This window comes from Idiotropiscis lumnitzeri, chromosome 7 (assembly GCF_059441095.1).
Source record: "Idiotropiscis lumnitzeri isolate Australia: NSW breed Sydney's pygmy pipehorse chromosome 7, RoL_Ilum_1.0, whole genome shotgun sequence".
NCBI lineage: Eukaryota > Metazoa > Chordata > Actinopteri > Syngnathiformes > Syngnathidae > Idiotropiscis > Idiotropiscis lumnitzeri.
In genome coordinates this window covers 745,912-1,867,910 of record NC_142397.1, presented here as the reverse complement: position 1 = coordinate 1,867,910, position 1,121,999 = coordinate 745,912, and the positions used below count along the sequence as shown (strand labels likewise).

Here is a 1,121,999-nt window from a genome sequence, read left to right as displayed (position 1 = left end):
GTCCGGTCTTGTCGTTGTGCGTCACCGCCGTGCTTCGTCGCCGCGCTCCCTTTGAAGTTCGCCGCGTAACTCAATGTGTTCCTTAATTGCACGTGTGAATATCTAAATGTTCCTCTCTGTGTGTTTGTTAAATAAAATAAGTTGTGCTCCACTACGGCGCGCCCCTTTGTATAGTTTTGTACATCTATGTACGTCAGGTCTGCCGCATTCCTGATTGCCGCCGCCATACATTTACAGACACTCTCCATCTACATCCTAACATCATTTCTACCCGTTGCCTATTCTGTTACATGCTGGTTGATAGTAGTAGTAGTTTCGTATGGCTACACCTCTATTTGTAGCTCCTCAATCCAATTTTGAGCCATTTCATAGAGGTGTGGGTCCGGGAGCGAAACAAAGTTTCGGTTCGGACGCCGGGTTTTGGATCATTCTTGGTTTCCCCGTATGGGTACTCTGCCACCGCACGACGACAACGTGATGATCCGGCGCGGCGGGCTGGTTGATGAGAGACCATTAAACTGCCAACCCACATCTTGAACTCGACCTTGTGTTCTAACCGACACCCGGGGGGCTGAAAAGAGCATATTACCTCAAATTTCCCCATTGTGGGACTAATAAATGACATCTTTATCTTTATCTTTATATCACCTTTGAGCTGAGTCATTAGTAAAAATATTCATATTTACGTGAAGAATTGAAGCCAGTGCCATTAATCGTTTTTTTTAACATGACCGGATCAAAACAATAAATACATCTGCCTTCATGCTTGTTGGCGCTGACTTCACTGCTTCCACCATTTTGTTTTGATACGCTATCCCGTCATGACAAGATCAAGAGACCAACCAACTAACTGGCCGACCGACCAACCTAAAAAAACAACCAAACAATCAACACTGGCACCATCGTATCGACCATTCAACCATAGTTGCGATCGACCCATCCCTTTGTCCAACAATACCCAAATCCATGCAACATTTGCTCCATATCTGCTAAAAAAAAAGTATGTATGAGAATTAGAAATTCATCAAGTCTCTCAAAACCCATTAGAAGACAAATCCAGAGGGGGGCTGGTAATCTGTGATGTGCCGGAATGCACCAACGGTAGGACGGTCCGAGCGGACTCTTGATTTGCTTTCTCAAGTGCCGCCATTGTTGCAAAGTGTGCGAAGTAAAAGGGATTAAAGGCCTCCGTCTCTTCGTCTTTGTGCGTTCTCTCTCAGGAAACATCTTGCCTCGAACAATTTAATTGTTGCGGCTGGACATTCCACGGCGTTGCTCTCAATGCGGCACATTCCTGCTCCTTTCTCGGGGCCGCACAATGCATTCCTGGAGCGCACGAGTGATCTCCATCAAAATCAGTTGGACATTCCTGACAATGTGTGAGGAATTCCGTCCCGCGGCGACAACAACGTGCCCGCACGGCGTGATTGATCGCGTATTAATTAGAGCGCATTCAGAGTGGACAGCCTGGGAGATTGGGAAGTGTCATTGTTGAGACTGAGAGCTGCTGTTCACTGGACTAGACCTCCAAGACATCCCGACCGGCTCCTGATGGGCCACTCGGCAACAATGAAAGCCCATGTGAATGTTTGGACGTCGTCTATTGCATTCTCTTGCCATCTTTGAATCTGTTTCTGGCTTTTTCCGAGAGGCAGTAGAGGTGGAAGCAGAGATGGCGACCGGAGTCATTGCAACTTGGACCCGACTCACTGTTATGATGACTTGACGCAGGGCTGCCAGAAACGAAAACACTGGAGACTTGACATAATCTTGGAAGTTAAAGACTTGAGATATGATGACTTGACAGACTTGATGTTTATTTTATATGTTTGGTTTAAAGATGAATTATAATAACAATTACTTATGGAATGCAATTGCAGACTGGGAATTTAGCCTGTCGCGTCGGAGAACCGCACCCTCGACTTCTCAACCAGTTTACCACCAATTTAAGCTTTTAAATACGACCAAATGACAAAATCGTGACAAAATAACCAACTTTCTTACCACCCTATGAACAGAACAACCAACACATTGGCTTGCTTGCCTTGTCGCGGGGGTGCCGGAGCCTAACCCGAATGTCTTCGGGCAGCAGGCGGGGGACACCCTGAACTGGTTGCCAGCCAATTGCAGGGCACAGAGAGACGAACAACCATCCGCACTCACACTCATACCTAGAGGCAATTTAGAGTGTTCAATCGGCCTGCCATGCATGTTTTTAGAATGTGGGAGGAAACCGGAGTACCCGGAGAAAAGCCACACAGGCACGGGGAGAACATGCAAACGCCACACAGGAAGGCCGGAGCTGGAATTGAACCCACGACCTCCGTACTTTGAGGCCATCGTGCTAAGCAGTCGTCCACGGTGCCGCTGTAATTTCACCTGAATACATTTAAAAAACTAAAATAAAATTCCAAAACTAATCGATCAGTAGATCAGGTAACAGTGCGAAGCACTTTGCGTACCGAAGGTGGAAAAGCGCTCCGACAGACGGCCCAACCAATTGACCGACTAGCTCTTCACCTCTCTACTTCACCACATCCCCGCCACCTTCCTACGTCCATCCTTCACAACCCCAATCGTGACCGACACTTCTGCATCGCAAAACCCCAAACTATGCGACATTTAGAACTGTCACTTCCGCTTTGAAACATCTTAATCACAGACAAACAACACGGAAATAAGCATCCATGCGGGACAGATATCAGTCGAGGCTATGAAATGACGAGATTAATCAAACAGTGATGGCAAGTTGAGTTATGACAAAAGAGGAAATGAATGACTCGCTCTCAGACTGAAAGCGACGCGACAACAATCTGCCCGGCATGAACTCGACCACAGCAACCATCTTGCGTCTCCCAGTCTCGAGACTCGTACTTCAAAAGAATCAGTAGACCTTGGCGGCGGGTACCCGGGTCTAAGGTAACACCAAAGACTTGGGTTTTCCTTCTCGGGGTGAAAGATTTATGGAGGCAATTTCTGGTGTCGGGAAGCAGGAGTGACACTAAACAGGAATGTATAAAAGCTCTTCTAAATCATGATTAACCTCCAGCTGACAAAGACGCAGAGTTTTACACCAAACAAGAACCACCTGTTCTTGCCGTCTTATCCGACGTGATCTGCGCGAGGGGGAACGTGGCCAGCACTAAAGTGCGTACCTGCGTCCAGCATTCGTGCAACGGCTCCCATTTCCTCTGGAAACGCTGCACGGGTGCCTCTGGTTTGTGTTTTGCCTCAGTTGGAGTCCACATTAGACCCCCGCTGAAAGAGAGAACCCCGCCACATCCCCCGCCACCCCCCCCCAGCACTAAAACTGTAGTGCGGGTTTTATGCCCATCCACCTGGAAAAGCGAGCTAACGAGGAGGATAAAATCATAACTTTTGAGTACGTTTCCACCCGAGCTCGAGTCGATCGGCACCCTGTCGAGAAAACATTGCAAATCATAGGAAATAAGTTCCAAGGGACGTTAAGTTTTAATGGTTCGTTGGGTAAAAATGTAATTGAAAGGACAAAAAAATGGAGTCCTCGATGATGGTCTTTTGATGACACGGAAATGCTCAATACATTTTTAAAAATTTGACGGCTTGCTCCGCCCACATTTGATGACGCAAGCCAAAAAATGATTGGCAATGAGTCTTCTGTCGGCCATCTTGGATGCCTGCTTTTGAGTCAAGCTTATTTAGGTGAATTCACTACGATAGTGATGGGTCGTTCTTTTAACGATTCCATCTTGAAAATGTCCTCGCAAGTGTATCTGCAATTAAATCGCCACTTTTCCCTCCTTCGACCATTGTGGTTTAAAAAAAAAAAAAAAACAAGAATATATTTCAGATCGCCTGTTACGACTTCCGGGTGTGTCGATTCCGCATAACGCTGCCCCCCCTCCCGAGTGAGTATCCACTCAATTTTTATGCTGTTATCTTGTCGTCTGTTGTTATTATATCATCGAAAGATTCCTCGTATGTAATTAGTTTATGCGATGCATTTTAGTGACAATGAAACTTAATACATCAATCCGTTCTTCTAATAACTTTGTTGTGGAGTGAGTCCAAAGGGGCTTTAAACTCAAAGTATCACTTTGGAGCAACTTTCTTAATACGAATACTAATTTACGACTTGTCAGCCCGGCGTCGCCGTTAAGCTTCGAGGGGGCGTTTTTAATTTTTTTTCTTCTTTTTAATGGCTTTAAAAGCGATTACAGACAGCAGAAAACCGTCAGGAATGATTAGTGTCTGCAAGATATTTGACCATCCATCGTCCCGTCTGGAGGCGACGCTAATGACTTCCACACCAAATCTGAATCCAAATGAAATGATAAGTTATCAAGGAAAGACGCACGATAAACAAAAACATCATCCGCCGACTTTGCAAATTTTAATAACGATTTGTCTTCTCATGCTCATCACAAACACGAGTATCGGTGTAATCTTTCATTAGGTGCAAACAAACAATGCAAAATGAATTTGTGGCGTCGCGCGCGCCATGTGGCCCGCCGGCTGCTCGCGTCGCACGTCCTTCTGGAGTTCATCAGCTCGTGTTTTGCTTTCGTCTCCTCCGAGGAGCATCGTGCACATGTGAGGTGGGCGGGATGGGACACATGTTTACCAGAGGTGGCAAAAATGCGCTCGCTCTCGCTCTGAGTTTAAGTAGAGGTACAAATACTCGCTTAAAAAAAAAGAAATCTGAGTACAAGTGGACAAAGTGGTCACTATGAAAATGACTGAAGTCGTTAACAAGCAAAGATGAATATTTACGGTTAATTAGTTAGTTAAATAGTAGCTTAGCGAGCTAGTTAGCCAGCAAGCTAGCTTGCACGTGAGTTCATTAGCTTATTATGCTATTTTAATGTTGGATCAACACTAGCATTTAGTTTTTATGCTTCATGAGTTAGTCAGTCAGTTAGTTAGTTAGTTAGTTTGTTTGTTAGCTCACGAGTTAGCAAGCTAGCTAGCTTGCACGTGAGTTAATTAGCTTTCATGCAATTTCTTTAATGTTGTATCGACACTGGTTTTTACTTTTAGTGCTTCTTGAGTTAGTTAGTTAGTTAATTAGTTGGTTAGCTCACTAGTTAGCAAGCTAGCTAGCTTGCATGTGAGTTAATTAGCTTTAATGCAATTTTTTAAATGTTGGATCATCACTGGCATTTACTTTTTGTGCTTCTTGAGTTCGTTAGTTCATGATTCCGATTTGTAGTGTCAGTTCAGTACTGACATTTAGTTTCTGTCTTGAGTTAGATCATTTTAGTAATGAATTAATTTGTTTTGTGAGTTAGGTAGTTAGTTCATAAAAAAGAAGCTATATTTAGATGAAATGTAATTTTTGTTACTGTCTGCTTGCACTGGGACCAAGTGTGGCTGTGAGCCACCAGAAGCAGCAGACTGACTTATAAAGGGAAAAACCTTGCTGTGAGTGGCAGTTTAGGGATTTTTGGGGCCTTGGTGGAGTTTGTAATAAATTATTATGGGAAAAGGTTGGTTGGTTACATGACGAGAACACGCTGTTACTGGAACAAGCGACATGATACAAGGAAGATGCTGCGGTGGATGACTAATTGTGCCATCACTGTGTGTGTGTGTGTGTGTGTGCGTGTGTGTGATCTGTCACAGTAATCAAGACTTACTCCAGTGCCAGCACTGGAATGTATCGGATTCCTCGAGTTCAGAGAGTCTTCAGAAATGCAAGTAGGTCACATTAAAAAAAAAAAAAAAAGTTTTATCTTATTGCAGCCCAAGTTTTTAAGCATGTTCAAAATGACCCAAGTAACATCATGACATTCTTTTCCGATGACCTCTTTTTTTTTTTTTGCTTCAGCATGTTTTATGCATTAAGAGACATGAAAAGGAAAGCGCACCGAGTGGCTACGCTGCAAAATGTCAGCTGTTTCTCGACATTCAAGGTGCTTAGCACAACTTGGCAATTGTTCTGCTGTTCGTAAACGCAAAGCGACGCGACCCCAATAAAACTTGGTGATTTTGACAGGAGAGCGCCCAAGTGTCGCTCCTGGGAGCTGACACGGGTGACTTTCGAAGGAACGCGGCGGTCTCTTTGTGGTGATAAGCCCAAGAGGAAATCACAATGTGAGTCATAGTTCCATCTTGCTTTGCATCAACTCTTGTTTGGCGCGCAAAACTCAAAGTTCGAGCCTTGATGGATAATGTCAAATTCAAAGTTTCAGATGAACACATCAACCCATATCACGTCATTCAATATTTTATTGCTGCCTAGCGGAAACATCTATTTTACAGAACGCTTCTCCTTGTTTGGATCCCACGCGTGCTGCGTCCTCTAGAGAAATATTTTCTAATAACTCGAAAGACTAATCCCAACCGTAACCCAAAAGACCAACCTAATCTCTAAATCTAATGCTGCATAGAAACGTTCTAAAACAATACGGCAACTGTAAACCAAACACCTCGAACCCTCTCAACATGTTCATATCACAATATGCAAGAACGTTTAGAAATATTGTTCCTAAACCTCATCCTAACGCCAAGTCCGAACCTTTAGGAAATAATTAACGGAGCCATAGCAGGAACCTATTGGGAATAACTAAATTTAACTTAAACCAAGCTCTAACCATTAACCCATAAAATTCCAAACCATAAACACAAGCCATAACTCACTTCATTAGTTATCTGCAGTTAAATACATGTCCTTTTTCTTTTTCTTTTTAAATGAAAAGAAAAAATTATGAGTACTATCAGGACAATAACTTACCTGATAAAGATACAAGGCAGTATGTGGAATATCAGGGTAAATTTCTAATTTACCAAATGTCATGTGGAAGAATTCTCACTTTAGGAACCACATTTTGGAAACGTAAATGCTACTTTTAAGGCAGTAGTGTCATTCCGCCAAGATAAATGACGAGAAAAAAAAAGGTACTCTGGTCACTACATTAGGTACACCTACAAGTCTTCACGTGGGACTTTTAACAGCAGATCATTTGATCATGTCTGTAATTGTTGTTTGTGGTCATTTAAAAAATGGAGTCAACATTTTAGGAACCTCTCTAATCTGCAAAATGAGTGTGATTGCTCACGTTGATCAAATTCCATTGACTGTGTTCGGCGTACAGTTCCATTACCCAAAGCAAGGTGGCAGCAGAGTGCAGCTTTCACCCCCAACCCCCCCCCCCCCCCCACCTCCTTGTGGCCGCCACAAGGTGAAGAAGGAGGCGGAGGAGGCGGAGGAGGCTGCCAGGCTGCACTCCAGTCATGTGTTGAATACATTACATTTGGGAGAGAGCGAGAGAGAGAGAGAGAGAGAGACAGAGAGAGACAGAGAGAGAGAGAGAGAGAGGCGCAAGTCCGCGGCTGCAGCCCGACTCTGATTTCTGATTCTCGCAAGCAGTTCTTCTTTACGGCCAAGCAGACACACGACAGAGGCTGCAGATCTCCTGGAGGAAAAAAAAACACCTAATGAGGAAGTTTTTTCAAGTTTTCTTGGAATTGAGCACCAGTCAGCGTGAGGAGATCTCGTGAAGAGAAGATGGATGCAACATTCACTTTCTTTTCGGTTTTCACCGGGAGGCTTTGAGCGGAGTTTTTTTTTTTTTTTGTGGATGACTTCAGTCTCGCCTTTTTGTTGTTGTTGTTGTTGTTGTTGTCAGCCACCTGGAAGGAAACACATGAATGTAAGTAGCCGACTCCTTTCTTGAAACTTGATGAATGGATGTACAACTTTTCGCTGCACCATTTCCAGTGCAATGAGAAGGGTTCCTAATATTTCGATTTCTGGCGCAAGGCAAGTTTGGTCTTTCGAAGATGCTCGCTCACTTCATAATATTAATGCAAGTAATGAGGGGGGAGTGTCGTTAGGCATGCAAAAGTTTAGTTTTTTTGCACACACACGCATTTTGCACAGTTTATTTGCACAGCAATGAAAAAAAGTTAAGAGTCCAAAAATAACATTTTGAGCATTTATTGAAAATCAATGTTTTAAATACAATATTTGGACAATAGCTAGAATTTGAGTGTTTTGTTATTCCTATTAAAGAGAAGTAGAAAAACATACTCACATATACAGTACTTATAAATAAATACATGAAAAATCTTTTCCAGGCCGTTATGTACAGTCATAGACACAAAAATGACACTATATAATTATTCTCATTTTTGGAGCATGACTTGTATGTCAAGCAAAGCATCACTTATGCTACACGCTATCAAAATCTAGCACATACTGTATAAATTATTTTTTTTTTTTTGTATTTGATCGTCTAATCAACCAATTCCCTGTGTGTCTCTCCATGTGTCGGTGCAAGTTTAAGTTTGTCAGTGAACACTCCCATGATGATGCTTCACGCTGAGCTGTAAAGAAACCATCACAACAGGGGTTTAGTCATGCACACTTTCACACTTTTGCTTTGTTTTGCCTTCTGATGTGGCTTCCATTGTTGTTTTACATACGAGAACAATTTGTTTGCAAATGTTCCATTTATCTGTCACTGTGGAAATGGTGATGTCAAGGAGCTGAAATGCCCGAATAATAATTGCAAACATCATGAATGATGACCCCCCCCCCCTCGAAATGAGGGTAAGATGCTAAACTCCGCCTCCATGAGAAGGCATAGGCCGCCCCTCCCCCCCCCAAGAAGTTTGGCAATTTTGCGTCGTTCGTCTAGCTTAGGATACGCGCTTCCCATTAGAGCTCATTTGAGCGAAATGAGATTTTAGTCCAAAATGGCAAAATGAACGTATATCCTGTTCAAATTTTTCATGCAAGGATGCTTCGACTTTTTTTGTGATGTACGGCCACCAAATTTTGGGTCGAAACTGGTGTTGGGGTCAATTTGGTTAGCACGTCCGCATCACAGTTCGGAGGTGTAGGGTTCGATTCCGGCCTTCTTGTGTGGAGTTTGCATGTTCTCTCTGCGTGACTTTTCTCCCACATTCCAAAAAATGCTTTGTTGGTTGATGGAACACTCTAAATTGGCCGTAGGTGTGATTGTGAGTGCGGCTGCTTGTTTGTCTTTTTGTGTCCTGTGATTGGCTGGCGACCAGTCCAGGGTGTACCTCGCCTACTGCCCAAAGACGGCTGGGATAGGCAAATTATGGATGGATGGATGTTTGTCCTCCAAATGATCACTCAACTTTGAAGCGTGTAGTGTCGGTAAAGAAGTTTGTCAATCCGTCACAAATACTCCCGAATGTGGATCACTGGAGCACATTTCCAAAATATGAGCCCGTAACAGCAACCAAAATGGTCAACCTCATCTTCAAATCCATGCATGATTCCTTGAAAAATTTTCACACGTTCTGTTATGATCGACATTCCCACCTAATTTTGTGTCGATACGAAAAACGTTCAGGATATTTTTTTTCTCCTTTAAACGTTCTAGGAGATTATTGCTTTGTAACTTATCACATCAATGACCAATCAAAAAAAAAATATTTATATATAAAAGCACATTTTCTGAATATTAAATAATGCTTAAAAATAAAATGGTGCAAATAAGATTCCTGAAAAAAAAATAGCAATTTTTTTTTCTCCTCCAGGATTTGTTTTGGGTATAACTAGAATGTCTCATGAGCCGGTTGTTATTTTGATGAATTAACACGTAAGAAAAAAAAAACTGCAAAAATAAACAAATAAATGGTATGAATTTTGAGGTTTTTTTTTTTTTTAACCATAATTTTTTTCCCCAAAATTGTTCACCGAGAACTTGGCTCATCGATCCCTCCCGGAACAAGTTGAACTTTTTGTTCTTTGTTTTATTTTCACGAAATAACATTTTATAACAAACAGGTTCGAATGAATTGGATATTTTCCAAAACGCCAACAAATATTTAACACAAACAGCCATGATATATTGCTAAAAAATAGTACGCCAAAAAGGAACATTCCTATGACTTGTTTATCGTTCTCTCGGTCTTCACGCACAAAAATCCATCCATCTATCTGGAGAATGTAGTCGTCAAAGAGACTAGTAAAAGTGAGTAAATTGAAACAAGATCATCCTTATTTCAGCGTCTATACTTTTTGTGCCATTTTTTGTTTGGTGGTGTGCCATGAGGTTTTCGAATGTGAAATACGTGCTTTGGCTCAATAAAAGCCGGGAAACACTATTCTAATTTAAGTCTCTGGTGACCAGACTTGCGCCACAAAAAAAAAGAAAAAAAGGCAACATTTGCGTTTTTTGACGCAAACAAACTCCCAAAAAATCGCCAAAATCAGCCCAAATCATCCTGTTGCCTCCGAGGTAACAGTTTGGAGTCGAGACTTCTGACTTTTTTCTCAGCGTTATTGATCCTATTATTCCCGGCAGCGTGTAAACCCCCCCCTCCAAAGATTATGTCATGAGCAAGGCGCCATCCTTTCACCCTCAACGCCTTGCAGCCTGACAAAGATGGCCATGCACAACCGTGCATGGGATTAAAAATAATGACACGTGGACCTTTTTTTTTTTGACGGCTGAGTCCGCGCCACCCAGGAGGAGACCTCTGGTGCTTAAAGTGGTTGCGTTTAAAAAAAAAAAAAAAAAAGGCGCTTTTAAATCATTCCGCTGCATTCTGATTCTCGGAAATTTGGGAATATTTTGAGGCTGTCTTGACCAGAATGTTGGTGTTTGGAGAATTTCTTTAATTTACTTTGTCACATCGCGCCTCTGTAAACAGCTCGTTTTCTTTCATCATTTTTCAGCCATTGTTTGCTTTCTTTTTTTTTTTAAAGAATTTCATCCCAATTAGATGTCACAACACACGGACGTCACGCTGAGCCAGACGGTGACTGCTACATTAGACACAATTAACCCCCACATTAGCCTTTTAAAATTTTTTTTTATTCCTTTTCAAACGGGAGCGCATGCTGTGACGGTTTGGTGAAAACAAAACACCGTCATGTATGAAAGACACACACGCCTGCTGCGATGTGTTAAGTACACGTCTGCGGCGTATTTATCCATTTATTTCGCCATTGTGAAGCCGCTATTTGCTCAGCTATCGGTGAACGAAACTGCGATGTTAACATAGCTTAACTGTCTTTGTGGTTTATGTTGTGATTTATGAAGTTGGCTCAATCTCTGCAGCTTAAAAACTAAACAAAAATGTTCTACCTATCTTCCAAGCTACCTATCATCTTTCTTAGCTTCTTAAAACAAAAATCAATGTGTCATTCCTTGTTGCTAGCTAGCTTGCTAGTTTGAGACATTTTCTCGGGTAATAAATTTGGCTGATTAGAGAGTTTTGTTTAAAAACTCCATCAACTAATTCATTAATACTCATTTAGCTATCTACCTTGCTCCTGAGCTAGCTACTTACAAGAGCTATCTTAAAAAGAAAAAAAATAGTTCCATCAAGCATCTGGCTATCTTGCTACATAGCTAGCCAGTGTAAATCAACGACAAACCAGTTTAGTTACTGTCTATCTATTTTTTTTTTGCTATCTGTCGCTAATGCTAATTAGCTAGCCATCTTGCACTTAAAGTCGTTGGTTCTTTTATCACAGACAGACTATTAGGTCGTTATTTACCGGACAAGTTTCGGCGACAATCTCGTGACACTCCGAAGAAGGCGAAAGACTGTCGCTGAAACACGTCAGGTAAATAACAAACTAACAGTCAGTCTGTAAAAAACGACTTCAAGTAAGAATAAGAGGCACAATAAACTTTATTCAATCAAAAACAACAAAAGTAGTTGAGTTCACTAAATTTTCCGTTCAAGACTTTTCCCATGAATACCTTTTTTTCCAGGACATTTTTAAGAGCGTTCTGACCTCTTCACCGTGTCACATGATTCCCATACGGTGACCGTTGATCCCGGCTGAGGCCGTATCCAAACACCCCCTCCCCCTCCCCCCCTGCACACACATGCTGACACCTGGCACTGTAACGCGAACCCCATGTGTTTTGGATGATGCCACCGAGGTGTGTGACTCTGTGGAAATGCGCAACATCACACACACACACACACACATCTGTTGGGTTGATTGAGCTCTCTAAATTGTCCCTAGTTGTGAGTGTGAGCGCGGATGGTTGTTTGTCTTTGTATACCCTGCGATTGGCTGACGACCAGTTCAGGGTGTGCCCCGCCTACTACCCGAAGACAGCTGGGGAGAGGCTCCAGCTAAACTCGCGTTGAGTTATTCCACCGTGATTCGAAGCCATTCTACTTTGTCGTTGTTTTGGTTCTACGCTCGTCATCTTCACGTCCGTCTGTCACTTGTTTTGGTGGTTTCCATTCTGGCTCCATTGAGCCTGGTCCAGACTGGCACGGCCTCTGACCACAAGCTAACTGGAATGGTTTCATGGAGTCGGAGGCTCCAGTTACATAGTGGACCGCAATAGTAGGAACCCCCCCAACAACCCCTAACCCCCCCTCAACACACACACACACACACACACAACCTAATGCAAGCCCCTCCAGGCTTTTTGGCAGTTTAGTTGCTTTAATTAAAGTTGTGCAACCATGCTTGAGTTTGGAAACTTGTTGATTTATTGGAGTAATATCAAGTTTTTTTTTTCATAGACAAATAGATGGAAAGGAGTAAGTCACATCCGTGCAAGTCAAATGTGTTGTTAAGTCGTATCCTCAAGTTTTAAGCTAGTCCCGAGTCAGTATGGCAAAAAAACAAAAACAAACAAGCAAGGCAAGTCGAGTCTGCACTAAATTTCAAGAAAGTTGACTCAAGTTACTTGGGTGAAGCAAGTCTTGCGTCGAGTCACTCTTATTCTGTCACAAAACACGCTATATTCACACATTAGCCACTTTGTACTCAGTAGTGGTTTCCGTATCACAGTTTTCTGAAGTACACGACAAGATCAGTTGAATTTGTTGAAAACAACGATGTTGTATTCTTTTTTTTTTTTTTTGTGAGTTTTGCCAAAAGTAAAGATGTGCTTGACATGTTCCTATGGCGCGGGAAGACAAATTGCGCTTCTGCAAGCGAGACGACTAAAAGAGAAAATGTATTTTTTTATGTATTTTGATGTATCAGGATGGAAGACGTGCGCGGTCGAGCAAAAAAAAAAAAAAACAGTCCACTCGAGTGGAGCAGATGTTTTGATTCTGCACGTAAGTCCTTGAAACCTTTGATGCGCTTGATCAGTATCGAGGATTCAAAGTAGTCAGACATAAAGAAAACATGAGATGTGAAAGCCACAAAAGACATACTCAATGCAGTCAATCCACTCTTAACTATCTAGCTAGCTAGCTAGATAGGCTAGCTAGCAAGATAAATAGGCTAGCTAGGCGAGCTAGCTAGCTAACTAGATAGGCTAGCTAGGCGAGCTAGCTAGCTAGCTACTTTAAGAACACAACAACTTTTTAGAACTTTTTACATCTTACTTTACTGAGTGTATGTTATTTTTTTTTTTAACTCAAGATTGCAGACTGACCTCTAGACATTCAGAAACAGAAATGGAGACCGGTGTAAACTCTGTTACACATTTAGCGTAGCAATTCCTCTCAGGCTTCATCCACAATCTTCTCCCCTCTCAACCTGAGATCGCTCTTAAACTTGGGTTTTTTTTTTTTTCATGCAATTACCCCAGAATGTCTGCTCGATCCATTAGGCCCGCCTGACTCTGCAGAGGTCCTCTACCCAACCAAAGGGCTGCTTTATTTCAATTGTGGCATTCTTACAAAGACTCCGGCCTTGGAAAGTTCTCCTTTGTTGCTTTGGAGAATGGCAAAAAAAAAATGCCCAGTGTGGCTGGAACATAAATCAATACTGGAGACTTGAAAGTTCAAGCACTTGTCAAAGGTTTCAAGCTCCGGCTGTGCTTCTGTTGCAGCCAAGAGCAGCACTCACAAAACGGCTCAGTGCGTGTGCTACACATGTGCTCACCCTTTCATTTGCCGCCATTATCCGCCGTCTCAAAGTGGCAGCAAAGTGCCGGAAGCTAACCCACAGCTCACTTTTAATTAAGAGATAAAAATATGGAACAAAGCAAACGTGCAAAACACTTTTGTTTATTGCAAGAAGTGGAAACTCTTGAAGGAGACAATGTAACAAACTCACAAATGTTCATTGTATATGACTTTTGGCGTGCGTTTGTTTTCTGTTGTCAAAATCCCATTCGTGATATACTTTATTTTGAAGTCGTCATTTGTATGCTATGTGCTTTTATTTTGGTGCTCTTCCGGTGCGTTCAGGAAGTGTCGATCCACAATCTTAGCATTACACAATTTAAGGAGGCCTTTCTAGAGGAAACAGGTGAAAGGAAAAGGAAAAGGTTAATGATCTTGATGTTGGTGATCTAGAAATTGGTTGCCGCAATCTAACGGAGTCTTTCTAAGGGGACAAGGTATTTAATTGTTGTTTCGTTTCATCGTTATTTCGGTTGCCATCCACAGGTGTTTCATGTCCTAATTAACTGCTGTCACTCTAACAATGGCGACTTTTGGTAGAATTTGCGGTACCGCGGCTTTTTTGTTGTAACTTTATTTTCTCACGTACGGCTAAAGTTGTTTCATGGATTTGATTGCTACAAGACATGATGCATTTTTTTAAACAAAATTCTCATCAAGGTACCTCAAGAATTGCAGTAAACCCCCAATATTCACAGCCGGTCTGAAAATATCTATAATTTCCCATATTAATAGTTTAAACCCATATCATATATCAGTACCATTCAAAATGGTGGTTTGTTGATGAATTGATTTCGAAAAACTCCACGGGAAGTGAGTGAGCATGGACACGCAGAGCGATTAACTAAAAAATAGTTTGATGCCTGCTGTACTGAGCTAGCGTGAGGTCTGCCAAGGTCTCGCCTGATACACTGCCATTTCCAATCATCACGTTCCCAGATTGCACGACCCGAGCCTGTGCATGTACTTTAAAACAAGTAAATCTCCGGAGTTGTTGACATTCAAATTTGCGTCTTTTGTTCTGAAGGCTCTGAAATTAGCTATGGAAGCATCTGTGTGCGCTGATGGCGAGCTGCCAACAGACGCTAATTGCGATGGTGGCGAACCAGAAAAAGTTAGCGTGGTAGACTCCGCGGAGCCCTTGGACTTGGGGCCAAGTGTCGTCTGAGGATGCGACGCACTGTATCTCGACTTTACACTGCTCTGACGGTTTGCACATATCAGTCAAATGTAAACCCTGGGGAACATGATTTTTTTTTCGTTGTACGACATTGAAGTGTAATTGCACCTCCACTCCAGTAGTTGGCAGTGGCGCTCTCCTTGCCAATTGTGCGCAGCGAGTATTAACTCAACGATGTAGGTTTGTTTTGCAACAAAAATGTTATTATTTGTAGTTGTGGCAGAGAGTGGGTGGTGGTGGTGGTGGGGGGGGCGCGAACTGTTTTCTTCTTGCTAAGGGGGCGTAACAGAAAATAATTGAGAATCACTGGCGTAAGTAAATGTTGATTAACCTTTCTAAGCTTAAAAATCAAAGAACATAATTAAAAAGCCTTCTGGACTTTTCCGCTTTGCTTCTTTGATTAAATAGATTTAGAAATATTTTTTTAAATAGGATTAATCTGCTCTTCAAAATAACAATGCAGAACAGTTTGCTCATTTGAGGGTACATGACAAGTGCGCACACGCAAATTCAATCCAGGTTCCGACCAGACGGACTATATCACCGTCTATTGCTATGGTGAGCAGCAAAAATGAGAGCTGCGCCTTTTTAATTAGCTGGAGTCGCAGCAGCAGCCAAGGAGATGGGAGGTGTTGCGCTGTGGCATGTGGTTTTGATGTTACGAAGGCGGCCTCAGCGGTGCTCAGGGGGAACAAGGTGTTGACTTATTAGGTGAAGTAAGAGGTGTGGGGAAAATGTTATGTGTGGTTCTGTGCGGTTGGGATTTGTGCCTGTTCCACATATGGGAAAGTCTTTTGTGAAGTTTATTATTTTTTCCTAAACGAGCTCACTCTGTATGTCAACACAGAAATAATGCGTATCTCCATTGTTTTTATCGTTGTCGGGTTTTGACATTGTTCCTCAAATGTGTACTGTATGTGTCTTCAGGTTTAGAAGAAAGGCGCCAAAATGAAGACAGCGGCCAAGAGTTTGGGGAAGTCCACAATGGATCCTTTGCAACGTGACGGCTGGTGGATGAGAAGGATTGCGCTGACGTTGTACGTGGTCCTGGGGCTCGTCTCGTTCCGTTCACCTGTGGTTCAAGGCACTCTGGATCTACAACTGGATGAGGAGCAAGCGGCAGGCACCATCGTCGGCGACATAAGTGCAGGGCTGCCTCCTGGCGTCACGGCGGCGCTCTATTTCATTTCCGACCACGAGGGCACCGGGGTGAACACCGATTTGGACATTGACGAGAGCACGGGAATCATTAAGACTGCCAAGGTTCTGGACCGAGAACTGAGGGACAGGTACAACTTCATCGCTGTGACCATGACCGGTGTGACGGTGGAGGTCACCATCAAGGTGAATGACATAAATGACCATGGACCATTGTTTCCCAAAAAACATGCTACCTTCCGAATCGCCGAGCAGACCGCTATTGGCACAAGGTTTCCCCTGGACCCTGCAGTCGATGCAGATGGAGGTCATTTCACCACACAAGGTTACCTCATTAAGGATGGCAACATCGGCCAGGCCTTCGCTTTGGAGACCAGGAGGGGAAGCAATGAAGTCCTGTATCTGGACTTGGTGGTCAATGCCGTCCTGGACAGGGAGAAAAGGTCTACCTATACTTTGTCCTTGGAGGGCTTTGACGGTGGTTCCCCTCAAAGAACCGATCAAATGACCTTAGATATCACCGTGCAGGATATTAACGACAACGCTCCTGTGTTTAATCAGAGCCGCTACCATGCCATCATTTCTGAAAACCTGCAACCGGGAAGCAACATCTTGCAGGTGTTTGCCACGGACGCCGACGAGGGAGACAACGGCATGGTGACGTACGAAATCAACAGGCGACAAAGCGACCCGGATCGTTACTTTGTTCTCGAACCCCACACGGGCGTCATCACCCTCAACAAGCCGCTGGACTTTGAGATGCGGCGAGTCCATGAACTGGTAGTGCAAGCCCAGGACAATGCCACACACCCCGAGGTGACCAACGCCTTTGTCACCATCCACGTCAGAGACTACAATGACAACCAGCCCACCATGACGATCATCTTTCTCAGTGAGGATGGCTCTCCTCAAATCTCAGAGGGCGCCCAGCCCGGACAGTATGTAGCCCGAATCTCAGTCACCGACCCCGACTACGGTGAATACGCCAACGTCAACGTGTCGCTGGAAGGCGGAGACGGCAAATTCGGTCTCACGACAAAAGACAACATCATCTATCTGGTTTGTGTGGATCAGATTCTCGATCGGGAGGAGAGAGATGTTTATGACTTGAGGGTCTTGGCGACTGACTCTGGCACGCCTCCTCTCCGGGCCGAATCTTCGTTCACAATCGAGGTGACGGACATCAACGACAACCCGCCGCTGTTCGACCAAACTGTGTATCGGCAGGTTATCCCGGAGGTGGTGTTTCCTGGAAGTTTTGTGTTGCAGGTGACCGCCAGAGACAAAGACCAGGGGCCCAATGGGGACATTAGCTACAGCATCCTTCGGGATAAAGGAGCCTTTGCTGACTGGTTCAGCATCGATGCCATTACGGGGATTATCACCACTCTGTCCCAGTTGGATTATGAAAAGAACCCCAATCCCAGCATAACTGTCGTGGCCACAGACGAAGGAAAGCCGCCGCTGTCGTCAACCGCTGTGGTCAATATCGTGCTTCAGGATATAAATGACAATGAGCCTGTCTTTGAGAGCAACTTTTACAATGTCTCCATCAATGAGGACACGGCACCCGGCACGTGCATTCTGGAGGTAAGAAATTTTAAGATTCATGTCCTAATGACCAATGTAAAGAGTATCTCACACTGACGGGATCTTTGCCAGAAATTCCGTCCTCAGAGTTTCAGACCCAAATAAGCTCCCCCCACTTCCAAGTCCAACAGTTTCCTGGTCATGTCTGTGTGTTTGTCATGTAGTGTCCTCAGTTAAGTCGATCAACTCTTTCCAAAGAAAGACGTGTCACTTCAATCACAAAAGCCCTTCGAATAAAGCTGGACGACCGTGAGAAAAAAAAGGCACAGCAAACCTGAAGTTCAGACTTGACACGGACAACAGATTCATTATTCACACACACCGTTTTTTTTTTCCCCATACAAACTCAATCTTGCATTGATCAAAGTCTTGGATAGTGAGTGTAGTACAGACAGACAGAGCGCTCAACAGACGAGCTCTTGGCCGAGGATTTGGCCTTGGGGAGAGGGAGGGTAGCAGTGAGACGCGGGGCCTCACCGCGACTCCTGGCTCGTGCGCAGAAATAGAAGCTACCCGGGCTTTCTTGTGTGAGGTCCCCCTAATTATAAATCACAGGAACCGCAAAGATGATGGGAGATGGGAACAGACTGACATTGATTATAGAATTTGGAGCATGAAGCAAGGAATAGTTAAAAATGTGTGTCTTGGAGGAATCCCAGGGCGGGTTGGAGCTCGCGTTGATGAAAATATCTGTAAAGCCGCACGTAGTTATCTCGCCAGGAAGGACATTTTCCTTCCTCTGCATTTCCTTCGGCATATCACAACTTTTCGGTTCACCCGTGCTGTCCAAGTATGAGGAGACCCTCCAAAGCCAGCCCTCTCCAGACCCTCTTGGGTTGTTGGCGGTCCGTGTGAGAACAGACTGCCTGGACTCAGGGGGGGTGAGGGCATCTGGAAAGTCATACTTCTGAGCCAGACATGAATTACTGTCTTTTGTCATCACACAACATTGTTCAAACACTTGGATATGCCTTTTGTGATTGACCATTTCAAGTGGTTTCTTTATTTAGCCTCCACAGGTCCCCAAAGCACAGCAGTTAACAATTATCTGGGCCTGTTATTTTTGCCAGTTTCCCCTTGTGGAGCCGCCAGTGTACAATTTTTATTTATTTATTTATTTTTTGGCGAGGGCGTTTATAAAAGGCTGCATGGTAGACTATTAGTTAGAAGCGATGCCTTTTGGTCGAAAAATCCTGGGTCAAATCGCAACCCTAGTTTCCCTATGTTCTCCCCGTGTTTGATTGGACTTTATTTGGGTACTGAATGTTTGGTTAATTGAAGATTCTAAACCAGGGGTGTCAAACTCAAATACGCAATTGGCCAAAAAGTCAAATTTGAACAAAGCCGTGGGCTAGCATTGCATTTTTTTAAAAACAATATAAACGCTGATTTTTTTTTTTTTTTAAATTTTTTATTAGTTTTATTAATGCAATACAATGTTTACTTTTTAAAATTACGATTATCATTTTGAATGTTACTATTGAATTAATGTAAAATTGTATAGTAGTGGCCAAATATAATTACACTGTGACCCGAATTTGGCCCGCGGGCCAGAGTTTGACACCTATGTTCTTCACTGTCCATATGTACGAGTATGACTGGCTGCTTTTTTATATGTGCCCTAAGATTGTCTGGCAACCAGCCCTCAATATTCCGCTGCTTTCCCCAAAAGTCAGCTGGGATGGTCTCCAGCTCACCCACAACCAAAGCTGCGGAAAAAAAATGATAGAAAAAGGATGGATCATAGAAAAAGACACCTAAAAATAAAAACCAAAGCCCATTAACAGTTACCAGTTCTTGTAATTCAATCAGCTAGATCTAGTCAAAGAAAATAGGTCATTCTGTTGAGAGGAAATCAGATTTGACGTGCAAAACACAATTTGCAAAACCATCCATGAGCTAATACCAATTCGAATCTTTGGTATAAGTTCCATTGCAGTGTCCTCTGGATGGTGCGCAAACTGAATATAACTCGCTGTCACTTTGATTTTATATATCAATTGTACTCAGATTGTAACCTCAGTTTCAATCCAAAGCAGTTTATAGTCATCACAAATGTGACAATCCGTCTTAGAACAATAAAAAGCGGACAAGATCAATTAAAAATAACAACCTATATGTGATAAAATGGTATAATTGCGTGTAGACTCTTAATTCTTGACATTGATGGTTGAGACAAGCCAACTTGCCAGACTTTTGTATTGGAATAGCAAGCTAGAAAAAAATTCCATCGGAAATTTGAAATGTGGCTGCTAACTGTTGCATGTCTGTAACCCACAAAGATTTATTATTTATCAAGTTGGAGAACTACTTTTAAAGTTTGGTCTCCCAAAAACAAAACAAAACTGGAAAGTCTTACAAACGTAAAAGCTAGCATGCTAACGTAAAGTAGCTAACAACTTAGAACGTGTAACAGTGCATCGTGCCCTTTTGTCAGGTACTGTTTTAAAAAAAGACTTGCTCAAATGCTGACATTCTAACAGTTTTGCTAACATTTAGCTAGCTAGCTAGCTAGCTAGCTTGAATTTACATTGTCCACTGTCCTCGGGTACTATTTTAAAAGAGAACGGTTGCACAAGGCCAGTCGATATGGATTTTATATTGTGCTCTGTGGCAGGCTAACATTTTGAAATGGCAATAAAAACAGTCTGTGCTGGCTTTCAGATCACTTTGCCATCCTTTCCTGCATGTGTGATTTAACTTCTAAAGTCTTGACGTATTGACTGGTGCATTGCTTATGTCAGGGTCTCGTTTTCACCTCACTTTATTGCCGTTTTCTCAGCTAAGAATTGTCCCTCTGTCTTCATGGGGCCCCCAGTTAAAAAGGCGAAAGTGGTGCTGGTTGGGGAGGGGGGGGGCACGGTTGGGAGGGGGGGTCTCAGGGTGGTTGAAGGGAAATGAGCCTTGACAACTGCTGGCATGAGTGACAGAGGCGACACAAGCAAGCGAGGGGGGGCACCCTCCTTGTCTGTACGTCCATCCGTCTCAGTCCAACCCTTTATCTGATCTCACCTCATTTCTCATTAGCCGGGTGTGAGTTTTGAAGTTTTGACCATATCAGCCGTCCCCCCCGCCCCCACTTCTGTGTTCATAGTAGAGTGGGGGTGTTTATCGTGACGGCTTCTCACCGCGCCACGTTGAGAACATGCAGCGAGTATTCCATTTGTTTGCATTCAAGTGTGACATCCCAAGCGCTGATAATCATGTGACGCTAAAATAAGCTTAGACTTCGGTGGAAATTTCCCGCATGCTGAATGACTATGATTTCACATAATGAAGCCCACTCGTGCAATCCAATGTTTTTAAAGAGGAGCGATGTGGGCTGCCACTCAAACACGTCAATTATTTCGGTTGAAATCTTGAAAGGCCGAGCTGAAAGTACGAGATGAAGTGGTACTCTCGCGTCTCGGCTCCTGCCAAATGACAGCAGCTCGTCTACGGGGGGAACAAAAGAATACTCTGAATTACTGTGCAGGGAATGAATAGAAGATGGTGATTCTTTGAGGTAAGTGGCGAGCAGAATCCTTGCTGAAATGACTAGGTTTTGGGCTTTTCACTATTCAGTCTTAGGTCTTGGTTTTATTGGGTCAATGGACTTTAGTTACCTTGCCGACGACGGCATCTGTCAGCATTCGCGCATCATTTTCAAGCCTTTTAGGAATCAGTTGGCCTTGGCTTCTGCAACAAGTAGCGAGCGGAGACGGCGTTCTGGTTCCTTCAGTACCGTTTAATCTTGCTCCGCTCGCTCGACTTTCCTCAGAGGGCTTTGGAATGCCAACATTGCTTCGTTACATCTTCATGCGTGTTGGCTCTGGAATGCATCCACCTTAGGAGAGGGGGGGGGGGCTAAAAGCTCGCCGCCTCGCCGAAGCACGTGGGATTTGCATATGAAATCGATCCGTTTCCTCCTTTTTTCTATTTGCATTCCGTTCCTCCGCTGAAGAGTTCTCATCAATGTTTCAGTTGCCGCATCGACGGCAAAAGCTGCTCATTCTGCCAAACGGCAGCGCGAAAGCCCATCGAATTCTTAACGTTCACTCTTTTCCTCCCGCCGACGGACTTGGCTGCCTTTACGGAATGGAAAGGTCTTCCGGAGAAGCCAAAGGATTTTTTCTGGTGTGTAAACACGGGAAGGCAGTCCCGGAGATAAGTCCACAATTGGTATTTGTGCACCGAAAGCCTGTCATCAATTCTGCGCAGATGTTTGGTGCGAAGAATTTGCGACAAACAAAACACTCACTGCTCTGTTTTCCTGCCAGCTTGGACGGCATCCCCTGGAGAGGCGAGCCGACGCCGCACTTGGCCTCCCTCCTGTGTTTTCTGCTCCTCGGTGGGAATGCGCTTCATGCGGCCGAGTGGTAAAACATCAGGAAACTGGACGTGCGTCAAATGTAATACTTCCTCGAGCGATCGCCCCTCGGGCCTTTGTCGGGGGCCTTGACCCGTACCTTGCCATCCCCCCCAAATGCACATCTGGACGGAGCGTGGCCGTTTAGGTCAAAGTTGTCTGGCCGGAGGCTGCCAAGTGCGTTTTATTGCGCTTGGATGTCCATCAGCGAATTTGTGGGGCTTCGAAGGCATGCGTGGGGTGGGCGTGGGAGGGCGGGGGGTCGGGGGGGAGCAGCATCGTGGCCCGCAAACGCTGCGGATGGTCTTGGATAAAAATACAAAGAGTCAACCGACTTCCAACTATGCATCACATTTGCAAGAGAATGACTTTTCTGTTCTGCCAAACCGTTTCTGGATAGGCGTGTCAAATGGATTTATGGATTTGGGGTTTCGGCACAACGGTGTGGCAGCTTAATGGTTAGCACGTTTTCTTTTACTCGCAGTGAGGACATTCGTGTTGAAATCTTCATCGGGACATCTCCGTGTGGACTGTGGAGTTTGCATGTGTTTGATTTTTCTCCGAGTACTTGGGGATCCGCTCGCGTTCCAAAAGCACGCTGCGTTAAATTGATTAAAGACTCTCAATCTTGATGTGAATGTGAGACTGAATAGTTGACGTGGATTTGTGCCCAATTTGGGACCTGTTTTAAATTGCGATAAAAGGCACAAAACGTCTTATTTATATGCCAATGAATTTGTTGAAAAGTCGACGGGGGGAGGTTCCCCTGTGGTCAATGTCAGCAAACTAGTCCCTTCTGTCCGGTGAGGGATGGCGTTCACACCGTGGCGGGCCGAGCATTTCCTACGTAGGCCTTCAGTGACTTCCTACATGGTCCGGCCGGCTTGAATAATAATCGCAACTGTCTATCAACTGTAAAAGCCCCTCGAGACACGCACGCTTGTGTCTGAAGGCCGTGAACGAATTGCGCGTGCTACTGTTATCATGAAATCTGCCCGGCAACACGAGCTCGCTGAATTCTCATTGGGTAAAAATTCAATGTGAAGAATATGATCATGATTTCTTGATTATGTTCGTCCAGCCGAGAAAGTCTTGACGGGCCGCCGCTGCGTTCACAAAACAAAGACTCAGAAGGCTGGGATTGACTTTATTTATTTATTTTTTTGACACTTGTCTTGTGCATTTGACTGTGACAAATGTTGGCCCAGAGCCTCGGGCACTGCTTCCTTTTCCATTTTCCACTCAAGCAAATTCATGTTGAATGAAGAGAATTGATGCAACATGGTTTAGCTGGAATGCACATTCGAATGACAAATCACTTTCTTTTGTTACAAAGAAGGAAATACAAGTGACAGCTTGCAGTTAATTGATTTTCCTCATCGTTGAACTGTGAAATTCTTTTGACTGTCCTTCCCGGAGAGTTAAAGTTAGCTTACGCGATTGTTGTCCGTCCAAACAAGGTGAAGGTTGACGATCTGCGCCGACTGCGGTGAAGCCAAACGTTTGTGAGATTTGAATTATCTGCGGGGCTTTCCTGCCCACATCTGGCAAGGAAGGAAGGAAGACGGCGCTCTCTTTCGGGACGAGAATATTTTTACAAATGCATTCTGCCTGCCAGAGCGTCTGCTGCAGGTGAGGCAGAACTCAGCGGAACTTCTTTGTGTCTATGAGAGAAAGCAAACACGGGAGATCGTCCGGAGGGAGGGTCGGCCTCTGGCAGCTGCGACCGAGCTCCCGACGCAACAGCTGGACTCAGCTGTTGCTCCCTCCTTGAACCTCTTCCTCTCGCAAGGATGGGATCGCCATCGGAGGTAAGGAAGCGAGCCCTTGTCTCCGTACGACTTCTTGTTATCTCCCCTCGCTTCCTTTCCCACGTTGTCGTGTCCTGTCACGCCGTCTCATTTCCTCCCTCTGGAGCGGCGACATGCAGACCAGACCAGGTGACTGCGTTCCGTCTGCAAAGCCTCCGCCCCCCCCCCAACAGCATACCCGCCTTGAGAGTCCCAGTCCGACTCGACCCCGGTTTATCCAATTTGATAAAGCCGGGTGAAGTCAGCCTGCAGGTGTTTGCGCCTTCATTGACTCCAGACTCCATCATCCACTTTCCGTCTCTCCTCTACTCGGGTCGACCGAATGAGGCCAAGAGGCTCTCCGGGATGAGGGCCCGCCAGGCCTTCTGTTCTCACAGGCCGCTTCACGCTTTGGCAGTTGCCGGACAAGCTGGGCATCAGGAAGCGTCATCTGCTCCTGGTAGCCGTTCGGTTCCTGAGCAAATCTGGGCTAAATCATCCATGCAGCCCCCAGCTGTCCATCAGCGGCCACCAGACTGGAGAGCAGACGTCGGGAGACAGCATGCCAGGTAGCAAGAGTCGGTAACCAGAGGAAACCTGACGCCTATCCTCCGAAAAAAAAATAAAAAATCCGGACGGGTTGGGGGGGTCCTGTGTCATCTGACATTTTGAGGTAACAAATGGTGCACAATTAACTGCAGTATTTTACGGACTATAAGCTGCTACTTTTTTCCGGATTTTGAACCATGCGCCTACTACACTGGTGCGGCTTTTTCTTTCACGGGTAGGGGGCGCTCTATAGTTCAGAAAATACGATAAATAAATATATATATATATATATTTTTATCTTGACTGATTGTATTGATGGCGCAGACGTGATTTAAATTTAAATATTTACTGTCATTTCAACTTTCGAACTGCTTTCGCTTTGGTTAGTGACAGACTGCAGCGCATTTCGACTTGCATACAAATTTTGGTTGTCACTGCTGCCTTAGCAACGTAAATCCGTCGTAAGCCACTTTGGACTGTATTAATTGCAAAACGGCTTCCAAGAAAAGCATTCGCTACGCACACACACACACACGCGACCCTAAAATATCCTAACCGCCCAGAAAATTTTCTCCGCATCCAAATCGCGACCGTTTACAAAGAATGCTTCGCTCACGTCTGCCAGCGACCTCACGGCCCTCTTTTTTTTTTTTTTTTTTTTAAATTCACCGCCAGCCTCGCTGCTGCGTTGCTGGCGGCCATTTCAAATGTGAAGCGAGCGCAGCGTTCAGTCACACACAGGGCGCGCGGTCACACCATTGTAATTCTACTCGACTAATTGGATCCATTTGGTGTGATTCGAACCGGGGAAGGTGGCCCCCGCGCCAAAAGGATGAGCGCTAATGTTTGGAAATGTTCACGTTTTATCTGATGAATGGAAAACAGCCGTTCGGTCATCGATTGTCACTTGTCATATATCATCTGCAGACCTCCACCAAAGCTGTTTAATTCGCCATTTTGGATATGCATATCTCGCATATGTCTTTGAGATGCGTCAATTATTCAAAGGGCAATTCAGCAGAATGTTGCAAAATTAGAATGTTGACACCAAATCAAAATCCTGTATTTCTATCTTGGCGAAAACTGATGGGTATTTAGCCTAGCGTAATCCTGCTAACGAACAAAGACGTTTAGAGTACATGGAGATCATCTCGCAGGAGGTCAAACGGAGACCCCGGCAGAGGTGGAGTCGTCTTGCGATGCGCAAACGAGGAAGACACGACAAACCGCTCGGAGACGGCCAAGGGATGCTCTCCTTTTACATTTTGGTTGGCCGGCGTTGTCAGTTTGCTTTCAGACAGCGAGGCACCCGGGCCCTCCTCCAGTCAGACTCGCTGTCTGAGGGCGAAGATCCTCCACGGTGGTCCGGCCTTTCCGAGCCATTACGAGAACCCTCCTTGCGTCATTCTGGGGAGAATCCAAGGTTGTCCGTCCTATCTTGAGACCAGACAACTGCTTGTTTTTAAAATTCGCCTGCGGTTGGCGCTTAGCGGGGGGGGCTAATTACCGCAGGGTTGCGGGCTATTTGGCCCGGTGCTTTCGTGTTTATGTTTAGAACGTCTTTTAACCCCGTGTGTTAGAAGACCAAATTTAGATTGTCGTGCAGAACGGAACCCGGAGGCAGTTGCGGGGAGCGGTGGGGCCCTGCTGTAATTAGGCGGCGCTTCGATGCACTCGCTCGAGATGTGTGATGTGGTATCAAAGCAGCCGAGCATGTGTGTGTGTGTGTGTGTGTGCTCGTCTGCATATTTTTTTTTAGGCTGGAATGAATTCTCCAATCAGTGCTCTGGATTCTTCCCAGACTGCTTTACTGGTGTTGCCAGTGTGCGACGGCAGCGGAAACATTTTCCAAAGCCAAACTAAAGCGATGCGCGTCATCGCTCGGCCACGCCGGCGGAGCGTGACAGCGGCTCGGCATGCGAGCCGTCGCATCCATCTTTGAATATGAAAGGAAAATGACCTTTTTATGAGCGTTTGAATGACGAGCGCTCCGGGCGAAGTGTTGACATCGCAGCGTGCTTCTTCTCAGCTGGGGGAAAACAACTTGTTGATGCTTTTGACGGTAATGCCAGCGCATCAAATCCATTCAAAGTGGTCATAGGATGCAGTTACGGTCGGCGTTGGACTCACATTCCACAAGCGTTCACGTCTAGACGCAGCGGTGACCAAAACGGGGTCCGTGGAACCACGGCGGTCCGAGAGCTGTCGCGAAAGCAATTTGTAATGAATCAAGATCTGATTTTAAAAAGCGAATGTCTACATATGGGAGCCAGTGTGCTCATAAAATAAACATACTCAAGCAATTACACTCCTCCCTACTGTTGCGTTGGGCCAATTAAAAACTCTTTGATTCACACCATATGACATAAATCTAACATCCTTCCATGTAGCATTTCGCTAGCTAGCTAGCAGTGCATCCATCCATTTTCCATTTCTTTGTCGTTTAGGGGTGAACATGTGGTCACGAGATCCGGATTCGAGTCTCGGGTTCGAACGGGGCACTATGGCTTCCTACGTGGCAAAACCATACGTCTTTGTTTGTTTAAATCTCACTCTAAATGCAAATATGAGTGATAATTGTTGCAACGGTCAGGCAAGTAGTGATGGGAAAATGAAGCTTCAAATGTGCTACATGAACCAGTTGTTGTATTTTGGAGTCCTGTAGATGGCACTGTTGCTTTAAATAAAGGGTTTTAAAAAATGGCAAGTCAGCCCAAGGTTGATCAGAGAGTGGGTTGATCTCCTGGCAAGTAGTCCCAATCAGATGCCACCTGCGATAGCCGCCAGCTCAGCCATGACCTTAAATGGGGACAAGCGAAAAAAAGAAAATGGACGGACGTCTGGATCGATATCTCCATCTTGCGTTTGCGTGATTACATACTACGGGGGATTTATTTCCTGCACACACCAGAATGTTCAGGCCGCTTGCCCATCAGTTGTAGTTGTTGGCCCAGAAACCGTCCACTGTTCTCTGACATCAGCTTGTTGCGTCTTCTTCCTAACTCCTTCACAGGTCATTGTTTTGGCACGGCCGTCGCCAGCGGAACGACTTGAGTGCTATCATGTGCCGGGCAGCGATACAGAACAATCTCACCCGGCACGACTTTGCAACAACACGAGCTGGCGGGGTTCTTTCCAGAGATTTTTTGGTTTGGTGCCCAAAGGCGAACGTTTAAGCGTCACCTGCTGCCTGTTTCCACTATCAACAACATGTTGCTTTGCTTCCGTGATTAGTTCAGACGGCAGGAACGGTGATTAATGTGGCAATTTGCCTCTGGACTTGAAGGAATAACACGAGCTAATTGGGAAATGTCCGTGCAAAGTACAGGAGACAAAAAAAGTATTCTATGAAGCTAATTATTGGACTCGGAGGCACAAGTCCTTTTTCCAGTGGCGCGATATAAACATCTCGGATGCTGAAGCAACCTTTGGTGGCCCTTTTTCCAACCGGGGCTATGTGTAAAATTTGGATTTGGTGAATTTCGAATTCCTGTGTCCTGGTCAATATGGGAAGTATATTAAATATATTAACCCTGCCGAGACACAAGCGTGTAAAAGGGGGGCCGGAATGTCTAATTTATGGCATAACATGTAGTGATAGACGGTTATGCTTTTTTCAGGGCCGATACCGATTATTAGTAGTGATGGAGGCCGATCACCGATATTTGAAACCGATATTTATTTATTGAAAATAAGGTGTCAAAATTTTGAAAAAAAAAAAACAAAACTCTACTTACTTTGAATTCCCTTAAGCGTGCAGACATTGATTAAAATTTCATTAAAAGTCTGTTACCTTACCTTCCTGTGCTCGCGGGACTTCTCCCGTCGTGCATGTGAGTCGAGGTGAAAAAGCAAACAGGCAGCTTACGGCTGATTGGCTGCTACCCACTGCACCAGGAACCAATCAGATGGTGCTGTGGGCGGGTCAATTTGCTTCTGCCAGCAGGGCCACCAGCACAGCAGACAGAGAGAGAGAAGTGTGCTGCAGCGAGCCGAAATAAACCAGCATTTAAATGATCGGCCTTGAAAGTTAAACAAAAGGCAGATGCCGATTAATCGTCAAAATGCCAGATATCGGCCTTGATAATCAAGTCAATTTCCAATTCACATAAAAAAGATTTTATTTTATTAAACGTTTGCAGTTTTACATCTCCCTCGTGAATTTCTGAGCGTGTTCGGTTGATTGTATCGTGAGAAGTGAGCATCTTACTGTTGCCGCATCATCTTTCCGAACACAAATCCTGATTGGATAAAGCTGCGCGAGTACAAGACAGACGCGCGGTTTCATCATTGGGAGTGTAACAAAGGCTTTGATTAAAAATAAATACAGTATTCAAGGCGAGGCGGGTGGAGGAGGTCGTTGAATTCAAAGCTGATTTTGATGACGTGAAAATCTCTCCTGGGCTGCATCATTTTCGGCGCGTGTGTGGTCTGCAAAGCAAACAGAAACGAGTGCTGCAGCCTGAATCACAGCTTCAAGTAGCCCTCATCTTATTTATTTATTTAGTGATTTTGTTTTCCAGGAATCGCAGTGATGAACAGGTCAATTTGACCCTTTGGTTAATTTGATTACCTGTTTGAATAAAAGTGCCACAAATACGTGAAAGGAACCATTTACTTTAAATGCGCTGATTTTACAAATTAAAAATCAACCAGAAATATGATTGCAAAAAAAAAAAAAGAAAAAAGTCTAATTTTCTTTAACATTTTTTGCAGAACGCGTTTTCATTGCCTTCAAATTTGCAATTGGGATCAGATCCGCTTCACTCATTGTTTGATTGGATCACTTGTTATCCTACAAACCGGTTCCAAATTGATGGGAGGTTTGGAAAATGTTTTTTTTCCTGTCTTTTGTTTAAAATCAAAATTGTAATTGCAATTCAGACTAAATTGACTCCACATCTCATCAAATTACATTCACTATCAATTCTGACTTGAAATGCTAATAGCGTATGAGAATGTACAGTATAATCTAATGTCAAAATAAATTGAATCCAGCTCTGATCTGGTTACATATAGGTGAGAATCCACATATTTGAGTCAAATGTATGCAGGTAAAAAGCTATCATGTTAAACCAAGTTGAATCCAAATTTGATCCCAATTGAGAAGCAATGTAAACACGGAGACTGAGATCAGGTTGTAATTTGTTGCTCTAGCGCTTTTTTGATATCACCGATGTGAAAAAACAGTTCAGTGCAAGTTGACTACGTGATGCAATGAACGCCCCCCCCCCCTCACCGCCAACCACCACTTACACTTTCCTAGGGCAAAACTCCTCCACCGTACGTCTGTTTGTGTGCGTGTTGACTGAAAGAGCCCAAGCTGCCGACAATGGGTGACTTCACACTTAAGCAGCCTGTTTCCAAGTCATTGTCAGAGCTGCAGGAGCCCCCCCGCCCCCCCCATTCGAAACTCAGCAGGCCTAGGTGACCATTTATCTAACGCCACTCTTCATAATGTGGTTTCATCAAGGACAAAACCAGGAGTGCATTAATATATCCGCATGAGCCGCAAAGGGGCAGAAGGGGGGCGGGAGGTGAGCGGTGAGCCCATGAATAAAAAATGGCGCTTTAGCAGCGATGACAGATTTGGTGACGGGCTGTAGCCTGCAAGGAGCCTGTAAATGTTCTAATCTCCGCTTTAACACTGTTGCGCTCCTCTGTTAAATGCTCGCTGTCAAAGCATTGTGACAAGACACGTGTCGCTTGATGTCTTCTGGGTTGTTTTCATTTGAAAGCGCTGATGAGAGGCATTCCTGCATTCTTTTCACTTCACGACCAAAAAAACCCTCATGTCGACGTTTGCCATGTCTGACATTAATTTATACAATGAATCGAAAAAAAATGGGTCTTTGACGTCTTTATCCGTCAATGGTAGTTAAGGAGTTAAACTCGTGTAACCGTAAAATATGATAAAACAAAAACAAAATATTATCTGGTTTGAATCCCATTTAAAGTGTGACATACAGGAGTTCGTAATTTGTTTTCAAACCAAATTCAATCCAGACCTGATTTGGGTGAGGTATTATATGTAGGAAAAACTAAATTCAAAGCATCTAATCTAATTTGAATTTATTTTTTTTTGTTTTCTAATTTTCACCTTCATTTAAGTAGATCAGAAGCAGATTCAATTTGGTTTGAAATTCTCACTTTTATTTGAAACTAGACATCAAACTCAAATTAAATCCAGATCTGATTTGATTTGATTCTGGTTAGTAGCTACAGTTAAAAAAAAAAAGTTATGAATTCCAACCAAATTGAAATTGATCAGATCCAGATTAAACCTGGTTTATATTCCGATTTTTGACTGAATTTGAAGTGGACTTTTGCTTGTGACTATGATCCGGATTCAATTTGGTCCGACGTTACAGAGTTTGATCCCACATATGCATTGTGAATTAGAATCAAACCAACTCAGGCTCACCCCCTAAATATAATAACATCCTTAAAAGAGCACCAACAATCTGCCAGTTGGGGCGAGATGCTGCACACAAAGTCTTCTTGGTGGAGGTAACAAAAAGAAAATCAGCGGCTAATCAAAACCAGCCGAGGATGATGACGGCGGGAAATGAGTGAGAACGCGAGCAGATGCCGCGAGTGAAAAGGAGGCGATGAGCCCTCATGCGGCCGATGTGCGTGCAAAAGAGGCAAGCTGGGCCGGCCGGGTTGGAGTGCTGATGTGTTGCCATGGCGATGGCGCCAAACACAGAAGGGCGGAGAGTTGCTTAAAGTAGAAACCGCTTTTTTCAGGCTAATCATCCGTTTTCTTTTTTTTGGAGGGGCGAGGGGGGTGAGTATTTACGCAGCTCGGGCAGTCAGCGAGCGCACCTTTCCGTATTTACTCAGCGTCATCAACAAATTTAGACGGATGACTGTTTGGACTTGGGAGCGCCATCTCTCAGCCCAACTAGGGTATATTTATCCTGGCGGGTAAACGGTTTATAATCATGTGAATCTATATTGTTTATCAGCTGGTTTCCAGGGCGACCGAACACACACTCGCGTATATGCTAATGCTTCGGGATCAGCCGTGTCTGCAAAAGCAATGTTTTTGTCCGTCTGCTTGGAGAGCCGCTTGGACGATAACGCAATCAAATCAAGCAGATTATTATCACTCTCCAGCTCGACCGTTCCATCCCGCACTGACATCCGATCCTTCTTTTCCACATATTCCCTTGGCATGCAATTTAATCATGACGCAATACAACCATGCGGTTTTTCTACGGATTTTTCTTTCACCACTAGGGGCGCTCTATAGTTCAGAAAATACGCTAAATAAATCTCGATTGATATACCGGTATGGAAAATACGGTAAATCTTGTCAAAATTCTTTGCGATAATCTGTAGAAGGAAATCGGTGGGGAACCCCCATTACAACTTTCAATATTTTCAACGAATTCCAGGTTCCGATGTAATACAACTAGGGAATCGGTCCGAATGAGCTCCAATCGGACGCAGCTATCCGTGACAGTAAATGACCAAGCTTTTTTTTTTTTTTTTTTGCCGACGCCATCTAATGGTCTCAAAGCGTGCCATCAAAGCTGGACGTTTATTTCCCGGGGTCACCATGAAAACCGGGGCACGGGCGTCCGTTTATTGCGGCGTGCAACTTTAATCTGTCATTGAAGGATTCCAAATTCACAAAAACGCTTTCTTGGCCCGTAACAGTGGAACAAAACAATTTAAGAGCATTGTAAAGACAACGAAAAAAAATCGCTTTTTTCCCAGAGAACGGGAAAGATCAAATGCTCATCGCGATCACTTTCCGAAGTGGAACGTTTGGAGGGAGACGCTGGGGTCCTGGCGGCTTCCCGCACGGAGCGGAGACGAGGCCAAAACTCGGCAAAAAAGCAGAACGTTTTGGATTGGATGTGCAAGCGCAAGAGGTGAGGCGTCAATAAAAGCGGATTGATCCGCCGAGACCCGGCATGACTCAATCATGCCATTTCAGTATTGCGGTGGAAGTCGAAAAATGTTGCCGCTGACTCACGCAAAGCAGGTTGCGGCACCTCGTTCGCCCAACTTGGAGAGTTCAAGGCTCACACCTTTAAATTTGTGTAGACGCCGCCAAATGTTGCAGACGAGTGCAGCGAGAGGCCACGAATCGCTTCGGCAAACAATTCCTTGCAGTTCCTTGTGTGGCTTTTAAACGGTTACGAGGAGGGCCCTTGGAGGGTTTTTTTTTGGTCTTACTTGTTGAAAACGTTTCCATTTTTTTCCCCTCGTATTCAACACATTGAAGATTTAAAGGAGGCATACTGAAAAAAAAATCGTCCTTTTATATAACAGAATGTTCAAAGGAGGGGCACAAGGAGCGCTTCACACTCAAATGGAAATGTTTAAAAAAAAATTCCATTAAAACTCATTCACTGCCATTGACGGGTATATACGTCAAAAAGTTGATTCATTTTACCTATGCTGGCAGTGAATGAGTTAAACTTGTGACATCATCAAATAATTGCACTGACAATTCACATTGAAATCAACATACAAAGTGTTGATATGCTAAGTTAGCCACTCGATCGGTTAGCGCCGATCGTGATTTCTCAACCGTCTGCTGAAAGAAGCCAAAGTGGTTGGTCTGATTTATGAAAAGAAAATAATTAGAGCTGAACGATTTCAGGAAAAAAAACATTGTATTGCGATTTTTCTGACGGATATTGCGATTTCGATTTGATTTGATGAGCAATTTTAACTCCGTTGACGGATATAGACGTCAAATATTACATTCATTTTACCTAGGCTGGCAGTGAATGAGTTAGTGGGTTGTTTTTTCTCGAGACACAGCCACAGAGTACAACAGGAAGCACCTCGTTATATTCATACGTCGACTTTCTAGGTGGCCACCGGACAGCTGCGCGTGACATGGCAAATAGAAACCTCCTTGGCGGAGGTAATAATGCCAACTCATGTTATCCAACACTTCATACTCGTGGATCGCCAGAATACAAATGAAAGTCTCAAGATCAGCAGAACACAAAGGCGGTCCGTCCGGCCTCATTCAGTCACCCTTGTTGTTTTAAGCCGTCCTGCGGGATTTTTCACCGTCCACATCCTGGTCTGGTTTTGGGCCGCGTCTGAAAGGGAAATGAAGAATAATCTCCACGGGGTCACGGGTCACGGTTATGGTAATAAGCAAAGGGGAACGACGCACTTCCAAAAATGGTCCCGGCGGACGTTTTTTGATTTATTTATTGAATTTTTTTGGGGAGTCACGGTGACAACTGTTGCAAAAACAGCGGCTCGTAAATGATACTGAAGTAGGTCAGCTTCAGCTGGTTTCCATCCGAGTTTGAACTGGCAATTGGGGGAGCTTCCGATTTTAATATTATTCCGTGGAAAAACGATTGTTTTATTATGGTTTAAAACTCTAAAAACAATGTTTGACTTGAAACGTCAATAACGTAAATTTCTTTTTTTTTTTTACGCACCAACACAAAGTCAACCAGTTTGAGCTCTCGTCCTGTGTTGTAGCTCTAAAGTTCTCTCTTCCTAATAAGCTCATTAAAGCGACCCTCAAAAGGCAGAGTGCTGGGGGTGGAAGGTGAACGCGCCCCCCCCCCCCCCCCCCAGGCTCCCGGGGGCCCGGGGATTAACTTTGCGACGTCACGGGGAACCAACTCTCGCATCGCAGGATGGCGCGAGGTTCGTTTCCGATCCTCTGCTTAAGCCCGCCACTCTTTAGATGTGGACGGGGAGGAGGAGGAGGAGGAGGAGGTCAGTGGAAAAGGAAGACTGAAGCCACGATAAGTGGATGCGGACTACAAGGAGGAAATTGCCAACTCTTACAGAAAAAGCATCAAAGTCACGAGCAACTTTGTAATCTTTTTCTTTTCCTCTTTGTCATTATTTGAACATTACAAACAAAGCATTTAAGCGTTTATCAGCCTCGAAGGATGCATGCAGAACAATCTAACGGACATAGTGGGTATATTGTTATTATTAATATTATTTTATAATTTTAAACATCTTATTTATTTATATTTACATTCATAATTCCTTAAAAATCGGAGTAGTTGATTTCCAATGTGAGTGATTTAAGTCACATGCGTGATCATGACTTCTTCTCGAAAACCAACGTTCCGCTGACTTTGTATCCAAGTTAGTAATGGTGTCCAAACTACGGCTTGGGGGCCATTTTCGGCACACTATCCATTTTCAGGATCTAGTCTTGGGAGATCCAGGGCCGAGGTCACCCAAAAAATTATGAACATTCAAAATGATCAACAGTCTTTCACAGAAAACTATGACCTATCAGTTTTTCCAAAGAATTAGAAAACATTCACACCAGATAATATTAATGTGTTTTGTAAATTAAATTCTGACAATTTGGAAACGCCCATTGCATCCTTACATTTTTTTGGTTTCAATTGTAAAAGTTTGCACACCACCTCCTTCAAGAGTTCCCGCTCGCAACTTTAACAATTGTGCCCTGAAGGATTTCTTTTCAAACTCTTGACTTCAATGGCTGATGGGACGTTTAACAAGCAATTTGCCGCCTTTCATGCTCTGGAAGTCCAGCGAGCACTCCTAATTGCAGCTCTTCACAAGGCTAGAGGACGTCACAGTACATCGCCGACCTTCGCCATAAATCCGAGGGCTAATCTGGTCGCTTTTCGAAGACCAGTCTAGACCTTTTACATCCGTCCGTATCGCTGTTGCCGGGCTGCGTCAAATAATCCAATTAAAAATGCAAAGGGTGGTACGTGCGCGGAATGGCTAATGGCGCAAAATGTGTCGTTCCTCAGGAAGTGTTGCTTTATGATGCTAAAGCGGACGGACCCCCCGCTAGCGCGCCAGCGTAGCCGCATTGTACGTGAATTGCCTCAACATGTCCGATTAGCTGCTTGAAATGAACGGGGCCAACGTTTTAGAAAAGCCACAAAAGGCCGTCCGATGGCTCGCATAGATTCCTTTTCTTGTTGCTTCTTGGCCCGGATGGAAGGAAGTTTGCAAGATGCATGATAATATGGCCGCCTGAGGGGATTGCAATGCTTTGTTTTTTTTTTTTGAAGAACTGCACTTGAGATGAAGTTGTAAACAACCAGTTCAAAACAAAGATTTTTTTTTTTGCTCCTCTTTGTCATAATTTCTTTTTTTACAAGAATTGGGACGGCGCCTTGGCGTGAATTTAAAAATAATTCAATAAATAAATAAAAAATATATGCCGATTTAGTCGTTCAAATTTACCGCAAACTGGGATCCCAAAACATAAAAGATTTTGATTTTGCAAATGAACCATGCATGTGCATCATCAAGCAGTGACCCTTTTAACTTTCCACTAACAACCCAGGCTAATGCGCCTCTCTGACATCCAGTGTCTCTCTCTGTCAACAACATCCTTTTTTTTTTTCACATTGTACTACTTTCCGATTGGGCCCAGTGCTTTGCTGAGTTCTTAGAGCAATTCAGTACATTGTGAACTTTTGAATTCATGTTGGGGAAAAAAAATTAAAAACATCCCAAGGATCCATAAACAGGAAGTCGGCCATTTTGATTTGAAGCGGCCATTTTGGAGTTTGGATGGAAAGGAATCTCGTTTTTTTTTTTTTATTCGTTTTGATTGCGTGGAAAACCATGATGTCATCCTCAAATCAAAGAACCGTGGCAGCTGTTTCGCTAACTAACTTTTGCCGCACGTATGCCGGCCAAACCCAACCACTCGGACGCGGGCTGTATTTTTTTTCTCGTCTTTACTTAGCATCAAAAATCATGGCACGAAAGGAAGTCGGCTTGCATTCAACTTTTTCTTTCATATTTCTCCGTCGTGGATGTGGCACATCCTATCATCATCACAGAAGAAAAAGATGAAGATGATGATGATGGTGAGGATGGCGGTAAAAGGAGGCAGAGGAAGCGAAAGCCGGGAGGCAGTTGGGGTGAATGGGGAAAAAAAAGCAAAATGGAATAAAAATAGGCTCCTGATGGAGCGGGTGTCTCCACGCAGGCAGGCCGCTAACCTCAGAGGCGCCACACTCCAGCCCAGTGAGAAGGAGGGGCCGCGCTTGGCTGCCAAGCCCACTCCGCTCGCCTTCTGGAGGGGAGGGGAACCTTCCCGCCCGAATGGGCCGCAAAGTGCCGCTCCGCTCTGAGATTGACAACTGAGTCGAGCGAACCCCCGTTCCTGACCCCGCCCCCCTCGGCCCGGCCGACAGTCCTGCAGCCAGGTGCCAAAACGGCCTGTCGGCTTTTCATCTGGGATGGTTTTGTTTGTGGCTCTCTTTGAGCGGGCGTGTGAGTCACGGTGTAAATGTGTGACAGTGTGTGTGAGTTTGGGAGCATGTTTGACGAACTGCGGGGGTGTGTATTTAAGTATGAACGTGTGAGTGGCTGTGAGTGAGTTTTTGAGTGAGCGAGTGAATGTGTTTGAGTAATGGGGTGTGTGTGAGTTTGTGATTGTGTTTGTCTAACTACATGAGTTTGAGTTTGTGCATGTGAGTGTGTTACATGTCAACATAACCCCCCCCCCAAAAAAAAAAAAGTCGCCTCATCTTGTTGCCGACAGAGGTTGCAGTTGTCGCTTGCACTTTTGCTTTGAAGCCACCCGACGCAACTTCTGAGCTTTGTTCTTCCCTCCGCTCACGTAACTCACAGCGAACATTCCGCGCGCTAATTTGCCAATCCGAGGCCCGATTTCTTTTCTCGGAGGCTGTTTACGCTCTGCGGTCCAATCTCCTGGAGTGTGCAACCGCGTCTGATTTATCAGGAAGCAGACTTGTGTTCGCAGCTTTTTCTTTCTAGGATATTCCCAGAGAAAATATTTTCATAACCAGTTGAAATTGTACATTTTAGACGGATTAAGGGAAGCGTACACAGATTTTTTTTTCCGACCCCCTCCCTCCTCCGCCGCCGAGCTAAAACAACATCTGGGCCGCGTTAGTCGCGTCCTGTGTAATTATTTTGATTTGTCACTTTACAGGCCGAGCGTGTCGCGCGCATAAAAACCTGTTTTCTTCGCAAGCGGCGGAAAATGTTGAGCTAAAAGGCCGCAAATCCCCCGATCCTAGTGTGTTGTATAAAAAAAAAAATAAAATGAGAACGCAGGTGAGACGGGACAGCACACATTTTGTGCGTAGACATCGTGAAAGCGCTCCTTGCGGCGACGTGATTTATGTCGCTCTGCAACGAAGCTTCTGCCAAAATAATAAAACCTTGTTGCAATTTGGAATGAGATATCTGGCACGAGTTAATTTCGACACCCGGCACGCAAGACAGAACGGAAAAACATTGTCTGGGACTGCGTTTGCAGAAATATCCCAAAGCCAATTCCTTTTTTTAAAATTGGATTCATTTCACTGGTGAACTGAGTTGGTTTCCCAACACTCACTTAAGCCATCAAAAGCTCCTTCTGCTGAGTCGTATAAAAAAAAAAATTCCGGACTATAAGCCGCTACTTTTTTCCTCGATTTTGAACCGTGCGTCTCATACAACGCTGCGGCTTTTCTGTGGATTTTTCTTTCACCACTAGGGGCGCTCTAGAGTTAAATGAATCTCGATTTTTATTTTTTATGTTTTATTTTTTTAGCGAATTATCATGTGCGACCGAAAGAATGTCGTGCTTCACTTTTTTTGTTTGGAATGAAATTTTATAAATAGAAACTAAAAGAGGTATCGCTACTCTGTATAAGTGATTCCTGTTATAAACTTGAACAAAAGTGGTATCAAACGTCCCTTCTTGGGTAAAACTGTTCCCATTCTAAAATTCAACCGGTCCTTTGTATTGTAAATGTAATTAATTGTAAAAAAAAAAATCAAATAAAAATTTGGTGCTCGTCAATCGACGCGATCAGCCACCGACTCTTTAACTTCTCAAAAAGTGCGCGAATCTCAAAATCCAAAGCGATGTAACGCCGCCATCTACAGGAGTTTGTCAGTCATTACAGTGGTTTACAAACATTTTGAAAAGTCTCAAAAAAGGTCAAAAAAAAATATTAAAAATCGCAATGATGGTCATCGTATAAAAGTCACAAATTCGTATTTTTCGAGGGTTGAGATTAGCGTTCAGGTTCGCGTGGAGCCAAAGATATAATAAATAAATAAAATATGACTCAATCATTTGAGACGGGCTCATTGTTCGTATTTTTTCATCCTCGTTATTACCGTGGCAACCTCGCTTTTTATTTCCCTCCGTGTGGCAACACTGCTGCTCTTTATTCCATCTGATCCGCGATGCAAGAGTCTTACTTCTATTCCGAGTTCTCACCCCGAGACCTTTTCATCTGGTAGCAATCTCCCGTGAGCCGTCTCAGCCGCCACAAGACCAATCCATCAGCCGCGGTCATGTGACGCGCCGCCGCCCCAATGGAACAGGGGAGGCTAATGTTCTCGTCGGATGGAAAACGGCTCCTTTGTGCGTCGATGAAGCAGAATATGCATTTACTTGCAACATTTCAAACAGTTCCCAGCTGACGGTCGACTTAACGCGCACATTTTTTTTTTTTAGTCTGGTGGAAATGAGCCTGTTTTGAGGGGGCGTCACTGTCTCATCCAAGTTTTGTTGTCCTTGTGCTTTTGGGCCAGCAAGTGCTCTGGTCGGCACTTGAAAATAACACAAGTCAAGGGCTGAGAAAATGTGTCATTTAGCAAAGCAGATCCACTCATGTGGCGCATGAAGCCAAAGAAATCCCCAGTTGGCAGTTGGCAGTATATCAGTCCGTTACTTACTTTTGAAGTCGTTAAAAGTCAACGACTTCCGAAACATTCGCCGGTGCGCAACTGTTTTGAAGGAAATGACAAGCAGTGATAGACGGATTATCAGCCGGGCCGATTATCGGGGCCGATATTTAGCATTTTGCCGATTATTGGCATCCGCCTTTTTTTTTCTAACTTTCAAGGCCGATCATTTAAAAGCTGGTTTATTTTGGCTCGCTGCAGCACACTTTTTCTCTCTCTCTGCTGTGCTGGTGGCCCTGCGTGCAGAAGCTTCTGATTGGTCTCTTAAGCAGTGGGTTGAAGCCAATCCCCTTAAGCTGCCTGGTTGCTTTTTCCACCTCGATTCAAGAGGCAACAGATTTTGCCGAAAATTTCACAATTGTCAGGAATAGGAATAGAAAACGATTTGCCGTCGTAAACTTTGAAGCCATGTTTCTTTTCATTGAACTATAAGACATGCAGCTGAGCCTGGCAGCTGCGTGCACATTTTGTTGAACTTTTAAAACTAAAAATATTTGTTTTCTTATAAACATGAGCTTAAAGGCATTAAAACTAAGTTAAGTTAAGTGTTTATTTTTCAAAATTTTTACCCTTTTTTTTCGGCTTCAAATATCGGTTATCGGTATCGGCCCTGAAAAAAGCGTACCGGTCTACCACTAATGACAAGGCCGTCCATTTGAGTTTGGCATTTGGCGTGAATATGATTAGATCATTTTACCGGAATCACTTTTGGATTCATTCTGCTGTCACGCCCAAATCAACTTCAATCTTGCGTGCTTGACTGCTAACACGAAAAAGCAGCACCAGATTTCCTGCGTTCCAACACAAACAATGACACGACGCGCATTGCAAGCCGACCACATGTGTCTTGACCACGCGGTGCGCCGTATTTCCTTCTTCTTATTTTCCTTTCAATGACTTTGTCTTGAAATCATCGCACGGCAGACGACTAACCGTTTCCGTGCCGCTGGAAGCCGATGATAACGGCGGTTGACGGCGGGACGCGACGGCCCTTGAGCCCTCACCCCCCGCTCGCCCCAAAGACCGATCATATCCGCTGCACTTTGAGGAGTAAAACCTGGGATCAAATGTAATATTAAGCGTCTCTTTTAAAGTTGGCCCGGGGACGGCGCAGGCCCGAGCGCGCGGTCCACGCCAAGGTCGAAGGGGGCGCCGCGCGGAGGGATTACGAGACGCAGGATGTCAGGAAATGAGAGGTGTCCACATAAAGCCACTTTAAATGAGGCCGAGCTGAAAAAAAAGCGAGAGAGCGAGCGAGTCAATGATGTATTGTTGCGAGTGGAAATGGATCATATGGAGAGAGAGAGAGACAGCTGCTGGAAAGGCGGCGATCGACGTTATTGAACGTCCCCCCGTGGACAGCTGCGGGGTCGACTAGCCGTTCCGCGACGGTGAGAGGAACGTCTGCCCGTGGAAAGTTTGACCGCAAGCGCCGATGACGAATATTTTGGAAGATGAAATATTTCGTTCTGCAATATCTATTTATTGACTCAACGAACACGTCGTCGCCGCCGCGACGTCAAAATAAAGCTCATCAAATAATACATTGAGTCGTTGATGCGATCGCCTTCGTCGACTTTTACTTTCAAGTCGTCCCTCGCGGAGGCGTAACGGCGACCTCGACTTCCGCTTTCGACCTTTGCGCTTGTTTTATCGGACTTTTAATTGACACGACGTCCCCAAATCAGATTCAGTCGCTCATTTAGGATGCTAACAAACCGCGGCGAGTTAATTACACCGTCATTGTATGACACGATACAAGTTTCCGACGTGAGTTGGCTAGCAGCTAGCGGTTAGCATTAGCAACAAGTGCCAGCTCACCCCATCTGCTCTAATCTATCCAAAATGGTTGGTTTTTTTTCTACCTTTGAAAATTTGTCTAGCTCAGGTGTGACTCCGCGGTTTGAACTGAATTCAACTAAGAAGTGTGTGAAGAAGAGGTGAAACGAGTAAGATGAGTATCTCAGTTAAAAAATGCTGAGGACATTTTTTTTTTCTTCTTCCTGTCTGCATTTAGTTCATGTCCACTGTCAAGAAGAAGAAGTCAAGCGAGCCGCGGCAACAATGGTTCATGCTAGCATGACACAACTTGTCAAATTAACGATACGTTTTTATTTTGAAGTTGCTAACGGCTAACTTGACTTTTCTTCGACATCCTCCTGAAGCCAAATTCAATCGCTAAATTAAGGACGTAAAAGAGAATTTTGCCGACATTTCATTACACGGCACCTGTTGGCTTAGCGGCTAGCACTGTTAGCGGCTAGCAGCTAAAACATCAAGAGGCCATTTCAAGAGTGTCAGATCCAGTTCTTGAGGAAGTCTTCTTAATTCTAAACCTAAAACAACATCAAAATCATCGTTAGGTAAATTTTTTTTCCTTTTGATTTTTCTTTTCTTTCAAAAACCTCCTTTTTTGTCGTCACTTTGCGTCCGTTTGGACTTGAAGGAAGTGAAGCCAGACGCCTTGCGAGCAGCTGCTTCTCATCCGGCCTGTGTTGTTATGGCTGCGCACACTCATTGGAGCCCCTTCTATCTCCTTGACCCCCCCCCCCCCACTCGGGAGATCAACGTTTCATTAACATGCGCAAGACATCCGAATGCGCCTCCACGCATCTTGATCATTTATTGTTTGCTTAACTAATCCTTCCTGAGAGAAGCGCTTCATCCCAATGATGTCATTTAACAAGAACGCCGTCTTGCACTTTTCCTAATGAAACGCGATGACATTGGGAGATTTTCGCCCAATCCCCCCGTGGAAAAAGCAGTCTGATCCATTCGGCGCTGTGAGCCCGTCCTGCACTTCCTGCATCCTGGTCCTTTTTTGTTTGTGGCGTCAAACTCCTCCGGGACAAAAGCGAGTACGGGAAGGACTGCAGCCGCCTTATCGCCTCCCGTTCTTGCGATGATTCACATCGTGTGTGTTTTTTTTTTGTTGTTGTTGTATTCGAAGTAGGTGTCACGTTGAGTTAGTCCAGAAGTGTGCCGGGTTCTGGCGAGACTGCAGAACAATATTTTTCCAAGATTGGGCTGTGCGAGTGCCTGCGGGTTGTCCCGAGTTCTTTTGTTTCGCTACGTGTTCCGATACTTAGCGATAATCCAGGTGAAGTAAAGTGTGTGTGTTTAGCTAGCAGAATCTTAAAGGGGAAGTCAACCCAAAAATGTTCTTTCTCTGCAGACCCACTCGTCAAAAGATGACATTCTGATGAATATTTGGTTCGCGGAATATGAGTTCGGCAGGAAAATCGACTCGTTTTTAGCCATCTCAGGAGGCGGCCATTTTGTTACCTTACCTCCGACTGACTGAAAATGACATCACAGTTGCTCAGGGCTCAGGTAACAACCAATCACGCCTCATCTATTTACTGACGCTGAGCCATGATTGGTCATTGGCTCAGCCCTGAGCAGCTGTGATGTCATTTTCAGGCGACAGAAGTGACAAAATGGCCGCCACCTGAGATTTTGCTGCAAACGCAATCGACGTTTTATTGCAAATAATTTCTTGAGAGTTAGAGAAGAGATCGTCCACTTTGTGTTATTTGACCTCATTGCTCCCAAAAGGATTTGTCCTGAAATTTGTCCCGGAATGATCTGACTCACATTACATTTATGAAGCCAGTCTGCTTCACATTTGCCCGTAAAAACAACAAGCGTGAGCTGCGGTGGAGGTTTATTATCTTTATCTGCAGGATGCAGCGAGTCTGCGCCACACAACGAGTGTGGTTGGGTTTACTCAGGCTCGCCGCGGATGTGCGGCACCACCTGTGCCATCATTTATTGATGTGTTCTGTCCTTTTGAATGTTTCACCCCCCCCCGCGGTTTGCAAAATCGCAGCAATCAATTCAAGTTATGTTGGAGGTCGTTAGAATGCTGATCCAATTAGTCGTCTGTTTGTGATGCTAAATTTGAGAATCTCAGTGGTTGTCAATCAGCAGGAGTCAATTAAGACGCCTGACATTCCATTGAGATGGACCCCATTCGATTATTTGTTACTGATTTATTTTTATTAAAAAAAATATCTAAATGATAAATTGGTCATCACAAATATTTGTCAATTAATTTAATAATTTATTATTTTTTAATGAACCAATTATTCATTGATCCTTTTTTATTGCAGTTAAATAAATAAATAAATAAATCATTTTTATGCTTGTGTGTATGAATCCTTCCAATAAAGAGAACATATAGAATATTATTTACATATATATATTATAATAAATAAATAAAATAAATTAATATAATATAAATATATTATTTCTAATCGTAATTTGTCGTTTAAAAAATTATATATTTTATCCAAAAAGTATTCTATATAAATCAAACACTCACAAAATATATATATTATAAATAAAGTTATTATTATAAATAAATATATATTTTTATATACATATGAAGTATATGTTCTGAAATTTCACCACCCTGGTATCCAAAATCATTTTTTTTTTTAATTGTATTTTTTTTCTTTTTTTGAACTGTGCTAAAATGACGAGCGCGACTATAATAATCAACTAGAGAATTTGTCTGGCTGCCAATGCATCACCAGCAGCGAATTAGCCTGCCTAATTTGGCCTCCACAATAGTCGGGGGCGTCCCACATTCCTAGCCCGACTCCACGGCATGTCAAGTTGAAGAATGCGCTCCTCGTAGCGACCGTGAATGAGAATTCGTCCGGCGGCGAGGCCAAGGTCCGCTCGTTCCCACGTTCGCCGGGGCTCGGCCGGGACCCGGAGGAGGCGGCCCTCGCGACGTTGCTGCCAACCGTCGCTGACTGCGCTCAGGGTTGGCCCCCGACGCCGTCGCCAAGCGCTTGTCGTCTGTCATCCTCGCTAATCCGCAGACGACAGTTGTGAAAATACGGCTGTCGGTGGGCTCCCTCCGAGGCCCCTCGGCCTAATCCCGCAGTTGTTCCCCCTGATTGAAAACAAACGCATCCGTCGTCACCGCCGTGATCTCAGGCGGACTCGAGCGGAGATGATTGATCTGTCGGCAGTTACTGACTTGGGATCAAATTGAGTTTTCTATGATTAGATTACCGGAAAGATTCATGTGGGAAATGCGCAGTAAATCACGATGATGGCGATACTTCAACATTGTTTAATGAATGATCGCCGCGTTCGATGAAAAGTCATCTTTGATACGTGACCAGATCAGAGTAAGTGAAGATTAAAAATATTCCTGCATATTCGGGATACTCGAATGGACTTTTCATTCTTCAAATTCCATTTGAACTTTATTGGTTAAAAAGAAAAAATAAAATATTTCCATTTGGGCAGCAACTCAAGGTGAGATTGAGTACACGACTGCGTCATCCACGTACACATTAATGAATCCGTTTTTGATACCAAAAATGAAATCATTTATACGGCAAGAAGCAAAACAACAGTGGTCTTAAAACAGACCCTTGGGGCACCCCTTTGCAGACATTCAATGTGGCTTAAGTCTGGCGACCAATCCGGGGTGGACAAGGCCTCTCACATGGTCAGCTGGGCTCGACTCATCGAATGTGTTCCTGTCGTGTTTTACATTTTTGTTAGCATATTTCATATTTCACTCGGTCACCAAAAATAAAAAAAAAAAATAAAAATCCGCTTGCTAAAATTTTGGGCATTCTGTGTAGCTTGTCAGCCATCTTGAAATAAAATTTGTTCCATTTGTTTTTTCTCTCCAAAAACGTTTGAAAATGACTTTAGCAATTATGCTATTAGGTTAGCAATTTTCTTTCCCTACTCTCCCTCCGTGAAGACAAAATTGACTGGACGTCGCGTTACGGCCCAAGTATGCAATTTGGCCCATCCTTGGCCCGTTAGCGTGCTTAAAAAAGGCCAAGGCTCAGGAATCGCAAGTCAAACAAAGTGACTTTCAACTCTGCTCCAGGAATCGTCATCAATGTTTCTCCATATGGACAAAAGAGCAAAAAAACAAAGCCGACACAGTGTCTTCCAAAAAAAAAAAAAAAAAAAGTCTCCCTGCTCTCTGCAGCTCCGCTTTCATCTGAGCTCCGCCGCGATCTGTTTCATCCATTAGCCCGAGGAGCCCCGTGGCCGCGGGGGTCTCGGGGGCCGCGTGAAGTTGCCGGAGCGCTTCTCCCCGTGTGCCGGCCCGCCAAAAGCCCTGAAACGGACGCGCTGGTTTCAAACTCTGAAAAAAAACCAAAAGAAAAACGTCCGCATGGAGTCTGGAAGACAAGAAGCATGTGCAGCTTCGACTTGCGCTAATTTGTAATCGAAAAAGAGTCGTCAGCCGTAACGCGATGTGACGGGTGGGCCGCTTCCACCCGCCTTCCTGCTCAAATATCAAAAATTGTTGCGCGTTCCTTTTTGAGCTTTCGACGAGGCAAATGAATGTCTTTCCAAATGGGACGTGATTGGGTGGAAGCCGACGAGCCTTCGGGGGAGCCCGTTGACGGATGGCGGTGGCGTTTAGCAAAGAGTTTTTTTTTTGTCAGCCGGGGACACAACGGCCAGCCGGTCGAGCTCACGGGATGTCGAGAAATTGAGATTGGCGAGAAGCTTTGGGGAAGGCGGCTTAACATGGAGGTCGCTGGGCAGGCCCATTCTTGTGGAAATTTTTTTCCGTCAACCAAAAACAAGGAAGGTTTTTGCAAACTTTTTTTTCCTTTTTCCATTAAATCTCAAAACGCTTCTGAAGCAGTTTAAGAAAATTAGTTTTTTTTAAGAAGTATTTTTTCTGTTTATATATTTTGTCCATGTAGGATGTCAATAAGAAACCGGCAAGTTTTGGCAGTTTTATTGAAAAGAAAAGATTTAAGAATTTTTAAAAAAAAATGTGAACTCAACAAAGAAAATATTTGAGAATGAGGAAAAAAAAGTAAATTTTTTTTTGTTTCCAATAATTTTAGGATTTTTTTTTTTAATTTGATTTTGAATTGTTATTTTTTATGTAGTTTTTACAGATTTTTTTACATACACTCAACATCTAAGAAAATAATTTATTATTTATATAAAATCAAATAAATAAAAAAAAAAACGCCAATCTCTCACTTGTTTTCCTTTTGATTTTTCTTTTTATCATCAAAACTGTTTCAGTCCATTGATGTCAATCAGGTTGATTTGATTATTTGATAAACACACAAAAAACAAACAAAGCAACATTTTCTCAAATTATGAACAATAACAAAGAAATGCTTGAAATAATTGTTCTCTCTCTTTTGACATTTATTTTTCAACTTTTCACTTTTTTTGCAATGATCAGTTTTCCTGTGCAGCGCCTGAAATGTCGGGCAGCGGGTTCACCAAAAGTCTCGGACCGTGAAGCGTGAGAAAGTCCGCCGTGTGATTGGATTAGCGCTTGAGCGCGAAGTTACCTAATGAATGAAAACAAGGTGGCAGCGGAGAGCGAAGCCATTGTCCGATCAGGCAAATCCTTAACGAGATTTCGCAACGTGCGCTTGCGGAACAAAAAAAGCGCCGACGTGAGTCTTTGACTTTTTGGCCTTTTACTTTGATATTGATGCAGAAATGTTGTCGAGTGTTTTGCCAGATTTTCATGGCACGGTTGTAGGGGTTCCAAAGAGTAGGGCATTGAACAGATTTGGGCTTTGGAATAAGGATTTCAATTCTCAGTCAGGGTTTCAAATTAGGGTGTGAAGACATTTGCTTTGTTTGAGGCTCGGGTTCAAACATGGTTTTCAAATGAAGTTTTCAAGCCAAGGTGTAAAAATTAATCGACAACTAATCGATTATTACATTAATCGACAACCATTTTGGTAATCGATTCTCAAATTTCGAGTTCTTAACAGTAATTATTCTTCGATTTTTGTTCTTGTCCATGAAAGCAGAAAGATTGTTTTTCAAAACGAGACATTTCCAAACATCGGATTTCACTTTTGAAAACAAAGATCACAATTTTATTTTCTATTTTATTTTCCGATTTCTTGACGGGCCAAACCAGTAACCGAATCTCTATCAATTTGTTAATGCACTTTCCGCTCTGTCAATATGAAATCAATTCCTGTTGGGCAATAAAGGGATGGAAATTGATTTTTTTTTTTTTTTCAAAGTCCCGTTCGTTGATTAATCGGAAAAAATAATCGTCTGATGAATCAATGATGTGGCAGCCCTAGTTTCACAACGTGGCTCGTCTTTCAAATGATGTTTTGATGCTTCAAAACAAAGGTTAGGCTTTCACACGAGATTTGAGAGACAAGGTTGGGCAGTTTGGGCAGCAATTGAAATAAAAAATTGAGAATTTTATATTGAGATACATTGCGAAAATTGAGAGTTTTAATATAATGTTGTGCTTTCAAACTGCAGCCGGGTGGACGTGAAACGCCGACGGTCGTCTTTCCATGTTTCCGCCTGCAAGTTTCCATTGAGGGGGCGCGTAGACGTGAGCAGCTCGCAGGCACTTGTGAGAGCGCGACGTCGCATTCTTCTTTTCTGGAAACAATTACATCGCGATCAAAGGCAACTCCAAAGTTCAGATAACATCAGCACAGATGGACACTATAGCTTCAGAACTTTGTAGCCGAAGTTGTACAGTACCAAAATGTGAGGCTTGAAGTCAAGGTTTGGGTTTTAATCCTGGTTGAAGGTTTCAAATGAGGTTTTCAAACAAGGATTAGACCAAGTTGAACTCAAAGTTATGAATTTGGGTTTCAAACAAAGGTTAGGGTTTCAAATGAGGGTTTGAAGACAAGATTAGGCTTTCAACACAGTCTTATGGTTTTGTGTTAAGGTTTCAAATTCAACGTTTCAAGACTGTGATCAGGTTTCAAACAAGAGTTGGGGGGGTTGATTAGGGTCTAAGGCATGGTTCGGGTTTCAAATGAGGGTTTGAAGACAAGATTAGGGTTTCAGGACAGGATGAGAGAGGATTCAAACATTCAATAATCTCTTTCTCTTCAGTGAAAACGAGGCTGATCTTGAAATACTTCCTGTTTTTGCTCTTCTGATGAACACAACAGTGACACCATCTAGTGGTCAACGGTGGAATGACACCCAAGATCAACAACAAAATTGAAAAAAATCGCAATAGCAAAACCGTCAATCCAGAACTCGCCATGCAGGGATTACCAGTAAACTGGATTTATGAAGCGGGATTGAAGGCACAGTCGTACAATTTGATTTCCGGGGGGGGCGTGGCTTAGTGAATGACTGACAGTGCATCAGTGAGTGCGAGTGCGGCTCTCCATTTTTCTTTTGACTTCAATCGAGAAACTGGATATGCGAAGCGCGCTCACAACGCAAAGCATAAATTACATTTTGGTGAAGCGCTTCATTTATTCAGGCCCAAAAAAAAAAAAAGTGCATTTTGGTGTTTTTCAGTTACAGTCCTTTAAGTCCTAAACCGCAGGCCACCCGTGTGTGCAGCACACAAAAAAAAAAAGAAAGAAAGAGACTTTGATCCGCAAAGCGAATATTTGGCAGAGAAATAACGGCTCCCCCGGATAATTGCCTAATGGTCCCGAAAGGAAAAGTAATCTCATTTTGTGGCACAAAAGGACTGCGTCGGCCGCGACTGCCACAAAATGCATCACCATATATCTCGCGACATAAAAACATCTTCCATTACGCCGCATGCGCCGGCGCGGATGTCAGCATAAAAGGAAATTGATTTCGCAAGACTTTGGCGACTTTATTTCTGAGTTGAAAGGCGAAGATTGTGGACTAAAAAAAAACACATTCGATAAATATATTAAAGAAAAAAAAATGTCAGTTTTCTCACTGAAATAATAGTCACGAAAAAGTATCAAACCTCAAATGTAGGTAAGAACTTCCTTAAAGTGCTAACATCAATTTTTACAAGTTAGCATTAGCGCTAGCATGCTAATAGGTAAAAACTTGGCTCGATTTCCATTTCACGTCAATCGTTTGAAACAATTCGACTTTCTTTCGAGATGACCTGAAACTAAGTCCTTAGCGTAATAGACAGAAAACACAATGAATGATAAAAAAAAAAAATAATATCATAAAAATAAATAAAGGCAATATAATAAAATCCTGTCTAAGATCAGGTAGTTAAAAAACAAAACAAAAATAAAAATATTTCTAGAAGAGTGTCCATGGAAATACTTGGTCGAACTTTTTTTAATAATTATATAAAACTAGCAATACTTTCACTGAGTAAACAATAACCTCCGGAATACGAATTTATTCATCAAACGTTTTAATGAAACCGTACGCGGCACGGATGAGATCGAGATTTTTTTTTTTTCCTTTTTTTGGGGGGATGTAAACGCTTCGCTCATTATTTATTGATCACAGATTGAATCTCTTTGCTGGAGTCTTCAGTGTCTGCAATACAAGCAAAAAAAAAAAAATAATGAGTGAGAACGTGCAGATTTGGACTCTAAATTGATGCAAGTCGAGATCAAGGCTGGAAACACTTGCGCTCATTTGTATATTGTCTGCATAGAAGACGTTTTATGTCAAATAAAATCACATTTTAGCCTTTGCTTTGTAAACTGAAAAAAAAATGGCGTGTTGCACAAAATAAAATCATTTGAATCCAGATTTTCTTTTTTTTTTTTTTACCTGGACGTAGATGAATTTATTTCATGCAACCACAAAACAAAATTCAACACCAACTCCTTTTTTTTTTGGAATGTTCCTGATGTTCTTTCCCGCCTGACTTTTCGAGCCTTTGCCCCCCGAAATGATGACTAATCCCATTGAAGAGCGCTTGATCTGCTTATTCCCCCCCCCCCTCCAAGAAAGCGTCATGTGACATCTGAATGGTGAACCCATCAAATGAGCTTAAGCCATCCCGCTGGTGCACTTTTGAGCGATCCCATGACTCACTCGCCAATAATCCAACGTGCACATTTTTCTTTTTTTTTTTTTTGGGGATTACAATATGTTTTCTTTGTACCATTTTTCGTTATTAACGCCGCAAAACAGCCTCGGGTTTCTTTAGGAAAAGCCACGGCTAATCCCTCATTAGCCCACATTTGCATTCTTGAGCGCAATGTTTGCCGGCTTTGTATGTGGTCTCGGCGGATTAGCCAAATCGGCAAAAAAAAAAAAATTGTTTTACCCCCCCAAACATCTTTACAAATGCCTCCTTTGGTATTTCTTTCTCCGATTTTTTTATTGATTAATTTTTTTATTGGAAGATGCGAATGTTTGACTTCTTTGCCGTGCTGATGTAATCTGTTAAAGGGAAGGAAAACATTGTCGGCTTGTTGCTGAAGGAGCTGCTGGAAGGCTCGCTCGGGCCTCACAGGAAACTGGCTCAAAGTTGGGGTTTTTTTCCTCAAATATTTGGCTTGACTTTGCCTTTGGTTCACTTCGGCGAAGCAAATTCACTCATCGCCTCGTTTTTATATTTTCAGACAAGTCGCGAAAAGGGCGTAACGGCATCGCTTAATAGCTGCGCTTGTTCTGGACCTTCCAGGAGAGACGGCACATCCGCACTTTTCAGACGGGATCGTCCAGTTGCGGAGTGTGTGTGAGATTATTTCTGTGAGGATTGAAGTCTTAAAAAAAAAAAAAAAATTAAAAAATTAAATTGAAATTTTTTTCATTTTATTACTTGGTTTTAAATCTAAATCAAAAAGTGCAACATCCAAATTTTAGAAATGAACGATGCAAATAATTGTAGTCATAAAGTGTTGAATTTGTAGGTTAGTTTTTATCCAATCAGAATTTAGCTGGCTCGTGTTGCTAGGCAGATTTCATAATACCGGTAGCACGCTATGCCGAATCGACAAACCAGAGAGTTGTAACTGGCGACCGTTTTGAAATGTAAAATATATTTTTGCTTTTTTTAAATCACAATGGCCGAAGGAGGGACAAGTGTGGATTTAATTGCAGATGCACTTGCGAGGACATTTTCAAGACGGACTTTTCGAGAGAAGCGAGGCCGTCCAACACGGCCCGCCACTGTGATTGAGAATGGATCAAAAAGTCATCTTTCTTTTCATCTCACTTTTGGCAACGTGATGAAATTTGACCAAATTGAAGCTCCTCTGGTCCATCTTCACTCCGCGAGTGCGTTTTGAATTCGCCCCCCCTCTGAAAATTGCCCTCGCTTGTTTAAGCCTCGTGAAAGGGTTAATGACCCTCATCTCGTCACGTCAAACCTGGAAAAACATCACTTCCATCTTCTTTGTCTCTCGCCGCTGTTTATTGCCACTGCCTTGTTTATTTAGTTCCTCTTTCAGCACTTTCTCGCCTGGCTTTAGAGGCCAGGCTTAGCGTTGCCCCGCCACAAAACGGTGACCCCCCCGCCCCCCCAGCCCCCCACACACACACACCAAAAAAAAACCAACAAAAAAACCGGGGAAGCTGCCGGCCGGATTCTGAGTCTTGGCTCTCCTCCCAGAAGTGACGCTAACAAAACGAACAAAAAGCCGAGCGGCGCGTTTGCGTCTTTAAGGACGGCTTAACCTCTCCCGGGTGCTCTGCTTGAATCCCTGAGTGACCACCGTCATCAAACAAGCCAGAAGCCTCTTTGATGGGGTCAAGGTCTGCCGTTGCCGCCAATGCGTGACATCCACCGACTGGTTTGGATCAGGATCCGAGTACAAAGCGGCTCCTGAAAGGCCCAGGCCTCATTTTTCACCAAACGGGTGCCCGGGAGAGCGTTCAGCGGCTGGAATAAAGACCATATGAGGATTTAAAACGAAGTGAGAAAACATGACCGAGACGGCGAAGGTGGAACACGGTTGATTATCGTCGGAATGTTTTCAAGCTGTACAAACACACAACTTATCAAAGCGGCCGAGACAGAAACGACGGATTCTCAGCGCTCGCAAGGGGAAGCTGGGAAGGTTTAAGGCAAATTTTTGGGGATGCACGCTCGTCAATGAGGCTCGTTTGGGTGGATTTGCCGAGTCGGGGTTCGGCGAAGTACGAGCACTGAAACCCAAAATGGTTTTTATCAAAATGAAGTTGTGACAAATAAGAATAAAAAAGACGTTGAACTCATTCATACATTTTGACTTGTATATCCGTCAATGGCAGTGAATGTAACGGCCAACTATTAAACCCTAAACCAGCACCTTCCTGTTCTGTTTCACGCGTGTGCCCGTGAGCATTTTTTGTGCATCTGGTTATGTCTCGCCAATTTTTTATTTTTTTTTCTCCCCGAACTTTTTTCCGCCGCGGACCGGTTCATACTTGTCCATAACTCTTGTTGGAGGAGCACTTGTTGTAACAGCTACAAGTACTGAAAGTCCCGGCCCGGTCCAAAGTGGCCCGCGGACCGATGGTTGGGGACCCCTCCTCCAAAACATCAATTATCAGCAGCATACACACATGTTGAGCCCCCCCCCCCCCCACCCCCCCCACGCTAAACAACAGAGTGAAGCACACCTCCCTGAGATGGAAATCGGAAGAGCAATGGTGCCCTTTGACTCTCGGAACAAGCGGACCTTTTATGTTCCCTGCGTCAGAGCCCGCCCCCCCGCAGATAAATCTGTCCTCAGGACCCCACAAATTGGATTTATTTTGGACCACCGCAATAATGGGACCAGTTGTTCGGGTGTCATGTCCTTTTTTGTTGAAGACGACAATCAGACTCGCCCTTCGGGTCTTGGCGCTGAAAGTGTATTTGCTTTGTTAAAACCAAACAGAACTTGGAAAAAAAAAAAAACTGGACCAGCAAAACTCAAGCTCCCCGAATCAATACTTGAAGTGGATCCGCGCTACATAAGTGGAAAGAATTGCCTCGGTATGCTCCTTGGGATGAACTCACATCCTTCCATCAGCAGTCAGCCATCTTGGATTCCAGCTGAAGGTGCAGCTTTTTGTGATGACGAGGGAAGCGCTCCAAACCGCTCGGGCTTTTAGACAACACTGGAGATGAAACACAACACCTTGACGCCGACTTTGCTTTGAACAAAATGAATGCTTGGCTTCTGGCTCAGCTCGAAGTGGAAATAAAAAAAAAAAAAAAAGAGGAGTGAGATTAAATGAGAGGTTCTGGTCGACGAAGCCTATAAATGGAAGTACACGCGGAAATAAGTGCGGCGTGACTCATAAAATCACTTGACAGTCTTCTGGTTTGATTTACGGCCTTGACAAGTGGCTTCCTGCTTCTCCTTGGCGCCTGATTGGACGATCGGAATGCAAAACAATGTCATATTATTAGGTGAGAGTTTTTATCCAATCAGAATTCAGCTCGCTCGTGTTGCCGGGCAGATTTCACGATACCAGTAACACGCACTTTTCGCCGCATCGTTCTTTCTTTGTTCTGCCACACTGATAATGAACGGGATGAAGGTCTCGGGCGGTGGGGGGGCAACTGTTCCTTCAATTGACCTCTGACCCTGGAGCTCACATGTTAGCTAGGTGGTACTTTCTCCCCCGATTTGAGCCGATTAGGGACGGGCTTTGCTTGTAAAGCTCATAAAAATATGCTTGAGACTTTTAGAAATGATCAAAAGGAGTGCGAGGGCATGAATGGAAGGAGGGACGATTCCAGCAACACAAATGGGATATTTTGCTCTCAAGTGTTACAATTAGGATGTGGTCCATGGCGGGAAAAAAAATTCCCCGATTGTAAATCTGCCGACGTGACTGCAGTGAAAAGGCGCAGAAATGCCACTTTGGTGCACGTTTATTCGCGATGGACTCAAGTGAGCTCGCGAGTGATACGACTCTCTGAGGTAGGAGGAGCACCTATCAGTCCGCTCCAAAAATTGGACAAAGTTACTTTACGTTACGTTAAAACTCGCCACCCGGTAACTGATCCGATCCGGTCATCGACTTCCGAAAGCATTCGCCGGTGCGCGACTGTTTTGAAGGAAATGATGAGTTGTGATCGACCGATTATCGGCCGGGCCGATTATATGGACCGATATTTTGCCGATTATCGGCATCGGCTTTTTTTTAACTTTCAAGTCCGATAAACCGATTCATAATAAATTCATTCTGAAAAGGATTTCCAAATGTTCGTCTTGCTTCTTGCTGAAATGTTAGCAGTACAGACGACAACCTTCATGCCGCCAGCGTGAGATCGATTCAGCCCCCCCCACCCCCCAAGCCTCCGCGCACGATAATAAAATGCAGTGGACGTCGTTTTAGGTTGAGGCTATGTCAGCGTCCTGCTTAAAATTCCAAGAGGAAATTCTTCAACTAGCAGGAATTTAGCGTAGCTTTACAGGAGGTCACATTTGGAGGTGCGCTTTGTCTGGGTCATGGAAAGTGCAGGTTGGGATGAGCTAATGTGCGTCCTGTGAAGTGAAAGCCAAAGCAAAAAAAAAAGAAGAAAAGAAAAGCGATTGCATGCAACGGCAGTGCTACTGGACTAATATTTACTGCCGTCTTTGGGCCAAGAACAACCACGGATCGCCGGGGCGTACCTGACCACCAACATCAACTCCGAAGCTCCCCCTCGCTCGGCCTTCGGTGGCCCCGCCTCCTCTGAGGTCATCCTCTTTTTCGTCCCGGTCCACTGCTGGGTCCAATTTGCCCTGGGAGACTCTTCCTAGGAGCTAAGAAAACAAGCGCTGATAAGGCGGTCATAGCGAACGGACAACACGCCGAAGTGCGCCGGTGTTGCGCGAGGCCCTCTCGTCGTTACCGACGCTCAAATAAGAAGAAAGGAATGCATTATCGAATTGCATCTTTTTTGGGACGATCGGGTTCCAGTTTAATGAAAAGCAGCCATCCTATCGAGTTGACAGATCTAAGACCGAGGGGGGGGGGTCGTTAGTTGAGCCCGGAGCAACTTTGATTTGGACAAGGTATCGATTCAAATTTCCACATTCGATTTTCGATTCACTTTGATTGATTGATCGTCAGTCAATTTTTTTGGGCTGACTTCCCCTTAACTCATTTACTGCCATTGACGGCTAAAGACGTCAAAGTTCCATTTGTGTTTTTTACTTTGCTGGTAGTGAATGAGTCAAAGGACGATCCAGTCTCATGGACATTAGCCGGCGCCGTGCATTTTGTGACCATAACGCCCGGGGCAAAATGAAGCGCTTGTGACGGGGAAAGTGGCTACTGCTAGCTTTTAGTCGGAAAATGTAATTCAATTCAATTAAAAAGTCACATTTTTCTTTAAACAAATATTTGCTTGAAATCCAAATCGCTCCACCTCAGTGAGACTCCGCTGTCGAGTAAAACCGCGCAAAAGGACGTGGAAATGATGTGAAACGTTTTCATTGAACGTCAGCGCCGTCGTCCAGCTGTGCGACGCATCGTAATCCAGACTCCTGACGATAACGTCCCACGCAAGCCTCATTTGACGCAATCACACTCAGATAATTGACTCTTTTTTTATTTTTTTTTTGTGGCGCTTGACTGCGAGCTGAGCTTGTGACTCCACGATCTTCATCAAGTTTGGGTCCCGCCATCTTCTTCCATCTTTTGGCCGACGTCTTGTTTACGGCCACGCGTCTGAGAAACAAGCCGAGCGACTACCTTACGTATAAGCAGAGAAGAGATTGTTTAAAATGAATCATGCAGAGTTGGAGCGAATCTCGACATGTATACAAGATAAAATATAATTACCCTATCCCCTAAATATTTGGCCCAAAGCTAAATAAATATGGCGTCAAGGAAAAAGCGTTTTTTTTTTTTTTTTGGGGAAGCTTTTGAGGGTTCAGAAGAAGATCATCTTTTAAATCACAGTGAGGATGCAGAAAACGCAAATATTGTATTTTTTATGGCGTTTCAAAAAACAGGAAGCGGATGAGTTACAGTTTTCGATGCCACTCGGAAAATGATTCTCTGACCTTTCTGTTCACGCCGAAGGTGTTTTCATGAATATGTTTTTGTGATGAATCGGATTATGAAACGATTACTTAAGCAACTTTGTGGAAGGGAGAGGTCAAGGGTCAAGGGTTGGCATAAAAGGAACTTGCTTTTTTCTTTCTTTCATTCTCAATATAAATCTCATCGACGTCTTCCTTCGTTTTATCACCACCTGAGAAGCACATCGCAAAGTTAAGCCGAAAAATGAACCCGTTTTTTTAGCTATCTCGGGGGCGGCCATTTTGTCACTTCTGTCGACGGAAAATGAAATGAAAAAAAATCACGGCTCACTTGTTTTCTGAAGCTGAGCCGTGATTGGTCGTTCGCTGAGCCCTGAGCAACTGTGATGTCATTTTTAGTGGACACAAGTGACAAAATGGCCGCCTCTTAGCTAGCTAAAAAAACGGGCGCATTTTGCGGCTTCACTCATATTCCGTGAATGCAATTCGAATCCGAATTCCGTGTTTCAGCGAGAAAATAATCTGTCGTCTTCCACATTAAAAATGGACAAATCTGCGAATAGCGAACTATGAATGCGAAACTGAACCGACTCGGCACTGAGTGACCACTTCCTGTTCTTAGACTGACTTTTCACGTTTTGAGATCCGTTTTCAAATATTTGCATTTTCAGGCTCCAAAACACTCCGCAGCCCAGAAAAAAAAAAAAAAACAGACACCCTTGCCGTCCATGTTGCTGTGTAAACGGATGGTTAGCGTCCGCTCAAACAGAACCGTACGCGAAGGAAGTCCACACCAACGCCATCCTTTGGCAGTCTTCATTTATTTGCCGGTGTTTATGTGTCCGCTTCCCGTACGATTGTGTGACCCCGTTGCCCGGACTTTGCACTCCCGCGCCTCGTTTCCTCGCAGAAGGACGAGCGTGCTAAAGCTAAAGGTTAATCCATGTCGGGTTCAATGGTAGACATTTTTTTTGCTCTGCGATGGATGAAGTTTAAAAAAAAAAAAAAAAAAGAAAAGTGGTCTTCCCATGAAGCTCAGGGCCGTTCATTAGAATTCTTCGTCGGTGCGAAGGTTAACCGGCGCTGTGCCGTCAGCGCTTGGATTTTCTGCAAGTTACATCATCACAGCAGCAACGTCTGTCAACGCCGCGGCTAAATGGAGCAGCCGTAGCCGCGAGCCGCGAGTCATGTTAGGGGATGTGAAAAAAAAAAAAAAAAGGGTGACTAACAGTGTGATGCGAGATTCTCAGCGAATACATTGCGAGAGTTATTGAGTTGAAGTCAATGGATTTCGTGTGGGCCGACGCAAAGGATGCGTTTGGAGCGAAGCGCAGATCGTTCGCCCGTTCGCACTTTAGGCAAGGTTAAAAAAAAAAAAGAAAAAAGTAACTTTCTTTGCGTACGACGTCTGTGTCATGCTCACTTTGCGGCAAAACAAGAATGGTGGAGAAAATGACGGTTGCCGTCTGTGGACGTCGAGAGCTACCACTGCTTCAGTGCTTTTCGATTATTTCCCGTGACGCCCCCCCCCCCCCAGCAAAAAGAAAACAATTCGGGCGTTAATACGGGCAAGGAGAGCGCCACTGCCAACTAGTGGACTGGAGGTGCAATTACACTTGATTGTAGTTTGGTGGGAAAAACGCCTGTTCCGCAGGTCACATGCGCCCCCCTCAGTAACGCCCCCCCCCCTCCGCCCCACAATTTGACAAGCATTGCACAGAACCTAACATGAACCCTTCCCTGCATGTGAGGTTGCTGCGGCACTCATGTGGTCTTGGCTCAGCTTCCTCCAGACTCGGGTGGGGTGGGGGGGGGGGGGGGTCTTCGATATTTGCCCGCTCAGCACGGCGTGCGCAAAAACAGCACCCATGCGGTCGCAGGTCCCGATAACATCCTGGCTCGCAAAGATCCGAGAGCATTTTTGACGAGGCGGATGCAGATTATTCATCCTGAGATCTGCAGGCCGGCCTCCTTCCCCGGAAACAATTTTCCTGGGATGAGATTTACGCAGCGTCCGTCGTTGCATTTTGATGTTTGCTGAAATTGTCGTCGCATTCTTGAAGCTTGGAAGACACACACACACCCAAAAAAAAAAAATGTGAACTAAAAATAGACCGCCTGGGAAGCAGAAGAAGCGAAATGCGTTCTGAATAACTGTCGACTAAACTTTGGTCTCATAGGACGTTTCCCCGCAAATAAACTCCAAACTATATTTGCAGCAAGCCAAGCATGAGAATGTTTTACAATCAAACAAACGGCTATAAATTACGCATGCATGAAATTGCATAAAAAAAAAAAAACATCACAGCCAGTTGAATGCCTCTGCAGCTCGAGCAAAAAATTGGGGGGAAAAAAATGTCATCGTGGTTAGTGCGCTTGCCTCACAGTAGAGAGATTCTGGATTCGAAGCTTTGAACTTTCAAAAATGTTGTCATTGCGGTTGAAAGGGTTTTCTCCAAGTACTGGATTTCCAATGCCACAAATCCGTTTGAGCGGTCCGTTTCGTTCACGACGAAGCCGCTCGGTCGCGCTCGTGGAGTGGGCGGGGCTTCGCATCGTGATGACGACAGCGAAGGGGAGGGGCTTCACTTGGTCAAGGACGACGGCAATTCCGGGAGCATTCGTAGAAAAAAAATGGCATTCAAGTGATGTTAAAAATAAATAAATGAAAAAAAAAATACAAAAAAAAAACATTTTTTTTTAACAGCTGTTGAACGAGTGCAGTGCTTCTCAACTCGTGGGCCGGGCCGTTTTGGAAGCGTATAATTGCCTTTCAATTATTTAATATGCGCGTGAAAATGACTCTTTTGTTCAAAGTAGGCACTTTGTCGTCATCATTGGAACTTTTTTTATTTATTTATTTATTTATTTATTTTTTTGATCAACCGAAAAGCCAAAATATCAGATTACACGCCTGAGCAGTCTTGGATGTAGTTTCCCTGACCATCCTTGCTGGCTTTTCCTTTTTTTTTTTGGGGGGGGGTTGCACAATCTCTCTTTCCCCTGCTCTTTTTTTCCCTGCCTTTTTTGAAACCGTACGCTCCTTAAACAGTTTGATGCCTAATAACTTCCAGACGGCAGCGCAGGATGAAAGACGGACACTTCAGTTTGACTCGAAAGTCGAATAAATGTTCCCCCCAAAAAAAAATACTCCGGCAAACATTTGTCAAAAAAAAACAACTAAACAGTAAAATGGAAGAATGATCGAATTGTGGCGGTTTTGCCCCCCCCCCAATCAAATTATATTGTTGTCCTCTGACGACTCCAAACTTTTTAATATATGCCGCAATGATTTACGACAATCAACTTGAACGTCCAAGACCTCCTCAGTGTTGTCGTTTCCCAACATTTCGAGTCAACCGTGGCGTACTTCCGAAGATCCTCGCCAGCTCTCCAAAATACGACTTGATTGCCGTTCAACGTCGGAGTCGGAACGAGAATCTCTCGCTAACATGACGTTCCAGGTCCGACGTTTTCCAAATCGGGACCACTTAACCAATCAAAACAAAAGCGCACCACCTGACCGACTCGCCAACAAAAATAATCGGCCCGCGGCGTCCGACTCCGACATGATACAGTGAACCATGGGAACTCCATTTGTTCGGCGGGCCAAGCGTTTGGAAATTGACGGAAAATTTCATGGGACGAAAGGTTCAAAGTCCAGAAAACTTGTTTCACATGGAACGCTTTCTTGGCGACCACTTTTACACAAACGCTGGTCGAGTCGAATGCTTAAATGAACACTTTTGGTCCGTGTTTCAAACTCATTAACTGCCAGCCGAGGTCAAATAAAACCCAAAAAATAAAAATGTACTTTTTGTCTTATATACACGTCAATGGCAGTGAACAAACCGATGAAAATTGTGTGATTTTGACAGTTTTCTAAATTTCCTGGAATTCCGATGAAAAATTTGGAACGACACAATTTGTTGTCTAAATGCGTAAATAATTAACGGCAAGTTTCACTCTCCGCCGCAACAATAAATAATATCATTTTTGTGGCAAAAAAAAAAAAATCAACACTGTCGAGTTAATATTCGCTGCGTACGATGAGCAAGAAGAGCGCCACTGCCACCTACTGGAGTGGAGGTGCAATTACACTTTATTGTAGTACGTCAGCAAAAAAAAACAACCTGTTCCTCAGGTTCACACGTGCCCCCCTCACTTTTTTCGTCATCGTTGACGAAAAACAACAGTGCAAGGCACACGACCAGACAGAAGGGGGTGCTATTGGGATTGGTGGGATTGGCTCTCGGTCTGCCAGTTCGTCGCACAATCTCCTTGCCTTTGCAAGATGCTTTCAAATGTTTTTCCGGACCTGAGTGAACACGGATCGTTTTGACATCTGTTGGTAAAAAAAACAAAAAACATTCCGGATTCTACTTGGTCCGATCCTTCCCTAGTAAACTCCGCCTTAATCCATCAATAAACCAACCGGTGCCAGTTCTGTTGCATTTCACTCACACCGCAGATGAAACACGGAAGCTAATGTTGACTTTGAAACCCGAAGCCGACCGTCTCCGCGTGTCAGGATGTTTCTTTTATCCCTCCAAGAAGAAAGTCAAACCAAGTACGGTTGATCCGGGAGGGCTCAAGTCTGCCGACCCGTCAAAAAAATTGCAGTAAAAGTGTTTTTGTTGCGCAACCGTCCTGTTCTGGATGCTTGCAACAAACTCGCCATGAGATGATTTATTTATTTTTTCTCCCCAAGACGTCATGTGACCGTAAAGTTTTGATGAAATGGATTTGATCGCGTTGCTGAGTGACCTTGACGTTTTTACGCCACTTCTCAGTCCCACGGTCGTAGTTTCACGGACATCTGGACAAAGACAACGCTCTGCAAATCTGGAGGTAATTGTTCGACTCGTGTCATGCGAGGACATCCGAGACCACGGGCCTGTTTTTTCTTCTGTAATTATGAAGAGCGTAAATAAGCGTGACTTTCTCTCGTGTCTGCGTAATCTTACCCGAGCGAAACGGCTCATTGGGAGCTGATGTCAGACTTTTCGGGTTCAAAGGTCACTTCCTTTCGATTACGATTCGTTCGCGAGCCACACGCTAAAGACGCGGGCCAAATTTGACGTTAGGTTTTGCACCGTCTTTTTTGGGGTCCTAGTTTTCATCCAAGCACTTTGGTCGGGTCTAGCAAAACCATAAAAAAGAGCTACGTGACGTGATATTCGCTACGGTTATTAACGATTCCCAGATGAAAGCCGTTCCGCGATAACACGTCTGAAAAATACAAAGTTTAGTTTAAAGCCTATAAAAAATGTTTTATTTGGATCTTCTTTGCCGCTGGCCACCTCTGGATTTTTTTTTTGGTCTTTTACAAATATGATGTGAATTATTATTCGTGGTGAGTCCTTCAAACTTTTGATTCAGTCGCTAATTTGGGACACCGTCACGACCCAAGTCTTCTGCCTTAGTTGTGGTCCACAAAAGTTGCAGATATCCACCGTCATCCTCCTGAAAAAAAAGAAAATCATCATATTTTCAAGTGTTTTTCCTGGTTCTCTCCTTTCCGTAAAAAAAAAAAAAAAAATCTTTCCACTCACTTTTCACTTGGCTTCCGACCTGCACTCATTTCTCATTTCATGGTGTGGATGTTGAGGCGTGCTGCTGGACACGTGTCCAAGCTGCTTCAACCTCCAGCAGGAGGTCTCTGGCCTCCACTCCTCACAAGTGACGCCAGAAGATCATCACCCGCCGCCACAATTCAGCAGCCGTGCGAATCCCAAATCTGTTTTCTGGCCGCATTCCTGCAACCCGCCCACTCGACGACCCGTTTCTTTTGTGGCCCGCACTTCCCTCTCTACCTTTTTAATGATCCGCATGTTCTCCATCAAGTCGATCATTCGCCGCTTGCAATTGTTCACGCGGGAGGCTCGGCTGGCCTTTGAAGCTGTCGCTGAAATGATATTTGATGACTTGGAGTTTGGATTTGAAACCGGAACATTATCCGCCGGTGGTGATTCGCCATGTGGCCTAAACATGGATGGAAAGCGCCGAACAGATCGCCGTTAACGGTGGCGTAACCGTCAGTGGCGGGCCGTGCGCTTCGCACGGAGGCCATGTTGCATCATTTACGACACACCACGGATAGCCAAATAATTTGGAGAAACACACTTTTGCACTACTGCTAGCTAGCTTCTCTCAAAAAGTCAGACTTGAAAATGGCGTCGCAAGTGAATCTGCAATTAAATCCACGTAGCGCCGACCGCTGGGTTCGGCTTACTTGGTGTTGTCGTTTGGTTCTGTCTGGTTGATGGTCAAGCGCGTGTCACAATGGTAAATAAGGAAAGGAATGGGAATTAAAAATACCAACCGAGTTGTTTATTCAGGGAATAAATTCATCGGCGAGCAAAACTGTTACGATTAATCGAAAATCCATTATAACGGCTTAAGATAGGCATCCATTTAAAAAAATAAAAGTGGTAAATTGGAGCCTAAATTTTTTTTTTAATAACAACGGTCAAATTATTATTTTTTTCTTGTTCCGATACTAATAAAACACCCATAAGACAAAAATTGTAGCGAAACAGTCAGGGTTTTTTTTTTTTCCGTAAAGTTACTCTTTGTAACAAGGCCAAAATGCAGATGTCAAAATAAAAACATATTTTAGTTCAACATTTAGTTAATCATTTTGAAAAAAAATTGAAACGAATCGGGAATTGAAAATCGAATCGGGGCGTGAGTGAGCGCGTAGAACGCTGACGTATTTCATATTTTTTTCCCCTGCCATTGTTGTTGATGACAACTTTGACATGATGTTCATTAAAACACCCGAGTGATCAATAATTCCGTCCGTCCGACGTCGACGACTGTGCGGCCGAGTTAATGGCTCAATACTTTTTGATCCCAAATTCTCGCAGGCTCATTTGAGCCCTCGTAAAAAAACAGTAAAAGCATTCGTAAAAATTTCATGCACGGACGCAGCACTTCATTACCAAGTCCTCGCTCGACACGAAGCTTCCAGTTCTGTCTGCGGCGCTTCGCCAAAGTCGCTTAAAAAATTTTTTTTTTTTTTTGCGAACGTTCGTTCGTTTTTCTTCCGAGGACGCTCGAACAGTTCCGCCTTTTTTTCGATTCAAACCGCATTGCGGCCGACCAACGCTATGTTTCAGGTAAACGCCGCCTTCAGGTAGCCAAGCAAGATGAAAGCAAACCGTCATAAATTTCGACCGCAGGCGCTTTCGCGGTGCTGTATTTTTGGATCGGCTCTCGGTTCTCATCTGCACGAGGTTGAGCCGTGACCGCGCCGAAGATTCCGTTTATTGCACATTTTAGTTTGCTGTCAATCTTTTGCACGAAACTGATGAGGCGTGACATGGCTTCCACAATGTTTGCAGGTTTCGGACTTTGATGGCGTGTTTAAGGCGCACCGAAGGGACCTTTTTTTTTTTGCATGCGGAAAGGTGATTGATGCATGCGATAATTTCCCGGTAGGCAAACATTTACATATGCGCTCCATCATTTTGCGGCCTATTTGGATTGGCAGGCGGCGGCGGCGCGCTCCTGATTGGCCGGCCTTCACGGTGGAACGACGCGAGACAGATTTGTTTGACTGGGCCGCTTGTGAAACGTGATTAAAAACCATCTTTCCGCCGCCTCCCACTTTGTTGCTCATTTAGTCCGCGGCGAGGTTTCGGTCAGAGGAACAGTAGCTTGGGAAAACACGGCCAAAGGTTTTATTGTCCTCAAGGACTTTAGAAAAAGCCTTGGAAGCTCAATCCCACACTCAGGTGTCGTCTAATTGAACGCAATACTCGAAATAAATCAAATATTCGACCGCCACAAAGGTCACAAAGGTCATTTTCATTCAGATGGGGTTTGTCCAATTATTATTTAAGGAAGGAATGGGTAATTTGCAATTTTTTTTCTTTTCCACAATTTGTAACCGATCACGGCTGGACAAATAATATACAGGAACACAGCTTTTCTCCAGAGGTCCGTCTTGAAAATGGCCTCGCAAGCGTATCTGCAATTAAATCCACACTTTTCCCTCCTTCGGCCATCGTGGTTTGAAAAAGCAAAAATATATTTTGCCAGTCACGATTTTCGGGTGTGATGATTCCGCATAGCGCCGCCCCCTCACAAGTGAGTATCCAATCAAAAAATGCGTTTATCACCATCAGCGTGAGGCCAGCGAGAAGGCTCACCGTCATCAACTCGTGATCTGATTGGCTATCGCAACTGTCTATCATTTGTAAAAGCCCCCTTGAGACCGAACAGACGCCCGCACGATCGTATCTGAAGGCCTCGGACAAATCGTGCGTCCTCCTGCTATTATGAAATCTGCCCGACAACACGAGCCAGCTGAATTCTGATTGGATAAAAAAACTCTCACCTAAAAATTCAACACTAGGATATCACAGGACATCAACATGAAGAATGTGATCACGATTTCTTGATTATGTTCGTCCGGCAGAGAAGGCCTTGATGGCCTTGACCGTCCGCCACTGAAATACACAAAGGAATCAGCGCAAGTGGGTGTTCAAACTACAAAAGTCAGTCAAATCCTTTGGCTTTTGAGCGCAATTATGATAATAATAACGTTCCTCTGCCTGACGTTCGCTCCGACCACAAAGCAAGGTCAGCCAAATGGGCCAGGAGCTTTATTTTTTTTTTTTTCGTCTCTTCAGAGCTTCAGGCTCCCTGATCAATTTCATCATCTTGAAGATAAATATCCATGTGAGGAGTTGCAAATCTGCTTCTCTTTAGCGGACGGTCTCCTGGAAAGTGACGGCAGAGAACCGCAGTGTGGCCCAGTTATCGTTGGTTTAAAAAAGCAAGAATATATTTTCGATTTTCGAACGGTCGCCAGTTACGACTTCCGGGTGTGTTGACTATGCATAGGGCCGCCCCCTCACGAGTGAGTATCCAATCACAAAACGCGTCCATCACCGTCAGCGTAAGGTGTCATCTGATTGGCTATCAAATCTGAAAGTCCATTGACGATGACAGAAGAGACGCCCGCTCGATCGTATCTGAAGGCCTCGGACGAATCGTGCGTGCTACCGGTATTATGAAATCTGCCCGGCAACACGAGCTAGCTGAATTCTGATTGGATAAAAACTATCACCTAAAAATTCAACACTAGGATAAAATATGACATCAGTGTGAAGAATATGATCATGATTTCTTGATTATGTTAGGCCAGCCTTGATGGCCTTGATGGCCTTGACCGCCCGCCACTGCTTGGAAGTACATTCCACTTGTGCGTTTGCTCTGTGAAATTCCAACTTTTATGCGACATACTTGGAGCGTCTCAGTATTTCGGCCGCAAAACACTCCGATGGAGCGGCTGGACCGAGAGGTTTGCGAGACTTGCAGACAATGAGGCACGGGATCGTGTCGTGACATCGTAGCTCAACTGGGATCGTTATTCATTTTTTCCTCCTCAGACTTGTTTTTAAGCCAACGGCTGTGTTTTATTGGGCTCTCCGTGTCCCTTCGGGTTTATGGTTTGCGGCTTGGCTAATTTCCCCTTTTCATTTGCATACGACCTCACGTCGTCTCGTGTGGGAAGCGCTGATCTCCTGGACTGCAGGGGAAGACGACGCCGAGCGAGTTACCGATGCAAATGATAGCTTCGGGGCGCTTGGCTACGAGTGCTTGCCGCTTATGCAAATGAGCGGTGGCTCATCTGCGAGTTCATTCCCAGCGACGTGCCTCGCGCTGAACACATGGAACATATTGTCCTCATGGATCCTCGCCACTTATCCAAACATCTTGGCCGCTTGGCGAAGAACTTTGAAACAATGTAAGGGAGAGACCTTGCGAAGGTTTGGGTCGTCGCAAACGCGCACGGAAGCCACGCTCGTGTGAACTGAGTTTTGAGGTGAAGCGGCAGAACCTTCCTTCCAACTTCTCTCGGGTTTCTCCTCCACATTTTCCGTTTCATCGTGAACGTTGTGCGGGTTTTTATGAGCAGCATGCCGGTGAACGATGGAGGGGGGTGGGTGGGGGAGGAATTAGATGGTGGCGTCCAAATTGGAAAACAAGTGCTGTCTCCTCGAATTGCGCTGCGAATACGATGAACTTGTCTGTTACGATTAGCGGCTGAGCACCGGCACAAAGGATGCATTTGAAGAAAACTCACTCAGGAGCGCCTTCTGGAAAGTTTGGAAAAATTTGCTGCCGACACCACTTTCATCAAAAAAAAATAAAAATTAGGAGCCATCTTGGAAACTGAACAGGATGTCCGTTGTTTGGGTTCAAAAATAGATATTTTAGGCTTATCATTTCACAAACTCCAGCTGTGAGCGCTAATCGGTGATCCTTGTCGGATTCTCAACTGGAGGGTTTTATTTATTTAATTTTATATTTTTATTTTTTCGTCTCTATCTATTTTTTAAAACCAATGTAATTTTTTTTATATAATTTTTTTTTATTATTAATTGATTTTATTAATGCAATACAAAGTTTTTAAAATGACTATTATTATATAGAATGTAAAACGGTACAGTCGTCATTTGGTATAGCCTCGCGGGCCCAATATAATTACACTGCGGGCCAAATATGGCCCGCGGGCCACAGTTTGACACCCATGATCGATGCCATCTCATCTCGGCGGATCATGAGCCTGAAAATTGTAAGCAGCTTCGTTCAGTAGAATGACATCGTCCCGAGCTGCTTTTAATCACCCCCCCCCCCCCAAAATTCTTGCTGCCGAAACTTTTCTTTCACTCCGTCCGTCGCCAAAAGTTGTCAAACAGCTGCAGCGAAAACAAGCACGTCACGCTGCAGGCTGACTTATTCAATCGAAACCGATAAAATATTAGCGGGCCAGCGAGCGAGCGTGTGCGTTAAAGATGGAGTAGCTGCCTCCTATGGCTCTCGGTTTCCCCTTTCCTGGTGCGGTTTATTATTCTTCTCTTTGGCTCGCGCGCTCACTCCTACACACCAGTCGTCCTCGTCCTCTGTTAGGAGTTACAACGCACGCCTCCCATCTGCTGCGCCGACATCAGAGTGGAGCCCAAATGACTGCAGGCCCCCCCCTTCCCCCCCCCCCGCCCCTTCTCATGCCTTCATCGCCTCAAATGAATGATTTTACTCTCACTCACTTTGTTTTTTTTTTTGTTTTTTTAAAGAAAGAAAGAGTCTGGCTTCGGATGATGAACCTTATTTTCTTTGGCCGCGCTCCTGATGACAATTCAGGTGTTTGGACATTGTAGCAACAGGTTCTTCTGTTTTCTGCCCGTTACTTTCTTGGGATGACCGCCAACAGGCATTTACGCTCATTTGTATTTGTCTTTCAAACTCAACACATTCCGGCGGAGGAGAGTTGGGAATTTTCAGCCCGAACAACTAGTAACTGAGCGACATTGAAATCAATCACTTTGTGCTCGAGATAATAAAAATCTGAATGTAGACCTCCCGATGCTGCAGAACGTAAAAACAAGGAATGTTCGTAAAGAGTTATCAGTTACAAGAGAGCGGAGGAGCACATGCCGAGGGGTGATTTTTATCATTTATCTTCCAATTCTGCAAACCGATTGTCCAATCAGATTGCGTTGACTTCAGCGTATACGTGACACAACTCAGTGGCGGGCCGTGCTTTTCGCACCGGGACCTTCAGTAAAGTCCTACTTCGTCCGACTCCAATCAATCCTCCTCATATTAGCATCATTTATGACACCACGGCTGGACAAATAATGAACAGAAAGACACTTACGCACTACTCAGCGAGTGTTGGGTTTGAAAATGTCATCGCAAGTGCATCTGCAATCAAATCCACACTTTTCCCGCCTCCTGCCATTGAGGTTTAAAAAATCCAGAATATATTTCAGATTTTCAAACTGTTGCCCGTTACGACTTTTGGGTGTGTTGATTACGCAGAGCGCCGCCCCCCTCACGAGTGAGTATCCAATCACAAGACGCGTTCATCACCGTCTGGGTGAAGCCAGCGAGAAGGCTCATTTTAACCTACTCGTGATCTGATTGGCTATCGCAACTGTCGATCAACGGTAAAAGTCTCCTTTGAGACACAGAAGAGACGCCCACACAATTGTATCTGAGGGCCTCAAACGAATAGTGCGTGCTCCTGGTATCGTGAAATCTACCTGGCAACACGAGCTATCTGAATTGTGATTGGGTAAAAACTCTCACCTAAAAATTCAACACTAGGATATAATATGACGTCAATGTGAAGAATATGATCATGATTTCTTCATGATGTTAGTCCAGCAGAGAAGGTCTTGAAGGCCTTGACCGCCCACCACTGACACAGCGTGTCATTTATTGTTACCCTGACCCGCGTTTTACTCGTGGGTCCAGTTTCATGTAGAATTTCGATTTATGGTCCCTTAAAAAATGAAGAGATTGTCAGTACGAGGCAGACATCCGGCAAAGTGGCCTTCAGATACCGATGGAAACATAACCACCTTCGTGGCGCTAATAATAAACATTTCACTGTAATAATTTAGTTGCAGCAGGCCGGCATCCGCGGCCAACACTTGCAAATGATTATATACTGCCGGTCCCCCGAGGCCCCATCTTGCATCTCTGGAGATTCTGCAGTAAATGACTCGGTGGCTGACGGCTCGCAAGCTACTTTTACGATCCCGGCGGCTTCCAGGCCTCTGTAGATAGCGCGCTCTTATTAAAACCACACCACAAGCGGGACATTACAGGGTAGAATGCGCCACACCGAAGCGAACTGTGTGGTATGCCGCCGTTCCGCAGCCGCCACCGCCGTCACTGTCCTTTGTAGACAGACGCCATTCCTGGAACGAGCACTTTTCCGCATGCTGGCATCCTTCCCGGTTCCTGGAGAAGTCATCCTCCTTGGTTTCCCTGAGAGCCCACATCCTGCCAGAGGGCCTGCTTGGCTCCGACAAACAAAACAGAAAGAGTCCAAAGATGCTTTCAAACAGCACCTGCTATGATATTCTCCTTTTACGATCGTATATCCTTCGATCTGGACGGCTTTGCTTCCGACATTGGAATGATCGTAATTCAATCAGCTGTGTTTTTGTCTTCTTCTCAGGTGATGGCAACAGATGCGGACGGCGGTTCCTTTGGCTCCATCGCCTACTCGCTGAGTTCAGGCCTGAACAGCGCCTCGAACTCCCAGTTCACCATCGACAAAGAGACCGGCGTCATCTGCACTCGCACCGCGCTTGACCGGGACCAAGGCCAGAGCAGCTACGACTTCACAGTCACTGCGGTGGATGGGGTGAGTCTGCCGAGGCCTTTATCAGAATCAGAAATCCCTTTATTGTCATTGTACTCAAGTGTGCAACGAGATTAGAGGCCATTATGTAAATGGCCTCGCAAGTGTATCTGCAATTAAATTCCCTCCTTCGGCCATTGAGGTTAAAAAAAGCAAGAATATATTTTAGATTTTCAAACGGTAGCCAGATGAATAGTGCGCGCTACTGGTATTGTGAAATCTGCCTGGCAACATGAGCTTGCTGAATTCTGATTGGATAAAAACTCACCTACAAATTCAACTCTAGGACATCAATGTGAAGAATATGATCATTTGTTCTTGACGATGTTAGGCCAGCAGAGCAGGCCTTGACGGCCCGCCACCATGTGTCATCACTGCGGGTCACAGGGTAAAGATTTGGGCGGCCAGTCAGAAGGCGTGAGCATCCAGGTGGATTTATGTCAAATATTCCTATGAAAATACAAGCAAAGAAATGAAAGAAAACGACGGCCATGTTAAAACGATTAAATGTGGGGGGCGAGGGGGATGAAATACCTCAGCTGTCAGGCAGTAATATTTTATTAGGTTGAACGGCTGCCTCCTTTGTTTTTGCCACCTGGTCCAAATGAAATGACTGCATTGTATTCGGTGCAAATGAAAAGCCTTCTGAAACAGACTGCGGTGAAGACCTCTTGCCCCGAGCCGGCCTCTCCCGCGGGAGGCTATCAATCTGATCTGTTGGGCCTCGTCTCCGGTCATTCTATACATAGAATATTTTCACCGGGGTTTATTTCGACACCATTAATACGGTCTACTTGCAACGCTCGTGAGTGTTTGGTGATTTATCCGACGGGTCGGTATAAAATAACAAGAGGGCTTTTTGATTCTTGGACAGGGGGGACTGAGCACACTGGCCTACGTGAAGGTCGATCTTCTGGACGTGAATGATAACAGACCCGCCTTTTATCCAGTGAGCTACGCTGTGAGTGTCAGCTCGCAGAGCGCTCCCGGGACGTCGGTGGTCCGAGTGATCGCCTACGACCCGGACTCAGGAGAGAATGGCCGGATTATGTACAAAACTGAATCTGGGGGGTCTTCGTCTTACTTCACCCTCAACAAAGACACAGGTTGGCGCGTTGAAATGTACATTTTGCCCCATTTTAACGTTCAATGAATCCATTCATTGTGTACTTTTGTTTGCGCAGGTGTGATCTCTCTTTCACGGTCTGTCCACGGCAAGGCCAACTCGGTCATACCGATGGTGATCTCAGCCCAGGACGGCGGAGGTCTGGCTACTCTGGTGAACGCCAAGGTCAACATCAGCGTGGTGGCGGGTGCAGTGGCGCCGCCTGTGTTTGAACAGGCTCAGTATTACTTTGCAGTTTCCGAGGATGTCTTGCAGGGGACTGTGGTGGGTGGCGTCCGAGCCAAGAGTAAGACAGGTATGGTCCAGATTCACGTTAGCCTGATGATACATCTCATCTTATGCAGTGCCAACATACACATTTACCTCCGAATCTCCATCCTTCAGAAATTCCATTTCCCAAACGTGTTTATACGTTCATATTCGCAGGCTTTTATGTGCACCCTGGAAACTGACAAATGGCGTCTTTGGAGCACGCTTAAGTGCTTTCACTGCAGCCTCTTGGGGAATGATAACTTCTGGTTTGTGTCTTGTTTTCCCCTCCTGCCAGCCCCCCCTAGAGATATGGCCTACACCATCAGCTCTGGGGACCCCACAGGATACTTCACGGTGGATGCGGACACCGGAGCCTTGCGAACCAGCCTATCGCTGGATCACGAAGCCCGGCCCACGCTTGACTTGGAAGTGCAAGTCCGCACCGGCAACCCCCCGGCTTTTGGCCATACCCGTGTCCACATCACCATCGACGACGTGAATGACAACCCACCTGTGTTCCTTCCCTCATCCTCGGAGTCCCTGCTGCTGCCGGAGCAAACGGAAATGGGGACTGTGGTGTATCGCGTACAAGCTGAGGACAGAGACTCTGGAGCAAATGGACAGCTGAACTTTGACCTGTCGTCTCCGAGTGGCATCCAGAGAACGTTTAGCATAGAACGCAGCAGCGGCGAGATACGACTGGTTGGGGTCCTCAACTTTGAGAGCGTCCCCCGCTATGATCTCCAAGTGGTTGCCAAAGACAGCGGAGTGCCTCAGCTTAGCGCAACGTTCATGCTCGTGGTCCATGTCCAAGCGGAAAATGACCAGGGACCCATGTTTGATACCCTCAGCTACAGAGTGGAGCTCAAAGAAGGAACACCGATTAATACGCGCTTCCTTCGAGTCCGGGCATTGAACCGAGAAACATTGGGCTCTGGTTACTTCAACCCTCTTTCGTATCACCTGCGACCCGATGGCGATGCCGCCGGTTTCGGAATTGCTTCGGACAGCGGCTGGCTCTTCGTGAAGAGTGCCCTGGACAGAGAAGTCAAGGATATGTATCTTCTGACCGTGCTGGCCAGTGCAGGTCACGGACAGCTGAAAAAGACGGGCAGCGCCACGGTGAGGATATCTGTGACGGACGAGAATGACAACCCACCTCGACTTGCGCAGACCAGAGTCTTCTTGGCTGTGAGGGAAAACCTGCCGGCGGGGACGGGCTTTGGTCACGTGTTGGCCACTGATCGGGACAGTGGTTCCAATGGACGCCTCAGTTATCGTCTGCTGCACCCTGACCGGAATTTCCTGATAAATTCGCACACAGGTCAGTCGCAAATAAGGATGAGCTGTGCATTAAGTTAAGTTAAATTCATAGCTACCATTTTTACCTTGCCTCTAGATAACTAGTTGCTCTTCCTTCCAAGGTCAACAAAATTATCGTCAGAATCCACACACTGATTCGTCCATCCACCCATTTTGTAGACTACTTGTCCTCACATTTAACGAGTCTTCAATTAACTCCACGGAGAAATTTTCCAATAGATTATTGAACGAAGATCTCTCGACTGCGGCAGGTGTACTAACCACTATGTCACCGTGATTCCATCAGATGCTTTTATTTCCGTCGAAAATTCCATCCGATCATTAATTCATCCCATCAGGTCACAACCGGGCCAATTGCTTTAGTCCTTGGCAGAAGGTTTCAAATCAAAGATGCAAATGTTTTAGGATGACACATTTATGACACCCCCCCCTTCCCAGAACATTTCAATTATTCAGAATTAAAATCAATTCACAATCAAAATCAATTAAAGCGAAAACTGCGCCTTCCCCCGCTGCGGTGAATAATTCAGACAGTGGCGACGGCGCCTCGTTGTGCTCTAATTGGCCCGCTGACTCTGTTAGTCTGTGGGAGGAGACGCAAACTCTGATTTGTGATCCCTTTCTGGCAATGTAGCAAGTCTCGACAGCATGCGTCAAGCTCCCAATGTGGATGTTCGACATGGTATCGTACTCACGTGTCATCAGATCAAAGTCTGTTAGCGCCGCTCTGATGAAGGCTCACATCGCTTTCAGGTGAAATGAGCACAAGGGCCTCGCTGGACAGGGAGCAGCAGTCCAGCTACCAGCTGGCGGTGGTCGTGCAGGACGGAGGCTCGCCGTCACGCAGCGCCACTGGGACCGTCTTCATAAGCGTGCTGGATGACAATGACAACGCCCCGATTTTTGTCCACAGCCACCCGGGGAAAAAACTCATCTTACAGGTGACGTAACTAAAACTGTCCAGACACAAAAGGATGAAATGACTTGATCTTAACTTTGGTGATATTTATTTGCGTGGGGAACAGGTTGTGGAGGGTCAGTCCTCTGGGATTCTGCTGGGTATGGTACAAGCCAAAGACCCGGACGAAGGAGAGAATGGCACCATACTCTACTCTTTGTCAGGTACGCACGTTTTCATTTTATGCAAATTCTTTACATGACAATGTTTGATTTTGGAATTTGAAAGTTATGTGCTACATACTGTATAGAATTAAACAAAAAAAATGCAGGGATCTGGTTTCAATTTCATCTGAAGCTGTCCAGTAAACCTTAGGACCTCACGTCTTCCAGGTCCGAGGGTCGAGCGTTTCTTCCTGAACCCCAACACGGGCGAGCTGCACTCGTCGTCGCCCCTCAGCCACTCGGAGCGGCCCGAGTACGCCTTGACGGTGACGGCAAGCGACCGAGGACTGCCGCCTCGCAGCTCCTCCTGCTCCGTCGTCATTCAGGTCAGACCCGAGCTGGAACCCGGCCAGCCCAAACAGCGTGTGTTTTGACGTGTGTGTGTGCGGCGGTGGGGGGGGGCCGCGAGGGTCCACGTCTGCGGGGCCTCTCAGACGAATCAGACAAGGCTCATTCCCTTTTTCTCCCCCCCATGACATTTCAAAAGGGATTTTTATTTTTTTTTTAAATGGAAAAGTGGGTGTGAATCAAACACTCCCAGCTGGCGTGTGTGACGAGTGCCGGCTGTGATGGACTTTTTTTTCATGGTGACTTCAACGCTCTTTCAAAACAGTAGCCGCCTTTTTACATTGAGTGGCAGAGCAAAATGGGCCATTTTCGGCCTATTATTTTGCGAGTCCTTCTTTTTAATTTGTAACCCAGAAAGCTGACACCGAGGAAGGAACATATCGGTTCCAGGAAAATGGAGTTGCCATATAAACAAATTTATAGCTAACTCTTTCCCGAAGTTTTAAAGACATAATTATTTAATAATTGGATTAAACAGGGCCATGTTGTTCTTGCCTGCTGATGCGTTTATTTTACGTCCTTTAATCATCTTCTGCCGATTATTTTCGAAGTCGGTCAACATTCAGAGCTGGAACGGCTCACTTTTTCCGTCTAATGTGGAAGCAATTTATAGCTTGTCATGTCACATATCGTCAAAAGGCCGACGTACTGCCGGGCGCTTCCTCAAATGTGGAAAAGAAAAACCTAATTAAATTTTTTTATATTTTTTTTACCTCCCTCTTGGAATCGTTGTTCAATAACAAATTAATCTCCATTTTGGGGCTCTCAACATACCTGGTGACTTTTCAATTTGCAGTTTGCAACTGCTGGTCTCTTGGTCCAAATGTATTTCGAGATCTTGAACTTGACTGTCCAAAACGCATTTTTACGACCCCACCAAAACGTTGGAATTTTATTTTTTCGTCCCTGACACCATTTTCAACAACATTTGTCGGAGATGTCGGCAAAAAAGTGTGAAGAACCAAACAGGAAGTGAAGCATTTTGGATTGAAGCAGCCATTTTGGGCACATTTCAGCGCTTGTTCTTTGACCGACTCCTACGAGGGAATTTGCCCAAATTAGCACTAATCAGAAGCAGGAATCCTAAAGTAATTAATTTGTCTTCGTCAGGGGTGTCAAAATAATTTTTGTGGACCGGCCACATCGTAGTTCTGGTTTCCCCCAGAGGGCCCTTATGACTGTGAACCCATATAACCTTACGTTTTATTTTAAAAGAGGAGGATTGATAACAGATAAATGGCAAAATCTTGTATTTCAATTTTATTAAAAGTGAAGAAAATGTGCTAGAAACTGGAAATGGACGCACGTGATTTGCCCTTTGCGGGCCACATGAAATGAGGTTGCGGGCCAGTTCTGGCCCCCGGGCCTTGAGTTTGACACTTGTGGTCTACGTGATTCTGTTTCAGCACAAAATGGCGTCAAAATCTTGATTTTTGAGGCTTTGCCATGAAAGTGAGAGTAGTAATAAAACAGAAGTTTCACTCGCGTCCGTTTGAAGAATGCTGTCTTTTTTTTCCCCGGCACTGACATGGGTATCGGATTAAATGGGCTTAATGTCAGCGGCTTGTGATTCTAGTCTATAAAAAACTCCTGTAACTGGTTTTATTTCCCCGAGAACACATGCCGGCTAGTGCATCAGATCTGTTTCTGCTTTTTCCAAAAATCCCAAAACCTATTTTTTGGTTTTGTACTTCATGTAATTATTATTTGCCACCAGCTCCTCATGTAAAACTCCTGTTTTTTTTTTGTTTTTTTTAATTGCAGGTTCTCAGCATGAGCAGACCCTCTTCCAAGCCCAACTCACATTCTATAGCTTTCAACTCCGTGGAAGAGGCCAAGCCGGGTTCCGTCGTCGGTTCCGTCCGCCTCCACGATGAAGAAAGCCCCGCAGAGGGCGCCGTTACCTACATGGTGGTGGGTGGCACCGACAGGGACGGGACTTTTGTGGTGGACCGCTTGACCGGAGATGTCTACCTGGCTCGGCCTCTTGACTACGAGGAGGATGCGCACTACACGTTGCAGATCGAGGTGGACGACTTCTCTCGGGCTCCGCCCGTCAGCACCCTGGTCCACCTGGACATTAACGTAAAGGACAGCAATGACCACGCCCCTCATTTCCCCGAGGACCCCGTCACGGTGGTCATTTCGGAGAGCGTCCAGCCGGGTACTTCGGTCTTCACCTTCCAGGCCACAGACAAGGATGGCAGTGGGCCCAATAGTGACCTGAGGTACTCCATCGTCCAACAGTTTCCGGATATACCCGATCTGCTCACCTTGGACCCTTCCACCGGGGTCCTTACCTTAAACCGAGAGCTGGACCAGGAGGTCAACCCCAGCCTGATCTTGGTGGTAAAAGCAACGGACTCCGCTGTGGACGAAAACGAGAGGCTGTGGAGCTCGGTCACGGCGAGGATTTACGTGACAGATGAGAACGACAATTCGCCGGTGTTCAGCTCGCCGACGGCGGTCAGCGTGATGGAGGACCAGCCCATCGGCTTTGTGGCGCTCTACGTCATGGCCAGGGATGCCGACCGAGGGGAGAACGGCAGGGTGACCTACAGAGTCCAGTCGGGAAACACGGGCGGAACCTTCAGCCTCAACCCCAACACCGGTAAGTTCCGCTCGAGAGAAAATCGGGATGGCGCATCAATTAGTCTCCAGGCCCGTTAGAAGACTTGAGATGAGTGTTGCCAAAATATTTTCCGAGCCCTCAAACAACTATTTCTCCCTCCAATAAAAGCGACGAGCAACAAATCTTCTCGCTTTTTGTGGAGTATTGGGGAATTGTGGAGAGTCTGAGACTCCTTCCAGACGAGATGTTCACCCCTCTGTCCTGCGTCCAAACTTGCTAGCGCATTTAACCCTCCCCATAAAACCAGAACCCTAAAAGACTAAATTCTATTTTCATTTATGGCGGCAACACTTCATACCAGAATGCAGAATTTCTGTGTATGTGGCGCATAAAGTGCGTTTTCAAAAGCCAACACTGGTGATGCTGTAAGGCTAACGCTAATTTGGCACCTGGGATATCGATGTGGACTCACTCAACTTGATCCACCACCGCTATCTTGTTGCGTTTATTAAAAAAAACATCAATACTATACAAACTCACTTTATAACAAAACATTTGGTTCAACACTCCCATTGCTCAGATAGTTTTAAGTCACATGGGCCTGCATCAGAATTATAATCATTTGGCATTTTTCGTTATATTTAGTTTTATTACGTTTTTTTTTGTTTTGTTTTTTAAATTCAGTTTGTGTTCATTAATCTTTGAACAATGTTTGTTTTTTTTTTAGTGGGATTTTTTTTGGGGGGGTGGGATGCCTCATTTTAATTTAGTTCTTATTAGTTTTAACATTAGTTTTAGTTTATTTATTTTTTGTGTGGAGTACATGTCACTATTTGAACGTAAACTACAATTCCTAAACAACTGTCAAATTTAGTTGTATTGAGTTTTCGTATTCGCTGATTCGTGAACTGTTAAATTTTCCTCCTCCCTCATGGCCGAACTGTAATACGGAAATATATATTTAAAGTAAACCGTGAAAGTTAATTAACAAAGACAAAAACGAAGGACATGGTTATGATTAAAGTTAATTTTAGTTGGTATGATAACCGTAAAATGTCATTAGAGTTTGGATTGATTTTTTTATTTTTTTGAAACCACAAACTTAACAAGGCGGTTTGAGTTTATTTTTATTATTTTTCGTTCACGTACTGAAAGCAGTGCAGCAGAAACTATGAAAAGGAGAAAATAAACTGCTGGGGAAACCTTTTTTTTTTTTAATACAATTTCAACAAGGACAACAAATATTACAATTGAGGTTCACAAAACATGAGTCATGATAGCTGAGATGAAACATACAAATTGCCTGCATTCATGTCCATTTTTTCCCCCCCAATAAAGTTACGTCATGATTGATATATGGGAACTACTCTGGTCGAACTTTTGAGTGCAGGATTCATTTCAAGCTTCTTTTTGCATTTTCAAATGCGCACTGCAACATCCATCCCCCTTGCTCCCTTTTTATATTTCCACCACCTGCTGCGAATTCCATTCCAGCGGCGCTGCAGACGGTCCACATGTGTTCACCTGTTCATGTCATTTCACGGCTCCCCTTTTGAACAATTTGCAGCACCTGTAAATTTCTCCGGGCGCTGGATATCTGTTCACCTTTGAACAGCGAAAAGACGCCATCTTCACCCTCCCCCCCCCCACTTCCTTTCATCAGCTGCTGTAAACAGGCAAACTCTTGTCGTTGTCTGCAAAACTTCAGACGGGATCGCAACTCGACTTTTACCCGTTCTGACTTATTTCTCTCAGTTGGAGGCCAGACAGATGAAGAGGGCCTGACAAATATGAAACACGCACACACACACACACACACACGCCATCATCCATGAGCGAGCAAAGAACCTCCTGCTCGGGCTTCTGGGAACCATTAGAGGAGTGGGATCGGTTACGCATGTTTATGCGTGCGCACGTGTTTGTGTGCGACTGTGCGCTCGCGTGAGACTGCGTCGCTTAGTCAAAACGCTGACCTCGGGCTGTTTAGTCCTCTGGGCTTTGTTGTGGCGTCGGAGACGCGTGGCGGGCTCCGCCCACCCCCTCGTCCTCAAGTTCCCGTGCGTGATGGCAACGTAGGTGCGGCCTGTCACGTTCAAGTTTTCTATGCACGATTGTTTTTTGTTGGTGACGAGTGGGGCTGGGTATTGATTGAAATTTCTAAAAATCGATTTGATACACAAGGGCCCGTTTCAATTTAGATTTTCGATTCACTTAGATTTTCGATTCACTTCGATTTTCGATTCAATCAAGGATTTCACGCAGTGCCAATTTGACTTTGGTATGGGAGGCATTCTCAGAAGAACCAATGAGATATGGGTGTTTTGTTTTATTGTCCAGAGGTGGATATCCCACCATAGATTCAGCGAAGTTGCTGAAGGACAAGATATAGTTAGTGGAAGTTCACCGGTAATGTCTGCGCTTGTGGGAAAGGAGAGCTGCAATTGCTGATGTGCTTTTCAGTTGTTTTTTGAAAGTCAGGAGTCCAAACATAAACACAACCAGACACACAAAAGCAAACTGGCCAACGTCACATGGCACCACCCCGGGCCCCGCCTCTTAAAGACACACTGCCTGGTTTGCAACACATTCAATATTTTTATCAGTTTAGTTTTTCAGCCAGCCAACCCTGTGTCGTCAAAAATTTGTGGCGCCACAAAGCATTACATGTTGGAAACACCCCGAATGAAATTCTTTTTTTTTTTTTTTAACTTTTTACCTTTCACATGTGCTATGAGTGATCGGGGCTAGAGCTGGATCACGGAGTGAGTCAAAAGGAAAAAAAAAAATTCAAAGCGGCAACTCGGACCAGATTAAAAGCTCAAGGGCAAAAGCATCTGAGAGCGAATCCAAAACAAACCGGCGTCGGCTTTCTTTTTCTTTTACGTTGCAATTTCAAGCATGGAATTGAAAAGGAATCAATTCAAGCTCATGATCTAAAGGATGAAAATAAAAGGCTTCACGTGGCTCCTCATTTCCAGCGAGCACGGCAGGCCTTGATGTTGCGTGTCTAGAGCGCGTGTTTACGGCTTCTTCCTTGACGGCCGCCGTGCGATGCTGTGGAAAATCTCGTAAATTACGGCCAGACCGCTTGCAAGCTGTCGGCGCAGTGGCGGACCAAATAGCGAGCGTCCAGGTCAGCAAAACTCTGCGTGCTTTCACGCTATTGGGCCGGTCTTGTCGGAGAGCAGCGTGGGTTTTTTTCACCTTTGATGATATCAGCATGTTTTCATGGTCGTCCTGTAAATAGATGGACCACAAGACTCACACAAAGTTCAGGAACTTTCGGGGGAAATTTCAAGAGGAACCTAAAATGCGCTGTAACCTCTGCATGTGAACTTGATTTGATCTCTAAAATTTTCTAGGCCAACTGTTCAAGTACTTTTTTCAAAAGTTGTTTGAGTGGACGAATACTAACAAGAAAAATTCGGAAAAATAATTTTCATTCACAAAATATAATGAAAAAAACTGAAAAAAATGTCCTTAGTTTATCTTTGTCTGTTCATTGCATATTCAAGCTTTCAGGGTCAATAAATTTATTTCAGGATTTTTTTTTATGTCCGTGCAGAAGAGGAAAGATTGAAAAAGTTATTTCCAATTTTAGTTGACTTTATTACACATTACTTAGTGTGACAATCTTGCACTTGCACAAATAACCATATATTTAAAAAACTAAAACTGATCCTAAAACTAATCAAATGACACATTTCCATATAAGAATTAAAAATAAAAACTTAAAAAACTGCTCTGAAAAAACCTTATAGGAATGGGGAAGAAAAAAGTCCAAACAAAATAAAAACTAACAATTGTGAAAAAAAAAGAAATCAATAAAAAAATGATCCCGCCAATTTGTCTCCCGTGCAGGTTCTTTGTCCATCTTCAAACCGCTGGACCGCGAGGAGCAGGACGTCTTCAACCTGACCATCGTGGCCGAGGACCACGGCGTCCCCCGCCGCTCGTCCAGCCAGCTGCTGCGCGTCTTTGTGGTCGACGTCAACGACCAAGTGCCCCAGTTCGAGGAGAGCCACTACGAGGCACAGATCTCCGAAAACCAACCGCGAGGGACCGCCGTGTTGACGGTGTCCGCCTTTGACCTGGACCAAGGTGAAAAAGCGTGGATGGCTCCGATAGAAAATACGGAGGCGTCCTCGTTTTTATTTTCTGTGTGCGGTATCACAGCTAATGGCTGACGCACCCTGTTTGCTTGAACTAATTAGCAGACGTCAAAGCGATCGATGTGCTTTTGGCTCATTAAAAATGCGCCACGAAATTGTGAATATGAGTGTGTCCCCGACAAAAAAAAAACTCAAGTTCAGCGCTAACGCAATGGCGCAAAATGACGCTGGTGTATTTATAGCATCATCATTCAAAACCTTTCAACATGTCTGCATGATTTGTTCTCTCTCGAAAAAAAATACGACCGTTTATGTTGCACTTTCCTCTAGAGAGGAATTTTTTTTTTATTGTATTTTTTTTTAAACAAGCTGATTTTAATATACAAAAGTCCAGTCGATAAAGTAGTTTTCCTGCCGGCTTTGGCATACTTAACACCAGAATAAATTCTATTTTTCCCAAATTTGTGAGTCACATCTCTCAAAGCACGGAATGATATAAATTATAGCACGATGACAACAAAGTTAGATGTTCGAACCATGTCGCTCTCACAATTGCAAACTCCGCGTCCAACAAACATTCTTCTATTGTGCTGTTTTTTTTTTTTTAATGGACGAAGGGGGGGGGGCGTTGCATTTCCATGCCGCGTGACTCAGAAGCAAATAAAACCCAACGCATTGTAAACTCTCTCTCCAAAAGTAATTAGCGAAGTAAACAAGGCGAGTTTTCCGCCAGACGCCATTGCGCTATCGCACGCAACGAGGCATGCCGACACCTGGAGAAGCCTCGTTGCTGAGTTGCTTCGGCACAAACAAATAACGGGGCGAGAAAAATAGGAAAAGCTGCTTTTTTAATCCAAGTCATTTTGATGTGTTTCTCTTGAAGGATCCAACGGGGAGGTGACATATGGCGGCGGCGCCGTGGAAGGTTTTACCATCAATCCGGTGACTGGCGTCGTCACCACGACGCAGCCGCTTGATAGGGAGTTGCGAGAGTACTACACCGTCACAGGTATGACCTTGCGAAATGTCATCAATGTCCGAAATGTTGTGGCGGAACAAAATGTTGGGCCGCGCGGTGCGCTAGTGGTGAGCCTCACAGGTTTTGTGGTGCACGATTCGAATCTCTCACAGGGAAAATAGGTATTTTATGCTAATACTGAATCATTATAATTCATATCCCTACGAAATTATTTTTTTTTTTTTTAAATCCTGAGGTGAACACAGCATGGAGCATTTGCAGAACAGTTTTAGAAATTTGCAAAATATTTGGTTTTCACTCTTCTCATTAATTCACAATTTTTTATTTCATTTTTTTTAACCTTCTGGGCCAGTGTGGCCGCTTGCCTCATTGCAACCCTCTACTTCCTCATCGTCATGGCAACCATAGCCACACTGGGCATGGTGCTGCAGTAGAGGAGCAGTGGCTCATTTGCATGAGACACGACCGTGGGGCAAAACAAAACTTTGTTTGAAAAGTACTTCATTTTAAAATTTTATTTTGACGACATTATGTCATCTTGGTGTAAGAACGGTTTTAAATTGTGTGAGGGGGGGGGCAAAATATATCTCCTTTAAAGTGGTGATCAAAGGCAGCGCAATCACAATGGAGTAGACCGAACAAAAACACTTTGGCGCCATTAGATTCTGGTGGCCTCGTAATTCTTCGAAATGTCTCCGGGTGACGCGTCGACTCGCAAGCGTGTTTACCTTTTCTCTCCTTACGACAGCCTCGACCGCTGCTGTCAAGCACATCACGCTTCCTTTCTTGTTGTGTTTTTTTTTTGCCGCAGTTTATGCAAAGGACGGAGGCCTTCCCCCGAACTATGCCAAAGCCACTTTGAGCGTACGCGTGCTGGATGAGAACGACAACGCCCCCGTCTTTGGACGGCAGTACTACGGCATCGAGGTGCCGGAGAACTTGGAGTCTCGGCTCCTTTTCACGCTGCGAGCCACCGACCAGGATGCGGGAGATGGCGGGAAGCTGAACTACAGAATTACGGGTGAGGATGTGACGCGTGACTGTACCGCTAAATGGTTGCCGTGCTCCATCGCGGTGGCAAAAGACGTGAATGTATCCACAACCACTTTTCAGGATAAATGGGACTGACATTATTCAAATTTCGGCAAAGTAGTGCATGCAGGAACCAATCAGATTGTGCTGTGGGCGGGTCAATCTGCTTCTGCAGGCAGGGCCACCAGCACAGCAGAGAGAGAGAGAGAAGTGTGCTGCCGCGAGTCAAAATAAAACAGCTTTTAATTTACTGGCCTTGAAAGTTAAAAATAAATAAATAAATAAATAAATAAAAGCTGATGTAGATAATCGTCAAAATGCCAAATATCGGCCCGGCTAATCGGCCCAGTTGATAATCGGTCTATCACTAATAAATATCTCCAGAATCCACAATTTCAATTCCTAGTGTTGACTTTGCTGTCTTTGCAGCTGGAGACCCTGCAGGAGATTTCCACTTGGACGGACAATCTGGTGCACTGTCCACATCCGGCCGTCTGGATCGGGAAAAGAGAGCCAGGTACACCTTGACGGTGGCCGCTCAGGATCAGGGGAACCCGCCGCGAAGCAGCAGCGCCACCGTGGAGGTGACCGTCACGGACATGAACGACCACAGCCCGCAGTTCACCAGCAACACTTACACGGCCGACGTGTCTGAAGATGTGCCGATTGGCTCGTTGGTTCTGGACGTGAAAGCCACCGATCTGGACGAGGGCCCCAACAGCCAGGTTGTGTACTTCCTCAGCCAGGGCTCCCAGAGCATGTTCATCATCGATCAGAACACGGGCCGTATCATCACAGCGGCGCTTCTCGATAGAGAGCGCACCGCCTCTTACACCTTCGAAGTGTGCGCCGCTGACTCGTCGCCTTCGAACCCTCGCAACGCCACCGCCCGGGTCACCGTCCACATCCAGGATGTCAACGACAACGCCCCCTTCTTCATTCAGGACCCACTTATTTTGAACGTTTCCGCCAGCAGTGTGTCGAGCCAAAGAATACTGGCCACCATGAGGGCCGAGGACAAAGACTTTGGGGCCAACGGCTCCGTCTTTTATCGCTTCGCCAACCCCGTGAGAGGCTTCACCATCAACTCGCTGACAGGAGCCATTCAAGCCACCGAGAAGCTGCAGGCGCTGACCCAAAGTCAGAGAACTTTGATCGTCCAGGCCATGGATCAAGGCAATCCGGCTCAGTCCTCCTTGGGGGTGGTCATTGTTTATATCAAGGAACAGACCTACCGTGGGATTCGCTTCTCTCGGGCGGCGCGAGACGTCAGTCTGCAGGAGAATGCTGCGAAAGGTACGAGAGATGAAAGATAATCGTCATTGTTCTTTTCCAAGTCTGCATTCCCATTGGATCCATTTTATGTTGTAGGCACTGTGGTCACCCAGACCCAAGCCCAGTACCCAGATGGCTCTCAAAACGGAGTCAGCTACAGCCTTTTCAGTGGAAACAGCTTGCAGTCTTTTGGAATAAACACCATTACCGGTAAGAGGTCAAAGTGGCAGCATATGTTCCAAAAGACTTGTACCCTTTCAATGTGCTGTTCTTTTCGTGAATCAGGTGAAATCTGGGTCCAGAAATCTGAAGGGCTAGACTACGAGGAGACCCCTAAACTCCGCCTTGTGGTGAAAGCCGAAACGGCATCCTCCAGCTCCTTCATGGCGGTTAACTTGATCCTGCAGGACGTCAATGACAATTTGCCTCGCTTCCAGCTCCAGAACTACGTGGCCTATATCCGAGAGGCGCAGGGTCACGATTTTCCCATTATCCAGGTGCGCTCCTCCACCCTTTGCCGGAGTTTATTGTGGTTGGCTGTTGTGAAGTGTGAAGTTATGGAGCAGAATCGAAACATTCTTCACCCTTTAGCCGCCTGGATAGTTTCAGCGAGGCGCAGTCATGAATGCTTGTATTCTCAGCACTCCTGCTGAATGTACTCAATCAGCTGTGCCTTGGAAGCGGCTCCATGGAGCCCATTTTTATTTCATTTGGACTCCTTTGGCAATATGATCAAGTTACGCTGAAACAGCTTTTTGTTTCTATCGTTTCATTCAATCTTCTTGTAGGTTGCGGCAAACGACGTGGACCAGGGTCAAAATGGCCAGGTGACATATTCCATCAGGTCGTCATCTATGAGCGGTCTGTTCAAGATCGACCCGCTGACTGGCAGCATCAGCACCACAGCCATCATGGACCGAGAGATCTGGACGCAAACAAAGTCAGTCTTTGTTTTCTTTTCTTTTTTTCCGCCCGTCTTGCTCTATGCGTTAAATGAGCTCTGCATTAAGAGTTTTGTTCAGTTTTTTTTTTTCTTTTGTGGAACTAGGCTTGTCGTCACGGCAACAGACCGTGGAACCCCGCGACTGGCTGGTTCTGCCACTCTCACCGTGATCATCATCGATCTCAACGACAACAGCCCCGTGATTCCTGTGCCTCGGGAAATTCGAGTGCCTGAGGGTAAGTGGCCGGCCAAGTTTGATCGTTTCAGTGAGAAAGTGAGAGAGTTTGTGTTCACGATTCGCCAAAGAATTTCATTTCTTATTTATTTAGCAAAGCAAGAACATTTTTGTACGTAGCGGCTATAATTACAGGACTATAATCCATTCTTTGAAGACTATTCTTAAGGAAGTTCTGGCTTCACTTGCATGTCAAGCTCAATAAAGTGTTTTGAGCGACTAGAATCAGTTTTGAGCACATCACCACACAGACCCCCGAAATTCTGTCTTTTAATAGCTCGTTTAACATTTAAATGAGTAAGATCATTAATGAGGCCGTTGGTAGTGTAGTGGTTCACACAGCTGCCGTAGGCAAGATTCCAGGTCAGTGCCCCATTCACCATCGCCCTGCATTTGACTGCCAACCAGTGCGGGGCGTGGTCCTTCATTTTCCCCCGACGCCACCCTCAATCTGGACCAGGATAAGCGCTACTGAAAATGAATGGATGGAACCGGTGCCCTGGAACCCAAAACTGTCCTCCCTGTCTGTGGTCCAGAGGCTAATAAGCAGGAATGACTCGCACTAGCAACATGGTGCCACTGCAAAAAACGTTCTCAAATGGGCACTTTAAAGGCTTTCTCAGATGTAATTATGAGCTGGCAGAGACGGTAGGGTGAGGATCACAAAAAATAGTCTGCCCACACAGACAAAATCGTTTTCAAAACTGGCCCTCATTAAATGTCCTCAATCTTCTCCTCCCTCTTGTTTCATTTCCAGACACCCTGATAGGCACAATTATCAGTCAAGTGACGGGAAACGACGTGGATTCCGGCCCGGCCCTTTCCTACACGCTCTACCTGGACGGCGAGAGCAAGGGCATGTTCGGAATCCACTGCTACGGCGGTGGCGTGTCTCTGACAAAATCACTGGACTATGAGGTGAGGACATGGTACACTCTGACCATCCGTTCATCGGACTCGGAACATCAAAGCGAAGCCAATCTGACCGTGCTGGTGGAAGACGTCAATGACAACGCACCGGTCTTCACCCAGGATTTATATCAGGTATTCCCGCGACTGCACCGTTTTCATCGCCAACGCGACTGTTTAATATTAATAAATACATGGCTTGGCATCCGAACAGGTGTCGGTATCAGAGCACCTCCCGGTAGGCAGTGCTCTCATCACCGTAACGGCCACTGACTCCGACTCCGGGGACAACGGAAAGATCACCTACCGAGTCTTGTCATCCACAAGAGGCGTCTTCTCCATTGACCCAAGCAATGGTAATATTCTTCTGCTCCATATTTGTCAAACTCTCATGAAAGTGCAAATGTAATTATTTTCCGTTTCTTTGCAGGCACTCTGTTTGTCAACCAAAAAACTAAATTCGACTTTGAGAATCCCTCCATCCTGGTGGTTGTAGAGGCTCGAGATCAGGGATCTCCTTCCCTCAAATCCGTCGCTACCATCCAAGTCCAAGTGTCTGATATCAACGACAACGCCCCCGCCTTCCATCAGTCCGAGTATAGAGCATCCGTGTCTGAAGACCAGCTTCCCGGCTCCACCGTTCTGACCTTAGAGGCAGCGGACGGGGACCTGTCACGTGACAACAGTGGTTTTGATTTTGCCATTGCCAGTGGCAACTCTGGTAACGCCTTCCAGATTGAGAGCAGCGTGCGCTTCTTGGAAGGCCGGGGCTTCCAGACGGTCGGAAGCCTGATCCTGGTGGAAGAGCTGGATTTTGAAGCCGTGTCAAGTTATAACCTGACCGTGGTGGTGTCTGATCGGGGGATCCCCCAGCGCAGCTCCTGCGTGCCGATCCTAATCAGTGTTACGGACGTCAACGACAACCCTCCGACTTTCAGCCGAGGAGAGTACAACGTGGTGCTGAGCGAGAGTGCCGCTGCAGGAACAGAAGTCTTGCATCTGTCTGCCACAGATCCGGACTCCTCTCCCAATGGGGAGGTGCGGTACTCCATAAGCTCAGGCGACAAGACGGGCCTTTTCCAGGTGGACCAGTGGACCGGGGCCTTGAAGCTACAGCGACCTCTTGGCAGTGAGAACCAGTTGTCCCACATGATTGTCGTCCAAGCCACGGATGGCTTGGGACACTACGCCTTTGCCCCGGTTAGCATTGACGTAAAGGACATCAACGACCACTGGCCCTTCTTTCCGCTCAATCAAGTAACCGCCAGCATCCGGGAGAATCAGCCCAAAAATGCCTTAGTGACCATGCTGCATGCCATCGACTATGACAAAGGGGTCTTTGGAAAGTTGCGATACTGCATGCTAGAGGATTCTCAAGATGGAAGAGAAGCGTTTGTCATCAACCAAACATCCGGAGAAGTGCGGACCCGCTCAACTTTTGACTTTGAGAAAGTCAACTCCTTCCATTTTATGGTTTCTGCCGTTGATGCCGGCAACTTTTCTGCTACTGTCACAGTGCAAGTTTATGTCTCCGGGGAGGATGAGTATGATCCTGTTTTTACCGCCCCGGAGTTCTCGTTTAACGTGCCCGAGGATGCCAAGAAAGGTCAGATCATTGGCAGAGTGCAAGCCAGAGATGAAGACGGCGGACTGGACGGAATTGTCTTGTACTCTCTGTCGGGCAGTTCGCCTTATTTTGAAGTCAACAAATCAACCGGCGCCATCGCTGTCAAGATGGACAGCTATGGCCGACACGCGAGCCGCTCCAAAAGAGAAGTGCGCCTCATGACGCTCGACCTGACCGCCCACAGCCCTCTGGAGACGTCACGCACGGCGGAAGTCAAAGTGACCATTGACGTAAGCCACACCTCCTTCGGCCTCGCCACAGACATGAACATGCTGCTCGTCAGCGTCATCGCCGTGTCGCTCGGAACGATCGTGATACTCTGCATAATCGCCGTGGCGCTCTTTTTTGTTAAATTGAGGCGCCAGAGGAAAGATCAAAAAAGACACAGACGAACCAAGGCGTCGGCCACCATGCTGCACAAGTTTGAGGAGACGAAAATTGCCGCAAATGAGATTATTTACCACCAGACCCTTCCCGGGTATGCCGCGGATCAGAGCAGCGGCAGCAGCAGCGGCGGTCCGTACATGCGTGGAGGATCCCTGGACCCCTCCCACTCCAGCGGCCGCGGCTCAGCTGAGGCAGAGGCGGCGGAAGACGACGAGATCAGGATGATAAACGAATATCCTCGCGTGTCCAGCATCTCCTCTTCCATGCAGGAGCGCATCTCCGCCCGGGGTCCCGACTCGGGGATCCAGCAAGACGCTGACCAGTTGTCCGACGTTTCTTGCGAGCCCTCAATTGATTGGTTCAAAGGAAAGAAAATGGGAAGCCTAAACGGTACGCTGCTGGCCGGGCAAGTGCCGATTTACAGAGATGAGGGGGGTGGGTATGTGGGCATGGGGCGGAGTCTCAGTGTCTCCCAGCATAAGGACTATTTGTTTCCCGAGGACGGTAAGCCGATGGTGGACGGCTCCTTGACTGCCATCGTGGCCAGCGACGAGGAACTGAGGGGCAGCTACAACTGGGACTACCTGCTCAACTGGTGCCCCCAGTTCCAACCTTTAGCCAGCGTTTTCACCGAGATAGCGCGTTTAAAAGATGAAACGGCTCCGCCTCATCCCCGCCGCTCGTTCCACCGCAAAAGCAAAGCGGAGTCCAGAATCGACCCGCCGCCGCTGATCACCTCCGTGGCGCATCCTAGCGCAAAAACTGTACCGCCCAAGCCCGCTGCGGGGAGGACGTTCCCCCACCTGTCCACTTTCCGGAGGTCCCCCCTGAGCAGCGAGGGATCCATCTGCTCGGTGGCCATGTCCCCGAGTTTCTCCCCGTCCCTGTCGCCGCTGGCGACGCGCTCTCCGGCCGTCACGCCCTTCAGCGTCTCCCAGGGCCCATCGGCATCCGTCATCAGCGCAACGGAACACAATCTGGAGCACATTGACGAAGCTGAACTGAGGATTTGAACTTTCGAGACAATCTCAAACCGCAACTTCTGTTTTTTTCCTGCGTTTTTGGCACATGTGGTGGGGCTGGTTGAAGACAAACTGAAAGGGCCCAAGTGGACTTTGGGCTACATCGGACTATGTTCTTATCCCCAACTTTATTCCCCTCTCGGTCCATGTTGATTCAAACAAGGGGGGCGGGATTCCAACATGATGTCAATATTTTGTAGAAAACGCATCGTCTATATTTTTATACTTGCATTTGGTTTTCTCACACAAACATGGCATTCGAGTCTCAATGGGTTATCGGAAAAAAAAAAAAACAACTCTTGTTTCTATATTTGTCAATTTTTAGCTTGTACTGTATCCTTGTCTGTACTGTAACTCTCAACGGTGTTTTGTTTTTTTTCCGGATGTTGTTGCAGATCATTGTAAATATATTTCGACCGTGACGTCTCTGCTTGTACAAAGTCCGCCGCAACGGAAGTTCATCAAGAATGTGAAGCGCTTGCAGAATGTGTCTTTCAGGCGCTTTAATTTATCAGAGCTGGCCTTACCGCTTCCCCGTTGTGCGCCGTCGGAAGGTGATTTCATGAATGGGACTTGAGAAAACAGATCGAGTTCAACGTAACACAATGGAAGCTCCCAAGCGTTGCTGCTAAGCTAAAAAAAAAGACATACGACACTTGTTTTGTTTTTCAAAGGACGGCAAATCAGGAACGTCACTGAATGTTCCAACAACAACAAGAATGTTTTATCTTTAGCCATATTTCACCAGACGGATGCCTTTAAGCAATTTAAATAGAACAATGTTGCCAAGGTCCAAACGAACGAAATTTCTTCATCCTTGTAATTAATTTACTCACTTTCCCGTTTAATTCTTGAAAACGTTAAAAAGTATGCATGGTATTCGGTGGTGTTTTATTATTTATTTTGTTGGTCGGCCTCCGAAACTTCAGAGGCTTTGTGTAAATTATTCTGCAGAACAGCGGCAAGCGAACATGGCCAGATATATCCGCTAATCGACTTAAGGTACCTTATGGCTTTTTTTTTTTTTTCGTGTATGGACCTGTGTCACTTCGGGAGGAATGTTTTGAACTCAAGTGCCTGATTAAAGAACTTTGATGGAAACTTGGTCCATTTTGTGTCTTCAAGTTTGCTATCGAAATAAAACGCTGGTGCTGCGTATCCACACCTTATCGTTTCACCGACAGACAACGATGCCCAATAGACGACATTTTAAACGAAGGTGAATGTTTTGCTAACTTGAATATGTATTTCGGTCACTGTGAAAGGTTTTCTGTGCTCTGTATTTAACTGGAAACCAGTTCAGGGTGGAGTCTCCCTTCAGCTGGGAAAGGCTCAAGCGATGACCCTGAACAGAATAAGAGCTATGATGGACCGAATTCTCCAAAATACGTGCCCTTGTATTTGGCCAAAATGACCGCTTCAAAACCATAATGATGAACTTCCTCGTCAGTCCTTGAAACTTTTTCTCGTGTCCTGTTAGAGATGTCCACCCAAAGTCTTTATTTTGGATCATCATCATGAACTTGCAATTTGCTGTGGATGGGTGAAAGTTTTTTCAGGGCTGATTTAAAAAAAACACAACAACAAAAACATATAGGTGAGCGCCGAGGAGTACCACTAAGATACACAAGAACTGATGAGTAAAGCCTTTTTGTTTTTTCGGTAAATCTACCAGGAAACGTTTCAAGCTGAGAGTCAAGAGTCGAGATGATCCCCAAAAACTTCGCAGGACTGGATGCCCTCGCGTTGCTAACGTCAGTTACCACAAGCAGTCGACGCGATTTGGGCCGCATCACCGAGCTAGCAACGAGCTAGACTTGAATTGTGGCGTTCGCGCAAAGTCATGACACTGAAAGACAGAGAAGTCATGCTAATTGTCGGAGCTGGGCACTTGACCCTTTTTTGACGGCCCCCTGGGAGGGGCGTTGCGATGCTGAGGGGGGCGAGCGTGACCCTGGGGTACTTTTTTTCCCCCACCGTACTACAATGACGTGTAATTGCAACCCCACTCCAGTAGTTGGCAGTGGCGCTCTCCTTGCCCATTGTGCGCAGCGAGTTTTATCTCTACGGTGTAGGTTTGTTATGCAATGAAAATGCAATTATTTATAGTTGCGGCGGAGAGTGGGTCTGAATAGTTATTTTCTTGTTAGGGGGGGCAAAACGGAAAATAATTGAGAAGCACTGGTCGATATGACCTGATCTGCGATATACAGTAAAGCGTGTATTATCCTGAGCTAGTACACACGCACACGCACGCACGCAGAGATGGTTTTTCCCCGACTGGAAATAAGGGTGGAGCTGCCTGAAAGGGGACAATCCGCTGATGATATGCTTGGTCTTCTGTGTCACGGTAATGAACCGCGCGCGGTTCCCCAGAACGATCGGGGCTCACTATTTACACAACAGCGCTAGGAAGATACGAGCAAAAGAGGGCGAGTCGGCCCATTACTCAAAGCTCAAATTAAAGACTCGCCATAAACCAAACGAGATCTGTCATTTGGCCGTCAACACGGAGCGCATACGAAGGAGGAGGCCGCTCCCTTTACAGGCGAGCGGCGTCGATGTTTTTTCCATCAAGAGTCTATTGAGATGTCACGGCTGTCACGATTCAAAAGAGCCTTCCTGCGATTACTGCGCATGCGCTTCGATTGCGTTTTGTCTGGACCGAAAGTGTCCAAATGAGTTATGATCACTGCTTACAAAATATTTGATTAAAACAAAAAAAGTGAGCATGTATGTCACAGTTTTAAATTGGCAGTCGATTTTTTTTTAGTTTACATGTAAAAATGACAGCAGTACTAAAAATTATAGCTATTGATCGAAGAATATGCCAACATTTGCGTATTTCATGCATTGTCCATGCCAGTGTCAGCTTCATTTGTGTGTTTCTGTCACGACTCGAAATGACACTTGCTACTCAAAAATAGTGCGTGAGATTCTTGACACACGCTGTCAGGAAATGCAACTTTTCGCACGGTCACCTGTCATAAAAAGAGGTCCCCTCCCTCGTCCACATTTCCCCACAAACGGTTGGCGCTCCTTAGAAGTCGTCGACAGCTCCGTTTTTTTTGCAGCCTTGAAGACATAATGACTTAAAGGACTGTGGGGGGACATAATGGTTTTAACATGGCCTCTGCACAAGAGCTTTGTGCCATCGCTCCCCTCTCTGAAGCGCCTATTTGGCCCCAGAAAAAAAAAAAAATCAAAACGTGTCTAAGTGATGTGTTTTTTTCTTTTCTTTTTCAATCATGGTGATGACTCAAGTCAATCAGATTGTATTATGCGGCAGCGTCTTGTTTTTTCGCACGGTAGGCACTTAGCACCTAGCCAGATGTATATCAAAAATTTCATTTGAAATACAGACAAAATACATGCAAAGTGTATGCCACCTAGTGGTGAGTGGTGATATTACAACATGAAACTCCGATTGAGCCCTGCATCGCATGGTTTGGCATCTACGGATTTGCATATTCAGATTTTGCATTATTTCTCTTATTTTTTGTTCATATAGAATTTTATTTTTATCTGATTATTTTCAAAGAATTGTTTGGGTTTGGTAAAAAAAAAAAAAATCAAGATTTTATGAATGTATTCATTAACTTGAAAATAAATCAAGTGAATAGCCGACCAAAGAAAGGTTCCCGACCAAACTGGTGTTGTCCACATTTCTGTTTTGCTTGGTTCTGTGCGAAAGACGCATTGGAACTCCTGCTCCGTCTCTCTTGCGGCAGTTTAACGGAATCCCTTCGTGGAACGAGCTCAGAATACATGTTGGAATGTGGATCTTGACACTGAAAATGTGAGCCGCTTTTGTGCGGGGGAGCTTTGGCAAGGACGGGAGTCTTCTGCCAAGAAGCCGAGACGAGCGTCCAGTCGAAATGAGGCCAGCGCGGCGGAGTCATCCTTTTTTTATGCCGGGATTACCCGTAAAGTCTTCATACCTACACTTTGCACGGAAGTTGCCTTTCGCGGCGGGTCAAGCTCCAGTGATGCTTCCCGCAATCCCTTCTCCAAACAGTCCAAAGAGAAGCCCCCCCCCCCCTCTTGAACGCCCGCCACTATCTTACAAGTTCTCCTTGCGTGACCAGAAGGAGAGGAGGGGTATCAAGGTTTCAAAACCCCGTTGGCACGTGAGCCCTACGTCTATTTTTGGAGAGAGAGAGAAAGAGCGAGAGTTTTTTTTTTTCTGCTTTGAAAACAAACAAAAAAAAAGCCACAGGGAGAAATGGGCAATAGCGGGGCGAAAGGGGGTCTGTTTCTCATTTGGACCGAGCCTCACCAGCGTCAGAAGAACCACAGCGGGACGGGGGGGGTGACAGACGAGGGGGGAGGGAGGGCGGAGAAGTGTTTTTCCTGCAAAAACCGCAGCCAAATCTTTTCGGGGCCCTCGCCTCTTCAAGAGTAGTCACTTTGCAACCCGGCCCGGCCGGTTCTGGCTCGCATTATCCCGACGACTGTTATTTGTTTGTCTTATTGTTGTTTTTGTCACTCCCACTTGCAACTTTTGCTCTTAAGTCTGCCACCGGCAACGTTTGCGCTTCTTCTTTTATTTGTTTTTTTTTGTGGGGGGGGGGGGTTGTAAATCCTTTGATGACACGGCATTGTTTGCCTCGGTGGCGTGGGCGTCGCAGCCGTTGCGTGCAGCGGTTTGTCCATTGGCTTTTCATGTCGGACGACTCGGCCGCTATACTTAGCCGTCGCCACGTATGCAATTATGCCAGTTGGGCTCAAACGGACGCCACCGTCGACGTTTAATGAGTCACACACCAGCGAGATGCGATGTTCCGAGGAGGATGAGAGTTTCCCAACGATGATCGAACATTTCTGGTCCAGAGAAATGAAAAAAAAAAAGCACCAATATGTGTCCAAAAAAAGTGCTTTTAATGTTCTTTGGCGTCAAAGCTGCGCGGCCGTTCAGTCATGAAACATCAGCGGAGGCAACCCGAGCGTGCCATCGTGCCTCATTGTTAGCCACTAAAATGTCTCCATTGCTAAATGCTAACAACTGGAGGATGGATGTGTGCGTCTTAAAGACATTTGTAGCAAACCCAAGATATCCATCACCAGCGGAAAGCCCGTTATTAACCATGAAGTATTATCTGGATCTGAAGTCTTTCATTTCCAACGGCAAAAAAAAAAACCTTCCAAGCCGCATCTGAAAACCCCACCGGTCCATCAAAAAGTACTTTTTGGATCCGTCTTCTCGCAATTGTGAACTAACGATGTATTAAATGAGCAATGGCCTGTGAAAAAGCTTTTTGTGGCATGCATCAAGGATCCGTCCGTGATCCTCTGCTTTTCTTACTTCATGTTTGACACGTTGGCCAAACTTGAAGCGCTTTGACGGCGTCGGGACGGCACAGATTGATGAGTTGCATTGCATGATGATGAAATCTGATTCGCTCAAAGTTGACAGTTTTGTAACTTGCATCCCTCGCAGACGCTAGACTGCTTGATATTCATCTCTGTGTTTGTGATAAGTCAGAAAGTGAGTTTGTACAAGATGAAGCCGTCCAAAAGAAGTTAGGAAATGGAATCGAGCACATAATGCTAATGAACCCCCTGACCCCTCAAATGTATATTTGAATTTTAAAGCAACGTCAATATTGATCTAAAAAGCAACCTGCGGCCTGACAAATTGATTTGGGCGGTCCTTGGTAGGACGTGTTGCCTTTCACGTTGGCATTTTCGCTAATTGGGTTGAGTAAAACCTTAATCCGGACGGATTATTCCAGCACAGTTGATCCAATAAACATCAGAAGTCACAGAATCCTTTCGAGTACCTGACGGTGCGCTGATCTTCGCATTCATGTGCAGTGGTGGAGCGGCAGATTTATACTGGGGGAGGTCCGTGGTGGGGGGGCAAGTCTATCTGGGGTGGTCTGCAAAACAAAAAAAAATGTTTCGTGGACCCCCCCCCCCTAAAAATGAGAGAAAAATTTGAGAATACCAAAACTCAATTTTGTGGCCTTGCACGTGGATCATCCAATCATCTTTAAGGGGGTAGTGCCCCCGTGCCCCCCTCCCTAGCTCCGCCAGTGTTCATATGATGCTGTTTCGAATGAATGTGCGATTCTGCCATGGTTGGGGGGGATAAGTCTATCTGGGGTGGTCCACAAACAAAAATATATGTTTTGTGGCCCCCGCAAAAAAAAAAAAAAACTTCTCTCCTGAGAATGGGGGAAATGTGGATACAGATTGATGTAAAAATTGGAAAATACCAAAACTCAGTTTTGTCGCATCCAATCCTATTTATGGGGGCAGTGCCCCTGTGTCCCCCCCGCCCGAGCTCCACCAGTGTTCATGTCCTTGTCGGAATGTCGAATGGCCAGAATACAAATACCTCCCCCCCCCGACGATAATGCTGCGCCTCACCTTGAAGGTGCGCTTTCATTAGTGAGCATTCTCGCACCAAACCTTTGATGGCTCGTATTCGGGACCAATCAAAAGCGAGCGTGCGTCGTCTCAGCTCAATGACAATCAATTGTCTCGATCATTTCTTGTTGAGAAGGAAACGAAAGCATCTTTAATCAGGAGGCCAACGCGGGACATCGTTGCTTGTACTGAATGGATTTTCTGGTCCGCGTGATTGAAGTTTATTGTCGACTCGCGATATGACATTCCATTCCCAATTGGACTAACCCTCTCAATCTCGTTTCGATTATTTTTCCAAGAGGTAAGGGAGACACGTTCCTGTCCTCTTTTAGGGTAAGGTTGACATTGGACAAGATTTATCATTCGTAAACCGGGATGCACTTAAAAAAAAACATTTTCATGGTTCTCTAATAAGCACCAGAGGTTGTTGTTTAGCGCTCATTTTTTTGTAATGAAAATGCTATCATTTAGAGTTGCGTCAGAGAGTGGGTGGTGGGGGGTTCGCGATTTATAAGATAAAATATTTGAGAAGCACTGATAACGGTTTCTATAATCACAACTTGATAGTGGTGCTACTATCAGGCAAGTCTCCACTGAAGGCCAACGTAACGGCAAATGCACGTCTCGCCACTCGACAATCTCCACCAAAGCGACTTCTGTTGCATTATCCTGAACGTTGGCGGCATCTCAATGTGTTGCATTGGCGTAATCAAATCAAGAATTCTTCTCCGCTGCCTCTGCATTACTTTTCAATTTCTGCTTTAAACATCTCGGTGTCAGACTGCACGTCGCTGGGTAACGTGGCTCGCTTTCGGGCTGACGACACTCCCTCCTCCCCACAACCACCGACCAACAATAGAACGCACGGCGTGAGTCCATTTGCTGCTTGTGCCCATCTCCAAGGGCACCAAATCATAATTCAGAACAGTGCTTTGCAAGGGAAGCTCATTATATGTTGCTGAAAAAAAAATGAAATGAACATGAACACAATACAACCGTTTAAGTAGGAATTTGACCAGCAAATCTTTTGTCAGTTCATTTAAGAACATATTATAGTGTTGTTTTGCTGAGTACTAACTACTTTTTACACTTAAAAAGTGAGTTTAAGAGTCGTGACATGAGATCAAAGTTTTTGAGTTTTGTTTCACAGGTTTTCTATTCTGGCTCAGACTGTTCAGCATTACAGTAAAGATATCACGATTTATAAGGCTGCGGTGGAAAAAGGTCGGAAACGTGTGTGTGTCTGTGTGTGTGTGTTTTATGTTACATAAATACAGTGCAGCATCATTATATTACATGACACAACATAAAAACTTCATAGACAATAGTCAATGTTTAATGCGCTGCACAAGATGAGATTACATAAGAAAAGTACTGCGGATGCTCTCGCATGTGAAATCTTGAATGTTCGCAGTTGAGTCCAGGAGGACTTCTGGCACATAAATCCACTTTCTACCCAACAAAAGTGCACTGAGAGTGAAGTTTGCCAACTTCACTTCTCCAGCAGGGCTCCTCGAGTTAAAAAAAAAAAAAGAAGAAGAAAAGAAACAGAAAAAGGGGAGGCCTACTTCCAATGGAAAATACTTTAGCCTTAAAGCTCCATATGCTTTCATTTGGACGATTGAATGTTTTACACGGCTTGAAAAAAAAGGAGACTTGCTCTCATTATGAGCCCGACTCGGGAGTGTGTGCATTATAAGCCACTCAGCGTCTCGTCAACATTTACGGCTCGCAATTGCTTCGGCCTTTTTATCGTTTATAGGAAACGATTAAGGTTGAAGCGCGGGCAAGAAAGTCATTGATGTTGTCGTTCTTCTGAGGGACCGTCATTAAAAAATCAGCTTTGCGTTGGTATTCGCCCACACAATGACTCAGAGTTAATGTAAGACATAAAAGAACACGCTTATTATGTACACTGGATTCCAAAAGTGGTTTGATTTGTGCTGCAATAAACCACCAAAGTGGTCCACATCAAGAACGCGGAAGTGTGAGTTATTATGGGACTGTGACATTATTAATCACTTCATTTCATTCAGGTGGAAATTAACTGTATTTTCAACATACAACAATAGGTGTCACTGTTTCTCATGACGCTACAGTCAATTAGATGGCCAAAGAAAGTAAAATGGCAAATAATTGACTTTCTTTTCAGTTTTGTGACTTTTTGGTGCGTCCGTTTACGAAAGATACGTTCGCCACATTTTGTGAGGATCAGTCAAACTGGTGCCAGCTGTATTTGGGTGCCCTAAAATTACATCCATTTTCAATATACGTAAATTCCCGATGTACCCGAAGGCATCATCGGCAAACAAGCGTAGGTGAGGAGAGAGTGGCTGGTGATTGGTGGAGAACCAGGAAGTGGGCGATGCGCGTGAGCGTAAATACCTTGCTTTTTGCAGCAAGTATTGTGTTGTTGTTAGCGACATATAAAGAATGTGTAAGAAGTTGATTGTGCCTTTGTCTTGTGAAGCAGCAAGTGGCTCATTATCCAAGGTAATTGTTTGAAACACTCAACACATGCCATCATGAGGTTAACACGATGTTCAGGATAAGTGGGGAAGCAGCTGATGTGTTAGAAGACTTTGATACTGCATTCCGCATATTTGTTCTGGACAAACTTTATTGAAGAAGATTAAAATTGCAGATCTAAAATTCTCAATTTATGAAATATTTTGATAAATGAAAACATTATTTTGTTCCATAGAACACAATTCAATTTTATTTTTCAACAAAATATAAAATATAATAATAATTAAAATAATAATAATAATAAAAAAATACATATTAACCTTCTTATTCTGTTTTAATTGTAGTGTGTTGTATGTGTCTTATCACTGGTGAGCTATTTTTACAACAGACCCGTGGGCTCCTCATGTTGTCCTTGGGTCTAACTATTACCCACAGGTGCCATTTTGTTTACGTTTTTTTTTTTTTTTGGGAGGGGGGGACAAGGCACATGGGCAAGGAATGAACTATAAAGACATGTAATTTGCGCCTGGATTGTATGATCGCCGCTAGACTTGATGTTTTGTTCAAGTCAGACCTTGTATACTGCATTCCGTAGATCTACTCTGTACAACTTCTCCTATTTCTTGTAATCCATAAAGACTCTACACTCTGTTAAAATCAAAGCACCAGCAGAGCACTACGTACATTCCCTCAACTCAGTAATAAAATGAAGATTTTACAGATTGTCACCAAGGCCTCAAAATGGCGGCGGCCTCTGTTGGTCGTGTTTTACTAGTGGTTTTACAAAGTTCCCTACATCTGGTCTTTCCATTCACCAGTTTTAATACACACTAGTCATGCGCTTGACCGTTACATCCAATCTTTGAGCTTTATTTCCTCAACGATGAAGAAGCCAGGCCACAGCAAATGGTAGCAAGCAAACATTGCGCAAACATAAAACGCTTCGCTGCGTCTCATTTCGAGTCTGCATGTTGAGTTGTCATATTTCCTCCCCTAAAAGTCCATTGTATGAAGTGCGACCACATTACAGATAGATGACGATATGCATCCTTGTCTAATGTATTCTATAAATCCATCATTCTTAAAAATGTCACAATGGGTAAAGTTTTCCATTTCCAAGCAAAAAAAAAAAAAAAAACTTAGATTTTAAAAAACAATAGACAGTGTCAGCCAGTGGACACAATTAAAATAAATCTCCCAAACTGCTGCTTGTTGTGAAGTGAGTTGAGTTTACTGCCTCCATGCAACGCTTGTATCTCAAATTTCCGCTTGCAAGTCAAAGCAAAAGAAAAAAAAAACGGTTGAATGATGGCCTGAATGTTGAAAAACTCATCAATTGGGGCACTGGTGTAGGAAAAATCAAAGAATAGTCCACTCAACATTTGAGGCTAAAAAAAAAAGCAGCCACCCGGTTGACCATCTGAGAATCTGCAGTACCGCGTCCTCCTTGACCTGCTGGATTTAATATTGCGCGATGGTCGTGGGAGGTCTGCTCGAAGCGCAGCGAAGTAAACTTCGGGGGCTTTACTGTCCTGACATCTATCTGGCAACACAAGAAAGCAAACCTCCGCTAGCTGGTAGCGCTTGAACCGTGACCCAAATGCCACGAGAAGGACTTCAAAGGCGAATCATTGCAAACAATAGCTTGAAGGTCTAAATCATGTATGCTGCAGCCTCGTTTTGGAAAGGATTGGATGGCACGTTTAGCTGTTGCTTTGAGCTGTTCGTTGTCGCCACGGCTAAGTATATTATTGCTTTGCTTATTGGTGTGCACATCTGGCCTGCGCTTCATCGCACTAACTTGTTCTGTCTCACTCAAAACAAAACATCAAGCTGCCTCGCGAGCACTAACATCCAATTGTTTACTGGGAAACACAAAGTTTGTAAGAGTGATTGTCAAGCGCGTAGGCACGGAACGCCGTATACGAGGTTGTCCGACTAACGCAGATGTTTCACGACAACAAAAAATAGAACTGCCTCTTGATCACAAACATACAATTGTTTGCTGGAGATACTTCAACTATTTTATTCCTGGCAAGTGGCGCAATTGTACCGATTAAATGCACAGAATGCAGTATGCAAGTTTTCAAACTAACACGAGCGCGACTGTTCCATTTATCCCGAACACACTGAATGCGGAGCTGCCTCGTGATCACAAACATACAATTGTTTTCTGGAAACACCCAAAATTGCCATTTTATTTTATTCCTTGCAAGAAAAAGGAGGTGTACAGATCAAACATTTCGAATCCAGTACACAAGATCTTCTGACAAAACACTGAGCTGATTTTCAAAACGTATATTTGTTTTTCAGAAACACAAGTTGTCTTTCTAGTTTATTTCTTTGAAAACAAAGGAGACATTTTATTGTCTCCAAGACAACACGGCAGCTTCTGTCCTACCAAGAGTATACCAAACAGAAAGTCACTTAATGGTGAAAAACATGCAATTGTGTACGGGGGTCTTTGTAGTTCTTTCATTGCAAGAAGGAAAAGATCAAATAGCAAGAATGCACTAAGGTCTTCTGCTTAGTTACACACACTTATTGTATGGGAATTATTCAGCAGATTCTGGGACCACAAACATACAATTGTTTCCTGGGAAACACCACAAGTTGTCTTTCTAGTTCGTTTTTTTGGGGATGGACAAAATTTAGTCGACAAGGTCAGCAGCGGCCTTTGCACTTATGTTTAAACATTGAGCCAACTTTACATCATAAACATATAATTGTTTAATGGGAACTATCAGTCGTTGCGTTTCCATTTTAGATTGCTCACAAATAGGAGGAGATATTGGAGAAAGCAAGTGCACCAAAAGCAGTAAACAAGCTCTTCCGACGTTTGTGCACCAAATTTGTGGCGCCTCGTGATCACAAACATACAATTGTTTACAGTTAATTTTCGCTCGTGTAAACTGAGCATGATTAAACGAAATCAAAGTTTCAATGACGACACAGAAGGAAGAGTACAGCATTTCTGAGTGGTCCTCAAAGCGAGATCAGAACCGTGTCAAGTAGTTTGAGGCTGAGAGTGGTGCGCTCATTTGCCAGTCTGCGTCGCGACTTCAAAGTGGAATCCTCAGAGTAGTAGCACAAAAGTCCCGAATGTTCCCAGAAAGACACCCACAGTTGATCATCCCAAGTGCTCGCGCTGCTGCGGCTCGCTGCAGTTTATACATCGTGTTTATGTGTACGTTTGATGTTATTCTTGACATTTTTTGTGTGGTTCACTTCTCAACGCGGGCGTGAAATCGTATCCCTGCTTGAGCACATTGTTTTGTTCTAAGATGATGTACTGAAGATGTACAGCTAATATGGTCCAATATTTGCAAAGTATGCAAATTCATTTTTGAAAGAAATCAAACTTAGTTACCTTAGTTGAAATAAATTTGAAAATTTAACGCTTTTATTTTTGACAGCCCTAAAATCAATAAAATACATTATTTGGTGAATAAAAAGCACCGCGTTCTCCACACACACCAACAGAGTTGGCGCAACCCCTCTACTAGTTACGCACACTTTTAAAAAAAAAAAAGCTTTTTAAAAATACTGTTTCAAGTGGAGTTTAAAAAAAAACATTTAAAGAGTAAACAATGATCACAGCAATTTGATTGAGTAGGCAAAACCATTTTCGCATGCGCGCGTCCTCAAACAAAAATCTACTAAGGGCATCCTCATGTCGAGTGGTGTGAATTTTTAAAACGTTTTCAAAAGGTCCCTTTTTGCTTTTTTTTTTTTTTTAAAAAAACGCAATTACATTGTTAATCTCTGTGACCCACCGGAGCGCACCACAGCTTCAAAGAATCGATGCTCTCATTTTGCTTCCATCCTCGCGTACGTGTGAGACAAAATCCACATTTGTGTCCTGTGGGAAACTTTGTGGTCGCCTCCAACCAGGCGTGCATTTTGAGAGGGCCAGAAACGAGCACATTAAGCAAAAAAAAAAAAAAAAAAAACCCGAAGCAGAGTTTAATACTCGTAGTCATGCGTGAGCTTTTTGGAAACAAGTGTTGTATTCACAGCGGCTAATCGAACGCTCGCTTAAGCTTCTGTATTGACCGTGGCTACTGTTGCTCCACTTTCAAGGCCCTCGCTAGCGTTAGCACGCCGCTGAACGTGTCAGCCGCGGGCTTGCCAATATTGAACAGATTTATGCGTGACTTTGAACACAGTCAGGATGTCATTAAAATAAAAAAAAGGGGAGGAAAGTGTGGAGGCTTGCTGAATGTTGGACTTGGTTTCATGTCGCCACATCTGCGGAGCAGCTTGACACTTAATGAGGGAGAGTTGTTAGCAAGGTGAGCGATGATCTTAATCAGCACCCGCCCGCTGACGAGTGCAGGTGTACGGGAAAGGCGGATAACGGAAGTCAGATTCTGTTACTTGTTCCGTGTCTTTCATTAGGCTCGTTCAGAAAAACAAAGACATGCGTAAGAGCTCTTTTTTTTTTTAGCTTGTAATGGAAATGCAGTAATCCCCCACTTGTTCACTATTTGTCAATATTTCCTGTGGAATTCTCAGCAGCTATTTGCATTTTTGTCACAAGATGCAGCCAGAGTGTTGCGTAATTAGCAAAGCAGTACAGTAATTGGTGTCAAGGAAGTACAGTGTTGCTACTTCACAGTTTATTTAAGCCTAACTCATTCTATCGCGGGTTTTTAATTGGTGACTATATGACACGAAAACGTTTGCAGAATAATTGCGATTTACTAAGAACATTTTTTTTTTCTTTTTAGTTTCGAACGGCTTTGCTTAACCAGAATCTTGCGTCGCATGGTCGCCAAAGGTACAATCCTGGTGGCTGAATGCGCCCTTAGGTGATGAAAATCCTTCTTGTGTGAAACTTAAGATAGTTGCTATGACGACCGTTCTTCGTCTTCTTTTAAAGGACGACAAAGAAGAAGAAAAAAAGTCAGGTTTAGTCGCTCCCCATTTTACTTTAGCTGACTTGGATTCTCATCCTTACCAAATTTTGCCAGGGCGCCCACGGCAATCACGGCCTGTCACGTTTGCCTGAAAATCCAATTTTTCCCACGGTGGCCTGAAAAAGAGGATCGTCCAAATGTTGCCTGAAAAGCAGAAATTGCATCAGCATCTGCGACTCTCCTTGCCTACTTGGCTCATAACTTGAAAGCTCGTCAATTTTGGTGGCTCCTTTATGAAAGTGAGCCTCATCCAGTAAGTTTGTGGACGACTTTTTACCGGCGCGTCCTCTAATCCGTCCCTGCGAACTCACCTGCGGCCTCTCTGATGTCAGGATTTCGCCGTGTCCCAACGCGCTGTTGGCCGACCGTGTTTAATATCGTTAAAAGTCTGAAGGGATGAATAACCCGGAGCATTGAGGAGCGTTGTAAATCTGTCGTCGGCGTTCGGCACCGCGCCGCATACGAATGAGAGAGGATATGATCGACGGCATTTGATCAAAGGAGAAAAAGCTCATGTGTGTTTTTGAAGTTCGTCCCAGGAATCACACGTTCCCCGGGAAAGTGAGACTCAAGTCGGTCATTTAAAACGGCTCGCTAGGATAATTTGCATTCCTTCGTGTACCATTTTTGAGCTTTGACTCCTCTCACAAAATGGAGGTTTCGTGAAGATGTGGCAATCTGGGAAAAGCATCAGCTTGAAATGTTCCATATGATGATCTACTCTTGTTCCTAATTGCCGTCATTATTGTACAGATACAAAGAAAATGTGGCTCCTTATGACTGCCAGTTGACTTCTGTGATTGTTTGTAACGAGCATGATGACATGAGCATGATTAGCAGAATAATCATATGATACAGACATTGTGTGTGTGTGTGTGTGTGTGTGTGTGTGTCAAAATGGTCCATTTCTCTGCACTGTTTATCCCAAACAAAAAGCAAGAAAGGAAAAGTTTACCGTAATTGCAAACTTGTTTGAGCAGAACTCTCCAAACTGGTTGACCAATATTACACATGACTAATGAAGGCCATCTGTGGTTACCATGGTAACACCATGGAAACCATTCTTGTTATTGCAAACCCGTGCAGCATCAGTATTAATTTTCTGGTCATTTGGAAGTGGTTCTGGTTCCCAATTTGTGAGAACGTCCGTGATGGTGAATAGACTTAAGGGCAACCTCAAATGCCGCAAAACTGAACGCTTGCAAGGCTTGCCACTGGCGCTTTTTCATCTACGTTGAATTAGCAATGGCCTCATGCTTTCAGCGGGACTTATTACATTTCCCCCGTCGGTCTCAAATTCCGACGACTGCTGTAACTTTGCTGAAAATGATTCATAATTGCCTTTTTCCTGACCGCAAATCCCGTCGCGGTTCCCACTCGTCTCAGGAGCGGGAAAACCTGCCCAGTGAGGCTGCCTCCCTCCAGGTAGAGAAATAAGGAAAAAAAAAAAATCTCATCAACACTTTTTCCGAAAATATTTGAACTCTCGATGTCGTCTTGTAGCCTCTTAATTTTTTTTTTTTAAACTTTTAGTGTGTCTACCTGACTCTTACTGAGATTCAGGATTTACATGTGTCCATTGTGTCCGAAAGCAGTGGACCCCAACTACTGGTCCAGGACCCGGTACCGGTCTGTGAGCCACTTTGGACCGGGCTGCACAGATGAAAGAAAGAAAAATACTTCATTTATTATTTGAGGCTAAAAAAAAAAACATTATTTGAAAAGTGACAGGCTTTAACAGCTAGCTGTTAGCGTTAGCAACAAGTGCTAGCTCCCCCCCGCAGCGAAGAAGAAGATAATTCAATGTGTGCAATCAATACGACTCGAGAATGGAGAGGATTAAAGGAGATGTCCACCCTTTTTTTTTTTTTTTATCTTTACGAGAAAATGTTCTATGCAGGCCCACTATTCGAAATATGGCATTCTGGTTCAAATTGCCTTGACGGAATATGAATTAAGCAGTAAGACGCATCCGTTTTTGTCTATTTCAGGTGCGGCCATTTTGTCACTTTTGTCGACTAAAAATGACATCACGGTTGCTCCGGGCTCAGATAACGAACAAACGCGCAGTATTACGCAATCAAATAAACCATTAAATCCCTCCCCGTTATACCTCACGTGATCACCTTGTCTTGATTTTTACGATAAAGATAAATAATTGTTGTGCTGTTGCCATTCATGCAGATGACGCACGTTCATTTCCTGGTCATTGGCCTGAAATCTCGGAACAAGTCCGGATCAGACTCCTAATTAACTGTTGGGCGAAATTGCCTTCTCGTTTTGCACAGGTCATATTTGTCAAGAGGTGTTTCGAGGCTCCGACGTGATATTTTGCTCTCCAAAATCGATTGCGCTCTTGAGCCCGGTGGGAGGTCGTCATGCCGCCGTTTGTGTATGTTTCGCGTCATCTTCATAAGGCTGAATTACGATTTGAGCAAACGCATCAAACTGCGTCCGAAAGTGAGTCAAGCGTATTTTTGCAACGCTTCTAAAATCATGTCGCCGACATATTTACTAAATAATTGTCAAGTCTTGTTTGCTTGCTTTTCATGTGGCAAGAAGACGCCGTAGATCTCTCTCAGTTGTTTGAGGACTCTTGTGTAAATAATAGAAATCCTCCTGGCAGCCGAGGAGGGCACTCAGACGGGTTTGATGCATTGTTTGTACAAAGTTGTATCTGCAGGCTGTTTTCTTTGTTGGCCGCTTATCCAAACATTTCATCTCATAAAATTTGCAGAGCCGCTCCTCAGGCAATATTCCGTAAAGTTGCGTGATAAATGTTTGTCGTTCTTTCACGTTGAATCCCATGCAAACATTTGGAGGTTGTCTGGATTGCTGCTATACATTTCTGCCAGTAGGGGGAGGCAAAGAATCTTTTCAGAGCCAGACTTTTAAAGCATTTGCTTTTCAGGGATTTTTTTTTTATTTATTTATTACATTTTTTTTATGCCCACTCGCAATGATGAAAACAAATGCTCGTAACTTATTGCCGAGCATATAATTCAAATTTGGAAGCAATTGGTCCAAATCTCTTGACATCATCCAATTATAGCCCAGGTCATTTTTGACTTCTGTATCCGTCAATGGCAGCAAATGAGTGAAGCATAAACAACGGTATCATCCTGAGGTGGCTTCATATTTAGAGTAAGGAAGCCAGAAAAAGACCTTGTGTGCTGTGTACTCCAAAAATTTGTACGACACTCTCCACTTTTCTTGGCGACCCAGCAAACGATTATATTTTGTGCAAGAAGTTCGACCTCAGCGGGGCAGCAGCTGCCGTGGTCGAAAGGTCGTCTTGTGTCCTCGCTCCTCTTCCTTGCAAAGAATAAACTGGAGAAAGAACTTTAGATGTTCCCCGCTCAACAATTGTACGTCTGTTTGTTGTCAGGAGTCAGCTCGATATTTAGCGCAAGTGTGACAGCAAGCTGCCATGCGAGTCAGAAAATATTTTATTGGTGCGTTCCATGTGATTTTCAGCACAATCGCTCCTCATTCGTGTAAGGCATGGGCAAACTACGGCCCGGGGGCCACATGCGGCCCATTAAACGCTTTAATCCGGCCTGCCAAACCTGAAAAAAATGAAATGAATAAAGCTTGTTCATGTTTTATTTTCTAAATATTTTGTCGTAATGCTTTTTTTCATATCAAATTAAATTTATTTGTTTTTCGCCCATGAGGTGAGGTTACCAAAACACGCCATCCATCTGCTCCTAGTCCGCCCCCTCTCTCAAATTTTAGAACCCATTGTGGCCCACCAATCAAAAAGTTTTCCCAGCCCTGGTGTAAGGGATAATCTAAAAAATGGTTACAGCCTCCTATCCCCGATCGTTGCCCCCACACTCCCTTGGAGTCATTTCCCAGCAAAGCCAAACAAGAGTCAAACCTGGACAGTTTGTGGGCCGTGAATAATGCACAGGTCAAAGGTATGCTGGCGGGGAAGGCTCAAAGATGTCGAGGCCGCCGCTGCGCCAAGACGCAAAGTCAAAACATAGCCTTTGGATGATTCAAAGTGAAGCAGCCATTGAGATGTTTGGCTTTGAGCGAGTCTCGTATTTACCTTCTTCCTTTATGGGATTTGACTTCCTGTCCGCTCACTGTAACGTACACGGCTTAGAAACGTGTACAACGGCTCTGTGTGCGCGTTGTGAGAAAACACAGTTTAGGCTCACAATCGCCGAGTTATTTTGAATTGACCTTTTTTTTTTTTTTTTCATTATTATTCATACAAACACCTCTACAGACACCCTTGAGGTTTGGAGGCGCTATCACAAGGGCAAGGCGTAGAAGTCATCACTCAGGTGGGGATAATCACGCTTTCATTTGAGCTGTTCCATTTTTTTCTCCCCCTCCGAGCGCTGCCGTCTCGTTTACATCTCGCCTCCGGGCGGTCACTCCCAGCATGAGTTGCGCTGAAGCAGAAGAACGTACATTGCCTATTGTAAATGATTTTATACTGTACATATATATGGGGGTGACAGCTAACAAGAAGCAGTTAAGTGGAAAAATAAAATAATCCAGACTGCAGTGATCTCTGACCCCACTTTTGGCACGAGGAAGTGTCATGCACATTTTTACGTTTGGTTTAAAACAAACAGCCAAGCATAAGTTCTTCTGACCCATAGGAATAGTGCAAATAGGGGAGGGGGCGCGGGGGGAACGGCAAAGCCAAGCGCGAGTACGTTTGGGGAAAAGAAATCTTCATTATAAGCACTTTTACTCCATTTGGAGGCCATGTTTGCGTCTCCTGATTGAAACAAATGAGACACATTAGTACAATTTGCCTCTATCGGCTCTATCTGCAAAGACGACTGCAATCAGCAAGAGAGGCGGGACGCAATAATGATAATGATAATAATAATAAGAAGAAATTGCAATTCCCTTAGAAGTTGATGGTTAGGCCGGCCATTTCATCATCCATCCATCCATTTTTCATACCGTTTATCCTCATTCGGGTTGTGGCTGAGCTGGAGCCTTTCCCAGCTGGCTTTGGCAGAGAAGGTGGCGTACACCCCAAACAGGTCACCAGAGGAGGGAAAGGTCTAAAACATGAAGGATAGTAGCCCTCGCGGTCCAGAGTTGCCCATTCCTGAAGTATTCCATGCATGTTTTTTGGAATGTGGGACAAACTTAGTTGTCAAAGTTCTGGACATAACCCACATAGGAAAAGATGAGGGCTGGCGCCCAGATTCGAACCTCATTTCATGTTATTATTAAGTAGCTGTAAACTGCATTGGGATGCGTTTGGATCAACCTGATTGGCAGCTTATTAAGTGCCACTGTGAGGGACACATGGCTGTCCTTATAAATACAACGTGGAGCGGCTATTAATATTTTGGAATTGTTAAAATGAAATAAGTTGATAATTTTGAGGGGGGGGTATTAAATCACCAATATATTGATTTCCAGAATGCTTTAACTATAGAAACAAGCCCACACTTTGAGGCGTCGGCGCTACCTATCATGAGGCAACACTGACCTCCTCAGCAAACAATGCGGTACTGCAGTTTGGGGAATACGTGACGTCAGCACCGCACGACGTGGACAACGGAGCTGAAGGGCGGAAAAGGCTTGGAGAGTGGTTTTCTTTCAAATTAAGAGCAAGGCTTCTCGCTATATGCCTCCAGACCTCTTGCAACACCCCGAAACGAATATTATTTAGTAATTTATATAACAGTTTGAGTTTGAATTGAATTAAAAGTGATAGAATACAGATTAACGTGCCTTTAAAAAAATATCGTCTTTTTATTGTGAAGTGACGGTAAAGCCGCTGCTTGGCTGGATGCAGGGATTTTCAGGATGAGTTGTATGGAAGGAGGCAGCTCATGTCAACAGCAGCCATGGTGATAACGTCGCACTGTTCTGATTAAGTTGACAAATAGGCGCTCCTTCTCTTTGCCTGTGTCATATTTTAATCATTTGCGCTGTTTGACTTTTTTTTTTTTTGCATGACCGAGCTAAGAGGCTAATTTAAGCTAGCTGCCACATAGCCAGAAGCCACATCAGCTGCAGTTAGCAATCGCCGGAGCATCCATGTAAGCGAACTTTGCTCTTCTATGCGGTAAAAGTAGAAGTCAAATTGCGTATTTTTATGTTGTGTACTGTCTTTTCAGATATTTCATCATGGCAGAGGGTATCATGAGCAAAGCAGCCACGATGGAAATTCCCATTAACAGCAATGGAGACACTGGGACACAACCAGAGGATGACAGTCTGGAGCAGGTCAGTTGTTCTCGTGTTTGGTGGCATGTTGTTTGTTCAACATCTCAAACATCAGTATTCATCCTACAGTGGCACCTTAATTTGCAAGCTTAAATTGTTCCACGACTGAGCTTGTATCAAATCAGTTTTCCCCCCTGAAATGAATTGAAACGACATTCATCTTTTCCCAAAACAAAACCATTTTTTTTATTTTGATTAAGAAAAGGTTGCACTCTATTTTATCTGAGAAAATAATACAAAACAGTGATAGCGATTGTAAAGAAAAAAACATTTTTTTTTATTTACCTAAAAAAACACTTTGTTCAAGTGCTCTGCTAATTTCGTGCACAGCTTCAATTTCTCTTCAAAATCTGCCGTCAACTTCAGCTTTACTGATGCCATGTCGACCATGGGGCATTATGTATTCATACGTATTAAATGTAGTGAGGGGAAATTATGTTTTACTTGTTCAAGTCAACAACTGGGCTTGGTTGAGTCCACAGTGTGTGATGCTAAGCATAATTCCGTTGTTTGTTGCTCAGGATTTGCAGCAGGTGATGGTGTCGGGGCCCAACCTGAATGAAACCAGTATCGTCTCAGGAGGTTACGGCGGTCCGGCGGGGGGCATCATTCCAACCAGCACCATCAAAGGTAGTGCTCGCAACCGCATGGGCTAGTCATTCCCATCATTTAACCCAGATGAGTTTTTAAATAGCCTTCAGTCACAACAAGCGGCGGCCATAAAAATGGAGGCTTCATTGTTACTGTGATTTACAATCAGTGTACACGTGCTGACCTCCAGGCTGCTGCTTTATATTACCGTATCTCATAGGGCCTGCCATTCGTTTCAACCCCGAATATTTGGACAGAAGACGTGCCCCCGCGCATGCACCAGGTGCCTGTGCATTCTGTAGATGTTTCTCAAAGTTTTTCAACCCTTTGCGTCTTCGTCTTTTGGGCCCTTTTTTTGTCAGAACGTTCCTACTAGGACAAAAGGATTTGTATGCAGCCTTGCTCGCATGCCGACATTGGCGGTTGAGTGGAAATGGTTTGGAGCCGTAACCCTCATGTTATGTTTTTTTTCCCTGACCCCTTGCGAAGAAGTGACTTTCAGCTTTTCCCTGTCAGGTGTCACCACAGGGAATTACTTGTAGTGTATGCAAGTATGTAAAATAAAAAAAAGGGACTAGCATGTGTGTAGCACATGAGAAAAAAAAAAGAAAATATTTAGCCTTACTTGGACCGTCTTGGAAAAAAATAAATAAAAAAAGGAGACAGTTCCACTAAAAGACAAAAACATAACATGAGGGTTAAAGGACGCACTAACCAAATATGAGCTTTTATTTGTAATGTTGCATTGCATTGTATTGCATTGTCTCGGTATGACTGGCTCTTGTTGTTGCCGTTTGCATTTCATCTCATTAACTCCATTCTCCCAAGTTTCTTGAGTGCATGACAAAATAACGCACGCTGGCCATATATGCGATCGCTGATCCCAAAAAAAGACACATTTCACTTTCTGTCATCCCAAGCTTTTCTCACCCATGTTCCGCATCCTCGCCCCCCCCCCCATTTCCATGGCAGACATCCGCATGAAATCCCGGGCCGCTAGCTTGCCCACCAGCCAGCCGGCTGCCAGTCGACTGGCGCAGCACGGCAGCGAGCAGCTCTCAGGTATCATCGCTGAAGCCCGTCACCATCTCCTTCATTCACTCATTGCCATGATGACTCATGTGTCCATCATGATTAATGCAAAGCAGCACTTTTGTCAGCGGCTTTTTTTTTTTTTTTTGAAGGTTCCTCGAACCATAACACCAGCAACGCGATGGAGGAAGTATCCCGTGGCGTGGCAGTGGAGAAGCTGGACAGTGTGAAGAAATGGGGCATAAACACATATAAGGTAAGGAGCTGTATATTTTATTTTATGGGCTATGTGGTTCCGCTTCTTCTTATGTCTTCTTCTGAGAGCCAGTACAAGTAATCATGCTCGTGTTCTCCAACAAGTAGACGCACACTATTTTTGAGTTTATTTCACAAGAATGAAGAAATGACCACAATGTAGTCTATTGTGCTTTATGAATGTATACACCCACCATCCTTTTTTTCCCCACGCAGCATTATGAAGCAATTAAATGAGGACTACTTTGATTTCACTGAGCTGTTGCTCTTTTTAAAATGTTCAACCAGAGTTTGCGGCTTTCAAACTCTGTTCAGTTTTATGCCCAAATTGGAGCCATAATTTGACATCTTGATCAATCACAGTACATTTGAGTTTTTATTTATTTTTTTAATGAATTAGAATTATTAAGACAAAAAAACTATATAAAACATGGACAAAATATTTTAATAATTATATTATTGCTGTTGATTTATGGTCACTGTAGTATTCGTTTTTTAATTTTTTTTTGTGAATTTGCCAATTGAATTATTAAAAAATGTCCATCTCTGTAAATCAAAACAGGACATTATTTTAAATCGACTGTGAAGAAAACGCGCCAACATAAATTTAGTTATGATTTACCGCTTTGTTCCGTAACGTCCGTCAGAAAATTTGCAAAAATGTTGACCCTTGTTTTTACGAAGTAAAAGCACATGTATGCCATTGTTGTTGTTTTTTTTTTCTTTTCTTCTCCCCCACACAAATATTATCAATCTTCTTTCATGCACGACTACTGAAATCTGAGAATATTTACTGTTGCTATCCTGAAATTTCAAGTACTCCCTTACCGCTGGTTGTTCTTCAACGATCCGTCCCCCCTCAGTGCACCAAGCAGATGTTCTCGGAGCGCTTCGGCCGAGGCTCGCGGACGGTCGACCTGGAACTGGAGGCTCAGATTGATGTGCTGAGGGACACCAAGAGCAAGTACGAGAACATCCTCAGGCTGGCCACGGCGCTCACCAGCCACTTCCAGAGCATGGTGCAGACGCAGCAGGCTCTCGGGGACACCTTCACCGACCTCAGCCAGAAGTCTCCCGAGCTGCAGGTAACCCACAGCGCGCCTCAAACGTCACGGTCCGGAGGTCACGCTCACACTCTGCTTGTTCAATCAGCTAAAAAATTTCATCGCTTAATGTTTTTTTTTTTTTTGCATGTTTCACTTGGGAAATGGTCTTTGTTTTCAAATTCAACAAATACTAAAGGTCAAAGTTTGATAGTCAAGTCTTGTCACTTTAAATCATGTTTGTTGTTGTCAACCTTAAGGGGTAAAACAAAAAAGTTATTTTACTCATTATAGTTTTTTAAAAAATAATTGTAATTATTCATCAGACAATTTTTTGTTATCGTTATCGGCTTTGGCCTAATTAGTAGTAAATTCAGTAAATAATACATTTCAGACTAGTTGAGTGAAATTTGCTCATTTCACAACGTCACATTTGAGGAACTGCGCAGTGGTTGGAAACCGGTTAAGGATGTGCGCTTTTGTTTCCCTCTTTGACCCCCCCCCCCCCCCCCCCCCCCATCCTAACCTTCTTCAGGATGAATTTGGGTATAATGCGGAAACTCAAAAGCTATTGTGCAAGAACGGCGAGTCCCTGCTGGGCGCCATCAACTTTTTTGTGTCCAGCATCGACACTTTGGTCAACAAAACCATGGAGGACACCCTGATGACCATCAAGCACTATGAAAATGCAAGGTAAGGCAAATCTAGCGAGGGGGAGGGCGCCTCCTTGCGTGGATGTGACCGCCTCCATTTTGTGTTGTTGCCGTTTGCGCGTGCAGGTTGGAGTTCGATGCCTACCGGTCCGACTTGGAAGAGCTGAGTTTGGGCCCGAGGGACAGCGCCGCCATGGTCCGCATCGACATGGCCCAGCAAGACTACCAAGTGCACCGAGACAAATACGAGCGGCTGCGCAGTGACGTCACCATCAAGCTCAAGTTCTTAGAGGAGAACAAGGTTTGCTGCGTTACACGCCGCTTATATGACAAACTGCAGCATTTTTACACTGCAACCTTGTGTTGACGCTTTTCGAAAAACAATATTTCGAATACTTTTAGGGGGCGTGGCAAGTGATTGTCATCAGAAACTTCTCCCCTCAGTTTAACGTAGGTGTGTGGCACCATTATGCCAGCAGATGGTGCCACTACAATATTTCACAAGACATGACTTTGGCCTGAGGTCAAATCTGCATTTTCCCAGTAAAGCAAAAAACATCTTTCTAAGTTGTTGACTGCTCAGAGCAAGAACAATATTGGTCTTTCATTTTCTTTCCTTTCGCTTTTCATCGAGACAGTGTTCAAGCAGAATCCATTTTCAAACTGAAAACCGGCAACTATTATTGTGCACTTGAGTGATTTTTCTGGCACAAGTTGGTTGAGGTCATTTCTCCGAGTGTTAGCTTTGCTGCCACCATCACGTAGCGGAATGCATGAAACTAACACAAGTAAAAAAAAATTCTCACATCACAAAACAAATAACCTAGCAAACTCTTCAAACAAGTGACCGCTGGACGTAATATTTTTGATGGCATCTGCTGTGTCGCAGGTGAAAGTGATGCACAAGCAGCTGCTGCTCTTCCACAACGCCATCTCGGCCTACTTTGCCGGCAACCAACAGCAGCTGGAACAAACTCTGGTGCAGTTCAACGTCAAGTTGAAGCCGCCCGGCGCCGACAAGCCGTCCTGGCTGGAGGAACAGTGACGGGCGTTCATTGCAGGATCAACAAAGAATACTGGGATGAGAAAATATGAAAGTTGTAGTTCACTTGTTATACATTATCGGTACAAGTTTATATATATATATATATATATATATATAATATGCCACACCCATTTTTTTGATGGTGCATTCATTTCAATGTAATTCAGTATGTATAGTATAGACATTTTTAGTGGACATGGCTGTTGGGCATTTTATTCTTTATTTTGTTTTTGTTTTTTATATATATATATATATATATATATATATATATATATATATATTAGAACAGTACTTGAGCGTTTGTAAGTATTATGTTCTCTATATCCGAGTAATGCAGTGCAATGTCCCTTTTGAAATTGCTTGGCCTATTTGTCATGACAACCTTTTTCTTTTGATTTCTTCAACCAAGGCGTTAAAAACACACCGGAAGTCCGCCATTTTGGGGTCATTTCCAGGATTTTTTTTTGTCCAATTGCTACCAAGTTTATTGAAGTATTTTGGACAGGATGGTGACAGTAAATTAAGGAAAATTTATGTTCGTGCCCTTTTTGTCTGGCCAGTAAAACTTTAAAAAATATTTCTTCATCGCCATCGTGTTTGAAAGCGGGCATAATATCGTCATTGCAGCCATTTCCGGGGTTCCCTGTCGGAGCGTTTGTTTGATTGCCATCCAATGAGAACCAGGTAGAGCAGACAGATGACAGTTAGCCGAAACTTTATTGTCCGACTTGTAAGTTTCCACCTTTGCGTGTGGGCAGAGCATGTTCGATGAGTGACCATCACCGAAGTGTTAATGCCTCAACTTTGCAAGATCGCAATTAGGCGTCTTTATGGTACGTACACCTTGAAGACATTTCGCAGGCAGAAATGTGTCCATGAGAAAACCGCTTTCATTTATTTTTGCGTTTGTGGTATAGCCGCCTCAATTGTCGTTTTAGAATGATGAGACGGAATATGTATGTATATATTTGTGTATAAATTGAGTCAATCTCTCCTGGCTAGTGTACAATCTTTCAACTCCTGCGTTGGGTCCCCGCTGAGCTAATTCAGCACCGTTAACTACCGGAGTGTTGCATTTTTTTAGGGTGGGGGGGGGAGACAAAGCATTTAATAGCCAATTCGTCCAGTGCTCCGACAGAAATGAACATTTAGTTGTCACTGGTCAGTATTTTCGAGCGAATGTGCTGAAGATAACAATTTTCTCCTTTTCTGTTGCTGTGTTCTTCCCCCATCAGCGTATTTTCACGTCTGTTGTCCTTGTTGTGGTGCACTCGCAATTAAAGTCTACTGGACGATTATGTTCCATTTCAATGAGCAGGTGATGCAAATGTGGAAAACAAAACTGCGGTAATAACAAAATTGGCAAATCTCAGCTTTAATATGAATAAGTCGATGTGCTTGCAGTGTTATGCAAGTTGGACTGATGTGGGTATTTTTTATATTCTACAGGGAAGATTTAAATGTTGCTGATGATTTCTTATAAATGGGGACAAATTACTTCATTACATTACAATGTAATTATTGCTTATATGCTGTATAGTTGACAACCGAATATTTCTTTTGTCGATGTCTGCTGCAGTTCATTTGATCCACTCGATAAAAGCATTTAATTTCTGTTTTAGGATGGCAGTCATATGTGTTTCGAGGTATAAATACTGCATGCAGGGGACCCAAATTTTTCATTGTCAAATTTGTTCACGATGATGATTTCATAACTGTCCAGAAAGTTACTGACTGTGGCTCTGATTTCGCTGCACAGTAACTACTTTTATGTGATTGTTACGCGTGTGTCACGAGATTATTCTCAAAATATGTGCTTTGACTCAGTAAAGGTTGGGAAAAACGTTTTTGGCAGTTGATTAAACCATTGAAAAGCGTCAACTGGATTGCTGTGACGTCATCCTTATGACGAGCACAGCCACGTCAGGATCGTATTTGTTCTGCGCATTATATGTTCAATGTACAAAAAACTGGTTGTACGAAACTTTTTTTACACTATTTACATGTTCTAACTATAGTTAGCATGACATTGTATCCGAATTCATTTTTTTAAATCTGTAATGAGGACAAATCTGCAGAGTTTAAAATAGCGGCTAATCTTGACATTGTCCCCGCGAAGTGATTGTAAACGAGCAGCTCATTTGCATTGAGGTGGATGATCCCATCTTCACTATCTCCCTGCTTGAATACTCATTCGCAGATGAAAGAAAGTGTTTTTTAATCACTAATCACTTGTGTGTGTGTGCATGCCTTTAAAACAAATCAATATTCATCTCCTCTATCTTTTCAAGTGCAGCTCATCACGTTGCTTGAGTCTATAAATCCAGCCGAGCTCACAGTCCAACCGTTCGCATAACAAGTCAGGGAGGTCCAACAGGGATCCCAGAGGTGCTCCTTCCCGAAGGTGAGCCCACACTCCCTCCACTGCCTTCTCTCCATGGGCGTGTCCTTCTCCTTTCCAGGGAAGAGGAATTGCGACACTCATTCAAGTTTCAGCACGAGAGGAGCTGGTCAGGAATGGGAAAACTCTAGGACGCAGGACATATTTCTAACAGGCAAAAGCAAAGGTGAGCTTCTGTTTTACGACTTGATTGATCAAATTGCTTGCTGAGTCACTGGCGTGGCCTGATATTGGATTTAGTCATCTGATTGCTGCTTGTTTCTTTGAGGTCACGTCCTAAAGATATGATGTGGAACATATGGTTTGCTAATATCCGTGGTAGCAAACTTTCTCACACCCTGTACTGAAGTAGAAGTACAGATACATGTGCAAAAAAAAAATAATATATATATATATATATATATATATATTTAAAAGACTGACCATTGTAGAAATTACAACAAAGTGCTGTTTGAAATATTCAAAAGTAAAAAAATGACATTTTACTGTCTATTATATGCAATAGACTTTTTAAATAACTGAAATATCAAACAAAAAATCCACTCCACGGTATATGTTAAGAACTAGCTGGCATCGGCCAGATGACAAAAATGATAGATCACTTTGACAGATGTATTTGTTGTTTTGATCAGGTCATATCAAATAAAACATACATGATTCATGTAACTGCATTGGCTTCAATTCATAAAGATGAAGGTCTCCCAAAAAGGAAATTTGCAGTGTTAGAGCAGCAAAGATGTAGGTCACACAGAGACGGCGGCGGCATGTAAATATTGATACTTTTACTACTGTTCATGCAAGCAGTTTGTCCTAAATGGAAGCCTAAAGCAGTAAAATTGCTCCTGCATGAAATCCTTGATTGAATCGAAAATCAAAGTGAATCGAAAATCGAATCGGCTCTGGCGTTTTGAATCAAAGTGATTTTGGAAATTTGAATCGACCCCCAGCTCTCGTTTGCACTTGGACCACGATGACGCGATTGTCTTCAATTTCAATAATGTTGATTTATTGCAAATTCCATTTTTTTAATAAGTTGCACAACAGCTGACCAATTTATTTTCCTTGACTGCTGATTTCAAATCTCGTCATTGTGCACATGTAATATGATAAGCCGACTATACGTTTATGGCTTCACAATCAGGACGGCTCTCTGAGAACAAACACAATTACAATTTGTCCGGTGATGCAATACTTTTTATTAATGCGTTACAAACTTTAATAAAAGTATCCTTACATTAAAGTGCGAGTGAAATGAGTTATTAACCGGATTCATGTGGTATCCATTCATGTCAAGTTGACAAACTAACTTTGATGTAATAACAATGTTGTAATATCCCCACACCCTTTTATTTCCCTAGAATGAATGCGTCACTCTTGCTGCCATTTGGGAAACTCCTGTTGCACCCGAGTCCAATGACGACAAAAAGCATCACGCTGCTACTGGCGGGTTTCTTTTCAGCCAGCATGCGCAGCTGAGAACACCACTGCACTGCGCCGCCACGTCGCTGAACCCCCTTCAAGATGGAACCAGGCCATCCCCCGCTGCGACCTCCTCCCCCGCCGCCTTTCCTGCCTCCCCCTCCGCCCCCGCCACCGCCGCCCCCCGGCCCGGGCGGCTTGAAGCTGGACCGTCGGCACTCCAGGATGCGCAACTTCAACTGGGAGACCATCCCCAAGCACACGGTGATGGGCAAGCACAACATCTGGACGGAGGATCAAGTGGACGGCGACTACGAGCTGGACACGGAACACATGGAAGAGCTGTTCAGTCATAAGCAGGCCCAGCAGCAAAACCAGCGGCAGATGGGCACCCTGGGCCGCCAAGGCGTGAAGGGCCCGCCGGCCGCTTCCTCCGGGGCAGAACCGGTGAGTGCAGAGTGCAGCACTAGAACAAAGGTAAACACGGCATTTCGAAAATCAGGTTCAGCAATGTTTTATCTCGAATCCACACAGTGTGTGTTTGCTGAAGGAAGGTTGCCCTACGCTGTCAGATGAGAGCGCTCGCTGATGTCGAGTCCAATTAGGAAAGACGCATTAGGACATTGTAATTTTTTTCACACAATTGCTAACATGTCTGACATTAAAAAAAAAGAGCACATTTTTATTCTGTTTTAAGACTCTCACTGAAATTAGCCTGTTTTGAGGAGGTGGGGGCGTGGCTACATTTTCCTCCATGGGGGGGGCAGCACTTGGTCACCAAGCTGCCGATTTAAAGCTTGTAAAAATAAACCTCAGCTACGTCTCCTTCCCTCAGGTGTCCATCCTCAGCGCCAAGAGGAGCATGAACATTGGTATTTTCCTCAAGCAATTCAGGCGGTGAGTCACTTGCGCTGCCAACTTTACGTAACGACGGCACACGGTGTAACACAACAACGCCGCTGCGTCAAACTCGCGTGTGCGGGCAGGCCCGTTCGGGTCGAGCTGAGATGAGAAGCGTGTTGCTCACGGCCATTGAGCGCACGCCGCACATTCTACCGCATATTATAAAACAAGTCACTCGCATCAAAAGTTTTGAAGTCTCAACAATGCTTAGTCAGGTTTTTCACATTCTTGATATTGTACGCTGATAACTTCACCGGAAGAGTAGCCTAACTATTTGACATTTCTGTGTGCAAAAATTTGTGTGCACTTCATTATATGACGGTAGCAAATTCAACAACTTCCGTCCGCAATCAGTTCATGTGGCTCCCTGATAGTGAAAGTAAATCTGTTGTGTTTTGCGCCCGTTTTTTGTGCGCGCATTTCGTCTCTAAGAAAATTAGCCAATGATGTCCATTGTGTGAACATTTTGTGCACGGGTCATTCTTTCCATTCCATTCAGTCCATTCATATCGTTGTGGAAAGTCGATTTGAGTTTTCAGCCAAGGTTCAAATGTATTTTGTGTGGTTTCCAACCACAGATTGTTGTCTCTCAAAGCTTGCTCGTTGAGGCTTGCAAGTGCTATTGAAACGGTCCAACCTCATAAAAATGACATTTTCTGCTTAATTGGTGTGACATCAATCCTGAATCCCTCCTATCAATTTGTGCTTCTCAATCCACAGGCCTGTCACGGACATGATCGAGGAAATCAAAGCGGGAAATGGCCTCGGTTTTGGTCCCGGGAAACTTCGGGAGCTGCGTAAACTGCTGCCAGATGACGGCGAGGTACCTGCAACACCTTTTCCTGTCAATACTTTTTTCTGTTGGCAGCATTATTGTATCACAAAAGAGCTTGTTAATCATTAATGATCGGACACACAATTTGAAATTCTTGCGATCAAAGTACATTACAAAATGTTATCCTTAATGAAGATTTTATCAACGGGTTTTTGCTGTGTTACGCTTAATGAAGCTTTCACAATCTTCTTTAAGAAAGAAATGCAAAACGGAGCAAATGCATCACCATTTGCCTTTTATAAACATCTTGTTTTATTAGCACTTGACACTTACTATATTAATAACGTTAGATAACTTTAGGTTGGACCTAATACTTCACAAGACTTGCTCAAAGTTTTTATTAACAATGTTGGCACTAAATTATAAGCAGAAAAACGGGCCTAATGTTAGGGCACCCTTATTCAGGGTTTATAGCTGTTTTATTAATGTGTTATTACTTTATTTTTTAAACACTTTAAAGACAGCTTTTACAAGTAAATTAATAATTGTAAAACTGACCAAATATGCTACAAAACCTTCTTAGACTCCTTTGTAATGGTTGCTTCATGGAGTGTTTTTAAATAGGTTATTACAGCATTTATTGACATTTTATAAAAATTTACTATAAGCTAAATTAAGTTGAAAACATCAAAACTGCCTCAATACATTATTATACATTTCTGTACCACTGTGAGAGAATACCCTTGAAAAAGCATAATGAATGTGTTATTACGCTTACACTTACGATTGCATGTTCGAAATCCTCCATTTTCGCAGATAAAAGAGCTTCGTAAATTTAACGGCGACCAAACGGCCCTCTCGGATGCAGACCTCTTCATGCTGCTGATGATCCGGATACCTGGGTGAGAATACTGCGGTAGCCATGCACACTTGTGTTCTTTCGGAACTTTTTAAAGGTTGACTATTGGAGTCTTTTGTGTGTGTGTGTGTGTGTGTGTGTTTGTCAGGTATGAGGAGCGTCTGAGTAGCTTGGTCCTTAAGGAGGAGTTTTTCCCCTTCATGGCTGAAATGAGAGACTTTATTGGCACTTTGAAAGCTGCTGGAAATGGTGCGCTACTTTTGCTTTTTTTTCCCCTCCCCAAACGATCACTTTGTGCAAACTTAGTCAAATTCCCGTGTGTTTGTTTTCTTAGAGCTTTTGGCTTCTGACAGTCTGCACTCAGTCATTCGTCTGGTTTTGAAGACGGGGAATTACATGAATGCTGTGAGTGAGTGTGTCTGCTGGTGACGACACGATTGGCGGTGCGCGTCGTTTGTCTGTGTGTGTGAGCTTGGCTTGTTTGGACAACAGGGCGGATACGCTGGCAGCGCCGTCGGCTTCCGGATGGCCTCCCTGCTCAAGTTGGTGGACACCAAAGCAAACAAACCTGGGATGAATCTCATGCACTATGTCGTGATGGCAAGTGGACGGCGTTGCTTTCATCAAGTCTTAAGCACTTTTAAAAAAAAAAAAAAAAAAAATTGTGCGTGGCTCTAAATCTTTCTAAATGTGATTGCATTGGTTTCCCGCAGCAAGCTCAGAACATTGACGTGGAGCTACTTCAGTTTCCCAAACAACTCACGCACATTAAAGCTGCTGCAAGGTAAACATGTTTTACTTCCCACAAAGCGACCATATTTGCACATGCAACCTTTCCACGTTGAAATTCGTCAAAAGCTGCTGTGAGTTCTCTACTGCTCATAAAGCCAGAAGGCACGTCGTTTTTTTTAAGAGGTAGTAAATATGTATTTTAGAGATGCCAAACTTGACCTCCACCCCACCACCACCAAAATATTAAGTACATCTCAAAACTTACAAATATTATCGATGAGATTCTAAATATTATACGTTTGACCTTGAACCTCTTTGTCATGACGACGGCAGTGGTTTTTGTGTTCCAGTCTGAGAGCGTCTAAATTGCTAATGTAGCCGTCATCTTATTTTGTGTCTCGATACGTAATGATTGAAATACATTTCTGTTCTGCTGGCCCTCCGCCCTAACGTGGATCTCGCCAGACTTCTGTTAAAAGTCTGTATCGTTTTCAGAATCAATCAAAGTGACCTTGAAGCCGAGTTTAATCGACAAGCCAAAAAAGTGAGCGGCGCCAAAGCGAACACTTTGAAGCAGGAAGACCTCCAGGCTCAAATGGAGGATTTCCTCAAGGTGAGAAATGCCTCCGTCGCTATGGTCGTTTGCTGTCGGCAGAGACGCGATTCGGCCGCGACTAAGCGCAGTTCTCGGATCAGGATGCCGAGGCCTGCTTGGACGAGGTGGAACGCGAATTCCGGGAGCTTCACTCAACGAGCGACTCTGTTGCGGCGTACTTCTGCGAAGACCCCAGCAAGTTCAGACTGGAGGCGTGTTGCTCAATCTTCGACTCGTTTTGCGAGAGGTTTCTACGAGCCGTGCAGGTTAAGCCCGTGTTCTGACGCGTTTGCAAAAGTCTTGATTCCTGAACATATATGTGTGCATTCGCAAATCTTTGTAATTTGCACAAATTGATGTGAAGCAACTGGATTGTTTGGTTGTTGAAGGGCTTCTTCTGTTCTAATTTTTACACAATGCTGCAAAAAAATTGGAACCGAAGAAACCTTTCTTGAGAACAGGTGTTCTGACAATTAATCAGAGTCCAGTTGCAACTTTCAAATAGATTTGTCAAGGTTTGCCTTTTCCCCCCCGCAGGAGAACACAGCCCGGGAGGTGGCCGAGGTGAAACGACGACACAGGACCCGTCTTGAAAGTGCGGCCAAACGCCGATCCACGGCCACCTGCTCAGTCCGAGACAAAGAAATGGAGGGCATCGCTTTGGAGTCCATCCTGCAAAACTTCCTGAGCAACCGTCTGCAGAGGAGACGATCAGGACGACCCTTGTCCACGCACGGCAGCCCGCTGAGCGGAAGCCCCCAAACGGGAAGCCTTTCGGAGATGACCTCTCAGCCCGAGCTCAAACGTGCCGGCTCCTTAAAGGCGACTGTTGCGAAGCAGAAAGAGTGGAATTCTGCTGTGGAACTCACCGCGGCTCCCCAACAACACGACAACAGCTCGGACAATGACGCCGATGTTGGATCCGAAGAGGATAAAGGAGAGGATATACTTGGCGCTGTTGACGAATTGAGCAGTAGGACTCCCAGTATTTCGCCCCCGGCTCAATCGTTCTCTGCCGCCACGGACGCCGTCGAGGAGGATCTCCAGGACAACAACGAGGAAGAGGCCAAGAAATTGCGCGAAGCCTCGAAGAAGGTTTTGCTTTTCCAGAGCAGCCGGGGCAGCGTCTCCTCCACTGAGTTTTATGGGGAAAACGCCAAAACGTCCAAGACGACCGACATCCTGACTCGTCAGCGGAATTTTGACATGGATACTGACCGGTACCCTGGAGACCCGACAAACGAGGATCTGGTCAGATTGTTGCTCAGCTCGCCGCCTTCCTCGAAACGTAACATTCCCCGCCGACACACGCTACCGGTGAAAGTCGAGAAAGAGGAAGACGACGACGACGATGTATGGGTTCCCCTCCCCGCACCCACAGACACGGACCAGGACACTGCACTCAAGTCCGAGCAAACATTTGACTTTACTGACCTACCTCAAAAACAAGACTCTGAGTCCACCGAAAGTTGGCTTGGCCTTGCACCGCCCCTCAGGCAGGACCAGGAGCAAAGCCACGAGGAAAATGGTGAAAGTGTTTCACCCAAGAGTTCGTGGAGCAAGTCGGAGTCTGCCGGACTGTTCTTTGGCTTTTTCAAGCGCCTTGGAGATATTGGGAGACAGCAGACGGGCAAAGAAACCGCTCGGGAAGGTCTCGGTACGGATGTGTAAGCCGCTGTTTCCAAACGTTCATTGAGCCAAGCGAGATAGTCCCTCCCACCAAATAATTTGCTCTTGTCTCAAATGACTTCCAAACTTACTTCTCAGTGTGAAATGGGGGCCTGTTGAACACAAAACTATTGACGACAGCAGTTGACTTTGAGGGTGTTGGGGACTTGCTCACCGCCCGGCGTGTTTTTTACTTGTTGATCTTCGTTCGCACCCTCACCCATGGTCCTGCGCTGTGGGGAATGTGCAAAATAGGCTCCCCTTCGTAGGATGTCAGGTTATCCCAAAGGCTGGATTTACATTGCAAGCTTCAAGTGACTACAAAAAAAGCAAAGACGATTAGAGATGGACAAAATACGCTATATTAAATAACCCACATCGTTGCTAACAACAACCAGTTTGTGCAATATTATCAATTATTGAGGTTGACAAGATGCCCGTCGAATGGAGGGAAAGTGCGCTGGCGCCCATATTTAACAAGGGAGAGTTGTGGGAACTAAAGAGGAACTTGGTTGATGTGTCATCAAATGAAGTTAAGGACAGAACAGTATTTGTGAGCCATGGTACGATGTCATGCCAAGGGAGAGCACCGCAGATGTTTTATTTGTTGGAGTCCAGAGAAGTTCTGGAGAAATCCTTTTATTGGGTAGCCAGAGAGGAACTGTGGTAACGCATGAGGAAGTCTGGAAGAGGCAGAGAAGTCTATTTGTGTCGTACAGGATACGTGTGAGAGCTGTAGGACCGACGTGAGGGGTGCAGTGGTTTAGTTCTGACAGGAATGCATCAGGGATCACCTCTGAGCCCCTTGGTGTTTTCAACTAACTCAACGTTAAGGTTGGACTGAAGTCCCCAATGTTTTCAAAAGACAATGTGACCTACAGTGGGTGCATGGAGCACGCGAAGAAGCGTTGAGAAAAATGGAGGCACACGGTGAAAAGAGGAAATTGAAGATTAGCCGAAGTTTGACGGAATGTGCGCGCATGAATGAGGAGTGTGGTTGGGGGAAAGTGAGGTGACAGGGAGAAGACAGAGAGGGGAAGCTTTAAAATATTTTAGGTTTGCCTGTTCAGAGTAGCGGTTAGCGGTGTAAGAACGTGAAGAAACAGATCCAAGCAGGTCAGGTGTGGTCTCGGGAAGTGTCATGTGATGGAAGTCTCGGCCGGGATGAAGGGGACAAGAGGTTCTCGTTACCAGTGAATGGGTTGGATAAAATTAGAAATAAAATCATCAGAGGGACAGCCAAGGTTAGTCGTTTTGGAGATGAGGTTAAAGAGAGCAGAGATGGATTGGACTCGTTAAGTGGAGCCCTAAGAGAAGTTAGGAAGATTTCTCAGACTGATTCGGGCTAGAGCGCTTTAGGGGATTGTTAAAAGAGGTTCTGGACGGAGTGGCCAAGTTTAGACTGCCTTTTGCCCCAAACCACCCTTGAATAAGAAAAAGATGTCCATGTGCTTAGTTTTCCTCAATTTGGGCTTGCACAACCGAGCGCTACCAGTAGATGGCAGCATGCTGCAACAATGTGGGAAGTTGCATTCATGATGATTTCCAAGCGCTTCGAAACCACGACATGCCATTTCATGCATGTGGCTGTGCTTGGTGCTAAGCCTCGGCTGACTTGACAAATGATTCTAATTCATGTTGGGCCCTCGGAAACTTTTATACAGCCCATGTTATGTTTTTATTCTACTCAAAGTGTCCACGTAACAATATTGTAATTCAAGAGTTTTCACTTTTTATCTCCATATAGTCCTCCAGTGATGTCATCAGATGAGTTTTGGCTTTCACACAATCCAGCCTTTGTTATTTTTGCGACGGGTGGGGGGATGTTTTGAAGGGGCTTAAATGGGTCAGTGTTACAAAGGCGGCCTTGTCAGATGAGGTGTGTTGCAAAGCGCTGCAGTGTTGTTGGCCCAACGAATAAACAAAACACCTGACGGTCAGTGAAAATTTCATTTTCTGAAGTCCAACGTTGGCCTATAAAACTACAAAATTGATGGCCTTGCATTTAAGTTTTGGCAAATTTGAAATCCGATTGGATGAACAAAAAAATTAACTATTGCGAGTGTCGTTTATGTTACATCAATCAGCACTTCCGGTTCTGAAGGTCCTGGGCGGATTATCCTAACATGGCAACGCAGGGAAGCTGAAATGTGATTGGACAACAAGAAAAAAAAAAAAAAACATTCACAGTGCAACCATAGAAACCAAATTATGAAGGGAATAGTCCAACGGGAATACGTTATAATATTTTAGATTAGTTTGTAAATGTAGGTCTCTGCTTCTGAATGGTGCTCACGTTGAAACTTGACATTGTAATAGTCAATAAATGTCATGGAAATTCTACATGTCATTTATTTCGCTAGCTGGATGATGCAGTACATTTCCACACTGGCAAACCAGCATAATAAACATTGTGATGTATTAATGTCTGCGATTTTGTGAAGGGATCATTTTTGTAGCTGTCCTGGATCTCAGTATCCCAAACAAAAAAAAAAGTCACCTTGACTTGATACGTCCGCTTACGAAGCTGTGCCAGAATGCGGCGGCCATGTTGTCGGCGCTCCGGTGTGGAGGCAGTCTCCATGGCAACGCCGCGTTGCAGAATGAGAAGTGATGACTCTGAGGGGGCCCCACCCCCAACAAACAAGCAGCTGCCTTGACTGCACAACACATCTTGAGAAAAATTGTGTGATTCTGTTCCTAATTTTTTCATGTTGAATTTCACTGAGCTGGACTGCCCACGTGCCATCTTCATTTCTGTATCCCGTGCCACCTTGAAATATGCTTTATTATTTGGTACAACATCTTGAAGCGAGGATCCCTGCCCCCCTTTCATGGGACAACCTTTTTTTTTTTTAATCTCCACTCCCCCTGGTAATCCACGGCCTAAAATGTAATAACCGCCGTCCTTTGTCCTTTTAAGGTGGACTGACTGGGTGGAATCTTAAGCAAGCCAACCCCCCTTTCCTTTTTTTTCCTTTTTTTGTGTGTGTTGCATCACATGCACTCCTCTTGCCGGCTGTTACTGAGATCCCCCCCCCCCCCCCTCAACAAACGTCATTGGCTCACTTAGCTCCGCCCACAAGATGTCTGACCAATGCTGCATAGACGCCACTCCCATCACCACCTCCTTCCTTCCTCTCCTTTCCCTTTAGCCTCTTCCTCGAACCCACCCCCCTCCTCTTCGTCGTCCTCCTCCACCACCTCCTGCTGCCAGACAGACCCTGCCCTTTCCTTTTGCTTTCTGTGGCTGCTCTGTGTTCGTTTGGGAGTACCGGACCGGACCGGACCGTGGAGCGGAACAATGGCCGGCTTTCTCGCAGCGGTCCTGCGATGCTGACGCCTCAGCTGCACTCGTCCGTTGCTTCTCCTCCCTCTGCTGGGATTTCATGTGAGTACCCCCCCAATACATGCAAACATACAAACACACACACATACCTTCCTTTTGACGTTCGCTTGCCCTCGCTCCGCACTTCCAACCTCATAACTGCGAATGAATAATTGATGTTTTGTGAAGGGATGTGATCTTTGTGTGTCAAACGACCAGATTTTGATGGGGTGTAAACATGATCGCAGGCCTCTTGTAGAGCAGGTGTGCCCCTTTGCGGCAGTCTGTCCAGTATGTGGGGGTACATGTGAGTCAGCTTGTTTGCTAATGTGGCTGCTGTGTGTGCGTGTGCGCGTGCGCGTGCGCGTGTGCGTGCGCGGTATTGCGCTGCAGCATCCTCCAGTCATGTTCCCTGCCAATGAGCGGGTGGCAGGCCAAATGATTTCTTATCGATGATCGAGTCTTTGTGTAAGAACAAGCCGTCAAGCATCATTGGCGGTTTCATGGGGGGGGGGGGGGTCGCTTGCAGACGTGAGGGGAGATGCGGGTTGGCAAAGGTCTCTGCTGTGTCGAGTCCATGTGGTGCTCAGGAAGGCCGCAGAGGCCAATGTGGCTCTGCTGCAGGATGTTGAGGAGCTTTTTTTTTTTTTTTGTTTGGGAAGCGGTATCATCAGAATCAAGCTGGTGAAAGCCCGGAGAATCCTGTCCTAGTGGTTTGCTCGTCAGCCTCGCTGTGCTTAAGTTCCGGGTTTGAAACTCGGCTCAGGCCTTCCTGTCTTGCATCCATATTTTCAAAACATACTTGTTAGTTTTTTTTTCATATTCAGTAAGTTCAGTCCAGAGTGTCCCCTGCCTCCCAAAATATTGCGTTGATTTGTCTCAAAGTGCCCGGTCAACTTGATCCAAGTCATGGATCAGTCCGCTTTTGACCCAAATTGGGTTATTTTTCACCAAACTGTTTTGGCAAAAATAACCCAATTTTTGACTTGAGTCAACTTTCTGGGTCATTTTGTATGAAACAACGTTGAAAAATATTTTTGGATACAAAACGGATGAGTCAAATTGACCCAAGTAGCGGATGTTTCCGTTTTTAACCCAAATTAGATTATTTCGCCTCAACTGTTTTTAGCATTATCGGTAAACTTAAGTCTAGAAGGCTCGAAATTGTCCTTAGCTATTGTGACGGATATTTTTTCTATTTATGTCCTTTTGTATGATGAGTGATTTTTTTTGCCGTTATTGTGATTTCATCACATCTTTTCAAATATTTAATTTTCTTATATTTCTTCTGTCGCTAAATAAGATCATCCACGTATCAGAAACATGTCTCCCAGATTTTACATTCCTCCTAAGGTCGCAAAACAAAACAGGAAATCAATTTCTCCGTCGGCACACGTTTGGACGCGCTTCCTAATTATAGCGCAGCCGGGCTAATTTGTGAGCGAGCGAGAAGAGGCGACGCCGCCTGCCGCCTCTGTTGTCTCAGCGAGGATGGTAAAAGTGCTGACTCGTCGTGCGTTCATCAGGCTTAGTCAATTGTGAACAAAGCGAGACGCTGGCGCTTTTGGTCAGCAATTTTGGGAGGTGAGGCATGTGACGTACTTTGTCCTCTGTCTGCATTGTCAAACCTTGATCCAATTCAATCGGACCAAAGAGCGATTCATCTTGTGTGACTCCTGTCACTATTTTGTTGTTTTAAGAAAAAGACTCATTTTAGCGAGCACCGATCGGGCCGATACTGGCCCAATTTCACCATAGCGGGTTGTTGTGGAAGCTGCTGATATCAGACACGATATCTAAGGCCCCAAAAAAATAATTGGACATCGAGTGAGTGTACCTCGGCAGTAGTTGGCGCTAAACGGTGGCAGTTTTATATTTGCTACTCATCATCTGCTTCAAAACGAAAGGTCGTGGTTCACAATTTAAAAAATAAAATTATATATCAAAAGTATTATTGCCACTCCCAGTTGAGGTTTACTGTAAAACTAAATCTAAATAAAAAATAATTGTATAATTCAACAACATTTTTTCCCTGACATTCCACTAGCTTTGGGCTTGTACACGTTGCATAGAATCCAGATATTTGAACACAAAAGGTGCAGCAGCTCATGTAAAACAGAAATATGAGCATACTGACTATCATATATTCTTTATCCTCTGCGAAAAACGTCACATTTTACTGTCGCTTCCTCACGACTGTCTTTGTCGTTAACCCATCAAATCTTTATTTCCATGTCTGTATATTACTGCCCCCTGGTGGCCAAGATGTGCACACCAGATGGAGGCCTTCCTGAAATAAAGCATGAAACCATGAAGTCAAAACTGTTAAATTTGAAATTCTGTATCTTTTTTTTTTTTTTAATCTTTGGGTTGCTGATTAATAACATTTCATTCATTTAAATGTCGAAAACTGACCTGAGACATGCGCGTACTGCACTCTGTCACCCGAAGCCAAAAGCTCAACAAGGCTCGCAAAATTGTGACGATGTCATGACATTGCCTCAAACGTCGTTCGTCAGCCAGGTGGCGCTGCTCACCGCCGCAATCGGGACGCATTAGCATCACGCAATCCCGAATGAAAAGCCGTCGTGGTTGAAGCGTGAAGGACGAGTCATTTTACACCACCAGCCGCCAAGTTCATCTTGCGACGTGAGTTTCCGTCTGCTCGTGGAAATTCTGTTGGGTGGAAGCGTCCGGTCACAAATGTGGATGTGATGTGAGCGTGTTTTGGGGAGGAGCAAAGCGTTCTGGGATGAGTCATCATTGGACGACCACATCAAGTCTGCGTGTTGACCCAAAAACACACACGCTGGGATTTTCTTTCCATGCTTCTGACTCGGCCTTCTTGCTGACTCCTGCTTTTGTCACTGCAAATATTACAGAGAGACGCTTTTGGTTTTAATTTATTAATTTTTTTCTAGTTACCTCGAACATAGAAACACAAGAGCCCGGGTGTGACAAACATGCTCGCAAAGAAATATATTCTAAAAATACATTTTACAGAGTGACGTCATCAGCAGGCCACGGAAGGACCCCGAATCGATCTTGCAGCCCGATCACATCGGGTAGCCGCAGCGGTGCAATTTCAGCCTCGAGCGTGACGGGATTTTCGACGGCGTCGCCGGATTTCACATGACGAGCCCGCAGTAGCCTCTCTTGTTCTATTTCTCTCTCCCGCTTCGTGATGCTCACACGACTCCTTCTGTAATTCGGGGACCTCCAATTAAATTAAGAAAAGATCAGGCCTGGCATTTGCATACAAACGGTGGAACAACACACGTAGACAGACAAAATCCAAATTGTAACAGGCATTATTTTTATCCTTTGCAAAAATGCGGAAAAAAAATTACAGCAGCTCCATAGTTGTATGTTTTTGTGTCTCCCACGTTACTAAAGCTCGTTTCACAAAATTGTCATTGAGCAAATGTGACGTGCAATTAAACTTAATTTTTTTTGGGGTAACATTTCCTACTAAAATGCGAGCGCGCTTTGCTATGCGTCAGTGTTGCTGGCACACGACACGTGTAAGCAGATGCTCAAACGGCATTGTCATGAAGCGGCACCGCAGATCTGTGACACTCATCCTTTCTTCATTCTACACGAATGTGTGACGACAGACAACATTTTTTGCATAAGTGCAAAGAGCTGACGGCAGATGAAAGAAACAAGCAGCCTAGTTTGCGTCGTATCCTGGCAGGGGAAGAGGAAAGGGACCAAATTCTTCGGCTGATCCTTTCAAGTATGTAAAAACATCCTGGAGCGTGTCATAATCTGCAAAATGATGACGTTAGCATTAGCATTAGCATTAGGAACATTTCCTACCCGTCGTGATTGTGATCAACTCGTTTACATTTTCTAAATAGACAAATCAAGTTCATTCATGGAGCAAAAGATCTACGCCACATTCAAAATGTACCCCTCTTGAAACCCTAATTTGAAACCCTATCCACTGTCTTAAAACCCCAATTTGAAACCCTAACCCTGATCAAAAGCCTGATCCAGGCTTTAAATCTAATTTTGAAAGCCTGACTTTGACGTCCATCCCTAACTTGTACCCTCAAACCAGAATTGCAACCCTAATTTAGTCTTTAAACCCTAATTTGCAACCCAACCCAGACTTGAAACCTGACCTCGACACAAAACCTCGTTGAGCTCGGAGGAGTTTCGTCGTCGTCGGAGTGAATGCCGTAAACGCACTACGGAGTGTTTGTGGCCTTTAAGAGCCTTAACACGTAGCAGCCGTTCTTTTAAGCACCTCAGCGACAAGATTAGCTCATCAAAGTCTTCCCGATGGAAGAGGATGAATAGGGAGGATGGAGCGAGGAGGTGGCCGAAGGCTCACCGATGCTCATCTGTCACTTGTAAATCGCCGGCGGGTCAAGTGGAGGTGCGCCACGTGCCGGCGTCGTCTCGGCGGCCCGCTTTTAATCTGGATGGCAGACGTGCCCCTCCCACGCGGGACATTAAGACACTTAAGTGCGCTGTGAGGTGAGAGTGGTGCGCGGATGAGCTCATTTCGTGCACATTTGATCATACTTAAGGCAAAACATGTCAAGTAAGTCCTCCTCGCCAGTAGGTGGCGCTACACTTGGGTCCGTTTTGTCTCAAAAACGGCTCCTTGGTCACATTTTTTTGTTTACATTCACTTTTGATATGTCAAAATTGCGAAAGGGATTCTGGGAATCTGTAGATGCTTTAGACTTTTGCAGATTCTGTCGATTGTGTCGTCGTTGGAGAGTCAGTAGATTTTTGTAGATTGTGGGAGCACAAATAAACCTTTCAATGTCTCTGCTTCTTGCATGCCCGCGTTCCATGCGCTATTTTTAACATTCCAACACACATGACCTTGCTGAGTTTCTCTCTGTCTCTTTTTTTTTTAATGAACACTCACATCACGTCGCATGCAGAACAAACGGTGTCAATTTCCAAAGCAGATAAATGGAAAATTGGGAGGGAGTCGGTTCAAGAATGTTTCGCTCGAGTGGGAGGAACTGAGACTGTGGAGATAGAGGAAGGATGGGGGGGGGCGCAAGGAGAAGGGAGGGGGTGGGGGGTGTTATGAGCTTCGTGACATCACTGCTGTAAATCAGAGTTCATGTGAAAGGAACGTGTCGGGGGGGGGAGTGGGGATAGGAAGCATGCACGCAGAAGAGGCGTGGCCATCAAAGACTGAAAAATGTGCAGGAAGTCCGAAGAGTGCATCGAGCTAAGAAAGAAAAGAGCGAAACGAAGCTGCAAAGTCGTCGTTTGCTCGTCACTGCAGAGCGGGACAGCTGCTTGATCGCTGTGCGCCAACTCAAATCCCCCCCCCCACCCCCGCCATGCACATTAATTTTTAATTTTTAAATGTTTTTATTTTTAGTTCAGGAGTGTCCTAAGTCTAGCCAAGAGGCCGTTTGCAGCCCACACACTCATTTTTATTGCCTTGATTTGGGCTTCAAGTGAAGCTTAGAAAAACCTGGTTTGACACAAAAGGGGGGAATTCAAACCTGATTTTGGATTACGTTCCTAAACCAGGTTTAGGATTTCAATGAAGGTTTAAAGTCAAACAAGATTTGGGGTTTTGAATCTGGCTTTGGAGACTGGATTGGGGTTTCAAAGTTCAAAGTAGGAGTCCAAATTTTAAGCCTGCTTTGTCAAGTTTCAGGCAAGAGTTAGGGTTTCCAATCAGGGTGGGAGAGTATTGATACCAGGTTGGTATCAGACCGATACCAGGTATTGGTATCAGGTCTATACTGGCCTTATTTGAAGGTATCGAGAACTCATGGTGGCTGCCGATAACACTGGACTTTCACGTTAGGGTTTCAAGTGTGGGTTGGGCGCTCAAACAAGTGTTTGATTTCAAATTAGGGGTTAAATTGTCGAATTAGCGTTCGTAGTTCGACTTGGTTGTAGTTGAACTTACGCCACAGTTTTGAGTCGAGAACGATGCGCTCACGACGCAATCGTGTGGCTGACTGCAAGATTTCTTTGCTTTTCCGGTTTGTGTTTTTGTTGAATTTGCGTTTGCGTGTGGTCTTCATGCAAGTCTTTGTTTCCATGCGCTATTGACGACGGAACAGATGTGCGCCATGTTCGCGGTGCGTAATCTCCACTTGACCCACCGACACACAACACGCCTCCCACAAACGCTTGATGAAATGTTTGCCTTGGCAAAACGAAGGTTGGGACCTTGTTTTTTTTTTTTTTTTTTGCTTTCGTTTTCCTACACCCGATGGATTGTCCTTTTGGACATTTTGCTTGTTGCCCTTGTTTACACACATTTGCACCTTGCCTGGCGGACCAATCATCGCAAAGTGAGATGTTATTAATTGGTTTGCCATATATGGCGCGCGCTTTTGTGAGAGGATTGTTGTGTTCGGTTTCTAAAAGGAAGACCACCGCTCCCTCCTGCAGTGTCATAACGAATCCCTTTTTTATTGTATGCTTGCAACAACCAACACCCTCGTTTAGTCTGCCCTCTAGCGGTTCAATACGTGTAATACTACTGATGACGCCGCAGATGCGTCGGCGATGGGTTGCCAGATCGGGGCCCTTTGGCGCAGTCGGCGCCGTACGCGGCTGCGTAATTGGCGTACTGGCATGGCTGGTGGAAGAAGAGAAGCGGTCATCTGAGACTTGAGCGAGTCTTACAAATCGCTCCGAGCGCGGTGACTCATTTCCTCGGCGTGCCGGCCGACGCCCCGCAAACGTTGCGGCCTGACTGACCTCTTCTCGCGGCAGGTTCCCCGTTGGCCTGAATGTCCGTGTCCATGGCCAAGCGCGAGAGCGGCGGCGCCAGCCCGGTGGTGCGGCAGATCGACAAGCAGTTCCTGGTGTGCAGCATCTGCCTGGATCGCTACCACAACCCCAAAGTGCTGCCCTGCCTGCACACCTTCTGTGAGAGGTACGCGCCGCTGTCAAGCGCGTGCACGTCGCCAAACATTTCCTCACTTTTGGTTTGTTTAGTCTTAAAAGTTTTAAGATGGAATTGAGATGACTATTCGTTCAAGTAGCCACGCGTTGTTCATCAAGAACTCAGGGTGAAATTTCAAAGTAAGGTTTTAAAACGGGGTTAGGGTTGAAGGCAGGTTTAGAGATTGGAATGACAGTTTTGAGCTTGGGTTAGGATTCAAGTCAGGGTTGGGCTTTCAAGACAAGTTTTGGAGTTTCAAATTAGCCTTTCAAACAAGTCTTTTGGCTTCAAATCAAATGTTCAGGTGCAAGCTTTCAAAGTTAAGGTTTCAAATAAGCGTAAAGGATTCAGTTTTTTAGGATTTTAAGGCAGGGTTACGGTTTCAAATACAGTTTCAAAATTCAATTCAAAAAGCTTTAAAATAAAATGTATGGCTTGAAATGAGGATTAGGGTTTCAAAGTAAGGCTAGAAACCAAAGTTAGGGTTTCAAACAATGGTTAGGGTTTCAAGACAGAAATGAGTTCTTAATTAGATTTGCAAACAAGGCTTCAAGTTGGGGTTTTCAGATGCGTTTTAGAGTTTCAAATGAAGGTTTCAAATTGGGGTCCGGCTTTCAAACAAGAATTCATTTTCTGGTGCCATACTTGTACTCTTACTCAAGTATCGCTTTCCGACGGATCTGAGGTTGGACAATAAATGTCACTTTGCGTCTCTTGCGTGTTCCCCCGCAGATGCCTGCAGAACTACATCCCTCCGCAGTCTCTGACGCTGTCGTGTCCGGTGTGCCGGCAGACGTCCATCCTGCCCGAGAAGGGAGTGGCCGCCCTCCAGAACAACTTCTTCATCACCAACCTGATGGAGGTGTTGCAGCGGGACCCCGAGTGCAGCCGGCCCGAGGCCTGCAACGTCCTCGAGTCGGCCAGCGCCGCCACCGCGAGCCAGCCCCTTTCGTGCCCCAACCATGAGGGCAAGGTGAGCCGCCCGACCTTCACATGTCCGATTTATCGATGAAATACGATAACATCGAGCACATATCAGCGGGGCGCCTGCAATTTGATCACATGCCGATATATTCCGCATTTGTCACGAGTGGTATATTTATTTCTTCCAGTGGTAGCGCCACTTGAAAAGCTGTCCTAAAAAAAAACAAAAAAAAAACCTCTCCTTGCTCCGTTGCGCCACCCGCAGGTGATGGAGTTCTACTGCGAGTCGTGCGAGACGGCCATGTGTCTGGAGTGCACGGAAGGCGAGCACAGGGAGCACGTGACGGTGCCTCTGAGAGACGTGCTCGAACAACACAAGTCGGCACTCAAGAACCAGCTGGACACCGTACGCAACAGGTCAGCAAGGACGCGTTCCATTTCAAAGTGGCCGCTTTGCACCGACTTTCGTTGGACGGTGTTCTTTTTTCTTTTTTTTTTTTTTTACCGGATACGGATTTGAGTTTGAATTATTACTTCATTTAAAATAAAATAATTTAAGATCAATGAGCGCCGATCCATCTTTTATCAATTTGTGCCTTTCCATCCATTCCCGTCATGACGAAGGGCGACGTTTGTTTACGTTGCAGACTTCCCCAGCTGACGGCGGCCATCGAGCTGGTGAACGAGATCTCCAAGCAGCTGACGGAGCGCAAGCACGGCGCCGTGACGGAAATCAACGCCACCTTCGACGAGCTGGAGAAAGCCTTGCGCCAGCGCAAGGGCGCCCTCATCGCCGAGGTGGACAACATCTGCAGCGCCAAGCAGAAGGTCGCGCCCGCTCGCCCCCGATCATGCCTTTCTCGTCGTGTCATTTTGATTATTATTATTATCTATATTATTATTGATGATATTTTACTAAATTTTATGGTCTACATCCGATATCGCGCTGTGGCGCCCCCTGATGGGACACGCCGATAGTGAAAAATTTACTGTTATTTTTCAAATATATTTGACCTCATTAAGTCAATTTATCGTATTTATTTATTTATTTTTAAATTCAAGTTGATTCTAAAATGGTGCATTGCTACCCTCTGCTGGTGGCTTGGCTCATTACCACTCCTCCAGAGTTTGCTTTTTAAAGGGCTTGCACATCAGAACCATATCAACCCCTCTTAATGTAAAATAAAAAAAAAGAAAACGACATAATACGTCTTTGGCGCTAAACATTTTGATTGTGATGGACGACTTTTGTCGTTCTTGCAATGAATGAGTTCAATAACCTGAAAAAAAGGTTGAGATCAGGGGAAGATGGTCGGTTTTCATTTCCTTGACGTCTCCTGCGTGGCTTCTGTTCAGGTGCTCCAAACCCAGCTGACGTCATTACTGCAAGGCAAAGAGAACATCCAGAGCAGCTGCGACTTCACCGAGCAGGCCCTGAGTCACGGAAGCGCCACCGAGGTCCTCCTGGTCCAGAAGCAGATGGGCGAGCGGGTCAGCGCCCTGGCGCGCCACACCTTCCCCGAGTGCCCGCACGAAAACGGCCACCTGGAGTGCCAGGTGGAGACGGACGGCCTGCGCCGCTCCATCCAGAACCTGGGCGTCCTGATCACCACGGGCGCCGTGGGCCACACCAGCGTGGCCACCGGCGAGGGCCTGCGCCACGCGCTGGTGGGCCAGCACACCACCGTCACCGTCACCACCAAGGACAAAGATGGCGAGCTGGTCAAGACGGGCAACGCCGTCCTGCGGGCGCGGATCGCGTCGGCCGAGGGCGTCGTCGCCGAGGCCGAGGTGACGGACAACAAGAACGGCACCTACGAGGTGGGCTACACGGCCCGCGCCGAGGGCGAGTTCACCTTCTCGCTGCTGCTTTACGAGCAGCCCGTCCGGGGGAGCCCCTTCCGCCTGCGCGCCGTCAAGCCCTCCGACGTGCTGCAGTCGCCCGACGACGTCAAGAGGCGGGTCAAGTCGCCGAGCGGCGGAGGGGGGCACGTGCGCCAGAAGGCCGTCAGGAGGCCTTCCAGTATGTACAGCACCACCAAGAAGAAGGAGAACCCCATCGAGGACGAGCTCATCTACAGAGTCGGTGAGCTCACGTCGACAAAAAATGACTTTGGATACTATTGAGCCCTCTTTATGTGAAAATCAAGCAAAAAAAAAAATGAATAGCAATAAACAAGTGGCGTCAAAGCACTACCTTTTTTCCCCCTGATTTTGTTCGTTTACCAGGAACAAGAGGACGTGACAAAGGAGAATTCACCAACCTTCAAGGCATCTCCACCTCCAGCAACGGTCGCATTGTGGTGGCCGACAGCAACAACCAGTGCATACAGGTCACGCGCGCGCACGCACACACGCACGTGCACGCACAAACGCCACACTGGAAAGCCGGATTCGAACCCGCAACCTCTGCACTGTGAGCGGTGAAAACACCGCAACAAAATCTGCCAATTGTGACGCGGCGGTTTCTCATTCAGGTGTTCTCCAACGACGGCCAGTTCAAGATGCGGTTCGGGGTGAGAGGTCGCTCCCCGGGACAGCTGCAGCGCCCCACGGGGGTGACGGTGGACATGAACGGCGACATCATCGTGGCCGACTACGACAACAGATGGATTAGCATCTTCTCCTCGGACGGCAAATTCAAGGTAGTCCAACAACAAACCAAAGTAATTGATGCCACGCCCCCAAAAAATTGTAATTGCTCATAGATGCCACAAGATGGCAGCGCAGCAGTTTTTTTTAAATTTCAATTAGACAAGGATAAATGAAGTCCTTCCCCTTACTTTCACATCATTGCTTGGCACCACATTGCCACCAGATGGCGCCAAAGAAAAGCATTCATGACTTTTTTTTTTTTTTTTTTTAATTCACTCAAATGTATTTTGAATTGTAACTTGACTGTGTGTCAGAACAAAATCGGCGCCGGTCGTCTGATGGGTCCAAAAGGCGTCGCCGTGGACAAGAACGGACATATCATCACCGTGGACAACAAGGCCTGCTGCGTCTTCATCTTCCAGGCCAACGGAAAGCTTGTCACCAAGTTTGGAGCCAAGGGAACGTCTGACAGACATTTTGCGGGTATTCATAGGAGGAGGATACTTGGCAGCTTTTGCGTTTTATTTCTCAGGAAAAAAAGTCTTAATGTTACAACCGTAAAGTTGTATTTAAAACAATTGGATTATTTTTTTCATCCAAATATTCTCTCGCTGGCTAACTAGATTTTTTTTATTATTTTTTTTTTTTTATTGTGCGTCATGTTTTCTCTCCTTGTAGACAAAAGTGGTGCAAATGTGTCACTGGAGCAAAAGCTGAGTAAATCAGGACCCGTGTTCAGTAAGTAAATTCACGTAGCAACCCGATTAGTGCTTTATTTATTTTTAAAATTAATTAATTCATTTATTTGATTTATTTTTGCTAGATAGACCAAGTTCAAAAATCCCCCACTATATGTTTCCTGCAGGTCCTCATTTTGTGGCAGTCAATAACAAGAATGAGATTGTTGTGACAGATTTTCACAACCATTCCGTCAAGGTACATTTTTTTTGTTTCCCATTTTGTTCAAGGTATGCGTGGTCTTTGTTCACACTCTTTGTCCCTCTTCAGGTGTACAACGCGGACGGCGAGTTCCTGTTCAAGTTCGGCTCTCACGGTGAAGGAAACGGTCAGTTCAACGCTCCCACGGGCGTGGCCGTCGACTCCAACGGGAACATCATTGTGGCCGACTGGGGCAACAGTCGCATCCAGGTTAAGAAAAATAAATAAATAAATATTACGAGTGTATATATAATTGAATTCGGTGCAGTTTATAACTTTCTTGTAATAAAACAAAACTCGCAGGCATATATTTTTTATCCTCAATGAAAATATATATTTTTTCTGTTTGCGTCTGCATGACTGCCTCCTAGTGGCCAAGGCGGGCACACCAAAAGGCGCAGCCCAAATGAACTGTACTTAAATGTAATATACTGGAAGCGAAAAAAAGTTTGGTGGTAATGTACCACCAGAGGGCACTCATGTACCACAAGCAGTATTTCTACCGCACTTTGACAACCCCTTGCTCTTTTAAAATTTGAATAAAATGCGACATGACGTGTTGTCTTCCCAACCAGGTTTTCGACAGCTCGGGCTCCTTCTTGTCCTACATCAACACGACGGCGGACCCCCTGTATGGCCCGCAAGGCCTGGCCCTCACCTCGGACGGCCACGTGGCGGTGGCCGACTCGGGCAACCACTGCTTCAAGGTCTACCGCTACCTGCAGTAACACGCCGACCGACGCCGCAACGGCAAGTCCACAGGGTGCAATAAAACCTTCGGTCTCTCACATCAGCCATGACGTGCTCGGAAATTTCATTACTTTTTTTTTTTTTAACCCAAGTTTGGTGATGAAGCTTCTTCCTTAAAGGAGCACACAGAGGCCCAAAGTGTGTGTGTGTGTGTGTGTGTGTGTGTGCGCTACACAGATTGCTCGATAGATTCAAGTATTAAATGAGCCATAACTAGTATTTCCAAATGCATGCAACATGATTTCATCTCTGTAATTAGCAAACGTCGCAGTGCATCATTGGTTCGGTTAAATACCGACAAGTATTGGGGCCACACTCGAAAGAAAATAAATAATGAGGAAAAAGTCATGAAAACAAAAAAGAAAAAAAATCAGAAATTCATTTTAAATCGTTGTACTGTTAGAAGAAATAAATTGGTTATTTTTTTCTTGCAGTTTTCCATCCTGATCTTAGTCAAAGTAAAAGTCACTTTCACTCAAATAAAGGCTGAAAATACGCATAATCATATTAATATATCCAATCTCATTCTTGCAAGAAAAAAGTAACTTTAAAAATTACTTATTTCTTGTAAAATTAGATTTCACGTGCAATGACGATAAAGATTGTAATTCTCATATTTGGTCTTGTAATTTTTTTTTTTGGGGGGGGATTATAAAAAATAATTCTTGTAAAATTACACATTTTCTCTTGTGTCCCCCAAAATGTTATTTTGAATTTTTTCTCATCGTCGTTAAATAATAACTTCAGCTTGCAATATTAGAACTTTAATCAGGCAAATTTCCAAATGTTTTCTCCTCGATTTTAAGGTCCAACTTGACTTGTTTCAATTTGTTTGACTTTTCAGTGTGCCTCCAATCGTCCCTTGTAACATTTTTCACCCATTTTTTTTTTCCCCATGGCTTAGCGTAAAACGAAGCAAGCGTCGAAACACGACCCGTGCATTGATTTGCTGTATGTACTTAGTGTATATAGCTGACTAAATGTATATTATTGTGTATATCGGACCATGACGACACTGAAGGCAGCTGTTTTCAAACGTGCGCTTTTCAAAACTTGCTCGACGAACATACACTCAAAGAATATTTATTGCCACGAAAGCAGCACAATAATCGTTTTTGTTAATAACTTTTGTTTTATAGCATTTTAAACAACAAGGAGGAGCGGCGGGGAGGGGAAGTTTATTTTTTTGATTTCATGCACTCGCTCTGCTTTTACACTTATTTTTTTTTCTATTGCTTTTTTTAAAATATTTTGAAGGGGACCATGTCACCTTAGCATCGCATCCATCATACACAGCAAATAAAACGTAGATTACCATGAATTAAAACGAGTTAAATTGATTTTCGCAAGATGATCCGTGAATGAAATATGATCTAAAAAAATAGTGGTGTGGTTGAATATCTAATGAAGAAATAAACAGATTATATTAAATTCATCAGTATTCATTCATTTATGAAATTTCTTTCAAATAAAAAAAAACATTTTGGAATCAAGAATGACATTTTTAAATGATTTCATTGACTTGATTAAAAAAAAAAAGTCCAAAAGCGTACACATACAAGGGATTAGGTAAGCATAAATGTTACTAACTGATATTTAATTTGGATGCGGTACAGATGATGGATGGATGGATGTGATTTTTTTTTCACACTGTCAATCAATCAAACAAATTAATTAGTAATTGAAAAAAATAAAAAAATTGTGAAAAAACATCTCAGGAAAAACAAGCTAGACACACTTATTATCATTGTGATGAAGGATTATTTTTTTAAAATATGATCCTCAATTGGGTGATGGCAGATTATGTATGCGATTTATTTTTTTCGCTTTAGTGTCATTTTTGTTGTTCCTCCTCCCCGCTTTAGCTCCCCCTGCTGGTGATTGTGTGCCAACACTCGTTTAATTTATTCAAATAAATAGTGAAGGCTTTTTTTTCTTTCAAATGCGCACCATTTGCAGTTGTGATCGAAACACAAATCATTTCATCCTTGTGATATATTTCTATATATGTGTCACACATGCACACGCAACTCCGACATGGTTTGCTTTCTAGAAATTTGCACTGGTAATAAAAGCACATGGTTACCCGAAGAGGTTTGTGTATGTTTATTGTCATTTGTCTCTGATTTACATTTTTCTTCTTTTTTTTTTTTACATTTCACTATTTGTTACATTGGTCATCTGGTCATCACTAATATCAATTAAAATATGATACAGGAAAGGCGCTACACCACGGCTAGGGGGCGCTGTTGCACCATCAGGAATAAGTATATATTTTTTATTTTTTTAAATTTTAATTCCATCCATTATCCGCCGCTTATCCGGGGGAAATTTTAATTTAATTATGAATAGATTATTCTATCATATATAAATTCGAAAATTATAAGACACAACAAAAAAAGTCTTGAAAAATTATTTATTTGCTGACCAGCGCTGTGCTTGTGGTCAATGTAACAAATACAGCACATACAGAATGCGTTTTTATTTTATTTTTTTTAAACAACCATTCCAAAAACATCCAAATGGTATATTCATAAGTACTATATTGATGTATATACATACATACTGTACATACATGTGCATAAAAGAGCTCACTCCAAGCATTAGAGGATAAAAACGAAGCACAACACGACGCGTGGATTGTGAGGATTAACAAGCAGGTTGTGCCGTGAAAAATAAAATCGAATCAAAATGTCAAATATCACAAAATTGCATAGATGTCATTTTCCCTCACAACAAACCATTTCACACGATAAGAACGAAACGTGACTTGCACACGACAGAATGAGGTAATGGAAAAATCTGAGATGATTTACGGGTACGATTCAATCAAGTCCGAAGGCAAGTCGGAAGATTAGTATGAAGCAGTTCGGCAATATATAATATTAACGTCAAACAAGAAATGCGTGAAAGATGGCCAATGCGAGAACAAACATTTGTCATGACCAAGAACTTCACTCAGTCCAATTGAGACTTGCTCAAACGTGACCTTGAAGCCAACGTTGAGCCCATTAGAATCCGGAACCAATTTGAACTTCACGTCCACCCCGACCTGATCTGTTCGCCTGAATCGCGAACCAGAGAGCTTTCGTTACATTTATTCACGTAACTTTTAGGAAGAATTGTCATTTTCCAACTTTTTACTTGATACCTAAAAAGTAAAAAAACAGCTGCCGTCATGTGCGTCTGCCTGAACTTGTCCACATTTCAGCCTAAAAGAACCTCACGTGGCGCATTTCTGTCATAATCTTGTCCTGCGGTGCCCATCGAGTGCAAAGAAACGAAATTTGCCTTCATTTCTCTCAAGATTTCATTATTGCTTTCTTTTGAGTAATCATTTTGGACAATGTCTGAATTGGCACTTTTCAATTTGACGGCCCAAAAAAAGGAGGATGTAAGATTGAGGTTAAAAAGTACAAAGAAGTGGAGTTCTTGCAAATAAGTGACAATGGAATAAGTTTCAAAAAAAAAAAAATGAAGTAGGAGAAAAAAAAAATATTTAGCGTATTTTCTGAACTATAGAGCGCCCCCTATCGGTGAAAGAAAAATCCACAGCAAAGCCGCGCCGTTGTATGAGCTGCATGGTTCAAAATCAAGGAAAAAAAATATCAGCTTATCGTCCGTAAAATACGGTAGAGAGAACCAGATATGGGAGCACGATGGATACCCCCCCCCTTGCTGGACCTCGCTAAAACACATTTAGAAAAACTGGATCTTGGATTCTTGGGGCCAGATTGGACGATATTTGGACCCGGGGGTGGAATTACGGTTCGGTGGAGTTTGCATTGATTTCCCTACGGGCAAACTCGACTGCTAAAGCTAAACCTAAATCTAATGATCTCACGAATCGTTTATTTAAAGGACCGAACGCTAACCTAGTCGATTAAAGACATTTTTAATGACCTCTTGAAAAAAAAAATCTAAAAAGACAGTCGATGCACTTCTGGATTCAGTAAATCAGCAGTTTGACATTTGAGTGTGATGAAAAGCACACACACACACACACACACACACACATCGAGACATTTGCGACGTGACGTAAAACATTAAAAAAATGCAGCAGGTCAAAGAAGACGAACGCAAGAGTTGCAAGTGGAAGGAAAAGCCTGCGAGGTGTCCGCGAGCAACTTTGGAAACGCCACCAACAATTTTGTGTGTTTTTTTTTTTTTGTGATGACGTCAGAAGCAAACGAACAAACAAACAAGGACGAGAGCGTTGAACGACATCGGACGCGACGTCTCGCCACGACAACGACAGTGAGCGCGTTTCAAGTAGATTTCGGAACACAAAACGCAGAATGCAAAAAAGCTCTCGACGCGCAAAATGTCTTTTCTTGTTATTGTTTTTTTTTTGTTCATCAAATGTGAGGCACTTGCAAAATGATGACGCAGGAGTACTAAAGACACATTGACAAGAAAAAAAAATATCTGGAGATAATGTTTATAATTACGCGAACATTCTCATATTTTTTCCGCGATAAATTTTCAACTTTATTCTTAGAAAATTAGGATTGATTTATTTTTAGTTTAGATTCGTGTACAAATACAAGAAATGTTTCAAATGCTACAAAGTTGATTCATTTCCTTTTTTTTTCTAAAAATACAATTTTTGTTCTATTAAAGAGACAATTCTCAGTCAGAATATTACAAGAAAAAAGGAAACCCAGAAGGCCAGGTTTTATAATACTAAGACTATAATTTGTCATTTTGAAATGTAAAATTCCAACTTTTTTTCTTGATAAATTCTGATTTATTTTCCATGGAAAATAAAAAAAAATCCCAATAATATCACTTTAGGTTAGAATTTTTTACCCCCATAAAATAATAAAGAAGAATAAACTTTTTTTTGCGTCATTGTGCATTTTTCTCACTCACTTGCCCAAATTTAAAAAAAAAAAAAAAGTTTTTTTTTTTCCTTTTCAATGTGATTTTACTACTCGTTGTGGCAACCGGACATTCAACGACGAGGCGCTCGTTCAGACCTCGGAGCTGTCACCGAGTGCTTGCGTCACCATTGGCTGGCCGCTTGCCGACGGGGTGGGCGTGTCCTTGGCGTCCCGCCGGTGCCGCACCAGCGCCACCAGCAGCACCACTACCAGGACGGCGAGCAGAATCCCGACCGCCACGCCCACCATCAGCACCGGCCCGTCGGCGGCGGCGCCGTCTTCCGCGTGGCCCAGCTCGCGCGGGACCGCCCCGTTGGGGACCAGGACCTCCCTGGCGAGGTCGGTGGCGGCGCCGCCGCGCGCTCGGCTGTCCAGCGCGATGTGGAGGATGTTGGTGCCGCGGTTGTTGTCGGCGCCAATCTCCTCGACATCGGTGGATCGGCGGTGCCGGCTTAGCGTGTGGTACTCAAGGCTGCGCTTGCCGATGCCGCGGTTGGCGTTGTCCCGGGAACGCACCGTGTAGATGGTGTGGATGAACCACTCTCGACCAGCGGAGACCTGCGACCGGAAAATGCAAATAAGCGTCACGATGAAACCCTAACCCACCTTTGAAATCCAAACCCTAGTTTGAAAGCCTAATTTAAAATTATAACCTAAGATTTAAACCCTACCTGGTTGGGGTAAGGGTAAGGGTAAGGGTAAGGGGTTAGGGGTTAGGGGTTATGGGTAGGGTTAGGGTTATGGGTAGGGTTAGGGTTAGGGTTAGGGGTTATGGGTAGGGTTAGGGTTATGGGTAGGGTTAGGGTTAGGGTTAGGGTTAGGGTTATGGGTAGGGTTAGGGTTAGGGTTAGGGTTAGGGTTAGGGTTATGGGTAGGGTTAGGGTTAGGGTTAGGGTTAGGGGTTAGGGGTTAGGGTTAGGGTTATGGGTAGGGTTATGGGTTAGGGTTAGGGTTAGGGTTATGGGTAGGGTTATGGGTTAGGGTTAGGGTTAGGGTTAGGGTTATGGGTAGGGTTAGGGTTAGGGTTAGGGTTAGGGGTTAGGGGTTAGGGTTAGGGTTAGGGTTAGGGTAGGGTTAGGGTTAGGGTTATGGGTAGGGTTATGGGTTAGGGTTAGGGTTAGGGTTAGGGTTATGGGTAGGGTTATGGGTTAGGGTTAGGGTTAGGGTTATGGGTAGGGTTAGGGTTAGGGTTAGGGTTAGGGGTTAGGGGTTAGGGTTAGGGTTATGGGTAGGGTTAGGGTTAGGGTTAGGGTTATGGGTAGGGTTATGGGTTAGGGTTAGGGTTAGGGTTATGGGTAGGGTTAGGGTTAGGGTTAGGGTTAGGGTTAGGGGTTAGGGGTTAGGGTTAGGGTTAGGGTTAGGGTTAGGGTTAGGGTTAGGGTTATGGGTTAGGGTTAGGGTTAGGGGTTAGGGGTTAGGGTTAGGGTTAGGGTTAGGGTTAGGGTTAGGGTTAGGGTAGGGTTAGGGTTAGGGTTAGGGTTAGGGTTATGGGTAGGGTTAGGGTTAGGGTTATGGGTAGGGTTATGGGTTAGGGTTAGGGTTAGGGTTAGGGTTAGGGTTATGGGTAGGGTTAGGGTTAGGGTTAGGGTTATGGGTAGGGTTATGGGTTAGGGTTAGGGTTAGGGTTAGGGTTATGGGTAGGGTTAGGGTTAGGGGTTAGGGTTAGGGTTAGGGTTAGGGTTAGGGTTAGGGTTAGGGTTATGGGTAGGGTTATGGGTTAGGGTTAGGGTTAGGGTTATGGGTAGGGTTAGGGTTAGGGTTAGGGTTATGGGTAGGGTTATGGGTTAGGGTTAGGGTTAGGGTTAGGGTTATGGGTAGGGTTAGGGTTAGGGGTTAGGGTTAGGGTTAGGGGTTAGGGTTAGGGTTATGGGTAGGGTTATGGGTTAGGGTTAGGGTTATGGGTAGGGTTAGGGTTAGGGTTAGGGGTTAGGGGTTAGGGTTAGGGTTAGGGTTAGGGTTATGGGTAGGGTTATGGGTTAGGGTTAGGGTTAGGGTTAGGGTTAGGGTTATGGGTAGGGTTAGGGTTAGGGTTAGGGTTAGGGGTTAGGGGTTAGGGTTAGGGTTAGGGTTAGGGTTAGGGTAGGGTTAGGGTTAGGGTTAGGGTTAGGGTTAGGGTTAGGGTTAGGGTTAGGGTTAGGGTTAGCGTTTACGGTTAGGGTTAGGGTTAGGGGTCGGGTTAGGGTTAGGCTTAGGGTTAGGGATGCAGAATGGGTGTTCTAAGTGACCTGGAAGAGGGCGGCGGAATCCATGCTGAATCCGTCTGATCCCGGCTGCCTGACCAGAGGGAGAGCGGCTGGGTCGTCCACGGCCAGGCGGGCGCTGAAGGCCACGTTTCCAAAAGACCTGGCTTGGGTCTCGGGCTGGGCTTTGTCCTTGTGACAACAAAAACATTTGACCTGCTTCCGATCTTTGTAAACAATAAGATCGCAAGTGACGACCAAGGCGTAAACGGAAAACGTTGACAAAAATGCCTTTGGGGTACGCTAAAGCCGAAAGGTTTCTTTTTGTTCTCAATTCACTCTGAAAAAAAATAAATATATAAATATATATACCAGTGGAATGCCAACCGTTTGCATGTTTGGATTTTTAAGGCAACATTGTTTGATTGTTTTTGACTTACGATAATTTTGAATCGGTAGAGAAGCGTCGGCGCGTCGGCCAGGCAGCCAAACTCGAAGCCATCCGGGTTATACTTGGGCACGTAGCCGTCGGCGCCGGTGCACAAGAACACTTTCTCGATGTTGCAGATGAACGCGTCGCCGAGGTTCTGCACGGGGTCCACCATGACACGTCCGTAGATGGTGTCACCTGCGCAGACGATGATCAACACGAGGCGCCAAACATGCGAAGCGAGCGAGCCATTTGCGACTTGGCGGGAGCGCACCTTGCGAGAAAGCCGTGTCGCTGGTCTGGCCGAAGCCCACGGAGCCGTCGGAGAGCCACAAGGTTTTTTTGGAGAGCAGCATCATCTCCGTGTTCAGACTGAACTCGGCAGCCACCGGATCGCTCACCTATGACCGCACGCAAAAAGAATTTCATATTGGTGCGCATTCTGAAGGGGACGCCAATTCCGCAGAGGAAATGTGTGACGATAACCATAGAACCGTACAAGCGCAACCAATCGCATCGCTTTCGAGGGTAAATAAACAAAAGTGAAAACGCAATTACAGCGCAAAACATTCAAGCCCGACTTTCTTACAAATTGTTTGTTGAATTTGTTCTCATCTTGCATTTTATGAGCAAAACTAAGTTTCCACGATCCCATTTCATTTAGAAGGCGTTGTTAAATGCTTTTTAAAAGGCGTATTAAATCCATTCACGCATTCAAACCTTTTCGTTTTTTCTTGAAATTAACCATAACATTTTTTTCCTCTTTATTTTTCCTTATTGGGTTTACCTCGGCCGCATCCTCGTGTTTGTTGCGTTTTGCAGCACTCGCGCTTGTAAATGTTGCTTTTCGCCATCCGGAAGTACGTTTGAGGTCCTCGTGAAAACGACGCATTTAACACAACACGCCTGCGTTGTACCTGCTGAAATCGGATGTCCAGGTCAAAGGTCACGGGCTCTCTGGGGTTGCACATGGGCGGGATGGTGAACTCCAGGTTGGGCGGCGACGTGCACGGCAGCAGCTTCACCGTGTACGTGCCCGAGTAGTCCCGGACCTGAATGAAGACGCGGTCGCGACTTGAGACGGCGAGACGGAAGCGCAAACAAATGCGCGGCGCGGACGTTCGCTCACGGCAAAGTCGGAGACGAAGGTCCACTGCTGGATGGGCTGGTTGTAGGTGGGCTCGCTGCGCACCAGGCTGAGGTTGAAGGTCAAACCGGGGTGGTCGGCGCACATGACCATGGAGGTGAGGCCGGAGGCTGAACAAAAGGCACAATACTCATTTTATGAGCATTTTTTTTCTTTTTTTGTTTAAGAAGACTCAAAAAAATGGCGAAATGAATGAAAAAATGTCATGCAAATGACTAAACGCGAGCGAGCAAAAAGTGAAGGCAAAATTTTCAAAAAGTTGCAGGGAGATGTTCGACTTACTGCAACTGAAATCAGTGCCTGACTGCATTAACAATGTTCTACCACTAGAGGGTGCTCAAAGCCTGTGAAACGGTCACGAGTCGGTTAAAGGGCAAACATTTGGAGTGGATTTTTGTCACCCTATTGAACGAAATTTTTTTCTACGCTATGGGGTAAGCAATAATCATCAGAATTACAAGAAAATTAATTAAAGATTAAATAATTAAGTCATAAATAAATATAAAATAAGATGAAGAAAAATTGTAAAAAAACAAAACAAAAAACAAAAAACTAAACTGTTAGGTAATAAAAGAAAAAGTCAAAGATTTACCAGGATTCCACTCAAAGAGATTCCAGCGTTATGATCACAGTTCTACGTTTAAAACTAAAGCGAGAGCGTTTTGTGGCAAACTGACCTTGACATGGCGCTAAAGAAGAAACTAAAAATCACAATTATAAGGCGCGACTTACGAATAACAGAGATGTTTTGTTGAAGTTGTCTTTTTCTTTCATTTCTGATACTTGCAAAAAAAAAAAAAAACACGACATCAATGCAACTTTACAATGAAACTAACGATAAGCCTCAGGCCACAAATGGTCCTCAGACTGTCGTTCGGAAAGCCCCGCATCCGACGCTGAAGCAACCTACCAGGATGCCTGGAGACGAACAGGCCTCGAAAACGAGCTTCCGTGCGGAAGTTGACCACCAGGCGTCCCTGCTCGTTAATGCGCATGCTGGTCGGGAAGAGAGCGCCTGCAAAAGACGGGACGCAACGCACAGATGTTGTTTCCTCTCCTTAGAATTGTGAACATTCAGCACAATCCCATCACCTACCTTGGAGCTCCGCCTCCGGCGGACTGCCGACGCCGTCCCTCCACAGGATGGCCGTGTCGTACACGAAAGTCAGCCTCAGCTCGGACTGGAGGTCAAAGTGCTGCCAGCCGCCGGCCCCCACGGGCGAGTGGAACACGTAGGACACGTGGAGCGGCACCCGCAGCGTCACGTACGACTGGACCAGGTTTAATACCTGACATGAGAAAAATAAATAAATCACACACGCCAACAAAGTCTGGATTTCAATGTTCAAGAAAAATATGAATCTCAATTTTCTTTAGGGAGACGTTCAAGACGCACTCTCCGCAATATGGAGAGATCATGTGTAATTGTTTTCATATATTTTTTTACCACTCCCACAAGCTTTGAAGGCAAAGCAAGGCAGCTTTATTTTCCCAACGTATTTCGTAGAAAATGCGCTTGCATCAGTAAAAGTGCAAAATACACAAACAAAAGAGTTGAAGACCTTTAAAAGGAAAATAAAGAAATACAAGTAGCTTATTTCAAATGATTTTCAAAATGCTTTTAAATGACTAAAATTAATTGTTTATTCATTCTTTATTATTTGTTTGTTTAAGACCGTGACAAAACCAAGGGTCGCATTCTCCAGTCTGAACAAAAAAGGGTTCAGGGATTGACCCTTGAGGGATCCCACGTCATGGCTCTTTCATTCTCATTCCAAACTTCAGAGCTGCATCTCCTGCCAGAATTTGGCTGACTTTAGACAACACAAATGGAAGGCAGCTCGGAGAAACAACAGCTAAATATTTACTCTAGCAACGCGACAATAATCAGGCCGGAAAAGACGAATAAAGTCAGTTCAATAAACACCAAGTGAAACAGATGTGGCGAGGGAGTTTTGAACACTGCCGGCATGAAAAAACAAACAAACAAACAAACTGCTGCCTCATTAAGTGTAGCCCTTGGCAACCCATTTGGAGCATCCGATGGCCTTAATTGAGCAACGGGCAGCTATGAGGTGCTTCGGAAAAAAGAAAAAAAAAGCTGGGATGAGAATGCTATTCCCTTTTCTGTGAATCAAACGGATTCATTTACATTTTTTAATCAAACTAAAAAAATTTACTGGTTTGGTTTTTTCCTTATTTTCCAATGAATAATGCATCACGTGATTGGTTTTTTGTCGGGTCACTGGTGGAGATCTTTTTGGTGTCTTCTAAATAAAAGTTACCGGCTACGTCATTACACTGCCCTAGTTTTGTCCAAATGATGTTTAACGATGCAGTACAGTGAAAAAGTCTTGTTCCAAAGAAAATCAACAAAACAGCAAGTCCCCCAAAAGGTCATCTTCAGCACTGCAGCGCTCGCTTCCTTGGCCAGGCCGCCCACCCCCGGCGGCTTTCACGGAGACAGACTTTGCACAAAGAAGACGAACTGGGCCCTGAGCAACCACCGTCATCGCTTGGGCGTCTTTTCAAACATGCTGATGATGACCGAGCTACGAATGAGTGCTTCAAACATTCACGGCAATTATTGGCAGATTTATTAATTAGTGATTAATTTGCCAGAAGATCAAAAACAGGAACAAAATCAATTTCTTGGCATTGTCTGAAAATCCATTTTTCTTTATTTCTTTATTAATTTTCCTCCTTTGTTTCTATTTCTCAGTTTATTCCGTCGATGAGCTTTTTTTCCCTTTTCTTTTGATGTGTTGCCTTATTTGAGAATTATTTTCTGTTGCATCTTGGCTCGTATTTTTCAACGCTCGCTTCATCATCACGCGTCACATCGCTAGTTTGCGTGCGCGCGCAAACATTCTCCGCAACGCGCGTGTTAAAAGTTCAAAATGCACACGTTTGGCCCGACGTGTTCCGACACGCGAGGCTCTAATAACAAAGTATCTGCACCTCTCTGACCTGCCGCACATGTGCCGGCGTGTCGGCATGTCGGCACGCCGGTCGGGTGAGCGCGCTCAGGCGAGCCTCCGGGCGCCCGCCGTGCACGGCGCATCATGCGTTTATATTCATCCTCCTGACACGACCTGCTGGGCCTTAATGGATTCCTGCGGCTCCTGCTAAGTACTGACATGACACCTGGAGCGGGCCAGGCCTCCATTAGCCCGTCTGGCCTCTCAGGGCTCCACTCGCAAATCAAAGGCCACTGCTTCTTTTTCCACATGATTTTGCCTTGAGGTGTCACGAGACGTTTTGGCAGAGGTGGTGGGGGGGGGCACGAGACGCATGATGCAAGACGGACTCAAAAAGAGCTTTTCATAATATTTTTAAACAACAGATAGATACTTCAGAACATGTGGCTTCGACTGACCCGAACGGGAAAATAATTACGGTATTTTGCGGACTATAAGACGCAGCAACTCTTTTTGAATTTTTTAAATATATTTTCTGAACTATAGAGCGCCCCTAGTGGCGAAAGAAAAAAAATCCACAAATATGCCGCACGGTTCAAAATCAAGGAAAAAATTTGCGGCGTATAGTCCGAAAAATACGGTAATTCGGAATTGTGGTGACAATTTCGATTTTTTTTTTCAATTTTCCTTTATAAGAAATCCAAATGAATTCAGGTTGAGGAGGATACAGTAAACCAAGCAGGTTGTGAGACTTCCTCTCAAGGGACAGACTGGGAATCAAACCTCCGTCACGTTTTTGTGAACGACGTCAAGGCTCGTCGAACACTTTCCATTTCAGCGTCGAAAGAGCAAATTTGAGCTTTTCATTCCAGCAACAAAAAAAAAAAGGCAATTCATTAGCGAGTCCTTCGACAAACGTTAATTAAGTCTTTTTTTTTTTTTTTAATCAGTTTACCTGTTCAAATATAAATTGCGATTCAGGTCGGCTTCCAAGTAATTGACTTAACGTGACATCTTGTTTTCGACGGACGCGTGACACATTCAAATGACGCGTCGAAGCGACGCTAAGTGTCAAAAAAAAAAAAATCATCATTCAAGTCTTTGATCTTGTTTTGTCATTCGCTCTGCCATTTGTTTGCCCGTCTTCTGCCATCCACGTACGTGTTGACGTCATGGCGGGAAAAAATAATAATATTGGGAGATTTACTCCCACCTCCGCTTTTCGGCACATCCGAGTCCACCAGTGAGATTTCTTTGACGAAGGCGGACAAAGACCAAGGGCAACTTCAGCGGCTCGACTCGAAAGATTAATAATTCAAGGAGCGCAGTGGCACATCTTATTTATGGTATTGATAACGGCTTCTAAATAAACAAGCGACGTGCTGCCGGCAATGTAAGCACAGAAAATGGATTATGTACATCATATGTGCTAAAGTCCTGCACAGACTTTATTGATCCGAGATCATATCGGATGCCGCAACATTCCGGGGAAATATTGCACGCTACGATAACGCGATCCAACACAAGAGCTGTTTCATAAATTCGGAATTTACAAAAGGGAACTGGTGGTCGAGAGCGACAATTAATCCCGGCGGACGACATACGACATCTTACGATATTTACCAAGCATGTTAATACTAGGGCTGCTTGATTATGAAAAAAAAATATTCATTACGATTATTTAGGTAAGAATTAAAATCACGACTATTCAAACGATCGTTTCCTTTTTTGGGGAAAAAAAAAACAGGTAAATGTCAAAACATGAAAAAATAAAAACAAATTCTTCCAAATCATTATAATTACGTAAGTTCCTTTTGGACCAAACATTTGAAAATTTGTCGTTATTTTGAAATAAAACCCCCAAAAAGCATAAATTCAAATATGGTTTCCTTGTATAAACAAATGTAGTGCATTGGCGTTTACACAAACAATTTCAATGGATTTTGTTCTAATTAAATTCTAATAAATTAAATAAACTCAAGTATGCTCTCTGTAATATTAGATTATAAAATTAATACTAATTAACAGTGGTTAGTAGAAATATGTATATATAATAATCTTTTTTTTTTTTTTTACAATTATGGCAATTTTGAAATTGTTGAGTGTGATATTCGTAATGGAATTTCGATTAATTGCACGGCCCGTGTTAAAACTATTAACTTAGTTTATCGAATGAGACTGAACAAAAGGCAGAAACTAGATCTTAGAACCCGATTCAGGTTTCGAGGACTAACCCAAAAACCCGCACAGCCTAACTCATAGCGTTGAAAGGCAGCATCGCCGGCTGTACCGAATGACGTTGATCATCAAAATGTATTTTCACCCGCATATGATTTTCACTTTTCGAGGGAGTCGCTCGCATCACAATCGACGTCTCAAATCGGACGGATAATCGTCACATGTGCTCACCATAAATTGTGCGTGAGTCATCAAAGCTAAGTGGACGTGGGCCGTTCGCGCAGCGTCCTGAAATCAGCTGGACTTGGAACGGGGTGGAAGCAGATTGCTAGCTGTTAAAGACGCACTAAAATTTACGGCGGAACTTTAAATCCCTCTTTCAATCTTCTCGGCTTTGTTGGGAGCGAGGCGGCGAGGTGACCAGGTGGCGGGGGAGTGACGGCGATGCGCAACTCAGCTGCCGCAGACTCGTGGAAAAGGAGCTTGCTTTTGAGAAATATATTTTTTCTCTCTCCCCCCCCTTTTTATTTTTTTTTATTTTTTTTACGAGCTTACAAACTTGCCAATACGGACAAGACAAATAAGCGCTCCTGGCGGGAGATGATGGACGCCGAGCGTGGGCTTTGTCATCACTGCAGACGTTAAACAAGATTATGAATGGCCGAGTCCTGTGCAGGCTGTTTAAGTTGAAGTCTTCAAAAACAACACTCCCACTTTTAATAAGCTTGTAAATGATTTCGGGTGTACTCATGCTCGGCCATTTCACTTTGCTTCACTTCTACTTGTCGTGTTTATTTGAGTAGCAGTGCAAGGTGGCTGTTATCGCGAATCTCTGGTGGGAGGTATTAAACTCATACACAAATTTATTCCACTTCTACAGGATTTTCCGAGTCTTGTTCTTTTCTACATTGCAAAGTGGCATTATAAAAGAAAATAAAAAATAAAAATAAAACACATTTATTTAGGTAAAATTTTCGTAAAATCCCATAAAATACCACGCTGCACAATTCCCATGAAGATCTTTCAAAGTTTGTTTTCGAAAATCTTGTTCTTGCACTGAATGCTCATTCATGATTTTTTTTCTTTAGTTTTTAAATTTCTTTAACTCTGTTTTTAACTGCTTTTCAATGTTGTTGTGGCACTTTAAATCAGAAATGTTATTAGTTTTTTCAATCCCTTGGTACTGCCGAGGTACAGGTAAATGTTTGAACAATGTTAAAAAAAAATAAAAATAAAAATGTTATTATTAAGGCCCCCTTCATAATACCCTGCCACATTTTCTTTTAATTAATAATTATTATTTTGGTGTTACTTGGAAAGCTCAGTACTTTTTTTTTTTTTATATAAAAATTGAGAGAACCAGTAGCCTCATGTGAATACGCCCAAACATGATTTCTCAAACTCAAGCCCCCGTCACTGTGGAGTCAACATTCCTGCTCTCTGATCCAATCAGTTCTTAAGTCTGGAGATGACAAACGGGGATCAAAGGTGACTCGGGTGTCAGCGGAGGGAGGGGCTGCTTACCTGTCCATCAGTGCCGATGGTTCCGCCGCAGTCGCTGAGCAGCTCGGACATGTCGTAATAACTGGTGAACTCCCACAAGCACGCCTCCAGGTTGAGGTTCCGGTAGAAGCGCAGCGTGCCGGCGCCCCTCAGCGCGGCGCTGTACTGGTACGGCGCCGTCTCGCCGATCACCTGCGGGTTCCTGGTGGCGTCGGTGAGGAAGCCGTGGCGCGTCTTGACTTCCGAGGAGTCCAGCAGGTTGGAGCAGCGATGGTTGCCCACGCGGGTGCCGTCCGGGCTGAGGGTGAGCTCAAAGTTGGACAAGGCGCGGGTGGACACCACAGGCAGCATACCTGGAAAAGGGACTTTTTAATTGCGTGCATACGGAAATCGGATCCCAGATCCAATTAGGCTATTCCCGTTGACATCAGCAAACGGGTTCCGAATTGATTTGCATCTTTTGCAGCTCTCACTACAGCGCACGTGAAGAATCCGATTGGATCGAAATGGTAAATGGAATCCACTGACTGTAAATTGCGCTGGACCGACACTGTCGTTTTTGTGATTAACAGAAATGACACAACTGAAAGTAAAATTGAAAAAACTTTTTGTTGATGAAACAAAATAAAAAGAAAAAATCTTAAAAAAAATACAAAAATAACAGAAACAAAATCTGACATTTCTAAAACTAATTTTGATTTTGTCTTTGTAAATTAATGTCATAGATGAGCTTTCTGTCTTGATTTTAAATTCAGTATTTATTTCAACAAAGGTAAAAAAGTTGTATGAATTAGAATTTAATTTTTCATTTTTATTTATATTATTATTATTACACAATACTTAGTGACCAATTTTTCTTATCTCGCGCTCAACAAATACTCAATGTATTAAAACAAAAAACTGTCAAATCATTTTTGAAAGTGAAAATGAATAAAATCTAACTAATCAAAAAAAAAAAAACAATTTAAAAGAAAAAGAGCAAAAGTCAACCCGAAATAAAAACTAACTGAAAATAAAAACTCCAAAACAAATAAAACATTGATCCACACCAAACGGAGGGTGCCCAAAGTGATTTACAAATATTCACAGTGAAAATGTACAGAAGCTAACAAACTATAAAGTGCGGCAGCCACGACTCTACTTTTAAATGCCATAAGTTTGACTTTTTAGTTCAAAGTAGGTTACTTTAACCAGGATCTCACACCGCCGCTTTATGGCCTAAAGTAGAATTCTGCTCAGCTTAATCCCTGTTGCTATGGATCATCTCCGGGGGGAAAACTTTCTCCGTTTTTTCTTTTTTTTTTGCTAGCTTCCTATCAAAAATGTGTTTTTGAGTGATTTGCTCAGAATTTTTGATGAACTGTGACATCATTAAAAAGTTCCGCTGCATGCGCCACATGGATGGATCTGCTCCAGTCATCGGGTGTGACGTAGGAAATGATCCAATTTCACTACCAGCCAAGTAAAAAAAATAAATATTTTTGACGTCTTTAGCCGTCAATGGCAGTAAATGAGTTAATTCGTCCAAAACTGGTTCTTAAATGCCTCGGAATAGTTAAATTGAGAAGAAAACAAAAGAGCAAACAAACCTAATCGTGTCTCGTTTGTGACCTTACCATCAATGTGAGGCATGGTGACAGTCAGTTTGATGAGATTGGGATGGTCGGGGTCCTCGGCTCCAGTGTAGCGCAGCTTGGCAGAGAAGGGCTCAGCCCCCACCGTGCCCACCACGCGAGGCTGGCACATGCCTGCCGCCCGGCCGTAAACAAACATCAAACGTTTAGTTAGCTCACCAAAAAAAGTCCTTTCCACTGCAAAGAAATGATTTTGGGCTGCCAGAGCGGCGACGGCAGCTGCTCGTCGCGCGGTGGCATTTGCATAACAAACAAGATGACTCGCTGAATCACGGCAAAAAGTAAACGCCAATGAAATACCTGAAAGAAGGGAAACCGAGACCACCCGGAGCCACATTTGATTTTGGTTTTTTTTCATGATAGCAAATGTAATTAGATCCTTCGTAAGCAGCAGAAGATTAAAAGAAGAATTTTGGCATGTAGAACGTGTTCAGTGGGATTTTAATTTGAAAATGCTGCCAAATACTGAGAATCACATCCAGGCTAGACTTTGAAATACTAGTATGGATTGATATTATATCTACCGGATACACAAAAGAAATATGATCTGATGCACATCCCAAAAAATAATAAGTTGCCATTTTTTTTTAATCATGTCGTAAATATGTAATTACATGCCAGAACACCAAGGCAATCAAAACCAACTCTAATTATTTTTTTCTTTTTTAATTCTTGAATTTTAATGTTTTAGGACATCATTAATGAATGGATTCCAAACAAAATTATTTTGGCAATTTCTGACCAAAGTGATTAATATGTTTTGTCTGTGATAAAAAACACGGATTTTGTTAAACAACGTAGATTTGATTTTCTTTTCTGTCTTTCTAAATCTAGCTGGTTGATAGAAAAGTAATGGCATCAACATAGCTGTATGATTTTTTGAAATTTCATTCTATAAAAATAAATCTTTTTTAGCTCATTTGCTGAAAAATAGAAAATGTTTAATTTACGCAATTTGATTTTGTCTACTGGTTACATAAAATGAAATGATCTAGATACAAATAATTTTTTTTAAGTAGAATTAAAATTTTCTTTTAAAAAAAATTCTGGATCCAACTGATTTTATTTTCTGCAACCACGACCATTTTTTTTCCAGTGTTATGTTTTTATTTTTATTGATTTGAACCAAACTCTATCACCTCACTTAAGGTATTCTACCAAGAATAAGAAAAATAATAAAAACATTATTTTAACAGATTTTTTAAAATTATGCCATCAATAATTGGATGTTATCTATCTTGAACTCAAAGCCAAAACTAATAAATAAAAAATCAAATTTGCCCACTTATAACACATTTGTGTGTTTTCTTTTTAGTGATAACATCAATGTGAGCATTAAAATAAAAATAGGCAGTTAACATTTTTTGTGTGTAAAATGAACAGAAAGAACACTGAGGCATTCCGATAAATGAAATCCAGATTTTACAAAGGTAACGAAAAGGAAGGATGGGCCGCACTCACCGTCGTCCATGCTGATGGTCACCACGGGGCTGCTGAGCTCCAGCCCCTCGTCGCCGTCCGAGTTGACGGCCCGGGCGGCGCACTGCACCCGGGAGCCCGCCCGGAAGTAGACCGAGTCCAGCGTGATGAGCTTGGATGAGGTGAAGAAGGTGTCGAAGTCCACCTCGCGCATCGGGCCCGTGACGCCGTCCGGGCCCTTGGGGGCGCTGACGAGCCAGCGGTAGCGTGTCAGAGTGTTGTTGATGTTCTCGCTCGCGCAGATGGAGCCCGTTTTGTCGTAGTCCGCGTATTTCAGGTTACACGCCTGTGGCAAGAAGAAAAAATATCAAAATTCAAACTCATCCGACAGACTTATTTAAGCACGTGCAAGAAAACAGAATGAAATGAAATTGGAATTGGCTTTTTTTGGGGCTAAGATGTCATAAAGTAGCTTTGAGTTGTCAGTTAAGTTTGACATTTGGATTTTGGGAAAGTGCCGGCTTATACACATGTGCACCTTATAGTCCGGAAAATACGGTATTTAAAAAAAAAATAGAAAGAAAAAAAACATTTGGAGTAATATTTTGTTATCGTTTCAGTTGAGTCGCTTTTCTGAATGATTTGATCAAGATGATGAAAGTGTTCCTGAGATGATAACGGACGCGAGACGTACGGTGACACAAACGACGGGGTAGCCGGCCACAGGGAGAGCGCTGCCGTGCTTGTCCACGTCGTCGTAACGAAGCAACGAAAGCACCCTCGGCACCGACGGGAAGGTGACATCCGCCATGCTGTTGCTCTCCTCGATGTAGATGATGGCTTTGGTCGACTGGTGAGGAAAAAAAACCAAACAAGCGAGGTTGAGCACGATACATTGAGTGCTAAAAGGCAATTGGACCGACGGCGGCGCCGACTGGAATCTTTCCTGCTGTTCACGTTCTCTTCTGCATACAAATGATCTCTTCATGTACACTTTACCATTCACTTGTGCACATGTATGTATTATTCATGTACACAAACACACCGCTGCTCTCATTCTGCTCAGTCTCATTGCCCGAAGTCTGGGAATTGGGATTCGCCGCGTTCCTTCCACGGTTTAATGATATAAGCTACGGTGAAGCCATTTCAAGACATTTTCTAATATATTCTTCTGTAAAATGCAGACTTTTAATGATATGTTTTCAAATTGTTACGCTGCGGGTAAAACGTGATTGTTTTAAAGTTTGAGAGACCCCCCCAAAAAAATTAATGATCGCATGATTGATCAAAGTAGGATTCAATTAATTGTGTTTGGATTATTTTCTTTTAAACAATGATTCAGTTATTCCGATTCAATTCATTATTCAACTAAAAGTGTCATTGATCCCGTCAATACTGAAAAAAAAAAAATACATTGTTAATTAGTAGGGTGAAATATATACTGCCGTTTTTTTGTTTTTTTTTCAAGAAAATCACCTTTAACATTTGCGTTGTGTTATTTTTGGGGGCTGATTCAGCCCACATTTTATTGAGCAAATTATTTTATTTTATTTATATTATTTAATTGTATTTATTTTATTTATTATATTATTTCTGAAAATAAAAATTAAACATTGGAATTTGCATTTCTTTATTTAGTGATTTATTTTTTAAATTAAGCAAATTTTTCAATTGATTTAAAAAACATCACGATTGTGTCATATATTCCAATATAATTGTATATGCACGTGAACGCAAGCGCAATGTGGTTCCAGATGCTCGACCTCATGAACAAATTGCCCAAACTACAATTTGCTCCACCTGCGTCTCCGCCACCATGTTCTCATCTGGCTTCAGGTGCACGGTGAAGGCCTCCCGCATCTCTCGGACGCCGTCGTATAAAACCTCCACCTCCACGTAGCGCACCGAGTCACCTTCTCTGAACACGAGCTCTGTGGAGAGAAAAGCACATCCATCGAAGAGCTCGTCCCCGCCCGATCCTCCCGTCACTCACCCTCGGATATGGGATGGTAGTCTTCCCCCGAGGTGGCCGATCCATCTTTGGTGTGGACTCGGACGACGGACACCTTGGACGGGTCTCCCACGCGCAGCACGGAGATTCGCGCCACGGACACTTGGCCGCGTTCTTTGGGTTCATTCACGCTGAATTTGGTCTCGCCGAATTTGATGACGGACTCTGAGGAAGGAAAGCACAGAGTACGACTAGAAATCAACGCATAGATGACGTCGAGTCGGTAACATTTTGAGCCGCTTCCGGACGTGTATAAGCACAAAGGGATTTGCTTCCCCCGTGGTCACGTGACCTCAAGCTGATGCCAACACGCGATCAGGAAAGAATCTGATCCAACTTACTGTCAGCGTGGTCTTTGATCCTGATGAGTGTTTCGTTCTGGCGTCCGATGGATGCGCCGAAGGGAGAATCGCTTTTCGGGCTTCCGAGCACGAGACGCAGCTCCTCGTCTTCCTCGTGCTCCGTGTCATCAACCAAGTCCAGGACGCAAGGCTTCTCCACCTCCCCTGAGGAAATACACAGACGCTTTCATATTATTTTCACATTATTAGAAAGCTTTTTTTTTTTTTTTGTCTTGCGCTAAGACATAAATTTTGCCTCCCAATTTCCACAGATCAAGTTGAAACGTACAACTGATGAAACACAAAATTTGAATTAAAACATTTTCATCCTCGTCATATAATAAGGTCCAGTTGCAATAAGCATATTATTACATAAATAAATGATTCTGACTCCATTCATCAAACTTGAGCAGAAGTATCTTCATTTTCTTAAGCGTCCCTAATGGAGTTTATTCGATTTTTTGGCGTTGTCGGCCAACCTGGCAGGAAGGTGACGATGGAGGCGTCCGTGTTGGGCCTCTCGTTGAAGTCCATCATGACCTGGGCCGTCCCTTGCCGGCTGTAGCATCGCACCGTGGACTTGTGGCCGATGTCGCCGCTCCGGTACACGGTCGCCCATATCTGCCCCGACTTCTCGTTGCCCACGTAGACGGCGTCACGGAACTGCACCATCGGCACTGCGCCCCCAAGGCAAAACAAACCCCCCAAAAAAATACAAGGCACATGAATAAATAATCATCAACGTAGGATCCATATTTAAAGCTCCTCTCTCACGGTCTGACACGGAGTCGTTGATGAGGATGACGGCCTTGCCGGGTTCCCCGAGGACGCCGTTCACGGGCATCTGCAGTACCAGCTCAAACCTCTCGGGGCCCTCCAGCACCGGCTGGCCCAGGTCGTCCAGGATGGTCACGCGCAACGTCTGCATGGTGACGCCCGGCGCAAAGTCCAGATTTTGGCTGATCCCCACGTAATCCGCTCCAGCTGTCCGCCAACAAAGAAATGTGTGGGGGGCGTGAGTGACATGAACAGTCGAGTAATTCATCGCCACAAATACGCGACAAAAAAATCTCCATCGTGAGACCATTTTTAACGTTTCAATTTTACCCTGCAAGCACTTTTGAACTTTTTATCTACACTGCAAGTTTATTTGACCACACGACCCGAAAATGCAAGCAAAAATTGTAAAAAAAAATATTGGGAATATTTTATGATCATGGCACTTTTGGAAGTCTGCGTGTGAGTTGTCTGGGCGTGAGCAGTGGTCAATAGCAGCTTTTGATTTCAATTCCTGTGGGTGGTGTAAAAAAAAAAAAAACAATCACACGAAAGCAGAGATTTCTGCGGTTTTCTGTATCTATTGTGTATTTTCATGCAACATTTGACCAAAGATTCCGGCCCGCAAATGATGAACCACGTTACAGCGTTGATGAAAGTGCGTTATACGCAACATTTATGGCAAACGAGGCCCTCCCGTAGTTCTAATTCATTCATGAATGTCAAGCAGAGGACACGATGAAAGGATGCGTACATGCAAACGACTTCATTATTTGTCATCTGCTTGGGAGTCAAAAAAATTAAAGATCATTGGGATATTTATAGCATATTAATTCACACGGTTCAGAGGGATTAAGCTTCTTTTTTTTTTAGTTAAGCTTTTATATGTCATTAAATGTTGATTTCTCATTTTATGGCATGCTATTTGAGAATTGATTGGAAAATTCCCTGTGAGGAGTTTTATTTCAAATGTCCTTAAATGTGTTCCTATTTACACAAAAGCAAAACGCGGTTGGGCATTTTGTGGGCTTAACTCACATGATGTGAACGTGACCTTGCAACTGCACTTCCAAACGTTGCTTTTAGAGTCAATTTGTGCCGCTTTTAAGATGGAGACAATTTCAAGTATTTGTTTGAAATACTTTCCAAATGGGAAAAAATTTGGTTTGTAAACAAACTCAGTTTTAGCGGTTCTTTTATGTCCGGGGTGAAAAAGTAGCTCACCGGTGATGTGACGTTGTGATTTCCTTGGACTTCTCGTAGTACTGATCATTTCAAATGTCGAGAAATAAAACAATGCAAATTGTGTTTCTGACGATGCTAAATCATCGTTGAAAATTATTTTGAAAAATCTTTAACATAATTAGTGGCTTCATATCCCATTCAAATTCGTTCTTGATCAATGAAAGCAATGAAAGTACCGCCGAGCGCCATTAGGGGCACTGTAGTAATAGATGTGCTACCAGGGGTTGCAGAAACGATACCATTAAATAATAATAACATATCATCGCTGTCCTGTGAAAAACACTTTTGTCATTTTTTTTTTTAAATAATCACGTTAATCCGATGTCTGTAACGGATGTAAAAAAAATTAAATAATTGAAAAAAAAGTCATTGTCATTTCAGAAGTGTGTAGGAAACTTGTAGTTCTTCACATTAAACAGATTTGAAAAGGGTTGGTGATCCCTGGAGTTTCTGCTTTTGTTTTTTGTTTTTTTTTATCTTAGCTTTCCCAACTCCAAATTATAGCGCCACCTGTTGCCCTGCAAATAGACTCATTGACCCGCTCACTTTGAAGAGCCGGTTCATCTGAGGCCGGCCTCCGCCCGCGGGCTTTCCTCATGTAATTCCGACCCAAAAGTGAGCAAGTGAGCCTTTGCATACGATTAGACGGTTAGTTACTCGCGAGGTTAAGATGTAGTCGAGGGAGTCTGAGCAAGAGAAGGCGACGGCGGGGGAGGAATAAGAGCCCGGAGGGATGAGATAAAAGACGCTGTGAGAATACGCTGGAGGAGACAGCAACTCAAACTTTAAGTGCAAAGCAACAATCGGAAAGGAAATCCAGAAGCGTCGTCTTCAATCAAACCGGCGTTATTGTCACAAAAGGATGCATATCCGAAAAAGGAAAAGGGCCTAAAACAGAGCCTTGAGTTTTGTTGACATTCCACAGGTCAGTCACCCCCGCATATCCAGCCTGAAGACCACCTCGGACACAAAAGGGGGGCGGGGGGGGGGGCAACTGGAGTCTATTGTTTACCTCTCGGCACTAAAGCAAAAACCTGCGAGGACACGTACCCTCCGCCGAGACCGGATCCGTCTTTCGGGAGCGCACCGTGACGGTCCCGGCTATGGACAGGTCGCTGCCCGTCCTCCACACCTGCACCTCCACGAAGCCGTCGCTCTCATCCACGTGGTAGTTGGTGTCGCCAAAGTAGAAGACGGGGGCTGCAAAAAAAGAAAAAAAAAAACACGGAAACACATCAGGATGGGTTCCATGCTGTAATCTTCTCTTGACTGCCAGACAACAACGTCTGAATCGGGCAAAAACAAGCAACACGCTGCGTAAGAATGTCGCTGATTACAGGAGAAATGAAGGGAATGCACACGGTAATTGCAGCATTTGAAATATGTTTGTCTTGCTTCCTGAAATCACGATTGCGTGGGGAGGTTGATATCTGCCGGCATCAAAAATGTCACGACATCACCGACACGTACTTTTTAGGTCCAATTATTTGAGCCATTTGGACAATTGAGTGTTGCCGTAGCAACCTGATGAGTAATTTGGTAGACACAAAAATAAATAAATGAAAAATAAAAAGTCGCTCATGGATAGTGGGCAGCGCATGCAACAGTGTTTTGAATTCAGTGTTGAGTTTCACGTGATGTCACGGCACACGCAAGCCAGATGCGTCTTTTCCCTTCCCAAGCGCACCGTGGCGAGCTTAACCGACTCGTCCGACGAGCTCCACTATTGGCGTCGGCGCGTGTCTTCCATCTGAAACGGTTCTACTGGCCCAAACTGCTGGGCGTCGTCTGCTCGCCAATATGCCGCCACAAAGAACAAAGCCCATGTGTTCCAGTCTGGTTATGAAATGCACGCTTGCATCGCCGCCATGACAAATTGGAGGAGGCCGCCACCAAAGACGTGGCAATGAACACAATGAAATGAACGGCGGCGGCGGCGGCCATGGGCAGAGTTGTTGTTTCCATGACAATGGCACTGAGCACCTTGGAGAGGCTACTTCACCGGTGGCAATGTGTGTGCGGCGAGTGGGGTTGAGCAGAGGGGGGCCAGGGGGGGGGGGGGCGGGGGGGGATGAGTGGGATAAGGGTGCTGTGGGAGGAGAGAGTGTTGAATAAAATACGACAGCGGCCGCGTGAAGATTAGGTTATCTGAGGGAAGCCAAGCACAAGTAGGAAATAAAGAGATAATAATTTTGCCAAACATGGGCGATAACTGTCAGGAGGAAGCAGTCACAGAGAGGATTGCGTTCTTTGTTGAAGCACGCCGACGCGCTACTTTCCAGGTTCTGAGCAGCGCGCAAGGAAATCGTTTGCACAGCGGCAGAAGGAAAGGTGGCGCGCGAAGGCAGTTAATGCCCGACTTGGGCTTTTTCATATTTATGGACTTTGAAGGGCTTTTCAAACAAATACGTTTCATCTCCACGTCCATCACCGCAATAAATCAAATAAGATAGAAAGAGTCCATTTCAATATTCCCAAAGTGGGTTTTGAAAGCATTTATGGCACTTTTTAAGGTCTTTAAACACACTTGGGAAAAAAAAGTAAAAACTCATTGAAACACGTAGAATTAAGAGAGAGCAACACTTCAAAAATGTGGAACAGTAATCAGATCTCTGTTTTTACAAACAAACAAACTTTTCACCTCACAATATACAAAATGAAGCGGCGGCCATCGTGACCTGTAGGTGTAAAAAACAGGATTCAAGAGGATGACTTTTCAACAGAAAACAGAAATACTTGCCGTTTTCATTCTGCTTTTTTTTTTTTCAAATTCACAGTTTAGAAAAAAAAATGGAGCGCCGCCATCTCACACAATTTACACTTTTTTAAAAATTTTTTGCTCGAGGGCTCTAGTTGATAACTTTTGCTCATGATTTTGGTTCACCTCGTAGAAACATTTGTTGTTAATTTGTCCTAACTGAATAAACATTTTTAAAGGGTATTTTTTGTACAGTTCTCACTCTGCAACAGACACACACACAAAAAACCCCACAAAAAATTAACTAAAAAAGAGCATTAAAAAAAAAAGAAAAAAAATCGGGCCAACCATAAAACAACAATAATTCAACACCAAATAAAGCTAAATCTCATAAAAAACTCAAACCAATCATAACCTCGGTGGACAACAAGCCATAGAGGTTACGAACAGGCATGAAATACTTCCGATTGTTTGTGGCCTGCAAGTATGTTTCATAGAAATATTTTCAATGCTGCAAGTACACTATTCAGTACTAAATTCCATTGCACTCTCTTATTTATTTATCTAATTTATATATTTGTCTGTATTATTGTTGTATTGCACTGGAGAGGGGAGCCCTCTAATCTCGTTGCACACTTGAGTACAATGACAATAAAGGGATTTCTAAATTCTAAATTCTAAATTCTATGGCTTTACTACCACCTTAGCGACTAGCGTAGTTTGCTAATAGACGACGCGCAAATTCATAATTGCTGCTCGTCATCGAAAGTAAGGTTGAGAACAGCCTTTATGTTTTACTCATCATGTTAAAAATCAATCGAAAGGGGACGTCTTATTGAAAATTGACATTTTAATTAGTGCCAAACAAAAAAAAAAGTTGCTTTGCGCCTTTGATATGGACGTCTGGACGGAGGCCACTTTCGCATCCATTTATGAAAACTTCTTTCCTCCTAAGACGTAATGGAGACATTCAAGGTAAATCCTTGGCATTTCCACTTTCAAGTTGCACCATCTGCGCGCCTGACGTGATCCCGAAAGGGCCCACAAAAGGACAAAAAAAAAAAAAAAGAGAGTTGCGCGAGCGTCTGTCCCTGTCCCTGCAAGCTTGGCAGGACAATGAGCTCCGCATCAAGAGTTGTGACAGGTGCCAGATTGCTTTCCCCCCACAAAGATGGTTTTGGCTGCCTGCATCCGCTCGCCAACATCGGGCGTAATCAGATCATGTAGCAGACTCAGGCAGGGAGCTCGGCGCGCTTTATCGGCGCGGCAGCGACGGCGGGTAGCTTCAAAGAGGCGCGACTCATTAAGTGAAAGGTAAACCTGCACAGCGGCTCCCGTTACCTGAATGTGAACGCGGATTATCCGCCTTTTAGATCTCCAGGCGAGGGTGCAAATGATGCCAGAAGTGTTCATTAATTCTAAAAACAACTTCAGGAAAGCATCCGCTTCTATTCTTATTGTTCTTTTATTTATCCTTCCAAGAGCCGACGTAGAATGATGAACAAGAAAGACGAAGTCACTCTCACACTAAACCAAGGGTGTCCAAATCTGGCTCGCGGGCCAAATTTGGCCCACCGTGTAATTATATTGGGTCCGCGAGGCTATACCAAATGACTCCTATAACATTTGACATTCTATATGATTATAGTAACATTCAACAGATAATGGTCATTTAAAAACGAAACATTGTATTGCATTATTATAAATTAATCTTCAATAATTATTATTTTTTTTAAAATCAGCATTTACCGTATTTTGCAGACGATAAGCCACTACTTTTTGCCTCGATTTTGAACCGTGCGGCTCATACAACGGTGCAGCTTTTTTGTGGATTTTTCCTTCACCACTAGGGGCGCTTTATAGCTCAGAAAATACGCTTAATAAATCTCCATTTTTTTTTGTTTTCTCTTGGGTCTTTTCTGTTTATTGAGCAAAGTTGTTGCCGTGTTAAAAGGCACTCTTTTAACAATCTGTTTATGGACCTTTCATGGGCATTCACAGTACAAAATGTTCTGTACATGCAGTAAACAACTCTTTTTTACATAGAAAACGTCGGCTTATATACGGGTGCGGAAAATACAGTATATTGATTTTAAAAAATCAAATGCTGGCCGGCGGCTTTGTTCAAGTTTTACTTTTCGACCCACTGCGTATTTGAGGTTGACACCCCCTGCACTAAACAATCAAGATCCAAACTTTGACTTGAGTAACGTTGGGCCATCAACCGCATGCTGCTTCACCAAATCTAAAGACAAAAATCTGCTCTGGTCAATTACAAACGACACGAGGACGGTTCACAATCAATTTTACGGTTATCGGTGACTTTCAACTGCAATTACGTTCACTAATGTGGATGAATAACATTTTGACAGGAAATAATTCTCCTGCCGCATCCGTGCGGACATGAATAAAGGGGAAAGCAGGCATGCATTCATCCCCAGAGGGCTTGTGGACTGGCTGCTTGAATCCACTTGAACTTTCCGTGACACCCTCGCGGCGCTAAGTGGCTTTTGCAATGGTGAGATTCAATTGAAGCCCGACGGAGGCTCCCCTGCCCACTGCGCGCTCCGCTAAGATTGCTCAGGTAACGTAAACTCTCGATGACAACGAGGCACTCGGGTTTTTAAAAGCAAGCTGCATCGTATCGATCAAACCGGTGCTCATTTATCACCGTCTCTGGTTTGAATCAGCTTTTAAACCCGCCAAGCACTGACCATAAATCGCCGCTTCTAACGTGTGGAGCAAGTCGGAACTTCGGTTAACTTGGGTTGTGTTGATAGTTTATGGTGAAAGCTGTAAAGTGAAAAAAATGTTACCCCAAAACCTGAAATGAAAAGGCCTTAAAAAAAAAATTGCAGAAAACTCAATTTGACTTTTGTCTTAACTGCGGTCGTCTTTGCTCGTCATCCGTCGCTTATCGATTTATTCAAACAAAGTACGGGCAAGAAACTTTTCAGTCGTGAGTCTTCACTCAATTCTTTATTTGAATAAGTCGGGAGCAATTTTGCCTTCGCCGAGTCTTTTGCTTGTGTCTCGATAAGAACGATTGAGTTTTTATTGAAAACGGGTCGGTACGTTTAAGTGCTTTGGACATCTGGTTGCAAAATGAAGGGGAGAGAATAATAACAGTGTGCAATTCGTACCCATCCAGAACCTCCTGCAAAGACACACACACACACACACACACTCCGTGTATAACAAGTCATAATGATACCTTCCCAACCCGGAGCAGAATTAACTAGCGAGCGGACGATAAATTCCGCAAGTGGTGTCTTGTTCTACGAGCGTTCTGACAGCAGCTAAGCACACATATCCGGATGCAGAGGCGATATCAAAAGAGTAATTCCCTGCGCAAGAAAGGGCAAGTCTGCAGAGGAACTGCTTTAAGGAGCTTGAAAGTGCAGATGGCCCGTCTGCGGCTGGGAGCGCAAACAAGCCTCATTCCAAGGATGGCGGTCCATCCGAGCGGCCCGCTTGTAAACTTTTGCTGCCAAGACAGCAGCTAATGCTTTAGAGGCTGTCGATAACGGCACTGGGCGGAATGTTAGTTTGGAAGACGCAGCAGAAGGTCGACTGAGGCAAACACAGTCAAGGTGAGGAAGGATTTGAGCCATACTGATCGAGACGATGAGCAAAAATCACAATCAGAATGCCCTTTATTGTCAAATTATATATCTAAATATTAGTGACAGACAGATTCCGATATTTGGCATTTTGCCAATTATCGGCATCGGCCACGCCCATTTTTTAACTTTCAAGATGTTTTTTTGGCTCGCTGCAGCACACTTCTGACTCTCTTTGTCTCTCTGCCGTGCTCGTGGCCTCGCTTGCAGAAGCGGATTGTCCCGCCGGTCAGCAGTGGGCTGCCTGTTTGCTTTTTCACCTCGAGTCACACGCACTACGGAAGAGGCTTTTAAAGTAAGTCAAGTTTAGGAGTTTTTATTTTGGAAAAGGTCTGCACCATTTCACCCCTTTGTTCTAGAAATGAATATTGGCTGGTCACAAACATTTGTCTTGCCATGTTTTTGATATTGTTCAGTTTTCTTAAAGAGACAGACAAACGATGGAGCTGTAAAAAAGCGCTTTTTTAAAATGATACACATTAAATAAACATTTATATATTACAAAGACATTTGTGCATACGCGCGATCGTCTCAAATGCGCACCGTATGTACTTTGCGTGACCCTCACGCACACACACAAATGTCACTTCTTGCTAATGACATGATCATCTTTTCTCTTCCCTTTGGCCTTTTTTGTGCCCTTGCGTGCTCTTTGGAGACGCATAGATGGCTCCCTCTTCATGTTTTTCCTTTGACTTGACTTTCTTTGCCTCTCCACTTCACAGTGTCCTTGTGCCTCCTCGGATCGAATATGTGGATTACCCTGAGAGAGCCGTAATGATCCGCGGGGCTCCTTTAATCCCCATCCCAGCCAAATCTGCGCAGTCTACATCGCGCCGAGAGTAAAGTCGGAGGCCTTAAGATATGCAAATGTAGGGAGGAGCGGTTTCAAGTTTTTGGGAAACACAAACGAGGTGCGATCGTGTCGCGTCACAATCAGAGTGCAAACATCCCACGTTTTGTTTTGCGGCGCAGGCGAAGTCGCAAATCAGCCGCCGCGCCGCCCCGATGACAATTATATTCCGAGTGACAGACTCGAGGCGGCGCCGGTTCCCTTTGTTCATTTGCCGCTTTGTTTTCCCGCAGACAACAAATGTGCCACCTTTCACGCCAGAGGAAACTTCCCTGGAAGCCACAAATCTCAGTTGCCGGGCCACGCCGCCAGTGCCAAACAAATCCGATTTTAATTTCAGACTCGCGCTGGGTGAAGGTGTGCTAGTTAGCGGGAAAAAAAACGAGGCGCGAGGAAAGCAAACGCCGCGCCGCTCGTTGGCGTGCGCAAACTTATCAACACGGTAGACTTGCACGCAAATGGTGGCGTTAAGCGAAAGGCAAATATTGGCACTGTTTTTTTTTTTTGCGCTGCCGGCACTTGCGGCATGTCGGCGAGACTGCGAGTTGTGCATAGCAAGTGAGCGCATGCATCCATAAATGCCCTGTGGCTTTTTTCGTTCTCTGAATGGAGCTGCTTCACGTTTCCAAATATTAACACGCTTAGCAATGGACTACAATGGCTTGTCACTGGAGGTGCTACGTGGAGCATTTTTCAAGCTGCGGCACTTTTACAAAAGACTTGCACATACACTGAATGATTGCGCAATCATCGGAGTGCCTCGCATGTCAATCATTAGAGCAGCAGTGACCTAAAGATGTCAAAGAGTAAAACAAAAGTCAGGACGATCTACATTTGCATGATCTGTCTTTGCTCATCGGTTTATTCAAATAAAGTAAGTGCGATTGAGAGATCACTGTCCTGCTGACGATTAATCCAGAGTCTAACATTTTGGATTTGGTGGCCCTGCCAGATATGGTACTGGTCCTGATTTACCGTATATAAAGGGCACCTGCATATAAGCTGTGGCAACTCTTTTTTGAGGAAAAAATACATAAATAAATAAAATAAAATTAGAAAAAAATATATATATATAGATATATTTTTTTTTAGTAATGAGCGCTCACAATGTAAAAGTGTTGACTAAATGCCAAGCGGAAACGACGATCAAGTTTTGTCTTCGCTGCCTTGTGAGTCATTGCTCATCACATAATTAAAACAAAGTAGTCCTTACTTCGCGGCGATCGCCCTTCCAACCTTACAAGCAAGACAAAAGAGAAGTCTATTGGCCTTACTTTGATTGAGCGCGAAGAAGACAAAAGTCAATTGCTCCTCACTTTGTTTTAATGAACCAACAGGGAGAGTTGCAAGACACGAGAGACAAAAGTTCTTTTGTTTTTCATCCAACCATGCAAAGTTGGATGCAGGAACACGCGGCTGCACGTACTCAGAGAGGAACAATCGAAAAAAATAAATGAAAAGTCAAAAAAATAGCATGTTGAAATGGTGATGCATGGGTTCAAAATGACAATTGGGGAACCTTTACAATTGACATCAATCGTGACAGACGTAGCAAAAAGTGAAATTTTGCTGCATGCTTTGAATGAAGTTGTGGGGCAAACGTAACAGCGAGCACACTGAAAAAAATGCTCTGTTTAATTGATTCAGTTTGATTTCGTCAAGTGGTTGCGTGCAATAAAATCATCCGGATCTAGATCATTGTTTTAAGAAGACTATCTACTTAAAAAAATGCTGTAGAATTCAGACGATTTGATTTTGTGCACCCACTTGATGAGACAAATTTAGCAGTACAAAAGGAATTCTTACAGTAAATATTTGTATCAAAAACACTTCCCCAAACTTCAAAAAGGACGTACCAAAATGCCAAAAGATGGTGCCAAATATATATATATATATATATATATTTTTTTTTTTTTATATTAGACGTGGCTTTGGCTTGAGCACAAAAACAGCAAATAGGTGAGCAGCAAATAATGGAGAATAGGTTCCCCCCCTCAAAAAAAATCATCTGTGACCAAATGTATATGCAAAAATAAATAAATAAAACTAACCACGTGTGCGTTCACTGAGCGTGACTGGACGCAACTTCTTGTGTCGCCTGACAAGAGCCATCAGGACCGTCGTAAAACCTTTCTAGTAAAATGTTAAACCTCTACCTCCGTGTCTGGCAAAATAAGCTTGTACCTCTTAAAAGCAGCATAAGGGAGCCTTACTGTACTAATTGTCCAAATTTCATTTAATTAGCAAACTACGGTTTATTTCCAACAAAGGGCCAATGCGAGCGGAACGAAATGTGTGCTCGAGTGTCTCTGGAGTGCCTCCTCACCCATCAAGTGTGAAATTACGCAACCCGGTCCATCTTTTGCGAGCGTGCCAGAAAATGTGTCTGTGAGCGAGGTTTTTGCCACATGCACACGATCCGTTACTCTTAATTGACGAGAGTCATTCGCCCGGTGATGAAGTGCCGCTCCCATGAGTGAAAATACACCAGATGATTTGACTCTTTACGGGCGCCTCTTTTCTCAACATTCCGGGCTGCCACCGCACGACGAACAGCCGCTTACCTCGTTGCAACCCCCTTGCCTCGGCTGGCTCCTGATTGTCACGGTAACGAAAGCCTTACTCATCCTCGGCCCTGCGGTAGAGAGCTGTGAAGTGACGAGTGGTGACGTTGCACAAAAAGGCACGTTCGGTTCCCACGACACTTATTGGATTTTCTTTGATTGTTTTGTTTAGGTAGCCAAGACGTTTTTCATACAAATATCTGAAGAGCCATTTAGACAAAAAGAGAGCTGTGCCGCCGAGCGGACTCCACACAAGAACAACCATCCATGCTCACACTCATACCTAGGGACAATTTAGAGTGTCCAATCAACCTGCCGTGCATGTTTTTGGAATGTGGGAGGAAACCGGATACCCGGAGAAAAGCCACGCAGGCACGGGGAGAACATGCAAACTCAACACAGGAAGGCTGGAGCCGGAATAAAAGCCACAACGTCTGCGCTGTGAGGCCATCGTGCGAACCAGTCGTCCACCATGCCGCACTGTGCCAGAAACCCTTGCGCAAATTTGAATGCAGTTAGCGTCGTTGCCACTAGTCGACCAAACGATGATGTCATCACAGATTTTTCACTTCAAAGTTGTCGGCGCCTGTTATTTCAACTAATTAGTTCCTTGTATAGCTTCGAGCGTGCTTGAAATAAGATCAATGGCAAAAATCAAAATAAAGAATACAATAAAAACTTTTAAAACTGAGGCAAAAATCGTCCAATTTTTCTCCAGTGAGGGAAAATGTTTGAATGTCGTTATCTTTGTCTCGTGTTGTAATGTGCGAGTCAATACGGGCCAATTAAATTAGCAGTGACGTGTCGGCCGCAAACAACCTTGGCGCCAAGGCTCCCGTCGTTCACTTCCAAGCGTCACAAATCAGCACGATCAAAGCTCCATTCAGAAGCGGAATCAACAAAAAAAAGGACATTTCCAAGCCACGATGCCAAAGAAATCAAATGAATTGCAGCTTCATTCATCACAGGTAGCAAAATGGCTAAAAGTATGCGGGCGATGCTTCTGTCGATACGATCTTACACTTTCATTTTCTTCCCTAAAAAAAAAAAGTCCCAAACTAATAGCGACCCCGGTGGAGTTTTTAATTCCATTAAGTGTTTGTGCTGTTTTTTAAGCGCCATAAAAGAAAAGAAGGGGACAAACAAAACAATAAATAACGACAAGAAAAAAAAAATGACTGATGTCTCCGATGTGTTACGTCGACACACTCGGCCAAGTTGAAATTGAGCCGTTAAAAAGCCGCCAGCGGCTGTCCTGAGAGGCCACAACGGCGCTCAGGTTGCACCCGACGTGGCATTCCCGTCACGTCGCCTCCCTCCTCCTCGCGACTTAAGTAGGTCAAACAAATCCACTCCGAGCTGGACTTCCATGAGAACCTGTTCCGCCGTCTGAAGCCTGTTGGCTAGCCAGACGGCGGCTTTGTGCCGCAGGTAGCGACTTGAATGCAAGCCAGCAAAGCCGCAGTGAGAAGACGGAGTTTGTGCCGATCACGACTTTCTGGCAACTCGCATTGACGGCGCAGCGCCAACTTTGCTTTTGCATCATCACGCCGATTATCTGGCTTTCGCGGGCTCGCTTTTGGATGATGGCGATAGCATCTGATTGCAATCAGGAGCTGCGGAATTGCAATCAAAGGGAAAAAATGATGGCCGTTACACTTTTTGCTACTTTTTATTGAAATGTGTGTACGGATATATTTTCCACTTTAGTCTGAAAATAAACATCAAATATTAATTGGATTTTTTGTTTTGGGGTGAGCGGCCATTACGGAACTCCACTATCTTTAATTGAAAAAAATTCTCCCCATAAAAAAAAAAAAAAAAATAGATTAGGATTGATTAGACCCGAGATGACTCAGAGATTGGCAGCCACATTATTTGACGTTATTTGTGACAAAAAAAAAAGTCAGCGTCCCGGAAATGACTGAAAATATGAAACAGTATGTGAAAATGTTAACCCTTTGTTGGTGAATTGGCTTTTTTTGCTGCATTCTTCGAATGGGAAAAAGTAGCGCCACCTGTTGGACAAATATGAAGTTGCACTGGTCCAATTTGAAACGTCAGCTTAAAGCACTATATTAGTTTATGTTCAACTTTATTTTGGGTTCATTTCAATCTAACGTTTATTTACTCGTTACGTCTAAAAGTGTCGTTTGCTGTGTAGCTTTGCTAATTTACGGAGCATACATCACAGATTTTTTGGAAAGTGAATATCTGCTGGCGTGCTTGACCTACTGTATATTCATTCCAGGCCGACAAAATGTCCGTGACGCCTGCTACATTCAGCTATCAAGGAAACGGAACTAAATTGACAACACCTCGCCATATTTCAAGCACAAATGCTAAAAAAAAATTTAAATAAATAAAAAAGCACCTCTGATGCAATGAGCGCCACCATCAAGACTATTCGTATTTGCAACATCAAAAACCAAAACCGTGAGGCGAGCTCTTCTCCTTGACTGTGAACACACACACACACACACCCCAGCATCAATGGCAGCACACTTCAGAAGCAAAGCACCCTCACAGAGGAAAAAAAAAGAAAAAAGAAAATCGGTGGATGTTTTGCTGCATAAAGGCAAAACTAATCGTGCAATCCGGTGGACAAATGGAAAAATGTAATGTGAATTTCTGCGAAGTGTAGAGGTCACCCAAAAAGTGATTTTGATTGTCGATATGAATAAACAAAACCAGAAATATGTCGCCTAATATACGATCCCAAGACACGTCGGCAGCAATTTGATTTCATACAGATTTACTCTTAATAGTATATTGCCATTTGAAGAAAAAATAATCCAATAAAATAAAATAAGATCTATGTTTTCAATTCCAGCTGGAAGAATAGAATTAAAAAAATTGAAAAAGCACAAACGGGCGAATTTGTGATTCCCGAACTGCGACGATGCGGACGTCCACTCGATTTGTCGCCTACACGAAACGCTTTGTAATTGCCTCTCAATGCCACCAAATGGCGGTAAAGCCGTTTTCTATATTAGACAAAGCTGCGGCCTGACGAAATTAAGCTCCTCCTTTCAGTTCAACTTAGTCTTGGCAACAAGATGCCACCAGAGGGCACCAAAGCAGCTTCGGCCTGCTTAAAAAAAAAACTAACAAAAAAACGGAGTTTCTTAGCAAATAACACAATTATATCACTTTCACTGTAGTCCAAATGAAAATCTTGGCAGAAAGGGGATGGCATTAAATGATGACAGTGCTAAACTTCAAAGAAAAATGCTAATATGGCTGAAGCAGGCAATGCTGATGCAATACAAAATTCAAAGAAGCTCAAGCAGCCAGCACGCTTTTCTCTTTCGGTGGAAGAACATTCTTTTTTTTTTTTGAGGTCTTACCGTCGTCCATGTCGGGTACGATGGTGATGCTGGCGCTGTGGAAGCGGGCGCCCAGGCGGCCCCCCATGGGCATGCTGAGGGTGACGTTGAAGCTCTCCTCGGCCTCGTAGAGCGAGTCGTCGATGATCATCACGCGGCACGACTTCTCCACCTCGCCCTTGTCGAAGCGCAGCACGCTGCGGTGGTCTTCCGGCCGCGAGATGTAGTCCGAGTAGGACAGCACGCTGGTGGGCACCGTGCCAGCGGCCGACACTAGGGCCAGCGAAAACACGGTAATTACCGGTAATGATCGGCTCGGTTCACACTTTGACCTTGGAGGAGTCAATAGATTCCACTTTGATTTTTGCCCAAACACGTCATTATCAAGTCAAGTTCATTTCACAAATTTGCAATGAAATGGTTCGGAATGCATTTAATAACGGTCTGATTTTCTTTTTTTGCCCGTTTCTAACACTTTTCGATAATACAATTTGCCCCAGGTCAAATTCCTCCAGGAACATTATTCATACATTCGCAGCTCGGTTTTAGATGGTCCAGTGAATTTGACTTCATCTCCAAAATATACATTTCATTTTTGGCTCATTATTACGTTTTCAAGTTTAAAGGGTACGTCAACCCAAAAATTTCCTTTTCAAAAATATGTTCTCTAAAGGCCCGATAGTCAAAACACGACATTGTGATCAATATTTTCTTTTGGGAGTTAAGCGGTAAAATCCAGGGGGCGGCCATTTTGACACTCGCTGTCGACTGAAAGTGACATCACAGTTGCTCAAGCCAATCATGTCTCAGCTTCACTAAGCAGGTGAGCCGTGATTGGTCGTTACCTGAGCAACTGCGATGTCATTTTCAGTCAACAGAGAGTGGCAAATAAAATTTGTTTTTGCTCAAGTTTAAACTTCCTGCCATGTTGCGGGTCATTTCATGGATACACGTACAAAAATCTTCTGCTTAATAATGAAAATGGTTCATTTCACATCTTGCTTAGTACTGGAGTTATAAATGAGATTTCTTTTCTCTTTTTTTTTCATTTCTTCTTTCTTTACTTTGAGGTAATTAAATAAGCGCCGGGTCAAATTGGACCAGCGTGTTCCCGCATAAGGAATGAACAGAACAGGAGCTTGTTCTGCTCTTTCTTATTTCCTTTTATGTTCTGGCGGGATGTCTGCCTCTATGGCTTTGCTTTTATTTAATGCTCCTCATGTGTCCCGCAACATTGTCACCAGGCCGACTTTGCTGGTTTTATGCCCGAAAACCTTTGGAAGACGTTATTACTCTCGGAAGTTAGCGTGCCAGAGTCTGTTTTAGACAATACAAAGTCCATTGTTACGCAACAATCAGGTCGCGTAACAATGGACGCTAGCTCCCTTTAAATCATTATTTGTATCTGTAAAATTGTCACGTTACAGAAAAAAAACAAGTCAATTACTACTTAAAATGCATTAAACAATAAAAATGTTTATGAAATTTGAATGCTTATTTCTCGAGTTAATAGTGGAGCCAGTTTTCACGAAGGCACTCTTGCAGAAAACGTGTGAAATATTTCTTATAACGAGAAAATAATTTCTCAGAAAAGGCAACTAATATAAAAACAAAAAAAATGAAAGCCAGAAGCACAAATTGTAGCTTGTACGCTATTAAAAAAAAAAAAAAAAGTCCTTTCTTTTACCTTGCTGGGTGAAGCAGACCACCATGAGCTCCTGGCCCACATCGCCGCTGCGCCTCACCGGCACCATCAGCTCGCCGACATCCTCCTCGATGCTGTACGAGCAAGCCGGAATGAACACGGACGACTCTGAAAGGGGGGGGGCGTAAAATGAAGCGTTAGGAAACTCAAGTCGTCCTCACATCCCTTGATATATTTCGTTTGAGCGTGATGAAGTGAAGGAGACGTGCAATGAACTATTAGGGGTGCCAAAAGTCATTTAAATGCAAAACGTGGAGTTCACACACCAACGGAACATTTACTCCCAGCATGAAAGGAAAAAGGCGTCTTCATGATTCAATTTCATTCCCGTTCTAAACTTGCACTTTTAATATGGAGCGGGTAGCGGCGGCACGCCCGCTCATACGGTCGACTGTCTGGACAGCAGTACAACGTTTCAACAGCATTCACGCGGTATTCTTGCCGTGCTAATGGACGCCACGTGCATAGCAGACTTTTTTTTTTTTTAAAGTCTATATCTTAATATTAGATATCAGTGGTCCTCAGTGAGCGGGTTGCGGTATATTAGTGCTGTCAAGTTAAATGTTACAGTTTTTAATTAATTAATCGCAATGAATGAGTTAATTAATCGCAAAGAAAAAAATCCATAATTAATAATAATTAGTCCTATTTTTCAACTACTATTTGATTTAAATACAAGCTTGTAATCTCTCTCTCTCTTTCTCCATAAACCTATAAATAAAAATCAAAAATCATCAAGAAGAGTCGACTTGCATTTCTGACCCATCAAAAAAAATACAAAATAAAAAAAAAAAAGATTTCTTATCCAGTGTCATTTTTGGCTCATTTTAACAGACACTGTTAAAACCAATTGAACCACCCCTTGCTGCTCCTTGGTCGTCAAGGTAACAAAAGCAGTTTTCATGAGACAGGACCGCCCCCTCAAAATAGCTGAGTTCCGCAAGGCTTCTATACAGTAATTGTGAGCAAAAGTGCACACTCAGGTGATGTCATTTCTTTTTCCAGGGGACAGTTTGACAAAAGCTTGTCACAGACATTTTAATTTGAAACCTGGTAAAAAAACAAGCAAAAAAAAAAAGGCTTTATTAAGCACGCCAATCACAACGGCTTTGCTTCCCTTTTGTGTGGGCTTCGGTCGTCATTGTGCACATGAACGGGACCTTGACAACACGCAACACCTCCAACAAACAGGAAAAAAAAGCTTTTCTTTTTCTCTTCCTTGAGCTGCCAAAACACATTGAAGAAAATAATAAGATGACACGCAACCCGTGTTGACATGTTGCATGGCGATTGTCCACCAGAGGCCCGGTGAACTGAACATGCTCATTTGCATAAATTGTTGACAGCCAATCCCGCCTTTTCCAGCCGGCGAAGTCCCCGGAGACTTGCTTATCCATATTTATACCTTGCACTTTTCCCCATCTCGGCACTCGTGTTTACCGAAGAACTGTTCACTTGTTGTTGTTGCGCATCGCTCCCAGATTTATTGCACATGCAAAAGCGGCGCCGGTTATCTGAACTTCCTCGTGGCTTTTTTTTTTTCTTTTTTTTTAAATCGAGCCATTCCCCCACATTTCCCGCCTCAAATGTGGCCTGATTATGATTTACATTCTTCTCCACAATGATTTGATTCTTGCGAGGGCATGAGCGGGGTACACATTAGCGCTCCAGACATTTTCTGACTCGACACAACCAGTCACCCGGCAACAACTTCAGCGAGTGTCCTGAGAAAATTTGGTCAATTTCGAGCAGGTCCAACATAAAAAATACGTTTGTTGGCTCTGACCATTTTCAGCGCGGGAAAATCACTCAGGATAATCTTTCGGAGACAAAATCCTTTTGATGCTCAATTTTGGACCGGGACGCGCATTCCCCGTTGAATATGCGCTACTTTCAACGAGCGTTCCCGTGCCCTCGGCCAGCCGGACCAAAGACTTTTCCAAGTTAATCCCCGTTTTTTTGAAAGCTTAACTTAAAGTCCTTGGCCAAAGTCAGGATTCTCCTTGAGATGTCACACACTTTGATGACTTTTCGACTAAGTCCCCGTCCCACACTTTCCATAAAATCCGATTGTTATTTCTTTGGCTTTAGTCATTTTGCGGCATGAAGCCCCCACGGAGAAGCCACACGCACTCTAGTGTGTAATTGCTGCTCACTCCCGAGTGTTTTTTTTTTGCATTCGACCGACGGCGTATATGCTATGATTGCGAGGGCCGAGGTCGTCCCACCTGCACACAATGCATTTGACCTGAAACACTTTGGCGGTAAGTGCTTGAAAATGGCTCTGCCGTTAAACTCCACTTCACCGTGAATATCCTGGGTTACACTCGGAAAGGCAGCCACTTCATTAGGAACAACGCCACAATCTGCGTAAGAACGTTAATGCGGTGGAAAAGACTAGAGACAGACCGATATGCTTTTTTCAGAGCCGATACACCGATATCGATTATTGGTAGTCATGGAGATAACCGATAACCGATATTTGAAGCCGATATTCATTTGTTGAATAAAGGGGTAAAATGGTGTCAAAATTTGGAAAAATAAAAATTCCAAAACTTGACTTCATTGAAATTCCTTTAAGCACTACTTTAGTGATTTACAACATGTTAAAGTTCTTTTTAGATGTTAGAAAACAGACAACTTAAATATGACAAAAAAAATAAAATTTTAAAAAATCCAGTGACTGACCGTCAGCAGGGTCCACGATCTCCACGCTGGCGGCTTCTGGGAATTCAAGGACGGCCATCACAGGCTCGGACAGGACAATCTGGAAGGTCTCGGACACCTCGTACTCGTTATCTGGCAGGATGCGGACCTTCCAGGTGGCGGCGGTCTGACCCGGGTTGAACTGCACCTGCTTCTGAGCTTTGCCGCGGAAATCTTTGTCCTTGAGTGCCGTCCCGTCCTTGGTGCCGATGCCTTTGAGGAAGACACAAACAAAAAGCTGTTATGGTACAGAGAAGCGTGACTTTGTTTGCAACCAAGGAGGGCGTTCCTTTTCGAAATATTCTGTTGTTAATTGTTTTATTACAAGTTTGAGTTCATTGAACCGAGCCGTCACTATGAAACCAGCGTATGTACCCAAATTGTCACTTTTTCGGCGTGTTGCTGGCTACGCTGCCGTTGGAACTGAAAGTAAAGTGGTTCCTCGCCCCACAATATTTGTCATATAAAATCGCCACTGGCTTCTCAACAGCTGAACTAGTCATAAAAAAAAAATAAAAAAAAAGACTGATCAATAAAAGCCGTCCAAGTCCCAGCGCCTCCATTGGTCCAAAGTTGCTCCGTTATCTCCTCATCTTCAGTCCCAAGTTGCGTGTCTCAGATGGTTATGGTCGAGCTGAAGCCAATTATCCATCTCCTCCGTCCGGAGCTCGTGTTTGACCTTCAGCGTGCGAGCCGTTTTCACTGTCGCTGTGACGCTGGCGGCGAGAGCGGCGGGGCCGGTAAAATGTCACACGCCGACTTCATTGTCTCTTGGAAGTGACCGCGCAACATGTAACGGGGCTTTGGCAGTAAACATGGCGATTATCACGGCTGCCAGAAACGCGCACAAATAAAGCAACCAAACCAAACTAAACTAAAGCTTGAACTTTACTGGTCGACTTCCTGCTGGTTTTTGGGCTGCGGTCGTGAGACATTTTTGTGCATGGCGTCATGATTGCCCGATTCAATAAAACTCATTTCTAAGTTGATAAGAGGCACGAGTGATCACCTTTTTGGTCCATGTTATTTTATTTCTTTGTTTATTTGATGCGGCGCGTTGGACGACTGGCTAGCAGGGGTGGGCAAACTTTTGGATTGGCGGGCCACAATGGGTTCTAAAATTTGACAGAGGGAGCTGATGGATTGGATTGTTTTGGTCACCTCACCTCATCGGAGAAAATAAATACATTTAATTTGAAATGAAAGTGAACAAAAGCATTTCAACAATATAAATATATATTTATATGATCAAATAAAACATTAACAAGGTTTATTCATTTCATTCATCAAGTTCGGCGGGCCGGTTTAAAACGTTTAACGGACCGCTTGTGGCCCCCGGGCCGTAGTTTGCCCACGCCTGGGTAAGCACGATGGCCTCACAGTGCAGAGGTCGTGGGTTCGATTCCGGCTCTGGCTTTCCTGTGTGGAGTTTTCATGTTCTCTCTGTGCCCGCGTGACTTTTCTGCGGGTGCTCCGCTTTCCTCCCACATTCCAAAAACATGCATGATAAATTTGCGACTGAATTTTAGTCGCCTAAGAGCAATCTTAACAATACCAAAAGTCATTTTTAAGAGGGCCATTGGGGCTCAGGCCTCCAAAAAAAATTGTCAGCAGGAGGAAAATGTTAAATAATTCCACTTGTAGAAGAAAGATGCTCAGGCTGCTCACAGGAAATGCATACGTTTGACTTTATTTTTTTTTTCGGGGACTAACTGATTTATTCACCTGCTCTTTGAAATGAAAGCAAGGACTTTGATGTGTAAGTAGAGACAGGAGAGAAAGAGGCTCCCGCTCAGCCAAACTGAGATAAGATGGTCCATCTTAGCATCCCCCTCAGGGTGGGGGGGGGATAACTTGGCAAGGAGAATCGACTCATCCGAAAACTTTAGCACGCTTCCTGCATGGCGGCGGTGACTCAGACGCTCGCTGCACTCTAATGGCGGGCTGGCTGGCTGGCGGCCCGCCTGACAAAACATCACGACGAGAGACGCCACTTCATTTCAGCGAGGCAGCCTAATTAGCGCGGCTGCTGATAGCCATTCACGTGAAATAATTCAAGTCATTATTGTCCGAGGCAGCGTGTTTGTTTGTACAAGCGGTAAAAGCAAGTTGAAACTAAAAAAAAAATGTTTGATCATTTCGTCGGGTCTGCGAATGTTTGACCTTTTGTTTGAAAAATGTCTTCTTTTCAATACGGTGAATCACCCTCTTGGGTAATGTAAGGCTGCGCTCAATCTCGTGAGCAATGTACAACATAAAAGCTTGTATGGTTGTTGAGGGGCTTGTAAGGACAAAATTGTTCGGACTTATCCGATTTCAACGTTTGCGATCTTTCCATCACCGGACGGCAGCTTTATTGTTCTCACTTGCGCCCGTTCGCTTTTCATTGATCTGACGAGAGCCGCAGACCACAAAGGGCTCGTATGCCATATGGAGAGCAAAAGTATGATGTGAAAATGGAAAAAACAAAAAAAATGGTTGGCTCGCTGCTGCTGTGACAGCGGAAGATCGTGCTTCCGGGACAACTTTCGACAAGGGGGATTGTCGTTCATTTGTGAAGTCTGCGGCAAGACCAAAGCCAATTTTGACTTGATGTTCTCGTTACAAGGAAAAGGAGAGTTTAAGTTTTATAGACCTAAAATGTTTCTCTGAGGGACTCCACTCAAAATTGTGCCTGACTGATTGTTTGATTTTGGATGGGCGCGGTACAAAGTCTGGTAATGAAATACACTATATCGTATACTCAAGCTAAAGTATTGAAATCTGCCCGGCAACACGAGCTTGCTGAATTCTGATTGGATAAAAACTCTCACCTAATGATAGGACATCAATGTGAAGAATATGATCATGATTTCTTGATGATGTAAAGCCAGCAAAGAAGACCTTGACCGCCCACCACTTCTTTATATGGACAATATATGGACAGGTATTTGGACAAATGTCCAGGTAGCAAAGGCGAGGAGAGTGACCCAAAAGCATTTCCCTGTGAAGGGCGCCACTCCAAATTGTGTCAAACTGATTGTTGCTTTCAAAGGATGTCGGGAAAATCTTGTTTGTGACATGAACTACACACAAATGTATTTATTTATTTTTTATTTCACCAAGTGGACAAGGAAAGTTAAAACTTGTGTCAAAAAGTAGTGGACTCACAGCATTTCCCTGAGGAACTCCACTCAAAATTGTGTCTGGATTATTGGAGGGATATTGTGCAAAATCCAGTTTGTGATAAACGCAAACATGGACAAAAGTATGGAGACACAAGGAAGTGGAAGTGAAACGGCAACGTTCCCCACTGACAAGCTGTGACAGATTGCACGCTAAAGCAAAAAGTTCCAAGAAAATGTTGGCGCGTGTCCAAGATAATTTCTCTCATCCTAAAAAGTGTTTGATGGGTTTGTTCTGCCACACCAACGTTAACAAACCGAGCATGTCTTTACGGACCAAATTGAAATTGTCCAAGCTGTCTATCGATAGATAAGAAAAATCAATTAAGATTCTCCAGCAAGTTGTTTCGTCTAACCTCCGACTGATTAAGGAAATGATGAGAAGAAACGTCTCAATATTTTAGTCAATTTAGTGCATTTTGATGCATTCGGGAGCCTCGCCGCATTTTCAATACAGAAAGCCCGCTGAGTTCAAAGTGGAATTTCTTTCATTTATAGCGCAAGCATTAATAAAACAGCGAGCCATGCTCCGGATAATCAAAACAATTTGAGTTTCCGCCCACGTTCTTTAAATACACATCCTTGTTTAGCTTTCATTTGTGAGCCGATCACACGGGAATCATCACGCCGTCTTTTCACTTGTAACGTTCCTTTTCATTTTTTTCCCCTCATAAGTAATTAGAAGTGAGCTTTTTCAATTTCACACCTCGTCCCCGTATTGGCACCTCACTGTCAGCTGTAATCTCCTGACACGTTTTTTTTTGATGATCCACGCAGACAGTTGCTTTTGTATTTCAAACGGCGACGGAATTGTGGGGTGAGGCGCCTGCCGAGCTGAACAAAGGTCAGAAATTTGCATAGTGCCGCCAGAGCCGTTGCATTCGTGTGAAGTCATGAAGAAGGTTGTTAATGATGCCACGGCAGCTCAACGTTAACATCAAATCATTTTAATGATGGCATCACTTTAGAGACACTTCATGGTGACGCCAAAAAGAAAAAGAAAACAGCGGTGCGTATGGTAAACGTCGAACAGTAAACGCGTCTCCAATCGTCTCCGGCATCTTATTATTTGTTTCGCTGAATTGCTCGGCGCGTCTTTCAGAGCGGGTGACCCCTCGCAGCGATGTTCACCGAGCGCGATTGCGCATCCAGAGAGTTAATGGCGCCCCGCCGAGAGAGGTTCGAGGTTGTGTATGTGTTGGAGTTGGACAATATTTGGGGGCTCATAAAAAGCACAAGCAAAAAAATGAAAGGTTATCATATGACGTGTTATTTTCATTTTTCTATACATTTGAATGAACTTGTCAGTACCGCTAATGCGCCATTTCCTTTTTGGGATAAATCTCTCTAATAAAAGGAGACTCGATTCGCATCTTACTATATTTCAAAGTGGAACGATTCCATTCGCTTCAATTTGAATCACTCGCATCTTTTAAATCAATAAAGAATTTACCTGTTTTTTTTATACCTCTAATATATACATATACCGTGTGTGTGTGTGTGTGCCTTGAGAGATTTTCAGGTATGCCAACGGGAAGATGTCTTATCGATTTACTACAATGTGTCTGTTTTGTTTTTTTTTTCAAATTTGCAACTTGAGCTTTTTTAACGAGTAAAATCTGTGCCGAGGCTCACTAGTACTTGTGAAACACGGTTCGATCCCTCGTCGTACGGGCAGACATGTGACTGTACTGGGGTGTGCCTAATGTTCTGGCTCTCGACTTACTAACGAAGGAGGTCTCCCCGAGGTACCCTCGGCGCTTCAGCACCACCTCCAAGAACTTGAGCTCCTCGTCCACCACGTAGTGTCGCCTCTCCAGCGAGATCCAGGCCCAGTTGAGCCGGAATTGCTGGTTCCTCAGTTTGTTGCCGCCTGCGAAACAAAAGAAGACTTGAAAAACACAATCGATTCATGTTTGACGCCACTCGCGCTCATTACGGTCGAGGGTGACTTGCTCGCCAATTATAAAGGCACATATAGACAAAAACATCCGCGCTCACGTTCACCCGGGAGGAGAATTGCGAGTCTTCATTGAACCTTACACGCAAGTTCTTGGGCGGTGGGAGGAAGCCTCCGGTGATAAAGCGCTTCTGAAGAACTACGTTGCGAGCCCTTTGAGTATCCGTGGGAGGTATGAAGGGCGGCCAAGCCTTACATTGGATTCGGAGGATCCAACTGCTTCACTTCTAATTAAGATAAAACAGTGTGGCTTTCCCGTCTGAACTGCTTCCATTCATCTGGGCCTTTTGAAGCCGCTTTCAAAGAGGCACCCTGACGTCCTGCAGTTCTCAGACCAGGTGAAATGTTACATCAACGGTGAGCGAGTTGATAGAAAATAATGGGGGAAGAGGGAAAAAAAATAATAAATCACATTTTTATGTTTTTATGTGTCAAGCTCCGGCAGGCAGCCTAAATAATTGCTTTCTAAAAGTCGACACACACACACACACACTCGGCGAAAAGACGCAGCGAGCTGCTGCCTGCTGGCGGAGGCAATGACGACGATCTCGGTACGAGCGTTCCGCGAGACGTCTGGCAGCTTGGAAAAAAGTTCGAAAGAAGAAGCATCGCAAGGTTCAGTAGATTCGCACTGTTTGTGTTCAGCATGACTGGGGTTGTCCAGCCTCATCCCAACTCCGACCTGGATGTTCCGGTCAGTAAATCCGCCACATCGCAACTGTTTCCATTTCCTCTCCCGGCGTGCTTGCTCAAGATGCTGACACGGAGTGCTCTATTAGCAGTGAAGCGTGTTTAGACGAGTGTGAACCTACTCCCATTTCTTTCCTTTTGACCTGTGTGCCTCCCCGGGCAGTGAAAAAAATAAATACTATCGGGGAAAAAAAGGGCAAATGCGGCGCGGACGTGTTTCTAAATCATTTCAACAGCTCCCTTGAGGCGGCTGCGCTCACCAAGCCAAGACAATCTAACGACACCCAAATACAAATAATGAACGCTCCCTCACGTATGGCGGTAGATTTATGACACAATTAAGTAAGCGTAATGTCAAATACCGGGAACGAAAACATGTTTTGTACATACCAAAATGAGTTTCGCGTGTACAAGACCCACCACGCGTTCGCACAAAATAGGTTTTACGCCTACGGTTTCTCTCTCCTCTACGCGTGCAAAATGCTGATTGACGCTAGACAACTGTGCCACAATTATTACACGATTATTAACCAATCAGAGGTCGGACACTAGGGCTAACGCTGATTGGCTGCTTACTGGCCAATCACATTTTACAACAGTACGACGTCCGGGAAGACTCCAACACAAACAGTCGATAGAAGGGTCTTCTGCATTCTAACACGCGATTTTTATTGTTTTAGTAATAATTAAAAAAAAAAAATCCACAAATCACATTCTCCCGAAAGAGAGAGATGAATGGTGATTGTGATTAGCAAATACTAACATCCAATACGGTGAATTGGACTAAAACTCGAGTCAGGCAGGGATCGAAGAATAAATCATTTTGCAAAGAGCTGCCTTTTCTTGAGTTTGGGTCTTGATAGCTATTTTCCATGTTCGCTGAGCCATCAAATGACAGCTATTATGAATCGTCCGGTTCATCGGGTGCAAATTCATCGGCGTCCAATTGCGAGCGTCTCAGCTGTCACACGGAGGGGTCGATTTGTCTTTCTGTCCGTCCACCTTCACCCTTTAAAAAAATGTTTTTTTTGGGGTTTTTTTAAACGCTTCACTCGGCTTTTAATGCTTTTCTACCCAGACCGACGCCGCCTTGGGCTTGATGTGTCGCTATTATCCATCGAGTCGCCATTGCGGAGGACGTCTAGTTTGACATTAACAAAGTAAAACCTTAAACTCAGTGGTGGATTCCGGGCTCCCTGTGTGTTCCGCAAGAGTCAACCCACGGAAAACAAGTGACCCGACTATGACGGGGACCCCCCCCCCCCATGCGGATTAATGTTAGCAGCAAAGGCCACTGGTAAAACGCGGCAGATTTGATATTTGATCGCTGAGTCGTGAAGAAAGTGAGCAGCGGTAATGGACAAATGGAAATTCACACACTTTGCAGGACTTCACACCAGGATAAGCGCAGGCGGCTTAAGGAAGTCAAGAAAGACTTTTTTAGGACCCTTTTTAAGCGCTCACATTAGCAAAATGTGAGCACATTGCAAATCGCTCGCTGAGCCAAGAAAATACACAAATTGCAACGTAGACGAAGTCATGGCTCAAAATAATCTGCTCACGCTTCGAACCTTGACTTACGAGATCCATTCAATTCCATGAGAACGTTCGCAACTCAAATCACTGATCAGAAATCATCATTAATCAAGTTTAAATATAGGAAAAAATATATTTAGTTATTTTTAATGGAAAAATTGGAATCGACTTATTATCCTGGAGGAAAAAATGGTTAAAACCAACAAAATAATGTAAAGAATAATTGATGTTAAAAGTTTACTCAGTAGATGAGCAAACATTAACTTTGAGTTTAGTTTGCAGTGGCCTTCGGCGAGCGAGTTAAGTGAGCGGGGATTCCACATTTCTGGTTTCTTCTTCACTCCTCCGGGTTTCTCTCTAATGAGGAGAAGCAGTCAAGTCCACTGGAAACGGCCACCTCGTCGAGCTCGCCGTTAATCTTTCACCGGCGCTTTGTGAGCCATATTTGCATTTGGAGCGTCGGCTGCAAAACTCACATGACCTCACCTGCCGTCAAAGCAAATCTTCCCATCTCATGCCGACGACATTCATTTGTAGTAGACGGTATTTGATCTCATTTACACGTAGGGCGAGGGTCCAGAAAAGGTGTGAGCACAACTTTGAGTTCTTCTAAACGGCACTCTCGTATTTTCTGAACTATAGAGAAAGAAAAATCCACAGAAAAGCCGCACCCGCGTATTAGCCGCATGGTTCAAAATCGAGGAAAAACGTTGCGGCTTATAGTCCATAAAATACCGTACTTGTTTGTCTTCATGGCCCTGCGATTGGCTGGCAACCAGTCGAGGGTGTACCCCACCTCTTCCCCAAAAGATAAACTCCAGCTATGAAAAATGGACCGATTCTAACTCCAGTCGGTTTCATACCCCGGAAATTCTTTTTAACTCTTGAAAAAAAAAAAATGTTGACCTGCAGCATAGGAGGAGAGCCCAAAGCACAAAGTAACACGGCCCTGCGTGTTCCTCATGCACCTTAACCTTAATCTGCCTTGTTGTTAAGCACCCCCCCCCCCAGCACAAAAGTGCAGAGCGTGAACTCCGTGCACTAACACGGTGGGCGGATGACGAGCGACAGAATCCTTTAGAGAGCGGGCCAAAGAATGCGGGGTCCCGGGCCGTGCCAGCTCGGAGCCCCCCCAGCCCCCCTCCCCTCAAAGCCAGGCTCCCTCCCTCGCCCCAACCACTTAGCAGACGCTCCTTATTTGGTCATGGTCGAGCATCCCCGACGGACCTTTCGTCTGGCCGTTGGTCGGGCGGGCTGATTGGGCCGGATAAATTGGGACGGCGGCTGAACAGAAACAATACGTCTAAAAATACTGAACGTTCAAATGGCGTTCGCATGCTTACAAGTTGCCGTGACAGGTGATAAATAGTCGAGTGCGACGCGTGAATGCCGATGCGCGCCACTGATGGAGGAAGTGTAAACACGCCTGGCGACGAAGGCCGACGTTTTAGTTGACGGAGAAATTGCCTGAGGATGATGAAGGATGCTCATGACGTGAGCCTTCCATGCCAATCGAGACGCGCTGCAATTTCTATGCCACTGGATTGAGTCACATGACTCGCGTGTGTATATATATATATATAGTGTGTGTATTCTGGTTAATTTTACATTTGTGGAATATGAAATGAGCATAAAAATTCATCCTTTTTGAGCCCTGATTGGAAGAACTTCTTTGATTAGATAATTTGAATGTCATTTCTTTAGCTGGATGTTTAAAAGTGCAATAATATCGATGGCGCTGTAGTCGATATCGATATCGCATATGGCATGTTTCCCCCCCAATATCGTGCAGCGCAAGAAAAAACATGAATTACAAGATTTCAATTCATTTAACTTTTTACTGCCATTGACGGTTGAAGACGTCAAAGATCCATTTAGATTTTATTTGGCGGGTAGTGAATGAGTTAAATGAGACAAAATTAGAAGCATGTTGGCCAAATTGCGCAGGATTGAATCCTTCTTGAATGTGGGCGGAGCCAAGAGTCTAACTTTAATAAACATTGCGCAGCTCAGCCACCATTCATCGCTGCTGAAGGCTTTCCTTCCAATTGCCTGGCTTTATGACTTAATGAATGTCGTAAAAATAGCCCAGCATGACAAGAAAGCGCACGGAGCTCACACAAGGTGCCGTACTTTTTGCTTCATTTCTAACCCATGAAATCATCACGTATGGCCGCCCGGAGAATTTATTCTTCACCTTTATCGTGGTATGTAGTAATAATAGTAAGTCTAAATTCCAATTGAAATCAAATCCATACTAACTGCCGCTAATCCCAGCCTAGGCTATATTTTGACGGAATGTTTTGATTCAATAAAGCACCAGACCGCGCGCGCATGCCTTTCAGCATTCTAATTAAGGTGGAGGGGGATAAGATAATCCTGTTGAATGAAAGCAAGAGAGAGACGGAGCTATATGGTCTAATCACCCCGAGCCTTGTATCGGCGAGAATGAGAGGGGAGTCGAAAAGATTTCCAATTGCAATCATTTCAGGCAGCCCAAACCCCCTTTTTCCAGCATCCAGCGCGGCGTGCCGTAAAGAGCGCACGGGGGCCCCCAAAGCGATCTGCTCACTCCCAGGCGGCCCTGGAGGTCCTTGAGGCGCCTCGGAACAAAAAAGGTAAGGTCAGGGAGGCATGCGAGGCTTAGAGGGAGCGGGGCGAGTTCTTTGAGATTAACATGTGAGGCGCCGCAGTGGAGGTGCTTTGGCCCCTCCGTACATGAGAAGGATGATAGAAGGATCATAAAAAGCACAAGCGCTATAAAGAGGCTCTATTCTTCGTGACCGCTGCAAGTCGGGCCGGGGCGAGGTCTAAATGTGCGCAGGGGCAGGCTAGACCATGGTTTGATATTTTTGTAGAGTGGTGCAAGTGGACGGGGGCGCGTTTAAAAAAAAGGCATGTTGTGCCGTTGTGGGTGTGGACACAGCCGACTTGATTGGCCGGCAATTGAAGCGGCGCATCGAGGCGCGCAGGGTACGATTTGTAAAGGAGTTGCAGTTGTGAAGTGGCATCTGGAGTGGACGCTGCCTTCCGCTCCGATTGTACATGCGTTTGGCAATCACGTTCATAAAAAAAGATTAGATTAGAGCAACAACCATTTACGCAGGTTTTCCGCATAAAAATATGTCAAACCACACCGACAATCAGCCACAGCTCACGCCCAGACACTCACGCGGACTCACCGACGTCACATGACCGCCCCACCGCTTGACATTACACACAGACCATAACACCACTTGCAGTATTTCCGATACATGAGGTCAAACCATTAAAAGAAAATAAAATAAAATATATCAATAATATATATAATTTTTTTAATTTATTTTTTTTTTTTCAATGGCTTTCCCATATTATGTATTTTCACCAATTGGACGTGCGGCTCTGGAACATCTCTAGCACGTACTTTCAAAACAGCTCCATTAATTAAGGTAAATCCTTATTTAATTTATACACCCCTGTTGCCATTAAACCTGGCAACCGTAACGATTCCCGCAGCAGATTCTACTAGTGCCCGTTCTTTAGAGTTTCCAGGATGAAAAAGTTGAAGCCCTTGACTGAGCACAGCAGTCGGAAGGAAATTCCCAAGGCTCTTATTTCAAACGGGCCTCCTTTATGTGTGTCCTAGGAGACTTCCGAGGCAAGGGAAACGGTGTACGAGGGCGATTGTAAGGAAAGGTCGACCCGTCCTGGCACTCCGTGGCTGCCTCGGAATGGCCTAATTTGTCTTCTCAAAGAATTCGCACCAAATAAAAGTCAGGAAAGTTCTGAGGCTGCTTGTCAGGTCATCGAGGAAACACGAGACGTCGATTTAGCCGAACGCTTCGACAGACATGAAAACAGCGCCGAGGCGTATTCTTGCGCTCGCGACTTCACGCCAACACACGGCGGGATTTCACGCTTGATCCCAATCGCGCTTGCCTGCGAGCGATTGTTGTGAGGAATAATTCACAGCACCTCGGGGGGATGATGCGAGTCGACGGGCGCAAATGCTGCCTTGCTGATTCGCAGCCAGGAGCGCAAGATGTTCCTCTCTAAGTAGGCGAGCTGACGAGTCGAGCCCTGTGATGAGTACATCGTTAGAGTACATTAGGTTCAGATATGAGCGGACGGATTCCAAAGTAATATCCTGCTTTTAGGTCCGCGCGTCGACGTGGAAGCGAACTAATCCCCGTTTAGGAGGCGCAAAGATCAAATCGTCAGCGTCAGCTTTCAGATGGCGCTTTTGAATCATTTGTATTCCCCCCGCACCTTGACTGCAGAAACTCGTGTTCGGCGGGATAATAAGCGAGAAATTAAAACGCGTCCTAATCTCCTGTGTCGCTGTGAACGCATTGATCACTTAGCTGAGTTTCTGCTCGGAAGTTTGGCGAAAGGTTCAGCTCTGTGACTGGTGAGCAGACATCATGAGCGTGACAGAGAGCAATAAAAATCTATTGGACCGCCAACAAGGCGGACAATCTCGTGGAAAAAAAACCAAAAAACATTGCAGATCATGTTGTTCCAGTTCAGTCCTGTAGGTGGCAGTAATATAATTCATTCATCACAGGTGTTTTGCACCGCCAACTATGCTGTACAGAGACCCCATAACATTGGATTGTTTCCCTCCCGCCATTTCTGGAAGGTCTAAGTCAATATGTCCTGAAAAAGTAGCAATCATTTTGTTCTCATTCGAAAAACACAAAAGACTTCTTTACTCAACTAATACAAAAATGCAGACTTCATTGCAAAGTGTATGAATGGACTTCCACTCGGCAGCTCGGGCGAGTGAAAAGAAAAGCAACGACAAGGAGGTACAAGAGGTGGTGTGAGAAAACAAAGCAGCACAAGGAGGCAGCTTGGCAGGACTTGAACAAGATGGCGGCAGGGGGGCCGCTTTTCCTTGACCCCCCCCCCCTCCTCGGGCGCACCATATTTGCTCTGTTGTCAGAGCAAATAATGGCGGACTGTTTGCAGAACGCGGCGACGTGACGCCGTTGAATATAAAAGCGCAACGCGGGCCCCGCAGCGTCCTGAGCGCCATACTAATACCATCCGTTCTCCCGTCCGGGCTTGGAACGCGGAACGTCGGCTTGCATTTCGCCATCGTGACTTGCAAAATGGCGACGAGGAGGGCCAAGGAGCGACAATTCCTGCCTGAAAAGGTAAAGCGCTGTTAAACGACCGGCGACGCTTCTTTGTTTGCGGCCGCTGAAAGGAGGCCTTCGATTGGAACACAAAGCTGGCTGGCGAAGATAAGCCGGCCGCCTCGCATTCATTCAAATGAGCGGGAAAGAACATCTCCAAAGGATTTAGGGGCGTTTTATTGTCTGCTTGTTGTATTATGTGATGCAAGATTAGCAGAGCAAACTCCAAGTCGCAAGACAGACGAGTTCCTAATCCAAACCTTCCGACCCGAACCTCAAGACGGAGCTGTCGTCCTTTGACCAAACCTGACCATGACATCCGGACGTGAGTTTTTCAAGGAGAAAATTTCGTGACGCTTCAGACTTTAGTGGTGGTTGGTGGTCGTGAAGCCTCCCAGACGCCACACGACCCGTCGTTGAGCACGTCACACCACACGGGCTCCGATGCATCAAGACAACTCAAAATCTGCTACGTTTGTCCGCGAAGCGTCTGCCGGCCGAAAATTGACCTACATTGGTGTTATCTGATGTCGGAACCTAAATCTAATCACAACGCTGCGAGCAAAGGGGTGCGAGGGTGCGCAGCAAAACAAACTCTAGGTTGGGAAATTTTCAACCCGAACCCGAATCTCAGTCCCATCGGCTCCTTCCAAATTCAATTCTTCTTTTTTTTTTTTTTTTCCTCGAGTAGCAACAGAATGGACAGCATGTGCACCTTGTTTGCTGATTTAAATTGGAAAATCGGCCCTTCGCTGTGGCCGGTTCAAAGGGTGGAGTGATTAACGTCAATAAATGCGTGTCAAATAACAAGCTGGAGCGACACAACGCACGTTTCAAATGTTTCCGAAAAGCTTTTGGGAGATCACGCCGCACCGTGTGCGTACATGGAATAAAATACACACAAGAAAAGTCTCACGCAGGGACAGCGGAAGCCCAGAGGAACGAAGAATGAGATCAGTTTCGCATTGAAAACGTGCCAGATAGGATTTTTGCTTTTTTTTTTTTTTTTGCGAGAACAAAAGCTCGGCGTAGAAGCGAGGCTGAACGTGAGAGGCGTGCAGACGTTTTGCAGAGTTATTGCCTTATCTGTGAAATTGTACCTCACGCGCCCTCCCCTCTTTGAAGGTATAAGTGCAAATTAAATGCCCCCCCCCTCTATTCCCTCACATGCCCTGAAGGGTAACTTGGCCGAGTGGAAGTGAGCAGCCCCGCTCTGACAGAACTTTTCCCGCCCACGGCTCATTGGCCACCGATAACCTCGTTAGTATGCCACAACAATTATGCTCTCATTAAAACGGCTTCAGGTGACGACTCGGAGAGTTAAGCAGGCAAACACAAGTGCCTTGTTGACACAGACCTGCTGCACGCCTTCTTTTTTTTTCGCTTCCCACACTGCAAATCCTTAAATCGAACTCACTCAACACCAGCAGGGTAAAAAAAAAAAAAATGGATCGTTGACGTCTTTAGCCGTCAATGGCAGTAAATGAGTTAAAGCAAAGTTATGCATATTGTCAAGCATTTTTCAGTGATTTAACACATTTTAAAGAACTGGAATATATTGTTTCACAAGGAAAAAAAAAAGTTTGGATCAAATGTTTTTTTTCCACTTTTTAGTCATCAGTAGTAGAAATGATAAATATGAGTTGGTTTCACCAAAAACACCACTTTCAGGCCAAAAAGTAGAGAAAAACATCTTTTTATGAAAAGAAAACTTGTCAAGCAGGACAGTGACTTGACTTTCATAATTTTATAAAATAAATAAATAAATAGAAGTGAAGAATGCTTGTAAAAAAAAAATTACTGACGGTGGTCAGCTCAATTTTGGAATCAGTTTTTGTCGTCACGTTGCCTTTTAGCAGGCTAATTTTTAACTCGTCACTCTTAGAAGTTGGATAAGCCCAGACATGGTTGAGTTGACATTCTTCTTGTGGGGGAAGGGGACCCAATGGACTCTGGACTCTTTTTCGTACCTCCGCCAAGGAGGACAGGTTTCCCACCTCTGCTTTTTTTTTTTTTTCTTTTTAATGCGCAACTTCCAATTTGACCATTTTGAAGGCTTGAATTGAATTCAGATTTCATTTTTCACATTTAAAACATGGAACACTGGCTTCAAATTTGTTATCACGTCATTCCGCTTCAGGCAATTGTGTTTTTGTTTGTTTAACTAAAAAATGTGACATTGACAAAGTATTAAATGTGATTGAACGAACAAATAAAAACGTCACGTTAAACAGTCTCGGTTTTGAAAATCTCTGAAATGAGCTTCTCTTGAGGGAGTCTGGATAAAAGTGCAGAAACAGACAACTTGCTCAAATATTTGGGGCCACCGAGACAATTGCTTGCTTTCCACGAAAACACACACTTGTTTATACCCACTTGGGAAAAGCAAAAAAAAAAAAGTCTTTTCACGTTCACAATGTCTAGACGAGAAGTAGTCAACAAATACTGTCGTTTATTTCAATAAGTCAAAGGTTGGTCAGGCCACATGCCATCGTATTATTATGTAATATTTAAAAAAAATGGCTTATATGCGGGTGCGCCTTATAGTCGTAGCATTTCTTTGTTTGTGATTTTTTAAATATATATTTTTTTATTACTTTTCTTTTATTATTTATTTTTTTATTTATTTTTTTTTTTTTTTTTTCCTAAAAACGTATTCCGTTTCTCTCCAAATGTGATTGTTGGCATTCGTCCCAAACATATTTCCTATTCGCTGTGACGGTACAACTGGCGGCGACCTCGTGCGAGCAAACCTCACAAACACAAAGAAGGGACCGGTTGACCGCGCACTGAGACGCGGCCATCCCACAACGAGAATATCAAATCTCGTCTGAGTTTGGAAAGGCCCGCTGACTGTTTGAGGGGCGCAGGACTCGCTCGACTCTATTTCGAATTCATCGACTTTTATTCTTTTCATGTTTTCGTGATTCCACACTCTTCGAGTTTGCCTTTTGTCGTAAAGCAGAAAGTCGGCTTGTGAAAACAAAGCGATGAGGGAAAAAAAAAAAACAAAACAGGTATGGTAAGACGTGATTTCTTGTTAACAGTTGAGCCTGGCACTGGACGGACTGACGGCTTGTTGTAATCCGTTTTAAAGCTCTTTGGGCTGTCAAGGCCGTCCAAGTGGATGCATTCATCGGGCTCGGGCTTGATCATCGGCAAACCGAGCACACCGTGCAGGTTAAAAGGAGTTTTTCTTTTTTTTTTTATTAAGACCTTTGCTGCCATCTGTTCTTTAAAAAGCAAGATATCATTTGCGGGCCACGCGCTGCATTTGAACACAAAACATGACTGCCTTTCACTTACGTTGCTCGTCATCAGATGAGAGCTCCTCGGCAAAGTGCGACTGAAAAACGGATTTTTTTTTTTTTTTTTATCAACAATTCCGTTCAGCGGCTCGAATATCCGAACGGTTTTTGAGGCTGTCGCATATTTTTAGACGTGCCGAGAAGTGGGACGCGCGAACAAGCCCGCAGCAGCGCTTTTTTTTTTTTTTTTTATATTTATTTTTTGCTCATGCACAGGTAATGAAAGCGTTGCAGGCGAGCCATCAAACGCATCCAGATGAGGATGAGGATCCCCCGCAGGCCGCCGCTACCCGTCTGATCCTCCATCAGCACGTTGGAGCCGTCCCGGCAGGTGACAGGAAGCGGCTCCACGCCTGGAAAAACCACAAGCGACGGAGCACGTCTATCTTTCATCTCCTCCGACTGCCTTCACCTCCCACGTCTCGGCGAGAGATAGGATTTCTCGTCCGTTGCGCTGACGGAGGAGGAGGTGGGGGGAGGTCTGCACGCAGGATCCCCTCAAAGGGTTTCATCAACACCTTTTATGTGACAAGAGCGGCCCTATCGCAAGGACGCGGCGGATCCGACCGCATCGGGGTCCGCGCCAACACTTTGCTTCCCGCTGCGCAACATTTCTCCCCCTTTGCTCAACTACATTTCCTCGGCTTAGTGAACTTCCCACACGTTTTCGATTGCGTGCGTTTTCCGCCTTACGTCATCGCGCCGCGAATCAAAGCAGAGCACGGCGTGAAATCAGAGACGTTTTTCAATTCAAGTTCAGGGAGACGGGAAGCGGCGAGAGCATCCGATCCGGTTCTGGATTAGGGCAGCCGGCCTCAGCGTGCGTGCACGCGGCCTGTTTTCAATGTTTTATTCATGTCACGTCATCTATTCATATTCCATACAGCTCGTCCGGGTCGGTCGGGGTCAGGGCGAAGATGGAGAAGACTGTCCCTCCAGCCTTAGACTGGATTTACGCCGCAAGTCCAAGCGCTCGATTTTTGATGTCATGCCGACATACGCTGTTTCATGTGAAGGAATGTGACAGAAAAAAATACTCGGCGCAATTGTCGACGATGTAATTGTGTCGATTTGAGAACGATTTGACTAAATCGAATATGCCTGCCAAAAACAACACTGATTGTTCGCAGTCTGATTTTGTGTCAGTCTTTTAAATATAACACTGCAGAATTGTGTGCAAATATTAAAATATATTTAAACGAGGCCTGGCGTTAATAGCAACCAGATGTGAGTAATTACCCCGCCAAAATTTCGTGCATGTGAGAAGAATGCAGAAGTCCTTTTTTATTATTTTTTTAAAATTTTATTTTATTTTATTAAATCACTTCTTATCACTCAGCTCGTGAGCTGGGCAAGTTGCCAGCCAATCACGGGGCACATGTATTCATCCAAACATTGAGATACACACATTGACCCCAATAGACAATTTAGATTCAGATTTAGATTTAGATTTAGATTAAGACGCACTTTTGGAATTTAGGAGGAAGCCGGAGTTCCTGTAAGGACATGCAAACTCCACACAGAAAGGCCGAACCCCAAATTAGAACCTTCTGTGAGGCGCACTCTGATTCCCTGCTATTTTCTCAAAGGCATATCACATCTCTCACGACACTAATTAATGTGTGAATTATTTGTCAAGAGCGGCAACAATTTCTATGGTGCAGAAAAGCGAAGCGACGGGCCGCCCGTTACGATTCCGAGTGTTTGGACACTTCCATCGGTGTCAGAGCGACCCTTTTCACTTGCAACATCCAAAGCGACCGACACAAATGATAATAAAATAAATAATGAGGCCGGATGATTGTGTTGAGAGATTACAAGGAGGGGAAGTGTCGAGTATAACGGGAAGGCTAACGTCGGCGAAAAACTGGCCACGCCCACTCAGCTCCAGGCAACGACCGTGTCACATATTGAGCCATCTAAATCCGAGAAGCCGCAACAGCTGAAGCTCACTTGCAATGCTACGCTTCTTCTTCTGCGATTTCGTCAAATGCAGATAAAGGTCAGCTTTTCGGTTCCGCCAATTTGGAGGGAGAGCCGTGTGAAAAGGGTGGAAAGAAATTCCGTTATCCGCACCTTTAATGGGCTCGTTCACAACCCGCACGCCACGTCTATCAAGCGTTGCTGTGAAGAAAAAAAATAAAAAATGTCACGATGACGACAAACCTGGTGTTGGCTGAAGCGTATTCCACTTGAGCCTTTCCATAACGTGCGATTGTTTTTAACATTTGAGTTTGCCTGAACATGTTTGAAGTGCTCGGATGGCATCCTGTTGCCATGGCAGAACGACAGACACAAAGAAAGAAGACTCCAGGCTGGCCTTGAAGCAAATAACACCCCCACCGCTCCGTTCCCGTTGCTCTTCCGCTTCCCTCCCCCTTCGTCGGAGCTTTTCTTCCAAAGGAGAGGAATTTTCTGCAAAGTCGGCGCTTGAGGAACCTCAGTTCTGCTCGAGCGATAACCTAAGGCGGCGATGACGACACGTATCATCATCATTCGGGGGACAAGCCCCAGCCTGGAGAACTTAAGCCGACGCGCACTGACTTTGGCAAGTTCAAGAAGGAGGACGGCAGGATTTTCCCTGCCGGTGAAACTGAGGGCATTTCAGTTCAAAAGGGGCTGAGAATCTTTTCGGAGTGCCGTGCCCTCGGAAGCAAGAATTTACATTGCTACCTGCATTGCATGAATACAAAAAAGCTACTATTCTAACATCGTGCCTGTCAAATTCTTACGTTTATATAATTGTGAATAATTGTGATGTCATTCGTTTGCAGTCGACAGACGTGACAAAATGGCCGCTCCGCGAGATGGCTAAAAATGGCAGAATTTTGCCGCTTTAACTCATAACCCAAAACATTGTGTTCATCAGAATGTCGTGTTTGGACCTGAATAGAACATACTTTTGGAAAAGGACATTTTGGGGTTGACTTCCTCTTTAATAACGGAGAATGCTGGAACATAAGGTCATCATCATCTTTCTGAATGTCAGTGATTCGAAATGCAGAAAAAAAAAAAGTCATAAAAAGTAAAAAAAAAAAAACGCTCTCGTGACATAATGCATGACGGCAGTTTGAACTTTTGAGGCATAATCGTCCTAGAAAACTCCCGGTGAATACCAAATTCCCACATCCGACTTTTACAGTTGCCGCTGTATAGAACAAATTTTTATTATTATTTTTTTTTCAGACCATCACTCACTTTTATGATTGTGTTTTCTGTTTGCAGTGTTGTTGAACTACACTTGGGAAAAACACGTGTCGGTATGACACAGCGCGCTTGTACACGGTGAAAAAACAAAAAAAAAAAAATACATTGTTAAATGAATACCTCACATTCAATTGCGCAATGTATATCGCGACTTAGCTGTGATGAATAAACATTTCACAGCCCGGTAAACGAATGAAAAGTAAATCTGCGAGAAGCGGAATCATAAAACTAACAGACATCTGCTCTAACGTGAAATTGAAACCTATCACGGAGCCGCCATGATCATCCTTAATTCATAATCGAGCAATAAACCTCTCGCTGAGATGTGCTTTTTTTTGTGTTGTCATAAACAAAAGGGGTTCGTTTCATCTGGAGCGGAGGGAAATGACGTTGTTTGGAGTCTGTTAGACGTTGATCCATTTTTCACGCTCGGGCCGCCGAGCAGCCTGCAAATCACACGCGCGTCAAAGGTGCAATAAAAAAGGAACGAGCTAACAAGGCGGGCCCTCGCGCTCTCGCCAATAAAAGCTGCTGAGACAACAAATGAGTTTTGCGGCTGGAAGATGCACCGGCGCAGCAGCTCGCCATTCCCATATAGAATTGCGTTGATCATCCGATGAGCGATCCGTCGCGAGGAATCTGATCCATTTCATGTTCACGCGAAGCGTCGACGACATATCAGAACAGCGCCCAGCAAGGAGTTCGCTGTCTTGAAAATTGAAAATAAAAGTTGTTTTCTGGAATTGGATGGACTCAACACGGTTAGTGGTTCTCGGAGTGTTACGAGCATTCTATTTTTGCACTTCTGCAGCTGCACCAGCGAAGTAGAAGAAGAAAAAAATGAAGAAGAAGCCACAGCAACAGCAGAAGACAAACGGCTTCAAGGCAACGGTTGGATTTTGTTGTGCTAAATAAACACAACAGGATATCATATCAAGGCTCATTTTCTGTTTTACAATGTCCAGGATTGAAACACGAAACGGGAGATGTCTCAATCCCATTGAATGGAGGCAGTAACACCGCCTCCTGGTGGACGGAGGAGGGATGACCTTTCAACGCGTGAACGTTTCAAACTGCCGAGTGTAAATATCCAAACTACGTGACGATTCTCTGGAAAAAACACGCCTATGTGACCGCACTTTCAACAATTCACAAGCAGAATTGAATATTTACAAATGACAAGTCATGAAAAAAAAAACAACACGTGAAAGTCCCACATATATTTGAGTGAATCATTTTGAGACAAATATCTCCCCATAAATTCAAACAACCAATTCTTTTTGGGAGCTGTTCCTCGGTTTACGACAGAATTCTCATCCTACTGCGGCGCCGTAACCCGCAATTCATCCGCAAGTCGAAACATGCGGTGGCCTTTAACCAACCTGCAATAAGTCATAATTACGGTAAATATTTCTTTGAAAATCACTTTGGTGCCACGAACGCCAAACAAATAAAACGATCCTCCTAACTCTACGTCTTATTCAGAACCTGCGGTGAACAAAGCCGCTGTCAATAAATGTCGCAGCGCTGTCAAAAAGTGAGCAACGTCTAAAACTCCAATTTAGCAACACATCGCCTGCAGTGTCGACCAAACTAACAAGCTTGTAATCCTTTCTTCCTTTAAAGTAAAGCAGCTGTCACGCGGGTACAGCTCTGTAATCATCGTCCCAGATGTTTTAGAAGCAAACACAGAAAAGTGGTGCAGCGGCTGTGTCATTTTCTCGCACGTTTTTTTTTTTTTTTCACGCGTATAATTCCTATCATTGCTGCCAAGGGCGGACGAATGTCACACACATCCCGATAAGAGCCAAGGAGGACAGTTTAATTAATAGTAGCGTCGAGAAGCACAAAAAGAAATGCAGAATCATCACGAACGGGTGCTGGGATGGCGATACAACATTTTTTTTTCTCTTTGGCTTCACACGTTTACAACATGTAAATTCCTGCCCACCCATCATGCTGCTGTGCTCCAGCATGCTAAAGTGAGCCAGATAATCCCCTTCTAACCTTAGGGGGGATTTGACAGGATGGGGGATTTTTAAGTGTGCCACAAGGTGTCACAAGTATTTACACGATTTACAAATTCTCACGGCAAAGCGATGGAAAGCGGAGTGGACACTTCATTAGGTACACTTACGTAAGCTAATCCTCGAGCAAAACGTGTCAATTACGTGGACGTTTGTCAAATATTTCATGTGTGTTAATCATGAAAACAAGGAAAAAAATCACACATGCATGTATGTTTTTTTTTTTAATTTTAAAAAAACTTTTATAACAAAAGAAATGCCAATAATAGGAAGCATCAAATCAGTATTTTCGATGACATTTGGAAATATTTTGACATAAAAGAAATCAAGAATACGAAAGATATTAGGATAGTACAAATAATGTCATTTAAAAAATATTTAAAAATGTTCAATTCATCCATTGCAGCTTTTCGCATTTAGAGCACTCAGATAATATTGAAATGAACAATCTTTATCCACGCAGGTGTCTACAATGAACCACAAAAGCATGTTTAGTGCCTGAGCGGAGATTCAAACCCAGAACTTTTCGACTGCGAGGCAAACATATTAACCACTCCATGCTGTGTATGAAATCAAACATTATCCTGCGATGCACATCGCTAATCGAATTTCACCAAACGTAACCGACGCGTCACCGGCCAAATAAAAAGCGCGTCTGTCATTAATCGCATCTTGGATGCTGACTGATGGGATCGCAGCAGATGAGGATGCAGGTCCAAAACACTTTAGCAGCCCTGTGTGTGTGTGTGTGTGTGTGTGTGTGTTCAAGTAAGCCCCCCTGAATGCAACCTCTTGACGAGTTCCACAGAAGCAACAAGAAACCACAAGTCCTTTTCCCTAAGCAGGATACTTTTATCGCCATTAAGTAGCCTTTCATCACTTCCACATCCTGCTGGGTTGTTGAAAACAGCACAGACCCCCCCTTGCCCCCCCCTCATCATGCCAACACACACACACACACACACGGCAAGAGTTGCCAAGCGGAGGAATTCACGAAAATCTCAGCAAAGTCGCAGGTGGAAAAATAAAGCGCCCCGGTGGGAGTCATTAAGGCGCGTGTAATTCTTGTCTGCCGTGACTCATTCACATATTTGACAGGAGCGACAAATAGCCGCCGCCGCCGTGAGCAGCTGTGCGGAAAATGGACATGGAGGCAAAGAAAAACCAAACCGAACAGAAATATATCCCAATTAAAAAAGAATCCCAATCCAGGCCGGGAGCATTTGTTGAATACGCCGTTGACTGAGATTTTCTCTCTGCTATTCTCATTTGCAACACGAATGAGATTAATAACGACACTTTTAATGGAATCTCGTTGGAATCTCCATGAAAATATGCAAACACACATTTTGGAACAAGAATTACAACCACTGGCTTGTCACTTCTTATGTGTTAATTAAATTGGACATCCTCCGAGCACAACGTTAGAGACGCTCGTATAAACTTTCAATGCAGAAATTCAGTTCCGGTTTGGTTGACAATCTTAGGGAGCGATTTAAAAACAAACAACAACAAATTTTAAAAATGACCTTTCGAGGACGGCACAAAACTGTCGAACAACAATTCAACATAAATTGCACAATTTCATTTTGTATATTTTTCCCGAAAAACAACCAATTGTTAATGTCATTGAGGCACAATATTTGGCGTGCATATCATTCCAAATCCATCCCAAAAATTTTAGGCCAACTCATGCAGTGTAAGCGCACCTAAGCCATGTCTGCCATCTAGTGGTGAATGGGAACATTACAACTTAAAACCACAGTTAATGCATATTCATAGTTTAGCACCACAAATTTGCATATTCATGGCTTTTGTGTTTATCCAAGATTTGTTTCCTCATTGAAAGTGGAGTCAAATCAATTAATCAATATTTATTTATTTTAGCGCGAGTGAGTGAAAGATGAATTGTTTTTGTTAGGCTAGCAGCGATTGGAACATCCAAAGCTAGCGGAGCCAACTTTCATGCTCACCCACCACCAGTTTCATTTTGTACTCTCAGACGAGATTTCACTGCGTCACAAAGAATTCGAAAGAATTCCGTAACGCCGCCAAAAAGCAGCTGTTAGCGATTGGTCAACTTCACGTTTTAAATGTCGATGCGATGTCGTCGACTACACTGGTCAAGTCCCCGACTCTTGAAATCATCCAAACAGAAGTCGCAATCGTAAACAGATGGTTGACATTCAATTGCCGAGCTTTTTTGCCGCCGCCGGCTAATGCGGGCGGATCATGGCGTCATTTTCTTTACAAATTAGCAACAACTGAGATGTCATTAGAAATGGACCGTGATTGTTGATGCCGTCAAAAAAAAACCCTTCCCAATTAAAGTCCATTGCCGCTTACATGCCAATTTCTGGTCGACAGCACGCATCCTCAACACGCCGCCACCCGCCACGCTTCATTACAGCCGTCATGCCGAACAGCCGTGACATAAAAGTCATTTCGCTCTGATGCATTGCCGAGCGCTTTCGCTAAGACGCTCGAGAAGGAGGAGGAGGGTGGAGGAGATGAAATTGACAGCCTCAACCACCCCACCTTGATACGAGAGGCTGCGTCGACGGATTTGCGGGGCAGCCACCCAGCACAAGTAAATCTTATTCGGAAAATAAATAAATAAATAAAAAATAAATGTCCTTCAGGGCCTCATAAGCTGCAGTGGAGTCAGCGTTTAAGTCCGAGTGGACAGGTCACGCCACAAATAGTTAGCTGCGGCCATTACGGCGCCACCATGAAGCAGATTCTGACCGCTTGACCGCGCTTATTTTGGAAGAGAAAAAAAATGTGGAGCTCTGCTTAACGTTTGGGTTGACACCACCGCACTTTAGTCCGATTGTCACTCGAAAATGGCAAATCTTCCCCTAGCTTAGCTCTCGAGTCGTGGAGAAGAAAACGGCAACTTTTTGGAGACAAAAAGTGTCCTCATTGAGATTGGGGCGAGAGATGGCGTACACCCGGGAGCAGTCAACAAACCTTTTACTTTTCCAATCACTTCCACCAAGTACCATTTAAAAACTCTAATTTACACAATATAAAAACGTACTCGTATATACTCGTATATATTATATCGAAGGCAGGGGCGGGCAAACTTTGGGATTGGCGGGCCACAATGGGTTCTAAAATTTGACAGCGGGGCCGGACCAGGAACAGTGAGATGGAGTTTTTTGCTAACCTCACCACACGGGAGAAATAAAAATACATTTAATTTGAAATGAAAGTGAATAAAAGCATTACAACAAAATATCTGTCTTTGAAAAAAGACGGTATTTAGAAAATAAAACAAGCTTTATTCATTTAATTTTTTTTCACGTTTGGCGGGCCGGATGAAAACGTTTAACGGGCCGCATGTGGCCCCCGGGCCGTAGTTTGCCCACGCCTGAACTAAGGTGTCAAAATGGAAACAAAAACACGCAAGAAAACCAGAAATCAATCGGGGCTGATCTGAACTCACTGCAAACTTTATTTTTTTTTTTTTTACAAGCGTTTCTATTCAGCGCCGCAAGCAACTATTGGCAAGTTTCTCAACGTGTCTGTCACGCGAGACGAGAAATCGCACAAGAGTGGGGGGCCCGCCAGGGGGTTGCATGTCCACATGGGAACGAGGGGGCCCCCTGTGAAAGCTCGTCCTTTGTGTGGACCGAAGGCCGCGGCGTCGGGCGCGCCGCTCGGGCTAATCGCCAACACCGACGCGCCGGCCCAAACTTCAACGCCGTCCTCCTTTTTTTGCTAATTGTTCCATTCATCACATCACACGGTCGGTCGTGGACGGTGGACGGCAAAGGCGGGTTATTAAAAATGTATGTTCCCGGATTCACGACGCACTTATTTCCCCACGCGGCCGTACTGAGCGGGAGGAACTCAATGTAAATCTTCCATCTGTGCAGCCAATGTTTACACTTAATTAAAAAACATGATGAAGAGCGGCTCAGCTCGACTTTTACACCTGCACGGTCGAAATTAAGGCCAGCTTCATTCGGCGTTTTAGACTTATTGCGGAAAAGTGTACGAGAAAGGGAGGGGGGTGGGGGGGGCAACGCCAACAACATTTTGAGGTTCCAAATGATGTCAAGAATAAATTGTCACGTCGCACAAAGAGATTTTTTTCATTTGGCGCCGTTCGTAGCTTTTGCCGAGCCGAGAAAGGTTTTTCATTGAAATATTGACAGCAATGAGCAATTCTTTGAATATTCAAATATTCTGTTGAAAAGAAGATCTTTCAAAGTGACCGCGCAGAATATGTGCGGAAATAAAATGATTAAGATTCCGCGGCGGCTTTGGTCCGAATCGTGTCAGAAAATGAAAAGGCGGGTCATTGCGGTTCCGGATGTTTGCAAATGTCGCATTTGGAATCAATATAACGATAACGATTTTAATTTTAATTTTGCTGCCAAGAAAGTTTCAACGGTTTAAAGGTATTTGGATGTCGCTCAATCGGAAAATCACTTTTTTTTGTTTTTTCAAAATTGGCGCTAGCATTTAAAATATATTTGCGTTTAATAAAACGGTGACTTACCGCTGTCTTCGATGGAGAAATGGAAGATGTCGTTGGTGGCGTCGTCGCCTTTCCTCAAGATGTAGCAGATGGTCATGTCATTGATGTTCGCTTAAAAAAACAAAAAAACAAAAAAGAAGACGTAAGAATGTCAGCCATTTTTGCTTTTGACCTTGACATGTCTCCAAAGTGTCACGGCAAAGTAACCGCGCAATTACCCGCTTGACGTTGCATGCGACAGACACGGATCATTCTCAAGCACTTATGCGATTCGCAAAGGTCTGAAATGCAGTATTTATCGACAACAAATCGTGCCTGTGATGTATCGGGTGACGTGTTTGCTCGTCCGCTAGGTGGCCGGAGGTACAATTATCCGTCGCGCGCCATGTTGCCATTCATGCAACACAACAACAGCAACGCACAGTTTTCAAACAAATTGCATTTGTGACTTCAATAAGAAGAGATCATCACTTACAATTTTTAGAGACATTTTTTGTTGGGTGGCGCGCCGTGAGATTTTTGTTTTGCAAAATAAATTGCATCTAGAACGTCTCGAAAACAAAAACAACATTAAAGTAAAATATTTCAAAACCACCATTAATGTGATCTACTGTATGCCACGTGAGAACTCCATGAAGGTAAGGCAACTCTAAAATAATGAGGTTGCAAAAGTGTGCACACCCTCTTACAGCAGACACAAGTCATGTTCAATCGGAGTCAGCCATCTTTTATGTGTGACTGATTAACCCCAAATAAAATTAAGAGGTTCCAAACGGCTTTTCGTTTGTCTTCGTCGCTTGAAGCTTGGAGGTTTTGTGCTTCCATTATCTTCTTTGCTGGACGAGCAGTGTTGTATTTGCACCAAAAATACATTTTGGAGGTGGCACGGTGGTCGACTGGTTAGCATGATGACCTCACAGGGCAGAGGTCGTGGGTTTGATTCCGGCTCCGGCCTTCCTGTGTGGAGTTTGCATGTTCTCCCCGAGTCAGCGTGGCTTTTCTCCGGGTATTCCGGTTTTCTCCCACATTCCAAAAACAGGCCTGGTAGGTTGATTAGAAACTCTAAATTGCCCTTCGGTGTGATTGTGAGCACGAGTGGTCGTTTGTCTTTGTATGCCCTGCGATTGGCTCGCGACCAGTCCAGGGTGTACCCCGCCTACTGCCCGATGACAGCTGGGATGTGCTCCAGCACATCCGCGACCCACGTGAGGAGAAGCGGCTCAGATAATGGATGATGGAATATCTTTTGGTATGATGATATCGCAAACACGTGTTAATTGTGGAAAAATCGTGACATGATTTAAATGATCAAAAAAAATCCAAGGCATTTGAACATGGGTGTGTAGACTTTTTATATCCACTGTATGTACACTGCGCTCAATAAAGGCTGAAAAAAAATATCGCTATCCTAATTGCATTTGCATCAAGTGTAGTGTATGAAGTGCTGCTTCCACGAGTGAAAATTATTATTTATTTTTTTGTGTTTCCGGGCACTTGTTGTTTTCCGCATTCGCCAGTAGGAGTCGTTCTCCTCGTCGCAACACCCCCGAGGTCTTCTTGGCCGTTAAACTGTGCTTTAGCACTCACATTGCAAAAAGTGGCAAGGAAACGCACTTGACTCTGTAATGACCCTTGACTCAAATATAAAATAGATTCCGCTCGATTCCTGGCCTTCCATTCTTGCTCGACAGTTTCCTTTCGCAGCTCTGACTTGCTTCGAATGGGAGGTTTACACCCATTGCCATCTTCAATATTTGATGGCCGAGCGTTTTCCCTTCAAAGAGATCGATGCCTAGAAGAGCATCTCGGCGTATTTCAAAAAGCCCAGGAGACGACGTCTTTATTTACTGTCTGTTTACTCGTGAAATATTGAACAGGCCTCTCGGGGAACGAACGCGGCGGCACGGTGAATAAAAGCCAGCCAGCCGTCGTGGCCGCGTTTGCATGGCGCCCGCTTGCAGCGTAACTTCCAAAATTCAGCGATGCGACATGACCTCCACTCTCCCTTTGACATATTTGCCAGTTATTTATTGCGACGCCTGCGATCCTCCCGTCTGCTCGCACAAAATGCGTCTCCACTATGGTACAAATCACCGTCAGTACTTTCCCTTAAGTGTAATCCATTAGGCTCTCTTTGAAATTCTCCTGCGAGATCCGCGGCTGCCCGAGGCGCTGGCATATTTCAACGCTCTTAATAGGAGGGACTCATGAGTGAAAATAAATAAATAAAAAAATCTTTCAGCATTTTTTTGGGCCACCTTATGAGAAAAAGAGCAAAGTACCTGTGGAAATTAAATTGGGATTCTGCAGGCTTTTTTATTTTATTTTATTTTTTTTTTAAAGGGGGGCGTGCTAAGGAAAATTTGGTATTATACAAATTTTGTCTTTGGATTTTTTTAAATTTAAATTAAAATTTTTTTTTTTTTAATTAAATTTTAAAAATCTGAATTTTGTCCAATTTTTTGATGCAATTCAGCGAATTAATAAAAAAAAACACAGGAAATGCTTTCACACTCCACTCCTGACTTGGCAGCTCGGCTGGGCAAGAATCTGCCCTTTTCAAGCCACTAATTTGCATGCACAAAAGACACTTGATTGCTCAGTGAAGTTTTTGATGCGGTGAGTATTTGTGTGCTGCATGCACCACATGCACTAATTGACAAATACATTCATGGACATCAAAGGGTTAAGTGTAGGATATGGAACGCTGACGTTGGTTATTGACTGACTACATAGGAACGGAACGCCATCGTAAACCAAGGTCGTCCCGCGTAACTGCGCCCCATTGTTGGAATATTTCAACAAAAGCACATATCGCGGACATTAAGAAACCAGTGAAGAGTTTTAAATTGTGTGAAAATGCAAAGCATGCCTCCTTTAAAGAACGTGACAAACGTGCAAAGCTTCTTACCTTGCGTGAAAGCGGTGATGGTGGCGTTTCCTTTGCTTGTGTCGATCAGGTAGCCATGCTGCGGCGCGCCGGTAATCCGAAAGAGCACAGAACCCTGCGAGCTGTCTCGGTCTTCTGCTTTCAGGGATTTGCTGGTGATCACAAAGCCCACGCGCCCGCCGTCGAGAACGCGCAACGTCGGGGCGCCCTTGTTCACCACAATCTGAGGCACGCCGTTGTCCAACGGGAGGATGCTAATCTTCATGACCTGCGGCTTTCGGGTCTCAAAGACAGTGTCGGGGAAGACGTAGAAGTGAGCGTGGGTGCCGTCCGTGACCGTGAAGGAGAAGCTGTCCTCGGCGCTCTCGGTTCCGTCGTGCTTGTAGCTGATCATGTTCTCGTTCAGGTCCTGCTTGGTGAAGGAGGTGACGGGCCGGCTGGTGTTGAAGAGAAGGCGTCCGTGAACGGGGATCTGGGTGATGGTGAACTTCAGGAATCGGTCCGCAGTGTCTCGGTCCTCCACCGTGAGCTCGAAGGGTGTGATGAGCTTGTTCTCGCCCTCCGCCACCACCAGACTGTGCACCGTCACCACCGGCTTTTTGTTGTCCACGTCGGTGATGGATATGCGGAACGTGCGGAAGACCGGGTTGTAGCCGTCGGTCACTTCAAACTCGAAGCTGTCCATTTTCACCTCGTCGTCGGCGGTGTGGATGTAGTAGATTTTGTTGCCGGCCAGTTGAAGCTGCGTGAAAGACGAGATGGGCATTCCGGGCGTGTCGGTGCACTCCAGGTGGCCTCGCACCGGAGCTCGGGTGATGGTGAAAATTAAGTGCTCATCGGGGCTGTTGTGGTCGCTGGTGCTGAGCAGGTCCGTTGTCAGCGTGACCCTGCCGCCTTCTTTCAGGGACACGCCTTTACTTATAACGTACGGGAATACCATGTCAATGCCGCCCACCGTGACGTAAAAGTATCGGTCAATTAACGGGTTGAAGCCGTCGGTCACGTCGAATTTGATGAGGTCCCGAACGCCCTCTTGGCCGTTGTGGACATACATGATCAAACCCTGGTCCAACTCATCCTGGGTGAAATTCATCCCGGCGGTGATGTTTTGCAGCACGCCGTTTGGCACGGTTTTCTGCAAATAACCTTGACCGGGCGCGTAGCGAATGACGTACGTCAACGTGCTGTCCTCTGAGTCCAGATCGGTGGCTCGTAAAATGTTGCCGTTGATGACTTTGACGTCGCCCACTTCAACGTCGAGGCCGTCGTTGATCGCCATCCTGGGTGTCTCGTCGTCCACGGGGATGACCATGACGATCACCGTTTTCTGCACGCTGAACTTGCCGTCGGTGAGGAGCACGTCAAAGCTGTCCCGCGTGGTCTCCGTGTCGTCGTGCTCGTACACGATGCTGGAGGCCTCGCTGATCTGATCCAAGGTGAAGTTGGACACCGGCACGGTGCCAGTGGTCAGCTGATTGAGAAGAAATCCGTGCGCGGGCGGTCTGGTGATGATGAACGTGAGTTGGTCGGCAGGGACGTCAGCATCCGCGGCGTTCAGAATGGGCGTATCGATCACAATGTTCATGCCTTCCATGACGACAAACTCCCTCATGTAAATCTCGGGCTTTTCGTCATTAGCGGGTATGATGGAAATCGGAAAAAAGTGCTTCTCAGAAAAATTAATTCCGTCGGAGCATCTGAATGTAAACCTGTCCTCGACCGGCTCCACCCCCCGGTGGATGCTTTGAACGTAATAAATGTGATGCTGCTGAATATCCTTGATGGTGAAAGCGCTGACGGCCACGCCAGACCTGGATTTTTCCGAGCCAGGGGCCGGAGAGATATTCTCCACGTAACCCGACGTGGGCTGCACGATGATGGTACACAGGAGGTCTTCGACGAGCGTGTCGATATCATCTGCGCTGATATGATGAGCCTGAATAGTATTCTTCTCGCCCTCGAGGACGGAAAATAGTTTGCCCACAAAGACTTGTGGGGCCTGGCTGTCCAGCGGGAGAATTGTCACGTGCACTCGGACACCGGTAATCTTATTACCTCCCACTGTCCATTCGTCAGACATGTCCGTCAGAGTCAAATTGAAAATATCCTCTTTTGTGGTGAAACCCAATTCGCCGCTGGTGTGGGCGTAGACCACATGGCCGTTGATGATATCGGCCTGGGTAAACATGTCCGAAGGGACCCCTCGGACTAAAAGTTCACCAAGGGACGGCGGATCCTCCACGATGAAGGTCAACCGCAGGTCGTCCGTGTCCTCGTCTCTCCCCTGAATGACATTACTGGTAATTTCCGTCACCCCGTTCTCCAGGACTTCAATCGAGGAGCCGATTGTACCCGCCGGAAGACTGATAGACGGGACCTCATCATCAATTGGCTTCACGTTAATTTTGACATTTATCGGGACCACGTGGACCCCATCGCTGACATCTATTTGTATCGAGTCTGATGTCGATTCGTCCCCATTGTGCCGGTAAGAAACTCGACCTTTGTCAATGTCCTGGAGGCTAAAAGCGTCACCTCTCGTCATGTCCGTGAAGGTGAACTGGATGTGGCCGTGCAGGGGCGGCTGAGAAACGGTAAAAGTGATCAGTTTGCTGTCCGTGTCTGAGTCGGAGGTATACAGCTCAGCACTCGTGATAGTATGCACACCCCGCTCGAGGAGTGTGAATCCAGAGTTGGTAATCTGCGGCGGTTTGTTGTCGACGGGCTTTAGGAATATGGTGAAAACTCCGTTGGCGCCATTGCCCGAAACATCCTCCACCGTGTATCTGAACTGCAAAACGTGAGTGGTGATTCCCAGCTCCAGATCGGGCGGTTTGTACGCTATTTTGTGATGGTTAATTTGGGCCTGAGTGAAAGTCGTTACTTCCACTTTGGGGTTTTCGGTCAGAACCAGAGCTCCCAGCACGACGGGGCTGTTCTCGTCCGTGTCTGTTGGCGGTTGGGCCACGGTGTATTTGAGATCCCGATCCTCCGAGTCAAGGTCCGTGTAGCGTAGAAACTTCTTCCGCAAGTGCGTCAGCTGATACTCGTGCACGGTCATTTGCAGCGAGGTCTCCGGGTGCAGCTCAGGCGGGAGATCATCCACGGGGAGGATTTTGATCGTGAACAAGTTCTCCTCGGACTGGTTGGGAGGGTCGTTGTCATCTTGCACACGGAACCTGAACTGATCCATGAGCGTGCTGGTGCTGTGCGGCCCGACGTGCTTGTAAAACACTTTGCCATCCGTCACGTCCTGCTGCAGCCATTCGGTCACGACCTTCTCGTACATTTCCTCCTCATTGTTGAACTTCCATGTGGACGGGTCTTCCGGGGCCTCGGCCTGGCGCAGAAGCACCTGCCCGATGCCGGAAAAGGGCGGCTGGATTGTGAATTGGATGGTGGAGTCCTCTGAGTCAATGTCCGCCGCGCTGAGCATGAGGGAGGAAACGGGCACCATTTGGTTCTTGAAGAGAACCAAACCGGTGTTGGCGTTGACTATCGGCGGCTCATCGTCGGTGGGTACCACGGTGATGGGGAACAGAAACTCCACCTCGTGCGAGCCGTCCGTCATACGAAAAACAATATTATCGCTGTAAGTGTCGCTGCCGTCGTGTTGATAAATGACTTGGCCGGCGTTGAGGTCGGCTGGTGTGAAAAATTTCCCACCGGACCCCAAGATGGTTAAGTGGCCGTGTTTCAGGCCATCTATCACAGCGATTTTCACCTTATCCAGGTTGTCTTCATCACTGATTTCCAGATTTTGCGAGCTGGACAGTGGCCTGGACTGTCCCTCGTACAGTAACTGACCGGTGTTCTTGGTCACCACTGGGGCCAAAGTGTTCATGGGCTTAACGACGATCATGAAAGCAAAAGGGTCCGACACGGCCCCCTCCGTGTCCACCACCTCAAACTCAAGCTGGAAAATCCTTTCGCTGTCTGAATCCACCGCAGGCGGCTTGTAGGCGATTTTGAAGTCTTTGAGGTCACCCTGATAAAAGGAGGTGATGGGTAAATTCCTGTCATCCGTGCTGACGATGTAGCCCTCCTCGTAAGACAACGGCGACGTGATATTGAAAATTAACTCATCAGGGTCCGACTCGGCGTCCTCGGCAGCCAGCATGTCACCGGTGAGGGCTGTCATAACAAACTGGTCCACTTCCATCATCATCATGGCCACGAAGCTGGGCTTGGGCGGCGTGTTTTCCTCACCCTCTTTAATCCTCACCAAAATTTGGAAGAACTCCTGCTTGAGCAGGTTGCCCTCCTTGTCGTGCAGCTCCACCACCATGGGGATGTAATCTCTGCTCGGCGACTTCAAAGCAAATGTGTGCCGGTAGCGAAGGTTCATCGTGACGAATTGGTCACAGTCAGTCATTCCCGTCGCCAGGATGCTCTCATCCACCAGTACTCCATACCTGGGCAACGCGCCTCCACCGGACAGCGGGGTGACCCTGCACCGCTGAGCCTGCCTGTCAAAAGTAAATTCCAAAACGCGCCTGTCGATGGGGTTGCTGGTGCCCTGCAGCTTCTCCACGGTGAGCGGCATGTTTTTGGTGAGCACCTCCAGCTGTGTGAAGACCACCTCCACCTCCATCATGAAAGGAATCACAATGGTGTCAGTCGGCGTGTCGTATTTGAGCTGCAGTCTCACCCGGTCCCTGGCTGGACTCCGGGCGCCAAAGTGGGAATACTTGACGTCGTTAGGGCCAAATTCACACGGGAACTTTTTGGGGGTTAAGGTCCCGGGCCTCTGGGACAGAGGGTCATTGTCCAGGACGGTGACGCTGCACCTGTCGCCAGGCTGAACTTGAATCACCAGGTCGTTGATAGGGTCCACAAAGGCTGACCTCCCAAAAGGCACCCGGATGCCGTTGTTGGCCACCAGCACTGTGTCCTCGGACAGCTCGGACCTCAGCGCGTAGGACAGTCCGTGCTGGCCCCCAATCTGCGCGTCACTCGTTGTAGTGAGGACCAGCGCCAGCGTGAGAAAAGCGGCGCCAGACGTGTGTGCGCGCGGAGGGTAGATTCCAGCCATTTGGAGGTGCCCAGAGGAGACGCGGTTTAACTTTGCACGCACGTACACACACACACACACACACAGGGACGCACGCACACACGAGCACACGCAGACGCACAACTAAGTTGAAGAGTCACTCGGCGTCGCGCAGCCCCCACCACCAAGGTGCACCATTCTCCCGCAGCGTCTGTGCACTGGCAGCCAAACTTCATGCTCATTGCTCTTGGATGGAGTAAAGCGCGGCCACGCCCCCCTCGCAGCCGATTGGCCGCCGTCATAGAGGCAATCTGATTGCACAGAGGGGAGATTTAAAACTCAACGCTTCAACTGATGCGTCAATTTGATAACACCCAGAATACTTACATGTGACTTTTTTTTTTTTTTTTTAGATTTATCTTCTTATGGCCGTATTTGCTTTCAAGGCAAGGCAATGACGAGCGCAGAGGAAAAGGGTCTGCAAGTAGAAAGCTTTGTCTCCCTCTTTTGGCGAGAGCGGCTCATGACAGCCTTTTCTAAATGTACATCTTTTATCGTTTTGCCCTGTCCTATGTGCGAAAAACATGAGAAAAAAAATAACTGGAGGAGATAAAATGAATAAAGCGTTTTGTCTGCTCTCATGAGCTACACTTTTTATACATCAACTCAATCTAATGCCGTTCACAAATGCATTTAGGTGGATCAACACTCAGAAAAGTAGCTATTCGAGTTGGAAGTTATTTATCACATGTTTAAGGTTTAATTGAGACAGTTTAAAATCCACACAAGTTTAGAATACAATACAAAGAAAAAGTGTAATGAATTGAGGACCATGTCTGCTAATGGAAGAGTAAAAATGGACCAGCATTCACATAAATTGACACTCGCGGAGTGATATTATTTAAAACAGTTTTGGGTTTTTTTTAAACCCTAAAATTGCTACCTGTCTTGTTCTGTTGCGGGTCAAAATGAGCCGGGTCGAATGATGAATATATTACTTATACATTCGTCCATTTATTTATTTATTTTTAATAGCACTTATCATGTTTAAGGCTGCCTTGACAAGATTTATTTAAAAAAAAAAGAAAAATGGTCAAAACCCCAAAGCCTCTTAAAACTGGCAGACAAACGACAAGCATAATGTGACTTGGTTTAATCTTGGTCAGGTCTGCGTTTTTCCAGCGGGGCTTTTCCTCTCATCAGACGAGGCCCCAAGATGCCAGCCACTTCCTTCGGCGCCCTCCCGTCAGCTCAACATTCTCCTGACACGCAACAAGCCCGGTCATGATCCGCCATCGGTCCGCAGCAGCGATGATGAAAAGCGAGAGGACACCCACGGCGAGCAGCGGAGCAGCAGGGCAGGTCAAAGTGAGCCGGACATATATCAAAAGTGGGTTTGAAGTATCATCCACATTATTGAGCTGGATGAGGAGAGGGCAGCGGCGCGGTTAAAAATAGAAAAAGGCCTCTTTTAGGTTAGTCAAAGAGGGCGGACGACAAAAGCCAGAGTCGCAGCTGTCCCGCTTATGTTTGCGTCACCGCGCAACTGTCGGCGTTAATGAACACACGGCGTCCATGTCATTGTGTTTCGTCCCCTCAGGCGTCTCGTAGAATCTGACCTCACCCATCAGGAGTCACCTCTGACCCCATTTGGATGCTTTTCATGTCACGCTGGGGTGTCAACACGGCCGGACAGCATTGATTCATTCAATCCCAACTGGGCTCAACAGTTAAACGGGAAGCTCACACACAAAAAAAAAATAACGTGATAGATGCTCATACGCATACATTTTCTCAACACCGTATTTAGTTACTAGACTAGAGTTATCAGCAAAAGCCGCAATGAATTAAATCCCAAATTGACTGCTGCCTTAACGGGCAGCGGTAAACACAGCCGTTAAAGAGGAGGACCGAATTTGCTGCGGAATCATTTTTAACTTCCACCAAATCCAGACGCAGCTTTTGTAGCGTTTACTGCACTTCTCACCGACAAGCAGAAAATAAAATCAATGAAATTGTTCGCCGCCTAAACGGGCTGCTGTGGAAGTTCGGTGGGAACATTCTGAACATGAAATGAAAGTCAGGATGGGAATGTCATGTCGCAGAGAGTCTCAAATGACTGAAATGAAATAATCACAAAAATACAATTCAGTTGTATTTCACTTTTAAGTTGAATATATTTGCATATTATTATGTATTTGTTTTTATTATTTAGCTGCAATTTGATTGCACTTTTATATGAATAGTTTCATACTTTTTTTGTAGTAAATGATGACGTATTTGTTTCAACAAGAAAGTAAAACAATGTGATCTTCTGAAAGATAACAGATTGCGATCAAGGAATTTCCCTGGAATGCCCCAAGAAACATCACGTCAAAGTTTGGCATGTGTAGAAATGGGCAGCGGACATTGTTGACAGAGTCCAATTATAAGCATAGCCGAGTAAACGGCGAAGAAAAGCCCTTCAGGCTTTGACAGCTTCCAGATAGAAGAGAAAATGGGGGCGAAAAAGCGCTGGAAGAAAATCGCCTGACAGCAACTCCCGCCGAGAGGGAATTGGATCATATCCCAAACCTTCAGGCTTCGGGTTTGAGGCCAAGCCGCCTTTTATGATATTCCGTCATCTCGGATTGAGATCAAATTTAGTGTAAATTGTCGATCCGGAGCATCGTGTCACCGCGTCAGCTCGTCAAAGGTTGCCGGAGAGACCGGCGTGATTTATTATTGGCTTGGGCAAAGATGGGCGAGGGCAGGGCTTCAAAATTGAACTCGCACGGCAGTCGCATTCCGCCAAAGTTTCCTCCGGCTTGAAATCCGACAACAAAACAACTGAAAAGCTTTTGCTGCCGGGCGCGAGGAACCTTTGCCGCCGGTTTGTTTTTGCCTCGGCAACGATTGCGCTGACAGCTGGATAAGATGCTACCTCGGGTGCACACTGAGGACAACAACGCAACACATGGATAATACAAAAAAAGGCAGACATCCTCGCTTTCACCCGAGTGAAAGGCACACTCAGCTCAATCCATCTTGGTTTGCAGCGGGAACAGGAGTTGAGTGAGAAGTTGAGCAAAAAAAAAATGCAGTTTGAAGTGAGTCATGATACATAACAGCGAACAACAGAACGCACAATGAATTTCAATGAAAAGATGGCTGCCAAAACGGGCAGCGGTAGCGACAGTAAGACAAGGATTTTTTTTATTTTTTTTTTTAAAGTGGTTGTCACTAAGCAGGTAACATGACAAAGCACAATTCAATTATTCCCAAGTAGATTGCCGCCTAAACGGGCTGCTGTCGTTATATCGGTTGATGATTACAATAGCAAGGGTTGCACTTCAAATTTCAAAAGTGCAAACATTTGAGCAAGTTTGTTGATTTTAGAAAAAAATAATATCAACAGCATAAGGTGAAATCAACCAAACAGATTTTCTGCCTAAACAGGCTGCAGCAGAAGCAAAAATTGAACGTTACGAGTGGGACATTTAAAATAAAAACAGACCGAACAGTTCTGGGCGGATACAGCGCATTTCATGAAACATTTGACCCACGGAAGGCTCAACTCATTCACCGCCAAGTAGGTGACTTCTTCAACGGGCAGCTGCCATTAAAGAGAACATTTCTTGAGAATTTTACTAACCCTAAAATTAAAAAGAACATGTTGAGAGGAAAAGCTTTTTTTGATATGATGAGGCAACTACCAGCAAAAAGGGAAAATGATTCCAAACCCTGCTAGTTTGCTGCCTAAACACGCTGCTGTAGGAACAGAAGTTGAGAATGAAGAGAGGGGATTTTATGAAAAATAAAAATAAATCAATAAAAAACAGTTGGGTGATTAAAGTGGGTTTCGCAATAATTACAGTTGTTATCAACAGAAGGTACAATTAATTCAACACCAAGTATACTGCTGCCTAAACGGGCAGCTGTAGTTTGAGATAATGAGGGGGAGGGGGGGCAGTTTGAAAAAGATGATAAATAGTTTCAACTCAGCAATTGCCAGCGGAAATCTCAATTAATACAGCCCTAAATCGACAGACGCCTAAACGGGCAGCTGTCGGCCGAGATAACAACAGAAAGGCTTTCACTTCGACTTGAAAAGATAGCAAAGTTGATTTTACAATACTTGGCAACTACAAACCAAATTAACGGCAGAACCAATCCAAACCTGTCTAGTTTGCCGCCTAAACATGCTGCTGTGACAGCAGATAAGCTGCGAAATGCAGCGCAAACTGGCCCACTTTGGACAAAGCACTTTTCTTTTAGCAGATGCAAAATTGAAAATCATCCAATTTTCTTGTTCGCACAGCAAGTCTGTCATTTTTTGCCATCTGCCTTTCGGGTGAATATCGAGCCTGGTCGGCGCTGGCCACTCACCAGCGTGCCATTCTCTTCAGTCAGTCAGTGGCGCCATAATTATTACAAGTGCGTTAACGGAGACGTATACGACGTAAGATTTTGCTTTTACCCGCATTTTCAATTTCATCCCTGTCGGTATCTTCTGCATCGTCTAAAATAAAATGAATAAAGAGTCTTTATATATAAACTCATTCACTCCCATTGACGGCTAAAGACGTCAATGATCCTTTTTTTTTTTTTTTACTCGGCTGGTAGTTTATCAGTAAAAAAAAAAAAAAAGTAACAACAGAGTGCACGGTTGGCTGCCGAAGAGAAAAATCCAAAGTAACAACAGAGAGGAGTGCAAGACGAAATCTTGACGTTCCGTCATCGTGTCACTGAGCCCACTCAAGCTTACATACTCTGCGACTTCAAGGCTTGCCCACTCCAATGTGACAACATGAAAGGCGACGGAATAAAAGGGCCGAAGCAACTGCATGGCAACTGACAACACACTCACAAGCAGTCACAACACGATTAGAAAGGAAAAAACTTTTGCGCATTTGCGGGCTCAATCCAAACATTTATGAAATCATTGTTGGAATCTAGCGATCCAATCAACGAACACACTGAAGCTGACTTCCTTTCTGAGTCTTCCATTTATTATTATTATTTTCTTTTTTTGTGGAGGACAAAGTCGGGTTACATGAGTGCGGCCATCTTGGAAATGGGAGTTGGCAGAAAAAGTGCAGAGCGCGATAGTGCTGTATTCATCTGACAGATACGTACTTTCGATATTCAAGTGCAAAGGCAAATTGTAGTGGGATTGGGATTGAGCGGTAAATAGTGAAATAGTGTTCATGCCACACCCAACCGCCCCAATTTTTTCTTAATTGCCAGGCTCATCGACATTTTTATCATTTTGGGTGTCTGTGCTGCTGACCTGAATTGAAAAAAGAAATGTAATCCAGGAGAACTCGTTTTTGAGAAAGATAAATTGAGGCGATATTAAAAATGACGTCCAGAGAAGATCAGGAAAAAAAAAATGATCTTGTTTTTTTTTTGTCCTAAAATCACATCAATGTTATTGACCGAACAAAGGAGCAGACCTCGGCCATTCCTTATTGGCTTTTTGCGAGCAAAAGCGAGGCGGGTCCTCGGTGGTCATTCCCTAGACGGCGCCGCCCGACGTCACCGCGAAGGCAATTTCACTTCATCAACTTTCTGTCAGATACAATTGTTTTCAAGCGCAAAACCGTGGCACCAGCGACTCGCCGCTCAGGCCCACCAAGGCAAATTGTGCAACCCGGCAGAAGCGCGAGGCCGAGCCGGCCGCCAGCAAAATCCATCTTCCCCAATTTTCATTCCTCTCGGGATGCCGCCCTACTAAACAGGCGGCGTACCCCAGTCAGATTGAATCATATTCTTTACCTCCAATCCTCTCGGGTGCGCACCAAGCGCTGAGGCTGGACTATTACGGCTGGCAGGAGCAATCATTCGGCTTTAGCAAACAAGTCAAATGAGGTTTGCTTCATAAATCGCGTCATCACAAGCCACTTGGAAAGCATCAACAGAAAAGAATACAGGTCACCTAAAGAGATGAATGTCCGTCCCAATTTAAAGTATGACCTTTGAACATTGTTTTGATGTCTTTTGTACTCTGCTCTCGATGTAAAATCTCCTCTGTACTTTTGAATTATTATTTTGTTGCTTATATTTTTCTTTTGTTGGGATTAACTGCATTAGATAAGGGTTGAACCAACTATTCTATTAGTCAACTAGTAGCATTAATGTCAACGATTGCTATTTGAAGTCAACCAATCATGTTGCCTTAGTGTGATCGTCCACAATTTTTTTTTTTTTTTTTTTTGACGAGCCGTTCCGCGGATGGTGCCCGTCCCGAAGCGTGGTGCTTGATCTGTACGGATCACGGGTCAAAGGTGACTCGTTGCACCACGAGTTACGAGTCCATCATATTCTTTCATCTGTGCGGCCCGGTCCAAAAGTGGCCCGCGGACCGGCATCGGGCCCCGGCCCAGGGTTTGGGGACCAGTGCAAAGGCCTATCACAGCCGAAAGAAAGCGATCATCCGAGCTTCCTGACGCGACACGTAACGTATGTTATTAAAATCTCAAACTTCCCCGCGGAGGTGTGCTCACCTGCAGTTCAAAGTTCACATTATTTAATCATTTTGCTGCCAACGAGCCTGCGGGGATTCCTGCCGCTGATGAGTTCTTAAGGTGCCGGCCACTTGACAGAATGACCCCGCCCCCCCCACTTCTTCTATGCCAAATTGATGACTAAGCCGCCTGCTGGTTGTCGACGTGAATTGTTGACATTGTGCGCAAGTAATGGGATGATTAAAATGGTGCACACTGTGGACGCTGCTAAAACGGATTTGGATTTTATTTTTAAATTGCCGTACTGTACTGTGCTGAACTCTTGGGTCGCCACTGGGTCATTTTTTATTTCAAAAAGTATAGAAATAGTCACACACACAAAGTGTTTAGCATGTCTTACTCAGTCTATAGATTCGGGTTTAGTTCCACGTTCCCAAAAAAAACCGGATGTGCTCCTATCAAGACTTTAAATTGTCCATCGTGTGAGTGTGGCTGGCAACCAGTCCAGGATGGCACCCAAAAGTCAGCTGGTGGTTTTGTTATTTCTTAAAACATGTTGGCAACATATTTTGTCAATCAAAATGATAAGAAGAAGAACGGACGCTGTAACTGACGGCTGAATTTTACACAAATGAGGTGAAGTGCATGGACAAAAAAAAAAAAATGTTTTTTGTTATGCATTCATTCTGCAATTAGTGGAGCCCTGTTTTCTAACCAAACACGATGAAGCAGCATTTAGCTGTTATGCTGCAAGCAAATAGAATAACTTGTCATCAGAAGTGACGTTTGCCCCAAGTATAAATGCGTTTAAATCAAAGTTAAGGTTAAATTCATTTCATTGTACAATCTTGTGGTCATTTCAGAAAGCTTCATTTTATTTCTTTCCTTTGCTCTTAAGTGTCGTTAAATAATTTTCTTTGAGTCATTTTAATAAACTACTTCTCTTGTTCTTTTTTTTAATGCTTTTAGAGGTGCTTTTGGTTGTGTGAAGCACATTGAGTTATCTTGTGTATGAATGGCCTATAAAAAAAAGAAATAAATAAATTGATGGAGGGGGGGGGGGTTCCCGTCATAAGAAACAAGACTCAAAAACTGAGTGCCTTTTGTGGCCCAAAACATTGAGGGGGAGGGGGTGGGGGGGGAATATTTCAAATATTTCCACATTCCCCCTGCCGAGCTGTAATGGACTTAATCTGCCCCTCAGAGTCATCTGTCATCTGTTAACTGTTGTAATTGATGCTTCCTGATAGATGTGGACTTCAGTTATGGGCCTTGAGTTTGATTAATAACCCCCCCACCCCCCACCCATGGTAGCCCCTCACACACACACACAAAAAAAAAAAAAAAAAAAAAAGCATAGAGCAAAGACACACACACTGACAGGCTTAATGGGAACCAGCGCAGCAACTGACAAACTCTTGCTCATTCTTGTCAGTTGAGGGGCGGTTACTGAGCCCACAAATACCTGCAAACAGTCCCAAACACAACCTCAAAACCGACATGCATCACCAGCCCTCCCTGGGGGGGGGAATGCCGGGAACGAACCCCGGTCGAGTCTATTTTTACACGACAACGCGATGAGTTGTTCTCTAAACATGACATACCCTCCCGGCTTTTGCAGATCGCTCACTATATTTTTTTAGTTTTATTTTGTATCAGCTGCCGGGAGGCGGCAACATCTCATTAGACGCCGACGCTTTGTTTATTAAGGTCTTTGGAGTTTGCGGTGGTTTGGAATATTATTCTTGCCACATTTAGTTTGCATGAAAGTGGCACAAGTAAAGGAAACCAACGCACGCACGATATCATTTTTTTTTTTTTAAAGGCTGGTCGTTAGGTGGCTAAGTGGAGGCAATATCCCTTTTCACGCTGCACTCAGTCAGTGTGAAACATTCGACAATGGTGACCCGGTTCGCAGTGTGTCCATATTTGGAAGGAGGGAAAAAAAAAAGAGATTTTGCCACTGGTTTCGACCATTACGAGATGTCGCTCTCATTGTTGCGAAAGATAGGCCGAGCTTTGCTCGTTTAAAAAAATTTTAAAAAAGGGGAACGCTTCATCCTTTACTAGGCGTGAAACAACATTATTATAGCTCAAAAAAACAATTGGAAAAACAATTTTTTGTTAATAAAATAGAATAAAAACAAAAAAAAATTTTCAGCCAAAAATGAAAACTACATCCTACATTTACAAAATATATGGCGAAAAAGTCCTTCGTTTGCATCTTTGATGATATAGTTAGACAGAGCGGGGAGCAATGTCTTCTTGAATGTCCCATTCTATGTCGCTGTGCCCTAAGTGCAGTGTGAAAAGGGCTTTTCCCAGCTGACTGTTAGCAAGAAGCAAAGTACTGGACGCAAGGGCGGAGCTAATCGCTGGCACCCCCACGTCTCTGATTTTCCGTTACGTTCTCGAACGGTCGCTTTACACTTCGACACTTGGATGCTGCGCCACCATATGTCCACGTTGCGTAGATTCTTTTGTGCTGCATGCATTATATCAATCAATCTTTCATAACAGGACAATCTTCATTGACGCTCGAGTACCACAAAAAAAAAAAAAAAAAACGAGTAACTGCCACCATCACGGATATCATATGTGAGGCACGGTTCTGTTCGGGTTGCGTCAACGCGTCAATCCGGCGCTGAGGAGGCCTGGCAGCACTAATTAGCTCATGTTCACCTAACGATGTTTGAATTTCTCGCCGTTGCATCATCAGGGAGGTCCAGGTCCAAACCTGGCGGGCGCGCACGCCATCGCATGGTCAAGCAAATTGGAGAACGCGCCCGCTTGGGCCGCATGCGTTTGTTTGAAATCCAAAATTCAGTTCATTCCGTGTACTTTATTTGCTGGATTGCGGGTGGATTTTTTGTGAAGAAAAACACTTCCTCGCTAAACGAGTGGATTAATATTAAATGATGTTGCTGCAAACGTCTTCAGTTGCTGCTCTAGGTGCCCTCAAGCCTGCGGCGCTAAACCTTATTTATTACACACATAAAATTCCTGAGTGAGAAAAGTTAAAAGCGGTAAACAACATGCCAAGAAGTGGAACCGGAGGACTTGAGAACATTTTTACCATTAACCATTTTGTTGGCCCAGATTTTTGTGCTCTTTTTCAGACAGCCCAAAAAAGAAAGGATGATCCCCTGGAGAATGTTTTTTGTTTTTTTTTTTGCATCCCCATAAGGCAAAAAAAAGTCCCCAACGCCCAAATGGAGCAGCTTTCATAAGTCACGTCGACACTTGAAGGGCTAACAAGAGGGGATGTTGTCTGCTCTCTAGTGGACAGAGAAGAGAAACATTATACTGCTGTGCTTGTGGCGGGTTTGACTTTTGGTGGAAGAGCTCGGGCGTTGCAACTAGCAGTAAAAAAAAAAGGAAAGTAAATTTTCACTCAAGGTGGAATCACTTCTGACAATACTTCTTACTTTTTGTCAGTTAGGAAGCAGATCTGTGCATCTGGCGCATGCAGCATCAAGTAGGTGATACTTTTCAGAAGCTAACATCTGTGGATCCAACCAAATTCAATGCAGCTCTGCTTACCCGTTGACTTTCATGGGGCTTATCTGCCATGCGAAACTATCGTCACACCCGGCCGGGAGTTGCAAACATTATAAAAAGGTCAATTCCGCTTTTATGTAGGAGCTCATCAAATTATGTAGAGATAAATATCATTCCCTCCCGCTCAAAAGCACCAAAGTGGCCCGTGAATGTCTTCTTGTGAGTGATAATAGCTTGAGCGAGCATAACGATGACTGATCTCGTCAGTGAGAATCAGAAACAGCCTCACTTCCCCCGAAGATCACAACACGGGATTGACTTTTAAACGGAAAAGTGCGAATCAGCCAGAGGGAAAAGAAAAAGAAATGGAAGCACTGAGATGAAGAGGGAGGTGGCGGCTTGACAGGATGTGTCCATGGAGGCGGGCGAGGGGAGGCGGGAGGCTGATTGCTTGACATGTCATTGAGTTAGTGCGTCCAGTATGCTGGAGGTCTTCTTACTCAGGAGAAGACGATACAAGCCATTCGTTTTTTTTCCACCTTCATTCTTTTTGACATTTTCCGGCTGTCCATTGAGTGGCCACTTTGCAGTGTGGAAAAGGTAAGGCCTATTTCTATTCAACTGGCGGTGAAAGGGGCATGCATTGTATAACAAAAACAAAAAAATACTATTATGTAATTCAGTTAGTTTATATGAATTTACAAAATACGTTGCAAGTAAAATTCCAGCTTATCAAAATGACTAATAACTTGGGAAAGGTCAATTATTCCACTTTCTATATGTCAGCAATATATCATGAACATTTGAAAATAGTAAAATATGAACATACATATTCATGTCATATTATATCCCAGTGTTGTTTTTTTTAGGTGAACATTTTTATCCAATGAGAATTCAGCCGGCTTGAGTTGCCAGGCAGATTTCATAGTACCAGTGGCATGTACGGACTGTCCTGTGATTCGATTTATTATTTTTATGATTTATTTTATTTTATTCACTCTTGCCAAACATATAGTTCAGTGGATATACAACAACCCCCTGTTCGGAAATACGCCAGCACATCCCCACATACAGCACGCATTGACACCAAACATCCCAAATATATAAACTAGGCTATGCTCTTCTGTCAAATTTACAGTTGAAAACTAAATAGTACGTTGCCATCTACTGGTCAGCCGTGGAATTGCACCAAGTGTAAATGAGCGATTAACCAACATAGAGTTGTTAAATGTACAAAATAAATCCACAAAAGAGCAGAGTGGTAAACCTGCAACGGACGTGGGTTAACGGTAAACTAAATAAGGTTGCTGCTAAAACCATCAACGATCGTGACATGCAAGCACAGTTTAACACAGAATGGATGAATTGAGAATTGAATTGTATGTGATCAGAAGAGGCAGGGGCAGCCGTGTGAACAATGTCCCAGCTGTACTACAAGAAGACAGACAACTCCTCATTCACCGACCGTATCCCCCTGCGCATCGTTCGGGCCGAGTGGGAGCTCTCGGCCCTGGAGCGGGCCTACCTCGGGGCGGTGGGGAAGGGCGACTACGCCACGGTCAAGGAGGCCCTGGAGGAGGCCGAGATCTACTTCAGCATCAACATCGACTGCGTGGACTCGCTGGGGCGCACGGCGCTGCTCATCGCCATCGAGAACGAGAACTTGGAAATCGTGGAGCTGTTGCTCAGCTACAACGTGCACGTGGGCGACGCCCTGCTGCACGCCATCCGCAAGGAGGTGGTGGGAGCTGTGGAGCTTCTGCTCAACCACAAGAAGCCCAGTGGTGAGAAACAGGTACAGTTACCCCAATGACGACACATTTTGTGTGGCGACTAGAAAGACACAAACAGACCAACCAAGAGACCGAGAGACTCAATAGCATCATTTAAAAGGCATTCAAATCATTTGAAATCTAAATAATGCAAGAAGAAGAAAAAAAAAATAACAATGAAAGGCTTAGTGGATACCTCTGCGCTGTTATTTTTTTATCCAGATAAACTCAAAGCGACTTCTGGTAATTGAACGACTTGTCTCTATCCGTAAAGCTCCCACCCATACTGCTGGACAAACAGTTTTCGGACTTCACCCCGGACATCACTCCCATCATCCTGGCTGCCCACACCAACAACTATGAGATCATCAAACTACTGGTGCAGCGAGGCGTCTCCATACCTCAGCCGCACGCCGTCCTGTGCGACTGCCTGGAGTGCGTATCCAGTTTGGACGTGGACGGCCTGCGCCACTCGCACTCCCGCCTCAACATCTACAAGGCGTTGGCCAGCCCGTCGCTCATCGCCCTCTCCAGCGAGGACCCGTTCCTCACGGCCTTTCAGCTCAGCTGGGAGCTGGAGGAGCTCAGCAGGGTGGAGAACGAGTTCAAGTCAGAGTACGAGGAGCTGTCGCACACGTGCAAACAGTTTGCCAAGGATCTCTTGGACCAGACTCGGAGCTCCAAGGAGCTGGAAATCATCCTCAACTATCGTGACGACATCAACCCCCTGCTGGATGAGAACGGTAACGAGCTGGCCCGGGTCAAGTTGGCGATCAAATACTGCCAAAAAGAGGTAAGTCGCATTTTCGGTTTAATCAGAAGTCAAGTTTACCGCTTTTCTGAATTTGGCAGACCACGCTCCGCTTTGTTGGACGTTTCGGCAGACCAAAGACGATTGTTTATTATACGCCCTGGCGCAGCTGACAATTTAGTGGCGGAAAGCAGACTCGACTGTAGAATAGGTGAAAGCAGGTGTAAACACTCTAAATTGCCCCTAGGTGTGTGTGATTGTGAGCGCCGATGGTTGTTTGTCTCTGTGTGTCCAGCGATTGTCTGGCAACCCGTTCAGGGTGTACCCCGCCTACTGCCCAAAAATAGCTGGGATAGGCTCCAGCACCCCCCATGACCCTTGTGAGGAGAAGTGGTTCAGAAAATGGATGGATGAATAAATAAAGGGAGCCGCTTGACTTGCTTAGGAATCAAATCAGCTGTGTTCACTCCCACAACGGCGCAAACGCTGATTTGTTATTGCACGTGTCTACAGAAAATACCACCCACGCGCACAGTTAGACTTCACTTTGGGCATGAAAAGACCAAATAACGAGAAGCCCTAACCCCGCCTCCTGCCCAAAGATAGCTGGGATAGGCTCCAGCACGCCCGCAACCCTCGTGAGGACAAGCGGCTCGGGTAATGGATGGATGGATGTTTTGATTGTTGACATGAAACGGAATTTCCCCCGAACCGAGCTGATAAATAAAACAGTGATTATAAGCCACGATGACGTTGATCCTACATATTGCGACTATATCTTCATTTGGACCGGCACAATCTGGGCAAGCCAGTTTAAACGCATTCAACATCTTGTGAAGAGATATACTTTGGGTCTTAAAAACGGATTATCGACTGGAATAATTGGCTGTAAAACGTTTTTCTGGGCTCTGAAAAAACAAAAAAAGGGAAATGATGGCTGTCATTAGATATACAAGGACTAAATGGTAAACAGTGTCCTCGTGACAAGAACCGCGTCAAGATGAGCCACAAATGGGTCGAAATGTTTGGAGGTGTCCTGAGGGAGTTTTGGCCAGCCCGTAATTGCAAGTCTGGTTCTTAATGTAATGCATTACCGACCGTTGCCTCCTCGGTCCCACGGCGATTGGATTAGACGGTGATAATGACGCCGTGAAGCCTCGCTTCAAGTTTCCCTGAAACTTGAAATATTTTCATCACGAGCAGAACATTTTGCTGCCAGACATTGTGTCAATTATTATCAGTGTTGGGCAAGTCGCGTCTCAAAATGTCATTTAGAAAATATTAAATGTTACTTGCATGTGAAAGTAATGTTTCTTTACAATATTTCTGTCTTTTTAGAGTAACTCAGTAACTCAAGTTTAAGCTACTTTATTTTTTTTTTTTTTTTTTTCCCCAAATCGGGGATTACTATTTATTTATATAATATTCCGATTTAATAATGATTTTGACACTGGAAAAAAATGCTAAATTTTCTACCACACTGTAGCTGGTAAACTCGTAACAAATATTTGTAACTATACGGTGTGGGCTATAATATTAAATGCTTCTACTATACTTTTGATCAATATTTTTAATTTGTATCAATAAAATTAATTTTGGAATACAACTATTGGAACTGATGGTTTGTCCAGTAATTAAATAATCCCAGACTGTAAACCATAAATTAAATTATCAACATATTCAAATTAATTTACAGACAAAAAATAGAAATGGATGACGTATAATTGATAATTCAAAACAAAAAAAGAGGAAAGACAGATAGACGAAAGGGTATGTAAAATAAATGAATCCTGTCTAGCCAGTAAGTGAGGAGGAAAGCTGCACTTTCTTCATCAGTGTTTGATCAAATTGGTTCCAAATTCGTGAAATTTGTAACTCGTTACCAGACTCAGTAACTGCCATAATATTTTTGAAAAAATTGAGAGGAACTCGTTAAATGACTTGGTCACTGGCGAAATGCAATATATTACCGTACCGCATTATTTTTGTAACGCGTCACCGCCAAACCTGATTTTTAACGGGTCTTAAACAATTTGGCACAGTTGTGTACTTCTCCGATAGGCGAGTGGATATATTTTTGCTAAATTAATTTATTGTCCATGTTAGGAACACAAGTAAGAGGATGCCAGGCCAATAACCTGAGAGATCTGCCATAATTGAGCACTTGCTTAAAGTGGCAACATCGCGAACGAGCGACTTATTATTTTCACGCTTTTGCCAAATAAATTTTGCCAGCATGTTTTTCACGACGCCGCTCCTTTTATTGCACGTTTGCAGACACGAACGACGTCACCACAAGCTTTTTACAGGTTGCTATTGCGGTTTTTCTGACTGAATGCTTCCAGGGAGGTTACAGAGAAGCGGCAGAACATTACAAGCACTTAGAAGTTGTCCGCAAAATCGCTCCGTGCTACCAGACTTTGTGTCAACAAATGTCAAATCCTGAAGGGGCGCATTTCAATCATACGTTCATGCAAAGTTGGCCATTCCCGAGGCAAGATGCGGAGATTTAAAGGGATTCGGCGTGGAAAGATGACCTCATCACCCAGCCCATTATGGAGGGAATCCATTTGGCGGTAACGAGGTTAAGCTGAAATGAACTCCCATCACCAGAAAAAGATGTCTTGCAGATGTTTTTAGCACATCTTACACAGCGGAGGATAAGAACCAGATTCGACATCTTGATCGGAAAAAAGGGATGATAAATCATTTTTTTGGAACATTTTTTTGAATGTGTAGAGATGGAAAAAAATGCACACTGGTGGGTGTTGAATAAAGAGTAAATAAGTCGAACCAAGCCAGGAAAATGACTTTCCACTTTCAGGTATTTATATTCCGTCAGCGGTTTGAGTTGAAGGCCGGTTATTTTCTCTTTCTTTGTCTCGTTCATAGTTTGTCGCCCAGCCCAACTGTCAGCAGCTGCTGGCCTCTCGTTGGTACGACGAGATCCCGGGCTGGAGGAGGCGTCACTGGGCAGTGAAACTCATCACGTGTATCCTCATCGGGCTCCTCTTCCCGTTGTTATCCATCTTCTACTTGGTCTCTCCGAAAAGTCGTTACGGCTTATTCATCCGCAAGCCCTTCATCAAGTTTATCTGTCACGCCGCTTCCTATTTGACATTCCTGTTCCTGCTCTTCTTGGCATCGCAGCACATTGAAGCCCCGCAGCGGGACTTTCAGGGCCCGGCACCGACTGTGGTGGAATGGATGATCCTACCTTGGGTAATCGGTAAAGAAAAAAAATGTTTCTATGATTGGCCTTCCTGGTGGTGGCAAACCCGCAATGCCGCCATTTTCTGGTGTCTTCAAGGTTTCATCTGGACCGAGATCAAGCAGATGTGGGATAGTGGTTTCCAAGACTACATGGATGACTGGTGGAACATCATGGACTTCATTATGAACGCGTTGTATCTTGCAACCATTTCCCTCAAGATTGTTGCCTACGCGAAGGTCAGTCCATATAAATACAGACCGGTGGTGCACGGTCCTGCGTGAGTGATGAGGCTGATTCTTTGAAACGTTAATTAGTTTGGCTTGAATATTGAGAGTGGCAGAACGCTTGGAGGGAGATATAATCATCTCTCTTGTTAGATAACATTTTCAATCGGAAGGTTCCCGGTCTGACTCAGCACAGTCCTTGAAAGTTGAAGCACTGGCTGAAAGTTGTCCAGCATTATTAAAAGTTCCTGAAAGGAGCAAGGGAGGAAACAAGACTTTGGACCAGGACAGCAGTAGAAGAGGCGGTGAGGGAGGAGCGGAATTTATTGGAAGTAAGCAGCTCGAGTTATTTTATGAATATGTGAATGTAGCGAGGGTGTGCAGTTGAGGATGACACCGAAACTCTTAACCTGAAGGAATGGTGAGACTAAGAAGTGACCGACTGGTTGTGGTTCGTGTAGACTCGGGACCATGCAATTATGAGAATTTCGAGTTTGGTGCAGTTTAATTTCAGAAAGAAGAAGAAAGAGAAAATGTTACATTTACGGAAAACAGAAAAAAGCAGGGGCCCCAGTGAAGAGCTCTGGGGCACACCTAAAAATTGAACAGAACAGGGGAACCGGCCTGTCCATTGACGACACCAAAAATATTTATTTTTGCAGTACAGCGGGCACAAACCCCGATGCAGCTGGGAAATGTTGCACCCGACTCTAATCGCCGAGGCCTTGTTTGCCATCGCCAACATCTTCAGCTCCCTGCGCCTCATCTGCCTTTTCACCGCCAATTCCCACCTGGGCCCGCTGCAGATCTCGCTGGGCCGCATGCTCCTGGACATCCTCAAGTTCCTCTTCATCTACTGCCTGGTGCTGCTGGCCTTCGCCAACGGCCTCAACCAGCTTTACTATTACTACGGAACCGACGTGGGCAGCAACTGCAAGGGTATCCGCTGCATGCAGCAAAACAACGCCTTCTCAACGTATGTCGTCAAGCAAAATCCATTCCGGATGATGAATAGTTTTGTTTACCAACGCGGCAAACATGATTCATGTTTCACTTGTTTTTTTTAGGTTATTCGAAACGCTGCAGTCATTATTCTGGTCTGTGTTTGGCCTCATTTCCCTCTACGTGACCCGAGTGAAACCAGATCATGAATTTACAGAGTTTGTTGGAACCACCATGTTCGGCACGTACAACATCATCTCCCTGGTCGTGCTGCTGAACATGCTAATTGCGATGATGAACAACTCGTACCAGCACATTGCCGTGAGTACGCTGGCCTATTCTATTCTTTAACCACTCCCATTTGTCTTGTGTTCGTTTACTCACGGCTCTGATGAACGACTCATATTTTCTTTTAAGGACCACGCGGATATAGAGTGGAAATTTGCCAGAACTAAATTATGGATGAGCTACTTTGAAGAGGGAGGAACTTTGCCGTCTCCGTTCAACATAATACCCAGTCCCAAGTCATTTTATTATCTGACAGGATGGATACAAGCGCGTGTGTTTCGGAGGCCGAGCTTAAAACGACTGGAAACCTTTGAAAGTTTGGGGGTAAGTTGTTTCGTCATATTTTCATGGATCTGTTCAGACTCTGACAGATTACCAGTGACCTCACAACTGAAATCATATATTCCATACACTGCACAAGTAAATTGAGATACAAGCTTGGTCACAAATCAAATGAAGTCAAGTTAACAATTACATCTGTAATTGTAGAGACGCGCCGCAGACAATGTCAGACTGAACCACGAATATCAGGTAAGGCACGTTTGCATTATATACAACTAGTCACACAAATCTGGATCAGTGGTCCCCAACCTTTTTTCCGCCGCTGACCGCTTCAAAAAAGTCAATAGCTTTTGCGGACCGTTGTGGTGGAGGAGAGGGCACAGCTGGCACTTGTTGCTCATGCTAACAGCTAGCTGCTAGCCAGCAGTAGCCACTAATGCCGGAAACTTGTGTCGTGTACATTGACGGCGATCCGGTGGTTGGTGACCTCTGATCTCGAATATTTTAACATCAACAATAGTGTTTACTTTTCAGGAGGTTTTGAGAAACCTATTAAAAAGATATGTTGCTGCGATGATCAGAGATGCCAAGACAGAAGAAGGCTTGACTGAAGAGAACTTCAAGGTAGCGTCAACCTGCGAAACTCAAGACCTTTCCACCACGTTCCTTCGCTCCTTGTAACAACGTTTGTCCTTAATGGTCGACAGGAACTCAAGCAGGACATCTCCAGCTTCCGCTACGAGGTGCTGGGAATGATGAAGGGAAAATCCCAAGGCCGAGGCTCTGGGAAAGTAGCGAGCTCCCCCTTCGCTTACCCGGGAAACTCGTTCAAGTATTCCCCCAAATGGTGCGCCGAGGAGTCACAGCAGAGGCTGGACTTGTTTGAGTTGAACACCCGAAGGCCAAGCGCCGCCGACGCCAGCGACAGTCCGAGTAATAGCAGCGTCACTGCTGCCAAAAGCCACTTTGCGGACGTCCCCAAGCAGAGACAGTCCCGGCAGCCCTCTCAGAACTGCGGAGGAATCAAACCCTCCTCGGAGAAGAGCTCAAACTGTTCGGAAAGCGCCGCAGGACGAAGCCGCGGGCTTAAAAGTCCGAGGGTGATCGTGCAAGTCATACAGGAGGTGGAGAAGGACGCTCAGGAGAAGGAGCATTCATGCAAACTGCAAACTGCTGGACATTAACCATGCACACGTTTATCCGAGTCCACAAATAATGCATTTGTTTCTTTTCTCTGCTTTGTGCTAATTTATGAAATGATCCTTTTCCGGCCGGCCGTGTCCTAGTTAGCTTCTATCGTGAATTACATGAAAATGGGTCATAATCAGGTCATAGTATTGATAGGCCAGAGCTGACTTGATGTGGAAAGAAGTGGAACAAAAAGGGTATTAAAAAATAATGTTACATAAGTGTCTTTTTAATTAATTTATTTCTTTGTTTGTTTTTGAAAGTAATAAAAAAATGCTAACACTGGGCTAGACTTCAAGGCTTGTGTTATGGGTACAGTAAATTATTCTTAATTTTCATGAATAAGTGGTTTCACCTCACCTTAAAACATTAATTTGGTATTAATTATATAGTAAAGTATGCCATGCAACTAAATTATTGTGACACATCTTTGTAACTTGTTGCTTTTTTTAACCCATTTTTTATGTGTGAGCAATTAAATAAAAGGAAAGGCAACGCCTGGAAAGTTTGCAGGTCATGCTGTCCCAAATAATATGCTGCGTTTTCTAAATTTCACTTGTGGGTGCTTAGAAAAAAAAATGCCATAGTTTAAAATGATGGATCAGGAAATTGCAACGTGCAATGCAAAAATGATCTTTGGGAAGACTTCAACATGGTGTCAACATTCTAAATGAGTTTAAAACTTCCATTTATGGGCAACAATCACAAGTTTGTCTGCTTTGCAGCACCACGAAAAAGTTCTCCTCATCCTGTTTACAGAGGAGGGAGGGGGGGTTCATTTCTTAAACAAAGAATGTACACAAAAGCAGATGCAGGAAATTGGCTTGAAACTTGTTCAGTAAAACAGGGCACACTTGTACCGACAATCGGACCATAATTTGAACATCCCGCCGCCCGTCAATATTTACAATAGTAAATCTTGATGTATGGTCAATGATAAGCTAACCGTTAGCATGTCTTGTTCCACTCCTACTATGGCTGGTATTTGGATTTTCCAGCAGTCTGGAGGCCATTGCTGCCTCCAACAGGTCAGTCTTGGTACTACGACAACCATCCGGTTTAGGGGGAGGAGACTACCAATCGATATACGATCACGTGTGCGAAGTCATTTGCTGTGTTGCGTGCCGATTTTTCTTCCGCTATGTGAGGTGTTTCTCACATTTATAAAATCGGTTAGAAATTTCCATTTTTTTGTGTGGAGGAGGACCCAAATGCAGGGAAGCCAGGCAGGAGTAACTCAAAAGAGTATTATGTCAACAAAAATGCAAACAAGGCACTGGGAAAAACTGAGGAATGGAGGACAGCCACGTGATGGGAGACCTTGACAAGGACCACGAACCGACAAAAAACAAACGCAAACAAGGAACTAAATACAAACAAAGTAACGAGACAACGAGGAACACCTGGACACGATGCAAAGCGTTGATGGGAGCTGATTGGTTCACACTAAGGAATGGGACGATACGCACAGATGGACACAATCAGGTTTAACAAGAGACACGCATCAAACGCAAGCACACAAAAACACGAAACTAAATACCAAACCAAAAACGACAAACACAGAACATGACAGAAATTGAGCGTGCACTCTGTTTCAAGGAAAGAGCTGAATTCCAATTTTACAGAAGTGTCTTATTCAATGATGTTTGGTGTGGATGTTTATGAAATCATTGAAATTAAATTCTCAATGTGGGTGGTACAATTATTTCAATCATGTCATCTAAATGCCCCCCCCAGAGGTCCTCAGCTCACAAAACGAAAAAAAAAATGAAGAAAAGATAATTACTGTTTCATACTCAGTACTCAATAATTCTTGGAAAATTGTGAAACTATCAGTTGACGACTTCTGGAAGCCATACGTAAGCCACACAGACAATCACAAATTCTTTCCAGGAAAACAATACTAGTGACATGATGTCAAGTGTTGGCGAGCGTATCGAAACACAGATACGTCCACATGTGTGCGTCACTTGCTCATTCTCAGAAGTTGCCTCGCGCACGCAAAGCGATTATTTTCAGCACACGGAATCATCAGTCTATTGATGGCACTTTTCAAAGATTCGAGCAAGAACTAAAAACTCCCAAACTTTGAAGAGGTGATCAAAAGATTTGTTCTTGACGTTTCAGACACTAAAAGCTTCTGCGCTCGTTATCGCTTTCATCGTGGTCGCGGCTTTGCAGGCGAAGAAATATCGGCGAGAAGCGATTATGTGACAGAGGCGTACATTGTGCTGTTTTTTTTTATTATCGATGTGGGAGCGGACGGCTTGTGGAAGTGTCGCCGGCGCGCTGCATCCAATTATCGCGCCATTGGGTTCATCTGCGCTGTTGTTGTTGCTGCGTGCACGCTGAAGTCTCTTTTGTGGAAACTTCAAACGCTGGGATTTGCAAGTTAATGTGCGCCAGTTGTTTCCGTTAAGATGTAATATTGGAATCAGGTAAGGAGTTAATAAAAGGCCTTGAAGGTTTAACTTTTTGTGAATACAATAATCGGGGGCTTGGGATTGAGCCCTGCAAGAAATGCAAAAAAAAAATCACCAGTAATTGACATCCTGCCAAAATATATATATTTTTTCCTTTTCTCAAATAAATAAATTAAATGTGAATATACCACTAAATAACTAAAAAATGTTTAATATCATGTCAAAAAAGAAAAAGATAAGTCTTATAAAAAAATGTTTTACAGATTTGATTTTGAAAACAAAAACTCTCCGTAACTTCCGGAGACAACCCAGGCTAAAGTTAGCTCCTCCCAGTCAAACAAAGCTCGTGCCTCATCCGAAAAACGTCACTTCAACTAACTTCACTTCACTTCAATTTGAAATTGCTCTGTCACCATCTTGTGGCATTTTACGGTAATTCAGAATGAGCGCAGTGAGCGGGTGGACATGTTTCACCAAAAGAAAAGCAAGAATGACAGATCATAAATTAATAGCATAAGATTTCATAAACTGTACTATTTTGCATTTGTGGTCGAGAGGCATTCTTCATGCAAACGCTCGCTGCCTGTAATTCCGACACCTGCGGACAATGAACTCGTTTTCATTGTGATCGTAAAATGACTTTGAAACTGCATTTATGTTGTCACAATTAAATAATGAATTCTCGGTTTATGACATTCCAGGAGTGCTTTGCAACAAACTACTTTGCTCAGTGGCCATGAAACACAAAAGGCACACAGAGTTACTGCTCTCTTTAAGGTTTTGTCAAATTCGTACTGTCAGTCTGACTGTATTGAAATTCCGCATCATCGTTCAATCGGTTCAAAGTTTAGACTTGTTTGGGGAGGTCTTGTGGCCACATGAAACGTGGGAAGCGAGGCCCATCAGGCTTCTGTCAGTACAGTCGGATGTGGAAATTGCGTGGAAACAGAGAGCGATGTTTGCCTGCAATATCCCAGATGTGGACCACATGGGTTCGGTGTGTTTCCTTTGTCACGGTGAAGTAAGAAATACAATTTTGAGGTTGCTCTAAAAATGTAATCACAACTTGACTTAACCTAGTCGAGTGAGTCCCGACCGCTCGTCAAGTTGCCAGTGGTATGCTGTGATGTCAGAGATGCGCCGTGACCCAATGAAGGTTGGGAATCTCTGACCTAATATGACCTTAACTGCGTTTGATAAACAAGCAGTCCTTCTCACCACTAGGTGGCGCACACACAACATTGTGCAAGTCAAGCAGCACCTCAGAAGCAAGCATACTTTGTGTTCTGTTGCATTGTCATAAATAAGTTAGAAATGATAGATAATAACATTGTGGGTCTCTTTGAAGTATGCGCTCTGAGGTTTTATTATTGCTCTTATATATATTTATATATATTAGTGCTGTAAAGCGCTTTTTTTTAAACTAATTAATCGCAAAAAAAAAAAAATCCATAGTTATTTACTCATTAATTAATTATTTACTTGAATAATATCTTGGAATTAATGTAAAGTCACCAAATAATATGTGTATTTTAATTTAAGGACTATTCTACTAGATTTCTTTGCTCCTTGAATATGATCTAATCTGAGGCATCTTTACAGGCCTTTTCCTTTGAATTAGTTGTGCCCACATGCAGCACACTTGAACAGTTTTGGTGACTTGATCACAGTTTTGTTCTGAGGATGTACTCCTAATTTGGTACAGTGTTTGAATTTAGCTTTGCAAGATATGCAAATTAGTTTTTGAAGTAAATCAAGCGGAATTAACTGTGTTTAACTGCGTTAAAAATCTTTTTGATTGAATTTGGAGTTAACGCTTTAATTTTGACATCCCTAATGTATCGGGAAAATAGTCTTTTACGAAGACTATAAAGCTGCTTTACAGTGTAACAATGTGATTAGAATCGCATCCAATTTCTAATATTTTGGGTTGCCTCATTTTAGCTTGTGCAGGTGTGCCTAATAAAGTGTCATGTGAAAAAAGTGGAAAAACATTTAAACAAATTGGAGAACGACTATGTCTGGTGAAGAACACTTGGGGGGGAAAAAAAAGTGAGAGAGTGGCCCTGTGCTGTGTGTATTGTCTTGAGTTTCCTGGTAGTACTTGTGCGTGATGTAGTCATCATCCTGGAGCAGGAGGCGAGTGCGCGCGGCGGCGGTGGCGGGCCGTATATAAACTCCCACTCTGAGTGGAGCGCTCATCACTTTGGCTGCGGAAGGGCTACAAGTCAGCAATCCAAGGATGAAGCTCCTCTTCGCCGCCACCTTTGCACTCTTTGTGCTCTCATCCTTGTTGGACGAGGCGCACTCGTCGGCCTACGACAAGATTGTGGCGCACAGTCGCATCCGGGCCAGGAACCAAGGGTAAGAAATGACTTGACAGTATTACAAGTTGGTTTTGGAGAGGATCAATATGCTTATTGGCACTTGGTGGGGTTTTTTTAACATAAATTGTAATAAAGTATATTAATTTCATTAAACAACTACTATTTGAAACATTCTTTGGAATGGTGGATTTTGGGTTTAGCTACGAGCTATAAAAATACAACTTAATGCAATGAAATCATGAAACGTTTCACTTGGTCAAACTAAGACAATTCCTTCTTGGCTTTTGCAAATCATGTTCATACACTTATAGATTGGGTATTGCAACCTTTGGACAAATATATTCAAATTATACACAACTTTGGCATAACGAACGAATATGTACAATTTGCTCACTTTGCTGGTCACGTTTGAAGTCTTTCTATTCAACTTTTTCTCGAGCGTTGGTTAGACTGACTCATGTTTGTTGCCCCCCCACCCCCACCCCGATCATCAACGCACCTCAGGCCCAATGTGTGCGCCTTGCAGCAAGTCATGGGGACCAGGAAGAAGTACTTCAGTACGTGTCGCAATTGGTACCAAGGCGCCATCTGTGGAAAGAAAGCGTGAGTAGTTTTATATCATTTCAAAGTCATCTTACAGGTCACCCTTAAAATGTCTGACAGAGGATTTGATTTAAAAAAAAAAAAAAAAAAAAGCACCTTAAATGAAGAGTGCGGCAAACAATCGCCGTCACTTCCACTAACAACCCAGGCTAAACTTTCAAATCTTGTCCTTGACGACAATGTACTACTTTTTGATTAGACAAGGCTTTGGCTCCCTCTTGTGGCATCTCATAAAAAAAAATCCTAAACAGCGCTTAAGTGCAGTGTTATCTTGGAATAGGTTGAACAGAAAAGAAAACCGCAAGAAATGACTTCACGAAGTGTGAATGAGAACTTTTCTTTTATGATCGGCGCTGTCATCCAGTTTATAGAGTCATTCGCGCGTTGTGGTGGCGTATTGGACATATGTTTCCAATGTTTGTGCATTAATCTTGAGTCTCATCTTGCAAATGTATTATTTTTTTCCACCCTGAGAGAAACTTGTGATGCCGCTTAAGGATGAAACGGTTTTCTGGGGGAAGTGAAACTCTTTGTAGTCTTTGCAGTAATGGATCGACTTGTTCATTAGCTTTTGGAGGGTGGCCAGTGGCCACTGTTTGAGTGTCAGTGCGGTGAACCGCCGACTTCAGGATGTGGCTCCGAATTGCTGACACGATTCATGAATGGAAAAGCCCGCCGTTTACTCCAAACTGCACAGCTTCGTTTTTCTCTCGCTCTCTTGCCATTTCTGACTTCTCGGCGCTTTTGTGTTAAAACATGTTCAAACAAAAAGCTCCCCTTCTGGAAGCTGCATGCAACACGACAATCCAGAATCGCTAAAAACGTGAACTGTACACAACCACAAAATTGTTTTCTTTCAAGTAAACAATTCCATGTGCATTTCCCTCAAAAGCGTCCTCCACGCTGCTGATCAGTAACTGTGCGGGAATACAGCCCCCGTAGAGGATATATTCTACTTGACCAACTGACCGTGAATTTTTTTTTTTTTTTAAGGAGACGCTGACGAGTCAAAATTTTCCGAATGCTTGGCCAGACACAATTCTTCTCTTTTTTTTTTTAATATGCTGACTGTGCCGCTGTGTGATCTCATCGCAGTACCTCCGAGTCTCATACGGACCACAAATAAGTACAATTAATAACATGGGTGACTTTTACAGCCACATCCCATTTTTTTACTTCAAGATTAGAGCCCTGTCTTTGATCGGAATGTCAAGTATACATTTTTCATACAGACAGACAGATAGATAGATCGTCCCTTTTCCCAAAAAGTGTTTTTCTTAAATGAGGGTTGGCCACATTTGGCGGTTTTGTCGTCTGACTGCAGACTGCATCCGAGCCAGCATCTTTTCTTCATCAGATGATTCAAGCACGCGACATTTTTTGCAACACGTTGTTTTGTCCCCAAAAAATGCCGGAATGTGCACAGGCTCTCAATTGTTGTCCATTTAGAAACGCAGGTGACTCACATATGGAGCCCCCCTAGATTTTTCTATATTAGTTTATTTGCTAATTTTTTTTGAAGTTTTATTTGTAAGTGTAAGCGACAGAGCAGAAACGGAGGTATAACCGTTTATATGTTTCTACCGTATATATCCGTACGTATATAACCGTGGCGTTCTTGTGGCTCTTTTTTTTATGTCACTGAACCTCAAAAGTTTTGTAATAGAGGAAACGAGGTCCAAACATGTTCAGACCTGCGGACCTGAGCTGTATAGCCAGGTTTTTTTTTTATGGTCCTCTTCCTGCCACCTTGGGTGATCGCCTGCAATTTAACTGCATCTCCAGCGGCCAACACACATGCTCAAGCAACACAGCATCACCTGAACCCCTGTTCATCGAGGGGACACGTGCTGCCACCACCACCTAACCGCAATCCGTACAAGTCTGCACTACAGAGAGATATATAAAAAAATATATTCAAAAATCATATCATATGTATATGTAGTTCTAACACATTTTGTAATCAAAAACATTTGAAAAAAAATGAAGGGACATATGATAGTATCTGTATATTAGCCATGCCATTAAGAGGCGGGGCCTGGCAAAGTTTTTTCATTCTGCAAAGTTTGAGAGCCTGCTGGAAGGTTTGAAATGTCCCATTCGAGGGTTAAAAAAAATAAAAAAATCTTCCAGTCAAACATAAAAAAAAATAAACATGGCTGACAACAAAAATACGTTTAGAGTAAGATACCGAAATTTTGGGCGCACAATTTGTCCAATGGTGTAAGAATGCATGGTCACGCATCAAAAGAAGGCGCTCCTAGTTAACACTATGCTTTTTTTTTTTTTTCATTCAGAACTATTTACAGTAAATATGACTTTGCTACTTTGTTAGCTTAGCTTAGTGATACAGTACAGCACATTCCGACTTGTGAGCAAATTCAGGTTATGGCTGACATGCTGAGTTTTATACAACAAGTAATGCTTCTACTCTGTCACTTTTGGTCTCATTCATGCTAAATGCTACTTGTTCACGTAAGCGCGCAATACTTTGAGTTCAATACTTTCCATAGAAGCGACCATAAAGGGTCTTTGTGCTGACCAAATTGTTCTGAAGTCTAACATTGAGTACTCTGCACTTCTGCGTGCCAAAATGAGGTTAACCAAATGGCAAGCAACAACCAAACTGATTGTGAGCCTGGATCTGTAATATAAAGCTGCAATTTTAACGTTAGCTTAATCCAGGTGGCAGCTTTCCCATTAGCTTTTGGCGCAAGATGCGAGACTACGTGGCATCTTTTGAAGACAAACGGTCACATCTGGAAACACTGTGACAATGCGGTCGCATGCCAGAAACTACATATAATCCAACGGTGCCTGTAGTCAGCCTTTTAAAAGGATTTCCGACCTATCTGAGGTTGTTTATAATACTTGTTTCACTTTTAGGATCGTCCTTTACGAGTGCTGCCCAGGATACATGAAGTTGGATGGAATGCGCGGTTGCCCTGCAGGTGTGTGGCGTTACCCGATTTACGTCCGAGTTCATTTATACAAGTTTTATCCAGCCATGTATTCCAAACTCGGCGAGCAGAAGTTTGTTATTTCTCCGCTAAGGGATGCTCTCACATGTTGCTGACACATGTTCTTTAAGGGTGCGCGTACAACACGTTATAGACAGACGAGTATAACACGCTCCAATTTTCCCGAGCGGAAGTCATGACAGAATGATGAAACTTGGTTAATTAGCATTCCCACTGATGACCATTCATGGTTAACTCACTTACTACCATTGACGGCTATAGACGTCAAAGATCCATTTTTTTTTTTTCACGTCTTGTTGTGAATGAGTTAATAATGTGTTGCAATATTTCTTTGTTCAAACAATAGAAAAGGTTTTCAACTTTAATGACGCCTGAGGAGTGCATAGTAAAAGTCCGTTTTGCCGACTCACGCCAGTGTTAAAAGTTAAAACTAACCACTACTGTAATATTGTGCAGCATATAACCAGTCAGTGGCTAATTAGCTTGCACCTAGCGTTAGCAATCAACAATGGCTGAGAATTTACAACAGGAGTCATGGAAATAAATATTTCCGTATCTACACACTGCCCATGTTATGCTAAGGGTAATGTTGGTCTTTTTCCAAAATGTCTGACCTTTGAGACGTGATAATTCTGAGGCAATCCCTGAAGTTGTGGATTTCCTTCCCGCCCCACAGTGGCCCCGATCGACCATGTGTACGGCACGCTGGGCATGGTGAAGGCCCATTCCACCCAACAATACGCTGACATTTCCAAGCTGAGGGCCGAGATCGAGGGATCCGGTTCGTACACCTTCTTTGCGCCCAGCAATGACGCCTGGAAGCTTTTGGATGAGGTGAGATCACACCGACAGATCCAAAATGGCGTCACTGATAACATTTCAACAAGTTCTCAATGTGATACTAACAATAAGAACCAGAAGTCTACATATTGTCAGTTTAAGTACTAAATGGATGACAGACAGATCAAAATGCAGCCGTGGAGCCTTTTTCTGCCTGATGCAGAAGAATGACTAATTTGAAGCCCACACAGGAAGTGCTTCTCAAATAGTGGGCCGAATATCTTGAATCTGTTCGGACCTTCGGATCTTGAACAATCAAAAACTCAACCTTAGTTGACTTTCCTTCTCTCTGCTAATGTCTTTTTTTTTTTTTACATTGTTATATGATGAGGAAATTTTCACAAAAGTATGGCGTACAAAGTACAAACATTTTTTTCAAATGCATATTGTAACAAGTACCGATTCCTGGAAAATCTATTTAAGTGTTTACAATCTTTATACTTTTACGTTTACTTCCCACTCCGACTGGGACAGCATTTCCATCTTATCCTTTCTCCTGTGACAGAACACGCGTGCTGCGCTTGTCAGCAACGTCAACATCGAGCTATACAACGCCCTGCATTACCACATGGTCAACAGGCGCCTCCTGACCAAAGACTTGCGCAACGGCATGACAATCACGTCCATGTACAACGACCTGGGTCTGCTCATCAATCACTACTCCAACGGGGTGAGTGCCGGCTTCGTTGACGCCATGAGGCCTGGCGACGGCCTCATGGCGTCACAAGTTAGAAACGGAGCGTGTCGCGCCCGCAGGTGGTGACCGTCAACTGCGCCAGGATCATCCATGGCAACCAGGTGGCCACCAACGGCGTCGTCCACGTGATCGACCGCGTCATCAGCGCCGTCGGGACCACCATTAAGGACGTCATTGAGATTAATGAGGACCTTGAGTCGCTCAATGTGAGTGTTGGCATCTGTAGCGCAAGTTTTGTTTTACGTATCCTTAAAAGGGGCAAAATGATTTGTGTGCCAATAAACTGTGACAACATTTCAAAACATTAGCCTGGCCGTATTGTTGGGTATTTACTGTTAATATTGTTTTTAGCGTCAAGGAGGTCGTGCTAGATGCTCCTTTATATTCTGTGATAGTAGCGTTATTGGCTACAGTGGTGACGTAATTCCAGGCGAAGTCTTCGGTCTAGCAGCTTACGCCGTTACCCACGCAAACGAGAAGAGAACTTGTCGGAGCCATGCTTTTAAAGTGCACTCGTTGCAGCATGCAGGACTATCCGGTTGTTTATCAGCATTCCCAGCAAACACCAGTTCTGTTTATTTGTGCTACTATGTTTGTGTATCGCAAACTTTCTTCCTGTTTGAATTCCTGTGACGAATGAGAGACAAGTTCCAAGAAAAATTTGGTCTAAATACTCTTGATATAAAAATTTCCTTCTGTTTCATCTCTGGTCCTGATCAAGTTGTCTTGCCTGCTTCAACGTGACCCTCTTGCTTCCTTCCATCCAGGATATCGCCCAAAACTCCGGCTTGTTGGACAAGCTGGGCCAGCCCGGACATTTCACTCTCTTCGCCCCCACCAACGAAGCTTTTGGCAAGCTTGGAGGAGACGTGCTGGAGAGGCTCCAGAGCGACAAGCAAGCCCTCCAAGGTACATCACATGTTTGCTCTCGGGGATGATGAATGGTCCCCCGGGCATCTCTCAGCGCTGCTTTGCAGTCTCCAACCTTCACACAAGGTGTCTTTGTAGCGAAAAGGTGAAGGTAGCCGCATAGATCTGCATAATTCAAAATTCTCAGACTTTGCGTTTGCTTGAGTTTTTTTTGTCACAGGTTCAATCGGCTCCAATTGGAAACAGCTGAAACCGCAAAATTCTGTGCAATGAGTCTGGAACATAGACACACTTTGGCAAGCCACGCATAACAAAGTTTAGTGGGGAATAATAACAGAAATTAGTCTCCACTTTCAAATCGGGCATGTAATCGTGAACAAAAAGTCAACAGATGAAAGAGAATGTAATAGGATCACACATTTGCACTGATAAAGTCCTTTTGCGAGGTAGCAAATTGGATTTTGTTGAGCTTTTGTTGGTAAAATTATGCTCAAATTTTAACAAGGTGATGTTCTTGTCTGCAGCAACATAAATCATCTTTCCTTGGAAGCAGTAGTTACACAAAGTAGCCTGGTCAACCTCAAATATTTTATTGGTTGATGATGTCACATCGCACAATCCCACACAAAGTTAAACAGAACCGTGGCAGAATCCCAAGTGGTTATCCTCAAGGACCCGAAGGATCCAAGGGTCTTCTGGTTCCCGCGTTGTAACATAAGCTGAAGCACCGAGCGGCCCGAGCGGCTAACAAGCCAATTCACCAATGTGACGACGTTCATTCTGGACTTGCCTTTGTTTTCCAGCTCTTCTGAACTTCCACCTCCTGGACTCCGTGCAATGCTCTGAGGCCATCATGGCCGGCACCTCTTATGAGACCCTGGAGGGCAACAACATTGTAATTGGTTGTGACGGCGAGAGCTTGACCGTCAATGGCATTAAGATGGTGCTCAAGAAGGACATTGTCACAACCAATGGCGTCATCCACCTCATTGACCAAGTGCTCATGCCAGACTCAGGTTAGACCGGCCTTCTCTCTTCTGTTCATCTTCACTGACCGTTGGCTTACCAACAGACAACCAGGCTTCATTAGTACAACATGTGAAAAGTCATTCATCCCAAACGTCGTCCAATGGCTTACTAAATACGACACATGATTCCTGCATATGCCACTGATTAAATATGGCTACCAATTTTTTATTAAGCCCAACTGAAACCTAATCTAGTCCTCTTGTTTTGCAAATCCCAATGTGACCCGTTTTTTAACTGAGTAGGGATTCTCTCTGCTTCTTAAGCCAAACAGGTGATGGAACTGATGGGAAGTTCCCAGTCCACTTTCAGCGACATGGTGTCCGAGCTGGGCCTCTCCGCCGCCATGAGGCCCAAGGCCGAGTACACACTCCTGGCCCCGCTCAACACGGCCTTCAACGGTAAGGACCAAACTGTGCAATCGGATGCGTCAAACAACTCCATGTTCTCCCACTCAGGATGAAAGTGAGTGGAAACCTTGTTGTTGAATTTGTCTAATGTGCAAAACAGTCAATGGGGACTGGAAATGTTATTGTTTTTGGCGAGCGAGCCAAAAGCTGGAAATAACAGGACCCTCATGCTCACTCTGCAAATTCTTCTTGTAGTGGAAACAAAATTTGTAGTTTCATGCGCACCATCCAGCAGCTGAGTTTGATCTTGTGGCATAAATCATTCCTAACCGCTGTGCCGGTGCTTATCCACGCTCCGTTTGGGGACTTACAACTTGTGAGGGATGAGCACATCGTGAGCTGTTTCCACGTTTGTCGCTGCAGATGAGGTGATGTCCATGGATCAGAGAATGTTTAAGATGATCCTGGAGAACCACATCCTGAAGAAAAAGATCGTCCTCGGACAACTGTACAACGGGCAGACGCTGGAGACCATTGGCGGAAAGCTTCTGAGGGTCTTCATCTATCGCACCGTGAGTCGTCCTCTTTGAAAAGCATCGAGCCTTGTGGGACTGAGCGGTGATCTCCAGTACTTTGTCGCGGTTCTTTTGCAGGCCGTGTGCATTGAGAACTCCTGCCTCATCAGGGGAAGCAAGGAGGGAAGCAACGGCGCGCTCCACCTCATGAGGAGCTTCCTCAAACCGGCCGAAAATACCATGTTTGACATTCTGAGAGAGAACGGCGGGTTCAAGTAAGTACAATCCAAGTCTTTATGAAAGCAGACCTTGGCATTAAATGCGGCGTTACCCGTTTAAACCGCAGCGTTTTAAATCTTTCCAACGGCCATATTTTCCAGACCATAAGGCGCACTCGCACATAAGCCGCAGCAATGCTTAAAAAAAAAAAACACGGAAAAATGATATACAAGCCGCAGTTTTCAATGTAGTAGTTGCATGTACAGTACAATTTTTTCCGGGCTATAAGCCGCTACTTTTTTCTTACATTTTGAACCATGCGGCTCATACAATGGTGCAGCTTTTCTGTGGATTTTTCTTTCACCGGTAGGGGGCGCTCTATAGTTCAGAAAATACGCAAAATAAATCTCAATACTTTTTTTCTCTTGGGTCTGTTCTGTTTTAATGAGCAAAGTTGTTGCCGTGTTAAAAGGCACTGTTTTAACAATCTGTTTATGTACCGTAGGACAAAAAAAAAAAAAAATCAAGATTTATTTAGAATGTTTTCTGAACTATAGAGCGCCCTACCGGTGAAAGAAAACTCCACAGAAAAGCCGCACCGTAGCGGCTTATTATCCAGAAAATACAGTATATGGGTATGAGGAAAAGATGTTGCCGTACTCCCGGTGTCAAGTTTCTCTCTGTGCTGCAGGATCTTTTTGTCACTGATGGAAGACGCCGGATTGACGGACCTGCTGAGGCAAACGGGAGACTTCACATTATTTGCCCCGACTGACAAGGCTTTTGCCGGCTTAAAGGAGAGAGACTTCACACTGCTGAAGAGTAGGCCTTATGCGCACCTCGTACGAGAACAAAAATGTGTTGCTAGCTGACTCTTGATCTCTGGAAATTTAGGTGACATACACGCTCTCAGAACAATCCTCCTGTACCACATCAATAACGGCATCTTCATTGGTGGCGGTTTGGAGACGGGAGTAACGAACCTTCTCAAGTCCCTGCAAGGCAGCAACCTCAAAGTGATGTTTGTGAGTCGACTTACACATATTGCCACGTTTCTGTTTTTCGTTTTTTAGCATATCAAGCAGTTATTTGTGGCGCAATTATCCAATGAGCTCAACTTACAGCAAGCTGCTAGCTATTATTACGAGGAGTCATGCGAGTTCTTGGGTTTGAGGTTTGTGGATGTTGTCTTTCGCAGGCAAACGACACCATGCGAGTCAACTTGGTACAAATCCCCGATTCTGACATCATGGCCACAAATGGAGTCATTCACTTTGTCAACCAACTCTTGTATCCTGCAGGTACAGTTTTCCACTTCATGTCAAATCTGTCAAGCTGCGTGATGCACCGCTCGCTACACTCAATGTTGGTTTTTATAAATGAGAGTGTGTGGATTTTCACGCAGATATCCCCGTTGGAAGCCAGGATCTCCTCTCGCTACTGAAGAGGCTCATTAGTTACGTACAGATTAAGGTTAGTCAGAAGGTTCAAAGGTTTAAATATTGTTCCATAAGACTGAATTCGTAAGAAGGCAACCTCCGAACTAGGTAGAGCACATTTAAACTGGGTTTTATCCGCTTACATAATTCAAGAGGAAAAACGCAAGAAACAAAATCTGTAGGACAAGTTCAAGAACGTTGGAAAGAACTAAAATGAGTCGGAAATTTCCGTTTCAAAACAAATGGGTTCTTGTGACTTTTTGTGGTTCGACTCAAGTTACACACGTCATGTGACCAACGGAAAGCATGTTCTGTACAGCGTTTTGTAGAATGTCCACTAACATGTTTCCATTTTTTGAATCTGTAGTACATCCCAGGATTCAGATACCAGGAAATCCCCCTCACGTTTTTGAGTGAGTAGAAAACTCATTTCAATTTGCGACGCGTTTCAAATCTCGCGAGAACGCTCATTAATGGCTTCCTTTCTCCTGTTGTCATTAGAAAAGATCATCACACGAGTTGTTGAAGGTACAGTAATGACGATTAAGCATCATCATGTGATTCCCCATCGAGAAATTCTTGACCCTTGCACAGGCTTCGGTTAGCGAAAGAGTTGCACGACACGTCGTTTCATTTAGTGGCTGGCCAACCCTCATACGATAGAATTCAGCAATTAATATGAAAAGGTACGGTAAATAAAAAGCCTCAAGCAGTTCATTATTGAGTTCAAATACTGTTCACACTCGGCAGAAGTCAGATTAAAGCAAGCAGTGACATGTTGATTAGCGGTCTCACAGATCACTGCACCTCGATCAGTTAAATCCTGCGTCACTGATGAGTGACGGGTACACCGCCATTTGAACCTCTGCACCTCTCTTGGCACTTTTTCACCAAGCCGTCAGATAACCGGAAAATCTTCGTTTAAATCCAGAGGAGGTTTTCCACGGCATGATTTGCTACCGACCACAAAGGGGAGTCCCTAGCCTTGATGAGCCGTGACGAGTGACCAAAAACTCAAAGCCATCCCTGTCGCATATAATGCACAAAACAGATGCCCCCTTTTTATGTGAAACAGATGTGGTCAATGACGTAATGGCTTCTTCCTTGGCACATGGTGCAGAACTCTGCGGAACTCCACAAAGAAAAATGGACTGACTGGAGTCATGACTTGTTTTAAGTCGGACTTGAGTTGTCCATGCTCTGTGTTGTAGTCATTTACAAACAAAGAGTCAAAACAAATTCAAGATAATGAACAGGCCGCGACATGCCGATTTTCACGACAAACCCTCAAAACGATCACATTTTGGCACCAGGCGCCGCATACAGATGGCGTAGGGGGAAAAAAAATATTGCAATTCAGCATCACCCGTCCAACTTGGATAAACAACAAGCTTGAGTGAGGAATCCTCTCATGGTGAGTCACATTCTTTCTGATCCAGGAAAAGGTCTATTGGTCAAAATGCATCCACGAAAATTCTTTGGATTCTGTCCTCTTTAGCTCCCGACGTGACTAAAGTGACGAGGGTCATCCAACAGGAACCGTCCATCACAAAGGTGACCAGGGTCATTGAAGCCCAACCGTCCATCACCAAGGTGACCAGAGTCATTGAAAGTGATCCCACCATCACCAAAGTCACCAGAGTTGTCTCAGGCAAGTGTTTTCATGGGAATAAAACCGCACACAGTGACACTTTGGTGAAACTGGTGAAGAATCACCGCATCTCCACTTCAAACAATATGAGCCACATGCTGCTTCACCACAATATTCTCATCAAGATGTCCATGACACACTCAAATGGTTGTAGGTGATTTATTGCGTCATTGGATGTGTTCTTTCCAGGTCCTCAGTATTCAGTCAGCACTGGCACCTCCCACGTTGCCGTGGACGGTCAGTCAAACTATCTTACGGAACGCTCTAAAAATGATGGTGACCTTTATAAGCGGCCTTTTCTTCTTCCTTTAGGTTCTAACATTGCAGAGATCTCCAACATTGAAACCAATAAGAATTTTGACGGCGACCACCTCGTGAAAATGATCAAAGGTGAGCTAGGAGCGACCTGCTTTGTGCATGCTAATAAGGGGCAAACACCGTTTGACCGGATGATGTTTGCTTGCCTCCATATAGAAGGCGTTTCAAGGAGAAACCCTCCTCACAGAGTTTTAGGTAAAGCAATGATTCACTCTGTGAATGCTGCTGCTCCGGCAAAAAAAAAAAAAAAAAGCATTGAACAGAGTTCAACTTGCAAGCCGGGTTGAGTCTGCTTTCAACTGTCATTCAAAGAAAGGCGACTTGTCTTTGAATGACCTGAAATGTGTGTACTGCTGCTGTGTGTGTTTAATTCAGAGAAACTGGGAAGGAGGACGTTTCGACTGCTTAGCTACGTTATTTAACGGAAAAATAGAAAAAAAAGTTGAGAATTTTGTGGGGGGAAAAAGTTGACCAGTTTGACCAACAAAAGTTTATTGCCGGTCCTCTGCTGTGTTTTTGTTTGGGATATGAGCTACTTTCGGACTGTTTCAATGGCGGAATGCTTTGACTTTCTTGCTGAGAGTAATCTGAAGTCCTTGCTACCCCCCCAGTGATAATTGACAATGATGTTCCGGTTAACTTTTCTATTTCGGCCTCTAAATATAGCAGGCAAGCATGAGGCTGCAAAAACAATCTTTCACCGCGACGTCCATTTAGACCAGCGTCTCTCACCCAATCACCGTCTCAACCTCGCCTCCTCTTACAGACCTTCCGTAGCTGATGAAACATAACGACAAATTCATATGTTTAACTATTCAAATTTACAACTTTCAATCGTGTTGGCCTTGTAAGGACAAACACGAAGCTCGCGCCAGACAGCCTGGCTTAGCAAAACGTCAGGAAACGAGTAAATAGCCAACTGCTAAGCAACAAAAAGCATCCAGCAGCGCACATTTCATTTAATCTCTTGTTTCCAGACACCGTAACACAGTAGAACACGATCAAGGTTCGTGTTCTCCCCACTCCTATCTCTGGATGGAGCATAATGGATTCAGGGATTAGGGTTAAGTGGTAACCTTAGGAACCTGAAGCAATGTTCCAAATTATATCTGTGCGATCTTTTATGATTGCGAGTCAATAAGGTCGACTATATTTTGATGATCTGAAAAGCTCAGAGTAGAGTTCACAGGATAATTTTCTTAGTACATCATCATGCGTTCAAAAAATGATTTGTCATATTTCCATCCACCACACATATCAGAGGAGAGCAGAATCTGTTACAAAAATCACATTACACCACCTGCACCACAACTTAGACCTGGTTTTGCCTAGTCTAGTCTTCTAATGCAACCGAAACGAAAAATCAAATCATGTTTTTTGTTTTTCTTCCTAAAATGTCAAACTCTTTGTCTCTAGTCCACGCATGCATTCATGTTGTGCTGTCATGCTTGCTGCTGCACTATTTGGACTAATGTTGTTCGTTTAGCATCCGCCGCCGTATCAATTGAACGCTCAGAGAGGAGATGGTTCCGTGCTCCTGGTGTTGCCAAAATTGATATTTCCATGACGAGAATGCGGATGCAGAGCCTCTAAACCTCATCTCGCTTGTGGAGAACATTCTAAATGTCCTTGTCCTTCTTGTCTTCCAAGCTGGCGGCAGGCGAAGAGGAAGGGACTGAGCCCGGACGAGGGGGGAGTGACCGGAATTCAGGCAGCGAGGCATCAAAGCACAGCAGGTTGAAAGAAAGTGGCTCGCTGACACAGGGACGCACTTTAAATGTCATTTCAAGTGTACACTCGGTTCAAAACGGTTCTGCTAAGCAATCTCCACGGCACTTTGAATGCAGATCCACTTTAAGGGTCTCAAATGCAAACAAATGAACATTCTGGCTCCACTTTCATACGAGCCATTAGGGGAGCAATAAAAGAAAAAAGACGGTTCAATCCTACACTTTTTTACTGTGCCTTTGCTGGAGTCGAAGCAATGAAACTCAAGGAGAAGATTTTCTAAATCCCAGCATGAGAAATCCTGTTTTCGGACCCTTAAATGTTCTTATCTCCTCTGGCTTTTAAGTTGTTAAAAAAAAAAAGTTTCATGCACATTTTTATGTGTGTCTGATTTCCAACAATGTATTCCATCTAAATGTTTCCCTGCTTTCTGTCTTTTTTCCCAAAACCATTTTCCAATAAAGTGCATTCTTTGATATAAACATGCCACTTTTTCCAAAAGGACACCTGACAGTGACAACCTTGCCTATTTCCCAAATTCCTTAAAAGGTCTCGTGTGTCCAACGTTGAATCCTAATTATGCCTCTTTTGTCAATTTACAAGTTTTTCAGAGTACTACACGTGTTTAATAATGTGAAATTCTTCCTCGGCGGCCAAGTTATAATAATTGATGGCGGATGGAGAGCATGGCCATCTGCTTTGGTAAGATCTCAAGAAGAGATTTGAAATAGTAAATCGGACTTTCATGTGAATCCAAATGGACCGGCTTGCAGGACTGTGAAGTCTGCGTGTTTGCTTTGGGTGTCGCAAGTGTATTTTGGATTGAGTTAATCAAGAGCATGACCATTTGATTGAGTGGGAAACTGTTTGAGGTGACTTTTTAAGATTGAAAAAAAAATCATGGGTAATTCTGAGTTACTCTACATGAATGTAACCATAAAACTCTTCAGAATATTGTCTAAGGCTAGTACAGTGAATTGAATGATAGTGGACCCAGAAATAAGACCTGAGGAACTGTGTTAACACTAGTATGGATTATTTATCAAAATCACCCAGTCAACAACTTTTTAGCTAATTATCTTCAATTAGTGCTAATTGGCTAATTATCTTCAATTAGCCAATTAGCAGATGATGCTAACTAGCATCTCGCTATCCTCCTGCGTACAGTTGCTGAGAACGCATCTGCAACCTGATCGTGCCGAAATATGGGAAATGACCTCAACCTTGACCTACTGTTGCATCCATCACTGCTTACGTGATGTTTTCAACACATGTCGGCAAAGGAAGTGCTATGGAAAGCCGTCGTGGCGTCAGGTGAAGGACAGCCCACATTCAAGACGCTGGAGCTGAATGTGACGAAATTTACAGCTGACGACACCTCTCACAATGTCGCTATTTTATGCGTCACTGCACTCATAAACCTTTGCGCTACTTGGTAGGCGCAACATTGCCATGCGTTCACAAAACTTTAAACGAACAGACTTCATAGGCCATGGATTCATTCAGCAACTGGCAACTCGTTGTACTTCTCCAACGCTGCGGACTAAGAAAACATCTGTTGGAAGACCTGATGGTTTTTCCATTTGGTTTGCGTGTGTGTTTTTTTTTGTTGTTTTTTTTTGCACAACTCAGCAGTGTTGTTCCAATCAATGATTGAGTCATGGATTCAAATTTCTGTGGATGTGGCGACCCCAAAGCGATCTGACGCTTGTCGTTAAGTGAAACCAGACTGGCGACATGTTCGCTGGTACTCAAAACCGCAACAAGGGACCAACATAATCCAAGTGAATTTATTAGCCCGCCTGCTATTTTTGTTCGTCCATGATGCCAAAAATGTTCACGGGTCAAATTTATTCACTGAAATAACATATATCAAGTATTTTATTACAAAGCATGAACGAGCACATCGCAACACTATTATTACCTATTTGGTCAATATTTAATGCACCTACTGGAATCTAACCCCCCCCCCCTAGTTTTTTTTTCTTTTTGTGACTACTCTGCTTACACAGTAGTGGAATAAAATCATTTGAGGTTTACATGTTATTTTATTCAACTTTTATTTGTTTTTTTCAATTGACATTACAAGCTCATATGGTGGTAAATAAAATGAAACCCATTTTATGTGTCCATGTTAACAGTGTTGTTTTACAGAGGGTCGAATTGATCCGCAGAAAAAAGTTTAAAAAAAGAAAAAAAACAGAACTGCTACTGCTGCCCTTGTTTCTTCTACTGTCTTATTATATTTAATATACATATACATATATATATATATATATATATATATATTATTTATTCACGTCTTTTCATGATCAGACTTGCCATTTGCCTATTTTTTTTTTTAGATATTTTTGACAAAGGTGTTTTTAGAGTGTACGAATTACAATATCTCAAAAGAACATCAATCAGTAAAATATGACAGTGAGGAGAAAAATGAAGAGGAAATATGCTGGAGGCCATCATCTGAGATGACTAATAAATGTGCTATTTATTTACGCCGTGTATCTATTTGAGCGTCAAACTTAAATAAAAAATGTCAGAAATGAAAATTTGCTGGGGCAGAAAAAAAAGGGCTACGCTGCCTTTACTTAGCAATTGTGAAGAATCAAGCACGCACTGACTTGTCAAACAGAGACAATGTCACACATTGGAGAATTTAATAACATTCCAACAGACTGTTGCTGTTTAAAAGTCACGTCAAATAAAATGAAAAAATTAGCTGTGAGCATCTCTCATATGCGCTTTCAATTTTAGAGCTGCTCACAACTATTATTTCTATAATTGATTAATCTGTGCCGAAAAAGTTGGTTTTCCATCCATTTCCATTTTTCTTTTGCCAAAACATTCACCGCTGCAGCTGCGATGACTTTACTAGTTGTATATCGCCGAACATAATAGACTGTCTCATTGTGTTGGGATTAAGTGTTCCCTGCCGCGCCAACGCACAAAGTCTTCGAATGAAGCGAGAACAAGCATCAAGAGGCACCTTGTCACATTCAAACATAAAACTCCTCACGGGTGTGAGATCTAAAATTGGCCTGATCTTAAGCGTCAGCTGGAAAGTCAAACCGCCGGCTCGTCGTGTTATCAACTCCAAATCTTTGCGGAGGAAGTTGTTTTGAGTAATTACAGCCGAGTAAATCTATAGCGATGATGTGATGACGTGTGAAGACACACAAGTCACATCCTTACTGATAAAAATAATTGCTCCTAAAAATTCTGCTTTTACAAACAATGAGCATTGGCATATTTCCGCAAACAGAAGAGAGCACTCTGACAATAATGAGGTAGCAGTAGAAATTAATTAATCAATTAATCGATGTTGCCTTCCATTCAAGCCTTGTCATCTATTTTCTTGATCAAACGTATGCACATAAGTCTTCATTTACATTCTGAGCAGCAAACCAAGTGTCTGATGTGTGCGTAGCCTGTTGCTGAGCGGCGTCCAAAATAAACGGCCACTCCGATGAAACGTAGCTTGGCAAGCGTCGCATGTTTTAACGGCGGCCGTACGCCTCCTCGTGAGTCAGCGCTCTACGAAAGACGTGCTGCCAAGTGGCGGGCGTCCAGCGCGATGCTCAAACTGTTTACGCTACGCTACGTCCAAGTGTTATAAGGTCGTGATATAACTTGTGTGAAGAACTCTCATTTGCTTTTAATGACGACACTGCAGCTGCGGGAAGACAAACAGCATTGAAGCTGCCAAAAAAGTACGTAGTTGCATTACAAGGAGTCCTGTTGGGACGTTGCGGGGGACACACAAAGACATACGGTATTTTTGGGGAAGTTTAAGCGTAAATTGAAAAGAAGAAGAAGAAGACGAAGAGAGAAGACTTTTTTTCACAATTGAACAAGGATTCCGTTATCTTAATAATAATATGCCCATGACTTAGTTTGTTGAAAATTAGTGAGGTTCGCCCCTGTGGTTAGTATTTGCAGAGCGGTGCCTTGACTTACAAGTTGAATTCATTCCTTGATGGCATTCATTACTCAAAAACACTCATGCATAAAAATGTCCCTCCAGTTGAAATTAATGGAAAATATCTTCAATTGAAAAATTTTAAGAAGTCAATTTTCTACTTTTTTCCCCCCTTTTTGGTCATTGCAATCATGTATGACAGTTCAGATTTTGTGAAGATTGCAACTAAATCAAGCAATTTGTGGCAAATTGCATCGCTACCTCGGAGGAATGGAACAGAAAAACAAGTCCGGAAGGCCGACACAATCGCTTCTGTCGACGTGAGGCTTTTGAGTTTTCCACTATTTATACTTGCCACTAAAGGTTTCCGAGGCAACGCTGATTTACGTCAAGTACAAACGGCATCGTGAGGAAGCCGTTAAAGAAACAAACGCGCAGTAACCGTTGGCGGCCATTCTGGATTTATGTCAACGTCAGAGAGTAGAATGTGATCCAAAGCGTATACGAGGAGGACCGCGTCCACGGCGCAAAAGACGGAATGCTCATCGTCATTACGTCAATGTGTGTGTAGAAACGGCAAACCTATATTTCCTAATGTGAGGCAACAAGGTAATAAGTGCCAAATGATGGATGCCGTACTTCATTTTCCACCTCTCAGTGTGCATAAAAGCCGCCGACTTGGAAACGGATATTTGGCCGGTTGCAAAGGCACCAGACGTTTATGCAGCCTTGGAAGTCACTTAAGGAACTCATCACTGACGACTCAGAAGCACTCGGATTAAATGGATCTAACGGTACATGATTCGATCTTACTTATGATACAAAACCCTCATTTGAAATCCAAAATAGAAAACCTAAATTGGGCTTTGAATGCATAACCGGGCACTTCACAGTGTTACAGGCTTAGCCTGGGACAGCAATGTGGCGTGTGGCGTGTGACGTGTGTTGGTGGCGGGAGGAGAGACCCGGAAGAGAAATGTGTGTTAAATGAAACAGGAAAAGGGACATATGACAATAAATAATAAACTCGTTTGCTAACCGAATTGGCGCCTCGTCGTCTGTGTCGTGTCCACCCCGCTGACTCCAGTCAGTTCGCCCTCACCACGATGTGGAGCTGAGAAAACTGACACAAGCCTGATCCAGGAAGGTAACAACGGACTGAATGAAGCGGGCATTATATTGTCGGGTCGTTCTTGAACGATTGGTTCAAAAAGAAAAAAATCTTTTCTGTGAAAGTGACTGAATGAATCGTTTCCTCATGTGATTTGTTATTTTCTCAGTCCATTTGAGCTCAACAACGTGCATTTCGGCAATCAGCAGCCAGCGTCAGACGGAGGAGGGATTTGACTGAAAATACGGACACGGTATCGGCGTTCACGGATTCGGTGAGGCCATTTTCCATTCACAAATGATTCGGTGAATGTATATGCAGCCGTTTCCTATTCACATACAATTCGGTGAAAAAAGTGAGGTCATTTCCCGTTTGCGAACGATTCAGTGAGTGAACGTGCTGCCATTTCCCGTGACGTACGATTTGATGAAAGAAAGTGATGTCATTTCCTATTCGCCAACGATTCAGTGAGTGAACGCTCTACTGCCATTCTTGTTCGTACATTACATCTGCAACGTTTTAATAGAAACAATAACACAAATGCACAAATTCCAATTACTGCAAAATCACGGTGAGCACAAATTTTTTTTATAAGTCACTCCATCCGTGCCCGGGGGCGATGGGGCGTGTTGAGAAGGAGGGCGAATGAATCTTTTCAACGATACCTTTTGATAGACTGATTCTAATTATTCAGTTCACTTTAAAAGAACCGTCATGCCCATCACTAGTGCATGACCCCAGCAAAACATTCCGGCAGGTTCTTCCTTTTCCGCGTGGACGAGTCCAATATTTACAGCATTCTTTCGCGACACGCGTGTGTTCTTGAGCGTGAAAATCAGAGCCTTGAGATAAAGACACGGGAAGAAGAATTCTTTCCATTCGCTCACTATGTGTCGAGACAAGCGGCACCTTTGCCGTGCCGGGATTTATGTCGGAAACAAATCGGGACAAATCACTTGACTTTAATATCCTCACAAGTTTTGAGGTTGTTTGGCCCAAGTCCAGACACACGTTTTCAAAACACCTGTTTGATAGCAGCCGGCCATGTTTAGGTAGATGGAATGACATGTTTCTGCATGATTTGAGCATGAAATAATACAGAATTTATTACGCTGAAGAAAAAAAATGGTGCGTTGAATTTACTCAAATTAATTTTGTCGCACAAAATAAAATCTTTTTAAGTCCATGTGTAGTGTACTTTAAAAATGTGTTTGGATCTAGATGATTTTATTTTGGACAACTCTTGAAATAAAAGTGAGTAAATTCAACAAAAACTTTTTTCATTGTCGTGGGGATGGAACAGTACAGTAAAATTACTGATTCGGTGTATACGTTGGTTTTAAGGCCACAATTCAGTTCCCGTTGCGTACAGTAATGGAACAAAAATGAAAACATACAAAAGTATTTTTCTTCTGTTTAAACAGGAACAAAATTATCGCATACTAAATTTTCGATTCCGTTCAAATGTCATTTCCTCCAGCGTAAGAACAACGTGATGCCAATGTTATTTATTAGCCCGTCTATGGCATTTATTTTTTGTTAGCAATGAGCTAAGCCTCGAAAATCAAACAAGCTAAAAGTAATTCTGTTTGGAGTTGAGCGACAAAGCTTGTGTGAAAACAAATAGTTTATGCGTCGGGGCACATCTGACTTTACGACAAACATACTTGAGTTTAGTGCGACTGGCGTGTGTTAGCTCGCAAGGTCGCGTTGGCGGCTAGCCCGAAGGAATCGAGCCATGTCTTGAGCAGCGCATGTACGACTGCTTCACATTAGTCGGTCTTTATTTCATGTATTTAGCATAGCTGCGCGCAGACGTCGCAGCGAGCGCGGGGACAAAATGTTTTTCCAGACAGAAGAGGCTCGTTTCATCAGGGGAAGTAGCCGGGAAGCACCGCGTGACTCCGCTCATAAATCGAACAAGGCAGAGACAGCTTTACTGGGTGGATGCGGATAAAAAAAAATTAAAAAACCTCCTTTCTCTTTGTCGATCTCGTTTTCAACCAAGTTTCGGTGTCATATTCAAAGCGAACATATACATGACCTCGGACATAAGTTCATTTTTGTTTTCTTTACTTTACATTATTCATGTAGGAGGATGTATCCAACTGAGAAATGTGGGATTTATAGTTGCGCTTCGGTCACACTTGGGTTTGGAACGTCTTTATATCATAACAATGAAGTGGAACTAAACTGGAACACAATGCGTCAAATTGCAATTTGTTTTCATTTATCAAGCATTTGCCCCCCAGAGGAAGCATAAATAATCTTCCAGGGTTAAACGTTGGTCATCGGAAAACCCTTAAAACACAAATGTGCCGTTTTCAAGAAGTCATGGAAAATGGCAAAGTGACTTTTGAATGGCTCGCACACGTATTTGGGTCGCCCGAGAGTTTTTTTTATGTATTTTTTTTGGAGTCATTTAGATTTTGACTGCACTGTTCATTTTAATATTTGAAATAATTGCAACTTTTTAAGCTTTCGAATGTCATCTTGAATTTTAAATGAATGGTTAAAGACTGGGTTAGGGTTTTGAAATCACGTTCAAGAAAAGTTTCAAAGTAGGGTATCAAGATAGGAGGTCGGGTTCAAATGAGGATTTTGAGTAATGAGTCATTTCTGAATTAGGCGTTCAACGTTAATTTCTTTAGACAGTCGGCGTTTCAATGAAGAGTTTATAGACTGAATTAGGTTTTAAAAAAGGATTGCAGTTTCAAAGTAGGGTATCAAAAATGGTTCAAATTTGAAATCGGGGTTTCAAATTTGATTTCATTCGTGCATTAGGGTTTTAAATATGAATTTTAAGATAGAATCTGGGTTTCAAAGAAGGGTTTAAAGACTGTGTTTGGGTTTCAAAAGAGTCGACAAATCTGGTTCGCGTTTCAAACTTAGAGTAGGGATGCAAGATATGGTGAGGAGTTGAAAGTGGGTTTAGGGTTCGGGTTTGAAACTAGGATTAGGGTTTCAAATATGGTGACGTTCTGAATTTAGTTCCACCGAACAAGGAAAAAAAATTCAAGCGGTCCTGCGTGTTACATTGTGGCCATCAACTCGTATACATTTCCAGTGGCGACTTTTTTTTTTCGGTGGCAATGAAAGCATTGCCCCTTCCACAAATTTGCTGGTGGAAGAAATTTGCAAATGTGGTGAGTAAAGTATGAGAACAAAGTTGGACGCGAGAAAAGGAAAATGCTGCTTGTGGGTCCAGGAGCGCCGTGAAATCACATGACTTTTGTTGCGCAACAGGCACGCGTGTGTGTGTGTGTGTGTGTGCGGGGGTGCGTGGGTGTGTGTGTGCGCGCGTGCGTGTGTGTGAAAGCATCTTCGATGTGTGAAAGAGGACACTTTGACCTTTTTTTTTCTTCTTCTTTCAGCTCTGGAGGCACGTTTAACACAGGACACGAGATTATGCATCAAATGTAACGATAGCTTATTCATGAGTAAAAAGTAAGAAGTGCGGGCAAGCTTTCTGGCTAAATAGAAAATCCTTAAATAGCATCATTATGAAAGTTTTAATTGAGAAATGATAGAATAGTAACAGAACAAATTAGCACTTGAAAAATAATTCAACTGTTTCTGGTCAATGTTTAGAAACTACAATGCAGAAATGACATCTGAAATTACTTCCTTCTTTGCACTTCTTTGATGTTTTAGTTTTTCCAAAACCAAAGTCTGTGTCAGTCGCGGGTTGGAACTGTTTTGAAAGTGTACAAAATTATCACACAACAACAAATGTTATTTATTAAAGGAGGAAGTCAAACCTAAAATATTTTTTGCAATACAATGTTCCAAGCGCCTTCACTAGTCTAAACATGAATATTCAGATTAATATTGTGAAAAAAAAGAATTTTTGGAATATGAGTTAAGAAGCAAAATCCAGCTGTTTTTCGCCATCTCATGGGCGGACATTTTTGTCACTTTCTGTCGCCTGAAAATGACATCACAGTTGTACATGGTCCATTAACGACCAATCATGACTCTGTTTCAGATAACAGGTGAGCCGTGATTGGTTGTTCCCTGAGCTCTGAGCAACTTTGATGCCTATGATTTTCAGATGACCGAAGTGACAAAATGGCCACTCCTGAGATGGCTAAAAACAGCGGCATTTGGCTGCTTAACTCATATTTCACAAACGCAATATTAATTGGAAAGCCGTCTTTTGACTATTGAAGGCTCATAGAAAATTTTTTTGTAAAGACATTTTTTGGTTTACTTCCCCTTTAAAAAAATAACTGGGAAAAGAAAATTCTGAATAAAAACAATCAGTAGATATGAAATAAAGTCAAGCTAGAAAAGGCCCAAGAAAACGTTTGAGTTCAAATGAATATTGTCTTCTATGTTGCAAACACAAAGGAGTAAAAGTGTCGATCAACATCAATGGCAACGTTGGCATCGATATTATGCTCAATCTGTCAAAAACTATTACATCATCGTAACAATATGATTTCCAACCATCTTCTATTTTATCTGCGTTCCAAACAACCGCTTATCTTATATCTATCCCGTGCATGCATGTTCGACATGTCCAACGTCTCACAACCAACTGGAAATTGGAGCAAAAGCTAAATTGAAAACACATTTCAGCATCAAGACAGTTTTATTTTCTTCTTCTTCTTCCCTGACATTTATCTTCGCCTTACTTTTCTCTCCCATAAATCCGTGAAATATTTACGAGGATGATGATGTCACTCTTAAAGTATCAGTTATGAAAGGCCAGACCGGTTTTACTGCGATATAATTTCTTCTAATTTGTTCTGTATGTTGATTAATTAAAAATGTGTTCCAAACACAACATTGAACATTTTCTTCGATTTTTCAGTGCATACTGTATGAACATTACTGACAAAATTCATCGGCATGCAGAGTTCAAAGTTGTCAATTGAAAATGACATGGGCTCAGGTAAGGACCAATCACAGCTCACCTGTTTTCTGGGTTAGGTCATGTGACGTTCGCAAGCTGAGCCCTTAGGGCACTATTATGTCAGAGAACACAAAATTCATGTTTTCGGCATGTGAGACACACAGGCACGGGAAGAACATGCAACCTCCACACAGGACGGCCTGAGTTGACATGCCAACCCAGAACCGGTCAGGGGTGAGGCGGACACACGAACCACTCGAAACAAAATGCGTCTGTTTCCTGATGAATGAAACCAAACAACTGTTTGTTGTATCATTTGCTTTCATTGTCTGAGCTTGTGTACACAATTAGAGATTTGTCATCACGATGATCGATCATTCATCATCGGGTCGACCCAGACAATATTGAAACGCTCGCGTTGCATAATTCGGACAGGCGGCTTCATTTAAGAGCAGCCGCATCGGCGCTCGCGTTCCACGAGAAACAATAAGGGAGCGAGAGCGTCATAAATCACCACTAGAGAGGCCCCAACTTCCTGTATTTGCATTCAAATATATTCAAAACTCTGTTGAGATGTAGCAAGTTTCCGCAATATTGGATAAGTGTCAGAAAATGTACTCACTTGTGGTCTGGTCACCACTAGCTACTCTGTAAACAAATACAGTGCAGCTCAGCCTTTGGATAGCACACGTTTAGCGCAAGCACTATGCTATGTAACGTTCTGTAAATATATTTTCAGAGGTTATTTTTAAACAAAAAAAAGCTTTAGACCCAATAGACAATAGATTTGACACAGCAAGTATGAATGTTTGCAAGTTCAAAAATAATTTAAAAACGGTATAATAAAACGACAAATAGAGCAAAACTGATGCTCGCAGAATAGAAATAGCTAAAGCAAGTCCATTTGACCTGCATCGTAATAAGAGTGTTGATAAAATGTTAAAACTCTAGCATGCAATGTGCATTGAATATAATATAAGGTAAACAAATGATCATAAAAGACATATGGAGAGCTCTTAATCACAAAGACTGTTTTTTACTACTGGGGTTCGCCGACCACAATGCTGATCATAAATAACATTGTGGTCATTATACGTATAGCAAATAGCTTCCATGCATAATTCTGGAAATATACAAGAGTAATAAATTGCTTTTGCTCAAGGCGAAAGAAAAACAAGCAGACAAAACATTTCCACTTACGATAGTTTACATTTGGGCTGCGATCTGACGCCCCCCGCAGGCTTTGAACGTTATTACTCATCATCTTGAATTTATATTGATTATTTTCACAACATGCAGTTTAGCAGTTGTATACTTTATTGTGTTTTGTCATTGTACTTCTTTGTTAGGTGAGATAAAAATAAAATCTATGCGTTTATTTATTCAAAAACTGACCTAAAACGTTGTCTGTCTACTGCAGGAAGTGGTCGCTTCAATTCCAGGTGGCAATGTAGCGCCGAACGTTCAATCAGTTTCTTCGCCTGTAAATCACAAGGAGAGTTTTTAAAAATGTGATATTCTCGTCCATTAGAACAGTATAAACCTCTTATTAAGACATTTGTGACATACTATTTGCTTTGTCGCCCTTGACATGACTAAAGGGAAATTTCGTTTGGGGTCAATGTCAGCGTTTCCGGTTATATTTTTTGTTCAAATTTTCACACATTTTTTTCTGTTAATGGTAGACAAAAAGAACTTCATTAACGCAGGGGTGCCCAAACTTGCCCTTAAGTGCAACTGCCCAGCAGGTTTTAGATTGCGCTCATTCGTTGCCATCTCGTGGTGGAAGACGTGAAACATTGATTTTAATAGTCAAAGTACACAAGCTGGTGTACACTTCTGGTTAGCAAATTACAAATTAAAAGATATGCTCGTTAATTTTCATTGGCTTTAATAGATCATCCGACATTGCTCATAATATTTATACGTCACCTCTTGATACTATGAAAATGAAACTACTTGGGAAAATTTAAGAGCAGAACCAAAAACATTAAAAGGATTTCTGAGCCACAGTGCTGCCATTTCCTGTGTGAATGAATCCTTCAAAATAAAATATCAACTCAAGACAGACGGCATCGCTCCTTGGTTAAATTGCGTCGCAACTGCTCTTGATTTAGTTGCTGTTACGTCAGTCAGGGTCCTAACTTATTCCCTTGAACGCCCCGGGGAGTGATATTCGAGGAGAGTATAATTTCACGTTGAAACGTTAGCCGCGGTGTTAGCTAACTGGCTGCTTCATTGGGAGGTAAGTTAAACCCGTTACGATTTAACGGGAAGCTAACGCTAACAAGCTGAGAACGGAACTGTCAGATAATCCTACGCAGTTAAAAGTCCTTAAATCGCGCAGACGAACTGTGTGTCGCTCAAATATTATTTTTTTAAGGTTAGACCTGCTGACGTGCATAGACGTGAATGCGAGACGAATAGTTTGAAGTTTGGGGTGGATACGTCACACATTCAAGAAAACATTAGTACTCTCAAATTGTTAAATGGTTCATGTTTGCTAGTTGTTTTTGCACGCACTAGGAAAAATAACCCCAATACGTTGCTAAATATTTCCCGTGTCACAAATGTACATGGAAAATGCAGTGACTGCTGTCTGTGTCCTAACCCAATTGTCTAATGAGTGTCTTGTTGCAGAGGACATGGAGAAAGGAAAAGAAGATGCATTTGACCACGCCAGACTTGAGGTGATCAAAGATGGCTACAAGAAGGCCTTTGAGTGTCTCAACAAGGCGCTGACGGCCGATGAAGCCGGAGACAAACATCAGGCCCTGGAGCTCTACAGGAAGGCACGGAAGCACCTCCTCAGGGCCATCAGCGTGCCAACGCAGGGGGATGAGTGCGCGGGCAGCTCCTGGGAGTCGGCCCGGGAGATGCAGCAGAAGATGCAGGAGACCCTGAACAACATCACCACGCGCCTCGCTGTGCTGGAGACCGCCACAAGCGCTGAGCACACGGTATACCCGCAACTCCCTGCCGAATATGAGCAAGTTCGAGGCCCCCCGGGAGGTATGCCCGCATACAGCGCTGTGGCCCTTGGGGACCAGCCGCCTGCATACTCCCCTCAAGCGGCCGATGGCCACCTCTCCATCTCGTACGGTACAGAGTCGGGCGAGCTGTCGCTGGTGGGTGACGACTTCTACAGTCGGACTTCCAGCACTGCGTCGTCACCACAGAGCATGGGTGAGGATGCAGAGGAGCTGCTGTGCATCCCGCAAGGGGTGCAGATATTCTTTGTGACCCCAGAAGGCCATGTGAGCGCACCTTCATACCCGGGATACCTGCGGCTGGTTAAGTTCACCAATGAATTCCCAGGAAGACCTCCGGCCTTTCTGCAGGTAGTTTTGATGTTGTGGTGTGCCAAATACGGTCCCTGACGAGAAACTACAGTATTTTCACAACGATAAATGATTATTTGGGCTTGTGTCATTGGTACGCGGGGGTACCTAATGTTATGTCCTGTGGTCACAAGTCATGTGAGCTGTCTCACAATGTGATGTAATTGAGTCACAAATGGACTTCAGACTTAACAGATAGAAATCAATTTGGACTGTAATGTTGTGCTTCCAATCAGTAAACTGTAGAGATAGTCGTTTCTTGTCATGAGGCGGATAATTGAATCTTAAAAGGGGAATTTCCAAGGTTCCCTTCAGCTGCAGTTGACATCACAGTGGCGAGTCACATGAGTGAAAGTTGTTGTGAGTAATAAGTATATGTTGCGTTGTGATGGTGACTAATCCTGTTTGACATGCGGCAGTCCAAAGGGAGGGACGGTCTCGCCAGTGTCCTGATCCGCACAGGTTAAAAAAAGTAACAAGACTGTTTTGACACCATAAGGACTAGAAAGTGCAGATAGAGTATGTTGTAACAGGAAAAAAAAGTGAAATCTACTTGGGTACAGTAATGAAGTATTTGTAATTTGTTACTTTCCACCACTGCAATTAATAGATTCTCTTGGCAGGTGTGCGACTGGCTGTACCCGCTCATGTCGGCGACCTCGCCGGCCCTGCTGTGCAACACCGGCGTGTTCATGTTCCCGGATATGATGGCACCGGCGCCGGGACATTTTGTGGGCGTGGTCCTCTCGTCAGAGCTGCCCGCCGCCGACCGAGAGCTTTTCCAGAATCTGCTGGCTCAGATGACGGACCTCAGAGTGCAGGTAGGCGATTGTGGTGGCTCTCAAACTGGAATACCCCGGGGGTATGTGAGACATAACTTTGGCTCCCGCAAAATGATTTGCAATAAATATTGATACAAGCAGCTTGTGAAAGATCAAAGGGTTCGCCACGTTAAATCTTTTTGTAAATGACTGGTGTTAAGAGTCAAGACTCCTGGGACCTGTTTTAAATTGTCTAATAAAAATGCATACTGTCGCCTTTTAAAAAAAAAAAATGAACCAAAGCATTGAAGCCAGCAAATCTCTTGAAATGGGGAGTGCAAGTCAGTGTCACTCAGCAGACCCTTTAAAAGTTCGTTGTGAGTTGTGAGTCAGCCTTGCTCGCTCTGCCTCAGCACTGTCGGGATTTGAGCATTAAAACGGCGCTAATGCTCTTATCATCAGCTGTTGGAACGAGCCGAGCGCCTCGACCGCCGCACGAGGTTATTTTTGACGTGAGGCTTCTTGCCGATGGAACTGATCCCGCGTCAGCGCGTAGGCAATTTTCTCTTCCGCTAAGTAGCAGATTTGAGGCTTTCAGCACAAAGGGAAGCAGTTTTATTTGTAAACAATTGCGGCTTTGTGACTAGTTGCGCCGCGTCACGAACGGGAGCTATTATCGTGCCGGCATTTCAAGCAGGCGAGCATCGAGCTGTCTTGAGGTTTCAACTACGTCATGTGTTTGTTCCATCAGGACGCAGATGAGGCCGTCGAGCATGTGAATCTCAGCAACAAAGTTTCCATCGCGACGCCTGCGGAGGAGCCGAGCGAGGAGGAGGAGGCGGCGGCGCAGGATGACAAGAATTTGCCCGAGTGGAGCGAGAAGGTGGCCAACGGCATCCTGACAGGTGCGGTAGATGCACAAATAGTCTAATTGAAACTCCCGACACTTTCAGTCGGAATTGGACTCACGTTTGAGACGACTTCTCGCTCAGGAGCGTCGTGGCTGAGTTGGGGTCTGGTCAAAGGAGCTGAGTTCACGGGCAAGGCCATTCACAAGGGGGCGTCCAAACTGCGAGAGCACATCACGCCGGAGGACAAGCCGGCGCACGTCAGCCCCACCGTCACCAAAGGCCTTCACGTTGCCAAGCAGGCCACGGGCGGCGCCGTCAAAGTCAGCCAGTTTCTAGGTGAGCACATCTGCAACATCGGCATCAGTTTCCTTGTCTTTTTTTTTGTTTTTTTTGGGGGGGGAGGACTGATTGACTGCTGTGTCATTGCAGTGGATGGCGTGTGCGCCGTGGCCGGCTGTGTGGGTCGAGAGCTGGCGCCGCATGTCAAGAAGCACGGAGGCAAGCTCATACCCGAGTCCATGCGCAAAGACAAGGACGGACGCTCCAACATCGACGGAGCCATGGTGGTGGCCGCCAGCGGGGTGCAAGGTAGCGCCGTGCTCACACATCATCATTTTAACGCTGCCGCACAAGCGATACGGCCAAACATGACTGATGTCACGCATTATGCCGGGTTTTGTGGCCAACCATCTGCAAATAGTTTTGATTCGATGCAGATGAAACGGCAAATCTAAAGTGCCATGTTGTGCCACAATAAATAATAATATAATTTTAAACCAACCTTTTTTCTGCCACGGACCGTTTCTTACAAGTCCCTAACTTATGCAGACCTCCAACGTTCTTGCCACGTAATGTGCAAAGCGGGCTTCGTACGTGGTCTTACCCATTTTGCTAGTTTATGGGTTTAATATTGGCGTAATGCGACCAAAGAAATTGGCATCATGACATGAGTCGCGAGTACGATGAGAAGCTAGTCACATTTCAAAATAAACTATTTTTTAACCTCGAAAACTAAATAAACCAGAAGTATTGTAAATTGTTTTTTTTTTTTTTTTCCATTTGTGTGGCCGGCCAGGGCCACTTGAATAGAAGATGCCCCTTTCCAAAAGAGTTATTCTCACTTCTGCCAGCAGAGGTAGCTGTTGCCATCATCAAATGATCAGACTCTTATCAGCAGGGATGCGTATAAACTTTTTGGCGTGGTCCTCACAGGAACACCAGTGGTCGTGGTTTTAGTCCTCGTTCTTTTCCCGACCTACTAACTTCATACATGAACTTAGACATCCGGCACATCTGGGCAAGGTTTACATTATTATGTGTAAATCTGTCATTTGCATTTTTTTTTATTTATTTCAAACTTGCATAGGATCAAGATTACAGTGTAACTCTAATGACTACATAATGACAGCTTTTTGAAACCAAAACAATTTACATTGAGGGAGTACCAATACAAACTTACAAAATGGCCAACTCACCTTACATGTTGTGGATAGGGAGCGATTCCAGTGACTCAAACTCAATTTTGGTTTTCTGGTTTTTGGTCTGCCGGCCAGGATTCGCCACCATGTGGACGGGTTTGGAAGTGGCGGCCAAGAACATCACGACGAGCGTGGCCTCCGAGACGGTCACCACAGTGAAACACAAGTAGGCCACTCCCTTTTCCATCTCGTCCCATCGTGCTCGCCGCCACATGACTGTGTGTGTGCGCGTGTGTTTTGTGTGGCGCTCACCTTTTTCCACCCTCTTCAATTTGCTTTGCAGATTTAGGGGTCTTCAAAAGCTCTTTGACCCACCTAAGAGCAACAAGTGATGATTTTCACCATCCAAAACGCCGTTATTGAATTAACGCTTTGCACTAACGACAAGCATGACACCAGCCTGTCCACTCGATTCCAAATCACTTTTTCCCTCTTTGTGGAAAATCAGTGCTAATTAAACATTCTTCTCAGACTTGGCAAGAACCCCTTTTCTCCTTTAAAATAAATTAATCATTTGATAGTACACAACACTGATCGAGATAAGTACATACATTTGTGGAAAGGGGAGAAACGGTCTTAAGTTGTCTTAATTTATTAAACAAGTTGTGGTGTTATTTTTCTTTGTTTTTTTTTTGTTTGTTTGTTTTTCAGGCACATAAGAGCTGCTGGCAAAATGTGAGCTTTTTCCTTAATTTATATGCCAAAAAAAGGCAATTTATCATCACTGAAATGTGCTGGTGGTGCAACAAATGGACCTAAAAGACATTTTCTTCCCCCTAATTTTGAATCGTTCCGAGTCTGTGACATGTTTTCACCAAAAAGCTGGTTTTGAGGTGACAGTTCAAGTGTCAGTCGGGCTTTCTTCATTGCCATAACGACTATGGGCAGAGCTCAGAGCCCACAGCGCTTGTGAACTGACAGATTTCAAAAGTCACCAGGTGCTAGTCAGTGGTAGCTCTGCTGGGTTGATGCCGTGTTTGTAGGTGTACTAGAAACTTCCTGCATGATGTCACAATAAGTTAGGCCAACCAACTACACCGCTCGAATACTTTCCATCAGTCTCTGTGACCACCGCGCGCCAATTTCCCCAATTACTCTCAGCATGGCGTCTTTGCATATTAATTCCTCTCTGTTTCCTGCCTTTCACTCCCACCTTGCCCCCCCATCAAAAGGTACGGCGCGGTGGCCGGGCAGGCCACGGATAACGCTGTCAACTCAGCCATCAACGTGGGCATGGCCGCCTTCAACATCGACAATCTTGGCGTCAAAGCCGTGGTGAAGCGGACGGGCAAGCAGACGGCGCAGGCCATCCTGGAGGACTACAAGCTTCAGGACAGAGCGGACGCGCAGAAACAAGTGGAGAAATCCAGCAAATAGCCCGATCCCCACACCACCTTCACCTACTCTCTTGCCTTAAATATAATTTGAGGTGCATTCATATTTGTGCTTATACTGTATGTTTATATTTACAAGACGGCAAATTGCTTTCATCACTAAAAGGACTTTGTAGAGATTTTATTCTATAAAATAAATTTACGTAATATATATTATATAATTTTATATGATCAAAAGCAAAGTCATAACATTTTCAAAGCATCACAGGAACAAGAGTTTATTTTTCCTAATGCGGTTTGTACCGTTAATGTGACTGTGGTTCTTTTCCGTTAGACTACTGATCACTGTGCCTATAACTACTGTGTTTGATTTGAAGCAATCAAAAATTCATATTTTCAAACCAAGGATGAAAGTTTATAGTCATCTGTCAATATTAATTCATGTTGAAAGTGCATAGCGGGTTATTTTAAATCTAAATACTGATGCTTTGTATGATTATTATAAAGTGTACACATGTTGATGTTTTTGAAAATTTCCACATTAATGGGATGTCTAACGCAAAAACCCCTTTCACGTAAACCAAAAAATGTTGGGTTTTTTTACATGGCAATGAACTGTCGCAAACGTGTAACCTGACTGTAATGCTGCAACTACTGTATTCGTCATGTTCTGCTCAAGAATTTTTCGTTTGTTAACTTTAAAGTGTCTGGTCAGCAAGAACAAGAGTTATAGTTGCAACAAGAGCGTGAGCATAAGTGGATTGTGCCTTCCCCAGCCAACAGGGCATGTACTACACTGGAATGAAGAAAAAGCATCACCAAGGGCCAATACACAAATGTTGACATGTTGCCGCTACCAGATCCAAGTAAAACATTTTAAGACTAAAATTGGAATTTTATAGTGTTTATTTAACATCCGTGTTTCTTTTAGTCGAGACGACACAAAATGGAGATATTCCAACAGGTTTTCTTGAACTGTTAGCTTTGCATGGCTAAGGTTAGCTTGCTAGCTGTGTCATTGTAATAGCTTTGTAGGTAGTTGTTGGGTGGTTAGCAGAGTGGTGGCGGCATCGTCATTTCAAATGGAAATATGTATTATTTTAGTTTTTAGTCAAAAAAGAAATCCCATTTCATGCTATTGTAAAAATGTGTGTTTCAACTTGCGCAAAGCTCGATGCGCCATCGTGTGTCCAGCTTTTGCCTAGCATGGCTGAGAGTTGGTGGTGTATTTGGTAGTTGGGCATTCAGTTGGGATTTAGCCAAATTAACTTCCCTCCAAATCGCTTCCACATTGCAATTTTATAAACCAGAAATACTTAACAAAAGTGCCGTGTAACAGCACACAATTATCGCTCCGACTTTGCGCTGTCGAAGTGTCCTTGAGCAACACATACAACCCTAATTCGCTAACAGTGGGCCGAGCAGCGCCTTACATGGCGGCAGTCTCCTGTTAGTGTAGAATGTGTGTATCAATGCGTGACTGTGAAGCTTTTTTTTTTTTTTTTTTTTTTTTTAGCACTACGGCCACTGTAACTTGTAGCTCCGGGATCAGTGATCCCGTCGCCCTCAATGGTGGTGATCACCAACACCGAGGGGCGACGAGTAGCCTGCCGGCTTATTCTAAATATTCATCACCAGTGATTGGACATAATGAATTTCTAGGAATGTTGTAGAAGTATTAATTTGAACACGGAAGTGTAATTTGAGCAAATTTGTTACAAGTGTGTATCAAATTGGTAGGCCTTCGCTTTAATCAGTAGTCAAGAAGTCGTTTTCAAATTTAAAAAAGGTTGGTGACTCGTGACTTATTGTAATCATATTGCGCATGCGCGCTTTGCCGTGGACGAGCACAGGTCCGGTGAACACCACCGCAGTGCAATGGCCGAGGAGGGAGGAAGAAAGATGACGATGAGGAGTTGGTAGCAGGTGGAGGAGGGGACGGAAGCTCAGCAGGGAGGAGGAGGAGGAGGACACCGGCTCCAGCCTGAGCGAGCGAGCGAGCCAGCGAGCACACGGCAGGCGGGCGTGCACAAAAGGACACTCGCTCTGTCAGTGACATCAAATGAATGCATCTGAAGGCAACTTTCAACCTTTTTTTTTGACAAGCTTCTGCTCACATCTCGAAGGTAGGCCGAATCCAAACCAATTCCTTCCATTGTTGGATGTTGTCATTTTTTCCTGTCTTGCAAGAAATTCAATTGCTCAGCTGCTTTTATGTGCATGCTTCTGCTGCTACATTCTTTGTGTCTTATTATTATTAATATTTTGAAATGAATGAGAAATGTGCTGATTGTGGAAGGTGTTAAAACAAGCAGCATGGGATGGGTGTGACTTGCTCCTCCTTATGTGTCCTAGCAGCAGCATGGTTGTGAAGGGGGGGCTTCAGGCGCTCAGCACAAGCAGATTTGTGCGGATTTCCTCAAATTCACAATTTCAAACAGTTCCCAGGTGCCTTCATAACACGTCCGACATGCTTTTGGCAACATACCCCAAGGACCACCAATTATGGTACACTTGTCACCCTCGCATACAGGCCTTGTTGAAAAGAGCCTGTTTTGAGGGGGTGGTCCTGTTTCAAGAAAATGGAAGGAAAAAGACGCGTAACAAAAGAGTTCCATGTTGGTCTAAATGAGCTACCCAACTATTGGACTGTTCAAAATTCATTGACAAGACTGTTAGCTTACCAACTTACCCATTTTTGTGTGTGGGACGGAAAAAATAGCGAGCCATAAGCTTTGATTCACTTTCAGTGATTTATTTATTGAACGGGTTGTTAGAACAATGAAAACATTCACAAGGAGCATGACAAACATGTGGTTAATGTGGGTGCTACAGCCAGGGCCCTTGACATCACTGTAATTGTGCGTGTGTGTGTGTGTGTGTGCCACTATGCACGTGTGTGTTAGTGCTTCATTACAGTACACGTCACAAAACCAGTTGATTATTTAAGAGATCTTGGTCAAGGAAATGATTAAAGTCACGAGTCAAGTGACCACCGTATGTCCCCTTTTTAATCGAAGAACTTTTTCTGCTTTGTCTTTATTAGGGCGTCAAAGCAGCATCAAACATGGAGCTGGAGCACTTTGACGAGCGGGACAAGGCGCAGCGCTATGCCCGCCGGGGCTCCCGGGGCAACGGACTCCCCAGCCCCACTCACAGCGCGCACTGCAGTTTGTACCGAACTCGGACGCTGCAGGCGCTGAGCTCGGAGAAGAAGGCCAAAAAGGTTCGCTTCTACCGCAACGGGGACCGTTACTTCCAAGGGATCGTGTACGCCATTTCCCAGGACAGGTTCCGCTCTCTGGAGGCGCTCCTGGCCGATCTCACGCGAGCGCTTTCGGACAACGTCAACCTGCCGCAGGGGGTTCGGACCATATACTCCATCGATGGCCTGGCGAGGATCGCGAGCATGGAGCAGCTGGTGGAAGGTGAGCGAAATCCAGTCCAAAATAGCTTCTATGTGCTCCCACTTGTCCAAACATGGTATTCTGATTATCAAGCCTACAAATTCTCACCAATTCAGAGTGTTTCCAAAATTCGTTACCTATCGTTGAAATTCTCCAGAATCTTTCCGTATTCCCCCATTTGCAACCCAAATGCCAAGGCACGTGCTTCTACTTTTCTAGGCGAAAGCTACGTGTGTGCCTCCTTCGAAGCGTACAAGAAGGTGGACTACACCAAGAACGTCAACCCCAACTGGTCTGCCGGCGCCAGGACGCCCGTCGCGTCCCCCCGTGACCCGCCCTCCCTCGGCAGCGGCAGGTCCGGCTCGCCCGAGACCCGGGAGAGCAAGGACTTCATCAAGCCCAAGCTGGTCACCATCGTCCGCAGCGGCGTCAAGCCTCGCAAGGCCGTGCGTGTCCTGCTCAACAAGAAGACGGCGCACTCCTTCGAGCAGGTCATGACCGACATCACGGACGCCATTAAACTGGACAGCGGCGCCGTCAAGCGGCTCTTCACGGTGGACGGGAAGGCCGTATGTAACCTGTTGCTCTTTTTCCACGTCAAAGTCAGTGAGTTTATGAGTATATATATATTTTTTTTTAGGCAGATTCCAATATTTGGCAGAATAATATTCAGATAAGCAATTTATCGGTCAATTAATATAAAAACTATAAATTAAATAAAATACATTTTGGTGCCGTAGACAGCAGGCATGAATTACAGTCGGCTCATTTGCCTGCTTTGCAATACTTTGTCCTGTACTATTTGTTGAACTCGCTAACTAATCAGCTGATTAGTTTTATCATTATGTTTGATTGTCATTATTTTATCCTGAATTTATTATGTGTTAATGTGTAAAGAAAAACAACCAAACAATTAACCAAACGAAATGTTAAAAGAACTAATATCATCCGATTAATCGATTAATTGGATTGTTGCCCTCATTTTTATATTTTCCAATAATAATGATCAATTCAAGTCAATTTAGTTAGATGCGTAGTTATGCAACAAATAAAACGTGTATGTCAAGATACATCTGTACAGCAACTTTTCCACCAATTTGGGATTTCTAAACACATTTCTTTTAAATGCTCACATTTTATTAGCATTTTCTGCGATTATTATAATTGACTTACTCACTAATCAAGGGTTTTTATTGTTGTAACTTTAGATTGCAAAGTTTATATTGGAAAACAGATATGTCCACTCTAGATCCGTTGGGAATGAGAAATGAGATTTCCCGGCCTCTATTTAATGTACTTCTCTGGAAGGGATGTAAGACGGATGTATCTGCTAACACAACGGACGGTGATCAATCCTGTTTAGTGACTTGGCTCTCGTGTTCTCAAAATCAATAGATAAAAAGACAGGAAGACTAGCCGGCTACCGAGATAGCTCACTAGCTAGCTAGCTAGCTAGCTAGCATTTGGTCGCCATCCATGCTCTGGCCCATATAAAAAAAACAATCGAATGACTTTCACCCCCCTCCGCTTCTCTCTGATGGTGTCTCTGGTTTCCATGGCGATGTGGTTTCCCGAGCCGGTTGCTAAGGAACTGCTGCAGAGCGGTGCTGCAGGCAGCGATGTCAGGGATGTGTGAGAGGACTCGGGACGGCGGCGGCACCAAGATGGAACACATGGCATCACCCCACGACTGTGTCCTGGTTAAAACGTGACGTCGCGTGAACTTCCGGGCGGCAATTGTTCGCAAATGGCACCGCGGGTTAACAAATTCTTCCCTGTCATTTGCACAGCGGCTGACTGGTTAGCACGTCTGCCTCCCTGAGTTGCGTTTTTCGGTTCCAACTCCGGCCTTCCTGTGTGGAGTTTGCATGCCCCTCCTTGTGCCTGCGTGGCTTTTCTCCGGGTGCTCCAATTTCTTCCCACATTCCCAAAACCTGCTCGTAGGTTGATTGGACACTCTGAATTGCCCCAATGTAGGATTGCGATGGCCGGCAACCCTTCCAAGACAAATGAGATAGGCTCCAGCGGCTCCAGCGGCTCCAGCTCCCCCGCGACCCTCGTGAGGAGACGCTTATCGGATAATGAATGGCTGCATTATCTTTGGGTACACTTTCCAACCATCAGTCTCCTTAACGACATCGCTGGTGTGGTTAGACTCTTACATGTCGCTAAAGAGAAGTAAACACGCATGACCGGCTTTGGTTGGTCTGTGGCGTTCCACTCGCCGCAGTAATGCATTTACAACTGTTGGGCCTGCGCGTCTACCGAGAAGATGGGATGAAAATTCAGTCTTAAGACACAACCCGGAATATTGTTTCGGAGACATCCGACAATTTGGGCCTTGCAGGCTTTGATCCGAAGAGTGGCAAATCGCTCCCGTTGTTGTCCATTTGCGATGGAGAAGTGTAACCAGGGCGCTGGTGAGTGTGCGGCTTTCATTGATTTTTTTTTTTTGTGCATGCTGGCTCAGTGACACAGCAGCTCCATCAGGCCCGCCTGCACCCCCACTTTGCCAAGCGACCCCTCCCCCATCCAACATTCTCATTGTTGTCAAGCATCAGCATATTGAGCGGCCGGCTGGCTTTTAATCAGCCGGTCGGGCCGAATGACGGACGATGGAGGGGGGCGCGGCGGGGGGGTCAGATCAATTGGAGGCAAAGACTGTGACGGAACAGTGGAATTTTCTGCAGCTTTTTTGAGAACGTTTTGTCTCTACTGACGGTTCATCTGCAAAATCAAGATGGCAGTTGACTGCTTGGCATCGTTCTGCATTTGTCCTCGACACTCCTAATAGCAGTCCTAATCCGGCACTTTCTATATTTAGCTCTTCAAACAAAAAGTGTGATTCTCCCCAGCAGTGGGAAGCTATTTTAGATCACTGCCTCGATTTCTGGCTGCGAGATGCTGATGATGATTATGAAAAGCAATTTCACGACTTAAGCGAGGATAAAAGACAACTTTTGTGCCGAGGTGGTGGAAATGCGGAATGCGGCGGCGCCTGTGGTGCATCGGCAAGTCTCAGCAGTGGATCGCCAAAAAAAAAAAAAAATTGAGTGTGCTTCTAATGAGAAAATGATATATAATTTTGAACTTTATTAAAAAAAATAATGACATAATTAAAAACAATGTAAAGAATGATGTGATGTTTTTGCCACATGTTTCATCAAAGTAGGGTTTCAAAGTTAGTAACCTTACTTTAGGCTTGCTGTTTCAAAGTATGGTTTCAAAATAGGTTTTGAAGTTAGGTTTGTTTTTCAAAATTGGGTCTCAAAGTAGGGTTTGGGTTTCACAATGAGTTTTTGGGTGTTTCTTACTTTTCTCACCCAGTTTTTTGCCTTGGTGGAGGCTGCCAGGATGGCCGAGTGGTCTAAGGCGCCGCGTTTCGGTCCCAGTCTCCCCAGGAGGCCTGGGTTCGAATCTCGAATTTCCCCATTGTGGGACTAATAAAGGGAATCTTAACATCGTTCCGCTCGTTTTCATTGGTCCTAACAAACCGTCCATGGTGGTTTTGGTTCTTCAGCGGTCTGAGTTGTGGCCTGAGATCAACCAGGCCCTCCTCATCACCTCTTCCTCACTCGCACCCGCCTCCCGTCTCCTTGGCAACAGCCATCCTTGCTGCTCGCCCCGCCCCCCGCTGGGACTCGTTTTTAGGAGGAGGGGCGGACTCGAGTGAGTGGGCCAGTTCGGCCCCCGTGCTCATTGTTTGCCCGTTTTGCCCGAACTGAGTGAAAATCATTTTTATGTTGCCGTCATGACGACGTCAGGATTTTTTTAAACACTAACTGCTTTTGTTAAGCTGCCAGCGATGCTCTCCTTCCCAGTGAGAGGAAACGCGCTTCGCTTAAGTGTATCAATATCGGCTCTTAAGAAGAAAGCCAGGACGCCATCAACGTCTTTTGATTTATTTATGACTGCTGAGTTGGCTTTTTTTTTAATGCGAGCATCCACTGAGACGTTTGTTTATCAATTTGCAAGCTTTCATCATTTGGGGGAGTGAGACTCAAAAGTGTGCAACCGTGATTGGTACGCAGGCTCCCTCTTGTGGCGCACAAAAGAATCACAGCCTAATACAGTTCAGTTGTGGCCATGGCCAGTTGATTTTTTTTTTTTCCAAACAGAACCACTGACATCTTTGTGTTCATGATTGACAGGTCACGTGCCTTCAGGACTTTTTTGGGGATGACGACATCTTCTTTGCTTGCGGGCCCGAAAAGTACCGCTACCAAGATGACTTCAGTTTGGATGAAAGTGGTAAGTGTGGCTTAGATTTGAAGCAGTTTGGGTTAATTTTACCCCAAGTTTTTTTTATTTTTATTTTGCCGGTCCGCCCCGCATCCTTCTGCAAATTGGGCACCCTTCCATCCTTACACTTTTGTCCTTATTCATAGAAATAATCCGTCCATCTTCTCTTGAATTTATACCAGGGACGAACTTGCCATCTCTGCTGCAGTCACTTTATTTTGGATCCAGCAGATTGGGTTGAAAACTGGATTTGAGGGTGGCTGAAAACCTGAAGGCGGCCGGTGTAAAAACTGTGCCAAGCTTCTTCTTCTTCCAAAATGTTGATTATAAAATGAGCGTGAACCACATCTAAACTGCTCGCTTATTTCTTGGTAGCTAACTCAGTTTTTATTTTTTGCGGGATCCAAATCAAATCCTCGACTCAATGCGCTTGATTTTAATATTGGCTCGCTCACTTTTGGTATTTCAGCCAATTTGGGTTTCCTTTAACCTCGCAGTTTTCAAACTTGTACCGCAAGTTCTGCGACGTTTGTTTGCCTGTCCCCGTGGCTGTTGGCAATGAAGTGACCCGTTGATACGCAAGTCATCATTTTTAACTCTCCGCCGATTGGGTTCGCCGCACCACATTTGCCTCGCGGCACACTTTCCTTGTTTGTTGTTTCTATTCTCTCCAGATTGCAGAGTGGCCAAGTCGGCCTCGTACGGTCGGCTTCCGTCCGTGCACGGTCGCTGCTCTCCAAGAAGCGGCGGAATGTCCCGCAGAAGCAAGTCGCCCTCATCGACTGGCTCAGGTGAGGCCTCACAAATTGTTTGACCCTTTTCAGATTGGAAGAGGGGAGCAAGAAAAAATGGCACCTCTCCATTTATTTATTTATTTTCTCGCCAGCCAACGGGACTGCCGGCAGTCAGCTGTCCACCCCTCGATCGGGGAAATCGCCCTGCCCGTCTCCCACCAGTCCGGGCAGCCTCAGAAGACAGCAGGTTGGGGCCGTTGACATTTTCAGTCCGGAATAACAAATGACGACTTTTCTTATAAGCACGTGGACATGCTCGCACGATCGTGGTTAGTAAGTAGGCCAGATGAAAATGTAATTTCATGATTTCAGTGAGGAAAATGACATCAGCATGTTGCTGGAAAAATGGGGCAAAATACTATTAAAAAAAAACCAAAAATATATCTAATAAAAAATGTGCATTATCTCCTTCAAAACAATCCCAAATAATATGAAAAATACCAAAAAAAATGTGATATAAAATCCCTGAATAATGTCAATGAAATTGACTTATTTTTTAAGAAAAATGGTACACAGTTGAATATCTCCTTGTTATTGAATTTATGACTATTGCGCAATCTTCCCATTTTCAGGGATGGCAGCACAGCGGCTCGTCGCTGTCGTTGGCCTCCGCCAAGGTGTGCAGCTTCATGGACGAAGGCGACGCACCCGGCGGCGAAGGTGAGAGCGACCGCACGACGCACGCAAAGTCTTTTCATAACTCCGCCCCCCTCCACAGCTGAGCCAACGGGCGAGGCCACTGTGCCCGCCTCCATCGCCGAGCGCTACAAAGTGGGCCGCACGTTAGGCAGCGGCAACTTTGCCGTGGTGCGAGAGTGTGTGGAGAGATCCACGGGAAGAGAATACGCCCTGAAAATCATCAGCAAGGAGAAATGCAGAGGAAAGGTGCTTTTTTTTTTAAATAACCGCTAGTCGGGGCGCCGTGAACATATTATGACATTTTTGACTTGACATCCCTTTTGAGTCGAGGGCATGTTTCCTTTTTGGCCGCTGTGTTTGAGTTTTCCGTGCCGTTCAGGAGCACATGATCCAGAGCGAGGTGTCCATCCTGCGGCGGGTCAAACATCCCAACATCGTGCTCCTCATCGAAGAGATGGACACGGGCAATGAGATTTATCTGGTCATGGAGTTAGTCAAGGTATGCCAAGTGTTGGTCATTTGAAGCCCCACCTTTGGAGTGGTCACGCCTGCTGCTGCACGTTTGCGTCTGTGCAAGGGCGGCGACCTGTTTGACGCCATCACCTCGTCCAACAAGTACACGGAGCGGGACGCCGGCTGCATGCTGTTCAACTTGGCCAGCGCCATCAAGTACCTGCACAGCCTCAACATCGTCCACAGAGACATCAAACCGGAGAATCTGCTGGTAAACAAGCGCACACCGCAAAGGCGACGTTCTTAAGCTGAGAAGCGAGGATGTCAGCAAAAAGAAAAACCAAACATCTCTATTGAACGAATATCGTAAAGCAAGCCAGTCGTTTCGAATCTAAAACATGTTGCTTTATTGCTTTGGCGCCATCTTGTGGCATTTTTGGGGCGAGGGCGATTGTTGAAGTTGAGGTGAAGTACAGAACAGAGCCTTGTCTCATGAGGAAAAAAAAAAGTTCTTTGTTGCCATCTTGTGGCATCTACATGCAATTACAGAGCTTTTTGTTGGATTTGTGGATTTTCACTATCGGTGGCAGTGTGAGCTTTGGGCCATAAAAACGAAAAAAAAATGATTAAGATGTAACGATTCACTGAAGCCCTGATTTGATTCGATTTTCAGTTCCCGATTTCGATTTTTTTTAATTTAGAACTAATTTTATAACCAAAATATGTATTTATTTTAACATCTGCATTTTTTCCTTGTTACAAATAGTCCAGTAACTTGAGAAAAAAAGAAAATGAACGCATTTTGACTGTTTAACTACTGAACTAAACGTGAAAATAAATAAAGGTACAAAAGATTTGCCTTATCATTGCAAATCCTTTTGTGATCAATTATTTTCTATTTTTACACCGATGCATATTGTAAGCAGTTTAAACTTTAAATTTTAAATCCATATTCAATTTTTTTAAATTTTCCACACGAAATACATCTTTGTACTTGTAAAGAATGATTTTATAACAATTGTTCCACTGAAAAACTTTTTTGGTTGAATTTATCAAATTTTTTTTAGACACTACCAAATTTGGTAGTGCCAAGTGGTCGCATAAAATACCTCCGGATCTTTTTTTTTTTTTAAGACAACAATGTGTGTCTCTGGATCCAGATGATTTTATTTTGTGCGAACATTTTTTTTTTTCAGTGTGGACGACGCTTTAATTTGTACGACCTTATGTTGAATTGCTTTTGCGTTTATGAGAGGCTCCTTGACAACAAACAACATGGCTAATTGCTTCTTCCTTTCCACGAATTGTCATGCGCCAAAGGTTTACCGGCACCACGACGGCAGTCAGTCTCTGAAGCTGGGCGACTTTGGCCTGGCCACCGTTGTCAACGGTTACCTGTACACGGTGTGCGGCACGCCCACCTACGTGGCGCCGGAGATTGTCGCTGAGAAGGGGTGAGTCCTGACGTCATCTTTCTGAAAGTTGACTGAATTTCGCACGTCTAGTACAACGTGACGACGTCGTGCCGGTCGGCTTCACCAAATTCCTGTTCAATTCCAGGTATGGCCTCAAGGTGGACATTTGGGCTGCGGGTGTTATCACTTACATCCTGCTGTGTGGCTTCCCGCCCTTCAATTGGTACGTGCGCCCGCCCCAAACACTTTGAAACTAATCCAAACACAATCTATAGTGAGTGGCAGCAATAGCAAATGAGCCCGCAAAAATACTGAACTGTTTTTGGAATGTGGGAGAAAACCAGAGTACCCGGAAAAAACCATCGCAGGCACGTGGAGAACACGCAAACTCCACACAGGAAGGCCGGCGCCGGAATCGAATCTTGCACCTCCGAACTGCTAACCAGTCATCCACCGAGTGAGTAATCGTTTGTGTGTTTGCCCAACAGCGGGGAGGACCACGATGGTCTGTTCCAAGAGATCCTCAAGGCCAAGTTGGAGTTCCCGTCGCCGCACTGGGACAGCGTGTCGGACTCTGCCAAGGTGAGTGCCGTGCGAGAAATCCTCCTCAATCGTGACATCGCCGCGAGACTAACGCGCCTTTGCTTGTCCGCTGCTCAGGCTCTCATCAGTGGCATGCTGCAGGCGGACGTGGACCAAAGACTGTCGGCCGGGCAGGTGCTGGAGCACCCGTGGGTCAATGTAAGAAGACGTCGATGATGTCACCGCTTCCCGTCCCGTGTGCTCAAAGCTTCAAGCGGCGCTGCGGGCCAATGTTTGCCTTCGCAGGAGGACGGCGTGCCAGAGAACCAGCAGCAGCTGCCCGTGGCCGTGAGGATCAAGAAAAACTTCAACACCGGACCCAAAGGCAGCAGCACAGCGGCAGGCGTCATGGTCATCACGGTAAGGTCGCACGCGCACAAATACTGTCGGACAAGTCGGACCTTCGGAAATATGGAAATCATTTCCAAAAAATAAATAAAAAATCTTAGTTGATGACTTGTATGAAAGTAATTCTTTTATTTTTTGACATGAAGTGATTTTTAGGGAAAATGTTTTCCAGCACAATGTCATATTTTTGAGTGGTAAAAAGTCAGAATTTCCCAAATTATTTGGAGAAAATTTTTTTTATCCTTTCAAGAAATAAATGTTTGATTTATTTTTCAAGCAAATGACAAATTCATAAGAAGTCATACCCCCCCAAAAAGTCCTATATCTTTAAAAAGGAAAAAGGCAATATATTGTTGACAAAAAAAGTAGTTTTTTTTCTCCCAGGAAATGAAATATTTTCAGTGAATTTTATTCATTTTTATTTTTACAAAATTTTATTTTTGGGGGAAAGTCTTATTTTTGACAAAAAGTTGAAATTGTTTTTTGGAGGAAAAAAAGTATACTTTTTTTCAAAGAAAGAAGTATTTCTCGTAAAAGTTGTTTTTGTTGAGGCAAAGAAGTACATTTTCAAGAAAGAGGTAAATTTTGAGAATGTTTCTAACACTTTCTTTTAACAAGTCATGTTTTTCTGAGAAAATGTCACATTTTCCAAAAGTATTTTAAGAAAAAAAAAATTTTTTCAAGGAAAAAGGATCATATTTTTCAGGAAAAAAAATGGAAACGGCAGTATATATTTTGAAAAAAATAGATTGTACGTAATTAAAAAAAATTATACAAGAAAATAGATTTTTCAAGTTTTACTTTTAAAAAGTATACCTTTTGTAATGAATATATTGAAAAACAAAAGTTGTATATTTTTAAGGAAAATAATTTAATAATTTTCAAGAAAATGGTGCATTTTGAAAATGTTTTTAATTTTATTTAAAAGTCCTGGTCAAAGGTTGTATTTTCGAAAGTAGTCGTAGATTTACATAATATTATTGGAGAAGAAAAAAAGAAAATGGAAAGATGGAAAATTTCACATTTTAACGGAAAATCATGCATTTTTCCCCCCCATTTTTAGAAAAACAATGATAAAGTTTCATATATCTTTTTTTCCAAATGTTCAAGAAACGAGTTGCACAAAAGTAGTTTTTAACATTTGTATTTTATCATGAAAAAAGTAAAGTTTATGTTGTGGAGGAAAAGGCTCTATTTTTAGGGAAAAAAAATATTTTGATGGAAATTATCCAGGCACTGCAACATTAGCGAACCAAAAAGTTACCAAACGTTCTTGACGAATTTTTGTTTTGTTTCCTCGCTCTGCCAGAACACGCCACTGGACAAGGAGAAGCAAGTTTTCCGTCCAAGACAATATCACCCCGACGCCAACTTCCCACACGGCGTTCGCTCTTCCGTCTGCTCGGCGTCCCCCCACGGCGCCAACCCGGTGGTCGTGTCCCCCGCCGACTTCACATCCGAATCGGACGACTACTCTCCGTCCGGTACGGCCGACACGGTGCAGTCGCCCGTGTCTCCGTTCTGAGGACGCCGTCTGCTCATGACTTCACTTCGCTTCACAAGCCATGATTGTATTTTTTTTATTTTTATTTTTTTATCGTGAATGCTGAACAGCATTCAACCGCAATCGCATAATTGGATAAGTCATATTTGAATGTTTTTGGAAAACAAGCTTAGGCAACTTCCAATTTTTCACCGAAAAATTCCATAATTATAAGGAATTTACCTAGTGGTCCTTTCACATTTTTCCACTGATTGAAACTATTCTTAAGTCACACATTCAAGATTTTTTTAGTCAGTATTTTAGTTCAGCTTCATATTTTCAGCAGCCACAGTCGCAGTTCCACATTTCTCCACCAATTCAAGCCATTTAGACTTCAAACTGTTTAGCTCATTGGGAACATTTAGGGAGATTTTTTTTCGCATCTCCAAATTCGCACCTTTTTTCATGATTCCACATTTTCTCCCATATTCCCTGTTTCACAGGGAAACTGTTTAGCTCATTCAAGACATCTTGGGAACTCCCAAAAAGTTGACAGATTTTAACAATACAATTCCCGAATCCAGAATCATTTAACAAATTTACAGGCCCTTCTCCTTACACATTTCTTGAAGCCATTCCAGCATACGTGTCACATTACAACAATTGAATTACTTCCAGAGCATTTAATTTCAGCGCCTGTTCTTCAGTTTTCACACGCAATTTATATAGAAACGAGTTCTCGGCTTGGTTTCACAATAAACAAGCCACTCGAATGTTGGAGCCTTAGAAGGGAGCGCTCTGTCGCCCTCTTGTGGTCAAGAGTATGTACTGCAGGAACGCCTGCCTGCTTCATGGACATTTTAATGTCTTTATGATTATACTGTTGCACCATTTTGTCACGTGGCTGTTGCTGCGCGATCGAAGGTTGTGGTGCATAAAGTTAATTAAACCTTCGAGTGGATGGAGCCAAGAATTTGTTACCACATGTGTTATGTGCGCTGTGAATGTATTTATTTTCATTTAATAATGGAAATAATTCCATGCTGATGGTGAAAGAAGTGACATTGTAAGAGCACATGACTGAAAATGCAATTAGAGGCGTCAAGCCCTCCCAAAGCACAGCGTTAAATCATGTGAGATAATGAAACGAAACATGCAAAGTTAAATGAAAGTTAAAATGATGTACCGTATGTAGCAAAGTGCTTCCAATCAAATATGACATTTTGTGCATTCAGAAGTCGTCATTTTTATGTACTTTTTCATTTGTTTCAAAGGCAGGTAGATGTGACTTTCCAAAGTGCATGCGCGCATCTTTGAAACGTGCTGCATCAAATGTTTTGTGTCGAATGTGCTGCGGCTCGCTTGATTGTACTCGTTCCACGCACGCGTCCTCGACGAAATGTAACGCCGCTTTGTTGTTTTTAAAGGGCTGCTAAAACGTTTGACTCACTGAGGAGCAATCAAATGGCACAAATAAACTTTGCCTACGGAGTGTCACTTGAAGAAACGAATGACGTCAGATTCACCGAACAACATAGGAGAAGCCGTCTGGTTGCGGGATAACGAAAACTTAATTTTTCATGAATTTTCGAAATCGGGTGTAACGGTCAAATTTTGATATTTCTCATTCCTTTTATTTTGAAATGCCACCTCAGATTTTGATGAAAGTACCTTGGTTGGATACCTGGGGTGGCCTAGTGTACCCCAGAACCAGTCTGGTTGCGGGATAACGAAAACTTAATTTTTAATGATTTTTCGAAATTGGGTGTAAAGGTCAAATTTTGATATATTTTTCTGCCTTTTATTTTGAAATGCCACATCAGATATTGATGAAAGTACCTTTGTTGGATACCTGGGGAGGGCTAGTGTGCCCCAAAACCCGTATGGTTGCGGGATAATGAAAAGTTAATTTTTAATGATTTTTCGAAATTGGTTGTAAAGGTAAAATTTTGATACATTTTTCTGCCTTTTATTTTGAAATGCCACATCAAATTTTGATGAAAGTACCTTGGTTGGATACCTGGGGTGGCCTAGTGTACCCCAGAACCAGTCTGGTTGCGGGATAACGAAAACTTAATTTTTCATGAATTTCTTAAATCGGGTGTAAAGGTTAAATTTTGATATTATTTTTCTGCCTTTTATTTTGAAATGCCACATCAGATATTGATGAAAGTACCTTGGTTGGATACCTGGGGTGGCTTAATGTTCCCCAGCACTAGTTTGGTTGTGGAGATGAGGCACCTTGCAAAAGAGAGAGAAAAAAAATCTTGATGAAACAATTTTTCAAAAATCTCTTTATTCTTTTTTTATATCTGTTAAAAATGATCAAACTGATGTGGGACCAACAATTGAAAGCAAAGCCAAGCTACCTGTAACAAATTTCAGACAGATGGCAGTAAAAGCACTTGGAGAAAAAAAAATACATTCAGCAATGGGCCACATTAATTTCTAAACACGTTTTGCATGAACAACATCTGAAGAAAAAATATTTTTTACATTAAAAATAAAAATGAGAAAAAACAAATACAAAAAGTCAATTAAGCACTGTGGCATAATTCTAAAACAAATCATAAGCACATTCACAACATAAACATTGTAGAATTTCAACAAAATTATTCTCAAAACAAAAACAAATGAAAACTCATTTTCCTTCTCTTGTAAGTTTGCCACAAAATATGAATCTATTTGCATACTGTAAACTTGTTATTAAATATGTTTCAGGTCATTACTGCACAGTTTCAGTTTCATATTGCTTCCCGGTGCACGCGGTACAGCATTCACTTCTTTACTTTTTTAAAAATTCTTTTAATACATTAAATGGACAAATCTACTAGGAGTAAAAAAAAAAAAAAAAAAGGGGCGCTTATACAAAAAAAAATCAGCAAATGTAGCTAAAGATAAATGATTGATTTGAAATGATTCGACATAATCAAATTCAGATTTGTGCATGTTTGAACGCAACAGTTTGGCGACGTAAAAAGTCCACTAGGTGGCGCTGTTAAAGCACAAATGTGGATTTTTGTGGGCTCAGCAACAAGGGAGTGTCGAAAAAAAAAAAAGTCAAATAAAAACTCAGGCCCGACTTTAAACCATGACTTCACACATTTGTTTGTGTTCCAATATTTGCGGTTACTTTTGGCTAAATCAGACATGTCGAGCTCGTCGTGTCAATATATATTTCAGATTTTATTTATTGGAGTGATTTTTGCCGGTAAAAAGTTTAGTATGGAAAAAAATGTAAGGCCGGCAGAAGTTTCCTTCCCTTTTTTTCATTAAAAAAAAATCCAATTTTCTAAACATTAAAAGATAAAAGGTGTTGTCTATCCAAATTTCCACTTTTGACAACATGTTGAACCATTTTCTTCCTTTCTTGGCGACTTAACGGACGCCATCATTTTGACCTCAACACGTACTTGGCCGAAAAAAAAAAAAAAGATTTTCTCCCCTTTAAATGTCTTCTTAATATGCTTGTGACTCCTCTGTCCAATTGTATTTGTTTCGGCTCTGATTTTACGAGCAGTCCGCTAGGATGGAAACTCTTCATGATTCTGTCTGTGTTTAAAACGCACAAAACGGACAGAAATGAAGCGATTCCTGCTTCACAAGAATTTTCTTACTAAGATCACCACGTCACTGTCCTGTCCCGACGAAGATGGAACAAAAGTGGCTTGGGTTCAGTTTTATGAGCAAGTCTCGGAACCATTTGTCGCATATTTACACGTTCCGCTTTGGTTCCCACACGTCAAGCCAGCAGAAAGCGCGCGGAGGCCGAACGCAAACCCGGTCTTGGCTTGACTTTTCAAGGCCACTGGGCTCGGTCCTGGACGCGACTTTGGGTCTTTGTCGGACCGAGTTCCGGTTCTTGGTCCGGGGTGTCCGCTGGCTTGTCGCTCAATACCTGTGTTGGTGCTCGTAATGCCAGCGGTTGAAGTCGATGTTGAACGCTACGATACTTCCTGAGGCCATCCCGGTGATCAGAGTCCTAAGGAGCACAAAAAAACAACAACAACAAAAAAAGGAAATTAAAGAATGCAGGACAAGGTGACTTGACTACATTTTCTGAACATTAATTTTATTTATTTATTTTTTTCAGAATTGAACTCTTCCCAACTGTTTGGGTAAAATCTGACAACAACTAAAATATTGTAAATATTTTTAGACTGAAACTTGATGACACTCCTTTAAGCGACCTCAAAATAGACAGAAGAGAACGTCAAAGAGGTTTCGTAATAAGGAGGCAAGATTGGACACAAATGTGAATTATTAGTTTGATTTTTTCTAAATTGCATTTTTAATCCAATGAAATGAAGGTTGAACCATCATTCTGAAACGGGAACACATTTATCCGTTTCTGAGAAATTGAATTTTCTGTTTGCTTATTGTGTCAATACAAAATGGCTGCCACATCCTGACAGTTTGGCGACAAATTTGGAAATTAAGAGCGGACAGTAAGTTGTAAAATGGCAGAAATAAATCAGTAATAAGAATAAAATTGCAAAGACAACTCATAAAGTTGTCAGTGGGAGGATTCCAAATTGGGCAAGAAAAAGAAAATATCACGTTACAACTGGAATACACAGAATGTGATCAAGTTATGGGAAGCAAGAAAATAAATTGTAATGATGGGCATAATGATTAGAGAGAAGTAAAAATAAACATAAATACGAGGCCCCGTGGCGCCAAATCAGCTCGTCGCTTTCGTTTTTCCTGACTTATCGTGACAACCGTGCAGCAAAAATCGTCTCATTTCATTGGCGGCACTTGGTCAGTCGAATTTGTGAAAACAGCAGCGGCAGGCAACATGCGTGTGTCCCCACGTGGCCTTCCTGGACCGGTCCAAATTCTTGACGTCACGCTCGCAGCCCCCATGCAGACACCGTCTCTCAGACGTGACGGACGCGGGCGGGTGCGTGCGTGCTCATTTAATGGACCAAAGTGAAAACGGAGAGTTTGGAATGGACAAAGAAGTTGCTGTAAAGCTGCCTTGCTACGGGGCACAAGTCTCCAATTTTAAGAGCGCTCACAGACTAAGTCAAAGCCAAACTGACAAGCATGACACAAACAGGCACCATGGAGCTTTTTCCTCAGGCTACACATTATTTACAAGTCAACAAGTTTACTTATTTATTGCGACACAATTTACATTTATTTATTTATATATATATATCACAAACATGAGGGCTGTCAAAGTTAGAGTTGATATAGATTAAATGATTTTAAAATATAAAAATATTTTATGCATGTATGTATATACGCCAAATAGAAAGTTGTCAATTTTTTAAATATTTATATCTATATATTTCCCCAGGATAAAAACTGCATAATAATAGCTACTTATTTTGTATGTATTCATTTTTTTTTTTTTTTATAAATTATGAAACACATACAACATCAAAACATATAATTACACCAAAATAATATTGACAAACAAGTAGGTCATCACTTGCCAATTTTTGTTTCTTTTTGACGACAATAACACATTTAATCTAATATATATTTAGACTTGCATGTATTTTATACAACAATTGGAAATACACAAATAAAATAACATTAAAACATGAAATTATACTTTCATGTATTTTTACATATTTCAACGTACTTGATAAACTATAATTAGCGTATTTTCGCAGTCATAGGGCGCAACACCTGTTGAGGGTGCTATTTCTGTCTTTGAAGCACACACTCAGCTCAGCTGCTTTTAGCATAGCAATAGCTCGGGTGCTCGCGCTGACTCAGCCCAATTCAAGCAATTCACTTTGCCTCTCGCCGCGTTTCAAAGACAGTTGCCATGATACCATTGACAATCGCTATCATTAACAATGACTCTAATCAATAACAGGTATCATGGCAATAGTCTACAAGACTATGTCAGGGGAGGGACTTCATTGGTCACCACACTCCTTAGAGTCACGGTTTCAAAAAAAATAAATAAATAAACAACTCAGCATACAAGCAAACAATAAGATTAACACAAAACATGTATCTCTCATGCCATCAATATACCAAAAAGAAATAAAAATAACACAAAATGATTATAGCAATGGCTTCTTGGGAGCCACTCAGACTCAGCCAATCACAGCAATGCCTTCTGGGAGCCACTCAGACTCAGCCAATCACATGGCTGTTTAGAGAGATTTGCTGTCATGCTTTGGGCTTTTTGTCTGTTGTCTAAACCTGGGACGTTTCTTGCTTGCAATAACATAAATGATAAGACAGACTACAACATTGTGGACAGCTGCCCTTTTGTCCAGCTTTCTTTCAAACACAAAAGTCACATAATGTATAGTCATGGTCACTTTGAAGCATTAGATGACTCACACTTTGTCCAGCAGGGTGTGCTAAAATGCACTCCGAACAGCCCAATGAGTAAAAGGGTTTGATGGTCGCGAGTGATACTTTGTCCATATAATGAGCGCAGTCGCCTTACAAGGCGCTGTGTTAGTTTAGGGGAAGATTTGGGACTTTTAAGTGCGCCTTATGACTGCGAAAATACGGTATATTTGCAAATTTACGTTTGACACTAACTTATATTTATATAAACTTACCATCAAAATATATTAAAATGTATATTATATATATAATATATATTTATAACGGAATAAATGTAATTAAAAAAAAAAACAACAACAAAATGATATAAACAAACCACTTGAGTCTGACCTTTGGTCATGTGACAGGTCCATGGCTCTGATGGCGGCGTCACAGGCCGGGTACACGTAGAGCGGCTTGAGGCTGCACGCCTGCCACACTTGGACCACGCCGTTGTCGCCGCCCGTCGCCAGATTATGCCCGTCGCTGCTCAGCACCATCGCCTGAGCGCAGAAAAAAAATAAAATAAATAATAAATTCAACAAGCTCATTTTCAATATGCAACAATATCTTGCCTCTTGCAATTGTGAGCAAACTGGTAATTGCAGCTTCTTAAACAATTTACGAGATGTTTTAAAAGAAAAGAAATATTAAAAGAGAAACTAGGAGGAACATAGTAAAATTATGTGAGTGAAAAAAAAAAAAAGTTTAAGACAAGTAAATGAAAAGTCAAAGGAAAAACTAGATCCTAAATGAGTAAAATCAAGTAAAGGAAAAAAAGAAAAAAAAAAAAAAGAAAAAGAAACTTTAAAAGTAACAGAAAGAACACAAAAAAGTAAATAGGGGGAAAAATATTTTGAAAAAAGTAAATGCAGAAAGTACATGGAAAATCAAAAATACATCAATAAAAATACTGAACAACAATATGGAAAATTAAATTGTAAAACTAAAAAACTAAATGAAAAAAAAGACTGCATAACAAAAAGGACAAAAGAAAAACTGGAAAGTAAACTGGAAAAAAAAACGTAAAATAAAAATTAAACAAATAAAAAAATGAAATGAACAAAAATGGAAAATGAAGAAAAACTAAGCAATGTTCACAAAAATTATCAGAAAAGAATGATGCAACACAAATTTTAAAATTTAGTCAATGAAAAAAGACAGCAAAATGACAAAATACTGAAGAGAAAAAAAATAGAACATAACAGTAAAAATAAACACCAAAAAACATGAAAAAATTAAGAATATAATTAGTAAATAAAGAAAATACAAAATAAAACTACAGAATAGAGAACAACAATGTGCTTTGCAAAATAATAATAAAAAAACATATACAACAGAAGAATAACATCAAAACACAGTGAACAATCATCATAAAATGTAGCCGAACTGAATAATAACGCTAAAACTAAAAAAAATAAACTCAATAAAAAAACAAAAAGCAGCCCGTTTACGAGTATCTGCCTGACCCTGGTGCTGTCGCGGAGCTCCATGCTGGCCAGCAGTTTGCCGTTGACGCTGAAGTTGCAGAAGCGCCCGCGCTCGTAGTAGACGATGCAGTGGCCCTCGCTGGACACCGTCATCAGCCGCGGCCGCCGCCAACTCTCGGGACCCTCCAGCGCCCGCAGCAGGTCGCCGGTGATGGTGTGCACCAGGCACGGCCCGTCTGCCAACACACACACAGCGCTCGTGTGCACACTGCCCGTGCCTTGAGACGAGGGCTGGGCAATAAACCGAAAAATTTACATTTACCGAAATTGATTTCAACGACCGACATCATTTTGTCCGTGTCGGTAAATTCTGGGTTTAAAAAAAAAAAAGGAAAAGAAAAGTCTTTTCCGTCTGCGGCAATGTTCATGCCCCTTTAAGACGGCTACAGCGCGTCGAGTCACGTGACTCCACCCATCTGAACCCTCGTTGGAAACCAATTAGTCAGTTTGTTTGCTACGTCGGCTGGCTGACCTTTGGCCCCGCTGATGACCAGCCCCAGTTCTGCGCAGACCGCCACGCACGCCACTTCCTGGTCATGGCCTGTGAGGACAGCTCGCGGCGCCGGGTAGTCGCCTACAACAGGGCACACAGACGAAGCTCAAATGAATATCATGTCAAAGAAAGAACCCCATGACGCCATCCGTCTGAGCCATCACAGCTGAGGAGGCTAAAGTGCGCCCCCAAGTGGCGTTCAGCAGAACAGTGCGGCGTTTCACCAACAGGCAGTAAACCCAGACCATTCAAAACCTTTCACAAAAAAACACGTACATGATCACCAAAAATCGGGCATAGCCAGGTGAAATCTCTTCTCTCGAAATCGGATGATGAGTTCTCTGATAAAGTGAATAAAGACGAGCTAATGCTACTATTTGGTGCTAATCCCATCAGTCACACGTCCGAGTGACAATCGCAGACCCCCAAAGCGCACCTGCCTCCCCCCGTTGGTCGTATGGCCTCCACAGTGGCGGCGGTCCAGTGATGGATGCGGCCCCACGGAGACCACGCGGGAGCCTGAGCGGCGCTGTCAGTGCCGGCAGCTGCTCTGAGGATGATGGTGGGGAGGGGGGGGGAGGGGGGGGGGCGAGGGGCTTGTCGGGTTGGGTGGGCTTTGACGAGGACAAGTGTCACACGAAGCCTCTGGGGAGGTAACGAGGGAGCTGCAGCCGCTCACCTGCCCGACAAAAGATTCAATCTGGCCGCTTCAGTCGCCTTCACCCTCGGGACGAGCGCAAGTCGCCCGCCCGCCCGCTCGGCGGTGGCCTCAGGTGGGGGGGCTGATTGAATCAGAGTCCCCATTTTAATGATCGGACACACCTTTCTTTATTAACATGACCTCCACACAGCAGGCGACAAATGTTTAACTACATTTGAGGGTTTGGCTTTTTCTTTGGCTTAACTTGACATATTGGACAGTAGGAGTGAAAAGTGAAAATTGACACCAGAAATTAACACCAGTGATGGGAAAATGAAGCTTCAAATCTGCGTCATAAACCAGTTGTCATATTTTAGGACTCCTGTAGATGGCGCTCTCGATTCAACATTGGGCTGACTTCCCATTTTTTAATCCCTTTATTTAATCCAACAGCGCCATCTAGAGGACTCAAAAATACAACAACTGGTTCATGAAGCAAATTTGAAGCTTCATTTTCCCATCACTAATTATAACGCCCCGTCAAAAAAAACAAAACAAAAAAAAACGCTTGTAATTCCCTATTTGAACCACTAGATGGCAGCAAAACAGATTTCTTGCTTGACCTCACTAAATGAAGCTCCTGGGTTGGTTATCCAGCTCTGCTGAAACAAGTTGCTTCAATAGTTTGGTTCACCTTCTGATTGGATCGTAATCGGTTATCTGGTTGTTAAAACTTCAAATCCGGACTGTAAAAAGCCTAGAAAAAAAAGCATAACCTTAAAAGCATTGACTTCACTTCTTTTACAAAATTCCCCCTGAAAATAAATGGATTCAAGATGTCTTGATTTTGAAGAACGAAAAAAAGAAAAAAAAAGGGCCCGTCGTGCACGTGTACGTTTCATCGTTGAAAAAGACATTCAGAGTGTTGAGGATGCTTGGCGAGCAGCAGGGGAATTCTCTTTTCCCCGATGCAAACCAACACAAGTTCTCCCCGGCTAATTGGACTCAGCCGAGCCGAAATTCTTAATTAGCCGTCGCCGCTTCTGTCAACTTCATCAAATCGGGACTTGCGCATGCAAAGTGTGAAAAACAAAAAAACACACAAAAGCACTTACTGTTGGCGGGGTTGTCGCCGATGATGTGGTGCCTGCCGCTCCAGTACCACAGAAGAAGAGTGGCGTCTCGCGAACCCGACACGATGTAGCAGTCGCCTCCGATGTACGACTCGGAGCGCGCCACACACGTCACCACGTCCCAGTGGCCGAACACGATCTGGGTCAGCTTTCCTGCTTGGGACACAAACGCGGTGGGCGTGTCGCGGACTGCAAACTATCATCACAATCACGTTACAAATTAAAAAAAAAAAATTAACATGCGACAAGGTGAGTGAAATGTTGTTCTACGCGAGATGCAGAGAAGTTGACTAAAACAAAAGACACACTGGACTCGTTCGTGGAGAAGAAAGAAGAAGAAAAATGAGACGAAGAAGAAGGAGACAAATAAGACCATAATTTGAAGAGAAAATTAAGCAGCTAACGAGCTTTAAATAAAATAAAAAATACATTTTTATGACTGACCGGCAAAAAAGGGTCACGTGCCCATCGGTTTTCACGGCTCTCTGCCCCCCCCCGCGCCTCATGAACGGACCGTTTTACAACAGAACGGCCCGTCCAAGTATTGACATTGTCACCCACGCACGAGCGCGCCCACCTTTTTGCGCTCCCGCTCTGGCGCTCACCTGTCTCCGAGGAGTACACGCGGAAGCTCTTGTCCCAGAAGCCGCACACCAGGATGTAGCGGTTGTCAGCTGTCACCACGAAGCACTGCGTGCTGATCTGGATGCTCTGGTCCACTAAATCTGTGATCTGACGCTTGTTGCTCGCAGCGCTGTTGGCTGCGGCGGCAAAGGAGGACACGCGTCAACACAAAAGCTTACAAGCGGCCGCACCAACGAGTGGAAGAATGAGAAGAACTCACCGATCAGAGGGTCCATTTCGATGGGGAGATGATGAGCCTGCTCCAGTGAGTAACCGGGTGCTCCTCGGAGGCCTGAAACAAAAAGAAGAAAAAAAAAAAAGCATTTGAATGGCGGGAAGTCAACAAGCAAACGTTCGCTTTGACTTGAGAGCAAACATTTGAGATGCAAGCGCTACGTGGCGGCAGTGAACTCAAGTGGCTCACAAAATAGTCAACAATTCTTCAAAATGGAGGCTTCGGGTCCAGTTTAGTTTCATACCTGAACAAAATGCTGATTGAATAAAAATGCTGGAGGTTTCGAAGATCAGCACATCTTTTTTTTTTAAATGAAATTAGTGGAGCTCAGATTTCAAAGCAAAAATGGTGATGCAGCATGTCGCTGTTATGCTGTAAGCCTGGAGTGGAAATGCTTTTAAATCCAGGTTAAAAACTCCTTTTTCTTCTCATACCTTTTAATTAAGGTCTTCCAAACATTTTGAAATGATTTTATTTCCTCCAGCAATTTTAGAAAGCAACTTTTAATTCTTTACTTTCAAATGTTTTGACACACTTTTTGTGTTTAAACGTTGTCCATTCTTTTTTAAATTTCCTGAATGCATCGTGAATAATTCCAGGCAGGAATAAAATAAATGCGTGTTGTCGTCAGAGCCCAAAACGGCGGTTTGTGGTCGGCAGCTTCCCTCATTAGGACGCTAGATTCCCTCTTGCCGTGTTTTCCACTCTGACAGCCGGGAAGTGTGAGGAGAATGTGCGGCGTGCCGCGGCCAGATTTCCAAGCAAGCATTTGTGTTGGCCCCCTGACCCGGAGGTGGGCGGGGGCAGGGGAGCACCGCGGTTCACACGCCGGCGAGAGGCAACATGTGGAAACACTCTTCACCTGGTCGGGAGGCGCCGGGCCAGGTGACGTTTTTATGGGCGCGCCCGCCACTCACCGACCGTGTTGTGCCATCGGTTGACGGCGAAGAGGCGGCTGCACGTGACGGTGACCACTGCCGGCACGGCGAGGTGCGGCAGCGTGTTGGCGGCCACGTGTGTCACCGGCGAGTTGGACGGGAACTTCAGCACCATGATGACGTCCTGCTGCAGCTGGTCCTTGAACATCAGAGGACTCTGTGAAAGGAGGAACGTGTAAGGGGACACATTAAAACAGAACTCGGGTGTCTTGGACTGGCATTGTCACCGTGACAACCAGAGCATAGCTCCTCCTCAGTGTGTCAAATTTGAATAAAATAAAATAGGCCCAAAAAGATTTGACTCCATTTTCCCTCGTGATAGCGGCACTTCATTCTCAAGTTGTAGAATTTAGCAAAGCAGATCTGTGCGTGTGGTGCATGCAGCAGACACAAATGTCGTCACCCCTCAAAGTGAAAATCGTGACTGAGCATTGTTGGACGTACCAGGAAATCAGCAGTTAAAATTGCAGCTCTGCTTACCTTTGGGTGTTGAACATAATATCGCATTTTGACAACTAATGGATGAATAAACTCGCAACGGGGGCGTGATTATGTTAATTAGCAGAGCTGTGACATCACAATACGGCAAAATCAGCTCACAGATGCATTTTCAGAAATAGGCAGCTCACAAAATATTTACTTGGGTGTTTCATTTCACACAGGCACGGATGTAGTACACAAGTGGAAAATTTGTGCTACTTAAACAAATGTTTACCAACATTTTTTTTTAATTTACAATTTGTCAATAGAAAATGGAAAATTTGGGGTAAAAAATGATGCAACAAATTTAAGCCCCCAGGCCATACTTTGACCACCCTTGATGCAAACTATGCAATCATTCTTCATTCTTGACGTGATCCAACAAAAGCATGTCACACGTTATTGAATGAATTAAATTGTGAGGTTGGAAAAAGCACAACATCTCCTTTAAATAGTTCAGCAATGTTTTTTTGTTTTTCTCCCAGCATGCTCTCTGCTCTCACCAGGTGCATGGCGGAGCTGCGTGGAGGATGTGGCTCGATGAGCAAGTGAGATGGCGTCTGTCCAACGCTCCGGATCTGCGCCTCCGTGGCCTACGGGTGGGAAAGCGAGAGATGAAATGGAGAGAGAGAGAGAGAAAGAAAGAAAGAGAGAGAGAGAGAGAGGGCTGCTGTCACAGTGGATATGCGTCAAAGTGATGGGTCAATGCGCTACTTGACAATGCAAGCAATTCCCAACTCAGCCTTGCCTCACGGTGCGGAGGGGGGGCGGGGTGAGGTGGGGGGGTGGGGGGGTGTGGAGTCAGGCGAGCGGGGTGCGCTCCCGAGTTCGCCCCGCCTCGCCCCCACCCCCCCCCCCCCTTTCGTCGTCCTCACCCGCCTCACCCTGCAGAGTCATCCAAGTGTTCGGCCTTTTCCTATTAACATGCTTGGCTTAACGATTCCCATTTGCAGGCGCAAGAGGCCCCCGCTTGCGCAAACGCTAACCTGGAGTGACATCCGAGCCGAGCTGGCCGGCCGGCCGGCCGCTGCGCTGTTTCATGCTATTGTGCGGAAGACAAAGGACAGGGCGCGTGCGTGCGTGCTTGCGTGCGCGCACACAAGCGCAACTTGTTTACACGCACTAATGTGGAGAGGCAGGCAAAAGGACATGAGCGCTGGATCTAAGGCGGATGCTTCACATGCGACGGAATATTTGTCTGTTTGGAAGAATGCACGCACGTTGAAGCACAAAACCTCCACCAGGCTGACCAATACTAACGTCGGACTGAAACAACGAAGCCAATGCAACACAACAGCAATCCTGAACCTGATTTTTAAAAAAAAAAATTTTTTTTGAGGGATGTGGGGGACCACATTGAAGAAAGAATGTCTTATGAAAATGAGTAAATTTTGCAAATGATGAATATCATAATCAATTATAAAACCAGAGGAAACAATATTGGAATGCTATATGACGCTAAGCTAACACCTTTTAAGACCCCGACAGTGGTCAGATTTGGAAGTTACAGAGCGTGTGCTTCCGTGTGACTTTGTTATTTTTAAGGGTAATGTTGTAAAACAGCTATGAATTATTTAAAAATATTTGGGGATCTTAATCTGTGGTATATGTACAGATTAAATTATTATGATTAAAGGCAATTATGAAAAGAAATTAGGGAGCGCCTGAATTACTTTTTCGCAATAGGAGTCGTCCCCGAGAGGTTTGCTATCGTAAAAAAATGTAACAAAGCCTTGAAAAACATTTTTTTCATCTTTCTATTTCAGTATTGTCACTTGTTTGAGAACTGTACTGCCAAACACAACACTTTGTTTTGAATGTTGCAGGGCATTACGTAAATGCAGTCAACAAATACTTCATATATATATATTAAAAAAACTAAAACTAATACTAAAACCAAGAGCAATGAAAACAAAGCATTTTCCCCAAAAATTAACCAAATTTTTCAGAAACCCCAAAATAACTGCTTTTAAACAATGAAAATCAAAAGTCACTAAAATCCCAAACTTTTATAACTCCGGTGTGGTTCGTGTCAACTTTCGAGGTTATATTTAGTGTCATCCTTCGCGAATGAAAACATCCGATCCTCGTTGGAGGCGACACGCAACAACATTTGCGTGGCTGTCACTGATGTTGATGGACCGACTGGCGCCTGCTTCTCCATCACGGAGACGTCGGTGGAGTGGGGGGGGTTAGGGGGGGCGGTTTCGAGCCAGCCCTCCTTTTGGAAGGGGGCTGTACACACGGCTTAAAATCACACGCAGCCAATGGGCAGCACATGCACGGGATGTTTCGAGGTGCTTCTGGATGAGGACAGGCCACCTGCGAGTAACGATCACCCCCCCCCCCACCCCCCCACAACTACTTCCGCTAGCCCTGCAGTCACTTCCAATCTGGCACAATGTTATCGTCCACACTGTCGCGCTGAACTGAAAAGTTTCACGCGAGTTGTTGCTGAGCACGTTTGGGCAAATAAAGAAAGATACAGTTAAACGATTCGCATGATTGCTTTGTATTTTTGGAAACCTTTTATTTTGTGCTATGTTCACTTTTCATGAACGGCGACAAAGTGTTGTAATGTGGCTCGTTATTTTCCACGCAAACATGAAACGAAACACATTTGCTTGATTGAGTTATGACAACACGACGCAACGTGTCAGACCGGCGTTTATCGGACAATATATAGACAAAAAAACAACATAATGAAGATCTCAACAGTGGCAGCTTGAGAGGACGGATCAAATGCACAACAAACAAAAAAAGGAACTCTGAAGACATCGAGAAGTATTTTTCATGGAAAAAGAAAATTAAGCAAAAAATATAAATAGCATCTTCAGAAAATGTAAAACTCAATTTGCGACACGACAGGAAATACATTTTAGCGTTAAAAAGTGTCCGTTTAAAATATTTTTTTTTTCTTAAAAACTATTATTAGCGTTTGGATTGAAACAACTCATATAACAAAAAAATAATTGACTTTAATGATAATGATGAAATTATACAACAAGGACCCATAAATACGGCATGTCATTTATTTTTTGCGGAGCATGGAGCTGAGTTTCACAAGCAGGACTGAAGTGCTCTCGCATGCGATGCCGTAACACAACACAAGACAACAACGTCAAGTCTGTCAGACAGAACGAGGACTCGCCCTCTGCTTGACCCGCTAAGCAGTGCGGGATCGCCATGCGTCACGACACCTGAAGCTGACAACACGCCGCAAAGAATGACGGCGAAGATGCGCACACGCCCACGAATACGACGTAAGCAAGGCCAAGGTTTTGGCGGCATAAAGATTGGGAAACCAAATACACCACACCCTCGACCGACCGATGGGTATTGCTAAATTGAAACGCCTTCAAAAATGGGCGGAGTTTGGCATTCAAGTTTGATGATGATGAGAAACGCCAGCGTGAGGGCCAAGAAATAAAAATAAAGTCTCGCTAATGATTAATTCGCCCGCCCCATCCGTGGCCGAGCTGTCATTTTTATTTTTTTTGGGGGGGGAAGCTGTCAGGCCGAGACGTGCCCCCTCCAGCAGGGGGCCCCCCCCCACCCGACACTCGGATTTCCTGACATGGCGACGCCGTGGTGACTAACGGCGTTGATGCAATTCGTCAGCTGTCAGCGGGCCACGGATGAATCAATATCACCTTTTCCGACATTGCAGCAGGTCCTCACGCGACATTTCGACGGCGCCTTTCAAAATCAGGCCTTCTCACAGGTTGCAAAGGCGGGAAAGTGAATCATCACACGGAAATACTTTTTTTTTATAATTTTGAAGACCTTTTTTCCAAAATGAAAAATGCATTGTAATTGGTAGAGAAATGATTCGTACAAATTTGGCTTGGGGAAAATATGAAAAAAAAAAAAAACATTCATTCAACAACCTATAAACCAATTATGGTGTGCGTGTTGGCTAACTTCGTTTTTTTTTTTTAGGAATTAAAATGTATCGCACCTGAAAAAAATATGTTAAATAATAGTGAAGGCGGTAGTGCTTAGCTCTTTAAAATCACAGCTAAAATATATTGTGTAATGACAAAATTAGTTTGAAACAAAAAACTCAATTTCTATGCAACATTTCCACCATAATAAAATCAAATAAGGAAAATGTAATACATGGAAAAAAAAGTGTTGCTTGAAACATTTTTTCTATTTAAATAGTTTTGAAACATTTCTAAAACAAATCTTGTAGAATTCCTACACCAAAAGCAAAAACCAAGTCAGCATGTTTTAGCGTATTCTCTATTTTGGTTATCCCACCTGCCAAAATTAGAGCGGCTACCTCAAATGAAATCTTGTCCACTTTTTCATTTTGGTTCAAGTCACGCTCTGTCTCTTGTCATGCCTCACTCACTGACGTTGGAATTTTGGCCTGTTTTACTGCCCCTTCTCCACTCTCCTTTTTTATTGTAGGATATTCACATTCTCTTGTTTGTGTTGTTAAAAACACCCATTTCACAAAATGTTGACATGTATCATTTATTTGCTCATAAATGTGCACCGAAATCATTTTTAATGACGTCCGCATGTGACCATGTTATTTCACATGGAAAGAAAATAATCCACGCGCCTAAAAATCATAGTCTTGTATATTCGATGAGCGAACACAAACTCATTTTCTTTTCGTCTGCAAGGGGCACGCTTCTAGAGTGGGAAACGCAATTCTTAATTGGTCTTAAAAAGAATTCAAATAGACCGGTCGCAATTAGGTGATCTCTCCACAATTAGACACGCAATTGGCAGCTACACAGGATAAGAATCCCCCCCCCCAAAAAAAATAAAATAAAATAAAAAGATGGTGCTTGGATCAAGCAAATCTTGGCGCGGGCCATTTGCATAACGGTCACTTGATAAATAAAAGCGCGGCTGGAAGTGACAGTATATAAATGACTTGTTTTGCAGACAGCAGATGGCGGATATCACAGGAAAAGAGAGTCGTCCCGGAAAAGTCCCACAATGCACGGCAGCTGCCGCCGTGGCCGCAATTAAGCTATTCACAAGTGGCACGCCGCAGCTCATAGATATTCAATTAATGTGTCGAGAACAAGGAGATGCACCCGCTCGGCTATTGACGGCCTGACCTCTGCCCATTGATCACAGGATCACTCGCGCTCTCATTGATCACGGCCGTCCAAAGTGGAGGCCTAAAAAAAAAAAATCAACTGAAGAAGCGTCGGATGACGACGGCTCGTTGTTTGGTGGTTCACAAAGGCAAATTATGCGACGAGACCAGCGCGTGCCAGAACAGGAAGTTATGTCGGTCACCGTGGAGACCAGTACGGCAATCCCTCGTGTATTTGCAGTTCATCGGTCACAAAGTCATCACCTCACGTTTTTAAAGATGCAATGCAAAAAAAGTGAAAGACAACTGAACCAGATAGAACAAATTGATTTTTTTTTAAAGCACAGTGACACACTGCCCAGTTTGAACGTTTAATTTGGTGATTCTTACGTGGACCTCCAGAGGGAGCCCTTGTACCGTTACGTAGAATAAGGGAATTTCACAAACGTGGTAAACTGGATTTTTCATTAGAGATAGTTTAGACTTTAGTTGTTTTTTTTTTTATTTAATTTTTTTCCTTTAGTATTTCATACTTTCAGTAAAAAATGTCCAAAAACGGTCAAATTATTAATTTTTTTCTGCACTAATCGATACGAATGGTCCATTCTCACTTTGTCTGTTATTTTTACGCAATATTAATTTATTAAAAGGTTTGAAAACAGCTCGACAACAAATATATTGCCACTCTTGAATGCAATTTATTTCTGAGAAGTGTTGCAAAACTCCGTCAGCGTTCTGTGGCAGCTGCAGGGTGAGGCTTCAAGAATGAGTTTGGAAAGACGACGTCGTTTGCTTTCGTGATGTAATAAACGGCTTTTTGTATGGTGGTGGCTCAGCATGACCAGACATTTTTGTAAGATTTTAATTAATGCCAGTGAGAATAAATTTGCCAGTTTTTTTTAGGAAATTAAATTAGTTATTTAATCCATTTTTGGGCTTGTGTTGCATTTCGTTAACTTTAATAACATTGCTGTGTGCGAGTGCGCGCGTGCGTGTGTGTGTACTGTCCGTGTTTACCTCTCTGGTCAACGGATCCGCAATGGCGTCCAGGCTGACGGCGCCCTCGTAGGTCAGGTGGTGAAAGACGTTGAGGGCGCGCACCGCCTCGGGGCCGCGCTGCTTGTAGCCGAAAACGAGGTCAATCCACTGATGCAGCTGACACGACACAAACTCGCTCTCCAGCGCCTGCCCGACGAGCACAGGGGCCAATTAGAGATGAGCGGCGCACGCACGCACACACAAAGAGATGACACACGATGTCCGTTCGTATTCGGAAGCACTCGGACGTGCAGATGACCTCACGGGACCTTGCAGCAACAGCAAAACCTGCGGGACAAAACATTAGGTACACCCATCGAATGAGAGTCGATAAAACGGATGCAGGAAATACAGAATTAACCTGACGGCATTTGGTGGTGTTCCAACCTCCGCCAAGGTTAACCCAAGTCAAATTTTGGATCAGCACCAGAGAAAAAAAATCTTTCTTCTATTGTCCTGATTTTTGTCATTCAGATTCATGTGCTGCTGCCCTAACAAAGAGGTGAAAAAAAGGGAAACATTTTAAATATATATGCACAATTTCAAGATTTTCATTTGCAAAGAAAAATAAAGAAAATTCGATTTTTGAAATACCCTCACAAAATGAAAGAGAAAAAAATTGGAAGTATGCACATGATATATAAGCAAAAAAAGATTTGCTGAGAAAATAAGGTCATATATTTGAAAAAAGGTTAAAAAGGACTGTATTCATTTAGAAATATTTCAAAATTAATTAAAAAAAAATCAATAGAAATTTTGGACTATATTAAGCACTTTAGGTTTTTACTCACTGAGAAGAAAAAATAAATCAGAATTGTGTGTTCTATCTCATCAGCGCATCACATTGGATTCAGCAGATTGCGTAGCTCATGTTCGAAACTGCGAGTGTCAGATTACGGATTATTAAAGTGAATAATCGAAGCAATATCCCCACCGTAATGTGTCGTGCAGTGCTCGGCCTCGTGTACCATCTCGCGTTTCTCTGCCCACTTAAAACCACCAACTCATCATTTTGGGGAGACAAATGCCTCCGATGCTAACCGGCATCCAATTTAGAGTAAAACGAGTCTGATAAACGACCTGCGAGGGCGTATTTCTCCGCCGTGTCTTTTATTGTGTGTGTGTGTGTAAGCAGAGAGCGCCGATAAGACGGCGGGCCGGCAGGCTGATGAATGCTACTGTACGTCGCACAATACGACTGTTGGCGGAAGCGCTACGGAGAGCAAGGAAAAACAGCCATTAGCAACAAAGGCTGCGCGCACACACACGCACGAACACACACACACACACACACACACACCCTCACGCAGGCACAGTTTGCCACAGGGCATGTCACCACAATTGGAAGTGGCACATGCAAAGATGGAAAGTGGGAGGAAGCGAGGGAGGGAAAGAGAGGAAGGTGGGGGCGCAGAGCCAAATGAAATCATAAAGAAGGCGAGAGAGCTGCAGACTAGAACAAAAGACGACCCCAAAAAAAAAATAAAAAATGGCGGCAGAGAGAAAATGGTGATTGCGTTCAGCGCATGTTGTGGAATTCAAGCGTCCGTTTCCATCGCCTGCGGATCGGCTGACTACAGAAAGGTCACCTCGGTGAGAGCCGCTCGGCTGTGTCACTCAGACAGAAAAGGTCAAGCGTGTTCTGGCCGTATTTTGCCAGCCAGCTTCTAAAAAAGAAAAACTCCAAAAAGGCTGGCAGAAAGGATGGAAAATCCATCCATCCGCTTTCATTTTCATGAAGTCAAGATTCTTCTTCCACGACAGCACTTTGAAACGGGCACATCTCGGCTGGATCACTTTATTTTGGAGTCAGCCAGTCCTCCATCAAGCGTTTCCAGTTGCTCCAAAATGCTGCTGCTCACCTCCAAACTGGATTTTGTACGAGGGAGCGCGGAACTCCAATTCAGGCCTCCCATAACTTGCTCCAGTTACATTTTGTAGTTCAGAGATTGGTTGTTTTTAAAGTGCTCAACGAATAAAGTTGAGGTGAGTTGCTCATTAGCATCTCAGTCGAGCTGGAGTCGATAGCAGTTGACTTTTAAGGCAGTAATTTTGAAGACGCCGCATACGGAAATGCGGATGTATTCTGGTTTTTGTGCGGCTGCTTGCCAATTTGTAAGACCACTCTGAGACACGCTAGCCGTTCGGGCGTAAAACGGGTGCGCCCTTGAAGTTCCGCCCGGCAGAATGAAAATTTGGTGGAAGGAAGCCAATCAAAATGGACGCATGCGCGGACCACCTCGAAATCCTGCCGCAGTTAATCAAAAGGCAATTTGGGCAAATTGGATTGGGGCACATGCAGAAAAATTCTGAGAATAAGTAAGAAGAAAGAAATATTGAAATGAATATCTCTGCAAAGAATCTGTCTGATCCTCACCATTCTGTTGATCCTCACAAAGTCTTCGGGGGTCTTGGCCCAGGCCGGCAAGTCCACGTCGCCCACCATGACGTGGTCCTCACGCATTCCCAGATGGTAGCCGTTAGCGTTGACCAACATCTCCGGCAGGTAGAAGAACTCCGGGATGAGCTCCTGTCGGTCGGACCAGGACACATTTTGTCTCTTCTGACATTTATTTATTTTATTTTTTTAGACTTATTACTAAGACACGAAATTATTGAAATAAAATTGGTTAATTTAATTTTTTACACTTATTTTTTTTTAGAAATCTACTCTATTACTCAGTTCCCACACTGTTATTTAGAAAAATACTAACTAACTCAAATAAAGTCGATTATAATAGCATGCACTCGTTTATGATAATAATAATAATAATAATAATAATAAATGCTATAAGTCAACGTGTCCCCATTCCTACATGAAAATATTAATCAAACAATTCAAAATGTTGATTTTCAACACAAATTTCTAATTGCGAGTTTTTCATTTTGGCCACTTTTGGATAATTATGCTGCGCGTCAAAGTGACACCCAAACATATTTGCTGTGCCCGACAAACCAATGTAGCCGAACAGAAAATAGAAGAAGAAGTAGAAGAAAAAAAAAAAGCTGAAGTGGGAGAAAAAGCAGAAGAAGCCCCAGCGAGAGGAAGGTGAAAGGTAACACAAACACGGCAAACAGCGGGGTGTGAAAAGTGAGAGGTGATGTTTTCTTTTTTCTTTTCTTCTTCACGCTTATTATGACACACTGAAGTGTTAGCGTGTTAAATTGAAGTGGAAGTGAGTCATTATTGTTGGATGTGACAGTGGAGGAAGCGGGCAACAGCTGCAGGAATTCTGCGCATGCAAAGACGACGACGTGATTGATTGACAAGCTCTCAAAATGAGCTACCGTCCCTTTAAGAAAAGGTGCGACCGGTATTTCCCGTCTGCGGTCGAGGGCAACCGTGAGACGGCGAGCCAAATGTCGACGCAATGAGGCGACTGCACACCGGGAATGTGTGTGCGTGACAAAAGAAAAGGCAAAGCTAACGGAGACAAGTTGCAAAATCTCTACAGGATCTCGCGTGCCTCTGCAAATTGTCCGCTCAGATAAAGGCTTGAAACCTTCATTTGAATTTGAAAACGTAATCCTTGTTTGAAACTCAAGCCTTGTCTTGGCCAGGTTTGAAACCACAGTTTAAAATTCAAATCCAGGCTTGAAACCCTAATTTGGAATATTAACTCCAATTTTAAAAAAAAATATTATTTAAAACCCTAACCTTGCTTTGAAAGACTAAATTAGAAACCCTGACGCCATTTGGAGAGCCAAATGCAGGCTTGAAACCTGAATTCAAACCTCCTAATTGAAATCCGTACTTAAAACGTTAACCGTGTCTGAAAACCCTCATTTCAAATCCCCATCATGTTTTGATTTAAATTTGAAACTTGAAACCCAACTCCAGGCTTAAAACCCTAATCTTATTTCAAAAGTCATTTCAAGGGAGTCTGTTCATCTTGGCTACGACGTGCCTCTTACCTCCCGACCTCTGCTTGTGTGGGCAGAGATTGCGCGTTAATGACTGTTGTTTCCGTCTGCCCTGAGAGGTCACAGAGGTCACCTGACGATGGCGGGGACGAGGCGGCTCGCTCTCGTGCTCGTCATTACTGCTGCAGGTTAATGAAGGTGAGACCTCGGGAAAAACAGGAGGCTTTTTTTTTTTTTTTTTCAATCAGGCAGCTACATGGCCACCTCTGTCTACTGGACCTCATATGACCTTTGACCCGCCGCCTGACTCTCGGCTCAAGTCTTGACGGCTGCCAGGCGGCACCACCTTCTGTTGGTGTGCGCGATTCATTAGGAACAGTGGCAATATGAGAAGGAAATCAAAACAAATCCAAAAAAGAATATTGACATTCGAAAAGATAACACACCGTGTAATTTTTTTTTTTTTCAACCCTTGAAGCCATTTCGCTTCGGCTTCTTTTAGCTGCACAGGCGCATCAAATGTCCTCAGATGGTGTTCGATTGAATTTCCAATGTACTGTTCACACTGCTGTCAAATCTGGATCTGATCCGGATTAGGCAAATGTTTAATATTGCAGTGGTGGTACATTGTAAAAAAAATTGGAAAAAAAAAATGACACCTACTTGAAAGAAGAATGTTCTCTAATTATCCCCAAAAAATGTGAAAAAAAAAATATTTACACAAGATAGAAATGAAGTTCAAAATGTTTGTTTAAACATTACAATGTTTGTCAAATGTGGTTCATCATGCTAAGAACCATTTCTAATTTCGGATGTTCAATACCACAATCTTTCAAATCGATACCGATCCGATACCAGACTCTTTTAGTGACCAAGTCCCAACGCGTCTACTCGTTTGATTTCTAAAAATGAATTGAGCACAATGACAACCAATTGTGATGCCGATTTTGATTCGCGTAAGATTTACTCGATGCTGCCGCTATGGGTGTATCGGCACTCGCCCATTGCTCATTTTCACTCATCTCAATATGCTGCATTGCATTCTAAATGGAAACAAAATGATTGATATCTTTGCAAAAGCAGAATTGTGTCGGACATGAGATGGCGACGGAAGCCGGAGTCGAGAGCGAGCCGACGTTGAACGGCAACAACGTGGCACGCATGGCAAATGGAGCGCTGTTGTGCAGTACGCTATTTGTTAACAGGGTGCCGCGTGACTGGCGGGCTGGCAGCGAGCGAGCGAGGACGACCGCTGTCCCGACATGGAGAAGGAGTGCATTTGAAGCGGCACTTGTCATTAATGCTTTATTAATTGCCGGCGGCCAGAGCGCCCGCTACCAGGCTGCGCTGGAAATGGATGACACTTTGAGGTCAGCGTCTACTCCCGCTGAGCGGCGCTGAGCTGCGAGCGTGCGTGCTCGACGCTCAGGCAAAATGGAGGCAAATCAGCAGGCTTCAGCGCTTTCTTTTTTCTTCCACACGGGCTTTGGCTCTTTGTTTAAGCGCCTGAGATAGTATCGTCTTTTTTTTGGGTCTTTCGAGCTGATGATATTGTGGATTTTTTTTTTCCAGCGTTGAGGGATTCATGTGTGAAGGTTTCTCTGTTTGAACACGGCATTTATAATTAATGGAATGTGTTGGCGCGCTGCTGGAGTGTGCAGCCAGATAGGCGCCCGCTGGCCAAAATATTAGGTACACCTGCACCTTCTAAGAAGCGCGGTAGCACCAAGCAAGATGGCCACTTGGAGATCTGCTAAACCTGCCTTGAAACCTGAATTAAAAAGCCACATGCCTTTTTAAAAAAAAAAAAATCTCTTTATGAAACCCTAATCCAGGCCTGAAACCCTAATTTGAAACACAAACATTGTTTCCACACCGTAATTTGAAACCTTACCCTCGTCGTCAAACCCAATTCAAAACAGTAACCCCTCTTTGAAAACGTGACGGCGCCGTGACACCAATTTGAAACCGTTTCTTTGAAACCTAAATTTAAAATCTAAATTACAAACCCTAAGCATGGCCTCGAGCATTCTTTTGAAACCCTAACCTTGTCTCGAAACCCTAAATGGACGCCCTATTTAAACACTATCTCGACACTCTCACCGTGGCGTGAAAGTCTTAATTTAAAAAACGTAATATTGTTTCCAAACCATAATTTAAAACCAAAATTCCTGCTTGAAACCCTAACCCTGCAACTGGCACTAATTTGAAACCCGAAACTTTGTTTGAAACCGACACCTTGTATTCAGTCCCAAATTTGAAAGCCTCACATAGGCTTGAAACCCAAACCACGGTTTTCAGTTAAAAAAGCTAAGCACAGTTGAAGCCCTAATCTTTGCTTGAAGCCCTAATTTGAAACCATGACTTTTTTTTTTTTTAATTCAGCAAGATTTTTTGTTTTTGTTTTCAAAGTTGGTTTGTTAGTTTTTATTAGTTTGTATAGTTTCAGAAATGCAGCTTTAGTTTAGTGCTTATTAGTTTTAGCATCAGTTTTAGTTTTTTTTATACATCTGAAGTCCTTGTTGAGTGCAAGAGTGCAAGATTTAAAAAATATGTCACTAAGTATTGTGTAATAAAAACTAAGACTGTAAACTCCAATTCTCAAACGCCTCATTGGCCTTTCTTCTTCTGCACTAATGTACAGCAAAACGCAAAACCCAAAATGAAGTTGATAAAAAGAAGAAAAAAGCCTGGAATGGGGAAGCAAGGTGACAATTGGTCCTCCCTGTCATGGCCACGCCCACTCCATTTTTTTTTTCTTTTTCTTTTTTTTCCCCAAGAGGACTCACGTTGACGTCGGAGGTGTCCCGCTGACAGTCCCTCCACGAGCGGGCGATGGAGGAAAAGGTGCGGTCCGGGTGGTCAAACGTGTCATTGTTGGCGCTGAGAAACAAGCTGGTGAACGGCTCCTGGCGAAAAACAAAAACAAAAACACACACAAGCGCATTGAGACACGCCCACACACAAAAAAATTGCAATAAACAGTTTGTTAACGCCTTTTAAATTTTTTTTTCTGGTATATTTGTGTATGACACTTACATTAAGCACTCCTCAAGATAGGTGGGGGGGGGGCAATTCATTAGAAACCCTACCCTGGCTTCAAACCCAAACCCATACTTGAAACCCGATTGTGAAAACGCTACCCTCTGCTCGAAACCTTAAAATTGGCTTTACGACAGTAAATTCAAAACCACTCTTGAAACCGTAATTTGAAGCCCTAACCCATTTTTGGAACCCAGCATTAATTTTTAAACCTCATTTGAATTGGATACACTCACACTGGTCAGGAATCCTAACCTTGTCTCCAAGACTCAATTTGAAAGCTTAAGATTTCTTTAAAACCCTAATTTGACGCCCTAAACTTTGCTTTAAATTCTTATTTGAAACTCCAACCCTTGTTTGCATGCAAACACTGACCTGAAACCTTAATTTGAAACCCTAACTCTTGCTTGCAAGCGTAAAATTTACTTTCAAAAATTTCATTTAAAACGCTGACCCAAATTTGATTTAATGTGAAACTCTGACTTTTTTGTTTGAAACACCTCACCTGGCTCCAAACTCATTTAAATCGCTAACCTTGGCTCCAAACCCTGATTTCAAACCTTATAACCTGCGTTTCAAAACTCAGCGTGCAGATCAGTTTTTCCCGCAGGGGGAAATTAACGAGCTTTCTGGCCGAGTACAACGAGCGTTGATGATAATTGGCTCAAATGAGGTTTTTTTTTTCTGGCACGGCGTCGGTGGGCATCGGGAAGCAAGGAATTGTGGGAGCAAACCCGCAGAGGCCAATCTAGGCACTGTCAGGGGAAGAGTCAGTTGATCAGCAGCCCCTTCCTACTAATGATGGGGGGGTTTCAGCACTCGGACTTGGACAAACAACTTGTGCCTCCTCCTCCTCGTCTTCCTCCAGTAAACGAGGACCAGAGTAAGCGTGATGGACACGTCGGCAAGCCTGAAACGCATAAACCTGTCACCCCCCCCCCCCCCCCCCCCCCCAACTTCCTCCCGCCCTCAGCAAATCATTACCCAGCCACTCTTTATTTAGCGCACATATGCCGCTTTACTGGCCTGTGAAATGTGTTTTTTTTTCGGGGGAGTGCCGCCCGCCAATGGAGACGTAACAGCGTCATCGGGCCTGACAGGTGACGATGCTAAGTGCAGAACGGGGAGAGAGGATGTTGAGAGGGGGAGGCACGTTTTTTTCTTTTTTTTTTTGTTTTGTTTTTTTTTGTTTTGTTTTTTTTTGCTATCGCTCACCATTCGAATTTTCAAACTTGAATTAACAGGAATTGATGGTAACTCACAAGAATAAACCAGGATATTACAAAATTAAATATGGAACTCAAATATAGTAGGGGAAATATGTTTTGGATGGATGGATTTATTTTTTAAAATGAAAAGTTATTGATTTTTCTTCAAGGTCACTTTAATGTTGGAAAATGTTTTGTAATGATTACAAATTACGAATGCTAATAATATTAAAGATGTGGACAATATTATAAACAATATCTCAGGTTTGCCAGAAACTGTCCAGACGTTTCCCCGGCCTTTGCTTCCGTACTCACCATCCTGATGAGCCAATGCAGCGCGGAGGCGGCCGTGGAGCAGTAGCGTCGGTAGTGGCACGCCGGCGTTTGGTCATCGGCCCACGACTCGAAGCGCTCGGCGAAGAAGGCGGCGCGCTTGGGGTTGAGGGCGCCGACGGGCTGTGGGCGCAACCCAACAAACACAACAACAAAGATATCAGCTGAGGCTAACACCAAAAAGCAAAATCAACTGTGCCAATGAAAAAACGGCAGGGGGCCCGAAATTGAACCTTGTGGAACACCGTACGACAATTGGGCAGAGGCCTAATTTCAAAACTTGGTTGAACCCGGGCCAATTTTTAATACTCAAATTAGGGACCTTTAACTTTGCTTAAGGCATTTAAAACCCTAACCTTCGTCTGAAACCTTCACTGGGATGATTTCAGTGCATAACCTTAACAAACAATATCTGTTTAAAACCTAAAACTCTCTCTGAAGACTTCATTTTGAAACATTTAGCCGGTCTTTAAACCTTAACACGAGACCTTAACTCCCATCTTAAAACCCATTTTGAAATCCTAACCATAGCTTGAAACCCAAATTTAAAACTCAAACCTTGGCTTTAAATTCTAACTTGACTTCCTAAACATTGGTTGGAATCTTAACATGGGCTTGAAACCAAATTATGAACAAAAGATTTCTTGCTGACGCAAAATGACTTATAAATGTGCCAATCTGACACAGTCTAGCGCCAACTACTGCCAAGGAGGACTTTCTACAAGTGTTTTTTTTTTAACCTTAAGTATCGGTAGCTGGTATCGGCAGCATCCACGAGTACCTGATAACTCAAATCAAGGCCAGTATCGGCCCGATACCGATGCCTGGTATCAGCCCATCCTTCATCTTGAATCTGATACACGAAAGGGCGTCTTTTGCCCTTTGCTTGTGCTCCTCCATCGGCGCCTTCTTAAGGCCACGGAATGGCTCCCATTAAGCATTCGCTTAGCCGCCGATAAATTGCTTTCTCTGCCTTTTCAATCAAGTCTGCCAATACCAAAGCCCGAGAGGCACGCCGGCGGTCAATATTAATACACTCGCCATGACCCAGTCAGTCACAGTGAAGGATGACGGGCGGTGAGGGGCGGGGCGGCTAATCAATGGCAGCTTTCTTGCCGGCGAGCTGCGACGCGAGCAAATGAAGCCGTTTGGGTCCCGAGTTACATCTGGCGGGGCAGCCAAGGAGAAGTTTATTGAGATCCGCGCGGATTTACGAGGTGATAATAGGCCCGCATGTGACTCGTCTCGGGCCCAGCTGGAGCGCGGAGCGGGCCGTAAGGCGTCTCACACACCGTTAAAAAAAACAACAACAACAAAAAAAAAAGTTGTGGTCACTAATTCGAAAGTTGGGCTAATTCGAACCCTTACCCTCATTTCAAATCCAAACACTCGGGTGTTTGGAACCATACTCAGGTTCAAAAATATCATTTGAGACCCTGACTTGAAACCCTAATCGGACTTGAAACTAGGGATGTTTGAGTATCGATAACAAGTATCGGTATCGTGCCTTATTGAAAGGTATAGGGTACTCATGGTGGCTGCTGATACCAGTCACCGAAACTTGAAGAAAAAAAGTCCTCCTCAGCAGTAGTTATCGCTATACTGTGTCAGTTTGGCATATCGGCGTGATCGTCAGAAAGAAAAGTCTTTGTTCACAATTTGTTGCCATGGTGTCAAATTAAATTAAAAGTACGAGCGGTATCGTTACTTTGTATCAAAGAGTACATACTCATACGGGTATTGGTCTGAAAAAAAAAAAGTAGTATTAAACATCCCTACTTGAAACCCTACCTTGCAGCCTTAACCCTTGTATGAAACCTTAATGAAGGCCTTAAACCCAAATTAGGAACCCGGACCCAGGTGTTAACCCGATTTTAGTGCTAACTCAGAACTTTAATCTCCGGTTTGAAAGATAAATTTGGCCGTAACTTAAAACCCTACCCTTTGTTTGAAACTTAGGTGCTGTCTTGAAAAGCAAACACAAATTTGCAATCCTCACCCTGTTTTGAAACCCAAACGAAATGTACTATACTCCTGACTCCAATTTCATGCCACTGCCCTCTTAGACGAAAACCACAAAAAATGAAACCGTTCAAATGATCCCATTTTTTTCTTCCTTTCCATAACGTCTCCCAAAACACAATAAAGAGACGTATTCAGTTTGATTTCAGGACCGGCGTGAGGGGAAACACTTTGATTTTGCTGTCCAGGAAAGTGAGCGGGGGCGGAGTTATTTTTGTCGGGGGCTTGCTGTCATATTTGGGGAACGTTCACCTGACAGATGCTTGACGACGGCTGCGGTCGGCAGTGCTACACGCACCCGGCTCGCCGCAAACGTTAAAACAAAACAGATTAAAGCTGACAATTGATGACATTCTGGAAGCATTTTCAAGCATTTCCTTGCGTTGAAGGAAGAATGATGCAAAAAAAAAAAAAGGGGAGGAGGGTGTACTCTCACCACGCCTGACTACCATTGGTCACGAGTCACATGAGTCCGACTTGAGTCGCCACTTTTAGGACTTGGGACTTGCTCGGCTAAAATCTACAAAAGGCTCGTCTTGACTTGGACATAAACGGCTGGAAGTCTTACATTGCAAGAGTGCGCCAACGATCTGTGACTTACAGCCACCTCGGAATGCTAAACGGACAGCATCTAATTGTTGGATTACGAGCATATAGCAGCCAACCAATCTGTGGCTAATGCTACAAGCTAGCAAAGCCGTCTACGTCTCCACTCTCTGCAACGACAAAGACCAAATCAAACTTTACAAAAAACATTGTCTAAAATCTCCCCCCATTGAAATCCTTCTGTCCCTCCAAAGTCAACAGCACTCAAGCGATGACTAAACTCTCCGCTGTGGCTTCCCGACCAGGAAAATGCCGCCTAAATGGAACCATGTGAAAAGCAACTCAAGTGAGCGTGGCCGGCTTTGAAATGAAGCCCGAAAGTACGCGACGTGTTTGCCGAGGAAACCTGGCTTGGCACGTCTCAATCGCGCAGTGTTGGTCCTGGTCCTGGTCCCGATGGCGTGTGAAGTGAACCGAGAGGCTCCTACACATTGTGTAGGAAAAAGAAAATAAACAGTCATCTTTAGACGCCGCCGAAAAGTCAAATTCAATTAAAGTTGAGCGAAGGGTCCCTCGCACGCCTTCAACTTGGATCGCACGATGCAGCGTTTAAAGGAAAACCGAGTGGCATTATTGCAGTTACACATTTTGGCCTTTAGAGGGCGCCTAATTTCTTAGAGTATGCGCATTCATGTCTTCAGTCCTGTCATACCCAAATGTGATCACCACTTCCTCTTAATGTCGCATAGCACGCTTGTCGCTTTTTTTTTCTCATAACTTCACAAAGCATCAAGATCAAAACAAGACCAATCTGAACTCAGAAACGCAACTTGCTGAACTACAAACAAATAAAATAAACCCAAACTTCAGCTGGGACATCCGCATGTTCCAGTTCGAGAAGACAATCCGTCCCGCGTGGGCGGGTGCACTTTATATTTCACAAGGAATTACGCTGCAGCGCGTTGCGACGTCGGGACACGTCAGAGTCTTTTGCGCTCGCCTTGTCGGAAGGCAACGCAGCCGCGGTCGCATGCAATCAGAGAGGCGGCCGCTCAAAACAAAGCAGATGTGCTCCACAAACCGCAGAGTAAGAACTTTAAAAAAAAAAAGAAATGCCTTTGGGAAAGGTTGGGGGAGTTGTTCACAAGATGACAAGCTCTCACTGTGTCACATGACACTCTCTGATTGGCTGGGAAAAATTCGGAATATTCACAGTTAGCAGCAAAGCACCTCAAATGACCCGAAAACCCCCCCAGAACAAATAAATTGACAGAAAAAAAAACCATACATGACCTATTCGGCCGACCACAATGCATTATTTTATTTAAATGTACGTTAATAATTTTATTCTCCAGACGGCCAATTACCATATTTTCCAGACTATAAGGTGCACCCTCATATAAGACGCACCAATTCTTTCTGGAAAAAGAAATAACAACATACAAGCCGCACCAGGCTAGAAGCCGCGTTTTTTTTGTGTTGAAAAAAAAGAGTTGTTTACTGCACCTACAGAACAATTTTGTACGGTGAAGGCACACAAAGGTTCACAAACAGTTTCTTTAAACAGTGCCTTTTAACACAGCAACAATTTTGCTCATTAAAACAGAACAGACCCAAGGAAAAAAAAAAAAAATTGCGATTTATTTAATGTGTTTACTGAACTATAGAGTGCCCCCTACTGGTGAAAGAAAAATCCACAAAAAAGCCGCACCCATGTATTAGCCGCATGGTTCAAAATCAAGGAAAAAAGAAGCGCCTTATAGTCCGCAAAATAAAATGGTGACCACATACATGACAAAAAAGTAAAGTACTGTAGTTTTTTTTTTTTTTTGTCAAGTGGATGCACAAAATAAACTCAACTGGATTCTGATTTTTTTTTTATTTGGATGTTTAATCGACTGAAAAAAAATGATCTGGATCCGTATGATTTTATTCCGTGCAACCACTTGATCAAGAAAAATTTAGAAAATTCAACAACTTTTTTTCAGTGTATGTAATAATAATAATAATAACTGACAAGAGGCGTAGGTAATCATTTTCAATCATGAGACATACAGTACATTGCACATGTGCATGTTCCGCTAAAGTGACATGAACCTTTTCAAACTATTTCCCGTAGTTACGTTAATTACGATTCATAATGAGGACGAACTGATGAGATGAGCACTCGCATGACGTATCACAAATGTCCGTTTTGCGTGTGACTTTAAACAACGAGGCACTCACACGAAGCACACGTGACAAACTTCAAGTATGAAGTGGGCACCCAAAGCTCAATTTCATGTTTTGGCTTCATGACGTGAAAAAAAAAAAGCTCCCATCAAATGATTGAACAGCAACGAGGAACATCTGCTTTCTCCTCATCTGTCAGCCGCTTGTCAAATCGTCAGGAAATAATCATTACAATCCAAGACCTGACATCCAAATATGCGGCGCTCGGGCCTGCGGGCGGCGCCTTTCACAGCCGACTGAGTAGCCAAGCGGCAGGTAATTGTCGGCGAGCAGGTGAGCAGCGGTTAAGCGCGGACGTTAAAACAATGGCGTCCGTCAAGCCGCACGTGACCAATGAGACGTTAATGCGCTTGTGCTGTGTGGGAAAGGAAGAGGCGCACGCGGGCGTTAGCGGCACTGAAGATGCAACTCACGAATATCCGGTTATGCTAATTTGCATTGAAGCCCCCCCAAAAACGGAAACAAAATGAGGACTTTTATTTGTTTCGATGCAAATATTCAAATATTGTGGAAATTCACATTTTGATGGCTTTTAAAAAAAAAGTCTGGTGAGTCCAACATCCATCCACTTCACTAAATTGATGAGCATAATTTGTATCCCTAAATTCACTCAATACCATAAAATCAACACAATCTAGCTTTTTTTTAAAACAATAAATATGACCTTTTTTAGTTGTATTCCCTTAAAATGATCAATCATGGTTGATCTTTTGATTGATTTATTTATTTTTATTTTTTGCACGTCGGGTTAAATCCGTCAACAAAATGTTAAATGTTCAGTTAGATTTTATACTGTAAAAAATAAAATATGCAAATAACAGTAATTATACAGAAATAATATTTCAGTAAAAGCTGACATCATGACAGGACACTAAATATGAAAAAAAAAAAACATTGAACCCTATCATATAATATCTACACAGGGCCAATGCCACCTCGCAAACAACCCTGCACTGCCCCTGTTGTCAGGGTAACCAAAGCCTAATTCGCCGCATTAGAGTGGGCGGGCTGAGCTGGTGCTCATTTGCATGAGATCGGATCGTTTCAGTCAACTTTTACTGAGCTTTGTCATTATTTTGATGCAAAAGAAAAAAAAAAAAATCGACACGTACTCGGATGGGTTTTCCGCATGTTGGGTTTCGACCCACGTTTCAAAAAGATGCACATTAGCTTCGCTGAATGCTCCAAATTGTGAGTGAGTGAAAGAGAGATTGTGAGTGTCAACTGGAAAAGAGCGGAAAAAATAAATGCAATGCATATGTGACATTGCAAAGCATTCATCTAATCTTCAAAATATTTTTTTTTTCATATCAAATAGTTAACCACGCCGGCAATGTCCCCATTTACACTCACGCCACCAGAAGATGAGGCAACTGAACCGATATCAAAAAGTCGCCTTTCCAGCCATTTCCAAAAACGCTCCCGGATGTGCTGAACGTAGCCGAGTCGTGTACGAGCTCTACAGTATGTCATCCATTATGGAGAGAGCGTCGGTGAACTTGCAGGTGGGGGGGGGGGGGGGGGGTGGCGAACGCGGGGCTCCAAGGACAACCGTCAAGTGCTGCGGGCCTGTGAACTCACGCTAATGAAGGCAGCTCAGGCCTGTAAACAGCATGGGAGGATGTCACCGGAATACATTACAATACATAACTGTCTGCCTGCGGCCAGGTACAGACGGACGGACGGACGGAGGTGCAGCCTTTTTGTTTTAGACTTCACGCAAGCGTATTGTAAACTTGTAAGTTGAGGCACGCAACATCATTTGTTCTCGTGCTTAAAAAGCACTTTTACATATCTCTACTTTATTTGACGATTTATTACTCACCACACGTTTCCCTTACAATTTTGATGCTAATACAATTTATTTGTAGTTTCCCTGAACTCCAAGTGCATTGCCTCGTGTTATTTATTATGCACATGAACCAGAATTTCATTCCAAAAAAAAAAAAAAAACTGCTGAAGATCAACGTGACAAAGTGAGTCAGTAAAGAGATGTGAGTCAGGAATGTGACTATTTCCAGGTCAGTGAGCTCGACATTGCGAGAGAGCGAGAGACGAAGGGAGGTGTGAAACGAGTGAAGCGGGCCAAAGTTTGCGCTAGAATGATCCGCTGTCTTTGGCGCTTTTCAGTCGCGCCGCAGAACAAAACAAACAGAAAAAAAATTTTTTTTGAAAGTGTTGAACTTTCACTCTCAGGGTGTCATGACTCAAAAATGGCAAAAAAAAAAAAAAAAACAACAATTACTACAACATCATATCCTTCACTTGAAGATGCGCTGCTGCAATCCTGCACATTTGCAGATCATTTCTGGTCATTGCGTTCCTTTCCTGTTAGCGTGCCATCTTAAATTAGTGAGCAAGACTGCTGAAATGTTGATTCTTTCACGAACATTTTGACCATATTTTAGTCGATATGTATTCAACACTATACGGTAGAGCAGTCCCGATTGATTTTCAGCTGAAGGGAATCAGCGAGGAAAAGATCGGATTTTTTAATTTTCTTGATTTCTAAAGTGAATAAAATAAGATTTATTTGATTTGAAGCACTGCTGAATTAGAACCATATTGAAAGTTAACATGTAGGAGTAGCTTTATTTGAATAAAAAAAAAAAGACTATTTAATTAATTAATTAAGACAATTTAGATTTTTTTTGCTAAGGTCTCGGAAGGTACCTAAAAAAAAATGAATTGGACTCAGAAGAAAAATTTAAAAAAATGTTTGGACTTTCTCGACTATACAGTATTCATATCGACGTAAATTGGTGTAAAAAATCAATTAAAAAATTAAATAAAAATGACTATAAGCAGCAAAGATCTATGATGAACAGGCTGTCCCAATATAAGTCACTGGAGACTTTTTTTTTTTAATTCCGTTTTAGCCGCCATTCATGCAATCAACATTTGACAGCTTTGGCTTTGCAATTATTTTTTATTTTCGGGGGTGTAAGTATTTCATTGGCATGCGCTGGGCTTGCCAATTGACAGACAAAATAGGTGCGTGGCGAGAAGTTTTTCTCACCGCGACTGCTCCCATTAAAGAAGCTTCACGTTGAGTAAACCATTTCGTCCACTTTGCATGGCAACTTTCTCGGCTGTTCTTGACGCACCACGCAGTGGAGGGAGTGCTACAAAAACCACTGAGGAAATCATCCAAATTATACTTCCATAAATCTTTGGATTTGTTGATGTCATCCGATTGTTTTTCCCCAGAACTTTAAATTCCACCCAAAAATCGTGACACAGCGGGCCGGGGAATTGAACCGCAATGGAGTTGCATGTGGTACCTTGGAGAGATCTCTGAAGTTGGCGGGCAGGGTGAGGTCCAGCTCCCGAGAGTCGTAGCTGGCCAGCACCCACGGAAAGATCGGGTACTGGTTCAGGTCGTTGTACGTCCTGCCTGCGCACAAAAAGAGCGGAGAGACCGAGTTGGGGGGGAAAGCGAGGACGCGGGCCGCACCGCGGGGATTGGCGCGCCGCATTCCGACAAGCCCGCCCATCTCGGCGCCCTTGACGAGAGCGAAGCGCAATATGAGAATGTCTGGCGCGCTTCCCTTTGCTTCTCTGCCCGCTGCGCCGAGAAGCCGCGCACAGGCCAGGCTCGACCTCGGCTCAGCACGTCTGCTGGTTTGATCCGCCGGCTCGCCAGATGTGAGTATTCGCGTCCTGTTCTGGCAGCGGCGATACGGCTTTCAGATGGCAAAACGTGTCGGGAGAAATGTGTGGGAAGATGCCGGGAACGTTTGGTGGAGACGCGGAACAGCTGCGAGGTCAAGAGTGAGCCGTAATCCGCGTGACTGTGAGGACACTTTGGCGAGGCCGATCATGACAACAACTCCAAACAATGCACATTTTGTGCTTTCCAGTTGAAATGACGCCGCGGGGGATTGTTTTATCCAGACACGTAGCCAGCAGAGAAGTCTTGATTCTCTTCATTTTCTTTGCGATGCCAATTTTAAAACGTCTTGAAGAAATTCACAAGAGACAAGACGGACATTTAAGTACATTAAGACGTCACGATGCACGGATCCTCCTGAACTTTTTCTTCTCAGCGCTCTCTTTCGTAGGAGCTGCGGTCGAAAAAAATGACATTTGACAAAAATTGCACAAAAAAAAAACAGCGGGCCAAAACTCACTCCTGGATCGCGCGACTTTTACGTGGCGCTAACAGATAGCGTCTAATCCACACGGCATGCACGGATGGTGAAATGTGGCATCGGACGGGTTCTACGTAGATGCTTGAAAATGACAATCATCACCCGGCGGACCTTCCGGGTCATTGCTGGGAAATCGGCGTGACAGGCTACGCCAACGCTAGCTCACCGACAAACGTCGGTTGAGGAAGTTAACACTTGAAGCAGCGAGTACATTATTTGGTGTACTTTCTCCGTGATCCAAATGAGTCGTGGAAAAAAAGGTTAGTAGTTTTTAAAAGGTGACATAAAAGTTCTGTGGACTTTGGAAGCATCATCAGCACTCAGGAAAAAAAAAAGCGTCGTCAAGGTGTCGACATGGGCAGAGTCGGGGTGTCAGGATGTTAATAATAGCCGAATAGCGGTTAATTAGACGAGCGCGTCCCCTTCGCACCTCTTCCCGGCACTTCTTCACCCCCACAGCCCAACTGTCTGCTTTCCTCCGCCGCCGCCGCCGCCGCCGCCTGACGTGCCTGTCAGCCCGGGTCATTACCGGGTTTCTTTTTCACGTAATGAATTTTCCTGCATGTTTTTGCCTCCGTCTTGCCTTTCCGTCTAATTAGCTGACAATAATGTATCGCGGGTGCCGAGCGCGGAGGCTAGATATAAATATGCATGAATGCGGCAGCGAGACGCCGGCGTGACACCTCTCCGAGCCGACGAGCCGACGAGCGGCGCGGCCTGGCTCGTCTACCCCTGTTCGCTTCACTTCAGATCAGAGAGGAGACTGCCGAGCCTCTCCAATCCACACTCGCGCGCGCTCTCGCCGAGCCTAATTATCCAGCCGAGTGCGTGCTTCAAACGGCTCTCAACTCGCGTCGACGAAGACCACTTAAGGACGAGGCAAAGCAACCGGGGCCGCCGCCTGCAACTCCTTCTGCGACGTCGCTTGTGTTTATTGATCGCGGCCGCCGAGAACCTGCAGTCAGCAGACTCCGACGTCTCCGATGAAGAGAATTGCTTTAAACGTAACGCTTTCCGTTCCGATCAAATCTTTCCGCGAAAACCAGTCCGATTCAATGTAGTTGACTGATGGCCGTACCGGGAACAACATACGCGCACAAAACTCCAGCTGCCACAAAATGTCCACGTCAGGCAGGTACAATGCAGAAGGAAGCTTTAAATTTGGTGTAAGTTTGTTTTTTTTTTTCTTGCGAACCCAATCGTCACCTTTTCACATTGACGTAAATCTTATGTAGCAAGGTTTGAAATCAGCGGGTTGGCATTGCAATTATCAAAGCACAATTTGTATTTGGTGCTTCATTTGAAAGCGTCGAATGGACCACCGAGAGAAAGTAAAAATAGAAGTAGACCCAAAACAAGAATAATAATAATAAGAAGAAGAAGCATCCAAAAAAAACGCTTAGTTGGGTCGTCAAAAGTTGCGGGAAGCCAGCATCGAGCTTCGGCTGGCTACTCGTGCGGCTAAACACGTAGCGGAGTCGCTCCTAAATCCGCAATTATGTCGTGCGTGACAGAGAAGAAGCTACTTTCATTCTCAGGAAGGGATGACGAGAAAAGACGGGGAAAGCATGCTAATTGCTAAACGCAGATTGACGCATTCCGAAAATGATACCGCAAATTAGAATAAGAATAAAAATAATGAAGGTGGAACTTTTTAACTCACTCCCTTCCCTGTTGGAACCAATTCCGACAATATGTATGCGTCAAGGACATTTTTACAATATAGGGTCCAGCAGAGCTCGTCTGTGAAATTCATTTTTGCAAACCACCGTAATGACGAACGGATCCCGATAGATGGCGCCGTGACGTCGCTCAGGATTTCAGTTCAGCAGAGTTTACGTACAATATGTAAACAAGAACGGATTAAATGTCGCCATCATGAGGAACGATGACGAACGCCACGGAAAAAAAAAAAAAATTGCCACCAAAAGCCCTTTTTCTTAAAAAAAAAATATTCTTTTCTAGATTGGCCTTTGATTTCTTTTCTTTTTTTTAGTGCCGCCTCATTTGTGAAGCTTGACTTTGAAATGGAGTTGAATGAGGTTTTGGGTGGCGGCCTCACCTGCGACGGTGTTGAGGAACATGAGGTACTCAAAGTTGGAGATCTCTCTCCTCTGCCAGCGCTGCGTCATGTTGGACGACTTGAAGAGCTGCCGAGGGCTGGCCAGCGAGATCCGCCTGGAAAAGAAGACATACGGCGGGGACGTTTGTCAAGCGGGCCGAGAGCGCGGGCGGGGGACGCTGGGCCGTGACCAAAACGCCGAGCTTTGCGTCACGTCTGGCGCGGCTTTCGCATGCGTTATGCGGACCAAAGTGCCATGACTCAGCGCTTCCTTCGTCAATTAATGAATCAATCGGGGTTTGGATTTGAGCCTTTAGGTCTTACTTTGTCATTTCGGCAAGACATTTTGGACAATGGCACGCTTTGAGGGAACTTTTTGGGCAAGGCCCGTTTTTGTTGCCAAGCGAGGTCCGCAAGGATACGCTTGGCGGAGAACGAGCACAATGCAACTGAATTTTCGGCTAGCTCCAATTCACTTGAGAATTTCCTTCTTTCATCATTTCAACATTCCTATTTTTTTTTTAATTCTGAGGGTGACGAAACGACAGAATGAAAGTTTGAAATGGAGACGTAGTCAACGGTGGGTGAGATCTTGGGGACATAAAAGAGAAAAAAAAATGGACAGCTTTAGTATGACAGAGAATTTACTTCTGCTTTTCATTCATTGACTGCCAGCCATTTTCCATGATTGCCAGAAGACTTTTGTGCTCCGTGACGATAAATGCACCGAACCTGCCAAAACAAAGTTTGGAGTGTCTTATTTCACACAAATCAAAAAGGTTTGTTGGAAACTTTTTATGTTTTTTATTAGCTGCAGTGGAACCACAAACGCCAGTTTCTGGCCAAAAAGCACAGAAAACAAGCTCGTCAGGGAAAAAAATTGTCAATATATTCAGATTTTATCACACCTCCAATTATAAAATAAAAAAAAAAAGACTGAGAAATGGCTTTTGAGGGCAGAATAATTATTTCTTTCCAACTATCAGTGTCTTTCTTCCATGCGTTGGTCATTCACTCCATAAATCTTTTTCCCCCATGATTTTTTTCCACTTTTCAACAAACTACCATGACACATGGGCCTGTTTATTACGACGGTGTTTTTTACTTTTTTATTTTATTTTTAGCCAAAGTCTTTTCATGTACAACAATCTGTACTTCCACCTAAGTAGAGCACGCCTACTTTTTTTTTGTCCACGTTGTTGCTCCGAGCAACAGTAAGCGTCGGCAGGAACTGCGTGGTCAGCGGGCTGTCTGTGTGCGGAATTGGGTCAGCGCACGGGAGTGAGAGTGCACAACGTAACAACGGCAAGAAGCCGAGCGTCAGGACTTGAAGTGAGTGGACTTTGCCAACCTGTCTTGAGGGAGTCCGTAGCTGGTGCCCACTCCGACTCCAGGGAGGCTGTGGAGCGCTTTCTTCACTGTGGCCTGGTCAGGGAAGTTAAAGAGGAAGGACGCTGTGAACGCACACAGAAAGAAAAACATTGGAACATTCGATACTTCATTTTTTTTTTAATGTTATGTTGTTGAATGAAGATCAGTCTATTTTGCCAGACATTTATTTATTTTTTTTATCAGTGAGTAAAGTTGTTCATTAAGTGTATGAGACATGATTTTCCCATTTTTAAATGTTCTTTTCAGAGCTGGGCACTTGACCCGTTTTTGCCGGTCGTCCCCCCCGCCTTCCGGCCGCGATCTCGATACGGTCCCGCCTCAACCCTCCGACCTTATTCATAACAATTGTCAGTGCCCAGACCCCTGCCCCCACCTTGCAATGAATGCTTTGTGGAATTGATACATATCATCGTGGATTTAATATCATGCTTAAAACAATCCTTCGGTCAGGGCCATCCCTGAAGAAGACGTCATCGAGGACATTGCTGACTTTCGAGATGGGAAGTGTGCTCGTCGTGGTTTTTCTTCCGATTCATTTCCTTTTGCCTTAAATTAAACAAAAAAACGCCGTCTTCAGAGTCGGAAGACGACCACGTTGGAACAGTGACGTCACGACACGCACGCACCAGGTCAAACGGCCAGTGGGCAGACCCAGCTCATGAAAAAAAAAAAATTTATTTCGGTTCTACCAAAGTAATAAATGGAATTTTTTTATTTGTACTTGTGCTCCTTCTTAAAACGTTTTTAGGCCAATTTTTTTCTTTTTGTGTCCCATACACTTGAATTTATCCGAAAATTTTAAGTCGAAAAACTATAGGTGATCCAACTAATAAAAAAAAAAAACACAAACGCAAACACAACAAGTAAGCTAAATAAATCCTGTTTTTTGTCAACTCAAACATTTCCCACCGGCTGTTGTGTGTTGTCAACCAATTGACTAATCAAGGACAAAAGTCCCCAAATACGGTGCAATACAAGAACACATGAACATGTCGTACTTCTATTGGCCATGAAGACTTCCATGGCGGTGTTCTGCAGCAGGTGACGCCGGGAGAAGACGGCACGGATTTCGCTGAACATCCACTTCCCATGCAGACCTTCCGTGTACGCCAAGACCTGCGCCGGAACACGTTGGACAGCGCTTAGCATTTCACGATTCATGATTTTGCGACCGTGAATGACACATACACGTAATAGATTATTTTAACGTGACATCGGATTTGTGCGTTGGCTGAATCTTGGTTCTGAATCATCCCTTAACTGGCCAAGTATTTAACGAGCACGGACCTCAATTTGATTTCCTCAAAAAGTGCGAACATTTTAATGGTGAGTTCCTGAAATTCAGAACACAAAAAAAAAATCAACTAAAAAAAGTGAAGTCTTATTTTCATACAGCGCACACATTCATTTGTGCAACCACAAAACAAAGAAAATTCAAGAAAACCTTTTTTCAGTGTATGTACTTTTCATGAGCGCTGGGTATCGTTTCAAATTTAGAAAAAAATCGAGTCATGTCAATTCCTGGGGAAAAAAGATATTATGAAAAGTGTCGATATATGGTTTTATTACTCGACATCGGGTTATGAAAAGGAAAATGGATCCATATCGATAAATCAATTTTTTTATTAAACCCATCATTTGTTGGGTTCCTGGATTAGAAAATGGAAAGTGTTCTTTTTAAATCACCATTCGATCGCCTGTTGACAGCCAAGACTGAACATGGACCACAACAATTTGGAATTGGACCAAAGTTTCTGGAAAATTGTAGAAATCCACTCAAATCCAACGGCTACAGTGCGACATGGGCAAATCCCACAAGATTTCACTTCAGCATTTTTCAAAGGATTACGATGACCAAGCGCTCGTCTCAACAATAAAATGAATGACTGCGTAGTCCTCACAAATCAAGCAGGAACACAACAACACATTTCAGACACAAAAAATTTGTTTTAATGTCTTCATATTAACTATGAATTGTTTAACTGTTTTACACATTAAATGTAAAACCCAAACCCCTAAGGAACACACAATCCTAATCGAAACCAACATTTAATGATCCTAATCCTAATATTAGATAATTAATTCTCACCTACTAACAACCTAACCCAAACCAATTTTACCCTAAACAAACCCTAATCTCCTCGCCAATTCTAATCCCAACCACGAACCCACAAAATGAATTCCATATTCATCCTTTAATCTCCCAAATGTATACATTCTTCAAATGTAATCCTAATAACCTTAATCCAACCGATTGGTATTGGGTTGAGAGGTGAATGTTACATTTTGTTAAGATTAGGATAAGGTAAGGGTTTAGGGTTACAATTTGAAAATGAGAGGATTAGCACTGGGATTTATTCGGATTGCTTTGGGTGTAGGATTAGGACATATGGTTCAGCGTAAGAGGTTTGCGGTTAGGATTAGAATTAGTTCGGGGCGGAGTGCTCGGATTTGTTTGGATTAGGAGTGGCAAGGGTGCAGGTAGGGTTAGTATTAGGTTTACGCATTAGGGTTTGGATATTTTAGGATTATGATTGCTTTTTTTCTAACCTCCCAACCCAAAACCTGGGAAAAAAAAAAAATCAACACCAACCTAACCCCTCCTCACACTTTAATCCCTTTCACCAAATCCAAACAATCCAAATCCCAACCACCAAACCCTCAAACTCATTTTAAACCCAACTCCCAAATTTAACCATCAACTTTTACGAACGTAATTCAAACTCAAGCCACGGTGGAAAATGTTCAAATGTTACTTAAAAGGGTGGTGCCCAACCTTTTTCTGCCATGGACCGCTTCAAACAAACTTTTGTGGACCACCAAACAGGGGCAGGGGATTTTGTACAAAGTAAAATACATTAATAAACTGCTAGCTAGCTACATAGATGGCTAGATAGATGTAAAATAAATCAATGAACTGTATATAGCGAGCAAGCTAGCTAGATAGATGGCTAAATAGATGTAAAATAAATTAATAAACTGTAGATAGCAAACTAGCTAGCTAGCTAGCTAGCTAGCTATCTTTAGTTGTACCCTACGATGGATTAATCATATGTCCCACTAACCATCGCCAGTCTTGTAAACCAAGACCATTACGAAGCGGACCCCATGTGGTGTGTGACATATAAGGGAAGAAAAAAAAAAATCAATAAACGTGTTAAAGGCGGCTGTGGCAGACGACAAAAGGACGGGCGCAGAGAGCCGCACGCGCACAAAAGTACGCCAATTGTTCTGACAGGTGAGAATGGCCCTCTTCCAGCGCCCCCGCTTTTTCCATCTCGCTTCCCTCCGAACAATTTTGTCCCGCGGCGACCTCATCAGCCCTCCGGGTCGTGGTGGCGTTGTCTCTCGGGAGGTAACGTGCGAGAATAAAGATGGAACGCCAACAGTGACGGTCAGGTGTGTGTTTCCAAACCTTTTATTGAACAGTAGAAAATAAGTAAATCACAGCACGCTACGAAACAAAAACAAAAACGACACAAACGAGTATTTACATTTTTGGAGGAATCCGTACTACGCTTGAGTATTTATTTTTTGACAACACCCCCCCCCCTCCATATTCACAATACAAATCGATCTGAGTCACACAAGGAAAGAACTTTTGCTATCTCAGATATATGCAATTGTGCCATCCGCCATCTTGTGGAAGACAATTCAATTGTTCTGCCTTTCACTATACAACAAAAGATACAAATTCATAATTGAGTAAAACTGGATCATTTCCCTTGATAGTATGTATACCGACTATAAGCACCTGTATAAAAGCCTCAGCAACTGTCTTTTGAAAAAAAAAAACAACGATTGACAAGCCGTAGCAGTTTTCTACGTTGAAAAAAATTTAGTTGCAGGTATACGGAAGCAAAGCACGAGAGTGAGCCGTTCGGCTCGGTCAGCTCTGACGCTAATGCTCGTTGAAAATCGAGAGCGCTGCAAGTGTGCAGCATGGCGCGCGTGCCCGCCGCCTTAATTTCTCCACGGAATAGCCGGCCGGCCGACCCCGCCGCTGCCGCTCGGCTCTCTGGAGCTCAATTAAAATTGGATTAGATGGAGATAGCGGATGTGCAGCGCGGCATCCCTCAACTGATGCTCTCCTCCAGGGTAAAGCCCCCCTCGGCAAAGCACCGCTACACTGCATCCCCCACCCTCTTTCCCAACTCAAACAGTTGTCATAGTGACAGCATGGCCCCAGAGGAGGAGCTGGAGGTTGATTGGTATGAGAGGACGGCAGGTGAGGGTCGCTTTTAAGACTCTCGCCCCCCCCCCCCATCCTTCTCTGCTGCATCCAGATGTTGTGGAAGTCAAATTCGCTGTGTCCAAAGGCATCATGTTGGGTTTTAACAGCTTGTCAGGTGAGATGTGGCGTTCGCATGACCTTATATGGGCGTTGACGTACACTCTTTTAGCGTCTGCCCTCGCGACAAGAGTTTTTGTCGTTGGGCGTGGGAGGAGCTTGGCGGGTAAATTTGATGACTCACCATCAAACATGAAAAGCAAATCTTGCGACAATCTTTTCCTCAAAACTTCTTTCAACCAGATTTCATTTGACCAACAATTCCTTATTCACACCAAAAGAGCATCTTTCATAGTTTTTACATGTTTTCTTTGGGGGCCACTTCCCTGTCCAAGTGAACATTTCTGTGGCGTGACAAAGCGCAGGCCAAAGGGCTAGCTGTCAACAAAAGGGAGGCTAAAGACCAAGAGAGGGAGGGGTGGAAAAAAAAAAGCTGATTTCAAACAGCCTCAATCAGAAGATTTGTCATAACAACAAAGCGTTCGGGGTCTAAAGCAAACGCACGAGGGCCCCCCCCCCCCTCGCCCGCATGTCGACTCGGAACGTTGACAAAGCCCAGCGTCAATGCGTGTGTGTTTTTTTTTTTTTTTGGGAGGCCCAGCTGTAAAAAATGCCATTTAATGAACCTGTCTGCTGAAGCTGTCCCCTGCCTGTCAGAGGTGTCAGCCGCTGACGAGCGCCGGGGACGGCCGCCTCCAGTCACAGACAGGCCTGCCAGCTGGAGGCTTCGGCCCCAATCTAATCACGCCACCAGGAAGGGACCGGCGCTCTGCTCTTGGTCTGTCACGCTCAGGGCTGCGGGAGGGAGGCGTGGGCAGGGGGTGGGCGCTCGATGATGGAACGGGGGGGGGGGGGTCTGCCGCCCGAGCCTTTTGTTTCCACACAGGTCTCGGCCGCGCACGCTCATTAGGAAGCCAAGGCGCATGCGCCGGCTGGGACTGCAATTTAACATCCTCCTCTTCTCCTTTATGACTCGACGGAGGCCAGAGTGGCCTGCATGTTGATCTAATTGCTTGTTTAAGAAAAACAATTTCAACGTGCACAGTGGAGGGACAGCTTTTGTTGCTTGTCCCTACATTGGAAATCCTGCAACAAAAATATATTTATATTTTATCCATATTTTACGGCCGCTCATCCTAACCAGCGTTATAATAGATTGGGATTTTTAATTATAGTTTTATTTTATTTTATTTTGACTTTTTATTTTTTTAATTCAGTAAGTTTTAATTGGTTTTCCGAGCAGGTTCGTTAGTTGTTTTTTTTCCTAAAATGCTGTAGTTTAGTTTTAGTATTTGTTTTAGTTTTTTATACACGGAGTCAGACGCAAAATGGGGGAAAATAACGTCACTGAGTGTTGTGCAATCAAGTAAAGTACACTTCTCAACAGTTTGACCAGATTTTTTTCACACGTTGCGTCATTTAGATCCTCTGCAGGCCACATAAAAGCCCGAAAAAAAGATTATTCCTTTATTTTTTTTTAAATCTGACCGTAGGTCCTCTGAGTAATGCTCTCTTTCATTTCTTACTACTGAACTACAATTTGTCCTTGAATCATTGCAACGTGCTTCGCCTCCAATGTGCATACAAAAAAACATCAATTATGTTCTTTCTATATTTGCGGTGGGGCTCGACGTTTCCTCCGGTGACATTAAAGTGCCGGCGGTCCATTTAACCTGGAAAAGGAGTGCGCCGCCCAGCCTGGCGTTTCTCCTCCGTGCGCGCTCATTAGGAAGCCAACGTGCATGCGCCGCATTTCTCTCGTAACGCAATTTGCCATCCTCCCGTTCGCCTTTGTGACTTGACAGAGGGCAACATCACAGCCACGCAAAGCGGAAGCGCGGCGACAGACGCGATGAGGAGGCGGCACACAGGTGACGCCGACGTTTAAACCCGTCGACGCCGCCGTAACAGACTTTCAAACATGGCCCGTCTACCGCACAGCGAAGGGATTCTAATCACATGTGACTGCCCGGCGGCTTCAACAACACATTGGCTGAGACGCCGTGATGGATGTTATTAATAAATCCAAAAGGAGGGGAGGGGGCGGGGGGGATCCGCGTGCAATTGTCTGAATATTTCCTCCTGGATGGGAGAATAATACAATTCGGCGTGACGGATATATTTCTATGAGGGAGTGGAGCATTGTGACATCACGGCTCTCTGTCACTCTGCAGCTTTGTCTAAATACGCTTCTGATATGAAGGCCCGGTTCCGAGGTGGAGGAATGAGGGCGGGAGTAACGGCACACTCAACAGCCCCTTTTCCATTGGACCGGTTCCGCCCAATGTGGTCACTTTTCCATGACACCTTTTTGGGTTCGCGCGGGGACAATGGACGTGTTCCTCAAAATCTCTTCCAACCCGGTTCGAGAACGCAAGCTGAAGGCTGAGGAGGGCCCTGACGTCGATGTCATCCGATTGGTTGACGTTCTTAAGCGCTGCAGCAAGGAACTTCACTGCACACGCCCATTTCTTGGTTTTATGCAAACGCCAAGTGATAAAAATAAAGTACACGCAGTACACATATTTGGGTTGACAACAATACTTAACCATATACGTGGGCGGATGAAATAAGTGAAGCTGGTGGTAAAAAAATGTCAAGCCATGCGCACATCGCCAGAGCCAATTCACTTGAATGAAGACGATGAGAGGGAGCGCCCCGTCATTTAATAAATACACTTTTTGTCTTTGACACACGGCACCGTGTCGGTCAAGGAACACGCAAGTTGCTGCAGAAATACAAAACGCAAAAATGGGGACATCGTTAAAGACCGGGGTCGCTTATTCACTCTACTCGAAGTGGACCCGGTGGCGTGCGCCACTTGCAATTTTTTTTTTTTTTTTACCAAGAAGATATTGTTGTAAAACACAATATATGTAAAAAAAAAAAAACAAAAAAAAAACAACTGTGGCTGATTAATGATTCAATTAAAATGAATTCCAAAAAAAGTTAAAGACACAATAAATAACTAAAATCAAATGTCCTGTACTTAAAAATTAAAAACAACAGAACAGCACTGAACAAATATACTGAACTGGATTTTAAAGAAACAAAGTTGAAGCCACTTTAACTTAATGCAGCGTTTAAGCATTCAATTCAGTGATTCTTTCATCTACCACTAGAGGGACCCCACGCATCAATAGTGGGACTTGCACAACACTACACCACTCATCAAAAAAAATTCCACAATTAAAAAAATGCAGTATAACGAGAATAAAGTTGGATTGTGCAAGGAAGGGAAGCCAACAAAAAAAATAAAGAAAATAGGTTAGCGACTTTCTGTGGTGATTCCTGATGGGAAAAGGCAAAAGTCGCAAGAAAACAAAAACGACTTGTCAAAATAAACATTGGTAATATTGCGACAAAAATACAAACTCACTCTGGAAAAAATACGAGTTGAAAAAAAATTAATTTTTAGCAAACAAACAAAACTGGATTAAAATAAAAATGAAAACATTGATGCTGTTAAAACAAAATGGTGAGAAAAAAAAAGTAAAGAAGAGCGCCAACATTTGCGCAATCTAACTTGGGAATACTTTTCCTCAGGTGACATTCAAGTAACGCTGGCGCGTTTAACTTTAAATAAAGCGGAGTCGACAGGAATCTCCACACTTTTGCATGAATCCATTTTTCCACGCCGCAAAGAATTAGCGCATCAAAGCCCGTTCCCATCTGATCCTTCCCTCGCTGACAACTGTTCTGAAGTCTATTCCAAAATATGATTCCCCGCATTCATATAGGCGCCGGATATAAATACACTGCCGTCCGCTCCACTCGGAAAGCAGGTATTGGTTGGCGGTGGCGGGTGGAGGGGGGGTGTAAGGTGCAAGACGGAGATTTGCATAATCACTGTCAGTCTCCATTTGGGAGAGTGCCGGAGTGTGGCGGGATGACACGGTGTGGCTGCTCTGGCAGAGACCAGCGGGATAAAGCAGATGAATATGCAATAAATACACGTCCCGCACGTCCAGCCAAGTTTGTCAATAGCGTTTATGTCAGCGACGCCATTTCATGCGCATTAGCGAGGCCCCGCAAGCGCTGTCTGCAAGGTGGGAGGAGACACTTTTAATTTGGGGGATTTATGTATTTATTTTTTTGCCACTATTTCCTGTTTCTTCTAAAGTCAGATTTCTAAGTCCCTCGTTGAATCGCTTGATATTCCGTCAAAGGAAAGCTTTTTAGGGGGGGATGTAAAAACTTATCTGGAAAGTTGGGAAAAAAATTAATAAAAACGTAAAAATCAGCCCATGAACATTTTCACCAAGTGACCTAAAATTAGATTTATAAAAAAAAAAGTGCTTGTGCTATGAAAAGTTGGTCCCCAATCTCGGTATTTTTTTTTTCGCACTTTCAACTAAAGTGGGCGGAGCAAGGTGTCAAAAGTTTGATGATCATTTTAAAAAAGGGAAAAAAAATACATGATCATCACCAAATTGGGATGACATGCCTCTCTCTCTCTCTTTTTCTCTCACATATTTTATCAGCACCCAGTCGAGCTCAGAGTCGCACCCAAAAGCCGCAATTCATGCGAGTTTGAATGAGTGAATCCAGAATCAACTCGAATGGGTCACGAATTGTACTTTTGCTGAAAAACACGTCAAAGGCCAACAAATGAAAGATCAAATTTGATCATAATGGCAAATGGAAACACAAAATAATGTCCGAGCCGCTTTACCACGCCTCATATTCACTAAAGTGTACACACACACGTTAATTCAACCGCGTCAATAAAATAGCTTAGTTGAACATGCGTCGCCCTTCACTGACCAATCGCAGAGCCGTTTTTTTGTTTTTTTTTTTTAAGTTTTAAATCCATACGTATTCTGTTCTGCTAGCTAGCGCTAAGCTAACCAGGAGATTTCGGCAAAGTGGGAGATTAAGTGCAAAGACCCATTAGAAGATTAAGTGTGCTTGTCCTCAACTCTGATTTATTTATTTTATTTTTTGTATTCATTTTCTTTCATTTTTGGCACAGAGCAGCTCATACATGATTTCTTTGTTATTTTACGACAGCACGTGTTAGATTTTATAATAATTAAATTTTTTTTCCAAATTCTGATTAAGAAGGACTTGAACGTGCATGTTTGCACCAATTGACTCCCTTCCTTGCAAATGTAAATCTATTTAAGCGTGCCGTAGTTTGTGAGCAGACTAAAGAAGGAAGCCATCGTCACGCAAGTCATGGCCAAGAAGACATTTTAGCGAGTCCATCAAGCAGATAAACGGCTTGCGACTTTTTCCAATAAGGAGCTTGAGGCCCATCTTTTCTTAATGGGACTTTTTCCAGAGGCTTGTCAGCCGTAAGATGACTGAAATCTTTCCTGGCCGGGATGCCACCAGGCTGCCACGGCGAGTGCCAAGCTGATCGCTTTTGATCCGGCTTATCTTTTTTTTTTTTAATGGTGGTGTGGGAGGGAAAGGAAAAGGGTTGGAGAAAGAACAAGACAGGGATGGAGGAAGGCGAGCAAGCCGTCGAACGGGCGGCACTGATGAGCCATGAGCGGCGCTCGATTCATCTGGTCTGCCTCCCCTTTTTTTTGCCTCACCCATTCTCCGCTTATCCTCACCTTACTCGCCTGCAATCGCTTGATAATATGTTCCAGATTTCATATAATTCTCCCTGTCACCTGCGGTACGTCATGCGAAACAAAAAGCCCCCAATTGGGGTGGACGCCCTTTGAGGATTATGCCGGCTGACACCTCCATCAGGAGGATCATTTTTGCAGGCATCCGACGGAATTAGCGCCATTTATCTGTCTGACGAAAAAGGAAAAAAAAGGTGGAACAGGTTTCTTATCGGCTCTTCTGCATATGAGGGGGGGCTTGTAAATGCAAACGAGCGCCTTTTGTAAGCCGGAGTCACGCCTCGGGCCGAGGGGACGGTAATCCGGCACGGGAGCGCGCCCAATAATTTGTGCGTTATCCTCATGTAATGATAGCGTTAAAGTCTTTCTACTCGCGCTAATCCCGCCGCCGAGCGAGAAAACGTCCCGGCTGAGGTTTTTTTAGCGGGCCGCTCGTTAGCGTGCTGCTGACGGGCCTTCATCAAAAGGAGACGGGAAGAAAAAAATAAAACAACACATCGGAGGAGTGAGCGACTGATGTCATTCTTGTGACTTCCTGCGTAGGTCCCGCCGTGCATCGCTTCGGTGGTTGCTGATCCACCTTCGCGGGCCGCGAGAGAGACAAGCTCCAGGCGATGGCGGCCATCTCAGAGCGCGAGCACACAAATGCGACTATGCGGCGGTGTTCACATGCAACACTTGCCTTTCTGTCAGCAAAAAATGAAAAATGTGGGGGTGAAGTTCACAGAATCCAACTTAATCGGCTAAATGTGATGTTTGGACAAAATACAGACTAAATCTTTCACAGAAGACATATTATTCTCTGGTGTCTTAATAACAAATCGCTGACTTTTTTTTTTCGGTTGGTTGAGTTGATTGGTAAAAATTTTGTCAATTATTTGCAGGGACTCGGGATTGAGCCCTGCTGGACACCCATAATGAGAGTAACTTTTCAGTCTATAATAAATTGGAATCCCGACACACATTAATAGAACTGCAGACTGATCTTGCATCGTTCGGCTTTAGATGTCTTACAGATGATGCACTTTTTTTTTTTAAGCCTTTAATGTTTTGGGGAACCTCAACATGGCGCATGTAACGTGATGAAAATGTAGGAATCATATATTTTAATTTTATGTATTTTAGCGGCCCAACTTCCAAAACTCACTCAGTAGAGCCCCCTACAAAATTAGAAGGGGAAAGAAAAAGCCCTGGAATTCCAGCGATCCAAGAACGCTGTACTTGAATGTGTTTTTCAAAATCCCTGATAAGCGTTCCACTACATAAACAAGGACAGCGGTTAAGAGGTTTTTGTTTTTTTTCCAAAGGAAGCAAGCAAAATATACTCAAAAGAGTGATGGCTTTGGCAAAGACTTTTTAGACCTTTCTGGTCGTGCGGCGGGGATCCCGGCCATTGCTCGCGCTTGCCAAAGTCGACAACTGCCTTCCCTTCTCTTCCCTTCCCTTCCCCCCTCGACAAGCTGCTTTGGCGTGCTGAGAATTGACTAATTACGTCGGATTAGAGCATATTCACGCAAGATGTTCTCTCGAGGGTCAGTGACACGCCGCCCGGTTCGTCTCTCCTGGCCCCGCCCAGCATGTCGTACACAAACGAGCCACTAGGATAGGACAAGGCGACTCACTGGTCTTTTCATTAGGAACGACTAATGAAATACATGAGCTGGTTGGAAAAAAAACATACGCCCATGTAAACAAAGCAACTTCAAGCCTTTTTAAGACCGCGACAAAATAATAACAAATCCCAAAGGAGCGCATGGAGCACCATTCAGTCGACTTGATTTTAATCGTTACTGTTGCTCAGTTCAAATAGATATTTGACTTCTCTAGCCGTCGATGGCAATGAATGAGTTGATATGAAAGATAACAATCGACTAATACAGAAATGAAATAATTAAATACACAGCTCGATATGGAGGTAAACATTTTTTGCTACAATTCAATGGCCATTTCGCGACTCCTTGGTACTGTTGGCCATTTTGGGGCAGAACATTACAATACAATACAGACATGCAAGCGCTGGCCACAATTGCAATACACGACTTGATTTATGCCAAGCTTGCCCTCTGCGGTCGAATGAATCTGCTTTAAATGAGAGCATACCTTCAAAAAGAAGGCAAACCTGCGATCATTTACATTTGGAACAAAAAAACAAAGTCCAAATGAGAGGCAGGGAAACGAGCCTTGGAATATGTCTGTGTGTGTGTGTGTGTGTGTGTGAATTCAATTGTGCTAAATCAATTTGCCACAATGGGGGAGGCGTCTTGACTATTTGTATGTGTAATAATGGTCTTAAAGCCGGCCTCTTAGAAGCAGAATACCAAAGAGGCTTACAGCCGCCGTTTCATGAAACATTTAGGCAAAAAAAAGTTCCAAGGGGCTGTGCGTGATGAAAGAAGGTAAAGCTGGTGGGATCGGCGAGCCTTATTGTACAGAAGTCACATCAAATTAATACTGAGGGCCACTCGCAGCCTTTCTTCTCCTCAGCTTTTCACAACGGATTAAGCTATGAAAACTCAAGAAATTACAAAAGCACCTATTAGGCTCTGTGCTCCCGCCTTTCTTCTGCTTGCCTTTGAAAGGCACTCGATGTGCGTCACCGAACTTCTTTTCACAACTTGTTTATGCACTTAAAAGCATCAAAAGGGTGTCATGTGAAAAATGTATACTGCCACTTTGACACGACACGCTAATAGCTAACTTCCTACCATCCTAAACTGGCGCAATGGCAATATTGGATGAGTTTTAATCATTCATGACCAAAGTTGATTGGCAGACTGGCTGATTTCAACAAGGACCGCTTCCCATTTTGAGTCACGTGAACAAATTACAATGAGTTGTGTTTTGGGCTGTGTTTATACATACAATGTAAATTTAGCTGTCTTTCTTTTAGTTTGGGGCTTTTGCCATTAAAGCCTGCCAAAAACATACATAAAATGAAGCTGCAAAATCTTTAAAAAAAATGAAGCCGAATGTGCTGAAGTCATGCGCTGCGATACCTTCAGCTGTCAATCAAATACGACATGCGCTCAAGCGGCTGAATAAAATGCGGCGCTGTGTGAAATAAACAGCTTTCGGACGTTGTCGAGCTTTCCGTTAAATGGCAACACAAAACCAAGCATGGCGCTGACGTATTGGACGAGCGATTTACCGATTCGCTCCTTCGCTAACGAGGGAGCAAGCTAGCGGCTATCGAACGTCATGAAGAGTTCACTTCCCTTGAAGTGTTTCTTTCCTTTACGTGGACTTACTCACCAACGCATCAAGCGAGTCGCTTACGTACTGGAAGAGCTCGTCACCGGTTCGCTCCTCAACTAGCAAGCTAACAGGCTAGCGAACTTGTGCTATTGGATGAGCCTGGCAACAATTGGGTCTTTAGCTAGCACGCTATCCCAACATCACGTTTTACACGACTGATGCCAAAAAATCCAAATGTGTTCTTGGGCTTGTTTTTAGCGTTACCCCAAAAATCCAGACAATTGGTAAAACTGTGAAAAAGTGTTTAACGCGACATCTCAATTCAGTCCTAATTTTTTTTTGCATCTTTGCACATTTTCAGCACATATTTTATGTATTCAGAAGAGTCTCCAGAACACCCTTGTGAGGATAAGCGGCTCAGATAGCAAATGGATAGAAACAAATCTCTGAAATGCCAGCCGAGGTAAACATGAATGTACTTTTTGGCTACTATATCCGTCATTGGCAGTGAATGAGTGGGTTGCAAACTTGCCAGGTTGAAGCTCATTACAAAAAAACAAATACTTTGAAAAATGAGAACAAATGGCACTCTATCTTCAAAATGTGTCATAGTTTTAGCCAATCAAGTCCCAAGCCCTAAAAACGAAGGACTTCAATCCAACGAATCCACGTAATAATCTCGTTATTGTGCGACCTTCCTATCATTTTTGATGGCCTAATAGTGAGCGGTTATAGCGCCACCTGTTGCTTACGAACGCCGCTTTACAGATAGCCAACATGGTGAGATGAGTAGCGAGGGGGAAAATAAATGTTGGACTGAAAATCTCTGAGCAGCCTTCAGGCATGCCGAGCGAGCGTTGCCCGGGCTTCGTGGGGATGGGGGCGGGGTTATCCGCGCACCCCGACTCGCCTTCAAAGACGCGCAGGCGGTGCATGAATTGTAATTATGGCTCCTAACAGGATTCGAGAGCGGGCACTTGAGAAGCGGGTCGTGTGGAGTTAAACGGTTGTCAAACACTCCAAAGCCGGGCTGCCATGTGAACGCACCAACAAAGGCCGGACTCCATCCAGCATCGGGCCCTTCTCGGGCCACTTTACCTCTCGTCGGGAGATCAGAGATAAGCCTTAAAAGCCCAAATGGCATCTTTGCATCTTTCGTCCAGGTTGCACTTTTTCTGGCTAATGCACATAAGACGCCCAAAACGCGCACGACTTTGACATATTTTATCGGGAATTGTCAAGCAAGGGATGGTAGAGTTTAAGGCAAATGAGAGCGGATTTTGTATAAAAGGGGGGGGGGGGGGGTGGAGATCCGATAATTGGTACCACCTGAGAAACTAATGGGGAAAAAAAAACACAGTGTCAGATTATCTCCCAACTTGGCCATTTTGGAGCAACGGAAAAGATCATCTGCGCTTGCACCAAATGCTTCAATGTGGGACCTTTCAGCTTCCCAAAGGGAGGAGAAAAAAAAAAAGCGTGACGTCCCCCACGCCTGACCCTCGTTCAACTCTTAATTGGATTGTGAGCGGCGCTGAAGAAACATTTGGGCATTGTTCACTGGGCTGTGCTTTTTCTTCAGCAGCATTCCTTCCAGTAGTTTGCTTCCCCAACAATAACATTCAAACAGACGCTGACGGGAAACTTTTCAGTTTTCATAAGCCGAAGCTTTCTCCCCTTTTACTTTTTTTTTCTCAGCGAGCTTGCTGCTGACAGGCTGAAACAAAGCCAAGTGAAAGCCATTGTGTTGCCTTTCACCGGCGTAATGGTCTCGCGGTGGATGCAAGCGGGGTGCTAGGGAGCCGCGGCACCCACGGCACCCACGGCACATAAACTATTATCGGCATGGCTGATATTTGGCAAAAAAAATAAATAAAAATCAGACGGGTGGTCAGTGTAAAACTGGGTAAACTTCAAAGAGGGAAGTTTTGATTTTTTTTTTTTTTACTGTCAGTTAACTTTAAATGAGGCTGCCGATCTCAGCAAGTCCCAGCACTTTTTTTTTCTTGTCAGAATTTACAGCAAAGATAGGTGGAAGATTAACATTTCAGTTACATTGAAATTTTTGGAAAACTTTTGGTCGTGTAGAAAACCTCGGGGAGATATTTAGTGACTAAGACATGCTGGTGAACCTGGGAAATTTTCCAAGAGGGACAGAAAAATTAAATAAAAATAAAAAAATACCACCTTTAAAAAAATTGATTCAACTTTTAACCTTAATTTGTATTGTTTTTTTTGGGTTGTTTTTTTAATATTTTTTGATGATGAAACAAATTGGACATAAAAAAAAAACACAACCGGAGAATTTTCAACATGCTGCAAATCTAAAAAAAAAATAAAAGCAAAATATGCTTCAAGATTTTTAGTGAAGTGTTTTTAGCGCGTGTGAACATGCTTTTTTCCCACCGTACTACGATAAAGTGTAATTGCACCTCCGCTCCACTAGTTGGCAGTGGCGCTCTCCTTGCCCATTGTGCGAAGTGAGTTTTAACTCTACAGAGCAGGTTTGTTTTGCAATGAAAATGCTTTGTGGATTGTGGTGGTGGGGAGGGGGTGCGAATTGTTTTCTTCTTGCTAAGGGGGGGGGGCGTAACAAAATAATTGAGAACCACTGGCCTAAAGCATGAATAGCCACTTTGCAGGCACATTATCATTTCGATGTCTTCATGTGAAACTATTTCTTTTCTTTTCTCTTTTTTTTTTTTTTTTTTTAAACTATCGCATTTGAGTAAAACATCTAAAAGAGAGTTAGCGGTGCCTTTAACAATAACATCAATCAAGCTCATTACCCCCTCGTGCGCTGCTTAAAAACAAGAAAACTATCATGAAAATAATTACAATAATATCTCATTAAGGGAGCGAATGAGCGACAAGGGGGAGAATTAATAGTAGACAGGTGTTCAACACAGCGCAATTATGGAAGCTGAAATTAGTTCACTGCCTGGAGGCAAACACAGGAGAGATGGGGTGTGTGTGTGTGTGTGTGTGTGCGCGCGTTGATGATGCTGGTTTCTAAGAGGACTGATGGAGCGAGCCTCACTGGCAATAGCAGCAGTGCAGACACGCAGAAAAACATCCCAAAAAAAGAAAAGTCTTGAATGTGTAAATTAGGGCGAGACGTTGGCGTGGAAAGCGGCTTTCCCCCTCGGCAAACGCAGGCAGGCCGAGATGAGACGAGCGCGGTGAAACGTGATCAAGGCGAGCGCGGCAGGCGTCAGCGCCGACGCTCAGCTCGGCGGCAAGTGGCAGTGTCTCCTTTCGCACTCAATCATTCATTACTCAGCCAAGTGCTGCCTCTCCAGTTGGACTTTTTTTTAAAAAAATTTTATTATTATGACCTATCATATTACTGTCGTGGTAAACGCCTAATCCACGCCCTTTGTTAGACGGTGTCAACAGCTGGCTTGCTCGTGCCCACCCCCAACACCAAGAAACGGACTCACATGCAATAGTTCTGTATCTCGATATTTTTCGCTGACCTGCCCAAACAATTTTTTTTTAAATCCACCAAATTGTGTTTTGTTTGTACTTTTTCCGTAGATGCCACAAGATGCGGCAGAAAGTGCGCCAGTAATCCCAGCAACAGAAAAGACAATTTGCCAGTCCCTTCATAATCACGATACCCAAGTCAGAATTTGCACCTTTTATATATATATATATTTTTTTTAAATATATATCTCCTTCTGCTGTGCGCAAGCAGCAAATTGCAAAGCACGACAGATGCATGCGTTGAGATTTTACTTGCCTCAATGACATTCAGCGAATCTTGATTGGTGACGTGCATGAGTGTGTGTCGTACGGTGTGGGCGTGCGTGTGTGTGTGTGTGTCAAGTTGCTGAGTCCTGCTGGGCTTTCATCTGCCGTGCTCATTAAGGCGGCGATCACACTGGGCTGCATTCGAGCGCCAAAGACAACGCCGCAACGTGGACGATATGACGCCGATTCATCGTTTTTCTTCGATTCATTTTTTTTTTACGATTGTGAGAAGCCAAAATGGAAATCCCGATTACATTTTGTTGAATTGCCCAACCCGTCCGTCTAATATCCATCGTTGTTTGTGCACAGATCCCAAAATAGAAGACCTGACCAGGGCCGAAATGTAAATGCGTCAAGTAAACTATGTCACGCTGGAGGCGCATCTAACGCGGTCTGAGTGTCGTTAATTAGCGTATAAAATAAGCAATTGGCATCCTGCCCCATATGTCGGCGCCAGCGTGGCGGATGGAAATGAGGTGGGCTCCATTTGACGCCGGTGACGGCGAGCGGGCTAATATTAAGCACAGCTCAGCGGCAGCCGGAACTAATCAAAGTAGACAAAATGTCTCTCGCTGCCATCTTTGTCTCGCATCCTCTCGAGGGGCAAACCTCCCCTTCTTTGGTTTCCTCTCCTTTTCACCTCGCCTCCTGAAGGGAGGCTGACACCGCCGTAGAAATGGCGGTGCAGAAGTGACGGGGGGGGTTAGGTCAGGCCCGAGCTCGCAAACTGGGTCACCATAAAGAACCGGAAGGGAAAGTGTAGGAAAAGTAATTTGGAAGAATTTGTTTTTCTTTGGATAGAGAGATGTAAAATGTTGAAGAGCATTTACAAATTCTTTTGTTATTTTGCCACCCCCACCCCAAAAATAAACAAACAAATAAATAAATAATTAATTACATAAATAAATAAATAAATAAATATCCCATCATTGTAATCATTATATGGTTGGGAAAAAAAGAAAAAAAGAGAAAAAAAAGATTAATTTTGGTGTTTCGGATTGAAAAAAAAAAAACTAAACAAATTGAAGATACAATTTTATTGGGCAGCTAGACATAAGAATATTGGAAAATAAAAATAAAAAACTCTATTTGTAGATGCGTTCTCTTCACTGGAACTTAAAAAGGTTTTATGTATGTATATGAATTAGAAAAAAAATTGTTTTTTAAAAATAAATAAAATCCTGATGCTTTATCTAAAACAATCTTCCAGCCAAGATCGGCGTATTGGTATAATCAGTCCAATGTCACCTCAAACTTTGAATGACGCGACTTACAAAAGTCAACACAAGCACATATTGTCCAACATTAACAATCACATACTTGTGAAACTCTTCTAAATGGATGGATGGATGTCTGCATTATACTGCCCTCTGGTGGTCGAGGCGCACACAAGAAAAGAAGCAGGAGAAAATAGTAAGGAAAGAAATGTTGTCCTGGGGCTGGAACGGATGAACGGAATTTCCATTTCTTTGAATGGGAAAGATGATTTGCGATACAAGCGCTTAGTGTGACAAAATAGTCATGGAACTAATTATCGTAAGTCAAGGTACGACGGTAATTTTTTCATTTTCTTCCTGAAAACCAAAAATAACTGTCTGTGTTTGAGATCTCGGGGAAAATAAATGAGGATTGATGCTTTATTGCTAAGTGAGTCATAAAACTACATTTCCTGTTGTAAAGATAAGTGAATCCGATAAAAAGTGTGATTTATGTACAAGAAAAAAAGGTTAAAACAACACTTTTTTATAATTTGAAAAAAAAAGTTTTCTGTGGTTTCAGTGCTACACGGCGAGGCGTCGCGGGCGAAGCCCTCACTCTTCGGATGATAACCCATCAGACATAAATCACGGCGCGAAACGAGGCGGCCTCGTCCGATTCATTAATGGAAATGATGTGTCAATATGCTGCCGTCCATTCACGCGCGTCAGCTGGCCCCGCCGCACAATGGGCGGGGGGCCGACTTATGAACTCCCGGCAGCACTCCGCAGAGTCCATAAAACAACTGGCGGCGCCGCTGGGGAGCGCCCCCGAGACGCCGCCCTCTTGCACGGACCAGCAGATGACACAGATGGGGCGAGAGCAAACAAAGACGAGGGGCCCTTTGTGCGCGCCGGGAAAGCCTTTCAAGAGCTATTCATGCAACAAATTGGGCAAATGTGGCCGGGCCACGGCCACTCCTGCTTTGCGCTTTTATTAGCATGAGGCCGACGTCACACGGCGGGCGGAAAGTCTGATTTACTGCGGCTCCCGAGAAACTACGCTTAGAAATACAACATAAACAGACCGAGAAAGCACTAAAAAGGGAGGCCAGTGAGCTCCAAGAATTTATTGTGAGGTAGCATTTTATAGGCCCAGGAAACATGTTCGGCAACTCCGGTCCAAATAGCTGCCGCACGGCTCATTGAAGAAACTCGTGATTCATAATTGAAAAGTGAGCAATGAAGTGAAATGAGATCATTTCCCACAGCACACTTGATTATGTCTGGCGGTACAGTAATGCACCGCGGCACACCGGTTCCGAATCACTGCTCTAGTGTTAGCATTAGCATCAGTGCTAACCAGTGGCGGGCCGTGCATTTCAAACGTCAAGTCGTACTTTGTCCCCCACATAACACCACGGCTGGACAAATAATAAACAGAAAGACACTTGCACACGACTGAGCGAGTGTTGGACGAGCTAGCTTCTCTTGAAAAGTGTCTTGAAAATGGCCTCGCAAGTGCATCTGCAATTAAATGCACACTTTTCCCTCCGTCAGTGGTTAAAAAAAGCAAGAATATATTTTCGATTTTCAAACGGTCACCAGTTACAATTTTCAGGTGTGTTGATTCCGCATTGCGCTGCCCCCTAACGAGTGAATATCCAATCACAAAACGCGTTCATTACCGTCAGCGTAAGGCCAGCGAGAAGGCCCTACTGTCATCAACTCGTGATCTGATTGGCTATTGCAACTGCCTATCAACTGTATGAGCCCCAACACTCACACAGAAGAGTCGCCCGCACGATTGTATCTGAAGGCCTCGGAAAAATTATGCGCGCTACCAGAATTATGAAATCTGCCTGGCAACACGAGTGAGCTGAATTCTGATTGGATAAAAACTCTCACCTAAAAACTCAACACGAGGATATAATAATAACGTCAATGTGAAGAATATGATCAGGATTTCTTGATTTTGTGAGGCCAGCAGCAACTTTGTGTGACTGTTTGGTGACCAAAGGTTGAAAAACTGCAGCCGGACCACAAAAGAAGGTGACCCTGAGGTTGCCATGGTAATTCCAAATGTCCGACTCTTCCTCCTACGCGCCGCTGCCCTCATCAAGATCATTTTTGGAGGATGTTATTTAAAACGAAAAAGGAGCGTTGGGCCTGAACAACATCAAGCTTGAGTGAGTGCCGTTTGTTTCCGTGCAGGTCATTAAATAAGCACCCGCGCTTCCTCTCATTAGGCCCCGGTGCATTTCTCTTCGCAGCAGCAGCACAAGCAATCTGCATCGAGAGACATTTGTCATCATTAGCCCGCCTCTGACAGTTGGCACCCGGCACCTCACATCTCCACGACTGGCAATTATGAACCCTTCATCCCTTATTTAGGCGAGCTCGCCTAATTTGATCGCGGGCCATTCGATTACCAGGGCGGCGGCCCGGCCTTGTGTCTCTATGCTCTTTTGTTTTCCGCGTTTAATTTTGAAGGAGAACGCGGGGAAGCGCAGACGAGCATCTCGGGGTCACTGGGCAGATGATTACGGCGCCCACGCCGAGATGGCCGACACCTCGCGGAATATGAAGATTAATACGCTGTTGGTTTTGACCGCAAAAAGCCGGAAGAAAATTAAACTCAGCTCAGCTCAGCGCTAACGATGCAAAATTTGGAGAAACATCCGTTGGTGGGCCGTTTAAAATAATGAGTATTATGGCTGACGAAAAGTGCGGGAAATGTTTTTTGCTTTCAGGCGTGACTCTTCCCCAAAAAAAATTGGGTGGGTCTTCTCAAGTTAGACACACCCACCAAATTTTATATCGTTCAATGAGAGGCTTCATTTTCAAACGTGACGAACAACTTTTTGACAATTTTGCTTCAGTCATCTTTCTTGGGGACATTTTTCAGATTTGGTAGCAATTGACAAAATGCGGAGTTTGTTTTCAAAGGGTTGGCCTAAAACAGATGTAATCATTATGTGCCAAATTGTCCTTAAAATAGACCTAGGGCTAACTTTTTTTTTTTTTTTTAAACCCAGTTCTTTTGACATTGCCCCTAAAATGCCAAAATAAAATGGCTGACTTTGTGTTTTGCAGTGGATTCTTCAGGTTTTTTTGGTTGGTCTACTCAAAATAGACACGCCTACCAAAACTGAAGTTGCAAAATGAAACTTTCGCAATTTTTAAACAATTTTGTGGGACGCGACCAATCACCATTTTCAGCACGAGGGTCGTGTCTGCAAGTTTGGCAAATTTGTACGGTAAAACCCGAAAAACATGATTCATTCGGCCAAATAATGAAGCAATTTCATTGGAAAAGATGTCGGTAAAGACATGAGTACCTTAAGAAATGTGCTCTGAATACAAAGGTCGCTAACAATCCTTCACCCGTCCCAATAAATCGATGCTAAATTGTGCGCTAACGATGAGAAAAGTGCACCCATATGACTACTTTTTTTTTTTAAGGCAAATTCTGCATTTTCCAAACTCTTAATTTGGCAAGCATACATGTGTGAGCCACACTTCTGCTAAATTCATGCAAATGCATGCATGTAATTTATCACAAAGGCTGACAAGCGAAGCATATTGCAGAGGGGGGGGGGGTTGAAGGGCCAAATGAAGCTGAGACAATCAATTACGTTTCTTAATTTACACTTTCGACACCTTTTTGTGTTTAGATAGAGAGACCCGCATCCCAAAAAAAAAAGTGCACGTATGTTGGTAAAAGTTTGCCGTGTGTCTCACGCGCGCGTGCTTGACGTGAGCCTCCGGGCGACATGCAGAAGAGACCCAGCGGTGGAGAAAATAAATGAATGGACACAAGCCAAAGGGGGTCCGGCAAAATTAGCCGGCCTCCTGCAGAGGCACCATATTGCCGGGGAATAATAATAATAAGTCTAATAACAATAATAAGCCGGCGTTATTAAAAAAAAAAAAAAAAAGGACCCCACTGACAATCTCATCATGTGACAATCAATATCGTAACCCACGAGATTATTTCTCACAGCGGGAACGTCACATCTCGGACACGTTTAATCTGATTTAGGCAGAAATATGTCAATTTATTAAATCCTCTTAATCTTATCAGCGCATTATTTGTTCTTTAAGGATTAAATTATTAAAATTAATAACATGTCAGTCAAAATTGACCGCCATTGCTGAAAAGACAAAGTCAAGAGATTTCAACTTGTTTTTGCATTTTCAATATTAATTTAAATATTTGTTCTTTCTCAAGTAGAAAGAGCGCTACGGGCAATACATAGTAGCTACTATTTTGAAAAATCGTACTTGGAGTTCTTATGAATTTTCTTTTATTGTTGGGGGGGGAAAAAACATGAAATTGGGTGGGCATGTTTATCCTAACAGTTGGGGAAAAAAATAAAAAATTGCAACATCTGAAATTGGACAGGAAATTGCCCGTTATGTTTTGGGTGTATTTCCGCGGTTGACACTTTGAACAACTGCTCCTAAAAAAAAAAAAATTCTCAAGTGAACACCAATGGGAAGCGCGTGTCCCAGAAAACAAAATGTCTTATTCCTGTTCAGACTTTGCTTTGTGGGTCTACTCAACATCGACGTGCACACCAAATTTAAAGTCTCCAAATGTTGCCAAATTGCCCCTTAACACGGCCTTTTCAAACCAAAATGTTTGACTTCCAGCTTTTTGAGACTTTTTTTGTGGGTCTACTCAGAATAAACTTGCCTACCAAATTTCATGATGCTAACTAAAAGAGGCTTCAGCGGATGCATTTTAAAGTTCTTTTGCCAAGTTATCAAACTGCCAAATTGCTAAAAAAAAAAAAATCTTTCACCAAAACGGCTGCCTTCCTCTCTGAAGACTTTTTTTTGCGGGTGCAGGAAAAGTTGGAGGCTCCTACGTCACATTTGGGGTCACTTTCAAACCACACATTTGAGTGAAATTTTTAAAAAGGACTGACCAATCTAAAGTGTTGAAAACGGCCAGCGCTCTTTGACGATACGACGTTAACGGTTGAGTAATCACGCCGTTTTGGGGGTCTCCTGAAAAGTGAGGATTTCGAGAACTCCGCCTGCAAAATTGTAGGACTGAAAAATGTTGTTGATTTCAACATATATGCAAGAGCGCTCGTTGCAACCACAGCACCTCAGGCCACTCTATAAGCACGAGTGTTGCGGTCAAAAGGGGGAATTTCCCGTCAGCGCGTCTGACCCCGGAGTTGTCTGCCATGTTAACAGGACAATCACTCTTCATAAAGAGGAAAATGCCAAAGAAAAATGGCGGACAAGAAGCAAAGACGCGTCCTGTCCAAGCCGTGGAAACAAAAGAGGCCTTGAAAACAGGGTCACATGGGCCGCTAAAAATTTGGGGGGGTAGCTAGACAGCAGGAGACGCCATATTGATTTATACAATAACGCATAGGTCAAAAACGGGGCCCGAGCTGGAATCACAGGCGCATATATCAGAACGGAGGGGCCTCCTCGTCCTCCTCCTTCGGCAGGCACGCAAGCAACAATGCTCACAATGTTGTCAAGACGATTGCGCTCAAGTGTGCGAGACGACCGCACGGAAGGGCCCCACGGCCGGCGACGCGTTTACAAATCAGCACATGCTTCAGATTAGGAGGCCATAATCTGGGCAAAATCCCCGCGCCGGTATCACGCACGCGGCCGGCGACGGGCCAAAGAGCTTGCGGAAGAGCCAAGGCGAGAAGCGAACGCTCGGGAGGTTACTGTATGCCGACGTCGCGGCGTCGCTCGACGGGAATGTCGGACGTGGTCTGCTTCTAATAAACGTGGCGGGCTGCGCCGCAGTGGGAAGGAGGATGGAAAAGATGCCAATAAGGGAGTCCACTTTACAGTCCTGTGTGAGAATGTTGTATGGGATTCGAAAGTGAACGGCGACAAACAATGTGGCTAATCTACATGGATGGAATTCTTTTTCCTTTTTTGGGGGGGTTGGGGGGGGCTAGTTGTGAATGACAGCGAATAGCATGGCCATTTCTCAGCGGATTTACATGCGGGAAAGAAGAAAAGTCTTAAACGGGATGACTTTTACTTGTCTCGCTCGGAATATTTATTGGTTCCAAACGATCAGACCTCAAAGACATCAAAGGAGAGATTGTGACATGCGAAGATGTTACCGCATGGCCCGATGATCGTAATTTACAAAGCGGGCAGTCAGATTTCGAAATCTGTGCGTGCCCTATTGTGTTCGCAGCCACTAGGGGGCACATGCAAGTTGGAGCCATCTAGCCATCCATCTCCAATACTTGTGTCTTTCGTCTCTCTTTATTCTGCTTTCAGTTGACGTGCTTTTCAATCAAAGTCAGAGATGGAGGCCGGCGCCGCATGCGAAAGACGTAAAAAGATTTAGTGCAAAAGCAAATCCGAATCAACAAACTCGCATTCAAAGAGATTATGAAATGCACATGCATGCGTGTGTGTGTGTGTGTGCGCGCATATATATATATATATATATATATATATATATATATATATAAAATTAATCGCTAATAATTTGGGATAATTCATTAATCATTTGGAGACCGTTTGAATTTGTTCAAATCCTCACAATTTCTGCCTCTCAACAGTAAATATTCCCAAGATTTCTGTGGTCGGCCTCTATCAAAGCAGATTTGTACATATATATATATTTTTTTTTAATCTGTGTTGAATCAAAATTTGCACATCTGCAAACATCTGATAAGCAACCATTTTTGCCAAATTTTTGATATCCAAGCAAGTGTATCTTTGGTGTTTGATTTCTGATTGTACATTTTTCCGCATTATCTGAAATAATGTCTTGTTTTCTTGTTACAGACAGGAAATGAATTTAAGACAGAGTAATCAATATATAAAATTATTTAATAATTTGTACCCCTAATATAAATATATATATATACCAGAAAAAAGCACGTTCAGATATTAAAATAAGTAATATGCACAATAACCACTGCATGTGGAAAATAAAATTTGAAAAATGTAAAAACGAAAAGGAAATTTGTTTTTTCCTAATTCTTTAGAGTGGAGACAAATGAAAATATAACTATTGGAAAATAGTTTTGAAATAATGATACATGACAAATCATTTTTTTAAACGTATATTAACATTAAACTGCTTGCTTCATATGAACGAAGTGACGTTTATGAACTAAACTTTGCATGCCACAAAGCCACGAATGCGCCAAAAATGAATTAAGAAAAATACTGAATTACTAGTACCAAAAATAATAATATTAAAAAATAGCAAATATCTAAATCTATTCTAAAGATTGCAGAAAAGTGAAGCAAAACGTTATTACAGGAATATAAATGATTTCCTAAGCTAAACACAGCAGCTGTCATTTCAATAATTCAATAAAGTTCATTGGAGGAAAAAACAAGACAATCCAGAAGGGGGCAAAAAAAAAAAAAATCATAAAACTGCACGCAAAAAAATAAATAATTATCGCCCCGCCCCTCGCCCCCTCGCGCGTGGGAGAATTTTCTCGCGCGTCTACATGTACTCTCTGTGGCCTTGATGAGCCTTTCTGCTCTATAAGCAGCCGCCGACCCAAACGAGCTGCCGTGACGCAACGAGCCGCCATTGGGCCAGCCCACCGCCAGCTCCTCCCTTACAATAAAGCCAGCGCGCGCGCCGCGTGCGTGTGCGTCGGACTTTGTGTGTGCGTGCGTGTTGTCAAACGACAGCAAACACCGCGGCGGTGCGCGCCGGCAGAGCACATTTGCACTCCGCGCAAATCACGCACGCACACTTTCCTTTTGGCGCATGACGGAGGGGGAACTTTTCACTCTTCTTCTTCGTCCTTTTCTCAGTCATGTTAAGTCGTGAGGAGTGAGCACCGCGCGGCCGTCCCGGAGCTCCGACCCGGACGCCATCCCCCCCCCCCCCCACCCGTTCCAAATCGGGTTGCTCCTCTATTTTTTTTTTTCTTCGTAGAGCGTGGCCTTTTCTCCTCTAAAATTGGCTCCCGTACAAACCGCCGCGTTGGATCCGTCGGCGTACTGCGAGACTCCGGTGTACAACCCGGATCTCTGCCCCAACATGATCGCCGCGCAGGCCAAGCTGGTGTACCACCTCAACAAGTACTACAACGAGAAGTGCCAGTCGCGCAAGGCGGCCGTGTCCAAGAGCATCCGCGAGGTGTGCAAGGTGGTGTCGGACGTGCTCAAGGAGGTGGAGGTGCAGGAGCCGCGCTTCATCAGCTCGCTGAGCGAGATGGACAACCGCTTCGAGGGCCTGGAGGTCATCTCGCCCAGCGAGTTCGAGGTGGTGCTCTACCTCAACCAGATGGGCGTCTTCAACTTCGTGGACGACGGCTCGCTGCCCGGCTGCGCCGTCCTCAAGCTGAGCGACGGCCGCAAGCGCAGCATGTCGCTGTGGGTGGAGTTCATCACCGCCTCGGGCTACCTGTCGGCGCGTAAGATCCGCTCGCGCTTCCAGACGCTGGTGGCGCAGGCGGTGGACAAGTGCAGCTACCGCGACGTGGTCAAGATGGTGGCGGACACCAGCGAGGTCAAGCTGCGCATCCGCGACCGCTACGTGGTGCAGATCACGCCCGCCTTCAAGTGCACGGGCATCTGGCCGCGCAGCGCCGCGCACTGGCCGCTGCCGCACATCCCGTGGCCGGGCCCCAACCGCGTGGCCGAGGTCAAGGCGGAGGGCTTCAACCTGCTCTCCAAGGAGTGCTACTCGCTCAACGGGAAGCAGAGCTCGGCCGAGAGCGACGCCTGGGTGCTGCAGTTCGCCGAGGCCGAGAACCGGCTGCTGCTGGGCGGCTGCCGCAAGAAGTGCCTGTCGGTGCTCAAGGCGCTGCGTGACCGCCACCTGGAGCTGCCCGGCACGCCGCTCAACAACTACCACATGAAGACGCTCGTGTCGTACGAGTGCGAGAAGCACCCGCGCGAAGCCGACTGGGACGAGAACTGCCTGGGCGACCGGCTCAACGGGATTCTATTGCAGCTCATCTCGTGCCTGCAGTGCCGCCGCTGCCCGCACTATTTTTTGCCCAACCTCGACCTGTTCCAGGGCAAGCCGCACTCGGCCCTGGAGAACGCCGCCAAGCAGACGTGGCGTCTGGCCAGGGAGATCCTCACCAACCCCAAAAGCCTGGAGAAGCTCTGAGGTAACCCGGCCGAGCGAGCGACTTTATGACCTTATTTTGGGGGGGGGGGGGGGGGGGTGCGCCTTTTGACCTGCGCCACTCGCTTTCCACACGCATAAAAAATGCTTTCATATTTCCAACAAACCTTTGACAAGACTTGAAACGCGTGGACATTTGATACTGTAAATGTGTTGTGCTTCCGGTGAGATTGTGAATGTTGGTGTTTTTTTTTCTTGATGTGCTAGAAAATCAACTTAATTTATACTTAGCCTCAATTCAATTTGTACTTTCTTTTTCCCCTTTTTCTGTTGCAAAGTTTACATTTGAGTGTAAAGCATCTGTTAAAGAAACATTCCATCGATTTACTTGAATTTTTTATTTAAATAACCGTTTTATTGGCTGTTCTTTTTAAAAAAAAATACTTGTTCTGCCACGATTGCTTTTTATTAAATGACAACCTATAAATATAGTAAATATATATGACGGTAAAATTGAGGAAAAGAAATGCACTTGAACTACACTGGATTATAACACATGTGATCTGTTTGTTTGTTTGTTTTTTTAATTGTCATCCACTTAATTTAAAAAGCTAATAAAACCAACTGTTATATATGTATTTGTTCGTCGTCGTGCTTTTGTTACTAATGTGAAAATCAGAACGATAATATGATTTTAAATCACCCATTCAAAAGCGCAATTTATATTAAAATAAAAAAACACACACATATTTGTATGAGTTACCTAAAATACATCCACGCCATAAGTGTTTATTTTGGCAATTTGACATTTGTTGCGTCAGGCGTGCAAACGTGTTGCAAAGGTTTGTTTTGAGGGAGGCGTTGCGTGTGCGTGTGCGTGTGCGCGTGCGCGTGCGGCTGACCTTGGGGCTGAGCCCCTTCAAGGCGGGGTCGTCCTCGTCCACCTCGAAGTAGATCTCGCTGCCGGTGATGGAGAGGGTCCCCCGGGCCACCAGGCCGGGGGCCACCAGCTGGGCCGGACTGCTCAGCACCACCGGGCCTGCGCCTTTGAGGCGATAAAACACAGCGCATCAACTCGATTCAGTGTTAAAGTAAAGAAATAAATTAAAAAAATAAAATAAAATAAATAAGTGTTATTTTTTCATTATACGTTATAACGATTCGTGTAACCACCACGTTAGAACAAATACAGAAACAAAACGAGTATTTTTTAAACCACTCAGAACACACTTTAATTTTCGGAGATTGACAATTCAAAAACAAAATGTCCATTTTTTTGCACAACGTTCAATCGCCACAGTAAGAAACAAATCATCAAAGATAAACGTGCAATGAAATTAAATCTGTCACCACGAACTAAAAAGTGTGTTTTAATTTAGCAAAAAACATCGTGTATTGCAAACCTTTCAACAATACAAGCAGACACCAAATAAAAAAAAAAGGGATACAATTATAATTTTAACATCAGTCAGGGCAAACTGTGGAGTTTATTTTTGTCAATGTCGATTCGTTATTCATAAAACAAAAGAAATGTAGTCTTGCAAAAGTTGTAATCTATACGTATTGACATCGTCACAAAAATACAGAAACCAAACGCAACAAAATACATTTATATTGAAACATCAGACCAACACAAAAGTAGTACGTTTACGGGTAATTTTTTAAAATTAGGGTGCATATATATATATATATATATATATATATATATATATATATAATTCTATAATTGTTTTTAATTCTGTGTGGAAAAAAATAATAGAAATGTCGTTTTGTTTTGCATCCAGTCACCAAACGAGAACGTAAAAAGGCACAGGGAAAAATGATTTGTATAAAATGTATTAACTTCTCAAATACGACAGACAATTTGGTTTGGATTAAACATTTCAAAACACATGGACATTTGTATTTCGCAATAGGTGCCACGAATTCACTTAACCGCGATTGACACTTTCATAGTTGTGATCTCATTGCATAATTTATCCCCCCCACTCCCTCCCGCCCCCAAAAATGCAGTGTGCTGCAAAATGTGCATCATCAAGACAAACGAGCACAAAAAGACGAATTCGCCAAATTATTAGGAACAGCCCCACTCGGCCTGTCACTGGAAAGAAAAACAAAAAACCAAAGCAAAAAAAAAAAAAAAAAGCATCTTGTCACATGTTTATTGTTCCCCGTGCGGGGCCCACGCGTGCTCGCAGCCACGCATGCGTGCAGAGGCAGGAACGCCAAAACTGAAACGAAATGCGGATCTTGATCGATCCTTTCAAGTCAAGAGGAGCCACTTGAACGCATCATCCGTCTTCATCGGCGTCCACAGGCCAATTAGGAAGACACACTCACACACACGTGCGCCGGTGCAACGTTGCTGCAGGATCACGCGTGGGCGTGGGTCACAATCACGCACACGCACACGCACACAAACAGGCGAGCGCACGCACACGCACACGCACCTTACACCCAACCCGCCTGCGCGGCGCCTCGACGTTATCAAACCTCCCCCCCTAGTTACCGTGTTTGGTGACGTCATCGCGAGTAATCCGATTGATGGCAACCAGATTATTGTTGTTGTTGTGCGTGTAATAAATGCGTCGTATGGCGACCTAAAGAGGCGCATCGCGCACGCATGCGCCGATCGGTCCGTTTCTTGGAGCGCATTGCAAGAAGAAAGAGGATTATATAAACATTTTAATCCGACCGCCCCCCCCCCCGGAGATCCTTTCATAATTAGGCGATGTGGCCTTACAATGTTTACATGGGAATAATGAAATTAGGGACACGTTAACGCGAGATTTAGGTTCAAACAGCCTGCAAAATTTTTTTTTTCATTGTGGGATGAAAATTGGGACATTTTTGTCCGGTTTTGGTGAAAATCATTTTCGGATTATTACCCACAAGGCGTCCACACGATAATAAAAGCGTTATCGTTAAAAGAAACTTCATTTGCATACGCACACACGTTGGACACTTCATTAGGTACAGGGTGTGAAGAATAACAATACATTTGTGTGCGGTTTTTCCTCGCATCAAACATTTCTAATATTCTAAAAAATATGAATTTAAAAACAGATTTGAGGCCATGCAGTGCAAAGCACAATAATACACCGCATTTCCATTTTTGCTGCAGGTTTCAATTGACTCGCTTTAAATTTCAAAACTCCTCAAAGATTTTTTTTTCCAAGAAAAATGAAATGTTCGTATTTTTTAGACAATGTTATTATTCTAACTAACAAGGTAATGTGGCTGATGATTAAACGTATAGAGCGGGTGAGTGACCCGCTGACAATTAGTGTGTATTCGTGTGTGCGAGTGTGTGTGTGTGTGTGTGTGTGTTTTCCCTCCTAACAAAAATAACAGGATGTTGAAATGAAAAGTAGAAGGAGCTTTTGTATTGATTTTGTTCAGATAAACCTAATAAAGAGTCCCAGTGTGTGCATATGATTTGCACCCAATGCTAATTCTTCCAAATAATTACAAAATAATAATCCTCAACTAAAAGAGAGAGTATTAGAGTGTATTCATCAAAAAAATAATCCAATACACGCAAAGATTTAGGTCTGCTGAAACTATTTCTTAAAAACCTTTTGATGTTGCAAGTAAACATATCTCTATTTTAAACATTTAAAAACCTTTAAACCGAATATTATGACATTATTTTTTTATTAGTTGAAAAAAAAAAAGATTTACAAAATTTGCAAACACCCCTCCCCCAATTAAAATGATTGACCTGGCAGTGAAAGAAGCTAAAATGTCTTCCCACACACTCAATTCTTTACATTTCAAAACTCACACACACCCTCATTGCTTTCCAATTCAATACAAACCAAACTGCAAAAGCATAAAGTGTGTTGCATGAGCGGGGGTCACCTCTCACTCTTTGTCTAACATGCCCACTAATGTGATACCTTTAGGCGTCCGTGCACATGCCTGCATAATATTCCGACCTTAACCCTCCACATTAAAAGCGTGTCGAGTTGTTGGGTTTTGTCAAAATCTCATGCCAGTGCTTTCTGTGTGGGGTGTGAGGTGGGGGAGGGGGGCGATGGTGGGTCCTATAATCACAGCTGTCTCAAGATCCTGGAGCCCTCAAGCCTGGCAAGGATGGCGTCCCAGATCTCTCATTAGGCCTCCTCATGCCCGGCCGGCCCCGCTACCAGAACACAAAGCTCATCAATAGATCCGAAATATTTGCATTTTGCACAAGTAGGAGGGAGACAAACTGACAGCGGACCTTGAGAACCGCTTCAGGAGTCTGAAACTGAATCGATGTTTCTGCTTGTGTGATGAGAAGCCAAAGAGGGGAATGCTCAAGTGCTCAAAGCGAAGCATCTTTTTTAAAAAATTGTTTTTGCTTCGAGGGCAAGATCATTAAAGGCAAAACTTGCCACATGTTATGCTGACTGGTAAAAAAAAAATAAAATAAAATAAAAATAATGTTTTGGTTTTACAGTTTTTAGGGCTGACCAAACTCGACATCATCTTGAATTTGTTTACAGTAATACATCCCACAAACAATTTCATGAGAGGAGGGGAGAATATGCTCAACATTTGTGTTTATGTTGCGTTTGCATCCATTCGAGTTATTAAGAGAGAAAATCAAACTCTTGTGCTGAGGCCAAACTTGAAGGATTTGACAGCATTTGGGGATGGCCAACACGCGTGCACCGAGCAGCGGCTGACTCGCGTCCACACCGAGAAGCAAAAAAACAAGAGCAAGTTTCATCAAGCAGAAAATGGAGCAAACAATTCACCGTTCACACGCTTCGCTACTGTGACTCAAGTGACATTCTTCTTTGGGGCACTCTTGACGAAAACAAAAAGGTGAATTTGTCTTAAGGGTGGAGGCAAAAAAAAGAAAAAAAAAAAAAAAGAATGTGCTTGCCACCCTGTGCAAGAAATACATTGCAGCCCAATGACAGGGGGGGGGGCAATTTAAGCATATTCCAAGGGCGGCTAAAAATTTGCCCCCGGGCTGTAGATTGGACATCCCTATATATATATATATATCTATATATATATAGATATATATTTTTTTTTTTTTTTTACTGTATAAATACACACACACACACACACAGTATAAGGACATTTGACATTCATAAACTAAATATTTTTCAATAGCATTTTAAACTTTAACGAGACCCGCAACATAGCAGGCGGGTTAGTACCTGCCTTGAAAGTTTTGCACCTGGAACAAATTAGTTGCAAGTCCATCGTCATGGGAAGCATTAATTTGAAGTTTTGAAGTCCACAAAAAAAAAAAAAAAATCGTAGAATTTGTGTACAGAGGCGAGTGGACACACATTAACATTGTACTAATGCTACTGTATAAAATTAAATAAAATAAAAAAAAATCAAAAGAACTGTTTGACTAATTTTGAGTAATGCTTAACCCTCTTCTTGTGTTTCCTTTTTTTCCACTTTAATCCAAATGTGGAATTGACAAATTGACCCAATTATATTTTGGGAGTTCAAAGCAAGAGGATTAAAAAGCAAAATAATTTCAAGTTTCGTTTTGCGGTGCCTTGAGACACAAGTTGAATTCCTTTCATGACCACGCTTGTCAACTCATCTCGAATCGTCCAAAACGACGCCTCGAGGTGCCACTATATCATTCTATTTGGACAAGTTAGGCCTTCTTAATTCTTAACAAAGCAAAAACTTCTGCGTTCAAACTCAATCAAGGATGAAAATACGCAATTTGCAACTTTTACCTTCCGGAGACGACCAAAGCGCCGCAAAATGCGAGGAAAGGCAGCTTCGTCACTGCTTGACTTCCAAGTCTCAATTTGATTGGCTGTCATCTCGTTGTAGCGCTCTTACAAGCCACCGGGGGGCACATGTCCTCGATAACTGCGAATTGATCATCCCGAAGAAGAAGCGGCAGCCGTGATGCATTTGTGGTCCCGTCGTTCTTTCGTCGACGGCATCTTTCAGCACGCGTGTGTCATTTTGGTTAAGCACTTCTCTTTTATAAGACATCGAGTAATCGGTTTGTTCATTCGAGGTTGGCGGGAACGAGTCTGGCCTTTCCGTCACCCCGTCCGTGAGATTGCGCTGGCACTTTCAAGCGACTGCTTTGCCAAGACGAATGTGTTTGTGTGCGCAGAGGCCTCATTCCCGCATCTTGTCTCACTTAACATAAAAAACGTGGACAAAAGTATTGGGACACACGCCTGTAACGCATCGCAAGAAGAAAATGTAGAATTTCAACAGTTTGCGCTCTTCCAAGAAGACTTCCTACAAGAGTTGCACGCTGCCTCAACATTTGGTACTGTTTTTCTTCAACTTTTATGTGCAATATATTTGAATGGAATCATTATTTTGGGTGCATTTTTTCCTCATGAGCATTCTAACTTTATTTTAATGTTGGTTACCACGGTGGATTTCTTTTGTTTTTTTAAGTGTGAGCTTGTTTTAAAGTTTGAGATGCACTGATAGAAGGTTGCAGGGCTTAAAATTAAAAAAAAAAAAAGTCCACCTCAACATATTTGTGAGTTAAACTGTACTCGACTACACAATATTGCCACCAAACGTTGCAAAATGGTTTTGAAACGTTTGCTCGGAGTCACCTGACCGGACCGTGCCCGCTGATTGGCAGAGTGAAGGTTTATCACTCCGTCGACGGAACCGTTCGTCTTTCCTTTTCGAGGCAGTCTAAATACTAGCTAATGGGTTTGTAATTGCCTAGAGATGCCACAAGATGGTGACAAAGGACTACTTTAATTTAAATGAAGCGCCTCAACTCACTTGAAATTCTTTCCCCGGCACCAAGATGCCACGAGGTGGCCCCAAAGCGAGACCATTGGTGAGTTTTTCAGCGAATAGTGGCAGATTGGTGCAGATAAAAAAATGTTTTTAAAAAGAATATATGCTGAACCGCTTGCATGTCGAGACTTTCTGCATTGTCGGTGATTGCGCGCTGCGCATAACATGGAAATGCCATTCGCCAGGATTATTGAAATGAAGTTCAGGGGCAGCGAAGGCCCGAGTGGCCATCAAAATGGATTAAGTGTGAGCTTCGATGCTTTTGTTGTGGTCTTGAAAGCATCGCAAAGTGTAAATACAAAAGACGCCGATGAAACGCAGTCTGCAAAATGGAGGCGACGCTCATCAGCTGAAATTAATTGTTGTTTTCTCGCCGCACCATCAAACGGACAAGAAGTTGACGGGACCAAGACGATGTCGCTCGCGCTCGTCACAGCAGGAAGCGGCGAACGTCTCGCGCAGCTCGGCTTGGCACCGCCACGCTTTGGACGCCCGCTGAAAGCTCAACTTTGGCGAACGCTTGTAAAGCCACGGCGGAGCCTCGTAAAGCCGCCCGCGACGGCACTTATTATGGGATGTTCCGGCGGCCTCCGCAGACTCCGTGACAGGAAGTGCTCGAGATTCAGTTTCAAAAGTTGACGGTTGCAACGATGAGCCCAAAATCACAATTGGGTGGCCTTTCTCGGCTTTCAAGTCATGAGTCAGATTGAACTGGGTAGAAAATGCTCAATATGTATCTTGAATAAATCTCAACACAAATATAATATTCAAACATGCTTCCCAAAAAAAATATTAAAAATAAGAACAACAAAAGGCATTTTCAGCAAAAGGGAAAATAATGACAGATTTCATTTTGTTTTTCCAAATTTTTGTTCTGATCTCCATTACTTAATGGAATGATAAAAGTGAAACCAATTTTTGGCCGCCGTGCGTATGGTGTTAGCATTAAGCTAGCAAAGACGACGTAGTCATTTTAAGGACGTGTCGTGAAATTATTTCATGTTTAGTTTGACGGTAAACTTTGAACACCTTAAAGCCTGTTTTTTTTTTTAAGAATTTTTCCGTGTCCGCCAACTACGGCTTGTTGGTAAGTGAATTTATTTGCTTCTACCGATATATTTATTGAGAGCGGCTTAAATATTGTCTTTTTCGCAAGACGCAACATCAACAATTTGCTCTCCATTCAGGAAACGAAGATTTGAATTATCTGAATGATGACTTGTTGCTTTCTTTGCTTTTGTTTTCGTTTTTGTTTCATCTGAGCCGCATTGTGTTGCTTACTTGCTCTTACATTTTTCTGCCCATGAATCCGACTCGGCGAAAACCGACTTACCGCCCAAGTTGTCGGCCTCTTTCTCGTGCAGCGGACCGGCAGAGTCGTCGTCTCCCTCCAGAACCAGCTCCGTTTCGGGGCTCGGGCTCGAAAGACTTTGGCCGGGGAAGACCAAAGTTTTCAACTTGACCGGCTCGTCCTCTTCTGTCGCTGCCGAAAAAACAAAACTCACAATGTGAACCACTTTGGCAAATATTGGCAACAACGGCACGATTAGTAGAAGTTGCCGAAAAAGTCGTTTTATATGCACAACATGAGTTAGATTTTTTTTCCCCGTATTTTAATTTCGGGGGTCCAGTTGTGAAGACTTCCCTAATAAATTGACCACATTAACAATGTTTCCACTCGACGCTTGATATCGTCAATTCTATTTCATAAAAGCATCACAAGCGTGAAACTCTCCATTGATCCGCCGTTCCGTTTTCTGTTCGGAATCTAGAAAACGAATGTTAAAGACTCAAGGCTGGCGAACAAACGACCGCGAGCAGCACGACGCCACATGCCATGGCGGCTGAACGCATTTGAAGATCACAAGTCCATTTTGCTTTTATGCGCAGACAAGGTCAAGCCTGAAACACACGTTTGCGTGTTGAAAGACCAACGGCTCGCCGTCGATTAGCGACGCGGCTCGCCGTCGATTAGCGACGCGGCTCGCCGCTTTCGGAGACGTGACAAGAGGAGAGGCGGAACACGCAACACAATTAGGCGGTACCGGAGACGTCAACGTCGTCATCTGCCTGCCGCTCAACGGAGAGCGCGGAAAACAAAACAACCGCCAAGACGGCGGGATGCTCGCTGTTTGAATTTGTTTCATGTAGGAAAGAAAGCCGACTGCAAACACACACGCAGACATTTTGAACATCTTAAATGCTTTTTATTCTTCATTTTTTAAAAAAATTTTATAATTTGAGTGACCCCACACATCAAGGCAGAGCGGCATCCGATAATCACATCAGGCCTTTGCTGACTTTGGCAAAACGTTGAAATGTGCGTGATTGTCAGCGTGCAGGCACCTTGCATTGCTGAGGTCACGTCGAACAAAACAAAACAAAACGCCCGCTTCCTGCTCTGTCTTGTATCTGCAGCACGCTTGGCAGACGGAGGGAAGCCGTTTTAGCATTTCGCAGGAACAAAAAAACAAAAAAAAAAATGCCGCCATCGGCAGGAGATGAAAGTGAAGCGTGTCATTTTGTAAAGTATCCCGCTGAAAGGCTGATGAGCAGACGTGCCGATGTTTGGATTGGCGCGTCGGAGCGGGAGGCCTGACTAGACTAAATAAACCCGGCTAATTCCGACAAGCGCGCAGAAATCACACACGTCCGCCGCTGCGCGCCCGCAACGCAATTTTGCAATTCTCACGGAAAATAGAGAGCGTGTGCTTTGGAATCATCAAAGAAGGCAAAGGAATTCCATGCGTCCAACGTTCGCTCATTTCAACAAATTAACCACGTGGGGAGGAGATGCAATCAAATGTTTTACCAGCTCTTTTTAATCAGGAATCGGGAGTCGGGGCTTGACGACCAATTTCTTTTATGACGTGACCTCAATTTGTACGCAAGTCAGAAAAATGTGTAGGAAGATACTTTTAAGCAAACCGAATTATGGAATTTCTTATAAAAAATTTTTTAAATAATAAATAAATAAAAAATGTAAAAATAAATAAATAAATAAAAAATGTAAATAAATAAATAAAAAATGTAAATAAATAAATAAATGTAGAAAAATAAAAATCCGGAATACTGCAGATTTTGCAGGCCCAAGCATACCACACATGACCTCACGCATACCTTCACTTGTGTTGACAGCTTATTCCATTTGCCTACAGCATAACAGCCAAATGCTGCTTCACCGTGTTTGAACGCTTTGAACTCTGAGTTTTCTTAATCAATCCACAAGACATACATATACGTTTTCAAAAATGTAGTCCCCGCCTCCCAAAGACGTATTTATACGTCTTAGCCTTTTTGTGTCATAGCGCCGTGTTTTTATAGCATTAGAACACGATATTCTGTCGGCCTCGCAAAATCAGTTCAAATCCAGAAAAACGCTGGAATTGAGGGGTTTCCTCGAGTGAAAATTTCAGGGATTAAAAGAGTTAAATGTATTTGAGACCCAATAAAACACCAGAACGTAACAAAGCCTCGTTTGCATTTTGCCCGCCTACACCGTCCGAAACGGGTCGAGGCCAACAAACTTAAATATTAAAAGTGTTCCAAGCAAATATCTTCATGCGTATGGGGAACGCAGACTACGCTCGAGTCATTTGACGCCGTGGACGGCGACGGCAATCTTCTCCCGTGGACGACTGTGATTTAAACAAAAAGTTGTTCAGGGGTTCGCTCGCTCCTCGGTATGGAACAGATCAGACTTAAAAGGCTTTCAAAATATTGTTCTCTCAAGTTTATATTCTTTCGTTTCCTGCACTGCCGAGCATGCAAGCGATATGTCGGCTAAAGTTACACACACACACACTGTGCACGGTGACCTCAAAGGGAACTCAAAAAGGCGCTTTAAGTTTTGGGAGCTTGCGCAGGAATTATTCTGTTTTATGTCTCCTGCTGTCAGATCTCTGTAAATAACGGGGCGGATTCGCGCAAAGCATTTTGACATCGTATGGAATGCGAGCGCCGTCGACGACGTAAATATCAAAAACGCTTGCTTAGGTTTGCATCGCTGGCCTTGCAAGCGGAGAGCCAACGAGCGGTCCGCAAAGGCCGCCGAGAGCGCCTCATGACTTCCCAAAATCGGTTTTGAGCCCTGCCAAGAGATTAAAAAAAAAAAAACGTCTCGTACTTCCTGTGATGCAAAAGCGTCGGTTTTGAGCGCTCGGCAGTAAACATCATAAGGCTGATTTAGGGAGGGGGGGGCGGTGTTTACACAGCGCTTCCTCTCAGGGAAATCTTCATTGATGCGCTGTGTCGTGACTGCCGGAGGTTGCAAAAATGTTCTCATCCAGTTAAACACGAGTGTCGGATTTCGCTCACGCGTGACCGTTTTGTCCAACACAGCCAATGGGAGGACAGAATGAGCTGCGAGGAATTGACGCCCACACACACACACCAAAAAATTTTGAACTGCCGATGGACGCTACAAGATGGCGCCAAAGCACCTTTTGACAAAAAGAAGCTCTTCATCTCAGTTCAACATAGTTGATGACACCAAAACTAGATTTTTATACTTTTTGAGAGGAAAAATCCAAACTGCCAAACGCTGAACCACAAATAAAGTTGAACGTAGGCAAGGCAATTTTTTTTTGCTTTAGCGCGTTTCATACGCAAACAAAGAAGTTCATTTGAAAACATTAACAAACAAAACAGTTAAAGATATTTAAAGTAAAGAAATTGATTTTAAAAAAAGCTTTAAAATATCTTAATCAAAGGGATTTTTAACTTGGATTTCAAATAATTTACACTTGGGCCTGACTTCACCTGCTTTTCACCGTTTGCTTGCAACATTACAGTAATCACATTTTTTTTTTGGATCATATAAAATGCACGGAATGAAATTCAAATCTTCACAATTGTGCACCGATGATCGGCCAAAACAAACCAAATGATGCAAAAGGAGCAAACCGTTTAAAAAATGGGCAAATATACTTTTCAGTTGTGATTTTCCACTTGATGGGTGGGCGGTCCTTCGACAGACCCAACCAAACGCATACAGACATTCCAAATTAAATTCCCCGTCCGACATCAGATCACCTCGAGTCTGAATGGAAGCCGAGAAAGGTTGGACGCACTGCGCGGCACCGAACAATCCGTCCGTCCGGAGCAATCAGCGGCGAGCGAGGCGACGAAGACGCTTCTCACCTGATTGCAGGCAGCAAGGACACCCGCAGGTAAAACACCCCGTTAAACACTTGGATCAATATTAACGTGACTTCCATTTCATGCTTGCCCGCTCCCAATCAGCCGACAATATACTCCCGACGGCGGGGCGGCGGGTGCAACGGGGCGAGCTTATTTCAGGCCGACGGCGGCGACACCAAATGTGCTGGCTAAGCTGCCAATGCGGCTGATGGACAATGAGATCGCACACGTGCACGTGCGCAGTGCACCAAAAAATGGATGACAAAGGTTACGCGACTGCGCTGATGCTGGATACAATTATTTGTGAAGATTTTGCTCAAACGCAGCAATGACCGACCCTCTTGGACTTAAATTGTATTATTATTTCAACCAATTAATCACTTTCTGGAGGCCTCAATATGACAAGAATGCATATAAGGGACGGGCTCTGAGTGGCCCCTTTGAATCATTTGAAAAATATAAAATTGCTAGCCTGAAATCCATAAATATAAAAATCCATTTAAAAAAAGAAATCGTTAAATTTGCAAATCTGCGGGTGGTGATCCACGACTGATTGATTTTGATTTTATAAGCAGGGTTTGACTGTCGTTTTAAGTTGCAATATCACCATTCACCATTAGATGGCAAGCATGACTCAGATTTACTTTTACTGCCCTATAAAACAACATGAGTGGACATATGATTTTGCGTATTCTTTTTACAGATTTGTAATGATATGCAGGAAAACTTTACCGTCCCAATTACAAATTTGAGTTGAGTTGATTCTTGTGGGGAAAAGAAATGCACAAAATGAGTTCATGCACTTAATGGTGGTTTTGTGCCATCCTTGAATGGTACATTTCATACAAATGAGCCATTTTGCGCTTGGAAAAAAATGTTTTAAAAATGACAACGTGGTCATTTGGTTGCTTGCTTTAAATCTCTTAACCTGACTGGCAGTGAATGAGTTCAGTGGCCCGAGGATGTCATGGAAGTATTATCACAACCCCGCCAAAAACGTACTCAGTGGCGCCCCCTGAGAAGTCTTTGTGCAATTTCCAACCAAATTGGCGTCGTGTCAGTCAAAACAAAGCTCCAAATGACGGCTCCTAAAAAAAGGCCCGACTCTGAAATGCTCGTCTAACAAAGTGCTCAGTGGCAGCTTGAAAGAAGGCACAAAGCAGTACACAATCTCAAAATAACTCCTTTGAGTGCGCACAACAAATAAATAAAGGGAGGCGGCGCGCTCTTAATGTTCAGGAGAAAACAAAAGGCGACGCTGAGTCTGCGTCAAAACAGACACGGGCCACTCACTCACTCAGCCGAGTGTTCTTTGTGCGAGGGAATAAAAAAGAAAAACAATGTGGTCCACATCACTTTCATTCCTTCAAGCGAGAGGGGGAAGAGTGACGCGTGCTGCGAGCGCCGCCGCCGCCCGTCTGCTCTTCTTCAAACGGCAAAAGAAAAAAAAAAATGGCGGCTGATACGCGTCTTGTCATATCCTGCTGTCAAAGCAGAAAAAGGCGGCATTCTTTTTGGACAACGCGCCGTTTCTCCATGAAAGTGTGGATGCGATGGCGTCGGCAGAGGCCACGCCCACCTCGGAACCTCCGCGACCTTCGGATAAAATACCTTGAGCGCGACAAAACGAGTGCTGCCGAGTGAATGTCATGCTAACCACGTGAACTGACGCGGCGAGCAGCCACGAACGCGTCCTCAGAAATACTTTTCAAGGTGAATCCTGGAAATGAGCATCAAACGGAGATGCAACAAAAAGAAATAAATAAAAAAAGCTAGATTATTTAGCGGAGGACGACAGCTTCCGATTGGATCTTACTTAGGAAAATTCCGCCAAAGTCCAATTCCTGGAATTCACCCAAAATGGCAGCCGTCCTATTCCATTTAATACAAGACTCTTTTTGTGCGTCCCGTTACCTGAGACACGTCGACCAAAGCTCTCAAGTGAGAATTGGAGATGACGGCTTGAAGAAGCCAACAGAACCGCAGCGCCGCCCGACACGTAATAAACTTTGCCCACAAATCCTCCCACGGTAGTTCAGCGTTAAAAGTTCTCGACACGGCTTTGCTTTTTAATGTTGTCGCATTCCAAATTCTGGCGGTAAAAGAGGAAGGCTAAAATCATCGTTGTAGCGATTTCATTTTATCGTCACAATCGCTCTATCTTGTCCAAATGACACGGAAGGCTTTCTTTACGAGCGCTTCCATCGGCGAAAGCGCCAATTTTCCGCACCACAAAGTACGCGTGACATCATAGTGAGTTGTCTTTCAAATCGGAATCTGACTGAAGCGTTTTAACAATTAAAATCCGAGATTAAACGCAGACGGAGTTGCAGGTGACAAATGTTAAAGCCTTGGGGGAGGTCAGCGCTGCGACTTTCGGAGTTGCTTACTCGGCAATCACGTCAATTTACTGGCAGGCCAAATATTCCTTGGCGGACGACGTTCGAGCTTTCTTTGCCTGACGGATGTCGACATCACAGAGAGCCCACGAAATTAGCCAAAGACTCCGATCAAGCAACCCTCCAAAAAAAAACATGCACACACAAAATGAAGAGCAGACGGCACAATGATTGCTCGGACGGACCACCTGCAGCGGAGGCGGCAGCTGCCATGTGTTCGAGTTGGAACCCAAAGTCACCAGATGACTTCGTCGACTTCGCCAACGGTCCTCGCAAGATCGGCTCCAGTCCACAACGTTAAAGTCAAGGAAGTTTGAGCTGCACCATTGTGGGACTAATAAAGGACATCTTTATCTTTATCTAATTGATTCAATTCATTGATCAATCTGTTGATGAATTGATGATTAAGAGTTTTAAAAATAAGTTGGATTGACAGAACAAAAAAAATAAATGAAAAAAATGCACAAACGTAAATTAAGAGCAGTTACTGCTATGGTCCGAAACAAAAAAAAAAGAAGGAAAATGGAGAATTTTCTCTCCCAAGTAGAAGTAAATTTTTGCAAATGTTTTATTTGGATTCAACACAAAAATAAGTCTGCTGGAGGTCGACAGAAATTGGAAAATTCTAAATTTTGACGATTTGGACATTTGAAATTTAAACTACACTGATTTGTTTTTTTAAGTCAAATTTATTTTGTCAAATGGTCGCACAAAATAAAATCATGCCGATCAAATAACATTTTTTAAAATCGACTTTAAAAAAATGTGTCTTCATCCACATGGTTGTGTCAATTCAACGATAACTTTTGTCGGTGTACCAACCAAAACGATTCACTGATTATCAAAAGTGACGATCGATTAATTTGATAACGGATTGTCCATTAATCAATTAATCGTTGCAGCTTGAATGTTTTCTTTTTGGGGAAAAAGCAACCTCAATCATTTGTCTGCTTTTGAAGAACACAACCAATTGCTTCAGTAATAAATATATAATAACATATACTTCTTCAATCTGCTTCATAATGAAAGTGTGATAGTTGAAACAACACTCTTGTAAAATTGTAATTTGGCCCTTTTATTGTTCTGCAACGTTAAATGTGAATATCCAGGCTGGCTATTTCCAGCTGAAAGAAGGTCGAAGGGTTAATGTTATTAACTTCGGAATCAATACGCTCATTCTGCCTTTGCGATTTAATCACACGGCCAGAAGGGCCGTTTAATAGCAGCGCTTTTGCGTAAAAGTCAGTGTTGCGTCAAGTACGAGAAAAGTTGACCCAGAGGCCAAAATAAGGCCGCGTCGCTTTTTTTTTTTTTTTTTGATGCCGATAAAAACACCAATGAAACTCACACGTCACGTTCAATTGTCAGGCCTCAAATAAATGCATTGCACGACATGTGGCAGACACGACCGCTCATGATCAACGTCACCTTTGGAGAAGACAAATTGTGTGCGTGAGCTCACCGTACTCCTGCAGCGTTTTGCACGACACGTCCGAGTGCGCCGAGCCCAGCGGGTTCCTGACGAACCGCCGCCTTCGCCGAAGGTCGTCCTCCCAGTAGTCCAGACGCCACAAGTCGTGAGGCGGCCTGCCAAGGAAGGACGCCAGCAGGTAGCGTTAAGCAACGGGCGCTCGTCCAAAAAACAAAAAGTCAGTCCGAACGAGATTCCTTCGCCTCCCTAATTTGGAAGCAAAGGTTCGCTCAACTGGAATTGTTCATTTTTCTGCTGGCCACAATAATTCGATCTATTGAAGGACACTCAGGGCGTTTGCGTCTGGCTGCAGATCACATTAATTATTAAATATTATCCAAGAGGAGACTGAGGGCATCTACTTCCCATTGGCTACAGTAAGGAGACAAATTATATCCCAAGGATTGAAAGACAGAACAAATGGGGGTAAACTGAATATTGGTTGATAAATACAAAAATTGTAGGGAAAAAGTAAAAAATGCCCCAAAAAAAGTCCCACAAATGTTAACAACACAATTGCACCAAAAATTAGTGGTATATATTAAAAAAAAAAAAAAACTAAATTACAAACATGAAAAAAAACAAATATACACAAAATAAACACCCAAAAAAATAAGAAAAATATTTGTATGGAAAAATATACTAATAAGGAAGAAACAATTGAAAAAAAGTAAAACTCAAAATAAGAATGAAAAAAAAATTGTTCGTCTCAACCTACAACTGACTTATCATGAACTATGTTGTAAAAAACAAATATTTTGGGGCTCAAACAATTGACGTTGGAACAACTTTCAAATCTAAATTATTGCCTTTTTCTACGACAATGTTTAGTTAGCGTCAGCAGGCAAAAAAAAAAAATTGATGAGTTGTTGTTCCTTCTATTTTGAAGTTTTTGGCAATTCCGGCAGCGCTAATTTCTTGACGGAAAATGTGAGAGAGCCAATTTTCACATTCGCAAAACTTCAAATATTTTGTTAAATTGCTCAACTACAAATTTTAACGAAAGATTATAGCCTTGAAATTTTCAGTCCACCATTTTGATTTGATTTTTTAAAAATTGTTTTCAAGCCGAGTTGCGACTTTGCGCTGAAAAATGGCTTTTGAGCATCCCGGCGATCGTCCACACAGTCGGCAAATCGTTGGCCGTAGTTGCAGTGAGAAGAGAAGGCAACGACGCGAGGACAGCAGGGAGCAGCATCAGTGGCAGCAACCGCCGCCGCCGCCGCCGCTGCGTCCATAAATCACACGGCGGCGCTCCATTAACAAATCCGGCATCAAATTACAAGTCAAAATGGCGCAGCTTGCCTCGATTTTTTTTTTTTTTTTTTGCAACAGTCTTTTCTTGTTTTTAACAAGTCTTGTAAATCAATGGTAGGCATCTCACACAGACAGCGTGGGCTCTAATGACCGGCGGGGGTCTCGCTTGTACTTGACGCATGAGCCTATAAAAAGTAGCCCTCCCCCCCCCCCCCCCACCCCCTCTTTGACTACACCAGCACTCCCCTGAAGATTAAAATAATGCTCTGAAATATTCATCGTAATGATTCCCAGAGCCCTGGAGCAAGCTCACTGAAAATTGCATTTTTATTCATTATTAATAACGGCGAATTAGGCTTGTTAAAAGCGAGAGGGGGATGGAGGGGGGTGGAAATAATTCCAGCATGTGGTAACCATCTTTTTGCAAATGATTATTGCGACATTAGCAAAGCCCCGGTCAGGATGGCTTTATTGCCGGCCTCTAATGCAGACCATTAAGCAGCGCCAATAGGTGACTAAGTGCCGCTTGTTCTCGCGCTCCAGCTGGACTTTTTTTATTTGGGGTTTTACGGCCTTGTTGGAGGAAATGCGAGGGAATGCGTTGCCTTCATTTGCCCTTGAGCGGGAAAGCGGTTTGTTATTCACATAATTGTGCATATGTGGCAAGTGGGTCATTGCCGACTGTCTGGGATTTGGATGACAACGCGGCGGTACCTCGACGTACGAGAGACGTCGCTCTGGCAAATTTTGACTTAAGAATGATCTGGCAAATTTCCGTCTTGAATTGGGAGCAAATATTTGAGTTAAGAGTAATAGATGGTGGCATTCTTCGAATTAAAATGATACCAAGACAATTACAAAGTAGGCGTTATGTAATAAATCAAACCGCTTCAATTCCATTTCTATAAGAAACATACGACGACCTACATCAGACAATATGAACAAAACGAGTTACTCCAGCGAGACCTTGGCAGGCGGCCGTCTACGTCAACGTACGGCTCGTGCCAGCGTCGTGAACAGATTAAAGTGTTACACGGATCACATGACAACGTCTCACACACACACACACACACACACTCATAAAGTCCTTTATGTGAGTAGCACAAGTGTCAGAAATCAAGCGGCTCAAGAGACTTAGCTGAGGTTTGACAGCAACAAGAGCTCACTTTCAGTTAAATATCAATCAAAAGCCAGGATGTGTGTGCGTGTGCGCTGTCGTCTATGCAAAGCGAATGCCTGCAGCTTGTCCTCTGTCAATCAGAGCCTTTCTAAAGAAGGAGGAAGAGAGAGCGAGATGTCAGTGGGCGGAAAAAAGAAGAAAGCCACGGAAATGATATTGTAAATGCCGGATTACGCCGTGTCCAAAATGGAAATCCACACACATTTTTTTTCCAGGCCGAAGATTATGTTTGCCTAATTCGGGGTGCAAAATAGGCAGTCGGGGGGGGAATCAAAAGCACGTTTATCAAGTTTGGTGCAGGTGGTTCTGTGGTTTATTAATCTCGAAAGGCACCTTATTGTGACAACCGAAAAAAATACAAGCGGCTTACTGATATCAAGCGCAAACGTTTTCAGTCGGTGCTTCTCAAATAGTGGGGCGGCCCCCCCTGGGGGGGGTGTGGTGTGATGCTGAGGGGGTAGGGCGTGCGAACCTGGGGAACATGCTTTTTTTTCTGTTGTACGACAATAACGTGTAATTGCACCTCCACTCCACTAGTTGGCAGTGGCGCTCTCCTTGTCTATTGTGAGCTGCGAGGATGAACTCGACGGTGTCCGTTTGTTTTGCAACGAAAATGCGATTATTTAGGGTTGCGGTGGAGAGTGGGTGGCGAATTGTTTTGTAACAGAAAATAATTAAGAAGCGCTGGGTTAGGGCAAAAACACAGCGAGGGGTCTCACCGCTCCAGTATCGGAAAGGACAAAATGCTTCTGCGCACGGAGCCTAAACATGTTTTGCTAACACAAAGCTTCGCCGCTGCAACACACTCCATCCACATAAGAGTGTTTATTAAGCCGCAGACCTTCCGACACGTCTGGCTTCATGACAACAATAAAAAATGGCCGTGACGAGGCCCGCCCGGATAGCGGCAGAATTTATTAGCGCGCTCGCCAATCAATCACCTAAATGGATTTCAAACTGCATTTTAAAAGCTAATTTTCTTGCACTGATAACCTTCGGGAAACGGGAGCGCTGTTATTTATGGAGGCTTTCAACTTGCGCCAAGTGTGGCGGGATAAATGCAGGACGGGGACTACATTGTCCGACGATTACTCTCGTCTTTTCCAAGAGACACTTTTCTTTTTTTTAACTGCGCTTGATCCAAGACCACAGCATTTGTGAATGATTTTGCTCATAAAAGAGCAGGGTGAGACACAAAATCAAATGAGAAAGGACGAAAAGTGAACGTTGTCGTGGAAACGAGGGCTCACATTGGACTGGAAGCTGCGTAAGATAACAAGAATTCCGAAACGCGTTGGCCACTCAAATAAGAAACCTTGAAATCCGACCAAAATGGCAGACTTCCTGTCCAGTTTCAGGCCTGCGTCCTGCTCACTTTTATGTGATATAAATGTCCGTCCAAATTTGTGCTGGTCAACTGGTGTCAGGTTATTAGAACAAAAACGAACAATGCAAAAATAACGACAACTAAAATTGAAAAACCCAAAAAAAACGCTTTAAAAAAAACCCCACCTCAAATCTTATCTTTATAAAACGACATGAGCGTTTGAGGTCCGTTGGAAATTTTGGGATTGTTGGACGCGCGAACGAACGACGAAGGAGGGTCAAATGGTTGTTGATTGGCAAATTGTAGTTTTTTGTACTTTAGTAAATAATGCTTATTGAGCTTTTCTTCATCTTGCACCCAACAGAGACTTGCAAAAAAACTCAAACTAAAACTAACAAAGAGAGCATTTTCTAAAAAATAAAAACCTAACAGACGAAATGAATAGAAAAAGCCGAAGTCAAGACAAAATAAAAAATAATAAAGCAAAAACTAACTAGTGGGGGCACATCCAACAACATCCGCTTGAAAATATTTTTTTTCAATTTAAAATATTTATCAGATGTTTTTTTTTTTTTCCACTCTTACGGGATGTAGTTTCCACACATGAAACTGAGAAACAGAATTTTTCCAAAGTACGAGTGCTGGAAGCTCGTCCAAAATGTCTGCCGGAAAACAAAATGTCTGATTTGCTGCACAATTTGAGACATTTTCTGTGACATGTTGGAGCAAATTCCCAGGGGACACTCCATGACGTGCACGTTTCCCTCAAATTTGGTTCAAGAGCCGAGCGGAACACAAACCTCGCCCTCACTTACGATATCGGAAGCGATAACATCACTTTTTGTTGTTGCGTTTTCAGCCTCTTTGCCAAAGGGAGACCCGCACGGGGGCCGACTGGCAGATCAAGGCCCCCCTTTGATTCTCTTTCCACCGGCGGACGCAGACACGCTGATTCAATAAAACGCCATTATGCTCCTTTTAAAGGCGTCAATTGGCGACATGACTGAGGGGCTAATTATTATAAATACCAGTCATCAGTGACAATTCTATTCAAGCGGGGCCATGGCTGCTTTTTCTCTCACACACACACACACACACACACACACTTGAGCGTGCCTTTAACAGACGCGTATGCAACAGCCAAGACAAAAAGTCTCTTCTTCCAGATGACCTCGCAATCTCTGACTCAATGAATTTAGCCGGCATTCAAATATGCAGAGAAATGTGACCATGGCTAAAAGATATATTGAAAAAAAATACAGTGGCCCCTTCAAGGTCCAGCGCGGCGTTAAAACTTTGAAACTTTTTCAAAGGGCTTTTTTCAAATATCGAGTTAACGTATGCTCCTTTTTAGCCACAATTCAAGTTCTGTACATTTTTGAAAGAAGAATCACCTAAATTTTGTACCAGAGAGTTGCTACAAAACATTAAAACATGTCTTTGCAAAAGTGTGCACACCCTCTTATAACTGGGAATGTGTTCAGTAATTTAAAAAGCTCTGAACAACGCCACATACTGTAAAACCGCAAATGTTATAGTCGGCTTTTTGTGACTTTTTTAAAAATTCTGTATTTTATTTTTTTTTTTTGGTGTTAAAAGTGACTGCTATTAGGAACTGGTCATAATACCGCCACCGTGACGGTTTGAGGATGAGGATAATGCGAGCACCTCCACACGTCAATGTGTGAAATATGGATGTTGTTCTTTTGGCGATGAGTAGTTTTGTGTTTGCATCGAACGTAGCTTTTAAAATATTTGCCAAAATGCATGTGGCAAAATGTTCACATGGCCTCGTGTGAGTCTGCTTTTTGTTTTGTGTCGGTTCGTGACCTGAAACAAGTGACACTACTGGCTTGTTTCCTTTTACCGTCACTTGTCAGGAAGTAAGAACAAAATAAAAAATGAAAAAAAAAATTCTGGCTTGTGCTGAGAGCAAAACATCTCAAGTAGACGCTAGTTCACATCAGCGCGTGATGAAAGTCATTCATCTGCGAGCAAACCTTAAAAAAACAACAAAACAAAAAAGTAACCTTGTCTGTCAAGCCAAACAAAGAGCTGCTGCGAGATGAAAAATAAAGCAAAACGGCAAAGTGGAGGCTGGCAGCCACATGCGTGCCGGGCCAGTAAAGTCCTCTTTAAAAAGCCATCCGGTTTGATCAGGCGTCACGTGTTGATCGCCAAGCCATATTACGGCGCCACATCGTGATCACATCAGCGCGCGGGGCACGCAAAACGCACTTTCATCTCCTCCACGTTTCTTATTGCGGCACTCAACGCGCGGATCGTTTGCTCAACATTTAAAAAAAATGAAGTCAATCAAAAACAAAAAGATTTTGTTGCCAGCAAAGACAACCTATGTTAGCTGAATGCTAACAAACAAAGCAAATCACCATCGACAGGCTAACGGTTAGCATCGGCGCCACGGTGGTGCCACCGACAAAGATATTTGAACGCAAACGTTGGCGCTATACGTGACACAAATGAAGGAATGTATGAATGACATTTTAATTTTTGAGTTACGACATGAATCGGGGATGCCAGACGCCAAATAATCGAAATGACTCGTCAACAAGACCAAAATGTACGACTATCTTGTTTCATTTTCAAGACATTTGATAATCTAACAATAATTACAGGCACATATTCTTTATCCCTCATTGGCCAAGGCGTGCAACACAACGGCCATTAAACTGAGGCAAAAATTTGTCCAAAAATTTAAATCAAATCTCTTTTTTTTTTTTTCCTTCTTACAAGATAAGGTTTCTTTTATTTTTTGGGAGTATATTTAGAAAAGTCATATTTTAAGAATCAAATTCAATTTTTTTTCAACATTACTTTCCTCCCATGTAAGATTTCGTATTTAATATAATCTTACAACTTTTATGTTCAAAAACTTTTGACTTTTGTACGGATGACAATATTTGGGGGCAAACTGAGCCTGTCCCCTGCGCCAAAAATCAACCGAACCGCAACCTTCAAACCAAATGACAAATGATTTCTTTTGTCCACGTTGAAGCTGTGGGCCCTTAACAGCCCCCCCCCCTCCCCAATCTTGTTACTGTGTATTGGAATTGATGTCCTTTTAAAGGGAGCCCAAACACTGGTTGGCTCCTGGCACGTAAAAATAATAATATAATACAAAAAAAAAAAGACGCACTGTTGCCATTCATCACGTGTGAGGGATGAAACTGGCGGAAGGAGAGGGAAGCCAATTTTGGGCTGCCTTAACGCAGATCAATAGACGACCTCCATTTTGCTCTCTGCTACAGGAAAAAAAAAAGTAATTATACAGAAGAAATGTTGACAATCAATAGAGCAGTCAGCTAAGGTTAAGGTCTGCTGCCGTCGCCAACGGAAGGAGGGAGTCTTTGTCAGCTGTCACCGACGCCCCGCCCCCTTTTGGGGAACATGGCAACCAAAGATGGTTGGTTCACCTCCTTCGGACCGTTTGGTGTCGTGCGCTGCAATGAGGCCAAAAAATGTCGAGTGTGTACATGATGTTGCAAAAGTCAACTGGATCGCATGATCACGTTCTGTCTTCATTTGTTTCACGTGACGTCGCCAATGATGACAACATTTTGTCAGAAAACTGAGGAGGATTTGATACAAAACTCATTTTGTCATTAATATTGAAGTGAAATTCAGGCAGAATTTGTCATGTTACGTTGGTGCATTAATGCCACACCCGAGCAAAAAAAAAAAAATTACATCACGTTGTAACATGAGAAATGTTATCATTTTCATGTTACAATGTGATTAATTCAATAAAAAAAATTGCGTGTTCGCAATCCGCTTCCGAGAAAGGCCGTCCCTCGTGCCGCATTTTCATCCACCTTGACATCTACTTTCACTTTGTACCAGCCTGAACTTTATAATCCAGCGGCGGCAGTTCAGAGGTCAACAGCCGAGGCAACCGGCGCGAGCAAGGAAATCATTCCCTCCTCCTCCCAGTCCCGAGGATAAAAAAAAAAAAAAAAAAAAACGCTTCTGACATCCAATTTTCACGTTGATTTATCAGTGCAAAGCCAAAATTGATAGCGTGTCATTACCGGGCGGGGAGCTGTCGTGCCGAGACGTATAAAAGGGCTCCTCGTTTTGATTTAGCGCGCCGGATCGATACAAGCCTATACTGTTTCAATTTGAGGACTATTGATTTTCCGATGCCCGCTCCATACAGCGAGGGGGACATTCATCAAAGAGGAGAGCCGGTTCTGCTTCGTCTTCACTCGCGTCACGTGGCGACGACGCGGAAAAACAGAGCGACTGCGCCTCCTTCGCATTGCTTGACTTGAAAGAAGAGCAAAAAATGCTAATCTTTGCCGACTATAAGTCAAATTTATCACGCTGTCCAAATTACACACTGGTCCTTTTGAAGTATTTTTGACAATTTTTCATTTTATGAAATAAATAAATAAATAAAAAAAATAATGAAATGCTCCAAATAACGATACACTCGTACCCCCAGACCCAAATGATGAGTTTTTCAAAATACAAGCCGCTTTTCAGATTTTTTTGTCTTCTTCACTTGACGACAAGCGGTAATTTGGTAGACAATGAACGCATCTTCAAAAAAGAAGTTTCAAGCTATTTCGTGCCACTCCCAGGTGACGGTTTACCGTCAACTAAAATAAATAACGACCACTTTGTTCTTAGAAAATTGAACAATACTCATCAATTCTTCGTCCTCTGGGAAGAGCTGAAGCTCACTGAGTCCGTCTCTACTATACTGCCCCCTGGTGGACAAGATGCACATCGTATTTGTAATCCATGTGCATTTTTACATGAGACTCACGTTTCTCTAGCCATGACTCGGACTGGAGGCTGTGTGAAGATTATCGAACAATTTCAAGCAGTTTCACGCGGCGGAAGCGCGAACATGTCAAAGCCGAACGTTAAGACGAGCTGCAGCCACATTGTTCGCATCTGAGAAGCAGCACACGCTTGATCGCTCGGGTGTCGACGTGGTTGGGCTATTCGTGTATGGCGATGAGTTCGCTGCATGCGCCACATGCGCAGATCTGCTTTGCTTGTCATCACGTTCCACGCTTTGAGTTCCGCGTGAGGAGACGGCGTGAATCGTCGCTAAATTTCAAATGAGTTCATTTCAGCGAGACAAGAAATAGAGATTCTATTCTTGATCCTTGAGATATTTGGATGAAAGAATAACACAGACATGGGATGAAGACACCTGGGAACGCTTTTAAATTTTCAAGAAAAGAAAAATCCACATCTCCTTCAAATACGATTGTTTATAATTCATGGCACAGCAATGGTAAATATCCCGGGGCAGAAGTGGACATTTCAGTGCATTAGGCTGAAAATAAACATTTGCAGCAAAGCTTTCTGCCCCCCCCCCCTCTCTCTGCATTCACTTCAACATGCCAGAGGGCTTTATATTTTACAAGAGCGGCATAAATGGGAAAGTTAATGTAGCATTGAATAAGACTGAGCTGCCGTGCATGCGACGTCGCCCCGAGCGCTCGCCGGCATATTGCGTCATTTTTCTTCAACAGCAGGTTACCATTAAATTTGAATTTGCTGCATTTTTTTTTTTTCCTGCGGTGTCATTTACAACGCGGCCGCCTTTTGTATCAATTCTTTGCGTCAAGACACAGAAAGCATGAGAGAGCGAGCGAGAGAGAAATCCATAAATATTTGATCGCAAGCCCGGAATCCAGTCATTTTTATTTGATTTTTTTTCCTGCCCTGACCGCTCCCACTGACGGTTCAATGCCTTTCATGGAAGCTTTTGGAGTCATAACACACAACTTGCTCAAATTCTGTTTCTTATCACACAAATAAGAAGTGTCAAATTTGCTTCGACAGAGGGCGCGCACAAACAACCCCCCCCCCCAAATGGTTCATTTTGTACTCGAAATTGGTCATAAAAAGATAAATTTAGTTTGAGATTCTTGATACTAAAAAAGGTCGCCAATAAGGACGGGAATCGATAAGAGTTTTGTGATTACGATTCTTTTTACCAATTCTCGTTGGGTGATGGAATGAAATAATACAAATTTGACATCATACAAATACATACAGAAAGCTAGCAAGCTATATCATTAGCCAGATAGCTAGCTACCAATATAGATAGCTTGCTGGGAATATAGCATAGCTAGCTGGCTAGCCAGCTACATATCTAGCTAGCTAGCTAGATAGATAGGTAGCATTTATTTTGCGTACAGTTTAGGCAAGTCCTTGGCTTAATCTTGGCAAATCAATGACGGCGAAACCTTGGCAGAGGTCTTGCGACACAAACCTCACGTGTGCTCGGTTTGTCGAAAACGAGTGCTTCATCTTGATCTTTCCCCTTCGCTGCCTGGAGGCAGAGAAGTGGAATGAGCACTTATTTTAACAGGACCCATGAGGTGCATGTTCGGGGGTGCGGGGGCAGCGGAGGTTACAGTCCGAAACGACCACCAGGTGATGGTGTGCGTCGCTGAACAGGTCAATGAAGGCCCGTCCGATCCCACCGATCAATTCCCACCATTCGCCTTCTTCTTACCAGAAGTACCCTGGCGCCGTTTAATGTTCACAAACATTTTGGGTGCTCACCTCTGGCCCAGCGTCCCCCAGGCGCCATGTTTGTTGGTGAGAATGTTGACGATCTTCTGCCGAAGCTGACTTGCCGTCACGTGGTCCCGATGCTTGGCGGCACCGATCAGGTGCTCGCACATCTTCTCTTCTTCTCGTCTCTCGGCAGCGTACAGGCTGCAGTTTGACTGATTTTATGAGACAAAAAAAAAAAGATGGCGTAAAGATCATGTTTCAAAAAGGTTTTTCCTTGTTGTCTCCGACTGCCGGTATATGTTCTCTCAGTTCCGTTTTATTCACTTCTCATGGGTTACAACGCTCGTGACGGACTGGCTAATAATTCTGAAATCCGTATTTTTTTTTCCTTCTTTGGTAAACTATCCCAATATCCATGCAGACGGCGGTAATAACGCTTGAGGAAGATTGTAAAATCCGCACACACACACATCCTCTAATGGAGCATTTGTCACCCTGACTAATGCTCCGGCTTGAGTCAACACACTTGAGCGCGCCGAGATATTAGCAGACAGTGGCGAGATATATCGGGGGTCCCTCGGAGGAGAGCCGTAAATCACCGGACCGTTGGAGGGGGGGGGGGCTCCCTGCTAGGCGGAAGGGGCTATTAAGAGCAGAAAGGAAAATACTTTAATAGAGCCGCGAGGACCGTCAGCTGTCAAGGACGGAGCAGAGCCACATATCACCGCGCCAAGTCTATTATTGGCTTCTTTTGAAGAGGAAATTTTGTGTCGGGCAAAACAACAAGGCGGACTTACAAATCGCTGGCGTCGGGCCCAAACCTACCATGTCACGATTGGGTCAATTTCATATTTTTTCAACAACACAGATTATTGGTCGTGAGCGTCAATCTCAAGTGTTGAAGATGGCGATTTGGCGATTGAAATTTTAATAGTTGAACAAACGTGACGTTTTTGGGGTCTGCTGAAAAGTGATGACCTCGGAGGTACGAGGATTCAAAATAATGGCAAAAATAAATGAAAAGCAACCCAAAAAATTAAATAGGGGAAAAATACAAAATAAACTATCTCTAAGAACAAATATAAAAATATTTCAAATGAAATACAATTAATGAAAAAACAGAACAAAAATACATTCAAGAAGAATAAAAAAAAAAAAAACAAATAAAAAAACAGTCCAATAATATTCTGAATGCAGTTGAAGTAAAAATTAAAATGCTGGCGCTATTATTTTGCATCTTAAAATACAATCCGTGTCTATTTAATTTCCTCGATTTGATGTCAAGCGCGTCCTGTCGCAGTGTGTAAAAGTAGCGTCGATTTCTTTGCTGCTTGAACGCGATTGTCTTCCAAAGGCCTCCCGGGAGGACGGCGGCGGCCATTCCGAATCGAATTTGCTAACAGAAGCCGGGAGCTAATTGAATTTCCTGCGTCAATTTTCAAATCTGTCACATATCATACTTGGGCGTATCCCTCATCAAGAAGGTAACTCGATCCGCGCGCTCACGTGACGCGTGGTGACAAATATCATTTTCAAGCGCCGCCGCCGCCGGAATTGTAAACGCGTCTCATGCGCCTCCCGCATCTTCACTCTTTCAAGAGCTACGGCGGGGATAATAAAGTGTTTGCTGTCAGACAGAACGGATGGGGCCAGGTACACTTGCCCCCCCCCCTCCGAAACCTTCTTCTGACATTGCACATCCAGACGTCTCCGCCAGTTTATCTGGCGGGTCAAGGATGCCGGGCGAGTGTAAATCAAGCAGCTGTTTGAGGACGGCTGCCGTTGGCAGATAAGGAAGTCATCACGCGCCGCTAACAGAGGTGACAAAGTGTCGGCTTTGCTCTCTTTGCTGACTGTAGATTTCACACACCCGCAAACTTATTAACCGCTTGTATGCATCCAACGAACAAACCTGCCAATCTTTTTCTCCGATACCGACCGTTCGATCGATCCTCCCGACCTATCGAACAACTTCAACATCACTAGCGACCTATCTATAATTCCTACGAAACCGATCGTACGAACACATTAAGTACGTAGCGGTCTATCCGACCTAACCACGCACGCACATCACCAACTACGTCATCCACCTGCCCACCTTTCTGTCGATTCTGCCGACCGACCGCGTTACCTACCGACCCACCTTTTCTATTCTATTTACCGTATTCAGCTCGCTCGTGTTGCCAGGCAGATTTGACGAAACCGGTAGCACGCGCTATTCGAGAGGCCTTCGCATACAATCGCACGGGCAAAGCCAATGAGAGTTCAGATTCGATAGCCAATCAGATCGCGAGTGGGTTACAGTGAGCCTCCTCGCTGGCCTTAATTTGAAGGAGACGAACGCGGCTTGTGATGAGATACTCACTCGTGACGGGGCAGCGCTATGCGGAATCAACACACCCGGAAGTTGGAACTGGCGAGCGTTCCAAAATCTCAAATATATTTTTGCTTTTCTAAACCACAATGGCAGAAGGAGGGAAAAGTTTGGATTACACATTTTCAAGTCGGACTTTTGGAGAGAAGCGACGTCGTCCGACACTCACTCAGTAGTGTGGAATGTCTTTCTGATTATGTACCTCAAACTCGGCGTGTTTGTGGACGTCCTCGGCGCGCTGTCTGTTCAGGATGAACTCGGCCTCGTTGGCCACCCGCACGATGTGGTCCTTCATGGCGTGACACAGCAACCTTCAGACGAAAGACAAACATTTAGGAAACATACTCATCGTGCGAACGTGTCATGTGACGTCCTCGCAGGAAGCATTTGCAGCTTCAATTTGAATCGCGGAAAGGCACCCGAGCCATGAGGCGGACTTTGTTTTAATTAAAAGCGTTTGACACCGTCGGTAATTTCCCCGCTGTCCTCGGGAAGACGTTGGGTTCATCACACAGAAATAAAAGACGTCAGCTGTCGTGCTCCGAACCGGACGGCCGCACTCATGAGCTCTCATGACGATTGAGTCGGGAAAAAGGTGAGGAGAGTCTTTGAGACAAAATATTTTATATATTATTTGCGCAAGACATTTTGGAGATTTACGGACTAATAGGTCTCCAAGTGATATATTTGAATCAATTGAACTTTGGTACCAGCCAATAATGACTCAGAACCGCAGACAGCGCAGCAACTCTTTGTCCCGGCACCATCGGGACGGGGGCACTTGGTGCCAGGCTGGGCACTCAAGAGGGGGGGGGGGGGGTGTTGGCCCGGGCCAGATGGGTCAGCAGATGGGCGAGCAGGCTGAGCCGCTCCTGATCTGCTGCCCCCCCCCCCATGCTCAAGTCTGGGCCACGCCCACAAAGCAGGGGGAAGGAGGACAGCACCACGAGGAGGCAACTAGGTGGACGTGACCCAAAAAAAAAAGCCATCTTGGTTTGAAGAAGCCATTTTGGACCAACTCCATGCCTCAAACGTACTAACTCGTTAGAGGGGATTTTTTTTTTTTTCTTCCCCCAAAAGGAGTTGCCGCGGCTTATATGCAGGTGTGCCTTATAGTCCGCAAAATACGGTAAATATTACAAACGGGGAGTTGACATGGCGCATTTTATTCCAATCATTGAATGTGAATAAATGCGTCTGTGTGAACGTAGGAAAAGGGTTTGCACTCGGCGTGACATCACAGATGAGGAGGAAAACATCTTAGATTACCTTCCTTCGTTGATGAGCTCAATAAAGGCCAAGCCGGCGTTCTTCTGGATGGAGTTCTGCCACTCCTGACAAGAAAACAACATTTCACATTTGGAAGCGTCAGAAAAGACAAGAGCGTGACGTTCACGACAAGACAATGGCGGCGGTGAGAAGCTGCAAACCACATGCGAGATCGCGCCGTCCCGCTTGCTGAAAAGATCTGTAAACACCGCGCAGACATAATTGCGGCGGTGAAACTGTATCCTCCCGCTTGAAATGCCGCCATTTCCTCCGGCCTGCGCAGTGACAGATTAGCAAGCGAGCGAGCATCCCCAGCTCCCCCCCCCCCCCCCCCGACTCGCCATTCGCCGTCTCTGGAAATGATTAAAAGGACGCTCCCCTCGCTGTGGGAAAGCCGGCTCTCTCCCGTAAAAAAATCCCGGAGAGGAAACAAAGCCATTACAGGAACAAATTCAGATCGGATAATTGAGCTTATGGAAGACGTTTTATTTCAAAGCGGCGCGTGATTGCGCAAGAATGCTCGTGAACTTTTTTTTCCTCGTCTCACCTGACGGCAACACGGCGGGACGCACGCGAGTGACCCGCGCACGTGTTAAGTTAAGGAGACGCTGCAAACAAACTGCGGAGCATCTGGTCTCCAAATGTTCACCGTAACCCACCAACCCTTACACCCCCCCCCCTTTCCTGTGATACAGTGTCAGCCTGCAGAATAAGCCGTTGTGGATTTGGACAGGGATCGTGCCCCGCTCAGGTGCTCACGTGACAAAAATAAACACAAACGGAGGCACGTGCGCCGCCTACTGTCGGCGGCGCAGTCTGTGAAAGTTTTGATGGACAGGCTTTGAATTGAATTCGTAAGTTGGTCGAATATTTTGTCACGTTTGTAAACAATAAGGTAGACAAAAGCGAGGGCCGCCAACGGATTTGAATTCTAAACAAAAAACTGGTGCGGTGCCACAACATAGACCTCAAAAGGTTTATTTGATTTTAATTCTTTTTTTTTTTTTATTAATCCAGCGGCAAAATAAATTGTGTGGCTGTTGTATGGCGTAAAGACCAGAAGAGGAGCCTCGAGGCGGAGGAGCCAGACTGGGAACGAAGATCTGCATTTTTTTTTTCCACAGGCGTGCGTAACATTTTTTAAACAGATTTGGTGGCATCAGTTCTGCAGAACGTTGTCAATTTTGGCATACAAAAAAAGGACGCGCAATTAGTCCAAATAAAGCCAAAGTCAATTAAAGCAGAAAACATTCAAATCAGACTTGTGAAAATAAAGACAGTCAGTTTTCCCCCCAGTTAGGAGGCCAGCCGCAGCATTTTGGACCAACTGGAGACGACTGGTGGAGGACTGGCTGACTCCAAAATTGAGTGCATGACAGAAATCTAGCCCAGAAGTGGATTACCGTTTCCAATTGTTGTTGTGAATGGAGAGGATGTAGTGTCAAAAAAAAATGAAAATAAAATAAAAAATGAGAAAGTTGGATTAAGCAACAGCACCAATTTGCCAGTCCAATTTAACATCCCAATTTGAGACTGTTGCCTCCAAAAGTCAAAAGAGTGAGCTGAGAAACGCCCACTGGCACCAAACTCTTGAGAGTAAACTTCCATTCTCTCAATTTTTAAATCACATGACCTGTCAAAAGCGTTTTCACCCCCTTCCAAATCACGATGACACCCAGAAGTAGACGTGACATCGGCGTGAACAGGTCTATTCATGCAAGTATCGAAAGTCAAACACCGGGTCCTCGAGGACCGCCGTTTTAGATGTTCTCTTCTCCAACACACTTGATTGGAATGTTCCGCTCATCGGGGCGCTTTGAAGAAGCTCCACAACGATCCTGATCATTTGAATCAAGTGCCTCGGTGGAGGGAGACATCTAAAACGGAGGCTGGATAGTTGCTCTTGAGGACCGCACTTGAGCACACCAGCTCGGGCATAAAAATGTAAAAAAATAAATAAATAAAAAATTTTAAATTAGATTTATGCATATATATATAAAGCTGTAAATGTTTGCGTTCTTTCTAAAATGAATCCCAAATCCTCACATGAAGAAGCGCCCGCATGCTGGCTTGTGGGAATGTCAGCCAGCCGGATCATTTTCAACATTTTCCTCATCAATGACAGAACACAGTTAAGGACCTCAAATCCCATAACTCCTTGGTTTTTTTTTTGATCCCCCGCTTTCATCTCGCTGAGATTCAGCAGGGCAGCGAGTATTTGTGAGCGCTTGAATCCGACCTGTCAGTGCGCATGGAGCCTTCGCTTTTATCTGCTCGCCGATATTCTCCACATCTGGAGGCCTTCCATCACTAAATCTCCACCGGCTCCACTCCTTTGCGTTGCCGCCGCCTCCACCGCCCCCCCCCCCTTCCCTTGCGTACACTCAAACTGTTACAAGAAACAGAGCTGCTTGACCTTTTCGCTCAGCTCAGGAAAGCGTCGGCGTTTGCGTACCGTGGCGCTGCGATTGCCGCCATTAGTATGCGAGAATAAGAGGAGGCGGGTCATTAGCGCTAATTTATGCAGAAACGTGACAGGCCACTAAACAGTGAGGGTTCAAGGGTCATTGAAGCGCCCCCCCCCCAATCCCTCGCCTGCCTAGCTGTCCGAACGCATTACGGCGAGGGGGTGGGGGGCTCAGGAGGGGCCATCGACCAAGTTGCCGTTGGTCTTTGCTTTACGAGGCCTTCGCAAATTTAGCTCGTCAGAAGACTTATTTGCTGAAAAGCTCACCGCTTCCACGTTTCCGTGCCGTTTCATTTGGACATGGGTCACGTTGTACTCACCATCTAGTGGCCTTATAGGCAATTACAAACCTTTTTCCTCAAGGACTTTTTTCACTCTTTGCAAGGGATAATTCCAAAACCAACAAAATCCATGAGTAATTGAGCACCCCACAAAAAATAATAAAATTAAAAAAGTGGCAATCTATGAGTTTTTCCAAGGAGCAATTTCTTTTGTTTTTTGATGCGAGCACAAATTTGACTTCGGAGTGCCGCGATCAGTTCACGCGATGTCAAACCATGGCTCAGTAGCGACGAACATGTACCAAAATCAGGTATCGGTATCATGAAGTAAGTCCTCACCAAGAGTTGGCGAATCAACACGTGTGTCACAATAAAAGACACGTCGATTTATTTAGTTTAAAGAGAAATATTTTCCCGTGCCGTCCCAACCGAGCGTTGTTGCGAGAACTTAAGGAACCTGCTCGGATGAGACGCTAAATGCTTGCCGGTTGCTAACAGCGACGGCGGTGTTAGCACACCCATCTAAGCGTGAGGAGCCGCGGAAGGACGCGCGGCTTTTCTCTTCGCTTGAAGGCCTTGTCGTTTGATCGATCGCTCCGCCTGAATTTCCTCCCCAGAGCCCCTAATGGCAGAAAAGCTCTCGAGCGGCCGTAACGCGATCTGAGGATACGGGGAAAATTGCCAGAAAGGGGGGTTGGGTCGGGTGAGCGCCGCCGGACCCGGCACGCTCATGCTCTCACGTGCAATAAATCCAAATGTCCCGCAGAAAAAGCCGCAGGATGGGGAGCCCGTCAGAAAACTTGAAATAACTCAACACCGGCTGTCCCATTTGCAAGTTTTGGGTTTTTTTGGTTGTTTTTTTCCGTCTAAATGACAGCTCCTGTAGAACGGAGGCCGCGTACCCTGCCGGAGAGATGACGCCGATCTACCTTCTCGTGTCTGGATCCACGAAAGCGGCACCAAGTAATGGCTTCCTTATGGCTCTCCCGACGCGAGACTGATGGGCTGACAGAAGGTATGTTAAATATCTCCCTTCTAACTGCTACATCGGGGCTCCGACCTCGCTCCAAACGACGGCTTAACAAGAGCCTCGCAGGGTCAGCTTCGAGGTAATCAGTCACCGACGGGTGCTGGGCTGGGGGGGGGGCGAAAGGGCGTTGTACGAGGGGAGGCGAGAAAGTCGACAGAAACAAAATCGCGATAAGCTGTCGACAGCAACAGAAATATCGGAGACCTTTTAATTGAATCTTTCCGTTGGGTTGAGGGCTCAAATCGAGCGGATTCGAGAGTTCAAACCAAAACTGTGAAAATTATGACGGCGTTGACAAAACCTTGGCGACTTGGAGGCACATACCTCGGGTCAAAAGACCCCCCCAGACAAGTTGAAAGGTGAACTTACTTGAGAACAAAGCAGCATAACGAGTTCCACCACCGACGTGCTCGACTTCATGCACACCAGACCTGCAGACGCAATTCAAAAATTAAACACGCAAAGAGTCGAAATGAAACGTGAAAGATAAAGATAAATCGCCAACCATTAATTCTGAAGTTTGACATTTTTTGTGACACAAAAGTAGAACGGTACCGTATTGTCAAAATGATGACGAGAAAAGTTTTGAAAGTTTTGAAACAATTTCCAACAATTGAATCGGTTTCAAAAATTTGGACCATTCTTCTCGTGTGATACGGCTTTTGTGCTGCCGATCATCCCGCTGAGATTTCAAACGCATTTTTTTTTGCATTTTAGAGACAATCTCAAGCAATTTTTTTAATAATCTGTTCTTGTGTCAATTATTTTTTTATGATCGATGTCCGATCAATCGGAGCATAACTCGATTAATCGGTGTTTTTTTTTTTAAATCAATAAAAACAATACCAAATAAACAACTATAATTGATTAATAAACTACAATCAGACTTTAATCTAAGAAACAAATTGCATCGAATTAATCAATGGAATAATCGATAGAAAAATCGATTTCAAAATGATTTGATAGTGACAACCCTAATTTTGTTTTTTCTCAAACTGAGCAGCTTTTCCACTTTTTTCATGGACGTGTCTGCATCTTGGAAAATTATTACATCCGTCATAGCATGACCGACTTCGTACTTCTTCGCCGAGTCACACCTCACGCATGATTTCAAGTTCTTTTTCAACGGACACCGCTCGCGTCTTCTTCTCAGCACTCTCTTTCCGTGGCTAAAAAAAAAAATGAAATTTGGCTTTCAGGGGCAACATGAACGGATGTTGGCCAGATGTGGCGAAGTTCGCCGCCACCGTCTCGCGGTTCGCCCGCTTGAGGCCAACTCCTCAGTTTCGGAGTTCCGAGGTGGCCCTAAAGGAGCATATCGGAAAGACTTGGAGAGGAAGTGACCCTTCTCGTGTCCACGGGGGCGCCGCCGCCGTCGACCTCTTGTTACGGCAGTGACACGTCGCGCCATAAGTCAGCGGCGTGCGGCCCGGGAGTCAGGTGGCCGGCTGACCTCGGAGACAAACTAAAAGCCTTCGCCTTTGCGACAGCGGCCTGCCAGTTTGCTTGCTGGGGTGAATGCGGCATTGTGGGGGGGGGGGACGTCCCGGAAGGCGGACGGGCGGGCGGCGGCCGTCACAACAGCGGCAGTGTTGGCGTGCCGGTCGCCGACTCCAACTCGGCCGCAGATCAGGGTGCACTCAGCGTAATTGCAGTAGAGACCGCATGTCTGCGCGGGGGAGGGGGCGAGTAAGTGAGAGGCCGGGGTGAGGCAAAAAAAAAAGGGCACGAAAGGGCAGAAGGGGGGCTCGACCCCGGATAATGTTAGGAGTGATGGATGGCTGGTAATTACTGGTAAACGGAGCGCCTTTGCACCGCCGCGCTCTATTTCAAATGTGTGCTCCAGACCGGCCGAGAACGACGGAAGGAAGTTGGGGAGGGATCTTGAGAAACACTTCAAAGATTAGCGCGAATGAGACAAACGCGGCAGCAATCGCCGTGTGTCGTGTCGCTGCTAACGGGCGGCGGCCTCAGATGTCAAAAATTGAAAATATACCGTACACAAAGCTCGGCTCATCCCTCGGCGTGTCAGTACGACAGCAATATTCGTCGTTCTTCGCCAATATCTGTTGCTTCAACGCTGATAACAGATGCTAATTGTTAGCACGTGAGCTAGCGCTTGTGAAAAGATTGGATTTATATTTTCTTTTTAAATTCCTTTAAATTTTGAAAGGTCACTTTGTGTGACATCAAAACAGCAAGCATATAATATAAAAGTCCCCCTACCCAAAACAAATCAAATAAAATAGATTAATGGCTCTTATCTCAAAAAACTTGTACGTCAGGTCACTCGTGTGTCAAGGCGCCAGCGTAGTTGGCTCTTGCCAGCTCGCACATGAAGTGTAACATCATCGTTTTACAATTTGGAAAAATGTCTCTGTAGCGAGGCTTTGCCTTAATCGTCCGCTGCATGCACCACATGCACAGATCTGCTCCTCAAAAATTCATCTTTTGCAAGTGGAATTTCGTCAGCGCAGAGTAAAAAAACAAAATCTGTCAGGTGGCCAAAATAACGTGCGGTCGTACCTTCGATGAGCAGCTCCTGTCCGTGACTGCCCAGCAGCGTGCGTGAGAGGAAGGGCGCAAAGTCCACAAAGATCTCCCTCAGCAGCGGCGCAACCTTCTCCAACGCTCGCTCCAGTTTGGAGGTGATGCTGAAAAGGCCAGCGCGGCAACTTTCAGCAGACGGCAAACCAAAGCAAACTTGAGGTTCACAAATCAACATTTTAAATCAGTCATATTAAATAAAATACAGTTTTTATTCTCGCCGTTAAAAAATTGCAAATAATTACAATTTGTTATGAATAATGCCAAACAAATAATGCATTACTTTGTTACTAAAACCGTCATTTCATTTATTAAATACTAGGTTAATTATTAACTCATTTACTGCCATTGACGGCTAAAGACGTCAATGGCAGTAAAAGAAAAGATCAGAAATTTTTTTTTACCAAGTCAAACAATTTCACATATTTTACGCTTCTCATTCACAAAATAAAATATAAATAATGAAATACGTCTGTATCATTCATTTTTTCAGCATTACAGAATACTACCAGGTATAAAAATATTTTGCTTTTATTTATTTATGAAATGTTCAATGAACTGGCCTGCATCTATTTTCCCTCTGAAATTATTATCGGAATTTTTTTTTTTTGCCTGCGAACCCGAGCGATCATTGAGTTTCGGGTTACGTCAGGCTCGGGGCACGGCTGCCATGGCAACTGATCTCCTATTTGTGGAAAGGAACACACGCGGCCGGGGCTCTAGGGCGGGATTGTCACAAACTATTAGAGCCAAGGGGAGATGAGGCAAGGGCATTTGTGCAAAAAAAAAAAAAGGAACGCTAAAAACACACGCACACACATTAGCGGGCCAGTGCAAATTCGGTGTGGAAAATGCTCCAATAAGGATCATTCCAGTTGGCGATCACGCCCGAAAATGTATTTTTTCTTTTGTTCATATCGTTTGATGCCCAATTTATGTTTCAAATAATAATTTTAAAATCATCTTTTTTTGGTATGATCATGTTGATGTCTTCTTCATTTCTGTTGAAACATTTTTTTTTATTACAAAGATTGTAATTATGCTCTAAAGTTGAAGCTTCAAGCCGTTTACAGAAAGAGAAACAAAAAGACAATCATGATTCAGCAAAAAGAAAAAAATAATATGTCATGATGTCATGATAAGGTTGAGATGGATGAATGGAAATGATGTTTTTTTTTTTTTTAAATGAATAAAAAACAATTGATGGATTTTTGACCAAATCGCCTTTCTGGTCCATGAACGTTGACTTGAGGAGTGTGTGTGCTTGTTACCTCATGTTCTCCAGCGTGTCTTCAGGCATGGGCGCCACCGTCTGCACAGCCGGGAGGTTCTTGCTGGTGGCGCCGTTGATGAGGCCCGAGGAAGACGACGTTGCGGCGGCGGCGGAGGCGGAGGCGGATGCATCCATGGCTCCTGAACGCAACAAAGACGACAGCGACCAAATTCAAATTGGAAAAAAAAAAAAGAAGAAGAAATTAATTGTTCATGATCAAGTCACACAAATATTGAATGTCATGCACACACAAAAAAAAATTTAAATTTAATTCAACATTTGCAGATGACCAGGAACTGGATTAGTAAAAATCGACCTGGATTACGTTTAAAATTTTTAGAAACTGACTCCCATGTTAACATCAACTCCAAACGTAGAGGAAAAAAATGCAAAACAGTCAAATTCCAGTGTGTGTGCGTGCGCACGTGCGTGTGCGCGCGCGTGTGCGTGTGCGTCTTCCCAGTGAAGAGCGCAGCAGTCGTCACGATTTGGAAGCCGGACCGCTTGAACGTGAAGGCCGGCCAAGCGACGCGGCGTTCCCCAGAACCTGAACCGCCATCAGATATTTGACACGGTGACAATCCCGCGTGTTGTCCATGTCGGAAGCGGGGAAAGCCCCCAAACAATGTGACATCACGAGGTCCGCGTGAACGCCTCTGGCGTTGGGCCGCGATGGCCTCATTCCTGACGAGAGGGGATTTCTATGGGATTTTTTTTTTTCCCTCAACCTCCTGTTAAGTTGCAGGTCGAATTAGCCGAGTCACATGGATGATCGGCCTGAAACGCAAATGCAACCCAAACACTTTGTCGCGGGTTCACATGACTCATATCGATGACGTAGAAAGAAGCACTTTCGCCGCATTACATTAATGGAGCCATGGGTCAAAATGAGACAATAACTGAGAAGCTTTTTTTTTTTTTTTTTTTTTTTAAACGACGTAGCAAAGGCGGTTTTAGGGCCTCAAACAAAAGGTTACGCCACTTCTCCTGATGAGTGGAAAGTCTACGCAGAAAAAACACTGGCATGAACGTCAAAAATGGAACGTAACTCCATTTACGTGTGTGCGTGCGTGCGTGTGTGGGCGTGCGTGTGCGTCAAGGCAAGGGTTGCATAAGGGGGAATTCTGCAGCTTCAACAAAGGTTTGTATTGTCAGGCGAGATGCAAGCAGGCCATAGGAAAGTCAACAGCGCCATCTGGTGGACATCAGGAACACAAGCTGGAGGAAAATATTTGGGGGAGGGGGTGGCAAGTTGGAGAGGAGCTAAATTGAAATATGAGTCATCTGGTTGTTTGCATTTGTTTCTTTTTTTTAAACAAGTCAATGTGGGCCCTTTTTAAACCAGAATACACGTCAACAATCGGACTGAAATCAAATTAAGCACATTAAGTGTGGCTTCCATTTAATTTGGCATGACAAGATCTCAACTTGCATCTTCTTTCATTATTCATTTATTTATTACGGTTTGGGTATTGGATGTGAATTCTCACCGGGAATACGACCGTCGCAAATCTGGAAGTCACTTGTTTGACTTTACTTCACTTCTGACCCTGCAAAAATGTTCGAAATCTGCAGAGCAATTTTAGCGATGACGATTACCATCGCAATCGTTCGCCAGCACAGATCTGATATTTGGATTATTTTTCTGGTATACGGATCCCGACCTAAATCCAACTGGATCAGATCCAGTTTCAGTTTGCTTTGACGTTATGGCTACTAACGCAGCATACTCGAGACAAACTTGACTGAAATAAAAAATGAAAAAAAATTTAATGAATTTGCGAATGGACTTTCACCAAAACTAATCTGAATCAGATCTGCATTCGATTTGGTTTTTGTCTTTCCACACTCAAAATTAGATTCAAAGTGGATTGGATGTTTTAAAATGAAATGCGTTATGGAGTGTGGACGCCAGAAGTCACTTGATCAAATCTGGATTGAATTTGCGTTGGCATTTTTGAGCTAGGAGCGTTCAGCGACGTACCCATGGTGTTGATCATGTTCTTGGCGGTGCTTGAGGCAGCCGCAAAGATGTTGGGGGTCACCGGGCCGGTCGAAGGGCTGCCCCCCGTCGTCGTGACGGCAAGGTTCTTCTTCACGGGCACCACCACGCTCCTGCGGGTCCAATCGCAACAATAAGACAAGCTGATACACATCAAGCCAACAGACTAAATGTCAATGGCTCCATTTTAGTCTCATATCAGTCAGATTTGACTTTTTTTTTTTTAGGAATAAAATCTTTCTTTTGATGATTACTTAAGCCTCAAGCAATCAGTCAATCGATCAATCAATCCCTCCAAGAATGTAAGAAAGCAAGGTAATATTGTGGCAGCTGACAAGATAGCGACCGGACAAGGATCAAAGACGGGAACTTTTGTCGTCAGCGCGTCTGCGTTTGCTCTTCGGATTGGTGCGGATGTTGGATGACAGCTGATAGCCAGCTGAGGCCCGTTTGGGTCTCGCTTCTGTCGCAGGCCCGTTTCTGGAAACGCTCAAAGCCAGACAACGCACAATCCTTCTGTTTCATGTTGCAGGAAACGCTTGTTGCGTTGCGTGACCCCGCCACGGACATCAAGGAGAGAATACGGCTGCGGGATATCCAGGCTACAATTTGGATTATCAAAAAAAATAAATAAATAAAAAAAATAATGGAAAATTAATTCACAAATTTTGCTTTTTCCAATATTTGTAAACTACACAGGGAACTTTATTCGGAGCAATTCTTTTCACCATTATTCTAACGATTATCGGAATAACCGATTAGTCTGTCCATTATTTTATCGATTAATATGATTTTTTTTTTAAAATTAAAAATAATCCATCCGGTAGAAAAAAGCAGAACATGATTTCAATTGACGAGCGGAAAATGCAGAATAAAAAAAAAATAATTAGGATTCAGTTCCTGGTTTGGTCCATAAAATGTCAGAAAATAGGCAAATTACATAAATACTTAAAAGCAAATGTTTTCTTTTGATTCTACATAAAAATAATCAGTCCCCTTTTGAGTAAACAAATTGGACCGTACAAAGTCAATCGCAGCAGGCCGCACAAAAAAATGGAATTTGAATTTGAAATTCAACAGGAAGTTAGCCATTTTGGTCGCAAGGAACCATTTGGGGCAAAGTTCAAGCCTTCGACTTGGAAAATTATGCAAATGAGCGCCACTCGCCAGCAAGCGTGCGACACCGAATTACAACGAGTTGCAAGAGTTCATTCTGCGAAGCGTTTTCATTATTCATACTTATTTCGTGTTGCTAAAACACATTCGGTGCTCCGCCTGACAACAAAGCAAAAATTGCACTAATTTTGGTTTTCTTCTCCTCACCGCCGCAGATCAAAACTGCGAGCGAGAGCGCGAGCATGAAAGCTCATCTCCAAAGATTTTTTTTTTTTGGGGGGGACGCTCTGAAGCTAACTGATGACAAGCATCATTTATGTGCCGGGACTTTGTTCTGCTTTTCTCATTGGCAGCTATCAGAACATCTCCCGGAGACGAGAGAACCGCGGGAGGAACGCGGCCTGCTAACATTTGACATGAATAATTCATGAGAGCGCCGCTCATGAATCATGCATGGCTTATCTGGAGCATATTTTATTAATAGGATTGTCTTAATTGACTTGCGCTGAATAAAGCCAGGATTAATACGGAGATGAATATTAATGAGGCGCGCTGTACGGCATATCCGTATGAGTGCTTCCGTATTCTAATCCCGGTGTGTTTTATTTAGTGATACAAAAGGAAGATGGAGAGGGAAGCTGAAATTGAAACCAATTAGCATTTAGCTTCATCGCTCTAAAGCCAAATATGTCGCGACAGGCAACCTCATTTGGAAAGGAGGACGGGAATATTTCCACTGTACGAGCAAAAGGGATGCAAAAGGGGTGCGCCGGTGCACCAGAGAAAAACAAACAGAACTGCAGAACTGTGAGGCAGACGCACAGACCCCCAACGATTAATGAACTCGCCATTAGTGGAGTGGGAGGGGCATTTTGGGGATGAGAACTTCTTTAAAAAAGGACCAACTAAGCAAGGACAAAAGTGGATTTTCATCCGTCCCTTTAAATCGGCCAAAACTTGGTCAAGAACACGCAAACGCGCATTTCTGACGCAAACACGGCCAGCCTGACTCGTGAGGATCATCCGCCGATACGACGACTTCAGACCGAAGGTGAAATATCACGACGCGCCACCGTGTTTGTAATCGGGAGGGAGTGACGCCACTTGGCTTCAAGCCGACAAGAGGCGGAGCACTCGTCCTCCGTGGAAAAAAACATTTGTTTGGCTGGATGCCGCGTATGTTATTCCGATATAAAACGAGTGCCTTGGCGCCCCAAAAGGCTGAGAAACACAACCAGTTCCGCTTTTTGAATTGCTTCTCGTGAAACAAGCAGGTGTTGTTGGCTTCAAGTCATTTTGACTCCGTCCAAGTTTCCTTTTTGATGCCGTCACGTTCAATCTGCGTCCATCCCGACAAGCCGGTGAAAGGTCCGCCCGTCCGTCCGTCCGTCGCCGGCAGCTCATTTGCCTGACAGGTGGCAAACAATTAAACACAGCCAACGGTTGCGGCGCATTTGTCGATTGGAGACGCGAGACAAAGTCATACGACGGGATGGTGTGTGTGTGAAAGCGTTTGAAAAACGATACTCTTGGTTGCAGAAACTCATTTGGGGCTGCCACGTCGCGTTAGCACGGTGAGGGCTGAGGTGGACGCCGCACGGACGCCGCGAGGGGCGCTTCTGTTTAATCTGTCATCAACACCCTGGAGACCTCCCGCCCCCTCGCCCTACGCACCCCCCCCCCCCATTCATCAGGCTCATCTCGGCAGCCGCATACATTACAAGCCTCGCACCATTCACCAGCTACTCGTTGCCTCGGTATTTTTTTCCCCACTAAATTCTTAAATATGTCATTATATGGAAGTCAATTTTTTTTTTTTTTACTTGAGTAATATTTTAAAATATCAATCCTCTAACTTAAACACCATTTGTGGCTTTTATACCGACAACTATTCGCTTCATACTCGAGTCATTTTACTCAAGCAGTTCAACTTTTTCACGTTTGAGTACTTTTAAGTCAAATTTTGAGCTACCCTGACCGACATTTTTGCCCTTACTCAAGTAATTATTTAGAGGATTGTTGTTGACTTTTAATGAATGGCATTCAATTTTGAACTTGCGCAGTACCTGTCAAAGGAGTGAAACTGCACGGGCAGCGCGATCTGGGCCTTGGCCGGCAGATCCGGGCAGGAAACCGGCTCCAGCCCCGCCTCCACGCCCTCCACGGGCGGGGCCACCAAACTCTTGAGGATCTCCTTGACATTGAGACCCGAGGAGGAAGGCGGCGGAGGCTCGGTGAAGAGCTCGTCGGCGGCGCGGACCGGCGGGGGGGCGCGGCCGTTGACCACGCCGACGACCCGCTCGGTTCTGATGCTCGGCTCGCTGTGTGGAAGCGATCGTTCCTCTGAGGGTGAAGGGACGCCCGGAGGGTCCAAAAATGCCTGTGTCGGTTCTGCAGGAGTCACTGAGAAAAACACAGAAACAATTAGTAATGGTAAATATTTGAGATAGATGATGTGTCATTTCACAGCCAGCCACTAGGGGGCCCTCGAGAGAAGCGTGAACGTGAGTTGAGGAGTCACCTGCGCCAGCGGGCGCGTTGGCATCCTGATGGTGTTGAGCGCCGTGGCCCGTCTTGGCGCTGGTCCTGCCCGTCTCGCGCTGAGGCTCCAGGATGTCGCGGTACTTGGACACCATGAGAACCGAAATGAAGTAGACCACGGCCAGAGCCAGGAACTGAGCTTGCTTGCTGTCGTCCTGCCGAGGAGAATCACAATCGCATTGGAAATTGATTTTGTAACAATAAAGCTAAATAGTTGCGTCTCTATGGTGTCTGCTTTATGAATACAGTTGAGTTGAGAATAATAAGAATAAGAATAAATAAACGTAAAAAATGTGTGAAATTGTTTTCAATGCTATTTAAAAAAAAAAATAATATGCAAAATAAATACAAACTCTAAAAATGTGTTAATATGTAGTTTTCAAAGTTTATATTTTTACTGATTGAGTAGGTGGACCAATATTAGTTTTCATGATAACAATATTTGCTTTTTTTTTTTTTTGTAATAGTATCACGTTTCGCTCTTTCAATCTCAATGTTTTATAATGTAAACAAAAAAAAATGTACAGATCCCTTCAAATGTCGTCCTCACCACATCACGGAAGACCACAGCACGCAAGCGGTTGATGTCCACATCCTGCAGGAGGCGATCGGGGTCCTTGATGGGAGACAGCTGAATAGGGACACTTTTGAATATTTTTTTGACGTGATCTCAAGATAAGAGATGAACACGCATCGTGTTGATTCGCATGCGACACGAGTACACTTTGGCTGCATTTAACATTTGCATTCAATATTTAGGAATCATGTTTTTTTAACTTACACTTTTTGTTGATTTTTTTTTAATGAAAAATTCATTTGAATTAAATCGTTAGTCAAGTGGGCGCAAAGTGTGAACGGCGACAAAACGAGGTTGCGCTTTCAGTCGATAAAGAGCGGGATAGCGTGAGCGGTCACGTGGTCCGCAAAAGACAAGTTTTTTGTTTTTTTTATCATTTATTTTGCCGTACCTTGGGAGTCCCAACATTTGGCAGCATGTCCTGGCACTTGTGGTTGTTGGGCGCGAACAGAAAGTTCCCGCAACCGCCGTGCCGCTGCCTGCACTCCAGACAGCTCCGCACTGCCATGCAGCACACTAAAGCACGTTAAAGACAAAAAAAGATCATCACATTTGTCTCCTTTATTGAAGTTTATTGCTATTATTTTAACACACTCAATTGAACTCCTTGCACGCATTAAAAAATATCATGAAGTGTGATCTTACCGAGCCGCAAGCACTGGCGCATGAGGCCGCCGGACGACATGTTCTTCTCCGCTTCGATCTCGCTGAAGTTGAGCGAGCTGGAGAAGACCAGCACGTCCACCATCACCATCAGGCGGGACAGAAACGTGATGGCCGTCTCCGACGACATGCCCTGCGTCGCCTCGATGTTCTCCACCTTGATGGGAACGAAGAAAACAAAGACAAAATGTTTCATTTCATATGGCCTTTGTAAGCAAGTGAAAAACGTTAATGTTGCTTACACGAGGAGTAATAAGGAGGAAAACTGTTTTAAGGAAAACATCTCGACCGAGAGACTACAATATTCATATATTGGGGAGGAGCGAAATTTAATCTGGGTTGTTAGTGGAAATTCCAGAGAGTAGATCCATTTTTTTTCAACCAGATCATCTGTAAGCTTTTTATTTTTAGGCGTTTATTTGTGAAATTTGTTTAAAATTGCATTAAATAAATGTTGTGGTCGCTGGGACATTTCAGAAAAAAAATTCCTTCTGTTGGAGAACCTGACCTTAAATTAGATTAATTCAATTAAATACGTTATTGTTATTTTATAATAACTATAGATCAAATAATGAGTGCTAGTCTTGAAGTTCTACAGAAAAAAAGAAGAGCTGATTCGGAATCAGCGCAATCAAATTCATCTCCAAAAGTTGCCTTGCATCTCTGACCAGTGACATTTTAAATCTTGAAAATCGAGAGAAAAAGAAAATATTTCTTTAAATGACATTGAATTGAAATTTGTCCATCAAAATTTGAGTTTTCACTCTCGGATTAAAATGATTTGGCTTTTCAAGATTACATTTTATCCATTCTCATATGTGGGTCAAACACATTTCAAAGTAAAACATCAACAAATGTTCAAAGTAGTTTGTCAACGTATTAAAATTAGCGTGGTATTTAATTCATTGAGACGTTTTTTATTATTATTTGTTTTTTGTTGTTACTTTGATTTACTGCGTACTCTTGTGTAGCAACACAGGGCTGCAGAAAACGTCATAGCCAAGTATTAACAGTGTGCTGCACCCACACGGCCACTAGATGTCGCTGTAGCCTCACACTTGCGCACTTACAGAAGGCGAGGTGGCGGCGGAGAGCAGAGGCAGGATGCCACCGCAGGCGATGATGATGTTGTCGACCATCTGCGAGATGAGGTGGATGGTGTTGTGGACGAAAATGATGTTCTCACTGCTGTTGACAAAGTCCATGACGGACTTGGTGGAGTGGCTGCGGCCCACAAACAGAAGGAGGCGTTATTTGAACGTGTTAAGCTCGTGTGTTGCGTGTGTTTGTGCAGACCTCCTCCAGACGTGCACGTCACTCTCCAGCGCAAAAAGGAGATCGGCCAGCAGCCTCTGGTGCAAGGCCGACCACTTGAACTCGGGGATGCGGAACATGGTGGTGCGGGGGCCCGGGCTGAACTGAAGTCGCTGCTGCTGGTCGTCGTCGTCGTCCTCCTCGGTCAAGGCGCTGCCGGCCCGAGCGTCAAGGCGGCTGTTTAAACTCTGATTGTAATACAGACAAAGAGATGTTTGCCAGAGGCGCTCACTTATTTCATTGCCAAAGATAGACGCTAGTTGCCAATTAATCAAACGTTGGTCGTGATGACGCGTTTGGCTGCCTCAATTAAATGAACATGATCGCTGGCGATATTTACATTTAAAATGCAGGCTCGGCGACATCGAATCAAGCACATCCTCAAAGAGGAGAACATTTTTCATTTTTCCAAAATGATACTCCATTCATTCTAAAGTTTAATTTTTCACTGAAAACTGTTTATGTGGTTTGTTGAAAAATAGCACGTTAAAAAAAAAAACACTTTTTTTCTAACATGATGGATGATGGTGATTAATACCGGTAATCGAGATTAGAATATTGAGCAAAATAATTTAGATGATTTTGGCCATAATTGTGACGTCCAACTAGTTATTTTAGTTAGTTGGATGGATGGATTATGGATGCTTGTTATTTTAGTGGACTAGCTGGTTGGATATTGCATGCTAGTTAGATTAGCATGCTAGGTGGTTGCTTGTTTAATAGGATTGCTGGGTAGATTGATGTATGGATACCTGTGTGTGTGTGTGTGTTTGAGGGAGATAGAGAGAGAGAAAGATCGAAATAGCGAAAGAAAGCTCAATAGATAACCCTGAACTCCGGTACTGTGCGGCAGACGGGGTAAGCATTCCCCCACTGTGCCGACCGTGTCAGTGGAAAAAAGTGCTCGCTTCATGAGAAATGACTCTGCATTGAGTTCATTCAGAAGGAATACAAAGTCCCCAGATGACCTCGCTCACCGACGGCTCGATAACAAATGACAACAATAACAACACCTCCGTGCCACCGATAAACATGAAATGCACGCGTCAGCAAGATGCCGCGAAAAGCCCATTAAGACGCATGAGCAGCAGTGACTTGAACACGAATTGTGAAAAAAAACATTTCCTCATCATCGCCTCGGCTTTTTCGTGAAGTGCTTAGCATGTTTACCTCACAGACGAGAGGCACAGAGTTGGAATCTCAGCGTTATGTAGTGATTAGGCTGAAGTGCAGCTTGCTACCAATAGAGGGTGCTAGTGTCTCATATATGCCAGCGTTCTAAAAGTCGAGAAGGCGCAGTAACAACGGACTGCCCTGTTGCAAGATATGAAGTCACCTGCATTTAAAAAGCCGACTCCATGCAAGCTGACGTGCGTGCATATTTTTATTAATATCTCAAAATGTTACACTGAGCTCAGGTCGGTCTCCCTAACGCTCCGAATGACCAAGCTGGTCGCCCCATTTTAAAAATGGAGCACAAACATTTGCCTTCCCTCGTCCGGAATGAGCGCTTGCACTTCTTCTGCAAGATGACGGCGAAGCACAAAAGTGACCTCAGCAATAAGAGCATCATGACTTTGATCCTCAGCATACGCTTCGTCTAACCTGCGTGGTCGTCGTGGTCTGGATTTTGATCTCCTTCCCGTCCTCCGCATCTGAAGGCTTGTCACTCCTGCTCCACAACGCAGAAATGTCACTTTTAGCTGGCGCCGCGACGCTTCCCTGGACGGCTTCTGGATTCGAGGTCCCCTCTGCGGAGTTCATGCCCCGAACTTCAAACTCTTCCTTTTCCAAGATGACAGGTAAGGAGGCAAAGTCGGAGGTGGCCAAAAGACACAGATCTTCGCCGGGGGAAGGTTCTGAAGGATGAACTGAGTTCATGTCAGGCAACAAGGTGTTCTCCACTTGGCCGAACAAGAAAGCGCTGCCTTGAGGGACGCCGTCTTTGTCGTCGTCCAGCGAGATCAGAGGAGCCGCGATCCGCTGGTCCGTGGCGCCGCTCTTTGGCAGCAAGACGGCGCAGTAAACGTCGTCTAGCAGAGAATCCACCTCCATCAGGGCGTCCATATCGTCCATCTTCACCTCCGTCGCCTCCACTTTCTCCGCCTTGATGTCCACCAGGAGGTGCCGGACTTCCGCTCTGACGCCGTCCACCGCCGCGCTCTCCTCCGGGTTCGGCCCGTCCGCCAGCGGGTTGCGCGAATCGGCGCCGTCGCTGCCCGGCGACGACGAGCTGCCATCCATTTCTCCGATCTCCACCGAGCCCGTCATGCCGGCGGCCGGAGCCGAAAGACCCGAGATGGTGCTGACCGAGCCTTTCTTCCCTTTCTTGATGTTTTCCTCTTCTTGACGTTGGTATTCCTCGTACATCTTGGCCAAGTACTCCTTATGAGCCTCATACGTCACCTGCAAGGCAATTCACACACAAGGTGAGTCAGCGGCAGCATTTTGGACCAACTGGAGACGCTCGGTGGAGGATTGGCTGACTCCAAAACAAAGTGCATTACAATAATCCAGCAGGTGTGCGACGAAGGCAGAAATAATCAAGTCCAAGTCAAAAACCTTGTGGTGCTGATTGGTTTGGATCTGACTTTCAACAGTCAAATCCAATCAATCATTTTTTATCAGCTGAAAAACTGATCCAAGCTGAAAAGGTTGCACACTCCATGCAGACCAGAAGAAACGTATCCGTGCTTTTATCTCCAGTAGACTCGCTTTTTGTTTCGGCACATTGAGTTCCAAATGCGCTGGAGAAATAAATCCGCCATGTCTTGCCTTGCCACAGAAGCAACAATTTGCACTTTTTTTTTTTTTGAGACTCACCTTGGAGTGCGCGATCGAGAGCGTGTCGACCCACACGCGCCAACCTCCCCACTCGTGCTTGATGGCGTGGTACAGCAGGATGCGGAAGATGTTGTACACCATCTCGGTGAGCTTCTGCTCGTCCGGACTTTTTGGGTTGATGTAGCCCAGAGAGAACATCCAGTCCTGCCACACGGAACACTGCAGCAGACATCTACAATGCAAACGTCAAAGTCATCAATTTTAAGTAACGTCCCAAAAAAAAAAAAACCTGACTATTTCCATGTAAGCCTAAAATGAAGTAAACAACAATCCAGAAGAAAAATATTAATAACCACATGTCACTCTTTGATCTGTGTAATTGCATGCGTTGTTATTTTATTTATTTATTTATTTTTATTTTATTTTACTGAGACGCGTTTCCCATTTGTGCCACTTGATCGTAAAACATTGGACCACCCACACGTTACCGCATGCTGCCTAAAACAATTCACTTTTCTTTATGCCGTTTTTCCGCCGCTGATTTTGCCAGCGAGGTTTCAAAAGAGTGGGGAGGAGTTGAAAAAAAAATTAATTAACGTGTCAAAGGTACAAAGAACAGTGGGCAGGGTGACGGTGGGGGGGGGGTGTAAAAGAGTTTGTTTTATTGTTAATTAAAAGCGTGAAGCTCATTCATCTCCCGTAACTGGAATAATATTCAACGACTCATTTTAGGGACAAACGAGCCTCCAAGCGACAGCATGATGTCAAATTTAAACCGTGCAACAGTGGCATTCTTTGAATATGTGAAGAATTGTTTTGGTGTCAAAATAACATAATTTTGTCAAAAATAGCACACCCATCAAGAATCACCAGAAACGTTTTTTTTTTTTAAGTCAGACTGTCTTGAAGAGGTTGTCGTGTCACGACAGGCTTATGTTGCCATGACGACAGGGGGCAGAGCTCTGGGTCAAGCTCTGGGCAGAAAGATGACATAATTATACGGACAGGACGATATTCTTTATCCTCTGTGAAGAACAATATTATAGCGGTTTCTTGGGGAGCTGCGCTCCATACAAAGACGTGTTCGCCCGAAGACGGCTGGGATACGCTCCAGTACCCCGTGAGGAGAAGCGCTTCAGAGAACGGATGGAAAGAAGTATTACACTGCCCCCAAGTGGCCAAAACACACACTACAAGGAGAAATACAATGTCTATTGAATAAGGCCAAACGTCTTTTTTTTCGTCCTATTTAATTATGGAAATCGTAATGACTGTAAGTTGCTATCAAGTACACAAGATCCACAAACAATTCGGCCACGGTTGGTGAATTGTGATCGACAGTAAGGCGAATCCACGAAACAAAACAAAAGAGCACTGAAGACCTGCTTAAGAAAAGAGGCAGTCGTGCTGGAGGATGATTCGGCATCAATCGGAGCCCATTGCAAGCTTCCCTCGCTCCTCGCTTGACGCGATGATCAGGAAGATAATTGAGGAAGTGCGAGAGTGCGAGCGGTCCAGCTTACCGTCTGTTCTCTCGGCTGCTGCTGAACAGTTTGATCATGTCGGAGAGGAAGAGGCGGCGAATTTCCATCAGCTCGGCGCTGGGGGCCGAGTTCTTTAATAGGGTCGCGATCACTTTGAGGATCACTGTTTTTGGAACAATAGCCCAGTCAGAGTCAGGAAACTAAAACACACAGCTTTTTTTTTCCCTGTTCTGAGAGGGTTGAAGTGAAAAGCCTATTTTTCGACTTCAACTAATTATTTAATAAGATAAAGAAATACAAAATAAAAATATGTTTTTATCAATGAACTCATTTACTACCATTGATGGCGAAAGACGTCAAAGATCCTTTTTTTTTTTTTTTTTTACTCAGCTGGTACTGAATGAGTGAATAAAATAAAAAAAAAACAACCTTGAAATAATAATATTAAGGCACCCAAGAAAATCCCAAAATCCAGTTGGTCCTTTGCCCACCTACGTGTTGAACAAGAGACTTACTTACTTGGGTTCTGAATCTTGACGGTGGAGTCGGGCTCGGCGTGCGGCTTGTGGACCACCTGCGTGCACACCTGCTCCGTCAGAATCTGAAGCGGGAGAAGAAGACGACAACGACAACGACAATGAGGAGGAGGAGGAGGAGGATTGTAACGCACGACGACACGGCTTACCTCATACAGCGTGTTGTAGGTGGTCATGGTCATGGCGCTGCCGTGCAGAAGGAGCTTCTCGCCCAGGAGGGTGAAGAGGCTTTGGGTGTGCATGATCTCCACCTTCCTCCTATGCGGGAAAAAAAAAAAGGTGATGAGACGTCACTCACATTTGAGGTCCATTCACACTGGGGGGGAAAAAAAACCAAAAAAAACCTCAAGATCGATTTTAGTGCTGATTAAAACTAAAGTGACGTTTCGAAATGTCATTTTTTTCCAAATGAGCAAAATTCTACGAGCGGCCTCATCGACAGCTAACCCGTTTGTGCGGTCACAATTGAGACGGGGCGGTGAGAGGTGTGTGCAGCTCCCAATAAGTTGGTTCTATCCGTGTCTAATCTCCGGTGAGGATGATGGGTTTTATTTTAATTTTAGAATCAGAATCAGAATGCTCTTTATTGTCATTATAAATTTGATCCGTATTAGTCACATTATCAATTAAAAAGAAAAAGTTTCCGAACCCATCCAAATCATTTATACTTTTTTATTTAATTTTGCAGTTGTGTGTTGTATATTGCTCTGCATTGGTTGCTTTTGTGACGTGGTCTTGGTGGTTCCGCAGAGCCCCGCCACTCGTCCAAACGGGCGAAAAGCACTCAGCGGGGCTTTTGCGGCAAAACGACTCGCAAAGAGCCCATTGGGTGCCGTGTCGGCAAGCGCCTGCTGTCATAAATCGAGCGGGAGGGAAAGCGAGGGGAGGGGCGCCGGTTCACGAAAGCCAGGCCGTCCCCCGCGGTGAAATCAAGATGTAACCGAGGCGCAGACGAGCTAAACGGCCTCGGCGGTGACAAACGATCTCGGCAAGAGAAGCGGAAGTTCCGAGATGGCGCGACTCGGATGGGGAGAGGCGCGTCGTCGCCTCTGCGCGGATTCGAGTGGGAGCTCCGTTGGGGGAATTCAGCGATGGGGAAATTCTTTCTTGACAAAAGGAGTTTGTTTTTCACCTTGCAGCAAGGCAAGAATAAAAAAAAAAAGAGAGAGCCGAAGCGGGTTCTTGTGCCGCAGGGCGCAGCCACACGTGAGAGTCAGGCTTGGAATTCGGAGGGGGCCTGATCTCGCAAAATTGGAAAAGACAACCAAGACAATTTTGAATGGAAGCCTTCTCAAAATCTCATTCATCTTTTATCCTCAGAAAAGGGGAGTGGCTTGTCGGGTTACATTCATCAATGAAAACAAGACGAAAAGATTATTTCATTATTTCATATTTTTCAAATCCAGACTAGACCAGAATAATGCGGGGGGAGGAGTTTCTGAGCGAATCGCTGGGGATCGGTTCAAATTTGTGATACAGAAAAATACCAGCACAATTTCTAAACGGACTAAAATCCGCCACAAAGGCTTAAAATGACCACAAGATGTTGGGAAAGCATGACATGAAGCGGCTCAAATGGCTTCACAATCATTCCAAAAGCGACACAGCCAGGACACAAACAGCAAATAGGTGAGTTTTCGGATAATATCTGAGAATTCCCAAAGCAAAATCCAAATAGGAACAGGAAAATATGGAAATGTGCTGTTTTTTTGTGAGGATCACTTACTTGTGTCCCAAATGTTTAAGGAAGTAGGCGAGCACTTTGAGAGACTGCACTTGAATGCTTTCACTCTTGGATGCCAGGAGTTTGTAGATGACGCTGCCACACACACAAAAAAAGTGTTCATTTCCAGCGTTGAAAAGACGCCAAATCTCCTAATAGGAGCAACGCACTCAAGAGTTGTGAGGCAAGCGTGTGCGTGTGTGTGCGTGCACATACTTTCACACCTGATTGCATCAGGTTAGCGAGCGCCTCCCCGTCATATTGTGAAATAATAAGGTGACACGTTTTTAGTTTTTTTTTGGCATTGTCGTCTATTCGCATATGAATTGTGCATGAGTCACGTCTGCGCTCGGCAGGAGGCGGAGACACTTCTGGCTTCTTTTGACGGCATTCTCACTTGACGGCGAACAGCCTGAAGAGCGAAAGCCTGACCGCTCCAAGACTTACCGTATTCCGTTTCTCTGGTCAAAAGCGGGGATCATGGAAGCCGGGTGCTCCGACATGAGCGCCACCACCAGTTGCAAAACGTCGTGGAGGTTCTCGTCCTGCAGGCACAAAAGTGCAGGGGTTTTTTTGTTTGTTTTTTTAGGGTGCATGGATCTTAGGGGCACGTGTGGCTTCAAATGTTGTGGATAAACATGCAAAAATTCCCACTCTTCAATGAACTTGTTTTAAGTCTTCCCAGATGAGCAGACGCTATTCCAGCTAAAAGAAAAATCGTATAAATATAAAATTCTTTCTATTTCTTTTTGTATTCTTCACATTCATGTCACATTATATCCATCCCAGTGTTGTATTTTTAGGTGAGAGTTTTTATCAGAATTTAGCAAGCTTGTGTTGCCGAGCAGATTTCACAGAATGCCCTCAGAGCCGTCCGTGTGACGATCACGTAGTTAGACTTGCGAGGCCATTTCCAAGATGTCAAGAGAAGCTCGTGAGCCGAGGTCGTCCGACACTCAGTCGTGCTTAAGTGCGTTCATCTGTCAATTATTTCTCCGGCCGTGATGTCATAAATGATGCCATTATGACGGGAATTTATTCAAGGCAGACTAAGTAGGACTTCACTGAAGGCCAAGGCGTGAAATGCACGACCCGCCATCGACCGCATCAAGGTGGCGTCGAGCAGTCGTCGGAAGTGTCACGACAAGTGAAGAGGGATGCCGCAATCTACCTCGTGGATTGTTAACAAGTAGTTGAGGATGCTCTGCAGCTCGTCCTCCTTCACGCCTCGGTCCTGAAATAGAAAAAAAAAAAAAAAAAACGGGAGATGGCAATGTTGACACTTTGCAATACAGAACGTAATACAATTTTATCCCTGCCCCCACGCCCAAAATATTTTTTTTTCAGTCTGCTGTTATTCCTGATGAGAAAGTCAAGTATGAGTAATTTGAGAGGTCGGGATTTCTTGTGTTCCGACTTGTACTGTGCACTTATCGGACTGTACCTCATTTAGGCACCAACAAGAATGGTTTGTGCCAAAACGGATCCGGGCTGTTCGAATGGTCTGTGAATAGCATTCCAAAGATCTTTTGGCAAATCATCGATTGCACATTCTGACAAAAAAAAAAAAAAAGAAACGCTAACATTTTGTTTTTGGCAATATTCCACCATGAACAAGTCCTGCTAGCTACGTTGCTACCTTGGCGCGTTAGCGAGCTGGACTTGCTCGCATCTTTAAGACGACACTCCGGCTTTAATGTCTTACTGATTAAAAAAAAAAAAATTTTAAAAACAAATAAATAAAACCGTCGCGGACAAACTGCGCTCTTCTATTTTGAAGCAAGCGCTTGGCAGTAAGATAAAGAAAGGAGACGAGCAGACGCCTTTTAAGGATGAGACGGAATGCGGAGGCACGAAGACGGCTGGGAGATACCTTCAAGATGACTTGCTTGAGAAAGAGAAGCATGAAGGCCCGCAGAGAGACGATTTCTTTCTGGGTCGGCCTTGGACCATCTGGAGCAAAAGCGAGAGGGAGAGACGTGAAGTGCGGCAACATGCGCATCATGTACAGCCGCCCGCTCGTTTACGTCGCCGTTCGTCTTTCTTATTTTATTCTTGGTTGCTTTTAACGATGTGGAGTTACCGTTTGAAGTCGCCATCATGAGCTACTGATGCCTGGCATTCGGAAGAAAAGGGATCCATATTTTACACACATTTTCCTCGCTTGGCTTCGCCTTGAACACGGAAATTCGCCTCCTCTTGTGATTAAAAAAAAAAATTGATGAAATAAAAAAAGAAATTCTCATGAATCAACCTTCCAACATTTACGACATCCCGACGACGGAATAAAAAAAAAAAAAAGTCACGTTGCAAAGGCAATTCTCAAGAAGGCAAATTAAAAGTGATCAACTTGTGATTGCGTATAAATCAAAGTTATAGACTAGGGATGAAATAACGAATAGCAAGAATTGAAAAAAGAAACAAAGTTGATCAAAATGCGAGTCAAAAAAGATGAGGCTGAGTGCACGGTTGTTCAAGAAAATGAATTCAAACAAACGAAATACAAACAAACGCATTTGCAGTGAGCTGGGCAAAACTCCTCAATAAGATGCACTCGAGCATTTTGTTGTTGTTGTTTTTTTTTTTGCAAAGGATAAAGAATATATGCCACCATTTGTGTTCCAGCATCTGGGTTATGAAACCGCGACACCGATGCTATTTATCAGCCAGGCTGCGGCATTTTGCGCTTTTGACATGACGCCAAAACAGTGCTTCTCCATTATTTTCTGTTTCGCCCTTCCGTAGAAAACAATTCGCACCCCCCCGCCTCCCCCCATCATCCACTCTCCGTCGCAATTCTAAATAACATTTTGGTTGCAAAACAAACCTACACTGTCGACTTAATACAACAAGCAAGGAGAGCGCCACCGCCCCCTACTGGAGTGGATGTGCAATTACACTTTATTGTTGTACGGCACGGAAAAAAAAGCATAACTTGAAAGGCAACTTGGTTTGGGCTCCAGGTCGCTATTGGGAAAAGCCACTCTGCAAAATGTACGGAGAGTGTTTGGAAATGTTGCGTCATCTGAAGCGAGGTGGTAAAAAGCCAAGGTCACACCTGTCCGTCACAGTGGGCCAACGTGTCACAAACTACTCGGGTGGCCGCGGCCAAATTGGCACGACGGTGCCATCAGCCGACTGCGCATTGTCAGTGGCACGGAAAGCGGCTGTTTTGGGAGCTGCTTCAAGCTGAGACAAAGATTTCCATATTCATTATTAAAGCGCCTTTTGGCCAACTTGCTTGTGAATAACACACGAATGTTCATGAAAACATTCGCATGAGGCCATTGGTCACATCGGGGGAGGGCGCTTGACTAAATGCCATTTGAGTGCCCTCATTAATAAAGCAGCGGAAGTTTGTGGAGGTGAACATGAAGGCAAAGCGGAACCTGCAAAGTCAAATGAAATCGCTCGACCCAATTGTGCCTCGAAAATGGTTCACACGCCACAATCAACATATTGTGCAACAGTGAGTCTCAACCCGTTTGCCGTGAGACATCATCAGGTGTGCAGCGGGAAAGTATCCCAAGTAAAGTTATTTTGAAAACAATATAAATATTAAAAAAAAAACAAAAAAAACATTGTTTTGATATTTTATTTTTTTAATTTCATTTTATTTAGTTATGCCAACTATGCATGGAAATATGTGCCTTGACTCAAAGGTTGGGAAAAAACTGCAGTACACTAAGTAGTTAATCATTGAAAGGTGATAAAGAAAAAAAATATACCGTTATATTCATGTTTATTTTTTTCCCATTTTTTTTATTTAATTTAAAAGATAAAGAAGAAACAAAAATATGAGTTCAAATGTTTTTTGGTTAAAATGAAAGGGGGCAGAAAAGAAGTAGTCGTCTAATTTTATTTGCCCCGTTTCTACCCACAATCATGTAACATAAAAAAACAAAACAAATAAAAAAATAAAATAAATAAATAAATAACAACGTAATTTAACAACAACGACTTTCGCGATAACAAAAGTAAAACATTGTGTTCCCAATTACGATGCAGTTAATGCTGGTATTCTATTAGTCCAAAATGTATCAGTGTTACCACAATATCTTGGATATTCCAAGTATATTTGTTTCATAAAATAACTTAATGTCTTTTAATATTTGCATTAAAAAAATTATAATATAAAGTAGTTGAACATATTCAAAGACAATAAGAAAAGTTGCTGCTTTAGCTCAAATGTATTTCATTTTGGTTTTATCTTGTAACACTCAACTGCAACAAAATATGATTTTTTTTTTTTTTTTAAATAAAAAAAATATATTTTTTTACGATTAAAAAAAAATGTGCTCCAAATTTTCATTTAAATATATCTTCAGATTAAAAAAAAAAATAGTTGAAACATTAAACTTGTTTCAACTTCATTTCAAATAGAAAAGCATAATAGCGCAATTTTGTTCAATACGACTTTGGACACCCGCCAAATGTTCGGAACACTTAATTGCAACTGCAAGTTAGTTTTTTTTATTTATTTTCTTGCTTTTTTTTCCCCACTTTATCTGATTTTCCCTCCATGCAAGGGGCTATCAGTACACCGAACACAATTCCACCTCGGTCGTTCATGTAGCGACAAAGCCAAGCGCCACGCAGCGCCAACAAACAGTAATCAATGACGAGGTTCCCCGAGGACGATGCTACCAGTTAAGCATCTCGACGGTGATTAATAGAGAGGGGAAAAAAAAACAAAAAAAAAAAAAAAACAACCTCGGCGGCGAGACGGGAAAGAGTTGATAAGAGCGTTATTAGCGGCCGCCAATGCGTCGGAGTTCTTCACAAGCAATTATGTTCAACAGCTCAGCGCGGCTCTTGTTTCTCCCGAGGGCGGATTATACGGCGCTCCTCGTGTCGCCCAAGGGCAGGCCCAGTTTATTGAAAAATGATTTATTTGCGCGTGATTAATGCGGTCATCTCCTTGGGTTGATGACGGATGGTGGTTATGTCACAGCGTGGACGGAAATCAAGTCTCCTGGAGGGAGCCTTTGAAAAATTGACTGAAAAACGGCGCCCATGTTTACTTTTTACACCAACCAAGCTTAATGATCAACATAACCTCATCAAATATTTTGCACGAAAACGTTAAATACAAGTCAAATAAAAAAATTTTTACTTCTCCCGGTTCAAAGGTCATGAAGATTAAAAGTTAAATATAATGAAATGTTTCTTTTGAATAAAATCCACTGATTTGTCCTCGAGTGTCATATTCAGTTCTAAAATATGCAACGATTTGATGCATTTTTGCCACATTTTGCGCGCCATCTGATGGACAAATCTGAAACTACAGATGACATATTTGCGATTCTATTGGCTAATTGAATTTGGGGTTTATCCACAGATTTTTGAATTTGAGCCAAAGCAATAGCAAGATCATAGCGCCATCTGATGGCATTTATAGGGAATTACACTTTTCGTTATTCATCTCGGGACGAAGGATGTTCTTTGTTCGCCACTGGGGAAAAGGACAACACGATTTTTTTTTCTTTTTTAGGAAACATCATAGCTCTAAATTCCAAACACGATTGAGCGGTGGGAGGAGGAAAGACATTTTTTAAATCAGCGTCCACAATGCATTTAGGGACACATAAAGCCATCGCTGATTCCAATTTCCTGTTGATCAGGGTAATTTATGACCTCTGATGAATGGAATATGACTGCAAACTAAAGACAGGACCTCAATGCATCACGTCCAAATAATAATAATAATCATCATCGTAATAATAATAATGCTGTAATTTCTCTGCATTCGGTGGGCTCCGTCGAACTTTGCAGCTGTAAAAATTGTCGGTGTCAAGCAGGGTCACTTTTGAAAACGCACGGCAATCAAGCTAGCGCGAGGGTAATCCATCAGCTTGAGTATCATTTGAAGTGCGAGCCTTCAAGCGACATTAGCCCTGCGAGGCGGCAAAGTGGCGCGCTGAGACACGGCGAGAGAGGCGCCGTGACGAGCAAAACAGCTTTTCATTGCTCATTGGCGAGCGACGGGTGCGAGACGAAAGGCGGACGGCCATTGATTGAGACGGACGACGACGACGCCGCCTTGGCTCAAAGGAACTCAAAGAGGCCAAAGCATCTCCGGGAGCGGACTTTTGCACATAACTGCATTTTCATTTGAAAAGCCGAGTTTGGACGGGGGCGGGCGCTTCGACGTCGGCCCCGTGTCGGCTATAATTGAACACTTCATTACCTGCACCGCTCGCTCTTTAGAAGCGCCTTTGTTTGCTCATTTCTCAGTCGACAATGACGAAGGCGGCAAATCAAGACGAGGATTAATGACGCCGAGATCCCGCCCGCAGGAAGAAAGGCATCCATTTTGAGCTTCGGCGCCAAAACGACCAAAGCCGGCTTTTTCATCTTTTGTTTAAAAAGTTTCACAGGGATGACGATGACGAGAGGACTGGCAAGCCAAAAATCAAACGAGCGAATTCAGCAACGCATTCGGTTTTACGGCCTTCGTCTTAAGTCGTAAGCAATGAACAAATTGTTCTGCGGCACTTTCCGGTCGGCAATAAAAATGGAGCGAAATTGCACCAGCGGTCCGAAAAATTTTTCCGAGCTTCAATCATGCAAGTTTCCTTTTGCACGTCGTTCTAAAAAAAGAATCAAGACCTCATTTGAGAAGCGGTGAGTGTGCAGTTAGCATCGCCCGGCTAACCCAAAGCTAAAAAGGTCACGGCCATGATTAGCGAGGATTCAATTCAAGAAATGTAGGCCTCGACTCATCTCTGGCAGGGCCTGCGGGAATCCATCTTCAGTCGGCGCTATCAGACGCTAATTTATTCGGAGAAATTAGCAGTGAAGCGTGCCGCTAACAATGGAAGAAATCACCCCCGTGACGCTGTGACAAGTGTTACGCTATCGGGATGAAAGCGTTCACCGCCAGGGAGGTGATTACATCACGGCAGGCCGTGTGATGGGGAAAAGAAAAGAAAAAAAAAAAAAAAAAAGGTGTCATGTGTGATGGGGCGCTAATAAAAACGGAGAATGAGGATGAGAATGTAGAGTGAAAGTGACACTTCAAGGACACCTTCGCCTCATTGTTGACCGACTTCAATTTCTTCGCCGCTACTCACGGCAAAACGAAACGACAAAGTTGTCTTTGTGTCTCTGTAGGTGCTTCTGTTTTGGTTAGCAAACGCGATGAATGAACGAATAATACAAATCACAGGATGCTCGGATGTGTGGGTCAACGTGCGCTGACATGACACGAGGTGCGGCCAAGAGGCTGAAGTGGTCTCACCGAGACCCTTTGGGCCGATGCCGCTGCCGTCTGCCGGGTTGACGGCCCAGTAGTAGTACTTGAGCGTGTGCATGAGCCGGAGCACCGTGCCGCCACGCCGGATGGTGTTGTAGATGCTCGCCGTGCCGATGAATTCCGATGACAGGTACGTGTACAGCGACAGTTGGATCTGCGGTGGACATGCACACAGGATATTATTGCAAGTAGTAAAAAAAAATTAAATTAAAAAAAAGCGAGAGAGAGAGAGATGAATAAAATGGATCATTTAAAAAAAAAAAAATTTGAAAAATTGAAAAATCGGTCAATTTGGGAATCGGGAACCACAGATAGTACAAGTCCTGAAAAAGTAAACTTTCCAAAATATGATTCTGGTGACCATGTGAACCTCCCCAGAATATTTGTCCGGCACATTGCCTCCCTCGAAGTGTTTGTTTGACACCATCCCCGCACCTGGAGCCAGCGCACAAGCGGCACGTGGCGTCGCGTCCTGAGGGAAGGAGACGCCGATGGAGCTCAAAGTGCTCTAACCCACTTCATTACCTCAATGTTTGTCTCATTTTTCTCCCGCTCGCTCCGTCTGCCGCTGCTCCACTTTGGAGGACCGGGGCAGGCCAGCCTCCAGACAATTTTGCATTTATTTCCCCCTCATATTTATTCACGGCGGGTTGCGGCGGCAGCTGCTTTCTGGAGACAAGCGTGTTTTCAACATCACTCCCTTTTCGGAGCGACACGAGGGCTCACCTTGGCGGGCGTGTGGATCCAGATGGCGGCGTTGAACAGGATGTGGTCGCAGAGCTGCTTCAGGAGCGGCGCCCCGTACGGCAGGCCGTCCAGATACTTGGCGAAGGAGAGGAACTGCTCCAGCACCGACTTGCTGATGTGCTCGCGGGACGACTGCGGGGGGGGGGGGGGGGACAAGTCACAAGAAAGTCAACACCTGAAATAGAAAAGACAAAAGGACTCGACAGAAAAGTGGGCCATGACTCCACCGGTTGGCATTTTTCATCCATCCGTTATCTGTTCTGCTTCTCCTCACGAGGGTCGCGAGCATGTCGGAACCCATCCCAGCGGTGTTCGGGCACTAGGCGGGGGACACCTTGAACAGGTTGCCAGCCAATCACAGTGTCCAATCAACCTAACGTGCATGTTCTTGGAATGTGGGAGGAAACCGGAGTACCCGCAGAAAAGCCACGCAGGCACGGGGAGAACATACAAACGCCACACAGGAAGGCTAGAGCCGGAATCGAACCCACGACCTCTGTACTGTGAGGTCATCGTGCTAACCAGTCATCCACTGTGCCGCAATTCAGTCTACCGTATTTCCCGGACGATAAGGCGTACCCGCATATAAGCCGCAACAAAAGAAAAAAAAATTTTTTTTACAAGCGGCACCAGGCTAAAAGCCGCCGTTTTCTATGTTGAAAAAAAATGACTTGTCTACTGAATGTACAGAACAATTTTGTCCTGTGAGTGCACATAAAGGAACTGAAGCTGATTGTTAAAACTCAGCAACAAATTTTCTCATTAAAACAGAACAGACCCGTGAGAAAATAAATAAATAAACAAAAAAAAAAAAACAAAAAAAAAAAAAAAAAAAAAAAAAAAAAAAAATCGAGCTTTATTTCGCATATTTTCTGAACGACAGAACGCCCGAAAAGAAAAATCCACAGAAAAGCTGAACCGTTGTATTTGCCGCATGGTTCAAAAATCGAGGAAAAAAGTCACGGTTTATAGTCCAGAAAATACGGGAGCAATATATATTTGTTGCAGCTCACAAAAATGCGCAGAAGAAAAAAAAAAGAAAACAGAACGCAACGAAATAAATTGTTTTCATAAAATACGGTCCATGCATAGGATAGGTGTGTTCAGCTTGGGCCTTTAAGGGGCGTCGCCAAGGGAGGAGCTGGAATCGGGATGGCTTTCGAGTCCACATGCCATTCATTTTGGACTTTTGTGTTCAACTCTTTGTCCAATTCGCTAAACGTCTGAAAGCCCATCGGCGACGGCGACTCCCCTTGCCCGCGTAGACGGGGCGTTACGGGAGCCTAATCGCTCCCCAAAAAGTTTTGACTGTGCATGGAAATGCTCGCACGCACTTTGCTGACACCTGCAGGCGGGAGAAGAGAGAAATGAGGGGACGGGAAAAAGCAAAGGTGGCGGTTTAATCATATCTTGAACAGATGGAGCCATACGGCAGCGTGTGAAAACAAGCTGGCAGCGAGCGGGTCGCAGGCGAGAAAGGAAAAAAACAAAACAAAAAAAAAAGGCCACTTCCTTGGTGCCGGCGTGTTGCTTTGTGTCAGCTGGCGTGACAAAGTGCTGCGATTTCTCAGCAAAGCGTTGCGGGTGAGCGTGCGTCAACAACAACAAAAAAAAAAAAACGTTTGCGTTACCTTTTCGAGCAGGTAGCCGATGACCAAAAATCCTTTCCCGCCCAGCATCTGCTCTTGCATGGCAACGGAGCTCTTGAGCAACTCCACCAGAAAAGCCAGCAGGGTTGCGCTGCCAAAAGTCACCAGAGACGTTTTATTAATGACACAAAACTACACGAGCTCACGTCAAGTTGCTTTTTTTTTTGCTTCTTTTTCAAGAAAAAAAGTTTGACATATTTTTGTTGTTTTTTAGTAAAACGCACAAAAATTGTTTAGAAAATTGTCTTTTTTTTTTTTTAGGGCTAGTGCAAGAGCAAACGCTTGTTTTAGTGCAACTATAATGATCGCACTTTAAAAAGTGAACATCTGTTGTTTGTTTTCTATTTAGGAAAGTGCAAAATCAAAAGTCAATTGCTTAATTTTTGGAAACTGCAACATCCGAAACGTGTATTATTATTATTTGATTTATTTAGTTTTTTTGCAGGTCAGGAGTGCAAAATTTGTGCAAAAAAAGAAAAAGTTGTTTCCTCTTTGGAGAAGAGCAACATCAATGAAGTTTTCTTTTTCAGAAAATGGAACAGAAATTATCTTTTTAACATTACATGCATTTTTTTCACTCATCATCAACAGTTTGACTTCTTTCGGAAAATGCAACTGTTCACCATTAAGAAACTTAAGCGTCTTCTTAAGAGTGCGGGAAAAAAAATCTCCTTTGGAAAGTGCAACTTAATGTTTTCAATTTCAGAACCACTTCGAGTGCGTGACATTTCTCAACTCTTCTGAACAAACAAAACCCACCCTGAAAGACCCTCGAAAGGAATCCAAAGCGGTTCTGATTGACTCGCCCCAAAGAGGCTTACGTGAGAAGTCTGACGAAGGTCATTTGAAGGGCTTAATATGAGAGCGCAACACACGCGAGGAGCCGCGAAAGGTCGGCGAAAGGCGCCGTCTCTATTGTCGCGCCGAAGCCTTTGGCTGAGTGACAGCGGTGGCGAGCGGCGCCGCGTAATCGGCTTTGCCTGGCATCCTCCGGTGGCCTCCGCTCGAGCGCAACAATAACAAGGACACAATCGCTCCGGCGCAGGCTGGCCCAGAGATGCGCCGCACGCATACAAAGTCGCAGCGCGGGAGACTCGCCTCGGCAGTTCGCGCAAAGCCGAGTCGCTCGTTCGCGCACGAGTGTCGACGCGATTAAAAAAAAAAAAAAAAAAAGTCCTGTCAAATGATGACCTTCAAGTCATTTTTGTTCATTTGTTGACTTTGTTTGTGTGCAGGATTCTGCAAAAACATTAATCCGATAACATTTTTCGGTGTGCGATCCCTCGAGTGGATAAACGAACACATTCCGGTTTGGAACACGCACTTTCAAATATTTGCCGATTTTTGGGTGAAAAACGTGCCAAATTTGTGTTTAATCGCAAAGTTCACATTAATCCTCTACAAATTTGGCCTGCGAATTGTCTTTCTAGAATTTAGAAAACACATCCGGCCGAGTCTTGCAGCAGAAAAATGCAGCCGCGTTGTACGTTTAGATTCCGTGCAGAAATCGAAATTTACATGCAGTGCAGTGTTTCACCTGAAGATGGCGCCACACAGACGACCGGTGACATTTCATGTGATGATTTTGCTGTTTAGACATTTTCTACAATATATGTTGGAGTAAAATTATTGCTTTGATTCTATAAACAACTGACGACCCAACGATCAAATTCCAATGAGAGCATTTATCAGTAGAAAATGTCAACATTTTTATTTTTGTTCCTATCCAGTAGTGTGTTGTGCAAAAACTCTCCAAACAGCAGAGCCAGGAGGACAGCGAGATAAGATAAGATAAGATAAGAGACGACTGTCAAGGCAGAACGCTTTTGCTCGCAGGGTTTGCGCCGCTGTAGCGAGCGGGCCGCCGCCGTGGCTTCCTGCTCAGCTGTTGGAATCAGATGAGCGCACTGACGTCACTCGTGGAGGTAGCGCATGTTCTCACCAGACGGTGGTCTCCACTTGGCTTTCATTCAACTGATGGTAGTCCAGCTGAGCAAAGAGTGGGAAGAGAACCTGGATGCCTCCGATGGAGTGGATGGCGCGGTGGATGGAGTGAGTCACTGTGGCTTTAACATCCTGAGGAGGGAAAAAAAAAAAAAAAATTCACCATCAGAAGATATGAACTATTTCACTTGTCACCGTGACGTCACAGAAAATCCAGAGTGCAAATTGCTCCAATGGCAGCGCTCGTCGGCAAATAAATTGAAGCGCACACGTGGACCAACCTGCAGCATAAGCGCATGCGGCGAGTGCACAAAGATGGAAGCGTTCTCCTTGGGGGACGACTCGAGACAGAGCTGCGCGTCGGTGGCTTTGGCGTTGTAGGCCAACGCGATGGCGCTCGCCAGCTTGCCGTCGTACAACACTTGCTTGTGATGCTCGGCGAGGTGGATGTCGCTCTCAGACTTGAACTTGAACGTGCTCTGGGGGAGAAACGAAAGCAAACGAGGGTGAAATTAAAATATCGGGAGAGCCAGATGAGAGTTTTTGCGGCTGCGCTTTTCATTACATGCTCGCATTCTTGGGAGGATGATTTAATTAGAAATGTACGCTTGTATACGACAGACATTTTTTTTGGGTGTAGTTTGGTGCGTATCCACTCATCGACCGGTTGACAAATTGGAAAAACGAGATACAAGTTCTGGCACATGTTGAAATCTTAAAGGGGAAGTCAACCTCCAAAAATAATTTGCAAATAAAACATGTGATGCGCCTTCACGAGTCTAAAGATGACATTCTTGTTAGTCTTGTGTTCATGGAATATGAGTGAAGTAGAAAATGCGGCCATTTTCAGCCTTCTCAGGGAGGCGGCCATTTTGTCACTACTGTCGACCGGTCGTTATCGGAGTCCTGAGCAACTCCGATGTCATTTTCAATTGACAGAAAGTGACAAAATGGCACTCGAAAGCTAAACAGTCCATGAAGAAAAGAAAAAAAAAAAAAAAACAAGCGGAGATGCCCGTTTGGTGTTGAGAACCAAATGAGTTCATCAGCACAATCGCTCAAAGTCAGCCTTGAATTAAATTTACAAAAACATTTTGTTGGTTTTGTTTACATGCACGTGTTTTTAATCCAATCAGAACATCCATCAAGATTCTTCATCCGGCGCGCTACCTCCTCGCATCCGTCTGCAGGCCGCAATTTCAGAGCCGTCTTGCGAAGCCTGACGCGGCTAAAAATAGCTGCGATGATCTACGACGGCGAGCGGCTGTCAAGTGTCAATACGGTCAACAACGTCCCTTGATATTATCTCCCGGTGACTGAGGAGCTTTCAAGTCTCAGAAGCGTCGGTGGACAGCACAAACTGTTGCTCGAGCTTTTGTTTGGAGCAGAACAAAAATAAATAAATAAATAAGAGCCCTTTGGCTTCCACTGCGTCAGTGGCAGCTTGCTGATGAAGTGCTGCCTTCAGGAGTGAAAACTAAATGCAGGCTTGCAGGAGAGCGGTGACATGGTGTGCAGCGTCTCATTTGCATGAGACGGGACCGCCTCCTCAAAACGGGATTGAAAAACACATCCTGCCAACTCTTTTGAATTGTGAAAAAAAATCTTTTGTGATAGTAACAATTGTAAACTGACTTCATTACAGCAAGTGAACGTCGCGTGTTGCAGTCCAATTTTTTTTTTCTTTCGTCTGAAAAAAAAAACCTAAAAAATGTTGCTTTGGGTGGCATTTTGTGGCCAAAGAACTGTGTTAATGTGAAGGGGCGGAGCTTCAGTTAATCAGGCTGTAGTTGGCCTTTGCTGCCACCTTGTGGCAACTACAAACCTATTGAATATTCTAAGGGAACACTATTTCGAGTTCCGATTTGTTTTTTCTCATTCCAAGGTCCCCCGGTCAAAATGGACCTCAACTATTCCTCTGTAACTCAACCAAATCAACATGGTTAGAAAAGCTTGCTTGGATTAACCACATCAAACATTACATTCAATCGACGCGTCAGACATCAAATAAAGGACAGAAAAGCTACTCGACACACTCAATTAAAAGGCCTCTCGTCAGCTGAGCCACTTGACCGGCGACCTTCTTCAATTCACCTTGCAGGCTCAGATGCACCGTCGAGAGCTTCACTTGTTCTCACCTCTTGAATAGAAAGCAGCACAGGCGGGCTAAAACGACTCACAACATTCAGATCATCTGAGCGGTGGAATGTCATCGCAGACAATAATTGTTTGAATACATGCCGACCGCCATCTTCTTAAATGTGAGCCAATCCGAGAGGTCAAAAGATGAAAATGCATTTTTAACAGCTCTTAATTGAACGTTGTACGTAGCAACGTGAAAACAAAACTAAACATTGCGCCATCGCTCGGAGTCCCGGAAGTCATTTCTTTCGCCGCAGCTTGTATGCTAGGCGCTAAGCTAGCTTCCGCCGCAGCATTACAAACTTTATTTGTATCATGTGCAAGTTCGTGCACAACAGCAGCAACGAGCTGCGTGAAGCGGATCATCATGACAAATAAGCCACCCCACAAACAAGTAGTAAGCGTGCTAATCGCTAAAGTGAAAAAGACCCAAAATGAGCGCTTGGGTGTACTGGCGACGTCTCGTTGGGACCGCGTTAGGGAGGAGAGCCGACAGCTTTGAACAGAAATGTTGGAATGCGATCAAAACGGATCGTGACATAAAATAAGATGACGGCTACATTAGCAATTTAGCAGACGCTCTCAGACGAATGTCAACCATTTTGGAGTTTTCATACCCACAATTCCACATCGAAACAAAATTAAACTTTTGTTTTTAAAAACTTAAGAACTGCCCCCCCCTCACAAAACCTCTTTACTGTCCTTGCATTATTCCAATAATCGCTTTGAGCTTTTTAAGACGCCTTGCGTCACTGGCTGCCTTCTCCCTCTCGAGTCTCCGTCGGAAAAAATTGGGATTCCCCAGCCAGCCAGGACGGAAGCTACAATACACGCCATCCAGCAGCAAACCATTTATCTCTTTTTTTTTTTGTTTTCCAAGAACAGATTAAAAGAAGATGCGGCCTAATTCCGGCGGCCTCAAGGTCATCGTACCTTATAGCCCGGGCCGAGCTGATGGATGGCGAAGATCTGCGCCGGATTGAGCGCTTCGCTGAAGACGGAGACGGCTCCCAGCTGGCCACAGAAGACTCTGTTAGCGTCCGCCGTCTCCGAGGATCCCAGGAAGCACTTCTCGTAGCTCTGCGGACCCAACGCAGGAGGAGACGTGCTTTCAAAGTTCCGCCCTTTGACTTTGAACAATCATGAAGTCGACTTTTCAAAAGTCATTTTCCCTCCTGAGCGCCTCACATTTCTTCACTCGTATTCTGGAGAAAAGGTCCGCCAACACTTTGACCTTCGAAAATCATAAATGCAATGTTCCGCGGTTGCGCTCGACTCCCGAAAGGACGAAAATCCATTTGGACAAATTAGGACTCGGGATAGACGTTTGGGAAGTGGGGAATATGGCGGTGATTTCATTCGGAATGAAACCGGCCGCCATCGCGACCTCTCTCTCGTTTTGTGCTATTTCAAAGTTATTGGACTTCAGGTGGTTCTCGTCACAATTTCAAAGAGTTGGCAGGTGTCGTGATTACGTCCGTCACATGCTGCCACCGAAATAGCTCAAGGATGAAGAATAAAAGCAAGCTTCATGTCTCGCCTCGCGAAAATAAGCCTGTTTGGAAGGCGCATTGTTGTCTTATGCAAATGAGAGACGCTTAACTCCGCCCCAAAAACACCTCGTTGAAATTAACCTGTTTTGAGTCTGAAAAGCGAGAGCGCAACAGCAATCTACGATATGTGTTTGAAGAAGCCCTTTATGCAAATAAGCTACTGCTCACCCTTCAACGTGTCTTTTGTCACCATGACGATTGTGGGCGGAGCTACTTCTTGAACCCTGAGTCTGAAAAAGTGCGAATTACAAAGCACCCGTAAAGAAAGCAAACATTTTCACTGGTGGCAGCAGCACTTCATTATCTAGATGCAAAGATTGCAGGGGGGGGGGGGGGGGGGGGGGGGGGGGGGGGCTCCGTTCCGTTACTACTTGGAATAAGGATTCATCCAAAAGCGATCGAATTTAAACTATTTAAAATATACATTGATGTAAAAAAAATAAAAGAATCGATTCGCAACGTCATGTTAATCAGAGGCGCTCACTCCGTGTTGCAAAAAAAAAAAACAATTTGCAAAAATGCGGGTCATCCGACAAAAGGCTCGACGAGCATCGAACTTGCTACGTTTGTGAAGCAGGTGTCAAAAACACACATTTCCAAACGGTCCATCCAAAAAAAAAAAACGAACACTAGCACTCGTCCTTCACACATTAGCGACATCTGCAGTTAATGCTTCGGAGGAGTCATTTAAGCGATGCGCCGTTCCTGAGCGTGTAAACGTGAAGCCGTTTATTCCTCATGGAAACATGCAAATGGGGCGCAGGGTGGAAATGTTGCCCACTGGCCACCCCAACATGTGCCATCATCCCTCATCCACATGACTCAAACATCTGTTCAGCGGAGGAAGATTTAAGCACGGGACCCGAATGGAAGACGGCTTTCTTCACATAAACAAATAAAAAAATAAAAAGAGCGCTGCCGAAGATGGAAGCGGCTCTTTGAGGAAGAATAAGAGTGCACTTGCATCATTTGTGTTGACGTGCCAGGCCATGTCGCCGTAAGAAACCAGTTGGCCATTGACGTAGCAACGGATCTCGCTGTTCCTCCAGCGACTGTAGACGTGGACGATGCTGATCATGTACCACTGAGGGAGGGAAAAAAAAAAAAAGAGCACAGTCACAGATTTCATCATTTGGAACATTTGCTCACATTGTGGTTGGAGACGCAAAGAAAAATACTTTTTACTTCTCTTATCTTTTTTTGAATTTGGTCTTCGTTAAGATGTCATGCACTTTAAATCGAAATCTAAACTCTTTCCCCGCCGCGTCCGCCCTTATCAACATTCATTGAGCGATATGATGACGAACACATCCCCTGACCACAACCCTATTGAGAAAGTGAAGCGCATTCTTCAAAAGTATGAAGGTGGACGTCTTCCTGAAACGAGATAAAGGCAGAAACTATCCGTGGACTTGCAAGTTCAACAGATGCTTTAAAAAAAAAATCCTCATTTCAAAATGTCTCTAAGTCAACTGAAGCTTCAAATCTGCTTCATGAACCAGTTGTCATATTTTTGGACTCCAGTAGATGGCGCTCTCTGTTCAACATTGGCCTGAAAGCACACTGAATGGGATTTTTTTTAAACACTTTATTTAAACCAACAACGCCATCTAGAGGACTCAAAAATACAGCAGCTGGTTCATGAAGCAAATTTGAAGCTTCGTTCTCCCATATCTATCTCGGCTTGTATCGCAACAATTCATCTGGATTAATTTCACAAACAATTAGAATTGATCGAAACCAAATCACCAAATCATTATTCAATGTCGGCACGATTATTTTACGGGTGACGGATCCGTTTGCATATGAAACATGTTTCTTCAAAGCGAGCCCTAGACGTCTACACCACCAAAATAAAAATAAAAAATAATAAATAAAAACAGAACTGCCACAAGGATTGTCTCCTGAAGTTCTGAGATCTGCGCTGGAGACATTGTAAATAATAAATCGGTTGAAAAAGAGGCCGAAAGAAGACAACATGTAAATCAGCCGCAAAGATGCGACGAAATGCCCCAGCGAAGAAGTAGCGAGCGAAGAACAAGTGTATAATTTTAGTATGTCATTGCAAGTAAACTCTACACAAGCAAAATAACACTCCAAAAGTGTTAACATCTCCATAAAAATAGAAAAAATTACATGCTTTTTAATATTTATACCAGAGTTGCAAAATGATGTTGGAAGGACGCCCGTTGTTGTCATTTTTGATCCTTTTATTTATTTTTATTGCTCTGAAAACAAACAAGGAGCAGTGGAGAGGCGAAGTCACACTCACCTTCCTCAGCTGGAAATCGTATTTGACGCAGTGCTGGAAACCTTTCCCTTTGGATTTGAGAGATGTGACGATCAGACAGTTGCCGACAAAATGCGCCGAGTAGCCGATGCCTTTGCTGGTGCGGAAGCTGGACGCAAACGTGGACAATAAAATGTTGATTAAATATGACTTCAGACACGACTTTGCGGCAAACATGATAACGTTAAGTGAAAAAACAAAAGACAGGCTATCACAATTAAACGTGGTTGTTCGGGTAATTGTTGTGTAAATTAATTTTTTGATCTGATTACTAATAACGAGGACACGTCTGCGTGTGTCGCTCTTTCGCATTCAACAACAGACGCACATGGAATTCATTCAAACCCATCCCGTGAATCAGTGGTCCCCAACCACCGGTCTGCGGCCCAATACCGGTCCCCGGGCCACTTTAGACCGTGCCGCACAGAAAAAAAAAGGAACTAACTTCTGATTTATTTGTCATTCATGGGTGAAAATGTTTTTATTTTGGAGAAATGAGAAATGTGTTTTTTTGCACGTCTACGTTTTATAACGTATACATTTCCTCTGTGAAGGGATTTTTATACAGTATTGCAAACAAGGCTACAAATCTGAGCTGTGTCCGTTTTTTTTATTCGTTTTTAATCAACAAGAAATATGGTGCACTGTAGACATAATTTTATTTAATAAGTTCTATTTTTTTTGTCATCTATTCTTCTACTTCTTTTATTGTTTTTAACATGCTCTTGTTCCATTATTGGTATGGAGGTATTTGATTCAGGTCTGGTATCCAAGTCCGGATTTTGCAATGGTGCCAAAGAATATTCCAAAGTAAAATGATTGGATGTCAGGTGGAACGCCACAGACGAGACGAAGCAATTTTTGGGGGGGTTCCCAAAACGGCAAAGCTCGAGCTGTCAAATGCTGACAGCCTCACGTCTGTTCGAATCAAACTCGAACAGAAATAGAAAACAAAAAGTGGCTGGCGTCAAAGACAACCTTTATACATTTCCTTCTTTTCATTGTTATTTTTTTTTTTTTATTTGGGTCAAAAAATACGACAAAATTCAATTTTTATTTGTATTTATTTATTTGGGGTTTAAAATGCACTTATTTTTTTATTCTTTGTTGTTTGAGGTGTTGTCACTTGAAAGCAAGTTTGCCCAGAAGAAAAGAAGTCTTTATTTGACTTCATTTTTCCCTCATTGACTTTGATATTGACGTCATCGTCGGGACATGTCGACAACATGAAACGATTGTTCCAACCCAAGAGCGATTTTAAGCCTCGAGAGGAAGAACAAAATGTATCATGACTTCTGGAACATCCTCAATCAATTCAATCGGCTTCCTTCAAAGTCAAATCTCAGCGTAAACATTAAGCATTATCGAGGCCGCTGTTCTAATACTTTGGAAGGGCAGTTACAAAAAAAAAAAAAAAGTGTTTATTTATGCCGCAGCTGCTACGTAGTCTCGCACCTTCATCGTCAGTAGAGCTGAGGACTCTTCTTGTGATTACATATCAGCTGAAAAGCAACCCCGAGGCTCGCTTTTGAAGTCAACACGCTTTTCCTGTTGTTGACACGGCCTGCCACCGAGCTGTGAAGATTAGCTTGACATATCTCGCACTCTCTTGCCACCTGAATACAGAACGGCGTAACCAATATTCCTTCTTTTTATGTCGGCGAAAACCCTCTCGGATGAAAATCTTTTCAATGAAACGCCCGGGATCCACATGAGCAACCAAAAGAGACGCGTCGTTAATGACTCTCCACCACCAAAATTGCATGCGGGAATCAACACTGCAAGTCTTTTATCATTCGCCCAGCACGCACGGTGTGGGCTAGAGAAAGACCACTTCGACCTTGACTAAACACGGCGTGTTCTCCTAATCTGCTCGGACGTGAGGTCAGCGAGGTTTCAGGCAGGAAGTCCGTGACTGAGCCGCTGTGTTTGCGGGTCTCCTGAGAGCAGCACGAACGAGCGCAAAGGCGATGCTAAAGCAATTAGCATGATGCGGGAGGGGAAAAAAATGAAAAGTGTAGTAGGATGTGCAAATATATAGTGGCGCCTTGAGATTTCATGTTGAATTTCTTCACTGACCAGCCTTGTAATATAAATAAAATTTGAAAGGCAAATCAGTTTTTCCCATTGAAATTAATGGGAGCCATTTATCAGTTCTTACACACACACCAAAAAAAAAAAATACCTTGAAGGTATTTTTTCAATATAATATAGTAATTCATTACAACAGAGTAATAGGCAAGGCGAGGCAGTTTCGTGCTTCACAAAGCAAAGACAAGCATTTATAAACAACTCTTAATGACATTCAGAAGCAAAGCAGAGAAAAAAAAGTAGCTAAAAAAATTTAAAAACATAACATTGATACAATTTAAACACAAACAGAAAAATGTTACAAACATTTAAAAGGAAATAGATGTGAGTTTCTACAATATCTCAGAGGGGCATGCTGGCCCTTGCTGCTGATGCTAACAGCTAGCTGCTAGCCAGTAGTAGCAACGAACTCCGGAGGCTTGTCGTGTACAAAGAATGATTTGTTAGCATCCTAAATTAGCGACTGAATGTGATTTCGGGCTGGTGTCGTGTTGATGTTGGTCGCACCTGTCAAGTCAATTAAAACCGCGATAAAGCCAGACGAAAGGTCGAACACGGAAGTCAAGGTGGCGGTTATGCCACCACGAAAGCCAACTTCAAAGTAAAAGTGTTCGAAGGAAATTGCATTGGCATCGATGACTCAATGTATTATTTGGTAAGCTTTATTTTGAAGTTAAGCCATGGCGGACGCGGCGTGTTCATTGAGTATGTTTGCAGCTCTCGTGACATGTTTGTCTGAAATGACGGAGCAACAGAAATAAAATCCATTCTCATGAATTTGAGGACTCGTTTCAGCTAAAGTGACCAAAATGTAACTTTTGTGATCCATGTTGGCTTTCAACTTCTGCTGCTATTATCGTGATTGCCGACTCATCATGTTGCCTTCATGTGATCGCGCACTTTTTTTTTTTTTAGAGCAGCCGTTTCGCGGATCTTGTCTGCTGAACTGTGGTGCTTGATCCGTACGGATCGCGGGTTAAATCACGGAGAGGAGCCTGTCACTTTTTGAAAGAAGATATTTTTAGCCTCAAATTATAAATAAGCCCTGAAGTACTGCAAGTTTTTTTTCTTTCATCCGTGCGACCAAAATGGCCCGCGGGCCCGTGGTTGGAGACCACAGCTTTAGAGGCCCTTCATCAAAGTTAAATCAAGTTTATAACCTGGATTTAAAAACATTAACACTTTTGTTGGCCGTTTATTGCATTTTTGTGCGGCATAACAGCTAAATGCATCTTCACCGTGTTGTTTCAGTTGCTTCACAGACCAGAAGCAGAATATTAAAATACAGGAGAAACACGTTCTAATCGAGCGGCAACAGTTTGACGTGTGCGCACGCCGTGCTCGTGTGTTGGCTCACCAGTAGAGATAGGGCTTGTCCTTGTCCACGTTGATGTTGTTCAAGGGATCCATCCTGAACCAGGTGTTGAACGTGAAGCCGTTCTGGTAAGGCCACTTGGCGATGGGAGGTAAAGCGATGGCCTGCCGACAGAAAAAGACATTACGCTGGCGCGTAGCCTAGCCTTACGTTGTGGATGACGCGTAACTAAAAAATAATAATAATAATAAATGCCGTGTTTAGACGAGAGGGGGCGCACAGAATATATTATTGTCAAGAATCTTTCGGGATGGCCTTCGCCTTTTAAGTAAGCAATGAGCGTCTCTGCCGACACGTCTTTACATGTTTTACAGCTATGCAAATGTGCAAAATGTTTGCTTAGCTCATATCAACATTCATCTTCCGCTCGCCGGCTCGTTTCTTGAAATGAAAAAGACCTTAGTCGGTACAATAAATTCTGCTGCTGCTAAATATGTATCAAGCGTTCAGGCTGCTTTAGATCCGCAAAACTAAGCCTTGCTGGCGTCATTTGTGCATCGGCGTTCATGTATTATTCATGCAACAAACAACTTGCTGGACGCTAAAATGATGCATAATGGAAACGTGGCATTGATTTGCTTGCTTGAAGCAAAGGTGATTTGCGAAATGCCATCAAACGTGCGTTTTGATGAGACTTTTCTTGGATCTTGTGAACGAAATTGGGACGACAATTTTGTTTGCCGACGACTTACAGCAGCGCTGTGACCGGGGAAGTTGAAAAAGGCGTCGGGTCCGTGTCGGCGGGTCATGTGGTTGAGCACGGCCAGCATCTTGACCGCATGTCTGGGCTGCGGAGAGGAGAAACGAGACGGCGTTGGATATGGCGGCAGGTCTCGCCGCTGCCGGCCGTCGAGGGGGCTTCACTCACCCAGAGGCCGCCTCCGCCTTGGAGCATGCTGAAGAGGAGCTTCACCTCCGCCACCGTTATGCTGTAGCTGGCCAGCACGCCCAGCATGTCCACCAGCAAGTCTTTGAAAGGCAACAAAGCAATTCGGTCACGTGGTTTTTGTAATTAATTGATTTAATGACTCTCTCTCTCTCACTCTCACTCGAAACGAAACTCGATAATGGGGCGCCGACGGTGCAGCAAAGCGATAGGTCGCACCTGCAATCATGTCGTCCACCGAGCTCATCCTGAGCAGCAGCCGCTGGATGAGGCCCACCTCGGTGCTCATCTGCAGGTTGCGCACACTCTTACGGAGCATGGCGGTCATCATGCTCCAAATCTCCGCCTGGCAGGTGACGTCGCAGTGCTCCAGCAGAGCCGGCAGGCAGCCGATGCCGTCCGCGTCTTGAATGACGAAGTTGGTCTCCAAATCGAACTCGCCCGCCACCAACTGCGCAGCGAGACGAGAGACATGCCTGAGATGTGAGCGTGCTGCCCATCGCCCGAGCACTAAATTTGGGAATATTTGCACCGCTTCTTTTTTTTTTCATTCAGTTCGATACAAAACAATAATACAAAAAAAACATTGAGAATAAAAAAAAAAAAAAAAAGAAAAGTTTTTCTCAGCACCACAAACAATTATAGAAAGCTACTTTTTGAAAGTGGCATCTTGAGAGAGAGCCGACGGAGGGAGCTTCCCCAGAGGCACATGAGAGAGCGGTGTGAGCGTCGGACCGGTCTCGCTACCGCCAAGGCTGTTTCTCAACACGCAAAATTTTATTTATTTTTTTTTCCTCCTCCTCGCTCTTCCATCATTTTCTGCGTTACTCGAGTCAAACCGCAGCTGGGAACGAGGAACGCTTTAAGCAGCCTCAACAGCAGCAGAGCCGCGGTCAAAGCGAAGGTTTTGCTTTGAATCGGAAAACAAGCAAGCAAACGTAGTCATCGAATTGGAGGTGGTCCTCGGGTTACAAACGAGATTCACACATCAAACCTTTGATTGGAACAAATTATTTTTGACATGTTCCGGAAATAGTCGACGAAGCCATCCGACGTTGCGTCTCCCCTAAGTGAGGTCGGTACTCATCACTTTCCCATCTAAAAGGTTGGATCAGAATTTAACCGCCCGTGAAAATAAAAATGAAAAGTGGCGCCGGCGGCCCCTCTTTTCGAGTCGCAAATAAATCGGTAAGAAAGTCGAAATCAACAAATCAATAACGCAGTTCATCAAGTTCAACAAGCATGAAATTAGCCCAGCCGAAGAAGCATATGCTACGTGCGCGGGCGTGCGGGTGCACGTGAGACGATAAAATCGAGAGCTCGGACAACAACGTGTTGGGGCGCATCAAAGTGTGCAGGCGCAAAAATGGGCCGGAGCACATTACGATGATTGACAGTTAACGGCAGAGGACGGACGCCAGTTCAAGGAGACGATAAGCTGAGCATTACACGCCAAGAGTTGCATTTTCTTACCGTACATGACGGGATGAAACGCGGGAAAATAAGTGTTAGCGTTTCAAATCGCAACTCATCGCGACTAGCGTTATTAGCATCTCAGAGAGGAGCAGTTCTGTTTGGAATTTTCTCCATCTGGCGCCATTTTTTTCTACTTTTGCCCCTCATAGTACCTTCATTTATGACACAACGGCTGGAGAAATAAAATACCGAAAGACGGCCTCGCTTCTCTTGAAAGGTCCGTCTTGAAAATGGCCTCGCAAGTGTATCTGCAATTAAATCCACACTTTTCCCTCCTTCGGCCGTTATTTAAAAAAGCGAGAATATATTTAAGATTTTTCAACGGCAGTTACGACTTCCGGGTGTGTCGATTCCGCATGGTGCCGCCCCCTCACGAGGGAATATCCAATCACAAGCCGCGTTCATCACCTTCAACGTAAGGCCAGCAATCTGAAAGCCCTTTGACTTTGACGCTTGCACGATTGTATCTGAAGGCCTCAGACGAATCGTGCGTGCTACTTGTATCGCGAAATCTGCCTGGCAACACGAGCTATGTGAATTCTGATTGGATAAAAACTCTCACCTGAAAATTCAACACTAGGATATAATATGACATGAATGAGCAGAATATGATCATGATTTCTTGATTGTTAGGCCAGCACAGAAGGCCTTGAAGGCCTTGAGCGCACGCCACTGCATTTCTGAGATTTGTAGTCATGATGGTGCAGCTCAACTTGAAGCCAAAATTGTGGCCTTAAAATGTTGGGCTGGAACTGCAAAGTGCATTTTAGAAAGGAACCAAAACTAGACGCTACGCTGCTCAACACTAAAACTATGAAATTATCTCTAAATAAAAAAAAGAAATACTTGTGGACAAATTTCACTCTTCGTCATCATTAGTCAACAAATCATGACCGACCCGATCCTGACATATTTCGCTCTCATAATATTGTTAGAAGACTATAATCACAAATCACAGTTTGATTTCATCGCACATTGACATAAAATACATTTCGATCGTTTGAATTCACAATGTTCGCTTGAAACATAAGCATCGCTATCCGCAAACCGCAATGACTCCAAAACTTCCACATCATCCGTTATTTGGAGACGAAGAAAAGCCGTTTTGTATTTGCAGTGGCGAAATGAAGAAAGCGCACGCGGCAAGCTAATGAGGCGGCGCTCATGTGCGTGTCTGAGCCGCATTTTGAGGAAACAATGAGGGCAGAAACGACAGAGGCGACGGAGACCGAGCCGTCTTCAAATAGAGTCGACCGGTTAACTGCTGAGGGAAATAACAAGAGCGAGGCTAAGCCGGTGTTCTCTGCATGCCAAAAAAAAAAAAAAAGTGCCCACTTCCACTCCAACTGGCGCATTCGCATGCAGACAGCACGGCAGAATAAATTGCGGCTTCTCATCTTTTTGTGTCTGGGAAGCCACGCTAGCATCGTCTAACCGGATTCATGCGGCGACTATTGAAGACGCTCGCCCAATCACGTTGAAGACGACAATACAGTGAGGACTCCAATTACAACTTCTGAATATTTTTTTTTTCTATTTTGAAGTCTGTTTTGAAGTGCCGAAGCATTTTCACGCCATGACGTTTAGTTTTCTCTTCTTGGTGAATAACTTTAACGCACTTCCGAGATAGTTGTCCAAATACAAAGTATGCCATAAAAAAAAAAAAAAGGCAGCATCCCCCCCCAAATATTATAATTTTCAAATACAACTATTTATATCTAATATTTCTGTATTGTATTGTCTATTATGTGTGTATTATTTTACTACAGTTTTTTTTTTTCTTTTTCCGTTTTAGCGGTTTTCGTCATTTTTGCGCATCCCGGCCCCTTCACGGATTGGTCCGTCCAACCGTCCCGAACGGATCGGTCCATTTTGGGAGGGCGAGAGGTTTTAGAAAAAGGACGGACACAAGCAAAAGGGTCGCGGGCAGGAGGCGGAGGACGGAATGGCAAAATGGGGAGCCCATCTTTGACTTTCGTTACCATGACGACTCCAGGGTGGCTACTTGTTGAGCCTCAATCTCAAATCAAGCAACCAGGACGTTTTCTCCTCATTTATAAATGCATCGAATCAAACCCGAGACACGATTTCTTATTTTATTATTCAAATCAACAAGAGGAAATGATTTGACATTTCAACGAGCCGTCATTCTCATAATTTGCATCGGAGCCTTCACGCACTTTCGACCCCATCAGAGTGCAGCTCATCGACATCAAAGAGGTGCCGACGTTTTGGATGGCCCACATTTGCGGGCACAACAAAAGTCTCGGTGCAGCGGCAGGAATTTGCAGCCACGCGTGAGGTCAGCCTCATTTCTGCACTCCCGGTCGGGCGGCGCGCGGTGAGGAGAGAGGAAACCCTGTGGCTAATTTATCGGATTTCAATTAAGCAACTCTGGACCGGATTAGCGAGGTGCTCGGAAGCTCGATGGAGCCGTGCGTAGAATGATTTGCAACGGAGCACGCTCAGCGGAGAGGGGATTTTTTTTCCGACTGGGCAGCTGCAAACTAACGGGACTTTAATTGGGCCCGAACTGGTCTCGGCTGAGCTGACGCTGGCGGACTGGCGAATACACCCGAGTGACTGATTGACAGCCTCACAAGTCTGAGTGACAGAAGACGGAGGCTGTATTTACAGCGCATAGTGCAAGTGACACAATTCAGACGTTCGTGTCACAATTGGACAACCGCATATGTCACGTAAAAAAAAAAAAAATTAAATTTGATTTGGAGACGCCTGGCGCCATCTTGGAGCGGCAATGAGTTGAGGAGCTCCTTTTCTACAAAAGTGAGCCTTTGCTGCCATCTTGTTGCTTGTCTCGAGTAGGCCGTTCTTTGAAAAGCGTTACTTGCTCTGTGCTATGACGAAGGAATTAAGAAGAGCCCGTCCACTTCAAACCACTTCTGATTAGGCCATGGTTGAAGGTTAGCGGTCGCCATGGCGACGGGTTGCAATGTTCGGACTGGAGATGCTTCCCAAGTGAGGCAATGGGGGCGGGGGGGGGGGCTGAGGTTACCAAATTGAGTGAAAATAAAGAGGACAGATGTCGTATTTGGGAAAACGGCAGGACGAGTTCAAGTATCAGAGACAACGAGTCCACCGAGAGAGCGGGAAATGTTTCCCCCGTTGAACATTTTCCATTAATAATATGAGACTCGTCACAGATCTAAAAGGTCGCCTGAGAAAACAAAGAAGAGAGCAAATCTCAGTCTGAATTGCCTGATGAACATTGCAAAACATATGAGAGGCTGTCATTTTTTTTTTTACCCAGCCCCCCCCCCAAAAAAAAAAACACATTCCCATGAGTTTTTAATTTGGAAAAATAGCTCCGTATAGGAACTACATAAAAAGATTTCATAACTACTGTACTCATGTTGAAACCATGCCTTTAAGGGGCGTGGCCTAATGAGTGATATCAGGAGCTAAAGTCGGGTTTCATGAATTACGACTACAGTTGCTCCTTGTGAGTGTCTTCATTTTTTATTTGAAAATTGTACAAATCAATAAACGGCTTCAAGAGTATCGCTGACTGGGACACTTTTAAACGGCGACGTAGCAAAATCTGCGAGTTGGGACGCGCATAAGTCAAGGTAAAGCAAAAATATGAATGCGGCGTGCGCTCAAATGGAAAAGCAGAGCCAAGAAGTTTGCGATTCCACGGGGAGTTCAAATCGGAACGTGCAGTATCTCTGCAGAACAGAACAAAGAGGAGGCAGACCAGCGGGAGCGCCAGCGAGTCGTTATCACGCGTTCACCTTGCAACAACTCAAGCAACACATTTGTTATGATGTCAGAGGCAAAATAAAAACACGATTAACAACTCGGAAGAGTCATCAGACTTTGCCGTTATTCGGCGCTCATCGAAAGTCAGGGTGACTTTTGGGCTTTGAGCTCACAGCGCACCATTTTTCCAATAAAGAACGCCAAGGTTTACAGATTCTGTTTTTTTGCACTGCGTTCGCGTAGCTCTGCGATACATGCATCGCGACTTGCAAACAAAATTTGGGTTATGTCGCCGCCTCGCCATCGGAAAAGAAAAAAAAAAAATCTGTAGCTAGCAAACCTCAATCTCTGACGCACACGTCACTCACCGGACCAGGATCCGACTTAGTCAAAGTGAATTGTAGAACGAACCAATCATGGCTCAGCTTCAGAGAACAGGTGAGCTGTGATTGGTCGTTATCTGAACCCCGAGCAACTGTGATGTCATCTCCAGCCGACGGAAAGTGACAAAACGGATTTTGCTTCTTAACTCGAACTCCATGTTCAGACCAGTGAAGGCGCATAGAAAATTTTTTTTTTTTTAAGGTTGACTTCCTCTTTGAACTTCCAATCTTTTTTATCGCGGTTGCTTCGAGTGAAAATGCACGTCAAGAAGTCCAACAAGCTTTATGAGTTAACGACGGTCTGTTTACTCGTGAATAAATGAAAAGCCCACCTTGCCTGACCGCTAAATGCAAAATCACGCAATTTCTGAGAGCCGCCTGCCAGAAAATGTGTCTCCAAGCAAGTCCTGAATGTGGAGTCCTAGTATGACTCATTGGGAAAAAAAAAAAAAACGGCCGCAATTTATTTTCTCCCTCAAGCCATGACTTGGCATTTTCCTTCCTCGCAAGGAACTCCTGGAAGAAATAAGCAACTCAAAGCTCAGCCGAGCTGCGGTGTCGTTAGCTGAGCTTCCACTGCCCTCATCGAACAAGTCTCATTTTTCTCTGTGATGAAGTGCAGCCACGACGAGCGAAAATTTTACAGCGGCTCGGTCGTGCTGTACAGAAAAATCGTACGAGGGGCTCAAAACTTCAGCCCAAGTCGTAGTCACCCGCTAGCGCCACCACTGGTCACCGTGGCAACGCAAAGTCGACATCAGCACACATCCCAGTGAAGAGAAGGGATGTCTTTCGTCCTCATTATTATTATTTATTTATTTATTTTTGAGCAAAGCACACCCTTCTTGTCGGCAATCAAATCTTTTGGCGAGCTGCTCTCCTTCCTTGTTAATAAACTCGTTCCAATCCAGACAGTCACCTTGACGGCGAATGCTCGCTGCGGCACTCTCCGGCGTTCGCCCTTGTTAATGCCGGCAAAGACTTGTGATCTAATCCCATAATGCTAACAACGCAAGCAAACATCTGCGGACGCAGAGACAATAAAGTCAGCCTGGCTAATTCCCGGCTAATTAGCGACAGAAGATACGGTGACCTTGACATGGTGTTTTTCTGGCGAAAGCCGATGGCCTTTACTTTATTTGAATCGACCAAGTGGCGATAGAGAATGCTGGCGTAAGTACGTGCACGTCACACAGAGAAATTGTTGACGGCTGCTTTGGAGTGCCTCGTCGTTGGCCGTGAGCGCACGCGTGCCAACGAGAGAAGAGCGAGCGTGTGGACAGGAGCTGCTTTAGAGCGCCTCATCGTCAGCGCACGGAAAAGCACCACGAAGACCCGGCGGGACACAAGAAAGCCAGCGGATAGAATTTCAGTTTTGCGTTTGCAGGAGAAAGACGTAAAAAAGCTTTCCGTTTTTTTTACTTTGAGATTTTAGTGCTCGTGTTTGATGAACAGTCGCCAAACATGCACACAGCCTTCAGGAGAGGACGGACAAATTTGTTTTTCATAATTAGGAAGTCTCATTTTATACAGCCAACTTGATTGTCTTTTTTTTTTCTTCTCTGAAGACATTTTCGCTTTGGGAGCGACTTGAATGTTTTGAGCAGATGCTTGTCGCTAAAGAACGCTGGATGACTATTTGAAGCGCTTCTGAAATGACTGCTAAAATTAAGCAATGAAGCTCCTCTCCTTACAAAGTTAAGGAACCATGTCACACTTTGATGACATCACGAGCACGGAGATTAACCTTGACAGAAATTGTTACAATCTGACAAGAATGTTAGCATTTTGCCTCCACGAATGAAAACGATGAGCCGTACTCGGAGTGGAGCTTGCAAGAAATGGGACAGACCCCAGAAACCGGTGAGAATGTTTTTGGATCTAGAAGGCTCAGTCTCAAAGAACGCGTCCATTTTGGAAATTTTCCATAGATGGGGTGCCCCGGGTGATGAGGCGCATTCCCGAACATTAAGGGAACAGCAAATAAGTCAAAGTTCACATCCATACATAAGGCGCACCCGATCACGTTCAAATTTGAATTTGAATTTAAAAGGCCAAAATCAGCAAGGAAGTCAAAATATGAAAAGATGTTCTCCACTCTTAATGACATCATTAATGTGTCAAATGTTCCTCATCCGTCGCTAACGTTTATTATTTGGGTCGGACCGCACAAACGTTGACAACTCCAAATTCAACGGGCGTCTGGGATAACGCTCCAAAACGAGCAGGACCGCGCATCATTACACGACGACACTCGACGTGCCGCGGTTAGCGCGCGCGCCAATTAGCGGCGGATGAGCGCCATTAATCCACCGCTCAAGCGACGGCATCGGGCGCAAAAGAAAGCGACGTCCATCAACTGATGCGAAAAACTGATTATTCGGCCCATTACGATTAAAAAGCTGCTTCGGAAAAATACGATTGCGTTTTTGCAGAAATATTCACACGCAAATAACCGTCATGACACACGTTGGTAGATTTATTTATTTTATCCCCAAATTTATACGATCGGTTGGCTCACAAGTGAGTGTTGCTTTTACAAAAAAAAAAAAAAAAAATGACGATTCCGCCCGACGGCAGCGAAAAGCCTGATTTGATTAAGAAACGTTGTCAAGTCAAGAAAGCCCGCCGAGCAAAATGGCCAAACGATCGGCGTATTCAGCGAGCAAATTGCTTCATCAAGAGCGTATGAAATTGAAAAGAAGAGAGGCGCTTGTGAATCTTTTGTCTGTTTACCGGAGCCTCAGCCCGTCACTGTTCTGTGAAGACGGCAGAAAAAAAAAAAAGGAATGATTGAAACACCGCCAGCCTGCCGAAGGTTCAGGATACACGCTCAGCAGACGGAAGCGGGAGGGGAAAAAAATATTACGCGCTACGCACAAACAGGATTTACGTCTGAAAGGCAGCTGTGACAAAAAAAATAAATAATATGCTGCTTAGAGTCGAGTCTATTGGAGTTATTAAATGTTAGAAATTCAGCAGTCACAATTAATTCAGACGCAACGAGCTTGTCTGCAATACAACAGACAACTGAAAACGAACAGATGATTATAAATTAGCAAAGCCAAAAGTGTCGTACAACATGGAAAATGTCACATTTAAGAGGTTCCAAACTTTGGCAAGCAAGCTATGGAATGCGACATCACCCCAGATTTATTTACCATGTCAGTGTTGTGACATCTAACTCATCTAAATTTTTTTCGGTTAGGCCCCCCCTAGTAAGAAAAAAACAATTTGCGCCCCCCCCACCACCACCCACTCTGCACTGCAACTATAAATAATAGTGTTTGCATTTAAAAAAAAAACAAAAAAACAAAAAACCTTCACTGTAGCGTTAATACTCGCTGTGACAATGGGGCAAGGAGAGCGCCACTGCCAACTACTGGAGTGCATGCGCAATTACACTTTATTGAAGTACGGCGGGAAAAAAGCATGTTCACCGGGGTCAAAAGCTAAAATAAAAATGAAAATATAATATAAAATAAGCAAAGTCGTTACAACAGTTCCAGACACGAGGTCATCCAATCCGAGCAATATTTAAAACTGTGAAAAAGAGACAAGAGTCGAGGAGGCAAAGCGTCGGCCGTGAACTGCGACAATCACGCAGCAGCCAAAGTGAAAGGAAACTTTTCAGGTCTGCCATCTTGTTTTGTTTGCAGACACCGTTGAAAACGGTGAGAATCTCTTTGGGAGAAACAAGGATGGACGTCGGCAGGAACGAGCTGATCAAAGGCACAACGCAGATGGGAAGGATCGGAGACAAAGCTCGATTGAGCCGCTCGGAGGGCGGATCTATCGGTGGCAGGAGGCTGCAAAAGGCGAAAAGGGAAGACCGAAGACGAGATTTACGGGGAGGGAAGATTTGCAGAAGATTCGATCGACGACACTTTCGATCGATGTCCACGATAACGCGACACGGTTAAAACTCTTGACGATTGCAAAGGAAATGAGTCAAAATGAGTCTTAATTTGGTTGAGGGACGAACGCGTGTAACCGAAACAGCTGGACGACTCCGGCATCCGGAATTCTATCAAAGAAGCGCGACCGGTTCACATTTCAAAGTGTGAATTGTTTCGGGGTAAGCGATCTTGTTCCCGACTGGCCGCAATTCAAGAGGCAATTAATAAATAATGTTCATAGCGGAGGGGAGACGTGCGCCTCGAGCGACGCGCTTGCATCGAGTCATGAGCAATTAGGCGAAATGAAGATGCAACAAATAGAGAGAGAGAGAGAGATGACATCTCTGAACGCAAAACCTTCCCGTGCGGTGCACACACATACGAACCTGGCACGGCGCTGGCTGCAAACCGGAAGAGCAGCTAACAGTAGAAGGAGAAAAAAAAGACAATACCAATATCCTTTGGCGATTCATAAAATATCGTGACAAGTATCGCCTTGACGGCCATTTATTGCAAGACGTATCCTATTGTGAGTTTGTTGTCAATACCCAGTCCGAATTCATCCTACTCTGGTCGTAATGGCCACGAATTGCTGGTTTCTTAGCCTGAAATGCAAAAAAAGAAGAAGAAAAAAAGAGTGAAAATCAATGGGAAAGCGTTGGACTCGATGCGAACATGACAAACGGACAGCTGCGGTACACCAGCCACTGTGTCGGAGGCACAGAGTGGACCTGAGTCGTTTCATCAAACGAGTGTGCACACACGCCGGGTGTGCTCCGGTGACTGATGGCTCTCTTATGGTCTTATTTGGTCTACTGTGTAATTACTTGCATCAACACAACCTGTCAGCCTCAATCTGCCCAGCATCACAAGCACAATGCAGCGCTCGCAGAGCGGGCGAAACGTCAACAAAGCAAGCGGTGGCGTTCTCGCCAACACACACACACACACACACACACACACACACGCCAGACGGTGTTGCAGGCTGCTGAAGCAACACCGCGGGGCACGAGCGCACTTAGCCAGCTAACTGGCTGAACGGCCAACACGACTGATTTCTTCAATGTTTGCTGTAAACGTCTCTTCGGAACAAACAAACAAACAGAAAAAATCAGGACGGCACCAAAAAATAATCAAAGTGGACGAAATGGCGCGGCACGGACATTTGCTCCATTCTAAATAACATCGTTTTAGCAAGTTGCTTTCGTTAAATTAATTTTGGAGCATTGCCGGGAAACTAATTGAAACAGTTGGTGCAATTATTTAATAAGAAAACAAACAAGCAAGGAAGTCAAGTGCGACCAGGTGGAACTACACGGTGAAGAAAATCAGCAATCAAATTAAGATGGCGATATCTGTCAGAAAAATCGCAATAGAATGTCCACGCTTGGCCATCAAGCTTGAACTAAGGAAGGTTGACTTCCTTAACGATTAATTGTCGCCAGCCAAACGCGAGCAGCGTTTTAAAAGGACAGCGTCGACATGGCGGTAATTTAGACGCCGAATCAGCTGATCCAGAATGCTCCCAATTTGTTTGGATTTCTCAGCCTTTTTTTTTTTTCCTGAAAAAGACTTAATGGACATTGGAAAGAATCCACCGGCCAACAATGTGGCCAAAAAAGCCTCTTTAATGACTTCATTAAAAGTCGCGTGGAGGAGAAAACCTCTCGAAGAAATACAGACGAGACGTGCCGTTGTGGGAAGGACTCATCCGATTCGTGTGTAAAAGTCGAAGCTCTACGCCAACTTGGAAACTCGAATACATTGTTTATACAAGACAGCCATACTCGTTTTTTTAAATTTCAAGGTAAAATAATAAATAAATAATTCGGTTTGTCTTATTATTGTTTGCATTTTTTTTGTTTGTTACACCCCAAAAATAATCTTCTGAATAATCGTGATTTCAATTTACACTGAAATAATCGTGATTTTTTTTTTTTTTTTTTTTAAATCAAGCAGCCCTAATCTGGATCCAGATGATTTTATATTTTCCTGTCACTTGACATTTTTTTTTCAGTGTCAGTTTTAACGTACGGTTTGGTTTCGTCCATCTGCGCGAGAGCCACAAACACCTGCCGACGTGCCCGGGATGACGACACCACGTTGGCCAATGTGAGCCGTGATATTCTCCAGCTCGCCGGACAGGATAAACAAGAGATAATAACCGGATGGATGGAGCCCAACGATAGCCCAGCGCATATTATGTTTATTGAACAGTAGCGCAAATGGAGCGTGATCGGAATACCAGCCGGTCTCTTAACAAGCGGGTGCGCGCTTCGACAGCTACCAACCACACGCGCGACAGATACGAATCTGCAACGCCTGGAGGGAGACTTGGCTCGTGTTTCCTGACACAAGGCAATCAAACGGCGGCATGCAGGAACACGAGCGCACTGTACAGTCCACTAAGCCGCAAACCGGCACCAGTTGCCCTCCAGTTGAGAATGAATGACGACCTGACAAAAAAACTGTCGACCCCCGTCGGAGCGTTATCGACACGGGCGGAAAACGAGGTCGAACATTGTCTGCGTTCCTTGGGCAGGTCTAAGCCCTCAAAAAAGGCGGCAAATAAATAGCGATTTCTTCAAAGACGGCTCAAAGCATGTTTCTATGACTCGGTGGCAAGAATCCCGATTTGAACGACCTCCACAGCTTTTCATCTCGGCTAACGCGGTTCATTTTGACGGAAGGGGAAACTTCCGCGCCGTCCCGATTCGTGTTCCATCTCGGCCAACAGATTCCATGCTGAATCATCTTCAAGAGAACGCCGCGGCCTTAATCCGCCTCTGCCGGCGACTCTCCGGCCAGATGTTCCTTTCAGAGCAGCGCAACTAATAGCATTAGCCCGAGATACAGATTTAGCATCTCGCCGTTGCTTCAGATCTGGCCACCATTTCCAAACAGAAAGTGACGGGACGCGTTCCCACAGCAGCACAGTCGCAACACGGCGAAGAGAAGCTCAATCCGAGTGCCCGAGAGGAACGTGAAGATTAGCGTGATCGCGATTATCGGAAGGAGCTCGGTATTAGATGTCGGCGGGCCGAGGTTTTGTTCCATGTTTGGCTGCGCCTGCTTGAGGCTGCAGACCAAGATCCGTCTGCCACGCCAGAGTTGAAGCCAGGGACTCTCGCTAATTCCCCGTTTTGAAAGAGGCTTCTTGATATCAAATTAGCGCTTTGCCTGATGAGAAGCTGTCCAGTCGATGCCTTTCGCTCGCAACGACAACACGACGGCGTTCAACGTGACATCTTGCGAGACGTCTGTTGTTCAAGCGCTAACGATAACATTTTCTTCATCTCGATGGGGAATTGGATCATCGGACGCCCCAGTAAGCGTGTCCAAATGTCTGCTTGTTAAGAGATCTAGTTAAAACGTGCAATAGGAGGGGGTAATGAGCCATAAAAAAAAATTGATTTGGTCGTCAAGCTGATCCCTTCGTATTAATCAGCGTGTCATCCGGTTCTCGCCGAGTCCTTCGAGCCTCACTGGCAGCAGGATATGGAGACATTAGAAAATACCGACGTCTAAGTTAGCTCGATACATCGGAAAAATTTCAAAGCCTTTGGAGATGAGGATGACAGAATGAACTCATTGACTGCCATTGACGGCTAAAGACGTCCAAGACCAAGGCCTGCAAAGCGCTTCGACGCTTCGGTCCTCATTGACGGATAAAGAGCAACTCGTGGTTCAATATCTTGCGCGAGGACATTTCAACATGGTCACCGGGGCCGGCGAGCGAACCGACAACCTCTGAACGCGTACGAAAATGAAGTGACGCTACCTTCAAATTGCGTCAAAGCGGACGGCATCACAAATGTCGCTTGGTGTAATTCCCTCCCGCCTTTTTATGTTGTGTCCTGAATATCGGAAATGTGAAGGGCAAGTTCCCAAGTTGCCCGCGAACGCTCTTGCAAGCCAACGGCCTTGCTGCCCGACATACTATCGCAGTGCATGTTTGTTTTATATTTTTTTACTCAGAGGGTAAAATCTGACGTGTCGATTCTTTCCGATCGCGCTGAGGAGTTCTTTGACCGACGACGTGCGGGCTTTCAGGGAAACTCGCCGTGTTTCGACAATTCTTGCGACGGCGCTTTGCATTTGCTGCATCGGCAGCGCCGTGTCGCGACAGTGACGGGCCGTCACCCCGCCGCACCGAACGAGCGATACGACTTGGCCTGATCGCAGACGCAGCTCATCTCCATACAAATGAGCGCCAGCACGCGAGCGAGCGAGCTTTTCCCTTTTGCCGCGGCGGCGCGGAGATGAAGACAAAGAATTGAATTGAGAGTTTGGTTGACGGCCAGGAACAGACTCAAAATGCTCGTTGAGGAACGTTAAAAGGTTCAGTCAATGGCAACGGCTCCGACATCGCGTGTATGGCATCGTCGCCGCAAATATAATCGAGACACAAACCAAGATTCACCGATGATTTAAGATAGAGAACGTCTAATTAAATTAGTTTCATGTTTAGGTTGACGGTAAACTTCACTAGAAATGGGAGTAAACAACTCAATCATGGAGGTCGCTGGTACTTGTTGCTAATGCTAACAGCTAGCTGCTAGCCAGTCATACGATGACTGCGTAATTAACGAGCGATTTGTCACAAGCTGGCGGTCCCTCGGCTGCCCCAAGACGCAATCATTCCCCGTGAATCCTTCTTGACAACATCAAACAATTATTAAAGTCAAATGAAAATGAGCAAAGTCAATTTTCGATTGAAAGGCTCCGTCTTGTGATTTTTGCCACAAGTAATTCAATATTCACGTTCTTTTCAACTTCTGATATTTTCCAGCATCAAATCTCGGAAGGCAGGATGCGGCGCCGATCTAAAACCACCGCTGTCACATGGGGGGCGGGGGGGGGTGAGCGCTGCCGACCTGGCCCGAGAAGAAATGGAGAAATGTTGTTTGGACCGGGAAGAAATATTATTGCAACCATCCCGCAGACGCGTGCTAATTAGACTGGAAATAGAGCCGCGAGATAAATTGCGTTCATGTGGGTCATCAATCATGAGGCCCTCCCGAGTCGACGGCGCAGCCCCAAAGCAGACAATACTTACATCTTAACAAACTGGAGATATTTGTTAGACTTCTTCGGGGATCGCACTTTCTTTGGGAAATATCGCAACCTTAGTCGTTTTAAAGAACTCTCGTCAAGGAGAGTCAGAAAAATCGGTACGTTTTATTAAACGTGACCTGATCAAAACAATAAATAGATTGGCTTCTATGCTTTTTGGTGCTGACTTCACTTCTTCCGCCATTTTGTTTTGATGCGCTACTTTAGCGTAACGAACAGATCTCACGTGACGACGCGTGAAGTTTTGTCAATTTATGGGGAAAATAGAATAAAATGGATATATCTCTTCTTTTTTTTTTAAAACCTAACTGTGATAAATATTAGCAATAAAATCCACAAAGATTTGAAATACTTTTAAAAAATTTGAGGAAATACAACCTCATTAAACGGCTATTATGCAAATATTGGGGGAAAAAACTGAGAAAAATTAAATAAAAATTGGAAATACAAAAGTACACAACTTTGTTAGAGGATGAAAAATGATACAGGAGAAAAAAATAATGTGAAAAAAAGTAGAAAATAGCTGAAAAAAATATGTAAGAACTAATATTTAAAAGAAACAAATTAAAGATGAAATTAAAAAACAAAATACAATGTAATAATACAAAAGCAACATGTCAATAATTTAAATGTTTTGGAAATTCGAAGAAACGCATCTGCCAAACTGTTGCTTGCCTCGCCTTCTAATTCCGTTTTTCTTTTTTTTTTTATGTTGTCACGATTTATTCGTAAACCGATAAAGCCCTTTTTTTCGCTCGCCAAGCTCAGAAAAACATCCCATCGTACACCAAAAGCTATTCCATAAACACCACGAACATCTCTCCAGGGGAAATTCGCCCGGGCAAATATGAAGGACGGCCACAGTAAGAGGAGAATTAGAGCTCGCAACCACACGGGAAATGGACCGCCGGCCTTTGCTCTGCTTTTCAAGCGGCTGGCTTCGAGGGAAAAAGAAAAAAAAATGTTTGTTATCAGCGGGTGCACTCAGGCTGCATTTGCATTTTGCTTCTGATTTGGAGAAAAAAAAAACGACCATTTACAGAGTAAAAATGAATAAGAGCCTCAAAGTGATGTGATGGGGTTTTGTCCCCAAACGGACTCGTCGGGTTGCGGAGGATTCCAAGACATTATTGCTTGCTTGAGGTGAGCGTGTTCTTTGTGGATCGCCCTGAAAAAAATTGTCTTTAAAATCACCAAAGTCTTAACATTCCACTCCATCATTTGCAAGAGGTGCTTAAAAAAAAAAAACATATGTCAACGGCTAAACAACTCCTGCACGTACGATCGACATCCACCGACGGCAGATGGCAAGAATGTCGCCGAAGATTTGCGTGGGATGCGCGAGGAGGCACGGGAACCCGGTTCTGATTTGCTGCCTTTTAAAACGCGACTTTAAATGATATTAATCAGCAGTGGATGAACCTGCAGGAAGATTTTTTTTTTTACGCTTTGATTTGGCAAACGGTGAGGTCGTTTTGAGAGAGTGGCGATTCGGCTCAGAAATAAATCACGCCACGTCGCTTCGGTTAGTAGAGAGACTCATTCATCCTCCTGGACTCGATTTGGACAAATGGCTAATGAGTCGCTGGTCAGAACACGATGACGCCGTCAAATATTTGAAATCCGTTGACGTTTTGTCTCTGGAGTCCAGATTTACCCCAAAAGGACTCCGATTAAGGAAGCAAATTGTTAGCCGAGCCACGCCTCGCCATGACGAGCTGCTTTGTGTTTGTTTGCCAAGTAGCCACGTGACTAGAATGTGAGGCCCGTCATCGAAATGGCCATCTCGTCGTTTGCCTTCAACGAGAAAACGTGCATCCATGACTCGCCAAATTGGATCCCGTGAGATTGCGTTGACGATTTTTTTTTTTCATCCCGTTCATCAAAAGCGATGCCGTTCGGCGGCATCGTTATTTCTCATCTTACTTTCCGATTACGCACGGCGTGCTCCGATGGAATGCCGATTCGAGGCTTCTATCTGTCACAAAGTGAACGCGAGCCAGGCAGCCACGTCGAGTGAAGTGATTTTTGAGAAGCCAAACATGCGGGCGAAGATGAGAGGCTGAGACAACATGGGTGTGACGCGCTCAGTCCAGCTTAAGCAAGCACGCTCGCAAATTCAAACGGCAGATGAGAGAAATTCACAATCTTTCATCTCGACGATCCACCAGGAACTAAAAAAAGTTACTGCTTGTAAATGCGCCACATCACATCCAAAACAGAAAAGACCCAAGAGAAAAAAAATTAAATTAAAATAAATAAACAAAAATTGAACGTATTTTCTCAACTATAGCGCCCCTACTGGTGAAAGAAAAATAGCCGCATGGTTCAAAATCGAGGAAAAAAGTAGCAGCTTATCGTCTGGAAATTCCCAGGAATGTCATGTGACTTCTTGATTTTAGAAGGGAAGCCAAAGTGGTCTCATCACAAACAGTTTGTCACATGGGCCACGGGAAGCTCAACGTGGCAACTCACGGCAAAAATGTCAACAATGAAAGCTGTCCTCGCTTCACGTGTGTGTGTGGGGGGGTTTCGCCGCCGCAGTTTTTCATTTATTAAAAGATTTCATCAGTCAACGTGAGTTCAGCCAGCGCCTCCATTTGCTTGAAATGAGGTCACAATCGTCTCGTTTATTTGTGCGGCAAAATGTTTCTTGGCACTGCTGCTGTTTATTAACTTACGACAAGATTTATTCGTCGCAGATGAGACGGTCACCTCAGTCCGCCTCGGAAGTCGTCTCATTCGTGCTCATTTTGTTCGGAAAATTCTGTTTTGTTCTTTTAATTCAGAGCATTTTTCTTTCAAATTTGCCTTGTCACCAAAGCGCTGAGATCATTTTGCACGCCCGATGACACCAAGAGTGCGTACTTGCATTGAGCACGTTCATGAAGAAGCAGAAAGAAGAAGGAGACTAATAAGACCAAAATAAGCCCATATTGAGGTAAACGTATTTGAATATTAAATTAGCCAACTAACGATCTTTAAATAAATAAACCTCTGCCGTTAGCATCGCTCCCGCAGCGGCGTCATGCACGGGACGGGGGTCGACAATTTTTAGGAATAAGGCCGCAAGGTTAAGGCCGGAACGGTACTGAGATGACGGCCGGAGGTCGGCGGACTGACCGGCTAAAAAAAAATAAATAAATAAAAAAGAAAAAATTATAAAAAAATTAAAATTTAAATAAATTAAAAAATATTTTATTTATTTATTTTTTTTAAAAGGGTCAAGTGCCCAGCTGTGTCACATCTTACTAAAATGTGCCTGGCATCACCTTCACATGTCACATGTCGCCTTCACACGCCATCCATTGTCGGCAACACGAATGTAATCGTTTCGACTTCATTCTGAGGCCGCTTTTGTTGTAAATGTCGTATCTCACTTCTGCCTGCGGCTTCTGTTTTGCTTTGCTCCTGAACTCATGACAATAAAAATCCCACAAGCGATTTTCAAAATCATTAGAGACGTTCTAATCAGCAACACGAAGCAGCAGCACCGAGCAATTCGTGCAACGTCGGACAGAAATCAGCGAAATGAGCCTATCGAAACGATACGGCTGAAATGAAGTGAGATCGTTAACGCCTCCAGTCAATGCGGCGTGCATTGCGACGTTTTTTGGACAATTTTCACATGGCTTGCATCTCCCCCACTTTCCAGCGTACAGAAATTGGAAATGTTTTAGGGCCGCACAAGTGATTCCCGACCACTATGCCGTGGCACTGTACAGCAGGAGATCGCCGAGAAAATGTTATTGATGACTTGAATCCAAAAAAATTAAGCGTTGCTCATCTATTTGCACAAGTCCACAAAATGGCCTAAGTTGCATAATGAATATAAAATTGTGAAGAAAATTGAGACGAGCTCAGCAGCGGTGCGTCCAAACTTTTTTTGGACATTTTTGCTTGGTGGTTTACCGGGAGAAAATCGACTTGTAATGAATTGAAATGCCAGTTATAGTAGCACAGCCTTAAAAAAAAACATGCAAATAGTGAAAATCCACATATAAATAAAATCTAGGACAAATCCTCCAAAAAATATAATTTGAAAAAATATATATATAATCATTTTAAAAAATAAATAAAATACAGGCAAAGTACAGTAAAAGATATCAATACACAATGTGCTGGAGGCTCAGTTTTTCTGTACATCAATCAAATCTGATGTTTTTTTTCATAGAATGAAGAATATTTGCCTGTGAGTATTCTTAGGCTGAACAGTTAGTCTACATGTCTTGCTTCAGCGTTTGTGTTCAAATATCCAGCGCTTAAAACAGGTCTCGTGCCAATGGAGTTTGTCATTGTTTGTTAGTAACGTGATTGTTTTAACTATACAACCTGTAAATGTTTTCATTTGATGTTTACTTTGACAGCAAACCCGAGCTGAGAGTGGAAATAAACCAGTTAAAACATTTTTTAAGAAGTATACTATTTAGTAAATATATCCATTTTCCAAACACTGCTTGTTGTTAAGCAAGTTGAGTCGCCTGCCACCACGCAGTGCTCGTATCTCAGGTTTGACTCCGCGCAAGTCAAAGCAACAAAAAAAAAGTACACTCGTAAGTCTGGCCACTCGTATCTCAAGGCGTCACTGTTGTAAAATAAGCGTCTGGGCAGAAACAAGGAAGGTAATCACTGCGGGAAAATAAAAGTCTTCTGTGGTAGTCACAAGAACAGGTGCTTTTGATTGCATTATGTTCAACATTTATCGACTTCTTGAGCCAGCAAACAAAAAGTTGGGTTAAAGTCGCAAACTATATCTCGCGCCATCACTCAACTCAGCTGAGCAAATGGGAACACTGTTCACTTCGAAATACGCATTAAAACATCCCCTGGCACATTTCTCGCAAATCAGCAAACATGAATTGACATTGACAAAAGCGTTGAGGTGCTGAGTTAATTGACTCACCAAATTGAGCACCGTCTCCACGATATCTCGGTTGCTAACCTCTCCGGCTTGAATGAGTCCGCTGAGAACCGCAAATTTGGTTTGAATATCTCGGATGGGAACCGACGGGTCGATGATGCCCGCCGGCAGCAGCACCGAGCCCGCATCGGACATCGACGTCTTCTCGTCACCTGGCGGAGGTGCTCGCTCCGTCACGGGCATGGAGCCAGGCATGGTCCTCGTCGTGGTCCTCGTCGTGGTCCTCGTCGTGGTCCTCGTCGTGGTCCTCGTCGGGGTCCTCCTCCCCCTCCCCCTCCTCGCTGCCGGTTGTGGTGGTGGTGGTCTCGGTGGTCTCGTCCGACGCTGGCTGTGAGACAACCTCCCGCTGCGGCCGAGCTCCGGAGAGTACCGCCGAAGAACCCGAAGAGAACACAATCCCGCTCGGCCAGTCGCGCCGCAGCCCACACCGGTCGGTGATTAACCTGCAATGTGCTCCATTCGGCTCAGTTGTGCTCGCGCCGCCGCGCACGTATATTTCACTCTCGTCTACGTGCGCGCGCGCGCGCGGGCGCGTATTCCCCTAGTCTCGATTGTCGCCGTTTCCGTCTGAGCCGCATTTCCGCATTTCAGCGCCGCCTGGCGGCAGCCCCGTGGAAGTGAGCCTGAAAAAATGTATTTATTCATTCATCAAATTGATTGAATTCCATATTTTATGAATGAATTAAACAATAAATTAATGAAAACTTTAATTCAACATTACGTGATGTATTTATTTATCCAATTTTATCACTTTCGGTCCCCGATAGTTGGCTTCAATTTTAACGTAAATATGAAGAATTTTATAAATTCACCAAGTTATAGCAAGCACTTTGTACTTGATAAAGTCTTCCATACCAAAGTCAAATTAGTACTGCGTAAAATTTTTGATTGAATTGAAAATCAATCAAAGGGATTTGGGAATTCGGATCGGGCCGTTGTGTATTGAAACGACTCGATTTTGGAAATTGGAATCAAAACCAGAATGGAACATACCGTTTGACTAAACCAACAAGTTAGGAAGGTGCTAGCTTAGCCATGTCATCTTGTATCAGTTAACTCGGCGTTGTGTAACAGCGGCGAGCTCTACGGGTGCCCAAATCATTAACGCTCGAGATTTAATTAGATTTTGGAAAGATTTCAATTTGGTTCTTCCAGGCGAAAAAAAAAAAAATTTAAAAGTCGGTGTCATCTGTCTGTTCTGATATCAAGTGCCTGGAGGCTAATTTGATTTATTTGATTTCAGACAAATGATACCTTGATACCCCGAACCTCAAATGAGGTCTGAATAGGCTTTTTTTTTTTTAAAGATATGAAATGGCCATTGAGGTTAATTAAACTCCTGAAAGTGTAATGTTGCACCGGTTAATGAATTCAAGGTTATTTTGCCGCAGCATTAAAAGCGCCTTTTGTTCCTTTTTTTTTTGCTTTAAAATGGCGAATATTACCAGAATGAAGATGCTTTGAAAGGTGCTCGTAAATGATTCGCATGTGCTTTTTCTCATGAATTGGCAAGCCCAAAAAATGAGAGCCTTCCGATGTCACCGCAATTCATGAAACGTCTCTTTTTTCCAAATCCTACTCAGCGACTATTTGCCGGATTGGCGAAATGGACCGTGACAGCTTGCTCATCTTCCCCGTCTATCTTTGTGACTGACGACGATAAGACGCACTTGCTTTCGGTGACCTCATCAAGATGAGCCGTCGGAACGATTGCAACGTTTTTGTGCGGCCCGCTTTGGTTTTGTCAACACTGCAGAATAATCATCCATTCCAACTGATCAGCAGTGATGTGGAAAGGTGTCGATTGGAAATATTGTTACCGTATGCATTTTGATTTGGGAATGTCCACGAGCAGATGTGAAACACAAATATACAAATTGTTTCTCAAAAATACAGAACTTTACTCTAGTAATGTTTTTTTTTTTTTTAAATATACAACTTTTTTTGTCCAGAGTGTGACTTAATATTCCACATCATCTGAAATTATACGATTTTTTTCAAATATACTTTATTCTCATATTCTGACTTAAAAAATGTGACTAGTAGGAAATATTTCTTTTTTTTTTTTTATCGCAACCCGTGATTTTTGAAAATATACTTCAATCTTGTAATGTGACAGCTTTAAACTTTTTTGGCGGGAGTTTATTCTTGTGAAATTCAAATATACTTTTTCCAAACTATTCTGGTAACGTACAACTAAAAGAAATCCTTAACTTTAACTCAAATGTAAACTTTCTCATTTTGGATCTTCAACTGACCATTTTATTTTCAATAAATCGACAGTCTTACGCTCAGCTTGTCATGATGTGACGTCATCTTGTCATTTCTTCCCCTCTCAGTTTTTTCCCAGGCAGCTCATCATGACGCATTAGTGTTGCCTCCAAATGACCACTAGAGGTCGCCCTTTACCTAATCAGACAAATGACTAGATTTGAACAACTGTAACTGACTCGCACTCACCGAGTGTGACGAAAGTGCAAGAATGGAACAAAACAATCCTCTTTATTCTGACAGTTTTATTTGAAAAAAACAAACAAACCAGAAACTTTTTTTCTGTCACCAGCACATCCGGTTCTCTACGAGCAGGCGTGATCAAGTCAAACCTTGTGTCATTCCCAACCATTGAAAAAAAACAAACAAAAAAATTCATCTCAATGCGAAAGTAAAACCAGTTTACATTTTGACGGATGACTCGTCATCGAGGAATTGACCAAACGATTAATCCCTTCACAAATATCCGATATATACAGTCTATTGACACGTTGACGAGAATAATAATTATAACTTTAAATCTTAAAATGATTATTATGTACATGCTTCCCAGAAGCATATGCAAGCGTAAATGTCCTAGACATTGAATATTACAACAGCAACGTATTAAAACACAAACTGAGGTTTTCTGATATCAAAGTCAATTAAGTCTGACAATTTGGCAGGACAATTCCCAAAGAGTAAATATGCTCAACACCTATAAGATGTCCTCGTTTTGTTTTTTTGTGCAAATAAAGAGGAGCTCAACATTGTGATACACATTATATTCAACTGTGCCTTCGTTTTCGGGGCTTTCCACGTAGCTCTTTGACTTCACAACGACGGAAAAGGCTCAAGAGTTTCAGATTTTGGTCTCTGGACCGTCTGCGATGAGCGGCTGAAAGGAATTGCGGATGCGAGCGGCTTCCGCCGCGCAAAGGTGGCCGAAGGCTTTGTTGTACCATTCCGGAGTCCTTCCCCTGAAAACAAAAAAGCACTTTAGGTGCAATCCATTTATTAGATGCATTCGTTCAAGTATGGGGAGGGGCTTATCATCATCACGAGATACAGCAAGAATTGACGCCTTTTAGTGACCACTGAAATGATAACCGTCGCGATTGATTTTGGGTAAGAAGGAATGCACGCTAGACAATAAAATTCTTTATTCGATTTTTAGATTATGTTTCAGCACCGGTTAGTGATGGACTAAGTTAAGAATAAGAATTAGGTTGCCGTCATTATTGTAAGAAGAGAAACGCCATCGTAAGTCGCTAAGGACTGCCTTTCTCTCGTGAAAACATTTATTTCAATAAATCTCACTTACTTCAAATCCACTCTGCAAAGGTGAGTCAGCCTGGACTTTCCGGATCCGCAGGGCTCGAGCAGGTAATTGGACTCCAGGACAATAGCTCGTACCGCTCCGACGGGAGGACAATCCTCATGCTCGATTGAGACAGAAACTAGGGAACATGCGCCTTTGGGCAAATCTGTCCTCCAAGACCTTGGGGGGGAAAAAATGTGGCATTTTCGAAGTTTATAGCAAGTAAACTCCAACCATACTCAAATTTTCATTTGAAAATAACTACTTTTCTAAACAATCCAATCCAAAAGGAATTTGCATCATTATAGTTTTACAAGTATTTAGATTTTCTTAATATTGTTTACGTTTAATTTTTGGGTTCTTTTGCTCCCCTTCAAAAATAATTGTTTGAATAATCGTAATTTCAATTATGACTAAAATAATCGTGACTAATATTTTTTTCATAATCAATTAGCATCTGATGCAACGAGGACATTTATCTTTTCACTTATTTGTATGAAAAAAATCCTTTATCCTCTACAAAACAAAAATAATAATTTCTTTGCCAATGAATGGAGAACAATTAAATTCTGTTCCAATAACAAAAAAAAAAACCCTGACATGATGTGCGTTTCAAACTCACCTGAGAACCACAAAGTCTCGACTGGGATGAGGCGGCATCCGATTGAGGACGTACTGGAACACCTCCGTCTGCTTGTCCAACGTCTCGCACACTTTCCACTGCAGCAAGTCGCCATCCCACAGGTGGCGCTCCCGCAGCACGCGGTTCAGCACGACGGACGGCGGCGCTTCCACCTCAACGGACACCCGCCAGCGTCTCAGCGGGTTCCCGTCGCCCACCTGGACACACCAAACTCACGTGAGATGACACAGCAACCACACGACAAATCCGTCGCAAAATATCGAAAGCGCACCTTTTTGTAGTAGAGTTCCGTGTTATCTGCGCTGCTGCAGGACACCCAGAATTTGGATTTCTCACGAGCCTCCTTGAGCAAGTTTTCCAGTCTCCCCTCGACGTGGTTCTCGTGCGTCCCGTTCTCGTCCTCCAGCTGCTTGAAGAGCTCGTCAAACGTCGGCGCATGTAGGTTGGCCTCCACGTACGAATTGCGGGACTGGGTCACCATTTCGTGAGGGATCTAAATCGACAAATCAGAGCGGTTGTACGACCATCCGAGCTCGAGGACAAAACAGCAGACGGTCGGTCGTTGTACCTCAAAGAGACGGTTGCACTCTGTGATCATGTGAGCGAGACCTTGCGTGGCGGCTAAATTTTCATTCAGGTCCTTCTGGTCCGGCCTGCCACTCGCGTACTTCTTCTGCATTGCCCTGAGGGCGATGGCAACACAAAAGCTCATGAGGCCAAAGTGGGCATCTTGATGCAGTGCACACTCTATAAAGCGTGGCTTTGCTTGGCAGGACGCCTCTTTTGAAGCTTTTGTGCAACAACTTCATTGCGCTTCAAATTAGAGACCTTGGCCTTGTTTGTACACAGCATGATGTCATAAAACAGCCAGCTTCAAAAAGAGCGCCCCATCCTTTTAGAAAGAGTCATCCACTACACCCCCGCCCCCCCCGAAGGTTTAGAAAACGCTAACCTTTTTTTTAGGACTCTTTAAGAAGATAGTGAGGGAGGAGTTCATTGAACCCGATCGTATTTTGTGGACAAAGTGACACAATGGCGACATGTGGTAAGCATTTTTACCTTGGAGAAAGATTGTCTTTCTTGAGTATGTTGAGGTGGAAAAGCGAGGGCGCCAGGCACACGGCAATGTTCATGGGTGTCATCTGGTTTTCGTCCACCGAGGACGTCACGTCGCTCAGGAAACAAAGGAGAGTCTGCAGCACCTCTCGGTTTTCGTCCGACATCAACATAATGGCCGCCTGGACGGCCTGCAATCTTTGCTCCTTCGGTACATCTGAAATGTTCAAAAATGTTTCTTTTTATTGCCTTGTAAAAGAGCTGGATTAAAAAAAAAAATTCGATAAATCGATTTGAATCGATTTTCCTTTTCATAGTCTGATATCGATGATCGATACTTTTAAGTGGGCTTTTTTTCCCATAAATTGACTTGAGTTTACGCGTCACAAAATGTCAAATTGGTACCGTGTGAAATCCTCGTTTGAATCGAAAATCAATCAAAGTGAATCATGAATCGAATCGGGCCCTAGTGTGTCAAATCGACTCGATTTTTGTCATTTGAATCGAAAGCCAGCCCTCCTTCGTCGCGAATGTCCTTACATTGGTAGATATGCAGGAAGGTTTCCCCAAGCTTGCTGGTGAGCAGCGGCTCCGGTAGATCCCTGAAGAATTGCTTGACCATGTCTGCCACGTCGTAAGCCGATTGGTCGTCGTAGTTCACGTTGTCCGGGGAGCTTTCGTTCAACTGCCTCAGTGCTTGGATTCTGGATTTGACGCCCGATTTACGAAAGAGTCCCACCTAGCAATGAAAACAAGCACACGTTGATATCAGACGAGGACAGTCGACGGCGTGACGTGAGAGCGCATTATCGTTATACCGTCCGCCGATTGTGTCGTTGTTTGCGGAAACCATACACCCCTTTTATGTGCGTAAGATAAAGCCAATAAAGAGCGTGCGTTCTGGCTGACCTGGTCTAGACACTGACTCCTCAGGTACCGCAGGGCCTGCTGCAGGCCAAGGGGCAGTGGTTGTCCAGAACGCTGCACGTGAACTAGAAGAGGCACGCCAAAGACATTCTTATCCTTGTAGTCCGGCACCTTCATTCTCTTCATGAACTTCGGTACCGCCCTAGGAGGCACAAAAGCACATTTGAGTCAAGCCAAAGACAGAAGAGACATAAAGCTATCGTGAAGTGTCGGAGAGATGCCGACCAGGTCCAGCCGTGTTTGTTTGACAAGGAGTACTTTTCCATGATGGCAGTAAGACGGAGCAGAGAGAACTTCTGTAACAAACTCAGCTGGCCCGCCGACTGGTTGGTTATCTGCAACGATGCCACCGAGTGGCTGAGACGATTGGATATCTGAAAGCTGGGCCATCGTAAACTGGAGCAACGAAAGACAGCAAAGTCAGTCTTCGGCAAAAACGGCCCCGTGATCACTTCAACGCGAGGTCTTACCGATTGGGTCTTGTAAGGGAAGACCCCACCCCAGAGTCTCTCCTTTCCCCGAGTCTTGCCGCTTCAATGTCTGAAAGAGAGACGCCGTCTCCAGCGCTCGGCGTCGTCTGGCTTTCCGTCACAGAATCCGCCTCAAAGTCTAGCGTGATCTGACTTAAAGACTGAAGGCCGACGGAGTCGTCCGTTGTCCCGTCAACCCTCGACACCCCGTCCCCACCCGGCAGTACATTTTTGGACCAGTGGTCTACAATCTGCTGCAGACCACTGACGTGCATCAGGATGTCATCCAAGTGCGGAAACAGGTCTTCTTTCTCCAGATCGATGAGGTCGCCGGTGCTGGCGTAGAGATGAGAGCCAGGAACATTGTCGTAAACGCTAATGCGGCTTCCTCGAGAGGGGCACCGCGTGACCGGCCTGGCTTCCTGCCGGCACGAAAGGAGTGCCGAGTCCAGGTGCATGCTACCCGTGTGCCAGTTTACCGAGGCGCCGTTGGTGGGTGAAAGGCTTTCAATGGACAGCGCTTTGGGGAAGGTTCCTGGCTTGTGGTCAGTGGGAATATGGACCACCAGGTCCTCATAAGAGCAGAATTCGTTGATGCGGTTTTGTTCTGCGACTTGGTTGCCTGAGAAGATGTCGACGTCTTCCAAGTACATGCCGCTGCGCTTGTGGTCACTCCGGTAGAACTTGCGTTCTTCTTTAAGGCTGGGGGTGCTGCCTGCACTTCCGCCGGAATGGCTGCTACCTTCACTGCCGGACTGGGACGGAAAGTTATCGGACTGCAGTTCTGGAGCGCCGCCGTTTTCATTTAGGATGTCCACACACGGCAGCGTCTTGAGGACGCGGGCTTCCGGCGGAGGCACCGGCGAACTGATGACCAACGGCTTACGAGCCCTCGCAAGCGCCCCCCTGGAGCGCAGCGTCTCCATGCGTTTCAGGAAGTCTTTGGCACGGGTGCGACTGGTCTTGCCGTGCTTGCGAGGCAGCGAGCCGTAATGGCTGATGTCTTTTGCGATGTGAGACATGGTCAGCAACGTCAAGTCTGGCATGGCGACAGAATGCGAGCCGGTCCGGTTGGAAGCGTCCGAGTCCTCGGTGCCGAGACCTCGGGGACCGCTGCCCCCGCTGCTCTCGCTGTGTACCGACGATACTTCTGGCTCGCTGAGGTCCGTTAGAACACTTTCGCTGCTGGTTGTGGTTCTGAGAGGCTCGTTCTCGCCAGCGGACGGATCTAATCCTCGCTTCTCCAGAAAACAATCAACGTCCTGCAGCCTGGACCAGCGTCGGCTGCTCCATTCGAACGTCCATTTGTCACTAATGGCAAACAGGTCTTCCTCATCCGAGTCTTCGCTCTTGTGGAAGACACAAAACATCATCAAAACAGAAAATCGCAACACAGAACAATTTTAAGAGCGTGAATGAACAATTGATGTTGTATTTGAAGACAGAAAACGATATTGTGATGTCATATTGCTCAATATCGATATATATCAAATTATTATTTATTTATTTATTTTTTATTTGTTTATTTACTCTTGAAAACAAAAAAGGGAAAGGGGCTGAATTCCGATTAGTTCTATTTTAAAATGTAACATTTAACTTTCAAAATGAACTAGAAAAACCATTTTCTATTGCTATCAGCTCACTATCGCGATACATATCGATATCAAATTATCGTCACAGCCCAACTTGAGCGACTACACGAATGAAGACGCCACATCAATGAATGTACGCTCGTCTCATTTCTCCTTCGGATTGTCAGCGGGAATCCAATTTACGGGCTAATTGGGTTAGGCCGCCACGGATGAGATTACCGCCAGCGTATCATTATTACCAGGAAGGACAATGAGTGTGACCTGCAGGAGGAAGCGTCTGCTCGGACTTAATAACATTACGCAATCCGGAAAGAGTGATGCAACGCCACTCCTTTGAAAATTAACTGCCACAAATAGAGCAAGATGATGAAAATACCGTCGGCAAATTAAAAATGACAAAGAACATCCTGGCAATAGATCGGTCTGGAGATTTAAGAATGCAGTGTGGCTTCTTTTAAATAAAACGATGAATAATATAATAATTCCAAGCCTGGACATTTTGACATATTTAAAGTTTGAAAAACGTTTAAATAGCCTTGAGGTCAGGAGAAATCCTTATGAATTATTAAAATGATAATCCCGCTGAACACTTACTTTCTTCTTTGGGAGGTTCACATCAAGTTTCAAGGAGGCGCACTTATTTAAGGTGTTGAGTCGCCTAAAAGAAAAAAAAAAGCAAGACTACATCAGCATATGACAGGAAAATGCATTTCCTCATTTGGATTTCATTTTGTTCAGCAATATAATTAGCGCTCGACCTGGAAGAATCCAGATCCAACCGGAAATTCCGTTTGACAGTCGACACAAACGCAAAGTGATGATTTGGTATCTTTCATTGCGGAAACTTAAATTATTGATTGGTTCCTGCGATGTCGTTCACACTTTTGTGAAGTGAATTGCCGTGGAAGTGTCCCAAAAAAAAAAGCTCGGAACAGGAAACATGTGAACGGTACATCGTTACAGTTGGTCTTCTTTTGGGGAAACGGACGTCACTGTGGAAATTCCGAGCGCAACTTGCCTTTATAATCGCGTTTTGGAAATATGTTGCAGTTTCACTCCAAGACACAAGGAGTCGCTACGCCAGACATTTGATTTCTCTTTTTTTTTCTCCGGCATGCGTTGCCGACGTGCCGCGCGGCACAACACGCCGGTCACGTGACGCAAAGCGGCCACGGTCGCCCGCGAGTACGCACGAGTAGAAAGAGGCCTCAAAGCATAAGCGAGGTAAAGATTCAATACCCGATTCGATTCCGGATTTCGATTTGATTAAAAAAAAGGCAACAAAATGAATGAGTCATTTTAGAACCAAAAGATGTTTGCTTTTTTTTTTCTTGTTCCAAACACACACAGCGAGGCATACTTGAAGCAGTTTGAATTGATTTTCGATTCATGGTCATTTCCAGACGATAAGACGGTTGCGCCTTCTGTCTTAGCTAACGCGTTCGGTGTCGAACCTCTGCAAACTTGTGAATTTGCGCCTTGAGTCCAAAAGGCCTCAAGAGCTTTGAAAGCGGCTGCTAAAACAGGAGCCTTCTTTGCGAAATATCAAACGCGGCGACGCGCCATTTATTTTGGTCGCGCTAACAAGACTTTAGCGGGAATGTCTCCCTCCAAATGTTGTCATAGCGATGGCGAGAAGGCTGGAATGGCACAGCCGTTGGAAGCGTTTCCGCTGGTGTTCCATTTGTCCCCGTGGCCACTTTGGAATTTAGATGAGTCGCTTCAGGGCCGTTTGGAGTCACAGGATGTCGAGCGCTGCGAAGCGCCCTCGCACTCCCCCGGCTTTTTCCTCTCTTCATTGTTGCTATGGTTACTGTGGCGACCCAAATGCTTTTTTTTTTTTCTAGACTTCTTGGAAAAGAAGCTCTTTCCACTGACGTAATGGAGCGATATTCAACCAGTTTTTTATGGCTTCATGCACGTTGACGTGAAAAAAGAAAAAGTCAGTGCAGTTAGGCCGGGTCGCTCTCTTTTGTTTGTATTCGCACTCTGGCTGCTCACGGTTAGTTTTCCAAGCACAACCACATTTAGTTTAGTGATAGACGATTATCAGCTGGGCCAATTATCGGGGCCGATATTTGGCATTTTTCCGATTATTGGCATCAGCTTTTTATTTTTTTAAATTGATGCTGGTTTCTTTTGGCTGTCTGCTTCTCTCTCTCTCTGCTGTGCTGGTGGCCCTGCCTGCAGAAGCAGATTGGCCCACCCACAGCACCATCTGATTGGATCATTGTAGTAGCCAATCAGCCTTTGCCTGTTTGCTTTTTCACTTCACCACGGGAGAGGTCCCGGAAGGTAAGGCAACAGAAATTTTGAGTCTACTACAACTCACAACTAATAGAAAACGATTTGCCAAAGTAAACTTGTTTGATAAACATGAACTTAAAGGCATCAAAATGAAGTTAAGTCTTGGAGTGTTTATTGTTCAAAATCTTTGACGCCATTTTACCGCTTTTTTCAACAAATGGCTTCAAATATCGGTTATCGGCCTCCATGACCATAAATAATTGTTATCGGCCCTGGAAAAAAAAAATATATATCGGTCTATCGCTAATTTCGATGTCTTTTTACCTGCAAAGCGGCTCAACAAGATCTTTGTCCAGGAAGTCATGGTCTCGTTTGACGGGGCTGATGTCAATGGGGAACTGCGAATCTTGAAGGCGAAGAAGACAATCGGGTTAAAAGAAGTCTTTTTGTGTATCGACAGACGGCAAACGCGAAGACGGGGGGGACGCCGACACTCGTGTCGCATTTCATGCTCATGAGAGTGGACAGAATTTGTGTGTGGAACAGCGTTGCGGCTTGCGCGTAGCGCGCGTGGTGCGGCTTGATCTCGCTTACATAACTCGGTGGAGCGCATCCAGAATCTCCCAGTCGAACATTCCGCTGCATTCATGTCAAGTCATTAAGTTTGTCATGAAAAGCACAACCGGCAGGCAGCGAAACAAGGCTCGGCCTGTTCGTCACGCTTTTTCCGCTTTTGTGGCGGCGGCGTTACATCTCAAGAATGGATTTGCAATTTGTTCGAGGCCCGATGCAGCGACAAAGAAACTCGCTTTTAAAAGACGCAAAACGATTTGCTGTCATGAAACGTTGCGGTTTCGCCTCCAGACAAATAAACAAAGAGGTCTGATTAACTCGTTCACAAACGCACACAAAAAAAAAAAATCAATCAATCAATCAATCTGCTACATGGTGTTGCTGTGGCAGAGCAGATGTGGTCCTCGTCTTGTCTCGTTTGGTCGTCTCCGGACTATCTGGCCAACTTCAATGAGCGTGACGACGTACGCGACTGATGAATGCACGGAATTGTTCTGTGCCTGCGTCTCCTAAAAAGGCGCCATTGACAGCTTGTGAACGGCGCTTTGTTGTTTCACGGCCACTAAAACGGCCGAAAATAAAATCTCTGCTGGGCTTATTTTGCTTTCCGATCCTCTTTAACCCAACAGAATTGTTTTTCTACTTGGGAGTTTGGAGCACATTTACCTTCAAAGAGTTGAGCGTACTGGGGAAATCCGGCGGCCCGCAGCCAGTCGCACGCCTCCTTCGCCTCGACTTCTGCAAACACAGGACAGAAGAAGATTTTTATTTATTCATTTCTTTCATGAATTCGATTCAAGTCCTAAAATGTTTCATTTGTTTGTACTAAAGCAATTCCAACTGCAGGACATCAATTTCTAGTGAGTTTTATTATGCTTGGCTGCTGATTCTGATGGTGTGCGGATCAGTGCATGTGGCGCATGCAGCGGACACCTCCACGCTGACAACTTCAACTTCATGCGTGATATTCGTTAGTTGCTTGAAAACGGCCCGTCTTCACCCAGCCTGGCCTCCAAGTCATGGCCGGCGGAAGGGATTATCATTTCAACGTACCGAACTGTCCGTTGACCAAAATAGTCAGCTCGCAAACGATTTACTGAGTTGCGTAGTTTGACATTTGACGGGTGCACTGTCACCATTTGCATCGCAGCGATTCAAAAATCAATTTTCCATCAATGTGCCCCAAGTGAAACCGCAAAGTGAGATCAGTTTCATTCTGACTTGAGCCAATGACGCATCGCTCACGGCTGGAAAAGCCTTGCTTGACTTCTCCAGACGTGAGGCCTTGGCGGGGGTTAGGGGGGGGTTCTGTTTGACTGAAACCCCAACGTGCTTGATTGTTGGAAGATGGCTGAGTCGCGACCTTGCCGGTCAGCCGGCCTGACTCAAATTCTCCCGACTCTTTCACATGAGTCTTGTATAAATCACCAAGCACGTCTTTTTCCTCTTTTTATTTTTAGTTAAATAGGAAAGTAGTACATTGTTGTCAAGGGAGCATGTTGAAGTAATACAACTTGACAGAGAGACAAACTTTTTACGCCGCTAAATTTAGCCTGGGTCGTTAGCGGAAGAAGTTCTGAGATTTTGGCCATGCACATGTGGGCGTGCAATTCAGTTTTCAAATTGTCATCATCATTAACTCCCATTGACGGCTAAACACGTCAAAGATCCTTTTTTTTTTATTACTTGGAGTGAGTTAATATAAACAATTTTTTGGGAGGGGCGCAGTCTTTTTTTTTTTTCTTTTGCAATTTGTGACGGTTCAGTCGCTATCCCCGAGCATAGCAGGAGGTTGCCGTAATCAATACAATGATCGAGTCATTATCAGCAAGTATTGGCTTGCGGCCCAAAACGTGTCAAAGGGCAGCATTTTGCTTCCCACAAAACAATTTCCCGCGGATCGTGTTGTTAAACTTCACCAGGATGATGCGAGTGTTACTCCTAACTCGCTTTGAAACGCGCGTCGCACAAGTCGTGGCAAAACAATATGAAGACATCAAGCGGAGATGACCCTGCCGCTGCGGCTGCTGTTGACGTGGCAACCAAACAAACTGTTGGCACCTTCCCATTAATGCTAACAGATATTTACTGCCGCTGGTGAGAAACCCGACACGACCGTGTCAGAGGGCATTCGGCATTCACGGAATGGATAACAAACCAGTTTCGAAAATGACAACCATCCATCTGAGTAACATATTTATAAAAAAAAAAGAAAAAAAAAAAAGTGCCACCACCAAGAACATTTAAGTCTGCATGTAGCAGAATATTCTAATTCAGCAGCCACGGTCACATTATGCAGTTTGAACATTTAATTCATATTTTTGCGTACCACTAGAGGGAGCATTAGAAGAAAAATTAAATTACTAAATTAAAAATGCTGAAAAACGAAATATTGATCAGCAGTCCAAAAACATCGATTTGTTTTTATCTGATTTCACCGAATCACAAATGTTTCTTGTTTACAATTTTTATCGAATTTCCTCCAATATGCGTAGTAAGAGCAGATTCCACAGCACAAAATTCATTTTCCTTCATGAGGTCATTCTTACCACCCACCGAAAAAAAAAACATATTTAAAAATTTGAGATCCTTAAAGTGAGAATCGGGAATGTCATGAAACCGTTATTTTCCATCCTCTCATGAGCCGAGGCAAAAAAAAACATCTCAGAAAACAAATAGCCACAAAGAGTCGAACACAATGACAATCTTGTCTCAAATTACTCATCAATGTCCTTTGTGTGAAATCGGAGACTTTGGAATTGAACGCAAAGGTCAACCCTTGCAGCAATTGAAGACGCAAAACACAGAAATGTTCAATCATAATTTCCGTGGATACAAATATTAATTGTTCATTTTGGCTTCAAGTGTTGTGCCTGTCACTATACATCGCCGGCAGAAATGGACAAACACAGATTCATTTTTTGCACGAAATACATTTTCGCTCCAATGAAGTGAAATGGAATCCTTTCCCGCCAGTTTGCTTACCGATGCCACCTGGAATCCGAAACCAAGTCAAATCTCACATCCACGGATCACGCCGCTGACATTTCAGCCTGCTGTCACGAAAGGACTGAAACTCGATCGGCGGCCATTCAGCCCAAAATATCGCTCGCTCTCCTGCGAACAAACTCGGGACTCACCTGCGTTGCTTCACACGCGTGTGTGACGTCGGACAAATCAATGAAAAGTGACTTTGCTCTCCGGCCCTGACCAACAACTGAATCAATATTAGCAGTTCCCCCCACCTCCGCGTCTGTCCTTGGAACACTTCAAAAAAAAAAAAAAAAAAAGTCCTCTATTTACCGCGTCAACACGTCGCCAACGTGTGTCGCCTTCACACCTGCATCAGCAGGAGGTCGAAAGCTTCTGTTCAGCCTCGACTCCCTCCCAGGTGGTTCACATCTCGTCCCGTATTGTTTCCAGCCATCAGTCAGGTCGCCCCACAGCGCCCCCCCCACCCCACAGCGCCCCCCCTTCCCCTCCAAAGTAACACGAGCTGGGAATTCCTCCGTGTTTGGCATTCTGTAACGCAACACGGAGACATTCTGTCCTCTCATCCTCTCTCCGAGGAAATCTCTCATGGTTAAAAAGGCTGGGGCGGGCATGATGCCAAAGAATGAGAGCTTGTTTGCGCTCACAACCTGTGTACAGTCTCGAGTTACGTGTCCGTAAAAAAAATAAATAAATAAAAAAAGGAAGCCAAGACGTGAACTCATTTGGACGAGACACAATAAGTCGAGGTGAGTCGTGCTAAAGAGTCCGAGGCGGACGCAAGAGCGACTCGCTTTCTTGTTTTTGTATGCAACATGATTTTGAAATTGGACGTGTGCGATGAGCTTCGAGGTCAAAGTTTGGCTGAACAGTCACAAACAATGGCCAAAATAGGACTTTTACTGTAAATGGCCGACGAAGCAACGAGAAGAACGCAACATCCAATGTTAATATGTGCGCTATCTTAAAGGGGAAGTCACGCCTAAAAAAAATTCTTTGGAATAATAGGTTCTGTGCGTCTGCACGAATCTGAACGTAGAATTCTGATTTATATTTGCGGAATATGAATTAAGGAGTAAAATATGCCCGTTTTTAGCCAACTCTGAGGGCGGCCATTTTGTCACTTATGTTTTCAAAGAAAGTTTCTGCTCTGCTTCTCTTTGTAATTTTTGTGCCGCTTCTCACTCAATATGAGACGTATCGTGAATAAAGTTTGAGCTCCTCCTCCTGATATGAAAGTAGGTTTTAGCTAAAATGTCCGTTTTGATTCCACTTCCTGATAATCGAGCCACAGAAAAGAATCATAAGTACAGTAAATTATTTGTGAAGAACACTTCCAGGCTGTAAAAAATAAAAATATCCAGTTCAGCTCTAACTGAACATCCCTTTATGTGCCGTGTGGCCACATATTCTTTCGCCAATGAGCAAACTAGTTCCTTACGTGCCACTTGTAACCTCCAAATGTCATCGTGAATCGACTTGTCTCGGCCAAGTCATGTGACTGATTTGAGATCAATCAGTACCATGGTGACGATTAACATTTCAGTTGTAAAACATCCTTTTAAGTTGAAAATGAATTTTATGAAAAGAAGACGAACCCTACAAGCCAGTACGGGGGGAGGGGGGGGTCCTTATTTATGAGGGAGACATAATCCAAATATTTTTACCACCCCCCCCTTTTATTTAACCTGGTATAAAATAAATAAATAAATAATTGAAATTAAACATCTGATTTCCAAGAGTGACCTGGCACTAACCCCTGCTAGCGCACCAGTAGGGTCATAATTACAGTAACCGTATTTTCTGGGCTATAAGGCGCACCCGCATATAAGCCGCAGTTTTCTACGTTGCAAAAAAACAGAACATTTTTATTTAGCATATTTTCTGAACTATAGAGCGCCCCCTACTGATGAAAGAAAAATCCACAGAAAAGCCGCACCGTTGTATGGTTCAAAATCGAGGAAAAAAATAGCGACTTATGGTCCAGAAAATACAGTATTTGTACAGAAAGCGTTTGTCGGACCGTCGTAAACCGCCGACCCGCGTCCCCTCGCCCGTTTTTCGTGTACTCACGGGAAATTTTCATCATACAGCCAGTCTGCTTCCTATGTCCGTCGAGGCCCTGGCGATTCCGAAGTCAGAGCATCTTTTCTTCCCACGCCGGGCTGCATTCCTGCTCGCTCTCAGCGCAGCTTGGGAGTTTGAACGGAGATCCTTCTCCTTTTTCTCTTGCTGTCTCAACCCCCCCCCCTCCCATCACCACCAAAGGCCCGTACGGCCCCACACTAAATATTTCCTTCAACCCACCCCCTTTTCTGTGACAGACTCCCATCCCCTTTTCTGCTCCGTGAGCCCAACCCACCTCCTACCCAACGGTGCCCGAAACAATTTTCGTGCAACCCACTCGCCACGGAATTCAAGGGCCCCAACATCCAGCCACCCCCCCGCGCGGATCTTTTCAGTGTTTTCTCATCAGATGACATCATCATGTCTTTGTGTCTTGTGAGTGTTTATTATTTGAAAATTGAACTCATTGTGGTTTTTGCCAGGTACAGATGTTCTTGGGGGGGGTGGGGGGGGGACTGTATCAACTGTTGGGTTGGCTGAGAGAGAGCGGAAAAAAGTCTGACAAAGTGTCAGCCGCTGTGAGTCACACTTGGTCGTCTGCCTAACCTGTCTGGAAGGCGTCCACGGATGAAAGGATGCGTGTTATCGGTGTCATCGGAGAGAGCGCGATGACTTTTTTGCGACAAAGCGCACACGGTCGCTAAGACAGCTGCATAACTCCTGACTTGACTCGTCTCTCACAATGTCTTTGGAGCATTTATGGCCGTCACAAAATGTTGCTACCGACGACGACAACAACACAAGATTGTCCTGAAATAATGTTCGATCGCTAATGAACTCATTCACTGCCATTGACGGCTAAAGACGTCAAAAATCCATTTTCTTTCCTCGGCTGGTCGCGAATGAGCGAAGAGCGCTAAATGGGACAAGAACATGTAAATATGAGGAGATGTCCTGTCAACTATTAATTCTTTCAACATGCGCAGCACATGTGATTACATAAGACATCCTCGGCCATTCCACAGTTTCCTGTAACATAAGAACATTTTCCAGATGTATCCCTCCAAAAAAATCTCGTGAGCCTATCTGCCATTTCACTCTTGTAAAACACAAGTGGCGGAGCCTTATAAAGCCCGGCGTGCAGACAGAATGACGGAGGCGCTCCACATTAGTGGCCCTTTAAAAGTAAATACTTGCCGCGTTAAAAGCCCTCGAAAACAAACCGCTCGGCTTTATACGCGCTATAACCGCGCAGACTCTTGGAAAATGTGTCTTTGCCCGTACCACGCTCAACCCCGCCTCCCCTCCCCCTCGCACTAGGGCGCCCGAGTGAATCACCAAGACGAGACTTGAAAAAAAAAAAAATTATATATATTTTTTTTTAAGTGCGGTTATGAATACAATGTATTTCTAATTACAACTCTGTTGGTAAGAAAAAAATGTGGTCCCTCCCGCCACACTGAGAAGCAAGAGTGAATCACTCAGACAAGGTTTGAAAATAGACCTGCCCCCCCCAAAAACAAAAATCAGACTGTGAGTGTCTGTATCAAAAACACCTGGAGGGTAAAAAAAAAAAAACAAGGAGGAGGAGGAGAATTTGCCAGCAAAGAGGTGTCGTCACGCTCGGGGCCAAGCTGAGGACTGTCTACCGTCTTTATGATGCTAATTTGCACACAGACATGCTGAGCAGTCAGCCGACAGTTTTTTGGGGAAAAAAATCTGATTGTTTTCACTAAATTTTGGTTTGAAAAAAACTAACAATTGATGTTCTTAAGAAAAATCTTTTTGATTGTTATTAAATATTGTACTTCTTAAACAGTACTACCAATGGTAATTTTTTTTCAAAATAAATGTGACTGTAAAGACAGCAAAATCTTTCAAATAATAAAAAAAAAAATCATGGTTTTCATTTTTTTTTTTTTTAAATCAAGACTACTTAGAAGTAATAGTTGTGACTTTTTAAGATGATAAAAACAATAATAATGGATTCTATAAAAATATATGGATTTTTTTAAATAAAAAAAATCTGGAGTTTTTTTTAAAATAAAGCATCACAATTTTAATGAGATGAGTAAAAACCAAATTGAACGTTTTACTTTTTTTTTTTTTGCCGGAGTGAAAGTCACAGCATGACAGCAAATACGCTTCTTCTATGACAAAATGACAAAATGGCAACTTCATCTGTGTCTTTGAGAAATCTGTAAAAAAATTAATTAAATAATTAAGAAACATCTATCTCCGTTTGTTGGACTTCCATTGAATGAAACTTGAAGTTAAATCAACACTGACGCGTCGTTGCCACCAAACACAATGCTTCAATCATCCGTCGGCGCCAAAGTGACTAACAGTCAACGGCAGGCCACAAATTACACAGAACCCACGTTGAATCACCCGCAGACTTCCTGAAGCCTCATTTGATTTTGCTGGGGGGTGAGACGACCCCCGTTGCTCCGTCGCGGCCCAATAGCGAGATCGGCGCACGCTGCCGCCGGTGAGCATCCGGACTTCGTACGCGCTCAGGAAAAAGTTGCCGATTCGTGACCACGAATTTCAATGGAGGTCTCACCTCCTCTCCTTTGAAACCTTAGCCGCGCTAAACGAGAAACCAGAGCTATCCCAACGACGTTATTTGCGCCCAAGTCCGAGTTCGAGTCCAAGTCAGTGGTTTTTAAGTAGCTTTTGAGCCCGAGTCTCGATCCGAATCCTTGGCAACAAGACATCGCAAAGAAATAGAGCGCCTCATCCCGCCATGATAGATTTTTTTTTCATCTGGAACTTAAATCAACAGTGGTTCAAATTAAGTAAACAATAAAATATTTTATTTTGACTACAAAAAAAAACAAAAAAAAAACCTCCATTTGAATCGTTGAGAGCGAGGAGCAGCTTGCCAAATTGCCCCACTTTGACTTTCCGGGCCAAGCGTGCTGATATGACGCAGAGGCTTTTTTCCGACTTGCGGCAGAGCATTTTGATGGGCATCTCAAAGAAGGATTTTGTTGTCATTAGTGATTTAAAAAAAAAAAAAAAAAACATCACGTGGGGATTTTGCGGCTTCCACTGGAGCGATCCGAGCCGGTGTTGATCTTTGCGGCCTTATCGCCGCGCCGCTTTTTCACGATTGTCTTTTGTCCATTGATGAATAAATAACCGTGAGTAGGTGGAAGACGCAGTGCGGGCTGGACAGTGGCTCACTGTGTCATGTTTTTCCCCTTGGAGCCTTTGTCCATTGTGAAGATGGCTCAGCCTCTTTCCTGCAAATGCCGTCAAAGGCGGCATTCCGGTTTCGCCGCTATTTGCACACGCGTGTACGGTGACGGCGTGAAACGAAGCGCTTGAGTGATTTGGTACGAAAAAGCCTCGACAACTTTACATTGAGGGGCTGCCGCATGGCTAATCGCCGCGAGTCACATGACTTCCATACGTGGAATTTTAAACCCACACATGCTCGAAACAAAGGGGACGGTGACCCCCGCTTATTTGCGCTTCACTATTCACGATTTGTTTTAAGAGCAATTTGTTATTATTTTTTTTTATGTTTCATTTTAGTCTAGTTTTTATTAGTTTTAGGATTAGTTTTACTTTTTAATTCAGTTTTGAGCTTGGTCAGGGAACAAATTAAACTTTCATGTTTTTCAAAGAGTAGTTATTCAAATATATGACTTGTATCGAAGTAGTAATACTTGAAAATAAATTAAAGACTGATAAAAGTAGAAGTACGGTTTCATCTCTTGTTCTTAAGTAAAAGCAAAAAAGGCCAAATGATCTTTTTCCGTCAAATACAACAGAAACTGGCACAACAAAAAGTCTCACGGATGAGTCGTCCGTTTTTTAACTTGGACAGCGCTCGCTAGCTACCATCAGCTTCGCTTTTTTGCAATCAAACGTGTTCCCATAGCTTTATTAAAACCGTGAACCAAAAAAGAAATGCTCAGCCAACAACAACAGAAAAAAGCGCCACATCTGAATTTGATCCTTTTTCAGGTTGGACCCCATTTTATTTTTCGAACACGTGCTTTTCAGACCGCTAACGAATCCTACTTGGAACCCACAAGAAGAAATTCAAATGACCCCAAAAGTTCAGTCAATCAAGACCTCAATGATTTTGCAGATGACTTGACCGCTGAAAAAGAAAAAAGAAAACAATTATTAAGTTCAGTAACTACTGTAAATATTTTTATTTTTACTTGTTACTTCCCACCACTGGCTATGACTCATCTCAACACTCAAACTTGAGCTAGCAAGCGAGCTCCGGCACTTTTGGAACGGCCCAGCGAGGGCGTCTGCGCCAAGCAACATTCTCGAGTTCCCGAGCGTGATCCTGATGTCCCCTCACGTCTTATCTACTGTGAAGAACGACAGGCGGCGAGCCCGCGTTGTCGCCTGACGCTGTTTTCCCGCTCGTAATAACACGCTTTCGCATCTGCCCTCCCTCCCTCGCTCCCTCCTTCTGATTGCGTGTACAAACACTGTCATTTGCTTTTCCCAGACAGCCGCATAACACAGCTGTCAATTACCGGCACGGCAGAGACTGCGCAAAATACGGATTGTGCTTTAACCACTTGTCCACTAGGTGGCAGCACCAAACTTGACAACATCCAGCCACCAGCAGTTCACACGCTTGCCAGTGGACGTTCAATTTCAATTCATATTTTGAGCTGGTATTTTGCCAAATTGCTTTTTTCTAACCATCAGGACAAAGAAAGTGAGCGCCGAGACGCAAAAGTGAATGAAAATTGTTCACTGAATTAAAGCTTGAAATTAGAGCAGAACTTGAGTGCGGTGTGAAGCACTCAAATAATACATGTTTATTTATTTGTTTGGGATTTTTCATGCAAACATCTTCAGTGTACGGTTTGGCGCCGGACACAGCACAGCAAGAGCCAAGCAGGGTAAAAAAAAATAAAATAAAAAAAAAACACTCCCAAAAAAGAAGCGCCTCTCCATTAGGTCCATCTCATTTGGAGCAAGTCCCAGAGGGGACAGCGTGGGGTCGCCTCCTTCTTTCGGGAAGAGTCAAGAGGGGAGCCGGAGGTGGTGGTGGGAGGGGGCGACAACATCACAACAAGGGCCCCCACCGTGAGAAAGCTCTCTCAGGAACTCCACCATAAAAGCGCTCCCTCGCTTAATTAACGGCCACAAGACATGTGCGCAAATGTTTGTCTCGACCACTAGGGGGCGCCCAAGCTCAAGAGGAATTAGCAGAACAGTGCCTTGACTGAAGAGTTGAGAGTCTGCTGTGACCCCAAATGAAAATTTACTCCTGTGAGGCGGACGTGGAAACCAGTCCTCCGCCATGCATTAAATTCAACCACTATTTGTTTTCAGATTTCTTAATGTAGGAAGTAAAAAGTCATCAGAAAGACAAATAGTCACAGAAAGTGCAAATACCTGAAAGTGTAGTACAGTGCAATAGCGCCATATTTGTACTTAGTTACTTTCCACCACTGGAGATAAGCCAGCGCAAGAAACAATCTAGGCTGTTGCTGTGTAAGATAACCACACGCTGAGAAAAATATGGAGCTGACAGAATTTAGGCCAAAAGGAGGTAGGAAGGTCAGCAACTCGAGCATTTCCTAATCTTTGGAATGGAGCACACACACACACACACACGCAGTGTACCTGATGTGTTCCAGTTAATGTGTGACCATGCGCTTGTGTTGCGGTGCAGACGGAGGCATTTGCGAAATGCGCACTCGAGTCAATGATTAGTCAGGCTGTTGCTGCTGCTGCAGCTGCTGCACATGTTGAGCTGTCAACACGCAAGTTGCGCTGAACTGTGCGAAAGGACTGCGCTAAGGTTGCCACCTAGAGGCACAAACCAGGAATCAACCCCTTCGGAGGTCTTTTGCAGCTTTGGAAGGTGCATGGACACTCGCCGGACGCTTGATTAGGTACACGTTGACCTGCTAATGGTGATCAAGTTGATGATTATTGTGAGGATTTTAGATCATCGCAACTTTCATGACTACAATCCCAGGGTGCTTCTAAAAGTTGGACCTGAACAAGTAAAGCCAAATATGTAGCAATGCAAACGACAAAGTATCTGGTGAGGTTGCCTCGGTGCGACATTATCAAAAGTGCTATTTGATGGAGATGGGCAAAAAAAAAAAAAAGAGCAAGCAGTAAAGAAGAGCTTTGACAGCTTTAATGAACCCGTTTCCTCTTGGCAGTTGTTGGAAAAATGCTGCTCAAAACCCTCTCGCACAAGCAGAGAGAAAATCCAAAAGGTTGCCGTGACTAACTTACTTAGTTGGTGTCAATTCAAATTTACAGCCCGTGGGGGAACCCCCAAAAAAAAAAAAAAAAAAGAAGCGGGAGCTCATGCATTTGAAGTACGGAAATGCCAACGGCAGACAAGCTAATCACATTGTCAAAATGGCTTCTTTTTTTTTTTTTAAACTCCCAGGCTCGATTTACGACGCATCTGAAGGCAGCAAATAAAAATCTGCATGACAACAATGAGCGCATAAAGCCCCCCGTTCATGAATAAAAGATGAACAGGCTCTTGCGAAGCAAGCAAACAACAACAATGCTGCCTCGTCGCCGGGTTCCGTATTACAGTATTTGTGTCGCTTGCCAGCAAACCATTGAGGAAAATTCTTGAGAGGGAGAGGAAAGCCTTCCAAGTACTTCCCGCCCAAAGACCCAAATGGAGCGCCAAACTGGCACCAACTTCTATCAAGCTCGAGTGTTTCTCAAGTTGGACCTCCAAGAGGCAACACAATAATATATTTGGTAGCGCCCCCTGGAGGAAAAAAAAAACCATTTGGACGTAGCTATGTTGTATGTTATAAGTGTCATGTGATGTCTATTAGGAACTGGGCGCTGTCGCCATCTTGTGGCATCAACAGGCAATTACAATTACTGTCGACATCTTAGACGACTGATTATTTATGACTTTAAAATGGCTTGTTTATTTTTTTTTTAATGACAAATGCAGACAAGGCTTGGCTGGAATTTGGCGTTGGGAGGAGGAGGCGTGGGGGGGGTGTACATAACTGTACGCTCCCTTCTCACCACTCACTCACTTTCAACCTGCTGTGTCAACAGAAGGCTGGAATGCAGGAGTCGCCGCCGCCACCGCCGCTATTTATGCAGATCGGCGTGCGCCAACTCTACACAGCGCCGCAGTCGCGCTCTTCAAATACTCGCCGCTATCTCTTTGTAATTTCATTTGTGAGATGTAGTACCCCTCCCTGCCATCGGTGGCGCTAGTCACTGATGGTGACGTACAATAATGGCGTTTTTTTGGGAATGTCTTTGCGCTCTTTTTTGGACACCAAAAACGAAAATGAGCACAAACGCCAACTCCAAAAACGAGAATGAGCACAAGTGCGAGTTCCACTTCAAATTAAAGCACTTCTCCACTCCAGAGCAAACCCGAAATTGAGGGTTTGCCATTGAAACCAGACGTGTGTGATCCGAAAGCGTTTGGGCTTTACATGCCAGCACATGCCCCGACAACGTCAAATTGGAACATTTTCTCGTTAAAAAAAAAAAAAAAAGTCCCGCGTAGCCAACATGGCGGGGAAACGCGTGCGGCGTCGGACGAAGCGGACCTGCTGAGCGTGACTGGAAAGAATGCTGCCATATGGACAAAAGTATTGGGACGCATTCCGCTGACAGGACGGGAGGACGTCAGACAAATGTGGGCCTCGTCGGCCAATTTCCATTTTGAAGTGATGACAACTTGCACCAGATAAACCCAACGATGAGAAAAAAAAAAAAAGAATCCGCAGTCGAACAAGTCCACGGTAAGCACTGCTTGCGTGCAGAAAGTGTCACGAAAACAGCGTTCACTCCTCTCACCAGAAATTGATGATCGGTCAACTTGCGCAAGAAAAATGAACAGAAGAAACCAAAATAATGCGCAATGAAAAAAGTCATCAACAACACGTACAAATAAGGCGATGACTCGTCTAAGCGGTTTTGAATAATCACTGCCAACTTGACATGACAAATAAACGGAATGACGGGAAATCATCTACAAAGTCCCCCCCCAAAAAAATTTAAAAAAAAACATTCTTAGAAATCGGCGACAACAACATGCAGGATAAACGCCACCTTGCACAACACAAACAAAAAAAAAAATTCAAAGTTTAAGACAAGCACCACAAAATCTAAAAATCTCCATTTCATGCATTCTGCATGTAGAAAAATAAAACACTCCTCTCGCCAAATATTTGTGCAATCTCCTCCCCGTCTCTGACAAGCAACTTTTTCTTTTCTCTCTTCTGTTTACCTCCGTAAAACTCCAGGTGAACGTAAAGACTCGAGTCACGAAAGGCGCGTCGGATGCTCGTCCAGTCGTCAGGGCTCCGTCCGGATCTCATCGGTGTTTACGCCCGGCGACTTCGCACTTCGTTACATAACGCCGACTTATCGGCCTCGCTATTGTCAGTCAATAAGAATTATTTACTGCGCCCGCAAAACCCGCTTATTGGCTGAAGGTCAAGTTTGTTGGCACACACGCGCACACACCCCCACGCGCACACGCACACGAGACTGCAGGCGCACACACACGCGCACACACGAGACTGCAGGCGACCTTTTGCCAGAGACAATCAGACGATGTGGAAAGGAACACAACAAGGACTCGGCCTTCATTCCTTCTCATGCTCCCTCCCCGCTAAGCTCGGCGAACACGGCGAGAATGAAGCACGTGTTAACGCTCAGGATTTAAAGTCGTACTGAGTGAGTGTTGGACAAGCTCGCTTCTCTCGAAAGGTCCGTCTTGAAAATGGCCTCGCGAGTGTAAATTCCCTCCTTTGGCCGTTGTGGTTCAAAAAAGCAAAAATATATTTTAGATTTTCGAACGGTTACGACTTTCGGGTGTGTTGATTCCACTTAGCACAAGTGAGTATCCAATCACAAAACGTGTCACCTTCAACGTGAGGCCAGCAAGAAGGCCTGACCGTCATCAACTCGGGATCTGATCGGCTATCGCAGCCGTCTAAAACCCTCCCGCACTCACGCCAAACAGACGCCCGCACGATTGTATCTGAAGGCCTCGGACGAATCGTGCATGTTACTGGTATTATGAAATCTGCCCGGCAACACGAACGAGCTGAATTCTGATTGGACAAAAACACTCACCTCTAACACGACAACACTAGGATATAATATGACAATGTGAAGAATATGATCTTTTTTTCTTGACTATGTTAGGCCAGCAGAGAAGGCCTTGCAGGCCTTGACCGCCCACCGCTGCTCTCATTTTATGTTGTTCGAAGCTCACAGGGCAAGTTTGAAACGATCATCATATTCAATCCGCTTTAAGGTACGAGCGCCTCATCGCCTGCCAGGTGGCGGCGAGGCCGAACCGTCTGCCGATGAGGCACATCTCAGGCAAAAGATTGATCTGACTTCAGCTTTGACCGCCCGCCGCCGCCAAAATTGTTGTAACCCTCGACACAGTGAAGAAAAACATTTCTTCTTGATTTGGAAGCAGGATCATGACACGTTACAGGATGTGAGTAGAACGGCAACGACGCAAGTGGAAAATAGAAATAATACGCATCATATAGTCCACAAGATGGGAATTTGTTTTTTGGCTCCGCAGTTCTCCTGAAAACATTCAACCGATACTAGCCAGGACTTTCGAGCAACAAACGACTGAAGCCGACTTGCAAAAACTAAACGTGACAATGGTCAAACAGTAGCCCAACATTATCCATGTGGGACCGATTCACAGAATTCCGTCACTGTGGTTTTCCTGCCACCACCATGCTGCCCCCCCCCTTCCTACCTCCAGCAATCCTCTTGAGGAGCTGCTGCCTTGCAATGATCCGTCCCAGCCTGTAGCCGGAGCGCCGACGGTGGTGGTCCATCCTCAGGTAGATGTCCCGGCTCTCCGGGGTCATGCTTCCCAGACACTCGCTGCCCGAGGACTCCCGGAGGTCTCGAAACATGTCCAAAGAGTGGGAAAAAAATGCCGAGCACCGGCTAAAACAAGCCCACGAGAGTGCCCGGGACTCTTCACACAGAGGCGCAAAAATCCTCGAGTGAGCCGAGTGGGACGGCCCAAACGTGTGGGGGGCGGGAGCGGTCACGTGACCCGACGGAAGGGCCAATGGCGCGGCGGCTGGGGGAGTCCGGCCCACCTTGCAGAGCTCAATCCAGCGTTTGTGTGAAGGCCCGTCAGCACGGGAGGGAAATATAAATACCGCCGGAATGCCGAGCGAGTGACTAAGAAGTGCAGTCGGGTGTGGGAGTGCTTATAAAAATAGCGCTTGTGTTTTGTTTTGTTGTTTTTTTTTTTTTTATTTAGAATCCGCCCTGCTCCAGAACAACTCATCCAGTGTGGCTGGACACACAGAATTAGGCGAGGTCCAGGAAGTGACCAAATGGTAGTGGCACAAGAAGTTGGTTTTCTGGGTGGAGAATGCTAATTTGAGCCCAAACATATCATCCCCCCCCCCACACACACACACACACACACACCAGCGACACCCCCGGGAAGGCCTCTCAGCAGGTCTCCTCAAACTGTCAGCACCCCCTTGAAGCTCGTCAACACTTTCAAGCTGCGACACGTTCCATCGCCTGATATCCGCGATCAAGTCCATCCACACACTCACGCCAGAATTCAAACCGCTGACACTTCCCAAAAGTTGTCTGCAGCGACCACAAGATGGCGGCTAACAACTGCTTTTGTCTAAATGAAGCTCCTCAACTCACTCGGATAGTTTCTTGGCACCAGTTATTGCTTTGGCCTGAGTGAAAAAAGGTTCAGCACAAAAGAGAGGATCGTTTCCTGAAAGGAAACTAATTAATTTTGTGAAAGGCACATTTTTCGAACGTGCAAATAAATTGTCGTTTGTGAACATTTTGAGACTTTAACGCAGATTCGTTTTTCCAGTCCGCTCTCATTCATTTAGCAATTAGAATGAAAATGAAGAATTGAAATTTGCCTTTTTATGAAAAAAAAATAAAAAAAATAAAAGAAGCCAGGGGATGAATTTTCCAAAAGTCCATTTCCAGCCTTGGCACGACACGCTGAGGCCCGAAATCGAACTTGTGCCTTTCTCCGTTTTACGACCGCACAACGGCAATCGCCTCACACCTGTATTAAAGTGCACATCCGGACCCGCCCGGTCCCCCTCAAGATCCGGCCCACGTTTCCAGTGACGGTGGCGCGTTGGGCTATAAAGTCCCGCCTGTGTCGCGGTGGCAGAAGCGGCGTGGCGCCATCCGACCACGTTAAACACACATCCCCTGTGTGTGCGCCCCCGCCATCAAATCCACTGCCGCTTAGGCTCACAAAGAGCACAATTCAGCAGCACACTTCAGGGCTTTTCATAAACGTCTCCAAGGATTAAACGCACCCCCCCCAAAAAAAAGCACCGCACTCACACACCACTCAGGTGGAGTTGCTTTTTTTTTTTTTATGCAACGGGTGATGGCGTCACATCACTTGGATGATTTCATCGGGCAGGGCACAAACACCTGTCTTCATTCAGAGAAGAGCTACACAAAAGAAATAAATAAAAATAAAGAGAAGCAGCACGTGCCTTGGCATGGGGTGTAATCCCCCCCCCGGACTCGACTCCCGTGTTTACTTCCTTGCTAGACGTCTAGACGGGCGCATTCCAATGCCACGTTGTGCCGATTGCCTTGCGGAATCCACCGCCAGCTCGTACGCAGGAATGAGGTCTGGCTGCCTTGTTTTTTTTTTTTTTTTATTACAACAATAAAATTGCTGTAATGTTTAGGCACAAAGGTCATATGCCATATAACGTGCCTTGTTTGAATGCTGACAAGCTTTTCAAGGGCCCAGCAGTCGCTATGGCAAATTTTTTTATTTCATTTTGCTGAGCAAAAAATGTAACACAGAAAAACTTGGTAGTAGTGAACTCAACGTACGTTTCAACAAGCAGCCAGTGTACAATGTTTCAAAAATGAGGCTTCAAGATGTTTACCGTCACTCCCATTAAAGGTTACTGCCAAACGAAATATCAAAAAAACACAATTGCATTCCATGTAATTAAAACAACATAAATTAGCCTCGTCAACTTAGCTTAATGCTAACGCACAATGCAAAACATCATAGGCCGGCTAACACGATTAGCATCGATGTTGCAGTAGTTCTGACCCACGCAATAGACAGACATAAATATTCAGATAGTACCGGTGTTGCTTTGGTGCCATCTGGTGGCATTTTGGTGCCAAGGAACAAGCATTTAGACAAAAGTAGTCCTGTGTGACGCCATCTTGTGGCAATTAGATTCTCAGCTTTTTTTTTTTTTTTAAAGAAATCACTATTACTACACTAAAAATTCAATACATAACCTCATAGGAAAGTAGTAATTTGTATTGTTATGGATTGCAGAGTGGAAATGTAAGACTTCCTCCGATGTTTCAAATTTTAAAGATGCTGCAAGCAACCTCGTGTCGAGCTCGAGTGAGGACGAGCGCCTACCTCAACCACAATCAAACGTGTCCCAGCACGCCTCCCGAGATGCGGCTACGAGGAGGTTAAATGGGCCTTCGTCAGCGCAGGTGCTTCCACTCACGGCTGCTTCACTTTGCACATGAATCACAGCAGCTGGCAGCACGCAGGGAAATCATTCAATTAGCAGAAACATCTTCAAAGCTGGGATTTCCCCACTTCCAGCGTGTACGTTACAAACGCCATCTATGAGCATTCTTGCTTGCGGTCGTCACACCTCTGCGACCATTCAAGATGGGAGCGGCAGAATAAATGGCGCAAAGTGCTCTCGGTGGGCTATGAGTAGGGATACAGTAACATGTTTTTTTCCAAAATGAATAACTAATTTTATAACCAAAATGTTTGTAACTTTACAAAAAAAAATTACAAATTATTTTGTGATCAAAATTTCCACATCGATTCTTTTATTTCTTTCGATACTTATTTTAAGTAGTTTAAACTAATTATCGATTAATCGTAATATTAATTAGCGCGCAACCCTTCTGATTTTCTGATTTAGAGCTTCACGTGAAAACGAGTCCTTGGAAAAGTTTCTCCCCCGTTAAAGGGTCCCTGGACCCAAAAAGTTTAAGAAGCACGCTATGCAACATCTGGAATCTATTCGCATGACTTCATCTCCTCGTAGTGTGCCGTTCCCACGTGAACACGTCTTGCGTTCATGTGTCACTTACTATACGGGCGATTGCGTTACAATGCAAGATGTGGATGCTCCCAAAATAACTTCGTTTTCTGAAGCCCACATCCTCTTTCGGGTCATGAGCGAGCTGGGGCCTGTTCCAGCTGCACCCAGGAACAGTCGCCGGCCAATCGCAGGGAACATGGAGAGAATTCATCACTCATGCTCACCTAATAATTGATTAATTTAGAGTGTTTAGTTTACCCAGTCCTACCCCAGAAGACATCTCGCAAATTTTAAACAAGAAGGCCAGACTAGAGATTAGAACCCAGAACTCCTCCGCTGTGAGATAGACATTGCATTGTGAGAGAAATGCGCCTTCAACATGCATCCATTTTTCATCTTTTGTTTTTTTTGCATGAATATCAAATATTAAGAACATATATACTGTATTAAGATATAGCTCTTAAATTCGGACTCGATTCAATGCAAAGACGACACACTAGCGCCACCCTGTGGCCACGACCGGCCTGCACTTGCACTCATGCACACAAAAACGCCTCAAAGGTTTCCCGCAAGTGGTCAAAAAGCAAGAAAATGTTTGCTTTTGACATATTACATGTCATTTTGGGTGCAAACGTGACACATGCAATATATGTGTCAAATCTCACCAAGCTTTTCTTTTTCCCTCTAAGAAAATAATTGTCCAAAAAAAATGACTTTCCCAGTTAAATACCACGCTGCGGCGTCATCAATTAAACGTAAATACGTGTTTGTTTTTTTCCCCCCAAGCTTCCAGAATTGGGGTGCAGTTCGTCCAATCGGCCTCCACTGACCTGCAAGCCGCCTCTCGCGGACATTCCTCCAGAGTAAGTCCCAAGCTTTGGACGTGGAGCTCCGCAGCTGCTCGCTCAAAGACCGCCGCAGCTTCAGCGTGGCCGACGTCCGTTTAGACGTCATCGCACTCGGACATAATAAAGAATGTGCACCACACCACCACCCCCACAAAAAAATATGCAAAAATAAAAAAATCCCCCAGTCACTTGATGCAAAAAAAAAAGAAAAAAAGAAGAAATCCAACTTTTTTTTCCAGGTTAACTTTCAAATGGCTTCGCCTGTCCGGAAAAAAAACACCAACAAATGAGTCCACCTTAAAGTTAAAACGTCCTCCTAAACGTATGAAATGTAAAGAATTAATGGCAAAAGACGTTCACACTTCCCACCAGATGTGCGCGCGTGTGCGAGTGGGTGAGGGAAGCCACGCACGGCGAGAGGCTCACAGTCGCGACGCGTTCACGGACTGTGGGAAATGTGTCCACTCTCAGGTGAAAGTTGAAACGTGTCTCATGACAAAATATCCATTTGACGGATGAATGCATGTGAATGATGGCCTTCAATCGGAGGCAGAAGTGGCTAAATTATATCGGTGCAAATGTAGAATGAGTGGAAGGTAAAATTATTGTTTCAACTCGTAAACTTGTAAAAAAAAATAGCAATTAAACAGAACAATCTCTTTCAGTGGGGCAATTGCAAACAAATATAAATTTCAGTCCAACTTAGTATGTCTGAATAGGTTGTATGGTCCTTTCACAAAACAAAATAGATTTAAAAAAAAAAAAAAAAAAACTAAAATAAAAGATTTAAAAGATGCATAGTTAGATGCTTTTGACCAAAACTCGCATCAAGTGGCCTTCAGATTTGACTTTTGGAATATGCAGCCTACGAATTTCAACGCAGCTACAGTCTACTTTTATCTTGATTTTGCACCGATTCGCGAATCAGCGTGATCAACGGTCACCGATGACCGACGCCCGTGACCGGGCTGCTGTGACAAACGACTTGTCGGACATGTTTGCTTGCTATGAAATTCGAATCAATAACAAACATGCACTTTATAAAAAATGAATTGTGGCGCGTATCAAAGGATTTAAGAATGCTGCATTCCTGTAAAAATAGCAAGAAAGTCACAGGTATGAAAATCTTACCCAAGCGGTAGAATGGCCGGACAACGACCACCACGGGTCACCACATAGCTCCGCCCCTGCTGTGCCGTCTTAAACGTAAGAATTGATTTCCACCTCGGTGGAAAACGCACGCAAGCCCTTGACGTCGAGCTCTGAAGACAATTCGTCCACGTATGCCGTCAAGCTCGGCGCGACGGTCGAGTTGAGCGGCGTCTCGGCAGGCCGGCGAGAGAAGGTCAACACTTTAAAAGCAGGAATGCGGCTGGACTTTCAGCACCATTTAGCGCTGTTGTCACAACATCCTGTCTCACCCAAAAAACAGGCCAGAGCGCGGCGGACAAGCACGCAAGCAAAGTTCACCTGGTAAAAAAAAAAGGCTGATACGAGAATGATTTGAGGAATTCCTAATTCCGTATTGTGAGGGCCACGGCGGCCGATTCAGTTCTCGGCCGCGAGTACTTCTCAATCACGGGCTGGCGTGGCGCTTTTGACGCAACGAGAGCAGCTGAAGACTCGACGGCGTGCGCCATGAACGATATTCGCGCTGAACTCGACGCGCCCTCTCGGTGTGATGCCGAGCTAAAGTTACTTTGAGAGCCCTTTTGACACTCAGCAGTCGGGCAGCTCATTTTTTACCCCTTACGTGCTGTTCTCCTTCCACACGCACGCACACACACACACGTGTTGTAATAATTGTCTTCATGCAATTATAAACTGCAGATTTTTTGCTAAAGTATGAACAGCCTGTCTGACAATTATTGGAATATTTATTCTTCAGCGATGTTTCAGATTTGGGGTGAATACATCCGTCATTTTTAGCATTTAGCAGTGGAAAAGTCTGTCTTGAAAATGGCCTCGCAAGTGTATCTGCAATTAAATCCACAATTTTCCCTCATTCTGCCATTGTGGTTTAAAAAAAAAAAAAATAACGAATCTATTTTAGATTTTTGAACGGTCGCCAGTTACGACTTCCGGATGTGTTGATTCCGCATAGCACAAGTGAGTATTCAATCACAAACCGCGTTCGTCTCCTTCAACGTGAGGTCAGCGAGAAGAGCATCAACTCATCATCTGATTGGCTATCGCAGCTGCCTATCAACTGTAAACATCCCTCACACACACAGAACAGACGCCCACACGATTGTATCTGAAGGCCTCGGACGAATCGTGGGTGCTACTGCTATCGTGAAATCTGCCCGGCAACAGGAGCGAGCTGAATTCTGATTGGATAAAAACCTAAAAATACAACGCTCGGATATAATATGACATCAATGTGAAGACTAGGATCATGATTTCTTCATTTTGTGAGGCCAAATCACTCTCATTCATTTTTGGGATTTGTCTCATTTACGGAGAAGTCGTCAGATTTTCAGGTGAAACAATATTTGGGGTATTTTGAATTGACGGGATGTTAATGCACACAAAACAAAACAAACTACAGCAAAGAAGTCGAAACTAACAGAACGTTGAGATGGACTCACACTAAGATGATGACTAAAGTGTGTGTGTGGGGGGGGGGGGGTTTGTAACTCAACCACCAGGAAGTTGAAACAAAGTAGACGGAGTTGACTAAATCTTGCAGGAAGTTGAAAATTGCCAGATGTGAGGAAAAGTGATTTCTCCTCCATGCTTGGGTCACACTTCGGCGAGGCCCCGTTAAATAGTCTGGGAGAGTGCGCTAATGGAAAGAGGGCTCAGGGAGCATGGAGCGTATGCATTCACCCCCCCCCCCCCCAACCCCAGAGGGCTCGTCCCAGGCATGTGCTATAAATTTCCCGACCATATATTCCCAAGTCGAGTTCATTTTTCCAGAGGAGCCACACATGCGCTGCATATCTGGGTTTAGCGTATGGCTTTAGGACGGCGGGACGGCTGGGGGGCCGGAATGTGATGGGATGGGGGGCCGGGGAGAGGGGCTGACGCCGTTAAAGTGGTCCCTAATCTTGTTTTCTTGAGGACCTTCGTCACGGTTTCGTTGCGCTCATGACTTTCCCAGAGGTCAACTCCGACTTGTTAGCTCAAGTCTTCTTTTTTTGCGCTTGTTTGCGACTTAACCCCGAGCCAGAGAACTCACCAAGTTTGTTTACCAAAGTGTGGCGGAGGCGTGAGCGTGCACGTGAGCGTGCAAAGTGGGGCCGAGGAAGAATGAAAAGCCATGGTGACAAGCGTACGTGGCCGTTGTCCCGCTGAATGACAAAGCATGTAATGCCGCCAGGTCCCCCCCAATCGGCGTCGGCGGCCCACAAAGTTGCCTGGGAAAACATTTGACACCAAACCTCCAGCACCTGGTTTGTGTTAAGGCGCCGAGGGCTTATAGGGTTACACTTCTTTCCTAATCGCTCCCTTTTTTTTTTTAAACACCGATTGCCCCACAAAGCTTTTCCAAAATGCTCATATTAGCGTCACAAGTTTGGACAGTTTAAGGAAATTGCCGCTGTGACGTCAAATAATATAAATGATATTTAACATTTTAAGTGTTGGAAGTTGACACAATTTCATGAGGACGTGACACACACCGAAACAAACTAAGACGAAGCTAACACTGTCGGCAAGTTGATGCTAACAAAATGGAGGTTGATTGAACATGAACTGGCAGGACGTAGACGCAAACGACTTGCAAAAAGAAAAAAAAAAATGAAACGGAGTTGACTGAAACAACCAGGAAGTTGACAGACAAAAACTCACGGAACAAACCAACGGACAATTGACGTGCGCTAACAGGAAGTTGAAGCAAACCTGCCGAATGTTGAAGTTGACGCGAATTCAACACGAGTTGATGCACACAAATGGAAAGTGGAAATCATTCTTGGAAACCCGAGCACTGGCTTGAAAGCCTCATTTGAAACCTTAACCTCGTCTTAAAACCCAACTTTGAGACTCGAACCCCGGTTGGAAATCCTAATGTAGTTTATTGGCTTTCTTGGTCCATCGGACCCCCAAGCGATGGCTCGCTGACTACCGGGGTCAGGGTTTAATATTAGGGTTGCAAATTTCAAAACACGGTTAGGGTTTTCAAGTAGCGTTTCAATGAAGGAGTCGTCGGGTTTTAGGGCAAAGTCAGGGTTAAGGTTTTAAAGAAAGGGGTCCAAGGCAGGGTGAGAGTTTAAAACAAAAGTCAGATTTTCAAAATAAGGGTTTTAGTTCTGCGTTAGGGTTTCAAGCAAGGGATCTTAGTCGAGGCGAGTGTGTCAAAGTGGTTTCAAGGCAGGGTTAGGGTTTCAAGAGAAGGTTTAAAAGCAAAACCAGGACTTCTAGTTAGGGTTTCAAAATGGATTTTGAGCCACAGTTAGGGTTGTGCGTTTGCGTTAGGGTGTCAAATTAGGGTGTGGAGCCTCGGATAGACTTTTGAAGTTTTGGGTTTCAAGGACCAAAATGAGGGATGAAAACGGGGGTGGGGTTTTAAAGTAAGGTTTGAAGTCAAGGTGACACTTTCAAGGCAAGGGTAGGGTTTTCAGGACGCATTTCCACCTGCAATGAAAACATTTTGTGTTGGCTAAAAAAGGTTCCTGCTCGGTTTTCCCCAACCTTGAAAAACGTGCGCTCAAGAGAAAGTCCCGAAATCATTTTTTTTTTTTCTCTCTCTGCTGGCCTCCTCCGCACTCAGGAAACCACAAGTCATTTTCCATCTTTCCATGTGTGGAATTTTTCATGCTGCCTTCACGCCAGCGGCACCCTTTGCAGTCATGACGGGCGGCTCGTAAATTTAGCGGATGATGTCACCCGATTGGCGACCAATGAGAGACGGCGGCCGAATGGCAATCAGTTGGACTCCACCCACGCAAGCGGCGCGGCTTCTTTTCTTTTTGGTTTTCATTTCCAAATAACCACACGAGGTGACAATGTGGTCAAGGGGGAAAATATATTTAAAAAGAAAGGAAGTGGGGCCCCCAAAAAGCCACCTCGAATGAAACGCAGACTTGGTCGCATTTTTAAGACCACATATTTAAAAAAAAAAAAATCATTAGGCCGAATATGATCATTTGAGTTCAGCCAGTTTTTGCAAAACTCAAAACAATTACGTTCAACTGCCCAACTTGAAATTTGATCCAAGACTCATTTATTTATTTTTTTGCCATTGTGGGGGAAGTGAGTCCAAACTGGACTGAACTGGATCAGGACCCTTTTGAATTGAAAAACCCGCTCAAAAAAGTTCTCAAATTAGGGTTTTAAGGCAGGGCGACAGTTTTGGGGTGGGGTCTCAAGCATGTCCTAAGTCAGGGTTTGGGGTGTAAAATTTGGGTTTTAGGTCAGGGTTAGGGTTTCAAATTCATTTTTCAAGCCGGGGTTCGGGATTCGAATTTGGGTTACAATTCTGCTTTAGAGTTTTAAAGTCGCCGTTTAAGTCTGGGATAGGGTTTCAAACAAGTGTGAGTGTTTCAAAGTCTAGGCTTTCAAACAGCAGTTTGGGCGGTACATGTGGCTTTGAGTGTCAAATTAGGGTTTCAAGCAAACGTCAGTCGTTGTGAAAATCTATCGTTAAGGATTTAAGGCAGAGTGCGGGCTTCAAGCGAAGGTCAGGGTTTCACATCGGAGTTTTCAAATGAGTCTTTCAAACCAGGGTTAGGGTTTCAAATTGAGAATTGAGGTTTTTAATTCTGGTTTCAATTCATGGTTAGACTTCCAAGCTCGCGTTAAGATTTAAAAAGGGTTTGAAAGTCGGGTGTCAAGCCAAAATATGGTTTGAACAAGAGTTAGAGTTTCAGACTATGTTCAAGGTTTCAAGAAGAAATTTGGGGTTTTAAATTTCAGTTTCGGATTTCAGGGCTCAAGTTAAACTTAAATTTCAAACAGATGTCGGTGTTGCATTTGGAGTTTCAAGACGAGGTTAGGATTTCAAATTAGGGCTTCAAATTACAGATGAAACCCGGATTGGTTTTCAAACAAGGGTGAGCGTTTCAAGTCTGGTTTCGGGTTTCAAATTCGGGTTCCAAGCCAGGCTTCGAGTTCCTAATGAGAGCGTCAAGCCTGTTCGGAAGGTTTTCGAAACCCAATTTGTTTGGAATCCCAAGTAGTGATTTGACGCCTGTGACGCATTTTCATTGTGTGTAGTCGCTTGTCTTCGCCTCACGTCCTCGTTATCTCAAATCACTCTCATGTCGTCTTTCTTCTGAAAAGTCTCAGGAGAAGAATGGGCAGCCTGGTGGGAGGCTGCAGCTGTTTTTTTTTTTTAGGGGGGGGCAGAAGGAAGTCACTCGAACAGCTGACAGACAGACAGTCAGTCTTCATGTGATGTCATTCTTCTGAGCGCCTTCCACGGTCTTCAGTTTTTGGGACGAAGGTCATTTCGGGCAAGTTCGTTTCTTGGATGGCTGCATTGCCACACACGCTCTCCAAGATCTTTACCCCCCCCCCCCCCAAAAATAAATAAATAAATAAAAAATGCTTCAGAGAAGACAGGAAGCTTCTGAGCCTTTACTTCCTGTGGGTGGAATGTCCACATGTGCGAAAGCTCGACCGTTCAAGTGCCGCGCGTCTGAATCGTCTGATTTTTTTGTTGTTGTTGTTATGGGCGTGGGGGGGGTCCTTTTTTTTGTGAGATTGCCTTGCGGCATCAGTCGTAAGGTTTCAAATTTTGGTTTTGGGGGTTAGGACTTGGAATTGGGGTTATAAGGAAAATTCGTCCTTTAATCTACTTCATTTATAATTTAAGTAGACCAAATGGGTGGTCACGTAGTAAAATAATTGTACGACTTCAGGAATTAATTTGTAAATTTACGAAACATTTCTTGCAATATATTTTTTAAAATGAGTCAAATGACCGTTTTTTTAAACTGCAAAAAAAAAAAAAATATGACAGCCATCTGTTAATTGTTGCTTACCATCTGCTTCTTGTGATGCTTTGCAAAAAGAGCAAATGTGATGATAACCATAGAACCATACACGTGGATATGATTGGAGCAAACGGACTCCGAAAACCTCCCACACAATAGTGTTGATTTCGTTACTGAGGCGTCCAACAAAAATGAGGCCACGGCAGGCTAAGTCGAGGGAAGTTGAAAGATTGATGACGTGCATCCCAACTGTTGCATCATCGCTATCTTGACTGTTTTTTTATCGAGGCGCATCCATCGCGGAGGAAAATGACAGCCACTTACTTCATTTTGCCATTCAAGGTCGCTCTCTTGGTCTGATCAGCTCTCGCTCCGCAACACGAGTTGGCCGACGTTCGACGTTTGTTTCACTCACAAGTCCATTTCACATGTTTTGCTCACACTTGCTTTCCTTGATGATTTTGACGATGATTTTTACGATCAGCAAAAGGTTTCTTCCCTTGCTCGCACCACCACACGATCCAAACAAAACAAAACAAATGATTACCCACAGGTGTGTGCACCTACTAATAAGAAAGACCACGCCCCCCTCCCCGTGACACCACCAATCACTGTGAAAGTGGAGTGTGCGCACGCTTGACACGTGCACAACACACACGCATGCATCACAACAAAGGAAAAAAATCACAAAACACGAGATGGCTCCGACAGTTACTGAAAACTAGACGATAATATTTAGTGTAGTGTTGTGGTAGCATAGCGAGCGACAAACACGCTCCGGAAAATTCCCACCAAAGAGTTGTCATCCTACCTGCTCCTGCTTCACTTGTCATCGTGTTCGAAACCTGGAAAAGCAAAAAAAAAAAACTGAGTCAATGTGGTAACACAATCATTTTTTTTAGAACATATTACTGTAAAGAACAATTTTATATTTAACCCTTTTCTACTAATCCATTATGAAAAATTTAAATCATTAAATTTATCAGTGTTTACTGTCCAGCTCTATTTTAAGCAACAGCAATTTGCAATTGATTGAAAATTAAAATAGAATAATACTTAAAATGTGTTCAATTGATCCTCTACCAAAAAAAAAAAACATCTAATATTACAGCAGTTCACTGAGCAGTTTTGACTGTTTCAGCGTTACAGCGCCCCCGGTGGCCAGGACATGTATTGACGCATGAAATTATGATTAATTCTTCACATTTTTAAATATTTCCTTTAGTGTTATCGTGGTATGTTTTTTTAAATAAATTATAATACTGTGAAGTGCTGTTTTTCTTATTAAAAACACAATAAAAATTTTTTCATTGGCATTCTTATGATGGGGTGGGAACGGAGTCATGGCATTTCAATCAACGATGATTTGTGTGTATTGAGTTCCAAGTGTGATCAGGGAATGATTTAGGCTCGTAAGTCAAGACACCACGTTACGGCACTTCTTCAAAAACACAGAGACACATTTTTCAGGGTTTCTCATCACGTGACCGAAGGAACATAGCGTTTTCCTTGGCAACCTGTTGAAATAATCAATCTCCCAAAGTCAATGGCAGCGCCCAGCACATTCCAGCGGAGATTTGCTGCACGATGATGCAGATAGATTTTCCTATTCCGACAAAAGAACAGGTGCCAAAAAAACGGCTCCAACTTCTTCCATAAACATCTCGCTGGCGGGAGAAGTCCATCCGTATCACATTGTTGCTCCCTGCTGTCGTATGGAGCGCTTACGTAAGAACAACAACATTTTTTATGTCCCGCTTAACAACTCAACGTCCCGGGCTTAAACGGAGACGGTGGAATCCGACGCTTCGCTCCCTGAAACATTCTCAGCTGTTTTGAACCCGCGATGCTGCCGTTTTCCAGTTTAAAAGCGACAGCTGGCCTCTAATTTGAGAGGGCAAACGCCACTCGACGAGGCAGACCTCCACCGAGGTATCCACATTTGCTAGTTGTAAAATTTGTGTCACAGATTGGGATGAAATTGAACTTCTTTCAGCTGTCGTCGTGACAAATGACATCGCCATCGGATGTGATTCGGGCATGCTCTGTCTACATTGCTGCCAATCTGGATCAGATCCAGATCAAGTTAACCTTTTCTGGCTACTCCAGCCCATCTGGGTGGAGAACTTTCTTCAAAATTAGATTATTTGTCCAGTCGCTCCCTTTTATTTATTTATTTATTAGCTCAGTTGTTGTGATTATTTTTCTGATATATTTTTGCCAAAAACAAATAATTCTTCTTTATGTGCTAATAAACATGTGAACGTTAAACCTTCATTTTAGAGGAGCACACGTTAATCAAATGTCAAATTATGTTGGTTCAGTTTTTGGGTTTTTTTCGCGCATAATCCCAAAAATAAGGGAGCAAAATGTGTGAATGATATTTTCGAATCATATTTTGGGACAGCAGGATCGATTGTATTTTTTTCAGATCATCACGGGGAGAGTGTTTCGAATGACGATGACACGCCAGCACAAATATGCTCACAAATAACTGGAACTGCATTCATTTGTTCCATGACTACGCAGAAGAAAAAATTACGGAATAAATGAGGAGGAGTGCGTCTTTTCATCAAAAGACGATTTGATTATTTGAATCATGTCGCGCATAACGATTTAATAGTTGGATTCAGTTTGCTTCAATCAAAGTTGATTTTCAGTTCGCGGCTCATTTTCATTTTGTTATGGTCAAAAATGTTTATGGAAGAGATTTTTTTTTCCATCACTTTTTTTGTTGAACACAATCAAAAACGTGAAGGAGAAAATGCAAATGTTTTATCAAACATTAAAAAAACTGAAGCATATTCGGATTAACATGTTATTAAAAATAAAATATAAACTGTATTTTTCATTCGACATTTCAAGCTGTATCAAAACTTGATATAAAAATAAATGATATCATTCAAATCTCTCCATTCATTACAAGACACAATTAGCTCACAATGCTTCCTTAAGCAATGAAACTTGGAATCCAACGCCATGACGAGAATACTCGCGAGTCTACAATGCTCATTACTCTTTAGCATCGCCGCGAACAAAACGTGTTTCCTCCCAGGAGCGAAACGGTACGACAACGTGTGGGAAACTCCATATTGGAAGAAAAACTCACCGCTCTCTTGCTTGTCACTCGGGTTCCCACGCAGGCGCGGCGAGGAACACAAGACCCGCTTTGGCTCGACCATTCCCCTCGCTCGGCTCGCTCATTCAGGCTCTGGTTCAATGCGAAGCGCTGAAACAACATGGGAGCGACATTCAGCATCCGTCGGTATGGGACAGGACAGAACTGGAGCAAAACAAAAGGTTGAGGTCGGCGTCTGCGGTAGGGAAAGCCCAGTCGTCAGCGACCAATCAACGTGACGGCGGCGAACAAAGGAGCTTGTATGCGAGGATGCTCCTTTGAGAGGACAGAGACGATGACCTTGTCAAACATCTCAGCAAAGACGTCTTGGCCCGTCACTGCTTTCAAAGTTGACAGCCAGCACTGAATGCCGGGTCTGGTTCTGCGGATGCCTGCCAGGCATTCGCCAGCCCCTCGGAACCGTCCCGAAAGCGCCCAATGGAACAAACGCAACAAGAGCGCCTCTGTGGAGCGCGAAAGAAGACTTTTGTGCCCTCGGCGCTACCTCGGCCGGTCTATGAAGCAAGTGGCATCGCAACGAGCACAATGGCCGCCTGTGTCACGTCGGGGACGTGCCGACCCAAATCAGGGAAAACAAAAGTCGGGCGGGCGTGCCACAACGATGGCAGTGTCTTCTTATTTACAAGAAGAGGACAACACTCTTGTGAGCAAGTTGAATTTAGTCCCAACACTTGACGCTGGAAGGATTGCGCAACACTCGGCGGTGGGAAGGAACCAAGTACAAAAACTTTTCACACCCGGATTTGTTCTGGATTATGTTAGGCCAGCAGAGACGGCTCGCCACTGGTCACCGTACTCAACGCGTCGCTGCCGGCTGTTCTCCAACTTTCAGGCCGTTTTAGAACATTCTGACTGATCTTTCAAGAACCGCAAAATATTCTGTGACCCTGGGGAACATGCTTTTTTTTTTTTTTGGGGGGCCGTACTACAATGAAGTGTAATTGCACCTCCACTCCAGTAGTTGGCAGTGGCGCTCTCCTTGCCCATTGTGTGCAGCGAGTATTAACTTGACGGTGTCGTTTTGTTTTGCAACAAAAATGCGATTATTTATAGTTGCGGCGGAGAGTGGGTGGTGGTGGGGGCGCAAATTCTTTTCTTCTTGCTTGGGGGGGTGTAACAGAAAATAATTGCGAAGCACCGAGCTAGCTGAACAGCAACACGCGTGTGCAAGTGTGAGAACTTTTGCCGCCTGTGCTAACGTTGTCGGAGCGCAGAAAATGGATTTGGGCCCAATCGGCAGCATGACCAAGAATGCGGCAGACGCTTTGCAGGAATGTCCCGCAATGCCCGAGAGCCTCCAAAACGGCAGAAGACATGGAAATAAATTTGAGATGAACTCAGCCTCTGTTTGCGGGAGCTTTCACAATGGAAGTCTTTAGTTTGTTGAGGCGGGGGCTTTTCCGCGTTCTCTGATCTGAGTCATGGATGGGTTTGAGTTTTCGTGTGTCGCCTGAGTTGCTCGGTGACATTCCAAGTGCACCAAAACACATCACGACAAACCACCGCACAAAGTTTTGAGAGCTGAAATGAAATGAAACCAAACCGGAGTTGACTTGCAAACGGGCCGCGACCACCTCTCGGTCTGCTTGATCGAGAGGACACTTGACCAAACAAACGGCATTTGCAAATGTGGACACACGGCCAAACACGTGTCGCGTTTCGTAAGGCAGACGGGCACCAAATACCCGAGACAAATGATGTGCACATTTGGCCGTTTTAACACCAGTCGGTGTCATTCAACAATGCAACACTGACTTTGACGTGAACCGAACTGAAGCGCACCAGAGTCCACATGCAAGCAAACCCAGACCACCTCTTGGTCCGTTCGCGAGTCCTGAGGATGTGATTCAATCTCAATCTGATGCCCAGTGGACGTGAACTTGAGCATGTTTGCCTCACCTACGTCTTTCCACACACACACACACGCACACACACACACACCCACACGGGTGCACACATGATGTGCAGTTGCGAATTCAAAAACCATTTTTTGTTTGACTGACTCAAACTCATTTGACCTCAGAGGCTCCCCCTGGGGGCCAGCAGGAGGGCAGCAAAGAATTTGGGCCGCCGGGGGTTTTGGCTAAGGAAAAGACGCATCGGCTAACACGCGTCACGTGCACTTCACAGGCCGTGAGTTTTATTATTCTGCTGTCTTGACTTTTGGTTTGTTTTTTCTTGCATTTTTTTTATCTCAAAATTATGACTTTAGTCACAAAAATGACACATTTTGTCATTTATAGTTTTCTTCTTGCATTTTTTTTTTTATCATATTATGGCTTCACAACCAAAAAAAAAAAGTTTCATCGAGGAGGTGCTTATATCAAGTCTTGATATAAATCCCAGAGCAGTGAGCCAAATGTGGAGACTGCAACAACGCCCCCCCCCCCCCCCCCCACCAGTTACTCCCAGCTTGGTTGAGGGTTGCAATGTCATCTGGGGTCAGTTTCCACTCAGTGTAAATGTGGAGCTGACTCATCCCAAGTTTGACATGTTTGGACAGCGTGATCCAATGTCTGTCAAACACGGCCTACAAATGTGCTGACAAATTTCCATTTTTTTTTTTTGAGTCTTTTGCCTCTGTCACTGTCACACATGTGAAAAGGTACAGTACACGTGAGGAGAGAAAACTTGCCAAATATGTAATACAGAGCAAGAATGTGTTTGTCCAATCCAAATGAATTTATTATATCTAAGATGGAGGCAATGTGCTCGAGCCAAGTCAAATATTAAAACTGCACTTTTGTATTCGCACTTCATTTATTAGCCAGTGCTGGAAGCCATGGTTGTCCACATTTGATGTTTTGGAACGCTACAAATTTTTGTGTTTCATTACGCTTCAAGGGGAAATATCTTACGAGCTGGCCCGCTAAACAAGTCCCGGCCGCGACAAAGCCATGCGGCGTCCAAGAAACGAGACGCTTCCTAAAAGGAGGCTTGAGTGTGATTCATGTCATCTTACAGAGCCACAACACACACACGCAAAAATAATAAAATCACTTTTTGCGTCTCCGTCGGTTCTCCCATCCGTCCTGGCGCCATGGCGACCAGTCCCGCTACGGATCGGTCTTATCATGTTGGCACCTCGAACTTGATCAGTGCAAATTGTGGGCATTGTGTGGGGCGACACTGTCGTCTTTCACATGGAAATGAGCAGCGGGAAAGCGCAGAGGGTAGAGCGCCCGCTCCGAGCCACCCAGCGAGAGTGCCCGGGGTGATATCACCATGGAGTCGCTCAACCAATGGCGCTAAAGGCTACGTGGACGCCTGCCGGAAAGTACATTCCACTTTCAATGTGTTGCTCTCAAAGGCCAACGTGCGAAGGCGGTGCTGAAGTTGCTGCAAGCGCTGAAGCGCTGTCAGGAGCGCTTGGGAAATCACACACACACACACACAGCGCCCTCTTGTGGTTAGCTTGATAACAGCAATTTGCGCATGTGCCGCGCTTGACTCCAAAGACTGTTGGCTGAGCAACACGAGACTATTCTTTAAAATTCAGGCGTGTGCCAATAAAATGTAGAGCATGACTTCTTTGCCAGAAAATTCCTCTTCAGAATTTGTGTTTGAAGGTACGGGTCAAGTAAATCGCAAATGACAAGAAGGACTCCAGTGCGTGAGGCCCAAAGCAGATTGAATGTGTGACATGTCATTACTTTGTAATTGAGCCATTCATCAGCAAAAGGCGTCCTTGATTTGGCAAAAGAAAATCAACGCATTCAAAATAATCGTTCTAATAGCAACAATGCAGACGTGAACTCGATGACAAAGCTGCATGCCAGTGAAGTCGCCGTTCTAGCCGGGCCCTCCGAGCGTGACGATAGGGCCGCCCGCATCGTAACGGCTTCTGATAATATTTACAACACATCGCGCAGATTCCTCACATTCTGTCCGCGGTTTGGAAAACAACGCGTCGCGGCAAACAGAAAACGTCTCTTGGAATTTGCGCCTTATCTGCGGCCGTGACGCGCCGTTTGATACGCTCGCTGGAGATAAGCGCTCATGTACAGACAACCGCGTGAAAGCTTCAACAGGCATTTGAAGGGGAACGCGGTGGAGGAATTGCTCGTGCGAAAAGCTCACTTTCTACATTTTTTCAATCGGGAAACTCAAACTAGTTAGCATTTTCTTTTTCATCCATTCATTTTGGAGAAATTAGGAAAAAAGTGACGACATGAAAAACGCCTACTTTCAATGAGGAATATGGCCAATTTGTCGTCAATCTAATCACACAAAAAATCTGTTTTAATTTAATTGTAATAATTTTTTTTTATTAATTATTTCTGTATTTAATTAATTATTCCATGGTCCCTTGCGGCAGTGTTTCAAAGTCGCCCATCAAAGTTTGGTGGGCAGGTGGTAACACCTGATTAGTTTTGCTTCGCCACCGAAGGAACGGAACTCTGTTGTAATCTGAGGACACGTCCGTCCTCAGCCTTCTGGTTCGTGGTCAATTCTGCAAGCGTGAAATAAAAATGAGGAGCTTCATACCTTCCTAGTGGTGCTCTCCGCCTCGTCTTCACAACTCCACTGATCGCGTGACGCGGACCCTCGAACACAGTAGCTCTGCTTCTCGGAGTCACGCTCCCTCCCGTGCCTTCGATTGGCCACGCCGTCTGCGCTGGACGGCTGCTCCACGAACACATCATCGTCCTCGTCGTCGTCGTCCTCTTCCCCGAAGGAAGCGCCATCTTCCACGCTGCCTTTAACGTAGACGTGACTCTCGCCGTAGTCCGAGAAAGTGATGGAACTCTGTTTGTGTTTGACGATACGAGGCAGATCGTGGATTCCTTGGCAGGAATTAGTTGTGCGTGACGTGTTTGTGTGACAATCGTCTGATGTTTGACAGACGTGGCTGTTGTCGAGCTTCTTGAAGACTTTGCCGTCCAAGTCGGCCAAATAATTCAGTTGACCGTCATGCGCTACATCGTGACTGAGGCGGACACGGAGAGTCCCGTCCTTTAGTCCGTCGAGCCTCGGTTCCAACTGGGAGCAGCATTGAGACTTAGGAAGAAGAAGATCCACTCTGTGGTCCTGGACAGGGCGCGGAGCACAGTAATCTTGAAGTAAGCTCAGAAAAGCAAGAACTTTCGGCAAATCCCCAAGACGTGGACCACATTGGTCATGAGGTAAGCTCAGATCAGAGCTTAGATCTTGTCTATGCGCCTGAAAGTCCAAATCCTTTTCAAGTTCTTCAAGACCATCACACACTAAAGTGTCCTTCGGTACATCACGTCCCGGTTCAAATTGGAAGCAGAATGACACCTCAGGAAGAAGAGCGTCCCCATTCTGGTCCACAACAGGATGTGGACCACAGTAGTCCTTCTTGGAGCCCAACAAACTCCAGTTATTTAAAACTTTTGAAACTCCTTGTCCGTGTAAATCCTCTGCAAGTTGCTCGTTACTTAGACAGACACGAACAGAACTGCCTGGCCGTCCTTCCGGAAAAGGTTCAAACTTGGAGCAACAAGGACCTCCACCAAGGTCATCCCCTTTCAGGTTCTGCCTAGGACTGCGGTGATCCTGCAGTGAGTTGTGTAAATTGAAGTCTCGATCAGGTCCTTGGAGGATAAATTCCTCAGAGGATTCTCGGCTCTTAATGGCAACATCAAAAGATCTCCGCCGTCGTCCTTTTGGAACCGGTTCCAACTGGCAGCAGTGTGGACCACCAGGGAGAGGATCTTCCAGTTTTGGCTCCAGGCTAGGACACGAGTGGACCTGCAGGGAGCCGTTTAAATCCTGGTCTTGATCAAGCCCCTGTGGGCTGAACTCCTCAGCGGTTTCCGTATTTAGGCGAAATCTAAACAATTTGTCCTTTGGTGTGTTGTGTCTCGGTTCCAACGGTGAGAAGTGCGACTCCTCAGCACGCAGATGGTCCCCTTTGAGGTGCCGTGAGCCGTAAACAGCACTTTCTGCGGACGTGCCTCGCGTTAAAAAGGCCAATTTGTCCGATCGCAAGAGTGCGGATGGATGTCGCTCTAATTGTGCCGCAGGCAAAAGCGCCATCATCATTAATGTCTGCAATTTGTCATGATTTAAAACCCGCGAGTGCGGCAGCCGCTTTCAAAACTGTAAATGTCATCCAAGATCCTCAGCGTGATTGAGATCACCTGAAACACAGATAAGAACAACAGATAAGTTCTGGACTCGATTTGTCCGTGTGTGATGACGAAGATCACAACTTGACATTGGAGCCTCTCATTCTGGGAACTTGCGAGTATCTTCTTGCGTCATCCCCGCAGTAGAGTGTGCCGCGGATTTGAACATCTGGCATCGGGGGGCCGAGTCGTTCGTGTCTGGATCTGTTTCACGCTTGATGGGGGTGACATCACCCTGCAGAGGAATCCGACTGCTTTTCTCGCAGTGGATGATTGAGTGCCGCCGCACACCATTCGTCAGGAAAGTTTAGCCGCTCAACTGTGGTTAACGTTGCGCTCTCCCCATCTTTACAGCACACCTTGGACAGGTAAGCTAGTCGCTGAGGTCCACCGCTTCACTGAACCATTAATTCCAACCATTGCTGGTCCGACCTTCGTCCTTATTCATTAAATAATCGTCCTTTTAAAGCACTTGCATTCTTGCAGTTCACCAGGACGCCCTGCTGCCCCCCTCCACCAAAAAAAATGCATCCATGCACAACGAGAGGCTAACGTTAGAGGTTTCATAATTGATAATAATTATTTAAAACTCTTCAGCTGGATGATTTGCTATTCACATCTACTTATCGTAATTTCCCAAAAGACGGCTGCATTTATTGCACTTCATCTCTTTGCTTTAATTAAACGCAACTTAAAATGCTGAATTTGGCTCTCAATTGCTTCTTCACACAGATGTGCGTATTACTTCTGTGATTTTGCTCGCTCACTCTCCGTTGAATTCTCGCTTAAAGGGCCATTTCACCATTTCAAGATGTTTCTACTGCTCTGAGGGCAAATATTTGAAGTGTATACTCGCGATACTTGACCCCGGTTAGGGACGATTAAAGGGATGGACAAAAACCCGCTTAGTCCGTCCTTTAAAAAATAAATAAATAAATAAAAAAAACATCCATCCTCTGTCCCACCCGGGACGGACGGACAGGGGAAAATTTCCTTAACCAATCTGATCCACTCAGGATGCTGGCCCTCGATGACATCAGCATGTTTTTGTCTTCCGATTGGCTGGTCAAAGCAAGGCAAGTTTCGGATAACGGGCCTAATTGACCCAGGAATTTTAATGCCGTACCTGATCAAATAAATTGTATCTCTATTACAGAAGCCTTCAATGAAGGCAAATTGACAAACTTGAGCAGCGCTAACAACTCTACAAACTCTAACGTGACACAACCTTGCGTCGCCGTCCCAAAAACAGCACAAGGACTCACCTGGTGAGTCGAAAAGAGACAAGTTGGTCAAACAGGCTTGGGCGCTCCCAGCCCCCCCACCGTGCACGAGGGGCTTCTGTTACTCGAAGGCGGGCTCGTCCTCCCCACCCTCGTCGGCATGGTACCCCCCCCCTCCATCCCCCCCTCCCGGTGCCGATGTTTCCTCGCCGAGGGGCCTTCGAAGGCCAGCACTCCAAACCATTCAGAATATGTGCGAGGAGGGAGCAGGAATGACTATTTGGGAGGGAGACGCAAAGGGGGAGGAGCCAGAGCGCAACAAGGGAAGAAAAAGAGAGGGAGGAGAGAGAGAAAGTTGGCGCGGCACGGGGAACAAGGTGAAGCGGGTTAGAGCCGGGCCCTCGCAGGGACAAGACGTACACTGACCCGCCGCCACTCCGCTCGGGGAAAACAGACGCTGCAGGAATGCTTTCAAGTTTCGGAGAAAAGGCTCAAGTGATTTACACCAAAGCTTGTCGTGCTTGCGTGCAAACGCAATCATGTTTTGACTGAGGAAATTGATGCTTGACTGAAACTAAAAGCACTTTTCAACATCGCCCGAGATGGAACGCAGCTTCTCCCATTTACGTGCAGCAGAACCATTAAATGCTGCCTCACCATGTTTACTTTCAACTTTGGGATAGTTTTACTTTCAAGAGGCAGCCCAGGTGCAAAATGCCGTGATCGCCATCCTATTAAAATCTCATCACTGAGACACGTGGCACGCGTCTGGTGGCCTTTTATCTTCGCCCACCGGCGATTTTTGCAGCTGCACCGAGGCGACAAAAATGTTTACGCGAGGAGCCGTTATGCAACGCGACCGGCAAGAGAGCGTAATGAGACATTCCAACAATTCCACAGTCTGACTGCACATCTCGGCTTGCTGATTTCGCACGTGTGCTGAGACTTGCGTATATGACAGGCTGTCAAGGGGATGATTCACTCACATGCACACACACACACACTTCAAAACTGCTATCACACTAACTACTACATTCTCATATGCACAGCTCAAACTCTCCCAAGCACTACACACACACACGCACCCCCCCCCCCCCCACAGTTGTATTTGAGCTTTTCATAATAGCGTTTAGGAGTGTTTCAGTAGTGTGTGAGTGAGCAGGGGGAAAAGTTAGTGCAAGTTAGTTCACTTTAGTAGTGTGGGTGCCCAGAATCATCAATTGTGTGCATGAGTGTTTCAGTAGTGTGTGTGTGTGTGTGTGTGTGCGTGTGTGTGTATATAAGAGCAATTCAGTAAAGTGTGTGCTGTGTGAGATCATTTCAGTTTTCACATGAGCAAAAAAAGTTCAGTAATGCTTGCAAGAGCGTCTCTGTAGTGCGTGAGAGCGTTAGAGTAATGTGTGAGACGTATTACTCTCTGAGCGCCCTTCGTGGAGCTCTCCCATCGGTGAGACATCCGCACAAGGAACACTGCATGCACGCGCGCACGTACACGCGGCGAGCTCCAAATGAATTGAGCGCAGTAACAACAACACGGCGGCGTGCGGCAACTCGCACCGATCCGCAAATTCCTTCCGCTCCAAGGCAACGATGTCCGGGGGCTGCCGGGCGTGGGGGCGTGGGGCGTATGCGCACGTTTCCTTTGCGGTGTTTGTGATTGCCAATTGACAGCTGAGCAGCCATCTTGGAATTATGCTGCGTTCACACCAAACCCGTTTGTGCGTTTCGCTTCGCTTAATTGGCTGGCGTTCCACCGTGGAGGTGTTCTCGACGCAGCCGCATATTCTCGCTCACGGTGGGGAGGGGCTTCGCTCCGTGACGGCGTCAGCGAAGGGGCGGGGCTTCGCTTGGTAGAGGACGACATCGGCGTCGCATTCAAGTAGCCGACGCTGAGCTAAAGCTAATGTCAACGTTTTTTTTAAAAACTTACCAGGCACGCCAAGCTCCTCGCTCATTTATGTCCAAGCCCGATAACGTCTTTTTTTCCCCTGTAGTGGTAGCTGGCCGTGTTGTAAAGCTCTGGATGTCCACTGATGGCAACGAATCATTTTCTCCTCCATTCTTCTTCTTCTTTTTTTTTTTTCCATTCTTCTTCTTTCCTCGCTTGTCAAACCGACAAATGACGCTAAGTGTGACGTAACACGTACTGGAGCTGATTGGCTGCCGCGCTGAGACACGCGAAGAAGTTTTTTTTTTTTTAAACCGCTCCGAATTGGCGAATTTTCGGTATTTCGCTCCACGTGCTATCGCTCCAAACACATCATTCGCGTCGCCAACGGATTTGGTGTGAACCTAGCCTGAAGCTCGCCTTAAGGTCGCCTTAAGATAGCATTAGCATATGCGATGCACACCCAAGCAAACATGACGTGTTACAGGCCGATTACAGGTTAGGGTGTGAACTTTTGATATCAAGATGAGATTTGGGTTTTAAAGGAGGGTTTCCAAAATGTTGTTGAGTTTAGATTTGAAACCCAGCTCAGCGTGACAATGAGGCATTGATATATATTTAGCGAAGGTTATATATATATTTTTTTTATTAGCAGGGGTGAGAAGTTCAAGACCGGTGTTTGGGTTTTAAACGAACCTCAAATTATGGATTCAAACTAGGGTTAGGGTTTACTAGTAGGGTTTGGGTTAAAATAATTACATTCGTGTTAGGTTTTCAAACTAAGGTTAGGGTTCTAAAATAGTGTTTAGACTATGGTTGCATCATGAATAAAGATCATCTTAATGCTTCTCACGTGACCGTCATCCAAAACATTGCGTTTTTCCTTCTTATATTTTCACAGAATGATTCTTGTAGTTAGGTCAATGTCCACATATTCAAATTAGGGTTTTAAAGTTGGGTTTTTAAACTATAATTAGGGTTTCAATGAATGGTTTTAAATTTTAAATAAGATCTTTGGTTTCAAATTGGGGCTTAAAACTAGAGTTTGGCATCGAAAGTAGGGTTTCAAACTGGGTTTAGGGTTTTAACGTAGGGTCACAATTCATATCTGGTTTTAAAACAGAATTAAAAAAAAATCCATTGTCAGAATGTGACTTCGGGTTTTAAAAGTAGGATTCCAAATTTGGAATATGGTTTCAAAGTAGAGATTCAAAATAAAGATAAGCAGGTTGAGACGCCACAACTAAACACAAAACCTTTTAATCAAGAAAAGAAAACATACAACAGTATTGTATTGACAGCACACGCAAACACACACACACCTCCTTGGCACAAAGTTTCAAGTTTCCAAGTAAATCACAATGGGCGACAGTGCAACGTCGATTCACAGTATGAGAAGCGCCGAGCGCCGTTTTTCTGCTTGTACTACAACGCGGACGCAGCGACACGTTTGCGACTTTATCGCTTCGCACATGCAAAAAAAGAAATAATAAAAACAAACACACTCAAACACGCACACAAAATCATTAAAAAAAAAAACTAATTAAAAAATATATTCTATTGCGAACTACAAACACGACTGGAACGAACACTGATTTTCCACATGACGATTTTAAGATTTATTTTCATAAAAAGGAAGAGTCGTGCGTTGCAGCCACGGAGAAACTTTCTCGTAAGATCGACGCTCAAAAGTGAGCTGTTAAAACGCAGAGGCAGACATACATTTATTAGATTTTTTTTTAAGAAAATGTCTACATTTTAAAAAAAATATTTTTTTCTAACGGGTTATTTTCAGTCTAATATTTGTTCCCCCCAATTGCAGATATTTGTTGCCATCTTTCGATAATTATTGCTTTGATTCTCAATGTTTTGATTTGTGCCACTCACATTTAACAGGCAGACATTTTTAAGCTATTATTTTTGTCAACAGTTTTATTTTTGTGTATTTACTGCCATCCCCAAGCGTGTCTAATATTTAGATTTGTGACACTTGAGTTGAGAAATGCTTGGCAAATTTGGGGGATTAAACAGCCATTCATATGGACGACTGCGTGTCAGTGTTCAAATGTGTCCACCAGATGGCGCCACTCAACCCGACCGTCCCCAATCATTGCAAGCGGCAACATTTCACCAGTTTTAAGTTTTTCACAAGGGTGCGTCACTATTGAAAGCCATGTCGCTTTCTTGGATGATGGCGTGTAAAAAGATAGAAAATAACATTAACAATAAAAGCAACAGTCGTGTGTTTTAGGCACATAGTAACTGCAAGACTGAAAACTCCTGGAATTAAGTAAAAGATGTGATTCAGTGATCAAGTTCATAATTTGGTAGTAGTAATAGTTATTTTATTTTAAATTTGGGGGGAAATATTTAGAGCATCATTGCTTGTTGCAAGTTTTGATCACGCCTGACTATTAAAACATTGTCACGATTGATGTTTAATTTTAATCTGTATGTAAAAACAAAGTAGGCCTGACAAGTTCTGACAAATGCCCATATCGGAATTTTTTTAAAATTCTAAAAATAAATTAAATAATAGCTCTGCGTTGCAGCTGCGGAGTAATATTTTTGTTTGTAAAAAAAAGGAAAATTCAGTGCGAGAACTCACGCAGATTTGTATATTTTTTTTGTAATTTCTTCCCTCAATATTTGTGCATTTGGTCTAATATTACAGATGTTTTCTAATGTGTGTGTGGCATGAATGAGCGTTATTGCTTTGGCTCTCCAAGTGTGCCGAATACTTGACTTGTGCCACTCCCATTAGCAAATCCCTGAAGGATTTAAGATTGATCAACGACGACACTTAAAATAATGTCGATTGATTTAAAAAAAAAAAAATAAAAAAAATCCACCAGAGGCATTGAGGTGGGTCTACCATGCGTTGTAGTCGCGGAATAACTTTTGTGTTTGTAAGATTGTAAACTCATAAAAACATCAAGTAAAATTTAAAACTGAGTTCCTGGAATCATGTCGTGAAAGTAAAAACTGAGATTCCAGTGCTAAAACTCGAAGGCAGGTGATAAAAATGTCAAAATAAATTAGAAATGGAATTATTGGATGACTATCAGGCTTTGCCGGGCTCCACCTTCTCAGCCACCACGCACCAGTTGGCGTGGTCAAAGTAGGCGTGGCGGACGCGGAGTTGGGCCACGTGATTGGCGATGAGCTCGGCCAGCTCGCCCTCCTTGAAAACGTGATAGTACCTCAGGCAGGATCCGCCCGCCGCGCTTTCCGGACCGGGGCGCTCCCTCTCGAAGGGCACCAGGTCGGGCAGAGCCAGGGAGCCGCACTCCGGCGCCAGGGCCGCGCCGGCGCCACGCTCCTCTTTGGCATCTTCGGACTCCTTGTACAGATCGGCGCCGGAGCCGAAGACGTCCTCCTCGGACCCGACCGTGGACGGTGGAGAGAAGAAACTGGAGAAGTGCTGAATGAGAGCCAGCCCTCGGGCCCGCGGGCCCGCCGCACCGCCCAATAAAGTGCTGAGTTCCCGGGACGACGAGCGGGAGATGGACAAGCTTCCGAAGTCAAAGACCGAGTCCAGTGAACGGGAGAAGAACCAGAGTCCGTTCGAGGCCGTCACGGGCGGCGCGGCGTCGGCCACGGACGAGGTGCTTCGGACCTTCCGGTGCTTGTCGCCTTCGTCAACGGCATCGCTGGCGCTTTGGGCGGCCGCCCTGCGTCGCGGCGGCTCCACGTCGGGCGAGCGAGGGTTGGGGTTCCACGGCACGAAGATGTCCTGCTTCTCAAACTTGCGGCGCTTCTGCTCCATGGCCCACACGTAGATCATGACGCGGCCGCCAGAACGCAGCGTGCGCGCCATCTCCCTTATTGCTCGGATACGACGTTCTTTGGTGGACAAATGGTGGATGACTGCAAACGTCACATGCATTTTTGTCACTCACTTTGTTTTTGTTTTGCAAAGATAGTAGTAGTAGATGTTCACATTTTTTGGGGGGAGTCGACGAAATGCTGGCGTTATGGCGATGAGCGCGCGTCACCTGCTATGGAGAGCACGGCGTCGAAGCAGCCGTCCCGGTAAGGCAGGTGGAGCCCGTCACACATCTGCACCTCGTGCCCTCGGCTTCCGGCAAAGTCCACCAGGGGGCGACAGACATCGCAGCCCAGCTTGAACGCTCCCTCGTTAATGTCGAGGTATTTGCCGTTGCCGCAGCCTAAGCGGGGGCGCAAAACTGACATTTCAGAACAAGTACGCCTCAAACTTGGGTTGCCCGTACTCCGGCCTGAACCAAAAATAGCAAATTTTTTTGTGCATGAAAAATAATGACGCTCTCAAATTCATTATCGACAAAATATAAAAAATATATACAATTGTATTCTCGTAAGATGGCGATTTATAAATTCTGACAAAAAAGTCTTGATTCAGTGACGACCATCTCATTCTTTAGTTTCAAAAAGATATGAATTAGCTACTGAAACATTTGAACGCTTTAATTGCCATGAGGTCGGCAATGGTTTTCAAAATGATGGCGAGACCCACCCACATCGGCGACGATGCTCCCGGGCGGCTGGTCCAGCAGGAAGTGGCGCACTTTGGGCCAGGCCTTGTAGCGGCTGTCGTTGAAGTAAGGCGCGATCTTGTCGTACACGCCGTGCACGTGCTCTCGCTCCAGCCGACTGGCCGCCTCGTCCATCGTCGACCACCGTGTGGCGCCGTCACGTCTGCGGACCCGAAGAGAACGCCAGAAAGCGTGATTACTTTTCAAACAAGTCGCCATTTTGATTCATTTTGCTTTCGTGATGTCGTTTTTAGCGTCTCGGATTCTTGATTCTAGTTGAAAACCATACAAACTTGTTTTTCGGGTTAGACCGCCAAATATTTTCCTTTTTATTTTTGTCTATCCATTCCTGCATCAAAAGAGCACATCCAACATTAATACGATTTAAATGTGGTCATTTTGCCGTTTTCCTAAAAAGTAAACACATTCAGCAAAAATTCAACACATTTTAATCATGTGCAACCGAATATCAAATACTTTTTTTCTTCAGCAAAGGTGACTTCTTGGCGTCGAATGTTGAAGTGAGTTGAGCAGTTTCATTTTGGAGTGCTTTGCTGCCATCTTGTGGCATTAATAAGCAATTACAAACCATTTAATCGGCAGGGGTTCTTTTTTTTTACTTTGAGGCCCACCTTGGCCTGTACAAAGTGGCGCTGGTGCATTTGCATGTTGTAATTGGTGTTGACTTGACCACGTTTAGACCATATTCAATAACTAAATCAAATCCATTCACGCATTAAAAAAAAAAATGTAAAAAGATTTCAAATGCCAGCTGCGTGCTTCATTCTCGCCATTTCTAAGAAAGCCGCATTTCAGTCACAGCAGCCTGGTCAAACGCATGTTCCGTTAACATGGAGGTAGCGCCGCTGCGGAGGCGACGCTGCAGTCGGAAAAAAGGTCACTCCATGAAAGCGAGCTTGTTACAATAACGACACCATCCTGCTCACGGGTTTGCGATTCGGTGTCACGTTTAAGCGTCAGCTCACATAGCGGACGACGTGCAGGTTCGCCTGGCGCGACCTTCGCTGGAGGACACAAACACGTGCGGATAGAGTTGCAGGTTTATTAATCCCTGTCCTACTCATGCTGAAACGCTGCAGGACTCCGGCGTCACGTTTTGGTGAATAGAAAAATGATTTCAGAGATTGTAGCTGTCCCTCAGTTAACAGACACAAAGGCTGTTTTGTTTTTACGTTCATAAGAAGACGGACATACGCTTGACTTCATCTGCAGGTGAGCATCATCAGACGCTGAGCGCAGTCATCTCAAAATCGTACAAATGAATAAATTGCTTCTGTGATGAGGAAAAATAAATTGAGGCGTACAACTTTTCTTTTTACGCACCAAGAAAATGGCCTCCTTCCATTTGCTTGAGTAGCTGATATAAAATAAGATTCTAGAATGCCACCTGGCGCCGTTTGTTCACAAATATAATGACACAATCTTAATAACTTGCGAATGGTCGTCTGACGAGGTGGCAGGAGGCAAGACCGTCGAGAACTTGTACGTTCTGAACATTAAACACTCCTGATGGCTGATGGGCACCTTAAAAGCCTCCAAAGGGCTTATTTGCAGAGTCGCTCGCATCATCTCATCATCCCATCCAAGTGGAAGGAAAACATCCCTTATGTAACACGGTCCTCCTTCAGCGCCCCCTCCCTGCCAGCCCCCCATCCCAACCACCCTCACCAAAGTGAGGTACGCATTATGTAATCTGCCACAGGGAGAGAGCCTCAGACTGAAAGTGTAAATGCAGGATAGCATCCAAGCTATGCGGTGCAGTGCAGTGGAGAGAAACCTGCCCTTGGAGCAGCCAGAGGTCACATTGTGCTCTCGATTGCATTCATAGTCGTTAAGACTTTGATTTATTCAGACTGAGGAGACTTGAGCTGCAGTTAAGGTTGCCATGCAGCTCATCCCTGCAAACGCAGACAAACAGGTTTGGTTTGCCCGTTAATGGGGAGGAAGCCGGCAGCCATGACTCGACTTGAATGTTGAACCTCACTCACCCTCGTAGTTCACAAGGGGGCTGGGGAGGTTGGATTATTAGTAATCGCAAGTGTCCAATTTATGAACGAATTAAGTCAAAACGCACCATATTTCCCCCCCATATTATTGCACGTAAACGCATCTGTAAAAAAACAAAAAGATGGCTAAGTTTCACTGTGAATGAAATAATGGCATTTATCAACGCACATTGCACCACCTCACGTTACGTACAACGACAAAGTCCCTCACCATGAATGGGCCGAGAAGCGTCGCCGCGGTAACCGCCTCAGAGCTCCCGTCGCTTGGGTCGCCGCAAGTCAACTTGCCGCTCCTCTTCGCTAATTGGCGCCGGGCGGACCCGCACCTGCTGCCCACCGCGGAGACATTTCCCATTTAAATACGTAAGTACTCGAATCCACCCTGCGTCGCGCCACGTCACGTCACGTCACACGCGCGAAGAAAAGAGCCGCCGTCTTGTAAGACCGCCGTGCGTGAACAGCCGCGGCCCGACGGCTGGGGAGCCATCGTCGTCGCCGACCGCGACTACGCGGCCAAAAGCTGTCAAGATCACCGTTGAAAGTCCGATACCAATTTCCGGCTTGGTTGAAACAATAAAAGAAGGCGGCGACGCCTCGCTCAAAGGTCGTTAATCGAAGTTATGGTTAATGTCGCTCATAATTCCAAGAAGCCAAAATTTACGTCTTTTATTTTGAAAGGCCCCTGTTCGTTTTGTGCGTTCTTATTACGAAAACTTGACTCGGCTTGGACGAGTATGCGCTCGTAAAGTGGGAAAAAAAGCACGCAGCGCAGTGGAAAAGCTCGCACGAGATTGGCTCTCCGCGTCACGTGACCACCACACTCCATCGCACGCGCGCACGCGAACAAACAAGTAGGACGAATCACGTGCTCGTTTTGTTTGTGAAAGCTACCTCACAAACAAAAGCGTTTCCATTTTTCACGCAATTCAGTTGCATGAGCAGTAATAATCTTTGTTCCACGCTGCTTTTTGTATTACTTAAACAGAGTGGGCGTGGCACGAATACGCCATCTTGACCGTTGGGGCAGTTCAATTTTGAGCACAATGGATTCTGCTTAGCAACGGGCAGTCATGTGACCTGGCTACAAAGTCTCATATTGTGATTGGAGGATAAATTCCAGCTGGGAAAAAAAGGACAACTCTGATGTTCCTCTTCTGGCCGATGACAATCGTTGCAAACAAGCCATAGCGTTCGGTAATGTAATTAAATCATTTTAATTGATATAAAAAATGTAAATCATCAAATGCAATAATTATCTATTCAAATTGCAAAGTGTCATTATTTCTGGAAGAAAAAAAACATTGGAAAAAGCAAAAATGATCAAATGGGATGTGAGTAAAGGAATTATCCAGCCGTGATGGCCCATTTTTCATCAATAATATTCGTTATTTTTTTTTTGTTTTGTTTTTTATCAGGAAACAGAATTTAGTCATCATTTTCTTTCTTTTTTTATCCATTCATTTTGGAGCAATTAGGAAATAAGTAACAACTTGAAAAGTGCCTTCTTTTAACGAAGAACATAGTGACGCCCCCTTCGCTCTCTCCATGTCTCGGTGGGAGTCATGAAAGGGCATCAACTTCCCGTTTCTAGCATATTTTCTTCACTTTTAACAACACCGAGATATGAGATATTGCCATTTATTTGTTACCAATCCTCCCCTTTTAAAATAAATTGAAAAATTGTTGAACAATTACTTACTAGCTTCTGATTTCAAAACTGGCTTTCCAATCAATTTATCTGGGTTCACAGTCATACCGGCCCTCTGAGGGAAACCACAACTCTGATGTGGCTCGTCCACAAAAATGAGTTTGCTTTAAGCAGTGCCGCGTGTACATAAAACATCAAACCACTTTTTTTCCATTTACTTGCAGGAGCTTCGTCGCCGCCATTCCGAGCATAAAGCCCCCCCCCCCCAGCAGCACGTGCGTGAACGTTGGATGCAGGCGTCGTGAGATGTCAACTGACCAAAGTGAGGCTGGCTCTCGCGTGTCTCACATTGCGGCTCATCAAATCTATTCAGCCGTCCTGCTTTACATTTCAAGGACACTCGGCAGCCTCTGAGTGGTTGAACTTCTCTGGGCAAAAAAAAAAAAGAAAAATCACATACGGACCACTTCATTGTTTGCAACCGGTGCCAAGATACTTTCATTCAAAGGCACCATGAGAAAAAACAGGGGTGTCGAATTGTCTCACTCTAAAAGAGTGTGCCAAGATGAAAAAAGAAATTAATAAAGGTAGTCATAGATTAAAAAAAAAACAAAAAACAGTGACAACACGCTGACTGGTCTTTTTTTTTCGCAAAAAATTAGCAAAATATATATTTTTTTGAAAAAACAGAGCAATAGAACGTCTCCGATTTACAAAAACTGTACAGAACACGAAATTTAAAGACAAACTGAGCGAGTCTTTGAAAAGTTCTCGGCAGTGAAATCTAGCTTGTTCTATCTAAACGACGCTCCATCTCTCCTCTGCTCCGTTTGGCGCCGCTGGTGAACGTGTTGCGGCTCCTGAGAATTCAACACCACGTCCACGGAGATGGGGTAGGAAAAGCGATCCAGCATCCGCGCGATCTTCTCCTGTGGCACGCCGTGCTTGTTCCGCCTGTTCGGGGGGAAAAAAAGCACTTTTGTGGTCTGGGCCAACTTTGGATCACAATCGCAATAAAGAAAGAGCCAAGACGATTCTAAAATGGCCGCTTTAAACCAAAATGTCAGACTTTCCGTCCCTTATCAGGACTGGTGGCTTTTTAAGACTTTTTGGTCTATTTCTGATCTTGATAGACATTTCAGCCTAATTTCAATCTCAATAAAGCTCCGCCCATTAGTTTATGATTGCTTGGCATCCAGATGCCATCAAATGGCGCCGAGACAATATTTTAATAGCTTTGGGCTTGAGCACAAACAGCAAATGTGTGTCACTTCCCAAAAGTAACCCTCAAAATAATGTTCTGTTTGACCGAAAAATCAAATCAAATGAAGCAACTTCATGAAAGGAAAACAAAAATGTTACTTCTCCAGCTCGCAGGGATCATACTTCCAGCTGGTGTTTGGTTCGCAAAAGTCGACTCGGTATCCTCGCTGTAAAGCCTGCTTGTAAAAAAACAAAGTGATGGTCACATTGGAAAAATGAATCTCCATCTCCACGTTGCAGCCAGAAGCGACTCACCATCTGGACGTAAGGCTTCATCTCCCAGGCTTGCAAGTTGGTGTTGTCGATGATGACGGGAGAGCAGCCGTCGTGCATGGCGTCGCGAGCTGAAAGGAAGGCCGACACCAACAAGCTTTGAACGCCGCACACGAACAAGTTCAATCCATCGGATTTTATTTCTTGGGCCCGTTCCACATTTGGATGCTGCACTGCTCACCTCTTCTGTGGTTCCACTCGTGCGCGTCGCCGAGAAGACTCGGTTCGTAGCGGTAGCCGCCATTATGGGCAAAATAGTCATCTGTGCTCAGAATGAGGCCGCTGGGACCCGTCGCCAGCAAGTCCCTATCAGAGATATTAAAAAAAAGTCAACACATCACATGAAAATCTCAGGCTTTGGATTTCAGCGCAGTCTAAACCGCCAAAGTTGAGCAAGGCGTAGGCAGCACACATACAAATAATAAACCCCAAATAATAAACCCACATTTTTTAGTTATACCAATTTCAATTAAAGTTGGCCTACTTCTTGGATGTCTCTACACCATTATTTTTGAGCGATTATCATGTTGCGGGATACACGCATACCAGTAATCCGATTCTGGGATGTCACTGAAATATTATCCTGTGGTGCGGAGTACACATATAACGCTTAATGGACCCAATTGGATCCTTTCTCCACTCTTTCTGCTTGAAAGTTAGAACGGCGTCTCCCACGTTCTAAAAACTGATGTTCAGATGTTCAATATCGGCGTGTGAGTACCGCGCTTAAAAAGTCGTACCTTGCCATTGTTGTTTTGCCTGAGCCAGGTAGGCCTCTCATGAGAATGAGCACCAAAGTTGGAGATTCGTCAAAGTGTGGGTAGCAATGGTGTTGCTGGGTTTCATCTGGTTCCGAATGACGTTGGGGTGCATCACAAGCACCATCGTCGCCATTACGCCAGTAGCGAGGATTATAACGAGGGGATGCTGAGAACCTGAGGAACGGCGGAACTCCAGTGGGATACTGGTTGTCAGCGGTGGGATTCCTGTGACGGGGTGGAGGCAAACGGTGCGGGTTCGGGAAAGGCTGGCAGAATCTGTGGAAGGATCCGTGATTTGGAGGTAGATGGAAAGCCGGAGGAGGATAATAATCCGCGTGAGTCCAAGCAGACGATTTCACGTTGTCAGGCCTGCGAGTGGAATACGGCTCGTTTTTGTACCAGTGAGGCCACGACGGATGTTTTTCAGGAGCTCTGCTTACGTTGTCGTCCTTGTGAGTTTTTTCTGAAGATTTGCTTCGGCCGTCTTTCGTGGGAGTTTTTTCTGGAAGCCTGCTTGATGATGATGTTTCCAGTTGAAGAAAGGCGTCGCGTTCCTTCTCAACTTGTTCGTCAATGGCTTGGATCTCTTTGTAAAAGTCACTAAGCGAGTCATCAATGTTCTTCTCCGGGGGGAAAGCGGGACCAATCAAGGTGGAGCTGGTGAATCCCTCTTCCTTTAACACGCGTTGGATGTCTTGAGCCGCTTTGTGGACAGCTTCACTCTCAGACGTACTTGCTTCCTTCTCCAGTGGAGCCACTTGTGACATCTACACAAGAGTTTTAAAAAAGCTTTTTCAATTTAAGGAGGGGCGGCAACTATCACACATTTTTAGAATTGATTGGTGATTATCCCATCTCAGCTCAGATAAAAATTGATTTAGTCCTATTCATCAAGATTTGCATTGTGAAGTGCGGGTAATTATTGTTGACCAATTGGTGTCACTATCATGTTCTACACTGTAGTATCTGTGACCTCGAATACGTGTGTGGGTTACTGGTGTGAAAGCCCGTCCAAATCAGATCTCTTTGAGCTCCTCTCCCAAAAAAGAAAACAAAACATGCTCAAGTCAAGGGAGACTGTGTTCCAGATGTGTTTGCTTGTTTGATTTCACACTCGATCGGTAGGCAGACACCCCAGAAGCCAAAACATTTGTATACCGTCCATTAATATATACATTACATATCCCGTAATCTCGTGAGTGTTGGAGGTAGCTGGCTAAAGAGCAACTCAATTCAATGCTAACCCGTAGCCACGTCAATTAACTATCCACGATAACATCAATTAAATGTTGCAATTTACCGTTCAATCGGAAAACGTGCTTACCTTTAGTTATGTAATTAAATGAAACGAGAAGACAAGAGAGAAGCTTGCTAGTTGCCACATTGCTAAAGCTAATTCAATGTTTACGGAAGTGACGTCACAAACGTCATGCACTTTGACACTGAAAGCCGCATTCCAGGAAACCAAAATTTCCAATCTCGGACCAGAAAAAGTGGACCGAAATGCCACTCAAACTTTTTTCATCCATTTCTCTCCCCCCCCAAAATTCTCGGAATCAGCCATTTTTTGTTGTTTATATTTGCCTGGACTAAATATTACAAATTCCCACGTTCTTGGAATGCAGCAGAATGAGCGCCACCTAAAGGCCAGCGCGAAACATGGCCTCTTTTGAGAAAGGTCCGGCCCGAGGAGTCAGTGGGGCCACTGTCAGACAGGAAGAGGTGTTTTGTTTTTTTTTCCTATCTTTTTTTTATAAACTTCTATGAGTGACGTAACCTGCCTACAAGGAGAAACGAATAGTTTTCTCAGCATAAATGCTCCAAATACGAATACATACACACACACACACGTATATATATATATATATATATATATATATATATATATATATACATATACATTTATACCTTGTTTGTAATATTGCATGAATGTTGATATTTATATTAAATCTCAAATAGTAACTAGTAGAGCAGTATGACTTCTTCAAACTTTATATGCCCGATTATTATTTTCCATTCCAAATACCTCCATCATATACAGACTGAAAAAAATAATTTATTCTTTTTTTTTCCTTCACATTGTGGCTCACTTACGCAATTAGTGTAAGTAGTTTGCAGTCATAAAGCATCATTGAAATGTAACGCCTGCGTATCAATCATAGCGAGCTCATGGTCATTAACCCACGCCTCCTCAGGCGGGTTTGCAGACCCAGGCGCGAGGTTTGGGGTGTGTTCAGTTAAAGTGCGGGGCGTGCCGGCTCTCCGAGGAGGGTTGAAGGTCTTCTTGACGGAGGGCGAAGCAGCCAGGCCCGGGGGGAGAAACAACGGCGGAGGCGACGGCACGCGAGAGAGGTAGTCCACAGCTCGCCTCCTCTTCAACCTTCTCGGGTCTTTCTCCGATGAAGACGTGTTGGCTGGCGGCTGAAAGTTCCTGCTCAGTGGGGTGAAGCAGCCCAGGCTTCTGATTGGCTGCTGAGATGTGGTCTGCAAAGGGAAACACGATGTCAAACCAAATTGGGCAACTGAGCGCAAGTATCGAAGAAAGTTTACATTTGTCCTCATGTGTTGCGTGGGTGGAGTTTGCGGAGGCAGAGTGGGAGAGCCGACGGAGGTCCTCACATCCCATTTGAGCACCTGGGAAAGTTTGTCGGCAGCGCATCTCAAGAAGTTGTCCTGTTCCTAAAATGGACGCACAAGACAATAATTAAAATGGATGCAAACATAACATGTATCCCAGGGCATTTCCACATTTCCCTCTTCTTTTAACAAGCAAGCAGCGAGAAATGTTGTCGAGCCAAGAGAATGAAGGAGCAACTGCTGTAACTTCAGACATTGATGGCCGTCACGCCGTACCCGCAGAATGTTCCTGAGCTGTCCGAGGGCCTTTTGAAAATGCTCTTCTTTGGGCTTGCTGGAGAAGACGCTGAGGTCTCCCGCGTACACGACGGGGGTGGGCCGGATGGACCGGCCCCTCAGCTGCAGGTTGCTCAGAGACAACAGCACGCCGGGTTGGATGACGTCCGCCAGGCTGCTGAAGCAACGGACTTTCACAAAATTCACGTCGCAGTCCGCCAGGTAGAAGGCAGGAGAAGGGCCTGAGCGGGAGGAGTGAAAATATCAAATTCAAAATCCGAAATCCAAGTCGATGAAGAAAGGAGCACGGACCGTTTCCATCGACCACATTGACAACACATCCAGTCAGATCAACCTCTCCACACGGAGATGCGAATTCCAGGTTTTGAAGAGCCACAAAGTCGGTGGACACTCTCGGTTGAAAGCACGCTGATAACCATTCCGGAGAAGTCTAAATGAAAACCCAAAAATAAAAGTCAGTTGTGTGAATGCTGATTAGCTCGCCGCCGATTAAGCAACGAAAGGAATGAAAACGGCTGACCTGGAGGTCTTGAAATTGTGTTTTCTTCGTGGCGGTGAGCTGAAGTGCGGCAACGCTGCCACGCTTCTTCCTGTCGGACGTGGCCAGATTGTAGACTTTGTAGCGACAACCTTCCTTTAATAAGGCCTGCACGTCTGAGGACGGGCGCCAAAGGCTCAATTGGTAAACTTTAAAAAAAAAAAAAAGGACCTGAGTACATAAAATACGGTATTGTCGGTGAACTGGTCCAATATGGCAGCTCACCGTCGCCAGCGGGATTCAAAGAGTCGGCGACGCAAAGTCTCCAGACGGGGGTGACGTCTCTCTTCGGGCAGCTCGCTCCTCCGTCGTCCGAATTCTTTTCGGTTGCGCGACGGTAGCGATCTTGCATTTCTGCTTGTTTCTTGTCCATGAGCGAGCGGCTGTACGTCCGCAGTTTGTCCAGCTGCTGCTCGCTCAGATGGGCCTGGAGGCACGACGTCAACGGCCAAGACTTAAAAACCATCTCCCTCAAAATCGATTTCGCGACACAGCGTTGACCGTTTCCGTTTCTAGAACGACAGCTAAAAGAATAAACTCAAAAGAGGAAACAATAAAAGCGTCTCCCGCCTTCCTTCCTCCTCATCCAAACACAATTTTCTTACCTCAAGTCCAGCGAGGTCGTCCCCCACGGCCTCGTAGAGTTCCTGCCCGTCCTGCAAACTTGCGAGATCTCGATGACTCACAGTCCGTCTTCTGAGTTGACGTTTGCTGTCTGCAAGTGATCACAATTTAATTTCCTCCCGATAAACAGTTGTCTTTTGTATTCGGCAAGCGCTCTTCTGCGATCGGTACCCAAAAAGATGCGCGCTCTCCCTCAAAAGTTAGAAAGCGGACCTTTAGTCGTGATAATTGCCACCTTGCGCAATAGAAATAATCTTGACGAGTCGACGCAAGTCGTACCGTTGCTCTCCCGTTCAAACTCGGCTTGTATCTTGGCATAAAGCGCCTCCATGGCCTTCTCATTGTGGCTGCTGTAGCGAGCCTCCTCCTTCTCTTCGGCGCGGGCCGAGCGGAAGACCACACCGCCGTCTGACTTCCGCTCCATCCACTGTATGCAAACATGCAGGGAAAATATTTCATTTACAATTTGTTAGCGATGCAAAACCGACAGGCAGTGCAATTAAATTGGCTTCCACTAAATGACGGACATTTGTTTGGGGTGTTTGTGCGGAGATTTTGGCAAAAGTGAAATACCGCATGCGACCCGGCTGAGTAAAAGTTGCCATCGACCGAGTACCTGAACGGGGTAACTTCTCAGCACCACGATGTCCACGCAACCGACAGGTCCGCCGTTACTGTACAGCGACGACAGAGGAAGCAGGAACGGCCGAGGATCTCCGTAAAATCCCAATTTGGTGTCCCATCGCGCGGGTCTGCTGCTGTTGGCGAAAATCTTAAAAAGAAACGTGGAGTGTTAATGACAGCCTCAAAGGAAGTGAGAGACTGTGGAGACTCTTAGATTCGACTCGAGATTCTTAATTGGTTTGTTATGATCGTAACTAGTTTCAACTCGATAAGTGTGCAAGGGTGCAGCTATAGAGGAAGATGGCGAGCCAGGAAAAAAAGGTCCCAGCAACACAACGGCTCAGCGCAAGTCACACGTTTACTTGTGTGCCACAGAGGCCTACTCTAACCATTCAACAAAATACACAAAAAAAAAAACACGGCTCGCGTGTACCTTCAACATAAGCGAATGGGGCGCCTCCAGCGGCGCGCAGGCGTCCTGCGAACCGAGCAGCTGAGCGCCGTGGGTGATGATCTTCCCACCTGCGGCGAGTCGTCCTTTACGAAGCAGGTGACTTAACGGCTCATCCAGCTGTGCTTTCACCGAGTACCAGCCATCCGTCAGCCACACCACCGCGCACGACTTTTCCACTTGACCTTGTGAGACCACCTCGGACACGCAGAGAACCAGCGTTTTGGCCGCCGTCTCGTCCTTTTCCATGATCTTCCTCAGAGCGGGCCTGCGGCTGTGGTCCACCTCCACATCGTATCTGACGCACACGTTTATTTGATGAGGGCCGAGTCCATCTAAAGATTGACCCGATTCGGTGCACAGATTCTGCCGAGCGCCATCGGTGAGCCAAATGAAGGCCTCGCCTTCCTCACCTGTACTTGAGCTGCAGCAGAACCCTCTCAGGGGTGAGGCAGAGGCCTCCCATAGTTTGCGGGAAGGACCTCTCCATGGACGCCAGCTTCCACACGATCCACCTGTAGTGATTGTACACCCACGCGTCCCCAAGCAATTTGGGATCCACGCCGGGTGTGTCGCACAAGGCTCTGCGGGGAGACGTCACACGTGCAAGTCAACAAGTTGTTCAAGTCCCTTTCAAAGCGGGCTTCCGTCAAGTTCTCAAACTCCCTGGCAGCTTGAACCAAGTTTTGACAATCACGGACCTGTAGAACTGCTCTTTGCCGGCCGTGCCGTCCTCGCTGGGAATCAGCCGCCCACCGTCCGCAAGTTGAATGCCACTTTCGTCCGCTAAGGCTTCCTTTTTGAAGAACAGCTCAAGCTGAAATCGGAAAGCCTCCGCAGTCTGGCTGGCGATGTCGCAGATGTGCCGATGCACTCCATATTCATACAGCTGCAAAACAAAGCCAACGATCCTTCACAAACACATCGTGGACGAATTTGTAAAAACCCGGACTGCTAATGGCACCTTACTCGTAGCGAAAAGTGACGCCACCGGGTTTGCCTTGCCACGCGGTGAGATTGCTTCACTTGAATACGAGCATTTTTATATTATTTTGCGTCTCCACGTCAAGCGATGTGAAAACTCGCCTCCTTCCGGCTGTACTTGGCAGGAGCCCTCGGCGCCACCGCCTCCTTCAAACGTATCCTCGTCGCTCCCGAGGTTTTGGCTCGCAACAAGCTGCCAGGCAGAGGCCTGACGGTCTGCCGCTTCTTCTTCCTGATCCTCATTTCTTGCATGTCTCGCGCCAGCTCGACATTCTCGAGCGGCGTCCCTGGAGACACGACGAAAACGATTCATTTTTCCCGTGTCAAGAATCGAAAAGACGCAAAATGTTTTCCCTCGACTCGTACATGTGTAAGTCGGGCGGCTTCGACCGGTCATCTTTTGGTCCGAGGCGCTTGTGTGAAGGTCCGAGTTGTTTTGCGCCAAGACTTCCGCGGAACTTTCTTCAACTGTTGTTCTTTGTCTTTTAAACGGCGGAATAAAGGCTGGAGGTGATTTTCCGTTGCTCCTCCTTTGGCCTGCCTCGGTCATCTTGAAAAATGGAGGAAGAAAAGTCGTCCCCGCCGTTGAGGGCTGCTGGTCGCTCCTCGGCGACGCAGCAGCTTCTACGTAAGCCGTGCCGTCTCTGCACGACGAATGAGAACTTTACCGTGCGATGGCGGCACGTGTGATGATCGGAACCGTTTCGACTGGCGGCTCACCTGAGCGGTCTGGTGATGTTGGGGCCAAGCGAGGCGTTGTACTTGAACACTGGCCTGTCCTTTATTAGACCTTAGAAAGACACAAATAAAAAAATACATAAAATGGAACATTTTTGAACCAGTCAATCCACAAAAAAAAAAAAAAACTATTGAGCAGACGCAGATACCAAGTAACGATACCACTTGTCATTTTGCCTCCGACAGATAATGAGAAAGAAACGAAAATATTTCCCGTCATTTCAAGACACACTACTGTCAGAATTGTTGAAAAGTCGACCAGTGTCTTGAAAGAGAACGTACGAGACCTCAAATGTTCTGATTAGCATGTTTAAATATACAAAAAGAAAACAAGGACAAAAAAAAAAGTTGTGCGAAAAGAAAACAAGGACAAAAAAAAAAGTTGTGCGAAAAGAAAACAAGGACAAAAAAAAAAGTTGTGCTTACCATTGGGAGAACTTGTTTGCGGGCAGAGCTTTGATCCTCGCCGACTGTCACACGATCTGTCAAATTCGTGGAGTAGATCTCGTTTAGAGGTCGGCGGCGCTGGAATATTTGAGACAATAATTCCACAACAATTAGTTGATGCCCTAAAACAAGTCCAAGATTCTGATCGGATCTTTACCGGCCAAAAGTGTGACAGATCCTTTCTCACGCGTTTGCGCTTGCGCAGGTCGGCCAGAGTTGTTCTTCGTCTGCGCGTTTTCCAACGTCATGGACGGCCCGGCGAGACTCTCGTCCTGCAGCAGAGCTTTTGTGCAGTCCAGCGCCTCCTGGGCCAGAAACAACTGCTGCGTTTCGGTGCAGTCAGTCAGGCCAAAAGACTCCAAGTTCACAAGTGCAGGTTCCTCGGCCGTGCGAGTCGTTTCTCCGCCCAACGTGTCGGACGTTTCCCGTCTGTGGATGTCGACCTCTTCGCCGGCCATTTTGGGCTTTTTTGCTTTTAAGCAGGCGCTTTGACCTCGAGCACGTCCGGATATCCAAGGCACGCTCGCGCCTGTTTGGCCGATGTCGTCAAACAAAGCTTTGGCTTTCTGGAGGGCTTCGGTGGAAAAGGAAACGGGCTTCCCACTGGCTGCGCGGAATCCACAATTGCTTGTTTTGCTGGCTCGGACGCGCGTTTTCCCGTCCTGTTCCTCGCTCGAGTGATTATTTGCGTTCTTGCCGCCATCTTTGTCCATGACACTTTCATCCAGCAGGCATTTTGCTCTCGCCATCGCTTTGTCCGACACAAGAACTTTTTTGCCACTGGCGGTGCTGAAGCCACAACTGGACGAAGCCGTGCGGGCCGCATCAGTTGCGTTTTCATGACTCTCACCCAAGAAAGATTTTGCGGACCGAGTCGGCCCTTTTCTTCCGCCGGCCATCTGAAATCCAACATTTTGCAAACTCGCGTTGCGCTGGAACTTCTGGTTTTCATCGTCAACGTCACTGAAGAGAGTTTTGACGCTCATCTTCGCGTCTTCAGAAACAAGCACGCTCTTCCCACCGGCAGTCGAGAATCGGCTGGCGCTCAGGGAAGAAGAAAAAATCCCCGAAGATGAAAGTGCACGGTTGGCCGGGTTCGTTTGATGCCTTTTGCTTTGATGGTCTACAAACGGTGCGGCATTCTGGTTTCCAACGTTGACCTCGAGCAGATCGTTAAAGTCCATCATGTCCTTGTCTGGACTTTCGGAAGAAGAGTCGAGATGGCCCGAGAGAGAGTCGGCTGAACGTTTCTCATTTTTTCCAGAGAGTTGCTCCCCGACTGAATCCGAATCATCAAGCGAGAATTTTGCTCTCTGAAGAGCAGCGGCGGAAACGGCAACTGGTTTGCCTCCCGCCGTCTGGAATCCACCCGACGGCCCGTGGAGGCGCTCAAGTCCCGAGAAGCTTCCGGGTTTCTTTTTTGCGCTCAGGTCGTCTTGGAAGAAAAGGCCGGCTTTCGCCACGGCCGCTGCAGACACGCTTATCTTGTTCCCGCTGGCGGTCGAGAATCCATCAGCGCTCAAAGAAGACCGACCCAAATCCAAAGTTGGATTTCCAAGCTGTTCGCGATCGTTCTGATGCTGAAAGTTTTCATTTGGAACGGGAGCGATTTGAGCATCCATCTTCACATTTAACGCCGTCGCACCAACGACAGACAAACGCCCGTTTGACATTGGACCATTCCAGTCCGTCATGCCTTCCATGTAATCGTCGGCTCCGAGCGTTGCCTTGTTGGGTAAAGACGCATTTTTGGGAGTCACAACTGCGCTTGGAAAACAAGCGGCCAACTTTTCCTGGCTTGTGCTACTTCCTCGTTTTGCGTCACACATCTTCACAGCTGGACTCTCTGAAGAGGAGCCAAGGTCACCGTTTTCGGAAAATGACATTTGCTTCTCACGAGCTGACAGGAATTTATTTTTCCTCAGGGGTGGGGAAGAGGCTTGATGTTCCTCAACCGCATTTTTTTCTTCAAGCAATAAATTGGTTGTCGTAGGAGCAGCGGCGGAAACGCTGACGTGTTGGCCGCCAGCTGTCACGTCCACACGTTCATCATCTAAGAAGCTTCCGAGTTTCATTTTCAAACTCGCGTCGTCGTCGTGATCTTCTTGCAAAAGATGCTTGGCTTTGTTCATGGCTGCCGCGGACACGAACACCTCCTTCCCACTGGCAGTCGAAAATCCGCCGACGCTCAGCGAAAAACAACCACGACCCAAAGACGGATTTGCGTGGTTGTCCACATTTTTAGAATTGTGTACATTTTCATTTTCGACACGATCAGTCTTCTCCACAATCGCAGCCTGTCCGGTTTTAGCGTCCGTCACAACAGAACCAGACGGACTCTCTGAAGTGCCGTCGAGATTGTCAAAGAGAAAGTTGCCGGGAAAATGCGCGCGGTCCCACGACAAGCCGCCCGGCGGTTGGACGACACTTTTGATTTTCAATCGTGTGCTTGCTTCATCTTCGCGGTCTTCTTGCAAAAGATGTTTGGCTTTTGCCATCGACGCGGCAGACACCGATATCTTTTTGCCACCGGCAGTCGAGAAACCACCGCCGCTCCAAGTGGAAAAGTCCACCCCCAACGACGGACTGGCGTCGTTTCCAAGGTTACGAAGCGACGGGTTTTCATTCGCAACAGGAGCGTTTTGAGCGTCTTTGGTCTCCATGTTGGTTTCATTTCCGCGTTGGCCAACATTTTTCCGAAGACCAGAAACAGACGGACTCTTCGAAGCGGCGCTGAGGCTGTCAAAGAGAGCATTGGCTGAAAATGAGCCGGGCTCCTCGATAGTCAACGGCTGCCCACTTTTCCGGGACGGTTGCTCACCGACGGGATGTTCCTCAACTTCATGACAAACACGGAGCAAAGATTTTGCTTTCTTCAGAGCAGCGAAGGAAACGGAAACTTGTTTGCCTCCGGCTGTCTGGAATCCGCTCAGCCGACGGTCAACTTGTTTGATTCCTGAGAAGATTTTTTGCTCTTCTTGCAAAAGACATTTGGCCTCAGCAGACACAATTTCGACCTTCTCTTTGGCGACGCAAAATCCAGAACTGCCGCCCGAATAGCCATCGATGGAGGAGCCAAGATTCGGGGACGCAGACGACGACGCCGCTTCCTTCGTGAAAGTCTCAATCCCCGCAAGATGTCCGTTTTTACGAGGACAGTCTTGGAAGACAGAACGAGCCTTTTGCATCGCTCCGGGCGAAATCAAAATCGTTTTGCCGCTGGCCATCCCAAAGCCGTCTTGACGTGCACGTGAAATCGCGTCGCCGGGATTTTTTGGAGCGTTTTGGTTTGATTTGACGGATGAAAAGAAATCTTGAAGCGGCTCCTTTGTGTTGTCGCTGTCAACAAATTGACGTTCTTCCCGAGCGATGCGCCCGTGCAGAACGTGTCGAGCGTTTTCGACACGTTGCTCGTGTGCTGGACTCTCCTGCAACAAATGTTTGGTTTTCTTCAGACATTTTTTGTAAACTCTCGGGACGCTTTCTCCAACTGTCACTTCTTCTTTTTCCATTGCATGCGCTCGTCGGGGTTGCGTGGCAACAGCGTGTTGCCGTTCGTCACATGACGCAGAGGTCATTTTCTTTTTTGCCTCAGCGCAAAAGCTGTCATCGAAATTGATGCCGGAGAGCAAGTTTGGGTCGAGGTCTTTGTCAGCTTTCGTTGACGGGGCGGAACCGTCTTTACTCGGTTGTTTTGACGTCATGGTTCTGAACTGCGTGAAGTCAAACTGGCTGCCCGCTTCTTCCAGGAGCGAGCACAACGCCTTCACGTCAGCATTCTGGGAGGCGGTCAGCTGGCAGTTTTGGGCCCAGGAAGCGGGAGGCGACGTCGCCGGAATCGCCTCTCCGGCATCGCCGTCGCATTCGGAGGCTCGATCAGCGTGACATGCGACCGGGTCGGCGCTTCCGGGACTTTTTGTCGTATTCAAAACCACTTTGACGGACGGAGAGAAGCCTTCAAGCGAGTCGTTTCGCTCGGAACCGTCAAATGTCACGTGATCCTCTTTCAAACGCGCAGAGTTGTTCGGGGAAACTCTCGGTAGACGGCTCGAGGCCGAAGACGACACGGCAGGAATTTCTTCTTCGGCATCACCATCGCAACTGATGGCTTTGTTTACGTTTCCGGAACTTTCTGGAGCATTTTCAACTTGTTTGACGGACCGAGAGGAGTCTTGTCGTGACTCTTTTGTCTTGCAATTATTTTCATCAATATTTTTCCACCTACACTTTTCCGAGACAATTCCGGATGTGGTGGGAATTTCCTCATCGCGGACGCTCTTGATTGGTCGCCGCTGATCACATTCGTCAAAGAGTCGTTTGGCTTTCTGCAGGTTGGCTGCCGATATTTGAATACTTTTGTTCGAAGCCGTTTTAAATCCTGACACTTGAATTGTGGGGAGAGAAACTTTCCCAATCTCTTGCGTCCTTTCACCATCTTTGGATTGAACTGAAACGAGAGGGCGGGCTAAGTCGTTGAAACTTTCTTGCGTTTGCTCTGATGTATCCTCGGCGTCACGCAAAACGTCCTCCAAAAACATTTCATTTTCTTTTCGCTGAGCGGACTCCAAAGTCCACGTGTGACAAGGTTCCCATTTCTCTGCGCAGGCCACAGTTGCATTCGAGACGTCGGCACCGGCCGACAGGAAGCCGCTGTCGCTCGCCGCGAGCTCGTCGACAAGTGCTTCACCGTGAACCTCGACTTGCTTTTTGGCCTTTTGTCGAGCAACTTTCAGGGCAGTCAGACAGGCAGACGGGGAGAAGCCACAAGGAGGAGGGGGCGGAGCACAAAGAGGAGGGGGCGGTCCCACTTTTGGGGGTGCGCCCGGATACGACATTTGGCTCAAGTCTTGCGCAAAGGCTCGGCAAAGCTGCGACATTTCCGAATCTCTCGTGTTCGCTGGAAGCAAGGAAGGCAACTTTTCTTTTGTGGCATCTTCCCGTTGTTGATGCTCCTCCTTTCCAGCGCTGACGTGACCAACACCTGCTCCGTCATCGGCTTTTGGCATCAGCGGGGCAGGCTGCTTATGACCTGAAATGAAGTCCAAAAGACAATTTTGTTGCTATCCAACGAAAAACAATACTCTGAATTGCAAATAGAGTGAATCAAGTGGGGTTAAAAATTCAGCCATTTCATTTTGAACATTGTGTAGACATGCACATCATGAATGTAAAAAAAAAACAAAAAAAATAAAAATAAAACCTACGTCAAGATTTCATAGTCGAAAAGATGTTCATTTTAGGTTGGCAACTTCCTTCAAATATGAATTTGTTTGATTCTATATCCAAATATATACTTAGACAAGAAAGATTTTATTGATGAAGGTGTTTTGCAAAATACCTTGCACGGTGTTCTTCTTCAGCGAGTGTTTCTTTTTATCAACGGTGTAAATAAATTTGATCTTTTTCTTGGGAATTCCAGCAGAGTTCAAAGATGGTGTGAGCAGCCGGCCAGGATTCCGTTCACTCTCTACTTGTGCTGTGGTGGTGGCCGGAATGTCCGATAAACTCAACGGCGACCACTGTGTAAGTCCATTTTCAGTTTCCACCGGAGGATTTACGCATGGCGCTCCGTCAGATTGTCTGTGTTCAGAAAACTCTGGCTTGGACTCACACGAGATATCCGAGGGACGGCCGTCGTGATCTTTTTGCCTCCTTTTCGTTCGCTCACTTATGACCTTCCTCTCGACCGGACTGCTGTTGGTCAAAAACACGGAGAGGCCGTTTTGCGTGCGGTCAACAACACGGGCCACCGGGCTACGGACGGCCGTCTCCTCGTTGGCGTCGGGGAGTTCCAGTCTCCAGGTGCCATGGCTGTGCTGCGGGGATCTCTGAGGGGACGTTCGGGATGTTGGATGAGGTTCGGCCTCTGGGGAATCAGAATCTGCAGATTGGAGAGGGAGTGTTTAAGATTCAGTTGTTGCATCTTGCTCAGATTTTTTATTTTTTTGGGGGGAGATATTAGTCGTTTGATTTCAACTGGTCGTCACAGGATATTTTGAACTGACAAGTCAAGAGATGACTGCAGCAGCATTTGGAATACCTTGCAGAATCTCAAGTTGGTCATTGCTTTTTGGGGACGCTACTCCCTTTGTGGAATCGTTGGACAGAGAAGGGAAGAGCTTCCGAACCAGCTGAGAAGAAAAAAAAAGAGTGGCAATGTCATAAATAACATCAAGTTAGTGCACGGTTTAGATAAACTACACAAGACCTCACCACAGCACTCTTGTCCATACAAACTTTCATGGGGCTGGGACTGGGATCTGTTTTGGCTGAAGGTCGACAAAAATAACACGGTGACTGTAAAGTTTGCCACATACAACGGGAAAAAGAAACAAAGGATTGCTTACATAAAATGAGGGTGGAAGGCAGCACAGGTGGCGTATTCAGCGAGCTGGTCCACGATATATCGGGGTGAACGTCGGCGCCCAGACTTTCGGAGATGCGTTGGGCAGAAGTGGCCTGCATCATTTCAAAGCAGAAGGTTGTCATTTTCATCTCGATGGTGTAACATTTATGTTGGAATAAATTGACTTACTGGGGACGCTTGTGTCGTGTGAAGCAGATCTGAAAATAATAGAAATAAAAAAACATGAAAAATAAAAAATGTGGAAAAAATGCATTCAAAATGTTAAAAAACAGCATTTTCGAAAAAAAACAAAAAACTAAAACAGTGTAAAGAAAAATTAAATTAAAGGCTTGATTAGATTTTTTATTTTGTTTTTATTTAACCTTAATTCAAAACATTTTGTTTTGCGTCTCTAGTAAGTATAATATCATTGACACATTCAATATGACGATCACAAGAAGAAAAATGAAAACAGTGGAGCAAATTTCAATTAAAAAATAAATAAATAATTACCAAACCAGTTGGGAGTGCGTGGTTGAGCATATCCATCTTTTGAACACGAGGCCCTGCGTGATGACACCATGAGGTCGTTTAACAGGTTTCTTCGAAATATGCAGCGGAAGCATCAATTCACTTACGTGTCCAACAAACACGGACTCCTGGCGGCCCATGGCAGCGGGTCATTCTCTAAAGCAGGAAAAAAAGCTGCACGTTTTGAACACTTAGCAAAAAAATAAAGAAATAAATCTAAAAGCTAGAACATCAAGTTACATTAGCATAGTTATTTTTGCCAAGACACAATCAAAGTTGATGGCTTAAAGTTGCATTGCTCCCCAAGGAGTGAAAACAAACCAGCAAACTTTAGTAAAATGCCCACTTCTGGAAAAACCTCATTTGACTTGATACCATCATTTGAATCGATTCAAATCCGAAAAATCCAATTGTCCTTACCTTGTTTGTCGTCAATGTTCTCGGACGCAACATAGCTGCGTCTGAACACCTGAGGTGTTGAAGATTGTGGAATGTGTGCCACGTCGGCAGCAGCAGGTTTGCGCAAAGGGGTCTTGAAGTTTGCCTCCTGGTTGGGACAAAGTTCTTCTTGATCGTCTGAATCAAAAAGGTTTCCTTCCCTAGAGGACGCTCGGTTGGTCAACACCTGGAACCAGTCGGGGTCCACCTCTCCCAACTCTGCCATGAAAAGAAGAAGACTGTCATTGAGAAAAACAAAAAGCACCTTTGAAACTCTCAAATGAATCACTGACTGACCATGACTTAAATCCCTGACCAGGCATTGAAACTCGGGCTGTGCAGTTAATGTAAAGCCGATCCCTTATTTGAAACCCAAATTGTGTCTCAAAACCAAAACCTTAATTTCAATGTGTGTTCTTTGTATGAAACCAGAACTATATCCATTACTTTTAAACACTGTTCTTTTATATCTGAGCGCATTTTGTTGATTTAAATGTAATTTATAAATACATGTCTTTATATTTTGTAATTAATTGCTAGATAAAATTCTATCAAAATTCACGGCTAAAAGAAACATGGACAAGCAACGAGCAAAAGAGGCGTAGATTAAGATTTTTAGATTTATAAAAAGCAAACAAGAATAAGAAATGGCAGCTCGAGTTCATTTAAAATATTCAGCTGTCATAATGAAAAGGACTTTTTTTTTTACTTCGTATTTTTTGAAAAGGACGTTTTGCTATGGATGCGAATTTGTGGCCTGAGGGCCTCCAGTAAATCGATCTTTTGGTTCTTTATAATTTATACTTGCGCACCCCAGCAGTCGTTTATGTTTTGTTACCTTTGCAAAGTTCTTCAGTCAAATAGTCGTACATACTCCGTGAAGGGAAGAAATCCACTTTTCCACACTAAAATGCTCGCGAATATTTGGTCCTGTTTGGCACACCTGGAGAGGGACATTAGTCGTGAAATGAAGCTCAATTGAGATTGAACACACTTAAAACGTCACGTACGAAATTGCAACCTTGTTTACACTGTTTGTTAAGAAATTGACCAAGTTTTAGACCCACAGTTACATTACAAAACGATTTGAACGCAACTTTACTTACCATAACGGCGTGAGGTCAACTTTCAGGACGACACAATATTTCACATAAAGTGTCAACGCTATAAGACAAAAACGAGCCGAACTTGGCCGAAATGTGTCGAAGATTCACGCTAATGTTTAAGGATCAACAGTTAAGCTAGTTTTTGCACCAAACAAACTTGGCGCGCCACGCCGGATACAGGAACTACGAGAGACTCGCCTTCAAAATAAGACTGAAGATTAGGCGAATTACTGGATGAAAATACAGAATAATAATATTTAGAAACATATCAGTTGAATATATTGTTATTTATTTTTATTATTATTGTTAAATGTAGTAGCTATTCAGGTACGTTTAGGCTTGCCTTCAAAATAAAATTCACAAGGTGAAGCCAATGAGTCCATCACATTTGAAATTAGTAATAATAATACATATAATGGTAAAGGATTTTAATCAGATGGTTTACTAAATGAATACTTTCAATGAAAACATTTTACGATGCAATAAGACAAATAAAAATAATTCATTTAAAAGTTAGAATACTAAACATAAGCAAATGACTACGGGGGATATTTAATGAAAAAATGATTTCATTTCAATTACAATTATCTTTAAATGAATGAAATAAATAAAAAATATATTTTTATGTTTTCATTATAAATAGATAAATTGCATTTAATTATGATGTATTATTATATTAAATGCTATAGACTTGGCTAACGTACAAAAAAAAAAAATCAGCTTTTGTCATGTTATACATTGTATGGGCTCAGAAAATCATCAGTCACTTCCGGTCCTTTTTTGCATTGCTTCTAAAGTAACACAGTCCATTTTTCACCATTCACACATCATTTCTGTTGGAGTGTCCCCAAAACACTCATCTTACAAATGAATGACATTTGACAAAGGTAATTTTTTTTTATTGAAACACAAGTTGACTCAACACCAAATTCAGTACATGGCAAAGACTATTTACAACATCCGACAACTACATCTTTAAAAATATGTATCGCCCCTACGCTCTATATATTCAAATCACAATGCAAGTTGATAAAAATAGACTCAAGTAAAGCTTCCAAAATCGCTATGTACAGTTTTTCATTGAAAATAGGTTTATTCATAAGCAGACAAAGATTTGCAGGTGTGTGTAAAGGGTTTGAAAAAAATAGTATTTATTCTGAAATATAAATAATGTAATTTGCTAAAAAGCTCCTCCATGTACAAAGTACAGCATTTTTTTTTGTTTTTTTTCGTAAGCTGTAACGCACACTCACAGCGTAACAGTAGATCTGCAGCATTTCAAAGTAGTTTGAATACAGTCGATTTGAATCGGCGTCCGTAATCCTCAACTAAAATGGCCGCCAGATAAAATCCCGCACGGACACACAGGTACACAAACACACACACACACACGCACACATATTGATAAGCGACTAAGTAATAAATCCTCTCTTAATATGTTTTCCTCTCAAATACATTCAATTTCTGCACAGTAAAATTCTTTCACATGTGTGAAAGAAAATTGCACAATTCCCCTTTAAGATGTATTGCAAAGCTTTGGTAGGTTATTTTGATTTAAGGTGCATCCGCTAAGTATTCACCGTGCTGCCGAGACCAAAGGCGCCAAACTGCCCGGAAATTGGTGTGCCAAGATTGTGGCACGTCATAATTGCTGCTAAAAGATAAAAAGGTATTCAACAAAGAATGTCAATACTAATGGATATTTTTAATCAAATAAATAAATACAAAATTCTAATGTTGTATTGGGAGCTTGTGTTAATATTTTTTTGCTGATATGCACTCTGACATTTAACATTAGCAATTATTTTTAACCAACTCCTCAAAAATGTTTTTCATGTTTGTGTGTCGAATTTTGAGCGGGAAAAGGGAATTGATTCTATTTTGGAAAAAGGCTGTAACAGAAGAAATGTGTGAATACTTTCCGGACGCACTTGCGTGTGAATGCCGTGTTAGTAGTGCAAGAAAAGGCGGCGAGCGGGTCGCGGTCAGAGGCTGGAGCCCGACACCTTGGCGTCAGGCAGGAAGGCGGCGACGGTGGCCCGGCCGATCACGTCGCGCATCTCCCCGTTGAGCTCGGTCAGCTTGGCCGAGACGTCGCTGAGGTCCCGCTTGCAACCCACCAGAGCCAACGTGCCCGTCCGGCCCAGAGTCTGGTGGCGGAAGTAAATGCTGAGCAGCGTCTGGATCTCGTCCTCCGAGGGGCCGCCAAAGATGTCGTTGGGCCACGTTGTTCTGGAATGAAAACCATTCGAGTTGGAGGTCAAGCTGCAGTTTGACCAAGGACGTCCACGTTAAACACACTGTCACTAGCAAATATTTTCTGAATCAATTATTCTTTATATTAATTGAATAATTGCACCAAAAAAAATCCTTCTTTCCCAATTACTGTTTATAAACTGTAAAAATAGGGAAAAATGTTGATGACTTCTGTGAGGCTGAAATCAGAGAATTTGGATCATTTTTAGTTAAATAATGGCTCAAAATGATTGACATGCCTCCTTGCTGTGACGTAGACAGCGGAGATGGGAAAAAAAATAAGGCGAGCTGCAAAAGTAATTGTCGTAAATCTCATCAAAAAAAAGAAAAAAAAGCCCTTAAAGGGGTATTACATGAAAAGAAAACAAGGAACTTGGAATGAACAAAATGCTACAGGATCAACAAAACACAAGGACTTGACTATGACATGGAGGACAGGACGACACACACTTGACAGGAGACATTGAACCAACAAGGACGGAAAGAAACCAGGGAAGGAAAGTGACGAGACAACAAGGAAAACCTGGCCGGAGGGAGCTGATTGGCTGACACGAGACATTGCTTGATCTCACCTGCACTCTCGAATGTAGCGAATGGCCGAGGCGAAGCCGTTGCTCTTGAGAACTTCCAGGATGGCCTGCACGGCCGCCTCGGACGAGCTGAAGGCAGACGGCTCGCCCCGCGTTCTTTTATCTTCTTGCACCGACGCCGCCGCCGCCGCTCGCAGTTGGCTGCTCAAGTCGCTCAGCTCTCGGGACATGTCGCTGAGCTACGAGCCACATCACATTCAACAAAGTCAACGTGGAAAACATTTGGATGAAGCATTTCAACGTTTTTTTTCCTGAGTAAACAAAAAAGACCAAAACAGGTGACAAAAATGTTGCGTTTTTGTGGCGCACGAACGGATTATTGGCATTTCCATGATTTCAAGCGAGTCAAATGATTATTCTTCTGTTTCGAGTGACAGACGAGTGAACTTACTTTGGGAAGAGAGCTGATTGCGTAGACCTGCTCAACCAGCTTACAGTACGACTGAAACAGCAGTAACAGTTGAAAGTGGAGTTTGTAGAGTCTTTGACACAGCTCCAGTTGCTGAAAAGAAACAAAAAAAAACACACTCTTTATTATTTTTTTTATTTATTTAGTATTCATTTTTGATTCGACATTTTATTCTGTGCTTTTCTAAGCGTCACAAAATTTGCAACTAAAACCACCAAACCGCACATGAAGCAAGTCACTTTAGAGGAATGATAAAATCCCGGTCCAACTTACAGCCAGAGATTCCATTTGCTACAAGAACAGAAACATGAGAGAGCAAAAAAAAGAAAAAAAGAAAAAAAAAAAGAGCATCAAATGAAGGGCATGCAAGTCGCAACGTGTTTCATTTTTTTAGGGCGCTCGTTTATAGCCGCCGTGCTGCTATGAAAGGAAAGTTAACATCGTTTGAAGTCATTTGGTGGAATGCGCCCACTTTCGGACTCTGTTGCTAACGCTAACACGGGTCAGCCATGAAACTTCGCTACCCACAATGCTTCGGTTCTGAATCATGGATCAATTATGCGCATGTGCGTTGCAGACAAGACATTGTGTGGAAAAAGTTTTTTTTGGGAGCACACAAAAGAGTAACACTGGTTAAAATGCCGTTGCAAATGAATACTTTTTTATATTTTAAGCAGTTTGAGTTCTGGTTTTCACTTTCAGTCAGCAGTAGCCACTTGCTTTTCTTTTCTGCCACCCAGAAGTACCGCGACGCCTGTTGCCTCCAAATATTAAAAGAAAGGATTTTTAGATTGACTTGAAAATGAGCAGTGTCATGCTTTTTGAGCCCCAACCATTGTTTTTTTTTCTTTTTTTACCTTTTCCTCCTGTTCGTCGGGTTGTGGTGTTGTCACTGTGCCGTCCGGACTTGCGGGAAAAGTGGCCTTACAGCTGCTCAGCCACTTTGAATGAGAGCGAGGGAATGATTGATTCCAACCAGACATCAACATGCAATCTATTGCGTTGAGGTTACGTTCTAGAATATACACGATAAGCCGCAACATTGCGTGATCGACAAGCAGTTCCAGTCCGTCCCGCAAAGAAATCCTTACCGTGAGCGTTGCCTCCTTTTTGCTGTTGTAAGTTTCCAGGTATTCTTGCAGCTCCAACACGCTGAATTTCATTTTCTCCAGGAGGCCGTACGACATAATCTGTGAGCAGTGAACGCAAGATGTGTTGGATACAACGACAATATTGAAAATTCAACTCGGGAGGGGTCGTGTGACTCACCGTGTCGGCGTCAATAAACAACAAGGGGCACTCGGCGCACGTGGTCAGCATTTGAGACGACCTCAGCAACTTTGCTCCTAATCCTCTCAGACCGTCGTTGAGATAACTCACAACGTCGCAGGTCAGCGAGCTAAATTTGCTCCGGATACTCTGCCATCCAAAAACACACACGTAAGAGACAGCGTCTTAAAGTCACACGTTGTCCACTTTGCACCGTGCTGATCTGCGATCTGCAAAAACACCAATTTGGGCGAGAGAGCTTGAAAGGAGGGGGAGTGGTCAGATCTGCCTGCTAGTTACGCGTGCTCGCCTTGCTTTGGAACATCCCGTACTTGGACCTGTCAGCCTCTCTCAGTGAAGTAGGCAACATTTCTTTAATGAGACGCTTGGAAGATCACTCAGTGGCTGTTCATGACCGTTTGTGACACAAATCTTTTTTTTCCGAGAGCCAATCAAGCACTGGAGCGTTCCCGTCACCTTTTCGCTTTGATGAGGCCCGCTCTTAATGGACTTAACGAGCTACCTGGAAGAGGCAGCAGAACACGTGGAAGGTGTGGACGGCGCAGGAGCCGTCCGAGTCGGACACCAGCTGGTTTAGGTGCGCGCGCCAGGCCTCCTCGGCGGTGTCGCACACCGCCGGCTGGAATGCGGCCAGGATGGCGGAGAAGAAGGGCGAGGGCGGCGGCGAAGAGCCCGACTCCGCCGAGCCGTCGTCTCGCTCCTCCTCTGCGAGGCTGAGGGGCGAAAAAGGCTTTAGTTGTCGTGTTTCGCAAGGAACTTTTTTATCTTGGTTTTGGGGGAGGGTGGCGGATTATACACGGGTGCACATCGAACATATTTTGACTTGACCTCCCCTTTAAGTTTTAGAATTACTGCAACATCAATTCCAGTTTCAGTAGCCCGTCGATAGCATTTTGCATTGCGTGTCAGCATTAAGCTCGTGGACTTTCGTAAGCAAGTTATTGCAGTTTGGTCACATGCACGTGTAATTATCTTTCTCTCTCTCTCTCCTTTTGGCAATAAACATTTTGAAGAAAGAAGCCGCCTTTGCAATTGCGCATATTTTCAAAATTTCGCAAGTTGGGTCATTGCTTCCCTTCACTGAGAAGGAGCCAGATGGGCGTACCTGGGCAAGCAGCCGTGAAGGTCCATGTCTTTGTAAAAGACGTGCATGGAATCCAAAGCGTCGCCGCAATGAAACTCGGGAGGGAGGGAGCTTACGGAGAGTGCCATGTCCTCCTCGTTTGTGTCTTCATCCGCTTGTAAAAACTAGAAAACGGGAGACGTGCTCGTTAAGCACGTATACGCACAGCAATGCATTAGGCAGCAAAACGTTAATACAGTGAACCCTCGGCAGTTTGCCAACTCATGTGCTTACAAAATGTTTCTTACCAACAAAAATGTTTGCTGCAAAGTCTCACACTTTGCCTAAAATAGCACCCAAAATCATTTTTTTTTTTTTTTCGGGCGAGGATTCACTGTATGGCAATCCAACAACATATACAGCTGCAAGATTATTTTGTGGCGGTAAATGGTCACACTAACCTTGCCAGGGACACTCCTTGACGTTTTTGTCTTTCTTTAGAAGAATTTGTGGTGCCAATTCAACTGATTTTGAGCCTTAAGTGCCAGCCCGGCAGCCCAGCACACTTTTTTTTTTCATTTAGGGGGCCAGCAATGTGTAAAGAGGGATGTAGGACCCGCATGCCCAAACAAGAGTTTTTTTTAGTCGCAGCTTCTCCCCGCCCGCACAAAGAAGCAGAAAGTACACATTGCCTTTTAAAGCAGACCAACACGCAGAGAAAAAATAACAAAACTTCTACGATCCCAGAATAATCTCTACGATTAAAAAAGTGTTATGATAAAGCTGGCTTTGCAAGTTCGTTCCGTTCTAGCATGCAAGAAAAAAAAAAGCGTGACATGCTCTTTTTTGTGTGTGCGTGTGTGTGTGGGTGTGGGGGGGGGGGGGTAGTCAGAGAGGAGAATGTTTAAGAAGAACCCAAAGTCTAGAAAACAAGCAAAGTGGAGAGAGGAGCGACTATTTCGCAAGATTGCTAAAAAAGTGGAGAATAGAAGAGCGGTAGGAGGTGTTCGCCTCAAGAAAGTCAGACACCCTGAAGCCCTTATTCACCCGCTGCTTCAAGTCCTCCGGCAGTTGGACCTCAAAGGTGGCATTTTTGCTGCTGGGAGGCGTGGATTGGGCCGGCAGGTTGTGACAAAAGGACGGAAAATCCATGGGATGGATCTCCGAGGTTGGGGAGAGGCTGACGGCCTGCGAAGAGAGACAAGTCGGAGTTTGGACACGCCCTCAGCTCAAGACATTTGGTGAGAGAGCGCCACATTCCTCACGTGCGTGGAATTGCGCTGGCAGCAAAGGGAACACATGGTGGTGCATCTCCAGGAAAAAAAAAAATGTTCCTTCACAGATTTTTAAGCATTTTCATTTTTAACAGGCACCACTGGTAAACAAACTCTTACATGTCATCTGACCAAAACTGTTCATTCAGATTTGTTTTATCAATCAATTTTACTGTAAATCTTGCCGCTTTTCGAAAATCGTTCAGCTCTAACTGGGACCGACAAATAAAGGCGAGTTCAAAGAGCAAAAGTGAACCTACTTGCTGCGAGCGGCTTGCCGAGAGGGAATCCTCCTCGGCGGACTCGTCAGAGTCCTCTTCCCCGACGACGCGGCTCAGGCTGGGCGAGCTGCAGGACAGGTGGCTCTCCTCCAGGCCACGAAGTTCGCTCTGGTCCAGGCTGTCCACCGAGTGTCGGCGCACACCCCAGTTGAAGTTGTCCGCCGTCTCACCCTGCGACAAACAAAAAGCAATATAATATACTGGTGGCTCACCAGGACTTGTCGCACCATCATTTAAAAAAAAATTTTTTTTGGGATGGAACACATACTTGAGCATTGCGGCTTTCATTCTTAATTTACTACACTTGTGTCCAACTCAAGGCCCGGGGTCCAGATCTGGCCTGCAACCTCATTTTACGTGGCCGCAAAGGCCTTCACGTTTCTTCCAAAAACACGAAGATATGAGATACTGCAGTGTGTTATTTGCTTTCATTGCTCCCGTTTAAAATGAAATGAAAACTACTTCAATTATTTCCTGGCTTCCAATTTCAAAACTAGCTAGCCACCAAATTGTTGCGTACATGGGATAATATGACGGGATCACACGTTTATTTGGCTTCGCAGTCATAACGGCCCTCCGAGGGAAACCAGAACTATGATGTGGCTCGCGACAAAAAAAAATCGACCTTTTAATTGGTATTTAATGCACATAGTCACCAAACGTGATTTAGTAACCCCAATTGAAATGTTAAAGCATAAACCACAGAATCATTTGTCAGTCAAAAGCAACAAGAACATGCATAACTCCTTTTACAGGAATTAGTCTTATATCGGAACACACTGCACAAGTGGTGGCATGCAGCACGGCAAAAACAGTGGAGAAACTTACCTGCAACTCCTGGGTAGCACACAAAAAAAAAGAAACAAATACAACATTACCAAGGAAATTGAGAATTTACTGTCATTTAAGAATATTTACAATGGAATTTCTGCGGGAACGCGAAAGAGCTGGCACGGAAATGAAATGCTGGTGGTTTAGTTGAAATTTCTAGTTGGAACGTGAAAGGTGATTTTTTTTTTTTTTGTTCAGGGTCTCGTCTCGTTTCCATGTGGGAAATGTAGAATTGTGGGAAAGTGGGAATTTTTGGAAGGCGGAAAACAGCTCCCATAATGTCCTGAATCTTTGAATGGATGATTTAAATCGGTTGAAAAAAGTGGAAAGAAAAAAATTGAACTTTGACCTGCCCTGTTTGTCAGCATTGGAAAGCAATCCAGTTCATAGTTAAGTCACCTCTCCGTCTTCAAGCTCCACATCCAGGAAGTCAAAATCGCGGAAGACTCGGAACTGCTGCTCCGAGCAGGTGTCGTCCAACGTGTCGGCTTCTCGGGTCCCGTCTTCGGATGACAACAGGCTGGGCTGTTGCTCCATGAGATCCAGCTCGCCGCAGCTCGAGAAAATCACCTGAAAAGAAAAGGTTCATGAACACCGTCGCCGCTCTTCAATGCAGACGGGAAGATTGGCTGGCGTTGCCTTGTAGTTTTACCGAAGGGTTTTTGGTGAGACCCACTTCCTGCCCGCACAAAGACAAAACCTGCACAAGTTTCTCTCTGGTTCTCTTCTGAAGACACAGAAACCAAAACAGTGGTTGAAACATGAGACATTTTCAACAAGACATTGTGAACCCAGCAAAAAAAAAACAATTTGATCATATCTGACAACGATATAACATGAAATTTGTTTCCAGTTACAATACAGCAGCGCAAATATGGATTCGATCTGGATTACATTAAATTAGACACTGCAGCTTCTGACACAACCTAAAAATTTGGTTCTGGATTAATTTTGACACGACCGATGCATATCATATAGCAGGAAATTTTGTTCCTAAGAATAAGATTCAAAATGATTTTCCATGTTAATATGGTCCCAATTACATTGCACCCAAATACATAATCTGGATCTGATTTGAATTAAACATTGTGTATTCATTACTTGCAAATTTTGGTCAAATAATCTTGTAGATTTGTTTTAACAGTTGGCTCACGAGAATTCAGTTTTGAGGCCATATGTCGCATGGCCCTCCACCAAACTGTTTCTTGGAGGTGGTGGTAATGTGTTTAAAAAGAGAAAACTGCTAGAAAAGAAAAAAAAAAATCGGTACTAAAATTGATGTTTTTTTTCCTCCGCCCATCCCGAACACCTTTTAACGACCATTGATGGAAATCCGTTCCTAAATATAGACTCAAGACAAAGCTCCTTGGCAGAGGTAACTAAACACGAACCTGGAAAAGTTCAATAAAAATCAACGTTTCTGTCACATCGCCAAGGAAGACTGAAGCCTGATTGACAAAGTGATGCATCTTTACCTTCCTTCCATCTCTCCAACTACTTCCCTTCGCCAAACTAAGGAAGGTTCATTTCATAGCAGCATCGTCACCTGAGAAGACTGAGGCCTCTTCCAGCTGACGGGCACCAAAACGTTGTTGGACGTGGACCCCAGAGAGCTGGAGGAGGAGGTGCTGCGCGTCACCGCCGCGCTTCTACTCTTGCCGTCTCGGCCCGGGGAGGCGCGCGGGTCGTCGTAGCGCCGACCAATCACGGGCGTCTGACACACATGCAGCCATGTTAGTACGGGATGAAAAGTCAGCTCGACACGCCGCAAAAAAAAAATATAAGAATGTGCTTGTAGTTTGAGGCTTAGTAGCTTGCCCAGGCGTCTCAGTTTTGTTACACGCACACACACTGCTGGCAAGGAATCACTGATTCACACACAAAAGACAGGCAGCAATGATGTGACATCACATCCTGTCATTCATGCGCTACACAAATAGTTCTGTGTTCGGTCCCCCCTTCCACACACAAACACACACACCCCCACACACACACACACGCACACACATTTTCTCAAGACTTTCAGCAAGATTTCACACAAGCAACACCCACCACACCCTGGAATGGTTGTGGGTGGGAGAAGGACAGAGGCACCGGTTTTCCACATGTGAAAAGAAAGAAGTCTCAAAAAGAAGGCGAAGGTCGTTCACCTCGGATATGTCAAAGTGGAAATCCAGCGTTTTCCCAGGCAAGGACTTGGACGAGCGCTCCCACACTCGGCCGATGTCCTCGTAGGAGAGGTCACTGGAGGGCTGCACCAAACTGGCCGAGCGACTCACCACCAGCTTGAGGATGTTGAGCGCTTCCCTCCAGTGGGCCGTCTACAGGCGGGACATGTGCGCAACATCATCATTGACATGTTGCTGTTGGCTGATTTAATGGCGGCTATTTTTAGAGGCAAAGGTGTTCTGGGCCAAGGGCCACGGAGGCCAGACCGCAGCTCTCGACAGGAACCGTTTATAGTTGTCGAACAAATTTACGGCGCCGACGCGAAGCGATCTTCTTTATTTCATTGCCCCGCCCCCGTCTGCAAACATTTTGCTACTTTCCAAATCTTGGCTCCAAAGCGACTATGCGAAAAAAAAAACAATTCTTCAGCTACGCCACACTTGAGTGACTAAACAATCAGTTGTGGCTTGAACTGGGCCTCACTTGAGAATTTTCCCTCGCTTGCGACATCAAGTCGGGAAAGCCCTGATGTGTCTGGAAGATTATCCTGTGACGTGCCAAGGATCAGGCCTAATTTGAGCATTTGTAACTTCTTCCAGTCAAAACGAGCAAGTCTTGATAATCGCATGTCTCGAAAAGATGATGATCTTGTGGTGAGGCGTACATCCGGGACGGAATGACAGATGGTTCCATCTATGATTGAGAGTGCTGTGATAACAATGTCCAATTGTAGGAAAGGCCTCACCTGGGCAAATTTCTCGATGGTCCGGAGCACTTCCGTGTTGAAAGGTTTGGCTTGAATCCCGCTGAGCTCCATGTGACTCAGCAGACTGTAGATGATTTGTAAAATCGTCTGCTGCATACTGGGGAGACCTTTCTCCAACAGCTGCCGCAAAAAACATTTTTGAGAAGAAGAAAAAGAAGAAGAAACGACTGGAGCCAACTTAAATGATCGCCAAACCTCCGCCATGTACGTGACCAGGCTGAGCGTGATGTCCGAGAAGGCCTCGTGGAGGTACCTGCACACCACGTTGACCCACGACAAGCAGTTGCGGGTGTAAGAGTGCGTCTTGTAGAGAGTCATGACGTGAGCCAGGTTGGAGAGCTTGTCGTTCTTCTCATCGAGGCACGCCTAAAAAAAGACAAAGCAGAGTAGAAGGTTTGGAAGTGCAAAGCGGGACATCAGCTAACTCGGTGCACAGTTAGAACATTCGCGCTGCTTAAACGCAGGGGGGAAAAAAAAACGACTTAAATGATGCACCTAGCAAGAAGAAAACAATTCGCCCACCACCCACTCTCCGCCACAATTATGAAGAATAGCATTTTCGTTGCAAAACAAATCGACATTGTAGAGTTAATACTCGTCGCGCACAATGGGCAAGGAGAGCGCCACTGCCAACTACTGGAGTGGAGGTGCAATTACACGTCTGAAAAAAAGTATGTTCACACGCCCCCCCCAACCCCCCCTCCATGAAGGGCCCGCCCCATTATTTGAGAAGCGCTGACGGAGAGTGACATAAGGAAAAAAAACCTGTGCTATCCTTTCGGCGACATCCTGACAGAAGTGTGTGGGGCCATCAAAATTCTGCACAAGATGTGGGAGCAGGCACAGGACGTTCAAGGGGAAACCTGAAGGGGGAAACAAACATCCTCACTTTTTGGAGTTGTGTGATTGCACGTTTGTGTGACAGATCCAAGCAACGTACCGATAGCTTGTGAGGCGTCCACCACCGACACGCGCGAAGCGGGCGTGAGCTGCCAGAAGAGCTTGAGCGTGAGGTCGACGGTGGCGGCGGACGTGAAGCCTTTGAGCAGCAGCTGCTGGAGCCCCGTGAAGCTGCGCCACTGCAGCTGGCCCCGCAGCTTCTCCAGCCTGTCGCGGTTCTCCCGCTTGTCCAGCGGCGAGTGGCCCAGCAGCTTGTCCAGCAGCCTCAGCGACATCTGGTACTCAAACTCAAAATCGGACTCCATCAGCGACACGGCCACCCAGAAGACGGTGGCCAGCAGGTCGCCGGGGTGGTTGACGTCGGTCTGGTCCGACACGTTGTCCTTGGAGGACGACGGGCTGCGGTTTTTGCCCGCCGGGAGCTGCTTCTCACACGCTTGGATGCGGTCCAGCGTGGCGCTGCGCGGCGGGTCCGACCACCCGTCCGCCTCGTTAAACTTCTTCGGCACGGAGGAGCTCCTCTGATGCCGGCTGCGCTCTTCTTTGCGGAGGTTGAGCTGGCCTGTGCTCTTCCGGTTGGACATCTGCTTCAGCGTGGTGAGGAGATCCGGAGATGACGCTCTGGAATCAAAGGTCGCGCCTTAATCATCGAGCACTCAGAGAAAAGTTAAGGTGGTATCTCACTCACACAGTTTTTCATGCTTTCTATCTTCACACATCATTTTTATTGAATAGTTATTTATGAATTTCACCCGCTAGCTTCACGTCCCTCACTTCTTGTGAGTGATCCATCTTCCTGGAACACGGCAAGGCACAAACCTGGTCAAGATGGCCATGAGGTCGTTATTCTTCAGGCACTCGGCCAAGTTGTCTACGACAGATTCCAGCGTGAGCAAAACTTCCATCACGTAGCCCTGCAAGAAGATTATCAGAAGAGTTTTAAAAGAAAATAAGAACGCAGCATATTTGCGGTTCACTATTAACAAATTAATCTCATGTATTTTTGTGTGTGTTTTTTTTAGCTCCAGTGAACCAGAATATTGTGTTTCATGTTGTGGAAATCCCAACAAAATCTGCGCGAACATTTCTGACGTTTGAATCTCGAATGTTGAATTGCATTTTGTTTTATGTTTTATGCCCACACGGACCTGCACCTCCTCTCCGTGTTCCCCGACAACCTCGACCAGCCTGGAGAGCAAATCGGAGACGGCGTGCGCGTAGATGGGCTGGCGCAGTGCTCGGAACGCTTGGAAGGAGCGTCCGGCGTAGTGACGCGAGGAACTGCACAGGGCCGTGTGGAGGGCGACGTCACTCAGCTGCTGCTCCAGATGGCATTCTAGAACACGTCACATGATAGAAGTGTGTGCGTGCGTATGTATGACTATGATTGCACTTAACAAATACAAAATTGGCATAATTGTAAAAAATATATATTATTAGACACTATAGATACTATAGTGAGTATACTTGAGTACAAAATGTGGGTGTAGAAATTATTTACATGAGACAAAAGTATTAGTAAAGCAAGTAAAATGTTTGTTTTTACAAGGAAATCCCTCGAAATTATTTAATCAATTATTTGCACTTTTTTTTTAATTTTAAGTTAAAATAAATGTGATTCATCTTGATACTGTTTGCATTTATTTATATATATTTTTTGTTTTGTACCAAAATAATCCTTTAATTATGAATAATTGTGATTAAAATTTGTTTCCGTAACGGAGCAGCCCTAATGTCGATGGAAGGGCGGACCGTTCCATATGGAAGTCTTACCAGGTTCTTTGAACACAGACACGACGTGGCGCAAGAAGTTTGTCAGCTGGACTGTGCTTTTGGAAACGTGATTCTTGGGTGAGATGTCTTCGTGGCACCACAGGGGCCCACAAGCTCTGAAAATATTTCTCAGTCAAAGTCTAACGAACTTATCCTCAGCCATTCTTTAAAAACTCACTCATTCGTCCAGGTTGGGAAAATAGTAATTGGCGCCGAGGAGGTATACTGAAGAGGTACATCTCAAAGGAGGGTCTAAAATCTCTGCATGTTGGCAAGGGCCTGATTAGTTTAGCCTGGGTTGTTAGTGGGAGTTGCAGTCCTTTCACTAGCACTTTATTATTATTTTTTTTTTATTCCAGATCAAATCATCTGCACTAACTATATTGTCACAAGGGTCATTTTGTAAAAGTGTTTTTGTAATCATAATTTGGGGTAAATGTACACATCAAACTACAATGTGCAATTACTGCATAAAGGATTTTTTTCTTTTCATTACATCCATTAAAATCAACCAGCAGTTTCCACCACAAGATGGTGCCCAATCCACATGCTTGTGCGCTGCGGTGATCGTTTTCTTTTTATGGTCGTGTACATGCGGCACATTCTCAGCTCAAGCTTTCCACGAGCATTTAATGGTTCTCGGAGATACCTGGTGGTCAAAAACTCAATGAGCTTGCCGCTCTTCTCATCTGCGTTGGCGTGGGCCGCCAGCTCGTCCGAGATCTCGGGCAGGTTGCCGGTGCTCCCCCCCAGGCTCAGACTGGACGACGTGGAGGAGGAACTCAAGCCGGAGTCTGGCACGGGAGACGCCTGACCCTCCCTCAGAAAGTCAAAAGCTCCTGGGGCACAACAGAGGAAATGGCGCGCTGATAGGATCTGTCAACCCGCACAAACAGAACATGTCCGCTTTATAAGGGAATGCCAAGGGATGGGAAGCCGGGTAATGAGGTAATTATTTGCTATCGTGATGTCTTATTGTACGAAGCGTCTACTTTTAGCAACATAAACACTCTGGAAAATCCAGAATGTCTCGACATTTGAAAAAAAAAAAAAACTGTGGTGAAAAGCAACTGTTGTTACTGTACCAATGAAGATTTTATTTTTTACTTTTTGCTTTTTCAGGTACCAAAATATCGGCGATGAACAACTCAAATAGGGTTAAAAACAAGGAATTTCAAGTTGTAAGGATGAGGGAAACATATTTTGGGGCGAACATCTTAAATTTTGGGGCGCCATCTTGGGATTTTGCGTAGGCAGCACAATTTGGAGGGGAATTGAAGAGGACAAGCTCCAAATGTCAGGAATTTTATGGATTTCTTTTACATATCGGCTCCATTCTATGTACGGAGTGTGAGTACTTCTGCCACCTCTGGAGAAAATCTTCTGTTCGTTGCAAAGCCAAAGCAGCACATTGGAGCTTTGACAGATGGCTCGACTTGGGGCAAGTGGGTAAAAATAGCCACGTGGAATGCTTTAATCAAGACCTTTGAAGTCCCCAGAGCTCCATATTGCTTTTGGAACAAGCTCCAAATATGTTCTCCTCAGATAAGAGACTTATCTAGAAGCATCCCGACAGGAATGTAAGCGAGCCAGGCCCCTTCTGGACGTTGTTTTTTTTATTTATTTATTTTTTTAACTCGCATTTAATCCCCCCCCCCCTTTCTTTTACCTGATGTGATGAACTCGGGCTGCAGGGCAGGCTGGCAAGTGAGTGTCTTGGCTCCGTTGAGCTGGCGCGTCTGCAGCAGCACCGACGCGATGGCCTGGAAATTGTGGCGGCAGGACAGCGTGATGAGCAGGTGAAGGAGGAGGCGCTTGCTGTGCTCATAAACCTCCGGACGGTAGTGGTCCATGCCTGACAATGAAAGGAGGGGACAGATGGCGTCAAATTGAAATCGTGACGTACTTCTGGGAAGGCGCAAGTCCTGATAGATCATCGACAAAAGCCAAAAGCAACCTTTTTTCTGCCACCGTCGTTGGCAGGTGTGAAGTGTAAACCAATATTAAATAAAATTCAATCAATCCATTTCAGCCCCGCAAACACACCACCAGTTTTGTTAGGCAATTTGCAAAAATAAAATAGCACAGTATTTTATAAAAAGAGCTGAAATTGGTTGGCTTGTTAGTTTGTGCGTGAGCGTTTGGGTATGAGCTGTGGATTACAGCAGCTCCTTGAGAGTGCTCTCATTTTGTTTTATTTGGTAAACAGCGGCAATTGCATTTTTCCTGCATTCAAGGGTATATTCCTGGCACATTTTTTTTGGTTTTAAACTTCACTCAAGTGGCGGCATTCCTGAAGCTCACCGCAACTCAAATTTGTGCTTGCATCACCAAGTAAAACACGACGGCTTGTAATTAGGTCAAATGAGTTAGAAAGCTAGTAAGACAAGGTACACTAAGACACCACTAGATGGCACCAAAGCCAATTTTTTTTATCATAGATATGGCTTTGGCCTGGGTATAAAAATAAAGGGGAAAGAAATATCATAAGTAGGCGTGAATATTGAACCACAATTACGTCTTCTTCTCACGTTCCCAAAACGTGCATTTTAGGTTCACCGAGGACTCTAAACGATCCATCGAGTGTGAATGCTTGTTTGTCTATTACGTGGCCTGTGATTGACGGGCGACCAGTCCATGGTGTGCCCTCTTCTCTTGGCAAAAGTCAGCCGGGATAGGCTGCATCTTACCCACAAACTCAAATGAGCGTACGCGGTGTAGAAAATGGAAGGCCTCCCTTAACAGACCTCAATTTGACGTGTACAGAAAACCACAGTCCAACTTATGCACGACTGAAAATACACAAGTTATTTTACTCACATGGTTAGGAGTTCTGAGAAGACGCCAAATTATAGTATAAACGTACCTAAAAATAAGGCGTGCAGCAGCAGCGGGAGGTGCAAGGCCCAGTCCTCCCGCACGCTGTGGTCCACCACCATCTCTGCCATGAATATGACTGCTATATTACACCTAAGAGGAAAATAAAATGCTTAAAACACCTGATGTGATTTTATCACCACAAGAACTTTAATCATCTCCATTTGGCCGTGCACTAAATCAACAGCTTGGTGAAGCCAAAGATCATCTCACGCTAAATGTTTGCAAGCAAACGTTGGTTTTCACTGAAGTCGGATACAGACCTGTGTAGAGGTGCTCTCGGGGTGACCGTCTCGGGTAGGAAGTCCACCAAAGGAGCCCAGCAGCCGCCGGTGAGAGGCAAAGGTAGAGGATGGGGATGGTTGCTTTCAACCACGGCCGACAGCCAGTCAGCATAAAGCGGCGGAGGTTCACCTGTGGAGGGACACAGTGCCATTAAATTAAATAGATGGATAGTTAGTTTACCTTCGAGCAAGCTAGTTAGTTGAGATTATTAGCAAAGTATATGCTAGTCAGTTTAGCTTGTTAGCTAGCTAGATGCTAGTTAGTTGAAACTATCAGATAAATATATGCTGGTTAGTTTAGCCTCTTAGCTAGCTAGAAACTAATTAGTTGAGATTATTAGTTTATTGTGTATGCTAGCTGGATGTTAGTAAGCTTGTTGGCTAGCTACTGTAAGTCTTAGCTTAGCTTGTTAGAGAGATCGAGTGCTAGATAGCTATAGCTACACGAATGCTCCTTGAAACATGTTTATTTGTCTTACTGTTTTTGTTTTGGCTGGAAGAAGGGATGTTGTTGGAGTGTCTTGACATGCTAAACCAAATATGTTTCCAGTTCCATGCAGTCTAAATTGAGGCCAGTGGACGAGTGGATGGGACCGCGCCACTTATACTCTTGGCCCAATCCCGGAAACTAACAAAGAAACACCTCTACTATACTTGGAAGGTGTTCAACACAAGAGGAAGGGAACCTTTAGGGTTGCCACTTAAAAAAAAAAAAAGGCCATTTCAGGACAACTTGTTGGCGTGAACTCAAACCAAAAGGGTGTAACAAAGTTAAATTCAAGCCAAGAAGAAAGGCTTTAGGCTGAACTTCCTGCTTTTCTGTCAACGCCAGTTCTCACAGAAACATTTTCAGAGATCCCGAGACACTCTGCATGCACCGTGCTTATGCATTATCAATAACACCACGCCCGTCGCCATCTTTTTATCGTCCAGTTCCGCTCTCGCCAGACGGGGATGGAATTATTGATGATGGCGAGAGGCACCGAAATACACTTACACTTATCTTCATCATACGATCCTCCCGAACTGTTGCTGAAGCGAGATTCCAGACGGTGGTGAGCTCGCATCACATGGCCGAGCCTGAAGATGGAGGGACATCACTTACTTCAGCGCGGTACGCAGATTTCGATAATCGGGACTAATTTTAACAAAGGTCAGCATTTATCTTCTCTTCTGATCAAACCAGCAAAGGGCTAATTCTTGGAAGTCTCTAACATATAATATTGATACCGGGACAAATTTCACTATTTGCCCCTGCCTTCTAATTGATAAAATGATAGATAAATTAAAAAAATAAAAAATAAAAAAATAAAATAAATCAATATAAAATAAAATAAAAATATTTCCAAAAGATTAGCCTGAAAAATAATCCAGTCGTGTGGGTTAAACACCAAATTTGAAAATGTTTCCAAACATTTGTGATTTCACCTCTCCTCGTTGTCCTTCATCTTGTATTCATCTGCATCCGGGAAGTTGTCCTGTCCTGCCACCGCAGCCTTGGTACTGGATGTGGTTCCTGGCCAAAGAGTCCAAAAGTGAGCATGTTTCCAACAATCAGTCAGGTGCTTCGTCAGCTGTCCGCCCGGAAGTACCTGCCGGCGTGTTGACGACGCCCTTGCTCGTGGCGGTGAAACGATAAAACGGCGGGCTGTCGCAGTGCTGCACCACGGGGTTGACCGGGTCTGTCTGCCGCAACTCCAAAATCAACTCCTCCATGGTTTGCATGGTGTTGTTTCGACACAGATAGATCACCACTTTCTTGATCTGAGCATGCAGGGAAGATTATCATCGAAAACATGCTAAGCTAAAAGCAGTTCCTGCTTCGCACAGACACAGCAAGTTTTGTCTTACGAATGGCAGGAGGGCGGTGTCGCTGCTGACGCCGCAAAGGCTGATGAGAAACTGCAGCGTGCTTCGCAGGTTGTAGCTCCACTTTTCATTGCACACCAAAGCATTCCAGGCATTTTCCATTTCGGAACCTGGTAAGTCATCTCCATACTGTAATATTGGAAAAGTGGTGTTGAGGAGAAAGTGTCTGTCTTTGTTATTTATTGGTGCATAAATTTGACTGTCATCTTCTTAGCGACGAACGGAACGGAAATACTAAATGTTCTCAGGATGGAATTCAGGAGCAGTTGGTCCAAAGAGAAAATCAGGGGCTCTAAAATTGACCCTTGTGGAACCCCATATCTGTATCTTGTTTTAACCACCCTACCCTAACCCACTTCCTTAATCTAAATACCTTTATTTTTTAAAATCTAGAACCTGCCTTTACCGACATTTATCTGTTTTCTTTTTTAAATAAGGTCTCTCTACATTGCAGATTTTCAGGAATTACGTTTTGGGTTTGGTATGCAACAGTCTGTTATGAAAAGATGAATTTACCTTTGCGGTCATGTACATGAGGTTGTTGAGCACCAAGGACGAGGCTTGCAGGGAGCCCCAGCCGGTTCCCCTCAGATGCTGCTGGGCGGAGTTGGAGGCGCGCCCCCTCGTAGAGGAGTCGTCGGAGGAGGAAGACAGCGTGAAGGCCGGGAGCAGCAGGCCGCTATCTACCAGCTCTATGTTGCTGAGCCAGGGTAGGAGATAAGTCAGCATGATCTGTCTCCCGTTGGAGTGGGTGGTGGGGAACCTCTGGCTAACCTCTGGAGCAAACACATAAATAAATCCTCAGGGGAACATCGCACTCCTGTCCGAGCAATCTGTGTGTGGCGCAGGGGTGGGTAAAGTTGTGTTCAACAAGGGCCACCTTTGATACTTCAAATCAGACAAATGGACCAGGCCACACATAGATGAAGTAACAGAAACAAGCAGTTAGAATGTGTTTGTAAAATATGTAATAATAAAATATTAATTCATGCTTATTTTCTGGTTCGTAAGTGTAAAATTTATTCATATATATTTTTTAAGATTAAAAAATTAACTACATTTAAACGCCCAATTATTTGATAATAATTTTTAGATGGACTCTATAACGGAATACAAAATAATAAACATGAATACATTTAATAATTAATAAAAAAGGCATTAATGCAACAAATAAAATGGTTTATTATATTTTTAAAAATTCTTTACAAAAATCTCTTTATGTCATGTGTTTGTGAAATTTTGTTACTAATATTTTGCATTCCAATAAACCAATAAGAAAATGATTTCACAAGATAATTCAAGAAAAAATAAAAAAACATTTCCCATTTGACATGCTACATTTATTCGTAGCATACAAAAAGAAACAAGACACACATACGAACACATTTTGTACACCACCTGAAAAAAGAGGGAGCGTGAGTTCGGGGTACATCCTGGCCAACTGGCTGGAGAGCTGAGGCAGAGAGACGCTGTAGAGAGGCGGCAACCGCGCGTGAGTGCCCAAAAGGACGCTGTTGGGCTTCTGCCCAGCGATCTTCTTGGACAACGCAAACAGCCTCGCCTCGAGAATCTGCTCCAGAACAGACCAACGTGCGTCACTCAAACGCTCGACTGACGACTTGTGTGGAGGTGTGTCTTCATCTCACCTGCATCAGTTGCAAAGAAATTTCATAAATCTCTCTGTTGGCATCGGACGCCTTGAAGAGGACCAGATTGAGCAGCGTCACGATATCGCTTGGGTAGTTTCTGCAAGAAACCACAAAAAGAAAGGAGAAATTAAAAGTCGTGTTTTTTTTAAATCCATTATTTCACAATATGATTTTTCTCAATAAATGCTTTCTTAATTAAACACCGCAACAATCAAGAATTATAGAACACATTTCTAGGTCGTACCTGTTGCCGCACACCGTCGCGATAGCTTTGAAGCAACCTGAGGCGAGCTGGTAGGAGCCCGTGTAGCAGCGATCCACGGCCCAGTTGAACAGGTTGACCTGGTCGGCGTTGAGCTCCAGGAGCAGGATGACCACTTCGCAGCCCAGCTGGTGGACCTGAGTCGAGAAGAGAGCCGCAGCATCGCGGCAACTTGAATTGGCTAACATTCGCGTACAGGATCCCATCACAGGGAAGACTGACAAGGATTAGTCCACTCAGAATTCAAACACCAATTACCAATTGCACGCAAATCCCACAGGAATTAAAAGTGTCACTATTTTTTTTCGGGAAAATGGATGATATCATCACACAAAGTTGCAATGTTGTTCGATGAGTCCTATCTTTTTAAGAAAATAAATTGTCATCGGTGCAGGAACAACGATGTTACTTTGTCAGGGTTAAAAATGGTCATTTTATGAGAACAAAGTTGACTCTTTCAAAGAGAAAAACTTACTATGATAAAAAAAGTCAAAGTTTAACAAGGTAAGCCAGTCATATTTTCAAATTTTAATTTCCAAAACATAATATATTCTATAAAACTTTATTCATGGAGATTTATGTGTGATTTTAAACTTATTTTATCTGATTTAAAAGATTTGAAGGCAATGCAATGGTGTCCAATTCTGCTAAAACATTCAAATATATTCTTTTTTTAATTTTGTCAAATAAGTTGAAAAATGGAAAATTGCAGCGGCTTTGCGCCAAATGTGAAAAGCGCCCCCACGAAAGTAAACATTGTGCACCCGCTGGTCCTGGCAGGCCAGGATGTTGTCCAGCCACTTGTAGAGGTAGCCGTCTGGAGAGAGGCCCACGTTGTCAAAGACCGGGCCGCAGCACAACACGGCAGACATGGCCTGCAAGAACCCAGAAACATCATATTCGCGTTCAGCCGTCCTTTTTTGGAAGCGCTTCCTCTCAATAGCGCCAAGCTGACTTTGAGTTCACATCGAAAAAAATTGAGCATTCACACTCACAATTTTTGTAACATGATGCATTGTTTAGACATTAACTCTGCCCTTCAATATAGGAAAATAAATAATAATGTACTGCACATAAAATTGAACTAGAAGTAAATATGTAAGTGTCATAAGAAGGAAACTGAAAGGCACCTTACCTTTAAGGCGCAATACTGGTAGCGCGTGATCTGGTGATTCCTGTCACTGTAGCGGTCCAGGGGGGTGAACATGATGCTAAAGGGCCCCGCCCACTGACTGAAGAGGATGAAGAGATGATGTCGGAGGCTCTGCTGAGGAAACAGGAAGCGCCGGTGGTGCACTGAGGACGGGAAACAAGACAGGCTCTTATTTGTCGTCTCAGTCAATAAGCAGAACGTCAGCAAAGCGTTTTAAGCTTCCTAAACGCCCAAACAGAATTTTCCCATTAGGCTTCCAGTAACATACAATCCTTGTGTCCTGAAGAAGCTCAATTTGCCGACCTCTTCCAATCAATGTAATGTCTTACTGTATGTCAGATAACCAAGGAGTGGAAGTAAGGTTTATTTCTTTTCATCAGCTAATTTATCATTTGTTCCGTCCGCAACGCTTGCAAAGTTATGGGAACGCGCTGTTTGTTTATTATAAATGCCTGAGCCAACGCTAGCAAGACTTTTTTTTCCCCAAGTGGAATAATGCAGTTGCATAAGTGTGCACACCCTCGTCAGGGATGGCGCTCAGTCATGAATCATTTTAGCCAATGTGGATAAAAAAAATAAAATAAAATTCTGGCCAATTCCGCCAATTTATGTAAACATTTCGTCATCAGATTGACAAGCTGTTTTGCTGTATTTTCTTCAGCCGTATTGGGCAAGAAATGCGGTGTTAATAATTGTAACCGATCATATGCATAACTGGTCGCAAAGTCAATTGTGGCATTATTTGCAAACAGACATTTGTGTTTTGTCGCCATGGCTTTTGACGCGGGTTTTGCCAGATTAATTTTGACGGACTAATTGTACTTTGACCAGACTTTTCTATATCCGTGTCCGTACTTTTACTTGAGTACGGCGTATGGGCACTTTGGCCACCACCGTCCAAAACGGACAAATAAGATGTTGGCGACTACCTGGCACGCATTGTATGAGGTTGGCCACCATGGCGCTGAAGTGAACTCGAATGTCCTTGAGGACCTCGGCGTCTTTGTCGTTCTCGGCTTCCAGGAGCATCCGCGTCAGGTCCACGTACTCCAGGAAGAGGGCGCCCAGGGCGAGGGTGTCGCGCTCCAGAGCCCCGTTTGTACTGTTTGGGCGGGGAAAAAAAAAAAAAAAGCCTTTGCTGCTTGTTGTTGTGATTCCGTGCCGCGAGGAGTACCAACCTGTCACTGATGACGCCGGCGTCTGCCAGCAGCTCAAAGATGCGCAAAAGTTGAAGTCGCAGAAGGTCCCGACGCTCACGCCGCTTCTTGTTCTGTGGAAATTATACAGTGGTCCAGTTCGCTGAATTATCTCAATTATCTTTTCATTGAAATGAATTCAAATCTGTTCCGGCCCCACAAAACAAAAACAAAAAAGCAATGTGAAGTAAAAAGGAATATAAAAAAAAAAAAAAAAGAAAAGAAAAAAGTCAATGTAAAAGCGAATTAGGTGGAAAGTCAAGCAGAGCTCACAGTACTACAGAAGTGTATTCTTGTAATTCTTTTTCGAAGAAAGCGAGAGCAAAGAATAAAAAGGAGCAGATGATTTTGATTCGCAAGAATGTGTGCGTCGTCTTTGGCCGGCCTGAAACTGATTCATGGGATTGAAATTAATTTGCGAGGAGAACGTTAATTTGAGACACAATTGAAGTGAATTATCAGCATGGCCATGGAACAAATTCAACTTGCAAATCAAGGTAGCCTGCATTGCACAATTGGGCACTATCCAGCCTTAATTACGGAGAGCGCTTCATAAGAATTATGCTTATCAAAGTCGTTTGCACTGCTGAAAATGGAATGAACCAACCTCGGGTCTTCTTTCCAGTGCTTCTTTCATTAGCGGATGCAGTTCCTCCACAAGTTCCCTGAAGGCAGACAGACCACATCAGTACCAACATGAACGCACGTCAGTGTACTCAAATGACAAAACGCTACGTTACGACTCCCTGTTCCGAAAACATCAGCGAAATACCTGAAAACCAGAGAGTTGGTGCGGCCAAAGCCGAGAACTAAAGCCTCGGTCAGCTCCACGCTCTCCAACCTCATGAGGGGAACCAACTGCTTGAGGAGCCAAGCCACAGACGGGCAGCCTGCGACCACCTGTGACATGAAACAATTGTGTTTTATAAAAGCTCCGATAGGACTGGAACGTATCAGCACATGATGAGTTAGCAAACTGGCTATTTTTAGAATTTCAGATTTTTTTCTGGAGCAATTCATATTTCACTACGATAGAGTGTCATGTGAGGCTTGCCAACCTCCAGCAACACACACATTTGCGAGTGTAAAAATGCTGGTCATCATTTCACTAAAATCCAATTCACTGTCCCGCCATTGCAGTGAGATGTTTTTGATGACGGGTGACATGGACGGATACTCGATGCCCATCGATCATAGATGGATGCCCCTTCTACGACCGTGGCAGGTCATTTTTTTACTTGACGTTGGCGGTGGGGGTTGTTGCGGACGTAACTATTTCCAACTTTATGCTGCGGCCATGTAACTGATCTTTCCACATTTGATCTGTCGCATCACATCTCTTACCTTGTTGTCGCAGCCGGCGGCGCCGTCGGGCGTGGCCGCGGCCATCTCGGGTGTCGACGCTCTCAGGTGACCCGCGCTCATGACGCTGGGCTTGGCCACCCCCAAGCAGAGGATCAAGTAGTTCCTCCACAGGGTGACGAAGTTGTCCGCGCTTCCCGAGACGCTGCTGGTCCTCTTCGCGTTTGCCGGGTTACTGGAAATTCACAGAGTTAGATGCACTAGAATAAAACAATGAGCGAAGCGCCTCAAATAAAATGCCCTGCTGGCTCAGCACTCGCCTCACACAACAGAAAATAGAGACAAATATAGACTGTGTTGAATGTTGTACATAAAGTTTTTTTTGTGTGTGTTTTCAATTAAGACAAAGCAGTGTATTGTATTTAAAAACCTAATTAAATACAACATGGAGAAATAAACTGTTAAGAGGAAATAATTTAACGTTAAATTATATTTTCTTTTACATTACAAATACAAATTACAATTTCACAATTTAAGTAAAAAAATGTTCAAATGCTAACTAGTCACTTTTTTTAAATATCAAACAGCAAAATATTGCATGTGTGTATGCAGGAATAAAAAAATGTTTTAACAATCCAAATATTTCACCAAATGGTTTCTGAAATAACACATTATGTTGTAAATGACTGTTTTTTTTTCAGCAGATAAAAAATGGTTGAAGGAAAATTTGTCACATATTGCAATAATTAAATACATTTTGAACACGACTATAGAGCAATTCTTTTAACAAGGAATGGTGAAAGCTGAATTTTACAAGATAACACACGTTCATGAAATAAAAACATTTTAAAAATTACTTTAATAATTACTTTAAAATATTAAAAATATATATGTTTACAGAAATGTTGGAAAATATTTGAATGTTAATTAATGTGACAAATTTTCAATGAAAAACTCTTTAATCTTGCAATTTATCACGCTAATACTAATTCGGTTTTTGCGTTAAGATCAATAAAACCAGGCTGAGATGTTGATTTCCATTTAACTCATTTCATTCCTAACTAGCTTAACTTGTACTGTTTTGATTGGAAGTGAAATGTTTGTGCAAGAGTCAATACAAGGCAGTCCGTTTTAGGAAATAAAATGTTGAAATGTAAGCGGCGGAAAAACTATTCAAGCAATGACATTATTAACAAACTTGTCGTAGATACGGTTTAAAGGCCTTTTACATTTTTTTTGTCATGCTAATTTTGTTGCGCTTGTATGTATGTGCACGTTGCTTTTTTTTCTATCATCTATCCTGTTTGATTGATGAACTCTCACTTGGGGTCGACCACTGGCATGAGCCTCTGCATGCGAGCGAAGGCGTAGGGCCACGCGTAGCCGAGGGCGGCGGGGCAATGCTTGGGCAGGTAGTCCCGTCGCAGCAAGCTGTACATGCACAGCACCCACGCGTCCTTCACCGACTGCGCCAAGATCCACACGTGCGACGGGCTGCGGATGTCGTAGTGGCTGTTGACCAGCCGCACGTTCCACTCGGCGAGCCACTGCAGGTCCACGTGGGGGCCGGCGCATGTGCTGGCCTGGAAAAAAAAAAAAGGCATTTGTTTCACATATGCCATCGTCGGGGTTGGAATGAAAAGTCAAATCATGGGCAAAGACAATGAAGAAGAGTTTTTTTTTTATAATTGGCCTCTTGGTGGTATGACTTATAATTTCTTATATTGATAGACTCTCCTGCGACTTGTGGCCTCTTCCAGCATTTCTGCCGCAAATAGCTGGGACCAGGTTTCCACAGACAAACTGGCAAATATTTGAATTCAGAAATAGTGCACCTCAAATTTGCGGGGATTCGATTTACACAGTAAACGAGACACTGAAAAGAAGGGTGGGCAAACTATTTTTGTCAATGAACACAAGAGCCATTTCAAGATTTAGGCCTGCCACTGCAAGTAAATCGTGCTCTAAAGGTCTCTACACAGCAATCCGACGTCAGTCGCGTCGGCTTTGAAGTCGGCACGTCGGACCGATAATGCGCTCATCTGCTTTCGTCAAGTCCCGTAGTTGTACGGTACACTGAGTCGCTTTCTAACAGCCAATCACAGTGCTCGTTTTATTAATGCAATACAATGTTTAGTTTTGAAAATGTAAAATGCTATAGTAGTCATTTGGTATAGCCTCGTGGGCCAAATATAATCACACTGGGGGCCAGAGTTTGACGCCAATATTCATCTCTCTTCATTTCTCCGTTATCGCACTGTGGCTCATTTGAGGCTCTGACGCAACTTACTGTGTCCGAGACGACCACGTTGACGAAGCTGCCGGCGATCGCGGGGCTGAGCTGGTCCATGATCTCGATGACGGGTTTATCGTCGTCCTGCAGGAGACGACGTGAGGCTCTGAACTCAACACGGAAGCACGTCCGGCCACCTTGCCGCCTCCGACCTTACCTCAGCCTGCCCGACCGCGGCAAAAAGGCTGCGGATCTCCTTGAGGACGGCGATGGCGAGCCTTCGAGTGCTGAGCTGGCAGGAGCAGAGCAGCACAAGCGCCAGACCCTCAACGGCATGCAACACGGCGTTGCGTGGCCCTCGCTCGGCCGCCGTCTTGGCGTTGGCGCTCGTCTGCAGCAGCTTGCGGATGACAAAAACAGCAATTTTAAGTCGAGTCTTCCAAGAAAGTCCCAAAAAAAAAAATTAATCAACTTGTTGAGTCCCTAGAAAATTTCAAGCGAGTCAAGTCATGACTCGGGTTAAGCAAATCACAAGTCAAGTTACAACATTTGAAGCCAACATTAAAATACTGAAACATCAAAAACGAGTCAGACGTTTTATTACGTCAATATATCGTGGATCGAAGCACCTCGGCAGCGTGTATCTTAGCCACGTCGAAGCGCTTCCCCGCCGCCGCTGTCAGTTTCCACTGCGTGAGAAGCTGAAGCAGCAGCTTGAGCGAGGCGTCTAAAAGCCCCTGGTGGGTGTCATGGACCTCACGCAGCACAAAGTTGGCGAAGCCGAACAGCACATCGTCCCGCCAGTCCGAGAAGTCCACCAGCAGACTTTGCAAAGAGTTCTGAGCGATGAGTCGGAGCTCGTCGTCCATGTGGATCGTCAATCTGATGGACAAAGAAAAGACATTTTTCGAGGGGAGAGGCCCTCCAATCTCGGGTGGTTTGTACCATTCATGCTATTTGGGAATCACAAAACTAGCTCGTTGAGTTAAAATGAAGCTAATTAGAAGAGGAAAGTAGTCAATTTTTGAAATAATTCAACAAAAATTGGAAGAAGCGAAGATAAGGTCGCTTGTTTCAATTTTGGCAAAGCCTTCAGTTAAAAATCTTGTCCAATTAGGTTTGGGCTCACAGATTTGTATTTATTTATTTATTTAGCAGTACACTACGATTGATAGGGAGTTGGACATAAATACTAGATAAAGAAAATAGTAATGTTTGGTGGCAAAGTTTGAGGTTTCCGTCATCCTCGTTTAAGCTAAATTGTGCACGCTACTATTTATTGTGAGACTTTCGACTCAATTGTTCATCATCTCACCGGGAGAGCAGGTCGATGAGCTCCGACTTGGACATCCCGTCGGGCATCACGCGAGGAATGGCTGCCACGCACGTCCTGAACAAGTCAATCTTGGGCTTCCGTTCACCCCTAAAACGCATTTTGTGTACATTTCAACGGACTATCGAGGCGAGATTTGTAAATTGCTCTTTTTAGATTTCAATTGGCAATTGAAAATGCAAAAATGAAATGGACTTTTTTTTTTCAAATTTTCGCTTTAAGCTCCAACAAATATGAAATGAAAGAATGGAGCCAGAGGACTAAATGTGATTTCGTAATCAAATTGTGACCTGGACGTTTTGTTGGAAAGAACAAATAATACACAAGACCAACACGGCTTGATTTCGGTCATCTTGCGCATACGTGATCATGTCTTCGGGCTCTTTGTTCAACATCTGAGCGTTGGTCATCATCATGCAGCGTCCCACCTCCTTGTCCAGATGTCTCAGGATGTTGTCAACGGCCTTACGCACCTGCTGGTAATATTGGGACATCCCTGAAGGGGAGCAAATACAGCGGCACCTCCGTTTACCAATTGAACTCGGTCCATACACAAAACACAAAAAAAACCCGAATGGAACGAAACGACTCGTTTTTCCACCCTTTTTATATTTTTGGGAGATTCCACAAAAGAATTGACGGCCACGACGTCACTCCCCTTACCGATGACTTTGGCCTCCTCGTCTGTGAGCGTTTTGCTCAGGTACGTCTTCTTGACTCGCAACGTGTTCCCCGAGGGTAAAGTGCAGCCGGTGTTGGGCATGGGAGGCTCGCCGTCCTTCTGCTGAAGTCTGTCAGCCACCACCAAGAAAGCTCTCAGACCGATATTCATTCTCTGCAAAGAGAGGACCGTGAGTTTAATGGCACGTTTCATGCAGTTTGCCACCTTTTCCGTGCGTTCGTACCTCCGGATTAAGACTGAAGGCTTTTGCAGGTTTGCCCACACACAGGAGATCAAAAATAATTTCTTTCATGGCAAAATCGAGTCTTTCCTGTCATGAAAGAAGAGGGAAGAAAATGTGGCGAATCGCAAGTGTGACTGTGAGACAATGTTGTCCTCACCTGTGCAACAAACTGGATCATTTTCACAAAGATGTTGAGAGGCATGTCTCTCGGCACCACGCCGCGAGAGCCTTTGGGGAAAAGCGTCGTTACGATGGTGTTGAGGCGACTGTGGACAAAAGACAAAAGAAAATAGCGTAGGCTGGGAATCAAAATAATAGACTTCTCTGGAACAGCATAGTTGTGAATGGTTGTTAGCTCATTTAATTCTGTCTATAAAGACAATAATACTCAGTTTTCATCGAAAAATAGCCAAATAAATAAAAGAATGCATTTTTAGCTTTTAGCATGAGCTAGCTAGCAAAATAGCGTGTTTCTACTTTTGCAAATATCATTCAAGAGAAAAGAACAAATGAAGGAAAGAGAAAATTAGGGTAACCGATCTAAAATAGTAATAAAAAGACAAATTAAAAAAAAAAAAAAAAAAAAGAAATCGTTGGTGGCTAGCTAGCTAGCTAGCTAGCCAGAAAACAATAACCTTCAGTTTCCAGTCATTGGTCGATAAATATTGCTCCTTTAGCCGACTTCATTTTTCCTCCCCTTCAGTATTGTCAGTGATTTGTTTTCCAGTGTCATGTAGCACATGAATCTGCTGGCTGAGCGTATGCATGAGGACAAAGTATGAGGACGCTGACCCTTGCGTTGCCGTATTACTCTCGCACTTGATCCTGATCATGTAGACCCACAGCAGGCGATACAGAGACTCCAGCGCCACGCGGGCCATCTTGGGGTCTCGACTCTGCAACGCCATCACAAACCAGAGTGGAGAGTCGCACCGTGGCATTCCGCGGTCGCTCACGTCACATTACCTTGAGATTCGAGAGGCAGCTGTTGAGGAAGACGTGCCATCTGTTGAGGAAGAACTGCTTCTGGCTGACGCACAGCAGACAAGTCACCAGCGGGTAAAAAGCCTATCGTGGCGGGGAGAGGGATGAAGCAAATCGAGTTTGAAAATGAATCAAACGACCTTGACGTCGGTTTCACCGATTGAATTGGTGGAACAAGCCTTTCACAAAAGGAACACGGGCAAAATTATCATGGTCCCATGTGGCAAGTCGGTCATTTCGGGTGGAAGCCGACAGCTTGCTTGAATTCCACTTTGACTAACTTCTACTGGGAGCCTCACGCTGAAATGACGTTCGTGATGTGAGCTTGTTTTGCAGCTGCGAACTGACCAGCGAATGCTTCTTTCTGGCCGACAGGTCGAGCGTGGTGTCATACAAGCTGTCCACAAAGTTCCTCAGGCAGGGAACGTTCACCTCGTTCTTCACCGTCTGCGACAAAGAAGTCACGTGAGCACGCCGCTTCCTCTGAGGAGTACTCAGGTTTTTGGGGGGGTTTTTTCCTCCACGAGAGAAATTGTTGAATAAACTTGACATTATTTGTTGAGACAAGTGGCAAAATAGCTTACTGCTGCAACAGGAACCAGAATTTCAACAAAAAGCCCAGCCAAGGCATGCTTAATGTCCTTGTCCTTCACCTCCAGGAAGTATTGGGCGCATTCCTACAAAGAACACATTTACACGGGAGGTAAACAGATTTGATCTTTTTTAAGATCACATCCAAGCCAAACTTGTTAGCCCATCAACTGAAAAGTGACTTTGAGTCGAACCCTGGGCTGTGTCGTCAAAGTCGTCTCTGTCGTCTTCACCTGACTTTTGTGCTTTACGAGCGGGCGGAACGATTTTAGGAAAAAAATGGTCGTGCAATTTTTCTGACAGATATTGCCATTGAATTTAGTGATTTTCTTCACTGACATTTCCAAACATGACAGAAAATGCCATCACAGCATTAAAAACAATCAAAGCTATGACTGTAATAATTCAAGGACACTGAAGAGGTTTTGTGAAGGGGGGCGTTTTTTTCAAGTTTCGAAAAACGACTTTCCGTCAAGTATAATTTTGCATTAATGTCGAACTGTGTGTATGAAAATATTTTTTTTAACACCAAAATATTTTAAATATTGTGCTAATGTATATTTTCTTTGTACATAAATGTAAGATTATGTCAATAAAATCATTATTATTATTTATTTATTATTATACAATTATTTAAATCAATAAATAAATAAAGTCCATAATGCTGCGGCGCAAGCTAGCTTAGCGCCTAGCATACAAGCAGCGGCGAAAGAAATGACTTCCGGGACAACGGGCGCTACGGCGCAATGTTTTTTTTTTTTTTTTTTGACAAGCTGCACGTGTGACATTCCCCAAATGTTTGGATTACCTGCATGAACTGAAATGACGCTTCGAAATCCTCCACAGGATACATCTTAATTCGAAAGAACTTGACCCCCATGATGAGGCTGATGGTACTCTGGACCACGAATGGACTCTGCTCTTTCTGCCTGAGCTCCTTCAGCTCGGTCGTGAACTTTTTCTTCACGGCAGGAAACCTGAGGACCGACAACACAACGACATTTCCGACGTGAGACCACCGTCACACAAATCAGCACTTCCTGCGTGTCTTAAAAACATGGCACCGTTCCAGCGAGACTCAAGCTGCCTCCTAAAAATATCACCCCAATCCAACTTCTCCTCCAAGTCGTCGTCGGTGAGTCTGCACTGTAAAGATGAGCTCCCGGTTGAGCGCCTGATCCCTCTTAAATTGAACTTGGTGAGAATAAACTTTCGATCCCGACGCACAAACATGGCGTGAGAAACAACATTTCATTCATGGCCGTTTTAGGGTTCATCAAACGTTCGTGAGCGCCTCAAGCCTGGCTCTATTTTAAGAGCTTTGTTCCGTGCTGGGCTGATCTGAAAACACGCATCCATTTCCAGCCCTAGTTTGGTGCGAGTGGGTCATACGTCCAAAAATGAGAGGTCCCAAAACATGTTCCGGTCTCCTGAACGGGAGACAAATGCCATAAGCGTTCATGGACTCACTTGGACTGAGCCAGCACGCCGATGACCTCGGCATAAAGGTCGGCGACAGTGTGAATGTTGCCAGCGTTGGGACCGTGATATCTGTCGGAGAGAAAAAAAGAAAAGAAAAGAGGGTAAAGGAAAAGTTGTCGAGAAATGTTTTGCGGAAAAAAATCAAAGACTTTACCCTTCTTGGTATCTAAAGTGCTTAAAGGCTAAGTTGATGACCGCGTTGACCAAGCTGTCGAGAACGGGATGCAGCGGCATCTGGCGAGTTATTAAGAGACAAAATAAAATACAAGACAAAAAAGTGGACATCATTGAGACATGGTATGTAAACCTCTTTTTTAATAAACATCATCATCTTTATAAAAGCAGACTTGAGCTAGCTAGATAGCAAACCGGCCGATGGTAGCTCATGCTAAATAAGCTAACATTTTGAACGCCGTTATTTATTTACTTTGCTCGATGTTGTTGGCCATTTTGGCCTGTTCTTTGTTTAATTGTTATACGCTCACGAATGTTTAAGACTGCTTGACCATGTGTTATAGTGATTGACCGATCTGCTTTTTGCGGGGCTGATACCGATTATTAGTAGTCGGGGAAGCCGATCACCGATATTCATTTGTTGAAAAAAGGGTTCAGATGGTGTCAAAATTTGGAAAAAGAGCATCTCCAAAACTTAATTTCGATAAATTGCCTTTAAGCACATGTTTATTAAGCCGATCTCGTTGTAGACGGAGTACAATGGCAATAAAGAGCATTCTTCAGTGATTTGTAACATGTTAAAGCTTTTTTAGATCTTAGAAAATAGACCACTTAGTTTTAAAAGTCTAAGAAAAAGTGCAAGGAGCTCTCAGGCTCAGCTGAATTTCTTAAAAATTTGGCAAAGTCTGTCGCCTCCTGTTGTGTGTGTGACTGGAGCTGAAAAAGAAAACACGCAGCTGACTGCTGATTGGCTGCGACCCACTGCACAAGGAACCAATCAGATGGTGCTGTGGGCGGGCCAATCGGCTTCTGCACGCAGGGCCACCAGCACAGCACAGCGAGAGAGATAAAAGTGTGCTGCAGTCAGCCAAAATAAAGCAGCTTTTAATTTATCGGCCTTGAAAGTAAAAAAAAAAAAGGCAGATGCCGATCGGCCTCTCACTAATGTGTTGTCAAATACGCAAGTCACCTGCTTCAGCACTTCTATGAGTGCGAGGGAAAAGATGAAGTCGATGGCCAAATCCCTCCTTTCAAGTAAAAAATCCCTCTGCTGCTCGTCACTGAAACACACAAAGGCGTAACAACAAGCTGACGGAGGACAGCGTCGTGTTTTGTTGCTTGTCAATCTCACTTTTTGGACTTGGCGTTGGCTCTGGGCCGGTACTCGCGCAGCTCCTCCTCCAGGCCATTTTGCCGTTTGTACCAGTCGAAGAGCGTGCGCAGGATGGAGGGCAGGCAGTACTCGGCCAAGGAGCTCATGGTGCTTATCAACTGCAAGCAGAAGACGCAAACGCCCATCAGAGTCGGCCATCAGTCGGCGCCTTCCCCACTTGACTACCATTGACGGCGACAGACGTCAAAGATTCATTTTTTTTTCTTTTTACTCGGCTGCTGTTGAATGAGTTAATTGACCACATACCAAGAATACAAAACCCATTTGAGCAAAACTTGCGGTGGCCCAAAACTTTCACCGAGTAGGCTAACACAAATTTGTTTTCATGTGCAAAAATGACGATTCGGGAGTGAGGGTGTTTTGATTACAAGCATAGGGCGAGGTTGTCACGGCAATGCGGGGAGACAAGGTGCCCGTAAGCCGCCTGCGTCAGCTGTCGGAGGGAGGTGTGAGGGAAAGGAAGGAACGGGCGGGTTCGGAGCACACAGGAAGGGAGGAGAGCCTGGCGAGTCAACACAAGCGAGGCCTTCATCGAGCACAAGGCTTGGAGAAGAATCCGGGCTCTGTGCGCAGGCCGCTTGAATGCGCTTCATGCAGCAGCACAAACGCGAGGCTGTGGGCCGCCGTGAAAGGAGGCTCTCAACGCAAGCACAAGCGGCCGCCCGCACGGACGCACCTCGGACCGGAGCCAGGGCTCAAGGTAAACATGCCTGGCCCTCCGCTGGCTCACAAAAAGGTTCTGTCGGGGATGCGAGCCTGTGAGGCTTTTCAGGTGATCGTCGGAGCTCTGAGAGGGGAACACGCTCGCAGGTGGGGGACTGCACCCCACCCGGAAGAACAAACGGCCAACGAGAAACATTTGTCAGTTTAAAGCACAAGTGTGAAACTCAAGGCCTGACAACATTTTTAAGTGGCCCACAAAATCAATCTTGCTAAAAATCTGGACCAACTTTGCAAATTCTCTTTGGGATATATTGTGAGCATTTTTTTTCTAAACCCCTTCAACAATAGTTGATTTTCTTTGACATCTGATCTCAAAACAAATTATCCATCAATTTGTTGTCTTGATGGAAAAATATATACCCTGATGAATTTTATACATGAATATTATTTCGCTCTTGAGCCCTCAACGAAAATGACCTCCAATAAAACAACCGAGGCAGATCGTAAACGTGCCACTCGGCATGTGTTTTCACTCAAGGAGACAGCACTTCGTCACAAAGTCACCAAATGACACTTCTTAATTTGTGCACGTGATGCATGCACCCAGTCAAACACAACTCATGCTTACTTGGTCAAAGTGAGGATCTTCACCCCTCTGAAGAGACTTTGTCAAGGGCTTTTCCTGAAAAACAAACAAAAAAAAGTTGTTATTCTCTCAAACTGGCGCGTCACCCGTGCCACATTTTTCAACTCATTGCGACCAACGGTGGCGCCAGTATGCAAGCTGCCGCCGACATGAAAGATGCATCATTAAGATGAAAGTCGTCCATCATGCGACGCGATGACAGCTCTCATGAGGGATTAATGCCACCTAACGAGTTTTACGGCACTCAAGCGCATCCGCTTCATGAATTCAATGACCGTTAAGTGTCAGGCGGACAAATAAGAATATTTGTCATGAAATCAATTTGTCAACAAGCAGAATATTTAACGCCTAGCAGCGCAACGTAAGTGTTAATGTGGCTTTCACTTTTTTTTTTTCCTCCTCCTGGTCTCCACTGGGAGGAAAAACACAAATAGGGAGACGTCCTGGAGGGAGGCTTGCTGACACGGAGAACGATCGCACCTCCCGGTGCTCATTAACAAGTCCGTGCGGACCACCCGGGAGGTGATTTATTGCATTCTTTAAATGACGTTGCGCATGCCACATGGAGACTTGAACATGACAACATGTGCCGCATTGTTGTGGAGTGAAGTGGACTACAATTTGTTTTTTAGCCCTGTTTTTATATTTTGTCTGTTATTGTGTCTGAAATGGAATTTCTTCCAAGACTAATCTCTAAACAAGCATCACCATTACCGTAATCTCAACCATAACCGAACCCCTAAATTCAAACCAAAGCTCGTGAAATATCCGATTCCATCCATAAGACGTATATATACGTTTTGAAAGTTGTAGTCCCTGCCTCCCAAAGACGTATTTATACGTCTTTGCCTTTTGCGTCAGAGCTCCATGTTTTTATATGTTTAGAGCACAATATTATGTAGGCCTAAATCAGTCAAAATCCAGAAGAAAAAAAAAACGCTGTGAGAACGGCTGGGATTCAATGAGTTAAGGGGGGGGGTTATCTAACTCACCAGCGGCTCCGCCATGATGACGCGGATCTTGCGGTCTGACACGGTGGTGAAGATGGCGAAGAGGCTCTTCAGGACGTACTCACCCGGCTTACTCTCCGGGTCCACGCTGATGGGCATGGCGACCGGCGTGCCCTTCTCCCCCTGAGGACTGCAGACCGGTGGGAGGGGCGGCTTGTTGTAACCATTGCCCACGGGCGAGGCTGCGGACGCAACACAATAATGGTTTAAGACGATGTCACATTATGCATTTTGAACGTTTAATTCAGTGATTCTTTCGCATACCACTCGAGGGAGCCTGCATAACACGAGCACACCTTGAGAATCGCTGATGGTGGCACGTCATGTCAAAGTGTTTCTCAAACTTTATTGAACAAAGGAACGTGTTTTCTATTCTAAAAATCGGATGCTACACCACAACCAAAATCATGAGGACACACCCACAGGAAGACACGACTTATTCAGCAGGTGGATCCGCACTTTATTGTACTTTCTGCCATCTGATGGAAGAACATTTGCTTTGCAATCACTGTTACCTGCTTCTGATGAAGGGGAAAATTCTGAGCTCTGTAATTCATCCAAAATAGCTTCTTCAAACCAAAATGACAAACTTGCTGTGAAATCTTCAGGAAGGGGGGGGTCCTTTTTTATGAGTAATAGGTGAAACTGGTGTTGGGAGGTGATTTTTTTTTTTAAACTTTCAAGGGGGCACTAAGGAGTCAGTTCCAGGAGACCCCTACGGGGGGCGACAATTTTTATGAATAAGGCCGGAGGGTCGAGGCCGGAAGGCTACTCAGATCGCGATCGGAAGGCAGGGGACTGATCGGCAAAAAAGGGTCAAGTGCCCAGCTCTGATAACAACAAAACCCGCTAATAAATCATGAGAGTTTTGCGCGCGAGACGGAGAATTCCCACAAACATGGACAGGAAAATTGCCGCCATGATGAACATTCCTTATGCACGCTGACCAAAGGGCGGCGACTTTTGCTTTCCGACAGCGACGCCGCGCAAGGAAAATGAAAGCCTCATGGGCAGCAGCTGCTGTTTTCATTTCCTACCAACGATACGATGTCGGTGACCCGTGAGGGCAGTCAAAGATCTCACGCGTGCGACCAACCGTATCGAGTGGCGATGACGACCACCGCCTTTGATTACGTAAAATGAGAGTGAGCACCAATACAAAAGTTGCGCTCAATTTTCTTTTACAAATATGAAAATGGTCAGTCTCTGCCAGCGAGGCAAACTATTCACTATAAATATTGACAATTGTGATTTTTGCCAGAGGATAAAGAATATATGCCTGTGATCATTGTCGTCTGCTCTGCCTACACGTGAGCCAACGCTTTTGTTGAAACCAGTCGTTTAACAAGTTTACAATTCCAGCAAGGGTGATGCGAGCTTCGTTAGCCCGTCTATGGCATTACGTATCGTGCGTTCGCGTCAATTCAGGCAAAGGTATGTGCTTCGGCTAAATATGCAACAGGCAATCCTCTTTGATAACGTTTAGTTTGACACTAAACTTCAGCTGAGTAAACAGTTTGAGGAAAGCAAGTGGCCTTTGTTTTGAAAGGATGTTTACTTGCCGCCATATTTGTAGTTCACTTCCACCATAGCTAGCGCATGTTGGAGCTTGACGTCTTGCTGTTTTCTAAAACTTTACAAGTATGCATAAAAAAGCTTATTATGACTCAATGACTTTTTTACACTGTTTTAGACGGTCTCCATTTCTAAGAAAGAAATATGAACTAACTGTAAGTCTGAGCGTGCCGATCCATCGCTAATTTCTATTAATGATCGCTCAATCACATTTGGTTTGATATGTCTTCGGAAATTAAGTTTCCAACTTTGAAAATTCTCGTGAATCTTGCGACGCGACGGCAGTGTAAACATGGCGGCGCTGTCCGGGTCTTCCCGGGACATGTGGCGTGCCGTGCCGTGCCGCTTTTCAAGGAATGAGGAGCATGTGCGACCGCTCTCAGCACCTACCCAGGCCCTTGATGAAGCTGATGACGCTGGCCTTACTCCAGCACATGGCCGTGGCGTCCATGGTGTGCAAGCCGGACGCCGTCTCCAGGGTTGAAGCCCCCCCCAAAATCCTCCCCTAAGAAAAGCCGCCCACGTCCATGTCCTGTGTGTCAGCAGGCCGCGTCCTCCCCGGGAATAGTTTCCATGGTGGGTGTGTGGAAACGGGCGCGGACGAGACACGAAACTCTTGTGACGCTCTCCTTCCCTGAGGTCTGTGTTTGGCTTCCCCCTCTCGTCTGTGCCGCCTTCCAGGAGTGAAGGTCAAGCGGGAATTTTTAGCCCGGGCAAAGTGTGGTGATGCTACGTGGGCATAACTGTGTGGCTATAATTATCCCTGCAGGGGAGGGACGGCGGCGGTGGTGTGGGGGGGGGTGGTCCTATACTGACATGACAGTCACTCGATCAGACATCAAGATGGAGGGCGCAATTGTGCCGTTTGTGACTCGGACATGTGACCGGCAAACAAGGGGATTTGCGGGGACATGACATCAGCGACGCCGCGCTGAAAACAAACCCAGCGCGGTACATTCCCCTGAGAAGCGCACAATTAAGAAAACAACCGGCTCCCTTCTCACAGATAATCGAAAAGAATCGAATTGAGGTTGCGATAGAGGTGCAGAGAGACTGGAGGAGTCACAGAAAGGCGCGTAACGTTCGATTCAACGCATTCAAAGAACCTGAGAAGGTGGGGGGGGGGGGGTTCCCTTATCATCGCCCACGCACTCACATGACTATAAATAAACCCACTCTGTTCCTACAGCAGATTTCAAAACTAATAAAAAAGTTGTGCGTCATGTTAGGTAAGCAGCAGAAACACCCTGCCCGTAGCTTTACGATGTCAAGGTTCGACGCCAAAGGGAGTGGAAAAAAAATACAAAATAAAATAGACGCCACCCTTGTTAACGTGCAAGGCTCACTGACTCGTGTTGAGGGAAATGGAAAAATAGTCCAATCAATAAAAGGCTGCATTCAGTGTGAAAATTCTGACGACATGACATCACTTTTATAACAAACTAAAGAGTGAATGGCTCTTTGAGAATCGGTGCTTCCATTTATTTCAAACAAGTCACAGATGGAAGCTTGATAAGAGCGGCGCAGAAAACATTAATGCACAAGCACGCGCGAGGTGGGCATTAACAAACTGTGGCTTGATTATGCAACACCATCATCAAGTAAAGACTCGGTGGGCCGTAAGCACGTTTCCGTTTACATTTAAACGCCGTTTGTATTTACGGCGTCACGTCAGGACTTTGTGGTGTATCAGACTGCTTGCCAATCACTTTCATTTTCAAGAGGCTCTTAAAAAAAACAAAAAAAAACACAGCAGCTGATCTCCTCCCCGTATGGCCTCAACGAAAGAAGCCAGCTCGGCTGCAGGTGAAGCTCCACTAATCCTATTAGTGCGTCCTCCCGCTTACCAAGAGCGCTTTAGACCGCGAGACAACTCTGCACACACACTGCGCTTAAATACGGCCGAGCGAGATGCTGAATCATTGCATATACGCTCGTGCAAACATCTGTTTTTCAAAAAAAAAAATAAGGCTGCTTTCGGCCAGGTGTCCAATTGCAATTCAATGCAATGGTTTCAAAAAAGAAAAGAAAAAAGAGCCAAAAGGCTGTTTTTCCTCTGTAGTGCCCTGGCTAGCCATGATGGATTCAAAAAAAGAAAAGAAAATTTAAGCACAATAACAAGGAATACAAAAAAAAATGATGACAATTATTTGGCTTCATGAATGGAGACATTTATAATGTAGCAAATTTAGGTCGTCACTTGTCTTCATAAACAGTCGAGAAATGAGCTACTGAATTGTTGCATGCAATCAGAGAGGCCGTGACGTCACGATAGTGACTCAGTGCACGATCAACAACTTCTCGGAGGAGGATGCGTTACTGTGGCGATGCTGTTGCTAAGAAACGGACAAATACAAATTCCATTGGATGAAAAATAGCTACGTTGGAGGGGAAAAAAAATGACACTGAAGGCCCAAAAGCCTCGTCCAGCCTTCGGAGACATTTTATGCAAATGCAAAAGCTTGTCACCATTTTTGGAAAACCACAAAAATGGAAATAAAAGGCAGAGGTAGCGCTCATATCAAACTGACACGGCAGCTGCTGTCAACCGCAGCTCACACCCAGACACTCACGCACACTCGCGGATGTCACTTGTCACCACAGCAGGCCCCGCCTCTTAAAGGCCTCGAATGCAGAAAATGTATGCAGTACTTTCTCAATATTTTAGGCTTGCAATTTTTTCATTTGACACATTACTAATTTGTTCCGACAAATTTAAGCAGGAAGGGTCCAACCAGTTTCGCGATGTTTTTATGGCCGTGTATTGTCACCTATCGCAGGTCGATCTGGAGAGAAGTGAAACATGAATTGGACGGTATCTTTCTGTTACATTTGCATTTGTGTACTTCCTTCATAATCTCAAAACACAATCCAGGATTTACTTTTGCTGGAATTTCAAAGTGAGGTCACGCCAAACGAAAAAAATGGTTTTGAGATCACAAATCAATTTGGAAGAGACCAAGCAACTACTCACAGCCACTCCACGACTTGAGCAGAGATCTGATGCTGATCTCAAAGAAGCCCGAGTCCTGCTGGCCGGCCATGATCGGCGGCGGCTGATCTGGGACCAGCGTCGCCGTCAGAACTTCCCGCAGCCTCCGAGGCGAACAGGCCGGCGACTGTGAAGACTGTGCCGCTCGCCCGACGTCCTCCCGCTGGCGTGCTTCCTCCCCGCTCCCCCGCTAGCCTCCACCGATGCCGCTGAGCATTTCGCCGTGGACAGCGAGAGGTGGGCGGTGGGCGGGAGTGCGAGTTCCCTTTAAATGGCTGGGTGTGGAGGCCGGGAGTGCACGAAGCAATCCTCTTAGCCGGCGTGCGGTTAATAATAACTACTGTTTGTCTGCGTGCGCTGCCTCGTGATGATGAGGAGGAGTGCATTACACCGACGTATCTCTCGTCTGCCGTCGATGGAGAGGAACTATAAGCATGAGCAGGAACATCTGTTAGAGCGGTGGGAAGACCGCATTAAAGTGATCATGAGAGCAGCATGGATTATCGGCGCTTAGGGGAGCTCTGACGGTTGGCTGTTGGCCTCCTTCATGTTCTGACAGCGCTTGTCAAATGCACATACGCTCGCTCGCTCGCTCGCCGGGTCACTTTTTTGCTTTGCGTTACAAGCCAAAATTGGGCCCACGAGTGAGCTTCAGACAAACTGCCACTAGATGGCAGCAGAGAATCTCACGCGTTGTTGTTTTGTACTCACATTTTCCATGTTTGATCCAATTTTTTTTTCTCAACCACGTCAGTGCTGAGAAGACGAAGAAGACGATTAAGGTCTACGGAACGCGCACACAAACCCGACTGGTTATATTTCCGACATTTAACGACACGAAAGTTTAGTTAAGTCTCAGGAGGCAGCCAGACATTGTGGCAGAATTGGCAAAATATTTGGAAGAAAATGACGAGCATCAGAATAAAACAACGCAAGTGTATGTAATACGACGTAACGTATGACGACACAAATTGTTCAACATCAAGCGTGTGATGTCATCGGGAAGACTTGAATAATATTGAGCTGTTAATGTTTCCTCAGTTGCAGTTCGCGCACAAGAATAAATGTTATGACAATCAACAGGTTGTTTGATGAAGAAGGGAAAAAAAGGTCGCAACATTTCCATGCATGAAATGCAAAATGTCTGAAATGCAAATCAGACAAACAGCCTCAACCCGTTTATGAAATTTTGTGTTGAATAAGGCAACAAGGACTTGGGTGTGGTGCCCGTGGACAAAATTGGACAGCGACGATATGCGACATGTCGTCCCAACTGGTCTGTCTACCTTATGTCGATCATCGAAAATACAATTCAAATTAATCTGGTTTTAGAAGGGAAGTGTACCTAATGTTGTGTCTGCTCCAAATAAATGTTGACATGTGAAAAAGCCCAACCCCAATAACGTGTAAGAGCCGAAGAAAAATGACTGTGCCACATTAAAACGTTATTAAGAGCATTATCAAGCGCTGATGAAGGTGAGGAATGCGAGCTATGTGTCGACTCTATCTCTGCGCTATATACATCCCCCCCCCCCGGGCCCCCAGGGGCCCCTTCACATCTTGGGACCTTCGCTCCTTTAATACTCGGCGGGTCATTCCACGATCGGACGACTTTTTCTCAGCGCAAGCTCTGTTACAAAATTCTTTTTTAGCTGAGTCCAAGCAGAGAAGCAAACGTGAGCTAGCCGACGGACTCGCAAAAAAACAACCCCAAAAAAAACAGCTAATTGCTCTGACCCATTTGTTGAATTCGAATTATTTGATTTGTTTTTCAGCCACAAAGGAAGGATGGAAGTACATAGCTTGCGCTAACTTAATGCTAACATGTTGAAAGAACATCGGCTAATAATTAGCATCTATAAAAGTGTGGTATTTTTCCCCTTTCAATGACTGATCTGAACAAAAACGATGAGGCAACACACATAGAAAGATAAAAGTCAGAGACATATTGTTTATCCTCTGCAAGGAATGACTATTAGAGATGCAGATGCTATTTTTCCCCAATTAAAAACCACATTAAATTAGATTAAAAAAAAAAAACGATCCACTACTCGAAAACGTCTTTGGAGGACGCCAAACGAATATGAACTGCACCTACTTTCAAGGATGGTGGGCCTCTTCTTGTGCCGCATCTTTTTAAACTTCCCTCTAAAGTCCCGCGGCGGGAAGGCATCCAAATTGGCAACGTGCCGCGGGAGCGCAGGGACCACCTCATCCTGCGGACACTCTGTCCCTGTTCCCGTGCCCGTCTCGGCCTCTGAGCTCATGTTGGCAGGCGGCGAGCGCCGGGTCACTTCCATCATTCTTCCATGTAAAGAGGACACGTTCCCTCCTTCGTCTTTGTCGTCGTCTTCTCCTTTTCTTGCACTTGAAGGTAAGGACCCCCCCCCTCTCGCTTTCGGCTTGCCTCCTCTCCCTCTGCCTGCTCATGTGTGCTAACCTCACCACTTGTCAGGGCAGTTGAGCTAGTTACGGTCCAAAAAAAAAAAGTCATGAATTGGACAGGTATTAAATTACTTGGACAGCCCCTCCTCTTTTTGGGGCCAAAAGGCGAGGAGAGAAGAAGTCATGACTAAAAAAGAGGGAGGGGCAGAAAAGGAGAGCAACATCCCCGCCTAGTGCGTGTGCGGGGGTGCGTGGGTGTGTGTGTGTGTGTGTGTGTGTGTGCGTGTGTGCCCACCAGGCATTGCTGAATACATATCCTGTATTTGTCTTGCGCTATTTGACTGGTAGAATCGTGCACACCCCCGCCGCCGGCCGCCGGTTATTAGCAGACAAGATGCAATATGAAAAATGAGATGAATTAGAGGCCTCGCTCGGAAGAAAATGGAAAAAGAAATAAATAAAAAAAAAGACAAAGCAAAAATAATGAGAAATAAAAATTTTTTAAAGTGAAACCAAGTGGACGACTGACGTGTTTTATTTTTTGAAGGAAAAAGGGTATCAGGACAGGAGCTAGTGTCAAAAAGGAAATGTGCAGAACATTTACAGGAACAGCGCCCCCTCTAGCGGCCAATGCATGTATGACAACAAAGCCACAAGTGGTTTACATTTTTTTCGCAGTGAATGCGAAGTGCTGTGCAATGCTGACAAATTAACATCGCTCTAATATTCTCCAAACTACTGACGACATAACTCTCTTATTCATCTGTTCTTGTTTCTTATTCTGACCACATTTGACTTTGAATTCCCCACTTTAGAAAACAAATGTGTACTTTCTAGTAGTTCATTCCGCATGTGTAAATTTGGAGTGGGACAGACGACGGAGTGAGACCAGCTGTAAATTTTGTCAAAAAAACGATCCCACCCTCCCTATCGGTGGAGGACCGTTACCATAGCGAGACGCTTTTGGATTTGCACATGATGAATAATTGATAGACAACAGGCCTCCTCATGTTAGCTTGACTCCTCAGTGTGTAGACCAACTGGAATTACACAACAAAAGGACAAAAATAGTGTCTGTTTGGGGGAGGATGGATCGATGGGGCGGTGAGGGTTCACCACAGGAAACAGTCCTCCCAGTAGGGACGATTATGGGGAAAAAATGATAATCACAATTATTTGGATTGAGATTGAAAAGAATTGGAGAGAATTTGTGCCTTTGCATAGTGTTATCTTACGTGTGTGTGTGTGTGTGTGTGTGTATGTTTCTACAGCGTTTCAGTGATATTTGAAGGATTATCACTCCTGAAGTCGATGCTAATTTCCCGTTAGCATTTGAAGGGGATCCTCCATTAACTTTAGCATTAGCGCTAGCTTGGTTTTAAAAATAAAGAATGTCTTTCATTTAAATGCGCAAAGTGTGAATTTGTTTTTGTTGTGTGTGTAATCTTACAGTAGATTTCAACTAGGGCGTCATTAAACACGCTCATGGCACGGGAATTACAAACATAACATGCTTGTTCTGCAAGAAATATTTTTTTTTCATACAAAATTTTATTTCACGTTTTCTGTCGAATAATCCAGAAGAAGCAATGTCATTTTTAATTTAGGGGCTGATACTTGTCTATCATTTTTCTGCAATCACATTTTGTTTGGTGGACTTTGGGTAGATTCTTTTATTAAGATTCTGCGCATATATAACAGGAAATACTGTCTTTGATTTGAAAATGTTCCTTGTAAATTGAGTCATGAAATATAAATGTGTATTTTCGTCGCTTCTATTTTCAGATAATCGAAGGCACAGTTTCATAGTGGATTATTAATAAGTACGAATAAAATTGCATCGTAAGAAGACTTGGGAGAAATATGCAGCACAAGTGAGCCAAAATGAACCGCAATGTGTGCTCAATTAAAAGCTACTGTAATATACTTTACTTTCTGTAGAACAACAAAATGGGAGACACGTAAGCAAAATGGCGCACAAACAAACAAAACACCCCCCAAAAAATAAATATAAAATGACCTTGAGATGCAGCCAGAGTTGTCATTTGCATCGGTTGTCAGCCTCGATGTGGTAGCTTGAAGAGTCCACAGCCAGGATGTTTTCTTCTGGTCCACTTTGGGAGTCCATTGGGGCAGTTGCTGGCCCCTCGCTCGCCAGCAGGCTCGGGTTCTCCTGAATAATGAACAACGTCAACAACAGGGAGGCCGTGCTGCTGCCGCAAGCTGCGTGAAGGTATTTGGATTTACTGCCACCATTATGTCAGCAAATGAGCCAAGTGATAGACAACACTCCAGTTGAGCTATTTAAAAGAAAATACAACACTTCTCTGTCCAAGCACCACCAAAATAATCAACATTAAAGTGAAGTAACATAGGAAACCCAAGTGTTTATCAAAGATGGGTACGTTTTTATTCCTAAGAAAAGAACATTTATTTAGTGCTCAAATATAGGAAATAAATAGACACCGAGATATCAAATACCAAAGTAGTTTTAGTTATAACAATTGTGATTTTCAGTAATTAGAAAATACAGTACAATCCAGTGACCTTATAATACGAAGGGGGAAGAAATTCAAGTTGCCTTAAATGAAAGAAAATAATTTGTTTCACCAATTACACCAAAGCACAGGCAAGGTTGCAGGTCAGTTCACATAACATCCAATAGGTGGCGTGCTCGTCGAGGGAATAAGTGAACTCACCGGATGTCCAAATTACTTGTTCACGTAGTTCCCGCCATTAGCTTGGTCCGGCTAACAAGCTACTAACGCGGCCAACTAGCCAGATAAGCTAAGCAGTGGACTTTGACTTGGCACACTAACGTAAATGATTAGCTTTCCCGTTAGCAACTACTACTAAAGACAGTACTAGCTTGCCGAAAGATACAAACGCTCCGCAGTCTGTTGTTAGAATAGTGTCACCGGTTTAGCAAAATGTCATCACTGCTCTATTTCTCATTTCCCCCTTGGAACTTTTTTTCTCTCACTCTGATTGGCTCTGCTTCTTCTTCGGCTGTCTGTGAAACGGGCGCAATGAAAAGACATCACACATACGACTAAAATGACATAAACATGCATATTTATAAATAAAGTATTTTTTAAAATAACAAAACAATGACATATATGCCTATTTAGCTATAAAAATATCTATAACAGTGTGTTAAAAAAAGTTATGGGTCATGTTTAATGAACAAATTCACAAAATCGACACAAACTGTCTATGTAGTGCCAACCCAAAATAATAACACGGCCACACACTATGGCTGTACAAAAAAAAAAGATGTGCTCATAAATAAAGAACAACTCTCAGTGGGGTCACTGACATGTAGTGATGTTGAACACAACTACGAATTATTGCACAAGTGGACATATTACATCTATTACTGATTAAAAAATGACAGCTTTTCAGGTGTACTTAATAAAATGGCAGGTGTAAAAATGTGTCAGCGACTCCCCTCAAAAAATAAACACACAAATAAACAAACAGATTAAAACATTAACGTAAATCCAGCAGATGGTGCCACAGGTCCAACATCTTGAAAAGTGAATCTGCAATTGGGGAAAAAGATGACATAGAAAAAGACGCGTGCAAACAGAGACTTTACTCGTTTGGTGGCGAGTCCTCCCAACAGACAAGAAGTCAGTGTTTCGGCAATGAGAATGAACGCTGAGTTGATTTAAAATGATCGCATGCCCACGAGCTCCATCCAGACCACTGCCAAATTGCACTTGTCAACTCCGCGCACGCACGCACGCACGCACGCGCACACACTGCATACACTGACGGGCGACCACAATGATGCCGAGTGATGGGGCAGCAGGTGCACTACCATGCGAGCTCAAAGAGGAGATATTGCAACTAAATTATCCAATAAGACCATAAATGAAACGGACGTCAAAGGCAGATCCTCTTCCTTTAAATATGGAGGGTGAATTACAACAACAAAAAAAACTGACCACATCACTAAAAAAGAAAAAAAAAGGCAAAGCAATGCAACACCTGTTAAACGCTGTTGCCAGGCTAGCAGTTCGAGGCTAGCTAGCAGTTTATTCATTCGTAACTCCCCTTAATTAGCGAGTGAATATGATTCCAGATTGATGTAATGGCAATAAATAAAAAACTGGAATAATACAAGCCAAAATCTCGACAAGGTACCGGAAGTCAAGCTAGCCGTGATGTCATCACGCGCTACGAAGGCCTACTTCAAAATAGAAGCAGAATAAGCATTGGTGCCAATGTTTTATTTGGAATTCTTTTTTTTTTTAAGTTAGCTTTTGTGTTGGCGGTGTATGCAGCTTCTTTTATGCGTGAAAATACAATACAATACAACTTTATTAATGTAGCGCATTTCACAACAGCTACAAGTAACAAAATGATGGAGGGGGGGGGGTCATGGTACTCTGTTAAAAAGGCCCTGTAAACTCGAGGCTAATGTATTCAAATGAACAATTTATTTTCATTTTGTTGTAAAGGCTTTCTTTATCCAACAATATTTTGGAAATGAATGTTTTCATACGGTCACCACATAAAAGGCAATTTGAGGCCACGTAGCAATAAGGCAGCACAGCAGCTCTCTGCTTTCAGAAGCTAAAGGAGGATATGAGTGTGTGTGTGTGTGTGCGTGAGTGTGTGAGCAAGGATAAAATAAAGTGGCAGTGAGCAAGTTGAACCGAGTGACGTGCGTTAAATCAAATTAGCCACAGCGTCTTTAAATCCTGCTTTGCTTCCAGTGGGCGACAACGTGGCAGGATGAGTTTTTTTTTTGTTTTTTTTTATTTTGGCATGGCTTTAAAATGGCCATTTTTCATATGTAGCTGGATATGATGTCACGGCTGTGAAGAAAGACGGAGCAGCGGTGTGTATGCATCACGACTCAAAAGGGGAGGAGATGGAGAGTAGAAAATGTGCGAGAGCATCACTCAGATTTTTTCAAACAGGAGACGAGATAGTCATGAGGGGCCGCCGGCTTCGTCATTCACGATTTACCTCTCATTTACACAATTCAAATGCTCTCATGCTCACGACTGAAACCCTCTCACACATTACTAAGACACTCTCTCTGAGGATTAAAGTGCTGTAAAATGCACTATACATTCTAATACACGTATGTAACATTCTTGCACCTGACTGACATGAAACACACTCTCATTATGAGGAAATCGTGAGACTCTCTCACATACACTGCTGAAATTATTTTTTGTTGACACACTACTAAAATGCTCTCATAGTCTTCTGACTTTTTTCTCTGAAATACATATACGCTGTCGAAATGCTTTCTTTTGCAAATAATTTTTTTTTTAACTCACATTCACTACTGAAATACTCTCACACATAAACTACCCAAACACAAACGTAGGCGGAGGACTGAAACACTCGAGTTTTGTTTTCGGTCATGTACAAAATTGGAATGCTCTCACGCACACCCACGAAGAAAATGCTCTCAGATTCCCAATTGACATTTTTCGATTTTCTCAAAACGGATATTGGAAGACACGTCAGCAAGCGAGCACTTCAAGGCCAAGTGAGAGCGTCGTCGTTCGTTCCGTCTTGAGGATACACGGCACCTCACCTCGATTTAGTGATGGCGCCTGCCTCTAATTTGCATGTGGGCCTCGGGGGAAATGTAAAGATGTCACCTTGTGCCTGCGAGGCGACCAACATCCGACGAGGCTTCAATCATCCTGACGATTTGTGGAGCACACGCCAAAGCTGACTTTCAGGTCCTATTGACTTCACTTGGGGACTTTTTACACTAACATGTTTGACGCATCGGCTCAAATGATAAATTGAAAACAACAACATTTAGAGACTAAGTTGCCGTAAACTTTTTTTAAAAAATCACACGTTCCAAAAACATGCACAGTAGGTTCATTAAACACTCTAAATTGTTCGTAGGTACGATTGCGAGCGTGAGTTGTACTTCGTCTTTGTGTGCCCGGCGATTGGCTGGCAACCAGTCCAGGGTGTGCCCGAAGACGGCTGGGTTAGGCTCCAGCACACCTGCAAGGAGAAGCGGTACAGATACACTAACAGTAGGCTATGCCAACTACTTAATGTCATGAATACAAAGTTCTAGTGTCAAAGGCACCCGATGGTGAAAGCTGCTTGGAGGACCAGAGGAGAGGAAAAAAAAAAGGAATAAATAAAAGCAACAATAATGCCAGTTGTAGGTTGCTCGGGGAACCTGCCTGACAAATATCTGGGGAAAATACCAGCAAATAATCCCCTTCTATAAATGGATGCCCTTGCTTTTCCTCTGACCTTCACCACTTATGTCCTAATAGTGCATTAACACATAAGTGTGTGTGTGTGTGTTTTTCCGTTACAATGCAGCAAAGCAACCTCGTAATTAACGAGGACCCGTTTCCGGAGACGAAAATCAGCAACGATCCCGCTGAAAGATGAGCTTTGCGTAGCTTCCATTCATCTTGTCCTCTCGTGTTTGCCGCCACCTTGCTAATCTCACCCAGGAGGGAAATAATAAAAAAAAAAATTAAAAATCATGTTTATCTGACTGGATCAGCAGCACGACGCTGAGCAAATAAAGCGCACACGGCGGCAAAGCTGCGGGAAAAAAGACATGATGAGATTAAAAGATGAGATTGTGGAGGGGAAATTTTATGAGATCGACTGAAATGAAGACGGCACAAACCAAATCACCGTGGATGGAGAGGCGGCCAATTGACATGGCACAACAAGGCCAATCCGGGTTTTGAACGCTGGCTTTGAATCCCAAAATAAAGTAAAAGCAAAATTGTAAACATCGCCGACTGTGTCAAAGCAGAACATTGTTGACCTTTTCAAAATGTTTGGAAATGGCGAAAGGGCGGATGCAGAAAAGTGAGCGCCGACTGAAACGACAACAAAAACACGTTTGAGGTTGCACTGCCTGATGTTGTAGCTCAAATTGCTGATTTATTTGAATTCAATGTACTTCAAAATCAAAGAAAGAAAACGGATCCAGTGGATAAGGAAGATTGTCAACTTCTTGTGTTTTGACGTGACAACAATTCTGCTTCCAAAATTGCTTGATTATTTTTTGGGAGGACACAAGGGGCAACTCAGTTTCTCTTGCTGTCACAATTTTTTGTTTTCTTGAAGATGGGATGGGATGGGTTGCAATAGAACAAGTTGGAACAGGTTGAGAACCTTCAAAAAGAAACGGAAAATATATGCATCACTTTCAAACCGCCAATCAACGTAAATCTGTCCGTTAAAATAAAGATCGGAATTGGCACGACAGACGAGAGCAATCCGATGAAAAGCAACCTTAACACACGTCGGATATCACGTGACTGCTCACGTCAGCAATCAGTTCTAAAGGTGCTTGTTATCATATCGATTGATTGTTGCTGCAAAGATGCCGCATGCATGCAGCTGTCACTCAACGTGCTGGTGCGTGAGCCGCAACGATCTTGTTATGATGTGGCGGAGGTCAATCAATTTGTTCCGGCAGTCGCGCGTGCAGATGTTAAATGATGAATTGTCGCGATATCCGCAGAGACATTAAGAGAAAGAATAAGTATTGACCTTTTTTTTTTATGTTTACATCGTTTTGGCTCGCCACACTGCAGCCCACTGACACAAATCTTGCTGCCCCGCTTCAAGATTATTTTTACAAAAGTCAAACTGCAACCCAAAAATATGCCAGGACATTTGCACAGGCAAAATGGCAAACAAATGTTTTATTTTTTTTTTAATGAAATTACTTCTAAATAAGTTACTTTTTCAGGTACCTCCAAATGTGAAACCTGATCCTTTCTTGAACCCTTTAGCCTTTGCGTGATCCTCTCATTTAAAACCTTCATTTGACCAAACCCTTGCTTGAACCCGTGACCCTGCCTTGACACCCTCCGGATTCAACATAAAATACTTATGAGGAAAAGTAAACCTTTATACGAGCACGGCAGCGTCTGCCAGTCTTTCTAGATGAATTAATGATCGCAGCCCAGAGCTGATTAAAAAAAAAAAAAACCTTCACGGTTCCATCATTTTGTCTCCAACATCTCCGATATATTTTCCGTCTGAATCTTTTGGATTATTTGATCCGACCCGAATTTCCTTGGCGGAAAATCAATTTCTTAAAACTTTGATCAACTTGAAAGCGTTAGACGAGACAAAGAAGAGTAAAGTCATAATTACGCTCACGCGTTTTGCAACTCATGTTTTATTTCAGCAGTAATCAAAAAGAAGTCATTGGCGCCTCGTTAAAATCCACCTCTTGAGGCCTCCCTGCTGCAATTTGCTTTACACATTTGTGCCGGGCCGTCTTTATTCCGGCTGAGTGGGCACTAATCAACTGGGAAAGTAATGCCTTCCTTTTATTATTATGCCTGGAGAGTCCTTGCATCTTTTTTTTTTCTTTTTCTCTTTCCCAGCACATGACAAGCAGATGCTTGGGAGCTGGAGTTGTGCGATAGTGCCTGCGAGATTTAGTGCTTTAATTCCCAGCCGTGTCATCTTTTCTCACCAAAAACAACAAGCAAGCAAGTCGACTTGGAAAAAGAGGCAATCACTCTTAAAATTTTAAAAAGCTACGATTAAAAAGCGTGAACAGGACATGTTGCCTTTGTCAGCCGGGTGCAAGTTTGAAACTGATTAATGACCTTGTTACTGTTGACACAAAAGGTGAGCAAAGTCGTCACAAAGGATTTGAGGAAATCAGGTGCCATTGGCCTTTTTCTATTATTTGATGAGGAGCACGAGTGGAACAAATGTAAGTCAGCCTAAATAAAAGATGCCTACGCTAAAAGAGCAAAGCCTTGAAAGCGTTTGTTGCTGTTTCCCTGGTGCACGGCTGAGGCTTTTTGCGGCTAATGAGCTCAGGCTGAATTCGCCCACCTGAATAAGAGGAAATGTGGCGAGAGAGAGAGCAAAATGCTGCGCAGTCAGGATGCCACCGCAAGATGGGAAATCCGACGGAAAGCCGCCTGAGTCCACATTCCATAGCTTTGTAATCAAGATCCACACAAGGTACAAGTTCAATCTTGATCACAACTCAGCACACTAGTATAACGAACGTCTTCCTTTAAAAAAATGAAGATCCACAAAGCTTACTGGCACATAAATAAACTTTAGCTGACAACGCTTGCTAAACTCAGTTAGCAAGTACCAAAAAAAGCGGCTAGTAGCCGCCTGCGCTTTCCGTGTTAGACACGGTTCGGGCCTCAGCCGAAGTTGGCTTCCGGCGCCGCTTATTCGGTCCGTGGTTCGAAGTTTCCGTCAGGCCAGCGAAACAAGATCCTTCCGGTCCCTCCGTCGAGAGCCGCCGGAATTTGGCAGGCGGTACTATCATGAGTTAACCCACTCATGCCTTAAAAAAAAAGTCAGCCACGTTGTTTTGAAGCGTTTATTTTCTCCAACGGCGAGCCAATTTAGACGGCGTCTACCAGACGGACGACCGGTGAACCTTTACTCGAAGCTTGAATTATTTCTCCCAGTAGGGTGCAATGAAATGCTTTCATCTGTTCATGATTCCGTCCTGTCATTCCACTTAAAGGTTCTCTGCAAATGCAGCGGCCACTTCATTTTGGCCAAGTCACTATAAAATCGTCTCATTTTGTCAGACGACTTCACGCTCATCAGCGTGACACGTACGCATTCGATTACTGCGCGTTAAGCCAAGCGGGGTTAAAAAGCACATTGTTAAAAATGTACACTTTTATTTCAAAATAGATCCAGTGGCATCTTGTGAATTTACAGCGAGAGCGTCATCCGTAAGATTTTATCATGTGCCGTATATTATAAATATTCCCGAGTCACGCGAGCTCATCCCACACCTACCGAATCGTCGCTTTGCTCGAGCAACACGTGGCTCGTTACGTACACGATCCGTCACAGCTCCGTCTTGGCGCTTTTTGGGGGATCGAGTCCAGCTGAGCTTTGATGGCGGTCGTCCCTCAGCCACGTGTTAAAAACGACCACGGGGTCGACATTCCAGTGTTTGTGGAAAGAAATGGACACCTGGTGAGCGAGCAAGTCCGCCGGGTAGTCCTCCGGTCGGGCCTGAAAGGGTTACAATCACAAAACGTGGCTTTTGGAAACACTTTCAGGATTGCAAATTGCAATGATCGGCTGCAGGACTGCTCGAGCCTGAGTGGAGGATGACGGTCACCTGATGGAAAAGCGGACTGTGGGTGGCGGGAATGCCGAGAGCGTTGAGGCACATTCCCAGCACCATGTCGTCCGGAGCGTCGTCACTGTAACATTTGCAGCCGCTTTGCAGGAGGCGCGCCACCGCCTCCCTGCTGAACACCATGCTGCGAGGCGCGCACACACACACACGCATAAAGCTTAGCATGCATTTTTTTGTACCGGCTTCTTGTGAACATCTGCTCAATAAATAAATAAATACATCTAGAATTAATAGTCACCCCAGTAAAACATGTACAGTATTTGTATGTAGCGATTCTAAAAGAGGGGGAACGATGCGGTCAAAAATTTTTCTTTGCCGTCGCCTTTTCATGATGGCTCCGTGCACAATTGTGACGCGAGTTCTGCCAAACCACAAAAGCCCGATCAGCGATCTATTCACGATTATTTTGGTTGACCGTCAGCCGAGCGTCTTGTGGCCGAGAGACGCGCTCGTATGACGTCATCTGATGGCGCTGGCGGTCTCCTCTCCTTTTAACATTCACAAAATAACAAATGGAAACGGGCTCAAGTCGCATTTTGTTTTTTGCGTATTTTCACTAAATTCACAGAAAAAAAAAAAAAATCCCCGTTTGGATGCAAAGCCCGTTCAAGTTTCAGTGTTGGGATGCAGCAACAGTCCCCGAGTCGGAATTTTGGTCTCGTGACAACAACACGGAACGGGTGAGTTTGTTTATTTCCTACAGGGACAAATTGTCCCGCCTCAACTCGGATGTCAAAATCCTCTCCAACTTCATGTCGCTGCTTCTGCTGAATGTTTATGATTAGCTCGCATCACCCGAGTGTGCGCGCTCGCTCGCATCGTAATCTGCACTGGAAACCAAAAAGCTTAGCCCGCAAAACGAAAACTTGCCGCTGGGTGATTGGCGTTCTTTGAAGCCAGTGGAAGCGGTTTATGTTGACACGACAGATAACGGGATTTAACGCACTCCATCCGGCGGGAACGCTCACCCGCCGCCTCCCGTGACGTAGCTGTAGCCTCCCTGGCTGAGGCCGTAGCCGTAGCGCTCTCCCAGGTACACGGCTTCCGACGGCTCGTAGCAGCTGAGCAACGATCGCAGTCTGGGGAGGCTGAGGCACACACGCACACGCACGCACACACACACACACACACACACGCACACGCACACGCACACGCACACGCACACGCAGGTGTGGGAATAAGTGCAGTCCCTCAGGCTGTCTTGCACGTGTCCATCGTTCCACGTGAACAAGCAAGTTGATGAACATCAAGGGAAGCCAGATGAACTAAGAGCTTTTTTTTTTTTTTTTTTTTTGAGAATATTCTACAAGAAGTTGAACATCTGTCACAGTGTATGATTATGATTCTGATGACGAAGATTGCTGGGCCATTTTTTGCTCAACCTGATCAGGGTGTCGTCGTCCACGATGAGGAGCCACTCGGTCTCGGGGACGTCGCCGCTGACGAATCTTTTGAGGATGGCGAAGGTTTTCCCGCAGTGGCCTGAAAACGCAAGACGGTGTTTTGGAAGATGATTTAATTTTGGAACGGACTGGAGTGTCGTCGTCTTGAAGACTTATTTCGGTGCACATCAATTCCGTCATCCCGTTAATGTAGTCGCTCACTCGTCAGGAACGGTTCGGGAAATACTCGAAATATACATTTGAGCCTCTAAATGAAACATGCGGCGGACGGACGGACGGACGGACGGAGAGTCATGACATCCAAACGGGAACTACACTGAAAGAAATGGACTAAATTCAACTCAAGTGCTTCTCGCGTCTTATCCTGTTGTCATTTCCTTCTCACTCTCGAGGTTCCTAAACTACACTTGCAAATATTTTGGTTGAATTTGAGTTTGTTATGCAATTGCACGAAATAAAATCATCTGGTGAGAACCAGTTTAGGAAAGGGAAAGGACCCCGTTTGCAAACTAGTATGGACCAGGCGAGAACCATTTTGGGACAGAGTGGGAAACCCGTTCTGACAACGAAGGCACCGAACAAGGACCAAGCAAGAATCATTTTAAGACTGCTGAAACAGTTCGGGACCAAGTACGGTGAAAGTTAGAATGAAACGAAGGCGAGTTGAGGACCGAGTGCTCCTCGACGAGACGTCGTCGGACCTCAGAGTTTCCACGGCAACTGCATGATTGTCGGGATGGACTGGCAGGTTTGATCAAACTTGAACTGGTTCAAGGTTGACAGATGCTGCATACGGAGCGGGGGAAATGTTTTTGTTGAACATCGAGGCCGGCGGCAGAGCTGCTCTGACACACAAAGAGCACAATTGTGAAGTACAAGCACGACAACATAGTCATCATCCAGGCACAGACAGAAACCCCCCAGGGGCAGGCAACACGCACAATACGAGAGAAAAGAGGCCTGGCTGGATGATTTATGCCGCACCCGCCGTGTTTTTGTGCGTTACCTGCTATCCGGGTAGCAGAATCAGAATGGCCGTTATTGTACAACCAGATTGGATCCCTACCAAGTAAGGAGCAAGTGACAAGCGATGTGGGGACAAATGAAGACCAAGTGACAACTGGTTTAGGAACGGCTCAGGAGAACAAGGTGAGAAAATGTTTAAGACAAATAAACAACCAGGTTACGACCAACTAAGTGAGATCCAGTTTACAGCCAATTGAAGATCAATTTTCGACTAAGGGAGTACCAGATTAAGAACAGAAAAGGATCAAGTGGCAACCTAAATAGTAGTAAATAAAACAAAAAAAAATGTGAACCCATTTAAGACCAAGAAAGAAGCAATTTAAGGCCAGGAATGTCTTTATTTCTTGTAGAACCAAGTAAGAATCTAGCGAGTAACAAGTAAGGGCCAAGTGAGAACCAGTTCAGACCCATCAAAAGGCAAAGCGAGAACTCATTTCGGATGAAGTGAGAACCTGCGTCGGACCAAAACAAAAGCCGTCCAGGACCAAGAGAGGAACAAGCAAAAGGCCAACAATCAGTTTCAGACCAAATTGGAACTAGTTTGAGACCAATAATGAGCATTCCGTTCTGTTCCATTCCAAGTGAAATTCGTGCACGCCATCATCAGGGCAGGGCTGAGCGAAAAATCCCCAGCGGCAAGCGTCACGGCAAAAAAGAGAAGACGACGCCTGACTGGATTATTTATGTGGCACCTGTGGTGTTGTTTTGTGTGTTCGTTGGCATCTGAATACACAAGAAGAGCGGACACCTTGAACTGCTGACAGGAATAAAATCAAAATCTCCATTTTTTTTTTATTATTTATTTTTTTGGGGGGAATTCACACAAAGCTGCCACGCTGGTTTTCTAGTTAGAGCGGCTCGCTTTGAGTGACGTTCGGGGCCGGTGGGAAGCAAAGTCGCTTCCGTGTTCTGTCATCAAAATGCCAGCGCCGCACATGATGCGAGTTGGGATGCTTTTGTGAGGAAACGACAACATTCTCGGCAGGCCACAACCCACAAAGAGTCGGCGCTTGACGACATTCCAACATCCCCTCTGCTGACGCTTGTTAAAAAATACAGTTTTAACGATAACGAGTCTCGCCTTCTTGATTTTAAGATGGAAATGTAAACGGTGTAAAATGCACAAAGCGCAGTCTACAGAAGAAGTGAAGACGTCAGGAGTTAATTCTTAGGACAAAAATCCATGTAACAGCATTGTCGGTTGTGAAATTCAAGCTTCTCCACAACTGCAACGACGAACCGACGCCAGTAGATGGCAGCACTTTACATTAAAGATCAGCACAGCTTTTGAGTTGAAATTGACGATTAGGCGGCAAATCTCGGCTTGTCACGTCGAATATGAGGACGAGAAATATCAACATATTGGAAATCGAGCAAGTTTAGACACATGGCATTTTTACAGTTTGCGGTATCATAAAGCAAAGTAAGCATTCTGCTTGTTTCTTTGATCAAAAAGCTTTTCTCAGCATTTTGCTCAGAAACCGGGAGGATAAAATCTAAAAAAAAAAAAAAAGGAAAAGTGTTTCCTCTGTTTTGGCAGATTTGGTGACCATGTCACAGAGCAAAATATTCTGTAGCTTTGGAAAGATCAATCAAAATGTTACCAAACGGCAGCGAATGAGCTAATAGGCGGGGCCTGCACTCTGATTGGCCGGTTTGTCTGCTTGTGAGCGTTGCGGTGCAAGTCGTGGCCTTCAGATTGCGCAATCTCCCAACTTGCTTTCCTTGGCTTTTAAGCTTTTTTTGCTGATGTTTTGATTCCACAGTGCTGAATTATGCATCAAAGCGTTTCCACCCGTCCATCATTCCGCTCGGTTCACATCTCTTGACCTCCACTTGACATGAACGTACTTTCTCGTGCCAACGCATTAATGCTATGGAGGCGCGGCACACCGACGACTGAGAAATAAATACAGAAATGAATAAAAAGCCGAGCGGTGAGGCGCTGATGGCTGGTGACTGCTGGGCGTCATTAGCATAACGCTGCAGGTTGTCGCGGGGAAAAGCAACAGACAGGAGGAAATGATGCGCATCCGTTTGCTTTACACTCACTAGCTTTGTCGTATGAGTGAGATTTTTATTTTCGCCGCTCCCAAGGACGAGTCGTCTCATATTTGATATTCATTATTAATAAACATTAATTAAAGGTGAAATTATATTTCTTAAACCACAGATGAAAGCATTGGCTTGCATAACAAACGCAAAAAGAAGCTGAGTTTAGTTTAGCATGCAAAGTACAGCATTGGCTATATATTTGCGTTGCAACAAGCGATCAATAAAACGGATCAAAATTGACTTTTGGCAACAAATGTCAATATCGATTTGTTGTGTTGCACGATTATTGTGTCAGTTTCAATGTGATGTGAGCTTTAGTCGAATGTGTTGTTTTTGCTGTACATGCTTTGGCCTCTTAGGGGCAGTGTGGCGCACGCATGCTGATAATACAACTTTATTACACACAAAAAATATATATATAATAATTTAACCCCCCAAAATTCTTCAAAACGGCATCAAATTTTCTGTAGTGCCGTTCTGCACAAGTGAATACCCAAAGCACTCACGATGGATACATTAGTCATGCACTCATGCATACACACACACCGGCGGCGGTAAACTACGTTGTGTAGGCACAGCTGCCCTGGGGCAGGCTGACGGAAATGCGGCTGCCAGTTTACGCCTACGGCACCTCCGACCACCACCAAACATTCAAACCAGCGTGAGTGGCACTGGAGGCAAGGTGGGTGTAGTGTCTTGCCCAAGGACACGACGACACTTGACTCGGACTGAGCGGGAATGGAACAACGGACTCTAGTTACTGGTGATCCAGTATATATATATATATATATATATATATATATATATATATATATATATATATATATATATATATATATATATATATATATACACCCACTAGTTAAAAAAGAAAATAATAAAAACACAAGTGTTGCATGTTTCTCACCACTCCCCATCCAGTCTTGATTATGCTGAGAATAAAGTTTAGAGTAGTCAACAAAAACTACAAAAAAGAGTGTGCCCACAGTTGAGTGGGTTTCCTATGCAGTTTGCAGCCCGTCGTGCTCAGACGAGCAACACGGCAAACCGAGTCGGACGCCTCGTTATGCCCGCCCGGCGTCACGGATGGAAAGCTGCGGATTGCGCCGCTCTTTCCTCCCCTGAAAGCGGCTACAGCCCCATGCATCATCCCATTAAGGTGCAACACCAAAGGTCTTGGGCGGCCTTTTACTCGCCGATAGCGATCTGCTGTCTGGAATAATTTTCCCCCAAGTGGCCGGTAGCCTCAGGCAAGCGCGAGAGTGAGAAAGTGCCGGGAACACTGCGAGACTTGGAGTACATCCTGTCACAGCGACTTTACTCAAGTGACTCAGCAAAAAAAACAAAATAAAAAAAATAAAAAAATGGGACCTTTTGGACCAATTCTCTCAGGAAGGAACACAAAATGTGGTGCCAGAGGCCTCAGGAGGAAGAGCTCTCACCTTGACCAACTCCAATAATCCAAAGGTGCTCCTGTGAATTAGTAAAAACCACCGCAGGGCCAACATGAAATTGCACCTGGAAAATGTTCCTCCAGTTTTGATGTTGAATAAAAAATAAAGAAAAAAAATCATTCACTGAGCTTAATGTCCCAGTTGATTTTTTTAAACACTTTCCTAAAAAAAAAAAAATCACTTTCTTAAAAAAAAGAGCTAATGATATCTGACATTTCAAAAAATTAATTATTGATGGGGAAAAAACAAATCAATGAACCTTATACAACCTATTGTCAACCTTTCAAAAAAAAGTAAAGAAAATTGATGTTAAACATTTCCTAAAAAAATGACACATTTTGCAATTTTTAAAAAATTATTACTTTCCTAAAAACACAAAAACCTACGTTGCAATTTCCTAAAAAGAAAAAAAAATGAGTTTTTGTAAAAAGAACAAAATAAATATTGATTGAACTTGATCTTGGTTAGAAACAAAACTCATCTTGTACTTAAATTGATTTTTTTTTTAGAGAAATCGGGGTGTAATCCACGAACGTGACTGAAAAACTTTGCATACCTCAATAAAGTCTCAATTCCGATGGTGAATGTTTAGCCTTGAAGGAGGTCTGCAGTTTTCAGAGCGCCCGTTTGCTTACTCTGATGAGACCCCACGTCTCAGTCTGATGGGAACCAATAGAAGCTTTTGTTTTTTTCCTATGTGTGTGTGGGTGTGTGTGTGACCCCGACTGACACCGCTCTCACCTCTCTCCGTGTTGGCGACTCCCAAATCAACGGTGGGTATTGAAGCGTCTGCGAGGTCGCTGTAGTACTCCAGATGGATGGCGTCTTTCTCCCAAGTCTTCTTGATGACGGGAACTGCATTGCATTTGGTGATAATGTCTTAATGAATAGCTACAACTATAAAAAAAAAAAAATAAATGTCGGGAAAAAAAAATGTATGACATTTAGAGCAGAATGGAAGCAAAACTGATTTGACATTTAAAGCAGAGCCCGTCTCCAGCTGGAAAAAAAATTGCCAATCAAACCTCAGCTTTATTAGCTTTGGAAGGTGCAGCATGAAAAAAAGGGCAAGCCTTTACTATTTGGAAGGACATGACAAAACAAAACAATACAACACTCACCTCTTTTGCCATGAAACTTCTTGCACGTTTTCACAGCGACAAAGATGTTGTCCTGATTTACGGGCTCTCCCTATTTGGGAAAACAAAAAGAAATTGGTCAAGGACACAAGAGGTGAAATTCAGCCATGGTTGGTTTTCACTTTTAAAAGTCATCGACTTTTCAGGTTGCGATGTATTGTGCGAGTGCGATGCTAATTACTAGTCGCTCTTGATGCTCAACTTTCCTCAGGTGAAAACAAGCTTCGGATGTGACACGTTCCTCAAAGGAAACTCATTTATTTGTTACATTTTCCAAAAAAGAAAACAAACGATTGATGTTACATTGTTCTTTGATCAAATCCTACTCGCATGCAATCTGCTACACTTGTGCTTTTAAAGATGAGCAAGTCATGTTACAAGTCATCTTGCGCTTTCCAAGAAAGAAAAACTACCGTTGTTGTAAAAAAAATGAATAAAACAACATCCATAATATGTAAAATGGAAACAAACAATAGATGAGAACCATCGGTTTCATTCTTTTTAAAAAAAAAAGTTTGTTTTTATTAAATCAGATCTGTACAAGTACGTAAAATTTTTCGTGTTGATTCCGAATTAGGTTTTCAGTATAATAATAGACAATAATATATAATAGAAATATTTTTAAGGGGTAGATTCAGCAACAAGTGGATTTTTTTCCTGTAATGTAAAATCCAAATTGCGCAAGATTTCATGGCTCAAACTTACCTTGGTCCGAGTTCATTCAAGGTTGCAAACAATTGCAAAGACCTTTGCCAGACATTTGACACTAATTTTAATGATCGCAAACACTTCTTCATTTTGCAATGAAATTGAGAACATGTACAAAATTGCAACTGTTTGCAACCATTTAGGAACCCTGATGAAAAAAAACCCCAACATTCGCAACGTGCACAAACATTGGCGGTTCAGTGAGCTACGGGACTTAAAGGTCAAAGTGCACTTTTGCTGCTGGAGTGCCCGCGCTAAACGGCGCCACGCTTACGAGTCAAGTTGTGCAATACAAACCGAGGTTGAAGCCCACGTTGACATTTTGGTTGTGTTCCAGGCGGGGAGCGAAAAGCCGCCATTCTGCTGATCACCTTTTTTTCCTGAGAAGCGCGCTGGATGCGGGCGAGGCGAGGCGGATACTCACACACGGGGGAGGCTCGGGGTTGAGCGCGGTGGCGCACGGCTCGGCCCGTGGGGAGTCTTCGGACTCGGTGCATAGCTCGGGCACGGCGGTCAGAGGAGGACCGTTGCCGTTGTCCCAAATGTACAAGGCCACCTGCCGGAACACGTAATGGAATGAGCGGACGTTAGGGGATGAACCATTTTGGAAAATTAATTGCCTTGTAATCTGATGTGATTTTAATCAAGCTCTGCTTCGCATGTATTTGAAGTGATCACCATTCGCATCATTTGATGAATTTATTACAGCCCATTTTTATTCACCACTGTCATCACAACAAGAACAGAACGCACCTCGTGTTTCAGGTCGATGGTGAAGTCCGATTTCAGTGGCTCCTCTCGGACTTTGTTGGCCAGCCTTAAAAAAAATATAAAGAGAAAAATAAAAAGACAAAGAAAAAAAACGACCATATTACAGTGGACTTGGAAGATGCTCAAAGAAAAGTTTGACATGAACTCACTGACCGGACCACCAGGGGGATGCTTAAGGCCCACGCAGCAGAGAAGTCGGGATATTTGAAGACGGACGGCTGCTCAGCAAAGGCGTAGTGATGGATGATAGTCGATTCGTCGTCGTGGAGCGGCTTCCCCAAAAACCATTCCTGATGAAAAGTAGTTCTTCATCAACCTCCAAAATACGGTTCCACTCGAATTTGACGGCAGTAAAAACACGCTCGCTGTCATTCTTTGACTCTGAAACAAAGACTTTTCATCAAGTGACCAAAAATGCATGCAAATGAAAATGAACGAACAAATAAAGCAGGGGTGTCAAACTCCAGTCCTCGAGGGCCGCTTTCCTGCATGTTTTCCATCTCTCCCAGCTGCAACCCACCTGATTCAAATGAGCAGGATACTTATCAGGCTTCTTCAGAGCTTGCTGATGAGCTGATCATTTGAATCAGGTGGGTTGCAGCCGGGAGAGATTGAAAGCATGCAGGAAAGCGGCCCTCCAGGACTGGATCTTGACACCCCTGAAATAAAGCTTCTGTGACGCTCGGGCTGACCGGGGTCAAATTTTCCTTCAGAATTTGGGTTTTGGTTTGTCAAAGAGCAGTGTGACTTCAATCAATTTGAAATGTGAAGAACGACGCGACTCAACATTCGACCCACATTGCCAGCAGAAAAGAGAAAAAAAAAAGAAAGAAATGATTTCACCAGCCAGGGGACTTTTTAATTAGCACGGCGGCGCCGACGTGACTGACACGTCTGTCGACTGTCACGGCGAGCCGAGCATATGGCGGAGTTCTTAATTGAGTAGACGCTTTGTACCTGACGATGCTCACTTTTTTTGGGGGGGGGCACAAGGAGCAGAAGGAAAAAGAAAAAAGATGCAAGAGACGGCTTACTTTCTTCTCGTCAAACTTTGCAAGCGCTCCGACGAGCCTCGCCGTCTTTACGCCGGTCTCCTCTTCCAGGAACACGATCCATGAGGAGTTCTTCCCGAAGGTGCGAGACAAACTGAGGACACGGAGAAATACGAGTTCTTTATTCTCCTTACTTTGAAGGTTTCTAATGACTAGATCGATCCGTTTTCGTTTGGCATTATATGCTCTCATTAAGCTCGCGGACATTTCCTGAAACGCAACGACATGGTTTGCTTGAACATTTTGGGCTTTAAAAATAGACAATGTTTTATTCTCTTTTGCAACGAGTGTCAGGACGAGCGCGCTTTGCCTCTTGCTTCGAGAAATGTGCAAGAAATTGTCTTTTTTTTTCCCCCCCCCCGATTCCTCAAAGCGATATTATACTTACATTGTGGAGAGTGCGCGAGAGAGCGAGAGCGAGAAAGTGTGACAACAGGCGGGAAGAAATACTTGTTTTAATTAGCCTGTTGGAGAGGTGAAACGAGATAGGCAAAATTCCCCTCGCTCATTCAACTCACGAAGGCAGCAGAGGAAGGATGCTCCAGTCTCCCTCGTTGTCGGTTAAACTGTGAAGAAGCAAAACCACCGGTGGCCTCTGGAAGAAAACAAAACCAAAAAAAAAAAAACACATTGACAGTTTGATCAGCGCCTCAAGACAAAGACCTTAAGGGAACTTTTTTCCCCGGGAAAATAAATTAGCAAGCCCCAGTTTCAAATGATTCCGTCGCTAGTGTGAATTCGCTTCATGTGCAAATTGTACGACTCTTTTTGTTTTGTTTCAGTTTGATTTAATAAAATCATTTAAATCCCCCAAAGAGGAAAATTAACTCCCACTCTAATCTGCTGTTATGCTCCAGACAGAGAGACCATACCAAAATAAAAAATAAATAAAAACCCACACACACACTTTTAAAATTACAGTTTACACTTCCCACACACTTAACACAGTAAAACACACACACATTTATTAAAAAAAATTAGAATAAAATTCAACAGTAACACATCTCTTGCTTGCTGTCAAGAAATAGGAGACAGCTCTCAAATATCACTGAAGGAAATGAAAAAAAAAAGACTTATAGTTCGGGAATTTTTATAATTATTTTTTTTAATTTCATTTTGAGTTTTGTTGAAGTTTAAACTAACTCCTAAAAGACGATGAAATATTGTGTATTTATATTAATACAATTTATGCGTGTCTTGTAAGGTAAAGATGATTTATAATAGATTAGATTATATCCAGTAAATTATGACTTTGATTACAGTAATACGGAAGTTAGGTAATTACCTTATGAATAAGGTGCGGGAGTAAATCATTTTCACTTCTTCCCACTTCCTTTTGGATATGTAAAATTGGACCGCCATTAGTATGCTGGGCATATTCATTTGATTTCATTTTCGGTAAAAAATAAATCTCAACACCAAAATGAAATCCAACACATGCATATATTCCCTCTTCTTTGTGGGAACGACTACAACTGCATCTTAGTAGAGGACCTTCTCTGCTACGTCTAACTCGGCACTGCCTTTCATATCGTGGCGCATCGCAATTGGACACGACTCTAAATACAGTCGGCGCTACAGAAACCAAAATGAATTCAAATCGATGCAGACTTGCATGTAAACTGTGACAACGCCTAAAAACAAGTTGTGTGATGTGGCAGAAATAGCTGAGATGCCTAAAATCAGTTGGCTTCTTGTAGTGCCAAAAGTATCAAAAATCAACCAGGACTTGAAAGTACAAGTCGGAACCATGCTGCTCCAAACATGCCAGCTGCCATTACTCCTCATTATGGCAACATTGGCGCGAGCCGCAGCAGGATGACGACGACGACGATGATGATGATGATGATCAACATCAAAGCACAACAAATGTCTGCATCTCCTTAATACATCAAAGCCCACTATGATGTTTGGAGATAAAACTAAACAAACCCCCCCAAAAAACATGCAGCAACATTTCTGAACTGGAAGCAAATGCAGTAAAGTCATGTTAAAAAAATCACAAGAAACATTTTCTTCTATGATGGGAAGTGTTACAACATGTGATCCATATCCTTGATATCCATTTTAAGATCGAGTATGCTCTTTGTGCGAACCTGTAAGAAAATAATCTCTGCCGCGGTATTGAAAAATGGCATTATTCCACACGCGGTGTTTATAGGACTTGCCCAAACAAAATGTAGAATTAATCTAAGTCCATTTGTGCTTTTAATTACCGTATTTTACAAACTACAAGTTGCTCCGGAGTTTAAGTCGCACCAGCCCAAATATGCATAATGAGGTCGAAAAAAAGCAAATCGCACGGATAAATCGCATAAATCTAGAGAGCCCTCTTGTGGCTGTCTGCGAAATTACAATTTTTTTCCCCACGTATAAAGTCGCAGGATCAGCCAACCTATGAAAAAAAAAATATTTCGACTCATTGTCCAGAAAATTTGGGAAATGTTTTCACGCAGTATTTGCTGAAAAATGCGGCAATTTGCTGCCACCATTTTGTTGCCAATGAACTACAGTCTGATGAAGTGCGTTGAAAAGATGAGATTTAGACCCAATCTTGTTCGACGTCATCAAAATCCGCACACGCATCATTGGCTCAAAACGATGGCCGACATTCGTGAGTGAGACTGTGAAGATTTTTTTTTTTTTTTTTAAGTGAAGATTCATGGTTCTTGAACGGCTTCAAACAACATCAACATGCATTGCTGTTGTGTGAACAAAACATTTTTTCTCAACTCCAAGAGGAAACAGGCCATTTCAAAAACACCGGAGGAGCCTGCGGCGGCTGCAAGCTATTAAACGCACAGACTGGACCGAGAACATAATCGGAAATGTCCACGTTTGCGCTGCTCTGGTAAGTTATTGTGGCCATTTGGTTGAACTCAACCTCCATGTCTGGTGGAATAATAGAAAGGTGTTTGATGTTACTGGCAGCTAACTCACTCAGCTATGATCAGCCCGCATGCACAACCAGCTCCAGGTAATCGAAGCTCTGAATTAAAAAAGTACATGCAAAATATTGCTTTGCTTGCTGCCCTCTTGTGGCAGCTTTAGGCAATAATAAATAGCAGGGATTTAACGTAAACAAAAGTCGCCCAATGAATCTTGGTTTGATTTGAGTTTTTGCATCTTGACCGCCGTTTACGCTTACCTTTGACTGAGCATGCGCCTGCTGGAGCAAATCCTCTCGCCGTTTCTCCGCGCGCATGGCGTGGAAGGAGTTACTTTGACTCTGGATGACAAACACGATCTCCCGAAGATCTGCCAAACACAAAAGGTGTGAAACGTGAGGAATGAAAATGGGGCTGATGACCTTCCTCGTGGTCGGGGGGAGAGCGTGAAAAAAAAGTGACTTGCGCTCATCTCCGTTGCTCGTCCAGCAATAATAATAAGCAAGGCATTAAGAGCTTAATTAGGTGGGAGAAGCCATAAATGTCACGGCCCAGACAGTGTCACTGAATGAAAAACGAGCATGGTTTCCTGCGACGAACCAAAGAACAGCTTTGGAAAAGAGCAACATGGCTGCTTGCATGCAACGACACTCGTGTTGTTCGGATGTCAACATTGAAGGGTTCGTAGCATTTCAAGCTTTCCACAGTCAACTCAAAGTATGGCAAATCCACTTTTGCACTGGACAAGATTGAGAAATGACGATCAGAGTTGAATGATCTGTCGCCAGGAAGGCCGTCGCCTCAGCCGAGGTGACAGATAAATTGCGTTTCGAACCCGGATAACATTCGTCAGGTATTTCGCTGTCTGATTGGAAGAAAGCGGGCTTGTGTTTACTTTAAAAAAAAAAAAAAATGAAAGAGTTCGCGTTATTAAGGTCATACGATGCATACTGAAGCACAAAACTGGCCAAACAATCACACATCTAAGATTACGTGTGACTTACGGTTACGTAACAAGCACAAAGTAAGGACAACACAGATTTCAAATGCAGCAAGTGAAAGCACAAAGTCATCACAAAATTCGCGTCAAAAAATATCAACATAAGTCGAGTAAAGTATTGGCAATTTGTTCCTTCTCCCCGCGGCTTTTTCTCAGACCTAAAAATTTGCTATTCGTTGCTACTTCTCCCCGTGAAAATAATCAATTTTTTCCCAGCATTCATTTTCGATGGCGACGACTCCCGGCTTTTTTAGGAGGAGTCACTTGTAAAAGAGACATGACACATTTTTGTCCCTTTTACGCAGTCTGGCCGCGTGAGTGCCGAGGGGGGGCGGAGGGGCGGCAGGGGGGATTCTCGACGTTGGACTGTTTGTGCAACCAATATCATCCGTCACTGAGCGCTGTCACTATTGCAGACCTTTAAACGGATGTCACATGAAGACGAATGGCGAGGCGAGCTCGCCGCTTTAATGACGAGCCGGCGATATCAGGGCCGCGGTGCACTCGTCTGTGAGGCGAATGTCATCACCGCCGAGGAGAGATCCAGATGATATCACAGGGAACACATTTCCTTTCTATATTGTGGCGTCGAGATTGATGCGTTTTTGTTTCCTGTCAGAAATTGAAAATCGCAAAAGCTTATAACTCCGATTTTGTCTTCTTAATGGGGGTGAAAACTGTGACCAGTATTAACCAAAAGCAAAAGTACAGCCGACAGGGACGGGGCCGGTGCACAAATAGTAAAAAACGATTTATAATTGACAGCCATTGAAATGAATTGGGGGAGGGCTAGAATAAATAAAATGTTTCTTTTCTTAAAACTAAAAAATGTTTTCAACAAAGAAACGGGGTGAAATCAGACAAAAGGACAACCTCAAAATATGAAAAAAAATTAAAAGATGAATATTAATAATCAGTAAATATGCTAGTCTGCATGTACTAATCTGTCAAATGTAAAGTGGTAACTTGATTTATTTTTTTTTTTAGTTTCCCTAACCTACGTTTTTTTTTTTTTCGCCATGAGCTTTTGGTTTGTTGATTTATTATTTTTTTTTTTACATTTGGCTTGAAAAAGATTCAATGGTCAGATTTTGTCAGCCCTGATTTGGCCACCAACTGTTCACATGGTTACCTCAGATTGAAAATCCTGTGAGTGTTTTTGTAAATCGGTCCTTCTACTATTTTAAGCATTACCGAAAGTGATTGTTTTTTCCACTTCTGAGGAAAAGTAATAAGAGACAATTTGGTTCGTCACCGTCTTGAATGGGAGCTCGGATAGCTCGTTGGTGATTAAATGTGCCAAACGTTCTCGACAGCTCAGAAGAAGGCCCGGCACAAAAATGACGCTCACAATCTTAACACATTTCCCATCATTCGCAGAGAAGAGGCTCATAAATTCTTATTTCCCGAAAGAAGCCTTTTCAAACGCACTGAATCATTTGAGTTTTGAATGAGAAGCACGACGGAAGAACTACTGCAATAAATCCATTGAAAGCAGAGCAGACTTTATCAAATGCACGTTAACGCTCTCTTGAAGAATTGGATTCATGCCACAAAACTTCGGGATTTGATCAGAATTGTTTTCAAGTTTTTTTTTTTTTTTTTCCTAAGTTCAAAGCTGGCATTTGAAAAGGATTTGTGGTGAATTGGGCTTGCTTTGTAGAACTTCAGCCTCAACAAAAGAACATTTTACAATGGTCCAAATTCAACAGTTGCTAACCCGCTAACAGTCGGTATGCTAACATAGAGCAAGATGGCATCCCGAGTACAGAAAACGCAAAGGCAGATCCGATGACGATTCATTCTGTCTCTTTTGGTCAGGTGTTATCGTCAAACAGAAAAGCTCACATGCTAACATTTGTGATGCTAACAGTTAGCAAGATGGCATGCTGAGTGGAGAAAACGCCAAAGCACAAAGATTAAGAGTTTACAGTACATTTTTCCCTGCGTTAGCGTACAATCTTGAATGAGATTGATATGATGCTAACATGCTAACAGTTGTTATGCTAACAGAAATTAGAAGTAAAACCTCAATGATGGTTTGAGTTGGAGGAATAAATCTCAACATGGAGGACTTGCGGTTGGGTTTGGACGGCGACACGTGAGCTTCACTGTAGAGACGTTCAACAACAACGAAAATACACAAATGCAATAATACAGAAAATAAAGAAAGGTTTTCATCCTTCAAATTCAAAGGTTTTCTTGACTTAAATGTAGTTGTTTGGAGGTGAACGTCAACATGACGGGGGAACGCTGTGAGTGGCCCTCAGTGGAAAGAACACAGCGGACAACCGTGATGTTGACTTTGACGTCCTTCGCAATAAGGCAAAATCAAAGTCCCGATACCCGAGAGGGAGAGCTTGTCACTCACAACAAAGACCCGATCGATCCTCCAGATTTACAAAATCCCCCAACGAAGACACGGGTCCACACGTCCCAGCTTAGAAAGCAAATCGCACCCCCACCACCTCCAAACGTCCTTCCGCCGAGCTCGCTAAATGGCGTACGGATTGGCAGCTGAATCAGATAAACCATTTCCCAATTCCTTTTTGCGTAGATAAAATTGTGCGCTGTATCGAGGGGCATCAAAAAAAAAAAAGTAGAAACTAATTAAGACGGAACGTGCAGGCTCTCGACTCAATACTAACGGCTTTGGATTTATGATCAAATTGAAGGAAGAAGAAGAAGGGAACAAAAAGGGGAACATTGTGGTGAGTGTCCTTCCGTCACCTCCACCCATTGTATCCGTTCTCTTCTCAGGTGAAAATCAGCGTCTGCCCGCGTCTGGCCACTCATGAGCGACCACGACGGACGGCGAGCGCGCGATCGATACGTCGAGCTGAACGCACCCGGCTTCGGCTGTCAAACATGACCAAACGCTTAAGCCGCCAAGGAAATGGGAACGCTGCCCGGAAATGTTGACAGATAGACGGTTAGGGCCTTGGGCGCCAGAGGGAGTTTGATGCCGCGTGGTCGCCCCGAGCGCTCGCAATGGCCAGCGGGCGTGTGTGGCGTCTTAGCTGCGGTCTTCTTGAAATCAGAATTTCTGAATAGGATTTCAAGAAAAGGTCAGGGTGTCAATCCAGGGTAAAGTGCTAAAATTTTAATTTTAAAGTAGTCAAGTTGAGGGCCTGAAGCGACGGTTGATGTGGAAAAACCTCCTGGGAGCTGGCGTTGTGAGGTCCAAGTTTCAAATTCAGAGCATTTCAAAGTATCAAACAAAGGTTGCCATTTCAAATGAGGGTCAGGGTTTGGAATCGAAGGTGGCGGTCAAGCATGGGTTATGTTTTCAAAGCAGAATTTCAAGTAAGGATTTTAATTTGGCTTTAAAGGCAACAATTTTGGTTTCAAGTCGGAGGTGAAAGCCCGAGTTAGCGTTTCAAGCATGAGATTAGTGTCTCAAAGTCGGGGTTGAAGACAAAATCGTGCTTTCTGGTCACCTAGGAACAGATCAAACGTCCAAAAGGACTTTAAAGGGGATAAATTTTTTTTTTTTTTTTTTAAATGTAAAAGTATCCCGGAAGCTCCCTGAACTACTTGTCGATTCCACTGAGGAAGCAGAGGAGGGGAAACTAACTTCTTTGCTTCTCCTGTGGCCAACTTTAGCCTGGAGGCCGGCGGTGATTAAAAGGATCAAGGGCGCTAAAGTGAAATATGTTTCGCATTTGTACACGTGCGTGCGTGTGTATGTGTGTGCGTGTGCGTGTACATATGCTCCGAGTGAATGGCGAATAGCCAGCAGCCTAGTTAGTGCAAATCAATGATGACACTTGCCAAGAGAGGGAAGGCAGTTGCTGCGGAGGACGACGGAGGCGAGCGCCGCAACTCGCCGGCGCAGCTGTCAACCCTGCGGAAAGGTGCGCGGTGAAGGTGGACCACTCAATCGAAACGGGTCGGAACATGCAGCGGCGATAACACGGACTAAAGCGCAATCGACAATATTTCACAGGATTTTCTTTTCGTGGGACAACACAGAAGAAAGTCGATGTCCAGCCTGTGTCGCAACACAGCCGTTGTCTCAAGTGCTGGCAACAAAAGTGAGAAGACCCCCAAGTGGAAATGTTCAAATTGAGCCCCGTTAGTTAGTTATGTTCCTTCTCATTATTGAAAACCCACGCAGGTACGATTTTTTTAATAAAAAAAAAAACTCCAAGCAATTCAAGTCAGCACCGCAGCAAGGTTGCGATTCACGCTAAGCGAACGGCGAACGAATTATCCAAAGGTGGAATAATTCAATTGGATCTTTTACGCCACTGCTTTTGATTAAAACCAAAAAGATAAAACCACAAGCAATACAATTACATAATACACTTGACTGTGTGTGTGTTGTTTGCGCGTCTTGTTAATGAAATTCAAGCATGAGTCACCAGTAGGAGGGTGGAAGAACTTTGTTCAAATCAGGCTTGCGCACGTCATTGAGTTGAAACAAATTAGCATGTTATTACTCTCGCTTTTTATACACTTTGATCAATGCAGCAGATCGATCTTATTGAAGACCAACATTTTGAGTGTTTTGTTTTTTAGGATGACCACATGTTCGCTAGCAGGTCTATGAGAGGACTAAGCGAAGGCTCCGAGGGGATCGAGCCTTTCTCGTTGCGCTCCCGCTAAATGTTAGACGAGCCCCTCGCGCTTGCCATCGTTAAAAGTCATTTTTATTCTTTGGCTTTGGTCTCAGCATGAGATTGACTTGCTTACTTTCTGTTTTTGTGCATTTAATGTCTTCATTATTCATTTGTTTTCTTGTTTGACTTATTTTCGCTTGATGTAAAGCACTTGGCATCCAGCGGCGCTCGTCTTGAAGTGCTTTATAAATACTTTTGAGTTGAGTTGAGTTTGACAAAAAACTAACCTAGAGTGGCAAAATACAGAGCATACTGTGGCGTTGACTGCTATGCCTACCAACCGGTGGTTTTATTTCCAGCTTTTATCAATTGGCTACAAGCCAGTGGCGGGCCGTGCATTTCACACGTCGGCCTTCAGTGAAGTTCTACTTCGTCCGACTTGCATAAATCCCCCTCATAATCGCATCATTTATATCACATTTCAGATTATTGAACGTCAGCGGAGGCCTGAACTCGACTGTGTGCCTTTGTCATTTATTCTGTTTACTTTTTCAAAGAAAATCAGAAAGAAAATGTTGGCTTTTTGGATTTTCTGTCATTGCTGCATGGCTTGATAATCAACAACAACGAGTCCATGTGGGATTTGCCAACATTACTCCGTCCCACCTCAGCGAGTGTGACTCAAGCTTGCATGTTTATTTAATAAGCACTGAGCATCATTTTTTTGGGGTGAATTTTTTTTTGCAGTACAATGCATTTATATTTATAGATGCTCATTGGTACTCGCTTAAACTGCTCTTGCTACACCAGCTGTCATGTCGGCACAGTGTCGAACAAAGGCTTTCCACAGATTTTTTTTTTGGTTTGGTTTTTTAACTGATTCGACTCACCGAGTTGCCTGGCAGGGATCCCGTGCACATCTTCTTCCAAACTCTGAAAAACACAACGAGAAAGAGGAGCTTTAATTATTAAGGCCGACAAGAGACACGGGGTGGGGTGCAGCGGGTATGCAAAACTTCACAGAAACTCACACACACGAGCGATGGGTAAATATTGACGGGTTCTACAGGCAGCTCGCTAAGGTATAGTATCGCCTTTTTCAACAGTAATTCACGCCTTCGTCACATCTCAGCTGGATTCCTGTAATGTGCGTTATTTTGGAGCCAGCCAGTCCTCCATCAAGCGTCTCCAGTCGCTCCAAAATGCTGCCGCTCGCCTCTTGATTGGTACTCGTAAGAGAGCGCACATAACTCCTACTCTCCCTGGAATGACCTCTCGCTGAATGTGAGGCAAGCCCCCTCGCTTCCCATCTTTAAAACGCATTTTTATTCTTTGGCTGTGGACTCAGCATGAGACTTACGTACATACTTAATGCTTTTGTCCTTTTTACTGTTTTCATCTTTAATTGGTTTTATTTTTTGACATACTTTTGCTCCATGTACAGCACTTTGCACGTTTGTCTTAAAGAGCTTCATCAATACTGTTGAATAACGACGGGTTGGCCACGTTGCTAATTGAGCTGGTGGCACTTGGGCGGGTTGCGCAACAGACCACGGGAGGGATGACGGGGAAATCAATCACAAAGCGAGCGCAACTTTGAAGCGTCGTCTCTTTGCCTTTTTTCAAAGAGACGACGTGGCGTCAGCTCCGGAAAACTGCCGTGTATTAATAGAAAATGAGCAAGAAGAAAAGTCTCAAAACAAGAGACTTGTTCTGATTTATGATGAGCCGCAGCCTTCCGGGCGGTGGAAAAATCCACTGTGAGCAAATCAGGAAACACCTCTTCATTTAGTAGCCACGGTCCTGAAGTGGTAGAACAGAAGCAATGCGATGTTTGGCAGAATAAAATTCAGATAACAGATTAATCGGTGGATTCAAAAAATATATACATGGACTGAAGAAAATACCTCAATTGAATATGAATTACAAGCAGAAGATTTGACTGTTTTACAATACTTAGTGCTCAAGGATATGTTTACCTTTTTGAGAGAGAGCATAATCAGCAAAGATTGGGGGATTTTTGTGAATGCTTGAAAGTTATCAATATGCTTGCCTTATTTTGGAATGAGTTTGACAATGTGTTTAAATGCTAAAAAAATTGAAGGAAGCATACATTTTGAAAAAAATATGCTGATAAATCTGCTAAATGTAGTCAATTTTAAAAGCACTAATAGCAGCCAATTGGGTCACGCTTTTATAGCCCTGAAAAAATGCACAAAAAAGGGCTACTTAAAAATGACAAATTCACTGGGGTGTGGAAGATGAACCATGGAAGAACGGAGGTTCAGTAAATTACATTTCTGGCTCAACTGTTCGAAATAATCTGTTGTGCTTTTCCCATTAAATTATCTTCTCGAAACAAGTCAAGTCTGATGAGTCGCAAACTCCTCGATATTCCACCTATATTAAAAAAAAAAAAAAGGTGCTACGTAAGCGGCCAAGATGCCCTCAAAAGCCCAAAGCTGAATCTTTGCTTCATACATAAGCTCATGCCTTGCGCCACAATCCATCCCCGAGGACACACACACGCACACCCCCACCCACACACACACTGCAGCTGTGTCAGGTCGCATTAGCTTTGTGTACGATGACGCCGAGACCAACTTAAGGTTGCAGGTTTGCGATACGCCGCAGCAAAAATTCAACAGTAGATTCCGAACACCGCATCACATTCACGCTCAGTGGAATGATGGGAAAAAAAATGGCGCATTCTTTTAAAAAACTGCAGAGTGTCAGAGTTCTTCCAACAACACTTGACTAACATTTCATGATAAGACCAGAGGAAGAATTAAAGTGCTGCCTTCACTGACAAGGTTAACCATTTCATTTTGGGTTTTGTGTTACGAGCAAAAATTTGACTTCTGAATGAGCTTCAGAGACTTCACGGGATGGCAACGACAACTTTAACAACATCACTTTATGTAGTAAAAGTTCCTCTACCTGTTGTTTTTTTCTCTCACATTTCTTTTTGTACAGACAGGCACAACGTCTTGTCCGTTGATTCTCTCAAAGCATTCCTTGTTGCATTTTGTCTCCTCCTAAATTGTTATCGCAAAGCCTCGATTTGGACGTGAACATTCCTTGCACGCAACTCAGCAGTATGTACTTTAGCTCTGACGGTAACTTGTATTATTAGTCACACTTCATCACTGTCGCGGCTTTATTGCGCTATGTGTAATTATGCGCATGCCGCCAAGGTAAATTAAGGATGTAATTAAATAGCAGGAGGCCAGAAATGGGGCCGTAACCGTAGCAACAAGCATCCGACGGCCCACAGTGCGTCGCAGTTAAAACTTTTGAACTACTACAAGTCTGGATTATGCATATCAAATATTCATTAGATTTTAATGCTTCATTGTTGAATTCATTTAGAAATTCAGAGTGTGGACTTTGAAAAGACTAATGAAATTGATGCACATATGCTCGCGCTTAATTTTTTAATCCAACATTAATAGCAACACACACTTGTCATTTGAGTAGAAAAGTGAGATAAAAGTCGCCACCGCGGAGGGGACAAAGACTCAAAGACTAAATCTCAACATTTAGTTGATGTTCAAAGGGAAGTCAACGCCAACATTTTCTTGACAAGAATATGTTCTATGCATATCGGCTCGTCGAATCGACATTGTGATGACCGTTGATGGCAAGGAGACATGTTTTTTGTCGAAATAAGCGTGACGTGAAAGAAGCAATTGGGCTGCAACGAACAACTATTTTGATGGTCTATTAATCTCTCTGTTACTTTTCATGTAAATTGAATGGCCTAAAAATTGTTTAAAAAAACATTTGATATGCATGATAAGTAAGGCTGATGTCGTTTTAACTGTAATTTATATTGAAAAAAAACTATTATTAACGTGCTTTTTTTGGTATCAATTTAGGAAAAGTTGGAGATGATTTCTTGTCGCTCGGAAAAAACCAGGGAGGATATTTAAATGACGTCTTAAAGGTTAACAACATTTCAGCGCCGTTTAATTAAAGCTCGTTAATAAAATAGGAGAGTCGATCACCCTTTTTATTTGCATGCCAGTATAATTACAAAGGTTGAATATTTGACACCCGTGTGTCTTTCTTCAATCTTTCCTGAGCTAAACATGGCAGCTAATCACATGAATATGGACATGAACTCAGATGAGGACCCCCGAGAGGGCCCTGAAACGCTCCCCGGGTCATCCTTGTCCGTTTTATGAGCGCTCGGCTCAGCTCCCAGAAAACGCACCAGACTGGAGAAAAATTGTTGACAGTGGTCGAAATCTCGTTGCCCCGAGCAACCGCAGGGGGTGGGGGCAGGAAAGTGTCACCGTGTACCCCTTGCCGTGCGTGTGAAGCACTCAGATGGCTGATCACTCCTACTTTCAAGTCTCCGAAGGACTTTTTATCAACTCAAGCACTCATCGCTGCGATATGCCGTTACGAAGGAAGCGCCGACGATTTGGTGGAACATTAAGGACAGCGAGTGTGCAATTTCAAGTTAGATTAAAGTTGCAACAAGCGAGGCCTTCCTGTGACAGTTTTTTTCATAGCAAAAGCTTGGACGGATCATCAAAGTCTGACGCCAGGCTCGGCCCACTTTAGCTGGTGTGGATCAGAAAAAAAAAAAAAAAAGTTTGACAATTTAGTGGCGTCCCCCTGTTGGGGATTCTTGCTACCAAACGAAGGTCATCAGGGCAAATTCTCGGGCCCGTACAGGATCCAAGCGAGCCCATATTTCAAACCCAAAATGGTTGTTTCAAACTAAAATGTTCAAGCTCAGGCATGGGGCTTTTTTTGCATCATATTATTTATATGTTTGATGAAATTAAAAAAACTAGCATGCTAACTTGCTAGCACGTCTGTTTCCTATCGAGGTTCGTTTGAATTTGCTAGCGAAGGCTGCTCCAAACCAAAATGACTGACTTCAGGCAAGTCTTGATACTTTTTCATGCATGTCGTTGTGATTGACGCCCACGTTTGTTTTGATTGGTGGGCTGATTTTTTTTCGACCCAACATTCCAAGACGAATACTTGAAACGATGATCAAACTTTTCCGAAGACAAAACAACAAAAAAAAAGCTGCTTCAAACCAAAATGTCTGACTTCCCGTTCAAGTTCAATTTTTCACGCATCTCGTAATCGTTTTTGATTGGTGAAACTAGTTTGCAAAAATTTGGTGCGTTTTCAGCTATAAAGGTGCTGATTTGTCAGGAGAAGCATAAAATCCAAGGATTCCAAAATCATGCAATAAAATAATTCAAAAGTAGCAGGTAGATTTGAGAAAGGCCTCGCAATCGCTGTTGAAGCTGAAACTTGAATTACTTTTTCTTGAAAATCTGCCCGAAGCACCTGCGGGACCAAACTAGCGGAAAACCACATTCACACATGACAGGAGCTGGTGAGTATTTAATCAGATTTTTTTTTTTTTTTTATGGTGATGAGACGAGTCCAGCTGGTTGGAGTCGGGAGCTATTCCTCATCTCATTTTACCTCGTTTGGCCGCAACCTTCATCGAAACAACTCGAGGCCAAACAGTGATTAAAACAGACACGCGCCGTTGCATTGAGAAGATTAAAAGCAAAAACAAATTTGCAAAGTTTACAAAGCTAATAAGCCGAGCAGTAATCAAGGCCTGAGTTTTAAACGGTGCCAAGGACCACTCGGAATCCTCGTTTATTATTCGTCGGATTAATTAATAGCCATGTCAGGGAGTCTCGTCATGACTGAAAACATTTGTTGGACAGTTTGGTGTGTTTTTTTTTTTTTTTGCTCATTTCTTTAAAGGGTCACTAAAAACTCACCTGTCAGAGATGAACAAACAACAAAAATTAATTTGTAGTCAATAAATAAATGAATAATCACTTTCGGAAGAGGGCGACTGCTGAGCACATCCGCCTCACAGTGCAGAGGTCGAGGGTTCTCATCCACTACCACCAGGTTAAAAACAAAAAATGGATCTTTGACGTCTTGAGCCGTCAATGGTAGTAAATGAGTTAACGGGACACTCTAAATTGGCCCCCAGGTGTGAGCGCGAGCGGTTGTTTATCTTAGTGTGCCCCGCGATTGGTCGGCAACCAGTTCAGGGTGTACCCCGCCTACTGCCCGAAGACAGCCGGGATCGGCTCCAGCACGCCCGCGACCCCCGTGAGGAGAAGCGGCTCAGATAAACGGATGTCATTGGCATTGGATCATTGCCGACACCACACTTGAGGAAGCAAAGCCATCTAAGCACGGTGTCAAAGTTGGAGGATATCTTCGAGGATTTGGGAAGTTACAAAAGCCCCGGAGCAGTTCCACATCGACACGTATTTCGGTGGCCTGAGGGCAGATAAACAGCCTCCGGGACATGAACGATGCATCAACAGGAAGCGGGTAATTTGGGTTGGAAGGAGACAATTTGGAGGAATTCCACGACTCAAACGGACTCAAGCAAAAGGGCGCCGATCCAAAGCAGCTGCGAGATAGCCAAGCTTTTCTGCCTTCGCCATCTGATGTAGGCGGAGCATAGCATCATAGGTTGGTGATCACTTGGAGCATTTGGAAAGGACGGGAAAAAAAAGTTCGACACCGACAACAGCTTGACTGATTGGGACCGAATTAGGTGGGCTTTTTTTATCATAAAAGCGAAGACAAAAAAAAAAATCTCCAACACTCATGCATGAACGGAACATTTGGGTTAGAAGCAGCCATTTTGCACGTATTCCAGGGCTCGTACTAAAGAATTCTTGCAGATAAGCCCCGAACGGGAAGAAGAGCAACATGAAATTGAAATTTCCAAGCACTTTTGCCGACACCGCCTAATGCGGACAGCATATGCTGCCCAAGTTTTGATCATCTTAATAATTCCCCATAAAAAGCGGGGGTGCGAGGGCGCGATCGTCACCTCTTGTAGCTTTTAGTGACGTCTGCTATTATTCAGGGTCTGGTTCCGCTTTCTTAAGTCGGGCCACGACTAAATTGGAGCACTCGCGTGACCCAATAAGCTGCATTCCTTTCTAATTTGTGCGTGTTGTCCGCGTCTTAAGGAAATCAGCGCGTGGTGCGAACAAACAAGTGTGCGCAGTTCATCCAGACCCTCACAAACACACACGCACGCAAAAAAAAAAAAAACGCTTTAAGTGGAATTCCATGGTAACTAAGCAACAACCTTCTTGCCACCACGTCAAGGTCCAAATATTTAGGTCTTTTTTTTTTTCCTTCAGCGTTTCATGAACCGCCACGTCTAAGAATAGATGTTCCGAAAAGATTGCAATAAAATATCGTGGCTATAACACCACCTGCTTCGTGACTTTATCTGTCCACGTTGACTTTTCAACATGAGAATGTCGCGCAGGAATACCTCCTCCTCAGCGGAGGTGGAGGACGCGAGACATGTGACTTAAATCAAGCCTCCAGTTTTCGAATTGGGACTTGCTCGACTGAAACAAACCTGAAAGACTCATATTAACTTTGCGTTAATTGCCTCGACTCGGCTTTTAATTAAAACGCTTGTTCACTGTTGGAAATCCAAATATTTTCCGCCTCTCTTTTTGTCTTTGAAAGAAAATTATGCAAAACGCCCACACAGGGACGGCCTGCACTTTGGCCCGCCACCCGCGGCTTTCGCATCAATGACAGCTCAAGACTCAGACGATCGTCGGCACTTATGACATTCTCACATCAAATGAGATTTGACTCGCAGAGAATAAACAGGAAGCCAAAAACCGGTTCCGGTACCGCTGCTTGGATTTATTGAAAGATTCAGCCGCCATTTTCACTCTTTGTCACAACCTGCGAGGCATGTCCATCGTGCGAAGACCGCCAAAGACTCGAAGCAAGCCATACCCGGAAAGACATACAGTAGAATCGTTTAAACCTAAACGTTTAACATCGTGTATAAGTTCAAAAATGCTTCCCACAATGCACTTTGACACCATTTGCCACCTTTTCTTCGTCTTTCTCACATTTGGTTGAAAAGTTCATACGTTGCCGCCTTCCAAAAAAGCAGATTTGGACAAAGCCAAATGCAGATCGAAGACGGCCAAAGCAAGCATTTCTCAATCCTGCCATGCAAAGCAACCCTGCAAGAAGGCTCACTGTCAACACGCTCACAGCGAGCCCAGGAAGCAAAGCGTTCATTATTTATCGAGCTGCAAAGTACCAATGCGAAAAACAAACTGGGGGGGAAAAAAAGCTTGAGAAAGGACCGCAAAGCGAAATGCGGCTTTTTGATCCCAAAGCTCATCATTCAGCAATTAGAGAGGGCGGTGGGGAACGTTTGTTTTCTCGGAGCAGGTAATTAAAGTTTTAAACACAAGCAGGGCCAACCCGAGAAAGTGGAAGATTAGCACAAGCAATTTGCTGGGAGAACAGCGGAGTAAGAAGCTTACCTGCGAGGCCTCGGCTGAGCTGCCAGCAGCAAAGACCATGTGACCTGCAGGGAAAGACCACAGTTGACATTTGGAGACAGAATTTGGGCATGTTGAATAGGGTTGAGTAGCCATTCAAATTTACAAAATAGATTCGATTCAATACGCAAGGGCCCGATTCGATTTTCGATTCACGATGATTGATTTTCGATTCAATCAAGGATTTAACGCAGACGTTCGCAGAAGAACCCCTGATGAAGATGAGCGGCTCGGATTGATGGATGAATATTAAACTAGGCAGGCGTGTTAATCATAAGATGATGCAGGAAGAAAAAAAAAAAGACTTTTTTTTCAACCATGTTTGATGACATACCAGGAAAAAATGAGAATCTTTGAAAATTCAACCCCTGAAACCTGTTTTGATTTTGTAACATGAAATTTGGTAGGCGTGTCTATCATGAGAAGACCCACAAAAACATTTCGAGAACTCCTACAGGAAGGCGGCCATTTGCTTTGAAGCAACCATTTTTGAGTCATTTTTTTGTATGATTGGTACCAAATTTGAAACACGTATACGTAGATCATAAATTAGGTTGTGAAAGGTTTCTTTCCATCTTTGTGGATCTAAAAGACCACAAAGTAAGTCCTTCAAACGAGCCACTTTGGGAGCGCTTCGTCCGCATTGTCATCCATCACAATTGATAATTGGACCGCCATGATCGGTTTCTTTCCAATCACGCCGTCATCGATCCTGAGAACCAGATCCTCCTCATGGAGGAATTCCCAGGAATCAATATGGTTAAAAAAAAAAAAACACTAGGCGCGCTGGAGTCACACAGCCGGTTATTAAATCAGATTCAATGCCAACAGCGGTTCGCCAGAATGGTGACCTCTATTAGACGTCCACGCTGAGAAAGTAAAAAAAGTGCCGCGTTTGCCATTAGAGGACAACTCGGTGGTGTTGATGAAGACATAAAACCAGCAGTTCTCCAAGAACGAGCCTGCAGACGTTCATTATGCAGCCGTGCCGTTCGTAATAAAAACGTCTCATAAGAATATACATATTTCCCTGCCAGGCCCGGCTTTTATAGCGTGCGGCGGCTTGGTCAGATTGGACTCCTCGCGCCGAGGAGGGAATCTCGTCTATTTTTCAGAGGCCCCATTTGACTTCAAAAGACACTTTGGGTGAGCGCTTAGACCTGAGGTGAAGCCACTGGTTCAGACAGAGAGAAACGCCGACTGGAATTACCACATGGGGCGAGTTGTGCTCAAAGGGCAGAACAACACGCATACAGCTTTAAGAAGCCAAGATCTGACTCAAGGGAAAGGCACCATCAAAGCCCCTTTCACCCACATGTGAATAAAAATTAAAAAAAATAAAAACGTCAGCAATCTTACTCTCTGCTCTGTGGACAATTCAAACGGGAGTTTAGTTGGGACCTTCTCTGCCTATTCTTCTTGCTCCGAATTACACCGTAGTTACATGCAGAAGAGCTCTGTGCTGCCACCTGGCAAGCTGTGGCACAGCGTGGTACTGCACTCCAGGAACACAACTTAAATTATTGGAGAAGTGTGGTTTGTAAGGTGCAACAAAAGAATTTTGATTCACAATTCAAATCAAACAAATATTCAATAAAATGAAATTCAGACTTGCCTTTAGATGGTAAAAACCTATTACATTTTTTTTTTTTTTTTTTAAATCTGCTGGGAGGGCGAGCAATCGCAATGTTGTGTCCCAAAGTTTACTGTCATTCTTCTTGAATAACAGTTGATCCTCTTTACTTCAATGCTCCATCCTTTCAGACTGCACGTAGGAACGAACCAAGGACACAAATGTTTGGCTGTGCTAAGATTTCAGCTCTGCAAATGGAAGAACCGTAAAAATCACTTTTGCAGTCCAAAATGTCACAGTTGGAACGTGGCCAGGATGTTTGCTCCTGCTGCTTTTAATACTGTTCTCAGTGTTTGCCGTCTCAAGCGCACATCAGGGAGGACATGGATTTTTTTTTTTTTTTAAACACTTGACAGCGGCAGATCTGGCCCAACTGGACACATACACATACACTGACCTCTCGCAGCTCGCCGCCATTTATATTCCACACAGGCAAAGATGCCCTGAACCCACTGGAACACGTCGGTGGCAAACAAACGAGCTTTTTGGCACAAGCACGAGGCGCCGTCATGTCCCGCAGTCACGTGGCCGCCCGTATTGTGCAAATGGAGTGTGGAGTGGGTTCATTAAGGCGACAGGCAATTTCTGCTTATTAAATCAAACCGGAGCGAGACGTGTGCCAGGAGACTTAATATGGACGAAAGCAGCATCTCCCCAACCTTTATTAAGCCAAGGAGCATATTTTAAATGAGCAAAAAGCCACGGCACAAAACCAAATCAAAATGTCATGAAAAGTATCGACGATGATTCACCTATTTGCAGATTTTTTTTTGGAGGACCCAAGCCTCCATTATTCAATTAAAATACTCCACTATTTACAGCTGTTGTGCTTAGGCCATAACCATGTCTAATCTAAAATTACAGTGGTGCTTTGAGATACGAGTGCGCTTACTTGAGAATTTTTATGAATATAAATGCAACAAGCTGTGTGCTATTTTTGTGTGCACCACCAATTTGAAATGATGCCTCTTTTTTCTTTTAATAAAAGGAAAGAAAATAATTTTTTGCTCTGATTCATTCATAACAGGCGGTCCTTGGGTTACAAACGTGTTACAATTCTACGTTGGCAAACGTAACCCAAAATTCCACATAAATCGGAATTAATGCTTTAAAACTGCCTAAATCCCGAAATAAGTATTTGATGTTTGTTGGTGTCTCACTTTTCTCCAACCTTTTCGTTATTATCAAGCTTCATTTCCATCAAAATGGCTTATTTTTTTCTGATTTTTTTCCATGGTTGAGTAAGTTCATGTGAGACGATGCCATGTCATCATTATTATTTCAGCATATCTCGACTTTGTGTGACATTTTTGTTTGCTGGGAGAAATTTGCAAATGTAAAATGTGTGCCTTGACTCAATAAAAGTTGAGAGAACATCGGCATAGTGGGCTGCCGATGCATTCAGAGCACAATCAATCACAGTTGCAGCCGCGCAAGATGTGTATGCACTTCAATATGGCACACACACACACAAACGCGGGATATGATTTGAAACATATTACATTTTTCAGGATTTTGTTTCCCTAAAACTAATGAAATCTGCGCCTCTATGCATTCCAGCATACCTATCCATGTTGTATCAGATGTTCAAGGTTCTGTAAAGCGCTTTGTTGTAGCTACAGCTAGAGCTGCTCGGTTATGAAAAAAATATTAAATCAAGATTATTTTAATAATTCTTTGGGGAACAAAACAAAACAAAATTGCATAAATATTAACAATATTCCAACAAAATATATTTATTTTTGTCATAAAATAAAAAAAATTTGTAAATGTCTAAATTCAAATATGGTTTCCTTGTATAAGGAAACAGCACATTGGACTTTACTTGCTATACAGCGACATTATGAATATTTTCGGGATAAAAAGCTATCTTGAAATACAATAAAATACGACTTTATTTATATAGCGCATTTCACAATGCCATCATTTTTTTCTGACAGGTAAGGAACTAACTTCATAGCCCCAAAAAATAAATTAACTAAATAAATAAAATGATCCTTGAGGAAGTAGAAACTACAAGCTTTTTAAAAGTCAAAGGTCATCGGACAAATATTTACAGATACCTGAACCAAACTACTTGAGTAAAACAACGAAGTATTCATACTCCGTTACTTGCCACCGACTGTTCTCTCGGGGGTTTTGTGTTTGTTTTTTTTTGATGATACGGGATTTACCCGGCAAACTTTTTCGGCAAGTTGTCAGTGGTCACTTGTGGAAACACTTACGTGGAAGCGTCACGACTTTTTTGCGTGGTTAAAAAAAAAAAAACAACAGCAAAGCATTGTTACAAAAAGAAGTGAAGGAGGCCACTCACCGAGAGAGAGCAACAGCAAGCCCGCGACGTGCCACTGTCGGTCCCGAAGCATTGTTGTCTCGGTTCGCCGAAGCCCGGTGACACCGGCCCCGGCTCCACGCGGGCAGCTCGGCGTGTGGGGGGCTATCTAAACACGGCCAGAAGGCACATACGACGCGACGTTGGAGCTCCGAGCACTTTGACGGGCAAACGTGGGAGTGAAGTGAGGAGACGAGAGAGGAGAGTGAGAGTGAGAGAGCGAGCTTTTGCTCAGCTTGTTCTCTTCTCTCGTGGTGGGAGGCGGCATCGTCACTTGACGAGTGCGGCTCAGTGGCGTCCTCTGGCAGGCCAGTACTGATACTGCACCCGATGGGAGCCACATTTGGGCCGGTCGCCGATTCATCGGGATGATTAAATTCAGCGCGATATTTTTTTTTTCAATTTCGTTTTTAGTAATTAATTTTTTCTTAGAGTTTTTGTCAAAGGCATAAAAGAATTTCACTAAAGAGGAAATAGTTTAGTTTATGCCCTCCATGTGTCATTGTGGGCTGAAAGATTAAAAAAAAAAAAAGAAAAAAATATTGTATCGGGTCGTTCGTTGGCCTGCGCCTGGTGATGACGTCACGCTTTATAATATATATTTTTTGTGCTGTCAAGTGATTACATTTTTTAACTCATTAATCGCATTCTGTAATCACGATTAATCACAGTTTTCGAATACAACTTTTATGCAGCTTGTCACAGGTATTTACTGGAATAATATATTGTAATTTATGTAAAAATCACTAAATATTTTGCATATTTTATTTCAACGACTGAATACTTTTCTTTGATCCTTGATACGATCTAAAATTAGTCATCTTTACAAGCCTTTCTCCAAACTTCTTCAGTCCATTTAGTTGTGCCCACAAGCGCCACACTCCAGCAGTGTTGCTTTGCAAGGCCCCGTGGTGACAGTGGTTCGGATTAATGTCATTTCAGTTTATTTCAATGGGGAAGAAGATATTAAGGCACCTGTGCATGTTTATTATTATTATCCTTATTATTGTGATTTACAATAGTGTGAAACTGCACTGCATCATACTGAGAGCTGAAAATTTCGGTTCCCCGACAGTTCCAGTCATAAATCTTATCAATTTGAGTCAGAGACTGAAATGCTAAATGCAAAGCTCAAGGGAACCAATCGAGGGACGGTTGCTATAAGTTACCATCACAGAAAATAAATACACAAAATAAACCGGGCCCTGTCGTAATGAGATATACGGTGTTTACATTAGGATGCATGACTTTCCAAAAGAGGAGGCGGCGGGGGAGCAAAGTGAGGAGTCAAGGTGAGGAAGATAAAGTGGCGCATTTTAAGGATCTCTGCAGGAATAATGCAGCCTATCGCGCTTCACTGGCGTTGTACACAGTGGACTGTGCAAAATGCAATTTTGCACGCATTCCCCGTGATGCAACACACTCTTGTTTGCACATTTAATCGCACTGTTTTTCCTCTGCATATGCATCGCTTCCTTCAGCCTCACTGAAGGAATTACACGTTTTTTTATTTATTTTTTTGTTTCTTTGCATTCTCATTCGGTCGGGGATGCTTCCTGAAAGAGGAGCTTTGGAAGCTTGCACATGGCAGCCTGGCCTAAAGTGCCTCTGGGGAAACATTAAAAATAGTTGAGACGTTTGCTTAACTAAAGTAGAATACTATTTTCTTATTTTTTTATGCAGAGAAAGACAGAAGAATGATGATGGTGGATTTTTATTTATATTTTTTTTAAAGGTCCAACTTGACAGCAAGCATCAGGAGAGGTTTCAGACTGGAATAGCTGCTTTAATAATGATAATAATAATAATATTCCCTTTATTAGTCCCACAATGGGGAAATTCGAGATTCAAACCCAAGCCTCCTGGGGAGACTGGGTCCTGAACGCGGCGCCTTCGACCACTCGGCCATCCTGGCAGCCACCACTTGGGCATCCCTTAGAGCGCCTTGTTGTCATGAGAGCGCCGTGAGTGCTCACGTTATTCAGAGATCCTTTTTTTTTTTGCCTATGAATTAAATGTACCGGATTTTAGGTGGTCACCTAGAGTCAGAATTGCCCTTAGATTAAAATGATAGAACATTTCAAAACATGTAAGAAAGGTATTCAAATAGGCGTCTGGCTCAAAGGCGATTTGCAAAGTACAAAAAAAATAATAAAAAATCAAAATCACTTCGAGCTAATCCACTAAAAGAGAAAGAAAAACTACTATACAGCCGTTTTTAATGGAGAGCTGTAAAACAAACCAAGAGCCATGCACTTTTTTTTTTTAAGAATCTTGGCTTACTCTTTCTTAAAGTGCACTTTTCCCTCTTCCAAGTGATCTGAAGATTTTTAGGTTTATTGAAACCCAACTGCAGCTTTTTGCAGCCAATGGCCACTCACATGTTGACGCTTCTCTTTTCCAATCCATGGTGGCGGCGCATGAAGGCATAAAAAGCGCCAATTAAATATGGCTTCATTGACCTGCAGCGGTTGAGGAGCCTCGCAGGAGTTTGGGAGTTGTTTACAGACACTCAAGGAGAAACATGTAGGCAGGCGGTGGAGTTGGTGTTAGCTGCAAGTGTGGACTGCACTTCAGCGTGCCATACGTGGAGTTTTTTTTGGTTTTTTTTACCACAGGGCCCTCTGAGGGGCTCATCAAAATCGCGACGCGCAACCTTCAGAATACTTTCCGCCTTGAGATGCACGTCGTTTGTGTGCATGAGCTAACATATGAATAGTCCATTCGCTACACAGAAGCATGTTAGTTTTCAGAAGGAGGTGATGCTCAATAAAATAAAATAAACTTAAATTAAATTAAATTATTCTGGTGAAGATTAACATCTGGTGGAACTCGGTAGCACCCCCGAAGGTTTTAAAAAAAAATCCAGACCCGAAATCCAGCCAGTTTCATCGAGCAACATGAAATTTGGTAGGCATGTTTATTATGAGAGACCCACAAAAAAAAAAGTTTAAAACTCAAATCCCTTCCTATTTACCATCTTCCGTCTGTCTTGTATTTGTGCTCCAAGTTTGGTAAATTCTCCAAATTCTCCAGCCATCGCTAAAGCAGTATCCAGGACACGCTTTATCCACTCTAACCACTTTTGAAAGGTTACACCATCTTATTATTACCCAATAAAGTCGCATCAGTTTGCGATGGCCTTTTCCCCCTCCAGATGCTGCAGCCAATAAAAAAGGCGCACACACATCATCGCAGTCACTGCCCTAAACGATCACAAAAAAGGACAGCGGACAAGATTACTTGCAAAAAAAAAAAAGAAGAAAGCAGGAACAGTAATTAGATGATTTCATTAGTCCTAAAGGGCATTCTTGGAACTACTCTAGTTGTCGTTGAGACGAATGGCGATTGTCTATTTGGTACGGTGCAGTCGTTTAAAACCTTTGGTACGAGGAAAGGATTGGTGAATTTTTTTGGACGGAAAACTCAACATTTATTTTAAGACAGCATGTGCTGACACCGACTCTGGTACCACTTTGCATAAGCCACAAATGTGCTCCACAGTATATTTTGGGGCAAACGGGACGGCGTGGGTGCAGGGAACACAGTTGAAACACAGTGAGCAAAAAGTGCAGAAAATGATCCTGCAACCAGGAGATCACACCTCTGGGACAATGCTGGCCAGTTCTGCGGCACAATAAAAGTTGGCCTTATCAAAAAAAAAAGATGGATGAGTTTTCCTCATTTGCATATTCCAAACCGTAATCTTCCCGTTAAAGCTGCCACCAGGCCACCGTGCATGTTCACTTCAGTTTCGAAGGAAAGAAAACATTGTCCTCATTTTGCCGATTCAGTCCAGTTCATTTCTATTAAGATCTCATTGCAAGTACGTTTAAAGGTGCAGGGTTCAATTCCGGCTCCGCCCTTCCTGTGTGGAGTTTGCATGTTCGCTCCGTGCCTGCGTGGGTTTTCTCCGGGTACTCCGGTTTCCTCCCACATTCCAAAAACATGTGTGTCAGGTTGATTGGCAGTTTTAAATTGTCCCTAAGTGCGTTTGGTCGTTCGTCTTTGTGTGTCCTGCGAATGGCCCGGGGTGTCCGGCGGAGTCGTTATCATAAAACGATACCAGCTTCTCATCACGGGGTCCCATTTTCCACGATAAGCGCCCTGACGCCATCCTTTTTTCCGCTCCAAATGGGCCTCTTTGGGCTTGGCGTGTCACCCTCAGCTGTAATGAAAGGCATCACGAGAAGCCGCCTTATTGGATGGCGCAGTGTGCGGCGGGGATTCGCTTTCCCTCTCAAGTGCGCTGCAATCGATTGCAAAGCCATAAAAGGAGGTTCACCTTGACAGAAAGGCGTCACGTCAAAAGCGCAGGGTTGAAGTCAAAGTCGACTCCGTGTTGCACGGGAGCCTCGATCTGACCAATTGATATTCTGGCTGCAGAAATAATGGAGAAGAGATTAGTTTATTATTTTTTTAAATGCTGTGCTCGTGAGTTCATATTTTTATATTGTTTTATCCAAATTCAAAACAAGAACAGTGGAATCATAAGAACAGTCATCTGAAACAGACGTCAGCGTGTCGAGCTAATAATTTCATTTCCATTTGCACTGTTTTATACTGACTTTTTAATATCAAACTTAGATTTTATAACAGTTTTTTCCGAAAATGAAAGTATTCCAAATGTAATGTTATTTTTACTTTGACTATTTTCACACATAGTGACATATTACATGAGTTTAATTTTCATTTCATTTTAAAATTTATATATATTTGTAATATTTATCTTTTCATGTCCTTTTGATTTCATTTTAATGAATTGATTTAAAACTGAACCATCCCGGTGCAGCAAGAAAGACAAAACAAACTCACATAAAAATGTTGAGTTTATTTACACTCGACGCAGGGTGGCAGAGGGAGCCAATTTGTCTCCTTGAAATCAATCACACGCAAATCATTTATGAGTCACAATAAAAATTTCAGTGCAGAAATAAAAAGGCGGCAATATTTGAAGTAATAAACGCTGGATGTTTGTTGGTAGCCTGCAAGAATGAGGAGCGACTCTACTATAGCCACCGTCACCACTAAGCAGCAAGCCGTAGGTTGCATACCAATTAATACGTGCCCCCGCGCCCCAAACAGTACAGTTTATAAAATTAAATAGTATGAACATAATTAAACAATGTAAAGTATTAAACAGTTTGTGTTTTATTATTTACTGCTACAATCTGTGTTTTTACCTGAGCCGTTTGGCACTATGATGTCATTTCCAGGCGACAGCAAGTGTCAAAATGGTCGCTCGCGATGGATAAAAACGGGTGGATTTTGATGCTTAATTCATGTCCGACAAATGCAATATTCATCAGAAAATTTGGGACTTGAATTCCAATTTTTTTTTTTTTTTAAAAAAGGGGGAAGACAATCAAGGCTGAAGAATACATACATTTTATTAAATCTTAACTTTTTTCGAGCTTTTTAACTTTTCCTAACTTTATTCCGATAGTGTCACACCACATTTCTTGAATCTATGTGCCTTCATTCTCCTAAGAAAACTACTTTTTTTTCTTGAAAAACTACCACTTCATTATTGTAAAATTGCTTAAATACTCCGAAAAAAACATTTTGTATTAAAGTCTTCCAAAAGGGAAAAAAATGCAACTGTATTCTCAAACTATAACATTTACAACAAAGATACAATTTGCCTGATTAGATTAGAATTTATTTTATACAACTTTGATAATCACACTTACCGTCCAACTATATCTTATGTTAGCGACACATCGCTCCAAACCACAAGCTGAATAATGAACGTAAAATTGCTACATTGATCGTTCTCGAACATCGTCATTCCAAAGTGAGCACAATTTTGATCCGGCTTACTTTGCCACGATGAGACACTTCCCTTTCCTGAGAAATCAATCTTCTAATCCTCGAACCTGGGTACTGTCCTGTGAAATTGAAGAAATGACTGATTCAAATTGATAAAACATCTTATATTGTAAAGTCTGAAAGTCTTAGCGTTACTGGCAAGCATTTCTTGGACAAAACACTTGACATCAATGGATTCCTTTTGTAAAACAAGATCCAAAACATTCAAAAATGAATCACAGGATTGTCATTAAAAAAGAAACACCTTGAAAGCCTCTTTCATCTTCTGGAGGCACACAAGCGTGATGTCGTCATTGATCTTTTAGTGTGGAGAGAGATTTAAAAAAAAAAAAAAAAAAAAGTCATGAAATGACATTGGACAGGCGCAAGGTATTGTATCCATGGTGTGTGTTGAATTTTAAGTCATGTGGCGATATGCTTGAGCAGCTCAGCGACTCGGTTTACTTGCAGCCATGTGAAGGATCGACCATAATAAACACACGGTTTTCTATATTGCATGTCATAAAGACTACAGAACACCAAGGGTGCTAATTTTTGTAGACAGGCACGTCTACGCTCAGCATAAGAACAGGCATTTTCATTTTGGTGCTGGGATGGAACTACGGCGTTCATTTACTACACACCTTTGGTGATACAAAGTAGACTACAATGTAGACCAGATAAAGTTGCGGCATGGGTGGATTTGATCGAGGTCCAGGCAGAAATCTTTCTGTGCTCCGCCGATGTGTGTGGTGCATGTCATCGTAATTCATTCAAAAATATGACAACAGTGTTTCACATTGGGACATACCGAAACTTCTTGAACTATCAAACTACTGAATGTTCAGAAAAAAAGAGACAGAGGAAAAAATGTTGCTTGAACCTTGTGTGGATGAATGAATCTCTTTCAAGCTCTGCATATGTACAAAAATTTCAGGACTAATCCTGATCATGGAACAGATTAAATTGAACGTAATGCTGAATAATTACTACAAACGATAATGGCAAAAATTCCCTCCTTTAGCTGATTGGGATACTGCTCGCTTTCTGTACAGAATAGGGTAGAGAGAACTTTGTATACATTTCAAAATGACCAAAACACAAACCAAAGCATGGAAACACAAAAAAGTAGGGAAGTGGAACAAAAAGAGGTCAACGTGTTGCTCCGTTTAGTCGTCGCAACAGCAAGGCATTCGCATGATTCTTTGACTGTAACAAAGCAGTCAGGAAAAAAAGAAAATGTGCAACTATGTATATTAAATTATGTGGGGATAATTTTGAAAATGAAGGGGAAATTGAAAAATTGGACTTCTGTAAATGTATGTAGTGGATATAGGGGGCGCCACATCAAATCTTGCAAAGGGCGCCACATTGGCAAGCGCCATGCTGTCACGGTTCCTTAGCAACCGTCCACTAATCAATAGCAGGCTCCAATTGATCCCTGATAAAAATAAATAAAAGTAAAAAAACACTTATTAAGGACGTCTTAATAATGTTACTTTGAGGTTGTGGCAATATCTAAACATTGGGAAACTGTGTTCTCACTGGAGCACAGCAGAAAATATTACCAATCATCCTTGCAGTTGAGACTGTCGGTGGCGTAACAGAAGGGAAATCCTGGTCACGACTCGTGAGTGACACCTTGAGGCCAACATGAGCACTTTGAAGGGAAGGTTCCAAATCAATACCGTGGTGGGGATCTTTTTCCACAGAAAGGTTGATATTTCGAAGAGTCACCTTAACCTCTCTTCAGTAGACGTTCAAGCGCTTACCTCGAGAATGAGAGCAACGATCGATGGTGGCGTTGAGCAGATCCTGAGTGAAACATCCGCAAACGTCCCGCATGAACGCCGTCATTATTGGGAATACTGCGAGAATGAAAAGGTTGTGCCCGGTTATTGAGACTCTCACAACCATGTACAGAATAAGGTTACTATAGTTAAGGAAAACTAATTAAATCAAACCAAAACGAACGTCGCGGTACAAGTTTTCAGAGTTTCGTCACGTGACATTCACGAACAGAGCCGTGATTAGCTGTTACCTAAGCAACTCTGATGTCATTTTCAGTCGACAGCAAGTGGCAAAATGGCTGCCCACTGAGATGGGTAAGAATGGGTGGATTTTTCTGTTAATTCATTGTCCACAGATGCAATATTAATTAGAATGCCGTGTTTTGACGAGTGGGAGCGTTTAGAAAATATTATCAAGAAAGTTTTTGAGTTGACTTCCCCTTTAAATTATTTTTTATAATACATATTTAATAAATGGATTTTTTTTACATATTTTTCAGATCCTTTTGAATTGGTTTTCTTTGTTGTTGTGGTTGTTTTTTTTTTACATAAAAAAAGAGTCGCATATATTTTTTTCTTCCTGATTTTATACTTTTATTTACCCTAAAACATTTTTAGACTTTAAAAAAAGCTGATATTTTTCAAATAGGACCGTGTTTATTTTCAAGCTCAATAAAACAAAAATGTCAATGTTTCTTGATGTTATCATTTATGTTCATACGAAAAACATTATTGATTTAAAGGGATATTGTTGGGTCATATTTACAATAATTGAATTTCTTAACGTATACTATAATTTCATATTTCTGTCTAGTTAACATTCACGTGTTTTCTAAAAAATGAATCCGAAGTTCCTCGCCAGTTACCTTCTCTGAGTCTGTACTTGAGTTGCTTTGGTCACTGAATACTTACTCAAGTAAATATGCGGAGGACGACTTTTTTCTTCTACTTGAGTTACATGATTCTAAAGTCAGGCTCCTCTCACTGGAGTCCAATTTGTTTGTTTCTTTTTTTCTTCCAAGTAACGTTGCTGGAGGGAGCGGCACTGTATTTATCATTCAAGTTTAGCGCCACGGCGTCCTGCTCCAGACAAGCAGCCAACCGTCCCGCGGGTGCAAGTGGCCGCTTGCCCAATTAGACACTCGCGGGGGGCTCGGCGGCAGCCAATGTCCGCCGGCTGCAGGGCTGCCGACAATCAGGATAAACACGCGAGCATCATCATCATCATCATCATCAGTGCGCACTCACATCGTGCTTTTTGTCCCATTGTCTGAGACGACACGCACACTCGAGGTAAGCCTGTGCTTGTCACGAACTTGTTGGATGTGTTTGTGGAACGTGGAGCGCAGCCTTTACGGTGGAGCGTGTTGTCCGTGCCCGTGTGTGAGTGTCTATGTGTGGGGGGGGAAAGGGTGAACTTACTTGAATGACAGCGATGGGGAAGGATGCTAGCATAGTAAGACACGCGAGTCTGTCGAACGGGTTTGAGTTGACGAATTTTGTGAGGGGGGCGAAAAATGCATAAAGGTGGAGTCCATTTACACACGCGGCGTGGGGTGACGGGTGACTCCTCCCAATGTCAACACGCACTCACGCCGTGGGTCAGCCTAACGTCCGCAGTTGAGTCAACGGAACGCTAACCTTCGAGCGCTAGCCCGCTACGTTAGCCTAGCCTAGGCTCCGTTAGCCTAGCCTAGGCTCCGTTAGCCTAGCCTCGCTTCATCGTAGCGCGCTAGAAAGGCTAAGACCTAAGACAGAACGTAGCACTTATAAAAAATAATACCATTCTCACCTCCATCTTCATCTCATCTATTATACATTTTTCCAAGCGTGCCACCGGTTTTTGACGAGCGAGGAGTTCATGCGGCCTACTAGCTCTCGGGCCCCACTCAGCCATTTGTATTGGTGAGCTCGGTGTGCTAATAGCGCGGCTAACAAGCTGGAAGGACACAAAGCGAGTGGTAAGGGCGGAGCGAACGCTAATGTATTCATTGACAACTTTCACCTGATAGTAAAATAGCACCCTTGCATGTTAATATTAGTGTGGTTCCTTGAAAGCACGGGGTTGCTTTTAATTATCATATAATGCAGCATCATGGTGCTCGTTATGTACAAAAGCTCATCAGTCATTGACCCAGACACCCTCCTTTCCCTTACTCCTCCCTCCAGCCCCATTAAACAATAGACAAAGGCAGCCCCCAGTCAGACATGGCTGTCATTTGCATATTGCCTGTGCTTCTCTAGTGCCATGTATTTTCTTTCTTTCTTTATTTAATTTATTAATAAATCTCGTGTGTGTTCAGCATAAGACAAAATGGGGAAGGATCCAAAGAAGCCGCGGGGCAAAATGTCCTCTTATGCCTACTTTGTGCAAACGTGCCGAGAGGAGCACAAGAAGAAGCATCCCGAGGCCAGCGTCAACTTCGCAGAGTTCTCCAAGAAATGCTCCGAGCGATGGAAGGTAAGGGATGACCGTTTCTCAAAGGGCTTTTTAGTTCAGGTCTGATGGGGTTAGTGGTTGCCCAATTACCTGCTCTTACAGAGACAAACCAGCGCTAAATGTTTTTAATTTACCACAGCTTTTTTCATACGCATTTATTATATTAAATACACAATGGCAAGTGAACTGTATTGGAATTTTAAGTGGATACTTCACCACCAACAAACATTACAAGAACCTGCGAGGAGGAGTTCCTCTTTGAGTAGTTTCTTTTCCTAATGAAGCCACAAGGCGCTTCCTCTAGAAAGGAATTCTTGAGAGATTGTATGACTTCCATACGCATTAAAAAAAAAGCCCTGCTTTATCTTATATATTTTTATTTTTTGTTTTAGACAATGTCCCCAAAGGAGAAAGGCAAATTTGAAGACATGGCCAAGCAGGACAAAGTGCGCTATGAGGCTGAGATGAAGAACTACATCCCCCCCAAGGGACAGAAGATGAAGCGCTTCAAGGACCCCAACGCCCCCAAGAGACCACCGTGAGTACACTTTGAATTGCCATCCGAATGTTCTTTGTGCTCGTTGGGTTTACGTCACACTAGGGAGAAGCGTTGGATACAATTTGGAATTAGAGGGTGATGGCAGGCAAATGAACAATCAATTATTTTCATTGTATTACTTTTTAGATTTCAGTTATTTTTTTATTATTCTGTTAAAATATTTTTGTATTATTGAATTATTTATGAATGTTAGAAATCTTTTTCCATTACACTAACTATTCTCTTATTTATCTAATTTATATATTTTATTATTGTTGTATTGCACTGGAGAGGGGAGCTCTCTAATCTCGTTGCACACTTGAGTACAATGACAATAAAGGGGATTCTGATTCTGAAATTGTAATATATTGTATCTTATTTTTTTATTTTATTCTGTTTTTTTTTTTTGTTTTTTTAACTTTACTGGACATTTCCATTAGTGTATTTTATTATATCATTCATTCTCTTTTTATATTATTTGCGCTACATATTTTTATGTCTAGACGACACATCTGCCAGTCACAGCCGATTAGTGCGCACCCATTTTTGCGGCAGTCACTTTCAGACTTGGCTGATTCGAGCAAATCATTAAACTGATGTGCGCCGCCGCCGCCAACAGGTCAGCGTTCTTCCTGTTCTGCGGCGACTTCCGCCCAAAGGTGAAAGGCGAGCACCCGGGCCTGTCCATTGGCGACACGGCCAAGAAACTGGGAGAGATGTGGAACGGCTCGTCCATGGAGGACAAGCAGCCCTACGAAAAGAAGGCGGCCAAGCTGAAGGAGAAGTACGACAAGGTAATGTCACGTTCCTGGTGCGAACGCTGCGTCTCGCTCACCTCACTGCAAACAAAACACAACGCAATATGGGCACTGACACATTGATGAAACATTTTAATACAGTTTAACAACATTGTCCAATTTCTTCTTCTCTTTCAGACAGGCAAGCTAGCCCTTAAATTGACCAAAAAAAATAAAAGCCCTCACAATGTTGACATACTTGATGCTAACATTAGCGCAGGTGTCTATGCTTGCTGCAGCGAGGTGCCAAGCCCCGCTGCCAATACTGACGACCTGCGTGTTAACATCCGCACTATAAAGTTGTATAATTAACTACAGATGTCACAAAAGGGCAGAGAAGCTTTACTTTTGCCAAAACGATGCTCTTCAACTCGCTTCAACAGTTCTTTGGCACCACGATGTCTTAAGGCAGTGGCAACGCATTATGTTTGCCTTTAAAAAAAAAAATGCCGTAAGAGTTATAACCGCCACCAACTGATTTTTAAGTGTGGCTCAAGTATAAGCCAAAATATCAATGTCACGCCATTAGTTTAGCTCTGAATGACCTTTTTGGAAAATTTTCAGGCGGCTTTTTTTTTTTTTTTTAAATAGATCACATAATTAGTAGTGAATTTTAAAATTATTCGTCTTGAGAGTAATTTTTTTTTAATAGCTACTGTACTTCATAGAAAATGTTTTGTAATGAATTCATGCAAACAATTTTAAATCGTGTTGCCGTAGGATATTGTGGCCTATCGCACGAAGGGCAAAGTGGATTCCAGCTCAGCCGCGGCGGCGGACGATGACGAGGAGGAAGACGAGGAAGAGGAGGCAGACGACGACGAAGACGAGGAGGACGATGACGATGAGTAGGCAAGGGAGCTGGGGAGGGAGAAAGTGGGGGAGGGACCTGAATTTTGTCGATGCCATATAACCAACCTCAATGTACTCAAGCCGCCATGTTGACGTCCAGATGGAACATGTGTATATTTAATGTTTTTAAGATGTACTGTACAGTGTTGAGGAAAAAAAACAAAAAAAAAAAAACAAACTCCACATATCTTCCCTTTTGGGGACTTTTCTTGTGCTCGTTTTTCTCCCCTGCCAGCAGGACAGTATTAAGTCACTCTAGTTGTTCCCTTTTGCTTGGAAATGAGATTTCCCAGTTTTGATTGTATGGTATTGTTTTTATTTTGAAAAGTCTTCTTTTCCATGTGCCATCCTCCTTGTAATTTTTATTTAGTTTGAATACCACTCGGATATCAACAAAGTGCAGCTGTCGACATTCAAGAATGTCCTATCGTAAAATAAATGTTTTTCTGTTGTTTTTTTTTAAGTCGTCATTCTTTTGCTCGCTCTGCTAGCCTGTACTTGGAGCAGTATACAACATTTCAATTCTTACTCATGTCACAGTAGTGAGGGGAAAAAATGAGACTGCTGCAAATTTCAGTCATTTTGCCATTTGTTGGTCTGTTTGGGTCAAATGAACATTCCATTAACTATTGATGATATACAAATCTTATCATTTGGAGCACTTTAATGCAGACAATGAAAAAGTTTTTTTTTTTTTTTAGGTTTTATTTTCCACGCAGGTTTATAAATCTTCAACAAAGGTCTTGTTTGAGGGGGAAAAAAACAACACATGAACACTGTGGTTAAAATTAAACAAAAGTGTATCCCCCCCAAAAAATAAAAATCCCAATTTGCGTCTTGAAAATCACCTTGCAACAAGGGAAAAAAAAAAGTGACCAGTCTAACATTAGATGTAAGATAACTCTTACTTTCCCACTGCTCAGATACTCAAACCAAATACCACAAATTATAAATCAAAACAGCAAGTGGCCCGATAATGAGGGGAGAAAATGCAACTATCTGGCCAAGTAACGTATTGACGCAGCGTTTGAGCATTTCTGCTCGCTGAGCAGGCCTATGATCCAAATATTGTATTTCATGGAAAATCGCGTGTGACGTTAAGGAATTTCAAGCAAACGCTCAGGGAAAATGTGGACAAAAATACAAAAGCAAAATAATATTCTACATCAGCTACCTGGGGGAAATTTTTAATTGTATGTTGCTTTATTTTTAGCAATTGGGCAGGAAAAAGCGGCCTGGAAATTGCAACCAACAAGGCCAGTAGAATAAAATACAGATGCAGTTCTTAAGAATATGTGCCTGGCTGAACAGCTTTTTAACCCCACCTAAAAAGAAATTTCATGGAATGTTGAGGAAACTGTGATTGGCTTGCAACCAATTCACGGTGGACCCCGCCTTCTGTCCGAAGACAGCTGGGATCGGCTCCAGCACGCCCGCGAACCTCGTGGGGAGAAGCGTTTTAAATAAGGAAAATGAGGGATATTTTTAGCGACTGGGGAGAAAATTGTTGAATGGCCAACGTTCGGCCAAATGGCTATGCTGCTGCCGTCATCCAATTGTGAAACTTCCTCTTGAGATTCTCCTTGATCTCCTGCATTTTGAAGCAGTCGATGAGCGGATTGACGGCGGCGGGCAACAGGCTGTACACCATGATCACCACGATGCGCACCGACTCGGTGACGTGGAAGCCCTGCTCGTTGGCCATGTACACGAAGCAGCGAGGCATGTAGTAGAGGCCCGTGATCAGCAGTTGCGGCGAACACGTCGACAGCACCTTGCCGCGACTCTCGCCGCCGTACTTCTTGGCCACCGTGGCGATGACGGCGCAATAGGAGAAGATGATGAAGGAGAGCGGGCAGAGGAGGCTGAACATGGCCAGGGGGAAGGCCAACAAATTCGCTTGGGCGGAAGAGTTGCAAAAATGTAGACAATAAGTTAAGATGGGAAATTGACAGTTGACTTCCCTTTTAAGGATTTTATACTTTTGGGAGCGGGGTACACAACATTTGAGTTTGATATCAAACGATGAATATGAGACGAGATCAACATTTTGTCAGCTTTTACTTCCAGGTATTTACATCTGAATCGGCTGCACAACTTGGAAGCCATGAGCAAATCAATGTGAAGAATATGATCACGATTTCTTGATTTTGTCAGGCCGGCAGAGAAGGCCTTGAAGGTCGTGACCGTCCGCCACTGCCTGAAAGAGATTTGACAATAGACTTTGGGGAATAAATGAAAACCGTTTCATGGCTGAAATCATAGACTTGATGTTGTAGAAGCGGGTGCTGCTGTCTGTTCACTTTTGCCCCTCCTGTTGTTGAGCATAACTCCCGTCAGATGGCTTTGCCCATGATGAGAAGACTCATGAAGAAGACCATGATGAAGAACAACCACATGAAGAAGCGGTCCAGTACCTTGGCCACCTTCTTCCACTCGCCAGTCCTCTTTTGAGTGGCCCTCTGCTCCCTGTAGCAGTTCGCAATGTACTCCACATTCGGCAACAGCAGACGCCGCTCGTCACAGGCGACCCCGCGAGACCTTTCGCTCTCGCTCACGCCCCCTTTGCGGCATCTCCTCGCACCGCCCGCGTCGTCCACATCCGTGCTGACAAAGGTGCCGTTCTCCCAGGAGTTGTAGCAATCGGTAGGGTTCATCTCCATCGACCCTCCCAAGTCTTCTCTTTCCTCTGCCGTCACGGGGAAAACCGCCTCCGTTCCAAAGGTCCGATCGTCCCTGTTGGCCCCCGCCGAACCGTTCATGTTGCGGTTTTTCTCCGACTGGAGAGACATGCAGTCGTCCCCGACCTCATAAACGAAGCACATTCTGGCCATGTACTGCAGGATGACCTTCTTGGCCCACTTGGGGACGGGCTTGGCGTCCGGGCCGCAGTGGTGAATGTTCATGATGAAGATGGTCAAGGCGGTGGAGGCCGTGATCATGGTCATGGTGGCAATGTAGTACTTTCCTGTTGGCGAGAGACAATACATGAGATTTCACATTAGTTAGTTCTGTTCGCTAATGAGGTTCTGAGGTAAAACCGAAACCAGACGTGGCGAATCCAGATCCAAAAGGTTAAAACCTTGCCACAGTTTGTCTTTAGCCATTAGTGGGTTTACTCAACTGGCCGGTAAATGAGCTTGTTGACCTGCCACTTGAGCAGTGGTAGGCGGTCAAGGCCTATTTCTGCTGGCCTAACATAACCAAAAATCAAGAAAGCCAAACTACAGTTGGTCTTTCCAGGGACCCCGCTTATCCGGGGTTGGGTCACGGAGGCAGCAGCTTCAGCAGGGAAGCCCAGACTTCCCTCTTCCCAGCTACATCTTCAAGCTCTTCCGGAGGGATCCCCAGGCGTTCCCCGGCCAGCCGGGAGTCTCTCCATCGTGTCCTGGATCGTCCTTGGGCCCTCCTGCCGGTGGGACGTGCCCGGAACACCTCACCAGGGAGGTGTCCAGGAGGCATCGTAAACAGATGCCCGAGCCACCTCATCTGGCTCCTCTCAACGCGGGGAAGCAGCAGCTCGACTCTGAGTCCCTCTCGGATGACAGAGCTTCTCACCCTATCTCGAAGGGAGAGCCCGGACACCCTGTGGAGTAAACTCATCTCGGCCGCTTATAACGTAGATCTTGTTCATTCGGTCACGACCCACAGCTCGTGGCCATAGGTAGGAACGTAGATCGACCAGTAAATCGAGAGCTTTGCCTTTTGGCTCAGCTCCTTCTTCACCGCGATGGACCGATACGGAGTCCGCATCACTGCAGACGCTGCACCGATCCGCTTGCCGATCTCACGCTCCATCCTCCCCCCGCACGTGAACAAGACCCCAAGATACTTAAACTCCTCCACTTGGGGCAGAATCTCGTCCGCGACCCGGAGAGGGCTCTCCACCCTTTTCCGACGGAGAACTGTGGTCTCAGATTTCGAGGTGCTGATTACAGAATCTAACCTCGTAAATACGCATGACAGATTGCGCCTTCATCCTTACCGATGAGGGGTACGTTCTCCGAAGGTGGCATAATCTCCGCAACCAGCAGTTGAAAGACTGTCAGCGCCAGCATCACCGTGACGCCCAAAGACACTTTTTCTCCAGAGTCCGCAGGTAGGTAGAAGCCCAGCGGAGCGAGGAAGGAGATCATCACGCACGGTATCAGCAGGTTGAAGACGTAGAAGGACGCCCTCCTCTTGAGTTTCAGCGTGTAGGTGACGTCTGGGTAAGGTTCGGCGCAGCAGCCGTACAAAACGATGTTCCTTTTGGCCGGCATGCCCAAGACTTCCCATTCCACATTGTCCACCAGGTCGGCCAGATCGGCACTCTCCATGGCGTTGAGGATGTCCAGCTGGTTGCCGTTGTAGGTCCATGAGCCGTAGGTGAACCGGCACTGCTGTGCGTCGAAAGGAAAGAAGGACACGTCCACCTTGCAGGAGCTCTTGGTGATAGCCGGCGAGTCCCACCTGACTTGGCCGTCGTGGCGAATCACCACGTTGGTGTCCATGGGGCCCGTAAAATGGTCGTCGGCACTGAAAGCCAGAAACAAACAAATCATGAGTGGCCGAGTGGGTTGGATTTCCTGAATTTAAGAGTAATGTGTTAGAAGTTGGGTCCGAAATTGAAAGTTTGAGCTCAAGTTCCAGTCCAAGATAACCGAATACTCTAAATGTTGCACAGGTTTTAGATAAGACGACTAAAAAAACGTCCAAATAAGATGACGCTTGCGCCCCCAAAACTTGCAAAAATTGTGCAGGTTCACATAAGACAACACCATTTATCGTTTCGGAACCGAAATTGCGATCTCAGATAACGCGATTTTGAGATTGTCAAACCTGAGTTTTTTTTTTTTTTTTCGTTTTTTTTTTTTTTTTCGTTTTTTTTTTTTTTAAAGGGCTCACGGTCACGAAGCAGGTCACACTAACCAGGGCTGTACTGCAAAAAAAAAAAAAAAGGACTGGGACTAGCCTGAGTGTTGCGATCTACACAATAATAGTATGTTACAGTGTTTGAATTTGTCGTTGCAAGATATGCAAATTAATTTTTGACTGAGTTAAAATATTTTATTGTGTGATTTTTTTTTTAATTCATCTTGAGTTTACGCTTTAATTTTGACTGCTTTAGCAAAAAATAATGCATTTTCACATTTGCAACTATTCATAAATACAAAATTCGACTTGACGGCAAGTAGTTTGTAACTGCCCCCTCCTCACAAAACCGCAATGGCAATATCAGTCGGAAAAATCCAATACAATTTTTTTTCCTAAAATCGTTCCGCCCTACAGAAGACTCGCGTAAACAGCCCATGAATTGTAATATAAAACGACCTTGAGTGCGCCGCAAGTTTAACAAAAACTATAGTTAACCCCTGAAAAGACACAAGAACTCCCACTGCGAGACGAGCCCACAGGTGGTCGCGCTCGTCCCTCAGTTGTCTTCGGCTGTGTTTTATGTCTTCCCAGTCAGGCAAAAAGTTGAGCGGAGTCCAAGTGTCTCATCGCCAACTTTGTCCATTTTCTGGTGCATAAAAAACCGACGAGAGCTCCGCACACTCCCATGAATAACGTCTTCAAGGAATGTCCAGCTTGTGTCTTTCCGATCAAAAGCCAACGGCAACTCGACACCAGTCCAACCTACTTGTTATATAGGACTATATCCGGTCTCCATACATAACTGCTAGGTACATGGATGGTATCGAGGCCATCGTAGTCCTCCTTACTCCATTTCAGATGCGCGTCAAGCCACACTTGGCGTATCCACAAGTAGGCGGTCAATATTTGATTTCGCTCATCCTGGAAAACATCCGTTCATAAATTTGGGCATGAATTGCAGGAGAAGGTAACGCAAATCCATCAAAGGTTGCACAAGCTGACTTCCGATTTCGATGAATCCTCATGAAGTGTTTTACCATGTCGATGATTTGCGAGAGGGTGACCTGCAAGGTGACGTTCAGAATGGCCTCGGTGTCCTCCACCGGCCTCAGAGCGCTCGTGTAGTTGTCAAACAGATCAGTGAGGAGCTTCTCGGCAAATCTGCTGTGGGCGCATCGGGAGACTGTGGACACGAGCGACGAGGTCAGAAGGTGGAATGGACGCTCAATTTCCGTGTCCCGTCATGTCCCATTTGGATCCATACAGACCCATCAAGTCCCCTTTTGTCTGTCCCGTTACGACCCATTTTGTTCTGTCGCGTCACATCGTCCTTTTATGTACCATTTTGTCATACTCTGTCACGCCGTCCCCATCTTGTGTTGCATAATGTCCCAAAAAAGGTCGAAGTTGCATCAGGCGCTTTTAAAAAGAAACCACCAAAACACTCGACCTTTGAAAAGCTAAAAGCTTACCAGTTTAGAGACCACAAATGTGGCAGCCAGCTAGTTAGCATGTTCCAGTAGAGTCCAATGCTAATAAAAGCTCCTAGCCATTAGCTCCTTGGCTGATAACGGGCTTGGTTAAGGTTTTTATTTAATTATTTATTATTTTATTTTATTTACCTTGAGTGCAGTGTTGGGTTTCTTTGTCTTTTTTTACAAATGGAATTATTTTTTATTTTTTTATTTTAACACTAGTATGATACAGGAATGTTTGACATGTTTTATGATCGTGACGATAAAGCGGGAGTGGGAGTAAGTCACAAGTGTTCGAGTCGACTTATTGTGTCCAAAAAGTCAAACGCCGTCTCCACTCATGTCAAGCACGTAAAGTGAAGCTCAGTAAGTCAAACGTCACTTCGAACTCAATATCTTTCCCGTCTTTCCGCTTGACATCTGGACTTTGGCCACTTTTACTGACATAACTTTTAACTAAGGAAGTCCGATTCGTTCAAAGTCCTTAAATTAACAACTCGGGTCTGATTGAAGTTTCCCACTTTTGCGGTTTGTCTTGGAACAGATGATTCCTACTTGACTTTTTTTCCCCTCCTCTGACATTGTACTTGTACTGCTATTTGTCAGTTTTATTGCACTTTAGTGGAGCGGCTGGTTCAGATGTGGCAGATGGTGGGCCGAGGCCTCGTCAGGAAATCCGCTATTAAAAACCTGCACACTTCCTCCATCCTTTGCACATGTAAGTAAAATGTTTGACACACGCACACACACACACACACACAGGAGGCAGAAACAAGAACATGTTTTGTGATCTTTTACGTTGTTGAAGCGTATGGATGCATGTGCCAGGATGTTTTTGGGTTGCATTTAAAGCTTATGAAAACATAAAAGATTCACACACACACACAAATACACACATTGAGGGATTACGATGGCGGTGAAATCCCAAACAGCTGGATGCCACAAGACCATTTTGCATGGGGGGAAAAAAATCAACATCCATAAAGAATAAAATCTGCACCAATCAGACGTTTCATTATGGAAGTTTACATGCTTAAAAAAAAATTCTGGCAGATTGTGCACTGTAGGTAACATACAAAAATGAACACTTTTAAAAATATCATTAAAAGCAGCGTTCATGTTTGAACACACTTTTTATCAACAAAAAATTACAATTAATGTGTGTGAAAACAAATTGAGAAAGAATAAACAATTGAACCTTTTAACTATTTTGTTCTTTGTCAAGAAAATATTGATAAATGGCCCCTATCAATTTATTTTTTCCTTACCTGTCAACACAGACACGCAAACAAACGAGAACAAAAAGCTTTGCATTTCCGATCGTTTCATGCTGCCCAAAGCGATCTACCACAATTCCACGATCATTTGCACTTCTCCAAACAATAATCAAACGACGTGACGGGGAAAAAAAGCAAAATTCAAGTTGATAAGCGCGCGTTGCGTGTGCGACCGCATCCTTTAACTTTGTGTGCGTTTGCGTGCGGACCGGGAGAGCCCGGGGGGCGGGGCATCGGCTCCGCGACGTCATCAACAACATCACGTCATTTTTTGGGGGGGGCTTCAGCACCACGGAGAGCACCATCGCCCGCACACAAAATAATCCAGGCAAGGTTAATCGAGCATGTAACGCGTGATCCGAGGTTTTTGCGAGCGCGCGTGCACGTCGCTCGTTTGGCGCTGCAGCAGGGCGGCCCCTCCTCATCTTCGCCGACGGCGTGCTCATCGGTGGGTGACGTAGTCTTCTTATGTCGTGTGCGCGCGTGTGTCATTATCCATGTTTTCGTCACACTCGGCGCCGTCCAAGCGATGAACGCCACCTTTACTAGGACACTTAATTAGGTACACCAGCAAAGCTGTATCCCAAAATGCTTGGCGGAGATAATAATGCTGCTTTATTATCTTGTCTGGGGAACGAACTTGTGCCGCATCATCCCGAGGGCTTGTTGACTGAGCGGTGATGTGCAGAAATAGTCTCGTCCGAGTTCCAAGATCATCAAACGAAAACCATAATACAGCCCCCTCCCAAACGATTGGCGCGGCGCGGTTAATTCAATTATTTGTTTTGTTGAAGACATTTTGGGTTGTCATCAAAGATCATTTTGAGAAAGTTCAGAATTGCAGCTTTTATTTCAAGGTGTTTCCACCTAAATGTGTTCAAGTCGAGAGAGAGAGCCACCTTTTGTTTGAAGCCACCCACTTTTTCCTTGCTGCAATTAGAGAAGCGTTGAACGGGATGGATCATCTTGAGAAGAGCCGTGACAGCAGTAGGGCCACGAGTAGGCAGCGAACGCACCGTCGGCATCGGCATTCGTGGTGGGCGTGGCAAACAGGATGGCATGTTGTTGTTTACATTCTCTTAATACCAGCAACGCAGCGCTCGTCGCAGTTCTACGGTCCGGTTAGGCCGCTCCCCGTCCGCTGTTGAGTATCATGCAGGATCTGCGTTCCACTAAGTGATACCTCACCTCAGGCCTCCGTTGTCATGCCAACCGCCAGCCGTCAGCGTGTGCCATCGCGGCTTGATCGGGAGCTCAGGCGCACTCAGAGAACAGAACGATGTCCCGGGCTGGAAACATTTAAATGCATCGTGGCAATTCTTGTGGAATCTTCCCTCCGATCAACTTGAGCGGTCCGCGACGATAAAGATTGTGAAGAAGAACGAGAGTCCCACCCAAAAGGTGAGGGTGTGAAATTAATTTTGCCGTTTGTTTGGAGCACGTTTCTGCGCAACTATTGTATCACTAAAGACGTACTGGCTTCAGTGACGTAAGGTAGAGAGGCGAAAATGAAAATGTTTGGAAAGGGACTGGGACCACCTTGATCCCATCAGTACTTGATGACATCTTTTGGCATTTAGCTTCTTAAGCTTCTACTTTACATCTGGGCTGGATCACTTTATTTTGAAGTCAGCCAGTCCTCCATCAGTTGGTCCAAAATGCTGCCGCTTGCCTCCAAACTGGAATTTGTACGTGGGAGTACGTAACTCCAATTCTGGCCTTCTTTCGAACCCAGGCCTCCTGGGGCGACTGGGACCTGAACGCGGCGCCTTAGACCACTCGGCCATCCTGGCAGCCTTGTCATCTTAGCAGAAGGAGGGACCAGAACAAATTAGTTGTCATCATTATGACGCATGTTGGCCACTCTAGCGCATCATAACTCCCACATCACAGCCTTCCAAGTCATCAAAGTTGCATTTTCCATCCCTTGGCTCAAGTCCTGCTTTTGTTGAGGCATTTTGAACATATCGCTGGCGGCGGGTTGAAACCTCCCCATTCATGTCTTGTTCATCTATCTTTACTAGCACACGGCGCCAGTCCGCAGGTGTGTGCTGCTATTTTTTACAAATGATGGCGCAATATACAGCGTTGAAAATGCTTTGCGTCTTTATGACGATTCAATGTTAATGGTCGAACAAACATTCCGTTTTTTGGGGTCCCCTGAATGACAGTGTGGATTCTGCCCTATGCCAGCGATATTTCAAAAGTAGGCTCAACTCACGCATCAACTTTTTGGTAAGCGCCGCTTATATTTCCCCAAATATTTGCTCACTGCCTGGACGTGCATCTGAACTAAGTGACGTTCCATTTTCAATTTGTAGGCTTTGACATGACGTTGCTCCAGCATTTGCAGCTAACATCCTTGGATGTCCGGGAATACTTTCCACAAAGTTTACAAGAGTGCTTATTGCACAATTTCTCAGCCTTGTTCAACGAGAAGGTCAGGGCTCTGCGGCGACCAGTCAAGTCTTCCATTTTAAAGTCTCTCATCCATGAGCTCTATTTTCGTGGCTGGCGCGGCATAAAGACGCTCTCGACCAAGCGTTTCCATATCAAACGTATATGAACTCATTTACTACCATTGGCGGCTAAAGACGTCAAAGATCCATTTTTTTTTTTTTTATTCGGGTAAGATGAATTTACTTTGTGACTTCTATACCCATCAGTGGCAGTGAATGAGTTAAATATTTATCGGTGGTCTTTTCAAATGAAGATTATCAGACCTTTATATTTGATTTAGACACCACTCGCTGCGAGTGTTCGCCAATTCGAAGAATCAGGGGGGAAAAAAAAGAACACAATTGTCTGATTATTTTTGTTTTAAGCAAAATGAGACCAGAGACGTGGAGGCTGGTGTGGAGCCAGAGAAAGGTGCCAAATCAGACGGGACTGATGAAAAGGACAGGGAGACATGGGCCAAGCAGCAGGTGAAGAACAAATTAAACCGTTTTCAACCACAACACATTACCCGTGGTGGAAGTGTGAGGTTTTTTGTCAGCTGTGTGGCCCGTCAGTCTGTTGCAGGAGATTCAAAGCTTCCGAGGGAAAGAGGTTTAGGATAATGTTTACATAAAAGTAAAAAGCCTTTGTATGTCTTCTTTCAAAAATAGTCCGTTTTGTCAGCCAATGCCAACAAAAGTTTGTTTTACAGTAGCTATATATATATATATATGTAACAGAAGAAATATGGCTCTTACAGGGCTAACACACTTTTTTGGGGCATCAAGATAAAAAGGAAAATGCCTCATGAGGAAAGTGGCTTTTGTGAGGACCCCTTGCAGATTTTTTTCTTCCTTTTGAGTGTGATTTAAAGTAGCAGCGTTCATTCGTTTTAAATCATCATGGCAGAAGAAGCGTGTTTGTCAAATCACTCCGAGTTTGAAACATAGCAAACACAGCACGGCGTATTTTTGAAGGAAGCAGGACGCCGCCATTGTTGCCTGCATCACGTGACGTCATCTCTTCTACACGCAGACGATCAGCTGTTGCTGCCGCTGCGTCGCACGAGCGCATGCGGGCCTGTACCTTTTCACTCTAGGCCACACAGCCGTTCCACTTTACCAACTTAATCCACTTCATTGCCAAACACAGCTCTTCAATTTTTTTTCTAATTTTTACGCCGATTTCCAGCAACTCGCTCCTTCAGTCATACAAAAGAAACGGCTCTTCCACTCACATCACCATAATTTAACTTCTTTATCCACCGAAGTTTTCGACAATTGTGCAGGCAAGATGGGTAAGATAGAAATTTTGACCTACCTCTCCTTTTTGCTTTTAAGCAATACGACTCGCTCCTCCTCCTACTCGTGGGTCGGTTGCGAAACTCGCGTGTATGGTGAAATAAACATCTGTGTGCATGCAGCCCCAAATGGCATCCCAGAAAGATAAATGATAAGATGGCCAGCACATAATTTAGTGTGGCCAAAGAAAAATCGTGGTACCAGGCAAAAAAAGACCGCACCTGTGACGTATTTCGCGTCAGGAAGTGGAGCTGCTGAAAGGGGGCGTTACCCAGTTGTGCACATAAAACAAAACAATACCTTTGTAAATGGTAAAAAATACGATCTAAAGTGCTTGCAATTCAAAATGTAACAGAAGAAATATGGCTCTTACAGGGCTAACACACTTTTTTGGGGCGTCACAATGATGGGGTATGCAACTTTTTCAACACCTACACTTTCCTAATAGAGGATGTGTGTGGATGTTTCAACACCCTTTAATGTTTCCACTAAAAGGGTTCAACACCCACACTTTTCACCAGTGACATCGCACCTGTGGGAGTTGTGAGTGTTCTAACACCCACACTTTCTCCAGTGGAAGAGTTCTAACACCCTTCTTTTCCCCCCAGACGCATCACAACCATTTTTATTTATTAAATGGTTAAAGCGTTCAACACCCACATTTTCACAGTGACGGTCGAAGTGCGCGCTTCAACACCCGCACTTTTCCCGCTGTAAGGGTTCAACTCAAACTAAAACCCACGTCTCCCGTCTTTGTTTACGCCATCTTTCTTTCTTTCCTTGGGTTGCAGCAGTCAGGAGCGACGATGATTTCCGGCTCGTGCGGCAACGAGAAGCCTCTGGTGATCCGCGTCTCCTTCACGACGTGCGCCCTGGGCATCGTCTGCCTGCCGATGATGGGCCTCATCACCTGCGTCGTCATCTCGTCCGTCTTTCACTTTGAGGACTCCACCCAGACGCACTGCCGGGTTGGTCCAAGACCACGACAGCAAATTTTATTTATTTTTTGTTAACAACTTCATCACAATATTGTGATGATAATCGTATCGTGAGCTTCATATCGTGCTACTTTTTATATAAATGACTTTTGGATATTGTTACATCCCGAATGATGAGCGAGTCAAAATATCAGCTGTGGGGTTCAGAGCAAATCGGTTTTGGGTGCCGTTGTACCACTGTGACTTTCGAGCGTTGAAGTTTCCGCGTTGACAGGTTCCCAACTACCTGCCGTCCATCAGCGCCTCCATCAGCCTGAGCCCCGAGTGCCACATCTGGCGCTTGTGCGTGGGTCTGCACTCGGCGCCTCGCTTGCTCGTGGCCTTCACCTACTTCAAGTTCTACAAGCTGCGCTTCGCTGCCCGCCTGCCCGAGAGCTCGCTGGCCTACCTCAGCCTGGCCTTCTCGTTCTCCGAGAACCTCGGCTTGCTGCTGCTCACCTACGTGTCGTCCAACGAGACCTACTGTGAGTACCTAAGAGAGATGTGGGTGGTTCAGCACCTGCGTTCCATACCAGGGGCATCGCACCCACACTTTTTCATAAAAGAGAGTTTTGGGATGTGGGTGTTTCAACACCCACACTTTTTCTGTTAAAAGTATGCAACACCCACACTTTTGCTTTGCGGTATCACACCTGTGGCAGATGTGGGTGTTGCAACATCCACAGTGTACCCACACTTTAACCAAAGTGTCTTCCGTGGGTGTGTCGCAGCTACGGCGGCAACACCCGCACTTTTCCTACAGGATCTCTTACACAATTTGGATACTATTCGCAGAAATTGAAGACACCTCCATATGACACCCAGAATATTCCGGGTGAAAATGTTCCATAGTCATTTCTTAAGACTGTTTCAACACCCAGGATTTTTTTTAATTTATCGGAAAAATAATCCGTTAATTGCAATTTACTATTATTTTTTTGTGAAGCTTGTAACAGATTTGAATTTGCAAAGTATGCTAATTAGTTTTGAAGTCAGTGTAACGTTACCTTCCTTTGCCGTCTTAGTTGTCCACAAGGAAGGCTTCATCCTCTTCCTTCTCAGCTCGTTCGTCTACATGGTCATAACGTGTCATCTGTGGAAATCCATCAAGAAGTATTCGTTGAATCCTGAGGTGAGTCACTCCTCTCTGCTGCGTCCGTGTTTTCCACTGCTCGCTGCGTTGATGTGAGCATTTCATTCTTTTGGTGAGCATGCACCTAACTTGGGTAACTTGGATTCCAAATAAACGTTCCCAATTAACTCACTTACTGCCATTGACGGCTTAAGACGTCAAAGATACTTTTTTTTTTTTTGCTCATCTGGAAATGAATGTTAATGTGAAGGGATTTTTTTTTCCAGTAAGAAAATGTGTCCTGCTCAGTTGATGATGCTGATGTCCGATTGTTGGTAAATTTGTTTTTGTTTTGTTTTTTTTCCCAGGATGCCAAATCCCATTACTGGAAAGTGCGTTTGTTAGTCCTCAATTTTAGCTTCTGCGCTTTTGCTGCATTCTTTTACATCAAGCACAACTTGTACTGTGAGTCAGGAAGTAAGTATGACATCAGCTCGACACAAAATTTATTTTAGAAGAAATTTTATGTGCGGTATTTGTTAATCAATTGTAAATCAATGCTCATATGTGCTTGCTGGAGTTAATTTTTTTAACTAAATGTTTCATGGTAAAATCGAATCCGGCAAAAACTTTTCCATTTAAAAAAAAAAAAAAAAGAATTTTGCCAACAATCTTTTTTACTCGGCTGGTTGTTGAGTTACTAGTAATTTTGTTGTACCACAATTCAAAATCAATGTCCAAATTTCATGTTTATTTTTCATTGATTTCATCAGACCTGCCTGATAATGGCGTCATGGGTAGGATTATCCCCGTCTTACCTTATAAAAGATGCAAAAGTCATCATCGACACCGGTGAATCTTTGCAATCCAAACAGAAAAAAATGTCAGTTCTGGGCTCTCTTTCACGCTTTAACGTCACTTTTGCCGTTTAATTCAATGTGTTCATGCACTGCGGTGTCCGGCCGGGGAAGCGAGTTCTGTCACAGCTTTACAATCACGAGGACATTATCGGCGGGAAATCCGTGGTTGCGTAACACACTCTTGAATTTGGATGTCAATCATGTTGGAATTGTTTGCTTGGCAAAAAAAAAAAAATCTCTGCTTTTTTCTGGAGATTTCGACCCCTTCAGGTGAAAAAAAAGTATGAGCTGCAATATCCCCAGAGAAGGTTGCATCACGGCGTTTGCAGAAAGACTTCTTTGAAGTAAAGCTTCTGCATTCACGCATCACAAAAGCTGAAGCGTTGCGTCTTAACGCATCGTAAACGTGGCCTTCTCTTTGACCTCGGATGAAATGTACAAAGCCAAAACGGACTTGTGTGTCTTTGTGACCCCAAAAAATCGGTCTCCTGTTTTCAAGAGTGCCTGAAAATGCGAGGACTGAAAAACAAGTTGGATTTGGTGGGCGTTTAAAAAAAAAAAGACATCAATAAATGAACATGAGGGAATTCCTTTTCCTACAGCTCCATTTGTTTATATTTTGACTGATTCATTTATGGCTCCATTTAGCCTCGGAATAACTCAAATTCACACAGAATTTGTCTGTCTCTTAATTCTGGAATGAGCCATTAAAAAAACACCCCCCCTCTCTCTCGCCCCCCCAGGCTACACATTGTTTGCCCTGTTCGAGTATCTCATGGTCTTCTCCAACATGGCCTTCCACATGACGGCGGCGTGGGACTTCAAGAGCCGCGAGGTGATGGTCATTTCCTGCTCCGAGCCCAAGGACTTCTGACCAGAGACCCCCCTAGGACTCCAGGAGACCGGAGCGGCCCTCCCGCCTCCTGTCCAAGACCGGGTCATTGAGGAAGATTGCCAAGAAGGCCTTTGTAGACAACACACACACACACACACGTGATGAGATGACAAAAAGTAAATGCGCAGAGATGGGACGACAGATGACAGCATGCCGAGATGCTTGAACGGTCCTCATCCCGCTTAACTAATGACGTGCATTCACACAGCTCGTTTGGCTTGCATGTGCACAGAGAGAAACTTGTCGTAAGTCAAACATCAACAGCTGATTTGATCACAGTGTGCCCAAGGGAGAGCTCTTAAAGCCCCAAAAGGAAGTTGATTTTAAAAAAGGCATTCATCAAATCATATTCATTGTAGAGCAGCAAGCACAATGTTCTTTAGCTGCCATATCATGTTTTGATTATTCTTGTTACAAGGAAATAAAAACACTTGTGGAAAAAATGTATGCCCTAAATTTCTTTGTTTCGGGTTTCTTAATGCAATTCAGAAAGCTGATATAGAGAAATTGAAGAACTTGATTATCCTTATTGTATTTGTTTTATGAGCGGGCGGGGGGGGGTCCAATGCCCTGATTTACTATTGGGCTGTTCCGCTAAAATCCACAATGTTTTATTATTAAGCAGGGGCCGATCATCTACATTGTATAGAAATTCAATCACAGAGGCTCAAATGCGTGCAAAAGATCCGTTTACTGGAAGGAGTGATCTGCCAAATGTCAGCTACTCTTCCTTTGGAAATGGTTACATAACCTGGTTAATTTAAAATGTGTAGCAATTGGATGGGCTCCGCTCCGTGTTGTTGTGGACATCATATTCCATCCAGCCATTATCTGTTCAGCTTCTCCTCACCAGGGTCGCATGCTGGAGCCAATGGCAGGGCACACAAAGATCATCCGTGCTCACAAACACACCTTGGGATGATTTAGAGTGTCCAATTGATCTACCGTGCATGTTTTTGGAATGTGGGAGGAAACCGGAGCACCCCGGAGAAAACCCACGCAGGCACAGGGAGAACATGCAAACTACACATAAGAAGGCCAGAGCAGGAATCAATCCCACGACCTACACACTGTGAGCGCATTGTGCTAACCAGTCCACCACCACGCCGCTCGACATTTTTTACATTTATTTTGTTAACAGAATATATCCAAGTTCGTTGCTCCAAATTCTGAAGCAAAAAATGAAAAACAATAATGGCAAAAAAATATCTTAAAAATACTGGAATTTATTTTGTGTTTAAAGATTAATTTGGGCATTATGTAATTTGTGATATGTCTGATTAAATAATCCAAGTTAAGAAACATTTAAAATCTAGCCTGCTTTGTTATGAACTGAATGACATTCATCAAATTGGAGAAGAAATGATGAACAAATCCTTTTTACTTAGGGTTTACTTATTTATTACTTCAAGTAGATCTCGTGTACTATAGCATACAGATGTCAACTAGTACACAAAATTGAATGTCAAAGTCCTCTTAGTGTGCAGAAATGACGGTCTTTGATCCTGTGCGCTAAATTGTCTTCGTGTTCTCCTGTGACGCCTCTATCACGTCCAAGGACGACGACATCATTCAGGGAAATTTCACCGACGACGTCTTTACAAATTTACAAAATGATACTAGTCGTTAACATTAAGTGCCACGTTTATTTCAACTCATACACTCTTAGTCGCGACAAGACTTTACAAGTACGTAAGATTTGGAACGTCTTTCCATACTCAACCACAAGATGGCCCTCGTGAGTTATGCCTTCAAACGAGGTCCGTTTACACTCCAGATTGGTAGGGGGCGAGCCGCGCCACTTGTCAACTAGTAGTGGGTTTAAAAACAAAACGTAGAAGAAGAAGGTCCACTTGCGTCTCCACATTCTGCGGCTCTTCGGGCTCTTGAGTTGGGGCATTCACTGAGTTTCTCTGGGCTTCGCTGTGGGCAAGGAGCCCAAGAGAGCGACACCTTTCGAGGGGACCGCGTTCTCGCTTTCCTGCTTTTGTGGAGGTCCGAAGCGATGATAATCCAGCCGTGAAATCTACTTGAACGCCGCTTCTTTATTCATGACACATGACACGTAAGTTTTTGGGCGCTTGTGTGCTGATCCAAGTGTACTGCAGCAGCTCGTCCGTGACCACCGACCGACTCGTCCCTAAACGCCGAGCGGTCCAATCGGACTTGAAACCGCGGCCTCGCTCGCGGCACTTAAAGTCATCATTGACGGGGCTGATGGCGCGTGTTTTCTTGAATGACTTCCTTGCCACGCAAGCTAGCTTCAACTCGAAATAGCATTGGCGTTGGAAACGGTGGAATTTATTTCGACATGTTTGTACGCAGATTCGACAATTTATTGTTCCTGAGACTCTTTTGGGGGACCCGAGGCTAACTCACTCATGGGGCCAGCAGGATTGTGATTATTAAAGGGAAGCTTAATATATTTCGCCATTTCACCCGTAAGAAGTTTGCATTTTGCCTTATTTTACACTAAACAATTAACAGCTTAAAACGCATTTTTTGGTTACTTTATCTAATCAATTATCAAACAATATTACATTCTGTTAAAAAATTAGACCATCAATCATCAGAGCCATAATGATATCAGGAAATCTGATTAACATTGTGATATCACTTTTAAATAAATTGATCCCAGCAAAAACAAAGACAATGTCAAAAAATAAAACTGTCTCTGGATAATTGTAACTACGGCTTTATAGGAAAAATATCTTATTGCTTTTCTTATTATTGATTACTTTGATAGAGTTAAATGCAGATTTCAACTCCAACAGGAAAGGCACAAATTACTATAATAGCAAACATCATCCGTCAGATATATAGACGGTTTAAAAAATTGAAGCATTAAATCAGACCAAAATTGCAATGTGGTCATACAGTCAAATAATGAATGAGATATTGTTTCAGTGTCTCATTCCCACAGAAAGAGCAAATATTACATTTGGAAATTGAGGAATTAGCTGGATATATATATTATGTAAGATTAAAAAAAAAAAAAACGCATTTTGCCACTTGCTGCCAACTGAAAATAACATCACATGTGCTCAACCAATCACGGCTCCGCTTGCGAACATCACATGACCAAACCAGGTAAGCTGTGATTGGTCGTTACCTGCCAAAATAATTAAGTTATGAAATTAATTATGGCTAAAATATTCAGTTTAAGTGTTGATAAGTATCAAGTGTCCTTTTATTGTTGTCTCTTGAAAATCGTTATCTTACAACGACTGAATCAGACCATTCGTTTAATTTTTATACTCGCATCTTCAAGCCGCTCCACATCTTCAATTGGAACGGCGTCTGGCTTTTCATCATTTATTTTAATTGCGTAGCTCATGCATGCTAATATGTGCGCAGAGAAGAAGAAAAACAGGTTTTATACAACGCATTTAAATGTTAAGCCTCGCTATGAACGCTTGCAACTTTGCGCCATTGTTGAAGAGGAACCTCACCTGAGATGTCATTGTTATTTTCCTTTCCCGAAATATTAGCTGTCTGAGACAATGCCCCGCGTGCGCTCCGCTTCCTTGATGAGATGTCCGAAGTGCTTCTCTTCTTGCGTTTGCAGCCGTGGTGCAGTCATGGAGCTCAACAAAATGGTGACCCTGTGGATATTTTGCTTGTGTCTCATCGGAGGAAGCCGGACCGACAGGCCCAGCTCGTCCTCGGCGGATATCGCCGAAAATGGAATATCAGGTGAGAAGGGTTGCCAAGAGGTGGAATATAGCCAATAAATTTCTGAAACGTTGACAGAAAGTTAAGCGGGATAAATTTGAAAATAGTTCAAGTTTTAACAGCGCTTAGTTTGTCAGTTTTTGTGACATTTGAGTCTGTTCCCTGAAATCCAATTATTTTTTTCCCCCCCATGTATTTTTCTCAATTATTTATTTCTTCCTGGTTTGCATTTACAAAAAAAAATCCCATTTCAAAAACTGGACATTACCCACATTTGTGCGCAAGTCTGAATGTGCCTGTCTATAATTAACCATCCCTCATGCTATTGTCATTATTACACAAAAGAAATTTAGTAAGAAGAACGGTGGGTTATTCATATAAATTCCTCTTAGGCTCAAACTTAGAAAATTCCCGTGTTTTTGTTTCAGTTATGACATGAAGCGGCGGAGGAGTTTTAGTCAGACAGCTGGACTCAAACTCAGCGTGCGTCTTTGTGCGGGCTCTATATGCGGCCCGGCTGAGAATAGTCCGGCCAGCCCCGCATTCTCCGGCGTGCATCAAAACGCTTAGTCAGACAGGAAGCGATTGACCTAATGGCCGGCGGGGCTGGTTATCAGTGCTAGTTACGCTCATGTAAAGAGTCCCTTGGAATTAGTCAACACCAACATACATGTGCAGTACAGAATGTTTGCCTGAATAATCCTCGGCAGCATGATGAGGTTTCCCCTCCGTGTTTTTTGGTCGTTGAGAAAACGGGGCAAGTGTCTTGAATGAGTCTTTGAGCCTTCTTCTCTGTTCGTTAGGATCAGTAACGAAAGCTACGTGGTGGCTGCTCATTCTCTGGCCACCCACGATCTCAAAGAAAATGCGGTTACTGTTTCCTGCCAGTTTCACGTCGATGCAGTATCCTTAAATGCCGCAATACGGCGTCACAGTTCATTTATATTCACTAAAACAATCTGGAAATGTCAATCAAAATCATGACTTTAATGCCTTAGCATGCAAACATGTTTGAGAAGCCGTTGTTTATCTTAACATCCACCGTCAAAATGTCATAAAAAGCCCCGCACCCGTATCCAGAATCTTGCCAAACATTTATTATACGAGCCGGAACAAAGCGAGGGAGACGAAACGCTGATTGCAATTTCCCTTTGGACATATGAGTTGATATTCAGATCATCAACGTGATCATCGTGGGACTAGTTGATTATTCTGGCTGCTTTCTTTTTTTTTTAATTTCTGAGATGGCTCGAAAGCAAGCCTTTGACGCGTAACTGTGAGAAAATGTCTTGCACAAGGTTTGCAAGCGTACCCCGTTCCTTCACAAGTGGCAACTATGCCTTCAAACTACTCCATTTATCCTCCTCACCCGCAGGTCTTGCAGGATTATTATATTAAAAAAACAAACAAACAATGAAAACCTATACGCGTTATCTTGGTCATCATTTCAGTTGAAGGTGGCGGCACTCAATGGCTTTCGGCCTCCTGGAAGTATCCGACGACATGTTGACAAACATGAAATGCTCAAGAGAAATGGGCGTGTCAAAAGGTGCCGCCGAGACAAAAACCTGCTGCAGTTTTAGAAGCGATGTGACCTAATTTGTTTTTTTTTTCCCTCCTGTGCTTTTTTTCTTTTTGTTTATTGTGATTGTATCACAAAATGCACAGGCCACGGTATAAAAACACTCAAATCATATGACAACAAAGAGTAGCAGGCATATTTTTAATCTATTTTTATTTTTATTTTTTTGGGGGGGGGTCAAGTGCAACCAGAATAGTTTGTGAGGCTGTCCAGGACACGAATGATGCAAACAAGTGCAAGATGCAAACTGTTTTTGACAATTGCAGGCAGTGCAGCACGTTGTTTTAGTGGTTAGCACGCCTGCTTGACAGTCAGGCGATGTGTGTCGGGCCACAATTTTCTCCAGGAACAACGGCTTCCTCCCACATGAGGAAAGAGACTCTCAAGACTGTAAATGACCTGTGGGTGTGAATGCGACGTAGCGCCGTGTCACATTGAGCTTTGCTGTCTTTTCGATTACGCCTAATAAGCGGAAGCTGCTCGGGTTGTGTCGCTGGAAACGTACGGCATGTGGTCTGCCCTGCCAAAGACTTGCAGAAGTGAAGCTCTTAAAAAAAAAGGGAAAAAAGCAGGCTGACAGGTTTGTCATTGTCCTATCTGCTTGTTTTGCAAAGCAAATGATGAGGGGAAAAAATGCCAACTCACAGGTGAACTCGTTCACGCGACTACAACTTGTCAGCTGCATTTATTTTGGGGGGCAGGGGGGGGCGAATTCCGCTTTCCCACCTCTGAAGGTTTAGATGCCAAATCTTTCAAGTGACAAATGCACGACAAAATGTCGCAGGACTTCCTGTTCAGTCTCTCGTGTGAACACTTAACTCACAGCGTGTCTTTGACTAAAGCGCACCACTTGTCATCTGAACGTCGCCTTGAGAATAATCACAAGCGTCTGTTTTGAGTTGTTTCTGAAGAGAAAACAACTCCACATACCGTGAGCTCTCGAAAGTTGAACACGATCTGTTCAAGAATGTCATTTCCTCTATTACGTAATGTATCGACTACGCTACAGAACGTTCTTTGTTTTCAGCATCCAACAAATACCACTCGCGTTTCCATTTTGTGTGTTTTCTTCAAATGAAAAAAAAAAACCGCTGATGCAGTTGCCTCTCCAAGGTCTAACGTGTGTTGAGCAATTCTGGCGAATGCTGTATTTGAACGGAATTAGGGTGCAGCGCGTGCAGAAAGACCACTATTTGGCGCGCTTCACACATCTTGGGTTCGTTCCGAACAAGGTTTGCTGCATGCAACAGGCTTCATCTGTGAGCGTTCAGGAAGGAGGAAGCAGGCGCAAAAAAGGGAAGGGGGCGGCGGGAAGTCGGAAGTCACACGATAAGGCCTCGTTGACAGACGGGCCAATTATGCAATGACATCATCATCTGTCTTTCAGGCCAATATTTCAAGACACAAGAAAAATGATGAGCTTTAAAAGCATCCGTCAACAAGCAAACATTTGAACAAGCGGTTTGTCGATGTTGCTTCTCCCGAGCGTCACGTTTCCTGACTCCGCGCGCGACTTTGTCTCTGTCAGATTTGTGTCGCATCGACAAGCCGCTGTGCCGGGACGAGAACCCCATCCTCAGCTTCGAGGCCATCCGCAGCATCCACAAGCAGATGGACGATGACAAGAACGGCAATGTGGACGTATTGGAGACGGACGGGGTAGGTCGTGGCAGACAAATGTGCTCAGGGTTTCCACGGATCATTAAAAAAAATTGAAAGTCAATAATGGATTTGAGGAAAATTAGTTCCTTTCAATGGCGTTACAAAACGGTGACCGGAATCTTGAATGAACCTGAAACACGATTGAGAGGTTGCCAAGTTGCAGTTAGCAACGAGCTAGGTTGCTACAGCTCTCCAAAGGGTTCTGCGCGGCACGGGCACTCGCAGAAGCATTTGAGAACCGAGAGCCCGGTGCATGCCCAGCTTGTCGTCTGGAATGACTCCGAGTCATTTCCTCTTTTGACTTGAGGCAGTTTTGATTGCCAACATGGGCAGGGCTCCACGCTTTCCTTTGTGTGTCAACTCATTTGCTCTCAATTTGAAAAGAAAAATGTCACCGACGTTAAACGCCAATGCCACCTTTTGGGAAGGGGAAAAAAAAGACCTCAACACAAATCTGACTCAAAAGTCCTTTTTACTTTATGATGCATCTTTTCAACTTCAAATAACTCTCAACCACTGCAAAGGATTTGTGTTGATTAATAAGATTATGACAAACTTTCAAAATATTTATTGTCCATTTAGAACCGATCGAAAATGTGAGCTTAATTGCAAGTTGACTTTGGAAATCATGCGATTGACTGACAGTCGCTTTACGATACAACTTTATTTTATATCGCGACATGAATGTCCTTCGTGTGTGTGTGTGTGTGTGCCTATGCGGTGGAATGTGGCCATTCAATTTGTTTTATGTCGCGTTAAAAGTTTTGATTCGTCACTTAATAAAGATGTTATTCGTGGGCCGGCGGAGGATTTCTCATTCGCGCACTTTGCTGCTCTTTTTTTTGTCAATCATTAACATCGGGTACACAACGATAACCTACATTGCTACGAATACACTGCCACAAACGGCAGCGTGGCGCTTTTTAATTACACGTTCCTATTTCATATCCCCCTCCACCCCGACAATCTGTGCTTCCGTCAAAAGTCAATGCAGCTCTGCTTACCTTTTGGCTTCGTTTGAACGTTTTGCAGAGTGTCGTTAGTCTACCAGTTTCAAAAAGGCGGAAGGGCCGTATTATGCAAATGAGCTCATTTGTGTCCGCGGAAAGAACAAGGCCTTGCTCTACTAATTCAACATGGTCAAATGGACCCCTTGATCGTGTCTGCTGTTTTGTGGGAAACGCAACAGGAGTGTCAACACACACACACAAAAAACGGCAATGTTGGCCGGCTACCAGATCAGGTGTCACCACTGAAACGCAAACTCGTTCCACCACCCGAGGGTCAACAAACACGTTGCGAACTAACAACCGAGATAGGCTGCTGACGTGCGCCTCCAAAGTCACTCTCGAGTTGAAACTTCTAACGACCTGCTCGAGCACGCTTTAAGTGAGCAAATAATCACTTTTAAAGTTCATTGATGCCAAAAACGGAGAGCCGAGTGTGCTGACTAATACGGTCAACCTCCCAGAAATCGTGGAAAACGCCAACGTCGGCAACAGCCCAACAGAATAAAAATCCTGCAAGATTATGGCTGGCTGACGAAAAGCTTTTTATTTTTTAGGCCAACTCCGTTTCCAATATTTGGACAAATAAAATTCCAGTCAACTAATCAGTTAATTTATATACTTGATAAATTGATAAAAATAAAAAAAAAATAAAATGAGGGCGGGAAAACCATTTGCATTTCCGTTTTATTTTGCCCAAATGAATTCAACTGAGAAGTCAAGGTGTCACTCTATTGGTTGAAGTTCTCCTTGGCGCATGTCAGAGCCTTGAAATGGCAACATTTGGGGGCGTTCTCTCTTGTCGACTCATACTCGATGTCACCGGTCCTCATGAGCGCTCGCACGTCTTTTTTATGCATGTTAACCATATCCAGAGCGGTACGGAACGTTCGCTCTTTCAGCTCATGAACAGCTGAGAAGTCTCCACCGTTTCCTTTCACATAATTGTATTTTTACACCCTTCCCGGCGGCGTGTCAGAAACCACGGTCACGTCTCGAGTCGTAGCGAAAGGAGCCTTACGTCATGCGCTAAACTGCGATTGTGGTCGTCCTACAGTTCCTGAGGGAGGATCTGAACTACCACGACCCCAAGGCCAAGCACAACAGCTTCCACGGGGATGACCAGTTCATCAGCGTGGAGGATCTGTGGAATGCCTGGAAGGGATCGGAAGGTACCGCTTTCAATGTTGGGTGCCGAATGTGGAAAGTTGAGTTAGAACGGGTGGCGGGAGATTTTTCTTGTTGCACTTTCTTCTCAATCGTTGACTTGCGGGAAATTGAAGGCCAGGTTTCTTTCAATTATACAGCTCTGTCAAATAAAAGAACATTTTGCAACAAACGGGTATACGAGCATTTGTGTTGCAGGAACATAACTTCAAAATTTAAAGGCTTAATGGGGACTTGACTGATACATTGGATGGCCGAGGAAATAATTTCTAATCATTTTTAATCGTATTAACTAAAATGCTGGAGGGGCTTACCTGGATCTAGAATTCTGAGAGGCCATATCTCCCGTTTTTGCGCCCCACTGTCGCGCCAACCGTGTTTAATTGTATTTTATTTTTTCCTGCCCAAGTAAGTGACTAATCTGTGGCTCACATAATCAGCCACTCGACCTGCCGGCTGACTTGATCCTGGTCAAGGAGCTCGATCTGCCGGCTTGTCTAGCAAAGAGCAGCACGCTCGGCAACATCCTCCAGCCTGTCGCCACACTTACTGTACCGTCGCAACGCCCCCCTCGCTCTCGTGCGGTTGGGCTTTCATGTGGCCCGCCTTATCTTCCTATCGTGTCTTTCACACCTTTCCCGTCAGCCGCCTTTTCTCACACTCGTCGTACACTCGCGCACGTTGACTTTGCGCCAGCAGCTTGGATGCTGCTGCGGTTCTCCCATCGTTCGCCCCCCCCCCCCCCATGCTGCATCACTGTTATGACACTGGATAGCTCGTCTGGGATGCGGCCCAGATGCGAGTGCTTACGGTCGCTCTCTGGCTACCACGCAACGTTAACCTTCATTTAGAGCCAACCACCATGTGGTGCACTTTAGTTTTTAGCATGGCACGTTTATTTTTTTTTTTTTTTTTCCTAAATTGTCTATGGCAGCAGTTCTCATGTTTTTTGACGGCTTTCACTAATTGAGCAAATTGTGGCGTGCCCTCTCACTGTCCTCAGTGTACAACTGGACGGTGGACGAGGTGGTGGAATGGCTCATCACCTACGTGGAGTTGCCCCAGTATGTGGAGGCCTTCCGCAAGATGAGCTTTAACGGCAGCGCCATGCCCAGGTGAGGCCACCACATCGGCACCAAAAATGTACCGTGCAGTGTTTTCTGCGTTTCCCACTTTTGAGAAGGTCGTTGAGCAGGACCCGAAATGGCATGTCGCTCTTGTCTGTCCTCCCTCAGGCTGGCCGTGAAGAACACCACTCTGACACACGGCATCCTCAAGATCTTGGACCGCAGCCACGTTCAAAAGCTGCAGCTCAAATCTCTGGACACCGTGCTGTTCGGAGCGCCCCTCAGTAAGCGACCGCATCACCTTTCACTTTTTAAAAAAAAAAATTTTATACATGTATATTAGGGCTGTCAAAAGTAACGCATTAACTCAGGAGATTTATTTATTTTTTTTAACTCAGATGGATTAACTTGAAAAATAATTTGCATACTTTGCAAAGATTGTACCATATCAACTCTACATCTTTAGCACATCATCTCAGAACAAAACCTCCTGCTCAAGTTACCACTCGTTCTTGCAAACCAATACTGTTCTGTTTTTATATTTATTTATTTATTTTTAATTCATGCGGCATGCATGATTCTCTGATTAGTTCCACATACTTGTTAGCGTGAAAGGATCTGAGTGTCGGGGAGGAGTGACTTTTTTTTTATTCTAAAGCACATGAAAGTTGTGTCATGTTTTTGGACTCTGGTGAACTTTCCATGTGCCGTTAAACGGATCCAAATCCAACTGCGACTGCTTGACAAATGAGTCCCTTCTCGACTTAAGTAATGTGTCGTCATGTGTTAGCATGGAGCTAATCTCTCCACTAAAAGTTGACTTGATGCGTATCTCGGTACCATTCAACGGACAAGCAGTTCGGATCATGGACGGATGAATGATTAGTTTCGATTCAGTTGAATTGCTATTCGATAAGGTACGACTGATGACGCAATGAGTTCATCAATTTGCCAGGTTACTGTAAATGTCATTTCCTTCAAATAAGGAGGCGGGGCGCTGCCATCTTTAAAGAAAAGATTTTCGGATTCAAATCACCTTTCGTAAAAACTCTGTGTTACCGTTTAGTTGGCAGACTTTAAAGTGAACTTGAACTGGAGGTTGGCAAGGATCATCTTGAAGCAAGCACATTATATGCCTCCTTTTTTTCCTGCTGTGAATTAAGAGGAAGTGGAATGTTTAAAATGTTGAGCTCCGCTGCATGGACGATATTGTAATCACTTGCGTGGGAAACGAGGACGCATCAAGGCCGTCGTGATGTTGGTCTAATCTGACCACATGACCGGCCAGGGACATGCATGAGTGACACTGGCTTGGCCTACTTTGTTGACTTGATGATGTGCGGCGCGGAAGGCTGCACGTGGCATATGCCGACGTGGATTTCGGCAAGCGAGCGGCGTCTGGCTTTGACATCCTCTCCAAGCGCTCGCACCCGCTGCGACTCCCAAGGCAGCGCGGCAGCATTTTCAGACACGCGCACAATGAGGCCCGTACTCATCCGAGACGACCTTCCGCAATTAAGCGCGCCGATTTGAAGCGTCGCCGATTACACAATGGCGCATGTTACGCTTGTTGACGTGCTGACAAGCTGCCCTGGTGTGTCATGGAGGCTTAATTCTCGTGGCGTACACACGGAACACGCAGGATGGTGTTTTAAAAGACGCCCAAGCACTTTGAAATACATTTGAACAGAATAAAACATGAATGGACATTTTGAAGCTGAATCTCCTGACTGTGAGACGGATGTGCTAAACCAGAAGTGGGCACCTTAAATGCTGGTGGGGGCCCACAATTTGCCATCAGTGTTACCGGTGGGGAGGGGGGGGAAATGTTATTTCAAATATTGACAAAATACATGCTTGAAATCAATTGCATTTTTCAATTCAGTACGTTTTTCAATATATGTACGTTATAAAAGATCCGCTCTTCTAACTTGGCGGCAAAAAGTTTGAAGCAAACAATAAAATGAATACGTACTATTATACCCACATATGAAAGAGGCCCTGGACAAATTTGAAAAAATTGCAATTGTACTGTTCACGCTGCATGAAAAAATCCGATATGTGTCGCATATGGGAAGAAAATTGCAATTGAGCTGCAAAGTGAAAGTAACCAAGGACATGTCTGCCATCTAGTGGTAATTGGTGATATTGCAACTTAAAATGACTCCTGCGTATTTTTTTCTTTTGAAATATTTTTTTCATGTTTTGGATGTTTCTGTCCGCCCAGCGGGCCATTGACATTTTTACAGAATAATGATTCTGTCTGTTCAAGTGGTGTCTCTTGCAAAAAAAAAACAAAAAACAACCCTGAATAAATGAATAAGCGCTTTGAAGCGGATTTGCCTCCACTTCCTCGGGTGTGCAACGTGTCCCTATGAGTGCTCGTCACGCTCACGTGCACGCTGGCTCGATGTCAAAACAGGAACTGAGCGGTTGCATTTCAATTGAGGGTGCGTTTTGAACTCCACCGCAACACTCCGAAGACTTGCGTTGAGGTGACTCGCCAACCTCGCCAACTTCCCGTGGATGAGGCGTTCTTTCAAGCTGACTTGGAAGCAAGTCGCAACCTGATCCAAAGCCTCGCCCCAATATTTGGATTCTTTTCCGTTGAATATTTCATCACCTGCGCTTACAAGCTGCTCGTAGAGATGTACTCACCGTTTTTTGTATTTTCCGAGGATGAGAAAGTTTGCTTGATTTACTGCTTTTTTTGCTGGAAATGAATTAGCATGGAATAAATTTCAGGTCCATATTTAGCGCGTTTGTTAGGTCAGCAGACATTTTTCAAACCGAGTTACCAGAGCAATTTGACTTTGCCAAGGCTTGAATTTTTTTTTTTTTTTTGGTCAATCTTGACCACAGCGCTGTTCTACTTAATATGCTTTAGCCAACTCTCACTGCGTGTCCTGGTTTGATTTTTTTTTTTCAAATATGATCCGTTTGAAGTTGTGATTAAAAGACGAATGTTGATTTTGGTTGTGTTCCAGTGAATCGACACAACCACCTGAAAGACTTCATGCTGGTGGTGTCCATCGTCATCGGAATGGGCGGTTGCTGGTTTGCGTACATCCAGAACCGCTACTCAAAAGACCACATGAAGAAGATGATGAAGGATCTAGAGGGCCTGCAGAAGGCAGAGCAGAGTCTGCACGACCTGCAACAAAAGTGAGTCTCCTTTTTTTTTTTTCTCCTCCCTACCGGCAGAGTGTGAACCCTTGACCGAGACAATTGGCATCTTGATGCGTCAAGAGAACGACGTGAAAGAGAGAAGCCGGTCCGATTACATTTGGGACAGATAATTATCCTTCTTTTCTAGACTTGAGTCATCCCTCACCAGCATAGCTATCCGTTGCTAAGATCAAATCATGTGAATGAGCCGTTTCAGGAAGAGGAACGAGCGCCTTTGAAGAACCTATTTTTGGGGCTGCTAATACGACAAGGAATGCTCGCAATGTGCTCCCGAGCGTGCGCGCTGTCTCTTCTTGTTCCTTTCAAGGAGACGTTTGCACATTGATCTCACGCCGCGCTCCCTTTCAGCCTGCGGCGTTGAGCCCAAGGACGAGATGCGCTTGACCGGAGGCAAGGCCCAAAAACCTTCTTTTGGAACCTCAATTCTGATATTTATTAGAGAGAGAGACTGATATTTGATTTTCACGGCAGATCCCGATCATTAGTCGAGGCCAGAAAACCATATTGGGAGCCGTTATGAATTTGCTGTAAAATGAAAAATATTTGTCAAAATTTCGAGTAACGCCAACATGAAACACTTTTTCATATTTTCAACATACTTCAAACCTTTGACAATGGACAGTTTTGTTTTAGGGGCATTCCCAGGCAACCACAGCATCTCTTAGAAAGTTAACTAAAAATGTGAATAAATAAATACTTCCATGAAATTTGCCAAATTTTAAGTTGTTCTCTTATTAGCCAGCAGATTTTGAAAAATGCACTTGCCGACATGGGTCAAAATACCAAATATCGGCACTGGGAATCGTGTATCAGAAGTGAACGCTCCTTAAATGAAATGCTGTAAAGTTTGAACAAGTTGATGTCTTTATTGCATGGGCCAATATCGCAATCTTGATCATTTCTTTCGCTATATTGTCCAGCCAATATCGTTTCAGTCAGTTGAACAGGTGCCGAGGTCACATTTTTTTTTTCCAGACTTTCCTGGGGAGCTACTGAGTGAGTGATGACACTCATTAGGCCACGCCCCCCTTTAAAGACACACAGCTCCATTTTTTTATATATTTTTTTGTCTGCTCAACTTGATGACTTCCACACTAAACTTACAATTCGACCAAGGGCATTTTCTAGTTCCCGAAGTTGAGGCAGCGTAGCCTCAGTCTCTCCAGCGCTACTTCCTGATCCCTCCTGCCAGCTGCTCGTTCCAGACCGTCAAGCCCGGGCCACTTGATACCCTCGCGTCCCTGTCGGGAGGAGGCTGGATTTCCAGGGAGCCTTTTCGAGCACCCTGTGATTCCGAGACGAGGTGTTAAGCATGATCGCTTAACATGTGGGGACTGTGTTTCTAATTCTGCCGCATCGGTGGGGAGGCGGACCTTTAGTCGTGGCGCAGACGGGAGGGGGAAAAAATTGTCAAGGACTGGCGACAAGGACGCCGTCGAATGAGTCGTTAACACAACAGTTACTATCACGAAAGTACGGCTTAACATTTTCTTGCGAGGTTAAGACGGAAATCTCCTCGGTGTGGCCAACTCACTCTCACTCTCTCGATCGATCGTCTCTCATTCTCACGCTTTACATCCCTTGTGGAAGTTACCGCCGTAAAAGAACGTTCCCAAACTCATTGTGTGCCATCGTGATTGGCTGCGACTCCAATCGAGGTCTGTGCGTGACTAAGCACTGAGTGTTTGAATTGAGCCGCGGGTGATGAAGCCCTCCTCCTTTGTAAAGTCATGCTCATGTCTAAAAATAGAAGGGCTGCACACGCACGCACGCACGTCGTGGCAGTACACAAGCATTGAGTAACACACTGTACTGTTCTATAATTGGTCGCCGACAGCTGTTCTAGCCTGTGATGCCGTTTTATTGTGAGCGCTACTCAGAGGCAGTGGTGGGTTCTGCTGATGCATGTTGCTGCTGACGTCAACGACGGGTAGCTACACGCACGAGCCACAACATTCGGACTAGGCTTGGGTAATGGAAATTCATTTGATTCATGGACGGAATCTGAATTGCAATTTTTTTTTTTACACTGATGACCGCCATTGGTCAGCTCCCACTTTTGTATTCTGTTCCACGAAATCCAATTGAACGTGAACATCAAGTTGTCCTGCCTGCTAATTGGCGAGCTTGTTTTCTCTCAACCAACAGGGAGATAAAAAAAAAAAATCATCCCTTTGTCCCTTCTTGTGTTGCCGGCAGGCTGCAAATCGCCCAGGAGGAGCACCGCTCGGTGGAGGTGGAGAAGGTCAACCTGGAGCAGAAGCTGCGGGACGAGATCAGCACGGCCAAGCAGGAAGCCCAGCGGCTCAAGGAGCTCCGCGAGGGCACCGAGAACGAACTCAGCCGACAGAAGTACGCCGAAGAGGAGCTCGATCAGGTAATAAAAGCACGATATCACACGCGAGCGTATGTTTGGCAATGTCAGCGGCCAGCGATACAGTAGGATAAATACAGCCACGCTTGACTTTGTTTCGAAGGAATTTCGCGCAGCCGACTTGCATTTTTTTCAAGAAATGTTCTGTGGATCATTTGTGAGCACTTCCTGGTTCCAGCAAAGTGACCGACTGTGCTTCCTTCAAGTTGCTTCACAAGCGTGGTTCAAGTTTAAATGTTGAGTTTAATATGAAACAAACTTTTTGACGTCCTGCGTAGGTGCGCATGGCCCTGAAGAAAGCCGAGAAGGAGCTGGAGTCGCGGAGTAGCTGGTCCCCTCCCGAGTCACTCCAGAAGTGGCTGCAGCTCACCCACGAGGTGGAGGTCCAGTACTACAACGTCAAGAAGCAGAACGCCGAACGGCAGCTCTTGGTGGCCAAAGAGGGGGTACGACATTCTGAAATCCAAACTTTGCACTTTGTCGTCACATGACACCCGTTTACGTTTCCAACAGGCGGAGAAGATCAAGAAAAAGAGGAACACCCTCTTTGGGACTTTCCACGTGGCGCACAGCTCGTCCCTGGATGAGGTGGACCACAAAATCTTGGCAGCAAAGTGAGTCGCACTCGATTGAAACCTTCGAGATATTTGAATTGCGTGAATGCTTGGAATGGGAGGGAGGGAGGGAATTATTTTTGAAGCGGACTTCAACAAACGGACGGAGTGACGGCGTGTCGTTGTGTCTCGCATGCCAGGCAAGCGTTGGGCGAGGTGACGGCGGCCCTGCGCGAGCGTCTCCACCGCTGGCAGCAGATCGAGCTCCTCACCGGCTTCACGGTGGTCAGCAACCCGGGCCTGCCGTCGCTGGCGTTGGCCCTCAACCTGGACCCCAGCTTCATGGGGGGCCGGGCCACGCCGCAGCACTTCATCGTGTCCGATGACATGGACGACCTGGACGAGGACATGATGCCCGCCGCGCTGCAATGTAAGAGTTCGTCCGAGTCGCTGGGCTCGTCGGCGGGGAGTAGGAAGCGAACCCTTAAGCACCCCAAGAGCCTGCTGGGGAAATCTAGACATCAGAACTCGTGAGGGTTCGCTTTGGACCTTTTTGGGCTCGACGGGTGTGGTGGATGAGGAGGTTGTCATTTTGTGTGCAATGTCATTTGTCTAAATTTGCATAATACTCATTGTTCCATTACCCATAATCCCTCCCTGAACGCACGTGTGTGTGTGTGTGTGCGTCCACGTCCGTGCTTCATGATGACTTGGGGTCATTTTTTTTTTCTGTAAAGAAAACAAAACTAAAATATATCTCGACTTTTCAAGAAGCGAGTTTTTGTGCTGTTCTGTTTGTTTTTGTTTGTCTTGGATGTTCCCCGCCAGACTTCACAGTCAGGCTGGAGTTGTAGTTTTGAGGTTGACGGTTGAAATCTGGGTTCTGGCTTTCCTGTCCGGGGTTTGGCTTTTTCCTGCATTCCAAAAACATGCCTGCTTGGGTCATTGACGACGCCAAACTCTCCAAACGTGTGAATGTGAGCCGTCGTTTGTCGCAAGGATGAAAGTACCAAGATTGCCTTTTGTTCATCTCCTTCAAGGACAACATTTTTTCCCGTGCGTCTTCTTTGGTTGCTTGGTGGCCTCTTTAATTTTTCTTCCTCTGCTTTTTGCAAATGATTTTCTGTTGGAGGCCTTCGAAGGTTTAGTCGTGCATTCGCTCTACTTTGGTGACGTGTTGGCTTTGTTCTCGCTCGGCGACGGTGCGAATGTGAGTCACCGACCGGCGGCGAATGCCGGCTGTAGTCCACCTTTTTGTTGTCAAGTCCGCCTGGGCTCCCGCACCCGAATAAGCCGTGTTGAAAATGGATCGTGCGCGTCCTCAACTCTCGCTAGTTAGTCTGATGTCGACTGTGCATCGGCACCGGGACCGCCCGGGATACGCCGGAGAGAACATGTCTCTCAGACGGCCTGGGAAGTCCTTGAGATCTCCCTGGATGAGCTGAAAGAGAAATTTGGGCGAGCTGACCCCGCAAGAATGATGGATGTTTGAAACGTGCAGCATATGAAGGCACGCATTTGGCGTGTCCAACAGCGCTTCACTTTTCCACAAATTGTTGTCTTGTACCAATTGGATTTGCGGAATCCCAGAAAATTGTAGGGTTGTGCAAATAATTGAAATTCTTTGCAATTACGATTATTACGCTCAACAATTACAAAATTGGCATCATCGTACAAAAACGATATGTAACGCATTGTTTTACGATGTCGAATACTTTTGTGTGTCTACTTGAGAATTGAAATTGTTTATTTCAATGTTGCAACACTTCAATGGCAATTTCTTTCTTTATAACATGTAAATTTTCTTTATGCAAGGAAACCATCCTCAAATTTATACGTTTACACCTTTTTTAAAAATGATCTTGAAGAAAAATAAATTTGTTTGAATATTGTTTCCATTTATATTTTTTTGTTTTGTCACCCCTCCAAAAAATTGTAATAATCATTTCAATTCTGACTAAAATAATCGTGATTCAACATTTTTTTTTTTTCCTCATCGAGCAGACCTCACGCTGTGAATACGTTTCGGCCGCACTGTCCATTTTACAAATAATGATATGAATAACTTGCCACCCTTTTAGTTGTGCTTGAAGCTCTTGTTTGTGGTGGACACGCGGGAATTGACTTGGCTTCCATCGTAAGTCTTCTCATCAGCATTAATTGCACTTCCTCTCTCACTCCTTTCTCTTCACGCCCGCATTACCGCCCCCCCCCCCCCCGCCGTCTCGTTCCGGTCAACTGCAGACGGCGCTCGGCGAGCCAGTGACCTGTGGTCCGGCGGCTCGGATTGTCAGCCCGTGTGGAAAAATCTCGGTTGGCTTTTTGTTGATTTAACCCCAGCACCTCCCCGACCCCCACGTAGACTCCGCCGACCCAACCCGACAAATTTCTGGCTTCCCCCCAGCACCCCCTCCAATCTTAGCAACACCCACCTTTGTCACCCTGCTTTCAACCTCGTCGCCACCCGGCGCACCTCTTTGCTTTTCATGATAGTCTTTATCCCGCCTGTCCAAGCAGCCATTTTACCGCCTCTGCCTCATGTCCGTTTTCTGTATCGTCAGAACACCACTGACACAAAATGAAAAGCGTCAAGCAATTTACTGATTTGAACGAAACTTTGCACCCATTGTAATATGATCGACAACTTTGTGATGCCTCGTGTATTCACTCGGGCCCGACATATTAATTGACGGTCGGACTTATTTGGACGATATTGGCTCTGTACTTGAAGATGTTTGTGTTCCCGTTCCAGAAGTAGCCGTGCAATCCTCATATTCAGCTTTTGATTTGAAAATGTCTTCAGTGTAACAACAAAAACAAAGGAATTGACTCAGAATGCAAATTCTGGTGCACGATCGTTTCAACACATTCGGGTGCGTGTGGGGTGCAAATTGTTGCGTTCCTCAACCGGCCGTCCAAAAGGCGGAAAGTCTCTGCTTTGACAGGCTAAAATCATTGTGTTGCTTTTAATCACGTTGATGTCACGTCTGGAAATACTGCGAACCCCCTCGCATGTTCACATTTGTGTATTTGCATGCCTTTTATGCTGCCTTCATGCTCGGACCAAAGCCTGGTCTAATGAATAAAGAGTGCTATGGCGCCAACAATTGGCCTCTTGGTGCCAAGCAACAATGTCGAACTGAGAGGAGGAGCCTTATTTTGTCTCGCAGAACAAATTGATTGGCGCCATCTTGTGGCATCTATCAACTTTTTTTCTTTTTTTTCCATGCAGCAATGAAAATCATGGATTTTGCCTTTTCGTGCCTTCCCCCCACAAATCACCCCTGGGGGTGAACTGTCAAAGCACCTGACTCCCGATTCCCTTTCTTCCACATGTAAAGAGGAAAGACACCACTAATGTTGGGATTTGATGATTGACTCCATGTTTGTGTTACCATTGCTTAAATGACACCACGGTCGAGACAAATTCATCAACTATATATTTATAATACATATTTATCGTCATCCTGGTGATATAGTCATTTTTAAATTAAATTGTTTGAATTTTTTGCTTGTGGGCCTGATCCAATACGACCTTTGAAAGCGACCGACTCATGAAATAATATTCTAGTATCCACGTTTTCCTGAGTAATATGTTTCAAATATGTCCATTGGATATTCATCGCAGTTTTCTTTTCCATTTTTAGCTGCTTGAGGTGTGACGCATGGTGGCAGCACATTTCAGTCACATTTTAAGTGCACAAGATAAAAAGAATCAGGCATCGTGTAATCAAGCAAATGAAACTCCACTTAGTCCAGTAGCATCTGGTCAGCGGACGTGAGGGAATGGAGATAAAGATAAAGATGTCCTTTAATAGTCCCACAATGGAGACATTTGATAATAGAATATAATATTCACATCATGTCTGGATCTGTGGATAGATAATACAATATTTCAGTTTAACTAGCACGAAAGAGAGCGTCTTTCTATCACGTGTTATACTGTCCCCTGGTGGCCAAAGCTTGTCATTGCTATCTGAAATCACTTTTTTTTTTTTTTTCGCCATTGCCATAAAATCTCACGTACGAAACATGGAGTCAATTCTAGTTTATTTTTGTAACTGAATCCCAGACAATTTTTGGTGTGTTTCCTCTCATTTTGGTCCGGCGTATGCTGATTTTCCAGCGGCGGATAACGTGATTGTCACTCTCTGCCCACAGCTCCCAGCATGATGTCCCTGCGCCAGCGCCACATTGACCCTCACCTGGCTTTGAGCACGCAGAGGTTGGTAGAGAGTTCCTCGCCGGAGGGTCAGCAGGGGGAGGGAGGCTCGCACCCCGGTCCCCACCGTCATCGGCCTGCCTTCCGAGAGTCCCGCAGCCATTCTTTCGGGCACCTCGAAAGTCTGAGTCTGCCCCCGCTGTCCTCCGCCGTGTCCCACCCAGCCATCATCTATAGCTCAGGCGCCGGTCCGCATTCTTCCTCCTCCTCTGTCATCCCTCATTCCTCCCACGTCTATCAGCCTTCCTTCCAGCCCATGGACCCGATTCCCGACCTCACTTTCTCCGACGTCTCCCAAGCGTCCTCGGCGGCTCGCGACAGCTTCGGGTATCCATCGCCGTGTGGCATGTACGTGTGGACGCTAACCACCTGTGCCCACAAAGGTTTCTCGTGCATGCATCCCAGCCAGATCAACTCTGCAAACAACATACCGCTAACTTGATCTTGATATGAGTGGACCAATGAAGTTGTTCTTGGCAATTATGGAGTTAAGAAGCCGAATATGATCAATCCATTTTGATAAACCACTTAAGAAGGTTGCATTCGTACTCGGAAAAGTGTGTCGAAGCTTTGGCATCCGTTTCTTTTCACATTTCTTTTCCTTTTGCATTCCTGTTTGTCCAACCTCACAGTCTTCCCTTTGCATGAAAACTTGGCACGTTTGGCGTTGCCGTGCGTCCCGGCGCGGGCCCAGAGCGTCGATGACGTTTGAGCGGTTCCCCCTGCTTCCGTCTAATCTTTCTGTTCTTTCGCACGCAGGGACCTGAATCGCTCGGACTCGGACTCGTCGCTGTCCCTGTCGCAAGTGAGCGAGCGCCTTTCGGCCTTTGGCTCCAAAGGCCTCCTGCCGAAGCCCACCTCGCTGTTGCACGGCCTGCCCAACGGCGGCGCCGGCGAGCACCTGCCCGACAGCCCCGTCCTCATGAAGAGGGCGCAGCAGCAGCCGGAGGGGGCGGCGCCCGAGGCCCACAGCCCCGCCGAGTCGACCCGCTCGCTCAGCTCCACCGAGCCGGAGACCCCCTCGCCCACCTGGGCGGCCAAGGGCGCCACCCGCATCCCGCAGCTGGCGGCCAAGAAGAGCCCGCTGGAGGAGGACAGCGGCTCCACGGGCGAGGACACGGATTCCACGGCCGGACGCAAGAAACACGCCTTCAAGATCTTCAAGAAGCAAAAGAAATGAGGGCAACTCCCCTTTTTCTGGTTGCGTGTGTTCTTTTAATTGTTCTGCGTTGTTTGCTGCCGCTCAAAACTTTGGGAGCTTTCCAACCTTCTGGACGGCGGGAGCAAGCAGCTGCTTACCGTACTCTCAAAAAGTTCGCCTCATGTGGCTTTTGGCTGATATTCCACCATGAACCGTAACTGCACGTTAGCCTCAACGTGACCAAAAAAAAAATCATGGAATGAAATCCGCCGCAAGAAAAATAAAATTAAATAAATCGCACAAAAACATGACCAGAAAAATGAGTGAATATTTTGAACGGAAACGTGTCAGCCAATCAGAGGAAGGGCTTTTCCTTGAAGCTTTTTTTTTCAAATTTGGAGGCGAGTTTTTCCGACCACAGTTCCTGACGGCGACGTCGCACAAAAACATTCCTCAAAAAGGACATTTTGGCCCCCACACAAAAAAGCTTCATTGTCGGCGATTTTCATGATTCTTGCTGCGTTGTTTTCGGGTTCAAGTGGCCTTTCTACCCGACTTTGCATTTTGACCCGTTTTCCGTTTTGCAAAATTCTCTCACGTTGCGATTTCTCGTGCATTTGTCGGTTGATCCCGAAATGTCATCCGAAAGCTGCATAGTCCGACCTTTTGCGTGAGTTGTGCGCGTTGGTGTGTTGGGGGTGAGACATCGCTCACGCTTTATTTATTCCATGTCAGTCTCAAAGGGAAACAACCTTTTTTTTTTTTTTTTTTCCCATGCATGTTTTTAGTTTGAATGCTGACAAATTTTTTCGTTTTTCATTTTATCACAGACTCATCAATGACTCCAAAAGGGCTCATTTTGGTCAAGTGTGAGTTATATATTCAATATTTTTAGTTTTTTCCTATCCTTGTAACAGATGAAACGGCCCTTCGGTATTGAAAATGGCTCTCGCTGCGTTTGTTTTTGTGCGCACACTCTTTGTTTGAACAGATGCCCTGTGTCTTTGGGAGAAAACTGTTACCAAAAAATGTCCTAATGTTGGAGGTCCTCATACATTTTTTTTTTTTTTTATTTAATTCTGGTATGAACGGGATGACTGCAGCAACCAAATACCTTCTTGGAATCGTTTTATTTTGGACTCGCTTTTCTTGCAGCAACATTTGTAAAATTCCAACTCGGATTTCTCATGGGGAAGAGGCGTTCGCGACGGATAGATGATGCTAAAATTCAACCTTTGTTTTTTTCTTGCTGATGCCGGGGGTGTCCAAACGATGGCCCCGGGGCCATTTGCAGCCCACTATCCATTTTCGATGGCCCTCAGAAAATTAGAATTCTGTCAACACACAAATGATTCCCAAAGTTAGTCAGCGCATTTCTCTTTATCAAGCCTGATAAAAACAATTGAGTTCAGATATTTGTGAGCATATCACATTGGTAACTAACTCGGATCATCAAGTGAACAATGCTTGAAAAGATGACTCTTGTTTTGGTTGTGAATGTGAAGATCTGCCAGGGGCGGAGGGCGGCTCTATTCTTTGGAGATGCAAGGCTGTAGGCCACCCTAAAATCATGAAAACTCAAACACGATTGGCCGAATCACCTTAACGCAAATTTTAAACAAACAAAAGAATAAATGTTTTTAATATAGAATTATAATGCATAATGGCTTGATTTTTATTTATTTTTTTTGGGGCTGGGGGCGTTAAGCATAAAATTAAAGACTGTGCCTCCTTTGATTATTCTGCATCGTAAATATTTTGTAACTCCTGGCCTTGGCTATCTAATGTGGGCGGAGCTTGGTATCAGAGTTTTATCGTCATTTTGAAGATTCCCTATGAAAAAGAGAACGCGTGGACATGTTAATTTTTTTTTTGTGATGTATTAGGCCATGGATGCAAAATGGGTGCTGGAAAAGGGCTAAGAATTCACAATTTGGTACCAATCCACCCGAATAGTGAAGCAGAAGACCAAGGATCCCACATCAAAGTGCCAAATCGCTGTTGGTTGGACACCATTTTGTTCCACCAGCAACAAATCTTTTCTTTTTTGTCTCGTATGTTTACATTTGTCAAGGCGCCTCACAGGACTATGCATCTGTACTTTCAGCTTCTTATTCACCAAACAAAACAGCTAAATGATAGTCGGCCAATTTCTGCTTTTGAGTTAGTTGCAAAAATCGGTACGTCTTTTGCACGCCAACTGCACTGGACATGAAATGTCTTGAATGTTTTTGTTGATGCATGCCAAAAGTGCTGCGACTCGCCAGCCGCCTTCTAACTTTGACCTTTCAACTTTTGAGCCTTTATTTATGACATCCACACGATATATTTGTATAGAGACTACTTTTTTTGCATCTTCTGTGGTGGTCTTTTATGGCACTCTTGCATGAAAGCAATAAACTATTTCAAACAAACTGGTTGCATTTGTAACAAAAAAAAAATAGCGCCTTTCTCTTTATATGACGTCATGACGTGACTTTGGACCGAGTTTCATATGGCTACGTGTCGTTCAAGTCGACAATACCGTTGCTCGACGTCAATGAGAAGTCCTAGTTGAATGTCAATTCGGAATGAGTCGGCATGTGTAGTACCACATGTCCCCAGCAGAGGGTCAACTCCCTGTATGGTTGAGGTTCGAAGTATTTGGCTTTCAGTCAGCGGATGCTTTATTTTTATTGAGAAAGGACGTGTTGTAAAAATGCGACGCAATAAGATGGCGCATCATTTTGCCACCTAGGAAATAGTTTAACACACACAAAAAAAGATGAAATTCAAACGTTTAGTTTGCGCGGTGGGACCATTGCTTACTTGGGACAGGCGGTAGAAAGGAAGCACAGCGTGACGTCATGACTTCAGGTAATCCCCACCTTGACTACAACAAGCCAACCATTGGCTGTAAGTAACCGTGAGCTATTCAATATTGACTTTAGCAATCAGGTGGAGCCGGATGAGGTCCGGCTGTGAAGGCTTTTGTGCTTGACTTTTTCTTTTTTTTGCCTGTTTGTCTCAACCGTCCTGAATGGCGACATGGATTTGCAGTTCAAGTGCATCTGCGAGCTATGGCTCAGCGTGCAGGTACGAGCAAGTTGACTATTTCTGTAGATTTGGAAAAAAACCCTCAAAAGCGTCAATTTTTTTCCTCCCAGGTGGTCTTGGCTTTCGACTCGGTGAGATTCTCGAATCCCCCCCTGGAGCCTGTTCCACATCTTCCTTTGGAGGTTTTCTACTCTTGTGACGCATCCGCCACCGTTCAACTGGACTTAACAGTGACTTTCGACTTCGGCGACAGTTTCACATCGCTGCTAAAACGATGGCATTGCCTCCCAGGAGAACCCCAAAAACGGACTGTGAGGGTGAGCCTGCCCGATTGGTTGGTTTACAGACCGGACTGGATTGTTCCTGATTCCCGATGGGTGTTGAGTTGCATCCTCGGAGCATCCATCAGGTACACGAACGCGAATGATGGCGAGTGGACAGTCGCAGTTCAAGACGTTGCAACTTTCCAGCCCCGGTCCAAATATAGTCGGCCCACCAAGCGGCACCACGTCTGCTTCGCTTGGAGTGCGACAATTTTGCCATTTGCCATCTCAGACCATCTCAGGGACCAATGCCCGGTGGAGCTAGGTAAGCTTTCTTGCCACTCACTGCAATTCAACTTTATACAGCAATTTAAAAAAAAAAGGAAAATAAAAATGAGACAAAAATAACAGAGTAAACTCAATAAAACAGTAAAACAATGCATTTTTTTCCAAACTGGATTTGATAACATCGTAATTTTGCTGATCCAGTTTAAAATCACTGTCAAATTTAAAAATCCAAATTTGAGACTGTTGGCTTGAGATAATATGCCAAGAAGTTCAAGTCAACAGGTTGAGATGGAAAAGGGCCACCAAACTTCAGTTTTCTTTTCATTGATGTTCAAAAAGTTTTCTAGTTTTCATTCCACAAACGATATCTTCATCCGAATGCCGTCTTTGCCATCTCGTAAAGGCACATAGAACATATTATGGCAAAGGATTTTTTGAGGCTTTTCTTGACTGTAATCTGCATAGCAAAGGAAGGAAATAATTTTTTTTCCCAAGATGAAACACAGAGACAAAAAAATCCAATGAAAACAGCAAGGGCCCCAAAATTGAACCCTGTGGATCACCATACGACTGGGCCGACCGAGTGGGACTGAGAGACAGCAAGACGAACACCAAAAGTTCTGCCTGCCTGAAAACAAAACATTTCTTCAACGAAGCCACATTCGTTTTGTTTTACAAAAGTTCCCCAACTTGATGCTATTGCACAAAACGACAAGCAAACAAATTTTGTATTGGTTCTGCGATAATTGGACATTTTTACAATACTGATATTTTAACATAAGCAAAAGTATCATCAACCGTAATATAAGATAATAACATTGTACTTATCGTCGTCCATCTCATGAACGTTGAACATCATTCATACCGCCTGTCTTGTCCAGAAACGGTGCCTTTGCTGTCCTCGATCTTCGCCTCTTCGGGAGGAAATTTTGGCATCGTCCAGAATCTTCGGCCACACGCCAGCGACATTTTGGAGCACCTGCGACTTCAGTCCCTTACGTTCCCCTGGTGCGCGTTGAAGCACAAAAAGCTTTTATTCTTTCCATTTTCAATTTATATTTGACTATTTTAGGCTCTGTAAAAAAAAAAAAAAGAAATAAATAAATGGACTGAGTTTGATTTGAACAGTTAATTGGTTTTGTTTACAGGCCAAACAAAACGTTTAAATGTATTCCAATTTTTCATTGGCATTTGAAAACGGAAAGAACAAACTATTCACGGCCTAACTTGTGTGTTCTGCCGGGCAGGTCCACGTTCTCCATCTGGTTATTGTTGACGCGACACTGCCAGGAGAGCACGTGTGGTGTGCTTCACCACATTGACTCCCACAACAACTACGCCACGCCCACTATATTGCTCACTCAATCAGGTGTGAGCGCCTCTCCAAAACGCAAACCCCCCCCCCCCCCCCCCCATTCGTTCATCAATCACGTTGATCTGTCCAGGCCTGCTGCATGTCCAAGTGCACGGCGGGCCCGAGGAATCCACCGCCATCTTGTTCCCGCACGCGATGCCTTTGAATGAGTGGTGTCAGCTCACGGTGGCGTTGCAAGGCCGAGAGGTGAGTCATGTGACCCGGCCGTGCTTGAATAAAGGCGGAGATGATGACTCTGAATTTTCACGCGTGTGTTGTCAGGTGAAAATCATTATGATGTGCGTGGGTAAGGAGGCGAGAACGGTGAAGTCGACAGAGAACAGGTGAGTGTGTCGATAATGGCGGCGGGCATGGAAATAAAAAAAAAAAAAGAAAAAGGGAAATCCAAAATGAGGTCATGTCAGTCACAATAACACCCACAAAAAAGTCTCCGAAAGTCCTTCCCGGACTAAGTAGGACTTCACTGAAGGCCTTCGTGTCAAATGGACGTCCCGCCACCGGATATCGCCATTAGCAACATAAAGCGTGATACGCACGTCGATCGTAATTCAACTCACTAAAAAAAATTAAATAAAAAAGACGTCAAATCTGCCATTTTGGTTCAGCTGTTTTTTTTGTTTTTTTTTGTAGGTTGCGCCACGACATCAGGCTGGATGACGTCGATGGCTACTTTGTGATCGGCGGCGGGAGGTACGTGAAGGGTGCCGAAGGTTACTTCGGGCCGTCGATTTACGACCGGAACCGAGCGTCGACTCAGAACCCGGTAACCCGCAAACTGCAGTCACAAAGTATTGTTGAAGTTTTTCTTTTTTTTGTGATCATTCCTCTCACCCGCAGTCAGAAGTCGTCCTTCCCAAAGTCATCAGAGATGTGGACATCACTCCATGGACGCTCGCCTGCCGAGAATTTTCTCGGCATGTAAACCAAAGCGTGCGCTTCTACTCCCTCCTGGCTCGGCGCAGCAAACAATCAGGTGGTGGACGCCTCAACCAAATGTTGCCGACATCATTTACAAGCATCTTTTTAAAAAAAAAAAATTTTGTTTTTCATTCCAGGCAACCGTTTGGAGACATTTCACAGCAGGAAAGTTACGGCGGACGTGTGCCAGTTGTGGGAGGGAACGGTTCCACGATATGTTGCCCAAATTGCAGAATATTTGGCTTTCAAACGTGGTAAGCGCAGAAACGATTTTGGATCTCGCGCACCCGTTTGAAACAGAATAATAATTTTTACGACTTTATTTTGGATTGTCAACGAGTCAGTGGCGGAGCGAGATTTTTTTTTTCGCAAAACAAAAAAACTTGGAAACACGTTATTTGCAATCATCATCCATTTTTCGATTGAATCAAATTTGCACGCACACACACGTCGATAACGTTGGCGACTCCACTAAGAGAAAAACAGCCCAAATATTTTTCTACAATGTAAATCAAAACAACACAAATTAAATACATGACATTGAAGAAAAAAAATGACAAGAGGAGCCTATGGTCACTGGAGAGTCACAAAATGTTAGGGAGCAAGCCGATTTCAGGGGAGACCAGTGCCCCCTTGGCCCCCCCCCCCCATAGCTCCGCCACGCTTCACACGTGTGCATAATATAAAATCTTTTTTTTTTTTAATAATACATTTCGTAAACATATAATTTCCAGTTGTTTGTTATGAAGTTGATTGCGAAAGTGAATATGTGATCTTTGCCAGGAGGACGAGGCGTCAGCCCGGAAGCGGTGAGCCGAGCGCTGTATTCAGTGTCCCTTCACAAACTAAACGGAGCGAAGAGCGGCCGAGTCTTGGCTCAAATATTGCCTCTGCTGCTCAAAGCCGCCTGCTTGAATAACGCCGCCGCGCTGCACATGTCCTCGATTCTCTACAGCTTGGGTGTGGGCGTGGCCAAAGATCCCAGGAAGGTGTGTTCTCGCCTGTCGGTCTCTGCCACTTGAAAAGCGTCGTTTATGCTCGACGCATGTGCAGAATAAGGCCGACGCGTTTTTTTGCAGCTTTTATAGTCTGCTGATAGTTGATATTCTTCCCGACTATAGGGGGCAGTGTCGAGCGTCCGTGGCCTCTGAACAACACTAATGCTTTTTCTGTGCAAGCAAATCGTTTCGAGTTGAGTCGTGGCTCAAATTGAATTGGTCCATCAAGGTGCGGTTGTGTTTAAAATGAACAGGCGTGGTTGCTCGCCTTGTTGGCGGCCCAGAAGAACCATCGCTTGGCTCTGCTGCGATTGGGTCACATGCACCACCGGGGCCTCCACGGGGTCGTTGCAGATGACCACTTGGCCTACGCTTACTACGCCAACATGGCCAAACGGACCATTGTGGACCGGCAGAATCCCTCGCCAAAACAGGTGACGGCAGATGCTCATAAATCACACCCCTCAAGCAGCTGCTTTGACTTGTGACTTTCGCACAAACCTGACTTTTTTATTCTAAACCTTAGATGCATGTCATTTCTTAAAAATCAATAAACCCCGCACAAGGAAAGCCAATAAAACAAACCCAATATTGTAGCTATAATTGTATCGTAAGGTTTATTTCATGATAAGGGGCTGAATTGTACTGCATGCGGTTCACTTACCCACCACAAGGGGCACCATGCTGGTGTTTTTTTTCCCCATCCAAACATCCATTATCCAAGCCGCTTATCCTCACATGAGTCACAGGCCTCTTTAATTAATTGAAAAGGCTTCAAAATGTGTGGGACTCAAAATAAAAGGACCCTAAAAACTTTTAGGAACCAATTTTTTGTAATATATAAAAAAAATGAGACCACATGAATCATATCATCATGGAATTGATATTTTTTCCCATTTTAAATGGAACTGCAACTAAAAATGTTTTTGAGAGGGAAATTACAAGTAAAACAGGTGCAGTAACATGGTTGTAAAAGTGTGCACACCCTCTCATAACAGGGATGTGGCCGTGTTCAGCATTCAAATGATGTGAAATGAGATGAACTGCTGCAATTTAAAAGTGACTCTGATTAACCCCAAATGGGTCTTCTCGTAGGCATTACTTTTTTTTTTTAAGCCACCAAATTCAAAGAAACAACATTGCCCCCATTTTGCGTCGTGACAAATCCTAAACGACCTTTTTGACTTTTTTCGGGTCTGCAGGCGTACGTTGAGGACGTCTACCTGCACAACGACCAGAACCTGAGCCTTCAGACCAACCAAGACCATCACATTTTCCAGTGGCTGAAGTTTCAGGCTAATCGAGGTGCCCCCGACGCTGAGGTACCCCCAATGTCATTTCTTGAAGAAGAAAACAAAACAAGATGGAGACAGTCACACTCATCTCTTCATTTCTCCAGCAAGCGTTGGCTCGCATGCTCTTCTGGGGTCAGCAGGGGGTGTCCCCCGACATCCAGGCGGCTCTGCGACATTACGAGAGGGGGGCGCTCCGCCTGGAGGACCCCGTGTCCATGTACGACTTTGCCATCGTCCTCCTGCAGGTCACTTTCGAGCCCATTTTGTATGTTTTGGATCGACAATTTGTATCTTGAATCAACTTTTCTCATTGAACTGAATGGAAATGCCGTTAATCCGTTCCAGCGCCCCAAACTGTTTTTTTTTTTTTTCTTGTCGCGTGTTTCATGAGAAAAATAGCATTCCATTTCTTGTCAAGTGTAAATTAATTGTGCAGTTCATTTTCGAGGTGGAGAGGTGCATTCTTTTTCTGAAATGTGTCATGTTAAATACGTTTTTTGGGGTTGTTATTATTTTAATTAAATTCTTACAAAATATTAGGTTGAAGTGTCAAAATAAAATACCTACATAGAAATATTTTTCATTTTCTCCAATTGCCTTTCAGAGTGTCTGGAGCTCCCTTGCAGGTCCAATTTGAGTTTGCGACAAAATCCCAAATTGCGTCTTGAGCGGCTAATTATAAATCCGGGGTGGGGGGGTCCCTTGCAAGTCAAGGTTCTGCTGCAGTTTGATCCGAATTGACCTTTTCGTGTCCTCGTAGGGCCACGGCGTCAAAAAGGACGTTCCCAAAGCCGTCAAGTTTTTGAAGAAATCAATGGACAAGGTACAATAAGATGTTCACACTCACTTTCTGGATTATTTGCGCCTGAGCTGCAACTTCTGCAAGTTTTTTTTTTTGTGTTTTTGGAGAAATTCTTCTTCTCATTCTTTTTTCTTGAATTTTCTCCACAAATGATTCAATTTTTGCGACCCTAAACATGCACGAAAACTCACCAAAAAATGTGAGGTTTTGATGATGTCATCAATGACGAAAATGTCCAATTTCGTCCCACTTTGGCTCATTTACGGGGATTTGACATTTGCAACCTCGCCCTGGCGGATTCCTCCGAACGAGTTCCAACTTGCGCTTTGTTTGCGTGACTCTTTGTGACTGTCAGGGTTTCGTCCCCGCCATCAGCGCGCTGGCCTGGTACTACGAACGTTTGGAGCTGAACTACGAGAAGGCGGTGGAGCTGTGGGAGCGGGCCGACGCCCTGGAAAGCCCCGACGCCGCGCTCAACCTCGGCATCGTCTACTCGCTCGGTCTGTACCCGCAGAGAGCCGCCGACCAGGTGGGAAGCCGACGCCGTTCCTCAATATTTTGAAAGCGCAAGTCGCGCTTTGTTCAGAAAAGTCCACTTTTTTCTTCACGTCTCGAACGATTCCGTTGGACCGTTTGAAGACGACCTAAACTTTGTTCTGCTCTTCCGGCAGTACGTCGCCTACGAGTATTTCCTCAAGGCTGCGGAGCGAGGACACATCCGGGGCGTGACGGAAGTCGCCGACGTCTGGTCCACCGGGCTCGCCGGCCGCGTCGGTCGTCGTCCGTCCGATGCCGTCTTGTTGGCTCCTTATCATTTTTTTTTTTAAGATCACGAAAACCGCTGCATTCTCGCGACGAAGGCGCCCTAACGTGTCTTTGCACCCGACCGCAGATGGGCCAAGCGGGCGGCGGAGCAAAATGGCTTCCTGGGCCGTTTGCTACGGCGAGCTCTGGATGCCTTCCTCAAGCGTGAGCTGTAAGTCATCCACGCCACTCGAGAGCAAGCAAATATCTCGTTTATCGAATATTTATTTATAAATAATTTTGAAATAAATTCATCCGGATTGGAAAAAAAAAAAAGGGACGTTCACGTAAACGTGAGCAACTCATTTCCAGAGCTGGGCACTTGAGCCTTTTCTGCCGGTCAGTCGCCGACCCTCCGAGCCCGTTTTCATTCGCCTTAAATAAAAATCAAGACCCGATCTGGTTGAAATGACCGCACTGCTGATTCTGCGGGACCGACTCCACACTTCAAGTTGTAAACGTGCTTTTGTGCTCCTGATGTTGTTTCGGGCCGGCGGATTTCGGTCGTCGTGGTGTCCCCAAAGCTTGTGCTTGTGTTTCGCTCGCAAGGTTTGCGTCGCTGGTGCATTACATGACGGCGGCCGAGCTGGGCGTGGCTGTGGCCCACTTCAACGTGGCGTACCTGTGCGATCAGAACCAGGCCAGTTAGCAGCGCCGCTTTTTTTCGTATTCTTTTGCACGCTTCGTCATATTTGCGCTGCGTTTGTTCGCAGGGAGATTTCCTGCCTTCTGCGTTGGCGCTGCACTGCAAGAGGAAATATTACAACCTGACAATCCACAATCAGAAACCGGAGCCTTACGGTAAAGCACAGCGGAGCAAATGCCAGACTCGTCTTGCTGGGGGTAGGGTTTCAGATCAAAAGGTTGAGAAATCAGGCTTTCAAACTTTGCTTTGAGTTTCAAAGCCAAGGTGAGAGTTGCAAATGAAGGTTGGAAGAAACATGGTTCGGCTTTTAAACGAAGCTTTCAAAACATGGTTAGGGTTTCATATTCGGGTTTGAAATCTCTTGGTTTGGGATTCAATTTAAGGATTAGAGTTGCAAATGAGGTTTTCAAGGCCAGCTGGAGTTGAGGTCTTGAGATTTGGGCATTGAGTTTCTTTTCCCTTTGGTTTGTCTGCAGCTTTGCTTCGGATGGGCGACATGTGGTACGAAGGCCTGGTGGACGGCCGCAAGAACGCCACTTCCGCCGCGGAGATGTACAAACGGGCCGCGCTGAGCAACGAGCCGCAGGTCGCGCTGTTAACTTCTTTGGGTTTTTTTTTCCTGCCGCCGACACGCCTTTTTACGAGGACGTCAAAAAAAATGCTTTGTTGATTCCCCCCAAAGGGATGGTACAACCTGGGCTTGCTGGTGGAAGACGGCTTCACGCCACCCGTGACGCTACTCATCGAGCTCGGCCTTTCGCGCTTCTCCTTCGCCGACCGCCACGTGCTTCCGACGGTTTTGTACCAAAGGTTCGTTCAAACCGACGCCGAATCGCTTGACGATTTCGCCGTTGTGTCGGATGATCTTCTGATGATGTCATTTTTTTTTTTTTTTTTGCCTTCTCACCCGAAAGGTGTCGCGACTCGGGAACTTCCGACTCTTTTTTGCCTTGCAGCCTGGCTCTGCTCGGCGTGTATCTGCGACGCCTCCACGCGCAATATTGCGCCACAATCACGGTTTGTGTCGTCCGCACGTTGGTTTTTTACGTAAAACTGTTGTGACGAAATCTCAACGGACTCCCGGACGTACATTTTCTACTTCCGGTGCAAGTTGAGCTATTTTCGTCTTTTGATGTGATTTCTTTGGTTTGCCGTCAACAGTTGATCGTCACCGTCGTCGCCGCTTTCCCGCTTGTCTTGGTGGTTCTGGACCTCCTCCGTCGACGGGTTTTCGCTCGAAGCTAACGGCGACCGTCACGTCCGCCGTCCATTTTGGACGTGTTGATCATCTCAAAGAAGATTGTCCAAACAAACGTGTGTTTGCTCATGCGTTTTTTTCCCTCACTGACTTTTAAATCAAGAAATACGTGCGACATGAATGCACTGTACACAAATGTTTATTATCAATCTTTGGATTCTGCTGCAGCGCTTCTCATACTTAGTTGACCAAAGTTTGACACCCAGCAAGTGAAGTTCCGCAGTGGGACAACGAGACGAACGACGCGTTGGGATTTCCGTGCCGCTTGATGAATCGCGCTCTATTTTGGTCTTGTGCATTTGTCTTTGCGGATAATTTCCTGACCGCGGAGCACCGCAGGAGCGTGTGGAAAAATCTGCCGTCCTGTGCGTTTTGTTACGTAACGCCACTTTGCAGTTTTAAAAAGGACATCAGGTGCTTTGCTGGAAATGCACCACAAGCATCTTTCCTGACTTTTGGCATTATTTGTGAAACCATAATTTAAAAAAAAAAAATATATAACTATTAAATATTTGCTGGTATGCTTTCAGGGCTTTATGAGAGTGATGACCGCTGCAGTACGTCCAGTTAGAACATAATGTTGTCCATGGAGGAGCCATAACGTGTTTTGTGCGATGCATGCTTGTGTGTTGTGCACGCGGCAAGCCAAGGGGGGCGTGGTCTTACTTATTAGTAGGTGCACACACAAGCAATAATCATTTGGTTTTTTTTGGATCGTGTGGTGGTGCGAGCATGGGGAAGAAATCTTTTGCCGAGCGTAAAAAGCGGCGTCAAAATCATCAAGGAAAGCGAGTGTGAGCGCACATGTGTCATGGACTTGGGAGTGAAACAAACGTCGAACGTCGGCCAACTCGTGTTGCGGAGAGAGAGCGACCTTGAATGGCAAAATGAAGTAAGTGGCTGTCATTTTCCTACAAACCTGTAAACAACAGTCAAGATAGCGATGATGCAACAGTTGTGACGCGCGTCATCAATCTTTCAACTTGTCTCGTCTTAGCCTGTTCGTGGCCTCATTTTAGTTGGACGCCACAACAGTCCAGATGAGGAATAATTGAATCAGTTTGGTCGCTGTAAGCTTTCATTTGGATATGTGTGTGTGGTTTCTATAGAACAAATCAAAAGAAAACACGAGGAATGCCTCGTCAACACAACACCAATTTGCTGCGGTCAGAACCATACATAAAATTCAAAAACAGCACGAGCGACATTAACTGAAACGTCCACAAACAAATCGCGATCCCACTAAAAGGACATTTTATGTTGAGTCACATACGCACACCTGGTGGTTGGATGACTTTGGATAGAATGTTCAACAATTTTACTCTTGCTAAGCCATTAGAAGATGCAATACCAGTGTTAACCACAGGATGGCAGACATTGCTCAGCAGCGCCTCCACGCCAGCGGCTGTTATTGTGAAGAAAATCGTGTCACGCACAGCTGTACAGGACCGATCTCTGAATCTGCAGCATTTTTTTTTAAATTTTATATAATACATTACCACAACTTATTTCATGGACCCCCAAAGCTTGCTTGTCTTAAGTTTAAGAAGCACTGATTTATATCCGCGCGGCGCATCGCAGCTCAGCTGGCCGATGACGCTCCCATTTGTCTTTGTCGACCTTTTCCCGCGCACGCGCAACCCGAGGAAAAACGTCCGCGAGGCTTCTTTGATTTATGACCCGATATCACGCTGTTGAGATGAAATGTAATTAACTGCCTTTGGAATGCAAATATTCTCCGATTGGTGTCAAAGTCAACAATGATGAATTCTCCATGAAAATAGTCGCAACTGTGACGACGATGCGAGACGTCCGAGCACAAAGGGACGAAAGCGGAGATGAAGAGGAATAAGAAGCTTTGGAATCGAGAGCAGCGTAGGAGCTTCATGTTGTGTTCTCCATTCAGAGCTGGATGTGCAATCTGTTTTACGGGGCAGATGCCCGGTGGGGAGATGCAGTGCGATTTAATTCTTACCTTCCCTGCGTTTTACTAAACGACACCAGCCCATAATTTAGAAGGAGCAGCCCTTTATTCCATTTACGATACAGACAACAAATTGAACCAATCAACGTCAACATGGTAGCCGAGGGTGGTCAGGAGTTATGACTGACAAATGTCTTTAGAATAGAACAATAATCTCTTGCTGGTTGAGGTCAAAATGCCAGTGCTTTCTTTTCTTTTATATTTGGCATCATAACAGAGAACTCACATGTATTTCACTCCTATTTCTTTCTATCATGTCTTGAAGCCATAACTTGAAACCTCGTCTTGAAATTTGATTATGCAACCCTAACCTTGACTTGTTCCCCAAATTTGCAACCCTAACCCAGTCTTGGAACTTCAATTTGCATCCAAACGCTGACTCTACTTTGAAACCTCAACCCCAGATGTGAAAGCCTCCTTTGATAACTGAATACAGTCTTCAAATTCTCATTTACAACCCTAATGTCCTCTTAGAAGCTAACCCTGAACTGTAAACAGTCTTGAAGCCTTAACCCCATGTTGAAGCCTTAATATGAAAGCCCAAAGCTGTTTTGAATCCCTAACGCCGAGTTGAGTGTTGTGACTGTTCCTCTGTACTTTGTCCACCAGGTGGCGCTGCTTCCCTTGTCTTCCTGCCCATCTTTCCTTCTCGGCTCTTACCTTCACACCCGCTTCACATTCGAGTTCTTTCCACATCCTTTGTTTCACTTTTCTCCTGAAAAGGTCGCATGCTGTCTCTTTTTTCCTCACTGTGTGGGTGTATTTTATTGTAATTTTTGGGGGGGTCAATCCCGCAAATGGCTCATGAGGGACGGACTCTCGCTTGTGTTTGAGAGCTTGCTGCCAAATGTGTTTGCCCACTGACGCCTGTTCTGTTTTTTTCCTTTTCTCGCTTTTGATTTTTCAACATTTCTCTCTTCTTGTGACCACGGCAGCAGTTCACGATCAATCTGTTATGACGCCAGTGTATGTCAAAGGAATACAATTCAATAGCGTTGCGACCTTGTACTCTATGTAGTTTTCAAGTTCTCCAGTTTCCTATTGTCGGGAGAGGCCGTGAAGGCAACAGGTGGGTGGACGTGGGTAAACGATTCAAATCTCAATTAACCATAAAAAACAAGGGATTACTGTAATAACACAACATCGCAAAAGTTCTATAACAAACACAGCAAAAGCAACCATTTAAAATGAAAATAATTGATCAAGTGTCAAAAGCCAAAGACTAAAAATGTGTCTTGTAACGAGTTGGTAATTATTGGGTGGCTGACTGAGCGACTTGATGGCAAACATTTGCCCCGAACGCCAGTGATGGTGCTCGTCTGGCTTGTGCCTCGTGCATGTTTGATGCTTCTGCTGAGACGAACTGGGTGTGGTCTCAAGCTGCTGTTGCTGCTGCCGCCTGCGTCGAAACGTGCTGGAAAAGGCGGCACGAGGCTCACAAACGAATCATCGACGTCGTCGATCTTTTCGCCGTGACGTCACACGACAGGAGCGCTGCAGGATTATGAACAAAGTTATATGCATCATTTGGATACAAAATAATAATAATAAAAACATGTCTTTAAGCTAGCAAAAACAATATTTTTTTTGTTGCTTAAAGACAATAATAAATGGCCAACTGGTTTTCATTTTTTGGTAGCATTTTATACTTTAATTTCTACCATGCATAGCAGCACATTATTTTTTTTTCTCCAGAAACATTTCGATAAATCTCTGGCCTACGAGTCAAAGTGACGTCAGAAGCAGAGTTGCGTGGAGTACAACAGTCCAGTCATTAAAATGAAAAAGGCGGCTGCAAATAATCGCCAAAATGCCAAATATCGGCCCCAATAATCGGCCTGGTCGATAATCGGACTCGATCGCTCTTCTTGTTGGCCAGCTGAGTCTCGGTCACACGTAAAACTTGTTTTTTCTTTGAAGCGTGTGTGTTTTTGATGACTGTTGCATTTTACGAGGTCGCCACACTTCAAGTCAGTTCTGAATCGTAGAAAGCTCAGTCATGAAAAGTAGTGGTGGAACTACAGTGTGTCGATCCTCGTTATTGAAGTTCTAACCCGACTCACGACCATGATTTGGATACTCCTACCGGCTCACATTTAATTTCGTACGGCCCGGTGTGCGGCGGGCGACCCCGTTCAAAGACCTTGCGTGCAATGCCGGCTTGTAAACAGCGAAATTTGAGAAAGGGATAATTCTGCAGTGGCGTCTTAATGCTTTCCAGAACTGTGTTGTTGTTGTGTTCTTTTAAAAAGCTGTTTTGAAAACAAGTGGCGCGATGAAAATCAATTTTTCATGTTGTGTGCAAGCCGCTTGAATAAATATATAATCTAAAAACGGTCATTGTTTGCGGACTAAGTCTTGGCTTCAAAACAGGCGACAATAAACAACACTATCAGCGGCGAACCAGAACCTCCCGAGCCCGTCGCAATCTGTGACGAGTTGCGGCCAAGAATGCCAGCCTTTTTTTTTTTTTTTTCTTCTCTCATTTGGCTTTGGCATTCCATGAAATAAAAGTCTAATTAAACAATGATGCATTCCTCTTCCCCTTGCTGTCGTATTGACTTTGTCACAGCGCTCATCCTCTCTCTCCTCGCAACAAAGAGGCGCGGCCTGCCGACGGCGTCTGGGGAAGAAGCGTCCTCGTATCTCGGCGAGCCAAAGCAAAGCTCGGCGACGTGACTTTCACTTTGAAAATCTGTTCAAGTTGCGCTCGCTTCAAAGTAAGGTCTGGAAGTCGCTTTCTCAAGTACCAATAGCTCTGGTCTTCCAAGTGCCCCAACATTGCAAACCTTACTTCCCGACTCAGCTGATGATGATGATGATGATTCGCCGCCGTTTAGCGCCAACTACTGCTAAGGAAGACTTTTTCGATGTCTGATTTTGGATCAGGACCAGATACCTTAATTTAAGGCCCGTATCGGCCCAATACTCACACTTGGTCTGCGACGATTAATCGATTAACCGGCAACTAATCGATGATCAAACAAAGCGATCTCCATTTTTGCTCATTTTGAGACCGAGTGGAACCGTCCAAAGCTTCTGTATCTCAGCCGCCCACCAGTAAATTTATTTTCTAGTCCTCCATACGAGCAGACTTGTTGTCTTTGTGGAATCAAAATAAAAAAATTGGCAAACATTTGCTTTTACCTTGGAAAACAATAATCATTTTTGTCCTTTTTTCTGACGTGACGTCAATTTAAAATAATGACTTATTTTTGAATAAAGAGATGGAAACTAAATTTTTTTTCATGCAATTCTTTGAACAAATAATTAAAATAATTGCTAGTTGCAGCCCTCCCTGGTATTGGTATTTTTGAAAAATTGTTTCGGGTTTCAATGCTGGGTGTCAAAGTCAAGTTTCAAATCAAGGTTAAGGTGTCAAGCAAAGAGTTCTGGTTTCAAGTTCTGGTTTCAAGCTCGGGCAATGTTTGATCACTTTTTGGAGATTGTCTAGCAAAATGTCTCTATTGTCCGTGTCGCCGTCAAAAGCCACTGCAGCTCTGCTTACCTTTTGGCTTTGACAGGATAGCGTTTCCGCCTCAAGATGTCTCAAAGAAAAAACAACAACTTTTTTTTTTCTTTTGTATAACATCCCGGCATGCGTGATATTAATACCCTTGGGAGATATTTGATATTAAATTTTTCATATGGACTCCACGGAAACAAACACAACTTATTACTTGCCGTGTCTTGCCATGTTTAATGTATTACTTTTTCAACATTAAGAGCGCAAGATTATTTGACGTGCGACTTTAATATGAGCGCGGAAGATGCCCAATGTCTGCGATTGGGACGAAATTGCGCTGATTTATTGAATCCTCCTCAGGAAAACACACAAAGCAAAGCGCTACTTTTGCTACAGGTCGTTCTTTATCACTCGCATGCTTCACGTGTGGAGGCGCCCCCAATAAGCGCCGAGTGACGGCCTCGTCTTTAGGCGAGTTGGCATATTATTAGATGCTCGATGCGCATCCGTCGACGGTGAACGCAGCTCTGCTTACCTTGAGGGTAACGTAGATATTGAACTAGCTGTTCCTCCAATTTGTTGTACTTTGTTCGCTGTTAGACGGACTGCTGTCGCTTCTTTCCCACAATTCCCAGTCATCCTCTTGATCCGTGGTCGCCGACCTTTTTCGTGCCGCAAACTAGTTGGCAACTTTTGCGGACCGGTGTTGGGGTGGGGGGGGAGCCGGAGAAGCTGGCACTTGTTGCTAATGCTAACAGCTAGCTGCTAGCTAGTAGGAGCCACTAATGCCGCAGACTTGTCGTGTCGTACGATGACGGCGTCATGAGCTAGCGGTTTGTTAGCATCCTAAATTAGCGACTGAATAAAATGTAATTAAAAGTGCGATAGAGCGAGCGAAAACGGACCAACTTCAAAGTAGAAGTCTCCTAAGGAGATTGGATTGGCGTCAATGAATCAATGAATTATTTGGAAAGATTTATTTTGTTGAGTTTGTTTGCACCTTCCTTGACTTGTCTGTCTGAAATGAAAAAAAAAATGCTTTCTCATGAATTGAACTTGAAACCGAACGTGTGCTTCAAAATCAAACGTAAACCCTCCACTTCGTTGACGTGGAATCTCCTCGTCTTGAAATGGGAACCTTGAAAGCCGATGTTGAATCTCCGAACTTGAAACTCTTTGCGTCTATTCCGCGCACGTTTCGAAGGCATTCCTATCCGTCGGCGCGAGGCTCCAAATGGGCCCATTCACGCCAAATGATGGCGTTTTCACCGCTAATCAATATTCCCGGGTGACAGCGGCTAACTATTTTTCATCCGGCTCGTTGTCGGCCCAAAATGATATGTTGCTATTTCCTGGCTCAGCATCCCGGAGATTGAAACGCATCTGGGATATGTTCATTGATTCCAGCGCTTTGCAGGGCTGCCCCTTTTCAATCCCCGACATCCTCGACAAACAGCCGCGCGAGTCACGCCACGCAACACAAACGTTGCGTTTGTTTGCTGCTCTGCCTTTCCTCATCATGCCTCTTTTTTTGCTTTATTTTTTTTGTTCAGAATCTCCATGCTCAAGCAAACCTTTTGTCATATTATTTTTACATATGAACCGCTTCACTAACTTTGTGCAAAAATATTCAGTCCAAAACTGCTACAAATGCATTTTTTCAAAATAAAAAATGCGGAAGATATGTTGCATTAAAACAGTGCTTCTCAAATAGTGTGTTGCGATGCTGAGGGGGGCGTGTGTGACCCTGGCGAACATGCTTTGTTTTCCCGCCGTATTATAATAGTGTAATTGCACCTCCACTCCACTAGTTGGCAGTGGCGCCCTCCTTGCTCATTGTGTGCAGCGAGTATGAACTCGACGGTGTCGGTTTGTTTTGCAATTATTTATATTTGCGATGGAGAGTGGCTGGTGGGGTGGGGGGGGGGGCGTGAATTGTTTTTGCGAGCTGGCAAGTCATGTCTTTGTTTTATTGATTTTATTTTTTTACTCAAGCTCGGATTGTGATGTCACAGGGCCAAAAACCTGATTGGCTTTGTGACAAAAGCGCTTCGCTAAAATTGCATTTGGTTCTTTAATTTGGCACAAAATGCCAAATGTGTATGCCAGCAAGTCAAAAGTCAAATTGTATATGAAATCCCCCCTGGCCCCCCCCCGCCAAGCGACATCTTTATGTTGACGCCCAGAAAAGAACTCGAGCCACAAATGGTCTCGTTGAGCGTTTGATGACTTAATTGTTGATCTTTCTCAAGTAAAGTGGCACAGATGTTTGGGGAAAGAGATCTGCTGAGCCCGACTGTTATCGCGGCGAGAAGGCCCCCCTTAAGGAACAGCTGGCCCATTGGAAAACTGTTCGTTTAATCTCGATTAACCTCAAGACCCCCCCCCCCGAACTGTAAATGAAGGCATGAAATTGGACGTGTACTTGTTGTGCTATCGTCGCCAAATTCTTCCAGATGGTTGCTCGTGTTGTAGTCATTCGCAGGTCCAACACCTAAAGGCGATGGCTCGATTAACGACTTTGAAACAAGAGTCGTTGCCGAACGACTTTGAGTGCCTGTCGGACTTTGTCAGCGGCGAACAAACGGTGGCACCGAAGTATCGTTACCTTTTTTTTTTTTTTCTTCTTAAGTCGACCTCGTCCAGGCTTCATTTTTGTCACTGCTAAATGTCATTTCATGCGAAATGTGCCTTTTTGTGAGCCTCAGACTTTCTCATTGTTCATTAATTTGTTAATTACCGCCCAACTGTCTTTTGCATTCATGGGTGCTCATCGAGAGGGGTTAAGTTTGCCAGCTGGTGCCTGAAAATAAGTCATTAACTCAACGTTGGAGCGCGCAGCCCAAATTTTTATTTTATTTTATTGATGTTTATTGAGATCAAAATGATATTTTTGTGAAAATGTGCTGGTAGTCCCTCCAAACAAGCGCAATGTTTTGAGCATCCCTCAACGACTGCGCGAGACTCTTCCATCTCATAAATGGATCAGAAAATTAAATTCTTCGCTCCTTTTTTATCTTCATCCTCGGCTAATTTTAGTTGGAGCCCATATTTGCAGCGCCGGCCGGTCCTTCCGGGGGCGAAATGGTCCGGCCTGGCCGGATGCCCGTTTTTGCGGCGGGCGGTGGGAAAAAAAAAAAAAGGGGGTTCGATCTAACAAAGACCCAAGAATTTTTCTGAATAAGGCCGCAGGGTTGAGGTGGTTAAGGTACCGAGATTGCGGACGGCGGGCAAAAACGGCTCAAGCGGCCAGCTCTGCATATTTGTAAGCGACGTCGGCACTTAACGATGGAAGTCAAGTGGTCCTCCCTTCCCGTTGGCGTCACGATATTTGCCATTCAGATTACAGACCCGGCCGCCATCTGAACCGGCGGGATGATCGCTCCCGCGTCCTCGTGTCCTCTGCTGTTTGTTACATGTCGCTCATTAAAGCCGCTTAGCGAGGGGGGGGGGGTGAACCGGAGCTGTAGCCAAATGCAGACATCTTTCTGTGCCCCCCCCCCCCCAACACCGCCACACTTGTTTGACACATGAGCTCTGCCGGTGCCAGATGAGCTCTGGTTTGACGGCCGGCTGGATGCACGCCGTTCGATTTCTCCCCCGCGAGTTCACCTGTCAGCCCGCGTTACTCTTTGCCTTCGGAAGCAACGCTGACACCTCCCGTGTCCCTCCTTTCCTGTCACTCTTTTCTCCTCCGCGTCACCTTCCTCCACTTCTCAGCGGTAAGAAGTTCGCCCCGAGCGGCTGCGCTGCGTTCGCCTTGTGAAATTCCCAATCGAGATCTCGATTTAATGACGACGATTATGCTCAATTTTGATTGACACTCTGACAAAAGTTGTTCACCTCAAATAAAAGCAAACTTCCCTCATGGTGATCGACCAAAATGGAGGAGAGGAACTCATCATTTTTTTTCCCTCTGAAATCGTGGTGATGTGTCACGTCTGTCTCAGTTTGCGGCGTAATTCCGTTCATCCAGTGACAACGTGACCTGAATTTGAACACAAGTTGGATTGTAGTTCAAGTAGGCGAGGGATGACATTTTGCACGGTTTTAATTGGCGTTGTCCAAATAAAAAAATCAAGAAAAAAATGGTGCCGGTGGGCACAAGTTAGGACATCATCGTGACAGAATGTTAATATTTACTAAGTTCAACTCGACACGGAACATTTTTCTTCTGTAGATTCTATTTTGTGTAAAAATTTATCATTTGTATGATTAAAAATGCTCTTTTGATTTAAACAAAGAGTTTCAAAAGTTTTATTATTATTGCTCACAGTTATCAAAGCAAATCAAATATGGGCCCACGACTGCTTGATTTCCGTCAAACCAAGCATTATTTTTTCCAATATTTTTTTTTGTTTTTGCAAATCAGTTTTTTTGTGTTTGAAGCCTGCTCACAAAACAAATCATACTTGCAGTAAATTCATATTTCACCGCAGCTTTCCGCTTCAAAAGGACGCGTGCCGTCACATTTATTTTTTATTCCCCCCCCCCCCCCAATGTCACTTGAGCGCTCGTACGCAATTCATTTGGTTTCTGGCCTTCTTTGACATTTTCATCTTATTGCCTCACCATTAATTATCCTCGCGCCGCGACATGAACTTTGGATTTTGTTGACAAACGACGCGTCCGTATGTTGTTTGCTCACATACAAAGGCAACAGGAGGGGCCATTCATCAAATTAAGGCCCAAAAAGCTCAGCTGATGAATGATGATGACATGATGTTTGGAGAGAAAATGAAAATGAAAACGCGCTTGGCAGACAACACGCTCCAGTGGTCAGATCAAACAAAAGCGTGCCCGCTCGCGAGATTATGTATTTACAGACGAGCGGCAAATGTTCCCCAGCCCTCATAAATTTCAGCTTGTTTGCCAGTTTAAGCAGCTTTTAACTCATTTGGTGCCTCGCGTCTGCGCCCTTCATTATTTTGGCTCGTGATTTCTGCAAAGTTTCACGAGTCATTTTCCGTTTTGAAGGGTCAGCGATGAGGAACTTATTGCGGCAAAGCAACAAGACTGGTGCGCAATAAATTACAAACAATGCAATTTATTAAGTAATCGATTACCGTCATTTCTGGACTGTAAAGCACACCAGCCCATAAGCCGCAGCAGCTCTTTTTTTGAAAGAAAAAAAAAAAAATGATATCGAAGCCGCAGTTTTCTGTTTTCAAAATTGAGTTGTTTACTGCGTGTCCAGAACGATTTTGTACTGTGAATGCACATCAAGGTACATAAACAGATTGTTAAAATAGTGCTTTTTAACACAACTCATTAAAAACAGAACAGACCCAAGAGAAAAAAAAAAATCGAGATTTATTTAGCTTATTTTCTGAACTCTAGAGCGCCCCTAGTGGTGAAAGAAAAAAATCCACCAAAAAGCCGCACTGTCATTAGCCGCATGGTTCAAAATTTAGGAAAAGAAATAGCGGCTTATAGCCTGGGAAATATGCTAATTGTTGCATCTCTATATATGAAAGTAATCAATCGTGTTTAGCATTTTGGGCTGTAATCACGCACACAAAAAAAAAATCAAGCAAGCGACAATTTCTAACTTGAACTTGAAGTGGCTCAATTTGAGAAGTCGTTTGGCAATCTTTAGAAAATTCCGAACCAATTCGGGCCAGCGTGATGGAAACGCTTCGAGCTCCGTGTTGGAGGAAATGCGGAGCTGATGTGACACAGCAAGTACTCAAACATGCCCTCCACCTCTGCGAGCTCCTCTTCGATTTGCCGCCTTGTAGCCCGGCGTTAACGCTAATGGAGTGCCGTATCAGCCGGCGACCGTAAAGGTGATGGCTAGCCCGAGACGACTCGTGTCCCCGTAGAACGCCCCGTCTTCAGATGGGCCGGCGGAGATTTAGTGGCCGGCGGCGGGCTCTTTTAAATGAGCGAGTGCTGGAAATGCGTCCCTCCCGCCGGGCCATTTGGAGCGCCGCGGCGCGGGGGTGAGCGCCGGGGTCCCGTCCATTTGCAAGATTGACAGCACAATCAGAGACATCTTAATCACGGCGGCCCGTCTCGTTAATCAGGGCAAGTACGACTGTTAAATGTAATGCGGCTGTCCATCAACGCGCCCGCCATAATTCTCGTTTATAATTTGGCTAACCTTCAAGGAAAGTTCACGCGTTGAACAAACGAGCGAGGGGACAATCTGGACGTCAGTTCTTCTTATTCACCGTTGTAAATTATAAAGTCAAAAAGTGACTGATTATTTTGTATTTTATTTTTTAAAGTGGAAGCAACTTGGTGTTCTCATTTATATGGCGGCAAATTAATTAATTAATTAATTAATTAAAAAACAAAAAAAAAACAATCAAGCGTCTCCTTTCACAACGGTAATCCACGCCTTTGTTACTTCTCCTGCGGATTATTTTGGCGCGCTTCTTTTTGGAGTCAGCCAGTCCTCCCGGAAGGGTGTCCAGTTGCTCCAAAATAATGCTGCTGGCCTCCTAACTGGAGCTCATCGGAGGGAGCGCATAACTCCCGATTCTTGCATCCCTTCACCGGATCCATTTAAGAGTTCATTCGAAGATTTTAATTTTTTTTTTTTTTTAGTCGTCTTTAAATTTTTAAATGGACTCTGAACTCCTCTACCATTACTTACTGGTACCTCAAAAAATGGAAGAAAAACGGTTCAGTGCTTTTAATTCCGTTTAATTACTTCTTAATGTATCTTTGAAGGAAACTGAACATTAACGAGTGTTATTTTCCTTACTAAAATGCACATGCTGTGATTTTTATTCGTTTTGGGGGGGGGGGTGTGGCTGGAAGGAACGAGTTGACAGAACACATCTCAAGGCACTCGTGTACCTCCAAAACACGCGACCTTATTTCATGCCTCACACCTGCGAACCAACATTATTTTTCCTTGCTATGACGAACCCAAAAAAAAACAAAAAAAAACAAAAAAAAACAAACCAAACATATCACCAAATGTCCAAAGTATGTTGCTGCCCTTTTCGGGAGGCTTTCATCCGACTTTGAGCAAGCGTCCATTTGGATTCGGGCTTGCTGTCATTGCGCACTGTCAGCTCGGGCTTTCCAAGTGCTCTAAAGTATATTTTTTTTATCATAATTTTAATTTTTTTTTTGGGAAGAGATTCGACACCCACACCCACACCGAGTACCGAGTACCGATATATCCAACACTTAAAATTTAATTGAACACAAACTCAGCTTTATTTTTTTAAATTCTGGTCTCAGCAGCCTCCACAAGAAACCAATATCTTGAAATAAAGCCCCATAATTTAATCGAGATGTGTTTTTTTTTGTGGTCTTTCTGAAAACACCCTAAATGCTACGAGATGCTGCCAAAGTCCTCTTTGACAGGAAAGTAGTACTTTAGTGTCAAGTGTCTATGTTAAAGCGATACATCTCTGCATTTTTAAAAGTAATGCAAGAAGAAATCAAAATCATACGAAGCACTTTCGGTTCCCGAGATTTTTTTTTTTAATTAATTTTTTTATTTGTTTATTATTTATTTTTATTTTATTTTTTTTAATGCAGATTTTGCGATTCTGATTGAATTCCTGATTTTCCTTGAATCAAGCTTAAGGGCAATATTTTCTATGTCCGGTAACATTTTCCGAGAAAAATTGATCTCATGGTACGAGTTGAATCTATTTTGCTATTTGAACTTGTGTTAAAAAATTAGAAAGTAAGAATTTCTGAATGCGTTTTTGAAATGTGGAAGGTTTGTTTCAGCCACGTCTCCTCACCTCATCTAACTTTTCCGAAATGTCAAGTGAAAATCTCTGAATAGCTTGAAAAAGAATTAGTTTTCCTAATCGTGGAATTTACGACGTGACGGCAATTTTCTGTCGTTCAAGTTATTCAGCAGACTCTTTTCTTGGCGTGCTCGACGTCGACATGTTTTCGCCCCCCCCCGCATGCGCCGACAAATGAACAGCAGCAGGCCGTGCGTCTCTCCCCGCAAATGTGAAAACTGATCCCGTTTTCTGCAAGCGAGCAAAGAAGTGCCGGAGAAGGACAATGTGATTAAGGAAGCACCTGACTTGGGTAAGAGTGCACTTCTCTCCTGCGGCCGCATTTTGAACTGGAGATGATGACGACGGTGACGACGATGAAGATGAGGAAGGTGGTATATATACGGAGGCGTTCATTCAATTTGGAGTGCTCAAACGTGCTGGTGAAACGGCAAGCGTGGAGGCTTGCAGCATGCGCGGCTTCACGTTAGCCAGGACGATACAAGCTTGTTTTTTTGTTTTTTTTCTCATGAAAGGGAAACTCAACCCCATTAAACACGATATTGCGATTATTTGCGTTTGTGAGATCTGAATCAAGCAGCAAAATGCAGCTGTGTTTTAGTCATGTCTGCTTCAGAAAAATGGTGAGCCGTGATTGGTCAGTCGCTGAGCGACTGTTGCGGAGGAGGCGTGAAATGTTTTCTTCTTCCAATGAGGCGGGGCCTAACAGAAAATAATTTGATTAATTAAAATCTGGGGGGCGGGGGGACGCGGATGTGTGTCAGGAGGTTGTCTTGCACGGATCCCGGGTCGGCCTTTCGCCGTCTGTTTCCGAACACGCCGTCGGACAGACTTTGCATTCCGACGGCGAGCGAGCGCGACGATGGCGCCTCGTAAGACGTCGGCGCCCTCCCGATGATCGATCGGCCGCCAGGCTGGCGCATGTCCGACTCGCGCCATTCAAATGAATGAGCGCCCGCAGCTGGAGTGAGAGGCTGATTTATTTGAGGAGGCACGTTGACTTCACATAAGAGGCCATTTCTCTCCTTTCCATAACATCACCTCCTGCTATTTTCTGCTCCACGCGTCCGGATAATGTATGAGTGATCCAGTGCGTGCAGCTCAGTCCTTCGCAAATAGACGCCCCCGGGGGGGGGGGGTCAGGCTGGTGTGTCTGCAACAATGGGCAACGTTTTTTTGTTTTTTCCTTACCAGGATGGTGTTCTTGCGCATCCGCCACAGTAGGTGGCAGTGGCGCTCCCAAATCGTAAGCGTGCGCAAGGAGTATTGGCTCCTCTGCAGAGGTGCACTTGCAACAATTTCAATGACAAATGATCCTCCTGATGGTCGCTGTGGCGAGTTGGAGAGGCGTGAAATATTTTCTGCCAAAATATCGTTGAGAAGCACTGGCAGAGCGGGCTCTTATATATTCATTTCAAGAAGTTTTGGAAATTAAAATTTTTTTACTTGCTTGGAATTTATTACAAATTTAATTTTGTGTCTCTTCCACTTCACATTGAACAATTAACATGTAAATGCAACTGTAAATCCCGACGAATGCATTTTACTTTATGATTTGTTCCCAGAAAATAAGAGTAAAATTTGAGCAAAATATTTGGTGTAAAATTGGCCAAGTGATTTTCCACAAAATTTTATGATGAATACTTTACTCTCAAAGTTTATGCCGTTTACTGGGACCAAATGTATAGTGTGTATATGGCAAAGAATACTTTTTTTCTTTTTAAAAGATATTTTTTGAGAATTAAATGCTTCTGAAAATATTTGAGTTGAGACATTGTTTCAAGTAATGAATTTTTTTATCAGGGAAAAAAAGAATATAAAAGTTCTCCTTTTTTCAAATTTTTTTCTGATGTGTCAAAGCAAGTTTAAGGAAAAAAATATACTTTGAAAAATGATGTGGTTGTAACAAAAGTGTCTTTTTAAAAATTGTCCAAAATATTCAAGTCATTTTTTTCCATGTACAAAGTTTCTCTTTTTTTCTTATTTTTTTCCGATATTTTCAACACTTTGCTTTGTTTTGCCAAAATATTGTCATGGCTGAAACCGTGTTCCTCGCGCCATCTACTTTATCTTCTAAAATCCACTCACGTGCTTCTTTCTTGGAATGAGTTAAAAAACTCAATCAGTTGCCACATAAGCGTAACGATAATATGTTTTGAGCAAACGTCAGACTTCCCTCGCCCGTCGGCGAGCCATCTTAATAGTGTCATTAAAGATGGCGTCCATTACCGGTGACTAATGTCACGTTGCTTTACGGCGCGCCGCTAATGCGCGGGGCTTGGAAAACACCATTTTAATTCCGCCCGACTGCGGCAGCCGCTGTAATCGAGATGTTATAGTGTTTTGAGAAATTGAGGGGTGGCGCGGAGCATTGGGGGGGGGGGGGGGGTGATGAGAGCGCTACCTGTTGGAAAGTGTTATTAAATTGCGAGCGGCGATATCGAGTGTGCGCCGCTATTTTGTGTGAAGAGCCGCTGACCTTGATCAGCCGCAGCTGCGCCGGCCGGATCTTTTCATCCCAACCCAAAATTGTCGAAAAGAGAGAGAAGACAAACAATTTTTTTAAATCATCCATTAATTTGTGTATTATTTGACGGTGCAGAAAATTTGGTCCTCTCCAAAAAAATGCCAAAATATTAAAAATGATAAAAGCAGATTTTTTTTTTCTTTGAATTTTTCAACTGGCAGGCCCTGAAAGTTTCCTCTCAATTCCCACTTAATGCTCATGAAAATGTTCCCATTTGAAATCTCCCCCAGTTGAAGTCGCCATGGAAATTGACGGGAAATTCCCACTTGGAGCTGCGATGTTGAATCCACAAAAACACCAAGCAGACACTCACGACATCCATTTTTTTTTTTTTTTAAGGCACTCAATTAGACAAAATGTAGAGAATGCGTCGTGGAGGTTATTAACGTGCCCTTGGCCAAAAAAAGGTTTAGCTCCTCCCCCATAAATCAGCCGCCGGCCGCTTTTATTGCTGCTTGTAAATAGAAGCCGTGCTGTATTTTATGACAGCCATCCCGAACTCATTGCGATTCTTATTACGCCTTCGTTCTTTTGGCTTGGACTCGCACACACGCACAAGTTTCGACCGTATGTAATCCCAAAGTAATTGCACTTTGCCCGGCTGAACATAACATTTGCATATGGACTCGGCGCGACTCGTATTTTGATGGAATTGCTGATAAGCGCAAAATGTAATGGCGCCGCCGAGCGCCATATATTTACCATGATGACCTATTATATCATCCGCTGTATGTTGTTTGGGCACAATTGTTCACCTCAAAGAGTGTCGACATGCTCGGATTGCTCGGCGAGGCCGTCAAGGTTCCTTTGTGGTGGGAATATTTGACGAGATTTGGTCATAACGCGCGAATCGTAATAACGACGGACGGAATTACGTCCGAGTGATGAAAAGGCTGAAGTTCCGTTGAAATGTTCCAAATTGGAACGCGAGGCTTAGAAAAGTTGGAATTGGTGGGCACGTAGAAGGAGGAGAAGAGTACGTCAACGCTCGTTTGGATTTGGACTTTTTTTTACAGTGAATGTTTGACAAATTTGGAACACGAATCTTGAATACGCTGAATGTTCTCAGTGGCGATTTTATGGTGAAAAGTCTGGAATTTGCGGAATGTGGAAAATTGGTCCCAATATATTGAGAATCAGGTGAGCATTTTATTTTTATTTTATTTTATTTATTTATTTATTTTTTGCTGGAGTCGAAAACGATGCGAAAAGTCAACATTTTAGGAGTGGCGTGAATTGTTTGAATTTTGTGATCAAGTGAATAAACATTAAAAAAAATTATCTAATAGTTTTGTTAAAATACAAAGAGAATATTTCTATGTATATATTTTTTAGATATTATATATCTTGACCTTTGTTTGTTCACATTAGGAAAGAATGGAAAGCAAAAGTCAGATTTCATCATGTATGAAACAATATAGAAGAAAAAGTGACAAAAGTGTTTTTTTTTGCCTAATATTTTGAGAATAAAATATTTGTGCGAAAAAAAAATGATTGGGAGTACAGGCGAAAAAAGTATATCATTCAAGTTGGGAAAAAATCGACGCAAATATTTTTTTTTTTTTTTCTTGCTGTCACCAGAAAATTACATCACAAGGAACGACCAATCACGGCTCAGTTTATGTCTTGTGAGTTTTGATTGGTTGATTAAATAAATATCGTATCCTTTTTGTAGTTTGAGAATATACTTTTTGTTTGTTTGTTTTGTTAAAAAATGTCATGTTTATTGACACTGAAATCGATTCAAATGAGTTCTTGGACGTGGACGGGCGGCGAGCGAGTTTCTGGGCCGCTGGGATTAGGAATGCCGCGAGCCAGCAGATTATCCAGTATCTGGGCAGGCAGATGCGCCGAGAGAAAAAACAAACAAATAAAAACAAAACAAAAAAACAAAGCGCGAACGAGCCAGATCTCCATCACGGCGACGCGGCGATGGAGAGCGATTCGTTGCGCTCACGCCGAGAAAGCAAATTTCACGCCGTCAACGTTTTTCCCCGCCATCTTTTGTTTTAACGTCTTTCTTGCTGGTTCCCACCTACACTCTTGAGCATCACACGTCGTCCTCGCTGGCTTGCGATGAAGCGTGACACACACGTGACAGAAAAGGCACACAAGCCATATTTGCTGAGTCGGCAAAATGCCTGTGTGTAAATTTTTAAAGAGGTTTCGCCAAAGCTGAGCTGGAAACGAGCGCGGCCGCTGGCTGAGCGTCTCAGCCCCCCCGAGGCCTCACAATTGGCTCCCGTCGTCCATTTTGCCCAGTGGAGCTTCATCCTTATCGGCGCGCTGCACCCACGCCACTGCAACAGTCGCAGCCAGCAGTCGGCCGCCTCTCCTGCTTGACCACATTTTTCCGGAGGGCTCTTGTCTGGGGGTGATAAGCTGTCAAACGGAGCAGGACCCACGTGGAGCGACCCCCCCCCCCTTCCCTGACGCTTCCCAAACGCTTTGCTCCTGTCCACAGTCGCCAAGATGGGGGTGCGGAGGGGGGTCTTTTCAGGGTACTTCAAATACGCCGAATCAGTGAAACAGTCCGAGCAATGTTTATTTTTGAAAGTCTTATTTGAAACATTAATGTACGGAAGCGTCAAGCTGGAAATATTGAGTCAACATTTTGTGTACACGCAGAGCTGGGCACTTGACCTTTTTTTTGCCGGTCAGTCCCCCGCCCTCCAACCCCCAATCTCTGTCCCCATCCGGCCTCGACCCGCTGGCCTTATACGCAAAAAATTGACGGCCCTGACCACGTTGGCGCCCCTGCGACATATTCATTAGCTGACCAATTTACGAGTCAAATCCGCTAACCTTATTATGGTCTGATTAGTCTTCTTCTTCTTCTTCACGTACGTACCCAAAGCAAGTAGGCGCATTTGGTCTTCCGGGGATGGTGGTATTGCCCCCCCCCCTCCCGACTTGTAATGGTCTGCCCCAGTCGCAGGTGCGATGATGTCAGAATAAGGAAATGCAGGCATGCTTGAATGCATAACGCTTTCTCACGTCTCTTCATACACAAAAAGTCGCCGGTGGCGCTAAAGACGCAGACTAAAATCCACCTCTGGCCTTTGTTAATCGAACCCTTTATTAAAATTTGTCACCGCCCTCCGTAAAAAATGGGCCGGAGCGTTCCGCCCCCCGGACGGACTCCACAGCTGTGTGTGTATATTGTCACACTCGGAATATAAATATTCATCGAAAATCAATTTTAATATTCATATGAAAATATGCGTTGATCTAAAAAAAAACAAAAAAAACTCGCACGTCGTATCTAATGACCGTTGCGTGGTCTCTTTTTTTTTTTTCACAGTTTTCGTTGCGATGTGAAAAAAAAACAACACTTTCCGACTCTCACGGGCTCACAGGAGACCTAAAACAAAGACGGCGGATGCTAATTCCAGCCATTCTTTCTCCAGATTTCTCTGGTCTGCGCCAGCTAATTTTACACAAGGGGGGGCCCACTCACATCAAAGCCAGTCTGATGACACCAAGCCGCAGTTTGATTTCACAACATCACAGCATCGAGCGTGCTGCGGCGTCTGCTTAGACGTGACGACGTCATTTGACCTTCAATCAGCCTCTTTCTGCGTTTTCACACAATTCGGAGGGCTCGTCGTCAATGTAAAACTGTTTAAGTATACGCTTGCCTCCTCAATTGATCACCTCATTGAGTTGTTTTTGATTCTTGGGACTAATTATTGCACGGCGAGCTTTAGAACGGCGGCACGGAAATAATCCACGGGTACAGTGTACGATCATATCATTCGGTCAACCTTCACCTTGCGCAACAGGAATCAACAAAACATCGCAAACTAATCCGTAGTCTACAAAAAAAAGAAAATTGTCACCCCCCCCCACTCCACTCCACACAAAAAAAAATCATTTGAATAATCAAATTATGATGACTATTTCTTTCCTAATCAAGCAGCCCTACCTTGGAGTCAATTTTGAGGTTCCCCAACGTGACAGGACAAAAAGTGACAAGTGTTCTTCTTCATGAGGTTTGCGCTGGCGACAGATGTTCCCGTTCGATTCTTGGAACAGAAAAAAAACACCGAGTGTGCGCAAACATTTATTATGTTCTCACTGATTGTTATTAGCAGAAAGCCCGCGCGAGCGAGACGGAACGGCAAAATCGAGTGGGCAGGTAGAAAATGAGCAAGGATTGTGTGTGAATATTAATTTGTGGCGCACGCATAAAAAAAAAAGGAGAGCTGTAATTAGGACATAAAATGTGAGGTGTTGGAGCCACCCACACGCCGAAAGCGTTTGTTTTATGAACTTGGGAGCAGTTGAAGCTGCGGCGCTGACAAAGCTCCGAGGTTATGAGGCTTTGAAGCGTGGCCGCGATCTTGGGGGGGGGGGCAAAGATGCACCCCGGAGAGAACACGCTAAACTTCCTGTGCCATCGATATGTGAAGTTTGCACGAGAACTGAAACACTTGGAGAGGCACTGACGGGGCATTAGAATGAATAAATAAATGACGTCACGTTTCTTTGTTTGTTTTAGACAACGAGATGATTCAAGTTGTTTTAGACTTGAGGGGATTTTTTTGCGACGTTCACAACAATTTGGTTGAAGCGTCCCTGCGTCGCTTCATTTGCTGGCGTTTCATCGCTCATTCGCGCTGGCGGGGGGCGGGGCTTCGCTTTGTGAAGACGACAGTGAAGGGGCGGGGCAAAAGGAATTGTTTGATTAGATTAACGCAATCCTTCATCTCCTAATCCCTTAGAATAAATGTCGACGCCAATCCTCAGCCTCAACTTTAACAACCGAAAAACTCGAAAACCCCAAGCCGAAAGTCAAGCAATCATTTTCACTCCAATCGTTTAACTTGCAACCATCTCTTTTCCTTTAAAAGATTATTCGAGCTCCGTGTCCTAAAAAGCACGCCTTGCCTCCTCATTTTGCTAAAAAACGCTTCATATTTCTTCTTAAGGTCGTCAACTTGTTTGGAGACAATTCCCAAAGTGATCCCGATTCCCGCTTCCCGCTTCGCCTTCTCTCGTTTGTGTTGTGGCGCACCTGCGATGAACCTGAAGCCACCGCCGGGGGGGTGAGCCACTCCACAAATGAAGTCAAGGTCGTCAACACAAATTTGAACATGAGCGTTTTTGCCAACACTTTGCCCCCCCGAGACCTTTTTTTTTTTTTTGAGGGGGTGCCAGGGTGGGGTTTTTCCCACCGGTCCTTTCTAGAGTGCAGAAGGTGGCCACCGCTCCCAACTCTCGTCTGAGAGCTGTGGATTTTGAATTCCCCCCGGAGTGATCGAGGAGGGAGAATATCATTCCGGCATCTTCGGCATTTCGCGAGAGAGCGGTGGAGAGAGAGACAGAGAGAGAGCAGTGGCTGGCTGTGCGTGTGCGTGCGTGTGAGCGAGCGCGAGTTCCGATGCACTGCGCTTCGCGTGGCGTGGCGGCGTGGCAGGCTGCGCGTTTCCATCGCTTCCCCCACCGCTCGTCTACCCAAGGCGGGGATGGAACATCAGCACCGGTGAGGTCCGCCCCCCCCCCGGCGGATGGCATCGCACGCGAGCGCACCAGCATCTTGAGCGGCGGCGGCAGAATGGTGGCGGCGCCGGAGACCTAACGGCTGCCACCAGCGCGACGGACGCGTGGCTTCCCGCTCCGGGAGCCATGTGAGAGTGTCTCGGGCTGCCAGCAACTCTCGGACATGTTTTCCAGATCCCCGTCTGGATTTCTTCCGGCATTTGAACTTGTTTTGTTTCTCCTGGCGCTCTCCGGATGTCCCGACGCCTCCTCCCCGGCTCGGACGAAGGGGAGATGGAACAAGGGAGGTGAGAAAGCGCGTTTTGGCTTCCCAGATGGCCGTGATGTGATGGTGACGGACGGCGGTCTCGGGCGGGACGCCGATGACGGCCAGGCTGAGCTTGCCGACGCTCGCCGTCGCCGTGACACGTCCGTCGCGGAACGCTCCGGTTGAAAACGTTTGGCCACATTTGGTCAATTTTGCAATGAAGTGGTTTGTGACGGAGTTTTTATTAAAACTCATTGATGACCATTGACGGATAAAGACGTCAAAGATGAATTTTGTTTGTTTACAAGTTTAAGATTGTTTTTGTTTTGTTGCCGTCACGTTTGGATGACACAACATATCGGGAGTCAATTTGCGGCAAGACGATTTTTGCCATTACGGCTATATTAACGTAATCGGACGGTTGAATCCAAAAGCAGCTTTTTGTACTTTGGCGACTCGTTTGCGATGAAGCGGTTGTAATGCAAGATTTTTCTTTTGTTTCTGGTACGTTTGGGTGAATAATCCTGCGGTGAGTCAAACGAAGCCAGGAACTGTCGTCGTTCCGGGGAAATGAACGTAGCGGGGGGTGGGGGGCGCCAAATCAGCAGTTTGCTGCACTTTAGCAACAAACTTGCAATGTAGTCGTTGGTAATCTGTTTGTTTGTTTTTTTCCCCCAATTTCTTTACTTTTGCAGGCATCTTTTGTGTAAGTCTTGCGATATTTGGTTCGAAGTTGAGGTGCGAGCGACTCTCCTCCGTGGGAGCGCTCGCCCCTCGCTGTCTCCCGTCGGGACTTAAATCCCCTTTGTCGGATTAAAGCGACCCTCTAATCTCGGCGCGGAGGCTGAGATGCAGCCGCCCCCCCCCCCCCCACCCCCCCAGCGTTGTTGGCATTCAGGGGGATTTCGGGATGCCTTCAAAGAGACGCAGTGGTCGCCACCTTCTATTTAATGATTTCTCGCTCGCCACGTTGACTTTTTCGTTCTCCACCTTGCACTGAAGTTCAAACTTAATGAGTTGCCACCCGCTCTTGGATTGATATTTCACGTTCCTGAATGTTGCTCCTACTTTTTGTTTATATGCTGCATTAATTTTCAGAATGAACATAGGAACGAGGTTGAGAGTTGATTTCAGAGAAGAAGCGAGCCGATCATTAGGCGGTTGTTAGCGATGATGAATCGAAGTGTTTGGCGCCCAACCAAGGGCGAAGGCGGCCCGAATTGTGCGCCGGCACCTCGTGCTTGTGTGGCCTCTGGTGAAATAGAGGGCAGTGACCTGCGCGGTCACAGCCGGAGTATCCATTTTCGACTGTATATCTGAGCGCAGTTAAACAAATAGTAGCGCAGCCTCGCTCCAAAACGGAGATCCCGCTTTGTAGATATGAAATTTCATATCTCGATCATTATCGGGACCAAAATGATCTCCGTGTCAATGATGGCACTCATGTTTAGACTTCAACCTGCCCGCACAAATGAAAGGCACTGCCGTACATTTTCCAATGGGCTCCTTGTATCAGTGAAGGTGTTCGTAAAATACAAAATATTTGTAAGGGAACGTGATAATTAATGTTACAAAGACATTTTGTTTGCCGATTTCAAAACGGAGCAGCGGAATTTCTTGCGCGGGCCGAACAACACGTCTGCGGCTCGGCCCACCGGGAACTTGCCCCTCGTCCGGGTTAGCCACTCCGGGTCTGGTCAACGTTATTATTGCGATATTGCTAGAAAAGAATTCCAGATTCAAAATACACTTACAACTTTTCAACATCAAATTTATCTGTAATATATTTCAACCGCGTGTTGTAAAATGAGATTTTCGTTACTCACGTTTTTTTCGCTCGCATCTTAAAAGGCATTGCAACGAACTGCATGACGGCGACCTCTCCACTTATTGCTCGTGAGAATGCAACACACGAGCAAGCAATGAGGCAAAACTAGCCTTTCCCCGTATTGGCAATTTTGCAGATGAGCGCGGGCCAGCGAACGTGTTGTGAGAGGGAGGGCTGCGCCGAAGTGGAAGCGCTCACTACGGAGAAATCGAGCTCAACCAAAGCGGCCCTTTTAATTGCGCAATAGCGTCTCAACGTGGCGGAAGTAGAAGGCACTTTCAAGATCGCGCACGGGTGACAGATTGATCGGTAAAGCACGAACCTTTTTCATCCCTGACACTTTTACTGCATATTTTTGAAAGTAATTTTTATTTTTTTTCCCCCCCGATTGTTTAACTGATGGTCTTGTGCACTGAATGAGTCTATCTCGCTTTCTTTCAAGCGCGACTCGTCCCTTTAGGGGGTAAAACTCCTATTGGACTCTTCACATGGAGGACACTTGTCACTCTTTAGCTTGAAATCTGCCTCGCTTACATTTTATTGCGCCGGCGGTGCGTTTTCAATTTGGAAAATGATCAAAATAGCTGCGGGGAGTTTTTTTTTTTTTTCTCGCTTCGAGTCATGACACACTGCTTTTCGGATTGCATCGCATCCCTCCTCAAAGTCGGCGACAATCACAGCTGCCGTTCTCCGGGAGATGGAAACGATAAACTTTTCTGTCACCTTTCAAGTCCGAGGGGCTTTTAAGACGGAATAGCAAAGGATTTGGGCTGACGCAATCAGAGTGGAAACGGGTCGGCTGTTATTTCCGAGGCGATGATGCGCACGGAACGCGTCGTTTAAATGTTGCTTATGGAAAATACGAGCGCGTGAAGCAAAGAGCTGCGGCAAGGCAACGTTTTATTGCACGTCACAGAAGTGTGTGATGGAAGATAGAAAACATGAAATGTCTTCCATTCAAGGAAATTGCTGTGGTCAAATGTTGTGTTCAAGGACCACATTTTATTTTATTTGAATTATTTTTTTAAAGGTGCAGATGGCGAGGTCAAATGGAGTTCATGTCAAATGTTTAACATTAATCATCACATGTAATTTTTCCACTTTATTTCCAATCAACGCGTTTATAATCGGCAACTGGAATCCAAAAGTTGACTGCCAACAATAAATATATTTGTTATCCCGAGAATCGTCGGCGTGGAAGAACGTCTGAAAAATTCCGTTTTGTAAAGTGGCGTGATGACGAACAGATTCCTGAAGATGGCGACGTTGCGTCACTTTGGATTTAGCACCGGTTTTGAGTAAAAGATGAAAAGTAGGCGATAAATCTCAGCTTGTCACGTCAATTACGAAGTAAGGATATGGCCAAATTCCGTGACGTAACCTCGCACTCGAACAAAACTTTCTGGCTTTTTAAATACACAAGAGCATATTCGTTTTTTTTTTGCAGGTTTACAAAGTTTTTGAAAAGGCGAATGCTGCCGATATTTGCGTGTAAACGTAGTCGCTGTTGGCTAATGCTACACCGTTAGCATCGGTCAGTCAGCATCAAATGTGCCGAATTCAAAAGTTGGGCAACTTGGTATCAACGCCAAAGTTTTGAGGCCTCAACCCGCCGTCTTGCAACTTGTCGGTTTAACTTTGCGGTTGTGTACGTTATTTTGAAAGTGTAAATAGCCTGCACCCCCCCCCCCCCCGCCTTCCCGCGGGATGACAGTCGCGTCCGTGCCACAGCAGGACAGCAGCGAGCTGGCCACAGGCATTGAATTGCCGCACAAACTAATTGGGTGGAATATTAGGCAACAGCCTGACAGCGAAATAAAACGAGTGTCTTTGCTTTTAATTAATGTGTTTTGACTGGTGTCTCGGGGGGGCCAAAGTGGGCACAGTGAGGGCTGCTCTACATCGGGGAGAAAATCACTCACTCTGTCTGCTGTGCGTTTAGTTTTTTATTTTTTACTGCTGACACGATGAAGATGTGTGTTGTTTTTTTTGTCACTTGTAATTACAAGGCAGCAAATTGATGACTAACAAATGCGGGTGTCTGCCAAGTGAAAAGGGCAAGAACGGCGCAAACCAAAGTCGGCCGTTCTTAGAGGCGTAATAATTAAGCTTTTGCGTGTGAAGAAGAATGGCTTTCTCAAACGCCCACGCCTTTTGAAAAATACATGTGCCCGGCAGAATGCGTGGGCGGCGTGGCACAAATACGCCGGCGCTCGTCATTAAGCAAATGGTGTCGCCGTCCGCCTCGGAACATCCGGAGGGCCACCGAGAGATATTCGCCGCTACGGAAATAATGACATTGTGCCACTTGTCGTGTTTGTCCAAGTCCTTTCTTACATAATTCCTCCCAAAAATGGACGGAGAGCATTTACATAGCTACATTTATACATCGACGCACGGTTAATAATTTAGTGTCCCATCTTTCATATTAAATGGGAAGCTTGAAGCCTCTCTGGGAGGACTGCTTGATTAGGAAAAAAAATATTCATCACGATTTATATAGATATATTATATTATAATTGAAATTGTGATTATTCAAACTATTCTTTCTATCCACTGTTGCAACATTTAAATAAACAATTTCAAACAACTGCTCAAGTATACACGCTGTGGCGTTTTTTTTACGATTATGCCAATTTTGTAAGCGGCGAGTGGATTAATCGTATTTGAATTCCGAGTCATTGCCCCGCCCGGCCGTCTGGTCATGTGGCCGAGGTGAGCTTCATGATGATGACGTCGTTTCCGTTGATGCAAACGGACAGCTCGCTATTCACCAAGAAAACAAAGACAGAGTACTGACGCAAATGGCAAAAAGCTCAAGTAGGCCGGCAACTATTTGATCCGTCCGACGGTCCGGCCAGTTCTGCTCACAACTTTTTCCCGGGCAGATTAACTTTGTCGACCGTCGCCAAGACAATGACGTCGGCGGCGGTGAGAATCGGAAACGGACGTAAGCTCACCGCGAGTCAACCGACTCTGACTCGTTCGCTCTCTCGACGTCGCGCCTTACCTCTCTTCGCTCTCTGCGATAAAACTTTAAAGAGATAAGAAGCTATTTTTTTTCTATTTCAGGGTCACCATTAGCCTGAATAATGCATGGCCGAGAGAGAGGAACAGTTTGAGTCCTACGGAGGATAGAAAAGCGCAGCCTTCAATTAAATTATACATCGTTATCGCAGCTGGCGAGGCCCGGCCGCCGCGCTGCACCCTCGCCGTCCGCCTCTAAATGTTCCGTGTTGCTGTCTTGTCCAATATGGCGTGTCAGGCAACAGCCTCTTCTGGCGCAGAAGCTGGAGTGCGTTTCAAAATGCGAGGAACACACGGGCGCGACGCTCGCAAGCCGTCATGGCCGCAAAACTGACGCTGGCGGCCATTTTGTTTGAAGCGTTTGAGCTCCAGTCAATTCCTTGGACCCAAATGAAACGGGCCCCTTGTAGAAAATGGAAAACGGCGACGGGAACGCCCAGTGGGCGGTCTTAGGCTGCAGTCGGAACCTTTCTCACGGCGTTAGCGTGATGAAGAGCTCACGAGAGGCCATTTAAATGCCACCGGAAGTTGATTTGATTTTATTTTTTTTTCCTCACTTGATGCACTGACATTTGGTTGCCCGACGCACTCGCCAGAGGCTGAGCCGCACTGCGTTTGTTTACCGAGCAGTCGTTCCATTTCTTGTAGTCTCCGTGTGCGAATGCCGACTGAAAAATCGGAATACTCGTTGGACGTTTCAATCCAAAAGCGACTTGAGATGACCTCGAGCACGGTGAACGCAATTTGACTTTACGTCTAAAAGTCACGCCCAAAGGACTACGTTTATTCTATTTTTTTTTTTCACTGCGACACCAGTCGATGCAGGAAGGCGCCTTCCTTGCGAGAAGCATGTCGGTGCAGTATTTATAGGAAGCCCGGGATTTAGAAAGCCAAGATTAAGGTCTACAAAGGCCACCTATGCATTTTGCATTAGCGAGCAGCTTTTTTTTTTTTCTCTCTCTCCTTCTTCCTCCAAAATAGCTGCAAAGGTGGCTCCTTTGACACGCTGGAAAGAAGCAGAAAAAAAATGCTTCGGTTAAATTTTGACCGCCTTGGAGACATTTCCGTGCTTCTCAGCTTGACTTTTTTATGAGTGAGTGTCTTGGTGAAGATGTCAGAGTCATAAAAGGGCCTCTCGACATGCACAACCAAAAATTATTCCAAAGCGCCCTCCAAATAGTTTGAAAAAAAAAAAAAAAAGCTGTTGTGTTTCTCGATCACCAATTTGCACGAAATGACTTTGGGATATCTATCGTAAGAGGATGCAGAAAAAAAGTCTCAAGGGTCGACGCTTGAATGAGATTATTAATATTTAATCCACGTTTGACATCAAACCTTTTTCGTCATGACGACGTCAGCCGTTTCCGCGTTTCGGTTTTTGGACCAGCAATAGAAAAGGCGCCATCCTCCATGAGGCTCATTGACTGCCATTGACGGCTAAAGACGTCAAAGATCCATTTTTTTTATTTTATTTTTTTTACTTGGCTGGTACGAGCAGCAGCGTTTTGGAGCGACTGAGGGAGGACTGGCCGTCTCCAAAGTCAAGTGCATTGCAGTAATCGCGCCTAGATGTGATGAATTCATGGATTAGTATTTGGAAGTGCTGCTGAGAAAGAAAGAGCTTGACTTTCGCCAGCTGCGGCAAGAATAACGAAAACAACAAGGGCCCCAAAACGGAACCTTGTGGAACACCGTACGAGCAAGGGGCAGAGAAGAATGACGCAGAGTCAAGTTTTTTTTCTTCCCCAAATTAGGGATCATTTTCACGATGGCAAGCGGGTGCGAGGGCTCATTCATCGATGTTTGCAACTTTCTATTTAAGATCGTTGTTCAGACGTCGGAAGAAAACTTAACGGCAGATGCTTCTCATTCTCGTCACCATGATGAGGGCCGAAACGGCGCCGGCCACCAATCATCTTGTCAGCCGACTGAGAAGCATTCCTCCATCCCGTCCATGATGACGAAATTAATTGGTTGACGGGCTCGCCAAATGGCCGATTTGGGCAATTGACTTTTAATCAAAGGAGAGGTGGGGACCATTTGTTTCGTTTCAACACATTTTCAAGTCATTACTTCTCTGAATGGAGGATGGAGCGTTTCTTCTGTCAGCGCAAAGTTATCCTAAAAAGGAACTTGGAGTATGAGCAAACTTTCAGGCTTAAACCTTTTTTTTTTTTTCTATTCGGACACTAAGTGGCGCAGGCTGTTCCCAAGAGTGTTATTACCTGGCCGTCTTATATTAACATTGTCCTTAGCCCGCGAGTTAATTAACCCAACGACCTTCATTTGCAGTCCGATAATGTGTAACAATGGATTAACTTCCCATTCTCATTACGAAGATTGATTGATTAAAATCGCGGCTCCGTTATCGGTTATGTTCCACTTCCGAGCGCGTTGCGGTGATTGGGTTGACCGTGAGCGTTGGCGCAATCCGCTCGATGCGTTGAGACTGCTGCGAAAAAATGCAATGGTGCTCCAAAGTCTTTTTTTTTTTGCAGCCACCGTGCCAAGCCGGATTAGTTTTGCTTCCTTTTTTGTCGGTTTTAAGCCAACTCGTTTGTTTTTCCTCTTTGTGCCGATCACGTTTGCGTGCCGACCCGATCAAGCGGTCCCTTGGTAGTCTTGGGGGAGACTCCCGAACAGGTTGCCGGGTCCACGGCGCTGTAAAATGTTTTTACGCCGTGGTTCTTTCGGGTCACTTTGTAGTTGTTTGTGTGGAAAAGTTGATTTTGGGTTTTCAGGCCGTGCTAGCTCAGGATCATTTCATGAACCGTATTTTTTTGGACGATAAGCACGCCGGATTATTTGTCTATTTCCGGAATGAAAATGGGAATTGACTTCATCAGGTTGGCGTTCAGTGTTATGCTAACTTGGATCATATGTAGCCGTTAGCAACTAATACTCGTCATCTAGCCTGGAAATGTCGTGAGTTTGTTGTAAACAACCCGTCAATATCTTTCCACGCCGGTTTTACGTGTCGTTTGCTGTCGAAAGGTAGAAGCACTCCGATGCTCGTTCAAAGTGTACAAAGTTATTTGTGTTGTGTTGTGTCCATTTTTGCACTCCTGCTCCGTGAAGCGGATTCAAGTGCAACCAAAGACTTGTGTGCTCGCTTACCCGGCAGCCCCCGTCGTGGTCAATAAATCCAAATAACCCGTTCAGAGGTCGAATCTTCAACACCTTGAGTTGAAAAACAGGAAAGCATCGTTATGTGACTGGTGGATTTTTTTATTTGCGTCTTCTTTCTGGTTCCTGAATCGGCTTTCATACCAGAGATGAGAGCGACTCGGTCAAGGTTGCAGAATAATCATTTTCTTTACTTTGGTGACAATCAAGCAAACAATCTGAATGCATCTTTTTTTTTTTTTTTTGGCTGTGCGAGTGGGCCTGCTAAAAGGCGGACGCAGGGGTGGGCGGGCCACAATGGGCTCTAAAATTTGGAGCAGATGAAGTGTTTTGGTCACCTCCCCCCATAGGAGAAAATAAAATACATTTAATTTGAAATGAAAGTCAACAAAAGCATTACAACAATATATATCTGTTTGAAAAAAAAACACAGTCTTTAGAAAATAAAACATTCATTTCATTTTTTTCGAGTTCGGCGGGCCGGATTCAAACGTTTAACGTGCCGCATGTGGCCCCCGGGCCGTAGTTTGCCCACACCTGGGATGATGGCTGATTCTTGCATAACTTCCTCCTTTCCTAATTGACGTGGTTTTCTAATTCTTTTTAGCAAGTGAATCCAGAACATAAATGTCGTGTATGTTGCACCGGAACAGACGAATATTTTTTGTTTTTGTTTGTTTTTTTGTCATCTGTGTTTGAAAAGCTTTTTTCCCCCCCCACTTGCCCATCTTGATTGCATAATAAATGTCCTTGTTTGAGCGCGGCAGTGTCACTCTTTTGTGTGCACCGCACTGGCGACGGTTCAAGGCAATTGCCGCCTTCGATCTTTTTTTCTTCGAGTAATAGAGGTGAAACATTTTTCCAATACTGTTGGCCATGGTGAGTTTCCTGGATTTTTTTTTTTTAATTCTGCCCATAAAAGCAGGCTTATTATTTTTCAGAAAGTCCAACCTCATACGTGCTTTACTGACTTCTGCGTGTTTGGCTCTGGTGTGGCAATTTAGATTTGGAATCTCTAACTTCATACAGTTTGCCATTTGTACACCGGACTGTCGAAATAGGAATTGGTGTCAAGGAAGTGACCAAGACCTAAACTCCGAACTACTAACCTCCCTAACCCTGTCCCGACAAGCCCACTCGTGGTGGCCCTGATTTAAAACGATACAGAACCAAATTCACAATTGTATCCGCGGCCGACCTTTGCATGAACTTGTGAAAAGATCCAAAAATAGCGCCACACTCCACTCTCAAGTGTGTCGATTTAAAACGATCACAAAAACAACAACAATTGCATTTATTACCGATGAGTCGGTCGGGCCGACATTGTTGAAATTCGAGGGCCACCGTTGATGTCGGCCCCTGCATACGTGTGCATTTACCTTTGCTCCGATTGTAAACCGCATGAGTGCGGCTTCTCAGGTAATCACCAGCGGCGAGCATTAAAGCCAGCGAGCACCGCATTTGAGTGTTTATTATCCGATTCATCACGCCCACGTCGCCTGTCCGAGGGGGGGGGGAATAGAAAAATCCGACCCCTTCGTCTAACAGCATGTAATAGCTTTGCCTTGCAAATGCGGCATAACGTGCGTGTAAACAAATGATCTTTGCAATCTTGCAGCTGATGCCCCGCAAAAAAAAAAAAAAAAAACGATTTCCCGTCGGGTCAACAGAACAAAGCAGGATATTACTTGACATTTGCACGATTGTTTCTTCTTTTGACACATAAAGAATGGGGAGGGGAAAAAAAATATGTGGAAAATACGACTACCGTAAACCGCTGTGCAGCCGACAAAAGTTGCAAAGGTTCAAATAAAACTTTTGTGAGCCCCATTAAAAAAGTGTGCAGAATATTTAGACCGCGTCCGTAAAAAATCCCCGAAGTTGAACAAGTTAAAATAAGACTGCTGTAAAAATCACAACAATTGCGTGACAAACCATTAAAAAGTTGTCGACTAAAACATGAAAAGTTGCGCTGACTAAAATATGACAACCGGAAAGCCCGCAAAAAAAAGAAGACAACCTCAAAAGTTGAGCAGGCAGACGACTGTAAATTTGCTCAGAATACTCTAAAAGTAAGTCTTGGTCCACATTGCAAGTTATCGAGGTCCGGATCAGGACCCCCAGTCCGCGGATTTCGGACCGCTGCTATCATTTGTGGCAAATGCTCGATGCAGCAATTTTTAGTTCAGGGCTGCTGCGAACGCGTCCGCCCAGACTGGATTAGGAGTTTAATGACTGCTAAAACTGATGGCCTCTCGTCCAAGGTGACCCCGCCTCCCCTCGTCCCCCCCCCCCTTTCTGGGCGGGTGTGACACTGCCAGAGCGCCATGAAAAGTGAAGCAAATCCCTTCTTCCTCATTTCGACCCACCTGTCACCAGCACCGCCACCAAAGCCCGAGGCATGTAATTACACTTTTATTGTCTACAGTCACACTGCATCATTCATTGGACGGGGGTGGAGGGGGGTGGGGGCATCGGGGGAAGGCGGGGGACTCACCTGTGAGCCCCGGACTGCACTGTAACGGACGTTTATGAATCTTGCTCTAATGTAATGTTAATAGTGTGTATCCAAAAGTCATCACCCCCCACCCCCCCCTTTTGGGTGTTTTTATACGCTCGTAAGCAAGAGGCCTCTCGCTCGTCTGGGTAGCCCCTAACTGCCCCCCCCCGCCGCCTTGACACCATTAGCTCAGCTGACATATTAAGGTTCTGTTTCTCTTGTAATTTGTTTTGTCTGTCAGCGTGATGGATGTCTTGTTTGCTGCCACTTCCTCACACACGGGACGGAAAAAATGCTCGCTCCAGGACATTGTTGGGTTTGGGCTTCAAAATGCGAGGCACAACGCATTTGTTTTGGCCAAACAGCTAGTCAAGTACTGTTAGAAAGTTGCCGTACGCACTGCTAATCAGAAGCTAACGTTGTTTTGCGTATCCAATGGCAACGCAGCGCTGATGGCGGTTCAGATTTCGTGCCTCCGTCGGGACGCCGTGTTGCCGTGCAGAAAGAATTTAATTGTACTTGGCTTGTGATTCGTTTTTGGACCACTAGAGGGAGCCCGTGTGCCACTAGTTGTAACGTTACAATAGCGAAGAATCTTTTTTTTTTTTTCAACAGGAAAACATTCTTTAATGTTATGAGAATCCTTCCTTCAAGGAAACAAGAACAACGATGCATTTTGTTGAAATAAAAAGTCGAAAAAATGAAATGTGTCCAAGATGAAGTTGTAATATCATATTAAAAAATGAGAAATTTGAATTTCTGAAATCAATTATCGGCCTTTTATTCTATAAAAGACACGTTTCGACTTAAAAAATACACTTTTTGATGTCAAAGCCAGGAAGTGTATGCTTGTACAAATATGCTTTTTGTTCTAAATAAAAAAATAAATCAAATAAAAAAGATAATTCGTGCTCTCGTGTCGACTTTATGTGACGATGCATCACAAGCATGGCAGAGCTTTTAATTGGCCCAAAGCTTTTATGGGCCGACTGGTTCCTGGAAGTAAAGCGCTTTGTAGTGTTGGGTCGTTAAAATAAATAAATAATAATAATAATAAAAAATCATATTAATAATAATGATAATAATAATAGTTAATAATTCTAAAAACGGACACATTGCAATTTTATGGGCCCCAAGCCCCAGCTTGAAGACGCCGCCAACCGCAAACTATTTGAAAAGGAAAGCAATCCTTGGATTATTCCAACACAAAAGCTTCATTTGCTTTTGTGGCTGTTTGTTTCCTTTTTGCTTTGCCTTTGAATTCGGAGCCAGCCGCGTCTCGCTCGGATATGCAAATTTTGCGCAAGAAAATCCGTCTGGCTCGCAGAGAGGCTCTTATCCGTTAGCGTCGATGCCGACGGGAGCCAGAAGACTTTAATGCGCTGCGAGGCGCCATTTGGACCCGCTCTTGCGCACCCAGAAATGGAAGAAGTGTTTCTTTGCTGTCTGAAGACCCTTCCGCACGTCACCGTTTGTCTTCAAACAGCAGCCGGGCGGCATTTATGGCCTCAAAAGCAGAGCGAAGTATGCGGCTTATTTTCAATCAATTTTGTCCCGCGCTTCCTTGCATCGTGTATGATCGGCGCACCTGCCGCTATTCGGGTTTGCACTTGCTGCACGGCCATGAGACGTTTTATTTCAGGTATGGGCAACTTAAATGAAAGGTGGGGCCAGAATTTTTCATCGGTGCTACTGGGGCGCCACAAAGGATGACACACGTTTTTTTTTAACCACATGGATCAACTCGACTTTGTTTTTAGAACATTTAAAAAAAAAAAATCATCGTGCTGAACATGGCGTGAAAATCGTACATAAGACGGTGAACAATAAATGAAACACAGAATTGTCGTTATATGCTCCCTCTTCCGAGCTCCAGTTAGGAGGCTAGCGGCAGCATTTTGGACCAACTTGAGGGAGGACTGGCTGACTCCAAAATAAAGTACATCACAGCGATCCTGCCAAAATGTGTCAAAGGCAAGGATTCGTTTCAAATCGCTGGATGACAATAAATGCTCATTTAAATATGAACAAAATACTTAGTGCTCAAGGAGCCATCAAAAAATAAAATAAAATCAAGGAGGGCAAGTGGAAGTAAGTGCCAAATTTCCCTTTTGACGCCAAGCCACTTGTCACTCAAGTCGCCGTTGACCTAATTGTTAACACACATTGTTCACCCGGCGGAAAAACACCAACAACCTTTTTTTTTTTTTTTTTTTTTTTAAACGCCTTTTGTTGCTGATGAAACAAAATCTTCCAATGCTTGTTCTGATAGCGTCGCCAGCGACACTTTCTGTGATTTAAAATTAGCATATCGGAGCGCTGTTCCAATTAATGAAGATGATTCCGCTCGGGCCAACGCAACCCCCCCCACTCACCCCCCCTCAAAAATGCGGCAGGGGTAACAGTTGAGCGGCTCGACTGCGACTCAAATAGATGAGTGAGCACATGCGAGCTGACGCTTTGTGACGCTCACAGGTGACTTGTGAAGACTTGATGCGACAATAATCCGCATTTTCCAAAAAATCCACGACATGCTCGGTCATTGTCCGCACCTTGTGATGAACGGGAATTAGGTAGCGTTGTTCATGATGTAACCGTCACTCGCGCAGAAGCAATAAACGTCACTCCCTTCGAGTCGGTCGGGGCGGAGACTAAGAAGGAGGCCGAAGGGGCTTTTTATCGTCACCCTGGTCCCAGTGGGATGAGCGCGTCCCTTTCTTCGGCGTCACCCCGACCAACTGATTAGAGAAATCATTGACTCTCTGGTTTTATCTGCCGCACTTCCCAAGCGAACGCAATTGGATCCAGAGGAGAGTTGGGAAGCGGAGCAGACAAGCTCGGCTTTATCGTAATCAGACATTAAAAACTTACAGAGAATTACTTTTTTTTTTTTTCTTTCCTCTGGTCGTTCAGGCGTTAATAAAAAAAAAAAAAAAAGATGTTGGAGATTTAGTACAAAGGCTTCAAGGACAGGTGCGGTAAAACATGGCAGCATCAGTCTGGCGGCCATTCAATAAAATGTAGCAAGCGACTTTAATTACTGGAGATATTTTTCCAATTAAAATGTGGTCACTGGTATTGCAAAGATAAGTGAGGGGGCGGAGCTTTTGGCAAAAAAGTTTGCATTGTTGAACTGGAGTTGCTGCTGGTTTTCTGCAAGACGGAGACGAAAAAAACATGATCTGATGGCATTCGGTATTATTTAATAATACAAAGGATGGAAATTAAATCCAAGTAGAAAACGTTTGAATGCTTTTAAGTCCTTTACTATAAAACCAAAAAGTCAACTTCCTACCGCACGATTGTATCTGAAGGCCTCGGACGAATCGTGCGCGTTACCGGTATTGTGAAATCTGCCTGGCGACACGAGCTTGCTGAATTCTGATTGGATAAAAACTCTCACCTAAAAATACGACGCTAAGATAAAATATGACATGAATGTGAAGAATGTGATCACGATTTCTTGATTATGTTCGGCCAGCCCTGAAGGCCTTGACCGCCCGCCACTGCGTCCACACAGATTTTGAAGTTGTCTTGTCTTTTATGCGACAACGGCATCCGTCACAAACTGAACTTTTCCTCACTTTGAGTCCACGCGCCAACGGAAACGTCGTCTTCTCACTTTCTACACAATTCCTTGATGTGCGGCAGTGATATAAGTAAAGCAACAAAACAAAAAGCAACGTGTGCATGTTCACGGCATGACTTTGACGCGTAGGCCGGCGGACTGTCGCCAGTCGCTCGTCACAAAAGTGACGCAAACCAGAAGATGCGGCCACATCAACCGTGACCTTGACCTGAACAGAGCGTGCGACGTGACGAGAACAATCGTCCCGGATGGCTCTGCTCACCACCCCGTGTACCCCCCAAGTTGGCCTCATTTCGCCCCCCCCCCACCGTGAGCCGCATGTATTAATCGGGCCTGGGGCGTGATTGACAGATGTTATCAACCACCACATCGCTCCTGCGTGGCCTATCTGTGCCTTCAGGAGCCTCTGCTATCTATCTCGCTAGCGTCTACCTTGAGGTGTGGGCTGCTACATCTGCGCCTCTCTTATCTCCTCCATATTCAAGCAACCCTGCGATCAAAAGGGCCTGTAGCACTTCCCGGCTAATTGCCGGAGGCTAATAAATTGCAGAATCGCCCACCCCCACCCCCTCTACATCCTCTCCTTTCACCTCCACCATCTCAGAAGCTCGTAGCTAATCAGCTAGCATGAAGAATTTGCAGTTGACACACGGCGTGACCTACTTTCAATGGAAATTGTCACCAAATCTCTTTGCTTTGCCGAAATTAGCATCAGTCATCGGAATGTAAACACTCTAACACGAATCTAAAACGTATCCCGTAATTTCAAATGAATTCCGAATATTTTTTGCTCCAATGACGTGTTTTGAGTTGTGGGTTGAAACGCTGTCTGTCGAGCTAGCTGTCTGTCGGAGTAAACAACGATGCTAAAAGGCGGCTCGTACGGGACTGTCGCTTCTGACAAATTGATTGTCATCCCAATAACGCTCGACATTTCATGAGATTTCATCTGGAGGTTATTGTCGTGTTTTAAAAGTTGTTGCTTCATGCGTGCTAATAGCATTGAATTGTTTGGCATCCATTTTTCATTCTTTCCTTGCGTAATCAATAATGTCATGGCATTATTAGTAAGTAATGTTGTGTCTGCTTTACGGCACAACCCACACGCGTTTCGAAGTGATGATGTAGCGGATCTAGTTCACAATTTCCAAGTTTTTCTATCCTTTGATTAAAGGGGGGAGACAAAGAAAGACTTAAAGGGAAGTCACGGGATTGAGCCTTATCCCCTAGCATCAATAATAAACCTTTCGCTAACCCTACTAGCAAAAATGCTACTGCTAGCTTAGGGGAAGGGCAAGAGTTAGCGTTGGGACATTCGTAGTCAGCAAGTGTACTAACTGGCTTAACCCTGGCGCAAAATGCGTCAAACCGTCCCCACCCTTAACCTCAAATCCTCAAACTCTTAACTAACCACCTAACCTTAACCCAGATTTAGACATGAAAATTTACGCTAACCCAATTCCTTTACGCTGGTGTTGGCCCCGTTACCCTCATTGCCCCATTTCAAATGATTATTATGTTTCATAACAAGTCCGTTATGTTAAAACAGATTGAGATTATGAACACAGATGGCAAATCAGTTTTTTTCTTTTACATGACCGGATTAGTTCGTCTGGCGGAATATTAAAATTGCGCACGAGGCAAATTCTCGCAGAATGGAACGCGTATGAAGTGATAATTACCCGGGCTACACCCTTCCTCCTAATAATGGGAGGCTTAATTATTCCTTGAAAGCGGAAACGTTGCCGTCGGGCGACACAAGCGCTCCACTGGAGTATTTGATCTGCGCCGCGTGTAGATCGCTGCCGTCTTCTTTTTAAAGGCATCTTCGGCCATCGCTTTTTGAGCTTAAAACCATTGAAGACCAGTTGAAAATGTGAAAAGTGGGTCTGCGTTTGGACTCGGTGAATAGAAATAAACAGAACAGTCTCTTGTTTGGAGTATAAAAGCGGCAAAAATATCTATAAATGAGTGTTTCATTCTGTAAAAAATACTTTGGATGAACCTTCTTTTGCGGGGCCTTTCTGGCAAATTGGCTCATCACAAGCGTTCTCTCTGGAACTCAAAAATCTCAAGTTGGAACACTTGTAAGTCAAGGCGCAATCCTATCATTAACAACCAGACTGATATCTTGTGTTATGGAAATGGACAAACAAAAATAATCCTCAGTCGTTAACATGGAAGGTACTTTCTCTATGAATTTTCTTTTCATTTGAAAAAAAAGGCTTTCATTTCCGTGAACACCAGGGGTGACATGAAAGTCAGCCCACCTCCCACGCTCGCTTTCAAGATATATTTATCCGAGAATGTTATATTGAGCACAGATGGTCTTTTTCTGCCACGTCCGCCCTCGCACGCCGACGCCGCCTTCGTGATGCCGCGAGCTGCCTGCCACCGTTCGCTTGGCGCTTACCAATACCAAGTGCAAAAAAAAGTAGTGGAGTGTCGCAGGCCCCCGTTAATTAACCCATAGCGACAAGTACAATATATATATATATATATATATATATATATATAATTTAAAATTTTTTTTTAAATTTTTGTCACATGCATGCGTAATGCGAAACAAAATCCATGAATAGAAAAAAATCCACAATCCGGACGCTTCTATCGAATTGCGGCAATTCCTCCTCGTGCTTGTTATTTGTGAAAACTAACGACCACAATGCACAAGAGAAGTAAACAAAGAAACTTGGCCAACTCTTGCACAAGAAGACATTTGTAAATAAATTTGCCACCTTCCCGTATTTCAGTGCCAAAATATTTTTGGGACGGTCTCATCCTCTCTGGAGTTCACTCCCGACCTCGGGGGACCCCCTGGTAACCTCCGAGTCCTCATCCTCCCGAACGCCTTGTCCCACTTGAACCCCGCCTCCTCCTTCCACGCGTTCTTTCTACTTCCTCCGGGTGCTAATTAACGCGTGGAGGAGTTCACGCCATCTTTTGTTGCGCCTCCGTGGCTCCTCCCAGGGCATCGGATGCTACTTTTGATGCTACCTGGGAACATATCCCGTCGATATGCGTCTCAAGCGTCCCCCCCCCCCCTCATTTCCCTCCCACACATGTACAGTATTCACGCTGACACACTTTATTTGCCATATGTGTGATGTTTGTTCCAAAATGCCGGCAGAACTCCCTGGAAGTGGCGGTTCCGATACTTTTCTCCGGTAAGAGTTGAACATTTGATTTGTATCCACTCCTGCCGGCTGTCAGCTGTCAGCCGCTGTCTGCCTCCTCAGAGTTGGAACGACTTTAGCAATAATGCGTTTGCATTGTGGTGGCGATCGGTCGCCATTTTCGACAACATTTGGAGCAATCTTACCTGGCTTGGCCTCCTGGCGGTGACGTGGACGCTTATTTGCGGGTGTTTGCTTATTGCGAGCGCCGAGTGCACCGTCAAAGTTTTGCCACGTCTCGACGTCTATTATTTATAGCATAATGGCGCCCATCTATCATGAAAGCGGCAGACAAATTTTTGATTTTCATGTCCTGCCGTGATTCTGCCTGGCAAGTCTTTTTTTTTTTTTTTTTTTTTTTGCTTCTTTGAGTTGCAGCACAATGCAGTTACCCCAAATTATTATTATTTTTTTTATATATGATGTATTTTTTTACAAGCTCATGCACGCTCTCGGGAAGTGGCTCTGCTTCGTGAGAGCGAAGGGGAGGGGCTTCACTTTGTGACGACGGCAGCGTTTCCGGGAGCAAACAAAGAAAAAAAAAAGCTTCTGGCATTCCATTGAAGTGGCCGACACGGTGCTTGAGTTAATGTGAACAAAATTGCAGTTCAATATGAAGACAAGGATGTCCTTTAATAGTCCCATAATGGGGAAATGTGCAAAATTGCTCAAGTTCAGCAGCTGTTAAAAAAAAAAAAAAGTCAATCAAAAGTTGTGTTTGTGTAGAAGTTGTTTGTCACACACCGAAAATGTTAAGCATTCGATAAAAGTCATGTTCCACCGGCTGTGTTTTTGTGTCTTCCTATTGTCTCCTCCCATTCTGTTCGAGCCGTCTCCCACAAAATGAAAATTAAACAAGCAGTGCGTCAGAAATCCTGGAATTAACGTATTTAATTATGCATCCTCAGCGCATGAATATTTCATGATAAGGGAATCAACATTTTTAATTATTCACCGCTGCAAAATGCATGAAAAGTTAAATGTGGAAGAAGCGGAATAGCTGAATAAAGGAAGCATCCGCAATTTTTTTTTTTTTCATTTTAAAACCTGCGTCACTGTTGCTCTTTGCAACTTCTGTTCTTCCGTCATTAACAGTCAGACGCGTTCATGAGTGAAGAAGTGCGGGATTAATCACCACATTAAAAAAAAAAAAAAAAGTTAATGCGGGGCAAGCGAACAGAATGGCCTAAATGATGCAGAAGCGATGGCTGACCTGGAACGGCAAAACTTGAATCAGCGAGGACATCGTTTGGTGTGTGTGGGCTGCTGGATCACAATGAAACTTGCGGGGAAAAATATTTGACATTAGCATTAGTCACCTTGAAAACGTTTTCTCCGTCGTCAGTGTAAATGCCTTTCGTGTTGATGCTTCTCGAAGGCCGTCGAGTTAAATGCGCCACAGTGTTTCTGGAATCTTCCGTCTCGTCTTGGCACTGTCACCTGCTGCCATTTTGAAAGAGTTGTGACTCGATTCTTGGAGGTCACCCAGGCAGTTTTGCCGGGATGGCTCAAGGCCCTCCCCCCCCCAACTCCCGCCTGCCACCATAACAAAGACGGTGACCCGAGCCAGCACTGGCCTCACTCTTTGGCCTCTCGTAGGCAATAACAAACACACGCGTGTGTGTGTGCGTGTGCGCGCATATCCACGTTACTGTCCATGTGAGCGGACCGAGTTCCCCCCGTGAGGGTCCTGGCCTGTCATCTGACAGAGCCCAACAATAGAAGGTAGCAGATGCCCAGGTTCCGGGGCCAAACAGATGGTCGGTCCAAGTGGCTTTGGATCAGAATCACCTTGCTAACTCGAGACGGCAGCTCGCGGGGGCTCTGGCGGTCGGGCCGCTATGTGTTTTCGATAAATTAGAATGGCGGCAGTCAAACATTGGGAAGTCAAAAAACAGCTTGCGGCCAGGCAGGCATAAAAGAGGCTTCCTTTGGGTTGGGGTGGGGGTCCGCAAGCTCACCACGTCTAATCCTTCACCCACGGTTTGGAAGGCCAGAGGGGAGGCCGCACGTCTGAAATATCAAAGCGGCTTTAAACCACCAGGCCGGTCTCCATCACGGTTGACGCGCCGACAAGAGATTGCGGGTGCCACGGCCGGGGCAACAATGAAACCACGCTTCCCACGGCAATGCCGTGCGAGCCGATTTGAGAACTGGCAGCTTGCGTCGCTTGTCTGACTTCCATCTTGGCTCCTCTTCCATGTTGCTTTTTGATGTTCTCGCACACTCCCCGTTTGGCCGCCACGGTAACCTGGGATGTTAAGAGATAGCGGAGCGTTCCCTTTCAAAGGCTTCCAGCCTGCCGCTGATGCGACACCGTCGCGCAGACGCTGCCGGGCGTTCGGCTGTGATTTTTGGAGGAAACAAAGTCGTCGGTTGTCTGACCCCTGGCTCGTTTCTCCATATCAAGTATTTTATGTCCTAAACATCAAACGGGCTCAATATATCAATGAGGATTCAACAGACTCAGTAAGGCAGTGCTTCTCAAATAGTGGGTCAGGATCCCCTGGGCGGGACGCGGTGCGCAACTGAGGGGGCGCGTGTGACCCTGGGCAACATGCTTCCCCCCCCCCCGGCATACTACAGTAAAGTGTAATTGCACATCCACTCCAGTAGTTGGCAGTAGCGCTCCCATTGCCTATTGGAGTAAAAAAAAAAAACACATTGTTTTATTCATTTTTGTTTTGAAGGGTTAAGTGTTTTAAATATTGTGCTCCTGAGTTAACGTTGCTGAAGTCAATTTGAATTATTGATTTTATTGAATTTTATTTTCTGCAGCAAACGGTGCAATAAGTCTGTCAAAAATGATTACAGCTTAAACAAGGATATTATTATTGTTTGAATTTCAGGCAAATTGATGCACTTAAAATTTTTTCTTTTACCGTTAATAAGGTTATTCTTGTACGTTCAAGTATATCTTTCTTTTTGTTTTCTTGATGTTAACAAGGATATGATGTTATGCAGAGGTGTATGTCATGTCTTGACAAGGCATTAATATTTCACAAGTTTGTGTTCGTCAAAGATTTAAAGTTAATATTTCCTCATAAATACGTTTATTCTTCTCGATTGCTTAGTGCAAGTTGTTGAAACTACTGATAAAAGTGTGAGAGTAAGAACTCTTCCCTTTGTGGATCGTATTCGAATTCGTTGATGTTAGTGCATCTGTTTCAATAGTGGATCTTTGACGTATTTCACCGAAGAAAAACAGTGAATATATCGTCGTATTTGCATAAGAGTAGCTCATGACGTGTTAAACTTACTTCCAAATACTTGAGCCTTGGAAGACTTTCGTCTTTGTGAGTGTTTCTAATTTCATAAACATTTATTTCAGGTCAAGTGCGTATTATATTTTGAACGCAGGTGTATGGAAATGTGTTGTTTCACCAAGCTAACGGCTCATGTACAGACCTGCACTATATTATCTACTCTGTTTATTTCTTCTTGGTTGCAGTTACTATATTTATAAATTGACCTTACAATTGTTGTAAGGACAAGACAACTTCATAATTGCATGAAACGTACGCCTTGTTCACGGAGTTTTCTTCTTAAGTTCGCAGGCTGTCTAGCCTCAAGTCGGCTCGTGTCACGATGACAGCACAGTGTACATGTAACGGAGAGGGGTGGGGGCGAAAATTGTTTTCTTCTTGCTTGGGGGGTGTAACAGAAAATAATTGAGAAGCACTGCAGTGAGGTAAAAATGAAAACGGCTAATGTTGAAACTGAAAGCTGCGAGAAAAAGCGGAGATGTAGCCTCCCAGCGACACAAGTTGGGTGTTGGGCCGCTGGCCCGGAATCAAACATCACACCATTTGTGTGAAAGGCAGCAGCATATAGTGCTACTTGCAATGTGTTATATAAATTCATTTATTTCTTTTGTATAAAGTTGGCGTTAAAATCTCGCCTGTGAGTCTGAAGTGTCTACTAACGAAGCCTGCTTTCAAACTCCGTCGTCTCCCTATTGTCAGCTCCAAAGTCAATGTTTTCCCACGAGACGAGGACTGTCTCGCACTGTAATTCTTCAAACCGACGCCACTCTGAGAACAAAGAAAGCCAACTGGATAGTGCTGCGAGCTATTTGAATAAACAATCAATGCTCGGAAACCACAGACAAACCACAAAGGCCGCGGCAGGAGTTCTCCAACCTATATAACCGCACAATTCCCGTGCTCAAAGCCCTCCCACGGTTTTTATTTATCTGAAGGTAAAGCGTAACTGCATTCGCCGCGTCTATTTGGACATTAGCGATAATGAAAGCTGCACGTCTTCTGCCCGAACGGCGCGAAAATGAACCTACCTCTCCGTTAAGTGTTTTCACACTTCAAACTCCATTATGGCGCGTGCTGATGTGAGCAGCTTGAGCAGAATAGCAGCCAAGACAGTGATGGTGGTGGTGATGGTGGTGGTGGTGGGGAGTGTGTGTGTGTGTGGGGGGGGGGCACGCTTCCACCTCCAGAGTGGCAGTGGGAGCTCATTGGGGAACGTCGACCCGCTCCAGCAAGGACGGGAAACATGACTCATTAGGTCCAGACCGTAGCGAGCCGCATGCTAATGTCACAGCGGCGTGTCTGGAAGTTGGAGTCCGTAGCAATCATCTCGGTGAAAAATACACGCGTGAAGTTCATGGAGAGGAAATTGTAGCCCACACGTGAATGACTCGCAGATGCACTCGAGCCACACAAGAGCCAGGACAGGACTTGGAGACGAGTGCCAGCCTTTATTATCCTAATGAGGGATATTAGCCAGACTTCCCAGGCTTCAACAACCCTGACAATTTTACACTTGACATTAATTGCGTTTCTCAAAGAGGGGGTGCGAAATCTTTTTTTTTTTTTTTTTTTAATGTCAGGAGTGTCATTTATCAGGCCGGGTTTGGTGCTAATGGGGGTGGCTTGTTAATGGAGACAGGAGTCGGCCAGAAGTTTTCTATTTGCGAGGTCTCCGTGTCAATAAATAGCTCTCGTGATGACATTTAGCCCCCCGCACCCCCCGCCCCATCCTCCCCGCCCCGATTTGTGCTTCTCGGCATCAAAAATCCCGTTTTCCTCTCCGCCGTATGGCGCTGCCTCCGTGTTTAAATGGCACACAACAAATGGCATCTTCCCGCTCTTTATTTTTCACCTTGACTCATTAGATACTGGAGGATACATCTGATTAAATGACACGCCACTCTCGGAAATGAAATGTCGTGTGCAATTAGGGGCGAAGAATGACTGATTTTTCCCACGCCATCCGTCGTCCTTCAGCTTGCCTTTTCCGTGCCGTTTGTCATTCTGGTCTCCCTTAATGTACATGAAACCTCGTATGCCTATTTTTGAACTAAAACGGACTAAAACCTTTTGTAGTTTTGGTCGAATAAGTTTACAAAAATTAGACTAAAACTTTTTTTTGCGTTTCCGCCGACGAAAACTGGACTAAAACTGTCTCAAATAGGAATGACTAAATCTGACGAAAACTAATAAGCATTTCCGTCCAAATGACTAAAACGAAGACTAAATCCAAAATGGCTGCTTAAAAAAAACAAGACTGGCCCAAACGGTATGGAAATGCCCCAAATCAGTTGCCGAGTCGACAATACACCAAAAATCGATGAACTGGGAAACGCTGTGGTGAAAACACTCGAGTTGTAACATGTGCAACTGCTGATGGTCGTACATATTCCAAATAGAAGTGTCCCAGTTTCTAAAGAGATTTATGTGAGATGTACAATCCCCCAACTGGGGAGGGAAAAAAAAAAAAAAAAGTCCTTCCCTGGCGGGCGCAACTCCCACTCGGCGACATGCGCGTCGTGTTTTGCTCACCTGCAGTGATTTATGTGGGCTTGTTTGCGCTTTTTCCTATTTTAAGAGGCCCCCTGTCTGGCGCGCCGCCTCTTTCAGAAGTTCCAAAAGTCCCCAAAGTGTGTCGGGCATTTTGAAGCGTCATCCAATCATTCGCTCCGTTGCAGCTTTTTGCATCGAAGTGACCGTTTCCGTATGAGCGCCGAAGCTCGGAACACTTGATCCCGAGAGGATTCTCGACATCAGTCACCTGTTCGCTCCCACTCAAAAGCTCGCGTGGGCTCTTCGCCGTCTTCATCCCCAGTGCTGTCATTTAACCGAGTGGGTGATTTTATTTTATTTTTTTCTCTCCACCCCTCTCTTGAATAATCTTGCTCGACTCCTCGGCGGAGACGTAGCCGACTGCGAGCGCCCCACCCGTCTGACATACTCTTCATGTGTTTCCAGACGTGAGCTTCGGATGCGGGTGGGAGTGTGTCCAATGGCATTAGTCGGCCGCGGCAGATTAGAGCCGAGGAGGTACCCGGCTCGACGGCGCTGCTGCTGGGTGGGAGGCGATGGAGAACTCGAGTCGCCTGGGGAGGGTGGACTGCTCTCATCCGGGCCCGATGCGGGGGCAGAATAATACCCAAATGCGGGGCTTGAAATCCAAAATGGGCTGCTAAAGGATTGTCCCGGGAAGCGGAGTGAGAGCTCGGCAGCCTGCAATCCAGCTCGCGGCTTCCCTGCAGGCTCCAGAACGGATCTGTTTAGGATCGCAAAAGTTACACCCACTTGTCTGCTCGTGGTGAAATGCCGAATGCACAAATTCTACACCCAATTCATTGGCCATAAATGTATCAAAGAAACAAATCACACGGAATACATTTGACTAGGAGGAAACTCGATTAAAGTCCTTCACACGTTACAACACAGCACAAAAAGTTACTTTTTTTAGCGTTGACGTTTACTGTATCACATGAATGAAAAACGTCTTCTCTGTGAACAACTAGCGGCCATTCCTGGTTAGCAAAATGTTCTTTGCCGTACGTCAAACGTGTGAACTCATTTGACGTGAATATCAGCGCCGCACGAAAGAAAAAGAGGCCGCGAGTGGGAGTGCTAATGCTAAGCTGACTCGCGGCGACAAGTCTTTGCTTCCGAAACTCATCTGAGCTCGTAATCCTCACCTCCGTAACGCCAAATAAACTTCACTGGAGACGCCGCGCTAGCCGCTAACGCTGAAGTTCTCGATTTAAGAGGAAAGCTGGAAATGGCGGCAAAGCCAAAAGTGACCAGCACGAAATATCGCCCCACAGAAAACAGACTAAACAGTTTACATGTTCCCGATGTAACCGGACGCGAACTAGGAACCCTTCCGGCTTTATTCATAAAGATTGTCGACCCCCGAAGATTTCAGATGTTGTGAATGTACATAAAACTTTTCTCAAGGAGTTCATAAAAAGTAAAAAGGGTCCTCCTTGCCATCTTCCCCCTCCTTCTTTTCTTTCCTAATGAACACAAACAACAACGTGCTTCAAGTTGTTCTTTCTTGTTGCTTTCTCTCTTTTTGTTGTTGCGCGTGAGATGTTCCATTTGGCACCGAAATCAGATCCTATTTTGCCTCTTTAAGCCTTGATGTTGGTCGGAAGTGGAACACCAAAGCTGAGCGAGCCTAATTTGGATCAGCAGCAATTTGTCTCGCATCACAGATGCCCACCCTATTCATATTCCTCATCGTTAATGATCTATTATTGACTTGAGAAGAATACAAGAATCTTCAAATAAAAGAAAAAAAAAAAACGTTTTTCTTTTGGGAATGTGCGTCATCAAGCATTTTGTAGTTGCCACTCCCATCTGTAGTTGAGTAAATAAACAAAACATATCCAATGAAAAAACAATGTCAATATTTCATGCAATATATAACCGCTTAAATCTTCAGTTTTTGGATCAGCGCACCCGTTTGTTGTTGTTCCTACGAGGAAACAAACGACGCCAACAAGAGCACCAGCAACCGTTGGGCCCGTTTGAATGATTGGCCTTTAAAAACGCCAAAATGACGATTTGCCTATTCCACAGCAATGTCTCTCTGGTTCCTTCTTGGCCCGCCCGTACTCCTCAACTCCTCAAGTTTTATGGAACGGCAATAAAAACATAACCTCCTTGGCAGGCATAATTAATTTGGCTGCCCTCTTAAATGGCAAACCGTTAATCGTTGCGTGTGCGGACATCTCGTGCGTGTGTGTGGGAAGTCGGACGACTTCATTTAGTTATCCGCAATTTTTTTTGTCACGTTGGATTGACTTATGGCTGGCTTAGTTCCGTTCGCCTGTTTTGGTTGACTTTGGATGAGCGAGTCAGAGGAACTCAAATCAAGACATTACCTTCTGTCCGCAAAGTATTTGAAAGACTTATATCGTTTTTTTGGGGTTGCACTGCACTTCTCAAGGTATGGAAGCTCGTGAAATTTTCATGAATTCCTCAGGAAAAATTTCACGGTCCTCTGTACGAAAGTGGCTTCTGGGAAAGTGGCCACCAACTCTTACGCTAAAATATTAACAAGGCTTCGGCACTAATGGTTGCGCATTCAGACCGAGACCGCCTCAAATTTTGTCTTTTCATCAGATTTGAGAATATCTCGCGAAAGAGCATGACTAAGCGCATTGGCAACTTGGCGTCATTTCTTGTTTGATCCCTGTGGGGGCGCTGTTGATTCAGTCTCCGCTTCTTTGCGCGTGAATGAAAAGGAAGAGAAAGTAACTAACTTGTATCACTCAAAGGAAACAAGGTATTTTTTCACAGCCGGAAGGGTACCCAGATCGCGGCTGGAGGGCGAGGGACTGACCGTCAAAAAAGGGTCCAGTGCCCACCTCTGAACATTTCCACGTCAAACTCGTTGCTGTGCTCTCTCCACATCTTCAAATCATAACCAGTCATCATACGCGATGACCAATAAGCAATCAGACTCCTTAAGAAGCTTGAGTTGCTTCCTAAGTCGGGATTCGTTCATTCCGTTATTTACGATGTGCACAGTCATTTTGCAATTATTATGCAAATGGATTCTTTTGCAAAAGAGGGTTGCTGTAGTGTGTAGGAGTGTGTGTGTGTGGGGGGGGGGGGTTGTGTGACGGGGGGGGTCCCTCTGATGAGGAATTACAGATAATTAGCGAGGAGGCATTTTGTTTGAACCCCGCCACTTCGACTTTGGCGCCAAGCTCAGAAGGTTGCTCAGTAAACAAGTGATGGGAAGAAGTGGAGGAGGGGGGGGGGGGGGGTGTTTGTGCTCTTTCATCTAAACCCGCGCATAATCAAGCGTTGTGTTGCTAAAACGCTGATGCGAAATTGGCCATTCGCCGGCGTGACCGTTCCCTGCAAGCGTAAATCCCACATGCGGAGGGAGATGTGCATCTGAAGTGGACGCCGCCGCCGCCGCCGCCGCCGCCCTGTAGCGTGGCCATCTAACGACAGCTTTGGATGAAATGACGCCGTTATGCCCCCCCCCCCCGCCTCCCTGCCCACTTGTCTCCTTGTTGCAGGCTTCCGGTATCATCCTTTCCATTCCATTTCACTGCAACGGACCTCGTGGGGGGCCAAAGTGGCGCTCTTTCCTTGAGCTTTGTCACATCAAGGCCTCAAAGCCAGAGCGCCGCGTTCCGTCTATAAGCCAGTCGTCGAATTGTGCGTTAAGTATACGGAGGATGCTGACAGATCTATTTTTGGGCTCAAATTGTCCGTCAAACGGAATAGCATTAGTATCATCGCCAACGTTTCAAAGCACTCTGCGGAATAAAGAAGTCCGAGCCAGCACTTTTTTTTCTTTTCTTGAACCGTCTTATTGTGCAGAAGAAGGCAAAGGCAAATGGAATGTTGCCGTGATGGCTGCATTCAAGCACCCGCTGATATCGTCGGATTTTTCAAATATGGTGAAAGCTGTGGAACCATCCATTTTGTTTCTTTCACGAACAATTTATTCAAAATAATTTTTAGGGGCTCTCTAGTTTCCGACCTCAGCCAACCTCCTGTACATTTGAAACTAGGAAAGCAGAAAAGCCATAAAACAGAATCCTGGATTTGTTAAAAAGGGACGGTGGCGTTTCATATCAGGTCAAGTCTTTGTTGTGTGATTTCTTTTTGCAGAATGTACAATCCTGCTATCGGTGGAGGCTAATTTGTTTTGAGTCGCCGGGTAGCAGGGCGCTTGAGATAATTAATCACGGAGCGCATGTTCGGCACACAACTGCAGGCACGGTCATCCATCACGACAGCGGCGCTGCGCGTTGTTTTTACAGAACGGGCCGTCGTTCCCTCGCCAGTCGCCGTCATCAACGGGCCAATTTGTCTTCCTCGCCGCACCTCCAACATTTCCTCGCACCAGAGGTGGCCCGAATCCAGTCACGTGACTTGATTCAATCTGGAACCGCAGGCTCCAACTCAAATTCTATCCCCAAATCCAACACCAAAAACCGAAAACACCAACCTGGACCCGACCTAAAACCTCAAACCCCAAAACTCCCGGCCTTATGCAAAGCCGTGAGGAAATGTGAAGGACCCAGCCTTCCGCTCCACGTCGTCGTCTTCACTAACCTGTACCGCGTTGTGCTCATCAACTTTTTCATTTGCCGCTTATGAGCCTCATCTTTCTTCGGTTCTAGCTAAACAAAGCAATCAGTCGCCGCGCTAGCGCTAAGTAGCTAAACTTGTTAGCTTGGCGTATTTTCTTTTGTGTTTTGTTTTGCTCTCGTCTCGCCCGCCAATCTTTCATGTGGATTTCAAAGCTGGCAGGTCCTCAGATAAAACGAGCGAGCGCGCAACCGGCTACGCGGAGGGAGCCAATTTCCTCGTCTCTTGTGAAGATTAGCCGGGGCTCAACGGAATGTGCGCACGTTAAAGAGCCTTTGCCAAATGACGGCACGCGGTCGGGGGATTCCTAATTATCTTTTGATTGCTTTGCACTTTTAATGGATGCTCCCATTGTACGACTCGAGATGGCGCGTACGTCGTCATTAGGCCCCAGACGGGACGGGAACAGGTGCATCCGTCGAAATTTTGGTGCCCGTATTTATATCAATAACTTCTCGTGTCATTTGCAGATCCACACTCATGAAACTTTTTGTGCTGCGTTTGCTGTGCAATTGCGTCATTCTGACGACCTTTAAGAGACGAGTGGAACGTAACCAGGTGCTCCATTTCGAGGTCGTATTTTAAACCTAAAAATGCGTTTCAACATTTTAAAATGTGCAACTACAAAATTATTCTGTATTATATGTTGAATTAATTCAGCACTAGCGGTGTCGATTAAGCTCACACATGGGTACTTTCAAGTAAATTGCTCGTCTTTGCGTTCTTGGGTAGTTGAGGGAGTCTTTTTGTTTGAAAAAAAAATTTCATGATAAATTATACAAAAACAAAAAAAAACCCTCCTCAAACTGAAACCAAATTCAATTGCAGCCACATTTGATTAGATTTTAACTCTGCAAATACCACTTGAATTGTATCTGTCACTTTGCATGTGTGCGCACCCACGCGTGTTGGCGTGGGTGTGTGTGTGTGTGCGTGTGTGTTTGCTGATTTTTGCATTCATTGCAAGATATTACTCGAGGAAATATCCGTTACAAGCTTCACAAGAAATAGTTGTTGAAAAATGTGATTATTTACAATTAATTGCGGAAAATGTTTGTGATTAATTCTTGAAAAAAACATTGCAAATGTATGTTTGTATGTGTGTGTGTGTGTGTGTGTGTGTGTATATATCTCGACCAGTTGTGTTAATTGTGTTATTTCTACTCATGTTGCACTCCAAAGTTTATTTGCGTCTATCAACTATGTTTATCTCTAATTTGTAAAGCGATACAGCCTTGGCTTTTTCATCAGCAAACACGAACGCTGCTGCCCAAAGGCGCGAATGGTTCATTTGAGAGTTCAGTGTCGAGCTTTATGTGTTTTTGAAAGAGGCTAAATTGAGATTTTTTTTTTTTTTTTGTTTGGTTTTGTTTTTGCTGCTATATTTCTGTCAAAAGAACAACAACAAAAAACTAACAGGCTTGCGAATGTACTCTGTTATTAAGCTCATAAATCAGCGGGCGGCTGAAGGATGCCACCAATGAGACGATTCATCACGTTTCCTCTCTATTTGGCACACGTACGCCGGGGTGACAAATGGGCAAATGTTGCAAATCTTCCCCTTTTTTACCGAACCCCCTTCGAACTCGGGGAGCCTTTATAGTAGAGACGGCACTTATTCACCTCTGTCTATTTTGGAGTCGGCATTTGAAACACCATCATATCAAGGCCAAAAGGTAAGCGGAGCTGCAATGTTAGCACCGATTAGCATTCGCAGACGGTGTTTCCAGGACATACCTGAAATAACAAAATAATGTCACGTGGTTTAAGTGAGATATTTGTGTGTTGGACGTGCACCTTTAAGGGGCGTGGTAAAGTAAAAACACAAGGATAAACATGGGCCGCATTTTTGTGTCTTGTAGTCTGTGGACATGCACGTGCCTTTAAGAGGCGGGGCCCAGTGACCAGCATCTGTGTGAGTGGGTGCACTTTATTCTACTGTTCTCCCGCGGTGGTCGATAAACGTCTGGAGAAAAAAACAACAACAACAAAAAAAACACCAGTGAGTGTGGCTCTCCTTTCCCGCATGTGAGGGAATTCTAAAACACTGTTAAAAAAAACAAAAAACACTCCAGGTAGTAGGCTTGCGAAGGACCTTCCACCTGGTCGAGAGCGCGTTTTCCATCCTAGCCGCATTTGCATCCCTTACAGCACGCCTGAGAAAAGTTTCCTGTGAGTGATCCTCGAGATTCTCGGTCAAAAAAATGTGATTGGCGATAATGAAGAGGAATGGACGCAGGCAAAGCACCTTTGTGATCGGGATTTAAGAGGTCAGAGCGCGAAGATAAAGGCCCGCCGTCCGTGTGCAATATTAATGCCGAGGGGATTTCAACTTTCTCTCCTCGTGCTTTTTGAGGAAAGAAAAAAAAAAAATGGCAAGCAACTGCATCAAAGCCACGATGGTCTCGCGCACAAATGATGAGCGTGTAAAAATAGCGTGGGATGAAAGCGCACCTGGAATGAATGCATCAAGATGATTTTTTGCTTTCTTGCTGCGAGTGTGGTTAGCCTGCAAAATGTATCCGTTTGTAGCGTGTTGTTGTTGTGGCTGTACATATTTGTCGAGCAGCGTGCGGAGCTGTCAGCTTGGGAAGCTTTCCGGACAGGTAATTTATGACTCCCAGCTTGCCGGGTGACACCCAGCGGTTCCCCGCAGATGAATTAAGTTCTGCTTCCGAGGTCTGGCGTTAAAGCAGGAGAACAAGTTTTTGGTTTTGTTTTTTGCTGACTTGTACAGCTTACTTTTGTTTGCCACTTTTTTTGTTTCGCTCAGCCCGTCAGCGCAAAGATTATCTGGACTTATGAATTTACAACTTACGGCCTTCATACATTAAGTCGTATTGTACAAGAAGCAACGATATTGTAACGTATATTATCAGAGTTGTTTGTTCATTTCATCCGTAATTTGCCCGCCTGCTACAACTAGCAGAAAACGGCGTCATTAGCTGCAGCGTTAGCTGTTAGCGAGATATGCTAACTAGCCAAAGTGTCAACGCCGATATTGACAAAAGATAAACAAAACAAAAGAAGCTTTTTTTTTACGGTTTCACCTTTTTGGATTGCGTTAAATAATAAACTGCTTTGGTCAATGGGTGGCCTCCACTATTAGCAAAAGTAGCAAAAACTCGTTCCATTTTTTTTTTTCACCTTTTCCCATCAAGAAACGTTTTCAGTTGGGCATAGTATTAATTTCTTCTTTGGGGGTCCGAACCAAAGACCCGAGACCTCCATCTCTCCAAAGCTTGCTTTCGTTTGAATGACTCACGTCAACTTGAAGTTTTCGTGGTCTTCTTGTTTCCTTTCAAGGTAACCTTCCGTTTCCAACCTTCTTGCCACCACTTCCCCGTGTCTTTGCGACACCACGCCGCTGTCTCGGCAGGGAGCCGCGGACATGCCGGCCATCATTCCGAGACATTTTGTGCGATAATCCATCTCACGGTTGGCGCGGGAAGGAAGGGAGGCGGCGGATGAATTTCAAGGCCAAACACGTGGCCCCGTGATATGATATTGTAATTTATTGCGTAGAGGTTGATCAAAGGGACAGCGCAGTTTCATTCCAGCTCAAATAAACCTCAAACGAGCGGCCGGCTCAATCAATCCCTTTTGTCTCTTGAAATAATTTGTCCCGAGAGAGGAAAAAGTGCGAATGAGAAAGGCGGACACAGGCGGACACAGGCGGACTGATGGATGGTAACGTTATGACACCAGCGGGAGGATGTGTCACTGATTGGTCGTTTCTTGCCTCCGGTTGCCTCGTGTGGCTTTGATGGCGGTTATTAGCGCTTGTCTGCATTTTCGGCAGCCATGCGAAGCTCACCCGCCAAACTTTGAGTCAGCCTCCCTCAGCAGGTTTGGCCCCACCTCTGGGATGCGGCGCTTATCATAAAACATACACTTGTCAAATCTTCCTGTCGCCCGTGTTCAAGCCACGGTCTGGTAGTTCTTGGATTTGATCTTCTGGACTTGTTCCAAACGCGCTGCCTTTCAAAGAAGTCATGACATCATACCAACTCTACGTGAGGTAATAAACGAATCAAGTCAGCAAAGAACAAAAAAGGATCACAAAATTACAAGTCGCATGTTGGCACTTTAGTACCCCTTTCCTGCCATTGACGGATATAGACGCCAAAAATGACATGACATGTAAATATCGCTAAGTTAAGCTAAGTGGAGGAGCAGTGTTTTTGGACGCTAACACGTTAGCTTCCGATAACCCGCAAAAACTCCTCCATTGTTCGGCGAAGTTGTCATTCAGGTTTGATTCTCCAGAAAATCCAAAGCTTAGGTCCAATACTCTGGTCTTTGTGGTCCTGCGTTGGCACACCCCGAAGTAGAGGGCGGCAGACCCAAAAGAAAAAAAAACTTCAATTTCAGTTTACAGACAGTCATAAGTCTGCTGTCATTTTTGGAGCGACATGACTTTTGAGTCTTTTTTTCATGAGAAAATATCGAATTGTAGCAGCTGCAAAAGGTCCGTCAGGCCAAGGACGTCCTGGCTTTGCTGATTTTGAAACATTTTTTTGTTTTCTGATTGCGACACTCTTCCCGACTTGCCTACCGCGGGGCGGGTGGCCTTTAATAACAAATCCACAATCCGGCCTTTTGCCGCAACAGTAAGCGAGCGAATGTATTATTGATGGCGAGCACCTCGGCCGAGAAAACGGGTCATCAGTGACCCAACGGAGGAAACGCCGCAGGCACGACGGACTGGCCCGTCTGGCGTTATTGCCTGCTTATTGCATTTCCTTCATTAGCGCTATCTCACCCCCCTCGTCCCACTCGCTTCGGGAGTTGCTCTGATGAGTTTACATCACGGCGAGGCACCTCACACGACTCTATCACGCTCACATTTTCTCCCAGGGTCATCTCAAGACCAAGAATTCTGCTTCTGCACATTTTTGAAACAAGTCCCCACATGTCCTCATGACAAGTTTTGTGTATGTTTCTGTCCAAATACCTAAAGTATTAATTATAAGAAATTAGGAAATGCAGTGTCTTTTCCACAACCAAGTCAGCCAGGCAACATGACAGCGGTTCCGTTGAGGCGAGTTGACGTCGTTGCCTCTTAGCGTGGACGTTGTAGCGTTCCTACTTCATCCTGCCGTTGCTTGAAAATGGCGGATCTTCGTTGCGCCCGACTGCCAAGTCGCCGTGCAGCCTTTCATCATCTTCGTCTGGGAAATTCGTCATGTCTCCCTCTCAGAGAGAGTTTCACAAATTGGCAGCTCGCAGAGGATTGCCTGGGTTGTTTCATTTCACACTCGATGGGTGGCCTGGCACTCCCGAGAGCCAACCATTTGTAGAAAAGCCATTTTGCTAAATATGTCCCCTTTTAAACACTTTGATTTAAAGGACTACATTAATTTCTTCTTTGTTTATTTGAGTGCAAATTGAGGAGGGCACGGGTGTGCTCATTTGTGGACGCAAAAAGCATTCTTATTGCTTGACTTTATGTGGCGATTAAGCGGCCGTTGTCTCATAATTCCAGACGGCGAGTGAAAATGTCTTTTACTTGCAAATGGAATGCAACTAAGCATTATGTTTTAGAGTAGGAACGTGACTAAGCCGTAGTTTTGCCCCCTGCGCACCAGCTGGACGTTAGCGGTACGCCTCTCTCCAGTGGTTTACGTCCAATTTGGGATTTTGGACTTTTCATGTAATAGCCTTTGTTTGCTCGGAGTTCGACTCTTTCACGCTGTCGGATGGTGTTCCGCAGGGTTCAATTTTGGGACTAATGCTGTTCTCATTGTTTTTGCTGCCCTTGGGTTCCGTCTTAAGAAAGGAAATAAGCACAAGGCTCAGATGCGTTGTTGTTTGGAATGTCTCACGTGATCAGCCCATGGTGGTCTTGGTGAAGCAGCATGTGGTTAGTTCAAACTTCTGTCTGAAAGGTGAAACGTGAAAGTGTTTTTTACGATAGTTAAATTAAAAATTGTGGTTCCAGGTCCAAACTTTCTGTTCACTTTGACGGAAAGTCATCATCATTCATCATCATTTTTTTAGTGCCTTGCAGTTCATCACCGTAGTGACCAGATTTAGAGCCACCAATACCAAAGTCCAGTCCAAACAACAAAACTGTCACATCATAAACTTCCAGCACTTGCCAGCAAAGGCAGCTCGTCAATTTACACCAACCGTCTGGTGCGTTGCATGTGGCCTCCATCTTTTTTTGTGTGCGCGTGTGCGTGTGCGTGTGGGTGTGTGTGTGTGTGTGTCTGCGCGCTGTCTCATAAACTTTCTCACGCGTTTCATCGACAAGCCACGGCCACTGGGCGGGGCCGACGGGGGCCGGCGGGTTGACGAGCGAACGCGCGTTCCTAATTAGTCTCCCCGAAGAAGCTCAAGGGCTCCATAAAAATCAGACGTCGGCGTTTGACATCTCGTCGGCGCTTTTCTCCTGCCTGATTAGAAATGTTCTCGGTGACCTCCAACAAACTCGTGGCTGTAAAACACCAAAGATGCTCGCTGTCAAGTGGCAGCGGCTGTCGTCGTGTCGATACAAAACAAATGCGCAGAGCGCGCCGCCGAGCTTTCGTGCCATATATGAGGAGGCGCTTTCAAGACGAGATAAGCTCTCGACAAAGCCGAGGCGGAGTTTGCTTTAATTGCTATCCGGTTCTAATTCACCGCAGTCAAACTGGAGGATTACGGGCGATAGATGAGAAATGGGCTGACATGTTGAACGGAACGCATTCCGGGATTCCATTGGAGGGCATCAATTTTTTTTATTTTTACACTTTCATCATCATGAAGTCTCGTGGCAGAATTCAGCAAGCCGCCATATTGCTCAACCGCAAATCCGTTGTGATGGCCCGATTGAATTGAAGTCAATGAAGCACCGAAAATGCGTCCATTCGCCCTTTCGGCGCAGTTAAAAGAAATTTTTAACTGACTTCGCTAACTTTAACTTTCGTCAGCTCCGTGCCGTACGACGTCGCGCTCTGCGTCATGTTGTTTGGAGCCGTTGGTGTGACGTCGATTCATCGTCATAACGTGAGAGGAAGCAAACTCGCCCATTTGACATCCGCATCCGTCGGCTCGCCTTTACCAAACGGCCGCAATTCTCCAACGGTGATGTCCGTTTATTTCGATTCGCCGTCTGCCGTCATGACAAAAAAATTGTGAGTGGTTCCCTGAGCAGATTTCAGATCAAGGTTAACTCGTCGTGATTAGGAAGAAAAGATGGCGCTCGTTGCCATGGCGATCACGTCAACGGCATAGCGGCCAAGGCCATCCGTCTCGTGGAGTTTGTTGATCTCGTTAATGTGGTAATTGCATTCAAGTGGCTTTTTTTTTTAATTTTCTTTTTTTCAATGACTCTAACAAACCTAAACTGACACCAAAACATCTTTGGTGTCGTGACAGATGAATTTATTTGCAACGTTGTCATGAGAGACATCTTCATTTCATTCAACAAAAACTGATGCTTTGAAAAAGTCATCTCAGAAACAGTGAAAGCGTCACCAACTGAGAATAAAAAAGAAAAGCGATGACAAATTTCCCTTTTAATCCCAAATTCCGTTCAAGCGGAATGTCAAATATGTCAAATGTCAAATCTTTACGTGTCAAATAATGTCGAACAAAATGTTGGAGCGCTTCGGTTATTCTTAATCGCATTTCATGATTTGACGTTTGTTCTAAATAAGATGATGAGGATGATGATGATCACATGAATTTTTTGAAATTCCTCGTGTGCATGTGCCAAAGTGAGCTGCGGGTTTGTTTTGACTTTGTGGATGATTTTTCTTTTTTTTTTCTTTGTTTCAACGACAAGAGGAGCGATTCCATGAATCATGCGACACAATTACATGCAAACGAGCGTCCGGGTGACTTTTTTGTTGTTGTTTGTTTTGATGCTGCAAATGACTCGTGAATGTTTTGTTCATTTGAAACGCGAGAAGTGTAATCCCATCAGTAAATGCACGATTGCAGATTATGCGGCACTGACATTGATTTTTTTTTTTTTTTTTTTTATTGCTGTGGATTATTTTGAGTCATTTGATTATTTTTTTTTTTTATTGTGCAAAGTGAAGGTTATGATGACAAACTGGTGAGAGGAGTTATTGAGTTAATTTGATGACGTCTCAATTCCTGCATGTGACACGTTGGACTGCATTTTTTGCAGTTTGGATTATTTCAATTGTAGTTTTTTTTTTTATAATTGTGGATTATTTCTAGTCATTCAATTAATTTCTATTGTGCAAAGTGATGTTTAGAGTGACTGGGGAGTTATGGCCTAATTTTTTTGTTTTTGACTGCGGATTATTTGTAGTTGTTTTGTTAATTTGCGTTTAATGAACTGCGCGTTACTCCGGCAAAAACTGCAACGAGCGTTTAAACGATCCCTGTGAGAGCCCAACCTCCGTTTGAATGTGTTCTGGTAGGTCTTGATGGCAAATCCCCCTTTTAATCCCAAATTATGTAAAAACCATCATCTCTGACACTATCAAATGGGTCATCTCATAAAGCCCTTTGAGACTGTCTGTGATTAAGGGCTATACAAATAAAATTGACTTGACTTGACTTGAATCTTTGTGTCGGTGTGGATTGAGGAATTTTCAAAAGGCAACCATTTCCTCTATCGCGTCGAGTCAGCGTGCGTTTCCCGTGGCGACGTCGCTAATCTGCGGAAGGGTGGCATCATGCCCCCTCATCAGGCCTATTCTGCCCGGCAACAACATAATTAATGAGCTCAACTGGCCGATCGCTGCAAAAGCCCCCCGCTCCCACGATCTCCATTCTCCACATCATGCAAGCATAATTGGACTTGCATAAGTGCTCATTTCATGTACGTTAAAAGGCAATTAGGAAATCTTTCTTTCTGACGGGCAGGGCGAGCGTGGGGGATTAAGGGCTAATCTGCCATGCCACCAGTCTTCGGGGGGCGCTGGCTTATACGCCGAGTGTGCAGGCCCCCGCTTAACGACTGGCCTTTATCGGTCATCACGTTAATAAGAGCATATTTCACGTCTGCAACGCCGGTGCTACATTTAATTACACAACGAGCCGCTGTGACAAATGAACGGCTAATTGGGGAGCAGCTTTTTTTTCCTTTTTTTTTTCTTCCTTCAACGCACCCGCCGCCCTTTGTGAGGCGCGCTTGGTTCAAGTTTGCTGGATGATGACTCAATTAAATGGAAACCTTTTTATAGTCATGGACGAGTTGCGGCAATGGCGACCCCGCCTGCTTCCGCCAGAGGCTTGACACAACTTTAGCGTAGCTGAAGGTCCGAGTCAGGGTTCGTGTGCGCATTCTTGCTCTTGTCCGCTTCAGCCAGAGGAAGTGGAGAATGTTTTTGATTTTGTGGAGGTGATCGCATGAGCTCACGTTTGATGTCAATAAAACTCTTGTCCAGAACGGATTGAAGTGGACCTGAGTAGCAATGCGTATTTGCATCTTGGTGACGATCGGTGGCCGTTTTAGACGACAGGACTGACAATTGGAGCAATAGGACCTCACTTGCCTCCCTGCTGTGACGTAGACGCTTAAAAAAACGAAAAAAAATCAAAAGCGTGATCGGGCCGCCGTTAATGTCAGACTTGCGATACAAAAGTGAATTGGACCTACTGCCATCTGGTGGAAGAAGATTGAATTGCTCTGCTTGTCACGATACGCCCTTGGCAGAGAAAGATGAGCAAAGATTTATTTATTTTTTTTACTTTGCTGTCTGCAGCCGGGCCGGCATTGCAATTAAGAATATTCTCAATTGCCTTAACGTGACCTAAATCAATAAAAATGTTCTATTTGTGTTGTGTTGCTTTGTTCAGGTGCAAGTGTGGACCACCGCAATCCCAAACATTTGCTTTTCTCCAAATTATTTATAGCTCATAAATATGTAAATGTGTCACGGCGAGCGTTGAAGGCGTGAAGGAAATGATTTTCTAAACGCCACGCAAGAACTTTTTATTTCTCTGCTTTTGAAGGCTGCCGAGGCGGAGAGTTTTAATCAAACATTCCCGCTATATCTCCCTCTTTTTTTTTCTTTTTTTTGCTGGGGTCTTGGAGATATTCTCTCCTAGACGAGATGCTTTTGGTCCGGATTGACGAGGAAGCGCGTGTGCGAGCGAGATCGCCAGCCAGCCAGTCGGAATGCAAACAAGTTGAGTTTGTTGACTCTGTGATGTCAAATTATGGCCGTGATTTTGCATTTCTGCCAAATAGTGGCTGTGTTTTGTGTGTGTTTCTTTACTCAAGTGCAGATGGGATGAGGCGTGCATTGGGCAACGTGGTGTTTATTTGCACAAATTTTGCGAGTAATCCGAAACAGATTGGCGTTTCCAACTTTGGAATTCAGACGGCTACTGTTGCGCTTGGCTGCGTTTTTGCTTTTCTAAAAATAGAACCAACTGTTGTGATTGCATTTTCTTGAAAAGAAAGTATTGCAGTGGTTATATATTGTCCAATGTTTATTTTCTTTAGGCGTACAATATTTTCATGTTGGAGCCAACTGCAGATTGCTTACCGTTGTCATACATTTCCCAAATAGGAAACAAAAATAATGTTGTGCACTTTTGAGGTGGTTATATCTGTTTCGGTATTTGTTTGTATTTTTATTTCCTCACTTGCAGAAGCGACTTGTTGTCCATGAGTGACAATTTCTTTTGCACTCTATTGTTGTTGCCTCAAAAAAAAAGGAGCAGCTATTGATGTTTGCTAAAAAGAAAGGATTGAAGCAGTTAGGTGTGATTATTTACTTTTTCATTTCATCACCGACAATTCTCAACTGCAGACAGCAGATGGCCCCGATCGATCGGCTATTTTGACGCCCGCATTTGTTTCGATATTTAATTTCATAAAAAGAAGAAACACTATGTTCCTAAAAAGAAAATATTCCAGCAGTTCCGTGTGATTCCAGTCACATTTTAGATGCTTATTTTTTTTTTATGTCTTCAGACTAACACTCTGAAAAGAGGATTATTTTTTTTGTGCATAATAATGAGCGCAAATAAGCTGCTGTGAAGCAACAGTTTTTTTTAAGTGCTTTTCTCTCTTGATTCACGTTCTCCTCGCTACGTCTCGCTTTGACCATCATTCTTGCTGGAGCTCTGAAAAATATCCTCCACCCCCCACACACACACACCATCTCGGACGACACTGCAGTATGATGGAGCGTGTCCCAGCGCATCCATATTTCAGAGTTGTATCTCCGGTGTCACGCCGCATCTCGTCTGGAGAGCCGCACGCGGAGCATGTGGCTCTCGTTTTCGCGTCGGCGCTGGCAGGGTGGGGCGATATATACTGATAGAGTGTCCGTTTACCCGTGGACACTTGAAATAGGGACGGAACCAGAACCATCCTCAGACTAGGTCTGAAATGGTCTTCTAATAAGCCAACTCCAATCAAAAGTCACGTTTCCGAGCGTAGCGCCGCCGATACGTCTCCAAGCAGCAAATGAATGAGACTTTGCCACATCAAATATGGCTGCCACATGCACATACGATAAAGCACGCTAAGAGCAGTTTATGGATCCGTACTGTAAATGTTGCGCACGATAAGACGAGCCTGCAGGGGTTGCACATTGGTGGGTGGGAAACATACTTTAAACACATGAACCAAGTTTTATTTTCATGATCGTCACATTTTTGTGCCAATAACAAAAAAAACCAAAAAAAATCATAAAGAATATTGAGAAATGAAATGCCGGTATCGACTGTAGTTTTTGTTTGTAATGTCAGCAATGACCACTAGATGGCAGACATGTCTTGGCGGTGCTTTTACTGAGTCTTATACCGCCCTATTCGACAATGTAAATAGGCCTCATTTTTTATTGCAGATTTTGAATTTTATACAGGACAAAAATAGTACATCAATACTTTTAACTTTTTGTAAACAAAAAAAGAGCACATGAATTCTTGCACTTAATGATGATTCTGACAAGGTTGTCACTCCATCGCTGTCCATCCATTCTGGATGTTGTTGTCCTGTTCTTCCTCTCCCAGCTGACATTGGGCGAGGGTCGAGAGGCGGTCTTTCGCCGAGGACGCCTCACCCGTCAATCACCGAGCTGACATATATTGAGAGAGCGCACGGGCACTTGAAGGTCAAACCTGCGCCCGTGCAAGGGTCAGGTGGCGTCGTTAACCGTCTCGCCCATGACCTTGACTCACTGCTGGAGGTTTCCATCAATTATGACAAAGCGCCAAATCCCGAAGCCCACTTCTACTCTGCCCTGAAAGGCGTAGCGAGTCAGCCATTTTGGTTCGCTGATGTCCATTTTTAAGTTTGAGGTCAAAAAAAGAGAGCGCATTCACAAAAAGACCAAGGTTTGTGCTTGAAGCGGCCATTTTAGAATCATTTTGACCATTTCGCGGCAGACCCGGATATACCTCAAGATTTTGTCCAAAGTTGAACCGCACATAGCCGATGAATGGGCAATGCAAAATTGCTCAGAAATGTGCCGAGCATGGCGGCAAACTTTGAAGAAGTTTCCTAAAAATGCAAACTTGCATAATTCAGCCCCAGTTTCACAAAGAAACCTGAAATTTGGTAAGCGTACCCAAATAACTCTCCAGAAGACAATCCTGGAAAAATAAAAAACGCACAACAGCTGCCGTTTTGGATCGTTCCGAAGGTGAATTTGGCCTAGGTTTTTGAGGCCTGCTTATTAAACGGAAGAATTGATTGCCAAGAAAGTCTTTTGTCTTGTCATGCGGAAGAAGCATGTGAGTGAAATTTGCCGATTGTCTTTAAAACCCCAAAATGTTGTAAACCAGCACCCCCAAGGTCAGAACTTGCGCCACAGAACATACGTCTTGTCATGATCCGCGTCGGATATGACTGGGGTTTTGTTATTGTTTTCTTCACCTCCCGGCCATGTGCACTTGTTATTGTTTTGATCTGCTGAGTAGGGGCGTTTCCCCTCAGCACCTCGCCCTCACCAGCCACGCACCTGTTCCCCGTCAGCTCACACACCTGATGCCCATCCGCACTCCTAATGACTGGACTATATAAACACCTCATCCCAACAACTCATGGTCGGAACATTACTCCTGCTACTCCGTTTGGACTGTCACGACCGCTCCCTGATCTCCTTCACGGCCATGTTCTTGCTCTCGCTCCCTCTCATGTCCCTGGTTTTTGTCACTGTCTTGTTCCTCGGCTTTTGTTCTGTTTAGTCACGTTTAGTTCGTCTTAGTCTTTTTGCACCCTGCCACGTTTGTTTGTCCACGCCATGTTGTTTGTCCTCATTTGATTAATTTAATAAATTCCCTTTAGTTTACCCTTTTCCCTGCTTCCTCGCACCTTTGGGTCCACCTCCTCCTCGCCTACCGGCGAACCTGACACGTCTTGCATGTGCCGAATGCCCCGCCCCAACAGTTCCCGAGCTGCTCTCCTACTGGCAAAAAATTCAAGACAAGATATCCTTCAAATTCTGGCACGCAGTCGCCACTTTTTAATGATCTTTGTGCTGGAAATGATTGAGCGCTGCACGTGTCTTTCCATCCCCAGAGATGGGCGACAACACATCCATCTGCCTGTCCTTCATCTGCTGCTGTCATGTGACGCATCACGTCCTTGTTGCCAAGCCAGCTCGGCGAGATGAATGCGTTTCGTAACCTTTACCGATGTCTCTTCTGTCGCCGTCTGTCCCTCCAAGTTGAAAGGTTCAATTTGAACAAGTTCCGGATGTTTCGATGTTTCCACTTGAGTGCAAACGGATTTTCAAACTCTGAACTCTTAAAGCCTCGACACACCAATCCGCCGTCGGCACGTCGGACTGGAAAATGACCACGTTCGGTATGACTCTTTTAAGAGCAGTGGCTCGTCAAACTCGCTAAAGCTAGCAACGCTAACCACCATGATCTTCCACAAACTCATTCAATCCGGAAGACGTTTATATACATTTTCAAAATTGTAGTCCCTGCCTCCCAAAGACGTATTTATACGTCATAGCCTTTTTTATTTAATTTTTTTTTTTGCGAATTGTTTTCTTCTTGCTAAGGGGGGCGTAACAGAAAACAACTGAGAAGCACTGGGTTAGCGTGAGCGGGACAGCTAACATTTTGACCAGCTTAGCATTTTGCTCTCTTTGCTCGTCTTAAGAACGTCGGTCGCTGTTCTCCGCAGAAAGCGATTTTTTTATGTTAATCCCTTTCATTTAATCTCGGCCCCTTTGCCGGCGAATCTCCCAACCAGACGGCTTATTCTGCACCCTAAACTCTGGTAATTGCTCAAAAACGTTCCGTGTTTCACTGAACATTCTCACTCCTTCCGTGGCTCAACACTAATAAAATCTGCGTCAATTTTTATATTCCACTTTCTTGAATTGTGGCGACTCGGCAGATCATTCCCGATGGTGTGCGCCAATTATCTCAGCGCATTTACGGCGTTAAGCGTATTTAGCGGCAACATGGAGATTTGTGTGCGCTAATCGGCCCATCTGAAGAGCCACTCGGACTTGATTAAAACGGACTAATGGGCGGCATTGTGTTCAAGTGCGCGCTCGATCGGAAATCGCTATCTGTGCTCGGCGCCGTTTATTTGGTCCAAATAAGCGATGCGATTGTCAGACAAGCTTCAAAATGAGACCCGGAGACGTTGACGTTGGCGGGTCAGGTTAGCCTCCGTTGTGTATTTGTTTAGTCAGTTGGCTAGTCCGATGGCTGCGCATCAGCACGCTTGCGGGACCCTCCGGACCGCTGAGCACCGCTGCTAACGGATCAAAACACTTTATCGGCTTCGTCGGCTTCTCTTCTGTTTGTCTGTTTTTTTTTTTTTTTCCCCCCACATCATTTTTTTTCCGCACACATTTTTTTTATCATGTTCCGCTTCAGTTGCCACGGCGATCAGGGTGGGTGCGCGTGTGTGTGCTTTCGGATTTGACACGAGGACAGCACCGGATCAGTGGAACAGAACTTGACAGGAGAACATGAAGAGTTCCCTCTGGAGGAAGTGAGGAACAGAAGCCGATGTGGGAATATTTGATCCAGTGTTGAAAATGATTTGATCTGAGACGGACGGGAAAGGACCGCGCACAATCAATTGCCAACAACTCAATCAGCACTCGGCTTTGTAACTCAAATGAAAAATCTTGAATCGTTTTCACTTTGTAGTCCGGCTGAGCGGGGGCTGATATTGGAGGTGGAACGATGGTTTTTATTTTATTTTTTTTACTTCCATGAAAGAGACCCATTTTCTCACCGGGCCGTGTTTGCGGGTGATGAAATATCATGATGTGCTGAACTGGGAACCAGTTTGAAAAAAATGGCGGACAATGCTTATCATGGATTGTTTTTTTTTTTCCATTTAATGTGACTACTACTTTCAACTCGTACATAATTCCTGATATAACATTTGCATTTTCTCAAGTGTCGGTTAAAATTGAGCATTTGTCCCAAAAAAAAAAATAAATAAATAAAATTGCATCCATGCCATGTGCATTTTACCACGTGTCAAACCAATTAGGGAAAAATACCCGTGTGATTATTTTTCATTTTTTTTCCAATGTGTCAACCAAATTAGAGCTCCCCCCCCCCGCGCTTTTTTTGGACTTGCTGTTGCCCGAGTCAAATGTGCGAAGCGTTAACATCTCCCGGCGACCTCCCTTTCCCTCCAGCTGACGGCGGCCTGCCAGTCTGCGCTCTGCACGCTCCGCTGCGCTGTCGGCTGCTGACAGCCTATTTGGGATTTACCCACTGCTGCTGTGCCTGCTTCTTCATCTGCAGCCTTTCATGGCAGGAAAAAGCAGCCTGGACCCCCCCCAACTCATCCTCATTCCAACATCCTCCCCATCCTCATCCTCATCCTCATCCTCTTCCCCTCCCGCCTGGCCGCCACCTCTCCTCCTAATCCCATCCTCCTAAGGACTGTAATTGAGCAGCGCAGCATGCTGGGATTAGGCCTGTTATTGGGGGGTATTATCGTTTGCAGGGAGAAATTTGGGTGAACGTGTGGGGGTGGCTGGAATCTTCTGCCACTCAAGCAGAGACGGCACTTTCCTTCACCAGTGAAGGCAAATTATTTGTTCAAAATTTAGACCGACATGTTTCAAGTGCACTTTGACCTCGTTCGGAACATTTGCCAAAAATGAATTTGAATGAATTTTTTTACAAAATGTCATAATGTATGTACCAAGTCCATTTTTTTCCACGCGTCAACCAGATGAGAACACAGAAATGGCACGCTTAGCGGGAGTGGGTGGCAAAAAACAAAAGGGGCGAGCGAGTATGCCGGGTGGCGGGATCATGTCTCGGCCCTCCCATCTGACAAGGTCCATCTTCAGGTCACGGCTGATGCGTGACAAAGTGACAGCAAATCGTCAAACATCAAGCGACTCCGGCTGGGCTGATGCCCGCGTGGTCGTCTCCATATTGTCGCCGGAATAACACCTGCAATTACATTTCACCTTTAACGAGCGGCGCCGGCGAAGAGACGGATCGTTTTAATCGCCGTTCGGAGGGATTTGCGGCAAAGAGGAAAATGTATGTCCCGACACCGCTTTAGATTTACGAGCTCGCGTTTCCAATTCTTATTGATCAGGTCTTTGGTGCTTGATTCTGCACCGCCAGGCATTTTTTTTTTTATTATCCCCCCCCCAGCAGGAGATAAGAGACGACATGGAAAGCGTGATACTGGTTTGATTTTTGGCTCGGTCTCCGAGTTAATTGAGGGATTTGCAACGATCCGGACGACTATTGATTCTTACAGACTTCCATTGGCAACGAGGTGAAGCAGCCCATTAAAGCGGTCAATCAAATTAGAGCATTTATGCAGCAAAAAAAAAAAGAAGACAATTTTCATATAGCTACTCGTGCATTTTGACCACGTGACTACCAAGTTCTCTGAAAATTTGATTTGCATAGCGCATTTCATAAGAGCTGCAGCTGAAACAAAGCGCTGCTTCCCAGATGGTGTCATAGAAATTAGCGGGAAATGAGCACATAAATTAAATCACAAATACAGTCGATGGCCTCGCAAGCGTATCTGCAATTAAGTCCACACTTTTCCCTCCGTCGGCCATTGTGGTTTAAAAAAAAGCAAGAATATATTTTACATTTTGGAACGGTCGCCAGTTACGACTTTGGGGTGTGTTGATTCCACATAGCGCCGCCCCCTCACGAGTGAGTATCCAATCACAAGACGCGTTCGTCACCTTCAACCTAAAGCCAGCGAGAAGACGTTCCTGTCATCAACTCGTGATCTGATTGGCTATCGCAACTGTCTATTGACGGCAAAAGCCGCCAGAAGAGATGCCTGCACGATTGGATCTGAAGGCCTCGGACGAATCGTGCGTGCTACTGGTATTATGAAATCTGCCTGGCAACACGAGCGAGCTAAATTCTGATTGGATAAAAACTCTCACCTAAAACTTCAACACGAGGATATAATATGACATCAATGTGAAGAATATGATCATGATTTCTTGATTATGTTGAAGGCCTTGAGCGCCCACCACTGATTTAAATTATCACCATGAATGAACCAAATTGCAGTATTTGTCAAATCCTCTTGTAAGGCGTTTTTTGGACCATGTGTCAACCAGAATTACTTAGAATGATTTAAAATATTTGTTTTGCATATCGAAAAAGCTCCATATAATGTTTGTTTTACTGTGCGTCAACATTCTACAAAATTCCCACATGTATCTTGATTTCTGTCGTCAGCCAATACGAACATTTATCCCCAAAAGATACTTTGCGTGCTAAGCATTTCCGCCGCATCCACCAAATTGGAGCATTTTCCGAGAATATACGGAATTTCTCATCTAGCATGCGGTGGGACGTTAATAGGCTCTCTGCAGGATTTAAAAAAGTCCCGCAAAAACTAAAAAAAAAAAAAAAAAAAATACAACTTTGTAAGCTGCTTACGCCCGGTGCCAGTTTTGCGTTGCCATATTAACATCAGGCCGTGAGACAGTTGTGACAAGCTTCCTTCCTCCGAAACCCTCGCCTCCCGCTCACGCTCACGTCGGCGCTGGCGCCGGCGCCGGCGAGTGACTGTCATGAACTGACAAGCATGCGGACAAATACTTAAGTACACGTTAAGCAGATGCGACTGTGCACAAGCTTTGCATTTTGACATCAAACAACGAGCAGATATGACGGACAAAGCTTAATGTCGTTTTTAGCCGCTGATGAACGTCGTTTACCTGCGCGGAATTCCCGTCCGGGAGGATTAGGACGGCCCGTTTCCAAGCCGAAATCCTCCCCCGTCTTTTTACGACGGCGAGTGGACACCGTCCTCACGGGGAGGGAAGTCCCACCGGAAGCCGCCAGCAGGGGGCGTCTCAGACGATTCGCGATCTCAAGTCACACTTTGGGGTGACGTTATTCAGCGAAATGTCGGCGTACTTTGAACCGAGCGGTGCATGCGTGTCTTAACGCGTTAGCACTTAGTTTTGCGTCGGCTTAGATGGGCTGGAGGCTTTTTTTTTTTTAACCATATGTCACCAAAATAAGACACAGAAACGCTGTTTGTCCCAAAACATTTTCGAATGTCTCGTTTTTTCTACGGCGGGTCAATGTTTGTTTCGTTGGCTTTTTTTTTGTGTTTGTGTTGCAGTTCCTTGTAAATAAGAAGCATTTTTGTCTGTTGAAATTCTTCAAATACCATGAGCATTTTTCAGTTAAAGTGTTTGCCCAAAACATACTGTACCGAATTTCCCGATACAACATTTCTTTTTTTTTGTGTGTGCCGACCAGATTAGCGCATTTGTCCTTGAGAACATAATGAAATGCTTCTTGTGTAATTTTGACTATTTGTACTGTAAATGTTTGAGGATCTCAGCGCTTTTGTTGTCTGCGCTGTTTTGGTTGCACATGAAAGCAGCGTTTCCCATTTTCTGGCGCCGAGTAATTCGTATAGGACAGGATGATCTGCAGCTCCTGACAGGTCCAGTCTTACCGTCAGCGACTAAATTTAACACGCGTAAGCCTCTTAGCCACACAATGCTTGTTCTTTCAAAAAACAAAAGGTGTCCTTATTATTCCCGTAAAAGAACGCCGCCGCAAAATTGATGTTTGCCTGTCACGCAGATTTCGAGGCCGCGCTATGAAGCGTCACAAAAAAAAAATGGCCGCCGCCGCCGACATGACGTACATTGAGGGTGCTTGAGTCTAGACGGAGCTCACTTTTGGACAGAAACCCAAACATATTTACCAGAAAGCTGACTGGATTACATCACGGGCGGCACAGAGGTGCCTCCTAATGCGCTCCGGCCACCCTGACTGATTTGAGCAAACAACCCCCCCCCGGACCCCCGCCCGGGCCACGCATTAACCCCGATGTCTTTTCGAGTCTCAGTGTTACAGACCCAGTTGGTAGCGGGGGCAGATAACGGACGGACCACAGGGTGGGGCGGGAGGACCAGCAAGTGGCGCCACTCTCATGCTCACTGGCGTAGTGGAGCAGTGCCTCTCAATTATTTTCTGTCACACCCTCCCAGCAAGAAGAAAACAATTTGCGCCCCCACCCACTCTCCGCCACAACTATAAATAATCGTTGCAAAATAAAACTACACCGTAGCTTACTTGCTGTGCACAATGGGCAACGAGAGTGCCACTGCCTCCTACTGGAGGGGAGGTGCAATTGCACTTTATTGTCGTACGGTGGGGAGAAGAAAAAAGCATATTCCACAAGGACAGCGAGCGAGAAAAGCATCCTCGCTTGTTATCTTTGCGAGGGAGAATGAGCAGCACTTAAAATAGTGCAGAGGAGGCGAATTTATACGGCGCCCGTGTTCATGTTTGACCCCCTTTTCACCAAGTTGCCACGTATCTCCTTTCAATTGTGCCGTTTGGCAATAGTCAATGCGACAAACTGGAATCGGGAAAAAAAAAAAAAGAGAAGTAGCCTCAGGTTGGGCGCTCGACCCTTTTTTGCCAGTCAGTCCCCCGCCCTCCGGCCGTAATCTCGGTACGGTTTCGGCCTCGACCCTCCGGCCTTATTCATAACAATTATCGGCCCCTGAACCCGTTGCAGCCGGGCCGGACCATTCTGCCGAGCTCTGCGAGTTCATGTACCCTAAACTTTGGTATTTTGGGAAAAATATACTGACTACTTCCTTTTTTTTTGCTGCTTATTACCGACTGCGATTGTACTCGCTTTCAACGACACTTTTTTCTTTCTTTTTTTTTTTTAAATGCCGTGTTTAAAAACCAATTTGACTTCAGATAGCTAGCAGGGAGTGTTTTGTTTTTCATAATTGTTCTTCAGGAGACAACCAGCTATAAATGTAGCAAAATCCTCACATTCATGCTTATTAAATTGGCAATTAAGATTCTATATGGATGTTTGCAAGTCAATTACTCAGCTTGAAGTGCTTGAAGCTTCCTTTTTTTTTGCCGTGTGAAAATGGAGACTTTCGAGTGAAACGAGGGAAATCCGTTTCCCAGCCTGTGGCGGGATTCACGACGGTGTCCCTCCTGGTGACCGGCGAGCCGCCACTGGGGGAAAAGCTAACAGGATTAGCATCACGATATACCTCGCTATCCCGACACTTTAGGCCCCGCATGTGCCCATAAGAGGCCATTTCTATGCTAATGTGCTGTTTACACCAACAGAAAAAAAATCCATCATTCGCCGATTTAGCCGTAAAAACAATGACGAATTGCATCTTTTTTTTTTTTCCACTGGAGCAGATTACTATCAGCTTTGTGTGTATTATTATTTATTTTTTAAATTGATGTGCGCACTCCCGATAAAACAGACCCCTAGGATACGACATCAGCGGAATACATTATGACTGCATTGGCAGGATGCTTTCTCTTTCTCGCGTTTAATATTACCTTTGTGTTCATTCCTATTGCGTGGAGTTTCTTTTCTTTGAGATACTAAACGCTTCTTCATATTCACTCGCACATTGTATTAAAAAAAAACAACTAAAATATATTAAAAAAATTAATATCCAGATTTTACACTTTAATTTTGACAGCCCTACTTTTTTAACCTTGTAGACTATTTCTCCTGTCTGACATACAGACAAGCGTTTTTTTTTTCTGCAGAACCGCCTGACCTCAGCATGTTTTGCTCATTTAGCATTACATCATGAGCCTCGCGCTTGAGTGGGCCCGGTTCCGATCGCTTGTGTTCCATCAGAGCTTGCGGCTCGACACAGCCTCCCTCCCTCACATTTGCAGAGCAGGCTCATTGCTCACATGCTCTTCCGGACCAGCAGGGGGCAGCATTTATGCACCCAATATGTTTCTTGAACTCGGAGCCTCAGTCCAAAAGCTGTCAAGGCCAGGCAGTCGCTGCACATTTTTATTCTGGAAATTAAAATTGTAATTCGTGACGACGACGGGGGCACCCCGATTTCTCATCAGGGTGAAAAAATGGAAGACATTTAAGGTGGATAAAAATTTAATGGCTCATTCATAATTTACAACAACAGATGGGCACGCCGGCGTGCGCCATTGGAATGATACACGTTGGATTGCTGTCACTTTGCTGCTGTTGCTGCGTGTGTGTGTGTGTGTGTGCGCGCGCCTTGTATGGTTATGGAGTGATGGGGGTCATTACTTTTTTGTCTCATTAAAAACACACAAAGTACTCGCCTCTCAAGGTCACGGGGTGGCCCAAAATTACATTAGCATGTGACGTACATGAAAATGGCGGCAAGTGTCAGAGGGCGTGTCCCAACGACTCTCATCCGTCTCCATTTCGTATCGAGTGAAAAAATCCACTTGTCACGAGGGCATTCATTATTTAGAAAGTATCAGTTGAAGATGCCGGCAGCAAATTGCCCGGTCAATGAAAGCCTCGCAAGTCAACAAAATCATGGATGCAATAAATAGTTCATGAAAAGCATGATTTATTCAACCATTTTTGCTTTTTGCTTCGAGTTGGCTCTTTTGTATTGTCTGCATTTCTCTCTCTCGATTTAATACATGTATTATATGTTTAGATTTTATATGTATAGAAATTATTGTTTTTCATTTGAGAACGAGGGGGGCGGTAATTTGTTCAGTGGTAGTTAAAAATTTAAGAATGAATCTGGTAGAATTTTCTTTTTAGCACGTGCAACAAATTTTTTTTAATTTATTTTATTTACGTTATTGTATCATATTAATGTATTTGTATCTTTTATTATTATTAGTCATAGTATTTATAGTAGCATGTATTATACATTTCTACATTTTTTTCTTCCATTAAATTTGACGTTAATTCAATTTTTAATCAGTTTGTTTAGTTTTTGTGTCCGTCTTGAATTTTTGTCATTACGTGTGTGCGAGCATGTCCGCCAACTTTGATAACTTGCCGTACAACACAAAACTAGCAATTTAAAAGTCTTTTGGTTCCAATTCCGAGCCCTGAATATGCTTTTTTTTTTTTTTTTTTTTTTAATCATAAAGTGAATTGCAATCAGAAGTCTGCGGACCCAAATCACATGGCAACGTTGATGACTTGACCCGCGGCGAACGTCTTTGTAAGCCCCCGTACGACGTCCCAACGTGTGATTTGTTGCGCTGATTGCATTAGGTGCTTGGCGTCGGTCCCCGCGGAGGAGCCACGCCGCCGTTTGTACCTCAGCTGTAGCCGAAGATCTAATAATCCTCCAGCAGCGCTATTATGTCCTTGATGGGCCAAACCCAATCTTGGCCCCGCAGGATGGAGGACACCATCGAAAGCTTGGTCCCAGGAAAAGCAATACATGAAATATTCATTTGTCTTGAAGCAAGTCGAAGATTTCTCTTATTCCGTAAACCACAGGTGGCTTCTGAGAAGAAACTAACGGATGGCGAGATGGTTCGACTCTCTCCTCTTTAAAGGAGCGTTTGCAGTTGCTAGCAAGACTTGAACGTAGTCGTACTCGACTCTTCTGAACTGTTTGTCACATGCACTGTAAGCAAGACAGTCACGGATGCTACAGTGGTTAGGCGTGTCTGATTGTCATTTGTTGGCCGTTTTGCGGACGCAGACAAACTGGCGTTTCAAAAACAACAAAAAAAAAGGGCAGTTTGCGCCATGGTGGGTGCGAACACACTCGACTTGATTCACCGAAGTGGCTCCTCTCATTTCCTTTGAATGTGGCGCCTTCACATCGTGCATGGAGGCATAATGAACAAAATCAGACAAAAAATTAAAAGTAAAAAAAACAGGACGAAAATATTTTTCCCAAAATAACGGAAACTGCATCTCACGTTTAACCCAACGAATTATCCCTTTTTTGAAACTGTTCTAACTTTTATCTGCTGCGTTCTGCGACGACGTGCGCTGGACCGCCGTGGCAACGGACGACATAATGAGCTGACGACTTGAATAATAGATATTGGCCAACTTCACGTTTTCATGCCCTCTCCACTACCGATTGTCTGTGAATTTTTTTTTTCTTTTCTGCCTCCGGAAAAAGAGCCAAATGTTGCAGTGAAACCTTTTGCGGGAGGATGTCCTGTCTTTTTTTTTTTTTTCTTTGACAACACTTTCTTTGACAGTGAAATGAGTGACTGTAAAGTAAACGGAATCATTTGAAGACAAATGTCGATTTTCCTGGTCTCATGGCCTCCAGACACGCCAATGACGCGTTAAATGTTGTCCGTACGTGGCAATAAGTCTCCATTCTCCCAAATAAGGAAAGCCATTGTAATCCGTCAAGCATTTATCGGCCATGCCTGTGGGTCGAATAATGGCCTATAATAAGCCCCCCCCCCAACACCACCTTCCAATACTTTCATTGTTACCATAGCAACACTTGGCAAACGGGCCGCTGAAGAGAAATTGCCCATTTGCCACATGTTGGCGATTGCGCCATATGCGCTCGTTTTCTGACACGCGATTTATGCGGCAAAGCGGCGCTGAGCTCGCGTTCGCGTCGGACCGACGTGCCGATGAACGGAGCTGATGACCTGTGTGTTTACCAACAGCTGCTTAATTAACCTCCCGCCTCGCCGCAAAAGAATACGAGCGGGGCTGCCAACTGGCCGGCAGGTGAGCGCTCGCTCGCTCGCTCGCCCGCTCGCCCGCCCGCTCGCTCGCCCGCTCGCGCACGTTCGGACGAGATGAATGGGCTCGATCGCACTCGACAATGACTTAATTGCTCTTGGACGGCTCCAATAGACAGACGGCTTTATTTGGACCGGCGGCCCCCCCCCCGCTGGCTTGTTTTGAGTCGGCCAGAGGCAAACGCGCCACGACGGCTGCCAGATGTTTGATGGCCGAGGCTCACTTTAAATTGCTGCCAACGACAGTTGCCTGAAAGTTTGCATTCATTAGCAGCGAGCGGCGACAACATAAATAACGCTGGCGATCCGTGATGTTGCTTTGTGATATTAACGGACTTGGAAGCCGAGCTTTTCTGGGACGCCGTCCAGATTCTTATGCTGGGATTTAACTCGGGTTGTAAAGGGGCGCCGCTTTCCCGGGAAATTTCCGGAAGTTTGCTGCGAGTGGTTCCAATGTGGAATTTTGTAAAAAAAAAAAAAAAACACTCGGACCTCCATTTGACAGATTTCGGATCGTTTCCGGGTGTTGTTGCGCAATCAGCTGACAGCGACCGGTCCTCATATTTCCAGTTTGTGCAACTGTCGTCACAGTTGTCCAGTTCAGACGACCGGCTGGCAGACGTGCCAACGTGACGGCCATGTTGGCAGGGGCGATTTTACCAGCAAAGGTCTTGAAAAGCACGGACATCAGCTTCGCATCGCCGTTCGCATGCAAATCAACAAAAGGCACATGTCGAAATTACTTATTCGCTTTGTGTAAGTTAAAAAAAAAATGCCTAGAAATGCCACAGGATAGCGACAAATCAGTTCTGCTATTTGCGTGGAATAAATTCCTAAACATCCTTGAATACCAAGATGCTGCCACGTGCTACGAAAAAAATGAATAGCCGAGTTTTAACGGAGAGCAATGTTCGCAAATACTCATTTATAATTTATAATAATTATAATAATCATTTCAGTAAATTTGCAAATGTCCAACTGCAACTATGTGTGGGTGTCTGGGAGGGGAGTCTCTTCACATTAGGATGAAACGATGCACACAATCTTTTTTTGAATCATATTTGTGTCATTTTGACATTGTGCTGAGCAGCCGGAAAACTTTTTTTTTTTTAAACAACTTTTTTCATGGTTGTCGTTCATTTAATTTGGACTTGTCCATCGTGGTTCCGTCGCTGCCGCAACGTCCCAAAATGCCAACCCCAACGCAAAGCAGACGCTTGATGTGCTCGCTGAGCTCAAGAACCTTTTGTCTTGCTCTGGTGAAATATTAAACCCAGTAAACGGCGATCGCGTGGCGTTAATGCGCCGAAATGACATCCTGGCGTAATTGAAGCCCCGCCCCAAACATGGCAACGTCTTGGCTGCGGGACAGCGATGAACTTGCGCTCGGCGCCTAACCTTTCCAAGATGGTCGCCTTCGTCGCCACGTCTTGCTGATGGCCATTTTTCCGCTCAGGCATGAGCTCATTTCATTAAAGGATGAAGCGAGTCGCCTTCCATTATATCAGAATTATGAGCCCGGGCGTATTTTTTATTTATTTTACATTTTATTTTGCAGGTAACCGAGAGCAGTGCAAGCCTGAAAGAAACACGAAGGCAAACTTTCATTGATGCGTTTTCTGCAGCACAACCTTGACATGAGGCAATTTTGAGTGTTGGAGTTTAGTTTAAACCCCAGCAGGGAGGGGGAGGAGGGGGGGGGTGGCACTCTCGCCAACATGTTAATTAAGCAATGTTCCACATGCAGTCGGACGCTCGTGTGCGGTATTATTACAATGTGTTCAGCTTTTCCTTTTTTTTTTTTTCAGTGTAATCCCGCCTATGATGTGCAATTACCGCACGATTTGGATTAGAATTCGGCTGACATGAGCAAGGAGCATTTTATGACTCGAGCCAGTGTACGATATTGCAAATAAATAAATTGAAATAAAATGATTAAGAATGAAAAACAGTCGTTTGAATTTGCAATTTAAAAAAACGATAAATGCTAGATTTCATGTTGAAATGAAATTCAATTGTGATTAATAAATGTAATATTTAACATGACACATCAAATTGTGTCTCATTTTTTTCAAATGATTTAATGTATTAAAATTTTGTATGATATATATGTTTCGTATTTTTACACTTTCAATTCTAACGTACACTGCACACATCAAACTTAAAAACACGACATAAACATAAAATATTAACGTCTAAATTTTCTATACGGTGTAAAATTCGAAAAAAATTTTAAAAAAAAGACGTGACATTAAGAATAAATGTGTTATAATTGTCCATGAATAGGAAATTGTGTTTTGCATAAAGCCACCATGGTGTCAAAACTATCATTGGCTGGTGATCAGTCCATGGTGAACCCCACTTCTGAAAAATTCAATCTAGAATATAGACAGAAATGACCAGGCTCATAAATGTAGCGGATAGTTTCTTAATATTTATTGCTCCAATAATGCACATGACACCCGTTCAAACTTTATTAGCCCGTAAAATGTATTTGTTTTCAAAGAAGCCGTATCCTCTTGGTTTTAAAAACGACCCCAAAAAAACAGACAAAGAGTCAGGAAGAAAATATTGGTTGTCGTAAATTGCTTTTTGTCGCTGATGAAGCTGTCGAGATTGAGCAAATCTTAAGCCGGCTTTATTGGCGCTCTCTGCCTTGAGTCGGAGAGCTGGAGGTTATTCAAACAAAGCGCAGAGCCGTGTTTGTGTTTACCAGCGCTAATGCTCTCTTATTTAGTGGCGGCGGGCCCACAGGGACAGCCGCCGCCACCGCCGCCGCTTTTGGTTCTTTGTCTGCGGGGTGAATATTCATTTGGGAGCGACACCTGAGACTTCCTGTGACGAGTGAGCCCGTCCTTGGTCTCCGTTAGGCGTGTGATGGATGCGCGCTTCGTTTCGTTGAAGGGTGCGTATTGGATGTGGTCATCGCCAACGGGTCATTCCGTTCATTCTCCTTGTCGCTTTCGAGACGGGCAAATATTCAGATGGTTTGAAAAAGGCAAGTGAATATCGGGTGTTGCAATATGGCCGACTGCTTGTGAATCTTCAAGCTTTTTTTTTTTTTTTTGTGGGTCTTCTCCTGAGAAACACGTCTACCACATTTCACGTTACGAAGTGAAATTGGCTTCTGGGACTGGATTGTAACCCCAAAAATGTTTTGAGTCCGTTTTTGGAACCCCAGCTCGCAAATTTTGAACGAGATGACACACGAGCGTGAGAACGCACTTCAAATTTAGTTCGCCGGCGTGAAAGGCCATTCTTTGTTGCTCCAGTCCAGATGTTGCGCCTTTTTTTTTTTTTTTCTTCACCCTCTTCTTTTGTGTGCGTTTTAATGCATTGTTGTAACACAACATTTATCAAGTCAATTTCCCCTTCATGTTCTCATGTCCGATGACATTGTGCGGAGTATAATGAAGGCTTTGAGCGCTTTTATGAAATCCATTTCCCTCTCGATCAATCAGGTCCGAATGTCATCTGTCTCATTCGCATCTAACTGCCCGGGACTGTATTAATAATTGCACGGGGGCCGTATTGATTGCTATCGACCGGTCGGGGGGGGTTGGGGGGGCGCGCACTGTAGTCTCGCGGCCGAGCCGACCCTAAATCAAGTGACATCTCATTAGAAGCTGCCGCGGCTCCTCGACGGATCTTTGCCATCTTTAAAAAAATGGAAATGGCAACTGACCGTTAACGTGAAAGATGAGGCTGTCTTCATCCGTTGCCGTAAAGCAGCCACAAGACTTTCCTTCACCTTCTATTGATTTGATCACAATTGCGATTGTCTCCGCGCATTGATTAGCCGGCCTCAGAGTCACCGGTTAGCGCCGGAGCTAAATTGAGGAACAATGTTGGATTGTTCAGGTCTTGCTGACTTGACGGCCGCGTTGCAATTTTTGTTTCAGTCTTGATTTTTTATTTTTATTTTGACAGGTGGAGGAAAAAAAATCACCTGGTAAATTACTCATTTAAAAATAAATAAATATAATTTTTTAATTTTTATTTAATGTATTTATTTATTTTTACAAGTTGCTTTGACTTCACGGTCACTGGAGGGCCAAAAAAAGAATTAACAAAACAATTTTTTTCTTCTAATGCTCCCGTTCCGGATGGTCGCTCACGCAACTAGGTAAGCGCCTCAACTTTGTTTCTTTTTTATTGCATTACGGCAGGGGTGTCAAACTCATTTTTCTCACGGGCCACATCATAGTTTTGGTTTGGCTCAATGGGCCATTATGCTAGTCAACCCATAGAAATCATCATCATATTATTATTATTATGATTACATATACACACCAAACTGATAATTAACTCACTTCTAAAATCAGATTGCAGGAAATTGTTGTTTGTTTAACTACCATTCAATTCATTTGAAAAGTGCAATTGGTAACAAAGAAAAAATGGTGGCAATATTTGATCGTTTTTAAAATTTCCTTTGTGGGCCACATAAAATGATGTGGCGGACCAGATCTGGCCCCCGGGCCTTGAGTTTGACATCTTGCAGCAGCAAAATGACACAAAGTGGTCCATTGATAACCGCCACCTCGCATGCATGCTTGCTCTTCTTGATCGGCGTTAACTCAAATGATCATCGGCCATCAACGCTTCAGTCATGTCTTGCCTCGGAAGCGGCGCCTCGTTTGACGGCGTCAGTCAGCTTCATCGGCGGCGGCGGATGGCGCTAAATGATGGTTTATGATTCCGCGCCATGCTCCCACGCCCGACATCTACCCGGTAATGAGTCGCTAATGAAATTTGGGTGGATGCGTGGCGGGTAATGCGGCTAAGCAATGCGTCGGCGCTCGGCGTCATGTGCTCACTTGCTCGTCTGGACGGACGCCACCGGGGGCGAGCGCTCCGACACCCGCCGTTTAACAAATGGACGACTTGCTCACCTTGAGACACGATTGATGAGAAAACACGTTCGATCTGAGTAATAATTCTCTCTTCTTCTGTGGTGGGCTCTTTGGGCTTCTCCTCGTCATCACGTTCGCCGTCTTCCTATCGGGCAGCTGTGCCGGTGTCGGTACTAGATGTGGACGGGTTGCTAAATGTGGTCGGGGTCCTTCGGAGGCCGTGCGCTTGCTAATGACGTCAGGCTTTAAGGTATTTTTCGGCAAACTGGACTCGTTTTTGGAGTTGAAAGGTCGTTCGATTTGTAACCGCGAAGACGATCGCGTGAACTCGGAAGGTTTCGCGATTGCGTTTGCTGCCTTGCGCAATCCTGCGTGACTTTTCGTAAAATGAAGTCATTGTTCAAATGGAAACGGCGCTAATGTAGACAATTTGGGGATAGAGAACATATTCATTGCAATTTTTTTCATTCAGTCATTTTTGCCGCTAATTTCGTCCACTGGAGGGCGCTCTAACGATGACTAAAATGAGTGGTCCTCAACCTTTTTTCTGCCCCAGACTGATTCATGCAAGTCCATAAGATAACTTTTGCAATTTCGCAATATCGTGGTGTGCTTGCCGCATACGCTTCATACGACGTACATGGTCTCTCCTTTTTTTTTTTTTAACTTATTTTGCTGTAACTCGTCACCGTTTTTTTGGGTAAACTATATTTTTCTTCATTTTTTTCTGCTTCCTGTGCAATGTTCACCTTTCTGCGTTTTATTTTTATTTGTCGGGCCGCAGTGTGTCACTGAGGAATAAGCCACTTGTGCTGCCTACCTGATGCAAGCGCCCCCCCCCATTCGCCACCACGGTGGCCGTGACACTCGGGAGCACATAAAGGCTTCCTCAGGGGACGACTGAGCCTCTCTAATGAGTGGTCGGGAGTGTTGGATGAAAGGAGCGCAGCAGAGAATCGAGACCGGAGAGCACGGCTCGGCTGACCCGGGGATCGCACTTGGTTTGGGCCCCCCCTGGGGGCGGTGTAAGGGGGGGGGGGGGGGGGGGTTTCGATCACAGCCAATTGTAGCCGCCTCTGCAGCCTGGGCTTCTCACGCTGCGTTTCCTTTGGAGCAAAGAGAGAGAGTAGAGCAGATGACAATGTAAGAATCATGAAACAATACGACAGAATGTTCTCGGTTCACGAGGGTCCTGCTGACGCAGCGCATTTTCAGGTTTGGCTTGCCCTTGTTGGCTTCCTCAAAAGAAAAAAAATGCGGCCATAATATAATAAGAATTTATTACTCTCTATTTTTCTTTTTTTTTTTTTTTTTTTTTAAAAGTACACAGTTGAAGTTGCACTTTCTCAAAAAAAAAAAGGTTGAAGGTGTTATTTATTGTCTGTAAATTTCTTTTTTCCAATCGCCAAGATTTGTTTCCAAAAAAGAAGACAAACGATGTTGCACTTTCCTAAATAAATGTATATTTATATTTTAGGGATGCGGCTGTCAAATGACGATTTTTCAGGCTAAAACCGCGAACGCTGGCAACAGCTGCTACATTTTCAAACGTCAGTGTAATTACATTTGTATTTTTTTTTCTTTTAAAAAATCCTCAGTCGAGGGTTGAGCAAGATTTCAGGATGACGTGTTGATGTTGGAAGCAAACGTTTGTGATCTCCAAATTAAACTGAAACTCCGGTCAAGTGAGCCTCCACGCGACATCAACTTCAAAATAAAAGCGCAGTCATTCATTGACGTGCATGTTTTATATGGAAAGATTTTATTTTGAAACATTTTCAATGCTGAGCAGGAACAAACGTCGCTGCGGCTCGCTTGACTTGTCCTCCCGACGGTGCGCACCAAATAAACGAGTACCCGAGGCAGAACTCGTGTTTTTTTTTAATTGACGTACTGAAATGACTCCGACTCATTTCATCCCTAAAACATTTATTTCTGAACTGGGCGAGGGGAAAAAAAAGTGAGTTGTCCTCCGTCGTTTAAATGCTGCCTTTGACGGCGTTGAAGCTGCCCTTTCAAATGTTTTGCAATTTCCGAGGTTATCTTTTTAACCTCGCAGCGGAAGATTTCCAATGTCGCCCGCCTTGGTGAATCTGCTCAACGTCATGAAAGCGCAAACATCTCTCGGCCCCCCAACAGTGTGTTGTGAACCTCATTTAAATGGAAATGGAGCAATTATAACCCATGTGAAACCCGAGCGCCGTTGCGATAGAATTGAGAATGATTTTTTTTTTCTTTATGTCACCGATGACAAAGCAACGACTGACTTTGAGTTTCTTCTCACGTTTTATCGGGAGGGAGGGAAGTCGGCACGTGATATGTTTTGCCTCCAAATGGCATGTAGCGAAAATAATGTCAGCGATGGGTTGGGAGCCGCGGCGCTAATCTACTTTTCAGCATGACTCGCACCTTCAGCTGGCGCAGTCGCCTCGGCCACTTATCATAACCACCCGCCATTTACCCGCAAACGCAATCCCATCCACCCGACGTGGTAATTACCGCGTTTGCTTCGGCACACCGCCATGCTGACAGGCGAGTCTTCGGATGACAGCTACGGCTGAACAAATGCGCCATATGCGCCGCGCCGATGCTTTTTTTTTTTTCATTTTGTTCAACACTGAGCACCTTGAAAACACACACATGGCGCCATGTTGTTTTTTTTTTTCATCACTTTCTTTTCAAGCGGAGTACTGCGGCCTTTGCTTTTCCTTCTTGCTTAAAATAAATAATGCGTAGACCAGCATCAATTCTTTGTGTTTTCATGCTGAAGAAGCAAAAGCCCAAAAACATTACGGTGCTGGTCGACACGAAATCACAAACTAGCTAGCTAGCGTTTGTCCGGGCATTTATGTTCTCAAAACGTGTGGTGCCAGAATTTTGCTAATGTTGTGAATTGACTAATACAAATTGTTAAAGTAGCTAAAAAAAAACTGGAGAGACACTGGAGAGCCGATGCTAGCTCGCTTAATTAGCTAACATCGGTTTAGTTAGCTAGCTTGTCTTTACCAGTACTGTATTTTTTGTGACAAGTTTTCAAAAAGGATTTGTGTATTATTTGTTTTTTTTCTTATTATTTTGATTTAAATTTATTTTACACAAGTTTGCTATCTGTACTTGTACTAAATTACCGAGTGTGCGTGTTCTTGTCGTCTGTGCCATTTCCAGCAGCTGCAAGATATTTCTGAATGGTTTGCATTTTGCGTAAATACAAGGCTCCTCAGTTGGCGGGATGGGAAGGTTCAACGAAGACGATGGGAGCGGAATGCGATTTTTGGAGGGGGGGGGGGAGCAGCTGTTTGAGGACCATAAACGCTCCCACCATGTCGGTCCTGTGCGCTTGATAATGATGACCCTGGATCCCATTAGTCGCAGAATCAGGGAGTCGACGTCCCATGCCCTGCAATTTAGCTGTAATGAGAGCCCCCCCAAGCCGACGTGGGTGGGGGGGTGCGGGGGGGGCAGGAAGTCAGCCTCCTTGCTTTGAATGGCACAACAAACACACTGACGTCAACTCTGCGACCTCAATGTGTGCGTCTGCTCAGTGGTTTTTGGAGGAACTTGTCGTGTGTCCCGGGACAACTTAGAGATGGAATTAGATGTTTTTGTTTTTTTCTTTTCAAACTGGTTCTTGGCGTGTCGCTGGAGTGAGGGCCATCGGCAATCAGGAAAGAGCAGGACGAGAGCACATTAATTAACAGGGGGGGGGGGTCATGTGAAAAAAAAAAAGTTTGAATTGTGGTTTTATTTTTAAAGATAAAAATGGTTTGAGAAAATGTCTACTGTGTCTGTTTAGAACAGTGTTATAAAAAAAATGGATGGTGCCTTCTTGCGCTGACTGACCACCTCTTGACCGCCGCGCCGACATTTTGTCGTGTCCTTCAAAACGTCCGATGTTCGTGCCGTTGTAAACCTCCGATTCCCTGGAGAGGAAAGCCGGCAGATAAAAAGTTCTGCTTTCCCGGAGCCGCCACTTTGTTCCAAATAGCTGCTGGTGTGTCAATGTTATAATGTGGTCAGGAGAACACCCCCGCCCCCCACGCCCACCCCGTAATTCTCGACTCAAGGGCCCACAAAATAAAAGATAATTTCACTGAAGGACAATGGGTCTCTAATGAATTTTCCAATTTTGGACAGATGGTAAACTGGCAATCCAATTCAATCCCCACAAGACCAAACAAATAAAATTGTTGCTTTCAGACCATGTGATGATTTCTTAATTAGTGCAGCAGCTTTAAGACCCACAAACACCCACAAAGACCCTGCATTTCACAACAGGATTTATTACATACGATGTATATATGTGTGTATATGTATATATTTATTTATTTAAGGCATTAACTGGAAAAATTTAATTTTTATTTACGTCAAAAATAATTTGCATACTTTGCAAAGCCAAATTCAAATATTGTACCATATTAGCTGTGCATCTTAAGCACATCAACTGACAATAAAACAGAACAGCGTGCTAAAGTTACCACTTGGCCTTTGGTGCTTGTGGGCAGAATGAAAAAGTTTGGAGCATAGTTTCAAAAACAAACAAAAAAAGATGACTTTGTTTAAAACATATTCAAGGAGCAAAGAAAGCTATTCAAACTGTCTTTGAATTAAAATATGCATTCATTTCAAGTAAATATCCGTTACTAGCTTCACAAAAAAATACTAGTAGAAAAATGTGATTAATCGCAATTAATTACGGATTTTTTTCGCGATTAATTGGTTAAATATCTCTCTCTCTCACGCTCGCTCTATATCGTGTGTGTGTGTGTGTGTGTGTGCGCATGCATGTATATTGCGCCTTATCTCTCTCAGTTCATATGATGGTTTATTAAAACCCGCCGTGACAGGTTTATTGGAATGAAGGTCATGTATGAGACTCTTACCTGCATCATTTATAATTCATTGTCAGAATCTGCTCTTCTTAGTGGGATTAAAATTTAATAAATCGGCGGATTCTGTAAATAGCGCTTTGTGTGGCGCGAGTGTCTTGGCCCGCTGTTGAGGCTAACTCTCGGGCTGAGGGGGGGGCGGGGATGGGCGAAGATGAGAAGCCTCGGCTAACAGGAGCGGCGGCGCGGTGAACTCGGGCTTAAGCCCCTGCAAGGCCGTCGTCAGCAGGACAAACCGCGTCGGAAATGTGTTTTCCTGCAGATAAGGCGACCGGTCCGGAATGATGCCGCTTCTATCGGTCGTGTTTCTCATTGTGTGCTTTTGCCAAATGGAAAAACCTCCGTGACCGTTTAGGTCCCGTCGCAACTGCTGCACATGGATTGAGGCGTACGGTAGAGCCGAGATTCTATAGTAGATGTTGGAAACGCCGGTCTGTGAGAGAGCATCAGGATTTTATCCAATTTTACCAGTGGTGGGCGGTCAAGGCCTGCAAGGCCTTCTCTGCTGGCCTAACATAATCAAGAAATTATGATCATATCCTTCACATTGATGTCATATTATATCCGAGTGTTGAATTTTTAGGTGAGAATTTTTATCCAATCAGAATTCACATAGCTTATGTTGCTAGGCAGATTTCATGATACCAGATACCTTCAGATACAATCGTGCGGGCATCTCTTCTGTGTCTCAAGGGGGCTTTTACCCTTGATAGACAGGGGTGATAGCCAATCAGATTGCGAGTTGATGACAAGGCCTTTTCGCTGGCCTTACGCTGACGGTGATGAACGCGTTTTGTGATTGGATACGCCCTCGTAAGCAGGCCGCGCTACGTGGAATCATCAGAACAGGAAGTCGTAACTTTTTTTTTTTTTAATGGCCGAAGGAGGGAAAAGTGTGGAATTAATTGCAGATGCACATGCGAGACCATTTTCAAGACGGACTTTTCAAGAGAAGCTCGCTCGTCCAACACTTACTCGGTAGTGTGTAAGCGCTGTCGTCAGATCGTCGCCGAGCGATTATGTTTTAAAAAGTCCTCAAAGACAACCCGACAAAAGTTCAACAGTTGTCACGTTTGTTCTGTCAGCCGGAAGTAGCCTGCCGCCCATTCCTCAGAACATTTATACACATTTTTAAATATAATATGACGTCGATGCCGCTGCGGCGTGTTTTATTGTTGCTTTTGGAGGTTTTTCAGTCGCCAAGATTTTTCTCACCCGACCGTCTTTTGCCGGGCCCGTCACGATTATTAGGTCGGTCTTGTTTGTCGCTGGTCTCGTTGGGGTCACGGAAAGGAAAGCGCCTCAATTTGCTCATCACTCGCCGCTTGTCGGAATTCCGGCCGTGCTCTGGCACCAAGCGTCTGCGTTTCTTCCGTTGCCGTCCCGGCTTTCCCATCAGCGATGGACTTATCTCCTGCGCGGCCGGACGTCACCGCGTCACTTCAGTGCGATGACCTTTCCGTTCGGGCGGATTGCCGGCGAGACGCGGCTTTGTTGTGATCACACTTGAGGAGAATCGAAGGCCGAGGCGTGCCGCCGCTTTTCTTTGGCTCCCGTCGAAACGGTCCCGGCATCATTTCAGCTCGCTTTGGCGTCACACCAAGCAATTAACCCCCCGAAATGGCAATCGGGATTGTTTGAAATGCTTTCCGTCACGTGGGGGGGTGGGGGGGGGCTGCGATGAGATGATCCGACTCGGCGTATTCCTGATTTGGTTTTCTCCGTAATATGGCCATGAACTGGCGTTTTTAAAGCGATGTGCATATAAATGTATTTCGTCCGTCCGTGGCGACCTCGGCGACCCCCCCCGAGGCCTTTCTCTTTCAGGTTTATGGTACGCATTACAACGTAATTGCTTTCATTTGGGCGCCGCTTGTAAAACCAAAGCTGTGACGGGGTCGTGGGGAGGGGGCGTCGGGTGCAGATCCGTTCGTCGCAGCCCCGCCCACCCTCCACTCGTCTTGGAGTACGGTGAGCAAGAAAATTGAAAAGTGTTTTCACAATTTGCTGCCGGGAAACTTGATGGCCGTCGTTTGTGAAAACCTCGCTCAACTTCACACGAGTCAACTGGTCGTTTGCGTGCGATAAAGCGGCGGCGGCGGCGGCGGCAGTGGGGGTGTTGGTGCTGCCACGAGAGCCATTTCATCCCATAAAACAAGCGGTATCACGGCTCCCGCGGGAGCTGATCTTTTGACACCGACGAGATTAAAGACGAGGCGAGACGCGATGTGCGTCGTGTGTCGTCGTGCCAACGTGATACTCGGGTCAAAGTCTTCACTTGTCAACTTTGACTCAATCGCCACACAAGAAATGTTTTGGCGACGATTTCCTGCCAATGAGTCACACGACACTGGCGGAGGAGCTTTTGGAAAAGTTGAGTTCACGCTGGTTTCTATTTTCGACTATCAGTGAACCCTCAGACCAAGACTTGTGGCGTTCTCCGCAGTGCCTTGGCAACACTTTGCCGTATTTTGCGGACTATAAGCCGATACTTTTTTCCCTCGATTTTGAATCATGCGGCTAATAAAACGGTGTGGCTTTTTGTGGATTTTTCTTTCACCACTAGGGGTGCTCTAGAGCTTAGAAAATACACAAAAAAAATTTTTTCTTGGATCTGTTCTGTTTTAATGAGCAAAGTTGTTGCCGTGATAAAAGGCTTTTTTTTCTTTTTTTATGGACCTTTATGGCAACAAAATCGTTCTGTACATGCATTTTTTTTTTTTTTTTAAACAGAGAAAACTGCTGCTTATAACCTGGTGCGGCTTGTAGATATATATATATATATATATATATATTATGTATATATTATGTGCGGGTACGCCTTATGGTCCGGAAAATCCGGTGTTCGCCATAGCTGAAGAATGCTTCTCTTCTATGTGTGACTTGAAACTTCAAAAAGTGACCAACTGGTTCCTTTTACGGACAGAAATCTCCAACGAGCCGCCATCGTCTTCATCTCACACATCCGAGCTGAACATTTCAACGGCCAACTCGTAAATCATTGGCGACGCACTCGGGTTGAAATGAAAGTATGCTCTCCGACAAGCCGGGCCGAGCCGCTGTTCGGCACTCATCCAATTTATGGAGCGGATTACGAGACCCCGGGGAGGTGAGGTGGGTTTGAACTTGCGACTGCGGCACCCTTCCTCGGGAGTCGCTCATGCATTTCTACACGCGACGCTTGGCTTTGGCGTGTACTAAACATGTCGCGTCACACGGCAAGGTCGACGATTGATGACCTGGCGTTGGCGTTTCGAGGTCTCATCTTGATTGGAGCCCCCCGGAACCAGACGAGGACAGCAGAACTTCAATTGCAAATGTATTTTTTTCTTGCGCGTGTCTCGAGATGTTTGAATGAGGTCGCAGCATCGGCACGCAAAGATGTCTAGAACAACACGCGTCCTACTTTTTGTCCCCACGGAAATAAACGTATGGACGCTCGTGCCCATGTAGAAATAAATCTTAATAATGAGCGCGGTCATATTACATTTTTTTTTTCTCCTCCAGGACGTACGAGGTTATGAAGCCAGACCATTATTTAGCGTTTTTCGTGCGGTCGGCAGTTTTATTTGGATCACATTCCAATTGCTCGTGTTTGTGACAACTTAATCTCAAGGCTGGCCAAAATTGGAATCGTTTTCTTTTATGCCGATACGTCCGTCCGTGCCACTGACTGTGTCGCGGCGGAGAGTCCACAAATTTTTGTTTCCAAAACATATATTTTAGGGGTCCCCAACAGCCCCCCCCCCCCACCCTAAAAAAATCTCTCACTTGCCTTCCCAAGAAAGTCGGAAAAGCAATTAATTCCTCCAACACCTGAAAGTGAGCCATTTTGTTGTGAAGCCGACATTTTGGGCGCATTGCTGAGTTTGTAATTTGACAAAGTTCAGCAAATAAATGCTGACAAATCAGAAATAGTTTGACGAACAGATACATTGAATGGTTCGGGTCATGAAACAAAATAAATACATTTTTATTATTATTATTATTACACTCTTTTGAGAGTCGCTCTGATGAATTGAATTTTGTTTTGAAGTTTGTTCGATAATGTGATTCTTGCGCCTACAAATTCACAAATGCACCCATACAAAATAAATCTTTGCAAACGATACACACTGGACAGCCAACATTGTCGGCTGCTCTTTTTTTTTTTTTTTTTACCCTCGCTCCATTGCCTCTCATCATCGTCTTTAAAATGCCGTCGCCAAGAACAGCCGTAATATTCTGGCCATTTTTGTTGTAGTGTTTGATTATATCCTCAGGACAGAGCAGACAGTGAGCACCTTCCTGCTGCAAACTAATCAGCTCCCCAAAAATTACTTATTGATCCTCAGGCCAAGTCTAGGAGGGGGGGCGGTGCTCGGGGGGGGGGGTTCACCGTTGGGGTCAGGGGGAGTCACCGTGGGACATGATTGCCGCACAGCACACGCAGGCGTCCGCAACTCCAAATGAATCAAATCAACCCAAACATGTTTTGTTCTTAATAAAAAAAAATTTTAAAAAAAAACATCCCACCCAAAATGATGTTTCCAGTAGAAACTACTCCATCCATTTTGTTTGTGATCGGCACATTTGAAATCGATTTCTCAAAGTACTGGTTGCATGACATTTCGCTCGGAAACATAATAGCGTTCGCCGCTGAGTGTAATATTGACTTTTGCAACACGCATTAGTGGCCGACGGCTCGTGCGCGACATTTATTCCGTCAATGCGACGAGGGCCACGTCGTTGCGGGCTCACATTCTTCAGCTCGCCCGGGGTCGCGTGGCCCGCTCTCATTCCAGGCCGCATTGATCGCGTCTTTTCCGAGATGAAGGGATTAATTAGACGCAGAAAAATAGACAGTCTGGCCTGATGGACGGATGCGAGTCGCGACACAGAGAGCCATTAAGGCAAATTGAGGGCGTTAATGAGTGGAATAGTGCCGGGGGGGTCGCTGACGAAGCTGCTCTCGTTCCAGCAGGCAATGTGAACCATGCAACTTTTTTTTCTTTTTCCCGATGCATTGGCTTGGCTTGAGGAGAAATCATAACAACAACAGCCTCAAAATAAAAACCACCAAAAATATCTTAATGGTTTCTGACTAATTTTGGGCTTCTCAGGCCAAAAATGACATCCTGTTCTTTGAATTGGCTCAATATCGTAAAAAAAAAAAAAAAAAAAAAAAAGCAAAAGCAAAAAAATTCCTGTCGTTGAATCCAACCGTTAATTCACAAATATTGATCAATATTTTATTATTATTTATTAGTGTTTTTATTATTATTCTAAAAACAGGATGTGCGAGGGACTAAACGAGGGCTCATTTGGAATCATCAAAAAAAAATTTTTTAAAAATCATGAAAAGTTGACTTGTGACCGGTGAAATATGATCATAATGATGGCGCACTTTCGTTTCCACTCTGGGACGGTTTGATGTGAGCTTGAATGATTGGTTGTGTCTACGAGTGTTCTGCATCTGGCTCGCGACCAGTCCAGGGTGGAATCTGCCTTCTGGGCAAAATTGGCTCCCAGCAAACCTGAACGGGATAAGCGAATAGAAAATGGATGGATAATGATAATAATAATTCTTCTGATTCTGATTCCATGTGTTTGCTTTAGCCCGTGTTTCTGTCTTGTAAATGACTTTCACTCGGACTGTTTCTGTTGAAATCAAATCCGAGTAAACACACGACTGCAGTCAACTCCTAAAAAGCCAATATTTCAGCCTTATTGATTCGTCGGGTTAAATTGGTTTTAGCGACGAATGCGCCGCGGCGGCCACGCCAACGTTTTGCCGCCGTGGGGGGAGGATGACCTTGGATGGCCGTTTTTTTTTTTTTTATTTACTTTTGCTATCAATTTGCCTTCAGTTTTTTATCGCTCCTCATGGCATTTTACATTTTACAATTTAAAAGCCTGTGACACGGTATTAGCGCTGTTTCGATCTCAACGAGATGCAAAGCAAAAAAAAAAAAAAAAAATTCCTGTGTTGCCGTTCATTGCTTTAGCTAGCGTTAGCATGCACGCGTGTTTTTGTTTTTTGCAACGATGCTCGATGAAGCCTTCGAGCCCGAGTTGGTGAGGTTTGGCCTTGCGATCTGTCAAACTGCTCACCGCACACTCGCGGGAGGGCAGGACAGTATCGGATATGACGGGCGGGTCAAGTGGTCTCGGTTGTCGTCGTATCGGCATCGGTATCGGCAAGCGTACGGGTGCAGTCCTGGTGTTGGCTTATCTGTAGGATCAAAACGAGGATATTAGAGGCAACACGAGAAGATGGCCGGGTCAAATGCGACAATTGAAAACGTGACGAGTGGTCAGAGCGGAGCGTAACGATTTCTGTGAGGTGTTGTCATCCTCGCCGGGGGAGGGGAAAAGAAATCCCCAAAAAGTGTGCCTTAATAAGGTTTGTTGTTGGGAAAGCAACTATTGATTTTCACGGCGGCGGCTCGTCGGCCGCTGACGGACCCGCTCAAGATCTGCGCTCCTCGTCGCCAAAGCTAAATAATTGAGCCGCTCGCAAGTTGCTTCTGTCACTGAGATCGCTGCTCGCCACCAACGCCGTCCAAAAGGCCAATTTATTTCCATCAGTCGGACTCTTTTTTTTTTTTTTTTTTTCGTCCCCCGTTCGCCACCACAAAGGAACCAAGACTTGAGGAACCTGACACATAATTTCCTTCTTCTTTTTTTTTTTTTAAGGGCGGGGGGTCGTTGAGATTAGATGATGTGGATATTCTAAAGCCCTGCTGGTCGATTGGTTACTCCGATAGCCTCACAGTGCAGAGTTCATGAGTTCTATTCCAGCTCCGGCCTTCCCGTGTGGAATTTTGCATGTTCTCCCCGCGCTAGCGTGGCTTTTCCGCGGGTACTCGGGTTTCCTCCCACATTCCAAAAACATGCACGGCAGGTCGATTGGAAACTCAAAATTGTCCCTCGGTATGATTGCGAGTGCTAATGATTGTCCGTCTTTGTGTGCCTTGCGATTGGCTGGCAACCCGTTGAGGTTGTTAGGCCCGCCTCCGACCCGAAGACAGCTGGCATAGGCTCCGGCACGGATGGATAAAAATTGTAAGGACATGGCCATATCAAGTATCGGTGCTTTAAGTGTGAGAAGTCACATCTAAGTCTTTGAACTTTGTCTGAAGAATGTAGTGAATCCAAACTTCCACCAGGGGGCCAAAATGGAAGCCTGGAAATGAAGACACTTTCAGATTTCAAAACACACTTGCTCTGCACCGTCCAAATAAATGTTACTTGTTGAAATCAACTCCAATTTCAAATGTCCGATTCACGCGTGGTCTAATAAACGTGGCTGCTCCTTTTGCGAGTTATTCATGATAAACGTCACCTTTAACAATAAAAAAAGAAAGCTCCCATGTGTTAAAACGTGGTTAATATCCACTTTTCGCTCGGCTTCAAATAAAGTCACCATAAATTTCAGCAAGGAGAAGGAAAGAAAACAGCGATGACATGGATGTATATTTTTACGGTTCTTATCTTACAGCTTGTACTCGACCGCTGTTTTTTTTTTTTTTTTGAAGTTGGATAATAAAATTGCTCTCCGTGGCCTTCCATCTGCGCCCGTTGTAAAAGTATAACAACCTGACGACTTTAGAGCCCAGATGAACTTTTCAGTTTTACGTGTTGGACCTTGATGGCAAACAGTAAAGTCTCAGGGTCGGCGGCAGTGGCGACGGCGGCGGCGGCGGCGGCGGGCGCACAACTATAAATAAGGCAGGAGAATCAAGGCTGCTTCGCTTTGTCTTCTGGAAAGCTTTAAGACCGACCGCACCAAAGCGCACCATTCATTCTTTCTTCTTTACAGTGTATTTTCTTATTTATTTATTTCGGAAGCGCTTGGCAATCGTCTCCTCTCGCCGTTTTTATAACCGCCACCTTGCGCCACAGAAATGAATGACGAAGAAGAGCTAATCCAGCATTTTCAAGCAAACAGAAGTAAAAGTACGCCTGCCGATCGTTGTCCACGCCCTCCTGCGTTTTGCAAAAGTGCTCACAATCAGCTAGTTTTTATTTTGTTTTGGCTTTCCGTTTTTTTTAATGTTCATGACTTTTTAGAGCAGGGTTTTTACTTTTCATTGTGTAGCGTTTTGCTTTGGTTTTTATTAGTTTTAGTATTATTTTTTTTCAGCATACGGAGTATTTGTGAACTGCAAGATTAAAAAAAGAAGTACCGTAATTTTCGGACTATAAGTGGCACCTGGATATAAGCCACCGCAGCTCTAAAAACACAAAAAAATAAACAAGCCGCACCAGGCAATAAGCCGCAGTTTTCTATGTTGAGAAAAATGACTTTTTTACTGCATGTACAGAACGTCTTTGTGCTGTGAATGCACATAAAGGTACAGAAACAGATTGTTAAAAAAGTGCCTTTAACACGCCAACAACTTTGCTCATTAAAACAGAACCAAAAAAAAATAAATCAACATTGATTTAGCGTATTTTCCGAACTCTAGAGCGCCCCCTACCGGTGAAAGAAAAGCCACATCGTTGTATTAGCTGCATGCTTCAAAATTGAGGGAAAAAATTGCGGCTTATAGTCTGGATAATACCGTCATCTATTTTCCGACAAAATAAGAAGTAGGAAGTACAGGTCGCTGTTCGTAAAAGTATCAAATTGTTAGAGAAATAAATCCGCAATTTATGAGGAGAAAGCTTCAAAGATTTGTGCTGTTGGACAATATCGTGCGTTACTTCCCAGCAGGGCTGTAAATATCGTCTATTTTTAGACTCGATTATTCTATTCATTATTTGTTCACTAGAAATCATTTTGATGTGGTCCTCCGGCCAAAAACTTGCAGAGGAAAACCTTTCTAGGAATGGCGAGACGACGTCAGACGAGAACGAGCCATTTCGTCCGATTCTTGATGTTTTTTTCTCCTGAGCCGTTTTTCGACGAGAAATGGCATCTATTTTGTACTTTTTGATTAAAACGCGTCAAGAAAACGCATTAAGACCAAAGCGCGCCTCCGTCATGCCGTTTCGGAAGCGCTCCGATCGGGATCACGAAGCTATTCTCGGAGGAGCCGACGTCGGCGATACGGCGGCGGGGTTGAAAATAAGACAGATTAAGACAACAAAGGCGGGCGAGAAGAGTCGTTTAGTGCTGCGTTAAAGCAGATTAGCGAATTAAAAAAAAAAAAATCATGATTGCTTTCAACTTTGATGTTGCGCCGTACCAACGAGGAGGATAATCATCTTTGATGGAAGTGGAGCTAAGCTCCTCGTTCTTGACCTCATTCCGTCACGCCGCGCGCAAATAAACGGCATGAAAAGGCTGCATTGACGTTTTTAAAAATGTTTTGTTTTATTTTGAGCCGTTCTGTTGATTGCAATTGTCATCGATAACTGGCGGGAGGAGCCATGGCATGAATTCCGACCGCCTGATTGGACGTACGCGACACGATGGAGTGCGCCGTGCACTTTTTTGATCCGTGGATTGTTTAAAAACTGATAAATATTGTCTATTATGCAAGTTCAATATTCAGTGAAATATATTTTTTCTTTTTATATTAGATTAGATCCTTGTTGTAGTTGCATTTTTTTTCCACAGTGCACTCAGTGTAACACCTACTATCGTTTCTATTTTAAAAATTCAAATTATCTTCCAGGTGATTTCTTTTTCTTTTTTTTTTTTTTTCTGTACGGATTGTGGCGCCCCCTGGTGACCTTGGTGGTATTAGCATTTGCCTATAAGGCCTCATGTGCGAGCCGGCCCTGATTGCTGTGGACATTTGTATTTGTCTCCTGGAAACGTTGACTGCCAATGACGTATAAAGACGTAAAAAAAAAAAAAATTGCGTCCTTAATTAATTTTTTTCCTGGGTCAGAACCAGAACCCTTTTTTGGTGGCGGGTGAAATGAGCTAGAAACCATTCTGCGCTCTTTTTTTCTGGTGAAAGAAGACATTTTCCTTCTTTTTGTTTGCTTCCGTGCTTATATTTGTCACCGAACATTCTCCGTCCAAATGTTGGTTCTCTTTGTGTGGGCGCTGAGAAATGTTGACAAATGTTTCGCATTTTAACTGCCGTGAGATTTATACGCGTCTATCGGCGGCGTCATAAGCTTGCAGGTGCGCTTGCGTCGGGGCGCGAACCCGGGTTTGCGCTCGTAATGGCTCTGCCGGGACGGCCGCAAAGTGCTTCTTCAGCGCTCATTATTGGAGCAAATTGAACGTGGTCTCCTGGCTTGGCTCCCGAATGACACGTGCTTCATCTGGCCGCCTATTGTTCACCTGCAGGCGGGGTCACGGCCGCGCACCAGTAATTGTATCTCTCTGACCCTCTTTTTGTCAGCGGGACCTGCTCTTTATTGGGCCGTCCCTCGGGTTGTAAAAGCGCGCACCCCCCGCCAACGTCACGCCGAGGCCGGGAGGTGCCCGGCCGGCTTTTTCATCGCCGCGTGCCTGCCAGCGATCGATATGCTGCTGCTGTTAAGTGGATTTGCCGCTTATGAGGCAGCAATTAGAGTGGCAAGTGGCGAGGCCAGAGTACTGCTTCTGTGGCCCTGAGGGACGCCGCCAGAACCGACCTGGCTTCATTAGACCACGCCAAAACCACGCAGAGTTTGTAATAATAATAATAATAATAATTTGCCCTTTATTAGTCCCACAATGGGGAAATTCGAGATTCGAACCCAGGCCTCCTGGGGAGACTGGGTCCTGAACGCGGCGCCTTAGACCACTCGGCCATCCTGGCAGCCACGAGATTCGAACCCAGGCCTCCTGGGGAGACTGGGTCCGGAACGCGGCGCCTTAGACCACTCGGCCATCCTGTGTGATAAGGTCAGCTGAGACACAAATTTAGAATTTTTGTTGGGCAAGGTGGTGGTCATCATCCTCGCCAGAGGAACACTTTACAACATAGGTGTCCAACTCTGGCCCGCGGGCCAAATTTGGCCCACAGTGTAATTTTATTTGTCCCGCGAAGCTATACCAAATGAGTACTATACCATTTGACAATCTATATGATAATAGGAACACTTTTTCTTGCTACTCCAATTCATTTTCATACTTTTAAAATAATTATTTATTTAAATTTTATTTAATACATTCATTTCATTTGTTGTTTTTTTTAATTCGATTTTGCATGTCTGAACTATTTATTATACATTTTCTAGTAATAAGTGTTGCTTGTTCCGTCTTTAACGTGAAAGCAAATCTTGTTTGAGTCCATATTAAACGGCTCATTTGCTCAATGCTGGCCGGCGAGTTTTACTTTGTGTATTTGCTTGACAACAACGGCTGCTAGCAACCAACATGGTGCCATCTCGCGTTTTGTGGTGTTTTCCTTTGTTGCGACGCATGCTTGTGTGTTGTGCACACTCCACGTTCACGGTGATTGGTGATGTCACGAGGGGGGCGTGGTCTTTCTTATTAGTCGGTGCACACACCTGTGTGTAATAATTTGTTTTGTTTGGATGGTGTGGTGGGGTGAGCATGGGGAAGAAAGCTTTTGCTGAGCGTCAAAATCAGGAAATCAGGAAAGCAACTTCATGTGTCATGGACTTGTGAGTGAAACAAACGTGGAACGTCGGCCAACTCGTGTTGCGGAGAGAGAGCTGATCAGTCCAAGAGAGCGAACTTGACGGCAAATGAAGTAAGTGCCTGTCATTTTCCTACAAACCTCTAAACAACAGTCAAGATAGCGATGATGCAATAGTTGGGTTGCACGTCATCAATCTTTCAACTCCTCATTTGAGTTGGACGCCAAAGCACATGTGATTAAGCTCTTTTTTTCTTTGCTTTCAAGTATCTTTTAAATGCTTTTAAATGGTTGATTTTGCAAAGCACATTGAGTTACCTCCGGCATCAAATGCGCTGCAGTGCCGAAATCAAGCTGACTCGCCGAAAGGCGCGTCCTCCTCTCCAATCGTGGTTTTCACTTTCCACTTGTGTGTTGGTGAAGAGGTCAGTCCAGTCCACCTAACTTAATGTGAAGGGGAACCCTGGCTGGGGTCTATGCGTCTGTCATTCCTCCCAAAAAAGGTCATTGTGTCCCCGTTGGTTTGAAAGCGGGGGGAGGGGCCGGGGGGGCAGGGGTGCGGGGTGTTTGTACCCAAACGCTCCATTTGAGGTTGACTCTGACCCGAGGCTCGAAATCACATTCCACTTTGGGGGAACGATTAAAGCCTGATGTGGACGGCCTCCGATTGATTGGCATGATGGGGGTGATGGGGGTGATGGGGGGGGGTGTTCACCAGCACAAGCCTCAATTTTAGCCGGCAATGTTTTTGCACTCAGCGAGCTTTTAGTTAATGAATATTTTTACGGCGTGGCCGAGCTGCTTTTTACTGTAACTTGTCTCACCGAGATTGTGATGTTGAACCCGAAACGACTACCGCTATCGCTTATCACGCTTATTATTTTGTTACAACCGATCGCCGATTTTGCATAAATTGCAAAATATCTGCCGATGTGAACAAGCCGATTGGATCCGAGTGAAGTCAAGTAATGACATCGTTTCATGGTCTCTAAAGTTTATCATCATGAAGTCATTGCGGCTGTTTCTGCTGTGCACGACTTGGCCATCGGGGGGCAGTATCATCCAATTATTCGGACGCCAAGAATTTTCATAGCTTCTCGAATCGACTTGGTCCGTCGTTCTCCACAAAGGAGAAAGAATTGAGTCCTAAATATTGTAAAGCATCTTTTTGGGAAGATGTCTTCATTGTTTGTCAAACAGCAGCATGTCGTGAAGCGCGTTGCGTTCACCGCCGCCATCTTGAATTTGGTCTCCCGAAATCCCCTCGTGCATTTTCTTCAACGTTCCCGCTTCGCTCGTTTCCATGCGGTCAATTTGGACATTAAAAGGAGCGCGGCCATTATGCAACTCTTGCGCTTCTCCGTAATGAACTCAGACAGTCGGGCGGAATGCGACCCCGGTGGGCGATTTTGCCGTCTTGATGGCTCGCACAACAGCGTCTGGAAGTGTCGGCCGACGACTCCCAGCGTGTTACTTTGTAACTTTTTCCGCCCCGGTCAGTTGTTTAGTCGGCCAAATGAGTGACCAGAGGCCTCGGCGCCCCCGCTTGATGAGGTCTGCGGCTGCCGATTGTGTGTGGGAAGCGCCGTTGCTTAATGATAAGGATGGCGGGGAGATACTTGAGCGGTTCGTGTCCTCCCGTTCCTCGCACTCCCTGCAAGACTTTTCACTCGTTAGCAAACTGGCCGGAACCATCGCTCAGCCGTTGTTTATGCCGTCCTGTCACGGCGGCCGCTATCGAGGTCCGTCCTCTCCGGCCGGGGGAGGACCGTCGCGATGGCTTTCGAGCAGAAGCCTTCCAAGGATGGCCAATGTAGGTCAGCTCGTTAGTGGCGGCAAAAAGGCGCTTTTTCACCTTAACTGGGAAATTCCAGAGACGCGCAGAGCGCAGGAGGCCTTGAATTAAAGCTAACACGGTGAGGAAGTTCCCCGAGAAATATCCAATGCGGACATTAGCCTTTTGCCCCCGGAAGGATTTTGGAGACGTGATTCAGGACATTTCTGCCGTCTTCCCGCATCACCAAACCAATACCGTATTTTTTGGATGCCTTATAAGGCGGAGTCTCAATGAACGGGTCTATTTCTTGGAAATTTCCGTATATTGGGCACGTCACTAGAAATGAAGGAAAACAAACCAGTACAGCAAATACGTCAAATTTGATTCCAAGGCGCCCCCATTATAAGGTTCACCGTCGATTTTTGAGCCAATGAAATGATTTTTAAGTGCGCCTCATCGTCCGAGAAATGCAGTACTTTTGCTTCCGCCTCCGCCTTTCTGCGCATTTGTGACGTGTGCGTTGTGCTCGCTCATCGTTTGCTTTGTCTCGTGAGCTGTGATGCCAAAGCGCACAAACGGAAGTCGAGCTACGTCGATGGACGATGCGCGTGCAGCCGGTGGAGGTCTCACAACACTGCCGACTAGTGGCCCAACATGTTCATTGCAGGCTTTCTGCAGTCCTGTCGGGATTTGGACGAGATTGGCAATGGAGCAGTTTTCGTCCGACGTTTCCGTTTCGTTTTGCTGTTTTGATTTATTTTATTTTTTTTTCAGCGCCTTAATATGGAGTTCAGCTAACTGAGGCCGCTCTCCACCAGAGTCCTAAAAAAAATAGATGGTGCCGATGCGACGCGTTTGGCTTGCCTCACACGCGTGCGTGGCTGGAAATGAAACACTGCAGCAATCTACCTTTGCGCTTGGATCTTATTCCATCGTGATCGGCGATGATTTGCATGGCTCGCCAATTTGTCTCAGCCAAGGGGAGCTTTGTCACTTTTCCACTCACGTGTGGATGAAAGTCTGCATTTAATCGATCTGCCGACTCCTTTCAAATAAATCTGCGCATGTTAAGAAGTTAAGTGTGTTTGTGCCACACACGGACGATGATGCGTTCACGTGTGTGTGTGTGTGTGTGTGTGTGGGGGTGTGTGTGCGGCGGATGCGGCCGGCGGTGCACAGCACAGCTTAATATGGCTGTTTGACATAGAGGCCCATTAATAAGGCCCCGGGATCGGCGCCGGCTGACAGGAATGCTGACGGAGGCGGATCACGGGGAAGAATCATGCCCTGCTCGGGAGCCCGAGCGGCAGGTCGGGCTCGTTGCGCCTTCCCCAGGTGTCATTGCGGATGCCGCGAGAGGGAGGGCCGCTACTGACATCTACATTAATCACCCCCCGCTCCGCACCTTGGGCACCACCCCCCACCTTTTTTTTCTTCCTGCGGCGCCCGCCAACATCCAGCTCCTAATCATCCCTCGCTCTGAGCCAGCGAGGCCATGAAAGAGATCCAGCTAAGAGCTCCCCAAATACCACTCCCATCCGATCATGAGTGATGCTGCTACCTCAACCTCTGACCTGCCACACAATTAAAAACACTTTCCTCTCACAAAGCCCCCCCCCCCCTCCCTCGTCCCCAGGTTGGCTGCAAGCACACTGTGAACGGAAAAAAAATCCTTTTGGACTGATTTTATTCAAACGTCGGATACACGGGAATAAAATGCGATAATGCGATGTCAATTTCACATAAACGAAAACATCATTTGTTTATTTTTTAACACGTTTTAATCACTTTTTTTTTTGCAGCCTGCCAATGTTTTGCGTTCAGATCTGCTGTTTCTGTTGATCTCGTTTTTTTTTTTTTTTTAATGTCACACCAACATTGTGTCCTGTGTGATATTCACACCGCGGGTTTCCGCAAACAAACACAGTGCAGCTCAGCCTCTGGCTGGCTGACGTCGTGGCTGCTCGTGAGCTTTTTGGCAAAACGGCAAAACTCGTTCCAAATGGTAGCAAGTCAGTGTTCGGAAAAAAATGTGCTTTTCGAATTATTTGAAATGATTTAAGATGACGTATTTACCACTTGGTTTAGTTTCCTGCAAAAAGTCTTTTTTGCTTGGCCACGCTGCGGCGGCGGCGGACACCTCAGTCGTTATCGGGCGAAAGACGCCATTAAAACGACCCACATCTCATTTTTATGTCTTCAAGTTCCTTCTTTTTAATTAAAATAAATCCACGTTTGCTGATATTTAAGAACGGCAGAAAAACGTCAGCCGCTGATTGAAATGGCCGCGTTAAAGGTGTTACTCGCTCGCTCGGGGGGGCGGTCGAGAATTACACTCGAGTTACTTTTCCGTCAGTGGAGCCGTACGCGGCGTTGTTTATGTTGGAAGGCGGGCTTTTCGTCTTCCTAAATGACCTTTCTCCAACCCCCCCCTCCCTTTTTCCATCAGCCACACTGATGAGACGTGATGGGCGATACGGCAAATGTCTTTATTGATGCGATGGCGAGTACAAAAAAATCAAGCTGCAAAGCGTGATGAGCAGCCCTGCCGTCGCATCGCAAATCTTCAAAATGCTAATCAAAGAAAATCCTTCAAAACGGGTTTCCAACTTTGGGGCGGGGGATGTTTGTGGCTCCACGTCCATTTTTTAGCAGCCCGCGGCTTATACGAAGAATGATATGGAAAAGACTAATAATAATGAGGAGGCAATAAGCGTGAGAATTCTGTTAAAAAAAATGTTGATGTGTGTGTCTGCGGGGGGGGGGGTCATGTTTGATGGGGACTACCACGACGGCTACCCCAAAATTGTGACTGCACTGAAGTTGGGCTTTTTTGTGGCATGAAAATGTACTCTTTAGGAAAGGCAAGCGTTTCAGGGGCGGAGCTATGTGGGCACTCTCTGGCCACCCCACAGAAAAAATTCTGGCAACGACCCGGGTGCATTTCATGTAATCCAAATAATTGCAGACATTTAAAAAATAAGTAAACAAAAAAATAATAAGTGTGATTATTTGCTTGTATTTCCGTACCTGCCCAGTAGATGGCACCTTTGTTTTTCTGTTTGTCCACCGCTCGCTCGCTCAACATTTGCATGCGACTCACTAAAGACAAACGAATGCATCTCGCCGGCTGAGACGCCGAGCAGACGAGCAAAGCATTTTTTTTTTTTTGCCGGGCGAGCTGCGACACGCCGCTGTGCAAACTTAACAGACCAATCCTTGTACGCTCGCCAGAGCTGTTATTAAAGGCCATAGAAGTGGTTCCCCTCGCCAAAGCCGCCCTGTCGTGCTGTTGATCTTGTGTGCACTTTATTGCGAGAGGATGATTTTCACAGCACGCCCCGGAGCCCAAACTCCTCTTTGACGGCGGCGGGCTTTGTTCGCCGGCGTAAATCACATCACGGCCACATCTAAGCATCTCGCTGCTGCTTGTGATGCTTGGGAGGGAAGCTCTTATCTTTGTCCGCTTTGACTCTTTCTAGAGGCCCGGCACAAAAAATGCCATTGAAATCGCCTTGTTTGTAATTACCCAAACGCTTGAGGGTGCGGGTTTTCACGTACTACAAAAGAAAATTGGAAATTCACTCTTTAGGAATGTTTTCTAAATTCGTCAATTTGCGTTTTCTTCGGTTGATAGCATAGCTGTGAAAAAAGAAAAAAAAAAGTCTAAATCGGAAAGTAGTACTTTGGTGCCAAGCAAGCATGTTGATTGAGAGACAAGTATGCCAGGGAGGAGCCATGTTTAGCCTGTGTTGTTAGCGGAAGAAGTTCCGAGATTGTCGTCAGCTCCTCCGTTCTGATTCTCTTGATTAACAAAATAAATTTGAGATTTCTTCACCTGCATGGCTTATTTTTGTTCGACTCTCGAGACGATATCGCAAAATTACAATGTAGCTACTGTGCAAGATTCCGTTCGATACCACTTTTTAGAACGATACCAAGTACCGATACCACGTTCGATACCTACACATTCCCCCCCGAAACAATGACAGATCATTTTAAAAAAAGACCTACTTCCTATCTCTCGATGTAGAATTTCTCCTTAAAATTGCATGAAATGAGTTTCTTTCAAAATTCTGCAACAACGCCGATATAAATGTCATATAAAAGTGGATGATTGACGCTCCTGAACTTGATATCTTGACCAATCGGTAGAGCACATTAGGAAAGGAAATGATCCGTTTTAATGAGCATAAGATGCCAACTCTTTGCTTTGAAAGAAATCGTTTCACATTTCATTTTCACAATTAAAAAAAAAATAATTAATGAAATCAAGTGATATTGCTTCCCGTTTTTGCTGTTTTTAGATTTTTTTCAAGATTATATCTGAATTTCTACACTTAAATCCCGCCTGGGCTAATTTATTCCCAAATCCATTTGAAGGCCGAAATCATCCTTCGGATCTGAACAAGGTCACCGTGCTAGATTAGAAACAGCCCCTCAATATGACAAGCAAGCCTATTTCCAAAAATCAAATGAAACCGCAGAAGTCAGCTCATTGATGCGGCCTCAGGGTGTGGCGAGGGGGCGGTTGTTGCGAATATGACCAGTAGGGGGAGCTCGCAGTTTACTATGACGACAAGGAGGTTGCTGGGCAGACCACATGCACCGCAGCCCTTCCCTTTTTTACCCCACCCAACCGCCTCACCCCCCCTCCCTCCCCCTCCTCCCCTCTCTGTGAACCTCAACAGCTTGTGTCACAACTGCTGCTTCAATGTGTCTGCCAGCCAAAAATCATCATCATCATCATCATCAGAATACACTACGTCGGATTTGAGTCTTAATGCATAGTTTTGGCTTCTTTAAGGGGACGCGGAGGCCGCTTGAAAATCGTTGCTCATTAACATCTCAACATGTGCGCATGATGTGCACGTTTGAAGGAGAAAAGCAGTTGACCGGAGATGCTCTGAAGCAGTTTGAAGCGACTTGAAATGCCCATTGCGCCATTTCATGACATGGTTGCGCTCACACGGACGAATAGTTCTGGTTTCAAACAAAAACAACAACAAAATATGCAAAATGATCAGGTTATGCACACACATGTTCATCTTCCTGCATTTCCCCCCCTGTTGCTATGGGCTTGTGACACCACACACAATGGAACCAGCCTGAATTTGGAAGTCATTTCATTTCCCATTTAATTGTTGGACCTTGCAGTTTTGCTCATTTTCTTCGTGAGAGCGTCGAGTATGTTTGAGAGGACATTTTGGGGTTCATTGAAACCAAATCCTTCCAAATATCGTAATATCGCATCGTAAAAATAAACCGAGCATCACGGTTTGAAACACGGACTTTTTAGTGTAACTCGTCGTCAGGCCTTGCCTTGTTTTGCCTTGCCCAACTGCTGCGCGAGCGATGCCGGCTGCGCAAGGAGTGTGCGCGCTGCGTGCGTCCGAGAAGGAGGCGTCCGCGTCCGCGTCACCGACGGCGGCACACTGGCAAGAGGAGGAGGCGGAGGAGGATGTTGTTGTTGGTGTCGCGCCTCTGATACGACTCAGTAACACTTAACACCCCGCCGCGCCGCTCGTCTTCCGAGGGAGGGTGCGTGTTCTTCCCCCCTCGAACTTGTTTGGTTTTGTTGAGGGAATGTTGCGGTGGATGCGCGCGCCGCGCGTCCCCGCCGCCGACGAGCGACGTCTGCCGACGACAAGGTGCCCCGGACGCGCGTGACGAGCGAAACTGGCGAGAAGAAAGTGCTCAGCTCGCCATTCGGGAGCCTCGTGTGGACTTTTCCGAGCAGGTCCCACCCGTGGCTGTCACGAACCGAGACAGGATATCAGACGAACCCCACTTGAGTGGAACAACAAGCCCGAGTAGCCGGCTGACCTACTTTTTTCCCCCGCTCTTCTCTTTTAATGGATCCTCTCGTTATTGTGTGTATTTTTGTCCGATTTTACGCGGAATAAATCTGCACGTTTTGTTTTTTTTGCGCTGAATTGGAGGATTTGCGCGCCACTCGTGGATGTTTTAATATGCTAGAATGAGTCCATTCGCGTTCATCCTGCTGGGTGGATTATTGTGCTTTCAAGTTGATGGTAAGTTGAAGACATTCTTTTTCTTTAAATGTTTGCTTTTCGCGTGGGTGTTTGAAAGCAAACGTTTGGTTTTTGTCCAGTTTAGCCTCAAAGTTGTCAGTTCTGCTGCGTAAAACGAGTCACTGTATCCAAGAAATACCTTTTTTATTTTTCTGACAAATTCTTGCAAAAATACTTGGATATTATTTATTTGAGCTTCAAATCACAATTGGAGCGAAGTCCTCTCGTCTTTTATAAGAATTTGACTGAATGGACCTTGAAAGTAATGTGGTTAAAAAGAAAAAAATCTAAACAGTGCGTGTTTGACTTTCTTGATCGCGGGCAAAATTGTGAATTGAAAGTCTGGGCTGTGTGACGGAGATGCTGATTGGTGGTGAAATGCAACAGCAGGTCGTTTGAACCTGTTGTGGCAAAACATCTGGACTGTTCCTAACGGGATGCTGATTTGATGGTTTTCATATCGGATATGGATTGGAAATGTTGACGTTTTTGTTGTTGTTGTTGATGTCGCAAATGCTTCTTTGATCAATTTTCCACTGCTAAAAAAAGTAAAAATCTCTCCATGCATCTCACAATGGAAGGAAGGCGGTGTCAACTCTTGATTTGTTGACCTCGGTGAGATTGAAAGGAAAGAAAGTGTGACTCATGAGGAGTCAATGAGCTTTTGCTGTCAGATCTTGATTTTGTCCACTTGTGCCCCGAGTTTTTTTTTTTTTTTTTTCTCAAATTCTTCGTCTGTTTGTTCCCCTTCAGTTTGCTTCTTTTTTTTTTCTACATTCAAATCTTGTTCAATTCTTAAACAAGATGACCTCTTTGGACGAGTAGACCTTGAAAGTTCGTACTTGTGAATCAACAAAATAACAGTTTTTACTGTGCCCCCCCCCGGCCCCTCCCATGTGGGTCGAAACCGATGAAAATGTTTGCAAATATCTGTTGGCGAAATGCAAGAGAAGCTTGCGAATGAGTTTCAACTCTTCTGCTCCATTCGGGTGACGTCATGTCGCTCGTAACCGAAAACTGCATTCGGTCCGCCGACTATTTGACGGTGCAAAAGTCTCTTTGTGCGAATTTTCGTGATGCAATCTGTCAATACGTTCTGCTGGTGGAATGAAGGTGGCGTCTATTTGCCGACTTGGATGTGATTGACGCATTCGCAAGGAGAGCTTCAGAGAAACGGTGACTCACTCAAGTTGTCCTTCCTTTTTTTTTTTTTTTGATTGCTTTTGAAACATTTGCGGCTCACGTTGAGTCAACGTTATCTTCGGCGGCACCTTGTTGCACAAACACCTGCGTGCAAATGAAGGCGCGAGTCGCCACAGTCCAACGCGGAAACCTTTTGCGTTGCTTTTGTTGCTGCAAGTCAACGCTTTTTTTGTTGTGCGTTGAATGCAAAATCTTGCTTGCTTTTCGTCCGCCACTTTTGTTGCTCGCAGCTGCTTCTACACACGTTTTTTTTTTTTTTTTTTTTTTTTTTGTTCCCTTCTCAACGGATTAAGCAAATTTTTTTTTGGGGTGTCGATGGTGTTCAGAGAACCTGCATTTTGTTCACCAATGTCCCAATCAAAAAAGTGGCTCCAAAATTCGCCCGACTCAATTTTTTTCTTTTCTCGCACCTTTTTGTCGGTGTCAGGCCACCGGTTGCTAAGCAGTAACCCGATGGCATTGCCGCTCGCAGTGGATCTTCCTAATCATGTGCTCCTTCCCCACTCCTTTCCTTTCCATGCTTTTTTTTTTTTTCAGAGGTAATCCATGGGGGGAGCGAAGGGGGAGGGGCTAAGAGTCCACTTCGGCGGACAAAAAAAAGACTGGAGTTGTATTCTCCGGCAACAAAGCCAAGGCTTGTGAATGGCGTCAGGCGTTGTGATTAACACACGAGGCGAGAAAAGCTGAGCGGGAGATGTTGCCGTGACCCAAGGAGGGGGCGTACATCTTAAATTAGCAGAGGAGGGGAGGGGGAGGGGCTGTCTGATCGTAGGGGTACAGTAGAAGTCAGTTGTACTTAATGAGGCGTTGAGTTAAAACTGCGAGAAAGATTTCAATACATCCTCATGTCGAGTCTCGAGTGTGAGCTTTAAGCGAATGAAAGTGGCTGAAGTTGTCCAGGACCACACCCACAGCAGCGCAGCCCTCCCTCTGGCAGATGCGCTGGACTGCGCTTGTCTGCGGGTCGAATCGGCGTCCTCATGTTGATGCGTGACGCGCTGTTCGGGATTTAACATTTTACTGTTGAAGTCGACATTTTTTCGAACATTCACTCAATTCCAAATCAAAATGATACACGTCGCTGTCAAGCTAATTCGGCGTAGCTTCTGAATCGTCTCAGGTGCCTGCAGCTCCGCTGGCACTTCTGTAACGCAACTCACGTTGTGCTCTCTTGTTTTCTCTCCGGATTTGTCCGTTTCCTTTTTTTTTTTTTTTTAACCGGGGGTGGATATTCCGTCATAGTTTCAGCAAAGCTCCCCATCATCCCCCCAAAAATTAGTGAATGCCAAATCGCAAATAAATAAACACAGAAATAGACATTAGTTTCTTCGGACCTGCAATAAATTCTTACCCAGGGTGTGTTGTCCCAAAGTGTCACGAACAAAATAAACATTTTTCCGTTTAACATTCAACGATACCGACTCAAACGTGAACGAGGCACACCGGAAGCCAACGTTTGTGCCGATGGTCGTGCGAGCTCGGAGGCAGTTGCCTCCTCGATCAAACGAGTCCAAGTGAGGACCGAGGCGCCGGCGGAGAGCCGCCACCGCCGCCCCAAATGTGATCGTTTCCGCATCGGCGGGCCGCGTTTAGGCGGCATTATTGTAATGGCGGCTCGTTTGCCCGAATGGGGCCGCCGCGGAATGACCAAGCTTCATCCCGAGATCCGCCGGAAACGCTCGTCTCCCCCCTGTCGGCTGCGTTCTCGTCAAGACCGCTCGTGTTTATTCTCTGATTAGCGTCAAAAATAAGGAGCGGCCATCAAGACCAAAGACCGTCAAAAGAGGTGATCACAGAGGAGAAAAAAAAAAAAAAAGGGAACAAAGACGGCGAGCGAGTGAAGAGCGCGAATGTGCCGGTTCTCGACTGGGACGGACATGAGTGGTTACTCGCGGCCTGTCGGCTCGTATGATCTGCTAATCGCCGCGACTCGCTACAGAGAAGTTCGCGTTTCAGCGGCCAACACTGGGCCGCGTTCCCGCTTTCATGACGTCTACCTTTTCACCCAAGTAGAAGAAAGCGCCAAAATGTCATGGGCTGATTTGTTGTGCTTTTTCTTTTCTTTGTTGTACGACCAGCAAATAAAACAGGCCACTCCCCCCCCCCCCCACCTCCCTCGTTTTACCTTTGCTTTATTAAGCATCTCTGAAGCATCGCCTTGACATTTACAGAGTAAGGAAGAAAAACAGAAAGGACCAAACGCTTCCATGGGATTCCAGCTTGTACATTTGTTAGGAACTGTAAATTTCGTCAAATCAACAACAATGACCCCATTTTTTTTTTTTGTTGCCATAAAGCAGCCCTCGCTCACCCCAACCGTGACCCAAAGTCCGGAGTCATCAAATTTGACTCGTTTGCTGTATTCTGTTCACTTTCCTTAGCGAGGCCCGCGCTGACTTAAAAATGTGTGAGAGTGAGTCCTCTTATTTTCAGTAGGATCGTTGCAGAGACTGTCGGTGATTGGCTAAGAAGGCGGACGTCACATTATTTTGCTATGACAAAACAAATCAATAATGTTTGTTTGAGTCCCGTAGTTTATTTCCGTGAAAATTTTTATTTTTGAGGTTTTCTGCTCAATTTTGTTGAAATTATTTAAATATTCAAGACTCTTTGTACTCATTGCAGATTTGGTTCTTCTGAGAATGTCTTCCATATCAAAGTCCAATTGGTAACACCTGAAATTCTTGATTGAATCAAAAAAGTGAATCTTGAATCCAATTGGGCTCTCCTGTATCGAATGGAATCCATTTTGGAAATTTGAATCGAAATTTGAATCGAACCCAAATTATTTATTACTTGCAGCTGGCTACTCATTTCCATTTTTTTTTTCCATTGCTGTTCAAATGTTCAATCATTCAATCGCTTCCTCATTTTCTTGACATTGACGTTAGCTTTAGCGGTTAGCATAGCTTCTCCCGTTCTCCCTCATTCCTCGTGTTGAATGTTAAGCGTACTCCATCAAAGTCCTTTTTCGATGATGACGCTTGTTTGCCATTTTGGAGTTGATCATTAGTAGCTTCGAAAAACAGCTGAGCAGCTCTGGAGTAGCGATTATGTTTTGAGCCGCTTCACTTCGTTCGCTGTCTCTAACTTTAGCTTGTTTGTACGTTGCCGAACGCGTTGGGTTGACTTGATATTTTGTTCAGCTTGATGCCCCCCCCCTCCCAAGTGTGACCTCTCTCCCCATAATAGAACGTTTGATTTCACCGCATCGCAAAATTGGGACCCCTGCTACGACGGCACCAAGCGTCATGGGCTTTCATCAAAGGAATGCTAATTTCAATGCTAATGCTAGCTGGAAGCCAGCGTGAAAGCGCTTCATTTTGACTCGCACTGTCTTAGATCTTTTCTGTTTCCTCCCTCTGAGGAATCCGCCCAACAACAAAGAAAGGAAAAAAAAAAGAAGTGGCCTTCACAAAAAGTTTGCTTTGCTCACGTCCGCAGCGATGGCATCTGGCGACTGTCATGAGGGAGGAATTCAAACACGGTCGTGCACCTGTGCAGGTAGAGGCCGCCGTGGGGGAGGACCGTGCCCTCGGCTGTCTCGCGCACCTGCGCCGACACGACACACACTCACACACAAACGTTGTATATGCACACGTCTCGAAAAGTCTTTCTTCTTCTCGGGATGCTTTCATTGAAGGCGCGACGATTTTATTTGCGATTGTTTTTGGAAGCCACCGAGGAGACGACGTTTTAGGGCGTGCTTAAGTTTTTAAGTTTTTAGCACTGTACGTCATAAAAAAAATGAAATCTGATTCCACGGGTGTTTCAGAACCTCGCTTTGTTCACTGGGGCACCGATGGAACGGAAACGGACCTTTTCCCAATCTGGACCCTAAAATGTCCGCAACTAATCTTCAACGGCAACTGTGGCTCAATTCCAAAGCCCGATTCGTTAATGAAGTCGTTCGGTGCCAGCCCAGGTGCGATGAATGTGCTTTTGGACTTCGATATCCGTCAATGGCCGCGAAGGAGTTAAGCGAAGTCTTCCCGCTTGTTCATGAATCGCATCTCGGTGAGCGAGTTGATTTAATGGATCTCCTGGCGCCCGGTCCGACTCTCGATTGGACGAAAAGCTTAATGGCGCCCTTCAACGTTTGAACTGCGACGTCGTTCCGCTGCAACGGCGTGATCCGCCAACGCCCATCTGGGTCGTGGCTCGGTGACACGCAAAGGCTGTTTCTAGATTGGTTTTCACTCGACTCGCTTTCCTTCGCGGGAGGTGGTGATGGGGGGGAGGGTGAAGTTTGGAAGTAGCGACCGAAGTGTGTGGTTTAACGTTGAGTCATTGAGCAACGCCGTTTGCGTTGCCGGCTGACATTTGATGATCAGAATGTGTGAAGTGGCAACGGTTGCGTTAACGCGTCCTCTGTCAACAAACCGGTGACTAAATGCCGGCCTCATTTTCGCAGCTCGGTGAAGTCGGTGTGAACGAGGTCAGAGTGTGAATTTGAACACGCGAGACTCGCCGATCGCACCCGTTGGTGTTGAAAGCAGTCGCGGCACGGAGGACGCCGAGCATCCAACTTTGGCAAAAGTCACCATGCTTGTGTTCAGCCTCGCGACGTTGAATTCTACCTGAGAGGGACCGGCAAAAAAATTCTTGCTCCAATGATGCACCCGTTTGGCAGGAAGGCTATTTGTAATGTTCGATGACGTAACTAGCGCGGAACGATTTATCGTTTTAGGATCGATGGCGGACGATTTTGAGGTCGTCAAAGCCGAATAATTTTTTATTTTTTTTTGAATGGGCTCCTTTCGTTCAAAGATTGGCCGGCGATTCTCTCATGCGAGTCGCAAAGGCAGGCAGGTGTTCTTCGTTGACATGCGGCGGTCCAGCGTCACGCCGCACCTCCTTATTACTCAGTGAGTCGCGCCGACGCCCGTCCGTCACTGCCGCGAGCTTTCTTTCTTCACGCAATAAAGCGCATAGATGTTTCCATTCTCCTCCGTCGGCAACGCAGGTGAGCCCGTCGAGATGCGTCAGGGAGAAGCCGCAATCAATTGATGCCATTCATCTCCGCTCACAGCGGGAACACTTTCAAGTAGCCACACGCTCACATTTTTTTTTTTTTTTTTTTTTGTGTCGTGCGATTTCTGCAACGCAGCTGCGTTCGCATGCTCGACACAAAGACCTCGGCTCAGGAATGTAAACACTCCCCTTTTTGTTGCACACAATCGCAGAAATTTGTGCACTCGGCCTTGGCAAGGAAAGCGTATCAGCCGACCAAAGCAAGGAATTGAAAAGGAATCGAAAACCTCGTGCGTTGCAGAATCCTTTGCGGGCCGCATTTGGTTTGGTTGTTTGATGTCAAGTAAAATGTGATTACAAGGAAAGAACATTAGTAAAAGAATAAAGAACTGGTTGAATTCGTGTAAGAAATACTCACTCTCAAGCTGGTTATTGATTTAAATATCCAAAAATGATTCGATCCACGAGGGCCCGATTCGATTCGCTTTTTGATTCATGATTCACTTTGATTGATTTTCGATTCAATCAAGGATTTCTCGCAATACCGATTTGACTTTGGTATGGAAGGCATTTCTAGAAGAACCAAAGTTGCAATTTTTCCCACCATAAGCCACTAATTTTTTCCTCGATTTTGGACTGTGTGGCTAACACAACGGTTCAACAAAGAAAACTGCAGCTTATAGCAGCTCGTATGTCTTTTTTTTTTTTTTTTTTTCCAAAAAGTGTTGCTGCAGCTTATATGCGGGTGCGCCTTATAGCTCAGAAAAAAACCCTGCTGGTTGTAACTTGGTGCATTAGTAAAAAATATGAACGATCACATTAATTTAGTTCCATGAATCAACTCTTGTTTTTTTTACCTTGATCAAAACAATCAATAAATCAACCTTCAAGCTTGTTGGTGCTGACTTCACTGCGTCCGCCATTTTCTTTTGATACGTTACTGTCGCGTCGTGACAAGATCTCGCGTGAGGTCATGTCAATTTATGGCGGAAAAAACTTGATTCAAAGTATCCATGGATGCTTTTATGAATCAATATCGGAAAAAGAGTGCAAACAAAGCACATGGCCAAGTCAATATGCCGAGGCTGGAACTTCACCGTCTAAGCGCAACTCGATCGGATCGTTGTTGGGAGGCGAGCAGGATGCGACCAGCGTTTCTCTTCTCAAGTTACCGCCCCGTGTTTTTTCTTGCCGTTTCTGCCACTGGCGAGGACACGCGAGAGTACGGCGGTGGGTGATTTGGCATCCAGAGAAATGACGCAACAAATCCTCTCAAGAGAGCCGAAAGCGGGTCTCTTCAAACCTGTTCCTCGAGGGCCGCTGTCCTGCCTCTTTTCAATCTGCAACACACCTGATTCGAATGATCGGGATCGTTATCCGGCTTCAGCAGACCTCGCCGATTATTTTCCGATCGTTTGAATCCGGTGTGTTCCGGGCGTGATGGGAAACGAGCAGGACACCGACCCGACGGCCCTCGAGGAACAGGATTGAGGACTAAAGCTGAGGCGTAATTCTCTGGATGAAAAAAAAGCGTCAATATTTCCTGGATGGCATTTCTAGAGGACCTACGGGAAGGTCATTTCTAAGCGTGGTATATATTCGAGTCGAGTTCATCCGCCGCTGTCACGCTGGGAAGACGAATCACAGGATGGCGACCGCTCGCGTTCAAGCGTCATGGCGGACTGCTCCGGAGTCACGCATGGTCAGGAACGTCATCCTTTTGCCTTTGCCGCTTCCTTCCACTGTGACATGACGGATATGAGTCGGCTGGAAGAGGGACGGAGGAGGAGGGGGCAGGCGCCGTGTACTCATGCATCAGCTGCTCATTCTGATTCTTGACGGGTTTTGTATGCAGTTTCAGCATCCACTTCATGCGGATTTTGCTCAGCAATTTAAAAAAAAAAATTTTTTTTCAAGGTGCAGGATTAACTCGTGGTTTCTCTCGGGTCACGTTGATCGCAACGCATATCGGCTGGTGGTCTTCAGGGAGCCCTTCCTTCATTTACATGGCCTGTCGGAGACCGAGGCGCGTCTATTGATTCCTTTTTTTCTTTTTTTTTTTTTGTGGCGGACTCAAATTTCTCCAGGGAGCTAATGAAAATAATTCGAAAAAGATCATCAAAGGTTCACAGTCTTCTGTTGCACATGACGGGAATAACGGGAAGGGTCTCGTCTTATGTGCCGTCACCGGAACGTGGTCAAGATGCCGTTTGATTTTTTTCTTTTTTTAAAAGATGCTAAACGCAGCGCAAGCTTGTTTGACGCTTGTTGTTTCATTTTATTTCTCGGGGAAATTACAGCAGACTCCAGTGAGGCTGACAAAAGTAATCAAGAGGGAAAAAAAAAAGACGACGACAAGCTTCTGGTTGAGTAATCCTTTCTGTGATTTCATTAGCGATCTGCTCGTCTGTGGGCTCGTATTTACCTCCAGTGGTGACTGACTGGCTGTGAAACCATCGCCAGTCTTATTGCAAACAGAGGGGTTGGGGGGGGGCGTGTTTTGATGAACGCACGTGTGCCTCGAGACCCGGTGAAGTGCACTCGCCTCAAACTCAGAGAGCACTTGATTACACACCGCGGCGATGATCGCATTAAAAAAAAAAAAGGCAACGGGAAAGAGCGTTTCGTGTGATGAGGGCGGGAATGCGGAAGGGCAAAAATCGTTACCTTTTTAAATTCGACATATTTTACATTCAAAGAAAATATTTGAAACCGTTTCCGAATCATAAGTCCGTCTATCGCATGCTTTTGTTAAAATAGCCTTGCAATCAAGAATGAGGGCATATTTTTGGTCAGACCTAAACATGAAAGCGTGGATTGTATTTTCACTCACGGACGCAGCACTTCATGAACGACGCAGAGCCACGCATGTGGCGTCTCCGCACCTCACCGGGTCATTACCTTTGCTTTTGAGGGTTAGACTGCAGCTCTGCTTACCTTTAGCCTAACGCTCCATGTCATGGCTCGAATATTGGTGTAGAATATCGTTAGTGGTGTGGGCGACTGGAGCTTTTTCCAAGGTGACTTTGGACGAGAGGTGTTTTTTGCTCGGGTACCGACGAGCTTCTGTTCGCGGGTCAATATGCCACCAGCTTCTTTCGAAGAGCGACGCTGGAGTTGGAATGCGCATCGGAGAAAAGATGCCGACCCGACCAACTCAAACGATTGGAGAGAGTGCAGCTTGTCAAGGCTCGCCCCCCCCCCAGGGAGATCTAAGTGGATGGGCTAGCGCTACATGTGCATACCAAGCCAAACAAAGCGCTGGCCTTCTCCCCACTCCATCTTGAGATTAGCCCTGACGTCGGCACACTGCGTCCTATTAGGCGAGTGCGCGGCGTCCCTCAGGGAAGGACACGCTCGTCAACTGGGCTCCATGACATCCACAAATGCAACGAGTAATTTCCAGACAAAGCATCTCAGCCCTCATTTTAGGGCCGTTTTTTATGGGTCAACGTGACCCATTGCATTTTAGTTCATTTTTTCCCTTAAAATTGTAGAGTGGGTCAATTTGACCCATAGCATAATATTACTTTTTTTTTTTACAGTTGTGTGGAACCTGCGGGTTATTTTTTGACAAAGCAAGTTAGCTTTGCTAATTTTTGTTTCCTTGTGTTGGCGGGTCAAAGTGAATACATTTTCCTTATTTTATAAAAAAAACAAAACAAAAAAAAAAACTGGTGCAGTAAATTAGAAAATAATTGAAAATAAAGATTATTATACAGCACTGTTTGTTCGGGTCAATTTGACCCGCAACATAACAGAAGAGGCGTGCTAACATTTTGGCCGCCAACCAAATCCAACATTTCCCAATTTGAAAGCGCTCCGTTCCACTTTGATGGCGGACCCCCATCTCTCTGATTTTGGAACGGCTCCCCCGGCTTCTGCCGATTAAATATGTGACGGCGTCACAAAACGTGGACACGCTTGCGCACGCACACACACACACACACACACACACGCATTCAAGTATTATCTAAGCTGCCAGACTCCCCGCACTCGGCCACTGCCGTCGCTAATAAAAATGAAAAAGAAAAAAAAATGGGAGGAGGCCAAAGTTCGCCGCCCCCCGGGGGGGGATTAGCGTTTGACACGAGCCGAGACCCCCGACATTAAATATTCCCATCACACGGCCATCTTGACAAACACGGACTCAACAGTTTCGGACTTGTTTGCGCTTCCCGGTTGAAATTTCTCATTTCTTTTGTGTACGTGCAAGCGATGTGGCCACTTTTTATGCCTCCCTTCGCTGGTCACCCTTGGGTCCAATTATCCACAAGCGTGCGCTTGCAGCGTAGCGAACAGCAGATGGTTGCTTTTTGTCCCGGGTTCAAATGCTGATTTAGGGATCTGCTTTGTTTTTTTTGTGGGCAAAGTGTTGCTTAGTGAATGAGCGAGTTGTGGTTTCACTTGCCCAACAAAGAAATCACGTATTTGGAGCACAGGAAAAGCATTTTCGAGTCACTCGGAACACTTGAATCCACCCGAAAGAGACTTTTTTTTACTTTTAGTTCCTGTATTTTTATTTTTTTTGACGACAAAGAGGCAAAGGTCTATTTGCGGAAAGGTTTTATGATCACAAAAATACAAGTTTATGTTGGCACACGATGACTCTTTTGTATCTCAAATTTTTTTTTACCGCAAACAGTTTTTGCAGTTTTGGTTCTTCTGAGAATGCCGTCCAAACCAAAGTCAAAATGGTCCCGCGTGAAATTCCGAATGAATGAAAAAGTGAATCGAAAATCAAATCGAATCAGGTCCTCGTTTATCGAATAGAATCAAGTTTGGAAATTTGTATCGATTCCTAGCCCTCGCATCTGTGTTCAAATGTAGGGAGTCAATTTAAATTTGTGAAAAATAACTTTCAAAAACGATTCTAGCACAGTGACAAAATCTTTGTCATTTTGTGACATTCCGCTTTTGACATAAACCCAGCCGTCAATTTTCTTGTCCGCTAAATGTGATTTCCCGCCGCTTCCAGGATCCCGTCTGCGGCAGGAGGACTCGCCGCCCCGTATCGCGGAGCACCCGTCCGACCTGATCGTCTCCAAGGGCGAGCCGGCCACCCTCAACTGCAAGGCGGAGGGCCGGCCCACGCCCACCGTGGAGTGGTACAAGGACGGCGAGCGGGTGGAGACGGACAAGGACGACCCGCGCTCGCACCGCATGCTGCTGCCCAGCGGCTCGCTCTTCTTCCTGCGCATCGTGCACGGGCGGCGGAGCAAACCCGACGAGGGCGCCTACGTGTGCGTGGCCCGCAACTACCTGGGCGAGGCCGTCAGCCGCAACGCCTCCTTGGAAGTGGCATGTGAGTCCCCACTTTGCTTCTTTTCGTTTATTTCGGAAGTCGTTTGGTGGGATGATTGCTCTCGACGACATTCGATTTTTCCATGCGTTTCACCGCCATTTATACCTAATGAGAGGAGGTCGAGGAAAAGAAATGATGAGTTGGAAGGCAATTTAGTGCGGTTGGAGCGGTGACCGGTTCTCATTTCAGGTTTAAAAAAAGAAAAAAAATATATAATATCATATTGAGTATGCTCAGCACATCATCCCACCTTTGAACACCAAAAATGGTTGATGGGCCATTGTTGGTTTTGCATTGGGACTAAAATCACTCCGTTCGGTCTCGAGCACGACATTAGCAAACATGCTTGCTTTATTGAAGTAAATGAATCATCCAAAATAACGGCGACATTTCACTGGCGTTTCTTGAAACATACAAACATTGTAAAATCCCGAGCTGGGCACTTGACCCTTTTTTTGCCTCCAGCCCCGATCTCGGTACCGTTGCGGCCTCGACCCTCCGACCTCATTCATAAAAATGGTTGGCCCTGACCCAATTCCTGCGCATGTGGAATTGTGGTTTCCCTCTGACTTGCGTTTGAACGCACCTGATACGTGCACGACCGTCAGTGAACAATCTGTGAGCCTGCTATACATAGGGGGAGAAATCATTCCGAACATTTCATGTAACAAAAGTAAAATATATGATATCAAATTGAACCTCATCTAAAATAAAAACAATGTGGCTCCAACATTGGCACCGTGACCCGGTTGCGTAGATTGACCCGGAATTGGGTGGACATTTCTTTCGTAAAAGAACGAGAAGACGAACGTTTGTTGGATTGTGGTCATCGTTCGACATTTCAAAAGAAATCAGCAGCCAGCAGTCATCGTAACGGAAAATTCTCAAGAACCCAAACTTGCAATTGATCAGGAAGTCGACCATTTTGGTTTGAGGCGGCCATTTTTGACGGGCATGTTAAACACGGGCAGTCGTCCGAACCTGGACATATATCCGCCACTCGGGCATCAATGGATTTTTTTCCATTTTTTGTTTAACCCAGGTTGCCTGGCGAGTGAAAAACGTGATCCTAAGATCAAATGACCTGCGAAGAAGAGCTTCAGGTGGCCTTCCAAAGGGGCTCAAAGTCCGCAGGCTTTGCAGGATTTCAGATTGGAAACATAATTCCTCTGAAATGTTTTTTTTTTCTGGTTGCGGCTGTGGTTGAATTCAGCGTACTTGTCGTCAGTGAGCCACTGTAACGACACAACGGTTCTTTGTGCGCCCTTAAGCACCTCCGCCGCCCGAGTCCATCTTGGACTTGCCTTTAAGTGCATTTCCAGTTGTTGCTACCTTGTGATCCGCAGGAAATTGGTTTATGCGTCGGGAGAATATAATGGGGGGGGGTGTTCGGCCCACCTTTTGATCGAGTCCCCCCTTTGCCTTCCCATGGGCCTTAAAAGAGAGTCCACCCCCCCCCCCCCCCTCGCGCCCCCGCCAAGGTGAGCCACTGTGCGACAGCAACTTGATCTATTGATCGCAGTGAGTGGCGCTCTTCGGCTCCAAATGAAAATTAATCAAAAATAGATGGACTCAGTGGATTATTTGGGGTTTTACCTCCTTGTTGTATTTCTCCACATGTCCTCTTTTGTGTAATCTGCAGGAAAAAAAGGGGGGGGGGGGCTGAAGAGAAGCCTCGAGGACTGCACTTGGGCAACCATGCCACAGACCCAGTTTTGGGTAGGACGGATCCTGCGAATAACGAGCGACGTGCGACCTCGTCCAATCGGTTGCACGTGTAACATTTTGTTCCGCGTCGCCTGCAGTCGCATCATTCGTGTTCGTGGTTTTGTGTAAAAGTCAAGAAATTGTTGTATTTTATCGGAGCGGCCATTTTGTCCATTTCCATGATTTCTCCAAATACGAATTTGACCCGTGGCTGCTTTTCAGGGCTCGGGATTTCTTGCCTTTCTCTTTCAAGCAAGATCTTCAGGAAGGCTTTTTTTTTTTTTTTTTTTTTTGAGCGGGGAAGGTGGCGGCGGGCTGGTGGGAGCCTTAATCTACCCGCCTTTGGCTTACCACGGTGATTAGCTTTATCAGGCGCTGACATCCCTCCAGTGATTGTAAAGCTGAAGCTAATGGCACAAGAAAAAGCAACGTTTAAATCCGTATCTGCCTTCAAATGGTTTCGTGCTCATGATCGGACTGTCCCCCCCCCCCCCCCCCCCTCGATCTACTACCTAACGCCCCCCCCCCCTACACCACCCGTTCACAAGTGGCTGAGCATGGACCCCAGTGAGATAATTGAATTGCAGCTCTGAAGCAGATTGAAGTCGGTGTCCGCGGAGACGAGTCGCCCGGATGAACGACGGACATCGACGTGCGATGCTGGACTCATGTGTCCGTTTCTTTCTCTGCTTAAACTGACAAAACCTTCCCAATTTCAGTGAGCTCCATTTGATGCTGTCATCGCCGTGCAAAGGACATTCAAAATGTCCAATTATTCACCAGCAAGCGTCACTCATCTTTTGACGATATGTCGTTGAAATTTGGAGCAAAACTCGTCTTTAACGAAATCATGTCAAATAATCGCTTCGCGCCAAATTAGCGGACGACCCGCATCTTTTTTGCAGCTGGCTTTGTGAGACTTCTTTTTATGGGTCTCCTCACGATAAACATGCGTACCAATTGTAATTTATTTATTTTTCCCTACTTAAAAGGACAAATAATCTCAGTGAGCATCTTTGTCATCGCCAGCCCTCCAAAAGTGCCCGAGAGTCGCGATAGATGTGTCGCTTGGAAGAAAGGATGTGTCCCCCTTTTCTCTTTTTCCGAATGAACTGGGTCAATGAGCAGCTTCATAAATCATTGTGTCAGGAACGCGAGCTGCAGCGCTGCTGAATAAATTGCTGCCGCTGCATAGAGCGCTACTGTATGTGCGTGTGTGTGTGTGTGTGTACATATACGCAAGTGTGACACTGCACACCTGGGGCAAGAGCGTGGCTTGGAAAATGTTAATTGGCTGGATGTCTTCAGCTCGCAGTCAATCCAGCGCACACGAGCAAAAAGGGCGAACGGTTGCACTTTTAATTGTTTGAAAGCAAACTTCAGCCTTTCGACATGCACACGAGTACGATTAAAAACAAAAAAAAAACCTCCAACGCGAGCATTGTGGGGGCTATGAAACCCGTCTGTCTTTTTTTTAACGGAATGAAGAGGATCTTAATATATTTCCTGATCAATACGTGCACAAAGCGTTCAGCTTTCAATTACAAAGGCTTTGAGTTGAAAATGCCCTTTCAAGGATGCCACAAAATTGCTGAACAGCAAAGCACCATGAAGTGCAAAAACTCATTTTTGTTTCACAAAAATCAGCCGAGTTCAAATTGGAATATTATTCAGGTTGTGTATTTGTCCTGCATGTCATTCCAAATTAAAAAAAAAAAAAAGTTTTGTCGTATAGTGTCCAAGCGCAACTAAAACATGTCTGCCTTCTAGTGGTGAATGTTGATATTACAACTTACAACTAGACCAACTCATGTTTATTTGATGGCCACTAAAATGCATTGGATTGTTATTTTATTTATTTTTTTTGTAAACCCAAGCTTTTGACATTTTTGCACGACTAAATGCACTTCAGGCAAAGATCTTTTTTTCCCAAAGGTAAGCAGAGCTGCAGTGTTGTTGGATGCGCCGTAACCAGAAGAACCCGCATGAGCGTTGCCAACGTGCAGAACCAAAATAACCAGAAAGTGCCCTAAACGGTGTCGCAAGCAATTTTCTGACAACTCGAGGGAACGGTTTGGATTTGGGGCGAAATGCTAAATATGCAAATGAGACGGCTGCTTTTCTAAATACTCCCTCAAATGGGAACTGCTTGATTTTATTTATTTATTTTTTCTTCAAAAAAGACTCCTCTGATATCACCTAATGTGCCCGTTCTCCAATTAAGCGGCGAGGTGGCTTGCATTCGGCAAAGTAATTAGCGAGGAAATGGAGCGGAGGGGGAGAGCAAGGAAAGTGGTAAACACACGAGGAGGACGAGGAAGAGGAGGAGCGACGAATAAAGCCAGGGAGCGGCCCGGGAGGAGCAGAGCAGGTGGGGAGCCAGGTTGAAGCCTTTCACCAGAGCTCATCTGGGCTCTTTTCAGAAATGAGATGGTGGCCGTGGCAAGCGCGCACAATCAACACACAAACAACCAAGACGGGGGGAAAAAAAAACCCGGCACGCTCATTTAATCCCCACATGGAAGTCCTCGAGTCATAATGAAGCCTAATGAAGACCCAAGCAACAATGCAATCATTACCGCATATTAATGATGCATGTAAAAATCCGAACATTTAGTCGGGTTTCATTTGGATTGAAATGTTCCCTCACGAGCCGCAACGTTAGGAACACGTGCACAATTTGACGGGCAAGCACGTGCGCTGGAAATGCGACCCGTTAGCTTTGCCACGTCGAGCTAGGCGCTTGAAAGCAAGGCTGTCGGCCGACGTTCTGCCACTAGGGGGCCCTCTTGTCGCTCTGTCACACAAAACATTTAGTCGGACTGGGGAGCTTCATTTTGTCATGATTCCGGAAGCGCAAATCCAAACTTGTCTTATAAACCTCGTTCAAATTTGGAAGCAAAAAGAAAAAAAACCTTGAGGACACGTTTGTCTTCGAAGGACCCTGAAAAGATCCAACAGGGTGCCTGCATGACTTTTCCTTTTCTTGAGACTTTTTTTTGTGAGTTTAACTTCTCCGAAAGATTCCGACAGGCACTGCAAAGCCGAAATGCTCCTGGACAATTTTTTCTTTGACGAACACAAAATGACCAGAAATGGCTGTGTCAAACCCAAAATGACGGACTTTCCACTTTTTTGGTGGGTCAACTCATGTGAGACGCGCCAACCAAATTCCATCGATGCAGTAAGTGAGACTGGCTTTTGGGGCTGAATTGAAAAAAAAAAAAATTCCGAAAAGGTGACGATGTTGTCGTCTGATTGCGAGACGTGCCTGCGTGCGGCGAAACATCTTCCCCGACCGGGTAAAGCGAGCGAGCGAGGACACATTTCCGATTAGAGGTATCGGCGCCGTGTCCGTGCGGCTCGACTGAAGAGGAAGCGTTGTTATCTGTTGTGATTCACACACTCGCACTTGAAGTTCCAAAGCTAGCAAGCTCTCAGTTCGGCGACCTTCAAATGAGAGTCTGGGGGCGTTTTGTGCCTTTGGCTTTTTGCGCTTTTTTTTTTTTTTTTTTTGCCAGACACGTGGGTTAAAAAACCTTTGCAAACTTGTCCATCCCTTAAAACACAAAGACAATGAAGTCATTCACTGCCATTGACGGGTGTAGACGTCCAAAAGTCCTTTCATTTAACCCGGACTGGCAGTGAAGGAGTTAAACGACTGACCAGAATGACCTTTCCGTCACTTGGCTTTCTTCTCCCGCCATGATGTCACGTCAGAGTTTCTAAAGTAGATTAAACACGGACGGCGAGCGGCCCCTTCACAGGAAGACGAAGCCACCATCGGCAGCGTGCTTTTTGTTCCATGATTCGGCCTGCGCTCACACGCTCGCGCTTTCGCTCTTTTCTACTCACGCCGTAATTGATGGCCTCTCCACCGCCGACAATGCAATTGGTGTCGGCCCCCTTTTTCGGTTTTGCGCCCCTCGCCGCTGTGCGGCAAAATAAACATTTACATCTGAATTGCGTGCAAGTGCGTATCGTCGTCGGTTACGTAGCACTCGCGACGTGTTGCGGTATTACGCGGCCAAGTAAATTGACCTCGTCGGCAAGTAGCGCGCATTCACCAAAAACATTTAATTGTACCAACGTATTCCTTTTCTTGACTGATTCTTGTAGTTCTCCTCAAGTTTGACTTTGCAACACGTTCCGTTCAGTTTCTTTCTTTTTGAAGGGGCGGTTAAACATGCGGTGGGTCACAAGAAACGCGTAACAGGAGCTTTAAATGAACATAGCCCTGCCTGCCGGCGAGCAGACAGCGTTCTAAATTATTGATGGATATCTGCAGGGCGAATATTGATCAACTCCAAAGCGCAGACGAGCTCGCAGGCTTCAACTTTAATGGCTGGGTTCCGCTTTTATTTCACATTTAATATTGACTCCATTTTTTTTTTTTTTTTTGATGAAGCAGTCTTTTTTTTTTTTTTTTGCTGACCAGCGAGCCAAAGAACAAGCGAGTCTTAACAACATGAACGAACAGCTGCGACCTTCAGTCGAATCTCTAAAGATCTCTTAGGGGGTGACTTGTATCCCGTGACCCCTAAAGAACCTTTTTGCCCTGCCAAGTCCGTAATTCTTCAGTCAAGGAAACCCTACGAGACCCCCACCAGAAGCTCCGAGAATGAGGTGACGGCGTCGAGGGCTGAAGTTCAGGTTGCCGGCCGGACAATTTGGCTTTGAAGCGGATCTCGCCGGAATTGATCCACCCCGAGGTGCTCGTGCGCTGAGTGGTGTGTCCTTCCGCACCGCACCGCTGTCCCCAGTTCAAATGGTCACGATGTCCTCGGTGACGCGTCTTTACAACAGTATAAGGTTGCTTTATTGTGCTTGCCTACGACGGTTTCTTCTTATTCGGATGGAGAAGATATCTGAGAAATAGCGGAGTTCAAATGGTTTTCTGTCAGCTATTAAGGACAGCTCCCCCGTGAAAGGAGCCCTCAGGGAGCGCAAGAGACTGCATCTTAGCCTCATTGCGTCGACTGGATGGATGAACGAATGAATGGATGGACCGATGAATGACGAGGAGGATGAAGGTATGGAATCATGCAAAAAGGGGGATCTGTAATGACGAACGACGGAAACAGTTTTTCGGTTGCCTCATTCACTGCCAGCCAAGGTAAAATGAATGATGTACTTTTTGGCTTCTATCTCCGTCAATGGCAGCGAATGAGTTCATTAAAAAAAAAAAAAAATCATCCCAGGGCTCGGACCTATTGCATCACCGGCCGGATATGTTCTAACTGAGTGATTTCTTTACGCCGCAGTCCGAGATTACGCGGCACTCGGATTCCATTTGCTGTAAGGGACACTTATCGCCCTGGACAGCTGCAGGCAGGGGTTTGAAACCTGATCCCTCCCGACTCGTCTCCCGCCCATCACACTCTCTCCCCCCCCCCCTCTTTTGCTTCCTCTCCCACCACTTGAAAGTGATACTTGCAGTTTTTTCAAAAAGCTGTGGTTCCGTTTGTCTTTTTATAGCCTGACCATTGTATTATTACGAGGAAGTCAGGTGTCCAGTTGAGGGTCACCGTGCATGTGGACGATTAAGCGGCTTCCTTGACCTGTTTGACTACAGCACAGTGGGGAAGAAAGGCATACGGGTCGTCTCTGTGTCATTTGACCACTTGCAGATGACTTCAGTCTACCGAGGCACAAAGGAAACCCTAATGTGACTTGAACCAGAAAAAATGCAACTGTTTGGTAGCAAGAGCACATGCGGTTGTTGGTTTTAGACAGAAAAAGCGTTGAGCCTGTTTCATGCTGCATTCCCGGAAGTTGACTTGTTTCATGCTGCATTCCCGGAAGTTGACTTGTTTCATGCTGCATTCCCGGAAGTTGACTCGTTTCATGCTGCATTCCCGGAAGTTGACTCATGGTGAAGATTTAGCTTCTTTTGGGCAGTAAACGTACACTTTTGACCATTTTGTTTGCTTTGCGGCGGCACGGCGGACGGCTGGTTAGCATGTCCACCACACAGTTCGGAGGTGCCAGGTTTGTCTCCGGCCTTCCTGTGTGGAGTTTGCATGTTCTCCACGTGTCTGCGTGGGTATTCTCCGGCCGGCCGTGCTGGAGGAGCCGCATCGCGCCGCACTTATCACTTAAGCGTGGCCAAAGGCCAACGGAATTGGAATCAGAAATCGTCCATTCAAATGCTAAGCGAATCTTATCTGGCCGCCTCTGCTGCTGACCTTCACGCTCGGCACCGTCCGCGGCAAAGCTATTAACGTACACGCAGGTGCCTCCTATGTTTCTCTTTGTCTGCGCTTGAAGAAAGGGTGTGTTGGGGAAGATACCGCCAGTACAAGATTTGGAAAAAAACAAAACAAAACTGTTGTTCTCCACACAGAAAAACAAGGATTATATCGGCTTCAGTTGAGGCTATTAGTTGCGGTTGCTTGTGCCAACTGAAGCCGGTGACCGGTATGTTCTGTGGCTTTTTTTTTATTTCGCTGATTAGGGCTGGGCGATAATTCCGTATCAATATGTATTGCGATAGTCACGTGATCAGTATGAATAGAAAATGACTTTGATATATTGTTATCGACGATGTGAAAATTTCTATCATGATATACTTTTCAGCCCTGCCACTGATATTAAGTCACCTGTTCTGATGACCTTTTAAAAATTAAAAGAATATGATTTTAAAATAAACTTTTTTTTTTTTTTAATAGAAATAGTTTCTTCTTTTGTGGGCCAGGAGCTTGCTTTTCAAAGGTCGCCAACACTCCCCACGTTCAATTCCCAACACAGCTGATTTGTAAACGCCTCACTGCTAATGCACGCGTGCATAAAAAGTCTAAAAACGTATTTTTTTTTTTAAGTCATGCGAAGAGAGTGGACATTGTGCCATCTGAGAACTAAACGGCTCCGTTATTGGCAAACATGAACCCTCTGACGTTGCGTCCTAATGGAACTGAGAAGAAGGACTTAATTGGCCAACATTTCCACGTTCGGCCATTAACTGTGTCATTTGCATTTTCACTCAACCCCCCCTCTCTCCCCCCTGCACCCCCTCCCCTTTTAAAGGTCCCCATGGTGTGCATGCGGAACAGGCACATGAATTATAACTCTGACACTTCATGAATATCGATTTGGCCGCCGCTGCCGCTGCTAAGTGGGAGGTTGCGGAAAATGTTGAAAGTATGCCGAGCGGGATGCATTTGCAATTAATCGGATGTTAGTTCATGTACCTGACGTGTTATTACTTTAATGGACTGTGTTTTCTTTGCTACCTTCATTCACGCGCATTAATAATAAAAAAAAAAAAAACATGTTGAACACCAAATAATTCTAATGAAATTAATCAGTTGAATGAATTATACAGCTGACTGATTGTTGGATAAACGATTCAAATCTCAATGTTATCTTTTGCTTCTTGTATTTGACTAAATACTTGGGCTGAGTTTTAAAGAAAATCGATATCGATTTGAATCGATTTTACTTTTGATAGCTTTATATCAAATCATAAAAGTACATATAATTTCGATATTTTTAATAACATCTTTAATTGAATCGAAAGTCGAGCAAAGTGAATCGAAATCTGAATGGAATTGGGCCCTTGCTATCGACTCAAATTGAATTTGCAAATTTGAATCAATAACCAGCCCGACTAAATTAAAAAAATCTCAAAAAGGTGTCGCATTTTTTAGTTTATCTGAAAGCCTTGGCGATTGGCTGGCGACCAGTTGAGGGTGTAGCCCCGCCTCTCGCCCGAATGCTCCATCATCTGCTCCACTTCAACCAGAGACAATTGCAATCGGAAGTAGATGGATGGAAGGTGAACCATGTCGACCGCTGGCCGCATCTCGCCTCTCAGCCCAAAGCTGCTGCGCTACGTTCAGCTCCTTGAAACCCTGAGCAGTGTAAGCGGTAAAGAAGAAGGAAGGAACGCTGGTCGGACGAATCACGGCCTTTGGAGACAAGTCCCGATCGGAGGATGCCGCGTGCTTAGCTCTTATCAGATCTTCAAAATCTCCGCCGGGAAGTTGTCATGATTTATCTCCCCTGGCGGCAAGTTGACGATCCGGATGGGTCCACGTATCCGACCTTTGGCCCTGCTCTAGACTTGACCCCCGACTGGTCATCGATTTGACCATCAGTCGACCCAGAGAAAAGCGGAGAACGGCGCCGATAATCGCCACATCTCCGGCAGAACAAGTCCGGGTGATTCCTCTTGTCGGGGCAAGCAAAGCAGCCATCTTTCAATTTCGGGCCGAGGGGAATATGAGACATCTGTCATCGTGTTTGTTCCTCCACTTCTATGCTTCTCTTGCGAATGCGGCAAACTCCGACATCAATCATTGTCAGTTTCACCTCATTTCCTGCTTTATGACAAATGGCCCCCGAAAGCTATCGCGACGTCTACCAGTCTTAACCCTTCCGACTCTTTCCAGCTTGCTTTTACATGACAATAGGCCGTCAGACACCTTGGGGGGGGGGGGGGGGGCAGACCTTTGCCCCCCCCCCCCCCCCCGCCCCCTTTGCCTTGGCTGCTATCGCTCCTCAGCATCTTGCCTTCTCACAACCCCCCCACCTTTCCCTCCATTGCTTCCATCTCCTTAAATTGCCGCTCCCTAACTGGCTGTCCATGATAACAATTTCGACACGCCGCTATTCTCTCGGTAAAAAGCAATCAAATAGCCAGCTAGTGGTTTATTGAAAATGAAATTAGCAGAGTTTTCTAATAAAAGCATAATGTGTGGCTCGGCTCAATAAAGGACGTTGATGAGGAGGGAAGAACAAAACGATTTGGGATTTCATTCAATGCCGACCGGGGTGTCGTATTCTTGAAGTTGTTTCATCTCTTTGTCATCCCACCAAATGGATCGCCATTTTTAGGGCTTTGATACTCCCGGATACGTCTTTGAAAAATGGAATGCCTGAAGTCAGCAAAATGTAGCAACAGGAAATTTGGTCCTCATGTGTGTCATGAGTCGACTTGCAATAAAGTCACTAGAGCTGGGCACTTGATAATTTTTTGCCGGTTTGTCCCCGCCCTCTGACCGCGATCTCTGTACCGTTCTGGCCTCGACCTTCCGGCCTTATTACTGAAAATTGTCCGCCCGCAATCCCGTTCCGATTGAGATTTATTGAGCGTATTTTCTGAACTATAGGGCGCCCCCAGCGGTGAAAGAAATATCCACAGAAAAGCCGCACCGTTGTATTAGGCGCAGGCTTCCAAATCGAGAAAAAATGTAGCGGCTTATAGTCCAGAAAATACGGTAATTAAATTTCAGGAAGTCCGAGTGAGACCAACCCCCCCCTTAGAAAGTCTCAGAGGTGCCCCCTACTTGTCCGAGCTCATTCAATCATTGTCAGACCTTCTTTTTGAGAAACCCCCCCCCCCCCCCCCCCACTAGCCCACAATTGCATCTTGACTCTCCTGACTGCATTCGTGTGCCAGCAGCAGCAACCTCCCTCACACTCCGTCACCCACAGCAGGAAAGGGGGGAGGGGGAGGGGGTGTGTGATGCTGGGCCGGCAACGTGACATCATTAACTTGCTTGAGCGGCAGACGTTAAGCGCGACCCGCCGCCTCCCACAGGCTGTCCCTCGTCCTCCATCCGCCACAGTGCTTGCCTCCGCCTCATCCACCCACCCAGCAACAGCGGCCACATATTTTATGCACTCCATGCCCGGTCAAGGGTGAACAAGATGAGGAAGCGCCAGTTTTTTTTTTTTTTTTTAAGCCTAAATAAAAGCGTGCCTTGACTTTTAGACGTTAGTGTGGCGCGTGCTGCCGAGCTCCCTGTCGCGCCGTGCCCCGTCTCATTAATCACAAGGCCCGGTGCCGGCGCCGCCGACAGCCCAACAACCGGGTTGGCTTCCCACCTCCGTGCACTCTGGGAAGGCGTCGTTATGTGTTGACAGGAAGACGGCAACGCGGCAATAACAGCTGCCGGTGGTCATTTGAAGCGGCCGCTTCCCAACCTTGGTCCGCTTTCCAGCCAAGCGAACGCCACTCACCCCTTGCGCCCTTAATCCACGTGCCCGCCCCCACCAAGCTGTTCGGCTTCCTCTGGCCTGAGGTGCGCAAGTTTTCAACTAAGGGGTCAGAGGTCGGTGAAGTTGCCGCAGCGTCGCTCACCAACATCGCACGTCAAGAGAGTTGGTCGAGCATGACGGATGGAGGCAGGCGGGCGGGGAGGGAGTTGTGTGTGTGTCGGGGGCGGGGCTCCTCCCACAGTGTTGAACCTTCAACCTCAGCTGTATTCTCTCCGTCCTCTAATTTGGTCGTGATGCTGGGATGTTCTTTTATTTATTTGTTTTTAGGGAAGGCTGAAGCTTTTCGGGGCTTGAAAGCTGTGGCCCTGCTTGGTTGGGGGAGCGTTCCGTGGTCTAGTTATGTCACCGGCGTGGAGCTGTGCTGTCACTTGGCCCTAATTGGCCCAGATTGGCTCAAAGCGCACTGACCCACCCTGTCTTTCTCTGTGTGTGTGTGTGAGTCGCCCCTTCTCGTGAGCGCCAAGACGAGACAAAGACAACGGCCTCCGCATGCTCCTCTCCACTAGTGGACAGTGCGCCGGACAGTGCGGTATGCCCTCCTCCAGGAGTGACGAGGACGGAGTCAGTGGGTGGGGCTTGATCTAATGCAGATCGGAGACCTCATTGATCCAGCCCTTTGCGGGGTGGGGGTTCGCCGCGGGGTCAGTACGCCAACCGACGATGACACGCTTCATCACACGGGACAAACCGATTGCGGCACTTTCAAATGCCGCCACGCAGAGTATCAATCTCGCGCATTGTCGTCCATTAAAGTTGCAGCCGGCACCTCGTTTAGCGGCGCTGCAATCAGTCAACCGGTCGGAATCCAAACGGGGCCGCTTGTCCTTTCTCGGCCAAATGGAGGATCTATGATGTGCGAGGGCGCTGGGAATGACCCGCCGGCGTTGCATCCTCGATGACGCTCTAATTGGATGGTGTGACCTTTCCCTGTTGTAATTTTCAAGGGGCTGACGGCGCCGTGTGGGGGGCCAGGGGGGGGGGTTCAAACACATTAGAACGCAGCAGGCGGGGGGGGGTCTGATTGATGTTGGGGAGGAACGGTGGCAGGTAGCGGGATGGCAACATGTGAGGCGACAGCTGTTGAAAGGGGAGGAATGCGATGGGGGGGGGGACACCGCGACGTATTGTCTTTTGATTTTATTAATTTATTTTTTAATTAAGACAAAAAGCCAAAAGACAAGAATTAGCGCTTGTAATTGCTTGACGGAGTGACGCCAGCGCCAACAAGCATGACGATGATTTCATTTCTTATTTTGATCAAGTCTTGTTCAATAAAACGTACACGACTAATGGAACCGCATTCATGTAAATATGAATATTTTTACGAAGGCACCAGTTTGTACGAATTGCGGCATTGATTCTTCTGACAATGCTTCCAAACCAAAGCCTAAATGTTTCGACGTGAACTCCTTGATTGAATCGAAAATCAATCAGTGAATCGAAAATCGAATCGGGTCGAATTGAATCGATTTTGGAAAATTGAATCGATACCCAACCCCTTTAATTTTTTTTTTTTCAAGCCCCCTCCTTGCAGAGACATCTTGAAGTGAGCTACTGCAACAACGTTGGACGTATTATATCCTAAATGTATTCCAAAAGCTATACTGTGCAGGTGCAATATATTGTGAAGCTCATCCGCACGTCAAATGGCGATATCGCATGAATTGGCGTGTAATAGCACTGTCGATATGAATATTTCTGCCGTGTTTGCGTCGAGCGTGTTTATCCCCCAATTTTGGCTGTTATGCGCTTGTGCATTGACGACGAACGTCGCTTGCTGGCATCTTGGCCCAAATTCATTTCTTTGCATCAATACGGCCTTGGCGGGGCTTTTCATGGAACGCTCGAGTGGTAAATCGGCTCATTTTGACGGTGTGTGCGAGCGGAACGGATGCTTGCCTATTTATTTGGCTTGAGCCTCACCGAGTGTTCGCGGCGACAGAAAGTGACAATCGGTGGAAATGACTGCCAAATTCCAAATGAGCGCTTTCGTATTCTTGTTGTTTCCACAAACCGAAGGTTCTTCTTGAGACTCATTTGGGAACTAAACGGTCCTAAAATGCAACAAAATCCAATACAATACAACTTTAATTGTGTAGCACATTTCACAACAGCTGGGCCTGTAACAAAAAGCGCTTTCCAAATGGTGTCATAGAAATGAGCGCACCAATTAAAAGACAAACAATAGATACCTGAAGAAGAGCAGAACAGCGAGAATCTCAAGTTGCGTCAAATGCTAAAGAATAAAAATGTGTCTACAAACAGGGTTTAAAAGTGAACAGAGAAGGGGCGTGGCTTGCCTAACATTTAATGGGAGGTCATTCCACAGGGAAGGACCGGCAACAGAAAAGGCACGATCCCCCCTGAGGCTGCGCTTAGTCCTCCACAGAGATTGGGATGATGTGAGCCGTCTTCTCAGCTCTGGTTAAAAGATGAACAGCAGTATTATGGAGCAACTGGATGTGCCTGAGGGCAGACTGGCTGACTCCAAAATCAAGCGCATTACAGTAATCTTGCCGAGACATAACAAAGGCATGGATTAGTTTCCAAGTGTTGCTGGGAACGAAAGGGCTTGACCTTAGCGATCCGCCTCAGGTGACAGTCGAGAGAAATCCAGCAGGCACTTGAGGCGCTTTTATTGTGGGCACCATCTGAAAGGATCAGCTTTAACGATCTTCGCAAATGCACATGAAAAGGCTCGGCAAGGGCCTGGACGGCCCCCCTCACCACCCGCCCCCCCCTTTCTCGTTGAACAGGTGCGTTTTATTGCACTTTTGCGCTTTGTTCCGCCGCCCTGAATTGCGCATGTGCCTTCCTTAATGGCCGCCGCTGCGCTTGTAACGCCGCGCCAGAGCCAGCAGGCGGCCCGCAGTCAATGTCGCCATCATGAGAGGGCTACAGGGAGCCGGCTAACGAGGCGTCGGGGGGGCAGACGATGGCTTTGTGAGGAGTGGCGATGGCGCGACGGGGTCCTGCGGTGAATCCCGTCGCATCTTTGTTGCCGGCTTTCTCTTTCGGCCGACAAAAGGAGGCCGCGCGAGGAAGCACCATGGCATCAGGTGGCTCCTGTCAGCCCTTTCAGCCTCGTCCTTCCTTCCTACCGACTGTCCTCCGGGCTACAAGGAAAACAAAGCTCAGAGCTCAGGCTCGGTTGGATTTAAATGTAAATTTAAATGCTCAGCCCGCACGTTGTCACGTCAAATAAAACGTCTCACAATTATCAAGTTGTTCAAATTTGGTAGCAACTACGGCTGGCTATCCATTCAAATTTCCAAAATCGATTTGATTCAATACACCAGGGCCCGATTTAATGCGATTTTCGATTCACTTTGATTGATTTTCGATTCAATCAAAGATTTCATGCAGTACCGATTTCTTTGGTATGAAAGGCATTCTCTTATGAACCAATGCTGCAAATGTATTTTCTTCTAACTATACATTATAATCGTTTTGTTTTTTTTACGATTATGCCAATTTTGTAATTGTTGAGCGTAATGATCCTAATCGTAATTAAATTTCGATTAATTACGCAGCCCTATCTAAAATAATCGTGATTGATATTTTTTTTTCATCATCCGGTAACACTAACTTGGGGCAAATCCTTCAACTCGATTAGGGCCCGATCACCAGTCGATGTGGAGGAATTGTTTCTTATGAGTCTTGAAACAAATAAATTGCCTTTTGGGGGGGCTTCAACGAACGTGCATTAAGCGTTGGCTGCCTGGCTCCATATGGAAACGAGACACGCCTCAATCGTGTCAAATTGCACAAAGAATCCCCACGTTTGAATCTTTGTGTTCAACTCGTGTCACCTTTTGATCATAATTGGTCTCAACATTAGAGGAAGACGTGGGGGGTGCAAAGTAAGGGGGGGGGGGGGCAACAAGCCAGAGAGAAGCCGCACAAGTCACACAAAGGTTAGCGGGGGCTCCCAAAGGACAGTAAATCCTTTTTGGTGAAACCATATTGTTGGGAAAGCATGAAACCGGATTCGTGTAACAAGTCTGTGATCAGCCGAGCCTTCGGGCCCAAAGGACTCAATTAGACCGCAGCGAAACGTTCTGACCGAGCCGACTTGTCTTTGTTTTGCCTCTCGCGCTGCACGCCACACATCAATACGTACCTGCGTGCGTGCGGGGGTGTGTGTGTGTGTGTGTGTGTGTGTGTGTGTGGTGGTGGTGGGGGGGGGGGGTGTTGGGGGCGTGAAACTGTGTGGAAATTACGAAGCTACCAGATAAGAAATGAAAAAAGCGAAAAGGGATTTACTAATGGGAAAAGGTTGGAGTTCAAATATTTGGTAGACTTAAAAAGTGAGTGAGAGTCCGGGAAATAATTTTGTATATTGCACGGCAACTGACAAAAATATTTAAAATGGTGCAAAACCATTTGGTGAAGAACAATAAAATTAGGAAATATATTTAAAAAAAAATAGGAGAAAAATTTGTGTTTTGGCCAAAATCGTACGTTGCTTTTTTTGGCATGTTGTGGATGGAAACAAACAGAAGACAACACTTTCTCTTCTGTGGACGCCAAAATAGTCGTAACGCTAATTTACAATTTAAAAGTGTAAACGGAACCGTCTGAAATTTGATCTCAGTTGATCAGTCAGCTCAGACCCATCCCTTGCGTGCGTGTTCTTGCCAAGATCGCAGCATCTGATACGACTTTTAAGGGCTAGCATGAAATGATGAAGACTTTGAAAAAGTGTCAAAATAGCAACCGCGTTATCATAATTTCACGCCCGTCTAATTAGAACAAATTTGGATCATTTCTTGATCACACGCATGCTTGGCGTTGCACAAACTTGTGCTGCGTGTTTGCCAACTTGCCTCACATCGTAGCACCTTTGCGCCGTCGCAGGAACTTTGCACATTAAAGTCCCCGTAAAGTGAAAATAAATGTCTTGTAAATTTGATCGCGAAGGCTAAAATGCTCTCGCAAGCCGTTAACGGTTTTCTCAGCAGCTTTGCCCTTTTCATAAAAAGGTTCATTTACTTCCAAGATCGCTCTGTCTCTTGTCAAACGCGAAAAGGTCGACAAATCAATTTATTAATGTGTAAGATTCAAATAGTAGACATTAAGCAGAAGCTCAATTGAAAAGTAGGAACATAACGATTAATTGAAAATCGATTTAAAATTTTCAAGTAATTTTCAACTACTCAATATATGCAACAAAAGAAATCACAAAATGATAACAGTGAAATCCATCGTAAATGTATTTTTCATTTTTAGCACTGCCACTAACCAAACAAAAATCGTTCAACAGTCAAAATGTGAGTTCCAAAACGTTAATCTTTGTAACAGTGACAAAATGCACGTGTTAAATTGAAAACATATTTTGGTTAAGAAAAATCAAAATTAGGAGCTAAAAATCGAAAAAGGAATCAAATTAGGTCTGGAGTGAATCGTTCCATCCTTCATAAAAGCTCTTTGCTGTGGAGCTAAACAAGTTGTTCCGCATCGTCTCGTCGCACGTCCGCGACGGCGTCAGCGCCTCGAAACAACACCAGCCGCAATTAGAGCGCCCGTTTCAGGCCAAATGACCCGTCATGGACGAAATAAGCGGCCGAGCGGGCGGGAACGGCCGGCGCTCCGTGGGGAAATGAGGGCTCGCCAACCAAAGCCCGTCGGTAATGACTCGTGTTTAGCCTTGATAATTAGATCATCAAAGACAACGGTCCTGGACACGCACCTCCCACCTCGGCGGCTTCTGTCGTCTTCGTTGCGCAACAGCCCGCAGGTGGAAAAAAAACAAAATCCCCGTTCGCTCTCTCATCAGCGGCGGACACACCTGGTTGGGTTTGCTGTACGCCCGTAGCCACACGTAAGGACGCGCGCTCATCTGCTCGAGTCGTTTACATTGCAGCAGGGAAACGCATCGTGGAAATATAAAAAAAAAAAAAAATGTATGCAAAGCGGGACCGCTCTTGTTGCAAGGAATGCAAGCCGGGCGATTGGATCTCAAGGCGCCATCGACAAAATGTCTCTTCGCCCCTCGGAGCTGCCATCACCGCCTGAGTAATACTGTGTTTTCTCCGTAATCAATTAGTAAGCCTTCCGTAGCCCGGCCATTTATTATGTTGGCGTGTTGGGCTCGTGTGTGTGCGCAACGCGTTGATGCATGGCGCGGCTCCGGCGATTGCTCTGGCATCTAAAGCAGGGAGGCCATCCGTCTGCCAAGCGAGCGTTAATCTGCGAGGCCGACTCCACGTTACCGTGTTGTTAAGACGGCAGCCAAGGAAGCGTCGTTTGCCGCAGCCCGACCGCTCGCGATGCAATTAATGCTCTTGTAAAACTTCATCGGGGGCGGCCGTTTCAAGCCATCATTGAGTCATGATCGGCGAAATGGAACAATCGATTATGATCAAGATGGCGAACTTGATATTCATTCTGCTGGCTGCCATCTTGGAGGTTCTTTTGCTCATACACGGGTGCACTCATTATTTTCCATAAAACTATTTTCAACTATTTTTATTATTAAAAATATTTTTCCCTATTTATTTATATTTACTTATCTATATTTATTTATTTAAATTTATAGATTTTATAAACATTTGTAGATGTATTTCTTCTTTCTATATTTTTAGATAATTTTTTTTTAATGAAATTTATAGATTTATTTATTAAAATTTATAGATTTATTTATATATTTAAATTTATCGGTTTATTTATGTGGCTTTTACTTTTGCCCTTTGTTCCCTCACTGTGTCTCCAACCTTAAAACCCGTGTCTTGATTTTCCAGCTCGCGACCGAATTCCAAACGCCGCCACACGCCCGGCTGTCACTTTGGGCCCAAAGCAAATGTTTTTAGTCCATATTTGATGAGTGTTTGGTTGCAAAACGCGCGCTGCTCCCTGGCGTCTCGTGTCGGCGTAGTAAGACATCGCAATCGCATCCCAATTACGGCGCTCGCCGGTCGCCCTTTGTGAATATTCGAGTAGCTCGCGAGCTGCAGCGGGAATCATTAATGTGAAACAGATGTTCCAGGCGTTCCCCGCTGCTGCCGCAGCGTCACGCCCCAACCTCAACGGTTGAGATTATTTGGAGGCAAAATTCAACGGAAATCCGATGGACGGCCCGACGTGCACGTGCACGTGCACATGCGCTCGTTGAGCTCCGGATGCCTTGTGAGGACTTGATTTTGAATGATGAGGAGGCGCCGACCACTTTTGGGCGACCGACGTATCGAACAGTTCTGTGATGGATGACAGCTTTCTCGCAATCAATTCAACGACACGCAATGAATTCTCGTGGCGACGCGCTCGTTTGAGACGGTGTCCGAGATTTATTTCATTCACGTCGTCCTTTTTTCTCGGCGAGCGGAATTGCCGGCGCTCGGAGTTTTCCTAGAGCCGAGAAATCATTTTTACTTTTAGTCCCGCATGTGCAATGAGCGTTTAAAGTCTCGTCAAATAAAGTCCCGCGGCAGGTCTCGGAAGAGAAATAAAGCTTAAGACTCTCGGCGTTCACGTCAGATGACGGATGGAGAAAATGCTTTGGAAAAACAACAACAAAATCGCATTTTTTTTTCCCAAGACGACTCACATTTATGCAAGAGTCCCGCCAGAACCCAGACCTAAGACCAAGATTCAATTTGCTGATCTTGTGAAGCTCCAAAAAAAAGCTCAAGTATTATTAAAAAAAAAAATAAACCTAACCTGTTTGTTTTAAAGTAAAATTTCAACGCCTTATTAATTTTTCGATTCTGCGGTCGAGCGATGACATTTTTGAACTCATTAATCGTAAAAGAATTGCGCAATTAATTGCGATGGATCGCATATATTTTTGAAATTAATTTATCAATTAATCTCAAGTTAATGCTTTCATTTGAAGACATTTGCCACAAATCCGTCTTTTCCTCGATGTTTCCCGCATCCATTTCAAGTCGCTTCTGTGAGTGTAAAGTACCGCCGCGAGTTCCCACCAACTTGGTGCCGTGACCGCGCCGTAGGTGCCACACGGAGCCACTTGAGTGCGGGCGCTATTTGGATTTTGCTTTCTTCCCGTCATTGAACGGAGCAAATATGCGTTGCCAGTCAGAAGCTGGCAAATGTCAGTCCAAGCGGCCCCTCCCCCACCGCTCCCCCGCCTCCCGTCTCGCCAGGTGTGAGTAACATCTGCCATGTCACCGCGTCAAACGCTTGCACGTGCTGTCTCTTTCCATTTGCTCCAATAACGGCGTTGTCGTCCTTCATTTGCCGACTGTGGCGGCAGCCGGCGCCTAATGGATTCCAAGATTAAACACGATCACGTTGCCGCGTGCAATTAGCAGAAACTCGCAGATTCGTGGATGCGCGCCCCCACGCGGTTGGACGCATGGAGGGGTTCCGAGGCCCCTGATGTTGTAAGAGCGGACCACCGGTTGGCAGGCGCCAGCAGTTGGGGACCAATCAGCATGTCTGCCAATGGAGAAACTTCCGTGTGGTGGAGCCAAGACTGCCCCCCCCCTAAATTGGGGGGGGGGGACTATCCTGAGGCTTTGGCTAAAGGGGAAGCGTGTACATATGGACATTGAGTGGCCAGCTGGAGTGGTCTACTTGTGGGGGGGGGGGCGGGGTCTAGTGTGGATGGTGGGCTAAGTGGAGGTTGACTGGCTGGCGAGGGGGGCGGGGGGTGTGGCTGTAAAGTGCTCTTTGGAGACGGAAGGGGGTGGGAGGTTGACTTTGGCCAACAGATGTTTTTGGGAGGTGTGTTTGTGTCGGGGGTGCGACCCGGTCGTCGAAGGGCAGTCGGGGGACCGCGCCAGATGACCTTTGATGATCGAGCGGTGTAAAAGAGAGACTTGGATTACGGCTCATCCCTCTATTCGGCGCTCAAGCCGACTTTTATTTTGAAGTTTGCCCTCGTGGTGGCGTAACGGCGACCTTGACCTCCGTTTCCGACCTTTCGACTTGCTTTATTGCACTTTTAATTAACACGACGCCGTCCCGAAATCACATTCAGTCGCTAATTTAGTCCGCTAGTTCATTCCGCCGTCATCGTTTGACACGACACAAATTTCGGGCGTTAGTGGCTACTACAGGCTAGCAGCTAGCTGTTAGCATTAGCAACAAGTGCCTGTTTGGCGTTTATCTTCTGAGGGGTGTCAAACTCAAATACACGGTGGGACGAAAAGTAAAACTTGAACAATTCATTACATTTTTTTAAAAGCAAAAGAAATGCCTTTTTTTAATTGAAAATTATTTTTACAAGTGGTTTTGTTCGTGCAATACAATGTTTAGTTTTTCAAATGACTCTTCTACTATAACTATTACTATTCTTGATTTGACTTTTTCCTTGCCAGGCACTCAGACATTTGCATCTGTGTCTCTCACTCCATCCCGGAGCACTTTATTTGTAACTCCATTTATCCAGGAAAAGTACATGCACGGACCCCCCCTCTTCTCTCCCCCCCCCCCAAATAATGGTCACACAGAAACTCGTCTTTGAGTGTGCGTGTGGCGGCCCGCGAGCGACTCTGCCAGCTCTCGTCGCCGTGAGATGAATGGCGTGTGGAAATGAATTTCCAAAGGCCACGGTGCTTTATCACGCCTCCAGCCGCCGCCCCGTCCCGTTGACACCCCCCACACACACACACACACCCCACAGGTATCAAAAAAGTGTTGGTGGCTTGCAAGCGAGGTTGCATTATGCCGCACTAATGGCGCGCTTCGTGAATCAGACAATGACGAAGGCCATTTCCGTCATTTAATTGGCCGCCAGCGTCTCTGTGTCTTTGTTGCACATCATTTCCAAATCCTTTTAGCCGGGGGGGGGGTGCGAGGGTGCGCCATCGAGGCTGGAGAGGCGCATCAAACAAGTGTCTTTTGTGCGCGTGTTTGCACCGAGCGGCTGATAGACACAAACACGCGTCAGCTCCGAGTCGTTTCATCGAGCTGACTGGCGGACGTTTGCTTTGAATCCGGAAGGAAGTCGTCCTTTAAAGTCAACGTCACTCGTTTATTTCCCAGTGATTCTTTGAACACGCGTTGAGTTACAAGTACACCATTTTGAACATCTTAAAGACTGGTATGTTTAAATCGCTCCTTTTTTGGGGGTTTATTTTGTTCTTTTATCTGGCCCTGCGATGAGTTTTGGAAACGTAACCGCAAACGTTTTCATGCATTATTGCTGCAGTGACAAAAAGTGTCCTTTTTCTAAAAAAAAAAAGAAAAAAGAAATAATCTTAACACAGAATTTTGTTCAGATGACAATTTGTCCGGCGTAGCATTTTGAAAATTTGCTGCATGCTTTAAAGCAAATTCCGACTCCCGTTTTTCTACTATTTAAATGAATTAAGCGCCCTCTAGTGGTATTTAAGCAGTAAAAGTCTTTATTATTTAAGAACTTTTAGTTTTTTCAACTTTATTATTTTTTTAAATATGACATACTTTTTAATTGTATCCAAATTTGACGACAAACCTTTAATTTCCCAATGAACTAATTTACTGCCATTGACGGCTAAAGACGTCAAAGATCCATTAAAAAAAAAATTTTTTTGAGTTGGGAGTGAATGAGTTAAGGAAACTCATAATGTTCAAATTGTGCCTTATGCTACATTATCTTTCAAGACTATTTAGTATATACTTTTTTTTTAGCGCTACTCTGTTTTAATGTTGGTGTGCTGGCGGTAGCAAAGTATTTTTTTCTTTTTTCTTTTTAGGTGATACTTGGTGTTAACAGTTTGAGAACCGTTCTGTAGCGCACACGTCCCGAGAATCTCCTAAATGTTAATTATCGCTCGGCAATTTTTTTTCCACTCTTACTTTCGATGCATTTATTTGGGCTGCCTCGCCTCTGCCAAAAGCTGCATCGCTCTCCACTGAGCAACCGACTGCTTATTAAAAACATAAATCTGAGATATTAAAAAAAAAAAAAAAAAAAAAAGCGCTGCAGCCAGTGAGTGAGTGGCGAGACGCCGAGATAGCAAGGCGGCGAGTTCCGGCCTCGGATTAGATGGCGACCCAGAAAGCGCACGCCAGACCTGCAAGGCGGCGACGTTCACGTGAGCCGTCAAACGCCACGGGGACGCTTTGCCCCGACTTTGGACGGCATGCGTCCACGAAGCGTCTTTTAATTGGCAAACAATCGACGACGTCAAAAAGAAAAGCTCGCGATTTAGCTCTCGTTGCCTCACGCCACGCTTTTCACACGTCACCGGCTTGTTTTCCTCGTTGCGGGCTGATTGAGGCCAAGGCAATATTTACTGAGAGCGTGCACCCCCACGCAACCGCTCCTGCAGGCCTGACAACCCCCCGCACCCCCCATCGCCCCCCCCCCCCTTCCCTTCCTTCCTTCCATCCTACCCTCCCAGGCTGGCATTTGAGCCTCACAAGCTCGGGGATGTTTTTTTTTTTTTTTTGCACGAGTACATCTCTTGGCCATAACCCCCCCTCACCCCCCCCTTTTGCTGCAAAGCCCTCTACGGACATGCTGCACAGGGACACTCACTTCCTCATTAAAAAAGCAAGACGCATTAATGTTGGATGAGGGCAAGAAGAGCCAGAGGAGGCAGAGCAAGAGGGAGGGTGTTTTCCCCTTGATCGAGTCCTAAGGATGCATGATGAATCCTCGCAGACACGCCGGCCGACATGCTGAGGAAGAGGAGGAGATGAGAGGCTGCACATATTTTCTTCTTCTTCTTTCCCAACGGCAGACCGAATGACAGACATAATGGAGGGTCCGTAAAATAGCTGCGGGATTTTCAGCCGTGCGGGCAATGTGGCTCTCTGGCGAAACAATCGAAACAATCGGATTGATGACAAAGTGGAAATGGGGTGCGCCAAACGTGCCTCGTCAACAACGTGGAAGCGGTTTTTGCCTGAATGTCAAGACGCTGAAGACATTTGACATTTTTTGACTTTGATATTTAACCAGTCAGTATTAGTGGTCGACCGATTATCGGGGCCGATTTTTGGCATTTTGCCGATTATCAGCGTTGGCCCTTTTTTAACTCTCAAGGCCGATTTATTTTGGCTCGTTGCTATGCTGGTGGCCCCGCCTGCAGAAGCAGATGGTCCCGCCCACAGCACAATCTGATCGGTTCCTTGTCGCAACCAATCGGCAAAGATCGTTTGAATAATCGTGATTATCACATTCATATTTTATTCATAATCGATCGACCTTCGTTTGTTCTACTTAGCTGCAGTCGTGACGGTTCAAATATTATACAGAAATCAACAAAGATAAATAAATGTTTTTTTTTTTTTAACCAATCGATGGCTGTTGCTGTTGCTGCGCTTCATTATGCGGCAATTTCAAGGACTCTGGCGGTTTCTTCCATTCCCTCCGGTCATCAAGCAATATCCCGAGAGCCGCCACGCCATCGCATCGCTACCTTTCCGACTCTGATCGACAGTCCGGCCCGAGGGATCGATGGCGGCCATTTTTTTTCGCATTGATCTCTGCATTTGTTGGACTTGTGCACGTGTAGATTTTGCTCCATCCGAATTTGCAAGAAGGCTTTTCCTCAGGATCTCCCTTTGCGTGCACGTGTGTGGGAGGAAAATTGGGGTCACTGTCGGGAAGAAAACGCCGCCCAAAGCAAGATGAATGTTTTGCGTATTTTCTTTGCATGTATTCAACATTTTTTTTTTTTTTGCATGGAGGCTTCCCATGAGAAGGGGGGCCGGGGTGGGGGTTGCAGCCTCGTAGCGCCGCTTGATCCGCGGGGAAGCTTGCTGACGATGCTGCCGTCTGCACGCATCGCGCCGGCCCGGCCAGACAAAAGACGGCGCGGCCGACGGCGGCGTCATGAATTTTCTCCTGCGGCACCTTTTGAAAGGCCAACGACGAAGTTCCGTTTAGTTGATGCAATGTAAAAAAAACCCAGCAAGGGTCCGTATCGTTAGCAAGGAGCACCGGCGTATCGATTCGTTGTTTGGCTTTTCATGGAGCTGTAAGCAAATCTTCCCGTCTTAATGCTCATTAATTTTTTAGAGAGTTTGACTCTTGGGAAGGCTCTGATGAGAGACGGTGAGTGGATTTGACGCACGCTTCACTGCAGGATTAGCTTTGGACAGCGACGAGCGTGCAAAAATTGCAACCTGTCATATGCACGCCAGGCCAGTAGGCAGCGATGTCACGTCGTAAGCGAGCTCAACAATTTAGCGTTTTGGGACCGAAATTGCGATCTCAGACAACGTGAAATCGGCAGGTCACACTAATCAGTTCCCGGAAGTCTTTTCTTTTCAGACTGCTTGAATGCTAAATGCTAAGCTATGCTAAGCTAGCTTGCGCCGCAGCAGCACAACCGATGAGCAATGAGCGTGCAAATTGCTAAAGTGAAATCGAGAGTCAGGAAATAGCGAACATGAGCGCTTGGTTGTCCAGTCGACTTTTAACCGAAATCTGCAATCCGCTTCTTGATTTGGTGATTTCCACCTCGCTCGTCCCCCACTGGCTTTTTTTTTTTTTTGGTATCCTGGCAATAAGCCTGAACCAACCCCCCTCCCCATGCCATCACCCCCCCCCCCCCTCCTTCCTTCCATTCTCTCTTTTCCAATCTTCCCCCTCAAGTCAACATAATAAACAGTTTCAGCATTTTGTTTTGCTCAGCGAGGCCTTTTGTCTCTCCTGAGGATTTATCATCTGCCTACAGTATTTTAGGGGGTCTTAATCTGCACGCCGTTTGATTACCGGCGGCTAATTAAACCGAGGGGGCGCCAAGCAGGTGACGGATGTTGGCTTGGAGTGGGGGGGGCGAGGGGGACCTGGCTAGGTGTCAGCCAGCTCTTCTCTCGGCTGCTTCCTTGTTTGCACTTTTTGGTCGTCATCTGCGCAAGTCGTCCAAGAATATACCATTTGCATATTTTAACCGCGCCCGATTTGTTTTCCTTGGTGATTTATAGGCCGAGAGGCGCATCCCCCCCCCCGCTCTTAGTCAAATACGACCCAGTTTGGACTTTTTCCTTGCCTGTGAATGAACTGCGGGGAAGCTTTCGTAGACTTTCTAAGCTTTGTGTGTCGGCGAATAAAGCGCCGCACATATCTGCATCCGTAAGCTGCTTTTTATTGAGAAGACCTGAAGAAATGTGGAGGGGGGAGGGGAGCCTGTTTTGGTGGAAAACAGCCTCCGCTCAGGATGCATTGTTTGTCTCCTTTGACAAAAAAAAAAAAAAAAAAAGCTCAAGCGATCTCCATGAAGCTGCGGTTGTCTTTACTTTGCGATGATTTCAAAAGTGCCGCACGATTTCCGCTTGGCGGCAAGTCAAGTTCTGCCTCACCGTTTATTTTTTTTATTTTTTATTTTTAATTAGTTTTAGTTTAGATTTAGTGAGTTTTGTTCAAGATTAAAAAAAAAGTAAAAGTATTTGAAGTATTTGTCATAAAAATTCCACAAAAATATTATTTAAAAACATTTATTTTGCTATTTTTTGTAAAGAAAAGTAACCTCGGTGAAGACTCCAAAATCGCCATAGCAACGAGTAGATAAATAAGCTCCGGTGTATCTTCTAATTCCGACAAGTGCGCCAGAAAACAATCAGTCCCACAAACACGTACGAGGCGGCGCGTCGTGTATCACTTTCGTCGGCGGAGTGACAACCGGGTGACATCCGAGCTCCTTTGTTCGCCTTTTCAAACGATTACTCGTGCGGCGTAACCCATTCATCATGTAATTGCGCCACGAGGCGGCTTCGTGAAAAGGAAAGCCGCCGACAAATGTCAAAGATGACAATGAGTTTGTCTCGGCGGAGCGATGCCCTTTGCGCGCGCTTCCCTGAGCGTCGCCGACACCCTCGCAGGTCTCAATCCCTTGTCAAGTGCTTGAACCCGCGCATCCGTCTGCGGGCCGCGACACGGCGAGCGCCGCGCATCTGCTTGTCGCCACCCGGGCAGACAGGCGAGACAGGATGTCCTCCGCAAACCCCCCCCCCCCCCCCCATCAAGGCTGGTGACGACGTGCTGACCGTCAGAAAGGGGCCACTAAGAATCTCGAGGAGGGGGGTTGGTGGGGGGGGGGGGGGTCTCGCTGATGCTGCCACTGTACGGCATCTTGTTGATGAATTCAAATGTCAGCACATCAGCAGGAACACGCTCAGAGCCTGAAGGGAAGGCGTTCAAACCAGGCGATACGAAGATTCAATTTTATTTGCTGCTAAAGTTGACTCGTGTTGAGGTGGGCGGAGTTACATTTTATGATCCGAAAACCAAGTACAAAGGATTGGAAGCTTTTTTTATTTGAATTATCGAACAGTTGTGGAATATTTTTTCTTGAGATTCGTATCAGAATTAACGTGGGTTGTGTTAAAAAAAAAATCGATTTGAATCAATTTTCCTTTTCATGGCCTGATATCGATTCTTAAAACCGTATATCGATACTTTTATACTTTTAATAACGTCTTTTTCCCCATGAATTGACATGACTTTACGTGAGAAAAAAACGATTGCTATTAAGACTGGGGGATTTGTGGATTTCATTGCGACCTTACCTCATGTTGTTTTAGTTAGTTCTCGTTAAGTTTTCTTTGGATTGGCAATTCTTTTGGGATTTCTTTGAAATTGTGAATTCATCGGTAAACTTTTCCGCAAGTGGTCACAAGCCAGACACATTCAAGCAAGCGTTTCGCCTCTTTTACGCTTCCCTCGCCAATGTTGCCCCCCCACCCCCCCCTTCTACCCTCATGGCATGATGAAATGCACTTTTCATTGCTATCTATCCCTTATCCACTCAGTTCCGCCACACACTCTCCTCTCCGGCAAACGAGGGGGGGGGTGAGCAAAAAGCTTACCGACGCTGCCAAAGCCGAGCCGTCATCCGCTGGCAGTCTATTTGCTGTTGTGGCTGGCGGATGAGTAATGGCTGCAGCGCTGTCCTTATCACCAACGCACACACCTGCGCTCGTCCCCGCCACGTGGACTTAATTGCTCGCCGCCACCTCAGCTCGGGGTCTCCAGATCTGCTTATGCTCCACATTCCTGGAGAGCGGCCTCGCGTTCATTAGCGCCGTGTCCGCAAGCCGTTTACAGACGAGTCGATGTTGCACGCTGCCAAAGGTTGTCCTCTCGGTCAAATGATGAGTGGGGGGGGAGGGCGGTGTTTATGTTCGCTGGTTTGCAAGCAGCGATGCACGGAACCTCGTATCCTCGCCGGTTTTTCGCCAACGTTCACATTTTTGAAAATGACGTCTAATTCCGTCTTTGGTCTCCGTCACCATCCTTTGAATTTTCTTTCCACTTTGTTGCCGCTCGGGTCAAGCTGTGTTTTCAGCTTTAGCGCCGCCGCGCCTCTTCTGCGGATGATGTGTTGCCACGGCAACGACGGCTCACGCCGCACACGGTGAAACCCGTCGCAAGCCGCTTCCACGGCGTCCAATTCTTTGACGCGGCTCGTCCTCCCACGTGCGAGGTCCCGACGTGGGATTGGAGCAACGAAGCCGAGCTGCAAATCGGCCGTCTTTGGAGACGGAACAGACTTGCGGAAACATTTTCACCTGAAGACCAATCCACACGCCAGAGTGTTTGCATTCGTCTTAGCAGCTTTTGCAATTAAATTTGTATTGAAAAAAATTCCAGAAAAAAAGCAGCAGGAGTGTAAGCATATCGATCCCTTGAACTCCCGCCCGCCCCGCCCTCGAAGATCACCACCAACAGCTGGAACCGCATTTGCACTCCACCATCTCTCTTCCTCCTCCTCATTCGACTCTCGGGCCGGTCAGGCTAAGAGGCAACTATTGGCAAAGCCTCCTCGCTCCCCGTGTGATAAATAACCAGGAGGCGGCTGGATGACACCAAATTTTTCATCATTAATCCGAGTCATTATGAGGCTGTTTCCACCAGAATTGATCCCGCTGTCCAGTCCAGTCCAGGCGGGCTGACGTCGCCCCGGCAGGGCGGACTGGCGATGGGCTGAGAATGGGACAGAAGAACAGGTGTGGCGAGCTCATGCGTCCTTTGTTGGAAAAAAAAAAAATAAACCTACCGGGCGATGCCGTGCCACGCAAGTCATTGAGTGGACAGCGACTAAGTTACTTAAAAAAAAAAAAAAAAAAAATCCTTTGTTACTTTGTAAGCCGTTCGTTTTTCCTAAAGAATTCTCAATTAAGCTGAACTTAATTTTAAGACCTGCCTTTTAGAAAAAAAAAATGTGGAGTGCATGTATTTGCTTGGAAAAAAAAGAGATTTATTTATTTAATTTTTTGCTGAATCGGTTCAAAGAACATACAAATCAATTTCTTGATTGGCAGGTGACGTTTTAGAAATTCAAGTTTGTAATTAACAGCCAAGGCTGTAAAAACATTCTGAAAATAAACAAGCCTTGACTTGACTTATTTCAAACTAAAGTTTCACTACGAACGTAAAACTGTCATGTTAAGCAAATTAAAAATGTAATTAAATTAAAGCATTGCTCTCCGAATTGCGCAATTGACAAAAATAATAATCGCAAACCAAGAAAATTATTGTATAATTAATAATCACTACTAACTTAAAGCTGTCTGTTCTAAAAATTAAATCAATAAATAAAATATTTTGTGGCTTCACAGTGAAAAGCGTGTCCCTCCAAATCAAATAATTTTTAATTCTAAAAATAAAAGATCCAAAACCAAATCTTTTTAAATCTACTTTATTTATTTATTTTTTATTTTTTTGTAATTGGCAAACAGGACTCTTCCATTAAATGTCCTTTTGCCGTATTTCAGCCCAACGCCACAATAAATAGAAAACCTCACTTTGACTCTTGATGGAGCTAATCTACAATAATCGCTTCGAACATCAAACTGTCGGCGCCAGTAAATAAAAAAAAAAGAGACATTTGGAGTCGTGTGACCCCGGAGGTGAGCTCGGAGGCGAAGGTCGTGACCTCCCGACAGCCTTGGTGGCCCGCATCATCATCGGAGGGGGTCGAGGGAGGGGGGGTCGCACAATCAACCTTGGCGAGATTGGCCTCGAGCAGCCGGGATGGCAGCTTTTGCTGAGCTCTCTCGTCGTCCTCTCGCACATTCTCCACAAACAAGAGAGAAGCTGTCATTTCACAGCTGACAGACTTTCCCTTTCCCTGATTTAATATCATTTGTAAAAGAGAAGGTAAATCTACCCCCCTCCACGCCCGCCATGGTTGGCCCGTAATGTGTTGTGCTCGTCTTCTTTTCCTGGGGGGGGGGGGGCGAACGGCGCGACAGATCGCGTCCAAAGTGGCGCATGATATTTAGACGGTCAACGTGGCCCCGGTGGGCGAGCGAGCGCACGTGGACGGCGCAAACAGACGGACGGCGCCTCCCGCGACGCAACACCTGAGTCGGCAGCTCAACACGCACGCACCTGCGGCTGCAGCCGGCCCGATGACTCCTTTTGTTGTCCAAATTCAGATTGCACGCCAACGCGTCTTGGCCAAGCCCGCTCTCGCCACGACGGCGCAATTCAGACGTAGACGCAAGTCCGACGGCGCCGGTTATTACTCGCCACCCCCCCCCCCCCCCAAATTGAATTATCAGCTAATTTGGCGCGTTGTCTCCGGTGACGCCAGGTTGCCCCCCCCCACCCGTGGTGTCGACTCCCATTAAAGGCATCGCTTTGATTCCTTTATTGGTTCCCAGCAGGCAACGCAGAATCGCAGGAGAAATTGTTGTGGAATTTAGCATCATCACCGTTCCGTTTATGATGACGATCATGATATCATTTTTTTTTTTATGACTTAATTTTTTCTGCGAGTGCCATTCATGATCCTGTCCGAATTTCCTCTCCTTTATTGTAAGTTGTTTGTGGGTGCCTGTCCAGTGTGTGCACGTGCTCGTGCACGCGTCTGGATAATGAGGCCGACGGAAGGAATTCGGCTAATTGTGTCTGACCCGATTGCATGTCGGCGACACGGTGAAAGATTTATCGCAATAAAATGTGCAGCTTGTGTCAATATTGATCATTGTGAATAATTCACAACGACCTCTTTTGCTTGAAGGCTTTGGATCGCTCCACTCCACCGAGGTGGGGGTGCACTTCTTTCCTGACTCTGCGTCTGCACTTTGTATTTTGTTTTTCAATTTAAGGTCAATTAGATTTCTTTTCTGATCTCCTCGCATTGTGACTTGATTCGCAGCACTTCTGAGGTCGTCGGCGGCTTTTTGCAGACTCTCGAGTCATCTTGCTCTGCCTCGTTCGTCGTCTGGTGTTCCGCAAGGTTCCGTTTTGGGGGCCTTGCTGTTTTTTCGTTGAACTTGCTGCCCCCGAGTTCTATCCTACGAAAACATGCGGATAACAGTCAGATCTAATCGATGCCCCGCTGAGCTGAAACGACGCTTTTTTCTTGAGACCGCTTCTGTCCTGTCTTGAGGAAATCAAAATCTGGATGTCACTTCGTTTCTTGAATTTCAACGAAAAGAAGGCCGAAGTTGAGGTATTCGGTCTTCTACTTTTCATCTCTGCTGTTCTTCTGGCATCTATTGTTTGTCTTTGAATTTGCGTTCTAATTTCCCGCTAATTTATTTTATGGAACGCTCCAGCTATTATAAAATGTGCTATTGTTGGATGGTATTTTATACTTTGGTGGAGGTTTGTGTTGGATGGCAATTTGCACCATTTAGGCCAATAATTCAAATTTGACCGAATTCAAAATTAATTCGTCCTGATATTGAATCCTAAAAATGTGACATTTTTTTGGGACGCTCCCCAAAGTGGACGTTGTCGCTTTTCCAACCCACGATGGGCTTGGAAGACACTAGAAGAATCATTTTGCCTTTTGTGTTGGACCTGCAGGGCGTGCATCAAATATACATGATGGAGTCCTACTGCAATATTGCGCGCACACACCCCCACACACACCCCCACGCACACACACACACGCACATCTAAAGCACGGGTTCCATCTCCGCTATTTGCAATAAAACGGCGGCTTTTTTTTCCCCTTCACGTTCTCTCCATGCCTCAAACTCGGCTTATCATCTCACTTGAATATTCCATCAGTGTCAAAACCGGTGTAAGTGTGTATCGTACGGGTCAGGGGCAATATCCTGCCCCCCCACGTTCCGTCACCCCCATCAACCTCTGAGCCATTAGCTCAAGCTCCGCCCATTTGCTGCTGACCCGCCTCCCCCGCAACGCGCAAACTTATCAGCCAGGAATCGGCACAATCAATTTGCAGGTTGCGAATATTCCGCGCATCTTCGTAGCCAAAGCGTGAACGTGGCCGCGAGCAAGAAGTGGCCAATTAATAAAGTGGAAAAGTCCCGCTCGCGGCGATCAACGTTGCAATTGAATCGCCGCAAAGTGTGGAAAACCTCGCCGTCGCGCTTCGGTAGCAGGATATCCCGAGGTCTTAAAAATGCAAATCGTCAACACTTCCTAATTAGCGTCGGGTGTGAAAGCGCTCACGGAGATGTTTTCCTTTCCTCGACGGTGATTTTCCGTCCATGATACGGTGATTCCAAATTTGAATTGCAGATCGAAGACGACGATATTTCACAACAAAAATGCCGATGGCACAACCCGTTTTTGGGGAAATATTTAAATCAAATGAATGTCATTTTATTCACTTCCCTCATTTGTGATGTGTACACTTAAATTTCTTTGCCCGCCAAGGTTGCCAATGTCACCTCAATAAATAACTCCAAATTGTTTTGAAACATTTTGAAAGAAACACGACCTCGTTGTCCTCAATGACAAGAAGCACTTCATCGGATGAGAGCCAAATCATCAAGAAGGACAAAAGGGGACGTCGAGGCGGGAACGCAAACACACTGATGAGCGAGGAGCATTCGAGAGCGGCGGCGGCGGCGCGTTATGATAAGTGCGCAAAACATCTCGTTCGGGTCAAAATGGCCCCACGAAAACAGAGGCGATTTCGTCAAGAGCGCTAATCGGCAACAAACTGGAAGGAGTCGCCACACCGTCGCCATTTTTTTCTTTAGTAAAATTCTATTTTTTTAATTAATCTGGAGTTAATGCTTAATTTTTTTTTTTTCATTTTCTAACAATTAAACTTCTTTCGGCCTCATTTCAGCCATTTCTTTTCAATTAAAAGTCATTTTTAAATCAACACAACTCGGACAAGCTGCAACAAAGGTGACGAAGGCGAGGCTTTTCAGCGTGGGGGTGGAGCCTATTTGCTGCTGGAATAATCTGGTTCGCTTTGTTTGCGACGAGGCGAGCCGCGGCTTAGGAAAGCCGCCGTCTCTCCGGGTCGTTATTGGCGAGCGCCTCCGTGATGTGATAGAAGGCCGCGACGGGGTCAAGTCATTCACTGGGTCGGCCCGGCAAACACTCTTTCATGCTAGACTGCCTTTCAATAAATAAGAAATGTCTCCCCTCACCAATATAATGTTAACCCCGCCTTCCCCGCGGCGAGGTCGCAGGGCTCGAGGGTGGCGGTGTTGGGCGACGTTGGGCGACGTTGGGCGGAAAGGCCTCGGGGCCAGGCTGCTAATGGACGAACACCGCCGCCGTGTTTGAGGATTAGAAGCAAACCCATCTTGGGGGAATACAGGCGGGTGTGAAGGCATCTCATTTGAAGCGGGAGGCCTCGCGACGCCGCTTCAGCCGGACCGGTCACGCGATTCATGGATGAGCGTGGAAAGAAAGAGTCCAACGCCGAAGCGTCGGGGAAAGCGGCCGCGAGGAGGCTTCACGCTGCGTCCGCTTTGAAAAAAGCCACTCACTTTCTTTTGCCTCCTCCCAAATTCAATTTTCTCTTTGGAGACAATCTATTGGTCACAGTCTGGCACTAAGGCCGACGGATACTCAGAACCAGAATCCGACTTGAGCCTCGAGCGCTCAATCCCATCATCTGGACTGCGTGCAAAAAAAAAAAAAAATGGGATAATCGGTAATGGCACCTTTTAAGAATGGCCTCATTCTGGAAATGAGAATTGAGGTGACAGAAGATATTTCACGTCTTTATCGGGCGCTTTCATGAACGCGACGTTAACGAGGAAGGAGGCTGAGAGAGGAGGAATGTTAATTATCCTCATTCATTTTGCTCTCGCTGATGATTTCCACTCATTGTTCTCATAAACGCTGCTTTTGTGCCGACGGGCCAATCGGTCTTCCGGCCCGCTAAGGTCAGCCGTAACCGTCTGCTTTTTAAATTGCACGCAAAAGCGCCACGTCTTTCGTTGGGAAGCTTCACCCTCCTGTTGGCACGCCCCAAAAATGTCCGCGAGCTCTCAGCGTTTGCGGGGATGAGCGGCGCGTACTCAAAGTTTTGACGCAAGTTTTGGAGGCGTCGTGGTCTTGGTTGCTTGGTGATAAAGTTCGGCTTCCATTCCGGAAAATGTGATCAAATCTTTGGGGCTTTTGCTTCGTTGGGCTTAAAGGGGCGTGGCTTATTCATTTGCAGAACATGTCCTTCTCTGGACAAGTCAGAACTTCCGCTAACTAAAAACCAAGAGGCGTATTGACGATTTTTGTAATTGATCAGGTTTTTTTTTTTTGGGGGGCTTTTGAAGGCAGAAAATCCGAAAGCTTTCAGAACACCTGCCAACTGTTTTAAACGCCGTAGCGTTTCCTTTAAACCGTTTGTGTTAAGGCCTTTTGTTTTGCTGTTCAACCAAACGTTGTTGTCATCATTCTTGGCAAACGCCCGCAGAGGAATGCAGAAAGGTCGCGCCTTTGTTCACTCGCCGGGGCTCGTCTATAATTTACAGGGAGTCCGCCCCTCTCTGTCGCTAATGGATGAGGGCGTCTGCTCAGAGACTGAAAGGTGAGGGGGGGGGTGGCAAGATTGGAGAATTGCCTCTCAAAGGCAAGCTCCTCCATCGCCAGAAGTCAATTTGGTGCATGGCGAATGCGCACAATGACAGCGCAACGGATTTTGTGGCATGTATCAGATTGGGGTGTTCAAGGTTTTTTTGAGGGGCAGGGGGGGGGGCTTGGGGTATGTTGTGGAGAGTACACACCATTATTATCATCCTCAATGGCCTGCGGGGCTCGTCATGCTGAAGGCAGGCAGATTGAAAAAAAAACGACTAATGGCCGCCCGGTGATGGCGTTCAGAGTAATTTAGTGTCGGAGGCGTGGTGCGGCAGACCTTAAGCTCTGCCATAAAAGGAAATATATTGTTTCACCTCCGAGCGTGGGGGGAGCACCCTCGGATACGTGGCGGACAGGTGCTCAGCCCGAGAATGATGGAGGTCAATGTTCCCCTTTGGCTACCGTCGAATGGAAATTTTTTTTAAAAAATCCGGCCCGTCATCTGGACTGGGTTGGCGACGGGGTCTTTGTTGTCGGGCCTGCTGGCAGCCTTGACACCAGATGTGAGGGTCGGCCACAGGATGTGGAACAGCTGCTCGGGGCTTGTGACCGTCTGGCCCGGCGAAGAAATGCGTCCCGTGTTTGCCCTTGAGGGGGAACTGTTGCGGTGATTTGCCGTGGTGGCATTTGGGCTGGCCGGATGGCGCCGGTCGCTCGGTCACGCCGAGCTCGGTTGTTGTTTGGGCGGCGTGATGATGCCAACGTGTTTGCCACAGAATTGGACCATGAACCCGATTGTCCGGCTCCACATTATTTGCCCGATCTGATCCGAACCGGTTTTCTGTTATTCCCGAGAAGGTCTCATTTGAAAATATGACTTTGTCGCCACCTAGTGGCATCTTGAGAAACTTTGCGATGACAAACTTCATATAGTCTGGCCATAGACTTGTCTAATGGAAACCAAATGTTTCGCGGCCATCTTGTGGCTTCTATCGGCAATTCAAAACCTTTTTGGTTCGGTGTCAGTTACTGGCCGATTTTGACTTTTCATTGCCCGGGCTCGGTCGGTAAAACGGTTCAAGGTGCCCCCAGAAAAAACAGAACCGCAATTTGTCTGAACATTTCTCGGCCGACGCTAACGTCGAAGTTAAGTCAGTTAGAACGTCGCGTCAAGTGACTCAGCGCTGAACTTATTTTTTTCTCTCCATACCTCAACAGACTTATCGGGACAAGCCCTCATTGGTTGTTTGTTAAGATGCAAACGTCAGCTTCTCCAGCCGCCGAATCTGGACCCCGGAGGGCGGGGTGGTCTTGATGCGGTCGGCTCCGGACAGAGTCGTGTGAGGAGAGCCTGATGAAACGATTGCTTGGGATCTGAAGGACACGCAGGAAGCTGTCGGAAAGCGTTTCAATCAATTGAATCTGAGCCCGCCATCAAAGGCAGGCCCGTGGGCCGCTCGCTATTTTTAGTGGTGCCGTTAGAGCAATCAGTCGTTTTCAATCCTGGAAATCTGGCGCAGTTTTTTGAGGTGTTAATTGTCATTAGGTCGCTGATGGATGGACGATGACGGATGCTCGAGCAAAGCCAAGCTGACTCGACTTAGATTGGAGCCGCCCTTTTACATGTGTCCTTGCTGCAAAGACCCATCTGCTTTTTTCAGGGCCGATACCGATTATTAGTACTCATGGAGGCCGATAACCGATATTTCAAGCCGATATTCATTGGTTGAAAAAAAATGGTGTCAACATTTTTAATAATAAAAACTCTAAAATGCCTTTATTCTACAGCTTTAGTGATTTACAACATGCAAAAGCTTTTCTAGATGTCACAAAATAGAATACTTAAAAACTTACGACAAAGTCCGTTGGAGTTCGTGTAACTCGAGGTGAAAAAGCAAACAGGCAGTTTACAGCTGATTGGCTGCTAAACTGCACAATGAAACGATCAGATGGTGCTGTGGGGGGGGCACAATCTGCTTCTGCAGGCGGGGCCACCAGCACTACAGAGACAGAGAGAGAGAGAGAGAAGTGTGCTGCAGCCAGCCAAAATAAACCAGCTTTTTTTATCAGCCTTGAAAGTTAAAAAAAAAAAAAAAGCCTGATTCTGAATATTGGCAAAATGCCAAATATCGGCCCCGATAATCAGCCCCGCCGATAATCCGTCTATCACTAGCAAAGAGGTTTGAAAGAGTCACTCGATGATGAAACAGATTTTACACCCCAACTGCGTTTTTCTCTTCCCTGCAAAAGTCGATCTTTAAAATATGCGCTTCCTGGAGGTGCAATCAGCGCGACGGGGGCCTTTATTAGAATATATAAAAGCAATGGAGCGAACACACTCCAGCGAGCCCGGAATGAGCTCGCGTGGCCCGGCGGGCGACCTGCTGTGTTCTGCTTGGATTCCGAGCCTCGCCGCTTTCGGGGAAGGAGATTAGGCCCAGGCCGGATCGTTAAGTAATTGGATCAAAGAGGCCACGGCTCCCGGTGAGCCCATCACAGGCGTCACACCTCGCTGATGTCACCCCCAAACCCCCCCGAGACCCGAGACCGGCATTTTAGGTCAGCGAGGCGAGCTGCAGGTGTGCATGCGCGTTTTGCGTTGGATCGTGTCGAAACGGAAACAACACGGAGCTCTTGTTTGACTTTGGTCATGGAAGGAAGTCTTTTGACCTCCGCACCTGTCCCGGCGTTCCTTCCGGCGAGGCAATGTTTTCCTCAGCTGGAGCCCATTTCCCCTCGTTTTTTTTTATGAGGTCATTACTTCTGCCTGGCTCTCCAAAAGTAGGTTAACCCAAGGTCATGTGGCCAACGAGGGGGGTTATTTGGACCCCCCCACCAGGGAGAGGCGATCTAGATCCACAACCTAACGTGGGGAAATAAGTACGTTTGCTAAAAAAATAAATCTGCACGTCAGACTTGCATTGACACTCGTTTACACCAACCAACCCATTTGTTCCTTCTTGCACCGCATCCAAACTATTTTTGTAACGTTTTCAGTGGTGGTTTTAGCTTTTGCACTGCAAAAACAAGAAAATCCGACGCCCGATGTGATGTGTTAGAGAGGCTCAGATGGGAAGCACGGCAGGTACACGCAAACTCTCGCCGTCGTTGTTGTTTGGAACACCTGATGACAAGCTTTAACTCGGAAGCGTGTGTCTTCCAGTGTCAGTGTCAGTATTTCCCCCTTTTTCCATCGGCTGCGTTCGTCCGCTTTCCTTTCCGCTGGAGGGGCACGTGAGTTCCTCCTCCGTATTGTTAATCCACCCTAAAAACAGAATTGGCAATAATCTGACAACTGCTGCTGATTGCACGTCATTAAAAAGCCTCCGCAAGCCCGATACTTTGTGACGAACTACATCGGACACTTGAGTGTCAAATGCATACGGAAAAAAAAAAAAAACGGATTAATCCGTCTATGGTACTAAACGGTTGTATATTAAAAACACAAGGTGGATATTAAATGAGTTATACATATTGTACATTTGAGTTTTTTTTCCAGTTTGAAATCGTTTCTCAAAAATGCTCTCCAAGTTTATGTGTTGAAAACACTGAGAAAAAAGTTTCTATATAAATTTTATACAACTTTAACTTCCGACCCGCTGCAATTATTTTTGGGTATCAATTTCAATTACTTGCAAGTACCATACCTTGAACTTCATGTTGTAATGTCCAAGACTCGTGAAGATTAATAACCCCGCACGGAACCAGAACTGAACTGCTACGCTTAAAAAAAAAAAAAAAAAAAAAAGAAACAAGGCAATGTCAAAGCGTCCGTGTTCCACTTAAGCTTAGCAAACAAAATGATTGCAAGACAAGGCCGAGTGGCGGCTTTCCGGCTTGAAGTGGAGCAAATCTCCGACATGAGCCGCTCTTAACAGTCGCGCGCTGCCGTCAAACCTTCGACTTCAGCGGCCTTATCAAATATCATCTTTGGCGGCCTGCGTTGGGCGTCCTTGCGCATATTTGCTTAGCGCTTAACGCACACTGAGGCCGCTGCGTCGCCATCATGCTTTTTATGGGTTTGCCCGTGTGCGCTCGTCTTGCTGTCCTTTGAACGGAGTCACTTTATCGTCAAATTAGCCGTCACGCGCCAGATGAGGACGGAACAACGCTTAGAACGTCGCGACGGTGCCGATGGCGAATGACTGACAGCCTGATAGGCACGTTGACAGACTGCGGGCGTTTGCGGCAGTGTGGGCCGTTTTGAAGTTGGGGGAGGGGGGGGGGTGCACATTTGTCACTCGGCCATCACCCGCAAGAATAATCCACCCTGAATTGACTTGACAGGCTCCAATGTTTAATATTAACTCGTGAAAAAGACCAAATCAAGTTTAGTCCCAAAGTCATAGGTGTCAAACTGTGGCCCGTGGGCCAAATTTGGCCCGTAGTGTAATTCTATTTGGCCCGCGAGGTTTTTTTTTCTTGACTTTCGCACTTTCATGCAATATAGTTTGACACGCATGATAATAGGAAAGTGAAATTTGTCGTTTTTCAATTCAACTCATCCTCTCTTCGTTTTGTGTCTTTCATGTTTGCCGGTTGTGCTGCTGCAAACGGCAAAAAAATCAGGTGAGTGATATTTATTCCTATTCCGTTGACTCCCATTTTTTTCTTTTGCATGTTGTCACTTGATGTCAGCGCATTTTGTCTTCCATCCGTACGCGCCAGCACATCGAGCAGGGGTGTCAAACTCATTTTGGTGGACGGCCCACATCGTCGTTCTGGTTTCCCTCAGAACTTACGTTATCACATACACGCAACCAATTGACGGAAATCAGATTTATTTTTCACTTTATTTTAAAAGGCGAGGATTGGTCACAAATGGAAGGCGCTATCTCGTATGTCAATGTTGTTAAAATGTGAAGAAAATGTGCTCGGAACAGGAAGTTGCATGAAGCTCGATTTGCCCTTCGCGGGCCACATCAAATGAGGTCGCGGGCCAGATCTGGCCCCCGGGCCTTGAGTTTGACACCTGTGACATGGAGTAACATTCTGTTGTGCGTTGCTGTTAATACACACTCAAGTATATTTCAAACCCAGAAAAAGTCATGCATGCTAAATTCAAAAACTATTTTGAAAAAGAAAAAAAAGACACGACGTTTAACTCTAAAATTTTGTCCAACACGCCGTTTCTGTGGCTGGCAGATTTCCCGCGGTCCGTAACGATTTGTCACGCGCTAAAATCACCAACGGTTGCTCGTTTGCCGGCCCACGCAGCCCCTCGACATTCGCTCGGCCGCCTGTGGCGTCTCGTTGCGTATTTTCGCCCGACACTTCGAGCGTCTCGCGCTTCCCACTCGGGTCTCCGTTTGCGGCGCCGGTCCGGACTCCTTTTCATGGCTGCAGGAAAGGCGAGCCATGAATTATACATGCAGCACTTTTCAGGGGGGGAGGGGGCAAGCACCTGCTGCGACACCCCCCCCCCCTCTACAGATTTTCTGCTTTTGTCTGGGCTGCTTCGCCATCCAAATGATTTTTTTTAGAGCCACGTTAAGAGAAATTTTTCCTAAAATGAGCATTTAACTCGTTCGCTGCCATTGACGACTATCGACGCCAAAAATGACATTCCTCTTACCTGGGCTGCTTTAAATAACCAAGTATGTAAATATGCTTCTGGCCATAAATTTTAAAAGTCTATCAACCCCCCCATCGACTCCTCATTTTTTTTCTTACACGACTTTAAAAGGATGCAAATGACATCGCCCGTATTTCTTCTCATATGCTTGAGCGGGAGCTTCTGGGGGTCACGGGCATTAGTGGCTCTAATTTCTCAAGTGAACGTGCTCGGAAGCCCCCCCAACCCCCCCCCTGTGGAGCGTGCGTGTCGGTGGCATGCGTGTACGTTTGCGTGACAGCCACATTTACATGCTTTCATGATGAGCGATCATGGTGACGACTGGACCTGTCAGCACCCCCCTAATGAGCCCGAGGTCCATGTAGCCCGAGGCCGGGCTAAAGAATCGAGCGGCATGGTGGGATGGGGGGGGGCGGTTCATATTAGCTCCAGGGAAGCGGGGGATTTGAGGGGGGTATAAGGTGTCAAAGGCTGAGTGTTGCCTGCAGTGCCACTTTGCATTGTTGCTAATTCGGGATTCTTGCGAGAGCAGCAAAATCGTTTCTGGAGATTTTGGGCGTTCTTGACCACGTCAGACGCGTGAAACGTTTCCTGGTGAAAATGGATTGATTTTTAGAGATGCTCCAAACTCAACCAGTCTTGCACCCTGAAAAGCTCTGGAAAATTTTTTATTTTTTTTTTGTCACAATGAGACGCATGAAAAAGCTGGAAAAGGGCTTTGAAGTTGCTCTTTTGTCATCGTTCTGGGACTTGCATTGTGCTGGACTTTTTGTACCCATGTCATCTATTTTGGGCGGAAGATGGCGTCAAAGTGAGATGATGCTTCATTTTGTCAAGTACCTTTTCCCGAAATGTAACTCCTGGACTGCCAGCCCAGGTCAGACGAATGGACCTTTGGACGACTCTCCTCGTCAATGGCAGTGAATATGTTTAAAAGTCATGCTATCATTTTGGTTTGGAGAAAGAAATTCTTGAATTTGGTTTTTTTTTTTTTTTAGTATCTGACAACCGGTTGCTTGATATCGTTTGGAAACAAATGCGGCCGACCGGCAGCTTTTAAGCAAGACATGAACAAGGTAGATTAGTTGCGTCTTAAACTAAGCCTGTAAATATGCCCCGTTGAGCCGGCTGTTTTTTTTCTTTTTTTTTTGTCACCTGAGGGACTTTCTTTCTCAGCTCGGCATCCGCAGCCTGAGCTGGTGCAACATCGCACCTTCCGCCTCCACGGCGGCCGGGCCCTCGGGCCACACGTGTGCAAATGAGAAATGGCAGGCCTGACCTCCGCAAGCAGCACCTCAGCTGGACTTTGCGACCTCTACCAAGGCACTCCAAAACAGCTCAGCAAGCGTAGACGTCAGTGTTTCCAATTATTTAACGGTGTAATGTCAAAGCGGTTTACCCTGGATTTTTTTTTTTTTTTTTTTAAATCAACACTTCCAGTCGACTAACTTCTACGATAACCTGGAGTTGCTTTCTTCATCAAAGCAGTTTGTTTTATTTATTTATTTATTTATTTTTCATACAAAATGTGCTTTTTATTGAACGATGTTTCTTGATTGGGTCTAGGTCAGTGTATGTTTTTTTTTCCATTTCATGCATCATTTTGTTTGTTTGTTAGTTAGCAAAACAAAAAAAAACATCCAAATTATCGTTTAGCTCTCAAATGATAACCTGCATGTTGGCAAAGTGACGTGCCAGATCTAACAGTTGTAATACTTGTAAAGTAATGCCACCTACAGGACCAGAGTGCAACTGCAACCTATTGGGTTCCGTTTCGGATTGTTCAGCCAGTCAGGAATTGTTTTTTCAACAATTGTTCCATTTCTTTTAAAAAGGGGAGGAGGACTCAATGTTGTTAAAAGTGAAGAAGATGTGCTCGAAACCAGAAGTTCACGCACATGATTTGCCCTTCGCGGGCCACATCAAATGAGGTCGTGTGCCAGATCTGGCCCCCGGGCCGGTAGTTTGACAGCTAAGTGGTTAAGCCTTGGCGTGGTCATGAAAAATTCACACCAACCCACGATGGAGTGCATTAAAGATGACCACTGGCTTGACCTCCGATTGCGGGGTCATCTCAAGGGTGCTCGCCGGCTTTCTGCTGGGGGGGGGGTTGACCTCCCTCGACACATCGCGACCACCCCTGTGTCCGCACATGTTGCAGTGTGGCTTTTTTTTTCTCCTCTCTTGCTAAAGGCCATTGACAATTCTGCTAATGAGTGCGGCGATGGCCGGGATTAACCCTCTTTAGCATCTCGCTGTCGGCCCGTGCAAAGAAGCCATCAAGAAGATGAGAACGTACGTCATGCGGTGGAAGCCATTCCGCTCAATGTGGCTTGTTAAATCAAATGCGCAGTTGCTTATTTGCTTCCAACCTCTTTCGGAGCGTGGAAAGCTGCCCGCCAAATCGGACAATTAGGAAGACTTTGCGAAGGCCGAAGCGCCGAGCCGCGGCCAACGACCGATTCGGCACGTCTCAACATGCTTGAGGGCAGGCCAATTTTTCGAAGCGTGTTTATGCCGTTGAAAATCAGACGAGACAAATTCAGTCGGACAAACGGCAAAAAAATTCTTTGCCACAGCGTTCTCGTTGATGAGGTCACACCGCGTGGAAGATGCATAGAATATATTCTTGGAAAGAAAATTTTCAGGTTGACTTCCCCTTTTTCATGGCATCTATTAACTTCTTTTTTTTGTTTTGTTTTTGGGTGCTGCCTTACCTCTGCATGAACTCAATTCCTTGTATGACGATGACATCCTTCAAAAAAAATCAATTGAAATGAGTCATGTTTGTAGCGGTTGTAAGCGTTTGCAGCTCTGTTTGAGGAACCGCTTCATAGTAGAAGAAAAAAAAACAGGAAGTCATTTGCTTGAGACAACATGGCCGCCGGCCGCCGCACACCCTCGGGACATTGTGAACGAAAAAGCGCCTCTTGCCAGCGTACCACACGGCCCCCTTCCGGGGCCACGATGAAGGGCCAGGCCAGAGACCGCATCAGTCGACGAGGCCTCATCCTGTTACTTCTCGTTCTTCGCGTTTCTCCTCCTCCGTCTTTCTGCTGCTCTAAGTATAGCGGCAGCTTCGCAATCTGTAATTTATAAGTCTGAAACGCTGTAATCAACTGGAGCTTTTATAGGCAGGCATAAATAATCCCGGGATTTATTTTCTACGTTAACTTCCCTGCCTGGACCTTTGCCGATTGAAAGTATTAAGACGGGCGTCGGAGGATTGTTATTGGAGGCGCCGCGTTCAACCTTGGAACGAACACTCAAGTAGACGACGACCTCAGAGGCTTTTTTGTTAGCTTAAAAAAACGGGAATTACACGGGAGGTTTTTTTTCCCTTCTCTTCAACAAAATCTGTTCGTCTTGGCGGTGGGCGATACAGGACAGCGACCTTAACGTCTTTGGTGTTCTTGGAAGCGTTTCCAAGTGCGGTGAAATGTCCTGATCTCCTTCGCCTTTAAAGTCGTGATGTAATTAATGGCTCGAACAGAGCAAGGCACACAAAACCGCAGCGGGGCCCAAAAATGCTCCCAGATGGCTCAAGTGGAGACAGATTCTGATTTAATGGCCCGAGGAAAGTCGAGGACGCCGCGACGCACGCTTCGGCGTTAAGCGCAAACGTTGGTTTGATGTCGCACGTGCGCTTTCGTGCGTGTCATTGAGGCGTACTTGCCGTGTCTCGTTATCAATCCGCGTCTCGTTGCTCGTGTTTCCTGCAAACATTTTATTACTTTTTTGTGTCGTCCACGAGCGGCGTGCGTGCATTTGCTCGGTGGTCCCTGTTGGATTTCGCCACATTGTCACACGGTTGTTTGATTTATGCCCTGGTCTTCTCATCATTTTGTGTCCCCGGGGGGGGGGCGGACAAACCACCAAACACTCTGACTCAGCATTCTTGCGCCGTCTTTGCAACTTGTTCGTCAGGCAACAGAGAAAAATGACCCCCTCTCGGGAAAAATGAAAAAAGATGTACGGCACAAAGCCCTGGGCTGAGGATGGCGAGGTGAAGTACGGGATAAAGAATCGGGCACACCAGGACGGCTCTGAGCAGACAATAGTCCATCTGGCCAAGACACACCAGCCCCCTCGTTTTGGGATGCATCTTCCCCTTGCCGACCACCCAGACGCAGCCCATCGCCCGCACATGTACTGGGAGATGATTATAGTGCTCCCCTCCGTTTTTTTTGTTGTTTTTTTTTTACTATCCACCAGAGAGACATCCTACAAATAGTTCAAGGCAGACAAGGCGCTGCTTAAAGCCTCATCTTTAGCAGCCTTTTCACTTTGGAATCAATTCATCTCAATTGTGTCTGGCTGGGAAAAAAGATATTCCTTTGAGAGAGAGAGAGAGAGAGAGAGAGAGACCCCCCCCCAGCGTCTGTGTGAAGAAGCAATTGAGAGGCAAAATAAGCATCTTAAATTGCATTTTATTTGAGAGACTTCAGACTTCACACAGATTTCTTATTTTTTTATTTCATTTTCTAAAGCATTACCAAGCATCAATCAGACGTGCAAACGTAAGGAAGCTCAAGGAAGCTGCCCACGTTGAGTTTTTTTGCCTTTATGTGAGCAACACAAGGTCTGGGACCGCAATGGGCCGTCCTCCCGGGATGCGATGGTGTTTTTTTTCCCGCAACACGGCGGCCCTTAATGACAATACGGCGGCTCAGACCTTGTGCGGCCCCTCAGAGATGGAGCGACTTGGCTCGGTGGGGTTTGATTAGCGAAGATTCCCAAGATGCTTCCCATGCTTTTGCCGCACAGCGCTTTAACGCTTTTAGTGTCATGAAGATGACTTGTTTTTATTTTCTGCTTCGTCCAATGTGCAATTTCACTTTTATTCATTAATCATCGGACCTGATTTAACGAGCGTGTCCAACTGCACGGAGCAGTTCTCTAACCTTTCGGTGAGCTCTTTGGACCCGCGCCCGTCTCCCAGGGGAATCCCCGCCGGGTGAGCGCCGCCTCCATTCCAAGTGTTGTTCCCGAAGTTGATGAACTGTCGCAACGTGGTCGGCAGCTCGCCTTTCCCGTCCCGGTCGTGCGCGTATGCATGTGCACGTGTGCGTGCGTGCGCGCATGTTTTTCTTGTGGATATTACAAGCAGAAAAGCTCTTGATGTGAAGTCGACGTTAATCCCTCCCGTCTAACTAAGCCGCCGGCTCTTGGGTATAATTTGAAGCCTTCCAATCTGAATCTCAGCGTGCCTCTTCGCTTAAGTGGTGGGTTTGCAGACGCGCGGCTTCCGTCTGAGCTATGCACGGCTTTTTTTTTTTTTTTCCTGACGACTTGCTTTGACCTCCAGCCCCCCCCCACACGATTGTCCCTGTGGTGTCCCGGGCTTGCGTAATCCAATCCGGAAATGAGGAAAGTGGCAGGCAGTCGCATGTTCCCTTGAGTGTTTGGAGCACAGGTTTTTTAATGTTTGGAGCAGTTGGAAGCTGGGGCACGTTGACAAGCCCCCACACGCTCGTCTCGTGGTATCTCACCAGCAGTGCCTCTCTCACTATGGCAACACTCACTTGTGGGAGTCGTAACAGCAACGAAAAGCAAACCAATGATTAAGGCCCTTCTGCAATTGCTCTTATTTTTATTTTGACAACAGACGAATCACACTTTTGGAGGCCTCGTCACAAACAAAAAGTCACAAAAGTGACCGCAACGCATGCATCTACTTCAAATTAAATTAATGTTTAGGGCTGTCCCAAATGATTATTTTTCCCCCGACTAGTCTATTAGTAAGACTAGTCGATTAGTCTAAAGAATAATTTTCCAACAAATATTAATTATTTTGGAAATGACAATTATTAATTCACAAAAACACTCATGAACACTTATCAAAATTCTTTTTCTTATAGCCAAAAAAACAAAAAACCTTGAAATTGAATCAACAGTCATCGGCTACGTCGACTAGTCGGGACAGCCCGAGTCACCTTGACAGCCAAATTAAATATTATTATTCTTATAAACTAATTATTATTCATTCCAAGTTTTTGGATCGGGTCCGATTCGTTCAAGTTTATTCCATCCAGCCGTCATCCAATCAACGGTACGAACTACATTCGATTTGTCATTCACAACTCGAATGTGGAGACTGCGTGCACGACGGACGGATGATTTATTTGAGCAAGAAATCGCTGTCACCGGAAAACATCTCCCAAGCCCCCCCCCGCAGTGCCCAGCGGGCCAATTAGAGCCGCCTCTAATCCGAGGTGCAACACCTAACTATGCCACTTGAGAGTAGAAGCGCAATCTGCAATTCTGTCATGCATGTTTAGCTGCGAAAGCTTTTTTTTTTTTTGCATTTCACTCCCCTCTTTCATTCCCCTCCCTTGGCAATATGGCCGCCCGTCCGTCGCCGTCTGGTCGCTGCCATGCTCAGGTGATTAGGTGTCATTATCCAAATGTCGTGCTGCACTAATTAGCAAAGCTGCTGAGTCGCCTCGTTGGGCTCGAGGCCGGCGTCCTCCTCCACCTGACGTGTGCCCTCGCACTCGTGGTGCCCTCGTTTCACAGAAAGTCGCAAACGTTTGGAATATGATCGTGATTTCTTGATTATGTTGGGCCGTCAGAAGGCCTTGATCGCCCACCACTGTCTAATTTCTCACACCTATTCCGCCGATTGAATGTAAATCTGTCTACTCATCTTCAGCTCGTAGTCTCAAAAGGAAATCAACCCGCTGTAATCCGCCGCATTGATCTCTGCTGTGTTTTCATTTTCATTTGTGTTCTTGTCATGATGGGAGCTTATTGCACGCCTGGTGCGATTGCGCTGTGATCTAAAGCACAGAGGGAGTCCCCCCCTGCCGCCCCCCCTCAATCCCAGTCCTGCCATTGCCGGGGGGGGTTTCCCCACCATGGGAGTGGGCTTGCCTTTGATACGAGCAGCGACCGTTAGATGCCCTGTTCCGGCACATTCGTTCCCGAGCTGACGAGGCCGGGCTGGCCCGTACCTGCAAGTCAGTCTGGACGGGAAAAAAAATAAGTCTTGATCAGAACAGAACTTTGCAAAGAATGCAAAGCATGCCATGGAATGCACGTGTTCACATTTTGACGGGAAATTCATTTCCAGGTTTTAGCCCGTCTGGACAAAAATCCAGTGTTGTGTTTTACAACAGTACGTGACCATTTTTACAATTTTGCGGCTGGAGAACCTCCCATTCAAGTGAATGAGAACCGCAAAGCGCCCGCGAGCATTTTTAGCCTCAGCTTCCGTTAGCCGTTAGCATCTATGCCATTGTAAAAATGGTTGGGGGTTGTTAGAAAAACACAATTATTTTTTCATGATTTGGTGACCTCCATGTTGACTTTGTTTGAACACATCTCTCGCGTCGATTTAATGACTTTGTGATCACATTTCGAAGGACTTGCTGGCATAAAAGCAGAGGCAGATGCGCGCGACGTGCCAAGCGGACAGCGTGAGTAATGACGTTTGCCGTGGGAGGCATGCGACATGAAACGGCAGAAGCACACAAGGCAATTTTGCTGCCGAGACGCCAGCGAGAGGATGCGAGCGCTATGCAGAAATCATAAATCAGACTCGCTGGCGGCCGGCCAGGCAGAGTGTGAGGGCAGGGTTCACATAAAGAGAAGGAGAGGAGACTTGGAAGTTGGCCATTTCTCATTTCCGAGCCACTACCTCCCTCCTTCTCTATTTGTTGTCGGTGCCAAAACGGTTTGCCAAAAAGTCATGGAAACTCCCTTGTAGCTGCTCTTCCAAGCGTGCAAGACGAGCACGCTCGCTATTTAATTGCCCTCGCCTCATCGTTTTGGTTTACTGCGTTAGCTGCACTCGGAGTTGACCTCCGTGTTGTGTTGGTTTGCAAAATGCAACCGCCAACCCAACCGGACCTTTTCTACACCCGATGTCCTCACAAGTCAGCGGGAGTTTATCTCGGCTTTCGGTATAACTCAGAACAGTTGTCAGTCGATCGCACTCTCGTCGTCAATTTTGAGTCTTTGCTCCGTTTTCGGGAACGGCCGGTTTTCAGTCTTCGGTTCATTTTCCGGAAAGGTGAGGAAGTCGGACTTCTTGGACCAAAGCCACACAATTACATGCAAGTGGGATTTGAAGCGAGAATTTCTGGACTGCGAGGCAGACACGCTAACTAGAGCTGGCTTTAGCAAACAATTTGAGTCGATTTTCCTTTACATAGCCCCATTTAGATTCATAAAACCATATATCGATACTTTTAATAAAAACTTTTTTTTCCCCCGTAAATTTACGGAAGTAGCGTATAAAAACAAAATGGCGGCATCAGCGCCAACAAGCATGAAGGCTGATGTAATTATTGTTTTGATCAGGTCATGTTCAATAAAACTTCCATGATATTTTTACTAATGCACCGAGTTACAGTTCCATACAACTCGGAGCTGCTTAGCCAAGCTCATTTCAAGGACTGCTTGTCTTCCTTTTGAGCTTAGCTGATTTCGTTACACCCTCGATTGGTCACCCGTCAATCCCATGGTGACAAATGACCATTCACACCTCCAGTCAAATAAAAGGACGGTAGTGGCAGAACCTACGAACATTTTTGGACTGTTACAATAATCACGCAAAGTCCCAACCGAAAAGTGGAAGTAGCAGCTGACCTTGGAAGGACCGAGAGCGCGACTCTCGGCCAACCTTTCGCATGGCAACGTAAAAGATGAGTGCCGTCCAGATTTCCCTGCAACAGCACTTGCTAAAAAAAAACAAAAGCAAGTCGTCCCTCCGCACCTCCCTCGAGCACTCCGGCTCCCACAACCTTCCTTGTGTTCTCTGCCCTTGCTCGCCTCCCTCCGGAGTGCCGAGGGAAAGAAAATGCTGACGCGGCGGACTCCGCCACTACGCCTCGTTATTGCCACTCACATCTCCGAACTGTCACGGGACAGATTGGACCGACTGCCTTTCTGTTGGCCGTCCCAAATCCAGCCGTCATCTCCTGCAAACGGTGGCAGTTCTCCAACGAGAGGCGCTGTTGGTACTTTGTGATTGTGTTGCATATTTTTGGGGGGCAAAAAAATCTTTATTTTGGTTGGGTTGCCTGGGCTTTGTTAGCGGAGCGACTGGGCAGAATTCTTCAGCTCAGGAGTGAGCTCGTCGTCTGGATGAACAAAGTCGTCTCTGTAAAAGCCGAATGGAGACAACTGCAGATGTATTTGTGCTTGTTGTAGACCCTTCATGGATAGTTTTGGTTTAGTTCCACATTTGTGGTCAAGAGTGCCCACATTAATATCTCTTAGACACCTGAGAAGAAATCAATTCAACTCTGTCCAGCTGTTGGACCTTGATGATTAAGAATCAAGCGACGGACTTTGGGTAAAACCCTGGCATTACACTTCAAGACTTTGATCAGTATTCTGCCCGGCGCAAAATTTTAAATACAATTCATTGCAACCCAAACGTTTTGGTCGTCCATCTATTCATTTTCTGTCGCGGAGGCATTAGCTTCAGCAGGGAAGCCCAGACTTCCCTCTCCCGAGCCACATCTTACAGCTCTTCCCGAGGGATTCCCAGGCGTTCCCGGACCAGACGGGAGACATAGTCCCTCCATCGTGTTCTGGGTCAACCTTGGGGCCTCCTGCCGGTGGGAGGTGCCCGGACTAAACTAAAAGGCTCCTTTAGTTGAACATTTTCACTGTGTCATCTTCACACCTTGGAGACAACCTAGAAGAAGTCCACTTCGCTATATTTAAGCTCTACACATTCCATGACCGGAATGACAACCGGAATCTCCACGGATTCCCAATCCTTGTCTTGTTCTTCCGCACTTGTTAAACGCTTCTCCTCCAGCAAACATGTCTTGGAAAGAAAACGCGGTGCCACTCCAAAATAATGCATCCACATCAAGCCATGCTCACACCGCCTCGAAAATCCCCCCGTCTCGGCGCCACCTGCTTCCCGCCGCCATCCATCCAGAATGTTTTCCTCTCCCCTGCAGCTCATCAGGGATTAGGGAAATTGCCTGGAATGAAAGAAATATGTTCTTTGATGGGCCTTTTTCATGCATATGGTGGCAAAGGCACAGCTGGAGGTTTTGCGCCCGAGCCAAGCAAAAAGGCTTCAGCTGCGGAAAAAAAGCCAAACGCTGCAAATAATCGGGCCGTTTGTCCTCTGCAAGGCGGCTATTTTTAGACGTCGCCTTCAATGTAGCATTTATATCCCAGCGTCATTCAAGTCGGTTGTCTGCTGCTGCGGAAGTGGGCCATGTCTACTTTGGCGTTGTGGCAGCAGATGTTTTGTGAATCGCTCCTCTTTCACCACAAGTCGGCCCTCTAATCTAATTGGTCCTCCAAACTGCAGATTTTGCCCCTTCCTGTGGTTGGCCTTCAGTTCGGCAAAGTGCTCCCGGCTTGGCCCTTGACGGCGCCTCACGCTCCGGTGGAAGCCGGTGGCAGTAATGAGGCCCCTGCTCAAGCGTGGGTGGGTCCGGCAGGGCAGGTAGCCGTCTGTAATTGTTGAGCACTGCTTGATGCTGTCCCGTTGCGGGAGAAAGCCGCACGAGGGTTGGGGAGGGGTCCCGGGAAGAAAATTGAAGGGTTTCCAGTGAGCAGCGCGAGTCATGTCGCGAGTCATCAAACTGTTGCATTGATTGGTCACATGTTGTCTCATTCATATTTGCCGTTTGGAAGCACAACATGGAACAAAAATATTATTCGTTTAAAGGGGACGTCATCTCCCCGCCCCCACAAAATGTTTTATGCGCGTTGTGATTAATATTTTGCGGAATGTGAGTTACGCAGCAAAACGCTGCCGGTTTTAGTCATCTCTGGTGGCGGCCATTTTGTCACGTGCGTCGAGTGAAAATGACATCACAGTTGCTGACGGCTCAGGTCACGACCAATCATGGCTCACCTGTTCTCTGAAGCGGAGACATGACTGCTCGTTCGCGGAGTCCTGAGCTGCTATAATGTCATTTTCCATCGACAGCCAGAGACAAAATGGCCGCCCCCGCGATGCACAAAACCAGCTGGATTTGCGCCGTACCACAATAAAGTGTAGTTGCACCTCCACTCCACTAGTTGGCAATGGCGCTCTCCTTTCCCATTGTGCACAGCGAGTATTAACTTTGTTTTGCAACTGAAATGCGATTAAATTGTTTTCTTCTTGCTAGGGGGGGTGAAACAGAATAGAATTGAGAAGCACTTAATTAATTCGCTTGGCCCAAAAAAAAATAAATGCCCGAGCAGCAAAGCGCTGATATATATTGCAGCAGTTTTTCTTGTCGAGCTGATCCTCATTATGCCTTCCTTGACCTTTGACCTTGGCACAGCAGCGGCTGTGTGTTTAGACCAGCGTTAACATGCTAAACGTATTCTATTATTGCGGGCGCAAACAAATGAGAAGCAAAAGCGCCTCCCCTCACATTCACCTTCTTCTCACTTAATGACTTGCGTGGAAAGACGACATTTTCGGCTTTTTTGCTTTTAGCCACCATACCAAGTTTTTTTGTTTTTTTTTTCTTTTTATGTGCTGTTTATGCCCCGCCTTCTTCCGTCTTTCACTTCAGGATGAAGATTTTTGCGTGCCCCTCGCTTCTCTTGGATCTCTCTCAGCTTTGTTTTAACCACAGCAGAGAGACTTTGATCATGTGCACATGCCTTATTTTTGGACGTGCATTTTTAAGTGTGCGCTAATAACCAGCACGGAAGCAGATGTGGAGCAGAAAGAGCAAAAAAAAAACAAAAACTAAACGTGGCGAGTGGGCCTGTTTTCTTCATTATGGAAAATGACACCGTGAAGTACAACGCGGCCCGCCGGAGCAAATGACTCGCCACGGCGTCGAGGGCGGAAAGAAGGCCGGCCGAGCTGTATTTGTAACGCACTCGGAGTCCAGGCCAGAGCTGGCGCCAGCGACCGCAAAAAGCACAGCGAGCGAGCGACTTGCTTCGCTGTGGTCTCGCTCGCTCGCTCGGCCTTGTTGCATCCTGGCTCGCATGGCTGCCGTAAAAATAACAGCAAAGACATCACAAGTTCTCGTTTAATTACTGCGACAAGACCCAAAATACGCACGCGCCTCACTTAAACCTTCTTTTTTTTTTTTTTTTTGGGGGGGTGCGGGGACATCTCATTATAACAAATATGCATCTTCTTTGCTTTGAAGTTGATTTTTGCATATTTTAACAAAGATAATTCGCTCAGTATGGATGCTGGGCTTTATTTTGCCGCTTTTAGGTGACATCAACAACTACGTTCAATTTGCGACGTGTCTCTCATGACTCGAGCCACAAAAAGTTCTCAAGGAGTCGCAGATACCGATTATTTGGAGACCGATTATTTGTCCCCACGGAGAAGATGAGCCGCATCGCGCCGCTCGTCGCTGCTGCTGTGCACAGACTTGCATCTTGTCCAAATAAAGTCCGGAATGCTGCGGCGCAAGCTAGCTTAGCGCCTAGCATTCAAGCTGCGGCGAAAGAAATTACTTCTGGGACTACGACGTCAGCAGGACACTTTTTTTTTTAATCAGTACACCGCTGGGTCGTCATAAAATATGAAAATGGAAATCTCCAATTGGTACAATTGGAGATTTAAATCCCCATCTTTTGCTTTTTCCCTGCTAATAAGCGGCGCTTATCGTCGCCGTCCCACCGGTGAAGATAAGGCGCCGTCCAACGGCAACAACTCCAAATCCAAGGTCACATGGCCCCACCAATTAACTGCAATGGAGTCAACACGTAAGCTTCCCACTTTCGGGTAAAAGTAGGCACTGATGCTCTCCAGTAGGGTGGCTGCAGTCGGAATGGATTGGTTCTCCTTTCTTGGAAAATGACGGCAGTTTTTTTCCAAACGCCGAGTACGCTGACCTGAGTGAGATGAGGCCGGCGTCCTCTCAAAATATTTTCCACGCAAATCCACTTCTCCGCAGCACGCCGCCGCCATTCACTTGAGCTCGAGCAGCCCGCCTGAGGGAAGAGATTGAAGAAATGAGATGAGGGTGGTGTCGTTTGCGCTCTTCTTTTTTTTTCGGGGTGGGGGCAACATTATGGCCCATGTCTGCTCTAAACAATTGCGGAAATTAATTGAATGGAATAGTTTGGAAAATGCAAATATTTGCTTCAAGTGTTCTCTGCTTGTCCTTTTTTTTTTTTTTTTTTTTTAAACCAGCCCTTTTGACAACATCATTAAAAAAATGCTCAGCCACTGTCCAGCACCTGACAGATGGGACGTAAAATCTTCTCAGTCCTCCCGTCTGGCTCATCCTGTCGTGTGTTTTCCAAGACGATCCACAATTTACCGCCCGCAGTTGAGAACAAAACCGAAAAAAGCGAGTGGAATTAATGGACTCCTCAGCGGCGCAAAGCTGCTGTTTTGTGACGAGCGTGTCAAAGAGCTTACGCAGCCCGCCGAGTTGGCGGGAACAATTTTCTTCTTGTCGCCCTTAATGGAGAGCGCGACTCCTGATTATGTTCTCATAATGGCACGGGACCGGCCTCCGCGCTTGCGGAACCGTCGACGAGTTCAAAGCCCCAAAAAGGGAAGAAGAGTTGCACTTGCTCCGTCGCTTTTGAGCTTTTCATTTCTTGGCGTTGGCGCCCTCCAAAAGATGCCGTCTAGACACGCCGTATGTTCCTCCGTATAGAAAGACGCTGGCAACGCTTTGCGAGCAGGTGGCGCCATGTGCCGACGACGCCGACTGGGTCCGACTTAACTTGCAGAACAAACATCATCTGGAAAAAAAAAAAAAAGAAAAGGAGCGTCCGTATGGGAAGCTCCCGGCTCGCGATGAAGCGTGCCACTGCCGCAAAGAACCAAACGCGACTGTCGGCGAACCTATCCCTGCTCCCTCGCCAGTCGCATCTTTCGGATGATGTCGCCCGCTTGCGTTGAGCCCGTCTGTGCATGTCGCTGCACGCCAATTGAAATTGTTTTCTCAAGCCAACGAAAACGGCTAATGGGCGGGATCACAAATGGAAAATGGTCAAGGTTGAGGGAGCCTCAGGAGGTCAGAGGTCGTGAGGATTAGCAGATGTCAGAGCGACATGTGCGCAGAATGCTCGCACGTTTTGGAAAATTAATTGAAGATTTTTGCCGTTTTCCTGTTTTAACGCGTTCTGTTTTCTTTTTTCCCCTCCTATGTCTGCCGATGATACCTTTCCCTTCTAAATGATGCTCTTGGGCTTCTAAAGGTGAGTAAACATCCATCTTGAATATTGTTTCAAATGCAAAATTTGCATACGTGTGTGTAACTGCTGGCTGGGTTATATTTTTTGATCCAATATCCCGTGACAGCGTGTTTCGAACGAAAGCCGCTACCGGGATATCCTCTCCTCTGTTGTCTGACCTCCTCAATTAGTGACTTTAAAAAGAAGCGCCAAGCGCCCCCCCCCCCCCCCCCCCAACCCTCGCAGGATGAGGAGTTAATATTTGTTCGTCGGACAGCCGTGAGTGTGTGTTTAAGTCCAGCTGGGATGCAGATGGAAGAAGGCACTCCATGAAATCAAGTCGATCGAGCGTCGTTGGCACTTTTGCGAGGTTCTCCGGAATGCGAGTCGGTCTTCGGGGCGCCAGATGGACACGGTGAGGGAGGAGCAGCTGACGAGTCCCTCCCGCGGCTCCATATGGAGGACGGCGTGTCGTCCGGAGGAGGCGGTCCATTTTTATTTGCGGTGATCCTTTGGCCCTCGGCAGCTGTTTTATCTTCGCGGTCTCGGCCCCTCGGAGACCAAGTTGTGGTCCTCGAGTCCTGCTCCGGGACGGCCATAAAATGGGCTTCACTTTCACATCAGGATTTCCTTCAAGACCAGTTTGGTTGAGATTCAGCGTTAGGAAATGAGAAACGTTCTGGTCACGTTTGGAACTCAGAAGATTTGTTTCTTCGAAGCGGCTCAGTCCAATTTGGTTAAGGTCAGGAGGTTAACGAGTAGTCGGGTTAGGTGCATTTTTTTTAAAGTAGCTCAGTGGCGTGAGTTCAGGTTAAGGCCTTGACACGCCAATCCGACGTCGGCCTCAAAGTCATCACGTAGGACCGGAAAATGACCAAAGAACAGCAGACGGAGACGCCACCAACTCCGAACCTTCTGCGCTTGCGTGAGATGTAGTGCCTCTCCGTGCCTGTGGCGGCGCTAGTCGCTGTGTAGCCTTTGACAGTGATGGTGTTTTTTGCTCTCGTCACGTCTCGTGCTTGTCCAGTGCACTGATTCGCTGGCTGTCAGCCAATCGCAGTGCTCCTTTAACCCGCCGGCCCGACCCGTTGAATCGGACCAACGCGCCTGTATTTCAAAGTGGCCGCATTTGAGTTTTCAAGTCTCTGCTTTTACTTTGCTAAATTGCGCTGGGAAGGTTGTTAACATTTGTCAAAAACTATCAACCTTTAATAAAACCAGAAGCCCTTTTTTAAATTTTTTTGGCTCTCTTCCGCTGAGGCATTTGATGACATAAGAAGCTGCAAACGACTTTCAGTAAACGCCACGCTTCAGCGGCTCCTTTTGGAAGTTTTGGCACAAGCTGAGCAGCAAGTCTTGGACGGCCGTCACCCTCTTTTTTTTTTTTTTTTTTGGACTTTCCCTACTTGCTGACACCGTGCATCTCTTGTGCGCCAGAGTGTGGGAGTGTGCGGGTGTGGGGGTGTGCGTGGGTGTGTGTGTGTGTGAAGCCTTCCAAGTCTTTCCAGCGGCGGACAGATTTAGCTCTTTGCCTGCGTGTTACTGACATGAGCGTATTTTGGGTAACTTTATGACATTTGCGTGTGGATTCTGGATCAGGTCTTGGCAAGTGGCACAAAATGTAATAAAAGTGAAATGTCGATTTCTGCTTTGGATTTGCTCCTCATTTGTAAACTTTGAATTGGAACCATAAACACTTGCCTCAACTGTTGAAAAACGCTTTCATGCAGTTTTTTGCGCATACTTTTTTGTCGTGTATACCCGCCAACGGGAAGGAATGAGTTTTCAATGAAAGTTTTGGCTGTGGATGTTGCACGAAAATGTTCGTGTCGTCATGCTGAGCATCGTGCAAGGTGATATGGGAACCCGCCGGACGCTTGCGCAAGGACGTGTCATCACCGGCACGATGTTGACAACACACACTTGCATGTTTCGTTAACTAAGTAAAGGTTGGGATCAAGGCCACAGGGCGCGGAGAACACACAAGGAGGCTTTGCTTAAAGTCGTCCAAATAAACGCCAGCGACCTTGGATTGCGTCATTCCTGCAAATGGTTAACCGGTTTGCCGAAGTACTCCCGTGCTCACTCGCCTTTGATCTGCGCCAGTCGCGTCCTCGGCGACATGCAATTGACCGATGTGCTTTTTTTCAGGGCTGATACCCATTATTAGTCGTCATGGATGCCAATAACCCATATTTGAAGACGATATTCAGTGGTTGAAAAGAGGGTTGAAAAGTGTGAACATTTTGAAAAATTGCAACTCCAAAACTTGACTTGGTTTAAATGCAAACATATTTATTAAATAAGCTACTTTGGTCAGTTACATGTTCAAGCTTTTTTTTAGATCTTCAAAAATGGACGTGGTTATAAAAGTCAAATAAAAAGTGCGAGGCTTCTGCAGGCAAGGCTACCAGCACAGCAGAGCGAGAACGAGAGAGATCGAGAGAGGTGCAGCAGTGAGCCAAACCAAAGCAGCTTTTGATTTATCGGCCTTGAAAATGAGAGTGGCATAATCGGCCCGGCCAATAGTTGTGCCGCACACTTTTCGTGGTGTTTATTTAATGGCGGTCTTTTATGCTGCTAAAAAAAGTGACCTGCATGTTCCCCCGAGTGAGTGTTCCAACTTTTTTTTTTTTTTTTGTGGCTTTTCGCCCCTTTAATGAGAGGTTGTGGAGCTCGGTGACCCGCAAGGCCCCCTCATCAGCTTCCATCTTCGGAGCACATTTCCAACCAGCCGCTATTATCGTTGACGTCATGCTCGAGTCCAGCTAATGAGAAAATGTGCGGCGGGCCGCATATTCCGGCGAGACCGCCGTTCAGTTAATGGTAACATGACGCCTCATAATGTGCCGGGAACGAGGGGCAATCATCCGGACTTGTTTTCATTTTTCCCTCGTCTCGCTTTTAAGAAACGACGCAGCTCGCCGGCGGGGGGGGCAGCGTTTGATTTGCCGGCTTCTCTCACAAAGACAGCTGTAGAACAAGAGCTCCGCCTCCTCCTCCAGACTCAAGGTTTGACGGTGCTGCTCTTAGCGCCAACGTGGTGCGATCCGGTTACTCTGCCGGTCGCCACGGAGAATAGGTGGCGACAGATTTTAGAGGATTACGTACGCTTTCTGGGAAGTTTTGCTCCATTTGCCCCCTTTTTGCCCTCCCGGAGTTCACTCTTCTCAACGATTATGGTGAAGGAGAGGGATTAGTTTCTTCTTCTCTCCAGTTTTTTGCGGGTTAAATTTAAGGGGGGTGATGATTCGACGGTTTGGGAGAGGGAGAGAGCCAATGGGCGATTTGGAATCTGTCAGATACATTTCTTCAACGCACTTCAAACCATTAAGTGTTGGGATTTGGGTTTCAGGGTTTTAGGGTTTGGCTCAGGGGGTGTGGTGTGAATCAGAGCAGTGAACATATATACAACATTATTTCTGTGGCGCATTTCACAACAGCTGGAGTTGTAAGTAAGCACTTTCCTTTTGGTGTCATGAATTTGTAGGAAATCAGAACACATAAACAGTAGAAAGGAAGAACAGCAGAACAGCGACAGTCTCATGTTTAGTCAAAAGCTAAAAAATAAAAATGTGTCTTCAAACAGCTTTTAAAATTGGGCAGAGAGGGGGCGGGGATTGTCTAACATTTAATGGAAGCTCATTCCATAGCGAAGGACCGGCAAGAGAAAAGGCACGATCCCCCCCTGAGGCTGCGCTTAGTCCTCGGCACCTCCAGCAGCATTTGGTCCGCAGAACCGAGGCTGCGGGCGGGTGCGTAGGGGTGGAGGAGCTCGTGCAAGGCCATTTAAGGACTTGAAGACGAACAGAAGTATCTTAAAGCGAACTCTAAAGTGCATTGGGAGCCAGTGAAGAGAAGCCAGAGTAGGAGTTATGTGCAATCTCTTACGAGTACCAGACAAGAGGCGAGCCGCAGTATTTTGGTGCAACTGGAGACACTTGGAGGAGGACTGACTGACTCCAAAATAAAGTGCATGACAGTAATCTAGCCGAGAAAAATTAGAATATGTGTTTCTCACCAAATTGGGGTTGACTGTTCGAAAGCGCACCACGTATATATTCACGCAGTCTGAAACCTTTTCGGGCCATTTGTTCAAATTGATTCCATCAATCCAGTTCTAATTTCGACAGGTGGTTGGGTTGAAGAGTGACGGAGTAGGGCAAAAACTCACACATTGAACTACAACTTCATGTTAATAGTTTACCGTGAGGCCGGCATGTCCTCAGGCAAGTCGTCGTTTCTTCTGATAGTGGCGTTCGCTTCGAGATTGTATGGCCACAGGATTGGAGCGCATGTGTTTGGCAAAGCAAATGCGGGCTCGATTACGGCCTCTTTCTCTGCTCCATGAAGCCCTTCTGACCCCCCCCGGCGCCCATTTTCCTCGACGACACTTCGGGTGTGAGAGGCTTTCAGGTGAGAAACGGCGGGACGGCGGCTCCATCTGCATCCCCGGTGACTCACCTCATCTTCCACTCCGGCAGCCGAGCGCTCAGCGAGGTGTAATTAGCTCGCCGACGCAGAACTCGCGCGGCCGTACAGTCATTTGCGAGCGCCGAGTGTGGAAACGGAGCTCCGCCAGCGCGGCAGCTTGTGTACACAAATAATGTGGCGCTTGTGGCAGGCGGCCACCGCAATCTTCACTCCTTTATTTATCCACTTACTCATCCGTCGGGTCACTTAGCTTTGCTTTGCGGCCTCGCTTCTGACACATAATCAGATTTAGCGCGCGGCTAGAAGCGCGTCGCTTTTTACCCTGTGGCTTCTCTCGCCTTTTATTGGGAGGTTTCAATCATTTATGGTGGAGCGTTGTCGCCTCTTTGTTTCGCTTTAGTTCTTCTCAATGCAGTTTGTTCGTTGCTACATGGCGACATTCAGGCTTGGGGTAGCAAAGTGGGGTGTCAAACAAGTGTTAAGAATTGAGGACAAGAAACAGGAATTGAATATTTTTTTGTAGCTTTTTTTTAAACAGAATTTACATGAAGAGTTGTGGTTTGAAATTTGTGTTTCAAGGCAGTTTTGAGCTTCGAGTTAAAGGTGGTTCAGAGTTTCAAATTAGAGATTCAACCCTGGGAGAAGGTTTTCGTTATGGGTTCAAATGGTTGGTCTCAAACAGAGCTTGGGGGTTTTGTTGTAGGCTTCAAAGCCAAGTTGGGGTTTCAAATATGTTTAATCTTAAAAATTGAGGTTTGTGTTTCACGTTTGCATTTCAAGCCTGGGTTTGGTTTTCAATTTTTCAATTTCAATGTTCAACCCAAATTTGGGTTTCAATTCAGGGTTGTTAGGGTTTCAAATTAAGTCTTCAACTCAGCGTTAGGGTTTTAAATTGGGCTTTTGAGTTTACATTTGAGATTTGACATTGATTTTTCAGGGTTTCAACCCTAATCCTGTGCCGGGGTTCCAAAATCATTGGAATTCTTTTTCGGTCGGAGTGCTTTGCACCACCACCGTGCAGTACAGTTATTTTTTTCATTTTTTTTTAACTAGATTGAGATGTTCTTCACTCACTTTTGACAAGAGTATTTAGTACGGAGGCGACGGGTCAAGAGTCACGGGGTTAAAATGAACCATTTAACCCGCGCCATCCTTCTTCCTGATGGCTACTTTAAGGGACAAGCAGGGAAGAAGAAACGGCAACTGGTCGACGAGGACACTTGGACCATCGGGGGCTCTGAAAGCGAGGTGGGGGGAATAGGGGGCGGGGCGCAGACAAGACCAGACCAGACTTCCTGCTATGATAGATCGAAGGAATAAAAGAAAGAGTGAAATGATTCATCACTTGGGAAAAGGTATTAGCGTGATTGAAGGAGAATAAAAACGGGCGAGAGACGCAGTTAAAAGGTGAATGTTGGGGAAAGAAAAGCGTATTCATGGCGGCGAGCAGATGGAGGGAATTCCGCGGGTTTGTTAAATGGTCGCGAGGAACGGTTTATCTTTTGTCTTATCCCCATGCGTGGCCTTCAAAGTACCATTTTTTTTTTTTTTGCTGCGGGGTGTTAAGGGGATTAGGAATTTTTTGCCAGGCCGGCCGGGGGTTCAAGATGAATGCTTGTTCGTTTGAATCCAAGATGGTCATTATCATTCCCACATGGTGCCTCCAGATAAAGACCCCCATGCCGCTCAATCCCCCCGCACCCCCTCGCCAACACCCACCGCGAAGCCAGACGGTTTGGTTGTCCGTGCCGTTTTGTCTTTTGTCTCTCAGAAACGCGATAGCGGCGGCGGCCGGCCGGCCGGCTTTGCTTTGTGTCAGCAGCCTGAGGCCTCGCGCGGCCCCAACATGCAAGACGGCGTTTTGCGCTCATTTGCAATCAATAAATACATCAAGTCCCGGACTAAAACAAGCGCTTTGAAATACATCTGGACGACAATTATGTCGGTGATTAATCCTCCCGACGACCAACAGAAAATTAATCTTGCCTAATTGTGGTCTCCGCGTTGATTAATTGTTGAATAAATAAAATCCGTTTTTCAAATCAAACACAAGCCTCACTCGCACTCCATTCTCGGTTTTCCGCCAGTAAATGAATTCGTCATCGCTCTTTGAGCTGTGGATTGAAATATTTGACACAATTGTTTGTTTTTGCCCCTTTTTATGCTTCCATGAGCTTTTCAGAAAATATTTTTAAATAAATGACACAATGGTTGGCTCAGCCTCATTTCATTTCACCCCCCCCCCCAGCCTTTAAAAGCATTTGTTTAAAAAAAAAAACTCCTATTGGAGAGTCCATTATTTTTCTGACTTTACCCGACAATAAATGTTTTTCGTGTTGCCTTGGTAGCAAATGATAGGTTTGCAAAGCATTTCTCACATGGATTCCCCTAATGGCTATCTGTGTCTCATTCTTCTCCAATCAGAGCGCAGGCGCGATTAGTCCTGTCAGTCAGCGGTAAAAGCCTTCCGGCTGCCGTCGGGCCGAAGGGAAGCTCTCCAATGACGGACGTCGCCGGCGTTCTTGTTCTCGTCGGCTTTTGTCGCGTCCGTTGGCTTTTGTTGCGCGAGGCGGCATGTGGACGCTCCTCGCCGTCGGCGAATGTCTTCAACCCGAGAGACTTTCGCACTCTTTTTATTTTGTTTTTGCTCAACACACCATCTATCCTCTGCCGTTGTTTGCTCAAGTTAATGCGCGGTGCTTCGATTAAGCATTAATTCAGGCGTGTGATCGATTTTATTCCAGCTGCTGGAGGTCAATGTTCAAAATGTTCCAGATTAGTTTCCGCTGTTGGACCTGGTGCTCTGCTCTCGATCTTGACTTGACGGATTTCTCGCAGTCCTTGATGGTCAAATTATCCCGAGGAGAAAACAATTTCAGCACAATTTCAACCCTCTTTTTACCCCCATTGTTGAAATTAGAATTTGACTTCTACCCAAAAACAAAAAAGTTCAACTGCGGGCCAACGCCGAATGCCGGGAGGGGGCAGTGCGAGTGCTTTGCAACGAGGCGAGCGGCAACAACTGTTGCAAAATAATAAAATTGATACTCCCCTCAGCATTGCCATCTGCCCCTCAGGGGGGCCCACCCCACCGTTTGAGAAGCACTGGGTTATATTAAGAGTCCGGCAAAATTCCAAAATTTCGCTAATAAGCAACTCAGAAAAGATTTTATTCTTCGTGGATGGGCAGACAATCTAGAGAGCCATCTATTTGGATACAAGTCATTAAAAAGTAATTTTTGCATCAAAGGTTCCCTTTTTTAATACAAAAAAAAAATCCAACTCATTCCACCAATTCGACATCAAGTCCGTCATTCTTTGCCTTTTCTTTCCAAAGCAACTGTCCATGGATGGACCACCTTGGCGCATTTATCTTCATCAGGTTCCGTCAGTCTGGAGGCCTCCTGAATCCCCACGGGGGGGGCCTCCCTCCGCCCAGTTTGGGTCGCATCTCCTTCATTGCCTCTAACTTGCCCCGAAGGCTCGGTGCATATTCTCATCAAGCCGTTTGGAGAGGAGCACCTGATGACAGGTGCAATTGCTTCCCATTACGCTCAAGCGCTTTGGTTTTCCGTGGATGAGAAAGGCTGGAGTGGGAGGGCCTCAGTGCACTGGTGCGTACCCAAGGCCAGTGCAGCCGTGTTGAGGGCCCAGTATAGTTCCCCGGGAATGGTCCGGCGTGACACGAGGCCCGTTAATGGGCCTGTCAACACAGCCGACCTCACTCGGAGTTTAGCGCTTCACCATCATTTTCTCCTGGTGCGCCCACGTGCACCCCCGGCCTCTCATCACTCAAGCTGAACGCATGTCAGGCGGCGGTAAAATTAGACCGTCTCCCCCACCGTGGAGGACTGTCACGCCGGAAATGGAAGGAGGGTGAGTGGTGCGGTCCCAAGGCCGCCACCCGCGTTTATTTTTTTTCTTTTCTTTCCAGGGCGCCCATTTGGAGGCATTTTAGTGTTTGACGTGCTCCGTCACCCCGTCACAAAAGCACAATGACCTACAAACAAGCGTACGCTCTGTTGAAAAGGCATCAAGGAGCCATGGCAGAAGGCCGCCACTCTGGAAAATCGCGCCGACGTTAAATGAAGCTCGTCGTCGCACCAAATCTCAACCTGTGACGTTTATTGCTCTTCTCTGGTCAAACGCTTTTCACGCTGCAAACTTTCAAACACGACGAGCAGCAAAAGTTGATTCCAGTTGCGATGGCTTATACTTGTAAATAACAAATCCGACGATAAGTTCCGATAAACATTTCTCACACCGGTACTACACGGACTGATGGACTTTCCGATCAACGAGTGGTAAAGTCTAATGCGATCATATCTCCAACAAATAAATAGATTGGTTCACACGTGCTATCGTATTTAAGACGTCGCTTTCCGCGATCGAAGAATCTGCTCAAGTGCCTCTTGCGGCTATTCGGCGACGTTGGTCCCTCGCTCCCAAAGCGTCTCTTTATCCGACGGCGGTCTCGAGTGAGGTTACCCTCGCCGTGATTTTATGAGGCTTTTATAAGTCCGCCGTCGCCTCCCACTTCTGTCCGCTCACCCGGCGGCATCTCCCAGCGCCGTGCTTAAATGTTTAAAAGCCCTTTTTCCCCTTCAGCTTTTACTGTTTGTTTACCTTTTTATTGTTTGACCGTGCCTGTAATTTATACGGCCTGTTAGAATATTATTGCCATTGTCCTTTTTCATCCTTTCCTTTCTATCTAAATGGCTTTTTACGATGTTTGTGCACTCAAATGAGGATGAATACCAGGCCAGATGCTTGCCCCCCCCCCCTCCCATTTATGTGTCCGTTAGTCCGGTAATTTTTCCCCAAACACGCTACCTCCTGTTTCTGCCTCTGTTTGATTCTTTGTTCGGCCTCTGATTTTCCACTTCCTTTCCCCCAACGTGAGGTGGATTGAATGTGCCAGGTCTTGGCTTTGTTTGGGTTTTCACCCAAACACAGAGTATTTTGTGTCAAGGCAAAAATGACTCAAGATCTTCATGTAATCCTTTCAATTTGTAGCATTTCGAGACGGGATGGAGACAAATGGCTGATTAGGAGCAACTAAATCACTTTTGATGTCCAATGCAAACATTGGCGACCCGTGCGTCCCCTTTCCAGCACCCCTGCGTCCGAGGGAAGACACCCCCCGGGGTGAAAGGTCAGCTAAACTGGTTTACCGAGCCTCACCTGACCCGACCCTTCGTGACCCAAGAACATGGCGCGAGTTCTGACTAATCCATCTTGTAAGAAACCTCAGACTCTGGAAGAAGAGGGAAGGCGACTTCTCAGCAAATTTCTTGTTCACCAAAAGCGATAAACATTCAAAAAGAAGAATCTCAAAATACTGGCTCACTAATTAAATCACAAAATGTCGACCTCACTGACTTGCTCGCGAACTAAAGGTCTCACAAAAAGCAACCTCTTTAAGGTCTTTAATGTTTGCATAATTTAATGACTTGCTCCATATCTGACTGACGACATAACTCACCAACTCGCTCTCCGGCTAGCTAACTGATTAGCAAGCAAGCTCACCAAGAGACGTATTAGAATCCTCACGAACTAGCCAGCCAGATAACAAAATACCCCCCCCGACTATTTATCAAGCTTTTGACTACCGTTAACTCACTGACTCATTGACTTGCAAGCTAACTAAACAGTTAACTAGCTCATTATCAAGTTTGCTAACAATGTAAGTCACATATTACTAATTAAGAGCAAGTCCGCAATGATCACGTTCTGTGGTGATCTGACCAACTAACAAGCAACTTCATAACTAACTAGCTCAACATGCCGTTAACTAGCTCGCTTACAAAATAATTAGCTAACACCAACAAAGTACCGTATTTTCCAAACTATAAGCCAAGATTTTTTTCTTTGATTTTGAAGCATGCAGCTAATAGAGCGTTGCGGCTTTTCAGTGGATTTTTCTTTCACTTTTCACTCTATTTTTCAGAATATATGCTAAATAAATCTTTTTTTTTTTTGTTCTGTTTTAATGAGCAAAGTAGTTGCACTGTTTTAACAATCTGTTGATGTGCATTCACAGTACAAATTTGTTCTGTACAGTAAACAACTCATTTTTGAAAACATAGAAAACTGCAACTTAGTCTGGTGCGCCTTGTATATCGTTTATGTATTTATTAAAAAAGGCGTTGCTGCAGCTTATATACCGGTGCGCCTTGTGGTCCGGAAAATACAGTAGGTAGCTTGACTAGCTCAAAGCAAACGCACACTTTTCTGGTCATAATCTGGCTCACAAATTGACTGATCTGGCGACTCAATAGCAAGCTAGGTAGCTGGGTTGTTGTTGGGTCTGCATTTTATTTTATTTTTTTGGGGGGGGATGCCGGGGCGGCCATCTTTCTTCTTCTACAAAGAGTTTGTTGCTGCCTTGTGAGTGTGCATCTGTTTGCAACCCTTTTTCTCCCCCTCGAGGGAGCCTCCTTCCACTTGATCCTCCTGCTGTTGCCACCCGGCGTCGAACAGAGGAGCCCATATTGAGCCACTCTCGTTTGGCCGCTCTCCATCCCACCATCGCCGCCGACTCGGCTAATTACACTACATCTCAAATGGTAATAGATGAGGCCTCGTTAGGCGTTCTCCCCTTATCGAAAGACTTTCAAACGACACATCAGAGGCGACGCCGATCGGTTCGAGCTGCCCTCCTCAAAATGTCCAACTTCACATCGAGCCAGTGGGCGGCGGGGATCTGTTAATTGCCCGTGCCGTTCCACATTGCCGCCTTGCACGGCCGAGCGCACCACCGAGCAGGCAGACGGACGGAGCCCTCAAACCTCGAGCCAAACTGCGCTGGCGTTTGTAAATCGATGATTCAATGATCAAATTAGCCCAGTGTCTATTTTTGGTCTCACCGCAAACCAAATGCTAATGTGATGACATTGCAGAAATTAGCGCGCTCTCTCCTCCCCTCCACCCCCCACACCGAGGCTGAAGACTGTTAAGAGTAAAATATGATGCGGTCTAAAACGTTGCTGTAAAACGGGGGTGACATTTCAACACTTAATGCGTTGTTGTCACAAAATGAGCCTCGTTAGCGCTGGAATTCATTCGAGCGAAGTGCTTGTCATTTTCTGGGCCAAGCGATGTGATGACTGAGATAAAAATAGATCAAGAATAGATCCAGTCTGCTGATTAAACACTCACAAAATCCCACAAGGTTGATTTTTAGTCCCACCAGGTGGGCAAAGATAATTTAAGGGAGAAGGAAGTTCGGATTAGCTTTACAGACGCAGAACTGTTTGGACCTGTAAATGCCGGTTTGGTTTGTGTTTCTGACCGTCACCCAAACATCAATCCCAAAATCTGTATCCTGATCCTCAATCCCCAAAGTCTACAACTGATGTCCTAAAAACACACAACAGCACAAGGGGAACCCAAAACCCTGATTCCGAATCCTGAAGCCCACGATCCATACTCCAACAACTGGCACCTTAAACTCAAAGCTAAACCTTGAAGCCTAAACCCAAAAGTACAGAACCCCTGACCTCAAACTGAGAAGCCAAAACCCGCATGCGCAAAACCCAGACCTTCACTTCATATTCAGGATCCCTGGAAGCCCAAACTCTACCCAAAAATCTAAACTCCCTACCTCAAACTCTAAACCAGGACTAGGGAACTCTGGTTCCTGGAAATCCTGCTGGTTTTAGACCTCTCCCTCCTCCTGATTCAAAAAATCTGGATCGTTTCAGGCTTCAACAGAGCTTGTTGATGTGATAATCGTTTGAATCAGGTGTTTTTGGAGCAGGGAGAGATCTAAAACAGGCCGGATATGACTCCAGGAATCGGACTTCCCGACCCCTGCTCTAAACTCGAGGAATGTGAATTTGCTTTGTTTCTCGTCACATCCCTCCTAAACCTCTTACCTCAAAACCCTAAAACCAAACACTCTCGAAACCCAAGACCCGAACCCTAAAGCTGCCATCTTGCCCGTAGTCCTTGCTTCTGTGCTTTCTTCATCGCCCAAGTGATGCCATTGCACAGAATCTCATTAGAATTCATGATGATTTGTGTTTGATTTGCTGGCGGTGGCGTGCCGGAGACAGCAAGGAGTCAACAAGGAGATTAGCCCGCCCTTTAATTGCGTCTTGCTTTACAGTGGGCCTGTTTTTCACCCCATCGATCCGCAGCCAGAAATCATAATAAGATAGCGGGCGGGAGGCGGGGGGAGGTAGGAAGAGGGGTCGTTCGAGCGGGCTCTTGTTACTAAAGGAATGACGAATCGATCGCTCCTGACAGGCTGCCACGTAGCCGATCAATCGCGCCGCGAGAGAGAGGATCCTGTTAGCAGAATCTCGCGGCTCGTCAAGGGCTGCTCGGACAACGGCTGATGGGCGGGAAATTAACTCATCAGGAAAAACGGGCAAGATGGATGGACGCTTGATACGGCCGCGTGAGATCATGTGTAAATCTTTACGGCGACGGTCGTCGGCGGATCCAAAAAGGCAAAAGTTATCAACCTGCCGCGCCTACTCGCTTCCCATACGAGCGCAGGCCGCATTTTTAATGAGCTCGTTTATTTCGCATTTTGGCCCTGAGTTTGCCGTTGCTTTGTTTTAGGGGCAAAAGAAGATAAATGGAAAGTTTCCTCGCCCGATGAATAAACAGCAATTAGTCAAGTGAGCACAAGCTTGCTTTTGAAAACAACAAACAAGGCGAGACGCCGCATTATCCATCATGGCGCTCCAACGTCTGTCCGGACGCGTCCTCAAACACACACACACACACACACACCTCCGACTGAGCCTTGCCCGTGCTAATTGATAGCCCTTGTGTTCATTTAAGTGTCCGCTATTAATGAAGGCGCCCGCTTGACAGTGATGCGAGGACTCTTGGGAGTCCGTGTTCCGAGTTGCTTGACTGAAGACGAGCAGGCGTCATTTCTCAAGAAGGAATTCTCTATCGAGTCATTTCCGCCTTAAAAATAAAATAGTCGAGAGGAACGTCTTTTAGCTCAATGGTCGCCAACCACCGGCCGCGGCCCGATTCCGGTTCGCTGTTCACTTTGGATCGGACCGCACAGATGAAAGAAAAACAAAAATTGCGGTACTTCCATTTTCGACCTTTCGGCCGTTTTAATTGACATGAATTAGTTGCCACCTACTCTCAAAATCAGATTCAGTCGCTAATTTAGGATGCTAACAAACCGCTAGTTCATTATGTAAGTCGCCTGCGTTAGTGGCTAGCAACTAGCTGTTAGCATTAGCAGCAAGTGCCTCAAGTGACTCACACGTAAAAACGAGAATTGATGTTCTACTCTGTTAGAAGGCGTAAATCGCAGTTTTGACTTATTGGAAAAAGAATTTCTGGATTTTCTGTGAATATTCTCAGTGAATCGCCCGCTCGTGGACTGTTTCTGTTTGTTCTCGTACGTCCATTGAAAAACAAAACAAAAAACGCGTGTTTAAGTAATCCCCCCCCACTGGTGACTTTGTGTTTGAGCGCCCCCTGTTTTGCAATTTGTGCATTGCAGCCAGACTTGTTGGCCCCTCTCAGCCTTTTTTGGATTCACGCTTCCATCGCCCTCGTTGCATTTAACCCGTGTAATTGCTGGCATTATTAGCGGCCGCGTTTCGAAAATATGGCCAACCATGAAGCGATTATGCTAATAGGCAGCGCGCAATTTGTTGATCGACTAAAAGTCAGCTTTTGTGCTGTGAAATGATCGGCGTTAATGACGGCTTTTTAGCGTGCCCTGCGATGCTTTTGTTTGTTTTGCTTCCGTGCAAAAAAATAAAAAATAAACGCCACACTCAGATGGCAGAACGTGGCCACCCCCCTCATCCCTTCACCTCAACCCTCGCTTTTGCCCCGCCCCCCCCACTCATATTTAATTCAGCAACAGAACGATGTGCGCGAGTAACTCGGTGTGGCCGCCTTGCCCCACTTTTCAACCCAAACATAATAACGAACGCGCCTTCGCCCACTGGCGGCTTTCATTCATGGAAGAAAAAAAAAAAGAAAAGAGCCAATCTGATTGTCATTGTCTTTTCCAGTGATGAGTTGAAACCAACATAGAGGAAGCGGTCATGCATGAGCAGCTGACAGCTCCTCATTTCAAACCACTTTTTTTTTTTTTTTTAGATGGGGGATGTGTTTTTTTTTTTTTTTTTTTTTTTTTTCACGCTTCCGCCCCCGCATTCATTCTGACATGCTTTTATGAAAAACGCAATTGTCAATGTGTGCGATCGCGGCTCCTGTTCTTCAGCTCTTCATGGCTGCGGGCTGAATAATGAACGATGAAGAACAACAAAAAGCACTCCACCTCGCTTTCTCGCTGCCTCTCTTCACATTGAGCGCTGGCGTCGATAATATCGGAAGCAAAGTCACTCCAATTCGCTTTGCTCTTCAGTAACGAGAATGGAAATTGAACATGATCAACTTGTCTTTGCTAATCAAATAATATCAATCAACTATCGGGACACTTTTAATCGGAGATGACAGAAATGACTGCTCGGCTAAGTCGAGCTAAGTTACGCTAGCTAGCTAACGCAATTAAGAGATTAGGTGGAGCCACGTGTCAAAGTTGACGGGATGCCGGTGTGCTCATTTTGCCCGCCTGGGTCGCTTGACTCCATTTTCAGATTTCGGATTGATTTGAGGTGGGCGGGGCCATGAGCGTCCTTACCAACAACGATATTTCGAATTAGCTTTAAAGTGGAGGCTTCGTTAAATTGCTAAATGAATGCAGGAATCTTTACAACGCGACAGATGTCGCAAGTCGGTAACGGGACAGGACCGGACAGGACGGGCTGCTAGGCTGCGCTAGCGGTGTATGTGTGGTGGGAGGTGCCAATCAAAGAATTTGAATTGAAATTTAAGAATCTCGAGTTTCCGTGCTCGATTTCATGGCATTCGGGTGTGTTTTGGGGGGAGCGGCGCGGTTTCTTTGACAGCCATCAAAGAGCTCCGAGTGGTGCAAAGAAGCGCCCCGTAGTGCTTTTGGCGGCGTTTGAAGGCACGGAGAAGGCGCGCCGCGACAGCCGTTTGAAGGGGAGGAAACTCGGCTGTGCGATTGCACACTCTTTGTTTCTTTTGTTTACCCCGACTTGGAGGCGCATCGACGGCAAAATGTGATCCCGTGAATAGTCGAGCCCGAGCTCTGCTGCGGAAACGGACGGCCTTCCCCAAAAGGCAAGCGACGTGTCTGCAGATGCGAGAAAATGCGAGACAAAGCGTTTAAATTGGTGAGCATCATAAGAAAGCGGTTGCCTCGCAGAATTCAAATTGATGACAGATGGTTCCGGTAAAAGCGGCACTCGGCATTTGAGTCTTCATTCATTTATTCACTGCGGCCTCCAACACCAAACACGACGTATCGACAGCAACGCTTCAAACATGTACACAATCACAAACACGATACGTAAACGGCTGACTTCAATCGAACATTAAACGCAAGGCACTTGGAACTCATCAAATAATGCAGGGATGTCACACAACCGATCGGCGCACCGGCGCACCAATTTTACACTCAATAATAAACATTAGCGAGTTGATGGGAAATTGCAACACTGGGCAGTCCGGCGGTTGATTTGAGTCCGCCCGTCTTGCGTGTGATGAACCTACTCGCGAAATGGGCAATTTTGATGAATAAGGCCGCACATAGATAGCGGCAAAAAGACGGGGGATTGACCAGCAAAAAAGGGTCAAGTGCCCAGCTCTGAGAAATCGTAACAACACACGCTATTAAAACAAACTTTCAATTTCAAACAAGTCATCTCAAATATAGGTTAAAAAAAAACGGCATCAATGAGTGACGGAAGATGAGCGGCCCGGCGCGTTCGGTAAGCGCAAATATTCGGCGCCATACAACGAAATGGTCGTTTGCTGGGTTCGAATGCACCAGCCGGCTACGTCGTCGTCCTCTGCAAACTTGCCGTCGTCTTTTGGATCTCATTCGACGTGCATGCGCGTCTCCAACCGCGAGCGCTGATAAAACTGCAGGCGCTAATTGGCTTTTCCAGCCAGCGCCGACTCACGATGCTCTTTCATTACCCAGGGGGCAACGCGTCTGCTTGTTCCCCTGTTCTGACATCGGGGCGGGGCTCGGAGGAGGGGAGGCTTGCCTCACTTATGGAACACGCACGTACGTGTGGACGCATACGAGCGACGCGGGACCCCCACGGCGGCGGGAGTCGCGACTCAAACGTCGGCGGCAAACACCGGCGTGGCCCCTAATGGCTCCCCGGCGTGGCGCTCTTCGGGGTGAGGCATGACCGCTTCAAATGTCACTGTACGCCGGCGACCTTTCAAGGACCCCGAATTAATCAGAGGAAAAATTGCGCCTTCCATCCTAAATGGCAGGAAGAGTCACCTTTGATCCGAGCCGTGATGAAATCGTCCGACGCAGTCCGGGATATAGAAATGGCCGTTTAGGTTTTAGTCGCCCCTCGGGGCGCGAGATAGACGTTAGCGTTTGAAGATGTGGTGGTCATGTGTCATTTATAAGGTTGAAGCGGCAAATGTGGCAATGAAGAGCCTCGCTTTGGCCAAAAGGCAAATGCGATTTGAGCAGAAAATAGTTGTTCCTCGCCTTCCATTTGAGATGGCGACTAATAATGTTCAACTTGCGCCATTGCAAAAATGTTCAAAAATGTGTCGAAAAGGCGCTTCAAGTTAAAAAAAAAAAGTAATATAAAAATGGACGTGATTTAAAAAAAAAAAATAAATAACTAAATTCATACAAAGTGAACATTTCTATTAAAATCTTGTTTACCTGTTGCGCAAATATTATTATTATTATTAATTTAGTTGTGACCAGAAAGAGCAACACAATGTCCATGAATTGAAACAAAAAAAAATGTGGCGAAAGCCTCAATCATTCTTTACGTTCTCCTAAATCATGTCATAATTAGTTTTGTTTTCCTCGAGACTGGAATGAATGTCTTTTCCGTGTATTTTAATAAAAAAAAAAAAAAGGATTTTGAGCGCACACGAGACGTTTCAATTCACGTCTGAAGGCGCCGTAAAAGCGCTTTTATCCAAAAATTCAATAAAAAAATGAATAAAAAATGAATTTTTATCCATTTTTCGCCCTCACGTTCAAGTTGCCAGAAAGCAAAAAGTGTCCAAATTCCCGAGCAAACGTCTCGTGCGCGTTTGTTTGTTGGAGACGGCCGCCTTTTCCCAGAATCCTCGTCTTCCTCAACCGTCAGCAGCGTGTTTAATCTAAAAGCGCAAGCAATTAGTATTGATTTGCGGCTGTCGCCAGATAAGATTTACACGCGATAACAATCATGTAACGGAGGGATGATTCTCAAAAAGCAGCGACGAAGCAAATCAGCCGTCATTTTAATGGCGTATAGATTCCCAATGAAACGTGGACGCGCGACGGCAGCGGGAAGCACAAGCGTTTAATTTGGCCACGTCGGACGTCCGGCCTCAAGCTCTGCAGTGGCGGCAACGATTTGGAGAACAGATGCTTTTGATTTGGATTCGAGTCGATTTTTCGAGTATCGTCGAAAGGCTTGACGTGGCTTCCCGGGCCTACGGAATGGAAATCCACGTAGGAAAAAAAAAAACAAAGATCATGACCAACAACAACGGGGGCATCCTCGCTGACATAAAATTGATTTATTATTTTTTATGCCGTTGCACTCGACATTCTTGAAGTCATTTCTTCAATTTGTTTGCCTTTCAATGTTTCACCCGAAGCGCCGCAACAATTTCTCTGCCTGACGCATTTGGTTCTGTCTCGGCTCTGTACGCCGACTTCAGTCCGACGTGGGACTACTTTGGTCCTCCGCCGCCGCTGCTCTCTCTTCAAGCGGTTCCGGCCGAATGGTCGTCGCCCCGTTGAATTATTTGCTAATTGTCAGCTGAAATGGGTATTGATCGTGTGTTGCGCGGCCACTATTGATGAGCCGATACGGCGCTGGCGCTGGTGTGTGCGCGGACGGTCACGAGCCTGTGAGATAAAAAGTCTCGTGAAATGGAAATGCATGCCGATGATGTGCCGAGCGAGCGAGCGAGCGCCGCCGTCGCGTCTTGTCCTTGCCATGTAGGTCACGGCCGACCTGACGACCATATTTGGGCCCGTCCTCAGCGCCGTCCATACCGTTAACGCAACGGCCCCGGATGACCCGTCGCCTCGTTCGCTTTGCCGAAACTCAAATTGATTCCTTCCGGCTTTTCCATCAATGTTTGACGCGATCCCTTCAAAATCCAAAATATTTGCAAAACTATTTTTTATACCAAGTAACGAATAAAGTCATTTGTGATCTCAATGAGTTCCTTTTAAAATCCAATAATGAGTGAAGTACCAAAATGGCCACCAGCGCAACTACTATGACGTCATTTGTTGCCGTTTGTTAGCTTGACGAGCTCACGCGCTCGCTAGCATTAGCGTAGCCTGTTATTTTGCCTCCCGTTTGAATCAAATCCTCCTTCCATTAGCATGTGACATGAAGCCGGCGCAAAGGTATACGCTTTGCAAGCGCAGCGAGCCCGGGAGCCGATTACGGATGCGACTAACACAATTACTCCCACCGTAACGCGATTAACGCAAATTGGATTGCGAAATAAGCGAGCGAGGCTCGTCACGCCGCCTCCGCCTCCCGAGATGTTGCGGCCCTCGGCGGGACGACGCCAGGCCAGGCGCAGCTGCGATAAATCTCCTGACGAGTCAACGGGAGTGAATTTGTTGTGTGCGTTGCCGTGTGTGTGTGTGTGTGTGTGTGTGTGTGTGTGTGTGTGTGTGTGTGCCCGTCAGTGGACTCAAATGGATGGTTTGCTAACGTGAGCATAATGTAAGCGTGATTCACCGTGCTGTGTTCGACTTGAAATTTATATCATATTTATATAATACAAATAAAATTTATTAAAAAAAAAAACTAAGCTAAAATGTATCGTTTGAAAAAAATAAAAAGATCAAACCTGCTCTGAAAACATATCCAAAATGACAGAATTTTAAAATGAAAACTGAATAATCAAAACATTTCCATGTTTTTTTTTTTTTGCGTCAATTCAAAAGACATTGCTCGTTGTGTCGTGCGCCCTGGCCACACGGGGGCAGTATAATACAAACATTGAAGCACAAAAAGTTTCACCACTGACTCAGTAACATTTTTAATTTTCGACAAAGGATGAAGAATGCATGCCTGTGACTATCATGTCGCTCTATATGTGTTGCAACACCATTTGTGTTCAACTCTTCATTCCTTATCTGATTTTAACATTGATGCTAATTGTTTCTAAGTTGTGTTTTTTTTTTTTTTAAATACCTGTTGTGTCATTTCTTTTTGTTTTATGTAAAGTTTCCACTTCAATTCCGAATGCCATTCAATGAATTCATGGCATCACTTTGAAAAGTCAACTTTGCGTTCATGAACCCGACCTGTGTAATGTTTGCTCTTCGTCTAGAGTTCTAGAAAGCGATCAATAATTGTATGTGCAAGTGATTAAACGCGCCAAATTGAGTGCAGGCTTCAAAGCTTTTGGGGTTGGCCAATTCTGACTTTTTATGTTTTTCATGGACTGGTTGGCCGCAGGTTCTGCCCTGTAAGCTACAGCGGAGGGGTCCGATTTGCTCGTCTTGGGCCTTATCGATCCAAGGGAAAGCTGAACCGAGCGGGTCATTCCGAGCTTGGCGGAAGGCTAAAAAAAAAAAAGGGGCAACCCGCCCCCTCGCTGCGCATTGTCGCTGGTAAAAAGCCGCAGTTCTGCATGATTTACAGCGGCGCTAGCTGGCTTATTTATTTATTCTTTTTTTGAAGATTCCCATTTGCTGCTTCCGTGTGGCTCCGCCAGTTGTGCATCAGCAGCACATGAGTGCACAAGGCTGATGGGTGCGGCTCTGTCACAATGAGCACAGCAACACGCGCAAATGCTGCTTTCTTTACATCACCACCATGAGCGAACATGCAAGAGCATGCAAAATATATTCGCTTGGAAAAGGAGCATAAAAAAAATAGAAAGAGATCATTTTTGGCCTGAATGAAAAATCCCCGAAATTGACAAAATTATTTACATGACAAAAAGAAAAAAAAAAAAAAAGTCAAACATAACAGCGGCATTATATTGTGCGTGTTGGGATACCAAAGCATTCTAAAAAAAGAAAAAGAAAAAGGATAAAAAAAAAAAATAAAAAAAAATATTCTGGAAAAACAACAAATATGAAAAATACTTGGCGATGGTCACAAGTCATGTGACCTTTCCAGCAAGTCAATTTAAGAGACGCTCATCTCCTCGGCGAGAGCGTCATTAAAACGCCGGCTGATACCTTTTTATAAGCTTCGAACAGCCCCCCGCCCGTTACTGCCAATCCAATTATGGAGCAAAACAATAAAAACAGGAAAGTCGCTGCGGTGTCAAATATAGGCTGGTGTGTAATATACATTTATTGAGAGGGGGGGGCTTTAATGGTTTTCGTAAGAAGTCTGACCACGAAGATTACAAAACGTTTTGGTGCTCACTACAAATGGTGTGAAAAGTGTGCTACTCACTTTAAGCGTGAGCGCGCGTGCACGTGTGCGCGTGCACGTGTGTGAGTGAAGGTATCCATTCTGTTAAGCAGCATCCCTCGATTATCTTTCCCAGTGGAAGGGCAATACCTCAATGTCACCGACGGAGTGTACACATTCGTGACGTGCGGTGCAAAATTTTCATTTCATACATGCAGTGTATGCTCCAGTTCAATCATGTCAAAAGATATTCATTGAAAATATACAAAAAAAAATACAAACTAAAAGAATCCACAAATTGAAACATTAGAAAATATTTAAAAAAATATACAAGGTAGCTTTATCGCACATTTCATGAGCACAGTAAGTCCGAAAGCCTCCGAAAATGAAAAGCATAACATTTGGGCCGTCCTCTGACTCCATCCTGGGTCAGAATCCAAATAGCGTGTTTTGCAACACATCCTGAAAATTGGATTTAATTCCCTTTCAAAGATTATTGATCCCTTTCAAAGGCGTAAGGGAGAAATACCAGATACGGTACGCGCAGTTGACGTTAGCGATTCTTCACCGTACGATTGACAGGCTGGCCGAGAAACGCGACCCAAGCTAATATGGTTCTCATTTCCCCTTCTCCGACCGGCGGGTTCGCTCAGACGTCAGAAATAGAATTTGGGCTCTGCTTGTCTGGCGAGTCGACTCTGTCCAAAATGTCGTGCTAGCTAGCGCTAATTCAAAGTGACACCCCTGCCCCGGCCTCTCGGGAAAAATGAAGCCAGAGAGCGCCAAAAATGGCATCGCGTTTCCTCGATTGTGCCGCTTGATAGCGAGCGGCGTGCTAACGGGGAGAGAAAGAGGACCACGTGGGCTCCAAACTATGCGATGACGTGACACTCTCCAGGAGATAATGGACACTAGCCGCAGGAGCTAGCTTACGCGAGTCGGCGGATTTCCTGTTCGCGGCGCGTGACACCCTTGCGTGTCCTTCAAATGTAACCTGGAAATAATCCTTTTGTCTTTTTCAAAACCGAGTCCAACCCACTAGCTTCATAATGATGCTAAGCACAAAAAATAAAATTGTGAGAGGAAGGCCAAATTTGAAGGAAACTTTGAATTGGGTCACCCTCACGGAGCCTTCAAAGGATGCATTTGAGCTTTCATTTCAGTCTCAAGCACACAAAATGTTTTCCCAACATCGACAAAAGAACAAACACGCTGCCTCACTCCAAACAAATTCATGACCGGAAGGTTGCTTTTTGACCGCTCCATCCTGCCTTCAGATGTAGCCTCCAAAGGTTTACATTTTCATTTCACATGACTTCCTCTTTCCCCCTCAAGTACAAGACGCACCAGCTCCGAAACAAAATGGGCGCTGCCTCCCCGCGGACACTGGCAGGAAATCAATCCCTGCCCTCATCTTGCCTCCTCCCCCATTTTGCTTCGTCCCCCTTCACGTCTTCCTTCCCCCTTCTGGCTGTAAAGTGTCCACTCCAGACGGGAGCGCGGCCATCACGCTCGGCGCCGGGCCTGATCGGAGTGGGCACAAAGTCCCGCCGGCGCATTGTTCATCGGGATCGGCCAGCTCGGGATTCGGCACACTTGGAGGCATGTGCCAAGCCCAAACCCGCTAACCAAATCAGCCGCCCACGCCCGCCACCCCCCCGAAAAACTCGCTCATAAGTGTCAACAAGAAGTGATGATGATGATTTTTGCTCTGCGCGGGAATGCATCTTTAACGATAGCGATGAAGGCGACGGCGCGTCGTTATTTCTTATGCAAATGAGGCCCATTTGCGACTCAATTAAGTGATTAGAAAAGCTGTCGCTCGCCGTCTGCCTTTGTTTCCCGTCTTTTTCTTTGCTTTTCAGCACATTACGGTAATGAAGCCATTACGTCTTCCAGCGAATGCTAATGAGTTTTTAGCTAACATTTTAATGAGCTATACGTTACCGCAACGCGCGGATTAAGCTGCGGTGTGCGTTCTCGTCACCGTTGTTGAAGTCTGTGAAGGCGAAAGGTCCATTAAGAGTATATTATTTGGGTTCTTACGATCGACATTCTTTGTTTTTGTTTTTGTTTTGTTTTTTTAATCAAACATCGCCATTACCTCTACCATGATGAGCACCAATGTCGAAAGTGGTGGCCCTTCAACTTTTTCCACCAAAAAAAAAAATGTTCCAAGTTCTAAATGACAACATTAAAACAAAGTAGTGAAGTTGGCCAAAGTCTTGTAATCCTAAAAATTATACTTAATTGAATTTAACTTATTCAATTATCAATTGTAATTTCTGAAATATCAAAAAACGATTGAAATGTAATTAAAATGAAAAATGTATCGCAATATTCAACAATAAAGTTATATCAGATAATCTGGTCACCTTCCGGGATTGGTCTTTGACTCCGCCCACAAACGCTGGAGGATATCCATCTGATTTCTCGAGAGCACTGGCCCTGACCTTCTCAAATAGTTTCTCGACGTCCGGTCAGGACATGTGCAGCCTTTGATGGTCCCGTCAAACTGGGATCTCACGGCTGTGAGGCATTTGCGTTCGCCACTTGCGCCAGCGCCGGACATCTTTTTGTCCACTCTCAAAAAACCAAATGCTCCAATGAATCATCACTTTCAACGGCAAGTCATGCAGTGAGGAAGTCACACACACACACTCCCCCCCCCCCCCCCCCCCCCCACCCAATGGGAAGATGATGACCAGACCAGATGGACGGTACCATTTTGATTCTATGGACTGTTCTATTAATCCCATCGGGACTTTTTGGTTGTATCCACACATCTGGCGAAGCCACTTTCATGGCTCATCATCGTGAAAAAAATTCTGGCCATCTGCAACCTTTTCCATTTCCACTGTCATGGACGTACACTATTTGCTTCTATTGAGATTCATTTTTTTGTTTTGCTTTAACTTTTAATCTCATTCAGGAAAATTTGGGGACTCACTGTTTGGGTTCTTTACTTTGTTCTGAGTATTAGAAAATGCCATTGTAGCGCCAACGAGAGCCCACGCAGGAAGTTGGACAGGAAGTCAGCCGATTTGGTTTGACGCTTCCTCTTCGGGCAAATTCCGGAGGTCGTATTTCGCCAAAGTCGAACCCTCTCCTAAATGCGCCCCAATCAAAAAAATAACGAGTGTCCGAGACCCGTGAGGGCTCAAAGTGCAGCACCGCCAGTAGTGTGCAGGCTCCCTCTAGTGGTACACAAATGCATTACTGCCTAATTGTGGATCGGTTGTATTGAGCTTTTACGGTTTTTAGTTTCAATTTGACGTGTAATACGTTATAACGACATGATTGAAGTGCAACGTTATTTTGTTCAAATATTTAAGTGCTCATGTTTTTTTTTGCATTTATTTTTAATCACGACTTGAAGGATTTGCACGTGACAGCCCGTTCACGGCTCGATGCCGCTTTATTTGTGGTGATTGTCCAAATGGACAGAAGGCGTTCTTTGCATTTCTCGCCGTCCGTGTCAACAGAACCTCTCGAGTCCTCCGCCGCCTCTTGGCTTTGACCTTGAATGCGGATCCTCTCGTCACGCCGCCGTGTTGCGTCGATTGTCTCGCCTCTTTTCCATCCAAGCCGATATTCTCCTCCGTCTTCCCTGCGAGGCATCTGCGTAGAGAAAAGATGCACATTTCATACCATCACGTCGCCGCCTTTTGAATTTCTCCACCTCGCAGTGCCGTATCGCTGGCAGCCGCGTTGGCTGCATCTTATCACAAAAAAAAAAAAGTGACAGTGTTATTTACAGTCCCCCGGGCTGCGATCGAGGTGGATGGCGTTGGGAGATGCTATCGCGGCGCTCGCTGGGCCGCGGTTCATTGTCACCCTGCACATGGCTTCATCGGCAGTCATGTCTGAAAATGATCGCCGGGGTGTGTGCGTGCGTGAGTGTGTGTGTGTGTTGCTGATGGTGTAAGCGACAGCAATTCTGTCACAATCGCACATCCATGAAAAAAAAATGAAATAAAAAAAAAAAAAAGGTTGGAATCACGATGTATTTTGCCCCGATGCGCTTTAACCTGCTGCTCGCCGTCGTGCTGCGGAGGTCATTTCTGCATCTGGACGGGTAGAGTGCAAAGGTCAGCGAGGAAGGGGAAACAGCGGCTGAGCCCAACCCCTCCGCCGTGACCCCTCGACTGCCTTCAGCATGAAGACGAGTGCAAATGGCGACGACGCGCTGCCGTCTTTTGTCTGCTGACGTATCTCGAAGCGCTCTCCTCTCAAGGCCCGAATTGAAAACATTGGAAGAGTCGTCTTTGAAAGAACTCCACTCCAATGAAATGATATCATAGCTCCGAGCTACCACTTTACAGCCAGCCCAGATATTGTGTGTGCGTGTGTGCGTGTGTGTGATATTTTCCAATCAGAGCATTCCGCTTGGTGGCTTCTAATCTGCCTGTGTTGTTTCTTAGCCTCCTGACCTGCCAAGCGTATCTCTAAAAGCATGCGAGCTCTTTTGTGCTGGAAACTGCAAGAAAAAAAAATGTCGCAGTCTTACGTGAAATATTTGCATCCCGGTGGCGCGTTCCAAAGTACGATTACGTTCACAGCGATGGATGTTTTCATTTAATGAAGCCAACGTGCATGTTTGTGGCACGTGACTTCCTTCTCAAATTCAGTTGTCTTGCAGGTCAGGGGTCACCAACCGGGCTTCTGGTAGCCCACAAGGACCACATGAGGAGCCTGCGGGCCGACTCGAAAAATAGCGCGCACTGTTTTCCATTTTGCTTTACTTCACACCTTTATTGGTATGAATTAAAAAAAATGTTTAAAGGGTTCAAATCTTATGATTGTAGCGCGTGACCATACTAGAGCGTTCGTAGCGACAAGCTAGCAAGTACCACGATAATAATTCTGTGAGAAGAGCGTAACATTTTTCAGTACCCATTTCGAGAAGGTGATTGAGTCCTCTTGCCACTAAAAATCATGTTGTGTTTTTTTTGGGGTGGTTCTGGTGTGGTATGAGCAAAAGATGCCCTCTGTGAATGCACGCTTTGGGCGCACTCCCGTCGGTCAACGGGTTTGTCAGCACTTATCTTGGGATGCAGGCTGCAAGGATGCCTCAGTCTCAAGGCTGCCCACTCATCTTACTGACAAGCAATGTCATCGCCGCCGCACGAGTAATGCAAAGTGGGCACAGCCGAGCGTCACATCCGGCCGGCCTCACTCAACACTTTGTGCCCACTTTGGAGAAAAGCCCCGCGATACCTTGCAGTTCAATAATTATATCATCGTTATTTCCTGTGAATCACGAAAAAAAAAAAAATTGAAATTAAAAGTCCTCAATGATGTTGTTCTCCGCATGAAAAGTCAGAACATGTTGTGTGCTGGTATCGTGCAGTTCGTCCATCTGGTTGTGCGTCAGTTAACCGGCTAGCATTAGCCGCAAGCTGTTCACGGCGCTCATTATGTGTCGTTGGCTGTTTGCATCTTGTGCACTCTCCTAACGTTGTCTCAATTGTTGCATCTCGATCAGTTCCGGTGGGTTGTTGTGGAATTTGGGGTTGAAATATATGTGGGCTTCTCATAACGTCACGATGTGTAATTGTTTTGATGACCACTAGATGGCGGCGTTATATTGTCTTATTTAGTGAATTCTGCGATTTTCTGGGTGGGCACCAGACTAACATTTTTTTTTTTTACTTCGGACCACAATGGCCCCTAACCTGAAATTTTAGGGGAACAAGTAGAAGAGCTCACTTATATTATTGATAAAAGGACGCACAAAAAAGTGTCGAGCAGAAGTTCGTCAGCAACAAAATAATAATAAAGAATTATTTAAAAAATGTAATTTTTTTCAATAAGAATAAATAATAACTATAGCAAATAAAATAATAATAATAATGCCAATTTACAGACTGCACCAGCTGGAGTAAATGAGAATTTTCGGGGGAGAAATGCCACCAGGGGGCAGTGTGGAGCCCAGAGCAGCTTTCATTATATCTAACGCTAACTCAATGTGCTTCCCACAAGTACATCATTTAAAGACAGTCAGAAACAAAGTAGTTAAAGAAATTTAAAAGCAAAGTTAAGTGACTTAGATTACTCACATTGCGCAAGAAAAATATTTAGGAAAAAAGAGTATAGTTTTTAACCGACATTTAAAATAGTTCCACTTTATTGGCAGAATTATACAAAAGTACAGAGAAAGAAAAAACATTTTATGAGTGATTTTGGAGAAACGTATTATTCACGGTAATTAATCAGTCAGGGATGTACTTGCGGTTAATTGCACCAATGTAGGCTTTTAAGTTCAAGATCGAGTTCGGACTTCAAACTAACGTTTCAAGTCAAGGTGAGGATTTCAAATGACAAGTGAACGCGACATTTTGTTTTCCAGACCGTGTTGATGTCCTGCTGTCCCAACATTTGTATCCGAATGTTGCCTCATCATTTCCTAATGATGCAAAAATGTCTTCACGTGCGTGGGAGTCCACTTTTGGCATTTTTGCCGGGGACCCGTTCACCCGCAACCCTCGGGCAGCTCCTCGGCGTCTCAAGTTCAAATTGATGTTGGCGAGCCAAGCGGAGGAGCTGCAATCTTTCCAACAACCCACTCCTATCACATTTGCCCAGAAAAAAAGTCCATTAGTACTTTGCAGATCCAGCTCCTGTTTAGCCCGCAGCCCGATACGCCGAGAACGCTTGCCAGCACCGAGGAGGGGGGTGTCAATGCAAGAAAAATATAAATATTAATAAGCCAGGAGGAAGTGTTTGGGGGGAGGCGGGGTTAGCGGCGGGGGATCAGGCGGCTCTCCTGGAAGTCGGCAGGAGGTGAGGTGTTGTTGGGATTGTTTCACGGATGGGGGATATAAAGGCAATTATCCTTCATCCAGGCCTTGAGGGCCACGGCGCCGCAGCCAGAGTTCACTTTCCTGACATCAAATACATGCTCGCTTCTCCGCCGGTTGACTTTGTTGTTGGAAAACAAAAGCATGAGTCAAGTGCCTGCGCAAGACTGACAAGCGTCAGCGTGGAGACAAAGACGAGTGCGCCGCTGCAGGTGGTTGGAACGCGACACTCTCACCTGGGTAACATTTTAAATTCGGGTTTCAAGTCGGGAAGGGCGGGGATGCTTTCGGGAATGGGGAATTTATTTTAAGGTATCGGGTGCATGTGGAGACTGCAGATACCAGCCGCAAAGTACGAACGGCAAGAAAAATGCAAATAAATCCTCCTTGACAGAAGGTGGCGCCGTACAATTTGGGTCATTGCGTTCAAAGGTAGGATGTTGCGGTTTTCAGTCAGTATAGGGCTTCAAATTGTGGGTTAGGGTTTCAAGAACAAGGTTGGGTTTCAAACCAGGGTTCATGCGTCAAATTCCAAGTCAGTTTTTAACATTTCCAATTAGCATTTGATCAGGCTTCGTTTTAAAGCAAAAGATTCCGATTAGGGTTTCAAGTAGAATGTTAATGTTTGAAATGAAGGTTTCAAGCCTGTGTTTTGGTCTTCAATTAGGGTTTCAACGCTGTCTTAGTCTTTAAAACAATTTCTTGAAGCCAAAAAAAATTCAAATCGGGTTTCAAGACCGGGTTCGGGTTTGAACAAATATTAGAGGTTGAGAGCCTCTGTTAGGGTTTCAAATGATCCCTTTCATTCGATGTTGGTTTTATTGCACAAATTTGGGTGGCTGTCATCCTGTCCAGATTAGATTAGATTAGATTAGATTAGATTAGCGTTCAATCAGACGCTTAATGTGTGTTTCTGACTCAACTCCCTCGGGTGCCATCAGGACTGAATGGAGAGGAACAATGAAAGGCAAACAACATCTTGTGTGGATGGCACACACCAAGCCGTACTTTTAACGATGGGGGTTCATCCATGGATAAAGCAAACAAAGGGGAGGGGGGGCTATCACACGGGAAAAAAAGGGGGGTGGGGCGGCTAATTACCTCCAAAGTCCTACATGGGAGGCAAGGAAACACGCCTCCTACCTTCTCCGAGTGCCTCCATTTGCATTCACATCACACAAAAGTCGGCCTCGCCAGCCCGCGGTAATTGGTTTGGAAGCTTGAAAATAAAGACGAGGGGCTTCCCCCCCCCCACTCCCCCCTTTCGCCCCGCCCACCGAGAGGCTAAGAAGGGCGCGGCGACCCGTTATCCCCTCTTATAATCGCGCCGACGACCACCGCTTCGGAATCGACACGAGGACCCGCGGCCCGCCTCTTGGTCAAACGTCCTCAAAGAAGCGCGTGCGAGGCGCTCTTCATCCTTCAGAGGCGCAATTGCGAATTCCCGGGATTAGATTGGGCGGGGTGGCGATTGAACGCAGGCAGCGGGAGGAGCTTAGGCTGACACCCCCCACCCCCCCCTTCCTCAGTGGGACCTTAATTCGTCAACTAAACCTGCGCTTTCAAATGAGGGATTGAGGCAAGAGTTGAGGTTTCAATTTCGGTTTTGAAGCCAAGGTTAAGGTTTCAGGCAAGCGCCGGGGTTCAAATAAAGGTTTAAAGTCGGGATGGCGAGCCTTATTTTAAGGTAGCGGGTATTCATGGAGGCTGCTGATACTTCAACTCATTTATTACCATTGACGGCTCAAGACGTCAAAGATCCTTTTCTTTTTTTACTCAGCTGATGGTGAATGAATAGAGATTAAAAAAAGAAAAATCAGACGTTGAATAAATCCTCCTAGTAAGTCCTCCACCGTAAATTCAACTTTTTTTTGAAAATAAAGAGCTGCAGAGCGTGGCTATCGAAGTGATGGAAGGCCTACCTGAGGCTGATTAGACACAAGCCCCCCTTTGTGCGGCAGGTCCTTGTGTTTTTTTTTTCAGGCATCTGTGGGAGGTTTTGCGTTCGTGCGTGCCCCTCGTTAGCCCTCTCATGTCAATGACACGCAGCTTCGGGGCTTTCCGTCTGTGTTTGTTCTGCACCGTCCGCCGGGACGCCCATTATCTCCAATTAGCTGTCCTGTAGCTCGCCTCGTCCTCGATTGAATTCAACACTGAGGACTTTGAGAATTGGGAATGGATTCTGAGATTTTGTTTATGGATTTTGAGTAAAGGCGAGAATGTCGCTGCATTCCATGTAACGCGCATAATTCAGAGAAGCTCAGTTACTAACACGGATACGTCTGTTTGAATATTTATTCATATTATTTAATTTTTGCAAAGCTGAGCCTCAACGGCTTTCAAATGAAGGCAACGACACTGTACGATGTCGTCGATTCAAGTGGGTGACTTGACCCGGATGACGAGGGTTTCAACCCAGGTTAATTCCGACTGTCAAATTCAGATTTAGGATTTCAAATCTGACTTCAAATCAGAGTTACCCGAAAACTCTAATCTTCATCACGATAAAATGCAGTTCGTACCTTAACGAGAAATGTCGCAATTCCAAAAATCACGATAACGCAGAGAATTACGACATCTGGGTGAGCCGAGGTTGATTTTCTTCTTCTTTCCATCTTCTGTTTTAGTGCTGCGCGACGACTTCCGGCAGAACCCGACCGACGCGGTGGTGGCGGCGGGTGAGCCGGCCATCTTGGAGTGCGTTCCTCCCCGAGGTCACCCGGAGCCCACCATCTACTGGAAGAAGGACAAAGTGCGCCTCGAGGACAAGGACGACAGAGTCACCGTGAGTTTGCAGCCCAGAAAATCAGAGGAGACGTCTGTCAACGCAAAACGCTAAAAATATTCTATATTATTTTTTTTTAGATCCGTGGAGGGAAGCTGATGATCTCCAACACGAAGAAAAGCGATGCCGGCATGTACATTTGTGTGGGCACAAACATGGTGGGAGAGCGGGACAGCGAGACGGCACAAGTCACCGTGTTTGGTGAGCGTGATTTCCACCCGTTGCTCTCTCGCCGTGTCGGCGACAAAAAAATAAAAAATTGACCCCGAAATTTTGTCCAGTCGAGGTATTTTGTCGCAAATTAAAGTGACCCATTTTGTAATTGTTGTCACATTTGGAAAATGAAACATGCAGTTGGTCAAAGCGACCCATCAAATTCCACACCGAACAGAAACAAACGTAAAATCAAGTATCGCCCGCGTTAAAGGCTAGAGACGTTTTACATATACGTTTTTTTTTTTCAGAGCGACCGACCTTCCTCCGCCGGCCCATCAACCAAGTGGTGCTGGAGGACGAGATGGTGGAGTTCCGCTGCCAGGTGACGGGAGACCCGCAGCCCAACGTTCGCTGGAGGAAGGATGATGTTGACGTTCCGCGCGGGCGGTAAGGCGACCTTTGGAAAGTTGCAAATCTGCCACCATTGGAAACACGATGTCAGATATCAGCGTTTCTTGTCATGCTGTGCCCACAGAAAAATTTTCTCGGAAAACGGGCCACCAGGAGGCCGTTGCTACCGCTGCTTTCACAACCATCATTTTCACTAGAGAATATTTTAAAAATAAATTTTGAAAGGGGGGGGGGGGGGTAATATGATCCAAACATAACGGGCCACCGTCCCAGAAATATAATAAGAAGCCCTCGGAGGATTTTGGACGCGCACGCATGCGGAAACAATTAAAACGGCAATCTGGCACACGTCAGGGAAAAGATCCATAAACGGCAAATGAAGTTGTCAAGTCATAACGGATGCTTTATTTTTAACGGCCGGCTGATATTATATATTCCTCACCGTGTCTCATTACACGCATGCAAGGACTATTATTGGATGGCGGAGAACAAAACGACACGAATGTAATATTAAAAAAAAAAAAAAAATGCTCTCAGGTAATATGAGAGAGCAGATCTTTTAAGAGGTAATTGTGAGTCTATGCGAGGTGAGATTTTATCCGCAGGGGCGTCGCCGAGCGGCTTTACTGCAGCGTGCGCTACAAGACGGTTATGTTGCTTTTAGCGCGCTCCCGTTGCCTTTACGCTCACTCCATTCCGGCGGGAATTGCCACCCAAAAATGGCAAAGCATTGGCTCTGTTTGAGCTCTCGCTTTGATCACAACCGCTGCAGTGTCACAAAGCGAGGGAAACATTGAAATCAGGCAGGCTAGAAGGTGTGACTTATGGACCACATTTCAAGGTCATAAAAGCATTCCCACAGCAGCGCAGACCTCCCTCTTACACATCCGCCGAGCTCTGCGATTTCTTTGCTCAACTACCAACAACGGGTCTCATCCACCTCCATGCAAAGATACGCCACATCCTACGCAGGATTTTACAAAGCTCACGAAAATACAAGCGCTTGGTTTTTTTTTCTCTCTCTCTTCACACTCACTCTTCTGCTCACTTGAGTCAACTTCCAGGGGCTCATTTTCATAAGATTTTGCCGTGGAGTGGGCGGGGTGAACAGTCGCTCATTTGCACAAGACGGGTCCACCTCCTCAAAACGGGCCGACTTTGGCAAAGTTGAAAAGAAAAAGGCCAAACGTGGGCCGTAATTCTTGGCGTGGCTGTTTTAAATTGGGGCAAAATGAAATTGTTTGTCTCCTTGTAAATCTGAATTGTCTTAAAAAAGAACACTTGGAGACTTGTCATTTAAAGTCTCCTCTAAAGTTTTCATCTCAGGAGTCCTTTCTCCACACACATCAGGCAGAAAAATGTTTCTCTTGTCTTGGCACTTGCTTACATTCCCATCGCTCCGGCAATGATGTGTTGGATGATTGTATACTTTGCTCTCAGCGCGCGCGCGTGTGTGTGTGTGTGTGTGTGTGCGTGTGTGCGGCGTAAAATAAAAGCAAACTTGGCGGCGCTCTGCCATGGTATTCCGGCTGTAATCGAAAACAGAGTTGTAGGCCAATAAAGCGCGACTGTTCCCTTGTTGCGTCTGCTTCCGTGCGGCCGCCATGAGCTCGCCGGGTTTCCGATTCCCATTTGGAAGATGATGACAACATTTCGTTTGGATCTTTGGAGGCAAACGCGAGCAAAAAAATGAAGCACGGGTGGTAAAAGTTTTTTTTTTAAAGGTTTTATTTAGCATTTTCTCAAGGTGAACGTTTTTGTTGTTAAATAAGATCAAACTGAAAAAATGGTTATCAAGTTGTATGACACGACAGGTTACTGCTATTTTTTTTCTTTTTTGCACAATATAAAACTAAATTCTGTAACACAAAACTAATTTGGATGTTGACAAAATTTGATGCGGTCAACCAACAAGGAAAAGAATTGCTGGCTCCAAAACGAGCAAGAGCTGTCGTCGTTCCTCAATCGTCCATCTTGTGCGTTCTTTGGTCCTCGTGATCCGTCGCAGAAAAGTCGTGTTTCCCATTAATATTGTCTTTGTGGAACGTGAGTTGAGCAGTTTTTGTACATCGCAAGCAAAAAGGCAAAATGGCCGCTCGCTGTCCACTGAAAATGACATCACAAACAAAAAAATTCTCGGGATTGTTCGCTTGCACTAGCGAGCGGCCATCGCGATTGCGGTGATCTGAAAATGTGTCGACGCGTGGATGGCTTTTCCAGCTCCAGGAGAATTGGAGCGTGGTGACAACGTTCCACAAAGTGCGTCCGCAAACGGAGCTTTGGTGCCAGATGTAATCGTCCAAAGAATCAGCGGCGGTAAACGACTTCGCCTTTTAAAAGAATATCGTCCATCGCCGTTTTACGACGACGGGTAATGAAATCCCTTTCCGTCCGACAAAAGCAACAACGGACAATAGAAGTTAGTCTCTTGTGCTGCATAACTTGAGAAAACACACACGCATTATTGACTTTCATAGCATCGTAAAAAATCCAAATGGAATGTTAGGAATGGGAAAACTCCTTCCATACGCTTCAGGTCGGTACAGTTGACATTTTTTTGGCGCATTCTCGTCATAAAGGGTTTGAACTTGAGTGCCGTTGTGTCTTAAAAATGGCCTGAAAAAAAAAACAAAAAACACCTGGAGGCACAATTCCACGAAGCAGTGCAGTACAGTTTCCGAATTTTTCTCTTTTGTAAAAATAATCATCCAAAATCTCCCCATTGCATTTTCGTAGTCCACTTTGGTCCGCTTTCAAAATTGACTGATTGGTGCGTGTTAGACGATGTGTCCTGAAAATTGTCTTTGCTTCACTCGCTACATAATTAATTTTTGTGGTTGTTTCTTCTAGCATGAGGGCAATAAATAGTTTTTAGCTTTAGCTTCTTTTTTTTTTGCAATTTTAGCAAAATTTGGGACGCTTACAGAATTGACTCGTTGGTAAAATTGCTCTTTTCTCCTTTTTGTGGGAACATCTTGAAATGAATAATTAATAAAAGAGTAAGTGGTTTGCTTTGGCTCAGACATTTTTATTTCCGATATAAATTTCCTTAAAACCAAAATGCTCAAGCAATGCTTTCATCAATTATTTTTATTTTATTTTATTTTTTTGGGTGATGTCGCAGTTTTTACGCATTTCCTTCCGATGGGAGAAGACACGCTTTTACGTACGGCGTTGCTATCCTCATCCCGCCCGCGCAACAGTTGTAACGTAAAGCTTGAAAAAAAAGCCCACAAAGCTTTTCGTTTTGAGTTGATTGTGTTCAATGTCCTTCGCATTGTCCCTTTTGTGTGCATCTGCGTCCTGTTATTTTTCCAAAAGAAAAGACGGCCGCCATTTTTCAAGCAACCCCCATCTTTGCCTTCTTCCCACTTCACGCCACGCTTTGCCTGTCAACAGCTTTCACATATTTAATTAGTGAAAGCACTTTTTGCCTTTTGTGTGCTTACTCCTCGCAATCCGTCAGACCTTGACCGTTGTTCGCTTTGGGGAAGAAAAAAAAAAATCATGAATATTGAAGACATTTGCGGGCGTTCCGAGCAAACGTGTTTGAATAATTGATCCGTCTTGCAATCTCCATTTTTCAGAATGAGCAGGCGGCAGTGACGGGATTTTGTTGTCCCGTTTGGTTTTTGGAAACCTGACGTTGAATCCGCTTCACCTCGACAGGTATGAAATCAAGTACGACAAGGACGACTACGTGCTGAGGATGAAGAAGGCGTCGGTCAACGACGAAGGCGCCTTCAGCTGCGTGGCGGAAAATCGCGTCGGCAAACTGGAGGCCTCCGCCACGCTCACCGTTCGAGGTAACCGGAGCAACGCTTTAGTTGCTTTTAATGGGATAACGCCATTTTTTAAAATCTTCAATTGATATATTATTTGATATTTTGCACAAGGAGATGGGAGCGCTCCAATCTCGTTTGGGCATTCTGATTCTGATTCTAAATCTCTTGCGTCAACTCTCAAACTGTCTCCAAACTCACTGGACGTAAAGCGTAAACTATCACATGCCAATGATCTCACGTCGGCTTTGTTGATATCCGAAACCAAATCGAAAAATTACCGATCAAACATTTGGGGGTCACTTATAAATCCTCTTATTATTACTGTCACTCCCGCAAGATAATCATCACAGTCTCGAATCTTCTTACACAGCTGACATGTATTCATTTGTCACCGTCAAACTATAAAACATACAAGAATCTAAATAGAAAATACACAACTGCAATATACAATATTAACAAAGATAATGAAAAGAAAAGTACAGCAACACTATCAAGTGAACGAGTGTAAACATATTTGTGAGCAGCAAAACATACCTCGATGATCGTGAGGGGAATGAGCTTCAAATGTTGGCAGAAAAGTCACTTCAGAAACGGAAAATATGAACTATAGACACAAAAATTAGCAAGACATTAACTTGTAATCTTACAGGGGAAAGTTTATCTTCTTACTCGGCCGACCAACAAAATTCAGCTTGTGAACAATGTCCGACGGCACTTTGCTTCGTCACGTAAAGCGCGCTTGAGTCTGAGCAGTGCAACTCTCAAACATGTCCCCGGTGCAACAAACAATATAATGACTTTACTTTTGTTCCATGTACAAACGATTCACAAATGGGAAAAGAAAACTTGCATGACAACTATGCACAAGTTATCAATAAAATTGTTTGATGAATAATAAAATTATAATAAATTAAATGACAAATAATATTTTGGCAGTTAAAATTACTTTTAAACAAAAGCGCTGACTTTCACGACATCAGAAATGTAAAAAAAAAAAAAAAGAAAAATTCCCGTTTTCTGGTTGTTATGTTAATTACTCCTCAAACTATCAAGGGAGCTTTTCATTGGGCAAAATCCAAATGTCAAGCTTTTGCGTTGACTGCAGACACCCGCAAGCGCACAGACATGCCAGCAGTCTATGAATCCATTTAAGTATTTACGTTTCCGAAGTGCCCCCACTTTGCCCCTCCCTCCTTCCTCTTCGACGGTTGTCGTCGCCTTCGCAATCATCTCGTCGCCAGCGAAGCCATTTCACAGTTTACTGGCGCACGTCGCCGCTGCCTCACCTGGGGTGTTGCGGGGTTAATAAAAAGGTCCAAACCATCATTTCCCGCCATTGTCGACACTCTTGCCGCCATTAAAGCTGACGCGTTGGAGGTAGATGGTGTGAGGAGGGGCGAGCGAGGGGGGTGTGGGGTGTTGTGGGGGCACCCCGCAGTTTTTCCGCAGGCTGGATTTTTGGGGTTTAAAATTGAAAGAGCACCCTTGGGATTTTTGCACCCTTGCCTGGCTTCAATTTTCTTTTGCAAAGCACACGTAGCATTGTAGCATTCATTGGCGTATACAGAGGAGGTCCAGCGGTTGGCAACTTGAGCCACCAGGGGGCGCTTTCGTCAGACAATTAGAACCTAAAAAAATGTGGACACTGAACCCCCGCAAATGCCGTATTTTTTAATTTTTTTATCAGCCGTGGCCAAATTATTGGATAATAGCTTCCAATTTAAAAAAAATGATCAGCTGATTTGTGGGGGTTCATTGTAGTCGATTGGGAGCAAAAAAACTGGACCTTCCCTGTCTTCCTTGGCTTCAACATGTCATTCATTCTGACTTAGATTTCTTTTTTTTTGTATGTTTTTCTTCTGTTTTTGTGTAAATGTCTGTGTTTTATTTCTTTTCTTTTTTTTTCTTGTGTGTGTGTGTGTGTGTGTCCACCCCTCCATTGTCGTGTCTCCAGACGGCCGCGTCGGTAAGTAACCATCCTTCTGACTCCATCCCGCATGACCTCTTTGCATCCCGCTGCACTTTGCGTTTGACACTTTTCACCAGTGACCAATTGCATTTTCTTTTCTTTTTTTTTTTTTTTTAACAATTTGAATGAATTTTTTCACCCCACGGGAACTAACGAAAGTAGCAGTCTCAGGATCTTTGACGTTTGGGTTTCCTATCTGTGTGTGTGTGTGTGTGTGTCCTTCCCTCCCCTCCAACAGATGTGGCTTGTCATGAATTAAATATGGACACCGACCATTTATTTTTTTTCCTGGCTAGGGTGACAGGATGCAGAATCTCCCGTGTCGTTAATGTGTTCTGAATCAAACGAATATCAGCTTTCCCTCAGCCGAGCTGTGAAACTACCGCTCGCTTACAGGCAACCCCGCCTTCGATCGAACAATTTTGCTATCGCAGGCTTTTTATGGGGTCAAAAAATGTTTTTATGTTTGTCTAGCAGACCTCCTGGCCTCGACCGCCCACCACTGATGTATTGCGTCTTGCAATGAATACGCGCTGACCGAATGAAAAGTGTCCTGGCTGGTACGACCACATCAAAGGCCGTTCAAATACGAGACGTTCACGCGATTTTACCGAGTGTGCCATCAACATGATTACAAAGGCGTTTGGGTGTCTTCGAAATATTTCTTTCAATTCCCACTAGCTTTTTTTTTTTTTCATTGCAAAATAGTGACATTTGCTGTGAAGATGGCTAAAAAAAAAAAAGAGCGCGAGAAAGGACAAGGCGGCTGGTGGCTTATTTATTTATTTTTTCTTTGATGTGTTTATCGATGCCGTGTGTGGGATGGCGGAAGGCGAGGGAGGCGGCTGAGTCCTCGCCAGAGCGTGATTTAGGAGCTCAGTATCAGTCCCGAGCTTTGAGAGCCACAAGATAGCCAAGCGAGAAGGCTGTAAATCTGCCGCCATCTGTACCCTTCCCAACGGCGTGCACGTGTGTGTAGCGCGCACAAATGCAACACGCCGACGGGGGGATTAGGCGGAGAAAGCAGCCAAATGGGACCGAGTTTGGCCTTTCTGGAAGCGGCTGGCTTGTCAAACTTGAGAAGTCCTAAAAAGAAGAAACGAGAAGGAGAGGACACAATGTTGCAGCGCAGCGATCGGCCACTCCATCTTTTCCGACATTTTGGAGTCGTCGGCGATCCGGAAGCTGAGCCGCTCTGCGTTTGTCTACAAAGTCGCATGTCGGGCTTGAGCGCGAGGCAGTTGATTTTTTCGACGAGGGTCTCTCCTCTCCCCTCTTGCGTTTGTTATCGAACCGACTCTGTCAAGTCGTCCGCGGTGAGACGTCTCACTCGGGCCCGACTGGCGGTGCGTTACGACGGTTTCGGCCCGCGGGTATCGAGCGTGCCGTTGTTCAATTTCAAAGTTTGACACTTGACTTGTCAGACTGAAAGTCCAGCAAACGTTTGCTTCTCGCTTTCTTTTCACCAAATCCAAGCACCCGTTCGTCGTCTTGTGTTCGGTGCGTCCCCTCCGTCATTGTCAACGTGATTGCCATTCATTCTTGGATGAATGGCCTGCCTGGTTGCCATGGCGATGATCGTTGGCGTTCAAAGCAAAATCTGGCGTTCAGGCTGCATGGATTTTGGTTTGCCGCCGCGGTTTCCTGCGATGCCGGCGCCGCCCTGATGTTTCACTTCACCGTTGCTCGTGCTAACGTTGACGTTCTTCATTTCAGCGGCACCGCAATTTGTCATCCGTCCGAGGGACCGGATCGTGGCGCAAGGACGCACCGCCACCTTTCCGTGCGAGACCAAAGGCAACCCTCAGCCTGCCGTATTTTGGCAGAAGGAAGGAAGTCAGGTAAGATCGCACACAAATACCGTTATCCCACCTGGCCGTGTTGCAGTTCTGCTCAGTTAATCCCGATGCGGTTCTGATCAAATAAAACAACCGTACTGTGGAACATTTCAGTCAGTTAACTGTTCCGATCTGGTAAACCCAAGTCATGCCGTCGAACAGTTCGGTACCGTTAACTCCGATATGGCTGAGATCATGAAAAGCCTGATCCAAATATTGAATAGTTTGGTTCCGTTAACCGTGGTGCTGTTCAGATCAGGTCGTAGACGGGTTGGACTTTATTTTTCCTGACAAAGAATACCAAAATAACCCCGACATATGAGGTTCTTGTTGCTGCGGTGTTTTCGCCGATTGCCAGAGAATCGTGGTCCGACGATGTCATGCTACGGAACAAACTAAATCCAGCGGCGCTATTTTGGGTTTTACGATCCCTGCACACGCAAATACACAAATGTTCAAAGTTCACAATCTGTCATCATTTATTTATTTTTTTTCCGCTGCCGACGGCGGCATGCCTGGCGGAGCGCTAATCGCTTTTCCCCGTGACCCGTCGGACTGATAAGAAGGATCTCATCTCTCACTGGAGCGGTTAAGCCATTCAAATACCTGGGAGTCCTCGCAACACTTGACAACGGCACCAATTAGGAGCCAGTCGGGGCTTGTCGATGAGCCCGCTGATATGATTCAGCCGTGGCTACAAACACACACACACACGCACTCGCGAAGCGCTCCTGTCGTCACGAGTTGGCGGGATGTTTAGCACAAAATCCCCCGACGGTGACTCAGGAGCAGATTAACATTTTTTTGGCCGAGCGTTTCACGGCTGCTGTTGAACTTTGGCGGAGGCGGGCGCGTTCCGCCGAGGTGCCATGCTAATTATTAACCGCCAAACTCAGCCTCATTAATTAGAGTAAGCGACAGAAAATGATGTTTCTTTCCCACCTTCTCCCTCACGAGCAGAACAAAGTGTTTAACGCTCACGTGCGAAGGATGGATCATTTCATTTTGGTTGTTGCATGCTAACGCTTCGCCCTAATTACATGGAAGGTGTTTGCACTCCACAAGAGAAGGCAGTGCTCCCCAATGCAGAATGCAAATTATTTAAAGGATGAGCAATGTTCAGGTTTGCGATTTAGTTATAATCGGCCGGGACGATTATCGGGGCCGATATTTGGCATTTTGTCGATGATCGGCCTTTTTTTAACTTTCAAGGTTGGTTTATTTTGGTTCGCTGCGGCACACTTCTCTGTCTCTCTCTCTGCTGTGCTGGTGGCCCTGCCCGCAGAAGCAAATTGATTCCTTGTGCAGTGGGGAGCAGCCAATCAGCACTAAGGTGCCTGTTTGCTTTTTCATCTCGAGTCACACGCGCTACTGAAGGCAACAGGCAAAAGATTTTGCTGAAATTTGAAGAATGTCAGTCGACGACAACTCACAACTAAAAGAAAACTATTTGCCGTCGGAAAATTGAAAGCGATGTTTGTTTTCATTGAACTATAATAAAAATGCAGCTGAGCCTGGGCGTTGATAACGAGCAGCCCTGCTTCACTTTTGTTGCTTGCACGTGACAGATCTTTGTCCAACCTCGTTGCCAAGTCACGGGCCAAGAAAATGTGCATTTTCAGAAATCGGCACAAAGACCATTTGAATTTGTTCGTTGGTGTTTTCAGGTGTTTACTAATTGGGCCGTTTGCAAATCTTCCCGCAGAATTTGCTTTTCCCCAACCAGCCGCCGCAGCCCAACAGCCGCTTCTCGGTCTCGCCCGGCGGCGCCCTCACCATCGCCTCGGTGCAGCGGGTCGACGCCGGCTACTACATCTGCCAGGCGCTGACCGTGGCCGGCAGCATCTTGGCGAAGGCCCAGCTGGAGGTCACGGATGGTAAAGCGCAAATTTCCTTTCCGACGGGAACGTGAACTCATTTCTTCCCATTCATTTTCATTTTCACCTCAATCCCAGCGTTTTTATGGATTTTGCAATCCCTGCAGAATATTCTGTTTTCAAGATAGAAAAAAAAAGACTAAGACGTATAAATACGTCTTTGGGAGGCAGGGACTACAGTTTTTTTGGATTGAATGAGATAATAAATCAAACGTAAGGTATCTTGTAGCGAAGGCTGTGTCGATAAACATGATTTTCTTACACTAGCGATTTGTTGTTGGGCAGAATTTACGGGGCTCTGACTTTAAGGATCCGATTATTTAATTATTAATTATTTGCAGTTGAACCGCTGCTCAGTATGAACTGTCAAATACATATAGAAAGAAAGCTAGCGCTCTCAGGAGAATATACAATGATTTCTGGAAAGGTTTCTCACGCGCTGAATTTGAAACGTGGTTCAAGAAACGTTCCCATCGCTAATATATTTCAGCATTTTTCACTCGTGTACTTTTACACCCACAACAGTTAATCAAAGCCAGCCCGTGTACAATGTCATTTTCCCGCTTTGAAGTGGAGCTCAAGCATCGCCCTTGAGTTGAAGTTGAACGATTGGTTGGTTGATTGAGTGACTGTGATGGCGATTGAGACGACCGTCCTCTGCGTCGGCGCCGGGAAGTTGGAATGAACCTGCGCGATGTAGAGCGGGCTGTAAAGGTGGGAGGGAGGTCAGGGCTGCACCTGCTGTCGCCGCGGCCGCCGCGGCCGCCGCTTGGTTTGATTTACTGACAACATGTCCGCCCGGTTCAAGGAGCTCCGTAATGAGAAATTCCTGATCCGGAAATCCAAGGCCCCTCGGTCCAGCCCCCCCCCCTCCCCGCCGTCGCTCTCGCATTCCGTAAGCACATCCATCAGCCTCGGCATGCGGCCCCGCGTTTTGGGAATGTGAGTCCTCATCTGGGCCATTTCGCTCGCTCGTCTTCCACAGCTTGGTGGTCTTTGTGAACACCAAAGGGAGTGTCTGGAAAAGAAGCGGCTGTGTCTCGCCTCCTTTTTTTTTTTATTTACAACTTGCAATCATTTAATACCTCTCCCTAAGGCCCGACGAGGTGCAGCTCAACTGGATAATCCTGAACGGAATTACCGTTGGTAACTCACCTGCACCTGGCAACTGACACTCGCTCAGCTAAGTGCGATGATAAAACCGCGAGCGACGCCTTGTGGCAAACAGCCACTTGCTGTAAATCAAGACACAAACGGTCCAAAAAAATGCAGAAAAAAAACTATGACCAACGGGCGGATACACTTTTTACAATACCCAATTTTTGCAGATGAAAGGGTGAAAAAAAAAAGAAGTAAGAAACAACGTTGCAGCCCAGATGCAGTGCGCGGGCTTCGCAAGCAATCTCGGTGCCACCACTTCCCAAATTCAGTCGCGCCATAATAGAGAAAGGGAGAAGGAATGGGAGTGACATCGCCCAATTTCAGAGTTTTAAAAATCTTTTTTGTCGTCACGTTGTCTATTCGGTCCTCCTTGATCATGCAGTTTTGCAGATAGCAGTACTCAAAGAAACAATAATAATAAATATATAAATAAATAATTAAATAACTCTTTGCATTTTATTCAACAATTTTAATACTGTACATTTTTATAATATTTTTTCTATGACAAAAACACGTTAGAAGAGGGCGCTGGTGCGAGATTTGTCAGCTCACGCAAACAAATTCTTGGCATTTCTATTCATTTCAATGGGGAAAGTTGATTCAAAATACACGTGTGTGTGTGTGGGGGTGTGTGTGTGTGTGGGGGTGTGGCTTCACTCGGTGTGCGGCAGGTTTTAAAGTTGCAGCGGCTTCTGAACCATTCCCCTTTGCTGTGGTGTTAAAAGGGAAGGGTGTGATAACATGTTGAAAGGTTACAGAGGTAGTAGACTGGCTAATTACACCCCCCCCCCTGACCCCCAACCCCTGCAGGCTGGGCATCATTAATCCATAGTGTCTAATTAATGTGGCTTCTGCGATTTGCCGAAGGGGGGCTCGGCGTTATTCTTAACCTCCTAGTTCACCCTCTGACACAGCTACTCTTTCACGGGAGAATCCCCCCCCCACTCTCTTTTGAGCTGCGAAAACTATTCAGTACCTGCGGAAGCGGCCTGAAGTGTAACGGGATTCTTCTGGGGACTGTTGGACTGTTGGTCCTTGCACCATGGGCCCTCATTCCAACAACAACACAATCTCTGGAAGTAACACTCGATTTGCAAGAAAAAGAACGACAATTCCAACAACAGAAAGTCCAAAAAGACCAAGACGCTCGCACTCTGGAGTGTGTTCACGTTGTGGTTTGTGGTGTGTCAGTCTTGTCGGACAGACCGCCGCCCATCATCCGCCAGGGGCCCTCCAACCAGACGTTGGGCGTGGACGGCGTGGCGCTGCTCAAGTGCCAGGCGTCGGGGGACCCCATCCCCTCGGTCAGCTGGCTCAAGGACGGCGTCAGTCTACTGGGGAAAGACCCTCGCATGTCGCTGCAGGAATTAGGAAGCCTGCAGATCACCAACATCAAGGTAAGAACGACCAAAAATGACATTCTTGGCACTCATGTCATGTGGGTGGAAACATAAAAATGACCACAAATATGTGACTATAATTAATTGCGATATATTATTTAATTATTATTTCTTACGGCAAAAAAAGTAACACAAATTCTTTGATACCAAAAATGATGTACAACATATTAATATAAAAAAAATTAAAATAAAAGGAGAACATTTTAAAATTAATTTCAAGCAAATTATTCAAATATAATTTTTGAAATGCATCTCATAAGCATGTAGAAATTAAAATAAAATAAAAACAATTGCAAAAAATATTAAAAACAATCAAACCATAAAGTTCATAAGTCGCATCGAATTTATTTCTAGCTTTTAATCATAAAAGAGTCTCAAAGGGCAAAATGGATAAATGAATCCAATTTTGTATTTTTTTTAAATGTAATAAAAGAAGACATTTTATGCTAATTGACTAATAACGCATTCTAAATCAAAACGATTCGAATCATATTGAAAATTGAGAAAACTGAAGGAGGTGTACCTCATGTAGCGCCAATGTGCTTTTACTTTTTGCACGCACGCACAACGAGGCATGGAGTTGATTGACAGGAGCACATCTTAAAGAGATGAATAGGCGGCATTGATTTTTGTCCTTAATAGTTTGATGGCATTACTGAGTGGACCGACAGCTCCGACACGACTCGGCACCGCCGACTTGGATGGCCTCCAGCTGGAGGACACACATGCACATGCGCACGCGCACGCACACACGCATGTCCACACGCACGCTCTTTTAGAGTAGATTAAATTGAAAGCGCTCGCATCGTTCTTTCCCCACTCGGAGGGCTCGGCGGAATATCTATTACGCTTGACCGAGCTGACGAGCGCTGACATGTTATTGAATAAATGGAAGGAACGCACACAGGCAAAACAAAAGCTGAGAGAGCGGCCGAACGGACGGACGGACGGACGAACGGACGGGCCAGCTGTCGTCGGTCCGGGGGGCTCGCGCGGCCCCACCCTAAATGAATTAGCTTTGTTGTGGTTGGCGGGACGGCGCTGAAATGAGGAGAAGGAGGTTGGAGAAGTGATGGAAGGGTGCTGAGTCGCAAATGAAATTCATTAGGAAATTAGCGTCAGCGCCGGGAAGGCGAGGTTCGCTCGTAAAAGTCGCCGCCGGCGCTTTGACGGCGTTTGGATGCTCGTGATTGTTTCCGAGGAGGGCTTCGCGTCGGTCTCGCACGATGTCGGGATGCGGATTTTGCGCTTGAGTCCTCGCCCATCCCGCTTGGACTTTTCATACGAAAAATGTCACTTAACAAAAATGCCGGCTCATTGTGAGCAAAGACTTTTCTTTCTATCTGCCGCAAATGAGAGTTGGCCGCCGCCGTGTGGAAGCTATTTATGGCAAGCGGCAGATTCTTTTTTTTGTTTTTCTCTCAAGTATCGATGCCTGATATCGGCAACATTGATATAAGCCCGCGTCGCCTCTCGATACTTGCCCTTCTCCGATATCGGCGCTAGAAAAATGTTTTGTGTTTTTTCCGTTCAAGCTTTCCGACTCGGGCATCTACACGTGCGTGGCCACCAGCTCCAGCGGAGAAACGTCGTGGAGTGCTTTTCTTGAGGTCAAAGGTACGTGACGGTTTGCTGCCACTGGATTTCAAGTTTCTCAGCTTACGTTGTTGCCCCATGCTCCATTTTACATTTACAGAACTCCGCTACAGTTCCGTTGGGTTCCGCCGCATTGCTCGGTGGGCGACGGGCCTTACCTTTGTTTTTATTATAAATTGACTTGGTTTTGTTTTGAAAGCAGATTTTGTTGGTTTATTAGTTTTTATTTTTGTCTAAAAAATGCTTTGTTTTAGTTTGATTGTATTGGTTTTAGTTTTTTATTTTTTTTTAATATCTGGACTATTTGTTGAGGCCAACAAAAAAAAAGTTACTGAGGATTATGTAACAAAATTACCTACAATTGCCCGACGAAAGTTTGACCTTGCTTCTTTTTTTGCGTTTCCGAAATAAATTTGTATGAACCCAGAAAGAACAATCGTGAAATTTAAAAGACAAAAACATTTCCACTATAATCATCGTTAGTTTTATACCAATAAGATATAGTTTCTCTTTTTTTAATTTGATGTTTCTTATCTTATGACTTGACCCGCTAGCCGCAATCTCCCAAATCTCGCCTTGGACAACTTTCTGATGTGACGTTGTGCAGAATCTGGCGGCGTAGCGCTCCCGAAGAACCACGACGACGACGACGACGACGACGAGCTCCCCGGCCCGCCCTCCAAGCCTCAGGTCACCGACGTCACCAAGAGCAGCGTGTCTCTAGCCTGGCAGACCGGGCTGGTCGGCGCCTCGCCCGTCAGCTCATTTGTCATCGAGGCCTTCAGGTTCGGGATTCGCATTTCGTACATTTCGACAAAAAAGATTTCTGTTTTTGAAAATGCGTCTGAGGCATGATGTTGAAGCCGGTCATGAAATTTTCCGGGTCGGCACGGTGGCCGTCTTGTTAGCCGGCCGTGTCGTACAGCTCAGAATGGGCGGATTTTCTGTGCTTTGCTCCGCTGCAAACGCTTTATCCGGGCCGCCTCGTACGAACGACATTGAAATGGATTGGATCGCATGGCCTGAAACGCTCCCAACGGTTCTGGTGTCAAAGTTTTTGCCGTTGTCCAAAAACCGGAATCTCACCGTCTCAGCCCGGTGATGCCTACCCGGTGAAAAACGTACTTCAGGAATGTCTTCACCCTCTTGAAGCATCCTAACTAAAATGTGGTTTCCCTTGGCAGCCAGTCGGTGAGCAACAGCTGGCAAACGGTGGCCGATCACGTGAAGACCACCCAGTTCACCGTCAAAGGTCTGCGGCCCAACACCATCTACCTGTTCATGGTCCGAGCGGTCAACAACCAAGGCGTGAGCGACCCGAGTCCCATGTCGGAGCCCGTCAGAACTCAAGGTAGGGTGTCGTCTCTCGTGTCATTTTGAGACGGTCAGCGCAGGCCGCCGCCCGTCAGCGTTACGATAGCCTTCATCACCCTCTTTACGCTGAAATACGAGGTCAAACTGGTCCGTCTCGGCCGGGCCTCATTACGGCTTACACTTAAGCAATTACGGAAAGTAAGCATGTCTACTCTTGGACGGCCTAACTGAGTTACCGCCGTCGCCGCTATGTTAATGAATAGAACGGGCAGAAAGCACCGCCTCCCGGCTGGCTGGAGATTTTATTACGGTGGCGGCCGGGCCGCCGTCTCCTGATTACATTGATATGATAATCAGCCTTTGGGCTAAATAGCGTCAAGGCGAGTGCGTGTGTGCGCTTCATAAAAAGATGAGTGCGTTTCAATTTCATCCTCATGCAGGTACGTAGAAGCGGCCCACTGATATATGGACGTCTTTATTGACACGGGCAGTTTTTTTTGGACCCGTTTTATGTGATTACTTTGGATATGATTTGTGACTTTTGAGAAATAATTTTATCCACTGTTGTAATTTTGTTGCCTGGAAATGAAAAGTGCAATGAAAAATTTTTCTTTCACCAGTAGGGGTGCTCTAGAGTTCAGAAAATACGCTCAATAAATCTTGATTTTTTTTTTTTTACTCTTGGGTCTGTTCTGCCGCATTTTATAGTTTGCAAATTCAGAAGGAAAAAAAAATCTGATTGCTGAAAATCTATTTTTGTACTCACCTTTTTTTTTTTAAATGATATTTAAATTTTTTGTCAGATTTTTTTTGTCGTTCAAACTCTAGACTTTGTCAAGCAAAAGTCAATTCACCCGTGACATCGTTGATATTTTTTTTCAGCGCAGTCAAAAAGTCGTCTGCGAATTAGCCGATGGGAAGACCAAAAGCCGTTATTGGTCAACTTAAAGTGTCGACGCCAAAAAGTTTCAAGCCCCGTCCTCCGTCTTTCTCGCCCCCGGCAGACATCAGTCCTCCGGCTCAGGGCGTGGACCACCGACACGTGCAGAAGGAGCTGGGCGAGGTCATCGTTCGCTTGCACAACCCCGTGGTCTTGAGTCCCACGTCCATCCAGGTCACGTGGACGGTGAGTTGGCAGAATTCCGATGCGTGGCCATACAGAATCAGGAATTCTTTTCTCAACGCTCGACTGAGCATCATCAAAGTGACGTTAAGTGATTACTAAATTGAACGTAGGCAAGGAGTCGTTGTAGTATGAGGAAAAGTTGCGCCAATGCTACATTCGTGTGGACTGAAATTTTTGGGGGGACAAACTAAATAAATTCTGCAAGTTAATACTAATAAAAAAAAATGTCCACATTAATTTCACTAAATAATTCTTGTGAGATTAGTTCCAAAGACATTTGTACTTTGGGGCTTTCTTTTTTTTTTTTCTTCTACAAAATGATCAATTTTCAACTCAAAGAGATTATATAATTATCACGCAATAAATCTATTGAGGTTATATTTAGTATCATTTGCTGCATTTTTATCACAATCTGCCAAAATAAATGTGATCTTTCAAACCCAAATTTAAAATGCTTCCATTTTTTTTGTAAAATTGAGCTGAGTCTCCTGAGTTCATGTTTAGCATCCTATTAGGGCATTTTATCTTAAGTGGTTTTTTTCTCAATTATTGTCTTGCAATTATTTCATCTAAATAGTGGGCGTCGTGGATCAGTGGTAGAGCGGTCGTCTCCCAACTCAGCAGTTGCCGGTTCGATCCCCGGCCAGTGTGAACACGTGAAAGTGTCCTTGGGCGAGATCCTGAAGTCGCAATTGCTCTTCATGTTGCGTCATCCGTCGTTAGATGAGGAAAGCGTGTGAAGCGCTTTGAGTACGAAAGGTAGAAAAGCATCGCACAAGTGACAGCACTTTTACCAAATTTGGAAATGTCGTCAAAGATCCGTCTCGAAGGTCATATTTGGTGTTTTTTTTTTTTTTTTCCTAATGGGATTGTAGAAAAATGCCATTGGTTTGCCGCCTGTAAGTAAGAGTACGAGTTCTAAATGACGTTTCAGAAAAATGAGAGAAACATCTGCTTGTTGATCCATCTTGTTTTTCTTGCGCAAGACGCAAATGAATGTTTATGGTAATAAAGTGTTTAGCAAACAATATTTTTCCTCTTCCGATATGACGCATTTATCTTCCTTTCTTACATTTCACAGCCTCAGCGCATGAGACAAATTACCGAGCAGCTACAAACTCATTGAACGGGATTTTTTTTTTCCCTTTTTTCCTTTTTTTTAAATTTATTTTTTTATTATTTGTATAAATCACTCAGGTCGGCATGTGCATTTATTATTGCCGTTCGTGTATGTGTGTGAAAAAGGGGGGCTTGCTTGTTTCCATTTCCAAACGCGCGCCACATTAGCACTTTTCCTGCTGACATGTTTATTTACCCGAGTAATAAGTCTCACCTCAGGACTCGCACAGCTAATTTAAGACGAAGGCTTTTTTTTTTTTTATTACGACGACATGGGCAACATCCAATCTACGCAAAACCGCGACGACCCTCATCAATCAGCCTGCGACGCGCCTTCCACAAACAGCCAGGACCTCCGCTCGGAGAGCTTTTATATTCCCAAATCATTCCATTAATAAGTCAGCCGATGCCATTTTACTGATTTACTCTGGCAAAAAGAAAAAAAGCGTCTGTTTAAGATGTCGTTTGGAAAAGCTGAGCTTTTGCTTGTACTGTTAACAAGCCATTATGATGAATGATGCGGCCATTGCGTTGGTGCGCTGAGCGAGGCGGTCTTGTCTTTATTTAATGGCACACGTTTGCTCTTATCCTGGCTGTGACATTCCCAGTTGGTAAGTGCCGCTTGGTATTTCGAATACACGCATGTGTCCTTCAAGGTGGCGTTCCGGAACGTTTAAGAGGTGGCAACTCGTAAGGCGGGCGACGCACGTTAATGTCAGAGCGTTCATTAAGCTAAGCGGAGATGGAGCTGGTGATAAAAGTGACCATTAAATTAGTAACGGCCACTAAAGTGTTGTGGAAGCAATCCGAGGGAGTACACCCCCCCCACCCCAAAAAAAAAACAAAAAACGGTTTCATATGGCCAACTTGAAAGGAGCGATTATGCTTTTTTTTACGTTTTGCACAATTAAAAACAGTTCCCAGATGTCTTAAAAACATTTGAGCCACTGCAATTGTCGTAATGTTGGACTCGGATCGTACCGGCTCTTCGTATCGGACTTGCACTTTTATGCGCCACTGAGGCACTGCCGTCATCATCATCGGTTTCGCAGGATGAATCATCTCGTTTGCCTGAAAGAAAACAAACAAGCTGAGATGAGCGCGCAAAGGTGGTTTGACATTAAAAACGCTGGCTGGAACAATATTAGTAGTTGTAGTATTTAGTAGTGTGTGTGCGTGCCATGTATTTGTGTACGTGTGCATGCACGAATGATCTCCGGCATCTTTTGTAGAAGATTAAAAGATGGCAACCACTTTGACCAATCACAAGCAGCTTGTGACGATCCAATTTGCAAAGATCCGCCATGTTCATGAAGTTGCTCATCATTTTGATAGCCGATGATCTCATCCAGCAGAGACCCAACAGTGCCACCTGCTGGCCAGTTTATTTATTTATTTAGTTTATATTCAAACCAGATTTGCCCAAGCACAGTTGCCAACAATTTCCATCGCGAGCACGTCGGCGCCACTTACAGAGTGAAATGACTTTGGCGTTCTTTTCAGGTGGATCGCCAGTCGCAGTTCATTCAAGGCTACCGAGTCGTGTACAGGCAGACGTCCGGGCTGCCGTCGCCAGGACACTGGCAGACGCAGGACGTGAAGGTGCCGTCGGAGCGCGGCGCCCTCCTGTCGTCTCTGAAGAAAGGCATCGTGTACGAGATCAAAGCGCGACCTTACTTCAACGAGTTCCAAGGCACGGACAGCGAATCCAAGACGGCGCGGACCACCGAGGAAGGTACGGCCAAGAGTGATGCGTTTTGTTTCGGGGCGCGACGGCTGACTCGCGAGCACCCCGGGCTGCCGTTTGTCATATCTCTCGGTACTGAGAGAAAATCGCAGTTTTTTTGCCCGCCGCGCCTTTTTTCCGGGGCGTTGTTTACGAGTGTGTGCGGGGCGTTGGTGCTTCCAGACTGCTAATCCATCACCCGGCAGGCGCGGGCCCGAGGTGTGATTGGAGCACGCGCGCACTCTGTCAAGTGAAGATGACGGACAAGCTTTGACAAGGCCACAGTGCGGCGTGCCAACACAAAAAACAAGTCTTTGCACGGCGGAAATTGCTCGGTGAAAAAAACTTTATATGAAGTGTGGCATAAACCCGTAGTCGTGCACACACACCGATTATCAGAGATGGGCATCCTATCTTAGGGCTGGAAGGACAAAGGATGAGAAGTTTTTTGAAAAGGAATGGATGAAGCAAGGATAAGAGAGAGAGAGAGTGGCAAAAACGCGGAAGCGATACGAGTCGCTGTGCGAAGAAGCAATTGAGAGGCAAAATAAACATCTTAAGTTGCATTTGAGCAAAGGGATGAAATGCAATCAATATTTTTGCAATAATTTTTTTAGGAATAATGCCGGAGGGTCAAGGCAGGAACGGTACAGAGATCGCGGCCGGCAAAGAAAAAGGGTCATGTGCCCAGCTCTGAAAATCATCTGGCAATAAAATAAATGCAAGTAATGAAACTCTTAATTTTAAGCTCACTTCAAACTTCTCCAGAGGGGTTGAACTTTGAAATAATGAAGTTTCTCGCAGCCCAAATGAGTTTTTGAGCAAAGTTTTTTTTTGCAGAAGCGAAATAGCTCCAAAGGGAGCCACTCGCTATCATCCCCTCGAGTTCCATGGCGGTATTTCCAGACGATTGGTCAAACGTGTCTTCATCCGAGTGGCGTGATTTTCCCAAACATGTTCTTGGCTCCGCCTCTGAAAACTCACTCATATAATTGTACTGTTGCGGTTGTGCTTGAAAAGAATCAGTCATCGGTGCTCCCGGCGCTTAATTGGTTTTTACTTGCTTATGCGGCAAGCTTGTTCTTGTACCTTGTCTTTTTTCCATGTAATGTTTGGAAAGGTTTTTTTTTTTTTTCTACGAGACCTTATAAAGTGCTAGATTATCATAGAATAATTGCAAACTAACTCAGTGTTCTGCTTATTGCAAAGCTGCAGCTATTCTGTACTTAAAGTGGTCGCCATCTTTGGGGAATTAAAAAAAAAACCAGAATGAGCACTTCAAAAATCCTCCCGAACAAATAAATTCACCAAAAAATGATGGACTCCGAATGTGCACGGCCTATTCTACTGCACACAGTTTTTTTTAATTTGTTTATTTATTTATTTAATTTTTTTTTTAGTGCAGGTGATGTTATTTGAAACGTCACCGTCATTTTGACGCATCAAATTTCAGCATGTGCAAACTTATTCGTGTTTGTTGTTAATTGTAGAAAGGTTCGAGGAGACATGGTAACAAATAATAAAGGCATTTTTGGGCCTGATTTTTTTATTTTATTTATTTTTTTAACGCGACCGTGCAACAACAAAAAATTCCTGAAAAGGCAAAAAAATAAAAATAAAAATATTATATTAGTTTTTATAATATGTTTTTTCTAGCACACAAAGTCTGATTTTCAAAAAAAAAAATTTTCAAATGTGTTGGAGTCACTTAGAAGTGTCCGTTCCAATTTTTGTTTGCTCTTGTCGCGTTGCTAATTGTCGCGATTCGGACGTAGGCTCCCTCACCCCTTATTCTCGAATCACTTCAAAGAGATTTTGAGTGGACATTTGGAGAATGATCTGGTCCGCAAGTTTCAGGATCTTGTCAGGTTGCAAATACAATCCTTTCAAACGTCACCTTTCCATGACATCGTCTTTAAATAGTTCCGAAAAGTCCCGGTCCAGCCGCGAGTGATGTGATGGTCCGGTTGTCGTGGCGACGGAGGCCATCTCGTCTCACCTCGCGTGTGTTGTTCACATCGCGTCAGGGTGACAGGTCCATTTATTTCCCGCCCTTCTTCCAAGGGAGCGTATCTCCGGGAGCAGCCAGCGTGCCCGCCGTGTCGTCAGCGCGCAAGAAAACAGCTAAGAGAAAACACGCCAACCCGCCGCCCCCGAGGCCCCTCGGAGCCGGCGTGTCCCGGCTATGACCGGCGGAGATAACTCTTCCCGTTTTCGCTCTATCTGCATCTTGGTCCCTTGGTGTGATTGACTGCTTTCTATTCCGGTCCGAAGTCCCCCCCGCCACAACGCCTGCTCCGAGCTGATAGGCCGCCCGAGCTCGCGGCTTCCGGGCTCCTCCGAGACACCGGATGATAGATGGAGAAGTCAAGTTTCGGGAGTGATTAAAACTTGAGCTGACCATTAGCGAGCACGCCTCCAGATTGCCTTTGGACGGATGGAGGCTCGCTATTGGTCGGCTGGCGGTGGCGTCTCGTTCTTATTTCCCAAGATAGTTAACTTTATTACATATTGTGACAAGTGATGTGAAAATATGATATTTAATCATGATATCAAGTGACAATTATTGCATTAAAATGTGATTATTTTTTTCCAGTTTGCAATTTGCCTCTATAAGAACGAAATGAAGGCAAAGTGGCTAAATCAGTGCTTCTCAATTATTTTCTTTTACGGCCCCCCCTAGCAAGAAGAAAACAATTTGCGCCCTCACCACCACTATCCGTTGCAAAATCAACCTACACTGTCGCTGCGCACAACGGGCAAGGAGAGCGCCACTGCCAACTAGTGGAGTGGAGGTGCAATTACACTTTATTGTGGTACGGCGGGAAAAAAAGCATGTTTCGCAAGGTCATACGCGCCCCGCCCAAAACGGCGTCTTGTTGACTTTTATTTTTAGTCGCTGTGTATTTCTCGCAGTCGCTGCGAGTTTTCCTGACTAACTGCCGCCGTTCGGTTCTCGGAGCCCTGATGAGCAATTGCAGCCGACTCATTTTGCCGCGTGTGATATGATTTGTTTGTATTTCTTCATTATCCAGCCCGGCGTTGGCGCCGGCGTGAGAGACAGGAGGTCACATTTGCGGCCGCCATACATCACGCGGCTAATGGCTCTATTAGCACCCCCGCTGAGGGTGGGCTCGAATGATAAATGGGAATTGTTTAGCGCAAATATGCATGATAATAAGCCGCTAAATCATCGTCGCCATTAACTTTGAACGACTTTGCCGGCCGCTGGCCGAGTCTCGCCGCCGCGTCACCTGGATCGAATGCGGCCGTTTGATCAGATTCTCCTCTGGTAGATTGTTTCTAATGGGGTTGAGGTGGCGGCTTCATAACGGCGGCCATTCATCTTGGGAGCGCGCGGCCGGTGGCGCTGAGGGATGAGTCGAGATTTACTGGGTGACAAGTGCCATTTTGGATGGAGGCGAGGTGAGCGAGAGGCGGCGTGCGAGTAATTGACCTGTCAGGATTCGGAGCTCTGCTGCGGAAATGACAAAACATTATTTTTAATACTTTATGCTGCCGCAAACCAAAGTCCACGTGTCGAGGTTCTAAAAACGAGAGCGTCCGCCGAGATGAGATGACATAAGCCCGCCATCATCGGCGTATGAGACGAAATTCAGCGTCTCGGGGCCGAGCCGTGCCCTAGAGAGTGAAAATCTGCAACTAGCCGACGCCCACCCAAGAAGATGCCACATCGGGCTCCTCCTCTTACTTCAATATAGTTGCGTGGCACTAGATGGCGCCAAAGCGTTTTTTTAATTTTTAATTTGTTAGATATGGCTTTGGCCTGAGCACAAAAGTGAGTTTTTCCATTGAATCAAATCTGATCTGTCTTCACAATTTTTCTGGCGTCTATGATTTTTTTTTCTACTGTTGAGAATAACAAAGCTGCTTTTCAATCGCACATCACACTGAGCAACCGCATCAGACTTGAAAATGCTCAAGTGGGGTTCTGATTTCTGATTCTGAGTATATCCAAACACTTGCGTCGTTTGTTTGTATTTTTCACAGCTCCCAGTGCGCCCCCTCAGCAGGTTACCGTTCTGACCGTGGGCAACCAGAACAGCACTTCGATCAGCATCTCCTGGGACCCGCCTCCGCCGGACCATCAGAATGGAATCATCCAAGAGTACAAGGTTAGCTTACGGCTCGCCAATGCCAATTTGACATTCGGTACTTTGCAAACAAGTTACCTTGATAAATGCTGTTTAGCTTAGCTCGCTAGTTAGCTTAGCTTGTCGCATATCTCGTGAAACAAAGCAATTATCAAATAAAAAAGCATGTCTTATTTTTTCCCTTATTCTTGAAAACAAAAATACGATAAAAGTACATTGAGTCAAAGGAACATTTGCGTAAGTAAGTAGTGAGTACCGATGATCACTAGAAAATATACGATACCATGATACAAAAGTATTATCCATTTTTTTTGGTTTTTGATGAATTCATGAGTTATGTTGCGAAAATATCTTGAATAGAAAGCAAGGCATCAAAAAGTAGAAGGACATTTTGTAGGCTTTGAATGAATTAACGCAGTCGCTGCCACTCATTTCCGACTCTCTGTGTAAGAATTTTCGCATGGTGGCCTTTTTTTTTTTTTTTTTTTTTAATTATCGAGCCCACTGAATAGAAATGCCTGCATTTCTTTTGACGTCACATGACCTTGATTGACTTTCACGAGCGTCCCTTTCAGATCTGGTGCCTCGGAAACGAGACGCGCTTCCACGTCAACAAGACGGTGGACGCCGCCATTCGCTCGGTTGTGGTGGGCGGGCTCCAAGTGGGCGTGGTTTACCGGGTGGAAGTGGCCGCCGGCACCAGCGCCGGGGTGGGCGTCCGCAGCGAGCCCCAGTCCATTATTATCGGTAAGAACTTTCTTTGTCTGAGGCTTTCAAGTTTGGGTAACAACTTTAGCTCGGGTCCAGGTGTCAAATTGGGTTTTCAAGCCTGAGTTAAGGTTTCAAACACGGGATTTAAAGCAACGGCTAGGTTTTCAAAGCAGCGTTTCAAGACAAGATTAGGATTTCAAGATTGAGTTTGGGTTTAGGTGTCAAAGAAGGGTTGGGCTTTCAAACAGGTGATAGATTTCCAAGCAAAGGTTGGAGTGGGAAAAAAAATCGGGTTAGATTTTGAAATGAGGATTTCAAGGCAATTTTGGGTTTCATGCCAAAGTTTGAGTTTCCAAGAAGGGTTTCAAACAAGGGTCGACAGTTGCAAGACATGGTTGGAGGTTTTCAACTTGGCTTTTAGGTAGTGCTGTCAAAATGAATCTCTAGAAATTCATTTCCAAATTTTGAACGCAGTTAAATACTTTGACATAAATTACAGGATGTTTTTCACAAAAAAAAAAATAGTAGTGGAAACATGTGATTAATCACAGTTAATTACGGAATTTTTTGCGATTAATTAGTAAAAAAAAATGTCCTCACTTGACGGCACTTGTTTGAAGCCTCAACACAAGGATCTCTAGTCAATGTTTGAGGATTCAAAGTAAGTTTCCAGCCTTGGTTAAGGTTTCAAACCAGGGTTAAGGTTTCGAGCTTTGGGTAGGGTTTTATGAAGGGCATTGTGTGAATTAAGGTCTCAAACCAATGGTGGAGGTTTTTCAAACGAGGGTTTTAAACTTGGTTTAGGGCGTCTAACGAGGTGGAGGATTTTAAATTGGGCTTTCAAACTCAGCTTAGGTTAAAGCCCGTTGTGGAGTTTCAAAGTCAGATTTTCCCTTTTCACTCATTTGATCAAAATTCAGAGGTACCTAATGAAGTGTCCTCTTTTGTGTGCCCTCCCCTCTATCATTATGATCCATAACGCCGACAGTCGTTGGCCTTATTTCCCCAGCGGCCCCCCCCCCCCGTAATCCCAAACATCATCAAAAGCGTCAAGCGCGCGTCCGGACCGGACACGGCAGCGATCGATCCGTTCGTCCGCTCGCCGGCTCGCGTTTGCCGTGGCTACCTTTCGCGGCCTTGGAGTGAATTAGAGACCCGACTTGGCAAACAAGCGGCTCACCTGGGCCTTTTTCTTACCAGCTTTGTGTGTTTTGGCTTTTTACACCAACATTATATTGCACTGCACATCCTCGTGACTCGGTGTCGCGCTCCGTTGGTCGATAGCTTTCACGGGAAATTATTGCACGGGTTCTGAGGTTAATCAATGTCCTGACTCCCATTTCCACACAACTGGATTATTTCGACAGCGGACCAACACAAGAGCCGCATGACAAAGTGTCGTCTGTGTTTCAAGTTGGGGTTTCAAATCAGGTGTCGGGGTTTGAATTAGGGTTTCAAAACCAGGTTTAGGGTTTGAAATGCGGTTTCACGACAGCATTAGCGTTTCAAGCAGGGCCCTCCCGATTAATCAGGTGGTTGAGTTTGTAGATTTTTTTTCCTAACATTTCAACATAAGAAAAAAGATAATGACATTCAAAAATTCTCAAATTACGATTTTTGCCGATTTCTGTCTCTGTTGTGAAGTTAAACAAATGCGAAAGCGAAAAACTGTTGCCTGTAAATAATTTATTTTTGTTGGCATCAAGGGACAAAAATATTTATTTTGTTCATTTTATAATTGTTTAAATTAATGGACCGATTAATCGTTTCACAGAAATGTATTCTGCCGAAATAACAATCCATATCAGTCGGGCCCGAGTTTCAAAACATTTTTAGGTTTTCAGAAAGGGTTTCATGCCAAAGTTCGGGTTTTCACGCGAGAGTAAAGGTTTGGCGCTTGGCTTAACGTTGCAAACACTGGTTTGGTTCTGGTCGTCACGAAAGACTTTCAGGCCCGAGCGAGTGTTTCGGTTTCAACTTGGGCATGTTTCGTTCGGTGTCATTTCTGTCCAGCTCGCAGCTTGTTGCGGCGGCGCTAACGTAACGCCTTTGGCCGTGTCCGCCTTCCCCGCACAGGCAAGGCCTTCCAGGACGTGATCATCCACGGAAACCGCAACAACAGCATCACGGAGCAGATCACCGACGTGGTCAAGCAGCCCGCCTTCATCGCCGGCATCGGCGGCGCCTGCTGGGTCATCCTCATGGGCTTCAGCATCTGGCTCTACTGGCGCAGGAAGAAGAGGAAGGGCCTCAGCAACTACGCAGGTCGGGAACCCTCGTGTCGACATTTTGGTTCATAGCCGCCGGTCGCTCCGTCACGCTGAATGCGCTCGACTCTCCTCCCGCGCAGTCGACCTGTCTTTTTTTTTTTTTACATTTTTTTCTTTCTTTTTTCTTTCATTGATCGCCACCCCCTCCATCCGCAAGTCCGAATGTGCGGTCAAGACCGAACCGGCTGGTATAAAAGGAAGCTTTGCAGTCGGACATTCACCATTTTTAATAAGCGCCATGGCCGCTTGTGTGACGCTCTGCATTTGTGTTTGTGACTTTTTTATTTGGATTTTTTTCAGTTTGTCGCTGCTTTCGTGTAAACTCTCAGCTTCGGCTGCTTTCCTGCTGCACACACGTTTCTGTGGACGGTTTCGAGCAAAGGTTAGGGTTTCAGGTCAGGCTTTTTAAATCATCGCTTGAAGGTCTTTATTTCGTTGCCGTGGTTAGGGTTTCAAAATCGAGCTTTCAATTCGGGATGGATGAGTATCGGAAGGCTGCCGATACCAACCATGGATACTAATGGCAAAATAATCTCACATTGGGTAAATCATGCACGCCAGTTTGAGAGAAGCATGTGTGTCAGACAATTAACTGTCAATGTCTGAACTGAATTTTATGGAACAAAAGTATCAGTAAACTGTGTCGGTGATTACTCAAGTAAATACTTTTGAACGTTTCATTCCAGAGCGATTACTTCAAGTGAGGTTTCAAATAAATATTAGATTATAATTTTGGTTTCATATTGTTCCATGTTCAGGTCTCAAACCAGAGTTGGTGTTTTTAAAAAGAGAACTATTGATTAGGAACCTCACCTCAGTTGATCTGTTTCACACCCAGGATGGATTACGGTCTTTACACATGACCGAACAAAGCAAACTGGGCTGGCCCCACAGGACATTGTAGCCTAGCATAGCCTAGCCTAGCCTAGCCTAGCCTAGCCTAGCTGGTGTACAGAGCAGCAGCAAGAGCAACCACTCCCACTCCCACCTCACCCAAAGCGGCGCTTAGCTTACCTCTGCTGGCTTTAACACACAACCTCTCTGTCTTCTTGTTTTGCAGTTCAGTCCTTCACCTTCACCCCTGCAGGTACTGTTCATTTGTCCCGTCTTCTCACCCTCCTCACTCCTCACCCCTCACCCTCATCCAAAAACTACCCCCACCTCTCTCTCCTGCCCGCTTATTCAATTTGCTCCGCTAATGGTCATGGCTAATGCTAATCTGACACAGACGATGAAACGGTGGTGGGCAAATTAAAGTGAGAAGTGAGTCCAAAAAAAAAAGTCCGGTCATGCTTGTGGCAATATTTTGGCCCTTTTTCCTTTGCAATAGATTAAGTTATCTTTGTATTGATTTCATAATTTTATATCTTATTAAATAGTTGGTAATTTGATGGATTGAAACAAATTAAAATGAACGTGCATAAATGTGGTTGGGGTTCGGTTCAACTGTAAAATGAAACATTTGATGACTTTAAACTACTTTTTAGTAAAAGAAAACCAAACAGTTTGCGACCCCTGTCTTTCACAAATCAACGATTGCTAATTGGCTGGCACTGAAAAGCTTTGCAAAGTCTCTCCAAAGTGTTTGTTGTGTACGTGTGTTTTTGTGTTTGTGATGCGGCCATTGGTGTTTGTTAAACAAAAAAAAAATTCAATAAAATGGGAAAAGTAAAATCCATCCATCCATTATCTGTACCGCTTCTCCTCACAAAGGGTAAAAGGATTTTTGTTTCTTGATCACAATGAAAACAAAAGATCTACTACAAACAAATGCTAGCTAGCAAGCTAAGGGCAGCATTCATATCAGATTTTTAAAAAGATTTTTTTTTAACCTGATAGGCTGACGTGATGCCAGGCAGATTGAGTTGCGTGGGGCTAATCATTTTTGTCCCCCCAAAAAATCGACATTAAATGAAAATCACTTCAATTGTTAGTCGAGCTCCACTTTTAACTCAGTTTGGAATGTTTTCCCCTCTTTTATATTTACATTTACTTAAGTTTTTAACAACGTTTTTACCCATTTTTTTAATTTCAGTCTCTTTTGCAAAAGTCTGCCCGAGTCACCATCACAGATAAATCACCTCTAAATGTTGTCGTGTTTTTTTTTTTTTAAATATTTTTCGCCGATGTAATAGAAGTTGAAAAGAAGGTCAAACGTCGGGGACGGATTAGCGACAACATTACTTTGCTCTCGCCTGTACTGACAATAACGTGATGCATTGCGAGTGTCCGAAAACTGTCAGCTTGAGAGAAGCCAAATCGGCAGCCGGGCAGATTTGATGGCATTTTTTTATTTATTTATTTTTTTATACGCTGATCATGTCCTGCCTGCCTGCCTTTAGTGCTGATTAAAAGAGATTCATCGGCATTCCGAGTGGCATCGGGCGCTTATCTGAGGAGGCGACAGAGGTTGACGACGGCACGCCGGCTCGCTTCAAAGTGTTTTGGGGGAGAACGAGTGCGCCGTAACTTTGGAGGCACGACGGAATGTGTCAAGATTGCAAAACAAGTATTGCGGTTGCAAATTCAGGCTCCAATTCAAGGTCAGGGATTCAATGAGGTGGTTAGAATCCAAGGCAGGTTTTATACGAAATTATAAACTCCACAAAGACCAAAAAAAAAAAAATCAAGTTTTGATGACATAATGAAGGTTAGGATTTAAAATGTTGGATTGAAGACAGAATTGAGGTTTTTAATTGACAAATGTTGAGTTGGTTTCAAGTCAAGGTTCTGGTGTGAAATGTTGAGTTGGGCTATCAAAGTAGGGCTTCAAGCCAGGGTTGGGCTTCAAGAGCCGCTTAGGATTGGCATGCTCTTCTAATTCGACTTTGATGTGCTGATTGATGACAAGTCCCAATTGTTGCGTAATTTGGAGTTTCCCGCTTGAAAGAAGTGCAAAGCCAATGTCGAGTCGCCGACACGCGCTTTCATCGCCGCGTGTTCAACAAGTGAGAGCAAATGACAAAGATCAGAGGAGCACTTTTAGTCTTGTTCTTTTTTTTTCTTTTTGGGGGGGGATTTCCACCAAAAGTCTTGTTGAAACCCGTCAGCGCTTCCGGTCGTCGAACATCTAACACGATCGTCTTTTTTTGCCTGAGGGTCCGTGAAGACGTTCCAAGGTTCGAGTTTTAAAATACAGGAGGGTGTTAAGTAGGTTTCAACCAAGAGTTAAGGTTAGCCTTTCATGTTTGCGTATTAAATAAGGATTCGGTCACACGCGTCCGTCTTCAGATTTCAAATTTGGGTTGCAAGTCAAGTTCCAAGTAGAGACGGGCGAGTACGGCGATACCCGGACTTTTTTCACGGAATCGGGACCCGTGACGATGACCGGTGCCGATATCGCATGCTTTCTCGTTGCTGATTTATGATCGGGATCTTAAAATCGGAAATTAGATGAATAGAAAATTGTTTTATGAATCAAAAGTCGCTACTTGTGGTGTTAGTATTTGTCTGAAAGTAGGGTTTCTAAGATAAGGTTAAGATAAGGTTGTCTTTTAAACATGGGCAGCGATTTCAGAGTAGGGTTTGAAGTCAGAGGTAAGGTTTCAAAGTGTTCATGCAGTCGGTGCGCGTGGCGGTCATGACAAGACAACACGAACGGCTCAGAACGCGGACGTCTCACTCGGTCTTCCGAATTCCGACACTTTGATGAATGATCCCGCTGTCTTTTTTAATCATTTTTTTTAGATTTAATCACGCACCTGATGAGAATAAGTCAGAAAAAATCCCACAAAATGAGTTTTGCTTGGCGTGTCCTTGACGTCGCCAACATATGCAAAGCGATAACGCGCCACACTCATTATTGGTGTTTTGGGGGGGGGCCAAATGCAATCATGGAAATTTAATATGCGCCCACTTTGCCTTTGTCTTTTTTTTTCTCCCGCTACAGTGACGTTCCAGAGAGTCGACGGCGGCCTGATGAGTAATGGAAGGTGAGTAAACAATATTTAGATGCGTCTCTGTATATGGATGATGAGGGGTGTCGCAAAAAAAATCGATTTTGATTTAAACGATGCGAGTGCCTCGAACGGAACCGAATTGAATCGTTCCGCTTTGAAATGTATCGAAATGCGAAGCGGATCGTCTTTGATTGGAGAACGAATGAAATGCCGAGTCGACAGGATTGCCGAGTTCAATCAGACGTACGTCACATGTCGTTCCCTATCCGATCAAATCGGCCTCGAATTCAATCATTCCACTTTATTTTGTGGTTCTATTGTCAAAATACGTATCGAATCTTCGTTGTAGATGTCGTTTTATTTTGTTAGTCACTTCCACCAACTGTTCAAAAATCGATGAGGCCACATTGAAATGCGACAGATGCGCATCGCGCTCCACGACGAGCCCCTCCGGTTGAGCCGCTCCGCAGATGTTTGCGCTCCCTTCTGCGCCTCCCCCCCCAAAAAAAAAGAAGCGGCACATTATACGAAAATATACATTCCGGCCGCATCCCGAGCGTTCATGCATCGCTAGATGAACTCATCAATCTCCTTCGCGGAATTAAGCGAAACAATTTAAGCAGAGAGGGCTTTTATTTTGTCATTTATCTTTGCGGGCGAAGCCAGGAGCCCTCCGGAGTGATAAATTTGCCTGTCACCTTGCGTGGGCGGCCGGGATCTGAGCACGTGTAATAATGTAAAAATAATTACCCAGGAGAAAGGTGCGTGTGTGCGTGTTCCAACCTACACCCCCCGAGCGCTGACTGCTCCATCTCCATCCTGGTGCATGTTAGTCAAAGATGTGCAGAGAGCATCTCAGTGACATCATTTGCAGATGTGCTTTTCTGTAGTTGGGTCAAAAATAACCCAAAATGAATGCGTACAAAATTCTCGGATCCTCTACTTGGGTCAAATTGGCCTTTCTGCTTGTTTTATGCAATAATATATGTCTATATATTATGTATTATATGCAATAATTCTACATCCTTCAGTCTTTAAGAAAATAATAGATGTATCAACTTGGGCCAAAAAAATTGGACGAACCGGCTACTTGGGTACATTTAACTCTTCTTTGGGTTGTTCTGTTCAACAATTAAAAAGACGTTTATTTTCCCTGAAAAACAATTTTTTTTTTTGTGGAAAACAAAAAGGCCAACCCAAATATGGGTCAAGTTGACTCAAGTGGCAGGTTGGTTCAATTTTGACCCAAATTGGTCCAATTCTTACACTGCAATTCCATGCTTGGCCTCCGGGGATCATCTTCAGTCGGAGTTCAGCCACGACTTTGGTCAGTAGGACCAAAGAAAGTTCCGTCCAACATCTCCGAGTGAATCGTCTTTGTTTCACGCGCTAGCTCACATCAATGCTTTTAATCCAACTTCCATAATACGCTGATTAATGAACATTGCCCCCGTTTAATATCATCCCGCTCGGCGTATTTACGACACTTTTTTGGGGGGGGGGGGGGCAGCCCACCAATGAGATTTGATCTTGCCAAGGTTGCCATCCATCCCGGGTCAGGCGGGGGGATTAAAAGTCAGGTGTCAACTTTTCATTAGACGAATGACCGCCTGTCCCCAAGCGCAGCATACACACACACTTACGCAAGGTGTGTGTGGAACAAATATCCCCGGTAGAAATCAGTCTTATTCTAATTATCCCGAGCGGGAGTGCTGCGGTGTGACGGATACAAGGACGACGCAGCCATTCGGCTGTCAGGCGCTCGTCTTTCAAAGTGCCTGCTGGGCTGGGCGGGGGAGGGCCAAACCCCCCCCCCCCCCCCCCCCCGCCCCTCCAAGCCTCACACACACACACACACACACAGATGCACGCATACGTGCACGCAGTAACACTCCCCAAATTGTCTTGTGCTCATCGGTAAAAACGTAAAAACTCGACTTTGAACGGAGGAAAGTGGATGAGGTGACGGTAGAGTGAGAGCAGTCGGTGGCGAGGATGCGTCAAAGGCGCGGCGGCCATCAATTTCAATGACTCATCTCCCCCCCACGGACTTGTTTTGGCATTCAGGAAGCCACCGCATCTCGCCAGGACGCGACCGTCCGCCGTCTCTTTTCTCATTAGAACCCGCAGCGCCTCATCCTCGGGGCTGTCGGCACTGACCCCGCCCCCTCCACCCTTGCTGTAGTCCCGCTCGTCACCTCCCGCCGGAGCCGAGACAAGAAGGGCCCACCAGGCAGAGCACGGGGGTGGAGGGGGGCTCGGCAGCCCCCTCACGGCGCGCACCTGCGCAACACGTAGCGCCGCAGGGCATAGACGAGCGCCGGTCCAAAGAGGACGGAAGCTTATTTCCGACACGATGTGGATGTGACGCGAGCTTGCGTGTGCTTGCTGTGATCTCGACTGTGATGGATGAAAAGACAAGCGTACTCACGCCAGCTCGGATGAATCGGGTGCGCTTTTTTGTTTTTTTTTCACTCGCAAATGTGAGCATGTGTCCCTGTAAATGTTGGAATGAACGGCCTCGCTTTTCGTTGTTCAGGCGTGCAGCGATGTGTCGTCGCCGTTAACAATTAAAAGGGGGTGTTTGATCCGGCAACATCTAATTTAGGGATGAGAGTTGGCTTTCGGTGAGGTTGAGGTCAAGGAGCAGGGCTCCGATTAAGAGCTGGGCGCTTGACCCTTTTTTTTTGTTGCTCAGTCCCACATTCTCCGGCCGCTATCTTGTTTCCCTTCCGGCCTCGACCGTCTGGCCTTTTTCATCAAACACATTCTGAGGCGTCATTAAAGACAGAAAACAACTTTAAATGTTGCAGAGATTAGAAAAAAAAAAGTTTTCGGTGTGTGAATGGTGTTAGTGATCCAAATAATAGATTAAGGTGAGAGTTCTGTTCAAATGAGTTGGTCTGGAGTTAATGTTTCACTTCAAACCAAAATCAGAATGTGACCGACTTGATAATTATTAGCCACGATCACGTTAAGTTTTGATGAAGATGTGAAGCGCGAGCTTTTTTTTTTTTTTTCCTCCCACCCGCGTTGCCGACTCTAACGAAGCTCTGACGTGATTGTACAGTTAAGTGGCCTTAATGGCCTCGCCACAGTCACCCGTGACAGGTTAAACTCTTAACGGCTGACGTTTCATGCTCGCTGTCCCCGATAAGGAGGCGCACAACACCTGCTCGCTGGAAGCACCTCCTCCTCCCCCGCCAGCATCCCCCGCGGCAAGCCTCGTTCGCCACGGCGGGGGTTTGATGTGTCGTCAAAGATTTCGGGCTGTCTGGACATTGCTGTGAGGGGATGATGGCGAGGAAAAAGCACAGTTCAAAGTAAAAAAAAAAAAGCTTTTAATGAAAGCAAAAAAAAAAAAAAAAGTTTGTTCTTGCGTGAGCAAAAGTCCAGAGGAGAAACGGTGGAGATGAAGCGGCGCTTTTGCCCGGGAGGAATTCCGCCAACTGTTGGCGGGCGGCGGGCGGGAACACATCGGCGTGTTTCTCGTCGCTCTTCACAGGCTCGCCGTCTGCTTATCTCAACTCGCTTCCGTGTGTTGGATTTCTGGTTGGGCTGCCGACTGCTGTCATGCGTTGGTTCTTCGCTCCTGCTTCCGCAGAAAGTGCAAAGAGTTTGAGCTTTCTGTTGATTTGGTTGGCGGTTCGTATTAAAGGGACGCTTCAGCAACGTTAACATGGCCGCTTCCATCATCCATCTGCATTCGGTATTAAAATGAGGGCATGGATCTCCTTCGAGCATCATCGACATCGCTCTGCTCACTTCCACGGTTCCTCATTCGCACGTCAATCCGACACGGAGACGTCAATTCTTCGGAATTCGCATTAATTTCGGTGCCGATTGATCACCGTTTTCGGACGTTGAAAGTAAACTGATTTCCAATGGCGAGTCTGTAATGGGTCCCTTTAATGACTCCGACTGAAACATGAAGAGAGCGGAGGGGGGCGTGGCCATATTCCTCCGTTTTTCAAGTCATCTCTTATTTTGTCATTCCGTCCAAATGAATCAATAAAAAAATCAAATGATAACAAATTTCACTTTCCTGATCCCAAACGTATATCAATTTGGAACTGGTCCTCCTTGAAATTGGACTTGACTGTTTGGACTAAAATCGGCTTTGTCATGTTTGTCCCCAGCCGGCCCGGCTTACTGAACGCCAGCGACCCGGCGTACCCTTGGTTGGCCGACTCGTGGCCCGCCGCCAGCTTGCCCGTCAACTGCGGCTCCGGGGGACCCAGCGATCTCTCCAACTTTGGCCGCGGAGGTGAGCGCCGCGTCTCGTCTCACGGCAAACGGACGGCGTCAGAATGGCGGTTGGGGGCGGTTTGCCGCGTGAACGGATGGCGCCGAGCAGCCAGTCGTGAAGGACGGGCGCAGATGCGGACGCTTCCGCCGTGGCGCCGCATCGTCTGCCCTCGGCTGGGCACGCACGGCGGGTGGGGAGATGGCGGCTACTTCACGGGCTCGCGCTCGCTCACCGCCGCTGTTGTGCTCGACGCAAATGCGTTTGCATTTCTATAAAAGTTGTTGATTGAATTGATTTGGTGACAGCACAATAAATGTTCTCGTCACTCAGTCAGGCATCAAAAACACAAACCAGAAGACAAAAAAAAAAAAAGAAATGGGCATTTTTCAAGATTTCGTGGTTGCCGGCAGACGAGTCACTCTGCATCCCGCCCCCGCACTGAACAGCATCAGAATCCCATTTTAAAATAAAAGCCGTCTGTGACAAGTTGACCACTTGGAAAAAGCTCTTACTCGGAAATCCGGCATGTGATTTCTTCACAATTTGGACCTTGACATCCCAATCCAAATGCACTTTATTGTCATTGTCTCTCCGGTGCAAATCGAATGGAATCGAATCAATGAAATTAATTGAAGATGAAATAATAAATAGACGGCTGCTGGTGTTTTCTTGCGCAGATCTCCCGAGCAACCAGGGCGACAAGACGGGCACCATGCTGTCGGACGGCGCCATCTACAGCAGCATCGATTTCACCACCAAAGCCAACTACGGCAGCCCGGGCCAAGCGTCGCAGGCCACGCCGTACGCCACCACGCAGATCTTGCACTCGGGCAGCATTCACGAGCTGGCCGCGGAGCTTCCCGACGCCCAGTGGAAGGCGTCGCTGCAGGCCAAGCAGGAGATGGCCAACCTGGGCTACTCGCTGCCCGACAAGAACTCGTGCAACAACAGTAAGTCGCCAGCCTTTCGGGGTTCGACGTTTTCCATTTGCTCCCGGCTTGGAGTAAACGAGCCGTGTTTCCGCGGTCATTTAGAATTGGCCGAGGCTTGTCTGATTTTGTAAATGGCCGAATCAGCTTTCCTCACGTGTGAGCTCATGCATATGTATGATGTCATTTGCGAACAGTCTCAAAAGTGAGGGAGCCGTTTGGACTTGTTATTAGGAGCAAAAACCGGATTCTCTTTCGGTAAATGAAGCGCCATGTTTGTGCGGATGACGCTCCAGCAACATTTGTGCACACCTGTAGCCCATTTGGATCACTCGCACTTTTACCAAAATAATCGAAAAAGAAGAAAAGCGGTTTTAAAATATTCAGAGTCAGTTTGACCCGCAACGTAAAAGTAGACTGAAAGAATTATCAGATTTATTCGAGCTAATCATTTATAATTCAATTTCCAAAAAAAAAGGCCAGCTGATTTGGTTTGTTTTTTGTGATCCGTTTAAACGAAACTAATCTTAAAAATGTGTCTTTTGTCTGTTTTGGGCCAATTTTAGCCCCTCGTGTCACGATGTCAACGTAAAAAAAAAGTTTGAGCTGTATTCAACAAAAATGTGCATTTCTGAAATGATTCAAAAAGTTCACGTCCCAGGATGGTTGCCATCTTAACACCGGCGTCTCCGCCCCCCCCCCCGCCGGCGTGGCGTCGTGTCGCCCCGCCCCCTCGTTCTGGTGCTTGCTGGGTGCTCCGACTGCATGTTTGCATGTTCTTGTGCTGCCTGTCACCTGACGCCACTGTGATGCTTTGCTCCCCCCCACTATTTTTTTTTAATTTTTTTTATCCTGCCCTCTTGGCCTCCCCACTTGCAGCCCTCCTTTTCATTCCCGACTACCGGCTGAGCGACGGGCTGTCTAATCGAATTCCGCACAACCACTCGCAAGATTTCAGCACCACCAGCTCTCACAACAGCTCAGAGCGAAGCGGCAGCCTCTCAGGTTGGTTGGGGTTTTTTTTTTTTTTTTTTTTTCCCCGGGACACGCCCCCCTCGGGGCTACTCCGCTTTCTGATTGACAGCGCTCCTAATTGCTTCATTGATTTGGAATTTGCATGCACAAGGCTGACATCCGTGGCGCTTTTGATGAACGCCGTCCCTCACCAGCGGTGCTTTGCTCTGCCTCTCCTCTTTCATGACGTTCGCTCAAATTGACGCCGTGCCCCAATTAAAGCCATGAGGACGCCCAATCGCCGTGCATGGCTGGAATCAGCCACATGATGACTGGACTATTCCCGCCATCTGGCCGTGGAAAAGCAGGAATTTACTGTAAACTTGAAAGAGAAAGGTGCCCCTGAACGCAACACACTATTCCCCCTCCCAAAAAAACGTACCTCAAATGTATTTATAGCGCACTTCAACAACATGAAGTTTTATTTCTATTGCAATTGTCCTCCTCAAGACAACTCCATGGCTTTGGCACAAGAACGACGACACAACACCTGCAAAGATTTACAAACGACAGCTGACCACACTCAGAGAAAACAAAACAAAAACCACGAGACCACGCGTGAAAAGGTTTCCTGGAAGTCCATTTGAAAAATCTCGTAAGACATTGCGATATCTGTTTTGAAGCCTCGGAACCATTCTTCAAAACCCCAAACGTGCTTGGAAGCTTTGTTTGAAAGCTGAAAACTGCAATTTGAAAGATGAGCCCAGGCTACAAAACTTTAGCGCGTCTCCTCGGGACCAATGAGAGGGTCCCATCGACCTCCCATGCATGCTTTTGGATTGTGGGAGGAAACCGGAATACCCGCAGAAAAGCCACGGGGAGAACATGCAAACCCCGCACCGGACGGCCGTTGCCGGAATCGAACCCCGCACCCTTGAACTGTGAGGCGATCGTGCTTACCAGTTGTCCGCCGCGCCGCCTACGTTATACCCGTTCTATTTTAAAATCCCGAGAAATCCTGCAAATTGTGTCCGACTTTTAATAACGTGGCATGACCGCCATCTTGCTTCCCGCAGACGCGTCGTCAACACGCCTCGCGCCATCTTTGAAAAGAATACTTTTTACGCCGCGTGCCATTTGCAACCCAATTCTCGTTATTTCGCTCCACGTGTGAAGGTCAGCCAGCCGAAGCGACCCTGCCGGGTTCTCGAAGCGAGTTCTGCTGAGTTACTGCTTGCGTCTTTGTCGTCTCACCTTACTGCGATTGTTTCTTTTTTTCGGTCTACTGAGCCAATTGAAATACGGGCCGCTTGACGGTTATTTTGATATCCGTCACCGCGGGTGAGTTCCGTGCGGCTTCCCCTGCTCGGCACCCAATGAAAACACGGCACTCCTGCACTTACATGCTGGGAGTGCCCGAAAAACCTCGCGGTATAAATAATCGAAATTTAGACGGCGCGCTGGAGAGCAGAGAGGCCCCCTTTTTTGCTTTGCACGTCGGTGGAAGACCGCTTGTGTAATTGGTGCCCAGCCGCAGCTCTCGCGCTCTCTACTTTTCATATTTGGAGGGAACTTCCGTGCCAGACCACCAGACTTTTCCTAGAAGAAGAAAAAGAAGCAGAAGGGGCGGGGCGCTCGTGTGAATTACGGATGCCGTTATTGCGAAAAGTCAAGTGTGGCCCCCGAAGACGCGGCGGAGACGGGGCGGGGGGGGTGCGGTCTCGGTGGCTTTTTAGTGCTGTGGGACCTTCACACGCACTTTCAGTGCATTTGATTGATCAGGAAAAGCAAAAGGAAAATAATCTCAACTCATTTACTAGCATTGATAAAAGCAAGGAGAAGTCGGTCGGAAAATGTTTTTGCAGCTGCTTAAAAGGCTGATAAGTCAAATCTGAATCAATCAGCACACGCACGTTTCCAGACTCGCTCTTTAGTCTTTAAAGACCGGGACTTGAAGTGTTTACTAAAAGCAATTTGGTTTAACGCCAAAAACAACGGCCGGTGCTTCGGACTCGTTTTGGTTCAGTTCAAGGAAATTTGGATTGCTTCATTTCCCAATTGTTTTTTTTTTTTTTTATTAAATTTCAAACAATCCCCATTGATACGCAAGCTAATTGTGGAATCCAAAAAGGCATTTTTCGTGGTTGTCAACGGGACGCTTTTCCGTTTTGTGCTCATTTGAAGAACCGAGATTCATTCAATGTGGCAAAGTTCGCTTGAAACGGAAAAGAGAATGGTACAAAATGTCCTAAAGGGAGAAAAAGTGTAAGAACCACAACAAAAAAAAACGAGAGCCTTGGAGTGTGTTTTTTTTTTTTAAAGAGAGGAGAAAAAAAAAGTCTCCTTGAGACGATGCCGACCCGGCCGGCAGCTGCACAAAGACGAATGAGACGGAAGGGGAATCGGGTTTCGGAAGGATGCGGGTGAAAATGGGCGGTGGTGGTGTCGTTGGTGGCTCTCTGGTGTAATAAAAGAAATGAAAGTAGTAATAGAGTCGGAGCGAATTGCATTAGGACCGCAGCAACTCCACACAAGTCATTCATTATGATGATGCGGCACAGTGGCATTTTTAAAAAAAAAAAAATTTTTCTTCCTCCACGGTGGAACCAAAAGCGTGCATTGAAAAAGAGGAAGGCTGAGGGATGGGTGGAGCGGCAAGGTCTGTGGACGGCTCCTCGCCGCCGCCGTTTCTATGGCGATGGGCGGCTTTTCAGCCAATCGATCAATGGGAGGATCCTTTTCATCAGCCGACCTTGAATTTTCGCGCGTAGGCGGCAGCGGCTTGTTGAAAGAAAGCTTTCATTTTACTGACATTTTTGCTGCTTTTTTTTTTTTTCAAGCTGGCACGAAAGCGATTCAGATTCTTTCGTGTGACCTTGGCTTGTTTTTGTGGCGTCGTGTTCTCTAACAGAAATGATCCATTCTAGGTGGTAAAGGAGGAAAGAAGAAGAAGACCAAGGCCGCTTCCAAAGCCGCTAAAGCCAACAACTCCAATTGGGCCAACATTCCCTTACCCCCTCCCCCCATCCACCCTCTTCCGGGCACTGATATGGACCACTTTCCCAATGAGCACCACGACGGAGGAGGGTAAGTTTGATGACAACACATCACTTCCTGGTTTAGAAGACGTCGGGTTCATTTTTTTTTGTTTTTTTTAATTTCAGGTTTCTTCGTTTTTGTTTGTTTGTTTTCCAAAATGCTTTGTCATAGTAATTAGTTTTAGTATTAGTTTTATTTATTTTATTTTTTATTTCTTTATTTTTTTTAATTTTGTGTATTTCGGGAGTGCAGGTAAAAAAAAAAGGGGAAGTATTGTACAGTAAAATATTATTACAAACAACCGTCCACAAGTCCAAAAACAGGTACTACATAACTCAAGTACAATAAGTGCACCCCGTTTGCCAACTTCAAGTCACTCTAATTTAAGAAATTCTAAACTCGTAACTGTGGTTGCCAGTCGCCCCGTTTGTCTTTGATTGGTCGCCAGACTTGATGTCATTCATTTGCCACCTCGCATGTTTTGGGCCGCTTGGTTTTAATGAGTAAAAGTTGCTAATCTTCTCCCAAATCGCAAACATCAAGTGCAAATTGCAGTCTTTGGATCGCCCATGGCTCCGTTTGTGTGCACCTGAGCGCAAAACTCACTAATCACCGCCGTTGTCTTGCACGCCGACCGCTCGACCTTCTCCCGAGCGGCAAAACAAACTGCCTGCGTCTTCGCAACGGCCTTCAGCTCTGTTTTCCCCGCCGCTGATTACTCGACAGCTGTGCATCTGGAGCGGAGGGAAGGATCAATGACAAAAAAAAAAAAAACGTGCCCAGATGGCTCCGGATCCGTTCCCTAATCTCTGGGACGACTCCACGACCGGCGAATAAATCTTCAACCGGCGCAGATGGCTTCAAATTGAATGGATTTGCCCCGATTCGGCTTTGGCGTCTTTTTGAGTGTGGCCGAGCCCCGGACACCTCGAGTGGCTTTCCTCGCTCCGGCGTCCCCCGGACACCTCGAGTGGCTTTCCTCGCTCCGGCGTCCCCTTGCTCGCCATTTGCAATCTGGGAGAGTCATCAGCTTTAATAGGCTGGCTGCCAAATGAGCTGCGGCGTGCGCTGTAAATCTCCTAATGGCAGCAGATTAAACATGTAATGTCCTACACGCTCGCTCACTGACAAATTTCCTCGGCGAACGTTTTCTTTGTTCCGTTAGAAGTGCAGCTTGCAGCTCGCCGCTAGCCGAGCTTCGGCGCATTGAAGTCAACGGAGCGCAAAGTCGCAATTGTCGTGATCAATCGCAGCATATTGTCCAAGTCGTCCAATTCGGGGTCCCGGGAAAAAAAAAAAAATGAGCGTCTTTTGGCCGCGCAGGTACGAGAGCGACGGCTGGGGTCCGCCGATGCCGGTGCAGACGTACCTCCACCAGGGCATGGAGGACGAGCTGGAGGAAGAGGAGGAGCGGGTGCCGACCCCGCCCGTGCGCGGGGTGGCCTCCTCCCCGGCCGCCGTCTCCTTCGGCCGGCAGTCGACGGCCACCCTCACCCCGTCGCCTCGGGACGAGATGCGGCCCATGTTGCAGGCCCATCTGGACGAGCTGACCCGAGCCTACCAGATGGACGTGGCCAAGCAGACGTGGTAACGGTTCACTCGCTTACGTTCCGATCCGAAAGGAGATCAGACTTTCCATTTTGATCAGAATATTAGCAATAATGATAACATTGATATGAGCCATAAATCACTAAACAGAAATAATATCATAAAATAAAAATAACTTTTCTCTCACCTTTAACCAAAACAATAAAATAATTCATTAGCATTTTAAACAAAGAATGAAATCAAATTTAACATCAAATCATTAAGCAACAAATTATTGTTTTAATCGATTAAACTGTCGATTATTTTGATCGATGAATCAATGAATTTGAACATTTAATTTCATTTCATTTTATGATTCCCTTACGAGTTTCTTCATGTCAGAGAATTTACAAAAACATGTATTATTGTTTTGTAAAGTAAAAGCAAATGTACAAACAAAAATAATCACTTTGTGATCATGAAGGGAAAATAACTGCTTAGAAGCTGAAATTCGGAGAATTTGGATCTTTTTTTTTTAATGAAAAAGTATTGAAATGGTTAACCGATAATGATAATTGATTAGTTGCCCAGGAATCAATTATTTATAAAATTGATACAAAAAATAAAAATAGCCAAAAGATATGACTATAAACCAAAAGTTACAAAAAACAAAAATGTGTTCATTTTTTCATTGCAAAACACGATCGTCACCTCCGAATCGACTCGCATTCAGAAATGCGTCGCATTGTCGCCTAAACTCTCTCCGACACGATTCACAAGCGCAACATCGGGTCAGTGATTGCTTGAGAAAAAAACAAATATTAAACACAACCTGCAGCTTCAGACTTTCTATGTAAAACACACACATGACCTGCATCCACATTTGTGTGTTATTATTTTAAAAATGCCGACTGTATGCATATTCGCTGGCGGCGGCAGGATTGATTCTGTTGCTGCTCTAACGGTTCCTCTTTGTGTCGCCCGCGTGTGCAGTGGAGATAAACCCATTAATCATTTCATTTTAATGGCGCTCTTCCAGACGGACCTCGTGTCCTAGTCTTTACACACACACACACACACACACACACACACACGTTTTGGGCTCATGCAAGTCATACGAAGGCAAAGCTGCATTCTGTCGAGGATGGTCTGGCATTCGTCTCTATTGTCAAGAAGGCGATGTCATGTACGCCGCAGTAATAACTACGTTGCTCCGAGAGCGTTTGTGACAACACAAGAGGGCCGCTAATGACACGCCATCGGCACGTCTAAGGCCGCGCAAACAATCGCCGCACACTTTTGTGCCATCCACGATTAATGGGTCACCGTGCGAGCGGTATCGTGACGCGCGTGTTGACGAGTGCGCCGCTCGCCGACAGGCACATGCAAGTGGGGTCCCTGCCGCCCCAGGCTCCGGCGCCTCCGGTGGGCTACGTGTCAAGCACAATGGTGTCCGACCTGGAGACGGACCCGGCGGACGAGGAGGAGGACGAGGACGACGATGAGGACGAGGAAGACGAAGGCTACGGCGCCAGGCATCCCCGAGGAATGGAGCACACGCCGGGCTCCAGCATGGACAACCTGGACAACTCTTTGACAGGTGATCCCACTTTGACGTCCTCACGAGTCGCGTTTTGAGTCTTATTTGAACCTGCGCAACTTTTCGGGTATTTACGGTACTATTTTTTTATCCTGTCCAACTTTTGGGGGATTTACAGTCCGGTTAATTTAAACAGTCCGACCTCAATTTTTTTTTTTTGTAGACAGTTCTTTGATGGGATTTACAATATTTTAACATCCAAAATTTAATGATGACTTTTATTTAAACTGGGGAATTTATACTTAATTAAAGTGTTGACCTTTTGTCTGATTTATGGCAATCTTATTTTAATCTGCGGCATTTTCTTTTCTTTTTTTTTTTACAGTAGTTTGTTTTTGTACCTGTCCAACTTTAGGGCAATTTATGGTTTTATTTGAACTTTTTTCAACTTTTGGGGAATTTACAATTTAGGGGGATTTCAATTACTCTTATTTTAACCCCTGCAACTTTTTGTCTTATTTTGACCTGTGCAAGTTTTTGGGTATTTTTTGGTTGTCTTGTTTTTAATGTTGGAATGAATTAAAGTAATCACATTTGAACCTGTGAATCTTTTGGCAAAGTTACGGTTGTCTTGTTTTGCAACTTTGGGAAGATAAACTCATTCACGACCAGCAGAATAAAAAAGATTATTTGACGTCTTTAGCCGTCAATGGCAGTAAATGAGTTAATGGCAATCCTTTTTTTCTTTTCCTTTTTTTTTTTTTTTATTGAAATCAGGACAATTTTTGGGGTGCATTTACGTATTCCTACTTGAACCTTTGCAAATGTTTATGATCATTTTAAAATCTGCACACCAGTCTTATTCTACTTTGAGGGTCTTCTCAGTGGTCTTATTTCAACATACGCCACTTTTGTTGGCTTTGAAATGGTCTTAAAAGAATCTTTTTTGGGCCTTCCTCTGTCGTTTTCGGGCCATGAATGAGCGCGCTGCGGCGTCATGTCTTTGTTGTTTTGTCATCTCCCGTGACAGTGGCCCGATTGTCGTCGTTGGCGCGGCGTGTTGCACGTGACTCTGCAATGTGTTCATTTAGATGAGAACATGCACACCCAATATGTCCCTCAATCAACTTTTTAAGCACTGCTGGCACACTCGGGGGAATTATAATTAGGCCCCCCCCCCCCCCCCCCACCCCAAGAAAAAAAAAATGATAAGAAAGTCCATGAATTTTAAACAGGAGAGTGAGAGGGAAAATTAACAAGGAGTCTGTCGCCATGCGGCCGTATCTCACGAAGGAGATTTGAAATAAAATTCACGTGTGCCAGTGCCTATTTCCATTCCAGACCATTTCCATTTTTACAACTCTCTGCAAACTTTTACAGCCATCTGTCAAAATGAGGGTGGCGTGGGGACGGGGGGGGGGGGACACATGAAGGGCACGACATGGCCACCGTTGCTCACGCGCTGACCGTGGCACGTAAAAGAAACGAGCGCTGTTTGGCCATCCAAACGGCTTTTGCGCTGTAAAATGAAAGTGAAGAAAGCCGTGCAGGAAATGGATGGGAGGGAAGAAGAAGCAGGAAAAAAGGGAATCAAATATTCGCGTGTGTGTCGGTGGCTGGCAAAGTACTTTTGCGTGGTGATGATGGAAGTGCGCTTTTGCGTTTGCTGACACGTGCGACGACGGAAGGCAATAGAAAGCGGCGACTGCGCCTTAATCTGCTGCATCTCGCCGCCACTGTATTAGTGGGAAGACAGCACGATTTCTTCTCATCTATCTGCTCGTCGGTCACCGAGAGCCCGAGAGCCCCCCCCCCCAGCCTCACGGGAAGGAATACTGCCGAGATAGCAATGGCGGTGACGGCTGAAGATTTATTGCGGCCGCCGTTCGCCGGCTGTACAAATCGCCGTAAGCTTCCTGTCAAGCCTCGATGGGTTTGTCATTGTTTTCGAGCAACGCGGGAACGGCACTTTGCGTAATTAAGCGGAGAAAGTCACAAACGTTTTCAAGTCACATTTTCAACATTTGACTCCGTCCACTTCCGTCAAAGCGCCCAGTTAGCTCCGCCCACCCCGACTGACTGAGGGTTGCGACTTTGTCGTTTTTGACGTTCACTAAAGTTAACGGAAGCTGGCCTTACATCCAACCAAATGGAACCCACATTGGCCACGCCTCCAAATGCGGATGAGGCGACTCGAGATTCTGAGGCGCGTTCTCGTGAAGCGATTGTGCAATTTGCGCATCTTTGTGTCATTCTCTGTGGTGTGAAAGCGCACTTTTTCTCCTTTCGGGCAAACATTCACGCACAACACGCTTGAACTTTTGTTTTGAGCATTAGCATTCCGACTCCAGATCAAATTCTAATTCATCTTTATGAGTTTGGAAAGTCCTTTTTTTTTTTTGGACTTCCAAAACCGTCAATGGCAGTGAGTGTTTCTGCTGGCTTTGCGGCCCGATCAAACGTTATGGGTCCAAAGCGTTCCCGTAACGGTTGGCGCCGGCTCGTTCCGGTGCAACTTTTTGCCTTCCCGTCAATTTAAGTGTCAAAAGTCATCCGGAGTTGCTTTGAAAAGTCGCAGCAACTTTCCCCCTCCAGCTAAAAGAGAAAACTTGATTGAATTTTTATCAAATGACGTTACAATGCCGAGCGTTTTGATTGCGCCGCTATTTCCCGGAATGGAAGCGCTGCAGTGGAAAGTGGCTGTTAGAAAAAAAGAAAAAAGTCATTCTGTGATGTGATATGCTGAGGCAGTTGTTCCACCTCCAAAGCTTCGGCAGCTTTTTGCCTCCACTTCATTATCGGCGCTATTCTTGGCGGCACGATTGGACCCGCTGGAAATGGCTGTCTTTCTGTCTGAAAGGAATTTCAAAGTGGAAGAGGCAAGATGGAGGGCTCAAAGTAGTTACCACCTTGGATTTCAGCAGTTTAAAAAAAAAAAAAGTGGTGCGTGAGCGTCCGGGCGGTTGATGGCTTCCTGTACCTCACGCAAGCGTGCATTCTTGAGAACTTTCCTTTCATCACAGAACTTTCTGACTGCTAAAGAAGGAAAAATATGTTGCAACCTTTGCCGCAGAATGTGCAACTCTTGAAGTGGAAAGTCTTTGAAGCGGATTTGCCGGCGTATCTAAATAAATGATAATGGCATTTGCATCCCTCGCCATCCATATTGCAGACGATGAGGCGCTCATTCCGATCTTTTCATGTCCGCTCGGCTCGGCTCGGGTCAAGTCTCGGACGCTCTTAAAAATTGTCCTTTCCGCATTGTTTCCATGGAAACGTGTCTTTGAAGTGGGTCTTGTCCTGCATGTTAAGGAGGGGGGGGGTCGGTGGGTCTTTGCCACGCCCGAACGTCAGATAAGCGACAGCGAGGGACGAAAACATTCAAATGCTTTTTCTTTTTTTTCAATAAAAACCACAATTGAATTTTGTGGGTTGTTGAGGTACCAATCTCTTCAAACTATTTTTTTCAATGCAACCTATTTTTAATTATTTTCTGTATTTGCGTGAACCACAAGATGGCGTCAAAGCTCAGGTTAATCGGAAAGTAGTTATTCACGTGACGTGGTCTATTTTGATTGTCGGGGAGGAGCTTATTTTAGCAGAGTTTTCGTTTTCACCCCGCGCATATTTTTGCGGCGCATTTTTCATTGAACAAATCAGGACGTGTAAGATTTTCATGTCGGCAATTTGAATTATTTTTTTTAATTTTTTTCCCTGATTCTGGTTGATGAAAGCAGTTGAACGTCCCTGCCTTTTGTGCTCTGTATTTCTTTTTCTTCAAGGCCACATTTGGAGAAGGGGAGGGAAAAAAAAAAGGTGTCAGCCTGCCAGTAAAAATGTGCGACTTTGGCAAGCGTGAGAGCAGTCGGTTAATGTGACAGATTTCTGTGGGCTCGCTTTGGCACGCGCTTCCGAAGTGGAGCCTGCCCAAGTACTCTGCTTGCTTTTTTATGTGGGGGGGGGGGGGGGGGGGGGGGGAGAGTGCTAACAAGGCAACTGCGGGGGGGGCGACCCGCTTGAGGTCAAAGTTCACATCAAGGTTGCACCGCAACAAGCTGGCCCAAATGATTATTTTTTTGAAAACATTTGATGGCAAGACAACCAACCGCTGCAGTGTACTTGTCCGGCCACTAGTGGGCGACATCTGCATTGACGAAAATAGCAAATGCACTCGTTACTACGCATGTACAATGCAAGTTTTTTGGTACAGTTTTGACGCGGGAAACATTAAGCGAGCGACAGAAAGTGAAACCGTCTTGTGCTCGAGCCACACGTCTTCTACGCTAACAAATACACGGACGGCAGCTCAACTTCTGGCTTGTGGGCATCTTATGGCTTTTGATGTGGAAAAATGCTGCGATACATCGTAAAAAAAAAAAAAATGTAATTTCATGTACTCTTTCCTAAAAAGAAACGTTTAAGTTGGTGACAAATGTAAACTTTTGCATCGTTTTCCGTACGGAACGGAACCGTGCCGAAGATTTTGGCTTTTTAGCGCTTGCGGACAATCCTCTCGCGTCAGTCGCGTCGCCGGCTTGGGCACGGACGCCAACGACTGTGTTGCACGCCGCAGGCTCCATGGCGAACGGCTGGGGCTCGGCCTCGGAGGACGAGCGCCATTTCTCCAGCCGGCGCTCCAGCTTGGCGAGCTCGTCGGACGGCTCCATCTTTACCCACTGCAGCTTTGCGCAGGCCCTGGTGGCCGCCGCCGACAAGGCGGGCTACCGGCTGGACGGCACCACCCTCAGCAAGCGCGGCCGCTGTAAAAGAGGTCGGTGTGCCCGACAGAGCCCGGACCTTTGACCCGTGCGGGGACGCCTCTTTTTCTTCTTCTTCCTTTCTGCTCTCTGAATTGCTCCTCTTGGCGGTGCCCTGCGCACGTTTTGAGACCTTCAAAGCGACGGCCACTTTGTGCATGGCTCTTATTTTTTTCCTTTGGGTGCAAATGACGCCGTCTACTTGCTTCTCCTGGCTTTCCGCTTTCCTCCGCAGCAACGGCGACTTTGTTGCTAACGTTGTGATTTGATGTGCCCCCCCCCCCCAACAGATAAAGGCTTGCCCCACAGGCAGCGGCCCAGCAGCCCCTTCTCGACAGATGGCAGCACAGTGGGAACGCACAGCCTGGGCCACCAGAGGGCCACCAGGCCGACACGCAAACCCCGCAACCAGGGCACGGCACCACACCGAAGAGATGCCGGCGCAGACGGTGGGTGCTAATTGAGCCGACTCTGCAAGTTTGACTTTCTCCAAAAAGTTTTGACCCTTTTGTGCCGATTACGTTTTTGTAATCTCACTATATTAGATTACAAGTTACTTAGATAGTTACGTTCAAGGATACTGACAACCCAGGGGATTAAAAAAGACACCTGCATTTAAAAAAAAAAAAAAAAAAGCAAGTCTTTCTTGACTTGGCCTTAACAAAAATATTTTTTAAAATGTAATTAATGAATTAATTTAATAATTCCATTTTATTCCGTCAAGTTAAAAATCATCTGGATCCATTATTTATATTCAACGGGACAAAATAAACTAAAATAAAAAAAAGTCAGTGTATGCTCTTAAATATTTCTTACTTGTAGAAGAAAATGTGTTCAACAAAGTAACACTTTGTAGTGTTGGAAAAATAACTGGTCTGACTGCTTCGTCATTACTCAAAACTGTAAAAAAAAAAAATAATAAATACACACATAGTACTTATTAACTTGTTGCTAGCATAACTGGCGACTTTGTAACATTTGTCCAAATCTCCATTTTCCTTTTCTTTTTAATCTTTGACGTAAACAGACCTACCTCCCCCTCCCGAGCCGCCGCCCGGCCAGGGCCAAGCCCGAGCGCAGACGGGCCGCTGCATCAACAGCATGATCCCGCCTCCGGAGAGGAAGGCGACGTCCCTGGAGCGCCCCCCCATGTCGGGTGCGGCCGACGACCGGCAGATGGCGCGCGCCACCCTGGAGCATCACCGCCAGGCTCAAGAGCGACTGGCCTGCGACGACGGGCGCAGAAGCCACAAAAACGGTACGTGCGACTTGCTCAGCAGCGCCCCCTGGACGCTTTGGGGGAAGAAAAATCGTCAGCCAAACGCCAGTTTCATTGATCAAATGAGCCAAATAAGCTGCAGCGCTTCAGCAGACTCGCTTGTGTTTAATTGAAAATTTCATGGTCGATTTTTGTGATTCATTGATGAATTGGTTAAAAGAAAATAGAGATATATTTCTTTATTAAAAAACACAGTATTTAAAATCGACAGCAAAGAAAATAATTATATAAATGAATATGAAATCTGACCTTCATTCCGGCCATTAATTGTACCAATCATCTTTAGTGTGACCAAAAAGCCAAAGAGTTTTGGTTTTAATTTTGTGTTCTTTTCCAAATCTTTTCAACTTCCTGGAACGTTCTCGTTTCACAAAGGCTGCTCATATCGCTTCGTGGTCACTCGCTCGCGTGTGAAAGTTAGCGCTCGTGCTGCAGCGTGGTCAACAGATGGCGCTGTCTGACACTTGTGCCGCTTCTCCCAAATGCGGCCGTCACCTCCGAGCGGCTTCCAAAATGCGCCCCGGGGGCCCCGAGCGGCCCCGCCTCCCTCGTTGAGGCGGCCGCCAAACGCTTCTCACAAACTGCCGGGAAATGACTTTGGCTTTTAGCGTGCCCGCGACGGCGGCAGACGGATTGAAAAATCCCATCTGGGCGAGCCCGTCTCGCACATTTATCGGCTCGTTACTGGCGCTCGTGAGGTCGGCGGCGTCGGGAAGGGATCGACGTCGTCATTGTTGACTCGTGCCCGCGACTGTCAATTTTCGACTCGACATTTGACGTGCGTCCAAACGTTTGTGTGCTCAGAGGAGGGCTGCGTGCCGTACCATCGACCGACGTTCCCGTCACCGGGAGGCCACAGCTCGTCGGGGACGGCCTCCTCCAAAGGCTCGACGGGGCCCCGCAAGACGGACGGCCCCCGGCAGCCTCAGCAGTGGACGGCCATGGAGCACGCCGACTTCCTTGGCACCAACGGACAAGGGCAGTACTCAGGAGAGTTATGTAAGTCTTATTTTGAACGCCGCCACTTTTGGGCAGTCACTCGCAATTTTGGTATTCAAACCATGCCAACATTTTGGGGGACTTTTTTTTTAAATTTAATGTGTGCAATTTATCTTTGTAGTTCAAACATCATTTTTATTTAATGTTATAATTGTCATGTTGTTTTTACCAGCGGGTTTTATTCAAATCAGACTCTCGTACCATTTTTGGGGAATGTCCTGTCGTCTCATTCCTTTTTGGTTTTTGGAGTTTTACTTACGGTCACCTTATACGTTTACCGCCACGGAAAATTTGCAAGTTTGAGCTCCTCCAGTTTGACAGCAAACAAGTTCACCGTTACAAAAACATTGAAGACATAATAAGTGTCGAGCGTGATGAAACAACGCCAAGTGAACTTTATTTTTCGTAGACCGTCCCGAACTTTTGTGTTGTGCATCAGCATTGCCTGCAAAACGTGAGTGATTCTGTTGCAAGTTTTCCTGTCATGTGCGTCCATCACGTGCAACTTTTGGGTGTTTCTGGTCGTCTTGTTTTAAATTGCACATCTCGCCGAGGTCATTTCAGTAATATTAATGTTGCCGTCGCAATTGTCGATATTTTTTCAGACATTTTATTTGAACCTGCGCAACTTTCTTTTTTTTCACCCCTCATAGAGTGTTCCACCTGGCTGAGGTCCTGGTAAAAACAAAAAAACGTGGCTCCGCCCTCTTCCCCCTCTCCTCATCGTCAGGGGCGACGAAGATGAAGATGACGACGTCTTTGTGGACTGGCAGACGGTGAGAAGGGGCGGCGGCCTGCTGGAAGTGTTTCGATGAATCGACTCAGACATATTGTACATCTCGCAATGGTTTTGGTCTTTGAGGAAAACTTTTACTGGATTTTTTTTTTTTTTGTGTCCCAAAACACACACACACTTTCTTGCAAGCGCCCTTTTTTTGAAATCACTAATTTCCTTGTAAATATCTTCTTTCAGTTTGCTGTTGCTATGCAAGCCTCCAACTGTTGATTTTTAATTATTTTATATTGTGACTGGTGTGGCTGCTGTGCCATCATTTTTTTTTTCATACAATCTGTTCATATTTGCCATTAATTCTTGTAATTATGATGGTTAATTATTGTTTTTTTGCACTGCAACTGTTTGGGTGATAAGCACAAAAAACGAGACCTGAGCTCCTGCTGACATGAAGATGATGTGATGTGAAGTGAAGAGGAGTTTCTGTACTGTAAAGAGAAGAGAATTATATAGAGACAAATGTACAGAGAGATGTTTTCTTTTAAAAAAAAAAGAAGGAAAGAAAAAAAAATTGGCGAGGCAGCCAGGATGCTCGGAGAGGAAACTGGCACTTTAAAGGCGACCAATTACTCTTTTTGGGGGTCTTTTTTTTTTTTTTTTTTTAATTGTTTTGAACGATTTGACCACACTGAGGTGATGTTTCAGCACTTATGCAAATGTGGAGCGTTCTCAGTTGTTTACATGTTGATTTGAGCTTTTAGTATATTGTCTTATTTGGTGTTGAAGCGCCCTCATACGAGCTGTCTGTGTGCAACTTTCCTTGGAAATCCCGATGGACGTTGGGACACATAACACACGCACACACACACACACACACACACACACGCACAACAAGCGGTTTAGCGACTACTAAATTCTGCTGCTTTTTTGTCTTTCTTGAAAGCTTTCAGGATTTTTGGGGTGATTTTTCTTTTATGACAAGAAAAAAAAAAGTCATTTGTCCAATTGGGATGATCACTGAAAATAAAAAGCCAAATTCACAGAAATGTTTGTAGTTGTCATTTTTCAAACGGAATTCTTGGAAAATGATGACAACTTTATTCTAATTAAACATGATTTTCTCGCAAAATGCATCCATTTTTATGTGTAACATTAAGACTTTGACGTTCGTTTTTTTTTTTTTGTGGGAAGAAGATGACTTTTATTATTTTGTGACGTCACCAGAAAAGTTGTTCTATGGAGAAAAAAACTGAAAGGATTCCAATCAAATTTGACGAGGATAAAATAGTAATATTACGTGAAATGGAGAAGAAAACGTTCTTAGTTGCAATTTTACTCCCCACAAAAAAACTTTTCCAAATGGTCTGAATTTTCCCAGAAATTTCTGTCATTCTCTTCCAAAAACAGGATATTTAAAAATACCTGATGGGAATAAAGTGAACATGAGGATAAATTTGCTGTCATTTGCTGGCTGCTCCGTCTTCCTTAAGAAGCTTCCGATTGTTGATCGATTCTGGATGAGAGGACACAAACGCAAAAACGCACGCGCACACAAAACATCAGACGATGTCGTCCTTGTTTCTTTCTTTGCCTTTGACCAAAACTCTGCTGCTCTCCGTCTTCACGATTTCTGTGCTTTGACAACTGTTTTTTTTTTTTTTGTTTTTTTTTTCAAAACCATGAAAGGGTTGCAAGGTTTTCGTTCTGTTCTGTTGATTTCAAGCCGCACAGTGGCCAGTGTTTTCTGGAAATGAGGTGCATGAGTATCTCAGGTTCTTTTACAATCTGCTGGTGTTGATGTATATATGTGTATATTTATATATGTATACATATACATTATAAGTCCCCCACATTCCAACAAAAAAAGACCAAATTGCAATTTTTAATGTCCAATAATCGTGTTTCCTCTTCTTTGACATTGACACCACCACCTCCTTTTGTATTTATTTAATCTAATGTCCAATACGCGTGTTTCCCCGTCTTTTACGTTGACACCGCAATGTCCTTTTGTATTTATTAAAAAAAAAAAAGATAAAAAATCTATTGTGGAATATTCATAACAATTTGTGGTGTATGAGATGTGTTTTTCTTTTCGGTTTTAGTCGTAAATTTGAGTGCGCGAGGCGTTCCGTGTGAAGTCGCGACGGTGCGCAGGAGGAGCCAAAATTCTTGTTTGATTTCAATAATGTTGGTTCTTTGTAGAACTCTCTGTGTGTATTGCCTTTTTCTTAATAAAAAGAAAAGGAAAAAAAAAGTTTAAAAAGTGGTTGTTTGAAATCTTTGTCTACACTCCCGATCTGCCGTCAGTTCATTTACGTCGTTGTCACGTCCTCTTCCTCGTTCCCAAAAGAGAATTAACGGCCGTGCGCAATGTCACCACCCTCCGTCCTGGAAGTGAAAAATGAATCCATTAGTTTGTCAATATTAAATAAAATATATTTGAAAAATGAAGACGTGTCTCAAGCAGTTTGAAGTTGTTGAAATCAGCTTTGATTTCAAATGATTGTTTGAAAGTGACTTTCGATTCATGGTCATTTCTGAAAAAAATATTTCAAACATCCTAGCCCTACTACTAACCCTAACCCTAATTATTAAAAAAAATATATAAAAAAAAAAAAAGAGAAATAAATAAATTAATACAAAAAATACATAAAAATTATTTTTTTTAATTATTTTTAGAAAAGTTAAGAAAAAAATTATTAATCAAGAAAACAATTAAAATCATTTGAAAAAATAAAAAAAATACAATTATTAAAAAAAGTTTAGAAAAATATTCAAAAAAGAAGATATTAATAAAAAAATATTTTAAAAAAATTGTAATAATTATTAAAAATAAAATATATTAATCAAAACAAACAAAATTAAATATAATAAATTAAAAAAACTATTTAAAACATTAATAATAATTTTTTTTAAATTACCCTAATTACCCAGGTTCGGGTTAGGGTTAGGGCAAAGGTTAGGGTTAGGGTTAGGGTTAGGGTTAGGGAAAATTTGGGTTAGGGCTAGGGTTAGGGTTAGGGTTAGGGTTAGGGTTAGGGTTAGGGGTAGGGTTAGGGGTAGGGTTAGGGGTTAGGGTTAGGGTTAGGGTTAGGGTTAGGGTTAGGGCTAGGGGTAGGGTTAGGGGTTAGGGTTAGGGTTAAGGTTAGGGTTAGGGTCGGCTTTAATGGTTGGAGTTTGGGTTAGGGTAATTTTTTTTTAAATATTAATTTTTTAAATAGTTTTTTTAATTTATTAATATTTTTTATTTTAATTATTACTATTTTTTTAAAAATATTTTTGTATTAATATTTTCTTTGTTACATTTTTTTTTACTTTTTTTTAATAATTGTATTTTTTTTTCAAATAATTTTAATTCATTTTATTTTTGTTAATTATTTTTTTTCTTAACGTTTTTTAGAATAGTTATTTTTAAAAACAATTTTAATGTATTTTTTTGATTAATTAATTTTTATTTTTTTTTAACCCTAACCCCTAACCCTAATTAATTATATATATATATATATACGTATGTATATATATATATATATATATATATATATATATTACCAAGGGTTAGTGTTTCAAAATAGGGTTTCAAGGTTTAAGGTTTCAAATTATGATTAGAGTTTCAAATTAGATTTAGGGTCTCCAAGTAGGGTTTCAAACTGGAGTTGATGGATAATAACAAAAGATAAAATCATCGCCTAATCGTGCAAGCCCCTTCCTGACGGCGAGTGAATAACGACTTGGCTGACGAACCCGCTCACCTGTGCACCTCCAACGCCTTTTTTTAACAGCAAGTCGCACGTGAATGCATGACATGATCAGACAAGAGCTTTATTTCATGTGGAAATGAAATGATTCAACCCAGCAGCCTCTCCTCCGAAAGATGAGATATGGAAGTGGGGGGGGGGTGTCATGGGGGAAGGAAGGAAGGGAGGGTTGTGGTATTCCACGTGGGCGTCGTAAACATGATGGCGGCATTCATGTCGAGCGGGAAGCAAAGCCTTTAGAAATGCATCATTGTCGCTATTATGCTCCATAATTTGAACGACGCGTGGGCGCATGACTTGTACAAGGCGGAAAGATGAACGGGTGTGGAGGGGGTGAAAAAAAATAAATAATTCCCTCCCTCAAAAAAAAAAAAAACTCGATATGTGTCACTGAAGCAGCAAATTACCACGAGGAGATGGAGGAACATTGACAAGACGGAAGTACAGCGTCGGGTTTCTGATTAAAAGTACAAATTGCACACGATCAGTAGAGTACAGGAACCAAGTCTTTGTACTCAATCCGCCCTCTCCAAAGCACTTCCAACGGCGGGGGGCTAATGAGTGAAGGTGTAATATGCTAATCGATGTTGTTGCTGTGCACACACACTGTCGGGATGCATTCATTGTTGATGCATGTGAAAAATGAGAGCACAAAAGATGTCATTTCCTGCCTCTCTCAGGATGCCACTTAATTGCAGGCCATCTCGAAGGGCGGTGGGGGGTGGGGGGGGGGCTGGCGATCGTAATTATACAGATGGATTGAAATATGCATCAAGACAGGGAATGATTCCAATTACGCGCAGGTGATTAAAACTTGGACCTCATGCTGGTGCTGCTGCAAAATACGCACAAGATGTCATCAAGCGTCTCGATGGACGCCTCATTCGGGACACCTGCACATGCCAAAGAAAATTAAGTTGCATGGCAAGGTTACGTTTCAAAACCGGGGATTCGGTTTCAAATCAAGGATAGAGTTTGATATTTTTTTAACATCAAATGTTTTGCAATCGATTGAATCGTCAAATCAAATCATCTTCCCCTATTGGAATAAATGAAAATCAAATTAATTCGTTCCAGCTTGCACAACAAGTCACAAAAGTTTTGTTTTTTGGAAATTGTGCTCCGTTACGCCTTTGGGGTAAAAAAAAAAAAGATTTTTATAGAGTATTTTATTTTACTGTTATTTTAATGGTTTTGGTTTCCTATCATTTTTTTAAATAAAACAAAGTTTTTATCATGAAAAAAGTCATTTAAAAAAAATCACACTGGCTGCAGCCTTTTGGTGTTGATTTTTCCCAAGCGCTTGCGTTGCCATGGCAAGCTTTCCCATTTATTGTTTGCAGCAGATAAAGGAAGCGCGTCCGATTGGACAGTGGACATCCGTATCGATTAGTATTTGACCACAAAAAAAGAAAAAAGAAAAGAAAAAAAAGACTAACGAGCTGGATGAATGGCAGCAAAAAGGTTAATAGAATATGAAAATGTCAGGAGATTAATGACATTGTTCTTTCTCCGACCAGAGGGTGACGAATGTTTTGCCCTTTCCACTGCATCCCTTCTCCTTTCTATTTGCGTCTTTCTTGTTCTTGTTTTGTTTTTTCTCGTTAGAGATGCTGAGAAGTTGACGTGATCGTCGGCGGTGCGCAGATGTCAGCGCACCAACAGCAGCCATCCGTCTGATGGAGTTTTAACGCCGCAATTGAGTGACTTCCTCGGGCAACGTCATTTGCTCCAATGGAAGAGCACCGACAACTGTCGAGGAGGACAAGATGATGTCAGATTATGTTTACCGTCATTCATTTAATCAAAAAAACATACATACACGTCTTTAGAAATTTAGTCGCCGCCTACCCAAGACGTATTTCTACGTCTTAATTTCTAGGAGAGACTCACGAGAGAAAGTCATGCCAGCGATACAAGAACAAGTTGCCAATGTATGACAAATGTTCTGATCATATGAGAGATATCGCTGACACCAACACTGATCTTAAAAAAAAAAAAAGAAAGAAAAGACGACTCTAACCAGACTTTAGAGCGTAAGGAGATCAGGAGCAAGTCTGGCCCGGCAGATGGCCGCATGAAGAAGGGCTGCACTCGGAATCTCTTCTCCAGACTAAACTCGACGGGCCAGGCAGCCTCCATCTGCTGCTCGGGACTGGACCGGGACCACGACCACGAGGACCTTGATGAGAAGTGTCGCAAATGCTTCCATCACTCGACTCCGCTCAGACGAGAGTCGCCATTTTTGGGACTTGGGACGTGTTTATTTTTGAAACGCCGCATTTTTCAAGTCACTGTAAGCTTCATTGTGAAAGTTTTTTATTTTTATTTTTGTCAACTATGAAGCGGCTATCATACAGAGGTGAGTTGAGAACATTCGAGTTCAAGGGCAAGAGAACGACAACTTGCAACATTTGCAACTCAAACAAATGAAGACACAATGACTTCAACATCCGATTTTATCCAAAGGAAACTAACGTCGATCATTTAGCTCAGCGAGAGCTGGTCAAACATTTAGTAAGCATCAACTCGATGATGACTTTGATGGAAACAATTGAGGGATTTTGGATCCGCTGAAAAAGTCAAACTGGCAAAAACGACGTCATTGTGACTGTTTTCGACTTTGGCCAGCTAAGTGCGAAGTGGCTCATGTGCAAATTCACGTTGACTGAGAAACATCGCTTTGCCTTGCTTGAATTTTTCGGGCCGCCGAAACTCAAGACTTGCGCGAAAGTTGAAAGCGAAGACTTGAGACATTCTTGTTCCTCACGCCAACTTCTGGTTTGAAACCACATTGAAGATTTGTGAAGGTGGAGCGGCAGCGTCTGCTGCAGATGCAAAAAAAATCAATCAAAAAAATTCCCCAAGCGCCTCTGCGACGCGTTTTCATAAAATGACAGCCCACAGATGTTGTCTTAATTATGTGCTGGTTTGAGGAGGAAGTTAATGAAGCCGTTTGGGCCGCCAGACTCGAGACAAAAATCGCTCCAATGACTTTTTGTGACCTTGTTTTCGTCCGTCTCAATGAAATCTTGTGACGACGTGAAAAGAAAACGCTTTTAAAATCTGAGGCGATTTTTTCATCTTTCATTATTCATTGAAAGCGGCTTCTCCGTTTCTATGGTTACCAACGAATGATTCACCTTCAATCCAAGTTACAATACCAGCGACAAAAAAATGTACAAACACGCTTTTCATGCTGGATGGGAAGATTTTTCATGACCTAAAATGGATTTTGTTCAGAGCTATTCGACGATCAAGGGTGGAGTTCGCCCCACATAAAAGTGTGCATACTAAGCGCCGTGTTTAAATTGATCACTGGGGTGTCAAGGCAGGCAGATGTATTGAGATGCAAACTGCGCATTAAGCATGCAGCAAACACAATTAAGAAAAAAAAAAAAAAAAGAGACAAATTAGAACAGAACTTGAATATCATAAATCTGCACTGCCAAACAGTAGTCGCAAAAAACGCCTCGGAGCCCTCGCAACCGAAACAAATACATTTTCAAATAGTGAGCTAAATGATCAAGTAGATCACGATTGCGTCATTACGGAAATTAGCAAAAAAAAAAAAAAAAAAAAAGGAAAAATATTGAATGAAAAGTTCCCAAAAATATTGGGGGGGGGAACAAAAACCACATTATTAAAAGGAAAACGACTCTACACAAATTGCAAGGAAACACAAATCAAACAAAGTATCAGTCAATATTAATATAGAAACTATTAAAAATGTAACATAAATCGGCGTCACCTTCTTGGCCGTTTGTTTGCTGCCCAAAGTCCAAAATTGAAACGCTATTAACAAACTGTCAAAAATGAACAAAAGACAAAAAGTTCACACACATCAGTTTGATTTTTTTTTCTTTTATTATTAATCCTTTTTTTTAATTTTTTTTTTTTTTTGCGTTACGAAAGAAACGTTTGCAGATGTCCTATGAATAAACAACAGCACCCTTTTGCTCCCTTGAAAAAAGGACGGGCGGGGCCTTCATCGCCTCTTTTCTGTCCACCAAACAAACTCTTCATCCTCTCCCGATGGCCTCAAAGTGACTCCTTTGACTTGACATTCTTTTAAGTGCATTTCGTCGACAAATGTAAGCCTTTCTTCCTTTTTTTTTCTTCCCCAGTTTCATGTGCAATCGCTGAATGCCAAACAAATATTTGACTCACATGAACTGTCCTTTTTTTTTTCCCCGTCACTTGAGAACTGGAGATGGAGACGTCCCTTCGTAAAACGGCTAACCTTGCGAACATCATCATCAGGAGGATTAACTAAACTCTTTTGTCTTGACCTGCCAGTAAGACAAAAAGGTTAATAGACAGAATGGTCGAAAATAAAGTTTAGTGATTGTGCTTTTAAAACCAAGGTAAAACAAACAAAAAGCAAAGAACATTGACAACAACATGAAACAAAACAGTGCATTACAAAAAAAAAAAAAAAAAAGGACAAATCCCAAAGTGGCACTTTGGGGTTGCTAAATAATATTGCAATTTACAAACGTGGATGGAAATGATAAAATATTTATATTTACTGGCATAATAAAATTAGGATTCGTAATTAAAAAAAAAAAGGGGGGGGGGGCGACAAATTGAGGCACCACAATGGGATGACATGTATTACATACGGTACGTATATTTACACACTTAAAGTCCAGCCCTCTCCGCTTGCATCTTACAGTAACGCATGTGTGCCCACTCGACAAAAAAAGAGAAACTCTCAAGACTTCCCTCCATATTGCATTGGAATTCAACATAAATATCCTCGCGGCCGTTCTTTTATTTCCTGATCTCCCCACTCGTGTGATAAATTAGAAGACAAAAAGAAGAAGACATTGGCGTCTTTTCCAAACGCCGGGATGGATGATGAGCGGCAGCAAAATACTGAAATACGGAAAACAGAAAACAAGGATGCTGGGCAAAAAAAAAAAAAAAATCAAATCAAATCAAATCATCCGTTTCATCTTCTTCAGCTTTCCACCATCTGGACAAGAAGCGAAAAGCGATGATGTTAGCGTCGCACATTTTGCATTCATCATCCAATGTTTGGTACCTCAAGCTCTTCATTTCCCGTTCGGAAAGCCCCCGTGGGGCCGAGGCTCACTTCCGTCGGGTTCCTGTGGCCCGCGTCGCCTCTCCGCCGCCCCCCCGAGCCCCGGGAGGACATGGAGCTGGAGGAGCTGAGCTCTCGCGGGCTCTTGACCACAGGAAACTGCGGCCGGCTGTAGGGCAGAATGTCCTCTGTACCTAGCGGGCACAAAGCATGACAAAAGCGTGACCAAATCTCAATGGTCAACATGGGCTGAAACGTATTCGTCCATGTTTGCCAACTCTGGATCAGCCATTCGGGAATGTCCCGAAATTACCGATGGCCTCCGCGCACTTTGCAGAAATGAGCGTAAAATGGCAGACTTGCGGCCATGTTTTCCTGAGACTTTTTTCCATGTTCTTAAAAGCGACTTCAGGGGCTGAATTACAAAAAATAAAACCCCGTTTGTCCGTTTCATTCTAGTTGTTTCGGATGAATGTGAAACTTCACCGTCCGTCTGTCTGGTATAAAAGGTTAGAATTTGGTAGCAACTAGAGGGAAAAAAATCACCAGGAGTCCAAATGAAGTCACTTTTCGGAGTTTTGTGTTTTATGATGAGTCATCAAAGTTGAGCCACTCCTGCTCCACCCAAAAAACTCCATAAGATTTTCAGAGGAAATCTTTAGAGGGAGTTTGGCCAAAATGGCCGCTTGAAACCAAAATGGCAGACCTCCTCAGGTTTCACGACTTGACCCTTTTTTCGTTTTCATTCAATTTTCCAAAAGTCTCTGTTAGCGTTTTGTGAGCAAGTCAAAATGGCCGTCTTCCTGCGTCATTTGGTGTCGTACCTGTTTGTTGGCGCCCCCGGTGGCCGCCTTTGCCCCCCTGCGCTTTTTGTCTCTCCTGGGCCTCCCTGCGTTCCGACGAGCTGGTTCTGGGGTCCGAGCCGTCTTTGGGTCGGAAGCCCGCCGCTCCCGCCGCCCCTCGCTTGTCTCCCGATTTGGGGGAGACCAACCCTCGGGCCTCCAGGCCCACCTTGGAGGGGTGCGTGGGGGACTTGAGCACGGCTGGCGGAGGGATGGGGGGTGGCGGAAGATCTGTGTGAGAAACACAGCAAGCAAAAGCACATTAGCGAAGCGTTTGACACCTCAAGTCCTGTTCTTGCCGGAAATCAGGACGACTCAAAATAATCCCAAGTGAACATTTGTGACGGAAAACTTTGAAAAAGTTATCGGGCTAATTGGGACAAAGTGTGACAAAAGAAGTCGAGCGACGTGGAGTGGTGGGGGGGCCAGGGGGGTGGTCGGTATACGTCGTTTGCTTCCACCTGGACTGTGCAAACAAGTGCAAAATGAGGAGGTCAAAAGGGGCGGGGCAAGTTGGTGGCAGAGGCAAAGGGCGTTTTCATCAAGTTAATCCGTCTTTTTGGGGGCCCCTTCTCAGTGTGGCGCAAATAAAATGATTGCGATGTTTGCAGAATTTACAGGAAACGATATTGGATCCTGTCGAGCATTTCTAATAAGACCACCTCAAGGCGATGGATGGGCTGCTCTTTTATTTTTCTTTCCCTCTCTATTGTTTTTAATCAACTGAATGCGTCTTTATGGGAGAGCATTTTCAGGTGGGCGCTAAGGAAATACCAGAGTAGACCGGACCCTATCACGTAAAAGCCATCATAAAAAGAATATGAATTCAAGTTGAGAGTCAGGTGGTTCCCCAGACTGAAATTAATTTCATATGGAAGAATAATCCTCTTTTTCTCAAACAAATAAAAACATTAAATTAAATTAAAGGCGCCAAGGTCATGAATAAGAAGAATTAAAGCCAAGTGTCCCTTTTTGTTTCGAATCATTTTAATGTGTCTTTATGGGCGGGATGTTCTCAGCAAAGCAAAATAAATAAACAAACAAATAATCCTGTCATGAAAGAAGAGAATAATAAGATGGAGCTTCCTGGGCGAGCAAAATGTTTGAGAAGCATAGCAAGCATAAACGCTCAACAACGTTTTGTTTCGTCGTAAGAAGAACGGAGAGATAATCATCAAATTAAGCGGACTTTAAGGTGCAAGAACAAAAAATGGAAATAAAAAATAGGATTTAAAGCGGAGTGTTGAGCAATCGCAATGTTTCAAAAATATAATTCACTGCAAAAAAAATGTAGGTAAAAATAATAAATAAATAGAAATTGTATCATTTCCCCTCCCTTTAAATTCCATTTGATCAACTTGAGACCACGCAGCTCATAGAGGCCAGAGGGGCTGCAGTGAGAGACAGGATGGGAGTGAAGGGGGGGGAGGCAATAACCTCCAAATGAAAAACAATCCATTCAGATCAAATGCAATAAGCAGGAAGACGGACAGACGGACGGACGGACGGAGCTGACAGGCACTCAAACAAAGACGGAGCAAAGGGAGGAGGAAGCGGAAGCCGACGTGGGGGTTGAATATATAGTCGCTCCGCTGGCTCTCACTGAGCTGGATATTAAATCTCACTGTCAAGTGCTTCCAACACTCAAGGGCAGCGGACACGAAAGAGGACGGCCAGCAGCATCCAGTGTGCACCGATACCTTTGCGGCATTTTGCACGTGGTACGTTAATCACGTCGGAACAAGCGCAGGACAATTTGCATCAACAGCCCAAGAAAAAAGAGGCAACTTATAGTCCAAAGGACTTGCGGATGTTTGGGTTAAATGCTTCGAGGATGAGATCTTTCCAAAAATGACATTTTTTTTTTGGGACCTATCTGCAACAAATATGAATTCTGCCTAGCAACAAGCATGGCCGAGGAGAGGACGCAAACATGCGACTGAAACTTTATTATTCCCCTCTCATTTTATGATTGTTTTTTTTTTCTGTGTGAAATCAATTTCCTGAAGTGGCCCACAAAGCGAACGAGCCATCCGGTGTCAGCCAAAAGTGGCCGAGCGAGCTCCCCGGAGACTCCAAGCACCGCAGCGGCCTTGGCCTCAAGCCCCGCCCGAGCCTCACGTGATGGCGGCTGAGTCAAAGGCACGCACACACGGCGCTGACGTGACAAAGATTTCACGCAACATATTTGTGGCGAGAATAGAGGAACGCACATAAACGACTTTTGTTTCTTTTCGTCGTTTTGCGGACAACGTTAGCATCAAGCGTTCATTTACGAGTTGGATTTGTTCCCTAACCAAGCTCGTAACTTCATTTCTATTTAATTATTACGTTTTTTTTTTTTTTAATTTCCGATTGAAATTCACCATTTTTGTTGTTTTTTCCAAGAAAGAAAAGCATCGCTGTACAATATGCAACCATGGTAACGCGCGAAAAAGACAAAAACAAACCAATAAAACAAAAATCGATTGACTCTGTGCAAACAAGCCAAAAGTCAAACTGGCGCACGTTACACTATTTGTGCGTCTTTGATTTTGTGTTTATTTAAGCATCTTCTCTTGACTCAAATTATTTCTTGGAGCAAAATAAATAAATAATCAGGCGATGGCTTGCAACTGCGACTGTCCGTTGGAGTCAAGAATGACGCATGACCTTCATTGTAGGCTTCACGTCGCTGATTCCCCACTGCCGGGTGTTGCTTCTGCTTCTTCGGAGGCCTCCTGTGCACCGCCGCCATACTCAGGCTGCCGTCCGTCGACACCGGGCTGCCGGGACGATGGCCTGCCGGGTTGATTTGGTATTTCCGCGCTAAGAAAATTAAAAAAAGGTATCAGAGGTCGTGTCACAGAAGTCGTGCTTGTGTGGCCGCCACCGTCCCCTGACCTCAACCCCATTGAGAATCCGGATTTGTAAAAGCTATGAAAGTTGACCGCCTCAAGCTCCAAAGAGAAGAATCTTTTAAAACGGGGGTGTCAAACTCAAATAGAGCCAGCATTTTTTATTCTTTAAAAACAATAGAAATGCTGATTTTTTTTTTATTGAAAATTTTATGATGTTTTTATGAATGCAATACAAAGTTTAGTTTTGAAAATGACTGTGACCATTTTGTTATTATCATATAGAATGTAAAATGGCGGGCCAAACACTGGGGGCCAAATTTGGCCCACGGGCCAGAGTTTGACACCAATGTATTTTTTTCAACCTACCCGACAGCGCCGCACCTTCCTGGCCTTGCATGCCGGGATGCTTTGCCACCCGCAGGCCCGAGTACTCGGCGGCGGCCGCCACGGCCTGCGCAAAGTCGGCGTCGGTGAAGAAGGAGCCGTCGGAGGAGCTGACGGCGCTGGACCTCCCCGAGGAGACATTATCTTCCTCAGAGGCGGAGCCCCACCCGTTGATCATGGAGCCCGTCACAGAGCTCTCCAGGTCGCCCATGCTGGACGCCGGCGTCTGCTCGATGCCCCGCAGCAGCAGCCGGCGCGGGTGCATCTGCGGGTGGTGGGGGTGCGCGTGCGGGTTGCTGTGGTGGAAGTGCATCTCGGCCACCTCGCCGTCCGTGTCCTCGTCTTCCTCGGGTATCTGCTCGTCGTCCGTGCCGTCGGTATCTTGGGGGCCGGCGATGTAGCCGTATGTATGCGAGGGCGAGAGGGGGCGGGGAGGGGGCGGGGGGCTCGCCGCATGGCGCCTAGCAAGACGACAAGAAAGAGTCCGGTTCAGGATGAGGTTAAGATACAGAACAAAAGACCAATTTGAAAAATTTGCATGACAGCCGATTGCCAACTTGGAAAAAAGCCCGAAAGACCTCGACTTTGCAAGCCGACGGGGTCGGCCTGCGATCGTCACGTGAAAAAAAAAAAAAGGCGAGCCGTGACGCTCGTTCGCTGAACCCCGAGCGACTGTGATGTCATTTTCAATCGACAGCAAGGCAAAATGGCCGCCGCCCCGAGACCGGACCTGCGCTCGTGGCTGTCGGGCGGCTCCTGCAGCATGGGCGTCATCTCCTCCTGCGGCGAGGGCGTGAGCGTGGCGGTAGATTGGTGGCTGTAGGAGACGGCGGCGGGGGAGGAGGCCGTGCCGCGGACGGGCGGGGTGGGCCCCCGCTCCAACTCCATGTCCTCCTCCTCCTCCATCTCTTCCAGCTCGTCGGGCTGCAGGTACATGTGAGAGGGCGCCACGGAGCACTGCGTGTCTGCCTCGCAGCTGCCGACAACGGAGACGGAAGTGAAGGCTCATTATTTCCACATCATTTGCCCGAAATGCGCCGGTTTTTCACCACAGGAAAATATTCCCACTTCAGCCACATCATACCTTTCTTCCAATGACAGCGAGTAGTCGTCGGCGTTGCGCGACGGAGGCGGGTTGGCAGGCGGCGGAGGCAGAAGGTCGGCCCAATTCATTGTGCTCTGTTTCGGCAGTTTGGGGGTGCGCGTTCCCTTCTTCTGACCCTGGCTGCCTGCTCGACAACACGCACAACAAACGGACTTTCACACGGGCTGGGTCTCAATCTCAGGTGGACGGGCCAAACTTTGCCCGCATTAGATCGGAAACAGAGCTTGGCAATTTTGCAGCGCCCATCGCCCATCAATTTGCCAGCTAAAGGCAATTCATTGTTGGGATGAATAAGAAGAAAGGCCATTCCACTTGGCGCCGCCTTGCGCTCAAGCCCAAATGATTGACAGACGACGAGCAGAGATCCGGATTAATTTTGAACAATACGTCTTGTGATTATTTTTTTTCCTCCACGCTTCCTGTTACGCAGAGGTGGGCGTCGCCAATCCGTCACTGTTCGAATTTGGTGTCGCCGGGCCACAGACAAACGGTTTAGAGAACGGACTTACTGTATTACGTCTCATGTCGGTGCCGCACACCTGACATGAAACAACGGAAAGAAAAAAAAATAATAAATCTGACAGACTACCACATTTTCATCTCACGTTGCTTTTTTTTCAGCAGTCACAAAGCGCAGCGCACGTGTGTGTTTCTCTTTTTATTTGAAATTTTTCTTTCTTGACGCCGATCCGCTGTCGGGGCATTATTGCCAGGTGGGCCGGCCTGACGATGCCCGTCACGACCGTTACAATAAGCACGTGCACCCAATTTTGGTTCAAGTGACAAAATTGGCGACAGGAGCAATTCTTTTGTATTTTTGGGGGGTCAACATTCCAGGCGGTGCTGCAAAGTGAGTTTTGCGACACCCCTAAACGACATCAATTGGCACACTTGCTAAAGGCAATTCATTGTTGGGATGAATAATAAGAAGGAGCCATTCCACTTTGCAGCGCCTTGCGCTCAAGCCCAAATGATTGACAGATGACGAGCAGAGCGTGAATTGACCGCAGAATAAATGCATGAATAATGCTCAGACTTTGTTGAAATGCATCCACGTGCCTTTCAGGGCTGAAGTAATGGCAAGTGCAATAATGGCAGGCGTCACTCCCCCCCCCCACGGGCACTAAAAGAAAATATGGTGGAAAAAAGCGCGGCCAATTAAGAGCGAGTGTGTGAACCGATGAGACGTGAGGCTTAATGACCGCAACTTGAAATGGAATAGAAGAATGGATACGTGGCATTAAGGGTGGCAGCCTTGCATGACGTCTCGAAAATGTGTCACCATTTGTCCTTGTCCTCCAGAAGACACCAGAGGGCCCCCCCCCCCCGACTGAATCAAGTGGCAGTTTCCACAATTAAAGTAAAGCCAATTAACGCGACAGAAAAGTTCAATAAATGCAAATGACAAAATGAATTTCAAAGATAGGAACACAACCAAGTACATAAGAGGAGAACGCTTTCATGTTTGATGCTCAAGACAAATTAAAAAGCTTCGGGGGGGGGCTATATGAGCAGGACCACTCGATAACGAGACAAATATAATAATATAAAATAGATCATTAAATTCTTCATTGAAATCCTTTTCAGTTGCAGTATGATTACATCCTGTAGGTGTCAGTAGTGCACGTTGACAATGTTGTCAACATCAGTGAAGAAGTCGAGGGCACAGTGCTCCTTTTGTTCATTCTGGAAATATTGACGCTGAAGTTATCTTTGTGTTTGCCGCAACATGTTCGAGTGTAGCCGGTTTAACACGAAGCGATGTATTCCGATTGGAAAGAGAAAACGGAAAGGAAATGCTCCATATAAACACCTCAGTCGGAATAAAAAGTCTGAATCCGAATGGAATTTCCTTTGGATTCGCAGGGGTGGCATATTCCTTTGGCCAAGCCCAACGAGCGTCATGTAAACAGTTCAGTCGGCGTCGTTTATGCTCTTTAAAATGTGCAATGTCTTGTACTTTCCCGGCACACATTTTCAACAAACAAAATGGAGACACTTTCAAGAGCAACATAAATGAATTCAAAAATAAAAAAATAGCCAAGAATTCTACTGACGTTGATCACGTTCAAGGCTCCTCATCTCCAATTCCTCATAACAACTTATTTTTATTTGGGCAATTTAGTGACGTGCTTCATTAGAAAAAATCCCGCCCATCGGGTTGCTGCAAATGTTGGATTTTCTTACCCGAGGTGCTGCTGCTGCTGCCTCGGTCCGAACTGTTGTAGGAGCCGCCGGTGTGGCTGTCGTGGCTGTGGTTGTAGGGGATGGTGGCCGGCATCATGGGGGCGTCGCCGCCTCTGTAGCGATCTGATCGGCAAAGTCAAAGCAAAATCTCGTGACTAAAAGTCAGGACTTGAGGAGCAACGAAATGCGTTGGCCGTGTGGTTATTGCAGCGACAGGAAGGTTGCATGGACGATGATTTGAGATCGGACGCCAAGAAAAGGTCATCAAGATTCTGGAGAGGGGAGGAATCCCCTTTTTTTTTTTCCTTCTGGAAATTTGACACAGAAGATGAAAGTCGGAGACGATAGCGATAGCGAAGCAGCAGAAGAGATGAGCGGATACATGGCTGTTGCGAATGACGACGTTTTAATCAGGGGTGTCCAAACATTTTCCTCCAAAGGGCCACATACAGAGAAAAAAAAAAAAAAAAGAACGCTAAAAGCCGTCCCTCAGTGTTCGAAGAGACACGTTTTTCGACATTGCCGCTTTGTGAGAAGTGCTTTAGCATCAGAAGAAGGGCAGCAAGATCAGCATGCAAAAAAAACCCCAAAAAGCTAATTGTTGGTCCGCAAATGGCCCTCAGGTCAAACATTGGACACCCCTGGGTTAGATGAATGTCTCTCACACACAAACACGCAGGCTGAAGGGAAGAGCGACGGCGTCAAGATGAGTCATCGGTGGACTTCCGTATGGGAAAGATTGAAGAAGAAAGAGGAGGCGGCGGCGGATGATGACGACGACGAGGACTTTCGGGGCCACCGGGCTGCCGGCGACGAGGAGGGGGGATGGGTGGACGGCCCTCTCCGCACACTCACCCTTGTTCAGCTTGTTTTGCTCCATGATGCTGTACTGCATTTCCTGTTTGGGCTGCAGGACGCCACCGGAGGGCTTCCAGCAGTGTTTGTCATTCAGCTCGCCTCCGCCGGCGTTGTTGCTCATGATGGACGACTGGATGAGCTGCGTGGTGGCGTACGGCGTGGGCTGGCCGCCGGCGCCCACGAAGCGGCCGTCCTTCAGGTTGGGGCTGTTGAAGGTCTTCATCTCGTTGATTTTGTTGGACAGGTCCACGTCGCCGTACACGCCCGGCTCGGGCACCAGCAGGCTGCTCTGCTTATTGTCCATCTGGCTGTTGTAATTGGCGATGCAGTCGGCTGGAGGACACGCGCAGGGTTAGCTAGTGACGCTTTCAAAATGTCCTGGGCCGTGGTATGGGCGAGGAGCAGACGCGTTTGGATAATTACTCATTGTTGGTCATTTCTGAAGAGAGCTGCTTCGTGTCACGCACGCACGTATGCACACTGGTATCATGCAAAGGCCTGTTACTTGCTGTTAAACACGTCACAGCATGTCAAGTGCGTGTGTTGCTGGTTTACTGGACATATGCAATATTTATTTCATATCACTGAATAAAACAACAACCCTAACAACATTTTGAGCATAGGTCTCAACAAGATAGCCTGCTAGCCCTTAAGAAAAACTAGAAACAGAAAAAGCCAGATCGATGAACTGATAAATAACAACATAAAAATATACTGTAGGCTACATTAGCTATCTAGCTCGGTAGCAGCTTTTAAGATAGATAAATAGACAAGTGGTTCACAAGCTAGCTAGATAGCTAGCTAGCTAGATGGATAGATAGATGAATAAGTAGATAGCAAGCTGGCTGGCTAGCTAGCTCGATAGTTAGCTAGACAGATAGCTAGCTAGATACATAGATAGATAAGTAGCTAGTTCGCTAGCCAGCCAGCCAGACAAGAAAGTAGAAAGTTGGAATCTAGAAATACAGGTAGCTTTGAAGCTAGGAGCCTCATTGTTTTTTCAAAAATATAATGAGGCATCAATAGAAATGATAGAACAACAGAATGAGAGATAGAGGTAGAAGTAAATCAAGAAAGAGATAAAGTAGCAGCTAGGGCGGCAGGCTGCTAGCTCGGAAGCTAGGTCGCCTGTTAGCTGCTTTTTAAGCTTTTAAAAATGATTATCTGTTGTCATTGTAGGTTGTGGATCTCCCTCGGCACATTTCACAGTAGGCTCTCCACCAAAGCAACATCGAGTTTCTTCTCTCGCTTGGCTCGTTCCTTTTTTTTTTTTTTTTTTTTATTTCCTACCCGCAAACATGTCAACTTCTGCCTGGGAGAAATCAAACACAGCTGCCTGCTCTTAATCCTAATATTTCCTTTGTGCAGGTCGCGCTTATGGAGAAAGAGAAACACACACTCACGCACACACACTGAGGATGAGAGCGAACTCTCGGGGGAGCTAACCTAGATATCACACTTTACTTCCTCCTGGCAGCTCCCCACCTCCGTCTTATGTGCGCACTCTTATTTTCGGTGGCTTTGGTGTTGTGTACTGTTGTTTTTGTGCTTCACGTACCGGGCCGGCTGTACGTGGCCAGGTTGCTGTCGCTGTTGCCGTTGCCGGCGGCGCAGCAGTTGATGCTGCAGTTGTTGTGATTTGAGCACGAGTTGGGCCACGTGTCCGCCAGCCAGGGCTGCGTGGCCGACTCGCCCATGTTGAGGAGGCCCGGCCTGCGCCACAAACACAAGAGCGATGAAAGGAGTCAGCATTTGAAACAGCGCTTGACACAAATTCATCAAATCAAATTTCTCCATTGAAACAAACATTACATTTTTCAAAATACTTTCATGTAAAAGAAAAGTGGCACTACAGTTGTGATTTTACGAGGACCAAAAAGTTGCAATTCAACTACATTTCCGTAGTAAATGGGAAAAAAAAAAAAAAACTCTGTGGCGTTAATGTAAATCAAGTGCAGCAACATCACAATTGAAAGAGAAGATTATGTGCAGTTTATTCATCCAGAAGCTGAGAAGAGGCAAAGTACAAATCCGGCTTTAGTACTTTTTTGCCTTTTGGACACACGCAGACGCGCACGCACACACACACAACAATCCCAGCTAAACAGATTGTGTGTGCGCTCGCCTTGCCCAAAGCCGACAACACTTTCGCTGAGCTCACGTCAGCATTAGCAGACCGCCTGGATTAGACAAACGGATAAAAGTCACTTACAATGTTGCAAAATGTGCAGCCCCAAACTGCCCGGCAACCATCGCCACAACACACGCTCACCTGCTCAAAATTGGATTGAGTCAAAAAAAGCACAACGTAAGAAGATAGATAGATTTTTTTTTTTTTAACTCACGTTAGCTCAGATTTCAAAACTGCTTCAAAATAAGGCGTCATTATCAGAAGAACGTGGAGAAAGCTAAAGAAAAAGCTAATACAGCCGATCCTTGGACAAACTGCAATTTGAGCAAAAGAGTTTGACCTTTAAAGATCAAAGAAAATGGCGGAATGCTGAGGTCATTGAAATAAATGCACTCCAAGTGCACATCATGTCAAGACTCTCCTTAATGTCCTTTAACAACCCAGGCTAAACTTGGCTCCTCCCCTATTGTCAAAGCTTGTCTCGCAGTCGTCATATCACGTCAACATTCAACTACTACCTCCCTTACAAAGCAGATCTTTGGTGCCATCTTGTGGCATCCCAGCATATTTCAGAAAGAGCACAAATGTTTGTTTTTTCCAACGACCAGCTTGGGGTTGATTCCACAGAAAAAAAGAAAACAAAATGGGGAAGAGTAAACCACAAATATATGGAGGACACCGGAGTGTGTGTGAGTGTGTGTGAGTGCTCATGCAGCTTTGCACAAGCCTTGACCTGCGCTGTTTTTCTTGTGTCCAATGTCCCATTCCACCACATAAAGAGAAAATGTGTGTTTGTGGTGACGCAACAGCGCCGCTTCACTCTTTTTGTGGCTCCACTTGAACGGACGCCCCCACAATCCACACCCTTTTTCTGCTGCGTTAGAAAGGCCCAGCACGCCCTCTGTTGACCAGATGAGGAAGTACACCCTGCCCAACCCTTTTCAGCTGAAACCTTTGTTTGGGACCTTCCGAAAAAAATGAACAAATAACAAGAACAAAAAAACATTGCTGGAGGACGAGCTGCCTGACGGAACGTCTACTTTTCAACGGACACTTCACATTTTTAGTTGAGCAGAGAAGAAGACAAAAATCATTTTGGTTCATTTCAGAATGACTTAACCGAAACTGAATGAAAAAAAATCAAGAACATACAGACGCCGGATATCTACGAAGGTTCTGGAAAAAAAAAATAAAAAAATTGGAGTAGATGCCATTGCACACTTTTTCATTTCATCTTATTATTTGTGATGCAACGGTGTGTGCTGTTTCCACATTTTTTAAAATTATATTTCAGTTGTGCTTTGTCTTATATTTAAATTCGAATAGTATTTTTTTATATGAAATCTTTCCCACCTTTTTTTAAAATATCTTCAATGATATTGTTTTTTTGTATTTCTTCCCTTTTCTCCTTTTTCTTCAACTTCCTCATATTTATCTTGATACGATCAGACACGCTTGAACACTTTCCATTTCTTGTACTTTTACTTTCATTGTACTTTTTCATTCCATGAATCGTCACATCTACACAGTGTAAGCCGACTTTTTTTTTTTTTTTATCTCAAACCTTTATAAAAGCCTTTTGTCGCCTTTTTGGTAACTTTCAGCGTGTCTTACCTTCCAGCACTGCTCACTCCTTCTCCACCTCTCTGGTACGCCACTGGAAAGACAAAACATGGCAAGCCGTACGGTTTACATTTGAATATACAAATGGACCCACTCGTGGTCAACTCATTTCATTGACGTTGGCATGTGTGCGCCTTTGCGTGTGTTTACCTGTTGGTGTGAAGGTAAACGACGGCACTGTTGGGAGACAAACATGTTGAATAAATACACATTAGTCGATAGAAAATGGACTGAAATAATTCCGCTGTGTGTGAAAATGGTATTCCGAACGAGCCATCTAAGTGATTCTGAAAGTGCAGTTCAGTTGTATTTAACTTTTAAGTTCATTACAGATGCATGTCATTTTTCCAAGAATACGATTTTCTTTAAATGTAACTTTTATGGAAGGGGCCCAAGTGCAAAAGAAAAGTCAAGTTTCCCGATGTCTTGCAACTCCGTTGCCAAAGAGCGCTGCGCAAGTGTTGCCGCAACGCCGCTGGGTGCCCCGCAGGCCGTGCTAGGCTGCGGTTGCTTCCGCCTTTGAACACAGGCCAAATGAGACATCTGACCTTAAGATGCTGTTGTTGTGGCAATTACGTCCGAGCGTGAGAAACGCTCTTTGATGAACAATACAAATCAAAAGCGAAAATTGCTTCAATGCCGGGCTAAAATACGCCATGTGAATGACAACATATATTGATGGAAAATGTAATCCATGTCCCGACTTAACCCGTCTCGCCCCGAGCGCTCTGTTGCTTCACGTGGCTGCAATTAAACTCGTTCCCAAACACTTTTGGCTCGCCGCACGCTGTCTTGAGTGCACAGTGAGGATGAGGACGAGAAGGCGACCTCGGCCCATGCTCACACTTCCATTCAACCAAACTTTCCCTTAAACAATATATTTCAAACACTTGAGTATTGAAAATAATCAGAAGATAATAAAAGAAAATTCTTAAAAGCTAACATTTATATTTTTTTATTTTTGTATGTATTTTTAATGAATACAAAAAGAATAATTTTACATTTAAAATGAAAAATTATATATGTACATTTTAAAATGATGACTTTTATAAAAACAAACTCGCTGGAAAAAAAATCCTATTTTGCAAAAGCAATTTAAAAACTACATAGAAAAAAACTTTGAATTTACTCAATTTTATTTTGTCAGTTGCTTGCATGCAATAAACTCATCTGGATCTCGAAAAAAATGTAAGCAGTGTATTGCAAATATTGTAAATATTATCTTTTTCAATCAGTGTATAAAATGAATGCAGTCATTTTTTTCTTTTTATAAAAGCAATCAAATAAGAGTAATTATAATAAATGTGGAAAAAAATGAATGAGCAGTTTTTGTTGTTGTGATGTGGTTAGCTGCTCAACAAAATACAAGCAATACGTCACGAAAAAGTGTGGAAGAACAACCTGTACTTTGTTGAACCAAAAATGGAAGCACATTTTTTTTTTTAGATTATAATGCACATTGCGATAAGGCAAAACCACCCAAGTGGTGTCCATTTTGGCTACGTCACATTGCCACCTACAGGCCTGGCATGCACACTACACGTTAAACGCCAGACTGACCCTTGCGGATGCCGGCGTAGCTGCTGGAAAGTCCGTTCCTCTTCTTCCGGTGCCGATAGAGCCAGATGCTGAAGACCAGCAGGATGATCCAGCAGGCGGTGCCGATGCCGGCGATGAAGGCCGGCTGCTTCACCACGTCGGAGATTTGCTGCGACAGGGGGTTCTGGGGATCCGCCGCCGCCGTCATCCGCCCCGACGCATCTAAGTCAAACCCTTAGGGTTATCATTTTTCACCCAAATTTTGTGTCGAACAATTTTTATACTCGACTTCTTTTTCCAGCCCTCCACCCGAGTCAAAGAACCACAGCATTTGTGTCCACCATGGTTTGTACTCACCCAGTTGGAAGTAGGTGACGTCGCTCTTGACCCCGGGGCCCGCCCCGGTGCTGGCCGCCACCTCCACGCCGTAACGAACCCCCGCAGCCAGGCCGGGGATGAGCACCGAGAAGGTGGCGGCGTCCGCCGTGCGGTTGATGTGGTACCTGCTCTCGTTCCCCAAGCACCAAATCTAACGCAAGTGACACAGAAGCGCACAATCCAAATGTCACTTTTTAGTGCGTGACGACTGACTGTTTTTTTCTTGCAGGTAGCAAACGTTAGCTTGGACAGCTTTGACTTTTTCCCCTCTGGTCTGTGAGCTGGTTTGTTAGCTAATGTTTTTACCTGTTTGAGCGCTGTTGACATCCAATGCCATCATTGATTTTTATTGTATTTATGGGAATGAAAAAGTCAACTCTGGTCTGACGTTGAAACGATGTCCAGCAGATGGCAGCATTGGGTCTGCTTTAGATGAGTTCATAGTGAAGCTTATGAATATGGCGGACATCTGTAAATGCAACCTTTGCAAACAGTTCGTGATTGATCAAAGTCGTTTGTCACGTTTAAGCAACTACAGAGTGTCACGAAAGAGAGAAAAAATAACGGGGATCTTTTAAATTTAAATGCAGCAATGAAATGTATAAAGTCAAACACAAATGTAACAATGCATGCACACACCAACACACACTACTAAATAGCGTACAAATCGTTTGTAAAGTTTGAAAAGCTGTGAAATGATGACACTGGTGAATATTTTTCAATGCATTAAAGTGAATCCATCATGGCAGCTTCTACGGGCGCTCACAATGGGTGGCAACAACGATCGCCACAACGCAGCGGGACGTGGCTATCGTATGACGGGGACGCTTTTAAAAACACAAGGCTCTGTATTCCAGGCCACGCCGAACAAAGACTCGGTTTTAAAGCGCGGCAGTCATAACACTTCGCCGTCTGTGGAAAACAAACTGGGAGGGGATCAGTCGTCAGGCCCGTAAGCCAATTAGAGTGGCTTGCAGGAGCTGTCACTCAAAGGGAGGGGCGGGTCGCGTGCGCTCCACAGCTAAGCTACATGTAGCCGTCACAAAGAGAACTTTACATCGGCGTCCAGACCTTGTGCTTTCCCGCCACACGTGCACGCTTCCTGGGCACTGAAAGCGGCGGAGATGAAAGCCCTAAAATGGGGCTGGCAAATGCAAGCCGCTTGTTGCCCTCACGCACGCAAACAACATGGCGAGCATGTGACACATCAGACGTGCCAGTGAAGGACTCAAGCGTTGCCTGCACCACAGCACGTGAAAAAAGACACAAGCGCTTGGTTTGTTTATTGAAGAGTGCAATTCATTCCAAGGTGTCAAATTCAAACCTGTTTAGTTTACACAGAGACATATTGGAAAGAGTCAAACAAATACACCACTGTAATAGGAATTATTTTAACTTTGTGACCATAATAAAGCGGAACTAAAATCTTGCCTATTCTTCATTAACAAAAATATATAATAATAATGACGAGGGGCAACGTTTTGAGTATTTTTTATTTCAACATAAAGTATGTATTGCATTTTAATATATAATACTATAAAATAATTTTTATCCTTTTTTCCAATGAAAGTCAAGATTGGTGATCTTCTGCCACATTTAATTATAAAACCTAATTCATGTAAAAATGGAATTACATTAAAACAAAAAAACATGTGTTCTAAAAAAATCTGTGCGCAAAATATTTTTTGGTGTTGGTCATTTTAGTAAGCTACCTTCAATTTCTTTACTTTTCCGACTCATTTGTTTGTAAATGCTTAAATCAATTGGCGTTGTGGTTCTCGTGTTTGAATCTTGTTACATTTTTCAATCAAAATTGAAAGAAACAAAAACAATTCCTGGCCAAAAAAAAAAAAAGGTCATGATTGATTTTCCCCAAAAATGTGGGCAGGCGCTGGTATGAAACAAAAAAAATGATCAGTGGTGGATTATTATTTGGGATTTTTTTTTTTGAGCTCCACACCACACTTACCTGGCACAGTTTATCTTTCCCCACTAGATGGCAGTATTTCACAACTGAGTGCTCTGCTTGATTTATTTAATTAATTGCAACCGATTCGTTTTTTTTCGTAGCCATCTTTGTGTCTTTGTGTCCCTCCGCCTCCCCCTCGGGTGGTTACCTTGTACTCCTGGACCACCCCGTTGCGCTCCTCCTCCGGCGGCGGTTGCCAGGAGACCACGATGGCAGTGCCGTTGTCAGCGCTCTCCGTCACCGTAACCTCGCGGGGAGGCGCGCTGGGCACTGATGGGAGGTTGGGGGTGTACACAAAGGAGGGAAAAATATATTAGACACACCTTTGCGCGGTAGTCTCGCCTACTTCCAGACAACAAAGGAACAAGAGAAAAATGGATGCTGTAAAACAGTCCTGGCGTGTTGGCTGGCAGTTTGAAAGGAAAAAAAATATCTCTAAAAATAATTTCATGGAATATTTTTTTTTCCCTATTGGACATATTTTTTAGCATATTTTAGCATCACAAAACAAAATAAGGAAATTGTGGCTGTTAAGTTGAAAAATAAAAGAAACTTCACCACCGACCCCCCCACTTATTTCCACTTTAGCACATTTCATTTCATACACACGCGCTCACCTTATTTCACACCAATTTAACAAAACAAACCAAAAGCGGAGCGGCATGTTTCATCCCTCGATTTGCCTAGCAGGACGGTTCATTAAGTTGAGAGTAAATTAGAGGACATTTAAAGCTTTAATTAAAATAATGACAAATGCATGCTAAAAAGAAAGCGTGGCGTGATGTGAAAGCAGTCATTTTCATCAAAGGCAGCATTCAATTAAATAGCAAAACGTCAACACTTGCCAGTAAACAGTGTGGCGGGCTGGCGGGCACATTTTTCCTTCGGCATCATGAACCAATAAAATGTTCGTGTCATTGTAACATTTGAGAAGAAACGGGAAGAAATAACGACGATAAATAAGCATGCTAACGTTAGCTTTGTTTTGGATGCTTTTGTTACGTGACACACTCATTCATGCACGCACGTACATTTTGCTTCAGCTCTTAGCTTTTCCTCAGATTGATTGCTATTTTATCTGAGCGGAGACTAAGGGCAACAGGAAGCCATACTGCTGCTCCGAAGTGGAGACTATGGAGTAGAACGTAGCAACGCTCCTCAGAATGAAGGCAACGTTTTTGAAGTAAGTGTGTTTTTAGTTTCTGACTGTCGTGCATCCTCAAATGTTACAATAACAAAGCATTTTTATCCAACAAGAGATTGTGGGTCTCTGCAGCAAAGTGGAGATGGCGCATTCAACAGTAAACGTGTAATGGCTACAATGTAGGTTAGAGGTTAGAGAGTAGGTCAAGGCTAGAATGTGTGTTTATTTGGCCGTGCATTCTCAAGTGTTGCAGCGACGTAACAATTTGACTTGAGAGGGCAACACAAAACTGCAGCTTCCAGACTTAAGGCACATGGAAAGCTAAAGTCAGTGTGTGTTTATTTTCATAATTTCTCATTGTGCATCCTAAAAGGATAAAGTGATTTGGCAATTTTATCCTAGAAGAGACTGCGGGCGCTTGCAGCAAAGTGGAGACTGCGGATCAAATTGCGGAGGCAGAGCAACAATGTAAATTACAGTTGGAATGTGTGATCATTTTTGTCATTCTTCTGCATGGATTCTCAAGTGTTCAATTGCCTCTGCAGCAAAGTGGAGACTGCGGAGTACAAAACTGTATCGACGGGGCCTTGCATGCTTCAGTGTAGCACGTTGGAAAATAATCCCCCCGCAGCGTCCCACCCCATCCACTCGGCCCCCCGCCGCTCTGCCTGGTGTGAACAGCTGTTGTCTCCTTGCACACATGCAAGCTGTGCATATAAAAGAGTGTCAACATGAAAATGCGGGTGCACGCATGCGAGCGCTAAAGCACATACACTCACACGCGCACACAAACGGACACATATGCCTACGCACATACCTTCCTCAAGAGTGCGTCCGATTTTCACGTCGCTGTCGGTGCCCTGGAATTCGTTGAAGAAGGGGCGCACTTTGAACTGGTACGTGACGCCCTTGCGGAGTTGCGGCACGACGGCGCTGTCCTCGCCAGGCGTGCGCACCTCAAAGGTGGCCCAGTCGCCGCGCATCGGCCCCTCCGGAGACGGCCGGTACATCACCTTGTAGCCCTGGATGTACTGGGACTGCTGCTCCACCTGGTGGACGGCGGGAAAACAAAGCGTCGTGAGCAGTGAGAGTCGAGCAAGGTCAGCGGTCAAAGATGGAATGAGTCTGAATTTGGTGTTTTATCCACGAGGAGATTAAGAGCAGCAAGGAAATAAGTGGCAAGTGAGCAACAAAACAACTTTAGCGTGACAAGTGAGTTGGTTATGTCACTCGCATGGTACGGTCGCATCTCTGAAACGCAACACCGAGGAGTCTGCAGCGAGTTGCCAGGCGAGCGCAAGCCGCACAAGTTGCTCAGCCTTGACACGGTGCCGTCATTTGTACGAACTGCACCAGGCATGAGGTCATTGGCCAAAGGTTCCTGCAAGTCTGCAGCTGGTTAAACTTCGATCAGCCTGTGGCGGAGTACGCCATGGTGCCAGGGAGGATCAGGAGTTAAGGGCTAGGCTAGGCTAGGCTAGGCTAGGCTAGCTGACGAGTGTCTGTTGATTGAATTAAAGCCGTTTTATGATGCAGCGTAACGTCCTCGGAAGTCAGACTGGAAGGTGAACAGCCCTGCTTTAAAACATGTTTTTTCATTTGTCTGCGTATAAAATCAGCTGCCGGCCCAGGTGGTTATGATTATCCTGTAAACGCAAAACCAAGACAAACATCAGGCTGATAAATTCGCTGAAGCAAATGTGCAGCTTAAAACATTTGCGTTCTGTGGCGGGTCAAAATGACCCGGCAACGACACCAGGGGCTCGTGCCAACGTTCTCGGCAAAGGGTGGAGTCGAGTCGAGTGCGAAGTTAAAGCTAGCGAACATTAAAAGAGATTTTCAGTCAAAACAAACAAAACGAGAAAATCTAATAGGAAGATAACTGATACATTTGAAATTCATTATAGTAAAAAAAATTCATTTCTAAAAATCGTATTTGTGTCATTATCATTTAGAAACAAGAAGGGGAAAAAAAACAGCCGAGTACGTTATCAAAAATATGAAATATATATAATACTATTGCATTTGAATTGTCTAAAAATCGCAGGAAAAAGAGGGGAAAAAATTACATTTAATCCCCTTATAAAAAATGAGAAAATGCCTGTAGTGACACATTATAATGTAAAAAAAGTATACATATGAAGAAAATTAGTATGGATTGCTTTTGATTTTTTTTTGAAGTAGAAATGGACAAAATATTTGACTTTTTAACTATAAAACAGGTCAATTTGAGCGTAATTAACAGGTCACGCTTGGCTCTCTCACTCCCACTTTTATTTGATTTCATTTTATTTCCATCATCTGCAAGCCATTTTGGCTAAAGAGCCAGAGAGTTGGCCGCCTCTTCCTTCTCACTCGTATTATTTTAACAGCCGCCCACTGTTTTCGACCAGCGAGGGGGCACCAATGGACACGCCCATGCTGCCCCCCCCCCGTTGCGTCAAAATTGGCAGCTTTTGAAGCGAGCCGTGTGCCAGCGAGCTTCCCGCGTAAGCCGCCAAGAGGTCGGCGCTTTGGCTCGGGCAAAAGGTGGCGTCGGCCGCACTCACCGTCCACTGCACCCTGACGGAGGACGAGGACAGGATGGTGGGGTTGTGCAGGTGGATGAGCACCTCGCCCAGCTCCCTCTGGATCTGACGGTGGTCCACGCCTTGGCTGGTTGGCGGGATGTCTGCAGGCAAAACCGAACAACTCATCTTAGCACTTTCTGTTTTTTTTTTTACAACAAAGTCACATGATATCGAGGAGTCGGGAATGCAGGAAGAGGAAGGAAAAAAAAAAAACACACGCCAACACAAAACGAAGATGTTGCTCTTCCGTTCGGAAATGTTTATATATTTTTTTTTTATTATTTTGAATGAATCAAGACCTGAATTTTTGATGCTGATCTGATCAGCCCTGATGTCCGATCATATGACACACAAATGTTATCCTTTGGATGACACAACATGAGGGAGGAGTCACGTGGAGATTGCGGAGTAGCGCACCTTGCGTTTTCACAGCATCAGTGATTGGACTGGGGTCGCTGAGTCCGTAGGCGTTGGCTGCTCTCACCAGGAAGAGGTAAACGGCACTGGGCTTCAAGCCCTTCAACACAAACGACTCGCTTTTCACGTGTTCCGCCAGCGTCTGCCAGCTGCTCCCCGACGCGTGACTGCACACACACACACACACACACGCACATGCACAGGGAAGCCGTAGTTTCAGGAGAGAGAGGGAAAAAAAAAATTGAAAACAATATTTCAGTTACCTGCATTATTTTTTTTTTAAGAAATCATTATTTGGGTCATTGACAAAAACATACAAACAGGAAACGGTGAATTTTGTGAAGATATTTTTGTCGTTGTTCATAGATAAAAAAATATAAAATTCGGATTTACAATCCATCATTTTGAATTTTTTTCTTTTTTATCTGAGACTTGACGAACAATTATTTTATTATGTTAACAAGATCCATTCCTAATTTAGTCATATATTTTTTGTTCGCGGATAAAAACATCACCAACAACAAGCTCAACATACATTTTGATAATACATTTTGTGAGAATTTTATTTATTGAATTTTTTAAAATCAGCGGCAAAGAAACAAAATTTTTTTGCTGCAAAACAAAGACATTTTTGCTTGTACTTTGTGCATAAAAACAGTAGCAAGAAATATCAAACAACTTGTTTTTTTTTTTTTTATTGGGGTGGGGGGTGGGGGGAACTGAGGACGCATTTTTGCTTTCCCAACCCAAAAATAAATTCCAAGTTTAAAAAAAAATGAGAAAAAAAACCCAACAAGAAAGTGATCGTACGTGTCAACGTTTACCTGAATGCCTCGATGACGTAGGAGGTGGGCGTGGCCCCGGCGTTGAGGTTGGGCCTCCAGGAGAGCGTGACGGAGGCGCGGCTGACGTCCGTGACGTCGGGTTTGGAGGGCGCGCTGGGGATCAGGTTGGGGTCGGTGGGTCTGTTTGGCTGCACGGGAACTCCAAATTCTGATCGGACCAAGGGGACATGGCGGAAAAGGTCGACTCCCGTTTCTCGCTTGTGTCGCGATTGATGACGGCGCCGTTTTACCTTGGACTTGAAGATGAGCTTTCCACGAGGCCTCGCCCCCGGGCGTGGAAGCGATGCACGTGTAGTAGCCCGCGTCGCTCAGCTGGAAATGGAATTGATCTGTTAGCGTCTGACACACTTTGCTTTTCGTCGTCTCGCCCCAAGCGTGTCGGCTGGCTCGCCGGCGGTGCGGCTGTCGTTTTCCTCATCATCTCGCGATCGTGTCTTGGGTGGAAGGTTGAGTGGCAGACGTAATAAAAAATAGAAAAAAGCAGCACAGACTAATTGAAGGTGCGCGCATTTCTGCATCGTAGTCGTTCCCTCCCGCCCTGTGCTGGCAAGTGAACACGTCACTCGGAGTACTAAAGACAGCTGCGACTTCCATTTCGCTTCTTTTTTTTTTTTTTACACCTCACGTTCTGTTGTTGGCTAATACAACCTAATGTCATTTGCGCACTGCTTTGGGCTAATATCTAAGCTGCATTTTTTTCAATTATTTATTGTATAAATAGTAGAAACAAAAATATTGCTGGCCGAAATCTCGCACCTCACTTTCCAGGTGAGCCCAAAAAACAACCAGAACATCATCAAAGAATTTTGGCCACTTTTGATTGGACAATTAATTGCAAATGTCAAATAGTATAGATCGGTGGAAAAAAAATAACATTTTGACTTAGGGGGTTTCGGCGTGATGGCAGCCATATTTAACACAGTTGACCCGTTATTTGCTGCAAATAATTAAAAATCCACGACACTGAAATGCCTTTTTTTTTAAACAATCCAAATACTTCAAAAAGCACTAAAGATATTTCATGTACGTTTTCCACCCCCAAAAAAGAACGTGTCGTGAAGAAAAAAATGTTTTTTCTTTGCTTATTAAGAAAAACAAAGAAAAAAAACCATCAATATGCGAATCTGCGGGTGCCAGCAACTCAATCATCATGCTTGTTGTGTTTGTTATTTCAGCATAAAATCGACATCTGCAAATGTGAACAAATACATCATGATCATTTCTCAACGCCAACTTTGCACCCAGCTTGACTGATTTATCGGAAGACGTTGACATCTGTCTGGCTTAGCGAAACAACGGATGACACGCGCGCACGCAACGGAAACACGCCAGCCGACCGCATTCATAAAATCAATTGCCTCATGCGTCAAAATCATCTTCATGAAACGGGAGAAGTGACATCTTTGTTGATGGAGAGTACTGGCCCCGTTACCGCACTTATACGTGGGGGGTGCACTGCCCCCTCTGACCCCCCCCATGCATGGCTTTCACCGCAGGGCCACTCGCTGTGCAATCTTGTAAACCGCAAGACACGCCAACAGTCATCAGCACACCGAAAACTGACGCGAACTCTCACCCTGTGACAAGGAGGGGGGGGGGGACACTCCCCGCCCCCTCAGCTCGAACACACACACCTACTCGCACGCCACATTTCACACAAAAGCCACCACCTGACAGCGAACGAAGGCTTTGCGTGTGACGATTGAGTGGCGGACCGCTGAGGTGTTATTTGCAAACCTGTGGGGATGGGATTAACCGGCCCCCCCCCGCCGCCCCCCGCCGGCCCCCGCCAACCCTCATGGAGGTGAGACAAAGTTGCACACCAGTCACTACAGCGGACAGATATTCCAAAAAGTGTTGCACGCGTCTTGATGTCTTTAACTGCTAAAATATTATTGAATTTATTCTCATTTTAAAAATTTGCTGAGCTCATATTCTTTGCTTTTGTTTACGCATGCTCAGATTTGCTCACTAAATTCTTCACAATTATGTTACGAGCGTGTGTGTGTATTTGATTTCATGAAGTCCTGACAAACAATGACTTCTTGACTATAACAATCCAATAAATATTATTTTAGAATTTACATTCTGATCAATTGCACATTTATTCTTTAAATATGCTGTTAATATGAAAAAACAAAAAAAAACTCGTGTCAGAGTATCGAGAAGACACCATTCATGTGACTACGGCAGGAAAAAAATGTAAAAAAAGAGAAGTGCTGAGGGGTGTCCTCGGCCACTCGTGGCCACCCTGAGTGAAGCCCAACTTGACAAATGGTGGAAGTGTCCGCTCGAGTGTGCGGTTTGTGCTCGATTCTGACCTTGGCGTAGCGTATCTGCAGAGCGCCCGTGTCCAGCTGCTTGACGCGCGAGTCGTGAGTGGACACCAGCACGCCGTCCTTCCTCCACAGGATGGTGGGACTGCCCGATGCCGCGCAGCTGAGGACCACCGTGCCGTCCACCGCCACCGTCTGATTGGTCGGGCCCTGCCGGATGACCGGCGGCGGGCGGTCTGACACCACTGAGGGACAAAAGAACAAAAAAAAAAAAAAAAAAGGGCAATTATGTGTCCAAATGGAAGAGGAGGGAGACGTTGTGCAGCGGGGGACACAATAATTGGAAAAGGTAGCAAACGGGTGACACGCAGCACGCGAGCGTGGGAGACGATGAAACCGAGCCAACGTGAAGAACTGCGAGCAATTTTCTCATCATCCCGCGGCAGGCAGACGTCGCACAAAAACATTTACAGCCAAAATCAAATCCAAACAGTCGCACTTTGTGACGTCGCGCACGGCAACGTTGCAAGTCTTATTTCGAAAGGTTTTGACGGCAAAATATCGAGTTGAAAATTGTTGAGCTTTCGGGCAACATATTCAACGCTCAGTGACATGGCTTTGGATTTGCTTTTTCTTCATTGAAATAAGTCACATAAAATCAAGACATTGTTATACGGTTTTAATCAATCATAAGTATCAATAATGACAGTAAAAACATTTTTAGGACAAATTATCAGAACGCATTGCTGCAGGAGATTGATTGAGTCATAAATGCATTTTATAATCATTTGCATAAAAATGTCATCCCAATTCATATTTTATCATCAATATTAAGGATTCAATCTAAATATTTTTGTTAAAGTACATACGGCATCATCAAAATACGAGCAAGCACCCGGCACGCTCAGTACGCGAGTAAATTGGTTCTTTGTAATCGACGCTCAGAATGAGCGCCGGGGCTCCGATGACAATTTCGTGTTTCTGTTTTCCAAAAATGTGATCAAAGAGGAGCGTCGTACGACGACGGGCGCCAGGCGACGCCTCCCCGATGATTATTATTACTCATCGACGAGCGGCGTGAGTCACCAGCCGCAGAGAGCTCGCCCGTTTGTGTTTGGGACGAAAACCACGGCGGGCGTGAACCCGAATTGCCGCTTCGGCACTGGCCTTCGTCGTTATTATTTTCCAGAGAGCAGGACGGGCGAAGGCGGCGTTGAGTGCGACGGGACGAGCAAGAAGGTTGCGCAAAACGCAGGGTGGACGAACGGAGGCCGACTTTGAACGCCATTTTCAAAGCGCGCTCGCCTGTCGTCCGGGAGGATTTTGGAGAACTGAGTTTACGCGAAGCGCAGAATATGGCCATGGAAAAAAAATGACCAGAAAAAAAGAGTAGAATCTCCCTTTTCATAAAAAAAAAAGTTGTAAAAACAAAAAATGTAAATATCGCAAAAACCTAAATAAAATCTGCATCCCAAAATAAGTTTAAGGCCTGGACAAATGCAAAACGTCAAGAAGTTGTCACGTCGAACCGGAAAAGGACCGAAGAACACAAAAGCCGACGCAGATGCCAACGACTCCGGACGTTCTGACAGACGTCGAATTGACGTGTTGAGGCCCTTCGATCCGATTTGTGATTCTAGTTTGTTGTTGAGCAGTGTAACTTTTTCTTTTTTTTTTTTATGGTTAAAACACTGCCAACTATTTTGTGAGCGTGCGGCCTTACCATCGGTGACCTCCAGCAGCGCCTTGGTGATGACGCTTCCGGCGATGTTGAGGGCCTGGCAGCTGTAGTAGCCCACGTCGGAGCGCTCGGCGCCGGTGATGGTCAGATCGCCCGTCTGCGACACGGAGAAGCGGCTGGACGGCTGCGGCGGTTGGTAGGAGAACAGCAGGTTCTGTGGGCCGTCACAACACACGACAAACACTCAGCACGCCGCCGTCACCACGGACACCGGGCCGCCATTTACAACTGCTTTTGGTGATTTTTTTTTTCTTTGTGCTGACTTTCGATCAAATTCTTTTTCAATGTATTTCATTCTGTAACGAGCGTCCCCGCTGTGTGTTTTCACAATACGACAGAGTGCAATTTTTCTCGTGACAGAAAATCTGTTGGTGTTTTTTTCGAGGGACTGAGATGGATTGACGCCATCTCCATTCTTGCTGGAACAAATTTAACTCGTAAGCAAAGACCCCATTTTGAATTTCTTTTGGCCGCTTACCTGACTTCCTTCCCGTTGCCAAAAAATGGCCGGTTGAGGGTTGCCGGTGGCCTCGCACTGGAAGGTGACCGTCCTGCCGACGCCGACCACCTGGTTCCTCGGCCTCACCACAAACGCCGGCGGCACTGGAGAGCAGCCGAAATTCAACAGTCAGCCACCAGGTGGCGCGTTGTCGCGTCCAAAAAGATGTTTTGGGGCTGTCATCGGTTGACAACTCCAAACTTTTGTGGCGATAAAAACAAGCGACAGAAAGTATGAGGGAAGTTCTTGCAAGACAATGTCGCGGCTTTTGCTTTTGGCATGACGTCAAACTTGTTATTCACGACTTCCGAGCGGCGAATCACGACAACCAGAATATTCAAATTGAAACAATTTTGTCGATAAATGTGTGTCACTGTTGCCCTTGGCAACAAGGTTTGCGTCCTACAAACAAACGTTTGATCACCGTTTTTTCAACATTTGATTTCTTTTTTGCTTTGGGTAAATTTAGACACCTACTTTTAATTCTTGACATTTTTTTTTAATTCTTGTGCAAATGTGTTTGAATTTTATCAATATCAAATATGCTGTTGTCTGAAGCATATCGTGTATGAAATGTGTTCTAAAAATAAAGCTGTCTTGCCGTGCCTAAAAAGAAGACGAGCGATTGATATTGCACTTTCCTGAAAAAACAAAGAAAAAAACCTGAAGAATATTTTTTTCATTTGTGGCTCATTTGTGGCAGATTTTGCACAACCGAGCCCAATCGGCGAGTTTGTAGCACCGACTTAGCGACGAAGACTTTGCCTTGCACGGATGCAAATATGCATGTAATATAAACAAGAAAGTTTATCCAGCTGCCAACTCATTTGCATACGCGAGGGCTCGGAGCATTAAAATTTACATGGAAACGGTTTTGGTAGGGGGGGGGGGGGGGTCGGTGTGGTGCAATGCATTTTAAGCATCTGCTCCGTGCCGACAGCCTCCAATAGGGCGGGCGTCAACTTCCATGCATCAACACATTGGACCTTCCACGGGGCCGCAGCACATTCATTGGTTAGCGTCCAGGTGCGGCCCAACATTTTCCGACGACTAATGTCTTAATCATTTGTACACCGGGGCTGCGCGGCACATTCGTAAAAAGCAATTGGAAAGCTGTCCTTTGAAATAAAGGCCTCATTTGTCGGCAAATTAGACGCGCTGTTTGGAAATGTATTGAAAAAGGGAGAAGACAACAATAGAAAAAGAAATGAGACACTTTTACCTTGAGGGCCCGAAGACCAGTGCTTGCTTTGTTTTGTTTTGTTTTTTTTACCCATTTTGTCTCCGTCGCTGGTGACAACAGTGACATGATTGGCGTGTGGAGTGGTGATGGGAGGAGGATGGATGGGGGAGTGGGTGTGGGTGGAGTGGCGACAGCTTCCTGTCTCAGGTGACGGGTGACAAGTCAACTTACCAGACACAACTAAAAAAAAAGACAACAACACAAAAACCTCAATGAGCAATGTCAAAACAAGGTGATGTCAATGGGGTACAAATGCACACAACAAGCCTTTCAGAATAAAACACCAGGCACAACATACGAACAGAACTTCCTGCTATGCTGTGGGTCAAATCTATTTTAAGAAAAAAAAATGGATGCGTTGTTCATTTATTGATTTTATTGATATTTATTCTTTGGATTATTTGGGGCAGGATGACTAAACAGTAAAATCAAACTCACTTGGTGGAAATAAAAAAAATGCAAATAAAAATGCAAAAATTACTAAATAAGAAAAGACTAAATACATACAACAGGAAATAAAATGCTTGAAAATGGCAGTAAAATATTTTCAAAAATTTTTATTTTTTTATGTATTATTTTTATTATATATATATATATATATATATATATATATATAGTCAAATTATAAAAATAAATAAAAGAAAAGAAAAAGATGTTTTTAAAGAAACAATTAGAGGGTTGTACACATGGCAAAGAACATTTCATATACAAGGAATATGTTGGATTATGCAAATCAAAATGACAAGATGATGGAAGATTGCCCAACTAAACGCGACGAACGCCTCCGCACCCCCCCAGCAGTCGAGGGACGGTCAACAACGCCAGCTCGGGTCCATTAAAAGGCAAGGTGAATGTTAACTTGTCACTCCCCGGGTCATAAATCTTGCGCAGTCGATGGCTCGCTTTATCTAATCTATGTGCTCCCACGGAAACATAAACGCTGTCAGTCGGAGTAATGATCTTAGCCCACCTCGCCTGCCCCCCCCCCGGCCCCCGCCCCTCCCGCGCCTTTGACTCATCTGTGCCCTTTAAAATGCAGATTTACATTCTGCCGGGTGAAGACATTCCTTTTTGTCCATCATCAGAGCCTAAAATCGCAAAACTGCCCACGCACACGTCTGAGCTTTTAATGAGGTCACCAATTTGCTCCGTCGACGGCCGGGCGGCGCCGTTCGCTTCCTGCTAGATTCATCAGTAAACTGATCGGAAAATCGAGGACGACAAACGATCAGAGGATTTCGGCTTTTTGTCGTCACGGATGAGTACAGTTACGCAATTAGGCGTAACAGTAAAATACAGAAAACGAAAACGAAGCAAACTGCTAGCAGTACCTTCTTGAAAAAAAAAAAATGAAAAAACTAAATCGCGGTGGCGTATCGACAATACGTGGTTGCTAATTCCAAACCTAAAGTTGGCGGCCGTGACTTCTCGGCATCCGATCCAGTAGGCGGCGCACTCCAAAGCGATGCAAAATCCCCAAGACGCCGACATCGAAACGTTATTAGCGCCGCATTTGGAGAATGAACAAGATTAATGGCAACTCCCGTCCGGGATCGTCCGCATGGATTTGTGCGACGCGGGACGATCGGAAGTGTTGGACATCAACAGTGAGCGAAGCACAATGAGAGTGTGTTTGAAGGCTGACGAAAACCATATGCACACGCACACAAACACACACACACACACACACACACAGCAAAGTGTGTTTAAAATGCGGTCACCCAGCTGGGGCTCCGAGTGTTTTATCAACAGCATGCACACTGCTGACAAGAAAGTTCCTGCCTTGAAGTCTCCGTCAAGGCTCTTTAGCACAAACCGTTGGTAACGTCGATCTCGGGATGCAGAGTCCATTCAAAACCTTTCTCCGACTTAAATAAAATAAAGAAGTCTTATTTGGGGAAAATAGCACATCATCAAACCCATTAAAATGCTTTTGAATGACCTAATCTTCAAGCACACACACACACACACACGCACACACACTACAAGGGTCCGACAGCTGCCTAAGAAGTTTCACGGTTTAAAATGAGACTGAACGGAAACACCCCCAAAGTTGTGCAGGTTCAAATGAGACGACTTGAGAATATCCCAAAGTTCCAAACAGGACTTCTCTCATAAGGTCACAGCAGGTAAAATAAGACGACCATAAAAGTTCTCGCAGTTGCACAGGTTGGAAGAAAACTAGCAGAAAAACCTGAAAGAGGATTACAGGTTCAAATGATTGGATCCTTTAACTCCCAAAAGTAAGAAAGGTAAACAAAAACGCAACAAAGTTCAATGGGTAAAAGAAGTCCACGGGAAAGAATCAAATAAAATTCCCGAAAAAAAAAAAAAATGCTATGCATGTAGAAATGAGATCAAATATTGCACAAGTTAAAAAGAGGAAAAAAAGAAGACTGATGTAAAAACTCCAAAGATTACTACGTGAGGTTAAAATAAGAATCCTAAAAACACAAGTGATGTACGTCGAAATAAGGCTATTGTAAAAAAGAAAAAAACAAACAAGCTGTCACAGACATCCTGTAACTTAAATCCCCCCCAAATCTCCCAAATTGCGTGTTTGTGGAAATAATTGAAGAAAAGGTGCGCCTCCCAGAACGAGCGCATTAGCGTGCTTGCCGACTCAAGAGCTAAAGGAACAAGTCGCCACATGGCTTCAAGCTAAAGTCTTAGCTTGACTTTGGTGGCTTTCCGCCATCAATTAAGGGGAATATTTTTCTTGACATATTTATAAGTCCCGGGGAGGTGTAGCCGACCGAGAAGCGTGTAGAACAACAATCGGCCGATTTAGTTAGTAACGAGAGCGCCGCGCATCGAAAGAAAAACAGCCCCGAGGCAGCCAGCGCTCGCACACCGACTACATTGTTTTTGCCGACAGTCCGACCGAGCCGCCGAGGAGGGTGTGAAAATCCCCCCCCTTTCTGGATTCCTCTACTGGGCTCAACGGGGATTGGATTTGAAGGACGGCGACTGCGCCCCGCGAACGGCATTTTCTCATGCCACATTATATAAGAAGCCGAGTGAATCACAAACGTAACAGACGTTCTCACACAGGCGGAATTAACGCAATTCCTAGTTCAGACTTGGACTTAGAATACACAGAAAATATCTTCACTCATTCACTGCCAGCCCCGTTGAATGAATGTTTTTTTTTTTGGGCGTCTATGCCCGTCAATGGCAGTGAATGAGAAAAAAAAAGTGGTCCGGGTTCAAACAAGAATATCGTAATATAAATGGGCCCGGAACGTGTACAGGTTTGAAGGTTCTAAATCAAGCGCAAGCGTAAACAGCCGTAACGTTTCAAAACAAAAAAGAAAATCCACTCCAAAAAGTCGTGCAGTTGAAATGCCAAGAGAGTTTGTCCCGACATAAGATTCGGAATATAAATCTGCTCCCGTCAAGGACAACATCCTGCTCGCGAGACCTTACATCTACCGTGTTGTGGTCGCTTAAGACCGACAATTATTCGTGTTTTCTGTCCTTTCGTGGAATTCGAAACGCGACATTTGCAGGCGAGGGACGGTGGCCCACCGGTCTTTCATTAGCGGCGGCAACACCTTCCGTCCCGCAAGTCTATGGAGTCCATCAATTGGACAAAGAGAGTAGCATCACGAGTCCAAAATGTGCCAAGCCTTCACGTGAGAACTTGCCCAGAATCCCTCACAGGGTGAGAAGTATTTCATTCCCATTAAATACGAAGGCGAATTCAGCAAGAACACGATTTATTGAATGCGCTGGTCAATAACCTTTCATCACGGAGAAAGGCAAAGCGCGAGCGAAGCGATCGGACGTATTGACTTGATATTGGCAGCCGCGGCTAATCGGACTCCCTGAGCCAATCCGAAAATGAAGAAATAATTGCAAAGGGTCGCCAAGTGAAGACGAAGTGGACGTGTTTGCAGACAGCCGAGCGGCGGGGGGGAGTTGCCCCGTCTCATTATATCTGAGCGCCACCGACTGCGGGAAGTGACATTAATATGGCTGACCTCACCGCGGAAAAGCGGGCCGATTCCTAAAACGTTCCGCATGGGTGGCGAGACGCCGGCTCACCGTCTTCTCGCCCAACCCCCGCCGCACGGCACGTCACTCTCCGCGCGAACAACTCCCAACATTCCCATTAGTTTGCCATTAAATGGAGTCTGTGTTCCCTCCACATCTCAAGGGGGCTTCTGGGCCGATACAAGACACCCCCCCCCCCCCCCCACCGGCTCCCCCCTGAATGGCTTCTTTCTGAATGTTCACGCTCTGTGACCGGCTGCTTTATATTCAAAGCGTGTTAATAAGACGTCCAGCGGAGAAGGCCACAGGAGACGCTGAGATGTTTACAAATAGCATCGTGCGAGCTTAAGACGTAAATGAGGGCGGGTTCTCCAGAGAAATGTCAAGTGTGTTTCCCAAAAAAAAAAAAAAAAGTTCGATTGAATGGCTGAGCTCCCAAATTCACACCGCTACAGCGGTTATGGATTCTTGTGATTAGAAATCAATGAGCTCATTAAGAAAGGATTGCGCAATGTAAAAAAACGCAGCCAGCGTCGATTGCCCTCAAGTCAAGAGGCGTAATAAATTCTAATTGAATTTGGGAGCCACAGAATGAGCGATGGACTTTGGTGGCAAAGGCCGCTTCAACCCGCCGTTCGCTTTCAGGCATGAGATCTTGCAAAGTTTTCATAGACACGCTTAGCTGTTCTTGGTGGAAGCGGGCGCTTTTTGTTTGGAACTTTAAAATGAGCGCTCAAGTGACTTCGGGTTAGCAATGTTGGGAATCGCATCATTTTCCACAAAGATGCATGTGGGTAAAAAAAGAAAAATTGGGGCCGTATTTAAGCCCTCCCAAAATGGCAATTCAACCGTTGGAAGACAAATTAAAGCGATTCTCGCATTCCTCGCCCTCCAAGCGCCGATCAAATTCGAGTGTGAAGGCAAAAAAAAAGTTTGGACAATCTCTCGAGAATGGTCGACCTACTTCCAATCGCTACTACGATCTACAAAAGATTAGACTCGACGGGAAGCAAAACGACTGAAATTTGAGTTTTCATTTTATCTGTTACAATCAACAAAGCGGCAACTTTCCAGGGGGCGCAACTGAGTGCGTTTCGCGACGCCTAAAAGAAATATTTTCCACCAGGATGGACATACTTTTGGTCAGATTAAGCCCCTCAAAAGGCAAAGGGTCTTGTTCAAACCCAAAATGCATTTACAAAGCACTAGCGCTGAGTGGGAATCCTGACAAAAAAGAATTTAAACAGCCCGCCCGCCATTATGCTTGGACAAATAAGACGTCTGTCAGAGCGACTCCGTCCACCCACAAAACACGGAAAAACAGAGCATTAATCCGACCGGATCCAAAGATGCTGTAAAGAGCGACTGAGCGCAGTCTTACCGTGGACGGTGAGGCTGGCCGACGCCTCCGCCTTGCCCACCATGTTCTCCGCTACGCACGTGTACGAGCCGACGTCCGCCGAGGTCAGACGGCGGATCTTCAGTGTGTGGTCCTCCCGGATCTCGTACCTTGGGTGCAGCAATCACACACAGATGTCAGCTGGAGACCAGAAACAAGACGATGAGAGGGTGACTGTTGCAAACAATTTGCACCTGGCTTTGGGCAAGTCGCCGTCGTCCTTCCGCCATCGCACCGTCGGGACCGGGTCACCGCGAGCCTCGCAGCGGAACTCCACGCTTTGGTCCACCAGCACCACCTGGCTGCCGGGCCGACGCACAAAGCCGGGTCGCTCTGCACGAATGGACGACAATGAGAAAATGACTTACAAGCGCCCCAACGAAGGGAGTTTTTCCAGTTACAAGCCGTCCCTTGGTCAATTTATGTCTAAAAATCGCAAAAATGGATTTCGGAGTACCATATTGTCACGGCCGTGTCAAAGGGCACAGCATCGGTTGTGGGTGCTATTTCTGAATTTAACACATACACTAGGCGAACCGCACTATGAGGCGCATGTTAGCTCGCGCATGCTAGCTCACCACACTCTTTAGAGTCACGAGTCTTTCAGCCTCAGCCAATCAGATGGCTGGAGAGAGAGCTGTCGTGAGCGGTGTAGTCTCAGTCTTTACCGGTAGGGGCTCCGAACATGGACTACAAAATGCTCCAAAGTAATCAAGTACGTTGCTCAATTGAATAGCGACTGTACAGATCTTTGGATCTCAGGTTATACACAAGGCGCTCGCATTACAGGGCGCCTCGTCCGTTTAAGAGAATATTTGGGACTTTAAAGTGCGCCTTACGGTTGTGAAAACACAGTAAGTTGAGTAACAAATGAAACTTATAAATCAATGTACCACAGAAGTAAAGTGGTGGTATGCTGCTTTTATTTGCTCGTAAACGTATCGGGTGTCAGTTTCTTGTTGTCTGGAATGAAAACCATCCATAATAGGAAAGAAAAATAATAATTCCACATTCTGTGGGAAGCAAAAGATGAAAGTTCTCGTGATGCTCAACACAAGAAGCTCAACGTAATGAAGACAGAAGACCGCCGGTGCCAAACACAGAACGGTCTTTTAGGTCGTTTATCGGCGGCGGCTCTCTCGGCCAAATTCTACGAGGCCTCCGAGGAGTCGGTGATAAAATCCCCACTCAGGAGGTGTTGGGGGTCACTGGGGCGAAAAGCGGGTCCAGTTGGTGGTGTCAGTGTGTGATTCATGGCTTAGAAAGTGAGACTGGAGGTCATCTCACAATCTTATCTGATTAAAGGTTACCGACACCATTAAGTTCTCCGGGGGGGAGAGACAATCCAAGGCACACATCGGGATCGACTGAAAAGTTTGTGTAGGTGCCGAAAGTCAAGAAAAAGCGTGGCTGGGAGAGAAAAATGCTAATTACCGAGCACGGTGAGTTCGGCTATTTCGCTCTCCCGTTCGCCGACCATGTTGGTCCCCACGCAGACGTACTTCCCGGCGTCGCTCTTCCTAGCGTTGGTGATCATCAGCTTGCCGCCGCGGATCTGAGGAGCAAACGTGAGAGGAAAATGAATTATTTAGGTGTGTGTGTGCCTCAGACATCTCGGAGAGGTTGTTACAACCGTGGCGATAAAACAGCCGGGCTCCGTTAAAAAAAAAAAAAAAAAAAGTCGTTGGTGAAAGGCTCCATTCATTGCGGCTGCCTCTCAGCTTCCACTTAAAGTCTAAATCACTATCAGTCAGCCTGTTTCCCCTCAAGGTAAGCTGAGCCAAAAAACACTTTGACAATCCAACACAACCGCCCCCCCCCCCCCCGCCTCACCCGAGGGAGCACCTGAGGCTCTGCAGGACTGCGAGCACTTTTCCAGCTGCCTCAAAAAGCCGCTATTCTCTGAGTCCAACATTGCGAGGAATCGTTCAACAACTCACAGCTTCCTTCGACTTTCTATTGGGGGTGGCAAGAAACCTCTGAGGAGCACATGAATGTAGTTTGTCCAGGTCCAGGTATTTCCCAGGGCTTTGATTACAGGCCAGAGGAGCCGCTTTGTTCTCAGGCAGACGGGACAAGCAAACCCGAGGCTCCCCTTCCTCACGATTCCTCTCGGCTGACAAGCGCACCAGTCGAACAAAAGCGCAGGGTCCAATGGTCTCTGTATCCCGGTGGGGCTTAACCTTTAAAGCGCCTGTGAGGTCGGGATCACCACCTGCAGGCAGGTAACTGATACCCTCATTAGAAGAGAGCGAACCGGCAGAGAACTTGACACACAATGTTTGGAAAAACAGCAACCAAGTAGAGCAACGGCAGAAAATTCCTTCTGGTTTCCAAGTGCCAACATTTTGATGGGATTCCATCAAATCATCTTTGAGTAATCAAATCGAAACACATGTGAGGTCTCTTGAAGCCGCCGACTAAATTGTAGTAAAAGACATGGAGGCCATCCAGGACTTGAAAACTTGGACCTGTCGAACCCAAAGCGGAGGCGCAGACCAACAAGGCAAACTTTGCATTATTTCCTCCTTCAAATGATTTGCGTATGATTGCGAAAGGGAGGTGGATGGATCTTAAGGGGTTCTGGAAGGCACCCCGTGGTGCTTAAAGGGTTTGAAGTCGTACCAGGGATAATATCCTGCCCGGTGATGGTTTTTGTGGTCTTTGTTTGCAGGTGTCTGAATGACACTTCAGTCACAATTTGTTTCAACCAAGATAAAAAAAAAAAAGGCCCATCTGGGATTTGCACCCCAAAAAAAATATGAGCCTCGAGCCAAACTTGGGTTCCTCCTGGCGATGTAACCTTAAAGGCGAAATGGATCTGGCGAGGCAGGCTCAGTTTATTTGGGGCACCCTGTGGTTCTGAAAGGCTTTCAAGTAGTCCCAATGATAAAAACCTCTCAAGTGATGGGTTTTACGGTCTTTGTATGCAGTTGTTTGAATATCACTTCAGACACCTTTTTCTTGGAAATCAAGTTCAATGAAAAAAAAAATGGTCTCGCTTGACCCAAACGCAAGAATTCTAGACCTAGACCGAGGATGTCCGACTCTGGTCCTCATTTGGGAAGTCCTGCAGACGTGTTTGCAGTATTTTGGTTTCATCTGAAGTTGAGTTGACTTGAGGTGTCGGGAGAGTTTTCGGTTGACTCAGCGGTAAAAACCTTCCTGGTGTTGGCTTTTCAGGCCTGTTATAGAATTTGAAGCCGGAACCAAAGCTAAAAAAAAAAAAGAACCCCGGACCAAATGCCACACTTTGGAATTTCGGAGGATGTATTCACAGCACTTTCCATTGTTTAATATTCGTGGCAAAACGGGAGTCCTGGGGGATCTGAAGAGGAACGCGGAACGCCAGTTTTATTTGCGGTGCTGCGAGGGTTTGAAGTATCATTATGTTTCTGTTTGTTTGAGCAAAAGCTTAACAACTCAAACACAAAAGCGTCTGAGGTCAGACTGCATAGCAAGTAGCGAAAAGGGAGCAGAGTAGAGTGGCGGGGGGCCTGAGGTTGCTTTTGGGGGGTGGGGCGGAGGATCCACTTCAAGTCTAGTCCGCTCTGTGCGCACATACCGTGACTGTGGCAGTTCTCCGACCTCAGAGGGCATATTTGGACTGGCGGCAGCGCAGCGACTGAACGCAAACTGCTAGCGTTTCTTAACGCTAGCACCGCGTCGCCCCGCCCCCCCGGCAAGCTGACCATTATGCCGACATTGCGGGGAGATGGCTCCATTTTTGGTGTCTGGTTCCATTTGGCAATGCTGATCATGTGAGAGGCTCCATTGAGTGTGTTGCCTCTTTTGTGTTTGCACAGCGCTTCGTTTTGCAGGACGATGATTAGCTCCAACTGCAGCACAAAACGTGACACAATACTGCAGCTGCGTTTTCAGGGATTTACGACGAACAGATGAGAAAGCTTTTCGTGATGTTTGGAAACAATAGGTGCCGGGGTACTTTCCTGCAGTGGAAAAATGATTGACGACCGCGGAACTCAACTGAAAATGAAGACTTATTTCTTGCGGTGGCAAAACAAGATAAACTCCAAAACGTCATTTGTTTGATTGGTTTTAATTTCCCTCAAAAATAATCTGGATGTTGAAAATAGTTTTGCAAAGAAGATGGCAAGAGAGCCCGTTAGCCAATTCTAATGAGCCATCCATTTTCTATCGCATATTTGCTGCGCAGGGCCACAGGTAGTGATCGACCCATCTGCTTTTTTTCAGGGCCGATACCGATTATTAGGAGTCATGGAGGCCGATAACAAAATATTATTAAAAAAATGTTAAAATGGTGTCACAATTTAAAAAATAAAAACTCCCAAACGTGACTCATTTACTGCCATTGACGGCTAAAGACGTCAAAGATCCATTTTTTTTTTTTTACCCGGCGGGTAGTTTATGAGTTAATTTATGATTTACAACTTGCAAAAGCTTTTTTAGATCTTAGAAAATAGACAACTTAATTTTAAAAGTCTAACAAAAAGTGCACGCAGCTGCATGTCCTCTAGTTCATTGAAAACAAACAACTCTTCAAAGTTTACGACAGCAAATAGTTTTCTATTAGTGGTGAGTTGCAGTAGACCGACATTGATGGCCGAGTGGTCTAAGGCGCCGCGTTCAGGACCCAGTCTCCACAGGAGGCCTGGGTTCGAATCTCGAATTTCCCCATTGTGGGATTAATAAAGGGAATATTATTATTATTATTATTATTCAAATTTTGGCAAAGTCTGCTTCGTATGCTTGCGGGACCTCTCCCGAAGTGCGTGTGACTAAAAAAAAAGCAAACGGGAAGCTAACTGCTGATTGGTTGCTACAAGGAACCAATCAGATGGTGCTGTGGGCGGGCCAATCTGCTTCTGCAGGCAAGGCCACGAGCACAGCAGCGAGAGACAGAGATGTGTGCTGCAGCCAGCCAAAATAAAACTCAAATAATGGTCCGTGACAATCGGCCCGGTCGATCATCGCTCTGTGAGCAGTTTTTAGCTGGAGTCTTTCTCAGCTGACTTTGGGAAAAAGAAGGACTTCACCCCGGAATGGTCGCATTCACTCACACCATTCACTCTTTTAGCTAACCTTAATGATCATGTCAACATTTTTTAGTTTTAATCAACGTACCGATTGAATTGTAAATTACGGCCGGCTTTGCGTTTCTTTTCCAAGTCATTTAACTCCCGCTTCAATCACATTTAAGAGTTTGTTGACTAATGGTGTCGTGTGACACGACTATAAAAAGGTTAGTTGCACCTAGAAGATGATGATTTTTATTTTATTTTATTTATTTTTACATGTCGCAGCCTGCCGAACCGACGGGACCTTATGTTCACAAAGCGCAACACATCAAGTCAGGAACACAGTTTACAAGCGTGTCATTAGCGCGTACGCACAATGGACGGGAAGGCATGTTGTCGAAATCCAAACGGCAAGAGACTTTGCAGTTGCCATGGATACGGCATGTTCCGGCATGCTCCGCGACGGGAGGAAGGCTCGGCGCTAACGACAGCACGGCAGCGGAGGATGAGGGGTCCTTTGATGAGCTCAGCTGCTGGAGACGTTGCAAATAGTCCTCCGTCTGCCCCCCCGCAGCTCCGTGAAAACACACGATATTTATTTCTTTTTTATTCCATCTGGACAAGTTGACTGCGGTGCGACGCCACGTCGGGCAACGCAACGTGGACGTTCTCGTCTGAGGTCGCACATGATTTGACAGCATCAAATTCTTGGAGGCTTTTTTTTTTGTGTCTTTCAATCCTACTTGAAGCCGAGCCGACTTTTTTTTTTTTTTTTAAACCGGGATCATTAAACCATTCTGATGAATCATGCACCAACTTTATAGCGATCCACCCTGAAGAGAAATGTCATTGAAGGAGTGGAATCCCAGGCTTGAAAGCAGATTTTTTTTTTTTTTTTTTTTTTACAAGGATGCACTCATGAAGCATGAAAGCAACTTAAAAGAAACAACATGAAGAACATTTTAACTTTGAGGTGTGAGTTTGAGTCCCACTTGTGACACCATTTATTAAAAGCAGCATCAGCAAACGATTCAGAAGAAGCTTGGAAGAATTTTATCGTCCGACAACAAACACACAAAAAGTAAGGAGAACTCGTTTCGCCTCAAGCAAGATGAACTTTTGTTTCTTTCAATTACGCCGCTCGGAAGCCTGAGACGGACGATCTCGCGCCAGTGCCGATTTGATGCAAAACAAAAAGAAAAGCGAGCACTCGCGCCCTTTATGAGTTTGACTCCCAACCAACAATCGCAACCTCATGTGACCTGTGCAGAGAAAACGTTTTTGTTTGTTTTGTTTTTTATTCTCAGCAAGAGCTTTTGATGACGAATGGCTGTTTGGACTTGGCCAGCAATAGCGAGGAACGTTTATAGTTGGAAGAGCTTCTTATGAATCACGCTTTTGGGAGGCCTGAAGCTCACCACAAGTGCGGCGCGTAATCTGGTGAAAACTTCTGGATTTGATGGACCTGGAACACGAGTCGCTCAGTCGCTCCCCTTGAAACTCGCAAAAAGTCAGCTGGCAGCAATTCCATCAGTCGACATCAAATGAAGTGGATTGGAAGAACTCGCGGGAAGTTTCAATTTTGGTTTGAGCACAATTCCGGGCTCATACGCCAACTATGGAAGTGATCCAAACAGATTTGCCACGTTAGCTTTCCGGCGCCATCGAAGGTGGGAAAAGCATGACGTCAAATCTCGATTTTCTTTTGCGGAGGATTCTCGTCAATTTCAAATAGGAAGTCGAGTAACAGGAGCGGGCACTCCGTCAGACTGACGGACGTCCGTTTTGCGGACCAGCGACGAATGACGGAAATTTCTTTTTGAAAAATGGCGCACGGAGCAAAGACGTAAATTAAATTTTGTCCATCAACGTAATCGTCACGAACCGGGTCGAGTGCTGACGGACCTCGCGGTGCGTCCCGGACGGACGCAAATTTTTGGGGCGGTGGGTGGCGTGGAGGGACGGACGAACTGACGGCTAAATTTGGTTCTGATTGAAAAAATGCCGGACTGACCGATGCCAGTCCGGTTTCCAGGCCGCTGACGGATGACGAATCTTCAAAATTCTGGAAAATTCCACGGCTCATACTTTGGCGAGCTCCTTCGGGATTCACCCAAATATGCCACAATCCGAAGAAGAAGGCCAAAGCCAAACTTTGTTGCTCTTAAAGTGGGCGAAGAACGATGCCAAATCTTGCTGATCATCTGACGGGTGGCAACTTTGATGCTATTTGTAAACGTCGTCGTGCGATCCCGCTGGAAAATGCGCCATGGCCTAAAAAAAGCTTTTCAAAGGAGAATGGTCCCGGCACACGCCCTCGTGACTATAAACAGAATGTTTGACAGCAGCATCGTGTCATGACCACTTTGAATGACCACTTGAGCAAAAAATGACATTTTGACGCCGCCGCCAAGACATTAGAAGGCAGCCAAGCGGTAAAAATAAGATCCAGACTCAGAACTTTTGCCAGTAGCTGCTGAGACGGGGTTTTTTTTCTGGTGCTTTGCGTGACTTTCCGAGACACATAGATTAGCGATTAGCATGCGTCGCTAGCCATGCATGCGCTAACTGCGCTCTCAGTACTGACGACTACCCCCTTTTTTTTTACCAATGAATGAACAAAATACACATCTTCAACAACAACAAAAACAGAAAAAAATAAATAAACAACCAACCAACCTAAAAAATAATTCCCCAAGGGGAAATGTTTCTCAAAGCTTTTTTTCCAATCAACTCTGAAACACATTCCCAATTAGTGGAAAAAAAAGATTTAGATTAATTTTGCGTATTTTCTGAACTCTAGAGCGCTCCCTACCAGTGAAAGAAAAAATCCACACAAAAGCCGCTCTGTTGTATTACCCGTATGGTTCAAACATCGAGAAAAAAGTAGCGGCTTATCGACCGGAAAATACGGTAAGTCAGCAAACGTCTCAATAACGTGTGACAACATGAGGAGACTTTAAAAAAAAAAAAAAAAAAATCACGAGGGACAATACATGAACATATGAATACAGCTCAAAGTGAAAAACGCAAAGAAGTGGAGAACACTGAAAAAATATTGCCAAATAAAGTCAAAATTGGATTAAATATCTTTCGTGTCAATCGTTATACAATTAGCAGTTTTTGTCAAAAGAAAGAAAATCACTCCAAAACTGGGCATCGACAAAATAAGTCAATTGCGGTTTCAGGATCAATTTGGCAAAAAGGAAAGTATTGCCGAATCCTTTCGGATGGCGCCGATGTCATCGGGAGGGCGTCGGCCAATCGATGCAGCGCTGCTGACTAATGGACGGAGCAAATTTCTCCGTGCCGGTCATTAAGGTTTTTAAGCAGCTTGCTTGGGATTGGCCGGGCAAAATGAGCTAATCAATGTTTCAACCAACAACTCAAGTGGCGATAATGACTCGACTCGCATCAGCGGGGGCGTCGCATTCCGTCCACTCCGGAAAAAAAAGCGTCGATAAATTGCCGCGCGACTCACCGTGACTCTTTCGTCCCGGTCGTCGATGTTTAGGCCGTCTTTTTTCCAAGAGATGGTCGGTTCCGGATGCCCGCGGGGCGGTTGACACTCCAGGACCGCTGGCTCTCCGGCGGCCACAATCACGTCAGCGGGGTTCTGTCTGAAGTCGTCGCGCAGAACTGCAGAAAGAAATTTTTAAAAATTCAGCAAAGCGCTTGTGAAATTTCAGGCCACACATGCAACACGCGTTGGTAAGTGTTGTATATGAGCGCACGGGACGGATAAGAAGGATTATTTGCGGCTGCTTGGGGAGGTTGGAGTGAGCTTTGGCGGGCTGAGTCTCACGCTCGTCCGCTCGCTCCCAAATGACAGATCAAAGTCAGGCCCGCCGCCAACACATTCCTGACGCTGCTCAAGTCCGCCAAAACGCTCGTTCGGTCAAGGGAACATGGCGCTCCTCTCGCGTCGAGAGGCAAAAGGATTCCGATTTTTCACTTGTGCGCAAGTACAGAGAGGAGTGGGGAAAAAAAGTCTTTTCCCAATTGTCAAGATTGGATAAAAAAATCTCGAGGGGGGAGGGGCAACATTTTTCATCCGTTTGACGAACCCAATCAGGCTCGACGCCCTCATCTGAGACCCGAACCTAAGCTTGAAACCTGAATTTGAAATTCGAGCACGTCAGCTTGTCCGTTTGGGTCTCGACCCACCCCCCCCTTCCGCCATCCCATCTTAGATGCGCAAAATGAATATGGAAGGATATGAAAGAAAAAAAACAAAACAAAAGAGGCCCGAGGGAAAACTGGCACAGTTCCGTGTTTGTACCAACAGTGCTGCCGTGAACCCCTCCTCAACGCCTCACCCCCCCCCCCCCCAACCACCCTCACGCCTCCTCCAAACTAACACCTCTTCGCCGTAAACACAGCTGAGTGTACCCTCAAACATGCGAGTCCTGTGGGAGGGCGGCGAAGGGAGCAAACGAGGACTCCTCAAACCGGAGACCTGGTGCGCTACAAAATCTTTCGCCAAAAAGTGATCCGACATGGCCTCAATTTTGACATAACTATCGCCAAATGTTCTAAGAACAAACGTTGGTGAAAACGACGAAACTGTGTGTGTGTGTGTGTGTGTGTACGTATTTTGTGTGCGCCTGCACGTGTATTTGTGTTGGGGAGTCTCCTGGAGAATTCTGTCTCTTGGTGTAAGCCTGCAGCTGTCTTGAGGTGGATAATATTTCCTGCACTATTAACACGGAGGCCCGATTGTAAGCGTGTGTGTGCTTCAGTGATAGCAAGCCAGAGAGCAGAGTGTGAAAATGTTTTCAGAGAGGCCGATTTGTAGAAATATGTTGACAATGATGAGAAGGTTTGACCCCAGACACGTATTTAGTACAATACGCCATCTTGAAACCCTAATTTGAAACCTTAACCTTGCCTTCAAACACGATTTTCAACCCTGTGTTGTTGTTTGAAACCTCAATTCTTTCTTAAAAAAAAAAAAGAAAAAAAAAACACTGGCTGGAAAAGTCTGAATTTGGTTTAAAATGCTAATCCGTGTTTGAAAGCCTCAACCGAGCAAGAACTCCCCATTTACAACCATACCCTCTCATTTGAAAGCCAAATTGGAAATCCGAAGCGAACCGTACGCGTTTGACAACCGAAACAAGGCTTGAAAGTCCACTCGGAAACCGTAACCTTGGCCTCGCAACCTTAAAAAGGGTTCGAAACCCGAAGCAATAACTTTGGTTTGAAATCGTAAGCCAGGCGTGAAACATGACCTTGAAACTCGAACCAACATTTGAAACCCTAACGTTGGCTTCAAACCCCAATCTTTGTTTGATTTTGCGCCAATGAATCAAACTGTGGCAGTATAGCGCCAACTACTGGTGAGGAGGACTTACTCCACGTCAGATAAGCCCCTCCCCCCCATTTAGAATCAGTGAAGCTAACACAATTAGCCGCAGTCACGGCTGGTGTTCCACGACACCTAGAAAGGTTACCGTGACGCTCTCAGGTTCGTCACCCTTATAACTAGCTGCCTTGCGCACACACACACACACTTGCTCTCGGAGGAAATTGAAAACAGATGTTTAAATGTCAAATTAAAATGAGATCCCCGAGCTGCCCCTCCAAACGTTAATGGAAAAAAAAAGAAAAAAAGCCTTCATGCCACACACAAGTCAGGCTGGAAAGATCGCATGAGCTTTGTTCTGAGGAAATGAAAGCAACGGCAACAAATCTCTGCAAGGATACACACCGAGAGAGAAAAAAGCCGCGAGGGAATGAACATTGGATGAAAAGACGCAGCGTGGGTCCTCCAAACGCCGGGGACCAAGTTTCACGGGGTGGGGGGGAATCGAATCAAAGTCATGAGTAAGCGGTGGGGTTTTTTTTTGGTAACGTTTGCTGACAAATGAAAATATGCATAAGTCAACTATTTAGTTTTTGTCGTAAGTTTATGTTCTTTTTTTTGATAAAAACAAAAAAAATCTTCTCAGGAAGTTCTTCTGTTTTTAAGTATGATAGTTGTTTTTTTTTTCAATGTGACGCTGAATACGATGTCGTCGATTTGTCTCCATGACAGCCGCGCATGAAGTAAAACGAAGAGCAAGTGAGAAACTCGTCTTTACAAGCAGAAAACGACCTTGCCCAACAAAAAGCGAAACAATTTGTAGTTTCCTGTCCAAAGTCAAGTCATTCGTCTGCGCGTGGATCTTAGCGGCGGCACAAAAAGAAGAAGAAGTAGCAGCAGCAGAAGGAGCTGAGGAAAAGGAAGGCGAGGAAAAAGAAAAAGAGAAAGAAGACGAAGAGGAAGAAGAAAAAAAGAAGTCGATTACGACGCCGTGATGCGCTCCATGGCGACGGCGGACAAAAGCAGACAAAATTTTTGGGCCACGAGCGACCAAACTCAACCGAACGGCGCAAACCGTTTTTGTGGCAGAAAGAAACGAATCCAAGTGCATTCTCGTTTCGCAGCTCGTATACTCGTCAAATTCTGTTTTAGCAGGCGAGGCGAGATCAACGCTCGTATGGCATTTTGCAAACATGCCAGCTTCAGAAAGTCACACACAAAACGAAACTTTTCCTTCATCGTCTCGACCCAACCGCCGCCGACGATCTCAATCTCATCGTCTTTTATTCCCCCGCGCTTCTCGAGATTGCGCGTCGCACTTTTATCGCTCATCATGCCGAGTCCTTTTTGGCCCCGAACGACAAACGTCCGAAGCGGCGATTTGCTGACGGTGTGGGGCCCGCTCTCGCAGCATCGCACACATGAGGGCCTTCTTAAAACAAGCTTTCCAATTAACATTCCTGCTCCCCGTCGCCCCGTTGACCCTCCTGGAAGACGAGGCGACGGCCTGCCCTCCTCCCTCCGATGACAAAAACGTCAAGCAGCGACCTGACCTGCCGACGGGGATGCGAGGCAACTTGTTTTCCTCCACAAAGTGTGCGGCGCCTCGTCTGTTTGGACATGTGGTTTCTTGGAGTGGGCGAGGACAAGGGGACGCACAAAGGATGGGTTTTCCGTCCAACGGGAAAGTGCAGCCGGTCACGGCGGAATTGCGTCAATAAACGCAAACGGGAGCGCTCGGGGAAACATTGGACGGCGAGCTGACTTTTGGGATTTGATGAAACGAAACACTCGCCAGCCCAAGAAAAAAAAAATAAATAAATCGGTTTACATTTCCACCAGAAGGGGGACTGATGGGAATCGTTTCATGACGTCCACAAAAACGGGACTTGGCGGAGGTGGACTTTTGTACTGTTTGGACAATCTTTGTAACTTTGCTGCCCACATCCATTGACAAAAAAAAAATGCCTTCAAATTTCACATGCAAGCATTTGGCCGCATTTCAATTTCGGAATCAACTTACTCGTGATAGAGCAAATTCCATGCCGCTCAGCGAAACGAGCTTCAGAGGCTGAATTTTTGTCTGCCGAAACAAGGAGCAAGATTGCATCTCATCAAACGCTTCCTAAAGTCGAGCTTCGTTCAAAGCGACGCCATCATTGGAGGCGCTTCTCCTTTTGGCCTTTTTACCCCAGCAATTGAAAGCAAAGATGCTCTTTTTATCAATTTGATGTTGAAACTGCAAACCATCGCTCGCCTCCGACAACTCCGGCTTGGACGAACGCGTAACGAGATCCGGCGAACAGGCAGCGAGCAGATGTTCACCGTGTCGTACGTCAAACCGACTAATGAACAGCAGAAAAAAGTCCAAAGGGCGGAAATCGAAGCATCTTGTTTGTTAAATAAAGAGGTGCAGGAAGTTGTTTGAAGATTTTTTTCTTTTTTTTGGGGGGGACACTTGCGGCTGTGTAACACGATAGCGGCAGTATGCGGGAAAAACGCCACATGGGGATCCGATGCGGTGTTACGGCACATCGCTCAGCCTTTCGCCATGGGCACTTGCACATTCCAATGGCTTTACCAGGCACTTGGGGGGTGGGGGGTGGGGCTACTGTATACAGGGGGAGGGGCTGAAAAAGGTCAACGCATGAGGATGGAGCACAAATAGGAGCATGTTGGGAAGCTCCAGAGGGGAACGGCGTTCCCTGTCCAATGGCTTCCACATGGACACTGAACATTCCCAGATGGAACGTTTGGCCTTTTCGACGGGAGGTTCCTTAAAGCGCCAAGTAATGCGGGGAAGTCAATTGCCAAAGGTCAAACAATGGCAGTTTGCAACACACCTTCCCGTCCGTGTGTTGCTTCTACTTTTGATTTGGACACTATGAGATATGCGTTGGCTCTTAAAAAAAACTATGGGGCAGGAGGAGTTTCAATTCTTCCAATGTATGCTTTGTACCAACCCAAAAAATGTGAAGAGAAAAAAAATGCAAATATTTAGTTTTTATGAATTATTCCTTAAGAAAAAAAAGAAAATCACAAGGATTCAGTCATTGTGTCTTAAAATATACGGGGGGAAAAAAAACTACCAAAATGTAGGATTTATGCAGTCTCTTAAAAAATAGGAAAAACAATCAGAGTGGAGTAAATCATTATTTCATTAAAAACAGATGGAGAAAAAAAATGAAAAGAAATTCAGGATTCATGAAAAATTTGATTTAAAAAAGAGAAAAAAATTCATTGCAAATGTTTAGGAATGATGAATTGAGAAAGAACGCAGAAAGATTTAGTCAGTATGTCATCAAAATATGAAAAATAATCACGGGGATTCATTCATTCTTTTTTACTAAAAAATAAAGCAAAAAAAAGTTCATTGTTTTATGCATTGCTCGATTGCAAATGTCACAAGAAAAGGAAAAATACAAAAAATTTACAATTCAAAAATTTGGGGGAAAAAAGTTGAGTTGTGAGGCACCCTTGCAAGCGTGAAAAAAAAAAAAAAACTTCCATCACCGCTCTTGAAAGGGTTCAGCAGCACACACAATATCGACTCTCCTCCTATCGCAATCTTTTTTTTTTTCTTGACGGCGTCGCACGCAAACTCAAAACACCCAAAAACGGCAAGGATGACTTGAGCAGATGTGATTTGAAAGAACGGGACGGCAGTGAAAACAAACGCGGGGACGTTTCCTGCTGCGGTCATCGTAACGGCGGACTTGGCGCCCAAGTGCTGCCAGCTGTGCGGCTCCACGCCGGAAATGTGACGCAGACGTTTGCTCGTTGAGAAATGTCATCAAGTTGAGTTTGCATCGCTGCCGTTTGGGCGTTGTTGAACTTTGCCGCCAATCCCGCATTGGGATCATTCATACGGTCGCCACAACGCTTTACAATTGGCCGCGCCCATTTTAGATGCACGGGCCGCCACTAGACAAGGCGGGGGGGGGATCCTTAAAAAGCCACTCATGGGTTAAAGTTGGGTTAGCAGCGTGCAACGTGCATTTGTGTGTACGCAGCCGTGTTGGAAGCCGCCAGCTCGTGTGGTCAGCGGTACACGTATCTCATTAGCACCTGCCGACCGGGCCACTGGGCCGCGTTTGCCGACCCGGGCGGCACAGTCGGCCGCGTCAAACCAGCGAGCGTGAAAAGCAAACATCAAACGGTTCCCGTGGCAGCCCAACAAACAAAGCGACAAGCGACTCCCTGTCAGCAAGAGACGGGAAAGCATCACCAACACGACATCATCAGCACGCCGAGAGATAAGACGAGCATGACTCAAGACGTTGTTTAGCTTCCACGAGGCCCAAATATGCCAACAACGGCGAGATAAGGCCGCTAAAAAGCTACATTGTGCTCCACAAAGAGGAGAGACGCCAACCGGAGGGGGGGGGGGGAGTGGCGGGAGATGCCACTGGCGGGATGAGGGCGATCTGTTTGGAAAACGAGCGGCGTTCATTCCCATCATGCGGGCCGCATCTGACCCGAGTCAAAATAACGTGTCGTCTTTAATCCTGCACGACAACTTCTGGCTCGGTCCATTGAGGTCCTCGCCGTCACGAATCGGGCTTTCAAGGATTAGGAATGTGCTCCCTTTTTGAGACAGCAACAGATTTTGGCTCATACACGCAATGAGGGCAAAGGTCATTTGGTTTTGGATCACCAAGTCATCATCATCTTTTTACTTTCTTAATTATAAGACATCATCAATGCAAACAAAGAAAAAAAAAATCAAAAATGTTAGCCGAGTAGCTAAATTGATCAAAATAAAAAATTCAACTTACTGTCCCAACATTGCTAATAACAACAATTAGCTAGCTAAAACAAATTGCCTTGTCTTGATGTTTGTGTCCATGATACTATTTTGCTCTTTTTATTTGTTGAATCTGTTTTCTTTCTTCTTTTCCAGAAATGTTGAAAAATGCCGTTTTATGCTAGTAGGCTAAAAATAGCTGACGTTCACTTTTTTGGTCAAGTTTCAAATTTATCAAGATGAGTAGCAGTTTTCATGCCCCCCGTCGGGAACAACTCACGGTTGGATGGATGTGATAATCCGACAAACACAAAAATGGGAACTTTGATCGACCCCCAATGTGAACGTAGCTTAGCCACATTAGCCATCCAGACGATCATCTGCGTCCGTGTCTCGTCGGCGAGCGCAAAACGGAGGGCGACCAGTTGACATTTGCATCATTTTCAGAATGGGGCACAGGAGTGGCGCGGCTGGCTTGCCTCGCGCTGGCAGAAGAACAAAGTGAAGCTAAAATGTTACAAGCTAGCGTTCATCTCCGCCTGCCTGACGGCGACCAAGCCGGCGGATGCCCGTCCCTCCTCGCTTCAAGGACCGCAGGCCTTCTTTTGTCTGCTGCCGCCGATAGCATCTGAGGGAGGCCTCCTCGTGAAGCCTTTTTTTTTTTTTAATCTTTAATTTTTGGCGAGAGAGCAACATGGCGCACCTGCACATTGGACAATGGCGGCCGCCTCATCCAGAGCTTTCTGTAAACAATAGGCACCGGGAGGCCGATTCTTTTTGTTGAACTAAAAACGGTGACGACAACGCGGTTGGGGTGAGGTCAGATCACCGGCAAAAACGACAATGAATCTGATGGCGCCATCGGAAGAGGAAGCTAAAGTCCCAAAACTAGGAATAAAACTTCAACCATTTTCTTTATGTAACAAAATTCCTCCCACTTGTGTATAAAATGTTTTTGCAAAACCTAATGGCTAGCCTGCTAGCTAATATTAGCGCTATATTGTGCGCTATTCATTTCAGTGTCAAAAGAGCACATGTGGGCGGGCCATGACATGTCAATTAATTAACTGTTTACGATGTTTGAATTTCACCCGCATGTGCTTTGGAATGGAAATGACGGCTGGCGTTGGGTCTGGCTTCCAAGCAGGTAACCTCGTGGAACATCGTCTTTGACGGCAGTCTAAAATCACGAGGTAAGCCTCTTATCCTGTTTGCGCAACGGCTCTGTCTCGTTTAAATAAAATTTAAGCGTTAGCTGCCGAGCGCCGCCATCGGAGCAAGCGTGATCTTTTGCCACCCGGCGCCAAGCGTGACGTCGGGGTTAAAAATAGCCACAAATGAAATCTTGTTCCGCCTTTGACAAGACGTTGGACTGTCGAGCTCGCCTCACAAAACGAAATAAAAACGCAACATTTCATAGCACAAGATTTGGGGAAAGTGCCGCCGCCGCTCTTCAAGTTAAGCCGCAGCTAGTTTGCATCCTGTCACATAGGTGCCCTCGTAGCTGCAGGGAGTGTTATCGTAAAAAAGCAGACGCTCCACCACGAACAATCCAGGCATGAATTATTCACGAGCCGCAGAAATGTTCATATCTTCCCCTTTCTGCAGCAACTTTTTGGTTCTCTTTTCTGGGAAGGAAAGTATTGAGACACACGCACACGTGGCAACTTTATGGCGCATAGCAATTAAGTGCGAAGGCCTGAGGCAAGAGCGCCAGCGCCAAATCTGATTCCAAATAGCCAGTCAGCTGGCGGCTCTCCGCTGTGCCAACACGACTGCGGCGCTCACTCCGGCTTCAAACGGGTCGCCGGCGTGAACAACGGCATGTGTCTGGAGAAGCCGCGCCTCACTGCGGTGAGAGGCCACTTCACGCCAGCGACAAGCGATGAAGAGGCCCTCCAACGCCTCGGCGTGTCTTCGCCCACCCGAGGCTCTTAATCAACTCCGGGTTTATGCGTAAAACAACATGACGGCCAAAATGGACCAACAGACCACTTCAAGTTCAAGCGGGAGCAAGAGGGCGCTCACTCTCAACTAGCGTGTGGGTGCGGTCGGCTCTTCAAGTCACGTTCGTATTTGACGAAATTGGCGTTGTCGTCAAGACCACGGCAAGCGAGACCAAGACATTATCGAGACGAGACTATCGAGACAGAGACCAGACCAAGACCTTTGGAGGTCCAGACCGAGACAGGACAAAGACTGTATAGATATAACGTGGCAAGTCGCGGAGTGAACGACGCTTCATTGACCCGTCGCGAGACCGCGTTTGGGCTCGATTCCTCCCCGGTGGCCCCGCGAGCTTGGCAGGTCAGCGCCGAGCCCAAAGGTCAAAAGGCGCACGGACGCCCTCCAGGACGCCACGCTTGCTTTCAAACCTTTTTCCCACAAAGTGACGCAGGAAGAAGAAGCGGGAAAAAAAAGAGAGAAGTCATTTCCGCCCTGCAAGGGATGGAAGAGCAGAGGTCAGTGTGTGTGTGTGTGTGTGTTTTGTTGCCGTCTTGAAATGAGCCAGATTTTTGCACCGAGGGGCCACGTTGGTCTCGCAATAATACTTTAGCAGAAGCAATATTTGCTTCCAACCTCAAGCGTGTGGGAGTTAAAAAGTCCGCACGATAGCACGTGATGGCCCTGATATGCCGTATTTGTCTTTTTCTCTCTCGGCCCAAAAAGAAGAAATAAAAAAAAAAAACACCTTGAAGCTTTCAGTTCCTTCGCCTCCCAAATTTCTGACAGCGCTGTTATTTTGTGCAATTTGACTCCCGTAGCGTTCTGTTTCTTTTCAATTTCCGTCGCGGCAAAGGACCCCTCCCGTCCCCGTGTCAACATTGTCTCCAGCTCATGGCCCAAGATTCTTGTGTTGACTTCCCGTTCATCATTTGGTTTTCCCAGAAAAGTCAAGAACCAGAAGGGGCTGGTGAAAATTGACATCCTGTCCGGTTGACAGACTTCCACACCAGTCGCAGCGACTCTTTGGTCCAGACGAGCCGACCCGGATTTTCCTGCCCGATGATCTCCGGCTTAGGTCGTCCCCATCATAAAGATTCATTTAGTCGCCGTTCTTCATCGAAACAGTCACCCCGAGAACCCGCTTTATTTCCAAGTAATTCGCATTTGCTTGGCGACAAAATTCAAGCGAAAGCAAAGATCTCGAAGTTCCGTACATCACTCAGAATTTAAAAGCAAAGAAAAACTTGTCACTTGGAGCACTTGTACGGAAAATATGCCGCCTGCATGTACGCATTTTGGAATGGAACAATTTGAAATGACGCTGAATTAGAGGCAGAAGGCGTTCAAGTGTTGGGTGTCTTTAAGGGGGCGTGGCCTGAGTCCATCGCCAATTGGCCGTTTTTCAAGTGGCTAATGTCTGCGCTACGCTCGCGGTTAGCATCTTTTTACATTCGGATGGCAGTCGGAGGACATCAAATATAAAATGAAACAAAGCCTGCGCAGTCCATGAGGAGACAAATTGAATTCAATTCTTCCGGGACAAATTGTTACTGAAATCCATCGCAAATATTTTCCTGACTAAAATGCCGCGTGCTCGAGCAGCATTTACGTTTCCTGTTACAGAAGGGCTGGCACTGTTATTCAGGAAAGGGGGGGGGGGGACGCTGAATATGAATCGGACTCTGCTCCTCACATTAGCATAATTCAACCACGTGAGCTGCTATTTGTCTGGAAAATGGTCCACCCTCGAAAACCCCACCCCCAAAATTTCCACCGCCATCGTTTCGACACAGGCGGCGTCGCCATTAAAAACCGCGTGAATTAGCATCTCAATTGGCTCGGCAGAAGCGACCGTGCTTGCAGTCCTTCAAAGAGTAATTGGATCCATTAAAGGCAACACAGAAGCTGAAAAAAAGGTGGAGCAGGATGCGGGTTCTTTTGTGTGCTCGCTATGACAAAATCTCCTCGCTCGTAGTGGCGTGCACGCTAATTGCAACACGTTGAGCAGTGGCTCTTTGACTTTTTTTTTTTAACCACCTCAAAAAAAAAGTCCTCGTGTTTTACTTGCACGTCAAATACGACTGAATTCTTTTTATGTTCCTTTTTTGATCATTTAAGCCTCTGCGTAACAGTTGCAACCGTGTCCAATTTTTTGAGGCACGTTTGGAGGAGACCTGATTCCGCATTCCACGCGTTTCTTTCTCCACACGCGTCATATTCCGCTCGCGTCTCTTGAGAGCAAATCAAATCGACTCAAACATCGACTCGGACCTCGCAGGTTTGCGTAAATTCCACATTCAAGGGTATCGTAAATCCACCGTTGCAACGGCGGCCTTCGGAGCCGTTCGTACCGGAGGCAAAACATCTCCAAAATGCTTGATTCAGGAAGTCACGAAACATTTATTCACAATTCAGCCTTGATAAAAAATTGATGAATTCGTTTCAGCCTTGAAAAGAAAAAAAAAAACATCTGGTTCGTCTTCTGTGTTAACAAGTCGCGAGACAAGCGACATAATAAAAGAGACAAACAGCAGCCCCGCCCCTCATTCAGCCCAAGCCTTCCTTTATGAGGAATGGACAAGGCTGCAAGAGTCCTTGAGGGCTGGGGGGGGTTTGAGGAGGTGTCACAAGGAAATGCCATCGGCCTATCTGTCTCAATTGTTCTCGATGGACAGTGATTTCTATGAGGCTGTGCAAGAATTTGTGTGTGCGTGTGTTTGGCCTAAAAAGAATGAATGTCGCAAAGCCATTACCTGTCTGAAACGATGGCCCAATTATTACAGTCGCCTTTTGCTCGTGTGCAACCTTGCAAAACGGGTACACGCATTACTCATCTAGACACCTTTTGGCTCTTTTCAAAATGTAAAGAACAATTCTCTAAAAAAAAAATAAAATACAAATAAATAAAAAAAATACTGATTCCATCCTGTTGTCCTTGGCAACGCTGACTCTTTTGTTGCGCAAGTTCAAATTGTTCTCCCTCCCTTTGACTGAAGGTGAGCACATAAGGACATTCCTCGGGGGAGAAGCCGCAACGCTAAATAAACGGAGAGGTTTTATGGGCCGCTAGCGAGCGCAAAACCGGACGACGTGACAGTGGAGACGGATGGGTTATTCTGACAACGAGCAAAAGATGGCTGGATTAGTTCTACTCATTTTGTTGATTTCTATTGCTCAAATTACGGTTTATCAGAAAAGAAAATGTCAAAGGACAAATTTGCGTTCCAGATATAAACCGACCAATCGTACCAGGTCATCGTCCGCCCGAGGAAGGGAAGTGTACAGAACGCGCTAACCAATCAGATCGGACTTGAGGTGTCAAGTGAGCCGAGGCGCCGCTCGATCGACCTTGCGTGAGTCCGCCCTGAAAGTAAATCCGGCGTTAGAGATCGACCGGAGAAGAAAATGGCCTGCGGTGAGCCCGAAGCAGAAAAATGCGGGCCTTCCCTTTGGCCTTCGGCTTCTCTACCTGTGATGATGTCAAGCGCTACATTCTCAGGGACCAATCAGACGCAGGAGCAGGGGTCTTCCTCCCTCGCATTGGTATTCTGGCTTTGACCTCGCACCTCTCCGGAGATGTTGGCCGAACCATCGCTCAGTTCGTCATCGCTGGCTGCCTGGTAGCTATGCGTATCTGCTGATGATGTTACAAGGGAGAGGGGGCCGGGACCGGGGGAGGGGGCGCCATGACAACAGAGTCCAAGTCAAATTGCACACAGATGGCTCGTATCCCAATTGTTGAGTCCACATTGGCGGCTCCGTCTTCGATGATCCACCCCAGAGACTTTCTGGCCTGCTCGGCTTCGCTTCGACATCTGCGAAGGCGGCGGCACAAACCGTAGAAGCCGGCCTGTCAAATGTGTGGCGGTACTCTCAGTCCGCCATAGCCAAAGACCACCGCCGGATTTAAGCAAACCGTCACACCGGCGGGTCGGGATTAAGCATTATTGCCGAATCAATGCTCATTGCTCCAAAATAAGACGAGAACCTCCCAAACTTTTTACATTTCAATGTCAACAATTTTGAGCGTCAGACGGACCACACGCTAACAATTCCGTCCACCAAAATTCTTTGATCATCATTGTCTCGTTATCGTCAAGAAAAAAAAGTGAAGGAAATATTTTGTTCATCGTTGACGAAACCAACGCTGGTGTCCAAGTATGACGGAGGTCGTTCACACCGTGACTCAATCGTCCGTCGTGGGGCCTTTCTCAAAGGTCGCCGCTTTCCCATGAAGGGCGCCGGCTCATCGCGTTATCTCCTCAAAACTTCAACGCTAGAAGGCTAGCCCATGCCCGAGCTCCGATCCGTGATGGATGACTCCCTCCTCGGCCGTACCAACCCGTCGGAACGCTGCGGGTGAATTATTAAAGGCAAGATCAGAGTGGAATATTTTGATCGCGATCGCCCTCATAAATAATTCCAAGAGCGCCAAAATTAATAACCTTGTCCTTCATGTAGCGCAGAAGGCGGACGTTTGTCTCCCATCCCGCGTAAGATCTCGCACGAGAGCTGCAGCTCACGCTGATGTTCCGTATTGTGGGCGAGGCAAGCCCCCCGATGTGTCGTGATGAGTTGGGACGCCGCCCCATCGTATATTCCCTTTGATCGGGGCCGGTCAAAGGCGGCGTCCGTAGAGAGGCTGGACCGGGTGCGGAATGCAGAGGGTTGCGGGGTAGCGTGTCCAATTAGCCGGCAGGAAAGGAGCAAGAGGAGCCGGCCAATTAGGGGAGCTGGAGACCCCCGTGGAGAGAAAGACGGACGGGCAGGCAGACACCAATATTGCCCGAGGAGACGTCGGCGGGAACGAGGAAACGGCGTACAAATGATGTTGTGGAGGTGTGTGTTACCTCCGCAACAAATAATCGTCGAGGAGGGATGAAATTTGGACTTGAGAATTTCATTTCTAGCAGGCAGGCGTCAGACAAGCCTTGACTTGAAGAGAAGTAAAAATGCAACATTTCATTGATTAAACTTGATTTCATTTTCATTTGGAATACTAATTTGCAAACATAAAAAGAACACAATCACCTTGGAAGAAGGTTGCGCAATAAATGTGTGTTTTATTTTTTAATCATGACCTTCACTTAGCATGAAAAGGCAGGATGACACAAAATCATTTTCACTTTGTGAGAAGTTGGCAAATGTAACAAAGAGGATGAACTCCTAAAAACGTTCCAAAAATCTGGAAAACATAACACGAGATGCTAGTTTGTTTGTTTTTTTTCACTTATTGTTCGGAGCCCAGAATTCAAACATGCGCCTCGTCAGTCCCAATTAGACATACGGTATTTTCTGGACGAGAAGGCGCACCCGTATATAAGCCCCAGCAACTGTTTTGGGGAAAAATAAATCAATAAAAATCAATATCCAAGCTGCACCAGGCTATTTTAATGTTGAAAAAATGTTTTATAAATAAATGTAATATTCACCGCATGTCCAGAACGATTCTGTACTGTGAATGCACATGAAGGTCCATCAACAGATCGTTATAATGATGCCTTTAAACACGCCAACAACTTTGCTCATTAAAACAGAACCCCCCCCCAAAAAAATTGAGATTTATTTTGCGTATTTTCTGAACTCTCGAGCGCCCCCTAGTGGTGAAAGAAAAATCCACAGAAAAGCTACACTGTTGTATTTGCCGCAAGGCTCAAAATCGAGGAAAAAGAGAGCAGCTTATCGCCCGGAAAATACGGCACAACGCTCAACTGACGAACTTATCTCTTCACCTGCCCCAGAATAATAAAACGGAAGAATCCGAATGCAAAACAAATGCAAGCAGTGCAGGATTATGTCCACATTCATTGGGAACATCATTAGAAAAAAAAATTCGAGGTTGTTGCAATTTAAAAATGGAGCCCGAAACAAATGAAGAGCCAAATCCGCGCCGGTGAAACCAAATCCTCCTTGGCTGAGGTAACGATCTCACATTTCTGCGTCTCTGACTCGGCGACTTTGGCAGACGTGCGGGAACAAGCGTCTAATTGGACACCGAGTGCAGGAGGAGGCCACCCGCACCATTTCCAATTTGAATCGACTGCAGCCTGACAGAAAATCCGCATCACGACGGAGGCTCGACCGAGATGAGACGTGTCGTCTCACTGTTGACAGGCACCTCCGGGCGGGAAGAAATAAAAAAATGATTACAGGCCATGCCAAGCGGCAGCCTGCCAAATCCTCGACTGAACAACATGTAATTGGGTTATTACTTAATAAATAATAGCACGTATCCAAGTGGTACAAAAGCTCTTTGTGCGGCTGCCACGGTTGGCGGTGATTTACGGCGGACACAAAACAGAATCTCGCGTTTAAGGAAGCCCGGCAGAGACTTTCCATTGACTTCGGGAAAGAGGAAAGGAAGCGTCTGATTTGGATTAGGACAATGGTAACGAGCTTTGTCGGGATGTTTTCTTCCTCGTCATGTGGAAAGATTCCCTCCGGCAGTAACTTGAACCGCTCACTCTCTTTTAATGGCGCTGTTATCGGTCGGCTGAAGGTTTTTTTTTTTTCTCTGGTGGAGTTGCTAAGTTCATTTCTAAAGTTATCGTGACAGGAATTTCTTGGTAAGGTTTCTTGTTGTTTTGTTTCTCACCACTGTACAAGGTGGCGGTTTGGAGAGCCCAACGATTTTAGGAAAATATTCCATTTTTCTGACCGATATTTTGATTTGCCATTTTCTTCACAACGTACAGTGACCTTTACAAAGACAACAGAAAAGGCCGTTTATACGATTAAAAATACTTCCGTAAAAATGCTACCTTTTTCCTCGATTTTGAACCATGCGGATATACAACGGTGCGGCTTTTCTGTGGATTTTTCTTTCACCAGTAGGGGCGCTCTAGAGTTCAGAAAATACGCTAAATAAATCTTGATTTTTTTTTTTTCTTTTTAAATCTGTACGCTGATTTTAGTCGCAAAAAGATCAATGGTTCAGCCTGAGCTAAATAACCGGTGACATAAGTGGTCCGAATAATTGCACGATGAGTAACATGCCCTCAACTTCTTTTTTACGACCCTTTTGATTATTTTGCTTCGATTGTGAAAGGTGACGCTGAACATGAAAACAAGTCAGACGGATTTTTACAGTAAGTGTTTAAGTATCATCAAAGCGCTCATCGCCTTCCCGGAAGTCACATGACATGCGACACAGCTGCAAGTGTCGCCCTCCCTTGACTCGTCTTTGGCGTGTGTGTTTGAACAATGCTCACTTATTTGAGGAATGTCTGCCGAGTGCTGCAATGTCTCATTGAAGACTTAGTAAATTGAAGGCTTTCGGAGTCAAGTCCAAACAAGGCAGCAGGCAAACGGTGCAATTTCCCACACCGCAGGAATGGAGCTACGACTCCCAAAAAAATAAATTGGAGACAATACAGAAACGCCGGCCAGAAAAGTGACAGGACATTCTGCCGTCTCATGCTGCGGTAACTAGAAATGTGTCAACGATAATCATCTGATCGGCGTCCTGCGAAGACGCTCCCCGATGATCCCCGCCGTCGAGGACACCAACGGCGCTGGATGAAAGCCGCGACTTTCCATGTTGCGGTCGGGCTGCGACGTGCCGACATATTACAGGCTGCGCTCGGTGGACGTTTGCAGCTGGCTCTCTCGGCGCTGGCCACTAATTAGCCCGCCGTCCGCTTCACATGCTGAGCGCTCACCTCTGACCCGTTTTCTTACTCGCCAGCGCTTCCTGTGAGCGTCGTAAACGGCGCTTTGATCAGTGGAGCGGCGCACGTTTAATACATGCAGTCGATTCAAGCTCCTCTGTGCGCTAATGCATCGTAATTTGGAGTTCAGCACACAAAATGGCGAGAGGCGGTCCCGACCCGACTCGGGAAGGCCCCGAGGTGGTTACTTGGAAGAGAAGAAGCAAGCGGGGGCAACGATGTGTCAACAATTGGGAATGAAATTTCCCCTTTTCACAGCCGGTCCTTGAAGCAACCTTCAAACTTTTCTATGAGGCCACGCCCACATTTGATGGCGGGGCGACACGATTTAGCGCTGCGGGATACCTGCTTCTCATCGGGGCTCATCGGGGCCGATTCCCGAAGAGGAATTTGCGCAAACCCAAAATGACAACTTCAAACTAAAATGGCCGAATTTGAGTTGAACTTTAGGGAAGGGTCCTCGAGACTTTTTCTGGACGCTCGTGACGGGCATGGAAATGATTCAAATTGGCGCGGATGACGATGGCGATCATGCAGACATCGATCACAACAGGACGCAGATAAAAAGTCTCACGGCTGAAAAGGAAGAGGAAGTAGATCATTTCCTAGCGGGGAATTCTGCCAAATCAGATAACATCTATTAGTTTCCCAAATGAGACCTACTTGGGAGAAAATATTTCAGACTGACGAGAAAAGCTTTTTGATCCACAGCAGAGCAACAACGAGCAGCGTGACGCGGATCATCTCCTCCGTGGTGACAAATAAACGGCGTCATTAACGAGAAGCGTTTTAAGCGAGAATGGCAACGACAAGTCGCTAATCGCGCTAATCGCGAAAGAGCCAAAATAAGTGCTTAGGTGCACCGTCTAACTTTAACAGAAGTCTCGCTAGAACCGCGTTAGGGAGGAGAGCCACCAGCCATGAACACAAATGTTGGCCTGCAATCAAAACGCATCCAGACATAAAATAAGACGACAGCTACGTTAGCAATTTAGCTCAGACCGGAACACGCAAACGGCTGACGTCATCATGACGAAGAGGTTCGACGTCAAACGTATATTAAATATTTATCATATCATCAATAATGTTGTAGCGCATTTAAAAGCGGCGCATCAGGCCTCCATTCAATTCTCGTTTTTATTCTTACAAAAACGGCTCTGTTGGCCGTAACCGAACACAACTCTGAGCAACTCTCTCTCTCTCTCAATGATGTAATGTGGGCGGGGCGGGGCATTTTCAATGATTCCCTTTGCTGACTTTTGCGGCGCTCGTCCGCGGCTGCGAGGAGCTCGACTCAGCCCGGCCGTCCTTCGCGATGCCGTTTTGCTCAAGCCGTTCGAACCGGTCCGTAAACGCGCCGCCCTTTTTTTTGTCTGGAATTTCAATGCCGAACGCCGCTAATGCTTCCGCGGCATGCGCGGCGCACAGAAGCCAGTTATTAATCCGTCCTCGCTTCTTGAGTAGTCATCAGCGCTGACCGCAGCCAAGAAAGCTTGTCTTTTGTTCTCTGGCACGCCGCCCCCGCCGCCATTTATCTTTAATGTCGACTGTATCCTGTGGCAAACCACATCAATGACTTGGACACACGCGCACATTTCCCGGTAGGGACGTATGGATTGACTTACAAAGGGGAAGAAAGAAAGAAAAGAAAACGCGCATGATTGAGAATTCACATTGTCGGACATTGGAGTAAATTATTTCAGCCCGCACGTAAATTAGGAATCAGGAAGTATTGTACGTTAAGAACGTTCTCAATAAATCAATCCACGTAGTGACTCTGCGGCAACATCCACAAGCGCCCCCCCAATAAGATTTCACCCTCCTCATTAAGAACTCTGATTTATGCCGAAGCAAAGACTTTGTGTTGCACCCAAAGGACAGCATAAAGATTGAAGACAAATAAAAGAAGATCCAGATTGAAGGTGGAGCGGGCGGCGAGGGCGGAAAATGGCAGCGTGCCGATCGTCTTTGGCCGCCTCGGGCTCGATGAAGACCTTTGAAGACCTCAGCGGCTTACCCGTGGTAATCATTGAACGACCGCGATCGATCGTCGTCGGATCGATACGAACGTGGGCTGCTTTTCGGCTGCGATTATGCACGCGTGAGTTTCACGATCCCTCCGGGACGAGGTGTTGCGGCTTATTGACTTACAATTTGCCCCTTTGTGGCCATAATGTTCATGCGAAGAAAAGGACGACATTACCTCCAACCGAGCCGAGTGGATTGCTCGCAATTGAACCGTCCTCGCACGTTTCTTCGTCCTCACGGTCGGGTCAACGTGAGGCGCTGTGAAGCCGCCCCGCAATTTCTGCAATGCGGCATTTGCAAATTTGCCTTTTGTGTGCCATTTTTTCCCCGTGACTTTCACTAAAAACCTATAAAGAAAAAAGAAAACTGTTGATGAAACTAAATATGGGTGAACACACACAAGGCCAGTATATTTTTTTTCAATGTGGGAATTTTCAACTTACACTTTCTAGACCCCCCTCCCCAAAAAACTGTACTTGGCCAATTTAACCTTTCAACTCTCAAAGTGAATTAACTGTATAATAATTGTCACTGAAACACGCTTTGTGTTTATGCACATCCGACAATAAGACGCACGAAACACTCAGCGGGGAATGACAAACTATGCTCGCAAGCAATTATCTTCCCATGATTTGATTAAACGAGCCTTTTAATGCACGAGGCCTTGCAACGGGAGCATTTATTTGAAAGAACTGCCCCCGCCCACACACACACACACACACACACGCCCCTCAAACATTCTTTGCACTGACCTGACTATTTCAAAAGCAAGAACTTTAACCTCTTGTGCAAAAAAAAAACAATTAAATACGTCCCTTTTAAGCTCACTTTAGAAGCAAGTCGAGGTCAAACACTCAATCGGGCTCTCAATTAAGTAAAGCAGCCGTCGGTCTCCGGCAAATTGCGCTAATCTGACTAAGAAATGAGCTTGTGGAAGCGAGCGAGAGGCAGTCCTGAACGCATCTGCCGCTGGTTGAAGTGCTCCCAGATGAGAGGAAACCTCAGCGGTTGCCATCTGCCGAGCAAAGTAGGAACGCTCACCTCCATCCCAGGTAATGACAGAGCGCAGCTTCCAAATGAGAAGTTGTTCGGGCGGGAACGTGCCGAGAGACGAGTCGGCTAAATAAGGAGCGAGAAAAAGGAAGCAACAACGAGCAAGCAAATATTGAAAAGCTTCTTGGTGGAGATCACGACCGTTAAAGAAACAGGCTCCCAAAAAGTTGCCGGCATTGCTCTCACATTTGTACGTCGAGAGGCCCCCTCGAGGTGCTTTCCACCTTGGGCGACACTCTCGGCTCTTCCGGAACGTCCCGCTCGGATGTCGGCGGACCGCATCCCGAGGGAAACGTACGAAGGGAATGCTTTCATCTTCCGCTTTGAATCCAAAATGACTCCGTGGCACCTTTGAGTTCAGCCGGTTGAAGGTTATCGCTGACATCGTCTTGCAAAGTCATCCGAACGCCTCGCCTAGTTCCTGCGCAAAGGTTAAAAAATCCGGCTTATTTTGTCACGGGAGAGGATTACCGCTTGGCACGGGGGCACGCTTGATAGCGGCGGACTTAGCGAGCAAAGTTGACAGATAAATTCGAGCGTCAGATTACGGCTGGACCGACACAACGGCTCCAAATTCCTGTGGAGTGACGACAGCGTGTTCCGAAAGGACGTGACAAACAGGAACACAAAAAACAGACGGCGCTAACACCGTGCCGACAGCTCACAGCGTGGCATGAAAAGCCTTCGCTATCTCGCTTTATATGCTAATGCGACGCCGAAGGTGACGTGACGGGACGGGACGGGACGCGGCTTTAGAGGACGGCCACCACGATATGAAATTCATTTGGAGACAGTCTAGTGTGAAAGTGGCGACGCGGTTGAGTGCGATTCGCTCGGGGCATGTTTGGGGTCTCGGCAGCGGTTGCGCTCACGCAGGTGACGCTTTGATTCTACGCTAGAATCGTTCGGACCGCCGCGCGCCGTCGCCAGTTTAATTTCACGTTCATGCCGAAGCGTGACAAGGACGCTGCTGGGCTTTTAAAATGACAAGTGGAGAGTTTCTCCAGATCTATTTTGCATATTTTCTGAACTATAGAGCGCCCCTAGTGGTGAAAGAAAAAGCTGCTTCGTTGTATTCGCCGCATGCTTCAAAATGGAGGGAAAAAAGTAGCGGTTTATTGTCCGGAAAATGCGGCACTTGGATTTACAATTTGCCGACGAACACCGTGATCTAGCTGTCAATCCATTTGCACGCCGCATGTTCATTGATTTAGAAATTGTCCAAATCCAAAGTTGATCCGAACGGACAAAGTCCACCTGCTCCCAAAAAAAATGGGACAAATGCGACTGGTGAGTTGACGGCGCGATAACAGAAGAGAGCAGCATGACTCTCCACACGGGGCCGCCTCAGATAAGAGCGCCAAAAGCGTGAGGAAGTGCCGACGGGTGATGGATGAGCGTCGCCGGGGTTAAAGCGGGGTCACGCTGTTTGTTCGCCGTTGTTTAGGTAGGGATGGGGCTGAGTGGAGGAGCACCTCCGAACATCCCCCGCTGTCGCTTTGCGCTACTTTATCACCATACCTCAAAGTTCACATAGCACCGCCCCCGACAACCCCACACACACACACACACACACACTTTGAGATAAACCAGGGGGGGTCTTGAGTGATACTTCATCACGATCTCCAGGTAAGTGTGAAGGATCGCCAAGCCCTGGTAATGACTCGCTTCCCCTCGAGGTTTCGCCGTTTGCGGTGCATCAGCGCCACTTGTCAGCGTCTCCATCCATCAGCAGAACCTCCCGCTCCAAGTTGGCCATCACTCCCGGCCTAATGGCTCACCTTGGAGTCTGTCAAATCTTGCCGAGCTTGCGAAGACGAGCGTAATCATGTGAATGGCCTCACCTCACCAGATTCACACGTTTCAATTCAGGTTGGATTTGATCAAAACCGCTTCGGGTCAAATGATCCGATGGAGAAATACTCGGTAAAATAGCGAACGAAGGAACTCGGTGACAAGCCGAGAAGGAGAACGGTGCATGAAAAGTTCACCAGACTCAGTGACGATGGATTCACGGCACATCACTCAAAGCTCTGAGTTGAAAATCACATGAGTGCTCAATACTCGGCAAAATGAAAGAAGTCAGTGAAGATCCATGCGAGACAAAAGTTGATTGACACACTCGATCCATTCGTGACTGGCAACTTTTTTTTTTTCCATTCGCAAGCAATCCTCCGAAAAAAAGTGAAAGTAAAAAGACTCCAGAGACGATCGAAGAAGGAGAACCGCAGAAATAGAAACTAGATCCTCTTAAGAAAGGCCAGGTTACGAAAAGTCCAACCAGCTTCCGGGGGGACTGACCATGACCCAATTTGCAGAGCCACGTAACTCAAAGTTAGATCGTTTTTTGACGCAACTAAAATGTACTCAACACAAATTGGAAAGTCCACAAAAGTCAACGAAGATCTAAGAAGGCGATTAGTAGATTCACACACCGGATCGACGGTGGACACGGCGCACAACTCACCGCTAAGCCGCATTTCTCTGGGAATAGCTTGAAATGACACGATGGGGCGGTCGTCACGGCAACGGGGAAAGTTCAAGGACCGGGTGAAGATTTAAGTGGCCGCAAAGGAAATCCCGGTCATTTGGTCGCAAGCCCGGCAGACCAATGTTCAAGCTCAAGTCTCCATCTCCCGCCTGGCTTCCCTCCGCCGTCACGAGTTGAAAGTTCATCGAGAGGTGAAGGTTCCATCCCGCCCCCGCCCCAACATCCCAAACACCACCTCCCCCCTCCGTTGACCCCTCGCTCCCTGCGTGTCTGAGTGCAACAGACCCCCTCGGGGATCGACCTCTTCCCCCTACAAACAAACACTCGCTCGTTCGCTCGCATACCTCGCGCGGACGTACACTCTGCAGGTGTTGCCTCATGCGGGCGAGCAAGCTAAAGCTCAACACGGGCGCCAAAACCAACGGGGAGGAGTTTTACGGCGAGAGCAGTTGGCCCCGCTTGTTTCCTTAATGCGACTTCTCATTTTGGTGGACATTGTTGGCGCTAAAAAAAACAACAAAAACAAACGTGACTTTGCAAAGCTATCGGAATGTTTGTGGATTTGATTGCGTGAAGTTTCCAAATTGAAAACGTTCAACGGAATAAATGATGCTCAGTTTTTTTAAATCGACCCCCCCCCCCAAAAAAAAAACAGCACAACACAAGCGAACGTAGGAAAGGTGAGGACCTTCTCGGCGCAATGAATAAAATAAGAGCATAATGATATGCGCTTCAATCGATTCAATCATGTTTAATCAATGGAAGAAAAAAATGGCGCTCGCTCATCCATATCAATGGCAGGCTTGCATTTTAGTCGCTTGCAGCCGTGACAACCTCGCCCAAGCCTCAAAGCGGTAATGAGAGGGCAAGAGGAGGCAGCCACCCGGCTTCAACGCTGCTCTGGGTGTGTGTGTGTGTGTGTGTGTGTGCGCGTGCGTGCGTGTTGCAGGCAAAAAGGATGAGCTGCATACTAAAGAGGCGGCCGATGGATTCTTTGGCAGCCCCATCACGGCTAATAAAAGTGCCCTCTGATCCACACACACAAAAAAAAAAAGCTGAGCGTGGAGAATCCAGAGGGAGCCTCGCGCATCGCTCAACGTCCTCACAAGAACCGGCGGCTCTTGTCACGTTTAGCGAGCCCAGATTGACAGGAGGAGGGGCCCTTTTTTTTGGAGGCATCTAAGAAACTTCGCGAGCAATTCATTAAAAACAATAAAGCTTTTCAACGGACCTGCTGAATTAATTCTCTTTGAACATGAAAAAAAGTGTGCTTTCGAGCAGGTAAAATATTTTGCTAAATTACATAACGACAACCAAACTAAACATTTTAGATTAAAAAAATGTGAACTGAAAACCTGATAAAAAAATTTTAAGGAATTCCCAAGAATCTAAAATTTTCCTGGTAAAAATATGATTTTAGTTTTTTTTTCACACTATAGTGGGCAAGAACATCAAAATGAGACTTTTGGCGCTCAAAAATGTGCGCATTCCAGGTGAGCCGGCCGTCATCTGTCGAGTACACGTGGTTAACATTTGGTGGACACCGGATGTGTTCCACCCTGAAGGACTCTTAGATGCTCGCTTCAAAACAAAACGAGTGACTTTTTTTTTTTTTTTATAGGTCTAGCCACGAGAGACATTGCCGGTAAATTTCAGATTGTTAAATGAAAAAAAAACTTGCAATGAGCGCCCTCAACAGTTCACAACAGACCCTTTAACGTCTCGTTCTGGGTGTTTAACTTCAATCTGAAAGACAAAAGAGTGTTTGTGTGCGTGGGGGGGGGTGTGTGTGAGTGTTGTAAAGTATCGTTGAGTGCAGCAATGGCGGCCCGTTCAACCCACAGGACCGTGACAGCTTGGACCCATCATCAAGATGGATGACTGTGTCCTACACAAGACCTTTTAATTAGCTCCACAAGCTGCCTTTTATGAACTGCACACACACACACACACACACACGCACAACACACAAGATTGGCCACAACCAGAAGCAACGACAACAAAAAAAGCTCAATGTTCTCATCGCAACATCGCAAATATCTTGTTTGATTCCAAACAAACCTTCCCACAAGCCACGGCTTTTTGCGTCCACGTCATTCCTCAACACGAGACATCCGTCAAAAAAAACGTCGACGGCATTGGAGTTCGCAGGTGTACCTAATGCTGTGTCCGCTGAATGGACATCGCGTGGGGGCGGGGCCTTGCAACCATTTCCCAAAAGTGCTGGCAATAAAAGACTTGCTTATTAATAGAGTGCAATTTAGTGAAGTCCACACGGCGACTTCATCCTCCTGTGGAGTGTCAACCACACGGCCACACAAAAGCCGCCGCCGCACGCACGCACGCACGCTAACAATAAAAGACAGCCGAGTACATCTGTCACACGGCTGGAACAAACACAGCAGCCTCACAAGACAACCCCGGCAGCTGTTCCCGGAGCCTTGACTTCACATAGTTTGTTTATAGCTCGTTGTGTAACCCCCAAAGCCCCCCCGTCACCCCCCCCCAACATCCCATCACCCCATGCTCCTTTTTTCCCTTCTTGATTTCAATTTGCTCAGATCGGCACGAGCTACAAAGGAGGGCAGTGTGTCAACGCCCACGGGCCTTTGAAGACCACGGCGAATGTTAGCATGGACATACAAGAGGATCCTCAGAGGGGGGGCGGAGGCACTTCCCGCTCTTGGGGGACGTTTACATGAGAGCATTTTTAAACTCTAAACAGATAAAAGCCGAGTGGCTTTGGCTGTGCGTTGACATGACGGTCGCAATTTTGGAAACCAAAACATCGCCATAAAAACCTTGAGTGTAATGTCGCAAAGTAATTGTAGAGCGCTCGCTAGCGTAAACCGCAAACGGAGCGCTAACCGTAACTCGAACCCGAGCCCGAAAGCAATCCGATGTCAGCTATCGGAAAGACGCTACACGCCGTCTGTTTAGTGTAGAGCGCCACGTCGTAAAGTCGGACCCGTTGTTGGGGCGTCTGGGGGAGGCGTTTGTCCCGTTCAACATTTCCAATCTGGTCGGGCTGTCAGCTAGCCAATCAGCGCACCGGACGAGAACGGGAAGTGCCAAAAATGGACCAAAGGTAAAAATGGAAGCGATTTCTTAAGAACTAAATGAACTTTGAACTTTTCACATCTCCACGACGGACATAACATCTGGCTGGACAGAAGAGTGCGAAGATTAATTCATCGCGGCATGTGACCCGAGAACATGATTTTTTCCGCCGTATTACAATAAAGTGTAATTACACATCCACTCCACTAGTTGGCAGTGGCGCTCTTCTTGCCCATTGTTGCAGCGAGTATTAACTCGACAGTGTAGGTTTGCTTTGCGACGAAAATGCTGTTAAACGTTCAAAACATCTCTTGTAGGACAGGCCGCTACCCGATTTGTTTATCAGCCGACTCCTAAAGATCCAAATGTGGAAAGTATGAGGCTTAAAAAAAACAAAAAAAACTGAAATGAGTGAAAACTGAGCGGCTTCTTACGTTTTGATGACTCATTTCCGAACGCGCTCCCCGTGGAAATAAACGCGTTCCTTATCGCCGCGGCTTCGAATAGCGACAGTGCTATCAATGTCAGGTGCACTCCGCGTAACACAATTCGCAGTCGCTCAATCCTCATCCGTCTGCCGCGGGGGGGAACGCAAAGAAAAGCTGGCAGGCGAGAGTCAAACAGATTCAATTTCACTCGTATCTGGTAACAACGCATTTTTCTCTCTCCCGCGCCGGCAGTAACTGAAGACGGCTTGTTGCCCTCGCCCCTCAGGAGAAATCTTCTGCCTAGCGGGCCCGCCGATTGCAAGCGAGAACTTTTGACTGCCTCTACAGGGGGGTGGGGGGGTTTGTGGGGGAAAACTCATCAGGAGAGTGAGAGAATGAGGCTCGGATGAACGGAGAAGGAACGCGGCGGGAGGAATCAATAAATACAACTTCTTTTTTTTCGGGCTATTTCAGTCCTGGAGGATGGTGACGGCAGCGCAAAGAATCCGATCAACAACAACTTTTCTTGCTTTTGTCGCAGCCATCTCGGCCGTTATTGCGACGAGGTTATAAAGGCAAACATATCTTCGGGCTCTCGATGCGTCGGCCGTAATCAAATTTTGACATTGATGACACAACCGCTTTTGAAAATAAAATAAAAAATTGTATTGCGATTTTTCTGAGCGATATTGCGATTTTGAATTAAGTTGCGATTCTCTGTATTTCACTTTAGCAATTAGCATGCTTAGCGACTCCTCTGTAAAAACGCTACTTGTGAGTGGGGTCGTTTATTTGTCACCTTGGAGGAGATGATCCGCATCGAGCAGCTCGTTGCTGCTGCTGTGCACTGACTTGTACAGATAAAGTTTGTGCTGCTGCGGCGCAAGCTAGCTTAGCCGAGCATTCAAGCAGCAGCGAAGGAAATTACTTCCGGGACTACAGGTGACAGCGTGACATTTTTTTTTAAAAATCAGTATAGCGCTAGTTATTGTGAAGCACAAAAATGCAACTTTGCAACTTTGACGATCGCAAAATCGCATTGCCTGAGATCGCGATTTTGGTCCCGGAACGATAAATCTAATGCAAACTATATTTCAGATGTTCCAACTTAAACAAGTAGCAGAGTAAGCACTCTTGAAATAGTTTCATTTCTTGGTCATTTTGCAGCAGTTTTGGTCTTTGCGTTTGATGGCTTGTCGTTTCTAAGCTGCGGTACCTGCAGCACTTCAAGGGCGTTGTCCGAGAGCGAACATTGTCAGCGTCTAATCAGTTTAAGCACACTTGACCTCTGGCCGGGTTTTCTCAATTCCCAAAATGATCGCTCAAGAATGTCAAACAATCACCGCAAGCGCAGTGCCGAGGGCAAGGCCGCATGCCGCTACCATAAGGTCAACACCGAAGCGCCCTCGAGGACGATAAGACGACCAGTCGGGTGACGAAGGCAGGCCGGCGGCACCACACTGATTCGCCGTCAAAATCTACAGAAAGACTTACGCACTGCTAAGTGAGTGTTGGACGATGTCGCTTCTCTTGAAAAGTCCGTCTTGAAAATGGCGTCGCAAGTGTAATTGCAATTAAATCCACACTTTTCCCTCCTTCGGCCTTTGTGGTTTAAAAAAAGAAAAAATCAAGAATATATTTGACATTTTCGAACGGTTTCCAGTTACGACTTTCGGCGTGTTGATTCCGCATAGCGCTGCCCCCTCACGAGTGAGTATCCAATCGCAAGACGCTTTCATCACCTTCAATGTAGGGCCAGCGAGAAGGTCTTACTGTGAGCAACTCTGATTGGCTATCGCAACAGTCTATCAACTCTGAAAGCCCCCTTGAGACACAGAAGAGACGTCCGCATGATTGTATCTGAAGGCCTCGGACGAATAATGCGTGTTACCGGTATTGTGAAATCTGCCTGGCAACACAAGCGAGCGGAATTCTGATTGGATAAAAGCTCTCACCTCACGGTTATGAGCTCAATGAGAAGAATATGATCATGATTTCTTGATTTTGTTAGGCCAGCAGAGAATGCCTTGAAGGCCTTGACCGCCCACCACTGATGAAAGGACAGCTGCCATTGGGAGGGGACCACTGGAAGTCGTGTGATGACAGAGTGATGCTGCGGGAAAAGGAGGTCATGTCGCGGGAGAGCCTCTGAACAAACCGGAGGGGAGTTCGGATCGTATTGTTCATCCACACAATGAGCCTCTCGGGGCCTTCTAGAAAATCGTCTACAAGAATACAAAAAAAGAAAAAACACGTCGTCAAAAACACGCCAACATTTTTGGCAACAACCTCGACTGACAAAAACAAACATGAGCACAGATCACGGATCTCATCGTTCCAGCCATGGATTGCAAAAAAAAAAAAAAAAGTTTCAACCTGCACTTTTGGCATGCATATTTTGAGACGCTCATGTCAAAACAAAGAAATGTCATCGAGACGCAACGTTGTGTTCTGTCGTGTTCAGAGCGAGTTCTCGGGCGCCATTGCGCAATTTAAAAAAAATAAATCCAATGCCAAGGGAGCTCAAAGCAGGCATGTGGACTCCACAAATCCATCCGACGGTCCTCCAGCGCGCCAAAATAATGCCGCTTTGATACCAACATGAAGGAAGGCACATTTCCTTCACCTGGTTGCACGTCTTGTTCGGGACATTTGTGTTCTCATTCACATGTGTGACGGCTTTGCCTGAACGGAGACGGTCCAGGTACTCTTGGACATCACGCCGAGGCATGACCAGGACGGACGAGCGAATGAAAGGACGTCACAGTGAGCTTTTTGCGGATCTTGTTCACGTCGGCTCATGAACGCGTCCGACACGCCGCTTAGCGTTGTATCGTCCGCCGGGGCCATAAATAGACGCGGGCGGCCAAATGCTACAACATCAACTCAAGAGCGAGTCGCGTCCCTCGGCAGCATCTGCCACGCAGTCGATCTGCCCGCAGCCGGCAGCTGTCAACAGGAAGCCCAGAATGACCGAAACGCACACGACAGGCAACACACTCACACACACTCCAGACTTTCATCTGCCCAGAAATGGCCCACGTCCAGTCCGCCATATCGGTTCCGCTCACTTACCAAAAAGGGTTGAAAATAAATGGCGTATGCCCTCACGTGTGGGCAAGGACCCCCACCTCTAAAAAATCTAAATGAAATGAGCCTCACTTCCCAATTCATTCACTCAAAATGTTTTTAATTTGAAATCCTTCCAGAAATTCTCCTCTTAGCTCTCGGGAAACTTCCCAAAAAACGTCGACCACTTTGCAAAGCTGCTAAGCAAATAAGTTTGAAATTGGCCTTGCAGGATGTTCTGGATGCGCTTAATGAGCACAAGAAAGGCAAAAAGTTCCTTTCTGTGAGCGCCGCTGTGTTTGCGTTGGAACGGAGAAAATTAAATTGCTTTTTGGCTGTTTTGTAAACACACAAACATTAAAGGGCCTCGCTGCCCTGCATCGCTCCTAGCGAGGGGGGAGGGGGGAGGGGCTTTCAGGGGAGGAAAGGGTCTCTGGTTTTTGTCCACGCTGTCTCCATTGTCAGTTTGCACATATTTGCCCCCCTCGAGCACGCTGGCAGAACATTTACAAGCAGGCTTCTCCTTTGTCGTCGGCAGGCCGAGCGTGTTTTGGACGGCATGAGCACGCAAACGTTTTCATTCTTACGCCACATCGGTGGACATTTGGAGGGCTTTGCCACACTTAAAATCAGCACGTTTGGGATTCGTCTTTATTCTGATGGCAAATAAGAAGAAGAGATTTTGGTTTGGATTTTCACCTTTACGGATTTGTCATAAAACGCCAAACGTGTGTGTGTGTGTGTGTGTGTGTGTGTGTTGGATTCTCGGGGTCTGACAGGCAAAGGGACGGGTGGGCATGCATCCTGTCCTGGTGCCAAGCCGCCATCTGGGCCCAGCCGAGTTAATGAGGGGGATGAAGCGCTCCTGCATCAGCCCGAGACGACATCACCACAACGCCGCTTTCATGCGGAAGGAACACGACAGAGACAAAAAGAGGGTGGACCTCTTAAAAAAACGTTTTTCTCCCAGCTCCCAAAAAACATTTTTGTAAAAATGTGGGTGAAAAAAAACAGCATTCTATTTATACTCCAGAAAAAGATACAATGAAGTCATAGTTGCAAAGCAAGTTTTGAGAATTGAGCATATTGTGTTGTTCCTTCTAGTGTGCACACTTTGGCCACTTGGGGCAGTATAATACGCACAAAGACGAGTTTCACGACTGGATCAGCAAGCTAACGTCTTACTAGACATTCATCACGGGGATGAAGAAAGATACGCTCGCGGGTATTGTTATGGCGTCGTGTACGTGAGCTCAATTATCCGTTGCTTAAAAGGGTGTAAAAGCGCCATGATGGATGCTAACCGTTAGCATGTCAACGGCATTTTGTTGAACATTGTTTGTCTAAAGTTAAGCGAACAAAAAAAAATAATTCTTTAAATCATCCGAACGATGGGTCGCATCTCGAAAAACTCGCAAGGTGGGGTGACTCACCAAAGTGCCAGAGGACCCCAAAAACAAAATTTTAGGTGTCAAGTGGACCCAAGTGCTTTTGGAATAGCAGCGTGAATCCGCTCCTCATATGACAAGAATGGAAGAACAAAGCGTGGAATATGTTAGCAGCTAATCAGCACGACTGTTTACACCCATCAAGACCCCCCCCCCACCGGCCTCAGGCTGGCAATCCACAAGCATCACCGTCGGGGCCCCTCGTGTTTGGCCGACAACACCTTCACGTGTCAGCGCCTCCCTCGTGGGCGACTTGGTGGCCTCTCGCCACGCTAAACGCGGCGGAAGAAGAGATGGCTTCACCCGACTTGGAAATAAATGAGTAGATAAATGACGAAAGTGCTGACCTTGAGTGCAATTAGCCCTTAATTACCCGCAAATTCTTCCACATGCCCTCGAGGGGGGGGGGGGGGGGGCGCATTAATTAAAGGGGGATAATGGAAGGCAACAATGGAGAGAGAACATTTTGGTTAACGCTGCCGGATCATTTCTCGTCACTCCATTTTGTTCCATTGTGCAAGGTAGCGGTCGACGTGACTCATAGCTCGTTTTGTTTTTTGCTCTGGAGTCATCCTATTTGTGTCAATATTGCAAATGAGGCGCGCTCACAAATTTACAACTAAATTTTCAGCACAAATCAATCAGCGAGTTTGTCATAGACAATGAGAGAAACTTCCTCAACGGAGGTAAAAATGTTCCCAAAATCAAATCATTTGTGAAACAACTCGCGGCCGGTTGGACATTCTAATTTGTAGCTTTCAAGAGCAGTTTTGCCTCTCGACTGCAACGACAAAGCCGAAGGGACGACCTCAATCGGGTCTTGGCCAGAACCTTTTTTTTTTTGTCTGTTCTTATTTCTGTGCTCCATAATGCGCCCACGCAACTCCAAGACACACATTCTCTCCCCCTTTTCCTTATTTTACGTCTGCGGCGAGCATCATTATCCTGCCCAAACGCCCTCGTGAGAGCGCGGCAAAGCGAGCGAAATCCAGCGCGTGCCTAAACATGAAAGGCGCTCGACGGAGCCCAAACATTTGTCATGGGGAACCGCAGTTGTTTTTCACGGCGTGCAATGCGGCGGACTCAACGCCAGTCTTCCCGTGACACCGAAGTCTGGAGCGGGTTCCGTCTCGCCGCACGAGCTGATCGAGGCCTCGTCGCTGATTGTCAATTGGAGCGTTTTGTCTCCCGTCACCTTCCGGCTGGGAGACTTTCGAAAGCTGTTGACGGACTCGGCTTGGGGGCGGCGACCCGAATCGTCATCGCAAACCTTTTGAGATGACATCAGCAAAACTGTTAAGCGTCTCCCGGGGCAACGCAGCAGGAGGAGGAACCGCTAAATGCAATCCAGGAGCTATTTTAAACATTGGAAAGTTATTTATTTCCTCCTCGTTTCTGAATGCGGCCAGTGCAATGAGGGCTGCCGAGATGAGTCGACTAGTCACGACAATGGCAGTAAATGAGTTCATTTAAGTAGTCGACAAGTCGACTAGCTGTTTGCCTGTCTCGAGCACACGTGCGCCGGATAAAAAACGTCGTTTTCATGGCAGCACGACGAGGATGCTCGATCATTGAAAAAGGAAACAAAAATTGGAGCTGTAAAATAATGCTGGTTATTTAAGAGCGGCGGCTTGCTGGTGCGACACGCCACCATTTACGTATGATCCGATGAGTCGACTAATTGTGACGACTGTCGGCGATTAATCGACGACCAAAATAATGGTTTGTGGCAGGCCTATTGTGCAAATCTCAAGTCTCAATTGTTGGCTGAAGGCCAATAAACAGAAACAGACCTCGGCATGGATTAACGTGACGTGACTTTTCCGTCCAATCAGAGCGCCGGCGGAGCCGACGGCACGTTGTCCAGCGTTGTGTTTTATTGCGAGGCTTGTATTTGATCACGTGTCGGCACTCGGAAGTTGCCGAGAGGCCCGAGGACGCCTCAACAGAGAAGCCGTTGTGGCCCGGCGCCACCGGTTCCGCAGGCCAAAAGCCTGACGGACGGACGGACCTGCGGCACAATCATTCCAAACCTCAGCGACAACGCTTTTGTTTCATGTCCTCGAGTCGAGCCTGAATCGGTGTCGTTCTTTTGAATAGCTGGCCGACACCCTCCTTTTTTTCCAGACCTGACACATGCGGCCCGCGAGCTGACAGCGGCATTGTGGGAAGGCGAGAAGAGGGGGGGGGGGGCGGGGGGGGGGGTCAGTGGCAGGAGGCCACTCAGGGAGGACAGACAAGCTAAAGGAGACCCTTGAGAAACGGCAAAGCACAACAACACTTCAACAAGCTCGGTGTTCAGCTAGAAACGAGCACGAAAGAACGCGAGAGACGACACGCCGGGCAAGCCAAACTCAACTCGTGCGTTTGAAAGGATGCCATTCGGACTGTGGGACCAACTTTGACATTTTGGGCAGCAGAAGGAAGATAAACAAGTCGCAGTCAAAACAATCCAAAATTACTTGACGGGGTCCCGAAAAATATGAAGACGTCAAGGTTTTTTTTTTGCAATAAATATGACGAGAAGGACATAACGCTGACAGGAATTCAAAGAGAGGAAGGAGAAAGGTGGACGTTGGTGTGTGTGCGTGCTTTGTCTGGAATTGATCCAGACAATTACGACGACTTTTCTGTTCTGGTCGCGATCGAATTGCCAGAGGACGTTTGAGGACGGCATTTCCAACGTGACGTGACTTTGTCCGCAAAAATGAAGAAGCCCAAAAATTCTCATGTTCTGATTGTGACGTAGTGGAGCCTGCGTGGCCTGTTTCGAGCGGGCGGACGAGCCACTCGCCGCTCATGCTGACACCTCACCGAGACGTGTTCGGAAGCCCCGAATCTTCAAAGCAAATGCATGTTGCCAACTTAGTCGGATGACAAGTGACTTTTTCGGGCGTTATTAGCGATAGACCGATATTCTTCTTTTTTTTTCATGGCCGATACAGATATTGATTCTTTGTAGTCACTGTGGCCGATCGGCATTCCGTTAATGAGACGAAAGAATCTTGTGTGTCATCCATGGCGGCCATGATGGATGCGCTGACGTCCACACCTGTCCCGGAGTGATGAGCCAACGTCGGCGCAAAAGCCTCTCAGGGACCAAGTCGGCGCTCGCAGCTTGTGCTAATGACCGTCCAGAGAGAGAAGTCGCCGTCCTTGCTCGGCTGCTGGCGCGGACAGTAAATCCTTCCTCAACAAGGCTGCCGACTGTCACGACAGGAAAAAAAAAACGGGGCTGCTGTGCAACATGAGCGCTTTTGGAAAGACAACAAGGAGAGGCGGACGGTAGCTAATGGTTTTCAAGGCTAAATCCCCTTCTGTCATGTGCGTTGAGTCGCGGCTACAGCTGCCAGCTTTGTTTTGCCGGCCATCGGATCTCTTGAGCTTTGTGCCAGGAAGCCGCGGAACTGGTATGCGAGCACTTTGGCCGAGCCCGGATTGAAAAACCGCTCACAATACCGCCGACTGGGGTCGGGTTCTTCGGCGCCAATCGATGGGTGAAGTCAAGCAGCTCCCAAAGAATATTTTGGTGAGAATATGACAGTTGTAAAGATGATGAGGTGACGTTCTTCCAGATCATACAAAGTCTGACAAAGCTAGAAAAAAACATCCGCCGAGGCCCACAAACAACTTTGCGCTTTTTGGGAATTGTTGGACATTGTCGGGAAGTGCCAGGTAGCAAGACGCACTTTTAGCGCATTGATCTTTTGCGAGTCGGCGTGGAAGCCGCCGGACTCGGTCGGTCGCACGCATCTGTGACCAATGAACGGAGGCGCGGCCCATATACGCCGCCACGGATCATTTAGCGCACGGCCGACGAGGCACAAGTGAAAGCACGCGTGACATTTTGGAGTTTAAGGTGCGTGCGAGTGTGCCGATTAATCCCCCAAATGTTTTCTGGCCAACTTCAACACCACATCCATCTTTTCTCTCGCAGACGGCTCGTCACAAACGGTCGGCGGCCGGGAGCAAGCGAGGTGTGCGCTGGCAGACAAACGTTCCGACGTCAAACAAACAATTGGCAAACAAGCCGATGTTCAATCCAGACACACGTGGCGAGAGCCCCTCCCCCCGGGGATGCGACAAATGAACGAGCTGGAACAGGAACAATGCGGAACAAGGCCTTTTGAGCGGGAAAACACGAGGGGGAATAAAGGAAAACAACGAGCGTTACGCCGAGAATTCATGAATGTCGACGTCAAGCGACGGCAGCGCCAACTGTGGGGAGCTCCTGTCCTACTTCTTGTGAATATTAAGCGCACGGAAAGGAAACGGGAAGAGGAAATGGTTGCAAACGGAATTTAAGAGTGAGAAGATAAAAATGCAGACGCGGAAAAAGCAGTTATGCGGCGGCGGCAGCGGAGATGAGGGAAGTTATTGCAATGAAGCGGACGGGGACATCACGCTGCATCTCGTTAAAATGATGCCAAGCGGGAATTTGTCGAGAGACGTCAAAACAACAACAACAAGTATGAGGGTGGTCACGAGAAGCGGAGAAAACAAAACCGTTTCTCCTTTCAGAACTGTTGGAAATGGATCGATTTTTTTTTTTATTGAAATCATTTTGTCGTCTTCTGCTGACAATTTCGGAACACCGCCGATAATCAGCAGCTCACGATTCAACTGTTGACTTTTCTTGTACTGCCGGCGCTACGGAAGCAAAACAAACAAATGACATTTTTTGTTGACTGGTTCAACTAAGAAAGGAAGAAAATGAGCAAGAAAGAGCACAAAAATAATGAGACAATAGACGGAGAGAGGTGCAAAACAATTTTTTTTGGAAGGAGGTAATGAGAATAGAGCATCATACTGGCCTCCAAAAAAAAAAAAAGGCACCATTGATCCAGTCGAGGGACACAAAACAAGGATTCCTTTCATTTTCGCCCCGGCCTCGGGTTTGCCGCTTATTCCCGTCACCGCTATTCACAGCGGCGGCGCTTTTTGTCTGCTGGGAATGGCGAGCTTTAAAGGTCGACGCCACCAGAACCGATGCGCAAGACCTTTGATTCATTTTTTTTTTTTTTGTACCGTTGGCAAACCCAGAATTCATTGGACCTTTTTGTTCCTAATGCTGCGCCACATTTGCGCACTCCCAACGTCGCGCTCACCCAACTTTTTCCCGCGTCGCCCCCGAAGCGGCCCCCCTGCTGACAGCGTGATGTCGCGTCGCCGCATGCGTCCATCCATCATGTCCGCTCGCTTGCTCGCCCTTCCCGGCGACTCAAGTGGGGCCGCGCTTCGGTTGTGTCGTTCCTCATTTCAAATAACAAAATAAGCAAAGATGATCCTTCAAGAAGGCTTCTCAAAAATTTGTGCCACTCGGACGGAGTTTTTAATGGGCAGCCATTTTCAGCAATTAGACACAAAAGTTTTTGAAGCAGGTCTACTTTGAAAGCGCCGTTCAAACGCAGCAAAAATATCGTTTTCGGGTCAAGGACGACATGAAAAGATCGGCGTCTCAAAAATGCGTGCATTGGCAAGTCATGCAAAATTTCTATTTCAGTCACGCTAAACAAAATATGCTAAAAACAACATTTGGTTGAAACAAACCGATGCGGAAAAAATAAGCACTCCTTCATAAAAGGCTGGCATGCTTCAGCTTGTCATTTGAAAAGTGGCAGCGCCAACATTGCGGCCGTTTCCTCCAGCGAGGCATTCAGAACTCATCCCAGGAAGCGGCAATGACCCCAAATCATAAAATCTAATTTTACTGCCGAGCGGTTTGGACTTGAAGGCTGACTGAGGCGACGCTGAAAGGAGGAGGAGGAGGAGGAGGAGGCGGCATCCGAAGGCAGCCACCAAATCAAAGGCAATTAAAAGCAACAACACGCGATTGCGTCGCTGCAGCTTCTTTGCTCGCTCGGCCAACACGCGAGTCACCCCAAATAGAATCGCCCGCACGCTCACATTGACGGAAACGCAAACTAAGCGATACTTCCTAAACAGGCCTTTCAATTAGCTACACACACGCACACAAAAAGCGTGAAAACGCGAGCTGGACTTAATGAACGCAATTTGTCCGGCTCCCGAGAGGGCAAAGCAAAACGACGAGCAGGAAACCAGAGTTTTAATTAGAGACGCTTCATCAAGGCGTCTCTCGGTGGCGTTTAGGAAAACGTTGCAGTCATCCGTCACACATCGACGCAGCGCGACTCGATACTTCGGCCGTAATGAACAACATCCCTAAATTGAAGTCAACGGGCGGGGGTGTTCGCCCAAAAAGACGCTTTTCGTCATCAAACAGCAACACAAAGTGCACCCGAACCCCTTAAAAGACTTTTCAGGTTACATCGGAGGCACCCAAAACGACGTTTTATCGTTCCCTCGTTATGTAGCGTAAAGCAAGCCGCCGCGATATTTGACAGTTTGCCGATTTTCGGCATCTGTCTTTCTTTAACTTTCAAGGCCGATAAATTAAACGCTGGTTTATTTTGGCTCACTGCAGCACACGTTTCTCACGGCTGTGCTCGTGACCCCGCCCGCAGAAGCAGATTGGCCCACCCACAGATTGGTTACTTGTAGCAGCCAATCAGCAGTAAGATGCCTCTTTGCTTTTTCACAGGAAGTCACGTCCACTACAGCGGAGGTCCCGCGAGCACAGAGCGACAAACTTTGCCCAATTTTTTTTTTTTTTTTTTACAATACATAAACAACCCGAGTGAGGATAAGTTGTTCGTAAAACGGATAGGTAGACAAACTTGCTCGCCCAACAAGTTTCAAGCGAGCCCCGAACGAATAGTTCTTAAAAAGCCAGCAAAAAGCGCACCCAAAGTCTTTGTTCAAATGTTTCAATAGAATCCGAGATGAAAAGCAAAGACTAATGAAAAAGGAAGCAAAGTAGTGCCGCCGCCTGAGGGGGGCGCCGTCCTCCAACTGCATGCGGTCAGATTTAGGTCAAATCTCAGCAGTATTGGCGAGGATTTAACTAATATTCAATTACACACCGGATTAGTTTGAATATAAGCCATCCGCGAGTCGCTCGGCGAGGCTCGGCCAATGAGAGCGCAGCAACGAGTTTCACCCGCCAACATCCCGCACGCAGGAAACGGACACCAGGCCACTGTCGGCTTGGTTTACGAGGCCTCGTTCTGGAGAAACACGTCCGAGTGTGCGCCGGCTTGTAAGCGGACTTTTGATGTGCATCAACGTTGGAAACGTTGCACCGCCGCCAGATGCCGAGCACGTTGGGAGAATCCGAAGGCAGAAAAGCGGCAAAGAGGCGCATTGACGGCTCATGCCAACACCAGAAATCATGATGTGGGCTGCACATTCCAGTCGCCATGATTGGGGGGGCGGGGCTTCCGCGGGGACCCGATCCCGTGGCGAAAGGGCCGCATAAATAAACAGAAATGAGTCGAATCACGGCGGCTATGCTGTTTCAATCAAGCACGGGGGGGGTGTGGGGGCGGGTCTGGAAAGCAGACAGGAGGGGCACATCGGGGGTCCAGTCAGGCTCAATTAGAGAGAACCGCACCTAAAACGCCGCGTGATCTCGGCTGCTTTACGACTTCACGGTGCCGGATTGGCACAACTGGTCTCGCAAATTGAGAAAAACGCGCCGCAAAATGCAGGAAATCGGATTCATAGAGAAATTGTGATATCAATTTGAAATAAAATAGTCCCAACAAAAAAAAAATAAAAGCACAGGAAAACAGTCGCTGGATATTAGAGAGAAATGTTTGACGGTTTCCTTCCTTCAGGGAGGAGGTGCCGTCTGACGGGCCCACCTTTTGTCGTCCAAATGTCCAAAGTTTCAGGCGGGATGGAAGGTGCAAGGAGGTCACGCAAACGCGCACGTCTGCGTGACCTCCCTCAACCTTGTTACTGACGGATCGATGTTTACGCCCGCCGCCGTGTCGCCAATTAGCTTGCTGTCGCGATGCCGAGTGATGACAGGCGCCACAGGCGGGAGTTGCTTACACGGGCCAAAAAGTCATTTGCATATACCTCTCGGGTGTCCAGACTGCGGCCCGGGGGACATTTGGGGCCTGTTGTCAGATTATTTATTTATTTTTTTTGCAAACTGCTTATTTCATTAGTATGCAAATGAATAATTAGAATGACCCGTGTCGTTTTGCAACATTATAGTACTTAAGCGCGGGGGAAAAAAATAAAGGGACAGAATAACGTGTTGGACCTTTATTGGTAATTTATTTTTTCAGTTTATGCAAATAAAAATAAAATCACTATGATGTCACCTTTTTTGCTTCAATTTTATGGATATTGTTCTGTGTCTCCCGTTATGTGCACCGTGACCACCAGAGGGCAGTGTAGTATATTTATACTGTATGATGGTCACAAGCAACTCAGTCAACTCATTTTCGGCATTCCTCGCACAGGATAAAGAATATATGCCCGTGAGTATTGTAACATTGCGGGTCTACATGTGTTGCTGCACCACTTGTATTCAAATATCCATTGCTTGAAGTTTTATGACGACGCAATGCCGTTGTGATTTACTCACTTGTCGTTTTTTTTTTAAGACAAAGTCCGTTGCTGTTTCAAATATTATTCTCTTTGTTTCATTTTTCGGTGAACTTCAAGTGGGAGTGGCAAGAGACAGCCTGAAGTCTTTTATTTCCTGAACAATTATTCAACATTTTTGTCAACAGCCAACGTCTGTTGTATGTTGAGTTGAGTTCACAGTCCACATTTTTCGTTTGTGTAAAAAGCTGAAAATAGCAAACTCAGAAAAACTCAGTTCCGGAACAATGTTCCGGACCTTTCATTAGGGACACCTGCAAACGACCCGGGTGAAAAATTCCGATCACTAGAAACGAGGAGGCAACGTGGCTTGTGCCTTTATCAGTTTCAAATTTATATACATACATTTTTGATATATTTAATGATGTTATATGAAATGTGCGATCAAAATCAACGAAACTTGCCTTGTCATAAACTTTTTTCTTTTTTTTCCCATTTTATATTTCATGCAGAAGAGCGATCAAATGTATGTTTTCCGTCAGAGAAGGTAAGCACGAGGCACAAATGTTGCCGAGCAACGGGTGACCAAGTGTTTTTATGATGATGATGATGATTTTGTAGCAGCATAAGTTTCATTAAAAAAATTTTTGGACAAGCCCAATATTTGTTTTTATTTTTTTTTTTATGAAGAACTAGCCTCGTTGATCTTAGCATTGATGACGTCACAACCACTTGAGGGTTCGTGAACAAAGAGACGTACTGTGCCATTGTCCGTGTGCAGCTCCGGATACGTTTAAGTCCATTAGCCAATTACGGGTCAAAGCTGTCGGCAGCCGAGACGGGGACGGGGGCACGGGGGGTCGGAATGGGGGGGACTCTCCCCGATGAATCGCGGCATGCTGACGATATGAAATGGTTTGCATCTGAATAGAAGCGTGCGCACACACGCCAACTGAAAGCTCACATGCACTTCCTTCTCGCACGTCTCACTTTGCATCACGTCTCCTGCGATGGCGTCCAGAAATAAGCGCAGTCGTGAAATTCACGTGGCTGACAATGAAAGGCAGCTCGATTGAAATTAAATCGGATCCTGTGGGGTTTTTTTTTTTTGTTTTTTTAATGAAAAAAAAATGAAACCCGCATATACCAGAACAATTGCACAACTCTTGTCAATGTACTCGGCCACACAACCAACAAGCAACCGGTGGTGGGCGGTCAAGACCTTCTCTGCTGGCCTAACATAATCAAGAAATCCTGATCATATTCTTCACATTGATGTCGTATTATATCCTAGTGTTGAATTTTTAGGTGAGAGTTTTTATCCAATCAGAATTCAGCTCGCTCGTGTTGCCAGGCAGATTTCACAACACGCACGATTCGTCCGAGGCCTTCGGATAAAACCGTGCGGGCGTCTCTTCTGTGTCTCAAGGGGGCTTTCAGAATTGATAGACATTTGCCAAAGCCAATCAGATCACGAGTTGGTTACAGTCAGCCTTCTCGCTGGCCTTCCGCTGAAAGTGATGAACGCGTTTTGTGATTGGATACTCACTCTGGAGGGGGCAGCGCTATGCGGAATCAACACGCCCCAAAGTCGTCACCGGCGACTGTTTGAAAATGTCAAATATAATCTTGCTTTTGAAACCACAAAAAAGTGCGAGGCCATTTTCAAGTCGGACCTTTCAAGAGAAGCTCGCTCGTCCAAGAAGTGTCTTTCTGTTCATTATTTGTCGGCCGCGGTTTCAGAAACGATGACATTACGAGGGGGATTGATTCAAGTCGGACTCGACTGAAGGCCCAGATATGAAATGTTCGTCCCGCCACTGTGACGCGGAAAGGCAGCATGTGTGGCATTCTTACTTTCATTCACAATAAAAAGCCACGACGAAACCAAAGAAAACGATTTCAAGTATGAGAAGTTGCCAAAGTAACGGAATGACTTTCCACTTCAAGCCGCCAATCTCGCGAGGCAAACCTCTTCCCATGACTTCACCGTCTTACTCACACGGAAAAGTCATTTTTTTTTTTTTTCCTGAACGTCGGCTCTTTCCCGTCCATCCATCTCTTTCCTCTCCAACACCGGACGGACGCTCGAGCTGCGAGAGGATTAGCGGCCCGTTGGAGTCTTATCTCACCTCGCAGAGATCCAACACGAGCGCAACGCCGTCCACGCCGGGAAAGCGAACAGAGGGAATGCAAACACGCCGCGACGCTCGAGTTCAGAATTCCACCTTGATGTCGCTCGGGAAATATTCATCCACAACATCGCAGTTTTGTAGAATGCAAACGCAAAGACGACGAGTTAGCAAGGGAAGAATGTTCTTGACGGTCAGAGGACAGAAGAAAGACAAAACAACCAAAACACCAAATTTCATGTCAAACGTGGGCAAAGAATTTGTCAATTCAACAATTTGAGCCTCGAGAGGAATTTGTCAAAGTCGGACTTCAAAGCAAAATGGCCGACATCCTATTTTTGGACATGCATCCTGGAGACTATTTTTTTTCTGCACGCACACGTCCCCAAAAGGTTCATGTCGATCGGCAAAAACTTGAGTTGGGGCCTAAATTTTTCCCCGACTTTGGAGCACGCCGATATGTCAGCGGGATGTCGTGCGGTCTCGCGATACACACGCACAAGCTGAATGAACAACGAGCGCCGCTAAAGATAAGTTGAACGCGCAGCTCCACATCACAAAAACACCAGCGGACGCTGTTATTTGGCTCGGCACCACAAACCAAAAGGAAAATGTTTTGAGGCCGCCTGACAACTTTATGCTAAAGCTGATGCGCAAATTGTATATATTTATGGGATGACAACCAGGACGGCAAGAAAAGGGGAGGAACATCTCACGGCCATGAAAGGGAATGCGACTTTTTGATGTCAGCTGGGAGTTTAAAAGCGCAGCGTTGCTTTTTATGGGAAAAAGTGAATCTTTGCGGCTCCCGACAGTTTCCATCCTCAACCGTTCCGATCGACCCAAATTGAAACGCTGGAAAAAATTGTTGAAAAGTCAAAAACAAATCAGGATGATTTTTTTTTCCGATTAAATATGAATTGATGGTTTGCATAAATCATATCATTTTACTGTATATTAAAACTAGTGTCATATGCAGAGAGGAGGACGAGAAGTTGTTTTGTTTTTTTGTAAGGATGAACGCCTGCAGAAAATTCAAATATTTGAAGAAATTAAATCTTGTGTGGTTCTCTCGCTCTCTCCCCTCCCGTTGTCTTATTTCGTCACTTTTATGGATTATTTTTTTTTTTTTGCAGCGGGTCATCCTTAGACATTTTGGGAGATAAAATGTTCGATCAAATGCACTGATTTGATTCCAGTTTGGTCTTCCCCAAAGTCAGCCCTAAAAATTGTTGGCGAGAGCGCCAAGGAACAAACAGTTGGATGTCAACACGCTTAACGATGAAATGCGCGAGCTGACGGGAAGCGTAATCACCAACTTGAAAGAACCTTCATGGCCATTACGGAACGACGTTAACAGATGATGAGATTGCAAGTGCGCGCCCCGTCGTCTTGATTCAGACGGCGCGGCGGAAGAAAAGACGATTGGCGAGTGGATGCGGATGGCGCTTTCATCCGAGAAGGCGAGCATTCGCGGCTCAATCAAGGTGACCTCAGCTTTCCCACATGAATGGATCAGGTGCAGCTTCAAAGAAAATCCTTCGCGTTTCAATTCGGCTCACATCCATCAATAAAGCGCAGCCTCGGAGATCGAACGCAATCTGTTACGGGAAAATGAGACAACTTGGAGAACAACCAATGGGATGCTTTAATATGCAAATCAAGGGGAGGTTTGTCTTTTTGGGGGGGGGCGTCACGGCACTATAAAAGCAAAGAGAATATGGTTTTTGTTTTTAAAAAAAAAAAACAATGGTATCGCGGGAAAGTAAAGTATTATTCTTATAAAAACAAAACTGATTTATTGGAAAAAAAATCTCAAAGTAATATTACAATTTAAAACAAATTTTTTAGTGTTAAAATATGAAAAATTCAACTTTTTTTTTTAAACTCAATTGACATCTGCTAAAAAAAAAAAAATGTTTTTCAAGATGAAAAATTCAATGAGAGGACAACAGAGTCATAAAAACGACATCAAGTCGCGAAGGTCGCATGTAAACCCGTCCGAGAAAATAAAACGAGGCAACATGCCGTCGGTATTTTCAAAGAGACTAATTTCCCCTTGTCGTGCAGAGTTCAGAACATTCCTCCCAAAAGAAAGAAGCACGGCGATTCGTCTGGTCGTCATTGAAAAAGAAGAAAGACTAATATCAACAATATGCTAATTTGGTGTCAAAAGTGGACATTAAAATAAGAAATGAGCTCCAGTTGAAGTCTGGCAGGACAATTCATCTGGCGATTATTACAGAAGACTTGCGCACCGCGTCACACAAATGACTCAATAAGTCCTCCGAGTACGTTTTCCATTTTTCTACCGAGGAAATGATGAAGTGCGCAAACGGCCGACGTCATCAATCAGAAGAAAGAAGAGAAACCTGCGCTCATTTTCACACATCCATGCAAATTGTTCATCTGGGAAACATTTTCAAATTCCAGCAGCTGCCAGAGAAGCTTTTTTGTTTGCTTTTGTCGACAAATGTTCAGATCTCAAATGTCTGCCGTATCGCTATCGAGAGACTTTATTCAGTTAGTCCGGTGCTTTTCAAACGGAGGGGCCGTCACCCCCATGAATTGTTTTCTTTTTGCGGGGGGTAACAGAAAATAATTGAGAAGCACTGAGCTAGTTAGGCCGTGTGACAACATTAGTTTGGCGTGACTTGAAGCTTTGTCTCTAATTGGAGAGCAAATTTAAAGGTTTCATTCAAAGTTCACGAAAGCACAAAAGGCGTCTTGAGCGTCCCCGATGACCGGCTCGCTCGGCCATGTTGGCCCGTGTCGTGTTTGCTCAGCGCAAACAGCGGCCTTCGCTTCATTTAGCGGCAACTCTTCCAGTCCTCCGCTTACAAAAGCGACGTGCTACTCGGACGACGCGACTGAACGGACGAAGAGAACACGTGGACGGAGCCCAAAAAGCCCAAAAAGCGACATGCCGACCCTGTTTTGTCCCATTTGTTCTCCCGTTGACCACTTTGAATGGGAAAAGGCTTCGGTGGTGGCCAAGTGAAGCCGACAAGGTCAACAAACACACACCCTTGTTTTCTTTTCTTTGACTTTTGTGCAGTTTGAAGAGAGAGAAAAAAAAAAAAAAACGCTTTCCCGAGGCATTGATAGGCCCTTTTGCGGTCCGATCCGTCAATGGCATGCGGGACAAAGGCAAATCAGCCAGAAAAAAAAAAAAGGTTCAACAAACACGCTGTGCCAACAGGAAAACTCGGCTCCAAAGTCTTCCTTTCGACTGTCGGAACAGGAATCGACGTGCAAACATTGACGTTATATTTGGAAGCGATGGGTGGACAAAGGATGGAGAATGGTCCACTTGGACACGGAACCGGGACAAAGCCAGCTTTGGTTCTGCAGGCGTTTTATGCATTTTTTTTTTTTTGGAAGATTTGGATCTCATATTTTCTTTGAGATTTACGTGGGCCGTGGAGAACGGGCTAAATAAAAGGCCAAAATTTTGGTTTCACGTGTCGCCATATTTTGCTCCATTTCTCAGTGATGACGCAATTTTTTCAATTCAGGATTGGCGGGCCGTCGTTCATTGTCACTCGTTTCTGTTTTTATTTTTTATTTTTGCGGGGCCAGTCGGAAAAGAGGATTCAATCTGGTTTGCGAGCTGCCGGTGGAACGATTGGACTCCGTTTGAAAGGATGTGACGCGATGACTTTTTTGGGTCAATTTACATTTGAATGAATTTCGCAAAATTCCAAATATCGCCATTTTCCTTCGCTCTCCCATAAAAGACGATTTCAGACGTAATTCGATATATTTCAAAACGGAAGCAGTTCAACTCAATGCACTCGCTTCGGTTTCCTGATCTGAACGGAAGTCATTTCTGCAGGTGTCGCTCGTCAACATATTCTCCGAAGGCGCACGTGCGCACCGCACGGCAATTGCGTGAACGTTTCCGGCCGTCGGCAGAGAACAAACCGCCACCAGTCCCGCCTACCAAAAGAATCTCAACCCACGCGTCTTCCTTCTTCTCTTTTTTTTTTTTTCATTCTGGTCCCCGTCTGACCTCAGAAGCACCCACGTGATGTGCAATTACTTTTAATCACGTTGACTTTGTACCGTCATCTACGAGTTGTACCTGGAGTGCCGACGCAGCGATGAGACCTGACGAGGTTTCGACTCTGCGTAAAAACGTTCCAGATGTTGCGCCGCCGCGTTTCCTCCGAGCTGGCGTATCAAAGCACAAGTTGAGCCGCAAGCCGAAGCTCTCGCGGCAAAGGCTTCAACAAAGTGCTGACTAGCGCCCTCGGCTAATGGCTAATGGCTAATGGCTAATGGCTCTTCTCCAGCGTCTAAAAACGTGGGAGCGTTCTTTCCTCTCTCTGACTAAAATGAAAGCAGAACGCCGACTTTGCAGGTTAGCGGCCAGTTGGCCCGCGACGTCACGCACGGTTCACCGAGCGGGGCCCAGCAACCTCGTAGATCTCCTGTGGAATGCATCTCCTTTTCTGTCATGGAAATGCTTGCTATTTTGCGGGAATCTGCACTTTTTTTTTACTGAAATGCCCTCGCAGGTGGGCAGAGAGAGCCTCGACCGCCGAGGCACATTTATTGAATGTCGAAACACAAACTCGATCAGCAAGGTCACGTATTTCCTGCGGTCGGCCACTGCTCACGCGGTGACGCTCACGTGAAGGCTCAGCTCGTTCCAGGTTGTCTCTCGCCACACGACGACGACCCGCCTCTTGGTGCTTCCGCTTGACGCAACTGCCTCTCTATCAGAACAACTAACAGCTGTGCCCCAAAAACGATAACATGAACACTGGACACCTTTTCTGTTTTTTGGTGTAGCTAAATAACCTTCTTTGTGTTAGCAAATCTTGCACCCATTCATGCTGTTTTCTATATTTGATGATATTTGACCGATTCGCGGCATCGGCCCTTTTTGACTTTCAAGGCCGATGAATTAAACGCCGGTTTATTTTCGGCTCGCTGCAGCACACTTCTCTCGCTCTCTCTCTGCTGTGCTCGTGGCCTCGCCTTCAGAAGCAGATCGTCCCGCCCGCAGCACCATCTGATTGGTTTCTTGTAGCAGCCAATCAGCAGTAAGCTGCCCGTTTGCTTTTTCACCTCGAGTCACACGCACGACGGGAGAGGTCCCGCGAGCAGACAAAGGAAGTGAGCGACGTCCCGAGCAGCTGTCGGGGAATCGCGGTGTCAATAATGGGGCGCTGAGCTGATGTTTTGCAGACAATCCGCGTGCCGCTGTGGCAGATGGAGATCAGCTCTGCGCGGCTAAAACCAAGCCAGCGTCTCGCTCGCGGCCTGCGGTCGACTCGCCGTCGTCTCCGGTGATGTGATTAAGGCCCGGCCGGCAACACGCTGAGCGCTGATTAACTTATTCCCTCCGCTCACGGCGCCCTCGCACGCTGCTTCTTGCGTCTCTGTCAAGCAATCAATAAGCTATTATAGCTCCAAACTGCCGGCCAAATTAACTTTGGTGCCGCCTGCCGAGTCGGCACTCTCGGCTAATCCCGTTGGCGACGGTGAAGCGGACCGGACGTTCCGGAGATCATCTACCTGTGATGCATGATAATTGACGCGAGGCCCACCAGGGACGCCAAGGTCGCAACATCCCAATTTGGATGTGCGGCAAAACTTTGCTTTTCATCGAGTCTATCCTAGATCAGGCGATTTATTTTAAGACGAGAACGCTCGGTTGTGGAAAGGCTTTCCGTTTCATCCATCAAACGAGAGCCAATCGGCAAACTGGAGCCGAGGCAGCGCTGACAGATGAGAACCCGACACGAGCGCAAGGTGGATCAAGAGAGTGAAAGATGACTGCAATTGACAATAGACATCGCCCGCCCCCTCCCCACGTACCCCCGCCGCCACTACAACTACTAGGACTACGATGATCCCCCCCGGCCCCCTGGCCCTCCCCAAGGCCAAACAGCAGCTCGCCGCTCAGACAATGGCGGGCCTCTGCAACTCCGATGTCAGCTCTTTGGAACACTTATCAGCATCTCCGTTCTAAAAGGAGCCTCTCTGCGCTCGTCTCCTTTTACACATGACGTCCCCCTGTCTGTCCCTGGAGCCGACCCCTCGGCGCGATACGGTTACGCCGAGGAGGGCCTATTGTGTCGCCGCCGCACCCGGTTCACAAAGGTCAAAGTCCCACAAAGGAGGAGGTGAGAGTGGATGTGTTCTTTTCAAATGAGTCATTCTGCCGATGGTTGAATTGAGATTGTTTGTGGCCGTTTCGACACTCGCTCATGTGCAGGCCGCGTGCACGACCTGAGGTGCGTCAACAACGCCGTCAACAGCACCAGGAGATGGATGCGGGACTAATTTCGTGGGGGGATCGGTGATCTTTGACCCATCAAAGCTTCCCAGGACGACTGGACACTCGGTTCAACTTCAATCTAATTTATTCGTGATAGAGCGATTCTCAACCTGATATTTGGCATTTTGCCTTTTTTTTAACTTTCAAGGCCGAGAAACGCTGGTTTATTTTGGCTCGCTGCGGCACACTTCTCTCTCTCTCTCTCTGCTGTGCTCGTGACCTTGCCTGCAGAAGCAGACTGTCCCGCCCACAGCTCTATCGGATTGGTTCCTTGTAGCAGCCAATCAGCAGTAAGCTGCCTGTTTGCTTTATCACCTCGAGTCACACGCACGATGGGAGAGGAAGGTAATTTGTCTAAATTTCAGTCTACTCCAACTCACGACTAAAGGAAAATATTTGCCGTCGTAAACTTTAAAGAGATATTTGTTGGACATGCAGCTGAGTCTGGGAGCTGCAAGCACTTTTTGTACGACTTTTAAAACCAAGTTGTCTATTTTCTAAGAACTAAAAAAAGCGTTGGAAATCAATAAAGTTGTTTAATTAACGTGCTGAAAGGAATTTTAACTCAGTCAAGTTTTGGAGATTTAGTCTTCCAAAATTGGGACGCCATTTGACCCCTTTTATCAACCAACGAATATCGGCTTTAAGTATCGGTCATCGAACTCCATGACCAATAATCGGTATCGGCCCTGAAACCAAAAGCATATCTCTCTATCACTAAGATTCACACTTTACGTTACTTTGGGAAGAACTTGAGCAGCTTTGACCTCAGATTGTGAGCCCGGCCGGCTCAGCTCCAACATCCGCGACCGCGAACTTCACAAAAGTGAAAATTCCCACAGACACACTCGAGAATCTTGCAGGAAGCCAAACGTGCATGGTTACGATGGCCAGGTGTCGGTGCCGTTGACGCAAAGCGGCGTGGAAGTCCTGGCCAGAAGGCGCCGCGTTCAAAGAAGTAATGACGTGTGAACATTTGTTGCGTAAGCCATGTCGACTTCACGGCAGGGCGTCGGCGGAAAGTCGGAGGCCTGCTGCGAAACTCTGGCCGTGCGCTTCAATCGGTAGCAAAGATGAGGTCAAAATTGGTCGTGTCTGAAAATCCCCAAAGTTCCAAAGTCTGCTAATCCCCACCAAACTCCGCCGTCTCGGATCAAGAAGCGCGATAGAAGGTTTGGAGCTCGGCAGGCTTAACGCAGGTCGGAATAAGCCGAGCGTGTCCGCCCCGGTCGCATGACCGGCAAACAGACTGCAGTGGAAAGACGTGTAAAACCTTACAAGAGTAATAAGCGGGTCAGGAGCGAAGATTAGCGCGAGGGACACACGTTCATCGGACGCGGCCTCCAATCACGAGAATACGACACGCGGTTGAGTGAGTCGTGCCGGCTTGAAGAGGCGGAGCCACGATGCCGCCGTATCAAAAGTCCTCTCGAGTGCTCGTACGAGACACCGCGGCTCTTGAGCGCTCTCATCCGTTATCTTATCTGCTCGAGACCAGCACTTGACAAAGTTAATATCGTACTTGGCTGTCCCGGGAGCAAGCTTCCATCACAACCGCAACGCCGCAGGCAAAGATTACGAGCGAAAAAGAATAAGCAGTCGCGCTTGCAATGAGGAAAAAAAAGAAATAAAAATTCAAGACAACCAAGCTCTCGGACACACAAGCTGCGGTTTGAATTCTTAAGCGCATCGTGTGATGCAAAAGCTTCCATTGGGGGCGGTGAGGTGGGAGGGGGGGTCGAAGGGGAGGGGGGTGTCGTCATCGCAGACGTTCAGTCAATCAGTCGGCAAAAAGCTGCTTCCCACATGCTTGCAGACGGGAAAGCGAAGAAAAAAGAAGAAGAAAAGCCTCTGAATCACTCGCCTCTTATTGTGCACGCCAGCGACATCGATCACACCAAACGGGCTCGGGGGGGGGGGGGGGGGGGGGACCCACAAAGGCAGATGTTGATGCCACCAGAAGGTGCCCCCCTTCATTTGTCTTTTGCTCGCTAGTCCTCATCCCAGCAGACGATACGAGCAGGAAGTGCGGTGGTGGAGGAGGAAGGGGGCGGAGCTACAATCTTCACCATCTTTCTAGGCTGCCAAAGTTGGGTGGAGCACCGAGCTTGACATTGACGTCACTTTGGGAAGGCCAACAACACACCAGCTCCTTTTTCCCCGCCGTACTACAACAAAGTGTAATTGCACCTCCGCTCCAGTAGTTGGCAGTGGCGCTCTCCTGAAGAGTATCAACTCGACGGTGGAGGTTTGTTTTGCAATGAAAATGTAGTTTCCGTTAGTTTTCATTTCCCTAAATCTTTTTAGTTTTTATCTTATGTCGTGAATAAAAAAGTTATTTCAATTTTAATTTGAGTTATTTTGTCAGTTTTTGTTGACTGAAATGCGACATGCTGCAAACACTGGAAAAAAATGAAATGTTCCTCAGCTGTGAAGCTCAACAACAACAAGCTAGCTTTTTTTTTTTTTTTTCTGCAAACTAGGGCAAGCGCTCCCCAACGACATGAAGGCATACGCAAAATGTGATTGTTATGTCACCAAACTCTGCTTCCTTCCCTGCTTGTTTTCACCTGACAAAAACAAAAACACAGAAAAAAAAAGAAAAAAGTCCCATCTCCCGTCGAGCCGCCAATACGAAGCAACGCGCACGTGAGGCCGTGTCGTCAAACGCGCTCCAGAAATCGGGGTTTTTTTTCTGTCACGCTGACTCGCCGCTTGGGCAGCGCAAGTGTCATCAAAACATGGTCCAACTTAAAAGGGCTTTTAAGGGTCAATTGATGCAGCAAAAAAAAAAAAAGATCCAAGTCACTCTGTGACATTTGGATCTTAATCGATCGAGCAATCGAGCGAAAACAGAATTGCATCCACGAAGCGCATCGATCTGAGCAAACGGCCCCGAGTGTCCGCTAAATTTGCGACCCTGAAAAACACTCAAATGCGTTTGCGGCATTTCCATGCGGCCGCAGATCAAATGAGCAACTTTTCCATCTACTCGTCATTTCGAGGCGAACTGCAAACACACCGCAGCGAGATTTCAGCAAAAGATCAACACGTTATGCCAAGAAGTGCTCGGGTGACTCGTTGTGGACACACACACACAGAGCGGCGGCGTTTTTTTTACATTCCGCCAGCACAGTCTGTGGTGTGTGTGTATGTTTGCGAGTGTGCGTACGGGAAGTCCACGTCTCAAATGAAGCAGATCCCGACTGCGCCTTTTGCACCAATTTGCTGTGAACCAACCCGAAGCAAATCACCGCCGGCGCTGAGCCTGCAAATCGCCGGGCAGCTCGCCGGCACGAAAGCTCGCCGGCCGGCCAACCAATCGGACGGAAGGCCGCTTCCGCCGCTTCGCTGGCGTCTTTCTTTTTTCCATTTACGTTGCATCTGACTCACTTCATTTGACTTTCTCTGTTCGCCCGGAATGCGGCAAAAGCCACAAGGAAGAGCTCAACGTGATCGATGAGCAACGAATCCTTCGGGAAAGAAAACTTTCAAAATAGAATTTCATCGAGACAAACCTCCCAAACGGGCGGAGCCACGAAGAATCCAGGCCTCAACGCAAATACGAGCCTCCGAAACTGACTCGCTATCCGACTCGTAAAATGTTTCGAAAATATTTGCCGTTGGCATCGGGAATACGTGACAATTAGAAACTCGTAAAGAGTTCGATGTGGGTGCTAGTTTGACGAAGGCACATTGAAATCGTCCTGTTGAGGGACACGACATACGAGTGCTTCTCAATTATTTTACGTTACGCCCCCCCCCCCCCCGGCACGAAAAAAAAAAAAATTAAAATTAAAAAATCGGGTGGACATCTGTCAGAACAAAATACAACCGGGAAATTTCAACTTAAAGTCGCCATTCGGAACAAATTCCTACTTGGGAATTTTGAGTCATACGAGACGGACAACATGGCATTCAAGTTGTCTAAATATTTGGACGCTTGGCCATGAAGCGGTTTCTTCAGGTCGTCCAGAGAGACAACAGGCGGAGGTGGGGGGGGGGGGGGGTCACGCATGGGCTGAGAGCAGTGGCAGGTCGTCAGGCCGCCATGTCAAACATCGGTCCTCCACCGTGCAGCCGTAGACACGACCCCATGAATCTGTCACGACTGACCCCGCCTCCTTCAACACATCCGCCACCGGCATGACCGACGCCCACCGCTCCTCACCTCCGACGTGCGAGGAGGGCGATCGCGGCGTTGGGATCAATATCAGATAGCGCCATTGAGTTTTATGGAACAAATAAAGCGTGCTTCACTTCAAACTGTTGGCGGCGCTAAAAGTCAAACGCAACCGCTTGGGGGATTTAGTGAAGGCGAGTCGGGCCGGCAGCCGATCCTGACCCAAAAGAGGTTATCGGCCGCTGATGACCTCACCTTCCCGTCTGCGCGTGCACCAAACGTCGGAGCAAATAAATCATGGAATATTCTCGCCCGGCAGTTCTGAGGTTCTGGTTTTAAAATTTGGGCCGGAAGTTTGCTTGCTTTCAAGTCGGCTAAATGTTAGTTTCAACTGGCTGCAAAATATCACCAGGTGACGGCCCGGCAGACGGGTCCGATGCGTTTGGCTCGCCCCTCCGAAGCCGAGGCTCAAATCTCAGCGACGTTTGAACGCGCAAAGCAAACATGAACCGGGTTAAAAGGCATCAAAGCGGGCTTGCAAAATCCACTGAATAAACGCGTTTAATGATTAACAAAACAAAGTGGCTTAGCGGCCCGCCACCCATCCAACACGGGCGGGCCAAACCGGACTTGTTGAAACTTGCGTTGTGTTAACAAGTCGGAGAAAAGCAAAATAACATCCTCTTAAAAATTCAACTCGGAGTTTTGGAAGCGAGCCAAGAATGAAAAGTCGTGCCAACTTGTTCATTTTCAAGTATGAAAATGCTGGCCTGGCGTGTGCCACCTTCCGGACGCTATTTTGTGTCAAGTCAAGCTAAAAAGATTATCATCAGGACTTTTTCCTTAAAACGTTTCCTTGGAGATTTTATTCATTTATTTTTTTTTTTTTGCAATGTCAGATGAGACTCTTCCAATTATTTGTGCGTTTATCAAGCGGCGGCCGATCGCGTTGCCGGGCCAGGCCGGGCCGGCGGTGGCGCGCGCGGGCGATCCATCTCGACCGGCGCCGCCATTTGATGATGTGCAGCTAAGCATGCGCTGCTCTCGAGGGCGAGAAGCTCAGCGCCATCGCGGCGGCTTGTCATTACGAGGTCGGTTTGAATCAAGTAGCCCGCAGTTGAGCGACTGCCAACAGACGCGCTTTTTTTTTTTCCTCTACATGACAAAATCCATCCCTGACACAAACATTGCACACGTGTCATTCTTAGCTTGACCTACACAAAAGGCGTCTTAAGCACATTTCAGCATCATCGGATGTGATTTATGTCCAAGGGAGATGTTTTGAACTCATTGACTACCATTGACGGCTAAAGACGTCAAAGATTATTATTTTTTTTCCTGGGCTGGTAGTGAGTTAAGATCGCGCGAGCAGAAATGTTGCCGAGAGAGCTGACAAGGAATATTCCGCTGACAACGTCAAAGCGTTTCTGTCCAACATGAAAAGAAAAACACGCCGACCGGCTCATCGAAGCTGGTCGTTAGCGGCCTGAAAACAAGCAAAGGTTTGCAAGTTGGAACGGCGACTTTGAGCGCGCACTTTGAACAAAGCTGCTGCCGAAGGAGCCGACGTTTTGGGTCAAAATTGTTTTGCTGCCAAGAGTGGGCGCTTGCGTTTGGTCGAATGTTGCGACACTCCGCCACCACAAAATGAGGAAAAGTCCAATTTAACATCACCCATCCGTCGCGTTTATGTGGTTAAAATGTTTCAAAAAAAAAAGAAAAAGTGGAAACGGGCAAACTGACAAGCAAAATGGATCTTTTCTGACATGACTTTCTCACATTTGCGGGAACTCCACTGAGCCCAATCAACGCCTGCCACTCCAACCAAACTAAATGAGCAAGTGACCAAATGTTCCCTCCGACGCCATTTCAGTCAACTTGAACAAATCTTTTGTCATGGTCGGGTCTCATGTTGCTCCATTTATGGCCGGCAGCTGGAATGCAACACTTTTCATGGTGAAAACACGCAGAAACACCTCAGCGACCTCAAACGTTAGATTACAAACGACGGAGGTGGTGACGGGCCTCGAGGAACGCTCGATATCCGAGCCGGACCGCTCCCGCGCCTTCACGCGAACCGTCGAGAGCGCGGGGAACACAAAGCGTCTCAACTGACGACCCGCTCGCTACACAAACCTTTGCAGAATCTTACACACGCACGCGCATGGAAGAATATGTTCATCGGAAACGGACCGAACATTCAAATGAATTTTTTTCCCGTGGTAAATGAATATCGGTCAACTTTGCCAGGTACAATTGATGGAATCAGGCAAAGCGATGTCAAAATAAAAAACAAAAAACAACGACATTCCTTCTTTTATATAGATCCACCAGATGGCGCTAGCGTTCGCCATTGAAAGCATGTCGCAAAATGTCATCTTGTCGGCTTACAAAAGAAATTCCTCTGAAAATCTCACTCTGCGTTATAATGGATTTCATTTGTGTATTTCTGATGAATAATTATTGAAACATAACAATTTGGAATAGAGCGCTTCCCGTTTAGGATGTGCCCCGCCTCCTGCCCGAATTCAGCCGGGATAGGCCGAGCGGATCGGAGAGCCGACGAATGGGGGACGGTTCAGTCAAGGCTGAAGCTGTTTTAAAAAGGCAAACTCGTGAAAAAAAAAGGATGACATACATAGCGTATAGAGGATATATCACTTAAAGCGCACACACGAGTGGCGACATTCAAAGGACTTCTTATGGGTTCAAGATGAAAAAAACTCAAACTTCATATCGATCTCACTAACAAGCAGCAGAAGTCGGAGGAGCCAAAACAGAACGGCTTTTGTTCCCATTGTGGCTCCCGACCACCTACTAAGGGTCCTTGTAGACGAGCGCTCACCCTGGAATGATCACCGCCCCCCAAAGGCTCCGCGGGCCGATGGAGACCACTGGGCCAAACACATCCTGAGATTATCCAACTCAATGAGCACATTGATGCCAGAAAAGAAAGCGGAGTGGCAGCAGAAAGCCCCGAAGGCGCACATAAGACCGCACGCTGCACTTACTGGCTACTTCCAGCGAGGCGTTGTGGCTGACGGCCTCGCCCAGGTAGTTGCGGGCCACGCACACGTAGGAGCCCTCGTCGGGTTTGCTCCGCCGCCCGTGCACGATGCGCAGGAAGAAAAGCGAGCCGCTGGGCAGCAGCATGCGGTGCGAGCGCGGGTCGTCCCGGTCCGTCTCCACCCGCTCGCCGTCCTTGTACCACTCCACGGTGGGCGTGGGCCGGCCCTCCGCCTTGCAGTTGAGGGTGGCCGGCTCGCCCTTGGAGACGATCAGGTCGGACGGATGCTCCGCGATCCGGGGCGGCGAGTCCTCCTGCCGCAGACGGGATCCTGGAGGCACACAAAGTCAAAACGTTGAGCAATTTGCTTGGAAAAGCTTACTTTGAGTAATAAATTCATTCATTCATGTTTTTGGAGGAAACAGCCAACAATACCAGAAGATGCCGTTTGAACTGGTTTTATCTTTTTACGAACGGCACACAAGGAACTACCGTATTTTGCGCACCCTAAGCCGCAAGTTTTTTCCTCGATTTTCAACCATCCAGCGAATATAACGCCTTTTATTTCACCAGAAGGGGGCGCTCTATAGTCCTGAAAATAACACCACAAGCACAGAACGCCATCGTAAAACTTTCCCCCTCTGGATGTTTTTGGTACGTCGCAACGAACGTGTTCATCAGTGAAACAAACTCAGGATCAACCATGGAGGCGTGTTGATCTTTAAGCGCTTGTGACTGAACATTCTCAAGTCGGTCGAATGTATAATGCACCAAAGCGTCGGCTGATGAGATTGTTGAATGTAATGATTAATCGATGACACGTTTGGAAACGGAAAGGTTGATAAGAATCGGCGAATGGTTATCGTTTCAAGAGTTGACCTTGTTAAGCTGCGCTTTCACATTTCCGGGTTTCATGTTTGGTCGTCAAGCACCTGAGCTCAATGACGACAACAACAAAAAAAAGCTTTTGTAAGGGTGACCGTGTGTCCGGTTTGCTTAAGTTTAGTAGCGATCTGATGAAATTGGTACAATGTATCGTTCTTTGAAAATCTGCTGTAAAAAGACAAAAATGACTCAAATGGCCGCTTGAAGACAAAATGTCAGTTTGTCTTTCCAAAAGACATTGTAGACAGAGGTACCAAATTTCATATTGCCACAAAAATCTGACATCAGAGGCGAAATTTTAAATAAAAACAAAATCTCTTGATGTAATATTGAAACATTTTGGGTGTTTGAAATCTGTGGTCCACAAATGTTGCGAGCTTTTACGGATAACAAATCCCGACTAGAAAGTGACCCGAGATGAATTTGAATACAACGTGCGGGCGATCATACCGATGCGTGACCTTTAATTAGAGAAACAGCCCGTTTGATAAGACGCCGGTCATGCGCCTCGCAGATCAAACGGCGCAGCAGAGGGCAAAGGCGGCGCACCTTGAAGGCAAAAGGAAATGAAGTGATAAGAGATAAGACGAGGATGCGCGCTTGGTGACCAAAGGAAGCGCTCAAGTGAAACCACAGCGAAGGGGCTTGGCGACACCTCGGCTCAAATGACTCGCCGACTCGTCAGCTGCTTTGCATGCTAATGAGCTTCCTGGTGGTGTTTCCAGTCATAAGAGTCGCCAAAAGTAGAACCCCCCCCCCGGACGTTGCCATATCTGCCAACTCTGGCCTTTGAAACACATTCAACGCCAATTAAAAGGAGTCCGCTCTAATTGGAGGCTCGCATTTCATTTACCCGGCCACACTACCTCCCTGTCCCACCAACTAAACCCCCCCCCCCCCCGTGAACTACTGCTGCCGAGGAAGGCATCTTTTTATTGTGGTTGCCACACATTTCCAAGTCGTCAGCATAATTCGGGACAGCGCCGCACGACGATTCATCACTTCAACACAAGGAGGTGCGACGTCGTCGTTAGCGCACCGCCACAATACTTAGGAGGCAGAATTATTATCAGAGCCGTCATCAAATACTGTTCAATGTTTTTTCTTTTCTTCTCTCTGGCAGCTGGGAGTCGCCTTTCATGCAACACCGCACACGCACGCCATGTGTTTTCTATCAATTCGTCCTAATGCATGGCCGCGACGCTGGAAAAAATGTCAGCGTACACTCGGCCAGGCAGTCGCTATTAATATCGGCAAACTCAATGGACGGTGGCGTCAAATTCAAATCTTTGAATTAGGCTGACGAGTTCCAGAGAGAAACAAGTTCCCTCTGAGACTGAAAAAAGAGAGCTTGAGGGCAAAACATAATTCCAGAATGTCACAACAATGTCCAAGAGAGTCCAAAGAACTCTCAAGTTTTTCTCAGGTTTTCTCGATTCTTTTTGCGACGCAAACAATTCAGACCAACACAGAGTGCACATTTTTTCAGATCACAAAGGAACCGACGCCGATGGAAACCAGCGCTCGGCTAATTTGGGGATTTTGATATGTAAACGCTCATGAACTCATTCACTGCCATTGACGGGTATAGACGTCAAAAAAAAAGAAAAAAAAGTCCATTCGTTTCACCTGAGCTGGCAGTCAATGAGTTCATCTGCACAGTTGGAACAAATAACACACAAAAAAAAAACATCAAATGGAAAACGAGACTTCTTGAAAATCCATCCATCCAATTCCACATCATTCGGGCCATGTTTCACCACATCTCGTTGAATAAAGAGCGAAATATCAAGCATCCGTGATGAGGAAACGTAAACGACGCCGCAGAGGCTTCATAAAAAGTTGCGCTGGAGCGATCTGAAGGCACAACTGGATTCATTAACGTCCATTTGTAGCCCGTTGCCATCGGCCGCCACGCAGTAAGATGCAGCGCCGCCCTCCAGCCGTGTGGCGCGAGAACGCCGCCGCCGCCGCCGCTGCCGCCGCCCCCTCACCAAGCCGGCAAAGATGTTTTATTAAAGAGGACTTTGAAGAGCTCCGCCAATAACTTGCCACCGCTCGCTTCCCCCTTTCCCCCGATTGAAGATCGCTCCTCTGTAATTTGGAGCCTGAAGTTTGGGCTTTTGCCGGGGCGCCGTTCACTATTCGCATGTGGCGGCCGCCGCGCGTGGGCTGTTGTTGGACTGCCGATGACGACATCGCAGCCCTCCTCCGAACAATTTTCTCGGAGCGACGCAAATAAACGACAGGTTTGTTGGTCCAGGTCTGAGTTTGTTTGATTTATTTTTCCCCACAAAATGAAAACAACTCATCTCCGCAGAAAAGATTTGAAGCAAGCAGATTTTCATTCGATTGAAACTTTCTGAACTTGTTGACAGTGATGGCACAACATAAAAATCTCCAATACGAGGTCAATCCGAGCCGGCGTTTGGGCAAATCCGGCCCGCCGGATTTGGACATTTTCAGCAAAAAGGGGCGTGGCCGTTTGCAGTTCAGGAACTGCTGCGTCAATCTTCACAAATCCGGTCTTGTTGGAAACGGAATTCAACAAGGATTCCAAATCTACAAAATCTCCATTTCGAAGATTGGTGCACATTTTGATTTTTGAGGCTCACGTGAGCTCAACAACATTTTTCACCAAATGTCATCTCACATGTTCTCTAAAATGAGATGTCATTTATTCGTTTAGCAGCTATAAGGAGTTAGTCGCTGTTTTTTTCGGAAACTTCGGCGGGGCGTAGCCCCCAAATGCCTGCGTCGGTTGACCAAAAATTGGAAATTTAACGTTGTGCCATCAGTTTCAAATTTCACTTTTTATTTTTGCGGTTTGGGGGCAATCCAGTACAGGACTTCAAAAAATAGCAGAAATGATTGGCTGGACATTTGTTTTAAGACGAGACAACAAACTTGGCATGACAAAAAACTCACAATTGAGTGACATCCATTTTTATCGACGATTATTTGCCAAATATGGGAGCCATCTTGAAGGCGCCCTCGAAATGGTCAAAATATCTTTCATGATTTACACTTTGGAGTTTGAGTACAACGCAATCCGTTGAGCTTTTTACAATTGGGGAAGACTCTCAAAACGGATTTGAAAATGAAAATGAAACTAATCGATTCCATTTCAAGAGGACCTGGAAACTCCAAATTTCGGGCCGACGCCTTTGCGAGAACGCGTTTGGATGCTTGGTCTCCGTTACACAAAGCGCTTCTAATGTCTTTGTTTCCTTGATTGAATTCACTTGGCGCCCCCGCTGAGTGACCTCGGTTACTTCAGCACCATTACCTCTCGCCGGGGGAGGGGGTGGGCGAAAGGGTGGGGGGTGTCAGCGTGAAGGATGGTCCTATGCCTTGCTGGCTGTACAGGTGCAAAGAGAGAAACGACATGCGAGACATGCGATCTGCATCTTGCGTTCTTTCTCCTCCTTTCTTTTCCATGGCTGCTTCCAAAAGCCCGCCTTCGGAGTTTGGACGGCCCCTCCTCCCCTCGCTCGTTCATGCAACAGCCAGCCTACCCGCAGGGACTTCGAACTGTGAGGAACCGATCGATGGAGGCCTCGGGCTAAAGATTCTGCTTTCCAACTCGGCGGAGCGTTCCTGAGTTGGCCCACCACACGCTCTCGCTCGCACGTAAAGTCAAAGAAAGAGGAGACTTGAGGGAGTTCATTAAGAAAAGCCGCAGTTGACCAGAGTGGAAAGTCCGACCGCCGCGTGTTGAGTAGATTTGCCAGTGCGGAGACCGCCAGGGTCCGGAACCAGATACCGACCCGTCTCGCTAAAGCCTCCAAGTTATTTTTAAATAAAACCCAGATCGGGATAAATAAGATAAAACCATGTGATGTAGAATGGTCTCAAGGAAAATGAAAAATGGAACCGAACTGGTCTCCGATTTTGTAAACTACACCACACTGATCAGTCCCGCAAGGTGAACTTTTACATTTATTTTGCAATTTGAGAGATGAAGGTAACCAATCAAAAAAAAAAAAGACCGCACACTGAGCGAGCCGACTCTGTCAGAACCGGGGTCGTCCCTTCAAGACCCGACGTGCAATTAAAAGCGAAGCGAGGCCCTCCAGCGACAGCGTGCGCCTTGTAGCGTTTGCTAATTAGTCTCAGCTGAAGTCATCAACAGGAAAAAGGAGAAGGAAAGAAAAAAAAGGATAAAGAAGAACGGATCAGCTGCAGTCATGGGTTCGGGTCCAATGACTTTTTTTTTTTTTTTTTTAAGATCTTCTACCTTGGCTCAGGAAGGACAACGCCTCTCAAGAGTACAATCTGCTTCCCGGTACCATGAAACATCTCAGAAAATGTTGTTTTTGTTTTTTGTTTTTTTTAGATTGAAAGAGCACTTCTGCTCAACAGAAAGCGAGTGACTTGTTGATGTGAAATGGGAACGAGAGAAAAAAACTCGTTTCGGGGACGGCGCCACAAGATGAAAAATATGAAAATGTTTTTTTTTTTTTTGCCCGACACCGCACACATTCTAATTAAAGTTTTGTCCAAACACAAGGATATGCTTCCTAGTTGTGACATTGAAGAACATTCTATTTTCATTCCTACGGGTACGCAGTACCGCCAGAGGCCACTAGGGGCGCTGGAATAGGTAACTATTGCCAGGCGGAAACGAAAGGCTCTATAACCCGATCACGACCGGAACACAGCATCTCTGCCCTGTAAAATGTTTCATTTCCATCATAAACGCTCTCATAAAAGGCGCGCCTCCGCCAGGAGCTGGAGCCACCTGTCAGAAGTCCCGCAGATACGCAATATGGACCGCTGATAAGGAATGCCCTGCGCAGGAGAGCGCCGCATATCTACAGGGCCCATTAATGTGTGATTAGGGGACTTAAGAGGGATTTATGGCGTCGATAAGAGCAGAGGGCGTGTCCCTCGGGGTTTGACCCGAGTCGCCAGAGGACACCGCCGAAGGGAGGGCGGAGAAAAGACGGCAACATCCATCGAGTATCAAACCGACGAGGCGGCCTTTTAAGCATTTGGGCACACGGAATTTGTCCCCCTTCTTGACTGCCTTAACGCAAGGCTATCGGTCACAGCGCTACGGGGCAGGATTAAAGCCGCCGGCGTGAACGTGTGCCGAGGGCCGAGAGCTGATGGATATCTTTACGGCTTCTTTCCTTCCTCATCTCTTTGTCTTCCAACAGAATGAGCTGCTCTCACCCGACCTCACACGACGTGTCCAATTCCAAAAATGGTTCAAGTTCCTTGTTTTTTTTTTAGCTAATGCTAATTGCTAAATACGACCTGCGCTACACTGCACTGGCAAATCGACAATATTTTGAACTTATAATAATAATAATAATAATAATTTGCCCTTTATTAGTCCCACAATGGGGAAATTCGAGATTCGAACCCAGGCCTCCTGGGGAGACTGGGTCCTGAACGCGGCGCCTTAGACCACTCGGCCATCCCAAACCCCTCAGACTTGAAAGTCACGCTCTGGTCGTCATGAGGGCAACACAGAGTTCACCTAAATTCAGTTTATTCATTGAGAGTCAGCGGAAATAATCCAGAAATTTGGCTAATCGAAGATTGGCTCTCAATAAGGAAGCGAAAATCGATTTTAGCGTCACCTTGACTACAACAACCAGATTCCACGCGAGAACAGTAGCACCTTGATTTGCGAGTGGACAAATTTAAAAGGCACGTTTCAAAGTCATCTTCGCAACTTCAATTGCAAAGAAATCGTCAATTTGCCAGATTCTTCATCCTTTACAATTGTCGACAAACTGTTCTTGAGAAATTTCTTGTTCAAAGTGGGCATTTTTTGGCCAATCTTGGTCAGCTTGACTTTGAGATTTGGTTTGATTGCTACCAAGGGTGTTCCAAATACGCGAGACAGATGGGCAACGCAAAGCCGCGCAAGAAATCATTTTTCCTCATTGTGCGTGTCATCAAAGTTTGATGTGTCGCCATGAAACTAACGGCGCCATCCAATCTATTTGTGGCGCTCTACAATAATCGCTTGGTGGCCGGTTAGCCCAAGCGTGGCACTAAAGGACAGCTGCACATTAAACACATTATTTCATATTTGAGAGCGCTGACAAACTAATTCATTGCTTTGGCCTTTGGCGTAATGAATTCTCGGACAGCTGTCGCGTCCGTAGGTGCCTTTCCTTCGTCCCTTCGGATCATCCCGCGACTCATTTGTCATGTGCGATAAAGAGCTGGCAAACGTGCTGATTACACCATAAACAAGCCGCGTTGCCTCCCTGCAGGTTAGCACCTTCAACGCCCGGCGTTTTTTAGAGTGACTCATCAGGAGAGGAGGCTCGCGTCAACCTCCATCAACGCTCGCCGTATTTTCACGACGGGCGCAGTCTCAGTTGTGTATGTAATTACTGTATTTAACACATACGCCGGGCGTACCACTAGCTAGCATGCTAGCTCATATTTTGAGAAAAGTTGCACAGAAAGGTCATAATTGGTTACATTAGTAATCCCACAGGTGCTAAAGCAGCTTTTGTGACAGCACAGCCCTCCATTGGTCAGATATTAGCAGGTTGAGATTGTCCATGTCAGGGGAGGGATGTCACTAATCGCCACACGCCTTCGAGTCACGGTTTTAAATCAAAACCAAAACCATCACTGAACAGCATTCAAGCAAACATTGAAACAAACAAATATAATTAACACAAAACATGCGGCTCTCATGACGCTCATATACCCAAAAAGAAAGAAAAATAACACAAAACAAGTACTGCAAAGCATTCTGGGAGTCTTTCAGCATCAGCCAATCAGATGTCCGGTTAAAGAGATGTCATGAGTGGTGGACTTTGGCTATTTTTTTTCTTTTCTTTGTTTTTTTTTTTTTACAGAGTCTGTTGTCTAAACAAGTTATGTTTCTTGCTTTCAAAACATGAACGATAAGATAGATTACGACATTGTGAACAGCTGCCCTTTTATCCAGCTTTCACACACACGTTCATACTTCTGTTTTTTGTCTGTCAAACGATCACCAACGGTCAATTCAGCGTTGCATTGTAGTCTCAGTCTTTACCAGCAGGGGCCGCTAACACGCACTGTGAAATGCTCCAAGGTCGTCAGGCGCGTTGCTCAAAAGAATAGCATGAGTACCGATTTAGGGATCTCAGTCTATACACATGGTGCCTCGTCTGTTTTGGAGAATATTTGGAACTGTAAAGTGTGAAAATACGGTAGCTGCGCAACACCACAACAAAAAGTCGGCTGGGTGGTAAACACACTTAGACAGTCTTGAATTGCCAGCGGAATCCATTTGCAGCAAATCCCCACGGCAAAATGGCGAATATCGTTAAAGGCTGTCCGAACGAGAGAGGGGCGACTTCCTGCCGCATAAACGCAGTCCCGATATGCTTTATTAAATTCAACGGCATGGACACGGGGAAGCTCGTCATGCTCGTTAACGGGAGCAGCCTGTCAAAGTGGTTCTGGAGATCCGGCGGTCACGACACTTTTGCCGTCCGTGGCTACAATGTCAAGATCCACCTCGGTTGAATACGTGAGTGACAGACTGCACATGTAGACCCCGCAAATTCAGGAGGCTTCTTCCGGGGAAAAAAAAAAAAACTAGTTGTCATTCCTGCCACAGATGAGCGACCGCAGGAAAAAATGTGTAATCAATATGGGCCCCAGATGCCAGGCTGAGAGGAGAGGCGGCATTAGGAAAGGATTACGGAAAAGAAGCATGAGGCAAAGCTGCACATGGGCAATTACTTCGTAGTCCTCTTCTTCTTTTTTTTTTCAAACAAAGTTTGACCAGTGGACCGCAATCAGTCGGCGCGATGGATCAAAGCCGAGCATAAATTGATTGAGCACATCAAGCGGGGAATCGTTGAAGTGTCACCGCTGCCTTTTTCATCCTTCTCATGATAGACTGAAAATCCTCAAGAGGCTAACGAACGGCCAATTCGGGAGCAAAAATAAATCGGCTCGTTGTGTTTATGAAATAAAGTTCAAAACAGCCCTGCGTCGACATGTTGGACATTTAATCGACAAACTTGATTGGCAGGCAAGATGGTGAAAAATGAATAAGGCGGGTTTATTTTACAGATCCAAAGATGAAAACCAGAGAAACATTCGCCACTTCCATGAACCAGGAAGTGCTTTGTTAAAGTACGAAAAAAACTGCGAGCTGCGCCTAAATTCAGTCTGAAGCCAACATCAACTTGAGTAAACACGCCTATCATAAGTAGACCCACAAAAAAAATGAATAAAAACAAGATGGCCGTCATTTAAAGCAGTGGTCCCCAACCAGTGGCGCACGGCGCGCTAGTGGTCGGCGGTCGGCGGCAGGCCAATCAGGTGAAAGGAAAAAATTATTTTATTTTGAAAAGGGGCCGGCTTGTCTCCATTATATCGGACTCTTGAATCACGTCAGGATGCTAAATGTCTCGGTCGCATTACATTAATTTGAAAGCCACCAGCCCAAAACAGACCACGAAGAATACGTGGCGAACATCCCCCAAGAGCACGCAAGCGCCAGCGACCTCAAGCGCTCGTGTGGGCCATTCAAAATGTTCAGGCCAAACATTTTCTTGCGCAGATTTCAGACAGCTGGGTGCTGAAAGGGAATCGTGGCGTCGAGGGTATGCTTGTGTTTACGTCTGAGTGCATTGGCACGCGTTCTCCGGGCAGCTTTCGGATGAAAATCGGAAGCACGGCTAGCGCCTAACGCTCGAGTGTCGATGTGCTTACGCTGGCGTTATGCGAGCAAAGTTCATAAACTACAGCTGCGGACGGGAGGTATTATTAAATTGGTAAGCGAAGACTCGCTGGAGCCACTTCTCGAGCTGAGTGGGGCATGGCCGCTCTCCAGACAAATGGGAGCTCCAAGTCGCCCCTCAACTGTGGCCGCTGGAAAATATGAAAGCTTTATTTAGTTTTGCGGCGTATAATATTGGGTCAAAACTCATCGTGGAAGGGGCGGCGGCTGCCAGGAAGTTTCTGACTTCCACAGAGGAACGTTTGTGCAAAGTTTGTCAGCCACTTCAATCGCACTTCCAGTGACAAAAATTGCGCAAGGTAACAAAAGCGCCTTTCACACCGCCCGACTTCATTGCATCCGAAGCGCTGACGGAGACCGAGACTGAGAAGGCATTTGTTTTTCTTTTTCTTTCCGACAAAGGCAGATGAAGTGCGGGGCGGTGGGCGTGGCCATTTGCTAAACATTTGGGAGAATTCAGCCCCCTTGACCCAGTTTCACTTAGCGACATGAAATTTGGTAGGCATGTTCATCATGAGCAGAACTGCAAAAGAGTCTCAAGAAGTTCCATCTAGGCTAGATGACTTTGGAGTCAGCCAGTCCTCGCTCAAGTGTCTCCAGTTGCGCCAAAATGCTGCTGCTCGTCTTTTAACCGCAAGACGGATTACATGGCCCCAATCTTGGCCTCTGGTCTTTGGAGTTCATTTGAAGATACTTCTGTTGGTCTTGAACTCTTTTCATGGCCTTTCCCAGCTCCTCCACCCCTACGCACCCGCCCGCTGCCTTCGGGTCTGCGGACCAAATTCTGATGGAGGTGCCGAGGACTAAGCGCGGCCTTTTCTGTTGCCGGTCCTTCCTTATGGAATGACCTCCCATTAAATGTGCGGGTCTTCTCCAATATTATGTTGGAAGCGAGCACAAAGAGGCTTGAAACTGTTTTTTTTTTAATGGCAAAATCAAGAATGGAGATTCTTGAAGGTTCCCGATTCGCTCATTTGAATGTCAACAAACTCTTCATCACACATGTTGTGCTCTGACATCACTCTGTTTACATTCCGAACTAAACACAAACGCATCCCAGCCAGTAACGACAAAGTGGAAAAAACGGCGATCCAAAAGCGACCCAACTGAATCTCTTGAAGGAAACGCGTCTTTTTCAAAATCACTTCCTCGAGAGCATCTCCGAAATGGGACTGACAAAAGCATTCCGGGTCCTCGATTGCCATCTGGTCCGTTTTAGCATTTTAGACGTCAAGATCCCGGACAGACGTCTGAAGACTCGTTTTGCTCCAAAAGTTGGAGAGATGATTGGGGGGGGGGGCTGAAGTGTGGGCGGGGGCAGTGAGGTGGGGGGAGGATGACAAGGTCTGCACAAGACAGCTGTGATGACAAATGCTTGGAAATGGAAATAACCGCCCTTCGGACATATGTTCTCTGATCGCTTCAAGCTCATCTCAAGAACAAACGCTGCCAATGGAAGATTTTTTTTTTTCCACATCACTGCTCAATCTCTGCGATTTCATTTGGTCCGGCATTTAATCCCATTAAACAGGCGGTGTCCAAACAGCAACGGACGGAAGAGCTTGAAGTCGACCGGCCACTTTGCTGGCTTGCAACGAATTATGAGAGGCGGAACGAGGACTGAAAACTTTGATGGACATTGACAATATGCGTGTGGCATATCAGCAACTTTTAAGATGGCGTGGTGTCGTTTGCGGTACTGAAAACAAGATGGACGAATCGAAGCCTAGCATGTTGGAACAGAGTCGCGAAGGAGTCCAATTTTTCGGGTACATTTCAAAGGGAAACTGAACTTTTATTGATAAATAGAGCTTCGGAACAGTGGCCTTCTCTGCAAATACGTGCCAACTTTCAGTTTTGCAAATTCCTGGCAATGCGGATAAATTCCAGATTAAGATTTTGAGCGCTCCACATTTGCGTCCTCATTTTTATTGTTCTCTGAGGTCAAGCAGGCAACAAGCCTTCAGCCACATTTTGTCCCTCGGAGTTTGGTAGGTGACGTTTGAGAGCACAAGCGGCCGATGATGCGCCAGGCTCCGATTAAGACGTGCAATCAAATGCAAATGTAAATCCCTCTCGCCCCGAGCCCCAGAGAAGCTGCCTTTCAGCCGGCCGAGCTACGATTGTTATTCAATTCGAGCTTTCGGGGAAGCCGCACAAGCGGAGGCGAGGTGGGAGGTGCAGACCCTCAATGCCGGAATGTCGGGGCTTGAAAGCTTTTTCTGGGGGTGGGTGAGGGGTGTCACATGTGTTTCAAGCTTTGTGGAATTTTTGGACACACTGAAAAAAAAAAATTCGCACTCCAAAGAGCTGTGCAATTCAATTAGGATGACACGCAATCATTACAAAATTTGCATAATCGTAAAAAAAATACATTACAGACAGTATTTATTATTATATAGAAAACAATGCTAAAATAGTACTTATTTTTCAATTTTTCATACTAGAGTTAGTCAACTTGAGTCCAAAATGTCTCTTTAAATTTATAAGTGTATAGCAAGTAAAATGTTTTGTTTGTTTAAACAAGAAAACCAGACTCAAATTTATACATTTCCATTTTCTTTATTTCAAGATAAAATCAATTTGAGTTGTCTTAACATTGTTTCTATTTATATATTATCTATTACATATTTTGTTGGTTTTATACTAAAATGCGAAAATTATCGTGATTCAGATTATTATTTTTTTTTCATAATGGACCAAGAACAAAGCCCAATTGACGACATGGTCACCATATGCAAATCAACAACATTCTGTGTGTATGACTTTCCTCATCCCGACGGCGACGACCGCTTAACGGAAACGACCCGACCCGATCCGCTCGCTAATAGCTCGGGATTAGCAGGAGTCCGTTTGTTTGAAGCTCCCCCGTTGCCGTGGTGACGTTTGAATGTGGGAAGCGCCTCTATCAGAATGGATCTCAAGGTCACCTTCTCATTAATTAGGTTTTGGAGCACCCACATTTTTTTTTCCTTGACAGACGACGGCAATCGGGATGTAAATTTGCTGACGCAGCCGCGGCCGATAATCGCTTTAGGATGAGCAGGGCGGCCGAGAAGGAAAGTTGAAGATGTGAAGCGTTTGATGGTTTTTGCTGTCAGCAAAAGAGAATATTAACGAGGACAATAAAGCAGAGGGGGGGGGGGGGGGGGAGAAGACATTCATCAACTAATTAGTTGTGTCTCTTTTAACTGCTAATTGAATCTGCGCCTCTCAGCTTCTCCTTGGGCACATCTCCCATTTCTGTCACTTATCAGTAAAGACGGGAAGGCGTGTGGGGGGGGTGGGGGTGTCAACTTTTGCAAAGTTGAGAACAGAACGACAGTCACGCAGAGGATGCCTGAACTTAGTGGTGGGGGGGAGATATGGGTTTATTTCTGAGGGGAGTGACATGAAAAGAATTTTTTTTTTATTGACGGTAGAAAGTAGCAAGCGGAAATGATTTCTATTTGCGTCGCGATGTTCGTTAAGTCGATTTCTTCAAACGTGAGAGGAACAGCTTCTTTTGAATGTTTCACAGCTTTGACCTGAACCCGAACATCGACTACATGGAAGCGTAGCCGAGCTGTCACTGGTCGAAAGACCAACGGGAAATCTCTGGTCGAGATCCAGAAAGTGCCCAAGCGGCAGCGCCCTCGATTTACTCAGCACTTCCAAAAATCAACATCATCTCTCCCCCCGATGTCCACGTTTGAAAAGCGACGCCTCAAAGCCCGTCGCCACCATCAGCACACTCGCCGCCGCAAGGGAGGAGCGGCGGGAATACGCCACGCCGGCGGGACTGACAGAGTTTGTTTCCCTTCCGTCCTTCCCCTTCAGATTTCAGATTCTGTCCACCCCCACGACTTCAATACACAGCTCTTAAGTCCCGAGTCCCCCCCCCCCCACCTCCATGCCTCACAATCAACCCGTTTCGGCAACACAATGCAGCCTCCCCCGTCGGCGTCCCCACGACCTCCTTTAATGGAGAAAGAAGAAAAAAAAAAAAAAAAGTCTTCAAAACGGTTTGAAAACAAAACCTAATGGGCTTTTCTTTGGTTTACGTTTTGCCTCGTCTATTTTCCACTCATACTTTTGGATTTCCAGGATGTGGCCTTGAAACCCTCACTGACGTTTGGCGTCCAAAAAACTCAGCTAGAAACTCTCATTTGAAAGCTTGAAAGCCGATTGGAAACAAATGCTGCGAAAAGACAGCCATGAACGCTTCATTGGAAAATTTGAAACCCTATCTCGGACTTAAAGTCTGAAAATCAACATTTTAAACTCTAACCATGCAATCAAACCCTCCAACTAACACAAAACCCTCAAGTGAAATCCCCCAACGAGGCTAAAAACACAAAATTGGAAAAAAATAAATAAAACTCAATCTCAATTCTATTTGATGTCCTAATCCTGGATTGAAACCTTCAAAATAAATTGTAGCCCGAATACCCAAACATTGCTGTAGTCTTGAAACCCTAAGCTTGGATGAAAACCTGAATTTGAAGCCTTGACCCTGGACGGAAACCATAACTTGAATTCCTCGTTTGAAATCCTAACCCAAGCTCAAATCAACGAGTTTCGGAACCCTAATTTGAAGCCCCCACCCCGTTTTGAAAGTCTAATTTGAAAACATGAGCCACTCTCGAAACCTTCAAAGCCAAAGTTGAAAGCCGAACACCGCATGGAAATCTTTTGGTGATTCCGCTTTCCCCTGACATCTTTATGAGCGAAATCCCGGCTTGATGATCCCGCGTCCAGTCAATTTGTCAGAGAGGATTAGCATGACGTAAGCATGTTAGTCGGCAGAAGCTTTTTTTTTTTCCCTGCCGCAATTTTTCATTACAGGAAGCCGAGCCGCGGGAATTCACATGCGCACCGTTTTTCCGGAAAGAAAGCAGAGCTTTCGTTTGGCAGCCAGACGCTTGTTCATCCCGTCCGTCGGGATCTTTGTCCTCCAATCGAGCGTCAAGCGCGAGATGCAGAATGTAGGCCGAGCGAGTTGAGCGCCGAGCCACGTGGAAGATCATCGCAAGCCAAGATCGCAAGCGGCCCTAATCGGAGCTGCGTGTATGTTGCTTGTCAGAAAAAGTCACCACTGCATCCGACATGAGACGGAATTTCAAACCCCAACATCGCCCCGACCTCAATTTCAGACCCTAGCCTTTTTTTGGAGACCCTACCCCAGGCTTGAAACCCACATTTAGCCTCATTTTGAAAACTCTAATGGAAAAAAACCTCATTCTGGTTGCAATGGATAATTTGAAACCTTACTCTTTGTCATTTTTGATATTTCATTTTGTTTACGGACTCCAGCATTAGAAAATATCATTTGATTCGTATTTTCTGTCATGCATGGAAATGACTTCAATAAAATTCGATCTAAATGATGAAAAGATTCTTCAGTCTTCCCGACACGCATTTCGAGCAACAGATGACGATCTGCGGACTCGAGACGGATTAGCTAATTAATCCAATTTGGCTTCATTAAAGCGAGCGCGCTCGGCGGGGGTGTTGCCTTAGCAGGTCATTAAGACTCTCGTTTATCTGCGCCCTAATGCTTCGATAAGCGTTCACTCGGATGGGATTTTCGTCACACTTCTCCTTCACGAGGCATCGCAATACCAGAACCTGCTTAATCTCTGATGGGAGCCTTCCCGGGCGTGTAGGATTGGGATTAGTAGCGATGCGTTTGTGTAAAGCACGCGGCATCCAATCATCTTCAATTTGCAAAGTCAAACCCAAGCCAGTCTTCAAATTTTCAAAACATGAATCTGTAGTTGATACCATACCGATTTTGAAACCCTAACCCTTGCCTCAAAGTGAACCATGTCTTGCGACCCTAATTTGATCAACCCAACACTGGGTTGAAATACGTTGGAAGCCCGAACCCTGACCCAAGCCCAATTTGTTTGGAACCCTAACTTTTGTTTCAAGGCCTAATCTGAAAAAAAAACAAAAAAAAAACACCGAGACAAATCTTAATTTGAAACCCTAACCTTGACTCCAAACTCCAAACTCGAAGCGATAACCCTTGTTTGAAATCCTACGCCAAGACCGGATCAATTTGAAACCCTAACCCTCGTTTGCAACCATAACCCAGTCTGAATCTTAAAACCCTCATTTGAAAACCAATTTAAAACCCCAACTCGGTCTTTGAAGCCTTATTTGAAACCACACCTCACCCTTGTGTGGAACCCCAACCTAAAGCTACTTTGAACCCCGAACTCTGTCTTGAAACCCTCATTTAAAACCCCAACGCTCGTTTGCCACCCCATCGTGAGTTTTTGGGTCTTTCTGCTCGGATTGTCAAGTGGAGACGTTGATGAGTCGCACTTGTGCCGGCCACTCATTAATTCGTCCGAGGGGGCCGGCTGCACCGTGTCACGATGTCACAGGCGTCGGCGCTTCGCAATTTATCAGCACTTACGAGCCCATTTGTCAAGGCGGTGCAGAAGTGGACGGCGCCGGCGCATTTTCCACCTTGCCACTTAATGACAAGCCAAATCATTGATTTGTCGCTAACTTGATCATTTTATCGCCACGTATAAAAGCCTCACCGTGTTTCAGAACGCGCCGCCACCTTTCGCCTCCGAGCAACCGCCACGTGAGATAACGATGAGCCGATAAAAGGCCGACGCGCGTTTGATGCGCGTCCGTTTACGAGCGGCTGGCGAGGCGAGGCGAGGCGGCAAAGGTCATCTTGTGGCCCTCCAAGCTGACATGCTGATTTCGCAACACGCCACCTGAGCATCTCCATTTCAAAGCCAAAGACTCACTACGAACCCTCCCCCTGGCTCGAAGCTCAATTTAAAAGACGAAAAACTGAAATTCAACATAACTTCAAATCTAAATCCCTAAAACAGGCGTAAAACCCTCATTTCAAAACCCTCATTTGAAAGCCAAACCCTGACACGAAAGCATCATTTGAAATGTTCACCTGGGCGCGAAACCCAAACTTTCATTTGAAACCTGAACTTTGCCTTGAAACTCAAATTTACAACCCTGCATTAAAAGCAGAATTTCAAACCCAAAACCAGATTTGAAATCCTCCTTTCAAACCCAAGACCAAATGTGACCCCCCCCAAACCATCGATCGCAACCCTAACGCAGGCTTCCAACCCGATCGGGTCTCCCGCACCACAATCGAGTTGCTAAGCTTCCAATTAGCAGCAAATGTGACATCTTTCTACGAGCAAGCGGCACTTAATCCAATTGCACTTCGTGTGTCGAATCCACTTGGGCCTCTCCGAGTACTCGCTCCATCTCCATGCACTTTCTCACACGCGCAACCAAGACACGGCACCGTTTCATCACTGCCGACCAATGACGGGATTTCCCGTGTAGGAAAGGGGCCGCATCACTTCCTGCCGCAGTTCTGCATCTCAAGTTCCGAAAAGGACCTGCGGCATTTTATTGGCAAAATCCAAATCTGGGAACGGACCAAGACTTTGAACAAGATACCTCAATAAAAAAAAAAAAATGTAATCTACTCAAGACACACTTGCACTAATGTCTTTTAATAGGACGACGGAGCGAAACGCGGGAGGCAAGTGACCTGGAAAAGCTTGGATATCATGCTCCACAAGATCCATAAAGACGTTCACGTGACGGCCCGAGAGGAAGAAGATAAGAAGACGGCGCGGGAGGACAAAAGGACCGAGAACCTCCCCCGCTTGTGTCGCAGCCTGCACTTTTCCAAACAGGTCAGAGAGGAAATACAACGTCTGGATTAGGAACCGTGTCACTCGATACGGCGGAAAAGGAAATAAAACGCTGAGCTCAGCAAAAAGAAAAAGGAAGAAGATGAGGGGGTGGCGGCTCGTCCGTCCGTGAGAGACGGCGGCATTGCGTGCGACTTTGCGGATTTACGTTCACGTTTGGCTCGCATGGCCAACAAATGTGCTTCATCAGCACATTTCTTAAAAATGAGTTAACTCATTCAGCGCCAGCCTGGGTAAAACGAACTTACTTTTTGCCGCCAATGGCAGCGACTTCAATTTTTAGAAGCTTGTGATGTATTAACATGTTGAATATTTTGACCAAACTTTTTTTTAAGTTCAAGAAGGCAAGTCAACTAATTTCAAGAAATTGAACCGTTGCACAGAAAAGCGGCTTAGATAATGTTTCTCATTTTTTTCATAAAATTAGCAATTCAAATCTCTTCTAGCAAGTATCTATATTGCTGGTGAAAAACAGCAACGAGCAGCATTTTGTGCTTTAATGAGGACACAGGGATGGCGCTAGACTTTGTTTTGGGGGAGGTGGGCTCATCCCGAGGAGAGAAAAAAAATAATAAATCACGAAGCCGCCCCTGCCCGGACTCTTTCAATTTCAGCAAGCTTTGCGCATGACGTTTTATTGTTTTATATGTTTCACATTTTCGGGTCTGAAATGCACAGAGCTGGGCACTTGACCCTTTTTGCCAGTCTACCATTCCGGACGTATTCATCAAAATTTAAGCAGATTTTGTTCTGAAACTGCAAATGAAAAATCTGTCAGGAATTGAGGAATTCATTCAAATTGAACTACCTCGCGCCATAGAAATATATTCGACCCAACGTCATGAGGAGACCGTCTTGCTTCTGAAGAGCTTTAATGTGGACTCTTTCAATTTCAGTGAATGGAAATTTGAAACTGAATTTACTTTTTTTTTTTTTTTAATTTACTGTTCTAATCATAAATGCAAGTTGTAACTACGATTTCACACCTTGATCAAGAAATAAGAATTGTAAGCAACTCACGGTGATTGACTTCTTCTGACTTGTGAGCCGCCACAAATGCGCGTATGCGAAACAATAACAATTAAAGCAATAGCGCATGCTTGTAAAAATGCATTTTGTGACTTTCCTAACTCACCTGAGCACACATGGACAATTCCTAAGAGCAAAACAAATGCGGTAGAAGTTGCAGACATCATCGAACGCCTCGGTCGCTTTGCAGAAGTAATCCAAATTAATTCCAAAAGGGATTGGATGGACGTCAACGCATGCCCTTTTGCCGAGAAACAAGATGAATTAAAGCAACAAAAAAAGTGTCCGTCGTGTCGAAGCATCCCGACGTCGCCGCCGCCCGCATGCGTGTCCAAAAAAAAAAAAACTTCATTCAAACCATTTGGAAGCGGGACGTCAACAACCACCGCAAGAAAAAAAAGTGTTGAAAAGAAACCGAGAACAACGCGATCGCTTCTTCCCTTCCTGGTAAATCACATTATTCCAGTCCGACGTTGTGTCACCCGAGTTGGGGGAGCTTTCCGAGGCAAGGCCGTCCCGTCTCGTCCCGTCCCGGTCCGGTCCCGGTCCGGTCCGCGTCTCCACCGGCAAAGCAAAAAAAGCGGCAGGAGAAAATCCAACGCAGTCAACGCAACTTTTCCATCCCACTTTTTCTTTTCTTTCTTTCTTTTTCTTTTTTTACATCCCGAGGCTTGAGAAGAGAAAGGCAGCAGCGCCGGGATCGCTGCACTATTCAGGAGGAGAAGCAGCAATGGCTCGCTCCATGAACACACACACTCACACACACACACACAAGCACACAAGCACACACACACACACACAAGCACACAAGCACACACACACACACAAGCACACACACACACACACACGCCTCTTCCTCCTCCTCTTCCTCCTCCTCCTCATCATCATGGAGATGTTTCCCAGCGTGGAAATTTAACCACTTCCCGCCTGGTTACACACCAAAGTTACACGTATCTTTTTTTTATCATGATGACTTTGTGTGTTTGTGGTTTTCCCAAAATGGCGGCGCCAACTGGGACAAAACGATAAAGTGCTGTTATTGAAACGCTACACTGATTATGTAATGGGCCACAACGCACAATGATTGGTCTCTGGAGGTATTTCTTTTCCTAGTAGCATTGGTTACATTTCCTGAATTGGAGATTAAGACATAAATCATAAATTGACATTATGAAGGAATCTGGAGGATTTATACATATACATACATACACATATATATACACACATATATACATATATATATATATATATATATATATATATAATATTAACTTTAAAAAAGTTTTTGTTTTTTTTATAATTGCAGTTGTTCAAAGTAGGTATCTTTTTGCCTTGATCACATCTTTGCAAATCTTAGTATTTTCTCCGTTGGTTTTCAGATGCTTTATGACTTGTATGAATTTGCAGCTGTCCTTCATACATGAAAATACTTTGTGGGTTTGTTATTTCTTTGACTCTTTGATGAAAGACATTCTTAAAACACAAGCCATCTCCTTCCTCTCGTGAATAATTCACAGCGATGCATTAAAAGATGATTTAGGCGTGAAAAGGAGGGAAAGTTAGGAGTGGCATGAAGCAGAATCGCTAAAAAGCCTCTCTTCATCTCTCTCCCAAAAGCTCCACATTTGTTACCACACAGCGACCTCTAGCGACGCTTCCCTTTAACTGTTCTAACACGGGATAAAAATGATCTCACTTCTGTGTAGGTTAAATAAACGACAAAATAGAGGAACAAAAACGTTTCTTTTCCCCCAAAAGTACATATAATGCTTCTTTTCATATGATGCCATTTGCCAATATTTTTTGATACTTTTTGATTTGCTGCCATGAATTGGACTGGTGAGCATCACTCGCGATTTCATTGAGGAAACGTTGATCAAAACAAACGAATCTTTAACTGCAACACAACAAGCGTTCCTTTTGCACATCAATCTCATTCATCAAAAAATGATTTCCATTCCACATGAAATGAGCCAATTATCTTCGGGCAGTCGGCGGGGGACACCCGGAACTGGTTGCCAGCCAATTGCATATACAGACAGCGAGACAGAGAGGTTATTGATTATCAGAACATGGAAAGGAGCAAGAGTTGCAGGTGAACACATCCACATCCATAATATCACGTGAAATCCACACACAGAGGCCAAAGACAAAACCTCCGTAGAGAGGCAGACATGCTATTCGCGCGTGCTACGTGTTGCCATTAAATACCTCATATGGTTACAAATGTTTCAAACGTGCAATGGGTGATGCTTATTTGCAGTTTTAGAAGAGCTTGATTGATCTTTAAAGACCCCTGAAATTCTCTGCTCTTTGACAATATAAGCACTAAACCTACCAAAAGAGAGAAGAAGGGACCTATTCTTTTACCCCCAAAAATAATAATAATAATAAAGTCATCTACTTTCCATTCGTTAGTAATCAGAAGTAGAACAAGGGTCGGTTTCATCAAAAAGGCGGGTTTCAGACTAAAAAGCAGAGAAAATCAACCCTAACCTCCAATGATATATCAACAAAACAAGACTGTAAAAGGTCTGTTGATGGAAAATGATTTAATCATTTTCCATTTCAGAGTTTGAGCTGCAAATTAAAAAAAGAGCCACTAAAATGAACGCATCAAAGGCAAGAGGCAGCCATGTTGCATCAATCCTGCACCGACCGACACCCTTCATGATAGCAAAACAGGCCGGGAAAAAAAAAAAATAAATAAAAAGTCAAATCGGCACGCGTGTGTGATGCCAAATTCAAATGAGTTCATTTGCACCAAGATTGTATTTTGACTTCCAAGGTTTGTAAAATCAAAAGTCGACACTTCCACTTACGGTGAGGACATGTTGGCGCTTTGCCGTGAGAACGTCGGGAGGATGCGCGGTTCGCTCCAAAGTTTCCGGGGAGCCGTTTGCACTTATGTACCGCTGAGAAGCCATGAAGACCCCCACGGTGGTCTTCTCTCGGGACCCCCGGCATGACCAACGTGGCTAATAGCAACACTAAAACCGGCATCGTGATCATGATCGTGATCATCACCTTTTACTCCATTTGGGCAAATATCAAACAACTTTAGCAAGATTCCGGAATCTTCCCACGAACGGTCCCGCATGCTGCCACACCGGCCAATACGGAAACGTCTGTGGGCTGTCCTGACAATGTCGTCCCTCAAAGTACGCCGGCATCTTAATGAGAGCATCCCTCGATACAATGTGCAATGGTCGAGCCCCCCCCGAAATCTCCTCATCCATCCCTCAATGAAGTCTTTTCATTTGCCGTAATGCTCCTTTTATGGGGGACGTTGGGATGTTTCTATGCCTGCGACGCAACGGGGGATCCTGTTAGCGTTCATGCCGAGCTGCCATTCACACGCGTCGGCCCCCGGCACAAAACCCCGCCGGGCCCCCCTCGCCAAAGCGGCCCGAAGGAAAAGGAGCGACTAAGACGATTTAATGGCTTTCAGTCCCTTCTTGCTCAAACTCCAAACGGGGATGAGGTCAACAAAACAAAGATGCTCTTGTTAAGACACAAACAAACCGAAAATGAAGACATTTAGTCGAGGCGGATGGGGGGGTTCGGGGGGGGGGGGGGCTTAATGAAACTCATTGCAGGATGAAAGCAGAATTCAGGGAAGAATTGCAAATTGTCATTTTCTGCATCAAATAGATGATGCTCCAGGCCTTGCATTGCACTTGAAGCGTAATTTGCGACAGACGCAGACGAGTAAGCCCCCCCCCCCACCCAAAATATTTGTGGTTTGGCATTCCCGAATTGGCCTATTCACTGACTTTTATCCTCTGTAGCATTCAAAAGATTGTTTTCGCAACATCGAAACGCATCTCAATGAGTTGAACTTCATTTAGGCCAATACTTCTCAATTACTTTATGTTACGCCCCCCAGCAAGAAGAAAACACTTCACCCCCCCCCACACTACCACCCACTCTCCGCCGCAACTTTAAATACAATTTTTGTTGCAAAACAAACCTACATTGTCGAGTAAATACTTGCTGTGCACAGCGGGCAAGGAGAGCGCCACTGCCAACTAGTGGAGTGGAGGTGCAATTACACTTCATGGTAGCACGGCGGAAAAAAAGCATGTTCCCCAGGGTCGCCCCCCCCGCCCAGGGGAGCCCGCCCACTATTTGAGAAGCACTGATTTAGGCCAAATTAATTGATAGAGGGGGGCTATCATTTTTCATTAGCGCGACTGCGGGGGTGGGGGATGTCGGGGGGGAGGGGGCGGGGTCATCTACAGTCACAGAGGACCACGCACTTTATAACCTCCATAGATAAGATCCAGCATTCAACAACAAAGAATTTGAACAATGGTTTTTGAAACTTTTTTTTTGTGGGTTCCCTCATGCTAGACATGCCAACCAAATATTAGGTTGCTCAGTGGAGGCTGAGAAAGCACTCAAAAGATCACATTACCTTGGCTGAAAATGGACAACAGCAGCACACAGAATCTCTCTCTCTCTCCCATCGGTGTTTCCTTTTACAACTTCCTGCAGGAATGTTGTGAGATTTATTTGCGTGGCCTTGATGCCTCCTCCCCTTCCGTGCCAGTCCGGTGTGGAAGCGACGGAAGGAGTGAAGGCGAGGCAGACATTAATTAGAGGCGGGGAGGAGACGGCAGACGACCTTGGCAAAAGGTAGATTGTATTTCTGTCGGCAACAAATCATCTCTGATTGCACGCTCGGGGAGCCTCCGAGAAGCGCGTGACGGCAAAACTGGTCGCCACTTCACATTACAAATGTGCCCGGACGGATATTTGCGCCAATCGCGAACTGCATTGAGAAGGAATCAATAACGGTCGGCAGCGGCAAAAAGGTTGGGGACCGCCGATCTATAACATTTTTTTCACACCGCTCGGACTGTTGACAAATATACTTTGTAACGTTTTTGAACAAAGTCCGATAAATCTTTGAGGTGTCAAACTGCCGCAGTATCGCGCCAACGACTGTCAAGGATCTTTTTTTGATTTAATTTATTTCGTGCCTCCAAGTATCGGTGGCTGGTATTGGCGGCGACCACAACAACCCGATACCTCAAAATAAGTCCGGTATCGACGACGTTTCCCGCCCATCCCCAAAGACGTCTTTGCAAAAATGGGAAGTTATACTTTGTCCGCCCACACAGGTCTTCACATTTTCAAGCTCACACAATGAAATTAAAAAAAAAAAATGTTGAAGTCGCTCAGGATGTGAAAATGAGTCTTGTTGTGTAGCTAATATTGCGAATGCGACGTTTATCTGCAATGAACGAAATGAAAGGGAACACTGTCCTCGAGAGAACATAATGCGTTTGTGTAGAGGGAACTGTGGCTGAGGTTAAGAAGGAGGTGAGGAGGGGGCCGGAGGGGGGGGGGGGGGGCGGTCTTCGTCATCCAGCACAAAGCAGGACGAGGCGATTAACAGGCTGCTGCTTTTCCGCTTGCCCGCGCACGACCCGATTTTCCCAGCGGCCTCACATTAGCATCTGTTTAGCGTCAATTCAGACATTTAAAAAAACAAAACACCAAAAAAAAAAAAAGAACGTAAGCCGCCTTGTCACATCCTGGCAGTGTGACGTGAAACTCCAAGCCTGCCATGAACCTTCTTTTGGAACTTAAGACGCACAAACTTGAAGCCCTAATTTGAAGCTCAAGTCCTGTTTTGGAAACTTAGCGCCACACTCGATTGTTTCATGCGAGCTTTGGAACCCGAACTTGAAATCGTTTGGAATCCCGTCCATTAAAAATTTGAAAATAAAAAATGAAACCACTTTTGAAGTTTAAACACTTGAGCGGACTTGAATGCTAAATGCTAAATGCTAACTCTCACGTTTGGAGGCGGGTCCAGATTCGCTTGCGATGACGAAACAAACGTGACAATCGAGCGAGCCATGCTAAATATTTCAAGGCGCTTTTTTTTTCCAACTCAAAGTTCGCCTGACAGCACAAATGTCCCGAGATCTGATAACAGGAAGTTACTTCTGAAATTAAACTTCCCAGAAAAGAGTTTTGATCCCCTCTTAGTGGCCGCCTTGACGCCCCCCCCCCCCTGCGCGCACCCACGCACCCCCCTCGTCTCCTCTTTCTAACTTTCTTTTCTTTTTCTGTCCACGCAGCTGCCAAAACAAACGGGCGCTGCGACGAGCGTCATAAATATGAGCGATGGGATATCGGCTGGTGTTGACCTCACACATCGCCCGGTCGGGGGAGCAGGTGCTGCTCAGATTTACGACCCCCCCTCCCTTCTTCCATTTACCGCCTCCCACCGCCGTCCGATGATATTCGCCGTCACGCACGCGCTCGTTTCGGCCTGAGCCTCGCCGGTGTAAGGACTTGAAAATCTCCGGCTTGAAGCCGTATTCCTGCCTTGAAACGTGACGCTTTATTTAAAACCCGATTGAAGGCTCGAAACCTGAAACACGACAGTCGACCTCTCAGATAATTAACGTCACCGCCGATGGTCGTCAGCGGCGCTCGCTTAAAAGCGGCAGTTGTCCAAATTGCGTCAGCGAGCCCTCGCCGGGTATCAGGACGCATCAGCTCATTTCCGACTCGCCCGTCGATCGGCGTCATTCGCAAGCGCTGACGGGATTCAAAATGGCCGAATTAGGAACAAAGTCGTGCAGCCATTAAATACGATCGCACTGACGATCATTTAAAGAAAGTTTTTGCTTCCGCGTGTTAGCATCAGAGCTGGGCACTTGACCCTTTTTGGCCGGTCAGTCCCCGGCCAATCTCAGTACGGTTCTGGCTTCGACCCTACGGCCTTATTCCTAAAAATCGGCGCTCCAGACCCCGTTCCTCTGTTTTGTTTTGTTTTTTTAAGTGAGTGACACCTCTACCGCGTTGACGTCCAAATGTAGAAAGGCAAATCCAAAACATTGACGTGCACGTTTCCGCCGACAAAAGCAACCGACGAGTACAAAGTCAAAGCGCCGCCTGCGGTACCTGTGTAGCCCAAAGAGTTGTCGTCGCCGTGTCCCGTGGTGGGAGCCGCCGTGGGAGCCTCTCTCAGCCCGTCCTGCGCCACTCCCGCTTCTGTCAACAATAACACCACAGGGACTGAGAACCCGGACGCCACTTCCCGATTATGCCCGCCGCCCGCCGCTCCCGCGCCCGCGATGCAGGCCCAGAGCAAGCGCAGGCGCCATCCTTGCCGACGATCCATGGAAAAGGGCGTTCTCAGCGCCGGTGAGCGAGTGGAGCGTCTCAGCGGGAGGTTGGCGTCGTGTCCCGTTGCTGCTTGACGTCAAAGTGAGGCGCAAAACAGTCCGGTGTGTCAATAAATGGCGGCACCCCACATAAAGGTGGGGGGGGGGGGGGTGACTGACACTCAACATGATTGACAACACCACACACACACACACACATGCAAGATGGATTGTGCGCCATTAATTGGTAATCAGAACCTTTTGATGGCGACTTTTTGTGTCACGTTGAGAATGTGAGGCGGCGCCAGGGCGGGACAAATCAGACGCAGCCGTGCTAAATCTCTTTGTGGCTCAAGACGGGTTCATTTCAGGGAGCACCCGACGACCCCGCCCCCTGCACCCGTCTTTTGCACCTCACCGAGTGTCAATCTGTCTCCTCAGCAGGCGGCCAGACGGCAAATTTCACTAAAGCGCGCTTGAGAACGGCCAAGTGTGACCAGGGAGGGCGGAGACTCTCTCGCCTTCGCTTTATTTCTATTGTAAAAGCTAATGAAACTGCTGACGGAACTTGGCGGGGGGGGGCGCTGCATGATTAGGTGACACGTACATTAAGCACGTGCACATGCTGTCGTTTGTTGATTTCTTGTTCATGACTCACTATTTGGCAGGTGAAAGAGTTGGTTTCGATGATTGCTCGTCACGATTTTCCAACCAGGAAGTTCAATGACTTCCTTATGCCGAGTGTCAACAAAGCGATTCCGAAACGTTCAAATAATTCATTTGTCGACGCTTCGCAAAACACACAAAAGCTGCTCCAAGGCCCTGGCGTCATGCTGCGCCTGACGATCTCACACACACACGCACGCGCTCAAGGTGAAAATGTGGACGACGACGTGAAAGATGAGAAAAAAGCAGCAGCTTGTCTGACTGTTGGAGCGCGACACCGGCACGCTTTGGGTTCACATTTGTCACAATCCAAAATAGATCAAGAGCAGCAGAACGTCTTCATGACTTCATCCTGGATGCACAACCCAAAAAAGTCTTTTCTCTCTTTCTTTGTAATGTAAACCCATCCTCCGTTGTCACGGAGACGACCCTGGATTGAAGCGATAGCGAAGATGATATTGTTCAAAGTGCGAAACCACCGACCAGCGCAGTTCGACATTTGGCAAATTAAGTGACTGGACTGAAAGCCAAATTTGAAACCCTATCCCAGGCTTGAAGCCCAACTTTGAAAACGGGATCAAAAGATCACATCTGGATTGGAAACCCCAACACTTGCTTGAAGCCCTAATTTGAAAGCCTCAAACATCGAATCCTCGTTCGAACCCGAATTTGAAACACAGCCCCTTCTCGAAACCTTAACCGTGACTCGAAACCTTAATCATTGTTTCAAACCCCAATTTCAAAACCTAATCTTCTCTTGCAACCTCACTTGGAAAGCAAACCCAAACGTGATTAAAAAAAGGGCAAACATTCCTCTGTTGTTGATTCTAAAATAAAGTGGAAGCGGATCACATGTCTACTTGAATTATATCATGCAAAATAAATATTCAATGGACACCATTTATTCATAAAACGTGCAGGCTTCTCGCCAACATTGATTAAAAATGCAATTCTTCTCGCTTTTTATGTTCTTGCTTCAATTATGAATTGGACTTTTTCCCATCAACAAGAGTTCAGTCAGACTCCAGCAGCTCTTGTGTGTTTATTACACTCGATATTTCATTTACACTTATGAATATTATACGTCCCACCAAGCCTGACGCATAAAAAAGCGATTTTCACGTTCGGCGGCGTTTAAAAAAATACAATAAAAAAAAATTTAATCCAGTGAAAAATGTTGCGGGGGGGGGGCTCGCCATCAATTGTGCAGAGCAGGTTTCGTACGTGGTTTATCCGTTGCTCATTTTGCGAGCCGGTGGGTTTAACTTTAGGGTTATGCGAACGAGCCAATTAGCATCTTGACAAGCGTCAAAAGTTTGACGTCACCGAAACAAGCCCGTCATTTTTCAAAATCAAATATTTTTCAGCCTCGAATATTATTATAATAGTATTTGTGTCTTTTTCTTTCATCAGTCTGGCCCGGGCCAGATTGTCCGGCGGACCGGTAGCGGCCCACAACCCGCTGGTTGGGGACCACGGCACTCACCCATGTTCCGTCTCCCTGCAAAATGTGGAATTGAGTTTTCGAAAAAAAGTCACCGACTCAAATCTCCTAAAGAACCTCGTGGCGCTCGAAAAACGCAAGTGCATGCAAATTGAAAGCGGGTTGAGTGTTGAGTCGCAGCAAAAAAAAAAAAGTCTGGAGTCATATGAAGCGTTCTTCAAAAGTGCAGCGATGCTCCTGGCGGAGACGCGAGGACACGCCCACCAACGACTTTCCTTTCAAAAGACAAATTGTCTTTGATTTTTGGCACCGGCTCCAGTTGGAGCGAAAGCCGCCAACTCGACTTTCAGTGGTGGCGTCGCTCGAGCCACTCTGGGGACAAATCCTGACAAGAGAAATCGGCAAAAAGACGCATTTAATCGATTGCGGAGCTGCAGTCAAGTCCTCAAGTCCACCTTTATCGGGTCCAAGTCAAGCTCGGGGGACGAGTGTCCAAAAAAGTTGGATGTGATGCCATCTGTGTCCCAAATGGTCTTACAGAATCTTTTTTTTACAGTCCGATGGTCAGTAAAACCGAATTTTAGAAACTCGCTCTTGGCAGACACGACTGAAATAAAAAGACGGGCTGACTTGGCGCTCAGGTGCGACTCTTGTGAGGAGAAGCGATGCAGATGATGGATGGATGGATATTCACGCGAGTCGCGTTGTGAATGCTCGCCAAGATGCCAAGAAAAGGAGGCGTTACGTAAGCGGCGAGGAATGCGAGCGAGCGCTATTGTGTCGACGGGATCATCTCCGACGGCCTCTGGCGTTGCGGCCATAGCGGCGTCATCCCAAACCAAAGACAAACGACGTGTCACAAACGCTCACATCAAATTGATGAGGTCGACCAGTGAAAAAAAAAAAAAAAAACCTCGGGCAAAATGAGAAAAAAAATGTGAAGGTTGAAGGCAGGATGAAGATTTACAGTGTGACAACTTGATGACTTTTTTTTTTCTTTTCATCCGACGAGACACATCGAAAGAACTTTGGCGACGCATTTGAAATTAAGATGAGCGGCCGTCACACATGTGCATCATGTGACCTTTTCCCAAACATCCTTTTCTGAAATCCCCTCATCAAACTTCTTCGCACCCGATTGGCCGCCACGGCTCGCTCGCACGATGACGTCATGACGCATCATAAAACAATTTGGCGGATATTCGCGTGGGAGTTTGGCGTCGGTTTTTTTTTTTTTTCCATCTTGAGGGGCGGCGGCAAGATTGCGTCTTCTAATGCCATATCGTCCGAAAAAATGCGGTCCCGTTTTTAGACCGGCAGGACCACAAAAGAACATTTTTTTTTCTCTCGGCTTCTCCTTTAAAGAATGATTCCATCGAAACGGAAAACAGTTAAAAAATTTAATACAACTGAACTGTACTCAAAAATTGTGCTGCACCGTCCATGAAAAAAAAAAGTACTTGAGTGGATTAATCAAAAGCAACATTAAGGATGTGGCAAAATATATGAAGGTGGTCGTTGTTGGCGATGATCACAAAGACAACTCGAGGTTATTACGACAAGCGTGTGACGGGAAAATGCATCGTTCCTCGATGAATCAATGACGATCACAGCTCAAGCCGTGTAAACATGCTCCATTACAGCGTGGGAGCCCGAGTCGGAGTCGGAGTCGGAGTCGGAGTCAGATATTAATGACGAGGTGGATTCAAGCCACAACAGTGATGACACCGCCGGGCTTGTCGGATGAAGCTTAAGAGCAAACATCTGAAACGGAACCTCAAACGACGATTACGTAAACAAGAGAAACACATTTGGTTGATCTTGAAAGCAACAAAAATGACATTTTTGTGGCCGACCTCCACAAATGGCGTCGGCCAGGTTCGTTTCTCGAGCCGCTCCATTTCTTTGAACCGTTTCCTGTCATGCGCTTGACTTTGGAGTCAGCCAGTCCTCCCTCAAGCGTCTCCAGTTGCGCCAAAACGCCGCCGCTCGTCTTTTAACCGGAGCTCGGAAGTCGCATCACATCAGCCCGAATCTTGGCTGATTTTCAGATTCTTCTGTTGGTCTTTTCATGGCCTCTCCCCAGCGTGGATCTCCGAGATCCTTCGCACCCGCCCGCTGCCTCGGGTCTGCCGCCGAAGCGCAGCCTTTTCTGTTGCCGGTCCTTCCCTATGGGATGACCTTTGACCTCCCATTGAATGTGAGGCAGGCCCCGCCCACTCGCAGACGCATTTTTATTCTTTAGCTTTCGAGACACTCGCCGTTCTGCTGGTTTTTCTTGTTTATGTGTTTTCATTTGTGTTCTAATTTTTGACAAATTTCTTTGACAGCAAATGGAAAAAACCGCAAATATTTCTGAAGTAGGGGAGGAGTTTTCTTTGGAACGTTTGCGACCTTTGACACACGGAAGCGGAGATGGCCTGAACGAGATGAACACTTTGAAGTTTGTATGTCAAACTTGATTGTTTAATTTGATCGAGTCCATTTGGGCAATCGTGACCAACAATAAAGATAAAGATGTCCTTTATGAGTCCCACAAGTGAGAAATTTGAGGTGTTACAGCAGCAAAGATATAGATCACAATTCCCGACATATTTCAAAGTTGTGACAGTCTGACTCAGTCAAGAAATGTGCAAGACGGACGAAAGCGTGTCGAATAATAATATGGTAATCATATCAAACACTTGCCCAGATGTCCCAAACGTCTCCAAAAGAGTTGGACTCATCTGGAGCCAATATGACGCGAACTTCATGAGGTCTGGATTGGATTTGCTCGCGCTTTTATCCCGCGACACTCGCTCGCTCATGACTCGAGACGCCAAGGCGGCGGCTCACTTGTGGACTTTTACGGTAAAACGTTGGACGACAAAATGGCGGAGACAAACTTGAAAAAAAAAAAAAGTCCCATCCACGCGGGCAATGCAAACAACGCTGACGCGGCGGCGGAGGTGTCCTGGCTGACCCCGCCCACCTCATTATCAGAAAGTATTTGCATGATCGAAGGAGTTGTTTTAGGGACGACCGGTCGCATATTGCGTCTTTGATTCAAAACTGGACGCGAGCCGCCGTTAACGTGGCAACGGGCCGATTTGGAGGCTGCGACTCCGAGACGGTCTCATCGCAAGTAATTCTCACGTTCGTCGGAGGGTCGACGTCGGAGCCGCAAAGTGCTCGGCTCCGTTGTCGCTCTTCATTAGCGCCGATCGGCGTCCTCGCATGAGCTCGTCGGGAACGGCCAAACGAAACGGCCACGAGATTGTGTTCAAGGCCTCTTGCTAGATTGCCGTCACTATCTCCGGGAAACGTTCTTGCTTTGCGATGAAGAAACTTGCTTGGTCTTCATAAAAAGCACCCCAATGAAAATGTTCAAGGAAGAGAGCAAAATGATGGCCGCCACTTCACTTCATGGGTTTGCGGCAGTGCCATTTGTGACGCCTCCTCAACAGCCGGCTGCTCGCAAAGGTGCTTGAACGGCGCCGCTTGGCTGCGTGCGTGATCAGCAAGAGTCGTCGTAAAAAAAAACAATTAATTGAACTCATTGTGTCAAACGTGAACGTAAAAACGTGCTGATGTGCTTTGAATTCTTTGGAACAACGGCGTGAAAGAAACCTCAACGTTATTTTCCTTGCCAGCGGGGGCGAGAGCGTTAAGCATGTGTCAACATTTATCTTTGTCTATGCTATATTCTCACTTTTTTTTTTTTACTGCTTCACTTTACTTAGAAGAAAGAGAAAACATTAGCAGTAAAGTAGTTCATACTAACCTGACGACTAAAAACACAAGAGAACTCCCAAAGACCCTTTCCGGATTGTTGGTCAACAATTGGCACGAAAACGATGACGGCAGAAGCGTTTTGGGGTGTGCCAGGAAATAAAAGCTTCAAAGGAACTGAGAGTGGCGCCATCTACAGCATATCCGTCTGTCTGTCTTATACCGCCCCCCGGTGGCCAAGGGTGGCACCACAATGGTCATTTAAATGATACAAAAAAAGCTGAATTTGATCATCTTTAATGCTGACGGTTTAACCCACGCGAGCCGCTCTTGCCATCTATCGGATCGACGTACCTCTCGGTACGTTTTGTCCGACAAAACGATGAACGCGAGCCGTTCCGCCACCCTGGCTGACTTCAAAGACATTTTCCCGCATTGAAAATAACGTCAAGTGAATTCATCCGTTCCGGGCTTCAAGTTTCACAAAGCTTCATGAAAATCGCCATTAACTGAACACGTGACGGTTCAAATAACATCGAAAAATAAATGAAAGACTTCAAGCGACAAAGCCTCGCGCGTGCACGATGGCGGACATAAAAAGCTCATCATGATTTTTAATCACAATCGTTCATCAAAGTCAGGAAAATGGTTGAATGCTAATCGAAATGCTAATGTTTTTCTTTTATTTAAAAAAGAAAAAATATGAAATTTGCCCGAGGCTAACGGAACAAATATGCGATTCTTCGGTTTAACTTGTTAATTACATTCTCATTTACTTGTGCGCCAGCATTCTGCTGTTTTTTTTTTTTTGTTTTGCACCAAGTATGAATTTGATATTTCTCTAATTGCACATTTCAGTCCAATTTCCGGTTCTGTTGTTATCATCATGGAGTCAATCATTAGATCGGTACTCGTGGAAACTTTGGATACCAAAAAATACTTCTGCCAGTGGAGTCGGCCAAAGTGTTTAAGACAAATTAGAGGCTGAAGTTTTCATTCAAATGAATAAATAAATAAATAAACGCTTACTGCACTTAAGTAGCAGAAAATGAAAAAAGAAATTTAAAAGCTTAAAACTTGAAAGTTAAATACAACTGAATTGTACATGGTTGTGCTTCTTTTATGTACCACTAGAGGGAGCCCACCTACCACGCATGAGCATTAACACCGTTGAAATCTAGAAGGAGAAAACTGACCTCAAATCAACTGACGCTCATCAGATGCGTGTCAGGAAATGATCCAATTTCACATGTTGACATTTTGCAACATTTTTGTCTGGCGGTGTGCGGGAAAATTATTATTTTTTTTTTTACAATTTAAAATTGGCTCAATCAAGGTCAGAACTAAAAATCAGATGTCGGAAACTGAAAAGTAAAAGACAACTGAACTGGACTCTGACTGTTATTGTTCGTCATTTCTGTCCTGCAAAAAAGTTTAGAATTTCCCGCATTTGCACTTTTGGGCCCATTTGTCCGATTGTGACGTTTGTGGCAGTTTTACGCGAGCTCTCGTGAACTTCGATGCAGTCGTCTTCCCGCGGCTTTCACGATCATCTCGAGCCGAGTCAGTCGGCCGCTAATCCTCTAATCCGCCTCATCCATCACCGGGCACCGTCGACGCAAAAAGAAAGCCGGCCACTCTGCACTGATTGCGAGCGGCCCGAGCCTGCCGCCGGTGTGCATGCCGGCGCGAAACGTGCAGCAAATTGCGCTGAAACGGCTTTCGCAGGAAGAGAAGATGACAGAAAAAAAAAAAAAGGTTCAAAACTAAAAATAGAAGATGTTTTATTCATCTGGTGTGTGCGCACACACATGCACATTTGATGTCGTACTCGGAGTTCATATGCAGGACATGCTCTGCACGCGTCTAATTGACTTCAGTTGCCCACAAAAGCTAAAGTTGCACAACTCAGATCATTTTAGATTTTCAAAATAAGAATAATCAGAAAATGATGAGAATTCTTTTATTGACCGCAGACCAAAAATAATTATTTTTTTTTTTTACAAATAAATGCTCCAAATGACGATATATGTTTGTGAAATTTGTGAGTTATGAGATCTATACCCGTAAAATACAACGACAATTATTACTGAAGATATTTTACGCAAATGTAAACCTCAAAACAACAAACTTTAATACAACAATACATTCGTGTGTTTATTTTTTTTAATGTTTTTTTTTCATGTAATTGTATTTTTTTTTTTTTTTAATGGGACAATCGCGAGCAGGCACTTAATGAATTGAATTACAATTAACATTTAATTAAAGAGTTTGTGAACTAAAACAAAGCTGCTTCTTTAATTGCACCAAAATCGCCACGGGTCATTTTGACCGACTGAATTAAGTTTAAAAAAAGATTAGTGGAAAAAATAAAAAAAAATAAAAAGTTTTGAAATAGTTTTAAATTTGGGATCCCTTTTTTGGAACTGCCTTACTTTTTTAATTTTTTAGCATTTGTTTCTAAGTTTGTGTGAAGCAGCAGCTTTTAAAAATTCAGCTTTTTCACTCCTTTGCTTTTAAATGTCTTTTTATCAGCTTCCATTTCATCATTTTAATGCCTTAAATTCATTTGCCTTGAAATGTTGAGCGAAGCACATTGAGTTAGCGTGTGTCCGAAATGCATTTTAGAAATAAAGTCGCCTTGACGATAGTTGCCACTGAATTCGTTGACAGTAATGCAAGTCACCATAAAAAAAAAAAAAAGCATCAGATCTCCTTGAGCCACTCGGCTGGACTCGTTGCCTTTTGCCAGTCCCGTCGCAGTTTCATCATTTCATCTTGGAAGGGCATCAAGACCCTTGCGTCCCTTTTAACCTCCGTGCAGAGACACCAACGAGCCACTTCATCACTCAAAGAGTCGAGCGCTGCCAAACAATCCCATTAGCTGTCAGCAGCCCAAAGCAAAGGGACGGCGGCCACCGTGGCGACCGTTCCCTTCCGTTCCACCCCGAAGCAATCGTGTGTCGGCAGCAAACACAATTTACTGCGATTGAGCATATCTCGTCAACAAGACGTCACCAATGAGACCTCGAGGGATGCCTTAGGCCAGTGCTTCTCAAATAGTGGGGGGGGGGGTCCCATGCTGAGGGGGGTGCATGTGAACCTGGGAAACATTATTTTTTCCCGCCATACGACAATAAAGTGTAATTGCACCTCCACTCCACTAGTTGGCAGTGGCGCTCTCTTTTCCCATTTTGCGCAGCGAGTATTAACTCGACGGTGTCAGTTTGTTTTGCGACGAAAATGCGATCATTTATAGTTGCAGCGGAGATTGGGTGGTGGTGGGGGTGCGTGAATTGTTTTCTTTTCGCTAATAATTGAGAAGCGGTCCACAGACAGAGGCAGCGGGCGGGTGCGTAGGGGTGGAGGAGCTCGGTGAGGTACGCAGACGAGAAGCCATTTCAAGACAAACAGAAGTGAAAAATGTCAAATGAACTGGAAAGTGCTCCCCGTGCACTTTCCAGCCAGTGACGAGAGGCCACGATTGGGGTCGTGTGATCCGTCTTCCGAGCTCCAGTTAAAAGATGAACGGCAGTATTTTGGAGCAACTGGATGCGCCTGAGGGACGACCGGCTGACTCCAAAGTCAAGCGCATTGACGGCAATCTCGCCGAGATGGAATGAAGGATATTGTTTTTAAGTGCTGTTGAGAAAGGAAGTGCTTCCTCACCTTGCAACTGCCCGAGACGTAAGAAGATGGATCGAACAATGTGACGTTGTTGTCGCGTGTTCCTTACATTTTCGGGCCTCTCATAATTCGCTGTTTTAGTCTCATTAAATTCATCTCACTTCCACTATTGCAAGATTTCGCTCCCAGCTATGGACTTCATTTTCATCGTATGTGAATTTTTTGTTTTACCTTTTCCCGCCCTCATACTTAACAATCCAAAAATGAAATGTACGCATTGAAATTTGATCTGCACACCAGCGCGTCCCGCGAACACCACCCATGCAGGAAACGGCAAGCAAAGCCGCCCAAACTTGTGGTGTTGAAGCAAAGCGAATGAGACGCTACTCACGGCTCCCGTTCCCTCTCCACCTCCAGCTGCCTTTGTGTTTGGCCGGGGCGTCCCCCGGCGAACACCCCCCGCCGTGCGCCCACACCAACAGCAGCAGCACCAACGGCAGCAGCGCCATGCCGGCGACCCTCTCGAGATCACCGCCGCGCTTCAACGCTCGTGTCTTTACATCCACTCGGCACCGCCTTTAAGTCCCGGTCCTCCTTGAAGATCCGATCCATCCCTCCGAGTGCAAAGTGGCCAGAAAAAAAAAAAAGAAGGAAAAAAAAAGCCCAGCGCTGGTGCAATCCTCACTTCTTGCTCTCTTTGAAGAATGCTGCAAGTTGAGCAGAACTTAAGCAGAAGCCGTCACTCGTTCTCGGGTGTCAGAAATAAATCACCAGCGAGCAGCCTTGACTTTGAGAGCGAGGCAGCGAGCATCTCGCCATTGAGGAAATGCACGTGCACGTGTGTGTGTGTGTGTGTCGTAATCTCCCAAGTCCTTTCACACCGGCACACCCACGAAGCTCATCCACGGATGGATTTTCATCATGTCAGTGCGCACGACGACTCACACACACACACTGAGAGGAGTATGAGTGTGTGATAACGTGCCGGCAGTAAATCCCGCTAACGGCTCCGGAAGAACATCACACACATTACACGGCAGAGCGTCGCAAATGGCAACGTTCGAGTGGCTCAGAAACACAAAACGCAACATGAGCCGCTTAGTTGCCAGAGAAGCCGTCGATGAGAACTGGACGATCCATTTCCAAAATATGAACAAATCATTTTGGCTCACCGGAGTGTGGTCACATTAAAAAGTGCAAAGTTTTGCGGTTGAGCAGATTCAAATTTGCTAACAATCGGATCAAATCTCTACTCTGAGACTCCTAAAAGTGAGCCGAAAATATCCCCGTCAAACCAAAATGTCCGACTTCCCGAGACTTTTTTTTGCGGGTCTCCTCATGACAGACAAGCGCACCTAATTTCGTGTTGCTCAAAGGAAAGTGACTTCAAAGGATGAATTGAAAACAAAAAAAAAGAAGAAAATTATTGGATGCCACTGAGCTATTTTAGGTTGTGGCATGAAAATGGAAAAAGGAGATGAATATAAAACAAAGAAACAAATGATTCGATCCAACTGAGCCTGCTGACCAAAAATGTCTCCCTCAAAGCAAACGATCAGACTTTTTTTTTCGTTTGAACATCTGAAAACGGCTCACATGAGGCAAAAACGGGCGTCGTCCGTCCCGCTCATGTTTAGCGAAGAAGTAGCGAGCGTCATGCACACGCCGCATCGAAGATTATTTTAGTAAGGACAAGCTCAGCAAGTCTGCGGGTACGGTTACATTGCTGGTTTCCTGCGGCGGTCGGGGGGGGGGGGGGGTCACGTGGGTGCAGGTCACTGTGGGAAAACTGAAGGTCGCGCCTCTTCTCTTGCTCTCTTTATCGTCATCCCAAGTCCCCGCCTGCGGTTTTCATTTCCAAAGTGTGCAATGTCGTTAGCAAGCGGCCGAGCGCACGTCGTCGAGTACGCGAATGGCGTCACGCTCGCTTCGCCAAGAGATCGGAATGATCAAACTTTGACGCCGCGCTTGAGATGCGTCGGGCAACGTAACGTCCCCGATAACGATTTAGCACTTTATCGGAGTTACAAAGCTTGGAATTGACTTCCAAATGTGCTGTTCCATCTCACGTGTGAGTCCTATTTTTTTTTTTTTCTTTTATATTTTACAAGGCCGAAATGGAAAGAGGGGATCTTAAGAAATGAATTTTTTTAAAACGGTTTTTCTTTTTCTCAACCTGTGCTAATGTTAAATATGGAATAAAAATACATATAAAACATATCAAGGAATACAAGAACACACAACTGTCACATGACATTCAGCATAATCATTTCCATCATTTCTTACAAAATAAAAAAAATGAAGCTAAATGGCTTCTTTTTCAGAGCATTTGCTTGAAATTTTAGTGCGGGAACATTCAAGTGGCAGCCGGCTCATAAATTAGCCACGAGGCAGAAGAGCGACTGACGTGTTAAAAAAAATAAATAAATTCACAGCCGTCACTCGGGAATTCACGAAAGAGGAAGCGGCTCTTTACAGCGAAAACACAAAGCACTCAATTGCACGTGACCGAACAAATTCCACCGTGACACGATGAGCCATTCGCTCAGAGCAGTGGCAACACCCGCACCTTCAGCCTCAGACAGTCTTCTGGCCTCACACACACACACACACACACACACACGCACGATGCGCCACTCCAATCAATTGGAAGTCACGGGGTCAACCTAGCTGAAGGTTAATGTGTGCGAGGAATGAGAAGAGATTTGATCACTTAAAAACCTTCGACACAGTTACGAGCAAAGTCCAGGTCACAATGAATCTTGCCTACTTCAAAAATGTCTTGCGTGTTAGTTTTGGGAATCTCAACCATTTGGACGGATGTGTTTTCAGCAGTTACACTTTGCATATTTGCAATTTGGCATTCAGCAAATGAAAACCGAACTAGTTAGTTATTTAAAATTTCCCCACTGAAAATACAGTTTGTGAATTTAAGAAATAAAAATAATTGCATTTTCTGAGTTACCATATTAGTCTTTGTAGAATTGGCTGACATTTTTGTCATTTACATTTTGGAGTGATATTAGTTGGTTTTAAATGAATAACATTCGTCAGCATTCGTCATTTATCAGTTGTAGATTTCAAAGACTTTTTTTTTGTACGTGTTCTGTATTTCGCACTCCTCCACGACTAAATCAACTGTGACACTCCACAAAGTAGTTTGTCACATAAACAGTGGAGGTTGGTGATGTAATATAGGATACGTCCACTAGATGTCAGTGTTGAAGTTGACAGTTCGAACCTCCAGCTTGACACGACTGCAAGCATCGCTGCTTGCTTATGAGCAGATCTTGTGGAGAAATTGACGTTGGACTGTTTGCACATCAATACTCAAGTTGAGTCCCTCGAGTGCCTGCCCTGCCATCAACTTTAGAACACTTTCAAACAGCAGCAGCTTAAACTAAGCGCCGCAGGTGAACAAAAAAAATGACATAATATAATTCAAACAAACAACTAATCTACCCCCCCCCCAAAAAAAAAACAGGACAGCAAAAACATGAACTCGATCAACTAAGTCATGCTTTTGTTGTCCATTTGTGAAAAAGTGTTTGATACAATTGGGATAGAATGGTTAGCCGTTGCTAGCCCCCAACACCTGCAGTGACGTGCACGGCCAACAGATGGCAGTAACGCCCCACATTGAGGAAGTTGAGCGGGTGTCCTTCTGCCCCTCCTTCCCTGCAGTTGTGCCAAACAATTGGCCCCAGCAGCCTCATCCTCCTCTTGTTGTTTCAACGGGACTAATTACAGCGGCCTTCATCATCTTCAACACGAAAGAAACGTTTAGACTAAAAGTATAACGCCGGGCACACATGACTAATCTGTTGTGTAACTTTCTTGTTAATCCCTCTAATACGAGAGTCCTCGTAAGGCAAACTTCAAAAGACCTTTGCAAACAATAGGCAGCACGGTGCTCGCGGCGGAACACGGAGGGAGTGAATGTGGATGGCGACGTTTCAAAAGGAGCACACACCTCCAGTAATCTTTGCGCTGGCTCACGTTTGAGAAGACGACGAAACTCATCGTCGAAGCCATTTAGTCTGTTTCCTAATGCCGCGTAAGCGTCGGCTCACCAGCGGCGCCGTCGGAGATTTGGCTTGGTGGAAGCGCATAAAGAAGGAGATCTCGGGCTAGAACAACAACTCGTACGTCATTTGCATATTGACAGAAAAAAAAAATCATCATATCGTCTGCATACGACGATGATGCGGCGCCGTGATGAATGGAGCCATTTTCTTAGCGCGGCTTGGCGAGCAGGCCCCCACTTGGCCCCCATTACGCCTCCGCCACGCCATTCGTCAGGCCTCATACGAGCGCTGTTGGCTTTGCGCATCTTCTTTCGCCTGATTTATGAGCCGCCGCGTCCGAGTTGCCGGCTCTGGCGAGCTTGAGGCACGCAAGTCAAGCTCGGGTCCTTCAAGTTGGACCGGACATTTCCGGAAGCCTTGTTTTTGTGCTGCCAATGGACCGGAAACGCCCGCAACGTATGGTTCATGTTAGGTTTGGTGAAGCAGCATGTGGCTCATGACGTAAAGTTATTTGTGAACTCTCCGGTCTGAGTTACTGTGAAAAAAAAATGTCATGTCGAAATCTAGCCTTTAAGAAATGATGATGAAATGAAATTTTGCAATCAATTGTTTATTTGTACTCAAGCAAATGTAAAAGAACTTTTTTTTTGTGTGAACAAATGTACAATTGTGTCACCAATTGAACGTTTATCTCGACAAATGTGATAAATAATTGTTTGCTCAAGTCTTAAGCAATTCTGTTTGTGTGTTTGCGTACGTAATTGCACGCTTGCGTCGACAATTGTCTTTTGTGGAAACTACTCAGAGTTGCAAGTTTGCGTTTGAGCATAAACAATTGCGTGCGTTCTGCAAAAGTAAAGTTTTGGTCCCATTCTTTGCTTTTGTGCCGAACGACCAACGTTTAACTTTCATTATTAAAGTTGCGGCTCTGCGTTTAATTATTAATATTGTTATGAACAATTTCCATAAATTCCTTTGGGGGCGGGGGGGGGGGGGGACGCACACAGACAATTCCCTGCGTTTAGAAGCGTATGCAAATGCGCTGTTAAATTTCATTTTTCAAATCCCTTTAATCAGGAGCGGGGGAATAAAGCCAGCTGGTACGAACTCGTGTTAGGATGTAATTAAGCATCTGATTGAATTTTTTGTGCCGAGCAAAAGTGTGCGTGCCAAGACGCGGCAGCAGGGGGGGGGGGGGGGGCTTGTACACCAGATTGGGTGTTTTGGGAAGGAGCGGCGAGCGGCAGGGGGCGGGCGGGCCAACCCGACGACGGGAGACCTGGACCTCGAGGCGGGCTTGGAATTTCCTCGCATGCGTGAACAGCGATCAGAGGAGCATTTTCATCCGCGTCGGAGGATGCTCTCGCGTCAATCATCTCCCGGCTGGCGCGGAAAACATATGCCGCCGGGAAAACTAACAGCCGCGACGCAGCGCTGGAAGCAAATATGTGGACAAAAAAAAAAAAAAAAAAAAGAAAGAAATGATTTTGCGCGCTTTCGGTCATCATTTTGCGTTCGGGGTAAATCGGCAATGAGACGACCAAAAAAAGAAATAAATAATCGGATTTTGGTTTTCTTTTTTTTCACGAGTGATTTAATATTTTAATGTTTCAGATTAATACACACATTGAAATTACAATTTTTGATTTTATACAAATAAATGCTCTAAACGGTTGTATTTGGAATTTGGGAGTTATGCTGTCAGGAGTTTATAGAAAAAAACAAAACAAATATGTTCATTTGAGTGAATAGAACATGACAATCTTGCAGTGGTCTCATCAACTTTTTGGAAATTGAGGGGGAAAAAAATTCCATCATTTTAAAACACTTTAAAATGAAACATTTTGTTTTTATAATAATAAATATAGCTAATATTAGTCATTTAATGATGTCAAAATATTTTCTATAATTTTTTTTGTTGACATTAAGCTTATATCCACCCCTCGCAACATCTTGCCGAATTGACATTGTTCCACTTCTAAAATCCCCCACCGCATGTTCGCGATACCCGATTAAACATCGCAACGCAAGTCCAAGAGCTGCATGTGCAAATATGCAGAAAACCTCCCGCCATGCGTTCGACAATCAAAGCCGGCCGGTGTCGGTGAACAGAAGAGTGGAGAGCTGACAGCCGGAGTTAAGCCGATGCATTAGTGGGGGGGGCTCTTTCATCGCCTTTATTGTACAGCAGATGATGGGAGCACAGTGGGGGGGGGCGAGGGGGGGTCGGCAAGGCAGACAAAGACAGGTGATGCAATTGGAAAGGTCGCGATGCGCATCTCGCCGTCCTATCCAACTCGTCCTTCACCTTTGAGACCACAATCAGTCCCCCCCCCCCCCTGCCCATCATCTTCTACAAACTGGCATGAATTTAGACCAAAGCAAATAGTGCTCCACAGACCTTAACGCTAACAGCCGTCAGGCTTCTGCTAAAACAAAGAACTTTTTTTTTTTAAGTTACAAAAAGCCTCCCAGAACCGCCTGAACTTTATTTAGTCGCAGGCCAAGTTTGTGCGAAGCATGACAGGAATTGACATCACCAAATGCAAATTACCAACACATTTTCATTTCGTTTGGTTTCTCTCATTTTTATCTCTTAACTCTGAACTTGTGCGGTGTCTGTGCAACGCAAAGGTCAATTAATTCTCTCACCGATGAAGAGTTTCCACGGCGTCTATTTTTGAATCAATTACGGCGGATGATCCGTCTCCCTTGGAAGCAATCTTCTTTTCAGCCGACACTTTCAAACACGTTGCGAGGACTAAAATCATCATCATTCAAGCGATCGCAACCTCCAAACGAGATGTCAAAAAGTCTCTTCAAAGCTTAACTTTCATTTTGCCTGGATTGGCTGCATGCAGAAAAGGCCCCGCCCCCAAAAGATGCATTCTGCCTTTGCAGAATTTCAACTGGCATTATTACAAACTGTTTGTCTCTTTCCTCAAATCAAATGTCAGGAGATGCGAAGTAATGAGACGAGATTTGTAGCCATAATACACACGCGTGTGTGTGTGTGCGCGCGTGTGTGTGCGTGTGTACAAATGAGAAGGTCGAACGAGCCGCTCTCAAAACAAGACACGAGTCAATGACGTCGACCTTTAAACCTCCGCCAAGGCTCAAGTGTCAAGTGTTTGTTTGTCCGTTAGCGGGCTGCTCGCGTGAAACGGCGCCTTTCTGCCGTTCTTTAATCCTGATCGGAAATGCTCACCCAACCTTGAAAGCCAAAATGGAAACAATAACCATGAATTGAAGCTGTCCGTTCGTTGAACTCCAAACAAACGAAACGACACGACTGACAAGAAGCGCATCACTTCTTCCCACCGAAATGTTTAAAAGCATCAAGGCATCAAATATTCATCGTCAGCGTTTCATGCTCGCCTCAATGCGCCGTTTGCAGCGCCACAAGGAAACGGCGTTCGCAGCTAATGTGCATTTTGTCACCGGAGAAAGTGTTCGCGCAGACATTCGATCAGACGTCACTGGGAGATTTATGGATCTCACCGGCACGTCTGTCTAATTTTCCCAAACAGCAAACTAGCATTTATCTAACAAGCTAAGCTAGCCCACATTTGCCTGTCTAGCAAGCTAACAGTCTATCAATCGATGGATGATAACTAGCATCTAACAAGCTAATCTTACCGACATTTATCCAACTAGCAAGTGAAGGTCATGCTATCTTGCTATCAATCGATGGATGCTAACTAGCATTTATCCAGCTAACAGGCTAAGCGCACCAACGTCCATCCATCAATCCAACCCGCTCTTCTTCTGAATACTTATTTTTACAGAAATTGATTTTCATGCGTTCTAATGACACTTTTATCCCAACCTTGCAGAAAACATGGACACCGAAGAGAACATTAGCATCGAGCAATCTCGTACCACCCGGCTTATTCGCCTCAATACGCAACTGAAAGTAAAGTATAAAATTAAACGCAGAAGTGAAGACGGTTGCGGTTTAATCACGGCAAGACGTTTGGCGCGCTGCTTTCAGTTGCACGCCACGAAACACAGCAAGCACAACGCGGCCCAAACGATGGCCCGACCTCAAGCTGCAAGAAGCTTTGGGCACATTTACGCTTCATCGCCACAGAAGAAGAGAAAAGGGAGACAAAGGAAGGACGGCGAAAAGTGATGTATGATCAAACGTGAAAGCGCTATCGATCCCCCGCAATTGTGTTTGCCGCGATTAAAGTGCGGATCCCGAAATGGACGCGCTCTTGCTGTAAAAAGGTTTTTGCAATAAAACACCCGCTTGACAGGGAGGAAGAAAGAGAGAGGGCAGATACTTATGTTGCGCTTTATTTCATTTGAAAGGCGGCGGCGAAACACACGCCAGTGACACTCTCCTCTATTGAAATGAATAGAAATGCCGTCCGTCTCTTCCAGTTGCCCCCCCCACCACACACACATAAAAAAAGTTAAACGTTTTGAGGGAAATTTCTAAAAGTGTACTTCATAAAATAGTACAATAATGACAAAATTAAATAGAATGTAGAGTAACTTTTTTTGCTTCAATTCGATGGACATTGTGCTGCTTCTTCTGGTTTTACACACCGTGGCCACCTGGGGGCAGTATAAACCAAAACTAGTGTACACAGAGCCGGTCTCACCTCCTCATTAGGTCGCAATACTATGACTCGTTCTTCACAGAAGATGAAGAATATATGCCCGTGAGAATCGATCTGTTATCACTTTGCAGGTGCTACTCATCTGTTTTGAGTTGAAATATCCGTTGCTTAATAACACAGCCATGCTCTCAGGAAGGCCATCGTTGTCCAATTTGTGTTAGCAGATATTAAAACAGAAATAAATAAACAACGCGTCGCTCTATTTGTTAGACGTTAAGCTTGACAGCAAAATTGAGACAAACGGGGGTGGCAATAAATCCCCCAAAAAATTCAGGTTTTGGTGAGGAATAATTGCTCGCTCTACAAATCAGCTTGCGGCTTTTTGTGAAGCAGCCCGTGGCTTGAAAAATGTACAAAAACTTTGATTGGAGGTTTTCCCGATTTATTAGCCAATCAGCATTTTCAGACGTTAGCTAGCAGGCTAGCATTTTTTTTTTTGGGTGACGTTGACGCTGATATTACGGGATAAATTCACTTCATTAAACTTTTGGAAATGAGTATTTATTCCATAAACAAGCTACTTGATTTTAGAAAAAATAAATAAATAAAATAGCATCATTGTTCACAACATCCACTTGATTTAGAATCGTCACCTCATTATAATTTTGTATTTTTTTTAAACGAAATGTAAAAAAACGGAGCTTTTTGTGGCATATCAGGCAGTGCAACCCCCAAAGAGGAGAATTTGCTTTTGTGGTTTTCACTTCAAGTCAGCGGTTGAAGGTTGAAGGAGGAGAGCCGCCGCCTTATCTGATTGCGTCCCCGCCTCATTCATTAGCGTCGTCGCCGCATGACTCGTTCACAATAAGCCAGGTCGTTACGGCATTTCTCATTCGGGGCTGCGATAAAGCTCCATAAAAGAGCAAGACGGACAATAAGTGAGTGAACCCCGCAGCCGCGATTGACTTGCATCGCCGTCATTTTATCGGTCCCAGCAGTCCTTCCTGGAAGCACATTCTATTTATTCCAGGCGCTTATTTCCACGAAAGTGGCTGTGTTTTTGTTTTTTTATTTATTTGGCGTTCCTGTCCTTGAACAGTCTCGTGTGGCAGCCTGCACATCAACAAGGCGATACGACGACAACAACATCTGCAATTTTTGATCCACATTTCAAAAGCTCGCCAAATTTGAGAGCGTGTCGGAATGAACAGGATGTCTCCTAGCATTGCCCAAATTTTGTGCCGGCATCAAATTTGAATTCGTAACATCCGATTTGGTAGCCACGTTAATATGAAGAATTGCTGTCCATGCGGATAACAAAATAATGCACGACTTCTCCAGACTTGTCCGAGTCGGTTTGCTAATTGGTTGCGGACGGAGATGCCAGTTGGAGGGTCCATTTTTTATTTTTTTTGTGGCCTGGCTATAAGAGGATCAACAGATGGACGAAAAACTTGAGCAGCGAAAGCGTTTGCAGGGCTGATTGTGTTGCCGATCGATCCCAAGTGGGCGGGTGGCATCCACGCGGGAGTTCGGCAACGTCGGCGTCTAGCCCGTTGGAGCCTTTTCTCACGACTTTTTTTTTTTTTTTTTAATTCGGGCATCTCGCAAAGGTTGTTGAGGTCCCTGATGGCCAGCGAGTGAGAATTTTCAACCTGGGCGTTGCAGCGGAGCTTTTTTTCTGCCTCACGAAACAAAGAAGCAGCTTCTCACCTCTCTTGGCACGCATACATTTGCAGTTTTGCCCGACCGACTCCCGGTTCTGTATATTTAGGAAAGTCGAGCTCCATCTCGGCAGCGGGTCACTTTTTTTTTTTTCTTTTCTTTTCACGCCGCCAGGGACTAGCGGGGGCTTTCGCCGACTTCTCAGCGCTCTAATGGGGCACCCAGGGAGACGAGCTTCTAGCCAGGACTATCTCTCATCCTTTGGCGAGCTTAATTGGGCATAAAGAGACTTGACCCCGCCCCCTCGCGTGTGGCCCCCACCTCAGGCAAACGCATGCGGCATGTTTAAATAAAAGCCGCGGACGTGCCGAGCGGGAAGGACGACGCCCGTTTTTGCCTCATGTGAGCTGTTTTCAAACTTCTGTCCTCAAAGAATCACGTTCGCTTTAAGAAACAGAAAGAGCTGCCATGGAATTTGGAGATGGGGAGTAAAAAGCTATACGAGTTCAAATGTGTGGATGTAAAACCGTTATGTTTACGCGCAAAATTGTAAATCGTCGCCACGAAGCACCTCGAGATTTGGTAGACATGTCAACCATAACGACCGCAAAAAAAAGTTAGTCAGTTAGCTCAGTTGTGACCCAAAAAAATAAATTCAGCCCCCAAAGCAATTTGAAAGAAATTTGCTTGCCGTTTGTATCAGAAGTAGCCAAAGGAAGTTTGACATTTTCATTTGAAGCAGACGTCTCAGATCTATTTTCGGATCATTTTTTTCACAAAACCCAAAACTCAGCTCAACAATACGAGAGCTTGGGAAGTCCCTTTGAAAAAAAAAAAAAACCCTTCTTAAAAAAGTCAACAAAAAGCACCCAAACACAAATCAACTTGTGATAATTTAGTAGGTCGCCGCCCACCCATCACGTCAGCATCTATCGGACGATCCGCAGCACGAAAGGACAAACGCGATAAAAGCTTGGATCAATCGCCGAGAGTCGATCGCATCCAACGAGAAAGGTCTTTCTCGCCGTGCTTTGGTCAACCAGAACGAGTCAGTCGGAACTCGCTAACGTGCGCTAAGACGCTAAAAGCCACAATCGGATTGGTGTGCGTGACAACTCGAATGGCGCACGATCGGCCGCGGAAACCACCCGGAAACGTCAAAGCCGAGGCGCGTGCTCACGCATGAAGCTGAAAAGACGGACGCCATCCCGCCGGTGGCTTTCACGGCAGGCAACAATTCTCAGCATCCGGAGACGTCGTTGGACATTCCACGATACCTTGACGTGACAAATAATTTGCGTCGTCGTTTCATGACCGTCTCTGACATGGTGAAGCAGCATGTGGCTTATTAATCGCCACATCAGCGCTTAAGCCGCTTGGCACTCGCTAGCGCCGCGTCAGCCGGTTGGCCATCGATCGGCGAGCTTCTTCGGGGAATAGCGCTCGCCGGCTCCAGTAAAGCGATTGAATAAAGAAATCAAAGGTATAAATTAGCGCCGACGGGCGAGACGGCGATGACATAGTCACCTTGACGCGACCCTGCCGAGCGCCACGCGGTCCCTGACGCTCGCCGCTTTCAATGATCATTGAGTCGCCTTTCAGGAGACAATTAAAAAGCAAACATCTTCAGCCGCCGACGCCTTTTTCGCCATCCATGTAAATGGCCGCCATAAAATTCAAAGACGGGCGTTAAATCCGTCATTAACGGGCTAGTTAAAGACTGTAATTGGCGAGCTGTTCAAAAGAGAGCAAAGCCACGTTTGTTATCTTAAATGTCACATCGGAAAACGCTCAAGCCAGTTGGAGGCCTTTTTATTGGATGGAAATTTAGTGCGTCTTGAAACAAATTACAATTGAAACTCAGACTTGATTTTTTTATGATGGGATCACAATGTATCTTATTAAAAAAAGAATAATTAAAATAATTAGCCTTTATTCTTGGATATTTCTTTTTAGTAGAAAAAAATCTATATATACAAATGGATTTGTGTTTGGAGTGTTTCCCCAGAAGAGAAAAATATTTTGGGTTCAAAAGTCAGATGTTTGGGATATGACTTTTGCCACCAATATCTTTTTCTTTTTCTCAAAATTAAAAAAAAAAAATATTCTCTCAAAAATGACAACTTTGGTTGTTTAGAATTGGAAAGTCGGTTTTGATTGGGAAGATGCAAGTTTATTTTCTTCTTTAAGACTGACTATTTTCCTTCAGAATATAAAATCACATTTTCACCAAAGGATGACTTTTTGTGTATTCTTAAATATGAGAAAAAATATGATAATAATACAATTTTAATAAAACAAAATGAAATACTTTTGCTCAAATATGACTTCTTTCCTCTGGCAAACAAACCATTTTTACAGCGACAGACACTCTTGGCACAAGCATCACAGCTTCCCGTGCAATAAAAAACAGTGAAGAGATATGAATTATGAATTTAGCATGCAGGTGGATTTATGTTTATGAGAACGTTGTGTGCCAGATCATAAATAAGCCATCTCAAAAATCCATCTGAGCGCTTGGAGGGCCTACAAAAAGTCATGAAAGAGAGACCGAAGCACGCGCTCTTGAACGCAAAAGTTCCGACTCGGCAGCGTGCCGACGGGCCGCGAGGCTCTCCGAACATCAAGTCAGCACTTTGCCCACGCAGGAAGTCCAAGTCGTGGCGGCCTTGGCACAAAAAGGGAGGCGCGATATCAGCGCAGTCAGTCGGGACGCTTTGCAGACTGGCTGGAGGAAAACTCAAAGCGCTCAACGTCCGCTCAAGGAAATTGGGCTTTCAGAACAAATTCAGTTGTTGGAAAACGGTGCATATGTTGTTGGCGTGTTGCGATCATCACATGACATCCAAAATATAACTTTTTTCTTTCTTTCTAAAAAAAAAAAAAAAAAAAGGCATTTTAGATTTGGACTTTTTTCTTAAACGTCTCGATCAGGTTGGTCAACAATTAGTTGAAAGGGTCAACACACACACACACGTTTTAAATGTCATTCAAGACTTTTTCCAAACTATCAAACTCATCTGACATCATACATCAATAATGACGCCAAGAGACGTAGAAACTATGAAAGAAAACGAGCTTGCAGCCGTCCGTCACTTTCAGTCGGCTTAAAAAACTATTTGATCAAAACTGGGCCGAGCTGAAATACTTTTTTCAATTCTTACAGCTGCTACCTCAATAAATGTGGATCGTATCGGATTCTCCTTTCAAATTTACAAAGAAAATAGTGTGCCGCCATCTAGTGGCTCATGGAGCAATAACAGCCAAAATAAACAAAAATTGGACGTGAGAGTTATGAACTGTATCCCAAAAAATAGAATCCACAAAATAACGGGACAGCAAACCTGGGTCAGGCGATGGAGGCGTTTTACTGGATACACACGCAATTAAAAATGGCACTTGACCTTAGCGGTAGCTCAGTGTCCTTCCTTCCTTTTTATGCCTGATGTGTTACGCAGCCAAAATGAGGCAGCAGGTATTCAGGCGGCGACGCCACACGTGACAAACCATCGGCAAAAGAAAGTCTCAAATTGTTTTGTTGGATGAAAAATCAAAACAACATATAAGCCCTTCGAATTGCCAAGCCAGCAACAAAATGACCCAGTCTGGGTTCTTTTGAGGACGCCGCATTTTGTGTATTTATTTTTCTCATTCGATATTTTCCCGAGAATGTCACTTTATTTGAGTGTATTTAATTTAAAGCTCGTGAGCCTCGGTACATCGCGCCGCACCATAATTCACAAGAAATAATGACAGATAAATGTATGCAAATAATTGTTTGCATTTTAATCCAGTCCTCGCAGGCCATTAGTGGGAAAATTATGTGGACTGCGAGTCCTCAAAGAGCAGCCATCAAGTGGACTCGGGCGTGGCATGCCGTCAATTATGTTATTGCCGCGCTGATAGGAGGCGGTGATAAGGATGCGACGCCACGCAGGGAGGGCCCTAACCGACATACATCATGTGGATTGAAAAAAAAAAAAAAAGGCTACCATTTTTGGTTGAGTGCAGCATCACCGTTAAATGCCGCTTCACCTCGTTTGCTTTTAAACCCGGGCTCCGATGAAAAGACGCGAGTCTTCAGCTCTCAGAGCCCGACTGGATTTATTTTCAATTAGCATTTCTATAAAGTATTCAGGACACAAAGCATTCCGTGATGAATAGACCAGAAGAAGAATGAAATCAAATTTCAAGTTCATTGGCTTTGATTTGAAATCGAGTATGAATTATGAAAAGGAAGAGACCCTCGAAGCACCTAATTTTTCTCCTAATCTCCAAATGATCTGCGCATTTGAAACAAGCTCCATAAATATTCGTCCCACTTCTTCCTGGACGTCTCGCGTTGACGCCGTGTGAGGCCCAAACGCCCCCCCCCCCTTCCCTCTCATCTTTCCAAGGGCCGCCTGCCCGCCATCCTCCCGGCACCCTTGAGCCACCGTGACGGCCACCCGGTCGCTGGCGACTGATCACCCGGCTCCCTCGTCAGCGCTTTGCTGTCATTATACGGCGGCGCGGGCGGCGCGCGGCTCCTTTTTGTCCCCGACATCAATTTGCCGCTCGTCTTTTGTGTACATCACTCGCACTTAATAATCGCGTTAGCGCTTCAAAGTCATTTGGCTTGGTGTGCTCGCTCATTAGTCGCGGATGATTTTGGCTTCGTGCTAAGCATGTTTGCGTTTGCTTCGTTTCGCTAATTGATTGCTTAATTGTGCGTCGGCAAAATGACTCAGCAAGACATTTTTGTGTAGCAGAGATTCCCCAATCAACATTTTTTTTTTGTTTTTTGGTGCTCCCAAAACGACCCAATCTTTTGTTTTGAAGTATCTGCCCGGTTCTTAATCGCTTTCCCATAAATGATGAAAAAAAGAGCAGACCCAAATTGCCTCAAATATTTTATTCTCCACTTTGGACTTGAAGAAAATTCAGAAATGCCAACATGGATGAGCTGAAAAGGACATCTGCGCCAATTTTGCCATCGCACGTTCGGATTGGGACAACTCTTGAGTTGAGGATAAAGAATCTATGCCAGTGAGTATTTGTTATTTTATCCATCTCCACGCTTCTTAAACTGAAATGATCAATGCTAGCTGCTAGCATGTCAGTTGAGTTTTGCGATCATGTTCAGGCAATAACGATTTGAAGCTTTGTTTTCAAGAAAATTCAAACGGAGCGTAGTCCTTGATGCCGCTTTTTATAAGAGGCTGCTGACAGTTGGGTCACTCATACCTCAAAGTCACTGCAAGAATTTGTATTGGTGGTACAGCGCACGGAGGTTCCACTTCCTGTTCTGTGGTTCTCGGCACACTTTTGGTCTATTTTCCACTGGCGGCGCACTTTTTTGCCATGCGACTTTTGCGGCCCGCCACTTCTCGGAGTGCAAAGTATTTGATTTCATTTCCCATCTTTCCTCTCTGGCCGTTCAATTGAAGCAGGAACAGGAACATTCTTCAGCTGCGGTAATCTCCCGACGTCCAGCCCAACACATTGCTTATCCAAAGCGTGACACGTGCAGCGGCAGAGGAGATTAGGACAGCAGCGACATTAAGAGCAGATAAGAGAAACTCATAAAATGGTCGCATTTCATTTCCTAAAAATAAAAAAGAAATCAATGGAAAAAAAAAAAACACAATATATTTCCGACTCCTATCAGACACTCCTGTTGAGTTGAGTTACGACGGAGTTATCGTTTCCGGCAAATGGGAAAGGAAGTGGAAAAGTGAGTATGGCCCGGCGTGATCTTCACAGAGAGCGAGCGAGAGAGAGAGAGAATGCTGTTTAAGTTTGTGCAAGCTGCTCCATAATTTAGCACGTCTGCTGTCCTGCGATACTTCTGACCTCCTGCCTTTGGAGGCGCGGCTGGCATGAATATTTGACAGCGCAAACACGCGGAGCAGACACCTCGGCAAAAGTTTGGGCAAACACACCGGCAAGCTTTCACACGGGAGGACACAGGAACAAGTCCAAAGGCGGATTCCAGAAAAAAAACACAAAAAAAAACCGATCTGGATGTTTCGTACATGACATCGTTTCACGAAACAACCCCGAGTTGGAAAGTTCTCATAAAGACGGCTTTGCACTCAAACAATGAGGCAATACCACAAAACAATTATTGCTGCTTTTCGTTTTCTGACTTGGATTTATGTGTCGTCACAAACGCAGCTCCAAAACTCCCGAGTTGGAAAGTTCTCCCAAACACGGGAAAGTATTCAAAACTTCAACATGGAAAGGTGGCAAATTTGCTGCATTTGCGTTACTTGTTTTTCTTCAGCAACTCAAACACTTTATAGATCGGGCGCTTGGAACACAACCGTGGCCGCATAAAAAGTGATGTACACAAAAGGCCAAAGATTAAAAATGTGTTCTTAAAGGGGAAGTCAACCCCAAATATGTCTTAAGAAAAATATGTTTTACGCAGGCCCCCATTCTGATGAATATTGCGTTGGTGGAATTTGAGTTTGCCAACAAAATCCCCCTTTTTGTCCATCTCAGAGGGCGGCCATTTTGTGACGTCCGTCGACTGAAAATGACAGAGTTGTTCAGAGCTGAGATAACGGCCAATCACGGCTCAGCCTGAAAAAAAACAGGTGAGCCGTGATTGGTCGTTATCAAAGCCCTGCCCAACGGTGATGTCACTTTCAGTCGACAGACGTGACAAAATGGCCGCCCACCGCGATGGCGAAAAACGGGTGATTTTGCTGCTCAACACGTTTTCCGCAAAATTAATCAGAGTGTCGTGTTTCGACGAAAAGAATATTTGGCGCCAATATTTTGGGTGTTATTCCTCCACGAACCACTAGATGGCTAGTCGGTACGTCTTGTTGATGAATAATGTCAGATGGGTTCGATAGTTTGGAAAAAGTCTCCAATGATTCTCACAATTAAACAGTTTTGGAACGGGAACGGAATTAAGCGACACCGCCTGCACCCAAGTCAGGCCGACACAAATTCAGTTCAAGCGCAAATGCTGCTGACCGTCGCCACAACATGCCTCGTTCGATGATGACTGCCAATCTGAACATTAACGTTGCATTTTTAATCGGGATTTAAGTGGAGTCCAGAATAAGAATGCGCGGCACGTTCGATCTGGGAAGGACACAAAATAAACAAAATCAAGCAAATCGAGAAAAAAGTGAGCCGGCGAAGAGCTCTCGTGGCTTTGAAAGACAATTTGATGCAAAACGTGATGCAGGCGGGCCCCTCGGGCTCCGGCAGGAAAACGCTTCAGTTTAACGAGACAATCAAGGCGAAGGCAAACACTCCTCGCCTGGCTTTTGTCCCGCTTGTCGGAGAGGAAATTTGCATGAGATTAAACCAGTTTTGGCCCAGACGGACGGACGGACGTGACTATTTTCTCACCTGATGGGATATTTCAAGTGCTTCTGTTGATTTCCGAAACGCAAAGTGGCAGTGAGCCGGCGGAATCACGTGTAATGCATTTGAATGGAATCATTCGTGAAGATTTTTCTTTTAAATTTAATCCATGCCATTTATAAGAGGGGGGGGGTAAAGCAAGAATCTGGAAAAAAAAATTCAATGATCAATAATTGGTGGAGTATTTTTGATGAATTTTTATTTGAAAAGAAACTTTTTAACTGCCCCAGCAGAAAATTTGTTGCAGGTTTAGTTCGCAAAGAGAGCAAATAGGCGACATTATCGATAACTTTTTTTTCAAAGTAAAAGCACTCGTTTGGAAATGTCTTCTGTGGATTCAACACAATAACAAGCAAGCAGTCTGCTTTCATCGAAGATGAAAGAAATCTGAGAATATTTACTGTCAAGACGCTGGAATTCATTTGTAGAATTTTAGGGCCCGAAACGATTAATCGATGACCAAAATTGAAAATCAATCCATTTGAATATGCATTTGTTGTTAATTGCCGCATCTGTGACAAATCCAAAAAGTTTTTTTTTTTTATTTTAACATATCAGAGCGCACGCTTTCTCCCCCAACAGGCGACTTTCTCGGCAAAATGTTGACGCGAGGACTTTAAAAAGTGGCCTCTCCCTTTTAAACGGCACACAAACATGCAAACATAATTGGAGGTTTTGACCTCGGCTCTTAAAAGGATCCGCAAGTGAAAAGTTTGTTTGGGTCGCGGTCGAAGGCCATTCGGATGCAAATGGGGCCGAAAAGGTTTTGTGCTTCATCTCGACGTCCGATTGAATTTCAACTTTCAAGCGTGCCGTCGGCCATTTACATTCCGTGCGTGGCCCTTTCTGTGAGCTCCGTTTCCACTCTTGGCTTTTGAGATATTGGAGATGATCCGTCTATTCTGGAACGTGGCCGCTTTTAAACGGAGGCTATTTAAGCGCTTTCATTTGTCAATCTGAAGACTTTGTCTGTAATTCTCGGCGCCGCCTCGCTAGCCCCGTGTGCCGGCCGGCATTTTTGCATGAGAAAGGACGCTTGAGAGATGATGTGAGCGCTGTGTGGGGGAAAAAAAGAAAAAAAAAAAAACACCTTCCTTTGTCTCCGCCTGTCGCGTCAATCAATAACGAAAAGGAACTAAACGAGGGTCAAGTCAGAAGGTTGCTTCGAATCTCGCTGGTGTCCAACGGAAACCTCCTAAGTCACAAAATGGTGAATTTCCCCCACAACTGTGGGCAAATGATACAAATTACGTAAAATGTTGAAAAATGTTCAATGTTGGAGGTGCGACGATTCAGAATTTCATACACCAAAATCCTCGCACATCCAAAATGGTCACTTTTTTGCAAACCATAAAAAGCAGATCAACGTTTGCAATGTTTTAGAGAGCAAGCCATTTTCAACACTTTTGATTGGTCACCGTATTTTCAGGACTATAAGACGCACCCGAATATAAGCCGCAGCCACACTTTTTAGGCAGAGTTTTACACTTTCGGTCATGTGTGCCCGAGGGAATTATTAGACTTGTTCTCAAGTCTTCTTTTTAACACTCTAAAGGAGTTAATAACGCGTAAAAGTAACAGATGACGTAGGCATTGACCAATAACACAAGAAAAATATTTGGAATCGTTCCCGGCCACTCACAGCATTATTTTTACATTATTGTAAGCAACCGCAATTTTCGTCTTCACATTCCGCAAAACATCACACTTTGAGAATCATGAACCAATATGAAACCTTTTAACCACAACCTCAAAACACTTAAGCCAATTCAAATCTCCCAAAACATGGCGTACACAAATAGTTTGGAAAGTCACTCTCCACTTACAACCCAGGCTAAACTTACTGGAAATCTTTCAACATAGTTCCTGGACACCAATTGGATGCAGTGCGTGTGCGTGTGCGTGTGCGTGTGCGTGGGGGTGTGCGCTCAAAGTGCGACAACACAAAGGCCGTCTTTAATGGAGAGAGGGATGTGGAGAGAAATTCATTTGTGGGATGACACTGCTGCAGCAGTCCCACAGCTCAAAGCCCTCAAGGGGATGGCGTGTGCGTGCGCGTTGAGGGGGCTGGTAGGTGTGTGCACGTGTGTGTGTGTGGGTGAGAGCGGGGGGGACTGACTGAATGAGAATCGGGGTTAAGAGATACAGAGGTGCCCGTGTCGCGTCTCCATGGAAATCAATAAACTGCGGCGCCCGTGCACGGCGCAGCATTTCAATTTAAATGTCATTCGTTGCATTTAAGAGCAATAATGTCACATTTAATGGCATTATTCATTGTTTTATTCATGCAAGATCCGAGGACGGAAAGGAGAGTGCCGCGTTTTAATTTGAAGGAAAATTGCATGAGAAGAGCACAAGATTTTGCTACTTTTGGAAGGTTTTGTTTAGTTTGCACTTATTTTGTCAATAACGCGCTCGCCATATGAAACAAACCATCCCGGGAGGAGCTGAAGGTGAAATCACATTTGAAGCTTCGTTTTTAGCCAAAGGCGCTCCTGCTCAGGACCTCCACTTTTGAGCCTTAAAGCAAAATATGAAAAACGTAAGAAAAGCGCGCCAGCAGAGACATCCTTGGACGTACTGAGGAGTGTCTGAATAATGACTCGAAAAAAAAAAAAATGGCAGGCGCTCCCGGAGTGGATTCGGCATCATTAAATGGAGGCCTGGGGGCAGATGGAGTGTGGCCCCTCCGTGTAATTAAATGGCGGCAGGCTGGAAGACGATAAGAGCCCCCCCCCCCTTCTCCGCCTCAGCCGACGCCACTCACGGGAAATTGTTGGATGCGATAAACAATAAGATTATTGCCGGGCCAGGACACATTTTGTGCCAAAAGCGGGTAGGCTGACAGATTGCTTGTTTTCTAATAAAAGAAAAAAAAAAAGTCAGCGTCCGCAATGACGACACCTGCCGTCTCCTCTCCGGTGGGACGCGCCAACCGCCCGGGACTCCTCGCCAGGGAGACGTCCACGAGGCGTTCTGAGCGGCCATCTCATCTCATCTTTTCTCGGAGCGAGCTTCTCGTCCGACCGAGAAGAGCAGCCGGGATCTTCGGCAGATCGCAAGCCTGCATTTTCCGGCCAAGGCCCAACCGCAACCTCTTTGAAATGCCATTCTTCCGCTGTCCCTTTCTGCACACCCGTCTGCCGATCGCAATGTCTCAAAAACTTGAGCGGCGATCATCCACTGACTGGAGCCTCCCTCCGACAAATGTCAAAACCACCTCGGCGATCTCAGCGCCAGAGAAAGAACCCTCTCCCTTAAACTCCAACGTTGACGTGGTGGCGCTTTTTGCAGCGTGCGGCACAACATGAAGAACCTTTTGGAGCCATATTTCAATTGGACGCTTTCATCGGTTAAAAGCTTTCGTGCGGTTTTTGCCAAGCGCGCTACTCGATTGCTTTGCAGTCCCGCCTTGAAAAATGTCCCAGGATGCCAAAAGGCCAACGTTCATGCTTCATTTTTCTGGCTTTCGCTTCAAATTGGATCCGCAGTCGCCGACCTTCAGCTATCGGCGGCGATGAGAGCGCCGACTCGGCAAGGAGACCCGAGCCGTCGAGACGCAAGACGTCCCGTCGGCGTTAACGTGACGCGGCACTTGAGCGGCTCCGTCTTTTCAACTTGTCTCAAGACGGTCCAACGTGTCAAAGCCGGTTCTGACGGAACATTTGGAAGGACGGCGGCCCAGCGGACGCACATCCCTTCACCCGCCGGCTCCCTAATTTAAAAAGGTCAGTGAGGCTGGGGTGTAATTGGAGGCTCTCGCGGCCGGCACATATTTAATCACCCTGAGGCGAGGGAGCACGCCGAATAGCGAGCGCCAAGCGATGCAATCTTACTGTCACACGAAGTCGACGCGAGGAATTTTTTTTAAAGGGAATTAAGTTCATGGCTTTTTGGGAGGTTTTGTAAATTAGCTTGGCTAAGAAGGAACAAGCGGGCAAGTCAGAAACTGGAATTGAAATCTTCTTCCGAGATGTTCCAGTGGCGGTGCAACAATGACGCAACAGCAGCAGTTTTGCGTGAAGGCGACGGTCGCGACACAAAGTCGTCGTCGGGGCGTGTGCAACACGGACAATCGGGTCGGGCTCGACGGGTTAAATGAGCGCCGCGATTGGCGGTCGGCTAGCGAATCGGAGCGTGTCGTCGGCTAGAACGAGAAGTGACCAAAGCGGACAAGCGGACTCAAGAACTAAATGAGCTCATTTTCACGTCGTCTCGACGGACAGAAGATGATGTAATCACTCACAGTCACGAAAGACGGCCGTCAAAGGCGATGCAATGACTAGCGCCGCCGCTGGCTTGGAGGGGTACTACACCACACGCAGGCCCACAAAGTGGGTCCACCTTTGCGGTGTGTTTGTCAGTCATTTTCCAGTCCGACGTGCCGATTTCAAAGCCGACGCGACAGTTGGCCGTGAAGGTCGACGTCGGATTCTTAAGATGTTAGCGAAGGCAAAAGTGTGTTCAATATCGGAGTTCATATCAGTGGAAATTGCAACACAAACTCAAATTAGGGCCGCCAAACGTCAATTAAAGCTTCGATTGGGTTTTCAAGCCTGAGTTGTGCTGCGAAATAAAGTTTCAGTTTCAAAGTAGGACCAGTTCCTTCTGGTGTTAATTTGCCAGACAAAAGTTGAAGTTTCAAGCCAAAATTTGGCTTTCAAGAAAGGGTCCGCCATAGTTGTGGCATTGTTGCTTTTTCAGAAAACGGTTTGTCATTCAAAGTCAAGTTTTGTGTCAAAGTCGCCTTTCAAAAAAAGGTTAGGGGTTCAAAGTCCGGCCTCATGCCAGGGTCAGGCTTTGAGAAAAAGTCGGGTTTTGACACAAGAGCTGGTGTTCCGACAAACGGAACATTTCATGCCAGGGTTAGCGTTCTCGACAAGGGTCAGCCTTCAAATGAGGTTAGGGTTTAAAAGTGGGCTTTCGTGTCGGGGTAAGGTTTGCAGACACCTCCTAAGAACTTCAAGCATCAGATACGGTTAGGGTTTCAAAACGGGTTCCATTTTCAGACAAGCGTTCGGGTTTTGGGGCTTCAAGCTTCAAATTAGGGTTAACAATTGAAATTGGGGCTTTAGGTTTTCAGACAAGGCTCCTAAGTGTTTCAAGTAGTGTTCGGGTTTCAGTTCAGATTCCACAAACCGCCCCAAGGTCAAGAGTTCACGTCCACACGACGCAAGAATGCCGACTGCGTTGCAATTAAACGTGAGCAAAAAAAAAAAAAGCAGGTGCGGAACATTTGAATAACAACACGGCCTTCGAGAGCCGAGCGTCGGATTGCAAAATCAAAACGGGACAAGTTGTGTTGAGGCAGCCACCGGGTGGCGCTCTTGACAGTCAGACAAGCTCACGTACGAAAGCCCAAATGGAGGCCAAGCAAGATGGCGGCGGCGGTCTTACCTGCGACTAAGGGAGCCTCCTGACAGCACGCCAGCTCGAGCAGGACCATCACCAGGAGGGGCGTGGCCCTCGGCCGCCGAACACGCATGCCGCCGCTCACTTTGTCGCCATCCCTGAGCATGGGTCTGATGAGACAAAAAAAAATAAAAACAGCCAGTCAGCGACGCCGCTCGCTGGTCCAGTTCAAGGTTCGGCTCTTTGAATTTAGAATCAAACAATTACATTAAATTCATGACATCGGGTCTCTATTTTTTCTTTCGTCTATTTGTCACGTCTGAGTTTTTGTTACTTTAAAATGTATTTGATGCGATTTTCTTTCTCGTTGAGCTCAACATGTCGACGCTTCTACTCCGTTTCATCGATGGCCCGCACTCGAGTCCTCCACTCTCGCCGCCGGGCAAACCGGCTTTCAAAACCAACGGCGACAAAATAAACAGTGGCAATCGAATGCCAACGAGGCACATCGGGACACGACGACAAAAGGTGCTGACCAAAACCCGACGAGAGACACGTTTCAAAGAAGCGAAACCCGCCAGATTTTCGGATTGGAGCCACGTCGGACCTTGTTCGTGGCCGGCAACGCGCGAAGCGTTTCCAGCGGAAAAGGTCAGAAGGCGGGACAGAAACATAAATGTGCGATAACCTGGGGTTGGTGAACTCAATTCATCTTTATTTGTTGTCCATCCGCACGGACACTTTATCGAGCAAATTCTTGGAATTTTGGGCAACCGGACCGTTCTGGTTGTCTTTGAAGACGCCAACGTAAGATCGGTACAATCGGAACACAAAAGTCTTGACCTCATCTTGGTTTCAGGCCTCGTCTTATGTCGGACGACGCGTTCTTGAACGCAACACCATCTTCTTCCGTCCACCCTCTCCAATATTTGCGCCTTACACACACACACACACGCGAGGTCCGCGAGCTGCGGTAAAAGCTGTGAAAAAGCATCGCATGGAGATCCGGAAGGTGTCAGGCGTCCGCTGGCGTGTACGACGAGACAAAGGCGGCGCGTCGACGGCAAGCAGCCCAAATAATTCTGCGGCTCAGCCATCTGCGGAACAACCTGTTCACCTGCGTTTGATTACACGCAGCCGCCCCCTCGCCTGCGTCGTGCCCCCGCCCCCCACCCCCCCCCCCACCCCATTTGGATATGCGCGATGATTTCCTCGCCCATGCGTGACGTGCTCTTCGATTGCATATTCTGCAAGTGGAATGGCATTTTGGATGCGGTAGAAAGTCGGCAGATTTCTTCTTTTCCTTTTGTTTCTTGCATACATTTTTGGCTCCCAAGTCCAACCGGGACCCGCTTTTGGGATCAATGCAAGAAAGAGCAAAGTGCAAAACATACTTTCTACGAGAGAGCGAGAGAGAGCACCAGCACATTCTCAATCGGTTACCTTTCCCTCCCATCTTATCGGTGGCCCCTCTTTCTTTCTTTCTTTCTTTCTCCCCCCGCGCTAACAAATCAAAGTCTTTTTGCCGAGGTCGTCTATCAGAGGTAAGACGTCGCAGTACGTCATTGGCGCCCAATGCCTTTGCATCCAATCTCATTCGCACCGAGTGGCGTCAAGACGGCCGCTGACAAATCAAATGTTGCGCCGACAGAACTCGAGTCCAAAGACTTGCCGTTTTGACTCGATAATCCCGGCAGATAAAACGCTGCGGGCTGCCGGGGCAGGCCATCTGATAAATATCCAATTACCAGGCGGGAGAGGACCACGACAATTCCGTTGCAGGCGGGTTTGCGTTGGAAACTCAAGAGATGAGAGTTAGGGTGCAGGTCAGAAGGTCAGAAGGTCACGGTGCGGAACGGGGGGAATACGAACCAGAAACCCGAAAAACGGTCTTCAAATCCTAGATCGAAACCCGAAATCTTGTTTGAAACCCCAACATTGTCTTTGGATCCTATTTGGAAAAACTCGGGTGTAATACGCGAAACCTGGATTGAAACCTGAGCATTTAACTTCAAAACCTCATTTGAAAATTCAACTTTCACTTCAGACAGTACATTTGAACCCTAAGCCCGGTTGAAAAACTCCAACCTTGTCTTGAAAGCCAAACTGTGACTTTGAATCCAAATTAAAAGCCCTACACACGCCTTGAAACGCTAATCCTTGTTCGAAACGCAACCCAATCTGGAAATTGCAAACTTTGAGATCCTAATTTGAAACCCAAAGCTTGCTTGTGAGGCGAGACGTTGGGACGCCGTCCGTCCCCGCGGCCATCCGTCTTGCGACCAGCGTAATCCGTGATGAATTAAAAGGCGATTATTTCCCGCGGGGACGGCGTCGGGCAGTGATGGATGAGCGAGCGAGCGGCGCCCGAGCGAGCGAGCGAGCGGCGCCTTAAGTGGCTCCCATCGAGCGCGCCGCCGCCTGTTCTGGGAGGAGTCCGGCTGGATGGGAATAAACGGCCGATGTCTGCAAACGCGACAGATGGATGATTCTTTGATGTTGGCGGGGCGGTCTTGTTATGGCACGTTTAGCGTCGACGCACACGCAAAACACGCAGCATCCATCACGTGACTTCCTCCGATGACGACAAGCACATGCGAGCTTCGACGAAAACCCGACCCTCGCTGGAAACTTCAATCAAACGCACGCCTGCAATCCGAATTTGAAACCCCGATGTGAGTCGCTAACCCCGACGACCGTGTGAGAGTGTTTCCGTCGTGCGGTCCATGAGAGCGTTTTGTGTTGACAAAGTTTGGAGTTTCAGTAGCTTCTTACAATTTGCGTTTTGAAAACATTTCAACAGAATATGTGAGAGGTTTCAGGAGTGCATGAGAGCTTTTCTTTTCCAATTGTGTCATGAGATGCCGTTCAAGTTTAAATTTGTTTTGTCGTCATTTTGAACGTTTTTGTCACGCCAAATAATCTTGTTTTGCCCTCCAAAGTGACAGGACATGAACTGGAACGGTGCCACACTTGAAGAATTGTTCATCTTATCTCTTTTTACGACATCGACTTTGGAGCTCACAGTGAGTCGCGGCGTTTTTTGTTTTTTTCGGATTATTTTGAGATGACTTGCACGCCATTTCTACGGCCGACGGCCAGAAGACACCAATTATGGAGTCACAAATTACTTCATCTGCATCCTCAAGCGTAAATGAGCACGTGGCAATCGTTTCCCTTCAAAAATAAAAATAAAAAGCTTCCCCTCCGCCGACGCCGCCTTCTGTCAACTCCAAGAGGCACACTCTCACGCTCCGGCAATTCGCCAACAAGGATCAAACGAGCGATATGAGATATGAAGCGCGTGCGAGGGGAAGCAAAGACGACCGCGGCCGAGTCGAGACGGTGGGAGGGAGAAAAAAAAACGGAAAAAAAAAAAGATAACGAGAAGTCTCCCGGTTTGTTGTGTGAGAAGAGCTGCGCTTCAACAAACGCAGCAGGCGAGCGTCGGCGCGTTAGCCGCTAACCGCTAACCGGGCGCTATCGACACACAATTACAAACAGTGGTCGCTCGTTATGTGGCGGCTCGCTTTTTGCGTCTTCACGCCATCGCACATTTTGGATTGAGTCTTGGAGTCATTTGAAGACATAAAAAAAAAATGATAAAAAGCAAGCATCGTAAATTAACGATCAATATGAGGCCCGCCACGCACGCGGCAGTCGTGGAACATTACAAAAAAAAATGATAGTTGGCCACAACAAATGGACCAACTCGCCACAATGGAGAAGCCGTATCAAAATTGGAGACTTCACAAGCAACATTTTTGCCCGCAATCATTTTCCATGAAACCATAAAATCCGAGTGCGATTGTCAGCGAAGAGGCCGATAAATAAAGTATTGACGGTCTACGTTGGTGCTGAATATTCATGAGAAAGCGGCAGACCAATTAAACCAGCTTGACCAGATTTCATTTATTTATTTTTTTTATGACCTTTAAGTCGTTCAATGTTGAAAATCTGTACTTGTCGCCAAATACAGAGCATGAATGCTTTCGCTATCTCTGCGGTTAATTAGCATTCCTGAGCAGAGCGGATCGCTTTTCCATTCCAAATAAGCGCGTTCATCTAATGAGCGTGCAATGTACTTACGCTTAATTAAAAATGGATGCAAAAAAAAAAAAAAAAGGAAACGTTGCCGTTAATTAGCATTGTGACAGACAGCAAGTAGCGCGCTGCTTTTGCGCCAATTAAAGAGGACATCCCGGAGTACGGAAAAGTGACTTTTTAATTGCTCGTGTACACTCAGTTGGGGTCGGTTTGAGAGACGCGACTCGGCAACGGGACGGCCTCGGCGTTTGCTTTCACTAACGCCAAGAGATCGTAAATCTCTTGATCTTTAAATCTGACGGCAGGTCACGGCAAAATCCGCGCTCGCTTCGTCGATGGCCGGCTCATTTGCACGACACGGGACCGCCGACCCAATCCAGCCCATCTCGATCCGGAGAGCTTTTTCGGTTTTATTTGCCGTCGGAAATTCAAAACGACGCACGCCGACGTCCCTCCCACGCCAAACTTTTTATTTCCCATCGCGTCGGCCCTCCGCTCAAGCGCAAAAGCGAGAAAGTCAAATTGGCAATTCGCCGAGGCCGCCCACCGCCGCTTTGTTTGTTTACCGCCGTAAATTGGACCTTGCCTGCAACTTTGGAGCTGGAGCGAGGCGCCAACCGGGACGAGGACGGAATATTCATGTGCGCAACGTTCGCTCCTCCAAGAATGGTCAAACGTGTTCATTTGCGCTCAACGAGCCAGAATTCATCAAATGGCGATCATCTACAGGTTTGGCGGTCTGAAGGACACAGCAGGGAATCGGCCTGGCTTGAAATGAGGCGAGGGATTCCTCTTTTAGGCCCATGCCAATTCTCAAATTTGGCAGAAATTAGATTCCGATAAACGATTAACCAGGCAACTAATTAAAAACTATACAATTAATATAAAAACATTTATTGGTCGCTAAATGCTCGCAATAAATTGTTGCGCAATACTGTCCTTTTGTATTTGTTCAATGTAACAAAAAAAAAAAAGGCAGATATTTTTGGGGCGGGGGGGTAATAAAAAAAAACATTTTTTTTGGCGCCTTAAGATATGAGTCGACTGTGGTTTGTTCTGCTTGGAACTCAAATCACCTTTCACCTATGAAAATGAATGGAAATGTCATTCTTTTGTTCCAGCCGACAAACTCATGGTTGTGTTTTAAATAAGGAAAAGTAGTACTTGAAAAAATAAAAAAAACAATGGAATGTAAACACCGATGCTGCTCGTGCGTCCTGATTTAATGCTCCAATCCAATTGGTTGTGCTGCTCCTTCTCGGTTGGATTTTTTCTGCCCCGATGAACAAGACTCGCGTGTTTTGATCTGTGGCGGCGACTGCTGAGGATGCATAAACTTGACGCGGCGCCAGAACGAATGCGAACGCCGCATCCGAAAGTGGCCAGCGTGACCTTGACGATGACGACGTTTTGTCGACGGCGCGCGAACGACGCATCTATTCGCGACGACAAGAAACATCTCAGGTGCAGCGGCAGACATCAAAAGCAAGCAAGATGCGGATGGAATTTGAAAGCACGGCACGTGGATGTATATTGTTGAATGGTTTCAGCAAGAAGCAAAGAGCGATCCTTCAAAAAAAGAAAAAAAAAAAAATCAAGAAATAAGGATGAAAAACACCATCGGGTAAACAGCTCAATGCCTCAAGTCCCCCCGCCGGGACGCAAGCTGTGTTCGGAATTTAAAAGCTGCTAAATAATGCAAGCAGCCAGAAGAAAGACAAAATAATAGCAAACAAATTTCCCGTAACTCAAAGTGAGAAGCTTCACTCACCAAGAGACACAAATAACATTTTTTGTTTCAAATGGAAAGCCAAGCGAAGTAGTTCCAAAATACCGGAGAATATTCAAAAAAAAAATAAAGTGTACGAGGCGCGGTCAGTTTGTTTGAGTTAGCATGAGCTTAAATGCTAACATGCTTGCAGGATGAAAACCAAAATACACAAGGTTCATTTTGCCTTTTTTTTTTCCATTTGAAAGTTGTTAACCAACCTCTCATGAGCAAATTAGCCGCAGATGCTAACATCTGTATCTCCCTCGGCTATCGAGCTAGCTGCTAAACATGAAGGTGACACAAGCTAAATAGCTCCCCAAGCTAACGAGCGCGCCAGATGATTTTGTCCATTTTTCACTCGCCATCTCGTGAAACGTCTTCCGTCATGGCCCAAATGCTGTCCCAATTTAATGTTCGCAAGAACGCGAGGTGCTAACATTTTCAAACGACCACTTCTACAACATTCCTCTGAAATACCAATGCCCCAGCACCGCGAAGCTATTTTCATCCAAAGCAACGTGCCGCTGACCCGAGCTCACCAGTTTAAGGCCCTTCCCGCGACCCAAAACGTTGCCTATAGAAATCGATTTGCGGGCGATGACGTGATGCAAGCAGACGTTCCCGTAGAAGAGAGCGCATTGATTGTGAACAATGGCCAATTTAAATGCTGTAAGTATGGCAGCCACATGCTGCGGCTGCTGATGGTCTCGCGAGGAGATTATCAACGGATGCAAGCGGCCTGTGGCGGATGACAGCAGGTGTGCGAAACAAACCGGCAGAAAAAAGAGAGGCGGGGCATCTATCACGGAGGCTCAGCCGCAGTAAATAAGAGGAAGGCAATGTACACTAAGGACAAGCTGAGGCGGGTAGCAGAGGTTGGAATGAATGAATGAGACTTTTGGATTTCATGACGAATCGTCCAACAGCGCCGCCACGCCGTCAGGAAAATGGTCACAATTTACAGTCACGCATCACTTCAGCAGGGGTGGGCGGTCAAGGCCTTCTCTGCTGGCCTAACATAATCAAGAAGTCAACAGCATTTGGAGGATTTTTTTTTTTCCACATTCACATCATACGTTGTATTTTAGGGAGATTTTTATCCAATCAGAATTCAGTTAGCTTGTGTTGCCAGGCAGATTTCATAATTCCAGCAGCACGTTTTTTTTTTTGTTTTTTTTTCGCCGAACCTTCAGATTTTCTGCGGCCGTCCGTCTATGCTGCATGAGTCAACGGGCGCTCAGTTGCGATAGCCAATCAGAGCACGAGTGAGCCTTTTCACAAGCCTTGCGTTGACGGTGCGAACGTGTCCTGTCATTCGATCACGCCTTGTGAGAGGGCGGGGCCGGCCAGACAATCTTGCCCGGCGAAAAAAAAAATCGAAAACATATTTGTGCTTTTTTTAAGCCACATTGGCCGAAGAAGAAGACCATCATAAGTGAAGCGCATTTGAATATTACATTAGCCAGCTAACGATCTTTAAATAAATCTCTGCCGTTAGCGTCTCTTCCACGGCGGCTTCATGCACCGACTTTTTTTTTTTTCTCCTCTGGAACGGATTTGGGGCCGAATCAGGCCGGAAGACGGCTGGAGGACGAAGGACTGACTGGCAAAAAAAGGGTCAAGTGCCCAACTCTGCTGAATTGTACGCAGAAAGTGATTCTTTGGCCGGCTTATTTCCGCTCCAACCCCTAGAAATTACCCCCCCCCACCCACCAAAAAAAAAAGAAACGAAAAAAAGCAAAGAGCATTTCACAGCCTACTACTTTTTTGATCTCCACGTAAAGTGCAGCCGTCAGTCGGCCTCTTTGATGTACGTAACGCGGCGTCTCCTTGAGGAGCTTCCCCGAAAAGTCTTAAGCCGCCGCCTTTTGATCGTCGACTTTACTTTCCCAGCATCTCGCTCTCCACGTGTGTCACTTCTCGCTAACGCTCGTCTCTCGCTGTGCGTCGTGCCGCTCGATAAATTGGCAATCAAATTTGAAGAGCAGCAACAATTGAAGCCACGTGGAAAAGTACCGTAATCATTTTTCAGAGTTAAAAAATAGCAAACGATTAATCGTCTCACTTGATGTTTTTCGTTTGCATGCATCTCGATAAATTGCACGTGTCAACATTTGTGATTCGTAGACGAATGCTGAAAGATAAGCATCAGCGTGAAGGTGGCGGCGAAGTCACGAGCGCACGCCAAGCGAGACCGAGACTTTTTCGAAAATGAAAGTATGGAGACTTTTGGAGCTTGAAATCGAGACAAGACCGCGGTGGCCATCCGATTCGCAGCCGCTTCTGATGAGTTCGGGTCTGGAGACCAAAACCGATGTTGACGTTCGTTCGTTTACGAGCGAGCGATCCGTCTGCTCAGGCTTGTGACGTCACGATGAGGTCTCCGCTCCGTCTGTGTCCCATCATTCCCTCGGCGGGAATTGCACCTCGCAGTTACACATACTAATCGGCTTCCACGCCGCGTCCACCTGGCAGGAAACGCTCGCCGGAGTCCCGGCAGACGTGACTAATTGACTCGCCGGCACGGGTGACTGACACATGGGAATAATCGCGCGTCATGCGGGAATGATGGCGACAAGCCGGCGGCGGGTTGCCCCCGATCTCGCAGTCGGGGGGCCCGGGGGGGGGACTCCGTGGGGGGAGACGGCGGCCGGCTTTTCAATCAAACATGGTGGCAGGACAGTGATAGAAACAATCAAAGCGTAATCAATCGGCGGGCGCCTGCGGGCGTTTGGACGTCTTGAGTGACTTCGTCTGTCATTCTCAGCCTTGACAAGTTGCTATTTTTGCCGCGCCGGCTTTGTTCGAGGGGAAGAAAAGGCAGCAGTGATTTGTCGTTCAGCTTTGCCATTAAACCTATCGTTATGGGGCCGGGTCACAACGACCCATTTTTGAAAGCAAAATAAAAGGATGTCAAAAAAATATCAACGGGACGGTCAAGTGACGCAAGAAATTGATTCGCACGAAAAAATCTTGAATTAGGAAACGACTTTTTCCGCACAAGCGTTAAGTTACCCTCGAGCCCGAAGAAGTTTGTTTCGATACATTTTTTTTTTAAAAAAGCCTCGGGTCAAACTGACCCAGGTACGTTGTTGCTGAGGGTCCAAATTAAGTTTAGCATTTTTTTTAGATAATCAAACACCACCCGGGTCAATTGGACCTAGGAACATTTTTGCCTTGTCCGAGAATCAAAAAGAACACGACAGCTCAAGTGACGGTTTTGGTAGCACGCAAAAGAAAGACTTTTGAACATACAGCGAGTCAAAATGACCCAGGTACGTCATTGCCGTTGGTGAGAAATCAACAGAAACAAAAGAAAGCTTTGTTAGTGAGCCGCACAATGACCCAAAAAGTGCCGGTTCCGAAGCCTTTCCATTATTAAACAGCGCCTGGGTCAAATGGACTCAGGACCATTACGGTTCTTTCCTGTAACAAGAGGCTCTTTGGGAATTTGGAACCCTTGAGGGAGACGCTGGTATTTGTGTCTTACTCAGCGTCTGCCTGCGACCCGATTTTTTTTTTTCCAAGCCAAATATTCACTAATCCTGTTAGATGGAAATCTATTAATGTTACGCCTTTAGGCAAACACACAAACTGGAGACTTTTTTTTTTTTGCCGATAAGCAGCCATCATAGCCGGCCAGCCCGCCCCCTTTTGCCTCCATGCAGGTGCAAACATGGCGTGAAGGCACATCAGCACGGCCGCTTTCCAGATTAGGACGCTTTCGCCGGACGAGCCACCGGGCAGCGAGTGAGACCGGACCCCGGGTCACAAAAGTGGAATTTTTCTTCCATTTACACACATTCGCCCGTGGAATCGGGTTTGGAGGGCTTACACTTGCACCGATTCGATCCAATTTGGTGAATCCAATTCAAGGATTTGGTCATGGTAAAGTAAAAAAAAAAATATAGAGTCAATTTCTAGAAGTGGGGGGGAAATAGATTGAGTGGAAAATAGACAAAAGTAGGATTATTAAATATAAGGAATTTAAAAAATACAATTAATCAGTATGTGCATCATGATTTAATGCGGATTCATTTCATTGTGCTGCTGATTCCTTGGCCACTGGGGGGCAGTATAATATGGTTACGAATAGTTGCAATACTTTAGTGAATCTGTCAAATGCTGCAATATTTGTCATGCTTTGTGTTGAAGCGGATAAAGAATTTCTGCATATTCTGTCTACATGTGTTGCTCCACGGTTTGTGTTCAAACATCTGTTGCCAAAACGCGGACTATTGACGCGACCGGTAGCATTTCAATGGCATCTTCCATTATATGGTAACATGATTTGCTGGTTTACAAAAAACAAAATAGACTTTGAGTCTCAGTGACTTTTAGAGTCAATCTTCGAATGTCACGAAACAGCTTGGAGCCTCGACTGAAAGTGCAAAAAAAATTTTCAGCAAATCTCTTCACATTAACGGAACCATTGTTGGACGCGGAATATATGTTGAGCAAATATGTACATTTGTCAACGGGATAACGAGCAGGACTAATTGCCTCGATGCAATTTGTCTTTTATTAGTTTCACTTCAGAGCGGAAGAGTCCAACACCTGCGAGAATAAATTTCGTAAGAAGCAAGTGACAAAAAACATCCGCAAAATCTTTTTCCCTGCACATGCGTGGCAAACTTTCAGCACCGCAGACAGCGACCCGTCAATCAAACGTGTCAACTCAACACGCGCACGCACGCAGCGTAGCACCTGTCAAACAGACAAGCGCGTGCACGCATGCAGCGCTCGCGTGGGACGCTCGAAAGTGCGTAAAAAGACGCAAGCTGGCACTCACCGAGCCGTCCAAAACGCACCGTGTCCGCCTCGTTCACAAAGCCGGCTCATCCGCAGCCGGGAAACTTCTCTTATCGTCTTCACACATGCTCGCACCCCACACCCTCCCCCCAAAAAGAGAAGGAGATCATTTGGAGGACGAGGACGAGGACGAGGACGGAGACGGAGGCGAAGGCGAAGGCGAAGGCGCAATCTTCCCGGTGCGGTGCTCGTGTATCCCCACGCGCGCTCCACGCTTGCACACAGCACGTATCCTTACAGGGAGGTGAACTCGAATGAAAAGAAAGGGAAAGGACAAGGAGGAGGGGAGGGGAGGGGAGGGGGAGGAGAGTGGATCGCGGGCCGCGTGTTTGACAGTGTGCGGCGTTGGTGTGCTGCAGGTGGAGAGCAGCGGCAGTGAGCGTGCGCGGCAGTGAGCGTGCGCGGCAGTGAGCGTGCGCGGCAGTGAGCGTGCGCGCTGCAGTCGCCCTGCAGGCACGAAAAGAAACGTCAGCCTCCCTTCTGGGTCCTAAAGCGGCGAGCGGACAACTCGTGCTATTTGCATTTGTGCCCATTTTTGTCAATTAACACTTTTGGAAAACGTAAAGTATTGCGTAACATTTTCTATATTTTATGCCTATTTTCAGATCCATATCGGGACAAATATTCACTCTTGGAATACTCACCGATACCGAGCACCGATACCGCTCGCTGATGAGGAATGCGAAGATGGAACGATGTCCAAACGTCACAACACGATAATGTCAAGATATGAACCTTATGACACGAAAATGATCTCCATATTGTGAGGAGGTAAGACGTTCACGATACTGGGTAAGAACCTCGCAGTAAAGTTCTGCACATAACGCCTCTTGTTGGCTCAGCAACACAAATTGTCACGTTGTATGAAGTTCACATGGGGGACAATTTCAGAAGCAAAATGAAAACTAACAATTATTAATAGCCACATTCCTCTCAAAGCTAGGAGCTTGGTATTTCATATTTTCGAATATAAAGTTGCTGCGTAACCGGTATTTTGAAGGTTGTGAACCATATTGGGGCTGGGGGGGGTCGCAATGGCAAAAGAGAGGTGTGAAAATATAGATACAAATATACACCCACACACTAACTACTACTACTAGTACTAATAATAATAATAATAATTTAAAAAATAAATCCTCATCATCAGAGGCAGCATCACGAACACATTTCAAGACGGATAGATGACAAGCGGTGAGGAATTTGCCGGTCCCCAAAAAGCTGGAGAAAACTTTCATTTGACGAACGCCCCGCCCCGATGACATTTCTCGGCGCCCCCTGCTGTCCGAAGGGTAGAGGTGCAAGCCACACTCGACGCTCCCATTTGTCGTTCCCCGACGGCGACGGCGGTCCGAGCGATCCGTTAATGGTCGCCCGCAGCTTAGATTTTATTTGTTTGTTTCTTTGACGTTGACAAGCTGTCGTCCGCATTGCGACATCTTCACAAAACGTCCGCTAAAAGCAAGGACACGTCTTTTGCTCAGGTTACGATCCCTTGCAGGAATACTTGGGACGAGCGGGCCGTGTTAAGACCAGATGCTCGGAAAACCGGCGCAGACGTCCGCGCCGGTTTGCTTTGCGCCGCCAATAAGGACGAGCCACGCCTCCTCACCAGACAGACAAAACAAAAATGAGTGGAAAAGTCGCTCCCGTGAGTTCCCGAGCAGACTGCAAACATGTCAGCTGTAATTTGGCTGAGAAATAAGCGGGCGGCGCCGGCGCCTTTGGCTGATAAAGTGCCATTTAAATGGAGTCGGACTCACTTTTGTTCACTCGACGGTGGTCTCTTGTGTTTAAGAGGGAACTGAAGAGTGAGCTGGGGGCAGCGGCGGCAAGACGGGGACCTCCCAAAAGCAAGTTGGCAGGTTTCACCCACAAGTCCAAAAAAAAAAAAAAAAGAAAAAAAAAAGTTTGTCCACTCCGAAAATTTTGCCACAGCAAACAAAGTCAGAAGCGGGATCTCGGGTCCGACGAGACCCATGAAACTGCAGACGGAGAACTTTTGATGTTTCTCAATGAACTTCATTGCGACGGGTGTCAGAAGTGGCACCAAGGATTGGGGGGGCCCAACAAAACCACAAATGTTGACTTTTTGTCACGACAAGACAGAAATCTCGAATTTCCCCATTGTGGGACTAATAAAGGGAATATTATTATTATTATTATTATTATTAAATATCGACTCAACAGCCGGGCCAACACAAAGGCGAGACAAAAGCAATCGATGGCGTTTCTCCCCCCAAAAAAATTGCCTATTTTGAGTGATTTTAAAATGGTTAATACGAGCCAGCCAATGAATCGGTTGCGCCCGACTGAAAATGTCCACTTTGCATTTCGGGAGTTGGATCACCAGGCATACGCCAAAAGGATGAGAGCGATATATTCATTTTTGTTGGTATATTAACGATTAATAACTATCTCCTAAACGGATCGATAAAGCGTATGTGCCAAGAGCTACCTGAAAAGATCCAAAGTCTCCTTCTCCGATGGCCTGAATTTGGCCTTTTGTTGACATTTTGTTCACGAGGTCGACGTGTCAATCATCAATTAGACCAAACATTTAGCGCTTACTTATTGTTCATTTTCAAAGGGCACCCATGATGTGGCCGCTCAATTTTGACCCAGGAAAAGAATATCCGCAAAATACAACCGTACTTTATGGAGGGGGAGAAAAAAAAAATAATAAAAAAAAAAAAATCAATCAATATGTTGTAAACAAGTTGTCACGTTTTAACAGGAGAAGCTTCACCTGGTATCAGATTTTAATGTGACAAGTTCTGCCTTTTTGGAATGTCGGAAGGTTTCACTTCCGAAAATGTTAAGATTGACTTCCGGTTCAGGAAAGAATTGCTTCAATTTGTTTTGGTGAATGTGGAAGTCAAATCTTTCAGGTTTTAAAATGACAACGACATTTTTTTCCCGACAGCGCAGCGATTTGCTTCTGGGGTGCCTCCACTTAGGAGTGTCCCAAGCCATGGCTAGTTTTTGCTTTGACTTGTGAGCAAAGATTTGACATACAAGTCAGCGTGCAGTCCACCACGAGGTGGCGCCAGCTCATTTCAGAAAGCAGACGGTTGGGTTGTCTGCTTACATCTTTTTTTTTTTTCAAACCATCCCAAGAAAGGAGGAGTTTTGTTCCCAAACTTTGATATTTGAATACAAATGGTGCAGCAACACACTTAGAAGAGGAGAGTAACAACTAACCTTACAGCAGCTAAGTGGTGAAGGACTTTTTCCTTTTTCATCTTTAAATCTCCATGACATTTACGCGTGTCTTTTACCGCCCTCTGGTGGCACACGCCGGAAGGAGTAGCAGAACGTCCATTGAATCGAAGCATCAAATCGGGATGCGAAATCTTTACATTCAATTTCATTCGGGGACTATTTTGAATCACGTATGCATGTTAAAAAAAAAGCTGTACGGAATGGTCTCCTTGAACCAAACCGACGGCGACAAACACGGCGAGCATCTTCCGACGAGGCCGCTCGCGTGATGCATCTCCGCATGAGATTCACGTCATCAAGGTTTCTCGATGGAGGCGAGTTGCGGCTCGCCGCTAAACGGCGAGCGCAGGAAAGGAGGTTCAAGCGGTCGCTTATCCGAGGCACAATCACTTGTGAAAAAAAACGCCGCCCTTTGATGGAGTGAAGATGAAGGACGGAGAGAAGAAATGCTTATTGATCCGCGTCAGCTTTATCGGCTCAAGCCCCGGCCAGCGCGCGACGTCGTCTGACCGCCGGGCCGGGGAGGTGCCAAAAGCGGCCTGATTGGAGCCCACATCACGTCAACGTGATTGGTTTGGCACGCTTGCCTTTTTTTTTTTGTGGGGCTGAGATCAAATCACAGATATTTGCTCAACCATAAATTATGTACAGCGATGATTTTTTGAACCAATATTTGCTACTGATATTTACTCTCACATCATTTTGTGACGACTAAGATAGAAAATCAGGAAAAACCAAACGCAAATGTTGGTCTTCATATTTAATGAATGCGACACTTATTGCCTTGTAAATTGATTGTGCTGCAATTTTTTGTTGTTCTCCGCGGAAGACGTATTAATTCCGTTTGCACGGATCACAATCGCATCATAACATCACATTTTATGATCATTCAATAAACTAAAGAAACGGGCGCCACGGGAGACCAACGGGCGCCACGGGAGACCAACGGGCGCCACGGGAGACCAACGGGCGCCACGGGAGACCAACGGGCGCCACGAGAGACCAACGTGCGCGCGTCCTCTAATGAGGCGCCACATTGCTGTCCCCAGACGCACATTTCGCACCCCATAAACAAGTCCGGGGGTGCGCCCCAATACAAAAAAACGTAACGTTTGCTCGCGTGGGGATCCATTCACCCCCGCACCCCCTTGGCTAATTGGAACACGCCGATGGATTTAATAGCACACATCAGACGTCTAATTAGACAGAAATGGAGCGGCTTCTGCATACTCACGCCTCACATGCGCACCATTTTTTTATAATTTTTTTTACTGAATATAAACATGACTGAATGAATTCATGAATTCATTCCCAAAGAAGACCGGCACGTTCAAAAGTTTTAGCATGAGCTTTCCTCGTTTCATTTTGTCGCGTGGACGTGAATGTCAAAAGCAAATATAACAAAGTGTCGTTTTACACGTTTTCCGCCCTCAAAGACCTAAACAGCTCTTTCCGCATTTCCCCACCGCCGCGTATCGACGACGTTGCTTATCTATATGCTAATGCGGGCGGGTTGCGTGTCTCATTTGACTATTTCATCTTTCTCCGTCGACTCATTACAAGAGCTCGGAGTCGGGCAAACACCTCCTGCGTCTCGAGATAAGACCATTAGGATGGAGGAGGCATTCTCCTTTTCTTCCCGCGCGCCGGTCGCAAAAAAAACCCCCAAAAAACGGGGTTATCTGGAAAAGAGCAAGCCCACCTGCTCCGACTCGCAGCCATTCATCAATTTGGCCCGGCGATAATCTTTGGTCTCGGCCCGCTAATTAGCATAGCGCGGCCGCAGAAAGATCATTTATTTGCCGACGGAGGCGTTAAGTGGACAGCCGGGAGCTGCCCAACACATCCAAATGTCAGCAGTCGAAAGGGAAGAAAAATCCTGTCCGATTTGAATTTGGCTGACGAGGGGGGGGCGGTTTGGCGCCATGTGGCCATTGCGGCGGCGCCGTGCCACGCGAACGCCACGCGAGCTCCAGTCTGGTCACGTTCCAGTCATTGTTTGCTTACAAAGCAGCACAAGGACACGACATCGATGCAAATGTCCTTTCAAAAGCCAGAAAAATAAAAACAAAACGAAAAAAAGCCACGGCCAAACCACGTTTGGAATATTTGATCAATCCAAAACGTGCAACTTAGTTCAAGTAAAGGCAAATGCAATCATTTGCGACGAGGCCAACTGGCTGCCGGCTGACATTTTCGCAACGCGGGAAAACAATTCAGCTCCGTTCTGACAGAAAATTTCTCATTCGGACGTCATTTGTGCGATGTCACATTCTCACTTGCACTTCTTTTTGAGTTTTTCCATCACATCCTTTTCACTTTCCTTATTCTTGCTTTCTTTGCAAGCGTTTGTGGCGCATACGCTCGCTCGCAACTGCGTTTCATTTTCAGGCTATTGTGCGGCGCACGACCGTCTTCTTCTCTCTCGGCTCATTTTCCAGATTTAAAATGTTTTGTCACGTCTTCCTTGACAAACTGACGTCATTCTCACACAGCGCTTCTTTTTCAGAATGACGGAGCAAACGACGGACACGATGCTGTGCTTCTTATCCAAACTTTTGTGCAGAGCGTCGTTTCCTCGATCGCTCCGTGCTTCATTTTCAGGCCTTTGAAGAAAACTGACGTCAGCTTCTCACGACGGCTTTTGTGTTGCGCAATATCGATGAACTCTGTGCATGATTTGGGGCATCTATGGAGCACAATTTCGTCACGCCCTGAGTTCAAGTTCTCTTTTTCTTTCCAGACTTTTGGGGTGGCCGTGCGGGACTCGGACTTGGTCACGAGTGCTCGTCAGTGTCATCGCAGGGAAAATCATTGCTATCGGTAGTTTTCCATTTGTACTGGAAAATTGATTGTCTCGCCGGTTCTACGGGTCTCGCGTTTTGTTTGGACCATTTTATCTCATCGTGCCGACTGGCCACGAATCGTTGTCGGGTCTAAAATAGCTCGGCGCTTCATTGATGGCCTCCTGCTTGCGTGACTCCTAAAGCCTCGCTTTCACACGGCCACGCCAAAGGTATTTAATCAAGGAGCGACCCGGAGGAGACGTTTGCGAGCGTACAAAGCTCACAATCAATCGAAGCAGAAGTTAAAAGAGACTTTGATCCTGCCGGCGCAAAAAGCGCCAAAGCGTGCGTTCCATGCGTAAAGTTGGACGTGCGCTCTTCAACCAAATGCGACGCTTGAATCGAGCGGATGAAACAGGAGCGCCCGCTTTTATCCGACATCTTACTTAGTAAATCACTTGAATTATTAAAGAGCGCCCCCTCGTGCTTTCGGCTCATAAATCTTGAGACAAGAATCTTCTGGAAGTCGCAGCACATTTAAAATATGCATTTTTATTGCAAAATAAAAAGTGTTTGGTGTAGAATGTCCACTTCAAACCAAGCCGACATTCTTCAAGCGCGTTTTGGGCCGTGCGATTCACACTTGGGCCTTTCTTGATTATGTTAGGCCAGCAGAGCAGGCCTTGACCGCCCGCCACTGTTTTTTTGGGGACACTTTTTTGGTGTGCCAACTCATGAGCAGGTGGAACCGGCGAATGGGAGATTGAGAGTTCGCAGTCGTTTTGGGGTTGACGAAGGGTCATCAAGCTCCGCCCGATGACACGTCAAAAACAAATTCTTCGCAATTTCATGCGGGCCATGCGCCTACATTTTGGGAGCAATGTCAAGAAATCTTCAGGAAATGGCCAAACCGCGACGAAAATGGGCGGCTCACAAGGTCAACGGCGCGGTCACACACGCACGAGCGACGCCAAATTGGACGCCATGGTGAATTGATGACGTTGCGTAACGACGGCCTATCGCGGAACGCATTCGCCGAGTAATCTGTGACGGCGCACGGCGCTCATAGTTTAAAGTTAATTGGTCCGTTTCGAGCAGAGCCTCGCACTTGACACTTCTCCGCCGTTGAAGTCGTCCAAATTAAAGTTGTTGAGCAAGAAACGCTTGAATTCAGTTACATCGCACTTAAGCGCCGCTTGCGTCCAATTTGACACATTTTGATATTTGACAGCAATAGCCTGAAATTGGATTTTTTTTTTTTTTCACAAAAAAATGAAAATATTTCAAATATGTCATCATTCTTAGATGCAGATGATAAAATGTTTGCTTCCAATGAGGTTGGGCAGAAGCATTTGAATTGTATTGCGATTTTTCAGGCAGATATTGCGATTTCAAATTCATTTGGGATTTTCTTCACAACGTAGAGTGACATTTACAAACAGGACAGAAAATGCCATTTTGGCAGTTGTGGCGTCCAACAAAAATGAGGCCACGGACGGCAGGCTAAGACGAGGGGATTGATGACGCGCATCATCGCTATCTTGACTGTTGTTTACAGGTTTGGAGGAAAACGACAGGCACTTACTTCATTTGCCATTCAAGTTCGCTCTCTTGGATTGATCAGCTCTCTCTCCGCAACACGAGTTGGTTGACGTTTGACGTTTGTTTCACTCACAAGTCCATGACACATGAAGTTGCTTTCCTGATTTCCTGATTTTGATGCTCAGCAAAAGCTTTCTTCCCCATGCTCACCCCACCACACCATCCAAACAAAACAAATCATTACACACAGGTGTGTGCACCGACTAATAAGAAAGACCACGCCCCCCTCGTGACATCACCAATCACTGTGAACGTGGAGTGTGCGCAACACACAAGCATGCGTCACAATAAAGGAAAACACCACAAAACACGAAATGGCTCCTGCAATGGCACTAAAATCCATCAAAGTTGTTACTGTAATAATGCAAAGACACTAAAAGAGGTGTTGTGAGTTTTAAAAAAAAATGAAAAAAATTGGACACACGTGTCTTTGTGAATATTAAAATGCATTTTTTTTAAACCCCAAAATGTTTTACATTTCTTACTTAAGTACATGTTCTTGGTACCAAAATGTCAGATTATGTCAATAAAATGATTGATAACTTGATTGGAAATATAATTTGTAGATCTTATTGAGGAGATGATAAATATTTCATTTACATTTGACCTCTTCGTCATGATGACGTTTGCCGTTTGCGTGTTCAAGTTTGCTAACGTCGCCGTCGTCTTATTTTATGTCTCGACACATAATGATTGAAATTTGTGTTCTCCGCCCTGACCCGGCTCGAAGCAGACACTTATTTTGCGTTCTTCCTGACTTCTCACGTTAGCGATGAGCACGCTTAGCGCCTCCTCGCTTATTTGATGCCGCTCGGAAACACACAAACTTGCATATAGCACGAATAAAGTCGGTACTGCTGCGGCACAAGCTAGCTTAGCAACTAGCATTCATGCCATTCATCTTCTTTTAAGGGATGGCGGAAACCGTCTGCGTTCCCGCCACAAGAAACAAACTCATTCAAAGTGTCCAAGTCGTGTCAATGCGGATTTTAAATGGCACAGCGCGAACATTCGTTCAAGAGGGCATCTTGAAACGGTCCTCGGAACTGTCCGAGCGGCCACCACATTGATGCATTTGTTGCTCCTTCAAATGTCTCAAAAGGGCCAACCACCCGGAACGTTTGACTTTGTGTGCGTGAATGCCGAAGGAACGATATAAGGTCAGCGCGTTTGGCGCGGAGCGACGTTGACGGCGGAGGGAGGCCTCGTCCGAATAACGCCATTTGCCAAACACGAGGCGGAGGCTCAACAATGACGAACGGCGGCGCATTTGTAGTCATTGCGCCAAACATGCTCATCCCTCATTCTCGCCGTCAGGCTCATTCACATGCCGGGCCACACTCCGCTTCCAATGCACACACACACACACACACACCACTTGCCTGCTCTTTTCTTCCTTATTTCCCGCCGCAGTCTTGCCCTGGAGGCCGAGGCTTGTCGCATTTGCAAGATTGAAGGAACAGTAAACAAAGGGACGTTTGTCTCAACTATTTTCCATATCAAGTTGGCTTTAATCAGTGGTGGCCTTCAAGGCCTTCCCTTCTGGCCTAACAACATATTCTTCACATTGATTCATCCAATCAGAATTCAGCTGCCCGCCAAGACCACATTTGGCACGCCGCCTGGAACGTAACCATGCCGTCAAAATGAACAATTTTGCTGGAAAGCCGATATTTCTAACAAATTGAATGGTTCGTCCGTGTAGCGACCCCGCGGTTGTGTTAGCACTTTAGCGAATGTGAAACGATAGCTTGGTTGACAGTTGAAAAGTGCCGAGCAGGTCAATGTCGTCATCGGTAGTCAGCGAGCGATACGACGCGGATGAAAACGAGAACGCAAATGAAGGGAGATAGGAAGGAATGTAAAGGTTGAATTGCTTTGTCGTTTGAATGGCGAGGTTGACATGAGCGGGGATTGAAAACAAATACATTTTAAAAAAGGGACGTCACGGAAAATTGGGACGATACAATTACGCTGACCAAATCGACAACTCGGAACTCGAGGCTGAAAACTGGAACCTCGTGGCTTCACGTGCTTGTTCATCACCTTCAACGTAAGACCAGCGAGCAGGCCTAATTTGACGCGCTCACCTTGTCTTGAAACCTTACCCCTGGTTTGACGCCTTAACCTCAACACGAGACCCAACCGAGGCTCCAAACCCCATTTTCAATTTGAAGCTTAGTCACCGCACGCCGCTCGCCGCGCGTTTTGCTCTCGTCTGCCTTGCCACGACTAAACCAGTCGAAAGGAAACTTTTGGCAACTTTTGCCAAAGGGAAACAAAGAAAAGACAAGAACAGCAACAAGACCCGAGTGCGTTTGTTTATTTTTTCGCATCTATTTTTGTCGGCGCGGCGGTGGTGAGCGAGGTGGCCGCCGCGAGCGCATTAGCAGCATGAGGGAAGCTGCCGAGGCCCATCGATTGGCTCACCTTCACGGTCGCAAAACCGACCCTTCCCTCGCCCCACGGGCGCTTTCAGGCTGTCGGTTGGCGCTGAGGAAAAAAAAATAAAAAAATACGCAGCAGAACAAAGTCGAGATGTGGAAAGCGTTTCCGTTGGACTTTGAAAGCCGACTTGGTCTTGAAACCGGACAGTACATTGGAACACTTGTTTGAAACCCGAACCCTGTCTGGAAACCTGATTTGGAAACCCTATCCTTGGCTGAAGACCTTCTTTTGATCCCCAAAACCCCAACAGGGGTTTAAAAGCCTTAATATGTAACCGCAAACGATTATTAAAACCCCGAGCCGATCGTGAAGCCAACTTGAAACCCTACCGCTGTCTTACCAGCCCAAGTTTTGTTGCAAACGCCTACTTTGTGTTAAAACCTTATTGCAACCGCCAATCCAGGCTTGAAACCCTATTTTGGAACGTTGATTTTAAATCTTACTTTGAAACGCTAAATCTTGTTTGAAAGCCGAAAGCAGCTTGAAACCGTAAACCTATCTGGAAAGCTTCCCAAAGCCGGGCAAAAAAAAAATAAAACCTGATTTCAAAGCCTGATTTTGAGCCAGATTTTAAAGATGCTTTAAAAGACAAACCTGGAATTTGGAGTCCAGTTTTGAAACCCTAATTTGGAAGACTAACCAGAGCTGTCGTTCCTTATTTAATGCAAAATCTCGCCAACAGGCTAATTTGAAACCCTATTCCTTGTTTCTAACACAAAGCCAATTTTAAAACCCTAACCTTTATTTGAAACCTTACCACCCCTTAATTGCTTAGTTCTGTAACGCTAAGCCTCAATTGGAACATGGAATCCTTTTTGGACCCGAATGGAGTCTTAAATCCCACATTGGAAGGCTTGACGTCCTACCCCAAGATTTGGCACCATACCACGAGGCAGGTGTCTGTGGAGGAAGCGCGGCATAACCGAAGCGCTTCACCGCATCGTCAGTTGGTCACTAAGTTCCCTTCGGAATTCTGACAGACGGTGAAATGAACACAAAATGGGAATGGCGTCGTGGCGATCTGCGGGACGGAAACGTATACAACAAATGTTTTCATTTTTCTTTATTTGGCGGCACGTGCGCGTGAAGTCCGCTCAGTAGCGTTTGGCTGACTTGGACCGATTGGGCGGATCCCAAAACACTGAGCAGAACTCACAGACGGCACCAACGGCCGCCGCGGTTGAGCGTGTTTTGCTTTGCTTTGCTTTGGTGCTTTTGTTCAGACGTGCGCTGTAATTAACGAACGCCGCTCGCTCATTTCCTCGCGGAAGGTTCAAAATCGGGATCGATCGTCAAGTTAAGCGAGCCAAGTCGCCCGCTACCTCCTCCCACCCCCCTTGAGGAATCAATAGAAATTTTCAGCCAAGAACCGAAGGCGTTATCTGCTCACAATGCCTCGTTGGCGAGGAGGCATCCGCAATCAAGCCGCGGCGGTTGAAATCGAATTCCAGCTCATCGGGAATGAATTCAGTGCCGATGATACGATTGATAAGAGCCTGCAGGAAAAGTCACCTCGGCGCATTGACGCCGCGGCAACTTGACCGCGTCATCGGTGGCGAGGCGAGCTTCCGGCGCGGCGCTCGCTATGGGTGGGCGATCGTTATACATCGTCATCGATATCGTCAGCGTCGCGTTGACGGCGACGGTGGAGGAAGTGATGATATTGATCGGTGAAGCATATCGTCAAATTTCCATTCAAGTTCTTTAAAGGTTTTTTTATTGACTTTATTTTTAGCCCGTATCATGTGACCAAGCCGCTGCCGTTTGTCGGAAAACGCCGCTCAAAAAATAATCGCAATCATCCCCGCAGCGGCGATGGTGAGGTCGATTTGGAATCATTTGCTTTTTTAAAAATTTTTTTTATTTGCCGCTTGTGAAAGCCATCGAAGTGACGCGGCCGCCCGCGTGTGCGGTGAGACGTGTTGCTAGGCAACGCTTAATCAACAACGGCCGGCTCACTCGCTTTTCAGCTAATGAAACAGCACAGATTTCTGATTAAGTGACAACGTGCAAATACACATTCTCCTTCAAAATCACCCGCTAGGTGAGTCGCACACATCACAGATCCATACGCAAGTCAATTTCTCATTTCCCAGGGTGACATTTAATCCAAACGGGTGTCTCGGGAAAAAGGACAGACGACCAAAACTTGAAATTCAAGAAATGAAGATACATCCAGATTTTGATTTCCTCTAGACGGGACAAAAGTGGTCTCAAGGAGAAAGCGTCTTTTTTGCTCAGCGGGACATCGATCTGACTGTCATCCGCAAAGCAATGGAAGGAAATGCCATGTTTTGGTGGGATGAAAGCTCCTGGAACCAAAGGACAGCAAGTACGACAAAAATAGCGAGGGCCCCAAAACAGAACCTTGCGGGACACCCTACGACAAAGGGGCAGAGCGGGACACGGAGCAACCTTGGCCAACACAAAAGGTCCTGCCAGCCAAAGAGGCTCTAAAGCACTCCAGAGCGCCGCCACGAATGCCCACTAGGTGGCGGAAACGAGCCGGAAGAATATTTTTTTCGTCAATGCATCTATAATGGGTGTATTCGGCGGCTGAAATTTTATTTTATTGTCGCCCTCTTCAGGTGGGGTTCGAAATCGATTTCGAGGGAAGTCAGCCGTCGCCAAACCCTTTTTTGGGCAGCCTCGCGCCTCAAAAAGGTCTTTCCCCGCCGTCAACGTTGCGCTCAGAGCGTGCTGAGCCGCAGACATGAGATTCTGCTGATTTACCTGAGAATGCGTGTGCACGCGTCAAGATTGCGAGGCGCTAAAGCTCCCGCCGTAACCTCGCTCGCCGCTATTTCGCCGTTTCCAATTAGCTCGTCACGGCTCAAACAAAAGGCGATGGGGGATTAGCGTGTATCTTCTTCTGTAACAAGCCGGCCTAATCTCTCTCTCTCTCCTCTATTGATTCTGCCTTCCGGTTTTTTTCTCTCTCCGTCTCTCTCGCTGCATCACATTGATTTCGAACTCGGCATGAGTAATGAGCCTCCCCAAAACAGCACCATCAAACAATACGGTGACACGGACAACAGTTTGGGGGACTCGCACCTCTTAATCAATGATTGAATCAATCACGGTGGTCAGACGTGACCCCGAGTCTCCCCCCCCCACCCCCCGCCCCGAGTTGCTTCGAACTTTGTCGACGCTTCTCTTGGCTAGTCGCGGCTTTTTGCTTCTACATTCCAAAAAACATTTCTTGTGCATGCATGACATCAAAGCCGTGCGTCCGTCGCCACGATGGAGAGCAAATTCCAAATCTCTTCTGAAGAAGCCCCTCCAACGCCTATTTATTGATATATATATTTGTTTATTTCTGCAACAAAGCTTATGTATTTTCCCGGCATGGAACAGTGGCCACGGTGCGCATATTGCGCGTACGCCCACATGTCTGAGCGCAAAGTGGCCTCTCCACAGCCATTAGCGGCGACACGCTGCAGTTTGAATTGCGGGCCTCGATAAACACCACTTTTATTTTGCACAAAAAAAGGCGAGAGGCAAAAAAAAAAAGCACCTGTCAGCGTCGATAAACACGGTTTCAAGTGAGCTAATTAGCCTCCGTGACCGCACGGCAGACAAAGCAAATGTTTTTGAACAATCAGCCACCAGCTCACCCGCCTCAGCGTGCGTGCTCGAGTACACGCCGGACACGCGAAGAAGGATGCGACAAAAGAGTCAAGCCATCATCCGCCTGAAAAAAGTTTTGCTCACACTTGGCATCAATTGTGCCGATGCCCTCCTCGGCCTCCAGGGGGCAGTAGAAGATGCACGCGCCGATATTCTGGACATATAGATGTCTCAGTTCTTCTTGGAGGATAAAGAATGTGTCCATTTTTAAATGTCTAAATGTTCAAATATCACTTGCAATATCAAATCCAAATCAGCCTGAAATTTCTGCCAACAATGGCGAGAAAGCTCGTGAAGACTTTTCAAGGAGGACACGACATTGCTTTTGGTACAAATATTTGTAAAAACCCGACTGGTGAAGGATTAAGCATCCATTTATCATGCCAGGCAGGCGAATCGTCCATTTTTAAAAAGAACTGCAGTTGATAGTTTTTGCGAGACAATTATTCGGAGGATGCGCAACGAACAGGAGGGAAGGTTAGAATATGCAAAAAGGTCCTCGAGCTCGTGGACAGAATTGAAAGCGGCGGTGCACGTGCACGCTCGCCAGAAGAGAGGCTTTTGGTCAATAATGAGGTGAGGGGCCGCCGGTGGGGGCGGGTTATCCGTGGGTACCCTTTGACGGCCGATGATGAGAGGGGAGGCCCTCCCCCAAGCCCCTCGCTAATCGCCAAGGGCGTCGAGAGTTGGCAGGAAGCGGCGCTCTGTCCAGATGGGGTCTCATCTGGCTACCGCACCATGCCCCCCCCCCCTCCCCTCAGCAGGATGCACCGGCAAGACTTTGGGTCCCAAATCCCCGGGACTGGATGAGGAGAGCCGGCGAGACATCAAAAGTCCCTCCAATAGCGCATGGCGGACGGACGGATTCGGCGGTGACATTTGGAGCTGCTCTGATGGTCAGATTGAAAGGTTACACTTTGGAGCTCGCCACATGAAATCGACCGACTTGGATTTGCTATGCGGTCAATAAATAATGATGAGAAAATCTTCAAGTAAGCCCTCAATAAAATTGGAAAGAATTGACCCTTTATTGTATTTATTCAAATAAATACGCTCGCAAACGTAATATCTGAGGAGGGGTGAACCCTATTTTGAACATCGTCATGAACTGAACTCAAAAGCAGCTTTTGAAAATGCGTTCTACTGGAGTGACTGATGTTCTCCTTTTGACTCGCGTTCTCATTCTGAAAAGTCGAGCTTTTCAGCATCTTTCCGCCCGAGCGACCGACGCACACTTGAAAAAAGGAAAGCAGTCTACCGTCATGCCCGATGGCCGACTGACTTGACGCAACTTTGCAATTGCTTTCTACGGTCGTGAGCGACGCGCAACATCGACAAGACGAGCATCGGAGAAAATGGAGTAGCTTGCCTGCTCGGCTCGAAAGGCAGCAAAGGAGCAGACGATCCAAAAGACGGATGTTGGATTGGCAAAAGTAACACGCTAATGGAATATTTCCTTTCCCTCCAGTCAACTAATTATGTGCGCTTCCTTATCCGCAACTCGCCACAAAACTGAAGGCTGAGCTTAGCACGTCGGGGTGAAGGAGGAGAGAAAAAAAGTAAAAACCAGCAGCCGGCAGCGAGCTCATTTCCTCGTAAACGGCAGAAGTGGAAGGATTAAAAAAAAAAACTCATTTGTACATCTTTTCCGCCGACTGGTCTCATATTTTGCCGCATGATAACATCGGCGCACAATAGGAGCTGCTGTTTCTCAAATTGAGTTTCATTCCTTCACAATGAAGGACAGAAAGCCCGCGGGCATGCTATCATTTCAGCTTAAATTGCCGGACGGGGAGAGGAAGGGGGGGGGGGGGGGTGACAATTATTGATAAGACGAGCCGTGGCAGTAATTGAGCCCCCCCGCCGCTGCGTTTCTTTGGCATCATTTACACGCAAAACGCGCCAGATGGACGAATCAACAAGCCTCACGTTTAAGTGCCCGAGACGTCCACGTCGACGACTGCATTTCACATTTCAAATGAAAAATAAATCAAATAAAATGGGCGTTTATTAAGCTTTACACAATGAAACGCGATTGAAATCCTTTGTGCATCGTGATTTAACGCAGCAATCCAATTCAAGTGCGCCCACCAAAGATGAACGCGAGGCTACGAGCGCCACGACGGCTCGAAATGGTGCTGAAATATTTGCTATTTTTCATAATGGATGCTAACGTTAGCATGTGTTCTGTTAGCATTGAGCTATGCAGACTTTTCCAAGGCAAAGCTAAATTGTTTGAAATAAACATTTTCCCTTTCCCATTTTTGATAGAATGGTGAGTATTTGCCAAATTGCTGCTTTCTGTGAAGTGACATCGGTAAAAAAAATTTTTAAAAATCCGCCAAATGAGCGCTCCAAGCCGAAGAAGAAAAAAAAATAATCGGGTCGCTCACAATGCGCAGTCGAGAAGTTATAGATTTCCGTTTTCAAATGTTGAGCGTGAAAGTAAAGAAAAACTCCAAATCTACTCAAGTATTTCTCCTTGCTGACGTCCCTCCACTGCAAAACGTGCTCGGTGAGCGCGCGACGCCGACAACACAGAAATACTAAACCCACCAAAGTGTGGCGAGCAATCGGCGGCGCTCTGGTCTTCGGGGACCCTCCCAGCGGCAACGATTTCCAATGCAAAACAGCCCGCGCCGCAGCTCGCTAATTCCGGGCTTACATCTGTGCCGGCTCATGGGAGGCGATCCACGCTCATCATCGGGGAAACCGCACAGAATCCGACTACAATTCCATCCATCCTTCCCGTTTCTATGCTGCGTCTGCTCATTACACTAATCCCCCTTCCATGGCGCGGTTACTCCCGCATGAAGTGAAATTCAACCACATCGACAAACCGGACATGTTTTTACAGCAATTAGGGCACAGATTATTTTTTAAAGGTCACTTTAAAAATATGACAAACCTTTTTTTTTTGGGAGTAGACTATTTTGAGAGTGAACAAGAGTAAACATATTGCACAGTGTCAATCAATACTCCGATGTACATTCTAAAATGAACGTAGAGCTGTCGCATGTCGGCGTCAAAAGCAGGATCAAAGAGGAGTTGACAATTAATAAAAGGGTGAGCTCAAATACTCAGTTTTCATTTGGCTTTCAAACAAAAAAGTGCGCTGCCACCTAGTGGTCAGCAGTGCAATTACAGCAGCACTTCATTTCAGTTTTCAGATTTTTTTACTTCCAAGGATTTCCTCATAATCTGAATGCCAATTATATGTCACCCGAAATGCCATTGGCTATGCCGCACCCCCAAACCCAGACTAGCCAATCAGAGCGCAGCTTACAACAAGCTCAAGCGACGTGGCGATCCACACAGTCAGATGCCGCAAAAGCAGATTGACACACCTACAGTAAATGACGTACTTAAATGATTGTTAGCTCATTGACCAAAAGGCCAACATTTTGCTACTAGCATAGCATTAGCCTTTTGTTCAAGCCACAGTTAAACATCTTACAAGACGCCATAATACGAGCTATGTGACGAACATGACCTTGGTTTTGAGGTGTAGGTCATAAATGATTAAGCCGCACCCCTTTAAGGCAAAGTGGCCAATCACAGCCAAGCTAGCTTTTTTTTAGCATATTCCTCAAGATGCTAACCTGATCGTAATTGTGACGTAAACGGATGCTGAAAGCGCCTTTTCTGACCACTCACGGAAATGAAATGACGCCACAGACTGAGCGTAATCAAGCGCCACGGTCAACCCAAGTGGGGGGAATTAAAATGCAAATCCTCACAGGTCCTGCGCGGGATGACATCAAATTACCTGTCATGAGACGTGACATTAATATTCTGTCCGCTGAGAAAAGAGCCGCGAGCCAGGAAGTGAAGCTTGCGCTCTTCGCCCGTCACCGCTTCCGTGACCAGTTGTGCTCGGATTTCCGGCACCGTTTTACAAAATACGGAGTTGCCTTTGTGGTGCAGTCGAGGTTGTGCTGCTGTTTTGACATTTGACCGCTGTTTCACACTTCGGACATCAAAATGAACAGCGGAAAACACCAAAAATTTGTTTTCTTTTATTCCTTGAGGAAAATGAAGGATAGCGCTTCATTTTTTTTTAGGTTTTACAGTAGTTGCCCACTTTGCGTACCAACGATCCTGAACTCAACACTTGAAAACCAAATGATGGCTTTGAGTTTTTGTTTTTTTTTATATATCCAGTGAGTGTTTTGTTTGTCAATTCTACAGCAGTTTCCCACTTCACATCACAAAACTGCTTTTATAAGCAACGCCGTTCACTATTTCTGTCAAATGTGCTTCCGTCAACGCTTAAATGACCTCCTGAAATGAAAGCACGGCGCTCAAATTTCACTTTGTGGATTTGCGGAGAATATCCACACATTTAGGAGTTGTTTTGGGTTTTTTTTTTCCCCTCGTTACTCGGCCTTGGACTTGTGTACCTTGGCACAAGCTTTGTAAACGCTCTTGTTTCCAAGCAGGCCCCTCCAGCCCGGCTCGGGCGCACTTTCAGTCATAAAGACGCCGAGCGTGAAAACAAATGGACTTTTTAGCGGCTCAAAAATTGCCCATTGCACGCTTTGCCTCCCCTCACGTCATGAAAACTAAACAGCACATGAAGTCGCCGGCCCACTTGTCAGCCATCTGCTGGACAAATGCCTGGTTTATTCCCGCCGAGCGTGTCGCCGGGGTGGTGACGGGGGCGGGGTCGGCCTCACGCTCTCGTCACTGTCACCGGCGCATTGAAATCAAGCGTGGATTTTTTTTTTTTTTTTTGCTTGGCTCATTTTGCAGCTCTGATGAAGAGCCGGCTTGGGCGGGAGATGCAAAACGCTTGACCGAAGAGGAGCCTTCATCACAAAATTGGGAATGTTGGTGGGCGAGTGTCCTCGCCAGCTTGCAAAACGTCACCTGCATGTTGTTTCCTCCAATTTTGCATTTTTTTTCTTTGTGTTTGTGAGCACGTGAAGCAGCGTGACAGCTGAGTGCATCACCAAGTCTTGAGAAAGAATCACAGCACGAGTGACAACAACCGACAGCTATGCATTATAGAAAGCCTAAAAAAAGAAAAACGGAGCGAGACACCAAATCCTGAAAAACAATCCCAGAGTGAGAAAGCACGGCGGCGGCGGCGGAAGCCACAAAAGCGTTCAAAGGAAGCACAAAGCGAGAGCACGACAGCAGTGTGATACACAAAAAGCCTGAGAAAGAAGCACAAAGCGAGAGTGTGACCAATGTCTGGTGGGCCAAATCTTGAAAAAGAAGCACAGAGGGAAGACTAAAAAGCCTCCAAAAAGTGACAAAGCAACAAAGGTGCGTGCTACACAAGCGCCTGAAAAGGAGGCACGAAGCCAGAAGATGAAAAGTGTTCCAGGAGTGGGCTACATAACGCCTGAAAAAAAGTTAAAAAAAAAAAAAACTGGAAAAAAAAGCACAGAGACTCTAAAGTGTGATGCACTTGATCTGGAAAAAGAAGCAGAAAGTCATCTTGACGGAATGTGACAGCTTTGTGTGACATCAACTTGAAAAAGACGCAGAGTGGGACGGCGTGGAGAAGCGTGACAGAAAGAAGCGCAGAGTCCGAGTGACGACGCACAACGGCCACGTGCAACAAACAAGAAACACGGAGTGAGCTTGCCGAACAGTTTGATCTCTTCCCGGTCATGCCTCATCCCAGATGTACGGAAAAAAAAAGCCCTCCAGCTCTCGGCCGTCGTACGTTGCTTGAAGAAGCGTGCCGCGAAATCCTCCGCAACTCCAGGCGAGGCGGCACATCGCATTCCAACGAGCATCGTTGCCGCTCATTTGCATATTTGACCAAATCTGAGGCGGCACTGCTGCACTTTGTCTTTTTTCCACACACGCAAAAATAATTGCTTACTCATCGCAAACAAGACGGCAGATTTGGATCGATTTAGCGATTGATGGATGGATTGATTGCCCAAGAATTCATTCCGAACGTTTTCTTTCGTAGCGAAACGCCGTCAGACAAACGACAATGTGCAATTTTTTTTTTATACTTTTGCAACGTGCAATACTTGACGACAAATGCCTGCGCGTCCTTTTTCCTTTTTGCACTCACGAGACTCTTACGACCGAACAGCTCAAATACAAATTTTGATTGTTCAGAAAATGTATTTTTAGGTTTGGCGTCCAAGTTAACCGTTGAAGGTTTGATGTGCGCTTTAAATTATGGTCGGCCTTGTGCACTGAACTTTCGGGTGATGTGTTAAAGTTAGCTTGAGAGAACGAGTTCAGGGTTTCAAGCTGGAGTGGTGGTCAGAGTCGGTCGGGTTTGAGTTTGGGCTTTTTGGTTGCATGTCTGGGTTTAGGCATAAAAATTGAGTCAAGAGTTAAAAAGCCGTTAGCATTTACATGAAAAGCCGTTAGCATTTAGCATGAAAAGCCGTTAGCATTTAGCGTGAAAAGCCGTTAGCATTCAGCGTGAAAAGCCGTTAGCATTTAGCATGAAAAGCCGTTAGCATTTAGCGTGAAAAGCCGTTAGCATTTAGCATGAAAAGCCGTTAGCACTCAGCGTGAAAAGCCGTTAGCATTCAGCGTGAAAAGCCGTTAGCATTCAGCGTTATATCTGTTCGGGAGCAGCTCATCATGTCCTCCCGCTCGGCATTATTTCTTCTCGATGCACGTAGCACGACACACACAAAAGATAAAACTTTCTTTGCCATCCTGAAAATAATCAAGGCAAGGCAGGATAAAAGTGCATCGAAAATAAATGGCGGCCTACGAGCGTGCTACATATTTCACGACGGCAGAAGCAGCTGTCGAGAATGAATCGAGCAGCCGATTGTTGTTTGGCAAAGCGGCCCTGAAGAAACTTGTGCTCGCTGACTAACACGTCGCTTTTGGATCCGTGCATTTGAGGCCATCTGTTCGCCCATAACGGAGCAGTCAAGAAAAACAGACTTTGCTTCTCACGCTAGCCAGCGTAGGCTAAAAACAACTTTGGTTTCCGGTCTGACTTCCATGCTAATTCAGTTTTGAGCTCACAAGTCAAGATTTACATCCCAACATTAGCTTCCCACGTTAGCCGGCCTATGCTAAAAGCAACTTTTCTCGACCCGTTTCATCTCACAATGACTTTGTTTCTACGCTGGCTGGCCCTCATTAACAGCAACTTTGCTGGACGTGACTGCCAAGAATCACATGCTAATCAAGCTCGGATCGCACGAGTGAACTTGTTGACTGCTACGTTAGCGTCTCATGCTAGCTGTCAAATGCTAAAAGCAACTTTGCTCGCAGGGTTTCTGGCCAAAATGACATGCTAGCGAAGCTTTGAACTTCTGAGCGAGACACAAACTGCAAAAATAGCTTCTCATGAGAGTTGCTATAAGCTAGCAGCTCCTGAGCTCATGTTTAAGGCGTCATTTGGATTTTTGGGCCATTATTTGGTGCGATAGCTACTTCGACATGGATGGGTTCGTGTAGCTCCTCCCCCCTCCATCCTCAAGGTGCGCCGTCTCCCCCTTTTTGTTCACCATGAAGGCAGGAAGTGGGTCAGCATTCTACGAACTTACGTTTCACACCCCCAATTAACTTTCATAGCAGTTCATATCTTTTTATGTGTTTTGGCTCCGTTTTTGCTCTTCAAACTCCTCGCTGAAAGCGTATCATGACCTCCGCTGCCCGCCCGGCCGGCCGACGTCTCCTCTCTCCTCCATCCATCCGCCTCTTCCTCTCCAGACCTAAAGTGTCAACGTCTGCAATGAATTGCCCGGGCGGCCCATTTAACCTTCTCATCCCATAAAAAGTATAATTGGTTTACTAGAGAAAGAAGCCGTTTTGCAGGCACGGGATAATCCCTCAGCGTGATTAATGCGTCTTTAATCAATCGACGTGGGAGGGGAAAGAAAGAAAAAAAAAAAAAAAACACAAAACACCTCCTCGCAGGGAAAGAAAGAAGGTCAGCGAGCGAGAAAGGAGTCGTCGGGGTGGTGAGGGCTGACGGATGGAGTCAAAGCACTTACGCAGATTAACCAAACCGTGGTGTTATTTTGGGGAAGCGATGAAACGTTTAAGGTGCTTGGACGAGGACTGACAAGAAACAAACAAGACTCCAAGAGAATTCAGCGAGCAAATATGACATCATGTCACTCTTGAACGGAAGGAGACGTCAATGGGGGGGTAAACATTTGCGACGGGGAAACTCGTTTGAACGTACTTGCAAATACGTACAGGGATTTCTGATTCTGATTCTGAAGGCAAAATGCTAAAAAAAATAATAATAATACATTTTTAAAGCCTTTTTTCCTAGATTCCACCAAACGTGTTTGAATAATTACGTGCACGCATACGTCAAGAACAAAATGTTTTTTGCATTTGGTACCCTCTTTGCAAGTACGTACATCCAAACGAGTTTTGTCCGTCCACATTTGCGTACTCGAGCCATTTTTCCTCTGTGCTTCTTTTTCGGACGGTCAAAGCATTTTGTCAAGAACAAAAGGGGCTTTCTGAAGATGAGAACGGCTCTAAAGGTGAAAGGTTAAGTGGAGCTGCGGCGTCAAGGGTGAAGGTTAAGGGGAGAAAGTGGGCCGGGGTCAAACATTGGGACGAGACGGCCACCAAATGTGCGCTACAAGAGGTGATGACGTCACAGACGATCGGTCGCAGATTGATGACCTCATCCCATCGTGAGTCAGGATGTCCGATGGATCGTTTGCTTTTTGTTGCGTTCGTGTTCAAGTTGTTGGGCAATTTGATCAGACATGAGAGCAACGCGTGAGTTAAATGGCCGCCAAGATGAGGAACGTCGTGGCCAATCGGGGACGAGAATTCGGGCCTCTCACAACGTCCCGGAGTGGCACTCGGGGCTCGGCTTGTCAACGCACCTTAAGTGAGTTCATCGTCCATTTCTTCACGTCAAACATTTTACCCGACTGATAATGTGTTGCCGCAATAGCAATCCTGCTATTGAATCTTTTGAATCTTCGGACAATGGTGATATTCTTGTTCCAGAACCTCCTCGGAAAACGAGAGGCAAGTCCGGCTTTCAAACGAATTTGGTCCAAAAATCACATTCCGAGTCTCCGCTGGATGAGGGGGGGAAAAAACAAATTTTGTGCCCGAAGGAAACGCTCTCACCGGTAGCCCCCTTCTCCCCCTCGCCCCCCCCCCATGAGTAATTTTCCCCTCCAGCGCGGCGGGCCATCTTGTTCACAGCGAGCGCTGCCGAGAGCTCGATGCCACACTCGCAACTCATTTGAATAAGACTTGTGGGACGGACGAGCGGCCCACGCTGCCACGTATGAATAGAAATGGCTGAAACCCCCCCCCCCCACCCCAGACAGCGTCCGACGGCAAATCGAAATTCATGACGAGTTGTCGATTGGAGCAAGCCGGCCTCCGCAAGTCCTCCTTTTTGGGAACCTTGTGTGAAAAATTCATACGGCAATTGCTGGCTTCTCATGCATGACGGCGCAGCGCTGAGCATTTTTTCCAGAAGGCTTACTTTCTTACACTTGATAGCAAACGTGTCAAAAATAAATTAAAAAAATTTTTAAATACATAAAACTTGTCTCTCCAAGTCAAACCATTACGACACTCCGTATTGTTTTATTATATTTGCTATCTTGATTTCTTCTTTCAACTGTCTTCCTTTTTAGGCTTTTCGGATTTTTATTTCATTTGCAGCACTTTGTCGTTGTTTTGATAGCGCTCGATAAATAAAGTGGAGTTGAGTTTGATTAATGTTTTCTATTTTCAAGTTAAGTATCACGGACCTCGTTCGGGAGCGCAAACCCGTTGGGAGGAACCGAGATTCAAATGAAAAAAAAAAAAAACACGATTTTCGTCTGACGTTTCAAATTGTTTTATCCGTTTGGTTGCCCCCAAAAAGTGCAAACGCAAAAATCAAGAAGCTAATCGGTGTCCAAGCCCGCTACAAAGGTGCTGTAAGCGGAAACTAAAGAAAAAAAAAAACAATTTTATTTGCTAAAAGGGAAAATAGAACAACATGAAACATTTTAAAGTTCTGTTTCTCGATTGCCCGCACAGCCATTTGCGACCATTTCCGAAAATCTGCCCGCGAGGGAAAAGAAAAAAAAATCTTCCTACGACGTTAATTAGAACCTCGTCAATGTTTTTGTTTTAGTGGCAGGGTAAGAAAGTAGACTTTGTTCCTAGGGGCGCAACAATACGTGTATCTGATCCGACCCGTTCGATACAGCGGTCCCGGTTCGGTGCGCACTGAACCGAACAATACGCCAAACTTGATGACGATGACGAGCAGCGTTGTCTACGCCGCCTTTATATATTGTGGATTGGCCAGCGCAGACCCGTTCGCCCCCATTTTCTCTTTCCTGGTGGTCACAAAATGACCCCAGCTGGGGGTTGACTTGAAAGAAAATGCAAAGCCAAAATGTGCGTTCGGTGGCTTTCGGATTTTGCTGTGCGCACATTTCACTTGATTTGCCGCAATTCGGCCATCTGTCTCCATCTACTTTAATAACGGCTCAACACTTATTCCCTTATTCATAAGACTCCAGAGCGCCAGGCTGCAGGCGCTCGCAGTGAGCTGGGGAGGGAAAAAAAAAAAAAAAGATTCGGCGCAGGCAGCGTTAGTATGCACACGCATGCCTCTCCTTTTGCACACTGCGACAACGCTGCGGTGAGTTTTGAGAAGGAACAGAGATCACATTCGGAATAGTCTCGGCGTGGCCGTGAGGGCAACCGCCAGCCGAGGGAGACACTCCTTTAATTGAAGCGCAGCAAGGCAACGCCATCAATATTCCGCCGGCGTGCGCCGAAAGACAAACAGAGAAAAAAAAAAAAAACGAGAGAGAGAGAGACCACTGCGAATACAAGCTGAGCAGCCTCCCATTATTATTATTGTCTTGTTTTATTATTGATACTCTCCAGCCGACCAGCGCTTCTTATGCAAATGTTGGAGTCGCCTGCCAGGCTGCGGCGCACGCATTTGCACAAAATCAGCTTGGCAGAGCGCCAACATTGTCACAATAAATGGCACTAAAAGGGACGTCAACGTTGGCACTTCGAAAAGCGATCTGCATGTAAAAATGACATCAGGACTAAAATGCTCCTCCCTAAAAGACTTTGTAGTGATTACGTTTTTTTGGTGTGACGCGATCAACGAAGAATTGCCACGGCTTGTTTTTTTTTTTTTTACTGTCGACCTTTTTCATCATTTTATTTTATAGTTATTTATAATATGTCAATAGAGCTCAGCTTGTTATTTTTCTTTGGCGGTTTTAGCATTTACGTCACAGCAGGAAGGCAAGCGAGGTCATATTGCTCGCATTGTCAGTTGTCTTGTCCAAAACGGCGACCGATCGCCACCAAAATACAAATTCACATGAATCCTCTTGTCCACTTCAACCCGTGAAAGTATAAAAGCGTTGTGCGCAATAGTTTGGATTTGCGCAACGTCAAAAATACCACGTCGATGGATTGTCCACTTGCAAAGGCTGAAGCGGACAAGAGCAAGAATGCCAAACGCCAACGTTAACGCCAGTGAAGCGTCCCTTCACGAGGCCTGCATGCGAACGTGACCGAAGCGCAGAAAACAGGCGTGCCTTTTCCGGCCCGGCCACGAGACATTTAAAAATACGAGCCCGAGAACTTTCAGTTTGGGAAATGCTGCCGTATAACCAAATAAAATAGGCAAACAATGTTTGTTTTTTTAGCCATGCTGCATTTTGTTTCAATTGCATTGTCTCAAAGGGTTACAACCAATGACAATCATTTGGATGACACTTTTTCTGCATTTCTTTGAAAGAAGACAATGCTGAAAGCACCTCAAAGAGAAGGCGTGGTCGGGGCCGTGGTGTCAATGTTTTGCCCCTTCTCCAAAAAGTTGACTGAACGGATAAAAATGAATTTCTTTGCTTTGAAAAGGTGCAAGGTTCAGGTGTTCTTTGTGTAGCCGCAGCCTGCGGCGTCTGCCCATTTATCATTCCCGTCTCAGTGGCAGCGAGCGGCGCATTCATCTCTCCATCCATCAGTTCAAACAGCTTTTGTTCCACGTGTGGATTCATCCGTCAGCGACCCCGCCGCCGCTCGGCCTTTCATGTGCACACGTCTCATTCCGCCTCTTTTTCAAATGCCCTCTGAATAGGCGATGGGTGGCGCAAACAAACCGCCGCTGAACCGTTGCGGTGACCGCCACCGTGACCGGGCTGATGTTTGGAGAGCTTTTATTTTTCGATTGCTAGGTGAAAAGAAAAAGACAAAAAATACAAAAACAAAAAAAAAAATCTATTTAATAATAATAATAATATTCCCTTTATTACTCCCACAATGGGGAAATTCGAGATTCAAACCCAGGTCTCCTGGGGAGACTGGGTCCTGAACGCGGCGCCTTAGACCACTCGGCCATCCTGGCAGCCAGGATAATAATCGCAAAGTTACCGTTCATCACAAAGTAGGAAAAAAGAAAGTCAAGTGATGGTGAAAATCAAATGATGATTATTTTGTGCAATATTAGCAACAAGTCAAATATTTATAACTCGTTCAAGGATTAGCGCAACAAACAAAAAAAAAATCACTTTGTTCCAGGGATAAAGTTGTGTTTTTTTTTTCTCGAAACAAAGTTGCAATATTTTGAGAATAGTCCAAAATATCCACCACATAAATGACCTTTGACCTAAAAAGCGCCGGTGCCACACGTGTCAAATGTTCAAAAACAACGAACCTCGCACTCACAATAAGCGTGAACCATTTTGAAATGTCATTTTTTAAGGAACCATTTCAAACATTTACGCATCATTTTGTAACAAGCAATCTGAACGGACAAAAAAAATACAGTTTGGGTGGCAAAAAAACAAAAGTGCAACATGTTTGCAAGATGGGAACAGAGCCGCCATTGTGACATTGGTCCGACAATAATAAAGAGAAGGAAGCGTCAAGGTGTGTATTCGTCAGGATTTGCATAATCCCGTGTAGATAATCCACTCATCCGTCATCCACGCTCGTATTCCGCATCCATCTATTGTCTCCGTGTCGCCTTTTAACGAGTGCACCGGGTGCCACGTGACTGACCTGGACTGTGTGATCATGTGAACGTTAATGTGCAGTAGGGCGCCCCCTGCAGGCTGCGCCAGATATTCAAGGTCAAGTCAAGGGTGCCCAGGGGTCAACAAAATATAAATAAATAAAAAGAGGGATTTAGAGGCCGTGATGTGTGCAGAGCGGCGACAAATGGCCACGGGATTATTGACAGGAACGGGGTAGGAACAATTTTCACGACGGCGAGGCAAACATCTCACCCATTGTGACGGCGCGCAAGTGGATGTCTTCTGTCAGCAGATGTGATTCGCACAGCGGGCAGACAGAAAATATGAAAGCGCGCGCACGTTCATATTTGCGCTTGGCACGATCAAGTGCCTGTTTAACGCTGTGTGGAGGCCCAACAAGCAATCAAACCAAAAAAAAATATGAAAAGGGACCAAATTGAAGCTCAGCCTGACAAACTGAAAAAAAAGTAATCACAAAAACAAAAGAAATACGAAAATTTAAAAAATAAAATAAAAATGACACTATGAAAACAAAAAAATACTGAAACTAAGTTTTAGTTTTATGAATCAAAAACTGAAAAAAAAAAATACATAAAACGAAGTGAATTTGAAAAACAAAAGTAAAAAAAAAAAACAATAACGTGCTAGTTGCCATGATGCCAAAAGAGGGCAGCAAAGCACATTTTTCAATTCAACAAGGCTTGGGCTTGACTAAATGAAGCACCTCCACCATTATAGCACTAGGTGGCGCCACTTGCACAAAATCAGTAATTATCTTTTTGTTTTTTAGCAAATAAACAAGAGGGGTTCGTTACCTCCAAAAGAAATTGACAAAATGAAAAACATTACCTGATTCATTTTTGAAGAATTAAATATTGATTTATTATGAAGTCTCGCTAAACCAACGGCAACAGTAACAATAGTCAGTCATCGCAGAAGATAAAGAATATATGCCTGTGTGTCATTTTTATTTTGCCCGTCCACGCGTGTTGAATGTTCACTTTTAAACACATAAACTGCCCCTTTATATTGTTGGAGTTTATGTTGAAATGAAGCAATCCATCCAATCCAACGTGAACTCAAGTGAACCGCAAGGCATAAACTTCACAGTTATGAGTCGAGTGTGTGTGTGACTTGAATCGTTTTTGGTTTCAGTTAAAAAGCGCAGCGGCGGCCATCCAACGTGGTGGAATCCACCCTGGTGCAGCAGTGCCGTAAAAACGACTTTGTTGCAACACGATGACGCGGTCGTGCGCTCCTACCGGGGCCGCCTTTTGCCTCTCGCCATCTGCAGACGTCAACATTTTTCCGCTTTGAAATGAGAGCTCGTCCTTCAAAAAGGCCGTCCAGGAGCATAAAACGTTTTAGTGGCCTTCAGAAAAAAAAGGAAAAGCGCATGATTCCTCTTTTGGAGACGTGCATTTGTCTCACAGGCGCATAATGAGCCTCATTGGAGGGTCTTCAAGGGCCGCGACGCTTCGAGCATTCGAAGAAAAGTCACTTTCTTCGCTCAGGCAGCGGCAGGCGAGCAGATGGCAGCGCAAGTCAACGCGACTGCGCTCTCGAGATGGACGCACTTCAACGAGCATCCGCTAAGCGAAGCCGCTAAGATGCCGACTGATTGAGTGAGTCGAGTCAAGTCAATTTGATTTGTCTCGCCCTTAATTACGTGCCTTTACATAACCACAAACGACATCCCCTGATCTGAACCCCCACGAGGGCAAAGAAAAAGCTAAAAACCACCTTAGGGGAAAAGTGAGAAACCTTGAGAAGGAGCCAGATGGACGATCAGGCTGCAATGGATGCCGAGTGAGCAACATTTGACGCCTAAAACGATGCGATACAATCTTAGCCGAGTTCAAACAAAAGAAGCGCTGCAGGAAGACGACGTCGACGTCTCAAAGGGCTTCACAGTTGACAAATATGAACGACATCCCCTGATCTTAACGCCAACGAGGGCGAGGAAAACCTCAGAAAATGCGAAACCTTGAGACAGCTCAGATAGAAATCGGTCGCACTGGAGCCTGAATCGAAAATCTTTGATCTCAACTCATCTTTTCAACAAATGGAAATGCCATTAATGTGTTCCAACCCACCGCGCCGGATCATCACGTTGTCGTCGTGCGGTGGCAGAGTACCCATACGGGGAAACCAAGAATGATCCAAAACCCGGCGTCCGAACCGAAACTTTGTTTTGCTCCCGGACCCACACCTCTATGAAACGGCTCAAAATATAGTTAAGGGACAAGGAATGGATTGAGGAGCTACAAATAGAGGTGTAGCCATACGAAACTACTAACCACCAATGATCGAAATTATTATTTTGAAGAAAAGAAACGATCGCATCTGACAAAATTGGACTGCATAAAAACATCAATTAGTAACGGAAATCACAAAAATGTTTAGACCAAGCAAAGAACTGAGGTGTCTTTTTGCAACAAGTTTCAATTCAACATTGTGCTGTGTGCGCCTTGGCCACCAGGGGGCAGTAAAACGCAAGCATACTAGAGTCATTCCTCAGAGAAATTCGACGATCACCGAAGCCGAAACCTCCAGCGGCACCGCGACGAAAGCAACCCCTGCGTGTCATTTGAGCAAGGCACGGCAATTGCCGAAAACGGATGACTTCAGTCTGGCAGGTCACGTCATGTGACCTGCGTCAGCCACAACATGTTCGGCTTTAACGTGGCATAACGCCACCGTGCAGACTTGAAAATGCGCCCCTCCTTCCCGTTTGTTTTGCAACAGCGCCTCAGGAAGAGTAAACAATCACGTACGCTCGTGTCGTGTCGCGTTCGGGGACCTCTCGTCACCGCTTTCCCTGCACGTGCTCCGCGTTTGCGGCCCGTTTGCCAAGGAGCTCGCTCACTCGCTCGCTCGCTCGCTAATGAAGTTTGCAGTGGAGCCCGTCATGAGCAGAGGACGGCGAGGCCGGGAAGGTGACCGGCAATTCATATCAATTAGCCCACTAAAAGTGTGTGAAAGTGACTTCAGCCCGCTGACTGCACACACATGACGCCCCCCCCCCCCCCCCCCCCCCCCCAAAATGGAGGCGGACGCGATTCGACGCAATCAAACATCGGGAATACGTTTGCACCAAAAATGGAAGTTGATAACGTTTTGTTGCTCATTTCAATTAGCTTGACAACGAGCCGCTTTGTTTGTTGCTATTTTTGTCGAAAACGTTCAGTTTTAAGGAATTTGTTTGTGGTAGGCGGAGCTCACAAGCAACATTTTCAAACAGGTGCTTTGCTTTAATTGTAACTTGGTAACTTCTTTGTGAAAACTGCAAATGAAAACAAAATCAACCTTGAGACAGGAAGACCAACATTGGATGAACAGTGTATCGATTCCTGCATTTACGGGAAATAAATCCAGTTTTTTTTTCAAACTAATAAACGTATCATCTTACAAAATCTATCAATGATGGTGCACGAAATGAACCTTCAACCGTTGAGTCCTCTAGGCAGAAAAAGTGGGATTGAAGCGTTTCAGTCTTCTTCTTGAATCAAATTTAAAATTCCAAACTAAAAGTGCTGCCATCGAGTGGTCAAACGTGGAACGACACCCAAAATAAACGGACCCAGGAAGCCAAATGGAGGCTATTTGAACGTTTGTCACTTCCAGTAGTGCTTTTTTTTTTTTCTCAGCGCGCCACAGACTTTTGAAGTCCGGATTGTGGGTTCCTTCAACGCTCCATCCGTATTTCGTACGCTTGGAAAGCCAAGAGAGGCGAGACGCCGGCTCATGGCGGCCAAAGCAGCGGAGAGGGGCGGGCAGGCGGAACAAAGCCTTCGGCAATCAATATGGGAGCCGTGCACAGATTTGAGCTCTCTCGCGCCGCAGCTGTCCGACTAAATAAATGATGATGATGATGATGATGACGATGTTGGGGAGGTGGAAAACAAGCACCACCTGTGAAGACAGGGCCAAGATCGTCATCTTCAGATTTCAATTCAAGCCCGCTGCGCGTGGTTCTTTCACACCAGCCGTGCGAGCTCGCCATCCGGAGCGCAAAGAGCCGATGCGGCCTCCCGTCTTGACATCAAGTGGCTTCAACGATTACATTTTGCAGCACAATTTTTCCCAACACAAGATGGCCGCCAGTGACTTCACTTCTCTGGCGGCATTTTGCGTCCACTATGCGGCGGTTCACTGGACTTATTTGCATAAAAATTGCTTTGGAGTCCAAAGAAAAGACTTTGACTTCCGCTGCAATTCTTTGTTTGCTGAATACAGGCAAAAAAAAAAAAAAAAAAGAAATTGCTGGGTGGATTAATATGCAAAGACAAAGCACTCGAGGCGTTTTTGCGTCCCATCGCAATTACGGAGTCGCACTTGAGTTAACCTGCGTACATATTCATATCCACGCACTTGGAATTCCTCCGCCGAGCGTCTGGCTTGTCGTGACAGCTGCCTTCTTTTCGTCCGCGGGACCTTGAAACAATCGTTGCGCGTTCATTCAGACTAATCAGATCGCCAGCTTCTAGTCCACACCCGATGGCGAGAATACGGAAGCGCAAAACTTGGACGCCGCCCAAGGACGCTGCTCTTGAAGCAAATATCAGCGCGCACACACACACACACACAGACTTGTTTTAATCATTTGGTGACTAAGTAAGGCACAGCTAGCGGACAATAGCGGCTTCGCGTCAATGTCGGTCATGGCAACAGTGATTCCAAAGGATCATTTTTATTTTTTTTCGTAATATCATGCATTGTAACTTGAAAAATGACAACCTTATCCTCAAAAGATTGTGCCTTTTCTTCATTTTCTTGTAAGCGCTAATGACTGTTCGTGGTAGCTTGACTTAAATTTAGGATGCAAGCAACTTCATTTTTCAAAACAAAACAAAGCAACTTCATTGCGATAAGATTACAGCCTTTTTTTCCTCAAAGAAATCATGTTATGGAAAGAGGATACAGATATGATAAAAAGGTGGGGGGGTCCAAGACATAGCCCTGGGGGATGCCAGGACGAACGGGCGACGGGTGGGATTCAAATTGGTTAAACTGAAAAAAAAAAAAACTCAATTCAGCCAAACAGATAATTGAATCACTGAAGGGACGAGTGTGTACGCGTGTGTGTTTGTGTGTGTGTGTGTTTGTGTCATGCCAATGTTGTGGAGTCTTTTCAGGAGGATCGTGTGAGCAAAGACACTGACGGTGAGTAAGCCACAGTCGGCTTCCAGGAGGAGGTCGTTGAGGATCTTCAACCCGCGAGCGGAGTTCTTTGTTTTGATCACCACAGCTATGAAGTCAACCACCAGAGGGGAGACCAGTTGCTTTTTTTTTACAGGTGTGATTAAGCAAAGTTGAAGCCAAAGTACTCAAAAAAGTAAAAAAAAAAAAAAAGGTGCGCGATAAACTCCAGCTGCGATGAGCCATGTTTATAAGCACGCGTGACGGCTTCACCGTGCTGAAAATGATTCACAAATAAACCCGAGAAGCGTCCATAAAAGGTGTGTGTAAACAAGCCGTTTAGCGAAATGCATGCGCATTATTTATTGCGATGCTCACAAGAGGCCAGGCGCGCTGCTATTCGTTTGACAAACGTCAAATGGGGAAATCAAGAAAAGCAAAACAAAAAAAGTCTTTTTCTTTTTAAAGTAAAAGTCACAATGAAATGAGAAGAATGAAAGAAGTACGACTGACATGTCCGTGCCTAATGACACGGATGACCGCGAGTGTGTGGTGCTGTTGGATTTGGTTGGATCCAATCGCCGCGTTTGAAATGGCGGACCACCGTATTGTGCGGACTTGTTTGCAGTAGCAGTTGAGCATTTGTGACGGCGCTCGAGAGCGCTTTCGATCCCATCTGGCTGACACAACTTTTTGAGTTAGCCGTTGGTGTTCCACAGGGCTCAATTCTGGAGCCTCTGCTGTTCCCTCAATATCTTTCATGCTCACACTTCTTTTCTTTGTTTTTCCTTTGCCCGCTGCCACTTTATTCCTGAATATTTAAAATAAAAAATAAAAAGTCAACGTTTTTGCTCTTCATTTTCCAAAAATATATAAAATTGTGACTTTATACTTCTTATTTTTTCCGGAAATATCCAACATTTTTCTTGATTGAAAAAAAAAAAAAAAAATCCGTCTTTTTACAGGTCGTCATTTAATCATTGCGCCTTTTCCCGGCAGTTTTAGCTGCGACTCCGTTCCACTTGCCCTGAATGCAAAAATGCAATTTCTTTGAGTGAGCAACTGAGTGACAGAGCAAGTCTATCATTTTTCCCGTGAGGGACAGCGTCAACAAATCATCCCTGGCTTGTGTGTCACGTGGCGAGCGCGAGATTTGACGCTGACGGATGGCAGCGGCACATGTAAGAAATCTCAATAAAAGTCCAAGAGACAAGAAAATGAGGAGAGTTTTGGGGTGAGGGATCATCTCCAAAGTGTCACATGAATGGTCGCGAGCTTTGGATTTGGAAGCACCCACGTAGCTCGGTGGGCATGTTGGCTAAGTGGGCGTAGCTAGGTTAGCAATAGCGGTCGGCCATGAGATTTGGTCACCGATAATATCGTCATGGATGCTTTCGCAAAGTGGAATTATCGAGTACCGTTGCTGTCTCAAAACACGAACAAGTCTATTGATTGGCTGAAAGGGAGGACCAAATGAGCCCGCGCGGACGGCAAAGGACGAGGAAGTGAGAGGAAGATTTGGTCATGTGACTCCGCGGCACACAACACAACGTTTCCAATGGACGAAAGGGAGACGTTTCTCGTCCAAGACGCAATAATAATAAGACGCAAGTTGGAAAATTGGAAACAAGATTGACGGTTGCCAGAGAAAAACGGTTTGTACACAATCGTACTCTGCGTCGCGGCAACATTAGCGCCGATACCGCCCAGTTTCGAGTCGCTAGTTAGCCAGCTACGTAGGTAAAGTACATGACGGGTAAGCTCGCTTGGCTCATGTCTCATCTTCCGAAAACAGGAAAGCTGTGATTGGTCGTTACCTGAGCAACTGTGATGTCATTTTCAGTCGACACAAGCGACAAAATGGATTTTGTCGCTTAGCTCGTATATTCCGCAAACGTGATATTCATCAGAATGCTTGAATGTTTCGACGAGCATTTTATTGCAAATCACTTTTGGGGGCTTTGAAATGTTTTGCCATGGTAGTTTGTGGGATATTTTTCAGGGTTGAGAGGATTCATTTGGCAATTCTAAAATCCATGAAGTGAGACGTTAATTGCTGGCAAATATTTTTGCCACCTGCGTGCAGGTTCGGCCCGCACAGAATAAAGAAAATGGCGAACGTTGAGGACATTTGAAAATTGCAGCACAATTGAACAAAGCGTTGATGTCGTCTTACTTGCGTGCACGTGTGCGCGCACATGCTAATGCACAGCTGCCCGCCTGATGACTTCCCTCCCACCGATTAATGATTGCATTTCCAACATGGGCAATTACGAGAGCCGGTGACAGAATTAACACGATGCCGGGATGTTTCCAGCGACGGCGTTTGCTTTCACCCGCCGCTTTGACTCGTAATTGCGCGCCGATGACAAAAAAATGGGCGCAATTAGAGCAGGTAAAGTGGCCGTCCGAAACAGATGTGGAGGATTTGGCCGAAAGTCGTGAAATTCAAATTGGCCGGCGTGTTTGAACGAGGACGCGTGCTTGAACTCTGCGATGTGCGGTCGCAAGCAACAACGTCAACATCACGCCGACTTCTTTTGAGTCTCCCATCTTGTCAGGTACGCACCATTCAAATGAATCAACCAAAACGGTTGCATGAAACCCCAAAGGCAGACTTCTTTCGTGTTGCAAAGCGAAACGGACACGATTTCTAAAAAAGCTTAAGAGCTGGGGAAAAGTTGTTCCTGGAGAGGACCACTGGAAATAACCACATGACCCGAAAATGTCGACTTTAAAGACAAATGGCAGCTTTTTTGGTGTCTTTCAGAACATGAATTCTTGAGAATTTTTTGCGGGTCTACTCATGACAATTTCATGTCGCGGTAGGCAAACTGGGGCTGATTTGAAAAAAAAACAATCCTGACTTTTTTCTAGCTTGGTGTTTTGTAACAAGGTCACCAAATTTTCCAACCAAATTTGTTCTGTTTCGTGCATGTCATTCAGATTTGGGAGCAACTGGTCAAAATCGTTTGCAAAATCACAATCAAATGGCTCAACCCTCACTAAAAGCGGCTCCACGGGCTGAATTTTCCAAAACTTCCTGAGCGGTGTGATTTCCAATTTGGAATAAGTGTCTTGTTTGCCACGTGCGTCCCAGTTAACCTTTTGGCACGCCACGAGAGGCCGCTGGGGCATTTTGTGTAAAACAGTGTGGAAAAGGTCGCACGCATTGAGGCGTGTCGAAAAAGTGCATTCATAAATATCACGTCCCTTTAGGAATGTTCATGGACTGCAGCCGAGAACAAACATGCCGCCGGAAAAATACTCCTCCAATTTATCCTCTTAAAGCTTCGAACGACACGCAACTTGTACGTTTGGCCCTCGAGCCTCGTCGGATTTACGAGCGTTTCAGCCGGAACGTTCGGTACCATTTGAACATGAACGCTGTGCTGAAATGAGGTTGACCAAATCCGTCACCCAAAAAAAAAAAAAAAATGCAATATATTTGAAAATGAATGCCATCATTTCCAAAGCAAAAAAATAACAAAACAAAAACACGGCCAGTTTGGTCTTCAAAAGCTTCCCCTCCAAACCGAAGGCCGAGGGCCAATTTGTGGGGCGGACTAAAATCCACCTCCAGACTTTGTTAATCAAAACTATTTTTTTAAATTTGTTACCCCCCCGCCCCAAAAATGGGCCGGACCATTCCGCCCCTGGGACGGACGACCCAGCGCTACGGATCACATGACCAAAAAACAATCCAAGTGTTCCAAAAAATGCGTCGTACTCACCAGAGATGCTGAGGCTGACTTTCTTGAAGCTAGCGGGAGCGCTCAAACATGTTGCTCTGAAAGGGACCAAAACCACAAAAAACAAGGAATAAATAACCAACATTTTTCACCTTGAAACAAATCCTCACAGTCGACTTTTTCCGAAAAAACAAAACAAAAAAAAAAGTGCACCTTGGAAATGAATTTATATTGTCCAAATGTCCAAACACCCCCCCCCCGCCGCCCCCTTGTCGTACGTCGTACGAAATCGTCCGCCCCCATTTCTTTCTTTTGGAAGAGCAGCGCCGTTAGGCAGCTTTGACTAATAAGCGAAAACAAGAACTGCGCGCGCGTGATGCAATTTGGAGAGGAGATATCGAAGACGGCAACAAATATTCCGTTGAAATGGCGCCAAAGTGCAGTTTCATTGTTTTGTGGGTGATTTCCGACGCGTGGATTTCAACGGGCGCAAACGTGAGCAGCCGGCAGATAATGACGCCAACTTTGATCTCTTTGAGCGCATTTTGTGCGTTTGGTTGTCTATCGCTCTCTCCTTTTTTTCCTTTGTATGCTCATGCGTGCAATTTCATTAGCGCTGCCGGAAGCTAAAAGCAGCATTGTTGCAATTAAACTCCTACATTTGCATGACATTTGCTGGGTGCGCGTGCACGCGTGTCCTCTTCTCACCAATAATTCAAAATAGTCTTGTTGATTTTTCATTCATCTTGGATGGTCCTCAAAGCACAGCAAGGACATGCTCTTTTTTTTTTTTAAATACTTTTTCCCATTGACAAATTTCGGCACCGTGTAGCAACATTCTCATAGGATGGATGGACGATACTTCCAGATCAATAAGTGCAGCATTTGGATTGGCGCTCAAGAAGAAATGAGGTTATTGTTCCCGCGCGAACAAATGTAATTGGACAAATGACTCAAGCCGATCGATGGCAAATTACTACAATCGTAATTGATCGGTGTTTATGGATCGTGCCGCTCGATAGCTGCCACTACACGGCTAATTCATCAATCAATGTGTGTGTGTGGAGACAAAAGAAACTAACATTTGCTATCACTCACGCCGTAAAGGGAAAAACGAGTGAAATTGCGAGCTCAAGTCCTCGGCGCCTTCAGCTGGACAAAAGTTTCGTGAAAACACTGAATCGGATCTGAAATAAATGACGAGATCAAATGCAGCAAATTGCGACTTCAAAAATGCAAGACAGAAGACAACATAAAATTTGTTGGGCCGTCACAAACCAATCTTTCCACTATTGATTATTTTGCGATTACTCGAGGCATGGCACCTTCCCTTGCGCGTGCACACACACACACACACACACACACACCGACGTGTCTGAAGCTAAGTTTAGCATTCTTGCAGTTCAACACATCTTAACATGACGTCTCGTACTTTTCCATGCATCCATCATCTGCACCTCTGAACTGTGAGGCCATCGTGCTAACCGGTCGCTCACCGCGCCGCCCCCAAGGACTTTTCATTACAAAAAAAAAAAAACAATTACCAATAACTTTCAAGAAAATCCCAATTTACCAATTTTCTTTGAAATTGCATGAAATGAATATCCTTTTTTTCCATCCTTCTAATTTCTAGCTCCTGATCTTAAAACGGCCGCATACCTTGAAATGAAGATATAATGGCACTGATACCGATACTTGGCATCGGTACGTGCCCGTACCATAAATAACAATAGTTTGCTTTTAAACATGTTAAACGGGTGGAAGGTTTGAGTAGCAACGCACGAGAGGAAGAGGTCAAGGTTGCCGTATCTGTGCCGTTTTTGGCCCCATTTCCCAAAATGGCTGACCATGTGTGTGAAGACGTTGCCAATGAGTTGAGTAACAGACATTCCAATTCCAGATGAAAAACGCCGTGCGGTGGGCGCACGCCTCTGACCTTTTGCCGCAGCCGGAGCGGACACACTTCATCTCTCGGCAAATGAGGCCGACGAGAGAGCGCCAAGGAAGTCGATGTGTTGCTTTTTTGGAGCGTAGTCATTGGAAACGGCTGTAACGGAGCGCCGGCGGAACATCGACCGCTTGCTAAAAGCCTCGGTGCTGCTCGGCTGCGTGCGACGTACGCCAGCTAGATGCTATGCGGTCAAAAAGAAAGAAAGAAATAACCAAATGTGAGCAGCAATCGCCTGCAAAATGTTGACTTTGTGGAAATTAGAAAAAAAAAAAAACGTAGGACTCGATAAGAATGTTTAAACAAAGCGATAATTGGGGAGGTTCTTTTCTTTCAGACCGTACTCATGAAACGGAGTAGCAATTCCTCTACTTTTGAAATATTACATTTCATTTGACACAATGACAAAAAATGTGAACAAAGACCTTCCCTGATGCAGACGACGTTCGCCAATGTGTCAAGCTGACGCAATAAAGCGCCAACGACTGCCCGGGAGGACTGACTTGATTTTTTTTTTTTTGTCTTCAGTATCGGCAGCCTCCACAAATAAAATCTTCAACTAAGACGAGTCTCGGCCTGATAGCGCACTCACACCTCTTCAGTTATACCCACCGAGATTTGTCTTTGGATCCCAATTCCGACACCAAATGCTGACACAACATCTTCTGTATTGCAGTAGATCAAAACTTCAAAATAAAAATAAAAATCCTCAGATTCCAATTTTGACACAAAGGATGTCAATATTTGTTGTATGATATTATAATCATGAACACTCTAAAAACACCAAGTTTAGTTTCTTTTTTTTGGGACAATTTTCTGATCCCACTTTCACACCAAATGTTGCCAGAATTTTCTGTATTGTTGAAATAAGCACGAGAAAAGACCCAAAAGATTACTTTTGTCTTTGTGTGGGGTTTTGCGATTCTTGTGTCCCACTTCTGACACCAATTAGTGTGTCCGTATTTCCTCCGATTCTGCAACAAACACCACAAGTTCTTTTTTTGTCATTTCCGGTCAATTCTCAGATTCAGAATCTCAAATTTATGTGTTGATATTACGTTATTGGAAAAACATGCTCGCTGGATGTTGACTATGGCGATATCGATAGTATTCCGATATTTAATACTCAATTTTATTATTTGATGAAATTATTCACACATCCGCATCAGATTGCACAAGAACAGAGAAGATTCTCGGCGTGGTGAAAGTAATCGATTTGCGTGTACGGTGAAAGGACGGAACCACCCCCCCACACCCCCAGCTCATTTTCTGTTCAAATTATTCATCAGCGCGCCGCTCATTAATATGAGGGGAAAAAAGGGACGTCTTGATCGTGTGACCTTCGCTGCCAAGATGGTTTTGGTTTTGGTTTTGGGGGGGGGGGGGGCAGTTGGGCAATGTCTGTAATGAGGGGTGTTGCATCTGCGTCTAATTGGACGAAGATGCGCCCGTGCGGCCAAGGGAGTCAACCTTATCACAATCTCATTATAATAGAATCCAATAGAATAGAGAAAGGACAACAATCAAAATAAAATGAAATGAAAAACGAATCGTTGTTCCTCAAGTCGACAATTCCGATCATTTTAAACTATTAAAAGTAATCATTTTTTTGTTGTTAATATTGAGCTCACTAATCTTTTCAATACCAATTTGGATTTTACTAATGTCTCAAAAATATTTTTACAAAGCTTATGAACAGGTTTTTTTTTTCAATTTCATTTATAAGTTTTCATTTTGACTCAAAATTGCTCATCTGCTTCCTGTCTGTCGACTTATTTATTCTTGGATGAATTTAGAGTGTAACAAAGCATTTAACCAAGTCGCTGTTCCATATGCATGAATATTCAAATGACGCCACGCATCAATTTGGACTCGTGCTAATGTTTGGCCCGGGAGGGTTGAAGGTGGCGCCTGAAGGTGCGACTGAACGCTGCGTGGGCTCAGATGCCTCTTCGTGCATGCGACACTCACCGCTTTGCACCCCGCGCACCCCCAACCATGTCAGGCCACGCCCCCTTAGAGCAAAACACACTGGCCAAGCGCTTCACATTTAAGCTTTTGAAAATTCCACAACCAACGTGGTTACGATCAATCATTTTATGTCGTAGATTTGGTGGATTTTTCTTAGGACATCACAAATAACAGAATGATAATGTTCAAAATATCGCAAAGCCCTGATCAAGACCGATGGGGTGTGTTGCAAATTCATTTTGAACTTGTCGCTCAAGAGCTTTAAAAATGTCGCTTGAAAATAAAAACATAATCTACATGCTTCAAAGCACGTGAAAACCTTTGATGAGCACTTTCCAGATCTGCTGATGTCAGAGAATGGGGAGAGAAAAAAACATTTGCAGGAGGTGCACCGAATATTTGAAAAATGCCTCGTTTAAGCTTTTGAGCAGCAATTTCAAAACTACTCAATTTACTCTTGCTTAATCGTTTAATACAATAAAAACTAAAGAAGCATCACTTTTCTTGGGGGTGCACCTCCAGTAGAATCAATCCAAAATAAAGGTGCAACAAAACACACCGAGTCGTATCATAGATGAAGGACTTTGAAGAGCACTTTATCGTGATTGACGACATTGTAGAAATAGAAGACAACATTCCTTTTTAGGGGTGCACCTTATGTCAAAACAAAAACATTAAACCTCATCAAGGCATGACTTATGTTAAAACTCTTCACCACTACTATTTTTCCCATTTTCTCTTTAAATTAATGTCGGGCTTGCTTCAGGTTAAACAGCGCACCAAAACACATTGACTCATATCTCATGTGAGTCCTGTCCACATCTGGAATCTTATTGTCATTGAACTTGGATGTTGTAATACAACAAAAAAATGCAATAACATTGAAAACACCTTGAGCCCAAAGGGTTGTTTTTGTTTTTTTACTCTGATTGGGCTCGCCTCCAGGTTACCTCCTTCAAGGACTCAGCAAGTGTTGATACAGAGCAAAAAAAAATGTCTTGCTCTTTCTATTCTTCTGTGCTCAGATCTTTACACAAGTGGCGAAAACAAAGTGCGCTCGCAATGAATATGAATGAGCTCCCTGTGACGGGAATAATCATCAAGCATCCGTTCGGTGCTCCCTTTGCGCTCGCCTTCTTAGCTTACTGGATGCTGCTTTTCAACCACAACTGCTCCCAAGGCCAAACAAATCAACATTTACAAAGATTTTTGACATTAGAATGTAAGACCGGACCTGCAGCCCCGCTTCTGCTTCCTCTCTCTCCGTCGTCGGCGTCGCCTCTCGGTCCCGATGAAAAATCCACGCTGAGCCGGGCGAGCTCGCTAGCTCGTCAGGAATTTGGCCATCATAGCAAAATTCCTCTGAGACGGTTATTTTGTATCGATAACCAATGTCACGATGTCCTGGCGGGTGTATCGATACTGTGCCACAGTTGGTGTCAATAAAACCGAGCAAACATAAATAAAAAGTAATAAAGATTACTGGAAGGGAGAGCCGTTAGCCGCCGCGTCCATGCGCGCCGCCATCTTGGATTATATTAAAAAAAAAAGATCAGAAAATAGAAAACATATTTTGGCAATATGTGAGCATATATTGAAAATATGTTTACATATTTGAATAGCACCAATCATAAGATTCAATATCAATGTGACTAGATGCAGTTAGTTGCACTTTGATTTTTGACCACAGACGCACCCCCCAATTTTTTTTTCATATCATATGTTGTCATACGAGGGAATATTGGATCTAATTTAGCTATGGAAAGCACACATCAAGGGAATTAATGTGAGGCATGACTCAATGTGCTTTTTTTAACCTAAAATGTGCCATACGTTACATTTATAGAAAGCATTCATCAAAGTCTTTAATAAGAGGTACAAGTTGACATGCTTTGGTACACATTTATTTTTTGGCCTTCGGTGCACCATCGTAAAAAGAATGAGGTCTTTTTGTTGTACGAAGTCAACATATTAGGGTAGGTTGAAGATACAATTACAAATCTGGAAAGCACTTATCGAGGGCTTTTTTAATAGGAGGTCCGTGTTCATGTAATGTGGTGCGCATTCAATATATATATATATATATATATATATAAATATATATAATTTTTTTTTACCTTAGGCCCCAACTACCGAAAGAAAGCCATATTTCAGACTGACAGGGAGGAACCACATGGCCCTTTCAATTACGGTCGTTCAGTTTTCCTCAGCAGACAAAAACTACATTATCTGTGCGGATGTCCTCCGGCTTAACATGTAGTTTCCTTTTCACAAAATATTATTATTAGCCGCTATTTTAGGGCTGCATCCAAATGTAGAAAAGCAAAAAGATGCGGCGGGTGTGAAAGGAAGGAAGCCAGGGCTCCCGGTGGGCTCTGAGCGTGTTGTAATAACACATGTTTGCTTGTCATCTGACCTCTATTTTCTCATCCTGACCCCCCCCCACCGTCACTCGTCAACATAACGTGGAACACGGCCGCGGACGTTGATGGAGGAGGCGTTCGGGTGAGAAAGGGGCAAAAAAGATAAAAAAGTGAATCAGACACGAGCGACTCTTTTGATTGGTGTGATGATTGAGAGCCTGCAGCTTTTCCATCAAGCTTATTGCAAGTCTGCGGAAACAAATGGATGGATGCTGCTTTGAAGAGGAGGCGGCTGGCTAGCTTACGAATTGTTCTTAAAAACAGGAAAAAGTGACCCGCTTTAACATGCTTCACTACAAGAATGAGGGGATCAGATTGGAACCTTTCTTTTTCAGTTTGCAGAGATTCTTTCACTCATTCATGTTAGTGTTTTGTCAAATCATGCTTTCATTAAAAAAAAAATATGGTGAATTTGAAATTGTATTTGGAATTTTATCTAAGTTTACATTTTTATTCATTTTTAAGCACCTTATGTAAAGTCACTGTTCAACAAAGAGAATGTTGTTTATTTACCATTTTAAAAATTCTGTGTTTAATTTTTCTAACATGTTTTCTATAACCTGAATTAAATAAATTCAAAAATAGACTTAAAAAAAAATATTGATGGCTGCCATCTTGGTGCCATGGAAGCAATTTAAAGTAAGCTGAGGTTCTTAATTCGACAAAAGTAATACTTTGTGGAATTTTGAGGCAAGTAGTAATCCATTTAGTGTATGGGTGTCAATTACGCATGGATTCTCTGCTTATACTGGCAATACTTTTGGGAGTGGTCGGTTGTGGTATGAACGCGCGTGAGGAGAGGACGGAGCCCAGCGGGACGCCCATCAGGAGCCTCTCTCATCTGATCCGTGATTGGTCGATAAGATGGAGGTTGAAGAGGGAGCTGGGAGGAAAAGCAATGTTCCACAAGACTACACATTCATTACCACAAATAAATCTCCATTTAGACAACTGCCAGCCGCATAATCAGGCTACGGGAACAATTATACACTTGCGATTAGTTTCCCCCACACAAAATTGTGAGTGACACCCGAACAAAATCGAGAGCGGAACAGGAAGGACTCAAAAGAACTCCGCTAGCAAAGAGTCGTGCTTCATTTATTTTGCCCTCGGGGAATGGTTTTCATTTTTGGTTTTGAATAGGATTATTTTAATACAATTAGTTATGTTTGACTATAACAGTAATGAAAAGGTGAATAACATTTCACGGATTAGTAAAAAAAAATAAAAAATCATAACCATGTTCCTTTAACGATAATAAATATCAGACATATAAGCGTAATATATAGATTAAAATGCAACAGACTCGTACAGGTGCAGAGGGCATGAAATAGTCTTTTTTTTATGTATTCAATTCAATGTAATAAAAACCATTTAATCTTTCATACGTTAATTAAAAACAATTTTAAAAAAATAAGATAAATACTGGTCATGGTTCACGAACCATTCATCATAAATTCATCAAAAGCAAAATATGACGATTAATAATATTGTCTTTGAAATTCAAACCAACTGAAAACTAATTCATTTATTGGTACACTGCAACAGTACCAGTGCAGCAACCATAAAATACAAAAAAAAAAACTCAAATGGGAAAAGAAATTACGACCGACGTTGGGCAAGAGGCTGGTTACACCCTGGATTGGTCGCCAGTCAATCGCAGGCCAGAAAGACAAAGGTGACCATTCACGCTCATACCGACATCTAAAGGACAATTTAAGAGTCTTCAATGAACCTCCCGCGCATTTTGGGGGAAAGTGGGAGGAAACCCGAAAACCTTGGCCGATGAGCCACTTCAGGGGATGTTGCAGTCGGAGGCGCACGGTTGGAATACCGATCAGCTTCTGTCCTACAAAAGGTCCCGAGTGGATCGAGATGCTTCAAACCTCGGCTAATTCTGCGCGCAAAGCCACGCTACGAGCTTTCATCTCCAAAAGCTTTCCGAGGGGGAAACAAAGGGTTGCTCTTCCCTGGGAAGAGGCGCTCGTCACGGGAATGGGTGGGGGAGGATGCAAAGGAAAGGGAAAAGGAAAGAGCAAAGGTAAGGAAAGGGAAAAGGAAGCAAAAAGTCAGCGGAAAGGAAAGGAAAGGAAAAAAATCAAGGAAAAGGAATGGGGAAGGAAAAAAGGAAAAGAAAAAAGAAAATGCAACGTGAAAAGGAAGGAAAAAAAGGTTTGTTTGGTTGCCCTGTGTTTTGGTTCAGGAAATGTGACGACCTATTTTATATGTACATAAACGATGGGAAGAAAAAAATGCAGGAATCAACATGTGGAAGGACTGCTTGGAGATCGTTAACTTGCATGAAGAAACATTTTCAACTACAACTGATTCCACACAAAGGATGAGGTGAAAAAAAATGTTCTTATGATCCCATTACTTTGTAGCTATCCTAACTTGAACACCACTAAGCCAACAACCGCCCGGCCCCACTCTGTGCTTGAAAACTCATATCCCAATTTGACATTATAATATACTTACCACGCTTGAAAACTATTTCAAATGAACTTGAAGTCTTGCTCGAAACCATAAACCTCGTTTAAAATCATTATGTGGGCATAAAACCCTACTAAATCTAAACCTTTACGTCTGAATCCCTCTGTAGACAGAGGCAGTACAAAGTGGAGGGCTCCACCCTGTGGCTGTAGTAAGTACTGCAAATAATAACCTCGAAAAAAAAACGACAATCATG

The 1,121,999-nt window shown here is 45.1% G+C and overlaps 25 protein-coding genes and 3 long non-coding RNA genes across 72 annotated transcripts; 14 read left to right on the top strand and 14 right to left on the bottom strand.

Annotated features, from left to right (window-relative positions):
- Nucleotides 1–7,343: 7,343 nt before the first annotated feature.
- LOC148333039 (protocadherin-16-like) lies at nt 7,344–89,217 on the top strand. Its single transcript, XM_088301345.1, has 21 exons — nt 7,344–7,634; nt 15,917–17,737; nt 68,717–68,905; nt 69,777–70,008; nt 70,087–70,323; nt 70,576–71,604; nt 72,357–72,544; nt 72,629–72,725; nt 72,894–73,051; nt 74,838–75,684; nt 79,507–79,746; nt 80,641–80,766; nt 81,548–81,757; nt 82,198–83,064; nt 83,140–83,253; nt 83,329–83,540; nt 83,832–83,983; nt 84,092–84,222; nt 84,979–85,265; nt 85,345–85,486; nt 85,561–89,217. The coding sequence occupies exons 2-21, from the start codon at nt 15,938–15,940 to the stop codon at nt 88,155–88,157; spliced, it is 9,855 nt and encodes a 3,284-aa protein (XP_088157471.1). The 5' UTR covers nt 7,344–7,634; nt 15,917–15,937; the 3' UTR covers nt 88,158–89,217.
- Nucleotides 89,218–96,886: 7,669 nt separating this feature from the next.
- On the top strand, nt 96,887–113,028 carry LOC148333038 (arfaptin-2-like). Of its 3 annotated transcripts, none has more exons than XM_088300911.1 (10): nt 96,887–97,034; nt 107,892–107,964; nt 108,043–108,151; nt 108,673–108,781; nt 109,715–109,804; nt 109,927–110,030; nt 110,893–111,114; nt 111,608–111,765; nt 111,852–112,026; nt 112,615–113,028. In XM_088300911.1, exons 3-10 carry the CDS (start codon nt 108,053–108,055, stop codon nt 112,768–112,770), a joined length of 1,113 nt encoding a protein of 370 aa, XP_088157037.1. In that variant the 5' UTR covers nt 96,887–97,034; nt 107,892–107,964; nt 108,043–108,052; the 3' UTR covers nt 112,771–113,028. The 3 variants fall into 3 exon arrangements, with proteins under 3 accessions (XP_088157037.1, XP_088157038.1, XP_088157039.1); XM_088300912.1 differs by lacking the exon at nt 96,887–97,034 and adding an exon at nt 106,213–106,230; XM_088300913.1 differs by lacking the exons at nt 96,887–97,034; nt 109,715–109,804 and having other exon boundaries at nt 107,397–107,964.
- A 4-nt stretch (nt 113,029–113,032) lies between these two features.
- On the top strand, nt 113,033–122,272 carry fhdc4 (FH2 domain containing 4). Of its 3 annotated transcripts, XM_088300908.1 has the most exons (13): nt 113,033–113,603; nt 115,233–115,337; nt 116,530–117,037; nt 117,426–117,487; nt 118,214–118,316; nt 119,085–119,170; nt 119,276–119,376; nt 119,462–119,532; nt 119,620–119,727; nt 119,841–119,911; nt 120,355–120,472; nt 120,556–120,720; nt 120,992–122,272. In XM_088300908.1, exons 3-13 carry the CDS (start codon nt 116,693–116,695, stop codon nt 122,123–122,125), a joined length of 2,364 nt encoding a protein of 787 aa, XP_088157034.1. In that variant the 5' UTR covers nt 113,033–113,603; nt 115,233–115,337; nt 116,530–116,692; the 3' UTR covers nt 122,126–122,272. The 3 variants fall into 3 exon arrangements, with proteins under 3 accessions (XP_088157034.1, XP_088157035.1, XP_088157036.1); XM_088300909.1 differs by lacking the exons at nt 113,033–113,603; nt 115,233–115,337; nt 117,426–117,487 and having other exon boundaries at nt 116,897–117,037; XM_088300910.1 differs by lacking the exons at nt 113,033–113,603; nt 115,233–115,337; nt 117,426–117,487 and having other exon boundaries at nt 117,007–117,067.
- Nucleotides 122,273–125,245: 2,973 nt separating this feature from the next.
- LOC148333036 (tripartite motif-containing protein 3-like) lies at nt 125,246–139,644 on the top strand. Its single transcript, XM_088301143.1, has 13 exons — nt 125,246–125,513; nt 132,174–132,336; nt 133,078–133,318; nt 133,535–133,686; nt 133,917–134,097; nt 134,626–135,355; nt 135,499–135,602; nt 135,747–135,914; nt 136,179–136,347; nt 136,543–136,602; nt 136,730–136,800; nt 136,873–137,013; nt 137,379–139,644. Exons 2-13 carry the CDS (start codon nt 132,191–132,193, stop codon nt 137,529–137,531), a joined length of 2,316 nt encoding a protein of 771 aa, XP_088157269.1. The 5' UTR covers nt 125,246–125,513; nt 132,174–132,190; the 3' UTR covers nt 137,532–139,644.
- Nucleotides 139,645–139,955: 311 nt separating this feature from the next.
- Nucleotides 139,956–211,194, bottom strand: LOC148333035 (FRAS1-related extracellular matrix protein 2-like). Of its 2 annotated transcripts, XM_088300667.1 has the most exons (25): nt 206,122–211,194; nt 203,232–203,321; nt 182,594–182,740; nt 177,852–177,916; nt 177,686–177,764; nt 174,980–175,105; nt 173,314–173,565; nt 161,276–161,425; nt 158,978–159,187; nt 158,683–158,880; nt 158,204–158,368; nt 157,845–158,027; nt 157,652–157,782; nt 156,546–156,701; nt 155,894–156,197; nt 154,415–154,546; nt 152,820–153,151; nt 147,293–147,485; nt 147,107–147,211; nt 146,179–146,306; nt 145,967–146,101; nt 145,324–145,450; nt 145,060–145,247; nt 144,665–144,811; nt 139,956–142,997 (listed from the first exon to the last, which is right to left on the bottom strand). In XM_088300667.1, exons 1-25 carry the CDS (start codon nt 211,133–211,135, stop codon nt 142,530–142,532), a joined length of 9,225 nt encoding a protein of 3,074 aa, XP_088156793.1. In that variant the 5' UTR covers nt 211,136–211,194; the 3' UTR covers nt 139,956–142,529. The 2 variants fall into 2 exon arrangements, with proteins under 2 accessions (XP_088156793.1, XP_088156792.1); XM_088300666.1 differs by having other exon boundaries at nt 177,686–177,916.
- Nucleotides 211,195–221,526: 10,332 nt separating this feature from the next.
- On the top strand, nt 221,527–230,142 carry LOC148333034 (short transient receptor potential channel 4-like). The gene is made up of 11 exons (XM_088300447.1): nt 221,527–221,643; nt 222,435–222,838; nt 223,090–223,608; nt 226,459–226,795; nt 226,877–227,016; nt 227,667–227,980; nt 228,072–228,267; nt 228,364–228,558; nt 228,724–228,765; nt 229,051–229,140; nt 229,224–230,142. The coding sequence occupies exons 2-11, from the start codon at nt 222,461–222,463 to the stop codon at nt 229,698–229,700; spliced, it is 2,688 nt and encodes an 895-aa protein (XP_088156573.1). The 5' UTR covers nt 221,527–221,643; nt 222,435–222,460; the 3' UTR covers nt 229,701–230,142.
- Nucleotides 230,143–234,263: 4,121 nt separating this feature from the next.
- postnb (periostin, osteoblast specific factor b) lies at nt 234,264–248,173 on the top strand. The gene is made up of 21 exons (XM_088300403.1): nt 234,264–234,491; nt 234,959–235,057; nt 237,944–238,008; nt 238,715–238,872; nt 239,384–239,548; nt 239,635–239,781; nt 240,343–240,484; nt 241,249–241,461; nt 241,738–241,872; nt 242,245–242,393; nt 242,475–242,611; nt 243,247–243,377; nt 243,450–243,580; nt 243,754–243,856; nt 243,961–244,028; nt 244,362–244,407; nt 244,496–244,522; nt 245,493–245,645; nt 245,835–245,882; nt 245,958–246,035; nt 247,614–248,173. Exons 1-21 carry the CDS (start codon nt 234,370–234,372, stop codon nt 247,640–247,642), a joined length of 2,346 nt encoding a protein of 781 aa, XP_088156529.1. The 5' UTR covers nt 234,264–234,369; the 3' UTR covers nt 247,643–248,173.
- Nucleotides 234,942–259,345, bottom strand: LOC148333032 (uncharacterized). The gene is made up of 3 exons (XR_015844223.1): nt 259,152–259,345; nt 258,978–259,063; nt 234,942–235,042 (listed from the first exon to the last, which is right to left on the bottom strand). It is a non-coding gene; the product is annotated as an uncharacterized LOC148333032 (long non-coding RNA).
- A 283-nt stretch (nt 259,346–259,628) lies between these two features.
- Nucleotides 259,629–266,089, top strand: spartb (spartin b). 4 transcript variants are annotated; one of them, XM_088301415.1, is made up of 9 exons: nt 259,629–259,827; nt 260,223–260,594; nt 260,691–260,923; nt 261,547–261,744; nt 262,436–262,589; nt 262,677–262,871; nt 262,965–263,123; nt 264,089–264,179; nt 265,186–266,089. In XM_088301415.1, exons 2-9 carry the CDS (start codon nt 260,228–260,230, stop codon nt 265,388–265,390), a joined length of 1,602 nt encoding a protein of 533 aa, XP_088157541.1. In that variant the 5' UTR covers nt 259,629–259,827; nt 260,223–260,227; the 3' UTR covers nt 265,391–266,089. The 4 variants fall into 4 exon arrangements, with proteins under 4 accessions (XP_088157541.1, XP_088157542.1, XP_088157539.1 ...); XM_088301416.1 differs by adding an exon at nt 264,297–264,341 and having other exon boundaries at nt 260,223–260,923; XM_088301413.1 differs by having other exon boundaries at nt 260,223–260,923.
- An 845-nt stretch (nt 266,090–266,934) lies between these two features.
- dclk1b (doublecortin-like kinase 1b) lies at nt 266,935–279,395 on the top strand. The gene is made up of 17 exons (XM_088301058.1): nt 266,935–267,068; nt 267,201–267,473; nt 268,394–268,775; nt 268,974–269,323; nt 272,906–273,005; nt 273,671–273,787; nt 273,883–273,977; nt 274,363–274,450; nt 274,509–274,675; nt 274,809–274,928; nt 275,007–275,153; nt 276,203–276,336; nt 276,443–276,520; nt 276,786–276,879; nt 276,958–277,038; nt 277,126–277,239; nt 278,537–279,395. The coding sequence occupies exons 3-17, from the start codon at nt 268,415–268,417 to the stop codon at nt 278,750–278,752; spliced, it is 2,262 nt and encodes a 753-aa protein (XP_088157184.1). The 5' UTR covers nt 266,935–267,068; nt 267,201–267,473; nt 268,394–268,414; the 3' UTR covers nt 278,753–279,395.
- Nucleotides 279,396–281,368: 1,973 nt separating this feature from the next.
- nbeab (neurobeachin b) lies at nt 281,369–438,762 on the bottom strand. The gene is made up of 56 exons (XM_088301559.1): nt 438,522–438,762; nt 419,281–419,512; nt 419,044–419,144; nt 418,868–418,963; nt 418,158–418,279; nt 414,692–414,818; nt 413,384–413,503; nt 411,800–411,946; nt 409,006–409,203; nt 408,723–408,856; nt 406,763–406,871; nt 405,111–405,263; nt 404,370–404,538; nt 399,000–399,079; nt 398,298–398,360; nt 397,574–397,671; nt 397,130–397,222; nt 395,553–395,661; nt 395,387–395,468; nt 394,907–395,030; nt 393,423–393,615; nt 392,205–393,005; nt 390,582–390,787; nt 390,356–390,509; nt 389,268–389,442; nt 389,016–389,138; nt 388,596–388,714; nt 388,026–388,200; nt 387,571–387,907; nt 384,371–384,501; nt 382,385–382,526; nt 381,093–381,220; nt 378,936–378,997; nt 374,789–374,853; nt 373,722–373,830; nt 371,191–371,357; nt 360,863–360,987; nt 353,193–353,342; nt 346,000–346,142; nt 319,012–319,129; nt 317,973–318,075; nt 316,622–316,737; nt 313,690–313,802; nt 305,588–305,728; nt 303,812–303,931; nt 299,536–299,688; nt 297,138–297,305; nt 291,556–291,645; nt 290,552–290,729; nt 289,620–289,691; nt 289,381–289,536; nt 288,758–288,928; nt 286,982–287,083; nt 286,489–286,685; nt 285,371–285,522; nt 281,369–282,692 (listed from the first exon to the last, which is right to left on the bottom strand). Exons 1-56 carry the CDS (start codon nt 438,732–438,734, stop codon nt 282,602–282,604), a joined length of 8,316 nt encoding a protein of 2,771 aa, XP_088157685.1. The 5' UTR covers nt 438,735–438,762; the 3' UTR covers nt 281,369–282,601.
- mab21l1 (mab-21-like 1) lies at nt 343,662–345,735 on the top strand. The gene has a single exon (XM_088301558.1). The coding sequence runs from the start codon at nt 344,060–344,062 to the stop codon at nt 345,137–345,139; it is 1,080 nt and encodes a 359-aa protein (XP_088157684.1). The 5' UTR covers nt 343,662–344,059; the 3' UTR covers nt 345,140–345,735.
- A 2,278-nt stretch (nt 438,763–441,040) lies between the features above and the next one.
- stard13b (StAR related lipid transfer domain containing 13b) lies at nt 441,041–486,076 on the bottom strand. Of its 3 annotated transcripts, XM_088300601.1 has the most exons (17): nt 485,975–486,076; nt 483,103–484,721; nt 478,585–478,704; nt 476,287–476,320; nt 450,285–450,356; nt 449,370–449,451; nt 447,393–447,456; nt 445,207–446,555; nt 444,962–445,132; nt 444,719–444,878; nt 444,350–444,548; nt 443,813–444,026; nt 443,322–443,436; nt 443,025–443,246; nt 442,733–442,950; nt 442,114–442,290; nt 441,041–441,769 (listed from the first exon to the last, which is right to left on the bottom strand). In XM_088300601.1, exons 2-17 carry the CDS (start codon nt 484,621–484,623, stop codon nt 441,652–441,654), a joined length of 4,836 nt encoding a protein of 1,611 aa, XP_088156727.1. In that variant the 5' UTR covers nt 484,624–484,721; nt 485,975–486,076; the 3' UTR covers nt 441,041–441,651. The 3 variants fall into 3 exon arrangements, with proteins under 3 accessions (XP_088156727.1, XP_088156729.1, XP_088156728.1); XM_088300603.1 differs by lacking the exons at nt 476,287–476,320; nt 478,585–478,704; nt 483,103–484,721; nt 485,975–486,076 and adding exons at nt 468,577–468,855; nt 469,726–469,926; XM_088300602.1 differs by lacking the exons at nt 476,287–476,320; nt 478,585–478,704; nt 483,103–484,721; nt 485,975–486,076 and adding an exon at nt 464,425–464,660.
- Nucleotides 486,077–489,064: 2,988 nt separating this feature from the next.
- trmt9b (tRNA methyltransferase 9B) lies at nt 489,065–494,911 on the bottom strand. Its single transcript, XM_088300826.1, has 4 exons — nt 494,576–494,911; nt 492,319–492,500; nt 491,819–491,992; nt 489,065–491,690 (listed from the first exon to the last, which is right to left on the bottom strand). The coding sequence occupies exons 2-4, from the start codon at nt 492,470–492,472 to the stop codon at nt 490,885–490,887; spliced, it is 1,134 nt and encodes a 377-aa protein (XP_088156952.1). The 5' UTR covers nt 492,473–492,500; nt 494,576–494,911; the 3' UTR covers nt 489,065–490,884.
- Nucleotides 494,912–496,483: 1,572 nt separating this feature from the next.
- n4bp2l2 (NEDD4 binding protein 2-like 2) lies at nt 496,484–499,756 on the bottom strand. Of its 3 annotated transcripts, none has more exons than XM_088300823.1 (6): nt 499,634–499,756; nt 498,289–499,076; nt 497,730–497,854; nt 497,531–497,619; nt 497,375–497,451; nt 496,484–496,966 (listed from the first exon to the last, which is right to left on the bottom strand). In XM_088300823.1, exons 2-6 carry the CDS (start codon nt 499,074–499,076, stop codon nt 496,807–496,809), a joined length of 1,239 nt encoding a protein of 412 aa, XP_088156949.1. In that variant the 5' UTR covers nt 499,634–499,756; the 3' UTR covers nt 496,484–496,806. The 3 variants fall into 3 exon arrangements, with proteins under 3 accessions (XP_088156949.1, XP_088156950.1, XP_088156951.1); XM_088300824.1 differs by having other exon boundaries at nt 497,399–497,451; XM_088300825.1 differs by lacking the exon at nt 499,634–499,756 and having other exon boundaries at nt 498,289–498,678; nt 498,750–499,062.
- A 557-nt stretch (nt 499,757–500,313) lies between these two features.
- brca2 (BRCA2 DNA repair associated) lies at nt 500,314–514,171 on the bottom strand. The gene is made up of 27 exons (XM_088301212.1): nt 514,011–514,171; nt 513,743–513,847; nt 512,887–513,123; nt 512,574–512,622; nt 512,449–512,501; nt 512,125–512,153; nt 511,937–512,048; nt 511,803–511,858; nt 511,630–511,720; nt 510,928–511,470; nt 505,747–510,618; nt 505,569–505,667; nt 505,125–505,194; nt 504,771–505,048; nt 504,507–504,691; nt 504,122–504,309; nt 503,834–504,004; nt 503,403–503,718; nt 502,962–503,117; nt 502,625–502,772; nt 502,327–502,436; nt 501,947–502,148; nt 501,704–501,870; nt 501,475–501,613; nt 501,163–501,404; nt 500,860–500,988; nt 500,314–500,793 (listed from the first exon to the last, which is right to left on the bottom strand). Exons 2-27 carry the CDS (start codon nt 513,774–513,776, stop codon nt 500,428–500,430), a joined length of 9,042 nt encoding a protein of 3,013 aa, XP_088157338.1. The 5' UTR covers nt 513,777–513,847; nt 514,011–514,171; the 3' UTR covers nt 500,314–500,427.
- A 711-nt stretch (nt 514,172–514,882) lies between these two features.
- Nucleotides 514,883–556,425, bottom strand: LOC148333023 (protein furry homolog). 6 transcript variants are annotated; one of them, XM_088301480.1, is made up of 62 exons: nt 556,065–556,425; nt 549,465–549,581; nt 548,372–548,425; nt 547,039–547,178; nt 546,877–546,967; nt 545,887–545,966; nt 545,721–545,801; nt 545,059–545,227; nt 544,244–544,336; nt 544,008–544,106; nt 543,642–543,743; nt 543,468–543,571; nt 542,833–542,941; nt 542,676–542,762; nt 542,434–542,605; nt 542,134–542,266; nt 541,753–541,860; nt 541,067–541,319; nt 540,655–540,837; nt 540,495–540,581; nt 539,528–539,787; nt 538,247–538,439; nt 537,675–537,802; nt 537,510–537,567; nt 536,885–536,976; nt 536,636–536,808; nt 535,689–535,849; nt 535,318–535,428; nt 534,536–534,690; nt 534,289–534,388; nt 534,041–534,212; nt 533,159–533,418; nt 532,625–532,771; nt 532,366–532,537; nt 532,202–532,289; nt 531,771–531,853; nt 530,753–530,903; nt 530,479–530,582; nt 529,282–529,467; nt 528,262–528,451; nt 527,613–527,728; nt 526,988–527,175; nt 526,659–526,753; nt 525,880–526,460; nt 525,705–525,802; nt 525,135–525,305; nt 524,919–525,059; nt 524,155–524,325; nt 523,551–523,718; nt 522,657–522,731; nt 522,404–522,574; nt 521,153–521,344; nt 520,666–520,806; nt 519,661–519,803; nt 519,058–519,268; nt 518,535–518,684; nt 518,357–518,455; nt 518,123–518,206; nt 517,539–517,556; nt 517,248–517,358; nt 516,839–517,035; nt 514,883–516,242 (listed from the first exon to the last, which is right to left on the bottom strand). In XM_088301480.1, exons 1-62 carry the CDS (start codon nt 556,179–556,181, stop codon nt 515,996–515,998), a joined length of 8,931 nt encoding a protein of 2,976 aa, XP_088157606.1. In that variant the 5' UTR covers nt 556,182–556,425; the 3' UTR covers nt 514,883–515,995. The 6 variants fall into 6 exon arrangements, with proteins under 6 accessions (XP_088157606.1, XP_088157604.1, XP_088157605.1 ...); XM_088301478.1 differs by having other exon boundaries at nt 549,382–549,581; nt 556,065–556,424; XM_088301479.1 differs by lacking the exon at nt 556,065–556,425 and adding an exon at nt 553,949–554,288 and having other exon boundaries at nt 549,382–549,581.
- A 4,306-nt stretch (nt 556,426–560,731) lies between these two features.
- Nucleotides 560,732–597,187, bottom strand: b3glcta (beta 3-glucosyltransferase a). 3 transcript variants are annotated; one of them, XR_015844306.1, is made up of 16 exons: nt 596,852–597,187; nt 592,887–592,930; nt 585,435–585,477; nt 579,240–579,349; nt 576,610–576,686; nt 576,074–576,185; nt 575,193–575,329; nt 575,022–575,085; nt 574,693–574,824; nt 573,543–573,612; nt 573,163–573,276; nt 567,866–567,965; nt 567,452–567,571; nt 566,463–566,607; nt 566,132–566,353; nt 560,732–562,348 (listed from the first exon to the last, which is right to left on the bottom strand). XR_015844306.1 is itself a non-coding variant. In XM_088301484.1 (15 exons), the coding sequence occupies exons 1-15, from the start codon at nt 596,901–596,903 to the stop codon at nt 566,183–566,185; spliced, it is 1,491 nt and encodes a 496-aa protein (XP_088157610.1). In that variant the 5' UTR covers nt 596,904–597,186; the 3' UTR covers nt 564,484–566,182. The 3 variants fall into 3 exon arrangements, 1 of the variants encoding a protein (XP_088157610.1); XR_015844305.1 differs by lacking the exon at nt 560,732–562,348 and adding an exon at nt 563,256–563,497; XM_088301484.1 differs by lacking the exon at nt 560,732–562,348 and having other exon boundaries at nt 564,484–566,353; nt 596,852–597,186.
- Nucleotides 597,188–601,189: 4,002 nt separating this feature from the next.
- LOC148333021 (uncharacterized) lies at nt 601,190–606,410 on the bottom strand. 3 transcript variants are annotated; one of them, XR_015844188.1, is made up of 5 exons: nt 606,263–606,410; nt 604,453–604,548; nt 604,249–604,340; nt 602,693–602,760; nt 601,190–601,249 (listed from the first exon to the last, which is right to left on the bottom strand). It is a non-coding gene; the product is annotated as an uncharacterized LOC148333021 (long non-coding RNA). The 3 variants fall into 3 exon arrangements; XR_015844187.1 differs by lacking the exon at nt 604,249–604,340; XR_015844186.1 differs by lacking the exon at nt 601,190–601,249 and having other exon boundaries at nt 601,830–602,760.
- On the top strand, nt 605,537–609,549 carry hmgb1b (high mobility group box 1b). 2 transcript variants are annotated; one of them, XM_088299771.1, is made up of 5 exons: nt 605,537–605,763; nt 606,774–606,931; nt 607,303–607,448; nt 608,068–608,242; nt 608,966–609,549. In XM_088299771.1, exons 2-5 carry the CDS (start codon nt 606,785–606,787, stop codon nt 609,095–609,097), a joined length of 600 nt encoding a protein of 199 aa, XP_088155897.1. In that variant the 5' UTR covers nt 605,537–605,763; nt 606,774–606,784; the 3' UTR covers nt 609,098–609,549. The 2 variants fall into 2 exon arrangements, with proteins under 2 accessions (XP_088155897.1, XP_088155898.1); XM_088299772.1 differs by lacking the exon at nt 605,537–605,763 and adding an exon at nt 606,032–606,431.
- Nucleotides 609,169–610,992, bottom strand: LOC148333019 (olfactory receptor 52L1-like). The gene has a single exon (XM_088299773.1). The coding sequence runs from the start codon at nt 610,968–610,970 to the stop codon at nt 610,632–610,634; it is 339 nt and encodes a 112-aa protein (XP_088155899.1). The 5' UTR covers nt 610,971–610,992; the 3' UTR covers nt 609,169–610,631.
- Nucleotides 610,993–611,141: 149 nt separating this feature from the next.
- LOC148333018 (neuronal acetylcholine receptor subunit alpha-10-like) lies at nt 611,142–618,003 on the bottom strand. The gene is made up of 5 exons (XM_088299759.1): nt 616,698–618,003; nt 614,992–615,137; nt 614,721–614,875; nt 613,083–613,615; nt 611,142–612,065 (listed from the first exon to the last, which is right to left on the bottom strand). The coding sequence occupies exons 1-5, from the start codon at nt 616,756–616,758 to the stop codon at nt 611,434–611,436; spliced, it is 1,527 nt and encodes a 508-aa protein (XP_088155885.1). The 5' UTR covers nt 616,759–618,003; the 3' UTR covers nt 611,142–611,433.
- LOC148333017 (acyltransferase PGAP2-like) lies at nt 617,011–624,693 on the top strand. Of its 10 annotated transcripts, none has more exons than XR_015844185.1 (9): nt 617,192–618,107; nt 618,442–618,941; nt 619,028–619,146; nt 619,532–619,633; nt 621,238–621,414; nt 621,685–621,908; nt 622,449–622,555; nt 622,864–622,972; nt 624,099–624,137. XR_015844185.1 is itself a non-coding variant. In XM_088299761.1 (9 exons), exons 3-9 carry the CDS (start codon nt 619,036–619,038, stop codon nt 624,227–624,229), a joined length of 984 nt encoding a protein of 327 aa, XP_088155887.1. In that variant the 5' UTR covers nt 617,199–618,107; nt 618,442–618,941; nt 619,028–619,035; the 3' UTR covers nt 624,230–624,693. The 10 variants fall into 10 exon arrangements, 9 of the variants coding, with proteins under 9 accessions (XP_088155892.1, XP_088155889.1, XP_088155890.1 ...); XM_088299761.1 differs by having other exon boundaries at nt 617,199–618,107; nt 621,241–621,414; nt 621,659–621,908; nt 624,099–624,693; XM_088299760.1 differs by having other exon boundaries at nt 617,200–618,107; nt 621,659–621,908; nt 624,099–624,693.
- Nucleotides 624,694–626,052: 1,359 nt separating this feature from the next.
- Nucleotides 626,053–648,294, top strand: stim1a (stromal interaction molecule 1a). Of its 3 annotated transcripts, none has more exons than XM_088300796.1 (14): nt 626,053–626,315; nt 627,819–627,946; nt 631,036–631,166; nt 633,234–633,348; nt 634,347–634,458; nt 634,579–634,694; nt 637,398–637,575; nt 639,799–639,976; nt 640,252–640,419; nt 640,487–640,587; nt 640,728–640,957; nt 642,772–642,840; nt 644,689–645,076; nt 645,509–648,294. In XM_088300796.1, exons 1-14 carry the CDS (start codon nt 626,302–626,304, stop codon nt 645,927–645,929), a joined length of 2,349 nt encoding a protein of 782 aa, XP_088156922.1. In that variant the 5' UTR covers nt 626,053–626,301; the 3' UTR covers nt 645,930–648,294. The 3 variants fall into 3 exon arrangements, with proteins under 3 accessions (XP_088156922.1, XP_088156923.1, XP_088156924.1); XM_088300797.1 differs by having other exon boundaries at nt 626,056–626,315; nt 644,689–644,752; XM_088300798.1 differs by lacking the exon at nt 642,772–642,840 and having other exon boundaries at nt 626,057–626,315; nt 644,689–644,752.
- A 501-nt stretch (nt 648,295–648,795) lies between these two features.
- Nucleotides 648,796–658,018, top strand: LOC148333015 (protein sel-1 homolog 3). Its single transcript, XM_088300827.1, has 23 exons — nt 648,796–648,965; nt 649,037–649,514; nt 650,359–650,485; nt 650,725–650,846; nt 650,923–651,038; nt 651,114–651,175; nt 651,483–651,615; nt 651,690–651,825; nt 651,908–652,024; nt 652,554–652,759; nt 653,023–653,202; nt 653,971–654,090; nt 654,168–654,308; nt 654,824–654,886; nt 655,221–655,394; nt 655,537–655,664; nt 655,758–655,841; nt 656,219–656,309; nt 656,383–656,470; nt 656,792–656,901; nt 656,998–657,125; nt 657,230–657,332; nt 657,477–658,018. The coding sequence occupies exons 1-23, from the start codon at nt 648,918–648,920 to the stop codon at nt 657,558–657,560; spliced, it is 3,039 nt and encodes a 1,012-aa protein (XP_088156953.1). The 5' UTR covers nt 648,796–648,917; the 3' UTR covers nt 657,561–658,018.
- A 20,635-nt stretch (nt 658,019–678,653) lies between these two features.
- Nucleotides 678,654–906,946, top strand: robo2 (roundabout, axon guidance receptor, homolog 2 (Drosophila)). Of its 7 annotated transcripts, none has more exons than XM_088300859.1 (31): nt 678,654–679,069; nt 770,718–771,044; nt 855,296–855,453; nt 855,534–855,654; nt 855,918–856,056; nt 859,690–859,826; nt 861,760–861,771; nt 863,491–863,615; nt 865,318–865,489; nt 867,842–868,047; nt 869,586–869,667; nt 870,254–870,431; nt 870,831–870,997; nt 871,965–872,086; nt 874,709–874,940; nt 878,943–879,067; nt 879,622–879,793; nt 881,834–882,022; nt 883,088–883,114; nt 885,917–885,959; nt 890,066–890,193; nt 890,853–891,125; nt 891,984–892,109; nt 894,986–895,145; nt 896,421–896,684; nt 898,004–898,224; nt 902,738–902,935; nt 903,212–903,370; nt 903,949–904,179; nt 905,005–905,199; nt 905,853–906,946. In XM_088300859.1, coding segments are annotated over exons 1-31 (4,815 nt in total). In that variant the 5' UTR covers nt 678,654–678,945; the 3' UTR covers nt 905,855–906,946. The 7 variants fall into 7 exon arrangements, with proteins under 7 accessions (XP_088156985.1, XP_088156986.1, XP_088156987.1 ...); XM_088300866.1 differs by lacking the exon at nt 678,654–679,069 and adding an exon at nt 751,679–751,864; XM_088300862.1 differs by lacking the exon at nt 678,654–679,069 and adding an exon at nt 758,971–759,562.
- Nucleotides 854,982–860,589, bottom strand: LOC148333014 (uncharacterized). 2 transcript variants are annotated; one of them, XR_015844256.1, is made up of 3 exons: nt 860,340–860,589; nt 855,928–856,084; nt 854,982–855,426 (listed from the first exon to the last, which is right to left on the bottom strand). It is a non-coding gene; the product is annotated as an uncharacterized LOC148333014 (long non-coding RNA). The 2 variants fall into 2 exon arrangements; XR_015844255.1 differs by having other exon boundaries at nt 854,982–855,404.
- A 6,585-nt stretch (nt 906,947–913,531) lies between the features above and the next one.
- Nucleotides 913,532–1,077,759, bottom strand: robo1 (roundabout, axon guidance receptor, homolog 1 (Drosophila)). 5 transcript variants are annotated; one of them, XM_088300853.1, is made up of 31 exons: nt 1,077,477–1,077,758; nt 1,066,912–1,067,036; nt 1,034,229–1,034,318; nt 1,008,961–1,009,287; nt 955,208–955,365; nt 948,161–948,281; nt 946,921–947,059; nt 946,709–946,836; nt 940,065–940,189; nt 939,569–939,740; nt 937,891–938,090; nt 935,800–935,881; nt 935,549–935,717; nt 934,725–934,891; nt 934,287–934,408; nt 932,555–932,786; nt 930,742–930,863; nt 928,604–928,775; nt 928,268–928,468; nt 926,858–926,884; nt 926,699–926,741; nt 924,512–924,666; nt 922,951–923,286; nt 922,096–922,218; nt 919,888–920,032; nt 919,534–919,779; nt 918,786–919,264; nt 918,232–918,387; nt 915,562–915,810; nt 914,738–914,931; nt 913,532–914,668 (listed from the first exon to the last, which is right to left on the bottom strand). In XM_088300853.1, exons 1-31 carry the CDS (start codon nt 1,077,524–1,077,526, stop codon nt 914,654–914,656), a joined length of 5,070 nt encoding a protein of 1,689 aa, XP_088156979.1. In that variant the 5' UTR covers nt 1,077,527–1,077,758; the 3' UTR covers nt 913,532–914,653. The 5 variants fall into 5 exon arrangements, with proteins under 5 accessions (XP_088156979.1, XP_088156984.1, XP_088156983.1 ...); XM_088300858.1 differs by lacking the exon at nt 922,951–923,286 and having other exon boundaries at nt 1,077,477–1,077,759; XM_088300857.1 differs by lacking the exon at nt 1,034,229–1,034,318.
- Nucleotides 1,077,760–1,121,999: the final 44,240 nt, after the last annotated feature.

Excerpts from the sequence above, each read along its gene's own strand:
- LOC148333039 (XM_088301345.1), top strand. The coding sequence starts at position 15,938 with ATGAAGACAGCGGCCAAGAGTTTGGGGAAGTCCACAATGGATCCTTTG. Across the intron at positions 80,767-81,547 it reads AGAGTACTACACCGTCACAG|TTTATGCAAAGGACGGAGGC; the intron begins GTATGACCTTGC and ends TTTTTGCCGCAG. Across the intron at positions 85,487-85,560 it reads CTCCATTGACCCAAGCAATG|GCACTCTGTTTGTCAACCAA; the intron begins GTAATATTCTTC and ends GTTTCTTTGCAG.
- LOC148333038 (XM_088300911.1), top strand. The coding sequence starts at position 108,053 with ATGGCAGAGGGTATCATGAGCAAAGCAGCCACGATGGAAATTCCCATT. Across the intron at positions 108,782-109,714 it reads TCCAACCAGCACCATCAAAG|ACATCCGCATGAAATCCCGG; the intron begins GTAGTGCTCGCA and ends TTTCCATGGCAG. Across the intron at positions 110,031-110,892 it reads GGGGCATAAACACATATAAG|TGCACCAAGCAGATGTTCTC; the intron begins GTAAGGAGCTGT and ends GTCCCCCCTCAG.
- fhdc4 (XM_088300908.1), top strand. The coding sequence starts at position 116,693 with ATGGAACCAGGCCATCCCCCGCTGCGACCTCCTCCCCCGCCGCCTTTC. Across the intron at positions 119,377-119,461 it reads TTTGAAAGCTGCTGGAAATG|AGCTTTTGGCTTCTGACAGT; the intron begins GTGCGCTACTTT and ends TTGTTTTCTTAG. Across the intron at positions 119,533-119,619 it reads CGGGGAATTACATGAATGCT|GGCGGATACGCTGGCAGCGC; the intron begins GTGAGTGAGTGT and ends TTTGGACAACAG.
- LOC148333036 (XM_088301143.1), top strand. The coding sequence starts at position 132,191 with ATGTCCGTGTCCATGGCCAAGCGCGAGAGCGGCGGCGCCAGCCCGGTG. Across the intron at positions 132,337-133,077 it reads CTGCACACCTTCTGTGAGAG|ATGCCTGCAGAACTACATCC; the intron begins GTACGCGCCGCT and ends GTTCCCCCGCAG. Across the intron at positions 136,801-136,872 it reads TTCACAACCATTCCGTCAAG|GTGTACAACGCGGACGGCGA; the intron begins GTACATTTTTTT and ends GTCCCTCTTCAG.
- LOC148333035 (XM_088300666.1), bottom strand. The coding sequence starts at position 211,135 with ATGGCTGGAATCTACCCTCCGCGCGCACACACGTCTGGCGCCGCTTTT. Across the intron at positions 161,426-173,313 it reads CGTACCCGACATGGACGACG|CCCCCGTCTTCTACTTTGGC; the intron begins GTAAGACCTCAA and ends CTTTTTTTGCAG. Across the intron at positions 145,248-145,323 it reads CGACACGGCTTTCTCGCAAG|GTGACACCATCTACGGACGT; the intron begins GTGCGCTCCCGC and ends TCGTCTGCGCAG.
- LOC148333034 (XM_088300447.1), top strand. The coding sequence starts at position 222,461 with ATGTCCCAGCTGTACTACAAGAAGACAGACAACTCCTCATTCACCGAC. Across the intron at positions 227,017-227,666 it reads AGATTGTTGCCTACGCGAAG|TACAGCGGGCACAAACCCCG; the intron begins GTCAGTCCATAT and ends TTATTTTTGCAG. Across the intron at positions 228,268-228,363 it reads ACTCGTACCAGCACATTGCC|GACCACGCGGATATAGAGTG; the intron begins GTGAGTACGCTG and ends TTTTCTTTTAAG.
- postnb (XM_088300403.1), top strand. The coding sequence starts at position 234,370 with ATGAAGCTCCTCTTCGCCGCCACCTTTGCACTCTTTGTGCTCTCATCC. Across the intron at positions 241,462-241,737 it reads AGTGCTCATGCCAGACTCAG|CCAAACAGGTGATGGAACTG; the intron begins GTTAGACCGGCC and ends CTGCTTCTTAAG. Across the intron at positions 243,581-243,753 it reads GCAACCTCAAAGTGATGTTT|GCAAACGACACCATGCGAGT; the intron begins GTGAGTCGACTT and ends TGTCTTTCGCAG.
- spartb (XM_088301416.1), top strand. The coding sequence starts at position 260,228 with ATGGAGAAAGGAAAAGAAGATGCATTTGACCACGCCAGACTTGAGGTG. Across the intron at positions 261,745-262,435 it reads TGACGGACCTCAGAGTGCAG|GACGCAGATGAGGCCGTCGA; the intron begins GTAGGCGATTGT and ends TTGTTCCATCAG. Across the intron at positions 263,124-264,088 it reads GGCCGCCAGCGGGGTGCAAG|GATTCGCCACCATGTGGACG; the intron begins GTAGCGCCGTGC and ends TCTGCCGGCCAG.
- dclk1b (XM_088301058.1), top strand. The coding sequence starts at position 268,415 with ATGGAGCTGGAGCACTTTGACGAGCGGGACAAGGCGCAGCGCTATGCC. Across the intron at positions 274,451-274,508 it reads CGACGCACCCGGCGGCGAAG|CTGAGCCAACGGGCGAGGCC; the intron begins GTGAGAGCGACC and ends CCCCCTCCACAG. Across the intron at positions 277,039-277,125 it reads TGGAGCACCCGTGGGTCAAT|GAGGACGGCGTGCCAGAGAA; the intron begins GTAAGAAGACGT and ends TTGCCTTCGCAG.
- mab21l1 (XM_088301558.1), top strand. The coding sequence starts at position 344,060 with ATGATCGCCGCGCAGGCCAAGCTGGTGTACCACCTCAACAAGTACTAC.
- nbeab (XM_088301559.1), bottom strand. The coding sequence starts at position 438,734 with ATGCCTGGCTCCATGCCCGTGACGGAGCGAGCACCTCCGCCAGGTGAC. Across the intron at positions 411,947-413,383 it reads GGCACGTCAACACAAATGAT|AGCTACGAGAAGTGCTTCCT; the intron begins GCAAGTGCACTC and ends TTGGGTCCGCAG. Across the intron at positions 290,730-291,555 it reads GCAGCTCCGCCATGCACCTG|AGTCCTCTGATGTTCAAGGA; the intron begins GTGAGAGCAGAG and ends CTCCTTTCACAG.
- stard13b (XM_088300601.1), bottom strand. The coding sequence starts at position 484,623 with ATGATGATGGCGCTTTTGCCTGCGGCACAATTAGAGCGACATCCATCC. Across the intron at positions 445,133-445,206 it reads TCCCTTACAAGACCCAATCG|TTTACGATGGCCCAGCTTTC; the intron begins GTAAGACCTCGC and ends TCGTTGCTCCAG. Across the intron at positions 444,027-444,349 it reads CTTCCTGCATATCTACCAAT|ATGTACCGAAGGAGCAAAGA; the intron begins GTAAGGACATTC and ends TGAACATTTCAG.
- trmt9b (XM_088300826.1), bottom strand. The coding sequence starts at position 492,472 with ATGGACGAGGCGGCCAGTCGGCTGGAGCGAGAGCACGTGCACGGCGTG. Across the intron at positions 491,993-492,318 it reads GAGCATCGTCGCCGATGTGG|GCTGCGGCAACGGCAAATAC; the intron begins GTGGGTCTCGCC and ends GCCCCCGCTTAG. Across the intron at positions 491,691-491,818 it reads CGCCGTGCTCTCCATAGCAG|TCATCCACCATTTGTCCACC; the intron begins GTGACGCGCGCT and ends TGACGTTTGCAG.
- n4bp2l2 (XM_088300823.1), bottom strand. The coding sequence starts at position 499,076 with ATGTCACAAGTGGCTCCACTGGAGAAGGAAGCAAGTACGTCTGAGAGT. Across the intron at positions 497,620-497,729 it reads CGAGTGGAACCACAGAAGAG|CTCGCGACGCCATGCACGAC; the intron begins GTGAGCAGTGCA and ends CCTTCCTTTCAG. Across the intron at positions 496,967-497,374 it reads GATCCCTGCGAGCTGGAGAA|GCGGAACAAGCACGGCGTGC; the intron begins GTAACATTTTTG and ends CCCCCCGAACAG.
- brca2 (XM_088301212.1), bottom strand. The coding sequence starts at position 513,776 with ATGTACGACTATTTGACTGAAGAACTTTGCAAAG. Across the intron at positions 505,668-505,746 it reads ATCTGTCACACTTTTGGCCG|CGCCGCCGACCTCTAAACGA; the intron begins GTAAAGATCCGA and ends CAAATATTCCAG. Across the intron at positions 504,310-504,506 it reads CCAAGTACAGCCGGAAGGAG|CTGTATGAATATGGAGTGCA; the intron begins GCGAGTTTTCAC and ends TTTGTTTTGCAG.
- LOC148333023 (XM_088301478.1), bottom strand. The coding sequence starts at position 556,269 with ATGATGGAAGTGACCCGGCGCTCGCCGCCTGCCAACATGAGCTCAGAG. Across the intron at positions 518,685-519,057 it reads TGTTCTGCTGCCTCTTCCAG|AGTATCCGGAGCAAATTTAG; the intron begins GTAGCTCGTTAA and ends TTTGGATGGCAG. Across the intron at positions 517,036-517,247 it reads CAATCAGCTCTCTTCCCAAA|CTCAGCGACATGTCCCGAGA; the intron begins GTAAGTTCACTC and ends TGTGGCTCGTAG.
- b3glcta (XM_088301484.1), bottom strand. The coding sequence starts at position 596,903 with ATGCTTCGGGACCGACAGTGGCACGTCGCGGGCTTGCTGTTGCTCTCT. Across the intron at positions 592,931-596,851 it reads CTTGCTGTTGCTCTCTCTCG|GTCACATGGTCTTTGCTGCT; the intron begins GTGAGTGGCCTC and ends CTTTCCCTGCAG. Across the intron at positions 567,572-567,865 it reads GACGACGACACCCTGATCAG|CCTCCCCAGACTGCGATCGT; the intron begins GTTGAGCAAAAA and ends TGTGTGCCTCAG.
- hmgb1b (XM_088299771.1), top strand. The coding sequence starts at position 606,785 with ATGGGGAAGGATCCAAAGAAGCCGCGGGGCAAAATGTCCTCTTATGCC. Across the intron at positions 606,932-607,302 it reads AATGCTCCGAGCGATGGAAG|ACAATGTCCCCAAAGGAGAA; the intron begins GTAAGGGATGAC and ends TTTTTGTTTTAG. Across the intron at positions 607,449-608,067 it reads AACGCCCCCAAGAGACCACC|GTCAGCGTTCTTCCTGTTCT; the intron begins GTGAGTACACTT and ends CGCCGCCAACAG.
- LOC148333019 (XM_088299773.1), bottom strand. The coding sequence starts at position 610,970 with ATGTTCAGCCTCCTCTGCCCGCTCTCCTTCATCATCTTCTCCTATTGC.
- LOC148333018 (XM_088299759.1), bottom strand. The coding sequence starts at position 616,758 with ATGAAACGATCGGAAATGCAAAGCTTTTTGTTCTCGTTTGTTTGCGTG. Across the intron at positions 615,138-616,697 it reads TTGCGTGTCTGTGTTGACAG|TCTCCCGATGCGCCCACAGC; the intron begins GTAAGGAAAAAA and ends TCGTGTCCACAG. Across the intron at positions 612,066-613,082 it reads GGAGAACGTACCCCTCATCG|GAAAGTACTACATTGCCACC; the intron begins GTAAGGATGAAG and ends TCTCGCCAACAG.
- LOC148333017 (XM_088299760.1), top strand. The coding sequence starts at position 619,036 with ATGACGTTGCTCCAGCATTTGCAGCTAACATCCTTGGATGTCCGGGAA. Across the intron at positions 619,634-621,237 it reads AGACATGGGCCAAGCAGCAG|CAGTCAGGAGCGACGATGAT; the intron begins GTGAAGAACAAA and ends CTTGGGTTGCAG. Across the intron at positions 622,973-624,098 it reads CTTGTACTGTGAGTCAGGAA|GCTACACATTGTTTGCCCTG; the intron begins GTAAGTATGACA and ends TCGCCCCCCCAG.
- stim1a (XM_088300796.1), top strand. Across the intron at positions 634,459-634,578 it reads AACGGCAGCGCCATGCCCAG|GCTGGCCGTGAAGAACACCA; the intron begins GTGAGGCCACCA and ends GTCCTCCCTCAG. Across the intron at positions 645,077-645,508 it reads GCGGCTCGCGACAGCTTCGG|GGACCTGAATCGCTCGGACT; the intron begins GTATCCATCGCC and ends TTTCGCACGCAG.
- LOC148333015 (XM_088300827.1), top strand. The coding sequence starts at position 648,918 with ATGGATTTGCAGTTCAAGTGCATCTGCGAGCTATGGCTCAGCGTGCAG. Across the intron at positions 649,515-650,358 it reads CCAATGCCCGGTGGAGCTAG|AAACGGTGCCTTTGCTGTCC; the intron begins GTAAGCTTTCTT and ends TGTCTTGTCCAG. Across the intron at positions 657,333-657,476 it reads AATATTGCGCCACAATCACG|TTGATCGTCACCGTCGTCGC; the intron begins GTTTGTGTCGTC and ends TGCCGTCAACAG.
- robo2 (XM_088300859.1), top strand. The coding sequence starts at position 678,946 with ATGTTTTCCAGATCCCCGTCTGGATTTCTTCCGGCATTTGAACTTGTT. Across the intron at positions 879,794-881,833 it reads GCCCCAGTCCATTATTATCG|GCAAGGCCTTCCAGGACGTG; the intron begins GTAAGAACTTTC and ends TTCCCCGCACAG. Across the intron at positions 891,126-891,983 it reads CAAGAACTCGTGCAACAACA|CCCTCCTTTTCATTCCCGAC; the intron begins GTAAGTCGCCAG and ends CCCCACTTGCAG.
- robo1 (XM_088300853.1), bottom strand. The coding sequence starts at position 1,077,526 with ATGAGCCGGCTTTGTGAACGAGGCGGACACGGTGCGTTTTGGACGGCT. Across the intron at positions 955,366-1,008,960 it reads CGCCTCGCTGGAAGTAGCCA|TTCTGCGCGACGACTTCAGA; the intron begins GTAAGTGCAGCG and ends TTCTTTCTGCAG. Across the intron at positions 919,780-919,887 it reads TCGCTGTCATTGGAAGAAAG|CTGCGAGGCAGACACGCAGT; the intron begins GTATGATGTGGC and ends CGTTGTCGGCAG.